The 1,095,252-nt window shown below is 41.0% G+C and overlaps 1 protein-coding gene and 1 long non-coding RNA gene across 3 annotated transcripts; both read right to left on the minus strand.

Annotated features, from left to right (window-relative positions):
- Positions 1-136,569: 136,569 nt before the first annotated feature.
- On the minus strand, positions 136,570-138,916 carry LOC128402888 (uncharacterized). Its single transcript, XR_008327799.1, has 3 exons — positions 138,852-138,916; positions 138,002-138,074; positions 136,570-136,646 (listed from the first exon to the last, which is right to left on the minus strand). It is a non-coding gene; the product is annotated as an uncharacterized LOC128402888 (long non-coding RNA).
- A 305,933-nt stretch (positions 138,917-444,849) lies between these two features.
- DPP10 (dipeptidyl peptidase like 10) lies at positions 444,850-956,979 on the minus strand. 2 transcript variants are annotated; one of them, XM_053405055.1, is made up of 26 exons: positions 956,569-956,979; positions 628,010-628,124; positions 619,047-619,142; positions 570,013-570,107; positions 562,962-563,036; positions 514,253-514,305; positions 514,089-514,170; positions 497,053-497,173; positions 495,612-495,766; positions 493,118-493,215; positions 489,418-489,541; positions 487,163-487,201; positions 486,448-486,555; positions 481,617-481,708; positions 480,093-480,140; positions 479,377-479,498; positions 477,435-477,482; positions 475,018-475,116; positions 474,841-474,910; positions 456,977-457,171; positions 455,813-455,867; positions 449,934-450,033; positions 449,640-449,698; positions 449,468-449,540; positions 447,899-447,972; positions 444,850-446,276 (listed from the first exon to the last, which is right to left on the minus strand). In XM_053405055.1, exons 1-26 carry the CDS (start codon positions 956,626-956,628, stop codon positions 446,139-446,141), a joined length of 2,394 nt encoding a protein of 797 aa, XP_053261030.1. In that variant the 5' UTR covers positions 956,629-956,979; the 3' UTR covers positions 444,850-446,138. The 2 variants fall into 2 exon arrangements, with proteins under 2 accessions (XP_053261030.1, XP_053261041.1); XM_053405066.1 differs by lacking the exon at positions 956,569-956,979 and adding an exon at positions 669,726-670,216.
- Positions 956,980-1,095,252: the final 138,273 nt, after the last annotated feature.

Consider the following 1,095,252-nt stretch of genomic DNA (forward strand, 5'->3'; position numbering starts at 1 on the left):
CGATTTGCATTTGCAACACTCCCCGGCTGTGCCTGTCCCATTGCATCATTTCCTGATTGCCGGTGTTTTTGTTTGAGCAAGCTGGGAGAAGAATGACATGGGAGGCAGCAGCCCTGTTTGCATCCTCCCAGCAATGCGTCTTGGATGGCAGGAATTGCCCTTTCAGTAACTGTATCGTCCTCATGTTACTGCCATATTTGCTTAAATGTTCTGAAGCTCAGAGCAAACAATCAGATCACTGCAGCTAAATTATTCTTCTACTTCTTTTGAGAAATGTCCTGGGGGATAAGAAAAATCTCTAAATTAGCTCTCTGGAAAGCAGAAGATCTGATGCATCTGTTTGTTGCTTTTTGTATGTGTGTACATGTGGGACATCTCTGCAGGCATCTTGGGCTGTGTTGGATGAAGCGTAGTGTGAAAATCCAATAGTAATAAAATTAAGTGCTGAACAGGGAGCATAGGGAAATTTCTAAAGGGAAGATGTAATGGGAATATGAATGGTCATATGTCCTCTAATAACTATCCTGGTGGGGACCTGAGCATACTGACTCGTCTATTAACCAACCAGGTGAGTGCTGGGATGCTTTTATAGCAGGGGTGTCTAACCTGTGGACCTTCAGGTGTTGCTATCATCCCTGGCCATTGGTCATGATGGAAGTTGCAGTTCAGCACCACCTGGAGGTGGACAGCACTCCTGTTCTAGACAGCTGATTTCCTGCAGATTGTAACACTGAGCAGAAAACAGGGGAGGAAAGAATTCAAATAAAATATCTCACTTGTTACAGGGGGTTTAGTGCTACCATCTCTGTTTAGATTAGCAGCTTCTCCACCCACACAGTTCCTGCCCAGCCCATTTAGACTCAGGGCCATCGTGAGGAATGTATGTGCCAGTGGCACAGATTTAGGACGTCTGTCACCCACAAAAGAGCTATTGTTGTATCTCAGAGCAATTCTCTGGAAACAGCCAGAGGAACAATTTCCCTCGACTTCACCATCTGTAAAACTGGCATGAATTTTATTTACTTCAAAAAAAACCCACACGTTTGGACATTTAGAGATGAAAAGCACTAGGTGGCAGTGCGTTTGTTTCTTAGGGTTGATGGAACTCTTAGAAGAATGTCAGAGCCCAGGACTAAGAGACTGGTCAGAATGATTATATTTCACTAGATCTTGAGGATATGTGGTGGTGTCTGAATGCATGAGCCAGAAGCATGATCATTGTCTTTGTCATGTACTGACTGAATGCAGAGGAGTAGTGGAAGAGGTGACAGGGCTTAGTGAGCAGGAAGACACTGGGGCAGAGAGCAGTTCAGAATCAGGGTCAGAAACAGAGGCTGGAGCAGAGGGAGGCCAAGAGGCAGAATTGAGACAGGCTGCTGAAAAAGGGTCTCCCCCTCCTGCTGTGACCAGTTCCCCTCCACTCTGGTCTCCCAGAGCCAGAAGAAATATGAAGAGGGTGGAGCAGAGACAGTTGTATCCCTAGAGTCTCAGGTTTCTCAGGAAGGATCTGGGGGAGGAGGAGGCTTCAACAACTGTGGGTAGGCCTTCAGTCCTCACAACTGCCTCATTGGCTCAAGATCTAAGAGGAAGAGTTGCTGTACTCACTAGGCCTGGCCTCAGTGTGTGGTGTGTGTGTGTGTGTGTGTGTGTGTGTGTGTGTGTGTGGAGTACAATGCCTCCTTCCCCAGCCCCACTCCCAGCTGTATGTTTAATTAGGTTTTTATTTTTGAAAAAGTATCCCAAGTAAACAGAAACCCTGCCTGCACACTACTTCAGAACTGCATCTAGGATGGGGTGAGTGGTTCCCAGGTCAGACCAGGGCTGGTCACCCTGATCCCTAGGTTGAGGCCATGGGGCAGATGGAGGGGGCTGTGCATAGCCCTAATTGCTACATTATCTGCAGTATTGTCATTTCTTTCTTTCTTCCATAAAATTTATATACCACTTGATTGGAAAAACAACAACTACCACTTCAAATGTGCTTCTGGATAGCAGTTTCTGGGGAACATGAGTGAAGAAAGTGCAGCTGCCCATAGGTCCTGCTTGTGAGCTTTCCATAGGCATCTCTTTGGCTACTGAGAGGACAATGCTGGACTAGATGGTCTAATTCGGCAGGTCTCACCTTACATTCTTATAGCAAGCAACAAAGCTAACCTTGCCACATATTTCATTGATCCTTTTGCTGATGGTATTTTCTTGCCATATATTTGGCTGACTTTGCAGATTATGGATTTGTGGTAGTCAGGGGCCAAACCTAGGCAAATGAAAGCCAATGAAGGACACCATCCACACAGCTGGATATTATCTATACATGCACCACAGATAGATGTTGCTGATCTGGAAAGAAAACAGTTAAAAGTGGCTGGGCAAATGGATTCCCAGGTACACAACAACTGACCCTAGCCAGACATAACCAGATTGCTGCTCTGGGCTGAGGGCTGGCATATGGAAATTCTATGCTCTTCCTTTATTTGCCATTATTAGTTTTGTTTTCTTATTCCAAACCTTCTCATTCGAAGGAAAACACTCTCTGGCCTGTTTTGTGTGTGTTTTTGTTTTTGCTAAATCACTGGCATAAATCCCTAATTAAAACATGTGATTTATGATCACAGATGAGTAGTAAATATCAGGAACACAACACCTTGTTTGCTTCTGGCTTCAGATTTGTAATGCAAAAATACCTTGTCAAGTTTTCTTTCCTCTCTCTTGTCAATCAGCTGGATTTAATTCCCTCGGAATGATAATTATACATTTTTTTTAAAAAAAGGATATAGATAGATAGCTTATTGGCAAGCATTCTGTATAAACAGGAAACTTGATTAGTCTGAGGCCTCTTCTGCACTTTCTTTCCTAATAGTACAGTTATGAGGACTTGGCTACATAATTATTTTCTAATCAGAAGGATACCAAGAAGTTCTGGGCCAGAAGTTGCCGCCTTAATAATTTGCAGCACATTGTTCAATAGACACACTGATTGTGCAGCAGATCCTATCTCTGACCTCTGCAATTGAGCAGGTCTTGTGACCAGAACCTCTGCACATGCAAACTGTAATATAGCTGACAACAATGATACATTTGCACAGCTTTTAAGGTCTCTAAACCGTACATACATAAGAGAAAGTTGTGCTGCTGATTACCACTGACATCACAGACACTAACCAATAGGTGCCCATAACATATGTATGGCTACATTTCACAGAATGCAATAGAGCATTCTGGTGATGAGTGGAAAGGGAAATGCTAGCACATTTTCCCAGCAACATAATATTGCATGCCTGGAGTTCTTAGAAAAATGGAATTGTGAGACACAATTGGGGAAAGGCATTTAGAATAACCTCAACAGAAGAAAACTGAAACTATGCAAGTGGGGCAACCCTTTTGATAGATTCAACCACAAGGAAAAGCTTATGTAAAATATTGTGTCTAAACCTCTGTTTGGAGGTCTGGTGTCTTCCTCCTTATGTCACAAGATCCAACCAAATTTGGTAGTGCTAGCAAAATGGTGTGTGTAGATAGATAGATAGATGATAGATAGATGATAGATAGATAGATGATAGATAGATAGATGATAGATAGATAGATAGATAGATAGATAGATAGATAGATAGATAGATGATAGATAGATAGACAGACAGACACACACACAATTCTGGGGGTGCATGGAGAGGTTTAAATCTAACATCCTGATGGGCAGGCACACTACCTCTAGGTGGCCAAATTGTTTTTGACCCCCTCAATATTTTTTGGAAGGGGGCCAGGCCCCCTCAGTGCCTTTTCTCATGGCACAGAGGTAACTGGGCAGAAGATAAAAGGGTTGCTTAGCATTTGCAATGTGAAGGAGGAAGATGCAAGAAGTTACCATGGCAGTGGTCTGTATACAATGGGGGGCGGGGTTTACAGAAAAGGGGAGAAGTAGTCATGATGAATGTAAAAGCAGGTGCAATGTGAGGCTATTGAATGGAAAAGAGAAGTGGCATCAAGAATAGGGTTGGGAAGTTGAAATGAGTGCTTAGTGGTTGTGTCGGGTGGGAAGAGAAAGCTCTAGGAAGTTAATATGAGGGCGTGGTAGGGGGTTGGCGAGTGATGTGAGCAAAGGTGCACCCCCACACATATATCTATCTATATTTATCTTTTTATCTCTCACTGCTGTTTTGGTTGCTGTGATTTGGTGATTGCTTTGGTTTTAGTATGCTGTTATATTATTTAATTGGCTTGTATGTCTGTTGTTTTGCACTTAGACTAATGTGAACCATGCATCATTTTCTCAGAAGTAAGTCCCATTATATCAGTGCAGCCTTCCCCCTAGTAAGTATGTTTAGGACTTAATTTATATTCAGTCTAGATTTCCTAGCAAGCATAGCATTAGCTGAACACAACAGTGCTCACAACAATGGCTCTTTGAAGCTGGAGCAAAACAAGAAAAATGCTTAAGTTAACAGTGATTATATTTCCCAAGCAATTATAAGATACAGAACATTGTGCTCAAGATTTCTTCGAAGCTTCTGCTAACAGACAGGAGAGAGGTTTTAACTGAAAACTAGGATCTTAATTATTAACACACCTATCTAACTTCCACCAGGCAGATATTCAATTAACCTCCCTTTGGGATCTTCCGACACATCAGATCAATGGAAAGACTTCCCCTGACCTTAGCAGGAGAGAGGAGGCTTCTGTTCTTAATTTGAATCAATGGGAACTTTTTTTTTTAAATGAAAGCCTTTACTGTAAATAGGAATCACCAGGAGATTCTCAGTCAGGGACACCTTCCTTATTGTCACTGGTAAGAGCCACTAGGTCTAGTGTGGGAGACCCAGGGCGATCAGCTGCAAAGACAGTCAAGACCAGGCATAGGCAAACTCGGCCCTCCAGATGTTTTGGGACTACAACTCCCATCATCCCTGACCACTGGTCCTGTTAACTAGGGGTGATGGGAGTTGTAGTCCCAAAACATCTGGAGGGCCAGTTTTGCCTATGCCCGGCCAAGACCTTTCAGCTGCAAAGACAGACAACACAGTCCACAGCTGCACAGAAAAGAGAACCCTGCAAGGAGCTGCTTCTACTCTTGCTGAATTTTTATCTTCCGTAGTTTCCCAAGAGAGATAAGGAGCCATGTATGGTTTATCTGGCTGAATAAACATTTTCTGAAGAGTCTTTTAAATGCTCAGTTCCTTAATACAGTAGTATTCTAATGTATTCACTGATGTCATGGGCAGCTGGGCTTGATTGAGTGTTGCTTTGTGCTTGTGCACAATTGGTGTGTGGATTCTGCATAGAGGATCTGCATTGGCTGGTAAGTAGTGAGCCATCCATGTCTCATAAACATGTGAAACAGCAGTGTATTTTCAATTTGCAGAGCATTTTCTTAGATTCACTTCTTTACCCTGCCACTAAATTTGGTCCACAGGAGGTTGGCACTGCATCTTCAAGCTTGGTAGTGATCAGTTAGTGCAAGGACCCAGTTGCGGGAATTTTGGCCCTGTGAAGATTCATAGCCTGGTCTGTCTACCCAGCTGCTCAAAGACCTGATCCACCATGTGAGTTCCCTCCCTCATTGCCTCTTTGCTGAGATGCCAGCTTGCAAACATTTACCCATCCCAGGCTGGGCCAGTGTGTATTGTCCTTAACTGGGAAACCCTGGATGGTGCTGACTTTATTACAGAGTCTCATCACCCTACGAGACTCAAAGTACGTAGCAACACTTGCTTTGAAACACTGGAGAACGAAGCGACTACTGAGACTATTGAATCTGCCCACCCGCTATTTAAGCCATAAAACATCCAAGTAAAATGATTTGGATAGGTAAACTAGAAATGGGCTTAGAAGGATTTAAAAAAAAAATCAGTGCAGTGAGCTGTCTAACTACATGTTATTTCCTTTTAGACATCACCTAGATAGCATTAAGAAGGGAAAAGATGGTTAGTGCTTGCCTAGGTATAGTCAGAGGAACTAAACACAGTGTCCTTCATCATATGACAATTTTGGTAGCGTTCCAAAAGAAAATGTTCTTTAGCAGAGCTCTCAGACACCATGGAGTCAAATGCAACACAATAACATTGATGGCTCAGTTAGCAGATCTTAAACTTAGTGCCATCTGATAAAGTCAATAAAGCGAGGTGATTTGAGTTTAGCTGAAGGAAACTACAGTAAATGACTGTGCTGAAAGGCAAAAAAGCTTTACGGAGGGAAGAAAATGGGACTGTAGATCTGCTTTTGCTGTACAAACAATAACTAAATGCAGTTGCTGGGTGAAGCTATCCATCTATTTAGTTGATTTTTTTTCTACAGCATTCGAAATTACTTACAGATTTTCTGCTGTGGGGAAAGAATAGTAAAGAAACCGTATTCCATACAAAATGGAAGAACGAGAAAAAGCTATTGGGCTTAATTTATCCCTGATTCAATACCTTCCAACCGCTTTTGGAAATCAACCGCAAATGTACTCCGCTGGCACAGCTTCAGTATTTTTCCAAATCAGACCTTCTACCTAAGTAAATTTTGAAGATTACTTTTCTTTAGCATAGTGCTGGTAAGGCCAAGGTCATGGGTTCAGGCCAGCTACATATTCCTGCATTACATGACTAGATGATCCTCAGAGTCCTTTCCAAGTCTACAATTCTATGATTCTATTATTCTTTCTAATCAGTCAATTAGCCAGCTAAGCTGCTGCACCTCTGCAGAACATGCAGCACAGGGCCACCTTGATAAGCTAACTTGATCAGCCTTATGTGACCAAATCACCTGCTGGATTCTGAAGCTAGCAGAGGTTTTGCCACACTGGAATGAGTGGTACCTCGGGTTACAGACGACGCTTCAGGTTACAGACTCTGCTAACCCAGAAACAGTACCTCGGGTTAAGAACTCTACTTCAGGATGAGAACAGAAATCGTGTTCTGGCGGCGCGGTGGCAGTGGGAGGCGCCATTAGCTAAAGTGGTACCTCAGGTTAAGAACAGTTTCAGGTTAAGAATGGGCCTCCAGAACTAATTAAGTTCTTAACCAGCGGTACCACTGTATCTAGGAATGCTGCCTAAGTCAGATAAACACCTGGCTGCTATGATCAACAAATGATGAATATTTCCTTGGCACAAGAAGATTCAGGCACATGAGGACCCTTGATAGCACTGACTCCAGATTTCCATATGTTACATCGCAAGGTCAAAAGGTGGGTAAATGTTGACAATCTCAGATGAATTTTGTGAGCATCCAAAAACTACAAAATACACTGGTGAACATGAACAGCCACCTAAATATAATGGTGTCAGCTCAACATTCATATCTGTATGCCAAAGAGAGAAGGAATGTTTATATTTTTTGGACATACTCCAAAGTTGACATTCACTGTAATATCTAACCATAGATGCACAGAAAAGCGGTACTTGCAACAGAACTAAAAGGTCGAGAACACAGCTTTAATAACAGTTCTATATCGCTTGATGTTTACAGACATAAATAAGTTTACTTACAATAAATTTTTCGTTAGAGCATTTTTTAAAAGGAAAAGAACCTTTTATAATAAAAACCACTTAACAGAGAAGACATATCTTTCCTTTTATAAATGAGACAGCTGTGTGCATGTTTTTATATTTAAAAACTCTTCAAAATGAACTTTTTTTTATTAGCACCAACCCAAAATGTTTCAAAATAGTGTGAAAGCTTTCAAGTTCTCCAGCTTGTGAGCCGTATCATTGCACTTTGGTTGGCCCTAATAAAGGCATTGACTGACTGAGCGTTTCTGAGGCTTTCTCACCTTTATGGACCAACAAGGTTGCCTTTGTTTTTGTTTTATGAATGCCATTCATGTTTTCTAGTGTGTAAGCAAGGGATAGGTACCTCACTGTGAAAACTACGGTATATCAGGCCTTTCCTGAACTAGTGCTTGTGGACCCTGGCATAAAGCTTCCAGTAAACTAATCAATAGTACTCCTGTGAAATTAATTCAGAGTAAATGCCAGGGCTTAGCCTTTAGAAATGTGAAGTGATAAAGAAAGGGGTGCTTCTGAGTTTCTGTATAGTGCTTTTCCTTCACTGTCAAGTAATTCCAGGCAGCCTTTGAACCCTTGGGAATAGGATACATTATTTCCCCATCTGGGGATGACTTTTCTAATTGTAGAAACTAAGAAAATGTAAAACCAGCACGGTTTTGGCTCTCTATTCGTAATCTTGTAACTGTTCATTGTTTTGTTTTGTTTTTAAAAAATGCTATTTTATATTCTTTGAAGAAGAAGCAGAAGCTAAGAAGATCCAGTATCCAGGTTAGCGATCCCTTTTGTTATAGCAAACTGTGCCAGTTAAATATCTAGTGCCAGTTTGATGTATTCCAGGTGAAAGCAGCACACGTAATCTACTGAGCAATACTTTCTCTGGAGATATCCAGTACTGGGAATTTTACAGGTAGGTAGCCATGTTGGCATCTGAAGAAGTGTGCATGCACACGAAAGCTCATACCAATAACAAACTTAGTTGGTCTTTAAGGTGCTACTGGAAGGAATTTCTTTATTTTGTTGGGAATTTTACACTAAGAATGTCTCACTAGGATTTTTGTTTTTTGGCTTCCAAAGGCTGTACTCAGGCAACATAATGGGGTTTCAATTTTGTCTAACTGTCCTTCAGTTTATCATCTTTGAAGTTAATGGCAGAAAATAGCTACAACTCCAGCTGATGTCTCAGTTCCTGCTGAATGAAACCAGCCCTGTCTGTTACTTCCTATACCAGCTCAGGTTATGTGATGGTAGACTTGGTAATGCGGTCACAGCTTGATAAACCACTAATTTGTTTCAGATGAGAGGTAGCAGTAATGCAAAATCAGAATCAATTATCTAGGAAAGGAAAGATTTACATCCCAGAGTTATTTGGATTGGGTGACTCAGGAGATAGATAATATGTTTCAAAATGAGCAATTTTCTACACTGTTGTGCTTGATATAAAGTGCTGGACTGGCACATTTTTGTAGTATCAGTGCTGGCACCCAATAAGCAACTTGAGATTACAATCTTAAATTTGTTTTATCCTCATTAAAGTGTTTGGCACTGGAAAGGATGCATGTTTCGTCTTTTCTGTTCTCATTACCATTTCAAACTTGTCCCTGGCCGTATTACTTTTGTTTCAACTACAATTTCATTCTACTTTTGTTGGAAAAAAAGAAAAGAAGAGAAGAGAGAAAGAGGCTAACATCTGAATCAGACCCTTGTTTTCATTTTTTTTAACAAAACACCTGCCCTCCGCAGAAAATACCACTAAGCATCCATTCATTCTTTCTTGACAATGCTGTTTATCAAAATGATTTCATACAATTTCTCACAATATCTTTGTTGAAATGTTCATTGTGCTAAACATCTTTCTAAACATCGAAGGGGGAAGGGAGCCAATAACTTAGTTCTCCCCTTCACCCCCAGACAAGTCCCTCCATTATTTTATTGTTTGTTGGAAAAATGATCTCCAAATTCCACCTTAAGTTTCATATGCAACAACCCATTTCATTGCCCACAACCCATGTCAATAGGTCACAATGACATCATGGATGCCTTGTCTCACTTCCAGATGGAATGTTTTCGTGACCTGGCATCCGAGGCTGCCCAGCTATCAGATCTCTTCCTGGAAGATCTTTGGGAAACTGGACAACAGAGGGAGTATTACAGGCACTTGCACCCACCACACTGCAGGCCTATACAAGAGCATGGTCATCTTTTGAAAGCTTTAGAGCCACACATTGTTGCTCTCATAGGCACTCCGCTGATGAATCTGATGTTCTAAAATACCTGGTCTTCCTCAAGAGGAAAGCTTGCCCATTAAGACCATGAGCATCCACAGGGCGGCTATCTCCTACTTTAGCAAATACTTTTGGTTGCCAGAACCCTGTAATACTTTCCATGTGAAAAATCTAATTGTGGGATGGCGCCGCCACAGGCACCCAGCAGTGCCAGACACCAGAAAAGCCTATTACTCTCGAAACCCTGTGGCTGATTTGCGACAAGTTGCGCAGTGTATGTTGGTCCTCCTTGGAGGTCAAGTTATTCCGAGCTGCTTATTCAATGGCATTTTTCGGGGCGCTGGGTATCAGTGAGTGCACTGAGGGTGCGGCATCATCACTCCATGCAGGTCTGTGGTTTAAGGATCTAAAGTTCCATGAAGGCCTCTTGGAACTTAGTATATGTTCTTCCAAAACCAATCAATTACTCAGGGGCACTGTCCTGACTCTGGCCCCCTCCCCACACAGTGGCCCTTGCCCCATCCGCGATCTAAAAAAAAGCAATAATTAAGGATTTCTGAAATTCCCACAAGACATGAGAGAAGGACCAACTCCTGGCAGGGGATGTGGGAGGAGTGAGTGTTTCATGGGTCCACTGGAGATATGGGAATATGCAGGGCACAGGACTCCTATAGCTAAATGTTTTCTTTTTATTTTGCAATATTGAGTTGGGTTAGAGACTTGGCAGGGTGCCTCCTGAAATATACTCAGAGTCGCAAAGTGATTTCATGCTCTTTATTCAGCTCATAGTGGTGAGGAGGAATGAATGAATGTCCCCTCAAAGTATCTGCTTTATATACATTATTTACACAATGGGCTGCACATGATTGGCTCATTCTGGAATTCTACTGTAAGCCAATCAGGTTGTGGATTCACTTATATCTGGAACATGATTGGGTGGTTCCTGCCAACCAATCATACTGCTGCATTGTTCTAGGACCAATCAGACTGCTGCATTCTGAATCCTATTGTTCTAGGATCAATCAGACTGCTGCAATTTGGATCCTATTGTTCTAGGACCAATCAGACTGCTGCAGTTTGGATCCTATTCAACTCAGTACATAACACCTCCATAGACAAATTATTGCAGAAAGCATTTCCTGGGAGTAGATTTGAAAAACCACTGATCTAAGGGATCAGTTTGCAATGTATTTGACCCCTCCACTCAATCACAGTGATGTTCAAAGCGAGACTTATCATCTTGGTTGTCTTATTGGAATCCTCTGAGTTTCAAAGGTTTGTGTAGTTTACTTAACTCCTTCAAGCAGAACTCAGATGTGCTTTGGGCTTATATACCTTAAATAGAAATTTCATCCATCACAAGCAAAAAATAAGAAGTGTGATTCTTTCAGAAAGTTTGTAGCTACCAGGTCTCCTGCTGGTTATTGATGCAGAGGGATTACAGGGTATTGGTTTATAGACAGTGGAATCAGTAAATTTAATAAGTCTCTCCTGTAGTTAATCAAAGTAATTAACGCAAGGGTGCAGAGGGGAGCAGGAAGCAGTGCAGTTTGGCTCTAGGAAAGCTGGCTGGAAGAGAACTCATCAGTGCATGATAAACTACTTAATCATTAGCAGAACTTCAAAGCCATAAGTATTTATTTACATTTATTTTCTGGCTGCTTCAAGCTACATCACATAATAAATGTGCTTCCCTAAGGACAGGGATGAGCATGTGTTATCATTTGGGACTGTGGTGGGCTTCTACATGAGAACCTTCTAGCCATTGAAGTGTCTTCTCGCTTGTAAACCTGACAATGAAATGGATTAGTTCAGCTAAATGCAGGCTGAATGGAAAGGGGCTAGCTTTGAGCTCACATACATGGCCTAACTGCCCCGGGTGAAAGTGGTTGTCTGTACCATTCTTTGAAAAGTTAGAAAAATTTCACCATACATACCGTGCTATTTACCAAAGGGAAATCTTGTAAAGAGTATGGCTGGAGAGTTGAAGGAAAGCGTGGTCTAAAAGAAATGACCGCTGTTCAGAATATGTGGAAAAATCTGAAAACACATTTAAGGAAAAGTCTGTAAACCTTAGAGGAATTTATTTGGATTTGGGCTGCCTCTCCTTGAAGACCTCAAGGTGTTTAAGCTCTTAAACATCACAATTCCAGTGAACCTTGGACTTTTGGCCCATCATTTCCCCATTGCTCCAGGGTAGTGATGAAGCTGGAACGAAGCACCATTGCCTAAATATCTCATATATTAAGGGTATGGCCATCAGCAGCGGTAGTTTTGACCTTTTGTATCTTCAGTAGACATGGAAACTACTTAGCTTGTTAAACTGAAAGTAGTCTTTTAAAAAGTGGATATATTCTCAGGTTGGATCCTTCTGTTTGCAGGGGGAATTGAGAACTAATTGAAGCTCCCTGCTGGAGGTAGGTGACGGGACAGCAGTTTTAGTTCATTTCCACTTTTCTCTGCAAATTCCAGGGCTCCCTCTCATACATTTTTGGAGTATCTCCCCGAAGCAAATCCCAGGGTAAAGCAGAAACTGGTGAAAATCACCACCTCACCCATCTGGGTATACCCCTGTATGGTTTTTCTGGAGTTACACAGCACTGGTAGAACATTCTATAAAGTGTGGGTTTTTTTAATATCAGTTCCATATTTTATGTTGATGTTATATTACTTGACATCATTTGATAACTGACATGGTTGTGTATAGTATTAAGTACCTGACAGCATTTGATAGGTGATATGCAGTAGGTTTCACTATTTGACAACTGAAATGATAGCATTTGGTACTAATAGGTGACATGCTGTAGTGTCAGTATCTGGCATCTAATATGTCATTGTGTGGTGTAAAAACGTCTTTTTGTATCCATTTGACATGAAACCCAAATTGAACCATTACATATGGAATGCTGAGATCAAATTTTGATTCTGAGTTCCAAGGCTCCTGATTGAATTCAAAATCCAAATCTTGAGTTATGGTTTTTAATAGTTTTTTTTTAAAAAAACAACAACACACAAAACAACAATAACCAGATGTTCCCATTTTATATACAGTGGTACCTTGGTTCTTAAACTTAATCCATTCTGGGAGTCCGTTTGAATCCCAAAACCGTTCAAAAACCAAGACGCGGCTTCCAATTGGTTACAGGAGCTTCCTGCACTCAAGTGGAAGCTGTGTTTGACGTTTGGCTTCCGAAAAACGTTCGCAAACCAGAACACTTACTTCTGGGTTTGCGCCGTTCAGGAGCCGATTAGTTTGACAACTAAGCCATTTGAGAACCAAGGTACCACTGTATTTTGCTTCATCATTCTAATAATATTATTAGGTATGTTATGCTACTTATACTATAAGTGAATGAAGGCATTATAATTGGGAGGATTATACTTGTCGTATTTCACTTTTAAATCCTTCTAAAATGGGATGGAGAATTTGAGACTTAGCCCACTTAATGAACCCTTGGTTGGGCTTCAGACACTGATCTCCTTTGCTCAAATCCAATACTTCACTACTCAGGTTCTAAAAACAGCACAGTTAAGAAGAGTTCAGTCTGAAGCACTTAGTACATTTGATAGACACTTGTGCTCAGGGCTTGCAAATTTACACACAGGAGCACTCACTTTCACGTACATAACATGTATTTTTTTCTTTCTGCAAAAATCTACGAAAGAGGTGGCACATTTGGCTTTTCTTGGTTTAAAAACTTTCTTTCTAGACAACAATATTCATTATTAAAGTGTATCATCATTTATTGAAGCTAGCAGGGAGACATATTTTGAAGACAAACTATGCAGGTTGAAGTATTATTTACGTAAGATGCAGGGTTGAGATCCACACTGGGAATGAACAACTTCAGAAGCCTTCCAAATGATTGAGCTATATAACAGAATTTCCATCTCTTTGTAACTACTAGAGATATGGCACATCTTCTCAAAAGTAATAAGAACAAAGTTGATAACGGAACATCTTAACTTTGATAAAATGGGTTAGGAAGCCCGGAGTGCTAGCTCTTTAACAGAAGCATGGAACTGAATTTCAGGAGCTTTTCCTCCACTAGAGTTGAGTATGTAGCATTGTAGTGCACTTTTGTGAGAAGAGTTTTCGAACTCAAGGAAACAAGCAAAAGCATATTAGCAGAAACCTTTTTTTGTTAGACTTCTCCACTCGGCCAATCTCCCATTCTTCAAGCAACAAAGGAATAGCTTCTTATTAGAATTTCACAGCACCATTCCACTGGTTATTGGAATAAATCAAACACAGACTTAAAAGAAAGCCTTATAAAATGTGTACCAGGTCTCCTGTATCATAGTCCTAATTGGGATTTGCCAAGCTTTCTGCTGCACCTCCTACAATAAGCTTGATTCTTCAGGAGTGAGAAGGAGAGGAAGGGGAGTTTAGCAGGACTCAATTTTAGTGTCACCCAGAGCTCATGTAATTTAAGAGGCAAGAAAGATGTCTTTATAATGTATTGTTATATTTGAAATAGAAGATCCATGCAAATAGACAGAACATTTATCCTAGGCACTAAAGAAACAGCCAGGGACCAACTGTATCACTTTTTTTTTTTGAAAGGATTTGGCATAATGCATTCCAAAAACAGCAAAGGAAAAAGAGGTATCTTAAGACAAACTATGAAGGTGCTGCTTTGCTGTGTTTGTGTCTTTCTTGTCCACACTCACGAACAAAGAAATGAATTGATAAAGAAATATTGAGAGAGAAACTAAAATGCACTAAATATTTACAGTATTTATCCAGCCCAACGTGTTTCTATCACAATCTGTTTCAACAAAAATAAAACTCTAACGTTACCTGCAGCTCCAGGTAACACTTCATGTATCTGATGAAGTGGACTATAGTTCACTATATTTGCTATAATAAATATGTCAGTCTTTCAGATGCTACAAGAATCTTCACTATAAATCAGTGCAACACAACCTATTCTTTTTAGGGATGTGCATTGACCACAAGATTCAGCTTTTGGGTCCAAAGCCAATTTTGCTTCAGAAAAATAAGGCATTGTGCCTCCTCCATTCACCATTATGCCTATAATTCCTTGTCCCCTTTCACAGAATTGGATGAAATTAGCACTGGCAGCAGCATATGGATGAGTGAAAACAAAGAGCAGCGAGAAGTTGCATGCCGGAATCCAAGGCTGTGGCTATGGAGAAGCAAGACTATCTTGAGGTCTTAATGCTATGAACCCCTCCATCATAGACTGAGACTGTATATATGTATATATCATAAAGACACCACAGTTTCCACACTGTCCGTCATTCCAAAGGAAACACGAACCCTGGATAAGTACCTGGAACCTCTTGAATCCCGTACTGCTCAGAGATTGTGCTGGTACGCAACGATACCTAGGAAAAATATTTGCTTTCTGCTTTGTGTCTACAGCTGGAGCACCATGCCATATACTCAAGGTCTCTCTTTCTCTCTTGCCAATTCACTTCCTGCTTTCAGAATTCTTAAGATAATTCGAATTTTCTAAGGAATAAAAAGTAAAGGATGGACAATGCAGGTCTATAGTCTTGTTCTCATGATTTACCATCCAACTGTAATTGGAGAAGCCTCTTCTCCCCATCCAACCTCATAATTAGGCCTGGTAGTACACTGGAAGCTGTGAATAACTAATTCCCTTTCGTAGCCCACTGAAAAACATACCCCGAGGTAATGCTCTTTACTAATTACATACTGTGCTGACTATGTGAGTTGCTGACTATCCTGTGGCAGAATTGTAGAATTCCTACTGCTTTCCTATTTAATTGGAATGGGAAATGGAGAGGCTTATACCCTTTGTATTGTAGAATCATGAAAAGTTTCCCATAGGCTGTGTAGTAATTCTAGAAAAATGACAGGGCAGTTTAAATTGGTTTGATGGCTTGTTGCTTTGCTTTTGTAAAACAATTTAATGAGTGCCAAGACTGTGTTCTCTGCAAGCTGATGGTGTCAGTGAGCCATATGATCATTTTTATTTTAAAAAAATATTTATTATTTATACAATTCCATCAGTGTGCTTGACGTTTCCCAAGGTCCAAGAGGATAGGTCCCTGCCTCAGAGAGTTACAAACTAAAATTCAATATTGGGTAAACAGCAAAGGGAGGGAAATGAAGGCTCGGGTAACCAGGAAAGCAATATATGTGGTTGTTTCAGTTGAATATGCTTAGGCTTCGTTACAGTCACCCATATTGATCCTTTCATGTGTGACTTTCTGGAAGCAAGATGGGTGGCAATTGTCAGCAAAGGAAAGCTTCGCTGATGAACTGCCATCTTGAATATGCATATAGAAAACAGAATATGAGACACCCTAAGATTGCATACCATGGAAGTTAATTTACTGGATTTCTGTAGAAGTCACATTCATGCAATAAGGAACAAGGAATAAATATTGCATTTCATTCAAGCATATAGATTTGTAATCAGGTTATTTCCCCATGAATATTCCCCTGCAAGCATTTAATCACGGAGGAATATTTGTGTTGAATTAGTTCTCTGTGTTTTGCAGCTCCTCTTACGCATTTCCTTATTTGGCCATGCAAATGCACAGACACCTTACTCATGTGGTCATGACCTACAGATCATCTTGTGTAGGTCTTGTGTAAGCCGCCCAGAGTGGCTGAGGAAACCCAGCCAGATGGCTGGGGTATAAATAATTAATTGTTTTGTTGTTGTTGTTGTTCTTATAGTGTCACATCATCAAGGATCTCTCCTGGTGGACAGATGATGAATGCTGCTGGTGGCTCAGAGTGCGTTGATGTTTCATCTAGCTCAGCATTATCTACACTGACTGACAGCTCCTAGCTCAAAACACAATGACAGCAGCTCTTCCTTGACAGTAGGGAAAAGAACTTTATTCAGGCTAATGAATACAGGCTTCGCAGCAAGCACAGGATCCAAAAGTGCATGAGCAAGGCAAGAGACAGATTCATAGAATCGTGGAATTGTAAGCACCGAGACAGCAAGCCAAGCTGGTTTGCAGGTCACTTGGTTACAGTTTTCCCCACTGTGGTGAGATGCGTTGCACTTTTATTTAAATTATAGTACTTAATTCTAATTTTGAATTATGGTGCTGGAGGAGACTCTTGAGAGTCCCATGGACTGCAAGAAGATCAAACCTATCCATTCTTAAGGAAATCAACCCTGAGTGCTCACTGGAAGGACAGATCCTGAAGCTGAGGCTCCAATACTTTGGCCACCTCATGAGAAGAGAAGACTCCCTGGAAAAGACCCTGATGTTGGGAAAGATGGAGGGCACAAGGAGAAGGGGACGACAGAGGACGAGATGGTTGGACGGTGTTCTCAAAGCTACCAGCATGAGTTTGACCAAACTGCGGGAGGCAGTGGAAGACAGAAGTGCCTGGCGTGCTCTGGTCCATGGGGTCACGAAGAGTCGAACACGACTAAACGACTAAACAACAACAACACTTAATTCTAAATTTGCAAATCTGTGGCCTGTTTTATACTCATTTCCACTTTTTTGGCAATGCACACAGGGACACCCTACCAATCAGATTGTCAGATACTTTCCCAGAGATCGTGCCTGGGACTTTAAAATCTATAAGGCATCAAACTGTAGGCACTACCCTCCAATGCCATGCCTCTACAGAATGAATGGCGAAGTTCCATTTGCTGCAGCCCTGTAGCAAGTAGGGGAGGAAATGTGTGTGATGAGACCAATGGGAAAATGCACTGGGAACTTCAACAATTTCATTATCTCTTGTGACACCAGAGCATTTTCAGGTATAAGTGTCATCTCTCAGTGAGGACCTGGTGGCAACTCTACAGAAATAAATTAACTTATACTGTGTTCATCAGTTACTACAAATCTGTACCAGATGAATTTCATTTCTTATTTTACCTGTATTGGAGTACTTTCTCTCTCCCTCCCCCCCTCTCTCAAAACTGTTTTGTGTTTTTTTTACTATTAAGTATTTCAGGTTTCTGAACAAAAGTGAGCGTTACTCTGTTTATGAGCACAACTAACTATAAAACGAATGACACTTTAAGTGCTGCAATTGTCCCATCACAAAGGAAGAAATTTAGCATTGTTTCACGATTTTTTTCTGTTGTTTTTATTTTTCCCTACTAGCCATTTATTTTCTTTTTTATTATATCTGTTTCTTTTCTTTAAAAAAATGTTATAAAAGGTTTTGATCTACTGAGAAATACATTGGAATATTTGTGATTCTGGTAACAACGGAGTTGGAGATGAACAAATTGTATGCCTTTAGGGGAAACTAGACAATAGAGCCAAGCTTGTATCTGCTCCTTCAATCTTGCAGTTCAGAACTGGAATGGAGCCTTAGGGATAGAGAATGGATCAGAGTAATATAAAATACTTGGAATGCAACAAACGTGAATACTGTGCCCCATGTTTCTCTAACTACTGTTAGCATGTAATTAAGTTTAAATTAAAAAATATGTAAGTGACTCATGTGTCAAACAGTCTTCTGTATGTTACCTTTTGTCTGATTTGTTTTCATCATTATTTCAACAGCAAAACTCTAATTTCTATATCAGGTTTTGAATCCCTAGCCCCTCATCCCTTCCCAAATGTGACATTCTGGCTTCAAGGAATTAGAGCAAGTTCTGTGTGTTTTGGGGGCGATGTGAGGAAAAGGAGTGTGTCTGCTCCTCTCAGAGCTGAGACAGGTAGTAGTCGTGTTTGTCACACAAACCCTGAAACTAACACATGGAAGATTGCATGAAATGGTTGTCACAGATGGAGTTCTCTCTTGGAGAGACCTTTCTTATCAAGTGAGTGAATTACTTGTCAGGATGGCTTATCTGGTGACAAGTTCATAGCTCGGTGGTCAATCACACCCTCAGTCTGTCCTTGTGCTCACAGAATTGCCTTTCCCTTCCCTTCCACTTAAATAATCAAAAACCTTCCTCAGGAGAAATACAACTGACTTTTGTAGGACTCTTTTCCCCCCAGGGCATGTGATTTGGGAATTATAGAATTATAAAGGAATACTTTAGATCTTACTGTTCCTCAGTGGCATCATTATCTATGCACTACGTGCAAATGACTCTTCGTGGTATGCATATTTTAAAAGAAAAGCAGAAAAAGATCAGGTCTTCATAAACTGGAAAGAGATGCAAGTCTGAGCCAAGGTAAACAATCTCCCATCAGCTTTTGATAGTCCACCATTCAGACAAAGAATTATTTGCAGGCTTACAAAAGAAAGGGGGGGGGGGATACAACCATAAAAACCACAGAGCTAAAATCTAAGACACACAGTGGCAAAATACAATAAAATACTGAATCACAACACTGAGCAGCATATGTTGTGAATCTGAAAAATGCTTTAATAATCAGGGGAAGTCTGAGTAAACTAATAAGGTTTGGCACTATAATGAAACCTCATTTCTGTGATATCACAAGATGGCAATCCACTTCCCAGCAGGGCCTCTTCCAATGATCCCAGGGGTCAACTGAGTCTATATAGAGGTCCTATATAGGGGTCCTATACTGGACTATGCTATATAAGTGGTCCAGTAGATAGCCTTGTCCCAAGCTGTTTCAAGCTTTATATGACAATAATATGACCTGGTTGCTTTGAAAGAGAATGCTTTCTAAAGAGAATCTCTCAAGCTAGCTTCTTTTCTCCATTCACAGTAGTCTACAGACTGGCACAGATTAAGGAAGTCAATAATTATATTCCAGTTGTGACAAGTGACTGTGAGGTGAAAAGCCAACCTCCAGGGTGTCAATTGTTAACAGTTGTTTGCTTTACATCATGAATAAATAGCCAAAGACAAAAACAACAACAAGCATCCTTTGGTCAGAAACTGTTCTCAGTTGGGTACCTAGTTTAAACCAGAGAACTGAAAAGAAAACAGAGACCTGTTGGCGTGACTTTTCGCATCCCTCCAACAACAGTAGATTACTCCCTACAGCATCTTAACATTAATTCTTTTGTATTAATATTTATGCTGTAATATCTTTTGCCAGTTTTAAAGTTGTTTGCACAGCAATAAAAGGACCCCAGTAGAAGGCAATTTGCAGTATGAAATAATAATGAAAAACAATTAATTCTGCTGCTTAAAGGTTTTGTTGCAATTTAATGATTGAGTTGAAACCAAAAGTTTAATGATTTGTATTACGGTACGCCAAGAGATTCAATGAGGTTCAAAGTCCCATTAGCTAAGACATGATGTAAGTTCATTGTCCTAGACACTATAGCAACTCATTCTGAAGGTTTTTTTAAAAATTTACACTTGAAATGAATTAAAAAAGGAAGTTTTCTGAAGGTAAGGAGCTTGAGAGTGTTATGATGTGCATGCAGTTATGTGCAATCATGACAAAAGGCTGCATTCCTGCCACACAGAGCACTGGGTGTTTCAAGGTTGCTCCACACAAACTGCTGAAGTGATGCAAGAGCACAACAGAGTTATTAGTAGTTTTGCAACAGTTTTCTTTGCTATTGACATTGCAGTTAAGGTGGTTCACCCTGCTCTTTGCTGTTGCCCCTTTTCAGGTCTGTTTCCAAGGGCTGAACATTTTGTTTCTCCCATTGGATCTTAGCTTTTGTGTATTCTTCCTGATTAGAACTGGCAACAAGAAGCTATTTAAACACAGCTCCATCTGTCAGAGTCAGGTCCTACAAGTATGGTGTCATGTTTGATTTTTACATGGTAATTTGTTAGGTAGTCAGTAAGGGCATTACAGATGATCAGAATTCAGATGGTCCACTTTGCATGAAGCCCTTTGTCAGGACAACTATTTTACCCATTTCCTGTGGGGGGGGGGTCCTAATTCTGCCTTTATGAATGAGGAAACCTCCATGCCCCTTGAAATTAATGCCTGAGATGGTACATTGTATAATGACATCTCTCTCTCTCTCTCTCTCTCTCTCAAGTTTGTTTATTTAAATGTATGCCCTTCCCTTCAGTTAGGGTGGTTTTGCAATAAACCACAATGAAATGAGTAGCATATAAATATAAACTAAAGCCCACAAATGTATTAAAGTAGCATAAAAATAATATACAAGCCAGAATTGTCAGGGCTAGGCTGTGGGTACATTCTGGAGAGAGTCATGAAACAGGATCAAAGGGCAACTGTTGTCCAAGAGAAAGCAAAAGATGGGGTTTGAGAATAAGCCAGAAGGACCAAAGGACAAACCGGAAGTTGTTGTTATTATTTATTAGTTTATTTCTAACCTGTCACTTCTCTAAAGATCACAGTTAGAGCCAGAGAACAAGACCAGAAACACAAGGCATGGTGCTCAAGCAAAGCTGAGCTGCAACGAGAAGACCTCCCTGCCCAGAAAGATCCAGCCTGGGTGGGCAAAGCCAGTTCAGGCCTAGGCCCCATCTGCACTGTACATTTAAAGCACTTATACTGCTTTAAACAGTCATGGATTTTCCCAACTGTTCTAGGGGCGCTGCTGCACGAGATGGCCTTTTTGTGGTGGTTATGAAATGCCCTCCTCTCCAAGGTGAATCTGGCTCCATCATTCTGGCAGCCGAATTAATGACTTCATCTTGTCTGGATTTCATCTTCTGCCCACTACCACCTCAAGGCAATGGTCCAGCTCTTTGGCTGCCTCACCTGATTCCATCTCTTACCCACACTCATGCTAAATTGTGAGAGCTGGTCCTGAAACAGGACCATCCCCTGCAGTTGTAGCATTTGTGAGAATGCTGAAACCATGTAGGTGAAACTGTCCAACCCAATCAGTATGTGCTTAGCTGCTTCTTATTGAAACCAAGAAAACTTAGAAGTGCCTACTTAGAAGTCTATTGGATCATAATTGATTGTTTGACTAACCAACCAACCATTTTAACACCAATGTATTGTCCTAGTTTTGGGATTTCGTCTTCAGTACCTTTAACTTTTATGCAATGAAGTGGTGCAGGTTTTAGGTTCTTCACTGTGTCACCATTTAAAACAAATAAGCGGGAAAGGGTGCTTTCATTCCACAGTGACACACTGAAGAGGTTGAGGTGTGTGAGAGAGGGAAAGATGGGAATGAAGCTGACAGTGTTTCATAAGAACCAGTTAGCAGAAGCCAGTGCACAATGTAATATATAATCTTCCTACCACATATTCATCTTGTCAGAAGCTGACACGAAGCCATCATTCTGAAGCTGCTACTTCTGTCTGCTCATACATTACAGCTGTGTGTTATTAAGCTAGTCTTTTCCTTCGGGAAAAAATTACATCAATTCATTTCTGTCCCATACCTTTCACCTCTAAAATCGTTCAATAGCCAAACTAATAAAAGAACTTTTCTTGGGCAAAATGAGAGACATTACACTTTTTAAAATTGCCTAGAAATTTTTCATTGGCGTGGGGCTATGCCCCCACCTTGTATTAATAGAAAACTGTGGAAAGCTGAGGTGGAATGACTCCCTTCCCTTCCCTTTCCTCTCCTTCCCTCCCCTTCCCTCCCCTCTTCCTTTCCTTTCCTTTCCTTTCCTCTCCCCTCCCCTCCCCTCCCCTCCCCTCCCTTCAGTTTATTTCATTTCTCTCATACCTCTGATAACATAGAAGAGGCAGCTCCTATCCCTTGTATGCATTTGGAATAGAATAGAAACCACTAATAATGAAATTACATTCCCTGTGCAGAACTGCATTGCCCAATCCTGTTACATCAAGGAACACAGTGGCCATTTAATAGGTTTTTAAATGGTCATCAGCTTTGGTATGATATGAGGATTTGGCCAGCCAATCTATGGGGATTTCCTTGTATCATATTGATGTCTCCCTAGAAAAGAGACAGGGTGCTTCCACACTAGGCATACGGTGTGGGATTTCCATGCTTCATTCACCTACTTTTAAAGGGGCATCTACATGATGACCATCCAATCATTGTCCATCTCTATTTCCCTCTGTGCTTCTTCGTTCTTTCTCTGACCACGGTGCTAAAGTCTTTGCAAGTGTAGATCCTTTTAGTGCTACTTTTCTATCTTTTTAAAAAGGGCAGGATTTTGAAATGGAAAGGGGGCACAATGGGAGAATGAGCCTAGCATATCCTCAGCACACATTCATTATAAAATTTCTGACGGGGAATGAAGATGATCTGTAGATCTCCCCTCCACACCCATAGCAGGATCCAGTGCTGCCCTCCCAGACATTTTCATGCCGCTATAAATAGCTGATGTCACCTTAAAGACTTACATTTATTGTTGACCACACTGTCATATGGATAAAGAGTTGCTTTCAGTTGGCAGCTTATATATCCATTGCTACAGATTTTACAGCTTAATCATGCGGAGGGGGGGGGACTACTACTGACTCCACTGATTGGATATCTCTGTATTGACTTGGATGTTTGAAATGGGAACCCTACAGAGAATCATACAATTGTAGAGTTGGCAGGGACCCTGAGGATCATCTAGTCCAACCCCCTACAATACAGGAGTATGCCGCTGTCTCATACAGGGATTGAACTTTCAGCCGTGGCGTTCTCAGCACCATGCTTCAACCAACTGAGCTATCCAGGCTGAAACATGGGAGTAGCTTCTCTATTATAGGCTTCCACATTCCTTGTAATTGCATGGATTCCCACCCAGTGATTGATGCATGCGGGGGGGGGGGTTGTCTGTGAAACTGATGTGTAAATAGCAAGGCCAAAGGACTGTGAAAAGCAGTGTATCTGTACCATTAGTATGAAAAGCAGCAAAGGTAGTTGATCAAAGAATCTTGGATTAGATTTCCACACCCTCTCACTATACACTAGTTTCTCTACACATGCAAAGCAGTTAATCTTCAATAATCTAGTAAATCAGGAATGGGGAATCTCAGGCCTGGGCCAAATGCAACCCTTCAGATCTTTGGATCCAGCTCTTGGAAGTCTCCCCAGGCCACGCCCCCTCTCCCTAGACCACACCCCTCCCTGGGCTTGCTTTGCACCCTGAGTGTTTATGCCTGGCTGGAATATGTCTTTGAACTCTGGCAATCCCTCTTACTTTTCTGCATGGAGGGGGGTTGGCGGGCTATATAAGAGTGTGTGGAAACTAGCCTACCATACATTTACATTTATTGATCCTCCTGCTTTTGCTTCTATCCACCTCTCACTGCACTTCAGGCATGGAAGTTAGTCCAGAAGAGAATGCAGCACCTGGATTGAAAAATGTTCCTCACCCCTGCAGATGGAACCAGTCACGGATCATAAGTCGGTTTGTCAGAAGACTATGGAGTGCTGTTGCATTTGAGAGGGGGGCCTGGTGCCTTTACTAGAAACTGTGGTGACAAGAGGAGGCATAATGGCTATTATCTCAGTATTTGGAGGTGTGCAGCAGTGGGAAGGCAACTGCTGGATGGCAACTCACTAATGCCATGCTCCACACCCATGTACCATGTAGGGCGCTGCTAACTATTCAGCATCCCATTTAGACAATCTTGGGGATTAGCCAAAGGTTTGTTTCCACCATCTGAATGATCATCTATTGGGGGAAAAACAGCCAATTTGTACTGTTTTTGACTACAAAGGTCAAATCAATTTAGCTGTGGAATGTACAAGCACATTTTATTTTAAGAAAAGGATATGTGAAAGCAGCAGTTAGAACAGCCTTTTGCAAGTCTTCCCACAGCCTTGTGACAAATTTCTCAGCAGGAATAATGTGTTCCGAAAGACATTTGAAAACATTTCATGGGCCTAAGGTTGCTTCATTAAAATTCCAGCAGTAAGAGCTACAATTGAGCTAGTGTGTTTGCTTTATGAAATGTAATGTAGCTGGAGTGTTGCAAAATTAGGCACATCTATTTGCTTTCCATGGAGAGATCATGTTCTGAAATAAGGGATAATCCTTAAAATAAAGAGCTGTGTAGTAACCCTTCCAAGGCATCTAACCAAATGATGGCTCTGATATGAAATTGCAGCATAAAATCAGCTATATTTCAAAAGTCAGAATCTATAAACTGCAGTTATGGATGGATGCAATACCATTTTAGACAGTTTCTTAAGGCTGCAATCTTGCATATCCTTACTTGGGAGTAAGTTACATTGAATTCAGCAGGACTTCTTTTTAGGTAGACTTGCATAGGCTTGCACTGCATATGCTGGAAAGAGGGAAATATACAATATACCTGAGTTTTGATGAGGATGAAATTCCTTCATCCTACTTGATAATGCCAGATGGAATGAAAGACATCTATGAAACCGATGATGAAAGCACAAAGAACTTTTCTTTTTAATACAGAAGGAACACATAAAAATCTTCAGTGCGAGATGAAAAAAATCACTTAACAAAATCTTATGTGACTTTCTCTATTCCAGATGGAGACCTAAAGTTCAAAAGTCTGTACCATCTATTGCTGCAATGTGATTTTTGTCAGAAAAAAAATGATTCTGTGCTCCATATCCATTTGATAAATGAGATTTTTCTTTTAATACAGGATAAATCAAGTTAATTCATACCTGCCTAAGAAAGCTATTAAGAAACGTATCGAAATGTAATGACAGGTTTCCCATAAAGCATTTGATTACACCAATTTTAACTAGAACTTTCGAAAATGTTGGAAGGCTTGGCAGTGATTGCTTTCCAGGGGAGTTACTGACTTTTAAAATCAAGAAGCCACAGAGCCCAAGCTGCTGTTCAAAGGCAGACCATCCATGGGACCCATACAGAGCAGCCTGTGCAGCACTGTGGGTCCCAAAAACGTCCCTGACTGCAAAGCTCTAGCATTAATAGACTTCTATTCAATAGCCTAAGGACCACATTCCCTTGTGGCTAACTTTTGGGGGAGGTGATAGGCCAGTGGGCAGAGCAATGAATGTAAATTTTACATTTGCACAGTTAACTAGTTTCTAGAAACACACACACACACTTCTCTCTATCCTCCACCCAGGTGATCAAGAGGAATCATCAGAGTTTAAGGACACTAAACACTTGGTGGTTGGGTGTATGTGTGTGAGGCCTGCCAGGGACTATCACCTGGGGAGCGTCCTGAGGGCTAGACAGAGATGGCTGGAGGACCTCAGCCATCCCTGATGCATGTGAAGCACACATGAATCACAGCTGTAATTTCACTCATTGGCTCATAGCAATGAATGGGGAGAGAGGACTCATTTCTCACTAAGCAAATGGCTCGAATGTTGCCTGCACATTTTGCTTTGTAGCTCTAATTCTTTGCATTGGTATCTTTGTGTTTCTGGGCCCCTAGCTGGTTCTGGGCCTGCTACAGCAGCAACCCTTTTACCTTCCTCTTGGTGGGCCTGGTCAAATGTGCTTCTTGGGGGAGGTTTGGAACCAGCCACAGAAAAGGCTCTGTCCCTGGTGCTGGCTAATCTTACCACTCCTAGTGGGTAAGGAAGCAAGGCTCAGCGCCTCAGGCTTGTGCATGTGTTATGGAGGCAATGTCAGCTTTCTCCAGGTCAGGCCACAAATGGTGCACCAGCTAAAGATGGTAAACAGCACTACTCGGACAATATCCCTACCGGAGAGGAATGGCAAACTAAGCTGTTGGAGTATGCTGAGATGGCAAAACTGTCCGGGAAGCTCCGGAACCAAGAAGACCAGAACTTTAATTAAGAATGGGGAAAATTTATAATTTATCTGGGAGACCACTGTAAGCAGATGAAAACATTAGCAGAACTGAAATAACACTTGTAATGTAGCAAATATTGTGGACAAAATGAAGAGACACAAAATATGGATTACTGAATAGTATGCAGTTGAAAAGGTTGACAATAGGACCCATGGAGGGGAAGGGGGAAAGTCCAGAGACTGAGAGAAATCTTTAAATGTGGATATGTATTTTGTGTTGTTATAATCCTATACTTGTAAAAGCAAATAAAAATTATTTTCAAAAAAGAAAAAGAAAAAAAGAAAAAGCACCACTCAAGCCAATAAACAGAGCTTACACTGGAATACAAAACACACTTCAGGGTTGCTAGTCCAAGGGTAAAAAATCATTCTGGACCATGAATTTGGAAGGAATTCAGAGCCAACAAAACTCACCCAAATTTTATTGTACGCTGCTTAGATATGCCAGTTTAAAGTAGTATATAAGTTAATTAAACCCTAATCATAACTGAATGTTGACTGCAGAGCCTTTAGCAGCCATTTCCCCAAAGATAATATTTAGAAAATAATACATCCATGCCATCTAGGTAAGACTTAGATTTGTGTGTGTGTGTGTGTGTGTGTTTTAAAGCCCTGCTCAGAGTGTCAGCGTTACCATGAAAGTGCTGGTTTTTTTGAGACAGGATGCAACAATTAATGGCACTTGGCAAACTAATTTGGTTTAAACAGGCAACCACCCAAATTTAAAATGAGCTACAAAGCTGGAGGGCAAAACAAAGCCCGGCCACTTTTTATTCTTCCTAATAGTTCCTTCTGGAAGGGTGGGCTCTGGGCTTTGATGTAGTGCTGCACATTTCCACTTCCATCGGATAGAGACATCTTTTCCAATCAAATCCTTCACTTAGCAATTCTTCCTCTCCGGCAGTCTATTTGATTAAAAGGCTGCAAAACTTGGCATACATTGTAAAATATTCAGAAGGCCGAGGGTATCCATAAGCAACCATAAAAGCACAATTAGGTAGATCTAAGGCTAGTACTACACAATATGTTACCCCAGTGTTTGTGGGTGCAAGGCACTGTTGAAAAGTCTGACAACATCCCAATTATAAATTATGTATTCAGGGCAAAATCGAGCCATTTTTAATTCACTGGGAGCTATAGCATGACATCTGAGTTAGTCTAGAATAAATAGATGGCTGAATTCCTTATGCCTCCTGAATTCCTTATACAGCATCAGTCTACAGAAAGAAAGAGTCTGGTAAGACTGCTTATTGAAAGGATAAAAAAATTAAAAGTTTATTACTCATGGAAAACAAGCCAAGGTTTTATATGTGGCCAAGACTAAGCCAAGAAGTTAACACCATTACATGTTAACTCATGCTGATACCAACAGATCTTGGTGCAGAAGTCTGAAATGAAGTGATTTACTGACAGGAGTGAGCCAGCAGTAAATCATACTGAGCAAGTTGGAGTTAACTCTTTATTAGCAAAACCAGGATCTGCACAGGAGTATCAGGCCTAAGGATCGCAGCAACTCATTTGCGTCTTCATACCCAGAGACCTTCCCCCTAAATAAAGGCACTCTTGACTCAAATTTTTGTTTGGTTTTTGGCAGAATGTAGGCCACAACTTTATTGATTACAGAAGGTAAGTGGTTGCATAGGCTCTGGTTCGACTAGCACCCTGCAGCCATGCAGGCAGCGCTGACCCAGGGCACCAGCATAGGTTAACCAAGACTGAACACCTGGGTAGGTGAAAAGCTGGGAACAGACTATGTGCACCACCCAGATACCCCTCTGGACTCAGACACAGGCACAACCCGCTCTCGGGGGTTGACCAAACCAGTTGAGTCCCTGGATTCCTTGAACGGAATACCCTTCACATAGGGATGGCAAGACCATTCTCCCATCCCTATCACCTGAACCAGTGCCTATCCGCCACATGAGCACCCGCGCTCACCACCAACCACTCACACCTATAACCAATCCCTTAACCCCACTGACACTGAGGTCAGCCACAAATCATTCCTGATCACAGAAAGATGAACCCCATCAAGCCTGTAAGCAGGGTAGAAACATACTCCAAATTTGGAAGCTCCTAGGTCTGAAGGTGACCTATTGTGTAGCAGCCTTAGCAGTGAAATTGTTAATTCAAAACTGACGACCCCAATCAGTAACCATGTTCAAGAAATTTGGACTCCTTTTCTGTATAATGATTCACTGATCTAATATGTCTATTGTGTCAGCTGGCTGGACTGAAAGTTGAAAATGAAGCGTGTTATTCCTCTAATTGAACATTACTTCAAGGCCATGATAATAAAGCCTGGACGTAATGCACTTGTACATCCCCATTACGCTCTGTGTTGTTTCTTGTAGTGTGCCATTCAAATGCATTAAAATGTTCATGGGGATCATTCCCAGCAATATTTTTCATACCTTTATCCCTGACCTCCTGGAGTAGATAGATGTTCTTACATCAATATTCCTATCTGAAAGCAACCTGTACGGTGTGTCCAAGGTGGATTTTAAAATAGAATGTGTTATTTTATTAACATCCCAGTACTAAATGCATTCTGCAAAGGAAGCAAATGCATAATATTAAAAAGAATTTGCTTCATATATATCACCAACAGGCACTCAGGTAGGCATAGCTAAGATCTATCAGACATCACTAGGAGACAAAGGGACAGATTCTGGGAAGGTCTAGTGGGCTTTTAATAGTTGAAGAGTGAGGCAATACTTTGGGGTGTCATAGGATGTGAGGAAGTATGGAAGTGAGAGCTGGACCATAAAGAAGTCTGATCGCCGAAGAATTGATGCTTTTGAATTATGGTGCTGGAGGAGACTCTTGAGAGTCCCATGGACTGCAAGAAGATCAAACCTCTCCATTCTGAAGGAAATCACCCCTGAGTATTCACTAGAAGGACAGATCGTGAAGCTGAGGCTCCAATACTTTGGCCACCTCATGAGAAGAGAAGACTCCCTGGAAAAGACCCTGATGTTGGGAAAGATGGAGGGCACAAGGAGAAGGGGATGACAGAGGACGAGATGGTTGGATAGTGTTCTCGAAGCTACCAGCATGAGTTTGACTAAACTGCGGGAGACAGTGGAAGACAGAAGTGCCTGGCGTGCTCTGGTCCATGGGGTCACGAAGAGTCGGACATGACTAAATGACTAAACAACAACAACAACAGGATGTGAGGATAGAAGAAAATAATTTGGTAAGTTCTAATGCAGCATTTGCAGATGTTTGGCACCAGGACCTCTTCTTCCTTTCGTCCCCCGTGTCACTAGCTGTGTGCCACCCAAATCTGACAGGGCAGGAGTTGTGGGACTCTTGAGAGCAGATTTGGGGTGTGAGGGGATGCTAGAGGGGATGAAGGGAAACCTGAGGTCCTATGGCAGATGTACAAGTGAATTTCCATTGCAGAAGCAGGAGCATGTAACCATCAACTCCCTACCTTGCTGCGTCCTTTCTAAATGATGAGCCCTCAGGTGGTAAGAAATAACATTGTATTTTGTCTTTTTAGGTAAAGGTAAAGGGACCCCTGACCATTAGGTCCAGTTGTGACCGACTCTGGGGTTGCGGCACTCATCTTGCTTTATTGGCCGTGGGAGCCTGCGTAGACTTCCGGGTCATGTGGCCAGCATGACTAAGCCACTTCTGGCAAACCAGAGCAGCGTACGGAAACGCCGTTTACCTTCCCGCCAGAGCGGTACCTATTTATCTACTTGTACTTAGACGTGCTTTCGAACTGCTAGGTTGGCAGGATCAGGGACCGAACAACTGGAGCTCACCCCGTCGCGGGGATTCGAACCGCCGACCTTCTGATCGGCAAGTCCTAGGCTCTGTGGCTTAACCCACAGTGCCACTTGGGGGGTACCTTTTGGTTTTGTGAAGCTATACTGAACTAACCGAGCTTGCCTTATAGTTAGCTCCAGCAGAAGGCTTCTTTTCCAAGCCTCATTGTGGTATGAGGAGTGTGTGTGTGTGTGTGTGTGTGTGTGTGTGTGTGTAGAAAAGTTTTCTCTGTGGGGGGTTGTTAATTCTTCCCTGCTGAGTTGCAAGCTCCCTGAAAATGCCCCCTGCGCTGCAAACATGTTTGGGAAAAGTATTCCGACAAAAGACTTTTTCCAAGCCTAATTGTAGCAGGGGAGGGAAGTGATGAGGAGGAGATGCTATGGGTCACATGGGAAGGCCCCAGGGGCCACATCTGGCTCATGGGCTGGTTGTTCCCAACCCCTTCCTTATACAGTCATATTTCATTTTATTCCATTTCTACTGCTCTAGGTTGCAGAATCACCCAAATCAGCTAGCATAGATTCACTATTCTTCTCTGCATTTCTAGCGCTTTGCAACGCTGATGCGATGTTATTCATAAATATTATCAACATGTTTTTATTCTATCCCCAAGGTCATTAATGAAAGTATTGAACAAAATTGGTCTCAAGACTGACTTCTGAGGCCTATTCTCTGCATCTCAAAAGACCCATTGCTTCTTCTCTTTTAATAGTTCCTTGAAGAAAGAAGAAGAAGAAAATCACAATATCACAGACCTGGAGGGCAGAAAGAAGAAAATCTGAAGCTTGTCTTCTAGACCTACAGCTTCTCTCTCTCTCTCTCTCTCTCTCTCTCACACACACACACACACACACACAGAGCTACTTTTTCTGATATGCAGATTTGTCTCTATAATAGAGATTTTTAAAATAAAAATTATGCATATATAAAAGAAGGAGAAAGATGACAGGCAGTGCCTTGCTGTAAGCAGCAAGGTAGACAGATGAGGACTGGCTGGGAGCAGACTGTTGTCGGCAGGTCAGTTCCCCATTGACCCAAATGGACTGCTGCCCACTGCAAGTAAGACATTGCATGTGTGCATGCCTTATATCTGTGCTCAATGGGGTTGTTGTGGGTGATACAAAACCTGAAGTGGTAGAAATCAAATTTTGTGGTCTGGATCTCCTGTAATTCTCTGATGCTATGTTTGAGGTTTCTCCACTGGTGGAGAACAACAGCAGGTGAGATCTGTTGCCTTCATGCCCTGCGAATGGGTAGGTCACTATGGGAAGCAAGATGGATGGACCTTTGGTATGAGCCTCCATTATGTTCTCACAGTTCTTCTAGGAAGTGCAAAATCAGGACATATGTGGAATAGCATTCTTCCCTTGTGACCCCCTGATATTTGGAGACACAGGGCCTCTGATACGGGGGGAGGGGGTCCTAATGATAAAAACATTGGGGATCTCTCACAGCTTTCTGCAGCAAGCACTAATACCTACAGTACTTATGCCACTAGGATATATGTATAGTATTTTTGTTGCTGTTGTTGCCCTCCGTGGTCTCTGGCATTGCAGTTGTCTTGTGGAAAGCTAGAATACATTAGCTCATCTGTTACAGCTGTTTTGGGGGAGGTGTTCTACCTTAGAGATGAAAGTTAACTTTCAACTATTTTCTGGCTCTGCAATGAAACAATTCTACATGTTAAGGAGATGGCACTGTCAGCTTTCATGTCAAACACATTTTCCTAGGAATACATTACTGTTTGACAGGCCAAAAGAATGTCGTTGATTCTGACAGACATTTTTATTTTCAAAAGGGTAGTCTGACATCGACAATGTGTATTTCAGTTAGGCCTAATAGGAGAGTGGTGTGTGATGTGAACATATACTGATTACAAAAAGTTGTGTCGATAAAAACACACAAAATTGCCCAATTTCACCCAATCTTCTCTCCTGTATCTGTAATATGAAGTATCAAAACACAACAGTATCTCTTGGTGGGGAAATTAGATATCATATTTGAAAGCAGGCATAATTCTTTAGCTGCCTTGAGGGTGCAGAGGAAGGGGGAAAGTTTGACATTGGCAAATAGGTGTTTATGCGTTATTGAGCAGACAACATTTTCTCCTGTCATATTGCATGGGAAGATTACAGCCGCATTTTAGTCAGTGGGGCTGGAAGATGAAGAGACATAATGATTCCATTCTTACTGCGAGGATCAAGCTGATAATGTCCAGCCAGAGGAGTATCTTCCATAAATCAGTGCCATTAATTTTTCAGTGCTACAAACCTCAAGCTGATCACTGATAAGGGAATGCTGTGATTTCCACATTGCATATGCTTTCTATCGCCATATGGAAATATTAGGACATAATATAGGTGCCCTGATAGCTCACTAAGGAAACTGCTGTGATTTGACTTCAGAAAATTGTTTCCAAAGTTTTCCAAAGGGGCAGAATGCCCAATAAATGCCAGCTCCCACAATGTCACAATGCTTTGTCCTTTTTAAAATTATGAATGAAATGGAAATGTTCTTGCAGGGGGGGGGGGGCATTCAGAACAGAGTAATAGCAAGAGAAACAATGTGGAACCTTTTCATTGCCTAATTTTTCATTCTTCTTCTGTTCCCCCAACCCAAACTGCTTTTCTTCCCAAATTCTTGTCTGCAAAGTTATGCTTCCAATACCACAGAGGGGGTGGGGAGTAATGGAGGGCTGTTTGAAATATGTGAAGTCTCCCTCCCCACAAAAAATACCATTTGGGCTTGTTGACTTAAATTCAGCTAATTTGAGTTAGGGATTCAAAATGTGCTCAGAGATGCCAGGCTCACCAACCACAAAGCTGATGGGCTGATGGGGAATGATACCACTGCTGGTCCTCCTTGGTGAGCTGTTAAGGTACATGTGCAATGAGAAGAAAAGAACAGCATGAGTGGACAGAGGCTGTGGTGGTACATGGACAAACCTCTAGTTATCCAAGTTGTTTAGAGAAAAGCCCATTCTGTAGTATCCAGCTCAGGAGATTTCAAAGAAGGAATACAGTGGTACCTTGGGTTACAGATGCTTCAGGTTATAGACACTTCCGCTAACCCAGAAATAGTACCTCGGGTTAAGAACTTTGCTTCAGGATGAGAACTGAAATCGCGTGGCGGCGGCAGCGGGAGGTTCCATTAGCTAAAGTGGTACCTCAGGTTAAGAACAGTTTCAGGTTAAGAATGGACCTCCAGAACGAATTAAGTTCTTAATCCGCGGTATCACTGTAATTACTGTGGGAAAATAATGTGGTCATTACAGTTTTCGTTTTGGACTACACTTCTCACCATCCCTGACTATTGGCCATGTTGCCTGGGGGTGACAGGAGATAGAGTCCAACAACATCTGGAGATGCACCAGGTTGGGGAAATCTGCTTTAAAGCAGAGATTTAGAATTGTGCTATCCTTTAAAAAAAAAAAAGCAGAAAAGAAAGCAGAAAAAGTGGGCGTAGTTGGAAAGGGAGTGACTCCAGTTCCTAACAGTCAAGTTGAGAAATCCTATTCTGGCACATCTCACTTCATCTCATTAAAGCTGTGAACCAGAGGTTCTGCAGAAGTTTCTGTTTGCCCATCAGTATTTAAATTTACATAAAAATCTGTTTGAGGTTCTCTTGTTCATTATTTATCTCACAACATAACATTTCCCAGAACTCCCACAAAGCATCAGTTGCCTTGACCTTCATCAGAAATTTCTTCTCTTTAGTCATATCTCACTGGCCTTGTTAAGATTGTGGCTTATGGTTGCTTTTTCATTATTAAATGCATAGCAAAATATGTTAAAAGGCTGGCTTCCTCCACCCACTGTCCCTGCTAAGCAAAATACTGTCTTCTTCTCTTTTTTTTGAGATGCTGTGTGAAGGAATGGAAAAGCTCTTTTACTTCCCTTTCTTTTGCATTTTCATGCACAGTATTTTATCAGTCACTTCACAAGTTTATAAATATAAATTGAACCAAGCAAGGTTAAACCATTTTCTCTGGGTAAGGCCAAGGCTTTCTCAATCAGAGCTGTGCTGAGGTAGATTTCCATCTTGTATGAGTGCCCTTTTGCTGCCGTACATCCCTTATCAAATTTCTGAACCTGACAAAGTCTGAATCTGCTCTTTTATTAGAAAAATACCAGTCGTTTCTGACTGCTAATATGCTGTTGATTTCAAATTATTTGGATGCAGTGCTGGGTTAAAGCTCATTGGATTCTTATATCACCCTAAGTCACAGAAGGGCGTGTTTGTGTGCAGAAACAATTTTTGATGACTCTCTTTCCCCGTTCTGGTGCCCCTCCAGATAGAGATGGGCAAATCTGTCAATTTCAGTTTCTCTGAGTTGCTTGTTTTTTCAGCCTTCCCTGCATTTCCATATCAATTTGTGATTCTTAAAGTATTCATGAAAATTATGCAGCATTTTAGTCTCCTAATATGTTGAACAGGGAGCGAACCAGCAATAAATCACATTGAATAAGTGAAGTTAACTCTTTATTAGGATGAACAGAATCTGCTCAGGAGTGCCAGGCCTAATGAGCACAGCAATTCTTGTTTGGTAAGTCCTGCCCCTATGAGGCAGTTGTGGAGACTAAAGGTCTTCCCCCAGGTACCTAAGTCTCCTCCTCTCCTGGGTTTTCCCCAAGAAATCTGAGATTGCATTGGTGTGCCTGCCTTTGCTCCTCCTGTTTCATACCTCTCTTGGTCCTGGGAGACCAGGAGATGAGGGAAAGTTTGTTGCAGCAGGAGGAGATCCCCATGCTTCTTCACGAGCTTGACTCATCTCCACCTCTTGGCCTCCCTCCTCTCCTGCTTCAGCTTCTGATTCTGGACTTCCCTCTGCCATAAACTCTCCCTGCTCATTAAGTGTTGTTGCCTATTCAGCTTTTGACACCTCCTTCTCCCAGATGTGTGCATGCAACCCCCCCTTTATGCATACTTTTTTCACACTTACATTACCATAGGTGCCAAAGAGGCTTACATGTGCATTATCGTGTGCAGGATTGTCACATATAAAGATCAGTACATCGTAGCCATATACATCTTAACTTTTACTGTACTATAGACAGCATCAAGTTAATTTATAGTATGGCCATATAGCTTTCTCATCCTTAATGAATTAGGGATTTGGTATCATCCTGACATAAGACTGCCATAAATTAGGGGGTTCAGCTGACTATGATGGCTGTTTTTGTGTTCCATTCCTATCAGAAGGCAATTATATTTTGTGCAGACGTTATCTCCCCTGTTTAATGGGGCATGTAAAATATGTCTTGCAGTTTGTCCTTTATTAATACTGTATATAAGAGAGCAGTCTAAGTGGGATGTCTTGCATATTAGTGTGCTGAGGAACAGTATAAACTGAGTTTAACTTTTCTAGGTCAAAGAGCATGAAATAAGTACAGTGTTTATTATTATTATTATTATTATTATTATTATTATTATTATTATTTGCATGTGCATGTGCAGTAACAAATTCTGTTTGTACCATTTCAGGTGATGATTTGGGTGAAGTCATTGGGAAAAACTGGTCAACCCCCCTGGGACAAACCAAGGACCACCCCTTCCACAGATCTGGTACCAAATTAGCCTGGGGTGGGATTAACGGTTTTTTGTTGTTGTTTTTTAAAAAATCAATTAAACATATGGTCAGGAGAGGATGGGTGCCTTCTTCCCCTCCACTCCCTACTGAGAACAGAGGGATCAGTTCTGTGGGGTGCTCTTTTGCAAGTGTTTCCCATGCAGGAAAAGATCGATTCCTTTACTGATGGAGTCATCAATCCTACTTCAGAGATGGACTTCAGGCAGGAAGGAGATTCAGGCAATGAGCGCCTACCTTTTCCTGGGAAGACACAGTTAGCAGTTAGGATAGGCCCCAGCCTTTCTGCAACACCACAGTCTCCTCTGTACCTCATTCTGAGGAACTGGAACCCTGAGTAAGTGCCTGGGATATGGTTACCAGACCTCCCCATTTCCCGGGGACAGTCCCTGGATTTACAAATCTGTCCCTGGACAAAATCCGTCCCTGGAATGTCCCCGGATTTACATTTTAAGTGTTGTAGATTTATTAGTAGGAAATGAATGTTACGTGATTGGTTCAACGGCACAAGACACATCATACGGGGACTTCCGGTGAGGCAAAATGGCAGGCGCCACGGCAGTGAGCAGCTCCTGAAGCCAGCCAGAGCCAACTGCGCTACCAGGCTGGCTCTGGGCTGCTGAGACTGCCACTACCGCTGCCGAGGGGGAACCAGGGACACCCGGCGCGTCGACTTGAGGAATCACTGACCCCCTCCCCCATGACCCAAATCGAGCCAGGAGCAAGAGCACCCGGCCACCCGGCCGACTGCCCAGCGGTGCTCCAGGGCCAGTAAAAACCCTGGAGCTGATGCAGGGAGAAGGAGGAGAGGAGAAGGAGAAGGAAGAGAGAGAAAGAGGAAGGAGAAAAAAGAGGGGAGCCCCAACCTTGCCACTCTGCTGCTGCCACTGCTGCTGAGGAAGAGAGATGGGAGAGCACTGGGAGGGCAAGGACACATGGCTGAGCCCAAGCCCAAGCCGAGCCTACTCTACGGTGGATAGCGCTCCAGGAGATCAGGCCTGGGCCCAGAGGAAGGCCATGTGACAGAGGAGACCACAGAAGAGAAGATATTACTTCTTAATTTTTTTTAAGAATATTTTTTTAAAAATACCGCCCCGTTTTTTGTTTTTTTAAAGTGTCCTTGGATTCTTTGAAAAAAATCTGGTAACCTTAGCCTGGGACCCCTGGAATCTTGCACCGCTCAGAGATTGGGGTGTTGAGAAACAATAGGAAAGTAACATATACCATCAGATTATTAGTTCATTACTACTTCATTAGTGCTACTCAAAGGGTTGGTCCATGAGCTACCAGCTGCCAGTCCACAGAAATTCCACTATAGCCCAAACTGGGTGGGATGCTTCTGGTGCCTGGCACACTGCAAGGACAAAAATGGCTGTTCCACCAGATTAGAAAATTTGAGATGAACTGGTCTATACCTAGGGATTGTATCTGGGAACTTTTGCAGGCAGAACAGATGCCCCACCACTGAGCATGTTGCTTTCTAGACAAATCAACAAGACTTAAAGGAGTCCAACTAACGGAGATTTTTAAAACTTCCTGCTGCTTTGCACTTTTCCCCCTTTGAAAGCTTTTATACAATATAAAGTTTCCAGGACTGATGATTCATTGGAAACCCAATAATTTTTAAAAAGGCACATTTTCTTCCACTGAGAAATCCCTCTTTAGAAATAGTTTTTTCTTCTTTGAGAAAATCATCAAGGGATTGATCCCTCTAAGCACGGCTGCTGTTGGGCCAGTTGAAATGAAGGAAGCATGTGCCTCAGCAGTGCTTGTTGGATGTTGCCATTTTTTGACAAAATTTTAATGGGCTTTGTGATCACTTAGTTTTGGCTCTAGAGGTAACTCTGGGTCTTTCTTTAGATGTCACACATTACAGCTTTTTCACAGGCATTCCCCATGTGCTGCAAACACCACATCCTTGTCATAAGCCGAGCTAGATATTAATTAAATGCCATTCAAATGACAAAGCTTGTCTAGTCAGGAGCCACAAACAGCCTTGTGTTCATTGCCTATGGAGAAAGCAGTAGCGATCAATCATTTTATATGTCACACCGACGGTAATTGTTGAAAGGGGAAAGGTCTGTTTAAAGAACCACTGGAAAAAGAGTTAGCAATAATGTTTTATCCTTTAAGCCTGTGTCCAGAAGGATTTGTAAAACCAAACCAATTCACCTTTAATGATTCCAGTAGAAGGCTTTGTGGTCCAGTGTTGTTTCCTGAACTGTATATTGACCCACAGAACCACTTTCTTCCTCACTTTGAAGGTCACTTCGGTGGGGTGGGGGAAACCACCCTAATCCTGGAGAGAAATATAGCAATGGGAATTCATCCTTCACATCTCTGCTGTCTCAGCAAGTAGGAGAGCAATCCTTAACCCACAATGGGGTTTACTTCTCCTTGACCTCCTTTACTTCTAAGAGGACAGGTATAGGATTCTTCTGGGCAGGGATATGAAGGATAGATCCCCCCGCCCCAGTCACCTGACAATGTTGCTGTGTTGTGAGCAAACTTCAGAACTTGATGGCTCAAAGATGACTCTTAGCAGGATCAGAGCCTACCAATAACAAAAGCTACCAGATATATGAAGGGTTAATGGCAAAGCACAAGTATTTCTCATGACAAGTATGTCTGTGCCACAAATCCTCTGAGGAAGGACCTGGTCACACTGAATAACAAGACAAAAACGAAGTGGTGATGCAGGTTTGAGGAACCTCAAAACCATGTCCCCCCTGCACAGCCTCTTTGTTCTTCCCTTGGAAGTTTCCCCACACCACAGCTTTCACTGGGCCTGCTTCGCACCCTGAGTGCTTTTGCCTGGCTGGAACGTGTTCCTGAACTCTGATAATGTCTCTTAGTAGCCTGGTTGGAAGACAGAGACGGGTGCCTGGATGTGTGTAGAAATGAGTCTACTGTACACAGACAAAACATTCTGCCCACTTTTGGCTCTGGCTTTGCTCACCACTGGAATGTGGCCCCGGAAGGCTGCCTCCATTCTGAAAATGGTTCTCCACCCCTAGCGGTAATCTACTGAAGTTTTCATTTAGTTCCAGACTGCAGAAATTTAAAAAGTTAAAAGATTACCTGAAAGAAATTATTTGGAGACAGGTATATCGGCCTGGAAATTAAGAGTTAAGGCCTACATGAACCAGAGCAAAATAGAATTTTGCCTAGAGTCCCTCTCCAGCCAGAAGAAGCCTTGTCCTCTTAGTCCTTCGTTAAAGCAACAGAATTCAATATAAAGCACCAAGTGTCAGGAGAGATGAAGACAGTGGAAAGAACAAAGGGAGGCCTAATGGGATTGCTCAATGAAAGCGCCCTCCAAACCGAATATCTGACATCTAGAAAAGTTTGTATTTTGGGGGTGTATATACTTGCCACATTAAATGTAATTCATGCCTATAAGCACCTTGTTATCAAAGCTCACAAAATAAGAAACATTTTTAATCCAGATTTAAAAAACAAACCATTCAAACCAATCAAAAGACCAATCAAAAGTTAGGCACAACCTTTGAGGTGAATATTCAGCTGAGCTCTCATTTGAATAGCATTCGCCTTATTATGAGATTGACTTCCTCCTGCCAAAGTTAATGGTATAATTGAGAATTGGGCCAACTTACTTGAGTGGTTGCTTGATGATGTCCATAATGAATGCCATTTTGCATGAATGGATTGCCCCAAAGTAGCTTAGCTACCCATGATAGCACATACAGATCTTTAATCTATTAATTATTTTTAAACCCCTGGTGCATATATTGGCTGCAGTGTCAAGAGTGTATGTTCCAAACCATGAAGACTGCGAGGTAGTTGGTAAAAGAAATTCTGAAAATACCCTCTTTTCCAGTACCAAATATGCTTTGTTGAATTTCCTTTGGTACATCCGGCAGATGCAGTTGAATTCATCAGGGTGTTTTTTGTTTAATATATTCATTTTGACCAATCAAGTGTATACTCTGCCAAAGTGTCAGTGGGTATAATAGACTAATGGGAAATTATGTTCTCTGCATGGCTGCGAGATCATTTTAAAGACAAAACCCCAAAATGTGTAACACCCCTTCTATCCTTGAAACCAGCTAAACACCCTCTGTATGAAGCTCTTTCAGGCTCTTGAAGCTTCTAATCTACAATTGGAACCTCTCCCTTTGTTATTCTTTGTATAGTCTTGGAACACAGGGATGGATTGAATTCACTGAACAAACAATTTAGAGTGCTTAAAAATGGGAATGAACTGCTGGGACAGAATAGCATGCACTTCTCCAAGAAACAATCAGAAATGTGTTTTCTTTTTTACACTGTCAACCATTAAGACAAAAGGAGTGGGATGGGATGTGGAGGGGGAAAGATGGCATACAGCCTTTCAATTACCCAGAGGTTGGCAGAAATTGCTTCCAAATCAATTGCTTAATCCCTTTTAACACAATCATTCTTCCGACTTACCTTCTGCGAGCTCTGACATCTCAAATTTCAAACCCGTGAATAAAAAGGAAGGACCAGAAGGTTAAATAACAATGAACCTGTAGGCTTTACAGTGATTCCAGCTAATTTTCAGCCTGGTGGGATTCTGATGACACTCCACATTCATCCTCCAGCCTAAAAGCAAACTTCTTCAAGTGCATTCCTGATCCTGGGTGACATCTACCAGTATGTGACATCTACAAACTAGTCCGATCAATATGAGGTCATGGTAGTCTTAACCTCTTTTACGGATGGGTGAACCCTGCTCCTTTCCAAGTCAAGGTGGGCCACATCCTTCTGAGATTTCAGAGATCTCCCTGAAAAATCCCAAACTCATGCTTGAAATTGTCGGAATTCAAGCCTATATCATTTGTAACTGGCAACTCTCCAGGCACCCAGCTTGATCTCCTGTTGACCTCCCTGTCTGCATTCCCCAGCAAGATCCAGGGAGGTCGCAATAGGCGATTCTTCTCAGCGTGAGAAGAACACCCCCCCTCTTTCCTGCCCCGCCCCGGCAGGGGAAAGAGATAGATAGAAAACGTATTTACATGCCTTTATTTCTGTCTTTGCAGCATTAGAAAAACATGACTGCTCTCTTCAAGCTCCAGCAGTCGAGTGAACAAACACTTCCTGCACTTCCTGTACAGGAACAAAAGAAAGAGCTCATATTACACTCTGAGCTAATTCCGGTGCTTCGCACTGTGAACTGACTGTCCCTCTGTTTCCCACGGAACAGTCCCAACATTCCATCATGTAATGTTTTCAAGCTACCAGCTCGCAGCTGCATTGCTTCTATATCGTAACAGAAATGTGTGTGTGTGTGTGTGTGTGTGTGTGTTTATATTGAAAATATTGATCTTGTTGTTGTTTTAAAAGAAACCTAAAAAGGTAAAGGTAAAGGACCCCTGACAGTTAAGTCCAGTTGCAGATGACTCTGGGCTTGCAGAGCTCATCTCTCTTTACAGGCCAAAGGAGCCAGCGTTTGTCCACAGACAGTTTTTTCCGAGTCATGTGGCCAGCATGACTAAGCCACTTCTGGTGAAACCAGAGCAGTGCATGGAAACACTGTTTACCTTCCCGCTGGAGTGGTACCTATTTATCTACTTGCACTTTTTGGCGTGCTTTTGAACTGCTAGGTTGGAAGGAAAATAAGCCTAGTCCATTCTTAATGCTTTTTTAATTGGCCCTCTACTGTTTCCACCTTTCCTTGCAACTGTTTTATCTTCCCCACAACTTTCCAAAGGGGGTTGAGGAGGGTCAGTTGGAGGGGCAGGAGAGTGAGAACTTCTGGGGTTGCTGACAGCAGAAATACCGTCATCCATGGGGCAGCTGCGGGGCAGAAGAGAGACAAACACACAGAGGCACCCATCTGCTCATCATATGATCCCATCTTGGGGTGGGGGTGAGTGTGTGCATGGGGAGAAGGGGTCTCATTCCCAGAAGTAACTGCTTTGGTACTAAACATGCTGCATTCTACTGGTGCAGTGCTGGCACTCGCCCTCCCTCTGGTAGACTGGCGGCTGGGGGGGGGGGACCGAAAATGGAGCGTCAATGAGGGTCAGTTGGAGGGAAGTAAGAACTTGGGAGGGGGGCCAGAAACACAGACGCCAAAGGGGCTGCATACCCTCCAATGTTCCTCAGATGAAAATGCCCCTATATTCATCTGAGGAACGTTTGAGGGTATACCATTGCAAAGCTTGGTTCTCATAAGATGTCTTGTATCCTCAAGGTGTCAAGCCCCTTCATATTTACCACAATTACCATGGCAACTCTACCCACCTACCTTTCTTCTAAACAACTTGCTTGGCGCAAATGCTAAAGAACGGAATACTTGGAGTCACGCAAACGTAGGCATTGACTGTCGGAACAAAGGGGAGCTGTTAAATGTTTGCCTCATGTGACTTCTTCTGGGATAATTGCTATTTGTTTATCACTGAAAGCAAGAAATCAATAATGGTTGAGGTTTTGTTTTGTTTTGTTGCTGTTGTTGTTTTGGCTTGGGCCAAGAGGAATGGTGGATTGCCAGGAAAGCAAATTACCTTTCCCCTAGTTTTTCCTCTCTTTATTCAAGCCTGCATTTGTCCTGGATTCTCTTTCCTTTCACAGCCACAATTATTCCCCTATCTCCTCATCGTCCCATTCTGTGGTCTTCCAAATATTTGGAACAGATAAAATAACTGTTTCTCGTTTATCTCTGTAGTGTTTAAATGACATACCATTTCCCAATCTGTTTCTCCTTTTGTAATGATCTGACAGTTTGACGCAGGAAGGCTTTCCACTTTCTGTTGTCTTGGGCTGCTTGATTCTCTGCATGCAAATATTATTTGTAAGCCATCCCCTGCTCCTCTCCTCCCCAAAGATGTGATGGGCTTCTATCTCAGTGATAAGGCATCAGAATGATGAAGGGCCTTCGACTAAAGACAGACTGCTGAAATTTAGTACTGAAGTGGTTTAAGACATCCAGATCACTCAGAATGCCTGGAAATGGAATGTGTAGATTCTTCCCCCCTTCCAAAACCAGGAAAATGTCCTAGCGTTGGCCAGCATAGTCCAGCACAGGCCAAGTCAAGGCACAGATGGGGCAGAATACTGGGCTCTACGAATTCCAAATCGGAATAGCAGGAAGGGGATTTGTGGGCAACCAAGAATGCAGACATGGGAGGTGAGCCACACTTGTGTGTCCTGTCCCATTTAACATACTTGCATCCTTCGAGAAGGAAAGGGGAGGTTTCCAGCAGTAGCTAAGGGAACAATTTCTCTCTCTCGGATGCAGGATTCCTTTACAGTTACTAACATAACAGCATAAATAACATAACAGTGTTATTTATTTATATATTAGAAGTGGGACATGCAATAAAATGTGGCCGTATATCTTCAGAATTTTGAAGAAAATGGCTGCCAGCCAACTGCACATTACCTCCTCTGGCATATTATGAAGTGTTATTAGTGCTAGTAAGCCAACACTGCTGCCACTGGTTCCTTATTTTTTTCTTTCTCCAACTGGCACTCAATATTTTGTGGCTTCTGGTGACCAATAAACATGCACAATTGTCATGCTGTTTGTGGACGAGTTCCCTGCTTTAACAACAACAACAACAACAACAACAACAACAACAACAACAACAACAATTTATTACTTATACCCCACCCATCTGGCCGGGCCTCCTCAGCCACTCTGGGCGGCTCCCAACAGAATATTAAAAACACGATAAAACATCAAACATTAAAAACTTCCCTCTACAGGGCTGCCTTCATATGTTTTCTAGAAGTCAGATAGTTGTTTATTTCCTTGACATCTGACGGAAGGGCGTTCCCATAGTTCTTCTGCCAATGTTGGGGTTCTTCTGAGCATGCTGATATCTCTCTTGTGAGTATCATTTTAGGCTCCATATCTGTCGGCACAGAGTCCCTCAGTTCATTGTTAGAGGGGTTCATGTACCACAAAAAGGTACAATATATTAGGAATATGGGGGAGATGGTTATAGCAGACTCTTATGGACTCTGGTAGCTAGCTGATGACATGTTTCAGTCCCTATCCCTCAGTTGTAAATGGATCCTAGAGCTAGCAGATGCTAACCTATGGAAGCAGGTCTTGATAATGTACATTTACCAATATCCAGGCTACATAGTTCACTTGTGTGTGGCTAAGAAGCCTAGCTCTGCCTATTACAACTTTTGAAGTTAACCTGCCAAGAAAGCTGGAAGGTTATAGGTAAAGGGACCCCTGACCATTAGGTCCAGTCGTGGCCGACTCTGGGGTTGTGGCACTCATCTCGCTTTATTGGCTGGGGGAGCCGGCATACAGCTTCTGGGTCATGTGGCCAGCATGACTAAGCCGCTTCTGGCAAACCAAAGCAGCGCACGGAAAAGCCGTTTACCTTCCCGCCAGAGCAGTACCTATTTATCTTGCACTTTGACATGCTTTCGAACTGCTAGGTTGGCAGGAGCAGGGACCGAGCAATGGGAGCTCACCCCGTCACAGGGATTAGAACCGCTGACCTTCTGTTTGGCAAGTCCTAGGCTCTATTGTTTAACCCACAGCTCCACCCGTGTCCCCTGGAAGGTTATAGCCCAGCACAAATAAAGGAAAAGCTACTGGTCAGATTTCTCTGCCCACCATTTATTTCCAGTTATCTCTGTAGCTTAGTTTATCAGATGGGATAGTGATAACCATTCAAAAAGAGAGGCAAGTGGCGGGGGGGGGGACGACCCTTTTGGTGCAATGATTGCAGTTCTGGATACCACATTGCCAGGGAAGAGCCAGAAAGCACAGTTTCGACAGTAACAGGGGAGGGTTCTGAGCAGGAACTGGCAGAAGAGGAAGACAGGGAACTGACGCACGAAGCAGAGCAGGGGCCAGGGCGTAGTCAGGAGGAGCAGGGCATCAGGGATGGTGAAGAGCCCTACAACCCACCAGAGCCAGTAGGAGGAAGTTCAGACTCAGAAAGGGGGGGGGACTTTCACACCAGCACAGGGAAGGAGGGAAATGAAATGTAAAGAGCAAAGACGTATCGCGAGGTTTCCACGTCTACTTTGTTGGCGCCAAAATCGAAGGAAGCCACTCCCTGACTCTGACTCAACAGGTTCGGATGCGTGATTTTGAATTGCAGCTGTTCTTTGTATATATGTAATAAAGACTGTAAATATCACGCTGCATGTGCTGGAGTTTTACTGTGAAGAGGGAACACCACCTTTACACACATGGACTTGAAAACATTGTCTCCACTTTGACTGGGAAAGGTAATACTTAGTGATTCAGATCCTCCCACTGTTTCTGCTTAGATACCAGTAGGTAATGGGAATCTGAGGAGTAACAACAATATTAAATCCTCTACCAAAGCAAAGAATAAAACTGTAAGAATATACTGTAAGTGTTTGTTTCATTTTATCCTTATATTCTTACAGCTTGATTCTTTGCTTTGGTAGAGGATGTAATATTGTTGTTAATCCTCAGATATATGCTCTGCTACATATTTTAATTCTTGTATATACTTTGATAGTTTTGTTACAACTTATGTTTATGAAAAACAAATTACATATGAAATAAGTGGCTATTCTGAGCCACAGAAATATCCCTTTCAAGAGATGGGAATGTGGAATATCACATATAGTGCTTTGAACAACAAAACCAGCCGTTATCATATGTGCCAGTGATTAAAAAGAACAACAACAACAAGCAGGTAAACTTCAGATTTACAATATGGGGCGATTATTTTGCCATGGGTACTGTACAGTGAAACACAAGTTGTGGAAAACACTATATCAGAAAACATCTTTTCTGTCACGATGCTTACTTTTATTCTCAACTGGGTCCTTTTAGATTGCATTTTACAGCTTGTGCCAAAGAGCAATATTGGTCAAGACTTATTGCACACAGGTGAACTATGAACAGAGTGCTGGAAGGGGGCACTTGAAGCTACTGTAAAAATATGTCACATTCTGTTCTATTAAAATACCCATAGCCTATGAGTTTATTGGTCTTCACTTTCATTACACTACCTTCTGTTCTGCTTTCAGGCAGAACTGTTTCAGTCAGTGCTTTGGCACTTCGGGGTTACACCAAAAAGCAGGTGTGTCATTAATATACCTGGGCCTGTTTTCCACATACCTCCAAACAGATTGAAATGGAAGTGCCTGAATATCTAAGGTTATTGTCACCATCACCAAGCTGGTTCCAAATTGGGGGTGGGGAAGAACACCATTTTGTGATGCTTAGACTCAGCAAACCCCCACCCCCACCAGTGATGAAAACGGATTTGTTGGATGTCAGCGTTATTTGGCAGGGTAAAAAAAGGATGGAGTAATTTAAGCCATCTAGGGGAGCCCAACAGTGGCACGTGATTGTGTGAAAACAGACTACACAATCTATGTGTAGTTTATTAGTTTATCTTTGGGTAGCAATAGATTGCACTATGTGAAAGTCTTTTCCTGGGACGCTGTGTTCAATCATGTTTCAAAAGGCAGGGGAAAGTATTAAGGGTAAGGTTACTTCTCCTAGCAGGGAAGCAGTTCTATTCATGTGTTTTGCCTGTCCATATATAGTTCCCAAAATTGATTATAATCAGTTGCCTCATACTGAAAAACACATATAACCTTATTATTCCGAACTCTTGACTGTTCATATATATTGTGAGGAATTCAGACTGTAAAGAATACCAGTATGGCTATCTCACAATTTTTCAAAGTTTTAGTATGTTCTCTGAATCGAAACAGAATGTTACAGCCTCCCAATTATCACCATTAGTTTGTGCGTGTTGCATTATAGCATTCTACCATAATGTTAGCTAAGAATGTTACTTCATGGATTCACAGCTTATTAATGTGTGCTGGAAAGATTGCAGATCTGGCACTCTGTGAACATATTCAAACCAACCTGAGTGCCTAAGAATTGATTTTTCACATTGGTATGACAGACTCTCCAAGTGTCCCAATTTTCCAAGGACGTCCCTGATTTAGAGAAGCTGTCCTGGTTTCTGATTTGATCTAGGAATGTCCCACTTTTCCTTAGGATGTCCCTATTTTCATTGGAGAAATATTGGAGGGAATGAAGTTATCCAACCCTCGAGCCATCTGAAGGCAATACTATATAGGGAAGGATTTTTTAAAAATGTGTAATGTTTTATTATGTTTTTAAAATGTTGGAAGCTGCCCAGAGTGGCTGGGGCAACCTAGTAAGATGTATGGGGTACAAATAGTAAAATTATCATTCTGGAATGGGACGTCCCTATTTTCACCAGAGAAATGTTGGAGGTTATGGTATGACCTTGCCTTTGTTTGTTGTGCAAATGGCTACTTCTCCTCTCTGCCTCACCATTGCTGAATGCTGTTATGTTGATGTGATTCAAAGAAACCATCTTGGCTTTTTTACTTGGTTGAATTTTTCTTTTCATTGGTGGCATTTGTCTCTTCTGACACTATTCCCAGAAATTCCCCATGTATCTCCACTAAGTACATCAACCCCATACATCACCTCAGCTTGAAGCGAGTATTTCCTTTCTTCAGGTATTGAATGGCAAGGCCATGTTATCTGATTGCATACGGAAGAGTCATGTCAGAATAGAAAGCAATGGCTGTAAAATACCAAAGTCTTATATCAATTTTCTTACCCTGCACTTGTTTACGGACTTGCCACCCTTTCTTTTTAATACAGCATTTCAGGTTACTCTCTGCAGACAGTAATGGAAGCAGCATTTTTAATATATTTCAAAGAACATCATCAATATTTACATTCTGGGTGAATCTGTGTCCGAGACATTAGTATTCACAGGAGCATTATGTTAATAGAGAATGGGCCTTTTAAATTAAATATCCACCGCAATCTCATTTGCTGTTTGAAATGTTTGAAGAAATAAACAATTGCCTAAAACATCTTCCTGTTTTTCCTCCACAATTCCACCACCAAATATTAGCAGGGCTTATCCCCGATTCAAACTTCTGAAGAGACTCACCCCTACCCCAAAGCAAGTTCTTATGGAAGGGAAATCATGTAACTATGTAAGCTGACTAGGTGAACAGATACCCAAGTGTACAAGCAGCCCATTTTCTTCCCAACAAGCCTTCCAATGTCAACCATTCCAACTACAATAGTTTGATCCAATATAAAAAGCTGGCTGTTCTTTATCTCCATAGCAGTTTGCTGCATATTCTGTGGTTTAAAATCTCTGCTGGGGTTCTCTCACCAAAAACGACTTGCTCTAAACCTGGAATCTTGGCATCCAGGAATTCATTTATACCTATTTGTCCTTTAACCAAAACCCGAAAAGCCAACAGCTTCCACAATCCAATTCTCGGTCACGCTGTCAGGGGTTGGTGGCAGGTGGGCTCTGCTACCACTGGGAGGACTGTAGGTTCATCATCCCTGCTTCAGCTTTTTGGTTTTGGGGAGTTGCAGTGATTGCAGCTCCTTGATCTTGATGGGATTTAGGGTACAGAGTCTGTGGCTACTTAAAATAGCTGCGCATGTTGACTGATTTCCTATAGACAACTATCCATGTATAGCAACCATGAATGTTATTAAGGTTTGGTTTGTTTGTTTTTTACATAAAATCTTTATTTGTGTCAGCCACAAACCATAGCAAAAGAATAAAATACAATCAAATACAGATATAGCTAGATGGTTGGCTATACAAAATGCGTTTTGAAAGTTTACAACTATACAAATAAAAGAATTAAAAACTGACCTTGACCACAAGTAAAACATATGAACGAGTGGGCTTTCTTTACTAGGCATTAAATGGGTTAGTCAGATGGTAGATCTAATTCTAATTGCTGCAGTTAAAAATTCTGCCCTGTTTGCTGTCACCTGGTAATCTTGGCCTGCAAGAAGGAAGGACACTGTGGCAGTGGATGAACGACCTGGTATGGATGATAGAAGAGGGGTAATAACCTTGTTACACAGATCTTTATAAAGAGAGCAGGCTAGGAGTATATGCACTGCAGGTTCGATACTGGACATAATTGTTTTTCAAGTGGAATTTGACGGAAGCGACCCACCGACGGCAGTACGTTCAATCTTGCATAGGCGAAGGCACATCTGTACTTTAAAACTGTTAAGTTTTGCAGATAGGATGTGGATGTGTGGAGGAAACTAGGCAGAAAAAATCGTACCAAGGACCAAATTTTCTTACGGTGGCTAAATTATTCTGTTGCTCAATGTCATATAGGCCCTGCCTAATTAAATTCTTTGCATTATCAAAACCCAATGTTAATAACTGTTGAGGTGATAAACCAGAGGAACAGAGCTTTTGAGTAACAGTTTTGGTCCAAGCACTCTTGGGACAGTCTTGCAATATTAAGGGAAATAGACCGGTGGGGGTGAAATTTCGATGAAACCAATAAATGTCCTGTACCAAATTTGTAATTCAACTGAGGGAAGGTTGGCCTCCAGGCGCAGTGAAACATTTGGAACACAAGATGGCACAAGATGGAAAATTTGCCTTAAGAACTTGAACTGAACAGTTTTTATTGTCAAGGTGTGCCCCAAATCTGTGCCCTGTATAGTAGCTGAGCCAGGGGTTTAGCTTTGAACACTCCTAGTGCTGAGGGTATGCAGCTACCACCTTTTGTGGGGGGATAAACACAACAAAATTTTGACACTTTGAGATGCTCTTTCCTTTGCATAATTCAGATGTACTAGCCAGGACCCTGTTGACTGAAAGACAAGCCCAAGATATTTAATGACTTTGACTTGTTCAGTCTTCTAATTATCCATTTACCATCTATAGGCCCTATGGTTTCTTGAGAAACCTATAACTTTGGTTATGCAGCTGCTGGGTGACCTTGGGCTAGTCACACTTCTCTGAAGTCTCTCAGCCTCACTCACCTCACAGGGTGTTTGTTGTGAGGGAGGAAGGGAAAGGAGAATGTTAGCCGCTTTGAGACTCCTTGGGGGTAGTGATAAAGTGGGATATCAAATCCAAACTCTTCTTCTTCTTTATTGTAATTCACAGCCCATTGTTCTTTTGGGCAGTATCCTGTGAATGCCCTCATCAATCTTTTCAGGCCCACTTTTGTTTGGGATAGGAGTACCGTGTCATCTGCATATAGCAAGGCTAAGATGGCCTTTGTGGAATGTTATTAAGGTTTTTGCATGAAATTACCTTAAATGCAGTGACACATAATATCTTTATCCTAGTCAAAACAGGAGGGAGCTGATACACCTAGCACTTTCAAATAAACACCACCAGCCTACTGGGTCAAGTGACGTGGCCTTCATATAAGAGATATGATGCTAAATGGGATAAATAGTGGGCTATGCCACAGATGGGGACACGGGTGGCACTGTGGTCTAAACCACTGAGCCTCTCAGGCTTGCTGTTCAGGTGACCGGCGGTTCAAATCCCTGCGACAGCGTGAGCTTCCATTGCTTGGTCCCATCTCCTGCCAACCTAACAGTTCAAAAGCACCCCAGAAAGTGCAAATAGATAAATAGGTACCGCTCCGGCGAGAAGGTAAACGGTGTTTCCATGCGCTGCTCTGGTTTCGGTGTTCTGTTGCGCCAGAAGTGGCTTAGTCATGCTGGCCACATGACCCGGAAAAACTGTCTGTGGAGCGGACAAATGCCGGCTCCCTCAGCCTGTAAAGTGAGATGAGTGCCACAACCCCAGAGTCTGGACTTAACTGTCAGGTGTCCTTTCCCTTTACCTTTATGCCACAGAGGATACAATATTAATGTTGATCAATATTGTTTATTTTCTGATTATTAACTTTCAGCCCTCTTTTAATAGATGGGATTCTTAAGAGAAGTCAATGAAATGTATACCTGGCTGGTGAACATAATGTGTGTAGTAGCTAAAAGCTATTTAGGTTGTTCTTTTAAAATATGTATTGATGGCGCGTGTGCCAGAGCTGGTGGTGCATGTAGGATTAAGTGGCAGAAGGAGAGGAGATCAGAGATTTCTGAAGATGGAATCCTGACATATCCAGTAGAGACAAAACAGAAGGAGAAAGTGGCATTTCTGCTGATATTGCCAGTTGCAGATGGCTGTGAGTCACTGACGGCGATTATGGTAGCAAATGACTGGTTTATCTAGATGATATGATAGAGGATGCAGAATTTCTGGGTAATTAGGACTGCTGTGACTGTGAGAAGAACACAGATTGAGACAGGAGATGGGTCCTGCATTTCAATAGGATGTGAGCAGACAGCCTGGAAGTTAAAAGCGAACATATAAAATGTTTTGTTTTGTTCTAAATCTCTGGTAAATTATAGGAAGCTTTTAGCTGGTAGGTAGATGGCATCTGCAGTTTTTGAAGAATGCGTAATAGAAAGTTTGGAAGCGAGGAAAATCACGTTGTGATTGGATTTTCTCTTCTAATCCATCACTAACACCTAATCCTTTGCAGTTCTTGCACAGGTAAATTTCCAATGGAAAGCAACACTTTGCTCAAATGATATGAGGATTCAACAGAAGCTATTTCACCACCACCCCAGTATAAAATATGCCAAGTTGAGATGGAAGTGAAAATTGCAGACTGCTATGAGTAAAGATGGCACCTGGACTGATTTAAATCTATGCATATCCTATGTAGCTGATTTAGTTATGAATAACACATTCCCTACTTTTCTTTAAAATCATTCACCCACATGGGGGGGGGGGAGTTTGGAGGAAAAAAATGCATTTTATAAAAGACATTGGGAAATGCACTAAAGCCTAGGATTGCAAATATTTTCCAGAATAAAACTTTTGTTATGGCGGGCAACCAACACTTGCTCTGGGAAAGCCAGTTTCTAGGTGCCATCCCTAAGTCACCAGATGTTGCCAGTTCTCACCAATTACTTGCCAGATAAAATTCTAGCTGTGTCCTGATTTGCCACAGCCTCCACTTTTGACCACCAAACTCTACCATGCTCTACATATATCATTCTATTCTCTACTTAATGTGCTTCCTTTTCTCCGTAAGGGAATGCAAGGTGGTGCTTGTAGGTTTCCCAGGGGAGTTTGTATCCATGTGCTGATCAGACCTAGACCTGTTTAGCTTTGGAAAGGTTTTGCAAGATGCACATTTAGGGTGGAGTTCAATGTAACGTAATTATGAACATTCATCAACACATTTCTACTTGCCCAACAGAACAATCTCTCTCCCCCCCCCACCCTCCCGTGCTCTGTTCTGGGAGTTCTATAGACCCTCCCAAGCAGATTTTTATTTGTTGGGGTAGGGGCATGGCGACAGGAGGCGGGCAAGTTAGTGTGACTCATTGTATTGGTTTCCACTAGTATAATAGCTTAGTGGAATCTGGCCCTTAGTGGAATCTAGGGATAAACACCTGTTCTCTTTTTCAGCTGGCCCTGTGGCTCCAGTACACCCTGTTTATCACATAACAATGATCTGGTTCTCATGACACAGTAAGCCAAATAGTGGGAAACTGGTGAAAAAAGGGAAATGCTAAGTAATACACGTCAGTCCTGTTCTGCTGGTGGGAAATGCCACTGTTTTGTGATACATGGTTTTTGTTGCTATAGATATTTGCAGGGTCAGATCCTTTCACTGAGATACTGTATGCTGCTTTATTATCTCATTCATTTTGACAGCTTCTCCCTGCCCTGATTATATGCTGAACACAGTCCTCCATTCTGCTTGAATGGGTTTTATGGCATTTCTCTGTTTAACCTCTTATTTTCATATTAGACATGTACACAACCGCTTATTTGGGATGACACCAATCAGTTCTTTTCCCTTTCAGGAACTTCAGTGTTGTTGTTTTATGCTTTGTGTCGCTCCTGTGCCACCACAACCCATAAAATGTATTCTACCTTTGTAACAGCTCAATTATCTTTTCACTCTACATGGTTCCCTTTTCTAGATCTGTTCTCCATACACATTTACTACTAACCTTTGAAAAAAATGAGTGGTGGCCTGTAGAACAATACACTGTATTGTTGTTGTTTTGTTTCATTATTGCTTGTAATAACCAAAGTGAATAACCCCCGGCATCCCCCAGTCTCCATTTCTTCCCTTTCCTAAGCTTGTCTCTATTTGGTTACATAACAGCATGAGAACAGCCTTCTGGATCAGGCCAATGAACCATCTCATCCAGCATCCCGTTCTCACAGTGACCAACCAGATGTCCATGGGAAGCCCAAAAACAGAATCTGAGCACAGCAGCACCCTCTCTTATCCAGCAGTTTCCAGCAACTAGATCAGAGGGTCAGCAAACTTTCTCAGCAGGGGGCCGCTCCACTGTCCCTCAGACCTTGTGGGGGGGCCGGACTATATTTTGAAGGGAAAAAATGAACAAATTCCTATGCCCCACAAATAACCCAGAGATGCATTTTAAATAAAAGGACACATTCTACTCATGTAAAAACACCAGGCAGGCCCCACAAATAACCCAGAGATGTATTTTAAATAAAAGGACATATTCTACTCACGCTGATTCCTGGAACATCCACGGGCCGGATTTAGAAGGTGATTGGGCCGGATCCGGCCCCCGGGCCTTAGTTTGCCTACCCATGAACTAGATGCATCACTGCCGCCGACTGTGGAGTTGCAACCTACCTATCATGGTTAGTAGCCATCAATAGTATCCTCCATGAAGCTGTCTAATCCCCTTTTAAAGCCACCCAAGTTGGACCACTTTTTGTCAGTTTTTATTTTGTCTATTAGGTCTAGAAGTTCACCTCTCACCAACACTATCTGCCTCAGATATCTCCTCTGCTGCAAAAGTTAGTTCAGGCACTGTCATCTGCCCTACACTGCATCTTTCATTGGGAAGGCAGATGCAAAAAAAATTCATCCAGCTTCTCTGAAATCTTCTTCTCCTTTAGCACACCTTTGATTCCTTTGTCATCCAAGGGTCCAGCTGAATTCCCCAGTCTCCTGCTACTAGTGCATTTTAAGAACTTTTTATTGTTGGTTCTTATGTTTTAACAATGTACACCTGAAATTCCTTTTTAGCATACTGTCTAATCGCATTTCTTTTGCCAAAGTTTGTGGTCCTTTTTGTTGCCCTCATTTGGACAAGGCTTGGGATGGGAAGTGAATGATTCTGTATTTGGCTTTTGTGCCTTGCAGCTACTTAAATGTATGAATGAGCACAAACAAGTTCATATAGCTGTTAAAAATGTGGTTCAGACTTTCAGTGGAGTTTGGGCCATTTTTAGTTGTTGCTTATGATTTTTTCTCTGAGTTGGATCTAATGGTTAGGTATTAATATCAAACCCTGCCCTGCTGGGTTGAACTTCACTAAACTCTTCACTGACTTTTCTTTTTCCATCAGAGCTGAAAACACTTGGGAATTGGTATAGAGTACTGTTTCCAATGTCCTCCTCGTGTGTTTTGTATAATGAGTGTCTTTGTTTGACATTGAAAATATTTTATTTTAGCTCTTGATATCTGAGAACTGATATTTTGCAGGATTTGGTAAAAGATAAGCAATGGTATTTAATTAACAGTGTTAATAGATATTTGCTAGGGCTGTACACTGGATTTGACTGAAGCCCGAATCCCAAACTTAATCAGATTGATTCAGGGGAATCTGGAATTGGGATGAATCAGGTGAGACAGCCCCAATCATCCTGATTTAGGCTGCCTGGACTGACTTGGGGGTGAAGCATCAGGCAAGAAGGCTGCAGAGGTCTGCTAAGCTTGTGCATTCCCCACAGGGAACACCCCAGGAAGCAGACTTCAGCTGGATTGAACCTCCACTCACCAGGGTTTGCACACAAAACTCGCTGTAGTAAGCCTGGGATAGACATCATTATCCTAGAGTCTCTATTCAGTTCTGCACAGGCTACTTGACACCATCCTTTTTCACTCAGTATCAAGAGCAGGAAAGCAAATGCCCAGTCATCTTCACAAATTCCCTGTTGAGTTTGAATAACTCAAGGCAACTCCCCTTCTTTAGAAAACTCTCCTTTTTATTTCTAGGTTGCTCCTCCCATTAGGAAACACAACCTTTAAGTGTTCTCTCTGTAGGGAGGGTTCAAGGAGAAAGCAGGTTGCTTGTTTTGGGAACCACACTATGTTGGGCTCAAAGAAATGTAGAAAGGCTTGCCTACATCTGGTTCCCCATAATAGCCAGGTGATTTCATTTTGTCTATCTTCAGCATGAACTGCAATAAAATAAAGCCAATAAATAAAACCAAGGACTCAGCTATACAGCTGCAAATAAAACGTCTTAAGTGTGTTGTAAAGTGCTGTATACAAATGTGACACTAAATGGTGATGGTGAGCTATGGCAAATTCAATATATTTTTCAAAAAGTTTTTTTAAAAAAGAGTTTTCACAGCATTTTTTATATGTGTCTAGATTCCACCCAAGATGAAAATATCAGCACAATGCACCCTAGATGGGACACGGGGGGGGGGGGGCTGCATCCAATCTAGGTCATACTGTTCATATTTATGTATCTATAGCAGTGCACAGTACAGGGTAACAGAAAACATAAACATAAGACCAGATGAATGTTGACTTTCAGATCTTTAGATGAAACCTGGAAAAAATGTACATGCCAGTTAATATAGAAGGCGATGCAACAGTGGAGAATCTGTCTTGCTTGATCTTGGTTTCCTGTGTGAGCTCTTTGTGAGAGAGGAAGAAAAATTCTTCTAGTAATAGACTATTTTTTGAACTTTTGTACTATTTATAAATGGAAAATCACTTCACAGAAAAACCAATTTAAATGATAATCTGGAATAAAATGTGTAATTTCAAGGCTAAGACCACCATATAAACAAGTGGCACTTCTGGTTGAAGACAGACTTTATATAAGCTCAGAGTGGCATGCAGGTGGTATAGAGAGGTATTGCTATCTATGTTATCATTCCCCACCTTGGAGAAAACTGATTTTCAGGCTTTTATAGCACTTACACACACACACACACACACACACACACACAGTGTGTATATGATTGGGAAGATGGGAAGCCACCTCCAGATCTGCTAATATATGTATAGCATTTGTATCTCTGCTTTTGCCAAAAAGGTCAAGGTGACATAATGGTGTACATCAGTGTGGTGTAGTGGTTAAGAGCGGTAGTCTTGTAATCTGGGGAACCGGGTTCGAGTCTCCGCTCCTCCACATGCAGCTGCTGGGTGACCTTGGGCCAGTCACACTTCTGTGAAGTCTCTCAGCCCCACTCACCTCACAGAGTGTTTGTTGTGGGGGAGGAAGGGAAAGGAGAATGTTAGCCGCTTTGAGACTCCTGAAGGGGAGTGAAAGGCGGGATATCAAATCCAAACTCTTCTTCTTCTTCTTCTTCTTCTTCTCGTTTTGCACCCACAGCACCAGCCCTGTAAGTAAGGTTAGGCAGAGAGGTCCATGGCATAGGTCACCTAGGGAGTTACATGGTTGGCTATGGATTTGAATCTGCACCTCCCTAGTGCTAGTCTGATTCCACTACACGTTTCTCTCTCCCTACCCTCACACATCCATTCACAGTGAAACATCCTGGACCACAACATGCTGCTTTTCTCTCACTGTTGTCCTTGCTGGATCGACACATAGCAACATTGCCGTATGAAGGAGGTAGGAAAAGCCCGGCACATCTGAAAGAGCAGATTACCCCATTCTCTACACACACCCTTCCTCTGCTAAGCCTTTAAATCTGAAAGCAGTCTGTGCAACTGTGCGGCAACCCATGTGGTCAAGTCTTTTCTGATTAGACATATCACATAGTTTCTGTAACTAGAAGAGCCTAAGGCTCAGTTCTGTAACTCGGAAGTTCTATCGCTGTTGATAAACTTCATTTGGAAGAAGGCTTTCTTTCTCTCAGCAACACCACTGTTTGCTGATCGTTCTTATTAGGGGAGACCGCAAGACAACCTTAAGGTTCTTCAATATGCTTTTGTGGGTTTCTTCTGAAAATGCTGCCCTCTGTCTTTTCTGAGTTCTCTCTCTCTCTGTCTCTGTATTTAGAGTTCAAAGGCATTGGCGGGGGGGGGGGGAGAGACACCAACTTTTTCTTTCTTTTGGTACTGGTGATTTTTTTTTATTCTTGCTTTGCTGTTTAAATCCCCTGTGGCCCATTACAAGAACAATAGAATTTCTCATCCTATCACTGTCTGCTCCCTGTGAGTAAGTCTTTGAAGTTTCCTTTGAAGCATCCACAAGGAGCTGGCAGGTGGGTGGCTGATTATGAATAACAATCAGCAGAGAAAAGGTTGCGATCCAAAAGACAGTTAAGTCATAACTTCCAGGATGATGTTGATTTGTGGAGCAGACCCATAGGGGTGAATTATTCTAAGTTATTCCAACTGCAACCAGTTAGAAGATTGCTCCTTAACTGTGCTTTTTGCCTGAAGCAGAAATAATCCTCTTCTGTTTGTGCACATGTAACTATGTACACCAATATGAATATTTTCTGCATCTGATGTACCAGCAGGGGAAAGGGGTACTTTTTATAATACCCTAAGTACTACTAAGATCATAGGAATCTGCTGTATACTGACTCTCAGACCCCCTGGTCCATCTAGCTCACTGTTGAAGGGAACGGGTTGGGACAGTGAAGAGGAGATTATCCTTGTGGAGATCAATAAAATATTGCATGCTTTCCATCCTTGAAACTCTTGCTTCATTCAGTTGAGGGCCCTATGCCACATAGATCACAGAAGATGGATATCATTTGTTTCCTTCTTTCAAGTTAGTATTGTGGCTTCCACTGCCCCCCTCCCACCTACAAGTGTCATTTTCAGCAGGTTATTGTGCCCCTAAGCATCAGCTCTCTCATAAGTCAGAAATGAATAACATGACCAAATTTGATGCATTGCTGTAGGCAAGTATGGCTATTTCCTTCATCTTTGTTTTTGATGACTACATAATATTTGACAGACTAGTTAGGAAGTACAAAGAATTCCTCTTGGTTACACATTTAAAATGAGGGAAAGATGCAAGTGCTTCTTTCTACATCCTGGAATGTAGCAATTAATGGGAGATTCTTGAAGGTGATTGCTCTTCCATGTTGGTGTGCTTCCAGCTGGGTGTACCTCGGTTTATTGTTCTTAGTCCCCCATATCTATATGCTGCACCATCAAGATAAGAGACCAGAACTTCATAGGATTGGTCCACTTTGCCCTCCAGCAGAGCAGTAGGAAGCTCATACCCTCTCTTTCTCTTTCATCATGTCTAGCCTGAATTTAAGAGTTTGGTCTCCAGCATAGATCACAAGTCCAGTGCTGACCTATTGATGGACAAATACAATGCTCAGGTTAGCAAATAATGTATGACTTAAAAAAAATATCAAACCAGCTTGCAAACACAATTCTATCTACAGATCCTCTCTCCTCTCTCTCTGTCCCCCCTCCAGTCTATAGATCCATTGCATACTATTTTCTAGATGTCAGTGACCATGGGCTGTTTTAATTTTTCTTTGTACCTATGATGATATTGCCCCAAGAAGCTGTTCTTGAAACATTACAGCAACAATCATTATATCAACAGAAGGCAGGTCGATATGTGACAGGAGATGGAGAAACCATAGGGCATCGACGATCAGCATTAGGCAAGTACAGTGGCAATTTCAGGTGGGGGACAGCTTTTATTTTGTCTTGTCTCAGCAAGGCCCTGCTAATTTTTGCACCAAGCTGTATGAAATATAAATAACATTTTTCTCGTCATTAGAAAGAAACCTTGCTGAGAAGTATTGTATTTCAGCATCATTCTGAGCAAAAAATTGTGAATAATTTAGTTGTTAGACTCCGGGGGTCTCCCTCTCATTCGAACTGGCCTTCTGTCTAGATGTATGCAGCACTGCTCAAAAGTAGCTGAAAATAGCTGGAGAATAGGACTTGCTGCTGCTTATCAGTGATGGACTTCATTAGTTTTTAAGAAGCAACCACGGAAATAAAATTCTTACTCTGTCTCTATAACCTCTGTGCTATGTCCCAACAAAAAAAGCATGACATTGCACTGGAGAAAATTGTTTAGTGAAACGGTAATGGCTGCAATTAAAAACTTATATTATATGGGCTGCAGCAGGCAAACAGATGAGACACAATTCCATAGCTGATATGGAGAAAACCTGTGGGCTGCTTGACTTTGTCCATTTGCCCTGATATACACTGCAGATGCTAGTAAGGGCTCATCCATACTTTTGTTTAATGTGGATACTAAGCTTCCTCTATTTCCATTCATTATCTGTCGTCCATATGACGTTCTCCTCAATGTGGACTTTCTCATACTCTCCTTTTTTGGAGTATCATTGGTAAGAGGAAATCCAGACTGAGGGAGGGGGAAGTGTGGGAAGGCCAAGGATCCTCTTACCAAGGATACTCCAAATGGAGGGGAATGCCATATAGACAACGAAGAATTAATGGAGGTACAGGAAGCTTACTATCCACATTAAATGACAGTATGGATGAGCTCTTAGTCTCTGCAAGCTGGAGCTTTTCTGTTGACTTCCACGTCAGATGATGATCTCACACAGAGCTCCATAGATGCATCAAAACTCAGTTCAGCTCTACATTTGATATGTTATGTGACATTCAGAGCCTTGGGAGTCTGTGGCTTCAGGAAGACGAAGCATATGATTTGCACAAAAGATTAGAGAGAGTGTACTGCACTCTGTTACATTAGCTGCCATGGTAGGGTTTAGCCCCATCAAACCTGGAGAGACAAAAGGGAACTTTCAGTGGCTAGGGGAAGCTAAGGAGGAAGAGGATGGTCTACAGTATGAGATATATACCATATATAGCCCTTTTGTGTGACTACTGCTGTAGAATGAATTTAGGGGACTGCTGTCTTGAAAGTGCACTCAAACCATCTGTATCTCCATGTGTGTGGAAAGGTAATGTCCCATAGAGATGACTAGTCTTTGGGTTGATGTGCAAGTTTCCTATGTGTAGGGAGGATTTGATGAGGAGGAAGTTTGACTGCTTCCCCATATATGTGTTCTGGGATACTAGAGATGCATAAGTAGCCTTTATGCACATTTGAATTACTTCTTAGGCCTTTTGATATTAACTGTATCCACCCCTCAGTTCTATGAGAATAAAACCATCTTTCCCCTTCACAGCCTCTGTGTGCCACATGAGTCATTCGTTATATCTTAACTAGAATACGTAACCTTGACCTGAATTGGAATTTGAACTTTAGAAATTCTACGGCAGTCTAACAAAGAGTGCAATTATCTAAATCGTTGTAGAACTGAATAACACATTATGGTGACCTTACCTGTATGGGCAGATCCAGTGTTGGCAAGGGAAAAAGAAAGCCTGTTCTTATTGTAAAAGTATAAGGAATAATAATAAAAAAATCCCGCAAGAAGCTGCAAAATAGCCTGTGAAGTCTGACACTAAATGGCACTTGCTTCATTTCTACCTACAGCAAAATCTGGGAACTTTATTCTCTCATTTAATCAAAGAAGAAAGAATCAGGAAGTTTTCCCTTGTGCAATCATCACTGAGGACCCAGCAGACTCCAATAGGCCCACTTCTGGTAACTAGGTGCTTCTTTGAATAAGAGTAATGCCTGGGTCTGCAACTTTTGGAAAAAGCAAAAGTTCCCAGAGGTAATCAACAATACACTGTATGCATTACATGGATGACAATACTGTAACTTTTTTTCTTTTTCGAAAACGGTAAGAGCTAAAAGGAATTGACTCACAATTGTAATTCTCTGCAGTTTTTCAAATATATTATGGTTCATGTGGGAGCACCGAAAGTGTGATTTAGGACAGTGCTCAGAACCCACCATTAGGCCCCAGCTTGATAAAGGTGGGCTGCATCAGCAGAACTACCACCATATAAATGTATGCTAAAATAAAATTACAAAATGGGTTCTCAAACACATGTTTGGTTTAAAACTGGGTCTGAAAAAGTTGAAGGCTCCTGATTTAGCCACATACTCAATGCTCCCCTAACATTGTGAATTACAGAGAGAGAGAGAAAAGAAGCCATGAGGGATAAGCTATGTCAGTAAAATGCTAATATGGGTGAGACAAAGCAGTCTCAAATCTAGGAGAACTGCACATTGCTGCAATCAAAACTACATGGTATAACTCAGGGTTGGCCAATGTGGTACCCTGCAGATATATTGGTTTACAAGACCCCCAAATCCTGACCACTTGGCATGTTGGCTGGGGCCAACTGGAGTTGTAGCCCACAACTTCTGGAGGAACTCTGCTGGCTGTTTCAGCAGAAAAACAGGCGTTATCAAAGTTGAAGGACTCATTTTGGTCAGGCCAAACCACACAGGGTGCAGAGCAGGTACAGTGAGGGGTGAACTGTCTTCAGGGGCAGCCCTATGTATAATGCATTGCAGTTGTCTATCCCAACAATGACAGAAGCAAGAGGCATCCTAAGATCCAGGTCAGCAGGGCCACAGGTTGAGGGACAAGTCACAGTGCTGGTAGCAAAACATTATTCCAGCAGCTCTTCCAACCTCATATTGAGGCTTTGAACCCAGAGCTGTCAGAACCTCACCCTGGGTCCAGCTGTATAGAGTGCCCATCTTGAGAAGCTCCTCCACTCCTGAGAAGCCCTTTACTTACAGTCCTCCTGACTGTGACTGTCTTGGCCTGCCTCTTGAGGCACCACTGTGCTCTAGGGTTCTGTCTACTTCAGACACCTAGCTCCATTTCTCTGGAGAGGGATCCCTGCCAGTGTCCACAGAAGTTTCCAGCTCCTCCTTGGCTGTTGTTCTAGGTTGTTCCTGAGTTTCTCAGGACTCCAGATCCTCCTCTGCTGGATATTCCTCAGAAGAGGAGGTATCTCATGTGGGGGGGGGGTATGACACCAGCGCCATTAACAATATCTAGTCAAATGTGAACAGGAGATGTAGGTCAGAAGAGAAAGCAGGTCAATTTGATGACAGCGCCCCTCTGATGTTTGTCTCCAGCACCTGCAAATTACGGAAATGCTGCTCTAGAATTTCTTTGGGGAAAAGAAAGAGGTTTGAAATCTCTGTGGGTGTAGTATTTCCTCTGCTCACCAGCAAAATAAAGGAGGCTGCAAGGAATATTTTCATCCTTGCATTACTGATAGGCAAATTGCTCAGCCCATATTATTTGGTCCATTTACTTTCTCCCCAGGTATAAATTGCTGTTGGACATGGTCACAAAGAGAAAAGAAAGGCATGCCTGGGAAATACAAGCATAAATATATTCCAGAATTGATATATCTTTGCACAATAAGGTAAGGTAATACAGCCATATTCCTGAGGCAAGCTCAAGAAGAGACTCACAAGCACACAAAAAAATTGTGATTTTAGTAAATAAGGATGGTAACCAAGAGTTCTGGGACCCCATTTAGCAGATTTTACTTTACAGTTTAGGAGATCTGAGATGGAAGTAATTTTCCCAGTAATCAAAACCACAACACATTTGTCTCTGCTCCTTTCTTGAGAGGGAGAAACAGGAATCTGTCCATTTGCTGAATCTGGGAGTGGGAGAACACCTCCGACATTCTTTGGATGTTGCTGCTGGTATAGAAAAGCTATCTTGTAGTTTTTAATCCAGCTGGCTTTCACATTCAAACACCTTCAAGGAGGTAGATGTAGGCTTTCACATTTGCTCTGTCTCTGATCATGTTCTATTTTAAAGTGATTTAGAAATGCCATTTGTACAGTCTCTTCTGATTTAGAACTAGCAGAGCCACATACAATGGCTCAAAGAAGCACATTATGAAGAGTTTGGAGGCCACGTTCTGAGCAATGAGCGAGTGCCCTCTTTATTTATTTTAAATTCACTTTACGTCACCAGCAAATGAAAGCTATTCTGGCTTGACAATTAAAGTTGAAGAATTTTTCCTCAGCACAGGAGGCGGAAAAAACTACCTTTTATTTGTTTCGACTCCTTTCCATTGTTCACACCAATCTTTCCTTTTTCTCCCTCCGCCCAGCCAGCAGAGGCAAGTCAATGTAAGCATGGTTGGCAGGCAGAAATGATTGTGGGATAATTTGTGTTTGCCAGACCAAACAAAATCAATCACTATAGTTTAGGGAGCAACAGTATTAAAAGGCGGCAAGATGACATTCCTTGGACTTCTTGCAAAATAGGTTTTTCAGCACAGATGTAGAAGTAGGCCTCGTGATACCCTTAGGTGTAGTTTGCAATTTTCAAATTTACACAGTTACATGGAGAAACTTGTCTTGGGCTGTTTCTGGTGTACAGAATAAAATTGGCATTATCTGCATTAACATGAAATCTTCCCGTTGCTCTGGGCTACACCACAAATCCATATATTATATTGTTCTAAATAGATGGAATAACACTTACTGGACATTTATTTGGGGACAAGTACTATATCCCAATGATAAAACGTGAATAAGAACAAAGCTGATGGAAACAAGTTTTATTTGCTTTCTAAATTCATATTTGCTCCAGAGAAGAGGATTTTAACCAGCCAGGGCTGGTACAGCAGCTATGGCTATGATTGCTCTTGGACAGAGATGGTCTGACCACTGTGATCCATACATTGGTAACCTCAAGACTTGATTATTGCAATATACTCTATTCTTGGGCTCCAGCTGATGCAAAATCCTGCAGCTAGACTGTTGGTGGGGATAGGAACAGAACTCCAGTGCTTCAAAGCTTGCACTGTCTGCCCACATTTTACTGGGTCAAGTTCAAGGTTCTTGTATTAATTTACAAGGTCCCTAACAACTTAGGCCCAGGATGCCTGATAGACCACCCGATTCTTTATATCCCTGCTCAGTTACAGAGGTCTTTGGGGAGTCACTGTCAGTTTAGATGCATGGTTTGTATCATGTGTTCAGCAAGTATGTGGAATTCTTTTCCAGCTGAGATCAGACAGGCTCCCTCCCTGCTAAACTTCCGGAACACACTGAAGCCCTTCTTAAATTAGGGGGCCACTAGGGGGCGCATTGGAAGATGACTGACAATAACATCTCTCCGACCCACACGAGGTAATTTGGAGGCTATGATGGGAGTAATTAGCCTCCCTACCCCCCCCGGATGGGGGGGGCTGCCCTTGTCTGCTGTGCCCTATACCACCCCTGAATTTGTGGGGATGGGGGCACTAGGCACAAAGCCCTCCTGTGGGATTCCGGCGCTCCTGATCCCTGATCCGCGCCACTAGCTGCAAGAACTTCAAAAGAAACAATTTGGATGAAGGAATGCACATGTTTCAAGGAAGGAGGGGGAGTAAAGACTGCTAACAGAAGAGATCTCTGATAAAACAAGACAAGAATAAAACATGAGAAGATACGCAAAGATACGGTATGGCAAATGACTGATGGGGGAGGGGGAAAAACTTTCCTTTCTTTCCTTATGTGATTAAACAAGAATCCCCTCCCCTCACGAGTCAGAAATGTCGTTTTAAGGACTTAAGCTGTGGATTTAAGGCTGTGTGGAGATAAACTTTCGAACTAAAGCATGTTTTAAGAAGAGCGTGGAATGTATAAGAACTTTGGAATGACGCAGTTAAAAATGCCGTCGCCATATTGGGAAGTTCTGTCGGAGGTCTTGAGTCTGGGAGGAGAAAGAGAGAAAAAGAGCTGTTTATCTATTGTGGGTGAAACTCCTCAGAGGGACTTAAGAGCGACAGTTTTGCGAGATTAATGATGGAAAGAGCGATGTTATCTATGAAGGTGATGATATATGGAAACCATCTCGATTTGAGGATTGGAAGAATGGAAAAATTCACACAGGATTATTATTGGTGTTTATCGGCTTAAGGAGACTATCAGAAGAGATCATAAAGAAAAAAGAGAAAATATATGAACAAGATGTGATGTGGAAACAGCAAGACAAGACTGGATAGAATTATGAACTCTGTTTGGACTGATTTGGATTGATTTGGACATTAACGCAGTAGCAAGAAGATGATCAGAATCCCCCTTCGGATCTTGAAATATGGGTCCCCCCAACAAAATTTAAAATTCGGCTTTGTAATTCGGAATTTATGTGATGTGATTTAATTTGATTTGATTGGCCGGTTAATAAAAATTATTTTTTAAAAAAAGAAGCCCTTCTTAAATTATTATTTCAGCAGGAATTTTGAGTGAACTCTGTGTTGAGTTCTGCAGCACACTTAGGTGAGTGTTCTGTCAGGGGCAGCATTTTAGCTTTCCAGGTGGAACAATCCCCCTCTCTTCCTCATATATTATTCCAGGGATTCTCCTGACACCCCGCAGGGGCCACATGGGCATGGCGGGGAAGAAGAGAGAGGCAAGGAGAAGTCATTGATCAGGGCTTCTGCTGATAGGACTCAATAGTCCTCAGTTTTCTAGTTTTAAACTGATTTTTACCTTTACTGTGTTTGTTGACTTCACTGTACACTGCTTAGACACTATTGTAATTAAGCAGTATCTAAATAGTCCAAAAATAAATAAGTTAGCAAGTCCTCTCCCTCCCACCTCATTGAGAAATTCAGGTAGAGAACAAAGTTAACCCTATTCCTATGCCTCCTCCAATTTCCAGTCAAAGGGATCAGGTTTCATATCAAGACCACACCCTGGCGAGCTGCTGTGTCTACTGATCAGAATATATATAAGGGGGCATCGTACATCTGTGTGGCTATGTGTGCATATTTTGGTGCCACAACTAAGGAAAGACACAAGACTACACAACTTGTGGCCTGCAAATGCTGTCCACCAGCCATGCACAATGAGCCACAAGGAACTCATTAAATCACCCAGTTTTGCTGCCTGTGTGGCTCTGCAAAACTTAGAGGGCTGTCAAGCCCCTCACAACAAGGATACATGGCTTGTGGAAAGCCTGTGACTTGGTGGGTCACACAAGTCATGCTGACCTATTCTAATGTCAGAGGGAGGGATGCAAACTACCGTATATTGTTCCTCTCTAAATCAAGCTGTATGGGCAAATGAAACCATTTCCAAATCACTTCACCTGAAATCATGGCAAAGCCATTTCCGACCTGGGAGGAGAGGGGGTTGCGGGCAGAAATCCCTCCCACATCTCGCGCGGGGGCTGGCCCTTGCCCCCACGTGATTAGGGAATCCCCGGGCGTGTCAGCAACCCAGCCCGCCAATCAGCGGGCTGGGGAGGCGTGGTCTAGCCTATTTAAGGCTAGGCACGCCCGGGGACCTCCCTCTTCGCCCCCTCTACAGCTGAGCGATTTTTTAGCGATTTTTCTGTGTTTTCGACGTTCCCGGAGCCGTTTTCCTTTGCTCGCTCAGGCCGGCAGAAGCTTCCTCTGGAAAATTATTAGGCGTTCTTCCTCGCCTTTCCCTGGTTCAGATTTCGAAGATCCGGCTGCTAGGGGCGGAACTAGCCCTTACGATCAGCTGTCGGGCGGCAGCGCTTCGGGGATCCGGCGGTCGGGAACAGGACCAGCTCTTGCGACCAGCTGACGGGCGGCAGGGCAGTTCAGCGGCGGATTTTCTTCATCGCATTTCTAGCGGTTCACGAAGACCAGGTTGTGCGGTTCTTTCTATTTTTTCTCGGGCAGGGGCCGTTTATTTCAGTTTAATTGGCCGTGGGCGGAGTATTGCAGGTTTGCGCGGCGTCTTTTTCAGGGTCAGAGCGCATTGCTGTGGTTAGGCAAAACAGCGGGGCTTTTGTCTTATTAGCGTGGGTGCTGCCCCCGCACTTGGGGGGGGGAGGAGTGTCTCTCTTCTACTCCGTGAGGGTGCCGATCGGCCCCCGCGCTTGGGGGGGGGAAGCGCTATTCCATAGCCGCTTGTACATCAGGGTCCTTCTTTGTTAGACCACGTGTTCTCCCTAACGGCCGCCATCTTCCTAGAGGCAAATACCGTGGGAGACTCCTTGGCGTTACAGCCTCCGACTCCGTGCCGCCTCAGCATTAAGTCCGGCAGAGCGGCCACTATACCGAGCTCGCTCCCATCGCTGCTTGGGGGATTGGGGAACTCGAAAAGTCATCGCGCAGGCGGGTTAACCGCTCGCTCGGACAGTATCCCGGCTAAGAAGCTGGTTTGTTGTTAGGCGACCTTCCTCCCCAGCGCCATTTTGAGTACCACGTGGCTTGCCTAGCGGTCGCCATTTTACCAGAGGTTAACGCTGAGTGACTATTTCCTTTCATTGCTTCCAGTTATCCTGCCTTCTGCCAGCACATTAACGCAGGCAGGGGCCAGAGGGCAGGATTAAATTTTCCCCTTTATTCAACAGTTTTTACCAGGCACCTACAGGGATTTCATTGCTGATTGCTTTTAAACAGGTTTTCATTTCCAGCGGCTCTCTTTTAGAATCTAATCAGTGCTTGCCTGAGGGCAGGTTGTTTAGGGGTTACTTTTGACTGAGAAGCTATCTCTTTACCCTATTCCTTTAAGTAGCATTCTATTTTCCGCGGAGTTGATTTAAGGCTTTCCAAAAGTGATTTCATTTTTTCCTTTAGGTTTCAATTCTTTCTGATTTAATTCACATAAGGCGTGGCTTAGAGCATTGCAAAGACAGTAAATAGTTACAATAATAATAATAACAATAAACATATAGGTTGATAAAGATAATAATAATATTAATAATAACAATAATAATAAAATAATAATAATAATAATATAATAATAATAATAATAGAATAGTAATAATAAATAAATAAATAATTTTAATAAATAAAATAAAATAAAATAAAATACAACAGGCTACACCCAATAGCCCTTCTCTTGGTGCGGTTGACAACCACTGCATCTACTCTTCTGTAGTTGGGCAAACTATTATATAAGTAAAGGCAGAAAATTTAAGAGGAGAACTGCTTCTCAAAATTACTAGCGGGCCTTAACCAGTGTTTACAATACTGAACTAGGCAGATCCCTGTGTCTGCGCATCAATCCGAGGAGGCGTGTTAAGTGGTGTAGACAATTCTGAACTAGTCGAAGCAGCGCGCCAATTTTGGTGTAGGTGCATTTTCGGTGGGGGCGGTTAAGTGTGTTCAGTTGGCCCGGATATAGCTGGCAATGGCATCTGGCGGGGACCAGCAGCCATCCACTTCTGGCAACCAGCAGGCACCATCTGCAGGTGCCAATAGCGCCCAAGTCATGGCCATGCCCTGCGATCCTCAAGCTTTTGCGCAATTTTTTAGAGCGTTTGAAACATTTTACAGACAGTGCAGGCCTGGGGCCACGGCTCTGCCGGCCCCGGAGCCATCCCAGGAGGTAATTCCTGATACCCCCCCTAGCAATCAGGGTCGCCAGGGCACCATGGTGCCAGCAGGAGGTGCCGCACAATTGGAAAACCCAAACACAGGTCGACCCAATACCCGTGCCCAGGCAGCCATGAATAAGAAAGCCAGCCAAAGCGCTGGAAAAGGCAAGGCACCAGTTAAAGGTCAAACCAGGGGGAAGGCTATGGCTAAAGGGACCAGTAGCAATACGGTTTCTCAGGTTGTAGACATTCCTAGTGTTTTCCAGGAGCAACAGCAGCAGCAGAGCTCTACCGATGACAGCGCGGGCTCGGCCTGGGAGGAGGAGCAAGAGCAACCTCAAAAGAGTCGGGCACCCGATAGTGGGAACTCAGCCAACGTCGAGGCCCAAGGAGGGAAAAGAAAGGCCAAGAGAAAGCACACCTCTTCGAAGAAGAAAAGAAGTAAGCGGTCCGAGACTGAGGACGATTCAGGTACGTCATCCTCGGATTCTGATAGCGAGGGCCCCATGGATAACTACTGGGGCCTGGGCGAAGCAAATCACGGGATTCCTCTTTGGGCGCATGAAAGGAGGGCGAATTCCCATCGTAAGACCTTCAATGGGGTGCTGGACTGGAAGGATGGGGCCCTAGTGGAGGATGTAAAAGTCGCCACCAATCAGTCCACCGACTTTATACTGGGGAACCATTTGTCTCAGAAAAAGAGGAATAAAATCCTCAATGGAGACTACGTGGACATATTCACCCTCCTTCCCCCGACTAAGCTAATGGGTAAAGGTGAGAAGAGGCGAACATTCGGTAAGCGGAGGTATAGGACCCCTAGGGCAGAGAGAACCTTTGAGAATTGGCTGGATGGGTTCCAGGTTTTCATGGGAGTCGTTTGCGCGGCTTATCCGCGGCGCTCCATGGATTTGGTTGCCTACCTGGCTCATGTGAGGAGGGCATTTGCGCTGGCCGGGGAAAACGCTGCCTTAACGTATGACGAGAATTTCCGTAGAAATGCATCTCTCCTGCCTTCAACTCGATGGGATCTAACTGATCCTAATTACTGGGGCGAGGACGTCAATCCGTACATTGAAAAGAAAAACCAGGATTCGGCCAAGGCGGGTAAGACGGAGCCAAGACGGCGCCGCCTCTGTTGGGAGTACAACAGGGGTGTTTGCTCACGTCCCACCTGTAAGTACCAGCACGAATGTGAGCGGTGCTGGGGCAACCACCCCGCCTCTGCTTGCTTTAAGAACAAACAGCAGCCCTTTCGGGGGGGCCGGGGGTTCTTCCACAACAATAACAGAGGTGCCCCCGGATCCTCCCATCAAGGGACCGGTGGCCGCCAGTAACTTGCATCTTGGCCTGGCCTTTTCCCCTATCCATCTTCAGCCCCTCAAAACTCTGCTGGATCAGTACCCCGATAGGAAATCCGCCCAGTACCTGTGGGAGGGCTTCTCTACCGGCTTCAGAATCCCCGTGTCTTTTCCACCTAACACCGGGGACCCTCAAAATCAAAAATCAGTTAGAGAAAGGCCAGAGATAGTGAGAAAAAAGATAGAGAAGGAAATCAGTGCAGGTAGGGTAGCAGGTCCCTTTGCTGAGCCGCCTGTAGAAGGACTTCACCTATCCCCATTGGGTATTGTACCTAAAAAGACCCCAGGGGAATTCCGCATGATCCACAACCTCTCTTATCCAAGGGGAGGCTCGGTCAATGACGCGATCCCCCAGGAGTTGTGTACGGTGAAATATGCCTCTTTCGATCAAGCAGTAAAGATGATCCGCAAATTTGGGCGTGGGGCACTCCTCGCCAAGTGTGACATTGAGTCGGCTTTTCGCCTTCTTCCCGTCCATCCAGCGGACTTCCGGTGGCTAGGCTTTAGATTCGAGGGGGCATACTTCATTGACAAAGCAATGCCTATGGGATGCTCTGTGGCTTGCTCAGCTTTTGAGTCCTTTAGTACCTTTCTGGATTGGGCCCTGCGCATCAGGACAGGATCGTCGGGCATGTCACATTACCTCGATGATTTTATTCTGGTGGCAGATAGCAGACAACGTTGCTCCGCCCTTCTCGAGGCTTTCATGGCCCTGGCAGCTGAGCTAGGAGTACCTCTGGCTGCCGAAAAAACAGAGGGGCCAGCTACATCATTGGTCTACCTAGGCATCGAGTTAGACACGGTAGCTCAAACATCCAGACTGCCTCAAGAAAAACTGGTATCCCTTAGGGAATTGATACATCAGCTGCTGCCCCTAAGGAAGGTGACTTTAAGGCAAATTCAATCCCTGCTGGGTCACTTAAACTTCGCTTGTAGGGTGGTGGCACCGGGCCGTCCCTTCTGTGGCCGCCTGGCCAGGCTGTCGGCTGGTCTCCGGGCTCCGCAGCATAGGGTCCGCCTTTCTAGGGAAGTCAAGGCAGATTTGGAAGTCTGGCTACAATTCCTGGAAAAATACAATGGCATATCCCTGTGGCAGGACTCCATGTCACTCAATGCTGACTTTCAAGTTCAGTCAGATGCAGCAGGATCCCTGGGCTTTGGAGTGTATTTTAGGGGGCAGTGGTGTGCGAAAAAGTGGCCGGAAGAGTGGCAGGGTCAGCCCATATCCCGGGATCTTACATTCTTGGAATTTTTCCCTATCTTAGTGGCAGTACATCTCTGGGCGGACAAGTTTCGCGATCACAGGGTCTGTTTCAACACAGATAATCAGGCTGTGGTAGCTGTTCTGTCTAGGCAGTCCGCGCGCACCCCTAGGGTGGGAAACTTGCTGCGGTCTTTCGTCCTCCTGTGTCTGGAGAACAATATATATTTCTCCGCCAAATTCGTACCTGGTATCAATAACGACATTGCGGATGCTCTGTCTCGCTTTCAGATGGAGCGCTTCCGCTCATTAGCCCCGGAGGCGGAACAAGCATCGATGCCTTTCCCGGAGCATCTTTGGAGTCTTGGGAGGAAGAAGTGATGAAGGGAGTATTCGGTGCAGTCGCCCCTTCCACGATGAGATCATACAAAAAAGCATGGGCGGATTTCCTAAAGTTCCGCTATAAATTTCCCAGCGCAAAACAGGAATCTGTTCCCTCAGCGAGGGAGGTCCTACACTATTTAGCTCACCTGAAAGAGTTGGGCAGGGCTCCTAAGACCCTCAATATTCACTCTGCAGGGATCTCATATTTCTGTAAAACCTTTTTCGACATAGACCCGTGCGCAAAATTTATAGTGCGGAAGACCTTGGAAGGGTGGCGCCGGCTCCAGCCCCCCACCCCTGACAGAAGGAGACCCATAACTTTCAATATTTTGTCCCAGATACACGAAAAATTGCGTGAAATATGCTGGTCAAAATACGAAGCTCGCCTATTCTCAGCCGCTTATTCCATAGCCTTCTTTGGGGCCCTTCGCATAGGGGAATTGGTTTGCGAAGGAGGGGCCCCCCGCGCCCAGAGGGGTATTCTCTTAAGTGATTTGACCCTGTCAGCGAACGAGCTTATAGTCCAAGTTCGGAGCTCAAAGACCGATCAGCAGGGCAGGGGGGCCCTCCTACGGTTACCAGCTGCGCAAGGTAGAGGTCCCTGCCCAGTCAGGGATACAAGACGTTTCCTCTACCTAAGACCCAGAAGCCCAGGCCCCCTATTAATTCATGCTAACGGAGCACCGTTGGCAAGGCACCAGTTTACGCGGGTGTTGCGCAGGGCCTTGGCGGCATGTGGGCAGCCCGCGGCCGAATTTGCGGCTCACTCCTTCCGGATCGGGGCTGCAACCACGGCCGTACACCTCGGGCTCTCCACGGAGAGGGTGAAGGACCTGGGTCGGTGGAAATCTAATGCATACAGAGCTTACGTAAGAAAGAACCTTTGACTTCTGGGCGCGTCACTGATCTTTGTTTCCTTGTCTATTTGCTTTTCAGAATTTTGAAAGGTACGCATTTGGTTGGTGGGCCACAGCATTGTGCACTGGGCCAGGAATCGTGCCATTTGCACCGGGCTGGGGCAAAACTTGAACTTACCTGCTGATGTTGAGCTAACGTGGATAGCGCGAAGAGGGATGCGCTGGAACGAGTTTATGCCAACCGTGATGGCGAGAGCCGCTTCAGAGGGCCCTCCGGATGCCTTGCTCATCCAGTTAGGGGAAAATGACTTACCATACCGCAAAGCGATTGATTTGAGATGGAACATCTTTGACGATTTTGATGGCTTGTTGGCGGTTTACCCAAACATTACTATCCTGTGGTCCTCTTTGCTTGAGAGGAGGACATGGAGGGATTGTGTGAGCCCAGTTGGAATCAATAAGGCAAGAAAGGTCTTGCAGCGGGCTGTGGAACGTAGAGTGGCAGCTCTGGGCGGGGGCGTCATCCGCCACCCGAGCATCCAGTACAGCAGTGAGGCCCTCTACAGATGGGATGGCGTGCATCTGTCTGATGAAGGAAACGATATTTGGTTGGGCGACATCATAGCAGGGATTAGGAATTGGTTGCAGGCTTGAAGGTATTGGCGGCGAGCTTTGCTCGAGTGGCGGTTAGGCATTGGCAGGGGTCAATTGTTATGCAAATGACGGGGGGAAGGAAGCGCCATCACCTTCCCCAAAAGGTAAGGGTAGTCCGGTAGAGGACTCCGAGGGGCGTGGCCTTGTCCGAAACCTACGGAGGTAAGGGCCCCCGGCACGCCCCAGAGCGGTGACACCCGTGGGATCCTAGTTGGCGTACTTCAACAGGACTCCCACGGTTTGTGGACAACCCTTCCCGGTTCCCATGCCGGGTAGTTGATAGGAGCCAATGCCTAAGGCCAATACCTTCCAATCCTGTAATCAATAAAGTTGTGGCCTTTTTTATGCCCATTAACCTAAAATTCTGTGTCTGGCGTCTTCATTTCACATGGGGGAGGGTCTTGCCACGCAAAGCCATTTCCGACCTGGGAGGAGAGGGGGTTGCGGGCAGAAATCCCTCCCACATCTCGCGCGGGGGCTGGCCCTTGCCCCCGCGTGATTAGGGAATCCCCGGGCGTGTCAGCAACCCAGCCCGCCAATCAGCGGGCTGGGGAGGCGTGGTCTAGCCTATTTAAGGCTAGGCACGCCCGGGGACCTCCCTCTTCGCCCCCTCTACAGCTGAGCGATTTTTCCCATCCCACCCTCCCTTTAGGTTTAGCTAGCCTTGACCTTGCTATGGACTTCGGTTGGTCGCCGCAAGGGGCCTGGTAGGAATTTTTTCCAATCTGGCTCACTTCAGGCCTGTTGGTTTTTCGCCTACCTCGTAGCAAACGTCACAACTTAATCTGGTATTGGCGGTTAGGCATTGGCAGGGGTCAATTGTTATGCAAATGACGGGGGGAAGGAAGCGCCATCACCTTCCCCAAAAGGTAAGGGTAGTCCGGTAGAGGACTCCGAGGGGCGTGGCCTTGTCCGAAACCTACGGAGGTAAGGGCCCCCGGCACGCCCCAGAGCGGTGACACCCGTGGGATCCTAGTTGGCGTACTTCAACAGGACTCCCACGGTTTGTGGACAACCCTTCCCGGTTCCCATGCCGGGTAGTTGATAGGAGCCAATGCCTAAGGCCAATACCTTCCAATCCTGTAATCAATAAAGTTGTGGCCTTTTTTATGCCCATTAACCTAAAATTCTGTGTCTGGCGTCTTCATTTCACATGGGGGAGGGTCTTGCCACGCAATTGACAGATAGGTGGCCCTGCTCACCTGTCAAAGTAGTCCATGGGGGTTGGATCCAGTTTCCCAACCACGTTCTAGTCTGCACCACAGTGTCTGCACCACAGAGCAACTCATGTTGCTCTAGTCTGCACCACAGTGGAGATGGAGTTATTCACCTGCTCATTGCCATGTGTATGGTGAACACCTACCTGGGCAGATCTCATGGGCTGGTTGTATATCAATGCACAGCTGTGGAAACCAGCTCATGGATGCAGTGTAGAGATGAAAATAGGCTGTAGGTTGGGGAAAACCATTAGCTGCCTTTGTTACTCCTGGAGCAATAACTATGCAAAAGGGGGCAATTCTTTTCTTTTTTAAGAGAAGAACCCAGGCACTTTAGATTGAGCATTAGCAAAGCCACTGTGGCACAGATTAATTAGGCTGTGGAACTGAAAGGAATGTGTAGTGTTAGCCCCTTTCAGCTGCCAAATCACTTAAAGAATTTGAAATATAAATGGAACAAAGCAGAAGAAAATGTGCAGTAGATAATAAATCTTTCATTGACACAGAGAGATAGATTGGCTAGCATCCCCAATCTCTAATTTCAGTGATTCAGTGATGCAGTGATGAGGTGATAATTTTTCTCAGTGTGGGCCCCAGACAACAGTCTGAACAATGAAAAGCCTTTAAAAATTAACCCTGGCACCACTGAGAACTAGCACTCATCCAATAATTGAAATTGGGCTTGAGACAGATTGGTCTGGTAGTGGATATTGAATGAGTTTTGCACAAGGTTTTTTTTTTGCCTATGAATCATTGCACCAACAACAAAATCCATATGCATGGAGCGGAATGCCTACTGCATCAGCACCATGAACTAAACCCAGACATTACATTGCTGGACTAAAGGTTGGCCAGCATTATTGTTTTGGCCACAATCATAACTGCCAATTGCACAATATAGGGATGCCGTATAAAGGTATACACCCACCCACAAACACCCCCTCTCCATTGCAAACCACCCCCAAACTCTGGGCGGTGCAAGGTTTCAGGGGTACCCAAGGTTTGGTTTCCTTGAAATAAGAGACAGTAGAGTCTCTGGTGACTTTATGATGTATGGGTTCTATACATATCTATACAACCTGAGCCTATGATGGAGGGCTCACAGCATTAGCATCCCAAGAAGGTCATGCTTCTCCCATGGCCACAGCCTTGGATCCCAGCAGAAATCAGGCATGGCTCTGGCTCTCAGCTGCCCAGCCTGCATCTAGCTTCTACCTCACGTACCTCACCTCTGGCCATTGTCTAACTACCAGCGAATGGAGGGAGATGCCCCCACCTCCTGCCTGCAGAGCTGTGTTAGTGCTGTGGCTTAATAACTTCGCAACTTGTGGTTTGCTGTTTTCATATCGCACCCTTGATGCAATAATTCAAATGCGAGGTGGATTTCATTTTGTCACAGGAAGAACAACAACACAGGACTGAAATGTCTTTTTGATCCAATTCTGAGGTTAGCAAATGATAAGAATAACAAAAAAATAAAAACACCCTCCAAACTAAGATAGGAATTCCACAGTAACAAACAATGTTGTCATTGTGTTGAAACACATTAAGCAACTAGGCTGCAAGATATGGTTTCTCTCGTAATGATAATGTGCAGGGCAATTGTGTCCCATTTTACATGATAATGTGCCATTATAAACCCTAACAATATTCGGCACTGTATGAAAATGAATGGCAGGAATAATGATGCATTCTGAATTTCTCCTAAACGGGTTTGAAATGTCTCCATTCAAATCCAGCAGAATGGATTCGATTTGCATAGAAATTTCACCTGAGTTTAAATGCAGTTTTCATTATGGAACACAACCACCAGCCACCTTTATCAAACCTAGTTCATTTCCCACAGGGTCATCCCAAAAGCAACCATGATAATATCTATTTCGCAGTGGCATCTGCAGCTGCAGTGGCACCTGCCTCCCTCAGCATGTTTGATTTTTATCCATTCAAGGATATTACCTCAAATAAAAGAATTAGCAGCTCAAGCGTGTATCTCTTATACAGTCATTTATGCGGGGATTGATAACTTTCGAGGATCAAAACTATACAAGTTGCAATTCCATTCCAATTCCATTGGAAGAGATCGAGCTCTGTTTCTCATTTATTTTGTCCCTGATCGAGGCTGTCACAACACAGGATACTGAAAAACAACAATGGTACAGAATGACGCAGCGGGAATATTCCGCTAGAAACTTTTGCTACCAGTGCATAGGACCCAGTAGGCTATATTTCCAGGGTGTTTTTAAGCCATAGGACCTACCCAATTTCCATATGCTAACCTTGGCCTCCAACAAGGTAAATGTAAGCTGGGTGCTCTGCAATCCTTTCAGCCTTCCTTCCCCCTTCTTTTAGTTTTCTCGTGTTTGAGATGTTGCATTGCCAGAACTGGCAGCAAGGCTAGGTTTGCTAAAGCCCTGAGATCCACCATACTGCTTAGCTACATATGGAATAATGGATGAAATGCAGAGATGCTCAAATGTGCCAGTTTTGATCAGTATTTTCCAGGAGAGATTCAAGCACATACCAGAAATTTAGGTTTGTGCAATGAAATCTCAAGCACTCTGTTGCCCTTATCACATCAAATTCACTTAATCCCCTCCCCGCTGACTTTTTACGGCTAGGAAAGTGACCAGGAAATTCATTGAAATATGTTGGATGATTAACCCCGGTGTGCATTCAGATTTGGGGAACATTATGTTAGTCATAGGTGCCAGCTGTACAGTGCTGAGGTGTGTTCAGTGCCCCCCAAGTCTGTTGGGACATGGCTGAGCTCAATCTTGAGAGAGCAGAGGAAGCAGAGCGCAGAGCTCGGAATGCAAGCTGATTCACCAGTAGAATGGGAAAAGGAAACATGAAGGGTACATGTGCTTAATTTTTTAAAAAATAGCTGGAATATATTCAGTTTTGTAACCTGTTGTGTCTAGTCAAGGGGTAACCTGTTGTGTCTAGTCAAGACCATTTAATATTTATGAAAATGTAAAAATGGTGTATAAATGTGCTAAAACACACAATATACCTGTCAGGGAGTCTCCCCCCCCCCCACTCCTGATCAGGATCCTGAATCTTCCTAGAAGCAGTAGGACAGTATAGATTTGGAACAGTGGTTCACAGAGGAGCCTGACAATACCAGATATAACAACATAAAATGCAATATTAGATATCTGCTTCAACCAAACAACAAGAACAACAGTATACATGACTGACAATTATACATGACTCTGGCAAGGCTCATCAGAATTAAATGTCTTCAGTGTGCAATGGAAATTGAACATTGTTGGTGGATGTCTAATATCAGGAGCCTAAAACACTTCTCCTCATATATGTACAAAACCATTTATTTTATACACACTTTCTATAAGCCTTTCTTCACAACAGTTGTAGAGAAAAGAAAGCATTTCCCCCTCAGGCTGGGATATACTTGACATTCCAGGACGTTGTAATGACCCAAGATATAAGATACTGCAGTCATCTGAATTCAAGGGAAACAAAACCACAATACCTACAAATTTGTATTTAGACACCTGAAATTCTGTTTGCATATTCAGCTTAATTTGTCACATAGAGCTTTAGGCACAGTTATCAGTGACTTTCGAGACATCTTCAAATATACTCATTTTCTCTTCAACATTTTGTCTCTTTGCAGTGACAAAAAGATATGATTTCCATATGCCTGGTGCTAGGAGGGCAAACTCTAGATGACAAGTTTTCCTTGTTAATGTAACCTTGAAAATGAAATGGTAACCTTGCTTTATTTTACAGAACATTCCAGTTTTGTGTATAGTATGTGCTCAAGGATTTAGAAAGCTTAAATCTAGCTAGGTTTCTACAAATGAATTACCACCCTGCAAAGATTCCTGGCTGTCTTGGTCATTTTGCTTGTTTGCTAAGCCCCAAAGAAATTATCCCTCCCCTTGCAGCTTCTCTCACATGGTAAGGATAACAAACAAGGGCAGCAACTGGATTACAGGTTCCTTAGCATTTAATGCAGCTGTTTTGTTCCCGGAATAATGTTCTGGGAAGGTCTATAATAGTGTCATGAGTTTACAGGTACCAGACTCCCCTAAATTCCCGCATCTAGTAAGTGCTAGAATCTAATCAAGCCTCCCAAATCCCTGTATCCAGCAAGGGTTAAAAGATAATCCAGGCAACTTTCCTGATGAGGTAATCACCTGGGAGATGAGCCATTAAGAAAAGAAAGGAAGAGTCCCCAGAGGGCTCTTGTCAATTGTCCTCCTGCTAGGGTGTGCACCCCTTGGCAGGTGCCATGCAGACCCTTGATGCTGGACCTGGTCCTGCCATCTGCTTGACACCTTGCCATGGTCTCAGTCTAAGAATTGCCCATACAAAAATGTGTCCAACAAAGCCAAGTACAGCTGGCCAGCCTCGTTTTATGATCTGATGGGGGCTTGGCAAGCCCCACAGGTGCATTTGGGTTGATGGGTCACAAGTTGTGTAGGCCTTGATCAAGGGGAGAAGACAAAACTTGTGCTTCTCTGGGTTATGCCAGAGATTCATGAAAATGTAGTCAGGGCACATCACTTAAAAGTGAAATGGAAGGGTAGGGCATCTAAAATATCACAAGCCTTAAAGGTTCTGGAATGGAACATGTATTAGCTCTGTGCCTTTGAAGTAAGACATTCTAGGATGGAGGAGGGAGAGAGAGGAGGTAAGGTTGAGATCCTTCTGTGGAATTCATTGTGTATGTCTATGTAGTGGGGTACATCTTACCTGTTTTAATTCATCAGTCCCTTAAGTCCGGAGGGACGATAAAAGCCATGCTTCTGAAATTATCATTATTAATATTTCACTCAGATCTAGCACTTTTCAAGAAAATTAATTCCATATGGTTATGCTGATATTTCCTTAATAAATTGGGAAAGAAACCTGTGCACAGCATTAATGAATCACATAAAATCTCTTGTGCAGTGCTACTTCCAGATAATTCTCCCCCTAAAAAGGCATATGAATATAAACATGCCCTTGGTAATGGGTACAGAGATAATTATTCTAACTTTGCCTTGCTTCATAATAAAAGCCTTTAAGGTACGCTAATTGGATGTTAAGTTGGGAATAGTTAAAGTCAGGGATCCCCAGGTATCACACTTGATATAAGCATACATAATAGAATCATTATATTTCTGTTTATACTCAATGATTTTATTTAGAATACAAGACCAGCTTTAACCCCCCTGAAGTCTTGCTGTTGACTCAAGTAGCTTTCATTACAAGCTTATTAAAAGGCAAGTAGTCAATGGGTATTCCACACTCATTTAAACCCATTCAAAACCTATTTAAAGGTCACGACCAGTGGAGAAATGACTGCTGCTCTGTGGAGAGCCAAGGCATCTGCAGCGAAGACATCTCAGCATCCTCACACAGCTCCCGTTCCTAGAGTTCTATGAGGGGAGCCATGACACTTGCATTTGCTTCAACCTAAATCATATTTGAAGTGAAAATACACACTTGGGTATGTGTGGGTCACATAAAAAATTGAAAGGTTTCTATGCTCTCCCCCACCCTCATTAAAAAAAACACAAATCTGCCTGTAACCTGTAATATAGCACTTTAGAGGGTCCATGGCTACTACCATGATGCAGGCATGGATGTCCTACACCCGTCATTTGCTGTCGGGAGAGGGCTGACAGTGCGGCTCCTTCCCACACACCTGTCAGGCGTCAGAGCATCCAACCTCCCAAGGTTGCCAGAAATGGATAAGACAAGGAAAGTTCTTACCAATGCTTTCTATTCAGTAGTCACAGAGAGACTTAGAAATGCAGCCTCTTGGAGTAATGGTGTTGATCTGAGTGAAACCTCACCTCCACCGTCTCTCCCACTTCCTCATGAGTCATTGCTATGGGTGCCGCAAAGTACCTTTTGCCTTTGAGCTCTTTGCTCTCCTACTTTCAAGGAGGGAGGGTCTGGAATGCTTTCTAAAGACACTGAGTCCATCAGCTGCCTCTCCCCTGGTGCTTCTTCTTCCTTCTCCTCCTCTCCCATTATTTCCTAGCTTTCCCCCTCGTCTGCCTCTGAGCTGTAACCTCCCTCAACCCCTGTTGTAATTCTGAACTGTCGCCTTCTTCTCTGGAAAGGTCAGGCTGGGGAGGCGCTCTCCACCACTCTCCCTCTGCCCAGTTCCTGACAACACCCTACTGACAAGATTGGCTGCTAATCAAAATGGGTTTCTTTAGTTCTAACAGTTTCGATACAGTTTCCCCCCATCCAGAAAGGCTCTGCATTATAAAATATTCCCGTCTTTGGTTTCACCTGCTCTCCTGTAGATTTTAGAAAGAAAATGTAGGATAAAGCTGTCAGTGGCTATTAGCCGCTATGGCTACGCACTGCCTCCAATTTGGAAGGTTGTCTGCTTCTGAATATCAATTTTTGACATTCACAGGTGGGGAGAGCAGTCTTGTGCTCAGGAGCTGCCCTCAGATTCCCCACAGACATCTGGTCAGCCCCTGTAAGAACAGGATGCTGGACTAGATGGGCTGATCCAGCAGGGCACTTCTGCTGCTGATAAGACACTTTCTAAATTTGTCTTCTTCATTTTAGGCAAGGAGTTTATTCTTCCCAGAACGATCTTGACAGAGGCGGCCTTTAATATTTCACCACCGCCACCATCAATAACCTTCTGCACAACAAAGTGATTTGCTTGCCAGCGGAAGGCCAATAATTGCTTCAGATGACTGCAAAGTGGTGGTGCCAGAGTTGTGTCCCGCACTAGCTGCCCCCTTCTCGCCAACCCTGCCTCAGGCTCCCCGGGAGAGTAAATTGATGTTTTCTTCTTCGGAGAAACCAGCAGCTTCAGCTAGAACAGAGAGGAGAGGGCAGAGACTGCTCAAGTATGTGGGAGGATGAAAGGCCATTTGAACATATTTCATTTGCTTCACAGAAGGGAGCAGGAAGAGCAGGTGGGCAGCAGAGACAGCCTGTAGCAGCCACTCAGCAAGAACCACGGAAAGGCTGGGAAAACAGAGATGGGGGAGAGAGGGGAGGGCAGGGATGTGACTTAAGACTGAATCTCTTTTTTATATAATTGAAAGGGGCTCGCTTCTTCCCTTTTCCCATCCTTGTGTGTCCTTTGTTTAGAACGCAGTAGCTCAACGCCCTTTGATAGCCCCAAGGAATTCCTATGGTTTGGTTTGTACAGTGCTTGCTTGCCTGTTCTCACAGTGGAACCAGGGAACCTCCTTTGTCTGGGTTTCCTTTTGCTTTGGTATTAAAAGTTGAGCCCCAGAAGCTTGAGGACCCAACAAAGTCTATCCCCATGGGGAGCCCATAGGTGCCCCATAGAGGTGGTTGCCATCCCAGGCTGCTGTTTCCATGACCTGCCCATTCCATGCTCTGAATTCAGAGGGAGCCTTCTACAGTTACTTTCTTTCCCCTCAAAAGGTTGATTTTGACACAACTGTGTTTATTTCAGCAAAAGGGGAACAAAAAGTATCTTACAGATTTAAAAAAAGGAACAAATAACATGATGTTAATTTGGCCTGTTTCTGAGTATTTGAAACTAGCTATAGAAGTCTTCCATCCATTCATTTCTCCCATTGTTTAATCTCTCATTGGCAAATCTAACAGTGATGTAGATTCTTGGGTAGAAATTATACTGCCTTGAGCATGTACTCCAGACAGGTAATTATTAAGAAACTTGACACAAATGATTATGCTTCTTTTCTAAACTAAGGACTATTTATCAGCACCTTCCACTATAGAACATATAGTAGTTTCCTCTAATGGTAGTTTTCTTCTTGTGCAGCCTGTTTTTTTGTTTTCAGCAGGAACTCACCAGAACTCGGTTCCAGCACCTCTCAGGTGGTGGCCATTGGCATTCTATGAGAGTGAGGGAGATGTTCATGGTGAATTCTGGCACCTCTTTTTCTAGAAAAATAGCGTTGGAAATATTATTATTAACATTATCACTTTATTCAGCTAAGCCAGAAAGTCTGGCTCTAATAAAATCTCTTTGCTGTCATTGGTTGATTGATTAGTTAATTTCTATACCACTTATATATTTATTTATTTATTTTTTATAATATTTTTTATTACGTTTCTTTCCAAATTTTATACATTACAAACAAATAAGGAGTTTACAAGAAACCATTTTTTTTTTTTTAACAAAAATCCCAACTTGGACTTCCCCACCCCTTCCGATTCTGCGTTCTTTATATTAACAATGTCAGCAATTTGTTACCTTATGTCATACCTTATTGTAACTTTTACATGTTATGTATCTATATTCAATGTATTATGTCACAATTTTTATACCTTTAAAATAAACGTAACATGTTCAATTTCATATTATCTCCTTTTCTCTTTTATCACTTAGTTTACTATTTACTTAATCATAATTGCTAAAGCGTATCATTTCCAAATCATGCACCGTCTTAAGATTCATACAGTTTGTAATACTTTTGCAAGTAGTCTTTAAACTTTTTCCAGTCCACCTCAATTGTTTCTACATCCAAATCTCGGATTCTGCCGGTCAGTTCAGCTATCTCCATGTAGTCCATCAACTGCATCTGCCATTCCTCCAGCGTGGGTAAATCTTGTGTCTTCCAGTTCTTTGCGATGAGTATTCTTGCTGCTGTACTAGCATACATAAACAAAGTTCTGTCCTTCTTTAACACTTTCTGGTCTACCATGCCCAACAGGAAGGCCTCTGGTTTCTTGGGAAAGGTATACCTAAATACCTTTTTCAACTCATTGTAAATCATTTCCCAGAAAGCCTTAACCTTTGGGCATGTCCACCAGAGGTGAAAGAAAGTCCCCTCTGCTTCCTTACACTTCCAACATTTATTGTCAGACAGGTGATGTATCTTAGCTAACTTGACTGGGGTCATGTACCACCGGTATATCATTTTCATAATGTTTTCCTTCAAGGCCGTACTGGCCGTGAATTTCATTCCGGTGTTCCATAACCTTTCCCAGTCTTCAAACATAATGTTGTGTCCAACATCCTGTGCCCATTTAATCATAGCAGATTTAACTGTCTCATCCTGTAAATTCCACATAAGCAGCAAGTTATACATTCTAGATAACAGCTTTGTCTTTGGTTCTAACAATTCTGTCTCTAGTTTCGACTTTTCCACCTGGAAACCAACTTTTTTGTCCATTTTGAAAACCTCTTGAATTTGAGCATAATGTAGCCAATCTCGCACCTTATTTTTTAGTTTGTCCTGGCTCTGCAACTTCCAATTGTCTCCAATTTTTTCAGTCAATTCCCAATATTTCGGCCAATAGGCCTCCATATTGGGTCTTTTTCGGGCCTTGGCCTCCACTGGTGATAGCCACCTCGGAGTTTTACTCTCTAGTAAGTCTTTATATTTCATCCAGACTGCAAAAATTGCTTTTCTGACAATGTGGCTTTTAAACAATTTATGTGCTTTAACCTTGTCGTACCATAGGTATGCGTGCCATCCAAAAGCATTATTAAAACCTTCCAGATCTAGGACATCGGTGTTTTCCAACAAAAACCAATCTTTCAGCCAGCAGAAGGCTGCAGCTTCATAATACAACCTCAAGTCCGGCAGGGCAAACCCCCCTCTTTCTTTCGAATCTGTTAATATTTTAAACTTTATTCGGGGCTTTTTGCCCTGCCAGATAAATCTAGATATATCCTTCTGCCATTTTCCAAAGCAATCCACTCTGTCCACGATCTGTAAGGTTTGAAACAAAAATAACATTTTCGGCAACACATTCATTTTTATAGCTGCAATTCTTCCCAACAAGGAAAGTTTCAATCTTGACCAAATTTCTAAATCCTTTTTAACTTCCAACCAACATTTCTCATAATTATCCTTAAATAAATTCAAATTCTTGGAGGACAAATAGATCCCAAGGTATTTCACTTTTTTAACCACATTCAGTTCTGTTTCTCTCTGAAACCCCTCTGTTTCTGTAATTGTTAAATTTTTGGTCAGAACCTTAGTTTTTTGTTTATTCAACCTAAATCCCGCCACCCGACCAAATTCAGATATAAGTTCGAGAACTCTTTTTGTACTGGATTCTGGCTCCTGCAGTGTCAAAACTAGGTCATCTGCAAAAGCTTTCAGTTTATATTGTTTCACTCCGACCTCTATCCCTTGTACCAACCGGTCCTCTCTGATCATATTCAATAGCACCTCCAGGACTGAAATAAATAACAGAGGGGATAGAGGGCACCCTTGTCGTGTCCCTTTTTCAATTTTAAATTCCTCCGTCACCACATTGTTCACTATTAATTTAGCTTTTTGTTCTGAATAGATTGCATGTAATCCATTCTCAAACCCCCGTCCCACTCCCATCCCTTCCAAGTTCTTCTTCATAAACATCCAAGATATGTTGTCAAATGCTTTCTCCGCATCAATAAAGATTAACACCGCCCTTGTGTTCCTGTTAGTCTGCAAAAGTTCTAAAATGTCAATGATGTTTCTAGTGTTCTCATATAAATGTCTACCAGGGAGAAAGCCAGCTTGGTCTTTATGAATTACTTCATTTAAGACTTTTTTAAGTCTATTTGCCAAAATGTCTGCAAATATTTTGTAATCCACATTTAGGAGTGAGATGGGACGGTAGTTTTTAAGCTGAGTCTTTTCAGATTCTGACTTAGGTATCAATGTGATGAAGGCTTCTTTCCACGTTTCTGGTGCCCTCTTCCCATCCATAATCTGGTTACATACCTCCAACAAAGGTTGTATCAAATAGTCCTTCAGAACCTTGTAATATTTGGAGGTAAGTCCATCCGGGCCTGGAGATTTGCCTAGTTGCATATTCTGAATGGCACCTTCAATTTCCTGTGAGGTTATTGTAGAGTTCAAGATTGATCTTTTATCTTGAGTTATTTTTGATAGTCCATTTATCTTTAAAAATTGATCTATCTCTGATTCTTTCTGGGGCCCCTGTGCATACAGTTCTTTGAAGTATCTGTGGAAGCACCTCCTAATTTCTTCTGGTTTCTGTACGATCCTTCCATCAATCTCTAGATTTGTTATCGTGTTTAGCTTTTGTCTTTTTTTCAGCTGCCAAGCTAGCAGCTTTCCACATTTATTTGCTGATTCAAAAGATCTTTGCTTCATCTGTTTTATTTTCCATTCAATCTCCTGATTAATCAATTTTGAGTATTCTGCTTGGTGGAATTTAATTTCTCTCAGCACCTCCTTGGACTTTGGTTTGGTTCTCAGTTTTTTTTCTCCTTGGTGTATTTTCTCCAATATTTTGTCCTTCTTTCCGTTCCAGAGTTTTTTCTTGATTGAATTCTGTTGTATCAGAAACCCTCTCATAAGAGCTTTGCTTGCGTCCCAGATCGTTCTTTTTTCAACTGTAGTATTCAGATTTATCTCAAAATAGTCCTTTAATGTTTTTTGGGCCTTTTTCACAATCTCTTGATCTCTTAGTAGTGTGTCATTCATTCTCCATCTGAAGGAACCGGGTTGAGTTAATCTAAGTTCTATTTTCAAGGCGTTGTGGTCGGAGCATGTTTTTGGGCAGATTTCCACCTTTTTAGTCTTGGGTGCCAGCCCCCTGGAGGTCCAGATTTGGTCGATCCTTGACCAAGACAGGTGGGCCTCAGAGAAAAAAGTTCCTTCTTTACCTAGGGGGTTCTTTGTCCTCCATATGTCGATCAAATCCAGATTGTCAGTCAGATCGAAAAAAGTTTTGGGCAGTCTGCCGTCTGATGTTAAGTTTTGGTTGTAAGACTTATCCATATGTGTAGACACCACTCCATTCATATCTCCCATCATTATGATGTTAGCATAATCCAGATAGTCCAGCAACGTCTCATGCAGCTTCTTGAAAAATTCTGATTTCCCGTCATTTGGGGCATAAATTCCTAATATCAATATTTTTTCTCCTTGGGTTTGAATTTCAATTGCCAAAATTCTTCCTTGTTCATCCTTAAATAGAAATTTGGGTATCAGGCTCTCCTTAGCGTAGATCACCACTCCTCTTTTCTTTACTTTGTCAGACGAAATAAATTCTTGGCCTAATCTTTTATTTACCAAAACCTTCCTGTGGAGCCTGGTCACATGGGTTTCTTGTAGGCAAATAATGTCCAATTGTTCTTTCTTCAATATGTGAAATAACCTCCTTCTTTTCTCCGGGGAATTTCCGCCATTTATATTCCAACTGAGTAGCCGCAGAGACATCCTGAACTATTCTGCTACACCTAGAGCGGTGTATCTTCTTTCTCCTCTGGTTCCGAAGGTGCAGGTATTGCTCCACCTGGGCTGGGTATAGGCCAATTAGCTGCTGCTTCTTTTTGGAGGTCTTCTCCGTGATCGTGCTGGAACTTTTGTAAGTCCTCTGGTGATCTTATTTTAACCTTCTTCTGTTTGTAAGTGAATGATAGCCCTTGTGGGAACTCCCACCTGTAAGGAATTGTGTTGAGTCTCAGCAACTTAGCCAAATCTGAGTAGGTGGCTCTCAAGTCCAATAACTGTTTAGGAATATCTCGGTAAATTTCCACCCTTTTCTCTTGTATCACAATTGAGTTTTTGAAGTGTAGGCCTAGTATTTTGTCTCTCTCCTCCCTTGATCTCAAAGCTATTAAGCAGTCTCTGGATCTATCTTTTCTTACTAATCTTCCCAACCGAAAAGCCGATACAATTTTGAAATCAATTTCTTCTTTTAAGTCCCAGAACTTTGTAAACTCTGTTGTCAAAAGTCCTTTCAAATCTTCTTGTTCAATTTCTGGGACTGCCCTTAGTCTGAGGTTGGTCTCGCGATTTTTCAATTCCACCAACGAGAGATAGGTTTGTTGGTCCCCTATCTGTTTATGAAGAGGCTTGACTTCCGCTTTAACTTCCTCGACTTCTTTTTTAGCTGATGTTGCAATTTGAACGGCTTCCCCTGCCAGTTTACGATTCTCTTCTGTTGCTCCTTGCAATTTTTCAATTGCTTGGGTATGTTGGGAAACCTGATCTGTCAATTTCTGGATCGAGGATGTTGCTTGGTCAATTTTTGTTGATTGGTTATCAATTTTTTGATTTATTGCTGACAATTGTTCCAAAACTTGTTTCAGTACTGCCTCAGCTCCTCCTGCTGCCATATCTTCCTCTTCAGATTTTTCAGGCTTTTCGGTTTCTACTTTTTGTGTCGCAAGCACAGCTGGAACTGATAATCTACGTCCCTGAGTTAAAGTTGTTTGCAAAAGCTGTGCTTGCTTTTTTGCTTTCTCTTTCTCCTTAGCTTCCTTAGCTTTGGCTGCTCTTGTCTTTCCTGTGCCACTCATCAGTCAACGTTCAAGGTCAAGTGTTGTAATCCCATGGGAAAGGCAAGTCCAGAATTAAAAACAGTCTATTGAGAGAAGGTAAACAGAGAAACTTTCCCAGGCCTCTATATTCCCAATGTCCTCTAGGGGGAGTGCCACCAAAGTTTTAGTAAGAAGAAGGTAACTTTCCGCAATTAAAGTCTCTTTGTTCCAACTTTAAAAACAATTTTAAAAGCAAATGAGTTCCAGCACGCTAAAAGAAAGGTCCTGCAGAGCCCTTTTAAACATATAACAAAGTTCCAGCAAGGTGCCTGCAATTGTATCCACTTCAGCTAGGTGAGCTCAAAATTACACTATCCAGTTACAAAAGTATCTGGAAGCTTGCAACAGTTCCGCAGTTTAAACAACTTTACCCGGCCACCCGGGAATTTGGGGTTAGAGTCTTCCCTTGCCCTTGGGGTGTCCGCTCCAGGTCAATTTTATGCTGTATTTATTCTTTAAAAGTAAAATTCAAATGTGCACGAAAGTCCCGATTTAAAGCTTCAAAGCTTCCCTGTTCACAGCGCTTTCCGCTCTTTAGACCGTCTGCTTTGATCTTGAAAGCAGTGTCGGAAGACGGACTTCCTCTTTCTCGTCTCCCGTTTTTAGCCAAATTTTCCGATTTGATTTGTAGAATCTTAGGTCCTTACTCACGGGTTTGATGTTTCAGCCCGATGTTTCTTGGAAGAAAGGTCAGCGCTCATCCGTGACAGCCGCGCGGCTTCGCCTCCGCAGAAAGAGCGATGAACCCACAGCACCGCTCCCCCTCCTTCACTCCGGAGCCCCTTACGGGGTTCCTTTTGTGATTTCGGGGTCGCTCCAGGTGCCCGCCGGGTCCCACGGCCACGGGCTCACTCTGCCCGTGGTTTATCTTGATGGGTTGCCGCTGCGCCGTCGCGAGCAACCCTTTTCTGCGGTGCCCCTCTTCAGAGCTCGAAGAGGTCCGCCATCACGGTTTTGCGCCGCCTCCGGAAGTCCACTTATATATTTAAAATATAAGCAGTATACAAAACACTCAAGCAACAACAGACAACTTAAAACAAAATATTAAAAAAATGCAGCATCAATACTAAGTTACTAATATATATAAATCAATATCAATTCACTTTCCTTCTGACACACCCTCCCTCTCAGCCTCACCCAGGGTGCAAACAAACTTTCAACTCACCCACAAAAGTCTCATAACAAGAAGAGTTTGTGGAGAAAGTGGACATCACCCCAGTCTCTCACTCTAGACCTGCTTTTTATGGGCAGGGACAAGGTGGATGGGACTGGGTGGTACTTCCTTAGGTTGCCCACAGCTGTGTTTCCACATCCCAGCTCCAGGTAAAGCAGGTCTGTTAAGTTTCCCAGTGGGCACAAATGATGGGGAAAGGCTCACCTTCCACTCACAGCTCTTTCTTCACCCTCTGTCCTTTCCTCCTCCTCCTCCTCCAGCTGTACACCTTTAAGTTAAAGACTTGGCTTTAATTTGCAAAATTATCTTTTGTTTTCACCAGAGGTTTTAAAAACAGTATAAAGAACTGCAGTGCTTTCCCCCCACCTTGGAATGGTTTAATGATAGATATGTTGATCCAGGAGAGCAAGTGTGTATGCACATTCCTCTATGCACGCATGAGCACTGAGCTAGTGTAGTCAATCCTCTCTCTCTTTCTCTCTTTCTCTTATGTATGTAGGTTTACCTGCATAACTTTGCCAAGTGCATACAAACTGATCCTCCCCCCCACCCCATATTGTGTGATTTGCTTGGTATCATGTCCAATCTTCTTATACGATATTGATGGGGGATGGAAATCTTTGCAATACATTCATGTCACTTTCAGAAAGTAGCAGGCAAAATTGGCAAAGAGATCTTCTGTTCTTGACTGGGCTGTGCCACCTTCACAAAGTGAAGGTTAACATGCATACCCCCTCCCTACCTTTTAGGGAAATGTACCTCCTGGCAAATAGAAGGGGAAGAAATGGAGGCGGTGAGAGATTTTACTTTCTTGGGCTCCATGATCACTGCAGTTGGTGACAGCAGCCACGAAATTAAAAGATGCCTGCTTCTTGGGAGAAAAGCGATGACAAACCTAGACAGCATCTTAAAAAGCAGAGACGTCCCCTTACCAACAAAGGTCCGTATAGTTAAAGCTATGGTTTTCCTAGTAGTGATGTATGGAAGTGAGAGCTGAACCATAAAGAAGGCTGATCGCCGAAGAATTGATGCTTTTGAATTATGGTGCTGGAGGAGACTCTTGAGAGTCCCATGGACTGCAAGAAGATCAAACCTATCCATTCTTAAGGAAATCAGCCCTGAGTGCTCACTGGAAGGACAGATCCTAAGGCTGAGACTCCAATACTTTGGCCACCTCATGAGAAGAGAAGACTCCCTGGAAAAGACCCTGATGTTGGGAAAGATGGAGGGCACAAGGAGAAGGGGACAACAGAGGACGAGATGGTTGGATAATTTTCTTGAAGCTACCAGCATGAGTTTGACCAAACTGCAGGAGGCGGTGGGGGACAGAGGTGCCTGGCGTGACACGACTAAATGACTAAACAACAACAACAACAACTTCAGTACTGGAGAGAGCAAATGCATAGCTTTCAAAATCAAGCGGGAAGTTGGAAAAGGAAGGAAAATAACTATGAAATGGGAGATGTTTGTACTGTTGCATCAAGGACCTCTTCCCACCAACAGACCTGACCAGCCCACAGCAGGTGTGTCCACAGCATGCTAGTCATGGCATAGGTTGGATAAACTTGGCACATGCAACTATTGTGTTCATCCAGTTGTTGCTCCTATCTGCAAATTCTACCCTGTACAATCAATGAGCCACACGGCCCAGTGAAGAGCAACTGGATGAACATAAGGGAGGTGAAGCCCAGAAAGGAGAAGGAATGTTCATCAGCAAATGACAGGAGTCACTTTGCTCAGAGGAAATATATTTATTTGGCTTTTACATACAGCTAAGGGCTCTACTGACAGAGGATCTGCTTTGTGTGTTTTGAGGAGCGGACAATGGCCCCAGCACATATATAAGATAATATGACAAACCTGGCGCTAACATATGCCTTTTCTTCTATGGAGTGAAGGCTCTTCAGACAGATAAGTGCATAGATTGGCCCTCTGTAACAACAGTTAATTATTTGTGCTAGTCTCTACCTCCACACTCACATCCAAATTTTCTGGAAAAGGTTGGGGAAAACTCCATGTGCAAAGTAGAATTAGAAGTATGGACCATTCCTTGAAATTATGGTAGAGCAGCCTCTGCTTGCCTGGGGAAATGGGTATACATTATAGTCTAGCTAGATGGTGGACTAAACGCTTACTAGCCTTAAGAGGCATGACCTGTATCAACATGAGAGCACCAGAGAAAGGAGCCTTCAGAGGGAGGATGAAGGCAAAAGCTCACCTGGAAGAAAAGGCTATACAGTAAGTCAAGGTTCATCTTTTAGGTTGAATACTGAAACGTCAGACACTGAGGCAAACTGCCCTTTTCTGGCAGCCACAGACACCAGGGAGAACTTGAAAAGTTAAGCATTTGAGTTAGCAGGTTCCTAGTGGACTACAGAATCTATTGAGCCTGATGATGAAGGACATTGCGGAGTTATACCTTGAATGTGACTTAAGCGACTGAAATGCTAATAGAGCTATAGTTTTTTATTTGTATTATAATAAACCTATTTTTGATATGGAAATAATGTTAATGTGGAAATGATCTTTGAGTTTGGAATATAATGGAAAAGCTCTTTGACATTGATATCAGGGTCTGCTTAGTAATGCCCATCTGCTTTGTAATTCTGGTTCAGTATTTGGCTTTAAGTCTGAATGTTATTTATGCAGCTTGCTACTCACTTAAAAACAGTAGCATCAACTCAAAGGATAGAAATGATTATTAATGATTTTGGGATTTGGCACATTTATATACATCTAGGATTTGCACAAGGAAAAGAGAGAGGAAAATCAAACATATAATCACCTATTTGTTTAGACAAATAATTCTGTGCATGTTTTGAATTGGAGTCCTAGTGACTTTTCCCCCCTTGGTGAAGGTGATGCATCTGCCAAGAGCAGTGCTACTCACATCTGAAATGCAAAATGTTAGCAGTGTGCTGGGTATTTAATTCATGGTGCATAGTAATGTTTACAAGCCAAGTTCCCTTGGGATGCTTTATAGTGTGGGACAATGCAGGGAAGCATATTGCTTTTTTTTCATTAGCTTCTGTTTCTGTGTATAAATTCTGTGTTCACTACATGCCCACAGGACAACATCTTCATTAAAAATAAAAGTCCTTGATAAACAAGACCTTACCCTGCTATGGTTTGCATTAAAGAACACAACAGAAACACAGAAGAATTCATATCCTGCAGCTGATTAATTTGTGAAATGTACTTAAATTTTCATGCAAATGAGGCCATCAATTTTCGTTGCTTTTATCTCTGGGTCTAGCGAACCAGCTAGGAAAGGTATGCAAACCAGTGTTAGAATCATCACACTGATGCAGGATATACCCCCATGAGCATTCGTGTTGATGCATAAAGGTAAAGGTAAAGGGACCCCTGACCATTAGGTCCAGTCATGACCGACTCTGGGGTTGCAGTGCTGATCTCGCTTTATTGACTGAGGGAGCCGGCATACAACTTCCGGGTCATGTGGCCAGCATGACTAAGCCACTTCTGGCAAACCAGAGCAGCACACGGAAACGCTGTTTACCTTCCCGCCGGAGCGGTACCTATTTATCTACTTGCACTTTGACGTGCTTTCAAACTGCTAGGTTGGCAGGAGCAACGGGAGCTCACCCCATCGCGGGGATTCGAACCGCCGACCTTCTGATCAGCAAGTCCTAGGCTCTGTGGTTTAACCCACAGCGTCACCCGCGTCCCACGTGTTGACGCATATTGAGCAGCAAATGGAGATTGTCATAACAGGGTCACCTGAAGAACTGTCCCATGTTCTACTATAGCCATCAGATACCATCTTCTTTCTCTCCTCCTACCCACACCATTGTTCCAAATGATGCAAACACTACACTCTGTAGACCAGGGGTGTGCAGCCTTTTTCAGACCGAAGGTCACACCTAGTGGTCTTCACCTCTCTGAGGGCCGCATGCTGGCACTCATGCATACACACTTACAAGCTCACTCACAGAACACACATAGCATACACACACTCAGCAAAGGGGGAACATACATCCAGGCAGATAAGCATACATGCAAATCCAGCCGTAACAGGCAGGGGGAATAGGACCAGCAAGACACACACACACACACACACACACACACACACACACACACCTAAAGGCAGCCACCACTGCTGCCATAGGAGCTTTCTTCGCCCTCTCCCTCCATGCAAGGGCTGGGAAGATCTGCTACAATGCTTCCTGTAGCTTCCTGCCAATGCCCACCGAAGAGAGATGTTCTCTAGCCATCATTTTCAAGAGCAGGCAAAGTGCTCGTTCTGCGGCTTTGTGCTTTGACTGCTCTGAATAATTTTTATGTTCACTAGACATTGGTGCAAAGCTACAGGAAGTCCCTGTGCTGAAGGTAAATAACTGGGTGTTGACCTCAGCTAGTGGCTGCTCTATCTCCCAATGACATTGCAATCAGCTGCTATTAGCCCAGCTGGAAACTGCAATGAAAGAGGATCAGGAATCATTCTGGGGTGCACTAACTAGCCCTCATTGACAGTGGACAAAAGTACCTGAGGGCACTTGGGGAAGCCAAATAAAGGTAAGGGAATGCTTAAACTGTAAAATAATAATAATAAATAATAATAAATGAGGGCATCATTTCCCACCTTGTTGCCAATTTACTGCAGATTTTTTTGGATCCTTGTGGACCATCATTACAACTTTGATAAACCATATTTGGCCCATCGGCTTCAAGCTAGCCACCCCTGCCCAAGACCCATTTTGCTTGCTATTCAATGCCCATTTTGGAGTCTGCAGCACTAGATATTTAATTTCCTATCTCAGGAAGAAAGTGCACTTTCTTCCATCATCAAGTTGATCCATGGTTATTTGGTTAGTGATTGGCAAGGATAGTCACTCTCCTGAAGAGCTCTTTGCTTTGAAATGAGTATTGTTACATTTGGGTCTCTTATATCTCTTGGATTTCCATGTTTCCTTGAGTACCCTTATTGACTATTGAATAGTATGTTAGGTGTCCCAGAGGAAAGTCTGGAGTGATACAGAACTTGGTAAGGCTTCTCAGGATAAAGTTATGGCACCTTAATGTGTAATTTATTACCAGGTGAGATCAAGGAAGCCACAACAATGTACTCTTTTAGATATATCCTCAAGACCCTGTAGTTAGCCAGGCTTTTTCTGACTGATATTTTTAATCATTGTCTGCTGATCATCATTTGTTGTTCTACTGTTATTTTATACCTATTTTGGCTTTTTGTACACCACTCTGATATTTTATAATGTGAGTGGTTGATTAAAAAAACAAAAACATTTGAATAAATAAATAAATAAAATTTTGAAGGAAGAAAGGAAATGATCCCGCAGCTCAAAACATTCAGCATGATCTTCAAAAAAGACAATGAAGAAGACGAAGAGTCAGTTGATGCTCAATCAGGGAGGCTGCTGGTTACAGAGATGCGAAGGTATGAGTTGCAGGAGTCAGTGTGGTGCAGGTGTGGTGGCGGAACCCATCGGATTTATTTATTTCATAAAATTTATATACCGCTTTTTTAAAAAACAAAAACCTCAGAGCATTTTAGAAAAAGGATAAAACAATAAAATCATCAGTAAAAACAACTATTTAAAATATTGAGAAAATAATTTCAACCAACAATAAGCTGAAACAGATTAAACCGCAAGCCAACATTCTACATATTTGGATAGGCTTGCCTAAACATAAATATTTATAGTAGGCATGGAAAATAATACAATGAGGATGCTTGCCTGATGTCAACAGGCAGGGAGTTCTAAAGTGTGGGTGCTGACAGAGTGAAAAATCTGTTGTTGTTGTTGCTGCTGCTGCTGCTGCTGTTGTACAAATGCTCCTGCTGCCATGCTGCACCACATTGAACTCCCTATTTTTCCACCCTATCCTCTCCTTGGTAAACGGCAGCAATGCTTGGTGTTGGAAAGTCAGAGGATCAACACTGCCTTCCTCTGCTGCCTCACCAACCACTACAGGCATTACCTTCCCCTTCATTCCCCATTAAGCATCAAAACCAAGGAAGGCCTATGTAAAATCATTGCCTGATTACTAGTACACCTGTTTTTTTTAATATTAAAAAACAGGAATAAGAAATTAAAAACAGTAAGGATCATAAAGGATGGCATCTGAATGCTACTTTAACAAAGTGCTTTTAGTTCAACAAGAGGGCAAGGTTAGGGAGCACTTGAAACCTTACAAATAGAATCTTTCAACAGTTCTTGCTTCTAATGTTTAACTAGAGTCTGCTGAACTCACTTGGAATATCGCTGCATTAATACTAATAGGCTAATATAAATTGTCCTTGCATTCTTTCAAAATTCACAAAAACAAACCTCTCACCATTATCTGCGCACGTTTTAGGCTGCATTTTTGGTGTGTTTGATTATTCAAATAAGTTGTTTGTTTCTTCTCAGAACGTACTTAGCCACAGAATGGGTAGTTTAATTTCATTGTATGGGATGTCATTCTTACATCTCCTTGTTGTTGTTGTTACTGGTAGACAGAACTGTTAAGAATGGATGTTATTTTTATATTTAAGCAAGCAAACACATTGTCATCAAAGAAGAGTACGGCAGCACAGGAATGTTCCTTTGCCTCTGGTTTCTTCAGTAGCATATAAATGAAAACACAGGAAGTGATATTTCTGAGAAAAGAGATGGTGTCTTTCAGTAGCAGTTGGTGGGGTGGGGTGGTGCCACCTAGCAGACCGCTGGTCAGTTGTGTTACTGCTGTTTACCAGGAGGTAGAAGGGGTGTGTCAGGGAACTGCCATCGGAACGAGAGGAGGAGGAGGGGCTCCACGACGATGCTGGAGAGGAGCCAAGTAGGGAGAGAGGCAGGTCTCCTGTTGGGGAAGAAAATCAGCGCGACACCAGGGATGGAGGGGGGGCCAATGGGGGAAGCAGAGAGCAGGCTCAGAGACTCTTCACTGGACACCAGCGGGGAGAGCACAGGTCCTCCGCTACCCACGCCCACCCTGCGCAGAAGGCTTCCGCGCAGGGAGGCTAGGAGGAGACTGGGCGTCAAAGAACTTTTATGTTGGAAAAGGTTGAAGAAACGCCCACTGTCGGATTCTGCCAGCGACTGAACAGCCACGAAGTGAGGGGCTGTCCAGCCAGGAAAGGTTTAACCAGGCCACCTAGCCAGGAGTGGCGGCAACTTACGCACGAGCAACCCCATAACCATTACAGGGTGGACCAAGGCAGCAGTTAGGTCAGCATAGTGCAAATGCACCAGTAGAGCCAGTCATGAGCTCCTCCTGCTGCATTTGCTTCCTGCCAACCTTCTTTTCTTTGGCAATCACACATAGCCGAGTAAGATTGTCTTCCATAAACACGGTTTTAACAATGAGTCCGTAAGTGACTGTTGAGGCCAATTCTGGATCCCCACGTCCTTCCACAGTGGGGATATTGGTTTCCGGGCAGGAGTTGATCACAGTGTGGATTTGCCAAGCGTGCCTTCCTCTTGGCACATTTCTCCCTTGTGTCCTGAGTTCGAGTGTCTTCAAAGCCCACAACACCTTTGGTAAAGGCTGTTCTCCAACTGGAGCACTTGCAGACCAGTGTTTCTCAGTTGTAAGTGTTTATGCTACATTTTTTTAGATTTGCCTTGAGACAGCCTTTAAACCTCTTTTGTTGACCACCAGCATTATGCTTTCCATTTTTAAGTTCAGAATAGAGTAGTTGCTTTGGAAGATGATCATCAGGCATCCTCACAACATGACCAGTCCAACGAAGTTGATGTTGAAGAATCATTGCTTTGACACTGGTGATCTTTGCTTCTTCCAGTACACTGATATTAGTTCACCTGTCTTCCCAAGTGATGTGTAAAATTTTTCGGAGACACCGTTGATGGAATCTTTTGAGGAGTTAGGGATGGCGTTTATAAGTGGTCTATGTTTCACAAGCATATAGTAAGGTTGGTAGAACAATACCTTTGTAAACAAGCATTTTGCTTTCTCTGCAAACGTCCCTGTCCTCAAACACTCTGCACTTCAATCGAGAGAAAGCCGCACTCACAGAGCTCAACCCTGCCAACCTTATCACCACCTTGCCAACCCCTGCCTTGGTAAGTAATAGCAGCATGACTGACTAGAGGTCAGGTGAGTGGCAGCATTCCACCATGTCCTCTGCTGGTGTGTTTCCTCTGGGCTGTGGGACTCTGGCACACTAAATGAGTGCTCCTGAGACCTTATACTCCCTCTGCAAATAAGGAGCATAAGACAAAACTAGTAAATTTCAGTGTTCAGCCTGAACCTGGCTTAAATTTTCTGCCTATCCAAGGTGTCATTATGAGCATCACTCTCTGCCCCCTTTCCCCTTTTGTGAAGTGAATATTTGTCTCTTACACAAGCTTGTTCTAACTATACACAACATGATAGCTGTAGAACTTAGTTTGTTTCACAAGCCCTGTCATCTTTATTATTGGACCTGACGCATGATGAGGGAAGGTGCTTTTATTGCAGGAGGGGGATTTCCCACCATGAAATGCACACTCCCATATTGGCATGGGGACAGGGGCTGTAAAATTGGGTGCAAGTGTTTGCTCATTCAAAACAAGGACAGGAAACGCTGCCTGATTGGTCATGCAGCATTGTTAGGAAGCCTACTCAGATTGCTGGCACGCTTGCTGTCCTCCCCTTGATTTGGCATCACAACAACATAATAATATCTTACACCTGACTCAGTGCCCGATGCAACACTATGATCCCTAAAGAGGAAGTCTCTGTTTTCTGTTTGGTAACTAGGGAAGGAAGCAGCTGAAAATAGGTGGAAAGCACCATTCAGAAAGAGTGTGTGTGTTGTATTGTGAACCTTCTTTTGCTTACCCTTGCACAGGCAAAAACTCAGCACAGCTTAGTTATTACGCTTAATCCAGGCACCCTAATTGCTCATCGTTTTAGGTGCTCATGATATTGATACAGCATTTCCTAAGATATAATTTTAGTGGTGTCTCTCTGTGTCAAATGTGACAAGCTTGATCAACCCCCACCTGCTGAGTTCCTTTCATTCCAAAAGAATAGGCTTCCTATAGTACCTTTTCGCTTCAGCCTTAGTATCTAATGCAGATTGTATTAGTCAGATGAACATGCCTCTTCATCTGAACAGATCAATTTCTTTTCCTTTCACTGTTGACTGAACTTTCATGCATGCAACAGGGAAGCTTTTATGGAATATATCCAGGACTGAAAGGAAAAAAAATTGCCTCTGGCAGTAGGCAGCAGGGCAACATAGGCAGGGCGATGTTGCTCTCCTGGCATCCAAAAACTGAGCACTGCTGCTGGTTACAGACAGGCGGTGCTGCAGGGAGCTCAGTGTGACAAGGGTGCAATAGAGAGCCAATCCAACAGTCCTGTTGCTGCAGCCACACTGCGCTAAACTTCTTGCCCCTTCTCCATCTGGCAGCAGTGGTTGGTACTGGGAAACCAGGTGATCAGTGCCACCCTACCTTGTCTGCCCTGCTGGCCACCGCTGGTTGCCCCCATGCAGACCTCTGTATACACATCAAACCCCATGTGTTCAGGGCAGCCCAAGGCATTTTGATACTTAAGGCAGAACAGGAATGACGCTTCTTCTCCAAATCAAGGTGCATAGTATATTGGCACCTGATGCAGAAAATCCAAGTAAAAAGACAATAATTAAAAATTCTGTTACTAACAATTTGCTGCCCTTTGATAGCATCCAAAACCAGTGCCTGACCTGATTACAACCTTAGGCAACCACTTCAGGTGACCACCATACTCTGACTGATTGCAATTGATCTGACCTGCGAGATTGAAATTATAGTTTTTCTAGGCTGGGTTTCCCCAGCAACTCTGGGTGTCTAGGTTTGTAAGAGCTTGTTTATATTTCTTATGTGTTCATGATTCAAAATTCTAGGCATAGAATAGGTTGTACAGAGATTTATCCACTGGGTATTGCATATGTTCCTTGGGAATAATGCATGAAGCCAACCATTTGTATGATTCACACATGAATCAGCAGGCTGAGAAGGTCAAATTGAAAAAAAAAATCCATTTGCCAAATCAATTCAGGACATCAATAAGTTTAATTACAGAACCAAATCACTGAGGCTTACTGTATGGCGAATATGTTGAAAACCTAAGATAAACATTTTAAAATTAGGTTATTTCATTTTCTTTAAAATATGAAGACTTCATGGATTTTTTGGGGGTGCATGGAGTGGAGAAGATTTCCTTAATAACCAGATGGACAAAATATGATTGTTAAATTATCACTCAGCTGAAGCTTTCCTTGCTACTGTGATAATATTTTCTTCCAGCAATAAAACTTTTGAATGGTGATTAAGGAAAGAGGGTGTGCATGTTTCTGTCAATCATTTTAGTCTCTCTGTCCTGATTTTATTTTCAGAAGCCTCAGGTCTGATTCAGTTCCATTCTGGTGTGCAGTTAAAACAGTGGTAGTTAATGCAGTTCCCTTCCAAGGTTGTTAGACTACAATTCCCATCACCCCTGACCCTTGGCAATGTTGGCCGGGGTTGACTGGAGTTGTCGCTCAATATTATCTGGAAGGCACCATGTGGGATTTGCCTTGTCTTAGAGCTCAACTCAATTCATGTTCACTCAGAAATTCCGTGAGATGTCTTCCCTGGTGTGGACCTGCAGCCTAAGGCTGAAAATAGGGAGCTTACTTCCAAGCAAACATACACAGGATCATTCTGTTAATCCGTAGCCTGAGCGCTACAGAATACACATGATTAATCCAGAGCATGAAGATGTTCTGCAGATAAGGGATATATCTGCTACTGCTGTATCATAGCTGTCAACGTTTCCCTTTTTTTAAGGGAAATTCCCTTATTCTGAATAGGATTCCTCGCAAGAAAAGGGAAAAGTTGACAGCTATGTGCTGTATTACTTTGGTCATTTGAAATATATTTAAAGTGTTTTCGTATTTATTGTGCTATATTTACCAGCTAGATATTTTGTTTAGCAACAAAACCCATCAGCTCTTCAGCATGTCACTAAATCATATATAAGCTGCTTTGGGACTACAGTTCCCATCACCCCAGATCACTGGCCCTACTAGCTAGAGATGATGGGAGTTGTAGCCTAAAAACAACTGGAGACCCAAGTTTGGGAAACACTATACTATAGGATTCTACCTACAAGGTACCATAAGGAGAGATGATCCTACCCTTGGGATGGAGGAGATTCTGGGGTGGAGCAACCATTGCACTCATGACCCTGCTGACTTGCTGCAGTCAGAGCAGGAGGTAGGGGACAGAATTTTGCACTTTCCCTCCCATTCTGCCCACATGTAATTCCTAGCAACTGCTATTCAGAGGCATACCAACTCTGACGTTAAAAGGAAGAAAACAGCCACCATGGGAAGTAGCCATTGACAGCCTTATCCTAAATTAATTTGTCTCTTTTAAAGCCATGCAAATTGGTGGTCATCATGATGTCTTATGGGAGTGAATGTCACAGTTTAACATGTACAAGTGTGAAGAAATATCCCCCTTTGGACAGTCCTGCATCTTTCCACATTCAACTTCATTGGCTATCCCTGAGTTCTATTGTTATGATAGATGGAGAAAAAACTTTTCTCTAACCACTTTCTCCATGCATCATTTATACACATCCCTTGGCCAATAAAGCGAGATGAGCGCCGCAACCCCAGAGTTGGCCACGACTGGACCTAATGGTCAGGGGTCCCTTTACCTTTATCATGTCTCTACTTGATCATGACAGTGGCTGCAATTCTTTCTCCTTTTTTTTGCTAGACTTTTATACAACTTTACAAGTTGTTGTGACAAACCACTGGTGTACGAGATCTCAGAGCTACCCATTTTAATTACAACTACATAGGATGTATATTTCAGATCTCATCTTCATTCATCTTGAAGACATCTTTGCTTTTAATAAACTCAATCAGAAGTGAGTGGGTTTTTTTTAAAAAAAAGAAATCAGTTTGCTTCTGCAGCTACAAGCTGAAGTAATGTAGCATTTCATACATAAATGAAAATCCACTTCATTTGAGAAACTGTTTGATTGATGCTGCTAGCATTAAATGAAATAGGCTGAGTTCCTTAAGATGAAGCTTGACTGATAGAGAGGTGTTATTGGTTATAAGGCATTTCATCATCATCGAGCATCTGAGGGCTGTAAATTGGATATGGAAACAATATTGGCCAAGGATTATTCAAAGTAAGCACTTAATCAGTGGTTGGGAGAAGAGAGGAAAGGTGGTTAATTTCACTAGTGACTAATGCTGTGAGATCTGCTGCATAATAAATTATGGTTTCTGCAGTTTCTCTCTTTATATCTGTAGAGGAAATTCTCTCCTTATATCTATTGAAGGGTGAGGTATACTTCATAAACAATTCAGGTGTGCTAGCCTAACCAGCAAGGACAATTTGAGGACTACAGAAAATAGTGAAGATAAAATAATTTAAAAATGAATGTAAAATCTACCAAGTGATACACCTTGAATTCATAGGATCATTTGCTGATAAGTTGTACCATGATCTGAGCCAGGGATTAGCAAGGTTTAACTCACCTGGGCTGGTTCACTCCAGCGGAGATCACACTGTGGACCAGATCGCACATGCATGTGAACGTGTGCACTTGCGATTTCCAGCATCTGCGCAGATGCGATTTCTGGCGCCACGGAGGTGAGTCCCTGCGCCGCGCTGCACCAGTTTAGAGCAGTGTGCAGGGACTCGCTGAGTGGGTGGCTTCATTCGGGGGTGGCTCGTGGGCCGGATAAACGACTCCCATGGGCCACTTGTGGCCCATGGGCCTTAGGTTGCTGACCCCTGATATGAGCAGTCAGCTTTTAATGTATCATGTCTAAGTGGTTGGGTGTCATGGGAAATATATCACACCCAACAATTCTAGATGTGTCACGAATGTGCAGCAGTGTCCAAGTCTTCCTTATGCCTGGCAGCTCTTTGGGGACAGATGAGACTCTTTCCATTGCCCCTGTTTTTACACAGCAGCTTGAAGCAGGGGATAACAGGACGGGGCACTGGGAGCAGGTAGGTCTGAGTATATCTTGATGAGTAGGCGTCTTTCTAATTGAGAATGAGGTCTCTTTAAAAATGAATTAATTTGAGTACACCAAGCAGACCATCTCTAAATTCACCTGTTTTAAAATTATCCATTCTCAGCTCAAGATTGAGAGGGTGAGGAACCCAGCCACCACTAAGAGTTTATCCACACTTTGTCTTGTTCTGTTGCTTCCCCCCCAGGGACAACCGCTCTCCAACACCCATTTAGAGCAAACAGTAATTTGGGTTTTCCCTTGGAAAGGAGTGAGGCAAGGGGAAAAACCACTCAGATCCATGCCTAGAAAGTGTGGGTCCAGTGGAAAACTGCTCAGAACTGTGCTTTCTAGACACTGGAGAAAAATGGAAGTGGGGACGAGCCCTAATACTGAACTAATTCAACAGTACTATCAAAAAGCAAGGAAACACCATCCATAGCGTTCATATTTTTAGTATATTTGGAATAAGCCTGAAACTCATGCCTAGCCCAGACATTTGATTTAGCTGGACCTTGTAAAATGTCGACACCTATAATTTCATTAGGCGAATGGTATGAAATATGCTGGCTCCAGCTGAAGTCTTGCCAAAGATTTATAATAACAATAATAATAAAGCTAAACTGCGTCATTTGTCTAGAAATGTTTTCAGTAATCATGACACTTATTTTCCCAACCTGCTGAATTAACTTATATTCATATTGAGCAGGAAATCATGTTAACTGAAAGGCAAGACCAATAACTTTAAAATACAATTATTTCAGTGACAAGAGAAGGCCAATTATTTAATAATTGCTTCATATTCAAGGGGCCTGTTGGAGCGGGGAGTTGTTTTGTTAGACCTACTATCTCAGGTTATATGAATTTTTTGGATATAAAAACTTGCCACTAAACAAAATTGAGAAAATATGGTTCATAAATACAGGCAAGGCTGTGGGCACAATTGAGTTGTTCATTCAGTTAAGAATGTGTTTATCTATCCAACTGAAATGAATGAGATTAAAAGTGGCATAGTTGGAACTGTGATGATCTCCCTTTGATTCCCTGCTGCTGCTGCAATATTCACCAGTGGATTTCATTTTGACTAAATTTCCGAGCATTTTCTTTGAACTTTTGCACCTTGAATGCTGCTCTTCCCATAGTTCAGCTCCTGCAGTTTGCTCTACTGCGCCTTGGCTTTTTAAATGAGTTTTATCCAACACTGTGTGAGTGGCATAGTGGTTGTGTGACAAGACTTTTCCTTCCTCTTCTTTCTTTGCATGCTCCTATAATCTATGAACTGCCCTGAGACCTCTGGATATACGGCGGCATATAAATTAAACAAACAAACAAACAGACAGACAGACAGACAGACAGGCAGACAGACAAACAGTCTCTTCAAAATGCAGGTTTTGAAATCCTTAAAGAATCAGAAGACAGAGTGCTTCATCTACCTATAAAATCCATATATATGGCAGTTGGGCTTCATTTGCTTCACTGTATTTCTCTATAGTGGTACCTCGGGTTACATACGCTTCAGGTTACATATGCTTCAGGTTACAGACTCCGCTAACCCAGAAATAGTACCTCGGGTTAAGAACTTTGCTTCAGGATGAGAACAGAAATCACACGGCGGCAGTGGGAGGCCCCATTAGCTAAAGTGGTGCTTCAGGTTAAGAACAGTTTCAGGTTAAGAATGGACCTCCAGAATGAATTAAGTTCTCAACCTGAGGTACCAATGCATTTTGGATACCCTGGTAGTATTGATAGTCCCCATATGTTTGTTGTTTCAGCTTATATTGATGATTAAGAGGATATCTTACCTAACTTATCTCTGCTGCTCTAAAATGTGAAATGCTTATTGTGATTCCTGTATTAGGCTTTCATTTGTCATAGTTTTAAGGTGTTATAAACTTCTTAGACAGTTTCTTTTGAAACAAAACATGGTACATAACATTTTAAAATCCAGATAAATACATTTTAGCTGGCAGATTTTGGAAGTATAAAGCTACTAGATAATACCTCAAAGTTCAAAACCATTTCTAATTTAGGCAATATATTATACAGTTGGCTGCTTTTCAGGTTAAGCTAGCTGCCCCTCCAAAAATTTTACAGTGGAACTTTCAACCCTGGTGTACTCTGAAAAGGATATTCAGGTTAAGGTAGTATAGAAGAGTGAACTGTCACTAGAAAACAATTGCCTGCTCTCTGGGCTCTGTCCAGGGTCCTGAAAGACCTATTTTCAACTGCTATTTTTAATGAAATTTTGATCTGCAACAGAACCCAACACACCTTTCTGTTTGTCTTCTTCCTCTGCCCCAGTCTGCTTGCTGGACCTTCTCAGTTAGCTGAATGGGTTCTTCTCTTCGGAACCAGATATCTACATTATTATTATTCATTTCGTTTTGTTTCATTTCTGTATCTTCATATTTTTAATGGAAAAAAATATGGTTTACAAAAAATATATTAAACATGAAAACATTACTAGAGCAAGTCAAATATAAAGTGCACATTTAAAACAGCATAATTAACAAGATAATAAAATAGCAGCATAAGCATAGAATATATCTGCTGCTGTTGCTGCCAATCCTACCAATGGTGGTTCATGACTGGCAAAGGTGATGGAAGCTTGATGACCTGGGTCTGCACTAAGGGGCAGCCAAGATGATCTCTAGTCATCTCACCTTTTGCAGCTGGAATTGGTCAGGGCCTCACGCTCCCAGACCAGGTGGGAAAAGGCCAGCAAGGCAGGGAGCAGGTCTTCCAGGACTCCCAGCCAAGATGGCCTGCTTCATTAACATTCAAGCCCCAGCTCCACAGTTCCACATCATGGGTTACCAGCTCTCATGCAGCTGTGGCTATGTTTTTCAAGGACACCTAAGTGCTCCATGGAAAAGGTAGAAAATTCAGCACAGGCACGTGTGTAAATTTAGCCACAGAAAATCTTAATTAATTAATCCACAAGAGATTGGTGTGCAGTGCAATACTGCCAGGTGTGAAGCAGTGGATTTTATCAAAGTGTCAACGTTTTACATTGCTTTAAAAAACACACACACATTTTCAGGTGTTTTTTTTATATAGGAATTTGAAAGCCATTAAAGTTTAATAATTAACCTTTAGATACTGATGTTTCATTTTTAATTTATGTGACTAAATGTTTCCCATGGGGCCCAATTAAACCTAGGAGGGCACAATCACCCTTAGATAGCTCCGAAAACAAGTTCCAACAGCAATCAAACATTTAAAAACCCATAATGAATTGTCAATAAGATGCAATTACAAAAAGGTGAAAGGTTTGCTTTGTTTATTCAAATTGCTTTCCTTAAATTTAGGCTCTTCTTTTCATGGTGTAGACCTGTCATTCTTAAGTATTTGTTTGTGGAATTGACTTGAAAATCAAAATAGAGGGGATCAGCTGTTGAGGCTGCATGAATGGCAAGAAAGGTTTATCAGTTCCACTGAGATTTGAATGTACATCTGCACAGAAGTGTTTCGTACTTTACAAATGAGCCAGAAATTTGAACATAAGAATTCTTTCTGGAATCCTATCTACTCCAGTACACTGTCTGCTTGTAACAATGGCTAATCATATGAGTGCTGGAGGAGCACAGAGCTGCAAGTGTGCAGCTATATATTCATCAGAACCATGAACTCATTGGGTAGCCTTGGATGAGTCACTTTCGGTCTCTGTCTCCCATCTGTAATATAGATGAAATGACGAAGGAAGGATAAAAGGCAGTTCCTGCCAGACTCAACAGTGGCCCACTTTTGAGCTGTCTGGATGTAAACAGAGGTGGAATGGAAGTACAGTCATACCTCAGGTTAAATATGCTTCGAGTTGAGCGCGTTCGAGTTGTGCTCCTTGGCAACCCAGAAGTAACGGAGCGCATTACTTCTGGGTTCCACCACTTGCGCATGCGCAGACGCTCAAAAAGACGTCACGCGCATGTGCAGAAGCGGTGAAAAGCGACACGTGCGTGTGTAGACGTGCCGTCACTAGTTACGTTTACCTCTAGATGCGAACGGGGCTCCGGAATGGATCCCATTCGTATCTAGAGGTACCACTATAAAGTACTGTATTGATGGTGAGTTGCATGCCACATTAGAGGGGGCTGCTGCGAACAGAATTGTTTAGAGTGCTACAGGGCAAGGAGGAAGGGGAACCAAACAACCCAGGAAGTGGTAGACAAGCAGAATGAGAAGCTAATGAAGTCACCCCATCCTAAAACCCAAAGAGTACACTAGGTAGAAAGCTTGAGGGAGAAGCAAGACAACACAAGGAAAGTCTGGGCTAAAACCCCAGCAGCAATCATGGGGCCAATACTCCACAAAGACCTTCTAATGAGAAGAGTCCCAAATGCCTAGGAGATATAGGGTCCTACCAAACATACTCTAAGGCAGGCATGGCCAAACTTGGCCCTCCAGATGTTTTGGGACTACAGTTCCCATCATCCCTGACCACTGGTCCTGTTAGCTAGGGATGATGGGTGTTGTAGTCCCAAAACATCTGGAGGCCTGCTCTAAGGTAAGGGGCCATTCTGAAGTTTTGAGGGCTCTCATTTCAAGGCAAAATGGCTTACTGTGGCTGTAGCAAACACTATTGAGACAATACATTCAATACCTTCAATGGACCACCATACACTACTGGTGATCTATGTTCAATGTACTTGGTGACAAGTTTCACAAGTGTACTCATGAGTGATTTCAGCGACTAGATTCTCTAAATGAACACATCTGGTCCTTGGGGAAAAACCCTGTGAATATTATCTTGAAAGGCAATTATCAAAGAAGTACATATGAAAACACTTTGTTGCAAGGTCAGGTCTTTTCTTCTGAGCTTGTGGTCTCTCAGCAGCGGGGCTGTGAATTTATATCACAGAGAAGAGTTTTGAGGGGCAGGTGCATGTATAACAGCTGTGCCTATAATGACAAACCCCGAGCAAATCTCTGAGCTCTTTGTAGAATAGAATTTCAAGGACTGTTTCCTGCGGTAAAACAAAGTTCAGCACATCCTAGCCTCTCTTTTTCATATTTTAAGCCTTCTGCTCTTGTGGCACTATTGATTCCCAAACCTTGCTGCATCACTTGCTTAATGAGAGCTTGTGTACAGCCGTGCTATTGGTATTGTGAACTCCCCCCTGATTCTTCCCAGTCTATTTTTTAAATGCTGACCCACAAACTTTCTGCATAGCCAAGCAACTGTCTTTGTTGAAAGCATAGCATATGGTGTGCTTAAGACAAAGTGCCAAATGCCCTAAGAGTAATTAGATCCATGAAACCAAACAGTCTGTGAGATTGCAAATGAACATGCATACTAGGTAAGCTGCCATGGACAAGAATGGCCAGTTTGAGTGTACATCATGTGGGTACCACAACTTGGATCTGCCACAGAAATTGATGTCTGGGAGGCTGATTTACATGCCATCCTCTAATGAGGGGACTGTATTGGCCACTCCTTCCCTCCAGCTTTCATGGAATTCTGTAGGAGGAAGCAAAGTGCCTTTTACCACCATGCAAGACAGCAAGTGGAGACTTTCCTGGGAGAGTTATGGAGCACAGAGAAACAGAAACCAGCACTAGAGCTTAGTCCTGCAACATAAGAACAGCCCTGCTGGATCAGGCTAAAGGTTCCATCTGATCCAGCATCCTGGACTGGATCAATGTCAGTGACTAGATTCAAAATGAGCACATCTGCTCCTTGATTGCAGAAAAGCTGAATTAATCCTTTGCCTCTATCTTCAAAATGGAAGATGTAGGGCAGATCCCAGTGCCTGGTATAAATCTCACAGGAAGGGAAATATGCTTCAGATCATTTAAATTCCAGTAAAAACCAACAGGCACTAATTTTAAAAATGCAAGCTGAAATCTTTACTCTCCCTTGAATGTTTTTATGGCTTGTAAATAAAGGGGAAGAGGTGGCATATCTGAAAAGGGGTTTCTGACAGTTCCACAGGGAAGAAAATTTTGATTTGATTTGATTTTTCTCAAAAACAATAATTAGGAAAATAGAAAGCTGCCGTATACCAAGTCAGACCATTGGCCAGTCTTGTCTTGCTCAGCCTTGCCTATTCTAAATGGCTGCAGTTCTGTGGGGTTTCAGGCAAGAGCTCTCCCAGCCCTTCCTGGGGATGCTGGGTACCACAGCTGGGACATTCTCTGTGCAAGGCAGATGTTTCCAATGCAACCATCACATTATCCTAGTAACGATATGTGGATTTCAGGTTCTGGAGGCACTGCCACTCTTCCTTACCTCCACTCTAAAAGTGCTCCTGCTCCTGGAGAAAGCAGGCCGGCAAGTAAAGGTCGAGGTAACGTCCTCCTTAAGAATGGAGGGGGAAGCAAGGGGCAGGCGGGGAAACGGGCAGAGCATCTTCCAGGTGTGCACCATGGAGTTGTGATTTTTATCTTTAACAGTGTTCAAATCCAAATCCAAAAACAGCTTTGTATTTGTTTGACTAGAAGATTGCAACCATATTAACAACCCAATCCTGTGGATGCCCTACTATCTTTAATGGGGCTTACTCCCCAGTAAGGGCAAAGGACTCCAGCATCAGTAGGGCATCCTGCAATCAGATATTTCAATGGAACCACCTTTGATTATGGGGAAGACCTTTGAGCTATTTATACACTACAAAGAGATGAACATTATGCACTTTATTTGCTAAAATATGGAAGTCAAGTAAACATGATAAATTAGATGCAGATTGATTTTAGGACATTGGGGAAATTTTCAGTTCAGCAGCTATTGGAGAACCCACATGGTGGGGAGGTGCATGTGGCTGAGGTCTTCAAGGACAACTTGTCTCCCTTTAATGGAGCGGAAAATGCTAGACTAGCCATTGCTCAGTGGTAGAGCATCCAACTTGCAAGGCACCAGAAAACTGGGGGAAATGACATCCTGGAAAGCCCTTTCCAGTTAATGTAGGTCAAGGATAGGCAATGTGGTCCCTTTCAGGTGTCACAGTCTCCAACTTTGTGAGCTCCCCAAGGAGCTGATTCTTCAGTTACACAGTACGGTCCATAAACATCACAAAAATCTGTTCAGGAGTGGGGCTGGGAAATAGGAAGACAGTAAAGAAAAACCAAAATGTCACAATCTGGTAACCATGTTGTCTGAATTCTCTATGAAATGTGTGTGAACCAGTATAGTAGGGTATGGTAGAAGTATCTACACACACACACACACACTTTCAATTGGTGAAGTGAAATGGCAGAATCAAATATGCCTCTTCTCCACTTGAAAACTGCTTTCCACAACAGGCCATGCATTAAGGAAGGTCGTGTAGCCATGGCTGTCAGCTACTGTATTCATTTGCACTGTGATTCATTTGCACTGTGCACTATCATGAAACTTATTTGGAGAGCAATTAGCTCTCCCTATTTCTTTTTATTCATATTTTATTTTTTGAAAAAAATGAAATTGAAAAGAGCTCTGAATTATTATTTTTTAAAATAAGAACAAATGAGATAAGTATTTGGATGGAAATGTTTTCCCACTTGAGGATGATTGATAGAGAATAAAAAGCAGAAATTAACTTCTCTGGCAGCTTAAAACTTCTAGGGAGACCTTTGTACCAGAAAACGATATAAATGCAGCATGCATAAAAATCAATGTCAAATGCTTTTTTCTTTTTTTCGGTAAAAGTTCCAGAATACTTTTCATGTCTAATATGTAATATCCATATCAATACCAGAGAAAACTAAAATTAATAAGAAATATAGCTTCTTTGGAGAACTTAATGGAATCTTTTAAATGTAAAATCTATTTTCATTTATAACTGCTGGTCAGAAAGGGTTGGGCATAGGCGTTTGGATGAGAGTCATATGTTCAGCAGTGAGAGTGAAGGCATAATCTTAGCCATTTCTATGACTGTTTAGGAAATCAGCCAAATCTGCAAAGTGCTGCTTTTTATCATGCCTACAGGATTTCCAGGAAGTCCAAAAGCTGCAGGTTTTAAGAAAGCACAGAATTCACTTTGCAAACTGCTCGTTCCAAATGTACATTGATATTGTAGCATGGTTGGCTTCTGATAGATCCCTCATTGCATTCTCTCATACAGCAAAACTCAATGTGCAGGGAGGGAGGGAGGGAGGTATGAAGAGCCATTTCTCCCCAGAACATTAAATAGATTATAAATATTTTGAGACCAAAAATAAATATTACGAGACCAAATGCTACCTAGCAATCAACATGGATTATATGAACCCATCATAGATATCCTATGAATGCACAAAATCTATAATGAGCTCATATAATCAACATTGTTCTGAAATCACTGGCTAATTTTCAATAAATTGCCAGCATCTCTGGGCCCACACTCAGCTGAGGAATTTGTTTTTCACATCAAAACTGGGCTTGCAGTCCCTCCACACACACACATACTGTGCAAGATTTCTCTATTTCAGAAGCCTACTTTAGAACCACAGCACTTTTTTTTGTTCCTATTATTAGTTATTTGGGAATCAGAAACCCTTGTCTCCCTACTACAAATTATTGAGAGGTTTATTGATAGGTTCTGATCTTGGTTTTGTTTGCAGGAAGGCCACCACAGTGGCTTAGTGGTAGATCACAAGTGGCTTAGTGGTAGATCACATGATTAGCAAGCCAGAGGTCCAAGATTCAAACTGTGGCATCTCCAGGTAGGACTGAGAGAGAACCCATCCGGAATCTTGCCAGTCACTATAGATAATATTGAGCTTGGGAGGTCAATGGTCGAACTCTGTCACCTCGCCACCCAAGTTACCACCCCACCCATATTGAAAAAAATACTTTCTTTTTACAACCACTTAGCTTTAGGGGAAGGGCTGTAGGTGCATGTTAAAGCACTTGCTTTGCATGCAGAAGATGCCAAGTTCATCCCCAGCATCTGCAAACCAGTCTGAGAATGTTCCCTCTCTGAAACCATGGACAGCTGCCACTGATTAATGTGGACAATATTGAGCTCAATGGAACAATGGTTTTACATGCTATTAGACATCTTCCTTTATGCCTAAATCATTCCTGACTTTCTCTCCCTGCTATATCATTTTATCCTAACTCATTTGTCCTGCACCAGACTAATGGTCCTGCATCCAGGACAGCCCTCCTACAAACTGAGCCTGAAGATTTGGACTGATTAGGTGGACATATGTCTCCTTGTTCATTCTTTCAGGAAGAGCTAGCTGCATTTTAAACGTCTGCAGTTCTGCTACCTTTCTATTATGATTTATTGAGTAAGTTTGAAGTCCATACAGCATATTGAGCACAATTCCTTTGCCGCCTACAGACATGTGTAAGCCTCCCCACCCTCCCTGCGGCATGTTCTTGTGCTACCATTTCATGGCATCAGCTTGCAAACCACCATCTGGTCAGATTTTCCTGTATTCTTTCTGGCAGGCTACCTGAGATTAAAATATTGATGAACAGGAAAGAAAACTCAGCTGTGCAGTGCATGTGTGTTTCTGCTGTGTCTTCTAATCAACTTCCCTTTTCAAATTAAGGAAGTCTGCAAACATTCGTTTTTGGACATTATACAACACTACCATACATCTCTCACTGTTCTGAAATAGAGAGTTCTAGACTTTTATATGGACTTTCTTAGGTTGCCGTGCTAAACACCCATCAGGATGTCAAGCATATGAGCACATGGCAGCCTGTCCATACATAAATGTCAAGAAAGAGATACACTAGTGTAGGGCAATAAAAGTGGTGCTCCCCCAGCAATATATGGTGGTCCACAAGTGTTTTTAAAAGCCTCCTGTTTTTGCAGTGTTAGGAAAGAACAAAAACTAACCTATAATGGGCCACCATTAGAGGGATAAATTTGACCAGTGTGCATGTCTGTTTCAAGAGCCAGTGTGGTGCAGTGGTTAAGAGCGGTAGACTTGTAATCTGGTGAACTGGGTTTGCGTCTCTGCTCCTCCACATGCAGCTGCTGGGTGACCTTGGGCTAGTCACACTTCTTTGAAGTCTCTCAGCCCCACTCACCTTACAGGGTGTTCATTGTGGGGGAGGAAGGGAAAGGAGAATGTTAGTCACTTTGAGACTCCTTCGGGTAGTGATAAAGCAGGATATCGAATCCCCCCCCCAAAAAAGTTGTGCAAGCCAATTCTAGCAATTGGTATATCTGTCACTTCTATCTTCTTCTCTTGTGACCTATGGACAGGTCTTTCAGCCCCAGGGGTCATCTAGGGCATATGGATGTCCCCATGGAGCTGATGCATGAATTATTAGGTTGAATGTTACATGAAGATTCCAGAGAGCAGAACTGACTCAAATGTGCTGCTGCTCTGCTTTCTCTGTGATGAACAAATCACCCCTCAAGTTATCTTGACTTCTGGGAGGTTGCTTCCACAAAATAGTTGATAGAAACAGAGATCTATCACTCCTTGTCATTTTTGCCTTATTTTGATCTTCTCAATTTATGCTGCTGATACTCAGCTCTATTTCTTTGTAACTTCTGCATCTGCAGCCACACATTAAGGCATACATTCTCTCTTTTGCATCTGAGCCAGTCATACCTGAGCCATCAGTGAGATGCAGGGAAGATCTTTCTCAGCAGTTCATGCAAGAGAAGGAAGAGGGAGCCATTTAGAGCCCATTCTATTCATGGCTTTAAAGGTAACCAGGAGTTCTGTGTGGGGTGCCTAGAAATGCATGGGAAGCCATTTCAGCTTTTGTAAAACGTATCTGTAACTTAAATATTTCTCGATTAGTCCTTTGATGTTGTTGTTTTAAAACTCAGTTGTCCCAGTAAATGTGCACGCTATGAAACTGTGTGCAAATTTAGCTTGACACAGGTTTGTTTTTTATTATTACTTTAAAAAATTTTTTTAAATTATATTTACAAGATAGTCCACAACATATCATACATACAAACAAACCCACCACCATTGACAATTATCAAAATTAAACTCCTATCTCCTTACACAAAGAAAACATAACATAAAAATAAAAGACTTCCTTTATCCTGCAAATGGCCTCCTTATTTACTTCTTGTGTACTGTTTCTTTTATATGTGATTATTACAGTTTTTCCTAATTATGACTTTAAAAACCACAAAGTCTCCTATAGAAATTAATCGAAACAAGTCCAGGTGTATATTTTAGGGGACTTTTTGTTTTGCTTCTTCCAGAAACTTTGTATGGCAACTGTCAGGGCACTACAGTGTTCAAAGACTTTTGGTTTTATTTGTAAACCTAAAATAATAGGAATGTTGGTGGAATATATACTAGGAGTGCATCTGTGCTTCTTTTTTGCGTGGTTGTACTAAGCTGGTGATGCTGTGTTGAAGGGCAGTGACCATACTGAGCATAATTGGAGAGATAAAATCTTGGAAAGGTGGCTTCAGGGAGATGCCTGCCTGCCCTTGGCCGCTTCATAATAAATGGATTTACTTGGCCTAAGGACTCCCTGCTTCTAATACCTTGATTTCATCTGTCCTACCTTCATTCACTGTGATATCCAAAGTCTCTTTGAAAGCTGCTTCCTTGACCTTGTGGAACTTTACCAAATCATGTGCTGCTTCGTTCCTCTTTGTCTACAGAGATACCTTCTATCAAAAGATCTTCAAGCTCTGTGGCTGCACGGCTTCCTGGATCTATGAACGCTTTGGTTTTGATGTGTCTTTGATATCTACCCTGTGATTTCTGTTGCTTTCATGTCAAAACACGCCTCATAATTATTTGGCTGCTTCATGTTCCCATGAACCTTCTCTGATATGTACTAAGCTCCCTCAACTTGCTAACCTTCCATTATCTTTCTAATCCCTCAGGCTAGTCCTTATTCATCTAGCTTCATACTTCCTTCTTTCTTCCTCGTTCCTTTTGCCATTCTGACATTTATCCGCAGCCTTCTGAGTCTGAACTTGCCGGTCTTTGTAATTTAAAACGTAGCCTCAATATTTCATTAAGGAGCATAGTTGATGCTGAGAACTGCTTTGGTTTAGTAGTTAGGGTGTCGGAGTAGGGCCTTCAAACCCCAATTTAACCATGAAGGTCAGAGGGTTATTTTGGGGCAGTCACTGTCTCTCAACCTAACCTGCCTCACAGATTTGTCATGAGGATAAAACGGAGAGGAGGAAACCACATGACCACCTTAAACTCCTTGGAGGAAAGGTGACACATTGATGTAATAATGAATCAATAAAAAGGAAATGAAATCATACCACAGTTTCCAGGAACACTTTCATCAAAAACATAGTAAGTTTATTACATAGGAAGACAGAGAATGGGAGGTGAAATCAAGCAGAGGCTGGAAATGGTTTTCTTTTTCTTTCATGGGGTCCCTACTTCAAACCAGAAGTATTGCTTGTTTGTAAGATTTTCTCATTAAAAGTTAAAGATTGAAGATCTTTTGTTAAAGCTCCATCTGTTGTACAAGTTGAACCTATGCACTCAGAAGTAAGCATCATTGACTTCAAGAGGGCTTACTCCCAGGTCACTATGCATAGTGTGTGTGTGTGTGTGTGTGTGTGTGTGTGTACACATCAGACTGCATTTTTGGACTCTTCTTGGGAGCATGTAATGATGGACTGCTACACTTCAGAAATATATCACTACAACTGTTTGATCATGTTCTCCTCCTTCTAGAAAGGATACAGAGCAGAAGACTTTCCTGGACAGTTCCCTTGCACCTAGATTCCACACATATAGAAGCTTCTAAGCCTAGCTACCCATCTATTTTAAACACCATTCCCCTATTAACGACAATGAGCCTACATCATTACAGGCAGGCAGCAATTCTGGGTCCAGCCATACAAGACATCAGTCATTATATGATTTATGTATCTTTCAAGAATGCTTCATGTTTTGTACAGTATAGTGTTTTCCATTTGTGGCGCTCAAGGCAATTGTGGAGAGGCAGACTGTAAACAGCAATATTTAATTCCTCTCACACCATTGCATTACGTCCAGTGAATGCAACTGACCACTTTCCTTGATGTAAAATCCTTTTGTAGCTTCCATACAGAAAGCAACTAGATGAACAGGAGATAAGCGGTTGCATCTGCAGAGGGTTTTTCTTTCTTTTCCACCCTTTTTTGTTTAATTTACTGCCTGGCTCTTGGTCTTTTCAACTATTTCAGTCAGCACATTCATAGCTAATAGGAATAGATCTTTTACAGCACTTTAGCAAAATGGAACACTGGTACATTATGAGTGAAAATCTATATTGTCGTTTGTCATTTTTTGTTATTACTATTTCATAATAATTAAGCAATAAATAAAACAAGGCATGCTGACAAGCCAGAGAAAGTGGAATGGAATTGAATGGCACCGGGAAAGTAGTTGACAAGGTGATTTTAAAAACACCAAATACTATACAACAAAGCTTCATGTTGCATTTTTAAAAGGCTGCTATTAACAAGAAATGCTTAGAATTCCTTCACAATGTCTCCTTCTAAATGTGATGATATCCACCCAGGTTTCCTCTGATGTTTCCTAGCTACATTTCATGTATTTAGCTAATCTACCAATCTGTCAGCTAAACAGATCCACTAAATAGATCCGCTAGCGCAAGGACTTTTAGATGAGCAAAATAACTTCCTCACCCTCTTCTCTTCCTCACCCACCTCTTTGTGTGCCCTAAATCTGCTCCAGGCAGTTGGTGGAATCTCCATAATACAGTGGTACCTCAGGTTAAGAACTTAATTCATTCCGGAGGTCTGTTCTTCACCTGAAACTGTTCTTAACCTGAGGTACCACTTTAGCTAATGGGGCCTCCCGCTGCCGCCGCACGATTTCTGTTCTCATCCTGAAGCAAAGTTCTTAACCTGATGTACTATTTCTGGGTTAGCAGAGTCTGTAACCTGAAGCGTCTGTAACCCAAGGGACCACTATAGATTGGGGAACACAAAGAGAAAAGAGAGGGAGATTGTGTTCTGTTACACAGCCAAAAGAAATGGAGCTATTTAGCTGGATACTGCCCATATTCTGTAGGCCACTTGGACAGTTTCCTCCACTGGAAAATTGCATAATTATTATTAGTAGGAGTAGTAGTAGTAGTACATTGATATGTATGTATGTATTTAATATATACCCCCCTTTCTATCTAAAGATCCAGTGAGATCAACAGAGTAGATTAAACCATTAAAATTGAAACAACATTCAATTAAGAGCATTGTTAATTTAACTACACATGAGAACAGTCAGAAACTTCATCCTTGTTCCTCCCCGCCCCCAACATCCCCCTAAACAATGTTTCCTTCACTTACCTTCAAAAGGATAACAAAGAAAAATGGCCGGTGTACTTCCCTGGGAGGAGCCTGGGGTCCACTCTTCCATCAAGACCTTTCTAACATCCAACTATGGAGTGCCCAGAGCAGGCCTCTGTTGACCATCTCAGTACACAGAGAGCTTGGTACAGAAGACGTCTGTTACAGATACTCTGGTTCTGGTCTAAGGATTTGCATGTGTTTAGGTGTTTGTATGCCAATACCAACACTTTGGATAATGCACATTGTGTTCCATGCATATCTAGATTAACAGGCTCAAAGCACTGAACCTTGGTTAACAACTTGTCTGCTGCATTCTGAATCCATTGTAGTTTCACACATTTTTCAAAGACAGCCTCATGTGAAGTGCATTGCAGTAATCTAATTGGGAATTTACTAAAGAGTTAGCATTACAATAAGAGTAGTGACATCTTCTTTGCCTGGGACAGAGCACCGCTGGTGCAGCAATTGAAGCAGATGACAAGTCCCCTGGGCCAGAGACACCACCCAGGAACCTGGTACAGGGTCTGGATCACCCCAAGCTAGAAAGCTGATCTTTTAAAGGGAGTGAAGACCTATCAAAAAATTAGGACAAGCAACTCTTCAAAGTTTAACTGAGGCACCCAACACGAATTCTGGAAGATTGATTCACAGCAGACCTTGATAGCAAGGAAAGGAACTGTCAGGATAGTGATAGATGATGTATAAGTACTGAATTGATTGGGGATGCAAGACCAGTATAGGCATGACCTCCTGGGTACAAGTTCTATCGGGGCTTTTTGTGTGTGTGTCGCCATCATTGAATAAGTTAAAGGAGAGTGCTGCATTTAGCATAATCAAAGGCAAGAATATGATGGATCTTGCTGGCATCAGGGAAATGGAACGGCCTGACGAGGCTTCAACGTCTACTGACAGTTCCTTTGTGAAACTAGGGGTGTGCATCATCTCTGTATGCAACCCAAATAATTGGGGTCATTTGGGGTAGTTTCTCGCATTACTGAGTTTGAACACACTGTTAGCAAGGTGTGTTGAGGAGGATGAGGGAGAGCCCAATCATCCTATTAGCTCTGTTGCCTAAGTTTCCCCCCCATAAAGTTAAATGGAAGGCCTTTAATTCCCCTTCTTTTATTTCTGAGATGCAAAACCAAGCTGACTGGCAAGTGTCCAAGGCTTCAGAGGGGATGGGATATATAGGAGAAGTGAGGGGATGGAGAGGTGAAGGAATCTTTTGTGTTTGTGTTTTGAATCTTATATTTTTATTCAGTCACAGTGAATTATTGTCTCATTGCACTCCAATTACAGTGATTTGGGGGAGGGATATTAAAGTGCACAGTCTTTCCACAGGGCATTAGCAGGCATAAGATGTTAGACTATTGGAGTGGTCAGCCTCTGTCTCAATTGTTATTTTTTTTAACAAGCAATTACAAACAACCTATCTCTTTTCCTGCCTCCCTCCCTCTTCCTCTTTTGCCCCCTTCTCTTTTTTTGAAGCCACTTCCAGGAAGTGTGTGTGTGAGGAAAAAACAGATTTTCCCATTTTTTAAAAAGGGAAGGTTAAATCACAACAGCACAATAACTCCTAGAATTATTTTTCTGTGTCAGGATTCTTCCCGAGCGACATCCTTCTCATGTCCCCAGATTTCACTCCCACCTCAAAAAAACACAAAAACCAGGGGAGAAGATGTTATTCCATCTCCTCAAGAAACAAAGAAAAAGGCCAAGTCTGCTGTTTTGGGATAAAGGCTGCACCTATCTTTCTGAAATTTGGCAGGCTTTATCCTCTCAGAAATGATGACCATGCCTGTGATTTGCATCCAATTCTGGCAAAAAATAAAAAGTTTGAGAAAATTTCTTCAAAGGTTAAGTGTTCCTTGAATGAAAACCTATGGATAGAGCTGCCTGAAATTTGGCATACTTCACCCACTTTAGAATGGTTCCTTTGCCTTCAAATTTCATCCATGTACAGGTAAAGTGGGAAGTTATGGCTATTTTTAGATTCTTCAATGGAAATAAAACAGAGTTTCGGAATGAGCAGATCAGTTTTGAACCTGAATGTTGAATTGAACCTGAAACATATTGAGCTGTTTCCAAACTTTATAAGTAAGTATACAGGACAAATACTGTGGCTGCTGCACAACCTGATGTGGAACTTTTCCCCTGACACACATTCGCGCACCCCCCCCCCCATGTGTTGATGGCTACCAAATGGCTTTTTTAAAAAAACAACCTGGACAAATTAATGGGATGCAAGGCCATCTGTGGTTATTAGTCATAAATGCAGCTTCTAGGATCAGAAACAATATCACTAAGGAGCAACAATGTGAGAGGGCTATTGCCCTCGTATCCTGCTTGCAGGTTTTCCAGAGGCATCTGATTGGCTAGCAAGGAAAACATCATGCTTACTAGATGGGCATTTGATCTGATCCATTGGGACTCTCCTAATGTTCAAAGTTTTACAAGTCCATCTAAAACACATCTACCATGTGTTTTAATTTGAACAACAGTGCCTGATCCAGTTAGGTGCATAAGTGTGTATACCTATACCAGCCCTGGCATCCTCAGGGTGTTTTGGACCACAACTCCCATCAGCCCTATGCTGACTGAGGATGATGGGAATTGTCGTCAAAAAACCCCACCAAGAGGGCATCAGCTTGCTGACCTAAGTAGTTTCAAAGTAGCACACAAATACATGATATGTGTGAGGTTCCTGGCATCCAGTCTGAGAATCTGCCAAAACAGAAAGCAGGAGGGTGTTGTCTGTTACCCATCCCTCCAAACTTGGGAGGCATTGCTGATAATTTGATTGCAGATATACATGCAACAACCCAGGTTTTTGCATGCATTGGCGTTGGGCTTCTGTTCCACAGTCAAATAGATTGAAACTTTGGGCTCTGGGTGAGATTTTCATTATTTTCTTGTCTACATAGATCAGCTCTGATTATTTCATTTTTCAAAAAAAAAGTGCAACATGTATTTTATTGCTGACTTCTTGCCATCACGTTGACTTTCATTGTTGTGTTCTCTTTTAAAACTCATACAAGGCACCTTACAACCTTGCTGCCCTTTTGCCAATAAACTTCTTAGCTATTACAACTGCCTAGGAACTTGTAAGATAGCATGAAGAACCCTGATAAGAAGCAGGGTCAAACAGTTCTGTATTAGTTCTCATGAAAAGAGCCTTGACATTGTTGATCCCTGTGTTTAACTGCAGTTTAAAATGGCATACATACAAACCATGAAATGGCAGTAAAACAGCAGACAGAAACAGCACCAGGTTCTAACAGCAATGCAGCACTGCCAAATGTCTAAAACAATAATTAAAAAAGAGAGATTACAGAGAGATGTTGACCATCTCTTGAAGTGATGTCTACCAAACCTGGGATTTGTCTTCATCATCAAGGAGTAAATCCAAGCAAATGTTGAAGCAAGCAAGGCGGTTGGGACAGCGGTAGTGTGCTGTCAACAAAAAAGGTGGTCAACAAAAGAGGTTCAAAGTGTAGGTGGCAAAGTGTAAGTGGCTAGTGCACCTCTGCAGGTGAAGTCATGCAAGTGAAAGGAGGGCGATGGCTTACCTGGACCAAGACTTACTGGAATAAAGTGCACCACCACCCCTAGTGCAGACCTTTAAATCCCTCTTAAAAATTTACAAGTTTACTCAAGCTTCCCTGGACTCTGAATTGTTGTTGTTGTTGTTAATTTGGTACACTGCTCAATTTTAATTTTGATCTACTGCTGTATTTTGTTTCATTTTAAGAAAATTTTATTGAATGTTGCTGTATTTTTATTGGTGTTTATGTATACCGCTCAGAGACATTGATTGTATTAAACAGTGTAATTTCCCCCCAAATGAACAAATATTAGGCTGATGTCAGGAGTTGCCATAGTTCAGCATCTGTTGAGGTCCCCACCCCCCCACCAGAAAGCCCTCTTCTTGGTCACCCACCATCCAAATTTCTGAGGCTGGTGGAACTACCAAAAGTGTCTCTTCTGGAAAGTAAGTGAGTTACTTTCCCTTGCTGCACTGGTATGTGTTACTTTAACCGTCCTCTGAAACCTTTATTAGATAGCAATCCCCATCAAATAGAGTAGGGCTTTCTTCTGAGTAGACCTATATATGATTGGGAATGATAATCTGAGGTAGCCATGATGATAACAGTGGTGCCTTGGTTTACGAACTTAATCCATTCTGGAAGTCTGTTCTTAAACCAAAGTGTTCTTAAACCAAAGCGTGCTTTCCCATAGCAACGGGGAACTCAATTTACAAATGGAACACACTCAACAGGAAGCAGAACATATTCTGCTTCCAAGGCAAAGTTTGCAAACCAAAACACCTACTTCCGGGTTTGCAGCATTCTTCATCCAAGTTAGCTGTTCTTAAACTAAGGTACCACTGTAATTTATTCAAAACATATCTCTGATTCTCATTGCTGCTGGTATGTGCCCACAGCAGACTGCTGCCAAGAGAATGTGACCCTCAACAGGAAAATGTTGCTGAGCCCTCCTCTAAAGACTCCTGGTTCTACCCTTCAATTGCTTTGCAATCACTGCCTATGTGAAGCTGCAATCTCCAAATATGCAAGCAATGGCAAGACTGAGAAGGCAGCAGCTTTCTTCAGCCTCTGGGTGGTTGTATGGACTTGTCCCAGAGGGAAAGGGAAAACAAAGATGCCTTGGAGACAAAAGAGGGCATCTTACTCAAGTCCCACCCCCCAAAGGCCTGAAAGTGGTGTTGACCCCAATAGACTTGAATAGATAAAAGATGACCCATGGGCCCGACAATAACAAGGTCTGAAGACACATTTGGAAATCTAAGAAACTGACATGAGTATCACAAAATACGCATTTCAAATCAGAAAGTATGGTCTGATGCTCAGACGATGTAACACTTTGGGTGATGCCCAAAGATGTAACACCTACAGCCAGGCCTTGCAGAAGGTGGGAGCAGACAGGTACACTCACCCCAGGCCTCAGAAGACTAAACCAGTGGCGTGCGGTGAGATTTTTCGTAGGGGAAAAGGAAACCAGGCAGGAGCTGAGTGGGGATGCAGCTTTCAGGATGCTTTTCACTGCCCTCCCACCCCCAGCCCTCGTTGCCAACGGCCAGGAGCTGGCTTCCAATCGTGATTCCCGCCTCCAAAAAAAGCTCTGATTAGCATTTTCTCTCCCTGTGCCCCATATTGTACCCAACTAAAGGTGGCAACCCTAGACTGAAGCCCCGTTCACCCCCTGTACCTGGGGAACAGGAAACCACCACAAACATTTTTAAGGGGAACATCTAGGGGACTAGCCTAGTCCCCCAGTCCACTGACCATACACCACTAGGCTAAACCAACTGGGAGATGGGGGTACCAGGGGTCTGCCAGATGTACAAGAACAAGACTCCCACTCCAGGCCTCAGACAAGCTCTTTATGGGCCTAACCCAAAACAAATGCAGGTGACCCCCCCAGGCAATCCCTCCAAAACCTCCCCCCACAAAGTTTAAAATAAAACATTGAAAGAATCAGGGTTCCTTCACAGGCACCAGGAGGCACCATGGTATCCATGGGTGCCATGTTGGGGATACTAGTTGTTGCTTTAGGTCTACTCTTAGGCCTGCATCCCTAATCTATTATATGCAGATGCTGTCCACCAGAGGTAGCCATTGAGGTGCCTCCAGATGCTGTTGGACTACAACTCCTGTCAGCTCTGGTCAATAAGGCCAATGTTCCAGAATGATTGCCCTTCTATAGAGCATCTCCATACATGAGGGTTTAGGAAGGAGAGCTGCTAGATCAAAGATCTAAATTCCAGAGACTTGTACATGGTGAAAGGCCATAACTTAGTGGCCCAACATTTGCTTTGTATGCAGAAGGTCCCAGGCTCTGGCAGCTCCAGGTCAGGGTGGGCATGTCCTCTTTCTGGAACCCTGGAGAGTCACTGCCAGACAATACTGAGCTAGATGGACCTATGGTCTGACTCAGTAGAAAGAAGCTTCCTATGCTCCTTCCTCCATCTCCTTACATATTAAGGACCGAAGAGAAGCATAATTAGGGATGCATAATTTCTTAGAAATGCTCATCCATGTGCACAGCAAATACGTCCAGCGAGAAGTCAGGGATTCAGCTTTACCTTGGGGTAAGCATCCTTTGATCTGGCAAATTAAGGGCAAGCGCTGCTTCAGTGGGGCAACATGAGCAGGGCTTGCAAGGTTATGGTATAATAGAACCACGTTATCATCACGGGCAAATGCTCCAGTGACATTGCTTTAATTGTTTCCATTTTTAAAAAGATGGAACTGGAATACAGGTCACTAAGGCCAAATGGCTTTCTCAGCCCCTAATTATCCTTCATAGCACTTTCAGTTTTCAGAGGAAGCATGAATAATATTTCCAAAAAAGAACTTATTTGGATAAAATACCATGGATTTTGCTGCAACAGACTCACACACCGAGTCTTCAAGAAGATACCTCTGTGGAAGGTGTTGGATCTACATCTTCTCTAGCAGCTCTTTGCTTATGGAAGTTTATGCCACAATAAATGTGCCAAGTGACTCTTCATTCTAGATTGGTGTCTCATTTCACTCTCATACTTTCTAGGGTTCTTTACAGCATCCAGAACCACTTACTTATTGCTTTGCCTTCTTCTTTTTAAGTGTATTCTTAAAACAAGTTCATATATAGTACATGTCTGCCGCTATATAAATTTCTGTTATCAATGCATATGCTTTCTCCTTATTCTGGATGAGTGACACTGTATGACAAATGGATTTGAGAAAGATGAGCATTTAGTTTCCAACCATTTTGGTGACGTCTTATTTAGCTGGCAGTCAAGGGCTGTAACCAACCTTTGGGCTGCTGGATTCCAAAGCATGCATGTACACACACACACACACACACACACACACTCCACCTCACTGTTTCATTATCCAACCAGAGAACCAGACAAGGCTCTCCTTTTCATTTTTTGCCCTTTAGATTCAAGTAGGTAGCTGTGTTGGTCTGACGCAGCCGAAATAAAAAATTAAAAAATAGCCCAGTAGCACCTTAGAGACAACTAATTTAGTTCTGGGTATAAACTTTTGTGTGCATGAACACTTTTTTTTTCTGACTGCGTCAGACCAACACAGCTACCTACCTGAATCTAGAATCAGGTATCTGAAGAAGTGTGCATGCACATGAAAGCTTATACCCAGGACTAACTTAGTTGGTCTTGAAGGCTCTACTGGACTATTTTTTAATTTCCCCCCCCGACTGCCTCAACCCTGTTCTTGATGCATAGTCTTTCTCTCCCCCATCTTCCTCTCTCCCCAGGCTCCCCTGTCCAGATCATCTTCTTTCCCTTCTTTCATGTATGCCCCTTCCTTTCCCCCACTTCCCAGGTCTCTCCATTGTGCACCTTTCTTCCTCCCTCCTGCTTGTGGCGAGGCTTCACACAAGCACAGCACAGCATAAGTTTGCATAGATATATATTCCAAGGAGACATAAGCCTGAAATGGGCTGCATTGGTATTTCATTAATGGTGCAATCCCTGTGCATACATTCAATTGCAATGCACTCAGAAGGACACCCAGTAGGTGGCCCCACTAATTATATATGCAAGCCTGAAAAAAATCCTTTTCCTTTTTGACTCCAGTGTGAATTTTATAACTTGCCTGCTTGATTTTAATATCCCAATACATTGTGTTATGAAGCTTAGAATTGTGTTTTGACAATTCCTAGGTCACCCCCGTGCTGCGCATTTTCTCTTTCACTGGAATAAAATGAATTATAAGCCCCATTTTCTATTCTTCTCCAACTCTTTGTATTTTACCGCACACCTTCTGAGAATCGTTTTTTTTTAAAAAAAGTATTAGGAATGACTATGTTCTTGTTAAGAAAACAAAACCAAATTCTGGGCATGTTTATTCCTAACAATGTGTCCAGTAAACCTTTGAATACAAGGATAATGCAAAAGCTTTCTTTTGGCATGTTTTTTTTCCTCCTTCTGTGTGGTAGGCCATGAATTATGTTTGTGGTGAAATGTTATTTTTTATTACTTTCATGCACCAGCTTTGCTTTAATTCTCTGCTGTCTTTCTGGGTTGTATTGTGCTATTCTGTACCGCCATTGCATTGTTAATAGCGTTAGTAGAAACGTCGCTGCTATCCAGAGCTATGTGAATGCACCACCCACACATATGAAGCAGAATTTTGATGTCAGTTGCTCATAGATGTTTTTTAAAAGAGCTCTTGATCTTGACATAGGGACCCCCTGCATGACTGATGTTGTGGCTATTGTCATGAATGAAATGCAAGATAGGAGAAGAAGGGCACAGAGGCCAAGGCTGCATACACACAATATATTTAAAGCATATCCCCCACTCTCCAATCATTGTATTTTCCTCTCACGGTGCCACCCCTCCCCAGACACCTTTCCCCCAGACAGAGTTTCATGCTCGGCATAACAAATACAGAGCTGGTACTTGGGTTGCTGGTTTGTGGGATGTGTGAGAGAGAGATACTGGGGGCAGAGGTTCTGTGTACAGGGGAGAGGGTTCAGCACCCCACCCTTTTCCCTGTTGCTACTCTGCTAGAAATTGTACCCCCACTTCCCTAATTTGCAAAGGAGAAACAGTAGCCAATACTGAAGAGATAAGGTTAAGACAGATTGTTTTGTGCTTTGCCTGCCAAACCAGCAAAAGTGAAAGAAAGCTAAAGCTCTCAGGCCCGGTTCATTTTCTTTCCCCTTTAATGTCTGAGGAGTGCTGCTGATGTTGAACTCTCTTTAAGAGGTGACTTCATATTCTAAGGCAGTAGTGTAGCATGGGTTGCTAATGTGCAGGGCCACTTAGGGGGAAATGGACAGAGTACACACTGAACTGCCTAACGGCGTCTACATAACCCAATATTGCAGCCATATTGCAGCCATAGAAATAAGAAAAGAAGAGACATTAAGGTGTTGAAATTTTGTGCCCCTAACAATTTTGTGCCCTTGTGGCCCCCTCCGTGTTACACCACTGTTCTAAGGCAGAACCTGTGTTCCTCCAGATATTGATGGACTCCGACTCCAACCAACGCCAATCCGCATGGCCAATATCTCCATCCCTGTCCTAATGTGAACTCTGTGAAACACCCAGATTCTTGCCAATATTACTAAGCAATTTTCCTTGCGCTCATTCACAGGCACTCCATAATTAATCCTAAATGTGCAATGGTGAAGTGCACTGGTGGAGCTTGTTGATACAAATGATAGCAACGTGACTTGAAAAGGAATGGCAGGCAAGGGCACTTCTTGTGAAATATGTTTGTTTTGCTTTCAGGCCTCTCCACATTTTGAAGGACTTGGAAATTCTGTCAGAAACCTGAAAGATTACAAAGTCCAAAACAGGGGGAGTATTTATTTAGACAGGAGCTTTCTCCATTGAGAAGGCAAGACGGCTTTGGAGCTGTGTAATGAACACCAGCACAAAATACCTTCTTTTCCATTTGTCATTTAACACTCCAGTGGGCTCCAGCTTTTGGGATTCAAGTACTGTGCGGTGATATCCAGGTACCGTCATGGCACTTTATTAGTTCTAGTGTAATCTTTTTATGCCATTGGTAGGTTTATCCAGCTGGTAAAATGCTGTGGCTTTGAAGTGAGCTCTGCTGTTTAGCATTTAATATTCCCCTCTTTTGCTCTGCAATTAGCTTCCCTAATGCAATTTAATCTATCTGAAACATTTCTCAAAAATCATGGCGGTAAACACGAACTAAGCTAAATCTCTTGAACTTTTCCTTAATGCTAATTTCAAATGCCAGCAGGGCACCAACTGCTGCAAAAATTAATGAATGAGCAACACCAGACTGTCTTTCATTTTCATTTGAATGATTTTTGCACTCAGAGAGCATTTGCAAGCAACCAAATGATGCTAACGATGCTGAAGCAACAACCGTTTAGCTCCTGGCCAGGCCGTTGTAGGAGGCAGACCTTTCCTTCTTTTCTCTGCATTGGAATGCATTGATCCCTTCAGAAAGACATGTTGTTTTGATTTATTCACAAATACAGCAATACCCAGTACAGCCTATTGCTTGTTGGCCACACCCCATTTTAAATGTGGCAGAGAAGTCCTACAAGAGAGGCAGAAGATATAAGGGTATAGAGCAGCCTTTCTCAATATTGGGTCCCTAGATGTTGTTGGACTACAGCTCCCATCATTCCTGACCATGGTCTTGCTAGCTAGGGTTGATGGGGGTTGTAGTCCAACAACATCTAGGGACCCAAAGTTGAGAAAGGCTGATATAGAGTACCTTTCTGCAGAACCCCTTGAATTTCTTACTCGTCCCAATTCAAGGATGGTAAACCTGGTGCTTTTTTTCTTTAAAAATGTTTAGGGGTACTCTCATTTTCCTACTCATATTGAAATACTGCCCCTCAGTGAGGTCAAACTTAGATTCACAAAATGTTTAGGAGCATGCCTATCCCTACGTCCCCCCAGAAAAAAAGCACTGGGTAAACCTGTGGCCCTCCAGATGTTGTTGGACAGTCAATGGTCAGGAATGATAGGGGTTGTAGTAGAGCAATGTCTGATTTCCTACAGCAGAGATTGGCCCTGGATCATAGATGTCTGAAGCAAAACCCAACCGTGTTTGTGATGATGTGTGGCAAAGAGGCAGGAAGGAAGACCACTGTACTAGCTGCAGAAGAATCTATTATTCCCTGGGAAGAACAAATTGGAGATCCAAGTCCTAGCATTGAGCTAGAACAAGCCAAATGTCTGAAGGAGAGCTCCCACTCTCTCCTAGGCAAATACACATGGGATCAGAACTTGGCTGATGTGGTTTCCAAAGCATTTGTCCTAAGCATAGCTGTCAACTCTCAGATTTGAAAATAAGGGATCAGCAGCCTCAAAAATAAGGGATCAGCAGCCTCACCTGTCCCGGGGACAGTCTACGGGATATCTAACAATCCGGGATAGCAGCGGGAAGCAGCGGGAAACGGCGCTGAAATAAGGGAATTTCCCACAAAAAAAGGGAAGGTTGACAGCTATGGTCCTAAGCCACAACATCTAGCCAAAAGGAAGTAGTTTCCAGTTATGAGGTGTGTCCCCACTACCTTGAGCTTAGCTAGGACAGTGAAAGAAAGAATTCAGGGCCTGGGGTGGGGGCATTAATACACTGGGGCTGTGTCCAGTAAAAGTGCTGTTGTCTGGTCCAGTTAGGGCAGAAAGGGATAATGCTGTTTGTGGACTGTACTAAATAGCTGGTAAAATATATTTCCTCATACAAATTTTAGTGATAAGCCCAACTAAAAACCAAACTTTAAAACAATTGAATCAAAGGGACTCCCCCATCTCACTTGAAGCTGGGAACTTGATGCTGAGGTAATCTTAATTCAGCAAGTGTACTTTTTTGTTCTGCCATTGGGAGTCTCTGATAACAAGCATGTGAGTGTGAGGCAGAAATCAGAGAGTGTGACCATTAAAATAAGTTTCATTTTCAACTAACTGATCAAATCAGCTCTTTTGCTGGGAACTAGCTTAAATAATGGTATGGCTAAATAATAAATAATTCCATCTCCCCCACCCCAGCCTTTTCTTGTATGCGCAGACACATGCACCCCCCCCCCACATTGCAGCAGTTGTCTGGAAAAGAAGAACAAAACAGGAGGAAAAGACTAATTGCATTTCCACTTGGGGAAAATGCCTCTGCAGTGTTTCCTGAAGTCACATACCAAATGGGAACACTGAGTAATGCTAAATGAAAGCAAGCAAGATGAGGCTGGAGCACATTATTGAAATGATGAGGATTTGCACATTTCCCCTCCTGTCTGCACTTAATATCTAATGGACTTAAACAGCAGTGGTAGGTTTGTGATGATGAGATGTGAGCGGCCGATCCCACTTAATGGATATAAATTAACAGAAAGTTCAAGTGCATCTTTAGAAGATGGAACATAAAGCAGCTTGTAAGCTGCCATCATGCGCAAATGACTTGAATGGGCATCACACCATCCCTGTGGTAGAAAAAGGGCAACTATCTCCACTTCCTGCTACATGCTGGGGCTGGGCAGTTAACTTTCACTTTCTCCTCTTCTTTTCACTCTTGGTATTCTCCAAGGGCAGGCAAGGTCCTCAGTTGTGTCATTTTTCATCACTCTCCTAGATAAAGGATGACATCCTTATTCTCTGTTTGCTGTCAGACGCAAAAGCTGTTCGGGTCGGGGGGGACACATAATTTATGAGGATGATTTATACATCTAAACACCTGTCAAGCTAAACTTTAAACAAAATAAAGTTTTCAAGCCTACATTGGGACAAACAGCATATCTAATGGTGCAGTGTCACGCTTCCTTGAAAGACATCGTTTCTGTCGGTTTGTAAGAATCCTTCAAGTAAGAATCACCATGGCCAGCTCTAAGTCACAAGGGCATTTGTTTCCTTCCGGATTTTGTCTCCATCATTCTCTCAGGTGGGTGCCATAGGTGGGTGGGTAGTAATCCACCACCAAGGGTCACTGCTGCACATAGCGTGCACATGAAATGTGCACAATACCAGACAGATAGTTAGCTGGCGCTTTCAGCTTTGATGGAGTCCAAGCATCTTTCCTCATCTGGTGCCTGAACTTTATCAAAGATGAAGGCACCAGCTAACTATCCATCTGGTATTGTGCACATTTCATGCGCATGGTGTGTGCAGCATCCTTGCATGTTAACAAACACAGACACGAGAACACACATCTTATATTCAATTCAATTAGGATGTTAATGGCATAAAGGTATGCCGATGGATAATAGTCTCAACAATGGGAATAAATGCTGCTCATTCATCTCTTATGGAGATGGAAGTTATCACTTTACTGCCCACTGTATTTATTATTATTATTTACTGAAGGTTGGTTCCATCTGCTTCGGCTCACAGTTCTGCAAAATATACAGTTCAGTATTAACCTTAGAATACTGACTACAGAAGAGGAAGGAGCAGGAGCTGATAATCTGAATGTTCAACTTGTGAGCACTGTGTTTACCATCCAGAAAGGGGAGGATAATGCAATAAACATTGGTGGCAATGTTTTTCTTTTGCTTCGACAACACCAGGATAATCAATATTCACATAATAAGATGCATATTTCCTATATAGATATCTATTTATTTATCTAATGGTTTTGTGCATGCACACGCACATGTCCTAAAAACACACACACACACTATGTATAATGTTTTGTCCCCTGGACTGTTGGCTTAGAATTTCCAGAATGATGCCTTTTTCTATATTGCATTACCCACAATTACCAGCCAGAGGCAAATGTTAAGTATCACCTCAGAAAGACATTCTCATCTCATTATTAATACAGAAAGCTTTATTCAACCACGAGATTAAATCCCACCTTTCAGAAAATTGCAAATTGTGAGGAGCAATCTGCATACACTTGAACTTCTGTACTTTGACAGCTGATTCTTTCCCCACTCAAAGCTGTGCTGAAAATTTTTAATAATACAAAAACCTATGCTTAATCTATTCAAACATTATAAAAAAAATTCTCTTGAAATGAAAGCACTGTGGAACATGTTTTGGGATGGGAAAGGTAGATGTTCTTATAGATCCTTTTTTAAAAAAAAATCATGAATATTTTAACTGATCTTTTTGATTAATTTAAAATCATATTTCCTGAGCAGCTGACTCAAAGTCAAGCAAAGATTAAATTTCAATCGGACACTAGTATTTAGATGATAGTCTTTTTCTGTTTGAAATCTATTTCACAATGCACAGAGAAGCGATTAACAAAGGAGTTCTTCCTCTTGGTTAAGGGATGTGAACATTTAAATATGTGGTAGGCAAACAAGACATTTTAATTGGTATTAGCACACAATCATGGTTATGGCTCTGTCAACATTTCCTTTATTAACCTTGATGTCCAAGTGCTTATGACTAGAATGCTGAAATCCATGTCCGGCTGAATCTCGATCTGTTACTTTTGGATTCATCAAACTGTTTCCACTGCAGATGTTTGCTTATTTATTTAAATTCTCCACCCAAAGGTTCAGTGTTGGAGCAGGAATGCATCATGTGGCTCCCCCCACCCGACCCCCGAATAAACACAGCAGTAGAAATGAAGACAGTACCAAAAATAAAATAATTAAAGTTTCTGAATAAAGCTGGCAAGAAATAAAGTTTTCAGCAAAGACAATGAAATCAGAGTCAAATATGCAAAGGCAAATAATGCAAGTTGTGGCCCAATGATAAATAAGGTACTGAAAAGTTCAGTTGATTTTATTTGTTTATCAGTATTTTTTATACCGCCCACCAATCATATTCCGAGGGCAGTATACAAAATGAATAAAACAATTAAAATGCAAACACAATAAAGGATGGTAGCCAACTATACTCATACTCAGAGTAGACCCATAGAAGAGCCCACTGATCCCATTGGGTGTGCGTTGATTATGACTAAGGTAAGCTATATCACCCAAAATGAACTATAATCCACAAAGTTAAATTGTGAATGAGTTAAAAATGTGGATATTTTAGCTGCATTATACTTGTGCAGAGCATTCCAGTGAGGGCAAGGAGGGACAATTTGCCAGTCTCACAATGACTGGGATGAAAGTGAGGGCAGGGACTGTTAAAAATGAAGAAATATTACTTCCCCCTCCCAGAAGGGTGAAGGAGAGGGATCCTCTGATCTGAACTAGGAATGCCAATTAGGACCCCCTCTATCAATGGTAATGAATTTGTTTTATTGAATAAATTATCCACCGGAAGCACACTTGTATTCGTGCACTTGTTATGTAGATATGTTTGTGTATACATTTATGAAATGTCCACCCCATTACCACTGGAACCCAGGACAGCCAATGAAGCAAACAACAGAACTGTTTGTTATTGCATAGTATAACCCTGAGCTGTAAATGTAGCATTTGAAAGAAATAGAGAGATCATGGAGATGATCCTATGTAAAGCTAAGTGCATGGAAATTTATTTTAAATCAAGGTGACCCATGTGCGCATAACATCATGTACAAAATCACCAAAAGACATTATACTGGAAAACACACTTTGGAGGCAAATACCAGTTACTTCTATTTCTTGATTCATTGGGGTGCAATCCTCCTATCACAAGACTCCAATGAATCTCAACAACAACAAAATAAACATATCAATAGATGTTCTGTCTACTTACTTCATCGTATAAATCCATAACACCCAAGCTCAAGGACTGTTGCTGTTTTATCTACAGTGAATAATGCATGAACACCACTGGATATATTCTACACATTAAAGAACCCGGAATCTGTTGTTAGAGTCATCTATATTCACAACAAACGTTACAGTTGCTCTGAATACTGAGTTTCTCAAAGAAACAGCAATCCCAAGGACATTCTCAGGCCCCCAGTGGCAGTGGGACAGCTGCCAGTGTGGTTTGCAGAACAGCACTTCGGGGAGCAAAATAAATTTCCAGTGGAAAACCAATGCAAGGACATGATTCGGGTTGGGCAATGGTTCTTTCCCCAAGATAACAGTAGACAAGTTAAGCGTGCTTCTTCAAACATGTGGCTAACTTCATGTGCAGTTGGGCCTTGAGACACGACATGTTTCAGTCTGTGTGGCTTCCCACTGCTGCCTCCTCTTCTGCAACCCCACACTGTCACCTCTTCCTCCACAGCCTCCTGACTCCTTCGCAGTCTACCCCCATGCTGAAGGCAGCAGAGGAGTAAAAGGAGGCTGCAAAGGAGATCTGCCATTGGAGATGACTACCTCACCTCACCTCACCTCATGGGTAAGGTGACTCTGTTTCCCATCTATGTTGTTGATCCGGCTCTGCTATGCTTAAGTTGCCACTGAATCCTATAAGACCCACGACAACAATCCAGGACTAAAATTAGTTTGACAGCAATGGAGAAGTCCAGCCTTTCTGCTGTCTTTGAGGAAGAGCAAGAAGCTGACTGCCAGTGAGGCTTGGCAATCACTTCACCAGGCCCTCTGCCAAACTTTGGCCATTTGGCCACCAGTGCTGTCCCAGTTATTTGCAGTGCCTGAGAGCAATGCCACCACCATCCCTTGGCTCCCTGTCAACTAATTCCTTCTCTTCCTCTCCCTTCACTTATTTTTGTTGCTGCTGTTCTTAAATTGTCACCTGCAATGGTGGATGGATTTGCTGCAGTGGCTGGAAAGACTTCTAAAGCTCAGAAGGTCCCAGGCAAAGCAGAGAGGTGAAGGCTGCTGTGTATGGAACCTCTCAAGGAAAGCAGTGCCGCCATGCCGCCATCTGGACCTGGCAATGCCAGATTGGGCTACTGAGGGGCCCTTCTGAGTGCCGTTGCCCAACCCGGACAACCAAGGGTGCTTGGCCTGCTTTTAATTATGCTGTTTCATAGTTTCACAGCTAGCCCTGTCACCTATCATAGCAAGCAAGTGGGGATTCTCTTCAGATTCTGCCTCCAGCCACAGAACACTTGGAGTGGCTATTCCTCAACATTAGCATAGCGTAATGTTTCAGTCTCACCATAATCACCTTCCACAATGCTGCTGCATTAGTATTTAATGAGGTCAGAATTAGAGGGAGAGAAAAGGAAATTTCACCTTTCCTGTAAATTGGATTTCTGTTAATTGGATTGCAAGCCAGGTCCCGCTTTGTTCTGTCTTCTATTGTATTCTGGCCCTTTCCGATTGTGCTCTGCTGCTGCCCAGATTTATTTGGATTTCTTGCCTATATGCTGTAGTGTCTAACTATTAGTGACTGCACTGTGACATAGCCACATGATGATGTCAAACAACCAGGCAGCTTACCTACCTGCTAATTTTTTCGAGACCTCAAGTAAGTGATATTATAATTAGAGGGAAAACTCTACCCTGCAAGTGGCAGTAAAAAAATGCCACTTTCTCTGAGCTGGGATTTTTGCTGTCTATCTATCTATCTATCATCTATCTATCTATCATCTATCTATCTATCATCTATCTATCTATCTATATCTATCTATCATCTATCATCTATCTATCTATCTATCTATCTAATCTATCATCTATATCTATCTATCTATATCTATCTATCTATCATCTATCTATCTATCATCTATCTATCTATCTAATCTATCTATCTATCTATCTAATCTATCTTTCTATCGTCATCTATCTATATCTATCTATCTACTATCATCTATCTATCTATCTATCTATCTATCTATCTATCTATCTATCATCTATCTATCTATCATCTATCTATCATCATCTATCCTTCCTCCTCCTCCTCCTCCTCCTCCTCCTCCTCCTCCTCCTCCTTCTATTATTATTTACACCCCACCCTTTTGGCTGGGTTTCTCCAGCCACTCTGGGCGGCTTCCAACAAAAGATTAAAAATACATTAAAACATCAGTCATTAAAATTTACCTAAACAGGGCTGGGAAGTTTTCTTCCTTTTTCTTTCTTCCTTCCTCAACTGAGGGCAGCATTACAACAGAGATGGGGAACCTGCGGCCTTCCAGATATTACTGGACCAATTCCTACAGCCCTGCCCGTTGGGCCATGTTGGCTGGGCTGATAGAAATTATAGTCCAATTATATCTGGAGAGCCGCAGGTTCCCCACACTTTAACTAAAACATTTAAAAGAGTCATCTTAACTAATTATACTAATATGGGCAAATGGGCATTATCATTTCCAACTTATTGCACATTCTGAGGAAGAGGGTGCTGTTGAGCAGGTAGAATCCATGCTTTCAATCACACATTCAGTACCTGACATCTCCACGTATAGCTGTGAAGGACTAAAACCCTGAAGAACACTTTTTCAGTCAGTGTAGACCACACCAACCAGGTGGACTAGTTGGTGTCTCATGTGACAGACTATATTCTTCATACATTCAAGTGTTTTGTTTTTGACATCCATGCCTAAAGGCGCCATGACAGGTTTAGAACCAAGCCAGAAGAAATGTGGGAAGTCAGCGAGGAAGATTTCCCATCATTTTCCCTTTTGCTAATTATAGTACTTGCAGGCTCATGGGGATGCTTTGAAAAGTGGTACTCTGGGAGAGGGTACCATTTCCCTCATCTAAATTGCCCCTCCCCTAAAGTAGTTTATCTTCATTTTAGGATCTTTGTCTGCTGCATTTTCCCAGTGCAGGCGGGGGGAAGGGAAGCTGACAGCTCTAGGCTGACCTTACTCTAAAGGGGAAAGAGTCTCTTGCTCTCTATGGGTGATGCCGTGATGTAATTTAGAGGAAAATCACAGCTGCTTAATGATCCATATTTCTTTGCTCTTTAAAGAATAAGCTCTTTTTCCTTTTGGAATAGGATTGTGGATCATGCTTGTGTCAATATTCTAGCCTAATTTCCCCAGTTCAATTATACCATGTGATGCAAGTATTTCACTATCAAACTTTCTTGTCCAGGAAGACTTTTAAAGTTTGGGATATTCTGTGGGTAACACAGCCTATTACTTTTGAGTGACTGTAACAATTCAAGTAATTTTCAATATGGAGTCATGCAGTGTAACCTAATATACAATTAACATCTGTCGGGTAGTTTAGTCCTTTGGCACACCTCCAACTTCTGCTAAGAATCTTAGCATGAAATAAGCCAAACCAATTTGTCCGGGCTCTTCAATCAGGTGATGGCAGCTTGCAAGGCATTAAAACAATTACATGTATTTATGCAAGAGACATTACCTACAGCCAACAAAATGAGCATTTTATGACATGGCAAAATATTATAATTTACAGAAAATAAATAGATTAGATTCAAAAGCCAATTGTGGGCAACTCTGGATAATGCAGACATTATTTTGAAATGTATAAGGTATTTTCTTTTATGAGTGCTAAAACACACAATGCATTCAATGTCATAAAGAGGATTGATTTGAAAATGACTACCGACTGAATGGTTTTGTGTTACTAAATCCTAGCAAGATTGGATGGTGAGCACCTGAGAAACCAAGCAGGAGAAATCAGGAAAACACTTGGACCCAATTGTGAGTCCTTCAATTCTCCCAGTGTCCAAATTAACCCATTACCAGTACTTTCTTCAGCCACAAGACTTGCAAAACTTACAACTGGTGGTCTAAGGTGTTGAGCAGCCTTGGTCACAGTCTGTTGTAACTGTGGTCTGCCAAGACCCAGTTCTCCTGAGCCAGGTGGAAGAGACCTGTCTGCAGATCTGGAGATTCACACCACTGGTCTCAGGCCAGAACAAGGTGGACTCTGAGGCATAGGGAGCAGTGGGAGGTACCCTCTAGGAGGTTAAGACAGGCCTGCAACACACCCACATACACATAGCTGCTGTTTTGTGCAAATCTGATGGATTGAGAAATTTGTGTGTGTGTGTCGTGTGCTTACATGTAAACAGATACCAGTGTGCATGCCCATAATGACCTCAGCCTGCATCCTGGCCAGGCTTGTGTCCTGGGCATAGGACATTGCAGGGTGCAGGCTTCTGCTGGGCGAGGGGGCAGAACCTCAGATCATTGACTACTTTCAATGATTTTCAATTATATTTGAGGATCCCACTTCCGCCCCTTGGCTACGCCCATGGGCACAGGAGATGAGGAGGAAAGGGGGAGGATATGAAGCAACAGGTAGCCTTTCATATGAACAACTTCAATTCCTTTTTGGAATGAGGCATCATTTATTTTTCATTTTTGGACTGCTATTTTGTATAAGCATGGTAGATCACATAAAGTGCATGTGCACATGTATACAAATACCCATGGATCTCAGGTTTCCTGGCTTGGAGCAAAACACACACACACACACACACACACCTGCTGTTTTGTGCAAATCTGATGGATTGAGAAACTTGCATTTCTTTACAATTAAAAAAAACTAACTAAAGGTGATTGCTAACAGGTAAACAGATACCAGTGTACATGCCAATAATGACCTCAGGCAAGGCAAGCCCACCCCACCCATGTAGTGGCTTGAAGTATCTAGCTCAAGCATCAGAAGCTCCTGAGGCAGCACCCTCACGGGCTCCTCCTGCCACACCCACACCTCTGCCAGAGAAGTGGTGCAAGTATCGGTGCTGATTTCCTGCAAGAGCTTGCGAGATCTCATCAAAGTCTTGCAAGATGTCAAGGAGAGCATAGTATCTCATGAGATTTGGGTGAGATCTTGCAAGCTGTTTCAGGGAATCTCTCAGGCACCAATGCCAGCACTGCAGTGTTGGCACAGCTGGTGCAGTAACGGCAGGTGGCACAGTGGTGGTGAGTGTCCCATGGCTGGTGGTGGTGTGGTGGTTTGGCAGAGCAGGGTGGCACTTCTTGTTTTGCCTCAAGTGGCAAAATGGGACGTACCACCCCTGAGGTCAGGATTCCAGAACTTACAGCTGTCACCTCTGATGGAGGGCAGGCAAGGACCTACAAGGCATTTGGGGCTCGATAGCTTGGCGAGGAGGTGTGTGATTCATCAGCTGGAGTAGGCTCAGGACAGGTGAGGGTCACATGCCTCATCAAGTCCATAAGATATAACAGGAAAGCCGTCCTGGCCAGGCCTGCACACAAAACTATGGCTTCAGGTTTTTTGGGGGGGGATCCAGAATTTTGGGGTCACACGTTAATGAAGTTCCACAACCACATTATTGCTGCCAACACCTTTATTTAAAAAATATTTATAGTGCTTTGAACACTATAAAGTGCTATATGAATGCTAAGCCCTTTTTGTACTCAAACCAGGGTTCAAAACTCCCATTATTTTAGGTATATTTTGTGACTGGGAATTTCCTTAGCCCAAGCAGTTTCTAAGCTCTGAGCACAATACTGTGCCTAATATTTCAGATTAAAACTGTAGAGTGGAAGGAAAGGAGGAGTTTTTTCTATCTCCTCACTTCCAGCTACTCTCTGAAGACTGGGGAAGAGACCCTCTTAAGAATAATAAGGGGGGTGGGCAGGGGAAGGACTAGACCATGTGAAAAATGAACATAATATTTTAGGTGCAGTTCATTCATTTTCAGCTATGTATTCTTGTTATTAAAAAGTGCACCTAGACATTCCATTGTTGCATCTTTAACCTAGGCTTAAGTTGCCATTTAGCTCTTAGCTTTCATATCTCAGTTTTTAATGCTGACTCAAACCTACAGGAAGGCAGTTGTGCTTAAGCCTGAATGGCAGAACTTATGAATAAGGTACAGTAAGTCTGAGGACATAGGAACAACTTTGAGCCAAACTATACATGAAGTTAATGTGCAAAAATCATTAACTATGACTGTTTGTTATGTAAAAAGCAGTCATGGGAAATCCTAAGAAATCTCTGTATAGTCACAGTCCTTACTCAAATCACTCTACAAAGTTGCAGTTTGCATTTAAAGGGAAACCTCTATTGATACCAAGGAGAATGTAAAATGGAGTACAAACAGCAGCTTCATATAAGATTCTGCCTCTCCCATCTGTAGCAGGGAGGGAAAGTATTAAATTTCCCCTCTCCATTGCCTCCCCACCCCCTGCCCAGAGACTGATCAGGTTTTCTCCATCACTACTGTTTACCTAACAAGAGAAGACTAAAAACATGTAAACAGGAACAACTATACTTTATGGTACATGTTATAGTTCTTCCAGTAAGACTGTGTGTGTGCCTTTTGCCTGTACTTGAGTCATTCTCTTTCCATGCAGGCAAAATAATTAGGATAGCAAGATCAACGGTTGTGACATTTTTTTTATTTGCACTACCAACTGTGTGATATCAGAAAGTAATCTCTTATTACAGTTCAGATATTTGAGTGGAAGAAATTATTGATAGCTCTAATGCAGCTTTGCTTTTATTATTCTGTTCATGTTTTGACATGTGGTGAACATATTTTCCTCTCCTTTCATTCTCACCCCCCCCCCACCTGTTTCTCTTTTGTCATTAAGGTGCTAGATTCTCTGTGGGATGCAGGGTGTATAGTCTGACTCGGAAAGCCGATTTCTGGAAGTATGGGCTGAAAACTTTGTTAAGAGTTTCCCAGTGTGAGTTTCCTGTGCTAACCTTTCTGGTGAGAAGAAGTCAAGGTAGCAAAGGGAAATTCCTCTTGGGCTGCAACCAGATCTACAAGGAGTGGATAAAACACTAAAATGTAATATAGTCGTACCTTGGAAGTTGAACGGAATCCGTTTCGGAAGTCTGTTCGACTTCCTAAACGTTCAGAAAACCAAAGCACGGCTTCTGATTGGCTGCAGGAAGGCCCTGCAGCCAATCGGAAGCCGCGGAAGCCCTGTCAGACGTTTGGGGTCCGAAGAAAGTTCACAAACCGGAACACTCACTTTTGGGGTTGTGGCATTCGGGAGTCAAAATGTCCACGTACCAATAATAATAATAATAATAATAATAATAAATTTTATTTATATCCCTCCCTCCCCAGCCGAAGCCGGGCTCAGGGCGGCTAACAACAATAAAACAATACAAAAGTACAACACAAACAACACTCTAAAATCATTCATTATAAAATTAATTAAATTCAAGCCACTGGCCACCATTGGGCCAGAGCTCCGCGAAAATTGCCGAGGGAGGGAGTCAGGCTGTGCCCTGGCCAAAGGCCTGGCGGAACAGCTCTGTCTTGCAGGCCCTGCGGAAAGATGTCAAGTCCCGCAGGGCCCTAGTCTCTTGTGACAGAGCGTTCCACCAGATTGGAGCCGCAGCCGAGAAAGCCCTGGCTCTAGTTGAGGCCAGCCTAACTTCTCTGTGGCCTGGGACCTTCAAGATGTTTTTATTTGAAGACCGTAAGTTTCTCTGTGGGGCATACCAGGAGAGGCGGTCCCGTAGGTACGAGGGTCCTAGGCCGTATAGGGCTTTAAAGGTTAAAACCAGCACCTTAAACCTGATCCTGTACTCCACCGGGAGCCAGTGCAGCTGGTATAGCACCGGGTGAATGTGATCTCGCAGCGAAGACCCCGTAAGGAGTCTCGCTGCAGCAAGGTGTTCAGGATCCAAGGTATGACTGTACTAGAGCTGATATCCACACCAAAATATTTGGGTTGTGTATCCAACAAAGTCACCTTATTCACGCATTGACTTCTGCTTGTGCAGTATTACTTCCTCTCTCTCTCTCTCTCTCTCTCTCTCTCTCTCTCTCTCTCCTCCCTGGGTGCTCTCTGTTTTGTGTTTCCTCCTAGCCTTCTTAAGCAGATTTGAGGGGTTGCACATGGGGAGAGGAGAGGGGATGGAGATTCCTTTGTACAAGCAGAATTAAATACATAATTAAATCTGACTTGGCTTTTCTGAACTTCTGATAACTCCATGTATTTCCATGACTATATTACCTTGGACTTTCTGCATTCAAGAAAAATAAATAAATGAAATGTTGTTCTTATATTTGTATGTATCAGGGAACCAGAGGACTAGAAGAGGAATAGACAGTTGGAGGCCAAGGGAAAAATAAATTCAAAGCTGCAATGTTGACTTACCTATTGGGTGACCTTTCTGAAGCCATCATTGTGGGCACCACCAGCCCTGATATTGAAGCGCAGTTCACATTTTCTATGAGAATAAAAGAGAATGCAAAACAAAAAGGGAAAGTTTGTGTCACATTCAATTTGTTGCTTAGCAATACTGTAAAGTTATGCTATTGTTGAAAGGGGTCAGTACTATTATATGAAAGAGCACAACTGCGAATTTTGCAGAAAGATCCTGTGTTCTCTGTGGGATAGCGCGTACATTAATATGTTTTGTGCATCTCTTGGTATATAGCATTCAGACCAGGTCCCAGTCATGTCTTCCCTTATCCTTTGGATATGGTTAGGTCAGGAATGAGAAACAAACAATCACACCTGGATGAAAAGAATGAACAGTACAGTGATTTCTTCAATGAGAATTGCTCATTAAGCAGTCAATCAGAGGTATGTTGGTAACCAAATTCAGCAATGGCAACAATGGGCACCATGAGCTGGGTTGTTGTGGGGACTTTTTAGCCGACCCTTCAAGCATTTTCCTAATACAAAAGTTCCCAATATGATCCAGCTTGGAATGAAAAGCCAGACAAGCCAATTTCCTGCAACAGATCCCTTTGTGAAGCCTGATTCCTTAAACACTACAGAGAAGTGAATAATATGTTCTGTTGGTACAAGTCAAACATCAGACAACTTTCCCCTTTTCTGAAAAAATGGAATTCCAAAACTGCACAAGTAGTACATGTACTGGGAGCCAGGGGAAACGTCTATGGCCCACTGTGTTTGATTTTCCATGGTGCCATGGCCATGCAAACACAGCATCGGGCTTAGCCTTTGCCTCTTGAGCTAAAATTTTAAAGTGCTTCACCTGGAAATGAGAAAAGAAACCTGGATTCTTATCATTGAGCTGAGGTACATGGTAGGCAATGAAAAGAATGTTGTGATTAAGGAACTGATGCACAAAAGCCTAGAATTTCTTCAGAACTCAGGGCAGGATTCACTTAAAGAGCCACATCAGTGGAAGCCCAGCATAAGGGCTTCCATGTGTGTAATGGGGCTTCCCCCCTCTGCTCCCTCTATGTACACCCTGTACCCTCGAAATTGGTTCAGGAGTGGGAGAATCCCCAGAACAGGAGATGTGCAGGGAGAGGTGAGTGTTGATCATTGCATCTGGCAAGCTGATATGCTAGTGCAGATGGAATGTTGAATTTCATCCTTGGTGTTTTGAATAACAACTAATTCATAACCTATACATTTCCTTGGCTATCATACCAAAATATTATCTGCAAAAACATCAGCCCAGATGTGAACTGCAAGTATTAGTGATTTATTTTTATTTTTTAAAAAATAAGAACATCAAGTTCCTGGTAACTCCATTAGCTTTCCTGGTGTCATACCACTGCTCAGTACATCAGGTACCCTGGAAATAGACACCTGCATCCAGCACCAGCACCAGCATTTGAATGAGTCTGCAGCTCAGCTTCAAGAAAAATAATACTCTCTGCAAAAAGAAAGTGTGATTGCACAAGAATGTAGACAAATAAGATCCCAAGTAAATGGTGTTGGTCGTGCCAAAGAAGCATCCCAACAGTTTTTTTTAAAAAAGAAGAAGCTGTGCCTAGGGCAACAACCTTGCAGGCTAAATTCAAATGAAAAACTAAAACGCACCTTTGTCAATGATATTTTATCCTGTATAGCACATGGTAACCTAATCCTTAAACCAGACAACTTTGAATAAGGCAAACAGTAGTGCTGAACCTGTGATTCTAATTTGACACCCAGGAACTTTAAGACAGAGAAAGGTCCTCAGATTCCCCCCCCCCCCGAGGGGGCAGAGGAAATCCAAACTCCTCTGCCAATTTACCCAGTGGATTCATGAGATCTAAATACTTACCTGACTTCATCTTACCAGCAAAGAGAAAAGTTTCAAATAATGAGTGCCTTCAGAAGAAAAACTGAATACAGTCGTACCTTGGAAGTCGAACAGAATCCATTCCGGAAGTCCATTCGACTTCCAAAACCTTCAGAAACCAAAGTGCAGCTTCTGATTGGCTGCAGGAAGTTCCTGCAGCCAATCAGAAGCTGAGGAAGCCCCGTTGGACGTTCGGCTTCCAAAAATAGTTTGCAAACCGGAACATTCACTTTCAGATTAGAGATGTTTGGGAGCCAAAACGTACGAGAACTAAGCTGTTCAAAAACCAAGGGACGACTGTAGATTGAAATAATCAGGATGAATAGGAAGAAGACATAAAGCATATTTAATGTCACACTTGCCCAGTAGCACATTCTGACCACAGTGAGGCACCATGTGTGCAACCGTTTCAACGGAAGCAAAGGTGACACAGCAGGGTAAGACAAGTGATGAATGAGTTGAAATTTCACAGGAGATGTTTTGGAACAACTCCAAACAGAGATATCTTAAGAAATCCTAAAGAAAGAACAATGAAAGGACCAGCAAACTGATCTTCCCATCTCTCTTGCTGGTTCTGAATGGACAACTTCTTGAATCTTAGACCTCAAATTCCAAGATATTATATGAACCCTGGGCTCTTCATAAGGAATCCAAAAACCCACGAGAAAAGACCTGAACTAAACTGTGTCAGGGGACACAGAAAGGGCTGAACTCCTCAATGCCTTCTTTGCCTCAGTCTTCTCCGATAAAGAAAACAATGCCCGACCTGAAGAATTTGGAGCAAATGATTCAGCAGAGGAAACACAGCCCAGAATAACTAAGGAGATAGTACAAGAATACTTGGCTAGTCTAGATGTATTCAAGTCTCCAGGGCCAGATGAACTGCATCCAAGAGTATTAAAAGAACTGGCAGATGTGATTTCAGAACCACTGGCAGTCATCTTTGAGAATTCCTGGAGAACAGGCGAAGTCCCGGCAGACTGGAGGAGGGCAAATGTTGTCCCTATTTTCAAAAAGGGGAAAAGAGAGGACCCAAATAATTACCGCCCAGTCAGTCTGACATCAATACCAGGGAAGATTCTGGAGCAGATCATTAAGCAAACAGTCTGTGAGCACCTGGAAAGGAATGCTGTGATCACCAATAGTCAGCATGGATTTCTGAAAAATAAGTCATGTCAGACTAACCTGATCTCGTTTTTTGACAGAATTACAAGCCTGGTAGATGAAGGGAACGCAGTGGATGTAGCCTACTTTGATTTCAGCAAGGCATTTGACAAGGTGCCCCATGATATTCTTGTAAAGAAGCTGGTAAAATGCGGTCTTGACTATGCTACCACTCAGTGGATTTGTAACTGGCTGACTGACCGAACCCAAAGGGTGCTCATCAATGGTTCCTCTTCATCCTGGAGAAGAGTGACTAGTGGGGTGCCACAGGGTTCTGTCTTGGGCCCGGTCTTATTCAACATCTTTATCAACGACTTGGATGATGGACTCAAGGGCATCCTGATCAAATTTGCAGATGACACCAAACTGGGAGGGGTGGCTAACACCCCAGAGGACAGGAACACACTTCAAAACGACCTTGACAGATTAGAGAACTGGGCCAAAACAAACAAGATGAATTTTAACAGGGAGAAATGTAAAGTATTGCACTTGGGCAAAAAAAATGAGAGGCACAAATACAAGATGGGTGACACCTGGCTTGAGAGCACTACATGTGAAAAGGATCTAGGAGTCTTGGTTGACCACAAACTTGACATGAGCCAACAGTGTGACGCGGCAGCTAAAAAAGCCAATGCAATTCTGGGCTGCATCAATAGGAGTATAGCATCTAGATCAAGGGAAGTAATAGTGCCACTGTATTCTGCTCTGGTCAGACCTCACCTGGAGTACTGTGTCCAGTTCTGGGCACCACAGTTCAAGAAGGACATTGACAAACTGGAACGTGTCCAGAGGAGGGCAACCAAAATGGTCAAAGGCCTGGAAACGATGCCTTATGAGGAACGGCTAAGGGAGCTGGGCATGTTTAGCCTGGAGAAGAGGAGGTTAAGGGGTGATATGATAGCCATGTTCAAATATATAAAAGGATGTCACATAGAGGAGGGAGAAAGGTTGTTTTCTGCTGCTCCAGAGAAGCGGACACGGAGCAATGGATCCAAACTACAAGAAAGAAGATTCCACCTAAACATTAGGAAGAACTTCCTGACAGTAAGAGCTGTTCGACAGTGGAATTTGCTGCCAAGGAGTGTGGTGGAGTCTCCTTCTTTGGAGGTCTTTAAGCAGAGGCTTGACAACCATATGTCAGGAGTGCTCTGATGGTGTTTCCTGCTTGGCAGGGGGTTGGACTCGATGGCCCTTGTGGTCTCTTCCAACTCTATGATTCTATGATTCTATGAAATAGGTTGTTGCCGCTGTACTGAGTTAGTTTCCCAAGACACAAATAAGCTTATCAACCCTACCTCCTCCTGTGGAATATTCCAGGCCAGGGAAGGGTTCAGGACAGCTCTCCTTCTAAAGTTTTCATTATACCTGAGCCACGTGGAAACTGGGGCCACATCCACACCATATATTTAAAGTAGTACAATGCCGCTTTAAACAGTCGTGACTTCCCCCAAAGAATACTGGGAACTGTAGTTTGTTGAGGGTGCTGGAGCTGTTAGGAGAATCCTCTATTCCCCTCAGAGAGCTATAGTTCCCAAAGTGGATTAACAATCAATTCCTCTTCTCTGAGAATGCTGAAAGTTGTAGTTCTCAGCATTCTTGACAAACCACAGTTCCCAGGATTCTTTGAAGGAAATTATGACTGTTAAAGTATATTATTAATTAAAGTGTATGGTGTGGATGTGTGACCCAGGTATTCAGAATCCCCCAACTCATTGTGAATAATATCTGCTACTTCACCAATGCTGGGTCCCTCTTCAGTTGTAAAATTACATCTGTGTAAATGGTGTAACTGGACAACCATTTACCCCAGTTTCTACTTTCCTGCTTATCTGTTCTTTTTCTTGGGATTCAGCAGAGTGCTTTTCTTTAGACTCAAGCTCAGAAGATAGCAGAGAGAGAAAGATAACTCTATTCCTAGAATATTTTATTTTTAGTTGCTTTGAGCAAGTAATCACGTAAAAGGCCAGTTTCCTCATATGGCTACTCCCCCCTGTCCCATACACAAATGTTATAGACCTGACATGGAGCCTGGCTCCTTGGATTTAAAGGCAAAGAATGATGGCCCCAATAATGAGGGAGACGAACAGGGAATTGGTCTCCCCCTTGACAAACTGTTCACATGGAATATATAGGCCTTTGACATCTACACATTAGTAGCAGAAAGATATTCAAACCTGACTTTATTAGCCATACTTTTGAGTAGGCAAAGTAGATGCCAAAACAAGGAGGGTCATTCTGTGGCCAATTAAATGATGTGTGTAAAACCCTTGTGTGTAACTCTGTGGCAAAATGGTGGCAATATGATACCGGTATATGAACACATGATTGTTCCCAGTTCCTGTGGAGTGCTAGTTCATGTTCCTCTGCCATATGATCACTTCCTTGCCACACAAATTGTTGCCATGTATCAGTCACATGCAGCCTGGAAGCACCTCTATGGAGACCCTCTGTTTGTCTAATGGCATCGCTTTGGGCAGAGAAATGAACACTTGCACATCTAAAATGTAGAGTATGAACAAAACAAAAAAATGCAAAGCATCTGCCATTTAATGCAAGCAATTTTCAAAATAGGTCACCATCAAGGTTCGTTTCTATTCTCGGTCATCAGAAGAGAAAGAAGATGGAGAAATGAAATTTGCAGCGAACGTGTATAATTTAAACTGTCCAGCTGTCTAATTTTCAGCATGTTTGACTAGTTCATTGCTTACACTGCAGCAACACTGTGCATAGAAAAAAGTTATCCAACCATTTATGAACTGTCAGTCAAAAGCTCAAAAAGACTAAGCTTTTGGGGATATGCAGTTCCCAAGCCTTCTGCCTTTTTGCCTCTAACTACAGAGATAGAGGATAGCATCTGGTTGCTCTGATTCCTTTCAAAGTCATACCAAATATGGCTTAGGTAAATTTGATGGGATATTTTGGCCCTTAGGATATAAAATGTGTTCACTGTCTCTTGCGTGGATTTGTATTTAATCCATCTGTTCAAAAATGTCTCATATTTCAGGAGTTTATATGTTGGCACTTGGTCAAAGAAACTCACATGAAAGACACACACACATCCCGGCTGCCCATTCAAAGCCCTCTAAAACATGTAACGTTTTCCCCAAAATGGCAGCCTCAAATATGAGGGATCCATTGCCTATACCTCACAGCGACTTGAGCTGACAGCAGATGAGCAAGATGCTTTGATTTCAGGCAATTATTTTTCCATGTGGTGTGAAGCCAATTTGACTAAATGTATAGAGAAAATGAGTATAATTTGTAAACCGGATCTGAGAATGTACAGTGAATTCTTTGTTTGTAAGTCATAGCCACTATTTATTCCTAGCATCTTCTTCCAGTTCCATGAAGGGAAGGCAGCCCATTGCTGCCACCATCCCATGCTGCATGGCCCCGGTAAAGGAAAAGGTGAATTAACATGTTCATGTTTGCCATCTGCCCAGCAAAGCGAGACAATAAGGAAGTTCAAAATGCCAAGGCAAAGAGGGGAAATGTACTCTATAAATCATGTTATTACCTGACATGATCATGTTGTCTAAAGTGTAGAAACCTAGAATAAAATATTTGTTACATATATCACTTAGGTGATCTCAGTCAGGTCGCTACCTCAAATCCATGATTTTTGTCTTTAAAATAGAAATGCAAGTGATCTGCCCTACTAGGTTTATTGAGAGGAAGGATGAGATAATTATGAGAACTTCTTCAGTATGCTAAAATATCTCATCCTTCTCTACTGTAGAGACTGCCAGCCTGTTGGCCCTCTGGGTGGAAATGCCAAAATCTATCAGTTTTGGGTTACCTTAATTTGTCTCATCTTTTCCAGTTTTAAGTTCAGTTCTCTGCATTTTCACAATTTTTTAAAAAGTCGACATGAGAAATCAAAACATTTTTGTGTGCATTTCACTTAATATACACAATTTAGCTTAGTATACATACATTATGCAATATATGGTATTTCTGTACGTTATTTTCACCAATGCAATTTTTTGTGTGAACAATTTTTTCTAATACTTGCTTTTTAATGCATTTTTGTTGTCAGAGATCTGTATTGCAAAATCTGGAGAAGCGCAATTTCAAAAGATCATGGTCTGTGTATTGTTCCAGGAAGTAGTTAGGTTCACATTAGAATGTGAACCGGATAAATTTCCTCCATTCCTATGTCCAGATATCCAGCATCTGGAGGGCTACATGGTCTCCATCTTTGCTTAGGGTGTCGGTTCCTGACATCAGTGAATGCTGATGCATTCATAGTATTGTTCCAGCAGTGAATTTTCCAGTGTTCCTTGTACTAACTTACATCTGAATAACTCATCAAGTATGGTGAGGAAATCAGTAGGTATACCATGAGGAAGTAGGACATTTGCACATTGAAAATACCCCATGCTTGTTGAACGGAGTGTAGAAGCTGTTTGTTTCCTCTGTTCCAATATAAGAAAGCTAGTGTACTTTTGCAAACTGTTTTGACCTCTGTGACCAGTCCTGTACTAGCTCACCTTCTCAGGCAAACACCACTTCCTACATCACTCCCCTAGGGAGTCAGCAAGCTTTCAAAGACAATTGTGTGATGAACATAATATGAGGTGGGCATAGGGCGAGATGTTTTAAAACAATAAAGAAATGAGCAAATTGTTCACTGCTCTTGTTCATGGCCTAGTTACTGAAATCAATGTGTCTGCAATTGTAACTTGCCTCATAAATCATTAGGTCACAAACCTTAACAATGTCAATGTGCTGTCATTATCCTGTTCAATTACATTACTAACCAAGGTAATATTTAACAGCGCTTTTTTTCTCAGAAGAACGTTTTAATGTATTGATGGGGAAGGCTAATAGATGTGGCAGTCAACTTCGTTAAAGCAGCATGAAAGAGTAGAATAGAGGGGATGCAAGTACAGAGAGAGGAATAAAAGACAAAGGGGTATACAGTCAATTGAAAGCTGTCATACTGACATACTGCAATCTTGTAAGGCGAAGCACATGTAATTATTACAGAGCGAGGATAGGAAGCTGGCCTTTGTTCCAGGTCCTTCAAAGAGAATGGAATTAGTTGACTTGGGCAACTCATTCGTATACCCAGCTCTGCCAGGAAAGCAGCTCCATGTGATGAGCGTGGCCAGTGGGATAATGTCTTATCTTCACCAAGAGCTGTAATTTCATCACAATTGCTTTCTAAAAAGTCCACTTCAAACCACAAAGCAGCAACAATTAAGTCACTAAGTTATGGAAGCAAATAGCTTATACTGACTCGGATCTGGGACACCTGTGAGTGCAACTGCACTTGTGGGGTGTGCCTCCTGGAAGAGGGATGGTGATTTTTCACTGATTCCTCTTATTCTAACTCTGAAAAGCTCATCTGAAGGACTGAGAGACCTTCGCACTAATGCACAAGCAAACCATTTTTTTTAATTTTATTTTTTACAGCTGTGGTGTTGTTAGTGCAGGCAGAGCTTTCGAACGTTTCAACCAAACAGTGTGGGGGGGAGCAGCTTGTTAAATGGAGTGTATGCATACTGCATTCAACAAGTGTCCAGGGGGGGCTGGTCCAAGACATTTTGCTGCCTGAGGCAAACCAGAAAAAGACATCCTTTGGGAATTATAGTTTGTTAAGGGTGTTTAACAACAATCCTGGGAATTGTAGTTTGTTAAGGGTGCTTAAGAGAACAATCACCTCGCTGCCCCATTTTCTTTAGTGAACCTCAAAAAATAATAATAATGGAATGGTGTTAGCTTGAGGCATTGCAATCCAAAAGAAATTGTGCATTAGAATTGCTTTCCCTCCCTTTTTCTTTTCTTTTCTTTTTACTATTCTAGAGATTTATATTTCTATTCTTACGACATATCATCAGTATTATGAATACCTTTATTTTCTGTGTGCTGCTATAAAATTGAATACCACCCTGCCTTTTTTCCAGCACTGAATAGAAAACAGTGTTGTACCCTATTGCTGCCACAGTTGTATTTCATGGTTGTTCAATTGACAGTGCCTTTTTGAGATATGATTGCACGCCTCTCCTTTTTTCTGTTTTCAGTTTTGCCACATGCATTGATTTTCATAGCTATGCCATATTTTCTGCTTCCTAATGGATTCCTGTTCACTCTTCCCATGTCTAAATCAGTGTGTGTGTGTGTGTGTGTGTGTGTGTGTGTGTGTGTGTGTTATGTTGGAGGAATTAATCAGTGGCGATGACTTTAAAACTTCACACCTATGACAGTTTTCGCATTCTCGATCCTGAAAACATTTGGTACATCAATTCCCTTTGGGGTGTACTTTATCTTCTTTTCAGATTGGAAATTATTGGCTCCTTTCACCGCTTATTATGGAACAGACTCACAGACATCAATGATCCTATTTTAACATGATTTTGCCTCAGATACGCTCTAATCTCCATTGTCCCCCACCCCCGGCAAAAATGTAATCCATTTAATGCCAAAAGAAAATCCTTTTTTTTGAAGAAATTTTGATGTTGGCCCCTATCCAGAACCCTGCAGGTCTTCTGTGCACATAGCACTCTGCAAATTGGGGGATGTCCCACTTATGCCATTGTGATTGTACACAAACAGCATTCACACATGACACTGAAAAAACAATGAAGCATGTGTCTGAATAGCAGTCATTTCTACAAAATGTATCTTGACTTTAGATGTGTCTATGTCAAGATTATTTCTCTGATTCTTGCAAAATGTGGCTCTTTACTGTTTTCACAAGTGCAACCATGTACACTCTGTGTTGTTCCATTGCACAGATAGCCTGTGTGTTTCTAGGCCCAGTTACAGGTTTTAATCTGGTTTTAATCTGGAAAACTCTACAAGGCTCAGGACCACTTTTTTGTATATCTGTTCATGTGCCACTTATGACCAGAAAATAAACCCTGCTCTGTGAGATGCATCCTAAAAACTTTACCTGGCAGGGGTAACTCAGTTGAACGTACTGGTTTATGGCCATGCTGTAGTGTAGTGGTTTTGTGACTGTGATAAAAGGTGGCTGGGCTCATTGTCTCGGGGTTTGGGGGGGGGAGAGGTGACAAAACTGATATCCAATAAGTGTCCCCCTTTACTTCTATAACAAGTCCTTGAGTCTGTACTCTGAATAGTGACACCAGAGACCTAGAAGGTGCAGCGCTTGTCAGTCCAACCCCTGCACAGTCTCACCAGGGCTGACAAGAAGGCAATTGGAGCAAGTTGGCCAAATTGGGCCCTGCAAGCCGGTCCTAAGGGGGGGGCCCACACCAGGGCAATCTAGATGGATTTTATTTATATAAACTATATAGACTTTGGCTGTGAACTGGGGCTCTAAAAAAAACAAGCAAGTTGCGCCCCCTGCTTCAATTTGGACCCCACTGGTAAGCCCTGAGTCTCATAGTTGCTGGGCCTGAGTTGCCCTGCCCTTGCATGAAGTCTTGGGTTTGCAATTTTGGGAGAGGGAAGACTGTGGCACTGGGGAGAGGGCAGGTTGGCAATGTCCCCTAGATTTAGAGGCCTGAGTTGCCCTGCCCTTGCATTAAGTCTTGGGTTTGCAATTTTGGGAGAAGGGAAACTGCCTGCTGGGGAGCGGGTGGGCTGGTGAGGCCCCCTAGATTTAGAGGCCCTAGGCTTCAGCCTACTTAGCCTATACATAAATCCAGCACTGAGATCCACCCCACAGTCTCATTCCATGACTTTGTGCTGCAGGGCATGTGAGAACTGTTACCTGGTAGATGACACTGGATTGGTTTTCAGTTTGTTTTCCTTTTCTTAAAAAAAATATGTACAATAATTTCTGGACATATGTATACCTTTGGGAGGTTTTCTTGGCTCAGTAAAAATACTGCCCTGATATGGAGGAAAGTGAATATCCCTCCACACCCCACCAAAGTTCCCTGGACTTACATGTCTGCAATTTGGCAGATTTTATCCACTCAAGAGGGATTCCTGACCAAAAGTGAAAAAGAGTTCTAGGTATATAAAAAAAGAAGTCTCCATAGAACTGAATGGGGAACACAGAGCTTTGTTTTAAACAGAAAATCTTGGAATCTGGATTATACACTGAACTGGAGATGGCACAGGGTAACCCAGAAGAGAAGACTCCCTGGAAAAGACCCTGATGTTGGGAAAGATGGAGGGCACAAGGAGAAGGGGACAACAGAGGACGAGATGGTTGGATAGTGTTCTCGAAGCTACTAGCATGAGTTTGACCAAACTGCAGGAGGCAGTGGAAGACAGGAGTGCCTGGCATGCTCTGGTCCATGGGGTCACGAAGAGTCAGGCACGACTAAACGACTAAACAACAACAATCCAGAAAAAGTTTGCAAACTTCCCCTCAAACTAAAGGCACATTTTTCAAAACATCTGAATCTCCAAATCTCTTTGGAGGTCTCTCCTTCAGGGTGGGGTGCTTTAGAAAAGATCCTGCTTTGTCAAGCCCTGGATGTTTCCACACAGGCTTTCTTCACTTCTTGCTTCAGCATTTGTCCAAATCTTTTGCTCACACGTCTATTATCTAACTCCCAGAAGTTTCACCTGGATAAAACAGGCTTCTACATAACTTGGTAAAGAGCAGCGCTCGACGAATCTTCCATATTGAAGCATAACAGAATGAAAACAAGAGTGTGAACAAATACAGTACATTATGCCAACCTAGGGAACAGACAATAACAGCAGCAAAGCCCAGAAACATAAGCTTTCTTAAGTGAGTTTCAAACACAACTACATCTATTGTATCCTAGAAAACTTTTGACAAAAGAATGTTAAGGTCTGCTTAACTCAGAATTTATGTATATATAATTGTGTCATGACTTCCTTTGAGATTTTCTATGTTTTCTCACACCTGTATATGTACATCAAATAATATATTTTTATTCCATACATTATCACCATCTTAATTCTTGAGTTTCTGTTCAGGGCCCTTTTGCAACCTGTATCATTGTGCGTGTCCTTTGTTAAAGCAACTTTTCAGTGAAGGTGGGGTTGTAAATGGATAGGAATAGGAATTCTTTTGGCCTTCCACAGTTCTTGTCATCTTCAATCAGCATTTTTTTATAGCTTACGTATTACTATTTCACACCTTTGCTTAACAAAGTTGAATGCAACACAGTTGCCTGATTACCCAGGAAAAACTATACAGAGTGGATGAAAGGAACTCACTGGGCATCAGCAAGTTAATATTTTTCTCTCTGTCTTGGTCTTGGGTATCGCTGCATTTACTTATGGATGTGGGAGTTGAAAAAATCAACAAAGGCACTAGCCAGAAAACTCAATGAATCTGAAAATAAATGGTGGTGTAAAATCTTGGCTATTAAATGAAATGGCTTCATATTGATCAAGACTTATATAGAAAAGGATCTTTTCTTTCACCATAATATTTCTTCAGTGCAGTCAGTATATAACTGCTGATTATCTACTCCTAATGCACCAAACAACCTGACCACAAATAACTGACTTAGTATTATTATTTTTTATAAGTTCTTCTTCCATTAACTTTTTTCTTGTCCATACCTTTATAATACCTGTGTTCTGATTTCAGTCCCTGTTGCACACAGCCTTGAAAATGCTTCTAGGATACAATCCTGTACACACAATGGCCACACTTACAAACATGGATTTTATAGTACTTGGAAGTTTAGATACATTACCAATCAAGTTTGGAGACTAAAAATTGATTTTTCTATCCATTTCCAATGAGTCATTGGATCTCCATTTTATTATTGTTGCTATTATTGTTATTAGTTTATTTGACTTTTTGTGTTTGTTTGTCATTCTTTCTCCCATACAACAATTTCCCCTACTTTTTATGATTTTATGTATGGGCTGCTGTTGTTTTAAACTGTTTTTATATATATATTTGTTTTTATATGCAATCCTTTCAACTATTTTTACACATGTAACTGTTTTATATATGCTATTATATTGTAAACCACTTCAATATAAAGAAATTTCTTCCTATCTGCCAATCTTTCCTTCTCCCTTCCCCTTAATATGAGCATTACACAAACACCTAAAGTGACCTGCCGGCTTCTTAAAAAGACAATTCAAAGCAAGTTCATTTGTATAACTTCTTATCACAGATTTCAAAAAACCTAATTCAGAATCAGGGCTGCATCCACTGTAGTCATACTCAGGTTCAAAGATAGGCAGATATGGACTTTGAGCAGATAAATATCCAGGATGGTCAAATAGTATATTGGGCTTTTGTTGTACCCAAACAAATAAGAGATGGGAGGTGAGAACAGATCACCTTACACAGTTATGCTGTCAATGTTCCAGTGTGCTGATTGCATGTTCTTTGGCAGATTTGATTCCCAGAGGGGCAATGAGGGTGGATGCCCATATGGCCTGCCATGGCCTAGTTTGTCCACAGGGACTTGTGTTTATTTCAGAGTTTCAATTACATCTTCACAGAGACACTGATTGCTATATTGGTTTGCAGAGCTCTCAACTCTAATGAAAAGTCCCCTTTATAAAAATGAGTATTTGGAATTTTGTTCATGCAACAGTCACTGAATACATCTTCACAAAATTTCTCATTATCTATTTGTGTGTGTGTGTGTGTGTGTTTTTAATAATAGGAATACAAGCTGTAATTTAGTTTGGCATTGTATTGAATAATTCTAAGGCATGCCAAGCCAGTCACATTTCTGAGATGTAGAACAAAAAACCTTAACATGGAGTCAAGAATTTGGCACCACGTTTTTGTGCAAAATTACTATTTAGAAGATATTGTAAGATGTTGAATCAAGGGCTTAGTCTTTTCTTCTTCTTTTGCATATTGGTAAAGGGAGAGAAATTTGCATGGTATGTTAGAGTACACTTCACTGGTGACTGACATTTTGGGAGTTGTTTGTTTCCTTGGCAGGCTGCTTATATCATTGTGTATATTCCAACCATCCACTGTTCAAATATTTATTTATGAATCTTTCTTGCCTTGCAAATCACCTTGATTTGCATATAACAAAAGTAACCCCAAATGGGAAACAAAACTCAAATGACAATAAAGATTAGAGCACAAGCTTAGTTGACGACGAAATGTGTGCCTGACACTTAAGCACTCCCCTACATGCAGAACTGAATTAAGCAAACTTGAAAGGCCTAAATATTTAATCCAAGGGTACCCAATCTTCTGGTGTAGTTGGCGACAGCACCCATCAGCCTTGTCCATTGACTCTGCTGGCTGCGGTTGATTGGAGTTTTCCAGAGGCCAATATTACATTGGCTACATCTAATGCAATCCATCTGGCCCCTGCATGGGTAGTACGTAGAATATCTATACAGTCATATCTTGGATCACAAACGTCTTGACTCCCGAACGAATCAGCTCCCAGATGATTGAAACCCGGGAGTGAGTGTTCAGGTTTTTGAATGTTCTTTTGGAAGCCGAATGTCCGATGGGGCTTCCGTGGCTTCCGGTTGGCTGCAGGAGCTTCCTACAGCCAATGAGAAGCCGCGCTTTGGTTTCCGAATGTTTTGGAAGTCGAATGGACTTCCGGAATGGATTCCGTTTGACTTCCAAGGTACGACTGTATATGGAAGGAGCTAGATGGAGGGAGAGCCATGTTTTTATCCACTAACCAGGGCATCAGTACAGTATCATATCATCAGCATAGGCTTTGAGCTCAGAGCTTCTTCACACATGAACATATCTCTCTATAGAGGTGTGTGTGTGTATTTGTGTGTGAGAGAGATTTCATTTGTAAAAAGACATGCACCATTATTATAAGTCTAATTTTTAATGTAAAGATTATGTAGATATTTACTATGCATATAAACTGGAAGCCATCGTGCACAACCCTGCTTGTTTTTCTGGTAAGACAGGCAGTCATGCCATTCTTGCACATTAAAGTGCACACAAATTTACATAATCACAAATACTGGTAGCAAATCTACATGGCTGCTAGGACAAACACCAAGAATGCAGGGTCAAAGCATAGCACAAATAATAATTCTCAGGGGCATCCCATCCTGTTTTGCCACCTGAGGCAAAATGGCAAGGGATAGTCCCTCCCCCTACCGAAGCGTCACTTACTAGTGCCATGTGGCTATAGCAGGTTCCAGTGAGATATTGGGGAGTTCTCACGAGATCCCATAAGAATTCTGTGAGATATGACCAGATGCTGCCACTACAGCTGCACCACGCAGCTGGTGGTGGCAGAGATGTGCAGTGCTGCAAACAAGGATTGATAACAACATCAAGATCACAAACTCATGTCAGCTGAGCATAGAGAATCCTGTTATACTTTCACTCCAAATAGGCTGAAGGCATTGTTTCAAAATGAAGAGCAGTAAATGCTCTTCTGTTGTTGTTGTTGTTGTTTAGTCGTTTAGTCGTGTCCGACTCTTCGTGACCCCATGGACCAGAGCACGCCAGGCACCTCTGTCCTCCACTACCTCCCGCAGTTTGGTCAAACTCATGCTGGTAACCTCGAAAACACTATCCAACCATCTCATCCTCTGTCGCCCCCTTCTCCTTGTGCCCTCCATCTTTCCCAGCATCAGTGTCTTCTCCAGGGAGTCTTCTCTTCTCATGAGGTGGCCAAAGTACTGGAGCCTCAGCTTCACGATCTGTCCTTCCAGTGAGCACTCAGGGCTGATTTCATTAAGAATGGATGCGTTTGATCTTCTTGCAATCCATGGGACTCTCAAGAGTCTTCTCCAGCACCATAATTCAAAAGCATCAATTCTTCGGCGATCAGCCTTCTTTATGGTCCAGCTCTCACTTCCATACATCACTACTGGGAAAACCATGGCTTTAACTATACGGACCTTTGTTGGCAAGGTGACGTCTCTACTTCTCAAGATGCTGTCTAGGCCTGTCATTGCCCTTCTCCCAAGAAGCAGGCGTCTTTTAATTTCGTGGCTGCTGTCACCATCTGCAGTGATCATGGAGCCCAAGAAAGTAAAATCTCTCACTGCCTCCATTTCTTCCCCTTCTATTTGCCAGGAGGTGATGGGACCAGTGGCCATGATCTTCGTTTTTTTGATGTTGAGCCTCAGACCATATTTTGCGCTCTCCTCTTTCACCCTCATTAAAAGGTTCTTTAATTCCTCCTCACTTTCTGCCATCAAGGTTGTGTCATCTGCATATCTGAGGTTGTTGATATTTCTTCCGGCAATCTTAATTCCAGCTTGGGATTCATCCAGCCCAGCCTTTCGCATGATGTATTCTGCGTATAAATTAAATAAGCAGGGAGACAAAATACAGCCTTGTCATACGCCTTTCCCAATTTTGAACCAATCAGTTGTTCCATATCCAGTTCTAACTGTAGCTTCTTGTCCCACATAGAGATTTCTCAGGAGACAGATGAGGTGATCAGGCACTCCCATTTCTTTAAGAACTTGCCATAGTTTGCTGTGGTCGACACAGTCAAAGGCTTTTGCATAGTCAATGAAGCAGAAGTAGATGTCTTTCTGGAACTCTCTAGCTTTCTCCATAATCCAGCGCATGTTTGCAATTTGGTCTCTGGTTCCTCTGCCTCTTCTAAATCCAGCTTGCACTTCTGGGAGTTCTCAATCCACATACTGTTTGAGCCTTCCTTGTAGAATTTTAAGCATAACCTTGCTAGCGTGTGAAATGAGTGCAATTGTGCGGTAGTTGGAGCATTCTTTGGCACTGCCCTTCTTTGGGATTGGGATGTAGACTGATCTTCTCCAATCTTCTGGCCACTGCTGAGTTTTCCAAATTTGCTGGCATATTGAGTGTAGCACCTTAACAGCATCATCTTTTAAAATTTTAAATAGTTCAGCTGGAATACCATCACTTCCACTGTCCTTGTTATTTGCAGTGCTTTCTAAGGCCCATTTGACTTCACTTTCCAGGATGTCTGGCTCAAGGTCAGCAACCACACTACCTGGGGTGTACGAGACATCCATATCTTTCTGGTATAATTCCTCTGTGTATTCTTGCCACCTCTTCTTGATGTCTTCTGCTTCTGTTAGGTCCTTACCACTTTTGTCCTTTATTATGGTAATCTTTGTACGAAATGTTCCTTTCATATCTCCAATTTTCTTGAACAGATCTCTGGTTCTTCCCATTCTGTTGTTTTCCTCTATTTGTTTGCATTGCTCGTTTAAGAAGGCCTTCTTGTCTCTCCTTGCTATTCTTTGGAAATCTGCATTCAATTTCCTGTATCTTTCACTATCTCCCTCGCATTTTGCTTGCCTTCTGTCCTCCGCTATTTGTAAGGCCTCGTTGGACAGCCACTTTGCTTTCTTGCATTTCCTTTTCATTGGGATGGTTTTCGTTGCTGCCTCCTGTACAATGTTACGAGCCTCCATCCATAGTTCTTCAGGCACTCTGTCCACCAAATCTAAATCCTTAAACCTGTTCGTCACTTCCACTGTGTATTCATAAGGGATTTGACTTAGATTGTATCTTACCGGCCCAGTGGTTTTTCCTACTTTCTTCAGTTTAAGCTTGAATTTTGCTATAAGAAGCTGATGATCTGAGCCACAGTCAGCTCCAGGTCTTGTTTTTGCTGACTGAATAGAGCTTCTCCATCTTTGGCTGCAGAGAATATAATCAATCTGATTTCGATACTGCCCATTTGGTGATGTCCATGTGTAGAGTCGTCTCTTGTGTTGTTGGAAAAGCGTGTTTGTGATGACCAGCTTGTTCTCTTGACAGAACTCTATTAGCCTTTGCCCTGCTTCGTTTTGATCTCCAAGGCCAAACTTGCCAGTTGTTCCTTTTATCTCTTGATTCCCTACTTTAGCATTCCAATCCCCTATAATGAGAAGAACATCCTTCTTTGGTGTCACTTCTATAAGGTCTTGTAAGTCTTCATAGAATTGGTCTATTTCAGTTTCTTCAGCACCAGTGGTTGGTGCATAAACTTGGATTACTGTAATGTTAAAAGGTCTGCCTTGGATTCGTATCGAGATCATTCTATCATTTTTGAGATTGCATCCCAGTACAGCTTTCGCCACTCTTTTGTTGACTATGAGGGCCACTCCATTTCTTTTACGGGTTTCTTGCCCACAGTAGTAGATGTGATGGTCATCCGAACTGAATTCGCCCATTCCCGTCCATTTTAGTTCACTGATGCCCAGGATGTCAATATTTATTCTTGCCATCTCATTTTTGACCACCTCCAACTTACCTAGGTTCATGGTTCTTACATTCCAGGTTCCTATGCAATATTTTTCTTTACAGCATTGGACTTTCCTTTCACTTCCAGGCATATCCGCAACTGAGCGTCCTTTCGGCTTTGGCCCAGCCGCTTCATCAGCTCTGGATCTACTTGTACTTGCCCTCCGCTCTTCCCCAGTAGCATGTTGGACGCCTTCCGACCTGAGGGGCTCATCTTCCAGCGTCATAACTTTTATATGCCTGTTGTCTTTGCTCTTCTAAGGGTAACATAATTTTACACATTTTCTCCTCATGCATGTGTTCAAGGGTGGAAGAATCAGTCTGCTTCCAGTCCATGCCACATTTGCACGTGCTTATCCAAAATTCAATTCTGCTGTATTTTTCAGCATTAAACTATTTTTAAAAATAAAAAGCTGCACAAAAAATTGCACTGCATTTTAAAATATAGGTTTTAATATGTATTTTCTAAGAAAAGAAAGCAGTTTAAAAAGAAGGAAGGGAGGCCATTTTAATTGTATTTTGATACTCTTTTTGAGTAGAAATGTTTGTGTTATGTATGCAGGCATTGTGGGCTGAAGCCAGGCTGTATGCATGCAATGCAGTCCTAGGCCTTAAGGCCTCCTGGAGCTCAGGAGATTCATCTGCATAACAAAAGGAAGAGGATTATAAAATCCTACAATGACATTGTTAGTAGCTGTCAGGCAGCCAATCCCTGCTGAAATATGGCCAGTGTTGTAATTTGCTAATTGCAGCATTAAGACGACCTATAACAGGCAAGGTATGTGTTTTGCCTGGGCCGGCTTCAGGTATATATACAGTGGTACCTCAGGTTAAGAACTTAATTTGTTCCGGAGGTCCGTTCTTAACCTGAAACTGTTCTTAACGTAAAGCACCACTTTAGCTAATGGGGCCTCCTGCTGCTGCTGCGCCACTGCCACACAATTTCTGTTCTCATCCTGAAGCAAAGTTCTTAACCTGAGGTGCTATTTCTGGGTTAGCGGAGTCTGTAACCTGACGCATATGTAAACTGAAGCGTATGTAACCTGAGGTACCACTGTATACCTTAAGTGACTTTGTTTGTCGGACTTGTTCCTGTTGTTACAATAAATTCTTTTGAGCTGCACTCTGGTCTTGGGCCATGCCTGAACCCACCTACACTTCAGTTTGGAAAACATGAAAGCCAATGGATAACTATGTTCCAGTCTACACACACTGAAGGCCATTGGTTCATGTTGGAATTTCCAAGGCATCCTTATCATCCAATTCCTGCTGTCAAATTCACAAAACATTGACTACCACTAGCACAGGGCCATCAGTCCTCTCAGGAGGAGAGCTTTACCTCAAGACAGTGGGAATGACTAAGGGTCATTCAGCTGAGTCTTGTCAGCAGAAGCCCTGTGCAAAGACTTAGAAACTGGCTCAGGGGAGGGATTGGTAGACTGCCCCCTCCCCAATGGCATGTGGGAAAAGGAGATTGTTCCATCTGGCAAGATGAGATGCTTGCCCTGACAGAACTATCACCATAGTGTTTCTCCACTGTTCCACCACTGAATTCCTCCCTAAAGCCCAATCTGCACCATACAGCGTACCATTTTGAAAGGTTATGGCTTCCCCCTAAGAATTCTGGGAGCTGCAGCTTGTTAAGGGTGCTAAGAGTTTTTAGGAGACCCCTATTCCCTTCAGAGGGCTACAATTCTCTTAACTTCTCATAACTTGTGATTTGGTGAATCACAAGTTGTGATGGACTGGTCTAGGTCATGGCCTCCAGCTATTCTGTATTACTTTGCAGATGATGGCACGTGAAATACAAACAGCACAAAACACGCTTTGTCCATCAATAACATTATGGCTTAATGATTCTTTTCTCTCCCTCTCTCTCGCCATGTCTCTACAAATATATGTACAATTCATTTCCATCTTCATTTCTTTTTCCATCTTTGGCCTGCAATTTCCATCTCAGCATGCACAAAATACTCGAGTTTTGGGGAGTTTTAGATATCATGGAGTGGGGTGTTGGGTTTTTTTTTGTTGGTTTGTAGAACTGAACGAACTATCACCATTGGCACAGGATAAATAATTCATACATGCAAAATTAATGGTTAGCTTGAAAATGGTTATAAAATATTTAATTTGATTGAAATAGCTAGGCTGGTGTGTTATGCATTTCAGATATGAAGGTTTCAATCAAACAATAAGACAGTTCCATTTTTCATGCTGTTCACACACACTGTTCTCGAGTCCTCTTCTTTAATAAACAATTTCAGAACCTAAATTTGATCATTACATGAAGATTGTCATGGCTGATTATATCATTTTGGAAAACTGATTGCAAGACTAGTTGCTTTCTCTCTCTCTCTATTATTCCATATTCAAGGGTTCTTAAAGGAAGACATGTGGCTTTAGAAGCAATATTTAAAACACAATGGCCAATTTACTAATGCAGGAGGCACTTGTGAGCATCCCATCCAAATTCCATTTTTTGAAAATTTGCTAGATATTTCACGTGATGTAAAAAAAAAAAAAAAGAATAGCCCTGATTCAGGGAAGTATGGGGAAACCTGTGGTTTATACTTGAGACAAAGCCTTCTGTTCCCATAATACATCCAGGACTTTGTTGGTCTTTTGTCAGGAAGGAACGTCTGGCTAAATGGCTGAGCAAGTCTAAAACGGCAATTTTAAAAAATGGTGAGCAAAAGCAATAGGAACCAGAGCAGAGCTCCAGACCCTCCAACACACTTACACATCATATACACAAATACATCTTGAGCCAGCGGAGCCATCTTGTCCTCTGGATTGTGGGTGCCTGCCACCATGCCACAGATATAGGATGTCATATGCACATGCTGGCAACTCCTTCCTCCTCCTATACGTAGCCAGCAAGGCACCCTTTTATGTGGGGAGGTGCTTGGAGGCAGAGATGGAAGACATTGGGAGATAGAGACACCATCCTCTTTCTATGCTTCCCCCAATGGAAACATGCAGATGGGGACAGATATACTCCTGCTTTAAGTCGTTTACCTACTGTCTTCCCTTGTACAGTGGTACCTCGGTTTTCGAACATAATCCATTCAGGAAGACCTCTTGACTTCCAAAACATTTGAAAACCAAGACGCAAAGGGTTGTCTGTAAATTCAATAGAGAAAATTGGGGGGGGGGGGACTCAGTGGAAGTCGTTTGACGCGTTCAAAAACAGAAGCATTTACTTCCAGGTTTTCGGCGTTCGAAAACCAAAACGTTTGACTTCTGAGACGTTTGAAAACTGAAGTACCACTGTATATTATTTACTATAAAGCTCAATGACTAAGCTCTTTAGTGACGAAACATCTGATTACCAGAACGACGTCCGCGCACTGAACCACTGGTATATCAGAAGTGAGCTCTTTATTTACTGCATTTGCAATTGCTTAAGATAAAACAAATTTGTGGGGGGAAACTACTTTTGCCATTTTTATGGACGTTTATTGTTTGTTTACAGATAGTTGCCTTGGTGATATTACCTTGTGTCGATCTCAATAGTCATTGCATCACCACCCTGTTCATTGTTTTATTGTTGAACTACAGCTCCTATCATCACTGACCATTGGCCATGCAGGCTGGGGTTCCCCGTCCCTGCTCTACAGAGTATAAGAGGATACATCCCTGCTTTGCAGTGCTCACAGTCTAAAATTCAATATGTTGTTTATTCAGCTGCACATACTTAGGCTTAGTTACAGCTGGGCATGAGAACTAGAAGATGCATTGTACAGAAGAGCGACCATGTTTCCGCTTTACTATATAGTGGTACCTCAGGTTACATACGCTTCAGGTTACAGACTCCGCTAACCCAGAAATAGTATCTCAGGTTAAGAACTTTGCTTCAGGATGAGAACAGAAATCGCACAATGGTGGCGCGGCGGCAGCAGGAGGCCCCATTGGCTAAAGTGCTGCTTCAGGTTAAGAACAGTTTCAGGTTAAGAACAGACCTCCGGAATGAATTAAGTACTTAACTCAAGGTACCACTGTATAGTCAGATCTTCATTCAACCCAAATTTACTTCACTGCTGAGCAGCCCACATTTCTGGCAGTTCTGTGGTAGCATGACAACCCCATGGTTGTTTGGGCACCTGTTATACTTCTGTTCAACCTTTTTTCTCAACCAGTCAACTGGCTGTTGTGAACTGACTCGGTGTTCTGGAGAAATAACAAGTGACTGTGGGAGACCACTAATACATCCAGGCCTGATACTGCAGTATAATTAAACACTATGTTTGACAAGAAGACTGTACAGTCTGACACTTTAAAAAATGGTCTGTGTTAAATGTAAATTTATAGCTCTTTACGCATGCTTATTCTCATCTAGCTGAGTTAATGTATTCCACTTCTCCTGAATTTCTGCCAATTAACAGATAAAAAGGCACTCTTTACAAGCCTCTACTGTTTCATGATTTTGAGGGCACAAAATCAACACAAAAAGAAGTCCTTACTCCGCCATTGCCCAAGGAAGTTTTATCCAAACTCACTTGTTTTTTCCAATTCACTGTGAAGTATGAGAAACAAGTGGGTTAAGATATAACTTCCTTGATTAATAAATTCTTTTGTGCTAATATTTTATTAATTCCATTCTTTTCCCCCTTTAGTTTAATGGAACAGGAGAATAACACTTATATGTTATTTTAAATGCCATACCCACCAGCCATTTTTGGATTTCTTTGGGTGTGGATGCTGTTCTTTCTGATGTTTATCTGCTTACTCTAACTGTTGCCTGCTCCACTTTTCTCACACGAGCTGAACCATCAATTTGTGTCATGTACCCAGTACATGATAGGGAAATTCATTGTGTCAGTCAACAGACAGTCAGAGAAGTTTATCAGTTTCTGAGAAATTGTGGTACGGTTGCCTAGAAATCACAAAATTCGCCCAAAGTAGGTGGATCTTAATTTTTTTGGAGTATCAGCTGAAAATCAATGAAGTCAGATTTGGAGTGCAATTTAAGAGATAGCAAATCTTGTCTTATGACACCCCCCCCATTTCCCCATTATTTGAGACAGCACCTTGAACACCCTCTGTAAAGTGACTATTACATCTTGGAAACACACACACACACACAAAGAGCATAGACACAGAGGGATAAACTATCCATTGAGAGTCACCTGTGGTGGTAGATCTATAAAGAGTGAACCCAATGTGTGAATGCTTAAGAGTTAGCCCATTTCTGGATGGCTCACTTTTGAAGGACTTGCCCTATCAATCTGACTAAGGAGTGTTTTCTTTTTATATCCTATTTCAGCATGGATATCCAACACATCTAATATACGGATATGTGACAGAAAGTTGCAATTTTATATTTATCCTTGACTGATGCATCCTTATACAATAATGACTCTTCAGTCAACTCACAGGCATAAGAGAAATTACCGGCACAGGCATGAATGTCATTGCTCACATTTCTGAAAAGGGTTCTACGTGAACGTATCACAGAAGAGTGGTAATAGCCATAATCACAAAAGCATTCCCCATCTCAACAAGTTTAAATGGACGAAGCACCACGAGCTGAGGATATTAAAGTCATTTGGTTTGTCCTCTACATTCTTTCAAGAATGCAAAGCTGGCTAGAGTGGGGGGAAAGAAGAGCTGACACATGAATCAGCTCACTTGAACACCACAAAAAGAAACAACTTCCCTGCTCTTCCCACCAGATTTATTTTTCCATTAAAGTGTCTACAGATGCTTCCTTCTGAATAGGCAGTGCGTAAACATCTCTCAAATAATGTGCCTGCCCTTGTTCGATTCCTAGAACAGGCAACCCATATATTTGACTAAATTAAAAGTAGTGCTGCTGACACCAGACATTTTCGCAACCAGTATGAGGAATACGTTCCGGGTGAATTTCTAACATTACCTCAACAGCATAGGATCCATAACACCACCAAGGGAATGCGAGGTGCTGTGGACCATTTGGGACAAACTCCTGCCTTCTAATCTTATGCATCAGGGCAGCAGCGGAAGTTGAAGAGCTTGTACTGGGTCAGCTTTGAGACAAATGAAATTGCAAAAGGAATGACAGGAAACTGTGGCCACCAGGTTGGGGAGTACACAGGGCAAAGGTAGAAAACAATAAATGAAATTACTTGATGAATCTATTTTTAGTTTTTTTTGGTTATCTGTTCTGCGCGTACTTCATGAGCTTCTGCTTGTACCAAGTGTGTTGATGTCGCCTAGTGCGGTCACACCATCAAGAGCACCAGATGGGATTTGCTCAACTCTCACCGACCTTACTGCCACCTTGATCCTCCCTGTCTCCCTCTCAAAGAGCAGCAGTGCCACTGTTGCCAGGAAGCTAGTGTTGCAGATCCACCCCACTGAGTGAGCTGTTTCTGCTTTTGTGGCATGCCATGGTCCTCCAAGCTATATTTCTGGTTCTTCTCCCTAGGTTCCAGACATGCCCCTGGGCCCATCCAGGTTCTCTTACACAGAAGTATCTCTGATTTTAAAATGTGAGGTAAAACGAGTTTGGATTAGACTGTAAAGAATGATCTCAAAAGTCACAGATTAGTCTGGATAAGCCTTTTGCTTAGTATCTAACCAGGGACTAATATGGATATCTGAAAATACACAGAGATGAGGAGGAAATAAATATTATCTTCAGATGAAATGAGAGTTGCCCTCTGTGTAAAAGTGCCTTCATTACTATCAGGAATACATTTTCTTGTCTCATTATTTTGCTTCAGTATGGAAAGAAACAGAAAGTGTGTGGCTATTTTAGGGGTTTGATTGCTTCATCAAGATATCTCTCATGAGGGTTGACCTTTGGTATTATTATTTTGTCTGGTGAACGAAACAAGACAGTATCATTATCAGAAAATACTCTTTTTTTCTGGTGAGTAAAAATAGAGCCCATGGAGGGAAGGGAAAGGCACTGTTGAGTCTCACATTATCTGCTATAAAGAAATTGTTGTTTCCAAAGTAGCGCTACATGAATGTTCCAGGCATTCAAAGATTTCTGCTTGTGCAACAGAGCCATTATTCCCTTCTCCTACCCATGCATTCCCTCAATCTGTTGTTGGCATTCTCCCAACCATTTGGAGCAATTGGAGAAGGGGCAAAGGCATACAGGGGGGTGAAAGTTCCACTGTAGCGGTATACTGTAAATCCAGGAGGTTCAGGAAAAAGGGGGAAGTGGATGGGAGGTTCTATTTACATATCACACCTGCTATGCTGTAGTTGAAGCAAATGAAGAGACCGTCTCTGCTCATCCCACAATGATCCCAGTCCCTGGAGGAGGCATGTAGGACATTTCATATGCATAAAAATGGGTATTGATCAGCTTTAATGTATTTTTAATCTTTTGTTGGAAGTTGCCCAGAGTGGTTGGGGAAACCCAACCAGATGGGTGGGGTATAAATAAAAAGTTGTTGTTGTTGTTGTTGTTGTTACTTGAATGATTGCTGCCTTTGTGATAAATGGCTCTTTTGATCTCCTAGTTAAAGGACATATAAAATATGTATTTTATGGGAAAGCACATTGAACAGTATTGAAAAATATGGATTTTTTGAGGGAAAGGCATAGAGCAATGTATACAATCATACATATAATTTCAAAGCAAATGTTTAAGGCATTCTTTTAAAAAATCCACACAAAACAGGAGGCATGGACCTATGACTGAGTGCCAGCAACAATGAAGTTGGGTGGAATTAGGAAGATTTGTCCATCGTTGCAGTGGAATAGGAATCAATAGGAAAAGACTGAGCTTCTCATTGGAAATATATAAATGAGCTCAGCACCACCAATAGAACTTTATGTATCGTCTTTGATCTGCATGAACTTCTGAATAAATGGTGGGTTTCTCCATTCCAGGTCCTTGTTTATACTTTCTGGCAGTTAAATTTGGCATGGATTAAAATTCTATTTCTTTCCCAGGCTGGGTGTACATAATGCTCATGAAACTGAGACGAATTACAGTGGCTCAGCTTAGGTGCTGCTTTGACAGGGACCACATGCCAGTTTAAATCACTTCTGAATTGTGAACACTATTCCAAATGAAGGAGATGGTGCCAATTCTGCTGAACTGTTTAGAGTGTTCAGGGTATTTGGATGATGAAACTAATAAGCCTTCCAGGGTGGTTACTGCCACCAAATGTGAATTCAATAGCTCCATGCATACAGCTCATTATGATGCTGTAAATTAGAATGGATAGAAATGAAACAAAAACTCAGCCCCCAATATTTATCAGCTGAATGTCAGTATCGTCCAGGTGCCTAACTGTCTCCATCAATCTCTTCCATGAGTATCTAAAGTAGAATACACAGAGGTGATCATTTCTTCTGGAGTGACTTCATTTGTTGAACATTTGTTTAGAAATTAAGGTTACAGAGGTTGTATGAAATGGAAGCTTTTATTGCAGCCGACAGACAGCTCCTAAAGGCCAAGTTACCCCTGACATCATTCACACAATTAGTATCTGAGTTACTGTTTCTGCCAGGGGTAGAATCTGAATTGAGATTGTTGTGTGGGTTTAGGAAGCATCTTTTACTCTGACCGTGATCCTGAAAGGCTGCTGTTTGCATCCTGAACAAGCCTGATGGCAATGGGAGTTTTCCTTAGCAGCTGTGGGTGTGCTCAGATGGGATCAGCACCATGGCAGAAGCAATGGTATAAAGGCCTCTACCCATCTAGCTGTAGCTCCATCCACTGGCCAAAGGAACAAGAACCACCAACTGCTATTTAAGGAAGAACCAGCAAGGTAAGATCAGCTTGGCCTCAGCTGGGTATATACAGTCACCTCATTGTTCTGACCATGAAGAACTGGTCTTCTTCATCTGGGTTTCCCACCCGTTTTCCTTTTCTTGTGTGTCTTGTCTTTCTGGCAGCCATCTCTCTCTCTCTCTCTCTCTCTCTCTCTCTCTCTCTCTTCATGTGAGCCACCTTTGGGGTATGGGGTAATTCTCTTCTGAAAAGCAGGATAAAAATACAGTAAATAAAAGCATTTACTCTGGTGTTTAGATCACAACTGGTCAGTTCTTTTGGAAACAGCAGCATGGTAAAAGAGGGGCAATTTAACTAGATTAGCAATTTCTTCATAATATAAGCACAAAAACCTACTCCCATGCCTCACATAGCCAATGAAGTGTATATCTATTTAGGTGCACAATATTCTATTATTATTTCCACTGAAATATTTGGCAAATCTACATCTTGATGTTGATGAAGTTGTCATTAGTATCACTCTAAAGAGCTGTGACAGATGAGATAATATTGTCCAGACCAATTACCGTATTTTTCGCTCGATAACACGCACCTGACCATAACACGCACATAGTTTTTAGAGGAGGAAAACAAGGAAAAAAATTCTGAATGAAGCAGTAGATGTATCATTTTTGTGCTTCATGCTGTGGCCACAGACATGTGATTTGACGGTGAGTTTGGGGTAGCCCAATGCAAAAATCCTGAGAATCCATGTGGATCTGTGCTTTGTAACCACGTTTTTGCACCATTGCAGCCCCAGGCAACAGTGGGTGTGTGATTTTTTTGGTGCAGGCTGTAGCCATGGATATGCTATGTGATCTGATGTTGAATTTGGGGTGACCCTATGCAAAGATCCTGAGGATCCATGTGGATCCATGCTTTGTAACCACGTTTTTGCACCATTGCAGCCCCAGGCAACAGTGGGTGCGTGATTCTTTTGGTGCAGGCTGTAGCCATGGATATGCTATGTGATCTGATGGTGAATTTGGGGTGACCCAATGCAAAGATCCTGAGGATCCATGTGGATCTGTGCTTTGTAACCACGTTTTTGCACCATTGCAGCCCCAGGCAACAGTGGGTGCGTGATTTTTTTGGTGCAGGCTGTAGCCATGGATATGCTATGTGATCTGATGGTGAATTTGGGGTGACCCTATGCAAAGATCCTGAGGATCCATGTGGATCCGTGCTTTGTAACCACGTTTTAAGTGGGGAGGGAAGGAAAAACATAGACTGGACAAGGAGCACCGAGAGGGGTGTGCGGAGAAGCAGCTGGCTAAGAATGCAGGAGAGGGGTTTTACCGGAGGGAGGAAAGGAAGGCAAAAGTTCCCCCACCCACCCACCCACCCAAGCCAGCCAGCCAGCCAGCCAGCTCTCTCTCTCTTTCTCTCCCCCCACCTGCGTGTTGCCTGCGAGTCCCTAGACGCAGCAGCACTGGAGCACGGAGAGGAATTACGGTAGAAGGAAGGACGCGCTGCTTTCCCCTCTGCTTGCCTGGAGGGGAGGGGTTTTCTCTGCTCTTTGTTCCGTTTGAGCAAACATAGTAATGAAACAGAAGCAGGTGGGCAGTAAGACCCTGAGGCAGAATGCAGGAAAGCAACAGCTTTCTCTCTCGGGAGGCTCGAACGCAGAGAATGAAGATAAACTGGTAAAATAAGGGGGCTGGGTTAAAGCTAAAGGGAAAACCTCAAAGATCCCCCAAGAACAAGGCAGGGGTTCAGGGCTCCCAAAGCCGAGCTGCAGCCTTAGAAGGGAAAAATGGGGCTTTTGGAGGTGGTTTTTACTGCCCCGCTGCTTCCAATTTTTTAAAAGGCAAATTGCAGGAGAAGATGCAGCAGTCAGTCACTCTCTCACTCCCTCCAAGCACCCACGCTAGCGAACAAACACACAGGCAACCACACACTCACAAAGCACATACGCTAGCAAACACACAGTCACGCTGCAGAGTGGCCAAACCTCCTAGCAAGCACTTCCCTGGCTTCTGCTGACCGCAATGAAGACGTCCCTCGAAGAAAATGTGTGATGCACTTGGGCCAGTCGGCTCCAGGGACCACACATTCGCTCAATAACACGCATAGACATTTCCCCTTACTTTTTAGGAGAAAAAATCTGCGTGCTATAGAGGGAAAAATACGGTAAATAGAAACTGTAAAGAGGAAACTGGTGTTTGTGGGGAAGACAGTCGTAACATGGGATAATGAGGTTTCCCCGTTCAAGTCTAACCCAGTGGTTCTGACATGAGGGAGCTCTTCCCACCTTCGTTTATTCTGCCTATGCCCCCTTAGAAGTCTGCCACACAGCACCACTGAAACTCAAGTTAATTACAGGACCACTTGTAAGAGACTAAGAAGTATTTAGAGTAGTGCATGGGGCTGCTGCTATGGACCTAAGAAAAAGCACTTTTGAAACTGTCATTTTGACTGCTGAAGGTGGAGGCTTGCCAAGAGCTTCTTGAAATGCTCTTTGTATGTTAGACTTTTGTAACTTGCATTTAATCTTGCACTATGGTTACTCCGCCACCATTCCCTCTGCTGCCTCTTGGTTTACTACCGTTCTTCATGGGCACTGTGAACCTGAATGTGTGTGGGTTTCATGAGGAAATGGTCAGTGGAAAACTGCCTACCAGTAGGGAAGGGAGTGAGCTAAGGATTCTGTGATCAACCGAAGTGTCTCTCAGCCTGGAAAACAATTTTTAACTCTTGATTCAAATGGACCTGCTTAAAAAGTGCTGTTTTGTGGGTTTGTTTTTTTTATAAAAAAAAGAAACTCTGGATAGGAACAATACCTTCTAAAAAAAGGAAAGCAATTTGAGGGCCTTTGGTAGAGGGAGAGGGAAAGAGACGGCTTTAATGACAGAGAAATCACTGTGGAAATTTCATTCATCAGTAGCATCACCACCAGCAGCTTAAATGAAGTAGTTAATAACATCCTCCCCTCTCTCGTTCTGAGTCATCTTTCCTCTTTCACATACAAAAATTGAGTTGTTGACTTCCTCAATCTTTTTCTTCCTGGACAACCCCTGCTTCTCCATCAATACATCATTGAGGCATCTCATTTGTATGATGCATAGCAATAATCCATAACTGAAATGCAATTACTCTGATGATAAACCACAAAGTGATGAGGGCCAGCTGCTGGGGCTGTCTTTTGTGAGTCTTACTAACAGTTACACTATTATTTAAAAGTGATTATTTGTGTGGGGTGCACATGGGGGTTTGTGTGTGTGTGTGTGTGTGTGTGTGTGTGTGTGTGTGTGTGGAAGGGATAACTACTGGCTTGGAAAAGCTTCCGACTAGGAAATGCCTTTCCTCCAACTCAGCCTAGCACATTTATTCTTGGTTCATAAACAGAGCAATTTAACTGAAGCAAGCAATTGCTTCCCTTCCATGCTGAGGGTTAACCGATCTTTATCTTTGTTACAAAGCACTCACAGGATCACATGATGTGCATCATATCAGGTCAGGCAACTTCCCCCTCTATCTCATCTTTGTCTATTCTCATCAGCAGCTTTTTTGCCAGGGTCTAAGGCAGAGGTGGCTGGTGTGGTGGAGCACAGCCCAAATCCCTATTGTTATGGTCAGTGGCCAGCATTAAAGAAGCAAAATAAGGAGCACAAAGAAGACACTATAAAGTAGCATAGAGTTAGTTAGTTAGTTAGTTAGTTAGTTAGTTAGTTAGTTAGTTAGTTAGTTAGTTTTTAAAGCATCAACGTTCTAAAAGTTATGGTTGTGTCCTGAACTCCAAAGAGGAGAATTGCAAAATATCTGGGATCATCTCCTGGTGGGTTTTGCTTGCTGCAGCACAGCAGTTGGCCACATGGGGGGTGATAGATGCATTTTTTTCGGGGGTGGGGAGGGCTGCCCTCCTAATTCTAGTGTCACTACAGTTTACCTGCACTGTAATGGAGTGAGGCAATGTAGCAGGTACACAATTATATGCCCCCCTCTCCTAAACAGGCACAAAAGAGAACTTTGAAAGGCTGCAAACAGTGCCTGGCATACCACTTCTGTAACATAAGTGGCCAAGAAGTCGTTTAAAAAAATAAAATGAACTTCCATACCATGCTTATTTCATCACCCTCTTATAATTGGTTAAAGTGTGGTGCTGAGAACACCAAGGTTGCAGGTTTGATCCCTGCAGATAATATGGTAGCTGCATATTCCTGGATTTTAAGTGGTTAGACTAGGTGATCCTCAGAGTCTATGATAAGAGTAAGAATAGATTCCACCCCTCCTTTAAGCTACCTGGTCTCCCATCTGTTCTCTGTTTTGTTTGTTTTTAAACACCGTAAGCCTTCAGCAGCTTGTGTTGTGCCTAGCTTGTCTGATTTTTGTCAGAGTTGACCCAGAAGTCACCTTGCACATATGCTAAACAAAAGAGAATAAAAGCCACAACTGCATGCATCCCAGACATGGGAGCCCTCTGAATGTTATCTCTCATTTCAGAAGCTTCTTTGGCTTCATCACTTGGAAGCATTTTGCATCCCTGACTGCCTTTGAGGCTCATTTTAAAGTGCTTTTCCTCCCCAAGCTTGTTCTTCATTCCATGCTTACCTGGAGGATGCAAGTTGACTTTGAGAAGCAGACCACCCAGGTGAACTATAATACAGTAGTATCAAAAGAGCAGGTGACTGCAAAATTATAACATAATATAATATATTATAAAATATAATATAATATAGATGTGATTGTTGTTGTTGTTTAGTCATTTAGTCGTGTCCGACTCTTCGTGACCCCATGGACCAGAGCACGCCAGGCACTTCTGTCTTCCACTGCCTCCCGCAGTTTGGTCAGACTCATGCTGGTAGCTTTGAGAACACTATCCAACCATCTCGTCCTCTGTCGTCCCCTTCTCCTTGTGCCCTCCATCTTTCCCAACATCAGGGTCTTTTCCAGGGAGTCTTCTCTTCTCATGAGGTGGCCAAAGTATTGGAGTCTCAGCTTCAGGATCTGTCCTTCCAGTGAGCACTCAAGGCTGATTTCCTTAAGAATGGATAGGTTTGAACTTCTTGCAGTCCATGGAACTCTCAAGAGTCTCCTCCAGCACCATAATTCAAAAGCATCAATTCTTCAGCGATCAGCCTTCTTTATGGTCCAGCTAATGAATTCTGTCTTTAGTTTCCTTATGGAGTTCTAATATTCTGCCCCAATCAAGATGTTATGTTACCGTGAGAAAGCAATAAGTAAGTAAATATGCCCAGAGGTTATTCACTTTTGGCCACAATCCAAGGCAGATTTACTTTCTGGAGCCAATTGAAACCAATGAACTTTGTATACACCCCCTCCCTGCTACATTTCTCCTTGGCTGAATTCTGGACCCAACCCCCTGTTAGTATTGAGACAGCTAAAGAGGGTTAATAGGACTGCCTTGTTGAGCTATGAAATTAATCTGTGGTCATATGCTGATGGTTGCCTGTGGCCAGAATTCATTATAAATATCACCCGAGTTAGGGCTGCCATACATTACCAGGATTTCAAAGGCAGAATTTATGTCCAGGGGAAATTTCTGAAAGGTGGTGCTTTGTCCAGGAGTCAAGTCAATCCAGTCAGGGGAAAATACGGGGTGTCCTGGTTTTTACTACTTGAAATATGGCAACCCTACCTGAGTTGGGTTTTTCTGTGGTTTTTCATACCTGATTTCCTCTTCCGATTTTGATGAGTTATTAGCAGACCTTTATAACAGAACACATTTTATGAATAACAGCCAATTCAGAGTCTATTGTATTTGTAAGGGCATAAACATTAAGGGTAAATGTTTGACTTATTTAATGACTGCCCATAAAGAGTATATAAAACAACACTCGACTTACATTGGGGCGTTCAGCTGTTCCAGATTTCCTATGTTTGAGGGCAGGAAATGGACTGATTGTCATCACTGAAGAATTATGCTGGAATGGAAATTCTCAAGGTTGTTTGCCATCCATCATTTTAATGTTAGTGTTATCATTCCTTCTGGCCTTACTGAATTTGTATTGTAATCTCAAAGAAAGCAATCACATTAAATGAAAGACATTTATGTCTAAATTCCCCAAACAACTTTGGATTATAGTTATTTACTGTACACATGAAATTAGAAACACACTAACAGTGATACAAAATGACAATCAAGGATGTGACACAAAGGTGCATGTCATGGCAGTGATAAAAACAAGTTAATTGCCATTTCTTTTGAACCAGGGGCTGATCATACTCTAATTACTATTATAATAAGAAAACTCCCCCCACTTTGATAAATGCCCTGTCAAATAGCTCTGTCATTAAAAGCTCATATTAAAACCAAGAAGCTAGAATATATGACAGGTTATGAAAAGAAATGCCAGAAGGCCTAAGATCTGAAATCCTTAAGGAAGTTCATATTTTTATTACATTGTGGGTGATTGTTATAATCAGTTCCATACTATTGTCACTCTACGGGGATATGCATCACCTGTTAGTTTAATGGGTCTTGGGTTTGCTCCCAAACAAAAAAGTGCAGGGCTACAGTTTTTGAATGTGTACGAAAGTTCATGTGAATATACATATAAATGAGATACTGTTATCATACACTAAGTAGAAAGTAAAAACAACATTGATTTACGTTCTTTTAAAAAGAGGTGTCCCAAGACTCTAACTTGCCTCAAAGTCTCTTTTCGAGGCTCGTGCCTCTAATCTTAAACTTTAGGAGTGCTGCTTTGGTTTTTGAAAGGGCCTTTCCTGTGGTGGCACCCTGACTTTGCAAAGCCATCCCCAAGGAAGAATGCCTGGCAGTGACATTACAAGCTTTTTTGCATCAGATGAAGACCTTCCCGTTTGTAATTTTAGATTGTGGATGGGTTTTCTATTCTTCCACGTGAGGAGAGCAGATTAAACAGGCAAGATACAAGGCTAGGACCAATTTAGAGCTAGGACCAATTTATTAATTATAATTTGTGATCTGCATAGGGGCAGTGGTAGGCTCTCAAATTTCAGCAGTGCCCTGTGCGGTGCTAAAATTCGACCCCCCTGCCTCTCATGCTCCATTCTACAGCATTGTTTTGGTGCCTCCTGTAGGGTGGCAACCAGTGCAGACACACCCGTCGCAATACCCTAAACTGCCTCCGATAGATGAAACCAATGTGTGGGAAATATTCCAAAATAGTTATGAGGCACCTACCGTAAGTCTGTCAAAATTGGGTGAGCCTATCCTACTGAGAGGAAAAGTGGCTTTAATTTCACCTCTCCTGCTGTCCTACAAGTCTTCAGGTGATGAGGAAGGCCTTCTTGGTGTCACCTTGGTGCCCCAGAACTTTAAATGAGTGACGCACATTATCCAGAAACTCTGTTTGCCTGAAAAGTGCCTCATGGTTCTTGCTATCTGTGCGAACCTGTTTCCTTTCCCACACACAGTTGACCAATTCAATTGACTTATTTGACTTGGCCCTCACCCTGACCTACAGAATGGAATACACATGCAAAGAAAATCCTCTACTGGCTAATCACTGATAAAGATTTCTAAAATTTACAGAAATGAGAGTACACCAACGTTATGCAAATCGGTGTCCTCTTTTTCACTCTCTCTCTCTCTCTGGTGATGTGTAACTGGCCCTCCTGGTGGGGGACCCTTGAAGTTTCTCTTGCCCAGAGCCCCTTAAATTTGCTCTTCTTCCTCGGGGCTCACATTTGCTGTGGAAAAAGCTCAGAAGAAATTCTTCAGTCACTGATGCCCCATCTTACAAAAAGTGGTCCAGTTTGGCATTCCTCTGTGCTGGTTACAGTCATGCTCAAAGTCATTTTCTGTGAGAACTGGCTAGTTAGTCTTTTCTGACACTTCGTCAGCCAGTCGTTCAAGTTGAACAACATGAGGGATTAAGACGGGCATACAAGAATCCAGTGAAGATTCTCTGGAAGACTTTTGCAGTAACGCTAACTTGTGCACAATCATATGGGCAGATAAACATTTCTGTTCACCTCACTTCAAATAGATTATATACCATAAGTCCTAAAACTCCAACATTCCAATCTTTATAGCAATAGTCCATTTTCTCTAAAGTGGCATATGCATCAGAACCTGGTCGAAAATTCGATAGGCCCTTTAGTTACCACTCAGGGACAGTTAAATAACAAATGTAGCAAATAAATTCCCAAAACAAAAATAGGCCTGTCAGTTTCACCTTTCAGAGGTGATAGATTATCTCTCTAACCTATACTTATACCACTTCTGAGTCCTATGTGTTTTCCGGTAAGTTTTGTTTTCATCTAACCACTTCCTTTTAAAATAAAGGTTTGTCATGTTAACTTTTAGGCTAACAGCTGTTCAAATTTAAGGTAAACTTTACAAAATGAAGGACACTTGATGGTGAAGACAGTTCTTAGCTTATCAGTGAGTTAATCAAGACAATCAACATAAGCTTTGTAAGAGACAAACAGCAAACCGGAGCCCCTCACATTAAATATCATAAAAATATTATTTATATGCCACCCATATGACTGGGTTGCTGCAGCCACTCTAGCCGGCTTCCAAGAAAATATTAAAAACACAATTAAAACATGTTACCAAGTTATCAATGAGCTTTGCAAGAGGTTTATTGAAAATAAGCTTTGCTCTGGCTTTGAACTTGCAAAGGTGCTTTGTAGGTAGTACCAGAGAAAAAGAGGTCCATGCGGGCCTCACAAAACCTTGTCATCTATCCATCCATCCATCTATCCATCCATCCATCCCTTTCCATGCCTTCCAAGAAACTTCTATTGCTTTGAGCATGAAAGGGAAAGACTAGATTGAGATATGGAAGGTTCATTAAGACCAGAGCTGGCCCTATCGTTAGGCAGTGTGAGGTAACTGCCTCAGACTACAGAAGCAGCTGTGGGTGGGAAGCAGCTGCAAGATGATGGAGGACGAAGCTGTGTGCATACAGCACAACCTGCCCTGTGCCCCCTGAGCTGCCCTCTGATACAATAGTTCAGTTGACTTCTGAATAGGGAATGAAGGGAGATCTCTATCTTGCCCTTTGCCTCAGGCACCAAAATGTCTTGGGCCAGCCCTGACAAAGATACCCCCATTCCAAATTCCCTCTAACTTTCCATTTTCTCCATGTTTCTCAGTTGCAAGTGGATCATCCCCAATGTTATTCTAAGTGTAACTTTTAAAAAGAGAAAGTTTAAGGAAGAATATCGAATCTGAACACGATCCGCTCCACAGGTACTTCGACACAGAGAATTCACGAGGCAGTGAATGCCTGAGTCACAGGCCAGGTTTTCACCGCCTCTTTTTACAGAGGATTTTTTATATATTCGATTTTGAAATATGTAAGTGTCCTTCTGTCAGTATATCAGGATTGCAAATATATAACCTGGAACCATATAGATCCTTTGAAAAGCCTTGCTACCTCCAGCAGCTTAAAGGCTTCCAAATATCAAAGACCGGGCTTAATCTTTTCTGTAAACCTTTGTGCAGTTGCTTTAAAGTACTCCCTCCCCACTGCCAAAGACCTCAAAGTATAAAAGTGAAGTCACATAAATACATCTTTCAGATGAACTGCAAAGTGATGTATGGGGGGAATAGTGCTGTCAAGAAAAATAAAATAAAAAGGCAAGCCATATGAAGCCTCCAAACTCCAGCAAGCTACATTAAGAGTGTGAATTGAAGTGGACAACCCATTTCCCCCCGAAATACATTTTGCCCATAAGTTTGTGTTGCAGTCTTAAGGCTGAAACAGATATCAAGAAGAAAATTCTTGACTTGATCGTCTCACTTTTAAATGTATACTTTGAAGCAGTGGTGATCCAATTGTGAACAGAGTCATGGCTCCAGAGGTGCATTTTAAAAAACAACAACCCACTGTATTGTTATTCCCAATGTAAATCACCTGCTGTTAGCACCACTATGGAAAAAAGAGGCTTGACTTAGGTGCCTGTGTCCCCCCACCCCCACCCCACAGCAGCTTCAAGTAATAATTGGATTTAGAAAACAGTGTGAATGGAGGTTAAATCCACTGGGGGACATCTGTGGCTCAGAGGCAGAACACTTGCTTTGCATGCAAAATGTCTCAGGGCTGATCCCTGGCATTCCAGTTAGGGCTGCATAAAAACTCCTGTCTGAAACCCTGGAGGCTTGTTGCCAGTAAATCAGTGTAGGCTGGTGTAGTTAACATGGTGCCCTCCAGTCTTTTGCAATTAGTTTATTTTGCACAAGTCTCTATTCCATTTTGTTGTCAGTAGATATAGAAATATATGGAGGTGGTATCCAAATAGCTGGGACATAGGTGGCGCTCTGGTTTAAACCACCGAGCCTAGGGCTTGCCAATCAGAAGGTCAGCGGTTCGAATCCCCGTGACGGGGTGAGCTCCCTTTGCTTGGTCCCTGCTCCTGCCAACCTAGCAGTTCGAAAGCACGTCAAAGTGCAAGTAGATAAATAGGTACCACTCCGACGGGAAGGCAAACAGCATTTCCGTGCACTGCTGTGGTTCGCCACAAGTGGCTTAGTCATGCTGGCCACATGACCCGGAAGCTGTATGCCGGCTCCCTCGGCCAGTAAAGCAAGATGAGCGCCGCAACCCCAGAGTCAGTCATGACTGGACCTAATGGTCAGGGGTCCCTTTACCTTTTTATCCAAATAACTAATTCCATCAGTGCAAGGAGTTACACTTGTATACTGGAGCTTTCCCCACCTCCTACCCCTATGCACCCCATAAATATTTTGTGGGAGTTCTCCCAATCCTCCCGAGTGAATTTAGGGAGGATGCGGACACATGCAGGTATGAGGGGACAGGAAGTTCCATCGCACATGAGACTAAGGAGAGTCCTCCCCTCCCCTTAGTAACTTCACAGCAAGAATTAAAAAGCAGTTCATATTTTATAATCCTTTTTATTCAGTCATCTGGTTGCAAGCAAAAAGCCACATCTCTCCACAAGGAGAGCAGTTGACTACTCTAAATCCTTCCCCTTCCATCCCCAGCAACATCCTGGGTGCCAACAAGAAGTTCCTCATCCTCTCTGCATTCTTTGTTTCTAATATGGATGGACCTCCTAGTTCTTGGGGAAGGAGGGCTTCCCACACTCTCTAATGACATCTCTGCTGGCTGTTCCCTCCTTTCTGTTTCTCTTTCCATTATCTTGTAACTAGGCAACTCCTGTGGAAGCTGCTCAGTGTCTGTCTGTCTCTCTCTCTGCTCCTGAAACCGCTGGAAACAGGAGAGGGTGAATCTTCCCCCTCCTCCTCTTCTTCAGAGAGAAGCTGATCAGCCTGAGAATGCATTCCCCAATCCTCAGATCCAGACCATTCCCTGACAGGTGACAGTCGTGTATAGAAAGAGTCCATGCCTTTATGGAAGTTGAACAGGTTGATGAAAGGCAGTTCCCATCTTCCCTGAATACTAGCTGCATTGATGAGGCTGATGGGATTTGTAGTCCAAAACATCATTCACTTGACGTGTAGTGAATGCTGACCTAGATAGACTAATGGTCTGACTTAGCTTTAAGTAGCTTCCTATGTTCTTTAGATCCAGCCCAATGCTACTGGTCCAATCAAAACCTAGCTTCCAATGGCTTGTGTATCCCGCCCCACCCCCTGTAAAGAAGAATGGATGGTTTCAATGATGAATATCTTTTGTTGCATCTGTTCTGTCCCATAATATTTTGAATGTAACTGCACAATTCTATACATATATAGAAGCAACACCCATTGGTTTTCAATAAGGTTTACTTCCAGAGAACTGTGAACAGGACTGTAGCCTAAATGTAAATCACACATTGAATAACTTTACATACCATTGCATTCTTCGGTCAGATTATACTTTCTGTATTAAATCGCAGAAACATTTAAGAAATCATCGAGAGTCATCTGAAGGCCCCCTCAGCTCTCTTTGGGTAAATCTGGAAAGTGTGACCATGAGACAGGATCAGATATAGATCTTCGGTAAATTCTGGCAATTTCTGGATTTCCTATAAATGTAGGATATTTATCTGGAATCTTACAGTGTGACTGATCAATAATATGCAAGTGCCTCTGCATATAATTAAGTATCACTTTCTTATGCATTATAACATCAAACTAGCTTATCAGCTCATACGGAAAAACAGATGGGTATCATGTAATCAAGAATAATCCAAAGTAAGATAAATAGTGGCATACTTAATCATCTCCAATCAGGATTTCTCAAGAAGAAAAATGCCCTTCTGAGAAAGGATCAGGGTTCCAGAAGGTGAATATTTGCTATTTGGATAAAAGACTATTCATGTATGAAGGCAAGTACTACACCTTGCAATTATCTTTTCATATTTGACTTTGAATAAGAATTTTCAATTCACTATCCAGCTTTTGCCTCCTGCTTAATCCTGAAATTAAACCTCTATTTATGGCATCAGCACCTGTTGCCATGGAAATGAATGTGATGATCCAACATTATGGATTCACCAGAGACGACGGTAGGAGGGTAAGAGGGCTGGGAAAGAGTAAACATTGGTTCATTTGACTTTCTCTCAGGATTAGCAAAGGAGGAAAAAGTAATGGGGACGAGAAACAAAAGAATGGCTTTACCAAATAGCTTACATTATAATTGTGAAATTCGAATGGTGTTTGCTCTTCTTGTATGGAGCAACTTGCATTTAAGATGGGGACAGCAAAGCATAGTGAAGGTCACGGCATCTGCACAGTGTGGTGTGACCACCAGTGAATTTTAGGACCTCTGATTTTTCAGATGAAACAAAGTGTGTAGCCCAGGAAACTTTGTAGAAACTTCCAGGAATCAAACTTTCTAAAATGTAGGTCAGGTATCTGCCTTCCTCTCAACCTCAAGTGATGAGGGTGGAAATTGTTGCTGATCTGATCTCTTTCACATTGCTAACCTTGGCCAATTTTGGTGGTGATCTCTGTTTTTTTTTTTCTTCAAAAAAAGAAAAAGGAGAGAGAAAGCTCTTTTTGCAAAATACAGTGTTGGCTTGATTTAATATTACAGCTTTGCAAAAGCTTTGTCTCAGTACTGTACCATTTTGGCCTTGGGTGGTAATCAACTAAGTTTTACTCAGAATAGACACATTAATGTGACTAAATTAAGCCCATTCATTTTAACTAGTCTACACTGAGTAAAACTTAATTAAAATGTAGGTTGGTATTCTACAGGAGCTTCTTATGAGTAAAATGTTGCTGCTAAATGAGTAAGTGTTTTAAATGGGTTTGGGGCTCACATTTTGATAAAGGATATATTTCAAGAGAAATGTGTGGTTTGACTTTCATGTGCAAGCCAGTAGATAGGGGCTTGATGTTGGTCCATGCTCCTTGGATATCACTATTAGTCTCAGATTTGAGAAGTGCCTGGCCCATTGGGAGGGGCAAGCTGCTCTTCCTTGAAAATTCCCACCCCTTTGCCATGTTTCTTGAGCTGGGAACCTTTTCGCTTCTATTTTCTGGGTGCCCCTACAAAATGAGATCCCTACCAAATGGGAAATACCCCTTCTTGGAGGTGGCGTCCAATCTGTACAATGCTGTCCCTTCGGAGCCACGCTTGGTGCCTATGTTGGTCATTCCTTTGGTTCCCAACCCTTTAAACACTATTATATCTAAGCAAGAGTGCGGCCTCTTCTAAAAACTTTAGTCTGTGTCAACATCTCATTGGGGTGGGGGTGTATATAAACCTCCCCAGTGAATCTTTAAAAAAAAAAGCAAGAAAAAACTTTATTAAACTGAAACTACTGGTGAGTTAAACCCAGAGAGAACAAAACAGCACCAACCATCAGCGGAACTGCTCAACACTGAAGAGACCATACAGGGTACAGATGAGGCATCTAGATGGCTCTAGATGCTGCTGGACTCCAACTCCCATCATCTCTGATTATTGACCATATGGGCTGAGGCTGATGGGACTTAGAGTCCAACAATATCCGGAGAACCTCAGGTTAGCTACCCCGGATAAAGGGCATCTGTGAGGTGCCCCTGCCCCAAGCCCAGCCTTGGTCAACCCTTTAAATACTTACAAGTTCCTAGATGGTGCTGGGTGTTGCGGGTTATTATTTACAAATGAGGGAGAAAGGAGCAGATTAGATGGTTCTACATTTTTAGGGTAGCCATGGCCTAATTTAACCAGGCTTCCTCTAGTATTCCAGACAGCTCAGCTGTAAGTGGGTTCAGGCTGACCCAGGCTACACCTCTCCGACTGAGTTAAGCACTTGAAATTGAGTATTTATTTGTTACCCAACACACTGAATGCTAAACAAGAAGCCTGTTTTTTACAAATAGTTTGTTGTCGCTGTGGAAACTCTGTTTGAATGGTTGCTGACATGCCAGCATCATGGGGGACAATAGTTCAGTTGTGAAGTACATGCTTTGCATGCAGAAAATCCTAGATTTATTACTTCACATTTCCTCTTAAAACAGGTAGCAGGTGGAGTGAAAGCCATTTGCCTGAGAACCTAGAGTACTGCCACTTCTCAGAATTGACAATAAATGCAGTGCTAGATGGAACAATGGACTTGTATCAGTCTAAACTGGGCCATTGTAATATGTTGTACGGGAATGTCTTCTGTGTATGATGAGAGATGCTACACTTCCCTCTTCCTGATTTTGGACAAATGTAGATAGGGGGAAAGCAGCACCGTGTTGCTTGTAGATATATATTGAACCAGGACTCTTGTTTCCTGGGACTTTCTCTGTTTAGTCCCTAAAACCTCCTTGACATATGGAACACCATTGTGAAAAATTCTACTGTCTAACGTTCTCTGGATTGGCTAGGTTTGGTATTTAACAATAGTCATTAGCCTTCTCTGACCTTTCTTTGTTAGCAGAACAGTATTAGGCTTGCACATTTGTTTGGGGACAAATGAAACCATTGAATTGAATGGGGATACTTCTGTTCAATTTTTATATATCTGAAACAAGTGTGGTAACTTACAGGCCTGAATGGGTTGCTTGTTCATTTCTCTTATCCGTACCTATCCAGACTAGGTAGGGTAGAGGTGAAGACTTTACTCCAGCAGAAATGGAGGACTAGTCGGTCAGTGGCTGCCTCATGGTGCCTCCTACCATTTTCTTTCCCCAAAATGCCCTACACATTATATTGTTCTGGAATATTTTGGGGGCAAGGGAGCAGCCAGCTCATACACACATCCTCACCAGAATAGTAGCTGCATGGTAAATATAAAAAAAACTCAGTAGAAGAAAAAGAAATACATGAAAACTGGTGTAAGTAACAGGAGCATATGGAATGAATGTATGCATCATGAAACAAATGTGGTTTTGAGGAATGAATGGGGAAGGGGAAAAGATGTTTAATAACATAATAATAATAATAATAATAGAATTCTGGGTGGGGGAGGAAACCTTATTTCCTACACATCCCAAACTCTGCTTGTTATACATTAGGATCTAATTTCTTGCTCCCCAGTTTGGCGAGTTTTCTCGATTGTCTTCAGTTGCCCTATTCCACATCCAGCAATTTGTTAATAATAATAATAATTTATTATTTATACCCCGCCCATCTGGCTGGGTTTCCCCAGCCACTCTGGGTGGCTTCCAACATAACATTAAAATACAATAATTCATCAGATATTAAAAGCTTCCCTAAACAGGGCTGCCTTCAGATGTCTTCTAAAAGTCAGATAGTTGTTATTTTTTTTGGACATCTGATGGGAGGGTGTTCCACAGGGTGGGTGCCACTACCGAGAAGGCCCTCTGCCTGGTTCCCTGTAACTTTGCTTCTCGTGGTGAGGAAACCACCACTCTGGTGAGACAGTCTGTGGGCAGGTAGCGTTTCAGCCTGGATACCAGGTGGAGCTGGTAGACAGCTGCTCTGGACAAAGCATTGACCTGAGCCTCCATGGAACGCTGTGAGTCCAAAATGACTCCCAGGCTGCACACCTGCTTCTTCAGGGGCACAGTTGCCCCAATCAGGACCAGGGAATCCCCCACACCCACCCACCCCCTGTCCCCCCAAAACAGTACTTCTGTCTTGTCAGGATTCAACCTCAATTCATTAGCCACCATCCATCCTCCATCCATTTACCTCCAGGACCCCTGGTTGCTCAATACACCCCCTCTCAGTTTAGATTTGGTTATGGCTAGCCACAGTCCTAGTGTGGTCCTGACAATATCCTACAATCCCTGGTGCATGCACACATTTCATCAGAGTCCATAACACACTTCAGTGTGAGCACAGAGAGGCACTTGAATGTCATTGAGATCCTGGTCTTAAATCGTTTACATGGTTTTGACTGCCCCCCCCCCCAGCATAGCATACATTCTGCCCCACCCTCTGGTAGATAATCCAAAAGTCATCTATTCTAAGCAACAGGATACAGGTGTCTACTTCCTTTGATACACTGCCTAATCTATTGGGGTTAAATAATAGATCACATATCTGTTCAATTAAAGCACTGCCTGTAGCCTGGTAAGCTGACTGATATCTGTTATATTCTCTCTATTTAAAGCATATGCACACACAAGTCTCATCAAACCCAATGATCTGTCATCTGTCCAGGAGACTTATCAGAGTAAAGAGTCAGTTACCTGAGGTGCAATTAAAACATTAACAATGTTTCAATTGCTTAAGAAAGCAAAGAGAATGACCACCATCTTTCTCTGTCTATAAATTTTAAAAAAGCATCCTATGATATATTACACTGTTAATTTTTGAGGCAACCTTTTGCAGCACTCAGGCAAAAGTGTTCACAGCTGGCATGAACACTGAGACAGAAACATGAGAGGCAGCCCTCTGGGGATATACATGTTTAGGAGACTTTTGCACAGCATTAGACATACAGTCAAGCAAGACATGCAATCAGCAGAATGACATGTTGCCTTTCAGAACAAAGATGTCCAGATATCCTCCATATAACATTTCCCCAGTATATATTGCATTTCCCCGGGAGTTTAAGTCTAAAGGTTTCTCCTATTGTTCATAAGTAGGATTGACTCTGTGCTTAGTAATGAAGATGATGTTTGACAGGTTTCTGACCATTCATATATGGAATTATTCACTGGGGCTATTACATTGTAAACCACCCTGTGGTGTTTGAGTGAAAGGTAGTATATATATATATAATTAATTAATTATAACAATTTTGCATTTGTTCAGTACAGCAAGAACTGCACAATAAATTCTACAGGATTTATGGGTTAGTATTCCCAGTCTTTTACCATGAAGAGTAGATTAACTTCAAAATTAGTGGAGTCACCACAGAATAATCTGTTTTGCCACCACAGTTGGAATGAAGATGGAAACAAAATTTACAGTGTGAATAAAGAACACAGCTGTTTTAACGTGGGTTCTGAGGGGATCTGCAGCAATATCACCTCCCTGTGTTACTGTGGACAGAAGATTAATGAGGAGGTAAAATTGAGATTCCTTCCCTTTCCTCATCTAGAAGACACCACCTTGGCTCAGAATTTAGCACCCATGAATGGCAGATGTGAGTCATTACTTCAGTGGCAGACCTTGGGGTCTCAAATCTCAGTGGTGCCCTGTGTGACACCAAAATTTGACACCCCCACCTTCCATTCTACATCATAGTTGTGGCGCCCCCTGCAGCACCCATGAGGCTTTGCACTTTATCATGAAGGTGAGTTGAAGGGTGAAACCAGTAAGGTCCCCCGCCCCAGTCTTCCTGGAAAGGAATAGGCAAGGTGAAGCCTACAGGGCCTCATGAGCTTTTCACCATTGTCTACCACCACCATCACCCTTGGGTCCAGATGGCAGGGATGGGGAATGGCAGGAACAGGGATCAAATGCAACTCTCCAGGTCCCTCTCTGTCTCTCTCTGGCCCTTGGGCCTCCCTTGGCCAGACCACACCCCTCACCTGCTCCACTTCACACAGTTATTTTGCCTGCATTGAACTCTTGTTTGCCTGGATGGAGAGACCAAAGTGTAGAAACCTCTGGCTTTTGCATAGCTGAACTATACCTACTATGCAAAGGATCCACAGACAAAGCAAGCAGAAAAAGCAGCAGTGATCCAGCCATTTTACAATGCAAACAATCGTACTAATAAAAGCTGCAAAAATCGCAAACACAAAGAGCAAGCAGCATTCACAATGAAGAGATTAAGCAGTAAGGGAATCAACAGTTTATATGCCAAGGTAATCTCAGCTAAAATTCCTACAGGGTCCCAGAAATTTCAGTTTCAACAGCTGTAAGGACCCCTGCCCTCTTTTTCACCTGGCCACCTAATGAAGGAACTTACCTAGCTGCAGATGTCATTACCAAATTGTATCTAGCTATCAATATCATAAAAAAGCAGGTATGACTCCATGTTTAACCTAGAAAGTCTAATGATGGAAGGAGGAGAAAGGGCAGAACCACGGTGATTGCTTCTGAACATTTCCATCTTTGCAATGGCTTAGCAAGCTTATCTTCCACAACCATAGTTAAGTTGCAATTGATTATACATCAGCTGGGGTGACAATAGGAATAATATATATCAATGGGAAAGTCTTCCGATGATATGGAGTGATTGCTGCCTAATGTATGCTGCAATTACTCAAAGGCAGACAGCTTTGAAAAATGATCCCTCAAGCCACATACATGGGAAGGTCACACAGAGCAATTATTTTGCTTTAGCATAACCTTTCACTGGAATGTGATTACCTGCCAGTATAATATATATTGCTGCAAGCAAGTTGGTGCTTATGAATCCTATGGTGGAACCAATGGCAGTATGAAAGCAGAATGTCCAGATATCCAAAAAGAAAAAGAGGGTGTGTGAGTGATGTAGGTGACTCAAACAGAGCTTGCTTTCTTGTAGTTGCATCAGTCTCCTCTCAAGAATTTAGCTCTTGCCCATAGAGGTGTTTGTGACTCTAACAGGTATTGCCTTCCTGTATATGCATGAAAACATATGCGGAGTCCTTCTGAATCAGGCCAAAGGACCATTTAGTCCAGTATCATTTTCTCAAAGTGGCCAACAGATGCCTATGAGATGCCCACATGTAGGACATGAACACAGTATGTTTTTCCTATCATTTCTCAGCTCTTGTTTTAGGTATGTCCATAGTGTGGTTTATTTAGATCTCCGGGTATAGGGTGGTCTATAAATTCAATAATAAATAAATATAAATACATAGCGCCTGTATACAGCCCACAAGGATTTTCAACAAACTTTTGATTAAGATATGCATTTTTGAGAAATCAAGCTTCTCCAAACTAATGCAATTTTTTTGTTTGCTATCTTCAACAAAATATGCAATTTTATTCACACCTTCCCCTAATATAATGCATTTCTGTACACATTGTTGGGTTGGCAAACTTCACTGCAAAATTCACAGAAGTGTGAATTTCAAAGGATAGCTGTTTTTTCAGTTCATGTATGTGGCGATCACACACAGGGCCCCTGGACGTTTGACGGTCTATTGACCCTGTGCCACCACTGCGATTGTTTTTTCCACTGCCACCACCCCATATCTCACAGGGACACACGGAGCCCAGACAGTTGTTAACATTAGCAAATAATCAAGTTTATTTTTAAATGCAGGAACAAGCTTATGGTTTCAGTTAATTTTTCTTGTCAGTTTCTTAGATCTTAGTTCCTAACAACTTCAAATTGATTATTCCCAACTATCTATCTGACTCCACCTGACAATTCCTCTCACTCTCTCACAATACAACTCGACCAACCCACTGCCTATTCCTCCTTCTTCCTTCTTCAACTCCCCAAACCTCAGCTGACTTTCAAAACCTCCCACACTAACTTTTACTCCTCCCTTGCATTCCCACTGGCCAATCACATCACACTCATTTAACCCTTTCCTTATGACCCACCTAGGAGGCAAACGCCACAATGTATTGATTCAAGAAGTATGAATTAGGTAGTTTCTCATTAGAATGAAAACAAAACTGAATTTCTTCCCCATCCGTAGGGCCAGGTAAAGGGGTCCTTACCCTATAGTGCCCCCTGTTCTGGACAGGGCATGGCTCATTTAGGCTAGTTCTCTACACTGTTCATTCCCTGTATGAATGTTTGCTTAAATAAAATGTGGCCCAAGCTCAACCCATTTTACATGCCATTCCTCTTATATTCTTGTTCTGGTCACCAAACTAATTAATAAAATCATGACAGACACACTTTACAAGTGTGATTATCTGAATCTCTCCATACTTTCTTCATCTCCTGGTTAATTTTTCCTATCATTTACTTTGCTTTTTATGCTGAGCACATGCTGAAGCTCTCTTTCTATTTCAGTAATGAAATAATAAAAGGATTGGGATCTATGATTCATGCTTCAAACCTAGTTCTTAGTGTGCAACGGAAAACCAAACCAGGGGATTATTTGGCTCTATTTAATGCATCGTTTTGCTCATCTTGACCTATGAACATCCCTTGAGATTGTAGATTTCTTCATATTACGCTACAGCTTTCTGGAAATTTGTTGCATACTATAGGAATGTATTTCAGGATTTATGCCAGTGGCTTTTGCTCCTTGCAAATTATTTATATTACAAAAGCAACCCACCTCACCTCTTCGCCAGCCACAACTGCAAGTGAGTATGTAACTTACAACTCAGCATATAATAAATCAAAGAAGTGAGACTCAACAGAAACCTGTATTAACAGAACCTAGCACTGCAGGCAACAGATAAATAATACACATTCTTAGGGAATTGGGACTAAAGACTGGGTCCTTCACATTCAGAAATGTAGGACTTTATTGCCTGAGTAAAGAAATGGTAACATATCCACTGCTTGTACCAACTTATCATCTCTATGGACCAACAACTGGAGGGCAACATCACACACTTGTGCACACCACATCAGAACATTAGAATGCACTGCTCTGAGTTGTATTGATCATGCCTTCTGTGCCTAAACGTTTGCACAGCAGTGAAAAATTCCCAAGCCCCGGCTCTCACATGTACTAAGCTTGGAACTTAGATCAAAATTGGGTAGCCATGGCGTAGGTCTCAGTGGATTCCTCAGTCCCTGCACATACACACATTTACTTGTTTCAAAGACACGTAGTAAGGAACCTGCAAGAAATATTCTTAGGATAGTGTTGCTCAGTTTGGAACTCTAATTGGCTGCCTATAGAAAAGAGCCTTTCCCTTGCACTGAGTAAATAAGAGCACTGGGACAAGTCTTGAGAACTGATGGTCATGCAAAAGCATTCAACCCTGTAAGGCTCACATTCACTGTTTGTAGGAGGTCAAGCTTTATCACTAGCTAAAGTGGAGTAGCTGTTGGACAAGACATTGAATATATGCATAGTATGAGTGCGATGCATAGATTTCTATTGTGAATTTAACCATTGGTTATCGTTCATCACTTCATTACATTTCTGGGTATTCTTCTTTGGCGATCACTCGTAACCGAGTAAGATTGTCTTCCATAAACACAGTTTTAACAATGAGTCCATAAGTGACTGTGGAAACCAATTCTGGATCCACGTGTCCTTCCACAGTGGGGACATTGGTTTCTGGGCAGGAGTTGATCACGGTGTGGATTTGCCAAGTGTGCCTTCATCTTAGCATGTTTCTCCCTTGCATCCTGAGTCTGAGTATCTTCAAAGCCCATGACACCTTTGGTAAAGGCTGTTCTCCAACTGGAGCGCTCACAGGCCAGTGTTTCCCATTTGTCAGTGTTTATACTAAAAAAAATTAGATTTGCCTTGAGACAGTCTTTAAACCTCTTTTGTTGACCACCAGCATTATGCTTTCCATTTTTAAGTTCGGAATAGAGTAGTTGCTTTGGAAGATGATCAACAGGCATCCGCACAACATGACCAGTCCAACGAAGTTGGTGTTGAAGAATCATCGCTTCAACACTGGTGATCTTCGCTGCTTCCAGTACACTGATATTAGTTCGCCTGTCTTCCCAAGTAATGTGTAAATTTTTTCGGAGACACTGTTGGTGGAATCTTTTGAGGAGTTGGAGATGGCGTTTATAAGTGGCCCATGTTTCACAAGCATATAGTAATGTTAGTAGTACAATAGCTTTGTAAACAAGCATTTTGGTTTCCCTGTGAATGTCCCGGTCCTCAAACACTCTGCACTTCAATCGGGAGAAAGCCGCACTCGCAGAGCTCAGGTGATGCTGGATTTTGGCATCATTGTTGGCTCTTGTGGAAAGATAACTGCCTAGGTAGGAGAAGTGATTGAGATTTTCCAGCATTACACCATTGAGTTGGATTTGTGGCACTGCAGAGGGGTTATTTTGTACTTGTTGGTGTAGCACTTTGGTTTTTTGGATGTTGAGTGACAGGCCAAGCTTTTCGTAAGCTTCTGCAAAGATATTTAGGATAGTTTGGAGGTCATCCTCTGAGTGTGCACACACTACGTTGTCATCAGCATACTGAAGCTCTATGACGGCAGTTACGGTAACCTTACTCTTTGCTTTCAGCCTGCTCGGATTGAAGAGCTTTCCATCTGTTCAATATATGATTTCTACTCCAGTGGGGAGTTTCCCTTCGACAAAGTGTAGGATCATGGCAATGAAAATAATGAATAGAGTTGGGGCAACAACACAACCCTGCTTAACACCTGATCCCACTGTGAATGGTTCACTTTGAGAGCCATTGTTATCTGTGATTGTTGCTATCATATTATCATGGAGGAGCCAAATGCTGTTTACAAATTTATCTGGGCAGCCAATTTTCAGAAGGACAGTCCACAGAATCAGAATGAATCTGAATCCATGCTCACAATAAAAAGCAAGTTGTAGCCTTGAATAAGATTTATGTATTCACAGTGCTAAAGTTACAAGGCTACATACAAATTATTATGGTGCTTTATGATGAAGCATGGTGCTTTATAGTGTACAAGTGAACTAACTGGTCCCTGCCCCCAAGGACTTTACCATTTAAAGTTTGACACAGGAAACCATGGATGAAGGAAAGAGAAGTGGAGACAATTGCAAGAATGTGTAATTGCTTCAGTAACAGATGCTCAGCTTTATTACAGTCAGTGCTTTTTTTCTGGGGGGAACCAGGGGTACAAATACCCCTAAACATTTTGTGAATCTAACGGGAGAAAAAACTAAAACTACTTTTCTGAGTACCTTTCAGAAAATAAGATTCCATCATCTCTTATCCCTCTTTTAAACACAATCAAGTACATCCCAATTTCAACCAGTGAGTGTGAATATGGCTTCTCTCAGATGAATTTAATACTGACTCTAACAAGAGCTTCATTGCATTTAAACCCTGTAGCCAACTTAATGTTTATGAAATCGGTAGGCCCTCCTTTGTTTAAGCCTTCAGTGTATGTAAATTCATGGTTTTTGAAAGGATGACATCTGGCGACAGACACCAACAGCAAGCAGAGGAATCAGGAAGATGTTAGTGCACAAAACCTCATGCCAATGTGGAAGTTAGTGTGAGCTGTCAGCTGTGTTATATGAGGTAATGCATGTTCTTTGTACTTTTGTCTATTTACTGTATTTATTTTCCCCGATTTGAACTATAAAATGGTGGTTTTCTTGAGTCAAAATGAGAGTACCCCTAAACATATATTTTTTAGAAAAAAAGCACTGATTACAGTCTTAGAAATGGTATGAGTATATTTATTCGCAATGGGCTGAAGCAATCTGTCCATACCTTTTGGCCATTTCAGAGTGTCTGGAGGCTGGGCACAAGTCTGCCCAGTGATGATAGCGCACACACACACACACACACACACACACACACGCCAAAGCCCTGTTGAATAATACTACTTTCTGACAGGCTTCTCATTGCCACTCTGCTCCTGCTGGTTGTAGCTCTACCAGGGCTTGGAGCAGGAAGGAAACTTTTTTGTGTCTAAAAAGAAATAATAGCAATGGAATCCTGTACCACCTTGTATTGTAATGGTGAGCCCCAGATACTGCCCCCAATAAATATGTTAGACTCTCCTATGTGAAAGTGGGCAAAAATCCAGTGGGGCCCTGGCAGGTAGCCCATTGCAGCTATTCATTTAATAACGTTGTGCAAATCTTACATGACTAAATAAATTGGGATTAACACTCAAAGATGCCTGTTTCTTGGAAGAAAAGCAATGACAACCCTAGACAGCATCTTAAAAAGCAGAGACATCACCTTGCCAACAAAGGTCAGTATAGTAAAAGCTATGGTTTTCCCAGTAGTGATGTATGGAAGTGAGAGCTGGACCATAAAGAAGGCTGATCGCCGAAGAATTGATGCTTTTGAATTATGGTGCTGGAGGAGACTCTTGAGAGTCCCATGGACCTCAAGAAGATCAAACCTATCCATTCTGAAGGAAATCAGCCCTGAGTGCTCACTGGAAGGACAGATCCTGAAGCTGAGGCTCCTGAAGCATGAGGCCACCTCATGAGAAGAGAAGACTCCCTGGAAAAGACCCTGATGTTGGGAAAGATGGAGGGCACAAGGAGAAGGGGACGACAGCAGACGAGATGGTTGGACAGTGTTCTCAAAGTTACCAACATGAGTTTGACCAAACTGCGGGAGGCAGTGGAAGACAGAAGTGCCTGGTGTGCTCCGGTCCATGGGGTCACGAAGAGTCGGACACGACTAAACGACTCAACAACAACAACACTCATCAAATCTGTTAGAGGCAGAACATGTTTTCTTATTCTGTCCCACAAGTAAGAAACTATTGAAAAAGTGGGGCGGGGTGGGGGGTGGGAGAGGAGAGAGAGAGACAGAGCGCACTGGCTGGTTGGGAAGGTCATTGAATGTCAGAAGAAAATGACACAAAACTTGTGATTTATTTTTTTTCAGAAGTAGAAAGAATCTCAGGTGGAGTGCCTACATAAAGAGACATTGATTTCTTCTTCTGAGGATAGTCGCATGTGGGTTTTAACAAAGCAATCTCTGAAAAGCAGAGAATGAGCTGATAATATGCAATGCAAACTGGTAATGGAGAAAAAGGAGTAGGAGGGAAATATGCATTGAGTGGGACACACAGAAGCTGACAAATGAAGGTCAGGGTGCAGCCTTAACAACAGGACAAACCCATGAGTGATTAAACAGTCTGCTCAAAAGACATTATGCTTCTATAGGAAACAGATGGAATAAAGTGGGAAAAGAGATAGAGTGGAATGCCTGAATTTTAGGCTTGCTTTTCGTTCTTTAGAGGGAGGAGCTTTCATGTTGAATCCTTTTCTTTTTTAAAAAAAAAAATTTAAATCGACAAAGCAGATGACAATCTTTTATGAGATAAACCACTTCCTTTTATTTTTCTCACCAAACATCTTGTCAGTGTGCAGAGCAGATCTCCACCCTTCAGTGAATCACAGATGTCTAGCACACCAGACACTGGCACTGATTCATTTAGATTAACTTTGCCAAGACATCTGCCAATTTATGCCGCCTATCACAGCAAACCCTATTTGATATATTGTATAACCTCAGTTCCTTATGAAAACCTTGGCTTGATTTATGAGTGATTGGTATCCTGCAGGATAAGGGTTGTGTGACAAGAATTAGAATGGCGCGTGACATTTAAAGAAGATTTCTTGATGAGAGGGCAAGCCGTCTAAACATTTTTTTCCTTTTGGCCCACTGTGAAGCATCTGCTACAACACCATACTAGGATGTTTCAAACAGAATCGTGCCTCTGGGCCATTTGGAAAACAGCAACATTTCAATGAAAGCCATAGGGTTTGTGGGGGCATTGGATATTATTAAAATGTTCAGATAAAAGGGAAACCATTCATATGGGGCAATATGATTCATAGAACCAATAAAATCAAGGTGAACCTGAAGACTATCTTTATTTATTTATGAATAAAAATATTATATCTTATATATATCTTTTATATTATATCACAGTAGTTTACAACAAAGAGAAAAATAAAAAAAATAAAAAAATCATAGAAAGGGAAAAACAAGTGTAAAACAAAAAGAAATTAAAAACAAACATGAATAGAACATTGCATCCACTATTTGCATTGTGGCAAAATTCTCTTATAAGAACTAGGAAGGGGATATTCCCTAAAACCTAAGGCAGTTTAGTGCTGAACTGATTGTGGGAGGGAACACCTCTCTAATACACAGTGACACACGCACGCACGCACACGCACACACACAAACATCATCATCATCATCCTGGGTGCTTCACTGTTCAGTGGGAGGCCTTTTGTTGTTGTTGTTGAATTTCCACAAAGAGGTCAAGAAAATGCAGCTTAGAGGAACATAGTAATGAAAGCTTCTGCATATGCTATGGGTTGCTTTGCTTAGCATTAAGCGAGTGGCACTGTGGTCTAAACCACAGACCCTAGGGCTTACCAGTCAGAAGGTTGGCAGTTCGAATCCCCACGAGGGGGGAAGCTCCCGTTGTTCAGTCCCAGCTCCTGCCAACCTAGCAGTTCGAAAGCACGTCAAAGTGCAAGTAGATAAACAGGTACCGCTCCGGCGAGAAGGTAAACAGTGTTTCCGTGCGCTGCTCTGGTTCACCAGAAGCGGCTTAGTCATGCTGGCCACATGACCTGGAAAAACTGTCTGCGGACAAACGCCGGCTCCCTCGGCCAGTAAAGCGAGATGAATGCCACAACCCCAGAGTCGTCCACAAGTGGACTTAACGGTCAGGGGTCCCTTTACCTTTACGCTTCCTACCCCTTAATCAGGCAAGCGCAGTGTTGCAGAACCTCTTTCTCAATGCATGGGGGACATCACTTGACGTGCCCGTTGATACTTAGAGCTTGAAAAGTCCTCCTTGCTTACTTCTTTTTATGTATAGCCTAACCGACTTCAGTTACAAAGCATTCTCTGAAAACGCATAAACTTTGAAAAACCTTGCGACAATTATTATTATAGCTTATATCAATAAAATTCTCTAAGTGACTTGTAAAATAAAAAAAGTTATGCAGTAATCATGTATTAATTAAAATCAGTAAACAAACAAACAAACAAACAAACCCAACAGCATAAAACTTTCCCAAGTGGATACAGAATACACTTTACAGCATTCTGAGCTGCAGAACAATTTTTGGGGGAGAGAAATAATGGCCAGTTTGAGTTGCATCTGAGCACTGAGAGCCAATAAACTTGTATTCAGTTCAGGTACGATGACTTTCAGCAACATCACTATTCAGCAGACAGTTCTATAATCTCACTTCAGCTGCAGAGAAGGTCCTATCTCAGGTGGTAACCAACCACGCTTCAAGATAGTGGGAACATGGAAAAGAATTTCTAGATATTTTCTAAATATATGGCTCACATGGTTCATATGGGAGGTTCATGCTCATCAAAAGTCAAATAATTCCACACACACCCCACCTCAGTGCTTGACACAATAATTTTGCCTGTTATGGATAAAGTCAGAATGCATAAATACTACTTTGGGGAGAAAAATAAAATTGTTAGGTGATAATATTTTTTTAAATCATATACCAACTATTTGGGGTTTGACAATGGGTCAATGTAAATGGACTCTCTCCTTACTTCTGCCAAGAGATTGATGTTGATTCATTGTATATTTCCATGGCCCACTTTGATAAATGGATAGACATTATGACAACTCTTGCAACATACAAATGGATTGCTTTTAGATGCAGATTTTGTATGGATAAATATAATGATATTTTGAATGTATTTATGAAAATTATAATGACTTGTTAATAATTTTACACTTGTTGGAATAATTGTATTACTTATATATATCATATTGTATTACAATTTCATGTTTTTCTTTCTTTTTCTTTTTTTTATTTTCCTTCACTTCATTTCCTCACTGAAAATTTTCAATAAAATATAAACAGAAAAAAGGGGCACATTGTCTGAAACGTGTTATTCCAGGCCATCTCAAATAGAATCTGTCATTCTGGAAACTGATTTGGTTGTCTCCCATTACTTTCTCTTCGGTAGTATGTTAATTTAGAGTATTATAATATTCAAAACTCTATTAAACCTTTCTGAGACTGATGGAGGATTATTTTTTTCTCCAATCTGTTGCTATACAGATCTTGCCAGCAGCAAAAAGATTAACCACCAAATTGACATCTGTAATTGAATTCTTTAAGTAACCCAAAAGGAAAACGTCTGATGGTAGCAAATATCTTGTCATTTCCCTAGCAAGGTTCCATATTGTACGGAATATTGGACATTTCCAAAATATATGTTTAAAATCTGCTACTGTGTTAATGATAAATCTAGCTCAATCTATGTGGTGGTAGATACTATTGGTACTGGACTTTATTTTTTTTGGTGGGGAGAACACACCTTTCTTTTACATCTTTTTAATACCAAATTTAGAGGTATTTCCATTTCTCCTATATTGTGCGCTCTGCACATCTCTAGCAAAAGCCAGTAAAAGACAGAACTAGTCCCTATCTTGCACATTTGTTATTTGTAATCCCATAGCATCGTTTGTTGATTCTCAATAGGATTATGACGGTGATGGTGATAACATTTGTATATTCACCACCCAGTCAAGTTCTCTGGGTGCTGCGGATTGACAATAAAATACAAAATACAATTCGCAATAAAAGGTAAAGCTAAGAAATCACTTATGCAAAAAAAGCCCAGCGCAAACCAGCAAACACTTAAAATCAGTACAGAACCCAGCAGCTAAAATAAGGTAAACAATTCCAACCCAGCATCAAACCCAGCATGGAAGCAGGGGAACTCGGTGTCAAAAATGGAGCTACCTGCTGTGATTTAAAAAACCTGGGTGCAGAAGTGGATATGGCTGATGGGCTGGATTTAGACATCCCCCAATCCTCAAGAGCCACTTTGACAGGTGGGTGGAACTGTTCACCTTTCAATCTCTCATGAAGGCAGGTGAAGATTCCCCTCCCCCGCCACATGGTTTGTGCTGGCAAATTGTGCCGGCAAAGGAAGCATCTCCCTTTCTACTTCCTTTGCCCATGCCGTCTGAAATCAAAAGGTCCAAGAAAACAGCAATTCTCAATGAGAACTTATAGCAAACTGCACTACAGAGTTTACAGCTGGAAACTAACCTCATTGGGCATGTGGGGTGGAAGATCTTCACTGCTGTGTTAGAACTGTAAATGAAAGACTTCTAGATAGTTGTACCCCACCAATATATTGGAAACATTTGTAAAATGCTATCATTGTGTACTGGTATAGTGGGTTTTGTGCCTTATCAGAAAAAGCTCCTTTGTAGAGAGAGGTTTACAAAGTTTATTTTATCAAATTTATTAATGAAGAATCAATAGTTCCAATGACCCCAGCGAGATATGCCAGTATATGGAATAGACCATAGTTGACCCATGTCAATCCAGTACTCCTGGAATTACCAGCCATTCTCAGCTAACTCTGTGAACAGCAGTAGAATAATTAGAACAAATAGAATGGAGTCCGAATTTGGGGGCATTTTTAATTTTGTTTTGTTTTGTTTTCTTCTTCTTTCTTCCTCTCTTTGTTCTCCTTTGTTTGATTATTCCAGATGCTTTAACGAGATGCAAGCTTTTTTTTTTTTTGCTTTATAAACTCAATAATGATTTCTTGCACAATTTAGTAAACTCAATGGACTCCCAATTCCTTGAAATTCACTCCTGCAACTTATTTACTCTTCCCCACCCTTCTAGAGAAGGATAGATGAGGTAATTTTTCTGAACTCTCAGACTGACTTGGAAAAATGGGCTGCAATATTGCTCCCACCACCACCACCAGAAGAACTTGGTTAATTTCCAAGAGTCTGACGTGCTCCTTGTTACAATTTTAGGCACATGTTTATGCAAAATTTCTGTGTACACACACAGAAAAATGCAATGTGGGAAGAAGCTCTAAGATACCAACAGAACTAATCTGGGTTTAATCCATGTACTTCAGTCTAACCAGGCTGTGGACTGGGCTGAATGTCACTTTGATACCTTTTTTTATGGAACTAAATGTAAGATGGATAGAGCTGACTGCACTTTTAACAGCTTGTGCTTGCAAAGGTTACTCTGAGTCAGCTGGCAGGAATGGATACCAATTAGAAAGTCGGCTCCATGATAGACTATTTGTTTTTAACATCAGCTAGCAAATATGACCATCACTCTTGGGGCACCTGTCATGCCTGTCAGAAGGAAAGATTAACATCTGAATGATTTGAAGTATTGTAAGACTCATGCAGGAATACACCCGCCTATTAAAATATAGAATATACACTAAAAACCAGTTCCAAGAACAAGTTGATTTGTACATATTGCTAAATCTTTTTTTAAAAAATTGAAATACTGTTGCGTGATATTTACTGTTTGGATATTTAATAATCAGGCTCGCCAAGTTATTTGAATTCAAAATTAATTGTAGAAAATATCAATTATGAAACCGATGGACTCAAAATTGAGGTTTTGTTACACGGAGATGGATGTGACTTGGTATATTGTTTGAATTTCATCATAGGTTCATGGTTTCCGTATTTTGTTTTCTTTTAAATGCCTATTGTGAAGTTACTTGTGATCCTTAAAATCTGTGATCAGAATTACATGAGAAAAACCATAGAATTATCCAGTGCTTTTTTTCTGGAGGGATGAAGGGGGACACATACCCCTAAACATTTTGTGAATAATAATAATAATAATAATTTATTATTTATACCCCGCCCATCTGGCTGGGCCTCCCCAGCCACTCTGGGCGGCTTCCATAAAAACCAAAAATACAGCAAAATATCACACGTTAAAAACTTCCCTGAACAGGGCTGCCTTAAGATGTCTTCTGAATGTCAGGTAGTTGTTTATCTCTTTGACATCTGCTGGAAGGGCATTCCACAGGGCGGGCGCCACTACCGAGAAGGCCCTCTGCCTGGTTCCCTGTAGCTTTGCTTCTCGCAATGAGGGAACCGCCAGGAGGCCCTCGGCGCTGGACCTCAGCGTCCGGGCAGAATGATGGGGGTGGAGACGCTCCTTCAGGTATACTGGACCGAGGCCGTTTAGGGCTTTAAAGGTCAGCACCAACACTTTGAATTGTGCTCGGAAACGTACTGGGAGCCAATGTAGGTCTTTCAAGACCAGTGTTATATGGTCTCGGCGGCCGCCCCCAGTCACCAGTCTAGCTGCTGCATTCTGGATTAGTTGTAGTTTCCGAGTCACCTTCAAAGGTAGCCCCACGTAGAGCGCATTGCAGTAATCCAAGCGGGAGATAACCAGAGCATGCACCACTCTGGCGAGACAGTCCGCAGGCAGATAGGGTCTCAGCCTACGTACCAGATGGAGCTGGTAAACAGCTGCCCTGGACACAGATTTGACCTGTGCCTCCATGGACAGCTGTGAGTCCAAAATGACTCCCAGGCTGCGCACCTGGTCCTTCAGGGGCACAGTTACCCCATTCAGGACCAGGGAATCCTCCACACCTGCCCGCCTCCTGTCCCCCAAAAACAGTACTTCTGTCTTGTCAGGATTCAACCTCAATCTGTTAGCCGCCATCCATCCTCCAACCGCCTCCAGACACTCACACAGGACCTTCACCGCCCTCACTGGTTCTGATTTAAAAGAGAGGTAGAGCTGGGTATCATCCGCATACTGATGAACACCCAGCCCAAACCTCCTGATGATCTCTCCCAGCGGCTGCATGTAAATGTTGAAAAGCATGGGGGAGAGGACAGAACCCTGAGGCACCCCACAAGTGAGAGCCCAGGGGTCTGAACACTCATCCCCCACCACCACTTTCTGAACACGGCCCAGGAGGAAGGAGCGGAACCACTGTATGACAGTGCCCCCAGCTCCCAGCCCCTCAAGACGGTCCAGAAGGATGTTATGGTCGATGGTATCAAACGCCGCTGAGAGATCCAGCAGAACTAGGAAACAGCTCTCACCTTTGTCTCTAGCCCGCCGGAGATCATCAACCAGTGCGACCAAGGCAGTTTCAGTCCCATGATGAGGCCTGAATCCCGACTGGAAGGGATCCAAATGGTCCGCTTCTTCCAGGCGTGCCTGGAGTTGTTCGGCAACCGCTCGCTCAATCACCTTGCCCAAGAATGGAAGATTTGAGACTGGGCGATAGTTGGCCATCGTGGCCGCATCTAGAGATGGTTTTTTAAGAAGCGGTTTAATAACCGCCTCTTTCAGCGGGTCTGGGAAGGCTCCCTCACGGAGGGAAGCATTCACCACCCCACGAAGCCCATCGCCCAGTCCTTCCCGGCTAGCTTTTATAAGCCAGGATGGGCAAGGATCCAGGAGACAGGTGGTTGGTTTCACTCGTCCAAGCAGCCTGTCCACATCCTCGGAGGTAACAGATTGGAATTGATCCCACTCAACTTGACTAGACAGAACTCTAGCACTCTCCCGCCCCGGCCCTGCTCCCACGGTGGAGTCTACTTCTTCCCGAATCTGAGCGATTTTATCTGCAAAAAACTTTGCAAAATCATTGCAGGAGAACATGTGGCCCATACTGGGCCCCGATGTTGCAGGTGGTTCCGCTAAATTGTGAACCACCTGAAAAAGTCTCCTGCTGCTGTTTTCTGCAGATGCAATAGAGGCGGTGAAGAAATTCTTCTTCGCCGTCGCTATCGCCACTTGGTAGGCTCGACGTTGAGCTCTAACCTGTGTCCGGTCAGATTCGGAATGAGTTATCCGCCACCGGCGCTCTAGCCGTCTCAACGATTGTTTCATTGCCCTCAGATCCGTAGAAAACCACGGGGCTGTCCGGGCTCCATGCAATCGGAGAGGGCGCTTCGGAGCCAAACAGTCAATAGCCCTGGTTAACTCCGCATTCCAGCGGGCCACCAGGGAATCAGCTGAAAGGCCATCAACATGGGATAAAGCATCCCCTACCACTCTCTGGAAACCATTTGGATCCATTAAGTGGCGGGGGCGGACCATCCGAATTGGTCCCACCTCCCTGCAGAGGGGATGGGTCGCAGACCCATCTAAGTTTGGCCTCCTTGAGGGGCAGTATTTCAATATAAGTAGGAAAATGAGAGTACCCCTAACCTTTTTAAAAAAGAAAAAAAGCACTGAAATTATCTAATCGACTTGCTTTTAATTGGTTTCCAATAATATTAAGTACCTAATAATAATATTCAGCTATTTATTAGCTATTTCCAATGAGCACATGCTCTTCTATCCATATACTAGACCAAAGTTGCATCCCAAAAGGTCCTGTGTCCCAAAGTGGGAGTCCATTTATTCCTTGATAAAATACTGTATACACAAGGTCAACTGGGCATCTGATTCTGGTATCTAATTATTATTTTTTATTAAATTTTTATACTGCCCTATACCTGCAGGTCTCTAGTTAGCATTGATAGTATCTACTTGCATGCAATGTGTTGTGATGCCATATGATTGCAGTTGCTCTTTATACTTCTATCCTGCCTTCCCTCCAGTTTACCTATGATCCCCAGATTGTCTCCCATCCAGACACTGCTCAGGCCGGACCTCCTTGGTTTCAGCAGTAGAACTGATCACATCTCACACCTCTGTTCCTTCTCTTTTTGCTAGGGCAAAAATGGGCACATTCCTTCCTAAACATTTACCTAACGATGCAGCAAGTTCTAAAAAGAAATGGTTAGCCTTCATTATTTTGGAATGAGATACATAATGGATGATTTGCCCAGCATATGTGCTGTACCTTAATGAGAATAGTATCTTAATTTAATCTTCGGACCACATCATCATTATTTTAGTAGAATCCTTCTCTGTTAACTAATTGCTTTCTTTCTTTTTTGTAATGTTGAACAGAGTATTCTACAAGAAGGGGTCAGCAAGATAAAAATGAAAACGAAGCAGCACATGGTATGGTTTGCTCTGAAAGCTGCTCTGAAAGTGCCTCCCTTTGGCACCCCCTACTTGTGTTTCATTTGGTAGTGTCCAGTTGCTTTCAGAATTCTAATCAGGCTGATTAATGTCCTGGCAGCTTTCACAATGCGATAGCTATTTGCATGGTAGAGGCTGGCAAGGAGTGGTCCACCTTTTCGTAATTTAAAAGATAAAGACAAGTTCAGATTATAGCCTGTGCCATCAGTCCCTTTCCCTAAGATTAAAACCGACCAATAATGGAATGCATTTATTTTGTAAACGATCTTCAACCATCCACAGATCTTGTATTCCACTAAAGGCAAGATACATCTAGAAAATGAAGCCTCTCACGGGAATTGTGCCTTATTTGTTTACAATTAGTTTTAAAAGTAAAAGAAAGTGATCCAGCAAGCGGACAAACAAGCAAACACTGGGTTCCATTTATATGTGTATTTTTATTGCATTCTCTTCCTTTTAATTAGAAGAATAACAACTACAACCAAGGGGTGATTTCTGCAATTCAAATGTTAACACTGAGAAAAGATGTGTCTATTTGTGATATGGATTTTTTTTATTTTACCAACAACAGCCTATTTGGTATTAGGTGACAATAATATACCTAAATTCTCTTTTATGAAATATGATTTAAAAATAAATAAGCATTTTAATGATTGTGAGTTGTTGCCCAGAGCAGTCTGAATGAAACTGAGGGACTAACTTTGATGCATTGATTTCAGTGGGTTTACTCTAAGTAGAACTTAGTGGCATCCAGCACTGTAAATTTAAGTGTGAGATTGGATTTACATAAGTGAGTATCAACTATGGTTCCAAAGCTCAGTGGAGTTCAGCTCATTCTGGAAGAAGAAGGTGAGGGAGAAGCATCTCTTTCCTCTATTCAGGTGAATTGGGCTGCCATTCATAAATGAAAGGAGCCCTTCACACAACAGCCAGACTGGATCCAACCCTGTTTAACTTTGTCGTCACTACTATTGGTATTTTTAATTACAGTAACGTGTTCGATAAATATGTCAGTATACTTTAGAATTATTTTTTTTAAAAAAAACCAATAACAACAACCTTGGGATACTAAGCTCTGAGTGGTCAAAATCCACAAGCTGAGATTAATAATGGTATCAGAAAAGGGAAGGAGATCATCATATCATTCCAAAGGAGGAAGGTATTCCCCAACACATTATAAAGGGAAAGAGGACACTGAACACAAGCCACATCCCCACTCCTACTCCCTAGGCAAGTCATGGACTTCCATCTCTTTTTCCTTCTACAAACTGGAACTAAGGGATTCCATTCAAATGACAAGGAAGCTGCCTTTGACACCCACCTATAATCCTTCACTGGGGAAGAGGCAAATTGTTCCTTCTAGGGTCTTTATTAATAAGTGATATTTTATATTAAAATGTTTTTTAAAAACAACAACACTTGGTATAGAAACATCTCATATGCACATTTGTAAGATTAGGTAAAGGTAAGGACCCCTGACAGTTACGTCCAGTAGCAAACGACTCTGGGGTTGTGGCGCTCATCTCGCTTTACTAGCCGAGGGAGCTGACATTTGTCCGCAGACAGTTTTTCCAGGTCATGTGGCCAGTATGACTAAGCCACTTCTAGTGAAACCAGAGCAGTGCACAGAAATGCCGTTTACCTTCCTGCCAGAGTGGTACCTATTTATCTACTTGTACTTTGATGTGCTTTCAAACTGCTAGGTTGGCAGGAGCAGGGACCGAGCAACGGGAGCTCACCCCACCGTGGGGATTCGAACCACCGACCTTCCGATCGGCAAGCCCTAGGTTCAGTGGTTTAGACCACAGCGCCACCCGGATCCCATTTGTAATATTACCATGTTGCAAATGTTTGCAGCACACAGTAGCATCGTGAATTAATTGGACTCTTGTATATGCATACATTAGACACAGCGCTCTTCAGTGGCCGGCCTTCGAGAATCAGAGCCTGAACGTGTGTGATCCCTGCTGAAGAGGGTAACATGGGAGTAGATCTTGCCTTCACTCATCTTGTCACTCGTCAAGGATGCTCACCTGCTCAGGTTTTGTAAGTTAAACAACCTTCGCTGTTTTGTCACTGTGTGCTTTCAAGAGTTACAATAGCACTGCGCATTTAAATGTTAGTACTGTTCAACATGCTGACAGTTCAATTTCTACTTGTCTTCACTCCTCTGTCTCCTTGTCTTTCCTCTGCTCAATATACTAGCTTAACACACTTCCAGGTTGCCGTTTCAGTTATCACATGTAATTATTTTCTTAGTTCTGTTGTATTTAGTTGAAGTCTAAAGTTCATGGAACAGCAGCCAAATATTTAAAGCCTCGGCAGGAGAACCTGAGTTGAAAACAGAACTGGAACTAGCAGTTTCTGTGCCCTGGGCAGACTACAGTTTTAACATCTCAGAGTGGGTTTTTTTAGGATTAGGAAACTGTCTTGATTGACCAATGGTCTGCCTCTGTATAAATCACTTTCCTATATTCCTGCACGGGTCTTAAATGTTCTCAGAAGTTCTCCAATTCCTAACAACCAATAAGCACCTTGAATTCTACTCAGAAATAGAGAGGAACGTCCAGTAGAGCTTTTCAGCAAGTTACCATTTGAAAGCCAAACTGGTGTCTTTCAAACCATCTGAAGTTTGCAGGAGGTCCTCAAGGACAGTCCATGTAGAACACATTGCATGTCAAGCCTGCTACTTCTGACCAACACCAGCCTGAGCTGGCAAAGAGTGCTTTGTGTCCAGAGTAAGGTACTCCAAAACAGCACTCAAAACTGTGAGCCCCATTCTTAAGAAAGTGTGCGATCCCATCCAGATCTTTAAACATCCTACCACCTCAGTCAGATGGACCATTCAGCCAGATACATTTCCAGGCTGTCTGGATTAAGCATCAGTATATGCTTTTGGTACACTGATGATTCTGTTTAGGTTGGATAGTACTGTTTCAGGGGGCATGGGCTAGAGGCTATATGGCAGTAACAGAAGGGGCTGAAGCCAGTTGTGGGTGGGATCAGGGACCAAAATGGGAAGGGCCACTCACCCACCTTCTCTCTCTCTCTCTCTCTCTCTCTCTCTCTCTCTCTCTCTCTCTCTTCCTCCTCCTATCTTTCTAAAAACTGGGGGCCTGCTGCTCTTGGGGGGGGGATTACTATATCAAACTGAAACTACAGTAGTACCTTGATTTTTCAAAGAAACAGCGTTTAATCATAGCTACTTAAAATGATTGAAATTGCACTGAAAATGTGGCAAGAAAAATAAAGAGCATAATTTTGTCAAAAGATGAATCCCACCGAGGCTCTTCATACTCCAAATGGCTTAAGCAGCAAACAGCAGAGCTGTGTTTTCAGTTAATGAAATGGGTAAATCACAGTGGCAAAGGCAAAAAGAAAACCAGGAAGGAATGGTACAATCATTTTCCTGTTAAAAGCAGACCAGAATTGTAGAGTCTTAGAACACTGCAATTACTGCAGTGAGATTTGGTCTGTGTGCATTAGCACTTTTTTAAAAAAAAATTAAAATTGGCCAATATATAAGTGAAAAATGAGGTAGGAAATTATTTTTTTATTTACCTGTTTTCCTGATTTTCACAAAACAAGAATTGGGAAAGATGCAAAACTATATTTGTTTCTGTATTACCCAATCATGGCCCAATTTTGCGAGGTGGAGCATGTTAATTTCATTCATCATTTGTAAACTATAGCAAGAATCTAAGATTTAGGACAGTGGTAGCCTACATGGTGCCCTTAATATTGTTGTTCAACTCCGGCTCCCATCTAAGTCACGGTGGTAGTGTCACTTGCAACCATCAGACGGCAGTTTGAAAATGGATGCACTAAGAAGGAAGAGGGGCTCCTAAATGCTCCTAAATATATTTAGAGTGTCCTCACCAGACTCTGAAAAAGAGACTGTGGAAGCATGACATGCGGAAAGGAAATGTGCAAAGTGTGAAGAGGAAAAGGAGAGAATAGTGTGTACAATAGGGAAATGAAGGAGTAGATGCCAGGGGTGACCTTTAACCATAAGGACTAGAAGCTTAAGAGTAATTGAAAAGTGACAGGGTCCTGGTGCAGAGATGGGAGGAAAGGGGGAAATGGCTTAGCAGCTCAGGAGCATTGAGATGAGTCAACTTGATGCAGTAACAAAATGAAAGCTAATCAAGTAACATCTGGAAGCCACAGGCAGGCATACAAAGTAACGTCTCATAAAAAGCAGAGCGAAAGTCCTCTGATATTCTTGGTATACAATACATGCTGACTTCTGCAAACAGGCTGTCAGAACCAGATGGAGTGGAAGGTCTGTTAATATTATGGAACAGTGATGGATGCCCACAAGGGCCTTTGCTTACAGTATGTTGCATTCAGTACCTGTGGTGCTGATTTTATAATGCATAACAAACTTTCTCAACATATTGTTCATAAGCAGCCCTGTCCGGGTTAAGCTGTAAGCAGCTATCAGGGAAGAGCCAAGCATTGTGTCAGGGGAGTCAGAGCTGGGGAGAGGCTCAAGACCTACAGTAAGTGAAATATACTCAGAGTCGAGAGTGGATTTCATGCTCTTTATTCAGCTCATAGTGGTGAGGAGGAATCGAAGTTCCCCCAGGATGTCTGCTTTATATACATTATTTATACAAAGGGCCCCACGTGATTGGCTAATTCTGGGATTCACCTGTAGGCCAATCAGGTTGCAGATTCACTTCCACCTGGAGCTGGATTGGGTGGCTCCTGTGGAACAATCAGACTGCTGCCTTCTGGATCCTATTGTTCTAGGGCCAGTCAAACTGCTGAATTCTGAATCCTATTGTTCTAGGACCAATCAGACTGCTGCATTTTGGACCCTATTCAACTCAGTACATAACAGTAAGAGTGTTGTGAAACCCTCACCTTTATATAGCTTTGCCCTGTGTGAAATTTTGTTGACATTTTAAAAGACAAATTCTTTAAATGCCAACGGTCCATAGGCAAGGTCTTTCTGTACCCCTCCTAGGAGTATCTAGAAGCTTCTAAATGGGAACCAAAGTTATTCCAGGGAGAAGAGAGAGTGGAGACTGCAAGGAGAGTAGAATGGAAAAAGCCACTGAGTTTTCCTGAAGGAGGCATGGAAGGGCCTAGCTATGTGTGAATGACCTGGTTGTGAAGTTGTATGAGTGCAGGCTCCGTGTTGGCATATAGACTTGAGGCTATTCATGGGAACTGGCAGGCCACAATGGCTTACACTGGAAAGCTCTCCACACAGATTTCCACAGAAGTGGAAGAACTACCTCATGGACATGGGCCCCAATGCAAGTTTTTACCTTTGCTGTTTGGTTTCCAAGACTACTTTGCATACCGTATGTAGTACCTGTAATTTCATTTCGCATTAATGGCAGAGCTGGACCATGCTGCACTTCAGCAAATGTCTGTGTTTGGGCACCTCCAGACAATGACAGATATCCTCCCATCGATCTGCGAGTGAACCTTCCGCTGTGTCACGAGGGCTGCTGTGATGTCATCTCTAATAATAGATCCTATCCAGGAAAACTAAAGAGCAACTTGGCGATTAATGCTCCTGGCACTGTCAAGATTGATCACACTTCAAGAGACGGGTGCTTCTAAGAAAGAAACAGCGGTGACTTTCATGGACAGTCATTGTGGAGTGACAAATTCCTCCTCAAGTTTCTAGAAGTTTGGCGCTGCTCTTAACACTTGGTTCAGCACTTTGAAGCATGCAAATCACGCCCACACACCTGCTTTGTAATATATTTACCCCAAAGCTCTTGGAATCTTTCTCAATAAAGTTTGCAAAAGAAGAAAAAGAAAAATCCTACCAGGCTATCTTTCCTTGCCAGCTTTTCCCCAAGCAACTCAGAAGCGAAGGGAAAATGTGAGAGTGCTAGATGGTGCTAGTTTATGGTCCTGAAGAACACAACTGCCATCTCATTGTATACTCTATTTACTCAGACATACACACAGCACTCAGGTGAACCAACTGTATTTTCCGATTAATATAGCGGTGACAGAGAATGTAATTTCCCCAGCGAAACACTTCTTGGAGTATGTTGGATATGTGAATAGGGGCCACAGCTCATCAGGCACACAGTGCATTATACTTGGACAACGTAATTTAATTCCCAATCTGTTCCTAACAAAGTAAAGAAGCGAGTAGGCAGACATTATAAATTAGAGCTCAAGGCAAACCCAGTGTCATTATTATAGCTATATTACAGAGTCATTTATCAAAATGGATTAAATATTAATGAAGTTTTAATTGCTATTGCAGAGTAACACAGGAGCTGTAGCCAACGCAGGCACAAAAACTGCAGGTTGCTTCTCTGCCAAAATTTGACTGGATTGTTTTGGTTACGTGTGGGCGTTTTAAGCTTCTGTGGTGCATTCCAGAATTAAGAAGAATTCCCTTGAATCCTCTGAAAGTCAAAGCTCTTAGAATACTTTAATATAATATTACACAGTCTTATTACAGATATTCATGCAAATTGATGGTGCATCACTCTTAGAGCTAGTTCATGTGGTCAGTTGTCTCAGGGACTGGGTATGTATTTTTATTTGTTTGACTTCACTGTTGCTCTTATAACAAAAGATTAAGATCAAAAAGTGGAAACCACATCCTTAAATTAACACTCTGAGAAAATTGGCTCCCTGTTGAGTCAGTTTTGTTAGTTCCAAGTATCCGTCCAGCAACATCTGCAATTAGCTCAAGGCAACAACATTAGAGGGAGACTTGGCTTGTTATGAGTGGCAAGAAACACACTTCAAAGTGGGCTGCTTTCTCTCTCATGCTTAGCTGAGCTGTTGATTGAACTTTTACAGCAGCTCTGTCCAGCAGTGATAGCACATAGCCAGCAAATTGTACCCAAACGTTTCCAAAGTTGGGAAGCCTTGAGACTGCCAAACTTTATGAGCATCAGCAAAATTGGTCCCGATATTGGGAAATCAGTGAAGCAAGGGAAAGAAAAGAATAACCATGATGTGACAGATATATCACATTCACACATCTTGCTATAAATATGGTACCCTCCAGATTTTGTTGGACTGAAATGCTTATTGGCCCCAGCCAGCATGGCCAACAGCCAGGGGTGATGGGAATCATAGTCCAAAAGATATGGAGTGCACCACAATGGCTATGCCTCTTATAACAATGTTACATCAAGCTATTCCTCATAGTAAGGATGGTGCAGAATTTACATGAACTCAAGTTCATTATGCCTGCAGAACACCAGCCCATCCAGCAGTTTAGGATTCTGAGAGTAGTTAAAAGGTAAAGGGACCCCTGACCATTAGGTCCAGTCGTGACCGACTCTGGGGTTGTGGTGCTCATCTCGCTTTATTGGCCGAGGGAGCTGGCGTACAGCTTCCGGGTCATGTGGCCAGCATGACTAAGCCGCTTCTGGCAAACCAGAGCAGCACACGGAAGCGCCGTTTACCTTCCTGCCAGAGCGGTTCCTATTTATCTACTTGCACTTTGACATGCTTTCGATCTGCTAGGTTGGCAGGAGCAGGGACTGAGCAATGGGAGCTCACCCCGTCACAGGGATTCGAACAACCGACCTTCTGATCGGCAAGTCCTAGGCTCTGTGGTTTAACCCACAGTGCCACCTGCGCCCCTACTGAGAGTAGTTAGGAGGCCCCTATTCCCCATCCAGACCTCCTGCAGTAGCGCCAATTCTGCTGAATGGAGCTGTTGAGTGGGCACATATGGGGTAAGACGATCTTGTAGGTAAACTGGTCCCACATTGTTAAGGACTTTATATACTAAAAGTAGCACCTCAAACTTTGCCCAGCAGCAAATGAGCAACCACTGCAGATCTTTGAGTGCAGGTGTTATATGCTGACAAGGCCTTTCTCCTGTCAGCAATTGAATTGCAGCATTCTGCACTCATTACAGCTTCCGGATCAAGCTTGAAGGAAGACTCACATAGAGTGTGTTGTGGTAATCCAGTCTTGAAGTAACCAATGCATAAACTACTGCAGCAAGGCTTTCCTGGTCCAGAAATGGCCACAGCTGTCAAAGCAGTTGCAGTTGGTGAAAGGCACTTCTATCCCCTGAGGCTACTTGAGCCTCCAGTGACAGAGCTGGGTCCAGAAGCACCCTCAAGCTTTACCTGCTCCTTCAGAGAGAGTGCAACCCCACCCAGGGTAGGCAGCTGACCAGTTTTATGGACACAAGACCTCCTTACTCACCCACAGTGCCTCCATCTTGCCAGGATTCAAGCTCAACTTGTCATGATACTACTATAAATGTACAGTGCAGATGGGGCCTTAATAAAGATGTCGCTCACATTGCATTTCATTTCATTCTGGTGGTGTGGGGGCAATCATGTGATCTGGACAATTAGCTGGCACTACACTGCTTAAACAATGATTTTGAAGATTGCGGTAATGTTCCCTTTCTAATTTTTTTTTCTTTTGCTCTGGGTTTTCACTCTCTTAACCTATGGCTTCTTTAAATATGTTCTACCATGAAATCACATTACAATATACTTTATAGCTTGTATTTAAATATGAATAGCTTCTTTGTATACCTGGGGTGTGGGTGTGTACCTCACTTATAACTTATCCTCCTTAATTGAGTCTTATCAGTACCACATATGGTGCAATGGGAAAACTACATGGCCATCGAAAATTACCCGCTGCCTCTTCTTTAATCAGCAGGAGGGTTTACAGAAAGGTGATTAAGACCAAGATGCTTTATACTGCCAACCTGCCTAGGTTATATTCTCGATTCTTTATCTCAAATTATCTGAGAGTAAGATAGAGGGAATTTAAAAGTCAAATGGAGAAATAAATGGTAAGAACCAAGAAAAATGATTAAACCTAAGGAGTACATCTTCTACGTTCTGGAATTCATGCAACTATAAAATGATAATTTACAGATTTTTTTTTAAAGGGACTTCAGGACGGGACAGAGATTGTGTTTTATTGCACAAATACTCCTCAGTTCCTGTCTACTTGCTTTAATTGGCAAGACAGGATCCTAAAAGCAGCCACAGACCATAGTTTTTCCAATTAATATTTTCCTCATTCATCTTTTGCCCCCGCTCTTTTGTCACCAAAGCCATCTATCAAATTTCAGTTGACGTCAGCGATGCAAGTCAGTGCCCTTAGTTTCAGCTTTCACTCCTCATTTCTGACCTTTGAACCCCATTGCAGACAATGCTTCTTTATTACTGCCACACGTAGTTTCTGCAGAATGTTTTGGGGAATAAAACTAAGAGAGAGAAACAAACTAAAGATAGCACATTAAAATGAAAATCTATTGACAGTTGTTCCTTCTCTCTTCCTGAACCACTCAGGGTTATGTTCTTCTTTTCCAAAAATGACCCCTCCCCCAGCAAAGACAATAAAAGTTACAAAGCTTGTCATAAGAGTAAAAGGCACACAGGTTGCTGTGCTTGATTTAATAATTGATTTAGCATCTCAAAACTTAGTATTAGACTCTAGAGAGGCAAAGTTGTTTTGTTTCTTAAATTTAAAGTCCAACTCCATTCATTGCCCAAGGCATGTTTCTGTACCTCAGCTTGGTTCGGTTTCTGTATTCAGAAATTCAGTTTAATAATTCACTTAGTTTAACTTGTAAATTCTTTTTTAAAAAGATGACACTAAGGTAAACAGCACAATATGAAAAGTCTCACAATGCTACTCACATAGTATACATATTCTTTTGAAGATTTTGGGCATCATCAAAGTATTCACAAAGTTACTTTTAATAAATTATGCCTTTGAAACATTTTTTAAAAAAATAAAAATAAAAAATCAGTCTTACAATATTTGGCAAACTATGGGTGACATCTATTGGTGGCAGAACACAAATGGAATAGACTTCCACTCGTGCCATAGCACCTACTCTGCTTTTTCTCCCACCTCCAATCCTTCAAATATGGGGGACCCCATGAAGCGGGTTTGAGAGGTATGCAGGGGCTGTGGGGAGAAGTGGAATGGGGAAGCCATGCTGCTCAACTGGAAGTCTGTTGGGAACTGGATTTCACCTTTAAAAAAAAAAGTTCTATCAGTAGATGTACCTAAAGGAAACGCTTGTTAGGCTGGGTTGTTAACTATTGTTCCCTCTTACTGGAGATGTTGTAAAGTGGTGTGGGATTTATAAAGCCTTTCTGCCATTGCTTGTTGGAACATCTGCTTCTCCTGCAAATGGTGAGCAGCTTGTGTGGTTGTTTAATCACATACCTGACTAATTGATCATACTAATCACCAACAGATGGAATTTGTGGAATCACAGAACTGTAGAGTTGGAAGGGACCCCAAGGGTCATCTAGTCCAACCCCTTCCAATGCAGGAATCTCAGCTAAATCATGCATGACAGAAGGCCATCCAAAGAGGGATTTGACATAAACTTTATCAATCCGCTGTTGAAAAAGGGAACAGTGGATCTCTTACACAATGAACCACTGGCACAACAACTATTGAAATCTCCCTGCTGAAGATCTTGTTGTTATTTTCCATATGGACAGACTTCCACTGTTATTGAAGACTGTTCAAAAGTATATTTCAAGAGACTACCTAATAAGGTAACTGGCTGAGCTAGTCAGCTTGGATGAAGAATGACCAGACTGAAGACATTATTTTTCTGGAAACCTAACATTTGGCAAGCTTTCTCCTACCATTTTTTAGTACAGTGGTACCTCAAGTTACAGATGCTTCAGGTTACAGACGCTTCAGGTTACAGACTCTGCTAACCCAGAAATAGTACCTTGGGTTAAGAACTTTGCTTCAGGATGAGAACAGAAATCACATAGCAGCTGCGTGGAGGCAGCGGGAGGCCCCATTAGCTAAAGTGGTACCTCAGGTTAAGAACAGTTTCAGGTTAAGAACAGACCTCCAGAACGAATAAAGTTCTTAACCCGAGGTACCACTGTATGGCGTTTTAAGGTTGTTTGTTTGTTTGTTTGTTTGTTTGTTTGTTTGTTTGTTTTGTACTGCTTCAAAGATTATTTGCTTGGATTCAACTAACCCAGCATGCAGGGCAGACTTTGGTAATCTTTCAAAATATGTTGCCCTGTGTGAAGCCAAAATTTGGTGTCCCCAAATGGATTTTCCCAATTATGGATCTTCTCAATTTCGTGCCCCCTCAGCTTGGTGCCCTGTGCTGGGGAACCACCTGTTCCACCCAAAATCCAGCGCGTCAGTACAGAAGCCAGCTTAAAGACTCCTGCTAGTGCAACAGGACTTCTCTTTTTCTGTGCTCCTGTGCCTCCCCCAAATCCTCTCTGAAGGGTCACAGGAAGAGCACAGAGGGGAAGGAAAAGAAGATCATTCCATCTGGCAAGCAAAAACACTTCCATTGATGAAATGATAATAATAATAATTTTTATTTATACCCCACCCTCCTAGCCAAGGCTGGGCTCAGGGCGGCTAACAACCATTAATAAAAACAAGTTGAATGAATACAACTTAAAAACAAAATTAAAATACAACATTAAAATATTGAAACATTAAAATATTAAAATGTAGCCTCATCGCAGGAGGAGAAAGGAAAAGAAAAAAGAAAGAGGGGGCGGGAATCAAATTGGCTCCAAGCCGAAGGCCAGGTGGAACAACTCTGTCATACAGGCCCTGCAGAAAGAAATCAGATCCTGCAGGGCCCTGGTCTCATGAGGCAGACCGTTCCACCAGGCCGGAGCCAGTGTTGAGAAGGCCCTGGCTCTGTTTGAAGCTAATCTAACTTCCTTAGGGCCCGGGACCACTAGGGTGTTGCAATTTATGGACCTTGAGGCTCTCCGTGGGGCATACCGGGAGAGGTGGTCCAGTAGGTACGAGGGATCAGAAGTGTGTGGTGATGAATTCTTTCTCACAAATGCAGCTCCCACCCATCCAAGACAAGCATGGACCCCATTCATTGACCATCCATTTGTTCTCTCTTCCATTCACTGGCTTGCATTCAACGTAGCACTAAGGTGAATGTTCCATTAGCACAAGGATTTTTCTTTGTGTGATGGAGCATTCTCCCTTCTCTTCCCCACTTTGCATCCCCTTAAACAGCTCCCTTCTCTTTGTCCAGCAGGAGAAGGATTGTGGCAGTGACAGTAAGGGCGCTGGGGACTGTAGATGGAGGCTGAGGGTCTCATGCAGCCCAAAGGCTGTGGCTTGCCCAACTCTGCTAAAGAAGTCTTAGTGGTGGTGGTAATGAACGAGAGAACTGCTGTACATTCATCTGCCATGTTGGATATATATGGGGGCAGGGGCAGGGAAAAGGTATACATTCTCCATCATACACTTTCCTGCTATTTGTTGCTAAGAGTAAACAGCAAGCCTGTCAGTGTAGAAGAGAATCTGTTCAGGAATGACACAATAGATAATTTGGTGCACTTTATAAAGAACTCTGCTATAAAATGGATAGCTATAGGAGGGAAATTTTGATGGCTAATAATGGAAAGGTCAGGGTCGAAACTACCTTCTCTAATGCATAGCTTTAAGTTGTGGTGGAGCAATAGGTTATCATGGACATTTGTAATAGTTTTAGTCTGGAAATTGCTGATAGTTTGGGGGCAGACTATTGCCATTTGGGTCTTTCCATGATCTATTAACTCATCTTTGTAGTGAGACTATAAAAATTATTCTTCCCTAGAAATCATGTAGTCAGGCTATCAGTCTTGTGTTTGTTATTTTCTTTCTATCACAGTTCGTGATTTGTTTGACAATGTTTCTGCGGCCAGCCTTTGGGGAAATTGTTTTAGGTAAACAGATTTGCAAAATCTTTTCTTTTCTGTTCTGTGTCATCCCAATAAATCACACAGAATCTCTGCCCTTCATCAATAAAGTGAGGGAATGTTAATCCCCTTTATGTTCCTGTATACCATATTTTTCGCTCTATAAGACGCACTAGACCACAAGACGCACCTAGTTTTTGGAGGAGGAAAACAAGAAAAAAAATATTCTGAATCTCAGAAGCCAGAACAGCAAGAGGGATCGCTGCGCAGTGAAAGCAGCAATCCTCTTGCTGTTCTGGCTTCTGGGATAGCTGCGCAGCCTGCATTTGCTCCATAAGACGCACACACATTTCCCCTTACTTTTTAGGAGGGAAAAAGTGAGTCTTATAGAGCAAAAAATACGGTACTTTAAAACAACCTACATGGATTATCATGAAATTTTACCACTCATGAGACTCGACTGTACTACAGTGGCATGTTCATAACTGCCTTTAAAACACATGACAATAATGTGATGGTTCACAACCTTGAAGCTTTTATATACACCGATGTCATACATATTGGCATTTTTATTCTATTAAATGTTGCAGCCTTGCCGCCCCATGAAAGTCACTGTGGGGCCTCCTCTTCAGTGGGGCATCCTTTCTTTCTAGAACTATGTGGCACCCATAATCCTTAGCACAAAACAATATTTTGTGGGTCAATTGCTGTTGATGGAAGTCTTCAGCACCTATTACTCCTTCCTTAAGGTGATTTTTTTCCCTTGAGGAAGAGGGGCCAGGAAAGGAGGACACAAAGTGATAGAACTGGGTTACGAGTCCAGTGCAGGTGGTCACCTGTTTGTTTTTGTGGACATGCATGTCTGTCCATCCATTTGTTCTGCCACAATGTACAAAGAACAGTTTTGGCTACCTCCTGAGAAAGGAGCACAATACTGAGACAGCAGAGGGGTGGTGGTCATGGTAGGGTACGTGGATTAGCTGCGAGGCAGGATTATGGTGAAGGAAGACTTACTCAAACTAACCCCTCAGGCAGATCTGGGAAGGCAGCAACCTGAGGCCCTGGTGGCATAACAGACACCAACTGTTCAATGCCATTTATCCTAAATGGGGGCCAGCAAAGATGATCCCACCTTAGAGGCAGGGTGGTATTGTACAAACAGGATTGTCAGCCAGAAACATCCCTCCAAACTTTCCCCTAATGATAGTGACTACACTGAGAGATGGCTAGGGGATGGATGATAACACCCTGTTTCAGATCTAAGTTTGTGGTGCTGATTACAATCTATAACCCTGCTTTTCGTCTTCATTCAAAGTGAAGGAACAATCAATCTTCCTACCCCCAAAACAAGTGATTGGTGCTCTCAAGGCACTGCAGAAAGTACAAACTGGCCTGGAATTGTACACTCAGTTTCAGTGCAGTAAGGTGCATCTTGCAAGCACACCAATCCGGGAACAAGATGCTGCTTTTACTCTACATCCATGAACACATGCAGCAAAGTTACCTGTGCACTATATGCCAGTCTTGGATGGCCATAGTTACAATGCAAATTTGTAGAATCCTATAGCTTATGTTGCACTTGCTTGTTATTAAAGCAGAGGCACTGTATGTGGGTCACATACACAAGAAAAGAGAAATACTGAGGTTGCTAAAGACTTCTTTAGGGAAATCAGCACTGTATACCTATAGTCTTTTTTCTCCTTCCTTTGAACTGAAAAGTACATATGTGCTTTAATCCAATGACCTGATATGCAAATGACTAGATAACTTTAAAGAAATTCCTTAGAGAAATGTTATCTTTGTACCATGTATATATATTTTCCTTTAAAAAAGGAGAAATAATAGTTGCAACATGCCAGACCTTCTGTTCATACTGGAATAAATGTGCTTCAGAAATGCTAAATAATTAAGTGACACTTCATATTGTATTTATCTTTTCAAAATATGTTTCACAGCTCCTTTTAGGGTTAGAATTTTATTTTTAACATTTGAATTGTTTTGATGCAGCTGCAGCATTTTAATAGCTCTTCATGGTATCTCCAGGGTAATTTCAGGTTCTGCACAGACTACTTTTGTTGTTCGAAATGAGGGATGTTTGCACAAGACTTTAAAAAGTTTTAGAGCTTTACCATAGCTGCTTGTGAGAGAATCAAATGTTTACTTTTAAAAACAGATTAAGGGTTTATGATGCTTTTATTTGAAGCATACAATGTCATCTTATTCACTGCTTTCTTGCATTCGACCTAGAATAAGGAGTGCAATTCAGTGTAAAAAAATTGCAACTTACACTGCCCGTTAAAGGATGCAGCCTACAGCCCATTAACTCAATGAGAAATGTTTTGGCATTGCACACTATATCACAATCACAAATGTGGATAAATTCAAAATGTTTCCATTGCAAGCTGTTGCTGAATACATCAGCCATTGTCACTGGATGTATTCTATTAAAGTCCACCACAATGCCCTATTTATGAAATATGATTGCTTGAATAGAATGGCTAGAACCACTCTACAAACTACAAACAGGCTACCACTCTACAAATTGTGTCCTCCCCCTCTCCCGAAGCAGGAGGGTTCAGTTCTGCAGGGTGCCCCTTCGCAAACAGCTTCTCTGCCAGCAAGTGAGCAGATGCAGAGGCAGTAATCCTACAGGGTGTGGTTGTATCACGCAGGAAGCAGAGTCAGGTAGCCTCAGGCTCCGACCTTCTCCTGAGAAATACAGTCGCAGATCACTCTGGACCATCCAACCATCAGCAATCCCTAGCTGTCTCAACCCACCTCAACAAAGGCCAGAAGAAAATAATTTTTCATCTTACAAATTTTCCACAATAAAAGTAACTATACGTTGATCTTTGACTTCCCTTTCCCTCCCCCCTTCCATGGTTTCCTCCAAATATCCATTTTTACTGCATATTCTAGTCAATCCTTAACCTATCTCATTTTTAACAAAACTTATACTGCTGAATTTACTCTAAACCTGCTAACGTTTTAACACATTTACAGCGATTCTTCATATGTTCCACAAACATTTTCCAGTCTCCACTGAATACTCTTTTCTCTTGTTCTTTGATTTTGCTGGTTAGATTTGCTGGTTCTGCAGAACTGGTGTGTATGCAAATTGGCCCAATTTGGCTCAGGCCTTGGCTGAATCCAGGGCACAGCCCTATTAGTATCAGGCTTTAAGTAACTAAGTTGGCCTCTAGGGTGATGCTCATCTTGTAGTGGGGTGGGTAGAACTTGCCCTCATCACTGTGTTATTAGATGGGCCTTTCGGGTATTTTTTATGGTACGCAGTTTTAAATTGTCTGGTTTTTGTTATCGTGTGTTTATATTTTATCCTGTGAAGCTGAGACTTTTTTTAAAACTAAGAAGTGATAACAACAACAACAACGGCTCCCTGGGACTGTAGTTTAACAAGGCTGTTAACAAGGTCTAGCCTAGTAAGAATCAATACATAGACACATGTTGGGCCCAAGTTGTTTAAGGCTTGGTGAACTGACACCAAAAAATCTTGAACCTAGCCCAGTAGCAAATGGGCAACCAGTGCACCTTTCTCAGCAGCAGAGTAACATGTTGCCAGAAGTCTGCTTTTGCTGCATTCTGCACCAATTGAATCTCCCAGGCCAGATACAAGGGCAGAACCTCATAAAGTGTGTTACAGTAATCAAGTCTTGCTGATTCATGGACCAATGTAGCCAGACTATCACAGCCCAAGAACCATCACAGCTGGCCTACCAACTGAAGCTGATTAAAAAACAACAACACCACAGGCCACAGAGGTCACTTGGGAGAGAGATGGCTCAGTTATAGCTTCCATAATTTCAGAGCTTAAACTTCTTATATTGGTTCCCCAAATTAAGTACACAAGGAGGTGTTTCATTTTAATTTATTCAGTCCACTATGGTTTCACAATACTTTGCGGGATGGATTCAGTTAACCCAGTGCACTAGTGGAAGCCAGTGCAAGAGCTCTTGCTCGTGCAAAGGGGCTTTCCCCTCCCCTTCTTGCCCCATTTGGATTGGGGGGGGGGGTCTGGTCAGGAGTATCCCCAGAACAGTGCACAGCAGGAGAGGGGAGAGTGTTCCATCAGACATAGCATTTCTGCTTGCCTGATGGAGCAATCATATTAGCATGATGTTCAGTTCCACCCTTGGTGACCTTTTAATGCAAGATATAATTAAAAACAAACAGCAAAATATGAATTGTTAGATTATTCTTTTTGAGCACCTGGATTACTGTATCTGAACATCAGTTAGAAATTAATGTTATCAGTTCAGCTTTGGCCATTCAGAGGTGTTCAGCAATCCAATAAACAATGGATAAAATTGTAGCACTAAATGAAGTGCTATAGCAAAAGCACCCCATATAAATACACATTAACATAAGAAATAAATGCTAATAATTCTACAAATATATGTTTTTTGAAGGGGAAATGCCCAAAAGGAACATGAATTAATTTCCACAATATAGTTCTTTTGGAAACATCATTTTGCAGCTAGCAAAATAACTTGAGAAGAGCCATTTGCTGTCAAAAAACCAAAACAAAACAGTTAACTTCAAGGATTGCCTAGGGATCCCATACTAGCAAATAAAATTAAAAAATAATGGGAAAGAGTTTCTGTTTTTCTTCTCTGGCTTTATCATTCTGAGCTTTCAGAATTGTGTGTGCTTATTATTTCAGTAAATAGCCAAACACTTCAACACTCACACAGTAGCATCTTGAGGGATTAACACCCCCTTTTTTTGGTTTCCATTTCATGCATCATTTAAGCTCGGAAGATAGACGCATCCTTAACACAAGGTTAAGAAGTTTCCCCAGTGTTAGGCCTGTTTGAAGGTTTTTCCAAGAGAAAGACAGATCTGTGTTGTCATTCCCTCTTTTAAGTCTGTCATTCCTACGGCACTATATGAGAATAAAATAAAAGCAATGCTACAAAACAAGTACAACTTTTAACATCCCGGATCACACTTCTCCTCTTCATGTTATGTGTCTCGGGGAGTTTTGCCTGTCTGTGTGCTTCAGTGCTCTGCTTCAGAAATGTCTGACATTCTAAGAAAGAAAATGCCCGGAGCCAGAACCTTCAGAACCTCCTGAGCATCTCTGTATTGTAAACCATGTACTCACATCCATGTTGTACCAGCCCTGGTTGAAATAGAAAGAGGTTAGGTCCCATACCTGCTGTACTATACAAGGCCACACCTGCTTGTTTGCTTCCTCAATACATTCTCTTCACATTTGTATAGACTGCCACTTATGTGCTAGACTTGGAAGGCACTTCTGTTCACAGGAGGGGACTTGTGCTCTTAGGAGCGGGTCCTTCCATGAGGGGAAGGGACACAGCTCAGTCAAAGAGCATCTGGCTTGTGTGCAGATGGTCCTAGGTTCAATCCCTGACAATCTACTGGTAGGGCTGCATGAGACCCATGACTGAACCCTGCCAATCTGTGCAGACACTGCCGGGCTAGATGGGCCAATGACCTGACAGTAAGGGTCCTCCCATGAGCACAATTCTCTTTCTGTGAATGGCAGGAGTATGGATCCAAAGCTACATCTTGGATTACACAAAAGCATGTGTAATAGAACGCTATCCCATGTCAAACGGAAACCAGAAAGTCACAGGTTAGCATCTTAGCTACATTCCTGACACAGAACAAACCACAAAAACATCCTACCTCAATGAAACAAAGGAGCAAACACTATCTAAATGACCATAAGGTCCAGTGCCAGCTCCAGTTTTTGGGAAGCGCTCAGAGGATGCCCTCAGGTAGTCTTCTCTCCTCCTCCACACAGTCACCCACTTGCTTTCACGGTGACTCTGACCTCAGTCCCCATTACTATCCAAAGTAGGGCTTATGGGTGTGCAGCCAGTGGAAGTTGCTCTTCGTTTTCATCACTTCTACCCCATACTGACACTAGTAGGATAGAGTGGGCAAGCAGGAGACAATGGCAAGAGGAGCAGCAATGAGGCCAATGAGCTCTGCTGGTCTGAATTGGGCTCTGGTGGTCTGAGGAGCCTGGAAGACCTGCTGTGGAATCTCATTTTATTGCTATTTTCATTTCAGTGAAAATTCCAGAACTCATCAGAGATTCACCGATCTGAGCCAATGATCCCAGACAAACAGACAGTGGCCCAGGAGTGGTCTATAGACGAATATCACCACATGCAGCAGTTGGGTTTTCATCATTTGATCAACAAACCACTGAAAAGTCACCTAGCAGCAGTATCATGCTACAGAGCTCAGGAAGAGAAGAGCAACAGGGCTAGTTGCTCATCTTTACCTAGAGATCAGCTGCCCTCAGCCTCCTGCAACTGCAGCAACCATTCCGTTAGAATACCCGAACAGTTTCCAGCTTGTCATTATAAGAACTTTAAGAACTGGAACCCTGGCTTGCTTTCTGCTCTCCTCCCTCCCCATTCCTTTTTCTTTCAGCCAGAGGGAAGGGATTGCCTTTATCACTGATTTTCATGAGCAGCTCTGGGAGCCCTATCAGTTTAAGGGCAGGTTAAAAGGGCTTTAAACAAACAAGCACCTGGACCTTCTACTTCTCAGAATTCCACCTGCATATTATGTTAATGGAACCTTATTATTTTTGAATGCATCGCATTTCCTTTTGTCCAGTTAACCACGTTGCAGATAAGTATTGGATAGCCTTGATGAATATGCAAAACTGTTCAGATAAATCAGGTTTTTCTACATATACTTTAGGAAATTTGGCATATTAAGAAACTAGTGCTTTTCTTAAAAAAAAAATAAAACCCCAAAAAGTAAAAATTATTAAGCTAATAATCTATTCAGCATTTTGACAGGCACATTAATCAGAGTAGTTAGGCAATCCTTTTCCAACCCAAAAAGACATTTTAGGCTGTTATTCTACAGCACAAAATCCTACTGGCTCTTAATTTACTTTTGTCAAGAAGAATGTTTGAATTCTTCTGGTTGCTTGTATTATTTTGATCTCAGGGGCAGGAAACCTGCCGAAACCTAACAAATCTGTGTTAGATTATATAAGTGCTGAAATGTCAAACAGAATGAAATGCATCACCAAAGCAATGCTGTAGTTATGGAGTGACAATCTGGAAAATCAATTATTCATTGAACCACATCCTCACACTTTTTTGTTGGTGCAAGTCCCTCACAAGTGAATACAGCTTACAATTAGCTTTAAGGGCTATGAATTGTATATTTGAGTGTATATTTCTTGCAGCGCCATTGAGCTTTTAACTAATGAATAGTGCAATCTTACTAGCAGTCACGTATGGAGCATGGCCTGGGATTTCTAAGAAGAAAAAGATCAGTGAAGTTTTATCAGGATGAGGAACACCTTACATTGGCCAAACGGTTTGCATGCCAAAAGTGGGTGGAGCCAATCAGGACTGGCCCAGGACATTTTGAGGCAAAACAGAAAATGACAACCTCTGTCACTGCCTCCTCTGCCTCTGCTCCCCCCATCTCTTCTGCCCTCCCCTCTGTTGCTGCTGCCTGAAGGTAGCAGTGGTGGGTGGTGGCTGAGGGGGTGCGCTCTTTGGGGGCCTGGATCTGCCTCTCCTCCCAGCTTAGCACAAACACATAGGGACAGAGAGTGATTGACTTTCACACCCACACTTAACACAAGCACACATATCTACTTTCCCATAGTGACTTTCTATTGGAGCATTTTTAAAGAAGTCTAAATTAGAAACCTAGATGTCAGGACTACCCTGCTGTTCTGATCCCCTGGCCTCCCTGGCAGACAGTGTGCCAAGACAAAGTTCAAAAGCCAATTCGCACGATGAAGTTCCAAGTCCAGGAGCCAATCCACACAAGCCAAGTCCAAAGATCAGGACATGTAGTCCGGGGTCAGTCCAAGTAAGACAAGTTCAGCAGTCAGGATGCAGTCCAGAGTCAATCTCGAAGTAGAAACCCATGAAGGTCCAAAGAGAATCCCAGGCGAGGTCCCCCAACATGGACAGTTGAGCAGATACTGTGTCTGCTGATTGCAGCATCTGGGCTTGATGAGGCATGTGACCCTACCTCTTAGGACCCGCTGTGTTCATGGGGATGGGGGCCTCTCTGGCTCTGGCAAGGGGTCCCGCTGCTCGGCTTCCTGTGCATTAGCCCCTGTCCCCTCATCATCCTCTGTCACCCTGTGAGTATTAAAAATATACTAATACGCCACTTCAAAATAATGTATATATCATACATTACATTTCACAAAATATACAAGTGACTGTAAATTGTATATATATGAGTCAAATGAGGAGTCAAACAAGTCAATGAATAATGAGGAATGCCAAGCCGTCTCTCAAAAGAAGATGGTCTATAAAAGTCTCAAAGGAAGACGTCTCTCAGAAATCTTAAAAGGAAGTCTCAAGAGGACAGTGTACCCAGAATAGTTCACTGTTTCAGAATAAAGTCATAGTATGGAAATTTTTCATACCATCAAAATCTGTGCTATTTTAAGTCTGTCACTTTATGGGTTGCCTTTGCATCGTGATACCATATTGACGTACTGTCCCTTTAAGTTTCTTTACATTGTCTTCAATTTATTGTTATTTGAAACACCTGTGGTCAACTTTATATGTCCTATGCATTTGTGTTGTAAGCATCAGCAGCTACACTATCCAGTGAGCACCGATCCACTAGCAAGATTCCCACTTGTATGAAAATTTCCCATTGATAATTATTCGGTATGTACCTCTTTATAATTTTTGTTTTACTGTATAACATACATGCAGGTTGCTCAGTTTTGTTGTCATCCATTGCTAGCAATGCCTTCTATTTCATTTCCAGCTGATGAATACTTTATTCTGAAACAGTGAACAGTGGCATATTAGTATATTTTGAATGACATTGTAATTAATTATATATCCACTACCAGTTATTAGCCAGCGTTTTGTGTTTGCATTTGTGTTGATTGTTATATTTTGCAAGACAGGGGTTTGTGTTTGTCCACCCTCTGAGTATTGTGTACACCACCCTCCCTTTCCCCATCCCCAGCTTGCTCCTGTGTGACCCACTCCCAGCTGCACCCCATGCCAGGATCCTCTGCCTCCCCTTCCTCCTTCCTGAAGTCCTGCCAGTCCATGACACCTGGTTGTCCAAGCAAGCATAATCCATATTTTATTGATTTGAATGCTCCAGCAAATCATACTTTGCCTCAAAATAGGAAAGGAGGGAAGGGCCATATCTCAGTGGTGAATCTTCTACTTCATGGCAGGTTCAATACCATGTTCAATTCCTGACATCCCAAATTAGGATTGAGAATGTACCCTGTCTAAAATTCTGGAGAGGCACCATAAATCAGCATAGATTATACTGAGCTAGGTGAATGGATGATTTGCCGCAGTGTAAGGGAGCTTCCTATACAGTGGTACCTCGGGTTAAGAACTTAATTCGTTCTGGAGGTCCATTCTTAACCTGAAACTGTTCTTAACCTGAGGTACCACTAGCTAATAGGGCCTCCCACTGCCGCCGCACAATTTCTGTTCTCATCCTGTAGCAAAGTTCTTAACCTGAAGTACTATTTCTGGGTTAGCGGAGTCTGTAACCTGAAGTGTCTGTAACCCAAGGTACCACTGTATTTCTATGTAGGAATCGGTGTATGCAAGGAAAGAGGAAGGAAGGGGAGGGGGAGAAAATAGACACAAGATAACCTCTAAATGTTTTAAGTCATTCCTTATAGAGAAGGTGCTTCATGCCTTTATTCGTTTCTGTTGCCCTTTTCCATAACCAAAATGGAGATAACTTCAGGTTAAGGGGAAAAGATATATGTACCCAGTCACTTATGTCAACGATCTTTTTATTTTACCACAAGTACACAGATGGGTATGTTGACATGTAAGCTTATACCTGTTCTCTCTTGGTTTATCTCACGTTTCCGCAGCTGTTTGTTTGCATCCCCCCAGTTACAATATGAAAGCTGAGCTTTCCGTAGCTATAACAGTTCCTCTTAAAAGTGATTTACAGCATCCAGTCAAAGAGACTTTGGTGCAAGAATATTTCAAAGTAATCAAGCTGGCATATTTTATAGCCAGAGGTCTTGACATTTGCAAACAGCCAAATGTGTCCAGTATATTAATGACCAAATACGTGTAAATTAGCTCTCCAAGTTTTGATGTCCTATGTTTTCCTTATGAATTCAAAATATGATTCAAGATTAAATGTGCAGCAGAAGCAAGTGCACTGCATTATTTTGCCCATATAAAATACTAACAAAACCCTACCAAAGTCTCTAGACCATCTGATGTTTTATGGCTGTATGTGACTCTCACTCAAAAGACACTTATGCTAGATCTTCTGTCCAAAACAATTTGCTCTGTTTGGGTCTTACTCAAATGTGTGCATAGGTATCTTGTGATCCAGCAGGCATCCTTCACCTGTTATCTCACAACCTAGCCCTAAATGCAAGTCACAGAACATTGGTTTGAAATGAATTAATTCCAAATAAAGCGTACAGATTCAGGGAGCAAATGACACATGACTAAATATAATAGTCTCCTTTCCTTCTGTACCCTTGACATCCGTGGAAAATAACTCACTGTTATGCTTTTTTCATGCACATGTTTTGGAATAAATAACATGTATCTTAAAACATGAAATTGGATATAGAAATTCCTGTGTTCATGTTCCTTCATTCCCTTCCTTGCCTGTTTATAAACAGGCATCCCCATCTATTGTAACCAAGTTCTCCTTGGTAATTTAAACAGCTCCAAGCATACTGTCTTATCATTATTATAAGTATCATATTATTGTCAGAACATCATCAGATGATTATAGAGCAGTATGCATTAATAAATAAAAGTGAATACCATACATTTTACATCATAATACATGCTAAGCAACAGACATCACAATGAATTCTGAATAGCCCATATGACATCAAGCTCTTTCCAAAGCTGGAATGCATCAACACACTTGGGGAAAGTGACAAAAGGAAACTGTTTGTATGTCCAATAGATGGGAGTTTCATTTATTGAGATGCCATGATGGTGAATGTCCTGCTGCATTCCATTGTGTACCAGGCAACACCTGTCACTGCTGCACCTACAGGGTCCCCCCAGCTAATCTTAAAGGCTGCAATGGGAGTTACTGGGAAAGGTGATCTATCAAGGGTCTTGCTCCTGACCATTTGGGGCTTTATTCACTACTCCCTTCAATAGAATTTCAAGACATAATAGATTCAATTCTTCCAATACCTGCAATGATGTTTGTCTAGAAATAAATTCCCACCTGACCTGCGCTGTGAGTGCTGAGCTGGTTGAAGGTGCAAAGGCAGCATAACTTCCTATTCTGTCATATTGCCTTTGGGGTATGTCACAGTCTTCCTATGTCACTGAAGGGCTGGCGACTGCTAATAAAGCATTCTCAGAAGAATTACTGCTGAGGACTGGTCTTGTGAAATGTGCTCTTCTTGCCTGCATACAAAATTTAGAACACATTATGATGGTACAGTGTAAAGTGTTTCATTTAGGATCTTGAGTTTGACTGTATATTCTTATTCCCTGCTCTTTCTCTTCCTCAGGTTCTTTTGTTCTTTCCAAGGTTCTTATCTTAATTTCTCACATTGCATGCTTCTTTGAGAAGGGACCTGTTGGTCTTCTCCTTTGTCAAGCACAAAACATGTGTCAGTATGCTGAAGGGATGTAAAAAACAAGTTTCTCAGACTTTAGTGCTTAAGAACTAACTAACTGAAGTCCCGTTTAAACTTTTGGGGCTATATCCCATTGAGCTTGCTTCCAAGCAAACATGGCTTGACTGGAGCTGCATAGCAGTTCAATAGTGACTAGGAAGTTCTTCATGTTGGCAATATTCCTGAAGATTTAGCATCACATGTTACTTATGGACTTAAACAATGTCATGCTTAAAGATCCGTGGGTACCAACTGCATCTCCAGTAGCTAGACAGCAACCTTGCCACTAAGTGACAATGCTATGCATTTCTTTATACTAATGATGGTTGAGCTCACCCCAGTCTATGAGTGATTGGGTTGGATTGCTTTGAAGTGCCCTCCCCAGCAAAACCTGCAAGGGACCCTCTTGCCCAAAGAATGCTCTGTAAATAGAGAGCTATTGCTCCCTGGACCAGTTTTTCTGGGGATAGCCCTTCAAAGCCGCTTTCCAAACAATGCAACAGAGAATTTCACCTTTGCTTTGCCTGGGGCAATGTCTGCAGACATCTGGGGGTGAAGAAAGTGACGTGTAGTTCTTTAGAATTACAAGTAATGCACAGCCCTAAAGCCACTCGTTCCATGTACTGGATTGAATTACATTCAACAGATGATAAATGACCACATAGGCAATGAAAAACCTGAAACAGGATTGGCACATATCAAGAAGTCCAAAGGGGGGGGAAACCAACTCCAAATAAGCTAATGTGTTTGCCTATAGAACACTTACAGAGATGCTGTGGTCTGAAATTGAGGCATCCATAAGGTTCCTCAGGAAAAGTGATATTTTAGACTAAGGATGAGTGATATGAAATGAGGGCTATCCGATAAACAAAATGAAACAAGGACAGAGCAAAAAAACCCCAACATTTTACCTTTTTTCTACTACAGAAAAACAAGCTGAACGGTTTAATCTTCGAAGTATAAAATGATACTCTGTTTCTCACAGAATTGCGGGGGAAATGGAACCATTTGGCACTGTCAGAAAGATTCACATGCATTTGCACTGCTCTCTACTGTGAAAAGAGTCCTGTTTGGCAAGTAACGTGCTGCCTCCCAGGCAAATGCTTTGCAGCTATGCCTAAAGTGACATATGACTCAAAACAGACCTTTAATGGTAGCAGGGAGAAGTTCTTCTTCACTGCAAATGTTCGGACTGACAAACTAAGTCAGGAGTTATTTTATCCTGATTATTCTTACCCCCATTTCTTTAAAGAGAGTGTTCTATAGAAAGTTTCTACTTACAGTGAAGTGCTTATTCTTTCCAATCAGGCCAAGAAAAATGTCAAAGGTTCAGAGGCTCAGGACCAGCTTTTTGTATTCTGGCACTACTTTTTGAATAGAGGAAGGTGCTTCAAACAAAGCTGGCTGAAAAAGAAAAGAGATTAAATAAAAATAGGGGTCAGGTGGAAGCAAACTTACAGCAAAAGAGCAGACCTAGAACTTTTATAAAACATTCCCCGGGCACCTCTATTAGTCTGAATCCCCACTGGTCAGAATCGGATTGCTGAGAATCATAAAATAGAAACAGGAATTCAGGAACTATGCTGCCATACCCAATCATTCAACAATCATACTCCCCTTGCACCCACAACAGCATTCCATCCACTCAACTCTCACTTCAGTAAAACACTCAGGCATTTATCAACCAATAATCATGTGGAGGTAGATGTGTCCACTGAATAAGAACAATCCAACAATAGGCGAAAAGCCAAAAAACCTGACACTCATTTCCACCCCATCTCTCATCTGAAGTGATACAAACAAAGACCCTCTTCACCATCACTCACCTGTAGAGAATTGTCCTTCCCTGCCAACAGACTCTGACTCTGTGGGGGGTTGGATACAGCCACCAGTACAGCTGATGCTTAGTACCTTCCAATCAATCAATCAATCAATCAATTTCCATTGAAGAACAATAACGCCCCAAGAACATCAAAAGTGGACAGCTCCTTGAATCTACACACCATTTGGCTGGGCATCTGGTCATTAAGATGCCAATCACAGCGATAATTTCTTCTGTGCAACTCTTTGTGAGCTTCTGCTGACTTTATGAATATTGCCCTACATGTATTAAGAGGACTTGTGTGAAGAATCCACTATGCAGAAGCTGTTTATGGCTACTTGTATGTCATGGAGGTCTTGTGCTGATTCTCCAAAAAGCTATCAACGTCTGCTAGCTATGATGGCTGAGTACCAATTTCAGCATCTGAGGCAGTATACCTCTGAACACTAGCTGCTGGGAATCACAAGTGGTGAGAGTGGCATTGATTTTGTGTCCTGCATACAGGCGTCTCATGGGCATCTGCCTGGCCAATGTGAGAAGAGGATACTGGACTAGATGGGCCTTTTTTGGGGGGGTGTACACACACCCACACACCCACACACACATTCTTATGCATACATTATGATGCTAGCTAATCTGTAGTAAGATGAAGGGGCTTTTAGTGTAGTGACCAACATTGTCAAGGAAGGAATTCAATGTTGCTCTAAGGCAATTGCTCCATCAGGAAAACCACTTTGTCTTGCCATATGGAGTGATTCCCCACCACCACCTCCCATGTGCTGTTCTAGGACATCTCCTTACCACCCTCCCTAAAAATAATCCGGGGCATAGGGAAGCCCCAGTGCTTCCCCCCCCCCCAGGAGTTACTCAAGGGTACACAGTACCAGCACCTCTTTTTGTTGTTGATGAAAGGTGTGGCACTTACTGTAACAACTTCATGGTGATTACTGGCACCTATTTTTCTAGGGGGGGGGAGCACTGGGAAGCCCCATTACATAAGCAGAAGTCCTTGTTCCGGGCTTCCACCAATGGGACTCATTAGTGGAGTCCCATGCTAGTTGTTACAAGACACACCCCACACATAGCTACAATTCCTAGCACCCTTAACAAACTACAATTCCTAGGATACTCTAGTGGACACCATGACTGTTAAAGCGCTTTAAATGTTTGGTGTGGATTTGACCAAAAAGACTTGGAGGGTGCATGATATTTTCTTTTTTAATCAGGTACCTCAGACACTCAAGCAATGAGGCTACAGTGAAGCCCCAAGGTCAACCTTAAAGTGAGTCATTATTTTATAGGAGCTCTATAATGTCCCACTTACATTTAAGAGTTGATAAAAACTTTTGTGAACCCTTTAACCATTTTGGAAGTATCACTGAGTTTCTTAAGCTCTTCTTGCCAGTTCTGAAACTCACACATTGATTTTCTTAAGATTGTCCTCAAATAAAGCACAGAAAATAGGTCCATGTCTGAAATTCATGTTCCTGCCAGACACAGTTCTTATGATATATTGCAACAATACATCAGAGAAAAGGAGCCCTGTTGATCTATTGCTGCGCTACAGTGCACCCATAGAGAAGAAGGAGCAAGCAGAAGCTCCAGCTTTGAAAAACTGACCCTGCTTTTCAAAAGTTGTCTGCTGCTGGCAAAGGACTTTTACTCGCCCTTCCTTCCAAACTTCTCATTTAAACCATGCCAGACAGCAAAACTGAACATTCCAAAGTACAGCCTTTGCAGGTAATTTTTTTTAACTGCAGGTTTGTTTTTGTTTTCTGCTACTTGGAGAGCATCCAGAAGTTCTTCCTAAGTGCTGTAAAACCAATCCCTTAGTTGCAAAGTGTATGAGGTTGGTATAAATCCATTTAATGGACATGCTCTCAATCTGAAAATAGGACAAATACTTAGAAAATGGTGGAGGGCGAATATAACCGAGAAGAACATGCTACCATAAAAGAGCACGCAGGAGGAGAAAATGGAGCTCTTTGGTTGGATATTTTGCTTGAAATCAGAAAGAACAACCTTTTACGATTTCGTTTCCCTGAAGAATCCTTCCTGTTTCAAACCAGCATCTTAGAGATTAAATTTAATTAACTTTGTTTCAGTTGAAACAAAAGATGACCCAGACTTTGTAATTAGCAGTCCATGTCCCACATTAGTGAACTGCCCAATGGCAAATAATCTATCTCCCCTCCACCCCAGTTTCTTTCTTTCTTTCTTTCTTTCTTTCTTTCTTTCTTCCTTCCTTCCTTCCTTCCTTCCTTCCTTCCTTCCTTCCTTCTTTCTTTCTTTCTTTCTTTCTTTCTTTCTCTATCATCTATCTATCTGGCATTTGCAGTCCAAAGATAACCTGAACTTCAGTTGTGTCACCTATAAATGCAATTGCACCATTGCTTCCTGGGTCATCTTACTTTTCCTTCCTTCTTAACATTTTCTTTGATTTAAGCATGCAGTGAAGATGGCTCATTTAGTACATCTGCCTTGGCTTCCTAGTAAATCCTCCATATGGCCCCTAATTCATATTTTTTGGAATCTTTCGCAGTCCATAAAGCACATGCTCCTTCTTCTTCTCTTTAGCTAGACATAAAAGGGTAAAGAAAGACTGCAATAATTCCTTGAAATATAAAGTTAAACAAATAGATAGCAGCTAGGAATAAATGTCGTGACTTACTTGCAGCGGGTTCTTCTCATTTCTCTTTTGAAGTTCATGCTAGAGCCTCCCTTCCAAGGTCTCCCCTGCTGAGAGTATATGAAATGCCTAACATGGTGATCAGGTTCAGATCAAAAGACAGGGAAAGGGACTCTAACTTTGACTCTCAATTACTTCAGTGTACCAAGTTTCATTTGAGTAAGGGAAAAGATATTTCTACTGAAATAGGGCATCTTTGAAAACTGTTTTTGTTTAAGGAAGCACATTTCCCCCCCTCCCCCAGAAACATAAAGGGGTTTATACCACTTTCTTGTTGCCTTTAAACTCCTTGGGTCCTGAATGTATATAGTACTATACCATGGGCCTTTCAAGATGGGTCCCTATGTTGTTTTTATCTGCCCTCTGCATAAGAGATCATTTGTCCTCACTTGCCTTACCTTGGTTACATTTTACCTGTCTTGACCTAACATTTCATGTTGTGACATGGGCTTTTCCTTCCTTGTCCAGGCTTTGCCTCCTCAATCTGACCTTCCCTACTGTGACTTAAACTGTGTTTACCTTGACCAGATTTTACCTGCCTTGATGTGATTAGACACTACTGATTCTCTTCGAACTAGATAGCTAACAAGTGTAACCATAGCAACAGTGGTGGACCTTGGCATAACAAATTTCAGTGGCACCCTGTGTGACGCTAAAATCCAATGCCCCCTTGCCTCACCTTTCATTGGACATAACAGTAGTGGCATCCACTGTGGTGCCTCAAAAGCTTCATATCCAGTTCAACTGCACCGGTCTCGCTCCCCTAGAGCTGCATCTGATAGCAAATTCACCTTCCTCCTACACCACTGGGAAGACAACTGGTACAACCATAGTGATATATGATAGTGCCTGGAAAATGAGCATATACACACTGTGGGACCCGACGAAGAACATAGGAAAATGTGCATGTAGTGTACCCCCCCTTTCTTCCACCTTATATGACAATGAACACATATTCATTATTGTCACACTGTAAGTTTTTCTCTGAATGTTGACACGGCCTGTCCAAATATGTGACTTCCAGTATTTCAAATGCAAGAATGATTTGAAAAATTAAAGGCAATAACATGGGAGAAGCCAGCTTGTGGTGATGTATATCTACCCATCAGAGTTCAGTGGCTCTCCCCTGAATGGGGCAATTGTGCCCCTGAAGGACCAGGTGCACTGCCTGGAAGTCATTTTGGACTCACAGCTGTCCATGGAGGCACAGGTTAATTCTGTGTCCAGGGCAGTTTCTGATTGGGGGGGCTGGCATGGGTTGTGTTGCAGGGGTCACTGGGTGCATGCATGTTATCTTTTTGCTATTTTTGTATTTTCTGGTTTCTCTCCCCCCCATCCCAGGGTTGAGGACACTTTGAATTTGGTGGCAATTCTGACAGCATAGCAGTGGTGTATTTACTTGAGCTCTTCACAACTAAAGAGACATTTAATTATACCACAAAACCAACAGACTTTAATTTTAACATCTGTTAGCTATGCATCCATGCCAGTAACTATGTTTGGAAGTATTTGCCAAATATTTATTCAACAAGCTGCCTTGTACGACCAAATAATTGATTTGGTAGATGCAAATTGATTTTAAATGTTTCTCAAATCTGGTTACAAAATGAAAGTTAAAGAGGTTGTTATATAGTTAGATCATCCTTCAACATTCACCCTCCATGTCTTGGTTAAGTATAATTTGGAACAAGTGAGATTTGGCCTGTGCTTGCATGTAAATATAAAGGGCATTTCCTGATCTGTCTAGCAGTTCTTGAGAGTCCATATGGGAACTGCCATGAAATTACTGGAGGTTCTACAAAGTATCAAGCCATACTGTTGTTCAATTTGCACTTATCTCAATAGTGCCTCACATGTCTCTTTTGTTTCTTCGATTTGGGTGATGTCCAACCGAGTCATATGCAATAGACTAACTGAAATGAAAGCTGATTAATGTTGGCTATTACCCATAGTCTGTTTACTTGATGTACTTACAGACTAGAAGAGATGAACCTCCAGACCATGGACCTATTTAGATTCAACAAGGATCCCAAACGGTTAGGGAGACCACTTTCTCCACTCCCATGTCCCCTGCACCTGACATCATATGTGATGTCAGCCATGAGTCAGATAAGGACACTGATCCAGAGGAACAACTTGGATCTCAAAGTGAGCTCAATGTTTCTTTGAAAGTGGGGCTCACTGACAGTGCCAGTCAGTGCCATGAAGTTCTAGAGTAAATTGGATTCTACGGTGTTTCGGGGAATGGTTGTTTCAGGCTCTCAATGACAAAATTACTGTAGGGAAGCCTGACCCATGAAATAAAACATTTACTGAGTAAAAAGGAATTCCTGCCCTCAAACCAAGTACCACATTTTAAAGGTGCTTTAAAAGTAAAAGCCATATTCTACGCTTAGGAACAGAAGGAGGCTTTTTAAGCAGACCGACCTATTACCAGTTTTGATGTATGATTCCTGCCACTATAATTTATGTACCAAGTAGGGAAGCCTGGCAATGAGTATTCCTCCTATTGCATTATTTCAGGCCCTTATGAGTTCCTTTGATTAAGCTGGGAACCGTCAGTCAGAAATGGTTATGTGATATGTACATTGTTATTTATTGATTCATATATTGCATTTCTCTAATTCCATACAATAAATCCCACTGGCGTTATTTACTGAATGTTTGCTGAGTCCCATCAGCAAGCTTGATGTACTCCTGTGCAGAAACATGTGTAAAACTTTACATCTCAATTATTCTGTAAATTTACCAAATGCACATTATGTTTCCTTTAAGGGAAGGGGGATACGGAACAGATCTGAAACAAATATTCACTAATAAAAGCATGGGGAACCTGTGGCCCTCAAGACACTGGCAGTCAACACAGCATGGCCTATGGTCAGGGTTGATGAGAGCTGGAGTCTAGCAAAATATGGAGGGCCATAAGTTGCCAATTCTTACACTGATATTTGATATGAATTCTTGGATCCTCCTTTCAAGACATTCTTCTGTTTTCATGGCCCACCATAAGGTATTGTAATGGCTTTAGGGGTTGCTTGTGCGTAAGTTACCGCTGCTCTGGGCTAGCTTGCCTGGTTAAACCGTTTCTGTCTGGACAGCCATCCACTCCGTGGCTGTTCAGTCGCTAGCAGAATCCGTCAGTGGGCGTTTCTTGAACCTCTTCCAGCAAAGAAGTTCTTTGACGCCAAGTCGCTGCCTACTTTCCCTGCGCGGAAGTCTTCTGCGCAGGGTGGGTGTGGGCAGCGGAGGACCTGTGCTCTCCTCGCTGGTCTCCTGCGAAGAGTCCTGGAGCCTTCTCTCTGCTTCCCCCATCGGCCCCCCTCTATCCCTGGTGTTGCGCTGATTTTCTTCCCCAGCCGGAGACCTGCCTCTCTCCCTGCTTGGCCCCTCTCCAGCATCACTGTGGAGCCTCGCCTCCTCCTCTAGTTCCGATGGCAGTTCCCTGACAGGTATTTTATTGTAAATGGGCATTTGGTAAACACATAGCAATATCTAGTATTTGGTTTTGGTATACGCAAATAATAAGGACTTTTTATTGACCAGGGTCTTTTCCATGCTGTTTTATCACATGTTGAAATTTTCATGGGCCTAGTATTAGTTATAAAACCTATTTTAAATTAAAACAACATAATCACTTATTTTGGTTCTCTTTGGTTATTTTTAATTTCCTGTGAGGTATTAGCTACTCTGAGAACCCTTTGGGGTTGAACTATATGTATAAACAAAGTATCTGATACATTCTGAACTATGCTTCATGGATCACAGAAACATCTACATTATTTATCCTTGAACCATCAGCTCATGTTTGATACTCATTGGTAGGGTATTTTTGATCCAGTAGGATAGAAAAGATTATACAGCCCCCAGAATGCTTAAAAAGTATACTCATGCATGCAGGTGCGCATGCAGGTGTGGTATGCACATGCATACATGAGTATACTTTTCAATCATTTTGGGAGTCTGTATAATGTTTCTCTCCTACTGCTGGGTAGGTTGGCGCATGATCTGCTTTAGAATGCTGTAGCCCTGTGTGCATAGACAGGCCACATGAATAAGACCCACCCCACAGTTCTCTCTCATCCAGTTAGCAGTCTACCCAGAGCAAGGATGTCCATTGTAAGACAAATGGACACCTGACCATGTGATTGAATTAATTCCACTGATATGTCTTATAGTGTAGGGTCATACCAAGGGGAAGTGGTTCCCATGCCAATGGACATGTCTGCAAGAGGGGCAGGGAGTCACAGAGATGATAGTTTCACTTCCCTCCATGCAATTGTTCTTGCCTCTAATGTGAACAAAGTCAACCAAAAACAATTTGTGAGCAGAACCAACTGAAGATATTTAGCTGCCTGAAGTGAAAGATTAGATGGTAACCCACACCCCTATTCCATGTGCAGAAACCAACTAGCAGCTGGATCTTACTTTAACACTAGGGAAAGGACATCCTCCTCCACTATACCCAAGGGCACCAAGTTACTTTATGGCAGTGGTAACCAATGTTGTGTCCTCAAGATGTTGCTGGAACTTATCTCCCTATCATGCCCAGGCAGCAAAGCTCAGGGATGATGGGGGTTGGTGGCAGTATGATAGGGGCAATACTGGCTCATATACAGAATGTATGGGCCAAAGATACCATAATCAGCCACTAAGTAAAACCAACCCACCAACCCTGAACTCCCCACTCAAGAGAACATATTGTCACCCCAGACCTATCAGCTGGTAGAAACAAAGAAGATAGAAGAAGAAAGGAAGGGGGGGCAGAAGACAATGTGGATTTCCCAATGCAAGCATCACAGTGGTGCTATCCATCTATCATCTATCTATCTATCACCTCTCTATCTATATCTATCTATCTATCTATCTATCATCTATCTATCATCAGAAATGGCCCTCCCCCCCCAAAAAAAACTCTACAGAGAGAATGGAAGCCATCAGTGTGTTTCATATATCAAAGGGAAAGAAATAATATGCCAAATGGAAAGAATGCATGCTTTCTAAAAACAACATCGCCCACAACTATAGCGAATAGCATTCATCAGATATACTGCAAGCTTCCACAGCACTACTCATAAACAAAGGAAAGATGAAGAATTCTAAAACCTTTTCAACAATCTTTCGGAATTATTCATGAACAAAAGCATTTTCAGGGAGAAAACATTAACAAGCTTTTTAAAGGTAGTTTTATTCAAGTCATCTGCCATGCAGATGTAGCCTACATACACAAGAGAGTTATCAGCAGACCTGGGATGTCTATAGGAGTATAAAAAACCCGGGGGGGGGGAGGGCTAATGAGAGAGGGAATCTCCCTATATAGTCCAGTAAGGACTAATGACCACAGAATGCTGACTGACTGAAAAGAAGAAAACAGACAGGAGGGTGGGGCTCAAAAAGGAAGATGGCAACACATAGAAGAAGAAGAGGAGGAGGAGGAGGAGGAGTTTGGATTTAATATCCTGCTTTATCACTACCCGAAGGGGTCTCAAAGTGGCTAACATTCTCCTTTCCCTTCCTCCCCCACAACAAACACTCTGTGAGGTGAGTGGGGCTGAGAGACTTCAGAGAAGTGTGACTGGCCCAAGGTCACCCAGCAGCTGCATGTGGAGGAGCAGAGACGCGAACCCGGTTCCCCAGATTACAAGTCTACCGCTCTTAACCACTGCACCACACTTGTGGTGTATACATGGGTATAAAAGAGTAGACTGAAAAATCAAGTTGTCCCTGTAGCTTTTCGGTGGGAACCAGGAAACAGCCTATTTTTAAATACCATTCCCAGATAATGGAATTAAAATTTCCCATTAAAACCAGCAGAAAATCAAAGACACTCTACTCCCCCTGCCAAAAAAGGAAGTCCAAAATAGCCATCAAAAGTTGCCAAACGTAGACTGAGCATGCTTCTTGGGCATGGAGCTGATAGGAGCAAGTGGCAGTGAGTTCTGAATATTTTGTATGTACCATTACCAATCTCAGCTCTCTGGGGTGCCAGTTGGTAAAACATCATCACCTACACACTAGATGGAGAAATATCTTCATAGGAAGCACAACTGTAGAAATGGATAATACCTCTATGACCACCATCATCACCACACACAAACACATATACACCACCAATGAAGCAGTTCTCTCCAAAACAGCCCAGTGAGGACTGAACCACCCTGCTTGGTATTTGTGGAGGAAACCCAGTTGGATGGGAAACAGAATGGAGTGTCTGTAACCCTGAATGTCCATACAATTATCTAGAAAGTGACAGACTGAGGCACATAAAAGTTCTTTGGCTATCCTGGCTACCATGCAAATGGTATCTGGCATTTTGTTTAAAAGAAGCAAGATGGATTTCTGAAATCTTTTTATTTTTCCTTGCAATCTTTCAAATAAATACTCAACACATTTTCAATAATCATGTTCTTCATTCTCTGAAGATGGCTGGTAGTTACCTTGTGATCATTAAATTCTTTTCAAATTTTAATCTTTTCTTCACAGCTTCAAGAAACAGTAGATAACTCCTACAGTAGGTTAGTAAATATTTACCATACAAATGAAAGGAAGGTTTTTAAAGATACTATATGCCTTTTTAGTTATTCCATCTGGGTTTGGGGTTTTTGGGGTTGAGGTTTCGTTTTATTTTTGTTTTGTATTCTTACTTACTTTCTATGTTACACAGTTCTTTTTAAGGAATGCAAAAATAACAAGACAGATGAGAAAAACTAGTTGTTAGGAAAAGTAGCATCAGTTAAAAACAGAACAGCAGGGTAGATGCGGAAAGAAAATATTAATACAACTATTTATCATAGACTTTAAGCTTTCAATAGGAAAACTTGCAGCCTGATCCTATTTTACTTAGAAGCAAGACCCAACCAAGTTAAATTTGGCTGACTCTCAAGGGTGTGTGTGTGCCGCTTTGCAAGCAAACCTGGGCTGTTTTATTTCTCCATACAACAGCAGAAAGAGAAGACAACCACAGGATTGATTTGAAGTTCACCCATTTTATCCTCACAACCACCTGTGAGTTAGGCTTGGATAAGGAGTCACCCAGTGAGCAACATGGCTGACAAGGCATTTGAAACCAAGGTGGAATCTACACACATATAAAAAAACACTGTGAAAAATGCCTCTTTTAAAAAACGTTTTGAAAAATACATTGAATTTTGCATAGCTCACTGTCTCCATCTTGTGTCACATGTGTATATTGCACTTTACAAAACATTTAAAACATTTTATTTACAGCTGTGTAGCTGAATCCCGGAAGTATGTGTATAATCCCGGTAGCTATGTGACCTGGAAGTGTCTCTGGACAGCGCTGGCCCCCGGCCTCTTGAGTGAGATGGGCGCACAACCCTAGAGTCTGTCAAGACTGGCCCGTACGGGCAGGGGTACCTTTACCTTTAGCTGAATCCCAAGTCTCTATGGTAGCAGCCTAGCATTCTAATGACCACACCACCTGGCTAATATGTGGAAGTATGTACCTGACTGCTTATGCTTCCTGAAGTTAAATGGCTGTATGGGAGGTGTTTACCTCATGATCTCATTATCCGGGCTTTGATTGAAGCATGAGTATTCAGGAAGGCTGGTAAGTGCAGACCACTGGTGAGATTATTAGTGAAATGAAGAAAGAACATTCACAAACATCCCCTCAAAGTAAGATAAGTGTGGCAATCTAGTCATGAGAATTTCTCCAACATTTCTCTTCCCTTTGATTATTTAACTTTCTTTCCTCATTAACCGATGGGAAATAGGGGGGGGGGCACGGGTTTTTTTTTTTTTAGTATAGCACTAATATCAGCTGGTGGCTGGTCTCTGATGTGGCTGAATTTGGTGCTGACTGGAAGTTTGTGGTCCATTGGGCTGATGGCTGCTACTTGGAGGTTCTGGAAACTGCATGGTCTATAGTTCTTAAGTTCCTCTTGAAAATCGTCTGCTTGTACTTCCATATCCCAGTTCAAATGTCAAGACTCACAGATATTACACCCATGTTTGAGATGACCTGCAGAGCACAGAGAGCACAGGTACCCTGCAGGTCAGTTCTGTAGGGGGTGACAATACAGTCCAAGTATGGCGAAAGTGGTTTCCTGCATTCCCCGGGGGGGGGGGGAGACCTTCCTATGCCTATGATGACATGAAAAACCAAAACAGAGAGAATGAGATCAAAGATCACCATGCAGGTAAATGGTACTGACTTGCATTGCCCTTAGGGTGATCTTAGAGTAAAAGAACACACGTAGGCAGAATGAACTCAGAAAGCTAGAGAGAAAATGGAGCACTGCAGAGGGTCAGAGAACTTTGCTACTTAAAAAAGAAAAGAAAAGAACTACCTCTTTTTTTAAAAAAAAGATTGATCATGGAAGAATATTCTCACTTTCCACCTCAATATTCTATTCACCCCCACCCCAGTGGTTGAAATACTGGCCCAGTACTGGATTAAATACTCTAACGTCAAATCCCTGCTTGTTTTGACTCTTACACTGTGATAACTGAGCACATTTAAGGCTAATTCCTGTTGGAACCAAATTATGTAAAAGTAAAAATTATGTGTGTTATCAGAAAGAGGCCCACAACTGACAGTAAAAAGAAATGGTTAATTATCCCAAGGTACTGTTTAGAGATGGGGGGAAATACGATATCAGTTCTCTACTAGAACATCACACAGTCCTACTACTGGGAAGCAAGATAAGTATGTGATCACTCAAAAAGGTTTAGTAGTGCAATAACCATACATTTGCACTACAGCCCTGGGGATGATATAAAAATTCAAGGAAGAATATTCAGCTTCTTATAGAAATGATGTTAGCATATAAAACCATGCTCGATTTGAATGACTTTTTCTCAGGTACTAAAATAAATTAAAGGAGCTGCCTTGAACCAATGGCTTACGCTTCACACTTTATTGGGTTGGAAACCTACAATTCATTCCTGCAAACATGAATAGCAGATGGCTTATTTGAGCATCATTGCTCCTGTGGTGGTGCACATGGGAAGGAACTGCCAAGCAATCCTTCTTCTTTGACGTACATAGGCTTCCATGCGGCATCTTGCTGGATCAAGACAATGGCCCCTCTAGTCCAGCATCCTGTTCTCACAGTGGCCATCCAGATGCCTGTGGGAGACCCTCAAATAGGACACAGACTACCTTCAAAGGTTGTATCAACCCTTCCTTCAGAACCTTGTAGTATTTGGAAGTCAGTCCATCCGGTCCTGGGGATTTGCCCAACTCCATACCTTGAATGGCATCTTCTATTTCTTGTGCTGATATCTCCTGGTTCAAAATCATCTTACTTTCCTGCGAGACCTTTTTCAGCCCATTTTCCTCGAGGAATTGTTGTATATCCATTTCCTTCTGCGGCCCTTGTGTGTAGAGTTGTCTAAAGTAGTTCTGGAAGCAGTTCCTAATTTCCGCTGGGTTACTTATATTCTTTCCTTCCACTTCTATATTTGTTACCGTGTTGAGTTTTTGTCTCTTCTTTATTTGCCAAGCCAATAACTTACCACATTTGTCAGCGGATTCAAAAGTCTTTTGTCTCATTTGCTTAATTTTCCACTCTAATTCTTGATTCGTCAGTTCCATATATTGTGTTTGATAAAGTTTAATTTCTCTTAAGATCTCTTGTGATTTTGGCTTCAATCTTAGTTTCTTTTCCCCTTCTTTTATCTTTTCCAGAATTTTTTCCTTCCTCTCATTTTGTTTTCTTTTCTTTAATGTATTTTGTTGTATCAGAAACCCTCTCATCACGGCTTTACTTGCGTCCCATACTATTCTTTTTTCTACTTTAGTCCTTAGGTTAATTTCAAAGTAGTCTTTCAAAGTTTTTTGGGCCTTCTTGCAAATCTCCTCATCTCTAAGTAAGATGTCATTCATTCTCCATCTAAAGGAGCCAGTTGTTGTTTGCTTCATCACCATCTTTACTGCATTGTGGTCGGAGAAAGTTTTTGGGCAGATTTCCACTCTCTTTATATTCTGCGCCATACTGCTAGTCACCCAAATTTGGTCAATCCGTGTCCATGTCATTTTGGCCTCAGAAAAGAAGGTTCCCTCTCTTTCTAATGGGTGTTTTGTTCTCCAGATGTCAATCAAGTCCATATTGTCAGTCATTTCAAAAAAAGTCTTTGGTAGTCTTCCATCTTTTGTTACTACCTGTCTTTGTGCTTTATCCATATTTGTTGAAACTACTCCATTCATGTCTCCCATCATGATTAGATTATAGTCCATATAGTCCATCAAAGTCTCATGCAACTTCTTAAAAAATTCAGCTTTCCCTTCATTTGGTGCATAGATTCCCACTATCAAATACTTTTCTCCTTGAAATTGAATTTCAATTGCCAAATATCTTCCTTGGTCGTCTTTAAAAATTTGTTTCGGTTGCAGCTTTTCCTTTGCATAAATCACTACTCCTCTCTTTTTTACTCTGTCTGAAGATATAAATTCTTGGCCCAGTCTTTTATTTATTAATAACTTTCTATGTGCTCTTGTTACATGGGTCTCTTGTAAACAAATCAAGTCCAATTGGTCTTTCTTTAAAGCATGAAATATATTTTTCCTTTTTCTGGGGATGTTCAAACCGTTACAATTCCAAGTTAGAAGTTGCAGAGCCATGATGGGGTTATTTACTCTTTCCTCCTACAGCTCCCAATTTTTGTTCCTCGTTTGTCGGTGGTTCCGTATTCGTGTCTAGTGAAGGATGCCCTTGCCCTGGAAACGTCTCTTTCTGTAGATCTTCTTCGTGTTCTCCTAAGAACTTGTCTTTATCACTCACTGTCTTTATTCTTCTTTTCTTCCCCTTATATTTAAAGGACAAGCCTTGAGGAAACTCCCACCTGAATTGTATGTAGTTCCTTTTCAGCAATATCACCAGGTCCTTGTAGTGTCCTCTTGCGTCCAAAATACTTTTAGGGATGTCCTTAAAAATCTCAATGTTAAAATCTTCAATTCGAAGGGTTGTTTGATAGTGCAGGTTCAATATTTTGTCCCGTTCCTCTTTTGATCTTAGGGTTATTAAACAGTCTCTGGGTCTGTTCTTCCTCTGCCTTGCTCCCAGTCTAAATGCACTTTCTATCTTAAATTCTTCTTTGTCCAGCTCCTGCTTCCAAAAGTCGGAAAATTCTTTTGTCAGATAGTCCACCAGGTTGTCTTCTTCCTTTTCCGGCACAAGTCTGATCCTTAAGTTCCTCTCCTTGCGTTGCATATCCTGCATAGAAAGTGCCAGTTCATATTCATCTAGTTTCTTGAACACTGGTGGAAATTTTCCCTCAGCAGCAGTTGCAATTTCCTTAGCTTCCTCAGCTATCTTTCTTGTTGTAGATGATTCTTCCAATAATTTCCCAATTGCTTCTGCGTTTGAGTTCACTTTGTTCCCAAGGTCAGTTATACTTTTGGTGTTTGAATCAATTTTCCCAGAGATTTCTTCAATTTTCTTATTTGTTTCAGCAACTTGTACTTTAGTTTCTGCACCTTGCTTTTTTAATTCCTCTAAAGAGTCATTTATCTTCTCCAATACCTTAGCAAAGGTTTCTTCTGAAGACATTATTTTCACTTTTGCCTTTGGGACAACTGTAATTCCAGGGGCTCCTGATATAGAAGCCCTTCTTTGCATAGAAGAATCAACTTTGTATTGTCTGCCAGATCTCAAGGTTGTTTCTTGTGATTCCTCTTTCTTATGACTTTTCTCTTTACCATCTGCCATAACAAAGTCTTTTACTCAAGGTCATTCCCACACTCTTGAGCTGTCAGACAGAAATTCTCAAGTTTTAAACTCCACTTGTTGCTGAAACAATTTATAAGTCCTCTAGAGGGCGTAAAGTCAATTCTTTACCTCCAAGTTAATCCCACACTCTCCAAACAATAAACAAAAGTCCTCCTAGTCCTTTTCAATTGTTTTTTTTTCCTCTTTCTAAAAGATCCAAGTCAATAATGTCCTGCAGATAACTTTACTATGCAACAAAGTAAATGTTTCAAGTTGAGAGTAGCCAAAGTCAGTTAGAGATACTTTTTTACCTTCTTGTGACAGCAGTCCTTAGCCGGTTCCTTTTCTCCGGCAGTCCGATCCCCAGGTATGGGAGCAGCGGTAAATAACTCAATTTCTTTTTAAAGTGGCAGGAAAACACTTTAAAATCCTCTTTCCCCCCCCTCCTGCCTTCGGGGAGGGAGTTCTTTGCTTGGTGGTGGATTTATTAGTTCCCAAAACTCTCCTTTCAAACAGTTACAGCTTGAGTGCCTTTCGCTTTGATCTTGCTACAGAACGGAAAGCAGACTTCCTTTTTGGTGCTTGTCCGTTTCGGTGCCCAATTTCTTTAATTTTGGTGTCCAATTGTACTTAAAAGTCAATCCTACTCACGGATAGTTGTTCTTTTTTAGTCCGAATTCACCGGAAGAAATCAGCGCTCTCCGCTAATGGCGACGCGGCTTCGCTTCGCAGGCTGGGTGAAGACGACTCTCAGCACCGCTCCACACACCCTCCGCTGGTCCGCAGCCTTTAAAAAGGCTATTTCACAGCGTCGGGGGGGCGCAAAGGTGCCCGCCGAGTCTCCAGTTCACAGGCTACGCGCCTGTGATTTTTGAGGGTCCCCGCTCCGCCGTAGCTGACAGGACCCGAACCCACGAAGCAGATCTCTCCCGGAGCTCCGGGAGAAATCCGCCATTAAGCGCTGGCGCTAACCGGTCATACTCATGTTGGCTGCTTCGAGAACACTGTCCAACCATCTCATCCTCTGTCATCCCCTTCTCCTTGTGCCCTCCATCTTTCCCAACATCAGGGTCTTTTCCAGGGAGTCTTCTCTTCTCATGAGGTGGTCAAAGTATTGGAGCCTCAGCTTCCTTCCAGTGAGCACTCGGGGCTGCTTTCCTTAAGAATGGATAGGTTTGATCTTCTTGCAGTCCATGGGACTCTCAAGAGTCTCCTCCAGCACCATAACTCAAAAGCATCAATTCTTCAACGATCAGCCTTCTTTATAGTCCAGCTCTCACTTCCATGCATCACCAAACTATACACTTACAGGGAACTATTACAGGGAGGGAACCCAGACTGAAACCAATGGAAGACTTAAGGAGTTGAGTCATGGATTGGATACAATACCACCAGTTACATGAGATGTTTAAGTCAGATTTTAAAATTGGATTTTTGGACCAAAGCTCACAATTTGAAAGAGAATTATTACAGAACAAGGATAAACATTTGTTTAAAATGTATAATTTTCTATTGGAATGTGAAACAAAAGATGAGCTTGTTAAAGCTTCAGTGACACATTGGGCAATAGATGTAGGACATAGTATAGACTTAAACCTTTGGGAGAAACTTTGCAAGTATGATTTGAAATTAACTGCATGTTTTTCACCGAAAGAGAATTATATGGAAATGATTAATCAATGGTATCTAACTCCAAGTAGGTTGGCCAAGATGTATAAATCAGAATTTGATGTGTTGGAAATGTAAAGAAATTGAAGGCATTTTTTTTCATGTGTGGTGGACATGTAAAAAGGTAAAAGAATATTGGGAAATGATTTATAATGAGGTGGGGGGAAAATGTTTAAAATAACTCCCTGTCTCCCCCAAAAAACACAAAGTCCTTTTTGTTCGGAATAATCTGGACAGAAATTCCTAGATGTCAGAAAAAATTATGTATGCTACTATGGCAGCTCAAGTTTTGTTAGCCCCAAACTGGAAAGTGAGATAGGTCCCAGGTAAAGAGGACTAGAAACTTAAAATGTTAGAATATGCGGAACTTGCAGGTTTAATGTCTAGAATAAGAGAGCAAGAAGAACATATATTTAAAGAAGAGTGGAAAACATTTAGTGACTATATGGAAAATAACTGCACACAGCTGAAAACGCTGGCAGCATTAAGATAAAATCAACAGTGTAATTATTGTTTGAGGGATGTAAAAATGGAGAACTGACAAAAATGGTTTTAGTAAAATATGCAGGGAAATAAGATAAATAAAATGAACTGAGGAAGGAGAGGGAAGTCATTGGATATTCAATGGTATGTAAAATGTTTGTTTGGTTTGTATAATTGAAAATTCAATAAAAATTATTATTTAAAAAATAGCTCCATAGTACAGGTTGTTGTGTTGCTCATGCAAAGGCTAGGAAGCCAGGCAACTAGGGAACTCCCTGCTCCCCCCATGTTTAGAAATGGCAAGATAAAAAAGTATTATTATTATTATTATTATTATTATTATTATTATTATTATTTTATTATTTTATACCCTGACCCCTTCACACACAAACATTTTCCTCATAAGGCAAGCTTATAGACAGTTTCAGTAGATTCTTGTCTACAGCATTTTTGTATGTCTAAATCACTGACATGCCAGAAAGTACATCAGGAGTGCCTGGTTCAACTTCTGCAACTCATACAGATCCCATCAAGACACCCTGCCTCAATTTAGAAATTGAGATTTGTCTAAATCCAATGCACCCCAGTAATAATTATGCCCCCAGTGAGGTAGGACATATTGTGCAGCCTTGCAGTCAGATTCTCATTTATACAATCCTTCACACCAAAATGAGTGAATGTATCCAAACTACATAAACCATAAACCTGAGAATGTTCTCGGTGATTGTACCCTTTGCCATAATACCTGGGAAAAAACCCTTGTAGACAAGGAAATGCTTTATATTTCATGAATTGTAAGGGTTGTATATCTCAACAGCATTTATAAAATCAATGCAATGTAATTTCATAAGAGGGAAAGACAAGTGAAAAATACTGCCATATAAATCAAAACTATGAGAAATAAACATGTCACAGACATCCTGGATTGAAGGACAACTAGAATTAAAAACAAAATAGTGGCTGAACACAAACCACAAAGTATTATACTCATGGGGCAACTTAAGTAGGTAGGCATCTGTTAGATGCCAAATGCAGTAGCACAAATTTACAGAGGACAATGTTGTGGTCCAGAAGGCGCTCAAGAAGTCAACCACGCAAAATCTACACCCTATTTGTGGGTGGTGAAATTGAGTGGATGGTAGGGTGGGGAGAGGCATTTTTAGAATATTATTTGGGGGGGCAATTGATTCACGTAATTATATGGAAGCTGAAGTCCAACAATATCTGGAAGACCAGGTTCCTGAGACTCTACCTGTAGTTCCCAAGGGCTTTGAGGTTGAAGGGGGGTCGTAATCACAAATTTTGGATTGAAAAATTACAAGCAGCTCAATTCAATCACACTTCAATTGCTTTCCCAAGCAATTGAATGGTTTCTCCATTAATGGTTTCTCCATCTTCTTTTTGTGGGAATCCCCTGAAGTGTGCCAAACACAGCCTAAACACCTGAACCAGAAACACCGTTTAAAACCCTATAAAATAACCAAATCTACACTCAAGAAATAACACTTTAAAACTTTTGGCTTCTTAAAACTAACTTCTTACCTGGTGTTCAACGTCTTGGAGTTAACGTATAAAGTTTCTTGGCGATCACTCGTAGCCGAGTAAGATTGTCTTCCATAAACACGGTTTTAACAATGAGTCTGTAAGTGACTGTGGAGGCCAATTCTGGATCCACACGTCCTTCCACAGTGGGGACATTGGTTTCCGGGCAGGAGTTGATCACGGTATGGATTTGCCAAGCATGCCTTCCTCTTAGCATGTTTCTTCCTTGTGTCCTGAGTTCGAGTGTCTTCAAAGCCATGACACCTTTGGTAAAGGCTGTTTTCCAGCTGGAGCGCTCGCAAGCCAGTGTTTCCCAGGTGTCAGTGTTTATACTACATTTTTTAAAGATTTGCCTTGAGACAGTCTTTGAACCTCTTTTGTTGACCACCAGCATAGAGTAGTTGCTTTGGAAGACGATCATCAGGCATCCGCATAACATGACCAGTCCAACGAAGTTGATGTTGAAGAATCATTGCTTCAACACTGGTGATCTTTGCTTCTTCCAATACACTGATATTAATTTGCCTGTCTTCCCAAGTGATGTGTAAAATTTTTTGGAGACACCATTGATGGAATCTTTCAAGGAGTTGGAGATGGTATTTATAAGTGGTTCATGTTTCACAAGCATATAATAAGGTTGGTAGTACAATAGCTTTGTAAACAAGCATTTTGGTTTCCCTGCGAACGTCCTGGTCCTCAAACACTCTGCAATTCAATCAGGAGAAAGCCGCACTCGCAGAGCTCAGGCGATGCTGGATTTTGGCATCAATGTTGGCCCTTGTGGAAAGATAACTGCCTAAGTAGGAGAAGTGATCAACATTTTCCAATGTTACACCATTGAGTTGGATTTGTGGCACTGCAGAGGGGTTATTTTGTACGGACTTCTGGAATGGATTAAGTTCGTAAACCAAGGTGCCACTGTATATTGTTGCACACTACCCCAATCTTGGAATGATGCAAGATTCTAGGGATTCCAGGCGCTTACCCAGGGTTTGGTTTCCTCAGAATGAGGGACAGCAGAGACTGGGGTGTCTTTATGATATATGGTTTATTTACACATATATTCAACCTGAACCTATGATTCAGGGGCTCCCAGCATTAATACCTCAAGAAGGTATTGCTACTCCCATGGCCACAGAAGGACAAGGAGGCAGCCAGTCTAGCTTCTCTAGGAAGGGAGTTCCAAAGTCTGGGAGCAGCCACAGAGAAGTGCGTAGTTTTATGAACATTGCATAACTTGAAGGGAGTGCCAGAGAGCCAGATGAAGAGACCAGGTGAAGTAGAGGTTCATCATACCTGCGCAAGGACTACAATACTAAATATATTATTTTGGGAGTGTGTGTGAATGATTTTGGATACTTACCCTTCCCCATGTTTTCCACATGGATTTTTTTCTAATTCCCTTCTTATTCCTTGATCTCACTGGAAAGCAAGTTAATGTTTTTTACTGTTTCTGCAAATAATACAAACAATTTTAGTATATTATATGTATTAATATATATTGTACTATTATAACCATATAGACCTACACACACACACACACACACACAAGCATATATATATTAATACTAATATAGCAGAAAAATAGTACTGGGTAGAATTTGTCTCTCTTATACATTTATTTAAACATTTTAAAAATATATACATAACTAAACTATATGCACATGACATATTTGTTTTGTTAATAATTATTTCCCGTGTGCTTTACCAGTAATTTTATCAGGCACACAGCTTAAAATGCCTTTTAAATTAATTGTTCTATAATTTTTTCTAAATAATAAAACAATTTTACATATGATACATATAATATACATATTTTTTATCAATTTGCATGTAATTAGACAATACACAAGCAACTCAGACCTAAGCGGATGCCTGATACAAGAATTGGTCCAATTTGGCAAATCTTAATCCGAGTCAGAACTGCCAAATTCCATATACTGTATATAAAACCATTTAAAGTGGATTCCTCCTTCATCTCTGTGTGTAATTTCCCCCCCCTCCAAGACCATATCAAATACCCAGAATTATTTCCCCTCCTCCCCCATCACTTTTCAACAATAAAAAGTGGAAGATTCTTTTGATCAGACAGTGCTCCATTTCTCAAATTATTGCAACCTGAAAAGCAGAATCTTCATTTATTATTTTATTATTAATAAAGAGCTCAATGCCTAAGCCCACTTGTCTCTTTTTTAATGTTTCGTTTCAGCCTAGCTACTACTTTTTTTAAAAGATAATACCTTGCATCTTGCATCTACCATTTTGGGATCTGGGATCTTAGAAAAACAGATGAGCCATTGAATGTATCAGACACAAATAAAGGAAGCCAAACTCTGGCAGACATGCCCATATTTACATCAGAATCAATGGGACAGTTGGCTGCATTTAGCGTGGGGCAGTGTTTTACACAGCCAGCATGATGGTATAATTGCTAAAATGTCAAAGTCAAGTATGCAATGGTGACATATCTGATGTTGTACATCTAATGAAGCACACTTTTATAGACAATTCCTTTGTCATCCCACAAAGACACTGATAATTTAAAAAAAACAAAACTTGCTGTACTATTAACGACCTCTTCTATTCCTACTAAAGTCATTGGCAAAATTACCTTTGACAATGACCAGATCTAAGTCTTCTATGAAAAGCACTCCTCCATTCTTTGGGGATTGGTTAGATACATGTGAATTAACTTTCCTTATACTGTTTGAGAAGAAACAGGAAAATGGTGCGACATACGTTTTGTTGTTGTTGTTGTTGTTGTTGTTGTTGTTGTTGTTGTTGTTCCAAGGGTTTGATGTGTTTTCTTTCTGTTATCATTCATTTGAGTTGCAATCCAATTTTTCTCAGGTCTGTTTCTCAGGGGTGGGTTTTTTGTTTTGTTTGTTTTGTTTTGTTTTGTTTTGTTTTGTTTTGCCCTTTAAGGACAAAAAAAGGTGACATACCTTGCAATCTGGCATTGTTGATGATTGCTTTGCCAATTATTATAACCACTAATTGTATTTAGCTTTTTAAAAGGCAACCAGTGCCAAAATGCCCTTGCTGCATATGCATCCTATCACATAATTAGGGTTCTTGTTTGTTCGTTCAAAGATATATACACCACCTTAAAATATAAAGATTTAAATAAAAATACTATTATATCGTGTATACCACCCTTAAATAAGACTATCACACTGTATGCCCTGACCTTAAATATGAACATTATCACGTTGAATATCCTATCTTTAAATATGAATATAGTACAGACTGGTGTGGTTTAGTAACTGGAGGAGTTAATAAGTTCCATGGGTGGACCATGGGTGGACCACTTCCTGGTGATGTTTGGACTGGGGGCAGTATCTTCCTCCTGTAGGAGTGGGGGACCCCTGAAGATGGTCTGACCCCAGAGACCAGTGAAACCAGATGGATTCCTGAATCTTCTGGGGGTGCTTACAATTGACACAGTTGGCACTCCTTGTCTCACTACAGAATGTTGAAACAGAGAGGGTCATCAACATTGTTTTCCCTGTGTGCCCTCTCCAGCATTGTGGATCCTGGAGTGTCCTTAGGTTTATAGAGTGCAAATACTCGTTCTGGATTGGTGGATCTATCTCTGGCATCTCCCTCCACCTTCCAGCAGATGTGGATCAACAGAAATTACTGTTCAAGGATATAGAAAAAGTCAACTAAAGATAGTCCCCCTTGGGACTGTTAGTAAGTGTTCTTTGGCTGACCTCAACATAAACTGAGGAGACATAGTTTGTCAGGCCATCTGAAAATAACCAGGAGCCCAAACTTTATACAGTTTTATAGATTAACTCAATTCCTTGAATTGCGCCAAGATACAATCTCAATAGGCACCAGAGCTGAACAATAAGGGAGAAAAACAACACCCAGCTATAATTATATTATGCCTCTTCAATCTTCCCATTTATAAGGAAAGAAATCCAACCATTTAGTGCTGAAAAGGGAATCGCTTCTTTTAGAATACTTCATAGTCTTCAGACAAGCAAAAGTCTAATTGTTCTGGATTGTCTCCCACAGAGAAGTATACAAACTTTGTCCACCTATTTGCCAATGATGAGCAATTTTCCGCCAAATGATTGAACAAGAAACACTGCTTTGGCAGTCCACACTAGGGTTTGGGGTGAGGGGTTCATTGCGAAGCATGCTAATGATGCAACAGTAATGCATAAGTGGTGAATCATCCAGGTGGAATCCTTGTCAAACAGCTCTTATGGGCAGAAAATTCTTCCTGATGTTTAGTCAGAATCTCCTTTCTTGTAAATTGAATCCATTGATTCAGGTCCTAGCCTCCAGAGCAGACGAAAACAAGCTTTCCTGGTATCAGTGTCAAGCTCACAGTAGGTAGTTACCTCGGTCTTCTTTTGGAAAATGGGGGCCAGGGCTTTTTTTCAGCCAGAACTCACCAGAACTCAGTTCCAGCACCTCTCAGGTGGATGCTGTTGCCATTATAAGAAAGCAAGGGAAGAGTTCCTGATAAGTTCCAGCACCTCTTTTTCTAGAAAACAGCACTGATTGGGACAACAATTGCCCACCTCCAGTCTGCAATGTTGTGTGGTTGGACAACTTTTGAATGCACAAAAAGATGTTGACCATCTGCACTGCACTTACAACAGAAAGTGAGTTTGGATATGCAGCCGTATCCTGTCCTGGCTAGCCAAATAAATTGTGGATACAACTGTATGCGGTATCCACTCTTACTTACTGTGTGAATTAGTATTTTTAAAATGAGGATTCTAAGAAACAAAAATGGCTTAGCAATGAGGACATGTTCCACCCAGCACACTGTAAAAAAGGAGGGGTGAGAAAAATCAGAAATTACATATTGAGAGACAATAATCTTCATCAAAATGTATACCAGCCCAGCTACCCAGTTTCAGCTCAACACTAAATGTGTTTCTTTTTCCTCTTCTGCATTTAAACACAAGAAGCTTTTAAGCCATGTGTTTAAGTATGCCTGCCTACTTCAAAACACTTGCTGAGTGAAGTGAAGTGAAGTGAACTCCCTTTACCTTACAGAACAGATGAACCCACAGCTTTTGAAATGAGACTTACCCTAGGAACCGCGTTGCAAAGAGATAGCACAGAGATTCTTCTGGTGGCGGTGGGTTAATGTACCGTCTACCCACCCATAGAGGCCTGGTCTTAAATGCCAGTTTAGATCACACAAGTGTATTTGATAATGCTACTTGCAATTCACATCTCAAAATGGCCACGAAATTAGACCCAGCGGGGAGTCTTTGTTCCACCGAAGGCCGCGTCAAGGTTTAAGGTACTCTGGAGGAGCTGCCTGGGAGCACACCTGCCTGCCCTGCACTATGCCGCCTCTTCCATTTCAGAAGACCCCCACAGAGAGACATACACTTCAATTGCCACGAATCGCAGGCAGCCATTATGTGAAGAGCTTTGGGAAAGGGTCTCACCGGCGATGCTCAGCGTCTCCAATCTGGCACAATTTTCCAATGAGCTCTTTCCCCCATTGTTTGCAGTGCAAAAGGCACATTTTGCAGGCTGCCCCTGAAGGACAAAGCCATCACTCGGAGTGAACTTGGGAGAAGGGCCAAGGATAGGAGGATAGGAAGGGTACCATTGCAGCCCCTGCTGCTGATGAAGAAGCCTGTTTTTAGGAATGACGAGTCTGTACAAGCAAAGATGGGAGTGCTTAGGATAACTACCGATATATAACATAATTTGTATCTCAGGTTTAAACCTTGCCAGATACAGTACTGATAAGTACTTACAAAAGAAGAGACTATTGCTGTCCTCTTCAATTTTGTAGATTATTTTTTTGTTTATGCACAATATAGAATGTTGCAGGCAAGCAAGCAAGCAAGCAAATAAATTCTTCTGTGTGTCTGTGGCTGGGTGTGCTGTGCTGTAATTTGTACAGGGCTGCCTGCAAGCACTTAATGCAGGCTTCCTCAACCTTGGCCCTCCAGATGTTTTGAGGCAACAATTCCCATCATCCCTAACCACTGTTCCTGCTAGCTAGTGATCATGGGAGTTGTAGGCCAAAAACATCTGGAGGGCCAAGGTTGAGGAAGCCTGACTTAATGGATGTGATCTTGAAGAAGCTTCAGCTCCATATGCACCATACACTTAAAGTGCATGGCTTATCCCAAAGAAGCCTGGGAACTGTAGTTTACCCCCACAGAGCTACAATTCCCAGCACTCTAACCACAGTATGGTGTGCATGCAGTCTTAGACTGCAATCCTAACCTTGTCTGTTCAGAAGCCAGTCCTCTTGAATTCCATGAGGCTTACTCCCACTAAGTGGGGTAAGGATTGCTGCCTTAATGGTGAGTATAAGAAAAAGAGCAGAGAGTTATGTTCATCGTGTCAACATATTGCAACATTTGGCCAGAGAGCCTGAAGCAGCAACGCACTGGAAAGCATCTGTAAACGTCACCAACTTCAACAGCATGAAGCCCACGAGGGCTCAGGAATAGTGAAGGAGCTGGGCAACTGGAGCTTTGGAGATGGTTGGTGGAGCACTCTGCTTCACAGCACATACAGGCACCCACTCTTCCCCACTTCTCTAGGCAGGGAGGGAGGAAGAAGAGCACCGAAAACCAGCGGTGACTAAGGCACATGGAACACCACCCCACCAATCTCAGACTGCCCTTGCCAGACCCCACTGCCTACCTTCCTACTTACAACCAACCCAGGCAGAGGGCCCTGACTGTCAGCTTTCTCCTTCTGTCAGTGATGCCCTTGCAGAATTCAGCAGGGAGGAGAATGGGTGCAAAATTGTAATGACTTGGCTCTATATGTCATTGGCTCTGGTTGCCTCTACTGTTTGGTCTCCTTGCCTTCTACCTTATCAGTCCAATGGGCACCAGTCACCACTGCTGACAACAGCAAGCCAACAAGCACCATGGCAGCAGAGAGGGAGGGCAGTAGTGAGGCCCCCAGGATAGCAAGGGAGCACAGGGAAGCCACATTGCCCAATACCTCCTCAAAAAGACATCTGTTAATCTCCTTTTAAATATCCTGATCCAGCAGAAGATAAGACATGTCTATTCTCATCCTACATATGTGACCCACACACTTACTGTTTGCTGTGTGGTATAGGTTGGAGCCCTGATCAATTACAGCACATCATGGAAGAGGAGATGACAGGTCTGGGTGCTGGGGGAAATGGGCAAGGACTGCCTATGACTGCCTTAACTCCTGTTGCATTGAAAGATTTCAAAGTATCAGTCATCATACCACTACTAGTGGTTAGAGTATATTGTGGAAGAAAGACCAGAGAAAAGTCTGGAGGCAAATGAGACATTCATACTGAGCAGGTCTCGATGTGAAACTGCCTGGAGCCATGTGTAAGAGATAAAGCAATCAAGGGATGGCATTGGCAGAAATCACTCTGCTCAGCATGTGTTCACCAGCCGCCTGCGCCCAGTTAATATATCTATGCATGACATAGATCAGCTTAATACTATCCAGATTCCAATTTCAGAAACACAAAACAAGAGCCCTTTAGAGTGAGCAGAGAGGTGTGTTTCTATGTAAGGTATATAAAGCAGCCATAGCAAGTCCTTTTCAGGTGACATTGTGATTTTGCAATATGCAATTGAGTCTGATGCAGTGTAGGCCTTTGACCCTTGCATTACATTCCACATGCAAAGCCTAGTATAGTAGTCAGTGGGGGATTTGGGGCTCTCAAATTTCAGTGGCACCCTTTGTGGCACTAAAAATTGGCAGCCCTCTGCCTCTCTCACTCCTTTCTATAGCATTTCTATGGTGTCCCCTGCAGTGTGGTGCCCAGTGCAGCCAAACTGGCCTCACCACCCTAAAACTGCCTCTGCAGCAGTGGTCAGTTAGCACTTTGCTTGATGAAACTACTGACGGCCTTGGGGGCCACTAGGGGGCGCATCGGAAGATGGCTGACAATAACATCTCTCCGACCCACACGAGGTAATTTTGAGGCTATGATGGGAGTAATTAGCCTCCCTACCCCCCCCCAGGATGGTGGGGTGGGACTGCCCTTGCCTGCTGTGCCCTATACCACCCCCGAATTTGTGGGGATGGGGGCACTAGGCACAAAGCCCTCCTGCGGGATTCCGGCGCTCCTGGACGCCGTCCCTGATCCGCGCCACTAGCTGCAAGAACTTCAAAAGAAACAATTTGGATGAAGGAATGCACATATTTCAAGGAAGGAGGGGGAGTAAAGACTGCTAACAGAAGAGATCTCTGATAAAACAAGACAAGAATAAAACATGAGAAGATATGCCAAGATACGGTATGGCAAATGACTGATGGGGAGGGGGAAAAACTTTCCTTTCTTTCCTTATGTGATTAAACAAGAATCCCCCTCCCCTCACGAGTCAGAAATGTCGTTTTAAGGACTTAAGCTGTGGATTTAAGGCTGTGTGGAGATAAACTTTCGAACCAAAGCATGTTTTAAGAAGAGCGTGGAATGTATAAGAGCTTTGGAATGACGCACTTAAAAATGCCGTCGCCATATTGGGAAGTTCTGTCGGAGGTCTTGAGTCTGGGAGGAGAAAGAGAGAAATAGAGCTGTTTATATATTGTGGGTGAAACTCCTCAGAGGGACTTAAGAGCGACAGTTTTGCGAGATTAATGATGGAAAGAGCGATGTCATTTATGAAAGTGATGATATATGGAAACCATCTCGATTTGAGGATTGGAAGAACGGGAAAATTCACACAGGATTATTATTGGTGTTTATCGGCTTAAGGAGACTATCAGAAGAGATCATAAAGAAAAAAGAGAAAATATATGAACAAGATGTGATGTGGAAACAGCAAGATAAGACTGGATAGAATTATGAACTCTGTTTGGACTGATTTGGATTGATTTGGACATTAACGCAGTAGCAAGAAGATGATCAGAATCCCCCTTCGGATCTTGAAATATGGGTCCCCCCAACAAAATTTAAAATTCAGCTTTGTAATTCGGAATTTATGTGATGTGATTTAATTTGATTTGATTGGCCGGTTAATATTTTTTTTTTAAAGAAACTACTGACGGCCTTTGTATAGCAATCAAGGGGGAAAGGGAATCCTGTCTATGCCTTAAACCCAGTGAGGTGCTGACAGAAGCAAGCAGAGATGCCACAGCCAGCTCCAGGCAAGGGCACAATTGGTGGCTGAATGGCTGCCCTGATGGCATTAGCAGTCTGTGTCTACATCAGGACAACTGCTCAATAACATACCTTCAGATATGAAGCAGCCCCAAACCAGGACAACATCTTTCAGGGACCCCTCCCTCCCACATGAGTCATGTGACCCATGCGAGATCGCAGCCACCCAAGAAGGGCACAGCATCCAAAACTACATATTTTGGGGTGCTGTGCAAGATCACTGTCTCAGAAAAGCAGTTTTTCAGGGTGGTGATCTTGCATAGTGCACCAAAACACATGTTTTTGGGTGCCTGCTGGAAAAAGTGAGGCCCGTAATCAAACAAGATCACAGTGGTCATTTGGGCTGCTGTCTTCTTGTGAGCAAAAACAGGATGTCCTATTTTTCCAGAGCAGTTGACAGGTATGCAATAAGCGACTGTGCACCTGCATCAATCGCCATCTCTTCCTCCCAGCTGTGCTTAAAGGGTTGGGATGGGATGCCCCTCCTCCTTTGATATAAAGGCAATGGCTGTCAGCAGTTCTGCTCATGAAATCACCTCACCACCTGCTGTTGTCCCACTATAATCTGAAAAAAAAGAACTCCTGAAAACAGCTTCCTCAATATATTGCCTGCATTCCCCATTCACTTAAAAAGGGACTGTTTCTTGTTTTCTTATTAGTTTCTTAAGTTTCAAAAAGCCAACGCAAATAATGGTATCCAGTGACAATGTTTTTATTCTTTATGGCCTGTTTGTGTTATGAGTTGAAGCTGAAATGGGTAGAATTTTTACTTTGATCGCTATTCATGTTGGGGCATTTCGAATCCTGTGATGTGGGAGTTTCAAATTATATCAAAGTCCCCAGCTATCACCTTGATCTGTGGACTGATTTTCCTTTCCCCTAAGGCATCAGTTCCTTCAAGTTCATACATTCTGCCTTTGCATGTCATAAATATTCCCGTGCGTCACATTTCTCATTACCAGAGTTTTGGCTATTGGTGAATAATTTTATTCAGGGATTTTTTTTTAAGGGGAAGGGAGATATATTGTTTTTAGGAAACTTGCTTTTTGTGTTGTGCATAATGGCAAAAAATGGCTATGATGAGTATAATTTTTAGGGGTGTACTCTGAGGACAATATTTGGTTCAGATCCCACTTGAGAAAGTGGGTTGGTTTAGCTCAGATCAATTCAGGGGATGTGGGTCCAAATTAGAATCTCACTTCAGAAAACCTGAAGCTTTATATGTCTCCCCATTGACTTACAAGGGGAAATGGCTGTACTTAGATGAAAGTCGCAGGCATAACAGCTTGTTCTGAATGGTCGAAGACTGGCAGATTTCATGCTAAAGGTGCAGGCAGTTTTATGCAACCAGTCTTTAAATTTTGATATTTTAAAGAAGAGGAATGCCTGTAATGCTACACTTTAAACAACCACCAAATCTCTTGAAAATATCTCACTTCCATTCAGGATTCAGAATTCAGAATTCATCTATACTGAATGCATACCCCTAGCAAAAGTTTTCTACAGAAGAAGAAAACTTGGGAGTTCCTGATACTAATTCAGAGGCCCATTTTTATATTTTCATGTTATATACAACCAGCATACATTTGCTCATTCATTTTTTCCTCTATTCATTTAAACATTTACTTATATATTCCTTGTTAAATATCATACATTATGGGACAGTTTTTTTCTAGATTACATAAGAACCATGTCTGGGATGCAACTGCGGTCCTTGTTCTCCATATGGAACTGACAATATTGAGCTAGATCGGGGTAGTCAACCTTTTAATGCATCTTTCTTGATGGTAAATTTTCCTTACCACCCACCAGTGCTCAATGGAAGGAGGATTCAGCTTGTGCCATAAAACCCCCTACTGCCCATCTAGAATCCTGAACGCCCACCAGTGGGTGGTAGGGACCAGGTTGACAACCCCTGAGCTAGATGAACCAATGGTGTAATTCACAATATGAATTCCCTGATTGGCAGTTGCTATCTAAGGCCTCAGCCATTTCCCTTTAATCTGGGAATCTTTTCAAACTGGAGATACCAGGGATTGACTTTAGGCACAGCGTAAGCACCAACAGATGCGACGTGGGTGGCACTATGGGTTAAACCACAGAGCCTAGGGCTTGCCAATCAGAAGGTCGGCGGTTCGAATCCCCACGATGGGGTGAGCTCCCGTTGCTTGGTCCCTGCTCCTGTCCACCTAGCAGTTCGAAAGTACGTCAAAGTGCAAGTAGATAAATAGGTACCGCTTCGGCGGGAAGGTAAACGGTGTTTCCATGCGCTGGTCTGGTTTGCCAGAAGCGGCTTAGTCATGCTGGCCACATGACCCGGAAACTGTACACCGGCTCCCTCGGCCAGTAAAGCGAGATGAGCGCCGCAACCCCAGAGTCAGTCACGACTGGACCCTAATGGTCAGGGGTCCCTTTACCTTTAAGCACCAACAGACGTCCCCCTCAGGTGATAGTCTCCTCTAAGCCTCCTTCTATTCTCAACTTCCTGAAATATATGAGAGGAAATAACTAGCATTCAAGGAAGCTGTCTTCTACTGAATGAAACCATTGGTTCATTTAGTCCAGTACTGTCAACACTAGCTAGCAGCAGGGTTTTAGGGAGAGTACGTTCTCAAGCCTACCTGGAGATGCCAAGGACTGTACCTTTTGAATCCAGAACAGATGCTCTACCACTGACCTACAGACCTTTCCTGGGCGTGAGCATATAAGTAACAGGGGGAATGCTCCTCTTGATGTCATGTCCTCCCCCTTTTCCAGAATTTGAAATGAGAATGAGGCCAAGTTGTGCCGGAGGAAAAGAAGTCTTCCTTTCCCTTAGCACAGCGCAGTCTGTCACTCCTTTCCAGATTTCCACCTGGGGATACTGGTTGGGAAAGCAGAAGGAGACAGTGATGATGCATAAGGATTGTCACCAGCTCTAACGTTGTCAGTAGTGGGAACCAAGCATCTGGATGTGCATACATTACACACATAAAATTACGCAGATTTATTGCCAGTATGGGAGTGGGTGGATAAGTATTACAGGAAAAGAAATGGGATTTGCATGTGCAAAAGGATCTGGGCTGTATTTTTTTCAAGGACTTACAATTGCCTAAGAAAGTATGAAAATACTAACACAGGGGCATACTTTGCCAAATCAGTGAAAGCTCATTATCTGTACTCTTCCCCCGCCCCCCGTTTGGGTCTTATAAGCCTAGGATTATTATTTTTAAAAATAATATATTGGCAGCTGCCCACATCACATACTTCATATAGCCCCATTACAAATGTTGGGAGGAAACATTAAATCATAGAATCATATTTACCTTTTGGTATGGTCAAATATTGTTATGGCTGCTGACAGACCACCCTTTTAAAAACCTTGCAATAGTAAGATTCCTCCAATGGGAGCTAATTGTGAGGAGAGGCTTCTTTAAATGGATTATTCACCTGCAGAAGTGATATATGTGAATCTGCAGGGTATGTGCATGAGAGAGTGACTGTTTTACAAATTTACAAAAAAATGAGAGAGCTGGGAATTTCTAGCTGAAGTTGGCTGAAAACCAAGAATGTGGCCTGGGGGAATCCCGAGAACTTCAGAGTTTCCCTCTGGTAGTATGATACAGGCTGCTTGTATTAAGAGTATCTGTTTGCATCCCAAAGCACCTTGTAAATAAACCAAATATTGCAAGGACACAATAGATTTCCAGTATTCAGCATCCAAAAGGAAACTAAGACCTAGGATAGACGTCACTCTGCTCTTGGGTGGGCAAGGTGAGGGTAAGAAAAAGAAATAGTAGCCATGGATTGGGACAATGGCACATACAGATGGAGAATCTGATTTTTCCCTCAAGTCCTTTCCCTCCTGAGAATCTCTCCCTGCAAGCTGCCATTTACTCCTGAAATATGCCAGGAAAACAGCATTTGTGGAATGGCTTTTGATAGGAAACAGTATACATGCTTCACCTCACCAAACACCATAATCTTAACAGGAAATGGTTCCTCACAGCTACTATTTGTATTCTTTTTCTTAAAGATAAACCCTGGCTAGGTTGGTGATCACATGACAACTGCACCATCTATGCTGGGTCTAATCCTGAGGACTAACTTCTATAATGTCTCACCACTCAGGAAGATGTAGACTATGTAATCAATCTAGCCAGGGATTAAACCTTAAGGTGTAGAGCTTTATGGAGTTCAGCAATGTGAGTTCAGATCCACAGAGAAATATATTTAAAATAAACACACACACATATGCCCTTGTCTGATTTGTGTTCCCAGGAGAAAATACAGTAATGGAGAACACGGAGCCATTTTCGTTTCTAAGGAATTTTGGCCAGGCAGGGTTTAAAATACATTTGTCCAACACCTATGTAAGAATAAAATAGCCATAACTCCTGCAGTGATTGTCAACAATAGCCATTTCCAGGCTCATAGGAAAACACATGAGTGAGTCTAAGCCTCCTGTTCTGATCCTATATTGTGTGCCACCAGTTTTTCCCCACCATCACCCACACTATCTACATGTGAGCAGAAGGCAACCCGCAAAAAAATAAAAAAATAAATATTCCACCAGTAGGAGCCTCTGTTGGATCTCAGTCCCTTGTGTTCCAAAAGGGGACACACTGGATCCCATCCAGTTTCTTGAAGACTAGTAGGTTCTTAACACAGTTACCTTGCCTTGACAATAGAATCAAATTCTATTCTCTCTCACACACTTTTTATTTTACTATGCCTTTGCCATTCCAGTTATGAATTTATACCTTTATTGCATGATGTAACCGAGGTTTAGCACTTCCAGGTCCCATTGACTTCTGGCAGAGATGAGCATGGGTTTGACTCTCTCTCATGGTGGGGGGGGGGGAGAGAGAAATTAAAACTTCATAAATTTGGCGGCTTGGGTTCCCAGTCCTAAATAAAACATTAAAGATATTTGAGCAAGAAGAAGTCTAAAATATTTAAAATCTTTCTGCTGTCTGATCTTATGTTGTTTTGGTTGACGGTGCTTCTGATATTGCATCTTGTATTTCAAATGTGCAAACTGGGAAATGAGCAGCACTGTTTATTAAACCTATTTGTTTTAGAAGAAGGAGGCTCATGGCTATCCTATGTGACAGACACAAAATTATAAAGTGGATTACTATAATGGTATGGTGCAACAGAGTTCAAGCATAAACACATTAGTTAAAAGCAGAGCCTGTACAATTCAACTTTACTGCAGATGTTTGGCCTGCATTAGACCATCAACATTCAATAACAACTCTAAGTAAAGGTAGACTCCTTGCATCTCCCAGAATTACTGTATTTTTCGCTCTATAAGACGCACCAGACCACAAGATGCACCTAGTTTTTGGAGGAGGAAAACAGAATAGCACAGTGAAAGAAGCAATCCCTATTGCTGTTCTGGCTTCTGCGCAGCCTGCATTCGCTCCATAACACACACACACACACACACACACACATTTCCCCTTACTTTTTAGGAGGAAAAAAGTGAGTCTTATAGAGCAAAAAATACGGTATTTCTCCTCCTTTGTGCATGTTGCTCCTTTAAAGCAAGTTGTTATATTATTGCTGCTTTATAAAATCCATGGGGTTATTTGAATGAATGAAGATTTGAAAGGAATATTCCTTGAAATTTGTAGGAGAGGGGTGGGAGCGACATCATGGCACTGATTTTGAAGCACCTTCTCTTTCCTGTGAACCAGAGAGGTTTTGGAGGAGACTATGACATGGGTTTTATGGCTCTGCACAACTGAAGGTCTTGTGGGAATGCTTGAAAAGCATGTGATCTTCATAGCAAAAGATGCATATACAGAATAGCGTCCCTATATTGCATCTTTCAAAGTGCAAAATATGTGGCTATAGAAACCTATACACAGTATGGCACATGTATTTAAAACTTCATGACTCAAGTCCCTAGATATTATGTATCAAAGCTGAATTGCTAAAATGTTCCAGGGCTTTATTTTTCTTTTAAAGACTGGTGCTTTCAGAATCTTTTAGGAATGTTTAGATCATTTCCCCCACCGAGTTCCACTCCATAAACATGAAGGATAGACAAAACAAAAAAATTTTTTCCTTCCAGTAGCACCTTAAATGAAGGATAGAAGCACCCTGAAATGAAATGAAATGCGTTGCTAAAGGATTCGTGAGTTTAGTAGCAGAGCTTTAAGAAAAGCACCAAGCAACACCCAAGGTTGTCAATGGTAATATGAAGATTATAAGAAATGTCATGGCCAAAAAGAATTCAATCCTTGCATGCCCACACTGGGGGACTCTAGAACTGGAGCTCAGGTCAAGGGACCATGAGGATGACTAGGGGCATCTGGGTCCTTAATGAAACAGGAATCCAAGCAGCTAGCTGCTTCTTAGAAACAGAGGCAGATTCTCTGTCTCTCTGTCGGTGCTGAGGGACTGTGATTCTGGTACAGTCCCTGCTAATTCTCAGCTGCTAGTGTATTATGTTGGAAACTCAGCACAAATCAATAGGTGGCATTTGAACACTAGAAATACTGGGATGGACACCATCAAATTTTACTTGGTTCAGTTTTCAAAGGGTGTGGAATTAATTTGTCATTCTTTGCCAAAATTACAGTCAGTCATGGAATCTGTAGCAGTTTTTTCACAACTATCCTGTATTTGAGACTGCTAGATTGGGGGACAGGAGGTCTAGCATAGGCATGTGACCTCCGATGCAGGTAAACAGGAACCTTAGAATCATAGAATCATAGAGTTGGAAGAGACCACAAGGGCCATCAAGTCCAACCCCCTGCCAAGCAGGAAACACCATCAGAGCACTCCTGACATATGGTTGTCAAGCCTCTGCTTAAAGACCTCCAAAGAAGGAGACTCCACCACACTCCTTGGCAGCAAATTCCACTGTCGAACAGCTCTTACTGTCAGGAAGTTCCATACTTACCATACTGCCTTCCCAGAAACTTCAAAATAAATATGACTACTACCTGCTTGCATCTGAGACTGTGAGATACAGTATATGCTACAGGGATCTAAAACAGATTTTTAGGTGTGCTATTCCCTCTTCCTCCCACCCTCACATCTGGCATTTTCAATTGAAGGCATGGGGTATCATAAAAAAAAAACATTTGCATCAGAGGAGACATTCTGGTGAAGGGAGTAAAACAAAGAAATATAAATGATCACACACAAGTACACTGACTGAATCTAAAAGTGTCAGATATGAGATTAGGGAGATGTATCACAGCTAGGGGGCTGAGGTAGACTTCTCTGCATTTGACAGTCTGAGAAAGCAATCTACCCTTCTGCCTGTATCCACGACTCTCTGGTTCTGGCAGCCCCCAACCCCTGTGCATAGATCTCTGAAAACCTCAGATGAAGGCACACTCGTGGGTTCTGTTCTGTGCTGACACTGGGGCAAGGAAAAAATGGCCACTCCACATTTCTGAGAATATGAAGCCTGACTTGTAATCAGTGATGGAAGAGAAATGCCATTTTGTTTTCATTTTAATGAGAAACAACCTATTTTCCACCTTTTTTTTAACTAATGCAAACCAAAATACAGCTATGCTTCAAAATTCACAGGACTCTGTGAAACACAAAAAAGGAATTAAAGAGCAGAGAGAGCAACTTTTTATTTTTTACACACACAAAAACATATAGGAAATAAAATAATATGCCACTACTGGTTGACTCAATAAAAGCAGTCATTCATACAACCGTTAAAAGATTCCTGTTGTGAAATAATTGAGTCGTATTCTGTGCTGCTCTTTCAAATAGTACATTCAGGTTTTACCAGGGTTACTACAAAACGATGGGTCCACATTTCACTTTGCTGAAGGCTTACTTTAAAAAGAGCACCTATCAAAGAAAGCCCTGGACTGACAGGGAGGGGAAGTTCTCTCAATTTGCACTGTGGTGTTTAAAATGTTTATTTTTCCCATTGTTAAATTATTGACTTTGAAGCCACTTTCTTGCCTGGTAGTGTCATCAGATGTCAGATCCCTCCCCACTGGTGTCCATTGTTCTTGAACTGCAGAGAGGAAATTGCTTTCTCTTAGAGAAGGAGCTTGCTGTCAGGCAGCTGTTAAGTTAAACAATAGCGGTAGGTGAAGCTTTTTGAGCCCCCAATTTATATTCTGACATGGCACCAGGAGTGTTGTCAAGGCTTTGAAAGAGAAAGGGAAATAAGAATAATCACCTTAGATGTGTTCAGTAGAGTTGTAGCGCACTGGGCCAAGAATACAATAGGAAACAGAGAAAGGGAAGGGTGTTTGGGTAATATCCAGAATATTATGTGACCAAAATGACCTACAATGATACAAAGGAAAAGTTAAAGAAAGCACATACTCGAGTTATGTCAAAGGTTAAAGAGAGCACACACTAGTGCTTCAATACATATTAGAGGTGTGCACTAAGCAGAAGATTCAATCTGGACAATGATTCAATGCTTTGGAAAACAATCTCTCTCAGTCTGAAGCTCATGGGAGACTATCAGATTTGGGTCAAGGTATGAGGCCAAGTCTACTTCAGGAGGGGGGAGGAGCACCTCTTTGGGGATGCTATTTCATAGTCAGGGTGTCCCTATTGAAAAGAGCCTCTCCAGACAAGTCCCTCACTTCATTTGGCTGGGCCACTCAGAAGAGGACTTCTGAAGTAGATCTTAAGGATTGGGTAGACACTTACAGGAGAAAGTGACATTTTGCTTTTGCTTATTCATTAAATTTGTATGCCATCCTTCATCCGAAGATCTCAGAGCAGTTCACAGTATAAAAATACAAGATAAAAACACAAAATACATAATGAAAACAAGAAGAACAACAAAACAAACCTGGTAATTTGCTCTTATATCTTTGAGGATAAAAATAGCATGGTACAGTGGTACCTCAGGTTAAGAACTTAATTTGTTCTGGAGATCCATTCTTAACCTGAAACTGTTCTTAACCTGAAGCACCACTTTAGCTAATGGGGCCTCTCGCTGTTGTTGTTGTTTAGTCGTTTAGTCGTGTCCGACTCTTCGTGACCCCATGGACCAGAGCACGCCAGGCACCTCTGTCCTCCACTACCTCCCGCAGTTTGGTCAGACTCATGTTTGTGGCTTCGAGAACACTATCCAACCATCTCATCCTCTGTCGCCCCCTTCTCCTTGTGCCCTCCATCTTTCCCAGCATCAGTGTCTTCTCCAGGGAGTCTTCTCTTCTCATGAGGTGGCCAAAGTACTGGAGCCTCAGCTTCACGATCTGTCCTTCCAGTGAGCACTCAGGGCTGATTTCATTAAGAATGGATGCGTTTGATCTTCTTGCAGTCCATGGGACTCTCAAGAGTCTTCTCCAGCACCATAATTCAAAAGCATCAATTCTTCGGCGATCAGCCTTCTTTATGGTCCAGCTCTCACTTCCATACATCACTACTGGGAAAACCATGGCTTTAACTATACGGACCTTTGTTGGCAAGGTGACGTCTCTACTTTTCAAGATGCTGTCTAGGCCTGTCATTGCCCTTCTCCCAAGAAGCAGGCGTCTTTTAATTTCGTGGCTGCTGTCACCATCTGCAGTGATCATGGAGCCCAAGAAAGTAAAATCTCTCACTGCCTCCATTTCTTCCCCTTCTATTTGCCAGGAGGTGATGGGACCAGTGGCCATGATCTTCGTTTTTTTGATGTTGAGCCTCAGACCATATTTTGCGCTCTCCTCTTTCACCCTCATTAAAAGGTTCTTTAATTCCTCCTCACTTTCTGCCATCAAGGTTGTGTCATCTGCATATCTGAGGTTGTTGATATTTCTTCCGGCAATCTTAATTCCAGTTTGGGATTCATCCAGCCCAGCCTTTCGCATGATGTATTCTGCGTATAAATTAAATAAGCAGGGAGACAAAATACAGCCTTGTCGTACGCCTTTCCCAATTTTGAACCAATCAGTTGTTCCATATCCAGTTCTAACTGTAGCTTCTTGTCCTACATAGAGATTTCTCAGGAGACATATGAGGTGATCAGGCACTCCCATTTCTTTAAGAACTTGTTAACAAGTTCTTAAAGAAATGGGGCCTCTCGCTGCCGCCACACAATTTCTGTTCTCATCCTGAAGCAAAGTTCTTAACCCGAAGCATTATTTCTGGGTTAGTGGAGTCTGTAACCTGAAGCGTCTGTAACCTGAAGCATCTGTAACCCGAGGTACCACTGTATACTGGAACCAGGAGGCACTGTTGTTGATACAGCACAAGTGAAAAATGGCCAAAGCAACCAGCCCCAGTTAATAAGCTTATGGGTCCCATTTTGAACCTACTTCAGTTTCTGAATTTCTTTTAAAGTCAATTCCATTTCTAACACATTAAAGGTAAAGGTACCCCTGCCCGTACGGGCCAGTCTTGACAGACTCTAGGGTTGTGCGCTCATCTCACTCTATAGGCCGGGAGCCAGCGCTGTCCGCAGACACTTCCGGGTCACGTGGCCAGCGTGACAAGCTGCATCTGGCAAGCCAGCACAGCACACGGAACGCCGTTTACCTTCCCGCTGGTAAGCGGTCCCTATTTATCTACTTGCACCCGGGGGTGCTTTCGAACTGCTAGGTTGGCAGGCGCTGGGACCAAACGACGGGAGCGTACCCCACCGCGGGGATTCGAACTGCCGACCATGCGATCGGCAAGTCCTAGGCGCTGAGGTTTTACCCGCAGCGCCACCCGCGTCCCTCTTCTAACACATTGCAGCAGTCTAAATATCAGGGCGCCAATGATGAATCTGATAAAAGGTGCTTCAAACCACAGAGGCTCCTTGAATGTCTGCGACAACGCTGATAAAAAAAAGCACCCAGATTTCAGACCTGATCCTTTCAGACCTGGTCCTGCCACTGTCTCGTCTGGATTGAGTTCCAAGTTTTTCACCCTCGTCCCATCCAAGCACTCATTTCTCAATGTCTATAGCGTCCCACCTGATGAAAAAGAGATAAATCTGGATGTGTTTGCGTTGATGACACCTCAGACCAAATCAGACTGAACTCCTGGTTGTTGTTTAGTCATATCCGACTCTTCGTGACCCCATGGACCAGAGCACGCCAGGCGCTCCTGTCTTCCACTGCCTCCTGCAGTTTGGTCAAACTCATGCTGGTATCCAACCATCTCATCCTCTGTCGTCCCCTTCTCCTTGTGCCCTCCATCTTTCCCAACATCAGGGTCTTTTCCAGGGAGCCTTCTCTTCTCAAGAGGTGGCCAAAGTATTGGTGCCTCAGCTTCAGGATCTGTCCTTCCAGTCACGTAAATGCTGAACAACATGAGTAAAAAATAGAACTGTGTGGAGCCCCATAGCACAGCTGTAGAGGTGTTGAGCAATGGCCTCCTTCAGGAATTGCCCATCCAAGGAGGAGTGGAACCATTGCCAGGCAGTGCCTCCCACACCCAATTTAGACAGCATATCCAGAAAGATGCCATAGCTCATGGTATTGAAAAATGTTGAGAAGTTCAAAAGCAGCTCCAACGCGATGTGTTTTCAGGAAATAAAAATACCGTCCTAGGGGACACTCCTATAGAACAAAGAGGATGCAGTTATGTTAATAAGTTGAGGTGACATCTGCTTATAGAGAAATGCCATGTTTTTAAAACTCCATGTTACTCTGAGATGTCACCTTGGAATAGGCAAGCTTATTAAAAACAGGTGTCAGTCGCCTAGAATGAAACCTATTTCTGAATATCATTATCTCATTCCTATCTGTGAAATTCAATAAGATGGGATTTTATTTGACATACAGTACATGCAGTTTCACAATGCCTTCCCCTGATTGCTGTGCAACACAAGTGAAAGATGGCCTATTGTAATCAAACGGAATGTGACAGAACAATGTTTTTTAATGCTGTTTTCAACTTCAAATGCTTTCTTTTTTATGCATTTATCCTACGGCCAGCTTCTTTACAAGATCATGTTCTATTATTTTATTATTTACATCAAAATAACTTCATTTCAAACTGATCCAAAAGTAATCTCTGTCTCCACTGTAAAATGTGCTTCTAACCACCCATTTTCTGCCAGACCCTTAAAAAAAGAAGCACCGGGTGTGTAAATATATTGATCATGACACTTTTTGAGATTGTTTCCACTCCTTATGAATTGCAACCTGCCCCAGAAGTAGAAGTTATGTAAATCAGAACATTAAAATTTTTATTCTGTACATCTGAAGGCAGCCCTGTTTAGGGAAGCTTTTAATGTTTGACAGACTATTGTATTTTAATATTTTGTTGGAAGCCGCCCAGAGTGGCTGGGGAAACCCAGCCAGATGGGTGGGGCATAATTAATAAATAAATAAATAAATAAATAAATAAATAAATAAATAAATAAGGTAAGAATCCAAGAATCACAATAAGAAACAACCATTTCTCTATTGTCTCTGCCTTTTCTTCTGAAAGTGCATGATTCTTGAAATATGTACTGATGAGTAATGATCTTTGAACACAGTGGAATTTTAATTTATATTTGTTCAGGTTGGTGTGAAATATCGACCTCTGGTCAGTATTCAAAAGCTGGACATATATGACATAACCAGCTGTCATATACTTTGTCAGATCATTGGTCCATCTAGGCCAGTATTGCCTTTGCTGACTGGCAACTGCTCTCCAGGGTTTCAGGCAGGAGCTTGCTTTCTTTTCCCCAATTATTTATACTTTTCAGTTTGCAACAAACACGAAATATACGTTTAAATTTTAAAAAGAGAAAAGCCAAAACTCAGGACGCCAGTCTTACTTGTAGCTAGGAAATCTCATTCAGTCACAGGCCCTCTCTCTCCTAAGCAAAAATAAGGAAAAAACTCAAAAAAGAGTCCAACTAGCTGAGTATTGTCTACTCTGACTACCAGATGGCTCTCCATGGTATCACAAAGGTGTGCATTTATGAAAACTGAGAAGTGGGCTGCACTTTTCAAAAATGCAATGTATACATGAGTTGGCGAGTTTACATATTTCAAATAATTATATCATTCCTTTGGGTTACATTTTTTATACATTGTGTTATAAATTGTTCTTAACATTGCATTTTTTTGTCAGTTGAAGATGCTGACTATTCACCTTGCTATCTGCAAGTGTGGTATCTTGAGACATTAGTTAGCATATTATTTGAAGTCATAGGAACTGAAGACATATGGGTAAAGTACGTTTTTAAAAAATTGCTTTATGGGCATTTAGAGCTCATGTATACAGAACTTCTGTATGAGAACTTGTGCCACTAAGGGTCACTGACCAGGCTGAAATGCATTTGGCATTCAAAGGATTCAGAGAACTTCACTGAAGGACATTAATTATTTTAACAGATCACGCTTAATCTGCCATGTTTTTAATACATGTTGTTTACATATGACTATTATTACTATCTTATAGTTCATGGATTCAACCTTCGGAGGTTTTTGAATTGAACAGGTTCTGTGGAAGGTTGTATTTACTAAGCTTTTATCCTTTTATATCTTTGTTTATAATCTTTGTATATATTGCGTCAAATGCATTCTTATCACATGCTTGTATAAGCATTGGAAATGTCAGTAGGTTGACTTTATTAAGAATTGAAAAATACAATATATTCTTTATTTGCAGCTGTTTTACCTTGACTTTGGGGTTGTTTCTCAGGGATATTTTCTCTCCATTCTGGCTTGATTTCATAGCCGGTTCCTGCAGTACTGGGTTTTCCTCTGCAGGTTTGATTAAAGTTAATACAAGCAGTTCACACACTTCAACCCACCGATATGCCTTTATTTCCAGCCATCACTGCAAACACACAGGTACAGTCAAAAATCACTTTTTTCCAGGTCTAGAATTCTTCTCCTGGTCCTGAACTGCTAAATTTGATATTCTAGAAAGGAAGGCAAAGATTGCAGGAAGCCATGTTGGCCTAATACCTTTATTAGGACCAAGTGAAGCATCACAAAGAGCTGCTTTGTGTTTACCAGAACTCTTATTTAAGCTGAGTGTTAAGCAAAAAGAAGGGGTGGGAGAAAGAATGTTGATGGCCATGATGATGGAAAAGCCAAGTCTGCAACTGTAATAGCCTTAAGATAGAATGAAGGTGTTCTGCAGACTTGAATAGGTTAGACTGTCCCTAGTGTAGAAATTACCTGATTTGTCTTTTATTGACTCTTCTTCTACTGGAACACCTAAAATGAATGTCTATCTCTGCTAATATATAAACAACTACATTTTTCTTTACTGTTGCTGTTTGCTTTAGAAGGGTCATGTGTGTTCAGTTAGCTCTGAATGACTGATGAATGCTACATTTTTAAAGGGACAACCATCATTGCTTCTTCCTGGTGCTAGGCCTTGCTGCAACCTGAGATTTTCTGCTACTAGATATGCTGTCCACCTGCATCATCTCCCACCCTCCCCAATCTCTTTTGGTTGCTGCTGCTTAACATTTTTCCTTTAGCATAATGCTGGGGAACTTGGGATGACACCCGGGGCGGACCGCACCCACCACACACCCCTTCCTCCGCCAGTGGGTCAAAGGCTGCAATAATAATAATAATAATAATAATAATAATAATAATTTATACCCCGCCCATCTGGCTGGGCTTCCCCAGCCACTCTGGGCAGCTTTCAACAAAATATTAAAATACAGTAATGCATCAAACATTAAAAGCTTCCCTAAACAGGGCTGCTTCAGATGTCTTCTAAAGGTCTGGTAGTTGTTGTTCTCTTTGACATCTGGTGGGAGGGTGTTCCACAGGGCAGGTGCCACTACCAAGAAGGCCCTCTGCATGGTTCCCTGTAACTTTGCTTCTCACAGCGAGGGAACCGCCAGAAGGCCCTCAGAGCTGGACCTCAGTGTCTGGGCAGAATGATGGGAGTGGAGACGCTCCTTCAGGTATACTGGACCGAAGCCATTTAGGGCTTTAAAGGTCAGCACCAACACTTTAAATTGTGCTCGGAAACAATTATTATGAGTGCATTTATTCATTCATTTAACAAAATGCATATACTGTACTGCCTTATTGTAACAAAACCTCAAAGTGGTTTACAAGAAATATGTATAAATAGTAGGATGTGGATAACAACCTTCTTCCCCTACCATCTGTGCCTGAAACAGTGTTCGGGGAATTGTTGGATGTGGCACTGGGTGTCTTTTACGGTTAATTTTAATTACTGTGTTTTCTTTAGGGATGGGGAGACATTTGATTCAGCTTGCATTTAAAGTGGAATTTATCAAATTTTGCACTTTCCAAAAGTTTGAGAACTCGAACACAGCCATCCTTCAAAATGCGCACTTATCCAAATATTGCAATGTAGTTCTTGAACCAACATTCATAAAAAACATTATTCATTCATTTATTAATTATTAAGAATATTTATATTCCACCTTTCCAACAGAATACTGCTCAGGATGGCTAAGAGTAAAGGGAAATTGCATCAAACCAGAAACTAAACCGTATTAAAATACACAATGAAACTCACACACTAAAAAAAACAAACAGTACTTAAACACAGAGGAGTGTGAGGCACAGCTACAAGCAGCAGAAAAAAATGTGAAGCCCAACTACATAATAATAATAATAATAATAATAATAATAATAATAATAATAACAGGAAGTGTGCATAAAAATGAATATATTTGTGATGCATTATATTTGAGCAAATTACTTCCGAAAATGTACGTTATTCAAAACAGTATATGAAACTGTGTTTATCAGGAGAAATTTGTACTAAAATGCCAAAGAATTGTCAACGGTCAGACGTTGCAACAGAAATGTGGAAAACTGAATTTAATTTCAGAAAAATATGAGCAACTGGGAGAAGAGAAAGCAACACATTCTTCCACCCCTACCTGCCTTCAACTATTGGATTTTAAAGAATCGGATTGCACGGTATTCAGCTAGGTTTTACTCAGAGTAGAACCACTGAAATGAACGGCACTAACTTAGTCGTGTTTATTAATTTCAGTGAGCATTCAAAATGTAGTTGATTGCCACCCATTGTGAACTGCCTTGTAGACTGATTGTGGCAAAGGGCAGGGTAGATTTTTTAAAAAATAAAGCAATAATCCATAAGATAAAGGTGACTGGCCTTGCTCCTTCACAGCACAGCAGTACAATGGGTATTATGTACTGAAGTTCTCACCCTGGGCCAGCAGGGGGATACTGTAGATAGTTATGCAAATGAAGGATCGAAAGTGACGTTCAGTGATTGGATAGTTTTAGAAAGTTGTTACAGTAACAAGGTACTGGAGCTCTATATAAGCAGGCTAACTGAGCCCTTCAGTTCAGTTCTGTTCCAGCTTACAAATAAAGAGCTGCTATGTCTACCCACAACTTAACAATGGGCTTCAAGGAATCACAAGGAAGGGGCAAGGGCATAGGAAGAAAAGCCTGATGAACTCTGCAGCCTGATCTGGGAGCATGTAACATCTATAGCAGGGGTCAGCAATCTGTGGCCCATGGGCCACAAGCGGCCCACAGGGGTAATTTAAATGGCCCACGAGCCGCCCCCAAACCGAGCCGCCTGCTCGATGAGTCCCTGCACACTGCGCTAAACCGGCACAGCACGGAGCAGGGACTCGCTTCTGCGGCGCTGGAAATTGCATCTGCGCATGCGCAGACACAATCCAGCCCATGGAGTGATCTCTGCAGGAGTGAACTGGCCCAGGCGAGTTAACCTTGCCGACCCCTGATCTATAGAAAAGGAACACAAATGTGCACTTCTGAGGTCAAGATAAATGAGGTTACACTTTGTAGCAACATGGTTGACTTTTCCATTGTTATTTTTCTTTGCAGAGGCGTTTTGGTTTCAGATAAAATACTGGAGGGTGGAGGAATCTCCCTCTCATCCCTTCCCCAAAAGAGATAATAAAAGGAGCATCTCAGTCCTCACTGCAGCATGTTACCAAGATGAATACTTGGTAATAAAACATATAAATCACCAGCATTTTGTATTAACAACTTGACAGGACATTCTGTGCTGCAGACACTTTCAGTAAATGTCATTGCGCGAAACTCGTTTGAACACTCACCTAATTATAGCCATGCATAATACACCAGGCAGAATACTGAGTAGGTACCTCAGATAGCGCTTGAGTCTGCAAAGGCAACTGGGCCCAAATGTAGGGAATTCATGATCTTAGTGCTTCTGCTATGTGAGGGATGGGCATTTTTAAAGCCATTGCTTTTTCAGAATATTAGCAGAGAAGAAGAAAGATCTCTTTTCAAGGTGAGGGTCATCATTACCTCATGAAGTTGGCAACCATTTCAAGGTTAATGATAATGGACTGTAGAAATTCTGGCTTACGGTTTGACCTTGTGTTCAGCGATATAACCATTTGGTGACACATATGCCAGAGTAGGTGTTTACCACTGTCCCCATTTTCTTAGACTGCCCTTGGTAACAAGCACACTATCTCCACTGAGCACAGAAGAATTAATTCCTGCCTGACCATGCATTGGATTGAACTCTTAAGGTTCAGTTTGCTAAATACTCTAGGAATACCTCTAGTTGACTGTGCCCTGCCCACCCACCATTCCACAATGGAATGAACCATTGAAGGAAAAACATGGATGTTAAAATGTGTACAGAATCTGCTCACACAAGTGCCTTCCTCAAGCATGGTAGCTTCTCATTACTCTAATCACACCATACAATTTGAGGTGGGGGAGAAATTCAAGCATCCTAATATACTTTTAGTTAACTCACAAATATGAAACCTTTCGCCTCTATTTGAAACCTACATGCTTTACTATTCTTCATAGACTTATATAGCTAAATGTGATACAGTGGTACCTCAGGTTACAGACACTTCAGGTTACAGACGCTTCAGGTTACAGACTCTGCTAACCTAGAAATAGTACCTCGGGTTAAGAACTTTGCTTCAGGATGAGAACAGAAAATGGGTGGCAGCAGTGTGGCGGCAGCAGGAGGCCCCATAAGCTAAAGTGGTACCTCAGGTTAAGAACAGTTTCAGGTTAAGAACGGACCTCCAGAATGAATTAAGTTCTTAACCTGAGGTACCACTCTATTCCATGAATTTAATTCCCTTGCAGACACTTGGAGCTATGTATGCTGAGAGGACCAGAAGCATGATGGGGACATTACATAAGCGGAATATTCATGTACCTCCAAATGTGTTACCTGCTTAATTTTTTTTTTTAAAGGTAGAATGCAATGCAATGCAGGTAGAAAATCCTGCAGTATCAAAAGCTAGGTAATAGTAGGATGTCATGACCTACTGCAATAAAACACTGAACTCTGTAAGTACTTTCCTACAATGAGATTTGGGATTCTTATTTTTTGGTACGTTGGTTCTCCATTCCCTCCATTTTCCTAAATGCACATTGTGTCTGAATTTTGAAATGCAATGACTATCCCCCTTTGGATATCAAATGGCAATGTCCCTCTGATTTCAGCAAGTTTTGTTGTTCATCTTAGATTCATAGACTCTTTATTGTTGGTAATACAAATTACACCAAAAGAGTATCTTCCCTTTCAAAAGGTTTTGATCACCTCAAACATGACAGGGAAATTTACCTGGATATCGACATTCTCAAAATCTTAGTAATCTTAAAATAGTCTATTATACAGAGCAGCTATAGAGAAGATAGATTACTATTATTACCGTACATTAGATTAAGTGATATTCCAACTATCACATGGGTCTGCCAATGTTACACTAAAGCGTAGGCAACACCTTTATGTACAATTTCCCAACATCTTTCAATATAACTGAAAGATGACAACAATGATGCATAAGAAAAATAGTACCTTTTCTGAACTGGGTTCATATGCAAAGCCAATATGACATGTATTAAAATTTGCACTACTTCACACCAATACCACTTTGTCTTATCTAGTAAGAGATATCCATGATTAGAACTCATATTATCAATAACTAGATTAAGCTAAAGTGGAATGTGATTTGTCATTTCCTATGGGAGATGGCAAACATATTCATTATTCAATTATTTTGTTTTATCCTGGCTCACACTGACTAATATTTTTCCATGTATCTTTCATCCCCTAATTTTGCCTTTTCAATCTCCCCATGCTAAGAGGACTATATTTCGAATCACAGAATTAAGAGTTACGATCTTAGAGATCCTCAAGTTCAATTCCTGTTCAATGAAAAATCTGCAATGCAAAGTGTAACTACAACATCCCTGAAAAACAGCTATTCAGCCGCTTCTTAAACAGCTCCAGCAAAGAAGTGCCTGATACCTCCCAAGGAAATCTGTTCCACTGTTGAACAACTTGCATTACAATGTTTCTCACAATATTTAGACAAAATCTGCTTCCCTTCAGTTTCCATTCATTGGTTTGTTCTGAGGCAGATTTCAGGTTGTCAAAACACCACATATCAATGCATAAATGTGTATCTGGAGAATTTCTCTGACATCCCTACTTGAGACCTCCCTCAGCTTTGACCCAGAGCCATTGATAAGCACTAATTGAGTTGGGTTGCCCAACCAGCTGTGGGATCCATCTGAGGGAAGTATGGTCCAGCCCACATACTACCCTCTTGTAAAAAAGGTGTCATCAAAGTCTTTGTCAAAAGTTTTGCTGAAACAATCCACTAGAAGAGAACAAACCTATTTTTAAAAAGCCTCAAAAAAAGTTGGTCTGGAATGGCTTGTTCTCAATAAAACTATACTAGCATTCACTAATCATTGCATTATTTTCCAGATACATGTATCATTTAATAATATCATTTAATAATATCTTATAGAATTTGGCCTTGTATTGACATCAGGCTGTCTGGAGTGTAGTTCTTTGGATCCAACTTCCCTTCTCCCAAAAATTAGAGTTAGTGACTCTGAAATAATAACTGCAATATACAATGTGGGGCCAGTTCATACATGCAAACCAGCCTCTTACTTTCATATAGTGCAAGAACCAGGAGGAGGCGGCAGTTGTTTTCCAGGGAAGGGAAGTTCCATTATGATTTTCAAGTTTTTGGCTCCCCAGAGAAAGGAAATATGTAACAGCAGTACATAACACCCTGCCTGTGCTAAACCAATATTTTAAATCATACCCTTATATTTGTCAGATTCCCACATCTGGCAGTAGGCATTTTGTAAGCATTTCTCTATGTTTTCAAAACAGCATCCCTCCTGTTTCTCAGAAATGAAATGTCACAACACTTGACAATCACTCTTGCAGCACTATGCGTATAGAAAAGGACAACACACTAAGCTTGAAGTTGAAAAGAAATCTCCTTAGGTAAAATGCAAGTAGAGGAACCAACTTGCCACTTCATAAGAAGTGGGAACCAAGGACACAATATACCACAAAATAGAAAAGAACAAAATGCCCATTCCCCTCTAAAACAGATAAGCAAGAGATTGTTAAATATTATGTATGAATGACAGCAGCATAAGAAATCCTGTGCAAGCGGCCAGTATTTTTACAGTACAAGTGGACAAGGAAAATTATTAAGATCAAATTCATTTGTTTGCCATACAGAAAGATAACAATTGCTCTCATAATGTACCAGTGGTGATCATTTCCCCATTTTAGGACATTTTTTGCAAGAGATTCTTTAATCAATTTTTCTATTTCTGCACCCATGTGATGATGTTCCACGATACCATGCCTGCCATTTTCTTCTCTGCTTCCGCTTCTCTCCAGCAAAATAAAGAAAATGGCAATCAGTGACAGAAATCAGCAACCAATAAGGCATTTCATCTAAAGGAAAATGCATACCCATCAGATTATTTGGATTAAAAATACTTGGCTTGCATTTTGCACACTATATTCATAATTCATACGTACAACTTTACCAACCAACAAACTCCCAAAACAAAAATGCATCAGATACCCATTAGAATGAGCAAACCCAGTGGCAACCGATGAAGCAGGAATCTGATGGTCCATCTAACTGAGCATCATCATCATCATCATCATCATCATCATCATTATTATTTTACACTGACTGGCAGCAGTACTCCAAGGTTTCAGGCAGAACTCTCTTTCAACTCTACTTGAAGATGCTGGGCATTGAATTTGGGATTTTCTGCATGCAGAGCAGATGCTCTGCTACTGAGGCTGAGCTCAGGTTGAGTGTGAAACAGTAGGCTGCCACTGAGATGCAGCTAAGAAGCATGGGAACTGATACCATTACTGGTAGACACCTGTTGGAGGCAACCAAGCCAGTGATAGCTCATAAGAACATAAGGAAAGCTCTGCTGGATCAGATCAAAGGCCCATTTAGACATTCAAGACTGTGCAGTGTATTGTTAGTATACAGTGATTAATCCCATGGTAGTGCTGCTGGCTAGATGCCTGAAGTGAATTGTGTGAGCCATCTCCTGATTTAGCTGCCTCCCACAACAGGCACACAGGGCTTGTAAGGGTTTAGAGCAGGCATAGGCAAACTCGGCCCTCCAGATGTTTAGGGACTACAACTCCCATCATCCCTGACCATCCCTGAGCTAGGGATGATAGGAGTTGTAGTCCCAAAACATCTGGAGGGCCGAGTTTGCCTATGCCTGATTTAGAGCTTCCCCTCTTCTCACTGCCAGTTGCCGTTTGACTTCTCTCACTGTCAACCAATGAGTAAGCCCTATATTACCACAAGTTGTGCTAGACCACCAAGCCTCTGATAGTGATTCTAGTCTTTTAAGAACAGGCATTCCAAGTGGGGCATTGAGTTTTCAATCTTATCAGCAGGGATGAAAACACATGGAAGACATAGGGCTCTAATGCAGAACTCAGACTTGTATGGCAAAATAATAATAATAATAATAATAATAATAATAATTTATTTATACCCCGCCCTCCCCAGCCGAAGCCGGGCTTAGAGCGGCTAACAGTAAAATGATACAAAACTGATCTTGGGCCTTTGTAGATGCTTTATGTGGCTTGATAGCTGAGATTTTTCTTCCCTGCCAAACCAGGGAGTCCTTTAGTGGCACAGCTCTACAAAATACCGTATTTTTCGCTCTATAACACGCACCCGACCATAACACGCACGTAGTTTTTAGAGGAGGAAAATCCGTAGGCATGCCACCCTTAGGCATTCCCTCCATAACACGCACAGACATTTCTCCTTACTTTCTAGGAGGAAAAAAGTGAGTGTTATGGTGCAAAAAATACGGTAAGTATTTCCGCTGGGTCAACACTGGGACTTTGTTGAAACCATGTTCATGAAATCATAGTAATGGAAGTCAAAATTCTAGACAGAATTAAGCCTCTGACTTTTATTTTTGTATCGTTTCCATCATTATTATCTTTACTTACTTATTTTTATTGAATTATTCATTTTCTGAATAATGTTTCATTATTCCGTATTCATAGTCTTAATGTTCACACTCACTTTCTCCCAGCCCTTGCCTTTTTAGCTGCATGCTAAAGGAAATCTGGGATTCTTGACAGCCAACCCAAACCTCTCTTCTTGATTGTTGTAAGTTGATCCACAGCTACTTTCAGGTGCCAAAATGACCTCAAGCTGTTTGGATGTTGCTTTGCTATTTTACAGCATCTGAACACTAACAATGTATTTTTGAAGCATGTAATACGATTTCAAACCTGGCTTTCCTTCTGGGGAAAGATTTGCTGCTGAATAACCTACAAAAAGGCAGCGATATGAAGCAAACGCAAAAGGAAACACATACAACACGACAAGGAATGCATTATGGATGCATCATAATTGCATGCACAGTTCTGTGCATCGCTGCAGCCAAAGTGTGATTGTATTATTTTATAGTAGAGAAGAACTGACTGGCATTTTAGAAAATCCTTGTTTATTCCTCACTTTCACTTATGGCCAGTGTGCATTTTTGCTTCTAGAAGGATGAAATTTGTAGATGTAGGAGGAGACCCCATACTGTTATCATCCAAGTCAGAGTAGTATGATGGCTTTTGCAGGCACAACTATGACAAGGTGAGAGGAAGGAGTAAATAGCAGCAGTCCTAGACAGTTATTTCACAGACACTGAGGTTGCTGTCAGGCTCCAGTAAGAGTATATGGGAGTGAGTTATTGCTCGTTCAGACTTAAACACTAGTGTCCACTATTAAGCCATTGCCTCACATTGTATGATATCAAACTCTGTGTCCATACAATGTGGCCTATTCGTTTTATAACCACATTGAATAAACTTCTTTGAAGCCAAACAAGGCAAGTCAAGAACCGTGCCACTTCATTATCAACTATATCAAAGGCTGTAAAGAGACCACAATGGGATCAATAGGGTTCAATTACCATGATTGATTTTTTTAAAAAAACAAAGATTGTCAGCAATAAGTTCAGACTCAATGAAATATTTGGACAGCAATCCAGTCTGAAAGGGGAGTGTGAAGTTAATAACATCCAGTTGTTAATGAGGTTAAGAACTACCCACTACTCAACCACCCCTCCAAATGGTAAGGCTGGAAAGGGGACAGTAGCTGGCTAGGAAGTCATTATCAAGAGGTTGGCTTCTAAGCACAAGACAGAATGAGCATCAATTGTGGCTGTGTGTATATTCCACATGCCTTTCCAAATGAGAGACTGACCAAGCCAGCTAGAAGAGTATCCAAATTTCATCCAGCCATCCTGGATGAATGTGGGCCCCAGCTGAAACCAGTACAATACCCTTCTGCATCACTTAAAGCTACTGACCAAGACTTATATAGATAAGACCAATCTGCTTACTGCAGTATTCTGATTTGCTATTGTTCCACTTCAGTTGACCACCCCACCACCTATAAAGCTTGCGGTGCAGCTTTCAGAATTTTGGATCAGGTACTACACTCCTTATACCTGGCATGTCCCCATGAACTAAAACTGGGAGATGGCCAGTTCTCCTGGACAGGGACATCCCTTTGCATTAGGGTGTGCCATATAAGAGGCTTGGGGACAGGGGCAGACCTTGGTAATATGATGCCCTGTGTTAGGCCAATTTTTTTTTTTTTTTTGAGAAGCAAAGCAGCTAGTAAGCTTGATCTTTATTGATCTGTTGCAACAGGGTACTCCCCTCACACGCAGGAGAGGAAGAGGACCCCAAAAAATGCTGTGCAAGGGCTTATAAAGACTTTTGAAATTCCCATCCTCTAGATCAAGACCACCCCCAGAAACATTATGCATTCATCACAGAAGGGGTGTAACCTAAGACCACCCCTCAGATAAGGCGGTCTAAAACAGAACATTTGCATGTTGTTTTCTCCGCTTTGTTTATTTCCTGTCTGGCAGGTTACTTGATTGGATTTCTTGGGGAGCCTGGGCAGTCTTTTGTAATGATAAGGCTCACACCCTTATTCAAACACAGATTAAGACAGGATTTGTGAAGGAAGAGACAATGGGGAGGCTTTTCCATTTTGACCATGCAGAGAAACATTTGCTCAGTTTAGGAATCAAAATGGTTCCAGGTTGGCTTTCCTGTGCTGATCTATGTACGTGTGGTTATGAACGTTGCCATATATCTAAGACCATAAAATTCTTATCACATTATCCCCCCTTTGGGGCTAGAATTTTTCTTAAAAAATTTTGCCCCACAAATAATAACATTGTATGTTGTAAATGGATGCCTTTGTATAAATATACCAAAATTTGATGCACACATCCCAGCCCAAAGCTACCTCCCCAAAGCTGGGTAATGGAAGTGCAGGGCTTTGGGAAGGAGGCATGAGGGTCTGGCAGGGTCCTAGAGACCTCCCACCTCCTTCCCAAAGCTGGGCTAACTAGGCTTTGAGAAGAAGGCAGAAGGACTCTAGGATCCTGTCAGAGCCCTCACACCTCCTTCCCAAAGCCCAGCACTTAATAGGCTTGGGGAAGGAGACGAGAAGGCATCCCCTTGGCCCCTGCACCATGTGGGGGGGGACACAAGTAATGCAACCCTAAACCCGCCTCTGTTGTGGACAAGGATGAGGGAGGATAGTCGGAGAGGATAGTGACAGTACTATTGTACAGTGTAGGTCTTATGGCTCTTAAGGTTTTATTCCATGTCCCCAAAGTCAGCAAGAATATGTAGTAAGGGGGCTGGGATGGAAATGAAAATACTTGGGGGGTGTAGTTTTCACTTACCTTTTATTATAGGCTGCAACTGTTTTTACTGCTGACCAAAGCTCTTGCTCGCAATGTGGCAGCTACAGGTGGGAGGATCGGGTCAGGCTAGCCAGCTGTTGCCTAAGATTATTCCCTACACGGTCACATCAATTACATCTTCTTGTATTGTAAATTATGCATGTTGTAGTGGTATAACAGAATTTGTTATCATTCATCTCAATTCTAACTGGCATGTTACCTTTTACTCCATAAATGCCTATTACGAATATGACTCCAGTGAACAGTTATAGAGAAAGAATTTACTACATAGTTAAACTGAAACATATAAAATCTGTTCTCACTTATAGGCGGATTTAAACAGTGGCCGTCTGGTGCTATTTGCATTTTATCTCGCAGGTTTAGCACAGTACACTTTGTAACTTAATACCATACTGAGCTGTGTGCGATTAAAAATGGCATATTTTGACAAAACATGGAAGTCTAAATCATTACAGAAAGGGAGAAAGAGACAAGGATGTGCCGCCTTTACAAAATTCACAGCGGTGAAATTGTAAGGTACTGCTCAGTGCAATGTTTCCCACTGAAGAAGTTGATCCTGTACTCCAGTTCATTTAAAGTGCATTTATCAAAGTCCCCCTTTTACTATAACTGTGAAATTGACTTATTTGGTACAGCCCATAATACCTGATTAACCTTCCTAAAGCCATTGTGAATACATATATTCAACCCTAATCTTCTGCGTGATTTCCCAAGTTGCTCTGCACTTGGCATTCTGCTGTAATGATTTTTGTTCCGCCTGCATTTTAACTAAGATAAGAATGCCACACATAAGTGTGAGGCCTTTCATTCATTTACTTGCTTTGCCTTGAGCAGGTAGCCAGTAGAATCAGACATACTGTAGGAGCCAGCTATCTAAATGGCAACAGGTTTAACCATGTCCTCAGAAACAATAGATGAAGTTGAAATTACGTCCCTCTTCAATGTGCTTGGTGTGTATGTGTCAATAGGACTGAATGGCCCTACAAATCAACCAACAAAATCCTTGCAGCTTGAAAATATCAAGGAGAACATTTTTAGACTAGACTTTTCCTCAGCAAGCTAGATTTCAGTGAAAAGGGAATTTGGAGGGATGGAAAAAGAGAAGTGACCAGAAGGGGCAGTGCCCACAGCACCCATTCCCAAAATCTGAATGTATCCACAGGCCTAAAAAGGTTGGCAACCCCTGCCTAAAAGAAAGGTATCTCACAGAAAGTGTACCTGTATCCTTAACTATGCCTGTGAGTGAGAACATTATATGCAAATGGTGGGATTCAGTTCTCCATTAATTTTCACTCCTCTGTTTTGTGTTCTGATCTCTCACCAATTCTGTCTGTCAAAATGTCATTTATTGATAAAACAAGGATATAATATAGCTCTCTATTAGGAATGATAATATCAACTAGCTGATTTTTGTCTGAGCTTGGAAATGTGAAATCTTGTAAAAGGATTAAAGATTATTAGAGGTAATATAGATGCAAAGAAACAGATTTCGTTGAAAGATGGGTAAATTGCCATTATTCCTTGCAACGCTTTTCTCTTTCTTGTGGTGTCAGTCTAGAAATTTATTTGCAGTCTATTTAGGTACATGAAATAAGAATGATCTCAGTAAGATGGAAAGGGTGTTTGGGGCTTCTGATTAGAGCTGGCCCTACCATTGGGCAGATCAAGGTGACCATCTCAGGTAGCAGGTGCCTGAGGCAGCAAAATACCTTGGGCTGGCTCCGCTTCTGATGGTGCCAGAGGAGGCATCTGTTTGGACAGGGTTGCGCTTGTAATGAAGCAGTGAGATCTACTGGACCCATCACTATATAGAGTTCATTACAGTGATCTACCTGGCACAGCCAGGTTCACCTTCTGCAAGAAAAAATGGGATCCTGAAGAAGTTGGAGCTGGTGATGTTATTCATGCCTTGGTCTGTAAGGCAATCTGTGTGGAGTTGCCCTTGAAGACAATCAGGAATATGGTGCAGAATATAGCACCATACTTTCTTTTTTGGAACTAGCATGATAGATCATACTATGCTGAACTTACAGCTTCTCTGGCTATCAATTTGTTTCCAGGGTGAATTTGAGGTGCTGGCTTTTGAAGCCTTGATCAGTTTAAGGATGGGGTATCTCAGAACTCATGTCCTTCCACACAAACCTGCTAGAAGAACTTTGAGCACTTCTTGCTATCCCAACACTGGCAGGTATTCAGATGGTAGGAACAGGAGTGCTGGCCATTTTTGAATGCAGCACCCAGATTATGGAGTGATCTTCTCAGAAAGATGCATCTAGCTCCCTCATTACCCATGTTTAAAATTAGCTAATAAGGCTGTTTTTGCTGACTTTTTGTTAATTAAGACATTCTAGGGTTATGTTTTAGTGCTTCTATTTGCTCTTACAGTACCATTATCAGCTTTATTTGAATTCTAATTAAACTTTTCATTATTTTTTTTGCTGTTGTATTGCTTTGTCCTGTTTGCTCTAAGCCATCTTGTGCCTCCACTGCAAACACAAAAAGGTGAGATATACAATTTATTTAAAAGTTTTAAAAATATTAAATTGAATTATTTAATTAACTGCACAAGTTTTAGACTGCAGCTTGTATCTGCAAGATTCCTACTCAATTCAGTAGACCGCCACATTGAAAGCAATCTAGGCTTTCAGCTTGTTCTGTTCAGAAACGCTTTCTCACACATTTTAGGACAATCTAAAGTTTCATTCTTCTTCAATGCATTCTCAGTGGATAAAGGCAAGATTAGCTGACGCTCCAAAATCCTTGGGATACTTTCATAGCAGCTTCATTTGTAAATCACTTGATGATTAATCACTTATGCAGTGATTAATATTTGAACTGTAAATGACACACAGAGCTTAATTTTATGCTAGGAAAACTACCTCATGATCCCCAACTGGGAATTAAGCTCTGTGCATAATTTCCATTGCAGCTAAGGAAAGGTGGGGGCTCTCTCCGAGACTTTTCTCCTACTGTAGTACACTACCCCTCCCCAAAGTGAGGCTTTTGTGGGAGGGAGATGGAGAAGTGGGACTGTTAGAGAAGATGAGAGCCATGCCAATATGTTGTGCTTTTTGAGAATCACTACCATAAAGGTGGGGCGCGGGTGGCACTGTGGGTAAAATCTCAGTGCCTAGGGCTTGCCGATCGCATGGTCAGCGGTTCGAATCCCCGCGGCGGGGTGAGCTCCTGTCTTTCGGTCCCAGCTCCTGCCCACCTAGCAGTTCGAAAGCACCCCTAAGTGCAAGTAGATAAATAGGTACTGCTTTATAACGGGAAGGTAAACGGCGTTTCCGTGTGCTGCGCTGGTGCTGGCTCGCCAGAGCAGCTTTGTCACGCTGGCCACGTGACCTGGAAGTGTCTCCGGACAGCGCTGGCCCCCGGCCTCTTAAGTGAGATGGGCGCACAACCCTAGAGTCGGACACAACTGGCCAGTACGGGCAGGGGTACCTTTACCTTTACTTTTTTTACCATAAAGGTAAATGGACCCCTGACCATTAGGTCCAGTTGCGACCGACTCTGGGGTTGTGGCGCTCATCTCGCTTTATTGGCCGAGGGAGCCGGCGTACAGCTTCCGGGTCATGTGGCCAGCATGACTAAACCACTTCCGCCGAACCAGAGCAGCGCACGGAAATGCCGTTACCTTCCTGCTGGAGCGGTACCTATTTATCTACTTGCACTTTGACATGCTTTCGAACTGCTAGGTTGGCAGGAGCTGGGACCGAGCAATGGGAGCTCACCCTGTCGTGGGAATTCGAACCGCCGGCCTTCTGATTGGCAAGTCTTAGGCTCTGTGGTTTAACTCACAGTGCCACGCACGTCCGTAATTACTACCATAGACATACCCAAAAACCTACCTTCACAATTCTTGTGTATACCAGTTGTTGGTCCTCTTTGAGGGCTTCTCATAGGCGTCTTTGTTGGCCACTGTGAGAACAGTTGGACTCGATGGCCTTTGGCCTGAACCAGCAGAGTTATTACTATGTTCTTATACTTGCAAATTCATTCAAAGTTTTTGAGCATTCAGCAGGAACATGTGAAAAGCTCAATTGGCCTTCAGGGCACATTTGAGGGGCCTCTCACATTTCTACTTGTGGAGCTGGCCTTAAAATGTACTTAGAATATATGGGGTCCTTAAAATTTACAAACAAACAAAATCATTATGAACTTGGGAGATGATCGAGTTAATAGTCAATGACCTTCTTCTTGCCATTCATTTAAATACTGTACTCCCTAGTTGTATGTGTGATGTTCTAGCACTGTATTAATCAGGGAAATATTGCAATAAAATTTGTGTATGGGCCAAAGCTGCTTTGTGCACAAAATCTGACTGTCTACATGAAGAGAGAAACACTGGGCTAAGTATTATCCTTGATATACACCAGATTGAGATATATTCCAAAGATTTTAATCAAGTTGGGCTTTCATACTTCCCTGCACCCCAAGTGAATTAAATATGACCTTGTGCTATCACATGCACAGCCACCAGCACTCTCTTTATTTATTTGGTATATTACTTCATTTTTAAGGTCTTCATGAGCTTTTACTCCATTTCATGATATGCCCAGGGTATTTACTGCGAACACAAAAGGGATCCTCAAATAAATTTCTCAGACAGGTAAGTCTGATCTAGAAGAGGAATTTTCTGTCTTCCTTGTGAGGGAGCTATGTATTTGAATTATTTATTATTTTCACAGGGCTTTTGCAAGTCATTGTCCTGTATGGCGACTCACTAAAATAAGACTTTCCACAATTCCAGTGGTCCAACCTATTTGAACTCCTATCCCTCCACCCTTTTGAAGTGTTCCCTATTCAGCTGCTGTTCTTGTCCTTCAGAGATAATTGTCCATCAGGGAACCTGCCATTTCATATTCACCTCACCTTAAACCTCTGAGTAGGTTTCATATTTGAAATCATTTACTTTTTGGATCACTTCTAGAACTTATTTCCTCTATATCAATTCCTAAGTATACATGGCCCTGTTGCTTGCTTATGAAACCAACATTTGTCCAATTGCCCAGGAAACACATGGCTGCATGCAAATTACAACAGATTGCCAGCTTATATCCATTTTATTAGCCACACCTTTAGCAGATGTAAAGAATTATAATGTAAGACCAAATTAAACAATACAATAAATTTGTATTTTGAGTATCTTCACATCTACAAATTTAACAATTTTCCCCAAACAACCTTCCTTTTAAGTTATGGTTTATTAGTATTGAAAATAATCCAATGAAAATGTGGGTAAAAACAAGAGCTGGGGGATGAACTGCTTTGGGGCAAATGAGTTTGGGCCCCTAAACAATGAATTTTGGAGCTGTAGCTGTCAGCTGAACTGTGTTGAATCCTTTCTGGCCAGGAGTTATATTCAACAAGCCACTGCTAGAAGCATCATTTGAGTAATGCACTTTGGTTGAAAATATTGATGGCCGGCAACTTGCCTCCCCAAACAGCTTTCTGTCTTGCAGATAATTTAAAAGTTTGATGAAAGAAAAAGGCTCCCGAAAGAAAAATGTTTGTTGAATTTTGCCAGCAGCCGAAAAAGTTGCCAAAATGGGCACACCCTGATGGGATGGCAAAATGAGAAATGACATTTCATCCTATCCATATGGAAACAGACAATTCCTGCCTCTACAAAAAAGAGAGCATCGTTCTCCTTATTTCTGAATGCCATAAATGTTATCCCAGACTAATGTTCCCTGAAGTTGACAAACCAAGGTGTGATATATGACTCAGTAAACCAAATCTGTTGAGCAATGATTGGTTTGGTTTGGTTTGAGATTAGAAATTTAGGTGCTGTTTCCCCTTACTACTGCTCATAGGTTAACTATAAATATGCCAGATTTCATTTCTATAACTTATTTGGTGAATGGTTAGTGTTGAGGTAATTTATGTAACCTCCTATATAAGTCAACATCAGCAATTATTTGTAATATAATATTGACAGGCACGCTTGAAAAATATATGATATTCTGTTCCACAGAAAGCTGATAGATGAACACAGGAAGCTACCTTATATCAAATCTGACTCTTGGTCCATCTAGCTTAGCATTTCCCACACTGACAGGCAACAGCTCTCCAGAATTTCCCTCAAGAGTCTTTTCCATCTCTATCTGGAGGTGCCAGGAATTGAACTGTATGGAAAGCAGATGTTCTACCATTAAACTATGGCCCTTCACCAAATGCGTATAAGTTGAATGGTTTGGAAATTAGCAAAAGGCAAATGAAACCCATTGAAATAAATGCCTATTGTGTGGATTACACGATTTATCATACCCCCAAATCTATAAGAATTATTTAAGTCTACCCCTTAATTATACATAATGTCACTTTTTCCTAGGAAAGCATTTTTTTTCTTTCACTCTTCCCAAAAAGTCCATGGCTATCATGTTTCCTGATAATTAGTCACTCCTACAACATAACATCTGGTAATCGTTGGATTTTCTGCTGGTTAAATGAGCTGCATCTAATGCTGAGACTAAGAAAAGCACCTCAATAAATAAAGAAGTGCAGCCACCTTGCAGGCGCTATTAACTGCTCAGTGCTGCCGAACTCTCCAGGCGGACTTGGACAGACTGTACGTGGGCACAGCTACTGGGTGCCTGAAGAACAACAGATGCTGTGGAGCATTAGAGACAACAGGGTTAAAGAAAGCCAAGTTGACACTATACATCTCAAGAGGATTCAAGAATGAAGATTTGTTTCTGAACGCACATTGCAAACATCAAGCTGCAGTGGGGAGGGTGCTCGGATCAAAGAAGATGCACATTTTGTGAAAAAGCAGAAACTACAGTCCTTGCACAAAATGCTGATTCGTGACAAAGTCTGCTCTGGGTATGGTGGACTTAAGAAACTCCCTCTGAAGAACCAGGTTCACAATCTGAGGGTGATCCTGACTGCTCAGGCTATGGCTGTGGCTCGAAGGTCTATGTGACCACCATCACCTTGGTTGCAATCTGTTTCAACTACAGTGGATGTTTGGTTTGCGAACGTGATCCATGCGGGAAGCACGTTTGCAACCCACAGTGCGGTGCGGGTTGCAATTCGGCACTTCTGCACATGCGCGACCACCGAAACCTGAAAGCAACCCGTTCCAGTACTTTCGGGTTTCGGCGCATCCGTAACCCGACAAAGCACAACCTAAAGCGTCTGTAACCCAAGGTATGACTGTACAGTGGTACCTCTGTTTGCGAACGAGATCCGTTCCGGAGGCCCGTTTGCAAACTGAAAGGAATGCAACCCGCGTCTGCGCATCTGCGATTCGTCGCTTCTGCGCATGCACGTGATGTCATTTTGTGCATCTGTGCATGCGTGAGCGATGAAAGCCGGAAGTAACCCTTTCTGGTACTTCCAGGTCGCCGCAGGATGCAACCTGAAAACGCTCAACCTGAAGCAAACATAACATGAGGTATGACTGTACTGCAAAGCACTATATGTGGCACTGCCTTTGAAAAGGCTTTAGAAACTGCAGCTGGTGCAAAATGCTGGGGGCAGGCTGATGACAGGGGCCCAGCTATTCAGAGCATGTAACTATATTGTCATTCACTCTGTGTTGACTCCCAGTATGTGTCTGAGCCCAATTCAAAGCCAGTTTTCATCTTTAAAGCCGCACTGAAGTCAGTGTGACTTACTTTTGAGTTGATGTGCATAGGATTGCACTGCTAAAGGATTTCCCACTTCCATATGATTCTACTAACCCACTGATATCTACCACGGGTGGGGTGGGGGGACTTCCTCAGTTTTCTACTATTGTCTAGAATTTGGGCTGGAATGAAATCCCTCAAATGCCACCACCTGCATTTGGAAAACTGGCAGAGAAGGGCTATTTTGGTCACTTTTCAGATTTTGATTCCCACAAGCAGGGGCACTTACTATTCAGTTTAAAAGCTGCTTCTGGCTCTGCTGGCTGATGCCCCTGCTTATACTGCCATGCTTCCTTCCTAGGAGGTGTTTTATTGTACAGTTAGTATTTCACACCTGTGTGCATGAAAGGGTTAACCTGGGCCCTGAGCTCAAGATTCCAGTGGGTGGAGCTTGGCAGGTTCCCAGCAGCCTTTGCTCCCTCCCTTTCTTCTCTGTGCTCTTTACTGGAAGAAGCTGCAACGCAGCTCTCAGGAGCAAGAAAAACCATAGGAATGGAAAACTTCTCAAAAATGAGATTTCTTTCCTAACTCAAAGACTGCATGGTACTTTTGAGAGAAAACAAGGAAGCAAATGCAAGGAAGCCACTGCTACTACCATGGGGCAAAATCCCATCCCAGTTGGGCAAGCTAGCATCCTCAAGGTAATTAGAGCCTTACTCTGTATTATTATTATTATTATTATTATTAATAATAATTATTATTATTATTATTATTATTATTATTATTATCATCATCATCATCATCATCATCATCATCCCACCTTTCATCCAAGGACCTGTTCCTCCCACCATGAAGTTGGGGTGGCTGAGAGATGGTGATTGGTCCAAGGTCACCTGGGGAGGTTTATAGCTCCAAGGTTCCACTCTAACCCCCTTGGTGCTCTCATGGCACTCCCTCCCATCATCCCTGACCATTGGCCATGCTGGCTGGAGCTGATGGGGGCTGTAGTCTGAAACAGGTTGGGGGGTCTGCATTATTTAGACAGGCCTTCAGTTTGGAGTAATCTGCCACTTAACAAGGTAGGAAACTGGCGTGTGTGTGGCTTGTTTTGCTTTGTTGCTGTTTTTTTATTTTTATTATTGTTTTATTGAGTATGGAGGGGGGGGGTTGTGAAATATTTTGCATGCATTGCCACTTGGGGGGCTTTCTGAAAAGCGGCTGTTAAATCAAAGAAAGAAAGAAATGTAGTAGTTTGATGGTAGCCATAAAGTGAAAGATGACAGCTTTGTTTAAGGCTGGGACTCAGACTGTAAAATTTTAAGTGTTGCTTAGTTCACAAACATACATTTTCCAAGAAAGCAATTCTGTGAATTTTAATCTCAACGTGGCTCCCAGGTTCCGTAACAACTTACTTTTGACAATTTCAGATGAACTTGTTCTAAAGAAGGGCCCGTATGTCATCCTAGGGAAGATGGGGAAACAAGCTCTGATTTTGTTTTCTTTAGTTTCACTTTTAATTTGTATAATGCATTTATATACAGCTACACACAAGGTGGTTTACAAGTAATAGAAACAATAAAGACACCCTATAACAATCTGATCCATGGGATGTATTTTCCATGTTACTGCCACAATGTGCAATATGGTGGCTTGCCTTGTGTGTGTTAGGATGCTTAAATCAGGAGTCACCAATATGATGCCCGTGAGTACAAATGTGCCTTACAGAGGCCTTCCCACAGGATCCTGACCTTCGCTGAAATTAGGCTTGAAACGTAAGAAGAGCCTGCTGGATCATGCCAATGGTCCATCTAGTTCAGTATCCAGTTATCACTGTGGCTAACCAGATGCTTGTGGGTTTGAGCACAAGAGCACTTGCCCCTACTGTGGTTTCTAGCATCTGCTATGCAGAAGCATTGCTGCATCTGACTGTGGAGGCAGAACGTAGCCATCATTGCTAGCAGCCATCGGACAGCCCCCTCCTACATGAATTTGTCTAATCCTCTTTTAAAGTCATCTAGTTTGGAGGACATCTCCTGTGTGGGTGAATTCCATAATTAAACTATGCTTCTGTTGTAGCCAACGGCATAGGTTGCAGTGTGCATTTGGTTCTGTGGTGTGTATGGTGTCTGCAGCTGTTTCCCTAGTTGTCAAATGTGCCTCTATGAGCCCCCATGAGCCCTGTCTTAGATGGAGGGCTCCCCCTCACCCTGATTTTTTAAAAAAATCATCTTATTTTGTCGTGTTTGATATTACATTAAAACTGTCCTTGTTGTGTAATAATAATAATAATAATAATAATAATAATTTATTTGTACCCTAGCCACTCTGAGTGGTTTTCAGCGAAGATTAAAAATACATTAAAATGTCACACATTAAAAACTTCCCTGAACAGGGCTGCCTGTACTTCTAAATGTCAGGTTATTGTTTATCTCTTTGACATTTGATGGGAGGGTATTCCACGGGTGCCACTACTGAGAAGGCCCTCTGCTTGGTTCCCTGTAGCTTTGCTTCTCGCAGTGAGGGAACTGCCAGAAGGCTCTCGGCGCTGGACCTCAGCGTCCGGGCAGAACAATGGGGGTGGAGATGCTCCTTCAGGTATACTGGGCCATGGGGCAACATACAAAGCTTGGGGGCCAATTACAGTTCTTATGGTATGTTAACATGGTCACAGTAGCTCATTCATTGGTAACCTTGAGACAGGATTGCTAAAATGTGCTCCATGTGGGGCTGCCCCTGGTCCTGGTCTGGAAGCAAAAGCAGCAGCCAGTCGGTTGATGGGGACAGATGGCCAACAATGATATGACACCACTGTTTGCACATGTGTAGCCAGTGTAGAGGTTTCGTCAGTAGAAGTTCAGTGTTCTTAGGTTGATATATATACAAAGCCCTGAACAACTTAGGTCCAGAGTCCTGACCCAGAGAAACACTGTTAGTCCTACCCCATGTTACAGAGGCCCAACTGGCCTCAACCACAAGTCCAGCATTTAGTGTTGCCGGCTCCATTCTGAGGAAGATTCAGAGATTGGGCAGGCACCCTTGTTAAATTCACTTGAAGACTTCCTTTGTGTCGGCAGGCCTGTGCAATTGCTTGATTTCTTTTCTGAGTAGCCAGTCATTTTAATGATTGTTCTGTACTGATTTTCAAAAAAAAGTTTTTATATTGCTTTACCCCTACCCCTGATATTTTATGAGAGAATGGAATATACTTTTATAAACAAACATGTAAATTGGCTCCCTCACAGTTACCTCCGTCACCCTCCACATACTTTTACAATTCCACAAAACAGGGCTGCTGAGTACCTTTAACTGCTCTGGAGCAGATCTACATTTTCGATGTGAAATGTTCTTAGAGACTGAGTAGTAAGAGACGAAGCCAGCTTGTTACTTTGTATTATGTTGATACTTTTTTAAAAAAAGTTATTTTATTGAGATGTAAAAGAAAACAAGAAGTCACAAAGTCGTAACACTGAGTGGACCATGAAACGAGTCACTAGAAAGGCTGCGTAAAGGAATGAGGTAAGTCAAAAGGCAGAACAGTGTGCCAGGAAGAAGGCCCCAAAATACTGGGCTTCGGGGGGGGATTTTATAAGGAGGGGAAATAGCAATAAGGAATCATACTGTACTGTATTGTGAAATAAAGTACTGGTGTTTGGTTTTCTTTTTTTAAGGATGTGTCTGGCATGGTTTAATGATATTCTGTGATATTATTTGTAAAACCCATTATTTGAACCTATTATTTGAACTTTCTTTGGTGAAATATTAAGATTGTAACTGAACAGTGACATGAGTAAAAAGATGCTACTGTGCACATTCACTTCACTTATATCTTTAATATAATCCAAAAACTCTCCTACAAATCACATGCATTTGTCATTAGCCATGCTCATAAAACCACTATTATTATCAATTAAGTTAAGTGATGGCTTTATTTTCTGGGCAGAAGGATGTTATAAGCAAATTTGCCCCATTATGGTGCCTATTTCCTTATGCAAATGGACTTTAAAATGTGATGATAGCCACCACGTTCCAAAATTGTGCAGTCATGTGGACTGGAACTTATAATGCCACTTTTCAATTAGCACACAGTCCATCAGCATCTAATGCCTTTTTTGAAGTGCTTAATGCTATCTGTTCTATTACTTTTTATTGCTTATCAGTACTGAACAGTTGGGAGAGTGGATTTGATTTTTGTTTAAATGTTATTGTTTAAAGGGCAATTAAGAAAGGCAACAGCAGAAATGTACTAGGGTTGACCTTGTTTACAAAAAAGAAACAAAAAAACCCCCAACCCTTACGATTGATTGTACACATATACCTGTTTATTGATTAACCAAATTGCTCATAAATTAAATGGCTCACAAATATCCCCATCAATTTTGGGTACACTCCTCACTTCACATGGCCCATTAAGCGTTAGCTCCCCGGAGGTTTACTGTTTTAAAGTGTCTATTTTATTGGATGCAATTTCCTCATGAGTGATTGTTATGCTGTAGGAAGCTTCATCTGTATCAACTAGATGTTTATATACTACAAAAAGCCTTGAGCAAGGTAATACCGTTTGCATGATAATTATATATGGAGGAAATAGATTAATTAACATAAGTGTAGCTATTCTCATAGGGCTTACTTCAGTGTATATGATCCGTGACCTCTTCCTGTTATTTGTTAGACAGATCATGATTCGCAGTTCAAGCTCCTTAGCAGACAATGAAGCTAAAGATGTTTTGCTAAAGTGTTTAGGAGAATGTCAAGAGAACTTGTGAGATCTTAAGTGATTGATCTCTAAAGTATTTTGTAAGCATTTTGTTGCTTTATTGTAATAGGGGCATATGTTCGCGGGTCCAAGTATTGAGAGGAAGGGATTACAACTGTATGGATTGATCTCATGCATAATGAGTGCCCATGAATTGACAACACACGGTTTGTAGGGTATAGATGTGATATCACTATAGATCTATTTGCATCATTTGTAGACTGCTTTTCACCACTGTGTAGCCACAAAGCAGTTTAAAATGGTCAATAATACAACACACATTTAAATTTAAATCAATAAAACCCTGTTAAAAACATCGTAGATTCAACTAGGAACATACCAAACGATCCTGAGATCCAGAACAGGCTTAATCAAGCCTGGATGAAGAAATGTGCTTTAAGTTGGTGATGGAAACTCATCAAAGGTGCAGCCATCTGCAGTCCAGGGCAAGGGAGTTCCACAATTGAAGTTTGTCTTAGCCTTTATTCCCCATGCAGTAAGTAGCAGCTGCTTGGTGGAACAATAGGGAGGACCCTCCACCCATCTCAGAGCCTGGGCAGGCTGATATAGGTAGATACTGCATCACATACCTAGGTCCCAGGTATTTCAGGGCTTTGTAGACAGTTAATATCAGCACCTTAAATTGGGCTCAGTAACCCATTAGTCCAAGATCTCATTCTCCTCATAGGATACCTCACCTTCTAGTACCAAGTAATTCAGCGTATGGTGAGGGTGTATCACAGAAGAGCAGCCATTACCCTAGCAAGATCGGCCTCAGCCTACAAAATCCATAGCCAGGTCATGAACAGGTTAATCTCTCACAGCTGGATTTTGGAACGGATTGGTGAGGTGGGGTTCGGCACTTCTGATTAAAGGACCAAAGGAGGAGGCTCTCCCTTAAAAAGGTGAAGCACCTCTCCTTTCTAATTGATCATGTGTAGGTTGTAGCATTGGGTCTCTCCCTCCCTCTTCCACCACTCCCAGTACAAGCTGATTGAACTTCATTTTCTCAGACAGTGCAACGGTTGGATTGATATGTCCATCCATCTACGTGTTGTAGCACCTTCGGGGAATATAGTATGAAAATATAGCCCTCATTTTGTTATTACCTTTCTGAGATTTCAGTGCTCATCTTGATTCCTTCTCAACGTGTTGATGAAAGTAGGCTCTCTCCCCCCCCCCCATCTCCTCTCTCTTGCAAAGGACTCTGTATTGTGGAAATGAGATCCAAAGGACATCATGCAGAAAAATCTACTTTGGAAACTCAATGGGTTGCTATTGATTTTCCTTTTTCAAAACTAGGTTTGCATGCTTTAAATGATTTATGGTTCATTAGTTCAGGTTAGATAAAACTTTTACTTTGTTATTTTGAGCTGGAGAATTCAATAAGAGAAAGGAAAGCTATTGTGCTTGTCACTCAGGTTTGAGGGGGGTTGGGGGTGGGAAAGAGGAGTTCCAGTGTATGGGTTCGGATTGTTAAGAATGAAAGGCACACTTTCAAGTCTGGTTCTTAACCTATTTTGTAAGCACAGACTGCTACAATCTATGTGCTGCATTGCAGACCTATGTAATTAGCACTTCAGCCCCTTTACCTGTGTTTGTTTGCTATGCCATGCCATTGCAATCATATTGTTGTGAGGCAGGCAGGCACAACGTAAGACCCAGGGAATGATTTCAGTAGCTATTTGCAGTCCCTAGGCAGGAGCCAGTGTAGCACCACTGCACCACTCGAGAAATGGCAAGAAAACCTCAGCCATGAAGATGTCCATGCTACTGTACGCTAGGGTTACGCATCAAAAGAATGCTTAGAAGCATGCTTAGGGTCATCCCAGGTGGCATAGGGTTTCTGAGTGACATCTAACTAAGCGCTACACAGTGCAGGCCCATTGAAATTATGGGACCCAAATTAGTTAGGTCTACTAATTTCAATGGGTCTAGTCTTGGTATGGGACGCGGGTGGTTCTGTGATCTAAACCAGAGAGCCTAGGGCTTGCCGATCAGAAGGTTGGTGGTTCAAATCCCCGCGAGGGTGAGCGCCCATTGTTCGGTCCCAGCTCCTGCCCACCTAGCAGTTTGAAAGCACATCAAAGTGCAAGTAGATAAATAGGTACCGCTCCGGCGGGAAGGTAAATGGCGTTTCCGTGTGCTGCTCTGGTTTCACCAGAAGCGGCTTAGTCATGCTGGCCACATGACCTGGAAGCTGTCTGCAGACAAACGCTGGCTCTCTTGGCCTATAGAGCGAGATGAGCGTCACAACCCCAGAGTCTTCCGTGACTGGACTTAACGGTCAGGGGGTACCTTTACCTTTTTTAGTCTTGGTATGGTTAATGTTGGATGCAATCTTCTTGCATTATCTTGGCGGCTTAGGAAGCAGCCACACTGTAGCAGTTCCTACACTGTCAGCATAATGTAAGAAGGCCTGCCAGGCAGATGAAAGGGTAGAATAATACAGTGGTTCCTCAGGTTACATACGCTTCAGGTTACATACGCTTCAGGTTACAGACTCCGCTAACCCAGAAATAGTGCTTCAGGTTAAGAACTTTGCTTCAGGATGAGAACAGAAATCGTGCTCCGGAGGCGCGGCGGCAGCAGGAGACCCCATTAGCTAAAGTGGTGCTTCAGGTTAAGAACAGTTTCAGGTTAAGTACGGACCTCCAGAACGAATTAAGTACTTAACCTGAGGTACCACTGTATTTGCATCACTACATCTAATTCAGCGACGTTACAATAATTTAAAGAAGGTTAGTTCCTGTCCTTGGCAGGAAGAAGGACTCTGCCAATAATTGCCCCAGCCACCATCTTTCCCGCTTACTTATCCTGTCCTAGTATTGGGCCCTAAAGAGATGGCAACACTCCTATGTTTTGATCACATATTTGGAAAGCCCCTTGAGGCTCTTTGAGGGTTTAGCTGAAGTACTAGGAAAGTCTCAACACAGAAGGGGACAGTTGTCAACCCTTACCTGCTTTCCTCCTCCTCTCCATTGTTTCAGGAGCTTGTGATGAAGTTCGCTTCAGGCAGTTCATTCTGTTGCAGTCAGTCATGCCGCACAGCCCTCTGATGTCCTCTTCAATGAGTTTTCACTAGAAAAGGGAAAATATTGTGTGCTGCTGCTGAATTTAAGAAAGAGTGCTGGTGGGGAGAAGCAGGAAAAGAAAGGAGAAAAAAGATAATGCATTGAGATTAACGGGAAAATGAAAGTGGGGGAAGGCAACAAATTTGGAAGATGAGGGCAGGGGACGAAAGAGAGAGAGAACCCAGGATAGACTGGATCTATGTACAGGAATCATTTTAATGTGAAGACTTGTGAAGGTGACAATTGATGTGCATCAGCCCATCTGCCTTTCATTAAATGCCTTAACTGTGCAGCTGTAATAAATGATCTTGAATGCTAATTATTAAGGACAGAAAAAACAACTGTTCTGTCTGAAAAAGGACTGATAACTTAGCACGCAGTTAAGAGTCCCAGTTATGTCAAAAACTGAAGATTTTCAATATAGATCCATTTCTTAATTAATTCAACTATTTAACAAAGACTAGCTCTGAAGACCAAATCTCACCAGATGAAAAGCACTATTATTCTGCAACAGAAGTTGCCAACATTCTTGGACCAGTTGGCATGTTTCAAATTTTGAGAGAGTGCTGGGGCCACCAGTCACAAAAAAGTTGGTAAATGGGGGTGTGGAATAGTGTAAAATGCCTGCCATGGTAAGTATGGCATAATGCAAAATTAAAGAGACTGCCCCCCCCCCTTATGCTTACTATGGGAAGTCAGCTATATCCTGTTGGTCCTGGTTATGGAGATCACACAATATTGAATTTATACACACACATGTACACATCCATGCACGTGTGTGTATACACTTGCACACACTCTCTCTCACACACACACAGAGAGATATTGCTGCTTAATAGCAACAGGGACCATTCCTCAGTGCCAGGAAAAATATACAAGGTGGCCACAGCAATCACTTAGAAGGTATCTGCACATTTTACCTCCTAACCAAGAACATAAGACGAGCCTGTTGGATCAGGCCAATAGCCCATCTAGTCCAGCATCCTGTTCTAACAGTGGACAACCAGATGCCTGTGGGAAACTTGCAAGCAGGACCCAAGCACAAGAGCACTCTCCTCCTGCCCCACATGGTTTGCAGAGCATAGCCATCATGGATAGACTTTGTCTAATCCTTTCTAAAGCCCATCCAAGTTGGTGGTTATCACTGTCTCCTGTGGGAGCGAGCTCTGTAGTTCAACTGTGCTGCATGGACAAGTAGTTTCTGTTATCTCTTTTATCTGCTACAAGAGAGGGAGTAAAACTTTTCTTTATTCATTTTTTTCTATGCCATGCATTATTTTCTAAACTTCTATGATATCACCTCTTAATTGCCTTTTTAAGTTCTAGAAGTCCCCAGTACTGCAAACTTTCCTGATAGGGGACAGGTTCCTCAAAGGGGAGAAGTTTATTTCAGGAGGGCTTGAGACCCTTCCTAATTGAAAGCCTTCATGGGCACTGAGTTGGCACCCCTTGTTCTAAAATAATGTATCCTATTATGTTCAGAATACATCCCTGATGTATTATGCTAACCCATGTGACGTTTAAGTAACACAATTATACTCTGAGAATGATTGAAATGCAGGGGCAATCTTAAACATGCACAGCAATGTTAGTGAACCAGGACCATTATAAGACCAGATACTTATTTCATAGGGATACATGTATTCACCCACAATTTCATAGTAATTTATTTCCTATGAGGCATCTTCTCAAGGCAGTCACACAGCTCATTTTTGAAAGGTTCGGACTGCCATCTTGTTTCAAAATGGCATCCAACTGTATCCAAGCATAGACAAAAACCATTCTTCAAAATTTGCTTTTGATAGTTTAGGAGGTGCCCAAATGCATAATGAAAGAAACCAACTTTCCAACATATATAGCACATTATGCTTTTTAAGCTGCCCCTTACAAAGAGTCTATTGAATCAATAAATTTATTGATTTCTGGGCACTTTCAAGATACTCTTTTCTGTTGCCTTCTGGAGGAGTGAGAGTGGGAATGGTGGTCAACCACAGGCAACACCCTTTATGCTGATAAAATTGCAGTCCTGTGTCTTACCTCTTTCTCCTTGGTGTGGATGCAAATGCTGGAATCTGTAAAAATCCATCATTGCAGAATCACAAAACTCCTGAGGTTCTGATAAACCAGCAATTACATGACGATACCCATTCTTTCATCGCTCTTTCATATATAGTGATAATAAGTGATGGATATCTACAGTGACATTGCTGCTTCTGGAGTTTTGTTCTTCTGGGCAGACGTTTTCCATGCTGTAGATTCTGAAGAGACCACATTAGCTCCAAGTGGCAATGGTAACTCAAGTTATTTGCAAGAGGCCCTGCAGCATGCTGACTTGCCACCCCTCTTGACAAACGGCTAGCACAGTCCATCTTGCATGTTGCCTTGGTGACACTCACTTTGGAGACCGGCAAGGCAGAGCTGTTAAAATGAATGATTGCATAAACCGATTAATGTGCATGGAACACTGAAAATATTAAAATCTTTAGTTAATCATGATGCCGGAGGGACCAAATCAAGACTAATGTTGTGGTTCAAACTGCCTTCCTTGTGTTAAGAGATATAGTCCTATTTACTCTTATTGGGCTCTGAAATTTCATTCAAGCACTGTTCACACTGTTTCCAGCCCCTTAATCAACAAGCACTCATTTCTGAAAATGTTTAATCTTCCAAACTGTAATGTGATACCAAATGACAAAACAAAACAAAGCCACCCCTTTTCAAAACAGGATTTTCTGTTTTGCCACTTCCAAAATCATGGAAATATACTGAAACAAATGCAAGGCAAATGTTTTTTTACAACTTAGTTTGCTATTCTTTACTGTATTCCTGTGCTGAGTGAATCAATAGTACAGATGACTTCCAGCAATCCTTCCAATGTTTGAGTGTGGAAGTCTGCAACTGTAAGTAAATTACACAATTGTTGTTATCCTCAAGCGGAACACTGTCAAGTTTACCAAAGACAAATCTGTGGACAATCTTTATACTGGAAGATACTAACACCAGAATGGTATTTATGACTAAGATACTTCAATGTACAATGAACCATTCAGATATCTGTTTGCTACATAGAGCTGGCACCTACTACAGTTTAAATCTTGGTATATGTAACAGATGGAGATAGAAAAGAAGTGGAAAATTATAGAAAGGGGGGACACATTTATTATTTCCATTTATGAGCCATATAATAAAAACTATTCTCTAGGTGACATACAAAAGGACAAACAAAACTAAAAACACAACAAAGGCAATTCAGCAATAAAACCAAGCCAGGAACAATGCAGCAATAAAATCCAACAAAGCATAAAACAAACACAACTTGTGATCATAAATACTGAGAAAATCTGTAGTCCTTGCACAGGTTACTTGGGAATAGATCCTGTTGAACTCAGTACAATTTACTTCTGAGTGAATGTACATTTTTGGATTTGGCTGATGGGAGTTGGAGTCCAACAACCTCTGAAAAGCGACATGTTCCCTATCCCTTTCCTAGAGCTGAGTTCGTCAGCCTTGGATTCCCAGATATTGTTGCACTACAATGCCAATCATTCCCAATCAGTTTAGCTAGTGGTCAGATGATGAAAACTGTAGTTCAACAGCATCTGGAAACTAAGGTTGAAGAAGACTGACCTAGAAAATCTTCAGGAACCCAAAGAAAAACCAGGAGATCAAGTGCAATCTGCTGTACACCAAAACTTTGCAGAACTGAAACACTTGGTTCCACCCACCCTTACTCATGAGTTTTTGCCTTTGGTAAACGACTTTTGCTAGTTTGGGGAATATTTGCATCATACATTTCATCCTTGGTATGTAGAAGCCCCCCCCCTTCAAGTGAAGAGAAAGTTAGATACTGCACTGTCTCGTCTCCTTCCGTCTACAGAGATTAGTAATTTTTTGATGTAGGCAATTTAACAGAGGGAAAATGGAAATTGATGAGCAAGCTCAGATGAATAAGAATTATGTGCTGCTACCTAAAAAACATTGCTCTTGCAGAATTGCTGGTTTCTCTTCCCAGTTAACACACTGCTGCTAAATGACATGACCAATTGACAAACACAATCACCCAGGACACAGACATGTCTAGTGCATTATTAAATTATCGGCAGATTAAAGTCATTATCATGTCAATCTAAATCAATGTGTTCAAAGGCACGTGTTACCTTAGAGGAATTAGCAAGGCTATTAAAGCTGGCAAGGAGATCCATCAGCAAAACAGGTGCTAATCAGCTCTGAAGAAAGATCATTGCATGAAGAAACAGATGCTGTCATAGCCTAAACTGGGACAGCTTCTGACAGACGGGAAAGTAAAAGCTGGAATCCAACAAATGTAGATTAAAATACTGAAGGGAGAAATTACTATCTAATGAACAACGCAAAGCATTGCCTAGATGAGTTGTGGTTCAGAAAAATGTGCCATTGAGCAATTTATCTTACAAAGGCAGAAAAACTCAGTGCCCAGATTTTTCTTGAGCCAGAAACATGAGAGACTAGAGGAGGTACTTAACTATAGATTCAAATGTTTATCCCAACAAAAGCAAAATATAATCCTGTTGAATTCAAAACAGGAAATGATTGGCCATCTGTCCAAATAATAGTGGAACCATTGGTAGAAAAGCCTGCTAAGATTCAGCCCAAACAATCTGATGTAGGTGAAGAGAAGGCAGCCATATGGTCTAAGAATGATAAAGTAATTTGAACACAGTCTTGGCCCTGAAAAAATGCTTTTGGAATAGGATGCAATGAATGTCTCTTCAAACTTAGAACAGGGATGAGGAACCTATGGCCCAAAATATGTTGTTCAACTGGAAATCCCATCAGCCCCAACAAGCATGGCCAATAGAGAGCCAATGTGGTGTAGTGGTTAAGAGCGGTAGACTCGTAATCTGGTGAACCGGGTTCACTTCCCCGCTCCTCCACATGCAGCTGCTGGGTGACCTTGGGCTAGTCACACTTCTCTGAAGTCTCTCAGCCTCACTCACCTCACAGAGTGTTTGTTGTAGGGAGGAAGGGAAAAAGAGATTGTTAGCCGCTTTGAGACTCCTTAGGGTAGTGATAAAGTGGGATATCAAATCCAAACTCTTCAATGGTCTGGAAATATGGGAATTGTTGTCCAGCCACAACAGGACAACATCCATCCCTCCTTTAATTCATCCCTAATTAATGAAACTACAGTCAGCATCCACTCTCTCTACTGCACTCTTTGTTGTTATAGCCTGCTAACCTGTCATTATGAAAAATTATTGCCACTACACAATTCTCATTTTAGGATGTCTGTTCATTGTTTTTCTTCCCCTATCTTGAAGCCTACATTGTTCCAATTATCTTGAACCTGACGAGTCATTAGCAAAAATCATTGTTGCTGTTTGTTTGTCTTCTTTATTAATGCAGCATCATGTAATGCATTGTGTTTGGACTAGCAAATTAGTAGTGCTATCAGATCACACTTATCCTGTCATTTTAATGATGCATGCAATTTAGGAGTCAGGGAAAGAAAACTTAAGTTCAGTTTGCATTATCCCTTGTATCACCCAGCCTCCTACATCAAAGCCCTTGTTTAAAGAGATGCTCTTGGGTAACCTCCTGATGTCACAATTTTCTGGAGACTTCCAGGTTTTTAACATCAACATCCCAGGATATTGTGTCCTTGGAAAGTTCAAGAAACCCTGCACACAACAGTAATAGAAGAGGCTCACAGAGGTCCTGTTTGTGCCACTTTACCATTGTTTGGATGGCAAGAGCTGCTAGCTAGGAGGGCTGGCATACTTGTCTCTCTCACCCTATGTGGTTTAAGGGACAATGTCCTAAATTTAAACATGGAGTAACTAATAATAATAAAAAGCAGACAGATGCATTCCTCATCCCTCCTGTTTTTTATGCTAGTAAACTCTTTACATTCAACTGATTTCATTTAGAATTATTATAAGCATGGTTTCTGTCATCTGGGCCTCTTCCTCTATCATAACTGTAAGTCATTATTTCATTTGTTTTGACTGCATTATATCCATTCACTCCTGTTCTTCATATGTTTCATTTGATATTTTTTTTCAGAGCAGCATCAGTTTAACTAAAGAATGCTGATCTCATCTCATATATATAGCAAAAGTGCTGTTTGCATTAATGCATCTCATTAATGCTAGTTCCAGGAAGGGTTCTGTCATGTACAAAATAATAATATGAATCATGTGTATAGTATTTACTGCATGTTCAGAGCATACATCACACACACAAACACCATTTCAGAAAACTGTATTACAGTCTTGCAAGGTATGGGTCAGTATTAAAGCTGAACTACAGGCAGTTGCAAGTAGTTTAGGGTCTGGAGTGCAATTTAAAGGGGAACATTGCCCAAGATGATAAGGTTGAGCACCCTTCCCCATGCTCCACTTTCCCAAGATTACAGATGGCTACAACAGCTTTTTTGTTTCGGGGGGAAATAATTGAAAAACGTTGTACATAGGTTTGCATGTGCTTTAGCTCTTTTTATACCCATATTGTGGAAGAAGAAGGGAATTATTATTGAAAGAGAGAGAGCAGTTTTCCTAAGGTCACCTGGTGAATTCATGCCAGAGGAGAGATTTGGCATCCTGGTTCAAGCTCTGTTTCTACACTGGAACATATTTTTTAAATAAATGCCAATTTCATGTGGGTACCTATTTGGACATCTGGAGGGCTTATTTTGACTTGTTTGTTTAATTTCAGAAAGGAATATTCATGGCTATTGTATTCTCAGTGTGAGCTGACACTGTGTGTATAGTTATTGTGTGTGCTTTCTGTAATTTATGTTTTTTAAATCCATTTTTGTCCGTCTACCCTTCTTTGTTAAACTTGACACTTAATAAAATAAAAGCTCAGCTTCTTATCCAGTATGTTTCTCTAGTTTTACAGAACTTTCTAAAAAAGAATTCCCTGGGGGGTGGGAATCCAAGCAAAGCATCTAGGACTAGTACAGGAGAAATCCAGGGGTGCATTTCACACTTCCATTTGCATCATTTTGTAGGCCTGGTCACCATTTATCATAAATCCTGCCCATTATAGATTGAGCTTTCCAATCTGCATTGTTGGTTTTCCTGTTGGTAGGAATACTGAACCAAATTGGGGATGGATCGAGATCACCAAATTGGACCCCAAATCATATGGATAATGCCTTGCACATCACTACTTTTCATCATTATTTTAAAGCAATGATCACTGCATTACAAGCTATCCATCATTTGAGATGCAGTAAAGCAGCAGCTGTTAATGAAAGGTGCAATTACACATATACTGAACTCATATATCACAAGTCCCATGTATTGGTGTTTCACTTGTACTCTGTTTGTAATTATGTAAAAAGATGGAGAAGACACGATGGACAAACAAACTCCATAGAAATTTCAGGTGCTGGCATACTATGGGCTACTGCAATGAGCTATGGATGGCAATGATTTGTTTTCAGTCTCAGAACCAGACTGAACATGAAATTAAATATGTTTTTGCAAAGGTGTGCACAGGCATCCATGGCAAGAATGGTGCTCTCTCTGCTTCAATATGTTTTTCAGATTCTGAGCTGCTCTGTGTAAGACAGAGCTCTGTGTGTCCCCTTTCACAATAATGGGAAATTGGAAAAAGTATAACTCCCTCTGCTCTTGTGGCCAAAGTAGATTAAATTTACAGGCAGAGTGGTGGGTTAAGTCAAACTGCAGACAAATAGGTCCGGGGACGTTTTGTGGGAGAAGTGAAAGGGATTCACTTTCCTCCATAATTCTTTAAGAGAGAGGGGAGCAGGGGGTTGTCTTTTTCTTACCTGAAAATAATTAAGAGGTGGTTGTGTGATGTGTATACAAGTGTGTACTTCAAAAAAAAACATACCTTTGCAGCTTCACACTGGGCTTTCTCCCTGGTGGTTCTTTGTTTCCTCCAACAACCCTTATAAGCTTCTTGATAGGCCTCTGATAGGCTTTACTGTGTGAGAGATTGGGTCCTCCCTTAAAGAAGGCACGTGTTGCAGTGAGACCTGGCAACCAAACCCTGCAGTGTGGGTGGGAATGATTGGATAGCCACAGCACCCAATTGGTAGGTCCCTTGATGCAGGGTTTAATCAGGCCAATGGGACGCAGGCTAAACGGATCAAGGGACCCATATATACCTATGCACGTGACCCAGAGCTTCCTCTTTTGGTGTGTGCATCGGAACACCCGCCCACCTCTCCCTATATTTAGGGATTGTGCGCTTGACTTTGATATGCCGTCGTGTGTAGTCTGTCGTTAGGACATGGGCACAGCAGATTGGCTGATTGGCTGGTGCCATTTGGGTTTCGTCTGCCACGTAGCAAATCGTTACAACTTGTAAGGTTGCGGATAGGCTCTGGTTCTGGTGATAGGGATGGGAGAACACTCTTGCCATCCCTATGTGAAGGGTATTCCATTAAAGGAATCCAGGGACTCGATGGTTTGGTCAACCCCTGTGAGGGGGGCTGCCCGTGCCTGAGTCCAGGGGGACATTTGGGTGGCGGAGATGGCCTGTTCCCAGCTTTCCGCTTATCCAGGTGTTTACCCAAGGCTGACCTATGCTGGTGCCCTGGGTCAGCGCTACCTGCAACGGTGCAGGGAGCTAGTCGAACCAGAGCCTATGCAACCATTCACTTGCTGTAATCAATAAAGATGTGACCTAAATTCTGCCAAAAACCAAACGAAAATTTGAGTCTTGTCTGAATTTATTTAAGGCGTAGGTTTAAAGGTCTAAACACACAAACTTTAGAATGCTAACCATGGGGTTTTGAGGAGCTCAGGGGCTGAGGTTGTTGCTGTTAAAGCAGAATACTGTAGGATTCTTTTTGGAAAAGATTTTAACTTTTTTTAAAGGATCCTCCTTTTCTGTGCTTCAAAAACAACAAAAAGAGGTATTCGGTATTTTGCAGGCAGCATTTTTGATAGCCTCCCTTCTTGCAAAGTGACTTAGAGAAATGAAAATGTAGGGCAGTATACAGCACAGAAGCAGAAGGGCAGAGTGACAGGAGCTTTCATGGGAGCCCTGACCTTACTTGGGCCAGAGGCTACTATTATAATGTTTTGATTTGCGGGAAGATGCCCCAAATTATCTTCGCACAGATCTGATGCACACACACTCCTCCCACCCTGTGTTTGCATTTAATCATAGAATTGTAGAGTTGGAAGGCACCCCGAGGGTCATCTAGTCCAACCCCATGCACTGCAGGAATCTCAACTAAAGCATCCATGACAGGTGGCCATCCACGTTTTAATCTTTTCCTTCCTTTCTGCAGTCCTCATGAAAACTGCACTAATGAGATGACTCCATTGGATACAACCCACTGTGTTTAGTTTACTTTCAACATTATTACTGCTTGAATAAGGAGAATCTATTGCCTGGGTTGTGCTGATACAAGCAGAGGAACAATATCTGCAATATTTGCAGAGCTATTGGGATGGATTTTATATATGTAAATCAGCCTGTAAAAAAGGAATATTGAGAGGGAGACTCCATATTTTGGTTGTATCACACAAACAATGCACTTCTCTCCCCTAACACTTGCATTTGTCTAAACTGAAAAAAATAAGTTATAGCACTATTTTCTGGAGGAGGAAGGGGAAGGAGAAAGAAATTTCCCACTGCAGAATGTATTCTTTAAATCAAAAAACAAAAAAGTATATCACAGAATTTAATCAGAACTTTAGCTCATCCACTATATGGAGACATAAGCTAACGCCCCAAACCTGGAACCAATTTATCGCATGTCTTTGTCAATCTTACCTGTTACAATCCAAAAACCAACATTAATTAACATGAAACCGCAGCTATCTAAGGAAACCCTTTGCTACCGAAGCCACTCTTTCATTACAAAGTTGGTTTGCCTCCCTTATTAATTTCGACATCTTGAAGTGCCATATACTTGAACATGCCGCTGCTACATTTCAGAAAATGCCATTTTTTTTGTAATAGGCTTGCTGATTTAATGCTGTCACTGAAGCACCACTTGATATTTCAGCATCCTGAGAAAAACAGAAGAGTCCACATTGGGATTTTATAAGCATTATAATATTTCTAGCCTAAGCAAGAACTTGTCGGGAATCCAGTCACTGGGAGCAAATCTACACTCATATGGCTACTTGGCAAAATTAAACACCGAAAACCTGCTGATCTTTTTATTTTCTCCAACATAGTGATTAATGCTTAAGAGCAAAAACACCTCAGGACTTCCATTTAATGAGTAATTTACAGGTCAGAACACTTCAAGTGTTACAAAAGCAAGAGGAACAAAGGAGAGGATGTGCATGAAGTGGTGCTTAGCCCTTAAACATAGGGAGCATTTTAAAAATAATCCCAGTTTGTAAAAGAAAATCTGCAGAAGGCAACCCTTCCATAAGTGTCATGGCAATTCTGTTCTTTTAAACTTGATCGTTTTCTTTGGTTTTCATGTTATGATGGTGGAGAATGACTTGCCGGAGTTGCTGCGGCCATTGCCTTTCATTTCCATGTAAACTGTAACATCAGTGTTTCTTGTTCTCTAGTCCCAACCCAGCTGCTCTGAGTTGTCCTCAAAAGAGTGTGGTACAGATCAGGGGTGGAATTCAATGCCATGCTGTTGTGAATGTTCCATCTGAATGTACCATTTCAGCTTCCCAGATTAAAAGACCCCCTCACCCATTTGTTCTCCATGCATGCTGTTCTGGGGGTTCTCCTAATTCTCCAGAACCAATTTTGGTGGGGTGTGCAAGGGGAGGAGAGAGCTCTGTTGTTCAGGCAGAAGTCCTGCAGGGCTTTCATGTCTTCTGATGCTTCCCACCCTACGTGTGTGTGATAACTCCCTTTGATAACAGTTGATTTGGATGTGGCCTGGCTGGCCTTGATTTCTTTCTTGATGTCAAAGCCCTATATGTTCCCTAAGTGGTTATACTTTGGTATTTAGAATCCATTTTATTGGCTTATGACGTTCACCAAGGTTAGGGGCGGGTCAATTTGGGGTTCTCCCTCCCCCCTCTCTTTGTCTCTGGATTGTAAATTCAAATCTCCAAATTGCATCTTTATGGTGGCTCCTGGCTCTCTACTGAGGGATGTGATACATTTTTATCTGACTTTCCATAGTCAAGACTAGCTCCAATTTACACTGACCTACTGTGCATGAGTTTTAGTGCACGAAGTGATATTAGGGTTGCCACAGGTCCGGAATTTCCTGGACATAGCCGGGATTCTACAATTGAAAACAGTGTTCAGGCGGAAATCGCTGAAATGAGGAAGTGTAGATTTTGGTGAATTTCCTTTAAAATAGCTCAACAACCTTTGTGTCCATATTCTTCCTTTTTAAATATGGCAACCCTATGATAGATAATAAGTAGGAAGGTCAGGTTGTATGAAGTCTTGAAACATCCTTAATTGGGTTCCAATGAATTTCTTATTCTGAATCTAATTTGGATATTTGGCCTTCAAATGACTCTTAGAAATATTCTGCTATTTATTCAGTATCACTGAATTCAGTATTCAGTATTTATTCGGTATTATTCAGTATCACACAAGGCATCTTACACCACAACAGATAAACACTTTTAAAAAAACAATAAAATATTGAACCACTCCACCCCCATAAAACCCACAACAATAATAAATACACATTTCAGCCCATATAGGAAACAAAGGGGTTTTTCCCTCCACAAGTCCATAAATCTAAAGGACCATTACAGTAGCATAGAGAATCACTTATGAATAAGCTAGTGAAAATGAGTGGGTCTGTATCGTGGAAGATATGCTATTAACAGCTACTTGCCATGATAACTATGTTCTGCCTCCAGTGTCAGAGGCATCATGTATCTGAATGCCAATTGCTGGCAATCACAGTTGGGCAGTATGCAGTTGCATCCATGTCCAGCTTGCAGGCTTCCCACAGGCATCTGGCTGGTTGCTGTGAAAACAGGATGCTGGACTAGATGGGCCATTGGCCTGTTACAGCTGGCTCTTGCTATGTTCCTCTGACCTTGCCTGTCAGTACTGTCTGTGGCAAGCCATTTATGCTATCATGTGTCAAGCTTGGCCTTGCGGTTGAGGAGCAGGGTGTACTTGCACCTGTCTCATGGTGCTTCTATTTAACAGGGCAAAATGAATTTGATAACTACAACTGTTTCTAAGACCCCACTGACCCACTCCTTTGTTATTAGCCCTTTAATAAAGTCATAGGCAGTTTAAATCCAATTTTGTTGTCAAGGTCTTCCTTCCACCTCTGCTCGCAACCGTAAGGCCTGAGCAGCCCTCATGTGCCTTCTTTCCTGCTCACGTCTCCCTGTCAATAATATACAGTTTTCCTTTTCCTTTGGCCCTGTGATATTTCCCCAGCCTTTTCATCACAGTTTGACTACTTTGAATCTTTCCTGAAGCCCCGGTTGAAAATGGATCTTTAACTTGCCTGGCGTTAAACTAATTTATTGGCCAGCTGGCACTTCAGTAACGAGAAAAGTGTTTCCTTCTTGTAAACTGCAGGAACACAGCACCAGGGATATCTCTGCTATCACCTGTTAGTGATTGGTATTGTTTTCTTGCAAGACTGTAGGGCCCCTGACTAACTTGAAATAAATCCCATCATAATCAGCAAGCAACTCTTTCCCCCAGCCTCCTTTGCACAAAATGCGATTCAGTTTTATGTTCCTTCCTGGGGTATGTAACTGAATAGTAGAAGCAAAATCAGATATGAGCCATGGCACTTCCTGTTCTAATAGCTTTGATTACTAATGAGTCTATTTCCTGATTTTTGTCAGCTGCAGATGAATCCCGAAGAAGTCTCGAGTCATCAGAATTTGCCTTCCAAATAACCCGATAGTGTCCTTTTCATCTAACGTCAATTAGATTAGCAAGCAATATACTCTAATGCACCACAAGAGAATAATATCCTTCAGCACAAATGCTGTCCTTTTAAGACTTCTGATTATTTGTGGTAATGAGCAGTCTATGCTATGGTCTTTTCTAATGTACTTTATCTTCTCAGTTGGTAAAAGAGTTGGTTCAATCTCCTGCAGAGCTATTGGTCAAGTTCAGAAAAATAACAGCTTTACTTGTTTCTTTAGCTGTTGAAGGTTGAACCATTCTAGCATCAAATCTGAGTGGCTTTCTTCACTTGCAAAATAACCAACCCAGATAAATAGTTGTTGTTGTTAATGTCTTTGAAAGCTTTTGCCAGTGTTTGTACTCTGCATCCAAAACTCTTCCCCTCTCATCTGAACTTCAGTAAGCTCAGACATTTCTCTCTCCCTCTCTCTAACTGTGGTGTGGAAATGGTTCAAAAGTGTACTCTGAATTCGTCCAGCACAAAGATATCACCACTTGTTATTAAGGATGTGCAACTTGACAAGAGACAAAACTGCTGTTCTCCCCACTTCACATGGATTTAATTCTCGGGTACCACTTGAGCTCTTGCTGCAGTCTGGAGATGCCGTCAGGAAAAGTGCACTTACTACTCACTGGTTTCTTTTGTGGTGCCTCTCATTTTTCCTTAAGGGTCCTCAAAAGAGTCCAAGCCGTTAGCATAAATCATTCTTCAGGAGATACCTTCTCTCAGAAGCCTAGAGTGGTCTATTTACCTGGTTTAATAGAGGTAGCTGCTCTGCGGCATTTGGCATGACTCCTTGCTGTAGAAGGTAACAGAGCAATTGAATAAAGTACAAGCCATCATTGAGCAGTTATGCCTTCCAAAGTAATCAGTCCTTTCAAGTGGAAGTGGGTTTTTTTACTAAAGAACTAGTGTGTGGTGCCACAAGAATGCCTAATTTCAGCAATGGTGTGAAGATCGTATGTGAGACTGTGTGCACATTCCCTCCTTACTAAAGCTGGTGCAGCTCCTCGAGAATACAGAATTTAAAAAGTTTGCATTTATTGCATTGTGGCCAGAAAATCTAGTGCAGATGTATGATCACTTGCATCACTTCGATGAGCCATGCAGTTGAAAATGCAGGTTTGCTACATTCTTCGTGTCCCTTTTTAAGTCTTCACATACAATATCTTCTTCCAATGTATGAATCAGCTGATCAATAACAAGGCTGTTCACTCTGATAATAAGGATAAGAATTTCAGTTTATAAATAAGTAAATAAAATCACTGCAGATTTCTAAACTTCAGTTCAATTACAGAGAGAGAGAGAGAGAGAGAGAGAGAGAGAGAGAGAGAGAGAGAGAGACTCAGCGCTCACTAGAAGGATCATTAAAGTGGGGTGGGATGGGTTGCGGAAAACTTGCTCCATTAATTCCTATATTTAAAATAAGTAATGAAATCTGACATCTTGAAAGCTAGTTTATATGATTACATCAGTACAGTTTTTCAAGCTGGAGAGTTTGAGCAGTGGAAGTACTTGATTTCTTTTCTGGGCTTACTTCATAATTTTAATTTGTATCTGCATTTTTAAAAGAGATTTCAACAGTCCACTTCCTGTTACCTTTTGAACATATTTGTGACCCCCTTTCTCCTTTCCCATGTATTGTGATGCAGATAGTTCTGTTGCAAATAGTAAGGTCTAGTTGCTTCCTTTGAACTTTTGTGCACTTTTCTCATTTCTGACTTGAAGAATAGAATAGCCCTTTGGGAATCTGAATGTTATATCTTAAAAACTACAAATAGATATGAACAATATTTTTTAAAACATTCTCTCTCTCTCTCTCTCTCTCCACAATATAGATGAAATGGTGCTCCACAGTCTATATAGGCTTAATCTGTTGCCATGCACTCCAGAGTTCTATGGTCCTTCCAAGACCTCACTCTTGGTTATTGCCTTTAGCTGGAAACTCCCTTCTCTACCTACTTTTTCTGCCTCTGCTAATTCCAGTTATAAACCATATTGCTGTCTCGCTGCTTCCTTGACTCAACTTCTCCTAGCACTGTTTGGTACAGTGTTTTATTCCAAATATTCATGGGAGATACCCAGTGTCACTTGTGCGAGAGCGCAGCACCAAAAAATGTGTGTCTTTTGCAAGCTCCAGCTCATCCTACTCCCTGCCAGAGGCAGCAACGCTGGAGGGAGAAAATGGGACATTCCAGGATCCAATGAGAAGCTGGGATGGCATCTGTAATTCCAGAATGTCCCAGGAAAATTGGGACAGTTGAGGCATGTGAAACAGGAGCCAGTCTTCCTGGACTATTAGCCAGCTATCAGCCTAACATAGGAGCCATCAGCCAACAGGATTCACCAAAGAAGAGGGTTACGGAGTTAGCGATTTGTATTGCCTTGAATATTGAATTAACAGGTACTATTATTCTGCTGCCATTCTGTAACCCCTGACAAATCAGAGAGATAAAGCCAGTAAAAGAATATGAGTTTGTATGTACTGGGTGTTTCTAATACAGAACTGGATGGCAGTTTGGATTTTCTGGTATTTGACTTGACATACAAAGCAGACAGACAAGTAGCACATTGATTCTAGGATAGTGTGCAACAGCAGTGCAAGAGGATCAGAAGCCTTGTTTTGGGATTAATTTGAACTCTCCGTACTATGCATTTGTGGTTAAAGTAATCCTACATTTCTCTCTCTTTTGTTCCTCCTTCACTCACTTTGGTGCTTGGCCCAGAAACCTTTGTTTGAGCTTTAGGCCTTTTTATTTTTGCATTGATTTTGTCTGGCTGGGCAAACACTTTTGCTCTGGGAAATCCTTGCTGAGATTCCATGACCTGCAGTTGCCTGGTGATGCAGAGGGCAGAGATCCAAGAAGATGAAACTGTGCTTCAATCAACACCTGGAAAAAGGGGTCTTAACATTTTTGTGCTCAGCAACTATTACTGCTGGAAACCTTCCTTATAAAAAAGGACTGAGCCTAAAGTCATGCAGAGAACTTGGGGAGGGGGGAGTAGACCTAGAATCATGTCCAGATTTGTTCTTGCATTTGAGTTGGAATTTTGATTGATTGATTGGTTGGTTGGTTGGTTGGTTGGTTTTTACAAGTCCTGGGATCTTAGGTATTGCACTTAAACTCATCATTAGGAAGTTGCTGAAGATTTATTTCTTTTTCTCTAGTGGGTAGGATCTTTTATTCCCGGTTGACAGCTACAGTTATTTCTGTGTACAGGACGATCCAGGTCTTTGCTTAAATGTGCACATTTGTCTGTACCTTCCTGCAATCTTTTCCCCACAAAATACATTTGAGATATCAAAGAACAATTGCATCAGATGATACACCAGAGTAACTGAGACTGTTCTTCAGGTTGTACTGCCAATGTCTGTTTATCTGTTGCCTTCCTGGGAGTAATATTATTTTGGCCACTTTCAAATAATCAAGCTGGGTCCTGAAGCAAATATTTTGGGTGGTGAGGGAGTGCCAAGATGAGAAATAATGGCTCAAACCAAGTGTATATTTGGTTCTGCAAACTTATAAAAAGATGCCACAGCAGACTGAACTGTGGAACAAGCACCCTTTGGAATGCTTCCTTAAGGTGGCTAAGGTGGCTGCTAGTTCCTTGCTAGCGTTCCTCAGAACTGCTTGTCTCCACAATCCTATTCACAGAATACTTTTACCCCATTCAGTCATTAGGGCTCCTCTCCATGCATAGGATGAGTGTGCAGGTGGAAGCCCTCCACTCCCTCCCCTACAAACATCAAGACACACTTCTGCAATATGTATTAAAGGCTCATCCAGACTTCTGCTTGCCCTGCCATTTTATTGCAGGGAAACCCTATCTTTACCACTGAATTGGAACAAATGCCAAACAGGTTTTCCGCAGTTTGACATTTTCTCCGATTCATTGCTAAAGAGTGGGTTTTCCCAGTGGGGCTAACAGAAAACTGCTCAGACCAGTGGAGAAGCACTCAGACCCATGCCTTCTAGGCTTGGAAGTGTAGACGAGCCTTAAGAGTGCTCATGTAGGCAAGTTGTCAAGTGAACTATTCTTTTTCGGGTTTCCTGATCACATGGAGCCATGCCACCATGTGTATGAATGTATGCGTGAATGCATTTTGCAGGCCTGCATTTAAATGTGTAGATGGCAGGAGGTGGATTCTTCCGCTGCCTGCCATTTGCATGTTCATTCCGCACCTGGACAGGAGTCTGAAGACATGAAAGTGATTTTTGATTTCTCCTTTCCTTACACTAGCTGTAAAAGAGCAGAAGTGATGCATTTTATTTTGGGGAAGTGGTCAACGGTGCTATGAAAATAAGCAAAGAAGGACACACAGATACAAGGGCGTGCCAACCTAGGTTTGGTTGCTATAAATGATGTCCTGGAGAAGTTGCTTCTGTTACAGTTTTTGGAACAGAAACTGAGTAGAGTAGTTATATTGATTTGTGTTGAGCACAGTGCAAATGAAATTTGTGCAACTCTGTTACAATGTGATTACACAGAGATAAATCCACAGGTTCAGCCTTCAGGAGGGGTTGTAATCTGTGTTCAGCAATACCAGGTTACTTTGACCAATTCTGATAACAGAATTGGAGGGAAATGAACAGAGTCTCATGAAAGACTTACCGGTAAGTGCTTCCTGCAATGTAATGAGGCAAACAATTTGGAAGTCAGTGACAGTAAAGATCCTTATTTAATTATTTGTTTTATTTGATGTTGCCTTTTATTTGTCAACCACCGTGATATTTCTTCTTAAATGAAAGGCGGTATATGCAGTCTATTATTATTATTATTATTATTATTATTATTATTATTATTATTACTATTATTATTATTTCTTCTTCTTCTGATGTGGCAATTCTCTCTGTAGCCCATCTACAATTCCTGCCAGGACCCTTCAACCCATACTTTCTCAGCCTTGGGTCCCAGATGTTGTTGGACTATTATTCCCATCATCCCTAGCTACCAGCACCAGTGGTCAGGGATGATGGGAGTTGTAGTCCAACAACATCTGGGGACTCAAGGTTGAGATGCTGCTTCAACCAAATAGCCAGCCCACTGCACATCACAGAGCTGAGCTCACCAGCTCTCCTAGCTTTCCCCCTATATACATGTCTTCACTACTTATAATGATCACTATTATAACTGAAGTAGCCTATGCTGAAGGCTGGAGCAAGAAGCTGGATATTGTGTGATACCTATGCTGCATGTGAGCCTCTGAGTATCTGAACCTCAACAGTGGTTCTGTTTCATTTGAAGCCTTATGTTTTCAGTGGAAGAGTGGCCAGAAATGGACAGAGAACTGATTGATAGGACTGCTACTGCCATGCATATTCACTAGCCAATCCCCGGGCAAGATTTGAGAAAAGGTGCCATGAGGCTTAATGTATTGCTTAAGGTAGCATGCCTGTAACAGCTACTGTTGCTTGACACTTGTAGCTTAGATTTTATTAGTTGCCTTGGTCCCAGAGGCCATAACCTAGTTATGGGAGAGCATTGGCTTTTTAGCATTGCAGCTCTGTTTGGTGTGCCTGTATTAAATGGAGTTGCAGTTAACTGGGGCTTGCCTCATGTGGGTTCCTTGATTTGCTTTTAACTCACTCAAGTCTTTCAATGATTGCCAGCATGGGCCCAGTGGAATACCTCACTCCAGGAGATAGGAGTATCAGATGCTGATACTGTCTATATGTTAAAAATATAAACTCACATCTAGTTCATTTTCTGTTTGGGCTTAAATTCCTGTTCCGTGCCTACTAGTATGTTTGAAAGTTGGTGTTTAAGGATAAAGAGACTGCCAGAGTATTTTACACACACACACACACACACACACACACACACACACACACTCTTGCTGCCATTATTGCTGTTTGAACTGCTTTTGGTAATGGTGTTTTTGAAAGACCAGCTCTGAAATCCATCTCTTAACATTGTTTGTTTTTCCTTGTAGTTTATGTGCAGGTCTATTCCTTTTTAGCTCTCCTCTCCTGCAGCCACTCATCATGACTGCTGATTCACCGTGTGTTTTTCCGCTCACAGATAAATCTTTTATTTACTAAATTGAGCACTGAAGCATTTGTTTGAGGGAGAATTACGGGGAAGCACAATGTGTAAACTTAGCAGCAAATTGAAGAAGAAAGGGTCAGTGAGATTTCTGTGCTTGCTAAGATGGAAAGGAAGGAGGCACCTAGGAAACCAGGGAGCAATCACATTGCTCCACTGTGCATTTTACAGCCTTGTGGAAGGGTGGAAGGAGAAATTGAAACATATATTAAGAAGGCTGTCCAAGTTGGTCATGAGAGAGGACATTTGGTTAATCAGGGGAAGTATGCCAAAACTACAAACATGAAAACAGCAAGAAGCAACCACTATGAGACCGTGTCCAGAATTCTGTTTTCTAAGGTTGAGAAGAATCTCAAGCTCATAAAAGGACTGAGTATAGAAAACCAAAATGATCAGGGAGATAGAGCAGCTCCCTAAAGCGGGATAGTATTTCAGACATTTTAATCTAGAAACAGGTTATTTATTGTTATTGGCCTTCATTGGCATAAGTTTAAACAATAAAATCATACAAAGTCATCCAAATACATTGATGATCCAAACACATACAATATATAAAAGACTAGATAACCACCACTGAATAAATCAGGCAACTTTAGATTTTCCTTTAAAGATCTCAGCTAAATACCCCAGAACAATCCTGGTAGTTTCAGGAGAATTATCCCTCAACAAATGCTGGATTATAGACTCTTTGTAAAATGGTATTTTAAGCTGTATGGGAGTCACTAGGAGATCTCTGCAAAGGGTGTCAAGAAGAGAGTAATCCAGAATTATGTGATGTATTGTATCTGGTGTTTTCTTATTACCGGAGCAGAATCTGTTCTGGAAGGGGATTAGTTAAGGTTAGTTAAGAGGCGACTTCCTTCTCCCATAATAGAGGCTTCTGTTTTTCTGCCTCATTTGCAGGTTGCATTAGAAATCTTGAAAGGTGCATGGACTGAGCGTACCTCATTGGCCCAGGGTGGATTGTGTTCTCTTTCCATTAAACATTTGTCCAGCGTTCTGCACGTCCTTGTCTGGGAATGCTCCACAAGACAAGTTGCCTCATGATGTCTCCCCCGCTCCAGCAGGAAGCCAGAGACACCAGCTACTAATCACACCTGAGGTTCCTGCACTCACTTATTTTGTTTGTTATAGAAGTCCTTCCTTTTACCTTTTAAAGGCTCTATTTCACCCTGATTTCTTTAAAAGCTCCTGGCTGTTGTTAACAGCTTCTCATGCCCAGCCAAAGATGCCAAAGCACCCAGGAACACTGCAAAATGCAGGCCACAGGTGTGGTGACATGGAGTGCAAGACAGGATACTATAAAAAACAACAACCTGCCATCTTGAAAGCAAGGTAGATGCAATAAAATTTGTATTGCTTTCACCCCATTGCTGAGTAACAAGAGATTCACATAAGAAAATAGAGGAAAGATTCACATGGGGGGGGGGGGAAATAAGATGGGTTTTACTTTTATACTAGGTAAAAACACAATTCTCAGTGTCCCAGCCATGTCCCATCATGGTTGCTGCTTTGATCTAGTAGGTTCCAGTCTGGTCTGAGGCCTACAGGCAGTGAAGTATCAGTACAGTGGTACCTCAGGTTAAGTACTTAATTCGTTCCGGAGGTCCGTTCTTAACCTGAAACTGTTCTTAACCTGAAGCACCACTTTAGCTAATGGGGCCTCCTGCTGCTGCCGCGCTGCTGGAGCCCGATTTCTGTTCTTATCCTGAAGCAAAGTTCTTAACCTGAAGCACTATTTCTGGGTTAGCGGAGTGTGTAACCTGAAGCGTATGTAACCTGAAGCGTATGTAACCCGAGGTACCACTGTATTCAACATTAGTTTGCAAGAAGGCACCCGGATTCAGTGCGAGAAACTTCTTTCCATCAAAACAGCTAAACCTTAAGCAGTATGTTTCCTTTGCAGACTAATAAAACTGAATACAGTATATGTATTCCTTTTCAGTGGTTACCCAGGCTGTGACTGAGGCTCAAACTACACATTTCGCATCACTGCTTTTAACAGTAGTTATTTAAAAAACAAGACATCGTGTTTTATGTTAGTAGAGAAACAACCAGAAATGCTCAGTCCCATTTCATGCCCAAATTACCAATCATCCATTCTCCTCTCCTCAGTGGCTATTCTTTCCCCACTTCTGACCACTCTTTCCCCATTATTTTCACAATTTCACCTTGTCGCATTTCTTGAAGGCCACATTGGCAATGGTGAGAATGGTGATTCTGGTTTCTAACAGTACCTGTGACATACACACACCTCGGCTAGTAGGTAGCTTCTGAAATATTGCTTGAATATCTTGTTATTTCACCCCATCCCCTTATATTTTCTTGTATTTGGCTTCTCCCGCAGAAGATGTTTCACCAGCCTTAGATGTCTCCAGTTTCACCTTGAATGACAGCTCAAGATGTTCTGCAGGCTTCATTAATGTATCAGGAAGCCAATACTCAATAGGACTTGGTTTCATTACGTTCTAGTTTCTGGGGAAGGAGTTCAGTATTTTTGCACCTTTATCACAAAATTCGTTTTCTCTCTCCATTTTCTTTCCATCCCACTTTGTCTTGTATGAAAGTGATTCACATCTCTCCGAACTGAAAGAGATTTATTGGCAAGAAGCAGAGATTCCAGCCTTCTCTTCATTAGCACCTGTGGAAATGAGAGAAATGTCTAGTCACTTTAATGACTGAGGCTTCAACATACCTTTTAGTATGAATACACGGACAACAAACCTTCCCTTTCTCCCCTCCTCCTCCTCCTCCTCCTCTTTCTTAATGTCTATTGCTGCTTTGGACATGGAAATTCTGCATTTATTATCATTTTCACGCCACCAGCCACTGAAAGGATCTCATTACAGTCAGAGTTACACCAAGGAGGGAGAGGAACATTGTCTCTTTGTCATATCCTCATCTGTAAAAAGATTCTGGTGACACGAAAATGATTAAGCGGTGACTTATTTGTCTTTCCCACTTATTTATTCTTCTTCCTATTGAGGAGAGGAAGGAGGGTGTGTGAAACTGTGTTTTTAGAGATGCAGTGGTTCAAAACTCTTAAAGCAAATGCTTTAACTGTTTTTATAAGTGCCATTGTTTTATATGTGTTTTATTGCATTCTGAAATTGCTTTGAGATGCTTCATAGGAAGCCATTCAGGAATGAAATAAATAAGAGTAATAACAATAAATAACCTCCTGCCCTGTCACCTTTAAAGAATTGCAGTGATTTAAAAGCAGACTTGAGATATTCTTGTTAGTAGTGCTCTTCCCACTTAAGTTTCTGCCAGCAATTTATAATTCTTGCATTGAAAATCTCTCTTGTGCAACCCCCTTGTATACCCTCACTGCCCCTTCAGACTTAACCTTGACCTTAACTATATGGTGCTGGAAATCGAAAAGCAAAATAACATTAATTTCTTTAGACTCAGCATTCTGTTGCTGTTGTTGTTTATTTTTTACAGTGGATGACACCCCCATTCCCACTACCCAATACTACAGTTAGTGATACAGGACATATAACATTAGGCCCCCATTTCCCATGGCTCCTCCCAACCACCCCCCAACGCTTCAAGTCACTGGTGTCTGAAGTTCCATAACTTACATACTGTAGAATTGACAGCTGTCATTTTTTACAATCTGGCTATTCATATATATGTGTGTGTGTGTGTGTGTGTGTGTGCGCGAGAGAGAGAGAGAGAGAAAGAGAGAGAGAGAAAGAGAAAGAGAGAGAGAGAGATATTCTTTTAAATAATGTATAGCTTGTTACATATTTTTGTTTTTTATATTGTAAACTGCACCATGACCCTTTGATGAAGGGCAGGATAGTAATTCAACAAATAATAAATAAATAAAATAGAATACCTACAGAATGTATTTTCTCCCCCTGGGATTTGGAAAGCCAGAATAATTCAAAATGATAGCTACAGACAGGGAGAGGTCTTTGATTCAGTTTGCATTTAAAAGTGACTGTAACAAATTTGAAATGCAGTAATCTTTTCCACTTCTCTGATGTGATGCAATTCTCCAACCAACCAATGTTTGCAAAAAAAAAGCTTATTTTAGTGGAAAGTGTGCATAAAAATACATATATTAGTGAAAATAGCCTTTAAAAATGCGGGACATTAGGAAAAATTGCTTGCAAATATCTGTACATTAGTCAGAACTGCATATAAAGCAGTATTGACTGGGAGAAATTTACATTAAAATGCTGATCAACTATCGTGAGGATTTGATTTTAGGAGATTGCTGCAGATATCTGGAGAAGTGAATATTAAGTCTGGAGAACCAAAAGTAGTAGACACCACACCTAGAGACATTGAGCATAGGACCTGAAGACGAATGCCGTTTTTTTAACCCACATGAAATGCTTGGAGTTAGGTCTGAAGCAGAGCCAGCACATGGGAGGGCATTGAAAGTAGAGCTTAGGGAAGGGCCATCGCTCAGTGATGAGAGCATCTCCTTTGCATGCAGAAGGTGCCAGGTTCAATTGTGAGCATCTCCAGATAGGGCCTGGATATCTGCTCTGTCTGAAACATCAATGTAGACATTACTGGGCTAGATGGACCAATGGTCTAATTTGTATAAGACAGTGTGGACTTCAAAATAGGCAAAAATATATCAAGTGAAGCCTTTCCACAGATCCTGATGAAAACGTGTTGCTGCCTGAAGTGAAGAGCAAATTGGGACTCCCGTCCCAATTATGATGCATAGTACCAAAGGCTAGGCAAGTTATTTTGGCTCCTGAGGCAGAAAATCCCCACTTTCCTCTTCCTGACAGTAACATTATAGGAATAATAAATTCAGTAACTAACCATTTGCTGCCTGCACTTTGGTGACATTCAAATTCAGCTGCCTTAGGCAGCTGCCTCATTGCTGAATAGTCAAAATGGGAAGCTGCTTTATACTGATTCAGACTGTTCCATCTACTTCAGTACTGTCCACACTAACTGGAAGAGGCTCTCCAGTGTTTCAGGTGTGTGAGAGGGGGAGTATCTCCAGCCCTACCCAGACATAAACCAGGGATCTTTTACATGCAAAGCAGGTGTAACAATATAAAATTGTTAAGCCATGGGGAGATTTGAAGCAGAGAACTTTGGCTGTGCCTTGATTTTGGGCTGCCAACTGATCATTAAACAGACTAGTTTGGGATATTCCTAGGACTCAAACTACAAGTTGATTTGCAGATAACATTATTATCTGATAATTGCTGGACTTGAAATGGCTGTCAAAGGCGCAACTGCAGAGGCCTTAACAAAAGTTGACAAGTCTACCTGGAACAATGGAATAAGCAGTGGAATTTCTCAAGTTGGCTTTCAAATCACTGCAGTTCTCTTACGTTGTTCAGGCAGGGTCCTTAAGATATTGTGGTCCTGAGCTGTATTCACATCCATTATGGCATTGTGAGGTGGGGGAAGGGGGACGAGTCAAATTGCAGGTGTCTGTTCATAACTCCCTGCATTCTCCAATTCATCTGCTCCTCTCAGTTCATAACTCTTTGCTTTAAAGTGCAAAGGTGGTCCTTCTCCCCACCCCACCCCCTATTTGTCCTCTTCTTATTGTTCTCACAGTGCATTAGTTCACTAGTAGGTTTTATTACATGCAGACAGATATTTGCATTCCCCTCTCCTCCTGATCTCACTCCAGGGGATGTAAAAACAACCACTTTTGGCTTGCTATAACATACTGCACCAAGGTAAGAAAACTGACATCTGCTTAAAAAATATATCCCAATGGAAACCTTCAAGTTTTGTGATTAATAAGGTGCTGTGTGGAAATGTGGTGGCATATTAGTCATTTTGCAAGTCAATCTATTCAAGAGCCACAATCCTAAGCACGCATACTGAATAGCAAGCCCCATTGAACTCAGTGGGATGTCCTTAGGATCATGCAGTAATAATGCAGCAAAATGTAAATTCCATGATTTAAATGGAAGTGCCACATTTCTGACAGTTTCGATTGGTCTTAGCGGTTTTCTTACTCCTCGAGATGGTGTGTACCACCACATTTTTTAGAAATGTGCAATAAGAGCATATGCCAAAAGACACTGTCCCCTGAGGCTTTCATATTATTTTCTTGCATTTTCTTGAAATAAAGTGCATCAATCATGCTCAGGCAATTATTTGACAGTTTCTTTAAACATATTTCTAAGCTTTCTTAAAGAACAACAGTTAACATACCAAAAGCCCATTGGTTTGATTCATAGGCTAGTTTCCGAATGAGGTACAAAATGCACAGAACTGCCCCTTTGTAGTGGCTGAAAAGTGTTCTTTGACCCCTTCCTTGCCTTGCCCTCTTTCACCCTCTGACACTATAGTATCTGCTCTTGCACTGCAAAACTAGGAAGTTACCCTCTGAAATTATTCTCTCTAAAGTTGGCTCCTTTGATTTTCAAGTTCTCTTAATTTCAGTAAAATGCCGAGATGATAAGTCTGTCTTTTACCTTTCTCCACCACTCTGAACCTGCAATTTTACCAGCATGAGCTCTTAATGACTTTCTCCTCCTACCTTTATCTAGGAAACTTTCTTCTGTTCTCTCTCCACTTCCCATCCCTTTTCAAGATGCCACCATGCTTCGTCTTAAGCTGTATGCCTTCAAATAAGATCTGGATAGCAGAATATTAGCATAATAGCTTGTAACAATGGTCAGGCCAAGAGAGTATTTGCATCTGAGGAAGGTCAAAACAGATGCTCCAGGAGGGATGGACTTAAAAGCTTAGAGACACAGAATAGGGAGTGGGATACATGTCCCTTTTTGTGATGTAATAAAGGATAATAAAAAATGCCCCTTTGTTTCTTCTTTCTTGCCCTGAAGGCATTTGTATTTATTTTTTTTCCTAATGGATGTGATTTCTCTGAAATGCTTGTGAACACTTTATCCTTTTCATATTGTATGTGATATTCTCTTTTTCAGCTTTCCCCTTATAAATACATGTCCTTTTTTTGGTTCTCCTACATTTCCCTTGAGTGTAGGATGTAAACCTTTACTATGTTTCAGATATGTGGATTACTCTGCTTAAAAAAGTTTGCTGTCATGGCAGTGTTATATATTGTCAAACATAAAGCTGAAGAGAGGAGGAACTATAGGCCAATTATTCTGCTGTTGGGATGTATATAAGCAGAACTCCATCCGTTTCAGAAGTGGTTACTGGGTTATATTTGCTGACGAGCTAGATATAAAAATATACACAAAACCATATTCAGTGATTGTTGCCAGCACCACTGGAGGGGGGAGGGGAGAGAAGTGAAGTAAAAATTAGCTTGGGGAAACTCTCTCCCATGCAAGTATATGGAACTGAGTAACCACAGACAAATAATATATCCTCAGCTCTAAGGAGAATGATACCATTTTCCATAGAGTTAATATTCTAATTTATTTTAGCCCTTCATTTGTTGCTTTAGCTTATATTTGCTGCCCTTGAATCATACAAAAAATTATGTGTTAGGCTTTTAAAAAAAACCCATGCTGAGAGACCTACTCGCATATATTTATTTATCCATTCATTTTGAATGGAGGCCTCGCACTCATCTGCTTTGCTCTTGTAGCCTTGAATATGAAACACTGCTGAGCTCTTAACTCTGTTTATCTTGAAATGTCCTTGCCTCTTCTGTGGTGTTATGCGTATTTGTGTTTTGAGTAGAAGATAGCTGAACTTTAAACCGCCACCAAACAGATTTATTTTCTCAGTCTTCCTGGAAGGGGGAACATGATCCACTGCAATGTTATGACATCTGCCTGCTTTCCCAGAGCTTTCCTGCCTGCAGTAATTCAGCTCAGTTGAGTAGTTAGGAGGAAAGAAAATGTCCTCGTGGCTGGGTAAACTCTGGTCTGGTTTAGATGTTCATTCGCAGCTTCACAAACTGTGGTTTATGACCTTTGGGATGATCATGGGCTCGAAAAGCTTCTCTCTCCTTTTTCTCCTTGTCACCTCCTGGCTCTGGCATGGAGACACAATGAGTCTAATACAAAACAAACCTGGATTCCTTCTCCAATGTTTGAACATGATGAGAGGAGAGGTGTGGTGTACTAGGGCTTCTGTGTGTATTTGTGGAGGAATGCATGCAGGGCTCTGGGTCAGGAATCATGTGTCTTATTTTTTTCTTGCATTATACATATACATCAATGTTGCATTCATATGCCACAGTCTGTGATGTAATAAGGGATTACAGCATCTGTGGTGGACTTCTTTTTGTTGAACGGTCCCCCACTCCCAATGATGTATGGAAAATGCTGCATACTTGGAGAATGAGTATGTAGCTTTGAGAGTAAAAACAAGACATTGAGCTGTGGCTGGCCAAAATATGCACATAAAAGCAGTAAGATATTATCTTATGGTTACATCTTTTAAACGAAGTGAGCCATTAACAGTAATGAAGGAAATGGAGTGTAGACTGGCTCAATCTCAGATAGGTAGGTGGAATCCATTGTTTGTGCCTGTTAATGCAACTGAAAATGGAAGTCCATCTTTTGCAAACACCTAGTCTTTGAGTATCTTGACACTGGCTCCGGATGTAGGTTGGATGTGGAGAATCGGTTTCTCTGTTACTGCCTAATGAGTCTCCGATGAGCACAAGGTTAAGCTATATAATGAAGAAGTAGAGTCCATGCATAGAATAGTTGACTAGCAAAATAAGGAGGCATCTGGAGTAGACTGTGTAAGCAGAGGAGACTGGGAAGTTGTTTGGAATTCAATAAGTGCTCACATAGATGAAAATATTACCTGGCATATGTTGTGGGAAAGGTCAATTATTTGACACCAGTTCTGAGGAAAGTACCATGAAAAGACTGGGGGGAAAGCTCTGAACTGCTTGTGAGTGAAAATCCTATTTCATGCTGTGACTAGCCTTTCATTTCACCCAAGGGAGAACCCACCAAAGGCCACCATCGAAACTAGCTGTGCAGTACTGTTCATTTTCCATGGTAGAAGAAAATTGCTTAGAAGAAAATTCCTTCACTTACTGAAGATGGTGTTGAACGATGGGGGTAATTCAAAGCTTTGCATGTACAGGGGCCTTTCTTTTGTTTCTGTTTAATAAGGGAATGTTTCATGTGCCTTTAGGAATATCCTGCTCTGCATACACAGAGTTACTGTGCTCAGGGAAGAGGAAGTCTCAATGTGTGCATATTAACTGCTGGATCTCAGCCAATCATTACATAAAGTTATAGTAACTGACAGACATTTTTCATTCATAAATATGAATATTTATAATATTTGGCAGCATTGAAGCATCTCATTTTTGACAGTGTATCCTCAACCAGCTATATATAGAAAACAAGTCATTAAAAAAGTAAAAAAACCATTTGAGAAACTTCATGTTCTATTAGTTAAATGGAAGGTATTTATGCCTCTCTCTTTTAAACTGTTGCAGAAGAAAATTGCATCTTCTTTTGTGATACATCTTCTTTCTATGCAATTTAAACACACCCAGTAGATATTTAAATAGGACACAAATTCTAACAGTCCAAAACTGAGGAATGCATATTCCTTAGGGAACTTCATGGGCAGAATTTGTGCAGTGCATACAGACAAAAATTTATAGCAATTAAAATGAATACAATTTACAATAGAATCACCAAATAAAATCCCCACAAAAAAAACACACAACCAACATCAGAATAGCAAAACAGTGGTACAGAAATTCAGTGCACAGCAATGTAGAAGAAGGGGAGGGATCCCCTCAACCAAAGTGTCTCTTGTCAGTCTGAAAGAACTCTAGGAGCTTAGACTATATGGATTGAATGTGCAGCAGAAAATGAAACCTAGGTGACCAAAGACATTAGCTGCCTTGCCTATTCACTGTGGAACTCATTCCATTAGAAAAGAAAAACTAAAAATAAATATTTACATTATATCCTCTCATTTCTAAATAGCTGAAAATCCTTATTAAGCTGTCCCATTTGCTGCTTACTGAAGATGTTCTCAAATATCCCTAGCCTTGGCTTAGAGAGAAAAATGACTATATGAACCTCACAACTGAATCAATCAATCTTACATCTTGTTAGAGCTACCACCACTATAAATGAAGGATTCTGTCATTCCGCCATCCACCCCAAGCTATGAATGATTTGGTTTCTGTCTGCTTCTATCTTAGTCTATCAGTACATAGGTAGATCTACTGTACAGTAATTAAAATTTTGCAGTAGCCTTTTAAATATGCTGCCAGGTTTTCCTTATGAGTAATGATTTAACTATCAGTTAAATAACTTGTTATTGCTCATTTTCATCTGCAGCATTTTATTATTTGCAGAAAGGTATCAAATTGTGTATGTAAATCATAATGCTCAGGTGGCTGCATTGATTACCTAATGATCAGCATTTTTAAAAGCTTTTCAGAAGAGATTGTGTACATCAAAGCACAAAAAATTTGCCCAAAAGGAAAATTATGAGCAAATAAGTTTTGGGAATATATTTGTAAAATCAATTTATAATGATAGGTTGAAGAATTCTGCTGAAAATTGAAAAGGAAACAGAAATTACGGCAAAAACTGAAATTCAGAAGAATGGGAACATCTCTGATTATGATGAAAACAAGTTGGAAAAAAGTCACTGCCTTCTTACATCTCTGTGCATAATGTACTCATTGTCCACGGTTAATACAGGATTCTCACTACAGATATCTGTACACTATGGTATAAGCAAATTTTGGTATAGCAATGCCTACTGATGCTTCAGTACAGGCCTGGTAGAGGCATGAGGAAAACAGCTACATTTTCCAACAGTACAGTGGTACCTCGGGTTAAGAACTTAATTCGTTCTGGAGGTCTGTTCTTAACCTGAAACTGTTCTTAACCTGAAGCACCACTTTAGCCTCGCCGCCGGAGCATGATTTCTGTTCTCATCCTGAAGCAAAGTTCTTAACCTGAGGTACTATTTCTGGGTTAGCGGAGTCTGTAACCAGAAGCGTCTGTAACCCGAGGTACTACTGTACTGAGATGATTCAGCCTTTGCCTGTGAACTAGTATGAACTTACTGGGAAAGAGTTATGGCTCAGTGGTGGATCATTTGCTTTGCATGCAAGAAGTCCCAGATTCAATCTTGAGGGGGCTGTGGGAATACTCCCTACCTGAAAAAAAAATAGGTTAACCACAATACTCAGCTACTTGGACCAGTGGTAAGGTCGGTATAAGACGACTTTCCTAGCTTTCCTAGCTTTTTGGATTGTAGTATAAGTTGCAAAAATGGTTGTCCTAAGGCATTGGCTGTACAGTGGCAGTAGTTGTGAAGCAACATGTTTTCTTTAAAGTATTTAAAAAGTGCTATTTTACCATCTAGGAATGCAAAGAAGTGACTGTTGAATAATGCTTGACATTAGAGTGATATAGAGGTGGCATTAGATCAGCTTCAGATAACTGTAATGTTTTGTGAGTGGGTGTTTAACGAAGTACACACCATTTGTTCAGATGGCGCTTAGCGGAAATAGTGAACAGCAAGATATATTTAATCTTTATTAGATGAACTAAGATTTGAATATGATCATGAGATGTCTGACACACTAATTAACTTGCCAAGCATATGGATGCCTTTTGTTATCGTGCCACAATATGTTTCTGTCTAAATGAAATAGAGAGAGGGTTTTTTGTTGGGTTTCTTTTATTTAAAGAAAAAGTTAGGTGACAGAAATTTATAGCCTTTTGAGAGAGAAGGCCTTAGGCATCTATGGTTCCTTACATTGCTGCATGGATTGGAGATTTATTTCTGCTCAGTGAAAATTTATTGCATACATAAAAAGTGGCAACACACCAAGATCCAAGGATTTTAAGATGCCATTTCCCACACAATTTGTAGTTTTCTATTAAAGAATATTTATTCAGTATCAAATGCTAGGAGTTAAACATATACTATTTTTGAATAATGTGCACTTTGGGTTGGTTTATTAATATATTTCAAAAGATTTACTATTAGAAAATATAAGATACAAACTCTTGAAAAAGCTGTGTGTATGTGTGTGTGTTAAACTATACTTACTTTTTAAAAGTAGATAGGCCAATAATTAGTTGTCAATTACAGCTTTTGCATAATCCTTCTTGTGTTGACTGCTTCCTACTGGGGTGGGTATTACAGTTCTGTTCTCACGGGCTGGACCATGCTCCAGTTTTTCACATTGTTGGGTGGAATGTGATAGATAGATAGATAGATAGATAGATGATAGATGATAGATAGATAGATAGATGATAGATAGATAGATGATAGATAGATAGATAGATAGATAGATGGATGATAGAGATAGATAGATAGATAGATAGATAGATAGATAGATAGATAGATGATAGATGATAGATAGATAGATAGATAGATAGATAGATAGATAGATAGATGATAGATGATAGATAGATAGATAGATAGATGATAGATAGATAGATAGATAGATAGATAGATAGATAGATAGATGGTAGATTAAAAGCATTGAACAGAACTTCACACACAATCACTCAGGATCTCGCATTAAAATATCTTTACTTATGATACCATCATATAGACCTCTCGTATGCAGAATCAGACCATCAACTAGAGAGATACGAGTGTGGCCAGTAGGTGCATCTGAGCAACTTCAAGATTGCTTTCGGAGCACCGAGTGGTCGCTTTTTGTGGAGAACAATGTGGACACATACGCTTCAACAGTACTGTTCTACGTTAAAAGCTGCATTGATGTTGTCACTACCATCAAACAAATACGGGTGTTCCCTAACAACAAGCCCTGGCTAAACAGGGATGTGTATCTTCTGCTAAAGGCAAGAAATGCTGCTTTTCACTCTGGTGATGTGCAACAGTATAGAGAAGCCAGAGCCAAATTGAAAAAGGGCATTAGGAACGCCAAAGCTATGTACTGCCGGAGGATTGAAAAACATTTTGAAAGCTCCGACCCTCGTCGAGTATGGCAAGGCCTGCGACAAATTACAGGGCAAAATATTAAAAACGAACTGGCCAGTAGCAGTGCGCACCTGGCTGATCAACTGAATCAATTTTTTAGTCGCTTTGAGGTGGGAACTGGAACTACCGTCACTACAGCATTGGCTACCAGCACATCATCAGAAACTACTACTGATAGACAACCATTCTTATTACAGACCTCTGACGTACAACGTGCCTTTCGGAGCATTAACACTAGGAAGGCAGCTGGACCGGATGGAATCACGGGACGGGTTATTAGGGACTGCGCTGCAGAATTAGCTGGGGTATTTACGGACATTTTTAACCTATCCCTGTTGCAGGGTTCTGTCCCTACCTGCCTGAAGACATCGATTATAGTGCCAGTCCCCAAGCAGTCAGTGGTGGTATCTCTCAATGACTATAGACCAATAGCTCTAACATCTGTCGTTATGAAATGTTTTGAGAGATTGGTGCTAGATCATATTAAGGCTGGTCTTCCATCCACTCTAGACCCGTTCCAGTTTGCATACAGAAGAAACAGATCTACTGATGATGCTATTTCCATCGCTGTCCATACTGTACTGAGTCATCTAGAACGACAGGGAACCTACGCAAGGCTGTTGTTTGTGGACTACAGTTCTGCCTTCAATACAATTCTGCCAGACAGGTTATTTCTTAAAATGACCAACTTGGGTATACATCAGAAGATCTGTCTGTGGGTAAGGAATTTCCTGACTGATAGGCCGCAGACAGTGAGAATGGGACCTCACTATTCTTCTACTCTAGTGTTAAGCACAGGAGCCCCTCAGGGATGTGTGCTAAGTCCCTTTCTCTATTCCCTGTACACATTTGATTGCACCCCACTGTATAAGTCCAACACAATCATCAAATTTGCGGATGATACAACGGTGGTGGGGCTCATTAGTGAGAACAATGAGACTGCTTATAGGAAAGAAGTACAGGGGTTAATTCAATGGTGTAAAGAAAACAATCTTATGCTTAACACCAAAAAAACCAAAGAACTCATAATTGACTTTAGGAGAAAGAAAAGTGTATTTTTACCATTGCACATAAATGGCGAGGAGGTGGAGAGGGTTGGTAGTTTTAAATACCTGGGCATTTATATCTCTGAGGACCTCTCATGGACTGCAAATATTAATATGGTTGTGAGGAAGGTGCAGGGGAGGTTGTATTTCCTGAGAATGCTCAGGGGACTGAATCTATCTCAGCACCTACTTCTGTCCTATTATCACAGTACCATTGAGAGTGTCTTAACCTATAGTGTATTATCGTGGTATGGGAGCAGCTCTGAAACGGATAAAAAAGCTTTACAGAGAATAATTAAAATTGCCCAGAATGTTATTGGGCTCCAACTACCAACCCTGGATGAGATCTTCACGTCTCGCACTTTGAAGAAGTCACACAATATCCTGAGAGATCCCACCCATCCTGCTCACAACTTCTTTGAACTGTTGCCTTCGGGCAGAAGATATAGGACAATGAAAACACGAACCACACGCCTTCTGAATAGTTTCTATCCAAGAGCTCTGATTGCACTAAATAATGATCTTAGGGCCAGTTGCAAGAAATAGCAAGCAGGAAGTAGGAAGGAATGAGATAGGTTTTAGGTTATGTTATGCCTTTAAATAGGTTATGTTATATTCTGGATTATGTTATGTTGTATAGATTATGTCTGAATAGGATGAGAATGTTGGAGATACGTGCAAATGTGTATGTGAACCCGGTCTTTGGGTGGGTGTTTGATTTTCGTTGTTGTGTATACTGTGTATATATGGACAATGACAATAAATTTATCTTATCTTAAAATAATCTCTGTGTTCCTCTGATTAATAAAACAAAGCATTTTTTAAATGTTGCAAAATGTTTTGGTTTCTGCCTTCATCAGCTACTCTGATAAAAGGAGAATGATGCAGTTTCCAAGGTGGCAGGTTGAAGACATGCATTGTTAATATGTCCTTAGTCTCAACCTAGAGCAGTGGTTGGCTTCAGTGAATAAAGCCCTTCTGAAAGCATTCCATCCTCAAAGCTTTATCACTGCTACCTTGGAAATGGCATCATTTAATCAGAGCAGCTGATGATGACAGGAGCCCTAACCTTTTTCCACATTAAAAAAAACAAAACCCTTCTGTTTTGTCGATCACAGTAAACACATAAACACACATTCTCATATACATACAGATTTACGGTTTTCAATGTGCAGTTCCGATTGGAGGGTTTGTGGTGCTGCATCACAGTCCCGGACTTGAAAGAAGTCGGGGATGGGGAGGGGAGCAAAAGAGAAGGCAGGTTTTAAAATGGCAGTTTGAAACAACAGAGGGTTGAATAAAGCAGGGCTGGAGGGACACAAATGAACTGTGGAAACATGGTGGGGCTTAAAGGAGCTGGGAAAGGATGGGGTTTTGGAGTGAAATGTAACGGGAGAGGCTTGGAGAAGTTGGCAAGGAGTGGGAGGTAGGCAGCATTGACAGGCAATTGAGCAGGGACAGCAGCTTCTAGTCTCTCTCTCTGTGTGTTGGGGGGGGGGTTGTTCTTTGGCCAGACGCTTATAGTAAGAAGAATAATGATTTATTATTTATCTGCCGCCCATCAGACTGGGTTGCCCCAGCCACTCTGGGAAGCTTTCAACAAATTACAAAACCGCAGTAAAACATCAGATACATTAAAAACTTCCCTATACAGGGCTGCCTTCAGACATCTTCTAGAAATCAGATACAGTCATACCTTGGGTTACAGACGATTTGGGTTGCACACCGCGCTGAACCCGGAAGTACCGGAACAGATTACTTCCAGGTTTCAGGGCTCACGTATGCACAGAAGCGCTGAATCGCAACCCATGCGTGCGCAGACGCGGCACTGTGGGTTGCAAACGCTGTGGGTTGCGAACATGCCTCCCGCACGGATCACGTTCGCAACCCAAGCGTCCACTGTAGTTTCCTTGACATCTGAGGGGAAGTGTTCCACAGGACAGGCACGACTACCAAGAAGGCCCTCTGCTTGGTTCCCAGTAATCTCACTCCTTGCAATGGGGGAAATGGCAGGTTAACGTTTCAAATACAGAGATTCCAGGTGACTAATACTCATGATCTCTCTCTCTCTCTCTCTCTCTCTCTCTATATATATATATATATATATATGCTGGGCCTAACCTGCTATGAATATATTATATTCCCCCCCCCAAAAAAAAGGCTGCTTCAGCATCGTACTGGGCTATATCCTATTCTATGGCAGCCCAACTGAGAATTACCACACTAGAATACTTGAAACAGAGAAAGGAGTGACAGAGAAAGAACATATAAGAAATAGCTGCTTTAGGGACCAAATATGATTGCATGCTTTTGCAGAAATATTTATTTATTTTTAACTCAAGGAATATGCCTTTCTTTTCTTACTATTCCACGTTCTTTCTTTTATAAAAGTTCTTCTTTCTAGTAGTTGGGTATCCTTTCCGTTTTATATTAAAGGATGGTGAGATTTCTCAGGTGTTTAGATGGAATAAAAAGATATTGTGACCATACCTTTTTTTTCTCTTTTTTTTTTTTAGTACTTGGGACAAACTTGGACATAGGTAAGCTTTCTGTACAAAATTACTACTATGCATAAAACGACATATTCACTGTGTAGCAATAAGAACAGATTGCCTTGCTGGTGCTCTCAGAAACTCAGGCTGCTTGAGATATGCAATTTGAGCTCAATGAGAATTCAGAGTTTCCTATGAAATATTGATTGCAAAAGGTTTCTTTGGCAGAACTTTTCTATCAGCTGGTTAAAATGCTGATGAGGGTCCTCAGAGAACACAGCAATATAGCAGTAAGCGCTGTAGCTTTAGTACATGTCGAAAAGCCCTGCAGGCTGCAATCCTACACACACACACCGTACACCTGGGAGTAAAGCAGCTTACTTTTGAACAGACATGTACTGTACAGGATTGCACTGATAGTAGTCTGAAATCCAGTTCTTGAATTAAAGGGTTTGGGGAGCCGAAGAGATTCAACCCCCTTATCCATCCTTGGCTACCTCACAATCGTAAGGTAAACTCAGCCCTGTGCTCTACTAAAATTCTGAAGTATTCTGAAGCAGAAAGCATGCGAGAAATTGGAGGATAGGTTTAATGTTGTCACTGTGTTTCACTGACATTTTGGTATAAAAGAGCCTCACGTTATACTTCAAGCCACCAAGAAAGCCCTATGGATAAATAGATAGGCGTTTTCCCATCACAACGTCACTTCTAGTGGGAGAGTTAAGTATTGTTGCATGCCACCCCAGTCTCTGATCGGTGTGAGATTCCAGGGGTTCCAAACACCCTTGTTCTCAGGCACTCACCACGGTGTCCCATTGCGCCAGAAGTGGTTTGGTCATGCTGCCCATATGTCTAAGAAAGTTGTCTGTGGACAAACGTCGACTCCCTTGGCCTGAAGCGAGATGAGCGCCACACTCCATAGTCCAGTTTGACTGGACTTAACTGTCCAGGGGTCCTTTACCCAGGGTCTATGTTTCCTTTTGGAAAATAAGGCACAGCAGAGACTGTGGTGTCTTTATGATACATGGTTTACTTACACATATATACAACCTGAGCCAGTGATGGAGGACCTCCCATCATTACACTTCAAAAGAGTCTTGCTTCTTCCATAGTTGTAGCCTTGGATCTAAATAGACCCCAGCCATGGCTCCGACTCTGTGTAGCTTGCGGGATTTAACTGAATGCCACTTTTTGTCCATCCTACATCATCCCCAACAGCAATCCTAAATTCTACTCTGTGTCTGCTGATTTAGATCTCAGGGTGCAGCTCCCACCATTTGCCAGCTAGCACACTGTCTTTGCTTATGTCCCACCCCCCTGTCTTTGTTCTCTTTTAATGGCTCAGGCGATCACCTGAACACAGGAAGCTGAGACCAACTATTAAGAGTCTGATTTCCAGTTTAAGTCTCCAGGAATTTAGGGACATCTAGCACCCACAATTTATAACAGTATGTTTCTTAAGTTTCTCCCATTGAAATAAACTTGACCTAAAAGTGGATGAATCAGTTATAATACTGGGATGCCTTTATCTGTTTTTTAGTGTCTGCCTGCCCCTTCCCTCTCTTTCCCTGTTTTAGGTGATAAAATCTTAACAGGATTTTATTGGGCGTTACACAATGACATGGTTGCAAGTGTTCTGAAGGCTGCATAATTAGGGTACTTGTCAAATATGTATTATAGAACCTGACAGTGAACACAGAGAACATCTTAGTTTGTGGCTTTTTAAAGAGCACAGTCTATAGGAATACTTATTTTATACTGCTGCTAGGCTTCTGGCTAAGTCAAGGGTCAGCTTTCAACAGACAACAGAAGATGACCTAGAAACAATGGAGCTGCAGAGAATTATAGAGAACAAGAGACTTTGCTGTGAAATGGCAAGATGCATTTAGATAGAAGATCAGGTCAAGATAACATGTACATATATTAGCTTTGAAGAAAGTGAACTGGGGATTCAGTGGACCTTCAGCTGACATTTAGAAAAGTTCACCTGCTTCAGGAGTGATTCTTGAAAATTGTAAAGCAGAAAATAGATAGCTAGAGTATCCAGCTGGCACGCTTAGATGAAATGAGGATATGGTTCTTACATTTGGAAGCAAGGTTTCTGTGATAAAATAGTGATTCAATTTTGGACCCATTTTTCCCAGACTAGAGGAGAGTGCCTTCATATATGCAATTACAATGGCAGCACCCACACACAAGAGAGAAGTGGGGGGAAACTGGGGAGAACCCCAAGGGTTTCAGAAATACAATGTAATTATGGGTGAAGCCTAGGTTGGGAAGCCCTGCAAACCTGCCCCATAACAATTCAGAATGTTGATTTGAGGAGGGGGCTGACAACACATGGAATGAAGTAGGTGGAAAAGAAGGAAGCAGGAAGAAACGCATAGAGATTAAAACCCCAAATAGCAGCAAAGAGAATCCATGCACTTTCTCACTTCTTATCTAGTGTGAAACGTTTTTTAAAATATTCCATTTGAATGTAAATTCCGAAGCAGATGCAGTGGGTTCTCCACATTGAAGGTTTCAAGCAACTGTGATTTGGAAAGTGTTGGCTTACGACAGCTCAGCTCTGAATACAAGATCAGACCCTGAACAGCTTACAACAACCCTGCAGTGGTATCCGCTGCTTTTATCCCCGTATTGAAAATTGGGTTGAGAGAGCAGATTACAACAAACCTATGGGTGTGGGTCTGTTTGATTTTTCATCCATCACATTCATTCTTAGTACTTACAAACAACCTTTCAGGGCAAAGTACCCTCTGCACCACAAGGCAGCTTATATAAAAAATAATTAGATTCATACAAATACAAGACAAGTTGTCTCCGTAAACATAGCAGTGGCTCTGAGCTACAGAGGCACATTAGAGGGGTGCATGAATGAGCCTTCCTCTCCCTCTTCTGGCCTCAGCAATGGCAGCTGGTAGCTACGTTTGATGGGGCTCTCAGCTGGAAGCTATACAGTGGTACCTCCGGTTGTGAACGGGATCCATTCCAGAGCCCTGTTTGCAACCTGAAAGGAATGCAACCCGCCTCTGCGCAGGTCACGACTCGATGCTTCTGTGAATGCATGTGACATCATTTTGTGTGTCTGCGCATGCGGCGAAACCCGGAAGTAACCCTTTCCAGTACTTCCGGGTCGCCGTGGGACACAAGCTGAAAACACAACCTGAAGCAAATGTAATATGAGGTATGACTGTATCTAGTTCAGTGTTAGAGCCCAGTTGCAGGTTGGAGGGCTGTTCTGGCAACAGATACGTGGCCAAACTTGGCCCTCCAGCTGTTTTGGGACTACAATTCCCACCATCCCTGGCCACTGGTCCTGTTAGCTAGGGTTGATGGGAGTTGTTGTCCAAATACAGCTGGGGGACCAAGTTTGGCCACCACTGGAATAACCTTGCAATGTAGGCTGTTGTTGATATTTTTCAAGCCTTTAAGCCACATGCTAGGGTGGCGCGCACACACTCACACCAAAGATACACTTCCAACAGTGTGCTGTGTGGCACTGGTTGTCACCTGTATTTTACTCTGAAATGATATTCTAGAATTGTGGCAGCTTGTGTTGTTTTTGTTTGAAGTGTAGCTATAGCAAATAGATTGGCAGGGGAAGGTGAGGACAGGATTTTCAACCTGGGCTGCTCTGTAATCTGCCTGACTCAATGAAGCAGGTGACATGAAATCCATATATATATTTCTGGGATCAGTAAGATGGTATGGTGAAGGGTTTTCTTCCTTATTGGCATTTCACCCATATGACAGGAATGTTTGCTTATGAGACCTAGGATTTGATTCACTGTCCACTGATGCCTGTTGCAAAATGCCCCAAACTATGATCCAGTTTTAACAGCGCCAGCAAAATTAATTCTTTCAATGACACGATCAGCAGTTGAACCACAAAGATGCCACTTGACAAACAAAAAATGATTGTATGTGTCTACGTGCACAAAGCTGCGTGCTGCTAGTGGCAATCACACTGCTATAGTAGCAAAGCCTTTCCTAAATAACCCTGGCGGTTCCCTTGTTCTCTTAACTGGCCAATATACAGTTCCACGCATCTGTCTTTGTTACAGAATTAAGTCTCCTGATGAGAGCCATGTCATTTCTCCCCAGTAATCAACAACTTAGTCCCTTTCAGAGAACATCATGTTTTGGGGTGGGATATAAATAATAAATTGTTGTTGTTGTTATTCTGTACCACAGTTTAATTCTATGGCGTTGGGGTGCAGGAATGCAGTGTCAGTCCCCAAACTCATACGCACATACATACATAATTTTATAGGAAATCCACCTTAGCATAGTTAAAACCCTGCTCAAGGCATCTTATGTAATTACAAACAAAAATAGTCATAAAGAATAAATAAAACAGTAAAAGTACACAACAAAATTGAAAAATTTCTACAAATTGTGGAGAAAGGCCTGGAAGGCAGGGAGCAGGTCTTCCAGGATTCACAGCCAAGAGGGCCTCTGGCCTCTTTAGCAGCTGCAGCTGGAGTCAGTCAGGGCCCTGCCCTTCAAGGCCAGGAAGAAAAAGACCTACTTTGACTGCAAGTTGAGGAGCCTGCCTTTTGCACGGTCTGTTTGCATATACAGAGCTAGGGATCTGTTGAACCCACCTCTACACACACATTTGGGGGGGGGATGTGGGGTTAGCAGCCTCATTTAACAAACATGCTTAAATCTAATTAATGCATGAAGGAGTTAATACCATAGAGCAAGCTGTTCAGCTAGGCTTAGCTATGTCACTCCCCTTACCTTAAGAGGAAATGGGTAATCAAGCTTATTGTTGCACTCCTGTCCACCTGAGAAGCTCAGGTGTGTGAGGAGGTTTGAGCTGCTTGCTCCAGCTCAGCTGCATGGCTCTCATCAGCAATTCTTGAGTTGTTATAGCAATAATTTAGGAACTTTCGCCACTTTGTAACTAAGCCAAGTTCTACTGCCTGTGCAACTTTTCTGAAGAACGTGAACCTGACCTTTGAAGCGTTTGTAAGTAAACTATTCTTTTATTTACCAAACACGTGGTCTTTTTCCCATGCTGAGGGAATTGGGAAACTTTGAAGGAAACCTTTTAAGGGGACATTTTTGCAACTCACTTGGAGGGGCACATATTTTAAAGATCTAACAGCCAATATTTCCACACTTTACTTCGCTGCATATTTTGTGACTTTAAATCTATGCTGGGGTTCTATTACCAAAGAATACTTGCCCCAGACTGTGTTCTTGGCATCCAGGAATTCTCCTTTATACATGCACAAACACACACATATAGCATCAACAAAATATGACCATTTTTCTGTTCTGTGTGTGTGAAATTTCTGACAAATTTATAAGTGTGGTGGGGGAGTGGTTGCACTCACCTTAATAATGCTACAATATGACTGTTCCTTCTTACTACATTACTGATAGATTAAGTGCAGAGGCAAGTTTACTGCGGCGATTCTCCTGTACTATATTGGTGAATTTTCCTTCTAAAATCAGTGATGCAACTACAGTCCACTGGGAAATGTCAAAGGAAGCCCTATACAGTGGTACCTCGGGTTACAGACACTAGAGGTTGCAGACTCTGCTAAGCTGGAAGTAGTACTTTGGGTTAAGAACTTTACCTCAAGATGAGAACAGAAATCGCATGCCAGTAGTGCAGCAGCAGTGGGAGGCCCCATTAGCTAAAGTGGTACCTCAGGTTAAGAACAGTTTCATGTTAAGAACGGACCTCTAGAATGAATTAAGTTCTTAACCTGAGGTACCACTGTATATGTAAGGTTTAAATTGGGGGCAGTTTGAAGTGAATATTGATGGCCCAAATTATACTTCTTTTTATCACGGCACACACTGCAAGAATAATCTTATACCTGCTGCAACAAACACCAAAGGGGATTCTAGAGATTACGCCTGGTCAGGGCTTCAATTTATATCTTATTCAAAAGGTAGCATCTGCTAAAAGTGGTGTGCAAGGGAATTACCACAGAACTGACACAGATGGCAGAGCCTTTCAGCAGCAACTATTCCCTGCAGTGCACAAGGTTACCTTATGAGGCCTCCTACTCAAACTATAGCTAGCTAAAGAATGTGTGGTTTCTGTTAAGATCACAACCTGAGGTGTTACAATTTCAGAATCTTCCTGGTTTTGAAGATACTTGTAAATGATTCACTTCTTATGTTCTGTTCGCAGAGTTTTGATAGCTTTCCTAGCTATCACAAAAATACTCTCTTCTAATATAAAGGTTCTTAAAGTGTGTGAAAGGCGAGCCCTCTCTTTCAGGGGATCACCAGTCTGTCAGTATTTTGGGAGATGGGATTCAGGTGTCTTCCAGAACTTTAGGTTTGCCTATTTAAAAATACGCAAAATAAAAATAAAATAAAATGTTTTGTGGTTTGGAAAGTGATGGGGAAAGGCGTTGAAAAGTATGAGATGCAGGAATGATTGAGAGGAAGGCGAGTAAATACCCCTCAAGCAAATCGGGACGAATGCCAGATGAATGCTCATTGTAATATAACTGCCCGGTAAACAAATCAGAGTGTATGGATATCATCTAATCACTGTGTAAATTTTGTGCAAGCAAAGCAGGATGAATGCTGAATAAGCAGGTCATCCGGAGCAGCCCTCAGTCTCATGTGTGACTAGTTCGAAGTATATTGCATCTACAGCTGTAGATGTCTTCTCTCTCAGTCTAAGGATAACTCAGGCGTGTAAAGGGGAAAGGTGGCGCTGTGGGTTAAACCACAGAGCCTAGGACTTGCCGATCAGAAGGTCAGCAGTTCGAATACCCGCGATGGGGTGAGCTCCTGTTGTTCGGTCCCGGCTCCTGCCAACCTAGCAGTTCGAAAGCACGTCAAAGTGCAAGTAGATAAATAGGTACCGCTCCGGTGGGAAGGTAAACGGCATTTCCGTGCGCTGCTCTGGTTCGCCAGAAGCGGCTTAGTCATGCTGGCTACATGACCCGGAAGCTGTACGCCGGCTCCCTTGGCCAATAAAGTGAGATGAGTGCTGCAACCCCAGAGTCGGCCACGACTGGACCTAATGGTCAGGGGTCCTTTTACCCTTTACCTTTTTATAAAACACCTTAATTGCAGCTATGAGTTGTTTAGCTTGCTGAATGCTGGAGAGCTGTTTGCCCTTTGAGGTATTATTTACATCAGCCATTAGAGGTAAAAATGTGCCAATATCAGATTTTTCTTATATGTGTTTTCTCCAAAACCCTATTATATCAAATGTCTGGCCTATATCTGGAATGAAAGTATTTCTAACAATGTTGACCCATCTGTGAGTGGAACAGGCAGGTGTCATTGTTGCCATTGGTGCTACACAACTGAAAGAAATATATTTCTGCCTTGAGGAGTTGTGTCCCCAATTAGCTGATTTCAAACTTTTATTTCTAATTTAATTACTGATATAAAATGTTGCCAAGGCTTCAGCTTGAAGTGGGGGATTGGAAAATTTTCATTGGATCTTTGGGGTGAGGGTATTGAAGGCCTTCTTATCCCTTTTCCCTTGGGATAGCTCTTCTCACCTAAAATTTACCCCAAGCCAAGAGGTGGAGAGGAAGTGTATAAGGCAGGCATAGGCAAACTCTGCGCTCCAGATGTTTTGGGACTACAACTCCCATCATCCCTAGCTAACAGGACCAGTTGTCAGGGATGATGGGAGTTGTAGTCCCAAAACATCTGGAGGGCTGAGTTTGCCTCTGCCTGGTATAAGCAATAGGGAAAATAAGAAGGGGGTGTGTGCTTTGTTCATGATGTCATTCTAATATCCCATTTACTATTCTACGGTGTGGAGGCAGCTAAGCCCCTGTAACATGGATTTTCTGGAAACAATCCAGCCAGAGTTACAGCGTGAAGTCCAGTGTAGCATAAGCAGGCTACAATGGGGCTTCTCCTTCATCTACTCCACCTGCAGCCCAAATGCAGAAGTGGGTAGACATCACTGGATGTGGCCTGTGCATTTTGCAAAATGCCATAGGTTTCAAAATGGAATTGAGTATGTACCGGAAACCAGAATATTTTCTTTTGTCTGGATGGTCTCCTTTTGTATGTTGGAGAGTAATCTCTATCTTGATTGTATGCAATGTCCACAGTAAACAGATAATGATTTCTTCTTTATCCAGAATTATGCCATAATTAAGAGTTGGTAGCTTATTGACTGTAGCACACAAAACTGTACGGATCAATTTATAGGCAAGAACATAATACTATTTATGTGGCTTTTAGGTAACTAGGTTATGTAAAACACTGATTAATAATGAATCATGCCATTGGATTGGCCCATTCCAGTTCCATAAGCAAGTCAAAACCTTATTATAATGCTTGCCATGTTCCTTAACTAACTCACAATAATTTTTTTTAACGAAAACCAGAGGTACAATAAGGTGCTTGAATTAACATTCACTCCGCAAACTCCATCATGATTCTGCTCACTATAAAGTATTGGATGTGCTGCCTTCTCTTGAATTACTTTATTGCACTTAAATTATCACAGCATTTTCCCTCAGATAATAGCAATTGGAATAACTACCAGGAGTACAATCTGGTAACTATATCCTGCTATTTAAAGTCATTGTCTGTCTCATATGTTTCTTTTAAGTAGGCTGAACTGTATGTGCAATAAAACCAAAATAAATAAAGTAAAACACTCACCTTAAAGAGCAGGTCTGAGAACCGGGGAAATAATTCGGTTTTGCAATCCCACAACCTTCTGAGGCATCCTGTGTGAAAGAATATCCGTTGCATGCTGGGGAGAGAAGAACACAGCTTTAGTCAGATAGGGCTACTTCACACTCTAGTGAGAACAAGTTTTTGGATCCCTCTTGGTTGTTTTCGTATGTCTGCTTAAGCCTAGTTAATCTCTTTATAATCAGACTTCATCCTACTGAGCAGATAGTTAAAGAGAATGGCATATATCACGGTTGGGATTTTCTTCCCCAGAGGCAGATGTTCTGTGTCACAGTTTATGCAACACAAATGAATGTGCACTCAGAGGATGCAGGTGGTGAAGGAGTGGATATAAGTCATTTTGTATGCACTATTTATGCTTTAAAGATCTTCCTTGTCTGACTATCGCAAATCTCTGTATTTATATTGGCTGTCTCAGTTGACTGAACTAATTAAAGAGGGTCTTTATCAAAGCATTCATAGGTATATGTTTGGAGGCAGAGGTAGGGAGGCAGGAGAAATTCATGCAGCTTATATTTTCAAGTGAACTAATATAATTCACAAGTCCTAAAGTATATGTGGATTGGAACACAACTATCAACCTGATTACACACTTCTATGATTTTGTGGTGGATTTTCTGGTGAAAAGATGTGCATAAAACACAGACGTGTATTTTAGGGGGCGTAAATGTATGTTCCATGTGCACAAATGGAGCGATAATTCCTGTGCCTGATGGAATTATCTCCCCTTTCTGATCCCCATGTGCTGTTCTGGAGGTTCTCCTGACACCCTCCTGAGTCAATCTGAGCAGGCATGGGAGTCACACAGTGGGAGGAAATCCTTTCATATTTTTTTCAGGAGCCATTCACAGAAAGCCTGCATGTGTGTGAGAGAAATAATGAAGAAATAACAGAGCTGAGAGGGAAGCGTTAACTGGAACATGCAATCAAATCTGAAAAGCACCCGTGTCAGCTAAATGCCATTAGTGTCCAGAAAACAAGTACAGTAGTACCTCTGGTTATGTACTTAATTCGTTCCAGAGGTCCGTTCTTAACCTGAAGCACCACTTTACCTAATGGGGCCTCCTGCTGCTGCTGCGCCACCACCACGTGATTTCTGTTCTCATCCTGAAGCAAAGTTCTTAACCCGAGGTACTATTTCTGGGTTAGCGGAGTCTGTAACCTGAAGCGTATGTAATCTGAAGCGTATCTAACCCAAGGTACCACTGTAGTGCAAAATGTGGCCACTTGCATGATAGCAATTTCAAACGATTGTTTGGAAAGTACATCAGCAGATACCAAGTCTCAAGGGAAGTCAGCCTATCCTTATGTCATGCTGCACTTACTGAGTATTTATTGAACTTCCTCTAGTATTTATTTATCCTGGAGAAAACCCAACCCTGGAGATGAGAAACTTTATATATCATCATGGCTTACATTTTACTTGGCAGGCCTCTTTAACAGAAAAATGTATGATATGATACATCTTACTGAAACAAAATAAATAGTAACATAAACACAATGCAAATATCAAATAAATTATTGCACTACAACTGCCTGGAAAAACTCACCCAAGGGTTTGCCACAGTGTAGCATTTGTAGCGTGTTTGAGGCAGTTGTTGCAGCCATCCTGGCTTCTCTTGGTACCAGTTTAATACAGGTATATGCACTTGTTTTTCCACAATTATTCTTTACATTTTAGAGGCACACCTAAGTTGTTTTTTTAAATCTACACCTTAAAATGCAATATGAAGAGGTCCTTACACCCCTTTTCTTACTAGCCTCATTAGAATGCAAATCTCATTGGTCTTAATAAACTTACTCCCAAATAGTTGTGCTTGCATGTATAATTACCCAAACAGAAATGGGACTGTGGGTCGGACTGGTGCGGGGGAGGGGGGTTGTCCAAGGGATTGGTGGCTAGGGGGGCTTGGTGAGCAAAGCCAGCAGGGTTGGCAGTCCCTAATAACAAATAGTTGGTGCAAACTGCTTAGAAGGTTTTATTAAACTAAGTGTTGTATAAATCTTCCTAAGGAAATAAAAATAAATTTAGTATTCTGGCCTAGGGGGCTTCAGATAAGCAAGACTGATAAACTGGGAGTTCTTCAAGAGCTGTGGCTGATTGCAGTGTTCTGGATGCCTTCCAAGCCATTCAGATATATGAAGTTGTTCTGAAGTCATTTGCAGTGCTTATCACCACACTTTTGAAGGAACTATGATTAAGAATATAAATATAGTTCATGATAATACTGTTAAGTAATAGAATATTGATTCAATATTTTCATAATTGCTTAGTTCATAGGAAGCGAGTGGTACAAAGGATAGCTGATATTATCCCATTTCTTCTAATAACAACTTGCCCATGGGAGATTCATGTTCAACCTAATGCCCTTAATTTAAAAGTCCACCTTATTAAGACTGCAAGCATTAAGCTATGGCAGCCTGATGTGAACCGTCTCGGGAAACAGATAATGCTAGGACCCAAACTGTGTATTCTTTGCAGCACAGAATGAAAAAGACCAAGTGCACATCCTAAAATCAATAATCACTCTAGAAAGAAATGGAAGATCAAAATCAAATGAGAAAAAACGTTCCCTTACACACTCCTGCTATATGAAGTTATTCTGAGCATGCTTACTGGTCTCGTGATTAAGAATATAAATATGGCTGCTTTGCATAGTTGCTTCTTAAGAGTTTATTGTCTTAGAGCAAGAATGGGGAACATTTGGCCCACCAGGTGTTGCTGAACTGCATATTCTATCAGCCCTAGCAAGCATGGCCAATGACCAGAAAAGATGGGGTTGTAGTTTAGCAACATCTAGAAGGTCACAGTTTCCCCACACCTAACTTCACATAAGTCTAACAGTTTACTTAGCATTGCAGCATAAGGCAGTATGATTCTTACAGCTGTCATTAATGAACCAGCCCAAGCAGTAGCTCTTTCCATGAGAAGGGCTGGCATAAATCAGAAGACTAGACCACAAGGAGAGCATGCTAATCATGTTTGTATTCCACTGTGTATTGCTTTCTCCATCAAACAAGGCCTCTCATCCTTGGTGGTTCCCTACTGCTGTGCAGCTCTCTTGGGTGCCTGCTGAGCAGCAATAAACAGAGTTGGTCAACACCTAGTGTTAACCAGCCTAAAAACCTTTATACCTGTCTGCATCTGTACTGGAACTGATTTTTAACTTAAATGTTTGCATTGCTTTTTATATTTGGAATGGTTTTTCATTGTTTTATCTGCAAACCACCCCACCTCTTAATTTAATCATTAAAGGAGGACAACCTCTTGCCTGCTGTTTCTGTTCCCTGTTTGTTTGGAAATGAAGTCTATTGCTTGAAATTGTCTTAAGTCACAAGATTCAGGCTTACCTGCCCTTAATTTTTGTGACTGGAATTACCATATTTTGGTGTTTATCTCATATACCATCTCCATCCAGAACACAGATTTTGCTTTGTTTTTACTTGAAATGTAGCACTTCATGTTTGGCATGTATCATGTGGGAGGGGTGAATTGGAATATATTTGCTGTTTCCATGGTGGATGTCGCTGCAGGAAGATTTCTTATTCCAAGTGAGAGTGAGCCAGAGTACTTCTGGTGGACAAGGGAGGTCTTGTTTTAACTGACAAGGAGTGATGCCATCTGAGGAAATGCACCCCTTCTTCTTTTTCCTTTTCCTTTTTTGAGAAACCCGCTCACAGCTGTGACATATGCTTACTAAACCCAGTGATATTTCTCCAGTGGAACAGCTATTTTGCTCATGGCAATGCTTATTCCTTCAGCACTGCAAGGCACATCACAGCTGGGTAGTATGCAACAACCATGCTGACATAAACAGATGGGGAAAGACACCAATATTCTTGGAACTGATGGCTAAACACTGTTGATAGACAATGTTGGATAAAACCATCACTTATAGAACATTAGAGAGGCCAAGCCTGACATTTTATTTAGTAATTCAAAATTTCTACTATAAATTCAGTTGCTTGGGTGTAGCTCTATAGAGTGAATTGTATTTTTGAATGGAGAGTAACACCTGACCCATATTTTATCAGTACTGTAAACTATTAAATGGGACACGGGTGGCGCTGTGGGTTAAACCACAGAGCCTAGGACTTGCTGATCAGAAGGTTGGCGGTTCGAATCCCCGCAATGGGATGAGCTCCCGTTGCTGGGTCTCTGCTCCTGCCAACCTAGCAGTTCAAAAGCATGTCAAAGTGCAAGTAGATAAATAGGTACATCTCCGGCGGGAAGGTAAACGGTGTTTCCGTGCGCTGCTCTGGTTCGCCAGAAGCGACTTAGTCATGCTGGCCACATGACCCAGAAGCTGTACGCCAGCTCCCTCGGCCAATAAAGCGAGATGAGTGCCGCAACCCCAGAGTCGGTCACGACTGGACCTAATGGTCAGGGGTCCATTTACCTTTAAACTATTAAATGGCTCTGTTCAAATTGAAAATGGCAATATCTAATGACCTAATAAGGGGACACGGGTGGCGCTGTGGGTAAAACCTCAGTGCCTAGGACTTGCCGATCACATGGTTGGCGGTTCGAATCCCTGCGGCGGGGTGAGCTCCCATCTTTCGGTTCCAGCTCCTGCCCACCCAGCAGTTCGAAAGCACCCTTAAGTGCAAGTAGATAAATAGGTACTGCTTTATAGCAGGAAGGTAAACGATGTTTCCGTGTGCTGCGCTGGTGCTGGCTCACCAGAGCAGCTTCGTCACACTGGCCACGTGACCCGGAAGTGTCTCCGGACAGCGCTGGCCCCCAGCCTCTTAAGTGAGATGGGCGCACAACCCTAGAGTCGGACACGACTGGCCCGTACAGGCAGGGGTACCTTTACCTTTACCTTTAATGACCTAATGCAAAGCAATATATTTTGGACAGAGCTTCCCTGGTGGAAAGGGTATGCTGCTTGATGTTTCACATGAAGCAACATATTATTTTACATATTAACAGAAGCGACATGTTTCCCCCTTGGGAAAAAGGATTGAACTCCTAGGCATTTGTGTTGAAATAAATGGGCTTTAATATACTGGGGAATGAGAGTTGTTGGGTTAAAAAAAAAGAAAGACATTTAAGACCCCCCCCAAAAAAATAGAGTCAAGTTCTGTGCCCACTGCTTAAAAAGAAGTGGTAATGATTAATGAGAAAAGATTTATGAGGGCTAAGTGTTATGAAAGAAAAAAAGGGGCAGCTGACAAAAGCCTGATGCTCTGCAGTCGTGATTTCCAATTATCCACTCACTTTTAATTATTTGTCATCTTTATCTTTTTTTGACTGTTTGTTAAATTCCTCTGTCACTCTGCGCCCTGTACCTTTACACTTTGCCTCTCTTGTTACATAATGCACCACAAAACAGAATATTTGGTAGTTAGCAAGAATAATCATTTATTTTAGTACAGTGTCATGCCAACCTCCATTAGTTAGTAATAATGATTGGCAGTGCAATTTTTCTTGGCAATGAAACCAATTAACATGCACCTCAATGCCTGTAGCTGAAGTATTTCCCTAAAATTCAAACTTGTTCATGCCTGTTTATCGCGAGCCATTAAAAATTTCCATGACCCAGAAACGCAATCCATAACCTGTCCCATTTTAGATGAAAAATAGCAATGAATGGGTGGCAAAATGCATGGTACAAGATCAGCGAAAGCTGCAACTGTATTTGCAATGTTCATATGAGAGGGTTTAGGGGGGTGGGAGACATTTGATAGAAGGAAATAGTTCTGACAACCACCTGGCTGGACATTTAATAGCAGCATAATTGTAGCTTCTTCTTTTTTTTAATCTTCATTTCATTTTTAAAAATTACAGAGAAAGCATGAAAACATTACATCTAAATATTTAAAAATACAACATACAAAAAACTGAAAATATAAAAAGAAAAAGACAAAACTAAAAGGAATAAATAATAAAAAATGAAACAGAATTAGTCAAGTACACAAAATTGTTCAAAGGATACAAACAGTAATTTGAATATTCTATACGCCAGGTTGAGCTTCGAGGCCCCCCAAGCCCACTCCTGAGAAATAAAGACACAAGGACACAGAGATTAAAGTTAATGTTGGTGGGCGAATTTAGGCCACAACTTTATTGATTACAGAATGTGAGCGCTATTGGCTTAGGCACTGGCAAGCAAGACTATATCTGACTCCTGCCTGCTTTGCTGGAAGTCAGGCAAGGGTAAACTCCTGAAGAGGCAGCCCGGCCGCCATGAACCAACTCGAGCACCTCAGGGTTCCCCTGGTCATGGTATGGCCCTAGCCCCTCCGTAGGCTTCGGACAGGACCCAGACCCCTGGATTCCTTTAGCAGCATACCCTAAAGCATGGGAAACTACTTTGAATCCCTGCTTTTTAGTTGACTTCCCTCTATCTCTTTGCAGCTTCAACATTTCACTTAAGTGACAAATATTCTGTATTTCGTTTATTAAAATCAGTTTTTTCCCATTATATCATAATTGTAGCTTCTAATCCAAATACTGCACATCAACAAGAATAGATCTTTTTTATGATTTTTTGAGTACTTTAAGACAGTCAGTCTCTGGATCTGGAGAAAGACAAATCTTACTCATCAAGCCAGCCTTCAAATCATTCAGCGCTAACATAAAGTCTGTGCCATTTACAGTACAGATTCATTTATCTGTACAGTCTATGTGACATCTGAAACGCTCAGATAATCAAAGGATTGGATCAATGGGAATGTTTTCACAGTGTAATACTGACATGGAGCCACACAGGGGACACAATAAAGTCCAAAGGCTTGGAGCTTCAGACACACACAAGAAAAAGATTTCAATAGAAGCTTCACCACTAAGGGATAAATTAAAAAAGGGAAAGGAGTAGAAATGTTTATGACTCATGTGAAAGTAATCACATAGGAACATGGACTTAACTTTGGTGGGGGTTTTTGCACAAATGCTAGACAGGTAGCATGGAATCCCTTTTCTCTAGGCCTGAGACTGTATAATGTTAGGTAGGGAGAAGTGGGCCCATGCCTTCTTCCTTATCCCTTACATTCCCAGAGTTTGCAATTTTGTGTACTTGGAGATTATGTGCTTACATTGCCTGCGTAAGTTCTATGCATACAGAAACAATGGACAAGTGGAGGCTGTGGAAGGGGAGAGTAGATGCAATCCCACTTCCCCTCTGATAGCTTTGTAGCCGAAACAAGTCTATCAATGAACTAGAAAAGGAGGATTCTTTAATTTGGGTGCAACCCCAAGTTATGAAGAAATTGAACACCCAAAAGGGGAGGGCTCTATTTAATATTTGATATCTGTTCAGGCTGTAGTGACTGCTCAGCGGGGTGGATAAAAATCGATGATTTAAAAAAAATAAATCAGATTTTAAAAATTTAAATCAGATTTTTTTTATTTAAATTGGTTTTTTAATTTAAATTGGATTTTTAAAATAAAATGCCTTTGGAGGAAAAAAATCTTTCTAAAGATAGTTTTCTACTTAAGTTACCGTATTTTTTGCTCTATAAGACTCACTTTTTCCGTCCTAAAAAGTAAGAGGAAATGTGTGTGCGTCTTATGGAGCGAATGCAGGCTGCGCAGCTATCCCAGAAGCCAGAACAGCAAGAGGGATTGCTGCTTTCACTGCGCAGTGATCCCTCTTGCTGTTCTGGCTTCTGAGAATTTTTTTTCCTTATTTTCCTCCTCAAAAACTAGGTGCGTCTTGTGGTCTGGTGCGTCTTATAGAGCGAAAAATACGGTACATTATAGTCCAAAGGCTATTAGGAAATAAGGATTTGTTTTAAGTTTTTCATGTGTGCTGAAACTCAGACTAAGGGTTTGTTTTTTTAAAATGTTTAACCATATCAGTTAACAAACATGGATACATATGCTATAATATTATTGTTTTAGTTAAATAAATTGTTTAAATTGTTATTGAGGAAATGATTATTTTTCTCTTTCCAATGAAGTACAGCAAAAAAAGTTGTCCAAATATAAACAGTTAACTTATTAAACCTCACAATAATTTCATAATTATCTGTCTATCAGTAATCTTTGATATAACTGTAAAAACTACTCTGAAAATTTATTATTCCAAAAATGAAACCTTCATCTGGTTGAAAATATTAAGATTATACCAGCAGGAATGCCTTTCTGTTTAAAAAAAGAGAGATTTAAATCAAGTCTTACTGACTAGTGATTTAAATCAATTTGATTTGATTTTGATTTAAATCATATCCACACTGCTGCTCAGCTCCCCTGACCATCAGAATTCTGGCCTCGTGCATGGAAGAATGTAACAAGTGAAGAGAAATGAAGAGCCCATGAGATGGTGAGAGGCAAAGTTCAAGAGGGAGAGGAAGCAGAGAAGTTAACAATTGGGGAGGGAGAGGAAGAACCACCAGCAGAAAAGAGACATGTTGTGAAGGGGCCCGCAGAACTCCTGAACAAAATTATCTTATAAGGATTTTAAAAATGCATTAAGCCTGGGAATGTCAGGCAACTTTTCTTTTTCTTTTTGGAGATTCTAACAACAACAGCAGCTCACTAGCTGTCATAGCCATAATAGTTAAGTCACATTTTGGGAAAACTGAGCAAGCTGCCCTATCCCATACAGCTTAGAGAAGTACTGAGGACGTTTGAGCTTCTGTATTATGTAGATTTCATCGAAGCTATTAAATGCAGCAATCATGAATGCATTACAGTGTTTACTTTCACAACTTAATCATATAGCACAAATTCGATGTTGTGGATGGTCAACCAGTAGCCTTTAATACCGTTTCTTCTACCTGAATAAATGATTATTCATTAAAGGGACAATGAATAAATAAAGAGCACCAAAGCAAATGAGTCGCTAAAGGGAATGATTTCCTGTGCAATTGTGGAATTTGTACTTTGTTCCCAGAACAATTTTGAACACAAAAAGATCTAGTCATGTGAATAAATGAAAAGGAATGAACAAGGTCCAGATAATCAGCTGTTTGAAATTGAAGCAACTATTCATAAATATTATTTGGTACAGTGGTACCTCGGGTTACATACACTTCAGGTTACAGACTCTGCAGGCTTAAACAACATGCTCAGAGGGCTCATGACATATTGTGATACCAACTCCCTCAAAATCAATTTCGCCAAAACCAAAATTCTTACTTTTGGCACGAAAACTCGGAAGCCATTCTGGAATTTTGAGGGCCACTCTATTGAATATTGTTCAGCATTCAAGTATTTGGGCATCACTTTTCAGCATGGGCTTAGTTGGTCAGCTCACCTAAATATGACCATCCTGGCTGCCCGTAGAACCATCAAAGCCTTGGAGAAATTCTTCTATGCAAAAGGCGGCCAGTTGGTTCCACCAATCAGAAAAGCATTTATCAGCAAAGTCCTCCCGATGTTACTGTATGGGGTTGAAATCTGGGGGTGGAATTTAAAAACACTACAACGGTTCGAGATTCTACAAAACTCTTTTGCACGAAAGTTACTGGGCCTCCCCAAGGGCTCGGTTGCTGCACAGTTAAGAACAGAACTGGGCCTCCCCTCTATTGTTGCGAGAGCCCACATTAGAATTATTAGTTTTTATTGTAAATTAATCAAAGCCCCAGGCTCCCTACTAGCCAGGCAAGCCTTTTTAACTTGTGCTCATAACAACAAATGGTCCAAGGCCATGGAGATTATCACGGCACACTACTCCCTCCCAGATCTTGACACGCTGTCATCTTGGGACCATCATAATATCCGGGCCTGGATTCTTACAAGAGACGAGGCCATGGACCGGGCACAGTCCATCACAGCTCGCCTCTCCAAGTGGCTCCCTAAAGTGAAAGTGGTAAGATCACTTGCCAACTACTTGATAGACCTGACGGAGCCCAATTTGAGAAGAGCGTTTACCATGGCCCGTTTCCATTCTATACCCACGGCCTTCTTGCAGGGGATTTACTTTAAGACCCCTATTACTCAGCGTCTATGTCCATGCACAATGAATGAAGTAGAGGACTTCATACACTTCTTTTTCTACTGCCCTATTTATGAGCTAATAAGAACTAAGCTCCTCCTCTTGATCCCGCCCACCATCACATCTAAGGAAGAGTGTTTGAAATCGCTTCTTGTGGACGCAAATCCCCAAATTTCACGTGGGGTGGCAATCTTTATAGTGCAGGCTTTGAAACTCAGGGCTACACTGACTGGGTAGTGTGTCCCAGACCTGGACCTGTTTTAATTCTTTGTATTACCTTTTTAACCTAATGTGCCGAGCCTATTTTGGGGCCATTATATGTTTTATATACATCTGCATTTTAGATTCCCGGCACTGGCAACTAAATTTTTACATTATTGTTTTAGGGTAATTTAAATGTCACAATGCCAGTAATATCGTTTTGAATTTTGTTAGGTTGCTTCTCTCTAGCATTTTTGTCTTATCCTGCTATGGCTGTATGCTACTGCAATAAAGGTTTGATGACTCTGCTAACCCAGAAATAGTACCTCGGGTTAAGAACTTTGCTTCAGGATAGAATAGAAATTGTGCTCCGGCGGTGCGGCAGCAGCAGGAGGCCCCATTAGCTAAAGTGGTGCTTCAGGTTAAGAACAGTTTCAGGTTAAGAACGGACCTCCGGAACGAATTAAGTACTTAACCCGAGGTACCACTGTATAGTAGAGCTGCTGTCCAAATATATTTGCTACAGTATTTTTGCTACAGTATTGTGTCCTGGGCTCTGTACACACCATGCACTTAAAGCAAATTGCTTTCATCAATGAATCCTGGAAATTGTAGTTTACCCTTTCAGAGCTACAATTCACAGCATCCTTAAACTATAGTTCCCGGGATCATTTGGGAGCTCTCAAGTGCTTGGAACATGCTTTAAGTGCCTGGTTTGTGTGCAGCCTTGTTTCTGCCGCATGCCACTCCATTCCCCATCAATTCCCTGGTTCAGCTGAAGTGACTGTTAGTGCTGCCTCTGAATATGAGCTCTTCTATCAAGCTGTCTGAGCAAGTCTGCTTTCGGAACAAAATGATACTTTTCTGCCAAAAGGCTGGTGCAGCTTAGATGGCATAGGGCTCTGTTTGATTTGTTACCATTTGGTATGGAAGGACCATGGGGAATATCTTCATTTGCCATGGATTGTAGGCCCAGCAAACTAAAACCAGCTTGGGTGGAGCAGAATGGAGCTGATCCATTGAGATAAGTAATGAGGGCCAAGAAGCTTGTAGTGTATTCCTGGAGAGCAGAAGTGCTTACATGCTATGGATCTGGTGCAGTGAATGTGCTACCACAGCTGCACTGTTCCATTCGCTTATTATGAAATAGTACCGCACAATGCAAGGGGCCTGTGAAGGAAACTACAAGTCACAAGCAGACACTTCTTGTTAAGTTGTGGGCGAACATATCAGATGACACAGCGATTCTTCAAACAGCTCTTGTTTATTCAAAGGCCAGAACAGAACTGAAGAGCTCAGTCAGCCTGCTTATATAGAGCTCCAAAACAACGTAACTGTAGCAACTTTCTAAAACTATTCAATCACTGAACGTCACTTTCGATCCTTCATTTGCACAACTATCTACAGTATCCCCCTGCTGGCCCGGGGTGAGAACTTCAGTGCATAACACTTCTAATACATTTTTTTAATTCTAAAGAATTCATGAAGTTTTGTAAGTATTATTATTATTATTAGTAGTATTATTACAATTAATGACCCACTCTTCAACCTAAGGTTCCGGGGTCGGTTACAACAATTAAAACATAATAACAAAAAACAGTTTAAAGCAAATTACCTAAATAAGGTGGGTCCTAAAAAATGTACATCTAAGTGTCAAAAGCCAGGATAAGGAGGAGCATCTTAAGCATTTGCCAGAAGCTGCATAATGAGGGACGCTCACAATTCAGGGGCTGCCACAGAGAATGCCCTCTCCTGAGCCACTACCCTCTGAGATTCCGAGGGTGGTGGCACCTGAGAGGGTTTGTGGGGAAGGAGGCAGTCTTTGAGGTATTTGGGGCCTGAGTCATTTCAAGTTTTGAGCACCTGGACCTGGACCCAGAAACCAGTGCATCTGTTTTAAAACGGGGGTTATATGAGATCTGAAGGGAACTCCAGGCAGTAATCTGGCTGCTGCATTTAGGACTAATTGAGGTTTCTGAGTCATCTTCATGTGTGTTGGTAGCATTTGACTTATAGACACTAAGCCCAGACAACCTTATAGAAACTTTGCAGAAAGAAAATTGGAAAACATGAAAGTCTCATCCCAGCTAGCATGTGTGTAAGTTTGTGTGTGTGTGTGTGTGAGAGAGAGAGAGAGAGACAGAGAGAGAGAGAGAGAGAGAGAGAGAGAGAGTGTTTTGGGTTTTTTTTGTTTTTGCTAATGGGAGTTTTATCTGTCTCTTTGAGGTCTCTTGTTTCCAGAATGCCACATATTTGAGAGTTAAAAGCTTAGACCATGGGTAGGCAAACTAAGGCCCGGAGGCCAGATCCAGCCCAATTGCCTTCTAAATCTGGCCCGCGGATGGAATCAGCGTGTTTTTACATTAATAGAATGCGTCCTTTTATTTTAAATGCATCTCTGGGTTATTTGTGGGGCCTGCCTGGTGTTATTACATGAGTAGAATGTGTGCTTTTATTTAAAATGCATCTCTGAGTTATTTGTGGGGCCTAGGAATTTCGTTCATCCCCCCCAAAAAATATAGTCCGGCCCCCCACAAGGTCTGATGGACAGTGGACCGGCTCCCTGCTGAAAAAGTGTGCTGACCCCTGGCTTAGACATTATAACTTGATGCATGAAAGCACGACTGCAGCCATTGATTTTTCGGCCTTTTCTATCCTGTCCGCACAATGCGCTGAACAGAATACGCTTCTCACGCAATGCAACATGCTTCCCTTGCATACACATTTTACTACAAACAAATTGTTAAGTAGAGCTCTGTTGGGGAAATTTTTGCCCTTGGGCACTGCAACAAGTAGACGATAGAGAGGTGGCAGAGAATACCTAATTAATGGGATGGGGTGGGTGAACCTTGCTTTGCTTGACGAGGCAAGGATTTGGTTTCCTGCATGGCATAGGCAGGCAAGCTTCAGTAATTTCAGTGATTCTTAAGAGCAGTTGTGCTGACAGTGCAGAATCTGACAGTTTATCAGAGCCTTCTGACAACTGACAGTCTAAAATCCTTTATTCGCTATAAGCAGGATGGATGGTTGCTATTTGCTTTGTGTTCTTCTGCACACCATATGTGATCTTTGTAGCTTGAGATATCTAGCCTGGCTATGTAAGAACAGAGAGATGAGGCTGGCTCCAGGGTTTTACTGCCTGAGGCAACCTGTAAATACCTGGAATGTCTCTAGCCACTTTTCACACTATACAGTAAGATATTCTGCTACCCTCCGCGAATACCTCTTCTTCCCTGTGGGTGTTGCTGATGGCTCCAATACTGAAGATTCATATCGCCACAGAAAACACGCAACATCTTGACTGGATGATTGGGGGGGGGGGAGAGAATCACTTTGAAGCTATGTTATCTCTTACCATAGTCTCTAAATAAATCACCATGCTCTGGAATAAAGGAAATAAAAAAAAAAAAGCTGCAGGATTCCCGATTAAAAGGAATATTCTTTGGCTTCATCTGACACCCAGCACAGATGAAGACTTAAGATGTCTCATTATTTCTAATGCAACAATAGAGCGGAAAACTCAGAAGGGGAGCAACGGCCACTCTGTTTTCTGTAAATCCTCTAAAGCATGGCGGTGATACATATGCAAATCATTGTCCTAGTTCATCCTCTTTATTGGCAATGTGCAGTTGGGCAAGAGTGCCACAGTTAGGGTGCTGCCACTGAGAAGACCCTCTTACACATGCCCAACTCCTTCCAGTTCAGCAATTGCCACCAAGTTGGCTGCTAAAAAATCCTGCAGTGCAGAATATTAGCCAAATGAACCCCATCAACAGATACATAGGAATTGTCTGTTTGGAATGTCAGGTTGCCATAAAGTCTCCCATTGTTTGACCGATCACATTTATATACTGCCTTTTTGCCAAAGAGGTTTGCAGTTGTAAAGTACTAAAACAAATGATAAAAACGTAAAATTGGCCGAGGGGGGAGCAGTCCAGTTGGAGCAGGTTCTCTTACTGACTTTGCCTGTCTACCTTGCTCAACTGAAATATTAAGACAAACCAAAGCATTTTATCATGGACCATTTTGTATATTTTTCACTGCAACATTTCTAATGGGAATTGTATGCCCTCAGTTGAAATATCATGCTCACTGGATGTGCTGCCAGCGGGGTGTCCATGTGAATATCACTGTATTTCAAGCTCTGTATCAAAATCTAGCTGAAATTGTTCCAGGGGAGGAAATGTTATTATTAGAACCTTAAAACAACTAATAACCAAATGCTTTAAAAAATGGGTTTATTTTCTACACTGATGCTCTCCGGCCCTGTAGTCAGATCCCTGATATCACCAGTTCTTGGAAGATATGACAGCTCTATCTTCTTGCTGAATAGTGCAATGCCTAATGGTTCCTTTTAATACATGAAATATAACATCCTATGTTAAGTGTGTGTCTGTGTGTGTGTGTGTGTGTGTGTGTGTGTGTGTGTGTAAGGGGTTGGTGCTGCCAAAGCTAGCATAGATAAAACTCCAGGCTCGCAGCAAGTTTCTGTCTTTAAAATTTATTTACAAAGTTCAAATGGTTCCAAGAGCTTCAAAGGCATGTCCGTGCCTGTCTCCCTCAGATGCCTCGAATGGCTTTTTCTTACTCCTCCTCCCCCAGCAGGCCAATCGTCGAAAGACCCGCCTCTTACTTCCTCTGTTCAGTGAATAGCTAGTTCCGGGCTCGGAATCCCCCCTCCCTGTCTCTTCTTCCGAATCAGATGAGAAACTGCTAATAAGCTTTTTCGGCTCTCTATAAGTGCTAGTCTCCCCCCTCGGCTCTCTAGCCGTTTGCACTTCCCTGACAGTGTGTGTGTGTGTGTGTGTGTGTGTGTGTGTTTACTCAACCATCAGCAATAATACATTATTGCTCAATACTGCTGAAAGTACCATGTATGAGTTGTATGTTAACAGGAGGAGTTTTTAATAATAATAATAAATATTAGAGATCATTTGAAAAGGGGAAGGGAAACAACCTGTTAATAACAGAAAGTAATGGAACATATAGTCAAACCAACACTATGGCTTGTCAGAATCAGTGCTCATGGCAAGGCCGATTTTGTCAATCATTCATTTTATTGAATGTTAAATATTCAGATGGTGTAACATATGATGGTTCTTCATTATCTAAATAGGAAAATAGGTCAACAATATTTTAATAGAAATCAATATCATATGTCCTTGAAAATCCCCAAACACTGAATGGGAATTACAAGACAGCTAAAAAGCACAGAGTAGAAATGTGTAAACATATTAATTTAATTTGCCTCTTGTGCATGTCATTTAGGATAATATTCATAAATTTGTAATAATTTTGATGTCTGTTTCAGCTGGAGTTTCTACAAAATTCAGCTGAGATATACACATTTCCCAAGGGCTGTTGGGGATTGTGTATCTTGACTGGTAAATGTGCACAATTCCCTCTTCATGGAATGCTTATTTGCACATTCTTTGTGATGCCTGGTGAATGTGCACAATGATCAGTAATTATACCCGTTATCCTCTCAATTTTCATCTTGTTTAACAGATATACAGAAACAAAATAGCTCATAACGGTTTATTCAGGATTCACTGTAGGGGGTGCAAAATCCCAGGGTAGTTCAGATGCTGCTATTGCATTCAATAAGAATATAGGGGTTCATCACAGGGATCACGAGGATCTGGAACAGAAAGTGGGCGCTAAAAATCCTTGATCCATATATGACACACTACTCATGTCTCTTTCATTCTCAGTCCACGGCTCTATATACCCATGGCTACACAAAATTAGGTTCTAAAATCCATTAGAGTTCAATACTAATTTTGCAGCTTATAACACTAATAAGGACAACTCAACATGGTTGTATTTAAATTATGCTTCCTTATATTTTTTAAAAATATACGGGACATAAAAACAAGATTTTCCTGGTCATTTAAATCCATATGTCATAAGAATGAAAAGAATGAAAGCATATCTTCAATCAGTAGAAGAATCAAGTTTCTAAACAGGCTGTAGAAGCAAGGCAGCCATTCCAGACTTTGCAGTTAACTCCAGTTATATTTTATAGGAAATTGTATGCAATTGTATGCAATTTCTTGGGCAATGAAAGCTAAGCAGAAGTCATTTGTCTGAACACCCTGTGGTTGCATAAACCAGTAAGGACTCCTGCCAATGACTAGCAGCAAGCATCAACACACAAGCAGAAATCGAGTTGATACTTTCTTCTCCCCACCCAAAATAGAATGCCAAAGGGCACATCTTGTAGACTGCAAGACAACAGAGAGGAAAACAGATGGCAAAATCATTTGCAGCCTGAACAGAAGCAGATAAAACGATAAACTGAGGCCAATGGACTTTTCTCCAAACCATCATGCGCTAATCCATCCAAGTTATTAAATAGCTAATTAATTGATCTCGGGCCCATTCTCCTTCTGCAATTGTATAATCAGTGCTTCCTGGCTTACCTTAAAAAGCACCCATTTTGTACTTAGGTGAGTAGAGCTCTTCATTTCTTCTTCCAGACCCTGTGTAGTGGAGCTGAGGACAATCAACTGCTTCGTTAAGTAGTCCCTATTTCACTCACTCTGTTTCTAGGCAGCTCCTATAAAGGCTTCCTCATAGATATTTATTTTCCTAAACAAATATTTACTTTTTGAGAATTCAGGAAACACATTCCGAATGCAACTCTTCCATGGCTTTTGTGGTCTGTGCCAATGTGTCATCGCATCTGACAGGCTGTCAGTTGTGTTAGTCTTACCACTGTCTCTGGAAGCATTCTTTGCCACGAGCTGTTTGGGGTGGCAAGATATGAAGTCTGTACAATGGTTTTTCAAGGCCCTTTCTCTGAGTTAGACTTAACAACACAAGGTAGGTTCAGTTGGGCACATTCAATATGCTACTTGATTTCCTCAGCACTAGACTGGCAGCTGAATGTGAGAGCTGGTGCTGTTAAAAGCACTGGGGTATGAGGTGAAGGAATACAAGCACTTTCTCTGTGGTGTTTCATCTGGGATGGCTCATTCAGGCACACAAGCCACTGGATATCAAACAGACATGTAAACCAGTACCCCAAACATCTAGAGAACCACAGATTTGCCACCCTTAACTTGCAAAATAACATTTCTTAAAGAAGTCAAACAAGAAAAACAAGTCAGAAAAATAATAAATTAAGAAGATTATATAATGGCTAGGGTCAATGGTCAGGGGGCAATTAGATTCCCCATGGTTTGGTGGGGGAAGCTGGTGAGCTCTGAGCTACTTTATCTGAGTGTTCTGTTTTCCGAGGGTGCTTATCATAGCAGCAATGACTTCCCCTCCTTCCTTCCTTATACATTTTAAAAGCTACCACCTGTGAAAGTTGAGGAGGTGGCACCTGAATTTAAAACTAAAGCTGTGGAGCTTGAAGCAAGAATTATGGCAACCTTTCTACCCACAGAATGTGATTCCAGGGCAGAAAAAAGGAAAAGGAGGAAGTAATTCAATCCACCACCTGTCACTGTAACATCACCAAAACTGGGTGAACTATGAAACCTCAGTTCATTTTGGCAGGGGAATCACTCTTCTGGCAAAAAGCAACCACTGAGTAACCATCATTAACAGTAGACTCATCCATGTAGTGTGCTAAAATAATAATGCACCTGGAAAAAATCACGGCAATTTGGTTATTTAAATATTTCCTAATAAAGCATACTGCTTTGTGTTCTCAAGAGAACAAATGCTTCTTGGGCATTATGTATGAACAACATCCCCCCTCCCCCACCAAAGAAACCCACAACAAATCATGATCTAAAACTGAAAGAACCATAATATTTTACTGTAGTTATTGTTTAAATGACCTCTTATAGAGAAATTCAAGGGTCATTTTGACGGAAACTTTCAGAGAAAACTGATGTCACCAGAAATCATTTTAATGGAGCCTCATCTTCACATCCTATTGATTTATCTGTGGAGTATGAAGGAAAATCAATATGCAGAATAATCTTCAGTCTTTTAAACATTTATGCAAGCCAAGAAAATATTGTCAAGTGTAGGCAGGAGTCTTTGGCAGGAAAATAATAATAATTGTAATTAGTAGGTTTTAAATCACTTTGTTTTGTTGTGTATCAGTCTCCTAATTCTTATATGCTGTCCATAATTTGTATTTTTAAATGTAACTAATAAGCAGAGAGAAGTGGAAGAAGTGTGACTGATTTTTGCTGATTTTTCTAATTTAATTCAGGTGTTGCTATTATAATTGCAATTAATTAATTAATATACCACTTAATGCCCAACAATTCCACAAAATGCTTAAAACACAGACTCATTAAAAACAGTCCATAATTAAAATACACAATCCTATTGAAATATGAACAACCATTATTAAAATGTATAATAATATTGTTTTATTAAAGCAAAACGGGAGGCTTGGGTTAAGATATCACAGGCATGCATGTGTAAGCAGCTTCAAAAGTCAGCAGAATACCAGTACAGATGGGGCCTCCCATATTTCATTAGGGAATACATTCCACAACACCAGTGGCACCAGAGAACAAGCCTGCCTCTCCTTGTCATCATCAGGCTGTGATGAACTAACTGGGTTCTATTTGTTGAGCTTAATGCCCCTACTGAACAACTGAGGGAAAGTATGTCTTTCTTATAACCTGGTCCACCAGTGTTAAAAATATGGCTTGTAGAGCTCTCCTACTGGGAGAAATGATAGTTTCAGGTGGTGCTGGTGGGAGTTATGAGTATGGGATGATGGAGGGCAGCATAGAAGACGCAGATAGCCTCAAGCATTGGAGTGGGGAGAGGCATATCATCTCCTACATCTTCTTGTGCCAGCACCGAGGGATGGTAAATACAGTACCATTTACTCAAGTAAATATGGTAAACCATCACAAGGATTAAGCCAAATGACGAAAATGTCCAACAAGAAAGAAGTTGCTTGATTGGTGGACTGGTCATGTAATTCACAATCGTCAATGAGTTTCATCAAGAATTAGCTGTTGATTAAATAACTTCTGCCCATGATGCACCAACAGTGCAATTGGCTTTATATAGGTAGTTTCAAAGCAAATACACATTTCATCATGATTCAGGGGTTAGCATTAAATAGAGATCTGTATAGAGATCAAACCAATTTTAATATTACATCACTATACAGTGTAGCAAATATAAATTTCTCTGGAAGCATTTTCGAAAAGCTAAGATGATATTATTTCACTTCAAGGACTGAGGTTCACATATTCCTCTCTGCTAGTTATCCTACGTAACCTTAGATATGTCCTCAGGTTGCTCATGTTATTCCACAGGAAGTAGGTGGCCTGCCACATTTTCCCACTCCAGCCTTTCCTCATGGTCAGAACTTGTTCTGAAGGCAGATGGAAAGGAAAATATTGAAGGAAATACATTTTACACATACATATATGGAATAGTGTTAACTTTTGGTGCCTCTGATCTTCAAGGTAATAAAATGGGTGACGTGGGAAACAAATGGCAGGTTTTTCTCTGTTCTCCATGTCTAGTGCGCCAAAGTTCAATTACTCTCATCTGGCAGATGAAACAGCTTGCTAATTTCAAATTAGAATTTCAACATGAAGGACAGAGATTCCTCGAGGCTTCCCAAACTATATTGCTATTAAATTCCAATCTCCCTGCAGCTTCTAATCTTTGAAAATCTAATCATGCTTTCTGCTGGTATTATATTGTCACATCAAAGAAATCATTGCTGCTACCACCATTTCAGGTGTGCAGTCTTAAACACTGGAAACTTAAGTTTAGGATTCTTTCAGTGGGCAATCTGATTTCTACATTCAAGCAAATGCTCTTCCTGTGGCCGCATCTTTCCCATCATATGAACCAAAGAAAAACCATGGGGATGAGGTTCCCCCTCACATCCAGAAAATTGTATTAACTGATCATAGAAGCCTGCCTTGTAGCACCAGGGGTAGACTCTTCCTGTGGGTGGAAACTCTGGACTTTCAGGAGAACATCGTTCCATCCAAGAACATTGTTTCACCCAAGGATAACGTTGACAGCAGAGGGCAGGACTTGCTAGGGACTTCATAGGAAGGTATGTAGGCATGGCAGGGAGTGATTGTTAATCATATGTAGTGAATGCTTGACAAGGATTATAGCCATTGTACCACAGCAAGGAAGACTAGTAGTCTATCCTCATGCTCTGACATCAGAGGGGTGAGTCTTGAGGAATGTCCTGCTCTACCTGAAAGCTCATCTGTCAGGAAGACGCCTGTTCCTCTGGGAAAGCATGGGTTGATCCATGTTTCCTTCAGCTTGCCATCAGTCAAAGTGAATGTGCTGATAGTTTAGCTGTGGCTGCAAAGCTGAAAGTAAGCCTACATTGAATTCACTGAGAGCTGCACTCCTTTTGTTGGATTTAAGATATAGACAATCATCATTCATTTTCAAGCCTTTTTCTTACTTCAAAACAGAGCAATCATACCTCCCTGCTTCTGTTTTAAAGGCAGACATATTCAAAGGATCCTTAGGCAAAGACTGGAGAGGGAATTCAAATGACGTGTCAAGTTGCAATTGATAGTATTTGATGATAAATTACCATATAATCTTAAATGATAGTGATAAATTGGATTTAACAACATAAAATTATAGTCAAATTCTTTTTTGCAGATAATTCACATGACAAAGGATAATAACTAGAAGAGACCTTTTATAGCAAGCTGCCACATCCATCACTTTGACCATTATTCTTGGCAAGGGAAGCACAGAACATTTTTGCTTCGAAATACTATTGAAACACTGGACATCTTTCTTGAGTTGGATAGGATACTGATTTTCATATATAATTTTGAAGTGGAATGAGCTCGGCTTCCTTTGCCCATTTGCATCAATGTAGTTATCTCCGAACTACAATCTCAGAGATAGGGAACCTGTGCCCCTCCAGATGTTGTTAGACTTCAGCTCCCATAATCTCTGGCCATTGGCCATGCTGGCTAGAAATGATGGGAGTTGGAGTCTAATAGTATTTGGAGGTCCACAGGTATGCCACAGCTGCTCTAGCTGGTTTACAGTGTCTAATTCAGGCATGGCCAAACTTGGCCCTCCAGCTGTTTTGGGACTACAACTCCCATCATCCCTAGCTGACAGGAACAGTGGTCAAGGATGATGGGAATTGTATGCCTGGTCTAATTGAACCATTAGCACCCCATATGTATTGGGCGTGTTCAGTTCTCCTGAAACACACCTCTCTACTTGAGAGGCTGGCAGAGTTGAAGAAGGTATCATAGAATCATAGAGTTGGAAGAGACCACAAGGGCCATCAAGTTCAACCCCCTGCCAAGCAGGAAACACCATCAGAGCACTCCTGACATATGGTTGTCAAGCCTCTGCTTAAAGACCTCCAAAGAAGGAGACTCCACCACACTCCTTGGCAGCAAATTCCACTGTCGAACAGCTCTTACTGTCAGGAAGTTCTTCCTAATGTTTAGGTGGAATCTTCTTTCCTGCAGTTTGGATCCATTGCTCCGTGTCCGCTTCTCTGGAGCAGCAGAAAACAACCTTTCTCCCTCCTCTATGTGACATCCTTTTATATATTTGAACATGACTATCATATCACCCCTTAACCTCCTCTTCTCCAGGCTAAACATGCCCAGCTCCCTTAGCCGTTCCTCATAAGGCATCGTTTCCAGGCCTTTGACCATTTTGGTTGCCCTCCTCTGGAGACGTTCCAGTTTGTCAGTGTCCTTCTTGAACTGTGGTGCCCAGAACTGGTACTCCCACAAGAAAGCATCACATGAAGAAAGAAAAGAGAGGTTATGGAGAGGAGGGTGAATTTCCCTTTCCTTTTCAATTTGCAAGAATGTTACAGTAGAGAGAGACAACCCTTGTATTTTAGGAAGGATACAAATATTGTGAATGAATTAATTGGTATTGTGTTACCATTAGCAGCCCACCAAACATTTAGCAGGCGTGTAAGATATCGGATGTTTCAAAGAGCCGTTGTGATGTGATACACTGACTAGAATGTGTGGCTTTGACTGAGGGGATCAGCGTTTAAAGCCACAAACTTACCCAGATAGCCAGTCTTGCTAAACTAATTTATGCACCTGTTACACAGGGTTGTCGTGGAAGTAAAGTGGATGAAGCACATATGCCCAATCTCTTTGGAAGCAGTATAAATGTGACTATAGCATAATTAGTTTCAACAGCATCATGCTGTTAAGTTTCCTGGGAGGGGGCATTGATCATGAAATATACTCAGAGTCGCAAAGTGATTTCATGCTCTTTATTCAGCTCATAGTGGTGAGGAGGAATGAATGAAAGTCCCCTCAAAGTATCTGCTTTATATACATTCTTTACACAATGGGCTGCACATGATTGGCTAATTCCGGAATTCTACTGTAAGTCAATCAGGTTGTGGATTCACTTCTATCTGGAGCATGATTGGGTGGTTCCTGCCAACCAATCATACTGCTGTATTGTTCTAGGACCAAACAGACTGCTGCATTCTGAATCCTATTCAACTCAGTACATAACACCGATCATGAAACCACTCTGTGAGTCTCCTAACAACTCTCAGCACCCTTAACAAAGTACACTTCTTTGGGGTGTACAGAGTTTCTTGGGGGAAGACATAACTGTGTAAAGTGGTATGATACTGCTTTAAACGTATAGTGCAGATGCGGCCTGAATAAAGCTCACGGACCCACCATACCAAAAATCCACCTCTGGTTGTAGTGTCACACTGTGAAGTCTTTTGTTATCACAAGGAGTTAGAAATGATGTCGGCAATTGCCTCTTTCTAATGTTCCTGTATGAAGTCTAACAAGCCTGGATTTAGCATTGCTTATGTTGTGTTAGTCTTTAAAGAGTTCTAAGACTCCTTGTTCTTTTGCAACAGACCAACACAGCTACCCCTCTGGAAGAATAAAAGGCACGTGATTAATCAAGAAGATAGCATAAATAAATAAATAAGACAAAAGCATATTGTATGAAAATATCAACAGAGCGGTAATGAAGGCAAAGTGCTCAGTCTCAGGAGAATGAGTTACACAGATATTGCCAGAGGCTCTGATCATTAATGGATACTAATGAATTTATATAGCTTGTAGTTAATGGCAAATTTAATCACAACTGCAACTACAAAATGGTCTGAATCTGCTACTGTCAGCCCTAAGACAGACATTCCACAAATTATCACTTCAAATATACGATGCTACTATAGGCCAACAAAACTTCTTCCACTGCCAATGAACAGCAAGGCTTTAATTTTATTTTAATTTTAAAAAATATATAGTGACACCCAAGTGGATCCCTACTTTTAGCAGGGATTGGCTGCACTCGGGGACTCCTGATGGGAAACTCAGGAGTGCAGCCAATCCCAGCTGTGTTTGCTGTCATCTCCAGTTGAATTATTGCAACCCCCCACTTTTGACAGGGAATGGTTGGGGTTTATGGGGTGTGCTGTGGGTTAAACCACAGAGCCTAGGACTTGCCGATCAGAAGGTCAGCGATTCGAATCCCTGTGACGGGGTGAGCTCCCGTTGCTCGGTCCCTGCTCCTACTAACCTAGCACTTTGAAAGCACATCAAAATGCAAGTAGATAAATAGGAACTGCTCCGGCGGGAAGGTAAACAGTGTTTCCGTGCGCTGCTCTGGTTCACCAGAAGCGGCTTAGTCATGCTGGCCACATGACCCGGAAGCTGTACACCGGCTCCCTCGGCCAATAAAGCGAAATGAGCTCCACAACCCCAGAGTCAGCCACGACTGGACCTAATGGTCAGGGGTCCCTTTACCTTTACCTCTGAGGGGGCACTTCATGCTCCTTCTCGGGTAGTTTGTCCACCTTTGGTCCCCACCCTGCACTCAGTTCTCACCCGTGGCTCTTAGAAGCTGTCAGCATGCAACAGCGGCCACACCCCAGGTTGGCTAAACTAGTTGAGGGTAGATGATGAGTCTTAAACTTTCAGTAAGCTAGGGACTTTCCCTGCATGTGAAGAGCAGATGAGACCAATAGTGGGTCCAAGGGTCAAGAAGGTGGTTTCTGTTTCTTCTATAGGTGGAAGTGAGGAACAGATGGGGCTCGTCAACCTGGGAAATGTAGCTCATCTAGGAGAAGGAAAACTCTCATCCTAAACCTCAGTTGCCTTTTGGGAAAAGAAAAGGCTAAGGAGTTAACCCTACACAAATCCAGAGTGGGGTCCCTAAGATGGTTGGATGATGTGTACCTTCTTCTAGCAACTTCTGCAACCAAGTTGGTGCCAAATGTATTGCTCTGCTTTCCTTTGGGCCACATCAGTGATGCCCAGGCTTGTGCCCTGGGGAGGTCACTTTGGTGCTGCTAACGCAATGGTTTGACTTCACTCCCAGACTTCAGCCCTCAGGAGCTCCCAAGTGGAAGCAGTCTCAGTGGGGCTTTTATTTGCTACCAGATTCAAGCCCCACTTTCCAAGGGACAATCTAGACCACACTTAAAGGCTCCCATTTGTTCACTTTCCTCACACCTGACATTGACTGGGCACAGTTTGGGGAAAATGGCACCATGAGCCTAATTTGTCTGACAGGCTTGAGGCTTCCCACTGCTGCTTTAAGTAATACATTCTGCGGGATCACATAGAGCATTGGTAGAATAGCAGGTGATGATGGAGTGCGATGTAAATCGGGGTCTTGAATCAAAGTATCTAGAAGTATATTCCCAACCCACTCACATTCTGTAAGCAATATTTTCGTTCTTTCATGTTGCAAGTTTCCCACAGGGAATGATTCAAGGCCCAGCTTCATTTGACAAATACCACCCAGCAAGAAGCACCAACTTCCGAAGGCAGTAAAGGTGACATAAATCCATGCTACTGCTGTGCCATCTTCACTGTGGCATCATGACGAATTGGATGCACCCATTATGCTGCTGGAGATGAACATGAATATGCAGTTGGCATTACTATTTCCTTTCAATGCTCTGCTCAAGCTCAGCCCAGCAGGACGTATTGAAGACGAAGCATGCTGCATTAAGGATAGATTTTCAGCATTATATCCCCATTGATTTCCCTTTTCTTTTGCAAGCTTAAATTGGATCTTTTAATGCCGCCTTAAATATGCTTTTTTCTGACTTAATTATACTAGTAGTGAAAGTCAGATTACATACCCCCTCTTTCCGTCGCTTAGATTGTGGAGGAAAAAGTACTACTACTAAACAAGTGAAAGTGCATCTGTTGAGAATAAAGGAATAAAAGTGATGATCAAGCGGGGTGAAAATAACCGTCCCCTGCCAGACTGAACCAAAGTTTGCTAGATTCATTAGATTAGCTTTAGATCACAGGGAGTCATTTTATTTCCCTATGGCAACTCAAGGAAAATTGTATGTTTTAAAGATCCTGGTACTTTGGTTTTCAAACAGGACAAGGAGAAAAAGCATGCAGCAGCAATGTTTACAAATAACCCCAAGAGTTAATGTCATTACTTTGTTTTGTCTCGGAAATTCCCACAAGAGTGTCTGGCTGCAGCATAATGCACAGATTCTGCCAAACAGGCTATTGGGCTGGATCATTTTTGGTGGGGGGGAGAGATGCACAGGTGTACTACAATCTGTGTTTTTATATTAGCATCCCTCTCTAGCACCCAAGTGAATCAAATACTAATATTTAAGTCTTTCCCCTCCCTACTCACTTGTTTGATTGCTGCTATTGTCTGGCACAATGCGGAGTGGATGGCACAGTGGGTTAGTGCATGCTAGGTGAAGTAAAAAGATAAAGGACCCTGGAATGGTTAAGTCCAGTGAAAGGTGACTATGGGGTGTGGCGCTCATCTCGCTTCAGGCCAAGGGAGCCAGCATTTGTCCACAGACAGCTTTCCAGGTCATGTGGCCAGCATGACTATAATAATAATAATTTATTATTTATACCCCGCCCATCTGGCTGGGTTTCCCCAGCCACTCTGGCGGCTTCCAAAAGAATATTAAAATACTGTGATACATCAAACATTAAAAGCTTCCCTAAACAGGGCTGCCTTCAGATGTCTTCTAAAAGTCTGGTAGTTGTTGTTCTCTTTGACATCTGGTGGGAGGGCGTTCCACAGGGAGGGCGCCACTACCGAGAAGGCCCTCTGCCTGGTTCCCTGTAACTTGGCTTCTCGCAGTGAGGGAACCACCAGAAGGCCCTCGGTGCTGGACCTCAGTGTCCGGGTAGAACGATGGGGGTGGAGACGCTCCTTCAGGTATACTGGACCGAGACTAAACTGCTTCTGGTGCATGGAGAACCGCGACAAATGCCAGAGTGCATGGAAACATTGTTTCCCTTTTCACTGCAGCAGGACCTTGTTATCTACTTGCACTAGTGTGCTTTCTAACTGCTCGGTTGACAGAAGCTGGGACAGAGCAACAGGAGCTCACGCTGTCATGCGGATTCAAACTGCTGACCTTCTGATCAGCAAGCCCAAGAGGCTCAGTGGTTTAGATCACAGCACCACCTTACCTGCATGCTATCGGCCTCCCAACAGCAGTGCTTACCTGGATGAGGTGGGAGCATGGCAACAGCAAGGTCGGGGCTGCATGGGTGCACTAGCAGAGCCAATCTGGTGTTGACTCAGGGCTGCTTGCACAACCCTGACCACGTGGTTGTCCGTCTTCATTGCAGTAGTGACACAGCTACCTGGGTTGCAGCACCACAGCACCATCCCGTCATGCTGGCCATTCCTGGTACTACTGAACCTTAATGCAGCACACGTGGCTAATTCTGCAGGCAAAGTGAGTCTTCATTCACTCTTCACCACTGATTTCTAATTCTATACTATTGCATAATGTGGCTGCTTAGTCCCATTATAAGTGTGCATTGTCTTTATCATTTGCTGTGCTTTGAAAATGCCTTCAATGTAATGCATTTGTCTTAACATCTTGCTACAAGGGTGCCAGCTCCTGGGGGCAGGGGCACTGGGGGCCCCCAATCTTTCTTTTGAAGGGGCCCGGGCCCCTCGATGTTCAGAGGGGTGGCATCAGGATGTCAGGTGGTGTTACGCGTGGGGCCCCTCAATCCTCCGGTGAAGGTCCTGCCTCTGTCTATAATCTTGGTGGCTTATAGTTATGGAAGAGTAACACCAACAATGTACGTAGTATATGCAATCTTCTGGGGTTGCCATAAGTCCGGAATTTCCTGGACATACCTGGAATACTGTAGTTGGAACCAGTGTCTGGACGGAAATTGGCATAAATGTCTGGGGAAATGTCTGTACGTATGGCGAGCCATGTTGGCAGTGTTGTTTTTGCCAAATTTTCTTAAAAACGGCTCAACAACTTTGGTTGAAAAAGAAGAAAGCTCAACAGCTCTGCGCCCCACCCCAAAAAATAAGCTCAACAACATTTTTGTCTGGTTTTCACTTTTTGAAACATGGCAACCCTACATTCTTCTGCTCCTGTCAGATACGCAGTTTAAGCACAATTGTATAAAAACCTTCTAAAATGCTGGTGATAACTTTGCTTGTGATACCCATGGATGGGTGCTACTGTACAGCAGAGCTGCTGGAACATTGCTTGGAAAGGATCATAGCCTGGAAAGTCCATTTACTCCCACAGAGGAGGAGACTATCCTTCTAACTTTTCAGCAAAATCTTTTCATCTTTTCACTTTGAGGCACTAGTTCTCCAAAACTTAAGACTCTCGTAGTATGCTAAGCACATCATACACATCTGAAGCTTTTGCAGTTCTTTGCCATTATTTCACAGTTCATTCGGCATTATTTAGATCAGCTTTATATCTACTAACCGCAAAAGGAAAATAAAAGTTCACAAACGTGGCCACTAAAATTGTGGAATGACAATAATACAACACCGTAGTGCACAGAAAATAAAATGTTATGGTTGCTTTCTAGCACTGTGTTTCGTATTAGACATTCATGGAAAATTGGCAAGCTATATATAGTATACAGCAGGGTCTGATACCTCTAGTTGTGTTTTTCTCTCTGCAGATACAGCAACACTGGCTGTTTTGCCCTGCCTCAGTTGACTGATTCAGTTTTTCATTTGTTTCCTATGTATGTGTTGATTTGTTAAATCTTGAAGGCTGTTTTTACAAGATAAAAGGGTAAAAGCCTCAGCGCCTAGGACTTGCCAATCGAAAGGTCGGCGGTTCGAATCCCCGCAGCGGGGTGCGCTCCCGTCGCTCGGTCCCAGCGCCTGCCAACCTAGCAGTTCGAAAGCACCCCCGGGTGCAAGTAGATAAATAGGGACCGCTTACCAGTGGGAAGGTAAACGGCGTTCCGTGTGCTGCGCTGGCTCGCCAGATGCAGCTTGTCACACTGGCCACGTGACCTGGAAGTGTCTACGGACAGCGCTGGCTCCCGGCCTCTAGAGTGAGATGAGCGCACAACCCTAGAGTCTGTCAAGACTGGCCCGTACGGGCAGGGGTACCTTTACCTTTACCTATGCTTCTATTTTTTTTTTAAATAGATGTTTATTAGGGTTTTACAAATCAAAAAATTCATCATTTCAGATAGATCATTACAATAAATAAAGCTCACATAAAAAACAGAAAAAAACAGAGCTATATAACAAAAGAAAAAACAGAAAAAGAGAAAAAAGAAAAATCCACTTTTTAAAATTTACAAAATTCCATACCCCTCTGTCTTGACCTCCTCACATCTCCCTTTTTGTGTTCCTCTTTATTCCAATCAAGTTCAGCAAATTCAAACCCTTATTTAAGCCATGCTTAAATTATATTCTTCTAATTATTATGTCCCAATTTTTCATTATTTTAGCCCATTCCTCATCTTATATACTATGACATAATATTATTCTTGTTCATAACCCCTTCTACTTTTTAACATTCTTCTTTTCATTCACATTTAACCAGATCCCACAAACCCTGTTACCTTCACTTCCCACATCATATTAACACTCAAACATTTTGCAATGTTTTTGTAAATAGTCCTTAAACTTTTTCCAATCCTGTTCCATCAGTTCTTCTCCCTGGTCACGGATTCTGCCAGTCATTTCAGCCATCTCCATGTAGTCAATCACTTGCATCTGCCATTCCTCCACGGTGGGTAGATCTTGTGTCTTCCAATACTTGGCAAGAAGTATTCTTGCTGCTGTTGTTGCATACATAAAAAATGTTCTATCTTTCTTTGGCACCCGTTGGCCAACTATGCCCAAAAGGAAGGCCTCTGGTTTCTTAGGAAAGATAAATTTAAATACCTTCTTCAGTTCATTATATATCGTTTCCCAGTAAGCCTTAACCCTTGGGCACGTCCACCAAAGGTGAAAGAATGTTCCCTCAGCTTCTTTACATTTCCAACACTTGTTGTCAGGCAGGTGATAAATTTTTGCAAGCTTGACTGGGGTCATGTACCACCTGTAAATCATTTTCATAATATTCTCCTTTAAGGCAATACATGCCGTAAACTTCATACCGGTGGTCCACAACTGCTCCCAGTCAGCAAACATAATGTTATAACCTATGTCCTGCGCCCATTTAATCATCGCTGATTTGACCGTTTCATCCTGTGTATTCCATTTTAACAGCAAGTTATACATCTTTGACAAAATCTTACCTATGCTTCTAAACATGACTAAGTCACGAAGAGATTGCCATAGGTTAGTTGTATAACAATTTAATTTGCGTTATCATCATCATCATCATCATGAATGTTTTAGTAGCAAATGTGCTGAAATGGATTGAAACTTAGAAAGCATGAGACATAGCCTAGTCTCACACCAAGCCTGATGGAGCTGCTCTTTCAGTCTTACAGGACAGCCCTATTTTTCTTCATTACTTGACAAACAGCCAGTGGAGTCAGAGGTGCTATTCATGAAATAAGCACAAGTGAGGGGGCAGGGGCAGTGTCTGAGTGATAATTAGGTTACGACACTCTGGCCTCAAAAGGATTCAGCTGTGTCAAAAAATATCAAGTACACAATGCTTGATTGGGTTCTAAATTCTGCTTGTCCACCCTCTTACTCCTCAGCCAAGCCAATTTTACTGCATCCCTTTGTGAGACATTGCACCAAATGTCAGAGCTTAAATTGAGTAGAAAAAGTAATTGCGGAGCTGTCTCCGTGACTGAGAGCATTGCAGATATGTAAATTCTATAAAGCAATATTTCTTCTTTTTGGGATTCTTCTAGAAGGCAAAAGCTAATAACAATTTTTATACTGCTGCATCTTCCTTTGTTATCTTGTCACGTCTTGCTGGATAAAGTTAATATCTTAAGCACACAAAAGTGTGTGTGTGTGTGTGTGCGCGCGCGCACGCAAGAGAGAGAGAGAGAGAGAGAGAGAGAGAAACACCAGCATTGTAGCTTCAAAAGAGCAAATGGCCTAAGGAAAAGAATAACAAAGCTCTTGTGGCACCTTAAAGACTAACAAATTAAATTTGTTATGAACAAGCCAAGATTCAGCAAAATATTGTGAGTCAACCCTACCCATAGATTTTCAAGTTATTCAGATTTGATATTATTTTACTGTGGGCAGCTTAGGGTAACAAAAGGAAGAAGACTAGTCTATAAATAGGTTGTTGAGGATTTGCATCAATCCCAGTTTGTTGTAACTCTTTTTGGGCACCCACCAGGTATGTGTTTAATCATATTAGTATCTTCAACTGTAAGCCTCTCTGAAGGCGCTGATGGCTCCTTAAACTACTGGACCCAGGGTCACATAAGGGTTCCTTTCCCCCACATGGACCTTCATGGTTATTCAGAAGCTAGATCTCAATAGTCCAATACTCTATTCATTACTTCACATTGACTTTCCCACACAAGTCAAATGGCATCAGAATGACAGATTTCTCTCGCTAGCAAGAGCACCTATGTCTCAGACTGCTTGTTATCTAGGAACATAGTTTTGTTCTATAAGTTCTTACATTACAATCTAGTAGTCTATAGACGCTTGGTGGGGAGACTTCAGGCTTGTGAGATCTACTTTGCTTTTTTACTTAGAACCCCAAGGTCTACCAACTGAAATTGTGCAAAATTGTGGCTCAGGCAGCTGAACAGATGCTACGGAATAAGGAATAAGATACATCTGAGTATACACTCAGCCTAGAAATTGGCAATCAGTACCAGAATTAGGGACGTCAGAGACTTCCGATGAAAATGGGAGCAGAAATTGGTGGTGTTACTTATTCACACCATGTCTGGAATAGAAATCAGTCTATCAAATACTATCTGTATTAACTGTTGTTACTTTCAGTCTGCAAATGATACATAACAGATTTTGCTCTCCCACCCCTGCATTTTCAATGTATTATCTTTGCACTGAAATGAGTGGAGTGAAATAACATAACATAATGACAACATAATATATGTAACTTGCATAAATGATAACAAAAAATATGCAGTTTCTCCATACTGGAAAGTGAGATGAATAACATAGCTTTTGGTGGAGGATGAACTGCAACTGAACGGAAACGATTGCAGATCTTCTCTCATCAATCTACCTGTAGATCCCAATCTACCTTCTGCTCACACGCCCTTGGTCCAGACTCTATACTTCAGTCTTTCACAGATAATCTTTGCTCAAGTCCATGTGCTCTACACATGTAAAGTATATTTGCGCATTTAGCTCAGATGGCTATACATCCAGCTAACAAGTGTAATCTGGAAAGGGCGGAGAAATCCCATTAACCCAAGAGCCAAGTATTAGACCCTTACAAGACTCAGAATGAATCTTGCATAAATAATGTATGAAATAATCACACTCTGAAATGTAGAAAGTGCAGAATAGTGTGTGCTTCATAAGCTTGCTTCTGCAGTTAGGGAGACAACACAGCTATGAAGCTATTAATCACTTAAGTGTAAAATTTGGAGTTTTCAATATATCTTGCAGGACAGATCCACAGCACAGCCCGTTGCACAGTATGGAAGACATACTGTTACACATTTGCAAACATCTTCCTCTACAAATGTTTTGTCGCTGATAATTTACTACTTATAACCTCAGCTAGATTTGTTAGCAACTGGAGATGTGATGTAGTGCCTAATACTGTGTGAGCTATGACCTGGGAAGTCCATTAGTTTCTATACCACGTCCAATACAGGAAGAAGTTGTTGCCATTGTACATCATTTGGCTCACTCTGCTCTTCCTGACTCAAAGAGTCAGGTCACAAAATTGTGCCATGAGCTTGTGGTGGGTGGGGCTCCATTTCCTGCATCTCTTTCTTTCTCTCTGGAGTTTTGGCTCCATTTTGATCTATCTTGTGCATGTGGGCAAGGCTCTAATAACAAAAATTAAAAGTCACCTCCTGCCATAGAAGGTTTTTGATCCAGTGGACCAATCCCATTGATGGAAGTGAGAGAGTCCCTTTCCATTCACAGAAGGCAAGGTCTGGATCAAATCCCTCTATCTCACAGTAGTTAAGATTATACCGGTTAGCATCCCACCCCTTATTCCCTCCCTTTCAGGTCAGTCTTGTTACACTGTCACAGCACTGTACATTAGCTTGTACTGCCAGCACACTATCAATAGTTGAAGTCTGTCCCAAATATTTGTTTGACAGCCTTAGAGTTCATAGGATTGCCCCCAAAGTCCTCAACTTTATTTTATATGCTTAAATGTTCACTTTCAACAGTAGCATGATAGTAGTATGATACCTTGTAAATTTTGGTTGCTAAAATGAATAAGTATTAAATTCACAGCACTGAATATCTGTAGTTCTATGAATCCAGAAATTTTCTATATATGAAACAAATGGATTTGATTGTTTTCTCCATTATCCTTTACACTCAAATGAACATTATGTTCCTGAATGGGCATTACTTAAGGCAAGTGATTCTTCTTGGATGTTGGACAGAGTTTTTTAAAGACACATATATCAAAATGAAATGTGCATTTCCACTGATGTTGCATTGAATGATCCTTCAGTAAAAGGTACAGTGAAACAATCCATTTCCCCCAACTTTCAGTGTTCATTTTCAAAACAGCCCTCCTGGCACCCTTACAAAACACCTTCATCAACTATGTGTATTTGCAAAAAGAATAATCCGAGTCTGTCTTTAATGAGCATATGGATGTCTGCAAGTGTATAACTTATGGGCATGTCTTATTAAAGGGGTTCAGCTTACACCTGCAGAATCTTGTCTTCTATTATTTATGCCTCAGCCTCAAGTCCAGCCAGCAGCCAGTCTATCAATCTATCAACATTTATGTAGAACATTCCCCATTTTTTGTGTGAACACATTCACGCCCAGAACACCCTTCTACAAATATGCGGGATGCATGCAGGGCTTGCTGAATTTGCACATGCCCTTTTTGTTACCACCTTCAAGATGCTGATGTGGTGATACTGTGCATGTATTTTGCATCTCATTGCACAGGGGATTGGTTAAAACAGTAGTAAAAAGAGGGATCCACAGATGTACAGCAATTAGAACTGGTTAACTAGGTCTACGTGGTTCTCTTTCCCAACAGGAACTTAATGCATGAAGGTATGTTACATATTGAGGAGGAGGGAGAAAGAAGTAACATGACAATTTGTAACTGAGCCAAGTGAGCACTGCTTGAACAACAATGCCATAATGTTTGCACCAACAACATATTAGTAGGTAAAAAAGAGGCAAGATACAAGTATGAAGGGTTGAATTGAGGCCATGTTTTATTCAATCCAGATCTCCGCAGAGGGTACAACAGTAGTGCAGGAGCAACCATCACTAAACCAAACTTAGGTAGCCCCATTTGCTCAGGGCCAGGGCATGACTTGCTCATAACCCCTTAACTTGAGCTTCTCTGTTAAGGTGACTAGGAAGTCTTCCTGACTCCAGGCCAGGGCCACACAACTCTGGGTAGGTGGCACTGGGTAGCCCCAAAAGTATTCTGTATCTAGCTCCACAGGTTGCACAAGCCAGAGGGGCTAGCCTAAGAGTGCCAAAAGAGTGTTAACCCTCTCATCTTACAACCCTTCCTTCCCACATACCTACCTGCCAAAATAAAACCAAATCAACCTATTTACACCAACCATCTGCACCCTTTCCTCACCACACTGCCCCACAGTGCAGTAAAGAGTAAATAAGAGGGGAAAACCTGCCCGCCAAAGCCAGTTCACAGAAAAGGGGAAAAAATTGTAACTCAGTCCTGCAGCAATTGGCAACCAGACCTGCTTTAAAATATTTAAAAAGCACAGCACATTTTGTGGTTATTAAAAATGGAAACCAAATTTCTGGGACGGCAAATGCCAGTGGGAAGGGGCTTCAGGAAAAGTAAAAAAAATTGCCACCCCCTGCCACATAATATAGAGACTTTACTTTAAGAGATGAGCATTCAGCCATGTTTAAAAAAGGAAAACACTGTCAAATAGTCTGGCAGGCAGAGAAATAAGGGAAGATACAAGCCAGGAAAAGCTGCTATGACAGAAATTATTTTATGGAAGGACATTTAGCACCTCTCCTAGGAACTAGCTTGTTGGAACTGATAGCTTTAGATAGATTTTTTTTTTAATTGCATTTTTTAAAATTAAATTTTAAAGATTAAATTTATCCAGGAAATTTAAAGATTAAATTTATCCAGCAGTTTCTCTGAGGTGGGGCTGACCCTTACAAATGGCAGAAGCACAGCTTCTTTCTCCTTCTGCCATTCCGCCCTCCCCTCCCCGCGCTTCTGCAGAAGATAGCAATAACAACTTTTGAATCCATTTTGCAACCTCCACAAAGCACCATTCTGGGCATTGTGTGCCATTGAAGGGAAATTTCTACAAAGTAGTTTTCTTTTATAGGGGGTGAAGAAAGGGAAAACCTGCACGTGGTATCTAGTGTGCCTGTTTTGCTAAAACAAGGGACGTACACTGTGGTTGTATGTTGTGATCCGCCCTGAGATCTGTGGGTATAGGGCAGTATACAAATTTAATAAATAATACTAATACACTGGTGGAACAGAACCTTTCTCTCTTCATACCTGCAGCCCCCTATTCAGTCTGAAGATCAACTCTGGAGCATCAACTCTTTCCTCCAGAGAAGATTTGGGGTAGGGCACAGTGGGAGGAAAGAAAATAGAAATATCACTGTGACAGCAGAACTCTGCTGGTGCTACTTTGGATACAACCCTCAGAAATTACCTCAGAAAAATGTCTTCTGAGGAATTTTGACTCAGCTCTAGCAATTACAGACATAGAAATGTTGCAGTGCCATGAACCCTCTTTGTGGTGAGCATTGATCAACTAAGACAGACATTATACACATCTGTGGGTTCCTTTCTCATAAATGCAACGGTCCTCCCACAGGACTCCCTCCTACTAACTCTAAAGAAAAATAAAATGTTCTTTACAATGTATTTTAAAACATAGTAACAAATGATCAGATAACACACACACAAAGACAAACAATTTAGAATATCGCAATAAACAGCAAACGGCATCTTCTTAAACATCAGAATAAAACACTGAATGTGAAAATCAGCTACAAAACATACCAATCACAACTCCACAATTTAGAACAACATAATTACCGGCTTTCTTTGCAACTAGACAAAAGAAAATAATTACAACAATTAGCACAACTGAAACACACCCTTCCATAATCAACGCACGTAAACACTATATGGCAATATACTCTTCCAGCACACTCTCCAATCCCATTATCAACACTCCACACACACACACACACACACACACACACCCTTTAAGTCAATCTCACATCCCTAACCAACAATCCACTCATTATGTCTGCACCATATGACCCTGAAGAACCTTGACAAATATTGCCAAACAAAGAAAACAACAATACAGAAATACCGTCAGTAGAAAACATTCATACCAAGCTCTCTCTCCTCTCACTTGTGAGGAAGGAACCTGGAATCTCTCCATAAAAGCAAGCAGGCGGCAAAATAGGATATGATCAAGTTTTTGGTGATCCACATTTTGATGGCTACAAGAGCGCAAAGCCAATACAACACAGTACACCACCTCAACTGATTGTGGTCATTGCCTGCTCCTCCTCCATTCCCCCCACCTTTTACCTCCCCTCTCTCTCCACTGCCTTTTCCTTCATCATCTTCTTCCTCCTCCCCCTCCTCTTCCTTCCTGCTGTTGTTTCCTGGCTGCCCTGGCTCTTTGAGCCTTCCTTTACTTCTGCTTGTAAGTTCATACCTGTTTTTAGCCATCACATGCTGGTACAGTGGTACCTCTGGTTACATACTTAATTCGTTCCGGAGGTCTGTTCTTAACCTGAAACTGTTCTTAACCTGAAGCACCACTTTAGCTAATGGGGCCTCCTGCTGCCGCCACGCCGCCACAGCACGATTTCTGTTCTCATCCTGAAGCAAAGTTCTTAACCCGAGGTACTATTTCTGGGTTAGCGGAGTCTGTAACCTGAAGCGTATGTAACCCAAGGTACCACTATAGTGTCATGATTCCATGTCCCCATAATCTTGAAAACCTTTGATTAGTCAGGAAATTGTGTGTAATCCATGTACGTGTATGAATACGCACATACTATTTTAGTCCTACTACGAGTGGCAAAGACAACTGACACGGGAAAATGTGCAAACCGAGGACAGTACTGGAAGAGATGAAGTGCTCTGTGAGTTGTATAGTCCGTTTCCCTTCCTTTGGGATCCCTGTACCATTTGTTCAAAGAAAAGCAAGTGTCAGCAGGGTTGAGGACAGCTCCTTCTGGGGACACCCAATGCCAGTAGCTGGCATTTGTCTTACCTGACAAATCTAGCCATCAGCTAGATGCTTTGGAGCATCACTTTGGGGTCTTTAGCAGCTAGAAAAGAAGCGCCTGCCCCTAACAACAAAAAGTGTAATACTGGAAGCAATTCTCTGTGCATCCATTGCCAGATTTATTTAAAGAATAAAATAGTAGGATACTCAGCTTTAGCATCATTAAGAATGTTCCTGCTGCCCTAAATGGTGCCAGAGGAGCAATGCATTCTCCAATTGTGCTGAGGAGGTGAAAAAGCGATGTCTAATCTCATCCTAATGAGACTTCCTGTTTGAGTTTACAGAACCAGAGGAGTTTATGATTCAGTGTGCAGAGTTTCCTTTAAAAACAGACTTCGGGGGCCTTGGATTTTAAAGCTCAAGTTTCATATTTCTGCCCTCCACATAGAACAAGACACTTTCATAGCAGATGCCTGTGGTGACAACATACATTTAAAACACTCTTATACCACTTTAAACAGTTTGGCTTCTCCCAAAGAATCCTGGGAACTGTAGTTAGTTAAGGGTGCTAAGAGTTGTTAGGAAACTCCCTATTCTCTTCACAGACCTACAGTTCTCAGAGTGATTTAACAATCACTCTGTGCATTGTAGCTCTGTGAGGGACTCTGTTTAAATAGGCATGTCACTGCTTTATATGTATAGTGCAAATCGGGTCTCTGTTATAAGTAAGAGTGTATACAAATTTAGAAAAAACTCATTCTAAAGCAAAGTGCATGTCTTTTATCCCTGGATAGGGGTAGCTTAGCCACTGTGATTTTAACACTGGTAACCACCTGATTGGATTACTGTAGTGCCCTTTATTAAGACTGGCCTGGAAGATGCCGCTGGTGAAGAATTCAACAGCCAGCACCTTGGTTGGAGGCAAGCATTATGCCTGTGTTGAAAGAACTGTACTGGCTGCGTATTAGCTACTGAGCCATCTTCAAGGTCTTGCTATTAACCTATAAAGCCATGAGCAACTCAGGGCCAGTTTACTTAATGCACTGTCTTCCCAGTAGATCATTAAGATTGTCAGAGGAAGCTTACAGATAGTGCTGTGACTCGTTGAGTGTCATCTGCTGGCAGTAAAGAAAGGGAGGCCTTTTCTGTGCTTGCACCAATACTCTAGGATGCCCTTCCCTGTTATTCAGGAGGCACAGATTGTTAGGTGCTTTCATCATTTTATAAAAACCCTGTTTGCTCAGACTTTCCTTGTCCAGCGACACTGTACCCTTCTGCACGATTATCTGTTGTGTGATTCCTGTGCTTTAACTTGTTTCAATATTTGTTTTTACTTTGGTAAACTGCTTGTGAGATTTCTTTTAATATAAGCAGTACAGAAATATTATATCTTAAAAAAACACACATGGGAGTTCTCCCCCAGCCTCCAAACCTGAAACCTTGCGGCTGATGTTTATAAGAAAGCATTTTTTAACTTCTGGCATTATATAACACACAAGACCTTTTCTTTGCCACAGAATGTGACCTTTCCCCCTGCAATGGGGACACTGAAGTTTTAAAATTCAACACCAGGCAGACAATAAACAAACAGTCATGTGGCATTGCATGCAGCCAACATCTCATTTCAACTTGCTCCTGGGCAATTACATGTGGTGGTGGCCATGCTTTAGGTTGCTAACACTTCATGCTGGTTTCAACAATGTGCTAGCCATGTGCAATGCCACATAGGTGATTTCTCTTTCATTAACTGGGGCCACAGTTAAATGAGGCCTAAGGATGATCTTCTTCTTCTTCTTTGGCAATCACTTGTGGCCGAGTAAGATTGTCTTCCATAAACACGGTTTTAACAATGAGTCCGTAAGTGACTGTGGAGGCCAATTCTGGATCCACATGTCCTTCCGGGCAGGAATTGATCATGGTGTGGATTTGCCTTCCTCCTAGCATGTTTCTCCCTTGCGACCTGAGTTCGAGTGTCTTCAAAGCCCATGACACCTTTGGTAAAGGCTGTTCTCCAACTGGAGCACTCGCAGGCCAGTGTTTCCCAGTTGTCAGTGTTTATGCTACATTTTTTTTAGATTTGCCTTGAGACAGTCTTTAAATCTCTTTTGTTGACCACCAGCATTACGCTTTCCATTTTTAAGTTCGGAATAGAGTAGTTGCTTTGGAAGACAATCATCAGGCATCCACACAACATGACCAGTCCAACGAAGTTGATGTTGAAGAATCATTGCTTCAACACTGGTGATCTTTGCTTCTTCCAGTACACTGATATTAGTTCACCTGTCTTCCCAAGTGATGTGTAAAAATTTTTCGGAGACACCATTGGTGGAATCTTTCAAGGAGTTGGAGATGGTGTTTATAAGTGGTCCATAGCATATTGTAAGGTTGGTAGTACAATAGCTTTGTAAACAAGCATTTTGGTTTCCCTGCAAATGTCCCAGTCCTCAAACTTCAATCGGAAGAAAGCCGCACCTGCAGAGCTCAGGCGATGCTGGATTTCGGCATCAATATTGGTCCTTGTGGAAAGATAACTGCCTAGGTAGGAGAAGTGATCGACATTTTCCAACGTTACACCATTGAGTTGGATGTGTGGTGCTGCAAAGGGATTATTTTGTACTTGTTGGTGCAGCACTTTGGTTTTTTGGATGCTGAGTGATAGGCCAAGCTTTTCGTAAGCTTCTGCAAAGATATTTAGGATGGTTTGGAGGTCATCCTCTGAGTGTACACACACTACATTGTCATCAGCATACTGAAGCTCTATGATGGAAGTTACTGTAACCTAAAGATGACATTCCCTGCATATCTCAAGTGACCTGGAGGTCAATTCAGTGGGTGCAACTGACCAGCATGAATTTCAAAACACAGAAGCAAGCAAAAAAGTTGGAACAAGGGAGTCATCAGTTTTCAATAAGAGAGACATAAGCAATTAGTCAGTGAAGCCAAAATGGAGTCCATAAAAGTAAATCACTATGAAATGAGTACAAACAACTTGATAAGGTCGGGATAATGCACAAGCCCACTTATCATTAAGTGCAATAGTTGCTGCAGTGATGATAAATAGCATTGTAAATGCCCAAATTAATTTACCATGAAATATTCTGACTTTCTCTCCAAACACAGTCGTTTATTCAAGAGACACCCGCAAATCTCTCTGAATAGCATTTGTTGTACAATTAATTAGCTGTAAATACCATGAAATCTTGATTTTAGCTTCTAGGAGAGCTGCCAGCATTCCATTGTTCCTCTTAAGAGCTAATTACCAAAATGTTATCTTTCAGATCTTCTTCCACAGGGGTTCTTGTATTGCTTCCACCATGTAATGTTCTCTCTCATTGAATTTTTGGACATTGTATACATCAATATTCAACGTAGACATGCAAAGATAACCATCAAGAGACACAATAGCAACTAAGACAGTTTGGTGCGTATTTTAATCCAGACATAGTGTCAGATAATACTGCTCCGTTATCAAAACCCATTAAAAACACAATATTTGTATTTACTGGTACTTAGATGTCAGACAAGTAAATTTGTTTAGTTAATAGTCAAAAGGCACACATCAATATTCAAGCAATTGCTGCCACCCCTGGAGAGCCAGAAGGAAGTAGATTTCATTACCAGCTGTATGACAACTAAATCATCACATTCTTCTCAAATTCCAGAGACAACTATTTTGCTTGTGCATCCAAATGGCTTTCTGAATAGTGGGTGAACAGATTGGCTGGTGTTTTCTTTTTCTTCTGAGGATGAATGTTCTTGTATGGATGGATTTTGTATTTCTAACAGCAATCCACAGTGGGATTCCAACTGGGAGAAAAACAACAATGCTGTGAAATGCGGCACAACAACACAAGAACCTCTGTGTGTCTAATTTCCATAACATATCTTGGGCAACAATCCTCACAATGTCAGGTCGATCAACAGAAGGCCTCAGAGCAGGAATTGGGGAAACAATTTAAGAACTTCAAATTTTGAATGCATAATATACCATCACCAACTTCATATGACAGTGGCAGATGGAAGGGGTTTTCCCATGTATCTGGAAAGATTTTCCTGTTCTTCCACTAACACTCTTTCAATGCCTCCATCCCCAGTAAGTGCACTCCAGGCAGTATTTAGCAATTCAGTTATCTTCATTCACATTAACCTTGAAGCCAATTGCAAATACACAATATGGCTGGATCAACTTTAAAAAAAATAGAAAGGGACAAACTTTCTTCAGAATCTAATGAGTAAACTTTAGCAATGGGATGGATGCTTCATGATACATCCAATATTTATTGGCACTCTTGGCAAGAATTTGTTGAATCTTTTTACAACCCTGATCAATTTTATATGTTTGAATTGCAGGTACTGCATTTCAAGTAAGACCTTGCAGTGTTCTTGGCAAAGGGAAAGCTGGGGCTGCCAGATTTCTATCCATATATATTATTTAGCATTTTTCATGCTCCTGATTGTTAGGCAGTTTTCATGCCCGGTGTACCCATCTCATCTTCACTGGCAAGTGACCTGAAGCTACCATTTTCCTAACCTAATAGGGGAAAGTCATTGCTCAGGGTGGCCATATTATGCATACAAACATGAAGCCCGCCATGGCCATCTTCAGAGGATGAGGTGGAGGTGGGATGTTGCTCTTTCATCAGAACCATAGCCTCCCCAGTCCCAGCTTTCATTTTAAAATGTGCAAGAAGTTTCTAACATTTGTAGAACCTGAGATATGAGAGAAAATGTACAGACATTCTTTTCAATTTTTTTGTGAGAGAAATTAATGGTTTAATTTGCCCTACCTGTATAAATTCTGCTACCACCCCAGAAAAATTACTGTGGGTGCGCATGAATCCCACATAATGAAATCTAAAGCAACTCTTCTAACACATGGCCAATTGTCGAAAGAACTCACATTGCAGCATATTTTCACCTTTAAAAGGTTATTGTCGAGTTGGAAACGGTTCAGAAAAAGGCAACCAAGATTATGGCTATGATAGAGTGAGTCCCCTATGAAGAACTTTAAATTTTAGAGAAAAGGTAAGAGGTGACATGATGGAAATTTATGAAATTATGCATTGCATAATTTCTCACTGTCTCATAACACTAGAACTTGTGGACACCCAATGAAACTAAATATTCGAAGGTTTGTGAGAGACAAAATAAAGTGCCATATTTTTCGCTCTATAAGACGCACCAGACCATATGACGCACCTAGTTTTTGGAGGAGGAAAACAAGAAAAAAAATATTCTGAATCTCAGAAGCCAGAACAACAAGAGGGATTGCTGCTCAGTGAAGGCAACGATCCCTCTTGCTGTTCTGGCTTCTGGGATAGCTGCGCAGCCTGCATTCGCTCCATAAGACACACACACATTTCCCCTTACATTTTAGGAGGGGAAAAGTGAGTCTTACAGAGCAAAAAATACGGTATTCCTTACCCAGCACATAGTTAAACAATAGAACTTGTTCCCCCAGGAGGTAGCGATGGCCACCAAAATAAATGGCTTTAAAAGAGGATTGAACAAATTTTTGAAAGGGGAGGGCTATTGATAGCTACCAGCCATGATGGGTTTGCTGTGCCTCTGCTGTTGAAGGCAGCGTTGCCTCCAACTGCTAGTTGCCGGAAACCAAAGGAGGGAAGAGTGCTCTTGTACTGGAATCCTGCTTGCTGGTTTCCCACGGGCATCTGGTTGGTCACTGTGAGAACTTGAAGCTGGACTGGCTGGGTCATTGGCCTGATCCAGCAGGCTCTTCTTATGTTCTTATGTGTACTTGCATGACATCTGCCAGCAATGCTGAGCGAACTCCATTCTGCAGTGTTCCTGGTGTCTTGTTCCCACACATAATAGCATGCTTTGAAGTCAAGGAGAATCCAGAAGGTCACACTCCATCAGGCTGACTGAAGTTATTTCTGTGCCCTCAGCAAATAATCCATTTAATCTACAAGAGCTTGGAGTTAGCTAGCCACCACCCTCTCAAGTGTTGTTGTCTAGGAAGGGGGTATTTGTAACGGGATAGTAATTGTTGCGATCATCTGGATCCAGAGAGGCGCTCTAAAGGAGCAGTTGCTCCAGCACTTCCTTCAAGGCACCTGGAACTGCCCCCTCTCTCTTGAAGCGGGGATTGCCTCCTGGACCCACATAATTGTTAGAAATCCTGCTCCATGATTGCAGTCATGGGATTTTTGTCTTTCACATGACGGTATATGTTTTGACTCCACAGAGTGGGAAGTGATGGTTACAGGATGTTTGTGTTCCTGTGTCCTACTGGGTCCTACTCGAGTGTAGGCTGAACTCCTAACAATAATCAGTACCTTTTTGCTAGGTTTATATAGCAAATGGGAGATGAACTGAACCCCTCCATTGACCTGGTCTGCATCCTTAGGCCATAACAACTACTATAACTGTTGACTTCACAAATCCAAAAGGATTTGTTAAATAAAATATACAACGTACAATGGAGAGTACCCTTCCATTAAAATGAGCTTCTTGCTATCTTGTCACTTTTCTTCATATATCTCTCCCATGGTGTTTTCATTGCTAAGGTAATGCAGCCATTCAATATTTCATGACTTAACTGTTTTTAAATTAGTTGTAAAAAGAAATACGGACAAAGCATGGGAAATTTATAATCAGTGCCACCCACTCTGGCCTCAGTGACAAAATAATGTGAAATAGATTTTGTTACTGAAAGTAATCTATGATAGGGTTGCCATACGTCTGGAATTTCCCAGACATTGCTGGGATTTGGCCATCAACAACTTTGCCAAAAAATGCTCAACAACTTTTGTGTTCAAATTTTCACTTTTTGAAATATGGCAACCCTAATATCTGTATTCTTTCATTATAATTTATTTTAAAGTGTTGGATTTGAATTCAATCACTGAGTATAACATTTCATTTTTATTTGTATGTATTTTAGCTTTACGGCTTTCCGTTTGTCTGAAAGCCACTAGGAATCCTCTTAATTGGAAAGCTGGTTAGAAATGTTAAGGAATAGCTAATTACAAAGAGCTAATACTTTAGGCTGCAACCCTGGACATAAGGAGTGAATGTGGATACAAGCAGATACATTGGAACTTACTTCTGAATAAGCATGCATATGATTGGAATATGACTGAGATTCTGGAAATAGGCCATGTCTTCAACTCAGAGCAGACCCATTAAAATGAATAGGCAGGGCATATTGATGTCAATTTCAATGGCTCTACTCTGTGTAGGACCCATTGGGTGGTACTTCAACTCAGAGTAGACCTATTGAAAATGGTTCTTAGTTATGCTAGCTCTTTTACTAATCTGGGTCTGTCTGTTTCGGAAAAAGCCAAGGTATTGATTCACCCAACACCAATTTTTTTCTTTTTGTAAAAGCAGGTGAACTTTGCAAATCTTTCTGCTCCTTGTACCTGTGCCTTGTGCTCTTCTTTGTTTCATGTGTGCTGCTTATCTCCTTGGTGTGTGCTTTTCACAGAGTATTTTAATCTGTTTTAGTTTCCAGTTTGGTACATTTTCCTTTAATTCTTTAGGCACCTTAAGCAACACTCTGTGGGAAAGGTGTGATATAGATATTATTATAATTAATAAAAATAAATAATGTGTTTATTAATTTTAGCAGCTATGGGTAAAATGTTGTTAAATACCACCCATTTATTTTAATGGTCCTTACTAGTTTCCACCATGTTTGCTTCCAGTAAATAAAGCCTATAAAATATAGGTTGCAGTTCTGTATGCAACTACCTGTCAATAAGTCCCACTGAAATCAATGGCAGTTGATTAGGCATGCATAGGATTGCACTGTTGGATACTTAAACATTACATAAATGACTGAAAGTCCAATCCATTGAAATTATTAGGAGAGACATATTGCAGCATTGCCAAACTTGATTAATAACAGAACATTTGTCGTGGGAGGATTTCACAGGACTTGGCATCTGAAAGGATAATAACCTTTTAGGTGTGTAAAAAAAATAGCACTCCCTTTTGCAATGAATGTGCAATAGAAAAAGCCACCAGGGTATATTTGATCATTCCAGCCTGTTCAAGTGTCTTAAGTTCTGAAGGAATGTGTGCCTTTCAATATGAACTGTGAGCTAATAGCAAAGTTGAAGAGATGAATAGCCTGTTCCTGAATCTTGTGAATTCCAAAATGGAGTATGTTGTGCTGCTTCTCCTCACCATTTTCTGTATATGAAGGCTGGAGTAATTACATTACACATTAGTGGGAAGCATAGGTGTGGGATGGGGAGGGGGGCTGGGTGCCCCAGCCCCCACAACATTCTCTATGAAGGGGTGGGGCACTCACAATTTTTTGCTCCGGGGCCTGTGGGCCTGACGTCAGCATGCCCGCTGACATGCATGTGAGATGTCAGAAAGGGCCTGGTGAGAAGACAGAGATAAAAGTATTGGACTTATCGGATAAGCCACAGTGAACCGTAGGCTTTCATGCTCCCCCCTCCTTACCCTATCTCCAGGATGACTGTGAAGAGAAGGCACTTGAAAGCTTTCATTTCTGGTTTAGATCAACTGTACCTTCTTGTGTTATGCAAACCCTACAAACTGTGGTTAATATTAACTATGGTTTGAACAAGTTGGCTTGTATTAATAAACCATAGTTGGCATTAGTCATGGTTTAAAATGTGGATAAACAGTGGTTCATTGAAACTGAAAAAGAAAGCTTCTGAATTGCTTCCTGTGACCACTCCAGAGGAGGAGAGGTGGGGAGTCCGTGCACAAACTGAAAGCTCAATGTGGCTCATTGTCATCATACTAAACTATGGTTTAGTGCAGCAGTGGGAAACCTCCAGCCTATGGTGCTAATTAGACCTGGGTAGAGGTCCAAATTTTGCCTGTGAGGTTGTTTTCCTCAGAAACACGCCAACCTACTCCACATCTGATGTCATTTTTATGTCCTCAGATGTGGGTGGGTAAAGATGCGGATGTAAAGGAACAACTGGGAGCTTACCATGTGCTCCCAATTGTTCTACAAAGCTCCCTCTCAGCAGGGACTATGCCCTGTGCAAGACCAAAATTTGATGCCCCCCCTCCTGCTCTTGCACCACCTTCCCAAAGTTGTATAAGTTAGGTGCTGTGCTTTGGGAAGAAGGCACGAGTACTAGATCCCTCCTGCCGCCATCCCATAGCTGGGCATGCGCTAACTAAGCTTTGGGAAGGGGGCAGGAGGACTCTGGGACCCTATCAGAGCACACACACCTCTTTCCCCAAAGCCCAGCACTTATAAGGGAACTGGTTGTGGTGCCCTTAATTTACCTCTGCTGTCAGTACTGATCAGTCAATGCAGATGTTTTGGATGGCAACTTCCATTACTCAGGCATTGGCCAAGCTGGCTGAGGCTGATGGGAGTTGTAGTTTAAAATCCAGAGGCCAGCACAAGTGGTGGACCTTGGGGCCTAAAATTCCAGCAGCATCCTCTGTGGTGTCCCCCAGCCCTGGCACTCCTGAGGCTATGTGCCTGGTGTGACCGAACCAGTTACGCTTCTCTCAATCTGCTCCTGCCATCCCATTAGCTATCCCTGCTGTAGATTCGTAATATGGCTCAGGATCACAATACCAATCCCAACAAGAAAATAACTGGATCTTACAGGCACCACCAGAGTCTCTTCTGTGTGTGTACCTTCCAAGAGAGGCTCAGAGGGTGGCAACATTGGACAGAGTCTTGCCATTTTTAAACACACACCCCTTGTAGTGCTAGCAATGAAATCCTTTCTTTGCCATGTTTAGACTTTACAGACATTCACTTAGGGACTGCTCTGTGTTAGTCACCTAACAGTCAACAACATAAGTAGCCTCACAAATAACTCTGTGATATAGATTAGACTGAGTCTTGCCCTGAGTCACTGAGGAAACTTCAGAGCTGACAGGAGAACTTAAGGTGCCTTCCATGTCCAAGGCTATAGTCACTGAGTTGCACTGATTCAAGTTGCCAGTCTGCTAATTTTTGAACGTTGCATCGATTTTTAACCTAAACAAAATGGAAAGCTGCCTCAGAATACTTTTCAGATATCTTTGGGTGCTAATGCCATGACATTTCCTTATCAAAAAAAAGAAGAAAGAAATTATAGGAGTTTTAATTTGTTAGAGATAAAAAAACAAAACTTCACTGTTAGGAAGAAAATAATCAACCATCTCGGTCAAAGAAAACATTGACCTCATGCTTATCTTCTTTCAGAGATTTGAAAGGTGATATTAGCAGCATTTCCTTCAAAGACTAATCTTTTCAGAATTAGTGTACGTATTCAGCTTTCAATTTTTCTCTTCTGATAATGGGCCACCTAGTTAGTTACCTTTAGTGCTTATCTTTCTGCCCTCCCAGGATCTTCAAGCTGCGTGGATGAAGTCAGAGAATATGCAAAACTTTCTCTGACAGTTGAGTTCATGGATTTACTGTTTAATGAGCAGGAGGCTGGGGTCAACCCATTTCCTTTCAAAAATATATTTCCATCTGTTCACATTAGGCTGTAAAATGACAAAATATATTTATAGGCTGCCAGAACTTTTGGGAAAATTATTGCAAGTTGTCAGCAAACCCTATACTGGGAGCCAAAAAGAACTTTTCAACATTAGACTGTTGGGGGCATCTTGTCCTTTGATAACCCAAAAGTGTAATGTTGTCAGGACTTTTGGCTTTATTATTTCATCAGTGGAAAGTATGCCTTTATCTTTTTATATATATAAAGAATTATCATTCATTTTCCAATAAAAATCTTCCAATTATTAACAAATCAAATCAAGTCATATCAGATTATATACATCATCGCCAATTATATATTCCAAATTCAATTCAATTTAATTGATTTCCAGGGACTCCCCACGTTCTGGTTTCTAGAGGTAATGTCTTTTATTTATGTTCTGCTTTCTTGTTTATTGGTTCCAATTTCAAAATTCTAATTGTCCATCTTCATCTTATCAATCTGTCAGTCTCTGGTATGTGACTCAAAATCTTGTTTTAACAGGTCCTTATATCTAATTAGCATGCCTTTGTCAACATTATATCTTAAAGTGTGAGTCTTAAAAACAAAAACAACTGAGGTCCTTTTCAGCTTTCTTAAATGATAATTAAAAATGTTATCTTCACTTACATTACATTATATTTAAATTTAAATATTAACCCTGGAGTTCCATAGCCACCTTCATGAATATAGCGACATAATGATTATTTGCATCATTTAAGATATTTTGCCCATTCTATGTAGTGGAGGAGTAAAAAAAAATGTTAAGTGTATAAAAAATAGTGTGTGGAGACCAGTATTAATTTCCAGATGGGTAGCTAAATTAATCTCTGTTCCAGTACAACCAGTTTAAGGCCAGTTATACAGTGTCCTGGGAGGCTGAAATGCCACTCCCCTGCTTTACTATATTGCCGTTTCTGGTGGCAGATACATGCCCATTTATTCTTTTGCATAGAGACTGACCAATTATTCCTGTGCTGAAGAGTATTGTTGGCAGATAATGGCACTGTGGCCATTGGAAGGTTGAGCAAGTGAATGAACTCCTCGTGTTGTTGTGCATGACATTGTTTTGTGCTGTTGCAAAAGTAGATATGGGGACTGAGTTGGTATCTGTGTCTGCCATAGGGAGTGCAAACATCAGAGTGGGGAGAGGGTGGAGGGAGTGTTTCTTTGTGACTGGCAGCTCAAAGTTGCAATCAGAGGCCTCACTATTCTCCACATTGTATTAATGGTGCAGTTACACTAGACCTAAAATGGTGGTCTGCATAGCTCACCAAGGCCTGTCTGCATATTGCCACAGGTATGAGCACCAGCTGTGACTGCAGTTCTTTTTGTTGCCTCTCTGAACTGCTGATACTGTTTCTCCTTGCCACACAGTCATGCAAACATTTTTTCCTTCTATTACAAGTGTTCCTTTCAGTTAGTAGACACTTCTGTGATCGTCACAGCTATCACTCTCTGCCGTTCACCATTGTGGATTGTTCTTCTTAGCAGCTTTTATTTTCTCCCTTCACTTCCCCACCCCAATTCTTCCCCACCCCAATTCTTCAGCCTTCTTATGATCAGTACAGTATTTAAGGATATGCCTCTTGGAAGCACTTCAGTTTTTATCTTGATGGCCCAACACTCTGGGTGGATCAGATTTGTTTTCTCCTATTCTGGAGGCTAGAACCTGAATCAATGGATTCAGGTCACAAAAAAGGAGATTCTGACTAAACCTCAGAAAGAGCTTTCTGACAGTAAGAGCTGTTCAACAGTGGAACAGAGTCCCACGAGAGATGGTGGACTCTCCTTCCTTGGAGGTTTTTAAGCAGAGGTTGGCTGGCCATCTACCATGTATGATTTAGTTGAGATGCCTGCATTGCAGGGGGTTGAACTAGATGACCCTCATGGTCCTCTACAACTCCATGATTCTGTGACAGAAAAGAAGAAGCCAAGAGAAAAAGAATAAGTTGAGTGTGTTGCTGTCAATTCTACAGTTTAAAATTATCCTTGGGTTGGAAGGAATGTGCACTTTTACATGCCCAAAGATATAAGATGCAGCTCAAGAATTGCTGCCCAGAAAGAATTTGTCCCAAAGCCTGTCTCAGCCTATAAGAAATTCATTTACAGGAATGGGCCTGGCTAAAACCCAACAACAACTGAAACTGCAGCCATCTTATAACCTTAATTTGTCCAAATCAGATGTTTCCAGCTGAGCACAGGCTCAAAGAAAAAATTATACTATATACTCATTAAGACAAAGGTCACCTGTAATGCTCATTTGCCTGCATCCGTAGAGAGAAATCTGATTTTGTTAAAGAGACTTTTTTTGTTTCACCTGCAATACAAAGGTCACATTTCACATTAGGGATTCTACCCCCCCCCCTTCACCAGCATATGCAACCCAATAATAAATGAGTGCAGCTGAATTTCAGTTTAATCTCCCCAGGAACACAGAAATTAACTGCACGCCATTCACTCAGTGAATGATGTGTTACCATCAATTTGTATTAAATGTTTTAGGATAATGATAATAATAATGTTTGTGTGAAGTTACTTTTCATCTGAGGGCTTCAAAGTCCTTTACAAACATAAATAATAGGGCTTCTGGCAGTAATTGAGCCTCACAACAGTCCTGTGAAACAGGTATAAAGCAGATGGGAGAAAATGAACCATGGAAATGCTGAGAGACTGTCTCAAGGTCACCCTGTAAGTCTGAGACTCAGTGGCAGTAGTACATGAAGCCATTGGATTATATCCATCATTTACATTTAGAGCAACAAAGCCCTAGTGATAAAGCTTCTTTATTCATGGGCGGGACCACTCCTTTTTACAAGGGCATGCTAATATAAAAATATTAGTAGCTTAGAAACTTAAAAGGCTCATGTATGCAGATCACACAATTTTATTTCACAGTATATCACAGCAATGTTAAGACAAACAAAATATGATTAATTAAGGCCCAGAATAGGTTTAAAAAAACCAGTTGTGGTGTACAACTTACCTTTTAACATTTGTCAAGGCAGAGAGGATTTTCAAATACTACTAGTTAATCACACAAACTTTTTTTTTTTTGGCCAAGTTATTAGAGTTTATTTTTTCAAGATTGCAGACCAGAAAACACACAGAGTGTGTGCCTTGTCCTTCTATTTCTTTTAAATATATATAGAAGCATCAAAATGGAAGCCAAGAAAAGGAATAACAATCAGTTTTGTCCTTGATTTATAATTATGGGGGGAAACAAGAATTGTTTTAGGCAACAGCTGTCAAACTGTCATAAATGTTACTCTCAGGGGAATGGTTTTTGCTTACCCTAAAAGCTAGAAACTGAAATATAACGTTAAAGGGAGAGCAGAGGGAAGTTGTGTTTTTTAAAGAGGAATTAATTACTTAAGTGGAAGAGAATCATGTTCTTCCTTGTCACAAAGGAAAGGTAATAGGAGTGGGTGGTGAGTCAATAATCCCTCTTCTGGAACTGTTGCTAACTAGAATGAAGGAAAGAGAAGCATTTTCTGCCACCATATTTAAAGTGTGGGGGGCTGGGGATGAGCTGAACAGCACACTTCTTCATTATTTCCCAGTTCCTTTGGGAAGTTTTTAGACATCTCTTTGTGTAGTAAAAAGGTAAAGGTAAAGGGACCCCTGAGCATTAGGTCCAGTCGTGGAGCCGTCATACAGCTTCCGGGTCATGTAGCCAGCATGACTAAGCCGCTTCTGGCAAACCAGAGCAGAGCACGGAAACACCGTTTACCTTCCTGCTTATCTACTTGCACTTTGACGTGCTTTTGAACTGCTAGGTTGGCAGGAACAGGGACCGAGCAACGGGAGCTCACCCTGTCGCGGGGATTCGAACCGCCGACCTTCTGATCGGCAAGTCCTAGGCTCTGTGGTTTAACCCACAGCACCACCCGCGTCCTTCTTTGTGTAGTAGTTGGACTTAAACTAAGGAGATCAGATCACTGACACAGCAAGCACACTGGTTGACCCTATGTCAGCCTCTGTTTTAGCCTCACATACTTCGCAGGGTTGTTCTGGAACTAGGAGACCAGGGACTTACACTGCCCTGAGCTCCTTAGAGGAAGGGTAGGAGAATCATCATCATCAACAACAACAACAACATCTAAGCTGGAGGAGGAGGGCTCTCAAGTGAGAGAAGCTGGGTGTACTAACACCAGATTCGTTATCTGCTCAAAAGCACATGCTACAGAGTTCAGTGGGATTTATTCCCAGGTAAGTGGGTAAAGGATTGCAGCCTCAATTTTGTAAAAGCTTCAAACTTTCATAACAATAATTTTTAAAAAATCAGAGTGTACACAACCATCCAGGAGAGCAAAATAATTACTATTCTTTCTATGATTTATTAAAGAGTAAGTTTTTAAAAATGTTTTTTTATTGCTCTTTCTCCTTTCTTTCAAAAGGAAGCACACCCATAGCAATTCCCAGTATTCATCCTTGAATGTGTGTAATATTTGGGATTGTAATTGTTTTGACAACAATGTGAAATGGTGAAAAGATTTTATATGCATGATGTTTTGTCCTTGCCATAGCAAAACATTTGCACCTGGATCAATATTGGCTTTTATTCTTGTGGTTTCTCATTACCAACTCAATGAATCATTGGATGGTTGGGAATCTAAAGCCCTTGACATTAGGATATGTGATCTGAGAAACCATACCTTCTGCAGCATGGATTTTCTGTTGTGTAATAACACTGGGAGTTATGAAGTATATCAAGACAGATTCATACAGTTACTCCATTATGATGATGATGATGATGATGATGATGATGATTCTAGAGCGCCATCTATGCACATGGAGCTTCAGAAAGAACAGGTTTGACAGATTGCTACTACAGTGGTACCTCAGTTTTTGGACATCTCCATTGCTGATTGTTTTGGTTTTTGAACGCCGAAAATCTGGAAGTGAATGCTTCCGTTTTTGAACGGGCCTTAGAAGTCAAACGACTTCCGCTTTGTGTATCTGTTGTTTTTCACAGTTTTCTCTATTGAATTGGCAGACCACCCTTTGTGCCTCAGATTTCGAACGTTTCAGAAGTCAAACGATTTTCCTGAATGGATTACATTTGAAAACTGAGGCACCACTGTATAAGGGGCTCATCATCTAAAGTGGACATAAGTAAGCTAACAGAAAAACTGAAAGAAAATAGGGAGGAGTAGGGCATACTCAGCCTTCACCATGAGTCCCTGCATCCAACCCAAAACACTTGACTGCAAAATATAGAAAACTAGAGATATTCAGGCAAAAACTGGCTTGTTACCGCTAATGTGTATGATTCTGCCCCCCCCATCATGTCCTCTCTTGGGTTTCCCTACAACCCAGTTTCCCTGCTGTCCAAACAACCTTGTGTTTCTACTCAGTTCCTTTCAAGAAAACATGGGTCTTCTTCTGTCTTAAACCTATATACAGCATTCCACAAGAGGGAGTTCCACAGTGACACTTTCTTTCCTCTGCTTTTGACTCCTCCACACTTTATATTCCCTCAGGTTCTATTCAGGTCCCTACTACTTTGCACTTCACTCCCCTCCTTTTGATGCCTTGCCTCCTCCTTGCTGTGTCCCTCGCATGGGAGGACATGATAGAGGCAGGGATGGTTCTGTTCTCTCAGTTTCTCATTTTTCCAGTCTTGAATTCAGTTCTCTACATTTCTGTAATGCAATTTGCACTGAAGGAAATTCTCATGGAAATTCTCCAGTACAGTAGTTTAGTGTGAGTTTCTTCTAATAAACACATTTCCGTGTGCAGTTATTACACGCCCATCTAAAATCAGTGCCTCTAGCTTCTCATACCTCCTAAACTTTATTGCTGGTTACTGCCATTCATACCCTGGGGTTCTGTCTTTTCCCCCAACAGACCTCCCTCTTACGCAAGCCAAACTGTCTGTTAGCATTCTAATACAGTGGTACGTCGGGTTACAGACGTTTCAGGTTACAGACTCTGCTAACCCAGAAATAGTACCTCAGACTTCCGGGGTGGCGCCACCGGCAATGGCGGACTCCCTCTGAACTGGAGGGAATAGCTCCGCGGGAAACGGGTCTTCTCCGCTACGGCGAAGCGGGGACCCTTTCAAAAATCACAGGCGGATGAAGCCTGTGACCATGGGACTCAGCGGGCACCTTTAGCGCCCCCCCAACTCGCTAAGGAACCCACTAACGGGCTCCGAAGTGAAGAGGGGGAAGTGGCGAGGTGCTGAGAGTCAACAGCTATTTCCGTGGAGCGAAGCCGCATAGCCGTTGCCGGAGAGCGCTGCCTTTTTCCTGGGACAATTTGGACTTTAAAATAAGCACCCGTGAGTACTTAGATTTTGAACAATTGGACATCAAATAAGGACTAGCGAGCAGAAAAGAATTGGACGTTAAATACCTATTTTAATTTGGTACGGAACGGGAAGGTGTAAACAGGAAGTCAGCCTTCCGTTCTTTTGTAAACAGAATAAAGCAAAGACAACGTAAGCTAGAGCTAAGAAAATCGGCTTTAAAGGACTGGATTTCATCATTTATAATTGTGGAACCCCCCTTTGACAGCAGGAGAAGGGGGAGGATTATTTTTAGACTGTTTAAAGTGAGTTTAAACTGAAGTAACTTTCCTCCGTCCTGATACTGGAGCGGGGGTGTCAGGACTGACGTTTGAAGTTCATTGACCAGAAATAAGTGTTTTTGACAGATAGCTAAAAGAAGAGAAACATAGTGATTCCATTGTTCCTTTTCGCATTTGAAAGGAATAAATATTGACAAAGTATCTCAAAAAGGGAAACTCTGCTGCAAGAACAAATAGAAGTTTTCCCCCTAGAGGGAGACTGTGAAACTGTAACCAACTCCAGGGAGCCGGCAGCTGTTACAGATTACAACCGTGGGAATAGGCACCTGACCTTGCAGGACAATGTATTCAGAAGCCTTGTTGTGTGCTTTTTATAAAACAAATGCCCTGCTGGAACAATTACATGAAAAGGTGAACTGGATGGCGACTTCGACTAGAAATTTGGAACAGGCAGTGGGAAACTTTGAACAGGCAGTGGGAAAATATGTGGAGCCCACTCAGGAATTAAATCAGGAGTGTGTCTTGACAGAACAGGCCCAACAGGAATATGAGTTTTGGGATTTGACAGATGAACTTGGAAAAAGCCAGATTTGGAAAGAAAAAGTTTGGTTTGGTTTGGAAATGGGGGGCTGGATTGACCCCCCTATGCTGAGATGTTTGGACTTTTCAAATATGGCAATGGGCCGGGAGATGGTTGGGATTGTGGGGGCTCTTAATCTTGGAGGATTTTTGAAACATGCTTTCAAATACCATATGGAACTTAGTGTTGAATATGGAAAAGGGGCTGATTTGTCGAGAAGGGCTAAAAATATTGCCAAGCTGGAGCTATCACGAGCAGGAGACAAGGGAAAATACAGTTACAAATATGAAGAAGAGCTGCGGAAGGGACATGGAAGAGACTTGAGGGCCTCGGATATAAGGTTGCCAGGTTAATGGGCTAGATCGACGTGATAATAAGGACTGACAAAACCCGGAACCAGGAGGAAGGGACGTTGGATGAAGATTGGATTTGTTTGTATCTCTTTTCTCTACCATTAGAATTGCTTTATAAAATTGATGAACGTTAGAAAAATGTTGGAATGAAATTACTTGGCTTTAGCAAAAATGTTTAAAGAATTATGAAAGAATGTTATGGTTATGAGAAGCTGGTAAGGACAAGATTTAAGTTTTAAGCTTTAAGATTTATCTTATTATAGAAAGATAAGACTAAAACAGTTTAGGGTAATGTAATGACAGAATATTATGAAATATGGAAAGGATTTGCTGGGATAATTAATAACTAGGATACAAAGAAAGGGAGGAGGAGGAGGTCTAAGAAAGAAGGTAATGACAGGAGGATTTGGAAATAATGAATTTGTTTTTAAATGTTTTTAATTGTTTGTGATGTATTTTTGTATTTTCTTTTCTTTTTTGTTTGAATCTGTATTTATATGGTGGGAGGGGTTTGTCTTTTTTCCTTTTTACTTTGTTAATTATTTTTATTTTGTATTTTTCTTTGCCTCTATTTTATTCTGTAACACTTTGAAAATTCCAATAAATATCATTAAAAAAAAACAAACAGAAATAGTACCTCAGGATAATAACTTTGCTTCAGGATGAGAGCAGAAATTGCGCCGCGGCTGCGCAGCAGCAGTGGGAGGCCCCATTAGCTAAAGTGGTACCTCAGGTTAAGAACAGTTTCAGGTTAAGAACGGACCTCCAGAACGAATTAAGTTCTTAACCCGAGGTACCACCGTACAGCACTTTACCACACTGTCATAACTGCAGTTCGGCCAATGGCTAATAGGAATTGCGGACAAAGAAAAGGCAACAGTGAATCAAACAGCAGGAAGGTTTTAACACATCCAAAGGCCAAACTATCCTGTAGCTGACATTTGGCTTGCTTTGATCACTCACTACCACAACTCATGTTCTTGCATTGCACTGCTGACTGATTTCTGCTGATTAAATCAGACGGATACCTGACAGCAGTCACCACCCACACCAGTTTCGGAAAGGCTGCTCAAGGCCTGATATTAAGTGACCCATAGTAAGGTTAATTATGTGCTTCCCTTTGTGTGGAAATATAATTTAGAAGCGATAAGAGGACCGCTTACTGTATATAGTTGTCTGATTAAATCTTTGTCTTCAAACAAAACAAGAACAAAGATAATTAAGGAAAATTGTGTTATTTTGTAGTTTTCAGTGAAACAGTGATGACATCCTACAGATAAATCAAAGGGATTTATTTAGATTGACACCAGATTGAGTTTATCTTTGGAGAACTAAATTAAATACAAGGAGTGGAAAACATACCTGACAAAAAGACACTGACAATTTAGTTCTTCTCTTTTAAAAGAATAGCAATCAGTACAGTGATCGGTAATCTAATGACAGGTATTACAAAATGATCAGAGTAAGCTATTGAGCATGTGTGGTTAACATATTGAACAGATTTCCGTGACATCAAACAAATAATCGAAACCAGTGCCAAGCCAAGGCAATGATTGTCATGTTGTAACCCTCAATGTCATGTGTTGCATTGTGATCTAGTGACTTCATGTTCTGAGTGCTACATTTTTAAGTTATTTTTTCATCCCAAGAGGCAGAAAAGTTGGTTGCAAGTAGTGAGAACTTGCAGGTTAGACTAGATGAACCTTGGGTCCCTTCCGACTCTCAGATTCTATGAGGAGTTCCAGCATTCATACAGGGCAACTTCCTCTTAATTATTCATCATCATTATTACTACTCGTATGTAGTAGGCATAGTATGTCACATAACTTTTGGGTTATTGTCATGGGCCCAGGGACAGAGCCCATTATATATAAAACCTACCATTCAAAAAAACTCCAGTCAAGTGATCACAAATGGCAAGAAGATTGTCATGCATGCTGCATGAGTGGCTCTGGCTGGATTAACAATTTATGAAAGCCTCATATACTATGACCATCAGTCCAGCTAGTTTAGCGCCTATTCAGGTTCTTTCCCAGGCCTTCTACCTGTGATCATATTTTAACTATTTTAACTATAGACATACCAGGGATTTAGCCTGGGACATGCACTCAGCTATGGAGCAATGCACAGTCAGCAATGGATAACTTGATAACTGTTTGGAAACCAGGAATTTGGTAACAACTAGTAGTTCTGGGACGTGGGTGGTGCTGTGGGTTAAACCACAGAGCCTAGGACTTGCCAATCAGAAGGTTGGTGGTTCGAATCCCCGCGATGGGGTGAGCTCCCATTGCTTGGTCCCTACTCGTGCCAACCTAGCAGTTCGAAAGCACGTCGAAGTGCAAGTAGATAAATAGGTACCGCTCCGTTTCCGTGCGCTGCTCTGGTTCACCAGAAGCAGCTTAGTCATGCTGGCCACATGACCCGGAAGCTGTACGCCAGCTCTCTTGGGCAATAAAGTGAGATGAGCGCCGCAACCCCAGAGTCGGTCATGACTGGACCTAATGGTCAGGGGTCCCTTTACCTTTACCTTTAGTAGTTCTGGACTAGAGGCACAATTGCATAGTCACAGAGGAAAGTCTTAATCTTCTCTGTGTATCTAGAGTCTGAGTCTAACTCAAGAAGCCAACCATATCCCAAAAGGGCTGCATCATTAGAAAGTCATGGCAAATGACCTGGGACTTGAAAATAGCACCACATCAGAAAGCATGTGTATATAAATATTGGACTGCAGTGGTTTTAAAAAGAAGGGTAGATGGTGAGGTGGCGGGGAATCTTATTTACTGCTTAAAATGTTTCCTTCACATACTTCAGGAACCCAGAGGTCATTTATTGTAGTTGTAACTAACACATTCATTTCCACTGAGGATAATAAACATTGCAAATTAAGTTGAATAATGACTGCACTATCTGTTTCATTTCCACAGGAGAGATGCACTTGGGACCAAATGTAAGACAGTATTTATAATGCAATATATAAGTTTCAGTCAAAGATGGAATTGCAAGAAATGTGACAAACATTTATTTATTGTTACTGCCTTAGGAAAAAGAAAAACTTGTACGTGCCACCGAGGACAGAAGTAAAAAATGAACAATTTTCCTAGCAATTTATAACTTTATTTGAAGAAGAGGGTATAGAGCAACTTCAGGAAATCAAAAGTGAGAAAGAAATGAGTTACAGGCAGCCAGTTCACAAGGTTTTAACTTGGCTAGGAATGAACTGCTTATTTTTGCATACCTCTTTTAAATATTTCTATCAAAAATAATGGTAGAGTTGAAAACAAAATCACGTCTAGCCTTGGCAGAAAAGAATAAATGGGAAAATAGTATGTCGCTGCCATAAATAAGCATCTGCAGAGCCAATTCTCCAGTGTGTTCTAGGTTGCTGACATGCAACACGAAGTTCCCACCTCAGTTTTCATGATTTGTTCTGACATAAATGGAGTGTGCAAATGCTACAGACCCACCATTCAAAGTAGTTAGATATGTTAAGTAGGTTAATGATGGATGGCTTCCCTCTTGTGTGGGGGGGGGAGGCTACAGAAACTGGGAAAGGAAATATGACTGGGAGACCCAGATGAACTGCTGAATGAAGTTGGAAGGGGATAAATGCTTGAAGAAAGAAAGATGGCAGTCCAGTAGAATAATTTATTCGAAGCCCATTGGTCAACCTGCATGGAAAGTGTACTTTGGACAAGTATTAGTTAATACTGCTCTAATGCATATTTGAGTAGTTTTACCTCTAATCTACTGAGCCTGGAAGCACAACAGCATGGAACTGTGTATTGTTTCAATCCCAGGCAAAGACTCCCTTCCCACCCAGGATTTGAACACCACCAATGATTGGGAATTATTTTACTCTGACTGTACTTTTAATAAGTTTATGTATCTTTATTATTTCTTTTATTCTTGTTGGAAATCAGGACTTTTTGCTGAAGGAAGTGATAAATTCAGTATATGTAAACCTAATACGAATAAACACCAAAGGTTAAAACTCTTCCCATCTTTCATCCTGTGGTTTATCTTCTACTCCCCTTGTGTGGTATCTCATAATGACCTTGATACAGAGGAAGTGTAATAGCTTAAGCATGAATGTGTTGGGGTGTATGCAGGAACATGGTATGTGTTTGTATATTTTTGTCTGTTTTAAAGATGACTACAGAAGTCAGACAATTAAGAGTTTCCTTAAATCCATTATTTGGAGCTGGTATGGTTGAAGAGAGCAGGGCTTGTTGACATCTTGTGCTTTATCTGCCATAAGCGTGTGTAGTTCATATTTTTAGAAACCAGGGACTAAGACTGAATAAAATTTGACAACTGAGAGGTACAAATACATTCTTTGAATCTGGAAACCCAAATTGCAGCCTGCCATTTTAAAATGGAGGTCAATCCAGTTGGCTGAATTTGAGCGGCATACTTTGAAGTTAACCCTTTAGGATACAATAATGGTTTTCAGTGAAAACTCCCCCCCCCCCCAAGGATGCCAGCTCACCAACTAAAATGACAGGCCATGTATCAGTTGATGATTGTCATGGGGGCATAGCCATTTTCCAAAGGTGATGGATCTCACTGTTCAGCAGGGAACATCTGAGTGCGGAAAGAACCTTGATTGCAGTATGTAAATTGCAGCTCTTTCATTTGCAAGGAGACCTGCTGCATGAAGATCAATGCAGAGAGGGAACTGTGTCAGCAGAGGCAGACTTCTGTTCCTGGAAAAATCTGCAAATAGTGTCCATGCAGTTAACAATGGCATACATGCAATTTTGAGGGTGCAGCTGGATTTTGAAGTTTGAGCTTCGAATAGCTTTAAGGCAGGGCTTTCAGTTCAGTTGTGTATTTATTGATCTTATTTGCATTTTTCTGATGAATTCCCTTTTCCTGAAAAATATTTCCCTCGCTTGTCCTAGAGTAAACAATGGCATTCAAGCATGATATTATTATGAATGCAAGCTACATTCTTGGATTGTATGGCTGGATAGAATGTACTTGTAGTTACCTCTTGTGCAATGTAACCTGTTAAAGATGATAGCAATGCTCATAATCCGTATTTCACAGTGATAAAAATATATTTGCCGCAGCAAGCACCTTGAAGCAAAAGACCAAAGAGGATTTTTTAAAAATGAAGTTCCTCAACAGTAACTGTCCCTCGCCAGGAAACCAAAGCCAGCTATCCATTTTAAGAAGATTAAGAAAATATGCCAGCTGGTCATAGAATAAAGTATAATTGTTACAATGGGGACTCGTTCCAGGTTTCATAGGAAGCTTCCATTTCTGGCAACATGTCCCAGCAACTTTTCATTGCTGTGAACAGCAATTGCATTTAAAAGACACTGGCCCTTGGAGACCTGCTCTATAGAGAATAAAGATGCCCTTTTATCACAGACGATGTTAATGAATCACAATGCTGACATGGTGTAAAGAGCAAACACAGTGGAGCATATTAAGAAAGATTTGGGAAGATTCATCCTTTATGCGCTAAGAATAGTGTTGGACATGAATTCTGAATGTCATTTCTCAAACAATAATTAGCTACTTGGGTGCACGCACATAGGTGGTGCTTTCTAGAGGTTTGCAGCAGGCCCAAAATCTGCCTTGTACGTATATTCTAAACACACTCTGGGACAGTGCACTAAACAGGAAGGTCCTCAGTGTCCGGGCTGAACGATGGGGGTGGAGATGCTCCTTCGGGTATACTGGGCCGAGGCCATTTAGGGCTTTAAAGGTCAGCACCAACACTTTGAATTATGCTCGTAAACATACTGGGAGCCAATGTAGGTCTTTCAAGACCAGTGTTATGTGGCCATGCCCAGTCACCAGCCTGGCTGCTAAATTTCAAGATTCATTTTGATGGCTCTAGACATTGCACATTTTCTCTAGAAGTTGAAAAGGTGTGCCCCTTTGCCACTGCTCTTTGCCCCACTTCAGTTTGCTGATCTACATCGCCTGCCATCAAAGATGAAAAATGGGATCTAAGTAGGGTTCCTCCACATGCCAACCACTGCTGTCACCTTCTGGTCATACTACAGACAGGCAGTAAAAAGTAGGAAATGGGTGTCATCAAAATTTCTCTAGAAAAAAAAGCTTCTTCAACAGAGGGGAAGGTTTCAGAGCATCCCTGATCCCACTCATAAACATTCATTTTCACAATGAGCAGGAAAACACTGGAAGGAACGGAAGGCTGTTATATGTCATTGACCTTCAGTACTAGTGTATTCCCTTCTCCCTAGTGCAATGCTGATGCTGAGCCACTGCCTTTTATTAGGCAACCAGGGATTAACTTGGCAGCTCTCATAGTTCACAGGACTATTCTGCCCTCCCTTTCTCCACACACATAACCCTAAAATGTCAAAAGCGGCCACATGCACAGGTTGATAAATATGATCCAAATGCCATTGGTGTGTATTTTCAGGACCTCATTTTGCTATCATTTTAGGAAGCACAGTAAAGAGACAGTGACATTTTGTTGGGAATTACACTCAGGCTCCTGTGTGTGCTATATGGATTTTCTTTTGGGACACAAATGGCAGAGATAATATTGCATGGATCTCCACCTAAAATGAGAAATAAAGGCCCAGACCAAGGCATTTTGCTGCCTGAGTTGTCGCGGGAAATGTGTTTTTAAAAAAAAAACAACAACAACCCACCACCACACACAAGTTAAGTTGTGCTGTATCCAAAGCATGCCAAATTATTTCGGCACTTGATGCAGAAAATCCCACAAGGGACTGGCTTGTAAAAAGAGAATAATAAATTTAAAAACAGTTTGCTGTCCTTTCATGACACCTAAAATAAACTTCCTGATGTAGCCTTCTACCTCTTCCTAACAGTAGGACTGGTCTTGTGGATTACTGAGAAAACATATGTGAATTCTCTGAACACTTGTTATAACACTGGACCAAAGAAATGTGCATTAGCATTGCCAACATAAGAGATTTGTGGCAAAACCAAACTGTTTGGGGGTACGCTGAATGTTGAGATTTGTCTTTTCATAATTTCGGCATTTTGGGAATTAATTAGCGATATTTCCCTTTTCATGCATGACTAACTAATAAAGAAAGCAGCAATTTCTAAGAAAGCTGTGAAACATCATCACTTCATCATTTTCCAGTGCAAAAGAGCATCCAGCTTTTCTTTAACAAGTATACTCCATAGCTAATTAGCTGAGATAAACACATAGTACATCTGTCATCAGAGTTAATCTTCATTTCCAATAAGGTTTTTAGAGATGTAGGCCTTGCCTCAAGACAGATGAGGGGATGAAAAAACAGCTCTATATGGAACAAAATATCTTGTTTGTTGCCCAAATAAATTTGTTTACGTTCCAAAGAGTTATGTAGTTGACTATTCTCTTAGCATGTGCATATGTCTGCCTCATAATAAATAAACAGAGATGTAATCCCACACCACCCTGTGATTGGACTGATAACCACATTCACGAGCAATCATGCTGCATGTATGTGGCCGTTTTGAAGATGAAAGAGAGTGAGACAAATTCAGTGGCTATTGATAGCTGCTACCCAGGATGGTTGTGCTCTGCATTCACATTTGGGAGGGTAGCGTTTCTGAATACCCGTTACTGGAAACTGCAGAAAGATAGAGTGCTCTTGTGCTTGGGTCCTGCTTGTGGATTTCCACAAGCATCTGGGTGGCCACTGTGCAGAATTGAGTATTGGACTAGTTGGGCCATTGGCCTGTTCCTGAAGGCTCCTCTTATGTTCTTACATTAAGTTCTTAATGTAGTTGCCATGCGGATCTAGACATCATTTTGCAATTTCATCTACAGTTAATTAAGTGCATCTCCAGTTATCTTGCCCCACACATCCCAATATGAAGGCTTCGTTGTTTAGTTGTTTAGCCGTGTCCAACTCTTCGTGACCCCATGGACCAGAGCATGGCAGGCACTCCTGTCTTCCACTGCCTCCCACAGCTTGGTCAAACTCATGTTCATAGCTTCCAGAGCACTGTCCAACCATCTCGTCCTCTGTCGTCCCCTTCTCCTTGTGCCCTCCATCTTTCCCAACATCAGGGTCTTTTCCAGGGAGTCTTCTCTTCTCATGAGGTGGCCAAAGTATTGGAGCCTCAGCTTCAGGATCCATCCTTCCAGTGAGCACTCAGGGCTGATTTCCTTCAGAATGGATAGGTTTGAAGAAAACTCCATGGACAAAGACAACAGGCATATAAAAGTTATGACACTGGAAGATGAGCCCCTCAGGTTGGAAGGCGTCCAACATGCTACTGAGGAAGAGCGGAGGACAAGTACAAGTAGATTCAGAGCTGAAAGGTCGCTCAGTTGCGGATATGCCTGGAAGCGAAAGGAAAGTCCAATGCTGTTAAGAAAAATATTGCATAGGAACCGGGAATGTAAGTATGAAGACACATAACAGTAAATACAGTGGTACCTCTAGTTACAAACTTAATTCATTCCGGAGGTCCATTCTTAACCTGAAACTGTTCTTAACTAGAGGCGTGCTTTCGCTAATGGGGCCTCTTGCTTCTACTGCGCCACCGGCACACGATTTCCGTTCTCATCCTTGGGCAAAGTTCTCAACTCAAGGTAACTCTTCCAGGTTAGCGGAGTTTGTAACCTGAAGCGTTCGTAACCTGAGGCGTTCGTAACTCAAGGTATCACTGTAGATTGAAAGATGAGCCATGACTTTATTAATTCAGACATATAATCAGCCAATATCCTAATTTGTTAAATGTAGAGAGTGGGCACCTGCCATCTCATAGGGATGTGGGAGGCTTCTAAATTTCAGAAGCCGAGGACTGTTTCTTGTCTGTCTCATAATAATAAATTCAGAGATGTAGTTCCACAATGCCATATGTTGCTAAACCTCAATTAACATCATATTTTTACCAGTCTTGGAAATATTCCCCCCCCCCCATTTGCTGATCTTTCTGTTTCATTCCCCTCCCCCTTGGTAATGGTGTAAACAGCAGTGACACAGAAATTTGCATAATTAACTGTTCTTCGGTTTTAGTTTAACAAATGATACTTGTTGAATGGGTGATGTTAACTTGTACAACAGGAAGAAAGACTAAGTGCACAATTTTAACACATGATTAATGAAAGACATCACAGGACTCATCCAAGCATTTACAAAGGGCTGGGACATTTCTGCCATTATTTTGGAATGTGTTCCAGCACTTCATTAGCCACTATTAGCTCCTGAATATTTCAGAGGGTTTATAACAGATTTTGATTCCAAAAGATGACACCCATTGGGAAAAAGAGAGCATGTTCTGAAATAGCTAATTCATAAGGAGGTTGTATGAAATCCTAGTTTTTATTTACACGGAGAATGACAAAGCTTCATTAATTGTGGTCTACATTTCTTCCCATGAGACGCAACTGTGTAATAAGATGATTATGGATTTCTAATGCATTACAAGATAGTTGGGAATTCATTTGGTATTTTGAGTCCATAAAGAATTTGCATATGTTTTAAGTATCCATTTTCTTTTGGTCTAGAAACAAAGAGATCTCTGGAGGCACAAATCTCACAGATGTTTAATGAATATGCGAAGGGTCAGTATGCATACCAATACAGTCTTATCACAGCCTGTCATGGGGAAAGACAATAGTTTAAGCTAACCCAATTTGGGCTCTGTGTTAAACAATGTGGGAGGGGGAAGTTTTCATTTTCAAAGAACTATGAAAGGATAGCTAGCAAGCTTTGTATTTTCTAAATTACTTAACTTATGCTAATTAAACAAAAGGCAGTATGGTTCTGAATACTGTCGCAAATAATACTGTCGCTCTGTGCTCATTCAAGTTCAAGGCCAGCCCAGGACATTTTGCTCTCTGAGATGGAAGAGCAGATTGGACATGTCCTCCTCCCAAAATTCCCTGTACCTCATGCACCGTTCCCAAGGTCAGCCAAATTATTTCAGAACCTGAGGCAGAGAATCCAGCAAGATGCCTCACCAGGACAACAATTTGTAAATCTAGGTCAGCATGATCTACTTGGACAGGCGGCAGATCTTTAGTCTTAGAGAGATGTCAATTAACAGCTAGTTGCCTGAATCTTTCCCACCTGATAAGCACTTGGCAAGGATTACAGATTTTCTGGGGAAGGCCCAGGTGACTGGCCCCTTCATCCACTCACTGTCTCCAATGGAATCACATATTGGAAGAAGCCACCTGTGTCACTGAGGCAGGCCAAGAAGGTGCTGAATTTTCTCTGTGCTGCCACTGTAGAACTAGGACTTTCTTCACAGGAGACATGCCAAGCCATTACTTCAGAATTTTATGTACAAAATGAAACCCTTTTGAGTCCAGTAGGCTGGTATTGACAGTAATTTATGTTCTGCTTCCTGTTTTGTGTTGTGTTTTGAACCCAATCCTACGCAAGTTTAGTCAGAAGTAACTCCTGTTATGTTCAGGGCTCTTAAAGAGCAATTCTAACCATAGAAAGTCTGTGCCAGCAAAATTTGCACAGGCATAAATTACCCTCGTGCCAAGCTTAATTCAGGAGGAATTTGACTTAACCACCTTTATTTGCCAGCTAAGTTCTGCTGAGTTGCTAGGTCATGTGACCCAACAGAAAAGGGTTTGAAATAGGTGTAAGTCTCTCCTTGCCCTGTCCCATCCCTGCCACACACTCAGAATGCCCCTTTTGGGAACTTAGGTTGGTATAAGTTCTGCTGGCTGAACCCCACTTAATGCTGATGCATTTCCAGCTGAATCCAGCTCAGCCTGGAAAGCCCCAAATCTGCTACATTAAACTCCCTCATCCCAGTAGATCTTGGGGGTGCATTACACTGTTATTGTATTTCTCTGTGTGTGTTGAGCTTGGATTCCACAGGTCTGGGCCCCAGTATAAAATAATTCCCCTTTAACACCACTTAGAGGTTTTATTTACAACTAAGTGGTATACCATTTTGTTCTTAATTAAGAAGTGCAAAGCTGCTGCTCTTCTTTATGCAATAATTCTTCCTGATCATGTGCATATACATACGCCACATTTGCAAACAGAGCTGATCTCATCCAATTCTTCAGCAAGGCTCTCTCATCTCCTCTTAGCTGTGATTCAGAAATGGCAAGAATGATTCTCTGGCTGCATTTTTATTTGTCACCAATGTCTATAAGAGAAATGCAGGAAAAGCCCTTTTTTTCTGTGGCTGGCTAGAAAGGTCCATAAAAATGTGCCCACATGAAGCTAATGTTGATATAAAAGGCTCACAGAGTTTGCACATCTCGCTTCAATTTTCTAAATGGGCAGGCTGGCATGTCTTAGGAAGTACCAGCTGTGAAAGTGTTATGGGAAATTGAGATGGAGCTGAGTGGATGCCCACCCAGGGAGGCTACATATGCCTTATAAAATAGACATTTAGTTATTTTAATACTGAAGTTTCTGAATTCATTCCAGAAGCTTAAGACTTCTGGAAGGGTGATTTGGGGTGTGTGTGTTACTTTCCTCTCCAACCCCGCCCCAGTCTCTGCAATTAGAGTGCACCGTCAGTTTCCCCGGATTATTTAGAAGCAGAACATTTTATGCTTCCCTTTTCTCCTGTGTTCATTGCTCAGACCTTGTGCAGTGTACCTAGTCGAGTTATTGGCAATGAGAGGTGCCAAAGTGAATGCCATACAAAAGGAGGATTGTCATATTGTAATCATGAAAGAGACAGACTTCACATTTTAGGCACCAGCCAGAATAGTAATTTAAAAAGAAAAAAAGAAAAACAAAAACACACACACACCACAACTTCATGTTTACGTAGCACTTTTGAGTATACTTCAGATACATTATCTTGAGTAGTCTGCACAACAGGCTTGTAAGTAGGTCACCACATTTGTCCATGTTTTGCAGATGGGAGGCTGCAGTTGAGCTTCCCTTAGGGTCTACTGAGTCATAGGCTCAGTGGTGAAGGGGTGTAGCTCAGTGGCAGAGCTGCTGCTTTACGTGCAGAAGGCCCCAGGTTTGATCCCCAGCATCTCCAGAGAGGACTGGGGATGACCCTCCTATCTGAAACCCTAGAGAGCTACTGCCAGTAGACAATACTGATCAAGATCGGCCAGTGGTCTGAACCAGTAGAAAGCAGCTACTTGCTTTTTTCCTAAGAGTTCGAAACAAGAAGGAAGATTTGAACCAGAGATTTTTCTGGCTCAGTTTCTTAATCATTTCATTACAGTAGCTTTGAGATGGCAATGCATTTTTCAGTCCCAATTAAAAATAGGGATACACATATAAAAGATCATATTCACCACCTTGTACTTGTCTACTCATAAGAAAGTCCCATTGACTTCAATGGGATTGACTTCTGGGTAAGTGCAGCCAAACAAGGGAGTCCTGTGTATGTTTACTTGGAAGCAAGTCCCACTGTGCTCAGTGGAATTTACCTTCATGTAAGTTTGTTGGTGTTTGCAGCCTAGGGTTATAATCCTGTACATCGGTGATGGAGAACCTGTAGTCCTCTGGATATTGATAGGCCACAGCTCCCATCACTCTTGGCCATTAGCCATGCAAGTTGGAGCTAATGGGAGGGTCACTGATTCCTGCTGCTATAATGGAACTGACGTATCAGCAAATGTCTAGGTGATTGGGTGGTATGAACCCAGCTGACCGCCACCAGGACCTGTTTCAGTTATTCAGTTTGTGGAGAAATGAGTCTTGAAAGGATCCTCACCAGAAGCACACACTGCTTCCAATCTGTGCTTAGCTTGAAATTCTCAGGTGGCAATTTTCACCTCGTACCCCACAAGCACACTAACCCAGTTTCTGGCAGACTAAAAGGCCTGTGTGAGTTGTTCCTTAGTATCCTCAGTATATGCAAACTTTGCTATGGATTGGAGGTCTGAAGTAGCCTAAGCACAAGGGACATAAGAGGACGGGAATAAAGATGCTACTTAGCAATGGTAGCAGCTGCTGCAAAACTCTCAGAGGTCAAAAGCAAAAGGCACTCTCCTTCAGGAGTACTGTACCTGGATGTTCAGATTCTGAGAGATTAGATCTTAATCCTTGTGCCTGTGCTTACCCTTATGCACTGTGAATGGACTTGGTGAAAATCAATGGATCTTCTTCGACCATGTTAAGCATGCAAAGATGCCTGTAAAATGAGGAGCTATTCAAAAGCACCACTGTAATTCCAGCATCTCTCTTTTCCTTTACACCACAAGAATAAGATTTAGAATAAAGAGGCATTTCCAAATGCACACCACTGGCACAGTATGAAACAAAAAATTATAGATACTGAAGAGAAGGCAAGGAACTGGGGGAAGGACTAAAGCTCAGAGTTACTGATAGAGCAAATGGGGTGTACTCAGAGTAGACCCACTGGAGTTAATGACATGACTAGGTTAGGCCCTGTAATTTCAGTGGTTTTACTTTGAGTACAAAGTTGAATGCCACAAATTACTTGCATGCAAAAGTTCCCAGCACCTCTAAGTAATTCAGAGAAAGACCCCTATCCCAAATTCTGGAGAGCTGTTACTGGCATTGAGCTGGATGGACCAGTGATTGACTTGGTATAAAGCAGATTCATATATTTTTATGAGGTCAGTAGGAAGCTGCCTTAAACCAAATCAGACCATTAAACTGCCTAGTTCGGTTATCATGGAAGGGTGATAGCTCAGAGACTGAGCATCTGCTTTGCATGCAGACAATCCCTATCGCCAAGTAGGGCTATGAGTGTCCCCTGTCTGAAATTCTGCAGAGCCACTGCTGGTCAATATAGACAATACTGAGCTAGATTGCCCAGTCGTCTGCCTCAATATAAGGCCATTTTCTCTGTCACTGTGTTCCTGCTGTCTACATTGACTAGCAGGGACTTTCCAGGAGTTTCAGACAGGAGCAATTGCCAACATTGCACGGAGAGTATGAACCTGATACACCTTGCATACAAAACATGCAACACTACACATGAACTATGGACCTCTTTTCCTCTAGCTTGCCTACATATTGAACCCAAAATGAGAATCAAGTAACACTGAGAAAATTCTCAGATAACATCTCAGTGCAGAGATGTTTGCATAGGAACCTTCCACACCTGAGCAGCTTTCCTTGTGCAGAATTCTGTGCCAATGCACAGACCCCACCTGAAGAAGCATGTAGATTCTACACATGAAGAATACCTGAAAAAAAAGCTATACAGTGGTACCTCGGTTTAAGAACAGTCCTGTTTACGAACGATTTGGTTTATGAACTCCACAAAACCGGAAGTAGTGTCCTGGTTTATGAACTTTACCTCGGTCTACAAATGGAAACCGAACGGTGGAAGGGCACCAGCTGTGGGAGGCCTCATTAGGGAAAGCGCGCCTCAGTTTAAGAACAGATTTGGTTTAAGAACGGACTTCCAGAACAGATTAAGTTCATAAATCGAGGTACCACTGTAGTGTGAAAGACGTCTGTTCACTTTCTACTTGGAAAAAAACAGATAAAGAGAACCATAATATTGATATGAGGTAGTGGTAAAACCCTGTGTTCTACATAAACAAGTAGTTACTTATTGTCGAGAACTTGTGGGAAATGTGTACAGTTTCACTCTAGAAATAAGTAGTCTTTAGGGATGGGTTGAAAGGATTCCAGGGAGTTTATTAGAGTGTTCTAAGCTTAGTACAAAAATATTAATTTTTGACTGCTAGCTGCACATTGCAGGTGCATGGAAGTTTGCCACCCACGTTGAAAGCTCAGTTTCATTCAGCCCAGATTGTGCAAGTAAAACTCACTGAGGGAAGTGAAACAACATAGGAGTAAATTTGCACAGTAGCATCAAACTTTGGTTATTCATGTATTTCCATGCACATGAAAGCCTGCTGCAAAGGTGATGCAGTTAATGTGAAAAGAATGTGGTGGCCTTATTTTCACAGGTATTATGGGCCTCCCCTTCAAATGTTAGCACACCCTCCCAGTGAGCATTAGCTTTGTGAAGATCCAGGATAAGTGTGAGAAGCTGTTCTCGCATACTGGTTCTGTTTTCCCATCCTAATAAGATTGCTGGAGTGCTAAATCTCAAAATGAAAGAGAAGTACACTATGTGAGTTGGTGAAGAAGCATATTGAATAGGTTTGAGCATCATCTAAAAAAAGGTACTTCTTTCATCTTTCCTGAACCTGCCTGCTCATCCCCTGATGACACATTGGCTAGGTATGTTTTTGTTGTTGCTTTAGTTTGCATTGAAAATAGGTGTAGGTGTATACCGTTCTTCATTCAAAGTGGAGGTCAGCTAGCTATTTTATATCTGCTCTGCTTGTCATTTTGTATGTTTCAAAGTAAAGACTGGCTTGCTGCCAGATACCTTGTGAATATATAAGACACCTGGACCACATGTGACAAGAAATGTTCAGACTATTTTCTAGATGCATCCTTTCTTGTGTTGGGCTGAAGTATTTGGTGGAGGTATTTTCAGTGATATTGGGATCAAAGTGGGCTGAATACTGGCGCTATTTTCAGGGGGTAAATAGTATGCATGGAGGGGCTGGAGACCTTTGCACATAGCTGTCAACTTTTCCCTTTTCTTGCCAGGAATCCTATTCGGAATAAGGGAATTTCCCTTAAAAAAAGGGGGAAAACGTTGACAGCTATGGCCTTTGCATGACTATATAAGGCTGTAAATTCTCCAACTTTTCCCTTCTTTACACATAAAAAGGCTAGGTGGGGCAGCACCCCCCCCCCAAAACATCAAGGCTCAAGGCGGATTACAACATGGGGGGAAATTATATGGTTCCATTGGGCAAGCTGAAACATTTGCACTGATGGAACTATTGGAAAAGCACAATGTGGAATTCCTCCCTTCAGAATTAAAATTTCCCTGTGCACCTGGTAAAACCTGACTACAGTGGTACCTCGGGTTACATACGCTTCAGGTTACAGACGCTTCAAGTTACAGACTCTGCTAACCCAGAAATAGTGCTTTAGGTTAATAACTTTGCTTCAGGATGAGAATGGAAATTGTGCTCCAGTGGCGTGGCAGCAGCGGGAGGCCCCATTAGCTAAAGTGGTGCTTCAGGTTAAGAACAGTTTCAGGTTAAGAACGGACCTCCAGAACGAATTAAGTTCTTAACCCGAGGTACAACTGTATCACCAAAAATCTCTAAAAACCAAATTTAGCTAACAGGCTCTCCATTATCTGACTCAAATCATGTAGATAATTGGTAGGAGGAAACAAGAAAACACCCCAAAAAGTGTCAGTTTAAACCAATTAAAAGCCTATCGCAGTGGCAAAAAAGGAACGGTGTATTAATCTCTCAAACTTCACCACCACCGATTGTTCCCTTAAGATGCACCAAATGGAGTGGTGCCTTCTGGGGACTTGCAGCGGCAAGAGCAGCCGCTATACTGTAGTTGAAGGCAGACAGGGCCTTGCCCTCCCAGACCAGAGGGAAATGACAAATGAGCCAGAGAGAGAAGGTCTTGTCGCAGAAATCACAGCGAGATGGTCTCTGAGCACCTTCATGCTTGGCCTGCTGACCATTTTGATTTATATCACTGCAACCTTTTGCAAGGAGTCCTCACATAACTGGAAGCTTAAAAAGGGCCAGCTTGAAAGAATGTTGTCAAGGTTGCCAGGCTAGAAGCTTGCCTAATTTAATTACATATAAATATACAGTGGCAGCTTTGACTCGTATTTATAGCCAGGTCACTTGAATATGGTAGGACTCGACTGGCATGGACATAAATAAAGTTACGGTGATAGATATATACATACACTAGAAGGGTTTATCTCCCTGCATGTGAGGCTAGTGAAACCTCATAGATTATGGCCAGAGTCCAAAGGGCTTTGCCCTAAGCAGAGGAGAACCCTCTTTCCTCCTAAAAGCAAGTTCCTGTGCTGACTGAAAAACTGCCCACAAATTTTGGAAAATTCTCCTGTGCAAGAGGAGCTGCTGTTTAGAGAGCAGAAAAGTTAAGATAAATTCATATATGCAAAGGGACTCTGTAGATCTCATATTTTGTTACTGCATTGCATTCTAGTAGAGAAGAATTCCTCACAAAAGTGAAGTATCTTGTTCCACACCACCAATTGGTTTGAGATGTGCGCCACAGATTCCAACCCCCCAAAAGCATACTTTGAGAGTGTCCCCAAATATTTTGTAATTGATTTAATGCATTTAATGCAAGGGACACCTCACAAAGTGACACACAAATGCCTCATCAAACTGCCCCCCCCCCAAAATGCAAAACACCATTTTAATTTTTTTAGCAGTATCCTAATAATGGTGGATTGAGCAGCCTGCTTCTGCCCCATTTCTATTTCACTGGCAGTCAGTCACAGTCAGGTGGCACAATGGGTCAGTACATCTGGCTGTTAATCAGAAGTTAGGTGGTTCAAGCCCATCATGGGTGGGATTCCTGCACTGCAGTGGTTTGGACTAAATGACCCTCTGTGTCCCTTCCAACTCTATGATTCTATGACTTCCAAGTCCACCTTGTCTCACTTTGTGTAGATTTTTTTTTTTTAAGAACACAGGAGTGGTCCACATTTAAATTGTATTCCCTTTGTATATACTTATTGCATTAAAAACACATTCCCAATGCATTTTCTTGTAAATTACGCAATCAGCACACATTTCTAGTATAATATACTGTATTTTTCTGTGTATAAGACTATATTTTTTCCCAATTTTTTAAAGTTTAAAATTGGGGGTCATCTTATACACAGAATGTTGCAATTAATTCTTTCTTAATTTTGGGCTCAAAAAATCGGGGTCGTCTTATACATGGGGGTGTCTTATACACGGAAAAATACAGTACATATTTTGTGCACCAAAACACCAGAGTAGCATAAATCTGACTGAAGGTTACATTCTGATCTGCAAGCAAGATTGGTCGCATTGAATGGGGTCAGTCCATTGCAAAAAGTGGACTCAATGACTTCTTCCTTCACTCATACTTTTAATAATCTTGAAAATAGCTAGCATACAGACAGTCATTAGTTTAGCATTCTACTGGGCACACCATAGGCAAAATGAAAATAGGAACGCCATTGTTCTGTTGCTCTGCTAAAGTCAAACCACAAAAGCAATGGAGAAAAGAGAGGTTTTCAAAGCCTGTTTAAAATTTTACACTGATAGGGCTTGCCTGATCTCACGTGGAATTGATATACAATGGATACATAATACATGGGCAACTCCAGGGCCAGGCATTAATGGGCAAATTCCTCTTGGCTAGATTTGGAATTGGCTCAATATCTACAAGCTTCCTTTAGCTAGTATTCAGAAAAAAGCTTGACAGCTTCCAAGAGTTCTGAAAAGACTCTATTGATGGCGCATATGTGCTGACTATGCTCCATCCATGATCATTTTTGTACTCCTCTCTGCCATGAGAGAAAGGCATCTGGAAATTCACCCTCTTTTCTGAAAAGCACACTTGTGGAACAGGTGGGGAAGTTAAATCAAGGGTAACGAAGGTGGTGCTGGCCAGGTGTTGTTGGTTTCATCAGCCTCGGCCAGCATGGTCAGTGGTTAGGAATGATGAAAGCTGTAGTGCAACAACATCAGAAAGGAACCATATTGACTACCTCTCTTTTCATATCGAAGAGATACAACAGCAAAATGAAAATATTTTCAAGGGAGAAAAAATCAAGACAACTGAATGACGGAAACAGAAAATGAGGCTGCTTAGACAGGTGGTTTGATCATGGATCATTTATTCCTCTGCAAGAGAGGCTTCCATTTTGCTTTTTTATATATAATTTTGGTGGGTGCAGGTTTATGAGCTTAGGCAATTGTTGTGAGGTTGCCAAGGATGGTGCATGTGTTTTTCTTTGCTGTAAACTCTTCTCCAGCACTCTGCAGCCTCCCCAGCTGTGCATATCTGTGTAAAGCCCCATGGAATAATTTATGTCACAATGTGTTGCCCTGGGCTTTGATTGACGTGCAGGTATGCGGTAAGGTGGCAGAGTGGACCATTGATGAGATAATTTTCAGCATGAAAGAAATGACATCACAAACAACCCTTGGTTGCCTCAAAAGTATGGTAAGCACAACAAAAACTCTGCATCGTTTTCCCACCCATGAGGTTTTCACCAAAATTTTCTCTTCCCTTTCAACGTTATTTCAAGCAATTTCTTTTTCTCATGAATTTATGGAGATGGCTGGCTGGCAGGGAGAATTGACCAGCACAAGTACTAAGTGCAGCAGAAGAGGTAACAATATTTCAATGGTTGTGTTCTCTGCCTTCTTGTGGGTCTTCCAATTTTGTCAAAATTTGAACAGTTCTGTAGCTGTACAGAGGCCTGCGGCACCGTGATGAAAATGTTGAAAAGATCCATGTTTTGTGATGCTGCACTAGTATACTTGTTCACAAACCTCTTGTTCTGGCTCAGCAAGCCTTCAATATGGCTGTTTGTGAGGTTTCTGGAGTTTGTGATTTACTACGTGTCACAAAGTGGGCCAAATCTTTACTTTCAGAGTCACTGTTCTGGCTAGGTTTTGTTTTGTTCTGTTCCATATGCATGAACTGTGAACATTACTATGCTCATTCAGGACCCCTTTTCAATGTTGAAATCATAACATTTCTCCCTTCTTTATTTGACAGCATAGATTCCCCCTTTTAAGAAATCACTGTAGTTACCAAGCCCCTCCTGCCCCACATCCCTAAACTCCAGAAGACCATCATTATAATGCAGTACATCATCTGCTAAGCCTGTAATTGAAAGAGCTTCTGGTGCATGGAAAATGAGATTCAGGTGTATGAAGAAATCTGATGGGACATCACAGCACAGTCCCTTTAAAATGTCAACGGTCCCCTCTGTCTTCTGCCTGCTCTGTGTGACATTGCTGCTGAAAGAGTATAGATTGAGGGCAAGCTCATCGTAAATGAGTCCAATAATGGTGATTGATTTAGATGACAGTGTACTCAAAGGACCAGGTCCTAAGTGGGTAGAACTTGGCATAACACCATTAAATTCTGCATCTCATATTGGAGTTATAAATATCAAGAGCCAACGTCACACCTAGAGCAAGTAGGTCAGATTTCAGCGACTAGACTGGTATCCATTAAGGTTAAAAGTTATAGTGCATTAATTGTTCCTATAGCTCTTGTAATGGTTTTAGGGGTTGCTCGTGCATAAGTTACCACCACTCTAGGCTAGGTTGCCTGGTTAAACCTTTTCTGTCTGGACAGCCATTCACTTCGTGGCTGTTCAGTCGCTAGCAGAATCCGTCAGTGGGCGTTTCTTGAACTTCTTCCAGCAAAGAAGTTCTTTGACGCCAAGTCTACGCCTACTTTCCCTGTGCGGAAGTCTTCTGCGCAGGGTGGGTGTGGGTAGCGGAGGACCCGTGCTCTCCCCGCTGGTCTCCGGCGAGGAGTCCTGGAGCCCCCTCGCCGATTCCCCCATCTGCCCCCCTTTATCCCTGGTGTTACATTGATTTCCTTCCCCAGCCGATGAGTTGCCTCTCTCCCTGCTGGGCCCTTCTCCAGCATCGCTTGGGAGCCTTGCCTCCGCCTCTCGCTCCGATGTCAGTTCCCTGACATCCCTGAAAGCAAACGGCAATGTAAACAAAAGAAAGATTAATTGCAAACTTTTCATTTCTGAAGTTATCTTAATGCATAAACAGGGTTTGGGTTTTTTAGACAGAACTCAACCCCCAAACCTATTTCAATGACTACACTCAGCATCATTCAGATGTGCTAATATTTTGAGGATATCTCCCAGTCCTTCCAAGCACTTTCCCTGGATATTGCCATTTCTGTTATGTAGTGAAAAAGGCTGTTCTGTGAATTTGCAAAATTGTTAGTGCAGAGAGTGCCGTAAAGCATTTGCAAAGAACCTTTTCACATTGGTAGCTACAGGCTGATACCATGAAAATGGAATGAGATAAATTGAATTATTTATTTTGGTCTAAACTAGTTTAAGAATCAGTTATTAATTTATGACCTACAATTCTCAGATAACCCTGGAAAATGTAGTTCTGCAAGCACTGCTGGTGGTTAGGAATCTCTGAGAATTGTCTGCACCTTACTACTATTTCAATGATTCTTTGAGGGAAGCCAGAAAAGTTGAAGTGGTATAAAATATATGTTAGTCAGAGGCTCCATTTTGTTTTTCATTCAGGACTAAGGATATGTGTACATTTCTTCAGTGGCCAGAACATAGATTATTATTTACATGTTGGCATTTATAATATTTGTACATTACTCTATTGAGTTGTGTGTCTTTTTAGTAGAATGAAAGCAGGTTTATACAAAAATATGATGGACGTGTGGGTGGACTACTCTGCATTGCAGTACATGGGAAATTAAGGCAATAGCTGTTTGCCATTTTGTCTGCTTAATACATTATAAATGCCAGTTGTTGCAATTCTGTGGTCTCAAGGCACATTTGTAAATCTCACTACTGTTGTTGGAAATAAATATTACTTTGATAAGGCATGCCAGGCTTTGAGAATGGGCCATAGCTCAGTGGTAGAGCACAGAAGGTCTAAGTTTTGAGTAAGAGCCATAGACCATGTGCCACTACTTCAGAAAATAGCTAAAGGACCACATCACTGAATTGTTTCCCTACCCACATAGAACTCTTCCAAATAATTGGTATATAAAGGGAAAGCTGTACTCAGGACAATGTACATGATGTGCTATCATAGAATTGTAGATTTGGAAGGTACCCTGAGAATCATCTAGTCCAACAATGTATATTCCTGCAATGCAATGCAGGAATATACAGCTGTCCCGTATGGGGATCAAACCTGCAACCTTGGCATTATGTTTATATGGACTGTTCTGCACATATTGTATACATGGACATTATTCAGTTATGAAAACTCATCTGTGTCTTCTGTAGAAGTACAATCTCAGAAAACCTATACCCAGTGGTTTTGGTGTGTGGTGGTGTTCGCCAGTATGGAGTACTGTCACCTCTTTTTTGCTGTCCTGGGCAGCCTCCCCCCCCCCCAGCACCCATGGCATTTTTATGAAGATATGTACCAGCACCTCACTTTTTACCAGAAAAGGAAAACACTGCCTGTGCCAGGTTTTGTTTCTTCACTTGTAGATCACCCATAAATAAATCCCATTGAACCCAAGTTTGCTGATTCACTAGTTGCAATGCTTAAGAGAAGGTTCCTTCATTACTATGATGTAGCGAAACAAGCCTCCAGGCACACATCTGCAATATATTGGTGCTTTGCGTTAATCAGTTCCCAAGATCCCATAGCTATATTAGGAATGGCATTCGCGACCACAGTAGGGCAATGAACGAAATCAGTAGCCTCTTTTAATTTGCAGTAATCGGACTATCCCAGTTTAACTATTCACATATTATGGCATTCCATGATGGACTCAAGCAGCAGCACTAATTAAAGCACAATGTACAATCAAGTTTTAAATAACATTGAAATAAACTGTTTATATAGCACTTTATGTAACGCACCATGAATACACTAGGATCATGCTCTTAGTTAATTTGATACGGTGAATGTTACATTGCATAAAGCTGGAAAGTGCTCATAAAGATCGGGCATTTTTCAGTTGCTATTGTACAACATGGGATCTTCATTTATCCTTTTTATCCATTTACTTTACTTCTTATATCTGCTAGCCACTATATTGCTAAGTTCTCCCCTATAGACTTAGTGAAGCCTGAAATGTCATTAATGAAACACGACTTATAATAATAATAATAAAAATCCCAAGAGGGTAAGATCAAAATTGCAAATAGAAACAGTCAAACGCTACTTTGGGGCATTGCATTATTTCAGTTGCTCTTGCTTTTCATAAAATGTGAATAAATATAAATTTTATTAGTTTTTCATTCATGATTTCCCTAATGGGTACAGATTGTAGTATAAATACTTTGTTACAATATTTGTTACTTGGAAGGACGGTTACATTTGAATTAGCTCCAGTTTAATCAATGAAATTAATCAAAAGTTGCTTCTGAATGAGTTTCAAACTCTAGGGATAAAAAAGAAAGTTGCCGTAATCCAAAAACCCATGCTCACACAATTAGTGGCAGGGAGTGGGTATCAAGGGATGTGTTGTTTTCCCATTCATTTCTATGGAAGCAGAAGCTCCATTCATGCCTTTCTCTGCAATCTAATAGCCCCTTCATCCATCAACATGAATGAGGTTGCCCTTGTGGTCAGGAGAGGGTGCTGCACCTATGGGAGCCAAATCCAGAGATCACTGGATCAACCTGTTTACTAAATCAAATATAGTGTTTTCTTATGCTATACAGATAAAGACCGTTGGCATTCTCTTTGCTGCTGCAGTAAAACAATAGCATTCCAGACCTAGGGTCTAATTACTTTACCATGCTATTGGGACAATCAACCTGCCCTCTTTCCCGCTTTTCAAAAATCATGTGCAGTTTGCTTCTTTCGGGAGGTTGCTACCAGTGACATGCCTTGGAGGCAGCAGCATAATGCTTTGCAGGCACAAATGTGAGAGGTACATCAGTAAACTAATTTTGGCATCAGAAGGAACACTCAGTCAGCCTGTTGCCTTATCAGAATGCTTGCAGATATGCCATCTCCAGAGATCTTAATATGTATATTTATATCATCTCCTCCCTCTGTTCTCAGAGTTTGCCAGTTATGTGCCCAACTAATCATCCTCAGCATCGGCAAGAATCATCCTGCCCTCTGCAAAACACCACAGGGCAATTTGAGATCTTAGTACATCACAAAACAAAAATTCCTGTTTTCAAAACAGATGCCTGCCTTAACTAATAAAAATTGAGATGTCGGACATACGCATCCATTGCCTCCCAACCCATCTCAAGTGCAGCTCAATCATGACTCTGTCTTCTGCTTAGTCTCTTCGGCGCACTTTGCATCCCACTAGATGTGCCTTGTTTTGCACGAGGTATTTCCCTGGAGCAAGAGGCTGTGAGATGCCATCGAGCTGATTAAAAGTGACTTGCTGCTTGACAATTTAGCCTGGCTGTTTCCAGGGGGCATGTGCGTGTCTATTAAAATCACACACACACGCAAAAGTTAATATGCAATCCAGATATAGCTGTTAAATCATTCATTTGGAAGCAAGCCTCTGGTCTTTCAGGCTGTGTGCGTAAACAAGCCCTTTTCTGATGCCTCATTCTGCCCATCCTACCTCAAAAAACCCCACTCATCCAGGTGGCATTAAAAACATTGCATTGCAGTAGCAGTGAAAGAAGGAGCAGTCTTCCCATAGATGGACAGCCCTCCTGCTTTCTCTCTCTCTCTTTAAACAAAGTGGGAGAGGACCAATTCTCCCGTTGGCCTCATGCCAAGAGATGGGACAGGGCTGGCTGTTAGGCCATATGGTGTCATGGTAGAAGCTTTGTTGAGTGAGCTATTTATGGCCAGGCTCCACCTCCTCTAGACATAGTCAATCAGTCCAGCACTTGTCATTCCACCCTTGGTACAACGTGAGAGGTTTCCACTTGCCAAGTATTTTTTTTTTTGCCACATAAGAATATATATATATTTTCCTTTTAAAGCTACATGTTGGTCCTGAGACTGAACTGGTGAGCACCTTGAGGAGAAGGACAGAGGCACTGGGAGACTCACTCACCAAGGCTGTGGGGCTTGGGGACGTGGACAGGAATAGGGCTGGACAGACCCATAAAATCTGTCCTTTTCTTGGAAATATGGTGGCCATGCCAGCTCTCGAACTGGGGTTGAGACCACAAATACAACAGCCTGATACCCCTGACAGGAAGCAGAGTGCCCATCCCCCCCGTAGACACAGACCAAAGCCTCCCCTGATTCCAATAGAAGTTGTGACAAATTATATCTTCATTAGTTCCTAACTGCAGTATTGCTACTAGGAAAGCAAAACCTCCACAACTCCAAGTCTCCGTTGTACATATGAGTAAAATTCCTGCTCAGCCTTGTCAATCAGTGCTTAACTTCTGTTCATAGCAATAACAAACAGCTCTTCTACAGAAGCTGGGCCAGGAAGTTTGTAATGGCCATGCTGAAGCCAAAACCTTGGCTCTCCGCTTGTGACCAAGGAGCAGAATTACTCTTGCACACACAGAAAGGGAGAGGTTGGTGCTGCTGGTGCTGTTCATTACCTTTGAGGAGCAAGGCCTGCCCAGCCTGCATGTATTTGGTCATGGTATAAGGGATTCTGCCTGCTTCTATGCAGACAAGGACCCATGCTGCATCCTGTATAATGGAAAACATAGGTTAACAGCATGAATCCTTGGGGCAAGATGTGTAGGTTCCTTATAGCAATTGGAAATTTATTGCACAGTAACATGATAATCTAGAGAGACTTTAATACTTCAGATCAAAGCAGATTTAAGCTGAACTTCTCAGTAGTAAATGATTTACAATTGGCAGTAGTTGAAGCTCAAAGCCAGAACAGTGTGTTGAGCAGGGATTACACTGTGATCCCAAAGAATACAAGGTCAAACAAATAAATTCTTCATTCAAACACAATCAGGAAATTGACTTTGATGAGTAAGCACAAAGAGCACGGAAGAAAGCATGTGCTGTCAGAGTCTGAACGCCAACCAGTCTAAAATCAGGATCAGGAAAGCGCTGGACGGCTTCAGTGAAGTTGCAAATATACCTCCAAGATTTGCCTTCCCTGCCTTTGAAGATGTTATTTAAAAGTCTGATGTGTCTTCACTACAAAAGCAGAGGTTTGCCATTATGCTCACTTCTCTCACCCTTAAGATAACAAGGTTGCCTGTAGGTACAACTGTTCAATTCATTAATGATTTCCTTTCATCTACCACAAAGCAAAGGAACCAGAACGGTTAGTTGCTGTATACCCTTGTCTGCTCAGATCAGTATTTACAGAATCCCATATTTAAAGTTGGAACCCTACATACCACTTTCTGGCACTCTGAGTTTGTACCAGCTCTTCTGCTCAGACTTCACTAAGGCAAAGTGCCATAGGTCATCCTTGGTTACACATTGCTCCCAGGAAACAAATACTCCTCGTGCCTCTCATATCCATGCAGATTTTCATTTTTCATTAGCACATCAGTAGTTCATGCCATCTCTTTCAGCAACAGAATCAATCATTTGCATTCAGAAACCGGAGTGAGGTATACCCCTCCCACCTGCGAGCATCTTCTCAACCCACAGGGGATGGGCTATGAGCATATAAGAAGTGCTGAGAGCAATAATTTAAAATTATCTTGGCGAATCAGTCTACTCTTTTAATGAACATTGTTTTCTGTTCCATTGGGAGGACACCAGCAAGGGAGGAAGATAACAGGGCATCTTACATTTTATGTCAATGAGCTCTCCTACTGTAACCGTGAAGTAAATGAGGTGTGAAAAAGCAATGTTTTTGTTTCTATCTTTTCCCTTTATCTGATTGAATTACAGCAGGAAAGGTGTCTTGGGACAATCCAGATAGGGAAGTTTCAGGTTTTATAGTTCCAGTCCGTCATAGACTATTACACCGGTTCTCTAAGTAATGCAACTAAACTGCAATAGCTGCAATGGGGTCACTGTGTTTAAAATAGGGCTGAGAAAGGGGGGGGGACACAACTATTTCCCAACCCGTTTTTTCTTGTGTTGGAAAGTGTCTGCTGAACTTAAAAAGCGATAACTGCTTTAATTCCATTCTATGAGTTGCTATTTCCAGTCTTCCTCTTCTTTGCAATCAGCTGGTAGGACACAAGACTCTTCTTCTTGGGATCATGGGTTCAAGCTCCATACTGGGCAAAAGATTCCTGCATTGTAGGGGGTTGGACTAGATGACCCTTGTGGTCCTTCCAACTCTACAATTCTATCATTCTATCACTGTTTTCATTTGCCCTCCATTTGCCTTCATGGACATTTAATTTGATGATGTTGCACTGAGCACATAGCCGACAATTGAATGAAAATGTGTTGGCACAGGAGAAGGAAGGCAAGTCCAGAAGATCAATATCTGCCAGATTGGGGAAGGGGGACATTAGGACTTGGGAGGAAGGAAAGACACTTAATAGCTATGGATAGGCTGTTCCAAATTACCGTATTTTTCGCACCATAGGGCGCACCGGACCATAGGGCGCACCCAGTTTTTTGGGGGGGAAATAAAGGGGGGAAAATTATTTTCCCCCCAGGCGCGGGGCTGGGGCGGGGGAAGCTGGAGCTTCCCCCGACCCCAGCCCCCAAACAGGCAGCTCTCTGCAAGCCGTGGGAGCGCTCCCACTGCTTGCTGAGAGGTCCGCGAGGCCTGGGCGCGCTGATCTCAGTGCGCGCAGGCTTCGGCATGCTGGCAACTCTCCGCAAGCAGCGGGAGCGGTCCCGCTGCTTGCGGAGAGGTCCGCGAAGCCTGGGCGCGCTGATCTCAGCGCGCGCAGGCTTCGGCATGCTGGCAACTCTCCGCAAGCAGCGGGAGCGGTCCCGCTGCTTGCGGAGAGGTCCGCGAAGCCTGGGCGCGCTGATCTCAGCGCGCGCAGGCTTCGGCATGCTGGCAACTCTCCGCAAGCAGCGGGAGCGGTCCCGCTGCTTGTGGAGAGGTCCGCGAAGCCTGGGCGCGCTGATCTCAGCGCGCGCAGGCTTCGGCATGCTGGCAACTCTCCGCAAGCAGCGGGAGCGGTCCCGCTGCTTGCGGAGAGGTCCGCGAAGCCTGGACGCGCTGAGCTCAGCGCGCGCAGGCTTCAGCATGCTGGCAACTCTCCGCAAGCAGCGGGACCGCTCCCGCTGCTTGCGGAGAGGTCCGCGAAGCCTGGGCGCGCTGAGCTCAGCGCGCGCAGGCTTCGGCATGCAGGCAACTCTCCGCAAGCAGCAGGAGCGCTCCCGCTGCTTGCGGAGAGGTCCGCGAAGCCTGGACGCGCTGAGCTCAGCGCGCGCAGGCCTGAGCATGCAGGCAAGTCTCCGCAAGCAGCGGGAGCCCAGCGCTGGGCTCCCGCTGCTTGCAGAGAGGTGTGCGAAGCCTCGAGAGTGTGAGGGGTCGGTGCGCACCGACCCCTCTCACTCTCCAGGCTTCAGCGAAAGCCTGCATTCGCACCATAGGACGCACACACATTTCCCCTTCATTTTTGGAGGGGGAAAAGTGCGTCCTATGGTGCGAAAAATACGGTAACTGCACCAGGTGATTAGCAGAACTTGTTAATTACTTTGAAGGTGGCCAATGTAAGTTGCGAAAAATTCCAATAAAATACAAATTCTCTCAGTCATCAAGATTTAATCTTGAATGAAGGATTGGACCTGAGACATAGAGATCTACTGTGACAAACCCACCCCACATATTTTTATGCAGAACAACAGTACCATCTGCAGCATCTTGGATCTGGCACTCATCCTGAATAAGCAGTACCCTGGGTTTTTTTACCTCCAGTGCATATTCTGAGTTTAATCAATTCCCACCCCTCACAATAACGCAACTGGTCTGAAAGTGAAAGTTCTTCTGTAATGAAAGTTAAAGACTAAGTACATTTCTGGTTGACTATCAATACCCTTTACATCAGATATGAATATTTTCTCCCCGTTGGACCAAATTACAATTCATCTCCAGTCAGAGACTGGCTTTTATTGGTCTTGGATTCCCATGACTCTGTAAGGCATCATCCCAGCACTTTGAACCACCCAAATCAGGAATCCAAAGATGCTCTGTAAGGATACCTTTCACAACCTCTTTCCTAAAAGCAGGTCTGCATATGCCCTGAAATCCAATGTTCTACTCAAAAAGTTCTTGCATAACTGGCTATGTCAGATTGTTTTTATTGATGTTTATTTGCAAATTTATGTGTGTCCATAGCCTTCATCCCCACCCCTATCCCCACCGTCGTACACAAATTGCCCTTTGACATGTGTATTCATTGGCTTAAAAAAAAGTAGAAGCTTCTCTCTGAAATTTCTCACTGAAATCTTCCCATGATTGCACAGCTGTTAAGGTATTGTGCACTGGATTGTATAAGATCTCTCATCCTCTGGGATTTAGAAAAGTAAACTTAAAATTACTTTATTTTTACATTTTTCAAGAGCTGGGCTAAAGAAGGACCCTTGTCTGAAAGGCTTAGAAAGAAACACAAACAGCTTTCATTATCTCAGTCTAATGACAGCCTAATCTATCTATCATCTGTCTATCTATCTGTCTATCATCTATCTATCTATCTATCTATCTATCTATCTATCTATCTATATCTATCTATCATCTATCTATCTATCTATCTATCTATATTGGGGGCGGGGCTATACCAAAAACCCCTTGGACTGAACTTGGTGAGGCAGTGCCCCATGTGTCCTCCACTGGTATAGCTATGGGAGGGAAGGTTTTCTGTATTTTCAGAAATTGTTTCTGTCCCCAGCTATCCTATCATCACACCAAGTGCAAAATATAGATTCCTGGTGTTAGGCAGTAGCACTTCCAGGATTATTAAGATTGTGGCTTTAAAATGTTTGATCAATTTTATATGTTTAAATACATTGTGAGTCACATTGGAAGGGGGAGGGCTAATCCCATAGAAAGTGACCTGCATATACTGATATAATTAAATATTTAAAAGGATCCTCCCTACCTACCCCCAAGGGCTTCAATTACCTGTTTTAATGGAAGTGTCTGCTTTTCATGATGCTTCTTCCTGTTGTTTTATCCGACCGGTTGTTTCAAATCTTATTACTTCGCTTATTATTTATTTTTTAATGTCTACAGAGGCCTTTTTTCAGCTGGCAAGTAGGGTATAAATTAATTAACTAATAATAGTTAAATCAATCACTTATTGTCCTTTTGGCTAAGATCAACTAATAATGGTTAAATCCATCTTGTTTTGCAGGTTGTGTGATGACACCACCTCTGACATGTTATTTAAAGAAAATCCAGGTCTGTCGCCACAGTCAAATTTTGGGTACAGCAAAATCCAGATTAGCTAGCAACATAGCTTAGCGAAGCCGCTGACAGTGGAAGCAAAGAAGGGAAATGGTGCCAGGAAGAATCAAGCAACCGTCAGAAGAACAAAAAGGCGCCAGGCAGCACTGAAAGAATGTCAGCCTTTCAGTAAGTCATGTTGAATGTGCTACTTTTGAAGCAAATATCAAAACTAGAGCATTTTGTGCAGCTTTCATTTTCAGCCTCAGGGCTCCATTCCCTACTGGGCAATATGCCATGTGGAAGTGGTGGATGGAGCCAAAAGTGGATGGGGCAGGGAATATAAGATTTTAATCTTGTACAGGAGACTAGTGCCTGCACACACATATCCCTCTCTAATCTCCAGCCTGGCAAAAGTCATCATCAGCGTTCAAGGACACATTCCAGCTAAGCCAAAACATGTACGGCCAGTGTGAAGCAAGGTCCCAGTGAGGGATGTGCCCAAGGGTTGGACAGAGAGATCTGGAGGGCCACGTTTGGTCCCTGGTCGTGAATATTATTATTATTATTATTATTATTATTATTATTATTATTATTATTATTATTTATACCCCCCCCATCTGGCTGAGTTTCCCCAGCCACTCTGGGCGGCTTCCAATCAAGTGTTAAAAACGATACAGTGTTAAAAACGATTCCCTAAACAGGGCTGCCTTCACATGTCTTTTAAAGAGAAGGTAGCTGCTTATTTCCTTCCCATCTGAAGGGAGGGTGTTCCACAGGGCGGGCACCACTGCCGAGAAGGCCCTCTGTCTGGTTCCCTGTAACCTCACTTCTTGCAATGAGGGAACCGCCAGAAGGCCCTCAGTGCTGGACCTCAGTGTCCAGGCTGAACGATGGGGGTGGAGACACTCCTTCAGGTATACAGGACTGAGGCCATTTAGGCCTCACCCCATCATTTCCATATTTTGCATTGTTTGTGTTATGATAATATCTGTGTTATGGGAGGTACATTTTAAATGCAGGGTCTGCTAGGTTCAGGTGCTATTTTCTTCAACGGCAAAGAAAGTTTTACATTTCATTTTGAAAACCGAGTAGGAAATTCTATTAAAGTGCAAAAGGAATCCAGCCATTGCTAATGAACATTTTCGCAAAACAAAAGATAAACTTTTTCCACATCTCATTTGATTTGTACTATTGCCTTTGCACTCTTGAGTGCACAAAGACAGCAGCTTTTACCTGCCAACCAAATAATTTAAATGGCATAAACGTTAATCATCAAAACAAACACACACTATTAACTGCTTGAGGGAGTATCTTAAATGAGCGAGATGGTGAAGAAAACAACAGCATTTGCTGCTACTGAACTTGCAAATCCTCTGGGGTTTCATCAGAAGCCTGTATGCATGTTTCTGACTGCAGTATCTGACGTATTACATGCAGGCAGAGGGCTGGAAGAAAAAGGGGAAACACCCTATTTTGTTCTCTGTTCTTCATTCCCCTTTAATTCTCAGTGGAATATTCATGGCTTATAATTCCTAACTCAGTTATAACATGCACATATGGATGATTAGTAGGAATCAGTGACACTGTAACGCTAGTATTTAATTAAACTTCCAATGTAGCAGCTCCTGGGAAGACTATAATGAAGGGCCATATCTCACAGATAGAGCCTATGTATGGCAGGCAGAAGGTCCCAGGTTCCATACATGATATCTCCAGCCCCCAAAAATTAGGAAAATAAAATTAAAAGGGGTAATGTGTCAGGTGATGATAAAGACCTGTGCTGGGAAGCTCTGCCAATCATAAGAATATAATATAAGAAGATCTTGCTGGATCAGGCCAATGGTCCAACTAGTCCAGCATCCTATCCTCACTTTGGTCAACAAGATGTCTGTGCAAAACAGGACCAGAACACAAAGCATTCACCCATTCACTGTAGCTTCCAGCAACTGCTATCAAGAAGGGTTACTGCCTTCAACCATAGTCATCATGGCTAATAGGCAATATCAACTTTCCAGATAACAAGATACTTATATGCCATAGGAAACACTGAGGAAATATACAGACACAAACCAGGATCGTTAACCAAGTCAATACAGCTTCACATTTCATGTTCAGGTGGATGAAGGTGTTCTCCCTGAAATCAAAACCACTTTGTTGTATATCTGTAGCTACAGCTGTTCCTTCATGCATGTTTATCTGACCCAGGATGTCTTTTTCAATTTCAACCTGTTATTCTAGCCCTGAAGTCAGTGTTGATGCTGGTTTTTACTTCCAAATAAACCACCAAATCAAAGAAGCTTACTAATGGGTAGTTTGTGATCATTGATTAATTTCAGTCAACAAACCTGCCGTCAAAACACAATAAAGTTGAGTTAGTGGTCACTTCAGCTATTTTTAGAAGAAGGGTTGGGCCAATAAAATAGGGGTGAAGGTCAATAATTACATAGGGAGTGCACCAAAAGCGATAACCGGCAATATTTTCACATGGGAAAGATGAAGGGAAACTGTTGATTCATCTGCAGTGCTGCCTCTAGAAAGGATATTGATTCACCTGCCAGCTGAATGCCTTTGATATAAGGTGAATGCTTGGCTTTTGCATCTGTAGCCCTAAGCACTTTGATGAGTATGATTCAGTGTTATGGCTTCGGAGGCATCACAGCTAGGTTTGGTTCTACTGTTTTCATTCTCTCCCAGTGAAAGCAGGGGCACGGCCATGACCGAGGGACAGAAGCAGTCTGGGGAGCAGTTTTCCAACAATCTGACACATTTAAGGACCATTCCAATGCTACTTTTTGTGGCTTGGGAACTCTACAACTTGGCTTCTGCCTCTTGTAGGAACTGAATAGGAGTGGAAATCCACGGTCACACACTGAGGAATCGTGCTATAGCTTCTTCCTCTGCCAACATGGGAATTACCCTAAATGTCACCTTGAAAAATGCATGCAGAAACAAAAGCCAGTTGAAAAACAGGTTTGGGGATGACACTATAAATGGCGCCCCTTTGTAATGTCGGGAAGAAATCACTATGCAATCAAATGCCATCACATTTTGAGTTTCCTTCAAAGGGGTGGAGAAACTCACAGTATAGTGATGGTATCACATCACACAGCTAAATTAGCAGGTGTTGCAAGTAAAGGGGGAGAACAAATCACAGAACAGGTATTTTCAATAGCAGCATCTTGCCTGTTAGAACATTGCAGGCTCACCCTCCAATTAAACAGACTGCAATCCCCCTTCGTCTCCAACACCTTACCATGGCCCTCTTGCCAAAATAGGACATTCACACCTCTAATTTAAAATATTTATCCCATACATTTGCCACATTCATTGTGGCTGATTATTTTTAAACTGTTTTTTGACCCAGACAAACAAGTCAATGCAAAATAAGAGAACTATCCAGAGCGGATGCCATTTCCCCAATTATTATTCCAAGGGGCTTCTTCTCATCTGACACCAGAAACGGACATATACAATTAAATGTGCTGAAAATCAGGGTGATAATCTTGCATAATACCCAATTTGTTGTTGCTTAGGTCTAGGGTAGAAGGATTAGTAATATGAGTCACATTTCACTGTTTTGAACCACAGGCTTCTGCTTGACAAAGGTGCTTTCCTCCTGCTACATATCACACCAGAACACATTTGCGCTGCTCTGTAATGTGTTGAAAACATCAACATTTTTGCTCCGATAATGTAGTAACATACCGGTAGCAGCATGATGGAAGACCCACTTTGTCACATGCTTCAGTATCCTTGTGCCCTATTTTTTATAGAATGAGAAACATTTCCAATTATTTAATGTTATATTAACTTCCCGTTTGCCTCATCCGGCTTTGATTTATTGTACAGCTTCTTGCCAGAACTGCTGATTCCCTATAAATCACTGCATGCAAATCAATAAAATGAAATCAAACAAATCAAGGGACCAAACAATATTTCATTACCTCCATTTTTACTGTTTCATATAAACTTAATTAAAGTTTCAGATTAATTAAATTTAGTTGTCATCAGCACTGCTGCATATAAACGACTTAGCTTCTATTTCTTCTGCGGCACTCTGGGGTGGGGGGAATAGCAAAGCAGCACTGGCAATTCTGCAAAAGAATGCTTAGCAATTTCTCTTCTGCTTTGGCCTCTTGAAGATAATTGACAGCAAGCTTAGAGCTCGACATCTCCACAGCGCCACAGCACAAGTTCTGCTACTGGCTACTTATGTACATATCGTATATCTCACCTGTGCATTTTCTCTGGTCTAAAAAAAAGGTAAATTTTGTGTGGGCATATGAATGGCAGATTAAACAACATGTTATATGCACGAATGTCCGAGGTTTGTTGGCATGCTCTTCATACTCTATTCTGCATACCTAGGTTTGTAAGTTCTGGCCTGTTTTATTGGTCATAGGGAAGGAAGATTCCCTACATATGATTTGTAGCAATCATTGCTTTGTTATGTCAAGGACAGCTGCCACTGAATACAAGATACTAGAATTTCAGTGCTGAACATGTGGTGTATCTCTCACCATCTGAGTGATTGCCATCTCTTGGAGAAAGGAACATTTCTGCAGATCCATTTGACTCTTGCCTGGAATATATTTTTATTTCTAATGTTCCTTATGCAAGATGAGGCTTGAATGCTGGCTTGGCTTGCTGCCATTTTGCTGCTTTCTTGTTTCTCTAGAAGTGTGTAGAGGTTGGTGGTTCGATGGACCCACCTTCTTCTGGGCTCCTCGAACTCTGTAAGATGCAAAGACTTGCAACACTTGGAGGGGAATTCAGAAAAAAACCAGATGGAATCCAGCAGATCCACCAAGGAAGGATTGAATACACCCCCAACTGACTCTTTGGAGCAAATTTATTTTGACAAATCAGGAAGAAGAAAAGTTGATCTCTTCCACCACCCCATTGCATTTGTTGTTATTACATATCTTTCAACGTGTAGGTACCTTGCAACTATCACTTAATCATCCTCACACTGAAGGATGAAAACATAGAGCAAAAAATACGGTAATCATAAGACTCACTTTTTCCCTCCTAAAAAGTAAGGGCAAATGTGTGTGCGTCTTATGGAGCGAATGCAGGCTGTGCAGCTATCCCAGAAGCCAGAACAGCAAGAGGGATTGCTGCTTTCACTGCACAGAGATCCCTCTTGCTGTTCTGGCTTCTGAGATTCAGAATATTTTTTTTCTTGTTTTCCTCCTCCAAAAACTAGTGTGGTCTGGTGCGTCTTATAGAGCGAAAAATACGGTATTTCCGTTTTACAGAAGGCTGGAAATATTGCTTTTGCTGAGTGGTCTGGTTGACACCTAATGCTACAACCCAATACACTGTTACTTGGAAGTAAATCTCATTGAACTCAATAGGACTTACAGCTAGTGCATTTTTACAGGGGGTACACAAGGGTACGCAGTACCAGCGCCTTATTTTTTTGGTTGGTGTTAAAATGTGTGACACTTACTGTAACAACTTCACGGTGAGTACCGGCACCTATTTTTCTAGAAACAAAGCACTGCTTACACTCGAATAGCAAGGCATAGGATTGTGCAGTATATTAGCTGAAGAAGCAACTTCATGGCTACCAACTAGGGCTGGTATGTGGATGGCTTTGCCCTTCTTCTACTGTTGAAGCCAGTATGCCTTAATACCAGGTGTGGTTACACTCAGATCCTGGCTTGCAGGTTTCCCATACACAATTGGATGCCCATTGTGAGAAAAGGATGCTGGACTAGAAGGGTCTCTGGCCTCATCCACATCGGGGCTCTTAGGTTCTTGATGCAATTGCTACCACTCTCAGCACCACCTGTGTTTCACCCCACATTATTCAGAAGGGTCCCATGACCTCCTGGAGAAGCTTCTTGGTAGTGCAGGTATCTGCTGTGGGGAGAAGGGGACAGCAAACTTTCCTTCCATGGTCTTCCTTAAGTTAATCCCTATCCTAAAAATACAATCCTATACACACTTACCTGGGACTAAGTCCCATTGAACTCAACAGGGCTTTCTGTAGAGTAGATTCATATAGGATTTCATTTTTAGTATCCAAATCAAAGCCATTTTGATGGCCGTTTACAAAAGCTTATTGAAACGTTTTGCACACAACTTCTTAAACTAACTGATTTTGCGCTGGTTTGTCGTTTGAGGTTGAGCTGCGCGCCTGTTCGCAGTTAAAACACTTAACTCCAGCTGACTGCTATCCATCTTCTCAATTGGATTCTTACAACTTAAAACACTTGCTATTGTGAGGCAAGAGGGGGAATGGCCGGATACATTGGAAGCCATAATGGAAAAGATAAGTGAACTCAAGCATCCACATATTTGGATAGGAGAGGCTAAGGCGAGAGAAAGCCTTAGTATACAATTTCTTTACAAAGAAAAAACCCCAGTCCTTTCAACATTATGTGGTTAAGCTTTCTGGGGAGTTCTATAAAAATAAAATGATGCAATTTGAAAGCAGGCAAATATTCTCAACTTCCCCAGGAACAGTACATTTGCTATGCTTAGCTATTTTAGTCGATCTAATTTGGTTCTGTAAATGCAAGGAAGCTGTTCAAATACTACCACCATTTGCCTACAATTCTCCGCATTTAGTGCTATTTGTTTTATCCTGAAATTCTTCTAGCTTTGAAGTTGCCCTATATGTGCATGCAAATGTACACTTCAGGAAGCAAACACGGTAGCTGTCTATCAATGTGAATCTGAAAACGAGGGTCTTGAAGAGTGGAATTCTCCCCCTCATTTGAGTTCAATGCACACTTACCGTACATTATTTTTAAAAATGTTGACATTCCGATTGACATTACTTTCATCATTTCCTGCCCCCAATACATCCTTGCTTACAATTAAAAAGTACAAGTTTATAATGATAAATAATTTATTCCCTCATCTCTCCATCCTTCTCTCTCTCGGCTTTATCCTTTACTTCCCATCTTGCCAATAAAGAAGAAAATGTTGCATTAATGCCCACTCTACCTCTGTGCTCTTGTTTGCTACTGCTTTGGGGCACCATCTTCCCTTTCCTTTTTCTGCTGCCACCTCTTTCCATACCAAACACATTTAATATCTCTCCTTGATGCATTAGGAAATTCATTACGGCCACACAGGCCTGCCAAGATGCATCTTTTAATGCAGGTAAATACGTGCAACCCCCCCCCCCCCAGGTTAGTACTGATTGCATGTTATCTAGCTGTGCACAACTACAACTGGATTGGAGTAATGAAATACAGCGGTGGTGTAATTGTTGCTGGGCTGATATATCACCAAACCCCCCCCCCCAAAAAAAAGAAAAAGCGTGAGATGGTAGTGGGTTGTGTGGTGTAAAATGTTCCTCCACACTCATTGTACTTGTTTTCCATTTCTTTTGGAGTCTTGATGATCCACCTCTCTGCTACACAAGTTTGCCTCAACATGAGGCTTGCTAGTTTCCAGCCAGGCCCTAGGGCTGCAGATTGCCCATGCGATACAGGGCCATCACACTAGACTCTGGACTCAGCACGGGGAAAGGAGAACATGTCCTAGGCAACACCTTTCCTTCCTCCTGCTCTGTGCCATAGGCAAACTTTGCCTAGTTGCCATAGACAAACTTCTCTACTGCATCCCACCTGCCAATTGCAGCTTGGTCAACAAGGGGGACTCGGGTGGCGCCGTGGGTTAAACCACAGAGCCTAGGACTTGCCGATCAGAAGGTCAGCGATTCAAATCCCCGCAACGGGATGAGCTCCCATTGCTCGGTCCCTGCTCCTGCTCCAACCTAGCAGTTCAAAAGCACATCAAAGTGCAAGTAGATAAATAGGTACCGCTCCGGCGGGAAGGTAAACGGCGTTTCCGTGCACTGCTCTGGCTCACCAGAAGCGGCTTAGTCATGCTGGCCACATGACCCGGAAGCTGTACGCCGGCTCCCTCGGCCAATAAAGCGAGATGAGCGCCGCAACCCCAGTCGGTCACAACTGGACCTAATGGTCAGGGGTCCCTTTACCTTTTACAATAAGAGTTTCAGTGGCCATCTATTTTAGAAGGCCGGATTAAGGCTTCAGCCCCCTAATCAAAATACACACTAGATATATAAAATTGCTTCATTGGCATTGATCCAACAAACATCTTTTCCGTTATTTGTAAAGTCTCCCCCTCCAAAAATGCCCCACTTTCAGCTAAGTCATACTGGTATAGCACATGGAAGTAGAGGAGGAAACCTGTGTCTCTGTCTGTCATTGATACCTGAACAAGAGAGATAGTTTAAGCCCTGCTGATGTTAATGGGTGGATTCAGTATATGCTCTCAAAAGGTTGATACTTCTGTTACATCTACTTATCTGTTGACTTTATTGGTATTTTTTTAAATGAATGTTTTATATTTTATGTATAAACCACTTAGAGGTTGATTTAAATTATTAAGTGGAATATAAATTTTGTTAAAAGAAATAAGTTTCCCACTAAATGAGAGAGACTTGAAACTGCTCACCTTTGACTAGGGCATGCCCACAGGTTTTTATTTTTTTTAGAAGCTGGGGCGGAAAAATACAGCCTTGAAATATTGCAGAGGTTGTATAATATTTTGTGTTCGAGACAGGGGGAAACAGCTGTCAGTGGAAAAAGACATCAGCAGGAGATGTTTACCAAAGAGATAATGGAGCTGAAACTGACAGAAGCTTAAGGATGAGCAGCGTCTTTTAAAAGTCTACCTGTTTCATCTTCCCCTGATCCCTCTGTGTGAAAGAAAGTCCTTCAAAGGCATACTAATCCCTTAAGTAAGTGAGCTTTTGCACTTAAAAAAATGGGGAGAAGCAAGCAAGTATGGTACAAGGGAATGATGCTTTGACGGGCATTGGTGGAAAGTGACATAGTCCTACAATTCCTCATGCAAAGTGGTCTCACTGAAGCCACTGAGAGTAGATTTACTGGGATTTCGGGTCATGCATTCATTTTCTCAGTCAAGTAGGTTAAGTTTCAGCAACAGCTAAATGAACTGGGGGAGGATGGAAGGAGAGAGCTGATTTCGTGAGTTACTTGTTTGATTAAGTAATGATATTCAATCCAGTTGTTAAAAGCCTGTGTGGTGTATGAAAGCAGATGTTTGCCAGAGCTCTTGCAAATGGATTAGGTAGTCAAATAGGATGTGTGGCAGGGTGTGGGTGTGTGCACGCATGCACACACACTCCTATGTGGTGGACTTAACCATCTTCTTATGCATGGTTATCTTTTTTAAAAAAAAAACCCTTCCCCATTGGTTCCAGTGGGGGGTAAGGTTAGAAATATATAAACATGGGGTTGGGGGGGAACTCCCCTAAACCCTAGAAATTGATAAATGGTAGGATTTTGGTTGTTTGGGAGATGAAGGGGGAAATACCAGCTGCAGAGGAATTCCTGAGCTAGCCTATGCAAAACCAACCTGGCCAAGCTAGGGCTATTAAGAAACAATACAAGGCCATTAGGGCTATTTGGCAGTGCAAGAGAACTGTGCTCTCCCCCCCCCCCCCCGCCCGCCCTGAGGTGTGAAGAGAGACTGAGGGGTTGGAAGGTTGCCAGAATAACTGGGTGTGATGTCACTGGAAGAAGTTGGGACCTTTGACGCAAGGCTTGGAATATGAGAAAAAAGACAGAGATCCATCTTGGGCAGGCTGGCTGAAGGCAGACTGGGAGAGATACTTTGGACTCCAGTTCTGCACTGCTGGGGGCAACAATCCTCTCTTGAGATAACCATGCTGTAAGATCTGAACTCCCTTCATCTAAACTTAGGTGTAAATATGTGAATAAATCACATTTATTAAAACTATGACAGCCTCTGCGTGGCTTGGCAGGGATTTGGATGGTCAGCAACAATAGGAAGCTGCCTTGTCCCAAGTCAGACAATTGGTCCTTCACAGTGTCAGACAAGAGCCTTTCCCAGAGGCACCGTGATGGAACTTGGGACCTTTTACATGTGCTCTGCCACTGAAGTATGGCCCTTCCTCATATGCCTTCAGGTTGTCATGAGGTGTATATGGTCCTTTTGTCTCGTAGATCCAAAGCTGCCCCATTGTGTGTTTTCCACCACTACCCTGGGGGTAGTTATTTATTTATTAATACTACTATATGTGACTTGATGTACATGATACCCAAGTAGTTTACAAAATATAAATATTTACCACCAAAATAAAACAGTTAACACACAACATCAATTTTTTTAAAAAAACATCTTAGGAGGTCTTCATTATAAAGGGTGAATTTCCAAGGCACATTTAAAAGTAGCATTTTAAAATGCTCTCCGATGAATCCTGGGAGTGTGTGTCAAGCACCACAATATCCTTCTGAGATGGGTTGACCAGAACACTAGGTGGTATTCCAAAGAATTATGATACTGGTTTTCTTGTTTTCAATCTCTAGCATGCAATTTATCTTTTCCATTGCCACCACACACTGAGTTAATGCTTTTCACTTACCTGTATCCATCACAACCCTATGATTTCTTTCTTGGTTGCTGACTGCATGTTCAGATCCCGTCTGTTTATGTGTGAATTTAGGATTTATTTATTTATTTTGCACCACTGTGAATCATGTTTCAGTACTTCTACCCTGAACTACTTTTACAAGTGATGATTTTACACTTTCACACTGAACCTCATTTGTCATTTTGTTGCCTATTGCTCCGTTTTAAGAAATGCTTTTGGGGCCCTTCGGTGTCCAATACCAGACAATGTATTAATAAGTTTAGCAGCATTCGCCTCAGTACTCAGAAGTAGTTTAAACTGCACGTTACACCTGATAATACATGGTAGTTACGATTCCCAGCACCCTTAAGAAAATACAGTTCCCAGGATTCAGTGGAGGAACGTGTGTGCTTTAAATGCACTTCAAGTGTATGTTGTGGATGCGAGCCTTGTCAGCTAGGGTTCCTGTCCCCATGGAAAGAGTGTGTGTGTGTGTATACATGTGCTGCACATATTTTGAGAACACGAGGCTTCAACACACAATGAAGCAGTCATGTGAGATCATGACCACGCGTGTGTTTGGCATGCGTTTTTACTACATGGAGTGGTATAAGGGATGAAATTTCACTTAGTCTGAAGACAGACAGATATCAGGATCACAACACACAGGGATGGAGATTTATTCCTTTCCAGCCATGACTCCCACCAGCCACACAGATTAATAAAAAAAAGTTCCCATCGGCACTTAAATCCCATCAATTCAAGAAAAACAAGAGGCATTGCCACATCATCTGCATTAACCTTGATGAGTTACCCACTAGAAGGCTTCATTTATATTGTCCAACAGCAGAGAGGAGTTAGAATAACCATCCTTCACAGTTTCTAAATGGGTAACAACTGTTTAAACTGTACACAGGCTCTAAGGCTAAAAACAGCTGGATGTTCAAGGCCCATTTCCCTGACTATACAATTTTGAGATTAAGAAGAAACTTCTCGAAATTATTTATCCACCACTCAATTGCAAGGAAACATCTCAGCAGTTTATAAAGCTATAGAATCAAACTTTAAAATTCTTGATAATTTCACCAGTTTAAAACAGGTGTCCCTATAGAAAGCATAGTATCATATACGGTCACCGTTGTGTAAAAGCCATTGTGACAATACCTTGACACAGCATTGATAGTGCCCAGAAATGAGAGAAGTGAAAAAAGCACCTGGTGAGCTTGGACTGGCATGAGAAATGTCAAACACGCGCACTGAAGGATTTGACATCTTTGTCAGGAATATTAATGGCTTCTAAGAGAGGGGAAAGCACTTTAGCCAAAAAGAGCCCGAGTCACTCTAAGGTGAAAAGCAAAGTCATAACCTTCAATCGCAGCTGATTCTTTTGTCTATTCAAAGATAGATAGTGCCTGAGTTTTCCTGTGCAGCTCACCAGGTCCAGACTCTGTTATTTTAATCTCAATTCATTTTATCTCTATCATGTATTATCAGGTGCTATTTAAAAAGCAGGTGTGGGTGTGTGGACTTTGTTGATATCCGTCAAACCATACCAATACACACTTAATAAGAAAACCTTTTGCGGCAAAAAAATGTGGTGGCAGAGGGAGATCTCAGGGTCTGGAATTTGTTTTCTGATTTACAAAGCTGTGGTGGTCAATAGTCTAGTGAACTGTGCCAAGCAGTTAACAGCTTTGGTATGATGCTACCATTTCAAAGACAACAGGAACCTGAAGCCTCAATTACATTAGCCCTACCATAAGTCGAATGTTGTGTTTTGTTTTTTGCCAGAGGCATTTCAATTCACCCACAGCTTTTCTTGATGGGATTTTAATAATAATAACAACAATATTGAAAGCAGAATGCAGCAAGTGTTATTCCAGACTCACCTAGCCTTAGCTATATTTAGGAATGGTGCACGCAGAGATAATAACAAGGAAGGAGCAGGATTTGTTGACCTGTGACAATAGACACTATTTTGTCAGCCCCCACCCTACTGATGGCATATATTGTGTGCAAACAAATATAAAGTCCATGCTGGAGTGATCTTTTCAGTGTGGATTAGTGGCAGCTGGTGGTAACTAGACCTGGTGCGGAACCTGGACAGAGCCTAGGTCATTTAGGTGGAGCCTAGGAAGTGACTGTTTGTGAGGTCCTCATCCTCTTCACTTGTAGGAAAACAGTAGACACTTACGCAGTACAGTCACCCAAATGCTCAGCATATAAGTGTCTGTCTTTGGTTCAGAAAGGGTCTCCTCTATCTTGCCTGCTTCTTGGAAATCACATTTCTAGACACCAAGTTAGAGGGAAAGTGTTTGAGATAATTGAATCACTACCCAGTGGCATGTGGTCAGTAGACTAGGGGTTGACTAGGCTAGTTCCCTAAATGTTCCCAGTAAATTAGAGTATTAAAGTTTGGCCCCTCCTTCCCAAAGCCCGGGAAGCATCTGCGCATGCACGTAATGTTGACCTCCACCATCGCCCTCCCAATCTGGCGCCTCTGGCCCTGTTTCCCCACAAAAATATTCACCACCCACCAATATCACCACCTCTCCTTGGTTTCCCCTTGAAAGTCAAGTCCACAACTTCACCACTGTAGGTTAGAGACGGCAGATTCTGCCAGGTGCCCAGTTCCAGCCTCAAATCTTACATCTTATGCCACTTTGCAAGAGAATCTTGCTGTAGAGTCTAAGGAGTGTGGGTGTGCATGCACACATTCTACTTTCAGTGCCTAGCAATGGCCGTGGCTATGCATGAAGCAGTTAGTATTCCAAGAAGCACATTTTAGACCAAATGTTTAAGTAAGGCACCTGCTGGAGCTAGCTGTACATTAGCACTCTCACCACTATTCTAGTAACTAACCAGGGGTGGTGGTGAGGAAAAACCACCAGCCGACATGTAGAATCATCGTGGCACTGCGTAGCTGGGATGCAGCTCAACCATCTCATTATTAGGTATGTCAGTCCCAATAGGTAAGAATTCCCAGTCAACAAAGATGTTATTTGCAATTCAACACACTTCAAGCTGTGTGTGCCATCATTGTATGCAGCCTTTAACCTAAGAACATTGATGGCTCTGTAGCTAAATTAAGCCAAAATTTGGTGGTTTTAAATGAGTGTGAGGGTAGCAATCTGACCCCAATACACACAGTTCCCTTTCCTTAAATGTGGCTCCAGGTTATTCTTCTGCAAAAGGGAATGTATTCAGTTATCAGACAACAAATATGGGTTTACTGAAAAATAAAATGAAACACAAAAAAGAGTATTCCAGTTGTATAAAACAATAAAAGAAAACTGGAACCCACAAATCAAAGAATGCATAGATTTGATTTGTATAGAATAATTTGGCAAGAAATCACGTTGCACACATTTAATTGTGCATATGGTTTAAAGTCTTTTGTTGTGAAAGTCAGATATGTGGCATTCAATAATAAAAAGAATTCATTGCATGTAATGGTGTTACAGCACAATCCAAATCATGTCTCTTTAGAAGTATTGAATTCAATATGACTCACAACTCTTGGGAAGTTAGGACTGAATTTAGCCTGCAGGCCTATCCCCACTTACCTGGGAGACATCCCTTCCCCACTGAATTCAATAGAATTCACCTGTGAATAGGCTTATGTTGTTAGTCAAAAGCACTTCTCCCACTTGTAACCTCTTTTAAAGATCTGCAGCTGTGTTAACTAGCTAGCTAATGCAGCTAGTTGGATTAGGAAAGGTGGATGAGGAAAGCAAGCTGAGCTTGAATCCTGGCAAGATGGAGGCACTGTGGGTGAGTGATTCCCATGTCTGAGAAATTGATCCTGGTTGCCCTTCCCCACTAAAAGAGTAGGTTGGGGGTCTGCGGGTGCTTCTAGATCCAGCTTTGTCACTGGGAGCTAGATGTGCTTTTGACCAGCTTTGGCTGGTATGACAGCTATTACTAGTCATGGACTGGGAAAGCTTGGCCACAGCAGGCCATGCATTGGATGAGTGCAATATGGGACACCACTCACACTTGATCCGGAAGCTGTAGCTACTACAGAATGCTGCAGTATGGTTGCCGGCAGGAGTGGGACCCAGGGGAGGCCCTGCTGTTGGGGCTGCCACTTGGGGTTGCCCAGGTGGTGGTGATGTGTGCCAGGGTCTTCTCAGTGGTGGTTCTTTGTTTCTTGAATGCCCTCCCTAGTGAAGTGTGTGTCTCTCCCTCATTATTAACTTTTATGAGAAATTGAAAACGCATTCCTGCTTTGGATAGCTGAAAGTCCTATCCCTGGCAACTCTGAATTTCTTAGTCTGAGAGCAGGTGATTGCCTTTATGTGTGTGTTTTTGTTGCTGCTTGTGGAAGTTGGTTTTTTAGAAGATATAGTGGTACCTCGGGTTACAGACACTTCAGGTTACAGACTCCGCTAACCCAGAAATAGTACCTTGGGTTAAGAACTTTGCTTCAGGATGAGAACAGAAATCGCGCAGCAGCAGGAGGCCCCATTAGCTAAAGTGGTACCTCAGATTAAGAACAGTTTCAGGTTAAGAACAGACCTCCAGACTGAATTAAGTTCTTAACCCAAGGTACCACTGTATAATTATATTCTCTTAGTATTGACATATTTGCCACCCTGGGCTTCTTTGAAGGAAGGATGGGATATAAATTAAGCAAGTAGCAGTTAGCTGCGAGACGCACAGATCTGTGCTTTACAAACACGTGGTCCTTATAGGCAGGTGGGATAAACCGCTCCTGTTCTGTGAGATGAGACAGCATTGCAGAAACAAGCAAACCTATGAGGAAGCCAAACTGAATCTACTATGTAAGAAATGAAAATAAAAAATGAGGCAGGAAAGGTTTTCAGCCATATGGATTTGAATACAAAAGACCCAGATAGAAAGTAGATGAGGTGGAGAAAGTCACGAGCATTTTTCTAAAACAATCACCATTAGAACGGGAACCATTCCTGGCGGGTTTGGCATAGAACCCTTTGCCATACGCTATTAACCTCACCTTCATAAATGTTTATTTTATGGTCTCTATGAACATTAGAAGGGCATTATTTTCAGTAAGCAGCAGCAAGGCAACAGAAGCTAAGTGAATGCAGTGATATATGTCTAGTTGTAAAACTGAACAGCTAAGGCTTTTCTGAGCATATTTTTCCCTGTAAGGGTAAGAATGTCATTGTGTGTCCCTCCTCTCTTCCTTTGGGACCGTTTCCCTTCTGTGGGTGCTAACATGATGTAGAGGGATTTTTGAAATAATTGACACATTGCATTCACATCTTTAATCAGTGTTGCTCTTGTATTCTACTGGGACAGATTAGATAAAAAATTGTTCTCAATTTCTAGTGAGGATTACTCGCTAATATTCAGAGATGAGCTAATTGCTTTTCACACTGTGTGGGGAACTTTTTTTAGACTGTGGAAAGAAAGGTACTGTATTTGATCAAGAAAATATATTTCTCATTGCCATTTATATTCCGGATGGAGAAAACAAAAGTTAAAGCTTATGTATTAGCAAGGAAAAATGAAGGAAATAACTTCATATGAAAGTCTTCATAAGAGTGCACCAACAGGAACCAAATAAATAATTTTTTTTAAAAAAATTAGTTTGGTTCTAGAGTATGAATTTATCAAACATACAAAACCCAGAAGAAGAAAGTGTGGGATAACCGACCTCATATAATTCATGAAGGTGTTAATACATAGAATAAGATGTCCTGCCAGGATTAGCTATGTCCATCTCATCTTGGGCGGAACTAGGTACCGTATTTTTCGCTCTATAACACACACCCGACCATAACACGCACGTAGTTTTTAGAGGAGGAAAATCCGTAGGCATGCCACCCGTAGGCATTCCCTCCATAACACGCACAGACATTTCCCCTTACTTTCTAGGAGGAAAAAAGTGAGTGTTATGGTGCAAAAAATACGGTAATTAAACCTCCCTCAGTCTACCTGAGAACCTCAGCATGTGAAAAGGTTTGAGGTGATTGCTCCAGCTCAGCTTTCATCAATCATTATTGAGTTCTTATATTAATAATTTAGGAACTTTAACCACTTTGTAAGTAAGAAAAGTTTTACTGCTTGTGTATTTCCCCCCGAATGCTGTATGGAAAAACAAACAAATCTGACCTTTAAAGAGTTTGTAAGTAAATTACCAAATGTTTGGTCTTTTTCTATGCTAGGGAGCAGAGAAACTTTGGAAGGAACTTGAAATGACCCATATTGCTATGCTTTATTTTGCTGGCTATTTTGTGATTTTAAACTCTTCCGGGGTTCTTTCACCAAGGAGTACTTGCACCAAACCTGGGTCTTTGCATCCAGCAATCCGTGTGTGTGTGTGTGTGTGTGTGTGTGTGTGTGTGTAACCAACAGAAAGAAGTAGCTGTGAATAGTTTTCTGAACAGAAATTCCTCTCTAGGGCCAAAACACCTCACCTTTCTTGGTACAGGTTCTTTCGATAACAATTACAGCCAAGCTAAGCGACTTGTTCTAACCCTCTGATTCAATCTCTCCTGCACTATTTGACATACGGTTTTTCTGCTGTTATTTTATAGTCACTATACTTAATTCTGTTACCGAAGTTTTCATTACTTACAGACTCCTGCAGTTCTTTGTAATTTCATGGTGTAAGCATTTTAAAATGATTTTCTATTGCAAATGTCGTTTCATTCACGTAAATGCACCAAGAAAATTAGCTGGTATAACCCCTGTCCTTAAACACAATGTAGATGACATTTTAGCCATCAAGTAAATTAGTTGTCTCTTGCTATAACTTCCAATAATAATAATAATAATAATTAATAAATAATTTTGGAAGCCATTAGAAACCAACCATAATGCACAAACAGATGCCCCGATAACTATTTTTGCGGTTAAGTTAAATGTATGTGGCTCTCCTTTCCAACAGAAAAGAAGCAATCCAACTGAACAGAGAAATCCTAAGTGAGCAGATATGTCTGACAGGTGGGGAAGAGATAAATTAAGCTCATTCATAACTGCTTCTGGCCAGCATTAAGTCTGTGTGTGAGGGCAGTGCAAATGTTTGCTTTCTCTGCTTCCATTGATTCCTATGAGGTGAATTACACCTGCATTTTGGGTGGTGTAAGTTCCACCTAGTTCTACATGCAGTATCAAAAGAAGGAGGGGGTTAGAATGAAGCATAATTCTGTTCATCCCTCGCTGTATTCTTTGCCCTTGGCATCTTTACAAAGGCTTTATGTCAGCAAGGTTAAGGTTATTTGTTCCAGGGTGCTTTACAAATTACTGCAATTTTGACTCATCTTAGAATCATCTATCTCTGGGGTTGGGAACCAGTGGCCCTCCAGATGTTCTTGGGACCCCAGCTCCCTCCATTTCCAGTCAGCAGGGCCAATGGCTAGGAATGAGATGTGGACTCACAATACCTGGAGGGCTACAGGTTGCCTACCCTTGATCTAATCTGTTTCTCATTTTTTTCAGAAGAAATTGGGTGATTTCCAAATCTCTCTTCTTTCCATTGGTCGGTTTGCTAGCTGCCAGAGCACCACATCCACTGCTAGGTACAGCCCTGCTGGATGTTTAAAGGCATGGCCCGCAAGTTTGCTAACGATAGTGCTTCCCGTGAACACATTTTGTAGACAAAGCTGCCTGTCTATGAGCATCTTTCTTAAAGGATAAGCTGAGCACAGTAGTGGGCAGCAGGGGTGTTGCAATGCTTGGCCTCAGATCAGTGGAGTTGCTCTTGCTTATTGAAAGGTACAAGGGGCAAGGTGGTTGGCATTGGACTAATGGGCCAGTGGTAGCAGCAAATGGGCTCTTCTCCTGTGTCTGCACTGTGTAGCGCAGGCATAGGCAAACTCAGCCCTCCAGATGCGTTGAGACTACAATTCCCATCACCCCTGACCACTGGTCCTGTTAGCTAGGGATGATGGGAGTTGTAGTCCCAAAACATCTGGAGGACCGAGTTTGGGTATGCCTGGTATAGTGGAACTACACTACTGCTGCTAGTCATAAAACTTTGAAAAGTTCACACATACAAACTGAGGTTTCTGGGCAGGGTAGGTTTCTCACAAGTGGTGTGCCTTTGCATTATATATATATGTGACATGTATATGTGGCAAACCTACATGAGTTTCCCCACTATCTTCAAACAGCAATATGAAATAACTAGATAAAGTGTTTTTTAGACACAACTGCTTAGAAAGGGCATGGAAAATGAACCATCAATCCAGTCAGACATCCATTGGAAACCATATTGGAAACCTTTGCTTCCATGTTGAATGGAATGTAGTCTTTCACATATCAGATGGAAGACTCGTAATTGCCCAAGGCACTTTGTTAGGATATTTTTCAAGCTTAATTGCCCTGTCATTTACAATTAGGGATGTTAATGCGACTGTTAAATGTCACAAATAGCTTGCAGCTTTTACTCCCCACTTGGCAAATGGGAATGTCCGGCTGCATATTTTATTTGAAAACATTTTGATGCATTTTAAAACTATGTTCAATGACAAGTTAATCAATTTAATGCTACAATAAAGAGAGCATTGCCTAATTTTTTTCTGCTGAACTATTTCAGCTGCAGCTACATTGGGTGGTCATGCATGATAATGTGCAAACAAACTTCATTTTGTTAAGGTGGCCGGTTAATTGGGACAAGGATGGAGCAGGAGCAGCATTCTAAGTGCATCGCACAAAGCTGATATATGACTGCTAGATGCTTCTTCAGTTTCCGAGCTGTGTGCTCATCTGCCAATTTCTGCAGTCATCTACTGCAGGAAAAAATCCATTAGGATTTTTATTTATTATATTGATGGACAGCTGCAATTTTGTTCCAACAGAATAACTTGTTTTGCAACCACACAAGAAAATAAAGAGGCAAGACAGAAAGATTAGGTGCACAGGGTCACATTTATTTATTTAACCTCAAATAGATCTGTATAGGGGAACAAAGGTCTATGGTGCATGAGCCAGCTCTGCCAACAGTGAAGGGCAGCTTTTCTTCTAGCCTACCTTACAGCTAGGGATTCCATCCTGCTACACCCACTCCTGGGGCGCCACAATGCCAGGCAGGTGTTACAGGTTGGCACCAAAAGCGCTTCCTAGCCATGCCAGCCCTGAAGGCAAGCCTCTGAACTTCACCTTTAATGATGTCCATGGGTGTTCAGCTAAATCAGCTCTCCTCCCTTAGTATTGGAGCTGTGTGTATCTGCATGCTGAAGCTACTTGCCAGGCCCCTTAATTCCCTAAGTAGCTGCAAAAGCTTTGGGCACAAGAGGGCCATGAGATTATTCTACCCAAGGACAATTAAGTTTTCAATGTCTGTAAACTGCATATTTTATATGAACTCAGGATTCAGAACCAAGAGATACCTATAATGCTCACAATTCTGAATTTCAAATGTGACACGGGATCTAAGGCATGCATTAACAAAAAAAATTCAGCACAATTTTGATTAGACAAACTGGGTGCCATCATCCTCAAATGATACATTCATAATGGAACAGAGCAGGGTTCCTCTGCTATGGCTCCAGTTCTGTTGAGTGTCCTGCCTGAATTCTTGCTAAGGCACAACCTTGCCCATGTTGATGGTGAAAAGAGTAAAACCCTGGGAGGAATTTAGTGTCATGCTTTCCTGGCCATTCCATTAAAAAGGTAAAGGTAAATGACCCCTGACAGTTAAGTCCAGTTGCAGACGACTCTGGGGTTGCGGCACTCATCTCGCTTTACTGGCCGAGGGCACCGGCGTTTGTCTGCAGACAGTTTTTCTGGGTCATGTGGCCAGCATGACTAAGCTGCTTCTGGCGAAACCAGAGCAGCGCACAGAAATGCCGTTTACCTTCCCGCCGGAGTGCTACCTATTTATCTACTTGCACTTTGACGTGCTTTCAAACTGATAGGTTGGCAGGAGCAGGGACCAAGCAACGGGAGCTCACCCTGTTGTGGGGATTCAAACCACCGACCTTCTGATCTGCAAGTCCTAGGCTGAGTGGCTTGTCAGATGCAATGATTCCGCCCTCTCCTCCTCCCAGGCAGAATTCCTGGGCTTCTTCTGATCTCCCCAGAGCCAATTTCATGGGGCATGGGGGGAAAGAGGGGAGAAGCCTGTTGTGCAAGTAGAAGTCCTTTCATGGGACTTACACTCATTAGTCAAATCCCACCTATTTAAATTTAACTCTTTCTAACACACCACATTTTAGGTATATCCCTGAATAGTTTGAGTTTACACAGGCTACAATGTATTAGTATACATAAGTTACATATATTTATCAAAATATATGTAAATTCACACACCCATGTACCCATGTGTCATTTTATCACTTAGTGACTCATCTAAACTTGGAAAATGCTTCTCTTGAAATGATAGTGGTTGTAGTCCCTTACTCATTACTGAGAGTACACTTAATGAGCCCAATTTAGTCATGTTAATTAATTTCAATGGCACTGCTCTGAGTAAAAGTTGTGTTTAAGGTGGCATAGAAGCTGTGATGAAATCATGATTTGGAGTGTAGTGTAGATGATTTGGAGTGTAGATTTGGAGCTGCAGTGATTGCAGCAATGAATGTTAATTTGTGAATTGTACCTTAATTGCCAGTATGGCAAGATTTAGGACTGGACAAGTCAGCATTTGGTTTTGGAATTGTAGTCTTTGAAAAGACCCTTCATATTGTGTATAGACTAGCCAATACAAGGAGTCAGAAATAGCAGTATTTACAATATTGCATTACTTGCGGTGGTTTAAAGATAGTGGCTAAACTCCAAAATAGTTAAAGCACAATCAAATTTAGGCATTATCTTCAAAAACTAAATTTATATGCAGGAGGAGAAGGATCTATCAAAGTTGTAATTATTGTAGAGAGGTTGTGCTAAAATAAGTTTGTGATCTATACACTTTCCGCTCCTTGGCCAGTTGCTCTCGATTTCACAAACATCACAATGGCTTGAAACGATACGAAAAGCTAAGGTTACTTTTTATGGGCAGAAGCTCAGTTTCAGGGGATGTGCTTGGCATACAGAAGCCCCAAGGTTCAATCCCTAGCAATTATAGGTAAGACTGAGAAAGAACTTGGTCCGAGGTACTAAAGAGCTGCTTTCAGCCAGTATAAACTAGGGCTATGCCCTGGATTCAGCTCAGGCCCAAGCCAAATCAAGGACCTTTTGAGGGAGTCAGGTGCAGGACAAGTCAGGTACAGGCAGCCATGGCTCGCTACAAGTCGGGCTGGATGGCTGGCCCAGAATGATCCACGGCTGTCAATGACTGGGGCATCAGGCAGGAAGGAAAGACAGGCACTGGGTGAGGGGGAAAAAAACCTCTGAAAATACCCTGATCACCAAGAAAAAGTAGGAGCCCACCACTTGACTTTCTTTCCCAGCATGGTGCAGAGTGCTCCATTACAAATGGCTTCCCTGAAGAGAAATTGCTTGCAAAGGAGCAAAATGTGCCAAGCAGAATTGAGGTGTCTGGTGAGCAGCTCTTCTGCAGAGGCACCGATCCTGCTAGGGAAGCCACCTGCAAAGGAGGACCCACAGAATTTACCCCACTGCTCTCAGTTGGGAAAGGGGAAAATTAAGAGCAACATTTCCTTCCTCCTCCTCCTCCCTTCCTTTTCACCCTCCCAGCTGTATTTATTTAGACCCTAAATAGACTTTGGGACTGGATCCGTAACAGGACTCGTGGTCTACAGGTTAGCCCAGGGCTGGTTTTGGGGTGCATTGCGGCCCTGGTACGGAGCTATACACAGCCCTAGGGTGCACAGTGCTTAGCCACACTGGCCAATATTTTTACTTTGTATAAGGCAGCTTCCTACAATTGGAGCAGCCCAGATGAAAAAAGAAGAAATTGGATATAGCTTCATCCCCCTTTGCAGAATGATTAATATATTGTTTTAATTTATGCAAATATATCCAGATGTTACAGTGGTGTGCAGATAAATTATTGTATAAATAAGCAAATATGTCAACAGTAGGGATAATTAGCTCACTAAGAGAACATGCTTCATGATAAGACAGGTTCACCACCACTGGTAGCCTCAGTGACAAGATTGATAACATGCCTTTGCAAATATTATAGCCTAACCTTTTGCATTCTGAATTGAATTCATCAGTGGTTTGCACTAGGCTCTGGATCAATAGGAAAAGCCTAATGGTGTTATAGATACATGGTGGCAGTGCTTACTTGATAGTATCTATATTGTTTGCACCTTCAAATTATGCTCGAGGTCCAGATGAATGTGTATGTAATTATCTTGTGCTTCCTGCTTTTTTTCCCTTTTCATCTTAGCGGCTGCCTCTGGCTCCGATATCAAACTCTCAAACCTAAAGCTATTTGTGTAACAAACTATTTGGAAGGCATCAATGGCTGTTCCTATTGAGTGGTGCCCTAGCAAAAAACCATATACAAGAGAGAAAACCCAATGTAGCTCTCCAGCCATCTATAGTGATCTGCCAGGTACTTGATAAGGACTGTTCCCCCCCCTTTTTTTTGGAGGCAGTAAAAACTAGAATCACCCTCCCAATAGGCTGCTCCACATAGCTGGCATGGTGCACTCAGCTTAGCATGTTAAACGTTCTTCAGGCCTGTTTAGTTTTGAGCAATGGAACTAGGATGCCAGTACAAACCAGCAATTGTTTTTTGTTGTAACACCTTTTCAAAAACCATCTTCCATCCTGTATTTTTCCCCACTTCTATTTTGTTGTTGCCTATTCTTCCTAAGGCATTAATGGAGTATTTGCTCCATTGCTAGTAAAACTCATGATTTGAGGGCATGGAGCTACAATGAAACCTCCCAGATCTAAGCTGTAAATGAGTTAGGGAGCATCCTGGGAAAATTATCGCACTCTTGTACATCATATGAGCCTAGAAACCAAACTCATATGGCATCCCAGGCAAGAAGCAAAGATACAAATATTATCAAGGTACTAACCTATGGCTAGCAGGCCATATTTGATTTGGTAGTTCAAAAGTTGCACAGGACTAAGGTACAAAAAATGTTTGCTAAGGCACACACTTCAAAACTAATGTGAATGCTGCAAGGTACTCAAAACAGGAGACAATACTAATGAAGAAAGCCTGATTTGCAAACTATCCCTTATCTAGTAATTGTAGCTATTTAAAATATTGTGTCTATAGATCAGATTTCTAAAATATGACCCATTATGTCAGGTAGTAAAATGTTTTGACACAAATAAAATTTTAAAGTGGGATATTTTCAAGTAAGTATTTCCCCACATAAAGTGGATTACTAGGCACACTTAAGGAATTGAATCTGAGTGCTGCTCTTTGTGCTTTTTCTGCTGTTTTTGGTTTGATAATGTGTATTTTAATCATCAGGATTATTGCTATTTGTTAGCTGCCTTGAGCAGCTCCTTTTCTAAGAAGGAAAGTAGGATATATATATTTTTTAAAGGAAACAAAATGCACAACATTGTGGTAAAAGCTATCAAGGCCATTCAGTTAATGCATTTAAGTGCAGTCTTGTAAATGTATTGTGTGAACAAAAAAAGGAGATAAATTTGTGTTTGCTCATCATCCCAGTGAATTAAAGGATAGGGCTATAGGACTAGTTTCCATGTATTCATCTACCACATTTCTCTTGTCGTTGGTTGAATGTTCTTGCCATTCTTTGATGCTATGAACAGCAGAATATGGACCTGAAGAGACAGCTCTGTGACCAGCTTGAAGAGCACATTAGAGTAATATACCACAAGAAGTTGTAACTTCTAACACTTTGAGGGTTTCATATGCAGGGTGTTAGGTACAACAATATTGCATGTCAAAGAGATGCTCATCTAATAAAGATGAGCCAGGCTGGCCCATTTTTACCACCTTATTGGGAGTGGAGAAATGGATACCACATTGGCCATTTTTGCCCTAGGAGGAGAAAGCGCTACAAATTATTTCAGGCAACTCTGCTGTCTCAAGAAACTCTACAATTTTGTTTCTTTACAACTTAAAAGGTGGGCTTTCTTTTGATGCACAGCAAGATATATCTGAAGTATCTGAAGAAGTGTGCATGCACACGAAAGCTCATACCAAGAACTAACTTAGTTGGTCTTTAAGGTGCTACTGGAAGGAAAAAAATTTTTTTGTTTTGACTATGGCAGACCAACACGGCTACCTATCTGTAGCAAGATATAGATAGAGCATCCTGAGTGTTGAAACAATGCTATAGTGCTTCCACAACGAACACAGCCCCCAATGCATAGTGCTTTTAAAAACAAAAGTGAAATACTCAGGATCAAAACTCCTAGGGACAACAAAAAATTATTTGGGTTGGACCCAACCAACTTGCCTCGTTAGCACAAGTTGCCTCTGCCTGCACAATGGAACTTTCCCTCCCTCTCCCTCGCCATATGTCCCTCAGTCTCTGCTGGGTTTTCCTTGCCAACTTTTCAGTGTTCACATGAGGGGCAGATGAGAGTTTAGCTGTGCAAGCAAAAGTCCTTGTGCAAATTGGCAAATTTCTTTGGATGAAACAGCGTCTTAGAATGTATATCTAAAATTAAGAGAATACAGAACTTCAACCGTAGAAGTTAATATTCTGATGGCCAAAGTTGAGTGGGTTGTTTATTTCATAGTGTGATTTGTAGGGCTGTAATTCACCTTGACAATACATTTGATGCATTTCAGGGACTTCACCTGAATAAAATAAAAATTTAAAAAATCATTCATCAGAAGGCTCCTTTAGAAATAAAACAAATCATTTCCCAGGCTGAATTTAAATCTTCATGTAACAGCCTAGGCAGCTGTGACACACCAAATAAAAACTGACAGACTGTTCTGTGATGCGCTACCACAAGTTGGCGTTGAAGTTCAGAATCTCAGCCCATCTGCAAGAACCAGCTTCACAAATGATTCATCAAAGTAGTACTCAAATGGCTTACATTGTTAATAAAATCTCTTTATCTGAAACTATAATTTAATATTCATGTATCTAATTTACATGTGACAAAGTAGCATATTCTAAAATTAGAGTGTAACCAGCAAACTATTGACTACTGTAAACAATACGAAAAAACACAACCCAAATATTTCTTAGTAAATGAAAAGATACAACTTTTAACCAGGGAAACTATTTTAGTTGTTGATACTGGTTTAAACATAGCTGTAATCATGGCTTGAAAAAATTGTTCAAGCACACAGACATTTTCTGTGGAAGGAGTTTTGTGTATATACATAAAGTCCAAGCGTATACTACCAAATTTCTGCTTATTGAATTATAGTTGGTACAGTAAAATAGTGAATGCTTGAAAAACTTTTACAGGGAAGGGAAACAAACTAATATGTGTATTTATCGGACTTAATCTGATATTGTTTCCCAATGTAAATTGAAACAAAATGATCTTTTCTCAATATTTTGAAGCTTGACAGTGAAGAAATTGCACTAATTGAAAAGTTGCAATAGTTGGTTAGGCTGCAGCTCTCCTGTGCAAATATCAATATTTATGTCAGGTGTGCATTATGCTGAAATTGAGAAATCATGTGCATTTTAAATAAAAACAGAGCAACTACGTACAGAACAAACAGTGAATCTTAACAGAATCAACATGCACTAACCCTACTCTTATGCAAAATTAATTTCTTCCAGGAAACTGCATCTGACCATTGGCCTTCCACAAAGGTATACGTTTTGTCCCTTGGTAATACATTTGGACTTTTGTATTCAAATCCCAGTTTGTTAGCTCATTGTCACCAAATGTGCTGCTCCACTGGTATATCCTTTAGCTGCCCTTGGGCTTCTGTAGAATCTGTTCTCTCACAGTCACTTTTATTTATGGTTTCAGTGAGCCTCACTGAAAATCTCCTCAGTTCTGTACAAATAGCTTCCTTATTCATCTTCCTCTGGTTCCTGTGATAAAATTGGCGCTTCCTCCTTTAAACAAGCACTAAAGAAGCTGAGAATTGTGCTATAAAGGTGATATTTACTCTTCTCTGCTGTGATGTAATGACCTTCATCTGGGTAGATCTGGGTGAGGAAATGTAAAAATAAATAGGCTTTAAAAACCAAATGATAGGGGTCTCTGATTTGTTTTAAATGCATTTGCATCAACACAGAATTAGGCATTAGGCAATGTTATGGCGTCATTGAAAGCTCATAAAATTCAAACTAAAATTCATTTTCCTGATATTTTAAATCAGCATTTCATCACCTACACTGAAAGCTTTAGCAATAAAAGTATTTACATATATTTATTTAAAATGGCATTTCTGATTTGGATTTTCAAAATGGTTTAGGGGAAATAGATATTTAATTTCTATAAATTATTGTATCAGCCTGATATACAACCTGGTAAAAATGTGGATCTAGTATGGCTTCAAAACTAATCCAAAGGTTTATTGTACAGTGGTACCTCGGGTTACAAACGCTTCAGGTTACAGACTCCACTAACCCAGAAATGTTACCTTGGGTTAAGAACTTTGCTTCAGGATGAGAACAGAAATTGTGCAGCAGCGGGAGGCCCCATTAGCTAAAGTGGTGCTTCAGGTTAAGAACAGACCTCCGGAACGAATTAAGTTCTTAACCCGAGGTACCACTGTACCTTGTTTTGAGTCCAGGATCCATTCCGGAGCCCCGGATGCTCAATGAAAGGGACTCTCGACAAAGTTCTGCTTTGTGTAAGCACGTGAACAGTTTTGCACTTCTGCGCACGAGCGATTTAGCGCTTCTGCACGTGTGTGAGCGGCAAACCTGGAAGTAACCCAGAAGTAACTTCTGGGTTTGCTGCAGAAATTCCATGAAATGGACGCTAAATGGGGCGGACTCACAACAAGGTACTACTGTACTAGCAATATTAATGACATGGAGCCCAGATAGTGGGTGGGATTGTATATTGCTGCTACTGGTAATATTTGGACATAAACGTGGGTATTGATAATGATACTGGACTAACCTTTGCGGTTTTACTTAACTGACAGCTGATAGGAAATGAAAACTACTATTATTGTATGGTTGCCAAACCTAATTTCAAAATTAAAAGGTTTAACAAACATATTTTACTTAAACAATCAGTCACACATGTTAACTGGTGTCTCCAAATATATTGTTCCAAAATATTTCTGTTCTCTATCTCCTACAGATAGTCTACATTACAGTAGTGTTTCACAACCTTAAAAAAAAATGGCTTGGCTATTTCCGAGCATTTCATCCTTTCTAACCAGCAAAAGCAGAGTTTTAATTTCCAAGTTAACCTTATAACAGATAGGAATAATGCATTTATGAACAGCACATAGAAGTATGATTAAGTCATTAGCTTTGATCAATAAGAGGTCAGAGCTTATCTTTCAATGTCACTATAAAAATAATATTGTGCTTCTAAATACTTAAAAGAGCATCAAAGAGGCCAAGATGCTCAAGCTCTGATACCACTAAAGCCATCTTCCTGCAGTGCAGAGTATCAGTCTGGATCCAACTCTCTATTTTTAATTTTATTTTTGCATAGATTCATTTTTTGAAGTTATTCGACAAACATGATGCTATTTTCTTATATACTATGTACTTGCAAGGAAAATAAAAATAAAAATTATAAGACTGGTTATAATTAAAACATATTGAAGGATGCACTATTGAGATATCTGACCATTACATACCTGCATAGTATAATTCACTCCAGCTTTTATTAGATGTTTAATTAATTCTGCTGAATGCTGGAAATGAACTTTAGCTGTGGGACAATAACATGTGTTAGCAAAAAAGCATTATTAATGTCAATCAGATCTTACAGATTAGCTGCCATCCTGTTCAGGCTTCAATCTAATATGCTCATACAAAGGACCTTATTATATTTCTGCACTTAACATGTGAAGGTCAGGGACACTGTAATGACAGGGATCTATCAGTGAGGCCACAAGTGCATCTTCTCTGTTGCTGTTGTGTGTGAGTGCCCTACACACAAATAAAGTGGGTAATTCTGCTGAATATTCTTTCCTAGCACTTCCAGAGATAACTTCTTTCTTCATAACAGGACAGCCATAGCATAGTAGCTAGGGACAGAATTCTCTGAAACATCTCAATGCCAGGCTTGATTTTTCCTATTTCAATCCTTGATCTAAAAAGTGAGTATTTTTTTTACTGGTTTGTCTAATTTTTCATACTATATGTACAATATTATATACACAATATTGTATTGCATTTAAGTATTTTTATTCAGTTGTATTTATTCTGTATACAAATACTTATAAAATATGCTGCAGAAGTATAGTATTGCATGGGCCTTGACTCCTTTATATGTATTATATATAGGGTATACATATTAATATGTTTGGGTAATATATGCATTTTTAGACATATTGACTGGTGAACTGCATCACAAAATTTACAGTAGTATGGATATTTAAGGATAGTTTGTTTTTATTTGTGTATTGGTTTAAGAAGGGCAAATTAGATTCTGATTCACCATTCCTAAGTGAAACTGAACCTCTTAGAATTAGCTGGTTTTTCCAGGAAAATATATTTCATCCTGCTTCCACTCAATTTTAGTTTTGCCTTCACAATGCAGGTAGTGGTTCTGGGTCTTCAGCTGGACTGGTTGAATGATTAGCCTTTTTAGCTGTCCAATGAGGTAGAATGGTTGTACCCATCCATTGAGCTGGGACAAGGTGTTCCGACATTATGAAACAGTGTTGGAAAACCCACTCCTCTGGAAATATTATTCCCATACTAGTTAAGCTGTGTTTGAACATATAAATATAAGAAATCATGCATTGCTTAGCAGTGAAGAGCAGTACACTGTAAATGCACTATAGAAATTAATCCACTACAATCTATTGTACGCCACAAGTCCCCCCACCCCCGCAACATGTATATTTTGCCAATGGTGGAATCAATAATAATTTGAAAGCTGATTAAATATTGATGCTGTCATTTATTAATATATGTTGCCATCTACCAATGACATGGGTGTTTTATATGATTTAAACAAATTGGTACCTACAGCTGCTAAGAGTTACAAATATTCAGTTACAAGAAATGTCATCTGTTCAGATGTAAAACCGTCAATTGACTCTGACAACAGGCTCTCTGGGGGCAGACAAAGCTCAGTATTATCAAAAGAACACACACACACACACACACACACACACACACACGCCTCTCTTTCACTTAACTTAGCTGCGCCACTAGCTGCAACTGTAAATGGAACTATTTGTGTGTCTACTTACTATCAGCTGTCCCGTGGACAATTAACAACTTTTCTTCTTTAAAGCCGTGAATATTGTGTAGCACGCTGGATGCCTTTAGGAAAGAAACACACACACTTGTACACCTCTACGAGTGATTTGCATTTCAAGTGCCCCTGCAACACCATAAATATCTAAAGTACAACTTGCTTACCTGATAAGCATTTTCTTCTTTAGATGGAAGGCCAAGGTATCTTTCTGAAAAAGCTGATGCTGCAGGGGAAACAGGATTCCTTTTTATTTGTTTCTGTTAAATTGTTTCCAGATTAAATGAGTTAACATTTAGGGACCTAATCACACGTAACTAAACCCAAGGCGTCATGGGTGCAGAATGGGTACAGTCCCTTCCTGTGTAAAAGATTTGCCACGTCTGTTATTTTTTAATCCGTCAGAGGGGGGAAATTGGGTACCTGCCTAGTAGATAAACTGAATAATACAAAATACTCACCATACAATCTCATGTCTGTAATTGGTGCAATCACTGCTCCACACTTGAAAAGCCTTTCATTGGACTTGAGAATCATTGATGCAATGTATCCTCCATAGCCCTACAAAACAACCTAATGTGAGTTAAAATGTGCCCATTATTGCCTTAATGAAACTGGCTTTTTTGTTATGCAGTACCGTAGCATTTACATCTATTTCTATGGCCTTCTGATCTTCTGTGAATTATAAATTGACAATTAAAGAGAGAATCAAACCTGTTTTAAGCCATTTTTTGTCTTAAAAAGGTGTTTTGAGCCAATATTCACTACAACAGAGTGCCCTGAAATTATTTAAAGTTTATATGTAGTGGTAAAAATGGCATTTTAGCTTCCTACTTCTCAGTAGTATGGTGGCTTGGGAAGCATAGGAAGATGCCTTATACAACCAGTATTGTTGACTGTGACTGGCAGGGAATAAGCCCTATTATTCAAAGGTTAAGTCATGTTTTACTTATGAATAAATATTTGGAGTCCAGAATCAAATGTTACAGGAGATGTGTGATGTACTTAAATATTTGATGTATTTATTCATTGGTGGAAATGGTGTGGGGTGGATGTTAATGATGGGACACAGCACTTGTCCCAGCTTTCCTTGGCATTTCATGGGCTGGGCAGGGTCAAAATACACTCTAAATATTTATGAGATATTTACAAGGGATTTCTAAGACTTCTCTACAGGCACGGGGGTTATGAGGTAGCTGAACCTTGTTGTTGTTTTCTTCTGCAGATCAGAGCCACCTCACCCTCTGCAAACGCCTTATGGAATGAGGCTATATCATGATGGGCATTCAAGCAATAGTAGAAGAGAAAAATCAGTCACCCCAGATTAAGGTAAGAATTAAGAAAAGGGTATGTCATGTGAAAGTTCTTAGAGCCCCACTCCCCTGCGAAAGGTAAGCAAATATAACCCCCTCCCCACATTTTTTCAGGGGAATGGGCCTTCCAAAGTGGTGATGGGGAACTATTTGGTGTGTGTGTGTAGAAATTCTTTGGCTTTTGGCTACACACTGAATGTGGCTATGGCAATCCATATAACACCTTAGGTTGATTCTCAGACTATGCCATCTTAATACGCAGGAAGTTCATGTTTAAATGTTTATCTGATTTATTTGTTTTTTTAGGAGGGAGGAGTGTATCTAGAAAAATAGCATATAAGGAGAAATATCTCTCTCCAGCACATGCTTTTGTGCAAGGGGTTTGTGATGCAAGAGGGAATCAACAATTTATCAAAACTCAGGCAGTTGCAGGAATGCTGTAGCAAATGATATTTTTGAACATACAATAAGGCTCTAAAAAGTAAGCACTGGTTTGCTATTCATAAATTATCTCTAGTGTCAGATGTGCACCACAATGAACATTATGCCCACATGGCCAACACCTGCCTCACTCAAAATTTATAAATTGTTCTTTGTTGGATGAAGATGAACTGTGTTGAAATAGCTGTTTGTTTGTTTGTTTTAAAAAAAAAGCCTGTTTGTTTTGTTTCCATATAAAATGCTTGCCAATTGATTCCACACTTCAAAGAGATAGAGTTCAAGGTCTAGCAATCCTAATTTAAGACTTATATAACCAACAGCAGATTTCTCCAAAAAACCTGTATCATTCCCTACTCTGTGGGAAGAAATCCATCCCTTTTAAACCCAGATAATAATTTATTAATCATTATTATGTGCAGAGGATCTTTTGAGTCCTTGACAACATGGACTTTCGTTGTGCTCTGTGTATGTCTACTTCAGAATAACATTATTTATTTAAAAAAGAAATTCCTGAAAACTACAATAAAATCTTATATAACCCAAGATAAACAAAGTTTATGCAAAGCACACAGTTCAAGATTTGTAAAATAAATTACTTATAACTATAAAATACAAATAAAAAGATTGGGGGAAAATTCCTTCATTCCATTACTTCATTGATCTGATCTGCCACTCAGACGAACGTGGAAATCAGAACATAATTATCTTTTGGATTTTGCACTTTTCTGAATTTTGTGATATAGCTGTTGACATTAAATACATTAATAATGCATTTTAATGAATAAAATACTCTTAGGAATTTAAATATTTATTTTATCTCAATGTACACATACCCAGGTCTTTTTTTCCAGCCAGAACAGCATTCCAACACCTCTCACCCCGGCCCTGGGAGAGACCTGACCAGTGTCAGCAAAACCCCACTGCACCTCTGGCTCATGAGGAAACCCGGAGCCCAAATGGGATATCCTCTATGGGCTCTGGAGAGGCAGAGGCACAGTGGGGCTTTGCTGAGGCTCTTCAGCCTCCCAGCTGATGTGTGGGGAAGCCCTGCTCCAGCTCACATGAGCCAGAGACGCGTGGGGGAACCTCATTAAGCTCCTCAGTTAAGCAACCTCAGCAATAGGCCTGGACGATGTATTGATACAACACCCAGGACTGGTATGAGGGCCAGAGCGTGATGGTGGCTTCACACAGCAGTGTATCACGAGTGAAACTGCTGCTGCTCCTAAGCCCCTCTGCCACCAGGGCGCCGGGGGACTCAGGAGTGGCAGCGTTTTCACCAGTGATGTACTGGCTGGGTGAAGCAGCCATCACACTCTGGCCCTCATACCGCAAATGGACTGTGTGGGCAGGCAGCTTCTTTAAACTGCTCCACTCAAGGGCGTGCGGCTGGTTGCATCTCAGCGGAGCAGTTCAACAAATTCCGTATTGTGCTTCTGGCTCACATGTACCAGAGGCGGGGGGGGGGGGGGAGAGCTTTGGCAAACCGTTCTGTTGAGGCATGGGCAGCCTGACAGAAGCTGCCTCTGGTTCACGAGGAGATCCCCAGCCCAAATATATCCTCCTTGGGCTCTGGGTGGGTCTTCTGAGGAAGGTGTGTTCTGGCACCTTTTACTCTAGAAAAAAAGCACTGCTTGTCTCGGAACTTGGCTGAGTGCTGCATACCAATGAAAGTGCCATGGGCTTATAAAATAGCCCAACCAGAGATGGTAAAAGCGGGGGGCTATTTCTGTTATACAAGGGGGGGAAGCATCAATTGAAGTGGTAGAGCAAGAACCTTGCTTTTGGACATGAAGGTTGTGTGTTAATAGCCACATAATTAAAGATATATCTAAAATGTCAGCAATAAAGGGGAAGATATATAACTTGGACTGCTAAAGTAATGACAGATATTTTATTTGATACTGATGGATACTTTATTTGATGCTGAATGTGTGCAGTCTGTAGTACACTGTATGTGTGTATGCGGTCACAAATTGTTACAGCATTCACAATGAGATTTACAACTAGGAAGGGCACAAAGAATAGATGTCTTAAAAGAGTTGCTTCATCTCTTGCATCCAAAAGAAGCAAACATTGATATCTGAAAACTACAACTCTTTTTGTGGTTAAGTTCTAAACACGGTTTGAGACAGAGCAAGAGAGATGGTTGAGAATCTATTTAACTTTTTGCTAAAGGTGAAAGTATTTGTCTGGCTCTTCTATTTAACGCCAGAGGCAATAGCATCCAACAGCTGACAGACTAACAAAGGATATCTTGAACAGATGGCACAAAAAAGGATGTTACTCATAGCACAATAGGCTGTGAATGGGTTTGCATGTAAAATATGTATTAAAAAGGGAATGATGAAAGTAATAGCAAGCCACATTTGCATTTTTGGAAGGAAGATTTTTTTAAAAAGATGTATATTAAATGCAGGATAACTTCAAATGCAGGATTCTAGATTCAGGTAGGTAGCCATGTTGGTCTGATGCAATCGAAATAAATAAAAAAAATTAAAATTGTGCAGTACCACCTTAGAGACCAACTAAGTTTGTTCTGGGTATAAGCTTCTGTGTGCATGCACACTTCTTCAGATACACTGAAACAGAAGTCACCAGATCCTTATATATATAGTGGGAGGGTGGGGTGGGGTTTTTCTCAGAAGGGAAGTAGGAGATGGGTATTTGACTCAATGGGTATGGTAAACCTGTTGATGACTGTTAACGACTGCAAATGCAGGAAGTTAGTCTTTACTTCTACCATGACTTCTGTAACCAAGCACCTCCAGAAAACATAAATATAAAAATGAAACTGCTTGATTCAAAAATATTGGAAAATGTTATCTATTAAAGGCACAATGAAGTCAAACTTCATACTTTCAAGTCTCATTGATTTCGATAGGCAGATTGACCATGTATTTAACCTAAGTGGACTTTAAAGTGATTAACTTTGGCTATATTGAGTTCTCAACATTTGTTTTTTTCCTTTTCAGATGACGTTAGCACTCAAGGGTGCATTCCTAGCTTCACCTAAAATTGGCATTAGACTTGTGCAGTAATCCAATTTATTGTCTGAAATAGTATGGTGTTCACATTGCAATACCGGCTCAAGTTGCCTGAGCAGGTCAGCTGTGTCTTTCCTCTTCGGGTGGTCAGTTGCTCCATGAGGAAAGATGCAGCCCACCAGCTGGGGTAAAAACAGGCAGGCACCTTTGAGGGAGCCCTGGTGTCTCTCGCAGCTCCCTTACTGTTGCACAGCTGGGCAATGTATCTCGGCTGCTTCTTCCTCCCATAAGGTCGGGAGGAAGAAACAGCCGAAATACATTCCAGACATTGTGATATATCAGCATGTAGAATGATGTTAAAAACCAGATTATTGTCCAGCCCTAATTGGCATATTTTATTTTTAAAATGTCCACTCTATATAGCACTCAGAATGTCACAATGAAAACAGTAACAAGTCAAATAAAAAGGTACCCGTATTAAAGAAATCCTAAGAAGCCCTGTCCCAGTCACTACCTATCTGACATGATGGTGGGGCCATTTGGAGTAGGGCTGCTGGTGCTGACGTCTGAACATGGACTGGCAGATGTACATTCCTTCAGTTACACTGATCTCAAAGTATGCAGGACTTTAAAACAAGAATGGGTAACCTGGGCCTCTCCAAATGTTGTTGGACTCCAATTCCCATGAGCCTGAGTCAGCATGGCTAATGGGAGTGGTTGTCCAGCAGCCTATGTAGGGCAACAGGTTACCCATTCCAAAGTTAAGCACCAGCAATTTGACGTGTGCTCACAAACATTTGTAATTAATGCAGAAGTTTAAGAATCCTTCTGATATGGTTCAACCTATTGGTCAAAAGCTTTGCAGCTGTATTTTGAACTTGCTGAATTTTCCAAATCATCCTCAAAAGTAGCCCCATGGAAGCAGCCTTACCTGGAGGTTTCACAGCATGGGTAACTGTAGTTATCACTATCCAGGCACACCCTGCCTGAGACAATGCCCTTGCATCTCCCAACATCAGCAGGACTGAGTTTCAGTTTACTGGCCCTTATCCACTCCATTATGAACTATAGGCACTGGTCTAAGACTTCTAGTGCTTCAGCTGACATGGATGTGAAAAATAAATACCCTTGGGTTTAATAACCATACTGATACTGCCTCCACAGCTGCTTCATATAGATGCCAAAAGGAGTGGGAGAAATAATGGAACCCTGCAGGGCCCCTAATATTAAAGCCAAGCAAAAGCTTCACTACATCACCTCTTGGAAATGCCCCTACTCCAAGACCCACCAGTCCCAACTGCAGAGTGTCTATGGAGAAGGTTACCCAAGTCCTCCCCCTACATACCACTCCTGGCATAGGTTTTTCATCAGGGTTATCAAAGCAGTGTCTGTGAGAGTTCCAGGCCTGAAACCAAAGTTAATTTAATCTAGATAATAAGATATAAATAATCAAAGAATACCTGGAGTTGTATTACCACCACTCCTAGAGGGGGATATTAGTAATTGTAATAAAAACAAAATTAAAACATAAAAGAATCAGAAACCAACGAAATGCTATTAGGAGCAAGTTGCTACATCATATTCATTCCAGAATGTTACCTTTCCAAATATGCTCAGTCTCTTGGAGTCAACGAATGGTTGTTTTATCAAGTATCTGTAACAGGAAGTTTATATCGTATTACAAAAAAGTTGTTTTTCATTAAAGTTATTTCCTGAAGAAGAATGTTCATATTTATGACTACTGTGCTGCAGATAATTCAAAAGAGGATATTAAATAAATTACGCTTTGTTTTGTTTAAGTCTTCCACATTTTTTCTTGATCCCATTAATAATACATACTGCGGTTGTAACACTCTTCAACATAAAAATAAAAGCTGCAATGTTCACAGCAGGATAAAATATTAAAGACATTTTGTGAGCTTAGGCCACCATTCTTCTTGTCCCTAAATGTGGGATCCCAGGAAAGAAGAAAAGCATTCAAGCAACCAAAACTTCCATACTCCTGGCATTATATATGGTGTCAGGCCCTAGGAAGGCAGGTGTGGCTTATCCAAAATGGCATGATATGACAGCCTCTAAGACTTGGTGGGCCTTCAAAAGAATACTGTTGTAGTACAATTTGATGCATTTTTAGCTATTATTAGTAAATAACAAAACACAATTTTTCCATTTATTCAGATTTTTGTATATCTTAAGCAGCATTATTAATTAAGCTATTACACTGATTAGGGATGTATACATTTTAAGATAAGTTAAGAGTACAATCCTGTGCATGTCTACTCAAAATTAAGTTCATTTTGTTCAATGTGACTTGCTTCCAGGAAAATGTGTATAGTATTACAGCCTAAACAGCTTTGTCAAATGAGTGTGGGATCTGATAAATCAATTTGATTTATTATGCTGAAACAGGATCCTTAGCCCAGAAGTGGGATAAGCAGAATTGTACTCTTCATAACTGGGATACATTGCAATTGTCTGATACATTTTAACCTTTTATGCATAACATATGGACCCCTTCTCCATTATGTGATGTTTAATTAGTCAATTAAAAAGCCCAGTTAGACTAGACCTTGAAGTTTCCTTTATCAGGAAATCCCAAAACAATGGTTCAGTGAATTTTATTTAATTTTCTTGCTGTCAAACATTAAATATTTTTATATTGATCCATTACAGCAATTATACATTTCCAAAATAAACACTGGATCAACCCAATTAGGATAGAATAGAATATAGGAAATAGAATAATATTTTGCACATACGTACTCTACAGCTGCTATCTGGTCCTTCACTTCCACTGATCCTAAGGAACGGTGGACTTCTTGCAGAATCTTTAGACCTTGAAATCCACTCCCTCTTCCATCAAACTGAGCTACGATGACATTATCAGAGTTGACAAGCACAGAATCCCAGTCAATGTGAAACTTATCTGTAACCAACTGGCTGCCTGGAGCTTCATCGCTGTAAATACCAACATACCAGACAGAAACGAAGGCTATTGACAATGTGATGCACTTTGCAGTTCTTCAATATTTTATTTAACCTGGATGGCAGAGTTCACTAGGAGTTACGCAACCCAGTTGAATTATTGTCAGTTTAATCTATAACAGCACATTAACCACTGCTGTTATCACTTATGGGGAACAGTAAACACAAATAACTTCTTGAACTGTACAGAAATAAGCTGTTAAGATTAACACGTTGTTTACTCGTCTCATAGCTAGGAAGGAAGGAACACACGAAGATGCTTTGTACCATATCAGACTACTTGTCCATTTTGAAAACATCTCCAAGGTTTCATGAGAGATATTTAACCTGACACTTTTAAACGAAGAGACTGAATGCAGAATATGATGGGGTAGGAGGGTAACAGCGGCAAGGAAAAAGGCATGAATTAATCTTAACCTGGACAAAACCACCTGGACAAAAACATTTTAGATACAATTAGAGCCCAACTGTTTTATTTGCTGCAGTGTTTTCAGGGAAGGGGAAGGCAGCCTACCTGCATTTTAGCCAGTTCTATTTTCATTTTCCAATCAACACTACTTTTGCAGGTGGCTGGTGGTGCAGGAGGAAAAGTACATTTGGTGACATCTAACAATCAACTTAAACTTGCACAACCAGCCACCTGTGAACCATCTTTCTTTTTTTAGGGGGGGGGGGGAATAACCATCCTATTTCCAGTTGCATATTTTCAGATTTGCTGTGCATGTGAAATAAAATCAGCAAAATATTATGTGTGAATAATAGATGTGCCTTCCTCCCTTGTTCACTTGCGCACTCGCAATTCGTGTGCATCTTACCCAGGATAGTTAATATGTGATTCCCCCATAAAAGATGTACAGGTTTTAGCACAGGAAACCGATAAGCAAAGAAAGATGATGTGTGAGTAACTCATAGCACTTGCTTCTGTCCACTTATATAATCTCCTATAGTTTTGATGAGTTTACTGGGCATAAGTGCAACAGCTATTTGGAGGATTCATAACCACACAGGTCTGAAACTGATGGAAAGGCCAAATTCCTGCACCATAATTTATTTTTCTTTATTAAATTTATAGTCTTCCCCAGACAGGCAAATGCCCAATTGGATTTTATAATAACCTCTAGGAGATTTAGGAAATGCTATTGAGAAAAACTCTTTTCTCCTTCCAAGTTAGTAAGATACAGAAACGACTGTAACTTATTTTGTGACTGGAAATACAAATATTCTAGGATGGGGTGAAACACTTCTACTGGCTATTTTCATTCAACACTGCTGCTATTCATATTTTTTTTCAATGACAATGAAATGTCAGTTTTGAGAAAGGTTTGTTATTTTTCCTCAGCCACACATGTCATAAAACCAAGCAATCTATCAAGAAGTGGTATATCTCAGTGAAAACTATATATGCCAGCAGAATTAAAATAAATGTATATTTGCTTGTACCTTGTGTGGAAATTAGATTGGACAGTATCTATGAGCTCACTGTTCAGGGTTCTTGAAGAGTGGAGTAAAAATAATCACTGTGGGAGTCTAAGAGACATAGAGGAACATACTAAAAATTACTATTCCCTTCAATCACTGTTCTTTCTGGGAACATGGAGGACATCATCTGACAGTGTTGCTTTGCCAATTTACAGCAAGACAAGCATATTGCATTCCATGATGTCATGGTCATGACAGTAAGTCCTGCTAGGTCATAATCTTTTAAACTACTTCCAAAGAATAAAGAAGTTTCCATTTATGAACATCGCAACTGTTCACAAAACTGTCGTTTATGTGAATTACAGGAGCTTTATCTCTCACCCATTACATAACATCTTGGGTTGTTATTACCTCTTTGTTTAATTTTTTAGGGTTCTTTGCATCTAAAGATGTGACACTTCGCTTTTTTTGAGGAAGATTTAACATGCCTTCACAGGACTAAAAGAGATATAAATACTGAACACTATATCTATCTATTAGAATTGATACCCCACTGTTTAGCGGAAAAGGCTATCATAGACGCTTCCTGGCCTCACAATCTTAGGAAAACAAACAAACAGCCCATTGCCTCCAATGAGGTTATGATTAAAGATACTACAGGCATTTGCTTTCCAAACCTTGCAAATTTTTGATCCATGGCCTGTGCATATTCATCAATCAATGATTTCAGCATTTAAAAACCCAGACAGAACTTATATTATCACCTGTTATATCAAATGCTACATTTTTTCCCATGGAGGCTGCTCACATATTTCACAGCCATTCATCAAGCGCTGAGTAATAAAGGAATAAGAAGTGAAATACACACATGCAGAAACCAGATCTTATCTGAATCCCCACAAAAAGAAAAGTGCATTCTGTTCTAGTAAATTAAATAGCAGCAAAAAATAGCTCCCACTCAACTGATAATGCAGATTTCTACAGATTTCACAGTTCAACCACAGAAGGGAAATTTGCAGAAGATACCCTTGCTTCCAATTTTTTATTGGCCACTTCTACCCAAGCAGTACTACATTGATTTTAGGCAGGGACTAATTTTCCTCTTGTCCCTAATCCTTATGAAGTCCATGTTTTTATTTCTGCATTAGCAGTATCCTCCAACAGTGCAGTCCTATAACTCTTCATTGGTCTACAAAGTTGACACCCACCAAGTCTGTGCTTGCAGATACTAATGATATATATCTTATGAACTTGCAGTGTTAGCAGGATGTATTATGATTCAGAACATCTGCCAAAGCTGATGTGCCTTTTAAATATACAGGAGATACCAATTACACAGCAAAATGATGGACCTCAGCAGGTAATTTGCAGGCTTCCAGCAGTGCAGTCCCTCACACAATAGATATTCAAGGGGGGAAATGGCAGCCCATCACTTGGCATTTGAAATCTGAAGACTAAACCATAATTTCTGCTTGGAGCTCTGAGGGAAATATGAACTCCATTACTACAATTAGTATCAGATCTGACAGCTCTGGACTCTGCATCTTCACCTTTGTACCAATCAAGAATGCAATGAAGATTCTCAGCCTCTTTTGTCTATTCAACACTGTATCACTATATACAAAAGGCTACTTAATTTCAATGAATGAAGCAACAAAACAAAATAAGGCAGCCCTGTTCAGGGAAGCTTTTAACATTTAACGCTGTATTGTTTTTAATACTTGATTGGGAGCCACCCAGAGTGGCTGGGGACAGTCAACCAGATGGGCGGGGTATAAATAATAAATTATTATTATTATTATTATTATTATTATTATTATTATTATTATCAAAACACAATCTTCTAAGACTTGCAATTTCAATTCAATTTCTCTTCCTTTCTCTTAATAAACTCTCTTATGCAAATGAACCTGAAACAGCTATGCAAAAGAGACTGACAATAAAATGTGTAGCTACTATCTACTATGTCACTATTTAAAAATTCAAGGATTGTTTAATTTATTCATATAAGAATTTTAACCTGGCCTTCTAACACAAATGCATCTGTCAAGGCAGCTTAAAACATTTAAAAATCTTAGTTTAACAATAAAGCAGTTGTATTTTTTAAAAAAATCAATTGAGGGAGGCAGAACAGAGATAACTGAAAACCTTTGCTTAAAGCATTACCGTATTTGCCTGACAGCTGTCAAGGGAGTAAACCCTTGAAATTTCATGAAGCAAGGTGCTCCAGAGTTTGGGTGTAGCCCCTCTCTTGTCACAACCTGCCATGCTTCTGTCATAGGTAGGACTGAGGTTCACCAAACTCCACCTGCCTAATTCCCAGAACAAATAATCTACCAAGAGAACCAAAGCTGCCTGAAACCCCAAACCTAGGCCTGAAGGCAGATTGTCTAGCCCCATTTAAATCTGTTTCATCCAATCAGCCTTGGATCTGAGATGCCACCTAGGATCTGAGATGCTAGGTTTGGGGTTTCAAGCACCTTTCCCAAGAAGAGTAGAGCAGAGGCTGGCTGGAAACTTATCCAACCCACCCAGAGAGAGATTTTCCTATAAAAGTTTCATGACAGCCACCTTAAGGCTAAATAGACAAATAGACAGTCCCTACTCTCTGTGCCCACTCAACCAGACTTAGCTTCCTTAATGTGCCAGGAAGGGCAGGGATCACTTAATCTTGCCCATCTCCTCAAACTGTACAAATGAAATGAATCAAGTACGACAAGACATGCAGGAGTCAGAGATACATAATTAGGATCTGGTACAAACATGGCATATAAGTCACAGTAGATGTGAGCAACTTTATCTGCAAAATGTCTAGCAATACTGTCAAAATGGGAAATCACATCCTTTTCCTCAATTCTTGATGCAACAGACTCTTTAAAACTCATAGTTCAGCTAGGTGCCTCTCGGTAGAGGCAAAGTGTGGGGTTTTTTTCATCACCACAGCAGAGGACTCAACATGGGCTCTAGTCCATGTCCAGTCATGTTGTCTTGAGTTTTCCTCCCACTGTTGCTCAAATAATTGTCTCTGCCACATTATCACCCTGAGTTCCCAAAAAAACAAAGGAGGCAGCTGGCTCCATTATCAGCTGCCTGAACCCATCAGTTTGGGTGAAATTCTGTCAACCACCTAGGTCATTTTCCTACCCCAGAGACAGGCCGAGACTTTGACAGAATCACTGGTTGATATAGCAGAAAACTCACTCAGAGCAGTTAGGAAATGATTTAGATCCATCTTTGGACCTTTATAATGGGTCATGTACCACTCTGAGCTTAGGAGCTTATTTAAGCCTAAACCCCACAAGGTAGGAATCTATACATGACAATAAATCTATGACCCTAAATCCAAGTCCATACCTAGCTCACCAACCACCCCATACAGAACCAAAAAGTCTACTGAAAGGTTCGCATCAACATGGGCATTGAGTCATTCAACCACTAATCAGAGAGACTACTGTGCTCAATACTACTCTAGCTAGCTCAGGCAAGGAGACTGTTGGGCAGCAGGGAGACCTGAACCCAGGGGCAGCGCATCCTGTTTTGCCACTTGAGGCAAAACAGGAAGTGCTGCTTTCCCCTGCCCTGCTACTCCTGTTGCGACTGGCATACTTGTTGCCACTGGCATACTTATTGCCACTGGTACCAATTCTCTACCTGCCTGCTATTTCCACAATTTCGGGCAAGAGCTCACATGATTTCGGCTGATACTGGCAGCATTTCTGCACTGGTGGGACAGGGGCGGCACCTGCAGGGCATCCAACTTGGGGGCTTCTGCTGCCTTAGTCTGCCTCATGGCACAGCCAGCTCTGCCAATATCCCAGCAGAATTCCCTATCCTCAAGTATAAACAGGAAGATGGTTTAATTGGAATCCTGGTTATGCTGATGGAACTTCAACACCGCAGCAGCTCTGCTTCCCTACCCACCTCCCTAGCACTTGGATGGGTGCTATAGAGAGAATCCTGGAGGAGAGATCTGAGACAAATTCACCCTGCCCACTTCATCTAGCCTTATCTGTGTAATGCATAGCAAGTCAGCTCCCTCGCCCAGGATCAAGTCCTAGATGGCCATGCCCTTCCTATTTATGGAACTACCTTCTAAGATAACCATCTTCAGACTAAGAGAGATGCCACCACAGCCCCAAGGAATGTTTGACCAAATGAGCTGGAAGAGAAGGAAAATACTACCTAGTCACCCCTGCTTTTCCTGTAATGATTAGTCTACCATTCCTCCCATTGCATGCAGCCCTTATGACCATATGTGGCTCCTAAGGATATCTCCAATACTGGACATTAATATAAATCTTGACACATGCCTGTAAACCCATTCCAAGCAACATTTACAAATGCAGTAAGTTACATCATTATGGTTGTCCGGCTTGTTTTAAATATACATCCCCAGAAGTTTTTCTTCTTACCTTTTAATCAAGTACATAGTTATAGCTCTGCCTTAAAAAAAAATAGCATGACATTATAAAATGTAAATCTGCATGTATTAAAATAAGTTATGAAAATGGATGATTCTCCTATCCTGCCATGTTGTTAATCCAAAACGTAATAATTCCTTCACTCTGTTCCTAGAGAAAACCTCCAAGGACAACACTAACTGTACACAGTGGGTTCTCTTTTATGCACCTATATTTCTAGATTGCAGACTATACAGTTTTGTGCAATAGAAAATACCACATGTATTGTAACTTTATACTGAGCCGTGTGTTCTTCCATTATCATATGCATCACATATTGATCAAAGCTAAGAATATCCTTGCAGCAAACAGACCAGAGGAAATCAATAAGTATAAGAGTGCTATATTTAAAGTAAAATTGCAGCTGGATAGTTCTGCTTTCCTATGAACTTTCTGCTGTTCATATTTAATATAGCATAGTCTGCGTTATTCTATCCTGCTGTTCTATGCAGCTAAAATTCACTTTATCATGTTTTAAAATTCCAATATGATAATGAGTAATCTTTTATAGGAAGCTTGGTACCCAATGACTGAAATTATGCCAGATCTGAATTATTTTCCATTTGCATAAAGCAGGGATGGAGAACCCGTGACCCTCCAGATTTTGGGGTACAGGTTTGGGGTACATAATTATAAAATTAACAATATATTGCCTTTTGGGGCATAGGCTACCCAAAGCAGTTCAAAATTTCAAAACCCACAGTGAATATGACATTCTAAAATAATCTCTGATCACTGGCCATGCTGGCTGGAGTTGATAGGAATAGGAATTCAACAATACCTAGAAGGCCACTGGTTCCCCAACCCTGGCATAAGGGAGGCGGAAAAGAGTGCAATCCAGTGGGTGCCCTTGTACTCAGGGAAGGGAGCTGGAAAGGGGGGGGGGATAAATAATTTACATTACCTACTCCACCCCTTCACCTCCACCCCCCAGCTTAAACTCATATCCAGAAAGTTGGAGGACTTTTTAGATCATTGGCTGCAGAGGGAAAGTGGGCTTGGCAAATACTGCCCCCTTCTCTTCCGTAAGTGGATGCCTCCACTGTGAATGAGACGGGCACCAATTGGATTCTACCTACAGCAGAGAAACAGTAGCTTATCCTGATGATTTAATTGTTAAGATTACTGGAGACATGTGCTGATTCACTTCTACTATACCCAAATTTTCAAACAGTATTACACAATGGATGCTACCATTTAAGATGCATTATCTACACATTTCAAGGAAAGAGGTTAATTGTGTCAGAGAGAGAAAAGAATGATGATCACCTCTCACTTTTATTATACAGATTAAATGCTGCTGCCTTCACTCTACTTAATTATTTCCTATGCAGCCAGGGAGTGTATCTTCCAAATCTCTAAATGAATAAGGTGGACATTAATGAGGAAAATCAAAGATCTGAGAGTTAAACTTTGATCCTAATTATATAGAAGAGAGATAATAATCAGTCTTTCAGGCAATTATGGTACATCTCTCTAATCTATAGAGTACAGTATATATAATGTAGTTAAAGGAAGTTGAACATGAAGCATATTGGAATGGGAGGACCAAACTGAAGAATTAGAATTTACAATCTACGTAGCAATTTTAGTGTATGCATCAAAATGAGAGGGGGGGTAAGTACAGACAATTGTAACATGTGTAAATGTAGAGGCTAACACTTCTGCTATAGTGGAAATACAATATATACACATTTTACAACTTTCCTTGAAATATCCAAACCATTTATGTTGAAATAGTCCACAGAATCAGTGTACTGAGAGTAGACTAAATTATACTTTGAAAAGGAGGAATGGCTCAAGGTGGGGGTTGGGTCTTTACTGAATATACACATCTGATGCTACACCCTTTAAAAGGGGCCCAAGGGAGTTATTGGACCAACGCAAATGGAAACTGCATCCTTCAAAGCAACCGCATCAAACAGCTGCAACAAAAAGAAAGGCTTTAGTAGCTGAGGGAGTCAGCCAAGACATATCTGAACTTTGCTTGACAAAAAAAACCTAAAGCCTTTCTGGGAAAGTCAGTTGTTGTAAAGGACAAGACTTCACAACATTAATATTAATAATATATGGATCATTTCTCCTTTATTTATTCATTGTTCCTAAACCACCTCTCATGCAAATGAATCTCTGGGTAGTTTACAAACAACAACAACTGCAGATAAAAGTATAAACTATAAATTAAGGGAAAAAGGACAAAAGGTAGCATAAAGTAGTAGATTAAAAAAAGTGCAAAAGGCAGAATAGTGCTCAAATCATGAAACCTTGGAGATACTAATCAGTACCACTGAAAGTGGGACGTGGGTGGCACTGTGGTCTAAACTACAGAGCCTAGGGCTTGCTGATCAGAAGGTTGGCGGTTCGAATCCCCGCAACGGGGTGAGCTCCCAGTGCTCGGTCCCAGCTCCTGCCCACCTAGCAGTTCGAAAGCACGTCAAAAGTGCAAGTAGATAAATAGGTACCGCTCCAGTGGGAAGGTAAACGGCGTTTCCGTGCGCTGCTCTGGTTCGCCAGAAGCAGCTTAGTCATGCTGGCCACATGACCCCGAAGCTGTCTGTGGACAAACGCCGGCTCCCTCGGCCTATAGAGCCAGATGAGCGTGCAACCCCAGAATCATCCGTGACTGGACCTAACGGTCAGGGGAACCTTTACCTTTACCTTTTACCAGTGAAAGCCTGCTTGCAAACATATAGTAGCAGTACCAGTAATAATAGTAGTAGTAGTAGTAAAGGTAAAGGTAAAGGTACCCCTGCCCGTACGGGCCAGTCTTGCCAGACTCTAGGGTTGTGCGCCCATCTCACTCTATAGGCCGGGGGGCCAGCGCTGTCCGCAGACACTTCCGGGTCACGTGGCCAGCGTGACAAGCTGCATCTGGCAAGCCAGCGCAGCACATGGAACGCCGTTTACCTTCCCGCTAGTAAGCGGTCCCTATTTATCTACTTGCACCCGGGGGTGCTTTCGAACTGCTAGGTTGGCAGGCGCTGGGACCGAGCAACGGGAGCGCACCCCGCCGCGGGGATTCGAACCGCCGACCTTTCGATCGGCTAGTCCTAGGCGCTGAGGCTTTAACCCACAGCGCCACCCGCATCCCTTGTGTAGTAGTAGTAGTAGTTGTTGTTGTTGTTATTATTATTATTATTATTATTATTATTATTATTATTCTGGATGGCTTACAACATAATATAAAATTATAAATATAAAAACACAATATTTTGACTTGGTTCTGGAAGCCTATTGATGTAGACTAACATACCCCTCTCCTTCATGGATCACTGCCTTGCCGTGGCGAAGGGGCCTGAATAACTCAGAGAAGCTATGAGCTATGCCGTGCAGGGCCACCCAAGATGGACAGGTCATAGTGGAAAGTTTTGACCAAATGTGATCCACTTGGAGCAGGAACCGGCAAGCCACTCTAGTATCCCTGCCAAGAAAACTCCATGAACAAAGACAACAGGCATATAGAGTGCCTGGCGTGCTCTGGTCCATGGGGTCATGAAGAATCGGACACGACTAAACAACTAAACAACAACAACAAACATACCCCTAAAGGTAGGGGGTCAGATTCAAGTATCCCACTACACTAGCTGAAGGCAGTGCAAGGACTCCTGCTAACACAACAGGTCTTCCCTCTTCTCCTTCCCCCAAATTTGCTCTGAAGGATTGTGAGAAGCCCCAAACAGCATTTGAGGGAGGGGAGGTAGTTCTGTCTAGCAAGCAGAAATGCTTGCACTGATTGAATTATTTTATTAGTGCAACATGGATTTCCTCCTAGGGAATTCCATAGTCAGGTTGCCACCATAGATAAAGCTCTATGCTGTGTCCCCATACAATGAGCCGTCTCCATCCACAGGACACAAAATGCTGCCTCTGCAGATCTTAGAGCCCAAGTTGACTGGTACAGGAATCCCAACATAGCTCCTTGCTATGAGCTCTCTCACCTGAATCTGTGTTGATTCTATTATTATACTGGCATAAAAGCCTTAAAAGCAGTACATACACATAACATAGTATGATTCTAAATACAACTCAACTATTTGTTTTAGGTTACAAATATATGGGCCTTCCATATATGTCTTCCATGTAAGTAGTTAAGAGCCGTTCACAGGCACCATGCTGATTGTCAGAAACTCATATGGCAATGTCTTTTGGCACTGTAGGCTTGCAATACACAGGCCTCAAGCCAGGCCCTTCCTCACCCTCCTTTCAGAAAGACTTCATGACTTATTTCCAACCAATGAGGCATATTCAAGCAATCCATGTTGTAGCTATTTCTGCCTGAAGAGAAATAGAAGGTGATAATATTGGCTGAACTGATGCTCAGGTATTACTAAGTGTATGGAGGGGGTAGATTCAGCCATGCTCACATAACACTATCTGGCTATCTTCTGTCTTCTCATTCTTATGAGCACTTGGGTACCCCCCCCCAAAAAAAATGCCTTCTTCAATAACTAGTTGCTATAGAAGTGACTTTTCTTTGAGACTGATAAAAGGATAATTGCCAATACTGTGTTCATTCTAAAAGTAGGAAGTCCTCTTCATGCCTTACCCAGGATTACTCAGGTTTCTAAATCACATGGAATGCCTCTGTATGTAGATAAAGCTCCCTGCTGCAGAAGCTATATTCAGTGTAGCTAAATATACAATCAAGATGCTTTCATTATGTCTCTGAATACCAATTGCTTGGGATCACAAGCAGGAGAACGCTTTTGACTTCATATCCTGCTTGTGGGCTTCCCGTAAGCATCCATCTGGCCTCTGTTATAACAGAATGATAGAATAGGCCCCAGCAGGGCTCACCAAATATTTTAATGTTCTTTATATGTGAGTAACACATGAAGAGGGCTACAGATTCTTAATATTGTTCTCTTCTATCTAATGGCCTCAAGCCCTTCATAACATGCCCCATTTGGACGTGGAGCTTTAAATTAATTGAAGCTACAGTAGCTGCGCCACTGTATCAAACTGCAAACAGTGTAGAAAAGGAACATTGGCAGAGTTTCGAAAATTAGGTGTGTTATTGTAAAGGGGGACTGCTGAAAGAAATTAAACCTTCGAAGAGTGATACAACTGTCTGAAGCTTCCAGCCCTTCAATATCCAAGAAGGTGCGAACTACGCTGATTTGTAATCAGGAATAAAGCATCCTGCAACATCATCTGAAAGGAAATTAACTGTTTACCATATGTGCACCATCATATGAAAAGAGATTGCACACAGAGACCTGGTGTGATAGGACCTCATGTTAATTGCAGAACTACCACTTTCACAATGTAGAGCTTTGATAATTGACATCATAAAAGGCATCTATATCACTGCTACTTGAAACTGTGGGAAATTTATGCAGCCAAACATATCTATACATAATTGTTAGTAAGAAAGGGGTTAGGGATCCCAGAGTTCTTAACTGCTAGAAAAGACTCAGGTTGGTCATGACCTCTCTCCTTTGGGCTGGTTCTTCTCTTAGAAGCATGCAATTCACCAGATACATGAAGCTGGAGCTCCCAAGCAATGACTCCATATCCAAATATACTTTTTATATTTTGTAACTTAAGAATACCTTATCCATGCTGTTTCTGCTGGGGCACAGAATTCTCATTACTACAAGTAAAGCATTTAAACTTAAGGTTGTGGTCTATTCACTCCAAGGTGGGAGAGTACAATGGTAAGTGCTTAATACTGGGGCATATAAAGGTTTAACCACACATATTCCCCACACTTTGCAAATGCTGCACTTATTTCTGTTTTAAACTCTGCTGGGAGCTCCGAGAGTGAGTCAGGCCCCCACACTTTTGAATTCAGACAGTCACCCATTTTTCTTCTGCTGTTTCCTACACGAGGGACTTCAGAATTAACTTATATTCCCCTGATAGTTCCCAAAAGAAACAACATGATTCTGTATCTGAAATAGCAGTACAGTGGTACCTCGGGTTACGAACTTAATTCGTTTCGGAGGTCTGTTCTTAACCTGCAACCGTTCTTAACCTGAGTTACCACTTTAGCTAATGGGCCCCCCCACTGCCGCCACACCGCCGGCGTGCGATTTATGTTCTCATTCTGAGGTAAAGTTCTTAACCCAAGGTACTACTTTTAGGTTAGTGGAGTCTGTAACCCGAAGTGTTTGTAACCCGAGGTACCACTGTACAGTGGTACCTCTGGTTGCAGATGGATCCCGAGGTTTTCAAAACCTGAGGACCGCTTCTGCGCATGCACAGACCGTTTACTGCTTCTGCACATGTGCATGTGGTGAAACCCAGTAAAATACTCCCGGGTTTGCCGTGCACGCATCCCGAAGTTTACGTAACCAGAGGTTACGTAACATAACATAAACATAGGATCGACTGTATTTTTTTTTAAGAGCAGGTACTTCTGGTGTTGAGAAGGAGGAAAAGGTCACTGCTTGGACATGAGAGGTTTTTTTTTTGGTGTTTTAAGTGCCAATCTATATTTCCCCCACCCCAAACCAGATCTCTGAAGTCTGCACACAGTTCAATGGACTTAATGCTGTATTCATTCTGGACAGAAGCAACATGTGAACCGCAAAAGTAAGTTCTGTATTCTCAGGTACAATTTGGGCTTATCTTTAATTATAAGAGGATACTAATTTGGCACTTTCAGGGTAGAGGTTCTAGCAAATTGGATTGAGGATTACCACCTCCTGCTCTTCTGAAAGATCCAAGACAAATTAAATCAGCCCCAGAAGGTCTCTCCTGACAGACTTTTAGTATTGACTTTTCATTATATTGTGAAGAGATTTCTAAAAATAACTTCTCAAACACCAGCACTGAAAATGTATAACTGAAAAGGTAAGGGGTTCAGCAGAAAGAAAAGAAAAATGGTTTACTGTTAGAACAACATAGAAAAGTCAATGTGTTCCTTTCCCCCCACTTCTTCTTTCCTTGGCTGTGAGCACAACATAATTGCATTTCAACAGGATAGCCAATATGGTGGCTCCCACAACTTGTTAAACTACAACTCCTAACTGCCCCAGTGAGACTGGCCAGTGGTCAGAGATGTGGAAAGTTGTAGTCCAGCAACATTTCGAGGGTACCATGTAAGCCACCCCCTGCCTCAGAAATATAACTATTTCCATGTTTTACGATTGAGTCAGATGGGTGGACTGTGAAGCTTTCACTCTCAGAATTAACACTTTTTCAGTACCCTTCTGTTAATTCAGTTATCTCAACTATTCTTTTCCCAGATCTCTCTTCTTGCTTCTATGTTCTGATCGTTCTTTAAAATGACAACCTGGTACATCCCCATATACAGTTACACCAGAGTCTGTCACCCCTGCTTGCTCCACTCACCAACCCCTTTGCTAACTCCTCTCCCCCTTGGCTACCCCCTCACAGCTAGCTCAAACCTCTCCTCACCCTATAGCCTCACAACTCATCCTACCCCACCCCTTAGAGTAGCACGAGTTGGGTCTAGTTGTTTAGGCCATTACAAAGAAAGGCCTAGTCTCATTAAAGATTATATGCACAGTGGAAGACGGGATATGTTTGTGTGAAACCAAAGTTCACTCCTATATCCCATTCTACATATCACGGTCACATGTGAACTGACTAACAGAGGTTTTCCGACACTGCTGGAAATCAGTGCATGTCTTAAAATATCATCCTGGATTGAAGAGGTTTCAAACTGTAGCTCTTTGGTTTACAATTGAAGACCCGTAGGTCAAAAGGCAACTAGCAATCCAAGAAATAAATAAAATGAGTAGAACAGAAAATAGTAGCCACTTAGACATCACCAGAAGAAAAAACTAAAGAGAACACCGATTTCTTAAAATGTGCATATTTAGATGCAAATTTAGTAACAATTGCAATACTTTAAATAGAAATATAATACATCTCACCAGCCTTCTGCCCAAGTACTAATTGTTGATGGACAACTTCAATGCCCCAGCCCTCCCTTCTTATTGTTCTTTGTTTTAAAACTATACTTGGACTATACAGTCCTTCAAGTAGAGGACTACCTTCTGTTAAAGTAGGACACATGACAACCCAAATCTAGAGTATTGTTTTGTTGCCTTACTGATCATTATGGATGCTTCATTTTATACAAACAATTTATGTAACCATACATTAACATATACTTTATGACGTAACTTGCTCAACGGTGTTCTAATGTTGCAGACATGTGCAACTGTAGAAACTCTTCAGCTTTTTAAAAGAGTTAATAACTAGCATACTAGCAAATAGTACCCACGTATACTAAGTAGCAACCCAGTTGTACGAGCAATAATTTAAATATTGTAAGAAAAAAGGAAAACTAAATGGACAGCAGAAACAGAATATTGGGAGAAAAGTATATGAGGCAAACTGCCTGAAAGCAGCACAACCCACAAGTGCGACAGCTCTTTTCAGTTTTAGGTGTTCTAAAAGGGTGGGGGGAGAATATGATAAATTCAGTCTTATCAATAATCAAAGGTTAGCAGATGCTGAAGGTTCTTCTGTGCACTTCCCATTCATGCTAATGAGATTCCTTGCTAATTGCTATTTCTTTTCATATTGCTACACTGGGAGGTGGGGGGGGGAATCTGAAAACATTCTGTAACATTCTGTATAGTTTAGATGTGCAACTTCCAGTTTCATTAACTAGAATTTCCTTTGCACTGTGAGAGCTTTATGAGAAAAAGACACGCCGAGGAATCTAGATGATGATGTTCTCAATTTCAAATGTGCTATACTTAGCAATCTGAGCAATGCTAATTTGGCAGGTGGGCTAAAGACTGTATAACTCAGCTCTGTTTGCCATTTCCGAGCACTGGAGCAAGAGGATGACAAGTCATCAGTGAGCAAGGGGGTTATGCAAGGAGGTGTACAGACCAAGATATAACTACATGAGCCATATCTATCTAGTAGGGTAAAAGTAAAATATCATAATAAGACAAGAGCAATAAAAAGATATCGTGTATCGTATAAGTGAAAAGTGGTCCAGTTCAGATATAACATTAAACCATGATTTAACATTGCCAAAAAGGGCCTTCTCTAGCCTTGAAGATCAGAAGCAACCTCATACTGAACCAAACCATTGGTCCACCTAGCTTAATATTGTTGACACTGACTGGCAGTGTTCTTCAAGGTTTCGGGTGGGTGGTATTTCCCAGCCCTTCCTGGAAATGCCAGGAATCGAAGTGCAACCTTCTGCGTGCAAAACCTGTGCTCTACCACTGAGCTACAGCACTTGCCCCTAAATGCTAAATTATGAAACCAGGCCACTATCTAACCAAACAGTAAGTTAGGAATCCTTGATGCAAATACAAATGATTAATTGATGATGGATGCAGTCTGAGAAGCCATTCTAATTCCCCATCTGAACTATGTAGATCTCTTAAGCTTGGAGGCCTTCCATAACACTCCCACTACTTTCTGTAAGATATCAGCCTTCAAATAGCACATCTGTGTTAAAAAGGTAATTGTGTGGTGGGCCCTTGGCTTCACACTGAAGGCCACGTGTGAAAAGCAACTCATACAAATCAGCTGATTTTTAACTACAACAGAACCCTCCCCTTTCCTTTTCCCATTGGTAAGGACTGTGATCCAAGCGAGTCTCCTGCTGGTGGGACAGGTGATAATTGTTGGTCTGCCTCCCTGCCTACAACTCCCAATACCACTTCCAACACGGCTCTGGTTTTCCAGTGCTCCAGAGCAACATTTTGGAGGGAACAAAAGTGGAGGGGGAAAGGGAAATCTGCAAAAAAAAATCTCTTCTCCTTCCTGCTTTCCACCAGCAAGAGCAGAGTTCAAAGGAAATTAGGATTCTATCTATCACAACTGTTCTGTGCTATTCTTTTGATTGATAATGGTGTAATTTTGCCTTGTTTAATTTTTGCATTTTTAAAGAATTGACCACTTTAAGCTTGTGGGGAAATGGTACAATATATTTAGATAAATATATGTAAGCTACCCCAATGAATTCTTTGCACACTTTTGAATCAGACACTTTTATTATGGCCAGTGTAGTTCTGCTGCCATGATCATATATGAATTCTATTAGCACAGTGACCTCCAGGTGCTACTAAACTTGACTCCCAACCACTGACTATGCTGGCTGTGGATGGTGGGAGCTTTAGTGAGAAAGTGAGTGTAACTTTAATCTGCTTTAGTATTTTAACTTCTGTATGTTTTAAAGTAGAGTTGCAATTTTATTCTTGGTTTTAGTCTTTCATCTTTTGTAAACTGCTTGGAGGTTTGTTTGTTTTTTACTATCGAACAATACATAATTTTTTATGAAACAAGGAAATAGTTAAAGAACATCTGGAGGGCACTTGCCACACATGCATCAGATGCTTAAAAAATCAGAAGCAAATTATTGTGGTATGTGCTCACTACAATTTAAATCAAATCTAATATCATTTTTCAGCTATTACATATAATCAAAATCCTTCTATCTTGCAAAGATTCTAGGACAAATTATTTTTAACCTGAAAAGCTTTCCTTCAAGAAATTTCACCCAGGTAAAATACCCAGTTTGGCACACACACACCTGTGCACATTTGCGTGTGCGCACAAACACAGACCAAGCCTCAATGGTGCCTCGAAAACCCAGATAGCCCCCCAGCCCTTGTAGCTACGGCTCTGGCTATTATTATCATGAACAAACAAAAAAACAAAAAACCTGTGCAATCCCTGCAATGGTCAAAGCATACAGGAATGTTTTCCATGCTCAGAAATAGAGAAACTGCTAGTCACCATGGGAAAAGTAGTAGCGACTTGTGTAGATCCCTTTGGTTTTCTCTCAACATTTGAACAGTTTCTGTGAAAAAACTACCATCCACCTCAGGGAAGATATTCTTGGGATAATCAAGTGGTTATTTTGTTTAACATCTGATCCCTTCCGAAGGTGGTGTGCGCATGAGTGCATAATGTGAACCAAGCAGATAGCTCCTCTTATGGACAGCTGTATCTATATCTTTGGGCAGGATTAAACTAATGAATGCTGTCACCAGAAGCCTGCTCAAGGACTTCTGCTTGTACAACAGCTTCTCCTCTCCCTGCACTTCCTTCAAATTTAGCTCTGGGGTGTTGGGAGCATAGCTGTCAACTTACAGATTTGAAAATAAGGGACCAGCAGCCTCGAAAATAAGGGATCAGCAGCCAAAATAAGGGATTTTCAGAGCACAGGTGTGTTCAATTTCTGAGCCCCTCCGAGCCAAAGGCAGAAAGCCCAGCCAGCAGCCAAACGAAGCCTCAAGCAGTGGTTCCCATAGCGCAGCAACCCGGCAAAGGGGATGCAGCAAGGAAAACCACCGTCACCTCTCCGCTGGGAAGCGCTGAGCAAAGGTGAGTCCCCAGGCAACCCGGCCGATTTGATTGGCACAAGGCATGCAAGCTCCACCCCCCAGTCGTTCTTAGACTCCTTATTGGGTGAGCAATGCAGCCAAGCAACGCAGCTGGAGCCTCCCTCCTCCCTGGCTGGCAGGGAGGGAGGGAGAGGAGCTGCTTCCTTTGAAACCCGGGAAATTTAAGGGACATCATCAATAAGGGACAGCAGTGGGACACGGCACTGGGATAAGGGACTTTCCCGCCAAATAAGGGATGGTTGACAGCTATGGTTGGGAGAGTCCCTGAAACAGCACATGGGAAGAGGGGGGATAGTTAAATATTTGCCCTAATAGAACGATGGTCATATCTATTGATATATAAATAATTTACATGATGTTTAGTGAAGCCCTTCATACAATGACAATTTCATGTGACTTAGAATAGCATGCAAACAAACCATTTCATAAATCAATTTAACTAATTTTAATGATTTATACTCACACTATTAAGAGGACAGGATATGCACTCCGTTCTGTGAAATCCTTTGGAAATGACAACTGTAAAGGAAGTTCTTTTAAGAAAAGAGTAAAACATTAAAGGCTGGTAGTTTCAAAGATGAAAAAACATATTAATTGAAAATGTTCTGTTTGGTTCTCAACAGCATTCAGATATATTTACCATAGTCATCAATGTGAAGCATTTTAGTTTCCGTCCTGAATGTTCTTTTCTTTAAGACTGCTTCATTTAATACAGAATTATTTTCTAGTATATAAAATTCTGCAAGAGCAAATGACAAGAAAAAGAATCGCATATGCGTGTATCAATCAGTATAGTATAAAAATAACAATCCATATTTTTAAGGAGGCTAAACCCAAACCAAATGCATGTTCTAAAAACATATTTATATAATGGATACTATGAACACTCTTTAGCTCTATTTGTAACACAGTTGAATTTGATCCATTGTTAAATACTGATGGTTACCTAATTGAGCCTGTTCTTGGGTGGATCAGGAATAATATTATCTATAGAGAGAAGGGATGTTCAGCTGAGTAAGGCCACAAATGACTGCCTTGAGTATTTTCCTATTTCCACCTTTCAATTCTCTGGGGTATGGATGGACAACTAAACTACTGTAGGCCAGACCTGGCTGAGGTGTGTTTGGAACTGCCCTGCAGCCTCCCCACCTCAATCCCAAATTAGGCTAAGGGGGAACAAAGTATCCGTTGAATCCAGGACAGGGCAGGTGATTTTCAGGGGCATAGAGAAGGTCCAGAATTCAATCCATGACATCTCCAGGTAGGGTTGGGAGAGACTCCTGAAATCTTGCAGAACTGCTGTCAGTCAGCATGAGGAAAACTGAGCCAGGTGGACCAATGGTCTGACTTAGCATACAGCAAAGTCCTCTGTTCCTATGGTCCTTAATTAAATGAACCAGTGCAGAAAAAGTTATACATCAGGGAATAGCTTGCCCAGCCTGCCAGTGCTCAATTCAGAATGCCACAGAACCTTAACATTACAACATGGTTTGAATTAATATTTTTTAATCCATCTGTAGCTGGATAAATATTTGATTGGTTTTCTCTCAGCTTCAATCTTCATTTTTCATTTTTTATATCTCTCCTCATTTAGGGCAACAAGGGATAATCTAGCTAGGAAGTAATTTCTGGGCAGTCAACCAAAATATTGTAATCATTGTTTCAGATACAGTAATTGAAGTAAACTTCAATCGTGTATTTTCTGCTTTATTAATAGAAGAGATTATCTAATTTTGCATTCAGGCATTAGATACGTCATTGGTTTTATCGTAAATGGCAAACAATGATCTCTAGACATTATCCAATTTTCTGCTAAAAAATGCTCTGAACAAACGAAATCTTTCCTTTGAACCTTTGCAGATGGAGACTCTAAAAAGGATCAGAGCCAGTCATTGCTTCTTTGTACAAGTATCAAACCATTATGCTGACAACTGCCTAGTCCAGTTAACATAGACAAAAATATTGTACTTTAAAGAGAATATCAAAAAGACTTGAACAAGGGATCATCTGGATCCAAGTCTTCATCAATTAAAGTGCATTAGTTACATTATCCAAATGATGCACAGCTGCATGGAATGGACTGAAACTTTCCAGCCATACATTTGAAATTAAATTATAATTAATGCTAAGAATGTTCAGACTAAATGCCAGCAGTACAGTAGTGCTAAAGTTAATGAAATGTTGATATTTATTTTTGAGATTTCAAATAAAAAGGTAAGGAGAACACTGCAAATCCCCAGCTCTGCTGGCTGAAAGAAGTTAAGGAGGAGAGCAGGTGCCTGTTCACTGACAGAAAAGTGTAGAGCAGAGGTTCCAGTATAGGGTCCCACATCTACACTAGCCTGGCCCCACATTGGAACCAAATGGGATAAAGAAATAAAAAGAAAATCTAGCTGAGGAAGCTTGTCCATACTTCCTGCTTTGGCCAGGATGAGCCAACAGGATTTTGGATGTGGCAGGTAATCTGTCACTTCACACACTCCCAACCCTACTGGGCTTGTATTTTTATATCATCTGTGGAAATGAATTATTAGAGTAGAAAGAATATTGAGGGATTTTTGTGGGTGGGTTTTTTATTGGATATATCTTACAGTTTTGGAGAAACACACTGCACATTTTTAAAGAGTTTTGTAATACTGCAGAAGATTAAGAAAAGCAAAATTTGGTTTATTAAACGTAGGTTGAATTAGACAAGTAGCACTCGTAAAACAGCACCTTAATCCAAACTAATTGGATTACAGCTTTAAAGTATTTCAAAGCATATAACCGAGTCCCTGTAACAGGAACTCAATTTGCATAGTTAGTGAAAGGGATCGTGCCATTGTGCCACCTAATTAACGCAAGCATTAACAGGAGTTAAAAGATATACATCTAGTATAACATCAGTCTGCAAAATCCCTGGTATGTTATAGTCACTTGATTAATTTTCCTCTACTCTTATCACTTACAGGGATGTTTATTGCTAGGCTGTAATTAAGATGGGTTTTCATAAATTAATTCTGCGAAGGTCTAAAAGTAAGAGAGAAAATCCACAATAAACTAGTAGTGTAGACTTACTTTCAGGATTGCTTGTACTATGCACACTGACAACTGGAACACCAGGTCCTATAACATCAGACAACATACACATACAATTATTAAACATAAAATTATAAAATATAGAGGCATCAGCATTTCAGTAGAAAGCAAGCATCTCATGATGCGCTTTAGCTGCTCTGCACTCAGTCCTCCAAACAATTAATGCATGTTCTTCAACACTAAACCCATGAGTAGTCTCGTTAATGCCAGTGCATTACTAGAATAGTCCCATGGCAAATAATACACGTTTGAGGTACTATTATTATTATCATCTTAATTTTACAGTTGAGAAACTGACACATAGAGCGATTAATAGTCTGATTATAAAAAGTATGGAACACCTGCAGCTACTATTAAATTCAAAAGAGAACAGTGAGTATTCAGCACTTTTCAAAGTCATTTGGAGGCTGTTAGAGATTTAGGGAAAGAACTCAAAAGTAATGTGTCCCAGGCTCAGTTCAAGATTCAAGGGCCAGACAACAGTATCACAGTCAAGGACAGCCTGACCTCAATTTATGTTCTTGCTGCTGCGATTTCTACTATCCCACAGTCAAGCTGACTTCTGAATCTGTTTCTTTCCAACTGTGGACTGCTCTTCATCAGCAGCAAGTTCCTATGCACTTTCCTGAGATTCCTGATAATGAAGGCAGTTTGAGGCTATAGGACCAGTTCTCACATAACACTAAGCGAAACCATGGTTTAGTGCAAATGAACAAACATGTAAATGGCAGCAGCAAAGGTTAGACTGCTTTGCTGCTCCCACAGTCCTGCTCCTGCTCTGCTGGGTACATCAGAACCCAGCCTTGCGCTTTTTATCTTCCAGACAAACTATGAGCAGTAAACCAAGAACAAACCTTGATTACACTTTGTGGTTTCCTTGGAGTGACACAAACCATGAGCCTGGGTTCGGACATATCACTAAGCCAAACCGTGGCTTAGGCCTGAGTAGAGCATTAGGACTGAGGGGGCATCAGTCTTGAGAACCTGCACATTTGTAAGTAGGTCATGGTTTGCCTTAGCATTATGTATTAACAGGGCTAAAGAGAGCTTACTACGGTATGTCATTTTAGATCTTTTAGGGACTTAGTGGAGTCTGGTAATAACGGATCCCAATATTTATTTCTATCAAATACAAAATCTGGCATCAGGTTGAGAACTGGGAAATCTATGCTATCAGAAAACAAATGTGGCTCCCTGTAACCATAGCTTAGGCTTTAGTGTCATATACAGACTGTTGTCTTTCCTCTACCAATACATATACATATGCACTTATAGATAATTCTAGACATATTTTCCATCTCCTTGTCATTGAGCTTTAGCAGGGGTGGGGGTGGGATTGGAAATAAAAAATGTTAAAACATCGTGCAAGAAAGCTAGTTACATAAACCGGCTCTGAGCTGAGCCACAAGGAGCTTATCCATCACTATTCTGGATGAGTCTGGAACAGAGCTTGCAGAGTGTCCATGCTCTTTTACAGGAAGGGGAAACCTATGGCCCTCCGGATATTATCATACTCCAATTGCTATTGGTTGTATAATTGCATATGGCTGCAATCCTGGGATAAACTTCCATTGACTATTGTGGGACCCACTTCTGAGAAAAAATGCATACGATTGCTCTGCTGCCTTTTCATAGCTTCTACCTTCCCTCATGTTCTCTTCTCAGTTATGCTCTTAGCCGATGCCACATATTTTTATTTCTTTTCTGCAAGGTCTGAGTTCTTTAAACAAACAGTGTAGTATTGTGCCGTGCAGTTGTGACTACCACATCTGCTGCCAGCTCCTTCCCATCTCTATTCCATAAACTTCCATGGATTGATGGCATGAAGCTTATGGCAAGATGACAAATGGATAATAAAAAGGTGTTGGTGTTTAAAATAAACTGAAATACAACTAACATCAAACTGAGGAGGCTGACTTACCTTTACATTGCAGTATGAAATACTTGATAGTTGGGCTAAACTTTGCATTGAAATACGTGCACTGATCTTTCATGAAGTTGCATGAAAGGCACTGGCGATTCAACAATTCAATCGTTGACACACTGAAATGCAAATATATATGCAGATCTTGACAAAGCACATGTCAACATTTAACAAATACATACAAATATGACATTACGATAGCATGCAACATAAGCATACACTAGATGGTATGCAATGCTGGTGTAATCAGAGTAGACCCATTAAAATTAATGAACCTAAGTTTGTCATGTCTATTAATTTCAATGGGTCTACTCTGATTACACCAGCATTGCATACAGCTGACTATGAGGACCAGTATCACAGGAAACTAGCTTAAAGGGGACAAACTTTTTGTAAATTACTTCATTCCCCCAGTCCCATTTCTATTTTCCTGAAATGTTTCAATGTATACAAAACATTAACTAGACTCGGTATCAGGATCAGAAGAGAGACTGAAAGTGGCACTCGTTTTATCACAACATACATCACATATATAAAATAACATCCTTTGTAAGACCACAGAATCGTATTGTCTGTTTCTCAGGTAACTGATGGCACATGAATAAGAATGCATGGAGCTATTTCTTCAGACATTAAGGATAACAGGTTTTATAAACAAAGAGGCACAGGTCCTGTCAATCAGTTGGAAAATATGCTGTTGTTGTTCTGCTTACCTATGTAGCTGTCTTCCTCTTGGTGAACTCTCAGTACTTAAAAAATAACTGGCAATGAAAGAGAAAATTAAATACCTTCAGCTGAGATAATAGTAATTTGTTGTAAAGATAAACAAAAGGAGTATCATAACTGCAGCAGATATATGCAGTAGAGGATATTTTGTAAATGCATTTTTTTCCTATTTTGACAAACTATCTCAAAATCTATTGGTACAATTAAGAGATAGATTGCAACATTATTGTCAATAGCACTGAACTGCTTTGAATAGAATGTGACCTAGCTTAAAATTGTCTGTCTCTCTCTGTGTGTAGTATAATGTATAAATAATGTGTTCTCTTAACCGGGCAGATTAATTCATTCTCACATCGGGCCATGTTATGATGTGGAAGGGCCATGTTATGATGTGGAAACCTCAGCATAATAAAAATTCTTCGAAAATTAACTGGGGGAATCTCACAAACCTAGGGAGCAGTCCAAACCAAAGATCCACCAGGATGAGTAGAACAGGCATAGGATGCCTGAGCTCAGCCAGGGATGTGCTGGCTAAAGTGCCTCATCCCAGCTCAGCCAAATATATGCCTTTGTAAGAACTAGATCCCGGCTCTGCTGAAGAAAGGGTGTTCTAGTAGCATAGCGGTGGCGAAACAGGGCCACCTCTATTTCGGACTCATTTGACCTACCCACCTGGTGGAAGCTACACTAGCAAAAAAGGGTGGTATAATTCAAACTCCACTTTAAAGGGTTGTTTTCCTTCAGCCAGGCTTGGGCAGGCTCAGCTGGCAGCAGCCCTGCTTCTGAACAGAGTTTGAAATAGGCATGTAAATTATGCTGGCTTCCTACAGTTTGGATTGCTCTGCCTACCGTATAGATGAATTACAATCATAGAAACATTTCTTACTCAACCTTCGAAAATGCTTCTTTCCCTTGATAATATTGCGAGGGTGGCAGACAAGTCCTTTTATAAGCAAAACACCCCCAGCACATTCATCCTTACTGACGATATCCGACATTTATCCCTAAGTATTCTAAGGAACACAATTAATCTGTAGGAGATTTGAGAATGTAATCCAATATATTAGCTTTCCAAGTTGTATTCAAGTTATGCTCCTTATTTATTAGAGCCTAGAAAAACCCATTTTTTATTTTAATTTCTGTTATTTCTGCCAATGTAGTCAGCCAGAAGATGTCACAGTCTATCTCTGCTCTTTATCTGAGAAAGATTCTTCAGTACATTGACAGATGAAATGAATTAGCACTGCAATCCCTGTCTGGGGATTGGCATGGCTTAATGGAGGCTGACAGGGCTGGAAAGAGGGGTCCTTTGCCTAATCCAATATCTCCCCCCCCCAGCCTAGTGTAAAGCAGGGTGGATTGCAATTAAAGTTTCCATTTATATTTAGGGCTATATCTTATGGTAATGCTTGAAAATTAAAGAAATAGTTAATGTGGTTTCCAATAAAACAGATTTTTAGCTTGATAACACATATATTTTACCTGAACAGACAAAGAAAAATAATGCTCACATCTTTTGCGTATATTCGTCATATGCCAAGATTTTGATAACTTCCCAGTTTCCTGATGTCAGATGTCGTATACTAAATTGTTCACTCTTGGTCTGCAAGAAAATAAACAAAAATAATAATAGGTATGTCAATGTCCCCACTCCTCTCCCCCCCTCAAATGATTTTCTGTTGCCTCCTGAATTACCTGTAAATATGATTATAATGGCATTTTCAAATGTACAAATTTAATGTACACAAAATGCACATTAAGAAGACGGTGATCATGATCCTGTGCATGAAAGGCATTGCATTCCAAGCATAAATATCTAGCTTGAGACAGAGATAGATGATCAAAAGTCAGCTTGTGCAATGAGGGCTTTCTTGGCTTGCATGCAAAAATGCTACTCTGGCAGGACCTTTGGGAACAGCATTTGATGGGGTATTGTGGAACTGCTGCAAGATGTGGAAATTGGGGGAGGGCTACTGTAAGCAAGTTTCTGCTCTATCTGCTTCTGAAAAACATCCCTGGATACAAGCCAGGCTGCATTTTTGAAGGCTGCTAATATGAAGTTCAAGTGTGTGTGTGTACATGTGGAGTGCTAATTCATTTCATCAAGGTTTTAATCTACAAAAGTCTGGATATGGTAAATGGCAAGAAAAGAACTGACCAATTTATGGGGGGCTACCTATGATCTGCCAGTAGCTGACATTCTTTCAAAGAATGCTAAACTTGCAGGTCTTACTCTAATGCAGCAAGACATTTCCTATGTGCTTATAGAAAAGTAAAAAGAAAATAAATGCTTGTGGTATCTTAAAGACAATCAGATGTACACAGAGAGACAAAATAAATAAATAGTGAATTAAAATGGCACTCATTGACAATTGATGTACACAAGGAGGGGAAAATCCCTGTCTCCCATGTTCCCCTGGGTGTGAAGGAAAGCCTTCTCTGCCAAAGCAACTATGGAGAATATTAATTGGTTTCAAAATCTGTCCTGTCCTTCCCTTCCCCTTCAAACTAACTGTGGAAGAAAGTGGACTTAGAGCTGGTATATCTTTGGGTCTGTCCCTCTTGACTCTTGAAGAGATTTGGGAAAAAGGTATGTTCAGAGACAATAATGCATTCCATTTGGTCACGTTTGAGAAGTGGGCCAAATGTGTCACTTAAAGGATAAAGGGACACTTAAGCCAACCATGGTCAGAAAACCCAAGCTGAATTTTTTATATATATATATAAATTCAAGGGCATAATCTTGTGTTAATATAATAGCAACTTATTTTTTATGCACAACCATGCATTTACTGGAAACTGCAGAACTGACACATACGCTCAAGCCTTGTCTCTTTCTGAAATTACTCGCTATTAATTTCCTTCAATCCTCAGTGACACTCTGGCTACAAGCCACAATGCTATGCACCCTTAAAATAGCTTATTCCTGTGGGATTCAGTGGAACCAACGTTACACTTTGTCAGTCATTTCTTTTTATTTTTCATGAAAGTGATCTACCTATGCAGAGGAACTATTGCAATCTCCAGCACCAGAGAAGTATACTGTAGTGCTATCCTGATCATGAAAATTAGGCAGCCGCACCATATGAGCTACTTGTTCACACAGCAGGGTGTTCACATTACTCATGTGAGAATACTGCAAGCATGAGAGGACAGCAGTGGAGAAATAGCAGAGAAAATGTGATCTGTAAATTAACCTTAAGTAAGTCTACTCACTTTGTGGTTTGGGAATATGTTTCTTTTTGTACCTAGTTCTATGTGATAAAAGTCTAATGAAAATAGAATTCTATTGTATACAGATATTTTAAATTCCATATACATTTTAATTCCTATGCATCTCAAATAAAATCAATATATGATGCTAATTTTAATCAGGACTACACAAAGCTTCTCTGAGGCCTGGGCCAAAACTTTACTGGTCTCTTCCTATCCAAGATATAAGGCACCTATGTGCATGGAATTCTATCATACAATACTCCTTTTAAGCCCCACGTGGAAGGCATGAGCTAACACTGGTTCCTCGTCCTATTTAAAGCAGCCTTATTTCTTATTGCAGCAACAGTGAATTGGTTAGGGTGGGAAACCACTTGAAAGTGTTGTAGTTACTGAAAGGGAATTATAATTACCTCCTTTGTTAGTGGCTTTTGAAAAGGATCATGTAACCCTAGATGTAATATCAACCCAGGGGAAAAAAGTTTTCTTCTTCCTTAGTGTTTAGTGCAGCAAAGGTAAACAGTGGTCTAAATATGATAGCAATTTGACCCCACCTCTCTCTCTCAGTCCCAGACATAGATGAGTAGTGCAATGTAAAGAGGTTTTCCATCACTACAATCTCCCAGCATCCCTCAAAACTGTTGCTGCTCTTGAAGTTCTTCCTGGAATGTCAAGTGATTGGGCCATGAGAGGCTCACATGGAATGGAGAAACTGTGAGAATTTGGTGGGGCTGCCATAGAATCATGGAATGGGAGAGTTGGAAGGGGCCGCAAAAGTCATCTAGTCCAACCCTCTGCAATGTAGGAATCTTTTGCCTAATGTGGGGCTCAAACCCATGATCCTGAGGCTAAGAAGGAGACTTGGATCCAGAATGTGGCAGCTAGACTGGTGACTGAAAAAGGGCACAGAACTATATAACATCGGGCCTAAAGGATCTTCGTTTGCTCCCAGTATGTTCCCGAGCATGATGCAAAGTGTTGGTGCTTTAAAGCTCTAGATGGCCTCAGCCCTGTATGCCTGAAAGAGCATCTCCACCTGCATTGTTCAGCCTGGACACTGAGATCCAGCTCCAAGGGCCTTCCGGTAGTTCCCTTACTGTGAGAAGTGAAATTACACAGAACCGGGCAGAAGGTCTTACTGGTTGTGGCACCCATCCTGTGGAACGCCCTCTCATCAGATGTCAAGGAATAAACAACCATTTGTCTTTCAGAAGCCAACTGAAGGCAGCCCTGTATAGGGAAGTTTTTAGTGTTTGATGTTTTATTGTTTTTAATATTTTGTTGAGAGCCACCCAGAGTGGCTGGGGCAACTCAAACAGATGGGCATCTTATTCTTATTCCCATGCTCTACCAAATGAGCTATCAGGTGGATTGTGGCAGAACAGAGTCTAAAACAAAGATGTGCGCTCCCAAGACCACATTCCTAGCATGTTCACACTCTTTTTTCAGCAACATCTATGCTGGCTTGGTCATGTCCACAGAATGGAAGATGGCAGGATCCCCAATGAGGTGTTCTATGGGTAGCTGGCTTCAGGCACCAGGCTTGCTGGCCGACCAACTCTGTGTTAAAAAGACATCTCTGGTTCCAAGCATTATACATATACATTTTTATGAGATTCCATTCAGAAGGACTACATTTCAGTAAATGTTAATAGGATCTGAGCAACTGAGATTCACCCTGCCTATGGAAAGAATGCTAGAATATCTCTTAATTACTATTAAAAATGTAATCAACTTAATAAAAAGAAAATAAGGTGTTCCAGCATTATCCAAAGTATAACACACTGCGGAAAGCATTAGAAGCATTCACTGACAGATCACGATAATCACGCAAAGCTTCAGTACTGCCGCTGTGGCTTCCCATGGCTTTTTAAATCCCATGACATTTCACAGAATGTTCCTCTAATTACTACAGAAACATTAAATGAAATGCCACAGACAGTTGTCATATATTTCTGTCAGTACAAATGTATAAAGTACAATAAATGTGCACTTTAAAATCTACAATCTCAAGATCAATAGCATGGTATATAGGAGCAACATATCAGGTGGTGGGGAAACACACTGAAAATACAAATCCAGCACATACATTTCAAAGTCAAGTCAGCACATTCCCCAACAGACCTTGGCTGAGTCTAGACTTGCAGCAGAATGAAGTGGGTTCTTTAAACTACTGGTGGGCAATAGCACTTTTGATAGTGACCTCATACAAAGCAAAAACAAAACAAAACAACCCTCCACATATGGCCCCATGGCCTCCCCTCTCCAAGTCTGCTCTGGAGGGTAGAGTGGACTCCCAGAACAGTGCATGTGTGGAGGACAGGGGAGATTATTTTGGCAAGCAAACAGAAATGCTTGCACTGATCAAACATTCTTCTTAATGTTAGGATGAATGCCTCACAACACTTCTAGCTCAGCTCTCTGCCCTTTTTTGCTGGTTTTCCTATTTGTGCTACATTTTTAATGTAAGGAAGCAATAAAAAAATGTGATCTCCCACTAGTAATATATCATTTCACCATACTACCACACATTGCACCCTACCGTCTCATTCTGCTGAATGTGTAGACCAGGTCTTTGTTTCTTCCAAGTAAGTACAACCAGTGCTTTTTTCTGGGGCTACTCAAGGCTGCACCCTACTACTGCCACCTCCCCCCCCATGTTAAAAGTGTGGCACTTACTGTAACAACTTCATGGAAAGTACCAGCACCTTTTTTTTTCAAACCAAACCAAACCAAAAAAAAGAAAAAGAAAAAGCGCTGAGTACAATGCCCTGAGATACTCAAAATGGTTCCAAATGCTTCATTCACTGGCTTCTTTGCAAGTGCTCTTTCATGAAACAGCAAAGGAATCTTTAGTCATTCACCAACTTTCTTGCCAAATCAAATCACCACATCAACCTGCTGGGAGGATGCTTTTCATCATTTCAGAGGACTGAACTATGCATCATTTGAAGTGTTCTGTGATTACGATTTTTGTTAATACCTACAAATCAGTGACTAAAATCAGAATATATTCGGAGTAGCATGCAACTCAAGGCATCATACGTCGCTTCAGAAGACGTTTAAGCAATGGTATAATTAATTACAGACTTGTGCAATTATGAACTTGAAATTGTGAAATAAACTTACCTGAACATTAAACATGGCAATATGATGGAATTCACCACGACCACCTTGCTTAACAGGAACTGTCATAAAGAATTTATTGCCATCTTTAGAAAAAACTGGCTCCTCATTCTATAAAAATGAAATAGAATCAGAATTCTGAAATTTTCTGTTAAGCACTACGCTTGCCCGAGGGATCATATTACACCAATCCTGTATAGTATTGGTGATAGTATTGGTGATAGTATTGGTGGCTCCCTTTAAAGTCCTAAATGGTTTAAGTCCAAGATAACTTATGGGCCCCCACCTACCATTCATCTTGCTAACTCCCTAAGATGAGAAATAGGGAGGAATACTCCTGTCCAAGGTGGAATCACATTACTATACATGTGAAAAGCCATGTGATTCTTGTCTGGTACATTAAATGTTATTAATTAACATCAGACAGCTGTATACACCTGAAACTGCTCCTATGCACCTGTTCCAGAATATCTGTTTGAAATGCCATCCCAATACCTTTGCGAGTTCAGTGTACTTCCAGAATTGGTAATACTTCTGCAGTTAATCCAATGCTTAAAAACCATTTTGTTTGCTTCTCTTAAATTAACCTTTAATTCTTTTTCAGATTAATGGATCGACATAGTCTAGTTTAAAATGCGGACATTTACCAACATTTTATTAACAGCTAACGTATTAATGATACACATTTTCCATTCAAAGCAATTAATAATGTAAGTACCTGTTTAGAAAGCCACACTTCAGATGTAAACTCATATTTCTAAAAAGAAATATATATAAAGTTATAAAATACATATACAAAATCTTGCTAATTGAAAATCATTGCATTTTGCATTTTCCTCTGTTACCTAGTTAAAATGCCACACAAACAGGAATAGCAGCAGGTTGCACTTTGAACCACATAGTTCCTATCCACAGGCAATTAAGATGGCCTTTTTTAGAGAGCGCAATTTCTTTGTTGAAGCACTGCCTTTTGATTTATTTCCAGGCATCAAAGTGCTGCTGCTGACCTTTGTTTAGGATGTTGAAGAACCACTTTGCCCTGTTGGAGTCTGCTTGCCAATTGGGCTAATCTTTAGAAGCTCTCCTGTGTGTCTCAACATCCCCAGAAATATGCTTATTTGAGACTGAGGGAGGACTCTTTTTGGGGGAGCTGCACCTAGGCTTTCAAACCAGATTCCAAGGGAAACCCATGTTGTCTCCTCAGCAGTGACCTTTCAAAAACATCCCCTTTTTAGAAGGGGTTTTGACTGTAAACTGCTGGAATTCGTATTAACTGTAAATATTTGAATTTTTTAAAATTGATGCATTATGTTATTATATCCTGCTGCTGTTTTAATGTTAGGTTGTAAAGTATAATTAAGAATTTTACATGTTTCTGGCTAATTTATGTTTTTATTTTCTTTTGGAAGGTGCTTTGAGCTCTTCGGAAAATAGACAGGATACAAATATTTTAAAATAAATAAATGAAGTGGTATCCTAAAGAAGATTAAATTAGCTACTGACCCTCTCAGGTGCTAAGACTGGCAGGAGGGCTTTCTTTGTTGTCTCTCTGTCTCTCGTCTCTCTGTCTCTCTCTCTCTCTCTCTCTCTCTCTCTCTCTCTCTCTCTCTCTCACACACACACACACACACACACACACACACACACACCCCTACCCCTGTGTGTAGGGAATAGTGGCCTGGAAGAGGGCTTTCACTGTGGAACCCCCAAATTGCAGAACTCCCTTTTCATAGAGTTGCATCTAGCATCTTCTTTGTATAGCTTTTGCTGTACAATGAAGAAACATCACTTTTTCCTGGCTTTTGACAGTTAAGGGGTTTTGATTTATGGGACCTTCTTTTGCTAATTTTGTACTGTTCTGGCAATAATGGTTTTACTTGCTTTTATAACCATAACTGTTTTATCTGTTCCTCTAATTGCCTGTTATACCTTATAAACAACTGAATAGGTAGATTAAATAGCATGTACTCTGTACTCAGCTCTGATCTAAATCCTGGAAAGCTTTGGATTGGTCACCACTAATTTGAGTAGGAAGGCTTTTAAAAACCTATGTCATTTGTTTGGGAGTGAACGTGTATTTTGATAGCTAGCATTTCAATGTTAGTATATTGGAAGCATACAAGCAAAGAACAATATACCTATATACAGTGTCTTTGTAACATAGCTCTGTCACACAATATCAAATAATGTTTGATTTTATTAATTATTTCAGCCCATCATAACTGAATATTTATTTTATGGTTCTTTTGGTTAACAATTATACATCAAAATGAAATATTTAGATTAGCTAACTGTTCAGTGAAAAAAGTGAGCAAATGCGTGTGCTTGAATAATATTTACAAAAAGTATGTTATTAGGAAACATTTCTAAAATGCATGTAAACAGTAGTAAGGCTGAAGTTCTAAATCTCCTGCTATTTTTTATGATTCTCAGCCTTACTCTGAGAGTTGAACTCAAACATTTTGCTTAGACATAAATCACACTTATGTCAATAACTCTGATAATGAAGAGTACTCTTGTGGTTACTAACACTGCTGGAACACAGATTTATCTTTGGCTAAAGGGCCAATTATTGCTGCTGCTGTTTGCTAAGTGCTTCCAAAGACCCTACTGAGAATCCAAATGTTTCCTCGGTGTATTGAGTTTTGGCAGGTAGAAATCTGTGTGGAACTCATGCTTCCTCTCCACATACCCAGCAGCCCTCCCTACTAGATTATCAGGCCCAACTTTTGGGAGAAAGTAAAAGCATGGCAGCGGAGCAGGTGTTTGTGTGTTTTTCCTTTCAGAACAATGTGTTCCACATTATTTCAACCACAAGGTGAATTCTAACTCACGGAAATAAATTGGCCTCTGGCACTGGCAGGAAAACAAGCAAACAAATTAAAAATAAGGACCAAAAGCATGTGCTCTGCATACAGGGACAATAACTGTAAATCTATTATATGAAAACGATAACAAAAATAAATTGCATACCATGCTACAAGCACCAGTTGTCGTCTCGCACACTGTAAGGATGGACAGGTTCTGAGGTCTGTTTAACCACCGCACGACAGTTTTAGTATTGCTGACCCACTTCACCATCATTATGTAATATTCTCTATGGCAGATACACATTTAAAAATACAGTGGTTATATTGTTCCCACATAAACTGTGAAATTACATCCTGCGCACTGCGATAAAGGACACTGATCCATTGTTCCACGCAGCATTATACTGGTAACAAACCACATTCCAAGACCACATTCAGATTCAACATGCAAAACATACATAGCGAAATTATTGTACAGTGACTGTACACTGGTACCTCTGGTTACGTAGTTAATTCATTCCGGAGGTCCGTTCTTAAACTGAAACTGTTCTTAACCTGAAGCACCACTTTAGCTAATGGGGTCTCCTGCTGCCGCCGCGCCGCCGGAGCACAATTTCTGTTCTCATCCTGAAGCAGAGTTCTTAACCTGAAGCACTATTTCTGGGTTAGCGGAGTCTGTAACCTGAAGCGTATGTAACCTGAAGCATATGCAACCCGAGGTACCACTGTACCACTGTGCTCCGGCAGTGTGGCGGCAGCAGGAGGCCCCATTAGCTAAAGTGGTGCTTCAGGTTAAGAACAGTTTCAGGTTAAGAACGAACCTCCAGAACGAATTAAGTACTTAACCCGAGGTACTGCTGTACTATATTTTACAAAATTGACATAACAATTGGTTTACTGGTTACTGGCTGTCATGTTGCTCTTAACAACTTAGGTTGCCTTATGCTTTACAGTTTTGCTTTAGGTTTTGTAACAAACAATAGTGTTTTCAGTGATATGAAGTAGTCAGAAATAATGTAAAATGCCAAGGACATTCTGCAAACACTCTGTGCAAAAAGGGTAGCCGACAAAGGAGCACAGATACTTGCTTCCATAGAAAAAAAGAAAAGAATAATAATAATCCCCAGCACTGTATTGCCAAATAGATTGCCTGCCTGCAAACATTTGTAGCTAAATCGGTTTTATCAGTGGTACAGAAAAATGCTCTCTCCTTCTAAATCCTTGTTAGATTGCCATGATGAAACTGTTACCAAGACCACCTAGTACAATCTGTCATGTCTAGGCAGTTCAGTACATTATTTGTGGCTACTGACAAACAGCTATCACCTATCATACTCTACGAGCAGACTCCTTACCCACCAGACCTTCTATGAGAAATGTGGGCTGTTGAGGAGGCTGCGACACTCAGTGCTAGTACTGGGGGCGGGGTTAAGGTAAATGAAGGATATGCATCATTGTAACCATATTAAGGTAAGTATCACTCCCAATCCACATACCCCAAAATTTCAGGGAATATCTTCACATTTTCTCTCATTTTTACAGGAAATTCCCAATATTCAGGGGTGATGACTTTTCACTTTCTCTTCCACACAAAAGCCTCAGAATCAGCACACCCCTAATTTAAGCTACTCTAGGAACCTGGGATGCAATTTTCAAGTACTTTACTGAATGAAGCAAAACTCTATTATCTTATACAATGCTACACAAAAGACAATGGCTTCAAGAATGCAACTCTAAGCACATTTTAGATCATAGCATATGGATAACATGACATTAATTTAGATTTGATTAAATATTTGTTATGGTTTTTACTGAAATATATATACCTATATTTCCAAACTATAGGAATGATGACTCACACTGTGTATAGATATAGGTATAAACACACACACACACACACACACACACACGTATTTCTACAGATGTGCATGCAAAGACTGAGAGATACAGTTCAGAACAACATAGTTGAATGAATGAATGAATTCATAGTTGAATATGCCCTGACATCTGTAGCATTTGGGAATGTTTTATTACCCATTCCACCTGATGTTTAGCTCCTATTTGATTAGCAAGGAACTTTAACAAGTCATCTTTCTATGCATCGCATACCATCTCTTTGGGAAAGTATGTTTTAGTGCTTTTTCCCTTAATTTGATGATTCAAATTGTTTGTATTAAAATGCATTCCAATACATTTATTAGAATAAAAAACTGTCAGAATCCAGCCTGGGTCATCCAAACCCCAGCAGCACAGAGCAAGACAAAGAAAGAAATCTTAACATACACAGTCATTAGAGTAAGGACTGTTTTCAATGTATATACAATAACACACAATTTCTGTGGAGTGGGGGAAGAAGAGATGGAAATTGGACAATCTCTCTCTCTCTCTCTCTCTCTCTCTCACACACACACACACACACACACACACTCTCTCTCTCTCTCTCTCTCTCTCTCTCACACACACACACACACACACACACCCCATATATATGAATGGTTTATACTGCTTTAGAGCAGCAATATTCAGTAACCAGAGAAGGATTTCATAGATAAAATGGATTTTCCTAGAAATGTACATGGTCCTCAAGGCTTCTGTAAAGTAACAGCAGAATGGATTTTTAAACAAGCTCCAACTCAAAGAGAATATATCAAATGCATGGAGCTTTTAGTAAGAATGTATGAACCACAGTTTTAAAAACAAGACTGTTGTCACTTTGATCTGCAGCATTCTTGCAATCTTCCAGCTGGTGGGATATTACCTATGTGCCTACACTTGGTTGAAATGATTAGAGAAAGCCATGTTTGATAGTCAGAGCTAGAAGGATGAGTTAGAAGCATTTCCAGTTATGACTGAGCCTTGGTATGGTACAATCAGGTCACATCTACACTATATGTGCACATTTCTACCACTTTCACAGGCTTGGCTTCCCTCAAAGAATCCTGGATGGGCTTTACTAAGGTAATGGCTACAGGTTCTAGCTCTGGGGTTGGTCAGTTTCCATAAAGAACTTTGTGTTTAAAAGAGAAGGGAAGAATCAGTATTCTAGGAATTCTATAAAAACTTTATTGGAATACAAGCCTATGAGTGGGATTACCAGTTTAAAGAGAGTGTAAATTTTGGGCATTAAATATGTGAAGAATTATCTGTGTTTCCAAGTAAGAAAAGAGATGGAACAGAAACTGGCAAGCTGTAACTTAGTGGCTGTAGTCTCCTGATACTGGTTGGCTATGGTGTCAAGAGAACCTGAACAGAGGTGACCATACTCTGTAATGGTCCCTCATGCAAAATCCTCTTTTTTTGAGTTTGATGATATACCTGTATCCAACTACATACCTTCTGATCGGAGGTGAAATATGATTATGAAGAGAAGACGTTTAATTAAATATGATGTCTGTGTCTTCACTATGTACTATGTAGAAATCATAGATCCATATTTATATTTAATATTAACTAACATGACAAAGCTATATTAGAATAATAATCTAATTAACACCAGTAACTTTAAATCCGTTCAGTTCGAAATTTAAGGGTATTTGTGAGCTGGGTGGGCCCCTTAGATCCTATGAGCCCCATGCATCTCACACCCAGTATGCTGTTTATGACAACCACTAAATCTGGACCGAGTTATTATGCAGAAATGATTATACTTCAGTTCCATTGCATTGTAATGCATTGGCCATTACAAGCCTTATAATAAAGATAGTCTATTTAAACCCAAGCTGATAGTCCTGCTGTTTTTTCCAGCTACATGTTACTTCCAGAAAACTGTTGCAGGAATGTTATCTTAAACAGAGATTAACTTCAATTTATTTGTGCATGTAGAGAGTCACAGATAGTTAATTTTCAGATGACATACTGCTTACCTTGATTTAAAGCCATCTGGTGGCATGAGTTCCAATGTATGTGTTGGTCCATACAGATTGACTACGTATAACTTGACTGTTGGATTCATTTCTCCTGCCTTTGAAAAGAATGGATGAATAAGTGTGATAGGTATTTGCAAAGACACAGAGAAGAACCACAGCTGTATGTGAAAATGTTAAAAGATGGATAGCATAGTGTCAGGGAATTGCCATCAGTATTGGAGGGGGAGCGCAAAAGCCAGAGGGATTCCAGAGAGTGTCCAGGGATCGGGAGAAGCAGCCCATCTTCTGGGGAAGAGAATCAGCGTAGCACCAGTGGAGAAGGGGGGCAGGTGGGGGAAGTGGCGAGGCGGTCCCATGACTCCTTGCCGGGGACCAGCGGGGAGAGTAGAGGTCCTCCGTTGCCCACGCCCTCCCTGCGCAGAAGGCTTTCGCGCAGAGAGGGTAGGTGGAGACTAGGCATCAAAGAGCTTCTTTGCTGGAAGAAGTTTAAGAAACGCCCACTCACGGATTCTGCCAGCGACTGAGTCAGCCACGGGTGAGTGGCTGTCTGGACAGAGGAGGTTCACTTTGGCAGCCCAGCCAGGTGTTTGCACCCAGCCAGGGAGATAGGCATCTGCTTACGCATGAGCAACCCCTTAGAACCATTACACATAGCTAACCAATTGTCATCGAATACATACATTAGTTGAATTCATGTGTCTTAACCAATTGTTGAGAATGGCCAACCCTATGCTCCCAGCTATGAGGCCATGAATGACTACATACAAGAAAACATATATTCCTGTAGCCCTGGTGGAATGTATTACATATCCAGAGTAAAATGATTTAAAAACATGGATTTTAATCTAAAATGGGGGGAAAGAACAACTATTATTGAAAACATTTACTTTCTGGATGGACTATTCTGACTCCTGTCTTTGTAGTTTGGGGAAGATGTGTACTGCATACACAAAACATTGTAAAAGTGGAGATCAGGCTTTCAAGTTAAGCTGTGTAAAAAGAAAGAAAAACACCTAACCTTAGTTATCACTTGCTTGCAGCCCAAATATGCTGCTGCCATGGTGTTACTTTGGTGTGTGTTTTTTAATCTTCGTTGCTGACTGATTCTAGCTAATCAGGAATTATATAGTGACTACATTATCAAGGCATCAGAGAGCCAATCAGGACCACTTCACGACACCACTGAGGGCAAATGAATCTCTCAGATTGTCCTTATTCTGATGGGGGATGGATGTGTCATCACTGCTGCAGAAAGCAAGCAGTCTGGCATTCTTTTCTCATTGCATATGTGTTTTCACTGAAATAATGCAAGTCATAGATGGCCAGCTGCATGGCAGAATTTGGACAGAACCTGAATGTGGATGCCATCCATATGCATTTCATTCCTTTCACTGAAATGTCCATTTGAATGTGTAATGCCATCTCAATAATGTTGCACTGAATCAACTACATATATTATGAGATTAGGATGAGGTGATGTTGCCACAAGAGGGATGTGTTCTGTCTTCCCTGACACCCATCACCTTGTAAACACTTTTCACAAGGGGATGTCAAAGTTGAAAGGATTGGTGCTTTTTGTATGGGATGAAAGCATTTGTAAAAAGTGCCAGGGAAACCCTATTTTGGCTCAGCAGCAGTCATAAATATTCCAGTAGTAATGAAGTGGAATACTGTACTGCAATAACAAAGTCCTTTGTCAATATTACCAGATCACTAGCTTCATAATTAATTATGGTGAATTGAAAGCTAACAGAAGTATTAAATAAAGGTAAAGGTTTTATTAACATAATTCTGCATTGCCTGTGATAAATGGAACTAGACTTTCATTTCCTCTTCCCAAAGCTTAATTTTATTGTACAGCTTGTCTTTAATTTTGTTTTCCTTTTGGCAGTATAGAATAAGACATTGCTAAAGAAAACTAACAAAGCGATTCTAGAGATTAATTTTCCTGCTACTGAAAAGAAACAGGATATCAACTGATTTATTAAGTAAAAATAGTGTTGCCATTCAGTTGTAGACACTGTCATATCATTTAACAATTTAATTTAGTTAAATGGAATAATTGTAACTGTCAAACAGATCCTATTACATGATAATATTATTAACTTGTTATGTTTATATTAGTTTTTATTTATGATTTACTAATATTGATAGGTGAATTCATATATTCACAGCAAAAAAATCCTTGAAATCTTGTTGATCCAAATGCTTGTACAAAATACCCAACCCCTCCAGATGTGCATCATATGTAGTTATATTAATATATTAAGTTATGTTGTCCTATACTAAACAAAAGAGCTTTTGTTTCATTCTTTAATCCAGAAAAGAACAAAGCTTTTGTAGCTTTTTGAGAAAACAGTGTATACAGTAATTTCTGCAAAAACCATGACAACAAAAAATGGCTTCCTTTCCTTTTTGAAATAACTGTTTTAGTAACACTGAACACTATACCTTAGGCAAGTAATGAAGACTGTATGTAAAATTTCCTTACCTTTGGATAAGGGTACTGTTTTCCTCTGGGATACAGGAATCCAGTAAACCGGGGAATAACCATGTTTGGTACCAATGAGTCATTTATCATAAGAAATGCCAGCCTCTCTCCATCAGGTGACCACCAGTGAGTTATGTGAGAATGAAGGAGCTCCTCTGGGGGAGGGGAGGGAAAATGTTCTTAAAACCCATGAAATTAACAATTGCCATATATAATTTAGATCCCAATCCACTGGCTGCCCACAACAGCTTTGCCACTTTCTCCACTGTTGTCTAGAGTCTCACTGAAGATTGCTTTATATACACATTTTGCTGCTGTTGGCAAACTTCCTACTGTTAAAAATAAATCAAACAGAGCAAACAGACAATGCTACATTATTTTGTACCAGTTAGGCCATAGCACAGCCAGGAGGCTGTGATTTTCTATATTCAACTAGATTAGTACTGTTTTGAAATCTGTTCAATATCTCAAAAAAAAATTTTTTTTACTGCAAAAAGGCTTTTATTTTCCTTTTTTGTAGATCTCATTCTCAGAATACTTAGAATTTCTGTGATTGTGGGGTTTCAGCTTATTCTTTCGAGCTGACCCAAGGTGGTGTGTCTGTTTCCTCTCCAGTAAACCTTTCTGCAGTCTCCTTAGCTGCTCACACTTCCTGATCTGAAAACACTCAATTGGAGGAGTAACCTCATGATATCTTTACCTAGTCTTCATCTGTGGGAAGCTGGAGAGGCTGCAGAGTGAAGACCACTGGTGGGATGATTTAATGAATGAAAGAAACAGACACCTGAGAATTTCATTGACACTCTCTCTCTCTCTCTCTATATATATATATATAGAAGTGGCTGTATCTCCTTCCATAGTCTTGTGAAAAATATAAATTGAGATGCTGCAGGAAGAAATGTAAAATGCCAACAGCTTTTTAGCTGCCTTGCATGAACCACAATTTCTAATGCTTGTCTTTATAACCACAGATTACTTCCAGGACACTGTTGGGTCCCTTATTATTCTGCATCCCTATATTTATTTGTATCAGAATAGTTATATGCAACCAAAGTATAATATTTGTGATGCAATGCAAAACTAATAGTCATATTTATAAGTTGAGCATAATCATATACAATTTCTGCAAATATGCCAATGAAAAATAGGTGGAGTAATTTTCAGGGCTGTTATGCAAAATAATGTATGTTCTTGTTCTGTTCCCTTCCCCATACAATAGTTTTCTTCTTGAAACAAGAAAATAAGGATTTTGACAATTTAAATGATCACAAACAAAAGCTTATATATAGGCATCCCTTTGTTTTAATGCAGACAATTTTGCAAGAAAACATTAAAAAGAAAAATCAACAGCATTGTCCTATAATGAACAGATTGTTCTCAGAAAAATTGAATGCATTTATGTCCTCTGCATTTCTAATAAAGTTGCATCTGTGCAATTTACCTTCATATAACCAGTCTGCAATTCCATTAAATACAATTCCTTCTTTTCCAGACGATGTTAGTCGCAATGAGCTACTCTTTACATCAGGCTGGTAGTAGATGTTATTTTCAAAAATGTAAATCTAAATTAAGTAAGAGGGGGAAAGGTTTAATGCAGAAGCTAATGAATATTTTCAAGTTCAGTGACAGGGGAAAAAATATGCAGTTTAATAATATTATGTACTGTAAAGGATAACTCTTTCTAGTTTTCCACCAGCCATTTCCTTCCATTTACTGCTTTTTATTGTGATGTAGATTCCAGACATTACCAGAATGTGGAAATGGATAGAAGCTGAATAACGCACATTCACATTCACCCTGTTGAACCTCTCACAACTCCAAAATATTCTCATTCATCTACATAGCAAATGTTGTTTTGCTTCATGCTGTTCCTGAGAGGGACCAAGATAGTAGGCTGTATGCTGAAATAGGACTGAAACTGAAGGACGTAGCTGATATCCACAAGCTAAAGCTTATTTTGCTATTTCATCGTCTCTATATTCTAGTTTTCTGGAAGTCCTACAACCTGTGTTACGGCCACCCAGCTGTGTCAGCTGTCCTGCTGTCATTGTTGGACCATAAATATTCAATCTGTTAGTGGACCTGAGAGTTGTTAGTGCACAGTAGACCTAATGCACTTTACAGTTTAGTTGCTGAATACCCCGCCCCTCTGTGAGCTGGGCCCAGCAAATCCCCTCAGAACCCACCTCACCAGAGCAGCTCCCTCTGCCTCTCCCTCCCTTGCAGCTGGGCCCCAGCTCCAACCACGTCACAGCGGAGTGACCCAGCAGCGAAATGTGTAGCCCCACAAGAAACAGGAAGGGAAGGGAGAATGTGCAGTCATTTCCTAACCTTGCCCCATGATGTGCTCGGCTTTCCCTCTCTGCCCTTGCCACCTAAGATCAGTTCCTCCTCTCCAGATATCTGGTAAACATATCCATTCATAATTATATTTATTAATCTACCTGTGCTTTTTTCTAGAAAAAAAGGTGCCAGTACTGCGTACCAGCACATACCGCCAGAAAAAAGAACTGGTCCCACACAGTGGCGTAGCGTGGGGGGTGCCAGGGGTGCCGGCCGCACCGGGCGCAACATCTGGGGGGGCGCAAGTCCAGAGGGCCCAGCCGCGTCGTGCCCTCGGCCCGCCCCTATTGTCAGAGCGGCCGGCCAGCCTCCGCCTGCTCCTACCTTGCCCACCCGAGGACTGCGGCAGCGCCCGCCCCCGTGGCCACCTACCCTCGTCTCGCCCATTGGCTTGCCTCCCTCGGCCCCGCCTCTCTCCGATGGCCGCGGGGGTGTCCTGCTCGGCGCCAGCGCCTTTTTTCAGGAAGTAGGGAGGCTGGACGGGGAGGTGGGGTCGGAAGCGGGCAGAGAAGGAGGGGAGCTCGTAGCCAAAAGGGCTGCGCCGGCCGGCAAAGGGCCGGGGAAAGTTTGGAGAGGAGAAACGCACCGTCATGATTTCCCGGTGGAAGCGGCAGGATTAGGGATGGCGAAGCGTAATTACGCACGAATTTCGCTGGGTGAGAGCTTCGGGGATCGATCGGCGGAAATGGGAATAAATTGGAATATGAGAAAGAGAGAGAGAGAGGGACCATCATTCATAGGCATAGATTTGTAGGGTTAGGGGGCGCAAATCCACAGGTTAGGGGGCGCAAATTACTTGCCTTGCCCCAGGTGCTGACAACCCACGCTACGCCGCTGGTCCCACATATATGACTTTTTAGTTGCCATTCTAATTCCAGGGTCCACCAGCCACCGTATGCATATAAATTGATTTGATGAATGTGTTCTTGTTGTTTTGCTCTCTGTATACTTTTTAAAAAAGTATTTATGGAAATATTGTAACTGTTTATATGTTTTCATTATATTGTAATTCGCTTTGGGATGCCTCGTGTGAAGAGAATCATAAATGAAATAAGCATATATATCTCCAATATGGATACTAGCACTCCAAACCAGAACTGTGAATTCTCATTTCAGAATAAAAAACTATAGTTCCACACAGGCATTTGACACTGTGTACACAGTATACACAAAGGGTTGTATACTGGATCCCTTATGGACAGGCCATGAAGTGTTACAGCATTAGACCAAAAATGGTGGTCCTCTAATAAGTGGCTATTTTTTCCTAGGTTTTTAAAAACATTTATTCCTTCCCTTATTCATTTATTGTATATACTCGAGTATAAGCCGACTTTTTCAGCACATTTTTAATGCTGAAAAAGCCCCCCCATGGCTTATACTCGAGTGAGGCCAGTGGCAGCGGTGGCGGAGGGACGAGCAGCCCGAAAGGAGCCCTTTCTCACCTCTAGTCCCGCCACCGCCGCCCGCCTCTCGCAAGAGCAGGCACAGGAGCCATGGTTGGGAGAGGTGCTGCGCTGCACTGTGCCTCTCCCAACCGTGGCTCCTATGCCTGCTCTTGCGAGCAGCAGAGGCAGCAGCAGAGGGACGAGCAGCCCGAAAGGAGTCCTTTTGGGCTGCTCCTTCCTCCTCCACCGCCTTTGCTGCCACCACCAGGTTTGTGGTGTGGTGAACCGGCATATACTCGAGTCGGTAAGTTTTCCCAGTTTTTTCTGCTAAAATTAGGTGCCTTAGCTTATATTCGGGTCAGCTTATACTTGATACAGTGGTACCTCGGGTTAAGTACTTAATTCGTTCCAGAGGTCCGTTCTTAACCTGAAACTGTACTTAACCTGAAGCACCACTTTAGCTAATGGGGCCTCCTGCTGCCGCTGCGCCACCAGAGCACGATTTCTGTTCTCATCCTGAAGCAAAGTTCTTAACCTGAAGCACTATTTCTGGGTTAGCGGAGTCTGTAACCTGAAGCGTATGTAATCTGAAGCGTATGTAACCTGAGGTAACACTGCATAAGGTATCTTTTACAATCTCTTACTATTTCACTCTCTTTTGGACTCAAAAGTTACTCATTAAAGTTGTCCTTTCCTATGTGCTTGTAAACAGCAGCCACAAACAGCTGTGTTTTCACAGAACTTAATTACTTTTTATAATGCAATTGCGTAATAGAAAAGAACATACTAGCGATAGTGTAAAAAACAATGCACTTCTGATACTTTAAAAATACACAGGTATCTATCACTATAATAATTTTAGGAGAACACAAAACCTTCTCATCTTTACACATAACAGTATGACCTTTGCTCCTTCAGCTCAAACACTCAGGGCTTCTGGGGCACAGCACTCCCACAGAGAATGTCAAGCAATTTTGTTTTAAAGAAACATGCCCCCTAAAGCTCAAAGCAATACACTCTTTCCTATCTCACACACACATTTTACACTTTTATTTGAACATTTCTATCAATCTATTATTCTCTGGCCAATCAGGTCTATACAGCACTCAGCGTATCCAAATCCCAAAGTACAGAATGACCCAATTTCTAAACAAGAGGAATGTATTTAGAAGGACTTTAAATGATTTCAACTTTTTGAATAAATCCATGAGAGGCACTGTTAAATAAATGAGAGGACTGTTAAATCAGTAGTTCTACAAATATTAAATAAAAGAAGTGACAGCATCCAGTTTTAGGAAAGATGTGAAACTCATGTAATAATAACCTACAGGCATGAAATGGAAGTCTTGCTTGTTTCTCTAGCCTTCTAAAAATATTAGATTGTAGCCCCAAGGTATAAGATTCACAGGTTTAAGACTGAATGTTGTGTAAGGAGACTTCTACCTGTGCCGTGGGACTTCACCTTCCCCTCCTTCCCCACTGTACCCCCAAAATCTGCCTTGGAAGATCTTCCAAAGATGAGAAATCCATTCCACCAATTGTGTCCATTCCACTGGTGGGCACTGTTGAATTGCACCCAAAAGTAGTACTGTATGTTATTTATAGGGCTAATGAAGATAATATTCATTATTTATTTTTAATACTAATCTCAGATACCAATCTACTCAATAAAAGAATTGTTTTCTGTTTCTCCACTCCTGTATCATCTTGGAAAAGATGCAAAGCATTCATAAACTTTCACTTAAAAGTTCTATTAGCTATGCTATGACTTATCAGATCCACATAAACATGCTGTCTACTGGAGAGAATCTTGCACCCACTTTGCTCCTCCATGGTCCTTTTAGCATGGACAGCATGCTGCAACAGCTAAGCCAAAGTCTGACTGAACCCTGGATTGTGGGGTTAAGGTCTCTCTTTCCTACTTCGCTCCTCTTTGAGAGCAGGCTAAGAATGGCTGACTCTTGGACCATGCCAGCTGAATTTGCTCCCTTTTGGCTGCTCATCCATTTATATTAGCTGGCTTGAATTGCACTGCCAACCTGCACAACACAAGGAAAAATATGCTACCTGACCAAGAAACTAAAGCCAAAGACTAAGTAGGATTTTTTTTTTAAGTCGCCCTCTGTTATGGGACTACAATTCCCATCATTCCTGACCACTGGTCTTGCTAGCTAGGAATGATGGAAGTTGTAGTCCAAAAACAGCTGGAGACCCAAGTTGATATTGATATAATTGATATGATATAATTTATGATCATGAGATGGCTACGCAAAAATGTCACTAATAGGTATAGGAAGTTGTATTATTCAGGTAGTGCTCAATCCAATATAAATTTTGTGCATCTTCCAAAGCTTAGATATCTGACTGTCAGCTCACCACTATAGTCGTATATAATATTTAGAAGAATTTCTTGTGTTTTCCTTACCCAAATTAGTCTGAGTGTAATTTGCACTGCCAGCACTTCAGAGTTGTTGTTTGCTATGTTATTAATAAAGCTATGGCCCTTTAACCTCATATGGTTGTCATGTGTGTTCATTCTGGTGTGTGGGTGTGAGAGGGACATCACATCTGTATAGCACTTTCACGGTTTTTAAAGTGTTTCACAAACATTATCAAGTTGTAATTCTTACAATAGCCCTGTAGGGTAAAGCATCAAAACAATGTGAGGTATATATTTCTTTTTCTGTAATTTCTTTCACTGTATCAATACTATATTGCAAGCACTGAATGTTCAGTGCAGTCCTATATATTATGATGATATATAGCATAATTCTGAAACTGCAGTTCTCCTGAAAATAGTTGAAAGAGAAATTGCTTACATGGTATCATATATAGATTCAAGTGTGTTCTCATAAATTTATTGGTGGCTTTGTGCCTAAAAAGCTTTCCCTGATTTTTGGCATGAAGATAAGAAATAAATTGAAAAAGGCAAGAGGTGGAACCAGGCTATATTACCTTGCATGAAAATCCTTCTTTTTTTCTTTCTTTTTTTTTTAAAAGCTTTTCTCCTAACTGTCCCTGTGTGAAGACTAATACCTTTGATTGCAATTTATTTAGTGATTAGTAAATTTGAAATATTTACAAGCTGGGACACAAATACATGCACACACATGCATATTTCCATGTTACATCACAGAGCTCTTATCCTTTGGCAGTCCCATTCATGTACCATTTTGTTATTTAATAAATATATCTTTGGAAATTAGGATTAGAGGGGGCTTAAGAGTTTATCATAATCACATTTTTATGATACTGTGAAGAATTAAGGGCGCAGTCACATTAACATGGTACCTCTGTAAGGAAGCCTCCATGATACTGTATATTTATAGTTTCATAATAAAATGAAACGTTAATCATCCAGCTAAAGTAATTGTCATCTCTATGATGATAAAAACAAAGGTTTCAAGACCCAGTTACTGGTTCACATGCCGTTATCTGAACAGACATTAATGGAATTGCTGATTTCATGGTTTGGCAAGCGCTTCTGATACTTCAAGGCAGTGGTTTTCACCCTTTTTGAGTCCAGGGCTCCCTTGACCAGCTACGTTCTTTCTGTGGCTCCCCTGGGAATCCCCACTTATGCAAGGGTTTCATTCTGGACCACTGTTCACATCGCCAGGATGAGAGTAAGTGGGGATCCTCTCTACTCTGTCCCTGCCCCACCCTTTTCTAGTGCCATTTTCAATGTGTGTGTAAGTGGGAGTGTGCGTGCTGATTGTGCACAAGTGAGGATTCCCCTGTACTAGGTAAAAACTTGTGTTGTTTTGCCATTTAGTGGTTTTGCATATTTTTGTTTTGGGGCAAAGGTGCCCTGCCTGACCTCACCTTTGTGTTTGGTCTGGATCTCCCCCCCCCCCCGCCTTTGATGCAGCGGAGGAGAGCTAGGAGGGGGAATAGAGAGAGAAGCCACTGTTTCTGCAGAGGCATGTACATTTTATCTTTAATGTGGGGTGGCAGGGTTTGTTTTTTAAAGAAGAGGGTGTGAGAGGAAAGGGCACACACATGGAGAGAGAGACGGGGAGGAAAAGGAAGAGGGAGCGATACAGAGAGGAGCTTCTACGTAGCGCACCAGAATTGTACAGGGGGAAGGACTAAGAATCTAGGACATATCTGGGAGAAGGCAGTGTGGATTGGCGAGAGTAGGCAGGAACAAGGAAGGGGAAGGGGAAGGCGGTGGCATGGAGGACGAGGAGGGAAGAAAGGTTGGCTGGGGCGCCCCTGAACATTCTTCAAGTCTCCCCAGTGAGCTGTGGGTCACCAGCTGAAAACGACTGCTTTCAGGAGAAGAATTCTTAGTGCCCACTGCAAACATTAATCAAATGAAGAGAATAGCATCACCATTTCCAAGCATGTGCATGCACACACACTCTCTCTCTCTCCAAAGACAATATAAAAAGGCAAGTTAAAAGACTATATTATTATAAGGCAGTTTGAGCTACAATACCATAGCATAATATCTCTAACCTATTTTGGCTCCATTGTCTTCTTAAACTCAAGCAATCAGTACTCATCCAGGAACAGTAAGCTTATTATTATGCAATCAGGTTACCTCACAAGTTCTTGACAAACACACCCCTTGCAGATACAGGACAAAGGAAATTCTCTGCCACAATGTACTTCAAGTCTTTTCCTCTCTAAAAGTACTGCATAAGCTTTATGCCATGAGGTGAGATCGCTCAGGGATGGTGTTTATGTTAGACACACTCACAAGAATCAACAGGTTGAATGAGCAGGTGCCCTTTTGTAAGCTGAAGGCCTCTTCTGCATGCAAAAGAACTTTTTCTGCCTCTGTTCAAGACCACTGTGTAAGAAGAGAGAAAGACTATTGAAATGTAGAGGTGTACTTACATCTGTGGCAGGCATTGTGCTTTCTTGCACAAGGTCTTTTTAAATTCTCTCAGAATTTTTTATTTATTATTATTATTACTTAGCAGCCCTTTTTGTGGCTTTTTATATGCTTTTAAATATTGCCCAACCCCAGGCTTCTTGAAGTTCATCTTTGCTGTGGCGAATTTTGTATTGTAACTGTGTTTCCATGGTTTTGCATTATATGTTACATTTCATGTTACATTTTTACATGCTCTACCCAGAGCATTTCAGTTATAGGCTGACATAGAAATTAGGACTGTGCACTGGGATCTAGCCGAATCCAAAACTGAGTTGGGCTAATCTGGGTAGATCCCACCTTTGGCCAGCACGGGTTGATAGAGCTCAGGGTCGGCCAACCTGAAGCAATATGGGGTAGTCTAAGGCTGTCATAAGACATCAGGTGGCGGGTGGGGGGGGGGATAAGGAAAGGCAGGCAGCTTCTGCAAAGAGTAGCGCAGAGCCGTTTGCAAAGGGGCTTTCAATCAGTCACACATTGCACTTGGCTTTGTGTGCCTGTTCCCAGTAGGGGAACATCAGTACACAGTCAAACTGAGCAAAACTGAACCCAAAATTAAGCACAAAAATGGCTGAAAGTCATATTCCTTTTCAGGAGGTCAATACAAATGGGTTGTATTTAGGCACTGAAGGCGGCAAAAATGTTGAGCAGAGACAGACTCGCCAAATGTCCCTATTTTCCAGGGATGTCCCTGATTTAGAGAAGCCATCCCGGTTTCTGAATTGATCCCAGAATGTCCCGCTTTTCCTTAGGATACCCCTATTTTCATTGAAGAAATATTGGAGGGTATGGAGGTATCCAACACCTGAGCTGTCTGAAGGAAGCCCTATTCAGTGGTACCTCAGGTTAAGAACTTAATTCGTTCCGGAGGTCTGTTCTTAAACTGAAACTGTTCTTAACCTGAAGCACCACTTTAGCTAATGGGGCCTCCTGCTGCAGCCGTGCCGCCAGAGCACGATTTCTGTTCTCACCCTGAAGCAAAGTTCTTAACCTGAAGCACTATTTCTGGGTTAGCGGAGTCTGTAACCTGAAGCATCTGTAACCTGAAGCGTATGTAACCCGAGGTACCACTGTATAAGGATGTTTTTTATGTTTAATGTTTTATTATGTTTTTAATATAGGAAGCTGCATAGAGTGCAGGGGCAACTCAATAAGATGTGTGGGGTATAAATAGTAAAATTATCATTATGCAATGAGACGTCTCCCTATTTTCATCAGAAAAATGTTGGAGGGTATGCAGAAAGTGAGGGAGGAATAGGCATAGGCTTTTGCACAGCATCAAAAGCACAGAAGAGGCCCTTGGGATTCCCAGGCTGAGTGTAAGTGTGAATTTAGCTAGGTTGATGGCAGAGGAGAAAGATTTTTTATCACACTGTTCCATCCGTTAGATTACTCCCACCAAATGGCTTTCAATACAAAAGTCACAAATGCAGTAAAAACTATTCAGACTCTTGCTGAGGTACTTTGGACCCAAGCCATTTAGGGCTTTAAAGGTCAGTGTCAGCATTTTATCAGCTGATTGATGGGAAAAGAGGATTGCAATTGGATAAGTACAATGCACCATCAAAGATAATGGAATTATTCATTGTACGTTTCAAGGATCAGTAGGTTTTGTGACAATTTACCCTCTGCACACCAGGTTTGATAACCTCCTTAAACTTAATGTTCTAGACTAATAGATAATAACAAATGTCTGATGTCTTGATGTAGTGAGTACACAAGAATTCACACCTCACTGAAACTTTTTTGTGTGATTTGCAATAAACATATGGGAACATTCTAACCATAGTATATTGCTGAGAATATTAATCTTGTATTCTTGTCAGTCCTGCTTGTTTATTTTATTGTCTTATTTCTTATATTTTTTAACTTTTGTGTATTATATAATATTGTAAGACAGGACTAGTACTGGGCCCACAGAAAAATGCAGCAAAGTGCTGAGAAGAAGTTGTGTGTCAAACAGTGGTGAAAAATCAACCCAAAAGATCACTGAAGGGGAGCACATTTCACAGGCAGGTAAAATGTTCACAAAATGGGTATTTATTAAGTCAAAATAAAGCAGCAGAATCTTTGGTTCCATCAGACTAAAATCTAGTTTTATACAGAATGTGGATTGCGCAAAAAATATAAAAGGGTCAGTAAAAATATTGTCACCCCAAGAGTGTAAATACTGAAAGACGTGTTATAAAGGATCTCATTGTTTAGTTTGGACTCTTCCATTTTCCTAAAAATGAAGAACAAATAGGAACATCAAAAGGAAGTGAACTGAACAAGGCCAACGTACCATGGCAAATCTAAATGGTGAAGTCCACTGCAACATGATGAAGATCAGTTTATTATTGAAATTACTGGATGGTTACAAAGTGAAATATACTCCATGTTGATTTCCAGGAATAAATGTTGTCAGGATATCCTGCTTATATTCAGGTAATCAGCTTCTCTATCATCCATGACACGAATAACTAAACATCCAATTCTTCAGCTCCCATTACATTAAAAGTCTAGCCTACATGACATCTCTCCTTGATGTGATATTGCCAGCTAATTAGCTGAATGATTTAAAGCCTTCAAGATGTTTTCCCATATGAGCTAGTTGCATATCCATTTGTTCTTTTTCCTGTTCCTGTGTATATAATCGAGCCAACCTCAAAAAGAGTGGATGAAATTAATCCATCACAAGTAAATGGACAAGAATCATGTTGTCCTGGTCATCAATATGCAATGCTCAACATTGAGATAAAACATGAATTTCTTTGAAGTTTGGAATAATTATTAACATGTTTCTTTACCATGCAAACCTATACACATATACTCAGAAGTATGCTGAAGTCATCTTGAGTTCCATGAAGCTTAATCCAAGGTAAGTGGGTATCAAATTATAAACACAATGTAACAAAATAAGAAGGGACCAAACATTTTTTTACAGGTGGTAACCATTTTAGGCATGTCCAATTGAAGCATGATTGCTTACGTCCAGGTCCTTTTGGACCCAGAAGGGGGCAGGGTGGAGTATAAAGGGGCAGGTCACACTTATGTACACTCCGCTGATGCACACCTGGGTCGGAAACAGAACCCCCACACAAAATGGCCACCACCTGTATTTAATATGTGCAGATAATTCTAGACATGCACTCAGATGCTACTCCCCTGAGTTCAATGAAACAGAGTTCTAATGAAATGTGTATAGAATCACAGCCTAAGCCAGCAATCCAAACCTGCTGATGTGACCACTTAGGCTCTGCTGATCAACCACTGCATCCACAGTCCAGACATTCACTCCTTGCATCACTAATTGAATACATATGCCATGCTAGACAAGGGAGAGTAAAAGATAAAGAGACAAAGGAAGGCTGGCTGTGTAGATCACAACTTTCATTACTAAGCTTTCAGCCATCACTTGACATGCACTTTCAAGCTTTTCTGTTCCAGGCTGGAAACATACATCAATACAATTAAAGCTGAAATTCCAAAGAAGCTATATTCTGAATCTGAATCAGATGAGATTCTGAATCTGGATTTGAATCTGAATGTTTATAATCTGAATCTGGATTTGTTATAACCTATACCCTCAGAATTACAACCTTTATCTTAAGACCGAAGTGAATGCTCGACATTCATCCTTAATATATTTGGGGCAACCCATCATATCCTTATTTATAATCAAAGTATTCCTCATAATAATAAAAAGCACCATAAACAGGAAAAAATGTGATACCTTAATTGTGGAATGCTCTCCCCTTTGAAATTTAGCAAGTATCTACTCTGTTTTCACTCAGATGTACCTTAAAATGTGGCTCTTCAGTCATACCTTTGAAAGTTAATAATGCCCAGCTGGAAAGACACTGTTCTTTTACAGTTTCTGTGATGAATTGTTAGGTGCATTTTATTCTGCTCTTAATTATTAGGGAGTGTACATTTTAAGACCGATATTCTTTTCACCGGTCACAAAATCTCTGGATGTAGGGTGGGGTATAAATGATACAAATAATAATAAAATAAATGAATAAATAAAAATATCCTGAAGGACTTTTTAACTTCTGAAACATGTCATCAAATCCTAGTGATCTAAAAGGTTAACCTTAAAAAGGAGTGTGATCATCAAATCTTCCCCTTGCTTCAGAAATACAGAGAGAGCAGAAAACTTGTCCATGTCTTGTAGGTTTTGTGTTCAAAACCTACATGTAACATTGACAGTGACACAACTATCATAACAATGCACAATCATAATAAATACCAGCAATTATTTCACCCATTCACCAGAGGTACTTCTTCTTCTAAGCAATGTGAATGATACAATTACAGCTTATCACAGTGGGAGTCCTTAATTAAGACAAAAACATAAAATATATGGGAGTGGGAGAGGTGTATTCAGATAGGTTCATTAAAGGTACTTTGTTTCTTTCTCAGAATCTCATTAGTCTATCACAGCTCATTGGGCAAAACCCCTAAATGTGGCTAGGATAAGTGTGGCATATAGAATCTTAAGAAAACGGAAAAGGGCTCTGTATTATCTCTGCTCTGCTTGAGTTGCAGCAATGCCATTATCTATCTGACAGTTGTGCTTTAGCATTATAATTTTTACAACTGCACATTACCTAGAGGACTATTACATCTCAGTTGGTGTTTCATTGGTTACGCATATCCAGGACATGGAATGACACATATTCATCAGAACACAGCTAGAAATGTCTCTCCCCACCCTCAACATACAGACATACTTTTGAATAACCTGAGTTGTGGCAAGAACTAACATAAAGCAAGTCCCAGGTGGTCTCAGAATTGCTTGTGCAAGTAAATATACTCCAAATCTTTGGAATTTGATATGAGACAGGCCACTGTTGTTATAGCCAAAACACAGCCATCATTATAAAGGAGACAATGTATGGCATGCAGTTTGAAGCAAATAAAAATAAAAATACTGTTTATGGGGGGATGCTCTGAGTTAGTCATGCAGATGCAACTTTTTGCATTTAATTGTGGTTTGAACATGCATTTGCTGCTCAGGGAGGAAAACCCACCTAGCTTGGAATTCAGTGACCCACCCTGCCAAATTTAGGAAGTATTTAATGACACAGTTTGAAAGAATTGAGGCAGTGAAGGGGCAAGAATCAATGCAGAAATGAAATCAGGTCTCTAAAGAATGCAACAAAGTCCACGTTCAAAGCTGATTTCCCTCTGCAATGGCAGCTACACAGATTTAGCCTCCCAAAGTAGGAATTGCTGGAATTGCAGAATTTCTGCTGCTACAACATGGTATTGCTCTTTACAGGATCTGCTTGCTTTGTGTTATTTTCTTGTGAAAGTCAATGCTTATATTAAAATGTGAAACTCTGGTAATTAAGTAAGTAAATGATGAATTCACACCAAACTGGCTTTGATGTATCTGAAAGGAACAGTTGCAGACTCCTTAAGGGTTCTTATTAGATGAGCCTTCGTAATGTAACCATGCATTTTTCTCACAAATAATCCCTCAGATGCCACAATAAGTCACATATAAAGACAAGTGCACACAAATGCAATTAGGCAGCATGGCTGGAAACTTTTTACCCACATCCATTAAAAAAAAAATTCCTGGGGTTGATTCCTAATTACAACTCAGTTATCAACACATGGTTTTCATAATATATTCAATAAGCATTTTATCTTTCTGTCAGTGCTATTACTATTTGTCTCATTAGGACAAGAATGAAAAATAAATATTCAGGAAATCTTTTGATAGTTCTATTCATGATTTAATGCTGTTTCATCTAGCAGCTTAGCAAAAGGCTTTGAAAAAAACCTACAAATAAAAATAGCACCTTTAAAATATTTATTTATAAAGAGGCTTCATTATCATTAATTAATTTCCCACTTGGCTCGTGAACTTTGTCATATTTCCCCCTCTTTACATTGCAAATAAATTTTAAAAAATCCCAACAGAGTATGCTAAAAATTCCAAGGGTACTAAATACTAATTATGGTGATATAAACATGTAACTCAGTATCTTCCCAAAAAACACACACCAGATATGTTGAATTGTGTGATAACTATATTTTGAAAGTTGGAATATGTTATATAACTAATAGGAATTAAGCTTCTACAATGAAGTGATTTATCCAGAGTGCTATTCCACCATGATTCCTAAGGATGCAAGCAAATGCAAGAATCAGGGAAGCTAAACCTTTTACACAGGTTAGTTGGAGAATTTCCAAAGATTTAAAAAGTGAACAGAAGTAGACCTGGTTTTCAGCTAACATTAAGCCAAATCATGGCTAAACATAGGGGCATGAGAATGTGGTTACTAACAGGAAAATTCACGGCTGTTTTGCTCCTCCTACTGAACTGCTCCTGTACTACTGGACCTAAGCCATCATTTGGCTTAGCATTACATTAAAACTCAGGCTTGTGGTTTATCTCTCTGAGAGACAAATATTCATATCTGCTTCTGGGTGTTTCTTCTAATCCAATTTTCCAAACTGGAATGGAGCAATTGCATTGGGATTTATTTATTTTTAAAAGTGAACCCTTTCCTCCAGTGTTGTTTTCCCAATTTAAATTACCACCCCTGCCTAAAAAGCTGGTATTTGTATTTATTCATCTATATATGTCTTATATTTATGCTATTCCTTTCTTATTATCCTTTGTTTGACTGTAATATAGCATGTGTTGATCTGATTTCACAAAATCAGAGTTTAGAAAATAAATATGCAACACCAATGAAAAGCCTAAATGTTTGAGAGACCACGAATGCTCTTGGAAGAAGCCAGAACTCGCACCAGAAGAAATATATGCTTTCTTTTTTAGGATAAAGGCAGATTGGAAGGATGGAAAAGATCCCATTCCTGAGACAATATTTGTTGTTTAGTCGTTTAGTCATGACCGACTCTTGGACCCATGGACCAGAGCACGCCAGGCACTTCTGTCTTCCACTGCCTCCCACAGTTTCGTCAAACTCATGCTGGTAGCTTCGAGAACACTGTCCAACCATCTCATCCTCTGTCGTCCCCTTCTCCTTGTGCCCTCCATCTTTCCCAACAGAGACAATATACAGAAGGCAAATAGCATATACCTGTCTTGCTATTGCCTTCCCTGTAACTCAGCAACTGCCTCAGCACAGTGGAGTGAAGATGGGAAGAAGCTAACTGTTTCCTTGAAAACTTGCTTTGGGGACAACTGAGCTATTAGTGTTCCCTAAAAAGTGACAATACTTTCTGCAACACATCTTCTAAGTTGTCCCCACTCCCCTTTGCTATCAAACAAAACCAAAGACCAAAGAGCAGGTAACATGGAGAAACTATAGCTTAATGTGGCATTACCATTTGCCAAGTGGTAACTTACCAACATATACATATAAAAGCTGGTTGTCTGGATTGTAAAACCAGGCGCAGTGAGCCCGGGTTCACCGGGGGCAGGCGGTGTGATAATACCAGTAAAGATAGGAAAAGAGCTTGAGATAAATATAGCCACAACTTTATTGACCACAGGTGTAAGTCCTAGCCCAATTGCTGGTTGATTGCTCCTTTAGGGTTGATTCTGGGTTAAGGGATCCTCCTGTGTTCAGATCAAATGAAGGCAGACCTGCTACACCACCACTTGTGACATTTTAAAGCCTGTTAACCCCTGTCTGGGCCTTTGGACAAATGTTTTTACTTTGACCCCTTTACCAAAGTACCCTTAACATCTGGTTTCAGTTTTGGCTCAGGATTCAGTTACCAGAACTAATTTTGGAGTGCACAGAGGGAGGAGGAAGCTCCGTTGCACAAATGGATATCCTCCTGTGGCACTTCCGCTGATGGGACTTGGTTAGGTGAATCCTGCTTAACTAGTTTAGATACACATTTTGCTAAAGTTTTATATTCACCCAAACAATTTTTAAAATGGGTCATACTGCACTGTTACAGTATCACAATCTGATATTTTACACCAACACAACTGTGCACCTCTTAGACAATTGCATAAGGTTATGATTCCAAGTATACGTTTAGCCAAAATGCATGACATTAGCCTTCTTTTCCCCCAGGAATCTTAATTCCTAGCCATCTTGTTTATCTGTTCAAATATTTCCCTACCCTTCCATACATAACAATTAGACAAAATCATTCTTTGCTTCCAGTGCTTTTACACACACACACACACAGTCTTTTTTCAAATGTTTCAGGGATGTGCAATTTGATGAAGCAACAGTCACAAGGGGTGTTCTTGGTTATGTTCCATTATATTGTTAGCTGCCTGTGTTATATAGCCAAGTGTGAAGAAATAAGCCCAGTCTTCCTGGTAACATCTTGCAGCATATATAGGGAAACCTTTATGTCTTCTGTACTTTTACCTGCCTTTCTGTCAAGAGTGCATGCTTCAGTTAGCTGCTCTCCTCATATTTCCGACATATTTAATTTTGTCGTTATGCTCTGATGTATTGATAAATTAGCATAGTTAATTATTTAAACATTACCAATCATGTTCCAGATGGATGCAATTACTTCTCCCTTCAGCACTGTTTCCTGCCCCTATTTGTTTAATGTGATACATCCTAACCAGAGGCATTTTTCACCATTCATGCAATCTTGATTAACGATACATGAAGCAGTATATCCTTACCAAGTGCTTGACTGTATAGACTATTAGAAAATTTCTGTCTCTTATCAGAAGCTGCATGTGTGTGCCCAGCTCCAAGATCACAACCCAAGGCAACAATAAAACATACTCATTTTTGAATATGTGTGTGTTTTCACCAACTCCTAAGGGCCCAGGTCCCTTCGGCCCACCTCAATAAAATATTTGACCTACCCGCCTCCATTGATGGGCATTCCTTTCTTTTCAACATTTGGACTTAATTTCACAACAAGCCCTACAAAAGAACTTGTAAAAACGTTGGATGGCAAGAAAGCTGGGATTGGGCCAGCTGATGACATGGTTCACCAAATCTCTTTTCTGATGAGAGCAGCTTTTGCATCTCATTTGGAAACCAAGGACCCAGAGTCTGGAGGAAAAATGGGGAGGCACACAATGCCAGGTGCTTGAAGTCCAGTGTGAAGTTTCCACAGTCTGTGTTGATTTGGGAAGCCATGTCATCAGCTGGTGTTGGTCCACTGTTCAGGGTCAACACAGGTCAACACAGCCGTCTACCAGGAGATTTTGGAGCACTTCATGCTTCCTTCCGCAGATGAGCTTTATGGGGTTGCTGACTTCATTTTCCAGCAGGACTTTGGCACCTACCCACACTGCCAAAAGTACCAAAACCTGGTTCAATGCCCATGGGATTACTGTGCTTGATTGGCCAGCAAACTTGCCTGACCTGAACCCCATAGAGAATCTATGGGGCATTAACAAGAGACAGATGAGAGACATGAGACCGAGCAATGCAGAAGAGCTGAAGGCTGCTATTGAAGCACTCAAGAGATGTCACTTAGACAGTAAATGTGGAATCCCTAGACTTGTCTCTCAGAGCTACTGAGCTCAAAATAAGGACAGGGGCTTGTCTACTTCAACAAGAAAAAATAATAATCCCAAAGGGATGGTCACTGGATGTGTGAGGTGTGAAGGATACGTGGCTTGCTGTGTGGGCAGAGGTGCCATTCAGCCAACTACATCACAAGTTCATGGGGATGCTGGTAGATAGGTATATATCACACAACCTATTGCAGGTTAATTAATGAATAAAGTTGTTTATTTAATCTGAAATCTAGTGTTTTGTCTCCTTATTCTCAAATGTTTGTGCAGTAGATCCTTATTTGAAAGGAAACCTCAAGTGGATTAGAACATATAAAAGGACTAAATGCTTAGAAATCCATAATAATAACCATCATTCCTTTATATTTTATCCCCCCCCCACTTAACAGCCCCTTTAAAGCACAACCGCAGGTAAATATGAAAATTATTTGTCTTACCAGTTGCTGGCCTTGTACACCCCATGCTGCATACTGTAAAACTGAATCCTCTACCTCCGGAGGGTTTAACTCCCAAACTTCCCTTGAAAAAAGGTAAACATTTTACTTGAACACATTTGCACCATTACATGACACAGAACAGCATCGATATAACACCATCTTACCTCGTACGTATGTTATATATCACATATGAAGCCGTATACGAGTAATGAAAAACCTGTAAAACAAGGAGGAAAAGTAGACATGAGCACCGTCATGGGATACATTTGGAAAACTTGGGGAGAAAACTTTTATTCATGATGTTAGATATCCCATTGTCTAAATTGACATGGCACGCTTGCATAAGTGGGCTTGGTCTGCGCTAAACTGTGCTATCTTTAGCTGTTAGTACTCTTTGTTCCAGTTCACAAGTACATGTTTATTGTCACTTAATGAGTATAACACCATTCAGTGACATGCATCTTTGAATATGCACCACAAATCAAATACTAAAGATTGAACTTTCAAACATTATCATGAGCACAATACTTCCCAGTGGAATCATACATTCAGCTGTGTGAGTTATGAAGCATTAAATAATCACGGAAAGAGAAGTCAAGAGAGGTACTTGCATGTGTGTGAATACGGTCAGGATAAAGTGTCACTGGAGACCACATGATTTTTGTGCTGAATTATAGCCTAGTTTTTTTTCTTGTTTGTGCAGTTCAAACAAATAAACACAAACACCCATGGGATCCTAACATCCATAATTCTACCTTCTAAAACATTTTTTAGTTCTAAAACCACTATGAATCATGCCTGCAAAACTGCAGTAAAGATAAATAACTGCCCTTGGAAACCTGCTGCTTGTACTTTTGATTCAGAATAATTATTTTATCCAAACATATGTGGCTAGGGGGGAAAACCCATTTGTTACACTGAATACTTACTAATTATTATAAGGTTTTCCATAGCTTAATCTAAATTTCAGCTGAAGCAGGGAACTACAACCACAAATTAATAAGGACAATACTCCATCAAAACTATTTCTGTAGACCAACAAACTAAAAATAATTCCTATATGAGATGTTTTCAAACCTACAGGCACATTATAAATTAAGTACTTCAAATATTTTTCCCCAGAATGTTGATATGTAAGCAGTATTTAATAAAGCACAGAACTGTATTAGCATTCAATTAAAATAGAGGCTGATCTAATATATGCAATACATGGACAGCTCAGAAAAACTACAAAAAAGAAGACACTCAAATTTCTGGAATGAAACTCTAGATACTGTTGTATGACCCAATTTCCCACCTTACCTGGACATCCCCAAATTGCACCCAAACACGGCGAAGGTGGGAAAGACTGCTGTTTGACTTCAAACAAGCATGGCTGCACAGGCACTGCAGCAACGAGAAACAGCTGGGTTGGAATGTGGACAAGCCCAACTTCAGGTGGGTAATTGGCTTCAGCTTGGCTTCCCAGGGGAGGGGAGGCAGGCCTGGGAGTGGATTAGCTTTTCTCTGGTTGGCTCATGGTCTAGTAAAATAGGCCCAGCCCAGTGTGATAAAGACTTCCCCAGTCTCATTCCCTAGTTACAGAGGTTGTGCTTTGTTTTTGTTTATCTGGTTCATTTTGCTGTTTTGTCTGTTCCTCAAGATACACTGTGCTATGGTATTAGTCAGACACTGGTTACTTTTACCTGTGGGCTTTTTGCATTCCTTATAGTAACAGTGCTATATGATATTGATATATATTTTTCTTTCACAATTTCCCTTAGCAGTAGAGGCATTGGCCAAGATCTATTGTTGAGTAAAGCAAGGGATCAGCTCCCCGCTCCCCAGTGGAAGATCTTCTTAAAGGCGGTTTCTCAAACTTGGGTCTCTAGCTGTTTTTGGACTACAGGTCCCATAATCCCTCACCACTGGTCCTGCTAACTAGGGATGGTAGGAGTTGTAGTCCCCAAACATCTGGAGACCCAAGTTTGGGAAACACTGCCTTAAGGGATAGTGGGATGTTGCCTTGTGCTGGGTTGCAGCACTCCCAAGCTGCTTGGGACTAGACTATGCTGATGTGGGCCTATATACTTCAGCCCATCTGCTAGGGGCTGTGGACATTGGACAGCAAGGGGGCTGCACATTGAATAGATCTTGCACTCTGCCATGGTTGTTGTAACCAAAATAAAAGTTGTGGCATTGTTCAACCCATCAAAGCCTCTGTCATTTACTGCTCTGACACCCTGTTCTGGGCACGCAAACATCAACACAGGAGCTCAAGGTGGTGACACACTGACTGGTCCAAGGTCACCCAGTGGGCTTCATGCCTCAGTAGGAATTTGAACCCAGGTCCAACACTCTAACTGGCAGTCCAACAACTAAAGTAAGTAAATTTTTATTTATACCCCGCCCTTCCCAGCCAAGACTGGGCTCAGGGCAGCTAACATCAAATGTCAAATACATTAAAACACAAACAATTGATTAAAATACAGCTTAAAAATTAGAATCAGGATAAAATTAAATGACTGCCCATGAAATTACAACCATAGGGGTTGGAAACCTCAAGTATGCACCAGTGCCAGCTATGCATGTATGCAATTATGCTAATGAACTGGAGTTCCAATGACATTCAGCAGCAGACTTTAAAGTCATCGTCATCTTTAAAGTGGTGTGATACCAACATAAAGCCACTGAAGTTGAAATTAATTAGGAACGTTTGAGTAAATGTTCATTATAAGAACCCCAGTCTGCATGGAAACTGGTTCGTCCCCACATGCTGAGGAGAGCACAGTGTCGAATGAGACAACAGGTTGGTGGGGCAATCATTTGGGTCAATAGAATGCAAAATAGCATTCCCATGGGAGGAAGTTAAAGGTTCGATGACAAAGACCAAGTGTACCCACTTGATCATTCCCACATGGTTGCGGCTTTCAAATGAACTCTCAAGTCATATGGAAAAACGTCATGGAAAAACAACTCCAGCTATCATAGAAAAGCAGCTATACTTGCAAGGATGACTGCAGGTATGATTTAACAGGTAATTAGTACAGTATCATCAGTAATATAAATATTAAAGTCAAAGGAAGATTACATGCATATTTTAATATGGTGATTTTTCTAGGTTTAAATATGGAAATAAGAAACTTACTGTATTTACAATAACATACATTTGCATGTTTATATTTAGTATTTCTAAAAGGCTGCTATTATATTGCCAACAACTTATATTTTAAAAAGTATTAGTTGTCAAATGTGCTTTAGAATAAATTATATTTTATATACATGCAGCAAGGTATTCTATATTCCATTTAATTAATCTGCATTTATGTTTAGTGAAAAATCTTTTAAATATTTATGAGCTTTTGCTGAAAGTACCACTTATAAACTAAAAAAATGCAGATTTTATAGATATCCTAGAATTACACTTCAGCCCTGTGTGAACAGTTGTTTATTTCAAAGCATTACTACAATAGTTAAACAAAGTCTAGGTGCCTCCTTTTCATGATGTCATACTGAATATAGGGTTGCAGTACCCTATGCATTGCAGGGGGTTGGACTAGATGAACATTGGGGTCCCTTCCAGATCTACAATTCTAAGATTCTATGATTCTGTACTTCACTGATACACACAAAGAAGGCATCAAACCTTTCTGTTGTATTTGCAAATAATTTCACTAAATACAAAGAGTGTTTATCTAATTAGAGGTTCAGTAGTAAGTGTAAAATGGACAGACAGATGTGTTATAGAAGTAAGAAGCACTTCAACATTTGCAGTAGACACCCACTCTCGATTTCTCAACCCTTTGATTTCACTCGATTACAAGCACCTTTAATCTTTACCCAGGCAACTCAAGTGCCCTGATCACATCCTCTATATCTGTTCCTTAGCCTCTGATCCAATTTCCCTGTTATTTGATCTCCATTGACTTGTGACATGCAGCTGACGCTTGCTTATTCCATTCCGGTAGCAGACCCATCCGTGTTGTCCAGTCACCCAGCAGTACCAAGGGTGAAGACAACCATAACAGTCTACAGAGACAATCCTGTAAACCCGGGAGTAAATCCCATTGGACACAATGGGGCAAATTACATTTCCCTAATACCATACTAAAAGGAATTAGCAATCCCTCAACAGACAACCTTAGAATAAAAGAATATACAAATTTATTATAGAAAAAGAGAAAGATTGATTGATTGGCAGGCAAGTCCTTAAATAAAAGATTTGCGATTATGCTCAGCAACCCTCAGAATAATTTCAAGGTTCTTGGAGGGAGATAGATATCAGGTGGTGTCTTGTACAGGGGTGTTGGACATATTTCAGCCTGAGGGCAGTATTTCTTTCTGGGCAGCAATCCAGGAACCACATGCCAGTGGCCAGAGGAAAAATGGGTGGAATGATTGATGTAAATGTTATCTTTGTACAGCAAGCTGCTTTCTACACAAGGCCAACATACCCCTCTCTATCCTCTACCCAGGCAAGGAAGGGGCATCATCGGAGTTCGAGGTCACATTGCAGCCAGGCAAAAACACTAAAAGAAGGGAGCAAAGCAGGACCAGTGAGGGGTGTGGCCAGGGACGGGGTGTGGCCTGGGCAGAGTGCTGTGGGCTACAGCTTGGAGGGCTGCATCTGACCTCTGGGTCCGAGGTTCCTCACCCCTGCTGTATGGGAACAAAACAGTGATAATCTACATCTTAGAGAAACACAATCAAGTTTAAATTAACTATAGTTTATATAGTTATGTAAATGCATGGCATTTTTGTTTTTACTATTCTAGGAAGAGGGGGTGGGGGGAATGGAATAATCCAGTACAAAAAGGATGAAGGATAGGGAAGAGGGTTGAGTTAGGTGGGCAGAGCTGAAATTGTAAATTAGCTACAAACTCTTCTGGCGTATCTGAAACAGCTCCCAAACTCAGCAATTTACATTTTCATAAATACCCTGACCCTAGAGGATCCCAAACTAGCACTCCGGTTTTATAAAACTCAGCACAGGTCCAAAACATTCCTGTTTCAGCAAATGTCATTGATGGAGCTGCAGGAGATGCCAAGGTACCAATTAATCCTGACTAGATGGGATTGCAAATTCTGCCTCTGATCTGAAATCATTATACGGAATACAGAATCAAACATAAACACGTGATCACAAAGGAAGCATTATCATCCCCCCATGATTCAAGTTTCCACTATCAATTTTTCCACATAACTGTGATGAAAGAATTGCACCTGAAAATCTACATATATAAGTGCTGATGGGATATGATGCTGTTCCATTTTTATACTGATACAAAGAAGAGTAACTTCTTAATGATATATTAAATGATGTCTGAATGATATATTTTGAGTCTAACATGAAAGAGACAATGAAACCCTTTGGTGTTGGCTTAGAAAACTAAACTCCTACACCAAGGACAAAATACCTACCCACATCTCAAGATTTTATTGGCCCATTCCATTCCTACAACAAAGCAATATTCTATACTTGCTCAGCTTTAACTTATAGATATCTGACACTGCTAAGATTGCAGTATAAAGAAAATAGAATTCGTACTTAATTTGCCCAGAAAATTTTCAAGCAGCAATAAAAATGACTTATTTTTTTACTTGTTCTGTCTAAGGGAGAACTGTAGCTTTCCTGTTACTAAAACATCTGATGCAGTTAATAAATTGAAATTAGTAGCAGCATGTCAGTTGCCTATGGCAATGTAGAATTGATAGATAGTAAGAAGAAAATCTCCACTCCAGTTCACAGTGCATCTACTAAATAAATTAGTAAGACCATCAATAAAGTTTAAATTCATTTTATGTTGAAGCACCATTATCAATATAAGATGCAGTCCTTGGCTTGGTAGACTCATTGGGGCAAATAGTCCCATGAATCTCCAAATGTTGGGTTCTAGAGAGAGAACCATGACACACAAGCACTCCTTTGGTGAACCTGAGAATTCTCATATAGATATTGGTTTCCAATGCCATGACTCTTCAATGCTGAAATCATATTGTACCCTCATCAGCACAGAAATAATGTATGAAGTTCTAAGGCTTAAAATTGATAACCAACAGATTTAATGTCATATACCTTGCCAGAGAGAATGCATGGGTCCTAAACCGAAGTTGGCATTCTTTATTTTGCTGTTTCTAATAATTTACATGTTTCCAATAAATTAGAATTGTAGGCAGTGCTCAATAGGATGCTTGCATTTAAATGTCACTGTAAGCTCTGGTCTGGAAGCTCCTTAGTATTTCCTAATTCCCCATGGAGTACAGTCACAAACCTACTGCTCCATGCATGTCTTGTTAATAGGCTTATTCACCAGTCTTCAAGCTGCTTGTTTCTGTACCAACTGGAAGCTTTCAGAGAACTCAGAGTTTCTTGTATTGGACAATAGACATAAAGCAGCATACAGAAAAGTTCATTGTGTTACATTCACTGAATTGAATTCCACTCAGGATGCTCCCCTTAACAGAAAGAGGGAAGGAAGTTTCACCAATTTCCCCTTTCTCCTGCAGCCTCAGCATCGCACTATTTCAGAAGGATCTTCTGGAGAAGACATTCAATAATATAGGGAGCTACAGGGAAGGCGCTCAACAAAAATAGCCCCACCCTGCTAATAGGGTTTATCAGACAGATCAAAAGCCTTTCATGGATGAAAGCCCTTCCATTTGTGGAGAACAAAGTCTGGATTCAACCCATTGGGCTCAACTGTACTGCAGGTAAGGCCTCATTCATATTTCTATACTGAAAAACATAAAATGTAAGTTATTTTATCTAACTGGGGAGGTGATTAGTTACATTAGCCCGTTACATACTATATTGTCTCAATCCACCTAGAACAGAATGCATGAACTAAAAGAGTTTTGAGGACCTTTTTTCGAATAGAGAGCTACCATGGTGTAGTGGCTAGATCAGAACTTTCCAAACTGTGTGTCACAACACATTAGTGTGTAGGTGTGTTGTGCGAACGCTCCCCATGCTTGTCCCAAGGCTGGAAAAGGATCAATTTATCCTCTGGTTTGCTAGTAAAACTGAATTACTGTGTCACGAAATGATGCATGTCTAAAAAGTGTGTCACCAACATGAAAAGTTTGGAAAACTCTGGAAATTAAGAGAACACTGTAAACAACTAAAAACCTTGGCAGTATTTGAGTAATGCTTATAATGTATGAAAAACCATGAAAAAATGGATTACTATTCTTTTAACAAATTAGAGAAAATATGATAAGCAGTTGGAAAAAAAGATTGATAATGGTAACCATGGAAGGGCAGAGGGAAGTCAAAGGATTCAGGGAATCCTAAATGAAGAGGTGAATGATTTATTTGAATTTGAATTTAAATTTGTTATGTAAAATATATTTTTTAAAAGGGCAAAAGAGAAAAGTTTGGAAAGCTCTGGGCTAGAGCGTTCAACTAAATCCAGGGAAACTGAGCTTCAAATATCACTCAGAACAAATATCACTAAGCTCATGGAGTGATCTTGAGGAAGTCAATGTCTCTCAGTCTGAGCTACCTCACAAGATTGTTGCGATGATCGTGTGTGTCCTTATGACCTCCACACTTACATAGCATATTGGATATAACATTGCTTGCTTTATATTTAATTTCAATTCCTGAATCCAGATAATTGGTCAGCTGCCTGGTTTGGAAGTGGTTGTACTCTCCCTGAAGTATTGTTTGTTATGAGAACTATTTCATTTACTAATAAGCAGCACTCAGAATTGCAATACAAAGATCACACAAATAATCCTCTTAGAAACTGTTTGAAGTTTCAACATGAGAATGGAATTAGAAGATCAAATTATTAAGGGACCAGTTCACTATTAGCCACTAATATATTCATCTCATTGAGTAAAACAAGATGGCATCAGTGCGAATTACCAGCAGATCAGTTGAAGTGTGGCACTTCTGATATTGTTTGCTATTCAAGAATTCCTTCTTATGAATAGCACCCAGCCAATAGTTACCCAGCCTAGCAAAAAGAATCAATATGCTTTGAATTAGAAAATCAGGGATAAGAACATTGAAACAGACAACACCGCAAGAAACAGACTATTTTGCTTTTCTCTGCCATTTTGTCTACTGATTCAATTTGATGGCCTAAAAAGTGCAAACTAGCAGTTTTTTTACCTTCACTTCCAGGAATTTATAAAGTTATGTGGGTTCCTACAGAAGCATTATTGGGTGTCTTAAAGCACAGCACCAGTTCGAAAAGAAAAGAAAAGAAAAGAAATAAGAGAGGTGATTCCAAACAGATACAATGAAGTTAAATGACAAGGTCATAACCTCCTAAAGCATCACATTTATTTTATTCAATCAACATCAATTACTTGTCATGATTGATGGCAACTATTGCATATCATTGGACGGAATTTATGGATAGTATTAACACTTTTGGCTGTGAAATATTGCTACCATAACAACGATATGCTGCCAAGCCAAAATAAATATAAGAGAGGGAGATTTCTAGACATCTAATTCATCTAACAAGAAAAAAGGCTGTCAACCAAGACTAAACAAAAAAAGCACATCTAGAAAATCTGCTTAGGCTTATGCTGCACTACTTATCATTTTTCACTAAGATTAATTATCTCATGAAAAAAGTCATCTTCTTTGGAGTGTTAATTAATTCACAATCAATTAAACTCAATGCAGCTAACCAAAAGTTCAAATGTGATACACACTGCAGATGAATACTATTTTAGAGAAACCCAACTATGCTTGCTACTATTTCTACCAGCATTGAGATCCCTAGTCCTGTATTTGAATGCATATTTCAATCATTTCTCTTTTAATACCTAACCATTTGAGATGAGTGAATTACTCAAAAAATGTTTCCCAATACCACATTTGAAAGCGTCATATATCACTGTCAATGGAAATTCTTTTACTACATTATCTTGTAAAAAAATGCCTCTTTTGGAGTCTCTGCAAGAAAAATAAAACCAAGCCATAAAATATGGAAATAATTTTAATGTCAGGTGATATAAGAAGCACCGCCCATGACAACATTCACAGGTGTTGTTCACAAATTACTTTCTAGCAGAGATGGAGGAGATTTTGTTCAGTCTGCATTTTTCAGTGAAACAACCTGATGATGATGATGATGATAAATATTGAGACCATATTTAAGAAGTTCAACTTTTGTTAATCATTCAGTGTAGCACTAATTAAAGGGATTGTAATGAGAAAAGGTTCTAATTCTAGACCATCACTTCACTTTCCTCCCTACCACAAAATGTGACGGAGTACAAATTGCAGGGAGAGGAAGAAATCCCCATAGAGTGAAAATAAGGAACAAAAGCAGCAGCAAAACAACAAGCATTCCCTTTAGAAATTCAATAGATAAAGAAAACAGAGTTTGCAGCAAGAAAATGAAGATACTGTACAAGTGCAAGTAGTGATCAAGCATGAGGATGCCAGAGTCACATATGCTAGGAAGGGGAAAGTATAGTAGGGAAGGGGGAAAGTCGAGTGACAACATGCATGAGAAGGGGCAGAACTTCAAGGGGATGAGTTACAGGGTAGGAGGCAGCAGAAGGAGCTATGTGGATGTGATAACCGAAGCACACACACCACAGGAAAAAGCTGCAGTATCCCAAGAAAGAAGGCTGCCTGCAGCACATGGAGCATCATCCTGTATCTATAGAGAATAAAGTCAGAAAGCCAGTAGCAGCCAGCCAGTCCATTTGCACCCACCAACCTCCCCATTGCCTCCCTTCCCCTTTCAAGTAAGCTGTAGTGGTAGAATCACCCAGAACCCACTATGCCATCCACCACTGCATGAAGTGGAACCAGAAAAGAACTTGCTCTATTCCTCTTCCTTTGATTGACAGTCTTCAAATATCTTACACCTGGCAATGAAACATAGTACAGATTATGAGCACAATCATTTCCCATTCCCAACAGCGGTGCTCTGTGGAGTGGCAGGACCACATAGAAAGTGGGGTAGCAGGACCATTGGGCTTGATACCGTCACATGACAGCACTGTGACCAGCTCAGGAGCTAATGGATTTCAAATTGGCTCTGCCCATCCCTCTACCAGACTTTTAATTGCCCCACTTCAGGGCTATCTGTTATCACTGGTGGGCATTCTGCCAACAGCACTCCTGTCCACCCACCCATTTGACAGCTGGAAGGGGGAGTGTTGCACCAGCAGCCTGCAGAGGGCCCGCTTAGGTAGGAGAACTGGGCGGAAGGACACTCCACCCCAAGCCTGGTTTAATGAGGAGGAAGGTTGGATTGTTCACTAACAGAGGAGTTTGAATAACAATGGTATTTTGAGAGGAACTCCTCCACACTATTTTACCATACTTTAACAACCCCAATTGCCTAATGTAAGGAAAAGCTGTTTTAATGATTGCCTAACCTGCATTGCATAATGACAAGTATGAAAACGTTGGCATTAAACCATATGGTTGGTTGTAAAATCAGAAGACGGATGTATCATTTATGTTAATCTGAAATAAGTGGGAATATGATTTTGCTAATTACCATCATGCCAGCTCAAAGAAGGATCAACATCAGGCATATTGCTCATATATTTAGAATAAATTGTAATAGTGCTGGTATCATTAACCAGGACTCTGGTTTATCCATTATGAAGATTATTTTCATGACAGTTTACATAATAGCGGAGAGATTAAATTATAAGTTATAAAATATTATTAAGATCATATTTATTGACTAATTCCTGGTAATAAACTCTAAAATGACCCTTCTAGAGATGAACCAGGGATAATTTCCAATATCTTACTCTCTTTGTGGTTCCAGATTAATTTAAATATAATTACTCAAGCTTCTTGGGAAATACTAAGGAGCTTCCAGACCAGAGCTTCCTGTCTCACAACCAATAATATGGATTAGATTAAATGTTTCTATACTAAAATTAAATAATAATATTAAAATGATATGGATTGTTTTAGTTGTTAAAATACATGCCTTCTGAAACTACATCTGGGATACCATGCAGAGTTCTGGTCACCTCACCTGAAAAAAGGATTTTGTGACGTTAGAAAATGTACAGAAAAGGGCAACCAAATTGCTGAAGTGGATGGAGCAACTTCCTTACAATAAAAGGTTCCAGCATTTGAGACTTTTTAGTTTAGAGAAAAGGTGAGTAAGAAGTGACATGATAGAAGTTTAGAAAATTATACATGGTATGAAGAAAGTGGATAGGGAAAAGTTTTGACCCCTCTCCATAACCCTAGAATCCTTTAACATTCAATGAAGCTGAATGCTGGAAAATTCAGGACTGACCAAAAAACAACAACCACAACAACCTCCTTATGCATGGAACTTGCTCCCACAAGAGGCGGTGGTGGCCACCACCTTGGATGGCTTTAAAAGAGGATAAAGTTATCCAAGGCTACACTCTTTCTCCCTGGATGGAGGCAGTATACTTCTGAATACCAGTTGCTGGTAAATGGAGGAGGGGAGGATGCTCTTGTGCTCAGGTCCTGCTTGTATGTTTCACACAAACCTCTGGTTGGCTACTGTAAGAATATGATGCTGCACTAGATGAGCCATTGGCCTAATCCAGCAAGCTCTTCTTACATTTTTAGGTGTTCTTAACATGCATCTGTTAACAGTTCTTGCTGAAACTAAGCACTGAAGTTCAGTGTTCTACTTATTAGCCCTGAAAGCAATTGACCACATAAATGTAGCTGAATAATATATCAACAGTCAAGAATGGCTTACTTGTTGTATTCTGCATTTCATTAGTAAAACAGGAGAAGAAATATGTAGAGAAGATGCTAGGATGGTCTATAAGACGTGTGTATTTTGGTACACCCATGTTTCAAGCCTGAGTCATTTCAATTTAAGACATGATTATTGACCCTTGGGTCATATTATTGCTCTTATTGTTTTGTGTGTCAACATTAGTCACAAAGGCACTGTAGAAAGACGTTATCTTAAATATCCAACTTGGAGAAAGGATATTGAAAAAGAAGTCAGTGCTAAGCTATGACAGATCTTGCTGCCTGGGAGTAAGCTGGTCACTGAGTGAAGAAGACTGAAGCCCCATCCCAGAGAGAGTTTGCCAAGTGGCAGAGGGCTGGTGCTCAGCAGCCATTTCTGATATTTTTGAATCAGAGCTTACCATAATCCAAAGATGTTATTTTAGGCAGCCTTAATTGTTATCTGAGCCAAAAGAACTAAGAACTCTGCATGACCACATAGCCATGCCAAATCTCCCAATAAGCATGCTGGAGTGTAGGGACCCATTTAATGAAAAAGGACTTACTGGAATATAAGCTAGAATGGTATCTAAGGGCAGTCAAAAAGTATTTCATATTCATTTCAGAATGAACAAAGAACTTTACAGGTGATGGGAAGTTTCTCGGTATGAGTCAATTTGAAATAAGGAAATGTGTGTTATAGTTAATGTCTATGTGTAGCTATATCCAGTGAATGAGACACAATGGGGGGTGTCCTACACAAAATAAACATGTTTAAAGGAAGGTATCGGGCTTGGCAGATTTATAACCCCTTTTAACTGAAAGCATATTTTTTAAAGAAAATCAATAGACATTTTAGACTTTTTAGATATAGTACAACTTATAGCCAACAAATCAAACATCCTCCTTTGTCTAATATAGCATATTTTCTCTACCTTTGGTGCATATAGTTTAAAACATTTCTTATACTGGCAGATCTGATTTAAAAGGACTTGGCTCTGCATTGCATTTCAAAGTATTCAGTCCTTTTTCGAAAATCTTCAAAAACATTTTCGGTTTATCTACAGCACAGAAATGGAGCTAACTGTTATTCTCTTGGGATTCCCCTATTCAACAGTTCCTTTTTCAACAGGTCTCTTTTGTACATTCAGGTATGCAGTGTTTAGAAATGCAGAAATAAAAGTGTATAGCAGCTCCCCCTCCACCCCAGGTTTTGGGAATAGTCTTTTATACTAGCAAACAGAATAAAACCAGCCATCATTAAGAGGCAATCATGGCCTTCCTATATCTGAAAGAAAGGGGCTAGCTCACCAGGACAGGATTACTTATTTTTTTACAAAGAAATTGGGAGGAAGGGAGCCACTGAATCACATTCAAATGCCATGCCTGCAGCAACTTTGTTCAGCAGTGTAACCTCTGTTGAAGTCTTTAATTTTGCTTCCTCTTTTTCGTTGTGCAGGACATCCCACAAAAGGGTTCGTGATAATTTGATTCTTTCCCACCCACCCAAGAAGAAATTAGTACATCAGGAAGCTGCCATAGTTCCTGTTAAATAAAGAATTAACTGTATAGATTTCAGTTACCCAATCTGAGGATGTGGACAAGGTTCTGGGAGAGATGCAGCCTGCCACTTGTGAGCTTGACCCTTACCCTTCTTGGTTCATAACACTGAGCACATAACATTCTGAAGGCTGAATGTATCCTGCTGGTGTGCCTGCCTGCTCCTCCCCATTAACATCCCAGTACTCGGCAGTGACTCCACTGCCAGGAGGCTTTGTCCATGGTGTTGCACCTCCCCCAGTGGCTACTCCTGCTGGAATCAGGTGTGTTGAACCAGCCCTGCCAAGCTTAAAGAATCCCAAAGTAGCAATACAGTGGTACCTCGGGTTAAGTACTTAATTCGTTCTGGAGGTCCGTTCTTAACCTGAAACTGTTCTTAACCTGAAGCACAACTTTAGCTAATGGGGCCTCCTGCTGCCACCGCGCCACCGGAGCACGATTACTGTTCTCATCCTGAAGCAAAGTTCTTAACCTGAAGCACTATTTCTGGGTTAGCGGAGTCTGTAACCTGACGCGTATGTAACCTGAGGTACCACTGTAATGAAATAAGATGGGTAACAGTAGTTGAAAAGGTCAGCTCTGTGTAAGCTTTGTGGAGACTTAGAACTTGCAAGGTGGCCTCACAGAGTAGCACCACTTCCAAACAGGAACATGCACAAAGAGGCCAGTTATGCTATTTTGTATATGCCCAAAAAAAAGCATCTTAAAAAGTAGAGACATCACCTTGCCAACAAAGGTCCGTATAGTAAAAGCTATGGTTTTCCCAGTAGTGATGTATGGAAGTGAGAGCTGGACCATAAAGAAGGCTGATCGCCGAAGAATTGATGCTTTTGTATTATGGTGCTGGAGGAGACTCTTGAGAGTCCCATGGACTGCAAGAAGATCAAACCTATCCATTCTTAAGGAAATCAGCCCTGAGTGCTCACTGGAAGGACAGATCATGAAGCTGAGACTCCAATACTTTGGCCACCTCATGGAAAAGACCCTGATGTTGGGAAAGATGGAGGGAACAAGGAGAAGGGGACAACAGAGGACGAGATGGTTAGATAGTGTTCTCGAAGCTACCAGCATGAGTTTGACCAAACTGCAGGAGACAGTGGAAGACAGGAGTGCCTGGCGCGCTCTGGTCCATGGGGTCACGAAGAGTCGGACACGACTAAACGACTAAACAACAACAACAACAACATATGCCCAAAGTGAGCAACATAAGGTATTTCAGATTCTATGTGTTATTCCGGAGTTTTCGTGTGCTAGAATGAATAATTTATACCAGAGGCATAAATATTTATACTAGTGTATGTGGCCCTCCAGATGTTGCTAGCCAATGTTCAAGGATAAACACACATTTAATCCAACAATATGGAGGTGGGGCAGTTTTTCCATATCTGGCGCAAAGACTCTCTATGAAAACTCTGGTGAAATGAAGACACTTGATTTAGCTCAGTTCCGCTCTAGTGCACTAATTCTGCATAGTATGCACTCAAAATGTCAAAACTACTGTATCTCAGAGGCTACTCCAGTCATTTGTCTAGGGACCAAGAGCATCTAACTCCATAATGAAAATGGCACCATCTCACAGCATGGTCTTCATATTTATGGAGCATATACACTCAGTCATAGAATTAGATATCAATATGTATGTTTGCATATTACATACAAAATTCAAGAAAGTAACTGTTACTTTTGAGTGTAACTCTACAATTCTGGTATGGCTATCAGCATCCAGAATAATTTCTTTGGAGTTGCATCTGGTCCATGGACACCAGTTGGCCATTGCTGACCTACACCTTATACAGTTTGTATGATGCAAGATGTTTAGAGACTGTGAACCTCTTATATTTTTTGAAACATCTGTGAAGGCACCAACTCTTTTCATTTCCTTTATTTATTGCCTTGTCAAGCCAGAGACAAAGGTGATTTAAACTCTCAGAGCATGAGTTTCTAGAGAATAGAACAACTGTCTATGTTTTGTTGTGCCTTCATGTTAGCTGGTCCTGAATACATTATATCAAATGTGTAGGTCATAGGTATTTCAGCACAAATTGATAGTGCAGATGGTGCAGCCTATATTAATACGGGGCTCAAGGGAATTAACTTTATTTTGCTCATGTTCCTTTGTCTTTCAACATTTGATAATTTTGTTGATGTATTTATAGAATCTGAATTTCCCATCTGTCAACAGGCTGGTTTCTTGTTTCCATCAAGTGAGATTGGTTCCAAGCACATTATTGTGCTATTTTATGAAGCCGCGTTCCATTGTCACAGGATGTTTATCAATACATACAAAATCCACTGGTGGCCACTTCACTTATCACTTTGCAATGCAGTATCCAGGAATGTTTTAAACTACCTATATTTATTAAATAACCAATAACAATTTCATAATGTTTAATGCCAAGAGGAATTCCAAGGTTACTCTGCCAACCGAGTTGATAAGCACTCAAGGATAAAGCAAATCTATTTCGTTGATTACCCTTGAAAAATAATTTGCAATCATCTATCTGGGGAAAAAATCAGTGTGTGTAAAAACCAGTTTCAACATTATAAGTAGTTCACTAAATTTGTATGGAAAATCCTTAGTAATATTAACTGTAAGTTTTTAATGGATGGGCTGAATAAACTCATTGCTTATAGCTACATAATGAAGTTATTCTGCTGGATGCAGAATATAACTTAAATAGACATTGCTTTGCATTTATTTTTTGTTGATTGACCCACAATCCTTTGCAGGGTGAGACAGTGAGTTTCATTTATATGAAGTTCAGGTAGTAGGGCCTGGTTAATAGAAATAATTTAATTTTGTTTCTCGATTGCTTTGATGAAATAGTATGAGATACATTTATTGAATTTGCTATTAGCAGTTTCAGCCTTCCTAGTAACAGTTCAGTACAATGGCAAACAAAAGTGAGATAACCAATGAAGCTTTGTGTGTGTGCCACATTTTATTCAACCACTTATCAAATGTGTAGGAGAGCTGTCATTAATGTTCTATAGCCAATATTGCACAAGCTCTGAACTCACCAGATCCCATCATCATTCTTGTTAGAATTATCATTAACTATCATTAACTATACTGTATTAACTAAATTATACTAACTTCTTTAGTACTTCCTATGCCAACATGGTAGCAGACTTTCAGCAAACATGGTCATTCAGTGCACTTTTCATTCAATATTTCTGTCTATAAGTACTTTCAACACAACTAATAATATATAATCCATTTAATCCTTGGATTTTGCAATGTTGCCAATAGAATCAGAACCAGAATGAACATCAGGATGATTTTATTGATATTTTCAATATTTATTTCATCTGCCAAAATGTGGGAATGAAACATTCTGGCTCTGTCAGCCTCATTCTGTGCAAACAGGTTTAGCAAGGAAGACTGTAAAACAATGTAATGTTGCTGACAGATTTAGTTTTTAGGAGCAAAGAGTGAGTTCAGCCTAAATCTCAAGTCTAACAAAAACACTAGATAAAGGACCTACAGAGGAAGAACTAGGAGAATATAAACAATCTCATCTAGGATATCAGTGGGCAGTTTACACTGAGAACTAGGTCAAATTAGCTAGATAGGTAGACTTCCCGTAGCATGTTTTCCTCCATGTTGAAAAAGTCTTATAATAATAAATTCAAACTCAATTTAAACATGACAAAGGGTCTGTATGGTGAAGTGAGTTTGAGTTTGTTGACCCTTATTCAGCACAGAAAAAAAGACTTTCTTGTGAAGTGAGTATCTCATAGGAAATAGTCTGAGCCCTTTTCCTCTCATGTATTTTTGCGTGATCAATACCATGATCAAGCAAGGAGTGGATCTGTTCATTTGTGCAATGATATGACAGATGGACCCCAGAAAATGAACCTAAAGGACTGAACTGTACAACTTGTGTGAGAATGCCAGGAGGGTCAGGCTAGAACTGAACATCTTCCATTCTGTATGCAGTTGCCCCGTGCACTGCCATATAAGAACTACACTTTGGAGTAACTTCATGGCAGTGAAGTATTCTCTGACTCTAGGCTAGCCTGACCCACCTAGGCTAGGGAGAAGGGGGCTATAAAAGGTTTCCTGGTAGGGATTTTGTTTGAGAAACAAGATCTTCCTAGCTTTGATGTGCTTCAATTGATTTGGACCTCATAGAATCATAGAATTGCGAGTCATGGGAGTTGGAAGGGACCTCAAGGGTCATCTTGTCCAACCCTCTGCAATGCAGGAATCTCAGCTAAAGCATCCATGACAGATGGCCATCCAGCCTCTGCTTAAAGAATCTGCAATCTATTGAGGGAGTACTGACTTACATCTGACAACTCCTTATAGCTCAACCTTGGGGGCCAGGGCAGAGAGATCTTATACCTTATTTTACATATTGTAAAAAACTGAAAGTATTAGGATTGAGGTGTGTGTTTGCATTATACAGGGATATTTTAAGACAAAGAAAGCACCCCTTTCCCTTTGCAACTCTCCTGAGTATTTCCTTTTCCATCCTGCTATATAGTATACAATGTTGGCAGCCACATCAAATCTGAGCCCTCTATTCCTAAGTAGCTCAATAAGGAAATAACTGGAAATATGTGATTTCCCCATTCCTTTTATGACCCCTCTCTCCAAATAAATAAAGACAGGCTCATGTTACAGGGTATGTAGAGCTCTGAGCAAATGCAGTGCTTTGGGGGATTGGGACACATTACAAAAATTCATGAAGGTTGCACTGATTTGACAGTCAATTCACATCCATTATTTCAATATGAATAATTAAATGATTAAACCAAAGTAATTATATATGTAATGAGGAGATGCATGTTATCAGCCCCTTACAAAATTCAATTTAATTGGTGGGAGTTGTAAAATTGGTAAAGTACTATTACTTTAATTCACAGTTGTTTTCTTGTCCTAGTCTTAATAAAAATAAATTACTCATCAAATCAAATGAAACTTCTCATGCTTTTCAGTAAGTTCAAGCTAATTCATTATACATTATTAAAAACACTATTTGATGGTATCATGTAGAACCATGTGCAATTAAATTTCCTACAAAACTGGTTCACAGTTTATTCTTAAATATGCTGCTGTAAGAATGGGGACATACATTATATAAAATAGATACTTTGAACCTGTAGTTCAGAAATTGCTTCAACTGAATCATAACCAAGCTACAAACCTGCTTCTTCCAGGGAAGTAGAACCTCACCTGTAACCATCTTCTCACCTCCAGGACTCAAGGACTTGGAACATATAACACCACTGTCTTTTTGGGACTGAGCTTCAGTTTTTTGGCTCATATCCAGCCTATCACTACCTCCAAGAACCTATCTAGTACCTCAGCTGCCTCTCCTGATTCAGATGGAATGGACAGATGTCATCCACATATTGGTGTCATCCTGGGTGTCATCCACATATTGGTGATGCTCCAAATTTCCAGTTGCCTACTCCCAGTGGCTTCATGTAGGCGTTAAATAACGTGGGAGACAAAATGGAACCTAGCAGGATGTGACAGGAAAGCTCTCCTGGCAAGCAGTTCCCCCACCTCAGAACTACTTTCTGGAAATTGCCCCGGAGGTAGGAACAGAAGCACTAAGGTAAAGTGACCCCCAACCCCCATATCCCTCAGCTACTCCATAAGAATACTGTGATCAAATGGTATCAACAAAGGAAACATCTTGCAAGTTAGCAAATGTGGGGTTGCAGCTTTATTTGTGACTGTGTTGATTTCAATGGAACTTAGTTTCAGGTGACTTTTGCTAGATTATGCAAAAAATGTTATCAGAATAATGCTATCTCTCTGTCCCCTTTCATTACACAGGGACAGGATAAAGAGGGGATATCACTGTGATTGGGTTAGCATAGGAACAGGGTTAAGGGGAAGGGGAATTCTGTATTTCTAAGTTGCCTGGAACTGCCCTTATGTTTCCACTGATATTTCTCTAAAATAATATGAAAAATATATTACTGCAAGCAGGTGAAATGACAAGATCAGCAGGAAACCTAGATACTAGTAAATCATTTCCTTGCTCCATCAATCTCAGCCACTCTAGGAAGCAGTTTGTGCTTGGAAAAGGCGATCTTGCCGTGGAATCCTATATTATGCCACGTTTCAAACTGCTCAGTTAAATATATCTAATAGGCAGCATATCCTACTGTACCAAAATCTCTGATGACTTTCATTATTCTACGTTGGCTTTTGGCATGGATTAAAATTGTGACAATTGCTTTAAAAATCTATAGTTTGTTACTCAGATGTCTTTCTACTTTCTGTAAATTTAAGATGATTACATATTAATGTTACTGTAGTTTTAATATCCTATGTACACAAAAATGCATTTCTATGAGGTACCATTCTTTTTATGTGCCACTTATTGTGAAAATCACAATACAAATGGATCAGTGAATTTATTTCCATACACTATCCAGAAGGCTGCTCAATATCTTTCCACCTCAGTTAGAAAAATGACTGAAATTATGATCTCAACAATTTAAAATCATTACTTTGCATAGGCAGTAAATACATGGCTGTTAAAGAATAAGTGCTGAAACCCATTTTGGTTATTACACCTGTCAACTAGGCATTTAGTTACCTTTTATTGTTTTCAAAATGCCAGATAATATTGCATCTTTATAACTATGGAAGATAAATAGAATGACTGATTTAGAACTAAGCTTGTTGATACTTCATAAAAAACCACCCAAAATGTAAATTGATAATATGCATGTTAACAATAATCATAAGAGAGTATGGAATGATTAGACAGTTTCCTAAACCTAAGGAACTAGGCTTTATAACGAACTCAGAAGCCAACTCAGGAGCTCTGGATTCTATTATGCCGTGTGAGAACATCGACCACATCCATTTACACATCTTCCAGGGAATAGATATCACCTTCTTTAGAATTTAAGCTGTATTATGCACCCGTGTTTTTAACTGGACAACTGGTGTTTTAACTTCTTGCTTTCACATATGCTTTGTTATTGTTTCTTTTGTAATTAAAAAAAAGAGAGAGTGTTGCTAAAGAAGCAACATGCAAATATGTTTAACATATGATTAGAGAACACATTTGATATTTGAAGATAATAAATGAGCTGAAAACCATGAGATAATGTTTGATAAAAACTGATGGTAGATAACTAATAATTATTCTGCTTGTATTTCTGTATAAGGTTATGGGCACACACAAGTTTTCAAAGAGATTCTTACTTGGAATGATGCAAAATCTCTCATTGAAATCTAAATGTCCCTTAGTTTTCACTTGTCAGCCAAAAACACGTAGCAAAAAAGGCAGCTTCTTCTAACACACATCTCATAAGGGCATGTTATTATATTGTTATCCTCAAGGTGCCTGCAGACTGATTGCTTTATTATCAGCTTCAGTGAAAAATCCCATGGCGAGGTTAAAGTAGGTGATTTGTAATTTTCAGAATCTGTCGGTATTGTCTGAGTGACTCCCTTTGTTTTCTTGCTTTTCTGATATTTATATCCACTTTGTTTCTTTCCTTCCATTTTGTGACTTCTCTGTGGCTGAGTATTTGGCTTCATCTGTTAATTGTAGTTTCATGCCCTTTTTCTACGAATTTGATTTTCTCTAGTTTTATTTCTGGAGGACAAGGGAAAGACATAATTTCATCCTAAAATAAATTATAACACTGTGAAGGAATTTTTGCCTTGGAATCTAAATGCTATAAAAGCAGAAGGCAGCTCTGAGCAGACTTTGCCTTTTCCCCAGCAAATGGAAAAGTCTATTCAGAGAAGAGGTGCCCTATGTGGTGCCCAACGTTGGACAACAACTCCCACTATCCCTGAACACTGACCAGGTTGACTGCAGCTGATGGGAGCTGTATTCCAACAATATCTGGAAGGCACCACACTGGCTATTGCTACCCTAGATGATTTGGAGGACCTGAACATCACAGGATGGGGTATATGTGATCTGGAAACTGATGAGGAGGTGGGAATTTCATAAACAACATTGCAGAGGGAACTGTGGACAAAAAAGCCATCTTCCAGTATCTTCCATCTGCTCATTGTTCTCAGGACCCAAGTCATTGAGATTGTCATAAAAACAAAACAAAACAACATTCCAAATATATGTGCAATTTGATTTTTAAAATTTTCAGGAGTCTGCAGCTGGGCTTACGAAATATATCCCTTCACTTGGTTTGCCTAAGATGTCTTAAAGCACTGGATTCCAATTTGTCTCTGAGCTGAATCCTTGTCACTTCGGCTGAAAAGAAAGGAATCAAATGGTGATGGGGAATTTCTTTTCTCACCACCTCCTTTTATTTACTTGTTAAAGGCACTGGCTCTGCCAGAGGTATGGCAGCACTAGTCACTGCTATCTTCCTTTCCAGAGCCAATATGCAGCCAGCAGGGTCAAAGACTTTAAGTAAAAAAATAACAACTACTAACCTATACTTACACCTGCCACATACCGCCCCCCCCCCAAATTTGGGGATCCTATAGTGTATTAAGAAGCAAGTCAAAGTAATTGAAAAGATCTGACAACCATTTGAAACGGCAATGGTGAGTCTGGAAGCAGATGTTTGTTGCCTTGGCTCTGTAATAGCTTCACAGAACAACCAACCTACACAGACACAGCAAGCCTCTAGCTGACCAGTTCTGGACCAGTGTAGGCCTGTTACCTTGGCTTTGCTAACTTCTACTAACATATTGTCTGGCTTTACAATTGCACTAGGTCCCCTCTCACACTTGAACACACAAACACACACACACACACACTCCAAACTTGAAACTGCTGGGAGCAGTACTTGTCCTTGCATTGTATGACATCATAAACATCAGGAACAAGACCTTCCCACTGGGAAAGATTTCTAGTCCTTGAGATCACAATTTTTTGTCTGGCTGCCAAACTCAGCAAGTATTTGTAGATCTCTGGATATGATTAAGCTAAAAAAGTATGATTATATCAAAGGTAAAGAAAGCTCAATTACATTAATAAAATTGAAAAATGTTTTTGTTTCAGATGTTTCTATTCTGCATTTTGATCAATTTTAAAAGTAAGGATCCTGAGGTGTTTTAACTGGTGGAAGTCACCAGATGAAGCCTATGACACTCATCAATCAATCAATCAATCAATCAACAAGCTAAATCAACTCCACCATTAATCAACAAATAAATGTACAGACTGAAAACAAATAATAATCATCCAGAAAGAACAATATCAATATCAATAACTCGTGCTCCAGGGCTCCCCAGACTGTTGGTGTGGTGTCTGGGTCCACAGATGCAGCTTGGAGGCTGGGACTCACAGCCTTTGTATGAAGCTCAGGGAAGGAAGGAAGCAATTCGAAAAGTTTGCTGCAGCGTCATTTTTGGGAAAACGCTTGGGAATTAGTAGCAGAACCAAAAGATAAGCACTTAAGAGGTAAATCAAATCTTCACAGATGCAGAGATGCTGAGGCAAGATATTTTCACACCTCTACAGTGCCCACAATCTGTTCTGCCAGCAGCAGCTTTCTGAAGCCCAAAGAAGGAAATTAAGCAAATCAAAGCACTATTTGGATAATTTTGTAGCTTAAAAAGTTGGGTGTATGTTTCAACACTGATTAAAGGCTGAGGCTGAATCATCATCAGGTTTCAGGCAACATTAGTTGCAAAAGACATTTCTTAAACACACACACATACACAACAGCAACAAAAGACATGATATAATAATTTGAGTAGAAATACTCAGTGGTGTTGTAGTTAGTACACTTCTTCACTTTGATAACATTTACTGGTACTTCACTTCTAGAAACCTTCACTATTGAGATTAAAGCTGAATACTGAATATGTTCATATTCAATTTCAGCATGATGTAATTTACTAAGTATATGGAATGCTAATTTCCCATGATCTACCAAAATGTACATCTAATTCTCTATTGAAGAGTTAAACACCTCATTTTTCTGCACATTCAGCAAAATTTTTATGCAAAGCATTCTATTCTCTACAAATACAGTCACATACTTTGATTTGTAGCAGAATGATTTTCACTTTTACTGTCATTAAGAACAGCATAGATTTGATGTAATATAGCTATGATTTTTTTAAAAAATATAAATATTATAAGGTTCTGATACACATTGGCAGCATTTAACTAATGAGTCACATTAGCAGAAACTCTACACAAGCACTTTCACTTGTGCAATGGGATTTGACCTTCCTCTCTTCCTGACACACACCCCAAAATTGGCTCTGGGGGGGGGGAGTCTCCAGAATAGTACATGGAGGGGTGAGGAGAGAGGGAATCATTCTTTCTGGGAGCCAAAATGCTTACCCTGAAGGAATGATTGTCTTGGCACAAGTATAGGTACATAAGTATAGGTACATATTGATACAATTTACCTTTACAACAGCCTTTACAACAATGTCAATCTTTATTGCAGATATTAATATTGCTCAGCTTGAAGCAACAGGATTAATAAAAACTGACTCCTCTTAGAATAAAAATTGTCCAGTCCCAAAATAGGGCTTCAAAGCTTTACTAACAGAACTTTCTTCAAAACAGAACATAAAATAATTATGCTATATCCAGATAGTTGCATAAGATCATGTGCTTGTCCAAGTACAGGTTCTTCTTCTTACAAATATGAAATACAGTACTGTTTATAATCTGAGCTGATAGAGCTCTGTCTCTCCCAGAGACTCCATTATCCTGAAGGCTGTTTTCTCTCCACACCTTTGTCTTCACTGGCTTGTGGGAAAAAGGCTCACAGAAAATGGAGATTTGCAACAGACTGACATGTGATCTAAGTTAGACACACGGAGGGCCAGCAGAGATACGTAAAAAGTAAATTATCAACCTGGTGGCATTTAGACAGCTCCTAGTTTAGGTCAATGGAATTTTCCAAACCCTTTTAGCAATACACATACAGAGCTATTTTCCATTTCAACAATTAAACCATCATACTTAACAATCTTTTACTAAACTAAGGGCTGCCCAAGACATCATGGTTTGTAATCTTAACGCTTTGTTATTGTTAACTTTAAAATTTTTAATTCTTCTTTGCTCATGATGGATTCCATAGAGCAAATGCTGATCCCTCTCCTAAACACATTAAACTTCAAATATCACACGCACACACGTCAAAGATTGGTGGGAGGTCAAAAGTTTTTTTCTCCTGGTATCAGCCATACTGCTTACATCAAATTTCAAATGAGTAAATGATATTTTATCTGCTGGTAGATTATTAATCAAACAGAAATATTCAATTGAAGTTTCTCGTTCTAATTAAACTTTCACTTTGCATAATATGGCATTTACTCCATATCTACAGTTGCAATCACTGCTACATAAAAGAAATGTCAACTTCAAAGTAAGTGTTCCTTTCAGATAAGGCATTCTGCCTCTGTGCATTATGTGTAGCTGACTCTCAAAATAATTTAAACTTGGATGAACTACATTTTTCATTGCATCGAACGGACATTATGCTCAAGATGATAACATCAACTAAGGCCGTTAGATTTAAATTAGAAATAACATGCACATCTAGAAAATTATGAAGCATGGCATCTGAAGCTAATGTATAATAAAACTCCAAAACATGTATTGAGTATATGCCATTTTTTCCACAGAGACTTGCACCCATCATGGGTAAAATCCAACTATTCAACCCTACTCCCTTGCCTCAGAAGACATCAATATCTGTAGCAATACAAGTGTACAACATTTATATTTTTCCACAGCCACCACTGCATAATTAATATCATTTGACTCTGGTTGCACAGTCCTAATATTTATTATTCAATCTGAATGACTCCTGAACAGGGTGGCTAAATTTAATTCAGAGTGGAATCATTGAAATTAATGAATGTGATTGACTTTGGTCCAATAATTTCAACTGTTCTAGAGTAAAACTTAGTTGAATATCACCCACAGTCTCCAAAGTGTTGCAATTGTTAATCACAACACCATTTAAGGGGAATGTCAGGGTGGGGAGAGAGGTAGTAGGGGAACTGGACTTCACTCATTGAAAGCTTCCAATCCAGGGGTAGAAGCTCAGTCAACACTTTCCAATCACTGTACTTAGGTGGGAGGGATATAATCTGTGCTATGTTTTCTGTGTGTTAGTAGTCTGTCTTCTGTTTGTGTCAGTAGGCCTTGTAGGGAAAAAGTAGCATATAAAAAACTCTGGCCTGTCACCCAGCCCTGCTACTTCAAGAGAAACCAGTCCCCGGCAGGCAGGCAGGCGGGCAAGCAGGCACTGGCATAGAGAGGCAGGCAGACAAGGGAGAAATACTCTTGCCAGGCTGTCATCCACAGACCCCATACGGCAGTGCTGAAAAAGCAAGGAAAGTTGAGCTACTATACTGGAGCATGAGAATTGGCAGGATTGGAGTACGAGAATTGGCAGCATTGGCCAGTGCAAGTGATTAGGAATACCAAAGATTTGGATTTGTAGAGCAGGACAGAACAATTTTTGTGCTGAGTCAGGGATGGATCTGGATGTATTAATTCAATGCCAAGCAAGATCAAGGAGGCTTGCACAAACAATCCCAATAAAAGGAAAAAAATGCACTTAATACAAATACAAATTTACCACATTTGTATTCCAATGTTTACCAAACACCACTTTCTAGCCACGTTATTTTATGAATTAAAATGAAGTGCCATTATTTGTGTTGATTGGAACTATTCTGGCATATAATGGGAGAAAAATATAACGGCAGAAGCCCTATTTAAGTCAGATACCATAATCATTGCTATGAAAAGAAACAGCTATAAAACAGTATGCCTCCAAGCGAGTGTCCAAGACAACATGTGATCCATTACTCTTTTCAGATATCTCTTCCCTGGATTTTGCATGATACAAGGGGAGTTCAGGCAATTTTTCCATTTCACTTAGATCACCTCAAAAAGACACTCTAATGTGGGCATTTGAAATCCTTAAATAAAATTATATGTTTCCCTGTATTTCTCTCTGGGATAGAAATTCTCACAGCATGCTAGAAGCAAAACCCTCTCATCCTTATTTCACCAGGCAAGCACAAAATCACACTTTATATACAGAGGAAACCATGCACTGGATTCTCTGTTACTTTTATTCACAGCAGCTTGCTTAGATTCTACTACGTACTTCTGCAAAACAACCCAAGGTAATTTTTTATGGTAGCAATAGCATCCCTATCAAACTCTTCCTTTCTTAATATGTTTTCCAGGGTATATCAATAGGAAAGCAGGACTCCAATCAATAAAAATACCTACCACTCATCCTATCTTTTTATCCTGCTGTTATATACTTTTAGAAATATAGTTTCATATTCCATTCCAAGTCCTGTTTTTAGTTTGGGTTCTTTTCAGTCTGCAAATAAACAGTGGGTAGTCGATAGGCCATTATACTACTTGACAAGGCTAATAATGATGATCCAGCTCTCTCTGCTCCCTTCTTATAACTTATTCAGATAGTTTCATTTATTATTTTCCCCATCTTATATGACACACTCAAGAACTGGTTTTGATCCCACTAAAAGGTGAATACAACATATCCCTTTGTAGCTAAATCCTTCTGAATCTGCATTATGTACTCATATCCCAACAACATAAAAGTTTCCTGTTAAAGAATGCTCCTTTTCCCCAATCACAAAGACTTTTTTTATTGTGAACACAGAACAGAAAGAAAAGCATAATATTACCACTTAGAATAGAATAGAATAGAATATCATTTATTACGGCCATAGGCCCATACAGGTAAAAACAACACATAAATAACAGTTTGTGCCGTAAGGAGAAAAAAAAGATCGCTAAAACACCACTATAACAATAAAATACTATAAAATGGAAAGGCATGCTACGCCTTAATTAGCTTGTAGAGCTCCTTGGCGTCGCTTTTGGGAAAGGACAGCAACTAGGAACCTAGCCACCTTCAGGGTTGTGTGGGTATCCTTGTCCTGCAAGATTTGGGCAAGGTGGAATTTTGGTGGGGTACCCTCTAGTTTCTGTATGATTGATCCCAACAAATTTGCCCGTGGCACATTAAACAAGGGGCAAGTGAACATAATGTGCTGGAGCGACTCCGGCGTCACCTTATCACATTCGCACACGGCGGGGGCTTGGCCCTTTGAGAACCTATGTCTCAGGACATTAGAGGGAAAAACGTTAAACCTCGCTTTGGTGAAGGCCAGTCTATGGGCAACAGTCGAAAGGGAGGAGAGGTATGATGGAACGCAGTAAGTTAAAGTGATACCAATGTTCTGGGGCGAACAAACACCTCCCCCCAGCATATAATTTCGCTGTAAATCGATGTCATCCAGTCTTTGGCGGATCAGTCTCTGAGCAGTGATTTGGTCTAGTTTTAGGGAATCTGAGGGAGAGATTCCATAACTCAGGAGTTTGGCATGAATTCTACTAGTCCAAAGGCTAGAGAATTCATCTCGCCATAAGCATTGGGCAAGGTAATGGTTTGGTAATCTATGCCACAATGATAACCAGAAATTGAAGACTTGCTTCCACAGGCAAGTTTCTAAGGATGCGACCTTCAATTCTAGTCGCATGGCTGCGTTGCTTACGCACAGGGGGAGCATTAGGAGCCGACGTAGGAATTGGCTTTGCAGAGTCTCAAGGGGAGCGAGATCTGTCATCACGGCCCAGAGCGGGGCAGCATAAGCAAGCACGGCAACCACTTTTGCCTTGAACACCTTTAGGGCCGAGGGAACATGCAAAGCTCCGTCCGAAAAGAAGAATTGGAGGAGCGCATATGACAAGGTTTTGGCCTTATTAAGTAGGTGTTGAATGTGAGCTTTCCACCCCAAATTGTATTGAAAAATAACACCTAGGTATTGAAATTTTAGGACTTGCTCTATTTTTGCCCCACCAAGCTTCCATTTGTATAATCTCCGGCTTCTGGAGAAGATCAGGATCTTGGACTTGGCATGGTTGATGGTTAATTGATTGAGTTGACAATACGTGGCAAAGATCTTCAGAGCTCTGTTTAGTCCAACACGTGTATAAGATAGAATTACCGCGTCGTCCGCATATAAAAGGAGTGGGCAGCGGTAATCCGCTAGTCTAGGCGCGTGTGTACTTGGAGATGAGTTGACTAGGGGTGCTCGCATGTCGCTGATGAATAGGTTGAATAGGCAGGGAGCCAATATACACCCTTGGCGCACTCCCTTGTTTATTGGTATCGAATTTGTAAGGTCGCCCGCTGGAGTGAATCTCACTCTGGCAAGGGTACCTTCGTGGAGCTGGCTTATGAGCCATAAGAGTCTTCTATCAATGCCCTGTTTCGCAAGTTTCTCCCAAAGAATATTTCTAGGAACGCTGTCAAAGGCTGCCTTTAGATCTAAGAAGGCAGCACAGAGGTAGCCCCGGGGGGGGAGGAGTACTTCCGGGCCAGATGATAAAGAACTATCGCATGATCGGTTGTGGAGCGTTTAGTTCTGAACCCTGCTTGTTCATGGCCAATCTGGTTAGTCTCATCTACCCATCGCAATAATTTAGTCATCAAAAAGCTGGCATAAATTTTCCCTATGATCGAAAGGAGGCTGATGTTACGGTAGTTTTCCGGCTCCGTTGGAGAGCCTTTTTTATGAATTGGTACAATAATGGCCTCCTTCCATGTTTTGGGGATGAGACCGGAAGCGTTGATTGCATCGAAAGTTTTGGCCAAGATGCCGGCCCACCATTGTGGGTGTAGTTTGATGGCTTCAGCAGGGATCAGGTCGGGCCCAGGGGCTTTGCCCGGTTTCAGCTGAGCTATTAACTTGGCTATTTCGTCAGGATCGGTGGGAGGCCAAATAGGTAGGTGGGTAAACAGGTGCATCAGATGGTCGGAGGGAGCATCTGCCTGTGAGAAGCATTTCTTCAGGAACCGTTCCCATGTCGGTGCAGAGATGACTGCCCTTGGGGAATTCCTCCCCCTTCTGTTAATCAAAGACCAGAATTCCCTGGATCTGTGTGGTTTTGAAGCAGTAATCAAAGCCTGCCAACGATTATGTTGCCACTCACGCTTGGCAATTATCTGCGTGCGTTTGTAAACTTGCTTGGCTTGTGCATAGCTAGCTGGCAGGGTAGATGCATCAGAGGTCTTGTATGCATTATATATAGCACGGAGGCGCTGTCTTGCTTGTTTGCACTGGGAATTATACCAGGGAGCACCGTGAGTATACTCGTTTCGATTTAAATTTTTGGGTGGTAACCTGAAGAAGGACGTAAGATCAGTCATATGATGGTAGAAGCGCTTCAATACTATGCTATGCTCGTCTGGGGCAGAGCCTATGTTGGGATAGGGCCCGAGGATTTCTTTTTGAAAGAATTCCAGGTACCTTTGAGCCTGTGTCTCCGACCATTTGATTCCTCTTACTTGGAAAGATTCGTTGGTTACCACCTGAGTCGCATGTCTATGAGCCTCCGGCTGCCAGTTCAGGGAAAGCTTAGCAACAAGGGGAAGGTGATCACTAAATTGTACATTCTCAATCTTAAAAGTGGAAATACACTTAAATAGATCCCTAGAGACCAACAGGTAATCGAGGACGCTGTTTGATTTAACGCTCAGGTGAGTGAAATCCCCTGGAATATCGGGGAGGCATGTGCCATTTAAGGGGACCAAATTCAAACGGATGGCCATTTGATAGAGGAGTACTCCAGCCTCATTTGCTCTGTGGTCCTTAGAAGTTCTCTTCACGATGTGTTCCAGGTCATAATTATCAAGGTTTGGGGTAACCCACCATTTGGCTTTGGTCAACGAGTCCCAATTTGCTGCCGTACGGGCATTAAAATCGCCACCAATTATGGCCGGGGTGTTAGGAAACTTAACATAGCATGAGAGCAAATGCTCTTCTAGCGAGCCCCATTTAGAGCCCAATTCAAGGGAAGAACCCCCGGGTGGCAAGTAAACATTTGTAACTAGGAGCGAGATCTTTTCCCCCGCAATTAGCCCGGTGAGGGCGTAGGGAGGCAAGGCCTGTACTAGAGTAAATTTGGAATGTAGGTTGAGGGAGATGCCTATTATTAGGCCCCCTTTAGGGCGGCCTCCTTTCAGGGAGGGGCAGGCAGGGAGTTCTAGAAGCTCAAAGCCATTTAGAACAATTTTTTCTACTTCCCACGATTCTTGGAACAAGATGATATGAAACCGATTGATATACTCCAAGAATTCTGGCTCATGTTTTTTTCCCCTCCAGCCCGCAATGTTCCAGCTGAGGACTGATAGGGGGGAGTTCCTGTTGTGTTCAATTCGCTGTCATTTCAGGGAGAGAAGTGGGTCCTTTGGAGGCAGGGCAGACCCCACAAAAAAGTCAGTTATTTTACTTTGCATGGCAGGCACCTGCTGGAGGTACCTAATCTTGGAGTTGGTAGTGGGGTGTTCAGACTGGGACAACAGAGCGGGTCTCCCGCTGGCTAACCCAAGGGTGGCCACTTCAGTAGGAGGCTCCGCAGGATTTGCAGAGACTGCCCCACCGCGAGGTCTGAAGGTCGCCAATGAAACCATTTGATTTATATGTCCGGCCGGGTCTTCAGTCAAATCCGGATCATTTTTTGATGTAGGTGGAACGCTCCCCTGACCTGATGCTAGCGAAGGTACTGGGGATGCTCGACGTACAGATACCGTTTGTATGTCGTGTCTGTGCCGCTCAGGAGAATATGAGGACTCCAATTCTGGCATTGATGGATTAGATGGTAAAGAATTGTTTTGGTGGAGGGGACTCTGAGTTACACTCTTCAGCGGGGGACTCTTGGAGGGCGAGTCAAAATTTATCAGGAGTTGAGATGAAAGGCCAACTTGTGAGGCAAAACCTGGGTCTGCCAAGCGTCGATGGGCTTTGCCCACAGGTGAGGGAGGCATGGGTTTAGGAGCTGGACTGAGGTGTGGAAGTCTTCCTGCTTCCTTAGAACACGACTCCGAAAAGCTGGCATGGTTATCCTGAGAAGTGGGCAGGACTTTTCCGTTGTTCTGGACATATATGAGCTGATGATTAAGTACTTCTAATCTATCAATTATTTCTTGTTGTTCCCTCGGTGGAAGGTTGCCAAAGGTGGCTAAGAGCTCTCTTTCCTCCGGCGGGGTCAGAGAATTACATGCGCCAGTGGATTCCTTTAGAGCTCGTGGGGACGTAGGGTAAGTCCAGTTTCGGTACGGATGGGTATCCTCCGGAAGAGGAGGCTCAATATCCCGAGATGCTCCCGACCTCTCCGACAGGGTCCGCTCCGTGCCGTAGTCGGCAAGTAGAAGGGGATGGCTCATGCTATCCATAAAAACTCTTGTTGGGGTGATATCGTACCTAGCCAAGAGTGATTTCTGCCTGATGATAGCTGAAGGGATCCTTGGAGAGTAAAACGCAAGCATCACTCTCTGTTGCCTGAGGTGCTGGTTCAAAGGTAATACTGCAATAAGATCGCATTGTGTGATTTCTATGTTTAGGAGGTTGCTTAGTTGTTTTTTAACCCCTCCCAAGGTGAGCCACCTTGCTGACCCTGCCCCGATATTTAGGCAGATTTTCTTAGGTTGCAGGGACAATGCTTGATGTTTCAGTGCAGTATTTAGTTTATATTTAGGGATCTCACTTCCTTTTTTGGTTGAGTGTAAGGTCCTCTGGCACTTCATTTCCCCCGTATCTACAGTTGGTTTAGACATTGACCCGAGGTTGTCAATTTTCTGTTCAAGGCTAGATAGCTGGGAGGATAGCGCATCAATCTTCTTGAATATGCAATTAAGGGTTCTGACCACAAGATGGAGATGTTCATGTTGTTCTAGTCTAGCGCAGTCCTCGGCTCCGGCGTCCTGCACCACCCCCAGTGGGGGGCTTCCTCTTCCTCCGAGCTTGCCGTCCGCAGTTTTAGTCTGGGGTAAAAATAATTCCTCTGGAGTTGACGTTGTTTCTGGAGATGTTAGAGGGTAGAAACGGTTCTGAGTTTTCACCCTATAGCAGTGATCAGTGGGGATACTCCATTTGCCAGACACGGGGGGGTCGGTTTTTGATTGTTTAGTTCTTGGGGAGGGCGAAACCTCGTCACAATCCCTTCGGCGTTTGCCTTGGCCCATCGTTGTGAGTCTTTTAAAATAGCAGTGCTTAGAAGGTAATAAAAGTGGTAAAAATAGAAATACAGCCGGACGTGGGCCGGCGCAAAGCCAGTGAGACAAAGGTTGCTTCCAAGACTGCCGGAGAACACAGTTATCTGCTCGTTAAAGCTAATTTACGATGCAGGCTTTACAGTTATCAGTTATCAGTAATGTGAGCTCCTGGCATGGGCTCCAACACCCTGGTACAATCTTCAGCAAGAGCTTGAAGGGCTGGGAGCCGCAACACAGAGTTTAGGGCGGATTCGAAATGAACTCCGGCAAATGCGTCTTACCTCGTCGCCTCCTTGCTTCTGCCTCACCACTTTCTTTCAGTCTTGAGTGGTCGTGAGACTGTGGAGAGACCCGGCGGGCAGAGCAGCGTCAAGGTTGCTGCTGCTCTAGGCAAGTAATTAAAACCAATTGCTGAGCTCCTTTGCCGTGGGAGTCACAGGCTTTCAAGATTAATGGAGTCGTCTATTGTTCCTTATCTACAAGGCGCTGACTCATCCGGCACTTTCTCTGTTCACAGCTCTACAATCTTCTGCTCTCAAGCCCCGGCTAAAGGAAACAGTTGTAATTAAGAAAAATAAAAAATAAAATACTGGTCTAAAACGAGTTAAAACGAGATAAAATCAATTAAAACTCAGTTAAAATTTGTGGAGCTCTGGGGCTGACAGCCTAGCCTGCCGCCTGCCGCCATCTTGAAAAAAGGGCACCCTTGAAAAAAGGGCACCCTTACCACTTATATGATCCTGCTGTTCCAGTACCTATCTTTGCCCAATTTTCCTTAATTTTTCATAATAATTATATTAAATATTAAAATAAAGAAAATCCTGTTTTTCAAATAATAATTCAACTGTTGAGGAATTGTTGAGAAGATTCATTTTTGTACTGAAAGGATCCATTTGTACTGATAGCATCAGTCCTTGTGGAACTCATGTTTGTTGGATATGTGTGATATGTAGGTCTGGCCTGATTTTATTAGGGGGAGGGGAACACAATGCTACTTCAGTTTAACATTTTAATACATACTTAGGGTCCCACAAACCCTTCGTTCCATGTTCCTCCTTTCTGCAGCGGTGGCTTCTAGGCAGCATTTAGGCCTTTTGGCTGAACATTCTAAGCTTTACTGAATAAAGGTTTTACAAAGCTGTTACTGGCTGCAGCCTCCTTCTCCTTGGATGAGAAAGAGTAGACCTTGCTCTTAACTACCAGTACTTCCTGGCACCTCCCAGGAATAGTAACCCCCTCAGGCTGTATGTAGTAATTATTTCCTCGTTATAGTGATAGTCCAAACCTCAAGTCACTTGCATTTAAACTTCTGCCTATTGTATCTAGGCATTCAATTTTTCCTGATTACCTAGCACCTTTTTTACTTCATAAAAGGCAATTTTCCCACCTATATCCATCTCTGAAATAATAACTGTCTCAAATTGAAGGGTTATGGCTCTGCTTTGCATGCAGAAGTTCCTAAGTTCAGTCCCCAGCACCTTGAGGTTAAAATTAATGCTCTCTAACAGGAGAAAAACTTGTGTGGATGTGATTATTGTTGTTTGTTATTCAAAAGCATTTAAGACTACCTGAACATTTTCAATGTAATGCTTTCTTTGAGATGGTTATTATATTGTCAATAACTTCCTTTAAACCACCCGGTATGAAGAAGGAAACTTTATTTTTATATCGATCGGTCAGGTATGAATCAATATAGAAATATTTTCCTTTGTGAAACAATAAAACAATTATTGCTCTCTACTGTGTAAACAGGAGAAGGAGAAAGTGAAGGAAGAGACGTTTCATATCCAACTTATTGGAAAACTAGTCTTAATACACATAACAACCATTCAGGTGAAGAAAAGCACACCTGTAACTTAAGAGAAACCACAGAGAAAAGTTGTACAATTCAGCAATTTCACAATACTTTGTTCTAATTGTTATAGGTGCAAAGCGTTCCCTAGGGACAATATAAGAAGAGAACAGATCTTGGTAACCCGCCATTAACTCCTGGGGGAAAGCAGCTTTTTCAGCTCACCTTCAAATCCAACTCAGAAAATAAAAATCTATGTCAGGTGGTGTCCATATATTCCTTTCCATGAGAAGAAAGGCATTTTTTGACAGCCTTGTGTTAAAAACACAGAATTAAATTTAGAGGTATGTTTACATTTGTGCAAAACATTGCTCAATATTTTCTACAGGGTCTCTTGAACAAAGTCCCAAGATGTGTGCTAGCGCAAGTTATTTCACAGCAACACGAAATAGTTTCCAAGGTATTTTCCTACTATGGTACTCAAATCATTTGGCTATGCTAGCAGATATCTAAAAATCCAGAGAGCCACTGCCACTCAGTGTGGGCAACATTCAGCTATATGGACCATTGGCTAGATTCAGTACAAGGCAGCCTTATATGTTTCTATGTTCTAATAGTCTAGGTATTTTAATTCTGGAATTTACTTTAATTCTTAGCTGCAAACTTGGTATACTCCTTTGTAATCCAAGATCAACTTGCAAGCACTCGTGATCTCTGGCTGAAAACATGGCCAGCTTCCTGCCACGCAGGACATTGGACAAAATCTCTAGTGTTGGTTTTTTGGCAGGAAGGGAAGGATCTTGTATCCTTTCCCTATTCATCGTTCCACTTGACTTCATATAGGATACAGAAAGTGGCATTTGTGAACTCCTAGCTCCTCAGAGAACATTGTGTTAGACATACAAATGCTAAGAATAAATAATGAGTAGGAGAACAAAAACAACCTCCATCCTGCTGAGGGCCTCTTACCCATTCTCTCCATATAATAGGCCCTCAGGACCTTTGTTGGCCTGAGGGTATTATTCATTCATGGGCAATTACCTAGACCACATACCAGTTGTGGAAGACCAGAGATAAAATTGGATAAAGCAATGATGTGATTCTTACCTTATATATTAGTTTACATTCTAATCACAAGACAATAGCTAGATCGATAGATAGCCAAGGAGGGTGTAGAGCAGGGCTGCTGAGGGGTGTGGTCCAAAGGCCAGATGGAGAGACCTGGAAGATGTCTTCATCTCCTGGTTCTGAGGTTCTCCATCTCTGCCCTCAGGGGCAGCCCATCCAATTTCATCATCCAAAGAGAAATGGAAATTACTATCTCCTGCCCCACTTGCTGTGCTAAATCCCACCACCAAACCCACCACCACCATACCCTCCTTACGCTGAACTCAGCAGGTGCCAGGGCATTCCTCAAAGTATTGTGTTCCTCAAAGAAATGTCACATGCCAGAATGCCTCCCTTGTGGTGAACAAAGCAGTGAGGTGGATGCCACTTCTTGTACCTCTGCTGCCTGAGTCAGGTGCTTCACACCGCCTCATGAGTGGACCAGCACTGCCTGCCTTACAAGGACACTCCAAAACTGCAGGGAACCATATGCCTTCTGTGGCCATAGATCTGTTAAACAAACTTGCACAGCCAGTAGATAACACATTAGTCTAGGCTTTGACAGTCAAGGATGGAGGCCACAGACACACAGTACTTACTCATGGAAGGTTAGCTTCATGTGACCAGCGGAGCTCACATGAGGTCTCCTCCTGCTTAACATTTAGCAGCCAAGAATTGGAAAGGCTTGTAAATTTGTACAATCTGTGACTGATATATCGAGACGGTCTCCTAATTTAGACTGTCTTGCAAATGTCCTAGAAACTCAAGGAAATGGCTAGGTTTAGTTCCAAGCCAATCTGAGGCATGTCACAGGTCTGTCAGTTATCTTTGAGAAGAATACAATAGAAATCAGATTTTCATTTCATGAAACAAATTCAATAGGCAATCCTGAGCAGTCCATACAATGGTACCTCTGGTTATGAACTTAATACGTTCCGGAGGTCTGTTCTTAACCTGAAACCGCTCTTAACCTAAGGTACCACTTTAGCTAATGGGGGCCTCCTGCTGCCACCGCATCACCGCCACACAATTTCTGTTATCATTCTGAGGTAAAGTTCTTAACCCGAGGTACTACTTCCGGGTTAGTGGAGTCTGTAACCCAAAGTATTTATAACCCGAGGTGTTTGTAACACAAGGTACCACTGTATAATAAAGATAAGAGAAACCTCCTGTACCAAAATAATTTCACAGTGTTTGCTTTACAACACAGAACTCTTAATGTTAGAAAATATGAATAGCCTGAACATTTTAAGGTGTTGAAGCACTTAAGATCTGAACTTTATTGTTGTTTGCATCAAGCTCCATTAACTCCTCTCCATGGGATATCTCAGCATGTTATGCTAGTGATCTGTTACGCAGTGTGTGGTTGAAATAAACAATGAATATAAGTGTGGAAGTGCTCTTGGATGTTTCTTCTTTCAATAAATTGTTTTGGCAGAGTTTGAAAAACTTCAGAACAATCCCTGTTTTTCACAGGACCCAAAACATGGTAAAACTATTATTCTGTTGTCTGTGAAGCAAAAGAGGAGAGGGGAAAAGTGCCAGGATTTAATCACTCTTCTATTTTATGCTACAGTAAAGCTCTGTACTTAAGATACTTCCAAGCTTTTTCTTTGAGGCTGAGGGTATCATTGTGAAAGCCACAATGAATCTTGATTTGTGAAAATGTCGGGGGAAATAACAGACAACCCATGATTTGGCCACCCATATGGGATTCCACAGCCAACTACAGATGAGACAACTATACACATTCAATGGAATGCAATACTGAAACTGCCTCCCTAAAACTTGGTGTGTACATCAGACACAGCATGGGGGAGGTGCACTTTAGGAGCCAACAATCAAATAGGGCCTAGTCCAGGCTACAACCCAACTACTAAAGGAGGTGGGTGGGGTGGGTGTAGGATATTTAATGAAGATTATTTCCCTGAGTCTCAGTTCTTAGAACGAACTAGTTCAGTTAAACATAAACAACAATATCTGAACTACACCCTGACCAACTAAAGATGAATTAGGTTCATTTTGGGAGTAGAGCTTCAAGAATTTCAAGTTTATTTTCACATCTGGCCTGAAGGAAGTTGTAGAAGTGATGGTAGCTCGCTATTGCTCGTTTGCAAAGCACTTTGAAGGTAAAATTGCTTGCATTCACTGGAAGATTGACTCCACTGTTACAGCAGATGATCTCAAGGGTGTCCAGACCACTGTCTAGTGCTGGTGTACTGGATGTGTTTGGGTAAGGGAGGTGATTGATGGCTCCCTGCAAGATAGGGTGGTCGCTGCCTGAAGGAGGCAGTGGTAAGACCACTCCTTAAGAAGTCATTTCTGTTCGTGGGATGCTTTCCCTAGAGAGGTTTGCCTGGTGCCTTCATTACATATATTTAGGTGCCAGACAAACAACATAATGAGGCAGATATATAGGTACTGCTGTTAGTAAGACTGATTAGTCCCTTAATCACTGTTGCTAAGCAATCTGAAGCATTTTGGGTATCTTTCCTGCTGAAGATATTTGCACTCTTCCAACAGGAGCAGATTGCAGTAAGAAGTACAGATAAAGGAACAAAATGAATTATGCCCTGTGTCTAACAGCTGTGTGGCTGGCACATATTAAATTGGGTAAGTTCTTTTCCAGTTCTCTTGGCATTCTTTCTGTCAGAAATTTTATTACTTGTGTGTGGCCCCTAATTTACTTTTGCCCCTACACTTCAGCACAGCAGCTTGTAACATTCTCAATGCTATATTTAATTTTGGTGTGTTTTTTCCCCTTTTCGCTATGGATGATCTTTTTTGTGAACTAAAATGTTCATCTGGATGAACATGTACTGAGCTAGTTTCTTTTAGGGAAACTTGAACTGCAACTAGTTCCTTTGGGAAAATGAATGTTTAATGAATTCCTATTTTAAAAAACCACCTAATTTTCCAAGCATTTTTGTATCTATAGGTCTGTTGTCCAGATCCTATGAGTGAGATTCACCTAATGAACCACAGCAGTAGAAGCCCTTGCCCTTGGGCCTTTCCAATCTTTCTTCCCCACCTTCCAAAATTGGCTCGGGGGGTGTCAGGGAGATGGCTTCAACTAGGAAGCCAATACGCTTGTGCAGATGAAATTGTTGTAATACCACAATGTTGAATTCTACCCTGCAGTCAGCAGTAAGTTGAATACTCTGACATAGCTTAAGCCAGTAGTCGCTGGCACATTGTCTGGCAATCTGCTGAGCATTGCTCATTGCCTTTCTCAGTGTAGCAAGTGTCTTCTCACAGGACACACATTTGTAGTTCGCAGGAGCCTAGCACTATGCAGTGACAACAGGTTCAATGTCTTTAATGCCAGTCAGGGATCTGCTGCTCTCTTTTGCTGAAAAAGGGCATAGCTGTATTATAGGTTGCATTTTTGATCTGCTTTCAGCTGATTTTGACACTGTCTCTAGGGCACTTCATTAGTGCTGTTTTGATGGAATCAGAGGAGCATTCACAAAGTTCAGGTATAACTGCTCTGGAAGTGTTGATTTGAGGCAACACTTTCTGCTTTGTTATGGCCCTTCTTTGGCTGGAGAAGGATCTTGCTCACCACCATGTGATCCATGTCACAATCAGCACTGTGATAGCCTATGTGACATGAACACAGTTCAATGCCAATTGCCTCGTAACAATCAAGTCCAGCTGGTGCCAGTGGCCTAACCTTGGATATCTCCAGGACACTTGCCATTTTGCCTTGGCAGAGAAGAATGTGTTTGTGATGCAAAGGCTGTGAAACGAGCACAACTCAAGCAGACTTTGTCCATTCTCGTTTGTGCTGCCAATACCAAAGTGCCCTGTGCAGTTGTCCCATGTGTGATGATTGTCCCTAACTCTGGCATTGAAATCTCCCATCCAGAATAGGTGTTTGCAGGCCAGAGGTTCATTTCATAAACAATGTGATCTGCACCTGTCCATGAGATGTTGTGGATGTGTATTGAAAGCATATAAGCGACACTTGAAATATAAACGGCACTTGAAATGACTGATCAATCCAATAAAGATCTACTGTGGTTTCTCTGCTACGCTCTGCCCTGTGTAATCCATTATATCATCATTACTGCTTTAAAAGGGCACCTACTTCCTTATAATCTATCATCCCTCAGTGTAGTGTATCAGAGATAGAAAGGAAAGGGCAGGCACAGCCTTGGGAAACAATCATGTTACAATACAATGAGTAGCATCTCTTACGTAACTTGAACAAATAAAGTAACTATTATCCATAAAATTTACTTCTCTGACTTGAATTTTAGCCAGGATATGCACTCTTCCATAGATTTCCAATTTGGGCTTGAAGGGAGCCAATGTACCCTTGCTTGAAAATCATTAGACAATATCCTTCCTTCTATCAGCTTAGGTTAAAGTGTATATCAAATTATACACTTACAAATTAATCCATGTCATATTGATGACAGTGTGCCAGAAGTCGAAAAGAACAGTGTGTCTGTTACAAGAGCTCAGATATGACTGAAAAGTGCAGTCATAGTTAAGGTAAAATGCTTGTTCTTCAGAGATGAAATATCTACTTTAAACCCTCAAAACGTGTTATTATACTTCAGTTAGACACTTACAATAATTAATGTAGCTGGTACCCAGTCTATCTTGCCTGTGAACTTTATTTCTGACCTTTTTTGAGACTTATAATTTCAGTCTACTAACAACTGTTGATGCTGTTGCTGCTCCTGCTGAGTTTACTCATTAAGGAAGAATATTGCCAACAGTTTGTTTGATTGTGTTCACCTTTGATGGTCAGGGGGATTTACTATGACTAAATTATAATGAGCAAATAACACTATTTTCCATCCTTGTATGAGTGCTTATTATGTTTGATGCAAGATATAAAATCTCCACTTATACAAGCCCTGTTAATTTTAATTCTTTTTTCACTTATTTTATTGCTTTATTTAAAAGCATTTATATGCCACTTAATATTTCAAAAATCTCTAAGTAGTTATTATACCCCCAAATCCTGTTGTAAACATGGTCCTTTCTAAGTAATGAGTGGGGTTGTTACACGAAGCCAGTGGAACTTATGTCACAAACAGTTTAGCTGTGGGAATTCCAACAGGAAAAGAAGGGTGTGTACAAAATTTTGCAGCAGGCTTGAGGAACTAATGTTTTAGAATCTAGACGTTGATACATGCTGCCAACCTACACCATCACTGCTCAACCATATTTGTACTTGAAGCAAAATAACCCCTATGGTTAGAGTGTTACATGACTGGGGTGCCATCATGCACATAAAAACCTTTTATTTGGCAGTCATTCAGCTCACCATGGATGACAGTGGTGTCATTAGAAAGCCCTCCAGTGAAGTGGTATGGCTAGGTAAAGATGTAGGCAGGTGGTACTTCAAGTACTCTGGTCATTCACTTAATAGTCCAGAACAGACTGGTAAAGTGCAGCTAGCATAGTATAGGCACTAACTGCTGTTTCTCAACAGTCTTCAAATGTAGTTTCACACATCCCATGGTTGTCTAATCTGGAGACCACTAGAGTATGGATAATTTACAAAATGATATATATTACTATTATCTCTTAATGCAATAAGAACATTAAATAAATACAAAATACAAAAGTTATTTTAGACTGTTGTATCAAATTAAAGAATGCTACTAACCAAAGTACACATAAAAAGGAATGTTAGCAAAGCTATACAGTTGTTTTTCTTCTTTAAATGCAAAAATTATCAAGTTTGTTTAGCAGAGGCGTACGTATGGGTCAGTGAAACCTGTGCACGCCCAGGGTGTGTGTGTGTGCAAAATTCACCTATCAGACTATAGACTACTGAATATACGACATATATGTGAGTGCCGACGCACCACTGCTATTGCCGTGAGATCAAACATGGGAGAGAAGCTTTCTGTCCTTCTTGCACTGTGGCACAAAGGCATGCGGTGGTGGTGGTGGTGGTTGACCTCCTAGCCTCGTCCTCTCTCATCCTTGCCTTGTCCTCACTCCAGATGCTTTGATTACTTGGGTCACATAAAACAGAGTAATTGCTATGGTGGCTATTGTGGAATTGTGATTTTTTTGTGGAGGAGGGGCTCTTTGCTGGGGGTGCCAGGGCCTCTAGGTACACCTCTGCTATTTAGTACCCCATGGTGCTTCTGTATAGGCTGTCAGTAAGATTAAAATTCAGAATATTGTGATTCAATATTTTTTTAAGATTAAGTGCTCACTTGCAGCTAAATTCATCAATACTAATGGCATATTGTTTAAATATTTAATGCACGAGACATAGTACACACCACATTCTCTGCAGCAAGCTACTGCAGATTTTCAACCACAACACAGTATTTATTGACATATTTAATTTAAAAATGCATTTTCTAAAAAAATTGGATTTGCTAACAATGTTTCGTACATTAAAATGGAAAGGTATGCTGTTGTTAGTGAGGGCAATTTTCCAGGATTGCCTGGCTTTTTGCCTGTAGATAAAGGGAAAGAGTTTGTGGGGGTCGTTAAAATGAGCGCTGATGAAAAGGATTTTGTAGAACACTTTAGCACGCACAGTGGTGTCACTGAGTCCTACCAAAAGCAGCTCCCCTGACTCTCAACATGGTGCTCTTGAAAATCAAGAGGATTAAGGAGTGACTTCAGATTCCCAATGGATGTACAGTTCTAATTATATAATGTAATGGCTTTCAAACACACTGTGTAAAATCATTTTTCAGAGTCCTATATGACAATGTAGATATCCTGTGTAAATTACTGATTTATTCATCAGCAGACTTTGTTCATCTGACCTCCCAGAGTGTGGTATGTATGCATGAGCCAAGCTCACCAAACTTAACTCAGTATGATCCATCAGTAAAAGACTACTAAAAACCCTATAGAACAGCTATAGAAGCCAACTCCACTGTATCCAAAACATCGAGAAAGTATACAAATGCAAAACAGAGCATGGCTAAAAGGTAATTCCCACAGAAAATACTAATATATTTTCTGAGTGTTAAGAAATACCATTTAGTTTGTACAGTATTTGAAATACATTTCAATACCCAAATTTTCAGTACTACCCACCTATGAAACACAACAAAAGTGTTTATCCAGTAGAATTATTAGTACAATTTTGACACTGAATGTGTTATTTGAATATCAGGCCTAACATACACCGTTTTGTTATTTTTTTGCTTAGTTAGCCAAACAGCAAGAGGTTCTATTGCATTCTATATGCACTATAGCAGGGGTTCGAATTTTGATTCTCAAGTGTTACTATTCTCTTGTGCTAATATAATAGCAAATTTGAAACATTCAAGATGGACTTAGTTCTAGCAATAACTTGCAGCTTTACTCTGCATCTTACAGCCACTTACCCGGAAGTAAATGTCACTGAACTTAATGGGACTTAATTCTTGTAGACATTTATAGGATGGCATTCCATCAGCATTTCAAAAAAGGCACTTATCATAAAGTTTTGGTAGTATACATATTTATTGAACTGGCTAGTGGCTGATAAATTATTATTTAATTGATTTACAGTACTGATTACACTAATAATGTCATTCTTCCCTGAATTATTCTGTCATCCCGGAAACCTGTTATTGTCAAAACTGTCTGCACAACTGAAAGGAACAGGTCATGTCAAAGGACATGGGCTTCAAAACAAGGACAGAGCTTCAGATAATCTCTGTGGTATCCATGGAGATGGAATGTCCAATATCGAAATCATTGTTCAACTTATTGTTTCCCCAGGGGAGAGACATACAGGATCTGTAAGCATTTGTGCTTTAGCTTACAGAACCAAGAGGAAAACAACACTGGAGAAACCATGAATCAATTAGTAGTTTTAGGAAGTCAGCCATTGTAATTGCGTACTTCACATTTCTGTTTCTTGGTAAGTGTGGCCACTATATAACTAATTGGTACTTCAAAAAATATGACACCAGTCTCCACTTCTCCTTCATTGGAAAGTCAAGCAAGAAATAGCTCACTTATGCTAATATGGATAGTTTGACTAAATAGTAACAACTAGGCCACATGTTGAATATGGCAAAGGAACAGGAAACAATTGTCCCTCTAATGGCCGACCCAGTTGGTTGGTTGGTTGGTTGGTTCTAAGTATTTATAAATCACTTTCTGGTATACAGCCTCCCCAAGCAGTTTACAAAATGTCATGGTACCATAGCAAATAAGGCAATCCCATCTCCCCAGTTAACTGATCTCAGCCTAGGCCATTTACCGTGATGTGCAAATAGTGTACTTATCTTCGGCAATTGTTTCAGAGTCTTAGCAAGAATACTTATAGGCAATGCCTCTTTTTCTAGAAAAAGAGGTGCCAGAACTCAATATGAACGTCTCCCTTGTTCTCTTATTTTGTTCATTTTTTCTTGCTGTTAAAAAATTGGGATTCAGAAACCCTTGCTGAACTATTGTCAATAGCCAGCAGATCTGCCATTAGATGCTGATCTACCTTCTGTCAACCTCTGGTGTAGGAAAATACAGAAGGATCTCAGTTGAGAATCTTAATACCAGACAAGTTTTAGGGCTCTGAGGTTGGCCTCTTCTGGCATACCTAGTCTTAAGACAGACAGTGTATGGATAGCTTTTTGAAACTTGCCTTTTGTGATAAAGGAGTGACTCAGATTTCTGCCTGCTTGCCATTGTTATGGCCAGTTAATAACAGCAAGGAGCTGGCCACTTCTTAGAGATAGCAGTAGATGTGTATCAAGAAACAAACAAGGCCAGTCTAACTAATTTATCTGGCCATTTGCAATATTGCTGCTGGCTTTAGTCACACTGTTGCTGTGCAAAACATTTCTTGATAAATGTTTTGCTGCTGGAATGTCTTCAGAGGATAGGCCCAGCCCTACCCCCTCAACTACACAATAGAATCCAGTTCTGCTAGAATAGGGTAAGAAAATACTCTCCCATTCCTTCCCCACTCCCACTGTAAAGTCTGAAAATTGTTAGATATTTTGAACTGTAGATTGGCCACCGTGTACCTAAGCACCTTACATTTTATACCAGCATAGCAGCTTATCCGAAGAGAGAGCTGCTGGCTTGCTATCCATTGCACTTGGATGCCTCCCATAAATAAGTGTTCACCTGTCTCTGCAAAGCCTTAGTATGTATCCCTGGCCCTCCAAGAAACTTTCTTTTCTTTTTTAGTGAAGACTAAGCAAGTGCCATACTTCATAGTGTCTACACTATCTATCTATCTTGTCTGCACAGGACTTGGACTAATTTGGATTTCAGGCTAGCTACTCAAAGTCTGACAGTCCTCCACTGAAACCACAGTGTTACCAATATTGAAGCAAAGTTAGGCCTTAGGTCTAGCATTGCCACTTGCTCACATACCAACTATAGTGGGTGAGGTGAAGTGGAAGGAATAAAAAGACTCAGAAGTCTTCTAATGGTCTCGTGATGCTCACCTGGCCTTCCAATCATCACCGCCATCACCACCTGCCAAAACTGATGAGCCCACTACAGTACAGAATTATGTGGATGGAAAAATCAGCATGCTATAAATAGTTTCTATAAACAAATTATTCTACTATTTAAGTAAGTTCAACCAAAATTGTTGAACTTGAGCAATGTAATTGGAAATTTATTACTGGGTTTTGGTATTTTTCTCAAAGATTCTTCAGAGAGCATTCTGCAGTTTAGTAAGCCTGTCAATATGATTGAAAGCAAATGCTTGTACTGTGAATAGATGTATTTTGTAAAAAATTATCTTTGACAAATGACGAGTAGCTATCGGGGGGGGGGCGGTTTGGGAAAAGAAGCTAAAACCAAGTTACAGCCTGAAAACTGTTTTCTCAAATTGTAATTATAAGAACCTGAGCAATTAAAACAGAAATTACTGAGGTGTGTATGAAAGGAAGGCTAGCAGCCATATTAAAGTAGAAAACTGTATAGAACATCTCCTGAGGAGGTAGCTTCCTCGCTATTGAACTCCACTTCTCCTGCCTATTCCTTCTTTAATCCATGAACAACCACAAAAGTATCATGCCGCAATTCCCAAGTTGACAGACATTGAAAATTGTAGTGAAGTATTAGCTGGTATTTTATCATCATTTTATTTCATTCTGCAGTTGTGGAAGAGACCATGAACATTAACCAAAGTCTGTTCTAAACGTGCACCAGCATGCTAGCTTGCTAACTGTAAGCCAAAGTTTGGCTTAGCTTTATATGTGAAATGAGTCACTAAAAAAATTATTTCATGGTTTGACAGTGGGAAGAGAGAAAGTGAACAAAGGATTAATAACCAAAGATCTACCATTTCCAACTTGCTTCAGAGGCCTCATTTGCCAATCCGTGTACAGACCACATGATAAAAACTCCTGAAATCTTATCACACTTAATCTGAAGAATGGAAACACAATAATATATCTGCCCTACCTAATTGGAGATATTTCCTAGATACCTGAATATTTCATATCAAATCCTTGAAAAGGAAAGGACTGTGGGATGATGTCTGTCGTGCTCAAAGTCACTTGAACAGTTTAATTCATCAGTAGCTCATGTGTGAAAACTTTTATAACCAGAATCAAAGTCTTCCATGACTAGTAAAGCAGAATGTCATAAACACATATGAGGGATGATTTTTAAAGAATCCATAAACTGGGCTCCAGTAATCTGAATCCTTTATCTCACCTTTTCACTGCCGATCTTACTTATAATACCAATCAGGGTGACTGTGTCTACATTTAGGCTTTATTAGGCTTGTTCAGGGCCATAGAGCTTCCAGCAGCAGCCTCAGAGGGCTACCTAGGTAAACCCTTGCCTTGAGATGGTCCTTCCATTCCAAGTTTGACTCTGCTCAAGTGTCAGACCCCCGCCAACAGCGGGCTGAGAACAGATATACACCTGATGTCTGAGCCAAAGCCTACCTACATCTAGAATCAATAAAGTTGCAGCCAATTTTAAAATCCCAGAACATTGTCCTGTGCAGTTTTTTATATCCATCTTAGACTAGGTCTTTGTTCCCTGGGGGCAGCAGGAGTTGTGTCACTGTGATTGGATCTGCAATTATGGCTTTCTTTTCTTAGAAGGAAGAACACTGTTTTGTACATGCGTGAAAATGGCATTGGGCAGGATCAACATAATAAAGGAGGGAGGGTAGCTATAGTACACCCAAGCTCAGGGTGAGGTCTCTGCCTGACCGGAATGCTCACCCTGGTCACCCAGCGAGACCTTGCCAGCTTGACTTGCACCATAACAAGGTTCAACACTGGCCAACTCCCAAGGAACAAGTCTAGTATGGTTCAATCCCAGCTGATTCTATGCCATAAGCATTGGGTGGATGGAATGAAGAACTGATCCTGACCCTACTGCCATGCTAGTCCTTACCCTGCCTGCTCCAGTCAATACAAGATTTGGTCAGTTTTTTCATAGCAACACCTAGCGTCCTGTTCGCTTATCTGCTGCTTTTCTGGGTCACATAATGCTCCTAAAAATGCAAAATGTAGCTAAACATCTGTATTGGGGGGCGGGGGAATGACTTCAGTTCTGAATACAAAAGCTGAAGTGAACTTTTCCCACTAAGAATTAACATACACTTATTTTAATAGCCCAAGTTTATAGAGCAACATCACAACAACTGCAAAAGCATGCATCTAACAACTTTCCTTATTCTATCGTATACAGCATGATTTAAATGATTCATTCAATTATTACTTTTGTATTCAAAGAAAGCTTATTTTCATGCAAATTTACATCCCGTTATGAATAAAGGATATTCTTAATTGTGCTGAAACAACTTCAAATTTAATTAAAGTTTGACTTTCCAAGCAGAAAATAGATTAAAGAAAATGCTGACAACATAAAAAATAAATATCCAACTATTTAATTTAACTCTGCATTTATTTTTAATCCAAACATCAAAATAGCTATGGCTCTAATTACAATTTCAGGGCAAATGTTGGGTGGAACGTGTGTCCTCATTTCTTTATTCAATTTGTTTAAACTTTTCAGTTGTCTTTATGCAATAGTTTTGATGTAAAAATTGTCCACTCTTTTATGTAATGTGTATTACCCAAGGAACTATAAGATTTTATTTAGAAATCTCTATTTCTAAACTGTCACTAGGAGGAAATAAGAAGGGAAGGTGGAATATTATTTTCTAACAAGTCCACCTTTTCTAAAGATTCTTCATATTCAAATGACATCTCTTGCCCTTTGAAGACTAGTGTGACTTTGAAGACAATTACCTAACTTAATGACAATTATGGACAGGAAACTAACTCTGTGATTTATAACTCACTCTGATGTTCTTAGAAAAAAGGTACAACAGAACATGATAAGGGAAATTTGACCTGCTTGCAGCAATGGTGATGCTGCTGACACAATTTGTTAACATGCAATCCACTGTAACCATGTAAATGGATAAATAAGCAAAACTGGGAATGAAATGGCAACAACCATTTCATTCATGTCACTCTAGGAAATTTGTTTGGCCAATATGAGCTATATACACTTGGAAGCCGCCCAGAGTGGCTGGGGAGGCCCAGCCAAATGGACGGGGTATAAATAATAAATTTATTATTATGCTGTATATGTTCTAAGTTCCATCCTATTTTTCAAAGAACAGACATATACATGCTAAAACCTGACAAAGAATTTGGTAGCAAGTTGTTTTTGGTTTTTTGTTTTGTTTTTTTAAACCTGACAGCGTATTCAAACATGCAATCTCTTGTAGCATTCCGAAGTGGCCAAAAGAATTGCAATTAGTCTAAGCAAGTTGAAATATCTTCAATAGAGTGGCCATTATCCAAGGGTCTGCTACCTATATTGCATGTATAAGAATAAAAGCTCAGCTCACAGACCTGTAACTTAATGACACTTTAATTCCACCTTAGCAAACTCATAATTTTCATATTTTAATTCTTTTCTTTCTTTGTCACTTCAGCCTCAGCCTAAGACCAGAGAGATGTCAGGTAAGCAGCACAGTTCTGCCATGCCATTTCCTAATGTTTCTATGCATTTTTCAAGGTTCATATTAATTATTTTACCTAGCTAATGATGGTGATATTTATTTATTTATTTATTTATTTATTTATTTATTTATTTATTTATTTATTTGATTTATTATCCTCCCATAACCATAAGGCCACAAGGGTGGGGGGCACATCAATTTAAAAACACAATATTAAAACCAATTTCCAACAATTTTCAGTAGGATGAATCCTAAAAATATATAACTCAGTTGTCAAAGGGCACCTGGATAATGAAGGTGCCAGATGTACCTCTGTGGAGAGGACCCCTTCTGTTGATCTTAAAAACCTGACCATGTCTATAAGCGATTTGGTGCCAAGTTGTTTAGATCCCTTGGAAAAGTCAATCTTGCATATGCACACATTCTTGCCCTCCCTAGAGTTTTCATCCTGATCCAATTCCCCCCATCCCCCCATCCCAGACATTGCCCCCATTGCCCTTAATTTTTAAAAAGCATTAGATCTTGATTATGGATCTTTGGAATGGCATATGGTTTAACCCACAGAATTACACTACTGTAAAAAAAAAAAAGTTATCCAAATGTAATAAAGACTTGTCAATCCATCAAGACAATCTTACAGAAATGTCAGTAGTAAGAAATTCTAACCAAAACAAGCTTAATCCAAAAAGCAAATGGGACCAACACTTTGAATCCATCCTATTAACACAGGATGTCATCAGTATTAAAAGAGTTAAATATGTATTGTTTCATAAATGAGGATGTTTTAAGTATAATTTTCTGCATATTACTATGCTCAGACTTCTAACCAGCATGTATTCTGATTTTATTTTTGGCCAACTGCTAGCTTACCTGTTTGATGTCATATGCAAGGAGAACATATTTTAAATCTGGGGAGACTGAATATCTTGATGCTTTGAAAGTTACCTAAGAAAAGAACACAGTGTTGGTAAGTTTGTTACATGAAGAACACTTTGTCTTAGACATTTCAATTACATTGTATATATATATTACATTTTTAAAGACCCCAGAGAAAGGGATAAAACAAGTATTAAAAAAAAAGTATTAAAGTACATTAAAGTACAGTATTAAAAACACCAAGAGAGTTTAAAAGCAATTGATGCAAGAAGCAACAAGGCAGCATGATTTCTTGATAAAAATGCAGATACATATATCATGCAGTGAGATTCCCCCCCCCCCGTCCAAACATTTTACACAACACCTACTTTTTATTAAGAAAATGCTTTACAGAAGATTTAAAATCCTCAGTGGTGTGGCAAAAATGGAAAAGGAGAAGGGAACATTATCAAACTAATAACACTTTATGTCTAGATAAGAATACATGACACCCAATTGAATTCAAGGCTATAATTTAATCAAGAGGTAATGGTGGTGTCAGAAAGAATTTAATGGAGCTGATGTAGAGGAAGGACCAGAGCATACTTGAAGCAGTGGAACCATTGAAGGGATTTCTTTTTACGTGGATATGAAGATACTTCCCATCTGAAGAACAAATAGGTCAAGTACAAGGCACATCAATAGTGCAGGGAAGATGGAAAGAGTATTTATCTGTAGCTGAATTATATATTACAACTAAAATGGAAAGTATAGTGGGGAAATGTCTTGCACATGAGCTTATGCCCCTCTTTGTCTCATAGGTAAAGGTAAAGGGACCCCTGACCGTTAAGTCCAGTCATGGACAACTCTGGGGTTGCGGCACTCATCTTGCTTTATTGGCCGAGGGAGCCGGCGTACAGCTTCCAGGTCATGTGGCCAGCATGACTAAGCCCCTTCTGGCAAACCAGAGCAACGCACAGAAAAGCCGTTTACCTTCCCACCGGAGTGGTACCTATTTATCTACTTGCACTTTGATGTGCTTTCGAACTGCTAGGTTGACAGGAACTTTGTCCCATAGGAATGGGCAATTTGGAATACACAGCAGTGAGTTAATCAGCACAAAATAGAGCATTTGTTGGCATTACCAATGAATTACTAATGTATTTAAACAGCATTTTGTGAACTGCTGCAAGTAAACTGTCAAAAATCATAATGCTAAGTTAAACAAGCAAATATATTCAGGTAGGTAGCCGTGTTGGTCTGACGCAGTCAAAATTAAAAATTGTCCAGTAGCACCTTAGAGACCAACTAAGTTTGTTATGGGCATAAGCTTCTGTGTGCATGCACACGTCTTCAGATACACTGAAACAGAAGTCACCAGACCCTTATATATATAGTGGGAAGGTGGGGTGGGGTTTTTCTCAGAAAGGAAGTAGGAGATGGATGATTGACTCAATGGGTTTGGTAAACCTGTTGACGACTGTTAACGAGTGCAATTAATCTTACAGGAAAAAACAAGGGATAGTATGCAGATGACCAAAAATAGCATGAGCATAGGTAATGAGACAAGAATCCAATATCTCTATTCAGACCAGGTCTCTCCATAGTTTTCAGTTTAGTAATAAATTGTAATTCAGCAACTTCTCTTTCAAGTCTATTTAAGCAAATATATGTTGTTCCTAACAAAAAAACCAAACCATTATTAATTCTTACAAATCATTGTTCCTGCCCTGAAAACTGTCCCATAGATTTGTTAGTTCCAAAGAAGCCTCAAGATAACATTAAAATACATTATCATATTTGACAAAAAAAATCACAAATTAAGACAATGAATTCAAATAAAACAAAGTTAATAAAATCATAGGAATGGAAGACTAAGTTCTAGACAAAGTCATTCATACTTGAGTGACTTCTAGATAGTCTATTAATTGTCAAGAAACTTCAGCTTGGGCAGAATGTTGCAACCTGGCTGTTGTCCTGGAGTTGGCATTCTCATATTACACCCCCCCCCAAATAAATTCTGTCAACATCTTTAGTACCATTGTGTTTCTAGTGTAGCTGTTTCCAGAGCTAGTTCAAGATGCTGGACTTGACATATAAGGAAATAAAAGAATACTTGTTAGTAAGCTACTCCTCGTGAGCAAAGCAAATCTGTAAGCAATGTGCAGCTGTGTTCTGAGTGGGGCTCTGAAAACTCAGGTTTAAAAGTCTCCTTTTCCAAGCACAGAGGACTAGTACAACATCCTTGAACTAGCTCCCTCACTTGTCTTTGCCTGCCACCTAGCTGCTTGCTGCACAAGGGGGAAAACTGCTACCCTAATACAGTTTCTATCTTTCGTCCTGTGTTGCCACTGTGTTTAGACTTTGGACTGCTTTTTGGCCTGACTTCTTGGGGGGTTTTTTTGCTCTGTTTGGACTTTAGACTGCTGTAAAACTGTGATCTCTGACTCATAGCTGCTCTACCTGGGCATCACTTGGAGCAGGAGAACCGTCCCTAATGAAAACTTTACATATAGACCCCCATGCACACCTTAGTGAAGTTACTACTCTACTGCTCTGTGGGACTACCCACAGCTCATTTCTGAGACTTGGAAAAGACAAGTATTCAAATTGAATGCTGTATCAACACCAGCTTAAACCAAAGATCTCCCAAATACTTAAATTCAGGCTGGAGGCAATCTCGAAGAAAACAGAAGCAAAGAGCAGTTCTGGGATTTATATGATTTGATAGAACTCCTTCATGGATTAAAAGCATTTCATGTTCGTCAGAGCGCATATTGGAGAGAGGTCTGGGGCAGGAGGCCCTAGGAGCCTCATGAGATCTACCAGCTTTTCATACTAAGCCTGGACCACATGGTCACTTGAAAGTAAGCACTTTTCTAGTTTTTGGATCATTTTGTGCATATATTTATAGTTCAAGTGTCAAGCAGCTGGATTTTCCTGATATAACAGTACATTTTACTGTTATATAATATATAGTAAATAGATAAAGCCACCCCACATATAAAAATATTTGCCCGAAGTCATCTCAGCAAATAAATATTTGGAATATTTTCAAAATTCACAAGGTGAACAATTTATAGAACCCTGAAAGGAGCGCTCCATGCCTAATTCAGTTTTAGGCTCTCTTTCAAATCCCTGATTAAATAATTTGGCAACTGAAACATATAGTGGATTGGAAGCAAATTCAAGAACAAGGTCCAGAAGTAGTTTTAAGGATATTAACTATAGAGCAGTTTAAATAACAAAACAAATAAAAACAACAACAAAATGCTTCATTTCTTACAGTACAAACACAGGTCTTTCTATCTAAAAAATATATCTAACACCCCCCCAAAAAAAAAATATATGCTAGCAGGTCAAATAAAAACAAAGGAAATCATCTATTACAACTGATTCTGCTTTCTGTGGTGCATGATTGTCTGCATCAACCGACTTTAAAGTTACGTAATTCCATCACGTATATCTGGGATTATTTTGGAGATTATCAAACAGAGAGTTGTTGGCAACAACATGTAAAGACAACAACATGTGATTACCCCCTTAACTAATGTATATATTCTGTCGTTTTGTTAACACAACTCTTTCCCAACTTATCTGAAGTATCCCCCAAATTTTATTTACATTAAAAAATATGAAAAGGGAATCATAGATTTAATTAGTTGTCATTTAAAAAAGGTAAAAGTTTGTTCTTTTCAGATAAAAGGATTCTCATTCTACTGACAGCAGGATTGGGCAAAACTGTGTAAAACGAGTTGCAGATTGAATTTCTTGCCTTTTCTCGAAAAAGTGCCTTTCGTGACCTGAGTTTTAATTCTCTACTTGACAGTGATACATGAGGGTGCGATGCTCCTTGGACAAGCAGCCCAAGCCTCTTCTCTGCGCCCAAGAATGCACTTGACAACCGTGACCACAAGTATTGCCAGTACCACAGATGACAGGGGTGATAGTCAAATGGAGACAGAAAGATAAAACACTACAAAGAAGGACTCCCACCCCTCCATTCTCAACCTTTATTGTTTCACGTATTCTAGGAATACAAACATTAGTTTTTGCTGAAAGTAAAAGTAGTTCTGTACTCTGAAATGATCTATCAGTCCACTGTGGCCCTGAGACTAGAGGACCATGCAATGAAATGAGGGGAACAGAAAGAATGTAACTTCCATGCCCCGCTTCAGTAAACAACTTTAACATGTCTCTTGACATTTGTGTTTGCCCAAAGTATCCGTTCTTTTCCAAGCAAATAAAGCACACACTCATGTACCAAAAAACAGTATAATTAAGGACACATTGTTTTAATTTTCCCACAAGTTAAGTGGTATATTTCTACAATATCTGAGATACTGAATTAGTTTTCAAATCAGCCTGCAAGAACAACTTAGCTCCAGCCTTTCTTGTTTACCGGTAATTGTGCTTCCTGACTAAATACATACCCTGTGTTGCTGTTGTTGTGTGGCTGGTCCTTTAATCTTTGCTCAACAGTCTCATTTGCTATGCACTACTACTGCATCAATTTTAATTGCTTTTAAAGTACAGTTAGTGTCCCCCCCCCCTTTCAACTGAACATAAGAAATGGGGGGGGGGGGAGAAACTGCACCACATCTACTGTTTAAGAAACAAAGGCTCACTTCTAAAATACATTCATTTGTGTAGTAGCCTTCAACCAAGACCTACCTTTAACCTCAATCTACAACACTGGATTATTGTCATGGATATTACAGAAATTTCACTTTTGCTCCTCATACTATATTCATTTTAGTCCCAGCAGCCAGCCTCTACATCTTTGCTCAGGGCTATACATCTAGGAGAAGGAATTTGTTACAATGATGAAGAAAACTAAATTTATAGTGGGGGGGGGAGGCATCTTCCTGAACTTAGTAATATTTCTGCTGTCTAAACAGCCTCTTGATCTTTTAAACAGGGAAAATGATAAAGCTATGATAAAATTATGATATGATAAAGAAGTAAGATTTCTAGATAAAGAAGTAAAATTTCTAGTTATGATAAAGAAGCAAGATTTCTAGATACTCTAAATGACTGTTTCCCAGAATAGCTGGCTATGGAACTGACAAAGGGAGGAGACACTGAACTTAATCTTATGTGGTGCCCAGAACCTGGTGTGAGATACAAGTGTTGTTGAACTGACTAGGAAAAGTGACCACAGTGCTATCAAATTCAACTTACACGTAAGGAAGTCCAACCATTACATTTTACTTTAAATGTCCCCAAAAATGAGGGGACTGGTAAAAAGGAAGATGAAAGTCAAAATGAGGAAAGTCAAATATCTCCGGAATATTTGGCATTATTCAAAAGCACATTAACACCAGCTCAGCTAGAATGTATAATGCAAATCAGGAAATACATCAATGAGAGTGTCTGTATAGTTAATAATCACAATCAAGGAAGCTATTACAGGCAAGAAGGCTTCCTTCAGAAAATGGAAATCTTGTCAAATGAGGAGAACAAATAGGAACACAAACTGGGAAATGGGACACTGTTTTTTTATATTGTGGGAAATCTATTGTGATATCTTTTTTCTTTAGTATTTATAGGGCACAACTGGAAATGGTTTTCTGGGGTTTTCGAATGGCTTGTCATCACCATCCAAATAGTGGAAGGAGATTTACCTGGGACATAAAAATGCACATGTGTGCATTAGGGAAAGCTGCATATAAACATAGGTATATTAGGATAAATTCACACTAAGAGCTGGTGAATTTTCTTGAGAACTAAAAATAATAATCACAAACTGATGTGGCAATGTGGAGACCTGTACTTAAGACAGGAAAAATTAGAAGAGAGAAACCCAAAGTGACAGATTCCACCCACCCCTGTTGGGTGCATGTCCTGAACTACTGTAAATATGTTTTATATGACAATGCAAAGGGTTGGACTAAATGATCCTTGTGGTCCCTTCCAACTCCACAATTCTATGATGCTAAGACTTTGTTGTATCCACTAATAACCTACTTGAAAACAAAATTATTTATTTAAAATATTTGTATTGCACCACTTAATCACAAGGATTCTTTAGACATTATAAATATATGTTTTAATATCCTAAACGTTGTTTTAAAAATTAGGAATAAAAATCCATAACAAAACTGAACAGATAACACAACCAGCACATTCATTTTATCAGCAGCACCAATCAAATTCATTAAAAGTTAAGAGAAAGATAATCATTTTCAGTTGTCTTCTAAAATTCATCAAAGCCTGAATGACACGGTCAATGGAGAGAGTTTCAGAAGCAACAAGAACTAGAAGGCCCTGTGTTGTATTATCACCAACCTAACTACAGAGTGATGACTTCTGCTTAGGACTACCAAAGGCCAGGCTTCTGTGGGAGCAGGTGGTCCTTCAGGTAGCCACAACCCAAATCCAGCACTTTGAATTATCTGAGGAAACTAACTGGTAGTCAGCATAGTTCTCTACAGGTGGCATGTGTTCCACACTAAAAGAAGAGCTAGCATCCTTGGTAATAACATTTTTCACATCTTGTTTACAGACAAATGGAAGACAGATCCAAGTAAGGAAGACCCACATTAAGCAGACTGCAATAATATAACCAGTTATCAGGTCATGTTTGATAGTGGCTAGGCCATTCCATCTCCCCCACTACCCTCGGAATAGCATAGCTTATAAAGCAGCCAAAGCTTATAAAAATCACATCACTGTCTTCAAGTGGAGTATAAGCAGAAAACCTAGCAGTTTTATTCAGAGAAAGGACAGAAATAATCAATTAATGCTATAATCATGGAAAACCAGTGTCTACATGTCCATAATCTGCTCTGCTCTACATATCTAGAATTGCCTGGAAAGAAGGTGAAGATGTTCCACAAGTATGGTGAGCAGTTCCGCCATGTCACATTGCTAACCATCTGTACAATTAAGCTTCAGGAGTTTGAAATGAAGGCGGAGAGGGGGAGAAAAAAAGAAGCTGTATTGGTATGCATTTAAGATATGTGGTTCTTTGCCAAACATAGTATAGTAATTTTACTAGGTCTGTGACTGTATAATAGAACTTGTTGTTGCCATAGTAATCGTAAAAAGAGTTAATACTTACAAAAGTTGCATTTTCCAGCAATAACGTACTTGTATTTGTTTCTACATTCAGTTTAACAACATGCCCATGTCTGCTTTTATACACCACTTCTGTATCTGTTAATAGAAAAACACATTAAGGATCAGCAAAGGCAAAACATTTCACGCAATAGCTTCTTAGTTAATGGACCTATTCAATGAAGAAAAGACATCACTGACCATCCAATACATTAAAATGTGCTTAGGTTGAAGTAATGAATTCATTAGTAGCATCTAATTTTGTTGATTTGTCCAGAGATAATTGGAATGCTCAGTGCTTCTAGTCTTTCTGACCTTGCTAATGGAGGTGGTTTCATCAAATCAGTATAGCCACATCCTACTCCTTTGTGTAAAACAAGTTCAATTGTACTGTGTAAAAAAAGCAGCAACATTGGCCATATGGTCTTAACCCTTGAACCTTTATTTGGTTAAATGGCTGTTAATCAAGAATGAATTCCGATTGCACTTGCATGAGAAAATGGTTACGTAACCAAAATATTTACAAGAACATCCAACAATTTCATTGCTATGATTTGTTTGTTTGTTTGACTGTATTTATAACCCACCTTTTTCTCCCAGTGGTGCAGCAATAAAACTGCTAGTACATTTACAAAGCAGGGTTCAGTATGGTTTCAAATTAGATGGGGGCCGTAGATTCCTGCATTTCAAGGTATGGGACTAGATGACCCTTGAGTTCCCTTCCAGCTCTACAATTCTATGATTCTCCAAGGAGTTCAAGGTGGCATACATGGTTCCCATCCTCCTCATTTAATACCTATAACAACCTTGAGAAGTAGGTTAGGCTGGGAGGCAGAAACTAGTCCAAGGCCAGTCAGTGAGCTTCATGGCCAAGTGGGATTTTGAAACCTGGCCTCCCAGGTCCTAGCCCAACACTTTAACCATTATACCACACTGATTTTCAATCCATCTTTCTATCCATCTTTTTTTTAAAATAAAAATAAAAACACTGAAGTATGAGAAAACTTTTACTGTGGTTTTATCATTCAATCTCAACAAAGCCACCTTAGCATATTTCATAAATAGTGGTTTAGTGCTTTTTAAAATCCTTGCGCTGTGGGTAAAACCTCAGTGCCTACGGCTTGCCGATCGCATGGTCAGCGGTTCGAATCCCCGCGGCGGGGTGAGCTCCCGTCCTTCGGTTCCAGCTCCTGCCCACCCAGCAGTTCGAAAGCATTCTTAAGTGCAAGTAGATAAATAGGTACCGCTTTATAAAAAGGTAAAGGTACCCCTGCCCATATGGGCCAGTCTTGACAGACTCTGGGGTTGTGCGCCCATCTCACTCAAGAGGCCGGGGGCCAGCGCTGTCCGGAGACACTTCCGGGTCACGTGGCCAGCGTGACAAGCTGCATCTGGCGAGCCAGCGCAGCACACGGAACGCCGTTTACCTTCCCGCTGGTAAGCGGTCCCTATTTATCTACTTGCACCCGGGGGTGCTTTCGATCTGCTAGGTTGGCAGGTGCTGGGACGGAGCAGTATAGCGGGAAGGTAAACGGCGTTTCCGTGTGCTGCGCTGGTGCTGGCTCGCCAGAGCAGCTTCGTCACGCTGGCCACGTGACCCGGAAGTGTCTCCGGACAGCGCTGGCCCCTGGCCTCTTAAGTGAGATGGGCGCACATCCCTAGAGTCGGACACGACTGGCCCGTACAGGCAGGGGTACCTTTACCTTTACCTTTTTTACATACCATGGAAATGAAACAGTGCAGAAGGAAGAAATTTACAGAAAAAGTACAATGATGTAACATTTTCTTGAGTAGAAACATAATACGCAAAACCTCTGTTAATGTATATTAATTGTTGCCACATATTCTGGCCACATGCTGTGTATTTTTCTGTCTCTCTTCATTCGAAACCCATGTATTCTATGAAGTCTAGTTGTTCTGGTCCTTGTACCTGATGGCCTGCAACCAAGCCTAAGCAATTGCAACTGGAACATTTGCTAATTGCTTCCCTGTTCAATTCAGCCTCCACCTGCCTTCCTACGTTACTTTCTCTCTGTCAAATTATAGATCGTAAGCTCCTTGGTGTGGTGACCTGCCATTTTGTACTCTGAAAAGATATGCAGCTGATATGTTTGCACATTAGAATCAGATGAATAGGAAAGGGTAGATCCATTGCTTATTTCAAGAAACTTTTATAGTATTTCAAGAAACTACTTTGTAGTTGTCATTTCCCCTTATGTTTGAATAGAAAGTTTTAGAGGAGAAAAATGGAATGACACAAAAAGTCAATTCTTTTTCATTGTCGAAAGTATGATGTTTGCAAACAATGAAGATGTCTGCTGAAGAGTCATACAGAGACCCTGGTGTCACAGTCACCTCGGTATAAAGCAGAAAACCTCATTGCAGTGAGTGTGAACAGATAAAAATCCTTGAAGTGTTGGAGATACTAAAATAAAGCTGTGCATATACATAAGTACTAAGCAAGTGCTGAGAGTAAGTATAGTAATCATGAACAATCACTATTAATGTCTATTAAAGTGTCAATCCAATGAATGACATTTTGTGTGATAAAGAACACTTCCTAGACAGAATAATGGAAGCATTTTATGGCCACTTGACAAAATGATGGATTAAAAAAAAATTAAAAATCTACAGAGCAACTATGGGCATTTTTTCTTCAATAAGAGGGGGACGTAAGGGAAGTGGGCAAGGGTAGCCAGAAATGATACTTGGCAAGTATTTAAATACTTATGGATACTTTCCTTTCCTTTTTGTTTCAAAGAGGCTGTCTCCTTTTTCATAGGCATAATACTTGTAATACTTGTACTGTACAGCCTTCTGCCTCTGCTGCTGCAACCCAGTGATGATTTCTGGCAATGGGATAAACACCCTTGGTGGCAACTCATTTGCATCAAGTAGCTAGCTCTCTCCGAGCCCCATCCAAGCATGCTTTAAGCCAAAACACAGGAAACATGTGGACATCTAAGTAACATTGGCTCCGAGGCTGGAAATCCAGCTATCCTTCAGATGCCAGCCTCTTCCTCTGTTCCTGGTTTCCAAGAGGCTTCCCTGATCCTCTCCTTAGCCTATTCCTAAGTCTCTTGCCATTCCACTCTAACTGTGGAGCTCCAACAGGTACTTTCCCTAACCAGTATTTACACCAGCCAAGCTTTTACACCCAAACGTAACACTTGGATGAAATTACATCCTCTTATTGGTCTATAATTATGAGCCAATAAGAAGAGGATTTCAGCATTGCATTCTTCTGATCTTTCCCTCTGACTCTCCAGAGCAGATTTCAGAGCAGTGCACGGAAAGGGGGAGAGCCCTGTTGCACTAGCGAAAACCCTTGCACTGGCTTCTGCTAGTGCAATGGGTTACTTAGTTGAATCTGCGTTATGATGTCCACTAACTGGCCAGCTAAAGCTGACCACCCCTTTGATTCCAAACATAAAGTCAGAGATCTTCCCATTTGTTGAATTATAGATAAATTATGATGAGGAACAGTGCAACTGAAACAATAAACATGAAGGGTGACTAATATTGGGCTTAGGCCCTACAAATATTTGGATTCTTTCTGATTCAAATGCAAACCTATTTTGAAATAACATTTAAAAATAAATAGCCCTTTAGTTAGCTGGGAAAAGAGACCTGTCTAACAGTGAGCAGCATAGTGTGACTAGCAAGAATCGTGTTTAAAAGCATGGGCATTCTATGCCCATGCACTGACTTGAAAAGCTTACGTGAGAAGTTTCATCTAAATATGAGCTGATTTGTGATGGTTTTACAGAGTATGAATCATAATGCAAAGCATTATAGACAGCTGTGGGGAAAATGAAAAGCTGACCTTATAAATATAAACCAGATGTAATTTAAAAAGACAGTACAGCATAATAAAGATTTTAACAACATGCACCAATCTTCAATGTAATGCATATGTATATATAGTGTAACATTGCATCATAGCACACAGTGTGTTTGCATGTGTGCAAGCATTGATTAAATTGATAGGAGGTTAGTTGAAGCTCAGTTAGCACAGTGCAATGATTGCTGAAGCCTGACTTAGCCCCACATCTCCACAGGTTGCATGGTTGCCGAAGCCCCACACCAAAGAATATGCCACAGTTTCCCTGCCACTCAGCTTCATTGGCTTATATGATGTGGATAAACCTTTAGCATCACAGTTTTGAGACTAGGTTTTACCATAAGAACATAAGGAAGAGATGTGACATGCCAAGAAAATGTACAGCCTTCAGATAGACAAAATGAAACATTTGTTTACTGGACTGCATATAAATTAATTTAAGGAATCCACTGTCTGTAAGACGTAGTAATGGTCACTACCCAAGACTGATTTTAAAATGATTTGATTGATTAATGTTACCAACGATAACGTTCAGATACAGTAGTAACAGAACCTGATTTTGGGCTCCTCAACACAAACTAGGGGCAGGGGTAGCCAATATTGTACCCTTCAGATGTCGCTGGATTACAATGTTAGGATTGCTTTATAATGAAAAGAGGATAACAAATTTAATAAATGAAGAAAATGCAACCCCCATTATTCCTTCCTATAGGTCATATTGGCTGGTGCTGATGGGAATTGTAGTTCAACAACTTCTGATGGACATTGTGTTGGCTACCCATGCTAAGAAGATCATTATCATCAGGCCCTTCCTGTGAATTTCAAAGAGGCAATTGCCTGGCTGCTGCTAACAACAGAATACTGGACTGCATCAGGCCGCTTGGCCTGATTCAAAAAGACAGTTCTCAGAAAATCAGCAATGATTTGTTTTCTCAACTAGAAAATTGAGGGTTTCTTTATGGATGCTGTGCTTTTCTACCTGAGGTCCTGCTCATTTTGCGCAGCTGAGGCTTATAGGGGAGCTTGTGAAGAAATGACAGTTTGGTGACAGTATGACAAATGAGGGTCACCACCTCTAAAATTGTGTTCACTGTTAACGATAAACATCAGGAGGCACAGGGCTACTGTATGTCTAGCCTCATAGGTACCCCTGCTCAGAAGGCTTCTATCCAAAATCAAAAACAATATGCAACAAAATGAAAAGGAATCAATCTTTCCAATTTTTTTGTTCTCTCAGGTATAGAAGTCCATAATATACAAAACAAAAACAATACATTTTCAGTAGGGAATATTGTGGGCTAGCTTATCTCCTGAGTTACATCTGTATGGCTGAAGAGAATAGGACTGCACTGGAAAAGACAGTTATACAAACATATAACTATGACAGTTTGTTGTAAAATTATCTAAAAGCACTACAAAAGTACCCATCCTAGGTCACAGCCCACCTTGCTATAAATAGCTCAAAGTATTGAAAAATGCCTCAAAGATCTTAATACCTGGGCAGGTTTGTGCAGAAAGAGATAATCCTTGAGGTACTTTTAGTCCTAAATTCTGAAAGCTAAAACCAACACTTTAAACTGAGCCCATAAATTGACTGGGAGCCAATGAAGCTGTTTCAAGACTTGGAAATGTTTTCCATATGCCCAGTCCTAGTTAGTAACCCTATCTGTCACGTTTTGTATTAACTATAGTTTCTAATTTTATACAATTCTTCAAGGGCACCCCTATGGAAAGCACTTTGCAGTAGTCCTGAAGGGATGTTACCAGAGTGAGAATCACTGTGGCTAGACCATCTCTATATTAAGCTGGTGAAAGGTGGTCTGTGTCACCAAACCACTAGTTACGGTCAGGTCTAAAACCACCCCCAACCTATGAACCTGGTCCTTAAGGGGCAATACAACCCCATGCAGAACAGGCTACACAGCATCTCCCAAAACATACAAACCACCTACCAATAGCATCTCCGTCTTATCGAGATTGAGCTTCAGCTTACTGGCCCTCATCCAATCCATTACTGATCTCAGACATCGGTTCAGCACTTCGACAGCATCACCTGAATTTGATGAAAAGGAGAAATAGAGTTGAGTGTCATCAGCAAACTGATGACACCACACCCCAAATCCCCAGATGACCCCATTCAGCAGTGGCAAGTAGAAGGTGAACAGCATGGGAGACAGAATATAGCTCTGAAGAAGCCCATAGCATAGCTGTCTTGGGACAGAGCAGTAGTCCCCCAGCATTGCTTCTGGAACCGACTATCCGGGAATGAACGGAACCAAAGGAACCTATGAAGCACAGTGCCCCCAGTTCCAACCTCAGGTAACAAGTCCATAAGGATACAATGACTAAAGGTATGTATCAAAAGCATCCAAGAAAACTAAGAGAATTAAAAGAAGCACATTTGCCTTGCCTTTCTCCCAACAGATGTCATCCATCAGTGTGACTAATGCTATTTCAGGTCCAAAACTGAGCTGGACACTTGGCTGAAATGGATCTAGATCATCCATGTCATCCAAAAGTGTTTTTAGCAACCATTCACTCAGACAACTTGCCCCCAAAGAGTATCTTTGCAATTGGCGCATAGTTGGAATAATTTTCATGGTCAAAAGATGCTTTCATAAGGAGTGGCCTTATGACTGTCTCTTTGAAAGTGGCCGGAGCCATTTTGATAAAAAAGACTCAGAAATAAACTGAATTTAGCATTATTATTTATATAATTTGTGTGGGGGAAAATAAAGTTTTAATAACTTTGAGGAATTTGTTCAAAAAAGCTTTTAACTCTGTTATTTGCCTATTATATAAGCAGATGTAAAAATATCCCCGGAAAATAGCTAATACTTATATCTTTTTAAACCCACTACTTTTAGGGTTCCTGTGCAGACTGCAACAACCAACAAACATCAGCTTGAAGGCTCAACACTCCTTTCTTTCTGAAACATACCAAAAAAACCACCAAATCTTTTAAAAGGCAAGGTTTTAAATTTCATTACTGAAGTCAGCAAAACAGAGATACCCAAAAGTAGACTTCTGGAATCTGAAGTTTCCAATTTATGTTTTAGTGCCTTCTTAGAAAACACTATGCTTGCTCATTCACACTTCATGCACATTTGGTCTTGTCAAATGGTACACGCATAATCTATCCCGAAAACTAAATAGGTGAGAATGTAGCTTAAGTGATGTGCTCCGCCATTCACAAAAAAATGATCATGACTTGTGATTTTTATGCCTTATTTGACACCCTCTTTCTTTTTTCTAAAGACTGAAAAGGTTGTTTCACAGCATGGGAAAATGTGTAGTGATGTGACACGAATTGTTTTGCCAAGAATAATCATGTATTCTGGACAGGGGGGAAAAAGACTCACAGTAGCATTATGTGAACCTGTCATATGAGTGTGGCTGCATTTGTTAGTGAATGCATCAGTAAGCAGTGCCAACCAGGATCACAACAGCATTACTTTTCCCAAGTTCAGATGTTATCTGGAGAGCATCTTAGAAATCAGTAGAAATTCCAACACTGGCTTATCTGTGATCATGAAGTGCCTTAGTATCCCTATTTTTTTCTAACTATAGCCTGCTGTACAATGAGCTATTCTAATGCTATGTTGCCATCTAGGATGCCACAGGAAATAATATTTGGAATTAGGTTTATTGTATGGATTGCCCAAAGCACAAGGATAATCTCCATGCCACACATTTCTGGTCACTGCTATCTCTAATATAGCAACAGTCCATCTGCTCAGGTAATTCAGATTGTATGCAACACTTATACATTATGGACACTGCTTGGCACATCCATAAGTCTTTCTTAAAACATCCTATGTGACAGCCACAATATCTTTGTTGTATTTGATAATAAAGTTATCAATGGTATGTGGTGTGTAGATGTTTAAAAGGAGATTGGCTATAACGATCACCCCTCCTATGACTCACTGAATGGGATTTGTGTTTGTGCTTTTATTTCACCAGCTGAGTTTTGCAGGGGTGGGAGGGACAATGCTCAGATCCATTCCTGTTTATTAACTGTCTAATAAAGCAACTGTTCAACAGTTCTGCAGAAGTCTGCTGGGGTGCATGGTTAACAGGGAGGTGTGAAATCATTTGAGTAGATGCACAAAGCACCCATGTAAGACTACCACATGGTGTCAAGAGTTGAGCCTATTCCACACTGGTATCTGAGCAGTGTGGTTATGGCAGAAAGAGTGCCTTTAGGAAAGTTGCTGCTTCCAGGCAGCACGGCCAGCAAGAGGAGGAAGCAGAAGCAAGGCATTGGCGTTTATAGCATTGCTTGTGGTGTAGATGCAAAAGATGAAAGATTCCATACTGTTTCTGTTTCTGCATGTGGTTGGAGAAAAAGCCGGGGAGGTTTTCAAGAGTTCCCAACCTTTTACTGAGAGGCTGACTAGCAGAATATCACAATTGTTACTGTGCTCCAAAAAAGAACGTGACAAGTACTTAACCAGAGCTGGAACAGAAGAGGAAAATAATTGATCCCCATGTTACATAATTAAAGCTGCTTTACAAACTTGTGATTTGGAGGCATGGGTGACTCACTCATTAGATATTGTATTATTTATGGTATTAGATCAGACCAGATGAGGGCTGGCAGGCTGACAGGCTGTTGTCATTTATGGAGCTGAAGAAGAAGAGGCATAGCAGTTGCAAGCTCTTGGAGATATAGAGAGGAAAACACATGCAGTGCTCAAGAGAAAAAGAAAGTAATAGGAATACAAAAAGTAAGGAAGTTTCCTGCAAACTCCAGCACAAACGGAAAGAGCAGACCCAGGAATTGCCAGGCGCATGGAGCTGTTTGTTTTTATTGCTGAGGAAAACATCACTTTGCAAGACCGTGCAGGGCTAAGCAAACAACTGAGCTTCAGGATATGGACCTGAATGCTCTGTTTGTAGATATTGTATTTGCAAGCCAGAGAGCGGAGCAGAAGGCATCTACTGACTCCTGGCATGCTAAGGTTACTGTTCTGGAAAGCCCAGTTCTTTCAAGCTTGGCACTGGCGCAAAAGCTAACACTCTTCCAGAGGACACAGATTAATTATTGCAAATAAAGGTGCAAAACAAAACAAAAAAACCCCTCCCAAAAGTTGTCACTTTGATTTTGTTTAGGGGTGCCAATAATCATATCCAGAGGTGTGTTTACAGCCCTATGCGAGAAAGGTGCACTTGAGGAAGATACTACATTCTTGATCACTGCTAAAGGAGATCCATCACTCCAGGGTTATGCTGAATGTGTGATGCGACTTGGCCAGGCATGTGAATAAAATCTCATGTCAGCGACCCACAATTAAAGATGATTTCTTTACTGCATATTTTGATGTATTTGCAGGGCTGGAATGCTTTCAGTAAAAAAACAACAACAGTCTGCCTCCAGAACATTCATAGAAAAATGTGAATACTGCAAAGACTTCTGTTACTCAGAGACCAATGGAAATATTCACTTTGATGCTCCTATTTAGATACTAATTACCTCCAGGAAATGTTACTATGAGCATCATCCAGCACACACCTTCCCCAGGTGGTTAGATTTACATTGCTTGGCAAACAATTCCACCTTTATTCTTTCAGAGCACTTTAGAAAGTTGACTGCTCTCTAGTGGAAAAATTATATCTGATGACAGCTTATTACCTGTATTCGTTGTCATTTAATGTCCCTTCTATCTAGGCCTGTCCTTAACAAGACTGCCTTTTGTGTAAGAATGAATGCCTGACAGGAAGTTTCTTTCATATAACTTTCAGTCCCCACTTTGTGCAGCCAGGAAGCTATTCTGCACTATTCTTTTCCAAGATGCTCCAATCAAGGGGTCGCTGTGAGAGTCAGACTTGTTTAGTTTCTGCGATACACCCCCCCCCACCCTATTACCTTGCCTTTACACTGTGTTTGTTATTTTCTTTGGGACTAGTCAGGAAGCAAAAAGCCAGTGTCGTCTGAGGATAAAACTTTCTGGACAGGATTCAACTAATGAGTTCTATCAAAAGAAGCCGCAAAGAAGGACTTAACCTTTGTAAGGGGATTTTCCCCTCTTCCTCTCATGCATCATACTGCTCAAAAACATGTCCTCCCCAACAATGGAGAGCAGCATCTCCCACACAGGGGAAGTACTGTATCCTTATGCAGTTAGTTCTTGGCTGGCAATGGCTCTCCCCCACCCACACTCCAACAATTACCACTGCTGCCCAAACATATATGAGCACTTTTGCCTTTCAGAATCACAACCTAGACACATTTTCAGGATGGATATAATATATCCATAAACTGTTTTACTTGAATGATAAGACATTCCTCTCCTCCTGTTCCCATTCTTGTTCCCATCTCTAGCTCTCTACTGAACTACCTTATTTACTGAACTTATTTAAGTAGAGTTGATTCCTATAATTCTGAACATCACCCCCTGCACACACACATAGCTCCCTTAGAAACCAATACATATTTTGACTAGCAGCAGCAGGAAGTTGGCCATCATCACTCAGGGGGAGCAATAAAAGGCAAGAATTGGACTTGCCTTTCATCATGAAAGATCTTTCATCATGAAAGATCTCCACAACTGAACTATGCCATTAAATCATCAGGAGGATATTAAGGTCTGTCAAGAGCTATTTTGAGTAGCACTGTATAGCTTCCATTCCTGATATACTATACAGCTTTCCCAGTTGCAAGAGGAATTCTGAATTCCTTTATCATCTGATGGCAAGAAGTGCCTTAGGACAATTATTTTTTTAATGACGCATTGTGCAATAATATTTCCTGCTAGTTCCCTAACACATGGCAGTAGAGTCAGAAGAATAAAAGGAAATCAAATTGCTCATACATTTCTTTTTCTTATTCTTTTCTAAACTTCTTTACTAAATATCATAAAAATTGATTTTCACTGTTGCTCTGAAGTTGATGGACCACAATGGAATAAGTAACTCTACAATTTCCCTCTTCAAGAGGGAGAAGCTGGAATCATACGTTCTAGAGCTGTGGATCAGATTCATCTGAATACCAAGCTGGACTGTATCAATTAAACAAGATTCAGGATCTCTCTAAAGAAGCTTATAGCAAAACAGGAGCCTGATGAGGATGGGGAGGGAGAGCTCTTTTATGACTGACAAGTCTAGCTTCTAATCAGAAGGCCTGATTTAAGAAGGCTCTCCAATTACCGGTACATTGCCTTGATGGAGGGATGCTGTGGTAATGTACTGTGCTCTTTGTATCTCTGCTAGTGCTGCTTGCTTGAAAAGTGCTTGACCTTCATGTCATGCTGCTTCTGGAGTTGTTTCCTCCTGCCCCATTTATCATAAGTCCCTACCCTATGGACCCATCCTTCTTAACTCTCCTAGAAGGACTTCTACGATACATAATATTTTCATAGTGAAATACCCTAATTGCCTGCAAAACTACAGTGAGGGAAGTTAATCCCTGTTAAAAGAAATGTAAACACAAGAGTATGTTAAAATGTCACTGGTGAAAACAAAAGTAAGCAATTTGTTCTATACTTATAAAACCATACCACATTTTATTAACATCCTTTTATTAATCAACATATGAAAACTAAAGATTTTTTCCCCACATGGAATACTGTACACCACCTGTTTTAACTTTATATTTCGCTCTTCTTCTTCTTCGTCTTCTATCTTGAGTGCCTAATAAAGGGCTTTGTTTTAATTGTGTCCTTTCCACAGAAGGCAATGGATGCTGAAGATGATTTGTATTTTTGAAAAATCTGCCACTTAGTATTCCCAAATCCAACTACAAATGGCAAGCCCAGACATAATAGACATGTTTTAGCAATGCTAATGTTATTGATATTATAATGTTTCATTGTGTACCCTCAGGCCTTGGGATTGGACAACTATAAATCTAAATATTTATATTTTTATATAAAAGTAAACAAATCCATCTTCAAGATGCACCTTTCCAACTTATTCCCCATATGCATTAATGTTAAAATATTAAGACATCATGAATCTGTGTTTTTCTGGAGATTAACACACCTCATTTTACCTTAAATTCCTAGGACTTTGAATATGTTTTTAAAACAATGTGGTGTCCTACATAACGAATGAAGTCACATTGATTTCAGTGGGGTATAATGAAGCATTCAAATTGTACTGGATTGTAATATAGTTTGATTATAATAAATCTTGAGGTACTGAGGAAATTTTAAGAAGCAAAATTAATACAGCTGCCTGTTTTAAACTCCAGTCAAACCTGATACAGAGTACCAGGTGTAGCACAGTTTCAGCACACAACCTTTGAAGAGACCAATTAACTTACAATATTCTGTAACACACTGTAATTTGCTTGTAAACCAGAGCTGAATGCAGATAGTACAACTGTCTTGGGAACAGGATAAAGAGCCCCCTGTTAGTTTGACCCAATTAAATCAAATGTTTGCACTCTGTGATATCTCCAATTATAATGTATTTTCACACTATCTCCATTAATACATCATGAATTCTTGTAACTACTATACTAGTAGCAATAATTGCCAGTGCTAAAGATTTACTATGCTATAGATCCCAATCTTTATGGATTTATATTGATCACAAAATGTATGGTGACGTTCCACGATAAACATACCATTGTGGGTAAAATATTTTGTTAATCTTTAGTTGAAATACTCACAAAGTAAACTAGTGTTTTAATGGTGTGTCCCACTCCAGACCTATGAAACCTGAATGTTCTTCTGTTATTCAGCTGATATGATGCTATCTACACACTATTTATTCAGTAAGTTGCACAAACATTGATCATGTCATGCTACTCTAAACAGATACAACATATTATTGAAATAACACAGCAGACAGAAAATTTCAAATAGAAATTTGCTGTGGGTTTTTTAAAATCCCCAATCCAATGCATAGTTGTAGAATTGTATTACTGAGGTCTTACAAAACAAACAGTACTGCTTAAAAAATTAAAACTTAAGCATTCCTCTGTTTTAAATTTTCTGTGTTGTGTGGAATTATATGAATCGTGTCCTTAAGGGCAATAGGGCAGAAAAGAATAAGTACTACTAAGAGTTTACCCCAGACACACCTTTGAATTTACCCCACAAATGACAATCTGCTGACATTGTCAACCTCCAAATAAATGGACTTCCTTCCTTGGAAGTCAGCTATAGTTAAGGCAATGTTTTTGCTCTTCATGGGTGGATCTAGCTGATCAAACAGTCTGGCTCCTCCAATAAGCTGCTGTTCCCTAACTTCAAAAGAACAGTGATGGTACTGTGTGCCTGCATGCACCTTATTGTATTGCCTACTGCAAAGTTTTCATTCATAGCATTTGCCATAGTGATGAACTATATGGAAATCAAACCATTCAATGCACAAAATCAACACACCAAGAAACAAGAGAAGCTCTTAGATCCTGGAGTGATGGGACTACATAAAACACTTGCAAGCAACAGTAAAGAGAATTGAGTGTAATAGAAAATATACGCCACAAACAAAAGGATGATTGGTCTAGTAGCCAGCTCCCATAGTTCACATAAGTTGAGTATGCCGTTAACAGAAGCCTTATTCAGGCATGTACCCTTTTCAAGTGGGGACTGCCAAATGCATAAACTAGCCAGTGGGAACATATGACACTAGCTTTGCTCCTTTGATAATATTGTGCTCCACAGCAGTACTCTCAAGCCAACACTTCATGCCACATATGAATGATTAATAATGACCTCTGCATCAGTATTTAGTAGGATTCCCAGTACAACCAGCATTTACTCATGCACAACTAATTACTGAATTTGTATACAAGAACAAGATCTAGAGTACATAAAAAGTTTCTCCCAAACTTCTTATAGTTTTTTTTTTGGGGGGGGGAGCTAATAAATGATTGAAAATAGAGTTTTGACTGTAGCCTCACAGAAACTATGGAGTTACAACATGAAACTAATGCTGAAGGGATTTCCATATCAAATCTGAAGTGTTTCAACATGGCCTTTTCTAGCCTTGCACTGAATTTAACTCTGTTAGTTTCAATATGCATAATTTTTGAACTGTACCATATAACATGCCCTTGACAAGGTTTGTCTTTAAAGACTCTATTCCAGTCTTCTTAATATGCCATGAATGACATGGCTGGTGAGTCTCCTCATTACACAAGGCCATCTGAACAAAGTTAATACACTTGTCTCATTCTAAACTGCTCAGTAAATTTCTTAAACACAATGGGTGGAATCCAACTGAGCTCGCTCTACTTACAAAAAGCACCCAAAAGCAAAACAGGGAGAGAAGATTTTTGTTGAAAATCCATCGTCTTCCCTGCAGCTCCCCAATTTGCCTCAAAACATATTCTGGAGGATTGCAGGAACCTCCAGGGCAAATTGTATATGGGCAGCTGCAGGGGTTGAGTGGGGAGAGAAACTGGCAAAAAATGTTTCCATTCCCACTGGTGGAATCTATTAATTACTGCATTACAGCTATAATGTAGTTGTATAGGATACAACAGCTTACCAAAAGAAGAAAAACAGATGGCTTGGAAATTAAACATGTCTCAACCCCCCTAAGCATACTCAGTAGTTACCACAGACAACAATACAAAATACAGACAAAATTACAATGTCTAGCTGATCTCTGGTATTTTGGGGGTATATAATCTGGAACCTTATAACAAACTACAGTGTTTAGTCAAGCTAGTTTAGTGCCTGGTTTATAGAGAGAGGTATTTGCATAATGTTGTTCATTATATATAGCACAGTAATTTTTCTCAGAAGGGACTGGAATGGATTCTCTTTTTTCATGACACACATAGTAGATATATAGATAGAACTTTATCCACGGGTACAAGAAAAACGAGCATAGCTGTGAGAATAAGAGCAATGCTGCCTCTGTAATGTACCAATTTGATTCCTGTCTTCATTTCTATAAAGCAAAAAGATAAAAGGAATGAATGTACATTAAATTCTAGAAAGTGATATCTACCTTCTTTCATGATGCAGGGCTATAATCAAGTGATTATAGTTGCCATTAAGCAGAATAGTCAAAAGAGTACAAATGGCAAAATTGTGTTTGAGCACATAAAGTGTGGGTATGAACCCTTCTAGGAACAGTTTCTTGACACATCTTTAGAACATATATAGCATACATTCTCAGTTTTGTAGTACACTGTATAGTTAAGTGTTCCAATTTCCAAATGTATAAATAATAGTATGACACAGTGATCCTATTTTTTGCGCTTGGCAAAAATCATTCTGACTACATTGAAGAAAACACCTAAATGGATAAAAAGTTGTACAAACCCTTATGTTTGCAAAGCCCAGGTCATTTTCAAGGTGTGGCTTCTGTATACAAGAGCCTTCAAGATTTGCAATGGTCTACTGGTGAGCCATAGTCCACCTTGCAGATAAGCTGTTTTAATAACATCAGGTTCATATTTACCCTACATTGACTCATGTCTTGATATTGGTGTTGGAGCAAATGTCATTTCTTTTCCTTGCAGTTCAAAAGCTTTAGTTAGTAGACATATTTGTACAGTGGTACCTCGGGTTACAGATGCTTCAGGTTACAGACTCCGCTAACCCAGAAACAGTACCTCAGGTTAAGAACTTTGCTTCAGGATGAGAACAGAAATCACGCAGCAGCGGCACAGCGGCAGCTGGTGGCCCCATTAGCTAAAGTGTTACCTCAGGTTAAGAACAGTTTCAGGTTAAGAGCAGACCTCCAGAACGAATTAAGTTCTTAACCCAAGGTACCACTGTATTGCCTTGCTGTAAATGAGTGATTATCTCCAGTGCTTTTTTCTAGAAAAACAGGTGCTGGTACTCACCATGTTGTTACAGTAAGTGCCACATTTTATCAACAACAAAAAAGAGGGCAGTACTGCGTGCCCTTGAGTACCCCCTGGAAAAAAAGCAGGCGTAGTGCTAGTCAAAAAGGTGCTATCCAGATGTTGTAGACTACAGCTTCAACCAGTCCTAACCAGCATGGCCAGTGGTCAGGGATTATAATAAACTCGAAGATTAAATTGTCAAATTGTTTTGTGACTCTGAAAAAAATGCTTGAAATAGCAATCTTCCAATTTGTGCGTCTATATGCTAGCTGTTTCTCACAAGGCTTGAAATCAAATATATATTGTCTTGTAGTTTAAACTAAACAGTGCCATTTCTAGCAAATGAATAAAAGAGAAAGGTGGTAGTGGCAAGAGGAGTAAAATAAAAACTAAACATACAACCCAGTGAATTGGAAGTGAGGAGTGACATTTGAAAGGTGTGAGCCGCTAGGAGAGGAAGAGAAACAATTAAACTTTCCCTTTCCCCAAATGCCAAACATTCACTTTCAGCAGGAGTTTGTGACTTTCTGTCACACTCGATTTTCCATTCTTGGTTAAAGCAAGATCTAGAGAAGTAAGAACAAATAAGAAAAACAAAATAAACCCCAAGAGCAGAGATGTTAGAAAAGATGAATTCTTATCAGTAAGTAGGATAATGCATTAGAGACAGGGATACATTTGTTTTATTTTGTAAGAAAATTTCTTTATCACTTTATAATCAAAGGAATCTCAAAGCAATGTACAGAAACAGAAATCAAATCCAACAGAAAAGAATTTCAAAACAAAGTAGAGGTCCAGCTCCATACAAAATTTTATCAAAACCATGTACAACTTAAGAGATACAAAAAAAAAGCCAAAAGTGAATGTTTAATTGAGTATCATTGAATATTTACTACTGAAAGAATAGGAAATTCTCAGCTCTACTTCAGAGGGGGTTTTTTTTTAAAAAAAAATCTTTTTTAATACACTAATTTGGAATACGGGGAACAGCCATCTATTTTCCATACCCATGATCGCTTGAAGGATGGCATGTCATCATATACCATCCTTCCCAGAGATACCTGCTGTCACTTTTTGAACAAGGGCACGCCAGTTTCTAACATGCTTGCAGTAGCAGCTACCCGCATAGAAAATATTTTCAAAGATTTCTAAAGGCAGTCCTGCTTTCAGACTACTATGCAGAACTATGATTGTTTCTGTCATCCCAATTTTGCTGAAGTTAAAAACAAAACAAAAACATCACAGGGAAAAAGGGCATAACAGACCAAGAAAAGATCAATGTTTAAAGTGATACTGACTAGAACTGATCCATTCATCCCTAGATTTAATATGGCATTAGTTTATGTAATAAAGTTCATCATAACCATAAATTTCAATGAGTCTACTCTGAATAAAAAATAGTTCAAAACAATCATTGTTTCTAAATGTTTTTAGATGTTTTAATTTTTAAATATTTTAAATATGCTTTTGTTTTTATGTTATTTGTATTTACTGATTTGTTGTTGGCTGCCCTAGGTTCCTTTGGAAGGAAGGAAGGGCAAAATAGAAATTATGGGTGGATTTCAATGTAGCACTAAGGAGATTGTTCCATCAGCACAAACAAGTTTCGGAGGTCTAAACTTCCTAAACTCATATGTGGTCAGTATGGCTTGCATAGAAAAACAGTTCATTATTTTTTCACATTTTCAGTGAGCGAACTCTGCCAGTGGAATATGATTTAGAATTCTGCATGTAACCCAAAGGCAATTTTCATTGGTAGGGAAGCACATCTAATAATAAAAAAGAACAAGAGCACAATTCCAGAGAGAAAATTATGATAAACTTCACAGAATCTTCATAGAGGAATATATTTTTTATGAATCGAACCCCAAAGTTCCAAAATTCCAGTTACTACAATCATCTTTAAATCAGATTTACTTGTACTTGCAATTTCTGTTTCCCCCCTTTTTTTCCTTTCCGGAAAGTAGCAGAGGCCACCATAGCTTTTACAATATGAATTACAACACAGATTATGAGCTAGTGAAATGTGGATTACTGCAGCTGAGGATCTAATCAAGACAATCATTTAGAAGAATCTAATAACCTAATAATTAGACTCCACAGTGTTCAGACCTTGCCAGAACATAGGATGCATGGAAGGTCACAGATTTTGGCTGAGATTTCGGTGCTGCCAATTCAAAAAAAAAGAAAAAGGGAAAAAAGAGTGCTTTTAAGTATCTGGCCTCCTGCCCTCATGAATCTTCATTCGTCAAATTATTGGCAGCATTCCCTGACTTATTCAGTTTCTTTTTTTTACCGGCTCTCAGTTTTCATTGCTTCCCACTTCACAGTTTGCTATAATTATTGCACTGAGACCATCAATAATTTCAATAAAATTTTTCCTCCATTACTTTACTTTTAGTTACAGAAGGTACAAACCTCAGCCAAGGAGGTCCACTTAAAATGTCCATACATAATGTGTACAGCTGCCTTTTAGCATCCACATTTTTAGAAACATTTAAAACCTGCAAGCTACTGCTGCCACAGTCCTCTTTAATTTACAGGATGGCTGGCTCCATGTTAGCTAGGATGAGTTTGTGGGAATGCTGAAGAGGAGGAGGAGGAGGAGTTAAGTAGCTGCTAGGAAAGCATCCAAATATGCCTTATCATTTCCTGATCAAATTGAAATTGACAGAGAATACTTGGCTAGCTGCCTAGTAGCTTCCCTGTGATGGTCTCCACTTCCTCACTCTCTTCCTAGAATGCAGTGCTTTAGAGCATGGAGCCAGCTGCCTACTACGATGCAACAGCTATAGCTGAGGGGATGTTAACCAGTAATTTACATAAGTAGCTGCTCTGTGCAGCCAAATCTAGTAGGCAAGGAGCTCTTGTACAGTTGCAAGCACTGAACAAGTGATGCAATTTACTCCAATGAAGACATAAGAAATGAATGCTGCATCTAACCAATAACTATATTTCTTTTAGCAATTTTATTGCCTCATCTTAAAACTCTGCTTTCAGTAAACCATTCTTCTTAAGGGTGACTCAGCATTGGTTTTTAAAATTAAGATTCCTTCACCTTTTATGTATATAAGATCTCTATATTTCATCATTTATATTGCACAGCTCCATTTTTTTAAAAAGCATAAAGCAATATGCATTCTTATCTTAGGTATGGGAGATGAGTCTCTGGCCTGTGGGATGGAAGAAATCTTCAGGGCCTCCTAATATAGCATGTATTCATTTTTTCTTGGCCATATTAAATGGCAGTTAGGCTTTATAATAAAACTTCTAGCATAATTCCAAGTGTTATTTTTTCAACTTAAAAAATAAAATAAAATCATGATTAATCTTTCTCTTTTGCAAATAAGAAACTCCTAATTTCCTTCACTTTATAAAGAGCATTTGTATTTTGGTGATCTAGTCATTGAGATCTTGTACATTTTATGCCTTTGCATAAAGATAATTGTTCCTCTGTATTTGCTTCTAGCAAGTCCAATGATGTCTCAATACTACTCTTTCATTTCATTACACAGAAGTTGTTATCTTCTGGGGAAGGGCCCAAAGCTTGAAAAATCCTGCTTTTAAAAGTTGCCATTCTAGCTTCACCTTCATCTGAGTTTTTTGCAGTCTCCTTGTAATGATGAGACATAGCCTTGTTTGAGAAATGATGATGGAAGGAAAATGATTCAGCTGTAACCTCTGTGGGTGAATGATCTCAACAGCCAGTGCTAATAACCCTAGATATTGAAGTATTTTATTGCTTTTAAGTTCGGCATAAATTACAAAATAGTATACAAGTTAATAAAGAAACACGATTACCACTTTATTTATGCTTCACTTCTTATTTTCAATGATTCTATGCTAAATTCTATGCTAAATGCAATCTCGTAAACAGTAAAGTAATATCCAGCAAGACTTGGATGCAGCATTTTCCCATTTGAAGTGTGCAAAACAAATGCCTTTTAAAAGGTATGACATTTTGATAATGTGCAAGTGCCATTTAAAGCAACATCTAGATTTCCCCTTTTCTAAATAAGCTACAAGTTTTATACTTATAGGAAGAGGAATATAACACAGGCATCAAAATGTGGGCAACCTGCATGTACCGTAGTTGTTATTGTCAGAATCACTGCAACATTTGTATTTTCTCCAGTGCTTTTGGGGGGGTGGGGGGTACGCAGGGGCACACATACCTCTAAAGTACAATTTGTTAATCTAAGTTTGGCCTCATTGAGGGGCAGTATTTCAGTATAAGTAGGAAAATGAGAGTACAGTGGTACCTCGGGTTAATAACTTAATTCGTTCTGGAAGTCTGTTCTTAACCTGAAACTGTTCTTAACTTGAGGTACCACTTTAGCTAATGGGGCCTCCCGCTGCTGCCGCACCGCCGGAGCACAATTTCTGTTCTCATCCTGAAGTAAAGTTCTTAACCTGAGGTACTATTTCTGGGTTAGTGGAGTCCGTAACCTGAAGCGTATGTAACCCGAGGTACCACTGTACCTCTAAACATTTTTTTAAAGGAAAAAAAGCACTAATTTCCTCCTTCCTCCAAAGATGCATGGGGTTTAGATGCTTATATGTTCAAAACAACCCTGTGAGGGGGATTCGGCTTAGAAACAGCTACTCAGAAGAATTCATATATAGCTTTGAGGAAGGATTTGGATCAAAGTCTCTTCAGGCCAAGGCCAAGATTCCAACTAAACTCCAGTGCTTGAGACATAACAGTTGGAATTACAGTAGTACCTCTGGTTACAAACTTAATTCATTCCTGAGGTCCGTTCTTAACCTGAGGTACCACTTTAGCTAATGGGGCCTCCTGCGGCTGCTGTGCTGCCGCCGCGAGAATTCTGTTCTCATCTTGAGGTAAAATTCCAGGTTAGCGGAGTCTGTAACCCGAGGTAGTGTGGAAGAAATCTGCATAAACTCTTGGGCCATCCTTCTTGTCTCTTTTCTGGAAGGAACAACCCATGTGGTTCCTGAATGCAAAATAAATCATTGCACATAAGTGTCGTTTCTGCTGGCTTGTGTAAAAGGAGCCAACAGGGACAAGTTAGCAGGAAAACTAGGGATTAATCTGAGTGATCTAAAAGGAACAGGAATTAAGAGGAACTAACTAAAAGGAACTAAAAGGAACAGAAAATTCAGTGCCTAGCTATGTTGGTAGTATGTACGGTACTTTACTTTCCTACTAGGACAGAGATCACTTCTAAAATTACAAAGCACCTCCCCTTTAGAAAATTTCTTCCTCCATGGTGCCCTCTCACAGCCAGAATGTCAGCAGCATACTATTAGGGAAAAGCAGAACACAATCTTTTTCACTTCAAAATATTCTTTTCAGTAGAGCTGTTGGGCTGATTTTAAAGGGTGAATGCTTTTCAATGTATAGAAATTTACCAGCTGATATAATAAAACCATGCACTCACCTTTTAGCACTGTGCAGATATTGTATTAATTTATGGGAGGGGAACAGGATTGACCTCATTACAAAAGTAAAGTGGCAGCACTCGCCCTTTGGAACTCCTGCCCATCAAATATCGGATAGTCTTTTGGGTACCTATTAAATACCTTTCTATTCCAACAAACCCTTTAAAACAGAGATTTTCCTTCTTGGCTTAAATATTGTATTTGCACATATTTTTATTGTAGAAATAACTTGCATTGTCAAGTTTTCAAACAAGTCTCAAAGAACCTTCACACATACACCTGCATGGACAACCTTTTCCACACATTCAGGAATCCTGAAAAACCAGGATTCCTCATCACATGCAAAGAACCGGTGACATGTGCAGCTGTCCACAAGAGGCTCTTCCAGGCCTTATAAATAATAGGTAGAGGCTGTGCATATGTGATCCTACTCTCCCTCTCCATATATTCATATAATTGTCTGAAAAGAGATCTTGCTGAACAGTGATATTTATTTTTCCTCCGTTACAGCAAAGTGCACCTCACCTCTTTTAAAAGCTTTTTTTTTTTTTTTGTAATTGGCACATAGTTTCACCAAAGCCCCGTTGTTTTTAATGGAGCTTGTTTCCAAGTAGTTGTTTTTTTACATCTATGAGATTTAAAACCTAATACTGTGCTCTATAAAATTGGCAAGGCAAGGTGAAATTCAGTGCACACACTGTCAAATGCCATTTACGGCTTTGCATGGTGTTTCCACACTGTCTCTTTAAGGCTTGTTGAATATACCGTATGTTGTTGATGTTAAGGAGACTGATTGAGACTGGTTATGGCAGAGCAACTAATTTTTAGAGGAGAAACCAGGTAAAAGCTACCATGCTGCAGAAAGATGAAAATTCCAGCATGGAATGGATTATAGGAAGTTTGCCAATATGAATGTATGTATGTATGTCAGATAGAAATAGGAGCAGAAATTGTTGATGTGCACTTATTCATCCCATGTCTGGTACAGGAATCAATCTAGCAAATATTATTGGTATTCACTGTTGTTTTTAGTCCACAAATGATATGTGATTGATGATGTTCTTATCTCCCCACCCACATTTGCACTGTACTTCCTCTGCATTGAAATGAATGGTGTGGAATCACACAAACATAATATTGTTAATTATGTAAAATTTCACCACAGCATACTAACTTAGTTTTTGTCAGAAGCCAAGCTGAAGTGGAAGAGAAACTGTGCTGCATGTGATGAGCATAGGTTGGAATGGAAATCAGTGCCTTTTTACACTGTTAACAAAACAAAAGTTTTACTGCTTTCCTTGTGTTAATTCTTATCTGATTGGGAGAGATTTTCTGGATTTCAGAAGGCTTTTAACCAGGTTGAGGAGCGGTTGTTTTTCCTTTTACTTCTTTAGGAATATTTATTGTGCACATTATGCTTGCCTTTGTAATGTCTTTGTTGTTGTAGCTACTTTGTTTGGACAACAAAGAGAATCATTTTTATCACCTATTCTTAACTGTTCCTCAAGCCAATCCTCTCAGGAAGTGATGGCCAAACTCTTAGCTGATAAAGATCCACAAACTACATACCTGATAACGAAATCTGTTCTTGCAGAAGCTCCGTTCTGGATATGTTAATACTATAATTTTAAAACTATATGCTGTACTTTTGTTATGCTGTAATTTTTTTATAGGTTATGTTGTGTGATTTCAGAGGGAAACTTTGCTCTTGCCCCCTGTTGTACATTGTAAAGGCCTTTGGCTATACACAATAAATTAATTGATTGATTGATTGATTGATTACAGTATATCTGCTTTGCATGCAGGTCCCAGATTTAATCCACAGTACCTTGAGGTAGGACTAGGAATGCTTGTTTGGACCAAGGGTCTGAGTTAGTTTAAGACATCTTCCTGTGTTTTCAATTATTGTTAGTTGCCTTGTGTAATATGTATGTATTAGAAGGATGGGGTACTTTAGATAAATCCACTAAATTTATATTGATTTCTCTCCTTAGTATTTTATATAATTTCAAATTTTAATGTTATTCCATATTTATGGAATTCTATTTTTTTTACTGCAGCCATTATTTGTATAAAAATACATTATAAGATAATTGATATTTTCTAGGAAAATGAAGTACCACAGCACTAGACATGGGGCACTTATAATATATCAATATAAAAGTATATTTTGCAGTAATGTTGGCTCATGAATCACAGCACTGCCCTAAATGATGTGAAGCTTACAAGAATTCGCTGAAGTGCTTTAGTATTATAGTTGCATGCCTCCTCCTTCCTCTGTTCCACGTGATATCATTTATATTTCACTAAGAAATGGATAAAAGTTCCAAAATGATCGGCTAACGATCTTTTCCTCCTCACAGGATAATGTCTCTTTTCATGTTTCATTTTATTTTATTAATCTAGAGTTTTCCTTCTATTCAGACCCAAAAGAGAGAATAAGACAAAGAGAGAGCAATCCATCATACCACATTTTTCAGACCACATGTGATCACTCCACACGAGAAGCTATATATCTGGTTATTTTGAGCAATTGCAGGAGGGGAAAATAATACTGCAGAGCCTCTTAAAATACACTACTTTAAAAAAAGAATTTTTTATGTTTGTTTAAACGGCATTTATCAAAAAATATTTTCAATTTTAATAGGAAAGAAAAATTAACATACAAAAAAAATTAACAAATGAAAACATGGTAGCAAAGTTAACCACACTCTTAAAAAAAAGGAGGTAAGATACAACGCAGAATGAATGGGCCACATTTATTTATTTTAACACTACGAACCGGCAGTGGGCAAACATTACGTGGAATACAGACAGCTCATAATCAACTGTGGGCCTGCCAACCCTGCCAAGGGTGAGGAGGAGTGTTTCATCTACCTGTTACCTGCCAGAACAGAATGCTGGACTAAAGGGGCCTAAGTCCTATGTAATTTAATGGGACAGACCTCCAATAAGGTGCGCATAGGATTGCACTGTGATGTATGGGGGGTGGGAGTGTATCAAGTGTGCAATATGTGCATAATATATGTGCAATAATATATGTGCATACTGCCTTGGGGCACATTAAAGTCCAGCTCTTGACAATCCTAGCTGTAAGTGAAATAAGCTTGCTATGCATTAAAGGCCTATTCACTCCCCCCACCCCTTCTACAAAAAGAGCTGTGTGCAATAAAGAGAACATAGCAAAACACTGTGGGAAGGGGGGGAGTCTTTGCTGTGACTCTTGGAAGCCCTGCTCCATGCCTTGCAGGCCTTTCTCCACCTTGTCTGGGAGGGCAGGGTTCTGATTCCAGCTACAGAAGCCAGGCTGTTGAACAGACTCTTGGGTTGGAGTGTTGTTTTGTGGGAGGGGCTGTTGCTGTTTTTGATACTTTTATACACAGTGCTTAGTAACAAAAGCTTATAATATAGAAGGCTTTAAATCAATAAAGAAGTTATAGCTGGTGAAATGTGTGTCCTGTAATGAGTGGTGTCAGGTTACCTGAGGAAATTACTTCCACTACACTGAGTCTTCAGAAGAGACCAAGGTCCAAATTTCCTGAGATCTAACTAGCAGGGTTAAGGAATCGAGCTTTCTCAGGGATTGTGTTCTGTCAAGGGTTTGTTCCTTAGGGAAGCTTGTATGGACACATGTTGCAAAAACTGGTGAAATCCATAAAAAAAGCATTCCTTCAAGCACCTAGAGGGCTGCTGTTTCTGATACAGTACTTATTTTATTCAGCCGTGTTACTGTTTGTAGTTTTAAGTGGATTTTAATTATTGATGTAATTGTGGAGTTATTTTACTGTAAATGTTACTGTTTTTAATTGCTTTTGTTACGGATTATGATTTTGTAATCCGCCCTGAGGGCTCATTGGGCCATGTGGTAAGATGTAAAATATTATAGCCACTTTCCACTAGGTGCACAATACGATCTTAAAGAACTGTTTTTAAAGAGTCATTTTCATAATATTGAACAGTACTCTAGGAACATGTATACCATTCAACAAAATATGGTAGCAACCTGTACTGAACATTTCCTGAAAGCTGCTACATTCATTTGCCTAAACGAGACGGTATAATGAGCAAATAAAACTACTATTTGGAGGGTTTTTATACAACTGAGGTTTGTCCAGGTTTCTAATGGCAGGCAATGTTTGAAAATATTTCACTGAAATATTAATTGCATAGCTAAACTGGACAAATTGACAGGCTTGATACATGTAGGGTGGAAGAATTAACACTGAGGTTAATAAAAAAACATTTTGTCCATTACTGAAACTGCTACTGCAAACGTTTTCTCTTAGGAATATTTACTCTAGTAATTTCAGTTAGTGGTTATGTAAGTTTTTACTACAATATTTGTATCATATTTCTACTTTTCCTTCCCATAATATTTTTTAATAAGAGCATATTGTGTACAGGAACTCCAAGTTTCTCACCCAAACAAAAAATTGAAAACATATTACCATGCCCAGAATCAGGGACTGACATGGCCTCAAATGGGCCTACCACCTAACCGGCTGCCAACTCAAAATGGACAAACCTTCCTTCCTTCGCCTAACCTTTATAAGGCATTACAAATATAGGCCACCATAAAACATCCATATATAAAATTTTAAAATATACACAATAACAGCCATGTAAAATATGCAATAACGAGGATTTTCATTGGAGTTTCTTCCTACTAAATAGTGCAATTCACCACTCTAAGAGATACTACTAACAAAAACTCAGCCACCCTTGCAGTTACTTCCAGGTTAATGTTAGACACACAGAATCTGATATTGTCATTGTGCTGTGATGTTAGATTACCCAGAAAAGGAGATAGCATGTGTTTGCATAGCTGGTTGTACAATGGACAGTAGGAAAGAATATGTTCTACAGTGTCGGGCATATTCAAAGAACATCCACAATGTCTATTGTTTCTGCGGATGTTTAAATATCTGCCCTTGACAAAAGCTGAGGGGACAACTTTCAGTCAGACTAACATAAAGGCCCTGCATTGGACTGGAATTATTAATTCTGAAATATAAGTTACCCTGTTATCTGTTGTATTTAAACCATAGAACTTAGGGACACAAATTTTGTTTACAGCTGACTTGATGTTTTGTTTTTCAATGTCCCTTAATCTAGTTTGAATATTGTGATAAATATATTGCCGACTTGAATTACACAAAAATTCCAAGTCAATACCAATAGATCAAATTTTGCTATGTAAGAGTTGGAACCATCTGGATTTATAAGAGTCCTTAAGTCAGAAAGCAGACAAGAACAAAAATGGCAATGCAACCAGGATTTTATAGAGCTAGTCCACACCCAATATTCCACCATGTGTATACCTAGTTCTGCACGCATCGTCTCATACTTGATTGAACTTGGGAGCCACAGGATATGTCTCAAGAAACTAGAGTGTATCTTATCTAAATCACTATTATATGCTTGTATCCAAAAATCTGAATAGCAGCTGGTATAAATTGGTTACCTTTCTGAAAATAAAATGAGCTACTGCTGAGGAGGTTCACTTAGCCCTTTTTATAGCACTTGTGTGGTGGTTTGACCAACATGAATTGCTCTGGAATGAAATTCCGAGATATCTGTGCATCTTTACTTGCTGGATTTCTTGTCCTCTTATTTTCCATTTCTCTAATTTCTGAGAATTGGAGAAGAGCAGAATCTTCTCATAATTTATTGAAAGTTTATTGGTTTCACAATAGAAAACCAGGGAGAGTAAAAGACATTTCAGACCTACCCACATCAGTGATAATAAGGCTGCATCATCCACATACATTAAAATTGGGACCGGGTTTTGATTGATTTTTGGGGTATGTGATTCTATTGTTTGAACATGTGCTGGAAGATCTGATAAAAATATATTGAAAAGGGGCAAGAATACACCCTTGTTTTACACCTTTCGTATTAGGGATGTCGGAAGAGAGGTGACCTTTGGCATTGAGTTTGATTTCACAGATGTTAAAGGAATATATAAATTATGTATTAAGATCACCAAGCATTGATCGATTCATAACTCTACAAGCTTCTTCCACAATATCACATGATCGACCAAAGGTGCCACAAAAATCTATGAAAGCTGCATAAATCTTGGATTGGTTTTGAAGTCTATATTTTTCAACAATGGTCTAAGATACAGCAGCCTTTGTTCTTTCCCTGGTCAGTTTAGATTTTTCCTCCAGGTAAGTAATTTAAGTAAAAGGTGCTTAGAGTAGATTTTCCCTATCACAATGTACAGGTCCAGTACTCAGCCTGGGTGGCCATAGATGGTGTCCACTATTTTAGTTCCTCTAAAATGCATCTGTGACCCCAACATATTAAAATGGTGGGCCAAATAAAACTGGCAGAGCTTGCACCTGCACAAGATTTATTTGCTACTCACCTGCTGCTACCAAGCTGATGGGAGGGCCCAACCACAAGGATGACAAAAGCAAACATTATGTCAGGCCTGCATAAGCCACTCAGTGTGTGTTTACAGAATAACTCCCCAAATTTTACAGCAACTTGAATTATTCTATGAGTGTTTCAGATAGACAGAAAGCCTTCAGTTTGATTAAATCCTCATAACATTTCACACCTTGCTTCTCCCTGGCCAGAAAATTAAGTAGGCAGTGAGAGAAATATCAAAAGACTACACTAGATCCACAAAGGATAGGAGAAAAGTGGAATCAGATCAGACAAGTGCATGCTAATTTACATTTGGCACAACCTTTTAAATTTATTGTGCACATCATTTACTGTGCTTCTCAGGTGGGTGGGGTAAACAGGACAGGCTATAGAAAACCCAATAAAAGACATGTGAAAGTAGCTTTCAGAAAATGTATCTAAATTTCATATTAACTGAAGACTAATATAGTTCAATTAATAATAATATCGCTCTTGCTGGTCAGAACCTTTTGGGAAATGTTGCAAATGATATACACTAAAATTGGAAGCAATAATAATAATACTAATATTTATACCCCACCCATCTGGCTGGGTTTCCCCAGCTACTCTGGGAGGCTTCCAGTACATAAAAAAACATAATAAAACTGAAATGTTGACACCTTGGAGTGCTGACTATCAAAGATTACATGTATAAGTTTATATGGAACCTTCCTCTCTTGGGTACTGTTTGCAACCTGAGTTCATTTGGATACTTCACTGTGCATAAATGGTTTTCAACAGCTTAGAAAGTTTGTTCAAACAACTTTGAAGAACATGTTAGGATTTCAAACTCCTGTAGCTCCTATTGATTTTCTTTAGCTTTGGCACATTTCTTGTTTATTTTTGATTTAAACTCCATCACTACCCCAACAGATAAAACAGTACCTTGGGGAAAAGAATAGAAAAAAGCCTCAGATGTACAGTTGAGCCAATAAAATTAATCTATTAAGGCAGCACTCTTCAAGCTGCTCTAGATAAGAATAAAAAAGCCACAAGAAGCTTAACTATGGCCTTGTGGCATTAGATCATGTCTGTACAAATACAGTATGATCTGAAATACAAGCCATCAAGACTGTAAAAATGTTGTTTTGTAACTACAAATGCAAGAGACACAATTTACACAACATTTTTAATACAACAATCTGCAGTACAAAATGGCTCACAATGTTTGTTTTGTGAGCAATTGAAAATAAAGCTATCAAGAAAGATACAGAAATTAAAAGTCAAAATCCTGTCACTATTGGCTTTAGGGATCTTCTGTCACAAACTGCACTGGAGTGTGCCAAAAAAACTTCTAGTTAAACTTACTGCTGCACAACAGGACTATGCACCCAACAACCCATATCCCCAACCACCAAGTTACTAAAACAAACCATATTTATGGAGCAAATAGCTTGAGGTCGTGATGATCAGCAAAGAGGGTGGCCTGCACCTGCCCTCTTAAATACACCAGGGCAGGCAGGGGGAAGCCCCCATGTCCCTGTCCCAGTTGGCCTTGTGGGCAAGGCCTGCCCCCCAAATGAAGAGGAACATGGCTGAGGTGGGTGGCACCAGGTGACCATTACATCTCCTGGCTATGCAGGCCTCCCAGAACCAGCTGCAGATGCTCCATATGTGGCAAATTTTGTTTAGAAACTGATGAATTAATCCAGTTTGTGCCATAAAATTTACAAATAAATTCTTAAGATTTCTGATAGGAAAAGTTTATGAAACAAGTAGGAACCCAATGTAGGAAAGTATTTATCCATCATTGGAAATATAATAAAAATTGTGCCCAGGTATTCTATGAAAGTATCTAGAACAACAACTGTGAATGGAAATCCAAAAATATGGGGTCAAAAATTATAAAATGCTATTTTTTTCTTCCACAGCTCTTCCCAAAATAAGAATATTGGAGAAAAAGATTGTGCAAATTATGCTCTGTATACAAGCATATCTATTCTGCATAATTTATTCCAAGCCTAGCATTTTTATTGCCTTTACACAGAATATTGGTGGCAAAAATAGAGAACTTATGTCAACCTGGGCATTACCAATGATTTTTGAATATTCTGCAGGGGGGAGGGGATTTCACCTGCTTGCCATGTCTTATCTTTCATATATATATATATATATATATATATATATATATATATATATATATAAAAATAATGTTGCTATGACTACCTTTTTATGTAGAAGACTTTAATGCTGGTGAACGAATAGGATTTGACTATTTTTTTTGAATAGCAGTGTTTGGTTGGAGATATTGTGTTTGAGATATCTGTTGTATTGTGAGGGGATAAAAATTGCATACAAGAGGAAGGATGTTTTCCTCACATTTTAAAAAACCTGTGTGTGCGTTTGTGCCAATGAATGTGTTGCTGTAAGAAATGATGAATTCAAAAACTTATTTCATGTCATATGGCTTAATTCTAAATAAGAGGCATGGATGTATAGAGTCAATCATGTTTGAAAATCATACTGGGGCCCTCTTACATAGAAGCATGTGCAGAAAATAATTGAAATTTTTGGAGAGAGGAGAATGTCACAGTTTCCTACTTAAGGACTTTACAAATCTTAATGCAATGAAAACAGCAAGTCTGAAAACTGCAGCCCTACCAAGTCAACATGTTACCAGCTGCCACTTCCTGCAAGAACACACCTTAACAACCTGGTAATTAAAAGTAGTGTGTCTGTGCACATGCATGAACACACAGCGACTTGTCTTTGATATTGTTAAACATAACAAGATCTACTATAATGCATGCCTACTGGACTGAATAAACATAGACACTACATGAGGAAAATTTTCTGTATGGTTGACTATTGCAGCTACCCCTGTGGAAATTGACCACAAATACTATTTTATTGTTCTTGTTCCCTATCCACACCAAGCCCTTCCTTCTTTCTTTCATCCATGTAGTTTTCGATAATCACGTAGAACAAAAATGGAAGAGTCTGGGCAGTAAGCATAAACTATTCCTACCCCCACCCACCTAGGTATGGTATCATCTGAAAAAATAACAAGGAACAGCAGTGGGGGTGTAACTTGTCAATATACTTTAAGAAAAAAAATCTTAGTTGCTGTCAAGAAAAGCCTGATCTCAAGTTAGCCATGAAATGGATAAGTTTAATGGAACAGCTATTTACCTGTCAGCCAAAGGAAAATAGAATAAAGACAAGAATGCAGTGGCGTAGATAATCCCTGAAAATTTGAGCTGGAAGAAACCTAATTTAAACACTGTGATTCCGTGTTTTAAACTACACGCTATATGAGTATCCGAAGTACAAGTAAGTCTAACTGAGTTTAGTGGACTTATTCCCAGGGAAGATTTATAAATGATAAAGAGGAGGGAGGAAAAAACAAGCACACTTGTAATGCCAGCCTGTATTGTTCTATACGTATACACATATAGAAAAAGCCCAAGCCTACAATGGATGGGCTCGCAGCAGCACTAACATCCCAGAAAATCTTGCTTCTCCCATAGTCACAGCTTTGGATTCAAGCAGAAATCAAGCGTGGCTCTCACTATCTGGCCTCTGCCTGCTTCTAGCCAGCTCCCTCACACAATTTACGCTTTGGTTTTATCACTACATAGCCAGGTGAGAAAGGGGCCAACCCATTTGTTTCCTTTGTTATACTAAGGACTATGCCTAGGCCCATTAATTCCAAAGCCTCACAACATTATTATAAATGGGAACCAGGTAATGGCAGCAGAATTTTTTTTTAAAAAAAACATCACTTACTCACCATTCTCTTTAAAAAACAAAGCAAGAATATAACCCCAATAAGTGCTTTGGGGTGGGTACTCAAAGGTACACAGTATTGGCACTCCCCCCTCAAATGTCCCATGCAGTTCAATGGAGCTTACTCCCAGGCAAGGGAGTGTGATGCTGTAGAATCAGATATATTTTGCTTCTGCTACCTGCCTAAATTTCACATAGCCTTTACTGCATCCAAATCTCTTTACAACAGCCAGATCTCTTAAGGAAAATACATGTATATTTCTTTAAAATAAAGCTTTAAAAATATAAATGGGCATTATTTGTTTCTTCAAAGTCCCATGCTAGTGCCAAAAAAGAAGAGAAAGAAAATATAAGAGGCTGAATCAAGCCATAGTGTTTGATACTGTACTTGTAGTTAAATTTCCAATGACATTCTAATCTGGCAATGGCCATTTAAATGACTGGGGTTTGTGGTGGCAGAGAGACTGAATTGGTAGGGAAACCAAAGTCATCAAACTTGGGGTGGACATGTGTTCTGTTTTACAGACGTCAGTCCTCTGTTTGAAAGGCTGTCAGAGAACAGCCTTCTATTTGAAGAGCTGTCTCGTCCAAGGCTGGTTTAAAGATAAATAACTCTAAGGGAGAGCAGGGGGTGATGGTGGTATAAGTAGTGTATCAACAGTTAACACCTGGACAGCAAACTGAGCAGATACATAGGTCACCCATAAAATTGTATTCTACAATTATTTCTAAATATCCAAATATACATATAAATCAATGTGTACAAATTTTATGCAACTCTGGGTCATCCTATGTTCTCTATTTTGGATGCATTTCCTCTGTATTTTGTTTGTTTCTTTCTAAACAAAATGGACCTAAAGTCACTACTGATTTAATTTAAACTGTTAACCTGGAAACTTGGGCTCATACTCGACCAACATCATGCAAAATTGTGCAAATCAAATGTAAGCATTTAATCATCAAATAAAACTCCTATAATTAATTAACTGCAGTTTTAATTAGTCTAAATACAATAGGGTGGTGTCTGCAATGGTACCAGGACATTTTACCTTTATGTATCACTCACTCAATTTAGGACCAGTTTTTGTCTTCATTTATATTATTCTTCTCAAAGCATCACATTTCCCATTCGTGTGCACTGAATTTCATCTCAAATCTTATTGCCAGAGTCACATAGTTCTTAACCCACAGTATTTTATTGCGTTTCTGACTAAAGTGTGCTGTTACTCTTGTCTCTGAACTCTGCCAAAATGCTTCCGTGGAGCTTCAATTATCTTGTATGTTGCCCAAAATTGGAGGGGGGGGGAGGGAGAGGGAGAGAGAGAGAGAGAGGGAGAGAGAGAGAGATAGAGAGCACGACTGGGCATTAAATCTGTTGAACAGCCAAGAGCAGCCAGAATTACTTGGAAGTAAGGTTTTCTGTCATTCCTTATGTTAAAGTGCCCCATATTTCTAAGATGCAAGTACAACACACAAAACCCAACTCTAATACTTTTTATGTTTAACTTTTTTGACCTTGAAACTCTAACAGAAATCCCGACAAAGTGTTTTATTTAAAATGCTTGAGGGTCAGGCATCCCAAGGATGTTTACTTTGAAGTAAATGCCATCTAAATCAATGCTACTTATTTCTAAGTAAATTAAGTTAGGATTAGGGTGTTAATTTAAGAAAATGTTGGGGAAAGTCTGGCCATAATACAGCATTTTAAATCCTATTGATTACAGTCCTTTTAATGAACAGGACTTTTTAAGTCCTTAATTTAGGTTGAGTCACGCTCATTTATTCCTAGTTGACTCTCTCCCACACACTTTTTAATACACAGATAATTCCTAATTCTAAAATCAAGGGTTAATTTACCACAGAAGAACCAGAACACAAGGCTCTAATCTGTGGGAGAGGAGCTGTACTCAGAACTTCTTGCTACAACTCATAAAAAATAATTCTGATGCAATAGTAGTGAGGGCCATTTCACACCCACCTACACCCACACCAGAGTGTGGAAACCGTTTCAGTGAAATATTATATACTGTGGGGATACACATGTGAATAACACAGTCACCTGAACAGGGATTTAAGGGGTATTTTTCATATAGTCACCACCCTTTCCCCCAAGTTAGGGAATGCCCCATTGAAAATATATGAAAGTACACCACTCAGAATAGACTCCCATGCTGAGTGGGGTGTGTGTGTATAGGGGAGCAGATTTATAGAAAATGTGTATTTCATCCTTCCACAGTAACTTGGCCTCCTATGCATCACCAAAAATATATATTTGTTATAACAAGTTTTCCCAGGTGGATGAATAGATTTCTGCCATAGGTGCCCATTTTGTATTTTTTGAAACTTCACATATGCTAATTTTCATTTATCTATTCATAAAATGTATTTCCATACCACCCTTTCATGGTGGTACACAGAATTGCTGGTACATAGCAATATATATATATATAAAATAAACTATTAAAAGCAGTACCAAACTATCAGTGAAATGGCAGGCTGCTCAATAAAACTTTTAACAACTACATAGGCCTACTGGCATATGTATAGATGCAAATTTAGACATAAATGGCATAAATACAAATACACAATACATCAGGTGACCTGTGTGCCTTGCTCAATTTGCTTCTGAGGTGCTAATTACTGATGTGCAACTTCAGCTCTCCTGCTCTTCTTTCTGGATTTTTTTATCATGAAACTAGACCTGGACAGACCAGCTCCTCAAATAGAGGACACTTGTCCTTTTCCTACCCAAGAACAATAACAAGTGTACTTTCTTTTACATAAAGAAACAAAGTTCTATTCCATTGGACAGATGGTGCAAACTCAACAAGGTAGGAGCAGGAATAAGTCCAGACACACTTAGGCACCAGAAACGTGCCAAGGGTTAAAACAACTTTGATTAGAAGAGCTTCAAGGTGCCTCTAAGCACAGTTCAGGGATAAGCTCCTGGGCTGAGGATTCCAGGATCAGCAGCTGCAAGGTGACACTGCACAGCAGCATGAAGTTTTTCTTACGTTAAGCCACACCTACACAGTGCACTTTTAAAAGCGGACTGGGAAAATCCAGCTACTCACACACACATGCCTGCCTCACCAAGGATTCCTGGGATGAAGCCAAGTGCTACTTCTTGCGGGATTGGTCTGCTCCTGCCGTTTGATGCACGGCCATTGCCTCTGAGGCAAGGCATGGCTTTCCCCTCCCTGCCCCAACATCAATCCCCCCACTTCATTGCCCAGGGTGAGACAGGTGCAACTGAGGAGCTTGGCTCTGAGTCAAGGGCTTGAGCAGGAAGGCCTGTCCTCATCACAGTGATCTGAGAGGCTTATGATAAAATATTCAGCTAGATGAATGACAGTTGTGTGTGAAGACCCCCAAAACCACCCCCAAAATAAATGCACAACAGACATAGAATTTTAGTTTAAGGTTTTTGGCAATAATTTGGCCACAACTTTATTGAATTATAGCATGTGAGTGGTTGCCTAGGCAATGGTTCCCAACTACCTGACCCTGCACAGTGGCAGGGCAGGACTGACAACTGGACTCCACTAGAGGTCAGTAAAACATACAGGCTCCAGTTCACCCCATAAGTTCCCATGGACTCTGGTGTGGCCCTAACCCCTGAAAGCGGATCAGACAAAAGCAAGGCGAGCCCCTGGGTTCCTTTAACGGAATTCCCTAGCAGCAGCAATGGAGGGGCAGGCACAGCCAACCACTTCCCCTCCGCTAAACATTGAACCAATGCCTAACCGCCAACCTTACAAAGTTGTAGGCAAAAACCAAATGGTGACCGCCAATCAGCCAAATGGCAAAATTTCTACTGGGCCCCTGCTCCAAAACAGACGACCTCCTAGACAGGCATAGCAAGGCCAAAGAACAGCCCTAAATATAGGGTGGGAGGGCAGGTGATGCACGTTGCAAGAAAGAGAAAACTCCCAGCGACGGGAAGCTTAAATCGCCCTAGCGATTTACAACCCAACAGGCCAAATTTCTGCCCCAGCAACCGAGGGGCGACCAATGGGGTATTGTGGCTACCCAAACGGTCCTGCCCCACAACAGGGAGGCAGTTTAGGTGATCTCACCGCAACACGTGCTCTCCATGAGGGAGGACACGATCTCTAGAAATAAGAAAAGATTCCTCTGTAAGGTAGGAAACAAGCCCACCCTATTGCACTGGTAAAAAAAAATTCCTGTGGGGAGAATTTTTAAAATATTTAAACTTTTATATAATTTAAAGTATAATTTTCAGTTGTGCGCCCCCCCCCCCCCGCAATTGTATTATGCTGTTCCATCACTGCTAGTTCTTAGGTGGCAGGCTAAGACAGTTATGTCTACTCAGGTCATTGATGGTTAGGTTAGCTTCTACTGTGGTAGTTATTTCATTGGGGTGAGGTAGAACTTGTCCTTTTTATTGTGTTGTTGGATTAGTATTTTAGATATTTTGTATTGTACAGTTTTCTGATTTTTAATTGGTTTTATCCATTTGGATTTTATATTGTTAAGTCAGTTTGAGACTTTTTATATCAAATAGTATTGTGGGGGGAATTAATGGAGAGCAAACCAAGGAAAGATGAGACTGCCGGGGGCCCACTAGGGGGCGCATAGGAAGATGGCCGACAATAACATCTCTCCGACCCACAGGAGGTAATTTGGAGGCTATGTTGGGAGTAATTAGCCTCCCTACCCACTCAAGACAGTGAGTGGGGCCGTTTGCCTGCTGTGCCCGATACCACCCCCGAATTTGTGAGGGGGATGGGGGCACTAGGCACAAAAACCCTCCCGTGGGTTCTCGGCACTCCTTGACGCTATCTCTGATCTGCGCCACTAGCTGCAAGAACTTCAAAAGAATTAAATTGGCACGAAGGAAATGCACATACTTCAGGAAATGAGGAGGAGTGAAGGCTGCAACAGAAGAGGTCTCTGGAAAAACAACATTTAATTTATGAGAAGATACGTCAAGATACGGTACGGCAAATGACCGATGGGGGAGGGGGGAAAATGTTTTATTTTTTTTACTTATGTGATTAAACCCAAGAATCCCCTCCCTTCAAGAGTCAAAAGCCAGAAATGAGTAAGGACTTAAGCTGTGAATTTAAGGCTGTGTGGAGATAAACTTTCGAACCAAAGCATGTTTATAGAAGACTGTGGAATGTATAAGAGCTTTGTTATGACGCAGTCAAAAATTCCGACGCCATTTTGGGAAGCTCTGTCGGAGGACTAAGACCGGGGGGAGAAAGAGTGAAAGAGAGCCTTTTTAAACTCCTCAAAGAGGTCTTAAGATCGACAGAGCTATAAATCTACGATGGAAAAAGTGATCTTATCTCCGAAGGTGACGATTTATGGGAACTATCTGGACTTGAGGAATGACGACGGGAAATTCACACAGGAGTATTATTGGTGTTTATCAGCTTAAGGAGACCATCAGAAGAGACCATAAAGGATTATAAAGGACAAAGAGAAAATATAAGAATAAGAAGTGATGTGGAAACAGCAAGAGAAGATTGGAAAGAACTATGAACATGTGTTTGGACTGTTGGAACATCTATTTGGACTTATTTGGACTGATTTGGACATTAATGCAGAAGTAAGGATTTAGATCAGAATCCTTCCTCGGATCTGGAAGTATGGGACCCCCAACAAAATTTAAAAATTCGGCTCTGTAATTTGGAATTTATGTGGTTTGATTTGATGTGATTGGCCGGTTAATAAAATTTATTTAAAAAAAAAAAAAGGAAAGATGAGACTGCCAAGTCTTCCATTTTGTAAATGTGATTTTTGTAAATGGATTCTGTATTTTTCTGAGCACTCAGTTCTACATTGGTTTAAAGGGTGATGCCCATAAGGATCAGACAACAATAACTAAAATTTTGGGAATCACTCTTCGTTTTATAGAATTTATGAACTCCTTTAATTAAATATCCCCAAATGGTATACTTTAATAATAAAATAATACAATATTTAGTCCATAGACAATTGAAATTCCGTACATTACAGTATACATTAGCATTATGCAACTGCAAGAGAGAGTTCTGAGGTTGGGAGAGCAGCCCAGTTTTAAAACTGAAAAACGTTAGAAATTGAAAGTTTTCTCATAATAGGCCATCAAGAACAAAACACTGAGACCAAACAATTTGGATAGAAATAAAGGCCCAATCAGTGTGGAACACCAATACTCCAACTCAGTCCAAAACCTGATTTTTTTTCTTGATTTCAATGTTTAGCACTTTTATTTTAGCAAAGTTCCCATAATTTAATTATCCCACTTGAGAGAATATGAGTTTGTGTAGCCCCATTAATGGATGTAAATCAATCTACATTTACTTATTTGGCAAAGAGAGACATGGCTGCTATAGTCATTACTAGTTGGCAAATATATCCCACAAATTGCCTGGAAACTTTGTCAGACTGGGATAAACAAAAACATACCAGTTGCCAGTGGTTCAATTTAATGTTACTCGGTATGTGCACCACGTCCAACTTTTGCAGCAGTAAATTAAAAATGTAATTAAGTCAGACCATTAAAAATATAATCAACCAAATCTCATAGTACTTATTTTGTTCTTGTAGCACATATTCCTAACCAAGGGTTAAATTGCATCTGTGTACCCAAGACCCAAGTGTGGGGTGTAATGCCTAAGTAGCATTTCCTGCAGGCAATTTGTCTAAGCAGAGTGTCCAGGAAAAAATTATTGCAAGGCAGTGATAGAAGCTCTCTATCAAATATCAGGCAGAAATGGCTATGAGACAAGTACACTTGTAATTTGCAGAAATATATCCTCAAACTCTAGGGATTCCTCCAGACATATGCTTTTAATGTCCACAATTCTCCCGCTTCCTGCCCCCTAAGATTGTGATAGCAGCTTCTGAACTATAGCGTAAGTACCATTATGAGGGTAAAGGTAAAGGTAAAGGACCCCTGGATGGCTGAGTCCAGTAGGACTTGACTATGGGGCGCGGCAGTCATCTCACGTCAGGCCGAGGGAGCCAGTGTTTGTCTGCTGAGAACTTTCCAGGTCATGTGGCTAGCATGACTAAACCGCTTCTGGCACAATGGGACACTGTGACAAGTACCAGAGTGCATGGAAATGCTGTTTACCTTCCTGCTGCAGCAGTACCTATTTATCTACTTGTGCTGTTATGCTTTTGAAATGCTAGGTTGGCAGCAGCTGGGACAAAGCAACAGGAGCTCACCCCATCACATGGACTCGAACTGCCAGCCTTCCAACTGGCAAGCCCAAGAGGCTCAGCAGTTTAGACCACAGTGCCATCCACTCCCTTCTGTTATGTATCAGCAATGGTAAGAGAATGGTGCAGTAAGGACTGAAGTGGTCACCACACAACTATAAAAACTTCCCCAACCAATTCAGTGATTTCCCCATCTTTTCCATATATGTCTATAGCTGAAGATGTTTTTAAACAGAAATTTATGACGTAATATGGTGGTTATTCAAAATTACATTAACAGAGGATCAAAGCCTGTGGCCTTGTGAAAGACATCAAGGACATTTGTTGCAAAAATCAGGACTGGCAATACAAACTAGAGTCTGTGTCAGCCAACTACTCTCTGAATCCATTTCAGATGGAATAATACCACCCTCCTCATTTGAAAAAGTGAACATTATTTAATCTAGAAGATTGCCACTCACCTGAAAAGAATAATGTTGTTGCCAGTTGGACAGACAAGCAGCAAACTATGCTTGTTATGCCCTCATTCTGAACATCTGCTATTTCCTCATACTGGTACAATGATTGGCCAGATTTGTGAATGGAAGAGTGCAGCTGTTATAATAGGATACGGTTTCCCCATGTCAGATGGAGATCAAAGGAATGCTAAAGCAACCATGCACACATTTGCATGGAAGCATTGTCATTCACCCTAACCAATCCCAGAAGAGTTCCACCAGCAGTCCATCTACATTCCATACTTGGATTATCTTATTACCACACAAGGACTCATTTCAGTAATGAAAACCAGCCTGTGGAGTTTGCTGAAACTACATACATCTCAGATACACTGCACTGAAGAAAATGACTTTTGAGCCAATGCCAATTCCACTCAGGAACCTTATAAATTTGAAAACTTTGGGGATCAATCCCTTACTATGTAAGAGTTGTGGGTAAAAAGACATACCAAAGAAATTCACCCGTAATAATCTGGCATATCCAGCATGGGTCTTACTGAACTCTTGGACTACACCAAAAGCTGCTAATAAAATGTCCTCACAGCTCATTCCCTCCCAGTTACAATATACACAACTGAATGATTTTAGCACTTTGGACAGGGTGATGATGAGTGAAGATCGATTATTATTTTTCATTTCATTTCTATACCGCCTTATATTTTAAAGAAAAAATCTCAAAGTGGTTTACAACACATTAAAATATTGAATAAAATAATCTCGAATAAAATAAAATAAATTCAAGCTTCAAGGAAAATATTTCAGATCCTTCTCTAAGTAAACTGTCGCTTTCCCCATATTTATTTACCTACTTAATTTAATTGCTTGGCTTGTATTGTTGCGTGTCCATAAAGAAAAGTTTAACACCTATCCCAATGAGAAATTTATAGAAGAAATTATTGACTATTTTGTTTAAGACCCTCAGAGACTCAAGTTTTTGTTTAAAGAGTGTTTGACTTTGTATTATATTTTCCTTTATGGATAGACAAGCGTTAACAAAAGAAATTCTGTCTGGTTTCAGAACTTATGTCTGACATTCACCACAACCAAGGCAAATTCTAGGTAGTGAAATTCAGCCTTAGGGTTTTAAAATTTGGTTTGGAGTAGTATAGTTCAATGGGCAAACTAAAGCTGAGTTTTTCTAGTGCCTGTTATTGTTAAACAGACAAATGAAGCAATTTGTTACAAGTTAGTTCTGAAATATATAATCTCTAACTCTAATTGGATGCTTTTGCCACAGTGCTTGTCAAGTTTGATCTTCTGCTGTACCAGTATCATTGTCAGTGTCCCATACTGCTTTCAAACTCATATTAGAACCCATAACACATGTTAGGAGGTCCCTGTAAATGATAGAAACAGAACCTTCTAGAGTACCTACAGAGGCTTACAGAAACTGTAATTAAAAGTTAAGGATCTCAACTGGCTGTTAAGTCCTGAGGAGAAGTTTAGTGAAAGTTTTTATTTGTAAACAGTTTTTCTCTCCACCAATTGAACTCTATTCAAAGATATTATTATTAAACAAATTATGTAACCTATATAGGCCTTTGGATTTTTTCCATTGTTCATATTGAGCGTATTTGATAGGGTATTGGGGTGGAATTCAGTATTGAGTTCCTACACTCATTCCGTCTCTGCAAGCATTGCAGCTTACCAACTGAAATAATCCCCTTCTCTGGCTCTTGTGTACTGTTTTACGGTTCTCCCCAAAAGGACAGAGTCCTGTCCTCTGCCTGCACCTCAAAGCAGAGCTGGTACATCACATGAGGCTGGGCACCATTGGCAGTAGCCTCCAGCAGCTGCCCAAGGAAGGAGACCGACAGCAGCTGTAGTAGGTTGGATATACCTAATTTACCTTCACTATGATGTGTGTGCATTGTTCTTCCCATTAGTACTGTGACTATTGTTTTTACCATTGACTTTATTCCTTTAGTAGTTCAATAAAAAAATTAAGGTTCTGGAACAGGTATAGAAATTTAGGCACAACGTTCACTTTTACTGCTCATATCTGCTCAAACCAAGTCCATTTGCACGCTTTGCATCTTTTAAATTGAATCAAATCTTTGGGGAGAAGAATACCAAGGTATTTAATGCAGCTATCAACATTCCTTTAATCAAACAATTATCATGGAAGTTGACATGCAGCTGGTTCCTGGAACATTTTTTTCAAAGCTTTGTCAGACAGTGCAGTGCAGGTGCCATGCTCTGAAGGTGTTCCTAGTAGCTTTACACTGATAAATAAGGAGACAAGCAAGCAACCTTCAGACAACCTCATAAGTAGGATCTATAATATGTTTCTTAAAAATTTCTGTGTGATTTGTTTAGCTTTTTCGCTTTAAAAATTCACACAGAACCAGGATAAGATGAGAGAGGTCAGTTTTTTGGCATATTCAGAAACAAGATATAAAAGATTTGGACCTGGTTGTTAATCGCTAAACAGAGGATCATGGTTTTGCTTTGTTGCAAGGGCTCATGGAAACTTTCCAGGATTAGACGTATGTATTCTTCAATTTTCACAACCAATGTCTATGTTTTCCTTCATGCCACAGCAATTGGCAGGTTATGGTGCTTATTTATGAATGCTCTGGCTGCTTGGCTGACTAGATAAATGTACTCTGCCTACTAGATCCGTGTGTTTTCATCTCTTATCCCTGGGCTTTGTCTTCTATGCATCCTGTTATCCTTCCTCATTCCCATTGTAAAGTGAACACTCAAGCTCTCCATCCATCTTGGCCTGAAGCTTGTGCACCTGGCCCTGTGGCTCCCTGCCCTACATTTCTATCTGCAGTCCAACTTTTTGGTTTCCCATCCTGAGGTCCGCCTGCAGTCTGCTTACTGACTACACCACAGCCAAAATCATTTCTCACAGATCTGCTGCATCCTCTAAAAGCTCTCTTTCGCTTTCTTTGCCTGCCAATATATCATCCTTCCTGTTGCTTTTCTCATCCTCTACATACTGTCACAAAGTGCTCTACAGGATCAGCCTTCTGATGCCACATTAATCATTTTTAGCTCCATGACTTCTTCCATGCTTCTCACTGTGCTTTCAACAATTGCGTCCTTAATGTTTATCAGAAAACATTTTACTTTTCCTGTAAACCTTCCACCCTGTATGCTGGGACTCTTAGAAATATGCACCTGTATTCAGACTATACTTAGTTTATTTTAGAGCTGCTTGCTCGTAACTAGCCAAATGCAGATTAGCACGCTTCTTTGTGAATCCTCCTTACTCCTGTCTGTTTTCTAGGCTACTCGGCTAATTTTGAATTTTGAGAGAATGGTGTGGGCACCAGTCACAAAATGGTTGCCATGGGTGTGTGGCACAACACAAAATTAGAGACAGTACAGTCATAGTGAAGCTTTTTCCAGAATTGTATTTCTGCACTGGAAAAGCTTTGATTTGTTGAACTTTTGCCTGCCATACAGCTGTTAAAGGGACAATAAATTACAATGTTAACCCTAAATCAAAGCCCATTTGCCTGGATGCAAGCTCCATTAAACACAGTAAGACTTACATCTGAGCAAGTGATAGTGATTATGATTCTTTTTCTGGCCCTGACTTTCTTGTCGCTGCCTTACCTGCTGGTTCTGGACTTTTTAATTCTGAAAGAGATCTGGCTTTAATTCTGAATATATATAGCCATAGCCATGAGGAATAAGACAAAGTATCTGGAAATTCCGGGAGTGGGGTGGAGCCATTCTTCTCATACATTCTAGTGCTGGCATGGCCAAACTTGGCCCTCCAGATGTTTCGGGACTACAGTTCCCATCATCCCTGACCACTGGTCCTGTTAGCTAGGGATGATGGGAGTTGTAGTCCCAAAACATCTGGCGGGCCGAGTTTGGCCATGCCTGCTCTAGTGGGACTAAATTCATTTCCGCAGAGCAGACTTTGGTAAATAAAATTTTGAATACTTGCTGTGCAGCAAGATGCACCCATGGGCTAAAGATATTTATAACAAGCAAAAGTTATAATGATGGGAAATAGTGAGTAGAATGTGACAAGAAGGGGAAAACAACATATTTCTTTTCCTTTTCCTCTCTTCCTATACATCCCAAGGACATTCCAATGCAGTTGTTTGCACGCAAGACAATTCTGTTAATAGTCAAGTAGGGATGGGAAAGCATCTCCCCATTGCCTCCAAATCATTAATATTTTGCAAGCATTCCCTTCAAATATGCACAGAACCTCAAGGGCTTTGCAAGCACTTAAAATAAATGCTTGCAAAAAACCAACAACACACCAGTGGCTCTCTTCATTTTGCAAGTCGAGGGAAACCATGGGAATAATACAACTTTACCTTTGTTAGAAAGGTGGGAGAAAACCACTGGCAGAGGAAACACACCTTACTGGCTGCACTTGGTGAAATTGTTGCCAGGGGTGGTATGCCCACCCACTGAAGAGTACCCTTGGAGCACGACAACCTCCTTTGCAAAGTAGTTTTTTGCCCATAGCAGAAAATTATCACAGTTTAGCCCTTCAATGCATTTCTCTGTGTACATGTTGCTTAGAAGTGTTGCACCTGAGAAAAATGCTACTGCATGTGTGTGGCAGAGAGATCATCCTGAAAAAAGACTCAGGGTTGTCGGTGGGTGGGTGCCTCCCAGCAAGTTTCGCATCATAAAATCATCTGGGACAAGTCAGACCTTTACAGGCTGATACCCTGTTCCCCCTTCATGATTATTATTGTTATTAATCTTTCTTTCTTTCTCTTATTACTTGCAGACATCTGAGTAGAACTGAGGAAGGGAGATCTGTCTGAGGTGGGCTGTGTTAAACTGAATTCTGCTTACAACACTTGAGCATTTTCTCTTCAGATTGCAGCCCCATCCCTGCAAAGTAGGCAATAGTATATGCTGTTAGAAGAAATAATTATGATAATTATGATATTAAATTAGAAACAGGAAACTGGGTAGCTGCTATAATTGAATTCAGGCCCCCCTCTTTTTTTTTTAGTTTCCCATTCTGCAAAAATATCAACATAGCAGTGTAAGTCCACAAAAGTGTCCCTTTAATTAATAAAAAAATAAAACTTGCTTACACTAAGTATTAAGTATCACACATTTAAAAGATGCCGGTGCCTTCACTTTAGTCTTTTCAGTTTCTGCTTAAAACATTGAGAGGTTTAAACAAATCTAGTGCTTGTTTACTCAGAAGTGTGCATAATGGGATTTGCTTTCTAGTATGTGTTTGGTATAGCAGTTGCCAGCATAGTTCTGCATGTTTACTCAGACTTAATTCCTATAGCAGAGCTTTCCAAAAGTGTGTGTGTCGTGCCACGTTAGTGTGTCAGCTGCAGTGAGTAGGTGTGTTACACGAAAGCTCCTTGCGCTCCTCTTGGGGCTAGAAAGGGGTTAGTTTAACCTCCGGTTTGCTAGTAAAACTGTTATGAAATTATGCATGTCTAAAACGTGTTTGGAAAGTTCTGTCCTATAGTATTCATTGGTGGTGTTTAACTTGTGGTGGTGATTCACCTATCCAGCTCCGTCAGCAAATCTGCAATTGCACAACATGGCTGTCCCCACTCTCATCCCCCTGTGCAACCCCCTGAAATTTGGTTTATGGTGGTGGGGGATCAGGAGGGAACCCCTGAACAAAGTATGAAGGGAGAAGGTGGATCATTCCATGTGAAAAGCTGCAGTGCTTACACAGAACAACTGGAAGAGTATGGCACTGATTTCCAGTGTATTTAGAACTACAGCAAAGCACTCTGTTGTGTTCTCAGATGAGAATCAAGCTGCATTTACCCCATAATTGCAATATATGAGGTCCATTTCTTGTTATGCCTCTTGTCCTCTGCTTCCCTGCCCAATCAGCTTTGTTGTGCATAGGGAACTTCCTGGTGACTTGTTCACTGAGCCTTCATCCTGGTTTGTTTACAGGGAGATTAGTCAGTATTGGAATGAATGCTGATTAAATAGCCAATTTGTTTGCCTGTGGCCTTATCTGATCAATTAACTCTCTTATGAAAACCTTCACATACATATTCCTGGCCAAAAGAACAGCTTCTGAGTACAAGAAGCATTCAGGCCACAATCCTAACTCAATTTACTTGAGAGAAAGCCCAATTTAATTAAGTTGGGCTTACTTTTGAGTAGACATGGTTAGGCTAGTACTGTGGGTGGCTAAAGATACTATAATAATAGAACTTGAAGTTTGGCCAGTTTCCTTTGTAGGCAGACTAATGTGTATAGAGATTACTAGTTAAAATGACTTTCAAATAGTGCAGCATTTGTGTATGTTTTCAGGGAGGAAACCTTACCAAAAATATGCCTGTAGAAAATAAATATGACAGTGTTTCAACAAGTATAGCCAATGATGAATTTCCATGGCTTAAACAATTATTAAAGTAAAAATTTATATTAAGAAGTTAGAGTCACTATTCTTGTAATATAGTGATTTCCAAAGATCTGATACTTTCAAATTAATTAGAGGAGCCCTAAGATGGATCATGCACTGAACCAACACTTGAATGAATTATGGGGTCCCAAGATCCAGCACACATCACTTTTCCCAAGAATATTACCCCATGTCCATGCCAATTTAACTGTACTTTACTAAGATTTTTGCAACTGAATTCTCATGCATTCCTTTAATAGCCTTGCCTTTTTGTAATTCCAAACCATCTGATAACCATTTTAATACCTCATAATTCAATGCAGCAGTGTAGTTTAAGCAAATTAAGGCCATTTCCTCCCATTTCTACTTCTGTGGCATAGCCTATACTTCTCTTTCAATGTGCCCTTAATCTTAACACATTTTGTATCACTCACTGGCAGCGTTTTAAATTTTCACTTTTTCAAAATTAAATGTTAAAAATCAATACTACTAAAAGTAGATGCACTCTCATTTAACATCTTCAAAAGGCTGACAGACATCTAGACCTCTTTTCAGAATCATATTAGAGAACAGTGGCTGATCTGATAGAATTTAATTATAGCATAAAAGACATAGGCCACAATCCAGAGAGCCCATTCACATGCTCTCAAGGGATTGTTCATGCAGAGCCAGGCTTTCTATAGCTCTCTTTTGGTGCATTAGGCATCAGCACCTGTAACCAACTTGTGGGGGGTGGGAAAGGGAAGCTCTTTCAAAAATCTGCTATAAAATTTGCGTAGAAATTAAGAACATACCATTTTGTGTAAGAGGTTCTAGCGTGCCAAGATAATTGTGACTGAGATACAGTGAAAATACCAGTGTTACAAACTCAGTGAAATGATATTGCAAATAATGAATGCTGCTGCTGTCTTAAATATAGAATTGTGAAATATAATGCACTCATTAGTATATGAGACTCTCACCGAGAAACACTTTGCTGAATTTATCGGTATGAGAACTTATTTCATGTCAGTGTCATGATCACTTGATGATATGCCACAAGGTAGTGACTGAATTGATATTATACTTTATTTTTGAATAATAATTAAGTGTTATTGCCATAACTATTTGAATGCACAGAAAAAAAGTATGAACATCAAAATCTGAATTTATAAAATATTATCTCAGTCATGTACCAATTATTGCACTTTTCTTGTCAACCCTTCATCCAGTTCTCATAAAGAAGTGTCGTAAGACGATTCCCAACATGCCTGACTAAATCAGGGTTTATTCCAGCATATGGTGTTTATAGCCTAGAAAGAACTGTTTACGAAACAAGGCTCACATTATTATTTAATCTTACTAACCAGAATAATATCCAAAAGACAAATACAAGGCCCACATACTAGTATGTTAGATTTCTGTTCTAATATCTAATAGATACAATATCATCGCACACAGACAACCCTTCTCATCCCTACAGCACTGATGCAGAGAAACTGATATCCATATACAATTCTCCAAAGCACTTGCATCTACTGACTACAATGTGTGAATTATAGCATGTATGAGTTTGGTTTAGGAGAAATGCTCAAAGGTGTGTGTGTGTGTGTGTGGTGCATCTGAGTTCTTTACTTTAGAACTGAAGCTCAGATTATTCATATTTAAGCCAGTGCACTTAGACCAGTTTTACTTAGTTTAATACTAATGTTTGCTGTCTCCAAAGGGACTTTCATCCTTATAACAATATTAATTTAAGCCTTATAGTTCTGCTGTGCACACATAAAACAACTTTACAACATTATTGAAATCCTGACGTGTCAATGAATTACAACATACATTGGTGTTTCAGAATGGCTTCTTTATCATACCTTTCTTTTTCTGCCTGAAGAATGTTAGCTTGCATAAGTAATTCTGAACACATGTACCTCAGACTACAGCTTTGGCAATATATTGGCCCTAACTTTAACCCATGCTCCCATTCCCTGTTGAAAACCATTCTCAGTTCCTGCTTCATTTGAATATTTCCCAAGGAGCTGCAGCTCCTATCTTTCAGTTGTGCAACTATTGGGTACAACCCAAGTTCATTTACAGAAATCAATAGTATTAGAAAAACAGGTTTCCAATATTTTGCATAAATCTCAGCCATTGTTATGGATACAACATGTGCAAAATCTGCACATCAATCTACAAAACACGTAGTTCTAGTTTTTATTGCTAACATAAAAGCAAAGGCCATTCTGTATCTATTGGTGGAGCGAGCATAGGCATAGTGTTGATACATAATCTAGTATTAGTTCCCAACCCTAATATGTCATAAAGATAAATTCTGAAAATATATTTTTTCAGGGGGAGCATTAACAAACAACAAGAAAACAACTACAAAATCAATTACAAAAATCCTCGAAGTTTAACTACTCGAATCTGTCTACTCCATATTTCAAGGTCTCTGTTGTATTAACAGCATTCCCTGTCATCTAAACACTGTTGCTGTTTTTTTAAACTATCAACAAAAAATACTGCCTACAAACTTAATGAGCACTACAGGCAGTTATTCATAAGATCCTAAGAAAGACAACATAGTAAAAGTGCCAACCTTTTTGTCTATCAAATGAGAAACAGCCTCGGTAGCTGGCCCTGGAGAACAATTTAAGCAGCAACACCTGGAACCACTCAATACTACATCTCCCACAGAATTTGTCAGTTCACCACTGAATCAAAATAGATGCAGTAAAAAGATGAGAGGAGGAAAGAAAGGAGGAAGGTGAGAAACCAGGAAAATATAATAGTGGTCTAGGGATAGAAGAAGCAAGTGGGTAAGACAGGAGGAAGCAATAGTATATACAGTGGCTGGGAAAACCCAGCTAGATGGGTGGGATATAAATAAATTATTATTAGTAGAAATAGTTGTATATACAGCCTAGTGCATAAATATTGTGATATAAGGGCTATATAATGATAACAGTGACCTCATTTGACAAATCTCAAGTCTTTTGGCATCATTAGGACATCTGGGTAGAATCTACACACATAAAAAATGCTGTGAAAATGTGTGTATTTTTTTAAAAAAAAGTTTTGGGGGAAAAAATTAATTGAATTTGCCATAGCTCGCTGTCGCCATCTAGTGTCACATTTGTATATTGCACTTTACAACACACTGGCTATCAAAGTTTACCCACCAGATCCAGTTATCAATCACTGCTGTAGGTTGTAATGGATGGATTCAGAGAAGAAAGCAGTGGCATAGGTTAAAGTTATGTGATTTTACAGTTTTTGTTTTGTTGTACTGATTTTTAACATTATTTCAATACCCAGAGACAAAAGAAGACACCTTTAAGAAAGGTGTTAAGAAAAGGCAACTTCAACAGATACAGTTATCATGCAAGCATATCAGTTTGTGAGAATTTTTTATTAGTCAATTATATGTTTCTTTCAGCATCCTCTTCTCTGCACTACCTGTGCCTAATCTTCCTTATACATCAGGACCTTTTCCCAGTTCCAAACTTGTTCCAGGAGATTTATTCATAGCCAAACTTGCAGCTTTTCCCCATCTCACATAAGATGGTCTGCAAGCTGTTTAGTTTCTTGAGCCATACATCAGCTTATTGACAACAATCACTACCAAAATGCAATAAGTTTTTTCATAATTCTTGTATAGATGCAGTTATGGTGGAACTATTTGGACACTTGGGCACCTGAAGTTTCACAACATGATAAATCATAGGTTGTCCAGATCTTAAGACCAATCCTCAATAGGAAGAAAATTCTCACATGTAGACCTCATCATCAAATTAAGAGTTGGGTTGGTACAGCGACTGATTTCCCCTCTAATATCCCCATTCCCAGATCTTTCTATATATTACTAAAAAGAGTATGTGCAACATACCATTGATCCATTTGGCTTCTGGATTGTGAACTATAAATTCTTTTCTGAAGAGGTCTTCTAAAGACAATCTGCTTTCTGATGAATTTGACAGTTCATCTAAAGAAAAAGTAAAAAGAAAATTGAAACAGCAAATCACACTTTTTAATATAGAAAACCCTGATTATATTACCAAATGCTTCACACAACACCAGACCATATTGAAAGCTGAATCCTTCCCATTCATGAAAAATACAGATTTTTATTTCAGCAACAGTAAGGTAAAGGTAAAGGGACCCCTGACCATTAGGTCCAATCGTGGCTGACTCTGGGGTTGCGGCGCTCATCTCACTTTATTGGCCGAGGGAGCCGGCGTACAGCTTCCGGGTCATGTGGCCAGCATGACTAAGCCGAACCAGAGCAGCACACGGAAACGCCGTTTACCTTCCTTCCGGAGCGGTTTCTATTTATCTACTTGCACTTTGACGTGCTTTCGAACTGCTAGGTTGGCAGGAGCAGGGACCGGGTAATGGGAGCTCACCCTGTCGCGGGGATTCGAACCGCCAACCTTCTGATCGGCAAGTCCTAGGCTCTGTGGTTTAACCCACAGCACCAGATAAAATATTATTGGGGGCGGGGGAATCACTCACAATTTTGGCTGGCTGTAATCTCACACATATACATATGTGAGTTCTGTGGAATTCCAGGAAACCACAGCTTCCTACAAGATTTACATTTACAGGTATGTGGGAAAGCCCTCTGGTTGCTGGATGCAGCCAACTACAGGGTCAAAGCCTGCAGGAAACTAGTGACAGTGTTCCCTCTTCCAGTTCTGCAACCATATCACCTGCTGCAGGTGATGCCATGGTCCTGGGGATATTATTGCTTGCTTGAGCATCTTTCCTGACATTTTAAAGCCATAGACTACTAGGTAACTTTATAATCTGAGCACATTTTCCCCCACCTGGAATTTGTTCAGGGTTCTTGTTCTCTCCCCCCCCCCCATTTTGGCAAGACTAAGGCTGGATCTAGACCCGTCAAAGCAGCAATTCAATTAAACACATTGTAAACCATACAGGGTAATCCAGTAGGGAAAGATGGGACTCCACAGCACCATCTAGTGTCATAGTGTTATATTGCATATACAACACATATAAAATGCTTTTTCTTTACCAATCTAGCTGAGTCCTAGGTAATCTGCACCTTTAAATACTTGCTGTGCAGATCTCTCTTCTCAGCTTTCCTTTATGAAATGGCTATTTTTATTTTTATTTTATTCCTTGAAGCTATTTTTTCTCTCCATAAAGGCAGAATATATAGAGATATATGGTATTCAAAACACAGATCACAGCATTTCACTGTAAGAGCTTAAGACAGACAAGTACACCTTTTCTACAAGCTCATGCTTGTCTTTCCTGGCACCCACAGGGTGCCCTCCCCTAAATTAGGCCTGAAAGAAACAGTCTAGTGTGGTTCCTCTGGTTTGCAAATCGGCCCACAAGCCCTAAAAGGTTGGTGCCCAATGGAGTAAAAGAACGATTAGAAAGTTTGCTAAGTTTCTCTGTGAATTTACAGAGGGGATAAAAACAGCTGAAACTGGCAAGTCCCAATTGAGATGATATACCATTTACTTTTACCATTATATTTGGACTTTTAGATGACAAGTTTACAAAGAAAGAATATATTGTTGTTGTTTAGTCGTTTAGTCGTGTACGACTCTTCGTGACCCAATGGACCAGAGCACGCCAGGCACTTCTGTCCTCCACTGCCTCCCACAGTTTGATCAAACTCATGCTGGTAGCTTCAAGAACACCATCCAGCCATCTCATCCTCTGTCGTCCCCTTCTCCTCGTGCCCTCCATCTTTCCCAACATCAGGGTCTTTTCCAGGAAGTCTTCTCTTCTCATGAGGTGGCCAAAGTATTGGAGCCTCAGCTTCACGATTTGTCCTTCCAGTGAGCACTCAGGGCTGATTTCCTTAAGAATGGATATGTTTGATCTTCTTGCAGTCCATGGGACTCTCAAGAGTCTCCTCCAGCACCATAATTCAAAAGCATCAATTCTTCGGTGATCAGCCTTCTTTATGGTCCAGCTCTCACTTCCATACATCACTACTGGGAAAACCATAGCTTTTACTATACGGACCTTTGTTGGCAAGGTGATGTCTCTACTTTTTAAGATGCTGTCTAGGTTTGTCATTGCTTTTCTCCCAAGAAGCAGGCGTCTTTTAATTTCGTGACTGCTGTCACCATCTGCAGTGATCATGGAGCCCAAGAAAGTAAAATCTCTTACTGCCTCCATTTCTTCCCCTTCTATTTGCCAGGAGGTGATGGGACCAGTGGCCATGATCTTCGTTTTTTTGATGTTGAGCTTCAGACCATATTTTGCGCTCTCCTCTTTCACCCTCAATAAAAGGTTCTTTAATTCCTCCTCACTTTCTGCCATCAAGGTTGTGTCATCTGCATATCTGAGGTTGTTGATATTTCTTCCGGCAATCTTAATTCTGGTTTGGGATTCATCCAGCCCAGCCTTTCGCATGATGAATTCTGCATATAAGTTAAATAAGCAGGGAGACAATATACAGCCTTGTCGTACTCCTTTCCCAATTTTGAACCAATCAGTTGTTCCATATCCAGTTCTAACTGTAGCTTCTTGTCCCACATAGAGATTTCTCAGGAGACAGATGAGGTGATCAGGCACTCCCATTTCTTTAAGAACTTGCCATAGTTTGCTGTGGTCGACACAGTCAAAGGCTTTTGCATAGTCAATGAAGCAGAAGTAGATGTCTTTCTGGAACTCTCTAGCTTTCTCCATAATCCAGCGCATGTTTGCAATTTGGTCTCTGGTTCCTCTGCCTCTTCTAAATCCAGCTTGCACTTCTGGGAGTTCTCGGTCCACATACTGCTTGAGCCTTCCTTGTAGAATTTCAGCATAACCTTGCTAGCGTGTGAAATGAGTGCAATTGTGCGGTAGTTGGAGCATTCTTTGGCACTGCCTTTCTTTGGGATTGGGATGTAGACTGATCTTCTCCAATCCTCTGGCCACTGCTGAGTTTTCCAAACTTGCTGGCATATTGAGTGTAGCACCTTAACAGCATCATCCTTTACAATTTTAAATAGTTCAGCTGGAATACCATCACTTCCACTGGCCTTGTTATTTGCAGTGCTTTCTAAGGCCCATTTGACTTCACTCTCCAGGATGTCTGGCTCAAGGTCAGCAACCACACTACCTGGGGTGTACGAGACATCCATATCTTTCTGGTATAATTCCTCTGTGTATTCTTGCAACCTCTTCTTGATGTCTTCTGCTTCTGTTAGGTCCTTACCATTTTTGTCCTTTATTATGGCAATCTTTGTACGAAATGTTCCTTTCATATTTCCGATTTTCTTGAACAGATCTCTGGTTCTTCCCATTCTGTTGTTTTCCTCTATTTCTTTGCATTGCTCGTTTAAGAAGGCCTTCTTGTCTCTCCTTGCTATTCTTTGGAAATCTGCATTCAATTTTCTGTATCTTTCACTATCTCCCTCGCATTTTGCTTGCCTTCTCTCCCCCGCTATTTGTAAGGCCTCATTGGACAGCCACTTTGCTTTCTTGCATTTCTTTTTCATTGGGATGGTTTTAGTTGCTGCCTCCTGTATAATGTTGTGACCCTCCACCCATAGTTCTTCAGGCACTCTGTCCACCAAATCTAAATCCTTAAACCTGTTCCTCACTTCCACTGTGTATTCATAAGGGATTTGGTTTAGATTGTATCTTACCGGCCCAGAGGTTTTTCCTACTTTCTTCAGTTTAAGCTTGAATTTTGCTATAAGAAGCTGGTGATCTGAGCCACAGTCAGCTCCAGGTCTTGTTTTTGCTGACTGTATAGAGCTTCTCCATCTTTGGCTGCAGAGAATATAATCAATCTGATTTCGATGTTGCCCATCTGGTGATGTCCATGTGTAGAGTCGTCTCTTGTGTTGTTGGAAAAGCGTGTTTGTGATGACCAGCTTGTTCTCTTGACAGAACTCTCTTAGCCTTTGCCCTGCTTCGTTTTGATATCCAAGGCCAAACTTGCCAGTTGTTCCTTTTATCTCTTGATTCCCTACTTTAGCATTCCAATCCCCTATAATGAGAAGAACATCCTTCTTTGGTGTCACTTCTATAAGGTCTTGTAAGTCTTCATAGAACTGGTCAATTTCAGTTTCTTCAGCACCAGTAGTTGGTGCATAAACTTGGATTACTGTGATGTTAAAAGGTCTGCCTTGGATTCGTATCGAGATCATTCTATCATTTTTGAGATTGCATCCCAGTACAGCTTTCGCCACTCTTTTGTTGACTTCGCCACTCTTTTGTTGACTAGTTGTCTTTGTCCATGAGTTTTCTTGGCAGGGATACTGGAGTGGCTTGCCGGTTCCTCCTCCAGGTGGATCATGTTTGGTCAAAACTCTCCACTATGACCTTTTAGATGACAAGTTTACAAAGAAAGAATATATAGAGATATACAACCAAATTGAAATACAGTATATAAAAAATGTTGAACTCCTCACTGCATCCGCATTTACACTAATCCTACTTCCCTTGAAGCATGCAACTCTTCATTTGAAAGCCTTAATTCCAGTCCAAATATAGCTTATGAATCCCCCAATAAACATGCAGTTTTGCCCCTTACATCCCATCTTCAACAGTATTAATACGCCTTCCACCATGCACTAGCAATCCAATACTGAATGCTGCTGGAAAAGGTTGTTGTTGTTTAGTCGTTTAGTCATGTCCGACTCTTCATGACCCCATGGACCAGAGCACGCCAGGCACTCCTGTCTTCCACTGCCTCCCGTAGTTTGGTCAGAGCTGGAAAAGGTAGGAGGCCCCAATTCCCAAAGGATGTCATGAGGCAGTGGCCATGCTGATACCATGCACTATTACTGACTCAGCAGCCATTTGCCACCACACTGCTCATGTGCCTCCACTGCCTCTTCATTGATGCCCTCCAGCAAGGCTACTGGGTTCCCTCCTTCATTTAGCAGTGGTCAACAGCAGAAGCTAGTAGTCTACTGGGATTTCATAGAATCATAGAACCTTAAGAGTTGTAAGGGAGCCAAGAGTCATCTAGTTCAATCCCCTGCAATGCAGGAATCTCAGCTAAAGCATCCATGGCAGATAGCCATCCGATCTCTGCTTAAAAACCTCCAAGGAAGGAGAGTTCACCACCTCTCATGGGAATCTGTTCACCTGCCAAACAGCTCTTACTGGCCACCTGATCGTTTTAGTCCCTAGGAAGCATTAATATTCACAATACATGTAATTAATTAGGTGTCCCCCCCCTACGGCAACATTTTCTGAGCCCCCTGTTTCTTTGCTATAATCATCTTCAAATCAGAATTCTGTAAATTTATTTGAAAATCACTAAATGTTAAATAAAACTGGCACTTTTTTAAAAACCCTAAAAGAATCTCATGAAACCACTGAGAGTGGGGGAGAACCCTTTAAACCATTAGACAGATAGTAGCAGCTTTGTTGAAGATTCTGAAAAGCTGGCTTTGTTGCATGTTTTTGAAAATATACTTTACCATATAACATTACTGAAGATGGTATTGAGAGCCACCCATTCTCTTGAAAAATAATGTATCTTTTTGTATGTAAGCTGGAAAATTCACATCACATCACTGTCCAACCTTTTATTTTTTTGTACTAAATCTATGTTGCTACCTTTGTCTAACGTTTCAATAAATGTTGTTCTGGCTTCAGAAATCTCACAAATTCACAATGCGCAGTTTATACAATGCAGTAAAAGTATTTCCCCTTCACACTGCAAAAACTTTCTGAATCCTGTAACCAGGGGAACTTTTCTTTTGATACCTTTGTGAATTCATATGCATACTTTATATTTCTTGCCTCTTACTGGAGCATATTCCTTTCTCCTTAATGTTTATTCTCACATTTCACAATAGGCTATGCATTTTCCATCTCCATTCAAGATTATATTGAATTATTCATTGACAGTATGACATTTCCCAATTCCTTAACTGGCTGATAGATTTTTAAATTTGAAGATATAGATACTGAGTATAGATTGCAAGCCAGAATAGAATTCTGAGCTGTTTAAAAGCTCCACCAGAATCCAAAATCATGATTGCAGAAAATTAAGCAGGAGATCTAGCTAATGTTGCCCAACAGGAAAGTGTTCGTGTACTTCTCTATGACTATGATCCAGTTCTTCTTGGAAAGAGTTTATACCCGTCCTCCACAGTTGTCACAGCCCATGAAACAATGGGCCCACATGGACTGTGTGTGCACTACAGTTATCCCTAATTTGCTAGACATTATTTCAGGGGCTGGAATGTGGTCATGTAATCTGACATAAGCAATCATGAAGACTGTGCATCAAACATACAACTAGAGTACTTGGAGTGTCCTCCTGCAATCTGTTTTATTATTCCTTCTTGCCAACTCACTTAGCAGGCCTCGTGAACTACTTATATCCAGTAAATGCTGTATTGAGGCCCTCAAACTGGTGCTCCTCAGGATTTGATAAGACACAAGCTCTGATACTTATAGTTTTGATAATGATAATTATTTTGCTTTATGCCTAACAGTGCAATTGTTCTGCTGCTGTTTCTTCCATTCTTCATCCCATCACCGAAATTCTTTCAAATCTGTAAATCAGGGTTTGGGCTGTAAAGATGCCATTGATAAAGGTGTCCTCTGTCAACAACACATCATAAGAAGTTGTGCTGCCTCTGCCTAGCAGGTATTCAAGCTCAGTTTAATTTCCCTCATCTATCCCACCATTGTGTCTGGGCATTAGTCCAGGTCCTGCACAACCTCTCCTGATTCAGATGTTATGGAGAAATAGAGCTGGATGTCATCACTGTACTGATGGCACCTTGTCCCCAAACTCTTATTGCTATCTCCAGCAGCTTCATGTAAATATTAAATAACATTAAAATAGTGCCCTGCAGCACCCCAGGCTGTGAAAAAGCACTCTCCCAATGCTAATCTCTGGACTTTGTTCCATAGGTAGGACTAGAACCACTATAACTGAGATATTCATAAAGAGATTTGGTTGTCCTCTATCAATCAAACAAGTTTCTGACCACACAACCCAAAGCCCATAGTTACTTGGCCAAACCAGACCAATTATCTGCATACCTCAGATGCAGATTCTTGTTTATAACTGGCCCAGTTGTATGTGTTCTGTGTACTGCTGCAAAATAACCTATTTTGATTGGTTGGGTCCCGAAAGTTGAGTATGCTTCTTTGCATGAGGGATTGGTGCCTGTCCCCTTAAAGGAGGTAGTGGCACAACAACAACTGAAAAAGCCAGTCCTGGATCCAATTCATTGTAACAACTATCATTCAGTCACAAATACTTTCTTTCTAGGGAAGTGATTGACAAGGCCGAGGTGGAACAAATGCAGACATTTCTGTAGACTGATTATTTGGGTGCCAGTCTAGTTTCAGTTTGGTTTGGGACCAAATCAGCCTTATAGTGAGACTGGCAGGCAGAGTAGAACCCTGCTCCTTCTGCTCTTCTAAAATTTTGTTCAAAAACAAGCTCCCGTAACTTTTGCTTGGATATCAGAACTCTAGCTGCTCATTGCTACATAACTATATCTGAAGAGTGGGTGTGTGAGCTGGGGAGACAGCTTCAGAATATTCTCCTTGACTTTACAATAATACTAACGCCAACACTTAGGTTAAGATGAAGTGTGCTTTATATGTTTGTTGGTCACCAGATTCCAGGAAGCAATGTAGAAACAATCAACCTTCACCTGCCAAACACGTCACCACCAAAATCATACTGTGAGGTTGCATTGATTTTCTCCTCATTTTTAAAGAGATGCTTGTATCCAGGATGCAACAGGACTAAGTGTAGCCAAACAAGTAATTTACCATTGTTTGGTCTCTTAGTTGCAGTCATAAAGCTTCACACTGTTGTTGTTGTTGCAGCATTGTGACAAATGAAAAGATCATTATCCTATGTGCATACCTTCTTTCACCAAGCTTCTTTTGTGAATATTATGCATAGGCTTGAATGTAAAGAAGTCAGTGTTTAAAATATACAAAAAGAAAAAATCACGTAAAGGGACAGAAAATGCCAGATTATCTTCCCTGGAGCAGAGGTCGCAGTCTGGCATGGCCATGGCAGGCCACAGCAGTAGGGAGGGGGCACCCTCTGTCCATGTGGCCAATGCACAACAGCCATGGGGACAGTCCACCAAATTTTCCAATTTAAATTGCCCAATCATGGGCTGTCCCAGGGTAGGGTTTGGGGTGGCACACCTCACTGGAGACCACCTCTGGGTGTCTCCAGTCAGGTGTGCTGCTCAAGCACAAAGATTGGCTGCTCCTGCTCTATGCAGTGCAGCTGGCTTTTGAACTCCTGTCCTCCCATCCCTTTATTCCATGGTTGCCCTGGTCAGGACATTCCAAGGACCTTGCTATTCAGGGCCAGTGAGGAATTTGCCTGCAGATAAACTGGGCCTGTCTGGGGTTTTGTCTGCTTCATAGCAACTACCAAAACTTTCTGGCAGAGAAGACATTGGAATTGGATCCCTGGACTAGCTGGAAGGGACAGGCATGACTCTACCTCCCCTACACAACCCATGTTTTGGGGTACACCCAGCAAAGGGGTGCTCTGTCCAGACCACCAGATGGAGGTGGACAGGCTGCAGACTCCCACACACAGAGACCTAATGGCTTCTCATAGCACTGTCTTGATTTGATGTGCATCATAGGGTGGTCCATAATATAAGATCGATCCTAGCATAACTACCAACCAGTGGACCAGGTTGACTGATTTGGGATGCAAGCCCAATGCCTAGAGACAAGACCTTCTGACATCTGTAATAAATAAAGTTGATTTCAACTCAAGTGGTTTGTCCTGTCTATTACTAATTATATCAACAGCCTTGACTCCTGCAAGCTCAATGTTCTTGGGCCCACAAAACAAATACAATACATCTGGTTCAATAATAGGGTAAGTACATGATAAATAAATCCTACCTGGTGTTAAAAGAATTACAGACATTGTGATGAGTGAACATACGACTAGGATCACCAGCAGTGCAATTGCTATTCCCTTCCAGTTCCTCTGTGGTGGGCTGTTGCTTCCAAGTTCCTGGAGGGAGGGAGAAAAACAGTATTTCATAATTCACACCAAACAGTATGAGCTTCAGTTATCAGAGCTCCTTTCTCATGAGTTCATTTAATTATTTATAGATGTGTAATTCATTCTAAATAACAAATAAATCTCACCTACCCACCAAGCCCAGACATGCACACCAAAACAATAATCAAATTGAGGGTATAAGAGTGCTGTCAAAATGTGAATAGATATCTAATGTACTGAAGATAAACTTCAGGACAACATGAACTAGCATTTCACCAAATAATTAGGGAAATGAAATACAGCAATTTACTATAATTCCACCTGAAGTTGTGCAGGCCATAATGGTTTAAATACACATGGTTTTTAATGTGCAGTGCTAAATGTCCTATTCAGAACCAAATAAACATTTGTTGCCTGAGGATCTGGTCATTCCATTTTAAATTGAACATCATTTATTTATATCATGATGTGTTTTATATGCTGCTCTTGTATTATTCATAAAAATCAACATTATTATGTAGTAGCAATGAAGAAATTCTAGAACTCCAAGAATATAGCTTCCTCTAGGATTTGTGTGTGCCCCAATTCCTACACACATTGGCAATAGAGACCTAAATAAAATCCTGCAATAAAATAAATTCTCTCTGCCTATCTTAAAAAGACAGCAAGAGAATAAGAAAGTCTGTGCTAGATTTTATATTGTTATATCACTTTAACATGCTATGAAAACAAAGAGCTAACACAAATTTTGTTACATTCTTATAGACCAAACAACCAATTAACCAATTAAAATTATCATCTGTGCTATGATACAGGGCTAGCATTATCAGGAGGCAGACTTGCTAAGGACGGGGGAAAGTTGCAAATTCTGTTGGAGCCCTAAAAGTTTGATATGGAGCTTGCAAGTGGTTTTCAGACTCATAGGGGCTACAGGGACTGCTTGGTTGAAAGTAGCATGCAAAAGTTTAAAGATCTTCATACTTCAGGGAAGAGGCATAGCTAGGTGATCTTGGCAGAACGGTCCAGATTGCACCCCCTAGCCATGGACAAATTAGCTTTTCTTTCCACCTCTCCCCCAACCTCCATCCATTCAATTCACCCTCTATTTAAAACCTTTTCTCATGAGGCAATAATATTTTTATAGACATATTTATGGACATATTTTTAGCTGATTTTGCCCCCCCCCCCGCCTGTCCCCCTGGGGGAGGTCCACCTCACCACCCCCTAGCTACGGCCCTGCTTCAGGGGTCCTTGCACAATGACGGAGTCTCCTGGGGTATACTGCACCACTTCTAACCCTACAAAATAGTAGATAAACTACTGACTAAATGTGGAGATCCAAATTTTGTTATTGGGCCCAAGTGTGTGTGCATGCGTGTGTGCATGCACACACACACACACACACACACGATAAAACAACATCAGTGTAACTAAATGCCACTGGTGCCAACATCAGTGTAACTAAATGCCACTGTGGAGACATTCAAATAATGTTAGATATTCTAGCATGTCACACTAAATTTCACTCACACTAGTGGGCAGGATGTGAAACAAAAAAGAATACCATTGGACGTTGCTACTCCCCCACCCATTCTGCACATGCATGCTTCATTTCCACTGTAATTCATGCATGAAAATGGCAAGAGAAAACAGTATGCTAGTATAATAATCCAAGATTTCATCACTTTACTCCTGTGATTTTCTAGGTTAATGTAGTTGAAAGCAGTTTTTTTCTGCAAGCAATTAATTATATTGATGATGATGATGATGATGATGATGATGATGATGATGATTTATTATACCAGCTTTCATCCGAAGATCACAGGGTGGTTTATAACATAAAAGCACAAAATACCACCTGCTGCCTGCCAACATGTTTAAAAGGCCATAAATTGTTTAATCAGCCAAAGGTCTGATTGAAGTGGAAAGTTTTTACCTGGTGCCTAAATATATGTAACAAAGGTGCCAGGAGAGTCTCCCTGTGGAGAGCATTCCACAAATGGGGAGCCACCACAGAAAAGACCAATTTTCATGTTGCCACTCTCTAGACATCTCACGGAGAAGGCACACAAAGAAAGACCTCATGATGATTGCAGGGTTCATAGAAGGAGAGGCAGTCCTTGAGTATTACAATCCTGAGTCATTTAAGGCTTTATAGGTCAAAACCAGCACTTTGAATTGGGCTCAGCAACTAATTGGCACCCTACTACAGTTAGACCAGGATTGGTGTTAAACGCTCAATTCATCTTGCCCCAATAAGCAACTTAGCTGCTGAATTCTGCCAGCTTGAAAATTAATATACTGCATATTCCAACACTATACAATACTTTCTCTTATATGTCATTAACAAACCATGGCTATAGAAAATATGTAAATTTATGTTTAAACTAGTTATTGGTCATGATTACAAGCAATATATTAAATGCACCAAAACTGCAATTCTGAACATGTTTATGTATATCCAATTCCTTTATAGAATTTACACAGCATAATAATGCATCATTCATATCATTACAAACTATATACTGAAAAATCTGATCACACAATTCACCCATTATGGAAAGTATGGCCATTATTGTCTTTGCTAATTAAGTCCCAATCCTAAAAATGTGGTACCCCACTGCTTTTATTCAGGTTCAACATTAATTAATAATGTAGTAGGACTAATGCTTTTAAAAATATTTATGCTACAATTCTGAATCACCAGAATCAGAAAACAGATACAGAGTTACCACTAATGCTAACATTTCAGTATACCTGACTGTTGTGCTATCACCATTCCCACATACTGGCCATTACTCAACCCTTTTAATCATGCTTAAAGGAGAAGAGCACCTATCTAAAAGCTGGTACTGATTTGTAGATCTTGCATTGATATAGAGCTGCCTTACAGCTATGGCCTTGCAGATTCCCAGACCTATAAATACCACCTTAAAACCTCCCTTGGAGTTCTCTATTCAGTATTGACAAATGCAGACATAAACAGGTGATGAAAAAGATAATTGTAAAGACATCACTGGGAAGGATTTAAAGTTTGATTTGGTGTACGGAATTTAGAGAGGTGGTGAAGAGGGAGCTTGCCTGTTCTACAAAGAAGTGTATGAAAGTTACCAAGCCAGAGAAGTAATGAAAGACACTGAGATTGACAGATCTTGTTGCATGTGTTTAAAAACGCAAAGACACTGCCTTTCACTTTGTAAAATTGAGGCCATTACTGTGAAACTGTAGGGTGTTCAGATGACACCCCCGCAACACATCAAAGCAGTGGCTGAAGAATGGGGTTGCATAGGCTAACCTTCCCCACACTGCCAATGTGACCTGGGACTAGATTGGTAAAGAAAAAGTGTTTTGTAAGTGTTGTATATGTGATATAACACTGACACCAGGTGGCACTTTCCCTACCAGATTTCCCTGTATGAGTTTACAACATGTTTAACTGAATCGCTTCTTTGATGTGTCTACATCCAGCCCTGCAGTCATGTCCTCTATCAATAGTGAGAAGCGTCAATCTCAAGTGTGGGTGGACAGAAGATCATGCTATTCAACACAAATATCTTTCAATCAGGCCCATTTTATTTCGGTAAATTATATACTATTTGTAACCAATATAGAAGAAAAGAAAAATCTGAAACAAAATAATTTTCCCAACTTTGCAAAGGACTAATTGAAATTCATGTGTGTTTACATCTGCAACTCAGTCAATCTCTTCACTGCTGCAAATTTTGAAGTTCATTAAATGTATTTGTTTTTCTTGTGTGTGTATTCTACTGTTAGTTGTTCAGTTTGGAACTATGAATTCTCTTAATATTGCTTGTTGCTGCATTACTCTCCCAACTGTTAGGGCAAGGAGAACAAATTTTTAAGTACGATTTCATAAAGAAGAGTTTTCAACTACTCATTTTTAATGTCTCTGACTATTTTATTTGCTACGGAGATGCTTAAATAACCATATTTTGATGCGATTTTTAAAGAATATATATATAAACTGTCTTCTTGTTCTTTTGATTCTTGGCCTAATTTACTTTTATTTATTAAATGTTTTCTGTATTGTTTTGTGTATGTATGCATTGTGCATAGAATGCATACCAATAAACCCATGGAATCTTATTTTCTTTGTACACACAAAACTTAAAGCTGGAGACAAGCATAGAAAGATGGGCTGTCCTTGCTCTGGCAGCTACTTGCCGATGCAGCGGCTGCTAGCACAGTATCAAAACCTATTCTCTGGTTTCTCAAAAAATATGTTGCACAACACAAAATGAACTTTAGTCATGACCATGGATACGCTGAGCATGACTTTGCTGGATACAACCCGGTATCTCTCCCAAGAAGCATGCCACTAACAGAAACCAATAAGGTTATTTTTTACCTTCCATTAATCTGAACGGTAAAACACATTAAATAATCTGCATAGTAAACTATTGAACTTGAGGTATCCTAAAATTGTTGTAATTGTATAACTCAATGTCAATATAGATGTCAAATGCTTTTAGATGAAAGTATCACTCCAAAGTGGTTCCTCCCTCCTTTAGCCTATTCTCATATGTCAAACAAGCTCTCACATTTTAAAAATCACACATAAGGAGTTTTCTCAAGACCATTTTACTGTATCAGTGTTACACTCAAAATTATTGTGTTATTTTGCTGGGTTTTAAAAAATTATCATATTTCTAATAAAAATGTTTCTTTGCGCATGCCTTCCTTTCTGTAATGTTTACTCCAGGAATAGTAATGTCCAGTCACCAGAAGCTGACTATTAAGACTCAAGAAGGCTGGATTCCACTGAGCAAACTTGAAGAAAAAGTGTCTTTTGTCCATTAGAAGAATATGCTTCTCGGGGCAGATTGGCAGTGAAGCTATCTGCTGGCAAGAAAACTTCCATAGTAGTAAAGTACAAGTGCATTTAAAGGTTAAACACATTGACCCAAAGGAAGAGAATATTTCTTTCCTTTTCTCCTGAGTCCATGATGAAGGAAAACATCTTGTAAAATTGACTTTTTGGAAGAAACTTTTTCAATCAAGGTGGCTGACCTTTTGTGGTCTAAGGGCTACATTCACCCTTAGACAACCTTCTGTAGGCCACATGGCAGAGAAGGATGTGACCACCCCACACTCTTACATGTACCAGATGTGCACACAACATATATTTGGGAGGAAGTTTTCTTGCCAAACCATTAAAAATATCTCACTGATCTGCAGAAACAACTATTGCTTACACTTGGTAACACAATAATATATGAGGTAATTTTAGACACAAGCTTTCTAAAATAACAATAAGTAAATTGATAATTAAATCACTTCTCACAAACTAGCAAACCACAGTGACAGACATATTTTATTAATTTCCTTCATTTTTAAGTCATGACCAATTGTACGATAATAATTTACTACAAACAAAAAAGTGATTATTGTTGTCCAGAAATAGGTTTATCATATGCAAGTCAGAATACTTAATGTCAGAATATTTCACTGAACAAAGATCTTATGCCAAAATCCTCAAACCTAGTGGGTTGCCTCAGAGCAAAAAGCAAATGTCCTCAATTCATTTCAAAATCATGCTTTTGTATTAGGCCAGGGGCACCAGCTAGCAGGGGCTGAAGGACCTTGCTCCCTCAAAATTTTCAAGGAGGAGGATAGGTTCCTTCAATATCCCATGGCAATGTGCACACACTTTGCATTTATGCCACACAACATGCTCACGTCACTTGCACACACCACGTGACATGCCCGTGTCATGCACGCAAGCTGCAAGGCATGTATGCAACACACGTGTGCGCGTGTGATGTGAGCATGTTATGTGGTGCCAGCCCCCTCAAACACAGGGAGCAAGCGGCTGGGCCGGTATTAGGCAATGTAGCAGTTTTCATGAAAAATAAGAAAGAGGTGTTTGCTACTTCTTATCTCTTTTGTATCAAAATTAATGTACATATTTTAATCTCCTTCCAGTTCTGAAATGGAAGCACTTAGTCAAGCTGTACAGTTTGGGGAGGGTGAATAATGGTAACCTAATTCAATTAAGAGCATATTTCAGGTTGTATGTCTGTAGAAAGGTTTTATCCTTTTATTTTATTGTATTGAATGTGCTTTTTGCTCAGGATTGCAGCCTTAGAAAGCTAATAATATGCATCTTCCTGGCATTACCATAAGTTATTATTATTCTTTATATATGCCACATTTATATATGATGGCCAATGTATAACCACATGAGAAGCAGATTAAGGGCCCCCTCAATTTTCTGTTAGAGCAGAGGGATGCATTTCCAGCATAAGAAACCTATTTGAGTAGATATACTTCACACCCCACACAATTGCTAGACTAACAATGTGAAGTAAGTTGAAATTTTCACACAACTATGTGTGCTTAATGGTTAGTGACTGAGTGGATCGTCCCCTGTGTGTGGTTTTGCAAGTGCTTCTGACATGGTCTAGTATAGGTAAATTGGAATAAATCTGAATTGATTTTGTATCAAGTAATGTATTGTATGTCTGAATGATGGTTAAAAATACATTTAGTGAATATATGGGATAATGATTGTTTACTCAATGACTGAAGACAAAGACCATAGCTGAGTGCCAAACTGGTGGAGAGAACCACAAAGAATTTGGAAACATCTGCTGTAGGACAGAAAGCCAAAAATCCTGACAATGGTCAGATTAAAAACAGAGTATTTATTTAAAGGTAGATTTGGGTGATTTGGGAAACATTCTCATATTTCTTGTTTGGATCAAACCATTAACAAGGTATTTCAGGTTAGTTCAGGGACTCACAAAGCTTCTAAGACAATCAGTGGTCTCAGCTGACTGAAAAATGTACAACAGTTTTGTTTATTTTTGGGAGTAATGAAACCAAGCTGATTTAGGAAATACCCAGAGCTCAATAAACAAATTGGGGGGGGGGAGTGAAGGAATCTTTCATTTTGATTAATTGATCTAGTTTTCAATCTTTGTGAATTATTTTCCTAGGGCAGTCCAATCCCAATCAGTTGTGGGAGGAATTAAAAAAATTAAACTGTACAAGGGGAAGGGCATAGGATAGGTTCACCACCACCAGTAATGCTTGGAGTAACAAGGTCTTGTAGTTACAGATAGGTAGCCGTGTTGGTCTGCCATAGTCAAAACAAAAAAAAAAATTCCTTCCAGTAGCACCTTAAATACCAACTAAGTTAGTTCTTGGTATGAGCTTTCGTGTGCATGCACACTTCTTCAGATACACCATGTATCTGAAGAAGTGTGCATGCACACGAAAGCTCATACCAAGAACTAACTTAGTTGGTTTTTAAGGTGCTACTGGAAGGAAAAAAATTTTTTGTTTTGAAGGTCTTGTAGGAAACTGACATTTTCCCCACCACAGTATTTCCTGCAGATCCTAGGTCTTCTCCACTCTGGACTACCAGCCTTCCTCTTTGCAAGCCAACTGAGAGATGTCTCTCGCTTAGGAAAAAGCTGTATCCCCATAGGTGGCAGACATCCGGCCCCACCAATAACCTGGGACATAGTCTCCTTACATTTCTGCCATCACAAACTTTCTTGGGAAGTTTCCTGTCTCCCCCCAGAACCACCATTGCCCTCTCTGATTGTATCCACGCAATTTGGCAGGCTTCCTTCCAGCAGAAGGGGTAGCTATGCTTGTAAATTTTCTGTCAATTCTAGCTGAAAATGCGAACGTTATAGACTATAAATTCAAATTACAATTTATATGCATTTAAAAGTGCTCTACATTAGCATACCTGGTTGTATTTATTTATATTTAGGACTCTACAGGGGCTGTCCTGGCTGTAAATTTCATCCACTTCTATGAAAAGGAACGTTAAAGCCCTTCTAAAGGGCGTGAAAAAGATTTTGGGGGCAAACTTCAGATCTAGAAAGGTGTGGCTTTCTGATAGGTGAGTTTTTTGGTTAATTGCTGGATCTAAAGTTTCCCTCTTTAGTCTACAACTTAAAGGAAGAATAAATTGCACCGGTGCACACCCACTCCCAATTACACAACAAGTGGTCACCCAAAATTACTCTCTTTTTAAAAGGATAACACAGAAGTACTTTTTAGGTAGTCTTGAACTGTATGCAAAGTAGACCCATTGAAATTGATGGGCTAAACTATTTTAAGTCCATTGATTTAAATGAGTCTACTCTCCGAGTATTACTAATGTTGAACCCATTAGTCTTGCTATTTAAAACAACTCTTTTGTAAATTTACACAAAAATTAACTACAGTACTTCCAAAAAGGTAAAATGCTGTGGTTTCAATTCTAGCTGTTTTATTTATCATAGTTCCATACCGTATTTCATAACAGATAGTCTGAAAGTACTTACAGATACAATATGTAACTTACTGGGGAAGGTGGAAGAAGCCAAGACATTAAACCAAGCAGTTTTAGCTACATCTGTTGTATAATTATTTTTCATATATAAATATCCTTTGTAATAAATTAACCTTCTATGAAATCAAGGGAATTACACCAATATAAAATGTTTTTAATGTACTTCATTGTTCTAAATATATTAGTAACAGCCAAGAATGCTGAATGACTCAGCTAATATTTGTATGAACTCCTGACCTTCATCTTTTTAATTAATCATCTGCTCCCTAAAGCTATTTGCAGGTTACCTAGATTCATGCCAAAGACCATCTCTCTTCATCTGCAGTTCCCATTTCTATTAATACTGCATATGCTTAACATAGCAAGTCTTTCTGAAATTCCTAAAAATAATGAATAGTAAGCCATTTTCACACCAAAATGGTAATTAGTCACAAACTGGCAGTGAATGCATTTAGACTATTTCACAGTCTCTCGCCTCTCTAGGTGCCAGGAAGAATATAATATTGTGTCCAAATACCACATCTATCACATTTCTTTTTACTTTTATCCCTATATTATTTTCTTTTTGGAGCAATTCATACTACCATAAGCTACCAATTCCCTATTGAATAATTTCTCTGAATAATGCAATAAGCAAGAACTTCAGCGTGTAAACATTTTATCAGCCTTTTTTGGACAACAAGTCTACTCTGCAAATCACCAGACTAGACAGTTATAAAATCACCTGCTGGGGCAAGAGTTTGGACAGAACATTCAAACTACCAGATACATAAAAACTCAAAAAGTATCTGCACTTGCTGATCACAATAATAAAAGGGAGGAATTGTGCATCTGATATTGCAATAATTTGCTTGCTAATTTTGCTGTCAATCCAGGCCCCCATTCCAGCACACCATGTGTGGGGATGGAGGAGTTGGATGAGGCAGAGGTCTGAGTGAAAAAAATCTTCACCAGCCTCTGCCCATGGAGCTTCCTATTATACACATTCTCTCCATCTCCATTGTGCCCATAAGTAATGAATGCCGAGCAGTAAAAAGAACCCCAGCCACCATCAATAAATCAGTCCCTGTAGATAAACTTGCCCCCCCCAAAAAATCATAGGACAAAGTGCTTTGTTCCATCAATTTTCAGGCCATTCTTTATACCAATCAATAAATGTGTTTATTTGAACCCTTAATATTTCATATTCCAATACAGACTATAAAAAGGGAAATTCTATAATAAAAGTAATATAATAAAATATTGCCATCATGTGTTATGCCCAGACGCAGGAGTGTAGTGTGGACGGGAAATATGAGACTGCACACAATATTTGTCAGACCACTAAAGGTAAAGGGTAAAGGGACCCCTGACCATTAGGTCCAGTTGTGACCGACTCTGGGGTTGCAGCGCTCATCTCGCTTTATTGGCCGAGGGAGCCGGCATATAGCTTCCGGGTCATGTGGCCAGCATGACTAAGCTGCTTCTGGCGAACCAGAGCAGCGCACAGAAACGCCTTTACCTTCCTGCCAGAGCGGTACCTATTTATCTACTTGCACTCTGACGTGCTTTCAAACTGCTACTTTTTATTAAATTGTGGTTCTTACCCATATTTTACATACCAAGAAAAGGGATCCAATAACTTTGGAAGATGTCCTGATGCCAATAATACATCCCAACCTGACCACTGAACAAATGAACAGGGAACAAGGCCAGCACAGAGAAGGAAATAGCTTTTTCCAGCCACCATGACCAACCCAATCCCCCTAATGGACCCGAAGTGAACCACTGTTCTCAAGACATTTTAAGGATGCTCCAAGGCAAGGGCGTGCTAAGTGCCCATTCTTTTTCAGCCCAGGTTGCAGCCCCTGTTTGATGCCCAGAGGCAGTCCAGAACTAGTTTTCTGAGCATGATAAAATTAATGTTTCCTATAAGGAAGGCAAAAACTCTGGAACTGACTAGCTAGGCAGGAACACAGATACAAATCCATTTCAACTAGCAATGAACAACCATCCTATAGCAAAGTAAGCAACCTGTAAAGAAGGTGACAGCTTGAACACTAAAGGAGTGAAGACAATTGGGCAAGAACGCACTAGCCTGAGTGAACCAGAAGTTTCAGTTTGTGGAGTACAAGGAGGGCATGGTCCTTCCAGTTTACACCAAGTCTCATCAAATGGCCTGGGAAAATGGGAAGATGCAGCCCAGATGACCACACTGAGCCAGCTCAACCCGTGTTCCTGGTCATCACCCTGTAGCACTGGACAAAATTGTGGTGCAAAGGGTGAAGTAGGAAACACAATACCCTTTCCCCCATAATAAATACTGCTAGTTTTATTTGAACAACTTTCATTCCATTGTCTTGTCTTTAGATGTCTCTAAATTATCTCTGAAATTTCATTTTTGACAAAATTTTGCAACAACACTCTGCCACCAGAATTAACTATATTAAAAGGCCTTGTAGAAATTTTTTAAGTCTCTCCTGATGCAAAAAATGACATTTATGTGGTTCACAATTATATCTAAATGGTAGTTTCATACACAAGGTAAGAGTGAGATTCTCAGTGACAATTTGTTACACTGAACTTGAGGTTGTTGTTTTTTTTATTGTTCCATTAGGGGAGAAGGATGCTTCCACTCACTCAGAGTTGCTTATATAAAATACTAAATTACACAGCACTGCTAAGTACACTATGTACGTGCAATTTTGCATCACAATTTAGTTAGGAAGTTTTTGGCACACTAAAACTGAATGCAGTATTTCTCCTAGTTACATAAGTGCACTGATGTCACTTGGACTTATTTATGCATAACTGGATACTGGATTGCAGCAGATACTACACATTAAAGGGCTTTTTTTTGCCAATGACTTTGAATTTTGTTCTATTTGATATTTTGCACCAGTGCCCAATATATAGCAAAACAAAGCCACTGGTTCTACGTACAAAATATTAGACTGGATTCTCTTTCTTCATTGAAATGCATCAAATATTTAGTTGTAAGAACTTGTTGTAAACAAGTTCCCAGACTGTATAGTAAGATGCATCTTTTCACCCCTACTAGCAATCTCTGCAACATTCAGTGTTATGGGGTGTTAGAGGAGCAGTAGTACCTCTGGTAGGTTGCCTTAAAAAAAATTAAGATTATTAAAATTTAAACTTTGTATTTGCATGTTGTCCTCTTAGTCACCTTATGGACCTATCTTATTTTTGCCAAAAAGCAGCACAGAAATAAACTCTAGCCAAAGCATAAATCAATAGGTAATATATAAAATATGAATATTTATCAGTATTAAAAGGATAGTATGTTTGCTCAAGACTTGAATGGTGAACCAGTAACACCAGGATTGTGTTATGTTACACTAAGGTTCCATTGAAATCAGTGGAATTTAATTAGTCATGATTAACTGTCTGCATGTATTTCAATAAGACTTAAATGCAAGACTTAAGCCTAATATGTTTAGGAAATCTGTGCATTAGTTATGTTGGTCAGGGACTACCTGGGAAGAGGCTGTCTTTAAAGTTCAAAGGGCTGACCTATTGCTGTTTACAGATATCTTTAGGAAGGCCCATTTTTTATTACTTGTGAAAGTGAACAGAACCATTTACCGTAGGTACTATATCCCTTGTACAAATGGGACAACTTCATTAGATACAACCCTCTACTTTTAGTAAATTAGAATTGCACCAAGTTGTAGTATACAGATATTTTATTATGTTTAGCTTTCAACTCCAGGTAATTGCTAACTTTTTTTGCATTTGAACAGCTCCAGAAAAGTCAAAAAAATGACACACACATTGGATGACAAGACCTCTGGGAATAGGTGCATTTGTCACATGAACGTTATCCCACTTTGCCTGCCCAATGAAAGTCATGATTTTTGCCATACTGTTTTAGAGTAGTACCTACGGTGTAGTACTAGATACATCAAGTTAAGCCTTTTAAAATATCAGGAGCTAATGGAATGATTTCCTTCTTTCTTTCAACCTCAGCTCCTGAAATAATCCTAGTAAAATACTGTCTTAGGAAACATGGCAGAAGCCATATGTCAAGGACCGGCTAGATGATGAGGAGTGGTGAGAGGTACCAGCACAATGGGTAACATCCACTGTCACAAGAATAGACTTCCACTCAGTAGACTTTCCTCTCCTCCCTTCCAAACTCCCACATCACCTTAGATCTGCTCTTAGGTGCCCTCCAAATTTTGGGGATCTACAGGGAACTGCAAGGGGACAAGAATCAGTTTCACCAATGCTATCTATTATTTTGGGAAACAGATTTTTTTGGTACATTTTACACACTATGTCATTAACTGCAATATTGCAATATACAATATGTTGGGAATAGTTTGAACATAGTGGTTTGGATTTCTAAGCTTTCACTTCATGTCTAGAATGAGTTTATATTCAGGAAAGGCATTTCACATACAGAAGGGGTCCTTCTCTGAACTGAAGCTCCTTCATGACTGGAGCAAAACCTCTGGATCAATTCCAAACTAGTGTTGGGAATTTTAAACTAAGTTTCTCGTCTCTCAATAAAGAACACTCAAAAAGGCCATTTCAAGGGCATATTCTAATTATAATTTTGACATAGTTTTTTTTCCTTTTGAACTAAACATGAATTTAAAGTATACATGCTTCACTTGTCTTGTCTACTTCCTGTTTTAATATTCAAATTTTAATGGATTAAAGCAGTCAAGGATAAGATCTTTAAACGTAACATTTTAATAAAACATTGCAGACTTGTATAATTAAAGGAAGTTCTATAAATAACTCAGTTCTTTTTAAAGCTTGCAAGAAGATATAATAATAATAATAATAATAATAATAATAATAATAATAATAATTTATTTATACCCCGTCTATCTGGCTGGGTTTCCCCAGCCACTCTGGGCGGTTCCCAACCAAATATTAAAAACACAATACAGCATTAAACATTAAAAACTTCCCTAAACAGGGCTGCCTTCAGATGTCTTCTAAGAGGAAAAGTAAAATGACTACACCAATCATTTACACAACACTTTTAATTTGTAAAGCAATTTGCCATCTCAGAGTGGCTTCTAAAAGAGCTACTATGAAACAGACATTTTGTGGAAAGCAAAATGAGTTTTCATTACACTGGGACAATTATAACGGTGACATCTACATATCCCTCGTGCTGAATAATCCGAAACAAATGAGTATTTTAAAAAATGCCCTCCTCCTCCCTCATTTTGAACAATCCCAGGAGGGAAAACTTGCAGAAAAGAAGCATAAAAACTTCCAGTGAAAATACAGGAACCAAATGTGCACATGGGCATTTCCCTCCATATAAGGAAGAGAAGGCTTTTATGCATCTGAACATGAAATTATTGACACGGGTGGCACTGTGGGTTAAACCACAGAGCCTAGGACTTGCCGATCAGCTAGATCCTGGCCCCATATTCTGTTTCTGAAAGCAACATTAGCTATCTTTTTTTAAGAAGGCTATGTAGTCTTATCAATAAAAAATTCGGTGTGGCGCAAGCAAATTTGATTCTAAAAGTGTGTCCCAGAGAAAAAAAGATTGAGATAACAACAACACTGGATTCAACCATTCATGCTAAGTCCTAACACTAAAAATACTAGAGTATAATCCAAATAACTACAAAAGCGGGGAACTCACATCTTAACTAAAACCATATTACCCTAAAACAACAATCCCTAAATCAGTCAGAGTCCCTTGCCTCCCAGCTAGGTGAAATTGAATAATCCAGAAAAAAAGGAAGGGACTACATCTTGCAGGACTCACAGTCAGATATTCAGTGAATGATGAGAACATTTTCTCATTTTTGGAAGCTATGTTATCAAGTGAGAGATGAAGCAGACTGTGCAGTTGAGAAATATTATTTCATAAAAGAAAATCTTTCATGAGTGGTAGCTACTTGATATGCACTGGAAATTATTATACATCTATTCAAAATCTCTGCTTCTCCTTTTTCACATCAAATTCTGATTTTTAGTTAGTTCAAGGTCTATTTCTTTTGTGAAGGCCTCAAAGCATCTCTTCGCATTCTAGCATTGATTTCAGCATTGATCTCCATAGCCTTCTTTATTTAAATATTCACTAAGAATTTGTATGATATTTAGCTTCCTCTACATATATTGTAGCTTAATTCAGGCAAAAAGCAGTTTCCATAAAACCGCACTAGTGTCCGAAGCTACTGCAATAACCTTCGCAGTTTATTGACTACCAGAAATTATGGAACACAAAAAGATAAAAATGCTCTGTTGAAGTTGTGGCAGACATAATATCAATGATGCACTGAAACAGCTTTCAGACCAGAGTTATTTTCACATGATGGACTGATGATGAAAACAGATTTTTATACTAAAACTGATTTGAGGATTTAATGCAACTTCTGAAGGTTAGGCAAGATGAGGTCAAACAATAATTTGGCTATAACAAAGAATTATAAGGTAAACATCAAGATAAATGTGACCCAGTACCTGAATTTTTATTTTTTATTTTTTTTGCCAACTGCTTACATGTCTACTCAGAAGTAAGTCCCACTGAGTACAATGGGACTTATGTCCAGGAAAGTATGCATAGCAGCCTTTCCCAACCTGGTGCTATCCTGATGTTTTGTACGACAATTGACATCAGCTCCACCCAGAGGCAACAGGTTGGCAAATGATGACATTGTGAAACATCTCAGGACAGGCTCAAATAGCAACATGGGTTAGAAGTTATTGTAAACCAGAGTTTGGGCGAGGACTTCATGATGCATTTCTGTTACAATATGTTTATAGCATGATGCATCTGGACTCAATAATAGGAAAGCAATTGGCATGGAGGGTCTGCTCCAGGTTTGAGGGGACCCTAGGTATCTTCTAGTTATCCCCTCCTTTGTCAGTGGACTGTGGTGGCAGCGCTCCAAACATTGTTTGGTGGCTGCATCTAACCACTTTCTTAATTTCCAATAATATCGCAGAAGAAAGCTTGGTTACAGGCATTGTGGTAAGTTTGGGGCCCCAAAGGCAGTAAGGCACTGACAAACACCTGATCCAAGCCAAACTGCTTCAGAAAATCACCAGGTACTGAAGTGATGTGAGAAGTGGCTTATAAATTTTGGCAAAAGGCAAATTAGTAAGGGAGGTGGAAGAAAGCATTTACTTTATCATCAGTAACTAGGATGGCACTTATCTAGATAATAGTAGAACCAGTTAATAAGATAATAAATCAGTTCATTGAAGTCCATTATTAGAAACTGAACACAAAGTACATTCTTTCATGGGCATTATGCCCCACGTATACTTATCACAATATTGTTTTTCTTTCTTTAGCTGGACTACGCTTTATTCCTGTATGTGTGAGAGACTGGCCATATCTGGTGTCCACTGAGTGACTGGTAAGATTAGAAGGTAATGGTGGACTTTCGTCACTGGGAGCCAGCTGAAAATATGATTCTTGAGAAAATGTACCAAGTAGCTAGTTTCTGAGATAGTGACCAAAAATAATCAAAATGACCTCTATCTTAGCAGAGCAGAGTTCAATTTTCAAAAGGTTCAGTACAGTAGTGCAATGACTTTATACCAGCCTAATATGATCAAAGCATGGGAAAATGCATCCAACACACATCTGCCTCTAGAAGCAAACAATAAGAACAGTGACTGTTTTATTAAGGATGGCATTTGCAATAATGAAAAAGTGCAGCACAGTGCAACACATGTGAACTTACAATAAATTATTATTTCATATTTAGGGGAGAAAGATAACAGTGTATTTCCCTTGAGGCATTTAGTTCAGACTTCTAATGATTTGAAAATAAGATATATATCAGTTACAGCTCTTGTGAATTCAGCGACACATTCCCTATTTGTTTTAACAAGATCAAGATCTCACACTGATATGGCAAGGGTTGTTTTTTAAATGTGTTGCCTTTCATCTGTTTTCCAGAAGCATGGAAGGCTAAGACCCTCCATAATCTTTTCACAAAACAATGTGTTCAGAACATGTAAATCAATTTCCTCTAATCATTTATTTTCTACCTAACTACATATGAAGCAACAGAAAAACATGTTCAAAAACCCTTATTCTTTCAGATGCATATCTGAAATGACCCATCCATAACTTAGCCATCTATTTAATGTCATTGTATGTGACTATGATTTTTTAAGGAAACTAGAAACTATGCAGTTATTGGTATAAAATCTGTTTGTTTCACCATTGCAAAGAGTGAAAGGATATTATGGCTAAATGTCTTGTTTTTTGGCAGGATGATCCTGCTTTTGGAGTGTTCTCCTCCTTACCACCTGCCTTACTATGTCAGAAAAAAAAAATCTAGGAAAAGTCTAACCAGATGTTGTAACACCCCACCAGCTGACTCAGTAATGTTTTGTATCTCTCATATCACAGGGTTACAAAGCCTTCCATTTAAGAGAAGAGTCCTTACACATTCATTAATGTTTCCAAGGCATGAAAATTGCATGAAAGAGGTGCAGTCCCATATCTACCTTAGTCCCGTTAAAGTAGACATGTTTAGGGCTGTGCTGTAAAGCACAGGACAACTACTTGTGAGTAAACATATGACTGGGGTTCATTACCTACCCACACTAAAAAAAAAATGTTTGTAGCTCACAAAAAAAGGAAAAAAATATTGTATGTCAATATATATCTGGGTGTCACTGGGTGATTTGAACAATTTATTCACCCTGAGGAAACTGCTATCTACACCAAGTGGCTTGCCAAAGCAAAATTATGTCTAATACATAGAAATTGCATTAAAAAAAAAGAAAAAAACCCACTGTTCTGGTTGATAGGAATTGGGTGGTTTGAAGACCTGTAACATGTGGTGAATATTGTTAGACACCACCCCCAATTCCAAGGAGTTCCAGGTGCAGTTACTCAGGGTTCATGTTTCCTTTTGGAAATGAGGCACAGCAGAGACTGTGGTGTCTTTATGATATATGGTTATTTCCATATATATAGAACCTGAGGCTACGATAGAGGGGCTCCCTGCATTATGCTCCAGTGAGGTCTTGCTTCCTCCATAGGGACAGCCCTGGATTCAAATGGACATCAGCCATGGCTCTGTCTTTTCTGCTTCTCCATCACATAACTCCTAATCCTAACTCACTAAACTCTGTGCCTTGATCTGTTGAGGGAGGGATGAGACCCATTCTTTGGCCATCTCAGACAGAGTCCCTTGATCCTTTGTTCTTCTACATGGCCCACCCAAAGGCTGGCATCTCAGTAGGGTTAGCCTTGCTCTATTAGCTTTCAACACATGCTGACTCCAGGAGATTAGACAGCTTAATACACATGATCTTGCTATCACCTCACACAGGAGACTAGCCTAGCTTATAATTTAATTAAGGCTTGGTGTGTCAAAAGGGAACACCTACTGGACCCATGATATTATGGTGTCTAGCACCCAAAAACTCATTATAGGACTACTTATAAAAATCTGTTCATTCTAATTCTTCCAAATTATTTGGAGAATTTTGGACACAGACACACTTTAAAGGCCAGCAAAGTACACCTGCATGCATATGCATAGGTCAAATGATAAGAGCAAAAGGAAATTCTCGTGTCCTTGTGCAAGCATATGTAGATTCCCTTTCATGTGGTGATTTGATCAACACATATGAAGACAGAAAAAGTGTTGAAGATATGCAAGATGCAAAATCAACTTTAGAAATTCTCAGGCTGAAGACAGAGATGAATGACATGGAATGAGAGTGTCTGAGAGGTTGACTTCTCCCATATTCATATCTCCATTTTTTTCTGGTGATCATCTGGCACCTGCTCTGTACCCCCCTACCTTCAGAGGGTCGGTGGGTGGCTAATATATATAAGGACTCTTATGTGGTGGTACCACTGTTATTTATTTATTATTACCACTCATTCAACATAACTACCAAAAGTATCCCTTCCACTGATCTTAAAACCCAAGAGCATTTGTGGGGAAGGAGGCAATCTTTCAGATATTTGGGCCTAAGCTGATTATGGGTATATTTCCAAGACATTCATTAAATATCCAACCAAATGGGGGGAAAGCTATTATCAGATTCTATGATAAATTAAAAATATTTTTAAACCTAAAAATACTAGATCTGTGAAACTTATCATGGTACTGGTATTCTTTCTATTCTGATTAAGCCAACATTAGTTTTCCAGCAATAACAACTGGAGTAGGTTCAAAACCAGCCCATCCAAATATGAAATTAGTGCAGAATGAAATGAAATGACATGATGGCTGGTGCCAATATCTCACTGTTCGTTGCTCTGGAAACACAAAAGGGTTGTGGTGAACTCTTTGAAGGTACAATATTTATGCCATGCTCTTTATTCATATGCAGCACTTTCAACCGTGTTAATCAGTCTCAACAAATAGTTCTATCAGAAAGCTCTGGGCAATCCTTTGATGCACAATCTGGTTTTGTGAAGGAAGTGCCATGGGGACTGAATTTAAGATTTTTAAAATAGAATCCACACAGAGAAGGCAGCTGCGCTCAAGGGCTTAGCAACAATGCTTATGGAAAAGTTATGTTCCAGACCATGATTTTTTCTCAGGCCCCTGAGACAGGTAGATACTGACATCAAAGAAACTTTGGAACTTGTTGCCTGATTTCTAGCATGCTGCTGAGAAATAAGCAGGTCTGTGCCAGGATATCTGACAGAGTTCAACATGCTCTTGCTTCATCCATTTTAATTAAGCTTTATCACAGAAGCAACTCTTACCGAGCATTTCAGATTCCCAGCACTGTCATGCACTAACTTAGTCCCATTTCCCCCATCATATCCTGATTCAGTGTTTGGGGGGGGGGAAGGCTCAACAAAAGTACAAGGACAGGAATATCTATAAATATAAGGTTGTTTAAAAAAATAAATTATAGCAGCACAACAATGTAGTGATAAAGAAAAAATATCTAAGATGTATTAAGTAGTTCACATGCTTGGCTACAATCCTAAACCCAGTTTCCTGCGAATAAGCACCACTCAACTCAGTGAGTTTCACCTCTGTAGAGACATGTATACTGCTAACGGAACTCAATGACATTGTAAGACGAACTATTGAAAATATCAATCTATCTCCTCAGTAAATATGTGGTGTAGCTAGGAATTTGGCTATAGCTTGCATTTAGCAAGCAGGGAGATTAACTATGTACCTGGATTCAGACAATTTGCTAAGCCAAACCAGTGCAGTGTGGGAATAAAAATACCAGGAGAAGCAAACAAAGAACTCCCCTCCAGGGCTCACACATTCAGACAGTCCCAGTAAGCCATAGTTTGGTTTGCCATGCCATGCCATGTGAACCAGGCCACTATGTAAGATTATAGTACTGTACTAAAATGTATTTTGCCACTTAATTAGTTCCACATTTTAAATGAGATTCAACCAGAAGCTAGGAGGGTTATGTTTTTAATACACAAAGGGAATCAAATGGGATTTCAGGACATTGAAGTTGCCTTTAATGGCTCGATCTGGCTCAGGGATGTGAGAATATTACCCAAATCAGCCCTGTTCTCCTTCTAATTCAGGTGGTAGTAAATGTTTCATGTAACAGAACGTGTAAGGTTTTCGGCAAGAGTTGAGACTGTAGGAATAACTTGTTAGAAATAGGGTTCCTTCTGGGTGCAGTATGACATGGAGAATGATGTTATAATATGTGTTAGGTTGGGCCATCAAATAGTTAAACATTTATGCATTATTTTCAATCATAGTAGATGTTAAAACTGCAGTGGTTTGAATTCCCCAGATTTGTTATATGAAATTGGCCACATTATACCTGGACAACTGTACCTCCCTACAACTATCTCCATGCAAAACTCTTGCTAATCAGATGCTCACAAAGGATATGTGAAATTGAATATGGGTGCATCTTCACTCTCTCCCAACAGTCTATTAAAAGTATCACCAGCCTTCCTCAACCTGGTGCCTTCAAGATGTATTAGACTGCAATTCTCATCAACAACAGCTGACAAGCTGAGGCTGATGGGTGTTGTAGTCCAAAACATCTGGCAGCACCAGGTTGGGTTAAGACTATACTACATATACATCACAGAAAATTGGAGGACATTGTACCAGGTTATTATTGCCTTCCTTCCTTCCCTACTTAAAACTTTGTAGGCTGGATCCAGAGAACAGGGTTGACAAAACAATTGACTTCCACAGCCCTCCTGAACACGCTGAATGGGGTGCTATACATCATCTTCATGCTTCCTAATAATAAACTTATTGTGAGCCAAATCAATCACTGTTGTTTGAACCTTGGGTGGGTGGGGGGACAGTACTGTACCACATCTGAAAATAATGTGTTCAGTCGGCATACAGCAAAGAGATTGCACATCATTGTTTTCTGAAACTAAAGCAATAAATAGCACAAATACAGACAAAAGCCTGACAGATGCAGCTTCTTGATTTTGCAGCTTTCTTTTCATTCCTCCCTCATTTATTCTCGGGGGAGACTGGGGGCAGAGAAGAAAAAGCAGCTGTGCTCCAAGTCTTCAAGTTGATGCTCTGGCAGGTAGTACAGGCTGAATCAGTACAAATTCTCCTTTGAGTGTATCCAGTGTTTGAAGGAGAAATGTACTCATAACAACTTCATCTTAACAGATATACAGATTCTGACTGGATGTCAGAACCCAAGCTTAAACAATTTGCAAGTTAAATTTTAGAACAATGTTTCATTTCTAAAGTTTGTGAACAAATGCAATTGCTCACTGTCAACTACACTATTATACTTCTCTGATGCATTTCATCACATCTGCAAAGATACCGTACATAAAAAGTCCCAGGTGGAGCTTACGCTTTGTGTCTCTAGAGGTCTGTTGCTGTGGAACAATCCACAAATCTGGGTGGTCTTGTCACTTAAGAGCTGGTGATTTGATATCATCAGCCAAACAAATATTCACAGCCTCCTAGATGCCAGGTTTTCCAATTGTATTGAGAATAAGCACCAGTTTGCTCATGAATCTATTTGCCATAGGTAGCAAAAGTAGCCCCACCTGCATCAAGCCCCCTTATGGCTGCAATTGATTAACAAAAAGAATTCCTGTCACAAGACCAATCTTAGTATGCAGAGAAGTGTCAAAGACATGCAGTGTTAAGAACAGCCTAGAGAGATCAAATAAATGTTTCCTAAACAGAAAGACATTTTCTGTACATTGTTAAGGTGTACACTTAAAAAAAATAAGCACAGTTTCTTCAGAATTTGATTGTTGTCTTGCCAAGGAGCAAGCAATGCTTCTTGGATTTAGGTAGGTGATGAAGGGAGCACCAAGCTGGTTACTTTAACAGATTTATTTGCAGGTAAGGCAAATAACAGGTAAGGAAACAAAGCTCAGTTAACTGGCTTGGTGTTCCCTTTATTGCTTACCTGAATCCAAAAAGAACCCTGTGGCAAGACGATAAGCATTGTGGACAGGATCTGAAACTATACAGGGACACTACTGGAGTTTATATACTATTTTCAACATCTTGTAATGACATCACTAGAGTTTTCTACTCTCCTAGCTATTGACTGCAAAACCAACATGGGACTTCAAAGAACTGCCAAGGGAGATAGCTCACTTTATCTTGATGGCCTATAAGGGGATCCCACCACCCTAATTACTGTACTTTCTCACACCCTGAGTCTTACCAGAAGCTCACAGCTCCTCCTGATGACATAACACATTCCTAAACAAAATCAACTCCTTAAATACGGATTATTAATTTAACAGGTTCAGGATTATATATAGCCCCTGAATAAAGCATCAAAGAGGTAATCTGTTGAATGCCACTTTCTCCCCATAACACAATTTCCTACATATATTACATAACACATATTTTCTGTTTTTATCCAACAGCTTGTAAGCCAAAGGAGGAGCTCCAAGGAATATCTTAACACGTTAATGTGGAAAAGGAAATCCATATAGTATCCTGAGCTCAAACTGTTTAAGGATTTATACATTAAAACCAGCATTCTTGATTCTGCTCTAAAGGAGCTACTGCAAGCTTCCTCAGTCAACCCTCAGAGGGAAAATATCCTGAAAGTTTCACAGAAGGCTGAATGAGTTTCTGAATACCACTACCTTGCTATTTCAATTTGATTAAATCAGTAAGAAAAAGGTGTCAACCCTGCAGCTCATGTTTCAAGGAGAATTGCAATTTATCTCTCTCTTCATTTCTTCCCCAAAGCCTCAAAATTACTATAGCTGTGAGCTCAACTATACTATACCATAACAGCTAAAATACAGCATAACAGAGGTATGGGTGATGTGTTCAGCAATACTGTATAAGCTGTTGGAAAGGAACAGAAAGCAGTTCTGTGGGGAAATAATAAAATTATACACAAAGCCCTGAGAGGGTGGAGATCGGGAATTCTAAGAAACATTGCTAGGTATATACATAACAATTTGATTTGAACGTTTTAATCAGTAATTAAAACAGCTTCAGAAAGAGTGCCAATTGGGATAAAAGCTAGTGTTGTACAGAGTTTTCAGCCACCATCAGATTTAAGGCTCTCGGAAGGGTTTATCCCCTCCTTTGATTCATTTAGTGACAATTCCCTGCTATCATATCCTGAAAAATATTAGATTGATTTCTTGGGTAATGCCTGAAGGCATTGCTTTCCAGATGTAATCTTGTCCGGTGTCAGTAAAGTTTCAAATGTAAGATTTTGCAGAAAAGTATCACATAGGCTTCAGTATATATTTAAATATTCACTGCCATTTATTCATATTTGAATGGATAGTAAAATGATAGTTAGCTGACCATGTATCCTACTCTCCAGAGGATAATCCTTTCTTACGATTTAGACAATCCTACTGTCAGAGAACAGTACTCTGCTTGAAGGTATCCTCTCTTTGAAGACTGCTATCCAAGTCCAGCTTAAAGATGAAGAGCCACAAGCAGAGAGAAGAGAAGCCTTAATGTTGGTCATTGTCATGAACCCCTGGCCTACCTGACAGGAAGTCAATATGCCAAGCCCAGGGACATGCCACATGCCCAAAGTCCAAACTTTATGCACAGTCTCACAGAGCATCCAAGCTGAGGTCCTTCAACACAGGCAGTTGAGCAGACACAACACCTCACCTCTGCTGCCCTTTTATACTATGCCTGCTGATTGCAGCATCTGGACTTGATGAGACACCTGGTCCAAGCCTACTCAAGCAAAGGAATCAAACAAGTCCTCCCAGAGCTAGCGAGCCCCACCTGGCCAGCTAGGGAGCTGAGCTGTGGGCAAATTAGCAGATGATGCACACACATGTGCCACTATATTAGGATATAAATTTTACTGGAAGCAAATACTGAGACACAGAGAGTAGAGATCTAGAGCTATGATCAGACACCACATAGTTACATATGAACAAAACTATATCAGAACATGACACCACCAACTTCAAAACTGTTAAGGATATATCACGAGTTCAGCTACTGAAGGCTGTAACTTAAAAACAAGCATGGATTTACTTCCTGGGATTATGAATGATATCAAAGTGGATAAAATCTTGATATTCTGTGAGATGGGTGTTAAAATTTTCAGTTGCCAAACTGTGTTATTTATGATGCATTATTCCCCTTAACATAGAACTCTTCTGTTTTGAACAGCTTCTTTGCCATGGAGAACATAATGAGTTCTGTAATATTAATTCATTAATGACAAAGCTAAATATCTTTAACACACATTTCAAATGATCTATTTAACAGAAGGAGAAATGTTCAGCAGTAAGTAAGTACACACTGAAGGCTTTTCTATGTGGTATTTCCATTTTCCTACTGTCTACAGGCTTACAGCCATTATGGAAAACTGTTAGAATATAAACATCCAAAGTTCTATACGACAAGCAATTCTCAAAGATGTTTCATCAATCATTAACAGGATAATATTGTCAGCTGTTTCTGAATGAATTTTCCTTCACCACAGTTTAATCAACTTCCATTCTAATAAGCATTCATAAAAGACTGGAACATCCAAAGTTATAATTAGTTTTTTAAACGTTTTTTAAAAACCCACTTGCTGAATAATTCATATCAAAAAGTTCAGCAAAACTTATAGGCAACATCTTTTTAGATTAGATCTGTGGGCCAAATCCAAAATCTTAACAATAAATATTATTTTAATACAGCTTCAGTTAAAAATATTTTATTCAAAAGAATCTTCTGTGCACATCATTCCGTCTGACAGCACATTGTGAGATTACCTTAAAAAATGGATTAAAAAACCAAACCAAAATTTTTATTCCTAATGTACTCACAGTTCTAAATCATTGCCTTTTGGGAGCTCAGGGTATATTAAAACTACCAACATTGAGATTAAAATCTTGCCCCCTCCATGGGGGGATAGTATGAAACATTCCAATTTAAACAATGAAGAGTCTTTTGGCACATTAAAGGCTAACAAAATTATTTTAGTGTAAGTATCTTTGGACAAAACAGAAAACTATGTTTAATTAAATCCTTCCTGGTTTAACCACAGTGTGTAGTGAAGGGAGGAGCAAAGGAGTTCAGTGTGGCAACTTGATGTGTGAAGAAAAGGCATGCACAGGGAAAAAGCTTGTTCACAGCTCCATTTAATAAAATGAGATACAGGAACATGGGAAGCGAACATATACAGATGGTTGGTCCAGCTTACTTTCCAGCATTTCAGGTAGCTATTCTTTGCCAGCACTACCTGGAAATTCTAGGAAATGAATTTTGGACCTTCTGTATAGAAATAATTTGATCCAGTGCTCCCAAACCTTCCAAGCATTGCTATATTTTCTGTGCAAATGAGAAAACGGAAAAGAATGGAGGGATTTTATTATATTTTCCACACTAAGGTAGTTTGACAACTACCTTATGTCACAACAAAGGCTAGATTATCTGATTAGAGAGTTATGCAGCCATCAAGAGATGATTGCAGCAGGTACATTAAGGAACAATTATCCAAGGAACTTGACCAGAAAGGGAGGCTGTGTTTCTGGATAAGGATTAGCAGGACTTGATCTGGGTGTTGTTGTTGTTTTGCAGCTTTGGGGTAATTTGGCTTGGGCTGCCTCCTGAATTGTTTTGTGGGAAAAAGCCAATGAAGGGCAGAATGGAGTGACACATGTGCAAAGTGGAATTGCTTCAGAACCACTATGTGTGGAAGATCTAGACCAGACATAGGCAAACTCGGCCCTCCAGATGTTTTGGGACTACATCATCCCTAGCTAACAGGACCAGTGGTCCCAAAACATCTGGAGGGCCAAGTTTGCCTATGCCTGATCTAGACAAGCCAAAGAAATAATGCATGAAGCTTCTAACTTGGATGGACCCAGAGAAAGCCTCTGTAGCGAATGGATAGAGTCCAGGGCTGTCTTAAGCATATCCGACGCCATGGTGCAAAGATCCCTCCAGTGCCGCACCCCCCGTTTCCCAGAGTTGTTGACCTTTTCCCAAGCCTCTGCGGTGATCGCTTGGGAAGGAAGCTGCACGCAGGCCAGCCATATAGTTGGTGAGGCGCAGCTTCTATCCTAAGCCTCTGCAGGGATCACTCTCCTCCCACGGAGGCTTGGGAGGAAAGCTGCACGCCCGCCAGCCATATGGTTGATGGGGTGCAGCTGGCGGGCGTGAAGGAGGAAAAGGGGAGGCCGCCAGCAAAGCTGTGCAGCTCCCCTACTCGCTGGGGTGCCCCTGAGAGGTCGGTGCCCTGGCGCAATGCGACAGTAAACCCAATGGGAAAGACGGCTCAGAGTGTTAAACTAATTGTACTGTACCTTGGATGTAAATGCTCCACTACATTTAATATGAAACAGCTTTTCCTTCCTACTCGGCCACTCCCGTAAATAATTGTTGAAGAAGATTTGGGTAAGGACAGAACAAACAGTCAAAATGCGAACCTTTATAGTGAACCTATAGCTACTTTTCAATTACTATGGAAGTAGTGAGAGAACAATTAAGATATTCCCCAAATTATTGACAATTTTAGTACTTGGGTTTGAAATGTTGCACTGTAAATCTGAGAGAAAGTGTGATTTTATATGCATCCACAAAATGTGAAAGTGTAACAGAAACCTCTGGGAGAATAACACTCTGAAGGGAAGGATATTTTTTTTCTTTAACATGCTGAAAAATGTTCCCATGTTGACATGATATATTGCTTTCCATGTGTTTTTTTCACAAGGTGTTTGTTATCTTGGCACATGTGCTGTTAAGATACTAGGTTACCATGGCAAGCACACATTTTTTATTGAACTTGGGGGTAAATAAAATAAAAAGATGTGCCATGTGTTGGCAACTCAAGTCAGCAATGCTTAAAAGCTGCAGTAAATTACACACTTAAAACTGGTTCAACTTTCACTTTTCCTAAATAAGAAACTTGACATGTTATATGGGAGGTGAGAAACATCCCTGCCAAGTGCTTGTGGCGATTGCTGTTGTTGTTGTTTAGTCGTTTAGTCGTGTCCGACTCTTCGTGACCCCATGGACCAGAGCACGCCAGGCACCTCTGTCTTTCACTGCCTCCCGTAGTTTGGACAGACTCATGTTTGTAGCTTCGAGAACACTGTCCAACCATCTCATCCTCTGTCGCCCCCTTCTCCTTGTGCCCTCCATCTTTCCCAGCATCAGTGTCTTCTCCAGGGAGTCTTCTCTTCTCATGAGGTGGCCAAAGTACTGGAGCCTCAGCTTCACGATCTGTCCTTCCAGCGAGCACTCAGGGCTGATTTCCTTAAGAATGGATGCGTTTGATCTTCTTGCAGTCCATGGGACTCTCAAGAGTCTTCTCCAGCACCATAATTCAAAAGCATCAATTCTTCGGCGATCAGCCTTCTTTATGGTCCAGCTCTCACTTCCATACATCACTACTGGGAAAACCATGGCTTTAACTATACGGACCTTTGTTGGCAAGGTGACGTCTCTACTTCTCAAGATGCTGTCTAGGCCTGTCATTGCCCTTCTTATAACCTGCCCTTCTGGCTGGGTTTCCCAAGCCACTCTAGGTGGCTCCTGACAGAAGAAGAACGGGGCGCCACCAGGGGGCGCATTGGAAGATGGCCGACAATAACATCTCTCCGACCCACACAAGGTAATTAAGAGGCTGCTATGGGAGTATGTAGCCTCCCTTGCCCCCCCAAGGGGATGGGGGGACTGCCTTGCCAGCTGTGCCCATAATTCACCCCCGGCTTCGAAAGAAGGGGTGACTGGTCACTTGGCACACAGCCCTCGTGTGAGGCCGCTCTCCCGGACACTATCTCTGATTGCACACTGGTTTGCATTACTTCAAAATATATAATTGGATAAAGAAGCAATTGCACATACTTCAAGCGAAGATCAGGTGTAAAGACTGCTGATTAATGGGACCTCTGTGTGCGGAGCAACGGGCTGGATAATAAATCAAGTGAAGACTCATCATTAAGAGACTGGTGTGTCAGACTGAAATGGAAAGGGGGGAGAGAAAAAACTTTTCTTTTTTTGTCTTATGTGAGTACCCAATAATCCTCCCTCCCAGAGAGAAAAAAAATCATTGCAATTTAATAATCACAAGTTGTAGATTAAAAGCTGTGTGGAAATAAATTATTGAACAAAGAACAAAGAAAGGCTGGTGGAAAGATCGGGAACGGAAGGAAAGCTTTGTGACGCAGTTTCAAATAGACTCGTCAAGACGGCCTGCCTACAGGAGGACAGGGGGAGGAGGACCGTGGTCATCGGAATGTGAATGTATGGAATGTATGGAATGTGAATTTGACCCGGCAGGGCCCCCCTGAGATACAGTTTCGCAGGCCATTGGAAATCACGAGCAGACTGTAAGAATGTTGTTTACGGAGGTGTGGAAATGGCGGCTGTCCTTTACGTGATATGGCTCTTGGAGAGTGTGAAATCCACACAGGACATGTTTGTTTTCAACCCTTGTGAAGATTATCAGAGATCTCAAAGAAAGGAATATATGATTACAACAAGAAGATGAGGAAAATAATAAGGAGACTATCTGGACAGAACTGGATAGAACTGTGAAATTAAAGCAGCAGCAAGAGCGATGTTTGGTTCCCTTTCGGAGCGCGAAGTATGGGTACCCCCAATAAAATTTTAAAAATTTGGCTGTATAATTTGGAACTAATGTGATTTGGAATTAATGTGATTTGATTGGCCTGTTAATAAAAAAAATATTTATAAAAAAAAGACAGAAGAAGAACAACAACAAGAAGAAGAAGAACAAGAAGCAGAAGCAATAAAACATCAAACATTAACAACTTCCCTAAACAGAGCTGCCTACAGATGTCTTCTAAAAGTCAGAGAGTTGTTCATTTCCTTGACATCTGATGGGAGGGCATTCCACGGGGTGGGCGCCACTACCAAGAAGGCCCTCTGCCCCTTGCTTCTCACAATGAAGGAACCACCAGAAGGCCTTTGGAGCTGGACCTCAGTGTCCGGGCTGAACGATGGGGGTGGAGACACTCCCTGTTATGTAAGAAATGCCCAGTGTTCTACGTATGTAGACATTGGAAAGTGTGTCTCACAATCTGATAGCGGAGGGCAGGAAGGCAGCTCCACTGAGGCCCATGCTTATCCTTCCTGCAAAGCAACAGTATCCACATTGAAGTGGATTGTAGCCTAATAATTTGGAAAACAGAATACAGTTTACAGTGAATAATTGAGTGGCTACAGGGTTCTGACTGTAGTTTCAATCCAATCATGGTCTCATAGGGCAGCTTCTTCCAGTACATTTTCTGCTTAGTACAGATATATAAACTGAGTGAAAATACAGTGGTACCTTGGGTTACATATGCTTCAGGTTACATATGCTTGAGGTTACAGACTCCGCTAACCCAGAAATAGTACCTCAGGTTAAGAACTTTGCTTCAGGATGAGAACAGAAATCGTGCTCCGGTGGCGCGGCAGCAGCGGGGGGCCCCATTAGCTAAAGTGATGCTTCAGGTTAAGAATAGTTTCAGGTTAAGAACAGACCTCCGGAACAAATTAAGTACTTAACCCGAGTTACCACTGTAGTGTTAATATTAATAAGCATGATAACTTAGTATTCAAGTGTATGTTGCATCTTTTCTAGGCTCATTAAAATAGCTGTTATTTAAACATGAAATATAGAATTGTAACTAATTTCATTCAAGCGCTGGTTAGCATGAGCTTCAATTGGGCTCTCTTTCTGCCCTTCCTCAAACTAGCTTTCCATTGGCTACATGGATACCACATTGGCCATATCTTACAAAGTCTGCCTTCCATGTATTCATCCCACTGTTCCCATCCCCCAGACTAAGTCCCTGCTCACAATGTATCAGTCCTTAAGGATAGCAAGTATTGTCAAGTATTTTGAATTTTCTTCCCCACTTTAAAAATGTATGTGGTCACCAACAGTGCTATTTTTCTAGAAAAGGAAAAGCTGGAACTCACCATGAATGCCTCCCTTGTTCTCTTATAATGGCAATGGAGCCCATCTGAGAGGTGCCAGAACTGTGTTCCCATTGAAAAAAAGTCCTGGTCACCAATATGGTATTCAAAATTTAAATGTTGAATTCTATCCTGAACATGAATACCAAATTTTCATTTTGAACAGTCAAACAATGTCTATCAAGTTAGTATGTAAAACTTACTCAGCCAATTTCCTAATGAGAGAATGCTTGGCCATTTATTATGAAATGATGCGTCAATGTATTCCTAAAATATGTTCCAAATTCTAGAATATATTCTAATATTTAATGTTCATAATAGTGATGTTGATAGCTATTGAATTAAGGTATGAATAGCATACCGTTTCCTTTTCTATTTTTCTTGTAAGAGTTGGTTAGAACTGGAATACTCTTGTTTAGTAAATTAAATATCAGATAAAGTAGATGGCAAGCAGAACTAATTTAACTTTAGTTAAATATTTTATCACGGGAACTGAGAGAAATAGTGAATGAGAATGCGGTGGGAAGCAAAGAAGGAAGCACAATGGAATCAAAATATATTGACATTGCATTCATTTTCAGAATCATCCCTAGCTCAATGTGAAGGATTATCATTATTTAAAGAGCAAACTAGCATTTTAGATTAACTCGTTTTAATGTGGAAATTATGAAGAAAATGCATTATGTTAACCACATGCTCATTGTTAATTGGTATTGTTTATATTTAACCTGAAGAAAGAGATGCAGTGCCCCTTTTATGATTCCCCTCCATCACAGTCTGTCTGTCTGTCTGTCTGTTTCTCTCTCTCTCTCTCTCTCTCTCTCTCTCTCTCTCTCACACACACACACACACACACACAAACACACACACACACACACACAGATTCTTTCATTCTGCAGAGTCTTTCTGCATAGCATTGTCAGAGGAACAGAAACCAATTTGCTGGAAGCAAAAGAATGAGATTATTTCCTTTGCATTTTGACTAGGCAAGTTGGGTTGAAATTTTCTTTTGGGAGAAAGAAGGCAATTGTAGGTAAATGAAGGGTCAAACAGTCGTGGTCAAGGACCAAAGCCCAAAAAGGCACCGCAAACCAACCAAGTATCAAAAGCACAAAAATTAATAAATTCATCCTGAATATCGTAGCTTTAATAAAAACTAGGTTTGCCACTGCAAAAATATTATTTGCACATTTTGTGAAAGTTTCTACCTATGTTGCATAAATCTGGAACAAGGACAACATGGTACCATAAATGCTTTACCAGGCACAAATACTAACTGGTAAGCTATCCACCCGCTTCTCTGCTAACTTATCAGCATATCCTCTTCTGTTAGTCATTATTGAGATATTCACCACTACCACCTTTAGCTTGAAGGTGTGAAGAATCATCGCCTACTACACAGTAGTAATTTTTCATAATACCCAGCATATATTATGATACTGTACATGGTTTTGTCTGAGATCTGAGTTATACAAAATCAGGCAAGGGGTGATTTTTGTGAATGGAGAATAAGAAGAATTAGGACTTTCAATACACTTGTTTGTCAACAACAATATACACAAGCAAGCTGTACATAGCTTTGAGATACTACTTCAATTCTCCATATCACTATTTGGGGAGTGATAGCCAGTGGTGTGTGTTCCACTAATGGAATGAATCTGTCAGTGGAATTAGAGAGGGAGAGAATTTTCAGTGATTCCTTCTTACCCTCAAATTAGGGAGGCAAATTAGGGGGAATACAAGGGAAATGCATGGGGATAATCAGTAAAAATTGTCTCGCTCCCCCATTCCTATGACAGATGCTTTCTGTCAGCAGATATTCGTTGGATGCCATCCTTTATCAGTATAAAATATTTTCACCTTGTACATCAGCAACGTCTGCCACACATCCTTAGACACGTTGCACCGAATCATCAAGCACACATAAAGTTAGACAAAAATCTCTGAACCACCCACAGGCATCCAGATATAAGCTCTAAAGTATATAAGGAAATATATTTTTTTTGCCTCGTTTGTTTTATAGAAATTAGTGGGGTGTATCTTTTGCCAGAAAAGGGCTGTGATGAGAAGCCAAACCAATAGTTAGTAGCCATATTGCAGAGGGAAAAGGTAGAATATTTATGCAACATCCATGATGAATCCTACCGATATAGGTAAAAGGTAAAGGTAAAGGACTGCTGGACAGTTAAGTCCAGTCAAAGGCAACTATGGGGTTGCAGGCTCATCTCACTTTCAGGCCAAGGGAGCCGGCATTTGTCCACAGTTTTCCGGGTCATGTGGCCAGCATGACTAAACCGCTACTGGAGCACGCAGGACCATGACGAGTGCCAGAGTGCACAGAAACACCATTTACATTCCTGCCACAACGGTAGCTATTTATCTACTTGCACTGATGTGCTTTCGAACTGCTAGGTTGGCAGGAGCTGGGACAGAGCAACGGGAGCTCACCCCGTTGCGGGGATTCGGACCGCCGACTTTCCAATCAGCAAGCCCAAGAGGCTCAGTGGTTTAGACCACAGCACCACCCGCGTCCCTCATACCCATATACGAAGTTAGACCATAGGTCCATCTAGCTCAGCTTAGTACTGACTAATGTGACCAGAAGCAGTTCTCCCAAAATTTCAGAAATGAGCTTCTCCCTGCCCTACCTGGAGATGCTGCAGGTGGAATCTTGGATCTCCTGCATTCCAAGCCGATGCTCTACCACTGAACTCTGGAGATATTAAACTAGATGACCCAGGTGACCTTTGAATCCTCATTGCTTTTTGACAACCTATGCTTTTTTATGCTGTTACCCATTAACTTTTAAACTTTTAAGACTCTAAAATGTGTCTGAAAGTATACAGTCATTTGTCAAGAAATACATGATTTATGGCAGAAGGAGCTATTAAAACATTCATTTGATCTATGAATGTTTTTAATATTTCATTCCAGTTCTTTAAAGCTGCTGGATCTACTTCTATTCTTGTAGTAACACGATTAATGGAAGAACTTGCTCACATATTTAAAAGTCCTAGTAAGCTGTAATTCATAGACTTGAATTAAGAAATACAAAGTTTTAACATTTAGGTTTCTAGAACAGAAATTCACCTTTGGTAGGCAATGTAACCACAATATCAGGATTTGTCCTAAATAAAAATGTTTTGTCTACTATTATTTATTTTCACAACCTATGACTATACAGTGGTACCTCGGCTTAAATACTTAATTCGTTCCGGAGGTCTGATCTTAACCTGAAACTGTTCTAAACCTGCTGCCGCCAAGCCGCCGGAGCACGATTTCTGTTCTCATCCTGAAACAAAGTTCTTAACCCGGGGTAATATTTCTGGGTTAGCGGTGTCTGTAACCTGAAGCGTATGTAACCCTAAGCGTATGTAACCCGAGGTACCACTGTATCACAAATTACTATCTATTTTTTTAAAAAACCAATATTTTATATAAAGCTGAGTAATATTACTAGTGAAATATCCAGTAAGATAGAAAATACAGCGGGTGGGAAGGAGGAATGCAAATACAGTTTTGCTTATGTACTGGAATATTGCTTCTTGTTTCAAGCATATGCAAATATAAAATAGAATCAAGCCAACCACATAGAAACAGTTCCTAAGGCAATTGTTAACCAAGCTGAATTGTTACACACAGTAGCGAAGGTATTGAATCAGGCAAAGTGGTACATGCAGTATTCAGTCATGCAGGCTTGCTAAGAAGCAAACAGCAGCAGCAGCAGCAACAACAACCCTCAACATCAAGTACATATTATAAAATGTCAAGTTTCTGTGTTACCAAGCAGCTCAAGATTAATTGCTAGTGAATAATACAAAAAAAGTTATTAGATACAATCTTATTAAATAAGATTAATATTTTTCTGATTTTTGTGTGCATGTTTGCAGGGAGCATTTAATAGATTATTTGTATTATATAAATAGGCCTCTGGTTGAATCTACCAGAGCTCTTTTTCTTTTTGAAAAACTTTTTATTGAGTTTTATAAATGAGGATCATTGGGGTAGGTAAGGGATATTAAACGGTAGAAAAAATAGAAAAAGTTTTCACATGTCATTTGTATATCACAAAAATAGCACAATAATTTTGCAGCAATGTCTATGACACATGGTTCATTATTAGTAGTCAATGGTCTTGGTTTGTGAATTGGTTTAAACTAAAACAATAACAAAGGGGAAACAAGATAGAACAGAGTTAACATAACAATCAACACACATAGCCAAACACCTAATCAGGAGCCCTTGTGGTTGTGCTTAGATTAAGTAATAGTTATTTTTCCTCTTAGGTTACTAATGAAACAATATAAAGTGTTGGTATATTGATGAACATGGGGGGGGTTCAAAGCGAAGATCATAATTAAGGTTAAGATTCAAATTTAGATCTAGCAGAGCTCTTTTTATGTTTGTATTTATTTAAGGGGGAAAGGGATTTTTTGCCCCCCAAAAAGCCCACATACCCACCTGAAAATGTGTTCTAAAGGATTGGAAGCTCCTCCAGAACAGTGCAAGAGTCTGTAGGGGAGGGGGAGATTGACAGAAATTGCATGCCCTTCTGCTTCAATGTGCAGGAGTGTTTGCTGGTTCATATCCCCTTCCATTTGTAGAAGTGTTACTCTGGATTTAAACCAGTGTAACTTGTTGTGAATGTATTTTGAAATGCCCTTGGATTGTGACTGAGAAATGGTTTATGAATGGATTTAAATCTTTGTCACGCAAACCTATCCAACCACAACTCAATGCACAGCTGTAAAAACACAGCATTAAGGTTAATGGGAAATAAAGCTCCGGCTTCCAGCTGCCTGGAGAATGGGCACCAGTGGGATGACTGCTACTGCTATGAAATTTGTGGCAGAAAAGAGAAGTCAACAAGGGTGCCACCACAACCAGAAACCTTAGAGCCAACCAGAAACCTTTCAACTTAGTTATAACTGTGACAGCAGAGAGTGAGAGGAATTATTTGCCCTCTCCTCCCTCCCATTATTCTATATGATATAGAATATAGTAACACATTCTAGATCTGCCCCTATGATATCCTCACCTAGTTCTCTACTTATTTATGCATATTCTGTGTTGAATAGTTTTGCTTAATACCAGTTGATATCATCCCACAATGGTAGCTGTTGGTGAGAAGTCTTAGTTTAGTTGTACTAATCCAAACAGTCTTGGTAGGTTGTCACAGGTTGTGAAGTTGTACTGGTGTCAAACTGAATACTTATCTGAACACTGGAATTCTTCATCCCATAAGTCCCATAGAAATGGGGTTCTTACGTAATTTATTTTGATTCAGTTGTGAAAGAATTCTTGAACAAAGTAGAAAAGGTTATCTAAAGTTCTGAACACTGTCAAAAGATTTTTGGTTCATTGCATGCAATTATTTTGTAGGAGTAAGTTCTCTGACATGAGGTTTTTGTTCATGTGGTTTATCCTACCTGCCCCTTTGGGCCTGCGTGCAAGAGCAATTATTATGAGTGTCATGGGATGGCATTATGCCTCTGGAACCATGGAAGTTGCAGACTTGATGAAGCCTGATGACATATTCAGGCTATCCAGTGCATTTAAACCTAGTAAATTATTCACTTGAATAGCAAGCACATCGGCAGTGGGACTGATTATGAGGCTCTTGACTATGAGTGCATGAAGGTAATAACAAGCTGGGTATCATTTTAGTGTGAAACTACCACAAAGTATTGGGGCATAGGAGAGAACCCTCATCCAGTAGGCAGGATTCAACTAACAAGCCTTCTCAGAGGAAGCCCATGCAAAGACTTCTGCTAGTATAAGCACGGTGGAGAGTTTGGGAGAATCCCTAAAACAGCATATGGGAGGGAGGAGAGGGCAAATAATTCCATCAGGCAAGCAGAAATGTGCTGATAGAGCTATGTGCTTAGCACTACACTGAATTCCTCCTATAGAAAGACAGACAGAAATTTGTTGTTTGCACATGCCTCTATTGGTTCCATGAAGAAAGAAAGACAGGATAGAATTGTAAAACAGAAATCAAAAATTATGATATTTGTAAACAACAAATTACTGTGTGTGTGTGGAGGGAGGGAGATAGAGAGAGAGAGAGAAAGAGAAAGGGAGAAAGAGAATGAAAGCCTTGAGTTATGAATGAATCCTGTGCCCGAAGAACATACAAGGTATATTTCACATGCTATGCAAATCTGCCTAAAATATGTATTAAATGTATGCAAATTTGATATTATAGTTAGGATCCATTAGAATAGATTACTCGTATCAATGAACTGAATGCTTGTTTATTTTCAATCTTCAGATAGTTTGCATAAACAGCAATAACCTCTACAAGATGGTACCGCTTAACTGCTTTTTTGTAAACAAACTAGTCTCTCACTGTGTTCATACCTGTAGGGATTATGTGAGTATTCTCATCTGTGGCAAAATAGAAGCATTCATCAACTAGCACCCCACATGGGTACATTATGTTGAATGGCTGTGGTTTCTCTTATGCTCATTAGGGGCTATTGTTTGATATATTGTGGAAAGTTGCTACAAGTGAGAGGCGAATAAATGCCATTTGATGAATTCTTCAAGCAGATTCAAGGAAGGTTAATTTAGGTTCAGAAAGAAGCATTTAGGTATTTTATAGTTTTTTTAAAAGAATTCAGCTAAAGTCGGAGATGTAAAACAGGATGAGCTGACTTTTTGTGTATGTGAAATATTATTGTGACATCTGGGATGTATTGCCAAAGTGTAGGTGTATTGGGGGGACAGAAAACTGGCGTTTTCTTCAATTTTCAGCATTTCTGTCTTACACACACACCTCTACATGCATTCTCTGTATCTTTTTAGTCTTAAATCTGGCATGGAATGTGGTATCCTAGGAACCTCAGCTTTCATTTGAGGGTGGGGGAGAAGAGAGGACAATAGCCATGCTTTCCTGCTCTTATGGTTTTTCAGAAAATCTTGCATTCGTTTGAGCCACATCTGCAGATGGCTAAAAACAAACAGCTGAGTTTGACAGTGACCTGCAAGTATATTTCAGGAGCCTCAACAGTTTGTGATTTTTTGCCTATGATTTTTTTTTCATTTTCTTATATTCTTAACAGATGAAAGGATAAATCCCTGCTGGGATTCTATAGTTTTGCCTCTCTGTTCTTCGTGGTCATAGCAAACTTGGATTTTGAAGAAAATATATGTGAGTAGTTATTCCACACATGCTTATAGCATTGACATGTGAAGGGATATTTAGAGAACAAAACAGATGCCAGTTTTGCCAACTACCCTGCCTGCGAGCACATCTGTCTGTGCCATTTCAGGAAAAGGGGGCATGAGTGTGCACATCCTTCTTCTTCACCAACTCCACTTATCCCACTATCACTCTGAGCAGAAGGAGTTTACTAGATAGGAAGTGTGCACATACCTCATCTTCTGTAATGGCCTGGCGTGGTATGAGAGAGGAGAGTCATTTTGTGAACCCCAAATATATGGAAACTGGAACTACCTGGGGAAGGATTGTGTCACATGTCTAAATAAAACCAAGAAATTTTCTTGAGCCCTGGGGTGAAATTCAAATGCAAAAGGGAGAACCTAAAATCTAACTTGGTGGATCAAGCTGCAAGGGGAAACAAGTAGTATTTGGGATTGAACCAAGAAAATGGTGTATAGGAAGATTAAACCAATCCCAGTGCCATTGCCCTGATCCAAACTGCCCACTCCACTGATACAATCAATAATATTGCCTGTATTTTTCTTTTCAGGAGACGTAATCACATAACTCCTTCTGTCACATCCAATAATTTCTGTGACATCTAATCATTTGTACCTAAGTGATTCCATGTTCTCATGCTCCAGTGAGAGCAAGAAAGTTTCTCTCTACCATTGATAATCATATGAATCACTACAAGTTTCTAACTAAACCCTAGTCATCTTCCCTGCTCCCAAGTAAAATCTCAAATCACTTTACACTTGGGTGTTTGAGTCATTTAATCGTTTTAGTTGTTCTTGTCTATACTTTCCATGAGATGTGTAAACTATTGTTTTCCAAATATGTCAAGAGCAAGAAGTTCTATTTGGATACTTTGGAGAGCAATGGGGAATGGGTGTTTAAACCTCTCTTGCCTAACCATTTTCCTAGTCTAAAGTGTGCTGCCATTACTTTCACAGGGGGAAACATACCTTATGTTTTTCCCTGCATAGTTAATGGTAGCTTCAACAGCTTTGGTGAGTGAGAAAGCACAATTTAAATGATGGAAATGGTGTTGGAAAAGCACCTGCTTTCACAGCATAATTTTCTGCTCTTTAAAGTAGCAGTGAAGATCCTCATCACGGATCTCTGGCTGCTGGAAAAGTTCAGTTGGTAGAGCATGAGACTCTTGATCACAGGGTTATGGGTTTGAATCCCACCTTGGGCAAAAGATTCCAGCATTGCAGGGGTTTGGACTAGATGAAAATCATGGTCCTTTCCAACTCTACAATTCTAAGATTCTATGTCTAGCTTGGCCCTAAATAAGCTTTTTGTTAATGAAACAACATACTGACTTTATATGTTCAGTTAGTTATCTAGCACAGGTCTAACATCTGACTTCCATCAGCATATATATTTTATGGGAATAAAAAGTGATGGACTTTACATTTTGCATTTATTTACTTTAAATCACAGCTGATATTTAACCCAGCCCTGCAGGGGTACCAACTTGAATAAAATATTGGGGGAGCTGGTGAACCCCACTCTGCATAATCAGTCACATGACATGGCGTGCACACAGTATTTTAATGACAATGCCCATCTACTGGGGTGGCAGCTCCCTCAAATATTTTATTGGAAGAGCAAAGGGAGTTGGCTCCTACAAAGCCCTGGGAGATACTCCTTTGAGGAACTCAACTGTTCTGCTTGCGATTTCACCTTTCTGAATAATATCACCAACTAGGCAGGTTATTTCAGTGTGAATACTGTTTTTCCTCCCTATTTCTATCTAATACAGAAGAAAGCAATAGCAGTAATGCTGTTTTTATGTTTATACAGTGGTACCTCGGGTTAAGAACTTAATTCGTTCCGGAGATCCGTTCTTAACCTGAAACTGTTCTTAACATGAGGTACTACTTTAGCTAATGGGGCCTCCCACTGCCACCGCTGCCATGCGATTTCTGTTCTCATCCTGAAGCAAAGTTCTTAACCCGAGGTACTATTTCTTGGTTAGCGGAGTCTGTAACCTGAAGCGTCTGTAACCTGAGGTACCATTGTATATGGATTTACCAGCAAAATAGTAACTGGAATCAAGTTGTGAGTGTTTACTGATCTGCAGAAGCTGAAAGTTATATGCATGTTATACATAGGAAGCTGCCTTATACCAAGTCAGACAATTGTTCTATCTTATCTGACACTCACCAGCAGTGGTTCTCCAGGGATTCAAGCAGGAGTCCCTCCTCCAGCCCAACCAGAGATTGAAGCTTGGACCTTTTGCAAATGCTGTACTATGAACTACAGCCCTTCACATTGCATTGAGACACCTGTGTCCGAATGCTGCCACAGCTAGGCATTAGTCACTGCATGGCCTAGGCAAAAGCGACAGCTGCTTAGCTTGAAAAATGGAAGTGTGACCAACATAGCAATGCAAGGACAGTAGTGAGTAAGATGAGATTTTAGCAGGACAGGCTGCAAACCCAATTAAATTAATTACAAGGAACAAAAGTAGTAATATTTTATTCAATACAGAACTCTGTAAAATTTCAAAAAGCCACATGAATCTGTCCTCCACATAAGCATTAAGTACTGACTGAAATAACCCAATCACCCTCTCCCAAACAAGTTTAATTAATGAATTGATTTTACTCAGAACATTAAAAGACTTCTCACAACAAAGCTGCAACTTACTAATTAAGTTTAGTGTTTCAGAAAACAATGCCATGTAATTTGAGATGGAGGGCCACACTTAAAAATCTAACTTGGGCATTACCTTTTTGTGAATAATTCAGAAAAGAAACGAAATAGGTAGTCAGTGCAAGATCTTCTACTGAGAAAATTGACATCATACAGCATACTGAATATGTAATAAATGTTATAGAGAGAGACAGAGAGATATAAATCTTGTCCAATAATTTTCACAAAGGCAATGGGGGAAAATCTTATTGCAAGTTGTAATATGTTTTGTGAAAAACATTCATTGTGCTTGTCATTATTAGCCATACATGGCTTAGAGCAGATGTGCCTATGTCAATCTCCAATATGTTCTGCTTAGCTCCCCTCTTCCTCCCGCTTTCTCAAACTCTGCAATGCCTTTCAAGGTAGTGTCACGGGTTAATGAAAAGAAGTGGGGGGTGCATGGAGAACTCGCAGGAAAATTGACAGCTAATGAAACAGTTTCTGTGATTCGTGAGCTACTGTAAGATACAGCTGCTTACTGTAATGAAACCTAAGATATGTGAATACTGAAAGGATATATCTGTAAACAGACATTCCCATCTTGACCACACTTTACAGTTCAGAAGCAAATTGCTCCAAATTGCTCCTTTCCACCTTAAAAATGGTAGAGATATCTTAGTGCTCCAGGCAGTAAGATTTACTAATATAAACATGAAGCGTCCCAGAAAAAAGGGGGGGAGAGATAAATATGTATAAGTTAGAAGTCATGATATGAAGTACAGTTTTGACAACTGAATACTTTGTAATTGCTTTGTTTAGTAAAAAAAATAATAAAAATACCACTACAGTATCTCTGTAGCATGGCAGTGAATACTTTTGCAAGTGTTAACCGGGAGCAAAGGACAAGCAGCAATGATGAAAACTCCAAACGGAGCTCTAGAGAATCAATAACATTTTCCTTCTGTTTCTTGTTGCGGGTTTTGGGCTGGCACAAGTTTCTGCATCTCACTCCCAGATCTCTCTCTACACACACCAGTTTATTTCACTCCTTTCATCCCTGCTTCTGGCAACAGAGTAACTGACAAGCAGGGAGAATTTCACAGATTCCTTGTGTCTATACTGAGCGCACAGCACCATCTCTGGTAACACCAGCCAGCCTTTTCTCCTCTCTAGAATGCCACTATTAACCAGTGACCTGATAGCTGGCAGCCTCTTCTGAGGGCCATTAATTGATGTAAACACAACGCATCTATAAAAAGCCTGCACATTTTCTATTTGCTGTCTTTGTTTAGTGCAACTTGCAGAGAAAAAGAAGCCCACAACCAAAGACAGAAAACCAAGGGAGAACAGCAAACATTCCTTAGGATGACAACAGAAGGCTCTGAATATGATGGTCTGCATTCTTCCTCATCTCCCTGAATTTCCTAGTGCTGTGCCTTCTCCTCCCCTCTGCACCTGTACAGCCATATCATCTCTCTCTTGCACACACCTATTACTTCATCCGATAGTCTTTTCCAAAGAGGAGCACAACACTGGACGCTTGTGTTCAGACCTCTGCATCTTTTCCCTTCTCGCCATAGAAGCCAAAAGCCTTCTGTTTCCCTTTGACTGCCCCCTCCCCTCCCCCACCAAATCTTCTCTGCCCCATAAAGGTCAGTGGGTTGTACTGTTATTAGATGCATCTAAAAGCAGGGCTCCCTTTAGTACTTTGCCTGCCAAAGAGGGAGATGCACGCAGGTTCCCTTCCTCCCCTCTCAGGCCATGGCTCCCTTTCCCACCCCACCCACCTCACCTCCTTCCCCCAGCCATTGCCCGCCAATCCCCCACCCCCCACACACATCACTTGCAGCCTGGCTGAAAGGATCCTTTCCGCACGCATAAGCAACAGTCTCCGCCAAGTGGGAAAGTCTTCTTTTCCAGGGAAAGAGGCGGCAGCAGAAGCAACAGCACCTGGCCCCATATTGTGCCTTCCTGGATGCTGATGCTCGCGCGCCAAAGCAGACTCTCATTTCTGTTTCTTCTTCCTCCCCCCAATTATTTGCCACAACTTGGGCTGCCATGCTAGTCCTCAATGGGCAGGAAATGGTGGACGAAAGCCCCCTCCCCGGAAAGCACACACACACACACACCCCCACACACACACCCGCCCGGGCTGAGGCGGCGGAGTTGCTGCCAAGTCCTACCTGGTCTTGCTGGGCAGCCTGGCTCCCCCGGCTGCCCGGGTTCGGCGGCGCCTGCTGCTGCTCCTTCATGGCTGTCATGGTCGGGGAGGAGTGGGGGGGGGGAGACACACGCGGGCACTTCCTCTCACTGGTCCTGCAGTCCGAGAGCCGCTTCCCTCGGCCCCGCTGGCATGACAAAAGCTGCCCGCTCTCTTCCCGCGGCCCGAGCGAAGCAGCAGATGACGCGGAAGATGAAGGAGAAGAAGAAGAAGAAGAAGAAAGAAAGAAAGCCGGCGGAGGGACGCGGCGGAGAAACCCCCACCGGGCAGCGCGGGAAGCAGCCGCCTGCCTCGTCAATTCCAACCCCCTCAAGCCCAAGCCGAACTGAGGGAACCGAGAGAGAAAAAGCGCGCCCCCAAAAAGAGGACCGGAGCGGCCAGCTCCAAACCCAGGGCGCGGGGGGGGCGCGGCTAATGAGCGCGCGGCAGCCCCAAAGCGGCAGCCACCTGGGACGCGGGTTGGCTCCCCTCACCGGCACTGTCGGGCATTCCTACAGTGTGCCCCCCCCCAAAAGCAGCAGCAGGAGGAGGTCCAGTGGCAGCGGCGAGTGGCTGTGGCACCGGTGGTCCCAGAGTCCGAAGTGCTTCCCTAAGGGCAGGTGGAAGAAGGGAGGAGAACGGCAGCCCAGGGCGCGCGCGCGCTCGCCTTCTCCCCCGCTCGCCCTCTCTTTCCCTCGCAGCAGCAGCAGCTGGATCCCGCAGCCCGGCGCCACAGCGAGAACGCAGGGGGGAAAGGAGCACAGCGCGGCTCCCTCAGACGGCACATTCGCTTTCCCTCCTCAGCTGGAGCGGACCATTCGGAATCCCGGGCATAGGGGACGCTGCTGCTGCTGCTGCTGCCTACCTACCTGGCTGCTGTACAGCGCGCCTCTTTCCCCTACCCCTCCGCCTTTCTCACTTCCCGGTTTTTGCACGACTTCTGAAGAAGAATGCCGCCTCCAATCGCGCGGCTCAATCCGTCACCTTGGGGTAGCAGGCAGGGCAGGGCAGGGCGTTCGCTCCGAGGGTGGATCGAGCTCTTTGATGGGGAACGAAAGGAAAAGGTGGGGAAGAGGAGCGGGCGGGAGAGGAGAGAGGGGAGATTTGCCTTGAGCATCAACTGTTAAGTTATTATGCTTCGGCGTGTGACTTCTGCGGACACGCACAAACGCACGCGCTCGTGCAAACTGGCTAAGTTACAAATCAGCCCCTTGATCTCCTCTCTGAAATGTAATATTCCAAGCAGGGGGACTCATCGGCAATCCAGTAGCCTTTCTGAGAAAGGGAAAGGTTTTGTTTCCGACTGCCATCCATTTATACAGAATTGCACAGTGCCAACGGCATTGCTGGCTCTTTATGCTTTTTCTCATCTGATGTCGATAGAAATATTGTTTTGCAAGGTGGAATAGTTTTTGCACAGAGAAAGAGGGGTGGTGGGGTCCAACGTTTACAATACAAGTAGAAAACAGGGTGGTAGCCAACTAAGCTTTACTCAGAGTAGACCCATTAAAATGAATGACCATGACTAAGTGAGATCCATTAATATCAACACCTGACTTTCTCTGAGTCCAGAGTTTCTTTCAAATAAATAGACTATGATTCTGTGTCCAGGTATGTCTCCACTTTGGTGGTGGGGGGGGGAGCAACAGAGACTCTGCTGATGTGCATGAGTTAATTTAATTTGAAATGTGCACTATAGGGCTCACTGAAAGCAAAATCTATTTTGAGAATAAAAGTCCTATATGTTTTCTAAAGGTCATATTCATGCCTTAGAATCTAAGGTGGCCCCCAGATGTTGATGAGTTCCAACTCCCATCGGGCCCAAAAAGCACAGCCAAAGGCTGCGATGTTGGGTGTTGTAGTCCAACAGCATCTGAAGAGCCTACGAAAGTGAAGCAGGTCTGGTCTGGTCAGATGTTTTCAAACTTGCTGAATACTCAGTGCCTATTGAACCAATGATATCTGTGTAATCATTATTTAGCACTTGAATACTGAGCAGTTAGGCATAATCTAATCCACAGATATCCTTGCAATAATCAGGAATTTAGTCAAGCCCCAAGCCAGTATCCCAAGACCCAAGCATATCTATGGAAAAAGTTGAGCTCAGTTTCCTAAACCCTTGTCTGACACCATCCACCTAAATGTATCTTGGAAACAAAAGTTACTGAAACAATTTGTTGTTCCATACCTATATATCTCAATGAAAGAACATGTTTATTAAAAGCTGATTACTTGTTTTCCGTTTCTATTTCTTATTTTTTGCCTCCCCGACTTAGAAAGATTGTCCAGCTGGGAAAATCAACATCACTTAACTTTCCATTTTCCTGATTCTAAAATTGGATTTTTTTATTATTATTTTTTGTTTAGTGAATCCATAGCACTAATTTTCAAGATTAATGAAACACACAGCCAAGGACTGTGTGTGCTAAATTTGCTACATATACAGTAAATGAATAATAAACAGCTAGCAGGAAGTTTGCAGAATTTGTAGCTAAGGTGGTCAAGTACAGTACCACTGTACAGTGGTACCTCAGGTTAAGAACTTAATTCATTCTGGAGGTCCGTTCTTAACCTGAAACTGTTCTTAACCTGAAGTACCACTTTAGCTAATGGAGCCTACCACTGCTGCTGCGCTGCCATCGCGTGATTTGTGTTCTCATCCTGAAGCAAAGTTCTTAACTCAAAGTACTATTTCTGGGTTAGTGGAGTCTGTAACCTGAAGCGTTTGTAACCCGAGGTACCACTGTATATGCATCTGGGAGGGCCCCTAAATTCCTCACTGACTGACACTTCAGTGATTTACAATAATTGCATACTTTAGTAGTACAGTGTTACCTTGGGTTACAAACACCTCGGGTTACAAACTCCGCTGAGGGGCAGGTGGCAGGCAGACTGTTTGGGCCAGCGTGGAACCTGCGGGTGCCCAAGGCATCACTCCCAGGAGAGATGCATGACTGGGGTGCGCTGCAGGCCCCACGGTAAGTGCCACCCGGCATTTTGTCACCCCCTTCAGTGGTGACACCCAGGGTGCACCACCCCCACCGCACCCCCTTTCCTCCGCCCCTGTTTAGGATATTGTGGGATTGTATTTTTGTCTGTTATTATCCACAAAATAATCCCTGTCAAAATGATACAAACACCTACTTGGTCATTTTATTCTGGCTTGTTAGAGCAACATCTCCATTTTATGAAGTATATTGTTGCCTGAAAAAAATTGCATGCCATATTAAGGTAGTTACAGTCTTCTCTCCAGCAATTTCTCATAACCTCAACAGCCTCTCTAATGTGCGCACACACAAAGGCGCTCCAACCACAAACAAGTCTATAGTCACCTTTATAAACAGCCAAATTTTGCCCGCACAAGGAAATCCTTTAACTACTACATGTTAGACATTTTGCAATGCATCTGTCTGAAATGTGGCTGTCTATCATCTCCAACATGTAGATAATTCATGCAGCTTTCAGAAAGTTTGGACAGACTGTTCCCATTTTATTAACTTTTAAGACTTCAAACTTTGGAACGGTGGGATGTAGTTGGACCTGTTTAGGTTAAGTACACAGAATCAAAATAGTGTTTCAGATTATGTAAACAGACACTTGTACAAACTGGGACAACTTTAGGCTCTAAGATGCCCTCTTGGCAAAAAGAACAGCTTTGAAACAGAATCCATTTCATATATATATAAGTTGGTTTTGACTTTCTTCTAGCTTTCAAGAATATAAATGATTGATTTAAATGCTTAGTTACAGCAAAGTTATGGAATACTCCTTAGAATTTGAGTCAGATTTAATAACTAGCTAAAGGAATGAATGACACATATATATATATTTGCAATGTTGAAATGTTTTATCCTCCCACCAAAAATCCATTTGTGTCAGCATGGAAAACATATTTTATATAATGCACCTTTTTAGGATCTGAGCTAACTGACAGCTGTGGGGTGAACCAGCTTAGGGTCTTACTAGGACAAACAGCTAAACTAGTTCACCTATGGTGTATTTATGGAATGCATGTTGTCTCTCTAGCAGACTCCAACCAGCAGTCAAGATTGCTGCAACCATTCGTGTGCTCTTAATAAGGATATAATATAGATGGGCGGTTGATTTTATCCAACTGACAATAATTTAATTCACAATTGACTCAATTATTTCATAAATGGTTTCGAATATAATATCATTTTAATAGTTCTTCTGTTATCCAAAAATTATACTCTGTGGGGTGCTATAACTAAGCATGTCAGTGATGGAGAAGAAAGCAAAGGAAATTTAGCAGATCATTCATCTAAATTGATTTGTGAGTAGGCACCTGGATACTACAGATAAGCATGGTTGCGCTGTAGGCATGTGGAGTGGGAAATGGGCAAGTCTGTCTTGCTCTTGGTGACTGATATTTGGAATGCTTCCACTTACAAAGGTTTGTACCTGACATTAGGAGCAAACACAGGTGCCTTGCCTTTAGGATGCCCTGGAGAAGGTCTTAATTCCTTTCCACCTACATCAGACTAATGCACCAGAGCTCCACTGAAGTGATGCGCTCAGCTCAGCCACCTAACAAATCCACAAGGTTCAATATTGCCGTCATTATGCTACATGCTAAGCAATTATTCATTAGTGCAGTGTCTGATGAGTCGGTTATTGTCTGAATTTATTTCATACCTCTTAGAATGTCTACTTATATGCCGATATCCTATACAGATATTTCTTCCTTTTACTGCTCAAGCACCATCAGACATACATTTTGGACAAGATGCCAGAATTAACTTGCTTCTGGTCAGCGAGTGCCAACATTTATCTTAGTTATCACTAGATGTAATAAGTGGCAGGGTGACACATATCATAGCATGTATGCGGTACTGGCTAATAAGAGCAATATTCTGGGTGACTGGCCATTCTTTTTTTTCTGTGATGTATTAAAATGCATGCAATACTCAGAAACAAAGAGTTAGTTCCTACAAGGGAAGAGACCCAGGGCTGTAATTTAAAAGCTCTGAAGTAGGAATGGCTGAGCTTTGGCCCTCCAAATGTTATTGAACTCCCCAGCCAGCATGTACAATGAGGAATGATGGGAATTGTGGTACAACAAATCTGGAGGGCCAAACATTCTCCATCCCTTCTGTAAAGAACCTAGTCATGCAAGTCCTGCTTTAGAACTCTGAGAGATGGGTGGAAGAGACTCTAGACGTCAAGATTAAAGAGATGCTTAGCACTGGAGATGGAGGGATCTGTCCGTTTTGGTTAATTCAGTTTCTCATTTTTCTGATCTTTAATTCAATTCTCCACATTACTGCAGCAATTTGTGTGTGTGTTTTAAATATTCATCATGAAAATTCATCAGCATCTTAGTGTGTTTTTTCCTAATAATCACATTTTTGTATGCAGTCTTGATTATCTGAAGGAGCGTCTCCACCCCCATCATTCAGCCTGGATACTGAGATCCAGTGCTGAGGGCCTTCTGGCGCTTCCCTCATTGTGAGAAGTGAAGTTACAGGGAACCAGACAGAGGGCCTTCTCAGTGGTGGCTCCCGCGCTGTGGAACAACCTCCCATAAGATGTCAAGGAAATAAGCAGCTATCCTATTTTTAAAAGACATCTGAAGGCAGCCCTGTTTAGGGAAGTTTTTAATATTTAATGCTGTATTGTTTTTAACACTCAATTGGGAGCCACCCAGAGTGGCTGGGGAAACTCAGCCAGATGGGTGGGGTATAAATTATTATTATTATTATTATTATTATTATTATTATTATTATTACATACACACTTTTGAAGCAATTTCCCTAATGCATTTGTGTATGTTACTTTCACTAATATGTTCATATTTATGTACACTTCCCCCTAAAGTAGGCATTTTGTAAACATTGGTTGGTTGGACAACTGCATCACAAAATTCAGATCAGTGTTAATTTTGAAGGATAGCTGTTTTGGTCTGCATATTGTTTCAGGAAGTGTGGCTTTGAGAGATTCACCTATAAATGAGCGCTAAATAGCCCCCACTCCTGCATCCCTATCATAAGCCAGTGGCTTCTTTTCTCAAATGTCCATCATTCTGCCAGCTTGTTTTTGCTCTAACTTGTGATTGTTTCCCCACTTTTACCTGCTTAACACAACTCAGTAATGGAAATGCTGAAGGGGAGAGCAGAGTACACTCTGCTCAATAACAATCTTCATGGGCACAGCAATTGTAATGGGCTGGAGGGGGGAGAGAGGGCCGAATGGGACCTAGAGGTTATCCGACATATCAGAAGGCATTTACCTTGCGTTTAGATGATAGCTTTTTAAACCATAGAGATCAATTTGCTACTAACATGTGAATGTGGCAGATTGTATGTAGCAGGCCTGCTGAAGTGCTCTTCTGTTCAATTCAAATCCTCATATCTAACGATGTGTTTACACTACAGCACTAAACAGGTAGCCAAACTGTACGCAAATATTTTAATCTGTCGGTGGCAAAGCTTGCAAAATTATAGCATTCGAACTGTAAAAACTATGTTGGCGTCTGTTATTAAAGCTGTTTGCCAGAGCAAAAATAATGATTTTTAAATGTTTCAGTAGGAGTTGTTAAAAAGCTAGACGTATTTTCTACAAATAACTCCTTCTGAGCATATGTGCTGTTAAATGGCATTGTCTCGTTTTTCATAATAATCCAAGAGAGCATATAAATGAGCTTCAAAATAAGAAAACTCTGAAGGATATTTGAGAGACACCACACACAGCAAATTTCCAATACAATACAAATGAAGTTTATTCCGTGTAGGAATTTGCATGAATGTACAATTATCATGCATCATAGGAACCAACTCCTAGGGGCCGAGGTCCCTTCGGGCCCCACAATAAAATATTTGAGGGAGCCAGTCGTCCGTCTGTCCCCCGAGTTGATGGGCAATGCCATTCAAATGGTGTGCATGTGTTGTGTCTTGTGATAAATTATGTGGGGCGGGGCTTACCTGCCCCCTCCAAAATATTTTATTCAAGTTGGCACCCCTGTCATGCATCTGTTTTGCTGCAGCCCAAAGGAAACCACAGCAGGCACTGACCCAGTGAGGTTATGTAGATTAAAATAACTGTGTTTATTTTTCAGGGTTTTTATGCTCTGAATACATAACCCAATGACTATGGAGAACATCATAGCAAGAGGGGTGATAGTGTCCAAGTGTTGGGACAGTATATACCGCTTATGACCTGGTGAGTGCATGATCTAGAAGTTCTGTCGAATCCTCTAGATATGGATTTAGAGCCTAATCCTGGGCTACGCTGCATTAACTGACTCAGTCCAGGAACAGACTTTGGTAATCTTTGGTAATATGGCACCCTGAGCAAGGCCAAAAATTGGTGCCCAAAATGGATCTTCTCATAGCTTGGTGCCCTATGCAGGGGAACTGCCTGCACCACCCTAAATCCAAGGTAGCTCAGTTCTAAATAAGCATGCACAGAAGTGAAGAATTAGACTGGCTCCCCCACAAGATTTAAGTAAGTCTCATGTATTAACATTATATATATTAATTTAATAATGGTCAAACATAGATTCAATATATGGTGGGAGAGGGCTGATTTTATAGAAGAGTCCTGACATATCAGTCTAAAAGTCTATTTGTTATATCAACCTGTTCTCAGTAGTGGCTAATGGAAGCTCTTAGGAAGCTCTCAAGAAGGGACTGAAGAGCATGGTGTTCCCAGGTTGCCTGTGTACTCACATCCGGTATTCAGACTTATATTTCTTTTCAGTGTGGAGCTTCTATATAGCTTTTGTTGTTAATCACTCTTAATAAATGCATTAGCCATGAATTTCTTTAATATCTATGAGGAGATTGGGATCTGATTAATAAAACCTATTCCTGCGTCACATCCTTATGAAATACTATGGGTTGGAGCCTGACCACCTCTGTAGATGGAAAGGCTCCTTCCATTAATGGAAGGTTCTTGATTTAGCAAAGGAGTTCTGCAGGCAGGTGAGGAGTGACTTTTACTGTATCTCCACTTGCCAATTCACTGTAGGGTTAAGGAACCCTTCACAAAAGTGTGGGAGGTGGGGCAGAAGGCCACACTGGGAGGGGAAGTAACCAAATCCTACTTCCTCCTTTTACCATCCCATGAGTGAAATTCTGTTCAAGAGATGCTCCCACTGGCCTGTGTGAACTTTGTGTCCAACCTATGATCATTTGATATAAAAGAACTGTGTTTTATAACAACAATTTATAAAAATTAATTGAGCTCACTGCTTCAGGTCAAATGTACATATTTCCGTCCATGTATGACATATTGCCCTTTTAAAGATACAGTGGTACCTCAGGTTAAGAACTTAATTCGTTCCGGAGGTCCATTCTTAACCTGAAACTGTTCTTCACCTGAAGCACCACTTTAGCTAATGGGGCCTCCTGCTGCTGCCACGCCACCGGAGCACAATTTCTGTTCTCATCCTGAAGCAAAGTTCTTAGCCCGAGGTACTATTTCTGGGTTAGCATAGTCTGTAACCTGAAGCACATGTAACCTGAAGCGTATGTAACCCGAGGTAGCACTGTATATACATTTATCCTAACCCCTGGAAGGGCATCAGGCTTTGCTATCATCATAGCAAACAAACATTCAAACAAGAAAGACAGACTTCCAAGCTAGTGAAGGCAATGTCATGAAGGTGCATCATTGGCCCAGAACTTGAGCTTATCTACATAATTGAAATTTGTGTCAACTAGTTTCAGTGGAACAGTTTCCTACTCCTAGAGTAGAAGGAGGGAAAGGGTTCATTTACAGAGTTGAAAGACCTTATGGGGTGGGGAACCATTTCCCTGTAGTCAAGAACATATTTCATTCAAGCTTATGCCACATTTTGTTCAAGCTTTGTTCCAGCTTCATTTGTGGGCTAATTTATATTTTTTATCTCCTTGCCTATTTTGTGTGGGGGTTTTTAAGCGCAGACATTATGCACAAGAGGCTCCCAGCCTGGAAAATCACGAAACTTATTAAATACTTTGACAAACATTCCAGCATGAATGCAAACATCTAAGATAGAGTTCGGAAATAGCTGTCCTTACCCTAAATGCATAATCAGCACACATGACTGTGTGTCTTTGGGAAAGCGCTGGAAGGAATAATTTATTACTGGAGGATTCGGAAGTCACAGCTTCATTAACATGACATTTGCCTCTCATTAAAATAAATAATTTATACTTTCAGAAGCAATACTATATCATCTTTTGACAAGAAAAAGTGATACAAAGCCAGACAGCAGCCAGATGAGCCAAGTATCGGGTGATCATTATTTGATTCAGTCATGTACCGCGTTCACACAAAAGTCACAGACAATTGCAATGTATATCATTACTTGGAAAAAGAATTTCATTATAGCATAGCCTGCATCATCTTAGGTCACTAGGCAAGATTCTTGGTGCAACAAATGAATGTCTGTTTCCAACAGTGGCAGTTGTTCAATATAAGAGTTCAATATATCTTCAAAAGTTCAGAAATGAAAAGAACAGAAGACAAAAATGTATGTATTATTTTATGTAATTTCCCAAGTGTTTATATTTCCCCACCCAAGACATTGTCCACTTTGCAATCCAGAAGCTCCCCATCAGTCACAGAACTGAACTTTCTGATTTGGACATTGTAAAGATATGCAAGGAAAAGGGAGACTCTTAACTGCCCTGCATTTTTGCAATTAGCATATGCTCAAACCTGTTGATGATGAAAGTGTCGTATTTGTGTTCTAACAAAATGAACACATTAAAAATCCATGACCAATAGTTGACTGGTCAATTGACCAGATCTTTTCTGTCTGGTCAAATGCCCAAAATGAGGCAGGTTACTTATATGTGGTAACTCAAGGTCAGACTACATAAATCACACCTTTTTTAAAAAAATCTGCTTAAACTGACCACTTTTATTTTGACTTTTTTTTTCCTCCTTCAGGATCAACTGGTTGGGGAGGAAGAAATATTTGGCAGAAAATTAACACAGATCCCAATCCGGGTTGGTGGCTTTTTCTTCAAAAGAAAAGTGTCCGCTTCAAGCACATTTAAAAGAAGAAGTATGAGCAATGCAGCATGTATACTGGATTATATGACCTATTGGTCTGATTCAACAGGTTCTCTTAGTAACTATATCAGGATAATTACCTAATATATAGTATTTTCTGGGGGAAGCTATTATTTCTGTCTCATAGCTGATAATCAGGTCCATTTCAAACTGATATTTTAAAAAATGCTTAGCTGCTTTGGTGTTTCTGCTGGTTGGATGGGTACTTGCCCATACGCAGGAAATGCTTTTATACATGACATTTAGATTACTTCCAAAACTCATTCAACTGCATTGTTTATGCAGCTGTGCTCCTACAAGAAAAGTGAACTAAACATATTGCATATTTACAGAAGAGAGAAATTAATTTGGAAAGAAGGAGGAGGATGATTAGAAAGTCCAGAACAAGACTTCCTAGGACACAGGGTGGATGGGCTGAACATAAGACCAGTCAATTTTTTTTCTTTGACTGCATATTCATCTAAAGGGAATTTAAAATAACATCATGCATTATTACCATTTTAACAGAAATTCTCTTTTAACATGACTTCACTTTGTATATGAGGTATATCTTACAAGGGAGAGCAATTACAGACATGCTCTCTGAAGTGGTACTGGCCTTTGCCGGCACACCTCAGAATAGAGACTCAGCAAAAGAATTGGTCACAGTTTTATTAATAGTACAGAAGGATCTGCAACAATGATCTAAACACCTGAGGGCTGAATTTTCTATAGTGCCTTGAGGGCTGAATCAAGAGAACAAGGAAATGCCAAAAGCCTTGCTCTCCGTGTCTGGGCAGCAACACCCTGGCTCAAACCCAGACTTGCCCTTTAGAACAGGGAGAAGTTCCCATTGCCACCCACCAAAAAGATGAGCTGAGAGGGAGACTGTTTCCCCACCATCTCTCCACTGTACAGTGTGAAGCAGGGCAGGAAACCAGGGCCCAAGACCATCAGGGCAAGCAAACCATGAGCTGGCTAGCAATGAGAGGCACCTGGTCAAAGAGTCTTCTCAAATTGACATTCCTGAGTTAGATAGACTAATGAGATAACTTGTTACAAGGCAACTTCCTATGCTCAGTGTCTAAATGTATGATAGTATTATATATATATATCAATAATACAGTAAGGTAAGTCATTAACAATTTTGTCCATTTAAATCACATAGGTTAACCTCTAAAACATACGGAAACAAAAACCTTCAGAGTTGCCTTATTAGGCTAATATAATCCACGCACATTTTATTAATATTTTGTATGATATTGGACATTGTCTTGGATCCTAAAACCATGAACATTGTAAAAAGTCTGCTAGTGAGAACTGTTCCTGGTCCTTAGTATACAAATAATTTATATTTAAAATGAAACACCAGTAGTTGGCTGTAATAGGCCATTATGCTAAATTAGCTTCATCTGCATCATATCAGGAAACTAATCTATAGTAAAGTGGATAGAGTGTTGGACTTTGACCACAAAGACTTTCAGTTCAAATCTCCACTCAGCTATGAAGTTCAGAGGGTGATCTCTGGCCATTCATTATTTTTCAGTCTAACCTATTTTACTGGGTTATTGTAAGAGAGTGGAGAGTTATGTATTCTGCCCTGGGATCCTTTGAGAAAATGCAGGATAAATGAAGGATGGATGAATGAAAGATTAAGCACATTTGGAGAGAAATAAATATGATAACAAACATGATAGAAGCCGTTTGGTTGTATCCAGCTAAATCGTACTCAGAATGGACATGGTTAAAATAAACACATTGATTTTAATAGGTGTACTTTGAGTATGCCTTAGCTGGAAACTGATAATCTAGAAATGGTTATTTTGAGTGAATCATGGTAAATAACCTAAGGCACTATAGACAATTCAAGACATATAATTTGATCTCTTAAGTACCACCTTCTAGAAAAAGCAAGCAGAAAATTTATTAAACACAAGCAGGGGGTATTATTCATTTAACCCTCTAGAAACACCAACCACAAGTTGAAAGTTAAGCATTCTTAGATGAAGTGCAGAACCAATGAACTGTGATGAAATTTTATGGGTTGGCATCTTCAGCTCATTCAGCTTCTAACTTCATTGTTTGCATTATCTTTCTGTCCCTACCCCTCAATGAAATAATGTGGGGCTGTGTCATTAACTACCCCACACATAACAATATATCCATAGTTTTATTGTTGTTGTTTAAAAAAATGTAAGCTACTTTGGGAGCCAGTATTAGATGGAAAGTAGTGTATGAACAGAATATAACAGGATACAGTATATCATTTCTGATGCATAATAGAAAGGCAATGCAGCAAGCACAATAAGGCAGATATTGCCACTGTAACCTTTAGATAATTCCAGTAGGTACATTTCTGAAGGAAGCTTTAAAATAACTAAATAACACACACGTAAAAATTCAACCCCACCCTTATTATGGCAAGATGCAGAATTATTTTCTGCTTTCCTAATGTTAGTGCACAGTTCTCTCCCTGGGCAAATGCCCTTGTATTTAACACAAAAGGACCATTTTCAAGGAAATCATACACTAGGGAACTTGTACAAAGGTAAAAAGAACCACACACTCTCCTTCCTCCTTTATCTAAAGGACAGTGCCTTGTGAAATTATCAGAAATTCTAAGCATTTGCAGCATCACTGCTAAAAGTGACATTATCAGTGACATGCAATTGACAAGAAGAATGGTGAAGCTGCAAGAAAGACAAAGTAATTTGCAAAAGTACAGTAGGCCATCACAATGATGCCAAAATAGCTTTAGGTGATGGAAATTATATGTATGTTCATGTATTAAACACTTTGCAGTGGCATCTCCCAGAAGATGTCTTTCTTTAGGCTGGTCCAGGTTTTCAAATACATATGTGGCATTAAACATCAGAATAAAATGCCACACATTAAATCTAAATACAATTTGCTTTAGGTATATTTGTTCTTTTTTACTCAGTACTGTGTTCAAGCCACCCACCCATCCTCATCTAATTAGCAGATTCAATCAATTAAAGGGTTCTACTTAAAACAATAGCTAAATGGATAAATGGATAAATGGAAGGCCTCCATTTTTTGCACTAGAACTTCATTTCAGAGCAATCCCATAGACATATGGAACATTTCCCCCCACTGATGATCCTTTGGACTGTTGGGATTTCATTCCCTCCCACTGCTGATGTGTGACTGTTTTCATCACATGTCTGACATTCCACACTGCTGGAGTCACGAGAACGAAATTTCAGTTACACTGTTCCGTTATGTTATGCTTTTGCATTTTCCGTTCTCTCTCAGACAAGAAGGAGAGAGGAGCCATGATTTCTTTGTTCTGTAACACTTGATCTTGTACATAATAAATTAGCTTAGTATTCTACACCTGAAGTCCAGCTTCTCCTTTGAACTCGGCTATGTTTGTGTGTGCAAATATCTTTGGATATATGTCTCAGTAGCGACTTGGGACAGAAGAGTGATGAATCATCCTGAGGGGCACTTCGGAGGGAAAGACGCAGTTCCCTGGCATTTTCCTAACATGTAGTTTCAGGCCTGGTTCCAAGTGGGTGAAAGAAACTGTCTATCAATACCATCCCATCACCTTCCAAGTGGTATCTTTCTTGCCCTTCTGCACAGGGGAAGGGAAGAGGCAGAGGAAGCAGCAAGTGCCCTAGTAGATTCATCTTCACTAAGCTGTTAAGCTCCAGATATCCTGGACTATAAGTATCATGACCCGTGGCCAGCACATGATTTGTAGCCCAGAACATCTTAAGGACACCAGGTTGGTGAAGGTTTTTTGTAAGCGAGCACTCAAAAAACATTTGGGCAGGTTTAACACAAACAAGAAGATGACCAACCATTCGCTTTAGAAGAATAAGTGCTTCTATCTGCCTACTTAAAATGTTCTTACTATAAAAGCTCCTATACAAGCATGGAAATCACTTGCCAGAAGGATGAACACTGACCCTTTTGCACAGAATGAATTTAGCATATGGGGTAATCTTCACATTACCATAGTCCATGAACCAACGAGGTGGAAGCTCTCAACCACTCAGCAAATATCCTCATTGACCCAGCTTATGACTGTAGACCAATCCATCAATTCATTTCTGGACCCCTAAGGAGAATTTAATTTTTCACCTTTGGCAGCCTGGCAGTGCCTGAAACGTAAGTAGCTACATTTGGCCTAGATGCAATTTATGCAGCAGAACCTCCAGATGCACAGCACCTGTTCATCTCAGCTGCAAAAGGAACTCAAGTACATATACACATGTTATGTTTTGTATCCATAAGGACTTCCACAGTTAGATAGGTATTCACTCAAAACAATGAAAATATCATATTTATTGTAGTGTAAGCTTTTGTGGACTAGACTTCACTTTAACAGATGCAAGAAGTGTTATTCTTGGATGGAACATATCTCTGTACAAACATGCACACACACACCACAAACACAGGTGAAGAAAAAATGGTAAACAGTGTGATCAAATGGCAATGAACTTTTAAAAGTACAGTATGTAACAATTCAATTAAAGTTTCGATTCATGCAAAATTAACACACTGACCATTCAGATGCTCTGGGGAATGCTCTTTACCCAGGCCTTCAGCCATTAAATAATATTTGACCTGTTAAATGTGTGACAGGGGATGTTTTAATGATTATTTTATTATTATGCTGTCTATTATTATGTTTTGTATTATGTTTTATTATTATGCTCTGTAAAATATGTTTATTAATGTTGTACACCACCCTGGGATCTTTTGATAAAGGGAAGTATATAAATAAAATAAATACAGAAATAAATAAGCACCCTATATTTTCTGGATTGGTTAACACTTGCAGTGGAACATGAAACATTTGGGTGGTATTCAGGCATGAGCGGAATAACTTCCACTTGCACAGTGGAACTTTCTCTCTTCTACCGCTCCCACCACAAACCTATTCCAGAAGGTTGGGGAAGACTTCAGAACATATTTAGAAGATGCACCGGTGAAGAGGAAGGGGGAAGCACCCCACTGCACAAGCAGAAGTCCTCCCCCTCTCAGAAAACCTCGAATTTTTCTCCCCCCCCTCCCCCCCATTGCTCCTTTCAACCCCTGTAGCCAGACTCCAGACCTTTGAAAGCACATAGTATTGTCTCAGTTTTATAGGTCAAGGTTTCACTATTGCCTTTCTTGTCTGGAGTTTCAGGGTGTCAATACTTCTCTTGCATGCAAGTTTGTTTGTAGGGTCCACATTACATTGTTGTCCTCAAAATGTCACTTTGTATTTTGTCCCTACTTAATCCAGATTTCCCCTTTTTTGCAAGTGGGGGTGGAGCCGATAAGAAAAATACTGTTGTCAAAGACCCATTTGCAGTCTCTCAATGACCAATTTACAATATTAAACCCCTGGTGTTTTTTTAGCAGTCTTGGTTAATGTAGCTAATAGATGAACTTGCAGGACAGTTACTCTCCTTGTTGGTGGTATGGGAACCTTTGACAGGGTAACGATCGACCTAGTGGCTCTGCTAAAATCAACAGCAACAAACAGTAGCTAGGCATATGCATATCCTGTGTTGACTGACTACACAACTAACATTCCTGAAGCAGTGGCAGTGCACGGGTTGAACACCAATAATGTGACGAGTGATCCTACAAATGTTTTTATTTTGGGGTAGTGCAAATGATGTAAAGTGTATTATTTATCTATATGCATATAATTTAAATTGTACAAGCACGTGGCATTTCATTTAAACCCTTTTAATTAAAAGGTAAGTCATGGAGGAGATTTTGCTTTGCACATAGCTTGAGTAAGGCTACTGAGATTATAGAGAATATGGAGCTGCTATTCTTGCTTTACAAAAAGAAAAAAAGAAGTGTCAAGTACTCCACCGCTGCCAGCTCTGTCAATGGCATAAGCCTACTTAAATAAGAAGTGTCTGAGTTAAATGTTGTGCATCTGTGTGTATAGCACACATTAGTGACTACTGAGTGAGTACACAGTATATTCGCAGACTCTTTACTTTGAAGAAAGTGTTTTCATTTCAGATCATCCACAGAGGTTGCTTCTTTGATTGCCAGTTAAACAGGAAAGAACAATTCATTTGAACTGATTTGTATTCTAATGCTATTCTTTGTTTACAACACCTAGTAGGGCTGTGCATAGGAGCTGCATTTGGATTCATAGCATTATAATTTACTTACTGCTCAGATTTAAAAACATTTCTAAAGGATCTGCTCAAACAAGGCATCAATGACTGCTAAAAGTGTTTCATTATTCCAGTTTAATATACAGTACTTCCTTAAAACAACAAGAACATAGGATTTGATCCTGCTCTGATGTGAGTGAATCACTTTCACACAGAGGATTTTCATAGATACGTGTTTCAACTGTATTCTCCTCACCAATGCCAAGGCAGCGCAAGAGGCTGGGCCATTTTAAAGGGGAATTAGATTAAATTAATTAGGCTATCAGTGGTTACAGGTCATGATGACTACTACGGGTGGAATTTTCTATGCATCTTCATGTTGTACTTATCCACATGGATTCTCTCCCCCTCCTTAATTCCCAACTGATTCCTGGACCTTATTGAGAAGGGAGTTATTATTCTTACTGGTTCAATTAAAATACGAGCAATTATTACATATTACATGCATTATCATATCCATAATATTATATGCATATACACTTTCTTTCTTAAGTTTTCTTTCTTAAGTGTGCTTTCTTAAGTTACCAACACATAAACAGGTGGAGGAGAAGAGAGGGAGCTGCCCTTTTTATCCTCCTCCCCATCTCCTCTCAAGCACTGGCAAATGCCTGCACTCAGCAACAGGAAGTGACTTCATGACCCACTTCCGCTTTGTCTGCACATGTGTTCCCATCTAGACTGCTTTCCAGGGGCACCATCTCGCCCTCAGGATTGTGGGTGCCCGCCACCATAACACAGATAAGCTCCCCCCTCAAAAAAGAGTGACTTGCTGGCTGGCTGTGGAGGGCGAGGTTGTGTGGCTGCCTCTCTCTGGCTTTGCTCATTGACTTTGCGTGTGCCCGGTCTCCACAATTATGTTTTTGTGGGTGCCGAAGCACCCAGGGCCCCCTGGAGTTGGCTCCTATGCTGCTTTCAGTGGTGGATGGTAAGGAGCAATATAATGCAATATAATGCATATAACCATGTAACCGTGTAAGGAGCAATATAATGCATATAACCATGTAAAAATACTCATACGAAAACACTTATAAAATTATGTTGCATAAATACATTATCACATGGAGCTTGACTCTTTTACATATTTTTTTTGATTAGCCTGCATATAATACAGTATTGCCTATAATCAGGCTTTATTATTATTATTATTATTATTATTATTATTATTATTATTATTATTATTAAAAGGGTTAACACAGGAATGGTTTGAATGTAAGTCCAATGTGGGGAAAGTTCAGTTGTGTCCAAACTACCAAATTCCATGTCGAGATCCATTTAAAGTGGATTTCTTCTCTGTCACTAATGACTGTAGAGTGCCACCGCCATTGGAGGCAGTAGATCTCTGAATATTTGCTGCTGGGGAAGATGACCAGGAAGTGCTGTTGAGCTTCTATGTTCTGCTGGTGGGTTTGCCATAAGCACCTGGCTGGCCACTGTGGGAAAAGAATCTGAACCAAATGGAACAGAAATCTGTTTCAGTAAGGCTCTTCTTATGTTTAAGGAAGGAGGGGTCTATGTGTACCTCCCATTTCCCCAATTTCCCCATCTGACTCTTCATCTTTGTATAATGACAATTAATTTCACTTCAGAGCACATTTCATTTGCATAGAGCACAAATGGAGGCTGTTTCAGGATAGATGTTTTGGCCATGCATTGATTTAAGATGCAACAATTCTAATTCTCTCTCACACACTCTCTCTTTAAAAAAGGTAAAGGTAAAGGACCCCTGGCAGTTAAGTCCAGTCGCGAATGACTCTGGGGTTGCAGTGCTCATCTCGCTTTATTGGCCAAGGGAGCCGGCGTACACCTTCCAGGTCATGTGGCCAGTATGACTAAGCCGCTTCTGGTGAACCAGAGCAGCGCACAGAAATGCCGTTTACCTTCCCGCCAGAGCGGCACCTATTTATCTACTTGCACTTTGATGTGCTTTCACACTGCTAGGTAAGCAGGAGCTAGGACCGAGCAACAGGAGCTCACCCCGTTGCGGGGATTTGAACTGCCAACCTTCTGATCAGCAAGCCCTAGGCTCAGTGGTTTAGGCCACAGCGCCACCTGCACACACTCTCTCACACACAAACACAAGCACCAAACCCAGCTGTTGCTGCTACTTCTGCACTATTAGGCTATTAATAATAGAGACATTGTTCTATTAATAGAGAGGTACAGACACACATGTCCTAATGTTCATAATATCAAGAGTTAATGATTAAATGAGTTACTTGCAGCACTCCCAATTAACATTATTCATTACTGCAATGGAACTTTTTAAAATAGCTTGAAAGTCTTGCACATTTTGTGCTTATGATCTTTTTTGCACCTTAATTTAAAACTGGAGGCTTAAAAAGTGCATGCAAGTGTGAATGCACCCGAAATTAAGACAACAGTTCCTTTTGCGTTCCTATTAACTATTATTCAACTAGAACAGAATGCATGCGAAAATAAATGTGACATTTACACAAACAGAAAACTCTGTGAGAAAAGATAAATCTTTATTCCTCTCTTAAGATTCACTTTCTAAAATAAATTGTTGCTCCATAAATTAAAGGATTTTGCCTAGAGTCCAAATTAGCGATAGATGTATATGTGTAATTGGAACTTTTTATTCCAGAGGAGTGTTTTGAAAGTGGAATTCTGCAGCTAAACAATAAACAAAGCTCCATCTGTCCTTATTGGTTTTCCCCACCCCTGTTGCTCACATATTACAAAGACATGGTTGTTGTGTTGAAAATATTTATGTAGTAGGGGGGATGACACTTGGCCATTCCCCCCTTCTGAATAAGATACCAAGTGGATTGGGTAAACACCCAAACCTTGAGAGGTAAACAATGGAGAGATCGGGGATCTTTCTGATTTAACTTACTAGGCTAGATTTATATCACAGTTTCTTATTTTCCAAGAGCACTTACTTCAACCACACATTTTTAAAGGGTAGGGATAGAAGAGGAATCCACAGAACTCCCAAAGCAGAGTCACATGTAGGGATAGAAGGATCTGTCAATTTTTATCCTCTCAATTTGTTGTTTTTCTAATCTTAAATTCAGTTCTCCACGTTTTCCAGCAAGTTGTGATTTTTAAAAAGTATCCTCTTGACAATTTATTAGTATGTTAGCATGAATACTTCCCAATAAAAAATATTTTAATGTGCAACTTTAGGCTGGTTTAGAATGTGAAGTCCCAATATGAAGAGATCCAATTGCTCCAGTGTTGTCTCCGTCTGTTTTATTTGTTCCCCTTAAAAACCTTTGGAGATCATCTAACTGCTCACAAACTGGAGTAGCTAGTGTGTAGGTCTTCTTCCTGCACTTTGAATAGAACAGAAAAGTCACTCTGGGGGCAATGGGACTAGATGATATCCCTTTGTTCTCAGAGGGATTTGTATTAAAGAAAAAAAGGGCTGTGCCCAATGCTGGTCATTGGAGAGTTGTATCCATTGTATCTCCAAAACTCCAAGTAGGGGCAGAAGCCATATGGAAAAGAAGTCAAGAAAACGGAAGCTAATAAACAGTATCTATTAGGATTTTGGAGCTTCTTCATGTTTGGGATAGGCAAGCTCAGGACGGCATAGATTTATCCTTCTTAAAGCTTGGAAGCTTCTCTGGAAAATCCTAGGCTTTTCTAGGCAACATACTTTTGTGCATGCACTTGAGAGGTAAATTGAATGCTAGTTTGTAGGCACATATCCAGAGTCTCATCGTACTTTCTGAGTCAATGAAGAAGCCACTTGCTTCCGAATACATCTGAACACTATAAGCTGTTCATATTCATGTTCATGTTCTCAACAAACTCTTGTGATATCACTATTCTTGACACATGTAGATGTCAGTGGAGCCATCAAGTTTCCATTTGAAATAGAGACAGAATATATCTGCTGAAATTAAATAAGCATGGATGTAGAAATATTTCTCTCCACCCAAGTTATCCAATTGTCCTAAGGAACCCACAGTGCCACTTCCCCTCACGAAGAATCAACATTGTCCCAAAGTTATCTACAGAGTATGAGAAGTTAACTTCATAAAGATACAAAGGTGGTTGAGGGAGACATAAATAAGTAAGAACTAAGGTGAATGGCAAAGCTCAGTGATGGCACATCTGCTTGGTATGCAGAAGATCCCAGGTTCAATCCTCCCTATCTCCAGGTAGGACTTGGATTGTCCCCTATCCAAAATCCCCAAGAGCCACTGTCAGTCAGTGGAGATTATACGAAACAATACTGGGTCAATTATCTGACTGTGCAGAGTGGACCCTCTGGATACGAATTAAATTTGTTCTGGGGATCTGTACTTAACCTGAAAAGTTTGTAACTCAAAGCGCTGCTTCTGCGCATGCATGCAGCGCAATAGAGCGCTTCTGCACATGTGTGCGGAGCGCAGAGCACTTCTGCACATGTGTGTGCGGCAAAACCCGGAAGTACACACTTCCAGGTTTGCCGCGTTCACAACCCGAAAGTTACGGTACATATGCAGAGCGGTATATAACTTGAGGGTCCACTGTATCAGGTTTCTGTGCTGACAAGAAAAGAAGCAAGCAATTGCTTAGTTTGTAGCCTCTTGCTATCTAACGTAAGCATCCTTCCTCCTTCTTACAAGCCGTTTCCAATGAGCACAGTTTTATACTGGCATGCATTTCACTGGTTTCCCCAAGGAAGGCCTCGGCTCATAGGCTTAGATAATTAGGCAAGTGGTAACCTAAACAAATATTCTAATTCCACTCCTGTATATTTTAGGCTAATTGTTTTACACCTCAAAGGCAAACATGTATTTAAATTTAAAATTAACACAGTGATATGTTTTAAGATACTCTTTGGATTATGCTTATTATTTAAATTATAAACGATGTGAAAATAACAAGTGATCTAGTAACTCTTGCCATCTAATCATTCTGCTGTGTGGTCTGTTGGCTAGGTTTGAGATATACAGTGAGCTAAAAGAGCACAGAAAAAGGTTTAATGGTTCTGGATTAATCAAACTCATCAAATCAGTTACAATAAATCCAAACTCCTCTTTCTGCATATTAGATGTAGAAAGAGTCAGGCAACAGCGAAAGACAGATGGCAATAGCAATAAGACAGATGAATTGATTTATGATTCTGTTTCATGCCACCCACACTCCTAACACTCCATTTGTCTGCAACATTCATTTAAGACAATTCTTTTGATACATATTATGACATCTGAGCTAATAAACTTTAATCATCTTTCAGATGGTAAGAATGATTAGAGAATGAAGAAATGGGAGGGAGGGGGAGAGGAGGAGTATGGGGAAGTCTAAAGCCTATGAAGAAATTGACAATTTCTTATGTGAGCTGTCAGACAGAAATATACCATTTTTCATCCTTACTGATTGCCTGGTATGTATAATCTCAGTCCTATGGAGTTTTCATGTTCCTCTTTCCATGAGTGAGGGTGAACACTGGATATCTACACCTGATAGTTTATTTTGCATGCAAATTTTGTTCAGCACCATTAACTGGATTAACTGTTTCCACAATAAATATTGATTAAATTGGGTGGAGTGGGGGTGAATATAGGATGGCATTTTGTTGACGATGACATCATGTGGATGCTGTGAAAACCTTGCATGAATGATCAGCACAGAGTCCTCAATAACCTGCTGTGCGGAAGTGACCTTTATTATAGAGAAATTAAGGTCAAGAAATTAAAAACATCATTAGTCTTTCCATAACTCTGTTTCAGTGCATGGAAAGGATATGTACTGGTGAAGATGAAACCAGCATTCTTAATTGAGCCAGGAAACAAAGTGAGAGACAATGGTGGTGTTCATGATTAGTTTTTGTGAGATAGAGAAAAAGCAATCCTGACTGAATTAAAAAGTTGCCTCTTCTGTTCCTCTCATTCAAAAGCTGTAAACACATAGATTTGGAACATCTAGCTAAAAAGCACAAACCTATCCAGGTTGGCTCAGAAGCAAGCCCTGCAGAATTCAATGGAAATGACTCCCAGCTATGTGGGTTTAGGATTCCTTAATTGCTCAAGCTCTTTCTTAAGGCCAAGGGTCTCCTTTCACCTTTAAGTACATTTATCGTCTGAGGCACAGAGCTACTAGTTGGTATAGTTTTAGCTGAGAAGTCATGTTTCTTATCTACATTTCTGATTTTAAACTGAGCTCCAGGCGACAATGTACCTTCAAGCTATTATTAAAAATAAAGTTCTTCTGTTAACTGGGCCAATTTTCTAAATGTACCAATGGAGTTGGCTTTCTTTTCCCTGTACAATTTTCCAGAGAGGGACAGGACAGCAAGACGTCCCATCCCTCCAATACTTGTCACCCCATTTTCAACATGCACAACAGCAGCCATTTTCCGACCACTCCAAGCAGTTTTTAACCTGTATGAAAAGGAAAAAATGTTTTTAAATGCATTATTTGACTACCTTGCAGAATTTGGAAGAGTGCAGTTTCCACTCTTCTCCACATCTGATCCACATCTCGGTTTGGTAGCCATAGATCAGGTGAGTTCACTGTAGCGTGTGTTTTTTCCTCATTGTTTTTTAACAGGTAATAAATCTATTACCAATTTCCCCACATTATTCTCATGCTATAATACCATAACGGAGGGGGCGCAGCAGGCAATGATTCCAAATCTGATAGCTTATGTTTCTGAACCAACCATAGCAAACTGAACATTATATATGGGTGAATATCATGTGAGAGTATTACAAACGCATCATCCCCCTACCAGTAGAATCAGTTCAGTACAAGTGCCCCCTTGACTTAACTATAGACTATCAAGTGATAAAACTGTTTGCTATGATTCCCAAAATTAGATACATTTCTGAATTACACCTAATTCACTTTGGTGCCCTTTGTTTAACAAGGAGCACCTATATTCACACATTCTCATCTTCATGTTGTTAGCAATGTAACTGATAAATGGAAAACTGGTGAATAGAAGCCAAATCTTAAACTGAAATGTACAGTGTTCACAACAAATGCTCTCATAGAAATTCAAATGCCGTGCACAAGAAAATCACAACGTGTATGATAAACAGGAAGCATAGGCCTTGCACTTCCTTAAAAAGGTAAAGGGAACCCTGACCGTTAGGTCCAGTCACGGACAACTCTGGGGTTGCGGAGCTCATCTTACTTTACTGGCCGAGGAAGCCGGCATTTGTCCGCAGACAGCTTCCAGGTCATGTGGTCAGCATGACTAAGCTGCTTCTGGAAAACCAGAGCAGCGCACGGAAACGCCGTTTACCTTCCCGCCGGAGTGGTACCTATTTATCTACTTGCACTTTGATGTGCTTTCAAACTGCTAGGTTGGCAGGAGCTGGGACCGAGCAACGGGAGCTCATCCTGTTGCGGGGATTCGAACTACTGACCTTCTGATTGGCAAGCCCTAGACTCTGTGGTTTAGACCATAGCGCCACCTGCGTCCCTCCTGCACTTCCTTAGTATCACCCAAAATAAAAGCTCATCTACCTCCTTCTGTATGGAAAAGGGCCATAGCTCAATAGTACAGGATCTGTCCAGGATCAATTCCCAGCATCTTCATATAGGGCTGAGAGGGACCCCTGTCTGAAACCTTGGAGAACCACACAGCCTGTTATATGGCCCAAGGGTCTGTCTCAGTAGAGAGGCCAGCTTCCTATTTCCCTCTCTCTGCATGGGAAAAGGGGGAAGTTTAGGGCATTTTGCTTCCTGTTTACAACAAAAGCCGTCATATCTCAAGCTTGCCATAATCTTGCCATTTCAACTACAATTAAGACATTGAGAATGGTGTCTGACACCTGCTGCACACCAAATATTTGAGATGGCAGCATTTTCTTACAGCAGTTCTGTTGCTCTGCTCTAAAGCAAGGTGCTAATTTAGCACTTCAGATTCAGAGGGTCGGCCCACTAAACACTGGGAAAATAATAGCCACCATAACATGGTTAAGTGTACTGCAGACTGCTGATTCAAGAACGTATGGCAGGAGTCAGGTGGATGCAAAGCCCTTGCATTCATATCTGCACACAGCAGGAACCATGCAAGGCAATATGGTAAGGATGTCTCTATGAATAAAATATAAACCAAGGTTGTTCCCTTAAAGAAAGTGAATCTATCCTGAATCTTAAAAGCCGGCTTCTACATACAATCTTAGATTCCATTTCAGGTTAGCACTTCTGTTTATTGACGAGGTTTTTAATCCTACCTAGTGCACTTCCTGCTCAGTGCAGCTGCTATGTGGATTAGAGCATGTCATGTTAAAACTGTGTAAAGGAAGCGAAGATGATCACCATGGCTATAAATCTATTATACCACTTGCAGAGGACTTCTTTGAGTGGCAGGGCAGAATTCTGCTTTCCTACTTTGAAGTAGCTGAAGTGTTTCAACATTATTCATGAGATGTGATTACCCATTGAAAATTTAGGGCCACTTCACACAATATCCTTTCATGGGCACACATTGTAGGTTTGGAGCAGGAATTCCCTGAAATTCCCTGTCAATCAATCAGTTCTTCTCATATATTCACTGTAGGAAGCTGAAAATGACTGAGGCTTCCTGCTGCATGACTGAGGCTTCCTGCAGCAGACCTAGAATCTTGGACTTTTGTCCAGACACAAGCACATAGCTGTTGCTTTCGGTATACCCAAGCCATCAAATAGAAGTTCTTGAAGAAGATTTTTGCTTCAGGATGAGAACAGAAATCGTGCTCCGGCGGCGCAACAGCAGCAGGAGGCCCCATTAGCTAAAGTGGTGCTTCAGGTTAAGAACAGTTTCAGGTTAAGAATGGACCCCAACTGAGCAACTTGGCCACTGAATTCTGTACCAGCTGAAGTTTTCAAACCAACTTCAGAAGCAGACCCACATATAATGCACTGCAGTAATCTAATCTAGAGGTTACCAGAGAATAGACAATAGAAGTTAGGTTATCCCTGTCCAGATAAGGGCACAGTTATAAGTATTGGGATTATAAGTATCGATCAGTTATAAGTATTGGGGTTATCAATATTAATAAATGAGGATTGTGCACCTTGTATAATTAGTTTTGAATTCAAAGCATGAATTGTAATGTGTCTTTGTGTGAACATTCCTGGTGTATTCTGAATGTATTAATAATGTTCCTCTTTTGAAGCACCTGAATTTTGTTTAAAAAATCATTCTAACGCGGGAATACTCGATTAAGGCGTAACCATGTTTTATCTATAATATTTGAAGGAAATAACCAAACACTATCATGTACTGTACAGCAATTTATCGCATCTGAATTACTTAACATGGTTAAAATGGAATAAATAATCTGTTGGCCTTTCCAAGGATTGTGCTGGAGTTCACTATGCACTAAACACTGATGAAAGGTCAGATGGTGGTCTACGTTTAGTTAGCTCCAGTTGAATATAAGATGTATTACAGTACAACCAAAATTAAATGCAAATAATATCAATATTTTAATATTTTTGTCTACTGTCCCAAGAGCATTAAAGATGAGTGAATTATATTTGCATAGCCAATGAACATATAGTAGTAGTAAGAAAGAGCAGAAGGATAATGTCACATTTACATAAGATAATATCTGGTATAAATAGCTAACATCTTTCTCATTATCCACTTCCATGAGCCTCCGTTGCTGTCTTTTTAAAAGAGTCTCATGGTTTTCACAATAGGTTATAAAAATAAAAGCCGCATGTAGGTATTAAGCACAAATGTTAATTGCATGTACAAGAGCAGAGTGGTAAAGGATGACAATTACAATGCAAGGAGAAGATATTTCACCCCCACCCTGTGAAACCTCAGAAGATAGTGAGTTTGTTTAATAAGGAAAAGAAGCCAATGCCAAACATTGGGACCAAGATATTCCTTACAGCCAGTAGAAACCATATCATGGAATCCAAATATTATCAAAAGAATTTGGACCTTTCTTTACTGGACATGACTGTAGTTAGAAGAAAAATAAATGCTGGAAGAGTGGGAAAGTGACACATCCACCAGCACAAGGGTCTGGTGCATAGTGATCTTTATTAGATTGGATTCCCACTGCCCTCTTCTAACACAGGTATGGGGAAACTTTTTGTGTGTGCCAGAGGGTCATGTTCCTTTCTTGGCAACCTTCTGAGTGGCAGATGGGGCCAGAGGCAAAATTGGCTGAGCAATGGATATACCTTTCTTATAGTAGGCTATTTACTATATACACTCACAAATTCCTTTCTATCCTTCATCCAGAAAAATACACGTTATTGAAGACACATTCCACCCATCTAAAAACACTTGGGGTGCAAAGCAGCATTTGTGAGGGGTGTGTCCTGGGGTGAGCTCTGAGGGCCAAATGAAGAGGTATGGAGGGCTGTATTCACCCACTCCTGCAGCCCTAAAGGATAGTCACTATGATCAGCTTTTACAATGTCAATAATTTCCTGGGATATGTAAGGAACTGAAAGCAGACTGTGTATGTGAAAAGGGCTGCCAAAAGCTGACCTTGCAGGCTGAAAGAACACAAAAACTTGCATGTATCAATATGTGCATAGTCAACCAAATGACAGTATATAAGCATATAAAAGAATCTGAGTGCTTCTCCCTTCATGCTCTGGTTGTCAGCTTTTCAAAGGCACCTGCATTACTACTATTTGAAACACTAGAACAGGAATGGGGAAACTGTCACCCTCCAAATGTTGGTGGACTTCAATTCCTATCAATCGCAGACAGCATGGCCAGGGATGATGTAAGTTGCAGTCCAACAACATCTGGAAGACCACAGGTTTCCCACCCGTGGAGGAAAGAATCTGATCCACCATGGCTCTTTTGTAAAAGCTTTTGAGTGATTAATAGCAGTAACATAAATATAAACACAAATTTATATGCATAGGACGTCGTCCTAAACTAGGAACATGTTTTAAATTCCTTGTATGCCATGAGTGAAAAAATGACTTAAATTCTTGACGTACCTAAATATGAAGCAGCTTGAATGTGAGGGACTGAGACAAATTTAATGAGCACATGTTGATGCTTCTAGTCCTACAGGCCAGATGGCCTTATTTCTACAAAGCTCAAAGATGGTGGGAAAAGAAAATGCCTCCAGGTGTCTACTGTACATTTCAGTCTGTGATAATAGCCATAAAATGGTGTTTGATACACTGAAATCCTAGGAAGCCAAGGCAAAAGCAAAGGCAATACAAACAGTGATGTAATTTATACAAAGAACCAAGGATGCAAACTAGCAATTAAAGCTATCATCTGGAGTGGAGGAGCTGAAGCAAGGAAAGGAATTGTGGGTAATTTGTTGATTTAATTTTTCATTTCATTGCTAATCAGGAGAAAAATGCCATTTGTTCTACAATGCTGCCTGATTTTTATATTCCATCATTTAAAATTTCTATTAACTAACATGCAAGATTCAAACATTTGTATTTTGAATATAATCTCTTGGTAAATTCACTTGCACAAATGACAATGAATTTAAAATGTACAGATGTAATGTAATAGGCATATAGTAAGACTTTCCTTCTTTCTTTCTTTCTTTCTTTCTTTCTTTCTTTCTTTTTCTTTCTTTCTTTCAAATTTACCTTAACGTAGCCCAGAGGCTATAGGACAGTTTACAATGCTTTTAAACTTATATTATTTTCAGAGCCCCATGCTACCTGAACACTCCTATTTCATTCAGGATTAGCAATATATTTTAATTGGATTTTATGCAGATTTTATGCTGGAGGGGAATCAAATGTACTGTACTAGCCTTCAAGTTATTAATCTTTTTTTTTTAACAGATACTCGCAGCCTATATACAATTTTATTTTATAAAGAACATCTGTTGAACTAAACACAGCTAGAAAGAGCTAACAGACACACTATATTTGAGAGAAGGCCGCTCCACTTCTGGGTGGGGTGGTATTGCAAGACGGCCACATGGTCTCACAAAGGGAGCTGGATCAGGCCCCCTCGTCATTGGGAGGGCCCTGGCCGTGTCACAGACCCTGGCTGACCAATCCAGTCGGCTGGATTTAAACTGCAGTGCAGCGAGGGAACGTCCTTTCTGGCTCACTTTCATGGATCTCCCGCCCTCCCCGGCCTCTTTTTAGGTCTTCGACTTTGGCCTTGCTATGGACCTCGGTTGGTCGCTGTTGAAAGGCCTGGTAGGAATTTTTCCACTTGGCAAATTGGCACTGGCCATTTGGCTTTCACCTACCTCATAGCAATCATCACAACTTTTGTAAGGTTTGGCGGTTAGGCTCTGGTATAACTTGGTTTGGGGGAGGGGAAGTGTGGCCATCACCTGCCCCTCCATTTTTAAGGGTATTCCGTTAAAGGGATCTGGGGGTGTGGAGCTTGTCCAAAGCCCGGGTAGGGGCTAGGGCCATGCCACGACCCCATCGGGTACCCTGGGGGAGCTCGAGTCAATGTGCATCGACAGGGTTCCCACTATTGGTGGTCGACCCTTTCCAGACTCCCTGCATGGCGGGCAGGAGTCAGATATAGTCAGTTCAATTCCAATGCCTAAGCCAATACCGCTCACATTCTGTAACCAATAAAGTTGTGGCCTAAAGTTTGCCCATTAATCATTAACCTAATATACTGTGTCCAAGTGTCTTTATTCATCAAAGGGGAGGCCTCGGGGACTTGACGCACTAGTGTCCTTTAACTCCTGTACTACCTTTTGGGGTTGGGTAGAGGTTGAAATAAACTACATTTAAGCTTCTTGTGATGAGAGCCACCTAAACAAATTTGGTTTGAAATGTGGTTGTTCTTACATTTCAAAGCTGTGTATTTAATATTAGAGAGCAACACATCTCAGTGAGTAAATATTTGACATTCCTGAAATGTCCTACATTTTGTTGTTACTGAATTTTGTTACATATTCAGGTTATTACATGATATACAATCCTTTCCATCCTGACAGTGGTTGTATTGAAACAGGATAGGGATCTTTTAATTTCCTACCCCTGTCTGTTATTCTTAAGTGATATTCAGCTAAGTCATACTCAAAGACCCACTGAAATTAGTAGACATGAATTATTTAAAGACCACCATTTCTAGTGGGTTTACTTCAAATAAGAATAATACATGGTACCTCCCATATACAAGTTGAATGCCAGAATCTGGGACATGATGTCAACAGATGAGATCATTGGACATGCCCAATGCCTTTTCTTCTGGAGATTACCTTCACCATTAGTTCTCTTTCCTTTCATTATGATAACCAGATACTGACTCTCCTAAGTGGTCTGTGTGTACTGTATTCATTAGAGTTGAAGAGAATCTAAATCTAGAGACTTGATTAATGAGCTTTGCTGGGGGGAGGGGAGAACCCATTTTCTTTTCCATCTCTGTGATTATACTCATCTTATTCACCTTCCATACAACTTAAAACCTTGACTCAACCTTTCTCTTTCCTTTTGCCTTTCGTTTTTTCATCTTTGCTTTCCTTTTTATTTTGAATATTGAAATATACTCAGAGTCGCGAAGTGATTTCATGCTCTTTATTCAGCTCATAGTGGTGAGGAGGAATGAATGAAAGTCCCCTCAAAGTATCTGCTTTATATACATTATTTACACAATGGGCTGCACATGATTGGCTAATTCCGGAATTCTACTGTAAGCCAATCAGGTTGTGGATTCACTTCTATCTGGAGCATGATTGGGTAGTTCCTGCCAACCAATCATACTGCTGCATTGTACTAGGACCACTCAGACTGCTGCATTCTGAATCCTATTGTTCTAGGACCAATCAGACTGCTGCCTTTTGGATCCTATTGTTCTAGGACCAATCAGACTGCTGCAGTTTGGATCCTATTCAACTCAGTACATAACACCACCTCCCCTCTAAGTTCCAGTCCTGCCCGGGAGGTCGCATTCATAGTCCTCGAGGTACGCTGGCGGCCTACGTGTGCGTTGCGGCCTGGGGTGTTCCCTGGTCCGGGGTTCAGGTTCTGGCTCGTGTTCCAAGGATGCTGGCTGTGATGGGGCTATTTGGTCTGGCGCAACCGGCTCGCTCAGTCGTGGTTCTGGTTCCAGTGTCCTTTCGGCCTCGCAGGTCCTCTCTGTATTTACTGATTCTGCCTCTCCTGCTGGCCCCTCGTGCTCTATGGGCCTCACTGCCCCTCTGTTCCCTTGGGACTCCTCTGACCTTTCCTCCTCCTGGTTTTCTCCCGGGAATCGTCGCCGTATCTGGTCGCAGTGGCGGCGCCAGCATTGCCCCCCATCTGTTAGCACCTCGTACGACACGGGGCCAGTGACCCTGGTGACTGTGGCGGGTACCCATGCTGGGCCTGCCCCAAAATTCTTTGCGTACACTGGGTCCTGGGCCTCGAAGGTCCGGGGGTTCCTGCCTTCCCCCACCACTACCTCATCCTGAGCTCTATCGGGGTGAATGCGGTCCAATCTGATTACAAGGCGCCGACCCATTAGTAGTTCAGCGGGGCTCCGGCCAGTCGTTGAGCTGGGGGTGCTGTGCTGTGCTAGAAGGAATGTGGCAAGGCGGTACTCCCAATCCCCTTGCGTCATGCGGCGAAGGGTGTCCTTGGTGGTCCGCACCATGCGTTCTGCTTGGCCATTGGTGGCAGGATGGAATGGCGCCGAACGGATGTGGCGGATGGCGTTCTGCGCTGTGAAGGTTTGGAATTCTCCTGACGTAAATGCAGTCCCGTTGTCTGAGACGAGAGTGTCAGGGAGCCCGTGGGTTGCAAACAGCCTGCGTAGTACCCGGATGGCTGCGGACGTAGAAGTGGACGGTACCAGTGCGATTTCCAGCCATTTGGTGTAGGAGTCCACCACTATGAAGAATGTTTTCCCCTGAAAGGGGCCAGCGAAGTCCACATGCAGGCGTGACCATGGTGCTCGGGCAGACTCCCAGGACTGGACTGGGGCCCTTGGGGGATTTGGGCGGGATTCTTGGCAGGCCTGGCAGTGTTTGACCCAGGCCTCTATCTCTCCGTCGATCCCCGGCCACCACACATAACTCCTGGCAAGGGCCTTCATTCTTACTACCCCTGGGTGTGTCTCGTGTAGGGCTGTGACGACCCTTTTGCGGAGGGGCTGGGGAACAACGACCCTGCTTCCCCATAACAGGCACCCCTTGTGGGCCGACAGTTCATGTTTGCGGGTTGTGTAGCCGGCGAATTCTGGCCCGGGGCTGCTGCTGGGCCATCCCCTCCACACCCAGTCCAGGACCCGGGAGATGACCCTATCTTTCTTGGAATGGTGTGCAACTTCTTGTGCCTGAATGGGGCGGTCGGGAAGCAGCTCCAGGCTCATAACCACTTGTGCAGGTGCTGGGTCGGGGCCTGTTTCCGGTAGTGGTAGCCTGCTGAGGGCATCCGCATGGCCCATCGCCTTCCCCGGACGGTGAATCAGTGCATACTGGTAGCTGGCAAGGAAAATTGACCACCTGAGGACGCGAGGAGACAGCACTTGGGGGGTCTGCTTTTCAGGGGCAAATAAGCCAAGCAACGGCTTGTGGTCAGTCACCACGGTGAAGGGCCGCCCGTACAAGAAATCATGGAATTTTTTTACTCCCTTCACGATTGCCAGACCCTCCTTGTCGATTTGCGAGTAGTTCCGCTCGGTTGCGTTGAGTGTCTGGGAAAAGTATGCCACCGGTACCTCTCTTCCATCCGGGAGTTGGTGTCCCAGGACAGCGCCAATTCCATAGGGCGAGGCATCGCATGCTAGCACCACCGGCAGCCTCTCGTCGAAGTGTGCCAAGACCGAGTTTGAGACAAGCAAGTCCTTGACTGCCTGGAATGCGGCCTCCTGGCGCTGGCCCCACACCCAAGGGGCCCGCTTGTCCAGGAGTCTGTGTAGGGGCTCTGCTACCGCCGCCTTGTGGGGAAGGAAGGAATGGTAAAAGTTCAATAGTCCCAAGAAGGCCTGAAGTTCCGTCTTGTTCTTGGGCGCTGTACCTTGTCCCCAGTCGGGTGGACCCCTTCTGCGTCCACCATAAATCCCAGAAAGTCCACCTGAGGCACTCCTAGTAGACATTTTTCCCGCTTCACCTTGAGACCCGCCGTCTGGAAACGGTGCAGAACGGTGCGGAGGCGGTCCTCAAACTCCTCTGGTGTGGGCCCGGCAATCAACACATCATCGAAGAAGGGGGTGACGCCAGGAATCCCTTTAAGTAGAGAGTCCATTAGATTCTGGAATATGCCTGGTGCCACGCTGACACCGAATTGCAGCCGCTTTACCCTGAATGCTCCTCTGTGCGTCACAATCGTCTGTGCCTCTGCTGTGGCCTCATCTACTGGCAGCTGTTGATATGCTTGGGCCAAGTCCAGCTTGCCAAAAATTTTCGACCCAGCCAGGGTGGCAAGAACATGGCTGACCACTGGCACTGGGTATGCATGGGCCGTGAGGGCCTTGTTTGTGGTACATTTGTAGTCTGCGCAGATGCGGACTGAACCATTAGGCTTGACGGGCGTGACGATTGGGGTTTCCCAGGGGGCATTAGGCACCGGCTCCAGCACTCCTTGCTCCATGAGCCGGTCCAATTCCTCGTCTATACGGGGTTTCAGGGCGAACGGGACCCGGCGGGCCTTGAGCCTGACCGGTCGTACTGCGGGGTCAAGCTGTAGAGCAATGGGGGGGCCCGTATACTGTCCCAATTTCCCATCGAAAACCCCCGGAAATTCCTTGCATATGGCGTCCACGTCCACTTGTAAGCTAGTGTGGTTCACCCCGGTGACGGCTAGCCCCAGTGGTCCAAACCATGCCAATCCCAGTAAGCTAATGTAGGGGCCCTTGACCACGAGCAAGTCCAGTTGCCGCGTCCGCCCTCAGTATTGCACCCTGAAGGTCCCCACCCCCATTGTGGGGACCTTACGTTTTTGGAAGTCCCGGAGGGTGAATGGGGCCGGCCTGAGTTTGGGACCCCCAGTAGGACACAGTTTCCTTAAGGTCCTTGCCGAGATTATGGATAGAGTTGAACCCGTGTCAAGCTCCATGCGGCATGGGGCCCCCTCTATCTGTACCTCTACATAAATTTTCTCTACGTTGGGGTGGGGCAACTGGTATACCTGGAAGTCTGTGAGCTCTGTCGAGTTGCCTTGGTGCGTTGGGCCCTGGGACCTGGGGCTCTTGGATTGGTCATCTGATGCCTGGCGTCGGGTGGGCCGAGCCCGACACACCCGGGCGATGTGTCCCAATTTTCTGCACTGCCTGCACTCTGCGTTGCGGAAACGGCAGGTCCTCCTCTCGTGACTTTCTCCACAGCTTGCGCAGTTCCCTCCTTCTCGTCGAGGCAGCTGTGGTATGTGGGCTGCTTGAGTGCGCTGCTGTACTCGGTGCACCTCCTCCCTGTCGGATCCTGAGTCGTCGGTGAGGTCTTCGTGGTGGACCCTCGGTTGGGACAGCTGGCTCGGCCGTGCCTCTTGCGTCGACCTCTCGGCAGCTTCCGTTGCCAGGGCCTCCTCCAGAGCGACCTGGAACGTTAGGTCCTTCTTAGCGTAGAGGCGTCGTTGCAGCTTCTCATCCTTCAGGCCACCGACGAGGCGGTCACGAAGCATGTTCTCCAGCTCTGAGAAGTTGCAGAACCGGGCGGCTTGGCGGAGAGAGGTCACAAACCCAGTTATGGTTTCCCCAGGGGCTTGCCGCTTTGCGTAGAAGGCATTTCGACGAGCCACCACTGAGGGCTGCGGCGAAAAGTGCCCCTTCAGCTGTTCCATTATTGTTTTGTATGGAACAGTAGCGACGTCTTCAGGCGCAAGGAGAGCCCGGGCGATTTCAAACGTCTCCTCTCCGCAGACGCTGAAGAATATCGCCCTCTTCTTGGCGTCTTCTTCGTCGGTGACCCCTTTGGCTTCTAGGAGGAAGGTGAAACGGAAGGCGTACGCTTCCCAGTCTCCAGATGCTGGGTTGAATGGCGAGAAGCTGTTGTCGGTTGCCATTCTGAGTTCCTTGTGTCCCGGAGCTGAAGCCTGGAACACGGTGCGAGGCAGCGGTGTGGCAGGTGGCGGTGCTGCGGCGCTGTGTGTGGCAGTCAGCTCAGCGGGATCCCACCTTCGTCGCCAGTGAAATATACTCAGAGTCGCGAAGTGATTTCATGCTCTTTATTCAGCTCATAGTGGTGAGGAGGAATGAATGAAAGTCCCCTCAAAGTATCTGCTTTATATACATTATTTACACAATGGGCTGCACATGATTGGCTAATTCCGGAATTCTACTGTAAGCCAATCAGGTTGTGGATTCACTTCTATCTGGAGCATGATTGGGTAGTTCCTGCCAACCAATCATACTGCTGCATTGTACTAGGACCACTCAGACTGCTGCATTCTGAATCCTATTGTTCTAGGACCAATCAGACTGCTGCCTTTTGGATCCTATTGTTCTAGGACCAATCAGACTGCTGCAGTTTGGATCCTATTCAACTCAGTACATAACAAATATATTGTCATGCCATTTTCATTTCATGGAAACTCCAGGACATTTTGCATTTGCACAAGAGGGTTGGGGAAAAGAATTAGAGGTGCAGGAGGAGGGGGAAAGAGAGGGGACGTTCCAATGTGCAAACACAAGTCCTTGCACAAATGGCTTGACATTGTTGGCTACAATCCAAAGCTTTTATAATTAGGACTGTAAAGCAGGGGACGGGGGAAAATTTCTGTCCCACACACTTGGCCCCAGGATCTACAGCTTGTCCCATTACTTCAACCTTACGTCTACTACAACTTTCAAAGGTAGTGGTAGTTCTTACCTATGTAATTCAGTTTGTATAGTTACACACTTCATGCTCTGGCAGAAGCAACAAGAAAAACCACTGAGCAATTGAAATGTGGCATGATGCAGCAGGCAAAAGAAGAATCTCATCCAAATCCCCAAATATGTATCCAGATTGTCCACTCCAGAGTTTTCCTGAACCGATATTCACAGGTCCATTGGTGGCTGTGGCTAGGAATGGACAAATCTGACAATTTAATTTCTCCTCAATATCTCCTTTCCCCAGTCTTCATTTCCATACATTTCCATAATACTTTGTAAAAAAATTTTTTTAAAAAAAATCCTCATGGAAATGCATTAACTGTTGTTTGGGTTTAATTATTTACTTGTGTTTTATCTTGTATTTTATTCTTTGAACCACCTTGGGATCTCTTGAAGAAGGGCAGTATATAAATTTTAATAATAACAATAATATACATTTTAATGAGAATTTATCCTAATAAGCACATTTTTAATGCAATTTTATACACATTTTTAAAAAGCAACCTCCCCTAGTATAATATGTTTTTGTATGTTAGTTGCACCAGTAGACACATTTTTATACACACTTTTGTATACATTATTTGGCTGGAGAACTGCATCACAAAATTCAGAAAAGTGCTAATTTTGAAGGATTGATGAGTTTGGGTTCAAATATTATTTTGAAAAGTTCAAATTAGGTAGGTTTATCTTAAAATGCAAACTGAATAAAATTTCTTCCCCATCCCTAGTTGTGTGAAACATTAATATATTATTCTCTTGAAAGAGGAAGGCAATATGAAAGGAAGGTGATATGAAAAGTGAAAGCATGTTTACATTCTCTGTAAGCAGCATGCTATAGACAATCATTTGCCTAATTCCCCCCAACCTCCAAATAGTCAAAGGTTTTCTTGCTCATACTGGTGGCCAAGGAAAATATGCATTGGTTCGAAATACCGAACTACAGCAAGGAAAAGATCAAAGTCAACCTCAAATAAGAAAGAGAATTGAGAACTTGCCTCTGTATTTTCAGCAAGCTTCTAGAAATGGAAAAGTTAATTCAGGCAGTGGTCATGAAAATCTACTTCTCACACAGGCAATAATTATCATTTCTCAAGTGGATTGTGTAGAGACACTAAGGTGATAGTTGGATATGTGGCTGGGAACAGAATATCATTCCTAAACCATTGGTTGTATATATTCTTCAGTACACATACAGTGCAGACTTCCACATCCACTTAAAAGCAAGAGATGTTTCCATACATACAAGTATATAAACATGTGCCATTCAACTGAATGGGGAACTCCTCATAGACATATACCTTAAAAATACAAATATTTTCAAGTACATACAAGCTCAGTCAAGTGCACAGGCTTCCATCAGAAAATGTTTTCACTTTGTATCTTTGGAATTTAAAAGGGGTGGAGTAGGAAAGAGTGGCTATTGATTCGCTGATTTAAGGCAAAGCTGTCTGAGTTGTGACATGCTTAATTGAGAGTAGTATAAATAAGGTGTCCAGAGAGCAAGATATTTATTTTATGTCCTCAAGCAGGCAGGAAAACACACTCTCAAGCTTATTGAAAAGACCCATGTGAGCAATCTTATTCCAATCTTCATGCTTTCAAGTTTCTATAGTGAAGTTTTACAGTGTTTCATCTGTGTAGTGTATTTATGCTTTAGTCAAAAAAGCAATGCAATCCATATTAATTACAAAGAACCATCCAGTACAAAGATATTACTCTTATCCACCCTCTTTATACTGAATTGACAATAAATATTTGCAGGAAATATTACAGTGTTTTCTAGGATGTCTTCTCAAATCACAACAGGGATATTATAAGTCACTATAGGCCAGACAAGTACTCTGTATGAGATGAGACTGTGCTAAAGATGGGGTGAGGGGATGTTGAAGCATGATAGTTAGAATCTTAAGAGTAACTGCCCTGGTAGGTGCATTTCATAACCCTGGAGAGCAGCAAATGGTGAGACAGGACACCAGATGTTGGAATTAAATCAGGCATAGGCTTTATTGACTACAGAGGGGAGGGTTAGCATGGCAGTAGGGCTGGGATCAGTTCATCAGTCCACCCGCCCCTTGCTGGGAATGGGATCTTCTGGGATTGGACCATGCCAAACCCATACAATGGGGAATTGGCCAGTGCTGAAACATGTTGTAGTGAAAGCCCAGCTTCCAGGGTCTCACTGGGAAACCAGGGTGAGGATTCCAACCAGGAACCTGAGCTTGGGAGGTTCTATGGCTAATCTTCCCCTCAGGCCCCTTCATAGGGGGCTCCTTTGACTATGTTGATCCTGCCTTGTGCCTATACACCCTATACACATTCAATGCTATTCAACCTAAAAAAGGAATGTACCTCATACGTTTCACTGAGGGAACCCCCATGGGATCTAATACATGGGTAAAATTCCACCCACTCCCTTTCCAGCTCATCCACCCCCATTTCCAGCTTCATCAGGCCACTCACCATGAGGAAAGCAGTTCCACACAGATTGGGCCTGAAACTGTTATAATTATTGCCATCACACTCTTGAAGAAGAGTTGTTATATAACAAATTAGAGAAATATAACAAATTAGAAATATAACAAACTTGAAATATAGCAAATTAGAAAACCCTGCACAAACAAATCAACCAGATTAGCCAAATCAAATTTGTCCAGGCAGAAGAGTTATCCATTAAGGAGGGGTTTGATCCCTGTCATCTCTTGGGCATGTTTATGGCTGCAATATGTGGCCACACAGGAGAGGATTGGAAAAAGATTATCCCTCCTTGGTATGTAAACCTGACTCCACTCCCCAGCATTCACCTTGGTGTACATGCCAAGCCTAAATGGTACTCCAAGGACTCCCCAAGCCAAAGGCACTGGAAGGTGACTGGACAGGCACCTGAGGCATTACTCGGTTAAGGGTTCTTAAATTCTCTTTCCTGTCTGGACTTAATGCAAATTAAATGGGGGGGGGGAGCCACTCCAGATCACCTGACAGTGTGAAGCAAGCATAAAAGTGGAACCCTAAAGGCCAGTCAGGGGTTGCCCATTAAATTCCTACTCAGACTTCCCAAATGGGTGACCTAGCCCACACCTTCCTAATTGGGCTAAGGAGCCCTCATGCCTAACCCTATTCTTCCCCTGGGACAAACTGCTCAGGGGAGGAGAAACGTTGCAGATTTGCTGCAAAGTGGTAAGGGGAGATACTTAATCCTTTCCCCAACAAGACAATCAAAACAACCCTTTCCAAGCTCCTCTTTCTCATGCAGGTGAAATGATCTGGAGCCTATATATTGTCCCTAATGGGCGGGACGACAATTTTAATTGTGGGAATGTGGGGACAGGTGACACGATTAAGGATCGAGCACTCTCACCCTGCTGTTGCAGCTACAATCACATCTGAAAAATTCCTGCAGCTTCATTTCACTGGGAAAAAAATAATAACAATAAAGGAGACGTGCACATGGATATATCTCACATGCATCTACCATGACTCTTTATTAAAAATCTTTCTTCTCTTATGCAGTAGTTAAAAGGGGGCTCTGTACATTAGATTATTATAGCTATTCCAATATTGTTTAATATACGTCTTTTAAAGAGCTATCAAGCTGGTCAGGCCAAAGGCCAAACCATGCAGACTCAAAACGCAGAATTTCACACAGCAAAACATGTGAGCCTGTGGTGGTGAGACAGGGGAAGGCAGTAACTATCAAGGAGGAATGTGACTGGAAACCCAACACACAGAAGCAAAACATAGCCTCCAAGGAAGAGCAGTGACAAAACACTGAGCAGAACCAAGCTAGTGAAAAAGAGAGCTCGTGTCACTTTGAGAAGCTCCACGGAGGGAACATGAGTAATCAAAGGAATGAAACAGCAGCACTTCTCGTGGTTATAAACTCTGGGAGAGGGATATCTTCTTTCTTTGTGCCCTTAATCAATGACTTGAAAACTCCAGAGGGAAAGTAAGTGAGATGGATCACAGTCGCAAACACACCTTGAGTGGAATGTGGAACTAATTGGTAAGGGTAACGCGTGTATTGCAGACAGCAATGAGGAAGCAACCCCAAGAGCTGCCTTTGGGAGAGTGTCTGTGCAATGCACCTGTCAGCTAAAGGGAAATGATATAGAGCTTCTTTCCTCTGTGGTTCTCAATTTACCCAGCTCCTTTTGATATAAGGCCTCTCTGCAGTGACAGCCAGCTTCGCCAACTTCATTATTCAGTAAATAGATGCTACTTTTATAACTCTGCTCTTGATAGAATATGCAAATCTCATAATTCTCAGGAACACGATGCGAGAATGTGCCAGAATGTTGCTTAGATATTTATACATACATATACAGTCTACCTTTGAGACCGAAGATGCTCTTTTTTCTGAAACTTAAGCTGCATAAAAATACCATTTTGAAAAATTTGTTTATAAATGTTCACCTTGGTCTTTCTCTAAACTTTTTTTTGTCATTTCTCTGTGTAGATTGCAATGGAGACATTGCTTATTTCACGGGCTGTTGGGTGATACAAAGGTGGTACAAAGGACAAAGACAGACGATAGCAACATGAAACACAGGTTGGAGAAGCCCTGAGTTGTTATTTGAGTATTGTATTATAGCTTTGTATTAAAGCAATGACAAACCTAGACACCATCCTAAAAAGCAGAGACATCACCTTGCCAACAAAGGTCCGTAACTCCGTATAGTTAAAGCTATGGTTTTCCCAGTAGTGATGCATGGAAGTGAGAGCTGGACCATAAAGAAGGCTGATCGCCGAAGAATTGATGCTTTTGAATTATGGTGCTGGAGGAGACTCTTGAGAGTCCCATGGACTGCAAGAAGATCAAACCTATCCATTCTTAAGGAAATCAGCCCTGAGTACTCACTAGAAGGACAGATCGTGAAGCTGAGGCTCCAATACTTTGGCCACCTCATGAGAAGAGAAGACTCCCTGGAGAAGACACTGATGCTGGGAAAGATGGAGGGCACAAGGAGAAGGGGACGACAGAGGACGAGATGGTTGGATAGTATTCTCGAAGCTACCAACATGCCTGGCGTGCTCTGGTCCATGGGGTCACGAAGAGTTGGACACGATAAACGACTAAACAACAACAATTATAGCTTAGGCCTCTAGTGGTGGTGTGTAGCAAGAAACATGCAAAAATGATCACATGTTTCATTCTCATGCTGACTTAGTTCTTTTAGCATTAAAGAAACAGCGGCCAATTTTTAGCCGTGACAAAGTGAGCACATGTAGGTTACTGAGAGGAGCAAAGCACCTGGTCTAACCCGCAGACTACTCCCAGGAAACCAAGCATTCGAAAAGCAGTGAGGTTTCCATGCTTCATAAGCAAAGTACATGCTTACTTCAGGTGTGACACAAAAGAAAAATATTAATTTTTCACTTTTTGTATGTTGATCAATTAACCTGAAGGGTTTCGGGGGGCGGCGTTGGGGAGGGGACCAGCATTATTATTTTACATTGTTCATCAATAAATTCTTTGTTTACCAGCTGAGCCATTCTGAAGTGATTCAAGAAGTATAGCTATGGCTGCCCTTAAAGCTAGAGTTTCATCTTAAATCAACTTTTCTGACAGATAAACTGGTTATTCAAAATCCTGTCATTTCTAACAATAATAGTCTTAAAAGTTAATAAGAGACATCCTTAAGCTCCAGTTACTGCCCTCGGGCAATTTATCATACCTACGGCACTCTATATGGAATGTTACTGTCATCTTTCATACTCTACAAATGAATGAATGATCATATTATCAACTATGGCAGCATTCTGAAAGTTTTTTTGCTGACAGAACGTCTAGTGAAGGCAATAGGAAATGAAATAGGATTTGTGTCTTGGTGGGCATATTTACTGTTTGCCCAAAATTGTTCAAGTATCCAGAAGGACCTAGAATTCACTTCAGTTGAACATGTCAAGAATGGAAATAGAGATCATTATAAACACCCATGCCCAGGGTTTTCTTTTTTTCTTCAAAACAGTTGCCATTTAAAATGAAATTGAGGGAACGACATAGGTGCTACTTTTGACATTTCTTCCCAAAACAGTAGCCCCTGTCTGAGTGGAAAGCTGTGACTGGAATGAAGGTGAAATATGAATAGCTTCTCTTCATATAGCAATACTAGTAATATTTATTTTTAAAGCAGTAAATACTCAGAAGTCCATAAGCATTTTGGAGCACCTACAAGTGCTTTCCGAGGGTGCCCTATGAAGTTTACATGCAAGAGGACGAGTTTATCCAAGCCATCTAGGCTACTTCTATCGCACTGTGGTGTGTGCATGCTTGTGGGGAGTGATTTTTAATTGCCATATATATAGCTGAATCAGAGAAAGGGGAAAGGTTAAGAAATGTAAGATTCTTGAAATATTTGTTTTTCATCTTGTGTGAGAACACAAATATGGAGTTTAAGAACTACAATTACATGATAATTTGATTGCAAAAGCTGACACGTTCTGCACTTTTCTAACACCTTGTTTAATAGATCATCCCTGTGATTAGACAAGTGGCACACTAAATGACTCATTAAGTATTAATGTCAGCAGAAACACGTTAAGATTTAATTCCATTTTCTTGATATGCATTGACTAGTCATCATGGCTTTCTTCCCCAGCCTTCCACCAACCACAGTTAGCACCAGTAACTGTAATTCTGCAATATCCAGAATATTTCTGGAACATAACACTGTTATATTCTATCTTCTGCAGCTGTTTTTCTGGTCATATCTAGTTGAGAGTAATTAGCACTCTACAACCTCCTGGATTGCAAATGGTGCATCATTTATATGAGAGAAGAACTGAAGAACTGAAGAAATGTCCACAGAAAAGCATTTTTTCTTGTGGGAGATTCTGAAATTTGGTATGGCATGTTTACCTCAGCCAAGGCCTGTTCAGCTAAGCCGTACCCAGTGTTTTACTACTGAAATCAATTAAATGAAATTATTTCAGTGGGTCTGCTGTATGACTAATATCGGATTATTTCTTCCCTCAAAAACAGCCTTTAATTCAGTGTTCGATAGTCATCATTATTCAGTTTCATTTTAACTGTAGATGCTAAAAAAAAAGGGTATTAAATTCAGATTTCCATTTAAAAAGTGTGTTTGTAAAAACAAAACATAAAAACCTATATTTGAAATTTTACAGTTTTTTTGTAAACAAAAACCATTTTAAATGTTTGAAATCTAATTTTTATATAAAGAAACATCAAATTGATCTGTCCCCAAACCTAAAATGGGGTTTGGGATGCAGACAGATCATTAAAATTCTTTCAAGAAATTAGATTCAATTAAAAGAAAGTACTCTAGATGCAAAGTTCAGTAAATTTCTACCCTTGTCTTGCCATCTACCAATGGAACAAATTTCTTAATACACCATATCTTGCTTATTTAAAGCAGACATGGTGAATGCTGTGGAACAATGGAATCAGATACTAATTTATTCCTGTTAGTGCATAATAATGAAAAGTCAGCGAGATTAATGTGCTGTTACTGTTTATTCAGTGCCACATTGCTCGTGACTAAGTACAATGGATGGGACCTTCTTTCTGCCTCATTAAATAAGTTAATCATGTAAATCAGGAGAAAAAACATTTTGGATAGTAGGAGAGTTGGATGAATATTAGAAATGCATTTTTCACAAGACAGTGTGAAAGCAAACCTGACAAATACAGGAATCCCCATTTCCAAACTGTTTTATCAAAACCTAAACAAAAAAATCAGCTTCAAAAGGTTGAACTTGAATGATTACTGACTGAAATGTAGAAGGGTTTTTGTTTCGTTTCAGGACAATAATTATCAAAGCCGTAATGGCCAATCAAGTTATCAGGAAGAGAGCATTTTAAAACTGTTTGAAAATGCCTTTTCCTGTTGCTTACAAAATGTAAATGAAACGTACCAATTAATTTGTCTTTCTAGACACAGTGATAAAATGTTCACAGTTTGTCCTTCCAAGCAGAGTTAATATGAAAAATTCAAGAACAATTTCATTTTGGTGCTTGCCTTGGCTGCTTATTACAATGTTGTCAATACTTAATTCTACTCGTATTGTTTTATTTGAGTTAAAAGAAACAATATAAGTATAACAGAATATTGGCAAAAATTTAATGAACAGCCAAGTTAAGCACCAAAATGGATCCCTGTAATGCAATATTAGTAAATGTGAGCCTAAGTCACATATTCACAAGATTAAATGTCAGAGTTGTTAGCATGAGGCAATCAACGTGCAATCAATACAAACCTTAGGTTACAGCCAAGAGAATAAATGTATGGTTGTGCTTCCATTCAATAATGTTTGGAATGGAGTAGCAATTTTATTTTTTTTACCCAGACAATAATGAAACCAACCACAAACCACCCAGAATAAATATGGAAACACTTTTTCTTTTTTCAAAAGAAGAAGTATGTTATGCAAATAAAGATAAGCCCGTGGGACCTGTAGCAAGTGGGACCTCTTTAAGGACAGTGGCGACCACATCCCCTTTCAAGGGGACTACCTCCAAAATCCAACTCTTCAGATCCAATCTAGCCATTATTATTACCCAGGATGGTCATAGATTTAGTTGACAAGTAGTGGGTCTCAGACCTCCAGGCAGGATGTCTACATCCTCAAGCTATAGGAGCTGAATACTATCCATAGCAACATGGCAAATTCTTAACAGACATAGCCAGTAGCATACAAACTGAACAAACTGAATTCATTAATATTATATGTAATGAAAAATGAAGCTACATTTGTCAATAATCTGTAAAATCTAATAAATGGAAAGGGTTTTTTTAAAAAAATGCATAAATTATATACACTAGGTAAGTGCTTTGACTGCAGATGGTGACAGCAGTCACGAAATTAAAAGGCGCCTGCTTCTTGGGAGAAAAGCAATGACAAACCTAGACAGCATCTTAAAAAGCAGAGACATCACCTTGCCAACAAAGGTCCGTATAGTTAAAGCTATGGTTTTCCCAGTAGTGATGTATGGAAGTGAGAGCTGGACCATAAAGAAGGCTGATCGCTGAAGAATTGGTGCTTTTGAATTATGGTGCTGGAGGAGACTCTTGAGAGTCCCATGGACTGCAAGAAGATCAAACCTATCCATTCTTAAGGAAATCAGCCCTGAGTACTCACTAGAAGGACAGCTCCTGAAGCTGAGGCTCCAACTCATGAGAAGAGAAGACTCCCTGGAAAAGACCCTGAAGTTGGGAAAGATGGAGGGCACAAGGAGAAGGGGATGACAGAGGACGAGATGGTTGGACAGTGATCTCGAAGCTACCAGCATGAGTTTGACCAAACTGCGGGAGGCAGTGGAAGACAGGAGTGTCTGGCGTGCTCTGGTCCAGGGGGTCACGAAGAGTCGGACACAACTAAACGACTAAACAACAAGTGTTTTGATAATCTTCAATTTGTGCTGGGGGTTTTGGAGAGTGAAGAGCACTTGTGCCCATGTATGGTGGAATGGCAACCAAGATGATGGTAGGATGAGGATGACTGAAATAATTTATGAATAATTTGATGATGATGCTTATTATTAATGTATTGATAGAACTGTTTTTAACTTTTAACTTTTGCATGGTGTGTATATTATGTATGTTGTTTATTAAGCTGTATGGCACAGTCTTGCATTTGGAGAAGGGTATAATATACTCATTTCTTGAAAAATAAATAAAAGAAACCAATTTCTGGAAGCCATGATAATATAGTATCCTAATCTTATCCATCCCCAACTTTGTTAAAACCATGGCATCCAATTAGATTAAATGCAAATGATTTTAGATTAAATGCAAATGATTTTAGATGCAAAAGTTAAAGCAGATTTGTTTATCTGTACATGTCTACCACCTGTCATACTTACCTCTCTCCCTTTTCTTAGTCTGTCCTCTCCCTCCCTCTATTGCTGAGTTCCCTGCTAGTGTAATGTTTGCAGAAATAATAATAATGGCATAATGAAGTTGTGTCTACTAACAGTGACATTTTCATTACTTTGGAAGTAATGGACTTCCAACTTTCATTACTTTGGAGTAAGCCTACATGCACCCATAATACACACCAACAGCACTTGAGCAAATCCCCATTCGAATAGCATAATTGTATAAGAATGGGTGAAATCACTGAGGAGGTAATTTGGAGCTTACCTGTAAAATCTGCTCTCAATTACTCCTATATTACTTTGATTGTGAACAGGGAAGGCACCACCGTTTTGGTGCAGAAATATCCTCAGAACAATTTTACACTTAGAACTGTAGTCTGCTCATATTCTCCACTGCAAACCCAAAATATCTTAAAGCTGAACAAAAATATTTTTAGGTTTGACCTGCCTGACTTTGCTTTGCTCATGCTGCTAGATATGTGGTGTAGAATATAGAAAAGCTATCTAGTCTTCTGGTACAATGAATAATCCAAGTCCTTCTTCCACTGAGAAATATATGACACTAACACGAAGGTTAGAAGGCGCAAGAAAGGGGTTAGAAGAAGCTTCTCCCACCCCTTTTAATGCCATGCTCCATAGTTCATCTTTTGGGGGGAAAGGATGTTTTGGTTATTGTATTCCAAGTTTCCCTAGTGCCCTTTTTATGGTCAGATATCTTCCCTCCTGCCAACCTAGCAGTTGTGATTTGAGGACCCGATCCCCGCTTGGGGAATAAAGACACGTGGACACAGAATGTAAGGTTAATGGGTAAGGTAAAGGCCACAACTTTATTGATTACAGCATGTGAGAAGGTATTGGCTTAGGCATTGGACCACGGAACATTAGACTCCACCCACTCGTAGAGGGGTGAGTCTGAGGAGGGGTTAACCACCAGTAGGGGAAGCCTGTTGATGCTAATCCAACTATAGGCTCTCTTCCTGATGTCACCGAGGGTCGTGCCATGGTCCCCCGCCACATGGGCATCGGACAGGATCCACGACCGCCGGATTCCTTTAGCAGAATACCCAAAATTGCCGGGGAAGGTGATGGCCACACCTTGCCCCCCAAAACACCAACAACACATTCCAATGCCTAACCGCCAAATACCACGAAAGTTGTGACGGTTGCTACGAGGTAGGCGAAAAAAACCAAGAGGCCGGGCCAATTTAGCCAATTGGAAAAATCTCCTACCAGGCCCCCTGGTTAAACAGGGCGACCAACCAGAGGTCCATAGCAAAGTCTCAGGAACAGCTAATCTAAAGGGAGTGGAGGGTGGGTGACTCGAAGAACATGTGTGTGCAATGGTGGGGATGGCTGGCGCGGCTGCGTTTGAGCAGCAAGCCACGCCCCCACCGAGCTTCCCTATTGGGTGCCTAACCGCGGAGGGGCGTGGCACGCCCCCACCGAGCTTCCCTATTGGGTGCCTAACCGCGGAGGGGCGTGGGTGCCTAACCGCGGAGGGGCGTGGAGTTGAAGCAGGGGGAGGAGCGCCCCCTGCATGACGCAGGAATCGTCTCCCGATCACAACCCTTTCCCTTCCTGGGAGGAGGAAAGGCTTTCGAAAACACGTCAAAGTGCAAGTAGATAAATAGGTACCGCTCCAGTGGGAAGGTAAACAGTGTTTCCGTGCACTGCTCTGGTTCGCCAGAAGTGGCTTAGTCATGCTGGCCACATGACCCGGAAGCTGTACGCCGGCTCCCTCGGCCAATAAAGCAAGATGAGCGCCGCAACCCCAGAGTCGGTCACGACTGGACCTAATGGTCAGGGGTCCCTTTACCTTTTTATCTTCCCTCAAATACTGTCCTTCCACATGCATTGCCACCAAGATATTTGTGAAGCTATGGAAGAAGAAAAGCAGAGAAATGTGTGGGGAAGGGAAAGCAATTACAACAGAGGTTCGGCTGCAATTGGAGCACTAAGGGAATTATGTTTTGCAGAGGGAGAGGATAGGAACTGGGAAGTAGTTTTGAAAAAGAATAGAAACAAGGGAAATTTAACAGGACTTGGAAAGGTGAGAAGCAAGAATCAACCGCATCATTACTGAGAGCTAATTCATATTCTTCTAGCAAGACAAGGGTTGCATGAAAATGAGCATTTATTGGCAGATCAGTACAAAAGATAAGCTGCGCTGGATCAGGCCAAAGGCCCATGTAATCCAGCATTCTGTTCTCACAGTGGCGAAGCAGACGCTCATGGAAAGTGTATAATGGCTATACTCTGCCTCCGCGGTTGGAGATAGCAATGCTTTTGAAAACTGGTTGATGGAAACTACAGAAAGGAACAGGGCTCTTGTGCTCAGGTGCAGTGTGAGGGTTTCCCATGGGCATTTGGATGTCCACCGTGAGAACAGGATGCTGGATGAGATGGCCCATTAGCTTGATCCAGCAGGTCCTTTTCTGCTTAATCCACAAGCAAGGCGTGAGTGCAACAGCTCCAAAATGCATAGGAAACACTGGAGTGTACTGGGGTAGCAGTGCCTAATGCAATAACCATGTACATTGTACAGCCGCTCTGAGTTGAGTAATTTCAAAAAATTTGGTTGACTATAGATCTCGGGAAAAATCTCTGTGATTATTAAGCACTACGGAACGAGTCATGTATGAACAACCAAATCAGTAGCAAAACACTGCAACCTAGTCCTAGGTTGTGGATCTTTTTTGAAGGGAGAGGATGTCTAAAAACATCTGAAGTAGGTAGCATTCTTCTGTTTCTAAAACATAACAGAATGCTCTCCTTCTCAGAAATCTGTGACTCAGTTTCACAGAACCAGTGAAAACCAAATACATCAACTTTACAACAATATTTCTTTGCCAATTAAGGAAAAATATCACACTAAACATCCCAGGAGTCCTTGCCTTTCTTTAACATCTTATTTATTCTGTATGTATTCATGGGAACTGACAAAATATGGAATGCCACAGGCTGTAACAAGGCATAGGCACAGAGTTTGATGAATATGTACAATCTTCTAAGAATTTTTTTTAAAAAATAATAATAACAAGTACATTCTATCCACTAGATCTTTGTGCTGATCTTTAATATCACCACCATATTCATAAAATATATATCCTGCAAAAAACCAAGTACACTATGATTTACTGCTTAAGAGATCAATAAATATTTTAGTAGTAAACGAATGTGATTTCACCAAAGAATGAATGGTGATTGCAGCTTGCCTCCAGTCATCAGTGATATATTCAAAATAAATTAAATCCCTCTGAAAATATACAAACCCAGTGCAGCCTACATTCTAGGCCAGACATCTATGACTTTCTTAGCACAATCTAACACCTGCGTACTCAGAAGTAAATCCTACAGAGTTTATGATGGCTAGTTTGTTATAGCGGAACATGCTTAGTAACTGGGAGCACAAACATGTTTACTCTAAAATAGGTCCACTGGAGTTTACTCCCAAGGAACGCATCAGACTGCAATCCCAGGCACATTCAGCTATGAGTGAGCCCTGTTGAACATAGTGACACTTTTTTTCTGTGGAAATGTGTCTAGAATGGCACTGCATATAACATAGGAAGCTATATGACACCAGATCAGGCTATTTGCTACCTTGCCCAGTATTGTCCACTGTGACTTTCCAAGATACAGCCCTTTCCAAGTGCCTGTTACCCGATTTGTGTGTTTTTAAATGTATAGCCCAGGGACTGAACCTGGAACTTCTGCCAACAAATCATGTGCTCAACCACTGAGTTATATTTCCTCTTCAAGGCCCACTGAGTTCCATGAGATGTATTTCTAAATAAATATGTATAGAGTCCAGAGGTGAAATGACATGTGAGTTTTGGTTCTCTCTGTTTTTCAAATTTCTGGACATAAATTCAATTTTGTACATTTCTGCAGTTGTTGTTCTTTTTTTAAAAAAAATTCTCATGAAAAAAATCCAGCTTTTTCTTCCAAATTTCTCCTAATACATACATTGTTATGTGCAGTTTTGACTAATGTATACATTTTTTGCAAGTATTTTATCCTAGTATAATGCGTTTTTGCATGTCATTTTTATTAATATATTCATTCCATGCACACTCCCCCCCCCCATGCCTGCATTTTGTAAACACTGTTTGGTCGGAGAGCTGCATCACAAAATCCAGGAAAGTGTAAATGGACGGCTGTGCTTCAGTCCTCATATTGATTCAGAAAGTGCAAGTCTGATAGAATCAGTTTTACATGCAAACTGAATCAAATTTCTTGCCCATGCCTAAGATATTCAGAGCACTAGGTTGCAGAAGGATGCTCATGGCAGCTTTGCACATGACCTTACCATGCCAAACGTTTGTACTTCTTTTGAAAACACAATGTTCTCCGCTATGAATACACATATATTTGCAAACCACAGTTTCCAGGATGAAGTGTGTAGTGGTGTGATAGTGCTTTAAATAAATGTAAAATGCAACTAGGGCCTTATTTGTGACTTTGAACTGTAGCCCTTCCAGAACCTTCAAGGCAGGATAGGCTTTATATATTAACAAAATAATGTTGATACATCTACCTGATATTCTAGGGGCTGATGACCCTCTCTGCAATGCTGAAAGAATTTAGGAAATTGCTTGTTTCCTTTTGCACCTGCAAAACTACCATTGCTCTAATCAAAACAGTTGGGCTGCTATGATTGTACAGCTGGTGGAAATGTTCCCCACAGAGTGCAAGGTTATACAGTGCAGACCACAGTTTTATTCTTAGCTAGGAAACACTGGCATCTGTGTGGCAACTTAAAATATATAGGCCAAATTCCACCGCAAGCCTTGTTTTATATGCAAGGGATAAGACTGCCTATGACCCAAGACTCTGAAGTGACTATTCTGTTTTGGAAGTGTGAGGATTTATATGATAATTCCAGGAAAAGAGAGCATATTTTATGAATTGACTTTTCTTTTTTGAGAGAAACTCTGAATCTGATAAATAAATGGTTTGTCCCAGTTTCTGAATTATTTAGGTTTGTCCCAGTTTCTGGATGACACCCATTTCCATCAGACATAAGTGAGTTTGTGGGTGGACTGGATGAAAGTGAACAATCTGATACTCATTCCAGGCAAGTTAGAGATACTGCTGGTGAGTAGATTACCCATTCAGGTAAATTGTACCCAACCTGTTCTCTAAGGGGTTGCATTTCCCCTGAAGGGTCCAGTTCACAATTTGATGGTGCTTCTGGATCCACCATTGTCATTGTCAAGTAGTTTCTGTGGCTTTATCAGCCAGCTGATATGGTAAAGGTTAGGTAAACCGTTAGGTCCAGTCGCGGATGACTCTGGGGAGCTGCAGCCATATCTGGATGAAGATAATTTACAGAATTATATGGTCTGGAAACTGGAAACAGTACAAAATAGGGCTGCAAGACTGTTAACCCGGAGGTTAAATTCTGATTATATTGCATCATTGCTTTACAGCTGTGCTGGCTTCTTTGGTCCAATTTAAAGTTTTAACCTATAAATATTACTTCCCACATATGCCTACCTTAAGACCCTACCATAAAATTCTATTTTGCATCTCTGCTCTGGGTGCCACTGTCAAGTGAATTGTGAGTGGTGGCTACCAAAGAAAGGGCCTTTTTGGTAGTGGCACTCCAGCTCTGTGATAGCCTTTCCCAGGGAGACTTCCATGGCACTTTACTTATAGTCTACACTGGCTGGCATGGCTCTCAAGGGGTTCAGCCAGGAACCTTTCCCAGCCCTTCTCAGAGATGCACAAGACTGAAACAAAGGTAATTTGCATTCAGAGCATGTGCCCTACCACAGAACTATACAGAACTAATTTTAAAATAATTCCATCATCCAACCAGAAACAGGAAACCATTTTTTTAACTGGCAAAATAATCAGAATCTTGAAGACATGATGCTGCAAACATTTTACTTCCAAAGACATCTGAACCATATTATGACAGCCATCTTGTTTGTTAGAGTGTACATTTTAACTGATTCAACAAAAAACTGTGAAGGCTAGCATATACAGTTGCAGACTGCTGAAATTTGCAAAATAAGTATGTGCTCCTTATTTCAGCATCATGTGCTCCTTATTTCTGCATCATGTTTGATGAACAGATTTGATATGTAAAACATTGAAATGAAATAAATTGCACAGTGTGAGTATACCACATGGTGTAATCAGTGAAATACTTTCCTAATCCAAGGGTTTTTTTTATTATTCCTGGTCACAAATCCAAAGTTATATTAGTACAGACACTATTCATGAGGAGGGATTCAAAGATTAATTAGCTTCTAAGATAATATTAAATACAATGAAATTTGGAAATCAATAAATGCACATGCCAGCTAAGCTTTTACGATATGACATCTAAATATAATGGAGCCTTAAATACCAAGAATTATGTCAGGATTTCAATAAATGCACCCTAATTAAAATGACTTTAATGGAAAAATGGAATCAATCAGTAAATTTGATTTAATATTATTAAAAGTTCATTTTTTCACATTTCCCCCCAAAGGCATTTCCCCATATATCTATTTCAGCCTGTCTGAGATATGGGAGGTCTGATACCATAGCAGTGAAAATTAAAAATGGTTAAAACTGTCACCTCTGCCAATCAAGTTCCAATACTGTGTACAGTGGGAAGCACAATATTGGTGTCAGTGTAACATTGTTGGTGGTGAAGCATGCATGTGTGTGTCTCTGCTCCCTGTCCAAAGTTTCAGCTTTGCATATTCAGGCAAATATCTTCCTGTCACTCAGACTAGCAATCAGAGTGTGGAAGGTGGGTGCTCCCGAGTTTATCAACCCCGCACTCACAATGCATCCGAAGACTGGCCCACATAGCTAAGTACCATCTACACTGCCTAGCAGTAGCACCCCATAATTCAGACAGAAATCCTGTCTGGAGATACTAGGGATTGAACCTGGGACCTTTGCATGCTCAACCACTGGCATCAACATATCCCATCAACATTCTGTTTTGCTGTACAGTGGTACCTCGGCTTACATACACTTCAGGTTACAGACGCTTTGGGTTACAGACTCCGCTAACCCAGAAATAGTACCTCGGGCTAAGAACTTTGCTTCAGGATGAGAACAGAAATTGTGCAGCGGTGGCGCGGCAGCAGCTATTAGCTAAAGTGGTGCTTCAGGTTAAGAATGGACCTCCGGAATGAATTAAGTACTTAACCCGAGGTACCACTGTATTTTCAAAACATATGGGGAATGTAGACATGTACCTGGTTCTCTTTAGTTTACATGCATGCACATATTTTCCCTACTTGGAAGTTGCAAGCAGCTCCCCTGCAAGTATCTTCCCACACTGCAAATCACTTTTTAAACTCCCATATCTGGCAAATAGCTCTAAGATTAAATTGGTTATGTAGCAGTGGCTTTGCCACTTATAAAAAAAGAAAATACATGCACACACTTTGTATTTGCTCAAGGGTTTTGTTTGTTTGTTGCCTTGTTTAGTCACTGTCATTGAACATGGCACTTTGCAGAGAAACATAAAAAGATAAGATCTCTGCTTCAAGGCACTTACAATCTAAATTTAAATAGAGAATGGAAGGTAGACAAAATGGAAGGGTGGAAAGAAAAGCAAGAGATGAGAGATTCAAGTGCAAAACGGGAAACCTTTGTTTGCACAATTAAACCGCATTGTCTCCCTAGCACAGCAAATCTACTTTAAAAAAAGAAACTGTCCTTTTGCCATTAGAGAAGTGATGGGGAAATGCATTGACAAGTGTGGAATGGACAACTGATTAATAGGAAGTTGTATAAACACCCTGCAAGCAAATAAAAATGAGCACAAGATGAATGCTAATTGTTGTATAACCTCCCCACAAACAGATCGGAACAAATGCTCAGTGAAGACTAAATACAATCTGACATCCACATAAGCAAATCAGGACAAAGCTCAATAAATAGGCCATCTGGAGGAACTGTATGTGGAAAAAATATATTTTAGGAACCTATGGAGTCTGTAATACCATGGGCACAGATGCATTCTCTACAGTTGCCTGTGGAGAAGAGGAGGGGTGCATGCATGCACACACACAAACACCTTAGAATGCTTGTGCCAATATTGAATGCTACTTGCCCACAGTCACTGGTGTGCATTTTAATTCCTTGTGGAAAACCGTGTTCCAAATCTAATTTCATATTTAGTGCAGTGTTAAGTGTTAAAAATTCACACTATTTCTTTCCACATTCCTTATCTTAAAGCCAGCATCCAGGCCACTGGTTGCTCTTGTTGCCATGGTGAATGTATACTAAGTGAATAATACAGTAAATTGTCACTTGAAATCCCCGATACAATAAACTGATAGTTGAAATTAACTGACCCCAGCCATCCTTATCATATACGGTGACCTTCGAGAAGCAGAGGAGTTCCTCCCTTCATTCTAGCTTTAATGTTGTTGGCCACAAACACCATTAGGCATTTAATGGGCCTTGTTTAGTGTGGCAGGGAATTGGGGAGTGGTTTAATGAATCTCAGTGCTGCATAATTTACCTAGAAATAGCCACTTCTATACACTTGAGCATAAGTGTGTAAAATTCATGAGTACATAAAAGTTATGCACCAAATGGAAAAGCTATCTTTTCCTTCTTTTCTAAATCAATCTCGTGGCATCCATTCTGCAAGTAAAGCTCAGAGCTTGTAATGGGTGTTGCATGAGAAGACTACAGGATGCTGCTATCAGACGACCAAAAGGTCCACTCTTGGAAATGTCAGAAGCCTTCCTTGTTGTGTCCGGTTAAATAAAGTTCACAGCGACTGCATGAGAAGACGTCACAATGGGTGAATGTATTCACACAGACTGTAAAATAGCCAGATGTGGACAAGACAAATGCAACTCAGTGGCTATCTTTGCCCCAGTCACTCTCACTTGGAGGTGGGCATAACCCCACCTCCCATATGATCTCATGAATGATGGGATTCAAATGTGGCACACAGAAAAAGAAAGGGGAGAAAGTCTAATACTTGCTTTAAGGGTGTGGCATTGTCAGGCCTCTTGCTCTGGGCATTGTGGCTCACCCAAAACAGTTCAGTGATAGTAAACAATAAATGTGACCTAACTTTATTACAAGTTGGGGGGGAATGGGGAAATGGGTTGGGATTTGTTAGGCAAGGGGGAACATTTGCATCAAGCCTGATTTGCACAAAAGGCTCAACTTGAACTGAAACTGGTGCTCACTTAAACAAAACAAAAAAAGGTTGTGGAGCAGCTTTAAACTGCCCCTGCCCCCAGGGAAAAGCTGATAGGAGCTGGGGAACATCTAGTTCAGGATGAGGGTGAAACTGTTTCTGTTTGTCTAATTGAGGGTGGAGTAAAACTAAGCAATGAGTGAACAGTATGACATTGATAGCCAGTCAAATAGGTCTAAGGACCTGAGCAGAAAATGCACACAACAGAGACATTTGAGGAGGGATGCTTCAGTGCTAGAAGCTAAACATGACAAAGTGGTAATTCCTTCAGATGCACAGTATGAAGGATGTCTGAGAATTCCAATGAAACAGGAGCAGAAATTTCCAGTGTTTGCTTATTCATCCCATGTCTGGAACGCAAATCAATCCAACAAATACAATTGGTATTTGCTGTTGTTACTGCTTTCAGTCTGCAAAGTATTACATCCCCTCTAGTTGTTTTGTGTTTCCTTCGCTGCATTATTATTAAATTTCTATACTGCCCTTCAACCAGGGATCACAGGGCAGTTTAGAATATAAAACCACAAGAATGCACAGCATAGCAACAAACAAAAACAATGCCTCCCACCCCAAAATTTTAAAAAACATAGATTATTCAGTAACTAAAGGTCGGGAAGAAGAGGAATGTTTTTGCCTGGCATCTAAAGATATGTAACAAAGGTACCAAGCAAGCCTCCCCGAGGAGAGCATTCCAAAAGTGGGGAGCCACTGCAGAAAAGGCCCTTTGTCGTGTTTCTGCCCTACCCACCTTACATGGAGGAAACACACAAAGAAGAGCTTCAGACGATGATTGCAGGGTCCGAGTCGGTGCATTGAAATGAATGTGGTGGAGTAACCTAATGACAGCACAATACATAACAAATTAGTTATGCCACATAATTTTGCCAAAATGATCATTTAGACTTATGGAGTAGTTTTTGGTGGAAGGTGAACTGCAATAGTGCAGAAAAAAGTATTGCACACAATGAATACAGGACACAGCAGAAAACAATGCAGGAAACTACTTCAAACTTCCAATTTTTCTCTCATGTCTATCAGAGGCTAAAATTGTGCTGCCTATAAAACTGCACACGTTTTTCATATAATTGATTCCAAATTATAATTATAGGCCTACTTTCAAGGATTGTTCTCAATCAATCACTGTTTCCCTTTCAGAGTCCACAGGTTAAGTGGCACAAACATAATGAACAATTGTTTATAAATTTCAGTTTTACCTGCTTTGCTTGTTAAAATATAGCAGTATTATAAAGTGTTTTACTTGCCTGCTTTGTGTAGCAATATTCAAGGATATAAGTGGCATGAAGTATATACCACAAGCATGATACCAACACAAGCCAGAATTTAAAAATGAAAACTTGAGCCCAGTAATAAAAAATTTTAAGCCTATGTGCCCATCCTATGGATCAGCTTAAGCCTCAGCAGAGTGACTTGGTTGCCTTGAACAGTGACTCTGAGATTGAGAACAGCCAATTTAAGGCAGTAGGCATACATACTGCATTCTTTCCATGAATGTAGCTTACGCTTAATCTCTTGATTTATGACATCTGAAGTCACTTTTTTTTTTATTAAACTCATGCCGCACATCTGAAATACTCAATGTAGAAGATTCCCTTAGGAACAGGAAAATTTAATAATATTATGAATTCCAGCCTATGGACTGAATGAAAGTCCATTCATTGGCATTCTTGTACACTTCCTGAAAACAATTAAGGCTTTTTCTCCCCATTCCTATCGTATCCAGCTGCTATTATAATTCCAACAACAGATGCTTTTCTTATAAACCACTGAATTTGTGCAAAATCTAAATGTCAGGCAGACTAAGCAAGTGCACAATCCATGAACCTGCTTTGGGAGGAAAAGAGCGCACATCTGTCTTCCTGTAATCTATTAGAGTCCTATTTAATTTACTTTTGCTCTTCAGTGTAATCACAAGCCATTTACCACCACCCCTCCCATGTTAAAGTGACTAGCATCATTCTGGTGGCTTCATTTTCTCACTCAAGGTGAATAATATGTAACTGTTGCATGCTATATTCTAGTTATACTTTGTTCTTATGAATGCATTGTTTAATCAGTAAGCAATGCAACATAACGGCAGAAACGGGGGAGGGGCAGGCGGTAGCACTGATGAAAAAAAACATTGTCACCTGCAACAAACGCACATGCAAATACATATGGGATGCTATTAACAGATTATAATTTTTTACAGATATGGATAATGCTGCGGGTTACCTAAGTTGGTAGAACATAAGATTCTTAATTTCTGGGTTGTGGGTTCGACCCCCACATTGTGCAAAAATTTCCTGTACCATAACCATGGACACAGCACAGCTATACTACTGGCTGCAAGAGAATGCTTGTTTGACGCTTACTTTCAGTTTGGTGGGAAAGCCGATGGGTACCAGGGAAAGCCTCTGTGGGCTCCACTGGTACCATGCTGACAATCCTTGCTGTAAAGGTATGCTGGTATGTCAGGCATGGCCCTAAACATGTTCCTTGGCTATGGTTCCCATCATCCCTGATCTTTGTCCATGCTGCATGTGGCTGATTGGAGTCCACCAGATCTGGGGAGGGGGCAGGTTTCCCACTCCTGGGGTATGTAATAGCTTGTAGCCTAATTTTACCTGTCTGTCTCTTTTTGTTGGGGGCCTTTGAGCCAGTGTTCTGTTGTTTTGATATGAATTCATTCATTTGTTGTTTGCCAATTCAATTTGTTGTTTGTCTTTAATCTGGGTCACACACAAACATGTCTGGGAAAAACACAGAGACCTTGTCACCTTGGCTGTCGTCACTGCTTTTCTTGCTTGCTTACCAAAACAAAAAAATTCCCTGAAATCATTTTACTATTTTGCTTAGTTTTCTTCGGTAATTAAACATGTGAATAAATTAAAGCTAACTGAATAAAATTAATCAGATTAAGTATAGCTTCATTAAACAAATTGAGTATGGACATTACATGAATCTGAATATTATGTAAACAATTACAGCACAGCAAATTTAAAATAGGAAAGACTGTGATAAGAGACTTATTTTGGTCTGGAAAAAATCAAATAGTTAGGATAGCAAAAATGGTTCCTGTGACCATGTTGGAAAACTGGAAGGTAAGTAACAGAAAGCACAATACTCTGTTGCACCTGAGATATATTGATGATAAAATTGTCCAGATGATAAATTCTGACTCATTCTAAATTCCATCACAAATATCCTGCAGCCATCTAACTTGCTTTGAAAAAAATCCTGAATCTTCTTCAACTTCCATAATGCCAAATGGTACACAATCACTTCTTTCAGACTGCTAAACATATCCCTTGAGATCCAACATGAACCCAAATACATCAACACCACAGGATCCTTTCTTTCAAAAATTATTGTGATATATAGCCATGTGAGAATGAGATTCCAGAGAGTGAGCAAATGAATGAATAAATTCCATCTGAGATGATACTGCCTTCTTGCTTGCCTCAGCAAATTTGTGAAGTCTTAAAGTGCCATGAACTCTTTTAGACAAAGTAGGGTTGAATTCCATGTAGGAGTAGTTAGGTTGTGCCATTGCACAAGAATAAATCCTCCCCAAAGCATATTTAGGGACTGCATGGGGAGAAGAGAAGCCAATCATGGTGCTAGAGCGACTGTTTGGTTTAATACTGCACTAACTTCCATTAAGTTCAACAGACCTCACTTCCCAGTCCACGGGTACAGGAAACACAGCCTTACAGTACAATCCTATGCATCTCTACTGAAAGTAAGTTTCACAAACTTCACTGAGTATTGCAGCCTCAATCTGTTGTGTTCTGTCAGAGAAGTGTACTGCATCATGCATAAACCTGTTAGCACAATAATATGATCCTCTTCTTCAGTCTTTTCCCCAGCTTTCCACTCCCAGTACTGTGTGTGTGTGTGTGCATGTGGAAGTGAGTGAATGACCAGGCATTAGTAGAAAATAACAAAAAAAGAATAAACATCACCTTAGTGGAACTGAATCTCTCAGGGTGTGGGTGTGGGTGATATGCTTCAAAGCTCCTACTTTAGGGTCCCCTACCATTTGAACCAAGTTGGTGGTCCCTTTAGCAAGCCTTTCAAACTCCTAGCTGGAGAATTGCAAACTACTACCTTCTGGTTAAGACAATTTTATTTTTGGGGGTATATGGGACCATTTGTGACACTGTATTGGAGATCATGTGCTTCTGCTGCTGGCTTGTATTTGTTATTCATTGCTTCTGTCTTGTTCCTTTGCTATTCTATGCTTCAGTGATTGTTTTTGTTTCCATTTTAAGCCGCCTTGAGTTTCTTTAGCATGAGTTGGAAGGTTTAAATAATTTTAATAATTCCATTAATATAGGATCCATGTGTGCTTGGCAGTGGAAGTTGCTGTTATAAAAAACCATGAATCCAATAGCTAATTGTGATTGTGGATCTTGCCCTTCAAAATCAGTGGATATTGCTTAAATTTTTAAAAGTCTCTGTTTAATATGCATTAATATTTAAAATCTCCAAGCATTGTCCTTGGGAATAAAATATACCTTGGGGAATGTGCCATAAGTTTTACTCTTAGGAAAGAACTACAGTTATAAAGTTTTGAACAGTGTGGTAAAAACTTTGCAAAGGGAAATAAATCTGCACAGTTAAAAGTGTCTAGCACGTTAACGTAAAATTTAATATTTATCATATTGGATTAATCACCATTTCATTTCAGTTCATTGTTTAATGATGAATGATGAAGTCTTTGACTTTTTCTTTCTAACCAATATTCCCCAAATACTACAGAAATCTGCCTAGATTTACAGCGACATTGGTCTCCTGAGTAAGTCCAAATGCTGAAGCTTATTTGAAATCGAAAAACTGCAACAACCGTGGGGATCTTCGTGTGACTGCCACAAAAGCCGACAGCCTTGTTTTGTACAATTCCATTTCATTCTATCCTTTTTCTTTTAAGTAGTTCAGGGCTGTCAAGTTGCTCTCTTTTTCTCTGAACTCTTGAGCAGAATTACTGCTTGTTTTTGTAATAAAATATGTGCCTGTCCTTTAGCTGATTACAGTATCAGTGAAAACATTACAAGATAATTCTATGTTTCCAAAGGTTTTCACATCAAGCACAATGTAACCTGTTTGTAAAATGGTCTTGCCTTGTTAGAACTTCAGACGTGTAACAGAGACAAAGAGGGACTGTTTCAGTCTTGAATTTTATATGTTGAATCATGTACCATGACAAATGTCACCTATATATGTCAAATAGTCACATGCAGCAGGGCAGAATTAAAATGTGGACCACCATTTCTGCGAGGAAAAGCTTTAAGTGACTCCCCACTACAGGAACAACCTTGTTGGTTTGGGGGAGAAAGGGTCACTGTTTTATAGAATGGAGTTGAAATTTCTCTTAAGACATGTTTCTTTTTAAAATAAAAAATAAAAATCTCCCATTCCAGGGGGTGGGGGTAGGAAATTCACTTGTTGTCTGGATATTCTCTTCTATTTTTTCCTGGTGGCTACCACTCAACAGCACTGCCATGCCACAGTAAAACTCAGTGTTAGACCTGGCAGCTGACAAAAAAAAAAACTGACAAAAAAAGGCGTGTTAACAAAACTTCTAATGATGATACCCATTCCAGAGAAAGAGAATTTTATTTCCTCCAGGATAGAATTCTCTACTCAGAATAAGGGTGGACAATATTGAGGGCCATTTGAGCAGAGCTCTGTTATAAAGTGTGTGTAGAGGTGAGTTTGGTAAGTACTCTCAACATTCTACTAGGCTTGAAAATTATATTTATCCGTTCTAGAGCCGGAGAGGTGGAATATTACCTAAAGAGATTTTGCCCTTAAGAGGTTCTGCCATTCTATCACAATCCAAATTCATGACCTAGGACAAGTTATGTAGTCCCCCTCACAAATTTTTAATGTTCTCTTTCCATTTGTATTTTAATGTGCTTGGCTTGGATCCAAAGAACCATGAGCTGAAAGAGAAAATACATTAGTGTGGTTCTGTGAACTCTTGGGTAAGCGGTAGCTAGAAAATTATTGCACTGCAGCATCACAAAACATCAGGGGCTCTGTTACAGTAAGGAAGATACAGGCTGGAGCTATATAAAGTGATCCAAAACAAAAATCAAGAAAGAGTTTCAACAATTTGTGCAATTTGCATGAACAGAGGGAAAGGGTTCTTAACCATAACCTGATAGGTTTCAAGGGGTATGCGAACTTGATGCTCTTTTTCTGCAAAGAGTGTCAACAGCTTTCAATAGATTTGTGACCCACAAAACATTAAGAACCACTGGTTTACAGTCACTTTTTACAGTCACTGGTTTACAGTCACTTTTTTGATGCCTTAGTCTTTTCCTAGTTCCACAACAGCCATTTGATAACCAGAAGAGTCTTTCTGCTAATAGAAGAAAACCATTGGAACCAAGTCTTCATGTTTAATTACATTTGTAAGCCAGAATGGCCATTTTGGGAAGGTAGGGTATAAATATTTAAAATTAATAAACGAGCAAGCAAGCAATCATCTAACTATGAACTCTCCTGCCTTCTTTATGGGATACGGGGGCAGGATAGAGTTGCAAAGGTCTCTGGTTGCAAAAGCCAATGGCCAGGCCAGAAAATGTCTCCACACTGCACACTGAATAGCCAAGAGCTAAATCTGTGTTGGAGTATCTAAAGGAGATTATTTAAATACCTTGATTTTGATTAATACAAGTGAAATACTTCATTCTACCTTTACATATGCTACAAAGAATAAGGAATAATTCCACTCCTAAAACCACACATCTGCTGCTAGTCAAAAGATCAGGAGTAAAACAATTAAAACCCAGTGGCTTTAACAGCTACGAAACAGAAATTTCCTACTTATAAGTATATATATTCCCATCTTAAAAAAGAAAGAGCATTTTGGGCACAATCTGGCCAACTGTAACCACTTCTATATTCCATTAGATTCAATGGGAGAGGTTTAAGTGTGTGCTTAACTTTCCTTAATATTGGTTTAAAAGTGTTTAATTTTAGCTGGATTGTGGCCTTGGTAGGTTAGAAGAACATGGAACAGCCAAGTGAATCTTCCACAATCCTTCTCATTGCTTTTTCAACAGGGGTGGACCCAGCTTTCTTTGACTTCCATTCCAGGGGTAAAAGGATATGAAAACCTAGTAAACCTAGTAAATTCAGTGGAACCTATTTCCAGATAACAGTCTACAGGAGTGCAGCCTAAATTACATCTCTAGATTGTTGTTGTTGTTGTTATGTACCATTAAATGTTTGCACATTTGCAACGGTTAAAATTTGCAACTTTTACAGCCACAAGAGCATGACAATTTTATTCTATAACAATGAATTTCTCCTGTCATCAAACTCCTTTCACAGCATAGCCAAAACTGCTACCTTCAGAATATCTCATGTTTTAGATGACCTTTAAGCACAAAACAAGTGTTTGCTCTGTATTTCTGTACTCTCTTACAGTCAAGGCTAGTGCAAAACATTGTTCTGCCTGAGACGATGTAGACCAGCCTTGTCCTCTTCCTGCACTGACCTCAGCAGCCTCCTTCTGCTTTAGTTTAGTTTTGGGGGGTTTGCCACTAGCAGTGACAGTGCAGGCTAGAGAAGACTCCTTGGGTCGTCTATGGAACAATACATTGTGAGCAGGGTGGCCGTGGAAACACTCTGCAGCAGCAAATGCTATTTAAGGTTTCACAGTAGTTAACTGTGACTTCAGATCAGTGAAGAGCTTCCTCAGATAAAGGCATAGCCAACCCAGACAGGCATTTAGGCATGTCACTGCCACTTTGCTGCAACGGAAATGTGGAAGTGGTAATCCTAGCATTTTAGGCAGTGGCTGTTGGGCTGGGGTTGCAGCTGCTCAGTTGGTGGTAGCAGTGGCAGATGCAGTAGCCACCACAGTAGCAGGCAGTCCACAAGATGGTGGTGGGCAGCTCTGCAGATGGGCAAAGACAGCAACAGAGAGGCTGGGGGGGGGCACTGATTTGCCACCACTCCTGATCTGTTTAACAAACTGAAGGACATCATCCTCTTTCTATGCTCATCCCAATGGAAACATGCAGATGGGGACAGATATGCCCCTGCTTGAAGTCATTTACATACTTTATTCTCTTGTATATTAGTTACTACAAAGCTTGATGACTAAGCTCTTAAGTGAGGAAACATCTGATTACCATACCGACGTCTGGTATACCACAAGTGGACTCTTTATTACTGTGTTTGCAATTGTTTAAGATAAAACCTATTTTAAAACTTCCGGGTTAGCGCCAGCGCTTAATGGCGGATTTCTCCCGGAGCTCCGGGAGAGATCTGCTTCGTGGGTTCGGGTCCTGTCAGCTACGGCGGAGCGGGGACCCTAAAAAATCACAGGCACATAGCCTGTGAACTGGAGACTCGGCGGGCACCTTTGCGCCCCCCCCGACGCTGTGAAATAGCCTTTTTAAAGGCTGCGGATCAGCGGAGGGAGTGTTGGAGCGGTGCTGAGAGTCGTCTTCACCCAGCCTGCGAAGCGAAGCCGCGTCGCCATTAGCGGAGAGCGCTGACTTCTTCCAGTGAATTTGGATTAAAAGGAACGTCTATCCGTGAGTAGGATTGACCGTTAAAATATAATTTGACACTAAAATTGAAGAAATTGGATACCGAGACGGACAAGCACCAAAAAGGAAGTCTGCTTTCCGTCCTGCAGAAAGATCAAAGCGAAAGACATTTCAGCCGTAACCGATTGAAAGGGGAGCTGCGAGAGCTAATAAATCCACCACCAAGTAAAGAACTCCCTCCCCGAAGGCAGGAGGGGGAGGGAAGAAGATTTTAAAGTGCTTTCCTGCCTTTTTAAAAGAATTCGAGTTATTTACCGCTGCTCCTGTACCTGGGATCGGACTGCCGGAGAAAAGGAACCGGCTTAGGACTGTTGATACAAGAAGGTAAAAAAAGTATCTTTAACTAACTGACTTTGGTTACTCTCAACTTGAAACATTTACTTTGTTGCATAGTAAAGCTATTCTGCAGGATTTTACTGACTTGGATTTTTCAGAAAGAGAAAGAACAATTGGAAAGAACTAGTAGGACTTTTGCTTGACTTATGGAGAGTGGGAGACTAATTTGAAAGTAAGGATTTGACTGTACGCCCTCTAGAGGACTTATAAATTGTTTCAGCAACAAGTGGAATTTTAAATCTGAGAACTTTTTGTCTGACAGCTCTAGAGTGTGGGAATGACCTTGAGTAAAAGACTTTGTTATGGCAGATGGTAAAGAGAAACTTCACAAGAAAGAGGATTTACAAGAAACAACCTTGAGATCTGGCAGACAATACAAAGTTGACTCTTCCATGCAAAGAAGGGCTTCTGTATCAGGAGCCTCGGGAATTACAGCTATACCAAAGGCAAAAGTGAAAATAATGTCTTCAGAAGAATCCTTTGCTAAGGTACTGGAGAAGATAAGTGACTCTTTAGAGGAATTAAAAAAGCAAGGTGCAGAAACTAAAGTACAAGTTGCTGAAACAAATAAAAAAATTGAAGAAATCTCTGGGAAAATTGATTCAAATACAAAAAGTATAACTGACCTTGGGAACAAAGTGAATTCAAACGCAGAAGCAATTGGGAAATTATTGGAAGAATCATCTACAACAAGAAAGATAGCTGAGGAAGCTAAAGAAATTGCGACTGCTGCGGAGGGAAAATTTCCACCAGTGTTTAAGAAACTCAATGAATATGAACTGGCACTCTCAATGCAAGATATGCAACGCAAGGAGAGGAACCTAAGGATCAGGCTTGTGCCGGAAAAGGAAGAAGACAACCTGGTGGACTATTTGACAAAAGAATTTTCTGACTTTTGGAAGCAGGAGCTGGATAAAGAACAATTTAAAATAGAAAGTGCATTCAGATTGGGAGCAAGGCAGAAGAAGAACAGACCCAGAGACTGTTTAATAACTCTGAGATCAAAGGAGGAACGGGACAAGATATTGAACCTGCATTACCAAACAACCCTTCGAATTGAAGATTCTCACATTGAGATTTTTAAGGATATCCCGAAAAATATTTTGGACGCAAGAGGACACTACAAGGACCTGGTGATTTTGCTGAGAAGGAACTACATACCATTCAGGTGGGAGTTCCCCCAAGGCTTGTCTTTTAAATATAAGGGGAAGAAAAGAAGAATAAAGACAGTGAGTGATAAAGACAAGTTCTTGGAAGAACACGAAGAAGACCTACAGAAAGAGACGCATCCAGGGCAAGGGTATCCTTCATTAGACACGGACACGGAACTACCGACGAACGAGGAACAAAAATTGGGAGCTGTAGGAGGAAAGAGTAAATAACCTCATCATGGCTCTGCAACTTCTAACCTGGAACTGTAATGGTCTAAACAACCCCCGAAAAAGGAAAAATATATTTCATGCTTTAAAGAAAGACCAATTGGACTTGATTTGTCTACAAGAGACTCATGTGACAAGAACACACAGAAAATTATTAATAAATAAGAGATTGGGACAAGAATTTATATCTTCAGACAGAGTAAAAAAAAGAGGAGTGGTGATCTATGTAAAGGAAAATCTGCAACCGAAACAAATCTTTAAGGATGACCAAGGAAGATATTTGGCAATTGAAATTCAATTCCAAGGAGAAAAATTTTTGATAGTGGGAATATATGCACCAAATGAAGGGAAAGCAGAATTTTTTAAGAAGCTGCATGAGACTTTAATGGACTATATGGATTATAAACTAATCATGATGGGAGATATGAATGGAGTAGTTTCAACAAATATGGATAAAGCACAAAGACAGGTAGTTACAAAAGATGGAAGACTACCAAAAACTTTCTTTGAAATGACTGACAATATGGACTTGATTGACATTTGGAGAACAAAACACCCATTAGAGAGAGAGGGAACCTTCTTTTCTGAAGCCAAAATGACATGGACTCGGATCGACCAAATCTGGGTGACTAGCAGTATGGCGTCAATTATAAAAAAAGTGGAAATCTGCCCAAAAACTCTCTCCGACCATAATGCAGTAAAGATGGTGATGAAGCAAACGACAACTGGCTCTTTCAGATGGAGAATGAATGACACTTTATTTAGAGACGAGGAGATCTGTAAAAAGGCCCAAAAAACCCTGAAAGATTACTTTGAAATTAATCTAAGGACTAAAGTAGAAAAAAGAATAGTATGGGACGCAAGCAAAGCCGTGATGAGAGGGTTTTTGATACAACAAAATACATTAAAGAGAAGAAAGCAAAATGAGAGGAAGGAGAAAATTCTGGATAAGATAAAAGAAGGGGAAAGGAAATTAAGATTGAAGCCAAAATCGCAAGAGATTCTAAGAGAAATTAAATTGTACCAAACACAATATATGGAACTGATGAATCAAGAAATAGAATGGAAAATTAAACAAATGAGACAGAAGTCTTTTGAATCTGCAGATAAATGTGGTAAGTTATTGGCTTGGCAAATAAAGAAGAGACAAAAACTCAACACGGTAACAAACTTAGAAGTGGAAGGAAAGAACATATGCAACCCAGCAGAAATTAGAAATTGCTTTCAGAACTACTTTAGACAATTGTATACACAAGGGCCGCAGAATGAAACAGATATACAACAATTCCTCGAGAAAAATGGGTTGAAAAAGATTTCGCAGGAAAGTAAGACAATTTTGAATCAGGAGATATCAATACAGGAAATAGAAGATGCCATCCAAAACATGACGTTGGGCAAATCACCTGGACCAGATGGACTGACTTCCAAATATTACAAAGTTTTGAAGGAAGGACTTACACAACCTTTGAAGGAAGTCTGTAATGAGATCATGAAGGGGAAAAGGGCACCTGATACGTGGAGAGAGGCCTATATTACACTTATACCAAAGACAGAGACTGAAAAGACCCAACTTAAGAACTACCGACCCATCTCCTTACTAAATGTGGATTACAAAATCTTTGCTGATGTTTTAGCAAAGAGACTGAAAAGAGTTTTGATGGAGGAGATTCATGGGGACCAGGCGGGCTTTCTCCCGAAAAGGCATTTGTCGGACAATGTAAGGAATATAATTGACATTTTGGAGAAGTTGGAAGTGAATATAAACACTAAGGCCGTTTTGATATTTGTGGATGCCGAGAAAGCCTTTGACAACATTTCTTGGAGTTTTATGCTGAAGAACCTCCGGGGGATGGGGGTAGGCCAAGGGTTTGAAAATGGTATAGGTGCAATATATTCTGAACAGAAAGCAAAATTAATTGTAAATAATGTTGTAACAGAAGAGTTTAAGATTGAAAAAGGGACACGACAGGGGTGCCCTATCTCCCCCTTACTTTTTATATTGGTCCTGGAGGTTTTGCTTAATATGATCAGGAGGGACCAGTTGGTTAAAGGGATTCAGGTCGGAGTTAAACAATACAAATTGAGAGCATTTGCAGATGACCTAGTACTTACACTGCAAGACCCAGAAGCTAGCACGAAAAGAGTTTTGGAAATAATTCAAGAGTTTGGTCAACTGGCAGGATTTAAATTGAATAAGTTAAAGACTAAGGTATTGGAGAAAAATTTAACACAGTTTGAAAAAGAAAGGTTTCAGAATGAGACGGGGCTGGCTGTGGTTAAAAAAGTGAAATATCTGGGTGTGAACATGACAGCTAAGAATGTGAACTTATTTAAAGACAATTATGAAAAAACGTGGACAGAAGTGAAAAAAGATTTAGAGATTTGGTCAAACTTGAAGCTTTCCTTGTTAGGTCGAATTGCAGTGATAAAAATGAATGTATTGCCAAGAATGTTATTTTTGTTTCAAGCATTACAAATAATGGATAAAATGGACTGTTTCAAGAAGTGGCAGAAAGATATATCTAAATTTGTCTGGCAGGGCAAGAAGCCCAGAATAAAATTTAAGATATTAACGGACTCAAAGGAAAGAGGGGGGTTTGCCCTGCCAGACTTTAAATTGTACTATGAAGCGGCAGCTTTCTGCTGGCTAAAAGAATGGCTGCTTCTTGAAAACACAGACATTTTGGATCTGGAAGGATTTAACAATATTTTTGGGTGGCATGCATATTTGTGGTATGACAAGGTTAAAGCGCATAAAAGTTTTAAAAATCATATTGTCAGAAAAGCACTATTGAATGTCTGGGTTAGATACAAGGACTTGCTGGAAAATAAGACTCCAAGATGGTTATCACCAATGGAAGCTAAGGCAGTTAAAAAGCTAAATATGGAGTCGAAATGGCTAAGATATTGGGAAATCTTGGAAAAGGAAGGGGACAAACTGAGATTGCAGAGTTTCGAAAAATTAAAAGGGAAGGTGAGAGATTGGTTACATTATCACCAAATAAATGAAATGTTTAAACTAGACAGAAAAACAGGCTTCCAGGTGGAAAAATCAAAATTAGAGACTGAACTGTTAGAATCCAGTACTAAGAATTTGTCAAAAATGTATAATCTGCTGCTGAAATGGAACACACAAGATGAAATGGTTAAATCAACTATGATTAAATGGGCTCAGGACATTGGTCATAACATTATGTTTGCTGACTGGGAAAAGTTGTGGACCACCGGGCTGAAGTTTACGGCGTGTAACGCCTTAAGGGAAAATATAATGAAAATGATTTATAGGTGGTACATAACCCCAGTCAAGCTTGCAAAAATTTACCATTTGCCTGATAATAAATGTTGGAAATGTAAAGAAAAGGAAGGTACTTTTTTTCACCTCTGGTGGACGTGCCCGAAGATTAAGGCATTCTGGGAAATGATTTACAATGAACTGAAAAAGGTATTTAAATATACTTTCACCAAGAAACCAGAGGCCTTTCTCTTGGGTATTGTCGGCCAGGGGGTGTTAAAGACAGATACAACCTTTTTTATGTATGCTACAACAGCAGCTAGAATACTCATTGCAAAGTACTGGAAGACACAGGATCTACCCACACTGGAAGAATGGCAGATGAAGGTGATGGACTATATGAATTTGGCGGAGATGACGAGCAGAATCCGAGACCAGGGAAGAGAAGCGGCGGAAGAAGAATGGAAAAAGTTTAAGGAGTATTTAAAGAAACATTATAAAATTGGTGACAGTTAGAATGATGTTGGATTAAAATAAATGGTTACTATCAGTAAGGGTTATGATAAAGAGAATAAGGGTGAATATTATAAATTTATAATAAAATAAGGCAAGATTTCGCTGAATAACTGTAAGAATTTGGAATACAGAAACGGGAAGTAAGGGGAGGTCGAGGAAGTAAGGTTTACAAATTGGGTTATGAAATGGTACTTGTTTTTATGTTTTATTATTGTCTGATGTTTGTTTATGTATGTTTTGTTTTTGTTATATTAAAAATTGTTCAATAAAAATATTATTAAAAAAAAAATAAGATAAAACCTATTTGAGAAAGAAACTACTTTTATTGTTTGTTTACAGATAGCTGCCTTGTTGATATTATCTTGTGTCAATTGCCAGCTGACACAAGGGGCTCACCCTGGCTCATGCATGGGCTGGTCCTGTCTATGTTTTTCATATAAAAAAGACATGTGTTGATGAAGGGACACTGCTTTCACTGCTGAGTGAAACATTTTGGGTTTATAAGTAGGCCAAGTATGCATCTGGAAACAACTGTATACATCTTCACAGGTGTGGCAAACCAAGACGGATGGAGGGTTATTGTTGTTGTTTTTTAAAAAAAGGTCTGTTCTAATTTACATCTCAATTAGTGTTAATGATAACGAATTCTATCTTGCCTGTTAGAAAGAATCAGATTACTTAAAACTGCTACATTCTAAAATGTGCTCCACTGATTATACATATGGTTAGAACCAGGCAGAAGCTATGAATGGTGGTCTCTGAATCTAAGATGCATATGCTATTCCTGAAGCCTGTTGCTAGATATAGAGGCTGGAAAAGCTGGCGTATGGTAGTTAGACGGAAACTACTTCTTACCCAAGCTCTATGTATTTATTTACATACAGAGGTATCACGCTATCAGCTTCCAACACAGACCACCACTGAAGCGTGGAAGGATGCAGCACCTCTACCAGTGGACATCAGTAGGAGACAGCCAGCACAGTAACAAGGCCATGTCAGCTCCATGCAGACCCCCTGAATGCCCTGAAATGATGCTACATTATCACAAAAGAGTTCTGCTCTCGACTGCAAAAAAGACCTTTCTCCCCACAACATCATCTGCTATGGCAAGACACATACAAATAATAAAAAAAGGGGGGGGGAATACCTGCCACTATAAATGGCGATGCCAAAATGTTCCCATCACCCAATTTACCTTCTGCAGATGGGGCAATAAATTCAGGACAGGGTTTTACAAAACGCTGACTAATGTATCTAGTTGCTTCCCTCGCAACTTTCAGTACATTTATAACAAATATCAACGGAGGAAGAAAGAGCTATCTGGATTTCCCTTTGATGCAACACTTTTATTTCACCTAACTAGTTTTGCTGGTAGAAGCCTCTGCAAGGATTTCTGCTAGCACAATGGGGCTTCCCCCTTGCTGCCCTGTCACTCTGCTGCTCTGTCCTTGAAATGAGCTCTCAGGGGTGGGGTGTCAGGAGAACCCCTAGAGCAGCAGGCAGGGGTAGGAGAGGAGGGATCATTCCACCTGGAAAGCTGGAAAGCTTGTGCTGATGGAATGATTGCCATAGCGCTATCTTGAATTCTTCCCTTAGTATATTCAGTCCTTTCTAGCCTTTAAAACACACACCCATCCTTTGAGACAAAACCGCAACATCATGTTATTTATAGCCAGAGTAGTTTGCAGGACTGCCAAAAATATTAAGATAATATTTAGACTTTTAATGGAAATAGTGCTTACATGAAATTCACATGAAATTGGGTAATGGTGTGGAACTGCACTGAGAGAAGTCAATTTACCTTTGGATGCCAAGTTTCAGATAAAGGGGATTTTATTTTGCCTGGGGTGGTAGCTTCTTTTGTGCATAAGAGCCTCAACCTAGTAAAAATGCACATGAAATTAATATGGTTTGTATTGTACCAGCTGCACACTGTGCTCTGAACAGCATGCTATAAACTAACTACTTACATGCAATAATACCTGAAGGATAACAAAGGTTGCCATCCTCAGAAGGGTTCGTAAGACCCATTTAACATCTTCTCACAACTTTATGAGATTCCATTGCTTGCAGGTGAAATAATCTGAGGTTTACATGGTTTGACAGCATACCTTTCAGCTACCTCTGTCTGCCCTGTTTTCTCTCCAGTGTAAGGCACCACTTGCTTCCATGCATTTAAAGATTAATTCCCAGCTCAATCCTATTCATGAGTACTTGGAAGTCATTGTGGCTTTTGGTGAAATAAGCATGTGTAGGGAAGGCTGTAGTTGGATAGCCCAATTCTATGCATGTTTACTCAAAAGGAAGTCCAACTGCATTCCAGGAGGATGGCAGCCTTGGGACTCAACACTGAATTAAATGCACCAGAGTGCACAAGTTCTCTGTACTATGCATTCTTCTAACTATTTGGGGATGAGAATTCAATCCCACAAATATCCCGTCTGCAATAGGCATGAGCTGCTGCATATCCTTACTTTTCCTTGTAGCTTAGCATGCCTGATTCAGCCCAGAAAAGCACAACAGATGTTTTGATCCCACCAGATTCATCACTAGGAAGCTAAAAGATTTGGGGCAAAGGTCTGTGGCACATATTTGCATATCATGATTTATATTTATAGAAACTGATGTAAGTCTGAGAGCATGGTAAAATACTAAGCGGGGTCTCACCAGAACTGCATTTTGCAGCAAACCCAACCCAACTCTGTAAGTTATGAATGGGGAACCTGGGTTCTCCAATACCCATCAGCCCAAGCCATCATGGTCAATGGGCAGAAATAATTGAAGCTGAAATCTAGCAACATCTGCAGGGCCACAGATTATGAATCCCTGCTGTCACCCAAGATTTAAATAAAGTTTTTTAGAAGGAGGTAAAGGATATCTGGGACCCAGTACCAGAGACCTGGGTCTCAGGCCATTCCCTAACAATATCCCTGGACCCCACATAGTCAACTGAATTCATGTATAAATTCTCAAAAATACATGAGCCACCAGAATATGCTTCTATTAATAATAATAATAATAATTTTATTTATATGCTGCCTATCTGACTGGGTTGCCCTGGTCACTTTGGGCTGCTCCCAGCAAAATATTAAAACCACAGTAAAGCATAAACTATTAAAAACTTCCCTAACAGGGCTGCCTTCAGATGCCTTCTAAAAGTCCAATAGTTGTTTATTTGATTGGAGGGCATTCCACAGGGCAGACGCCACTACTGAGAAGGCCCTCTACCTGGTTCCCTGTAGTTTCAATTCTCACAGCGATTTAACTGCCAGAAGGCCCTCAGAGCTGGTCCTCAGTGTGCACACTAGATGATGGAGGTGGAGACGCTCTTTTAGGTACATAGGGACGAGGCCATTTAGATTACATATATCATTTAATCTAGTTTTTAATTATGAACACTTGGATTCCTCCCCCCCTCATATTTTCCTAAATATGAAAGGTACCCATTATTTCTTTCTTTTCAATATACCATGCCAGACTGCATTGGTAACTTTCTTCACCTCACAAAGGCTTTACTAAGGGAAACATGTGGAAATGCAGGTTGATAAAAAGGGCTGACAAGGAATAATGGGTTTGATTTACTGAACATACAGCAAGACGCATTTGTTTTGGTATAGGAATCTCATAAAAATTATTAGCTGTGTAAGGCAAAAATAAGCCAATTTAAATACCACAGATGCCAAAATCAGTCATGTAGCACATTTTTTCCTGCAGTACATTAGAAGAGATTCACAGGGAACTAACAAAATAGTATTAGTATTCTTCAACACACAAAAGGCTGGTTTAGGGAAGACTTGAAGAATTAATGACCAGATATGGTGATGCATATTAACTGCTCAAGAAGCCCTAATATGTTATATTAGAAACAGAAATAGAACAAACCACTTTGAGTATAAAATATGAACTGACCCTAACAGTGCTATTATTTCAAGGGAGGAAAAATGAATTCTAGTTAAAATAGGCTTACAAAATTCTATTTGGGCAGCCACTCATGAAATACCATTTTTAGTTATTTTATCCACCGAATATAATGTTTGTTTCCCCCCCTCTTGGTGGCAAAGGTGCTGAATATATTTTGTGCTTGGGCTGGTCTTTTAAAAGATGAATTCACAAACTTGCATGCTGGTAGAGTGCACACATCACGCACAATATGGGAAAGTAAATTATCATTCTGTGCTGAAATTTATGTCGAGCTGGCAAGTAAAAGAAACATTATTGTGCCATTTTCTCTAGTCACAGAATTTTGAAAGTGCTAGCTTTGAATGGGATAAAAAATGGGATAAAGTGATTGCAACACTCTGATGGAGTGATAGATGTGGATGGGTTAATCTGTCAATTTCAGTTTCTCTCACTTTTCTTTTTTCCCAATGTTAAGTACATTTCCACATCAGTTTGCATTTTTTTTAAATAAAAAAGGTCCTCATGAAAATTCATCAGCATTTTCACGCAAATTTTGCCCAATATATACATTGTTCCTAGCAGTTCCCTGCAGTATATCACATTTTTCTTGCAATATATTTTTCTATCTTATTTTTGACAGTATATATTTATATGCACACATTCCCTTAATACATGCATTTTGTACACATTTTGTTGGCCAGAGAACTGAATTGCAAAGTTCGGAGAAGTGAGAATTCCGAAGGAGAGCTGCGTTTTGGTCCGTGTATTGTTTCAGGACATTTGAATTAGGAAAGTTTGCACTAAAATGTGAGCAAAACTGACTTTCTTTCCCTTACGTAATGACAGATAACACATCATCTCTCTTTGCATCGTGGGGGCGGAGAATCATCTCAGTGGTGGTGCCTCAAGGAGGAATGAGAGACCCACCATTGCTCTACTAGAGCTCTATCTATGGGCAGCTGACCACTAACGCTCCCAAAATGAAAAGGCAAGCATGCATGTTGTCAGAGGCAGAAGTCACCTATGTTTCCAGCTGCTCACTACTTACTTCTGGAATGCTCTACCTGCTCACTCACCCTCTCTCTCTTTGGGCAGTGAGCTGGGGAGGACTGGGCAAGGAAATACCACTTGCAGTAAGAGAAGAGAAGCTGCAGTGTGGCTTGCGGGGAGACACAGGGGCAGTTTCTCTGGGTGGAAATTGTTAGGGGCACAAAATTGCACCGCTTGGTTATTTTCTGAATGTTGAGCTGTTTCTAAATTTGTTCATAAATAAATAAGAAAAACACAGCCCTCTCTTCATGGTGTCCAAAGCCACTTTCAGATAAATTGTAAAGCTTAGCTCTATTATGGAAGACCAACGGGTGAACTTTTGTAATTTGAGTATGGCAAGAGAAGCAGTAACTCTGTGGTCTAAATTCTGTGCTTTAGGAAGGCATGAGTGGTCCTGTGTGACAGTATCTATAAAATATCTGAAACTCTGCCATAAGCAAACAATCTTGGGGTTTTCAATCAGACCTGACAAAGATACAAGCCTTTTCAATTCTTTTTTAAGCCAGCATCTACTAAGGTGCCAAGAAGATGGCTAATGGTAAATGTTTGATAGCAGCATTAGCTAGGATGGAATCACCAGATACAATCAAAAGGACACACTATTTAATCTGCAGTGCAGGGAATCTCCTTGCTACCAAGGCTAAGGAATTCTAAGAACTGGATCTTATATTCTAGTTACCTTAACTAGAAAATGTCACATCATTTGCAAATATGATAAGCAAGAATACATTCAGAAAGGACAAAAGCAACACAGATGGTATGCCTTTCATCACGTTCCTGGAAAGACTTGCACCAATACTGCAAAGGGATCAGCAGTAGTTTGTTCTATTTTCTTGGAAACAAGATGGTCTGCGGGTGATAAGTGCAAAAGCAGGTTGATATGAGCAGCAGCTTAGTCCTGAACGCTAAAATCTCTATAAAAGTGAAAGCTGGTCTACAGAGATAGCAGCCAAAATGTCATGTTTCAGCAAATGGCATTCTGGGAGGGTGGTAAAGGGGGTTAACTAGAGGTTCCTGGAAATGTTATTACCACAGAGAAGGCCTACTATTAAGAGGGAGCTAACTCAGTGATGATATCCTTTTTTCATGCTGTACAAGCTACAGGAGCACTAGTTAGAAGTCATTTCTGTTTATCACTATGATATTTATAAGGTGCAGTAATCATGACATTTCAAACATTTGCCCTACATGTTTCCTTATTCTTGTAGTGAACCACTTCTACATGGCAAAATTTCCCTAATATCTCTTGCCATGTGGATTACCTATAGAAATTATCTTCCACTGGTTCTAAATGTTGCTGTAATCAGTGGCATGAAAGTCTCTTTGTAATCAGAGAAAATTGTAGGCAGGGCCAATAATAGGGAAATGACTTCTCATGATTAAAGGTAACATGTAGACCAACGCTCAGCTATCACTTACTATAGGAAGGTTCTGTATCGTCCCAAAACAACATCGCTGCATAGCAACTGGAGCAGACCAATATGGTTCAGGCTGAATCATTTCAGTTCAAAACCAGTTCATTTCTGGCAACCTGGGCTGGCCTGTCCATGAGACATACTGAGGCAGCTGCCTGAAGAGGCAGAATCCAAGGGGTGCTTCTATGGGTGCCACCACACCCAAGTTTCACCACCACAGGAGGAGAAACTTCGGTGCCTTCGGGGTTCTGGCAAGATTTCTAATTAGGAAATTTCTCTGAATGTGTACCTGAAATCTTATTGCATGTCATTTTCACCTATCAGTTCTGACCCTGTCTTTTTTGGGGGGGGGGGTAATGTGCTTCAGCTTTTCTGTAACAGTGTTTCCATTATAGTTAGCCTTCTTTCCCAGGTTCAACACACTTCTTTCAGCTGTTGCTCATTATACTTGGTTTCCAGACCCTTCAGCATCCTGGTCTGTACATACTCTAATTAGTCAGTGTCCTTCTTAAAACATGGCACTCAGAACTGGCAACTCCAAGCATGCCTGGCTGAATGCTTGTGAGAAATATCTGAGTGAAAGCAACCATGCTTGCAGCTTACCATGAGCAGAGTGTGCAGAACTATGTTTATCCTGATCCTGCAAATTGCTAGTGCTACCACATCTCATTTCTCTACCTAAAGGTTGAAAAAAACCCACCTTAATTGCAGTCAGGTGAAGGGAAAGACAGAAATAGTGGCAACTGCAGGCACTCTGCATCCCAGTGGAATGTTGTTGTTTTTCCTGCCTACAACTCCCAATAAATCCAGTGGGAAAGTGTGTCAAGTGGGGCACACAGTAGCAGTTTCCAGCCAATGATATCAAGAGCTGTAGTGGGAAAAGACAACTAGGAGGGGGGCACTTGCCACAGGTACCCCCTCTGCCTTTCACTTTCATCTGCCCCAAAGTAAGTTTCTTTACCTGCAGGCAGGGAAAGAAGGAGGTGGCTGAGGCACCTTTAGATGCTTCTCAACCACCTTCCAGGGGTTCTTGCATGCATTCACTTGCAGCATGCACAAAGCCCCGACCCCTTTCTGGTTAAACAAAGGAGTGTTAGTGAATTTCTTCCTATTTACATCATCCCCACCAGCACCACCACTCCATTTGCAAAGATGAAGGATGCTCCCAGGTGACCCTTTGTTTCAGCAATCATCCTGATTTGTTTGCAGGGAGACTAGATGATGCTGTGTCAAAGCAAGTGGTGGCCCACACTTTCCACTTCATTTTCCTTATTGCAAATTGCCCAGTTTTGGGGGGAAGTGGGTTTATTGTGCAATATCTTCCAATCAACTATAATTGCACAACCTGAATTTGCCAGTGTGTGACTGAATCCGACCTGAAAATAGCACCAACCTGGAAGCACCCTGAATCTTCCCCTCCCAAACTATGCTCTTGTGTGTGCAATATCACTCTGGACTGGACTCCTTTAAGCTTAACATTAAAAGGTTCTGTATTCAAAGAGGTAATCACATTTGTGCCTATGAGCCGCCTTGGACATCGTCCCAAAACTTGTGCACCCTGCAACATTTTCCAAAACACTTAGAAGCCCTTTGATGAGAAGGCAACAACTGTTTCCTACCATCCCATGTATTGGGAGGTTGTACAATCTTGCAGGGGCAGCTTTGAGGTGAGTGGAGTAGGAGACTTCTGAAGTATCTGAAAGCAGTAAGACCAGCCAGCAGCTTACAGAGTGACAATAGCTTGCAATCTTTCTTTAAAAAAAATAATGCATAAGATACTGCATAGGAGTGAAGTGGAATCTTTTCCCTTTAAAAGGTCAACTTCAAAACAAAAGGTGCTGGAAGATGTGGAGAGAAGATGCCACGTATGGAGTACAGACTCCCAGAGAACTGAAGAACAATGGGCTATATATAGAAGAGTCTGCCAGTCTAGATATAACTTGCACTCTCATGAACCCTGGAATACTAAGACACTAGAAAAGGAAATGAAATAAAGACTAGCTATCGGTATAGAATCTTAGGAAACGGCAGGCCATAATGCACAGAGAACACTCTGCAAGGTCTGTTTTAGCATTTCTTAAAGGGGACGCTTGGAGGAATTGTCCTCCCAGCTCTTAAGCCATTCAAGTGCAGCTGTCTCAGTGCAAACTATTTGTGGAACACTAACTTCGTGCTATCTTTTATATGTGACAGATTGTAATTATGCTAATGATATGCTTGCAGCGTATGGACCTAAAGGGGGGGAAATGACAAGATCTGTATTTTAACATCACAATAGATTCAAAAGTGTGTCAAAATCTTTGGGGTTGTGTGTGCTGCATATTAATCACCTCATAAATTTATTCAGCATCCAACAATAGCCACTGACTGAGACCATCTCCTGGTTAATTAACTAACATGGAAGCTGTCTGAGGAAGCAAATGTCTGTCTCTTATCCATCATTCTTTTATAAATTTTTATCAGGACACGGTTCAACTCTTTGAGAACCAAAGGCATGTAATTTAATTCTAAAATTTAAAATGTGTAAACTGCTGCAATTACACACACACACATTAAAAAAACATTTTTCCAGAGTGCATCAGCCAAGAGTGCATTGTAGCAGAGGTGAGAAGCCTCAGGTCTCGGGGCCAAATAAGTCCCTTCTGGTCTCTCTGTCTGCCCCTTGGAATTCTCCACAGGCCACGCCCCTCACTGGTCCTGCTTTTCAACCTCCTTGTGTGTTTTTGCCTGGCTGGCATGTGTTCTTCAATTCTCATAAAGCCTCATGCTTTTTTGGATGGAGGAGAGAGAGGGGTGTGGTGTATGAGTGTGTGCAGAAAGCAGCATGCTGTACAATCTCTGAATGCAGTTTCTCTTCGCGTTAATGGATAGGAAATGGTTTTAAAAAGGCATATATTGTTGGCATAGCAGTAGCTATACTGATAATTTTCCAGAATAAAGGGGGGGAGAGAAACCCTTTCCAATCATTGCCATCTTAGCAAAGTGGGGTTCTCCTCTCTGATGAAACACTTTCTGTCTACACTTCTAGCCTAAAGGAAATGCTAAACACTTCATTATTTGCAATTTTGTGGGTGATAATGGGCAAACACTTTTTTTTAGTTTTTAGCATTAAATAAATAATTCTTTTTAAAAAATGCTCAGAATTGTTCTTCTCAAATGGCTGCTCATGTGGACCTCTTCATTCCCCACACATAGCACCTATGTAATGCCCACCGGTTTGGACAGAACATATATAAGGATGAACATACATAAGTAGTACAATATCCCCAATAGGTGCAAAAAAACCACAATTGCAATTCTGCTTGCAGCTTGTAGCAGAGGAGCAATGATTTATTAGCACTAGGAGCCGCCCATTGGGAAACAGCCTAGGAGAGACAATGAGCGGGGGGGGGGGGGAGGGGAGAGCATCTGGGCAGGAGCTCCATCACTGAGGAAGGATGGAGGACATTTGAAATAGGCAGCCACACCTTTGGTTATTGTCCTGTAGCAGGACAAAGCAGAGAACACTTATTTTCATGTCCTATCTGTAGGGAAGGCTTAACTTGTAAATTAGCCTCAAATGATTGGCCTTCAGATGGTATACTGATCTTGCTGCTTTCACAGTATGGGCAGCTAATTAGGAGAGCAATACCTATAACTCTCCAAAATGGGTCTAAAAATCTCCCACAGTGTATTTTCAAATATGGATTTTATTTTAATGTACACTAAATAACAGCAATAGAAACACAAGTATACATACACATATTGAATGTGTGCAACACAATGGCATGGGTGCAATCATGCCACATGTTGGCAATGGGTCTCACATGTAAGGCAGATAGGTGGTGCATGGGCAAGCGAAAGAAGGGCAAGTGGAGAGAGAAAGACAGGTAGCCTTGATTGAGAATAGGCCTCAAAGACTGGGTGATAGAGAAACAGAAGGGAGAGTAGATGGGTGGGGGTTCACAAAATGAACTGATTTAAATGTTTGATTTGGGGAAGTGGGGGAGAAGTGTATGAGCATTGGAATGTACCATCCAAAACATCAGCTGCAGACCTTAGAGTCCAAGGGCACAGAAAATGGGAATAAAATTAAATTTAGAAAACCCAAATAAGAACACCATGAAGGAACAGAGTCCCAAAGGAGAAATGCCAGATAAATGGGATGTCTAAACTAATTTGTGCAAATTTGGATTAAGACTAGCATGCCGTCAACTCAGAAGATGAGTTGTATTGACATAACATTACGTGATTGTGCTGACAATGCTAAACCAAAAAACCATCAAACTGTAATTGTATATTTTTTTTGCCAGACAGGATTAAGATTCTGTGTCACAAACTTGCATCTTAAAAAAGCAGATTTGAAAAGTGACTTGGGATTTACATAAAAGTCATTCAAATTCAATACTTTTAAGTTTTATCTTGCTTAGCTGACTTTCAGACATTAGTACAGCAACATGAATTAAGCTGATCTTTGACAGGAGCAAATACGATATCGCTCTCGCTGTTTACATTTGACTGTTATCTACTTGCATTACAGCTGTTGATTAAGGTAGTTGTGCAACCATCATCTGGAATAATATTTGGAAAATGACACTTTGGGAATAAATTTAATTTGTAAAGCATCCTAAAAGTGTTATGACGTTGTTTGGAAATTGATTTTCAGCAGGGTGCGTTTAGTAAAGGGATTTTGCCCTAATGGAGACTGTCTCCTAATGGAGACAGAAAAAGAAAATATATCTTCCTTTGTTTCCAAAGGTATAGAATGCTCAGGGATCATGTATTCAAAGCAGAGGACTCAACAATCTTTTCAGTCATTCTTATTTAACAGCCGGGATGGCATCAGGAGTCAGCATCACCAAGCACCAGCTGAAGCAGGGGGACGACTGCTGACCATTAGAGACCCCTGGCCCTGTTTCTGCTCCTCCTGTCAATTACCCCCTGCTCTTTTATCCTTTTCCTCTGGTCCAGAGATGTAAAGTTCCAGCAAGCAATAACAATAAGCAGAAGAAACAGCAGCCTGCTCAGTTGCCTGTCCATTCTGAGCAAGGGTGAAGACTGGGATTAGAAGCAGAAGGGCAAGTGGACGGTTGCAGCAAGAAGAGGGGCTTGCTGAAGCCATATTGCCTCAGCCTCCTCCCAAACCTGGGCATCTTCTGTAAGCGCCTCTTTTCCCTGCAGTTACCCAACTTGCCACTGTTTAGTAGGTCTTTTACTAATGTAACATATTTTGGCTCTATTTTGTCTTTTGAAGAGAGATTGAGGATGTCTGTATAAATATGGCCCTAGAACTGTTTTCAGTTTATGAATTTAAAACCCTTCTCCTCTTTGGTGGTACAGTGAGACACTCATTGCAAAAGCAAATTGAGATTTGTTTGTCTTTTTCCTGACAGCAGCTTCTTGCATTGCACCAGAATCCACCGTGGAAGAAGCTAGCTGGGTGTACTTGGAAAGACCTAACCTGGAAGCCACGCAGAAGTCACAGTTCTCATTCTGGAACACAGTTGCTCCAAGGACTAAATAGTAAAGACCAATTACCAAGAAAGGAACATGTGCAGCTCAGTGGTAGAGAACATGCTTTGCAAGCAGAAGGTCTCAGGTTCAATCTCTGCTGTTTCCTGGTAGGGATGGTAAATGCCCCCGCCTGAAACCCTGGAGTCATTACCAGTCAGTGTTGGCAATATTTTGCCAGATGGGTAAATAGCCTGGCAGCTCCCTATGTTTCTGCTTGAAATGGCACCTGCGAAAGCAAGGCAGCAATGGCAGAGTGCAGGAAGGGCCTGGGTAGACTGACAAGAGTCTTCCAAGCATGCTTAATGTATAGTTGGACTCAGAACAAGGCTCAAGATTCACAGCAAACCTAGCTAAACAATGGTGGTGTTTTGTGCGAGTTAAACCTTCCAAGTGGCTCAAGAACTCATATTATCCCTAAGTGTTTTGCTGGAGAGCGAGGAACAAAAGGCGGGTAGGGGGGGATCTTTTGCCTTGAGAAAATTATATGTAACATCAATAATGAACAACAGCAGCATTTATTGCTTTGCTAATAGGCTACTATGGGACATTTTATTCCACTTCTTTGTTTCGACAAGCTCATTTTCTTTTAAGGGGACATTTACATTAATCTTCCCTGGTGTTCTATTCTTTTTATCTATAGTTAATACTAAACTTCCTTGTGCTAAACAGTGTTACTGAAATTATATGATGGTACTGATACAGCTATTCACATACATTTTAAAGCCAACATCATTAGCTCTCCTGCTGCCTAGAAACCCAGGTTACCAAAGAGACTCTGAATGTGATTGCTGTCCCTATAATACTGCCAGATTTGTTAATGAGATGATAATCTCTCTCTCTCTCTTGTCTTAGACCAATTTTTGTCATTGTCTTTCAAACAGTACATTGGAATGATTAACATTTAAATAAGCTCCAGTATACTGCACTGTGAATCAGGTTTATGAAAATATACCTAGCATCCTGATCTAGAGGCTAAGCCACATCCCCAATGACGTGGTGCCATTTCCTCTGGTTTATATCTGGAAGCAATGGTATCTTTTTAGTCATATGTAGAGAGAAAGCAAAAAGAAATAACATAACCAACATAAAATATAGTGCATTAGCCTAGTTTCTGGAAGTGATGGCAACAGTGTTGAGTTGTGTAGAAGTTTCAGGACATGGCCCACCAACAATTAGTAGGATCTGTTATTGAAAACAATGGAATGCCTGAAATCTTAGAGAAGTGGGCACCACTAAACACAGTGTGGCTTACTTCCAACTAAATATGCTCAAGACTGTGCATATTTCTCTCCCATGCAGAGTGACCAAGGCAGTTTCTGTACCAAAAGGAGGCCTGAAACCTGATTGAAATGGCTCTAGAAAATCTGTGTCCTCAAGAGTACCTGGATCTGATTGGCAATGATCCTCTCTATGACCATGCCCAGAAAGGGGACATTTGCTACAGATCTGAAGTTATTAAGATCTCCTGGGTCTAGGGAAGGCTTCATGAGCCAGTGTGGTGTAGTAGTTGAGAGCGGTAGACTCGTAATCTGGGGAACCGGGTTCGCGTCTCTGCTCCTCCACATGCAGCTGCTGGGTGACCTTGGGCTAGTCACACTTCTCTGAAGTCTCTCAGCCCCACTCACCTCACAGAGTGTTTGTTGTGGGGAAGGAAGGCAAAGGAGAATGTTAGCCGCTTTAAGACTCCTTTGGGTAGTGATAAAGTGGGATATCAAATCCAAACTCTTCTTCTTCATCATCAGAAATGGTCTTACTATCATCTCCCATGTATTCCCATGTGCAGAATATATAAATGGAAGCCGCCACCACTATCACAAGCATAAGCATGTTCATCATCAAAATTATCCAAACCTCACTTAATAATGCCAACAGAATATCTTGGTATGACTTACACCTATCTGGTAGGTAGAGTAATTGTATTTTAGAAGAAGTGACCAGCAGGAGGATCTTGGGAAACCCTAAGGCATGGTTCCAAGTGTCCTTAAAAGGCCCCTGCTTATTATTTTACTTAGCAGCAGTTTCTCCATGCACCTCAACCTGATTTCTTGAATGAGTTGAATGTTTTATGTTTACTGTAGCTAACATCCAAACTAAATATTGCTTGTTTATTATTTGACATTGGGTTGGATCCAGAGTGTTATTTCCATTAATGGAAGGACTTCAACCCTTTGTGCTTAACTCTACTTTTCTTATCATTAGAAGAACATGGAGGAACAAGTCAGCTTCAGTATATTTTCCTGTCCCAAATGGCACTACCCACTTGACATTAAAAAGTTTTGCTGTACAACAGACATCAGCATCTGCCTTCATCCAGCTCACTAAATTATGTTGCTTGGAGCAGCTTGCTCTGCCTTGTTGCATGGAACAGTCAGCAGCTGTCCAAGGAATCTATAGTGCACTTACCAACAGAAGCTGAGTTACAGATAATACAAAATTACTCTTTTCATTCTCTCATAAGATACATAGTAGCAACACTTTCAACTCTCAGAGGTGAAAATTTGAAAGCTTTAATGAAAAGGACAGAGGGATTGAATGCAATTGGTATGGTGACGCAACAGTCACCAAGTTGCAGGCAGCAATCAAGAGAGTTGAGAACAAATTACTCTAAATGTACCACAAAACTTAATAGAACAGCTGCCCAAGGAAGCATCATTTTGAATTTAATTTTATCTTTGCAATCCCCAAACCATTTTTAAGGCATTAGCTTGCAAGTATACCAGAGTAAAAGTGACAGACAGCACCACTCTGCTGACCACTACAAGGTTTTCTGAAAAACAAAGAAAATGACATTTGAACCAAACATCCATTTATAAGAAAAAATAAAGGGATAACTATAGGAGCTTTTTAGTTAAATACTTTCCATAAAGCTGATCCACTGCAAAGAAAATTTCACACTAGTATATGTCTATTAATTCCCTGTTGTTCCATGCAAGCACTTAAAATATATACTTAGCAAAACAGGTGGCATATAAGCTCCTTGGTGTCATCCTTAGATTCTCCCTCCCCCTTCATTCACATTCTGTTAATCTGGTTTAACAAGTATTCGAGTGGGTCAGCTCTTTACTCAGCAATGATGCCTTTTTAAAAGTTCTGCAGCCTCAAAGTTCCCACCCTGTGGCTTTGTGAGTGTTTTCAGTTAACTTCTCTTCTGCCATCTGCTGCAGGCAGCAGGACTTTAGTTCTGCCCCACAGCAGGCAAGAGAAATGGGTAGTTTCTTCCAAGCTGGTTCTGTGTGCAATGTCTTATTCCAAGGTATCACTTGGCACCACCTTCACCAGAAGTCACTCTTTATAGCATCCCGGTGTGGCTGCTTCTTCTTCTACCTCTGACCACTCATCACCGTCCCATCACCAATCCCCTGGGCTCTGAGCCTTCTTCCCCTTGGGGGTCCTAGCTGGTGGCTCCCACCATTCCTCTTAATCCAGCCGGTCCATGACACATATTGAGACAGCGTATTTAAGAACTTGAACTGAAAAAAGCTAACAAAGAAAATCATGACAGCAATGCATCTCTTGAATCTTTAAAGAATGTGTAGCAGTAGCAGAATATTGGATCCCTTCAACCAAGTAATAGATTAAACCCTATAATCCAAACACAAATAAACAAAGCTATTTGTCAGCTGGCCCCCTTGGATGTTGTTAACAGGCAACCAGCATGCTAGTAGCCTACAGCAAGCTACAGGCCCTGTGGAATCCTGACAGCTAACAGATGAATTCCTTTGGAATTCTATTAAATAAATTAATAATCTGAGCAACATCATTAGAACAGGAAATCTATCTTCTACAACAGCTGTTGTTGATCAACTGATTTTTCTTTCCTATCCATTGTAAGGCAATGCAAGTGTGCCTAGGTGTACAGGGAAGGCAGGCAGGCAAAGGAGACACCCTACACATCATTACAATAATGACACCACCATCTTTTCCCACCAAGTTAGGTTCATATCGCAAGAGAAAATGAACAGAAAAGATTTCTATGGATGGGGAGCAAGTTTCTGTTCTGTCTACACAGCCCATTGCTGGTCAAATGTAGCCTTCAGCTGCATATGAACGTGAATATGATTTGGCACCTAGAATCCTCTGTACACAACCCTATGCATATTACTCAGAAATAAGTGTTGCTTGTGTAAAATGGCTCTTCCCCATTAACTGACATTGAAAGGGCTGCAAGCTGGTCAAACTTCACTCTTGTAATTACTCCGTTAACACCAGAAACCACTTACCACAGTTTGCTGTGTGCAAATGCCTGTAACTTCACAAAGCTCTCTGTTGTTCACTTCTTCGTAATCATAATGTGTTTAAATTCCATTCCCATCCCCTTTTCAACTTATCTATTGTTAATGAAACAATGTTTCTGTGTTGGTTGTCTGCATACCTTAAGTAAAATTACAGTTTGTGAAACAAGTACAGAATGCATTCTTTTCTTCTTTCTAACTTTGGATGTTGTGTTGTTTACAACAAATCTGGCTGAGAAATGCCTTCTACCAGGTTTGGCTGGCTCTCCAGCTATGGTTGTCCTCTGTCTGGAATCTTGGATAGCTGCTGCCGCTCAGTGTAGACAATACCGAGGAAGATGGACTAATGGTCTGATTCAGTGGAACAAAGCTCCCTATGTTCCTACGATCACTCTTGATTACTCTATGTCTAACTGCTGCCAATCCTCATGAGAGCCAAGTGGTACACAGTAACTGCCTTTGGTTTCCTCCTGTGTGTGGTTCTTCTATTCTTTCTACTTAGCGTTCAAAGCTATCAAAACAGTATGTGATGCTCACATATCAGCATGTCGTAGGAAACCTTATTATGAGCCTCCCAGTTGTTGTCTGTGGCCTGTTATGCATTAGCTTTCAGCAACATGACACATCTATTTTTAAAAAAATTGTTTGGAACAGAGGTCCACAAACAAATGTTCAAATGGTTCACATAACAAGAGAACAGTTTCATCATGTCAACTGTCTTCTCTCACTTAAAGACATTCTGTGCAACACGTGGGCTGGGTTTATTTATTCCTTGTTATTTTTTTAAAAGCCCCCATTGTTAATACTTTCTCAAACTAACTACATTTCACATTTAACTGTGGTAGGACAGAGCGATGCCTGTAGTGCTGTGCTAAGTCGGGCAATGTGTTTGCAACCAAAGCTCCCCCCCACCCCGAAAGTATGGAATGAGACAAATAACAGCTTATGACACAAATATTTAATTTTGTGGAACTTTAGACTGAGCTGCATGGCAAACCAACCACAGGAATGCTGCCAGGAATGGCATCCCCATGGAGAGCTTTCCCCTTTCCTGCCATAATGTCTAAGAGTGCTTACTAAATGATTCAGCTTCATCACACTGTAACTTTTGGGGAGATGCTGCTGGCATCACTGCTAGCGTTACTCACATGTAGCCAACAGCCAGAAGGGAAAGGGGATCCATTTAAGCCTATGAAGATTCCCTTCTGTGTGTGAAGGTCTGAAATTCAACATGCCCCTCTCCTATAGTATGGGTGTGTGCATCCTCTTCATGCTGCATCTCTTCGTAGAAACAACTTATCTCAAATTCTGGAAAATATAGCCATAACATAGGCTCAGGGTAGGGATCTTTGGTGGTAACTTTACTTGGGGTGGATATATTTTCAATTTTGTGCTTGATAATGCAATATATGTTGGGCGGATACTCTTGATGGCACCCATCCTGATCTTATGAAATCTGATCATCAGGAATGGATGCTAAGTGTCCTGCTGACTGCTAAATGTCTAGTCTTAAGACACTGGAGGGGGTTTAACTCATCCCAACAGACAGCCGATTTTGCTGTATGTTTATGAACTCTCAGCTTGCTGTAGGCATCACTGAATGTTGATCAGGCTATTTGGATTACTCATAGAAAGACATATGCTTGATGTGCTGGGCAACTTGCAGATGAGTGACATTTCTCATCCACAGAATATGTAGTCAGTTTGATCCTTCCCTCTCTACCCATAGGGCTCTTCCTCCCTCATGTATCCACTTTATGTTTCATGTAAGTTATAAGGAGAGTAAAAAATAAACAACCAATAAATTACAGTTAATATAGAAAATACAAATGAGACTTGTATCCGGTCAATGCATCTGCATCTGTGCTAGATGAAAATGGATGACTGAGTTGCCACTGAACCCAAAGAAAACTTCTTGGTTCAAATATTATGTTGAAGAACAGTGAGAGAGAATGCCAAAATCTCCTTTGCAAATTTCTGGGGATGCTTGAATTATTCACATGTTTCAAGATCAGAATTCACTAGAAACTGGTAGGACTTATTAATTTATTTACTATTTTTATTTTATTGTAAAACAAACCTATTTTGTGGCCGCTACAAGCAACAAACATGGTGCTCTCTTCAGCAGCCCCCCCCCCCGATAGCCATGTCCTCCCATAATACTCCACTTGGAACAATGCTACCTTGTGGCATGGATCATCCCATGAGCATTGTGGGAAGAATGGCAGCTACCAGCAGAACAGGTGAATAGGAAATACAGTGGTACCTCAGGTTAAGTACTTCGTTCCGGAGGTCCGTACTTAACCTGAAACTGTTCTTAACCTGAAACACCACTTTAGTTAATAGGGCCTCCTGCTGCCGCTGCGCCGCCGGAGCACAATTTCTGTTCTCATCCTGAAGCAAAGTTCTTAACCTGAAGCACTATTTCTAGGTTAGCGAAGTCTGTAACCTGAAGCGTATGTAACCTGAAGCGTAATAACCTGAGGTACCACTGTGCCAAGATAAACACAAAGTGTGAGCATTTCTGTAGGACGGAAGGCACATGCAAACTAACACCTATTGGAGCCTAAGACATTACCTTATGGACAGTATTGTAAATCATACAAATGGTGCAGCCAATCAGAAGCTTAGAGCTGCAACCATTGCACGTGCAGAATTACTTCTGCTAGTACAATGGGACTTCCCTCCCCTCTCCTACTCCCTAGGGCCTGGAATCTGTTCTGGGAGTTACTCAAACCCTCTGTAGCACATTTGGTGGCAGTGCAGGGTGAGGAGAGCTCTGTTGTGCTTGCTGAAGTCATTCTGCATGTACAATGATTTAGCTGGATTCAACCTATATTAAGCTACTTTATACTGAGTCAGACCAATGGCCCATCTGGCCCAGTATTGTCTACCGTGACTGGCAGTGGCTCTCCAGGGTTTCAGAAACCAATCACTTCCCCCTTGCTGGATTTACGATGCTTTGTGTTGGTTTCCATCGCACATTGATATTGTTTTAAGGTTTTTATTACATTTGCATGTTTTGTAATAAACTGCTGAGAGCATTTGGCTGGTGGGGCAGTATGGAAATATCACTGATGAATACATTAAATTATACAAGTAAAATTCTATCAGTGTTTAAAGTGATTCTTTGTGTAGTTAAACAGCATAGGTGATAAACAAGAAAGGGTATTTATAAAATGTTCTTTCCATGTTTTATTAGATATTTTAATGGAAGCCATTATTATTATATTTTCTGAAACTTGTTATATCTAAAGTATCTGAATTTTTTTTTAAAAAAATCACCATTTGTATTTTGCAAGCATGTTTCATATGCAGTAATTTTTAAAAAGCTGAAACCACACTCTGTAAAACTTCTCAGTAAATAAATGTCATGCAGTTTTGCAAATTTATTCTGACTCATTTTCCTTTAAGAAGGCTACAAATATGCAGAAAATGGCAGTCTGAAATATGCTGTGCCTTATTACTTTATTAACTTGCATCATTTTTTAAAAAACACAACACATTGATCTTACTGTAATTAAATTTAACTATTTAGATTACAAGCAACTTCCTTCCTCTGCCAGTAATAAAGCCGATCACTGTACAGAACTTTACTCTGCCAAAACATTAGTAACTCATTACTGAATATTTCATTATTTAGCAGAGCAATGTTCAAATATAAGGCTCTTGTTCTTTCGGCATAAGCAAATGGCATATATTCTGCATGGTGCTGTGGTTAGACTGAACAGACTGAAGTTCAAATCTATCCTTAACGCCCAAAAACTTACTAGGTAACATGGAACCATTCACTACCTCTCAAACTAGACATGGGCTCATTGTGCAGATAGAAATGGAAAGAATCTTATATACTGCCATGAACAACTTGGAGGGAGGGCAGGATGCAAAACAGTAACATAAAGAATGCTCATTCATAGATTATTGTGTTTTTATAAGGAAACACCACCTATCAAATCCTGATCAAAAACTGGATCTTACACAATCAATGGTGAGCTACTTCAGCATTGCTAATGAGAGGGATGGAGAACTTGAGGCTCTTCTGTTGTTGTTGAAGTATAACTCCCATCATCCTTAACCATTGGCTGAGGGCAGCTCAACAGCATCAGAAGGACCACAGGTTTCCCACCCCTGGTTTCCAGAAATACATTAGCTCTACCTGTGCATTCTGCACACCTGTATTGAATAAGCAGTACTTATCTTCCAAAGTCTGCATATACAGTGTGTATGTCTATAGGGAGGAAGCCTTTGTGCATATAGTTGTACATGCTAAGAATTCCCCATAGCATGGAACCATGAATGATCTGCATTCTGGAGAAGGCATCAAGCATAAAGACTGGAGCATATACCTGAATGGGGATTAAGACAACCAGCAGAAGAATATCAAGGGAAGCAACAACAACAAAAAGAGGAGGGCACCTATGCCCAGTGCTCAAAATGACAAATTATCACAACCTATTATGTGTCCAAAGTGTTGTAAAAATAGTCTTCAGAGGCAAAACCGTATTGATTTATTTTAATTGTTAAAGCAAAAAGCTAAATTGGCTTTAGACTACAACCCATATAATATTATACATATGGACTGTTTCAGTTGATGGTATAAGAAAAAGAGATTGCTGCAGAAGAAGTCCATAATAATGAATGTCTATCTTCGTTGTGGAACCTACAAGTTGATTGTGCTCCCAACATCTGGTGCAGGGCTACTAGTGTTTTCCTTTTTAATTTCTCATTTTAAGAGGAGTTTTTTCCAGGGACACGTCAAACTGAAAGAGCAGAAAGAAAAGGAAAGAAGTAAAAACAAAGAGAGACATATACTTTACAGAGAATAGAACAGGCAGGGACATATTAGGTTGGAGGGAGAATTTAAAATGGTTCCCACACTACAGGTTGAGGTTGAAGGTGGGTCAGAAAAGATTGAAGCCTAGATTGAAGGGTTAGAAAACATGTTCAGTAAATCTAATCTAAGTGGAACAAAGCCTTTGTTTCATTATTTGCCTTAAAGCTATGGCTTTTAAATGGAATCATTTGAAGAAGGAGAAAAAGCTTGAAAAATGCTAATTATATCAGGCCCTAAATGTGGTCCTTTGGAACTTTCCAACAAAAGGAAAAAGTAGCTAAGCGCTTTAGTTCACATCAGGCATCTGTTCACTCAAATTAAGACAATCATGCAATGGAGAACACATCGATGTTCCCTTCTTTGTAGCCCTCCTTAGGCTTGTTCACACATTAGTCTGAACTAATGTATAAGCTGTCTCTACATATGTGGACAAGGGACGTGGGTGGTGCTGTGGGTTAAACCACAGAGCCTAGGACTTGCCGATCAGAAGGTCGGCAGTTCGAATCCCTGCAACGGGGTGAGCTCCTGTTGCTCGGTCCCTGCTCCTGCCAACCTAGCAGTTTGAAAGCACATCAAAGTGCAAGTAGATAAATAGGTATCGCTCCGGCGGAAAGGTAAATGGCGTTTCCGTGCGCTGCTCTGGTTCGCCAGAAGTGGCTTAGTCATGCTGCCACATGACCTGGAAGCTGTACACTGGCTCCCTCGGCCAATAAAGCGAGATGAGCGCGGCAACCCCAGAGCCGGCCACAACTGGACCTAATGGTCAGGGGTCCCTTTACCTTTACCGTTTACGTATGTGGACAAGTGTACACATGTTGATTTGTGCAACTCAGCTATAGTGTGCATAGGTACACAGCCTGTAAACTGACTGGATATTACATGTGAATAACTGTATGAGTCACCAACTCAACTATTTGTGTACACAGGGAGACAAGATTGTACACTCATTGAATGTAATGTGTGAATGCCCCTTGTTTGCTGGAGGATAAAGTGCTAAAACAAAGAGACTCAAGAAGCCCCCCTGCATATGTTTAAAACTCTGGAAGTTCAGAGTTCTGAAACATGTTGAGTGCATCCATCAGTACAGAGTACTCTCTTTAAAGTTAGGAAATAAAGCTATCAAAATGCAAGGTAAGGCAAAACCTGAGGAACTGAAGAGTAACGCAGAACGAACAACAACGATCTAAAATGCTGAAATGCCTGGTCAAAGCACTGAGAAGCCAGGCATGTCTTGGGGACAGAATTCCAAGGTTGGGGCACCACAGCAGCCATCTCCCTTGTGCATGAGAGACTACTTGGAGCTGACCCTCTGCAGAAGATCTTAAGACACAGGAAGGCAGAAGGGAAGACAGGGAAAAGAGACTCCTCCAGGTATTTGGTACCTGCAGCATTTTAAAGGATAAACGCTGACTTATGTTTGGCTGAGAAGCAGATAGGCAGACATTTCAAAAAAAAGTAGGATACAGCATGGTCTGGCTATACCTGTCAAAATTCTAGAAGCTGAGTTCAGTACAATTAAAGCTTCCAGATTGCCTTTAAGGGTGGCCCGACATGTAATCCAATTCAGCAATCCAATCCAGACTCAGCTCTAAGCATCCCACCTCCCCACAATTATCATTTTTTTTATATACAATCACCATCCATTTCTCTCACATTCTAAATGCTGACAATATAAACCATTATGAAGTATGTGTGATTAATGACATTCAGCAGCACTGGCCTATTTATTGTGTAATAGAATATTTGTCCTCAGTGCTGGCCTTGACAGAGACACCCTGCAGCTGACTGATGAGCCCAGTAGCATCACTCATTATTGGAACATGCTCACATAAAGTGATTATGCAATTTTCACAATGCTGCTCTGAATCAATAGCTCACATTGCAAGAATTTTGTGATCTGCACGTTGTTGAATTGTACATTGTGATCCCCGCTCAAAAGCACAGACCTCTCTCTAATAAGTGCAGTGCACAGCTGAATCACAACAGCACTTCATATCTATCTTATTGAGCATATTGGCAGACAGATTGCTGGTTAATAGCAAGGGATGGTTGATTGATGCTTCTCTAATCAGAGTGAATATTAGCAGACAGTTCAGGGGTGGAACTCTAACAAAAGAAGAAGATGAGTCTCCACTGATGTTGTGAGTCACTCAGTATATTATATCAAATTGCAGATCCTTGTGGGATCCTCATTCAGAGTGAAGCATCCAGGGCAAAAGGCAAACCTAACAAATTTGAGAGGGAAAATGTGAACCTTTCCAGAGCTTGCTACAGTAATGATATGCGTTTGTAAAAAGGTTTCGATGAAACGTTTTTTTTAAGTTTGCTTTCAAAAGTTTCACTTTCACACACATGCAGGGCCACTGCTTTAGGTTACTAACCTAGATCTCCCCTGACCTCACTGCGAAGTCTGAACGTTTCTAATAGCATAATGTTGAATTGTACCTTATATATTTTCAAGTAACTATTGCAAAAACACCATAAGCCTCCAGTGCTCTCCCTTCAAATGGAATCCAATCCTGGTATCTCTTCTTTCCACTCAGGAAAGTGGGGAGTGTGCCATCTTAAAGTTGGAGTAGACAGCTGGTCTGTCTAACCATTTAGGGTTGGTTTTAACCCCAGTGATTAAAGGCTACCAGATCAGAAAGGAAAAGATCCAGAATAGCTTTTTGGTAGAAATTAAGCATTGTTTGGGGCATGCACATCTAAAAATTGTCTTATTTATATGGCTAAGTCCTTCGAGCACTGTCAGCTGGTCCATTTAGCTCAGTATTCTCTACAATGACTGGATGCAACTCTCCAGGGTTTCGGGCATCCCTACCTGAAGATGCTGGGAATTGAACCTGGGACCTTTTGCATGCATAGCAGATGCTCTTATCACTAGGCTATGGTCCTTCCCTTGTGCAATAGTTAGAATGCTGGAAAGCCAAGAGTCCTGGGCTTAAAATCCCATTAAGCAATCAAACTCAGTAGTGGACTTGTTGGCAAGTCTCTGTCTTTTAGCGTAACCCACTTCACAAACATAAGACCACAAGAAAATAATGCTAGATCAGGCCAGTGGTACATCTAGTCTAGCATCCTATTCTCACAGTAGCTAACCAGATGCCCATGCTGTTGTTTGGAGGGCGTGGAGAGTAAAACCTCAAATATGCAGCACAAAGTTGAAAGGGTGTGGTGCAAATGCAATAAAGACATTCACCACAGTGCTTATTTTCAAGTCTCCAAAAGAAAAAGAAAATAAGAGAGAAATTATGGAAAGCCAACTTATCTGTGCTCCAGATCGAGAAAATATGATTGTTAAAAGACTGATAAAAAAAGACTACCCTCATCTAAAAAGTGGTTATAGGAACAAATTATCCCAGGTTACTCCCCAAAGTCCTATTCATTAAAAAAAAAAGAATTTCTTGACAATCCAACCTATAAAATGGTACTCTGTTCCTTTTGCCTTACTGCAAGATGACCACCACACCCACAACTTCAATGCCAAAAGATTTCTCCCACCAGGAAAGCAGTGGCAAATGTTTAACCCCTCTGGGGGCACTATGCAAGGAGACAGAGGCTGCAACTTTTCCAGGCTATGCTGAAAGAAAGAAAAAGCTTTGAAGCTCCTCTGCAGCTTGTCATGCTCCATTCTTTCTCTTATTGGTTCATGTTGTGCAATTCCTAGGATCAGCTTTCTGATCACATGTCAGCATCCACTGCTACCTTGCAGCTTTGCCTCTATTGCATACTAGCAAATCTCTACCAGCTGCACAGGAACCACATTTTTTAAATGACAGCCAAACAGGCAGGTGGGGGGGGACTTTTGGCCATATGAGAGGTGAGTTGGTCCCAGCAAGCCCTATCTTGGCTACAAGCCTGATTCTCGCAGCTCTTCGTTGGGGTAAACAGAATGACAATAATATAGTCTTCTACGTCAGAAGTCTGTGTGCTTATGACAGGCAATTGTTTAATACTGGTCACAAAATGGGGAGCCATTGCCAGAAATGACAAGGGCACCGACCACAGCTTCTACTTTCCTGCAGCGACAAACAGCAAAGCTGAATAGAGCAACACTGCTTGAAGTTTAGAGCAATGCTGCTTGAGTCCTTACAATGTCTCAGTTTTAATGATTTGTGAAGCAGAAATGAATGGTGGCTGGATGATAGTGATGCATTCATGCTGAAAGCCACATATGAACTTCATGCTGAAAATATTTCTTGTATCTCTGAATGTGCCAAATTTCAACTTTTTAATTGGCAACAAGGAACAAAACACAAACAAAAGAACCTCACCAAAAGCTGGGTGATCTCTTCCTCTCAGTTTATAACATTCACTCTCTTTAGTAAGTTAACAGTAAGTTAACAGTATAAAACTATTTCTGTCCATATTTTTGGACCCCCTGATGGCAGCCATTAACTGTAACATTTCTTAACAAAACTTTCTATTCACTGGTGCTATAGATGCTATTTCCATCTCTTAAAGTGATGTACCACAATAAACCCTTTATCGGGGAAGGGGGGATGCCATAAAAACAATACTGCAATAAATGATTAAAACTAAGTTCATTTAATCCACTTTAAAATTTTCTTCTGATTCATTCATCCTGAAGATCAAAGTTGGATGGGGGGGGCAGCGGGGGGGGATAGGGCAAATGACAATTATGTGTCTTCCACCTTTCTTTTACATTTCTGAATGAGTCACACCAGCTGAAGGCAGGTTTTAGAAATAGTTTTGTAAAAAGGATGCTAAATCTTTTTTCAGTGCTGTGCAGATACTAAGAGAATACAGGACCATAGAATTAAAATGAAAAGCTCTGTGAGAGGTATGGGGGGGAACAGGAAAGTAGATTTCAAAAATCAGAAAACAAATACTACCAGCTGCCAACTCTTAGACATTCTAGCTACCTAAGTCCATTGTTGCACACCAGGCATAGGGGTTATGTGTGCATTGGTTTAAGTATTAATAGAATCAAAGTTCCATGTTATTTACTCCCAGGGAAAAAAAACCTGTTTGCAAAAAGTGTGGTCTTGAATGCTAAATGTGATCCATATTCCACTTTTGTACCTGAAGCTCCAGTATTATTAACAGTTAAGGGAACACATATTTAGAGAATAAACTGCCATGTGAATGCAGCCTTTGAGTTTTTGCAGACACTGGCAGTGTCTCCAGAATGACAACTGCTTATATTAACCCAGACACAGACAGAGAGACAGAGAGAAAATATTAAGGGATGATTTGAGATAATTTTAATTTATAGTACTGAAGATTTAGATTCCACCAGGGACAAGTTTCCTTGGTGTTAGAATGCTTTTGAGATGAATTCATGTGGAAAGCTGGTCACTTGGACAAGAATCAAGAGGACAATGCATCTGTGAAGCAGCCAAACAGTGCAGAAAGAAGCTTCAAATCATCCATTGCCTCAACTACAACAATTTTCAGTTAAAACTGCAACCCTCACATTTAGCTTAGGTCACTGAGTGCTGACTCATTGACTCATGTACACGCATGGATGAATCTGCCTTAGGAGGATGTCAAGAACACTTTCTCAATTATTAATCCAATGCTTGTCAAATGAACCAGATATGTCGGCAGGTGTATTGACTTTTCTTATAGTTGTGGTGAAGATCACATGGTTTACTTATACCTGACTTAAGGAACCTTAGCTTGAGCACAGTGTGGCAATGTCTTCATGCTCACACTTTTCAAGTCTGAAGAACGGTCATTTGCCCATGGTGAAATTTCACAACCTATAATTAGTTTGAAACACTAGTGTTTCACATGGTAATAGGTTCTTAAGTATATGACATTTTAATATATAAACTGAACAGCCATTAGTAGGTAACAACTGCTCTAGTTGTGCATTAAAGAAAGGAAGCAGATAGCATATCTTAACGTTCTGTCATTTACATCAGATTCTGAATGCACAGGAGTGGGGGCACATGTGTATCATTGCGCTGAGCTCCAAATGCCCTTGGGGAACAGTGATCCCATTATTTATTCCTAGCATAATACAACACGTGTGCTAGAGAGATTAACCAGAATTATATAGATAGAATTAGCCAATGCGTACAAATAAACATTTGCATGTTCAAATATAAATATATTTGGGCTATGGTTTCTTAAATTTCTAAAGACTAACTAAAAATACCCACAATTAATACTTTTTTGCTGAATTATACTGAGGAGAGTTCGTCTAACATTCTTTCAAGTTCTGATATGCCCCCTATTGACGAGGGTGGCTTGCTGAAATGCTAAAGCAAAGTCCACCTCAAAAAATATAAAACAGTAGAGGCAATTTATTGATATCAGCCAAGGAACTAACCCAGTAGTATAATAAGCCTCAATTTAATTTCCAAATGCCAGTATATATGTGTGAGTGTTAAAAAAAGAAAATACATCTTTTTCTTTCCTTTTTAAAATGAATATTTAGCTGTCTTGAACAGCAACAAAGAGTAAAACAGTACCTAAGTGGATCTTGGATTTTCTGCAGTAAAGGAAAATATGTGAAGATTCAGACTGAATGGTCTTCAGATAAGCAGGACACTTTGAGTAAGTCAGTCCCTGAGTGAACTTCAACACCCTTTGTGAAAATGAAGTCCTTGTGATGTTACTATAGCTCCTTAAGGAGCAGCATCCAGAATCTTTGCCATCTACTGAAAGTCTAAATCCTTCCCTTATGTACCTTTGGGGGAAGGCACTTATTTCTGCTCTAGTTACTGAAGATAATAATGCTCAACCAGCTTTACAGAAAAGTTGCAAACCTGAAGCACAAGATTATTCTGTATTGTTATTCATAGAATTTATAGCCACCAGGCACCATTGTGATCATTGAGTCTGACCTCTTGAGTAATGTAGACCATAAAATGTCCCCTAAAATTCCTGTATCAGCCCTATGAAATGGAGCAGCTCTTTAATAAAAGTCACCAGATCTTGATAAAAAGACTTCCAACTGACAGAGAATCTATCATTCCCATTAGGTTCTAGCAGTTAGCTATTGCCACTATTAAAAGTGTGCATGATATATACTCTTCGACTAGGTCCAGTTATCTGTTGGACTCTGTTGTTTTACGACTTCTGAAGTATCAGATGGGCTTTAAAATTTAGAAAAGAATATCAACATTTCAGGGATCTGAAAGATGGCAGGTGAGAGCGTTACCAGAGATATGCACATGCTGGTATTAAAGAAACTTAATGCAAAACCGCTTATACAGAATATAACACACACAAAGGTAATGTCTTTTTTAAAATAAAAAAACACACACCACCTTTTCTAGTTATGAATCTACCTACCCACTTCATGGCAGAAAGACACTTGGAAATGCAACAGCAGTCTTCAAAGTCACCCAACACATTGTTATGTACAGCACTGTAGTCTTACATATTTCTTGCTGTGCATGTTATCCATAATCAAACAACGGCAACATTAATTATTAGGTCTGGCTTACTGTGTAGTCATAGACTACTATGACTGGATCCCATGAGATTAAAGACATCACAGAAGGTGTTCTAAAGTGACAACCAGGGCAGACGTGACTTTCTGAGGGTCAAACTGCACATTATAAACAAGTTTTTAAATGCATTTTTCTTATACAAAAGTAAACACGGAGGGTGGGTAATCTGGACTGAAACTTCAGTACATGGGGGGGGGTTAATTCTTCCCTACCCAGTCATTATCTACACACACACACACACACACACACACACACACACCACAACACTTAAAAGGTAAAGGTAAAGGGACTCCTGACCATTAGGTCCAGTCGTGACCGACTCTGGGGTTGCAGCGTTCATCTTGCTTTATTGGCTGAGGGAGCCGGCGTACAGCTTCCGGGTCATGTGGCCAGCATGACTAAGCCGCTTCTGGCAAACCAGAGCAGCGCACAGAAACGCCATTTACCTTCCTGCTGGAGCGGTACCTATTTATCTACTTGCACTTTGACGTGCTTTCGAACTGCTATGTTGGTAGGAGCAGGGACCGAGCAACGGGCGCTCACCCTGTCGCGGGGATTCGAACAGCCAACCTTCTGATTGGCAAGTCCTAGGCTCTGTGGTTTAACCACAGCACCACCCGCATCCCTAACACTTACCTACTGATAATAAAAATAAAATTAAAAATAATAAAAAGCTATTGGGAACTTTTCATTATTGCTAACAGCTGCACAAAGTGGGAGCTTTAGAAGGATCAGGCCCCTTCTCCAAACATATTGCACTCTCAGTCCAGATGGGGTGTGCACATTCATTTTGAATAAGGAAAAGCACCTATGTAGGCTCAGACTATGTGTTATATAATGTGAAGTTTGATTCTGTCCTATATCATGATGCCCTCAGAGATTACTGGCAGTTTCCAGTCTGCAGCTCCTTGCTCAGATTAATTTATACTAATGTTCCTGGTCACTTTCAATGGCTTAATCAGGCAAAATTCAAAACATTGACCCTAAATGTTCTGTCAGATATACTTCAAAAGCTGTCTTACTCCCTACCTCTTATCTTGATATACACTGACAGAGAATAAAGATGTGTTGAGCATGTCATAAGGTGAATAAACTGCATATTATTCCAATTCATCATGTCTATGGCATTTTTAGTATGTTTGCTGAGAACAAGCCTGTGAGGTAGGACATTAATATTCCTATTTTATAAATCGGGAATCAAAGCCCAGGGATTACTTTGCCAAAGCTATCCATCAAACTCATATGAGATCAGACAGCAATCCACTCTTCCTAACCTCGAGACCACAATCACTCGCCATAAAGCCTCTACAATTGTTGAGCTGATGTTCATGTCTCAGAACCTCTTAAACCAATGTACAGGTTTGTTTTGAACTTGAACGGAGTTGGTTTTTATTAAAGGTATAAAACTGACTTATTTGATGAAAGTTAGAGAGTTAGCAAGTTAGAGAAGAAAGAAAAAAAGGTGTGATTTTTTTCAATTATTGCAGTGGAAACGCTAAACTCACTGGTATGAATTGGATGAAACTATTAATTAACCCTAAAGATAGTTCATGGGCTGACTTATGTGTGTGTGTGTGTGTGTGTATTTACATACAGAGAGAGAGAGAGAGACAGAGTACAGCGACATTTTGTGCAGGGGTCTATGTTCTGGTGTGTGTATGCAAAAACACATATATCTGAACTGCCCCTGTTTTAATCACCCCAGTGTGAGCATTCTTACCTTCCAAGGAAGGCAGTGCACCTTTAACTCTCCACTTTGCTTACTGAGCTCTGGGATGTTCATGTGAGATGTTGTGGGGCCGTCCGAGGTCCTGTAAGATCTCACCAGAGCATCCCAGACCCCATGTGAGAGAATCCCAGAGCTCGGTAAGCAAGTCTGAGGGAATAAAAGCTCTTTCTGCACTGGGAAAACCCACTACAAAGAGCTTTTAACCCTCTGACTTGCATGCAATTAACTTGCATGATTTCAATCAGCCGGCTTTCAACTGTGCAAGGTTGAAATTGTGTAAGTTAATCATACCACAAGAACCTAATTTATACCAAGTCCAACCATAGTCCTAAGCTGTGGTCCTTGAATAGGAAACTGGAAATCCCATATAGTAGTGAGATATTAAAATAATATTTTTTAAAAAATAAGAATAAAATAGGATTGCTTGAATATTTGTAACACTTGCCTTATCCACCCTCCTTTCCCTACATATTGCTGGTCTGTTCTCTGCCTGCTGTGAAATGTATCGATCTATTACACAGCACCCTGTCCTGCCTGGGTTCTGTAGCAAAGCTTTGTTACAAAAATGGCCATCCCAATTTCTTTATTTTTATATTATTATTAATTTTTAAAGGAAAGGGAGAGGAGAATATTTATTAGAATGTTTATTCTCACAGCAGACCTTATGTATTATAGAATCATCACAGAAATATTTACTATTTGGATAGACAGTTATGGGAAGTAGGTTGAGATGAAAGTGCTGCACTGGCATTTTGTGTCCATGTTTATGCATCTATATCTATATATAGATATATGTACAGCAGAGTCAAGATGCATCTGCCCTTCACCAAACGAGCTGGGGAGACACCTACAAGCTTCAAAGGTTCAACACATTAAAAAGGCCCCCCTTAAATCCTTAGCAAAGGCAAAACAAAGATAGTTATCTAATAAAATATACATATCTAAAATATAGATAATAACATAAAATAAATAAAATAAATTCTTGCTGCAGACCACAGCCTGCTTTTTGGGGAGTAAGCTCCACTGAACACAATGGGACTTAATTCTGAGTATGTATGTGTAGGTTTTCACTATCTGAAATCTACTTTCAGCATCTGTAATTAATTCCTCTTACAATTTATGTTTGGGTGGGGGATCATGTTCTTTATTGGATCCGGCTTGAAAATCGGACTCAATAAATAGTGTGAAATGCCATCCAATTTTCAATCAAGTTTTGCATTTGGCTTATGAATGTAGCTCTCCATCTTTGCAAGCTACCCAAGCAGTAAACATCCATTTTTCTCATTCTCTTTTATTCATGGCAAACTGGTTCGCTAGTAAATAATGAAAATCTAAGAGCCCATTTTTAATATGGCTGTCATTCATTCATTTCCGATTCTGCCTCGAACCAATTAGTATGCAGAAGTAAGTGAATTTAAGCCTTAGTGCCACATATATTCTCCATAGTTCCATGCATGCTATAATGAAATCATATGCCTCATAGGGAGCATTATAACTTCAGTGCCACTAATGCTGACAGTGTCATTTATAATAAACCTACAACTTAAAATAGATGCAATGTAAGGTGTCCAGGTATCTTAAAGAACAGCAGCTCCTTGCATTGTAAATGCAAATCAGTGAGGAAATGAATGTGCTTAGAAAAAGAAGGCCCATGACACACCTTAAAAAGTCAATTTTAACCCACTCTGCTACAAATGGTATATGACAGAGGAGGCGGCATATATCAAATCAATTTGGAGCTTAGTAGGTAGAAATGCCATTATGGGATAATATCTCATTAAGTTATTTGCAGGAGTAATGGTCTGGCAGAAAGAATCAACCCTCTAAGATCATGCCAAAGCTATAGAAAACAGCAATGCAACTCAGTGCGGGAAGTCTGATCAAATGCGGGGGAAGCACTTCCAGAACAGGTTCAAAGATTGGTATGGGACAGAAAGTTCTTATTCTCAGCCTGTATTGAAAAGGTTTGTAGTGAAAGGTAAAAATTACAGTTTCTGTCTCTGGTGAACAGCTTCAATCACCCAGATCCAGTGGGCCAAACTTCAACAATAATGTCATTTTATAAGCTCATCAGGGTCACCTTCAGTCCTAGTCAATTCCTGGGTATCTGTCCAACAAATAACCAATTATAATTTGAAATATAGAGGTTTTTGTGGCTCATACAAATCAGAAATGATGCTCAAATATCATTTTCCCATATATGATCCAAGGATTTCCCATTTACCTCCTCACTAAGCCACACACAGTGCAATCCTATACATATCTGCTCAGAAGTAAGTTCCACTGAGCTCAACATCGCTTATTATCATGTTAGCATCTATAGAATTACAGTCTTAGGCACCATATGTCTAAATATTGATTTTTTTTTAGTATACAGTAATCATAAAGGTCTTACACATGAAGAATAAGCAAAAATGGGCCACTCAATTGTGGGAGTGGGACAGTTTCAGGGCCTGTGGCTAGCTAGCTTCTTTGCTAAAATCAGGTTTTGTTGAATAGGCCAAGAAACACTTCACTGCAGTTTGCAGGAAGGACAATTAAATGCTGCAATTTAAGTGGGGATTGGGGATAAATCTGATTTGCATTTAAAGTCACACCTGGGGTGAGGCAGTGAACCCAGAATGATGCAGGGTGGGTCAACCTCATACCCCAAAATCAGAGTCATGGGGTAGATGGGAGGTTCCCTTGGTAGAGTCCCGTATAAAGCATTGGCACACATCCAAAAGACATGTGCATGCTATAAGGCATATCAGCAGTCAATGAAAGCAGAATTGTGTAGGAATTATGGAATCAAGTATTTTATTATTTACAGCAAAAGAAACAAAAGAAACATGGCATTCTGTGTGAGCTCCTTCCCACACATCTTCTCTAGCTTTCTAGCTGGACAGACAACAAAGAGCGGATGTTTGTCAGCTTGACTTCCGCTTACACACACAGTGATAAGAAATGAAATTATCCGATCATGTGGCCCTCTGCAATAGTGGCAATGGAAATACTGACAGGGAGTAGGGGTTGTACACAGCCCAACCTTTAAGTCCCCTTGATGGGGAAAAGGAAGACTGTTTAAAGCAGAAAGGGAAGAAGCTGTCCAGGGCATCTCCTGGGTCTCTGGCCACCATATTGAGGAGGAGATGCTTAGGAACAGATTTTCTTATCCATCCAATTTCTCCATGACCAATGGGAAATTGATGCAGTATTTCCTATCAGGAACACGCCATTAGGCAGAACGTGAGGCAGCCAGCCAAAAGCATATATTTATTTATTTTATTGGGGGGGATACCCAAAACAAGTCATTTTATACAGAACACCAATAAGAGTTCCAGTAGGTCCACCCAACATTCCATCACACTCTTCTGCTGGCCAACATTCTTCTACTCACTCTTCCACTGCACATGTGATGATCCTTGTGCCTCCATAGCTATGCTATTGCCTTCAGCCGTGATGGTGGATGCTGTCCAATCTCCAGTGCTGAAGTCACATTCAGCAGCTTCTGTACTTTTCTAGCATTTGCTATCACAGAGCAATCTCACTGCTCATGCAGTCAAGGGCCCAATTTCACAGGTGTTTACAAGGGTACTCCACCGTTCTTCATTTAAAGCACAAGCAAAAAAAGGTGGCAATTAAGTGATAAATGAGAAGGACCCAAGACCTGAGACACTTTCTTGCAGGGGAAAGAAAAAAGCTGTTAGGCGCCCATTCTTCTAAACATTTTAACTCTTCAGAAAATTAAAAGCATTCCTATGTATATTCCATTGTCCCTTGTATTTTTAGTGGCACTGCCAGCAATGACAAGTAGGACTGGAGGGATGCTTTACTCTGAAACACTTCACAGCATTGCAATCAGTTGAATTTAAACAGTGAAACTCCATACCTTTGCAATGATGAGTTTTAACATTATTCAGAGAAGCTGGGAATCAGAAATCTCTTGTGCACTTCAGGTTTGTGCTGGCTGCTAACTCATTGCTGTTGACAAATAATAGAGTTTTTGTGCCTATTTAATACAGAGAAGAAATGGAATGGAAAAGTAATAAATGCCATGAATGTGATATATAGCTTACCCTTTAGGCAATTCCCGTAGTTCTGCTAGGTAATTACACAATGCAACTCAGATCTTTTCAGCTAGAGTCAATAAAAATCTGTGAAGTAAAATTCTAGAAGAAAACAGCAGAAAACTATCATCACGGGGCTCAGTATTATTGACCCTGCTGTGATATGGCTTATAGACAGCTGTGCAGGGTGCAGGAGTGTATGCCTGCAATGAGATTATATTATGCCTTATATATACATACCCAATATAATTTGGGTCATCACCTTTTCTGGTCTGGCCCCCTTCCTATGTCTTTAACGGAAGCTCAATACAAAGATACCTAGCAGGTAAAGCTACATTTTTCCATGATGGGGAAAAAACTCAATTTTCTCAAGTATCTAGTATGTCTGACTGCTGCTTGTCATTCAGGTCATTTTGAGGCGGAACCTGGGTACATGCTGAGGATGATAGGCCAGAGAGCTATGAAGCGGAATAGAAGCAAACTTTGGTCAAGAAACTCAAGAGGCACTCAATGTCTTTCTTGAGGACAGAAATATCTTTGCCTGATCTCTGGAATGAGGAGACAGAAATGCTGACTAAGCCTTAGCCAAGCTAAGACAATACACCATTGTGAAGAAGATACAAGATTTATTACTCCTTACAGCTAGCAGCTTTGAGTGACCTTCATGGGCCTTGCATATACCCCAGAACACATAAGTATTCCTAAGTTTTATAAAACAATAGAAAATATTAAAAGCCTGCTCCTTAGCAACTCAGAGCAAAGCTTTCAGCTACATTATGTGAAACAGGATCTCTGCTGAGGTATGACAAGTGTCCACTATTTTTGTTTTAGTTTTGACGAGCTTTTGCATCCAGATGAGAGTGGAGAGCATAATTATTTTTAGGTCTCTGTCTTGGATGTTTATTTGCATTGCTTGAAAACCAATTTATGTTGCTTTTGTTGTGTGATTGCAAATCCCTCTGAAACTTATGTGAAAGGTAATTCATAAATCACTAAAATATTGTTATTATTAAGTAATTGTTATGGTATCCTGCTCTTCCTTCCAAAGGAGTCCAGGGCAGCTGACAATAGCCATAAAAAGTTTTTAAAAACAGTTTTAGGAACAAGGGAGAGATTCTCCTGCAAAAGGCAGTGACCCAATGGGTATTGTAAAGGATTAGGCAGTCTCTTAAGTATCCTGGTTCCAAGCTATATAAGGGTCATATACATTAGTACCCAAACCTTGAACTTTGCCCTGTAACTGATTGGAGCCAGTGCAAATCCTGCAGATAAAGTGTTTTATGTTGACTGTAGTTTGCCCCCACCCACAAGCAGCCTAGAACACCACATTCTGCAGTAGCTGCAGCCTCTGAAGTGTAGCCCCACATACAACACACTGTATTAATCCAACATTCAAATTACCAATGCATGGGCAAAGGATGGCTGTGACATTACATAAAATGGAGATTGTTCAAACAGTGGGTCAGGTGCAAAGTTACGTGAATTGAAGGCAATTTGTGCAATAGTTCTTTTATGTTTTCGTTATACTCCTGTGGTTCCTGAAAGTTCCCACTGGAAGGATAGATACCTGTCCTGAACAAAGGGGGCTATTATACCACAGTTTGAAAGAAGAGGATGCAATGACCCAAATTTGTATGGAGGCAGCTAGCTTTGAGTGTTACAGAAGAGGTGCAATACAGTGGTACCTCAGGTTAAGTACTTAATTCGTTCCGGAGGTCCGTACTTAACCTGAAACTGTTCTTAACCTGAAGACCACTTTAGCTAATGGGGCCTCCTGCTGCCGCTGCGCTGCTGCTGCACGATTTCTGTTCTCATCCTGAAGCAAAGTTCTTAACCTGAGGTACTATTTCTGGGTTAGCAGAGTATGTAACCTGAAGTGTATGTAACCTGAAGCGTATGTAACCTGAGGTACCACTGTACCAGGAACCGAAACTCACTCCTACTTCTTTGAATGTGCAAACATACAGTGCCTTAAGAAGTTTCATTCATTTAAAATAATTCTGCTATATATTTCCCTTAATAAAAAGTATTGAATGCAGCTATCAATTGAAAGCAGTAAAAAAGCAAAAAAACCACTAACACCCAACAGTAACACGCAGCTGTAGCATATTGTACTGTGGCATCAGAAAGGGAAAGATGAACAGGCTTCAGGAGTCTAATGGCCTACAGCTGAGGCACCAGATCAAATATTCCAAAACCTCTTTCAAAAGCATATACAGCTCTGTTTGGCTGTTTACTTCAGATCAAAGTAAGCTATGTATGAAACAATGCATTGAGAGACTTATTTGCAGAATAATGAGACGGCTTTGCTTCTAAAAAAGAATTAAACACACACATACATTAACAGTTCTGGCAGCTTCTCAGATCCAATAATAAATGATCTGAGACACAGTACTGTTAGCTTGCTGACGCGAACTACCTGTGGCTCTAGTGTGCCATAGATGGCCCAGTAGAAAATGAACGCCATCAGCTGGAATTCTAATCGGACAAATGTGGCATGGACAGAATTATGGGCATATGCATGTACGCACCTGTTTGGCAGATTTCTTGGGTGTATATCTATCTCATGGGTCATGCAAAGATGGAGGGGGCAGAAGCTCAGGTGTCTACAAGCAATTAGCTTTTAAAGAGCAAGAAGGCTCTTGCTGTGATGGATGCCAACAAGCTTCATTACAGGTGTCAGCTGCAGAGTCTTTGGCTCCTTGAAGCAAAGCTCTATCCCCCTAGGTTGCTAATACAGTAGCTAGTATATTTATCCCAACTCACATGATAAACAGTATCTTTTTAAGCTGGGGAAAGGGGGTATTTGTACTATAGTGTGCTTAAGAGTGTCCTAGGCACTTCTAGAAGGACAAACAGCAGTGCCAAGCTTTTAGCCCAAGAGAATCAGACTAACTGGGTTTCTCCTGGTCAGTTCAATACTTAGGGTTGCTGACTATTTTAGCAGATAAAAGTCTCCCAGACGTATGAATAAAGTGATGGAAAATGCAATTATGACCTCCAATATTGATTATACTAGTCTTCCTTTCCTTTTCTCATGGGATTTGTCTTGCAGCCTGGCTACCACCCTTACACCTTTAAAACTCTGGTGGCAATGGGAGGCAAAACAGTCCCTGTTCCTCCCAATAGTTCCTTTCCTGATTCTGGTTCACTTCCCTCCATCTCTTGTGTGGCTCATCTAGAGCTCTGCTTCACACAACAGACAAGGGATGTGGGGTACCTGTAGAATCAGGGAGGAAACAGACTGAAGACACTCTTGGTGCCTCTTCTCATACTCTAAGAGGAGATATAAAAGTCTGGGTCAAGGCTGAGAGACAGCAATTCTCCCAAACACAGACATTTAACAAGTCTGGCATTTTCCTGGTATGGTTGGTGCTGGGCAGCTATGAAAAGCGTCTATATCAGGGTCAGTAAAAGAAGAAGAAGAACATAACATGTCAACCCTCCTGATATATGCTTACATGGTAAAAGAAAGCACAACTTTCCAGTTCCAATATGCTATCCACTACCTTTAAGAACAGCAGGAGATACCTATCTACTGTCCCACTGCAAAGTAAATTACATGTTGTATTGGCACAGAAAAGGGCCTTTTCTAGGTGGCACCACACTTGCTCAATGTCCTACCTTCTGAGATGTGCCTGGTGCCACTACTGTTTGCCTTTCAGTGCCAGTTAAAGATGCAGCTCTTTGCCCAGGCTTCTGGAGGAGGTTGAAATAATGTGGTCAGTTGCTAACTGTGCTCGCAGTCTCCTGTATTATTTTGAATAGTTTCACTCATTTTCATTTCATCACCATCATTTTTAATTTGTATACTGTCCTTCTATCTTACAATACTCAAGGCGGTTTACAAGCTGAAGAAACAAAAAATGTACATCTTATAACAATCTAATGCAATATAAAAATGTGATAATAAAACATAACTTTAAAATAAGCAACCTCCATCTAAAAGTAACATTCAACTATCATTAGAATAGTATTAAATAATACCAACATATAAAAGTTAAACAGAAATTCACTCAATAGTTACAATAAATAATTTCTAAACTATAATCAATAAAACAACAGCAAGCCATAGTACATAAAATAATACAATACAAACTGAGAAGCAGAGACTAGAGGGTGGGGCAAGGCAGGTGGAAAGAGGCCTTGCCTGATGAAGTCTCTCCCCTCACAGTTCTTCCTCCAGACCAGCTCCCTTATGAGGACTCCTAGGGTTGGAGGGTGGGGCAAAGCAGGTGGAAGGAGGCCTTGCCTGATGGAGTCTCTTCCCTCATTTTTCATTTTAAAAATATTTTTATGGAAATGATTAACACTATTGACATGATCCTGATTTGTTTTATGTAGGTTTTATGTTGCAACCATCCCTGAAATCATTACAATGAAGGGTTGGTTTATAAACACAAAGAAATCAATTGAAGGAAGGAAATATCATAAAACGTTGCTTTTGTCATCCTGACTGACATTGCGTCATGGACTAAACTAGTGCAACATATTGTTGTTGAATTTGTTATTTTTCCATGGCTGAATTCGCTCCAAAGCAATGTACTATAACTAACAATAAGTAAATTAAACTCCTTGCTTTATCTGTTATTGCACCTAAATGTCTTCCATTGTGGAATGGAATTTTGTTCTGACACACAATAACTGCTGTCACAACACACACAATAATAATGTGCTATCCCGTCATTAGCAATTTTGCACAGTTAGGGTAATTAGATTTCCCACCTGCTCAATACTGAGGATCCAAAGAAAATAATAAAAGTAGTATTATTCAGAACCCACAACAGCCACAAATAATATAGTTCAGCACTGCAAGTTAAAATAAGTGTACAAAGTATCTAAATAATCAGAAATACTATACACCATGCAATACAATGAAATTCAATTTGTCATAAATTTTAATTTATTTTGATGACACTGAGACTCTAAAGGAATGATACAAGCATTGCAAGGCATAGATTTTAATTATTTTCAAAACAAGACTTATAAGGATAAATAGACAAATATATTTGAAAGAATAATCCAGTGTGGTCTCTGAGTAACTTTAGAAGTCATACATTAATGCAATAGGACCATCACAGTTGCATGTCCATAAGCCAAGCCTCAGTGATGCTGAAGAAATGACAGTCCAATTACAGTCTATTCACTATGGTTACGGGATATTGGTGTAAGTTACTGACAGCAGTCCATTTTATCTGAATGTCTGGTTATTTAAATAGTTTGGATATTCCACAATCCATTTAGATACATAAAACTGTAATCACATTATAAAGTCTTGATTATCTATAGCCTCTTGTAATTGTATTGCCATAATTACATTGCTGTAAAAAGACTTAATTGCCTACAATAATATTTTAAAAGGTTAAAAAAGTGTAGATTTCACTTAGCTGCAATATTCTAAGAGTTTTAGGCATGCTTCTATAATGTTCAGTTATAATGTTTATGACAACTTCCTCTGCCTAGAGATAATCTAATCATATACAGTACATGCAAACTTCTGAGCTGCAGTTTATAAGAAACACAGTCCACATACAGCAGCTGTTGATCATAACAACTGCTACAAGCACCTATGGTTGGAGATCTTCTTCTAAAATTGTTATTATCTTGTAACAAGGCAGCCCATGATAGCCTATTATTTGGTTCATATACTGGACAGAGATCTTCCATACACATATCTGAGATCCAAAATCTTAGAAAAAAATGAAGGTTTTGGTCCTTTCATCAGTCTTTTTTCTTTTTCTCCACCACCATCATCATCACTGATACATGCAAGTGCAATGCACCAGGCTGAGAAGTCTTGAAGTGAGAGATCCTATTACTAAGCTTTTTCTTTTGTTGTGATCTTAACTCACAGGGGATGCAGGGCAGAACAGACATCTTAGGAATGGAGTTCCTAGCCTAAGCTTCTGGTTCTGAATTTCTGCATGTCCATGCACATACTCACACACATTCATCATCATCATCATCACTTAGCAGCTGAAGATGTTCCTCAGAGTACTACATAGGCAGTTTTGAACTCTGTTCTGTTTTCTGGAGTTTTCGTGCCAAACAGACATGCTCCAGGTCTTCTTCTTTTTCAATTTCTTTCATATAAACATTCTTATTCTCTATTTTCAAGGCATTCATACTCATGGATTAATACCCGTGCTTAGTTGTGATTCGAGGACCCGATCCCCGCTTGGGGAATAAAGACACGTGGACACAGAATGTAAGGTTAATGGGTAAGGTAAAGGCCACAACTTTACTGATTACAATGTGTGTGCAATGGTGGGGATGGCTGGCGCGGCTGCGTTTGACCAGCAAGCCACGCCCCCACCGAGCTTCCCTATTGGGTGCCCAACCGGGGAGGGGCATGGCACGCCAGCCCTGGAGTTGAAGCAGGGGGCGGAGCGCCCCCTGCATGACGCAGGAATCGTCTCCCGATCACAACCCCTTCCCTTCCTGGGAGGAGGAAAGGCTTTACTGCATCAGTTGCTTACTGAATTGCCACCAAGTTGTTTGAAGTATAACTGAATGTTCACACACACCCCCAGTAATAAATTGATGATTTGGGTTTGACTTCAATTTTTTGTGTGGGTGTAAATTATTGGATTCAATACACCTTTCTGGATGCATTTTCAGGGCACCACATGGCTGACCAATGTAAAAGAACCTACTGACATTCTTAGAGACAGGTAACAACTACACACCCAGAAGATCTCTGCTTGTTCACTCAGAAAAGGAGGAAGTTGTTCCAAGTTGTTTCCCTTCCTTGTGCTCTACTACTATTCTCTACATTTCCCAATGGTAGGCAAGCCTGGTCTGGGGTATTTGGCTTTGTGAATCACAAATTATTCAGGTCTTTGACATCCTCTGTACACTAGCAGAGATCAGTATATGGATCAGCACAATCTCTGTTTCAATAAGGGCATCGGATAAGCTGATTTCACACATTATTCAGAGAACCATTACAGATCATCAATGGACATGCAATACCACATACATTCTATGGTAGAACAGGTATGCCAAGGAAGTCTGACAGGATGCACCAGCCAAAAAGTCAGATACGAATCCTATTGTCTCTCTTAAGCAATAGCAGAACAGATCCGGGGAATGCCTGACATCATCCAGATACAATTCTGTCCGGTGTCACTTAGTGACTAAACTATATAAAGGCACTATTCACATAGGGGATATTCAATTCATCAGGATGTTTAATCCAAGATGTTTGCCCTTCTTTTGTTTTGTTGGCAATGAATACTGAAGTTTCAACAAAGAAATATTCATTGAAGGAGCAATTTTGCAATCATTCATATTTCTTTGCCTGCAGAGTTAAATTAAAGATCTAAAGCTGCAGTGCTGATGTTAATGTGTAGGCTAATTGAAGGTCTAATATGAATCCATATACTCTATTGCAAAATTGATAAAAGCTGCCATATTAAAAAGGTACACTTAGCCAATATATTTGTTCCTTCTTGATAGGTTTCTTGCTGAGATTCAGCAAAGAAAAGGAACAAATTAACTACCAGGGCTAAAGGGTCACATAAAAAGGACAAACATTCTTTAACTAAACCATACTCTAAAACATACAAAAGTTAAAATACTAAAACAGATTAAAATTATCTCAACTTCCTAAGCATTACATCCATTTTCTAAGCATCTGGGTAAGCTTGTCTAAGCAAGAATGTTTTTAGCAGACACCGAAAGGCGTACAGTCAAGGTGCCTGCTTGATCTCATTAGACAGGGAGTTCCAAAGTGCAGATGCTGCCACACTAAACGTGGAATAGGTATTACGTGGCACCTGTAGTGTTGTGAGTTCCACTGACTGAAGCAGTCAAGTGGGCACATGGGATAAGGTGATCTCATAGGTAAACTGGTCCCAAGTTGTTAAGGGCTACATGTTGTAAACTACATCAGCTTTTATATCACTGGATGCTGACAGTCTGGAAAATTTGCTTACTAATGCAGCCCTGCATGTTTTGTGACTCTTGAGTGGAATACATCCCACTGATTGTAGATTGCGGCCAGTCATGTGCTTGAACAACTCCAGTCCAAACAAGCTAGCAGAAGAAGAAGAAGAAGAAGAAGAGTTTGGATTTGATATCCCCCTTTATCACTACCCGAAGGAGTCTCAAAGCGGCTAACATTCTCCTTTCCCTTCCTCCCCCACAACAAACACTCTGTGAGGTGAGTGGGGCTGAGAGACTTCCGACAAGTGTGACTGGCCCAAGGTCACCCAGCAGCTACATGTGGAGGAGCGGAGACGCGAACCCGGTTCCCCAGATTATGAGACTACCACTCTTAGCCACTACACCACACTGGCAGAATTAGGAGGCTTATTCAATCACCATGTATGGCTGATAGATCTTATTCAGCCTAGTGGGTGGCGAGTTTTGCCAACAAGTAATGACATACCGTATCACAAAATGTGCAAGTATTCCTAGCACTTTGTGCTCTATTTTAGAAAAGATCCTTTAAATTGGAAGCCTTTCCTTTTTTCCTTCCTACCTATTTGGTCAAGTTGACTCAGTTAAGCGACAAGTCCAGCTCTTGTCCATGACCAGCCATCTATCACCCCTCTATTCCTGTACTGAGAATTCTTTAAAGCAACATTATCTATGAATCCGAAAAAGCGCATAAGCATGCATTGTTGAGCTTAATGCCACAAACTCACAAAGCATGGCCGAGAAGAAGATTGCTATTGTGATGTCACACCCATGATATATTATATTGTGGTGGCAACAAATGGTTCAAGGTAATGAAGCATCGTTTTAATACATCACCAGCCAAATGCAGAATAATGATGTAGCTCATTGATAGCCCATCAGATCATCATCATTCAGGAGATGTATCATAGTTAATACATTATGATAATGATCTGCCCTAATGAAGCCCTGTATTTTTTTAATGCCAGCAGGAAGTAATCTATTCAACCAGTGTAATAAGTGTGTACTTATGCTGCTATTATACATAGCACATAAAGAAAAGGAAACTGAATATGTTAAAGACATGCCCCAGGGGCTTCCGTTATATCAATTCATTGGGATTCCATAAGGTGTGTAAGTGTCTTAAATGAATTCAGTTTTGCAGCTTTAATGTGCATTTTTCAAAAGGAAATGTACCAAAATATGTAGCTTTGATTCCCATTCACAGAGGTTTACATTACGATAAATGTAGCATACATGCATTCAAACACTCACAAGCCTTCCTTCTCAGCATGGTGTAACTATAAAAGCAAACCTTTTTTTAAAAAAATACACATTTTAAAAATGATTGATAATATAGCACTTACTATGCTATCACACCTCTCAGTATCTAAGAGCATCTCTTCACACATGCCTGGGTTGTCAATCTGCAAAACTCTTCACCTTCATTTTCCACTTCTCACTCCATAAGAATGTGCAAGGCAGATGTACTGCATAGACACAAGATGCAGAAGGCAGCTACTTGGGCATAGGGTTGAAATTTTCTTTAGAACTGTTGAGCCATTTCCCCTCTCTCCATTTGCCTGTATATTAGTTTCCCAGAGGAAAGCTGTGGCTTTGTGATTCAATGGCACAAAGTAATGATTCTTCTGTAGAGGACAATCAAAATCTATCTAGTTTTGGGGCATCCGCCTTGATTGCCATCAAAAGGGAATAAGGTGCTCACACTGATGGACTTTTGCTCTACTACTTAGAAGTTTAACAAGGCCTAACATGCAGCTCTCTTAAATGGAATGGGAAAAGAAATAGAAAAAGATCAGAGAGTCTACTTCTAAAATAACAATGGAATAACTATATTTTATGTTCAGATCTTAAAATCCACCAGCAGAATAGATTGAAAGCTATATTCTATTTCCAGTTTTATGTCCAAAATACATTTAATTCCATACATTTTTTCAAATTGCTTCTATGTTTACCTGTGATTCAGTTTCCATAATAAATAAATCCACTCATAATAATTCATAAGCATAAAATCTGGTTTGAATCCTCCCACAGTTGTTGAGTGATATGGTGACTAGTCTGAAAGACGCTAGGGGAAACAGAAGCAATCAAGATGCTCAGCTGTTAAATTAGCCTCTCAGACCCCACTCTTTCTTTGCTACTTCTTTCACAACTGCCCAGTAAGCCAATGGTCATCATGGCGCCAAGCGATCAAGAAGGGCTTGGTTCCTTTTAGAGGAGCAAGAAGAATTTGACTTAAAGACTAGCTCTTAATGCATTATTCCAAAAAGGGTACCAAAGGTAAAGAGAAGATGGTTCAAGAACAAGATAGGAGGGACACATTAGGTAGCAGAGCTCTCTAAAACCCTTCAGATTTCTCCTATCTGTGAAAAGAAATGCAGATGAACAACTCAGAATGCCAAAGGTCAACATAAAAAGTCAGTTTAAATTCTGATGAATTCCAGAAGGAAAGACATTCCAAGGTAACCAAATGAGGAGACATAGGGAAGAAAGGGGCATGACACTTTACTCCATATATGACCTTGCAAAGAAGTACAAGAGCTTTCCATTGATATGATTGACAGCCATCCATAATTACGATTCTTCTTTTGTGATGGTGGGGAGACTCATGCATCCACAAAAGTTGGGAATGTTTCACGGGTTGACTTTTTTTCCCCCTTTGGGAACTAAAATTTTTTGTAGCATTAATAATCAACAGTATCATATAGCACCATTCATTTTATATATCTGCATTCATAGTTAGGCCTTTAAAGGAGGATAGGGTGAAAGATGGTGACTTCTCCAAGGCAACCCATTATGATTTATGACTGTGAAAATATTTGAATCTGAATTTATACCAAAACCCTACCCATCGCTGTCTTCTCTCCCCATGACACCCAGACACATATCACCCAGACACATATATGTCCTAAATAAAGCAACTATTGATGATTTGTGAATTCTTAATAGATATGTCACAATCAAGCCAAAGTTAAATACTTTTAAATCCCATTGATTTAAATTACAGAGTTAACCATGTGCTTACATGTCTCCATTGTAAAGATGCAACAAAAAATAAATATGCATAATTTTGCTTACTGTGTATTTCTAAAACAAATTAAAAGAATGCCTATTCATTTAAAATCCTAGGTTACTGGAGAGCAAACACTGTATTTAACATCCTGATCCATTAAAATGTCTACCAAAGCCTCTTCGCTGAGGATTTGCTAAGGCTTTGAGAGAATGGTCAATCATTGTTCTGATATAATTGTGTCCTGTTTTTCTCACTCTAAGCAAAAAGACTGTTATTCCAAATCTCAGTGATTTTATCTCACTTATTCTCCAAGGAGCTCTAGGTGGTATACATGGTTCTCCCCCTTTGCATTTAATCCCCACAACAACCCTGTGTTGTAGCTTAGGTTGAGAGGCAGTGGCTGGCCCAGGGTCACCCAGTGAGCTTCATGGTCAAGTGGGAATGTGAATCCTGGTCTTCCAGGTCTTAGTCTGACAATCTAACCACTACACAACACTGGCTCTCCAGTTTCCCACGGATTACCTGCATTTCTTCTTTGATCCTCAGAAATGCAGCATTTGACCTTAGCAATCCTATGGGAACCTGTTTGCTTTGCCCCCTGAAAGATTTGGCACACCGCATTGGAGGAAAAGGTTGTAATTATTAAATATAACAGAACAATAGGATCTGCAACTTCAACCAAAGAATTAAGTATAGGCATGCAGACTCTATCACATTGTTGACTCCTTAGCCAAGGAGTAGGAGAAGATTCTACCTCCTTGCTAAGTGAGCCTTGGGTAAGTGAAGTCCAACCTGCGCACCACTAAGATGTTTGAGCCAGATCCTAAGTGTACCCCAAAGTACTCCTGAAGCCTCACACTATGGGTGGAAACCCCAAGGTGCCCCTTAACCCAATAATGCTTCAGAGTGGCAGTGCCATAAGATTTTGCCTTCTTTTACTTGCCCACACTGAATTTCAGATAGCCAGTTGACCCAAAAGAGCACAGGTGTGCCCTACAGTATAAAGTAGATGAAAATGCAGTCCCAACCAGGGACTCCCCCAAGCTTCCTTCTCAGTCCATAAAAGGTGACTAGTCAAAACCCACACTGGAAAGTTGAGGAGGGAGGGCATTGCTGCTGCAATAGGAGAGAGAAGAGGGGGTGGTGCAGCCCTAAATGCAGATCTGAATTACACACTCTTTTGGGGTTCTAATTCTCCCTCAGAGATCAAGTCTCTTTCAAGGAAAGAGGGGGTGGGACAACAATGTCTTAACATGATCTGTCTAGACCAGTTATAAACTATTACCTGAAGTCTCTCTCCTTTTCCCCTCCTCCTCCTCCTCCTCCTCCTTTCCTCTTTGGTTCCCCTTTCTCCTTACCTCACTCCACCTCCTCCATTTCTTTCTCTCCTTACCTAGAACCAAAATCTGTGGGTATACTTCTAGAAAAGATACAAAGAACCAGAATGCTATTTAAACATATTAAGATGCAAACATAATTGCACATCTCTTTATACTCCACTATTTCTTAGTGTTTGGTCAAATGTTTCCGATGTACTTACTCAGCATTACACTTATCTATAGCCATGAACACCAGCGATTTAATGGATGTTACACCATGTACTCCTGGAATTTCACAGTGATTGAACTCATACATTCCTGTGCTTAAAAAGCATCATCCGTTAGCTTTGTGAGTCATAAGAAGCCCTACTCACAAATTTCATCCACTGACTAATAGTGTGCAGATATATCCTTTGAAGTAGAAGATATGAAAGGTTCAAACTTACTTTACTATTATTAACAGGTTTGCTAATTTATCCAAGAATAGTACAGAAATTAAGCTTTGAAAAGCTGGGAATAATTTTGAGATGATTAACCATTATATCCATACATAGCCATAAAAATAATGTATGCTGATGGATTATGTTAATGGCTTGCATTTTTGTTTAACTCTTCTTGGCAGAAGTGGAGTAACATATTTTAGCTATGTCCAGTTGGTTTACTCTGTAATCAACTGGTTTCAATCACAAAACCCTGGTAACATTTCAACTAGTTGCAATATATCTGGGAGGTGGGAGTGGGACATGCCGTGAAGGTGCTAATTCTCTTTCCGTTGCCAAATGGTTTCCCCTAGGTATCACATAGGGACGCGGGTGGCGCTGTGGGTAAAAGCCTCAGCGCCTAGGGCTTGCCGATCGAAAGGTCGGCGGTTTGAATCCCCGTGGCGGGGTGCGCTCCTGTTGCTCGGTCCCAGCGCCTGCCAACCTAGCAGTTTGAAAGCACCCCCAGGTGCAAGTAGATAAATAGGGACCGCTTACTGGCGGGAAGGTAAATGGTGTTTCCGTGTGCTGCGCTGGCTCGCCAGATGCAGCTTTGTCACGCTGGCCACGTGACCCGGAAGTGTCTTCGGACAGCGCTGGCCCCCGGCCTCTTAAGTGAGATGGGCGCACAACCCTAGAGTCTGTCAAGACTGGCCCGTACGGGCAGGGGTACCTTTACCTTTACCTTTAGGTATCACATGATTGATTAAATAAACTGTACCCAAGCACATATATGTTCTTCCAGACTCTACTGGGGTTGTGAGCAACAGGAACACATCATGTCCCACTACTTGCACATACAATGCCTGTTTGCATGAATTAGGGTTGTAGCATCCTGAAACTCTCCCAGTGTTTCCTTATCATGCTATTTAACCAAGTCTTGCCTCTAGCTCCCATGTGCACTGACCAAGACACTGATTGTGCATCTTCCACTGCCTATTGTATACTCTAGAACAGGGTTAGCTGACCTGGTACTCCCCAAACACTGTTGAACTATAATGTACATTAGTCTCATGCCTCACCACTATGGCCAACAGTCAGGTATGATGGGACTTGTAGTCCTGCAACATCTGGAGGGCACCATGTTGCCTACCCTGCTTCAGCTGAGTTAAAAAGGATGGAAATTGCAGCGATGGAGGGAACAGCTAGTGTGCTCATTCGGACTGTACTCTCCTGTGTGTATTAACACATTAAAGTAATGCCCGAAGAGGGCCATAGAATACCAGCATAATAAAGTGATTCCACATTACCAGTATATTTATCTAGACACAGCAGTTTAAGAGATGCATAAAATAAATATTTTTTGCTGAACAGAGGTAGCCTGCACAGTAAGGAAAAGAACTGTAGTGATGCATCTTTCCACTAGAGATGCTGTGATATATTTAGTATAACAAAACAATGACTTAAAAAATGTCATGGATGCTCTAGCTTGGAATTCCTACACTAAGCAGGTGTTGGATTAGTAGATAGCCCATAGCCCCCTCCAGTTCTGTGGTTTTATGTCCCTTATTTGACCAGAAATAATTGGGGGTTGGAGGAGAGGAAATACTCTCTTCATGTCTTGGCAGAAAAGGAAGATGGTACAATGGTGACTTCCTGGGGAGGCAGGAAGATTTCTGCAGCTCCTAGCTCCTTTCATTGTGTCCTGATGTTAGGGAATTATTTTCAGTGGGCCAAATACTAACGAACTGAAGAAACAGTGGCAATATTTATATCTGACAATGGAAGAGAGAGAGAGAGAGAGAGAGAGAGAGAGAGAGAGAGAGAGGGCAGCAAGTAGATTAAAAATATGCTATTCACTAAACAAAACATGAGGGAAATTGCTGTAAAAACTGCCACTGACAGAAATAGAAGCGTATTTCCATAGTCCAGGATCCTACCTTTAAGTAGTTTCAAGGCTGACTACTGAGCTGCACAAATTAGAACTGCAAGATCTCCAACACTGAAGGTCAAGTTTGCTTCTATTATTTCTAAGGGACCTGCTCTTGATGAGACATGCAGTGCCATCTAATTGCAAGTTGTCAACAAGATAGCAGTGTACCACAAGTTTATCAAACACAGCAAGCTACCATACTTGCATCTGATGAATGCTATGCTGAAAAGTGGAATATATTTCTGAAAAATCTATTGAGATTTATGGCCTCTGTAATACATAGGGCAGATTGTAATTGCTGAATTTCATAAATATATATTCAGTATATAAAGAATGGGTTTTGATGCATTTTGGACATGTACATAATCATTGTGATTATGCCTTTCATGGTAGCCATATTGATACAAATTCCACCTGGTTGTAGCAGAGGGAGAGATGGGAAAGATTCTCCTCCCTGGAAGAGAGGGGAGTGGCTGTGGGCGGGAGCCCGAGCTCCGCCCCTGGCCGGGGGCCTTAGCCCCCGCCCCTCCTCACCTGGCTGGCGCCCACGCCCACCGGAGGCAGCCAACCAGGTGTCTCCGGGGGGCGTGTTTAGCAGCTTAATGCTGCAGCTCCAGCTCCGCCTCCTCCTCAGTCGTCGTCATCCCGCAGCGAGTCACCCACCCTCCACTCCCATTTAGCTCAGGGTCTAGGTTTTTTGGCCTTGCTATGGACCTTAGGTTGGTCGCCCCGGTTGTCTGGGGGGCCTGGTAGGAATTTTTCCATTTGGCATTAGGCTTTTTGGTTTTTTCGCCTACCTCGTAGCAATCGTCACAACTTTTGTGGTATTGGTGGGTAGGTTAGGCATTGGATTCATGTGTGTCAAGGGCTAGGTGTGGCCATCGCCTATGCTATCTACCGTGGGTTATTCCGTTAAAGGAATCTGGCGGTCGTGTATTCCGTCCGATGCCTGCTTGGCGGGAGGCCATGGCACGACCCTCGGTGACATCAGGGGTGAGCCTATAGTTGGATTAGCATCAACAGGCTCCACCTACTGTTGAATAAACCCACCTCCTATAGTCATCCAATACCTAAGCCAATACCTTTTCACTGCTGTAATCAATAAAGTTGTGGCCTTTTCTTGCCCATTAACCTTATATCACGTGTCCTTGTGTGTTTATTTCACATAGCGGGGGTCGGGCCCTCGATCCACAAATGAGTCCCACTCAATTAGCTCTCCTGAGAGTGTGGCTCCAACCAGGTGCTTCCCTCCATCAACTGTTATCTGGTAGCAGCCCTCTGGCTTGGCTGCAGCTGAGAGAGAAATGGGGTGGCAAACTACTCCTTTAGATGTGATGAGAGAATACGTCCATTTGGTTCCTCTTCTCCATGTTTTGATTCAAGCTGGTCATTATAAGAACTTCATAACATTAAGAAGTATCATCTGCACCTGCCTATTTTCCTCCACTGTTCCTATCCTTTTTATATTGTGTCTTTTACATTACAGGCCTCCTGACAGGGGTTGACTTATTCATCACTGCTCTCAGTTGTTCTGGGCTCTTTTTAAGCTGAAGAGAAGTGTAAAATGCTGTATATACGTAAGACATTATTGGTACCTACCCTTGAATGTGTTCTGCCTGTAAGTGGAACAATGGTCCCCTACACTCTCAGAGGGGATGATTAGGGACTGCCAGACATAAATGATCCATATACAACTGTTCTGATTTGAGATTCAAACCTTCAATAGCATTATATCACATTCTACTCACATCCCTTAATATCAGGAGCCATCATGGCATTCTGTGATCTCTTCGTCCCATTTTAACATTTATACTGGCTAGGAAAGCTTTAGGCTGTCATGAATTGAATGTTGCCTATAACAGGCTCTTTAACATTCCTGAACAGTAGCAGGGTTTCTGTATGTAATTTATTTTGATAATTTTATCCTATATCCCTTTTCAGCAAGTGTCCATATCACATGGTGAATGTTTCTTATTTCTCAGCAATACAGATATATAGAGCAGATACCGAAGCTTCAGAGATACATTTATTTTTGAACAGTTGATCTGGGAATAGTGTCATTGAGCCAGAGCAAGTGCCAGTTAATCTGGGGTCTCAGAAAGGTTCTCCTCTATTGACACAACAGTGTGAGCAGAGCAAGCATGTCAAAATATGTGACCAGTGTAGCAGAAAAGTCATCATGAAACAGTAGCCTTATTTAGCACGTCTCTATTCTGCTATACTATATGAGGGAGGAAATCCTTGTCATTTTGAATGATAGTTTTGAAAACACCCATCTGTTTTAATTGACAGTGGAGCCAAACAAGGACAATGTCAACATCTAGTTGAAATTACTAACTTTACATGTTGCCTAGTACTTATGCCTTATGTCAAGTGAGACACTGGTCCATCTAACTCAGTATGGTCCACATGGACCAGCAACAGCACTTTGGGGTTTTAGACACAGCCCTTTCTCAGTACTTCTGGAGATGTCAGAGACTGAAACTGGGAGTTTTTGCATGCACATCATATGATCTGTCAGTGAGCTATATTGCTTCTTCAATTAAGACTGAATGTTAAATTAAATTAAAAGCAAAATAGCAGAGAAACTCTGAAGTGCTGTTGCCAGTCAACATGGACAATACTGAGGTAGAGAGAAGAGTGGTTTCACTAGGCATAAGGCAGCTTCCTATCTTCATGGTTCAGAACACAAATGGGAACAACCAGCTATCTGACAAGATCTACATGATCTGGATTTGATTGTAGCGAAAGTGCCTTCGACTAAGTCAACCTGTTGGTCCTCCTAGCTCCTACACTGGTAACATTTTTAGGGTTTAAGGTGGATTTTCTAGGGTCCCCCTCCCCATGTAGGCTAAGGATTGAACCAGAAAAACATATGCCACTGCTTATGTATGTGAATATTCAGATCTTTAGCTATTTCATAATCTTCTAAGCCTTAATTTCATCTGCCATTAAATAGCAGTTTGATTTTGTCTTCTGATGAGTTCTTATATTCTTGAATCCATGGAACAAGCTTTTGTGCAGAATACCTAATTTTCTTTCTATTTCCAATTTAGGGCTTTAGGGCTTCTCTTCCTCTGACTTTCATAATGATAACAGACACAGAAATAACAAGTTGTTCTATTTTCCTAGGAACATAGAGCCTACAATTAAAGCCGATAGTCTGCAAAGAATTCTTAGATGTTGTGCCATGCTAAATAGGATTGAAAATAAAATGTGGCATTTCTGTGTCATTTAGGAGTTGATTAAAGAAGTCGGAGCTATGTCTACAGTTGGGAAATCTGAAGGGCAAATTTCAAAACCATCATCAGGAGGATAAACTAGACCTGCATAATTTAATACATGGCAGAACCTTCACTCTTGCCCAGCTCAGCTGTGAGAATGCACATCATTTTGGGTGAAATATTTGACATAAAAATGACCCAAGATAATAATAAAACAAGGCCTTCTGTAGATACAGTATAATGACATCCTTGACCCATACCATAATATGCACCCAGAGCACTTCCATTCCAGCTGTAACTTCTCCTGGCACATTGAATACAGCTAAGAGAGTCCCCCAAGGTTTCAGGGACGGTTTTGGGATGTTCAGACACATACAGTATTAAAAGGTGACATTGGTGCATCACTTTAGATGTCATCCTATTGGGTTACAAAGCAACATGGAGAAAAAAATGATAAGCAGGTGGTGGAAAGTCAGTGGCCAGCACTGCATTCATTTATGTATAATAAATTTAAGTCAACTTGTTTATATACTGCATTTCCTCCAAATAAACTATGTGTTCAAAGCAGTTCACAAAAATAAGCAGTCTGCTGTACAGTACATGCCAATGTGCCTACATGTTCCAGGGTGGGATAAAAGATAACAAAGCAAAGGATATAAACACCTGGCCTTTCCAGCAAACTACCTAATACTTACCAAGGGTATGCAAAAAGTGTATGTGTGGCATTACATCTTTCATTTTTGTTGTTGAAAAACATAATTCTTACCTTTAAAAAAAACCATTTGTGTCAAATTTTATTTAGATAGTATTTGTTAGGTTAACCATATTTGTTTTTTCCACTTTCAATTCCTTCTTTAACACCCCCCCCATCACCTACCAAACTGCTATCTTGCCAGTATTAACCAAATTCATATAGAGACCTCCATGTTGGCCAAATTTGTATTCTGATAATATAATCATATTTACCCAATGCTGCTAGAGCAGTGGTGGTGAACCTTGGCACTCCAGATGTTTTGGAACTACAACTCCCATCATCCCTAGCTAACAAGACTAGTGGTCAGAGATGATGGTTTTGTAGTTCCAAAACATCTGGAGTGCCAAGGTTCGCCACTACTGTGCTAGAGGGATGGTAGCTGGAGTGTGTGCACTGTTGCATTGACAATGATGTACGTACTCTTCATCTTCCATAGCTGCACTTTTATAGCCATTTGATTGCAGCCACTGTTTTCCAAATATTTGGTGGTGCTTAAATAATTTCAAAGCGACCTGGAATATCACTTGTACTCCATCCATTTCACCTGTAGTCATCTGACACAGATCTATTTTAATATATGTCAAAACTGATTAAATCAATTCAGCAAGTTGATTTAGTTAGCAGAACAATACTGCTTAGAGAATCTATTATCTACCGAAGATGGCAATATGTTTTCTGGATATTAAAGCCCAATAATGTTAAAGCTTCACTAAACATAGACTTACCAAATATATGTAATTATTGTAAAGACAGAATGTTAATTAAAAGCCTCTCTGGTCTGCTCTGAAGACCAAATGTGAAATAGATAATTAAAGCATGCAATGATGAGAATAAATGTAGATTTTATTTCAGTGGAGCCTTCAAGCTACTTAAGACATCTGGAACAATTTTCATAAGTCTTTTGCATTTGTCAAGGAACTGTGTGAGGAATTTTCAGAAACATTACAGAGATCTATAGCACATACTGTAGGGAATGTTTTTACATTAAATGAATGCATTTAAAAATTCTAGCAGTCATTAAAATAAGTATCCTTCCTTTTTCATATTTCTATGCTCAGTGTAATGACATGTACATTTAATGATACCAGCTTCGCAAAAGATCTGTTGATGGGATAGGTACTCATATTTTGCAGAAAAGATCTGCTGCATTTAAAGCCTTTCATTTTCATATTAACATTGATGAAAAGCACAATTAAATAAAAATATATTATACATGACAGATTTCCTGTGAATTTCTAATCCTAACTGATGGCAATGTTTTTATACAACTCCAAGGTATCATATTGGTTGGTAGTGGGGAGTGCAAATTGCATGAATCTTTTGCAATGAGAAGTATATGAGCAGCATAGATGAAGAAGCCAGAATTATTTGAATAGTAGTGTCCTAATAACTCCCAGCACCCTTGATAAACTACAGCTCCCAGGATTCTTTGAGAGAAGGCATAACTGATTAAGAAGACATGGCTCTTTAAAACAGTGTAATGCTGCTTTAAATGTAAAGTGCAGTTGGGGCTTCAGAGGGAAGGAGGATAAGGTAAAACCAGAATTAGTTGACTCTAACTGTCATGAGTTTGACCAAACTGCAGGAGGCAGTGGAAGACCGGAGTGCCTGGCGTGCTCTGGTCCATGGGGTCACGAAGAGTCGGACACGACTAAACAACAACAACTGTCATTGGCTCTGGCACTACAATTGGTCTCTCTCTGTCACCCGCTCTGCCAGTCCCAATGGGCTGCAGCCAGCACTCTTCTGAAGAGGTTTCAAGCTGAAACAGTCTGTTTTACCCCTCCTACCTTCCCCAACTATACCAAGCAAAAAAACCCCCAACCATTCATTATTATTCTCACATTTCTTAAATGCAGAAACTCTATATTGTAGATGAGATATCCATGATATCACACCAGACTTTTATACCTTTCAGAAATGTAATACCTAATATCTCTCCTTCATCAGGCATGCTCTCATTATAAAGGGCGAAGGAGCAGCACTACAAGATGGCTTATCTCCAGGCCAAAATGGAGAATGATTGAAATTTTATTTCATTTCCCACTTTGTTATCTTTGTCATATGCAAATGAATTCTGTGTCACATGGGAACCCTGTAACCATGGCACTTTAGGACATATCAGATGAGGATATATATCATATGACAATGACAAATTTCTACATACCGTACTTTGTTCCTTCTTTTATAACTTAGCTCCTACTAAAAGCCTTCCACTTTTAGATATCAATTAACAGATGTGAAACTCAGACAAAAATGTTGTGTAAAATAAAAAAGGCTGCCAACTAATGCTGAAATGAGGGTGACTTTTTTTTTAATGCTTGTCTTTTAGACTACCTGTTCCCAGGAGGATAATAAAGCAGTTAAAAGCCAGCACAGTGGAATGGCTACTCACATTAAACTATGTAGAAAAGGTCAAAGCAATACAGCACATCAATATAATTCACAGTTCATTCATGACATAAAAATCCAAATACCCCATTCTTTAGGAAAAGAGTATAAAATGAAGACAAGGTTGCAGAACATTAGTTCTGCCATGTTAATATTTGTGCAGAAAAAAACTTCAACATATAACAAAAGCTATGCATTCTAACACTTGCCAGATGGTGTGGTTACATATCTAGATTTTGGTTTTTCAATGCTAAAGTGATGCCAAAAGACAATGGATAAGTTTTCAGATTGATGACAATGATATTTCAATATGTAAAGCAAAACTGGAGAACCTTTTGCAGCCTGAAGGACACATTTCCTCATGGGTAAATCTTGTTGGCTGCATGGCAGTGGTGAGTGGTACTAGAGACAAAAGTGGGCAGGGATATGGGTGTGACTTTTACCTTTGTACTGTGGGCTACATTCTGGCCATGCAAAACTGGATATTCCCTCGCTCCCTCCCATCAATGAAGCATTCCAACAGCACAAAAGGACTTGAAGGGGTTGCAAAGTTTGGGGCATGGCCTAGAGAGCGGGTGTGGCCTTCAGAAGGTCTTGACCAGATAGAGAGGATTTGTCTGCTAGATCAAAACTCTTCTGTGGCTGGAGCAGTCGTTCCTTCCATGGAAGGCAAAGTCCTAGCCCAACCTACCAAATGTCCAATTTAAACAAAAATGTAAACAAAAATGGAACATATTTCTAAGCTGTTACATTATTTGTTTTTAAATTATAATACAGCTGCAACTAGTCAAGGGCATGAATAATACTTTCTTACAAGGCATGGTATATTCTACGCTGCTACCAACAACTGCATAGTTCACATATAGAATATTACACTATGCATGTGACAAATAGATTATTTCAAGCTGTGTGTTCATTTTGGGAAGTCCAACTGTAATATTTACAGTTTACGATAGCCATTATTCCTGAAGTGATAAGTTACCATGAAAGAGATAATAACTGCCATATAATTGTCTTCTGGGCACTTAGGACAATAATATTGGTGCCATAATGACTGGTTGTGCTATGTATATAACGGACTTTATGGGAATTACAGATATAGAGAACGGCATGCAATTATTAAGTTAATAACGTAAAATCTGTGGCCACTTAACATTATATGTAGATCTCATTGGGCTTAATAACTGAGAAGGTGGGAGAGTCTGGTACCTAGAAGAGCAAATGCATTTCTTGTTCTTTTTACTCTGCAGAAAAAAGACCCTGTATTAAAGTTTATCCCTATGTTTCTAAATCCACCTGTTTGTTGATAAATTGCTAAGGTTTCCCAGAAAACAATTGTGTTGGGAAGGCGAAGTCAGACACAGCATAGATGAGTGTTCCTTTCCCCCCACAATTCAAAGCTAAACTAGATGGTACAATAGCTATGTACCTATGTCCTTATACGCAGGATTTGGTTTTTTGCTTTACAAAAAGTGCCAGTGCAGTGACACCAATCCAGATCAGGGCCCTGACCTAGGGAATATGGGGCTTTAATGCTTTGCTTCATCCCACCCATGGTCTCAGTCTTGATCACCTGCCCCTGCTCAGCACAACACATTTCAAAAGGAGGTTTCATTCAAATACACATTTCAACGCATAATGGGGCAATCTGGATGGAGACTGCAAAGGGTGAGAATACCTTAAACTGCATGCTAAGGTCCCATTCTGGGCCAGGGGCCCTGTATTGGCAATTTGTGTAAAAAAAAGAACCATGAATTTAAGAGCATAGATACCCAGTTAATATTTCATCTAGTTTGGTTCTACAAAAGCGACAGATAGTGGAATAACTTCCAGGTTGCTGCGAATTCAAGTAACTGTTCTTTATCACCATCAAATCCTTGCTTGCCTTGCAAGATGGCTGGAGGCTATCAGAGCCCACACAAGTGATAAAATCAAAACAAGCTTTTGTTGTGCAAATTCTGCAACTGTTATTTGATTGTACTGATTCTTGCACTTACAGTACAGAGCTGAAACAAATCAGAGATCCATGATGAATCATTGGGTGGGGGAAGAGGAAGAAAATGGGTAACATCCCTCTCCAATAGTGAATGGCTTTCTGCTCATCAGTGCCTGTACTTCAGCAGTTTAGCACCATGGCTGATATATTTTGCATGTGCTGTTATATGCACAGCTCCTTGGAGGAGGCTGCAATACACACCTGCGCACAAACAAATCTCAGGGTCCAGTAATAAAGAAATCCAGTCTCCAACTGACCACCCCTGGCCTCAGACAAGGGCAGGAAAGAGCCACCTCTTTCCAGTTCACCCCTTGTCCTCCAGCACTTGGTGTGAAGTCATTTGGACATTGACTCCCCCCCCCCCACATTGACACAAGTGCAATGGTACTCCCAGGCACCCCACAAAGCACCCCTGGTTTCAGTCTGGACCAGCAACTGCTGAGTGGCACAATTCATTTCAATAGGAGCTTTCAGTGAAATAGAAGTTGCAAGTATCACCTGAGCAATGGAGCTGTGGCTGGCTAATGCAATTTTTGTGCTGTGATTGGCCAATGCAAGTTCCACTGCTAGCTGCCTTTGCTGCCCACTTCCATTTTGGATGGCTTGTTACGTCCACCAACCTCCCTCGTGTGGTCTAGCCTTCTACGGTGCCACAGGTAGGCTTACTGTCATACAGGGTCTCAAGCCTATATACTCCTCATAGCTTAAATCATCCTTGGAGGAGTGATTGATTAGAATTCAAGAAGGCAGCTTTCCTCCTGTCCTTTTAATCATTCTCCCCAGACATTTCAAGTGATCAGAATCCTTAAAATCCATCTGTGCAGGCTGGGTAGGTGGGAAAAAATATTTTGGAAATGTGCACCTCACCGAGCCCTCGGGGACTTCAGTAACTGTGGCAATCCCTCAGCCTTTTTTTTTTTAAAGGTCTGCATACCAGAGATCAAAGTGTATTCTTGAAGTTCACCATTACAGAATAGAATAGAATATCATTTATTACGGCCATAGGCCCATACAGGTAAAAACAACACATAAATAACAGCTTGTGCCGTAAGGAGGGAAAAAAAACAATCGCTAAAAGAGGGAGCCCCCCACTGGGGGTGGTGCAGGACGCCGGAGCCGAGGACTGTGCTAGACTAGAACAACATGAACATCTCCATCTTGTGGTCAGAACCCTTAATTGCATATTCAAGAAGATTGATGTGCTATCCTCCCAGCTATCTAGCCTTGAACAGAAAATTGACAACCTCGGGTCAATGTCTAAACCAACTGTAGATACGGGGGAAATGAAGTGCCAGAGGACCTTACACTCAACCAAAAAAGGAAGTGAGATCCCTAAATATAAACTAAATACTGCACTGAAACATCAAGCATTGTCCCTGCAACCTAAGAAAATCTGCCTAAATATCGGGGTAGGGTCAGCAATTTTTTTAATGCATGGTCTCCCCAGCAAGCTCTCTGCGCTACTAAACTGCAAATAGCCAACAGGCTCACCTTGGGAGGGGTTAAAAAGCAACTAAGCAACCTCCTAAACATAGAAATCACACAATGCGATCTTATTGCAGTATTACCTTTGAACCAGCACCTCAGGCAACAGAGAGTGATGCTTGCGTTTTACTCTCCAAGGATCCCTTCAGCTATCATCAGGCAGAAATCACTCTTGGCTAGGTACGATATCACCCCAACAAGAGTTTTTATGGATAGCATGAGCCATCCCCTTCTACTTGCCGACTACGGCACGGAGCGGACCCTGTCGGAGAGGTCGGGAGCATCTCGGGATATTGAGCCTCCTCTTCCGGAGGATACCCATCCGTACCGAAACTGGACTTACCCTACGTCCCCACGAGCTCTAAAGGAATCCACTGGCGCATGCAATTCTCTGACCCCGCCGGAGGAAAGAGAGCTTTTAGCCACCTTTGGCAACCTTCCACCGAGGGAACAACAAGAAATAATCGATAGATTAGAAGTACTTAATCATCAGCTCATATATGTCCAGAAGAACGGAAAAGTCCTGCCCACTTCTCAGGTTAACCATGCCAGCTTTTCGGAGTCGTGTTCTAAGGAAGCAGGAAGACTTCCACACCTCAATCCAGCTCCTAAACCCATGCCTCCCTCACCTGTGGGCAAAGCCCATCGACGCTTGGCAGACCCAGGTTTTGCCTCACAAGTTAGCCCTTCATCTCAACTCCTGATAAATTTTGACTCGCCCTCCAAGAGTCCCCCGCTGAAGAGTGTAATTCAGAGTCCCCTCCACCAAAACAATTCTTTACCATCTAATCCATCAATGCCGGAATTGGAGTCCTCATATTCTCCTGAGCGGCACAGACACGACATACAAACGGTATCTGTACGTCGAGCATCCCCAGTACCTTCGCTAGCATCAGGTCAGGGGAGCGTTCCACCTACATCAAAAAATGATCCGGATTTGACTGAAGACCCGGCCGGACATATAAATCAAATGGTTTCATTGGCGACCTTCAGACCTCGCGGTGGGGCAGTCTCTGCAAATCCTGTGGAGCCTCCTACTGAAGTGGCCACCCTTGGGTTAGCCAGCGGGAGACCCACTCTGTTGTCCCAGTCTGAACACCCCACTACCAACTCCAAGATTAGGTACCTCCAGCAGGTGCCTGCCATGCAAAGTAAAATAACTGACTTTTTTGTGGGGTCTGCCCTGCCTCCAAAGGACCCACTTCTCTCCCTGAAATGACAGCGAATTGAACACAACAGGAACTCCCCCCTATCAGTCCTCAGCTGGAACATTGCGGGCTGGAGGGGAAAAAAACATGAGCCAGAATTCTTGGAGTATATCAATCGGTTTCATATCATCTTGTTCCAAGAATCGTGGGAAGTAGAAAAAATCGTTCTAAATGGCTTTGAGCTTCTAGAACTCCCTGCCTGCCCCTCCCTGAAAGGAGGCCGCCCTAAAGGGGGCCTAATAATAGGCATCTCCCTCAACCTACATTCCAAATTTACTCTAGTACAGGCCTTGCCTCCCTACGCCCTCACCGGGCTGATTGCGGGGGAAAAGATCTCGCTCCTAGTTACAAATGTTTACTTGCCACCCGGGGGTTCTTCCCTTGAATTGGGCTCTAAATGGGGCTCGCTAGAAGAGCATTTGCTCTCATGCTATGTTAAGTTTCCTAACACCCCGGCCATAATTGGTGGTGATTTTAATGCCCGTACGGCAGCAAATTGGGACTCGTTGACCAAAGCCAAATGGTGGGTTACCCCAAACCTTGATAATTATGACCTGGAACACATCGTGAAGAGAACTTCTAAGGACCACAGAGCAAATGAGGCTGGAGTACTCCTCTATCAAATGGCCATCCGTTTGAATTTGGTCCCCTTAAATGGCACATGCCTCCCCGATATTCCAGGGGATTTCACTCACCTGAGCGTTAAATCAAACAGCGTCCTCGATTACCTGTTGGTCTCTAGGGATCTATTTAAGTGTATTTCCACTTTTAAGATTGAGAATGTACAATTTAGTGATCACCTTCCCCTTGTTGCTAAGCTTTCCCTGAACTGGCAGCCGGAGGCTCATAGACATGCGACTCAGGTGGTAACCAACGAATCTTTCCAAGTAAGAGGAATCAAATGGTCGGAGACACAGGCTCAAAGATACCTGGAATTCTTTCAAAAAGAAATCCTCGGGCCCTATCCCAACATAGGCTCTGCCTCAGACGAGCATAGCATAGTATTGAAGCGCTTCTACCATCATATGACTGATCTTACGTCCTTCTTCAGGTTACCACCCAAAAATTTAAATCGAAACGAGTATACTCACGGTGCTCCCTGGTATAATTCCCAGTGCAAACAAGCAAGACAGCGCCTCCGTGCTATATATAATGCATACAAGACCTCTGATGCATCTACCCTGCCAGCTAGCTATGCACAAGCCAAGCAAGTTTACAAACGCACGCAGATAATTGCCAAGCGTGAGTGGCAACATAATCGTTGGCAGGCTTTGATTACTGCTTCAAAACCACACAGATCCAGGGAATTCTGGTCCTTGATTAACAGAAGGGGGAGGAATTCCCCAAGGGCAGTCATCTCTGCACCGACATGGGAACGGTTCCTGAAGAAATGCTTCTCACAGGCAGATGCTCCCTCCGACCATCTGATGCACCTGTTTACCCACCTACCTATTTGGCCTCCCACCGATCCTGACGAAATAGCCAAGTTAATAGCTCAGCTGAAACCGGGCAAAGCCCCTGGGCCCGACCTGATCCCTGCTGAAGCCATCAAACTACACCCACAATGGTGGGCCGGCATCTTGGCCAAAACCTTCGATGCAATCAACGCTTCCGGTCTCATCCCCAAAACATGGAAGGAGGCCATTATTGTACCAATTCATAAAAAAGGTTCTCCAACGGAGCCGGAAAACTACCGTAACATCAGCCTCCTTTCGATCATAGGGAAAATTTATGCCAGCTTTTTGATGACTAAATTATTGCGATGGGTAGATGAGACTAACCAGATTGGCCATGAACAAGCAGGGTTCAGAACTAAACGCTCTACAACCGATCATGCGATAGTTCTTTATCATCTGGCTCGGAAGTACTCCTCCCCCCCCCCCCCGGGGCTACCTCTGTGCTGCCTTCTTAGATCTAAAGGCAGCCTTTGACAGCGTTCCTAGAAATATTCTTTGGGAGAAACTTGCGAAACAGGGCATTGATAGAAGACGCTTATGGCTCATAAGCCAGCTCCACGAAGGTACCCTTGCCAGAGTGAGATTCACTCCAGCGGGCGACCTTACAAATTCGATACCAATAAACAAGGGAGTGCGCCAAGGATGTATATTGGCTCCCTGCCTATTCAACCTATTCATCAGTGACATGCGAGCACCCCTAGTCAACTCATCTCCAAGTACACACGCGCCTAGACTAGCGGATTACCGCTGCCCACTCCTTTTATATGCGGACGACGCGGTAATTCTATCTTATACACGTGTTGGACTAAACAGAGCTCTGAAGATCTTTGCCACGTATTGTCAACTCAATCAATTAACCATCAACCATGCCAAGTCCAAGATCCTGATCTTCTCCAGAAGCCGGAGATTATACAAATGGAAGCTTGGTGGGGCAAAAATAGAGCAAGTCCTAAAATTTCAATACCTAGGAGTTATTTTTCAATACAATTTGGGGTGGAAAGCTCACATTCAACACCTACTTAATAAGGCCAAAACCTTGTCATATGCGCTCCTCCGATTCTTCTTTTCGGACGGAGCTTTGCATGTTCCCTCGGCCCTAAAGGTGTTCAAGGCAAAAGTGGTTGCCGTGGTTGCTTATGCTGCCCCGCTCTGGGCCGTGATGACAGATCTTGCTCCCCTTGAGACTCTGCAAAGCCAATTCCTACGTCGGCTCCTAATGCTCCCCCTGTGCGTAAGCAACGCAGCCATGCGACTAGAATTGAAGGTCGCATCCTTAGAAACTTGCCTGTGGAAGCAAGTCTTCACCATTACAACAATACAGGAGAAACCTGGAGTTACTTACAGGACTGGTAATGAAAAAGAAAGCACCAACCATTTAATCTAAGTATATGCTGTATTGCCTATAAGTAAGGCCCTACAGGACATGATGAACATCTGTGAATGGTTCAGATTGCAGGCAGCAGGGCTAGCACTACCATGAGCCTTGCTGAGGCAGCTTCCTCAAGCCACAGATTGCTGGGAGGTGCTTCATTTCAGCCAATATTTATTATGACTGCACCCTAAAAGCCATTTTGCAGCATCAGGCTTCAGCTACAAAATAATAAGAGAAACTACCTAGGAAACTGTGTCTTTTCCTATTATTATTATTATTATTATTATTATTATTATTATTATTATTATTATTTTATTAATTACCTTCTAAACCACTGTCTCAAGACAATCTGCATATTAGATAAAGACAGTTAAAAGAAGACAAACACAATTCACTCAAGGTAAAATCCCATTTATCTAGCTGGGAATGCCTCTTGGCTTTCCTTGCTGCGGAATAGCCACAACCAACCACAGAAAACACTATGACCACTTGAAATAAGTAGGGATTGTCTCCAGCTTAAAGATATGTTGCAGCCAACTTAATCATCCTCAAGAGTAGACCCATTGAAATAATGTTACTGATTTCATTTTACCAGTAGCAATTCACTGGGGGGGGAGTGGCTTGACTGCTGTAGGATATAGGAATAGGATACATTGTACATTCATATTGCTTGGTTGCAGAAAAGAGTGGCATATAATGTAAACTCAGTTAAATCAGTGCAGATAAGTCAATAATCAAGAGTTCAACCATCACTACTGAGCACCACCATGCTAAAACTGTTATGTGCAAGGAAATCAAGAATCAATGTTGCCCGTAGCCACAATTCTGAACCTCTATGCATATTGCTTGCAATATAATTTCAGTAGTTTATACCAGCAAAGTTTTTGGAAAAACTGCTAGCGCACAATGAGGAATTGATTTTGACACCTAGTTCAAATGTTTATCAGTTCTCCAAGTTCTAATACATACTTTGAAAAAGACAGCTGACAAGTTGACTATGGGCCAGTTCAATGCTCAGTCCGCTTGTTGTAAATTCTGCCACCACCCCTAGAATGGTGTGAATATCTTTTTCCATGGAGAGAAAATGAGTTTAAGTGGTGGTAGTTTTGAGATGAAAAGTATCAGAGGAGAATGGTATGTTGCCCTCCATTTCTCTGCTCAAATCCACTGCTTTTGGTTAAACAAAACCAGGGATAAGATTTACAGTATGTGACTATGTGTCAGGATTAGTTTAGGACTCAATTGCACCGAAGCACCGGTTTAGAAAGAAAAGGAATGAAGGCACCAGCTTGGAACTGTTAAAGTCACCTTCTTCAACTAATCCAATGCATGTTCCTTGAGAGTTGTTCATCCAAGACATATAATGACACTGCATTTTCTTCGACAGGAAAGGAATGGCAGCACAAGGTGACAGAAATATGACGGGAAGTCACACTGACCCTCTTTGTGGCAAGCAAAAACTAATTAGCTGATACTCACAGAATGTGGGGAGAAATTGGCCACGCTGACTGAGGCTGATGGGAGTTGGAGTCTAACCACATCTGCAGGCCCACATGTAATAATGTTACATGTATAGAATAAATCTTCTTCTCTGTCTGCTTAGGCCTTCATAAAGGGAAGATCTCTTTCACACAGGACAGGACATTTTCATCTGAAAGCACTTTTAGCACTCTTTCTTCCTTGGGGGGGTCAGTGCACTGCTGCCACCTTGACCACATGTGGTTCTTTTCTTTTCTGTCAACAATACCTTGGTATATTTTTAACAGATTTTATATATGTATATAGTTCTAATTCTATCAATGTTTAGTTATATTTTATTGATTGTCCCCCACTCCAGGCTTTCAGCAGTTCTTATTTTTACCTGTAAGTTGCTTTGAGTCCCTATCAGGGAAAAGGTGGGGTATGTATGTATTTATGTACATACGTACGTATGTATGTATGCATAAATCAATCCAATCCTTGCTCATTCTGATGGTGTCGGCTCTCAGGGGAGAAACAGATGGTGCCAGAGCAAATGAAATGTTAAAGAAAAAGATTGCAGATGCAGGTACACTGTGCAATGGCAGCAGAAGATCCACAAATGCTTTCTGGAAATATTCTCATCTTCTCTATGCTAAATTACAGAATTTAGCAAAGGCAACATAAGAATTGTATCTTAGTCTCTACTCATCTTAAGACTACATAAATGTTCTTCTCTCTACTATTTATTCTCCCTCTCAGTTTGCAAATGCAGAGCAATTTAGAGATTGGCTTTGCATCAGCTGTAACAGTGCACATCTCCAGTAACGAAACGCTGACATTGCTTTGATACCCATTTGAAAAGCATTGCCTTCCTCATTTTTGAAACACTAAGTAATTAATATATAGCACTTGCACAATTTCACCAAGTCATTTCACTCAGCAGTGCTCTTTCAAATATTTAAAACTCTCTTGATGAAATATATCAACGATCTAAGATAAAAAATAAAGGAAAGAACCTCATACTATTCCATATCTCAAATTTTAAAATGAAATAGGGGTGGGGAGAGAACAGTTACAGCACAAGTCCTTAGAGAGATATCTCAGTGAGCTGTCTTTTTTCTTTTCTTTTTCCCCCAGAGGAGAATTTTTAAACTTAAAAGAAGTGGCCTCTCATACATTTCCCTGGGTGATGACCTTTTGTCTTAAGCTGCTAAATCCCAGGGTGCTGTTGGTCAAATAATGGCAACAGAACTATCTCAACACTGATAGATCCTTTGCAGTAATTTAAGGTCCATCTGAAATCAAAGGAATTCTCTCTCTCTCTCGCACAAAAATGATTTTACTGTGCTGATGCTGCTGTGACAATCTGGGTTATTTGAAGAGGCCATTTTCCAGTTATTGTATTGGAAGTCAGTAATTACTTTTTCAATAAAGCAACTATAAACTGTTAAGAAAAAAGTGGGAAAGCAAAATAAATTAGCATAATGGCCTATCCTCAATTAAACTAACATAGTAAGAAAATAATGATTTAAGGTAATTTAAGGAATGAGATTCTACAAAGGGTGTCCTTTAAGCTACCCTAAAATCTATTTTTTAAAAAAGAAGCTTTAGATGCATGTATGCAGCACTGGTGAAACAGACAGGCATATTTTTGTTGTCATATTTTGGAAAATATTATTCTTCATTACTCTTCCCTCCCCAGCCTACTTCTTTCTTTTTTCGAACAAATTTCACAGCAAGAATTGTGCAACTCTGCTTGTTCTGTCACTTCTGAGCCAAGTCACAAGGAATGGGAATGAACAACAGGAAAAACCCAGAATTATAACATCCATAATATATTATTTGCTCTTAGGGGAAACAAGCTAATATCACATCCCTTCATATTAGCATTTAATTGTCACTAATGTATTATGAATTGTTGAAATCCTTCTGCTATACTGCATTAGGGTAAATGAAAGAGAAAATGATGCAACTGCAGATTCTTAATGTCACGTAACATAGGTGTTATAACACAATTCAGTGGGAGGAGCTTCCCTTACAACATTAATTAAAAGTATGACACACACACCTGTGCTGTATGCTTTTCACTGTATGCATCGTGGAACAAAATTGCTTGCATATTATGACTAAAACATGCCTGATTTAATAATGCTAAATTCAACACAGGATAGAAAGGCTTATATTATCCAATAATTCTAGCTTCAAGGAGTGTGTGAAACTGGGTGGCTGCACCAGCAGAATTATTTGAGGCAACAAAGCCATGTTCCATGTTTAATCAAAAGCCACACTGTCTGGGATTCCTCCAGACATAAAATGAGGCATGTTCGGCTGCTACTCTGCTCCTTGAAAAGCTTTTGAACACACTCATTTCTTCCATCAGAATATTGCACAGTGAATTGTCACGCAGGTCCAGTCATGCCAATGGAGTTGTGGTAACAGCATTAGAGGTGAACATAAGTCTGAGTTACATCAGACCACCACCTGTCCCCAGGAGCAGATAGCTGTTAGTGCTCTAAACAGATCAGATCAAAGAAATCTGCACTGATGAACATGTGGCAGGGCAGGACATGACATGTAGGTTTAGGTAAGCTCTGACAAGGATTTTTCTTTGATTCAAATCTTTCAACCTATTTATAAACAGGTACCGATGCAGGAAGAGCCTGAAATTAGTGTCTATTGCATAGAGCAAAAGGAAGCACCAGGAGCCGGAAGGGAAGAATGTGCCATCTTCTCAAATCCCCATTCAATAGCTCTGGCATGCACTTGGCACAGACTCTCTCTCTCTCTCTCTGTGTGTGTGTGTGTGTGTGTGTGTGTGTGTGTGTGTGTGTATTTATAAAAATACAAAATACAGAACTGAATAAAAGAAAAAAGTGAAAGAAATAGAAGAAATAGAAAAAAGAAAAATAGATACATTACATCAATCCATAATACTACATCGACTTCCCATACACCCTTCCATGGCTCCTCAAAGTTTCCTGCTGCATATTCTATTTTTTTCTAACTATTCAAACATTCAAATTCTACTTATAAACAGTAACTGCTGAGTTTACTCCAAACTGACTAGAGTTCTAACATTTTTACAATGGTTTTTTAGGTAGTCAACAAATGGCTTCCATTCATCTTTAAAACTTTTCTCTTCTTGCCCTCTAATTTTGCTGGTTAAGCTTGCTAATTCTGCGTATTCCATTAATTTCATCTGCCACTCTTCCTTTGTGGGTACTATCTCCTCTCTCCATCTTTGTGCATATAGATTGTAAATTCTGCTGCTCTTTACATTGTCCTATCCTATTTTATATGCAAACAGTGAACTTACTCTTCTTATGTAGAAAAAGTGGGACCATTCATACACAAGAGTGACCAAATAAATCACAATAGGATAGCAAAATATTCAGGGGAAAACTTAGGAGCAGGGAAAGACCTCAAAAACAGCCCAGTGAGGAATGAGGATGTTCAGTGAGCATGGAATCCTGAGTTCCTATTACAGAGCAGGTGTGTGAAAAAATAGGAGCAGAAAGGGATGAAAAATCCTGGAGGAGGGCATCCACGGGCTGCATGTCCAATGCAACATTTGGTGGCAGGTACCACCTGTTCCGTTCTATTAATTTTATATTGTTAAACAACAGTGGCAGCTTTAGCAACATTTGGTCATAGTCTTGAAAAAACTGTTGTGGCTTAAGGCAAATTGTGTGTCTCATTCAGATCAACTTTTTTGACATGTGCAATATGGGTGGACGTATTATTTTTTCCCTCCATGTAGCTACTCTTTCAATCACTAGATCTCCTCCCCCACCCCAGAATAGCTTCTTCAGTCAATGGAATATGACAGTGAAATAAATGCGTTAATGATTCCTGATGGCATTACCTTCTTGTATGTGTTGTGTAGTTGAATATTTAATACACTGGCATACTAAGAATAGCGTGACATTTTATGATAATCATTTTGCTGAAATGTTGCTCAATATTTAAATACCGTTTCTTGAAGTGAGACTGGCAAATAAGTGTGTTGCCAGTTCCCAAGGGAATGTGAGACAAATTGATTCTGACTTTAGGGGGAAGATTTGAGCTGAGCACAATTTGCGTAATTAAACCGACCTTCTAGTTTCTCACTGGAGAAACTCAGCAAAGTCTGGAACAACTCTGCAGACCAAACTTTGTAATTCATCAAATTGTGCCTGCTTTGAAATATGCACTGTTAGTTGAAATTTCACTGATTTGTTGTTTTACAATACGAAATATAATGGAGTTTCTTTCTCCTCCTTTTTTGGAGTTTCTTTCTTCTCCTTGCATCTTAATAATGAAAGAATGTGCATATCCCTAATAATGCTGTTGTAGTCCAATTCCCATCAGCCACAACCAGCACAGCCAACGGTCAGGAATGATGAATGCTGTAGCCCAACAACAACTGGAGAGCACTATGTTGGCTACCCATGATTTGGGGCAATGGTGCTATTGTTGTTGCTGTTTTGCAGGTTATTAGTTAGAGCAGCATTCCCTAATCCTGCAGACGGATTGACTACAACGCCCATCATCACTGATCATTGCCTATGCTGGCTGGTGCTAAAGAGGGTGGAAATTGGTTGGGAAGGCTGATTTAAACTTTTAACCTGCAGATATCAACAACAGATTTAAAACTATTTTTTTGTACATTAGGGCTGACATACATTATAAATAATCAGTATGACTATTATTGTACTTTTATATATATATATTAAAGCAACTGAAGTGACTGTCCGCTCATCTGTTGTAGTTCTGAAAGCTCTGCTGAAACTGTTGACCCCAAAGCAAGGCGTGTGAGCCTCTATGCCTCTCTTTCCACATCAGACACCACAGGACTGGCAAACAATATATAACAATATGTCACAGCAAGATATAACATTGTTTTCTATGTGTCATAATGACAAGAGCAAATTCACATTTTCATGCCTTTGGAAATGGGCACATGACAACCTTGCTATAGTTTTTATTTCTCAAAGCATTTCAGTGGATCATATTGCAAGATAATCTGGTTGGTGCCAAGGAAGGGTTTTGACATGCATATGGCAGCCAAGACCCTGCTATCATTATGTACAGCTGAAGGCAATTTCCACACAGAACACTGTTGTTACCCAAAGGTCTCCAAGCATCATAACACATTAAAAATGTAAATACGTACTGGGAATCCAGAGAGGCATATTACTCTAACTTATGTGCTAATCCTATGGATCAGCATTAGATGCTATGGGGCAACCAGTAGTTCATGACACAGTAGCTGAAGTGGCATCTTGTAACTGGAAGGTTACCCACTTTTCATAGCCTCCTATGTTAAAGAAAAGAGTGGTGCTCATTTCTTCCGGTATTCCTTGCTCTGGGGGAATATTGATAATTTATTAATGGCCAATATGGAAGGGTGTGTGGGCCCATCAACCTCTCCCTCTCACTTACATACTTTTCTCCTTGGTATGGTTCTGTCACACTAGGCAAGGGGAATGCAAAATTCCTTCAAATTTGCAGAATTGGAAGACACCGAAGTGAGGCCTTCTGTTAGCGGCAAGCCTCTATTCTTAATGTCCCAACACTTTAATAAGCTTTGAATCAGACTTGAAAGAGTAGGAGTACTATGTAATTATTATTACTGAAAATATCCCATACAATCCTAATGATCAGGCCTGGCTTGAGTTATCTTCTACCAACTGGAACAAATTAGTTTGATTTACTGTATGCTCTACCGAAAAGGGACGGTTTGAACACTTAAACTGTTCTGGTTGGAAGATGATATACATTTCTTAAGTGAAACATTGCAGGAACACACATTAAGGACTTAGCCAAATCCATTTTTCCCTAGATGATAGCATACTATATAGCTAGTGTTCCATACTACATTTTATAAATGGTAGAAAAGTCAATTAAATATTTATGGCTTCTTGGTTCACATTTATTGCTTATTACCAAATTCTAATATGAAGAATCCCAAATTTAAAAGCTGAATTCCATCCATGTGTAGTGCTTATACAAATCTTTATTCATTTCATTGTAGAACCATTTCTTATAGAAATAATCAAGTACATATAAAAATCATAGGCCTCTGTCTTCACTCCAATTCTTTTCTTTTTTTTACTGCTGCTACTAAACATTGGTTTTGTGCCAACAGCATGCTAGGTAATGTAATTACTAGTTAGAGATTTTGGGGATTGCCCATTTTGAATATGTTCAACACTACAGGTTTAAGAACATATGTGATATAGCTAATTGATGCAATTGCTTGATGTGTGCAGATGAGCTTTCGTGTCTTGGATGATGAAGGAAAGTAAAACAAAACTCAGCTGGGATAGTCTGGGCAACCTTTGGGTTGTAGCCAATTAAGTAATTCTGCTGCTCCATATAACTACCCCCTCCTCCTCCACTTACACATATGCTTTGGTGATTCCCCAACATGTTTAAACTCTTTAAAGCAGTTTCAGGATTTTGATACATTGGACTAAACCTCTCAGGATGAACTACAGAACATCATGGCTGATATGGAGAAATGGGAGGTGCTGCTCAATCCTGTGCAAACTTTTTGGAACCACATCCCATAGATCTCACTGTGTTCAGAAACAGTGAATTTGCTCCATTGCCACTTGTACCCGAAGGAGACTCTGAAAGAAATTTCTCAAGGGGAGTGGGTGAAGAGGTCACCGGTGGTGCAGTCACTAGCCACATGAGAGTGGGCTGGGCTAGTTTAGGGCTGCTCCAACCCTTCACTGTTCCCTTTCTGTTCAGTGGTACTCTCCCTGTACAGTGTGGTCTGCGGCTAGCTGGGGCCACATGGAAATTGTTTGGGGAGAATTCTCCCTCTCCCTTTTTTTCACCTACTTCACATTGCAGGGTATTTGTTAGCTCATTTCATCAGTGAATCTCATCTGATTGGCAATATTTCCATTGCTCAATTTGGTTTATCTGGTCTAATTGGCAATTGCTCACAGAACTGAGGAAAAATATATATGATTGGCATAAGTTCTCATACCTTGATTTGGTTAACCTGGTTTGATTGGCATTGGCGTGCTTAATTAAATCACTCAATGTGGTCTCACTGGAATTAGTTGAATTTGATCAATTTCTTCTCATTGACATTTAGTGCGAGCAGATGAGCAAATTAAGATGTAATCCTATGCCCTCCGAGTCAATGAGGAATATTGGGTTTTGGGCAGTCAGCATTTATACTCGAAGGTTGGGGAGGGGGTTCTCCAGAGTGTTCCCAGGGATGGACAGGTACACATGGGTGAACACCTGGCTGCAGATTCATGGTGTACATGCTTAGCCCTCACACCCCAAGGTTCATCTAGCAAGAAGGGAGAAGTTCATTCAATCAAATGAGTACAACAGCTGACATGCCCAGGGCATTATAAGAGGGGTGCTCCCCTTAATATGATTAATAGACAAACCTTCTCTCCCTTATTAACTGGCTTTCAATAAACATAACCACTGTGCCAATATGCTGGTTTTTTAGTCTTCTTTGGCAGTGAGAGTGCAACAGACACAAGGATTATAAAACCCATTTTGTGCAGGACTGCTAGTCTTTTACACATTTACCAAAAGCATAAACAGTTACATGCATTCTGAGAAATGAATATCAATTCACTGGGGCGGAGGGAGGAAGCTAGGTAAATTCTGCGTTGAGATATTGGCATTCTGTATAACAATGGAAGGGGGTCGTCACAAGCATTTCTAAAGTACTGTTCGGAAACAAAAGGTCAATGTTAGCATATTGATGCTGGAAAGTCAAAGACGAGCTGTCTGTCAGTTTTCAAAGATCAAGCTGATATGATCTAAGGATTCCCCCTCCCCCTTACTCTTTCAAATACATGGAAGCTATGATCCTAAGCATACATTATTTGGGACTTATTTATTCACTGGGAATTATCTGTATGCCAGACCCAATTCAAACATCCCTGGTGTGGTGTGTGCTGCCACCAGAAATGAAAGCTGTGATAAAATAGACTCCTAAAAGGTGCAGAACTGGCACGGGTACTTCACACATGATTCAGTGGACCAACCTAGAAGGGAAAATTATTTGAATAGTTTCACAATAGTGGCTGATTTTAGTGGACAGCAACAGTACAAAAAAACATTGCAATTAGTTACTTGAAGCACTCTGTAACACTTTGAAGAGAAGCGAAGAAATATGAATGTGTCTCCACAGTTGCTCTTCACCTACTGTATAGTAATAATGTTCACGACTGGCAGCCAGCCTTATTTTTGAGCCCTCTAATGCACAGTTCAGGAACACCTTGGGGATGGGAAAGAAAAAGGTTGTCATTTCCACCCTTCCTTCCTCTTAATCCTTTTCTATATCACATATGGTGTTTGCCATCTTTGCACCATCTGAAGCAGCCAGTTCCTTCCTATAAAGGCACTGTGGAGTCTTTGATATCCTGAAGCATTGATATCTGCTGGACCATTCTCAATTTTAAATCTAAAGAAACATAACATAAAGAAGCAAATGCAATTTTCCATTTAGCTGAATAGAACACTCTCCCTTTTCCATTTGTCTCTGAGATCCTAAACATCCAATTTACAAAATACCAATCAACATTTATAAGCAAATATTATGAGTTTGGCTTTCCACAAAGCTCCAGATATTTCCTCTAACAATATAAGAAATGCCAAAGAACTCAAAGATGACAGTTCATAAATAGACACCATGAGGAAGGGACCTTGTAGAATCAAACAACAGGTGTTTGGGGTTTGATTCCACAGATCATAAAAATAAGTAATGAGTCACAAAGCCTTTTCCGTGAGAAAAAGTAGTAGTAGACAAGATGTAGTGAGGTGCTTATAGTTTCTCTGACCACTTTGTGCCTACTATGTCTCACAGTCCTGAAAACCGCTGCTGGGCAGAGTGTTCTGCTAAAACATGGATGGCTAATCTATGACCATCCTATATTGTTGAATTTCAACACAATGCCAATAAGTCAGGGATGTCCAGCAACATCTGGAGGGTTTATAATTTATTTGGCAGAGTGGTTATTATCTAAATCCTCATTGCTTTCTGCCATCTTCATCCCAATGCTAGACTTATTATTTATGAAATCTATATACCTTCCTTCATCAAGAGACTACGGGGGCGGGGGTTGCAACACAGAACAAACAACAACAACACACACACACCTCATTTTAAAAGGCCATGGATTAACAGCCAAATGGAGTAATGTTCCCATCATATTCAGCAACTAAAATCCAATTCCAACAGAACAACCCCAGCCTTTGGGGTTATGGGCAAGAAGAAAGCCCATTAACACTGGGAGAGGCTTTGAGAGTTGGCTTTGTGACAAGCAAACATGCTGTGGCCAAATCTGAAACCCGCAAATACATAATATATGCAAAGTAGTTCAATAGTATAATATGCAAACATCATTTGCTCCAATGTATTCATTCAGCGTTTTAATTTAAATCCACTCCTTGTGGCTATGGTCCGGTATGAATAGCTCAGCTGCCTTTGCGTTTCAAATCAAGTCATTTGTTATTATGATGATGGACTGTCCTATGAGGCTTTTTGCCAGAAAATTGAGAGCAGCAACAGAGAAGCTAATGAGTAAAGCAATAAGGTACAGTTGGATCCCCTTCACTGCCATGTATCTCTCAGGAGGGAGCATCTTCTTGCTGAAAGTGACTGATGCCCACATTGGAATACAGCATATATCAAGCTGCTATCATTTCACAAGTGTTCATATTTATTTCAGATGTTATTATCATCTTATCTGACAAAACAATCTTTCTAAGGTATTCAGAATTGCCAGCCTTCACTCAGTTAACATAAATTTCATATGAAGCTAAAACTGTTTATGAAAGTTCAGTAGTTCAATATTCCACTGTTATTGCTTTTCCTTCAAAATATTCTAAATGAATTAGCTCTGGAAAATGGGATTGACTGGCCATAATCACAGTGCATTTTTGTAAGCAAAAGTGCACATTTTTACCTAGCTCTCACATTTGGGTAATTTACTATATTTGAATTGGTATAATAACTTTCCCCTGCAATCATATATTTTCATTTTATTTTGTAACCATTGAAGTAGCGCTAAATGCAATTATAATAGAGGGCTGAGGAACAACAAAGTTTCTCCATTTCCTAATGCAGAAGAGTGGAATGAAAATCCTGCCTGACAATTTGAAGGCAGACCCTTCTTACCAGAAAAGGCAATAATCCTGGACAAACCATTCCATTAGGCTTTGTCCCTTAGGGCTGCTTAACTCATTACATTAGATGTGAGAAAAGTAGTCTGCACTGGCTTGTACCCAGTAAATTTACTACTGCTATTTGCATTTATATCTCACCTCTTTTTTCCAAGGATTTTGCAACTACCCTGTGAGGTAGGTTTGAGGGAGAGGCTCTGACTGACTCAAGGTGACCCAGTGAGCTTCATGGCCAAGTGGGGGATCTGAACCCTGGTCTCCCAGGTCCTAGTCTGGGGTTCTAGCCACCACACCACGCTGGCTACAATGTGTGAGGTGGCTGTATGAAGTTTCCATTGCATGTACATAATGGAAATACAGTACAAAAGGGGGGGAAAGTTCAGTGTAGAGCACATCATCATTATTTGCTGTATCCATGCTTTGTGATGTGTAATGATCACATTGTGGTCCCAGGTTCATCATACCAGTTGCAGATCTGAGGGGAAATTGGCCAGCAAAATTTTAAATAAATCAGGCAGTGGGATAAGAGGCACTTCAAGACTTGTAATACCTGACAAACGTTTGAGTTTGTGGGATTTTATGAATGGGCACATTTCTTTGTTTAAACACACACACACAATATATATTCACCAAACCCCCACACAAACACAATCGCACTGTCCCACTGTTGTTTCTCAGCAACTGGTATTCTATGCCTTTGAACAAGTAGATTCAATTCGGCCATCAAGGCTATCACGGGCTGCTATTTCCATTGTTGGAAGCAGCAAGCTTCTGAATACAAGTTGCTGAGCCATGCAAGTGGGGAGAGTTGCTGCTGCACTTACGGGCTTCCGATGGGCATGTGGTTGAGCACTGTGAGAACAAAATGCTGGACTAGATGCCTCTTTGGTCTGATCCAGCAGAACCCTTATTACGTTTTGATGTAAATTGTCAGTGATATGCCCAGCATCTATGAATTCCCCTTCGAAGCAATCTAAGCTAATAGTCTTCATCAGTTTGTATGGAATAGAACTCCATAGATTAATTACCCATTGTGCAAAGAAGTACTTTATTCTGCCCCATGAACCCCAAAGAAGGCTTGGATGATAGGAATGTCTGTTATATTTTAAACTTAATTGTGGGCTGTTCTTTCTAATGTAATGTACAGAGAGATGTGTCTACCATTCCACTGAATCGCCTTCATCCCTCTATAAATATTCACCTAACATTACTGCTCTCCACTATGTAACCAATTCATAATTGAATAAACTCTGCTCTAAAATGTGATTAAATGTTACTTATAAGAATCTGTCCCTTCCTGATGTATCGTATTGGTTTATTACTTACATACCCGCAGGCGAGCCTGCTGAAAACTAATACATAAATTCCATCTTGATTCATATTGCATGATGTGGCTAAGAAATACAGTCCCAAATAATAAGAAAAGCATGGGTAGGTGACAGTGTACGACACTGTCAATATTTTAACTGTATCTCCAAAATGTACATGAATAGGTGAACGAAAAGTTTACATCCTTACATTTATTGTTACATAACTAAACACACAGTACCTGTCAGTAATAAAAAGCACCAAATTTATCAGGGGCATTAAGACACAACTTTAAATCAACACATCTTCATAAAGCTTCTACAGCAAACTTTAAAAGGAAAAATTATGTACATGCCTTTTAGGAAGGTACCGTATATTACTGTGTCATTCAGGTGCTACGTGGAGGGTTAATGTGGCGTTCTGACTTCTTATGGTTTCGCAACTTGGGCTCAGTCTGGAAACCATCTCCTAGCAGAAAACAATGCACCATTCTATCAGAATTAGTGTTGCCAGCATTTGATGAAAGGCAAACTTTTGGAATCTGGGTGCAGCCTAAGTGAAGGGCCTGTGATTTAAGAATGGGTGAAAGGGCCAGGGCCAGTGATAAATGGATGGACTGTTGTTGTTTTTAAAAAAACAGCAACATAGAAAAGCAACTTGGGGCTGGGTGATGAATGTTGATTGGATACGAGTGGGTACATAGGATGGGTTTCCAGAAGCTGCGGAGTGAGGGATGGAATGCAGAAGAACTAGAGGCTGGGGAAGCAGTAAGTATTGAACATCCAGACACTAAAAATTATGTATTGGTAAAATTGACAGGAACTGGAAAATATATTCTTTACCTCTGTGTCGATCGCCTCCCCTCCACTTGTCAGACTACCTGCCTATCTCTCCTCCCCCTCTTTAACTGCCATAAACCACCACCTGATTTGCCAGTTCAGCTCTGAATTCACTGGAGGAACCATGGACCAGTTACTTACAATCCCTCTATCTCAGTACAGTGGAACCTCAGTTTTTGAACGTAATCCATTCCGGAAGACCGTTCGAGTTCCAAAATGTTTGAAAACTCAATATGGAGCCTCAAAACGAAAAAATTAATATGAAAAACTAAATACGGAAGCTGCCTTGGAAGATTGACTTCCAAGGCGCGTTTGAAAATGGAAGCATTTACTTCCGGGTTTACGATGTACGAGTTCCAAATCATTCATCAACGGAAGCATCTGAAAACCTAGGTTCCACTGTATCTTTTTGGACTAAAAAAATGACCTATTTCATATTTGGATAAGAACAGATTTCAAATCGTGCTAGCTTGCTATGTTAATTAGGAATAGGAGCAGCATCCCGCAGCTCCCACAAATTTAGTGGCTCTACATCTATGGCTGAAATTTGTCTTATTTGGAATCTAGGCAGAATACATTTTCTTTGGTTATGTTGCTCATTTGCTACAATTAGGTTTAATGGAAGCTTTGCCGCACTCCCAGGACTGAAGACACAAAACAATAAAAGGGGGTTAAAAGGTCATGGCTTTTTTTAACGTATAAGGATGTACAAAAAGTAGCAGCTAGACATAACTTTTCCACCCATGTGGGCATCCTGCAGACTTACAGAGAGAGCTGAAATAACCTCCTACTCTCTTCCTTAGCCAAGTGAGTCCACATGCTGAATCAGTCATTTAATGGATCTGCGAACAGTGTTTCAGTGGCTCACCTTACAGGTGAATGAAAGAGGCAACTGACTGCTACATCCCATCCTACCTGGACAGCTTTAGAAAAACTCCCTTCTCAAAGTGGGATGGCAATGAGAGATAGCTTGGGTAAGCAACCCTTCACTGTCAATATGCCTCAGAGTACTCACTACTGTAGCCTGTCTTAACATCCAAGCCGGCCCACACAAAGCTGTCAGTTCTGATCAGCAGTAAATTGATACATCCACTTAGAGTGAGACCAAAGTGCAAAACCATATTGCTGCACACTTTTGCAGTGTGGAGTAGTAAACACACACAAACAAAATTGGTGAGAATCACCCCACCCCACCCCAAAAAACCCTACTCAACTGGCAAATGGACAACTCGTTAATCCACACTGCTGTATATTGGGGTTGCAGGGCCCATAGAACCCAATAACTAGTTCAACTTGCCCAATGGAAATGTGTACTTAATGTCTGTTTCTCAAAGTGAAGAGATTTTCAAATCCAATTTGAGATATGACATAACTGGCGTGAAGAGTTGGAAGCTTCGGAAAATATCAAATGTGAGGCTTATCCACATGATTTTTCCCCCAATTCCCTTGATCTTGATAAAAAGTGAGTTTAGAAAACCCAGTTCTGCTAAAAATAGAAACAATTCTCATGTGTTATAAGCATTATTATATGTATTATGGTACATGTATGCATCAGGTTTCCTAAAGTAATCCGATAAATACAACAGTACATATAACTCTGTAAGAACACACAGAGAATTATGCTGCAGAAATACAGTTACACATGAAGCTTGACCCTTTTCTGCATGTTACTTGTATAACACACATTTCAATTGCATATAAGTAGGTTTTAAAAAAGCAATTACCAAGTGTCTCAAACAATGCACAAATGATAAGTGGGTACTTGACGCAATAGTTGGTCTGAAGCAGGCAAAGATCACTCTGCTTGCATCTGCCAAAGTTTGTGTATAAACTTTGGGGTGCCTTACAGGAAGTGATTCATAAATGAAATAAAAAAACAATTCTCTTTAAAACAGATTCCTTTTCCATCCCTAGTGGAGTGGAGGAACAAATTTCTTCAAAGAAACAAAAATCAAATTTAGGATGTCCTTTGCTAGCCAAAGAAGCTGTTTGGATGTTTTATCTTCTTCTGCCTACCCCACCCAACTATACTGCTACAGCTATATTTTGAAACCCTACTGAGTTTCACATGTGGCTCTTAATGCAGAGGGCAAAGGTTGCTATTAGGCAAATGAAGATAAGATCTGCTGAAGACAGATCCAATTGCGTGCCTAACTGCATTGCAGCTCAGGTCTCCATCATCTTATCACCTGCTCCAGCATAGGTGCGCTTGCTCTTAACGTTTCCAAACTACTTTCTCTCTTATCCTATGTTGTGGAAGTAATATGGACAAATTGGTTGAAAGCCTTCTCAAACTGATGGATTTTTGATCAGCTCAGCAGGCCATGGTATTTGCAGAAAGGTCAGTTTGCTGCAGCCATCAAGCCCACACATTGAATGCAAAAATCCAAGGCAGAGTGCAGCCTTAGACATTAAGCAAAATATGGATTTTCTCAGGACTCCCAATTCCACACAAAACACTAATGACACACCTACGTGAAATTAAAATGCAAGGGGGAAACCCTGTAACTACCTGTGGCCAATAATTGTAACCACATTCCCTATACTAGCAACCAAAAATAGCTAATAACCCAAGTCACAATCTTTTGGCTATCACCCTCCACCAAAAGCTGGAAAATGTGGGAGCCAACTGAGCAGGCGGCATCAGGAACTACGTTCATCTGCAACTAGGTATCAAAACGTAAGGGAAGTTGTCAGAATTATGTGGAATAGACAAATGCTTCACCCTACTGCAGCAAGGGCCTGCTGTTCTTTGCCTGTGGCTAAAGAGGAGCCTTAGTTTAGAGAGCCTCAGGGAAACTTAGGAACAATTCACCCAGCCAGTTCACAGAGCCCCTCCATTTTCAGCTGATAAAACAGTCTTAAGAAAAGAGTCCCAAGTGGCACTAAAACAGTGGTTTTATAATTATTTCAGCTTCAAGAATGGTTCTGTGAACTGACAGTCAGTTAAGCATGTATTATTAGATTTCTTACCCACGCTTCACCACAAGGTCCCAGAGTGGGCTACAACAAAATATGCAATTATAAAACAACTAAACCAGTTGCAACCAAAAAACAAGGGTAAAAACCATTCAAAACAGTTCCACACATTAAAAGAGTTAAAAATAGCTCCAATAAAGATGCAGCCTGGAATAAGAAATTAACTATCTTAAAAACAAACACTAGGAACAAGAACTGGCTACTATACCAACTAAACCCTGGTTAGTTCTTGGTTACAGCTAATGGTCAGTGAGAAGATAACTTTACCACAAACCCTGGTTTGCATGACATGGTAAGTGAAATCTTGGTTTTGCACAACATGGTGCAACAAATAAAAGGACAGGGGAAGAGTGAAGTGGCTGGGAACCCCTATCTAGCACCCGGCACATCTGTGCAGTCTTGCTAAGCAAATGCAAACCAGGCCATTGTTTCATTTAGAAATAAGGTAACGTGCACATCTGGCAATCTCTTCTGTCTCTGAAATATTGGGCATGTTTTTATGCTTAACAGAAATCCGGACAAATACTTTGCACTTTCTTCCCGGCTTCCACACTATGACTGTCACCCCATTATAAAGCCAAAGTGCTTTTGATTCGTTTTTATTCAATGTTGTTGTTTAGTCATTTAGTCGTGTCTGACTCTTCGTGACCCCATGGACCAGAGCACGCCAGGCACTCCTGTCTTCCACTGCCTCCCGCAGTTTGGTCAAACTCATGTTCGTAGTTTCGAGAACACTGTCCAACCATCTCGTCCTCTGTCGTCCCCTTCTCCTTGTGCCCTCCATCTTTCCCAACATCAGGGTCTTTTCCAGGGAGTCTTCTCTTCTCATGAGGTGGCCAAAGTACTGGAGCCTTAGCTTTAGGATCTGTCCTTCCAGTGAGCACTCAGGGCTGATTTCCTTAAGAATGGATAGAATTGATTCAAAAGTCCCCCTCCCCTGTTTTCAGTGAACACATTGAGAGGGATACAGAACTGCACCCTCTGGCCCCACCCTCAGCAGGTATGGCTCTGCCAGGTGTGATACACATTTTCTTTCTAAAAGAGGACCTTACTTACATGGAATTTTATGAACGTAGGATCCTCCAGAATATTGGTGTGTGTGTCCAGTTGGGATTGCCTATCACATGGGCAGCTGTACATGAAGGCAACTACATACATGTTGGCTCCCCCTTCATATATTCCATTGAATGTATGGTGGTAAGTGAAGACATAGCTGGCAAAGACATGCATGTTAGTATTTGAGCCAGGGGGCCATAGACCTCCTTTTATTTCCACACATTCAGTAAAGTGAGCTTCGCTGCCTAAAACTAAGGTTAAGCCTACTAAATAGACTTAGAAGAAAGACTGTACCCTTTATATTCTTAAACAGAAATATTATGTATTCAGTGTCTGCATTTTGCTCCATTTTGATACCAGATTGGTTTCCTACATTATGAAACTTTCAGGAATAATGAATTAGTAATCCGTGAGACTTCTAAATATTATAATTTGGGGGGGGTGTGATATATATTTCATTTTCTTTAGCTTTCTTGTCTGAGAGTTTAAGGTTAATTGGGGTCATGTTTTCATGTTTCCCCACAGCCAGGAGGCTAGAAACCTATCTTTTAAATTAAATTGAGGACTTTTTTACATTCATATCATTTCAGGAGCTAGAGATGGGGTGGGGAAGAAAGAGACTATTCCTTATTGTGGGCCTGTTGATAAAATCATTGGTAAATTGTCTCATTTTGGACAGATATACGCCTCATTTTTATCAGTTTCTTCCTGATACAATGCATGTTTACTTACTATATCTAAATCAAAATGCACAAGTTACATTTCAGTTAAATTCACTAATTGCAAATGAAATAAATGGCTAAACAGAGTGCAAAGTTCCTTTTAAAAATATGCCATTTTAACACTCAGTTTTTGTGCACTGGCTAGTTAGGAAGAATAAAGCCTGGTTTCCCCACCCCCGACAATGACCCAAACTGACACAAACATAATTGTACTCAAGCTATGGAGATTCTCAAAAAATTAACCTGTGTTCTCAAATATAACTGCTTTCTGGAGAGGATAATTGCAATAGATGGGGACGTTTCTATTTTAAAGTGTTCTTTTACCACTATTATTGGAAAGGCCACTGGAAAATTGGATACCATTCAAATAACACTGCGGAACAGTGATGAACAAACTCTGCTACCACTTTTGCTGATGCACTGCAGAGAGCTGTATTCCTGAAGCGCTGTCCTACTCTCCTTCTAAAACCATTTGCTCTGGGGGCACCATTACGACAGTGCTAAAGACATGTGCTTTACAATATGATGCAGAGTATTGCGTCCTTACATTTATATCCATAACGTAATCCAATATAGCATACATGTGGTTCTAAGGTGGCCACCCATCCAGGAACTCATCAGATCCAGAGCTGCTCAGTCTCAAGAAGGTGGGGACCTCATGTGCCTGCAGGCCATATCCTGGTTGCATCATACACCTTCCTTTCTTATTCCCCTTCTATGCCCTCTTCTCAAAAGCATTCCACAGCTGAAGTGCATTGCATCAAATGTTCAAAAACAGAACACCTTTCCTCCAAGTATTAGTCTTATAATGCCAATGGGTGCTGCTGTTGTGATGAACTCAGGTTGCAGCAGGAGATTTGTGGTGGGCACTCTGCAGAGCTACATGTGAAGAATGCTGTGTATGTGCAGAGCAGTCTGCGCAACTCCCATTCAATGAAGCTGTTGTCTGTGCATTCACAATGCAGGACTGAAATGTCACCTCAGCTTATCTGAGACTTATGTTTTCAAATCAGAAGTTGGCTTGAGGAAAAACACATCAAAGAGCAGTATTTCGCATGAAAATACAGGATACCCATGGATTGTAGCTAACGTCGTGCATATGCAGCTTCATACACCAGCAGTGGGATCGCACTGGACCCAGAGTAAATGGTAATGTGCACATAGCCTCAGTCTCTAACACAGGCTGTTTCTGTCTGCCAAAAACACACTTCAAGATGAGCAAGCCAAAGGGCTATTTACATGCAGCTGAATGTTTGGCAAATAGTTATTCAAGAGCAGTGACCACTCACAAGGAAATGAAAATGACAGGGAAATGCTTCAAGCGCCCTGCTACAGCATGGTAAAACACAGATCATTTTAAAGTGCAGTGAACAATCACTTGTGCTGGATAGTGCTCACAGCATATGCACACACCCTACTTGCACATAAGTACACATTTAATGAGGTGGTTTAGGTGGAACTGCAGCCTTTTTAATATATCTTCTCAAGCTGCTTGTACAAATAGAAAGACTTGTTGTTATAAAGGATTGAGGCTGCATCAAAATGCCCTTATTTGCAGGCCTCTCTTGAGATATATGGTGGGATGGCAAACTGGGGGTGGGTATCATCCCTCTTTTAACCAGCAAGAAACCATAGTAGGTACAGAACACTCCAGTTAGTCTTCATATCTCAGGAAAAGCCAAATCCTAGTGAGGGCAGGAAACATGCTGCTTTTTGTAAAATAGCAGCAGCAACAATAAAATCAATATTTTTTGTCCAGCAGAGAATGCAACCACTGCTTCTGCCAGGACTATATGCAAGTAGTGAAAATGGTTAACAAGGGTGGCAATTGTATGAAATCTTTCACACATGAAAATCTCTCTCTTCCAAACCAAAAGGAAAAAGAAGAAAAAGAAAAAGCTTGCTAGCAAGCTTCTGTCTCAGCCCTTCAAAGAATTCTATAGTTCAAAACTGGTAAAATGTTCTGTTACCTTCCTTTCTCCTAGTACTTACATATTTTACACTGAAAACCTTTTGAAATAATGGTGAAAGTAACTAGGGCATTGAAAAGAAAGGAGCATCCAGACCACGTTCATAAATTACTATTTTCCATGTTCTCCCCCAGAAACATTGAAGATTTGTTAAGTAGGGCACCTTAAGTGGGCACCATCTTCTTTATTCTCCCAAGGGTTGAGAAAATGTTCTGTATCTGTTTGCTCCATGACACTAAAGGGATTTCGCGAGTTCCTACTTTTATTTTAATAAGCAAATCTTATGAGTAGAAATCTTATGAAGACAAAACTATCAAGTACTGGCTGGTTTTAATGTGGCTATTTCTGTAAAAAATGGACTCATTGCAATATGCTCTCAAAATTTGATACAGGAATTTGTGGCCATAAGATTGCTACACTCACTCCATGCTGGGGCTAGGCAATTTTAGCCTCTGAACCTGATGGTCTTAGTTGGAACACTCACCTCAGTGCTAAGTATTCACAAGATCTCTGCTGGGATAAATTCATCCAACCCTGGTCAGCTTGGCCCCTTCCCCTTCTACTTCCTTCCACCAGGGGATGCATTCCAAAATCCTTGGATGCATTGCAAAACAGAAATGTCACAGAGCACTGACAGCATCAGCCCCTGATAAAACTCTCACCTAGGTAAGAAGATACAATGGTAGTTTCATGAATCATAACCTCCTCACGGTCTCTCAATGGCAAAACACCTCCATGGTTAATCTTCGTTATCAATTGCTTCTAAATTTAACCATGGGTAGGATTCAACTGAGGGCCATCAGTAAAAGCCCTGCACAATCACTTACATAGCAAAGACAGAAATTGTCCTTCCAAGATGGCAAGATAATACAAATGAGCAATGTAGTTTGGTTGTTTGTATAGTCTCAACATTATCTGGTACAATCTGTCTTCAAACATTCTTCTGTATTAATGAGTTTCTGTGGATTAAGAAGCTCACATCTGTATACAGTTTGGAGCTGTTACGTTACCTTTGTTCAAAAGTTAAATGTTTTAATGAGCTGAAAGTGACTACTTAAAAAAAACTGGAGTGAAAAAAGGTCAGGTAGCAACTACTAGCTCTGTAACTAGCAAAAGAAGTTCAAGTACATATTTGGCATTTTAGAGAACCTTCAGGCTTAGTTTGATGAGTTATTAAAATTATGGTTGGCCTATGGGGAGAATCACGATAATTGGTAGAGGTCATAGATAATCAAAAGTGTCTCTCCCAGTGGGATGAAACCTATTAAAATCAGATATTTAAATCTCTATACACTTAAGTATTCCAGTCATGTGCAAAATGACTTGTCCCAAATCTTAGTCTCCAAGGAAGAATGCAGACATTTTCCATTGTTCTTTATTTGGTGCTAATTAACATTTTTAAGAGGTTTAGAGATGGAATGTGCTTACTATACCCCAAAGAAATAATTCTTTATAGCTGCCAGATCCCTGCATTATCTTGTTAGAAGAATTCACTTTCAATATTCTGAATGTTTAGATTACTTTAAATGACATCTTGAAAGCTAATAGCACACACACACAAAAGAATACAAAATACAGCCTATTATTACTATTGTGAGAGGCTGATTTTGAGAATCATGTTAATCAAATCAGGTTTTGTCAGTGTCTCAGAAAGCCCACTTTGAAACCAGAATGACAAAGATTATGATTGCTGTTTTGTTACTAATATGAGTGTCATTTTTCCCCAATGTACTAGCCATGTAAAAACAGACTAAATTAAAATACTAAACCTTTCAACTCTGATTTATTTATTCATCATTTTCATACTTAGATTCCTATCTCACTCCTTTTATTCTGAGGCCTGCATAAAATTGTAAGTTACATTTTTAAAATCAGACTAATATAGAACATACTTAAAAACTTTGTATGCAATCAACGTATGATATCTTATGTCTTGGCTATAACAAAAGCCACAAGGAACAGAACAATCTTGGAATACTTTGGGAAATGGTTCACACTTGGTGAGTTTTTATTTTATTTTTTTAAATGATATTTATTCAAAATTTCATCAATACATAAACAAAGACCAAAAAAAAACCAAAAAGAAAAATGCAGCAAAAAGTAAAACAAAAAGAAAAACCAAAAAGGAAAAAGGAAAAATACAGAACCCAAATTACAACTTTTCATTTGCTTATTTCTTGAACTTCCTCACACCTCCCTTTTTGTATTCTAGTTTAATTCATTATTCCAGCAAATTCTTTCCCTGTTTCTCAATTTTAATTTAAATAATTGATCTTCACAATCTATCTTATTTATTAATTCAACATAATCTTTCCCTCTTTTAATTTAATCTGTTATTCAATTTACCTTAATCTCTTTAACCTTATCTTATCTTAAAAATCTTAAAATTTCCAAGTTTACGTCATATTCATTCATATCTCCTTAAATCATTTCTACTAAAGCCAATTTAGTTCCTTTCCAGCATATTCCCTGGTGTTTCATTAATGTTACACTGATTCCAAAATTAACAAAAGAATTTCCCTTGATATCTCTAATTATTATCTAATTATTATTCTTCCTGGTTTCGGGTCATGTCAGTCCTCTCAGTCCATTACATCCAGTCCATCAATCTGGTGTTCTTATATCCGAGGCCCTTAAGTCTCTTTTAGGCCCATTCTGCACAATTTCTTGTCCTTGTTTGTGGTTACACACTTCTTTGTCTGTTGTTAATTCCTTGGGGAGTGGGTCTCCGGAGGTTTCCATCCAGTAATAGTTTCCATTTTCCTTTGTCAGACTGGCCCCTTCCCCCCAGTCCCAGTCCCTGTCATCTTTGTAGTCCAAAAAGTATTTATCCAGAAGATAGTTTTTCACCTGTTTCATAGTCCCACACTTGGTGAGTTTTTAAAGAACTGGATTCCATAATTATAATGCTACATGCCTAATGTGGCAGTTCTTAAGTTCCTATGGGGTGCGGCGCTCATCTCGCTTCGGGCCGAGGGAGCCAGTGTTTGTCCACAGACAGCTTTCCAGGTCATGTGGCCAGCATGACTAAACCGCTTCTGGCCCAACGGGACACCGTGACAAGTGCCAGAGTGCACGGAAACACCGTTTACCTTCCCACTGCAGTGGTACCTATTTATCTACTTGCACTGGTATGCTTTTGAACTGCTAGGTTGGCAGAAGCTGGGACAGAGCAACAGGAGCTCACCCCATTGCATGAATTTGAACCAACTGGCAAGCCCAAGAGGCTCAGTGGTTTGGACCACAGTGCCAACAGTTTTAATGTAACAATGCATAATGCAGGCTGGCATTTACAGCACGGATGAAGAAGGAACTCTTATAATATCTGACAGATTTATGAGACATCCACTCTGAAAAACTAGTCTCTAACACTTCACATTTGGCATTCCAATTGTTGCTGGACAGCAACTCCCATCATCATTGACCAGTGGCCATTCTAGCTGGGGCTGATGGGAGTTGTAATCCAACAAAAACTGGAGGTCACAGGTTCTTCATTCATAATGAAGTCACAGACAAAACAGCTCTGAAATATACTCGGAGTCGAGAGTGGATTTCATGCTCTTTATTTATTCAGCTCATAGTGGTGAGGAGGAATGGAAGTTCCCCCAGAATGTCTGCTTTATATACATTATTTACACAATGGGCCCCACGTGATTGGCTAATTCCAGGATTCTCCTGCAGGCCAATCAGGTTGCAGATTCACTTCCACCTGGAGCTGGATTGTGTGGCTCCTGTGGACCAATCAGACTGCTGCATTCTGAATCCTATTGTTCTAGGACCAATCAGACTGCTGCATTTTGGATCCTAATCAACTCAGTACATAACAAGCTCATTTCCATTTAACTAAAAGCTGCACAACAGAAGCCAGTTAAAGCAATGCAAAACAGAACTAACAGTCCTGAAAGACACTAATCCTTGCTGTAGGTCAGTTGTGGTTCCTTCCTTGAGCACTTTCTATAACGCTTTTCACTTTAAAGATCACTCTTCAATACCAGCTTTCAGAGTGCAGTTAAGTGATGCTATTTAGGCTTCATAATGTCATTCTAAACTTAGATGTGATTAGAATTGCTAGGTCAATTATACAGTATTGTTTGTTGCTCATTCTTTATTCATTCATGTAGCCATTCAATCATTGGAAGCACTGTGCTATGTACCTCTCCTCTTGAGGTGTAAAAATAATTTATCTCCTGAAGTTCAGAGTGTTTATCCACCAAAATGAGGGAGAGAGAAAAGGCATGGTTGGTTGCCAATCAAGTCAGAATGGGAAAACAGGCCCTACACAACTTGACTAAGTTCCAACACTAATATTGCAGTCAAACCATGCCCATTTGCAATTATTCCTCTTTTCATCATTGGCATGAAAAAATGTCATGAAACAGTGTTAGATCCTTGCAGTTTGAAATAAAGCAAGCCTGGATGTGCATTCCATATGTGCCATAATAAAATGCAAATAAGGACTAGGGAAAATTTTATGAGCGGTAATTTGTGGCATAGTTTTCAAATCTACCTGGAGTGAAATGTTCTGCTGTCAAAGCCTAATTTAACATTTTAGTTGTTGCCCTGGGAATGCCTTTTATATGGCTTTATAAGCTCCTTTTAAAAACTGTGCATTGCATGGGATTCATCTTCACCAGCAAAGGAGAAAGCTCGCTAATGAGGTTAGGTCAACAGACTGACTGATCTGAAGGCACCTGGAACAAAAACGGAATGAGCCAGGCTTGGTGTGGCTTTCACTAATACATGGCCTGTGCTCTTCTAACCACAGTGACTCCTATTAGGAAATATATTTCTATGGCTCTCTGTGTGGGCTCTAGGAAGAAATTGATGCTGAACCAGCATGGTCCTCTGCCCTGAAGCTCATCTCTAGCCAGGTTGAAAGAAAAGGGCAGCCAACAGTACGGCGGCCATTGTCCCTTCTCCCAGGGACGGGATATTGTGCAATTGTCATGAGGAAAAGATTTGCCAAGTACGCTGCAAAAACTAAAATGGTTTTATTTCACTAAAGCACAAAAAGCTGTGGCAATACAAACAATGTATCAGGTCCATGCCCTAGAAACAATATTTTAGGGCTCTAAAAGGCCTTTGGATAATATGTGGAAGTTAAAGACATGGATGGAGAAGATAAAGGAACAACAAGAGAAGCAGAAGTGCAAATATCAAAATATGCGTCTGCAAGTACAGTGCAAGTTTCCAGCAGAGGAATTGGGGCTGCATTCTGATGTGCAGTTTATTGCATTAGTTGCACTAGTTATAATGCTAGCATCTGTCCCATTTCTAACATTCCTTGTAAATAATAATAATAATAATAATAATAATAATAATAATAATAATAATAATAATATATTTATACCCCACCCATCTGACTGGGTTTCCCCAGCCACTCTAGGTGGCTTCCAACCGAATAGTAAAAACAATACAGCATCAAACATGAAAAACTTCTCTAAACATGGCCACCTTCAGTTGGCTTTTAAAAGTAAAATAGTTGCTTATTGCCTTGACAGTACCTGTTGTGTTACAAAACTGTGGCTTTTTTATCAAAATACCTCCATGTCATGCTAGATTTTAAATGCCAACGAAGAAATGTATGCCAGGATACCGCCTTCATTTTCAACACATGAGTGGTGATGGTGTTAAGATGAAAACTGCAGGGAAATTACAATGCAAAAATCTCACAATTTCCTGAGCAAATTGATTTTTATCTGGAAACAATTAACATGGTAATGAGCACTAAACTTCTGTTAGATTCCACTAGATTTCCAGAAGTGCCTTTTCTGTCATGTGAAAGGAGGGCCCTTGATGTTGCCAGCAACAGTGAGTATATGGACAGCATATACACAAGTCACTTGATCAGAGTCTCCCCCACTATGGCAAGATTTATTGTATTTCTGCTTCAAATTACAGTAAATATTCCTAAATTTGCATCTATATATACACAATTGAATAATATATAAACTTGCATCTTCTTTTGTCCCTTTTTTGATGACACATTTCCTCATTTTTTCATGGTGTATAAGTGTCCACCCTAGTTCTGGGAGACAGTTCCAGGAGCCAAAAAGCAGTCTTATTCATGTCAAAAGTTCTAAGGTGCATGGGCAGGGTCCTTGCAACTCATCTGAATGCTTGTTACTGTGAGGGGAGACACTTGCAAGAGAGGAATGTCAAAATAGGTTCACTCACAAGGCTCTGTACATGAGTCATGAGAAGAAACTATGCTGCAGTGGCCTTAATTAGTGCCCAGACTCTAAAATAGTAACACCTTCAATAAGGAAGGACATGACATCTCATCTATGCTCTCCTTTTGCTCTCTTTCCATTTTTTATTAATTTTTGACATTTATATGCTATGCTTCGATGTCCAATTGATTGGATTGGAATCATTGAGACACCATGCCTCCAGTTTCCAACTCAGGCAGCCTATCCAAAGGGATATCCTGGGTGATGGGACTGTTAATACCACTGAACCATCTGTCAGAATCAATACAGTCACACTCCCCTTGTTCCTTTCCCAGTATGAGTCACCAAGGCATCAGTTATTCTAGAGTCCCACCTGCCATGTAGAAGATCCTTGAATAAGCTGATGGCTTCTCTTCTGTATCAGTCAACTATCTGAACAAGCCTCTCCTTTTCCTCTCTCTTTTTTGCTATCACTTATTCTGGGGTACCATCTACCACATCAATGACGCGGCATGAAAGAATACAAAATGAAGGATGTTGTCCACTTTTATACAGTATGTGTCCAGTGTGTATTGTAGAAGTTAGCAGAATCCTTGCATTATGTTTGAGATAAGCAGTGTGTTGTGCTGCTCTATTAGCTACAAGTTTGTGTTTTATAAGGTGCGCCCCAAACCAGATCCAGAAGATGAGGGGGAAGACAGGAGAAGCAGAGCAAAATAGGCAGAAAGAAATAGGCTGAACATGTGACTGGATGTGATGAATAAAGATGTCCTGAAGAATCACTAAAATCTATTTTTCATTGCTAAAGGGGTAGATACAAAACAGTAGGCACGTTTCTTCCCAAATGAAAACAGATGCTCATTTGGGATATGTTAAATTTATCAAGACTGAGCAGCTGCTTTGTAAAATTTAGGCTACCAAGTTTTGAGACTAGAAACGGCATACTATCGGAAGCTACAGTTCTCAGCACTACACACTAAACTACTGTTTTGATCTGGTTTAACTAAAAATGTATGTTTGCCTTATAACTTTTGATCTGTTGATTAAAATATATATATAACTTGGACGATTTCCAAAATGAGGTTTAGCCACACCATTGCCCTCTTCAGCCATTCAGAAATAATGCAAGAGGCTTAAACTGGGGAGGGGAGAATGTGCCAAACGCACCTTGTTCAGTCTCAGCAGGAACTATCCTGCACTGATGCAGGAAGGTGCTTAGAAGCCTGTGACTGAGAGCCCTTTCAGACTTTCCTGCTCTAATCAACAAGGTTGTATGTGGTGTGTGTGTGTGTGTGTGTGTGTGTGTGTGTGTACAGAAGAAGAAGAAGAAGAGTTTGGATTTGATATCCCGCCTTTCACTCCCCTTCAGGAGTCTCAAAGCGGCTAACAATCTCCTTTCCCTTCCTCCCCCACAACAAACACTCTGTGAGGTGAGTGGGGCTGAGAGACTTCAAAGAAGTGTGACTGGCCCAAGGTCACCCAGCAGCTGCATGTGGAGGAGCGGAGACGCGAACCCGGTTACCCAGATTACGTGACTACCGCTCTTAACCACTACACCACACTGGTAGTGTGACTTGTTGAATTGGGGACAGGGGAAATAATTCAGTGGCCTCTTTTAACCCAAGGCTTTCTGGCCAGGTTTCTGACAGGTGATCTCTTCTGCATCCCTCTCAAGCATTTGCACATCTTTCCGTTCACTGACACTGATGGTTGGGATGGCAGGGAACAGTCACAGTTATACAAGGCAGCTCCCAGCTTTTGTCTTCTTAGCAAGTATATTCACACTGAGTTTGTGGAGGCGGACTTTCACTAGTTAAGAAGGACGTAGATCATGAAGGAGGAAATGGCACATGCTGGAACCCATTCAGTGTCTGGCACTGCCTTCATTCCAGGGCTGTGGGGACAAACTACAATATCCTCTGTTGCTTGCAAAGAAAACAACCTCCCATGTTTTAAATGTAGTCCCTTCCCAAGCTGGACAAACTTTGATTCTTCTACATGTGGAGTTCAAAGGAGCCATTTTGAACCATATTTCTGCCTATGTGAGAAAAACGAAACACAGTTGAGGGAAATCGCTTGCATGCAGGGGATGTTGGCGAAGCTGTTGTGTCCATCCAGCTGTTACTTCACTGTAGATGCTCCCCTGAACAGATTGAAAATGAAAGTTGCCTTAATTATACTGGAAGGCAGCGTTGCAAATTGAATTGGAAGTTGAAAAACAAAAGTTGTGTGCAGTTCATTCTATTAGTGGTAAAGAAAATCTTTTCTGATTTAGAATTATCTAAAAGGGAATATGTATTTTAAGCGACTATGTGACAGTTTGAGAGAGGGAGTGATACTGCTGCAGCAGGCTTCTCTCCTGACCTGTGCACAACAACTGCACATTTATTATAACATCTGTAAAGAAGTGCCAATTTCACAGTGAGAGAGCCCTCAGCACAGAACTGTAAATCCAAGGGTTCTCCATATATTCTAATGAACCCATGTAGGGTGGGGAACAGTGTAAAACACTGCTTCTTTTTTCACACATACTCATTTAGGTCTAGATTAAAGTCTCAAAATGGCTTTTCATTTCATACCTTTCATTTATTACAAGGTATGCGAAATCACAGTATTCCAACCTCTTCACTTATTCATTAACTTCAGATTATATGTAATAGTGTGGGGTTCTATTGTGCTGTTTCACAGATCATTAATAAATCATATCTGAACTTCCATGCTTGGTTGTGATTTCCTTAAACTTCATGGGGGGTGGGGAAGCTTTCAGCTGAAAGCAGCTGTAGCAGAGTCGGTGCCAAGCCTCCAAATAACTATAAGAACATAAAGAAGAGCTTCTTCTGGATCAGGCCAATGGCCCATCTAGTCCAGCATCCTGTTCTCACAGTGGCCAACCAGATGCCCGTGAGTAACCTGAAACCAGGACCCAAGCACAGGAACCCTCTCCCGTACTGTGACTTCCAGCAACTGGTTTTTGAGGAACATTACTGCCTCCAAATGTGGAGGCAGAGAATAACTATCATGGCTAGCGGTCATGTATAGCCTTTACCCTTCATGAATTTGTCTGGTCCAGATTACTTATGTTGTAAATGTAAAAATCAGTCTTCAGTAAGGTTGAAATAGGGATCACATTTGGATTCTTCTCCCCCTTTAAACTGAGTTTCCCTTTTCATGTAATGGATATACTTAAATACATAGCTGTGTCCAGCACCTCAAAATAAATTCACATCAGTTTTCTCTAATATTATTATGACACCATTTCAAAATCACCCACATTGTCTGGGTTTATATATAAGAAAGACGCACGTTCATTTAGGTGGCATCTTTGCAAAGCAGGAGGCCTGAGAGGGACTTCAGCTTGAGCCTTTGAAGACCCACGGATGAGAAATGTAGTCAAAGATAAAATTAGTCAGTTGTCCTATAAAATCTTTCAGGACCTTGATGCTTAATACATTTTCAACAAATGTATGCAGTGTTTTCTAATACTCCTGAATTAAAATGATAAATTATTTACCAAGCTTACCAACTAGTCAATAAAAGATGCAATTAAAGTGCAGAGTCTTTATAATTCAGACTACTGTTATCTGCTTTGGGAAACTTGAAAACACTAGCCTATGTGAATTCATGCAGAGCTTTTCCACTTCCAGTTTCTGTCAAACTCTTTCAGCAAACACTACTGCCACCTCCTGATGATCTGCTGTATATATGTGTGTGTATGTGTGTGGGAGAGAGATACCGTATATAATATTGGAAAGAATCTGAATTTTAAAGAATAAGGTAATCTGATCCTACATTTGACCTCTGAAAGGGTTGAGTTCAGTGAGACTTAGGCTGTGTACACGCTTGTGTTTACTCTCCATCCAATGTGCTCCCACTGCTGGTTTGTGAAGTAGTGTACACACAATGTTAGCCACAATCTATATCTGTCCTTTATCTGTCCTATTGTTTCTTATGAAATGCTGCATTTTCATGCATTTCCCCCCAAACCAGCTTTGATCCAAACTGAGGAAAAGAACAACCTAATTGCATTTTAAGCTGCTTAATGTGTGCACAGTCTTACTTGCTTAGTTTGTTTAGGATTGGAGCCTAAACCTACACACTACTGTTTACTATCATATACATTTTGTTTAGCCAACAGAGTTTAGAATACCAGTTTTTAGCATGGACCTTTCCCTTAATGGCTGCTCCAAGCATCCTCTACCATTAATGCTTAAAATTATCTGCAATGTTGTATCCAGACCCTGCGCTTGTCATCTGAGGCCCTTCTCTATGTCCCCTATGCCAGAGAGGTTCGGAGGGTGGCAACAAGAGAAGGGCCTTTTCCATGGTGGCTTCCCAATTGTGGCACCATCACAGCAGGCATAAACATTCCCTTCTACCCAGGCCTATGGCTATTAAACAATCTATGGCCTGTGAAAGTGTGGGGAAGTGAACTGTTATTATAATGATTATTTTTAGTATTAGGCTCTCTGTCATTATGTTTTTATTATGTTTTTATCACTGGTGTTCTGTAATGTGTTCTTAATGTTGTACACCTCCCTGGGATCTTCTGATAGAAGGGTGATAATGATAATAATAATACTCAATCGACAGCATCATCTGATATATTTGGGAAACTACATCTTTAAAGCTTTTGCTATTGCATCTTGCATTACATCAATAAATCTTATGACTCCAGATTAACCATAACTGGGTTGTAAGAAGGCATTATGTGCACCTTTTAATGTTCACCTTAGTATTTACCAAAGTAAATAAGAGAATCACTAAGTAAAGATGGACAGATCAGTCTATTTCTAGTCTGTTCTCCCTGTGTTCATTCAGAAGTCCATTACATCCCATTTCTGAACCACTTTTTTTTTTTAAAGCAGCACAAAATTCAGCACTTTTTAATATGTACCTATGTCAAAAACACATACTTTTATGCATTTTTTTACAAGATGCATTTGTATACACATTTGAACCTAAAATACAGGGTATGCATTATATATACATTTGGTATGGTTTTTAGAACCAAAAACTGTACTGTAGAATTTGGAGAAACGTGGAAGCTAAAGAATAGCTCCATTCTGATCCCTCTGTTAGTCCCAAAAGTACGTATCAAGGCAGTTAACTTAAACTGAATGTAATCCTCAGACATCCCTAGCAGTAACCCCCTTTCGTAATTATTAAGAAGGCTGCAATCCAATATACACTTCCCTGGGAGTAAGTCCAATCAAAAAACTGGTCTCCTAAAAGAGCAAGGAATGAATTAGACTTCTTGTTTCACAACCCCCACCAAATCTATGCTTCTCTAAAAAGCAATTTCCCAAGAAGTAGCAGCATTAGCAGATTTGAAAGAATATGCATCTTTAAGTGGAAACCAGGAAAGGTTGCTATATGAAGCACTCACCATATTTTACAGCTTCTTTTGCTGCAAAACACCTTTTAATTACTACAGAAGATTTTGGCATAGATAGCTATTTCAGTGGTGGCTGATATATCTACTAAATGGCATTTTTCTATTAATGCAGTTGTAGTTGCTATATTAGTAGCAGAGCTTTCACCTTCCTACAGGAAGAGGAACTGTGATCTCATTCAGGGGTAACATGAGGAGGAGATATGGAAAGTCAGTATATAATTTATTAAATTTATACACCTTCATCAAAAGATCGCAGGGCAATTCCACAGAATACAATAAAAAGTGATAATGATGAAGTTGATGTTGTATATGTGAATGAATTGTGTAGGCTTTATTTCAACCTTGGAGATATTTAACCAATACAGATAAGGGTGCCATCTTGGCCTCAGGATTGTGGGTGCCCATGTCACATGCACACGTCTGAGTGTTATGTCGCATGTATGCATTGCAGGGGCCAGCAGCAACAACTCCTCTTCCTCCTCCTCTCCACAGCCAGTGAGGCTCCCTTTTCCGCAGAGAGGGAATCGAACTCTGCCTCCACGTCTGAGCCTCACCCCTAGAATAGCCTTGCTGGCTAGCTGCAGAGGGCAGATCTGAACCACCTCTCTCTTGAAGGCAGCGCTGCTGCCACCTGCCAGCTTTTTTCATTTAAAGTACTTTGTGGGTGCCCAAGCACATACAGCCCCCTGGAGTTTGCTCCTATGGATACAGATGTAAAGAAAATATTCTGGAAGATACAGAGGGAGAGAGATAGAAAAAACCTCAATGCTATACAACTCTAGTAATTAAAAGTTTGTTCTGTTTTCAGTAAAAAAATAATAATTTTTAATGCCTTTCCAAATGGGCGATTTTTAAGTATTCCCTCATGGTATATCAGTTTGCTGCTGCCACAGATAATGCATATTGACTTAAGAGAGAGGATGCTCTACATTTTTATGAGGCTTCAGCTCCCCAGTGCAATTATGGACCTTGAAGCAAATTCTCTTTGGAATTAGAGCAGAGACACCCTGTTAGGAACAGAGCAGGATAAAAGAAGCAGGTTCAAAGACCCCTTTCATACTGCCATTGCCTGGTGTCATGTTATATTCCAGCAATGGCTGTGTTACAGTATGTGAAAGGACAATGAGAATGTGGGACAGAGAGAGACCTCTCTCTCTCTCTCTCTCTCTCTCTCTCTCTCTCTCTCTCTCTCTCTCTCTTAGCTTTTCAAATATTCTGATCCACAGAGAACCTTTAGTTGTTCTCCTTATAACTTAATTAGAATTCTGTGCAGTGATGACTTTGAAATGGAATGTTTACCCTCCCAAGATGTTGACAGGATAATCTCTCTTGAGGCAGGAGTAATTATTTCACTAAGAGCCCACAGAAGTGTGAGGTTCAAAAATATGATATGGTATGGGTAAAAATAATAATAATGGGTTTGCACTGTCTGATGAGTCCATACATGGCTCAATTATCCATCAGTCCATCCTGCCAACTACATATGGTGGAGATGTTTTTCTTTAACACAAAAATGTTCAATGAATGTAATGAAGAAGCTAAGAGGTTTCAACAACATCTTCTGGTTCTTCGGCAGATTGTTAGCGTTAGATTTCATATTGAAATAAGGGCTGTAAAACATCCCAAGAACTAGTACAGCACAGCCCAAGCATTCAAGATTTCCTGAACAGTAGGTGTGGCACTCCGTATTCTGTATTTGTATTGAAGCCCCACCCCTTGCAAAGCAACCAGGGTCATGGGGTACAGACTATTTGGACCCCACTTGAGTGATTTCTTTTATTGTAATTTTTTTTAGAGCTGTTCACACTATGTAAGGCTCCCCATGCACTAAGAGTGGCATATGAGGCCTTTCTTCGAGTTCCTTTATTATCTGGTGGTTGGGATAAGGTACATGGCCTTCTCGATGGGGGCAGCACCCATCACTGTGAAACTCCCTCTGAAGATATGTCCATGAGGGTAGCCCTTTCCCTCCTACATGTTATAACTTTTAAACACTCCAGTAGTAATCATCATAATAATAATTTTATTATTTGTATGTCACCCATAGGCGGCTCCCAACAGAATATTTAAAACATGATAAAACATCAAACAATAAAAACTTCCCTAAACAGGGCTGCCTCCAGATGTCTTCTAAAAGTCAGATAGTTGTTTATAAAAGTCAGTTAGTTTATTTCCTTGACATCTGATGGGAGGGTGTTACACAGGGCGGGTGCAACTACCGAGTAGGCATTGAGAGCAGGCCTGGCATCAACATCTGGGATCCTAGGAAGCTGCCAAGATCTCAGCATCATAGCAGCATGCAAGTTTGACTCCTACCCTGCCTCTCCCAAAAAAGGAAACTGGTTCTGAGAGCTGCCATTTTAATTTTCCACCATGCCTCTCTCAATCACTTTGAGCATTGTGGAATATCAAAATTACCACTTTAGACGCCCAGGCCCCCCTGAAGCTGGTAGCCAGCTCTGTTGAGGAGCATGACCTGGTATATCTTAATATGCCAGTTACAGAATATTTGGAAACAGAGGTCATTTTATTGCTGCTTTTATATACTGCATACACACCATAAAATTAAAGCACATTTAAAGCAAACCCACCCAAGAATCTTGGGAGCTGCAGCTTGTTATAGGTGCTGCAAACTATAGAACCAGGAGGAGTAAACTATACTTCCCAAGGTTTTTTTGAGGGGGTGTGCTATAAAATGTGCTTTGAGTGAATGGTATGTATGTAGTCTTACGTTGGTGGTAGTTTTGATGACTTTACTTTTTATATTGTGATGTATTCTGCTCCTGTCACTTTATGTGTGATATGGCCATTTGTGGTGGATGCTTTAGATTAGTTTCCTGCAATGCAAGGGGTTGGACTAGATGACCCTTGGGAGTACCAACTCTACAATTCTATGATTCTATGGTGCAAGAAGCTTCCCAGAGGGTGCTGTGCAGCCAAATGGAAAGATATGAATTGCAAAGCAGAATAAAAGCAGGCTTGTATCTGACTGATTAACACTTGGAGGAGACCCAGGCTGGATCTAGACACATCAAAAAAGCATTTCAGGAAAACGTGTTGAAAACTTTATTATGAGAATCATGTTGGTGAAAGACAGGACTCCACAGCCACCATCTGGAGTCACAGTGTTATAAAGCATATAAAACACTTGTACCTTGTCAGTGTAGCTGAGTTCCCACTGGAAAGTTAGTCAAATTAACTTAGTTGGTTAATTTAATCAGATTAGAAAGAGACATTATTGAGGATCCTTTGTTTTTGGCATTGCCTGCAGACGGTGAAAACTGTCCTTAGTTTTGAAAGCAGGTCAAAAGGGAGCTCACCTACTCCTACTTTGAATCAAAATAATAATAAAAAAAATCCTTCCAGTAGCACCTTAGAGACCAACTAAGTTAGTTATTGGTATGAGCTTTCGCGTGCATGCACACTTCTTCAGATACACTGAAACAGAAGTCACCAGACCCTTATATATAGTGAGAGGGTGGGGAGGGGTATTACTCAGAAGGGTGGTGGGAATGGGTGATTGGCTGATAGGTGTGGTAAACCTGTTGATGACTGTTAACGACTGCAATTGGTCTTACAGGAAACAGCAAGGGGTGAGATGGCTAAAAATAGCTTTATCATGTATAATGAGATAAGAATCCAATGTCTCTATTCAGACCAGGTTTCTCCATGGTTTTAAGTTTGGTAATAAGTTGCAATTCAGCAACTTCTCTTTCCAGTCTATTTCTGAAATTCTTTTGTAATAAGACAGCTACTTTGAAATCTTGTATAGAATGTCCTGGGAGATTGAAGTGTTCTCCTACTGGTTCCTCTGCCTTGTGATTCCTGATATCAGATTTATGTCCATTTACCCTCTGGCATAGGGTTTGGCCTGTTTGTCCAATATAGAGAGCTGAAGGGCACTGTTGGCATACTTTGTTGCTGAAGGACCCACAATAACTTGGAACCCATTCTGACAGCGACTTTAAAGCCTTGGCTTCATTACCAACCTCTGGCAGAAAAAGTAACTAGCTAAGAAAGAAAGAACACATTCTGCATGTTTATTTTTGTGCTAGGGCTCTAATGCTCCTCTCTCTTAAAATAGATCTGTTTAATCAAAAGAGTGGCATATGCTGGCCCTTGGGTATTTGGAGATTGCTTTCTTGCTTGGTTCATGTTTATCAAAGGAGCTGCAGGCTCAGTTATTTTAGCTAGGATTTAAAATATTGCAGGGCAAGGGCAGGACGTCACTGGGCTTGAGAGAAGTTCCAGCCACAGTTTGTTCTCCAAAGTCCAGAATAGCCTGAGTAAAATTCATGGTCGTGGCCATGAATATCCCAGTCACATCAACAAAGTGCTGGTTTAGATGGCCGAAGAGTAGCTTGTGTGCTTTAACAGGCATATGTGTGTGAGCTCATAGTTGACACAGCAAATAAGTAAATAAATCTTATCCTTAAGATCATGTAATCAGATAATGTAATATTTTGTTTTCAGGGCTTAGAAATTGACAGGCCTTAGCAACAGCCTCACTCTTTGTGCACAGTGTGATACTGGGGAACCATGGAAAATTATGTGTTAAATCATGCGTGTGAAGGTGTGAACAGAGGCAACATGTCTATCATTTAAATGTGCAGAAGCTTTCCCCATGTAATCTCATACCATGCAAAAAGCTAGCTAACATTTCCTGCATGCAGAGCCTGAATGTGCAAAGTATGTACACTGAACGTGCAAAGTATGTGCATTGGTAAACTAATGGAGATTGGAAGCGAGGGCTGCACAATAACATTCCCATCTCCACACATTACGGTAATTATCCATGATATTTCTAACATCTAAATTGCACTGCTGATCAAAATAAAATAAGGCTTTCCATTTAACCTATAAAACATAGTTAAAAGAAAAAGAATCAGAAAAAGAGCAATCCAAGTAAAGTTTAGTAATAGTATGTCCTATTCAATTCAAAATGACAAAGTATGTGGCTAGTCCCACTGCATTCAATGGGGCTTAAACCCAGGACTGCAAACCAAAGTATGTAATTTTGCGTGTATATTTTCCGGTGTTCATATCAGACTGTGATTTTCCAATTACAGTGGTACCTTGGGTTAAGAACTTAATTCGTTCTGGAGGTCCGTTGTTAACCTGAAGCTGTTCTTAACCTGAAGCACCACTTTAGCTAATGGGTCCTCCCGCTGCTGCCGCGCCACCGGAGCACGATTTCTGTTCTCATCCTGAAGCAAAGTTCTTAACCCAAGGTAATACTTCTGGGTTAGCAGAGTCTGTAACCTGAAGCGTATGTAACCCGAGGTACCACTGTATAGTGACTGTTAATTGCATGAAACTCTGTTTGATTCTTATGTAAGGAAACCCTATAGCTTCCAGAAGTTGATGTGGACAGACATACTAAAAACTGCCGTTCCCCAACCTACAGATGTTTTGTACTACAGCTTCCATGATCTCCCATCACCATGACTGTGCTGGCTGGCACTGATGAGAGCTGGAGTCCAAACATCTGGAAGGCACTAGCTTGGGGAAGCCTACTGTAGACATTTCAATATTTGCCTTGCCTATTATTTTTCAGATAAATAGGTATTTATTTCCCATTTTAAAACTACTGGGTTTTTAAGTACTTGATCTTGTGGAGTTTCATTCCTTAAAGTTAGTCAGTATGATTTTCTCATTCTCATCTTTGTAGAATACAAAATTCTACAAAGACACATTCAATGTGTCCAATTGCAATTATAAATAGCCTACATGCCCAGATGCAGCCTTTGATGCAACCCTTACCTTTTATAAGAGCTGACCCAATTCGATTGGTTGCAAAATAAAAGAAAAAGCTGCAATATCTGGGTGGAAAATTATATTTATCTTTATGCCAAAGGAAAAAAAACCCAGCATTTCATATGTCTTATCACACTCTGCCCCTTTAGTCAAATAGAGGCAAAACCTGGAAATGATATCAGGTTGCTAATATACAATGCCATGAGAAATGTTATCTTTTCCTATGTTATAGCTGTCAGGCAGCTCAGTTTAAATTCTGAATAGCGACTTTTCTTCCATTTTCAAGCTTTAGCCACTCAGTTTCATTTTATGTATTGGAAAATCATCAGAATTTAGAACAACCATTATGTTGCTGTTGTTGTTCCTGCTGCTGCTGCTGCTGCTGTTACTACTATTAACTTTTCTTTCATGATTTTGGTGCAAATCACCCTATGATGTTTTTTGCTGAAAGGTGGAATGGAAATCTGTCAATAAATAAATACATTAATTAATTAATAATGCAAAAATTACAGGCTGGCCAAAACAAATGGCAAGCAAAGTTGAATCATTCGTATAAGCATTTTATCAATTTGTTTGTTTGAACCCACGATGCCTAGCTAGTGAGAGTAGCTCTCTTTGTTGATTACCATACACAGAACAGCCAATGCCAGCTATAATTTTTTCACCCTCTGTGCCTGAGCTTTTGCTTTTGCTTGAAACAGCAGCAAGATGGAGCTCATTGGCAACAGCAGTTTCATACAGTTGTCAATGCACATGGGAAAACAGGATAGAACCACCCTATAGCACCCTATAACCTAAAGGCCAACAGGGCCAAACAGCATTCCTTTAGCACCACCTTCTGGGACCACTACCCGGCCTGCCCTACAAAAGCACCAGGGCCACAGCAAACCAGGACTCCCAGTTTTTTATTTACTGCCCTTCCTCTGTAAGGAGCCCAAGTTCCCACCTAGTGAGCCATGACAGAAAGATATCATGACTGAAAGTAATGAATCCTGCAGATAAATCCAAGAGAATCTACTATGTCACACTCCCCATTTCTGTCCTCCAACAAAGGACATGCACCAGGGCAGCCAAGACAGTTCCCATTCAAAAATCAGGGCACAAAACATACTGGAATAGATCTAACAATATCAGATTGTTGGGATTCTGATATTTTTGCCTTGTTAACATCTCACTTTAAATTAAACTATGCTTGGAAGTGAATGTGCAGGATTCTGCTGCATACTGCACAAAAATCCCCACAGTCCTCCTCCCTTGTTCCTTCCTTCAGCGCACCGGGGAGAAAACAGGTCAGAGACTGGATTGTTCTCATACGTGAACCAGCAATGCCTGTTTGTTTCTCTGCTGAGAAACCACAGTGACAAACCATTGTTCTTAGCTTACCGTTGTAGTTTGTAAGGAGAGAAACAAACCACGAGTACTGGTTTGAATATAACAATCCACTTGTTTGTTTGTTTTCTCCACGTGGAAATGGAAGGAGCAGGTTTGAAGTAATTCATTTCTTTTGAGTAGTGTACACCCGGATGCTACACGTTCTTGCAAAAACAATAGTTAATTTTTAACAATGGTTTAGCGTCATGTGTGGACTGAGGCTTTAAGTTGAATACCAATGCATAATATGTGCACTTCTCCCTTTTTACTTTTTTTTTAATGTACCTCCTGGCACCAGTTATATTTAGCTATCTGCAATTTTGCTTGAGGGATTGAGCCCTCACAAAAATCTCAGATGATGCAAAGGGAAACCTGTTCCCAGTCTCTAAACTGTTGAAGTCTTGTCATTTTGGTAGAGCTGAAGATGAAACACAACTCCATGAAGTTCTGTACAAGCCTCTCCCATGCTGTGTTAGTTATTTTTGTTAGTCAAGCAGTATAGTTTGACTTTCCCACTTTAATTTCCTATCTCTCTTTCAAGCTAGAGTGAGATTACAGACTAAAACAACTGAAATTAATGGATTTAATGGGTCCACTCTGAGTATGATTTACTTGGTTATTATCACCCATTGAGCTATTCTTTTAAATAATATCCTTGCTTGGATTTGCTCCATTAGCGCTAAAGCTGGCTTCTCATGACTGCTTTCTATCCAGTTTTATAAACACAATTCCTTGAAGTATTTGTGGTAATTAACTTTAACCTGAATGCAGCTGTGCAGGCTCTGAAATATCTCTACCTTGGGATAATCATGACACTGTTTTTAAATAGATGTGATAGCTTTTTAATACCTGGATCTCTTCTCTTAATTAGGCTCAAAAGCCACTTATAGCTTCTGTTTGATAAATTAAGACTTCAGAATTAATAATTAAAATATAGGTTCTAAGTACTGGCTGATTTTTTAATAAAGGTAAGCATTTTAATGGAGACTGTGTCATGGAACAGATTGCAGGGCATCTAAAAAGTGATCGTACAGGAAATGATTGATAAACCAAACACTGGAATGAGATGGGCTAGTACTATCAAAAGTTTCCATTGAAATGCAAATTATGCTGCTGATGTCACTGGGAAGAACCCATTACATGCCAGCTAGATCTATGACAGACTTACCAGCTCTATTGATTTTGATTGGAAACAGTTAACTAAGGCATGTTTCCCTCCTGATAAAAGTAAGCATACCTCATTTTATTACACTTCACTTTCTTGCATTTGTAGATATTGCTCCTTATGAGGACGTGGGTGTAGCTGCAGGAGCCTAGCCACTTCCAGGGGAAGGTAGCCCCCTGCCACTACCACCCCTCTTCTGGCCATGGGAGTAGAGCTGGCTAGGGCTGGAGCTGGGTTTTTCCCATCTTGCCTCTGCAGCTGGATGGACTGGCTTAATAGACTACAGTTTAGTGTAAACATAACTTTTATATGCATTGGGAAATAAAAACAAAAAAGTGTGGCTTGCTTTATTGTGGTATTCACTTTATTGTGGTGGCCTGGAACTGAGGTGGTCTCCGAGGTATGCCTGCGCTGAATTTGTGCTGCTATAAGCCAATATTCATGCAACTTACAAAAATGTTGTAAATATTAGTAATAGGATATTGTATGAGAAACGCTTTGGACACTCTGATATATGCCAAGTATAACTGTAATTAAATACAATACAAAACACAATGGCAGTTAATGGACTATAGCTTGTGAGTCAAAGGTCCTCCACAGATAGATCAGTTTAATTGTCCTAGTACAGTTAGTCCTATATCTACAAGACAGGTAAGGAAGGTCCATAAAACTAGATCAGCACAATACAAGAGAGACAGTAATGTATTGACTTCAGTACAGGCTTACAGAGTTCCTGGCTTATAGAAGACATATTGACAATGTTTAAGGGGAAAAAATCAAAGAAAGCGAAAAGGTGCTTGTGCATTTGTTGCTCCACTGGGAGATATTGAACCTTCTTTTCAATATTACTTAAAGCACCTGAGTGTTAAATAAGCTCATTGACACATGGTACTTTTAATAGAACCGGCCCTTTGCGCTAAGGCACAGCGAAATTCAACACACACTGTATCATCAGCTACCCCTTAAGCATAATATTTTATGCTTTACTGCGACTGTCAGGGAACTGTCATCAGCTCAGAGGCGAGAAGTGGAAGGGCAGCTGGGTTACAGGGAGCCTCCAAAGATCGTGAGAAGCAGCACTTCCTCCATGGAGGGGGGAAGCCCCGCCTCTAGCGGGGAAGGGATGCAGGGCTTGGAGGATGCAAGAGAGAGCCAGACATCGTGCATGAGCAAAGTGGGGGGGGAGGCAGGTCCCCCTTTAGCCATGCCCTCTCTGCGCAGTAGGTTTACACGCAGAGAGGGGAGGCGTCGGATAGGGGTCAAGAAACTACTCTGCTGGGGAAAGTTTAAGGACCGCCCACTCTCAGATTCTGCTAGTGACTGAGCAAGACATGGAATTGAGACGTTCTGCACTGTAAATGTTTTTGCACCAATAATAAAGCCTTTGAAAAGACCAGTGGGGATCTTGCCTGTTCGCTCTTGAGCAACATTGCTAGGAGCTGGGATACAGGGAACATCATTATGAGGCTATAACTCACCTTAAACAGCCTTTCACAACCTGGTGCCCTCCAAATCATTTGTGCTACAATTCCCAATAGCCGTAATTAGCACAGCTGATGGGAGTTTTCATCCAAGACTGTCAATATTTTGTGAGAGGGATTCAAGTATATACTACAACTTAGGCTGGAATTGAAGTGCTATTTTGCCCCAGAATACTTCCACTCTAGGAAAGAAAGAAAAAACCCTCAGTCATTTTGCAGATTGGAAAGTAATGGAGAAATTCATTGAAAAAGTGCCGGGTGGATGATTAAGAGGAAAAGATGTAAACACCCTGAAAGGACATAAAGATGAATGCAGGATGAATGCTCACTGTCATATAAGCACCCCATAAACAAATCAAACGTATGGTCAAGACAGACCTGGCATAATGTAACCACTTTTTAAGCTTTGTGCAAGCAAATCAGGATGAATCCTGAATAGATAGGTCATCTGAAGGATCCCCTAGAGAGCAAAAGACTGAGGAAGGCTCCCTTAAAATTCATGTCATGTTACAATATGCTTTGTTAGGACTGTGCCAGAGGAATATAACTAATATAGCTGAAGTCTGCATTTGCACAAAACAATTGTCACATTGTTATCCTGTGAATGATTCTGATAGTGCCAGAAACTAGGGCCTGTATCTAACGCTCCCATTTCGCTTATGCAAGAAATTTGTGACAGTTCCCTGCAGCCTCCACCACCGTGCACCCTCAAAATCATCTCCAGGGCGCATTGAGGGACCCTCTAGCGAAGATTTTTTGACTCTGCTGGTGCTGCTTTCTGTACAACTCTTGGGTATGTATAGTTTCTGGTTAAGGTAAAGGTACCCCTGCCCGTACGGGCCAGTCGTGTCCGACTCTAGGGTTGTGTGCCCATCTCACTTAAGAGGCCGGGGGCCAGCGCTGTCCGGAGACACTTCCGGGTCACGTGGCCAGCGTGACAAAGCTGCATCTGGCGAGCCAGCGCAGCACACGGAAACGCTGTTTACCTTCCCGCTATAAAGCGGTACCTATTTATCTACTTGCACTTAGGGGTGCTTTCGAACTGCTAGGTGGGCAGGAGCTGGGACCGAAAGATGGGAGCTCACCCCGCCGCGGGGATTCGAACCACCGACCATACGATCAGCAAGTCCTAGGCACTGAGGTTTTACCCTTTATTTCCTGCCACTTAGGAAAACACCTGCCTTTTACAGCAGTTAAAACAAAAACAAAAAATCTCAACTATGATCCTAACAATGGTCTTTCTCCAACCCCCTGTAGCTTCACAGCCCCCACTGCAGCAGTACACTACAAGAGAAGATATCCATAAATCAGTCAGAGTTCTGGAACTAGAGCCATGCTCATTGTCTGCCAGTAGAGAAACATGACTATTATGGCCAGAATCACTTTGTAGCAATTAGAACCTTCCTCTCCAAGGCCTACTTGACTTGATAAATGGTTTCTTTTGCAATACTAGATTGTGAAAGTTATCTTAGAAAAAGCCAAAATGAAGTAACGGCGGCGGCAGGTGGGGTGAGGGATTCCTAGGCACAAAGCTCTCAGCAGCAGAAGCCTTGTCAGCATTTCAGCTACTCACTTTAACAAGGATTTCCATTTTATCTCATCTGTTTTCCTTCACCTCAGTCTCCTTTGCAACTTCCTTTGCGCTTGCTTACCCTTTTTTAACTTTACAAAAATACTACTAAAATGGAAGCAATAAGATTTATAACTTCTCAGAAAATGTTTTTTTTCACATCAACCATCTGCATATGCAATAATTGGAGAAGTGAGCTGGTGGTATGGCAGAAGCTTGGCCTTTTAGGAAGATGTTTGACCTGTTTTGAATCCAGCGCAAATACAAGCAAACATACCACATTTTTCTCAAACCAACCTCATTCAGTTGCAATTGCTGAAGTACACTATTTAAGTTGCCATCAGTATTAACACCCCAACTAAACGTTGATATTTTGATCTCATGGCTTTTTTTACAACATATCAGAATTATAATTAGGGGTTCCATAATATTGCACTGAAATAATTGACTATCAAAACTTGAATGCTTGAGAACTGAATATCAAAACTGCTCTGCCCCATCTTTCCTCAAAATGACAGCCGCAATCATTAGTGCTAGTGCCCTTGCACTGTAGCGGTTTTACATACTAGATGTTTTATTTGCTCTGTAATATATATAATGAGCATTTCATTTGGATTATAAAAAAAAAAAAGACAAAAGAATAACGGCTTATCGATTAGGCCTCCACAGCAGAAGTCTGTAATCATTCTGCTTTCCAAGCTTTCAGGCCTACAGAACAGGAGGTTAAAAATGGTTTAATTAGAATGTGGGAAAGTATCCCCTTCAATCAGCATCTGGTAGCAATGAAGATAAAGGGTCTAGAGCAGAAATGTCTAATGGCTTGCTGTTGGAAATGTTAAGTGATGAATGATTCTAGCAGTTGTTTCTCAATCACTCCCTCAAGGTTAATATTAAGCAGTTTTGTTTGGTTTCAAACCCTTCCCCCCGCAAATTAAAGTGACCATTATTGAAACCATCTACAAGGCAATGACTTTAAAAACAACAGCAGCATTTCATTTGAAAGGGAATAAGGGAAAACATTTATCAATGGCTCTTTTTGAACATAACATTAAATCAAGTTTAGCTTTCTATTTAGAACCTACACTGGCCCCAGGTTCACATGCTGCCCCTACCCACTTTTAAGGCTGCAATACTATGGCCCCTGGGAGTTGGAAGGGACCCTGGGGAACATCTAGTTCAACCCCATGCACTGCAGGAATAATATGCAGCTGTCCCATATGGGGATTGAATCTGTACCCTTGACGTTATCGGCACCACACTCTAACCAACTAAGTTAGCATAGATTGGATCTCCCTCTCCAGCATCTGAAGAGATCAGATTTCAGATCCACTCCCTGCCATTGCAAAGCATTCCAATGCTTTGTATCAACGAAAGTTGGAGCTCCAATGGCAGTAGGGCCAAAAGAGTATAATATCAAGTGTGTGCCAGGAAGGGACCATAAGCAGTTGGGACTGAAAGAACTAAAAGCCATCCTGATTGGCAGTCCTGCCTTCAAAGCAGGAAATAATTTAGAAACACTCAGAAGCATGTTCACTTTCCCTACCATAGTTTTCAAGAGGAAGAATATATGCACAGAAATGGATGGCAAAGATTTTCTGACCTCATTTCTCCCCAGTTGGCTCAAGCCTGGCAGGGCGTAGAATAAGGCAGTTGAAGCACCTTCAGATCTCCCTATCCTTGGGTGCTTTAGGACTGCTGCCCAAATGAATCAGATTTCCCCATTATTTCCAAACACAAGAAACTCTAGCTAGTTTGAACTAGGATCAAATCATAGATCATGATCCTGGCTTGTTTCATTGATCAGTGTCCTGATTTTGGATGTAGCGGGTAACTGGTCAATTATCTCTTCATCACAATCATGCCAGAGGAGAGGGAAGGGCGAGCACGCAAGCCCAACACCTGTACATGTAATGTTAAAATACAATTCTCATTATGGATGAACTGAAGCAGTGGCTAACAATATTTGTGTAAAATTTTTTTTAATGAAAATGGTTTTGTCATACAAGTATCCCAGTATGGGATATCTATCCACTATTTGGGACCAAAAGGACATTCAGGTTAAAATCACCTCACATTTTCAGACTCTCCTAATCAAGTCGCTCCAGTGTCTTAAAAAGGCTAGATGTATTGGACTGTCCCCAGAAAGAAGTGCAGGAATTGCAGGGAGCAGTAAAGAGTTGTGTGAAAAAGAGACCATTTCCAAGAGCCCCTCTATAGCCCCGCTTCCCCAATCTCTATATTTATTTATAAGCTTCTATTTCACATGTATCCATCTTTCTATCTCTTCCTTCTTTCCTAGTGTAACAAACAGAGGGAATGAAAAGTGGGTAGACATATCAGCGAGCCAGTTCGTGAGGAGGGACTTCCTTTTCCCAACTAAAGTGGCTGGCTGATAAAACTAGATTAGTTGCCAACCAAGGCCTTGTACTAAAGTTTCAATATTTCCCACCACCACTGCTGTTCTGTTGTGAATATAAACACACAGGAAACCTTAAAATCAAGTCAGGTTTTAGTATTATCCCATCCAAACTCATACTGGGGAAGTTCATTACAGCCCTGAATCAGTTTGGTGGTTTCATTTTACTTTACTACAAAGAGCCATTTTTCATTATTCCATCTTTCCAGAAATGACCTCAGCTATATGGTAATAGATTGCATGACTTGTAAAACATGAATTCACATTGTACATGATTATATTTCTCTTGTGACCATGTTCTAGTCTAATTCAGGACTATTACAAGATGTTTGGCTGCAGAAGTGCAGCATGTTGTACAAATGTGTTAAAACTAGAGATCAATTGAACAAAAGTAACAGGCGCCCTCGAATCAAGAGCACAATGCTTTATATGGGAAGTCGATGATCTGAACCTTCAGTCCCTCATGTATTCCTACAAGATATTGAAAAGCACCGTTCAGCAGGAAAGTGTCAGAGATTAGAGCTTTCAATAGTCATTGCATGACTGCACTTTTCATGACGAGGAACAGACAAGAACAAGTAGCACAATTTCAGGCTCTCTGATAGGGTAGGGAATGGAGGCAGGATTCTTGTTATACTTCTGCAGCCTGATATCTCAGTCTAAGCGACACCTTGTACCCATCCTTCACCCTGCAGACTCCTTGTCAGGTTTTAAAGCAGAGGAAAGCAAGGGGATAATGTCGGGAACCTTTGCCGACTCAGCTAGTGCGAGAAAATTCATCTCAGCTTAAGTTGAGTCAATAACCCTACTAAACAGAGGCCAACATCATATATGGGATCAACACATGAACAGCTGAGTAGCCAATATTGAGGATTACCTTCTCCAAATCTTTCCAAATCAGCATGCCATATTTTCATTTCTCCCCCCCCCCCAGATATTATAAAATAGAATGTTATCAAATCAAATATTGCAATTATGTATACCAAATTCACTACATTTGTATAAATAATGTTTCTTAATGTCCAGCAATTGCTTGATATATTTGCCTATCAACTTAGTATTGTGGAGGAATGTGGGGGAATTCTGCTCAATGACCTGAACAATTAGGGAAAAGAAATTCCAGATTTTCCTAATCACCAAAGGCCTAGGAAAATTGAGCATCCCATAACTTCATTTTATCAATTATCCGTTATTCCTGCCTTGGATGGAGGGAAGCATAGAAGCAGGCTGTCTTTTCTTTCTTTGTAGCTACATTATAGCCTAGTACGCAGGCTAAAACCCTACCTGCCTGCGGAATGTCTCGCCAGAGTGGTGCATGCTCTAGTTATCTCCCGCTTGGACTATTGCAACATGCTCTACGTGGGGCTACCTTTGAAGGTGACTCGGAAACTGCAATTAATCCAGAATGTGGCAGCTAGACTGGTGACTGGGAGTGGCCGCCGGGACCATATAACACCAGTTCTGAGAGATCTGCATTGGCTCCCAGTACGTTTCCGAGCACAATTCAAAGTGTTGGTGCTGACCTTTAAAGCCCTAAACGGCCTCAGTCCTGTATACCTGAAGGAGCGTCTCCGCCCCCATCGTTCAGCCTGGACACTGAGATCCAGTGCCGAGGGCCTTCTGGCAGTTCCCTCATTGCGAGAAGTGAGGTTACAGGGAACCAGACAGAGGGCCTTTTCGGTAGTGGCGCCCACCCTGTGGAACACACTCCCTTCAGATGTGAAGGAAATAAGCAGCTATCCTATCTTTAAAAGACATCTGAAGGCAGCCCTGTTCAGGGAAGTTTTTAATATTTAACACTGTGCTGTTTTTAACACTTGATTGGGAGCCGCCCAGAGTGGCTGGGGAAACTCCAGATGGGCGGGGTATAAATAATAAATTATTATTATTGTTATAGTTTGTCAAAATGAAATTGACTTCCTCCCACATCATGTGCAAGCTGCAATTCACAAGTACTTCTAATAGGAGTATATCTGTACAAGGTTTTCAAAGCAACATTTGTTTAGCCTTCTAGCTTTGTGAATGAACTCTCACAAGCCAAAGTTGCTGTCATACATGTCTTGTAATAATTATGTGATCCTGTAAATATTATGTTCAATTATGTGGTCAATATATGTGGTCCAATATGTGCCTCATGCTAAATGGGATATGTCTATAAGATACAGGACAGGATTTACCTAACAAGTCCCAACAGTGGAAGTCTTGCACAAGGGCTTTCACTTGTGCAAATGAGTTTTTTGCCTCCATCCTCTGTGGTGCTCCCCTGTGATGCCCCCCCCAATGGCTCTGAGGTGTATTGGGAGAACCCCAGTGTACAGGCAGTGGAGAATGGGGAATAATTTTGTCTGGCAAGCTGCAATGCTTACATTGATGAGACATATACCATAGTATGGTGTTGAACAGCACCCAAAGTCATCATCATTGCACTGAATTACATTGACGTTTCAGGCAATGTACCTGCTTTAGAGAGCAATACTACAGAGAGAAGATTCCAGGCCTGCATCCCTCACACCTAACCCTGTATTTGCTTATTCCATAGAAGCATATATATTTCTAGGATACTCACGGCTTTACACAATAACTGATTATTATTAGAAACATTTAAATGAGCCCATGTAGGTATACACTCCAAAATAAATGACTTAAAATTGCTAAGGGTTTCTTCTCCATTGGACTTGGATAGTGGTCCTCTGCTTTTTTCTTTTTTTACAAGTTTATATTGAATTAATTTTAAATTGTTCTTCAAGCATTTATGGGAATTGTGCCCCAGCTACACCACTGAATTCCAAAGGGGATATCTGCCTTAACTCAAACACACACAGACTTTGACCTGAATGCTACAGTTCTTACTTCCATGGTTTTTGAGTTATTTTGTAAGAGATAGCACAATAAAGCTTCTATTCACTTTGCTCTGGAGGCAAAGTAAATGATTCCCTGACCTTTTATTAAGGAAAGGACCACATTCTACTGCAACTGAGCTGCAGAAGAACTTACTTGTTTACCCCATTGGCAAACCCATTACAGTAAACCATGGAGCTTTAAGTCTACATAGATACTATAGGGCAGGACACACAACAAAATAGAAGGCAGGAGCATTAATGTTGATATGTATATATACATAACATGGCTGATTGTTAGTTGTCAAAAAAGGGCTGGGTTCTGGAGCTATGTTTGAAGAAATGAAAACAAAAATGTGGATAGGATTTTAAAGTACTCAACTTTTCAATATTTAGCCGGTCGGTTTATTCAAAGAATGCATTTTCATTTTAGAAAAGGAAGCAGTTGGAATAAGCAAATGCCATGGCCCAGATGATCTCTAGACAGAAAGCAAATGTCTTGTTTTCCAACCCTAGAAAACAAGTCAGACGCAACACTAGTACAGTCTCTGCTTACTCAAAAGTTTGAATTATATTTGGTGGTGGTTGTAAATCTATGCCTGCTTACTCAGATGTTAATGGTACATACAGGGCTTACTCTCAGTTAAGTGTACATAAGATTGCAGGCTGTATTAAACTTTAAAGAGACCTAACAAGATGTATGTCTTGCTAGTATTTTAAACTGAAATAAAGACGAGTTGACCTTTTATCACTGCTATGCAGTCTTTTGTTACTTTGTCTTCTGGGAGATCAATATATTTGTCAGGATGTTTGTGAATGTGAGATAATTTTTCAGGTGTTCAAAAGACAGCTGAGTCTGTTGACCTTTTCATCAGGTAAGTAGACATCGCCTCCACCACCACTACCAAAGATAATTCTACATTTCCTTTACCTCTCTTTCTGATTAGGAGGTCTTTCAGTAAATAGATTCTACTTTCCTTTCTTTTAACAGACAGCTGATGTTTTGAACATGGGTGAATATTTTTATTTCCATTACTAGATTCCTAAAACTGTTCTAGGTCATTATAATTTATGAAAGACAAACCCAGTTATCACTGGCCCTTTGAGAATTTAATCCAAGGGTTTAATGTGTCAATGTGACAAATATTTGTTGGACTACAGCTGTCATTAACCCTAGACAGCATAGTCAATGGTCAATGGCCAGGGGTTATGGGAGTATAGCAACATGTGGAGAGCAACAATTTTCCCACTCCCTGTATAACCTGCACTGAAGGTAATGGATTGACTCCTAAAATGCTGTGAAAAGAGGTTTGCTTACAGAATGGACACTCTCAGAACCTGCTAAGTGAAGGGGGAGGAGTGATTGTCACTTGATTAGTATTGTGCAAGTGACAATTGCCTACAATGTCTAGGCAACGGGTCTGTGATTGTTCAAATTCTTCAGTGAAAAGTGCACCCTGGGTAGGATTTTGTTCCACCATAGTTTAAAACTGTCCATGCAATCAGTATCTGCTTGGTATCATTTCTGTGGCTGCAATCCTATGTACACTTCATTGGAACTAAGCATCATTAAACTCTGTGGTGTTTGCTTGTGTCAATAGGCAAATTCAAGATTGGACTGTATACCATCAATTTCTTCTCCAGCTGCATATTCATTTCATTTCTCACCCAAATCTATATTACTGCAAGAAAGTCAGTCACTGCTTGTATCACTGGGGTAATTAATGTACTCGTTTAAATTTACATTCTTGTTCTTATCTATTAGCTGCTCTTCCAGTACAGTGTTTAAATAAAGATGCTACTGCCAAGAATAATAAATAATTAAGAATTTCTTTGAGCACCTCACAAGGTATAAGTAATTGCTCTTTACAACAGATAAGCCTACTAGTGGGAGACAGGGAAATAATAAATTTTAAGGTGCATTGCTGGAAGTAGGTGCTGATCCTGATGCAGTTACTGGTGATGGAAGTATTACTCCGCTGCTGCTGCTGCTGCTTTTTCTAAGAAAGCATGTCCCTTAGCAAAATTAAACAAAACACGTTTATTCTAATAAAAGGAATCTAGCCCCTTACTGTACAAAATATTCCTGAGATCCATGCTTCATATTATCTGTGGTTATACATCTGGAATGTATAATTTCCTAAGCAGAAATGACATAATAGTGATAAATGATAAGATAACAACACAAAGCAAGTATGTAGCCAACAGAAATATGCCCGAGATGTTTTCTCCTTTGTTCTTTACACTGAAGAAAGAACACTAAACACTAGGGAAAAAAGTAAAAAATATAGCAAACATTCGGTAGTTATACATGACATTCATGCCTCCATTGTTACCAGTACTGAAACAAGCTCTTTCTAAGTGGGGAAATGCACATCATTGTTTGCCCATTTCTAGTTTGAGGCTTATCACTTTAGAATAACAGAAACCAAACTGGGATTTACTGAGCATGCATGAATATTCAATAAAGGACTTGAGGATTCTGTAGCTTTCTGATTTCATTATCATTAGAAGTATTCTATTCTATTAATTCGTCTCTCCCTCTCTCTCTTTCTCTTACACACACACACACACACACACACACACACATTTTAATATTTCAAGTAAGATATCATCTCCATTATGTTTCAAGAAAAATGGATATCTATAGGGAATTGGAAAATAGGATGAAAAGCAGAATAATGAATGATTAGACTTGAATCAGTGACTGTGGAATGCACAGGGCTTTCAGTGCTGCAAACATGAAAAAAATCACTACTATTGGAGAGAATGGCAGCAGCTCATACAATCACAATGCATTTTAACATAAACTAGCAAAACACCGATCATTTATGGTCAGGACAGAGAGAGGCCTATATGGCACAGAGATGAAGGTTGCACACAGAGACATGGAATCAGGGCTGGTCACTGAACCAAGTTAAGTGAATGCGTCAGCCAGCAGTTTTGGGTGTCATGAAAGGGCAGCAAACGATTGCCTTTTGATTTGTTTTTAATGCACTATTACTCCCTGGTAGTACTTGTGGAATTTTCTGGTTCAGGTGCCAAAATAACTTGGCGAGTCTTCTGTGCTATGCATCTTAATTGTGTTCCACCTTGTTCCACCTTGTTGTTCCACCTTGGACAGCCAAAGTCTTATACCAGCACTTCACAGAACACACATTCCTTCAGGGTCTCTGTGGATTGAGTTACCAGAGGTCGAGGTCATGCCCTAGACCCTGGGGTTATCCTGCAACCTGCTATTCACTCCAATGGTAAAAACAAATGAAACAAAATAACTGAAAACACTGCTGTGGAGAGGGTGTGGGGCAGGTTTTGCAACTGTGTCTCAGACTGTAGTTTACGTACTATAGAACTGGATTGGAACTGCTGAGAATTGAGTCAAATCACATCCAGATAACCAAATATCGAAAATGTCATATTATTGCTCTTCTTACCCTTTGTTGTTTTCTATTCTCAGCTGCTACGGATAGGCATTTGTCCAGCAAATTATCCTAATTTTTGAAAATATGTAAGTAAAATATCATGGCCAATGGAATATCTGGAAAATAGGCATGCCTACCTGTCTGCTACCTTGAACAGGAGCATTCCACAGTCCAACACATCATTGCAAGCAGCCTCCAACTTTCCCATCCCCATTCCTTCTAATATCCCTTATATTCCTTCCAGCATTCCTACCCTCCATTCCAACTCTCCATCCATCTCCATCTCTATATATGCCCATTTCAATCACCAGCACAGCTTTGTCATACCCACTGATAGCTTGCTGTTGTTACTGTGGATAATGAACAGCTGGGTGTTTTGGAAATATATATGTTCTTAAGTAAAATTATTTTATGGTTTACATTAGAATCAGTGCACATTGCTGTTGTGGCACATGCACTGCAAGGCATTTTGTATTGCTGATAATGTAAGGTCCGCTCAGCTGTTTAGTGGCCTTCTCCTCTTCAAGCCCCAGCAGGCATGGTCTTCCCATAATAAGTATGAGTATGTGAGACACTTAAGGTCCTGGAGAAGCAAATGATGTGAGGTACAACTGTTCTTAGATTAGTAACAATGCTCAAACATTTTTTTTTCCAGTTATGGCGCATCAACATATCTGTTGTGGAGTCATCATGGAGTGACTGGAGAGCAATCTTTAGCTAATTTGCTATTGAGAGCCCATCTACAAATGCAGAGCATGGTATGGAGCTTGAATAAAAAAAATCCATTACAAGGAGGTCAACAAGAAAACCACCCCAACCACTTTTTGATCCTCTATTCCCATACCTTGCTCTGCATTTATAGATGGGGTCTTAAAAACAAATCAGGTAAACTTTAACCCAGTGGATGAAGACACACGATAGGGCTTTCCCTTTTGCGGCTCTCCTGGCAGTGCAGATGGCAGAGACCTTAATGGGCTTCCACCACCAGGGCCACCATTCTCGTTGATCTCTGGACTGCTGCAGTAATTTTTTGAGTTTTATTTGTCATTTTATTAAAATGGGCTTTTCACTTAGTTATTTTATGTTTTGGTAATTGCCTTGGGATTATTAACTGATGAAAAAATAAGCCTTTGTGCTCAGTCTCCGCAATACAAATTAATATACAGTGGTACCTCGGGTTAAGTACTTAATTCGTTCTGGAGGGCCGTTCTTAACTTGAAACTGTTCTTAACCTGAAGCACCACTTTAGCTAATGGCACCTCCTGCTGCCGCTGCGCCACTGGAGCCCGATTTCTGTTCTCATCCTGAAGCAAAGTTCTTAACCCGAGGTACTATTTCTGGGTTAGCGGAGTCTGTAACCTGAAGCATATTTAACCCGAGATACTACTGTAGTGGCATCCTAGTTTGGTAATGTGCTGTCACTCTGGTGGTCACTTGTCTAAAACAAGAGCAATGTGTTTTTATTTACAATCATTCATAAACTAATGTACAACCTTGAACATTTTCCATACTTCCCAGAATGCTTTGGTAAGTTACATTCCTTTGAATGTAACTGTGCTCAAAAATAATTCTGTTCATTTCATTTTAAAGGTCAGGGCTGTATAATTCTGAAGGGGTTTTTTGTGTGTGTGTGTGTTTGCAAATAGGAATATTTTCAAAAGATCATGTCTAATTCCAATTGGCATACTTAAATATTCATAACTCTATCTGATGTTCAGATATTTGTAATTCAAATCATAAAAAAATCTTTTTTTCTTTACAAGCAAGGCCATGCTCAAAAGTGTCATAGTTCATCTGCAACAAATTAAAAATTTAACAACTTGCAACCTCCTTGACTAAACAGAGCAAACTCCTCAGTGACACACATAATTCAGATGACCCAGCTAAGCAGATCTTACTTTATTTCATAAGGTTTAATGCAGATAAGTGTTATGCAAGCTGTAAATGCAATATTGGTATTATAGTTCACAGTAATATGATAATTAAACAGTATTTACCCTTTTAAAATATGGTCTCCTGATGGTTTTGCCCCAGCCATTTTTAATCCTTCATAGTTTGCACTTGTATGATTAATATTAAATAAATGCCTCTCTTCATGTGCACAGAAGTAACCAAAGTAGATGGTTTTTAAATGGAATTTGGAACTCATCCTCTCCCACAAACAAAATGAATTAACTTGCTAAAAACTTAAGGATGAAGACAAGGTTATAGTGGGAAATTGATATTGATTTTGACTAATACTCTTGCCAGCACATACACATATAGAAGTTGTGCTTTCTATTGTCCCTAACCATTGGTCATTTTTGCTACAGCTGATGGGAGCTGTAGTTCAGCAACATTTGGCAGTACATGCTTTCTATGTGCTTCTTTTCACTTTTTATGATGTGCTGAAAAAATAAGGTAATAGGTAAAGGACCCCTGGACAGTTAAGGCGACTATGGGGTGCAGTGCTTATCTCGTTGCAGGCCGAGGGAGCTGACATTTGTCCACAGCTTTCCGGGTCCTGTGGCCAGCATGACTAAACTGCTTCTGGAGCGCACAGAAACACCGTTTACCTTATATATCAAGAAATGACTGCCTGGCAAGGCAAAAAAATATGCCTACCTATCAATCTTCAAGAGTTTGAAGCTAGAATGTCTTCTATTTGTGAATATTATTGCTTATTCTGTCAACATGAGAGATGAATGAAAGTCTAGTTGTACCAAGTTCAGAAAGAGTGAGAAACTGAAGGTCAATGTAATGACATAATTCTGCCACATGAATAACTCTGCTGAAGATACCTATGGAATTTCTGAACTAATTTTATTTAAAAAGCCTGGAAATCAGTCAATAAACAAGGGGACAAAGATCAGCAGAAAATAACACTTGCCAGCTAGATGGCTGGGAAGGAAATATGGGGGACTGAGGCATATGCAGTGAATAGTTAGGTGAACTTAAATCAATGTGTTGGATTGTAGCTAAGGAGTCTCACAGCCCGACACTTAAAAAGAAATGGTGGGCAACCCTCTCCAAAGCAATTAAATAATGAAATTCTATTTTTAGGATTTCCAGAACAGCAGAGCACATTTAAGCCTTCATCACAAGACAGTTATCAAATGTCATTTAATACTGAGTTGCAAGGGAAACTTGGCATTCTGCTGTCTGAATGACTGTAAACATTAAGTAATGCTACAAAAAACTGGGAATCCAAAGTTTTTGGACTTTGTGAACATCAGAAGAAGGAAAACAGAAATGTTTCCTTATGAGGGAGGAGCTTTTACCCACACTCCAGTGTTACTGTCGCTTTTGTATAGCTAACACCAACCATATTCACAGTAGAACTATTAGTTCCTTATAATACTTTAGCCTAATAGCTGTTACATATAACTGCATGAAGTCACTGCAACACTAAGTTGAAGACATGCAGCCTAGCCCTACTGTATTTATTCAGAAAGTTTCAGTGGGACTTATTGTCAAGTATGTGCATAAGGGAAATGGTATGATAAGCCTAAGAGGAAAAACCTCCCCCTCTGCACACACACTCAAGGGTTACATGAGACCAGAATGTTAGAATGCCTCATAAAACAACCATTTAGTTGGCCTTGACTAATAAACCACCCTATGTCAAAGGATTAGGGCAGATATTATGACAATGATACTGGTTGCGTACAGTAAAAGCATGAAATGAACATGGATTTGAACTCAAAGCCCAAATACAGCCTTTTTCTACTATAAAGAGAGCACAACAAAGTCAATAAGTTTACTGAAAGATCATAAAAGCATGTGTTCATATGAATCCCAAGTGCTATGCCATTCAGTGACCCTTCACTGCTTAGGAAGCATACATACAGTACTTGTTTTCTTGAAATACAGAACTGGTTAGATGAGCAATAGGATATACTAAAATTCTTAATCATAAACTGCTACAGGGGAAGTAAAAAGAACATTTAATGCAATGGCTACAATTCATCACCAGCACAGTAATATGTTTACTTAATGCATCTGTTTCTAGTAGATTGGATTTATCTATCATTTGCCACAGCTTTAGGCCACAGAAACAAAAACACATATCCAACAAACATATCCAACATATCCATCAAAATATATGACTTCTGTTTAAAAATACTGTAGAACAAAACAATAAACATACCATATACAGATAGCAGAATATTAAAATATAATCAAATCCCCCAACTCAAAACACAAGATACAGGAATATATATCTACACAGTGTAATGTTACTATTACAGAAATCAGGATGAGCTAAAATGACAAACATGTTGATGTTACTATTTTTCCCAGATATTAATATTACTAAGCTGTATCCTCAGTTTTGTTTGGCGAAATGCAAAAGCTGCCCTTGCATCAGTAATTTATGTGATATTGATCACCCTAAATTTTTTAAAGGAATTTGGCAAAAGAAAACTCTTTCTAGAAATGGCCACATGTACTTTCCCCACAATAACAATATCAATAACTATTATTATAGTTATTATTTTGTTTATATCCTACGCATCTGGCTGTGTTTCCCCAGCCACTCTGGGCAGCTTCCGGCAAAATATTTAAAAATATAAAATGTCAGACATTAAAAACTTCCCTGCTTTCAGATGTTTCCTAAAAGTTATGTAATTCTCTATATCTCAAACATCTGATGGGAGGGCATTCCACAGGGAGGGTGCCACTGCTGAGAAGGCCCTCTGTCTAGTTCCCTGTAACTTTACTTCTCACAGTGAGGGAACTGCCAGAAAACCCTCTGAAGTGGACCTTAGTGTCCAGGCTGAATGATGGAGGTTGAGACGCTCCTTCAGGTATATTGGGCCAAGGTCAGTACCAACACTTTGGACTGTGCTCAGAAACATACTGGGAGCCAATGAAGGTCCTTTAGGACCGGTGTTATATGGTCTTGGCAGCCACTCCCAGTCACCAGTCTAGCTGCCGCATTCTGGATTAGTTGTAGTTTCTGAGTCACCTTCAAAGGTAGCCCCATGTAGAGCGCATTGCAGTAATCCAACTGAGAGATAACCAGAGCCTCTACCACTCTGGCAAGACTGTCTGCGGGCAGGTAGGATCTCTGCCTGCATACCAAATTTAACAAATATACACTTAAATTAGCAATAAGTTCCAACCTATTATTAATTAAATACCTATTGATTCCAATGAAGGAAAATCACTCTTTATAGCATAATTATACAAATGGAATATGTAACTTAAAGCCAGACTAAATAATAGCTTCCATGATGCAACCAGGCATTTAAATGTTCTATAATGTAAACATTGTGGACGCTAGTTTGTTTCCAGTATTAGTGGGAACAGATAGATTTGCAGATTTAAAGTTGTTGGAAAGTTGAATGTATTGTGTGAAAGATCGACTGTGAAAAATAACAACAGAACTATGTAATTTGATTTATATGTCTGGTTAACCATCTGCAACTTGATGAAATCCTATAGACGCAGCATTTTGATTTATCAGAATCTTATTACCAAGCGCCTTTTGTTCCTGGTAGGTGCCTCAATAAATAATGGTGCATTCCCTTCTCACCCCCCGCCAAAAGATACATGACTCCTGTGGACAGTTAGCAGACTCCTTGTTTATCAGGAGAGACCAGGGACTAGTACAGCATCCTGTTTCCAACAGTGCCCATCAGGGATGAGCGAGAAGTTTGATTCCATATGCATTTTAAATGATTTTGCACTTTCTGAAACAATATATGAACTGAAACACATTTATCCTTCAAAATTTGCAAGGCAATGTTTACAAAAATGGATATATTAGGGTAAAGTGTGCATAGAAAAGAAGATATTCATGATGATAACACACAAAAAATGCATGGTGTTGTGGGGAATGGCTTGCAAATGGAAACTAGTCAAAACTGTGTTTTAAGGAGAAATTTGCACTTAAATTCTGATGAATTTTCATGAGAATTACTCATTTAAAAAATCTCAAATTGAAGAACTGAATTTAAGATGGGAAAAATGAGAGAACCAGAATGCTATACTGCAATTGTTGATGTACTTAAACTCACACAAGTGCCTTCTATTATTACAAGTCTAGGAACAAGCCTTTATCACTTCCCATAAATATTGCACAAGGATCATTTCTCTGAACCACTAAAGCAAATGGGTTCGACAATATGTGGGTTTTTCATTGCATATACCCACTGCCAAGAGTGGAGAAGGGGAAGGGGATACATGACATTCTTCATTTATAGAAGACGTTGTCTAAACCAGATTATAAGTAGAATGTTAATTGCTGTTAGAGTTAAATATGCCATTTAATTTATCCAAATGCCACTAACAAGGCAAATAAAAATAATGAGCACAGCCATGAAAAGAAAACAGATAATAGCCACGGTGCATATTACTTACAAATCCTATAGACAAGAAACATGACATTTCCATTTACCATGAGTAATCCATTTATCACGAGTAATGCATAAGGTTTTAGGGCAGAAGTATTGATAATTAGGAATACATATTCTAATGTGATTTGTTCACTTCTAAGGAATGGCTGTTCATTAAATGTAAAACAGGAATACAGAAGCTGGAATCAAATGCGCATCTAAAGTACTGAAACAAGTCCACAAACTTCATTGACTCCATTTTCTTTCCGAGCAGCAAAGAAATAAAGAACAAGCTGGTGGCTTTATACATTTAAGCAAATAAATGTACATAGTGGACTTCTCAAAAGTGGATTTTCTTCAAGCAACAAATGCACACAACCCCTATTGAGAGCAAGAGTTCCCCCACCAAAATGTCTCTCACTTAATAGCCTATTATTCCCACATAAAATAATATTATTGAATCTTCACCATGCGATATGGAAATGAATTAGTAATACAGCGGCATCTATGTATAAAATGAGAGAGAAGACCCCCTGGAAAAGACTCTGATGTTGGGAAAGATTGAGGGCACAAGGAGAAGGGGACGACAGAGGACGAGATGGTTGGACAGTGTTCCCGAAGCTACCAGCATGAGTTTGACCAAACTGCGGGAGGCAGTAGAAGACAGGAGTGCCTGGCGTGCTCTGGTCCATGGGGTCACGAAGAGTCGGACACGACTAAGCGACTAAACAACAACAGTATGGCAGCCTTTCACAAATTGCTGCTCTCCAGACATTTTCAGACTGAATCTCCCATTAACTCTAACCAGGACAGTGATGCTAGTCTGGGCTGATGAGAGTTACAGTAGCAGCCAGCATGGCAGATTGCTGCTGCTCACCTGGTTTCCTAATGCAGATGTCGCAAATGGCAGCTGAGAGGGAGTAGTGGTAAGGAAGTTGGTGCAGTGAGGGTGCTTCAGGGGAACCAATCTGACCCTGCTGCTGCTGCACCTGCACTTTACCATCCCAACCACTGCCTTATGTCTCCCCCCTTAGTCACTAGCAGTGACCTCCACACTGGGAAGGCAGGTAGCAACATCCCCCTCCCCATCTACTGACCACGACTGGGAAACTGTAGTCCAAAATATCTGGAGGACACCAGGTTGGGGGAAACTGCAGCATGCTATTGGGATGAGGGAGCTGTGTCAAAGGCTTCACAGATTACGGTAACTGAAAATTTATGGAGGATTTGAAGATAGTATTAATTTTATAATGAATGATTTTAGAGTGTTGTTTGTGTTGTACTTTTGTATTGTTTTATTGTTGTTAGCCGCCCTGAGCCCAGCTTCGGCTGGGGAGGGCGGGATATAAATAAAATTTATTATTATTATTATGCAAAAATGTTTGTGCTCATCTTGCCTCTTCTTCTGTTTCCCCCCAGAGCTCAGTCTCCAATCTTGTTCCCCTCCTTCAGGCATTTCACTCTTGCCACAAACAAAAGAAAAAAAGACATAACCTTTGCACAAGTTAGAGAGGGAGGAGCAGTTTTTGCCGCCTTGGCATTATTTTTTAGCATTGTGCCATTTATTTTGAGGCACAGGGTATGTACTTCCCCAATCACTGTTTAGAGTCTGAATTCTGACCACTCATTTATGAGTGGACCATTCAGGGACTGGAGAATCTGTGGTCCTTCCATATATTGTTTTATGGAAGTGGGAATATGGAGAAGGAATGTAACACAAGAAATACCTTTACTTCCATTTGCACAATGGAAACTGGTCCACTGGGGGAAATGGGGACCTGCCCCACCAAGCTTAGTTTGCCCTCATCCAGACCCTGTTTAGCTATCTCCTTACATATACTGTTTCAGCAACCTATATATTCAGATTTGAATAATGCTCAGTTTCCCCCACTATGCATCTCATAAACCCTTCATGGATCAGGGCTGGTTCTTAAATTAATGATAAACCTAACTTGGAAAAACTGAGCTTTGCATACTCCCCAGAGTGCAATCTAGCTACATGTGATTTTATATGTCTGTGAGCTACTCCAGAAATCCAAGAACAAAATTCAGCACTGGGGAACATTCTGCAGATTTGCAAGTCTCCCAGGGATCAGTGCCTTTGCAGAACAAAATAATAGTAATAATAATAATGCTATTTTTCATACGAATCTCTTTGATGTAAAGCTTTTCTGCTTTTATGGTTTACTTGCACAAAATTTCTAGGCAATTTGATTTCCAGCAATCATTGGGTTGTGTATTTTGGTTTCAAGAAGTGCACTGGAGCAAACAGTGTATTGTAGGATCTGACAGGTACAGCCAGTACCTGTTCATATTACACCTATTTTGAAAGATCTGCACTGGATGCCTATTCACTTCTGAGCCCAATTTAAGGGCTGGCACTCACCTTTAAAGCTGATGCTTACCTTTAAAGCCCTAAACACATTGCAACCAAAACACCTGAAGAAATGCCTCTTCCCATGCCTGCAAGCCTGTGTTTTTAAATCTCTTGGAGAACTCCTGTTCCAAGTACCTTCTTACGTAGAGGTACACCAAGCTTCCAAAAAGAGGGAACCCTTTGGTGATGGTTTCTCAACTTTGGAATTGAGTGCCAGCAATGCAAGGCTCTCCCTGTGATTTATAACCACCCTGGATGGAGTGGGTTGGAGTGGAGCCAACAGGGTTGAACTGAATAGGGTGAACAGATTATGACCAATTCACAGAATGAAGATGACCCAAGTGACAGTGTCTGTTATCATTCCTCAAGCTTTGAATTACCAACCTGCATAGATGTTTTCTAGAGAGTCCTTCCCATGGTTAACTCCTTATTGATATAATATATTATCAAAGGTGATGTGACCTGTAGCCTGTGGTTTTGGACTGATTACTTTCTTGAGGAATCTACTTTACACGCAAGTTAGTTCCTGGTGTTTTTTGTTTTGTTTCGGTGGCTTGCTTTTGTAACTCAGTTGTAATCTGAACTATATTGGTCTGCAATGGCCTAATATTGCATGAGGATGGTATCACTCAATAGTATGGAAACTGGTAAGGTCTTTGACCCAGCAGTTTCCACCTGTAGACTAAACAGGCTAAACTAGACTACACTTCCTGATCTAGACCCACTCTGGTGGAAATGCCTTAGCAGACTAGATGAACTTGTAGCAACCACCAGAGGTTACAGGCATGTAGAGGTTAAGTTTAAGAAGAAGACCAGGATAAACTGAAGCAAAGTAGCTGCAAGTAGTTCTTGCCACAACTATTAGAAATATCACTGTTCAATGAGCAATGGGGAAGTGTGCATTTGAATCCATAAAGATAAATTGCCCGAAAGAAAGATTTTTTCCTCCCCATTATCTATAATCTAGAAAAATACCCTACAATCCTACAAGGTAATTTCTTTGACCCTAATCATCAGTGTTGCCAAATTCTGGCTGCTAGTCATGTCTGGCCACTGAAATTTAACAAGCTTTCCTGCATCGACAAAATTATGTCTTGTTCTCCCCAGAATCAAATATAACGAAGTTGCTCATTAAAAATAATGAGCTGCCTTAATAATGAGCCCTGATCTACAACATCTATCTGCAAAATATCTCCTTTTCAATTGAAAAATAATTAGATTCAATCAGGGTCCTCAAGCTGGGATATAAAAGGTAACCAGAAAAATCATACTTAATTATAATAACTGGATACTTTGAACTTCTGAAGGTGCATGGAAGATAAGTTACGAATCAGCATTTATATCATGGATACAGCATGCTGTATTTTAACTGTGAGCTTTAGACCAAATGCCTGCACCAATATTGCATAATATATCAAGTTCAGCTATTTTGAAAGTAGTGTTCTAAAATATACTGAATGCTTGGACCTTCAGTCTGCCACAATTCACACTTCTTGAGCCAATATAATTCATATTTCTGAGAGCCCGAAAGCTTTGAAAATGCCATAACTTATGCAATAATGGGTGTATGCAGCATCCCAGTTACTACCTGACCCTGGATCAAAGCAAAACTACCAAATAAAAAGCACATTCTAATATATGCTGAAAATAGTAGTAGTAGTAGTAGTAGTAGTAGTTGTAGTAGTAGTAGTAGTAATATATTCCACAGTTGGAGACTTTTGTGTTCAGGGTTTTGAGACTCTTGGAAATAAGAAATTTGGGTGCCAGAATTCTGGCTATTATACTTCGATGGAGCCATATTCCATCATTTCTAAAGGAACTACATTGGCTCCGTATTCACTATCTAGTCTAAATCAAAGCGCTGGTGCTTATTTTTAAAGCTTGACTCCAAATAATTGAAGGAGTGCTTACTTCCATACTAACCTGCCTGTGATAATCAGAAGAGGCCTTCTTCCATGTTCTGTTTGTAGCATTTCTGTACAAAAAAGAGGGCCTTCTCTGTGCTGACAACCTAACTGTGAATCACCCTTATGGTATTTATAGCTGGTTGAGCAGTTTTTATTCATCTTAATTGTACAGCATGGTTGTAATGTTTGTTTTACATTGTATTTGGATTTTAAAATTTATTTGTATACCACCATGAAATAAACAAAGAAGCAGCATGATAAATCCAAACAGAATATGGATCAGTCATTACGGAGCTCTGTAATATTTAGGTTCGGTTATTATGCAGCTTGTAATGCTAGTATGAGACAGCAGATGGCAGCATTTCAAAAGCTCCTGCATCAATCTGAGCACATACACAAAAAGAGTGAGCTTTATGAACTGCTGAGGTTGCTTCACATATTTTGAAATGCTTTTGCTTTCACATATATGCTGTCTAAGGTGCCGAACTAGACGGGCTGGAATCTGTGTGTGAGCTGAATTTATTTATGAAGCTGTCCCATTCACATCTAAAATGAGGGATGAGTGGGGGGGCTTCTACTTTTTGCGCCAGTTCAGTTGCGCCAGTTCTATCAGTGTGCATGGCACTTTATCATACAAGAGGATAGGTCTTTGCTTCCAAAGAGTTGAAAATTTATAATTCTCAACGTAAAAGAGTCTACAGATACTCAGGTTATAAGAGTGAAGGTGTGATAAGGCCACAGAGAGCTGAGTTTTGTTCCTAACAGTGTTACTTCCAGCAAGTTATGTGCAAACCAGAATGCCAGGGGGAAGGCCAAATGTCACCTGTCCCTATGTCTGCCTAAATCTGCCCCCTGTCTATCTAAATAAGGTGTGTGTGTGTCATTGAACTTATGCTTGGTATGCATCACTCATTGCCACTTCGAATATCTTTCATATTACAGCCAAGTGTTGCCCTGTTTAAGTGCTTCATCTGAAATGCTCCTAGGCATCAAAAGCTCACACACCCTTTGTGTTTTCTGAAGAGCTGCTGTATCTGCATCGGACTCCTCACACATACCACACAAAAGCATACATGCTAGAATTTACCAGTAACTTTATCTTTTCATTTGTCCCAGCAGCTACCTTCAGGCTAATCTAAAGATAGGGAGAGCATGCTGGCCACAATGGCCACGCACCCACGTGGGACCCTTACCCAGCAGCACTGTTACAGAGCCAATCTCCATTTCTGCTAGGTATACTAAATCTAGGGTCTGTATCTGTACTACAAATCTAATGGGGGAGAAGAGTATGGGGGAGAAAGTGGATCTGTGCCTGATACTTCAGTACTACTAAAAATATCTGCTAACCACCAAATGATCTTAAGAGGACTAACTACAATGGACTCTCAAGCACATTAAGGACAGATTTCCCCCTTCAAGTATCTGCACGCCAAAGAAATTGATGAGGGTGTTTGGTGACCTCTTCTGTGCCATAATTCTGTTGTTCAGCAGTCACTCTGTTTTGTTTGCAGGGATATTAGACAACATTGGCTATTTAATGAGCATCCATACTGGTTTCGTTGCAGAGAGGTTAGATGGCAATGCATCAAAGTGAGTGTTTCGCTCACACTTCCAGTGTATTTTCACAAAAAGTCTGATCTTTGGGGGGAAGGTGGATTTGTTCCACAAGACTTCCCAATCCACTTTAATTTCACAACCTGAATTTGATGGTTAGTGATTGAATCTCACCCCAAAATAGTAACAGTCTAGAAGCATTTATTACTGAGCAGAAGGAATTTTTTAGAAAAAGTTTCAGAAACTCAGGATTGGAGGCCTCTTGTCTTCATTATTTGTAGCAATATTTCTTATATGTACTGTGAATTCCTGATACTTAATACACTTGGTTTTAGTGATAGGGAAAAGCACCAAGAGATAGCCTTGTTATTAGCAGGAAAGCCTCTACTGAAGAATGAATAAATCAGAATTGACCAGGAGATTAAACTTCCAGGAGGTAAATCCTTAGCCAAAGCAGTCAACAAAGCTCTTTAAAAGTGGTAGCTGTCAATCTATTTGTGTGGCGTAGGAACCTATATAATGGAATAAGAATGAACATTTTTTCCTACTCCTAAATTTCCAAGACTCTATCTATAAAAGAAAATGTTATTCACAGAATGCTTGTTGTTGCCCAAATTTAAATCACAGTTATGTCTCAGAATTTTCATAGCTCAAGCTTCTAACATATGGTTCCTTAAAAATCAGAATCTAAACACTGGGAAAGCACAGAATTCAACTTCAACCCTGACTGACCAATGAACTGGTTATGTATACACCTAAGTTATATTGCTTTCTCTGGATAATCTTATGAGTTAGTGGAAATTATGAGCTGGCACTCCAAAATTATTAATTTGATACTTAAATTGTCCTGACAGGTGTCTGAAGAGAAAAAGAAACCCTAAAGCACAAGAAAGAGAAGTATGAATGTCAGGGACAGGAATTTATAGCTGAACATAGGCTGAAGCTGCAAAATTCAGTTTTTCCCTCACGTAAAAATGATTTTCACAAGCACTTGACACAGAAGGTATTTTCTCAAACACCTCACATATGGAAACATTCATAAGAAGCATCCAGCTCAAGTTTATTGGAACATTTCAAAAGGCCCAATGGATCTCCACTAGCTTTACAGGATACCTTTTTAGAGCAGTACAATTGTTTCTGTGATCCAGGTCTGCCATACTAAGAGAGGATGATCAGTGGAGCAGTCACCCAGATGATTCCAATCTAGTGGTATGAATGATGCCCAAATATATTTAAATCAAATTCTTCATACCTTACAGCATGTGCACATTGACATTATTACCACATTAGGTAATATCATATTAGGGTTGTTCAGCACAGCTCAATCCTTGTTCTTCCACGATTATTTGGACTTGGAATTAAAATGACAATTCTATTCAACCCTGCAAAATAGCACTATTCCCCACAACAACCCCATAGCGCCAGCCCTGCTGCATAGCATCCTCTTTACTTAGAAGCTATTCCCATTGCATCTTAGAAAGTATGCTTAGGAACGCAGCATTTAGCCAGCCCAGATGTGGTTTCAATGAATTCCTGTTTCTCCCAGTCATTGGCATTCCTGAAATCAACTTAGCTGGTTCCAGGAACAGTTTCCTCCTGGCCCTTGGCTTATTAAAATAAGCCATATTCTACACTCACTTACCTAGAAGTAAGCCCATTGAATTCAATGGGACCAACTTTCAGGTAGATATGCATAGGGTTGCACGATTACCTATCTGCTCATTGCAGGCATGGCAATCTCACCATGTGCTCATTCATTTGTTTTATTTATTATTGGGGGGGATTAAGGGAGAGTTCATTTTGTACAAGAACAGAATCCAGAATTATTTCACAATCATCAGCTGTGATATCTTATTTCCCATGATCCATGGTGGGATATATAGCAAGAGGCTTAAAGAATCTGGTAGACCATTACAAGCCCCTCCTATGCATTTTCAAAAGGTCATTTTTAATGTTTTTGTCCAGCAGATGGTAATTATGAATTCCAAAGCCACAGTTGTAGAAAATACAATTTTACCTGTTTTAATATTCATTTTTCATTCCTCTTTTTAATCATTTGCTTCATTGACCACTTACTTGCTTAATTTCATTGAATTATTATGCTGCATCAAAGAATATTGTACTTTTCTTGGTGTGCTTGGAAAGGTGCCTCATTAGAAGATTTTAATAACTTTAAAATAGACTTTGGCCGCGGTCAAGAAAGCCTATAAAAATGTTCAACAGCATTTACTGTGGACTGAAAAGTGAACCTCTGCTTATTTAACTAATTGAAATGCTAGAATAAGTGAACGAAGAAACATTTCCTCTCTCTCATGAACACACATTTATAAGAGCAGGAGAGAAACATTACAATTATGGTCAACCCCCTCCCAACTGAAACTTTTCAGTTCCAGATGGTCTTGTGGAACATAACAGCACATTGTTCTGGTGCTGGTTATGTCGATCCTAAGAAAAAATACCTGCATCTGCTTAGCGCACAGAAGGGCCCAGGTTCACTCTCCAGCCTCTCCAGATAGGACAGGCAGAATTCTTTGTCTGAAACTCTGGAGAGCTGCTGCCAGTCAGTGTAGACAATACTGAGCTAGATGGACCAATAATCCGACTCAGCCTATGAATTATAACGCACATGCCAGCCCAAGCAGATGTAGGGAAAGCACAGAAGAGATGAATAGGAAAGATCACATCATAAAAGGCAGGATGGGCAGAGATATATTTACACACATATTAAGGGCAACATTAAAAAAGTAACCTAGTATGAAATGAAATATGATTTTCATATGAACATGCTAAAGTCACATTGGAAATACACGGAAACTAGTTCTGTGTGTGTCTCAGATTGTATGTAAACAGCCAATTAGACATGAATTCACGTCACATTTGCTCCCATCTCTGTACGTTTACTAAAGTGTCCTCAATGACAAGTTCAGTAAGGCAAGACAAGTTTGCTTGAAATATACCTTTCCATCACCCCCCGGTAGTGAACAGCCAGGGGATTTATTCTAGCCCTAGGTGGAATCTACACAGATTCCACCTAGGGCTAAGCCTTAGAGTTGCAGCCTTAGGAGTTAAACTATACAGGTAGCAAACCATTGAATTTCCCCACTTTTAGAAATGTTCTACAAAAAAAAAGAGGAAAATAAACTTCACTGGTAATGAAGTTTGTATGGACAAAGGACAGGGATGGAGAAGTCCAAATAGGCAGAGAGTTTCCAGGTCCAACTATGAGTACAAACTTGTGCAAAGGGAAACACTTTGCTAAGGGGAAACCACCAATAGATACATTTTTAAATAAAATATCTGCTTGGACAACATTTTATGGTCCTGATCTACAGATCCCTATGTACGACAGATGACTCACACTGTCAGCCTTGCCACTGCTGGTTACCTGTTGATGCAGAAAGAGGGAAATAATGCCCAGATTTCATCCTTACTCCCAAACATCAAGAGCAGCATGGATCAGTGGTTTTGGACCTCAGGCCTGGGGGCCAAGCATGCCCCTCCAGGCCCCTCTATCTAGCTTGCATAACTTTTCCCAGGCCACACACCCTACTAACGCTGCAGGGATAAGGTACTTAAGCCCCAGGGGCAAGGTTGCCATATTTTGAAGAGGGAAAAAAGAGGACACATTTGCCAACTTCTACTTTTAACTATGGATCACTATGAGGACTCTACCCATGAAAAAGAGGACGTGTGATGGAAAAAGAGGACATATGGCAATCCTATAGTCAGGGGCCAAATGCAGCCCTCCAGACCTCTTTGTTTGACCCTTAGAACTTACCCCAAGCCATATCTCCTCTTCAGTCACATTCCTTCTCCTTAGGTCACACCCCTTACCAGTCCTACTTTGCACCCTCTTGGAATGTTTTTGCCTGGCTGAAATGTGCCCTTGAACTCTGATCATGCTTCTTGCTTGGCAGGATGGAGGACAGAGAGGAATGTGTGGGTACATAGAGACTAGACTACTGCACAAAGGCAAAATCTATTGCTCCACCTACTTTTGCCTCTGGTCCTACCCATCCCTGGAAGGATGCCCAGAAGGGGATGTGGTGCTTGGGTTGAAAGCCTTGCCCTCCCTCTGCTATGATTGTGGCTTCAAATACTGGGCGTAGTTTTCCTCCAGTACAGCACCCTTTTGTTTGTGCAGATATCCTGTTCACTAGGTGGTCAATCTGCACAAACCTGCTTTCATGTGCAGAACTGGGCCAGAATGCTCGTTTTCAAACACATTAGGCATAACAAAATATGCTTCGTCCTTGTTATTCTTTGTGTTTTAGTGAAGTTCTTTAGAAGCTTATACTCTGTGCAGATGATTCAAATGCAAATATTACTAGCAAAACTATAAAAAAAATCCAAGGGGTATCATCAATGGACTGCCTAGATAATATATTCTGCCACTAAATATGAAGCACATTTCACTCAACATGACTCTAATTTGCTAACCACATCAAGAAATCAAATGTAATTTTCATTATATATCTCACAACAATATCTAATTAGTGCATTCATGTTATGATCAGTGTTAATTTTGCAGGGAGGTGAGAAGGAGAAGGAAGCCTATAGTCTACTATCTGAATTCACCACAACCCCCGTAAAATTAGCAATACAATAATATAATGGTTACCAATTAGTCAAAGTTATTTAGAGCATTTTAAGCAAATGAAAATCAAAGCTGGAAAATTTCCCATTAACAGAGAAAGTAATCAAGTGGGGGAGGGGAAACTATTCCAGGGGAAAAACATTGCTTGCTTAAAAAAGAAAAGGTGGGGAATTGTTCTGTGAATATAAATAATATTAACTAATTTTATATTGGAATATAACTATGTTAGAACAAATTTTGTTTAAAAAATTGCCCTGCACATTTTCACCAACGTAAATTTTATTGGAATTTTCTGCAAAGTACAGAGAGAAGATACTAATAGAAATTATTTTAGCTGCCAGCAATTTCTGCCTATTGACTTCTACCCTCCTTTTGCCACAGGGTCATATATCCTTGTGTGACTCTTTTAGTATGGCTAATACGTGTAATTTAGCTTTATCTCACTCTCTTGTTTTGTGTAACAGTGGTAACTAAAGTGTTCTTTGAGGTCTAATTTACAATCGCTAATGAAAGCGTAATTTTCCTATGCTATATTTAATACAATCCTTTCTTTTTTTCATCACATCCACCGCATTTTTTTCTAATTGACCAAATTCAATTAGATTTCAATCATTGCCAGTTTATTAAGCCATTTCACTGTTAAATTAAAGAACATATTCCTCTGAGATACCAATGTGCAAGTAGGCTTCCACTTCAACAGCTGTGCTTTCAAGTAAGACCAACAGCTCATCAGATCCGGAAAAAGTGCTTGCCTTAGCTCATTCATAATGTGTAAATAAACTCACAGTGCCATCCGGATGGCATTAAAAGTGATAATAGAGCTTAGCTGAAAGTTTTATCAGTAAATTCCACTGCAACTGGAGCATAGCAGGAAACTGTCTCGGTTGTCACAAGAGCAACCTAAATTGTTTAACTTAACAGTAGCTATAATCTCTTTGGTAACAGCCAACGCTATAAAGCATCGCTGGCAATGCCTGGACACCTCTATGGGAGAGCAGCTGAGGAGCAAAGAAGGCAGAGGAAGGGTATGCATTGCCCAGTTTCGTCTGGATGGTGGTGGCACATCATCAGTTGTTACTGGTGCATGCATTTATATGATTCTGCATGGCTGCAGGGGGCTCCACAAGTATGCTATATGAGGTTCCACACATGTAAAGCTAAAGATATGCTTATAGTGCTACCAGGAGGACTTCTGAATGTGATTACCCTGGAAGCTCAGTTGCCTGTTTATGAACATCAGAAGCCGCCATGTACCAAATCAGAACACTGGTCCATTTGGCTCAGTAGTGTCTACACAGACTGGCAGCAGTTCTTCAAGTTTTCAAACAGGAACTTTTATACCTACAGTAAAAAATGATTTAGATGGTTGTTGCCTGGTGCCTATCTTCTCCAGCATAAGGCTATAGAGAGACCACATCAGAAATAACCCATTTTCCACCATTCAACTAGCATAGGACAGGTGGTGAACCTTCAAAAGGGCGTCATATTTTTGAGGATGACAAACTAAGGCAGTTAGCTCATGTGGGTATGCATTCACTTTTGAGTTCCGCCTTCCCAAATTAGGTTGGCATAACAGGATTCTAAATAAACTTCACTATCCAATAGGTATCAGGTTGTAATCTGCTGCCAGCAACTACCCAGTTATTGACTGTCGTGACAGGAAAGACTCCACCTGTTTCTGGATCCTCTCTTTGGGATTTTGTGCACACAAACCTCATCCATTTGTGCCCTCAACCAAGAGTTGTACCTCACCATTTGATGGCCAAGGAGAGAAAAATAAGATTATGCTTTTAACAGTATTCACAGTACTATAGTCTTGTTACTTACATCTGAACAGCCTCTGTCCTTAAACAGTCTTGGGTTTCCACTGGTGACAACAAATATATCCAGGGTATAATGTGAAGTCCAAAAAGACCTGTAGCAAGACTGCTGTTGCTGCAGCTGATTTGAATGGCTATTAGATCACCCTCAGAGGATAAGTGAACTGAATAAATGTTGTCTACTGTGGAAGCTGTAAAAATTCCACAAATCTGCATTCATGAGATCAGTCCTTTCATATTGAAGAATTTACACCACTGGTATTTATTTCTTCCCATAAAGTGGGTCTTTATTGTCCTAATACTCTGTAGTTTTATGTGTCATGAATAATAAATAATCAACATCTCTTTCTCGAGAGGCGGCTTGTTTGCAGTCCTGTATTTCAAATGCTTTAGGTGGCGCACACAAATTATCACAATTGTCTTATAGCTTTGTGATAAATAAAACAACTAATAAACAAGAAGCTCAACTGCAGCAGCAAGGCTTACCAGAAGCTGATGGTGACACAGTCCTGAAGTTCTGCTTTATAAATTTGTGATATAATAGCAAGCTATCCTCACTAAGGAAGCCCGCTGCATTAAACATCAGGAGTCAAGAGACAAGAAACTATGTTCACGGAGAACAAATTATGCCATTCCACATCCCTTATTATAATTCAACGTCTACCACAGATGCTCAATCAAGTAAGGGTACTGCAAGCATTGCACATACCGTACAGCCAAGAGCTGCAGAGGTGCAATGTTGGACTCTGTTGGTCACACTGAGAGCTAGTGCTGTGTGGCGGATAGAAGGCTTGACTAGGACAGGAAAACACAGGTTCAAGTCTACACTTAGCCATGAAGTTCAAGTAGGGCAACCTTGGGCCAGTAACTGTCTCTTGGATTGACCCACCTCACAGGGTCATTATGAGGATAGAATAGGGAGGAACAACAGACCCCTTGGAAGAAAGGTGGGATATAAATGCCAGGAAGGAAAGAGTAAGATTATATTTATTTGGAAATGTATAATATGCTTTTCTTTATCAATATAAAATCAAACTGTCTTACAAGAATTAAAAATTTAAAACTACAGTACTGAAACAGTTAAAACAGATTACAATGAAGAGAATAGGGTAGGTCCTAAAAACTTTGTCTCAGGTGTCAAAGGCCAGAGCAAAAAAGATCTCTCTAAAGCTTGTACACAAAGAGTGGCTGAGCCATGGCCAGCAGTTTTATGCGTTCTTCCAAGCCCTCCCCAAATTTGTAAGTTTTTTTATTTATAAAAAATAAAATTTGACTCTCCTCTGGGGTTGCCCCCCAAATTGTCCCCCATATGCACCCAGATTTGTCCATTTTTAAAAAATTAAATAATGACTGTCCTCATGGGTATGTCACTATGATGCCCAATGTTTTCTGTGGCTCTATATCTATCTGTCTGTCTGTCTATATCTATCTATCTTTCATCTATCTATCTATCTAAACACTTATTAAAAACTTTTTACTTACGACTCTAATGCGTCTCCTGATTCTGTGTGACAGCAAAAGGTTTTTCTGACCCCAACCCCCAAAACGTGTTGTTGTTGTTGTTGTTGTTGTTGTTGTTGTTAAATGTACCACCCATTTTATGCTTTAGCCTCAGCCACTTTTACTGCCTAGAGGGCTGCACATGGGTCATTGCAGTCCTTGTACCAAATGAAAGGTTAGCCAAACCTGCTGCACACGGTAAGTGCTTGCCCTCTTCCCTTCCCTTCCCCAAACATAAGCAGCTGTAGGGATGGCCTTGCACAGAAGCTTCCACCAGAGGTCCTGAGAACTAGAAACACTGGGAAGCACTGGTAATGTAATATAAGGCAATGCCAGTGTCCCTAGAAGAAATGGTACACAAATCCAAAGCAGCATTATTTGTGCTCACAGCATTGCTCCTTGCAGGAAAGCAAGATGTGGGCTGGGCTTAAGATTGTACCCACAGCTCCATGAGGATGGCTATATTGCATGTTTATAGACGGGATTCTCCAGCCACTGCACACAATGAGAGATACTCACTTTTTGCAAGAAGGAACATGGTTGGCTCTGTTTTGCTAATATGTATTTGTGAATACAGTTAGTTAATTATGCACATCGTTCTACTAAAGCCTGCACGTTTATTCATTTTGATCAGGAGGCAAGCTCATCTACCCACAAATGTACTAAGATCTTGACAAGTCTGTATTCTAAATTCTAACCTTGTCTCTAACCTTGCTATAAAATCTATTTTTAAAAGTATACGGTTCTCATTTTCCTTTGATATCGGCATTTCATTGCATTCCTACTTATTGCTGCCTCTTCTTTTTCTTCTTTTGCCAAATAAGGATTCAGTCTGCTTTTATCTAAATTAGGTTTTAGAGCAAAGCATTATATGGAAATATCAGAGCCTTTGGTCTTTTTACAAATCTAGTTAGGATTCTCTTGCTACAGTTTTATTTCTCATAATAAACTCTGAAACTAAATCACCACCTGAAATAATAACAAGCAGCTTTAAAAGGAGGATTAAGCAACCACCCTGGCATCTAAGGGTATGTATTTTTCAGTTTTGTTCTAATGAAGTCCCGCACATAGTTTATGCCTTCTTTGTCTGTTTCACAAGCTTATAAAGCTGAAATAATAGTTAATATGAGGAACAAGTCTGAAATTTTCTATTAAAATCCTGTGTAAGGCTTCCTTTAGATTGTTTAAATTAGCATAAAGCAGACACCAAATAGAGAGGAGAGGAATATGTAAGGATGGTTTTTATTGGACAGAACTTTCACATTTACCTTCAACTCATTTAGCTTCAAATGTTTTAATGAATGGAAGTAAGATTATACCACCATACCAATGGCTTTACCACAACTGAGCAATGCTTAGCGTGTTTTTTACAAGTTTGGCTGGCAACAAAATGTTGCATCATGGAGGACTCCTGTCCACTGCTCAAGCCAGACAGCCATGGGGACCTCCTGCATCAAAGTCCATTCCGTTCCTCATTTTCCGTTTCCTCTCCAATAATTACTGAGCATCCTCTGTCCACTGAACAGACTGAGGCCACGTTCACACCATACATTTAAAGTACTTATCACACCCCTTTATTCAGCCATGCCTTCCTCTCAAGATTATAGGAGCTGTAGTTAAGGGAACTGAGCATTGTTCGGAGACCCTCTAGTCCCCTCTCAAAGTTACAATTCCCAGAGTGGTTTAACAATCAAGGATTTGTAGAATGGAAGAAAGGACACTCACAAACACTTCACAGCCAACTCTAAAATAAAGTAAATGCATAAAAAGAAAGTCTGCACCCACCCATGATAATTTCTTTCCCTTCTGTTGTTTTACTCCTGGTCACTCTTTGGCTATCGAAGTCTCATGGCGAGGGGGTTTTGGTGCACTCTTCACCAAGAAGCAAGACATTGAAATGTGTGAGGGACCAGTTCTATTTCTGAAGCATGACAAAACTTTCCAGAACAGTGGGCAATATTTGAGGGGAGAAATTAACCTACAGCACTAAAGCCTGTATGCTTACTACAAGAAAGTCCCACATTTCTTCCAGAAAAGAAAATGAGAAGAGTCAAAACAGAAGCTGCCAAAACATGGAGGGGTTGTTTTTCTTTTTATGCAACTAATTGGAAAAGCAACCTATGTTTTGAAGATAAGCAGATCCGTGGGTTACCTAAAATATTAAAATGTCTAGGCTGGACACATTAGTGCAATGCTTTTGAGAATATATGGCAACTGCTGACTGTAAGAAATACCTAAGTCACTTTTAGCTGATGTGAATATCTTCCTTTGATCATATTGATGTCAGAATATGAGCAGGCTTTTGGTACTATGAATATTATTATCTCTCCAGTAAGAAATACAGTATTACCAGTGACAGCATCATGTCTGATGAGCTAGCTGTGTAGACATTAAAAGTGCAACATAAGCCACCACCATCCACCATGATTGGCAGGCAGTATGAAGCCTCTGAAAAGGCCTGAAAGTTATCAGAAACCCACTATCTGCCTACTGCACTTCAGATGCCAGCTCAAATCTTCACACTGCTTGCAGCTCCCGCAATTTTCCTGAAGAGCCATGAACCAGGTCTGGATATGAATAGAGTCACTCATGATCCTAACCAGGTTCCAGTGAACACTCTTTGAAGGGCATAGTAGCTCCATGCTACTAGATGGTAACAAAAGCTTGTTACAGAACTCAATGGCATTAACATGAAATAAAGGGATCAGGTATAAACCCTTACTGGACTTATTTTCAAAAGGTCTGAAGAACCACTCATTTAAAAATTAGATCCTCAAATTGGTCACTTTCAAAAACCACTACGCTTGCAATTCCCAACCTTGCCTTCCCATTAGTCTCCCACCCCCTTTGGGGGGCCATAATGTAGAAAACTGGAGTAGGCGTTATATCCTCAATTATTTCATTATGTGATTAAGGCTGAAATCATACGAACATTTACCTGGGAGTAAGCCCCACCTAAATGAATGGACTTTACTCAGTGGGGTAGCAATACACTATTGGACTTCAGAGTTGCCTGCCTTATAATACTATTCTAATAGAAATTCAGCTTCATTTCAGAGGACTTGGAAATTCAAGGCGATATTTACATGGTGCATACTATCAGATATATATGCTTTAAAAAGGTAAAGGTAAAGGGACTCCTGACAGTTAAGTCCAGTCACGAACGACTCTGGGGTTGCAGCGCTCATTTCGCTTTACCACACCCCAAAGGCCTAATGTGAAGATTTCTAAAGTTTGTTTAAGCATTTCCTGTGCCAGATACTCAGCACTCTCTCCATCTGTTTGCTTCCTTTATAGAATAATGATTAATTCAGCATAGCATAGTGCACTGTAATGTATGCGGAAAGCATATAAAGCTAACATTACTACTTGCAAATTTCATAGACTGTTTGTACAACCTAGTGGGGAAAGCTGGCCAGTGCACCTTTTTACTTACATGTTCAGTGCATGCAGTTTACTCATTAGCATTCAAAAGTAGACTTCTGCAGACACCATATGGGAGCTACGTTTTTCATTATAGTAAATAATGAATTCATTTGAAGAATATTTCTGTACACAATTGCACAGATTAGAACTTCTCATATCCAAAGACCAATACGGGTTTTAATATAAACAAACCCTTACACACCATAGATTTAAAGCAAAGTATTACCAAAAGACACAAGCTACTTGCTGTTAAAAGAGAAGCAATAGTGGAGTGAGTTTAACTCCTATTTCTCCTGGAATTGGGGAATCTGTTCTTGGTGATTCTGGTCTGGGAAGTGACCATATTCACCCTCTTAATCTGCTTCCTTCAGACGTTACCAGACCAGTGTAAGAACAGCTATGTCGGGACTTGCATTCCTTGATGTGACTTGCTTTGTTGGGAATAGGATCAACTTTATCCTAAATTTAATAATTACCAGAGGTGGAAAGACCACTGCTATTGAGGGTCCCAGAAACCACAGGCATGCTGCAACCAGAAGCACTTTTGCAAGTCATTTCCTCAAATATAATGCATTTTTATGTGCATTCTCCTTAAAATAAGGCACTTTCATAGACATTATTTGGTTGAAGACCTGCACTGCAAAATTCAGAGAAGTGAAATTTCAAAAGCTAATCGTGATTCAGTTCAAATATTGGTTATATAAGTGTGAATTAGGCAGCTTCTTATTAAAATGCAAACGGAATTGAAATTCTTCCCCCTCCTCACAGACATGATCACCTAAATAACTAATTGGTACTGTCAAAGGTGGCAGTGCTAACCAGTTGAAAATCCATTACTGAATCCCCGTTGCTGCACACAATGATCCCCAGGAACTATGCATGCACTGCCATTTTTGTACACAGGTCCACATCTACCAGGGAATGACTTTGCAGATGACTGTTTCCACATTCACATCATTCTTCCCTAGCTCAAGGTCAGCTATTTTTATTTTCATAGTAAATCAATAAAAATATTAACTCATCAGGTGTGGGGCATCTTCTAATCATAAATTCAGAAGCAGCTCACCAGGTGGGGCAGAGCCACTACAGTAACTTGATGGCAGATAGGTCATTGTTACTTACTGGGAGGGAGGTTGAGGTGGTGCAAACACAGCAGCAGGAGCACCAGATTGGCTCTGACACAGTGTTTGCACCATGCTGACCTCACTGCTGCCTCTCCCTCCATGTAATCAACAGAGACCCACCTACCAGGAAGCTAGCATAGCAGCTCTGCTGTAGCTGACAAGCCACTTCAGCATGTACCGGTAAATATGTATGCTAATTAATCTATTCTTGCAGTTCACAAGCAATGCATGGCAAAAAGGACTTTAATATAAATGCTTTGATAGTATTTCTCCCCGTTTCTCTTTTTCCAACATCTGGTGGTAGACATATTTCTAAATGCTCTCAACAGTGATAAATCTGCATCATATATGTCTCATAAGGTAATGGTCTAAATATTTTTTCTTTTCTTTAACAAGACAGCCTCTTAGGTTCTGTGCTTCTAGTTACTGAAATTTTACACTATAAAATAATGGTGCCATTTGTTTACATTAGAATCAAGGTTCCATTTTGAAACTTAATACTGTCATCAATTCTCAAAATAAAAGTATGCCAACAGTGTGGAACAAGGCAAATTAGAACTATATTTTACTGATGTATGGTGTCTTGAAGTTTTGACAGCAGCTTCACAGAATTTACAAAGCAGAAAATAAGAATGTGACATTTAAGACTTGAATAAGTTCTATTTTAAAAAACATAGAGACTGTTATTAAGTTTCATGCAGACTAATTCTATGCATGTTTACTCAGACGTAAGGCCTACTATGCTCTGTGGACTTAACTGTTCAAAGAATTGCAGCCGTAGAAAAATACACATACAGGGACAGTCACTCAATTAGAAGTACAGAGCTGGAGAAGGTCTTGCAGACTATCTAGCTCAGCCTCTGCTCAGTGCAGGAAATCCAGAGCTAAAACATCTTCAACAGAGGGCTATTCTCCATCTTTTCCCTAAAGACTTGGTTTTGTGCAAGACTCAGTTGGATTTAACGTATTCCATCACTTGGAACTCTGTTTCAGTATTTTAATCCCTGAAATTAACGTGGAAATCAGAACTTAGATATCCACTAGATTTTTGCATGTATTCAAATGTTGCAATAAATTTTGTCAAAATATGGAGAAAATATATTTGTTTAAATATGTATTAACTTATGAACTAAAATATGATTTTGGAGAGGGCATGGACATCAATAGGCAACTTCCTTAGAGACCCCTTAAAACCTCTGGAATCCTTAAGTCTCATAGATATGATCATCTTAGTTGCTCTGTCACCTTTAAGTACCTGACCAACTCAGCTAGAAACATAGAATATATTATGATAAAATATGAGCATTAACAGCTTATCAGGTGGGATAGACCATTACAATAGCTTCCCAGCAGATGGGTCACTATTGTTTATCAGGAGGAAGAAGGGACAGAAGTGGGGAGGTCAGCACTGTGCAAATGCAACAAGGAGCAACAGGAAGCAATAGTATCCCTCCTGCTAGGAAGCATGCATTGTGTCTCCACTCCACCTGGTGATATGCTTCCGTATATGAGTACTGATAGTTAGCTTTTACAAGGGTTTTTGTTTGTTTATTTTTTAGAGGGTGGGACCAAAGAATGAACTAGTAAGGCAAGAATACAAACACACACACACAAAGAAGATGATCTAAAAATTTGGGTTGGAACATATTACAAGTGATGATGGTGGTGATGATTTTGCTAGTCTAGATTTTAATTAAATTTTTGTTAATATTTTATCAAAAAAAGTTGTAAGGCAATAAACTGAAATGACCAAAAAAGCACAACATTTTAAAACTCCAGAAGAAGTTTGAAATGGAGAATTATGCAGTAATGGTACAATTAATAATACAGAAGAAATCTTTGGAATAGAATACCCATTACTGATAACTCGAGAGCTAGGGCAGAGTACAAAACTTTTATCTTGGTTTTCATGAATATGATATGCGGATACATTTTGTTAAAGTGATTTTGATTTTACTGAATGCAGCTATGTCTTAAAGCAATTGAAGATATCATTTTAAAAGATTACTATTTAAAAAAAATTGAACATGCTATCCTTAAAAAAATACATAAAAGAGATGACTACTACATATTACAATCTTTGATAATGACAAAGAAAATGAAAATGTAGAAAATTGTGCTTTAAATCTTAAAAAGGACAATTTTTTTGGTGCAGCAATGTGATGAGAAATGAAGAGAGGACTATTTACATAGCAGATGTCTGTAAAAATTGTCTTGATATTTTAGATATGTGGTGTTCATCAGGAGACAAAAGTTATCATGTAAGGTGTCTGCTTTGTCATCTAATTCTTCAGCAAAATTAAATCATTTCAATTTTAGCAAGTCCCAATCATTAGTATCCTCTGGCAAAGAGATATACTAAGACTTTATGACTCCAGACCCAGAGCTCTAAGCACTATTTAGCCTTCCCCAGCCCAGTGGCCTCCAGGTGTGTTGAACTACAACTACCACCATCCCTGACCACTCTGCCTGGGGCTGAAGGGAGCTGCACTCCCAAATATCAGGAATGCTGCTCTAGTTTCTTATTTTCTTTTACCTCAGGGTGGACTTCTTTGCTCAACCCAACCTGATATCCCCTCTCCCACAGGCCAGGACCACCTGTAGGGCAGGTGGCTATGGCATAGCCAAAATGGCACAGTCCTACTAGTTGCTCCTGCATATTCATGCAGAATTTTCAGGACCCTTTAAACACCACATAGTTTCAGTTGTGATAGATGCCCATTTGAAATGGCTGGATGGTTTTCAAAATAAACTTGTTAGTTTCCTGTGAATTTGCTTTTAAAGCCAGATGCAGAACAGTAAGTAATGTTATATAAGCAGAAACAGAAATAACTCCTTTATCTGGTTGGAAAAGACACTTAGGAACCAACCCTAACTTAACTTTGACAAACCTTTCCCACAGTGCATTTAAGGGTCATCAGACATGTAAATTTGCCAGTAAATTTATACTGTACTGAACTGGCAGGGAGTGAGATTACAATAATCTCTGATAATGACAGAAGATAGTGTAACAATTTAGGGTCTCAATAATTCCGCCATAAGAGCATCACACATTTAGACATTTAATTCAGGGGCAAAAACATGTCATGATGAAGTTCAGTTTGACTGATTAATTTTAACTGTGCAGTTCTTCACTTGGGAAAGAAGAAGGATGACTATGATAAATTGTTATATTACCTTTTTGATTAATGGTTACTTTCCATTTCATATAATTATCAAGTGATAGTTTCAATGGAAGATGCTGGGAAATGAAACTTCACTCTAGATAACAATATCCCTGTCTGGCAAGAAAAATGGGTCTCCATTTTCTACACATTGCTGTGCAGCAAGACCAACAGAGAGAAAACCTACGGTTTGTGAATTTTGAAAGATAAGATGGATTTGCGAAAGCACCTGTCTAAATGAAGTTGCAAGTAGGGTGGGCCAACATGGATTCCATGGCCACTATAGAAATAAAGTAGAAGTAGAAGCCCAACATTTCTGAGATAAAGATTCAGAGAATACTATAGATACTGTGGTGCATATCTCCAGCCATACAACAACTACTATATAAGGCAAGTGTGAAAGAGCTCTCTACCTGCCAATACCCTCTGGCTGTGACATTAGGATTAGATCAGCTCTAAACAGTAGCTTGACCTGCAGAAACCAGCAGTGAAAATTTTCACACCCTAGAGATAAGCATTCATTAGGGATGGGCAAATCAGCCTGTTTCCATTCCATGTCGGTTCTGCAAGCATTCAGTTCACACAAGGACCTGCGCTTGCAGAATAGAACTTCCCCTTCTTTTCCTCCCTCTGCATGTCCCCTAGCAAAATATCTGCTCTAGGGGTTCCTCAACTTGAAAGAACAGAGGGGGGTTTTTTGGGGGGGGGGTCAGGGACAGGAGATAGAGGGGAAGTTCCATTGTACAAATGGGACTTCTTTGGATACAACACATGTTATATGTTATTCCTTTTTTAAAAATTCCATACTGACATGATGATTTTTACATGTATGGATAATGAGCTGTATATGTACTTTGGTTTCCTCCCCCTCCCCCTCAAATTACTGGTATTGGGTTTATTGCATGTTTATATACCTGGATTCTTTCTTTTTTTTAATATAAGGCGCTTTGAGACATATTGATAGTTAAGTGGTCTATAGTTAAGTGACTTTTATGCTTGTTTTTGCAGATTAAAACCAAGCATAAATTGCAATTTAAGTGCATATATCTTGTATGCATATTGAACTTATTATTCCCCTAAAATATGTATTTTTTTCATTTTTGCAACTTTTTGTATTAACTATTTTTACCAAAACTGCATTACAAAACTTGAAGTATGTAATCCAACTAGTTCTGATTCGAGGACCCGATCCCCGCTTGGGGAATAAAGACATGTGGACACAGAATGTAAGGTTAATGGGTAAGGTAAAGGCCACAACTTTATTGATTACAGCATGTGAGAAGGTATTGGCTTAGGCATTGGACCACAGAACATTAGACTCCACCCACTCATAGAGGGGTGAGTCTGAGGAGGGATTAACCACCAGTAGGGGAAGCCTGCTGATGCTAATCCAACTATAGGCTCTCTTTCTGATGTCACCGAGGGTCGTGCCATGGCCCCCCGCCACATGGGCATCGGACAGGATCCACGGCCGCCGGATTCCTTTAGCGGAATACCCAAGATTGCCGGGGTAGGTGATGGCCACACCTTGCCCCCCGAAACAAGCGATCAGAGTGGCCAAACCTCATGGCAAGTACTTCCCAGGCTTCTGCTGACCGCAACGAAGACGACCCTGTTGACTCAGAGAAAATGTGTGTGCAATGGTGGGGATGGCTGGCGGGGCTGCGTTTGAGCAGCAAGCCACGCCCCCGCCGAGCTTCCCTATTGGGTGCCCAACTGGGGAGGGGCGTGGCACGCCAGCCCTGGAGTTGAAGCAGGGGGTGGAGCGCCCCCTGCATGACGCAGGAATCGTCTCCCAATCACAACCCCTTCCCTTCCTGAGAGGAGGAAAGGCTTTGCTGCATTATAATCTGTTTGTGACTGCAACCAATTAACTCAGTTCACTTTGAAATGCAGACCAATGGTTTTCTTCTTCTAACATCTGCAAATCAAACTGCTCTTAAAGGCATAGGAGGAAAGCTACTGAACATATCAGAACACCCTACTTTGCACAGATGTAGGGAGTTATGACTATGGACTTTATAAATCAGTGATAGACATCTATCCTCCTTCCAGATTGTTCCTGCTCCCCCAAAAAGAAAATATAGAATTTTTGTTTTTTATAATGCACTGGAACTGTAATAAAGATAATTGCTGTTACTGCTGCCCAGAGCTAAATCCCATGCTTGCTAGTGGATTTTCAACACTTTAATTATTTTCATGAGCTATTAAAAAATCTCAGTCCAACTCTCTCTCAATTCACTGTGCAAACATCCTGTGAGAAAGTTGCCTCCACTCTCAGTTTTAGTTTTGCTGAGTTAATTGGCAGCCTATTGATTGGTATACAAATATTATAGCCTCAATTAATTACATCTGATACTATATTCATAATGCACTTTGATCATGTATTTCTCCTTTATTTTCAATTAGTCTTGCCATACGTCAGGAAAATTCCCGACATGTCCTAGTTTTCAGGTGTAAAAATGGTGTTAGGAGGGATTTTTGCCATGGAAAACCCAGATGTATGGCAACATGATGGGAAAAGCAGTGAAAACAGCTCTAAAAGCTTAAAACCACTATTTCTGATGGAGGCTTCCCCCCCCCCAAAAAAAAGTTGAATAATTTTGGTGGTTTCCTTTAAAAAGCTCAACAATTGTGCCAGTGTATATTTTACTTTCTGAAATATGGCAACCCTATTTCAATGACCTCCCTCCCCCAAAGCATGATCATCATTTTACATTCTATCTCTGAATTTCAAGAGAGGGTGCCCACCATTATGCAAACAAAGTGGCACTACACACACACACACACACACACACACACACACACACACAACTGATTTGGGTGAACCCCTGAGGTTTGCAGGAGTTTAGAGGGGAAATTCTAAAAGGGAAACCTCAAAAACAACCCTCTAAGTGTTCAGTGGCACAGAATGCTGAGAAACTGTGAAGAGGGGAAATAGCCAAAGGGAGAGGGGAAGATGTTGAAAAGGCTGCAAAGGGGTCACATTGATATAAGAAAAGTGCCCACATATTGTATGGGCAGGCCATTTCCTGTTCTACACTAAAGAAGTATTTTTAAATGTTCCCAGGGATAGAAGGGAAAGCTGCCTTTAGAAATCAATGAAGAAACCTGAGATTTGTATGTAACTGAAACTGAGCTCCAGTTTGGACATCCCACCCGCTTGGCTCCAATCCCATAAAGCATTTGTTGATTCATTTAATTAATTTATTTCATAAAATGTATATACCATTTGCTTGCAAAGAAACTCAAAGTGGTTTACGAAGTATATGTGGTTAACATGTGCTCACATTTATTATTTGTTGCTGGCCTTCCCACTGTCATTTTTGTCCACTGTTGTGATTACATTAATAAACCAGCAGTGGAAGTGTCTGTTTATATTTTGGGCTGTCTTCAATGCAGCACTAAATTAAAGTCATTTAGTGGTACATACTGTATATGTATTGGTTGGCAAACTGTTTTGTGCAACACTGTTGTGCAAGGGAATAAGCAAGCAGGTTGCTTGCAACTTTGTTGCAATCTGTTGCACAATTACAGTACCTTTGCTAAGGCAACTGTTGCTTTGGATTCTAATGTGCAACATTAAAACTCATCTAGCACAGGCCAACCTAACTTTCGTTTAGTGCAGCACAGAAGTTTTTTTAAAAAAAGTCCAAGGGTGAGCAAAGTAGTTCCAAGTCCTTCCCTTGAAACTTTTGCATGGTTCCTGCAAGCGATAGTTTGGGTTACTGTGGCATGCGGACAAGGGCATTGGGATAATTTTTATTAGTGAACATGATACAAGATTTGAAATTTAGCAAAGCCCTGTCCCATGAATGTGGATGTTGAAAAGGTGTCACTGGGCCTATTTTACTATGTCTAATCTCATGTAAGCGTTTATGTATCCAGCCAATTTCTAATGTATTTAATTTCATAACAATTACCTGACTGAATGACTTTAGTCAATGGATTTTTAAACAATTAAAAACCCAAGCAAGCATATTTTTGGCACAAATTCAAATGGTTGAACACTACAAAACCATTCTAGGCTAGACGAGGTACTTTAGCTTCCCCTGAGATAATGATTTTTGTATATAAATATTCATGCTGAACAGGAAATAATTAGTTTTTGGTGCATGTCCTTAGTCTAATTTGTGGATAAAAGCACATTTTTTCCAAGAAAGGAAGGCAGAGGAAAGGATGTGAGATTTGTGGATTTAAAATATTTTGGATATGATAGAAGGCTGCTAATAATATAATTTCTTTTGTTACAAATCAAAGGAAACTTCAGGAAGACTAAATAGTGTTTAAAATTATACATGAAGAATTACTAGTAATGTATGGCTCCATCCAGCTAGGGCTCTCCCATGAAGATATACTTGGTGACTGAAACCCCCAGAAGGTTACTGATCAATCCAGCAGCCTGGGTGTTTTATATGTAAAATAAGCTGCAACCACACTGATCAGAAATTCAGAGGGTAAGTGACAGACTAGATTTAGTTCCTCCTACGTACCCTGTCCCCAAAAGTGACTGGTGTAACTGAACGTCATTCTGCAGACATCAACATGTGCAGGTCCAACATGCTGTTGGATCAGGGCTGTTGATGTGCATCAAAATATACACATCATTTGGAAGAAGAAACATATGGGTTTCATCCACTTCACTTTGAAGCACCTGAACGCAGAGGTATGTTCACCGGGCATAACAAAACACTTGATGCACAGGTTGTTTATGGGGAATTGGGGGCGTCTGTGTCCCTCCCCTATCCATGTTCAGCTCTCTCCTTTCTCCACAACAATTGTGGCCTTGATCAAATGGACAGAGTAGCATATGGGACAAACAAATGGCCTCAAGTGATGCTTATGCATGTACTACAGGGGAGTGGGGGGACTTTCTGATGCCTGTAAAGATGCTTCTGCTCTTGATGAACTGGAGTGTGTCTCATATGTTTGATTACTAGCTCACTGTGCCACACCACTGGTGATATAACAAACATTAGTAATGTCTGAGAAGAAGATTATTTTCTGTATGAGGAAACTGTGGTTTAATTCTCCATTCATTCTGCCAGAGTAAAGAATTTCCATCTATACCCATATGCCAAGTTGCGATGCATAAACTATAGCTATTTATTACAGCACTGTGTCATTTGTCACTTTTATAGAATTCACCATATTTTCCAGGCTATAAAATGAAATAAAATTATGCAGCAATGATGTATGCCATCATTACTTCTCATTTCCAGTGTTTGGATTATATTCAGCTTCACAAAACAAGCTTGATTTATAAAGTGAATAAATAACAATAGCCCTCAACTCTATATATCTACTGAGGCTTCATTAGTGGCCATAAGATTCTGCAACATTATTCAAAGAACACTCTTGGATCAAATTAAATCCAGCCTCCTACAAGTAAGAAATTTAAATGAAAGGGCAGTATCAAATGTAGTCTGATAGACTAATGGCTAATCTGCTTCTCTGCATGTTTGCATTTGCTTTTTGTTTTGTTGGCAGTGGGGGGGTGGAAGGCGCTTAAAAAAACTATACAAAGAAAATACTGCAAACAAAGTGCCTTAGGATGAAATGCAACTCACCAGGCGAAGTACAATGCACTAAAGCATGAATGGAAATGAAAGTAGCAGCTAACAAGATTAGAATGAGATAGAAAATGGGGAAGGAAATAAGGTAAGACAGAATTAGATTAGATTTTTGGTAATATTTCCCAGCAAAGGTATATTATCTTAAAGGTTTCAGTACAGCTTATATCATGGTGTACCAGGAAGCAAAGGGAGGAAAGGATTTCATGTTTCACTCAAAAACAATTTTGAGCATTACTAATGATTTTTTTTTTTAATGGCAAAATGCTCAAGACACTTTTCTGCATTATATTACTGCTGAATAATTTCTAGCAAATAACCTCTCTGTAAGCATTTTGAGCCATCATATGTCCTAATTTGTAAGGATTCTCAGAGTAGCAGATTGGCTCTTTCTAAGTTGCATGGGCTGGCTTGTTTTTACTCCCCAGTCACCTCTGGATAGCAGCCAAAGCTTTATTTTTGCCTCTGTGGGTTCATGTTTACACACAGCTTTTTGGGAAAGATTATTACGATGTTTGATTTAGGTTTTCAATCTACCACCTGCTTCTCCCTGATAGGTCTAAAGGGGAGTAGCAAGGGAGGATGAAAAAGTAGGAGACCATCTGGAAACTGTCAAAGAAGCAAAGATATCACAGCCTCAGGAAGGTCGCCTTTACAATGCTTTATTTGTCAACTTTGTCAGGAATATTCCCCAACCAACTCACTGGAACTTCTTTAGCATAGTGCTAAGCACTTCGTCCTTCACAGTGAGCCTTGAACATTATCAGTCAGGCACAGCATCTGAAGAAAACTATTCAATATCCCTAAGAAAATAATCTATCTTTGTGGTCCGTTCCATGGGATAATTTCTCATGGGATAAAATAATTATAATTCTTTGCACTGGTATTCTGATTATTGATGCTGTTATTCATTAGACTTGCTAGCAGCTTGTTACTCAAAAGCATCCAAGCGATTTACAACACATTTCAAAACCCTAAACACAAATCCATTAAAGAAGAAATGCATACCCAAAGGCAAAGGCCTGGCCAGGGCGGTTGTCCTCTTATATACCTGCTGGGATTGACAAGGCATCTGACCCTCACCTGAATCTCATAACTCTCCTGACAGGTGATCTGGTCTGCAGCCACAGTTTGGAAATAAAGGATGAGATTGCCCACTGGATATCACTCTACTATTCAAATTAGCCCCCAGTGTTTTTGTTACAATCCCCTCCTCAATTAAGTAATCAATTTTAATCTAGAATTTAAATTCTCAAAACTTTCTTATTTGTTAATTCGAGCAAGTACGCTACTGCTCTCACTTCATTACAAGCAGTATTTATACCTGCAACACACTTGAGCAAACCTGTTCCTTTTCCTTTCACATTTTTTTGCCATTTTGTATATTTTGTTGCCATTTGCAACTGTAGCTGTCTCTGATTAGTTATCATTTAACTCTTTGGGAAAATAATTAGCATCACACATCATGTGCATGGAAGTTGCCGAACCAATTAACCAACTAGAAGGATTACTGTTAATAGCACCAGTTTTCCTATACAGTGGTACATTGGGTTAAGTACTTAATTCGTTCTGGAGGTCCTTACTTAACCTGAAGCACCACTTTAGCTAATGGGGCCTCCTGCTGCCGGAGCACAATTTCTGTTCTCATCCTGAAGCAAAGTTCTTAACCTGAAGCACTATTTTTAGGTTAGCGGAGTCTGTAACCTGAAGTGTATGTAACCCGAGGTACCACTCTAACTTGATATTGCTGGATAATAATAATAATAATAATAATAATAATAATAATAATAATAATAATTTATTTATACCCCGCCCATCTGGCTGGGCCTCCCCAGCCACTCTGGGCGGCTTCCATAGAAACCAGAAATACAGTAAAATATCACACGTTAAAAACTTCCCTGAACAGGGCTGCCTTAAGATGTCTTCTGAATGTCAGGTAGTTGTTTATCGCTTTGACATCTGCTGGGAGGGCGTTCCACAGGGCGGGCGCCACTACCGAGAAGGCCCTCTGCCTGGTTCCCTGTAGCTTTGCTTCTCGCAATGAGGGAACCGCCAGAAGGCCCTCGGCGCTGGACCTCAGCGTCCGGGCAGAATGATGGGGGTGGAGATGCTCCTTCAGGTATACTGGACCGAGGCTGTTTAGGGCTTTAAAGGTCAGCACCAACACTTTGAATTGCCCTCGGAAACGTACTGGGAGCCAATGTAGATCTTTCAAGACCGGTGTTATATGGTCTCGGCGGCCGCCCCCAGTCACCAGTCTAGCTGCTGCATTCTGGATTAGTTGTAGTTTCTGCGTCACCTTCAAAGGTAGCCCCACGTAGAGTGCATTGCAGTAGTCCAAGCGGGAGATAACCAGAGCATGCACCACTCTGGCGAGACAGTCCGCAGGCAGACAGGGTCTCAGCCTACGTACCAGATGGAGCTGGTAAACAGCTGCCCTGGACACAGATTTGACCTGTGCCTCCATGGACAGCTGTGAGTTCAAAATGACTCCCAGGCTGCACACCTGGTCCTTCAGGGGCACAGTTACCCCATTCAGGACCAGGGAATCCTCCACACCTGCCCGCCTCCTGTCCCCCAAAAACAGTACTTCTGTCTTGTCAGGATTCAACCTCAAACTGTTAGCCGCCATCCATTCTCCAGCCGCCTCCAGACACTCACACAGGACCTTCACCGCCCTCACTGGTTCTGATTTAAAAGAGAGGTAGAGCTGGGTATCATCCGCATACTGATGAACACCCAGCCCAAACCTCCTGATGATCTCTCCCAGCGGCTGCATGTAAATGTTGAAAAGCATGGGGGAGAGGACAGAACCCTGAGGCACCCCACAAGTGAGAGCCCAGGGGTCTGAACACTCATCCCCCACCACCACTTTCTGAACACGGCCCAGGAGGAAGGAGCGGAACCACTGTATGACAGTGCCCCCAGCTCCCAGCCCCTCAAGACGGTCCAGAAGGATGTTATGGTCGATGGTATCAAACGCCGCTGAGAGATCCAGCAGAACTAGGAAACAGCTCTCACCTTTGTCCCTAGCCCGCCGGAGATCATCAACCAGTGCAACCAAGGCAGTTTCAGTCTCATGATGAGGCCTGAATCCCGACTGGAAGGGATCCAAATGGTCCGCTTCTTCCAGGCGTGCCTGGAGTTGTTCGGCAACCGCTCGCTCAATCACCTTGCCCAAGAATGGAAGATTTGAGACTGGGCGATAGTTGGCCATCGTGGCCGCATCTAAAGATGGTTTTTTAAGAAGCGGTTTAATAGTTTTGATGAACTGCAAAAGCATTTTTATTTTGCTTTTTGTTGCCACCCTGGAACTTGTCTTTATTAGTGCCACTTTGTTTTGTACGATTCCTTGCAAATGAAGGAAAACAACTTTTCTGCTTGTATATGTTGAGAATATAGTATTGGTTACTGAGAATGAACAAGATTGTACAAAAACAAGACTGGGCATAGGCCTGGCCAGGACATAGGCGTCCTGACTGTGACAAAGGTGACCTGTGTGCTTGCTTGCTTGCTTGCTTGAGTAACAGCTGTTGGGAACTTCAAGGTACCTGCTCTCCCTTCTTATGGTCTTTGTACTGGACCTGGAGATTCCAATAGAGAGCATTCCATGTCAAGAAGGAGGGCAAGTGGGCACCCTATCAAATGACAGCGCAGGAGCTACCTTTTCACTGGTGGTGCCCATTGTATGCCTCGTTATTCCCAGACCTGTTCTCTTTTGGGCTGTATTTTAGAGCTTTATAATTTAGGAAGGCTTTGGAAGAACTGGTTGACAAGTCTTATCAGTCACTGACGTATGAATGGATTTTCTTTGCTGCTATTCTGGGCTTCTGGTGCACCAGGGTTTACACCAGTGTAATAGAGTTAGCCAGGATGCCAGAAGGGATACAATTTGCGAGCTTTCTCCATTATCTGCACAGCAGGGGGTGTTCAGTCAACAGTTCAAAGGCAGAACTGAAGGGTTCCCTGCTGGTTACCTGCTTTCAGCAATAGGGGTCGCTGTTTGGTAGTACCCAATTGGTTAGCTGTCAGATTCCAGAGCTCCCTATTGGTGGCTCTTAGGTAATTCACAAAATACAGACTCCATTCATAAAACACAGTGTTCGTTCATAAAGCAGTAACATAAATCTCCATTGCTACATATTGGGTGTATATTTCAGCAGTTGAACGTACAGGTTTATGGCCATGCTGTAGTGTAGTGCTTATGCGACTGTGAATAAAAGGTGGCTGGGTTCATTGTCTCAGGGGGTTTTTTTGGGGGGGGAGGTGACAAAACTGATTTCCTTTATTTCCATAACAAGTCCTTGAGTCTGTACTCTAAATAGTGACACCAGGGACCTAGAAGGTGCAGGGCTTGTCAGTCCAACCCCTGCACAGTCTCATCAGGACTGACCTTAAGACAATTGGAGCAATTTGGCCAAATTGGGCCCCGCATGTTGCTCCTAAGTGAGCCCCCGCACCAGGGCAATCTAGATGGAGTCTCATAGTTGTTGGGCCTGAGTAGCCCTACCCTTGCATGAAGTCTTGGGTTTGCAATTTTGGGAGAGGGGAGGTTGCCTGCTGGGGAGCAGGTAGACTGGCAAGGCCCCCTAGATTTAGAGGCCCGAGTTGCCCTGCCCTCGCATGAAGTCTTGGGTTTCTAGTTTTGGAAGAGGGGAGACTGCCTGCTGGGGAGCAGGTGGGCTGGTGAGGCCCCCTAGATTTAGAGGCCCTAGACTTCAGCCTACTTAGCCTATACATAAATCTGGCACTGATGATGGCTGCCAATTTATGTGGCTTCAAAAGAGTATTGGATTGATTAATGTAGCATAAGATTATCAATGGGTACCAATCATAATCAAGTGATATGCTCTCTCCAGGCTCAGAGCAAGGCATGTACCTCTGGATTGCAGTTACTGGGAAACAACCCAGGGAAAGAGTTATATTGCCCTTGTATTCTGTTTGTGACATCTGGTTGGACACTATTAAAAGCAGAATGCTGGACTACAGCTGGACCCTTTTTAATCTCATTATGCTGCAGGAGTTAATGAGAAAACCCTCAAAGTTGCATGAACAGCTATAAAGAATTCTCTTTTAGACACCCAGCTTTTAGTGACAACAATGGCAGCTTGCTTCCTCAGCCCAATCTTAAATTTAAGGAATTGTTATATTATTATAACAATTGTTATATTATTATATTGTTAAAGTGGAAAACTTGTTAATGAATATTAGATTTCATTTTTCTTATTGTTGCTGGTAACCCTGTGATCATTGGATGGAAGCATGTTTTTAACAGTAATTGCTTTGAAAATGTTTTGAACTGAAACTGCTTTTAGATACTTTTAATTCTAATTGTTTTCAAAATGTTTCAACTGTTTTAGAGTGTACTTGTTTTAAGTTGTTTATCTGTTTGCTGCCCTAGGCTCCTTGGGGAGGAAGGATGGGGTATAAATTCAATAAATTGAAAGAGAGGAGGCAGTTGGCTTTTTCCAGCACTGTCCCCACATAACTAGCTTCGCTTACATGTTTGGCATTCCTATTTTGCCCCCTAGACCTGCCTCTTACAAACATACCAACACCTATTTCCAAAAGAGATGGGGAAATGGGGAGGGGAATAATGAGATATGTGCCTTGTAAACTGCCTGAATGAAAACCAACAGAAAAGAAACAAGAAAAACTATGAAAAGGTGTGTCAGCAGGGGTGCTCTTTTGGTGTTGCAGTGATGACTTTTTCTGTATTTCATATTATATTAGTACTTGTTTCAGCATGTCTAATGTGGTGGTAGTGTCCACATTATTGTTTAGGATAAGGCTGTGTGCCTCTGAATATCACTTGCTGGGAACTGCAGGTGCTGAGAGTGCTGCTGCCCTCAGGTTGTGGGCTTCCATTTGGGGCACCTGGATGGCCACAGTGAGAGAAGGCTGCTGGACTAGATGAGTGTTTGACTTGATCCAGTGGGACACTTCTTATGCTCTTATTAAACCCCATTTAAACAGAGAGAGTACTTTTTAAGGTGGTAGCCCAGAAAGTAAGAATGACACAGAGCAGATGATATATACCAATTCCTTCAGACCATTTTTCCTGTAGTCTAGAACATAGGGGCAGCAGGGCATTCTGCCACTCTACAAGTGTACGGTATGAAGTGGTTTTATCGTAACGATCAGTATTTTATTCACTTTCAGAAATGACAGGGAGTTCCCAACAGAGCACGGTTCAGTTCTTTTCTTCTTGAGAGGTTTGTTTTCTTGTGTGATCTGACAAGAAGCAGTCAAGAGAAGCCAAGAAATCCTCTTCAAAGCCTTATTTTCTGTATGTAATGCTTGAAATAAATACAGTAATTGATTTGCTCAGCCTCAGATCACAGAACTGGAAGAATTTTTAAAAGTTATTTTAAAAAGAAAGAAGAAATCACCTGGATATGTATTTAGAATTAAAGAATGTGTGTTCTCACAATGGTAGAATGGGAAAATACAACACACTGTCTAGCCACTAGGACTGGGCATCATTTACTGAGCACCAAAGTCGCAAACCCCAAGGCCCTCTCAAACACTCCACACACAGATATCATGAACAAACAAACAAAGCAATCAATCAAACAAACAAACAAACAAACACTCAGCAACTTTTCTCCTGGCCTTTTCCTTCCTCAATTGAGGGCTTTGGTGCCATCCTGCCCAAGTGCAGGGCAGGGTTCTTGCTTATCTATGATAAGATCCAACTAAGTACCCCACCCAATCAACCTCCTCATGCTACAATGTACGTCCTTGGAGAGTACCTTGCTTTTCAAACTTGAAAAACCAAGAGCAATTGACTGTTCAGAACTGTAACTTGTTCTGTTATTTGCATTCCCATTTTCAAAAATTCTAGCACAAAACTCAACCACAGTTTCACTGAGATTAAAGGGTATCATCAACATTACATGGAAAATGCTTCAGGAATAGCTGGAGCTTTTAGTGCTTAGTATGATAAATACAGCTCATGAAGGCACACCATTCACACATAAAACCCACAACAGTCTCAGTTTAAATTGTGAGCAGAGGAAGAATTTAGGGAAATGGAGCTCTCCATGAAATACACCCATGCCTTATGAACAGGATGGAAAAAAAACTCAAACAGTTATTTTAGAACCTCAGTGGCATCACTGCAATCTTAGCGACTGCTCTTCAGCTCAGAAAAGCTTTGCTATTTTTTCAATATGATTCAGTAAATCCTAAGGGAGGAATTCAATGCTGCATTAAATTAAAGTCCTTTACACTTCCGGGGGCGGCGCGAACGGCAATGGCGGTCCCCTTTCACTTGTGAAGGGGAAGCTCCGCAGAAACGGGTCGTCCGCTACGGCGAAGCGGAGACCCTCGTCGGTAATCCACAGGCAGTGATAGCCTGTAACCGTGGGACTCGGCGGGCACCATTAGCGCCCCCCGAAAACGCAAAGGGACCCTGCAAGGGGCTCCGGAGCGTGACGGGGCTGGTGCGGTGCTGTGAGTCGATTGCTCTTTCTGTGGGGTGAAGCCGCAAAGCTGCTGTCGGTGAGCGCTGACCCTTTTCCTGGGACTATTCGGCTTAAAAGAAAACAACTACCCGTGAGTAGGTGATTGAATCAGGACTAAAAATAACTTAATTTGGTATAGAAGCGGGAGACGCAACCAGGAAGTCCGTCTCTTGGCTTTGTTTAAAGATTAAAGCAACGACGTTTAAACAACCTATGCTTTGGAAATTGGGAGTTTAAAAGAATTAAATCTGTACATCAAGCAGAAGACCCCACCTCAATTTATTTGGGGTGGAGAAAGGGAAAATTGACTCTTTCCTCTTCGTTTTTGGATTTATAAAATAACTGAACTCCCGGTTATCGGGCTGTCAACTTTGGAACTAGAAGCTGTTTGGAACTGCTATATTGTATCTTGCACCTTTCTTTGGAGACATTGTAACTTTTCATGAACAACTTTGCGAAAACTCAAAGGATTTTAAAGGATTCTGAAGGTCCTCTGGTGACTGGCTACTGTTAAACTTTTTGGGGACACTTTGTGACTTTGGGGAAAACTTTACAAACTGCGACATCTTTAAACATAGTGTCCCTCTAGTGGTGCATTGAAGTTTGACAACATACTGGGGGAATTTTCCATCTGTGGACTTGGGGATTTCCATGAGAAAATTTGAAAACTACGGTGGAAAAAAGAGTAATTTGGGACACAAGTAAAGCGGTCATGAGAGGGTTCTTGATTCAACAGAATGCAATAAAAAAGAGATCTCAAAATGAGAAAAAGGGAAAGATTTTGGAGAAAATAAAAGAAGGAGAGAAGTTAAGATCAAAACCAAACTCAAAAGAGATTTTAAGAGAAATTAAATTATATCAGGTACAATATATGAAATTGATTAATCAGGAAGTAGAGTGGAAAATTAAACAAATGAGACAAAAGACTTTTGAGTCTGCTAATAAATGTGGAAAATTATTAGCGTGGCAGTTGAAAAAAAGACAGAAGTTAAATACGATTACAAATCTTGAGATTGAAGGGAAAAATATACAGAACCCGGTGGAGATCAGAAGGTGTTTCCAGAGATATTTTAAACAACTTTACACGCAAGGGCCACAGAAAGAGACTGATATAGATAAATTTTTAAGAACAAATGGATTACAAAAAATATCTCAAGAAAATAAGATAACATTAAACTATAAAATTACAGAACTTGAGATTGAAGGTGCCATTCAGAATATGCAACTGGGCAAGTCTCCAGGGCCAGATGGGCTAACCTCCAAGTATTATAGGACCCTGAAAGACTATTTAATTCAACCATTAAAGGAGGTTTGCAATGAGATTATGGAGGGGAAGAAGGCGTCGGAGTCGTGGAAGGAAGCATACATCACATTGATACCGAAGACAGAATCTGAAAAGACACAACTAAAGAACTACCGTCCCATCTCCCTTTTAAATGTGGATTATAAAATTTTTGCAGATATTTTAGCTAATAGACTTTAAAAAGTGTTAGTTGAAGTAATACATAAGGATCAGGCAGGTTTTCTCCCAGGCAGACATTTATCTGACAATACAAGGAATATAATTGACATTTTGGAGTTGTTGCAAACGAACATTAATACAAAGGCAGCATTAATTTTTATTGATGCGGAGAAGGCCTTTGATAATATTTCTTGGAACTTTATGAAGAAAAATCTTAAAGGGATGGGAATGGGACAGGGGTTCGAAAACGGTATAGAAGCAATTTATTCAGAACAAAAAGCAAAATTAATAGTAAACAATGTGGTGACTGAAGAATTTAAGATAGAAAAAGGAACACGCCAGGGCTGCCCTATCTCTCCACTATTATTTATTTCGGTCCTGGAGGTGCTGTTGAACATGATCAGAAGGGACCGGTCTATTAAAGGAATTCAGGTCGGAGATAAACAATATAAATTGAAAGCTTTTGCAGATGACTTGGTTTTGACAGTACAGGAGCCAGAATCTAGTACGAAAAGAGCTTTGGAACTGATTAAAGAATTTGATCATGTGGCAGGATTTAGATTAAATAAGTTAAAAACTAAAGTATTAGAGAAGAATTTAACACCAGTGGAAAAGGAAAGGTTTCAGAATGAAACAGGTTTAACTGTGGTTAAGAAAGTGAAATACCTAGGGATTAATATGACTGCGAAAAATTTGAATCTATTTAAAGACTATGAGAACTCATAGAACTTCTATGAGAACTATGAGAAATGTTGGTTAGAAGTTAAAAAAGACTTAGAAATCTGGTCTAATTTGAAGCTTTCCTTGTTGGGTCGAATTGCAGCTATAAAGATGAATGTTTTGCCAAAAATGTTATTTTTATTTCAATCATTGCAAATTTTGGACAAAGTGGATTGTTTCAAGAAGTGGCAGAGAGATATTTCTAGATTTGTCTGGCAGGGCAAGAAGCCCAGAATAAAGTTTAAAATACTAACTGATGTAAAGGAAAGAGGTGGATTTGCCCTGCCAGACCTTAAATTGTACTATGAATCAGCAGCTTTTTGCTGGTTGAAAGACTGGCTGCTTCTTGAGAACACAGACATTTTGGATTTAGAAGGTTTTAATAATGTTTTTGGGTGGCATGCATATTTGTGGTACGACAAGGTTAAAGCACATAAAGCATTTAAAAACCATATTGTCAGGAAAGCATTGTTCAATGTCTGGATAAGATATAAAGACTTGCTGGAAAGTAAAACCCCAAGGTGGCTGTCGCCAATGGAAGCTAAGTCTCAGAAAAAGCTCAATATGGAGGCCAAATGGCCAAAATATTGGGAAATTTTGGAGCAAGAAGGTGACAAATTGAAATTGCAGAGTTTTGAGAAATTAAAACATAAAGTGCGAGATTGGCTTCATTATTATCAAATAAGAGAGGCCTATAATTTGGACAAAAAAATTGGCTTCCAGGTGGAGAAATCAAAATTGGAAATAGAATTGTTAGAACCTAAAACCAAGATATTGTCAAGAATGTATAACTTGCTGTTAAAATGGAATACACAGGATGAAACGGTCAAATCAGCTATGATTAGATGGGCGCAGGACATAGGTCATAACATTATGTTTGCTGACTGGGAGCAGTTGTGGACCACCGGTATGAAGTTTACGGCATGTAATGCCTTAAAGGAGAATATTATGAAAATGATTTACAGGTGGTACATGACCCCAGTTAAGCTTGCAAAAATTTATCACCTGCCTGACAACAAGTGTTGGAAATGTAAAGAAGCTGAGGGAACATTCTTTCATCTTTGGTGGACTTGTCCAAGGGTTAAGGCTTACTGGGAAATGATCTATAATGAACTGAAGAAGGTATTTAAATTTACCTTTCCAAAGAAACCAGAGGCCTTCCTTTTGGGCATAGTCGGCCAATTGGTGCCAAAGAAAGACAGAACATTTTTCATGTACGCAACAACAGCAGCAAGAATACTTCTCGCTAAATATTGGAAGACACAAGATTTACCCACCGTGGAAGAGTGGCAGATGCAAGTGATTGAATATATGGAGATGGCAGAAATGACCGGCAGAATCCGTGACCAGGGAGAAGAGTTGATGGAAGAGGATTGGAAAAAGTTCAAGGATTATCTACAGAAATATTGTAAAATGTTTGAATGTTAAAATGATGTGGGATGTGAAGGTAACATGGCATTTGGGATATGGTTTAAAGAGCTATGAAAAAAGAATATTAAAAAAGAGAAGGGGGGTATGACTAGAATAATATTATGTTAAAGTATATAAGGTGGAGTAAAGGACCAAGATAAGGGAAATTAGAGACATAATAAGTGGGAATATATAATTATAAATGAGGTTTGAAAGAGCGTTAAATTTGCTGAACTTGACGGAATAAAGAGGAACACAAAAAAGGGAGATGTGAGCAGGTCAGGAAAGAGGGATATAGAACTTTGAAATTTAAAAGTGGATTCTTTTTCTTTCTTTCTTTTCTTTATTAAGTGTGTATTTTCTGTTTTTTGTTTTGATTTATGTGACTGTTTGATTTTTATGTTCTGTAAAATCCTAATAAACATTTATTTTAAAAAAAAAATTAAAGTCCTTTAGTGCTATACTAGTTGTGCTACAGAATGATTTTCACTAACAAAATTCTCACACTAGTGCCCCAGCCCCAGCACTAACAGTCAGAGAATATTGAATCTGGGCTTAAGTCTCTTTCAATTGTAACAGAAGACCTATCTGTTTAGGATATATTTATGGACCAGTTTTTTGTTGGGAGATATATAATGTATCTTTAAATGTATATTATTTGATTTTCTTATTATGTTTACGTATTTAAATTAAATTTTAGACCATGTTCCCATGAGCCTGTAGCTACTCTCATCCCATGCCTCTTATTCCCAGTTCATGTCAGGGATCAGCCCTAAAATAACCCAGTGAAAGGGTGGCAGGAGTCAACCATACTGAATTTACAAGCTAACCCAGACCCAGTGTTCATCGTCCAAGGTCCTCCTCTGAGGGAGATCCAAAGGGTGTCAACATGAGGACAGGCCTTTTCGATAGTGGCTCCCTACTTATAGAATGCTCCCCCCCTCCCCGGGAGACATGCCAGGAGCTATCACTGGCTACTTTTAGGCACCAGGCAAAAACATTTCCATTCAACTGGGCTTTAGGCCTTTAGAAACCGTGGCCTCTCTTGGTGAGTGGGATTTGTTTTTTTTATGCACTAATATTTTAAGCTTTTATTGTTTTAGATTTATATCAGTTTTAATTTTAGTATTATATTGTAAATTACTTTGAGTTTACATTTCATTCAAAAAGTCCAAATAACAACTACAACTGCAACTACAACTCAATGCATTGTTAACTCTGTTGAAATTCTCATAATTTTTTGGAAGCAGTTTGCAGTGTTGCACTTCAATCTGCTGTTCTGAAATCAAATATAGAATGTGATTAAGCGCCCATTCAATCTCACTCATGGTCACATGAGAACTGCTTCAGAACGTTGCTATTCCACATAGCTGCAGAGCTGTATGACTATTGCAACCACATAGGTGAAGCAAGTTGAGTAGGAAAGACCCACCTGATCGGTTCCAGCCATGAGGCTCGGTATGCACTTAAATACTGCAGCTGCATGATGCAAGAACACTGTGAAGCAGATACCATGCAGCTGGATGAACATGCAGAAAGTCTTAATTTTGCCATCTAGATCAGGGTAGCCATGCAGAAATTGTGTACTACAGCTCCCATCAACCCAGAGCATTGGCTACACAAGCTGTGGCTGATGGGAATTGTAGTCCAAAAAATATGTGTAGTACCTCTATTGCTGATCATGCTTTTACAGCACAATCTTCTCAAAAGTAAGACCCATTGAGTCCAGCAGGTATTACTCCCAGCTAAGTGGGTGTATAATTGCAGCTTTGGCTTTGTTTTATACATTCAAATAAATGGCAAGGGGAGAAGGTTGCTTAACCTGCTTTCCATTTTTCTATAACAAGCTGCGTGCAAGAGCAGCCACTTTTAAATTTCCTCAAGTGAAAACGAAAACAAACTTTCCAGCATGATGGATAGCAGATGACTGAAATCATTCTAGCCTCTCTTAAATGTAGCAATGAGTTTTAAAGCCCTTGGGAACAAACTGAGAAGTATTGTCTTTAGAGGAACAAGATTGCTTCTTCAGAATGAAATGACAAGACAGCAAACACACTTAGAGACCCAAGTAGGAAAGCTAAATTTCAAGTTTGAATTACTTTCTAAAGCAGGACATTATACACAGCTATCAAACAGGGCCCATGGTTTCCATTGTGCTCATAGGCCTTTCACTCTGTAATTATGTTTAAAGTTTCTTCTCTGTAATTATGTTTAAAATTTCACCTCCAAAGAAGTTGCATGGTCGTAAGTAACTACAGCAGATAGGGCAATAAATAAGACCAGTACCTGAGCTTATGGGAATCTTAGATGAAGTCTAGCTCTGTATGGCTACTAGGAAGATGAGGTTATTGATGGCTCTGCCTACATTGCTAAAGGCAGTAATGCTTCTGAATACAGTTGCTGGAAGCCACAGGAGGGGAGAGTGCTCTTGTGCTCAGAACCTGCTTGTGGGCTTTTCCACAGGCATCTGGATGGCCACTGTGAGAACAGGATGCTGACTAGACGGTCCTTTGCTCCAACCCAGCCGGCTCATCTTGTGTTCTAACAATCTGTTGATCCTTAGCTTCATCACTTGCATACTCTGGTGCTCTCTGCTTCCTACCTGCTTGCTGCATTACTCTGACATCTGTATCCCAGATCACTGAGACTGCCACATAATATTCAGGGTTCTTTACAGATATTGCTACCTCCCTCCCCACCACCAATAAAGATTTAATCCTTTCGTTATAAGGATTATAACCTCCTAATCATTTTCTGCTGCAATCCTATACCCATTTACATGGGAACAAACAAATTTCTTTCCAGTAGCACCTTAAAGACCAACTAAGTTAGTTCTTGGTATGAGCTTTCGTGTGCATGCACACTTCTTCAGATACACTGGTATCTGAAGTGTATCTGAAGAAGTGTGCATGCACACGAAAGCTCATACCAAGAACTAACTTAGTTGGTCTTTAAGGTGCTACTGGAAAGAAATTTGTTTGTTTGTTTGTTTTGAGTATGGCAGACCAACACGGCTACCTTTCTGTAACCATTTACATGGGATTAAGTCTGGCTGAAATTAACAGGGCTTACTTCTGTGTAGAGATGCACAGGATTGGACAGTTAGTCTTTCTCTTCTGTGACATCTTGGGATATAGGGAAAGCTCCTCATGCAGACTTTTGGTCCACCAGTATTGTCCAGCTCAATATTGCCTATACTGATTGGCAGGAGTTCTTTTGGACTCCAGACAATAGCTTTACTCAGCCTTACCTTGAGATGTTGGAGATGGAACCTGGGACCTTTTGCATGCAACACAGAAGCTCTACCACTGAGCTTCAGCCCTTCCTCTTTTGCATTTTTCAGGAACTTCAGCGTATATTTACACACACACACACACACACACGAACAACTAGAATTACAATCAATTTTCTTAAATGTAGAGAGAGTAGAGACTTGGGTAATAGCATTTGACATTTTGTTTCTAATTCCTTTTCCTATTCATTCTTAACACTCTGTTTGCTCTGCCGATTGTACCAGATAAAAAAGGTATCTCTTCCTGATCCAGCCCATCCACATGGAACAAAGAGCACCTGCCCTTTGCAGTCACTAATGATTCTTGCACCAGTTCTGACATTGCTAAACATCCATGCAAAGCCATAACTCTTCAATACACACCACACATTGGCCCAGATCATGTGAATGATTTTACATATTCTGTTCAATAGATCAGCTATGCAAAATCAACCTGCACACCTTGGGTTGTGGCCAACTAAATCACTGTGCGTGCAGAATGGCTTCTATGAGTACAGGCGCTTAAAGTGTGAGTTAGCCCCCACTGAATCAATGCACCTGTAGCCATATTCATGTGTTATAAGCCTTACATATTAGCAGAGAACAGGCCCTGCCCTGCACCCAACACCCTAGTGCTAAATAGTGTGCACACATGCACACACAGTGTCCACAGGTACAGTGTGAATGCTTGCATTTTAGTGTATTTTTGGTCTTTGTTGGAAGCCTCCCAGAGTGGCTGGGGAAACCCAGGCATATGGGTGGGTTACAAATCTATTATTATTATTATTATTATTATTATTATTATTATTATTATTATTACTATTATTACTATTATTACTATTATTAATTGCATTGTGAGAACTGCCAGGCATCCAACTGAATAGGACTTCAGAATCAACCAATCAGGCCTATCAAGCAAATATGATGCAATTCTTGTGTTGTTTTTTTTAAAAAAGGAACTACAAAGTTATGGATTTCTAGTCTGGCCCTTAGTAATTTATTATAAGGGAACGAACAGACATTTTTAATTCACTCAGAAACAGTTATTTGGCAGAATGATTTGAAACGTAGCAATTTCTGTTTACAGAAAGACTTCTGTCAAGACTTCTTAATTGAATAAATACATCAACAATGCATTTATACATTCACTTCCCCAGCTGGCATCAGTTTCTAGCTGTCTGGAGTATATTTTCAATCTTTTTTTCTCCCAGGCATGCCTGTGGAACTTAACAAGGTCGACACACATATATTTATTCACTGTGTAGAAAGCGTGAGACTCATTCCGATGACGGGAAATTGTAAGTTTTCTGAGAGAGATGCTATTCAGAAATGATTAATGAATGCATAATACATACATAAAACCTATTATCCTGCAAGGCTTTTAAATCCTGCTTTTAAACTAGTGTATGAAGGGAATGAGTAGTAGGGTATTTTTAGAGGGGTCTTCTCACAGTTCCCATTCCGTTTAAAAGTTTACTAGTTTTATGGAGTGATCTGTGAGCCTTACTCAACATAGACCCACAGAGACCAATGAAGTTAAATTAATCATGACAGACTTTAAATCCATTTACTCCAGTGTGTCTGCTGCTCTGAGTGCCACTTAGATAGATACTATATATGGTCATCACCAAAGAGGTAGTGGCAGAGACAGCAGGGATACTACTGGAATTTTTTCAAAGTTGTGGATCACAAATACATTTGCAAGAAATAAGACTTGCTGTGTAAAATCATACTCCGTGTTCTTGTTTTTCTTCAAAAGTAATTCTCTGGCCCATTGAGAAAGAAAGTTATGAAATATAATGTGCAGCTACCCATCTAATTAATTTCTGTTAAATGATCCAGCCTGACTGCTCCTGACTGACAGTGTATTTATCCAATGAATTAAGCCAGGGCTGTTTTTTTTATATATATATATATATAGATTTTCTTGGTCTACAAAAGTATCTGCACTGTCTCTTTTCTCAGGTTGTAAAGTCTTTTCTATATACCAGTTACAGTACATGTGATGTGAGACATTAGTGTTGTATACAGGATAAGGTTGTGGAAGAGGAAAAGATGGAGGATGGGGGGAGAGCTGTGGTTGATAAGTAAATTGTTTGGACAATAGGCAATAAGAATCCCTGGGATTCTAGCAGAACAGGATTTATAATAGTGCATTGGAGTAAGTGCACCAAGCCCCATGCTAGCAGGGATCTTGGACTCTGAACTTTCATTTAGAAATAAAAATAAAAAACCAAGTCTATAGCTCTTCTAGATGGTAAGTTCTGAAGCCTATAATGTGCAGGCAACCTTCGAAACCAGAAGTTGCCAACTGACGCAAACAGAGAGATGATTATAATGCTTCTTCTGGCTCTGAAGTACAGACCATTGGTTGGGGTGGGGGAATTGCTTAGGGTGAGTTGTTGCTGTTATTGACATTAATTTTTTGTGCCTTTATTTTCAATTCTCTTATGATTTATGTGGGAATTGTTCAATTTGCTTGTGTACTTTTTGATGTTTTTATTGTTTATGACTTTTGTTATGTTTGTAATGATGTAATTTTTATGTGTTGTAAGCCACCTTGAGCATGGTTTTAATTTTGGAAAGGTGGCATTCAAATAAAATGATTGATTGATTGGTGTTGGAAGGGCCCATCCACTTCCAACTGAATTTGGCTATGACTTAAGTCCTCCCCTTCTTTCTGGAAGAAAGTATTTGCCTGGGCTGTTGTTTTTGAGGAGAGAAGGCAAAGGAGCGGAGAGGTAGGAGAGCTGCCACTGCTTTGGGGTTTTGAAGGATGTTGTGGCTGAGGAAGTGCTGAGACTGCTCCATCTCCTCTGCTTTGGCTGACCAAGGACTTTTTGAAAAGGGGGCAGAGCTAAGAAGTGCCTTCCCTTCCACAACTGCCCATGGGAAGCCTTTTGAAAAGTGGGAGAAGAAATTATTTCTTGTCCACAGAGACTTTAAAAGGGGAGGAGAAGCACAAGGGGTTGTTTGCCTCCTCTTTGCTTTGCTGTCTGCTAGACTTGTGGAGCAAGCAGAAGGCAGCTGCTCTGGTAATGGAAGAGTCCTTTGAAAGTATGTGGGTGCACTGGTGGAGGGAGAAGCGTAGGATCCATCCATTTGCTGCTCTATGTCTTTTGTTTTGCAGCCTGCCAGACACATGGGGTAGCAGGCAGGCAGCTACTTTACAAAAAAGAGGGGGGGGATAATAATAGTAATCACACATCAGTCATTTTCTACCAGTCATCCACATGGCTGGCAGCTGCATGAGGGACTTTTTTTTAAATGCAGGGGAGGAGGGCTTGGAGGGAGAAACATGGGACTCATTGCCTTGCTGCTGTGTTTGTTTTGCTGCCTGCTGGCACTTGGAGCAGGCAGCTGGCATGAGAAGGATCTCAGTTGAATTTAAGGGGAGGATATGGCAACTCTTGTTTCTGCTGCATGTCGTACAGCAGAGATTGTTCCAAAGCTGTTTGGGGGGGAGTGCAGTCCAGTGCAGAAGTGGCATCATCGTCGTCGTCATCATCATCATCATCATCATCTCCTCTTTTCTTGTTCCCCAATTGCTTTTGGTGGGGTGAGGGCGCAGTGCTGAGGTGTTACATTATTATTATTGCACCAGGGGCCATAGAGTGGTGTATCATCCTGTTGTTTTTTGCTATTTATCATTTGTTTACAGATCCATCACTTCTCATAGTGGTGCCGGTCATGCTTTTGTCATATTCAGAGTACATGTCCAGACAGATGACAGGATTATCTTGTGCTCCATGTATCCAAAAACAAGAGACCAATATATTCTGCCCAGCAGACAAAGATAACTGACTCTACGTGAGAATGTGAAAAATGTTGCACTGCATAGCACATTTTTCATCCCACCTGCAGACTAATTACAATGAATTTGCCCACTTTTGCTGCTATATTATCTATTCAGTTTATAGTAACTGTGAATACATGGTTTAACCACCAGGGGGCACCATGTGTTTTACAGAATAAATCTACTTGCTTCACTGCTTTGCAATGCTTCCCCAGGTAGTCAGATTTAATAAGAGTGCCATTACAACACACTTTCAATTTTGCTCCATCCAGAGATTGGGGAGGGGGATTAATACACCAAATTGGTTACTAAATTTCTCATTTCTATTAGCACTGAACTATAAACTTAATCTGCCATTCTGCTTAGGCTTCTGGGCAGCTGTGTAGCCCTGAGCTAAGATCTAAGTCCAGTAGGTAAAAGAACAACAACAAAAATATTTCTGCTTTAAGCGCTGGATTAAATGACTCCGAAAAGATGAAGGCTGCTGATCACTTGTGAAAGACTAAAGAAAATTGTCATAAAATTTTGTGCAGATTAATCAAAACGTTGAGGACATTATATGGAAAAGAGAAGGAAAATTATTCAACAGGAAAGAATTGAAAGGTTTATTATTACAGCTATTACTAATAACGATTTTGAACTTTCGATGCTGATTAGGAAGAGCTAAATTGTGTTCGAATCAACCATCCATGTGTCTGTATGATAATGGTTTTCAACCACAATGCAGTTACCCGTAAAAATAAAAAGAGATTTGCCTGCTTTTTATTTCAATTGCCAGTGACAGATGGCAACATTGCAGTTTGGTGCTGGCTTACAGATGTAGCCAAACCACTGGCTAGCTGGTTAAGAAACATTGCTAGATCAAGAACGGCAAGAGACTGAGTTTGTAGAACCCAAACACAGGGCCAAAACGACACGTTGAACTAAATTTTACATTACATTAAACTTTCATTAAAAAAACCAAGAAAATTGGAGTTCCCAATTTTGATCGCAATCATAGCACATGGGCTGCAGATCGGGACAAAAATCCTTCCAATACAGCTAACAGACATAGGAAAAAATGTTTTCACTGATGCCAATGGGAATATTTTTAAGCCTTTTAGCTATGTTGCAGGATAACCTTTGTACAGTTCACATTAATTAATTAATTAAATTTATATTCCATCTTTCCTTCAAAGAGCTCAAGGTGGTGCACATGGTTCTCACTCTTCCCATCTAATTCTCACAACAATTCTAGGACGTAGGTTAGGCTGTAAGATATAATAACTGACCTAATGCCACCCAGTGAGCTTCATGGCCAAGTTGGGATTTGAACTCAGGGCTCCCAGGTCCTAGTTTGACACTCCAACCACTACAGCACATGGGCTCATTGGTTGGGGAGGAAAGGGATACACTTTCCCTTACAAAATACTGTGGTCTAAAAATCAGAATTGGGGATACCACCATGCCTGTAATTTATTAGGAAAATTCTAAATGTAGCTTCATACAATACATTTAGCATATTTTCCATTTAGCCCTAAGGCGAAAGATATGAAACACCACAAGACAGCATGCGTCAAAAACACATTCTAACACACATGTGGGCTTTTTCACCGGTAGCACCTGTGTTGCAGAATGTGCTTCCTGATGGAATATGAGGCCCCATCAGTATTGGCATTCCACTGGATCTTGTATATACATCTGTTTAGACAAGCATTCCCCTGATCTCCTAACCTGAACCTCCTGAACTAGTTGCTTTAATTGCTGTTATGCTGTTTTCATGTGTTTGTTTTATTGTACATTGTAACTACATATTAATTTTTTTGATGAAATCGCTTTACTGAGTATTTTACTTAGGTGTGGATATTTTCCTATGATTGCTTTTACATTTGTGAACTGCTTAGAAGCCATTTCCACAAGCAACCAGTATATGAATAAAACAAAACAGGTCAGCAACAGCAACAATATTGCACACATATTTCTCTCCTCCAACAGAGGGGATTAGCTTGGGAATTTAGAAAGAACAACAAAGCGGGGGCGGCTGCTCCCAGCATTTGCCACTGAGGTGGTTGCCTCACTTTGCCTAATGGTAGAGCCAGCCCCAGTAGTATAGGCTGCAATCCTACACACACTTCCCTAGAGGTAAACTCCACAGTGGAATTTACTTCTGAGTACGCACATATAGAAGTGAACTGAGATCCACGGGGATTAAAAGAAGAAGAAACATATTGCAGAGTAAAGGTGGTTGGTTTTAAAGTTTGAGCAAAGCTGTGGGTATATTTTCAGGGATTTACACACAAAACATGAAGGCTTATAAGCCAGCTTGCTTTAAAAATATGGTGGTTCCTCAGGCTTTTCATGAAGCCACCATATTCGGCTGGAAATATCCTGATTCCATGGTTTGATATCCCTTATTATACTTCAATATGCTTGTGTAGTCAGAGGTGCAGCTGCCCTAAATCCACCACAAATGGATGCAGACTTCATCTACAACATTGTTTCTTTGCAGAGAAAAGCTGGAAATACTGTATAGTGCTGCGACTTAAGGCCTCATTTCTTTTCTTTTCATAACTCCATAAAGTTTGCACAAAGAACAAATTTCCCCTAAGGAGGCAGGTGACGACACAGATGAAATGAGAAGTCACATCACTTGGCAAATTTAAAATTAGACTAGAAAGGCAGTCAAACAATCCTGGCCAGAAAGAGACAGACTAGATGAACTAATTGGTCATTTCCATCCCTCACTCCTCTTCTGCTTGTTATTAATGTGCCCAAAGCCTTAGCTCATCACAATACATCATGGAAAAAATACCTGAGACATCAAGGCAATTTATACACTTAATTGTCCAATATTCTCTTTAATGTAAAATCAATTTTGATCTGCAATTTACAAATGAATTGATTTTTGCATAGCAGACAGTCATTATTTATTAATATCCACCGACCTTGTAGTAGAGTTATAGTAAACAAAGCAATGCTCACACATCACCTAAGATTATTTTTCACATATTTAACCATAATTTTGCAATAGGAACATGGTTTTGTGCAGGGATGCGTACATTTTAAAGCCCACTGATATCAATGTGACTTAGCACTTTAGGGCACTTTCCAAGATGCTATGTGTTCAGTGCACAGGTGAAACCAAAAGCATATATTGTTAACTTCTCACAATTGCAAGTGGGAGGAGAAAAGGATAGAGAACTGGGGCTCTACATGCAATATTTCTCACTTGGTTAGGGCATATGGTGTAGTGTACTACTGTTCCGCTGTCATCCATAAAGATTAGCGATCACACTGGGTGAAGTTGATCGCTGTAAAGCTATTTACCCCAGTAAAATGATATGTACACAGTGCTTTTCAAAATGTATCATTTCTCTCTCCTGTGAATATAAAGATCCTGCTTGGAGAATCGGAATAATTGATCCAAGCATTTCATGGTTTGGTGAGTGTGTTTTTTTACACTTTGAATACAGCATACTCCCTGTAGGTAAATGGGGAAAGGCGCATTCGAAATAAGAACACATACTTATTTCCCTCCAAGTACTTTTTGCTCTACACCCACACACTGCTTCTGGTACATATTTTCTTCCCTGCTCAGCTTCACTGCTAGTACAAACATCTGATTTATCTTTCATATCTCCTTTAACGTTTTTAAATGGGGGGGAAAATCACATTCAGATATAATGACAGCTTTTATGCACACTGGGCACTATGGTCTTGATAGGAGAAAATAATGAATGCAATCACTCTCTTTCCTTCCTCTACTTTTTCTTTTCTTTTCATCTTTAGGAATTACATACATTAGTGTTTTTTCTAATGCATTCTCCATAAACCAAGACTTCTGCTGGGGTAAGCAGATAAGTGCTTGACAATGAGTTCATCATCCCAATTTTTGTTATTTCATATGCCCACTCTTTCACAAAACTGTGCTCGATGTGTCTCACAACATCTCGAATAGCTAACAGCTGAAAATGATTAGAAGCAATTATAAATACTATCAACAAATACCCCCAAAGGCCACCAATATATACAACACAGTGTATATAAAACAATGCAAATAAGCAAACCAAACTTAACAGCTTCAGTTCCATGATAAGCAAGCCTAATGAGTTAATGATATTGCCATGACTTCCTATCGAGGCTTATGGTAGGTGGTTGAGTGCTTACAGGCACCTGCGCACAATCAGCATTTGCGCTCCCACTGATACACATGCCAAAGGGGGGGGGCGGAACGGGTCAGAGGTGGAGTAGAATGGAGGAATCCCCATTTGTGTGTGTCCAACCCAGAACACAAGGATTCCCTTGTACTTTGCTGTGAAACATTCAAATACTTTCCAACCTCCAAACATATGCCCCCATAGGAAGTCATTACACAGTTATTCATATCTAAACATCCCACCCTTAATTAAAAGTCCCAGGGTGGGGGCTTTTGCAACACTAAAACAATCCATAAATGTATGCTTCAAAATGTGCCTCTCAAAACAAATTGCTGGGAATCACAAGTAGGGAGTGTGCAGACACTCTCAAGTCCTGCTTGTGGGCTTTTCACAGCATCCAGCTGGCCACTGTGAGAACAGGTGCCTGGACTAGATAGGCCTTTGGCCTGATTCAACAAGGCTCTTCTTATGTTCTTATATCAATGATGGCAAAACTTGGCCCTCCAGCTGTTTTGGGACTACAATTCCCATCATCCCTGACCACTGGTCCTGTTAGCTAGGGATGATGGGAGTTGTGGTCCCAAATCAGCTGGAGGGCCAATAAAGAATTTTGCCCTCAGTTCCTTCAAGCTATATTTTTAAGAAAACAATTACAGAATATTACAAAATATTTCTGGGTATACTGGATGCCAATTTAAATACTTGCCTTTTTAAGGCAAAAGGTAAAATGACAACATATTTCACCATAAAGAAGTGTGACCGTGCTTATTTACATTGGTGTGCATCCCATGAAGCCCAGAAAACACACCACTGTCACAGGTTACTGAAAACAAAATGCCTGCAGTTTACTGATAGCAAATGGTGTGTATTAGAAAATAAAGTTTCTTTTGATCTGAGTAAAAGAAAATAGCAAATATTTTACTTACTGCCAGGGAAATTCAAATAGTGAGCTACTCTTTTAAAGTAGGCTATTTTTGTGGTACGTGCTTTTATTTTTATGCCCATCAGCAGCAGCTTTGATGTCTGTTCAAAGAGCTAGTGAGCAAGTGATAACATGGTTCTTCCTGCCCACTTCGTATGCTAGAAGAGAGGAGGTATGGAAACAGCCCATGTTGCAAGGTATAGAAAGAAAATCTCTGCTATCAGTGGAATGAGATTATCATATTTTTAAAAATAAAATCTTGTTATAAGGTCTCATCATTGAAACAAACACCAATGTTAATAGCAGATGGTGTGGTGGGACACGGGTGTTTACCTGACCTCCCAGTAGGTTAACTACTGCTGATTACTGGGAAAGAATGGGGCACAGAGGTGTGGGGGTGTGGGTAGCACAGTGTGAAAATAAATCAGAAGAGACAATCCCTGCACCACAGCCCTTCCCTACTTTCTTCTGGTGAACAGCAGTGATTCACAGGCCAGGAAGTCAGGTAAGTTTATCTGCCCCACCATGCTGTCCACTACTGACCTACATGTGAACTAACTGGACAAAATAAAGGATCTCAGCTGTTGTTACTGGTATCGTTAAGATCACCATCTATGAAGTTTTCTAACTTCCATATTGAAGTCCACAATACAACCTGCTGCTCTCACCTTTAAACCCTTACTCGATTCAGAACATAGGATGTTTTTTTGAATCATTTTGGAGAACTTTTGAGATAAAATTTGTAAACCCCACCCTTGGAGAGTTGCTCCACAACCTGATCCCTTTCCTTTCAGTCTCCCTCTTCCTACTTTCCTAAACTTGGCAAGCTGTAAGGAGGTTTGGTGGCACTGTCTTAAACTGTAACTTGAGGGACCCATTGCAAAAAAAAGCTCACTGCTGATAATAAGCATGGTTACATTACACAAACAGGTCATGTGATACATCTAGCCCCCTGAGGAACTGGTTCCTCATAAATTCCTGACAAATTTAGAGAATAGCCATTCCTACCCCTGCCCTCTCCACAACTCACAAACATATGCCCAGTTGCTGAACATTTAATATTTAGCTCACCACTTCACTAGACCAGCCATCAATAAAGTTAGTACAGCGACACAGGCAGTGGTAATGGAGTAAGTGGTCATCTGTTTACACACTCAGATTATATGGAATGAGCCATGAATGCTTAGCAGGTCTTTCTGCAAGCCATTCTCCCTGGATTGTACTATAGCTTGCACCAGCAGTGGTGTCTGGTGCCGATTCAAACTGGTGGGGTGTAAGATAGGAGGCTAGGAGTAGGTTGAGCCAGAGCGAGGTTTTGGCCCATCCTCCTCCCTGCTGAATTCTACAAGGGCAACCCTGAGACTAAGAAGGAGAAAGCTAACTGGCAGTACCTCTCTCTGGCCCAGTTGTAAGAAGGCAGGTAGGTGGGGTTGGCTGAAGGCAGACCGAGGCATAGCTGTCAAGTGTCCCTTATTTGAAGGGACAGTCCCTTATTCCAGCGTCATGTCCCGCTGCTGTCCCTTACTGATGGATGTCCCTTAAATGGCGTCCCTTAAATTTCAAAGGAAGCAGCTCCTCTCCCTCCCTCCCTGCCGGCCAGGGAGGAGGGAGGCTCCAAATGTGTTGCTTGGCTGTGTTGCTCACCCAATAAGAAGTCTAAGAACGACTGGGGGGTGGAGCTTGCATGCCTTGTATGTGGCTAGTTAATGCAAGCTGAGGGGTTTTTTGAATGCTGGACGCCATTTTTTGCACGTGCTGCTGCAAACTTTGCAGTGCAAAGCCAGGCTGGGGAGCCATCTTAAGTTGAGGCTGCATAGGCCTTGTGGTGCATGTGATTCAGGCCCTCTCTCCCAGCTATAAAGGGACTCCTGCTGCAGTGAGGCCTCGGACCATCGGCTGGGTGAGGACTGCAGGGCCTGCTCCATTCCAGGGCCTTTTCCAACTGGCCCAGGGGGCGTGGCCCAGGCCCTCTCTCCCAGCTATAAAGGGACTCCTGCTGCGGGGAAGCCTCGGACCATCGGCTGGGTGAGGACTGCAGGGCCTGCTCCCTTCCAGGGCCTTTTCCAACTGGCCCAGGGGGCGTGGCCCAGGCCCTTTTTGGAACAAACTTTTTGGGAAGGGTGGGAAGTGTTCTGCCATTGCTTCCCTGTTCCAGGTGGTTAATGTGCTTTAAAATGTCCTCAAGCAGTCGGTGGCAATTTAAATTTTTATTTCTTTTTTTTCCTTTTTTCCTTTGTTGGGGGTGGGTGGGATGGATATTTGGTTGGGGATTAATTTTAGTATAATTGTTCTGTTCTTTTTTGTTGTTGTTGTTTTATTGGTTCTGTATAGTTTGCGTTTTGTTTTTAAGGGGCGGGATCAGGGCTGCCTGGGAGTGGGGCCCCAGCCAACACGATGGCTGGGACAAGTTCCATAGGGGGGGAAGCACTGGGACATCCGATCTCGGTGATCATGGGCAGGAGGCGGAGTTACGCTAAGACCAGATCATGTCATTACCGAGGAGGCAGGTTTAGTCGTTGTCTGAAGACTATCCCTGCCTCCGGGTCTGGCCTTGACCGGATGGATACTGGAATCAACAGGGGAAACCTACATGACCTGAAGGTGTTGCTGTGTAATGCCAGGTCAATGATGAATAAAACCACTGCCATCCACGACCTGATTGTGGATGGAGGATTTGACCTGGCATGTGTGACGGAGACCTGGTTGGAGGAAGCAGATGGGCCTGTCCTTGCCGCTGCTTGCCCACCAGGTTTCTCTTACACACAGCAACCCAGGTCATGTGGGCGGGGAGGGGGGGTTGCAGTGATTTTTAGGAAGTCACTAGCTTGCACCAGGCGTCCTACTGGGAAGATCCAGTTTTCTGAGTGCATGTTCTGGAAGTTGGGCAATAGGGGCAGTACAGGATTCCTTTTGGTGTACCGACCTCCCCGCTGCACCAAGGATTCCCTGTCTGAGCTGCTTCAGGTCGTGGCGGATTTTCTCCTGGAGACACCTAGTTTGGTTGTCCTAGGGGATTTTAACATCCATGCCGACACGACCTTACAAGGGGCCGCTCGGGACTTCGTGGAAAGCATGGCCTCCATGGGGCTGTCCCTGAATAAGTTTGGCCCAACTCATAGTCATGGACATGCCTTAGACCTGGTGTTCACCTCTAGTGACGTGGGTGATCTGACACTAAGTAAAAGTGAAACAAAAGAAGTGCCATGGTCAGATCACTTCCTGGTGCAACTGGACTTCTCCGCGACCCTTCCCCTCTGCAGGGAGGTGGGACCAATTCGGATGGTCCGCCCCCGCCACTTAATGGATCCAGATGGTTTCCAGAGAGTGGTAGGGGATGCTTTATCCCATGTTGATGGCCTTTCAGCTGATTCCCTGGTGGCCCGCTGGAATGCGGAGTTAACCAGGGCTATCGACTGTCTGGCTCCGAAGCGCCCTCTCCGATTGCATGGAGCCCGGACAGCCCCGTGGTTTTCTTCGGAGCTGAGGGCGATGAAACAATCGCTGAGACGGCTAGAGCATCGGTGGCAAAAAACTCACTCCGAATCTGACCGGACACAGGTTAGAGCTCAACTTCGAGCCTACCAAGTGGCGATAGCGACGGCGAAGAAGACTTTCTTCACCGCCTCTATTGCATCTGCAGAAAATAGTAGCAGGAGACTCTTTCAGGTGGTTCGCAATTTAACAGAACCACCTTTACCACCGGGGCCTTGTAAAGACCCCAAGATCTCCTGCAACGATTTTGCAAAGTTTTTTGCAGATAAAATCACTCATATTCGGAAGGAGCTAGACACCACCGTGGGAGCAGGGCTGGGGCGGGAGAGTGCTAGAGCTCTGTCTGGTCAAGTTGCATGGAATCAATTTCAATCCGTTACCCCCGAGGATGTGGACAGGCTGCTTGGACGCGTGAAACCAACCACCTGTCTCCTTGATCCTTGCCCATCCTGGCTAATAAAAGCAAGCTGGGAAGGGCTGGGCGATGGGCTCTGCGGGGTGGTGAATGCTTCCCTCTGTGAGGGAACATTCCCAGATCCGCTGAAAGAAGCGGTCATTAAACCGCTTCTTAAAAAACCATCTTTAGACCCGGCCAGTATGGCCAACTATCGCCCAGTCTCAAATCTTCCATTCTTGGGCAAGGTGATTGAGCGCGTGGTTGCTGAACAACTCCAGGCACGCCTGGAGGATGCGGACCATTTGGATCCCTTCCAATCAGGATTCAGGCCTCATCATGGGACTGAAACTGCCTTGGTCGCGCTGGTTGATGATCTCCGGCGAGCTAGGGACAAAGGTGAGAGTTGTTTCCTGGTTCTGCTGGATCTCTCAGCGGCCTTTGATACAATCGACCATAACATCCTTCTGGACCGTCTAGAGGGGCTGGGAGCTGGGGGCACTGTTATGCAGTGGTTTCGCTCCTTCCTCCTGGGCCGTGTTCAGAAAGTGGTGGTGGGGGATGAGTGTTCAGACCCCTGGGCCCTCACTTGCGGGGTGCCTCAGGGTTCCGTCCTCTCCCCCATGCTTTTTAACATCTATATGAAGCCACTGGGAGAGATCATCAGGGGGTTTGGACTGGGTGTCCATCAATATGCAGATGATACCCAGCTCTACCTCTCTTTCAAATCAGAACCAGTGAAGGCGGTGAAGGTCCTGTGTGAGTGCCTGGAGGCAGTTGGAGGATGGATGGCGGCTAATGGATTGAGGTTGAATCCTGACAAGACAGAAGTACTGTTTTTGGGGGACAGGGGGCGGGCTGGTGTGGAGGACTCCCTGGTCCTGAATGGGGTAACTGTGCCCCTGAAGGACCAGGTGCGCAGCCTGGGAGTCATTTTGGACTCACAGCTGTCCATGGAGGCGCAGGTCAATTCTGTGTCCAGGGCAGCTGTCTACCAACTCCACCTGGTACGCAGGCTGAGACCCTACCTGCCCGCGGACTGTCTCGCCAGAGTGGTGCATGCTCTGGTTATCTCCCGCTTGGACTACTGCAATGCGCTCTACGTGGGGCTACCTTTGAAGGTGACTCGGAAACTACAACTAATCCAGAATGCGGCAGCTAGACTGGTGACTGGGGGCGGCCGCCGAGACCATATAACACCGGTCTTGAAAGACCTACATTGGCTCCCAGTACGTTTCCGAGCACAATTCAAAGTGCTGGTGTTGACCTTTAAAGCCCTAAATGGCCTCGGCCCAGTATACCTGAAGGAGCGTCTCCACCCCCATCGTTCTGCCCGGACGCTGAGGTCCAGCGCCGAGGGCCTTCTGGCGGTTCCCTCATTGCGAGAAGCAAAGCTACAGGGAACCAGGCAGAGGGCCTTCTCGGTAGTGGCGCCTGCCCTGTGGAACGCCCTCCCATCAGATGTCAAAGCGATAAATAACTACCTGACATTCAGAAGGCATCTTAAGGCAGCCCTGTTCAGGGAAGTTTTTAATCTGTGATATTTTAGTGTATTTTTGGTTTCTATGGAAGCCGCCCAGAGTGGCTGGGGAAACCCAGCCAGATGGGCGGGGTACAAATAATAAATTATTATTATTATTATTATTCAGTTGAACCTCTGGTTACAAAGCTGGTTGGACAGTGTTCATGAAGCTACCCAGCATGAGTTTGACCAGACTGCAGGAGGACAGGAAGACTGGAGTGCCTGGAACAGGTGAGACTGCAGGCCCCTTATTTTGGCTGCTGGTCCCTTATTTTCAAGGCTGCTGGTTCCTTATTTTCAAATCTGTAAGTTGACAGCTATGGACTGAGGTTGATGGGGCAGTGCCTCATTTGCCACAATGAACCAGCTACCACAGACTCAACAAAGCACATTTTCGCTTCTTGTCTGGAAATGTCAAAAGAGGGAAGTTATCAAGCACCCAATGCGCTTCCTGATTCATTTATTCTTTTGTGAACGAAAAGTGACACATACATTAAAAAAAAAATAATACCCTGGAAAAAGCAGAGACTACAAATTCTACAGAAACCTCAGCTGGATAAAACGTACTGTACTAAATATCTTTAATTTGACTGTATATTTTATACTTGTAAGCAACCTTAAAAAATAATAATTCAAGGACACCACAATTATTTTTCTTCAAACTTGGAAACCAAGAAGTTGTGATACACACAGGTCCATCTTTTGAAATCCACCAATGATCCCGGAGTCCAGACACATTATTTGTGGGCCACACTCCCACTAGTCATTTCATGCTAGAGAACATTTGTACATTATCAACAAACCTCAGCAATTGATAAGCGACTTGCATTAGTGCTCCTGTCCCCACTCAATAGTCACTCAATATTCTATTAAAGCAAACATGTTGCTTTCATCTGTCACACTAATCTCTTCATTATGCTTCTCCTTGGTGGCACATATATTATGTGGTGCAATATAATTTGCCACCATAGGTTATTAAAAACCATTAGCCTGCTTCATTTTTAAATGGCAAGACTATCTGTCTAAATAACAAGCAGTGACAACTCTACAAAAGGGCGGGGAAGATGCGGTACCTGTCATGAATGCAGAAAAATATAATGCTTCATCACTAGCATATTCTTGGAGTCTAGAGTGCTGAAATGGGCTTCTAACAGCAATGAAACCCAATAACTGATAAAGTACCTTATGCCTTCTCATTGTCACCATGACCCTTATTTCTGCCTAGACAACTTATTCAATTATTTGCAGATTTGAGGGCTGTCACCAAAGTCTACTAATACTGAAACTCTGGTCAGAATGTCTATGTGGCCCAAGGCAAATCTCAATTAAAAGCAACAATAACAAGCAAAGACTTAAGGTTCTCATATGGCTGGATCTCTACTTGCACCCTTCCATGAATGGAAGAGCTACTTCTTTTTGCATTGAGACCGAGACCCAGTGGCAACTCCCATTCAAGGACTTGGGAAACCAATTTTTGCCAATTCCCACCTCTTAGGTTGCTCCATCCCCCAGCTCTATAGGGAATACAGGTGACTGCAGGGATATTTTCCTTTTAAAGTGAGAGGTATTTGCAGTGTCAGTGGAAAGAGATGAAGGTTTTTGTTTTTTTAAAAGAAACCAAAATTTAAAACAAAATGATAGTACATAGAATGCTATACAAATGAAACAACAACAAAAACAAAATCCAGTTTAAACTTCACTTGTGGAAAAACATTCTTTAAAAAATAACTCCAAACAAGGAAACCAAACACATGCACTAATAGTGGCAAAAACATTAATGAAGGAAAAGCAAAAAAAAAGGAAAGAAAGGGAAACTAAATTCACAGAATGATGCTATAATTGTATTTATTAAAAAAAAACAAGGAGGCTTTACACATCTTAAAATCACAGCACAGATTCAATCAACAAAGCATCAGTATTAACAATTATTTAAAAGCACAGACCAGTTAAGGGATAAAATGATATAAATCTGAGCAGTAATTTTAAAAACTGTACATTTAAAAAAGTATTTACAGAGCTTTTCAAACAGCAGTCTATTGATGCCCCTTGAAAAACCTCTTTAGTAACTAAGAGAAGTTTCCACTGCAGTTTGTTATACTGGACTGGGCTCCATTGTTCCATTAAATGAAGTCAAAAATTTATTTGGAGAAGCCTAAAGTTCCTGCTTCAAACAAAGCCATTATGTTTGAAGCAGCTGAGCGAAATTAATCTCACTGTTGGAAAAAGTAACCTGTGGAGGAGCCTATAAGTCACACCTTAAAAGATAAAATTTTCTCAGTCCTCTAATTTTAAATCTGCTGAAAGGAAGGTCTGAAGCCATCTAAACATGTATTTCCACATAGTGCATTGCTTGCTGTTGCAGATCTTTCCATTCATATCCTATTGAGAATGATGATCTGCTGACAAAGCTACAGAGCTTGGGGAGTGGTCTTTAAAAGCCTTTAAAATGTAGCACACAGAACTAAATAATTCAACAGTTTCTTGAGTGCTCCTTACAAGGCAACTTATGACTTGATTATTTTCTGGAATGCTCACCTGTACCACAAGCTGAGCTCCTTGCACTGTGCATTCCCTACACACATGCACTTCTCTCCACACCACCACACTATTCCAGAAGTTCCCTCCAGACCAGATTTTTCTAGAGTTACAGGGGGCTGCAGAAGGGAAAAATGGAATTTGTAGAAATTGCCTTCCCACTTTCTTTTCAGTGGGAACATCCAGTACATGGGGTGCCATGTGCAGAAATTTTGGATCCAACAAAACATCAACACTGTAGTGAGGCTTTGACAATCACCTGCTGTGGTTGGCTGCCGCAACAAACTCTAGGTGGGTAGGCAGAGAATTTTCATGCATGAGAAGAACTGTAATGTATATTCCAGGAATTATCTTAATAGACCAGTTTTTCCTCAAGGGGATCAAAGTTGCAAGGTCTTCTGTTTTTCCTTGCCTCTGTGCTGACTCAGGAACACTTGCTGGTTTTTCATTGATATACAAGTCTTATACCAAGTGCTGCCTATTGATAAGAGTCAGCAACAAAAACTATGAAAGAAATCTTGGAGGAACAGAACTCCCCATATTAATTGGTAGTCCTGTTTGTGTTTAAAATTCACACCAAACGTGACAGAAAACAGTGTGCTCTCTCTCTCTCTTCTTTCTCCAGTATAAATTGCTTTCTTAAAAAAGGTCACCATTCTGCTAGTAAAGGCGTGATCCACTTTGACCTCAGTTTTACAGTGTCCTCCCAGTTTATAAGACAGAACATAAACCCATGTGTGTAGAAAGCACCAGTGGAGTGACTAGATTTTTGTATGAAGAACAGTATACAGGTTGAAGTTGAACTGCTAACTTTTATTACTGGTCCCTCATAAATACCAAGAGATATTAGATGTCAGTATATTGACAACACCAAACTGCAATTAGGGATAGGTGAATCTGTCGAATTTGGTTTCTCACGTTTTCATTTTCTTTTCCCCAGTCTTAAGTTCATTTCTCCACATTTCCACTATATTAATTTTTAAAAGTCATCATCAATAAAATGCATAAACTGAGATTAACCTGGCTGCAACCTTGCTTTGAACAGAGCTTGAGTACCCAGCACTAAAAAAAATATTTTTGTGCAATCTTCTAAGATCTATACATCAAGGTAGAATGATGGTTGGCCACTGAGAGGACAGGATGCTGGACTAGATGGGCCATTGACCTGATCCAGCAGGCTCTTCTTAAACTTCATAATCCAAAGGCTATTCCCTTTCATCTATAAAGTCACTGAACAAAGTATTATTTGAAAGTTCATTTGCATCTGAGGTGTGTGTGACTTTCAAGCTTTCCCCACAGCAACATGGATGTAATTAGATTTAAAAATGAATTCAGTAGTTTCTTAATTAGCCAAACGATGGAGCATTCTAATTGTTTGTGCATGTAGGCACTGGGATGAAAAGAAATTGCTTTTTCATAAGAACTGAGTAAAGATATGGCTCTGTGGGGAACACATCATTCAACATTGGGAGGGGGGAACACAGAGAATCTGTAAAGAACAAATGCAATGCCTGTGTTTCAACAATGTACAAGCTTAACAAAAAGATAAAAGGACCCAATCCAGAGAAGCAGTAGAAAGTGGTCTACACAAGTAGAATCTGGGAACATAGGGAGTGAGAGGAGGACACTGACAAGATAAATAGCCATTCACATCTGATCCCAGCATTGAATTGAAAGCTATAGTGCACTCAGTTTAAATCTAATAACCTACACAAGTACTGTTCCTTCTGCTTGCACAACACCTTGTGATTTACATGTAGAACATTAGATGGGATCTATCCTATATGTCCTGCTTTCCAACCGCCTGCTACCCTTCCCTACATGACCAAGTTCCTTTCTTTTTTGAAAATGCATATTAGGTAGAGAAGGACAGCTCCAGGGTAGGCACCACTGATGGGATCCCCACCGACCTGGCACTGGTCTGCCAATATCAGGTGTTTGCATCAGCACTAATGTACAGTACAAAACTGCAATTTCAGCCAAAAGTTAGACCAGGTCCAAGAAAGAACTAAGGTATCTGGTTTAGACAGCTAGTAGGATTGCCTTGGCGAGCCTTCACTTTGGCTCACAACTGTGTTGGCATGACCAAAGTTGCATTAGGGGTACCTACCTCTCAATTATCTTCTTTTCTGAACTTTTACATTACCTGTTGGACAGACCTGGGAAAACTGGGTTGTAACAATGAGAATAATGTGACTATTTGAGTGTCAAAAGAATGTTAAATGCACACACTATATGTAACTGATCTACAGGCGTGGGGTTCACTTTAGACAGGAATCTCACCTAGGTGTAAATTGAAAGGATGAGCAAAACAACAGGTGTTCATTTCAGGTATCCTGTTAGACCAGGAAACTATATGCTGAACCTTCGTTTACAAGTAGATGATGTATTCAAGGGGCTATTTCAGAAATAAAATCCTCTCAACGTACATACCGTCATGACCTTTCAGATATAAACTAGATTTTCCCACCTAAAAACTACATTTTTCCACTTGGTTCTGTCTTCTTTTTTGAGCCCATCCACTTATGCATCACCAAACCCTTCATTTGACATCTTTAGACTCCTTCTTAGTTCCTACACATCTGCAAAATTTTAAGATCAGTTTTTTGCAATGTTTAGCTAGCTCCAGTCATTTCCTGCTCCTGTTACACTGCTCTCAAGAACCAGTCCTATCATCTTCCATTGTGCTAGGATTGCTCTATTGAGAGCCAGCATAAGTAAAACTTTGCTCCTATCACTATACTCTTGGGTTTCCATGATGAAGGGTTATTCTCAAACCGCTTTGTTTCCTTTTGTTGATTAGGGCTCTAATTCATTTAGATTTAGGTGTATATGAATGTATTAGTTATAAGTGCTGCCTGCATATCTCCATAAGGTCAATTCACATTAGTTAATCCAGTGGTTAGTTCTGTTATTCTTTTCTTCTAACAAACCTATCTGTGTGATGCTGTGTTTGTTGAATATATAAGGATTTGATCAGGGACACATTTGGAAGAGTGCAAGGTTTGACTCCACACACAAGATGTTGTTGCTCCCAAAAAATTGTGCATTAGGTATTGTAGGGGAGGGGGTGGACACACAGAGGGGTTTCCCATGTACATGTGCAACAACTTGTATATAGCACAGCAATGTTGTAGGTTCAAGGGTCAGGGGGATGCAATGCGGGGGGGGGAGCTTAGCATGCTCCTCCCCACTCTTCCTTCTCATGTGTAGCTTTTACATGCAAGCAGGACACCCATTATCAGAGACTGGTTTGGTGACCTGATTTCTATTCTCACCAAGAGAATTTTCCCAGAACATTAATGCATCCTTACAACTATTCTCATGCTTTAGCGAACTTGTGCTTGCAAAGTTTATGACTGCCTCAGGCTTACATTATGTGTGTATATACACACATACATAAATGCAATGCATAAATGCTTTTCTTCAGAAGCTATTCAGTTCAGCTTCTTCTGCAAAATTAGATAGGGCCAAATGCATTTCCAAGAGCACTGCTTCTTGAGATTCGTCCACATTTGTATTTATTTTAAACATTCTTCATGAGGCAATATTCTATACACACACCAAGAAATGCTATGTGTATTTGTTCTGGTTTTTACTTTTGCTTAGCCGTTGTGTATTTTCATTTACAGGCTAAAGAACTTTTGGTCCATTTCTGTCTCAGTGTTGTGGACATTTGTATTCCAAAGAGCTAATTACAGAGGTGACCTGAGGCTCTTGAAATGCATTATTAATGCATTTTCTTAGTGATGGAGAAACACTAATGTGAACCACTTCTTAGATGTTTGTTTGCCATGCTTCCTAGAGTGAATTAATTTGAGGGGAAAAGGGGGGGGGAGAGGGAGAGTCAAAGAACCATCTTCTACCATCACTCTATAGTACATGCAGCATCCAAGCAGCAATTCAGGGTCCTTATAGACCAACATCAGTCTCATCTATAGAAGCAGCTTGCAGAAGTTGTTGCAGTTGTTACCAGAGAAGAAGGGCAAGGTTTAGAGTAGATCAGCGCAGTGTAAATATGTTGGCAGGAGCACCAAATTGGCTCCACTGGTGCCTTTGCATCATACCAACCTCACCAGTGCCTCATCTCTCCCCTTCTTCATTCTGGTAGCTGCCATGAATAAGTCAGAGGGAGGTAAGGTTAGCAGGGTAGCCCCACCAAACAAGTACTGTTTGAATTGCAAAAAACAAAATAACAAAAAAGCTTTGGCGAGGATGATTTTTTTTAAAAAAAAATCATGACTGTCGTAGGGAAAGGAAGATTGCAACTCCACAACCCTACCACCATACTGCCAAGACTGTCCGATGGTTACTATTTACATAACAACAACAAAAATGTGCACACTAATTGCATTCATGGAATTACCATCAAATCTAGTTTGGACCTGTGATAATACTGATGCCAGTTCGTACAACATTTCCAAGTGTTCACCACTGGATGATTGCAGCAGCAAGTGATGCTTTTAGTGTTCGAGTGACCCATCACAGCTAGAAATCCAAGCGGAGTTGATACATCATTGAAATGCAAAGGCTTTCTAATGGTGCTCATTTACAGATTCAATTGATAGGACATACATATTCATCAAATGCTGTACATATGTGTGAAGTGTAGCACAGTCAGAGAAGCCTGATACAGAAGTGTGCGTGACTCTTCAAAGATAGCCACTAAATGACAAGTCCTCTAAAAATCTACAAAACTTTGTGTGCCCTATCTTTCTGGATTGTGACCCTGCAGGAAAAGATCATCTTAGTGCTGGCTTTTGTAAGCCACTCTGAGAGCCTTTCTGGCAGAAAGGGAAGTGTATAAATGCCTAAAATAATTAAATATATAAATAACACTCTGGTTAATGCTTACATATGCCCTTCTTGTTTACTTATTTAAAATTTTTATATGCTGCCATTTGTCAGAAAGGCCACAGGGTGTTTTACAACACAGTTTCATAATAACATAATATATGCACATAACATAAGATTCATAAAATAAAAAAAATATTAGACCATAAGCAATACATTATACATAACAGACAGCACTGCCAAATCATTCACAGTGTCAACTCAGCAATAAACTGCACTTTAAATTGTACATAGCCTTCTCATGATTGCATAGAATAGCCTGCTAGAAAATAAGTCCCCAAATACTCAACTAGAATATGTTGCTGTATCAGAATATCATCATTCTGACTCACAGGTGCTGAAAATGGTCACTGAGTTGGTAATTCACCTTGATTCTATTTGACTTTCAGTCCTCATGTACCTAAATTCTAGGCTCTTATTCTTCTCATGTATTCCCTTGTAATTCTTACTAACCTCCTGTCATTGTAGCTAAACGTATGTGCGCCTCTGAAGTGGTTATACAAGGTTTGAAATTTCAAAACCTTATATTTGGGGCATCCAAAACCTGCGGCAAACACTTGACCTTTGACCTGAAAGTCAAATATATGCAGTAAGCTATTGTACAGGTTTTAGTTCCTGCAGAAAATAAGTAGAGATTATGCAGAGAAATAGATAACCAGCCTGCGGGAAAATTCCCATTGAGTCAGGCTTGGAACCTAGCTGAAAGATCCAAAGCATTTTCATTAGAACTCGGAGAATAGCTTTTACTTATTTCAAGTCCAGTTCTGAAACAAATCAAACTCTGTTCCACCCTCAATGATATCACTGTGAGTGCATCAGAGTCTGATCCCTTTGCCAATTCCCGGCCCTCAAACCCTCTCCCACTCATTCACTTACATAGCTAGCAGTGCAATGGAGTAAATATGGAGTCATTCTCCCCCCCAACACCCACTGATGCCTGACATGCTGTTCCAGAGCCAGCTCATCACAGACTCCATTTTGCAGAGCTCCCTTCCTCCCCTCCATTGCCAGGGCTGCAAGGGAGGTAAGTGGGTGTGTGGACTCATGGATAGAACAAAAGGAGGAGGGCAGATGAAATGGAGGAAGGAAGGTGGGAGGAAAGAAGGAATATTTACATAGTTTATGTGGATGAGATTTTATTCTAAACTTGAGAAGAACTCAGCTGCTCATGTTGTATTTGAGGCGAGCATTATGAGCCAGTAAACATGAAAAATTCTATAGATTAAAAGAAATACTAACGGTATTCAGTGCCCTCCTCAGTAATGTTCTGCTATACAATCCAGGAAGAATTACTGAAAGATAGGAAGAGAAAGAGAAGCTGCTGTGTCCTTTTGCTCTGTTCAACTGATGTCTTGTACTTGGAGGTGATGCTGGATTGGGGTTGGGCCAAGAAGCTGGATTCTCAATAGACAGATGTGTTGTGTATCCCAAGTTCTCATGTCTGGGAGGTGAGGACTGCTCTCCCCTGGAAGAAACAGTCCCATACTTTGAGGGTGCTCCTGGATTCAACACTGTCATGCCTCCAGCTGGTTTGCCATCTCTGTTGGACAGAGTTCATAGGGCATTCTCTGTGGTAGCCTCTAAGTTGTACCACTCCATCCCACGCAGTTGTATACCTAGTGCCTTCATTATACAGCTTTTGGCAAATGCTGAAAACAACCTGTTCACCTTGGCTTTTGACACTGAGATGCATATTTTTAGGACTTCCCTGAATTTTGAAATTTTAAATTGCTTTAAACTGTTTTGAAACTATTTTAAATATTGTGTGATCTTGTGCTTTATTAATAATATTGAGTTAGGGTGAAGGGTGAGTGATAAATTGCAATCATAAAAGGGTGGTGGCACTGACTGAAAAGTGACAATAAATGTGGCAGCCTTCTTCTGTGCGAGCAGTCCCTCCTTTCAGCAAAAGCACACTATCCAAAAGAAGAATGCAATAAAATGAACTCCTTCCATTTCTGGTGCTTACTAGCAAGGGCTCACTGCAAGAGAAGTTTCATCTATCGATTAAAAAGTACAATGGAATCTTCAAATACTGTGTGAACTAGTGCAGAACAAATAGTAGAACCATAGTGTCATTGTACAGTATAGCCAGCCAATTTATTTGTTTCATGTCCTAAATGCAAAACAAAGTCTACATTCACATAGCTATTATCCGTTATTTATTAATTATGCATCACACCTTCAATACATTTCAACAATTACTCCAGCTTTAAAAGATGATGCTATCTATATTTGATAAGAGTGGGACCAAAGCTTACATTAATCGTATTTGTATCATTCTTCTAATTCCTTCAACGTTAAAAAAAAACCGCAGTCAACCATGCTGGCATCACCCTCAAGGATGTTATTAGTCAAATCTATTATTGTCAAATCTAAGAACACAAAGATCTGACAGAGTTATTGTTTCACTAGCTTGCCTTTGATACCATCTACCCCCCTGAAGAAATGAATTTAAAACAAAGGATTTATAATTTAGCAGTATTCATAACTTCAAAAGAGTTCTTTTTTAATGACACTCTAAGAACTGCATGGGCCAAGGTGACTGATAATCCATGCAGTCAACAGGGACCTGATATTTAGTGGAGTGGAGAAAAATTCACTTTTGGGGTGGGGTGGGGACTTCATTGCCCAGGTTCCAGTCTGTTGGAGAAACAACGCATTTACCAGCTTCCCTCAAGACCACGTCTGTTACATGTCATGAACAGTTTGTTTGTGGTTTAATTGTCTATTGCCTTGAACAGTTTGTTGCAAAGGGGACACAGAAGCTTTATGAACAAACAGATTATCATATTTATACCAACCTAAAACCATGCAGTTTCAAAAGAAACACAGCGCCAAGTGCATCAGCACAACAGCCCACATCGGAACTGGGTAAATAGGTTTTGTCCAGCTTTGGATGGTGCACTAGTTGTGCCTATTTCAGGTACAACTGGGCTTGGCTAAGTTGCATCTTTGACTACTGGGGCACCATTTATGTGGGCTGCCATTGAAAACCACTCATAAACTTCAGTTGGTGTTAATGCCACTACTAAAATCATGAGTAGGGCATATAAAATAATTCCATTAGATGCCTTATTTTTCTCTTTACTCCTTCTTATTTTTTTCACTCAAGACCAAAGAGTACTGCAAATAATCCAGATCATTTGCACATATTTTTGCACCAGTTGTATTTTTACACATAAGAACTAACTCTTGCCCTCAAAACTGATAATGATAAGCTAACATTTTAGACATGTGAAAAAAGCTTTGGTGATAAATATTGCCACTGTCATTTTTCTTTGGCAATGCAAAATGTCAGTATCAGATTAAAAAATATTGTGGCAGGGGAGGGGGGAGTGTGAGTCATACAGGGAAGTATAATGTGAAACAATTTGTTTGCTACGCAACATGCCATTACTGATCTGCAACATTTTGCCTTGGCTCAGATTTGGAATAAGGCATGATGTGACCTGAGTTATGAAGGCACTTCCAATTTCTGTCACACCATGGCTTAAATTAGGGTATCTGCAAAAATGTCCCACATGGCTCAAAGTGTACTATAATAAAGACTTTTAACCCTAAAGTGCTATCCCCATCACCCCATGGCTATTTTCATTCACAGAATCACCTGCTGGTGGAATTTGCTTAGTGGCTCAGTGCTCTCTGTGTTATCATTCTCTGACAAACCCACAAGAAAACCCTCATGGGAAATTAAAGCTAACCGCAGCTCATGCGTTTCCATTCCACTCTGCCAAATGACCTCCACTGTGAAGGGAGTAGGCAGCACGCACGAGTGGGAAAGATATTGACAGACAGGGCTACACAAGGAACACATGGGCCTAGGGGTCACTTGCATGGTGCCACAGCACCAGAAGAATGTGTGGACTATAAGCCTCTAGAGAGGGAAGCTCTAGAGTTCCTCCACAGAGAGCTGACCACAAGTTTGGCAATATTATTTTTACTGGAGGGAAACTTTCAGTTTTGAAAGCACTTGCCTTTCACAAAGAAACAGAGGCCAATGCATTCAACCCCAACTGAACAAAGGGTGCATTAAACAATCAAGCATTTCTGAACCTCTCCTGTTTCCATGCACATATAAAATCATATGCCTCACTAAAAGGTGTGTTATTCATTCACCCTGGAGGAGTTTCCAGCTCTATGGGAAATGCATCTTTCCCACTCTCCGGCTTCATGTTGTAGATGAGGTGCTGCTACCTCCCTGAATGAATGAATGAATGAATGTACAATGGGAACTAGCACAAAGCTGCTCCTGAGAAAATCAGAGAAATGAGTCAAGCTAAGCTTATCCATCACTAAGTATTGGGGTTTAAAAGTTTCGTAGGAGTTATAAATGTTAGCATATTACTACTAGGTAAATGTCAGACACTAATCCAGCAGCTGCAGAAATTTAAAAGAAGGAAAATGGGATGAGCACTGAAAGGAGGCATGGTTCTCTAGTAAATCAGGAATGGCTCACCAGATGCTGTAGTTAAAACTCCTATCAGCCTCAGCCAGCACAACCAATGATCAGGAATGATAGGAAGTGGAGTCCAACAATTTCTACAGGGCTGCAGGTTTCCCCACCCCTGTAATAAATTAATCAGGAGCAACAAGAAGTACCAGGAGTAGCCAGCATGCTTGGATGGTCCCATGCAGCGACCCTTCCAACAGTGGTCTCATTGCCACTTACTTGGGAGGTGTGGAGAGTAGGGTGTGGTTGGAGGTGTGTGGGCACAGTGTTGGGAAATTGGCTTCACCAGTGTGGCCATGTAGCCCTGACCTCACTGCTACCTTCCCCTGATAAGTGGCAGTGACACTACTATTGGAATGGTGGATCTGCCGCACTGCTCTGCTACCCCAGGTTCTATTGAAACTACACTTCCCCAAGAAGCCAATGAAGGCTCCAACGATGCTCAGAAATCTCAGAGTGAGGAACAGTTTAGAGCAGGATTTTTTTCTGTCACAGTATTCACCGGCGCAAACTACCAGCACCTCCCCGCCCCCTCGCCCCCAGCAACTATTTGCACTGATACCCACAGCACTTCTATCAATCTGTGAGTGTCAGCACATCTTTCTTTTTTACATAGAAAAAACCCCACCCTCACTGGTTTAAAGACTAAAACTGTAGTGTTATTTTTAAAAATACATTACTCCTTCTTGTGAACAATGAATCAGATTTTACTTTGTCAATGTCTAAATGACTTTAAAGTAGCCCTCCATTTTAAGCTTGGCTGAAATTTTTCCACCTCTGCCCTCACTTCCCCTCCCCAGAAAAGCTGGTAAATTTGGGAAATGTAAGGGGAGAGAACTTGGCAGATGGGTGGGCTTGCTCTGAACCTTTTGCAAGCCAAGGAGAGAATTAATTTAGAAGAGGGTTGGGTCAGCTCATAATTGCTCTGGGATTTCTCAACTGTGATAATTCATCTGCAGCCCCACTTTCCTGCAAGTCTTGTCCATCTCAATGAAGCTAAAGCGAATATTCCAGTTGTGACTTTCTCCTTTGTCTCTGTCTGTCTGTCTGTCTGTCTATCTATCTATCTATCTATCTATCTATCTATCTATCTATCTATCTAAATCTCCCATGCAGAAATGGTGCAGTTATTGTGCTGTGGCCCTTAGTCACACAGCAAAATGTCCCAGATGAACAAGTGCCAAGTGTACAAACCTATTTTTTCCTTTGATTCAAAACTGAACAAGAATTAACAGTCCAAAGTACGTGCAGAGGTAGTACACAAGTACCTTTCCTTACTGATGCAATTTCCTTCCTCTCTTTTACTTTGTGAAAGGCACTATTCTGTGGAGACCTTGGAGACAGCACCCTGCTAGAACTAATGAACAAATTCATGGAATGCAGACGTCTATTTCAGCAAGCCACTGAAGTGGAGAACAGTAATGATCAAGTTTGAATCCTGCTTATAACACATCCTTTGAAATTTACAATAGACCGGATGGCTGATTTTGGCTTAGCTTTACATGATTTGAAAAAGGGGATAAAGGTATATAATTGCTTGCCTGTCCACCTGCTACGTACTCCTGATGCATGCTGTGAGGGTTCAATCAATTTGTTAATGTTTATAACGTCCTCTAAAAATTATGCTGCAAACTGTGCAGCCAAATCTACTGTGCAGCCCTATTTCAATGGCTCTGTTTAAGTCTCAAGACCTCCACAGTGTGGCCCACTGAGTTGAGTACAGCCCACCAACCACAGGTAGTGGTGTGCTGGTGCTTCCGATTGCCCCCATTTTGGCAGTTTCACAAAGGCATCATCATCATCAACAACAACAACAACAGAATAGGCACCTGGTAGCCCCAATTATGTGGTTGGAAGTCTATGCTTGGTTTGTTCAATCATATGTGGTGCAAGCTATCTCAATAAGAGACAGTGTGGTGTAGTTTTAAGACCATGAAGACCTAGATTCAAATCCCCACTCAGCTATGATGAAACTCACTGGATGACCGTGGGCACATCTCTGAATGTCAGCCTTGCCTACCTCACAGGGCTGTTGTGAGGATAAAATGAGGAGAGAGAGAGAGAGAGAAAGCGAGAGAGAGAGAGAGAGAGAGAGAGAGAGAGAGAGAGAGAGAATCATATGTGCTGCCTTGAGGTCCTTGGAGAAACGATGGGATATGAATGTAGTATCATAAACAAAATTGCTATTAAATTAAATGTTAATTATCTTGATTTAAAAGCATGCAAATGTTATGCAAAGAGCTTATGTTTTGTAATTTACAAAATAATAAGATTGGGTTCATATGTCACTTGGCTTGTTTAACGCTCCTTACTGTATTCTAAATTGAGCACACTTGTAGGATACACAGTGCTGGATTCTGATGAACATCTATGGAGAGAGTGATCAATAGTTTTAGCTAAAATCTTTATTTGTGTCAGTCACAAGCCATAGCAGAGGACTCAAATACAATAAAATACAGATGTAGCTAGATGGTTGCTACTCAAAATGGGTTCTGAAAGTTTACAACTATAAAAATCAAAGAGCTAATATACAAATTAAAAAACTAATACAAATAAATATATAAATAAAAGAGTCAACTCTAATAAAGGCCTCTTATGATAAGGACACTTGCTTTTTCTGGCGCACAATATCAGGTTTTCTAGAGAGTGCATATAATGCCCCCCACCCCACCCCGTGCACTATCGGACCCAAGGAATGGATGCAATATTACTACTCACTTTACTTTGTTCACGATGATGAGGCCAATAAAATAACAGAATATTTACCACACTGACCTCTTGTTTCCATAACCCAAGCCAAGAACCTCATCTCACAGTTAAAAAGTAATAAAAAGTAATAAAGCACCAGGCAGAGACTACCTGCTCCCAGACCTACTAAAATCTCACACCAACTGGTGGGCTGCCCTGTTGGCAGTTATTTTCATTAACTGACTAGTCGGGAATAATGCCTGATGTCTAGGTCACAGCTATAATTATCCCTATATTTAAAAGGGGTTCAACATCTGACCCAGCTAACTATCATCGAATCAGTCTGCTATCTACAATTAGCGAATTATATGCAAAACAGCTCCATAATAGGTTGGTGGGCTGGTTAACTGATGAAGCTATCCGTGCCGACAAGCAGCCAGAATTTAGACAAGGTAGATCCACCATAGACCACTGTTTTGTACTAGCCCATCTAATATGCTAAGAAACCTGGTGGTTAATTTGTTGTGGAGCTCTGTTCTTAACCTGAGGTACCACTTTAGCTAATGGGGCCTTCCGCTGCCGCTGCGCGATTTCTGTTATCATCCTGAAGCAAAGTTCTTAACCCGAGGTACTATTTCTGGGTTAGCGGAGTCTGTAACCTGAAGCGTCTGTAACCTGAAGTGTCTGTAACCCGAGGTACCACTGCATGCATGTTGCATTGATGTGAAAGCTGCATTCAATTCAATTTCTCAAGGAAGACTGTGGGACAAATTGAATTCTTCAGCTGACAATGACTTGTGCCAGCCCTCTCAAATGCCACTTTTCCTTCTTTGCCAAGCTCCATAGGCTTGCAAAAGGTTGCTTTTCACATGCATGTTCAGTATTTTGCTGTTTTGAGAGAATTCAGATTAACCATTATATGACTTAATCAGCCAAATTTCTGAGGATGGATGTTCACTCTATTAGGCATAAAGCCATTTGGGTCTTCTCCAAAGTTGCCATTTAAGGAAAAGTCCAACATACATTATCTAATATCTAATGGTGACACTGGGAAATGCAAAGGCAGTTAGGCATCCCAGCTAAAAAAATTTTTTTAGTTGCAGTATTTGTAAAAGTGTCATGTATAGATTTTAGATATATTATCAGAACTACATAAATAATTGGATGGATGCTACTTATAACCAAGCATACTCTTATATAAGCATATACACACTTAAACATGAAATGATGTGCATATATGCTAACGTTTTCCCCCTTACAGAGTTAAAATAAGCTGGGAAAGTGTTTTATTTTTAATAAATGACATGCAATATCTTTCCTCGTAATACAAGCATCTCCCTGCCGTGCTCATTTCAAAAAACCTTCTACTTTTTGCCTGCAGCCATCAATCAGCTTGTTCACTGGTTTTAAAGTTTTTGACATGCTTCAGTCTGGATTTGGTCTTTAGTTCAGTTTATCACTGTCCCTAGATCTGCACGGTTTTGTTTATTTGATGTGTCTCTTAAGTACTAATGTTACTGGGATCATTTCCCCTTTGGCAAGTAGTCACACACTTTGGCACACTCTGACCAGGCCCATGCAGTGGGGGTGGGCAGCCAGATGCACTTGCCCTGGGCCTTGGAGGGCTAAGTTGCTTAGGGCCCCCCGCCAGCACTTATGCTGTCATGCTAAGAACAAGACTCCCACCCGGGGCCTCAGACAAGTACTACACAGGCCTGAATCTGACCAAAGTGAGTTGAATGGCAGAGTTAATGCACAAGTGTAAATTCGTCCCACTGATGTCAGTGGGACTTAACTTTGCCTGAACTTTGCCCATTATGGTTCCACAATTTCAGATTCACCTTGTTGAGCAAAACATATGAAGCATAGCTAGTATCTCCTCACCTGGTATGGATTTGAAAGCTGAAAAGTACTATCCGTTAATTTCTCCCAGTTAAATGGTATTGCTCTTTGGTTTCATAAATCTAGGCTAGTAAAAGACAACAGACCAATTTCCATCATGATTGCTTTTTTAATGTAAGAAGCTTCCATAAATGTGGCAATGACAAAGGTCTCTGCACTGTACCTATGAGATCTAAACATTGGGTATGGGGATTCCAGTAAACCTCCAGAAGCTATGCCAAATATGGATATCTGAGATTTACTAGTCACATCCTTGAAATGAAACCTGCTTCAATTTTTAACAGCAGCAGAATAAAAGAAAAGAGTAGATAATAATGGAGGTGCAGTACTATTTTCTAGAGCAGTTAAGCTTTCTAGATGGGCTGTTTGAAAAATGTGTTTTTAAGCAACAAAACCACCAACTGCACCATTTTAAAAAGTCCAAAAATACTGCAGTGTTTGCAGGAACATTTCCAATATCTTGTGAGACAGGTTTTCTGCAGTGAGTGAAACATTCATCAAATGAGAGCATAAAGTGCTTCCTGGGTCTCACGGTTTAACAGTGAAACATGAACTTCTAGACTCTCAAATGTGCCTTTTGTTTTCTCAATTAAGCATCCCTTTCTGTTCATTTTGCATATCATCCACAGGGTTTGGGAACCACTGCTCTAGAATATCAAGTGTGGGTCAAATAAAGAGCACTAAGGAAAAAAAGAAGGAACACTTGGGTCTAAGAGTAAGAAAAGGACAGTTTTCCAATTTTCTACAGTTAAACCTCTAACTTTCCAACTTTTCATGGCAATCCTATTGTTTCTCTTTCTGAATAAATATCCCACCCATGTACTCTGCCCCTTCTGTGCCCCCTCCCAATAATTTTCAAGGTGTGCTGCTACCTTCTGTGTACAAAGGAAAAATGAATCTCATTTCCATGGCAAGCACATTCCCTTGTACTATTTCAGCCTCTTATGTTTATCTTCTCCTTCATTTCACCCTCACCCACCCTCCGCCAAGGAGTGCTACTATATTTTGCCCCCAGCCTTGAGCTCCAAGTATTCTCCTCACAACTTACACTGTGCACTTTAGAGAGAGAGAGAGAGATTACTGCACAGCATCAGGTCCTAAATTAAACTGCCTGCTGAATCAGGTGTAAGAGTCAGTCTAGAGGAGGCCAGCTAATTGCGGGAGCTCTATTCTGGCTGTTGTGATCAATACTACCAGGACCTGAGTGCATTAGAAATAGATAGTGTGCTCTAGACAGCCCCACCTCACTGTCAAATAGGTCAGGCTCCTAGACAGCTAAAAGTTCTTGAGCCTCTTGGCAGAGACTTAATGTTCAAAGATATAAATGGGCTAAGTCTTAAATGACCATGACAAATGCCACCTACCTTTGCAGTAGATGGTTTAAGTTGACTCATAAATAGTTTCTAAGACTGGCTATGTACTTCCCAAAGCAACAGCAATAGCAGCACCCCTGCACACATTTTGATGGGAGTTTTGTGGCAATCATAAAATGTAGAACCATTACCAAGGTTTTCCAAGGAAAGTTTGGCTCTTATAAAAAAAAAAGGTTGAATTTGTTGTTGTTGTTTGTTTAACTGCCCTACACAACTGAAGGCATGAAACAAGAAAGCAAATAAAAACTAGCCTCCTGGTGTAATTATTTGTAAAAAAAATACTAAGAAAACTGAAGCAAACATCCATAACCAATTCCATACATAGAATTCATATGAACTGCAGATTGGCACTGTGCAAACTGTATTATGAGAAATGGCAATTCCTTTTAATAAAGGAATAATTTTTTATCATGCATAAGTCGGGGGGGGGTTGCATCGTGGAGCCATTTCCTCTCATGGGAGAAAAAGACTATAACAGCTTGTGGCCTGCACTCTCGCTATGCCACCCATCTGTGGTTCAATAAAATTTTGGCCTGTTATTTTAAACTAGTGCATGCCTGATCTCAGTGATGGTCCAAAATGCTGGGACCTGAAGCAGAAGTCCAAGTACACCCACATAAGCGTGACAAAAGTATTTATTTTTTAAATAATTTCTGTACTGCTTCATACGGTAGTTTATAAACAGGTTACAGCCTAAATAAACATTGGTTAAAAGTAACCATAAGATCAGAAAAACTTACTTAAAACGGCTGCTAAAATAAAATAAAAAGTTTTCACCAAGTGGCAGAAATTCGTTAAGAGAGGGCACTGGCAGAGGAAGGGCTGTGTGGTCCACCCTGGGTGTCATCCCTGGGGGGGGGTGACATTGCCACGGGCAGCGCCCTCCTGGGACGCTCACTGCTTGCCATGGCACCCCCCTGGGACGCTCACCACAGGCAGCGCTGCCCCCATGTACAGCTCGCCCTGCCCCCAGGTGCACAACCAGTTCAGATGAAATGGATCGGCATGTCAAGACAATAATGGCGGAACTGCAGCAGCCCGGGCCACTTAGCCAATGTGCTTGCCCCACCACCAAGATAGATGCTCATCTCTTTGGACATTACTCAGACAGGGCCTTCACAAATATTATTCATCATTCACAGGCCTGGATTAAACAGTTAGTTCGTATATATCATATGCTCCAACATTTCTCTGATGAAAATAGGAACAACCCATTCCATAATGATCATTTTACTATTTATACCCCACACATCTTACTGGGTTGCCCCAGCCACTCTGGGCAGCTTTCAATATATATATAAACATAATAAACCGTTAAACATTAACAAAAACTTCCCTATACAGGATTGCCTTCAAACAGCTTGGGCGTCATATAACTCCATACCCTCCAACATTTCTCCAATGAAAATAGGGACATCCTAAGGAAAAGTGGGACAACCCAGGATCAAATCAGAAACCATGACAGCTTCTCTAAATGAGGGATGTCCCTGGAAAATAGGGACACTTGGAGGATCTGATATCTTATGAGTATAAGAACCACGTAGCTCAAACAAGGCATGTAGGCCTTGTCCAAACATTATATCAGATGCATAATGATGCTGCACACAGGCTGCATTGCTTTTAGAATTTGTCCAAACCAACCTGCATTTCTGCTCATGTCAGATGTTTGGGTTAACCACAGTAGGCAGTTTTTCACATACTAGAATTCTAAGTAGGTTGATCGGTGGCATGAAAAATTATGATCCATGCCTATAATTAACTGTTGACGTCTGGTTGAAGCAAAAGCATTTTTTTAAACGCTCAGGTGGAAACGAAGCTATTTCCAAGCAGGTTTACCATTCCTGCAGTTTGTAAATGTGATTCTCGAAAGACTTACAGCTACAGTATAAAGAAGGGATGGGGAACCCTTTTCAGCCCAAATGCTGTATACCAAGGGGCTCTCGGATGTCTGTGGTGGGTGGGAACTTAAACAAAGACAGGCAGAACCAAAGTGGGCAGCAATGGATGATATTCTTACCTGTGTTGAATTATTTCCTCTGTAAAGTAGGCTACATCCCAGTCACACCAAGGTAAGAGGTTTCCAGGCATACTCATACCCACACATCTTTCTCTCCACACTCAGGCAAGCAAGAGGCACTGTCATATTCCAGACAGGGAAAAGCACCTGAGGAGGGTCTGTGAGGTGTGTAACCTGAGCAAAAGGGGAGCAGCTAAGAGAGAGTCCCAAAGGTCTGAGAGAAACGCATGGAGGGCCCCATCCAATCCAAGGCCTGAGGTTCTCAACCTGTATGAAACAGAAAGTCCCCATAAATTTAATTACGATTACACAAGAACATGCAGACTGATGCTGGAAGGTAGGCACAGTGAGTTAGCCAAATGATTCGACCCTAATTTCAGTGTTCCAAACAATTTATCCCCTTGCCCTCTTTATTCAAAGGGCAACATGCGTAATTATTGATATTTGAATAAAGTAAGTAAGCAAAGCCATTAGTCTGTCATTTCCGAGCTTCTAAAATGCTTTAATGATTTTAGATGAAAATGGTGGAGGGGTAGGAGACTTTTACAGGGAACATAAAGTAATGCATCTCAGAAGGGAGAAATTCAAAGGCTTTATAATTTCCTTTTGACCTCCCTGATGAACAAGGTTAAGATACAGCTTTGATCTGGAATCTCTGTGTGTGATCACATCCAAGATTTTGCTATAAAAGAAACTATACTTTGTCCTGGAAACAGAGTTTCAAATTACATAAATGCATAGACCTTGGAACCACCCACCCCAGTGCCTCTGTCTTATCAGTATTCAGTTTCAGTTTCCTGGCCCTTATCCAGTCCACCACTGCATCCAGGCATCAGTCTAGGTTGTAACTGCCAGGGGTCTGAGGCACAATTACCCAATATTACTCTCTGGAACTGGCCCAGGAACCAATGCAGGAGGACACCATGGACAATGGTGTCAAAAGTCACTGAGAAATCAAGCAAGAGTAACTTGGTGGCAGCCTTGCTGTCCCTTTCCCAATAAGCATAATCTGCCAAGTGATCAAGGTGAATTCCAACCTAAACCTGGGCCTGAGCCCAGACTGGAATGGGTCCAGAAAACTAGTATCTTCCTAAAACATCTTGCCCAAAGAAGGGGAATTTTTTGCAGGTGGTAGTTATTGTAAACGTCTGGGTTCAATGAGGTCTTCTTTAGGAGTGGTCGCATAATTGCTTCTCTTCTCATAATTTAAGGAGCAACCAAAATACTGTAGTAATGCAGGCATAACACTGCAAGAAAGGACGACCTTTACAGAGCTGTGCTGTTCAACACATTGAGAATACAGGGGTGGGGGGCGGTCTGTAAGGCTGTGACTAAATGCAAGGATATTCAAGCCTCAAAACTTTGGCAGTCTCAATCAGAAATTGAGCTGGCAGCCGCAACCTTCTTACCTGCATACATCTTCATTGTGTGGGTTTCCTGGAAAACACATTACTCATGTATATCGAGTCAGAGCATCCTAAAATAATTGGATCATTTTCAATGTAAAGTAAACCCAGACTTCAATAATGTTGGTCGGTAACCTTGCCACACTCTTGCTGCAAGGTTGTTTTTCTGCATGGCATTTACTGGATGTGCATAGGATTGAAGCAAGACTCCTATTTTCCACATGAAGCAGGATTATCAGTGATTGGTAAGTAGGGTATTTGTTTCATTTTTATCTTCTCCTTTCTCCAGGCTGCTCAAGGAAGCATCTCTTGCTCCAGTTTTCCCTTACAACATCCCTGTGAGGTGGGTGAGGCTGAGAGATAGTACACAGCCTAAAGTCATCCAGTAAATTCCATAGCTAAGTGGGCATTCCCCAGTTGTAGTCCAACTGGCATCACAATATCGCTGGCAGCTTTTCTTTCCAGAGTCAGTGTGATGTAATGGCTAGAGTGTTGGACTAGGACCTAGGAGACCAGGGTTTGAATCCCCACTCATCCATGAAGCCCACTGGGTGACCTTGGGCCAGTCAACATCTCTTAGCCTAAACTACCTCACAGAATTGTTGTGAGGATGAATTGGGAGAGAGGGGAACCATGTACACCACCTTGAGATCCTTGGAAGAAAAATGTGGTATATAAATGAAATAAATAAATATTTTGGAAGCCACCCAGAGTGGCTGGGGCAACCTAGTCAGATGGGTGGGGTACAAATAATAAAATTAATTATTTTTTATTATTCACCAGCTGGGACTGAAATGCTTCTATTATCTGCCAGAAGTAAACAGTGAGTTAACTGGGATTGTCCAGGGGTTGGGTTTGACCTTTGAGCTGTTGCCATATACTGTTGCAATAAACCATTTTCAGTACTTCTGCTCTGTCACAAGCTCCTCCGCCCACCCTGTATGTTGGATACATTATTTAGGAAAGCAATTCAGAATTACTCTACGGCAAACAAACTGCTAAATAACCCACTGACAGTCTAAATGTTGTAAGCCATTTAGTAAGGTGCATATCACTTGCTATCATTTTCATGTCCAGGAAATAAACTGTTACTGCAGTGCTGTGTTACAATTCACTCACAGGAACAGTCATTAAGTGTGCGTGTGTTTTTTTAAAAAAGAAAATCTAAGAAGCTTTTGGCTATTTACTCATCTTGGGATTTCTTGTTGGGTGGTTTGCTTTCTATTTTATCACGTGTAATATAACACATAAGTGATTGCGATGAATTTGTAGTGCTAATCTTACAAGAGTTAACTTTAGTGCAATACAAAAAGGTGGTCTGGATTGAAAACAGTTGTGGTCGATGTAAGGATCAGTTTTACCAGGTACTCAAAATGGAGTGTGGTGGTGAGAATGCCCATCGCCAGAAACTGATGCTAATCTTTGGGAATTCGTTGAGGGCATAATCTCAGCACACCCAAAAACACCACCCAAATTTGATGCTGTGACTGTGGTCGTATGGATCCGCAGGCAGCCACAATAGGAATCCAAGGTAGCACTAGAAGCACTTAACTCAGAAGTGTCCCCTCTCTTCCCTTCCCTAGCAGATGACTGAATCTAGATACTTCAAGTCGGGACACTCCTCTGCCCTAGGACCAGCCCAGCTAGACAAGAAACCATAGGGCATCACCATGAGGGTGGGACAGGTGAAGGCAAGACTTCTTATAATGTTTGCCCTAGCACGGCCGTGGGGGTGACACTGGCCTCTTCTTCTTCAGGCAGCCAGATATCTTGGGCCGGCACCAACTTCCTCTCAACTCCAATTTCCATCCCACTTAACAACAGACTGACTGGCACAGTGACAGTTTTTCTGCAAACCAGCCCTCTACTGGCTCCGCGATGAGACTGTGAGAGCAGCAACAGGCACGGAGCCTTTTATAGTTCTTTGAATTCCAGCCAATGTCTGAAATCATCTTTAATGAAAAAAATAAACCACTTAAGCCCGTTTGTTTAGAGTAGACACCATATATGCACACAAACACATTACAAGCTGTATAGGCATGCCGGGAGTGGAGGGAATGTGCTCCCCTAAGACTCTCTCATAAAATAATTCAGTTTTGATCTAGAAACTGCCAACCCTGTAATAATGTGGCATGGCACTGAAGCATCCTTATTAAATTACTCTTATGTTGTGGCTGGGTTTCTTGGCGCTTTTTTATGGGGAAAACACAAAATATAGATCAAAGCAGTGCTCGCTATTATAGACTTTGTGATTTTATTTTTCAGGTTGCCACTGTTACTGCTTAGATTGCTAGGTGATCGGAAATTAATCTGGCACTTTTAGCAAACACGAGCTCAGATCTCTTGAGGCGTCCGAGGATGCAGGTTAAGCATTGTGAATACTTAACAGTGATTTTAAAATTCATTTTAGGTACTGGACCTTCAGGACCATTTATCAACATAAACTGAGAAAACTTTAAAAGCAACAGACTTAAGACTCTCTCGTGCAGTCAAGTTCCCATCAATCACTTCAGCATAGCACAGATGACAATGTCTTACGAGGATAATTTCACATGCTTCATTCTACTTTACAGAGAAATACAGCTACACAAGGAGCAGTGTATTTCTTCAAAATAGTGATGTAAACTAAATCCCCAAAATATCTACTGGCTGTTCAAGAGGGATTTTAGCATTGCTTGATACACATTTCTATTTAGTATTTCATTGTGGATAGAAAATATAACAAATATAACATATTTGATCACTCATGTGATTTCATCTACCCCAATAAAAAATCAATAGATCCATCTTTTAAAAAAATATTTAAATTGGATAATGATTGCACTTATTAACTTTTAATTAAATTTATGGTCTTTCCAGACAATCTGTAGCATAACAAAAGTACAGTTATTATTGATTTATTGCTCAGTATCAACATCAAATCCCTCAAATGGTTCTTTCTGACTCTGATTATTTTACTGTTTCAGCCATACCTCTTGCTTGTTGACAAGTTTATTTGCCTAACTGACATCTAGCAAAGTTCAACAAGCTTCTGGGAAGATCAGGCAGGTTTTGTGTAAGGTGCTTCCAGAATCCCCCATGCCCAATGACATTCTGCTAGCCTTCTCTATGATAGAAACCTGATTATGAAATGCACTTCCACTGGAAGCGCAACTGGGACGGAATATAAGCCATACATTCATTTTCTCAAAAAATCCTGGGAATAGTTTGTTAAGGTAATTGTGGTTCTGTGGGCAGAAACTGTAATTCCCATAAAACTTTTGGGGAAGTGGTGTGTTTTGAATGTATGATGTGTACACACCCTGGGGGCCAAAGATGTTTTTGTTTCAGCTCTAGGGTAATGACTCACATTTTCTGGGCTTTTGTATCTTAGTTAGGAGCAGTGAACCCTTGGCCCACCAGATGTTGCTGAACAACAATCTGCATTAGCCCTATGGCCTAGAACCCCTGGAATCTCACACCACTCAGAGTTGGGTGGGGTGCAACAATATCATGGCTGTAAATTGTAGCCAAGAAGTACCCAACAGGATGCCTTGTAGTTGTTGTTGGACTCTCACCACCCCTCACCCTTGGACATGCTGATGAGAGTTGCTGCCAAACACATCTGGAGGGCACCACATTGGCTAGTCTTGATGTATATAGCCTAAGGCAGAGCTAATGTCTCACAAATCAGCAGAACAGAAGAATCCAGTATTCCTTCTGAGACTTAGCCATCCAGAGAAGTCTCAAGCACCTTAAAAACACACTGAGGTTTTGCAAGTGTCCTTCAGTTCAAAATACAAAAGGAAACAGTGTGGAAACTGCTACCACATATCATAGCAAAAGTAATTATTCAAAGGTCATTTTTTATCTTTACAAAATGATTTTTTATGTTTGAAGGCCATCACTGCAGCAACATGAAATGAGTTTTTGGGAGTTACTATACTAGCCAATACCAGGTTTTTGTTTTGTTTTGTTTCTCACAGCTGAACAATCTTTTATGCTTTCCCACAAAAGCTGTTGTGCAGAGGAGACATGATACAAATGGTTTAATCAGGAAGACAGGCTTCCTCCCACCTCGGCAATTGATTATATTAAAGAGCTGTACAAAAATAGAGTTGGGGACAGGGCCAAATCTCCCTCTCTTGTTCCCCAGTAGGAATCTACTCTTCATTTGTAGCCAAAGAGTTCGCCAAAATAATATAACTTTGTCCCTGTGCAGTACTATGCAGCACAAGCGACTTAAATAGACAATAGGTATACTCAACAATGGCAGGCATCTCGTGGGGGGGGGGACCCTCATATATTAGCTATAAAACAGATACTTAATCAACATTGATGGCTGGGATTTAGAACTTGGAAAATGGAGTCCCCTTCATGTGTGCATCACAATAAAGGGACTCATGCATGGAATAGAATTGCAGGGGTATATCGCTGCACCTCCTGTCCACACACCTGGAAAGCAAAGTTTATGTGGGGAGGCATAGCTTAGTGGCTGAGCACTTGTGGTGTCTACAACAATGTCCCAGACGGAATGCCCAATATCCCCTTGTACAGCAGGAAATCCTGGTAAATCCCCGGAGAGCCTCTGCTAGGCAGTTGAGAAAATACTGAATTATGGTAGATGGCATAAGGTAGCATCCTAATGTCTATGCATATAGGTTTTCTCTACGTGCTGGAAAACTGCACAATTGGTGTTCCAGGGCACGGAGACAGCTTCACGTGTGGATAGCTGGTCCTTCTTCCATAGTATCCTTGCTCAAGTGTCAGGAAGAACATCTTAGTGTCCCTAAGCATTACAGCATCATTGAGTGCCACAAGCCAGAACAACTACATCCTTCCAAAAGTATTGGTCACAACCTGCAGATCACCTAAAGGTAGGGTACATAAGATTTTTGGCAGTAACCAAGAGAACTGTGCAAACAACAACAAACAAATTGAACTCAAAGTCATGGATTCTGACTGTGTGCTTTGGAGAAGAGCATTATTGGAATAGCTCCCATCCAATGAAGTAATCATATTTTCAAAATGTATTTTGTTATGTTTGAACAAATGCAATTTGTTTTGTTACAGCAGGTGCATATGAGTGCAGAAGCATTTGCCCAGACATACATTTGATCATAAGCTGTCCAAAATGACATAAAAAATAGCAGCTTAGTAAGGCAGATGATGACCTATTTACATCTAATATATAAATAATTCAACTGTCATAAGTCTAAAAAAAAAATATAATTTTGCATTCTAGGAACAAATCTGTCTATTTTCAGAGTGTGCCACTTTTGTACATTTTTACCCACAATCCATCCCTTACCCACATTCATCTGCATTTAAAAAACACACCTCTAAGTACCTATGTAAATAAGTATTTTAACATATCTATGACTACTAGTACCAGCTACCTTATAGCAGTAGTTATATGGGTTAATCTATGCAGAGCTAAAGTGTATAGCTTCCTCTACTGGAATCAAGTGTTTGGAAGAATGTTTTCTCCATCCCTTTCACAAATTCACTGTTTGTGAAATATCTCTGTATCCTGTGACAGTTTTGCATTTATCTGACAGATCAAAGCCACATTTTTAATTGCTACTGAAGTGATCTCTTTAAGAGTTAGGAAATAACAAAAAACCCACTAAGAAGGTCCATAGCACTTAGAGGTGTAAACAGTCAGATACAAAGGCAATGCAAACGGACAGATTTGATACTTGAGCAGCAGTATAGAAAAGTTCACAGTCAAGGCAGATTATATTGCTTTGAAGAAGAAAATTGCAATCAAAAAGAATCCAGATCAATAAACCAGTCTCCACACACTATTAATTACTGTTGATATTACTGTCCGCAAAAGCACAATACTTGGGGGAGGGGGGGGTTTCACTGCAGTGTTGCTTTACTATATTTGCAAAGAAAATATTTCATTGCCTTAACATCAGTTCTAAGCATCTTGCAAAGAAATGCAGTAAACTGAAATTCTCAAAATTCAATTTGTGCCCTCTTAGCAAACTACCTACAGACTCAAAATATCTTAGTTTCTTGCTGCGAAAGTAAACGCTCCAACTGTTTAAGGACTCAGCTACGTTAGTCAAAATACACCGCTATAAATGCATTATAACACTGTGACACCCAATGGTGCTGTAGAGCTGAAATAGCAACTCAGTGATATTTTCCATTGCAAGCTTTACAGCGGTTTTTTCCAGAGCATTTTTTATAACTGTGTAGATCTAGTGTAAGACTACCTGTCCTTGAGCATCAAACTCCAGCATGAATACACAAGACAACCTGCCATTTTAAAGCCATTTAATTAGTTCATTTAAGTCAGAAGTAGTGAAGCTTTTTCAACCCAAGAGCTAAATTCCCTCATGGGAAAACTTCTAAGGGTTGCATGACTGTGGTGGGTGGACCCATAGGGAAATGTACATAGGTAGAGCCAAGTATGCTACTCTTGCCTCTACTTGTCTTCAGCAGACCAGTCATGCACAAGTCAAGAGATGCCCACATAGGTCTTTCCATTCTACATCAATGCAATCAGCAAGCACATTATCACAGCTCAAGGCTAAGCAATAGCTCTTGAAGAACAATGCCAGTGAGAAAAATGCCTAAATAGGCACATTCAGCCCCTAGAGGTGGTTTCCCACCCCTGGCTTAAATGCAGCTGCTGTCCACTGACAAAGAGAACTGAAACCCCATATTCACTATACATTTAAAGCAGCAACATTCCACTTTATGGCTTTACCCCAAAAGATGGTGGGAACTGTAGCTTGTTGAGGGTGCTGCGAATTGTTAGGAGTCCTCTATTCCCCTCAGGAAGCTACAATTCCCAGAGTTAAGAATTGTAGCTCCAAGAAGAGAATAAAGGTAAAGGGACCCCTGACCATTAGGTCCAGTCACGGACGACTCTAGGGTTGTGGCGCTCATCTTGCTTTACTGGCTGAGGTCATGTGGCCAGCATGACTAAGCCGCTTCTGGCAAACCAGAGCACCACACAGAAACACCATTTACCTTCCTGCCAAAGCGGTACCTATTTATCTACTTGCACTTCATGATTTCGAACTGCTAGGTTGGCAGGAGCAGGGACTGAGCAACAGGAGCTCACCCCATCATGGGGATTCGAACTGCTGACCTTCTGATCGGCAAGCCCTAGGCTCTGTGGTTTAACCCACAGTGCCACCTGCGTCCCTTCATGAAGAGAATAGAGATATCCTAATGACTTTCAGCACCTTTAACAAACTATACTTCCCAGCATTTTTTTTTATTCCCTCTGGATTTTTTTGATTTTTTTTTCAGGGGGGGAAGCATGAGGGGGGAACCATGATACTACTTTAAATGTACAGTACAGGTGGTGGGTTCTTAACAGCTGAAGAGTAAAGATGACAAATAAAACACCATTCCTCTCTCATATGGAATAGAACTTTGTTTTATGGCTCCTTTATATTCCCCATCATTCCCTGTGGGAAAGAACTGGCACATTTCCATGCTCTACTAAATTAGGAGTTTCTTCTTCCCCTGCTTCTGACTCCCAGTTTCTTACAAACTTGTACATACCGCTTGTTTAATTCAACATGCAGTGTGCGAAAGGAGAATCTAGATCAGTGCCTAAAAGAGCTGCCGTAAGTATATTTTACTTGGAAACAAGCACTGACTCCTGCAGGCAGGGGTCTTTCCAAGAAACACAGGAGGCTGCATTATACTCAGTCAGACCACTGATCCAACTAGAACTGACCGGCAGTAGTTCTCCATGAAGTCTTTCCCAGCCCTACCTTGTACTGCCATGGATTGAAATTGGGACATTTTGCATGCAAAACGCATGCTTTCCCACTGAGCTATGGCCTTCCCTCTGTAAATAAGCATGTTTAGGATTGCAGCATAAATCTGACTCTCAGGATGCTTTAGTGACAATAATGGGAGGAAAGCGGAGGTACAATTACAATCTACATTCCTCGCAGGACAGGAATGGCATCTGGACCTGTAACCTGTCTCCATTATTAGCCTGCACTAAATTGCTAAGAGAGTTGAACTGATGGGAAGAGATAAACAACAGTGGTTGCAGAATTTTCCTGCAGAATTTCTGGCAGGTGTTTGATCCATCTCATAGTTTTATGAGACAGGAAAGCAAGGAACCCTATAGCCCGCTTGTCTGTGACCCAGCCATGTGCCCATTTTCATCCTTGGAAACTAATACCATCTGCACTTCATTTTCAGGCAGAAGGCAGGTACAAAATAAAAGCTGGTAGACATGTTGAAATTCATTGTGTTTTGCATCTTTTGTTGCCCATATGTGAGGCACGTACCTACGTCAGCAGTTCAAAAACTGATTGATAAGTGGATGTGGAAATATTGAGAACTGAAAACAAGTTTTAGCCTTTGCAAGGTATATTACTGTTAGCCCCATAGTTATTTTGAATCCTCTGAATTCTAAGAGTACCTGCAACCATGAAAAAAAGAGTCTGTATTAATCCAGTCTAAAGTCAATTACACCGAGTTCCAAGCATCTGTGTGGGATGTAATAGTAGACCTTTCCTTTTAAAATCCCCTTGCAGTTTCTGGACAAGAAACCAGAAGTGAAATGAAGCACATCTTTTACTGCTCCCCCCCCAACTGCCAATGTAGAAATCCCCTAGAGAAGCAGGCATGATGTAGTGCAAGAAAGCCCAGCAGCAATATCGCACATTGATTTGCACAGTTTGCATTGTCCCAGCTATGAACCATTTCTGATCATAGCTGCATTTCTGATCATCTGCAGATGGCAGGGGGCTGGTCTGGGCTCCACTCAGAAGGGTGGTATACTGCAGAGAAGCAAAATCCACCAATCTCATCTCTATCCCCCCTAAAAATGGGCTTATCAGCATCTATTCATTTATTGCTATTGTTACTATTATTAGTACTATTGCTACTATTACTATTATTCATTAAATTTCTATACAGCCCCTCATCTGAGGCTTACAGGACAGTTTATAATACAAAAGCACAAAAATGCATAACATAGGAACAAACAAAAACAATACCCACACACACAGTTTAAAAGGCCATAGTTTGTTTAATATTTTGACCCTTTTTTCTTTTCATCACACTGCAGTTCATTTCTGCAGCACAGATTGTATGGACTAAGAACCAAACTAAACACAATGTTCATTGTATGAATACAAGTAATATACATATGTTTAATATATTTTTAAAACTCCCTTTGGTGGGAGGGTGGCTTGAGTAGGACTGGGACCATAAGGAGTAGAGATGAGAGTTAACCCTTCCTTACCCATGCTGTAGACTGCCTTGCCCCAAAGCTCTGAAGTACTGTGAGGGAGCTTCCATTAGAACCAATAGGAATTCCCACCCCCACAGGGCTAATACCAGCTTTGAAGGCACAGGACGTGTGGGCTGTTGTAGCCATGGCAGGGCACAAAGGTTTGAACTCTCTTCCCCAATCCACCATGATCTTGACCCTACTCTGTCTCCAACACAGCAGCTATTGCATTTTTTAAGTGCAGGTTATTTGCTTTCATACACTCCATGTCACACCTGGCTTGGCACTTAACTCAGAATGGAGGTCTGTGGCAACTGCGAATCAAAACAATGGAGATGTATCTAAATCCACACACATATGTATAACAATAGCTGCAAATGCTGACTCCATGCAAAAGAGCATGCACTGGCTCTATACACATGGTAGACACATGTTCAAGCATATACCTCACAACCTATACACCTTTCAAAACCAGGACTCGTTCCAGCAAAGGCATTTTTGCTCCACATAAGAATTCCTATAGAGCAGTGATGTTGATGCCACACCCTAGACCCAGCCTACCAACCCATTTTTAATGGCTTGCCAGTCCCCCTGACAAACATTTACTGCTTTTACCAGTTTCCATCCATTTTACTGATTCCAACTGTAGCTCTGGGCAAACTACTACCATTGTGAGTGTTGGTTGGGGTACTCTAACCTACGCTAGTGTTTCACAACTGCTGGATGCCCCCCCCCCACTGGCTCTCTCCAGAGTGCTTTAACCAGCTGTCAACCACCAAAGTCACCAAAATGCCCAAGCACTGAGGAGCAAGGTTGATGAGAATGGGTTGGTGCACTGTATGTGTAGAAAGGGGTGGCTGTATGTAGGGCATGGCAGTGAACGTGCATTATCTTTGTGGGATGTATACATGTGGTGAGTGCACTGTGTGTCTAGCATGTGTGTGGATGTGCATGGTTATGGGTGTGCTGTCTGCACCCACTTGGCCCTTCCCATCACTGACTTGCAGCCTTCAGAGTTAGCCAGCTCTCGATGCAGCTCTGGGAGTAAAAAAGAAAAAAAGGTTAGGGGCCCTCTTTGCTATAGGGAAATGAACATAAACCATTGTTGCCGTGCGCTATCTATGTGGAGCTTACACTGTGACATATGTTTTCATACATGTTTTCTCAAATGATATTTCTCTACAGAGGAAAAAAATGTAAGATTAGAATTAGCCTACAGAAGAAAGCAAATAATAATAATATTTTAATGTAATAGCTGTTGTTCCTTCCTTCAGAGGAACTATAACAAGAATATTAAATCTTTTTCATAACTCTTTTGTACAGCTGGCAACTGCTCTGCATCCTTGGCAGAACAGAACCCTGCAAGGGGTACTTAACATATTATAATTTTAAATCGAAGCATGCTCAAACTGCTCTGTTTTCTGCAAACATTTAAAACAGCGCTGAAAAACTCCTGACTCTTCTGAATAGTGGGAAATAGTACTCCTGGTGGTACCATTGGATTATTTATTCATGTTGCCATCACTATCCCATAGTGAAGTTATCCTATAGCCAAACCTGACTGGCTTTGGGGTGTTTTTAACATTATCCCATTCATTAGCCCTAGTCAGGGGTTCAAAAGACTACATGAGGGCTCAGACTATATAGCAAGCCTGACAATCGGTTGTGGTGCATGTGATGGCCCTAACCTAACTCTCCACATCCCTTGGCATGCTGGCTCCACCTCTCCTCTCCCAACATGTGCAATGAACAGATCTTGCACGCAGAGTGGAAACTTCTGCAGAGCCTAAGCATGTTTGAATCTTCCTTCAGATCTTCACTCAAAGGCTGGAGGAGCAATAGGGATTGGGGGTGCCTAAGGATACTGGGGGCACGGCCAGTGAATACACTCCTGCCCCCCTCCCTATGCATGCCTAAATAGAGGTACTGTATGCTCCCTAACAAAGCGGGATCACACATTTGACTAATCCAGAAAGGGAACAAAAGCAAGTGGGTTTGAGGTAGAAATTCTACCATGCCAAAAATCCTATTTTCTGTCTAAAAATTGAAATTGGAGTGTATTGAGTACAGCATAAACTTTATATGAGCAGATGTTGCAGACCTGCATAATGCATGCTAAACCTCTTGTGTTTAAGGCATTGTGCTCATCTTTCACCTTTGTAGACCACAGGCACCAAGTAGACATGGGTGGCATCAGCTCCTTAGCCCGTGGGTATGCAATGTACTCATACATTTAAAATGTAGGCACATATAAGCAACACTGTTCAGTAATTTGTGCTCACTAAAGGCATTATGTGCGGAACAGCTTTGTGGGGTCGGGAGGAACCAAACCCATGACGACTGAAATAGAAGAACGGCTGGTGTTTGGAGAGTCATTTCATAAGTTCCATTAGAAAAGGCAATTATATATAGTCTCATACATTAGGCTTCTACAAATCACCCAGGAACATAGTATCAATTTTTCTCAGTGGTAACAAGGATTTGTGAAAAGCAAATTTAGCTATGATTACATCCCAAGAAACTACTGACCTTGCTTTAAATAAGGTTTGTTACACCTTTCGTAAACATTTGGTGCCTACCTGCCTTAAAATAGCCTTTTTTCAACCATGCCATTAATCTAAAAGCTATTAATGACCAGGGCAATGCTCACAGTGCATGTAGTTCATGCCTAGGACAAGTAATTGCATACGGCCAGAGTAAAGATCCTTAAGTGCGCAAAAATCTCCAGTTATTTGGCAGGGGTGAGGGGGGCTCACAATGCTTTATTCATTTTAAAAAAAAAAAAAATTGGAAATATGTTTGCAAAAATAGCTAGGAAAATTTAAAATACTCAAGCTTTACATTGACAAATGACATGGTAGCAACTGGAAGATTAAAACAAAACAAAAAAATGCCTTGTCAAAGTCCAACTAGTGTTGATCTATAAGGATTTGAACCTATATCAGGTTGGATCCACTTAAGCGCATTACACTGCCAGTGGGACCATTTACATGCTCTTAAAATGCTAAATAGATTACAGTGTATTCATAGGATGAGGGTAGGGAGTTCAATATATTGCAGTATTGATCTCTAATAGATTAGGTATAGCATAGCACAGGAAAGAGAGGCGATGGGAGTGAGCCAAGCTTTCAAGTTATTTACAGGCCATCTTTCCCTTCTCTAGGTGTCCTGTCTCATCTACTTTTACATACCATTTCTATTTTTGCGTTCCCAGTAATGTTTCTCTGCCATCTGAATGCAGTCAAGGACTACAGCACTCAAAATAATCTCTATTTATTTATATCGAGTCCAACTCTAAAATACAAGAGATACTTGTATCATTTTGAGGATAGAAGGATTTCATGCATGGATGTGTCTGCATAGATAACGGTTTTACCATTTTCTCTTTTGAATTTTTTTAATGATGTCAAATTCAGACATGGACAACAATGTAAATACACCCCAGAATCTAATCACAACCTTCTTTTCCAAACTCTTTTTTTGAGTGCATTTAATTTTTAGATTGCAAGCCTTCGGGGAAAGCCTAGTGCCATAAAATTACTTTTCTATGGCACTTTGTAACCTGCAGTGCTCTCTAGAGCAAAAAAACAAAATTAAGATGGTGCCCCACATGCCTAGTATTCTGCCTCCTTTATCCTGAATCACCTTGTCCATGTGGGAAAAGCAGGTGCTGTGGGGAAAATGGAAGACCAAAGGGTAGTGAAAGCCTTGATATAAAGATGCAGCTAGCAGTGTGTGTGGTGGAGCAGAGACACTGGGCCTCCCAACCCCCACCACCCACCATGGCCACTGCTGCTGCTTACTTGAATGGGGCTGGGCTGGGTCAGGGTTGAAGGTTGGAATCACATGGTTACACAGATGGGAGTTGCCATGACCAATCTGGCACTCCTGTAGCTACAACAGCCTTCTCCACCCTCATGCTGCTAGATGAAGCTGCAGACAGGCAAGAGAGCCAAGGGATAAAGAGAAGGGCAAAGGAAAGGTGAAGGAAAAGAAAGGTGAAAGGAGTGACATTCACTCATTTCCTCAACTCTAGCTCAGTTTTGTGGCCACATTTTTCATACACGCACCCCCACATTTGTTGTCCTCCTCATGGATGATTTTTAGACATCAGCTTAAAACACAGTCATAGAATCATAGAATAGTAGAGTTGGAAGGGACCACAAGGGCCATCCAGTCCAACCCTGCAATGTAGCAACCTTTTTGCCCAATGTGGAGCTCAAGAGATAAAGATTCTCATGCAGGGATGGGGAAGTTTTCTCAACCTAAGGGCCACACTCCTTTCTGGGCAGCCACATGCCAATGGTGAATGGAGCTGGAGGCAAATGTGGATAGAACTTCTACCTTTGTGTCCTAGGCTAGTTTTTCAACACCTTCTCATACCCCTCTCTGTTCTCTATGCAAGCAAGCAAGGGGTGCTATCAAAGACACATTCCAGCCAGACAAAAACACTTAAGGGGAGTGCAAAGCAGGGATGGCGAAGGCTATGGCTTGGAAACAGGTCTAGAGTGTGATAGAGAGGCCAGAGAGCCACATCCCCCCCCCCCGGTCAGAGGTTCTCTGCCTCTAGTTTAATATGCATATTAACAGACATCTTAATTTTATTGTTATGCTGTTTTTGGTTGTTTTGTTCAGTGCCCTATGATTGTATGGGATGAAGGGCAGCAACAAAATAAAAATAATAATAAAATGCCACTGGCTGATAGCAATAAATGGGCATGTTTTGACCAGACCTGGTTAATGCCAACAAGAGATAAGCAAGACCAAATGACAGAGCAAGTGGGGGAAATGGAAGAACCACAGGTGATTGTCACAGTCAGCCGTTTTAGTTAGAGAATGGCAGGCTGCCGATACTGAATGCTCAAGTCAATCCAATAATGTATGTGTTTATATGCTTGTTTCTTCTGACTGTGTAGCCTGATCCTAGGTGCATTTACTCTGATGCAAGTTGCACTGTGTTCAGTGGTGCTCATCCCTTAGAAAGTGCACCTAGGATAGCAGCCTTAAATTCCGTGTTCCCAAGCGTGTAGGCACATTGCGACACGTCTCTCACAATATTGTCTCACCTCTCAGAAAATTCTGCCTGACAAATGACATTACAGTGTGCAAGAGTCAGGTTTATGGATAGCATCACTGAGCAGAAGAAAAGTCTAATTATCCAATGCTGAAAATGCCGACAGGGAATTGCATCGCTGCTGGGACAAAATAGAGCGGTAAAGCCTATACAAGGCCATTAGAGTGCTAAGCGCTCAGACAGTCTTCCCATTTGATGTCATTAGCTCATATTAGTGATGTGTGACATTTGTTACACACTGTATAGAATAATTCTTAATGGACCAAGCAATCAGGCTATTTCTCAGATATTGACTTACATTATAGCACGGTACATTTTGGCAATGGTCTGCTCCAGTTTATTAAACAGCTGGAGTGGGGGGAAATGGTCATGTATTTCCAAAATGCTGTATACATTTAACTGATTTGCTCGTGCAAATCTTTGCATATAAAATAGAATTGTGGAGCTGAGAGGGAGAGGGAGAGGGAGAGGGAGAGGGACTGCATCCACTTCAGATATGCATATATACACTAGGGATGGGTAAATCTGTCAGTTTTTGTTTCTCTTTTTTCCAGTCTTGGGCTTCACATTTCCACATTGGTCTGAATGATGCAATAATATCCACATCTGAATGCACCCTAAGAAAGCTGCAGTATTGCATGGGCAGTTCGGCAGTTCCACCCCACCAAATGGGCCACTACCGTAAGAGTCTGACTTATTTGGTGTAGGAGTGGATTTATTGCACAAGAGTAATATTTAGCATTTGCTATTAATCACAATGTACCCACTTTCTTTGTGGTGTGTTCTCGAAGCTACCAACATGAGTTTGACCAAACTGTGGGAGGCAGTGGAAGATAGGAGTGCCTGACGTGCTCTGGTCCATGGGGTCACAAAGAGTCGGACACAACTAAACGACTAAACAACAACAATAAAGGTGCAAGATCTGTGCAGAAGTGCTGCAGTCTGACACAAAGACAGAGACCAGATCTAAAGTGCTTCCTATCATAACATCTGCTGAGCTGTGTTGGAATGAGAAGAAGCTTCCAAATTGCTGTCCTACCAGAACTTCAGACTCCAGTTCTGCTTAAAAATAAAACTGGTCTACAATCCAATCAGTTGCTTGCTTTCTTACTATCAGAAATATGCTAATAACTTTGGTACAGATTTTCTGAACTTGTACGAACTTGTAAACTTGTGGCATATATTGGGGGGGGGGGGAAGAGTAATCTTTATAATGCTCCTCCAGACAGAAGATTCTGCATTACCGGCTTTTTGCAGCTGCAGGTGAGTATTTCAAAGTAATTCATGTGCCTTTCCCAATGGATATTTTCTGATGTGCTGCTACAGTTCCATGCCATGCCCCTGTAGTCTAGCATTATTCCAGCTTGATTAGTGTTCCTCATATGCCTGGACTTATTTGAAGCACTAATCACACATCCAGTTCCTGAAAGAAGGAACATTTTGGGGTGAGCTCAAGAGCTACCCAACCAAAGAGGAAACGACAATGCATGGTCTTCAATAACAACAGGAAAGTCTCCCAGTGCTGCAAATTTAAAGATTCCAACACCAAAACAAGAAAAGTAGCTTAGTAAATTGCTCTAAGCACTCCCTATTCCAGGCTACCCCTTGATCACTTTCCTGCATGTAACACCAAGTCATATCCATTCACCAAGGGGTGTAAGGCAGAAAGCACCACCAGGAAAATGTCAAAAGTATGAAATGCACAAATCTTCATTGTGGTTTTTTTCCCAGGTAAATTTAACAGCTTGCTGCACAAACAAGGTGGAAAATATTTCTACTATGCAGTGTTCACACTTTGTAAGATGTTATATATTCACACTTATGTTATCAAGAGATTCAAAGTTGTTGAATTTATCAAGCCCAAGCTATTGAATTTTTTTTAACAAGATGAGCAAAGCTTTAGCAGTTCTCTCCCTCTGTGACACAATCTTTCCATTTTGCCATTAGTAAAGCATAACGGTACACCCAACAGTGGTGAAATTCCGCGACAGGATCTAATTTACTTTCAGTGTTACAAGATGAGCCAACAGTGTAAAGAATAAAAACAAGTCATTTGCCCAAGGGGTGGCTTCTGAAGTCAAGGTTGTAATGAAAGAGAAATAAGGTGGGTATTTAGCATTCCCAGCTAGACCCTAAAAAGTTTTCTGTATTACAGATCTAAGTGAAAAATCATTAATTCAGAGAGCTGCTTAGCTCTCTAAGATTTGAAAGTGTTTCAGAAAATGCAGTAAAATGAATCTCAGTTAAGAGAGGGTTTCATTAGGAGGCTGGGAACTTTATCTAAAGTCAGCTGAAATGCTTTTGCACCCTCTCTCCTGTTTTCCTTGGAAGGAGACTTCACTGACAGAGTAGAGAATCCGAATGTTTTGGACTACAATTTCTATCACCCGTGACTATTGGAAATGCTGGCTGAGGTTATAATCCAAAACATCTGTAGGGCACCAGGCAAGAGAATGCTACCATAAAATGACTGTTTAAAAAAGAAATAAAGAAACCCAGAGCCACACATTATTCTTCATGTAAATAAAATGAATTTTATTTATTGATGTTTAGAAAAAGTAAAAAAATGCCCATAGTTATGCCTTGTAGTGAGCCAGACAAATGGTTCTAGCTGGTTCACCATGGCTTACCCTGTCTAGCAAAGGCACTGAGGCAAACCATTTTTCTTGGAATCATCTTCTAAGTTTAAGCTTCAAAAATGTTATATATAAAGTGCTGAGTTGACTCATGGGCCCTTTGCAAGACAGGTTCCCAACAAGTGTACTTTAGTTTGAAAAAGAGCTATGGGTCAGTTTCTTCAAAGCAGCAGTCACCACCATGGCAGATTATAAATACAACTGGGAAATGTCAAATTAAGCGAGAGATGCAAACAAAATAACCCCAAATTACATTCAAAATGTCTTGCGATATTTGATCAAGGTTGCATATATTTCCTTTCGTCCAGTAACCACTCAGCCCTTGTAGTGTTCAATTACAGCTCAAACCACTCTCAGATCAGCTGCACCCAGCACCATTTTTTTAAGGGCTTATATTCAGACTAACAGCAATCATATATTACAAAGCTGTTGAATAGCATAAAGTGGAGGTTTTTAATTTCAAAATATGGACCAAAATCTAGCCCTACCATTTGAGAACTGATCACAGTTTCATATTTCATATTTTTCATATTTATATTTCATATAGGCATGAAAATTGGCAAATCAATCCCCTGCCAGTATGATACAGGGTCTGTTTTGTCTGCACAAAAATATAGTTAATATAATAATCCGGTCTCAAGGTGCTTCCCAAAAAAATGTATCCATAGTTTTATTAGGTGTCATGTTGCACTTTCAAACAATATATGCAACTGCCTGCCAGCCTTGCCACTGCGTAAGTAAAAGCAAAACTTCACCTTGTTCTAGTACTTGCTTTATAGTGCTACACAGGGAAAAAAGAATATTCTTAGAAAACATGGATCAAACTGGAAATTTCACTTGCAGTTCAAAGATTCTAATAATGACCTTTTTTGTGGGAGGAGGATTGCTTTTGCTTTTCTTATTTCCATGAAATGGAAGATGCTATACAGTTGACTGAAGCTAATGAACATGCAAACATTTCCAAGACCACTATGTTTTAGAAACATTGACTATGGTTTGTCTGTGGAAAGTGTGGCAACTTAAGATTTGAATTCATGCCGTCCTCCTAAGTAGATTTCCTTTTGATCAGCCTTTGCTCATGCACTGTTTGCCAGAAGCCCCCAACCAGATTTTGCACTGAATGGTCTGTTTCCATGTTTTCTACCACTTTTTGCCCCCTTTATCCTCCCCATCTGTATTGGATGGAATGTGTGGAATGGAGGCTGCACCTGGGAGCTTGAAAAAGGTGAGAACACAGGGCACCGTGCACAGAATTGTGATGATGACAGTCTCAAGATCACAATGGCACAGGACATCCATCTCACATGACTGCAGACTATCATGATACACAAGGAATAATGATCATACATGTTTAGTACAGCTTTTCCAGAAACACTAGGTGGTGGAGCCGGGGCAGAATCACTGCAGGCAGAACCCTGACAGGAAAAGGAAGAAGGCACCATGCATCTTCTAACTCTCAGCTCCAATGCTGATGTAGATCCAGTTGTTCCATCAGCAATTCAGGCCCCGACAGATAGCAAACTACCCAGAATTCATGTTCATCATGGCCAATGCCTATCTTCTCTCCATTTCATTTTGGATACAATCCTAATTCCCACTGCACCCCAGTCTGATTCCACTAAAGGGTACTACAACAAAACCTTTTCACAGAGCCCAGTAGCATGCCAGACACCCCAGCTTGTAGATTGTACACCTACAAAGGCTGCATTCCTAACCCTGCTTGCCTGGGAGTAAGCCCCCTTGAATTCAATAGGTTTATTTCCAAACAGACGTGCTTAGGATTGCAGCCTAGACTATTAAGCTACTCCATGTACAATTTTAATGTTTTTGTCACTGTCTCGCAGTACATTCCAGCTGATTGCTGAAAAAAGGGATTAGCACTTCCTCCCTACCCCCAATTTCTATTAGAAACACTACGTCTAAGAAAACATGCTAAAGAGCTGGTGTTTTTTCAACTACTGAAGCATATTGTATCCCAACTTCATATTTATGTCAGCTTCTGCTACCATTTCCTTAGCACTGCAGTATCTTGAAATGTTTTCAAAGCACATTATACACCTGACATCATAAAGAGAGTGCAAAATATCAAAAGGTTTATCTTGGGAATTGTTATTCTTATGACAGCTGTAGCACAAAGGGTCCATGGCTAAACACAATTCGCTGGTGTTATTTCTTCTCTCCCCCCCCCTCGCTCGTTTGCGCACGCACGCTCGCACACACGCGCGCACACACACACACACACACACACACACATATTGACCAATCTGGGTTTTTAATGTGACACTAACATTTTTGTGCTTTCTTCCTGGCATGTGGTCAAGTGCATTTAATAAGTGCTGCCAACAGTGAAAAAAATAGTTTCAGCTGTAGCAGATATGATACAGGTCCCATACTGCATTGCACAGCCTTCGTTTAGTACTCACAGGGTTAGGACTGCAGATCCTTAAGAGGAGTGGAAGGTGATTTTATCTTAACTGCAGTATGATCGGTTTAAATGCAATTCATAGGATTTTGCTTACCTTCATATGCAAACATGAAACAAGTGGTCATTTAGTTTCTATAGATACCATTACAACTTGTGTGGCTAATAATTACAATCTTGTGAGAAATACATACCTTACGAATTACTCTTCGGAAATATAGCCCATTTACACACACAAGAAGATTAAAGCTGAAATCCTATGCACACTTACCTAGGAGTGAGCCCCAGTGAACTCACCTGGGATTTGTACTGTATAGGATTTTACTATAAGTCATGTATCCTATATTGTGTCCAAAACAACTAACAAAGCTAAATTTGTTTTAGAAACTAGTTTCGTTGTAACCGTACTTTACATCATTCATTTCTTTAAAAAGCCTAGATCCTCACTGTTCATAAGAATGCAGGAAGCCACTGGATTTTGCCATATCACAGGGTGCCCAGCTGTGTGCACACTTAATTGCAAGTACGGCTACAGTCCTTCAGATACTTATTTGGGAGTAAGTATCACTGAATGCAAATTGCATAGGGTTACGCTCCATGTCCCACTGCATTCAGTGGAATGTAGTTCCAAGTAAGACTGAGCCTGATTACAGCTATAGCATTTTTATGCCCCTTCTGGCAGAATTTCAAACTTGGCATTCCGTGTTGTGCTCTATATGGTTTTTCTTATATATTGCTAAATCTATAAAATACCTGCTTGTCGTAGAATGACTCCATAATACAGCCCAGAAAATAGCATTATACAAATACACACATGTAATTGTAATGTAAAGGAAATAGATTAAGAAATCCTTACACCACCAAACAAAAGTCTGTGTCTTGCCTGAAAAGTTATTTTCACTGCTATACATTTACCTTACTGTAAAGGGTATATAAGTTTATACAGAAACCACTGCAGTCCTTCTGTCGGCCCTTTTCACTGTAATATTAGCAGTGTCTATCATTTGCCACACATCGAATATGTATGCATGTGGCTCAAATGCAGAGTAAGGAGAACACAAAATGATGAGAGAGCTTATTTCATGTTGTTATTAGATCAATCCACGTCAGTCAAGACCGTTCACAGAATGACAGGGCCATCAATAAAAGTTCAGCTTTCCACAATATCTCTAGGCTATCCCAGCCACCAAAAACATTTTCAATTAACAAGCCAAGAGCAAGCCAACTATACTCTATTTCATTTCAACTTGGCACACATATCTATTCATACAACTGATCGGACCTTACCATTAAAATGATTGACAAGAATTCAAAATCCCAGTGCCTGGAGCATTCCATACAGTACTCAGAGAACACAAGAAACTAATGGAAAAAAATCAAACAGGTTGCTAACTGTGTGTGTGGTGTTTTCCTTGGCTGTTTTGCCCCTCATTGTAGAAAGTACTGCCAAGCCTACCAAACTTGCTAATCATTATAACCCATTGCTAATATTTAAACTTAGAAAGCTCACCAACTTAGAAATCCTAAGTGAAAACTAGAAATAACAATGCAAGCATTATTCAAAAAATTCAGAATCAAAAGATTCAGTACTCTTCTTATAATCCACAAGCAATCAAAATTAGTCAAGCAAATATGTCAGAGTTTCTTAAATATGCAAAATAATGAACACCACATATTCCTATATATATGCACAAAGAGAGAGATGCACACACAATCTGCAACAATAATGAATTGTCCATACCTTGATCGTCTTGGATGACTGGCATTTGACGTGATGGGACACTGTGGCAGTTTGGTTCATGTTTCAGCACCCAGGATAGCGCACAATTCCACAATGAGTTATGGAGCAAATGGCTAGAAATCCGTCCTTCTTGCTCAGACTTCTGCTGTTGCTCTCTCTCTCTCTCTTTCTTTCTCTCTTTCTCCCCTCCTACGAGTGCTTATGGCTCTAGAGGCTGGGATGCTGTCAGATTTGTACAAGTCTGAATCTCAGCCTTAAACTCGAGTATTCATTTGATTCATCGTTCTTCAGGTTTCTGAAGCCTCTGCACACAGAGAGCTCAAATGCTGCTTCCATTCACTTGCACTGCACCTCTCCAGCACTGAGAATGTGACAGCTCCTCAGCGCAGCCAATGATCTCGACTCACCAACCCTTTGAAAAGAACAGAATACCAGCAAACTGCATCAGTATTTACTGCAGCCCAGCACACTCTCTCCTTCCTTGAAATTAATCTAACTCAGGGGGTAATTACAGATTAGCCTTCAAATCCTAACTGCACAAACACAACGCACCACAGACACATACATACACACAATTTCAGTGTTATCAATTAATTTCAGTTTCCTGAGGTGGTGCTTGGAAAAGTAGCTGAAATATATGCAGACAATGAGACATCCCATCCAGATGCTTGCATCAAAACTCCCTCCTAATTTCTCTTTTGGAAAATCTGAAGGGAACCACCTGTTCTTTAGTCACACCATACACATTCCTGTGTTGAAATGGCCCCATCCCTTGGCATTAGGTTAGTACCTGGACTGTATTTTACTACAGAGTTCTCATGTTAAAACGGGATGCTGATATTATACCTTTGATCATTTTCAAGTAGGTACAAGGGTTACACTATGCAGAATCAGATCAAATCCCTGCAGTAGTTCCCCACTTCTCCATTTCTCTTACAAGGGCTACAACAACTTGACTGACTTTCTTGTGGTCATTTTCTACAGTTCCTATGGTGCACAGAAATGCACCAAAAATTAGGCAGCTGTATTTGTAGACATGACAATCAATGCCACATATGCTGAGGTGTAAGTGTGAACATGACAAACAGAGACAAAGGGAGAGGGACAGTATAGTTTATTGTTGACATTGTTTCTCTTGTAATGCTCTTCACTGAGCTAAATCAAGTCAAATATCTTGATTTGCAACTTCATGGAAATCAGGTAAACCAGCTCATTCCTGCTTTATACACTGAGGTTGCTTTCATTTGATGCATTTATTTTCTTGATATCACATGCTTAGCTCATCACAATGGGTGATATGAAATATGAGTCATATTCAGAGCAGACTCTGCTTTGAATATGACTTAGTCAGATTATCACCCAACATCTATAAGGATGATCTTGAATATTAATGTTTTCTATTATGCATACAGTCATCCAAATCTATACATGAGACATTCAGTGAATGGGAATGTTGATGTAAATAGTTAATCCACGCTAATCATCAGGTGAAGATGTAGGAATAAATAAGAAATTCTGTTGCCCATTTAGTAAAATTGAATGTTATTACCCTTTTATGTCATGAGCAAAAGAAATGTGGCAGAACAGCCTCAGCTTCATTTATAAACAGGGTGGCTGTGCTTTTAAAGCCCAGAGGTCTCCCGTGCCTTGGAGGTTGATGATGTCACTGCATGCCACGCTAATAGCTCTAAGTGACAAGACCTATCATAGCCTCACAACTTAACAGAAATCAGCTTTTTGTAAACTGCTTTGAGGCTTTGTTGCACTCAAGTGGTACAGAAACCTCATGAAATTTAAAAAAGAAAAAAGAAATTTAAAGAAATCAATGACCTGTTAATGGATTCTGATATGTCCTGGTCATGATTCAATTCCACCTATAACATGAACTGTATATTTTGGAGCAGATTCCATTTGTACATAATTTGGCTGCATTTCTTCCTGGCAAAGTGACGCAATTCACTTGGGTAACACGTCACTCACTGCTGCCACTTGTAATACCAGCACTAAACATGACAGATATGTCAAAGCAGAATGGACCATTGTGTGTGTAAATGTGTGTGCTTGTATGTGCAGCTAACATTTCCTCTGTGGTAGCCTATACAAAACAGACAACCTGAGAAACAAAGCCTACATTTTCCATATCACTTCTTTGAGAAATTACATGTCACATCCTATGAGGCAGTGCCTATGCTGGAACCTTAACTAGTACAGGCTAATAATACTATATAGTGTTTGTTTGTTATTATGGTATGTATTTTTTGTGTTTTTGTATTGTAAGCCACCCTGCGATCTTCGGGTAAAGGGCAGTATAGAAGAAGAAGAAGAAGAAGAAAGAAGAAGAAGAAGAAGAAGAAGAAGAAGAAGAAGAAGAAGAAGAAGAAGAATACAAGCATGCTGATTTCCTGAAAACATGAGTCCAAACAGGGCTGTGTCTGGATTCAAGAGGAATTGATGAAAGAGTTCCCACAGGAAAACCTAGGTCTAGAATAAAGATCTGCCTAAAGGCACTTTCACGTGTACTAACAGGAAGAGCAGTCTAGAGCAAAAGTCTGCCCAGTTCCAATGAGTCCATTTGGAAGAGGTTTGACCAGTCGTGAGGATCAATGAGGAAAATTCCAGGAGGGTGGATGAGCAAACAGAGAGATCCAAGGGTGGGCAGACATGGCTAGAGTAAACTGCAGGAAGTTACTCATACGTGTCCTTGCCTTTGCCCCCAAGAAGAGATAATGGCTAAATGCTTTCCCCCTGAACTAGAAAAAACATCATTTCATATTTAACAAACTGTGGCACACAGTATTTGAAGCTAATGAAATTCATTGCTAAGAGTTTGAGGAGGACTAAATATGCACTGAATTTTATGAGACCCAATAAGAACTTTATTGGAGTCTTTATGTCTTGTTTCATGCTTTGGCAAAAACCAATTTTCTGTGCAAATTTCCCCAAAAAGGCACATAAATTAGACACCTTGAAGCTGTCAAATAAAATCCTTCTTTAGACAACAAGAGATGAGTGGGAGGGGGAGCAGACAAAGACATACAGCGTGATCAATAACTTGCTGGCGTTGTGTTTGGATGGACTTCTACAAAATGTTAATTTATCTGTCCCTAGGAGGCATAAATTTCACTGATTAACCTCTCAGTCTTATTTTATCTGACCTAATTATAATATAAGCCTAACAAGGGGTCTCAAGAATGATAATGACTCTTTAAGTGGATCATTTATCAAGATAAAACATCATAGGGACAACTCCAATCAATAGGATGGGATTCCATAAAACGCTGCCTAAAATTCTCTGCAGGGCTGTTGTGGCGCTTACTCTTTGGATAAATGCCATCCACTTCTAGTCCTTTCTTTCTTTAATGCAACTTTTAATCCTTCATAGTGCTTGTAATCCTCTTTGGTAACTGGCTGCTTAACTAAATTCAGTTCTTCTTAGCATTGCACCTCGCTTGCTGCCTGCTAATGTGCATATTTGCCGTTGGCTTGTTCCAGGAGGAGGAAGACGACAGATTTTTAAAAAAAGTATCATAGCCTTCAGGGTGCAACTAAATAACAAAGTGGATTCCAAAAATGTACTGGAGAGCATACAAAAGCCATGGACAGCTGCCTAGATTTCACATTACAGTACAGAGGAGGAAATCATAATGATGACTCTCCTCCTCCCAACAGCCCTAACAGGAACATAGGAAGCTGCATATCCTCAGACCATTGGGTCCATTTAGCAGTGGCTCTGCAGGCAGGGTTCTCTCCCAGCCCTACCTGGAGATGCAAGGTAGGTACTCCACCACTGGGTTCCTTCTGCATGCAAGGCAGCTGCTCCACCACTGAGCTATGGCCCCTCTGAAACAGAAGCTCGATCATCCTGGAAGAAGGGCAGAATTGAAATACAATTAATTAATTAATCAATCAATCAATAAATCATCAAACAAGCTGCTTCCTTTGAAGACAGAAAAATCTTTAAAGAACTCCCATAAGTCCAGAGGACAGCATCACCAAAATTTACGTTGTTCAAAGCCCTGCAGTTAAAACACATCAACAGCAACTGCAGGACACTAATACCATCATTGCAGCCATCTAATTAGAGAGACTATTCCCTGCAGCACTTGATCGTTATTCAGATCTCTCAGTACCCTGCTGTTAATACTCTAATTCCCAGTATTGTTCCCTTGCCACACATATTTGCCTCAGCCTTACTTCCAAAGCCTTATGTTCTTCCTTACCAGCGCTGCCAAAGTCAAATTTTTCAAATTATGATGCATCTAATGGATGTGATAGCAAAAGAGATGAGCAAACCAATATACTAAAGTTTTGATAGGCAAGGAGCACTCAAGGGACGATCCCAATTGCTATTTTGCTTTCCTTCGACAAAATGCTCTCAGGCAGTATTTTTTCCTTTTATTGCTTCTTATACGCTCTGTGAGCTGGACCATGGTCTTACTAAACACTAGCAACTACTGATATCAACTGAGCATATTCTAATTAGAAGGGGTAGCAATAAGCTTTTATGAACAAGTGCAAGGCAGATTTCTGAGTGATTGGTAACTCCATCCAATGGCAAAGAGCAAAACCTCAGAATCTTGATTAGTGTTAGAAATGGGGGGGGGGAGTGGCCAAGTTTTGATCCTACATGGGGGGGGCAAAAGAAAATGGCATTTTTTCCACTTTACATTCCTTCAGATCTAGACTCACAGTTCTATTCATGTGAGGGTAAAGTAGGAAATAGGAAGGCCAAATTATCATTTTTTAGAAAAAGTTGAAGTGTGTTAATTAAGAAAAAATTAAAACACTCACAAAGTTCTTAAGGTTGGTTCTGCTCATATCACATCATGGAGTACCTCACAAGAAGTGGCAATGGAAGTGACCATCATCTAGCCTACGCTATTACCAGTGGGGCAGTATACTCCATAACCAAAATACACTGACATGCAAAAAACAGAAGACCATAGTATACAAGTACTAAGATGACAGCATGCCACAAGAGAAGAGCAAAAGGAATGAAGTTTTACATGCCATGGATATATGTAAGACAACAAATAAGATTATTCCCAATGGATATGTTGAAGACAGGCTACCACACATACACACACGCTTGGCAGATCACCAGCCAATGTTATACAGAAGGCAGGATAGAAATTGAATAAATAAATTAAAATATATTTTATATGTTATTTTGTAAACTGCTTGGCGAATGTCTCAGTGGTAAGTGGTGTGAGTGGGTGTAAGAGAGATTTATAAAAATGACACTTATCCGAGCTCTCCATAACACAACAAAGAGCATGCAGAGACCATTTATTTTGTCTGTCTGTTAAGTTATCCTGCCTTTTATCTATCAAACAAATGACCTTGTGATTTGATGGACTGCTTGTACATGTGACTACAGGGAAACACAGTACTTTTTAAAAGTGTCAGCTCAGTAAAATTTCTTAATTTGTCTTTTCCTTGTGGCTCCCAAATAGTTGACTACTATTTTTTTAAAAAAACAAACACATAGATAAATGTGATCATACACTAGATTATGTTTGCAAGAAAAGCAAAATAAATTTGAGCCAGTTGCTTAGAATTGGCTTCATGATGTTTAACTTCAACCAATACTGAGCGGAGGGAAATAATGTAGCACTCTGACCCACTAGAAGAATTAAGTGGGGTGGGGGAGAAATAGAAATGGTTTAGATCCTTCCTCCCTAAAAGATATACTGTCATCCACACATCTCACTAAGTGTTTGATACTTTGATCAGAAAATATTCATGGCACTCAGTACAATTCTAAGGTTTTCTCACATTATGCATTTCCACATTAAGCTTTTTAGTAATTGTGTTTCATAAACACTAGGGCATCATGAAGCTATGCCATTATCTAAAATAACTTGAGGTTATTTTAATTTCAGCAAACCCTTATTTACACCAATCACCTATAGTTAGATTCTTCTTTATAGCTCTATTCAGGTGTTATAATTCCCCAGGTGAGTAGCATTGAGGGGGGAGAGCAGGGGTGAATGCCTGAAACTTCACCCTGGTCCCCATTGTCCTCCACAAGTTGATTGTCTGAAGTGGGAGGAGCCGCTGGTATTTATGGAGATTATCAGCATGGTTCTGAATGCCCTTCTGACAGCACAGGAGACACTCTGCTTTAGAGGTTCATTCTCCAACTCATAGAGGGGGATGGAGATGGGATACAGCTTAGCACACACATCTGTGCTCCTACTCATATGGTGGTACTCATGTGGGGGATTGCAGCACCTGAACAAATTTAACTTCTGCATGTTTTGTGTCATACAGCACATTGCTGGCCTCTTCAACCCATTGCAACAGAACATTCATAGTAGAAAAGAATCCAAAACAATCAACCAAATTTCATGTAAGAGATGAGCTGTTACCAATATTTAAGGCACTCCTACATTTCCAGGCTATCGCGAATGGCCAAAATATAAAAATGACAAAAGAGGTCATTCTGTTTATAGCTTTCTATACTTCTTCCAACAGCTAAATTTAACTAATATGGGTGACAATGGGACCAACACATTATTAAGTAGCATGGCAGCATTCCTTATCCACCATAAAATGAATGGAAAAAACAGGTGGGGCAGAAAGAGAGAAATAATGTGTAGAAATTTGTGGTCATTTCTCCTCTCCTCCTTCTGGATTTCCAAGTGTTCCTTACATGGTAAGTGGGGGGATGCTGAGCAAAACAATGCAACTTTCCAAAAGTTCTCAAGGTGTGATGCTGGCCTTTTCCATAACCCTTTCCTTGGGCCTCAGGTTGTTCGCTCCCCTTCCCCTTCAGCCCTGAGAGAACTGCACAAGCTTGTCTTGGAGATGATCATAGAATGTCACATCCATTCCCTACACATAAGGGACCCTGGCGATAGATTCAAGGCAGGTCACTTGCTCCCATTTGCCAACCTCAGCTGCGAGTGTTTGCTGACCGAGGACTACAGCCCTGTGTGCATTGTTCTATATGGCAGAGATTTTCTCTGGCAGTGTGTTTATATAACCCTCAGCCCATGACAGTTTCAAGTGTCTACTGAGGCAGCAGAGGAACTTTGATGAACTACAAAATTATAAGCTGAAGTTTGCCTTTTTGACAGAAACATTGGGCCCTTGAGAAAGGCGATACCTCTGGACCTTTAAGATATGCACCATTCCACTGCCAGTTAGAGAAGGGCTCAACTAACACAGAAGACATCTCTCCAACCTTTCTGAACAAAATTGCTCAAGACAGCATTAAGGACTGTTACGAGAGCAACAGGACCCAAAAAAGGAAGATTTTGTATAAAGAGTGGGGTAGATAATTGGGGGGGGAGTGATCAGGCATGGAGAACTTGTGGTGCTCTAGCTGTAGATAGACTCCAGTTTCCATCAGCCCCATCAACGTGGACAGTGCTCAGGAATGATAGAAGTTGTCATTGAGCAACATCTGGAGGACCACAGGTCTCCCATCCCTCCTTTAAACATTATCAGCAACCACAATGGCAGAGGGTGCAGCACAACAGACCTCCTATATCCAAGTTCATATGAACATACAAATGCGGCCTACCGGTAATTAAAAAGAAACACTGGGTTATGTCCAGAGAAGCTCCAGGGGAGTTAGCCTTACGCAAGGGTACTTTCCCATTGCCACCTTCACGCTTCAGCCCCCATCACCCTCAAAGCCTGAATAAAACTAACTCTTGAAGGTGCTCTCCAGAATGTCATGGAATGGGACACGGGAGGCTGCAACAGGACAAAAGAATCAACAGAAGTGGGAAGTGTGTTAGATAACTTGGGATCAAACATATTAACTAAAACTAGGGTTAATTTATTTTAGATCTTTCGTTGAGGGCTACATGTAGAGGCCCATCATAGTACCAACCCAACTCATTATGCTGCCCCAATTTTCCAGTAACTATTCCAGCAAATGGTTTTAAATTTGGAAAGGCAGCATACAAATAACATGACTGACTGATTGATGGGATTTCCAGCAGCTAGAAATCCCAAATGTGAAAAGTGCTATTGCGTTCAGGTCCTGCTTGTGGATTTCCTAAAGGCACCTGGCTGGTCACTGTGTGAACAGAATGTCAAGCCAGATGGGCCTATGCATGGCCTAATGCAACAGACTTCTTCTTATGTTGTTATGTGACACAGTCACATCCAGGATACGCTACAATGTTTTGTTAAGGGAGTATAACTTGTTAGTTGAATTATCCAATTTAACTAATGGAGGGGGGAATCCCCTTTTCTTCCTAAGAAACGCATACAAACAAAATCCAGAAAACCTTTTGAAGAGCTGCAGAGCTATTAGGAAGCCCACAAGCTAGATGGAACAGGAGTAAATGTCCTGAAGCTGGAAATATTGCTCAACTCTAGCTAATTCTAATTCAAATAGTCTTCACCAGTGGTCCTAAAAATAAAAACAAATGTGAAACCTGCTAATGGATGCTGGTCATACAACCAGGTTTCTTTCTTTCTCTTCTGCTTTTAGTGAAACAGATATTTACAGTCATTTCTGGAGAAATGTTCCCTTGGTCTGCCAATGTAATAAAACTGTTTATCTGGGAGTTTTCCACAACCACTTTGACTTTACAATACAATTTTTTCAATATTTGCTGGTGGGTTGTATTTCTTATTTCAGGTCAACACCTTCTGATATATGTTCGGTGTTGTACAAACAGGGAGGGGGGAAATGACAGATATTTATAGTTAGCATGGGAAGAGGGTATTCCCTTGCAATATATATAGAAAACATAAGCGGTATATTTGGGATCCAGACACAAACACACCACCTCAGCCTTATATTCCAAATTTACCGTTTATGTTGCTGGGAAATGAAAGTCAATCTGATGGGAAAAGCCTGGGTGGCAGGTGGGGGAAGGATTATAAAATCTCACTACTTGACAAGTAAATATAATTGTTTGTCCTTCCACAGGCCTGTTTTCTTCACTGGTTTTCAATTGGTGGATTGGGGACTCATAAATAGGCAGTGTCCCATAATTAGGTAAGTCAAAGCAGTAGATTCAATGGCATTTTCATTTCTTTCGATTTTGTTTGAAGGAGTGGGGTAGGCACACAGACCCAAAACAACGGAAGACAGAACTAGTTTACTTTTCATACTTGTATAGAAAGGGGAATTTTGCCTGGTCCATCTTGTCATGTAGGATTGGAAAGATGCAGCCTTCTACACAAATGCATCTACAGAGAAAAACAGAAAGATGACCATATGGCAAAACATTACAAACATGCCCTTGGATTGCTGTTGATGTCATCAATCAATAAACAACTGATTTGGGAGTGAGTTCCAGTTAAGGATGGGGCAGAAATTTGATTTTGTTTGCATTTTAATGGAAATTTACCTAATTCACACTTTCCACACCAATACACAAACCAAAACATAGCTATCCTTTGAAATTCACACATCTTCACACTTTGTGCTACAGCCAAAGCGTGCAAAAATTCACATGTTAGGGGGAAATATGTATTAAAACGAATATATTCATGTGGGAGGGGAATACAAAAGTGCAAAATATTAGGGGAAAGCTGCAAAAATGCTTATATTAGTTAAAACTGCATTAAAAATTGTGTTTACTGGGAGAAATTTGCACTAAGATGCTAATGAATTTTCATGAGGAGCTTTAAAAAAAATGCTGAGGAAATATAGAGATCTGAATTTAAGATTGGAAAATAGGGAAAGCCAAATCTACAGTCCCAGAAAACTCAGTGTCACTAACTTCTGAATGCAATATACATTGTACTGGACGTGTATCTCGGTGACTCCAGAAAAAAAGACTGCAGCTTGTTGACAGACAAAACAGTAGACAGAATGTGAAAAAGAAACCTGCAGGATTTGTCACCTGCAGCAACCCTCAGTTCTAACTGAAGTTTTCTTTTGGCAGAAATATAATTTTAATTGGATTAGACATTATAGGCATATATAACAAGGCAAGCTGAAGAGCACTGAGACACAACAGAAAGGTACAATTCAGGAAGTGGCTTGTAATTCCCTTGGGTCTGTTGGAAGAACGTGGATTTACATTTCAGGACATTCAAGTTAAGGTGCTATGAATTGGCAGCCAGAGACTGTAGACAATCAACTGAGCTCATTGTCAGTTCAGTAGGAAAGAGATGAATGAGAAGATATGAAAAAGAGAAATGTGCTTGGAAAACTAGCAAAAAAAAAAAGGTAGTAATAATGGTCAACAGGGTCTAAAATGTTGCAAAAATAGAAAGCTGAACTGCACCACACTGGAGTATGAGAATATTAATATTTCCTCTTTAACTTGGACTGCCAAAAGCATTGCAATGGAATTGGATATCAGTTTTAAAAGATCTATGTAGGAACTAAGAGGAACCTCACACGACACAGGACATAACACTGACATAATTAACTCTTCATCTGTAAAATGGATGAAATATGGAATTACTACCTTGCAAGTCAATAAGGTTTATCACACCAATGTATGAATTAGAAGAGCCCTCCTGGATCCAGTACAGTGGTACCTCGAGTTAAGTACTTAATTCGTTCCGGAGGTCCATTCTTAACCTGAAACTGTTCTTAACCTGAAGCACCACTTTAGCTAAAGGGGCCTCCTGCTGCCGCCGCACCGCCAGGGCACGATTTCTGTTCTCATCCTGAAGCAAATTTCTTAACCCAAGGTACTATTTCTGGGTTAGCGGAGTCTGTAACCTGAAGCGTCTGTAACCTGAAGCGTATGTAACCCGAGGTACCACTGTACCATGTTTCCTACAGTGATCAACCAGATGCCTTCAGGTGCTCCACAAGAAAAGGAAGAGTGAAATCAGTTTTTCCTGTTTCCTGCCCCCCCCGCCCCTCCTCCCTACAAAATGCTGTCTCTGAGTCTGGATGGAACTTATTGTAATCATAATTCATTGCCACTGGTGGTCTTATCCTCCATGAATTTGTGCAAGCCTAACCATACATCCTATTGAATTCAATGGGGCTTGCTCCCAGGTAAATTGAGTTAGGAATGCAGCCTAATAGTGGCATCACCAGGAATAGACAATGTAGTGGAACAGTGACACACACCAAGGATGTCATAACAGCAGTGCCATCACTGCTTATCGTGATGGTGCAGAATAAGGGCTATGTGATGCTGAGGTTGTGGTAGTAATGTGGACACACAGGCAAGAGCACTGGATTGCCTCTACCAGTGTCCCCCATCCATTCCTGACCACACCACCATTCTTCCCTGTCCCTGCACAGTGTTGATAAGTGGCGCAATGCCGCTGCTGGGAAGGTGGTGCCATGGTACTGCCCTACCATATTGGCTGCTCCTGGGCATTATCTCTGTGGAAAAGTACTTCCTTTCTTCTGTTCTGAATCTTTACATAATTCATATTTAATAGATTATACCAAGTTCCCAGCATGCATAAATTTATGCACATCTACCACCACCACCCCACTATGCAGCTTTTTCTAAACTAAAAGTCCTCCAAGGACATATTTTTTCCCAGTTACTCCCTGTATAAGTGCAAAGAACACTACAAAAGCACCACACAAATGTAAGCATTACTGTATTGCTATTTTATTTGCTAACATGGGTGGATTTGTAAACATGTGCCTCCTGCAAGCATCTCATCTTGCTAGTACTCTAGCAATATAAACCTATGCAAACACTTGACACCCAAGGAAAGTGTGATTCAACCAAACTTGTGGGTTTATTTACCCCAATGGCTGCAGAGTTTTCACTTACATTAACACTGGCTGTTGCTTCAGATTTGTAGGTTTTGCCAGCCACACACAAATGTACACCAGCCCCCTTAACATATTGGTGTTTGATGGTGCAAAGCTGTCAGTCAACATCAAGGCTGGCTTACCAGTGCCATATTGTTATAGCTCTTCTGCATCCTGGCTACAAACCAGACTTACTAACGTGTGCATTTCAACAAACATGATTCAGCAAACTAGGTGGCTAAAATACCACTCAAAACAACTGAAGACTGCTTAGGTAGGTTTGCAAAAGCTCTCTGTTTCAGTGACCAAGATAAATTACACCACAGAAGCTCATTTTCTAAGTGTTCAAGCTGTCTTCCTTGCCCTCCTACTAGTATTCAAAAAGCAGAATGAAAAGCCTTAACTCAAAGCCACAGCAAACACTTCCCCACCCCAAATTGAAACCATCTCTAGCTTTAAAACCCAAATGCCCAATTAAATGCAAGTGGAATGTAATTATTAGCATTCCTAAAGCAAAAAAAAACCAAAAAAACAAGAATATGTTAATTCAGCAACCTTAACGAAGAATCTCTATGGAAGTTCGTGGGAAGAAAAAATCCATTGTCTGTCAAAATATGGTTATTCACTGAAACAATAAATGTCAGCTAAACCACAATTCTTGTGAATAGCAATTTCCAACACAGTTCTTTGGCATTTTAACACAAGATAGTTGGGGCTGTTTAACTGTTCAGATAGCCATACGAGTGTTGTCAACTTAACTTTCAATGAAAAACAAAGTTTCATTTCATACAGTCAAGCTGGTCATCCTAACCTGGCTGTAATGAGACATTACGGAATTCAACAGACTTTTTTTTTACTCCTAGCATATCTTGGTTCCATAGTGAACCTGAAAAGCACCTGCAGTTTGTGCCACTTCAAAATCAAAAAGCAAATTGATCAAGTATTACTTTTAATTCAGAGCATTCTGCTGGCTACGTAAAGAATGATAACCAATTGTGTATAAAGGACTTCCATGAGCAGAACATGACTCCCCCTTTCTCTCCTGACCCTGGAACAGCAAACAGGTACAATACCATGGTAAAGTTCTCAGTAAAGTTCTGGCCATTTTCAACCAGTATTTGGACTCCTCAGCAGCATCCTCCCACTATCAGTAACAGCTTCCAGAACTACATATATGTGTGCAATTTGAGACTTTTGCAGAACTATATACCCAGTTTGCAGAATCAGCTGAAGAGCGGCTAACGTCTATAAAAAAGTACTTAACCACAGAAGAAAAATCCAGAATGACATGCTTTCACCACCAGCAGTCAATTTATGCTCTGAGCCTAAAAGCGCCAAGCTGAAAGAGGCATGAAATCTACTTTGCATGTATTTCCTTTGAACATTATTAACGCTGAATATATGTGTCTTCCAAATCCATATCCTGTGGACTTCATCCCTACCTAACCCCACCTTGGCCCAACGTCATTTTTCCAAATTAGAGTTGAAATGCATACAAGTTTGCCTTGAGGTTGTGAATACTACTTTGACAGTGTGCTTACATGCGAGTCCTTTTGAGTTAAATTAGGCTTACCCACAGAAAAAAATAATGCATAGGAAATGTCTAACTAAAACTGAAAAATGCATTCAGTTCATTTGGCAACTTCCTTTTTATTTTATTGAATAGTGTGATAATGATCAGGTGGCACACCGGGTTGGTTCACAGGTGCATGTTCTATTGCTTGATGGCTTCATCATCAAATAGAGCCATCGCACATCAAACAGTGTCCCCCATCATATATTTGAGCAGCTAAGTGTAGAACCTTACATTTGTCCCTGCTGAAATTCATTTTGTTCTGGCCCAGTTCTCCAATCTGTTAAGGCCATCTTGAATTCCGGTTCTGCAATAGCTACTCTTTCCAGTTTAGTGTCATCTGCAATTTTTATGAACATCCCCTCAATTCCTTCATCCACATCATTTATAAAGTCGTTGAACAACAATGGGTCCTGGACAGAACCCAGCAGCACCTCATTTGTCGCTTTTTCCAGTTACTGCTGGGAATATTCCCTGCCTGAAACTGGGGAAAGCCACTGCCAGTTGATATAGACAATATTGAACTTGGTGGACCAATGATCTGACTTGATACAAGACCACTTCTTCTGCTCCTAAAAGTAGCATTTAAAAAAAAATGTTAATAATTTTCTGTTTCCCAAAAATTCATCAAAATTGGTCAAAATAAGTGGATGTCAAGCCCAGCCTTCTTGGCTCCTACCCTTCTATTAAGTACAGAAAGGAAATGCACATTAAAGAAAATACCTAAATCAAACAAATTCCCCTCAAACAACCTTAGAAGTTGAGAAATCTCCCTGACTAGACTGTAGCTGTGTCTGGGAGCTTTTTAACTCAAAAGCAAGCTAAATGTTTTTCACATTAATCAATCAATTATAAAATGGCTATTTCTCATGCCAATATTGGCATATAGTCTGTGTCTTGGAGGTCAGAGTTTTTACAGACGTGTCTATATGCTGGCGGTACCATTCAGAGCAAGCTGGCTCATTTCTAGCCATGTGCTCAGCAGATGGGCTGCACTTTGCTAAGCGTATTTGACACACAGCATTACAGAACTTGCTGCATGAGGAAAAACTATCTGCAGTGCCCAGAGGAGAGAGCCCAGCTTCTATAAACAGTGACCATCCTGCATTTTCATAGGATGGCAAATTTTAGATACCGTACATTACTCTGTAAGTATAATGACTTTAGAGAAAATCCTTCCATCCAAGCTGTGTTCCTGTCACACTTCAATCGTGCTGCTCCCTATCAGTTACAGTATACATATCTTTCAAGGCCCCTGTTATTTATGGAAGTGTCAACAGAAAAGTGTGGGGATAGGGCTTTATATATGTAATTTCCCCGTTGGTGGAGGGTGATGGTGGTGGCCCAGAACAGTGCTCTGGCTGCTGCTGAATAATTCTGAATTGTTACATTGCAATGCTGTAAGTTCTGTAACTCAGACATAAGGTCCACTGAGTTCAATAAGACTTTGCTTCAGAGCTATGGCTGCAATGTGTATAGCAGAGCTTTCCAAACTTTTCAAGTTTTTGGACAAGCATCATTTTGCAACACAGTAATTCAGTTTTGCATAATTTTGTGACACAGTAATTCAGTTTTACTAGAAAACCAGAGGTTAAACTAACCCTTTCCAACCCCACTGCAGCCAACACACCAACGTGTCATGACACACAGTTTGGAAAGCTCTGGTGTATAGGATTGTAGCCTCCAGGGTGCTTTTTTCTTTCTCTCAATGCCATGAATTGTTTTTTTCCTTAATGCCTTCACCCACCATAGCTGTCAACGTTTCCCTTTTTTTAAGGGGAAATTCCCTTATTCCGAATAGGATTCCTCGCAAGAAAAGGGAAAAGTTGACAGCTATGTCACCCACCCCAACAATATACAATATTAAATTTATGTATCTACTACAGATTTTCCTTAATTTCCCCCAAGTTTAGGGGGACAATCAGTCAAGTGTAGGAAATTTTACAAATGATTTTTATTTTTTGTAAGCACACATTTCATGTATTGCTCCATTATTGTGTGGATGTGAACCCTGATGGTTTTCCCATACTGTGAAATCAGTCATTAAGTCCAAACTGGAGGCTGGGCGGTGTTATACCACTGCAAAATTCCTGAGTTAAAACCATGAGGTGAAGACTGAGTGCAGAAGAAATTGCAACATTTTATATTATTATATTATTATATTATGTTATGTTATATAATTATATTTTCTTTTATATATATTTATAATTATTATATTAATTAAATATAATAGATATTTAACCCCATCTTCAGTTGCCTAAGCCAATCCTACAACAGATACTTTATTTAAAGTTCCCTTACGATATTGCTTCCAAAAATGAGCTAACCAAAATGGCCACATCCAAAGTTTAGGCTTTGTTTGCTTTTTTAAGGGGCAGGGGGGACCTAGAATACTTTTTCCACCTCTGGGGCTTTCTTTTAATGGTCTTTGCAGAATAGGAAAAATATTTCCGCTTCTGCGGTCCTCAGTAAATAGTTTTCCAGTTAATTGTAGAATGTTTCCAAATAATACTGTTTTGCTCCCTGTTAACTTGGTTTCCAGCTTTACACAATTAATTATGGAAGCATTCAGAGGCCTCCATTTTAGACCACTTAGTTAATAAGGAATGAATGTTTAATGGGTGCTCCTTTCAGACTATTTAATTTAACGAGAGATTTGCAAGAAAAGGAAGTAAGGAGGATCAATTTAGCATGTAGCTACCTGCAACAGAAAAAAAGCAAGACAAGAATGTCAAGGGAAATAGCATATGCATTCATTTATTATTCAAATGCACCACAAGTCCCATATTGAGAGCTTGGGGTGTTGTATAATCACAAGACGTACAATTTATTAGGCCAAACAGGTTTTCCATCTATCAAAAACAGAAGGGAAAACAACTTTAATTTTAATACATTCCATCAGTTAAAACTTGTAAACACTGTGTGTTCTGCAGGGGAATAAATATAGACTATAGTAGGCCCTGGCTGAGTAAAGCAGAAGCCAAATTAGCTTTCTCTGGGGGTGATATGGGCAATGTAAGCCACATGTGGCACCATTCATCTCAAGGATGCAACCACATAGAGAAAAGAGAATCATACTACAAATCTGCACCCAATCAGAGAAATAGGATAGTGGTACAATTCTCTTCACAATGTGGGTGAATGCTTGAGCCAGATGGCCTGGTATGTCATAGTACTGTAAGTCCAGTACAGAAAGTTATCACTTAACTTCAAAGTTAAGTCATACGTATTCAACCTCTGAGATGTTGCTTTCTACCAGATTAAAAGCCACACGTCTTAAAACTTCTGTTCATGATCCAGAGAAAGGCACAGCACACCCTCCTTCAGAATCACATGGCAGGCTACTTTTCAAAATAATAGTCAGAAGTAGGCTTTGGTGCAGAGTTGTGGTTGTTGTTTTGTTTTTAAAAGCCATAATTTCTGCTAGGTACACATACTGCCTTGATACTGATGTTGGCCCCCGCCTTAAGGCCAATACACACATTACTTTTTAATACCAGTTTTGCATACTACAAATCCATTATGAAGATCAGAAACTGTAATTTTAACTTAATGGTATGTATTTGATCACCTTGTTTCCAGGGCAAAGTTAAACCAAACATTTCTCAACTTACAAAATACATGTACCCCATGTATTTCTGAACATGCACTTGGAAAACTAGCACAAGAAGTAGCTTATATATCTGGGTAGCCAACTTACATTTTTTTTTTGTCGATTTTGTCCATCAAACAAGGAAATCCCTGTTTAAGGAAGCTTTTAATGTTTGATGCATTACGTTATTTTAATATTTTGTTGGAAGCCACCCGGAGTGGCTGGGGAAGCCCAGAAGAAGAAGAGTTTGGATTTGATATCCCGCTTTATCACTACCCGAAGGAGTCTCAAAGCGGCTAACATTCTCCTTTCCCTTCCTCCCCCACAACAAACACTGTGAGGTGAGTGGGGCTGAGAGACTTCAAAGAAGTGTGACTAGCACAAGGTCACCCAGCAGCTGCATGTGGAGGAGCAGGGACGCGAACCCGGTTCACCAGATTATGAGTCTATCGCTCTTAACCACTACACCACACTGGCTGGGGTATAAATAATTTATTATTATTATTATTATTATTATTATTATTATTATTATTATTATTAAAAATTTGCCACCTAACCACTTGAAAAGTGGCGCTGAAGGATTGTAAGACACGGGTCTTAAGAGCTCTCTTGATCTAAAGTATGCATGAACCTGCATCCTATTGAGCCCTTCATAATTTACCCTTCCAACTCCCCATTCAATACTTTCTACAATCATTATCCATGTGTACTCTCTCTTCTTACAATTACTGGGCAGTTTGGGGATTGTTGAAGTCATGCATTTCATTAAACCAGTAGCGCCAAAGTTGTGCACAAACACCTATAGATATTGCTGACATATTTTGTTAAGGGGCAAGAAAGGACCAAGGAAACATCTTTGTACCATTGCAAAACAGCTAGGAAGATTGCCTCTTCACCATAAAGTGGGTGAATTAGTAAGAACAAGATGTCTGAGAGAGATGGATATATAGACTGTCCACTGAAAGCAAGGGTAGGAAACCTCTAACTTGGGACCTGAATGTCTGGTGGAATGCAGAGAACAAGTGGGAAACAGCTAGGTATCTCTGTATATTCACTGTAGGGAAGCTGTACTGTAGGTGGTGTCACTCTGTACATCAAAGAGGGCATTGGGCAGTCAACTAGAAATCCCCAAGGGGTAGACATGTTGTGGGTGGTGATACCGGGCTCCAGTAATAGTTTAGTTCTGGGGATGTGTTCTCATCCCTTTGATCAAAATGCTCAGGGAGATCTTGAGCTGAGGAATGAAATCAAGATAGCATCCAAAAGAAGAAATGTTGTAGTCAGTGCTTTTTTTCTGGGGGGACTCAGGGGTATGCATACCCCTAAACATTTTGTGAATCTAAGTTTGGCCTCATTGAGGGGCAGTATTTCAATATGAGCAGGAAAATAAGAGTGCCCCTAAACATTTTTTTAAGAAAAAAAAGCACTGGTTGTAGTCATGGGTCACTTCAACTATCCTCACATAGATTGGCTACATATGTGTTCCAGTCATGACAAAGATGTAAAATTTCTAGATACTCTAAATGGCTGCACCTTGGAACAGTTGATCATAGGACGAAGCAGAGGGGAAGCGACCCTGAATCAAGCACCTACTGTGAAATATAAGTGTTGTTGAGCCAACTGGGAGCAGTGACCATAGCACTATTGAACTAAACATACATGTAAACAGCCAATAGCCAAGAAAATCCAGCATGGATCACATTTGACTTTAAAATTACAGGAATGGCAAAAAGGAAGTTGAAAGGCAAAGTCAAAACTGCCAGGGAGTTGTTTAAAATCACAATATTAGAAGTTCAGTTGGAGTGTATAGCACAGATCAGGAAAGGTACCACAAGAGTTGAAAGGATGCTGATGTTCTTAACAAGCAGCATAAAACATGGTATTAGAGGCAAGAATGCTTCCTTCATGCAAATGGAGAGAACACACAAAAGTGCAAGCAGACAGTAAGCAATGCTAAAAATATTAAGACCAACAACCAGTGCTGCTTTTTCAGCTGGAACTCGGTGGAACTCAGTTCCGGCACCTCTCAGGTGGATACCAATGCCATTATAACAGAACAAGGGAGACGTTCATGGTGAGTTCCAGCACCTCTTTTTCTAGAAAAACAGCACTGCCAGCACAACAGAAAGTTATTTAAATACATTTGCAGCAGAACACATTCTAGGGAGGGTGTATGACCCTTGGATGACAAAGGAGTAAAAAGTGTGCTAATTAGGGACAAGGAGATTGCCGAGAAACTGAATGAATTATTTGCATCTGTCTTCACAGTGGAAGGTATAGAGCAGATCCCAGTGCCTGTACTAACTTTTGCAGGAAAAGAGTTTGAGGAATGGAGGCAGATAATGGGCTTTTTTTATTTCAAAAAAATGAAAAATCTTTCTGACAGTTGAGGTGGGAAAAGGGTTATGAAATATATGCCTGGATTGTGAAGAAAGCGGATCATAATTACAGTGCAAAAATAATCTACAGTGAAGTTCTAAATGGGAGACTGCCACAAGATTTTGTGTCAATTGCATAAGCTCTGTCTGGTGTATATTTATTGAAAGAGATCATGCACAACATGTCAGAAGCAAACCCAGACTGCTCTACAGTACAAGATCCTGCCAATTAATATTTGGAAGCTGTTTTCTTGAGAATAAATCTAGCACAAGTAGAAACAGTGCCTGCAACGTGGCCAGTATCCAAACTAAAGGAGGAAAGATTCTGTCCAGTAAATATTAGTGCTTTTCCATGTCAGAGAAACAAAATGTACGCAAGTGCTGCACTCCATAGCTTACCCTGTGAGGAGAAGAATGAAAGAGAGAGAAGCAGCTTTTCCTTCATCCTTTGGATAGAGGCTAGGGTATCTACTGGAGGAATCTGCCCCCCGCCAATGGGATGCTGGTGTGGGCGCTATTTTAAAGAGCTACTCTTCTTCCAGGGCTTCTGCTTTGGTGCCATGACATCTGGCCTTCTGATAGGGTTGAATGAGGCAGCTGACACACGTAGGCCAATTTTAAAAAAAAGGTTTTGCTATGCTCCCCAATTGGTTGAAAAGGTGGGAAGGTCTTTTTTTTCTTTTCTTTTTTTGGCCTAACCTGCACTGACAGATGGTTGAAGTGGCACTGTATCCTAAGCACGAATAACTGGAGTTTCTGTGCAGGATGAATGGGAGGGAAAAGGCATGAAAGAACAATGAAGGGTATCCTAATGTATTGGAGGGCTAAAGGGAGGCTTACCTAAAGAAGGGCTCTCTCTTTTTGTAAACCACATTGAGGGTTTATTACAACCACGTGCTCTATAAATATCGTGAAAGAAATAATGAGAAGGGCACAACTCTTTTGTGCTCTTCTTGAGAGCAGCATGGAAATGAATGAACTTTAGCACTTTGATGTCCTCATTGGCCCCAATGCTCTGGACCAGTGGCTGCAATAGGTGGTGCCCTCCAGATGTTTTTAGATGTGATTTCCATCAGCCCCAGTCAGCATGGTCAATAGTCAGGGTCAGGGGAGTTGTAGTCAAACATCTGGAGAGCATCACATTGGCTACCTCTGCTCTGGACTGTCCCAGTGGCTTTTTTCTCGTACAATTAAGTGGGGGGGGGGGCAAAGACTACTGACTAGTGTGATCCTTGGAACCAGAGTAGAGTCACCCATCCAAGGTGATTGAGGCAAGTGGTGGGTTTTCTGTATGCTGGTGGCTCCTAGCCCTGCAAAACAAGTCACCCAGTCAGTACCAGGGCTTGTGACTCTGAATTTATTTAAGGTCAGGTATATCTTGCCTACCCACTCTGCTTTGGTGAAGACACCTAGAGCAGCAGGATTCAGTTTGATTTTCTTTCCACATGCATATTGCTATTGTTTACTTGTGCCAGGTATAAGTAACCTTGTTTTATGTGCTTGTTACTTTCTGTCACAATGAAAGCAGAGGAGCCTCCCTGACCCCATCTGGCTGTCTCAGGGTGGGATTAACTCTTAAGTCAAGTTTGGGGTCAACTGCAAAAATAAAATTAAAAAACAGAGGAGTACTGAACACCTCATGAACACAGAAAAATGACCCAGGATTTAGGAAATGACCGTGCTGAGTTTATTAGTAACAAATATTCTAAGACATTGGCAACAGCAAAGCTCTTATCCATTGCTATTAATCACTTTGTTAATGCTAAGAAATCCAACATTATCGATTGTTGGAATTCATCATGATAAGTACGTGGTTATGTACATGTTTTTTCCTGCTTACTTTGCCCAACACATCCTGTGCATGTCACATTGAGTTGTGTCAATAGTATAGCAAAATGAATGGTTTGGCTAGGCTTAGGCAATACATCTGCCAACTTCTTGCAAGAAGAGATTGGCTGCATTGCAAGAACTAGCTGCAAATACACCAACTCTTAGGGCGCAAGTCACCTAACAACCTGTACCTAACAACCTGTGCAATGATTTGAAAAATGGAGCTTTCTTCTCCTCTCCTCTCCTCTCCCTGCACCCCATGAAATTGGCTCAGGGAGGTTCGGGAACCCCCCATAACAGCACATGTGGAGAGGAGAAGGGGGGTTGTTCCAACTGTCAAGCTGAAATGCACAATTCATAGCACAATGTTGAATTCCACCCTTAAAAGTTTTATTTGCTGACTATAACTTACGTTTTATTATGATTTTCTTTAATGTTACCCCATCCTGGGATTATTTTTAATGAAGACCAGGTTAAAAAGCTTCTAAATAAGCAAACCACCTAGAATAGCTATAATGAGACCCAGCCAATGATAGCTAAATATCTGTAAACTGTGCATTAGGAAAAACCAGTGAGCTGGATGAACTTTAAAGTTTTTTTAAAGCTTTAGTCAGCACATAAAACGTACTGGACATGCTTTCATCTGTATTTGCATTGGAATTATATGGATAGATGTCTCCACAAGGGATCAAGAGCAATGAGCAGGGTCTTTATGACTGCATGAGTGATGCCAGTGAGGGATTCCCCTGGTGCCTCTTTAAATAGAATGGTCTCTATCCCTTCAACTGCAGCTTTATTATTTACAGTGTGAGCACAGGAAACAGAGAATTGGCAGGAAGCAGAAAAGCCCAAAGAGCACTTTGTAAAACCTGAAGATCACTTTCAGGAAACGCATGCTTTCATACCACTATGCTTTGCTGACTGTATTCAGTCCTAGAGGAATGGGTTTGTTGTCTTGTAAGCTCAATGAACTTACAATTACACACAATATTATTAGTTTAACTGATTGTGGCTCTGCTGCTCTGAATTAGTAGAATAATTTGCTTCTTTTTACTATTCTTAATTGTCTCAACTGTAAGGAGTGGCTAGCTGGGCAGTCCTAAGCAATTTTCTTCTGATGTAGTTCTGATGTGAATTTCTTCTCATGCACCTGAAATTTACACCACTTCAAAAACATTTTGCCATCGAAAAATAATCTGGGATGTTATTTGGCTCAGCATTTACTGTGAGCCCAGGAGGACTTCTGAATTTACCTGTGTATTATTTTTAAGTTATATATGGGATAATTGAAGAAAGTCATTTAGAGAACTGCATTTCTGTACAAGTAAAATCCCAGATGATATTTTGAACTACTGATTCAATAGATATGGTCCCCAGAGGGCTAGGAAATACCTGGCTTCCTTATTAAGTAGTGAGAGAAATGCACTGTGCATACATTAATGCACTTCCCTGCCTGAAAAGTCCAAAACAATGCTAACGCAGCTATTTTATTTTATTAGTAATTTATAGTCTGCCTGTCGGTCAAAAAGATTCTTAAAGTAGAGCATAGTTACAAAATTAATGCTATAATTAAAATCAAATTACATGGTCACACTTAAAAGAAGGAAGGATGGAAGGAAATTTTTGAACTAAGAAGTTTATTAATTCCAGTTTCACCTTACAAAGAACATTTATTTTTATTTTTTGTAAAAGCTAGTAATTTTGGTAGTGATGATCCCTGAAGGTGGTACAGGATTTTATTTTATTTATTCTTAAAATTTCTAACTGACCTTTCATCATAAAAAAAATCTCAGTATGGGTACCAGCAATTTAAAACCCAATAAGACAAGACAAACACAATCAACAGCTAAAGCTGCCAATGCAGCTCATATATGGGATGGCCCTACAATGTCAAATGTCTGGCAGAAAAGGTAGATCTTCAGCTGGTGGCAACTGATGGATAATATATGGGCCAGTCTAACCTGGAGGGCTGTTCCAAAGCCACTATGACACGGTTAAGAAGGCACTCTGGTGGGTCACAGCCCCTCTGGCCTCAAAGATGGCACTACCCCTCTGACATTCCAAGATTGTATTGCCAGAAGGCTCTCACAAACTGGCTGTGGGGAAGAACAATGTGTCCAAAAGTATGTACAGGTACAAAGAAAATACACAGGTGTGCTAAAGCTGTGCTTGCTTGATACATAAATAATACAGAAAACACAAATGCTATTTCTACAGTGCTGCCACTCCCAAAACTCCAAAATTTGCTAGCCATCACTCCAGTTTCACTGAACTTCAGAGTCAAGAGAGAAGCAGGCAGAAAGGCAGAATCAATCAACTCTGATTGGGTGAAATACACAAGGCTTCTCTTCCTTTTCAGAGCAGGAAGTTGTCATCCATGAAATTGACAAGGCTTTCCCCTTGACCTTGTCAGAACTTTTGCCAAAGGCCAGAAAGATGAGAGGAATAATGATGAAATGTGTTGGCAAGTAACGCAGGAAGGCTGTCATGAATCACACTGTGATGGATTGCATCAAATCACAAGGAAATATGGCCCAAAATGTCAGGGTAGGTGTGGGCAGTGTCTTCTTCTGCATTACTTGCTGTGGCGATTGATGCTGTGGCAATTAAAGGAGGAACAACGTAACTTCCAAATGGCAGAATGTATGCATTAACTGGAGTAGGGGAAAGCTTCCCAAGCAATCATGAAAGCATTTGGATATATGTATGTGATTTTGGCTTACATGTTTAATAAGCGAGCTGTTAATAATTGGCTTTCTACCAATTTAGAAAGTAAAACTTCTGGGACAGAAGTTAGGCTGATAAATTGTAGGCAAAGAAGTCACTAATTTCCTGGATCCCCTCTGGATCCCTGTTTTAAAAATTGATGTTAGATTGGTTGTTCCCTGTTCCTCTGTTAAGGATGCTGGTTTTTAATGCCAAATTTCATATATTTGTTAAAAGATCAGCAATTTCACATCTGAGTTCTTTAGGAACTCTCAAGTGAATGCTATCCAACCTGAATTATTTGCTAATTTGTATTTTGCCAATTAGTTCTAAAACATCAGTATTCCTCTCCACTTGACATAGCTGCTCAAGTGCTTTCATGTAAAACTATTGCTCATATGTGGTTATTGCTTCAGCATCTTCCACAGTGAAAACTGATACAAAGAATTTAGCCGCTTTGCAATCTATACTCCCCTCGGCACTCTTTCCACACTTCTCTTGTCTGAACAAGGCAAGCCAATGCAAAATTTAGACTGTTCTGTTTTCTAAAGACATTCAAACTTTGTTACATCTATAATTACCTATGAGTAATTACTTGTAATTGCAGAATGTTATCATTCATGCAATTACCACTTTCGCCTGGGTTTTAAATTGATATGAGTCATACATCTCCCATTTGGAATTTAATTTTCCATGTGCATAGTACTTGCCAAGTAGACTTCAGTCCCAAACAGAGATACATGGGGGTCTAATTTATCTTTAGAGTGACTCCATTAAGTCAATTGCATTTCCTCTCCATATAAATAGAGGTCACTGAATGAAGGCTTCCACAAAAATGTGCAGAAAAGAATAAATGGCCACATATAATCACAGGTATATAAATTGCCATTGGTTCTACAGTGCAAATAAAAGTTGAGAAGAAACCACTGGCCTCTCATCTTTTTTCCATTTGGAAAAGGTTCTCTTCTAACCTCTGGCTAACTGGACACATGGCTAGGATCCAGACTTTGCCTCCCATGAAGCAAAGGAGTCATTCTGTCTACAGCAGGCTTTTTGGTCCAGGGAAGAAATCTGGCTGGAGGAACAAGGAGGGTGTGTTTTTGTAATTATATCCTCTTCCTGTACCCCATTTTGTAGTCCCCTAAAATAACTGCTTTGGAGTAAGGATGGGTCACTCTGTCAGTTTCATTTCTTTCAGTTAGATTTTCCTGCTTTCCCCCCCACTCCCTGTTTTCTGTAATATCTTGGCTGATGAAGAGTTCTGGAGAACTCAAAAGGTTACCATGATTTTGTGACTTTTTGGTGGTCTTAATCAGGAATAGATGAATTTCAGCTTTTCATTTTTCCAATTGTAGTTAATTTCCACATCAGTTCGCATTCATACATGTTTCTGCAAAGCAATTTTCCCTAATAGAATGCATTTTTGTATGTTTTCCCCAAAATATGCATCTGTATACACATTTTACCTTAATATAAACATTGTGTAGACAATGCTTAGCTGAAGAACTACAATTTAAAGAAATGTGAATTTCAAAAGGTGGCTATGTTTCGGTTTGTGTATTGTTGCAGAAAGTGTGAATCAAGTTGATTTACTTTTAAATGTGAACTGAAATTTCTTTCTCATCCCTGGTCTGGAGAGTTGTGGTGATGGGGCTATATGAGGAAAGAGAAGTGGCAAAAATCACATTCTGTTTTGTGCCATTCACTCACATGAATGTGTTCTGTTGGCATTGGGTAATGGTTAAATGCCTCTGTCGTATGTCTTGGTCTAAACATGTGGTGTGTTTTCATGCTGTTATCATAGCTGCCCCCAAGTATTTTGATCTCCTCTCACAAGAAGAATACAAAATAACTTCTTAGCATTAAACTGCAACCACTGGTAAATTGTGGGAGTTGCTTTGTAAGTTCCAGTACTGTACCTCAAGAGTGTGTGTCTATTTTTGTGAACATCCCCCAATGGAAAATAAAGAGCTTTACTCATCCACCAGGGGACCAGCAACCCAGCAGAGGAATAGAGGCAATTCAGCTGCTTTTGGCAGAATACAGTTTGTTGTCACTGTGCCAATGATATTCTCTGCTTGAAAGGAAATAGCAGAGCTACAGTTCTCCAGTTCCATGGGAGACATGTGCCATGCCGTGGGAAACACTAAAAGTCCCTTTCCTCCAAAAGAAGTCAGAAGGCTGAAGTTCGGAACAAAGCCATCAGCTGTAATTGGCACAGAGATCATGGAAATCCAGTCATGCTCAGCCTGATTGCTAACTTAGTCTGAATCCAAAGCAATGTGTAAACCAGACCTTATTTAAACATTAAGTCTCTTTTCTGACTACCTTGGCAGGGAGTCTCTCTTCCCATGTCTTAGCTTACTCAAGTTATATATTTTTGACTCCCTGCTTGTGGGAGCAAGAGTGAAATCTGAAAGGAAAAAACATTGTCACTTTCTCTCCAATATGACTCCAGGCATGTACAGATTTTCTGTCTATTATTATTTGAGAGAGTCCTCCTAAACTTTTGAATGTGGATTATGCAGGTGGATGTGTATATGTCGTAAGTATGAAACAGCTTTTGGAAATAATGCTTTCTCTATCAGGAATGCATTTAGTCATAAGTATAGTGCAATGCATAAGCCATGTTTAGACATTTGAGTGTACAGGCTGCAGGTCAGACCTTTGCATATTTATTGCAAAGGTCTACAGGATTTTTCTAAGGCCAAACATACCTAGGTTCCCTTGCTCCCTTGGCAAGGAGAGGTATTGGCACCTCCAAAGCAGGAGAAACCATGGACCAGAAAGTTTGCTTTTCATCACCTTTCACGCTCCACCAGTGACTTCCTAGACAACAGCCACCAGCGTAGGGTCAGGTCAGGTCTGCTCTGCTCCTTCCCCTCTTCCTCTGTCAGTCTATCTGCCTGCCTCCCTCCACCATTCTGTCTCCTTACTCCCTTCCTTCCTTTTCCCACCTCCTGCAACTCTCACCCACTCTATCTTCTTCCCTTCGAGCCCTACTGAGCACTCTGCTCACACTTCTCATAGCACTGGGGACAGCCCCTGCAGGGCTGCTAGGACAGCCCATGACAGCAACTGGATTTCTCAACTGAGCAACGAAGAAGCGGCCCAGGGAATGGATAGACTGGTTCCTAGCCACTCTGAGTCAGTTTTGTGCCCCCTGTGCCTGCACCCTTGGCAGGGTCCAACCTGCATTCACACCATACATTTAAGGCACTATTATACCACTTTAAGCAGCCATGGTTTCCCCCAAAGAATCTTGGGATCTGTAGCTTGCTAAAGAGAGTTGTTAGGAGACCCCTTATGCCCCACAGAGAGGTGCAATTTACATATTTTCCTGTGAAGAGGGACTGATGGTTGAACCACTGTGGAAACTGTAGCTCTCTACGGGGAGTAGAGCTTCTTAAATCCTAGCAGCCAAAGAAAGAACACTTAGTTTTCTCAAAAAGTTTCATGTGCACAAATCATAAAATGTGCAAATATTAATTGAAAAATAGTATTTTTCAATGTCAGTTTTGATTTGTATATCATTTTTTCAAAGAAGCAAAATCCAAGGAGGGAAATTGCTTAATTCTGACACCAGGTGTTTCAGTGGTAGTATGGCAATTTTGAATGGAAATTGGAATTGTTTGGTGCTTGATGTAAGGTCAAGAATCTCCATGCTGTAATACAGTTGCATGGGAATAAATGGGTTTTTATTGATTTTTTTCCCAGGTTATGCAGGATCACTCTGTGTATCCTATTATAGCCACCCATCCCAAGGAAACAGTGGGATATATGTAAGTTGTAACTACCTTGCCCTGTTGAGTTCAATGAGACTTACAATGTAGTCTAATGCATTCTCAGTCAGTATGTCCATGAGTTACTTCCAGGTAAGTATAAGCCTGCTACCTTAGCATAACTAACATTCTCTGAATTACCAAATATTATTTGATAATGACTACAGAGTAAAAAGAACGCAGAGTTTGAAGCTACTCTCAATTATTCAAAGCAGGACATCAATGAGCAGGCCATGAGGAGAATTAAGTGCTCTGGTGCCTTAGTTTCACTCTCAGATGTGTTTTAAAACTTTCTTCTCCCACAGTCCAGAACCTTTATATATCAGCTGAGGGCTCCTAAGTATAATAAAATCCAGTCAAATCAGAAAAAGCACCCATTCACTCCCGCATACACAATTGTTTCCTGGCTTTTAACTCAAATCTCCACAATGAATGCACAGCCTCTAATTTATTTGATGCATTCGTATTGACTATGTAAATTCTCTTATCATTAGCTCATGCCTCAATTGTCAGATAGCACGTATTGAAATAAATAGTCAGACAGTAGATAGTAGCTATTATGTACAGTAACTAAAGGCTGTAGACATAAAATTAAAATACTTATCTCAGGGTCAAGTGCTCTACTTGTACCAAGCATTTGACCTCTAGAGCTAAGGTTCAAATTTTAATCATAGTATCCAAACTTCAGTATTTCATGCTAAGGAGGCTGCATGTCTACTTACATCATGGTCCAGGAATTTCAAGTACAATTGGTACTATCCATCACACACAGCTTTGTTTCAGCAACATGCTTCCTAAACAAAATAGGTACTTCATATAGTTCAAACTTTTTGGACGAGTGGGCACATTTGGAATTTTGGGGGGTGCTGTGGGCTCCAGTCATAAAATAGCTGCCATTTGCCATTGGGGCATAGCATATCACAAAATGGCTACCATGGAGCCATGGTAAATACTGTAGGAAATGGCTGCCATGGGATATGGCATAACCCAAAATCGCTACTGTTGGGATAGTGTCTTCAAGGTCGGAGAGGCTGAACCCATGTAAACAGCAACTGACTCTGAACACGAATTTTTGAGGAATAGTTACTTTTGTGGGTGCCATAGGAAGTACTGGTGGGGACACTGTTATCTGCAGGCACCACACTGATTACTCTGATTATAGTTGTTTTTATGCATGACGAGAAACATCACACACCCCTACCTAAACCTATAGACTTCTGGCATGCTAAGTAGAAATGTGAGGTAGTCCAATATTCATCCTTAGGATTATAATCAATCAGTAGCTGTAGCAATGAATAGGCCAGTAATATTATTCTACCAAAATAAGTTATTATGATTGTAGCAGATTACTGACTAGGGAGGATAGGTTGAGGCTGAGTTGTTCTGCAAGATTTGAACCAGGGACTTCTCTCACTATACCAGCTAAATGAGCAACTTTTACATATTAAATGTATTTCTGTTCTAAAGAGGAATTAAATGTAAACACTTGTTAAGTAGCCTTCTCTGAGTGACAAATGAGAAGAGACTGGCAAACAAACCAGATATCGGATTCCAATGTGTGGTGGCCCAGAGAATATTGATTGACTCTCTCATAGATCAAACTTGCCAATGGTTATTGGGTTAGAGTCACTAGAGATTCTGCCAGCATATCTGACCTCTAATTAAAGAATGAGCTGGTAATAGTGACACTCCATCACAAATATGCCACACTCTGGATGACATCTCAGGTTTGAAGTACAGTACCAAGGGAAGAAAAAGGGAAACAGACACAGATTCTCAAAGGCTGATATAGATGTAGTTTTGTGATATCAGTAGTCAGTACTGTTTTTCTTAAAAAAATGTTTTGGGGTACTCTCATTTTCCTACTCATATTGAAATACTGCCCCTCAATGAGGCAAAACTTAGATTCACAAAATGTTTAGGGGTATGCGCCCCCTGCACACACACCCCAGGAAAAAAGCACTATCAGTAGTGAAACATCTGGTAAACTGCTGTTCACTGCATTGCAGTGCTTAACAAAAAGAGACTTTTATCCTAGGTTGTGTGCCTCTTTCTTATCCTAATACTTATTCTCTGTTAAATAGCACCAGAAACAAAGTACAAAGATTCCTAGATACGCACAAATGTAATCCATTGTTACATATTCAGTATATAATTCAGAGGGAAGACATTGATATACCTTTCCTAAGATGAGGTAATGGGACAATGTCTGCCTAAGATTGGTGCCTAACCCACACACCTTTAAATAGTTGTGTTATTACTCTCTACATTCAGATTTCACATTTCTAATCCTCAAAACCATGATGTGAAGGATCAAGAAGCCCTGTGCTCACAAGTTCCCTCCTCTTCTCTCTTCTGCACTTCTCCCTGCATGTGTGCAATTTAACGTATCACTTACTGGTTTGATCAAACCATAGTTTACTGTTGTGTGTTTATTATGATTTGAGCAAGCCCTCCAAACCAAGATTGCAAACCACAGTTTGATCCTGGTCTGCCATCCCTTGTTGAGGGCTCACTCAAATAATTGTTTTACAGTTCAAACATAACTTCAAGCACATTGAATGACCATGCCAGGAAGTATGAAGGAAGGAGGCATGGAGAATTAAAAACATGATGTTGGAATGCAGCCACTTGGTGGCATTATTTATTGGTAGTACTGGAGCAAGCACCAAAGAAGCATCATGTTTAAAGCACACTCTTCAGCCTCAATAAAAATCAAACCCATATTTATAATCGACAGGTTTACAAAAATGAGCAAGTGAGATGCAAAGGAGGAAAACTATCCTTTGAATGCAAGGATTCTGTTTTGAACTTTTTCAAGAACCTCATGTGGACAGTATGTATCTAAATACATTTAATCAGCTTTAGAACTTGAAACTTAAACACATCAACCTCATAGCTTTGGGATTGCTTAGGTTTAAATGAGAGTGGGATATTGGCAAGAACTGTGAAACTGTTCACTAGATCTTGTTTCCACCCTAAAAGGGGGGGGAGGCCTCCATGCCTTCCAGGAGATAAGTTCTGCTGAAAAAAGTTGTTTTCTAGTCATTTATAATGTATAGTTTATAGGGAGGGAAACTGGTTTGCAAAATTTATGACCATGGGGGCAAGGGGTGTTTTTCTGTTTAATGGATATGTTGTGATCTATAATGTGTCCTACACCTCAGATTTTGCCTTCTGCTGCATGCAGCAATATTCATCCCAAAGATACTCAGAATGCTATTAAAGAAAGACAAGAAATCCAGGAGGGAGTCGAGTTAAAACTGCCCCAGCTGTAATTACAGATTGGAAATATCCTAAATCCCTGCTTTGCATAATAGTGCTGGCCATTTCTAGACTGTAGAAGTGCCTGTGAATTTTGATGCAAATAAAGCATTTATGTACACTGAGGCAGAGGTTCTTGTGAAGCAGCCTGCTAGGTACATTTGGGCAATATTATAATGACTGCATAGAATAGAATCTTGATACCTGTGTTGTGTTTGCGTATATGAGCAGGATGATTTAGGGCACCAGCAACCTGTACTTGCCTCATTGCATATATATGAGCTTTGGCTTATGCAGACTAAAAATAATCACCTGCCTTGTACATCTTTGAATAAATCATTCAACCAGAACTACTATTAATGTTACATTTACTTTTGGTTGTTTTGAATGTCAAAGTGAATTTAGGCTACATACAATTTTTATTCAACTGCTTCTACTTAGCTCGATTCATTATCATGAGAGACTTCTGAAAGGATCTCTTCCAGCTTCAGTGGGATAGTGGCAACCACTTTCAATTGAAAAGCAATTCCTATAAAGTACTAGTCATCATTTTTCCCTCTTGATCATTTGTAGCGGCTATCCACAGAGCAGAATTTAATGAATCAGGTCACCACTTCTGGATGTTTCTAGATCTGATCAACATGGTTCAACTCCACTGAGTCCTAAGGAGGCACTCTGTGGTCCAGTTTAGCCATAATAGGTAGACATATTTCCCTGCTATAGAGACAAGCCTCTACTGAAAGAGATCAGTAGCTTCCACTTTATATAATCATAGAATTGTAGTTAGAAGGGACCCTGGTCCAATCCCCTACAATGCAGGAATCTTGCCCACAGCCATCTCTGGGTGGGCTTAAACCATCAACCTTCTGGTTAACAGCCAGAAGCACTGACCCGTTGCAACAACTTTTAAACAAATCATTGTTCTCCTATTAACTACAGTTTGTTTAAAACTATCATTAGATTCAACCCAGGATCAAATCGTTATTTCAGATTCTGACTTGTTCTCAAACCATAGCTTAAATAAATAACTGTAGGGAACTGTGGTTGTTAAAACTGAAATGGAAGTTTTCATCAGTCTCATCTGGAAGTAGAAGAGGGAGGGTGGGGAAAGGAGTGTGCAAGCTCAAAGATTGAACATTTTATTTATTTATTGGAAATTACTATTCATGTTGTGGGAAACCATGGATGCCAGCTATGTCTGAACTGGACCTATCAGTTGGTTTATTAATTACCTTTCATTCCTATAAATTATTATGAATAGGTATGAATTAGTCTATGTCTAAACCAAGCCTATGAGTTAGTTGTCTCATCACTCCACATTTTATGAAAGTTGAATGTGTGAATGAAACAACATTACACTCTACTTGTGGTCTGTAATTTGTGGTGGTACATTCACACATCCATGTAAGTCACAACTTGCTTTTATTTGTACATGATTAACTTGCATGCATGAACTGTCCCTTCCTCAGTTCACCCTACTTAATCCAATTACTAAAACAAAACAATCTGCAAGTTAAGGGGTGGGTGGGGAATCCAGTGTTAAAGTTAGACTTGTATCCTGTAGCAGAATGTTGCCATCGTAAAAATGTAGTCTTTTCTGTTCCTAGGAACAAGGTGAACTAAGTATAGAAATAAAACCTTACATTTCATGCAGTTCACAAAAGCTGTATTTCCCTCCCACAAAACAAAGGAAGCAAAATATTCACAGCCCACTGTTCTCCTTAGATATATACTTCAGTTACAAAGCAAATCACCTGGATTCTGGGGATTGTCCGGTGATCACAAAATAACATTAAGACACATGCTAGATTCCTCCCTGCCACAGTCATGTATGTTATAAACCTCACTTGAGATCAACATTTTTTTATGTGTACAACCCAGTAATTCTCAAAGTATTTTCTGTAAAAAAAATAAAAAATGTTTTGCTAGTATCCTAATTATACTGGCTGCCGAGTGAGGCTATAAATGCAGTATTTAACATTGCAGACATGCCGGCTGAACATCCCCTGCATGTTCATCTCAACTAGATCATCTCTTGGGCGACTCACTGAGACTATGCAGGGAAACTGAGAGGCAAGGTAAAGAGGATGGGTGAACTAGGTCACATTTACTAATATAGCACAACAAATCTGCAGCCGGAACCATGGTGCAAGAGACAAACAGCTCATAACAAACTGTAGGTGAGAAATCCATTCCTGTTAGCTCTGCTGCTAAGTCTGCTACCAATTTAAAGCACAAGGGCATGGGAGCTATTGGTTGTCGACATAACTCAGTATTCTCTACAATGACAGACAGTGGATCTCCATTTAGGAGACATTCTCAGCCCTATTCAGATGTACTGGGAATTGAAACAGGTATCTTCTGCATGTAAAGGATGTACTTTCCCACCAACCTAAGGTGATTCATTGTTATCAGACAAGAATGTGCTATTAATTAAGACTGTCACCAAGCAAATTTGCATGTTTACAAGACAGCAGGAAGAACAAGTAGGTAAGTCATTCATCCATTCACATTTTTTGCTTACCTTACAGGATTGTTCATAAATGAAACGTAAAAGAATTGGTGTGTTTTAATAATAATAACTTAATTTATATGCGACTTTCAGCTATTGGACCCTAAGTAGCTTCCAGAATATGGATAAAAACAGTACAGTATAATCCTAAATGTACAAATGACATTGACTGATTGATTGATTGATTGATTGATTGATTGATTGATTTACTGAATAACCAATATGAAGAAAATCAATAGTAGAGAGGCTAAAATGATGTTCTACTCTTAAAGGGGGGGGCAGCAGCAACTAAATGATATTATACGCTAAAAGCCAATTCAAACAAAAGTATCTTCAATTTCTGATGGAAATGATGTACAGAAGGATGGATTTAGATGAGGAAAGCACTTAAAACTCTAAAAGCACTACATAAATGCTAGGTAGCATTTATTTCTCCACTGCTTGAAACATAGAAGAACCTCTTAGGTACCTGCATTATGACCCTTCTATCTAATCACAAATTTGGTGTATGCCAGCTCCACCTTTTTGTAATCCCATGCTGTGCCCAGCAAGGAAATTCCCTTAAGTGTCATAGCAGGAGTGTGGGAATCTGCAGCCCTCCAGATGTTTGGGGGCTTCAGCTCACATCAGTCCCAGCCAGCATTGCTGATGGTCATTGATGAGGGGAGCTTTGTTGCCCAACATATGGAAGGCCACATGTTCCCCATCCTTGGTCCTGAGGGATGAGGCCAATGAGACGCAGGAAATTCTGGCGTGTGCTGTGGCTTCACATGATTAATGATTACCTGCATTGTGATCAAATATGGACTAGAGGTGCAACCCAACAAGCTTGAAAATCTAAACCAAGAAGGTACTTTCAACAGTGCTTTTAAGAAATGTTTACATTCAATCTGTACTCTTTTAAGGCAGTTTCACCGCAGCTCCCAAGCTAGAGTTCCCTTGCATAGCAACTTATCTTTAGCATTGACTGGACTGACCTAGACTTCCAGCCCCTAGTAAAATAAGCTTCCAGTAAGATGTCTATATAATCAAAGCTTGACTAACTTGAAGCTCTTCACCTGCTTTATTGATCAAAAGGAGTTTCATTTAATACTGTCTGAAATATAATCAAATTCAGCCGGCAATATACCAAGATGGCACTTGCTGACCATTAGACAAATTAAACTGCAATGGCTGATCATTGATCAATACTGAACTTCTTGTTATGGGCTGGTAATCCAAATAATGCAAAGAATTAAAATGCAGTGTTGGCCTGGAAGGTGGTGTGATGGATAAGAAGGGCCAGGAAGAGGCCACCAATGCTAAATGGAGACTGAAGAGGAGGAGACCCCCAATACTTTATTAGTTGAGATTATATGCCAGCACAGTCAGAGGATCGCCAGAGCTGGCATCATTTGAGTGTGCAGCTGCTGACTCACTATGAGTCCCCAGTGTGACATTAGTAGCATGAATGTGTAAAATGCTCACAACATGCAGGCTGTCTGTTGATTGGCTAGGAGTTCCCACTGCTGACATTAGCAACCTGCACTGGTGGTAACTCTTAAAAATGATACAGGCAGCCACATGCCTACAAGGTTGTGAGCATTTCCCATATTAACTGCACGGTGTGCATATGCAACCAAAATGAATAAACATGCACGCAAAGTCCACAATACTGTTTGAAAGCTAGGAATATTTATGTAAAACCATACTTCCCTGCTTATGCTGTACATTTGTGTGCACGACATGGTGTTTTATGCACATTTTCTATTCAGCCCATTTTAACTACAACAGATACTAGATCAGATTCAGGCCTTCCTCTGTCCACAGGAGTCTTTTGATCCAGTGGCAAAATCCCACTAGTAGGAAGGAGCAACTCGTGCTGATTTCTCCCTCCCTCTGCAGCTGACACCTCCACATCCCACACTGGGAATATGAAGGGTCTTCCATTCATCCAGGACACTGTGTGAGAGGTAGGGACTGAGAAGAAATTAAATTCAGTTCACAGTTAAAGCCATATTAGCACATTGTTCAAAATTCCCACATGGCTGAATTTTACGATGCAGTTCTCCAAAGGAAGAATATATACAAAAATGCATATACAGTGGTACCTCCAGTTGTAGACGGGATCCATTCTGGAGCGCCAGTCAGATCCCAAGGTTTGCGCAACCAGAGGGACCGCTTCTGCGCATGCATGCACGGCAAAACCCAGAAAAATACTTCTGGGTTTGCCGCGTTCACATCCTGAAGGATACGCAACCGGGGGGGGGGGACCACTGTATTGGAGAAACTGCATATCAATATGTTAGTGAAGATAGCATACAAAAATGCATTATATTATGAGGAATTGCTTGCAAATAATTGTACATTAGTCAAAGCTGTATGCGTAAATGTGTTTAGCAGGAGAAATTCACACTAAAATGCTGCAGAATTTTCATGAGTATCACAAATTGCTGGTGAAATGTGGAGAACTGAATTTAAGTTTAGAAAAATGAGAGACTGAAATTGACAGATTATTTCATCCCTAGAAAGAGGTGACAAGGGGATCTGAAGAGGGGGAGAATCAGAATGAAGTCTGGATCCAGCACATATTATATCTGTTGTACTGTCTTGAACATGATTTTCAGGAATAGTTTTCACATGAGAGTCCTGTCAGAAAATTATTCTGCATGGCAAAGACTCTGGACATGAGTTTTAACCTTTGAAAGCTGCTCAGCAAGTAGATTTTCCTCATCACATGTGAGTATTTATGCCACCAACAATGACCACACAATAACTAAAAAGGAAAAGCTCACATATCTATTTCTATTGCATATACAGTGGTACCTCTGGTTAAGAACTTAATTCATTCTGGAGGTCCGTTCTTAACCTGAAACTGTTCTTAACCTGAAGCACCACTTTAGCTAATGGAGCCTCCTGCTGCTGCCGTGCCGCCGCAGCGCGATTTCTGTTCTCATCCTGAAGTAAAGTTCTTAGCCCAAGGTACTACTTCCGGGTTAGCGGAGTCTGTAACCTGAAGCATTTATAACCCAAAGTGTTTGTAACCCTCAGGTACCACTGTAACAGGAAGTAAAGTGATGGGTGTATGTTGACAAATCCACAAGTGACATTGGGGAGCAGGGAGCTATCAACATCCCACTGGAGCTTGAAGAGAATATTTTTAATATGATAAGGAATTAAGGTAAATGGTAATGGGTGGAATAAAAATTGTTTTCATACTAACTTCACTTTGACATTCAAAACAACCGCAAGACAATGTAACATCAATAGCAGTTCTGGTTGGATGATTTATTCAAGGTGTACAAGACAGGTGATTATTTTTCATCTGCATAAAAAGCCAAAGCTCATATTCACACACATAATAAGACAAATACAGGATGTTGGTGCTCTAAATCATCATGCTCATATACATAAACACAATGCAAGCACTAAAATTCAATTCTGTGCAGTCATTATAACCCAGCCCAAATGTACCTGTCAGGCTCTTTTGCAGCATGAGCCTCTGCCTTGGTGTAAACTAATGCTCTGTTTGCATCAAAACTCAAATGCCCAGAGATGGTTTGAACTATTATGCAAAGCAGGCTTGAGAATATTTCCAATCTGCAATTACAGCCAGGGCACTTTTAGCTCAACTCCCTACTGGGATTCTTGCATATCTTTAATGGCATTCTGAGTATCTTTGGGATGAATATTGCAGAATGCAACAGAAGGCAAAACCTGAGGTGTAAGGCACAATATATATCACATCATATCCGTTAAATAGCAGGGTGGGGAAACTAGTCCAGGAAGACATAAATTTTGCAAGCTGAATTTCCCACCCTGTAATTTGGCGTTCTGTAGTATAGTTGATCAATGATCTCTGCTGAACTGATCAGTCCAACGGAAGAGTGCAGGGACAAAACAACTCCTGAGTGTTTGGTACACCATTTCTAGATGCTTTCTTGTGTCAGCATAGCGTTGCCCTGTACAACATATGGCCTACAAAATGCAACATGTGGTCCATCTATGGCTTGCAGTGCATTCCCAGCATGTTTACTTAGAAGTATCTCTCACTGTTCAATGGTGCTTACTACCAGCTAACTATGCATAGGGATTACAAGCTTTATAATTGTTTTTGTTTGTTTGCCCTGCAAACCCAGGGGGAGGCAGTGTTGGCTCCATACAATATATGTGGCTGGTATGCTATGGTTGGCTTGGTGGTGCAGGTCTGCTGTTTGTGCAGATGCTCACTCTTATCTCTAGGCACAGGGTCCACAGTTTTGAAATCCAGTTTCAGATGTTACACACAATAGCAAGAGACCCCTTCCATGTCAACTTTTCACACTTTATGCGTAACATGCAAAGTGAAAGTTTGCTGAGCTTCCACATGCATCACAAAAGAGTTGCATGGGTTTCCCTTTTGAGGTGCACACTGAGGAAGGAGGTGTGATGGGGTTCTTCTGTTGCCACGGATAACATCAAAACATCTATCCCAAGGCAGGTGTCACTAACATGGTGGCTGTGAGTGTAATGTCACCCTCAGTGTCTTTCCCTGTCACCCAGAAAGACTCTGAGCCCTCCCACTCACTGGCCCCTTTGTCATGAGATGGTGAGGGTGGTTACCCTATTCACCCTGGGAAAAACGTAGAGCTAGAAGAGGAAGTTGTAAGAATGGTGCTCATTTCCACCTTTTTTCACCTCTGTGTTTTCCAAGGCACAGGTTTGTTTTGCTGGATCTGACTTCTACCCAGATTCCTTGGATCAAGGGGCTTGATCCAGGGAAGGAGGGAGAAAGTGACCAGCGAGGCTGATGGTCACTAAAAAATCTAAGTGTGTCCCTGGGCCTAAAGAAGGTTGGTGCCCTCCCCCAAGGCTGAAGATGCCCCCCAAAGACTTAACACTCTCATCATCTCAGATGGTAGCCTGGCCAATACAGGTCACAAATCTGACATAATAGATTGCTTCAGAACCTGTTATAATGACCACCAAACATTACTCTGTCCTCCTGCATCAGTTATTTCCTTCTGTTTAAACTGCCTGGTGTCTAGTTCTGTATTTAGCAGCCAAAAGGTCCATCACACATCACCTTCTTATTTAAAAGTCATCTAAAATCTGCTCATGTCCCCATGTTAATTTTTGACAAGGTTGTTCAGCTATATGCAGCTTCCCCATTTTATTTAGACATCCAGCAATGACAGATGCAGAACTAAATGTCTGTGTTCAGGGTTATATCTGCCTCTTTCCAGATGGACTGTTTTCTGAGGTTTTTATATGGATTGGAATTTGGAGATATGGAGAGGGAGAGAAGCATCTCTTACAGTCCCATCATAACACTTCAAAGAAAGAGAATTTAAATCAGGCTTTTACTACATTCAGCCTGCACTAAATCTGTCTAGGGCTAAAATATTAAAATGAAGGTAAAATTAATTATTGATCTGCATTCTTTATTCACTGACACTTTTTGTCAATTAAATCAGGCTGCATTTTGCTAGGTACCCTATATTATATCCCGTAATAGCCACTAATAATTTTTCTACACTTTTCTTTGTTGCTGCTGTGGATTTAGCAAATTCCCTTAACTCTTGGCTGACCAAGTTAAAGTGCCTTGAGACCATTAAGAACAACACAGTGTTATAGGGATGGTGTGAAAAGATAAATAAATGTAACAAGTCACTTCATTAAATACCTTCCACTTCTAAGGTGTGACTTATTCCCTAGTTGTAATTCACCTTATGTGGTCTAGCACAAGGATTACCATTCATACGTGTCTGAGAGCATGAGAGAGATAGAGATTCATACACACCCCACATAGTTAATCAATAATTTTGACACCACACATTTGCCATCCTCATGTACTTCTCACCTCACAACTTTTCAGCAGTCTCAATACATCAAGAGCAGCTTCTCAACACAACTTTCCCCCCACCAGTAAGTTCTACAAACAGACATTTAAACCAAAGTCATCCTGTTGTTGCCTGACAGCTATTGTTACAAAAACAAGCTCTCAAAGTAGCACCTAATGAGGTAGGGAACAAGTGTAAATGGGGTTGACTCTCCTTTTACTGGATAGCTCATTTATAACCACTCCACTACCTCAGGAGAGATGACACAGTTATGAGGCATCCTTCACTTTGTCCTGACAAACCAGAGAAGCTTGTGCTCATTCATTCAGCAGATGGGCAGCAGTGCTGAGAAAAATGGTGGGCTTCCTGAACAAATGTAGTATAACGGCAAGACAACAATACAATAGGAAGTTGGAGGGAAGCAGAGCCGGCAAGTCCTGGGGGATGGGGGTTAATGATGAGAATTAGCAATGGTTGGCAAATCAGGCTGGACCACAGGAGTATATTTTAGCACACCAGCACATACCTCGCAACAGTCCAGCTGTCAGGGCAGGCCTTTGACTGCATTCACCTAAAGCAGAACTGGCTTACCACATTTTGAATGAAATGAAATGATATACATAGCTATCTCAAGAGGGGGTGGTCCAGACTCTAAAACTGCCCGTCTTTGCTTCCCATGGCATTTGGAAAGTGCATTCATGCTTACTTGCAGAGGCAGGTAGTGTGGTTGGAGAGAGCTGCAGACCCCAGCATCTCTGCAGCTTACCTGGGTGCAGGCTTGTGCAGAGCTTGAATGAGGTCCAGGGCAGGAGTCCTGTTGGAATAAAGTTATAAATTCAAACAAAAATGCAGCCAGCCCCTGGCAGGGCTCCCCGTCCAGCTTTGCCCTCCAAGACCCAGGGCAAGTTTACCTGGCTGCCCCACCCTGTGCACGGGCCTGCCTGGATGGGGCAGGGCAACTAGAAGTAGTTCAAGTGCATTTCTGCTAGTGCATCCACACAGCTATGACCCCATTGCCACTCTGGATTACTCCAAACAAGTCTGAAGTGCAAGGTCAAATTCATTTGAATGTTTCCATAGTCTATCTAGGAGAGTGATTCTCACTACATTCCCCACAGTCTGCACACTGTCTTGATGTGTCTTCTGACTTTTTGTTCTGTTTCAGCCAGACATCTCTGCATCCAGCACTTGTGATTTATTCCACTGATGTCTTATAAACCAGACTGTGAAAATTATACTATGTTTGATGCACCAGACTATCCAGAACTGCAAAATCTCAAGGTAGTTTGGAAACTATAGAGACCCAAGGAGCACTAAATCTTACCACAGAAATAAAGAAGCTTCATTGCATTACTGTAAGCTCCAAATGATTAAGAACTGCAATTTGCTTTTAAATACTCATGCACTTGCACAAGTTAATCTGTTAGCAGTATGATTCCAAAGCCTCTGTAAAATAGATTGGCTAAACTCTTGCCCACATGCACAATTCTGTACAAGATGTAGAGCAAAAGCATATTTCCTCTCTTTCCAATCAAGCCTGCCTCATCTCCAGTTCAACTGGCCATCTATCTACACTTTGAACATAATTTTAATAAGGCATATATGCATAAAAGCAGACACACATAGGGTGCAATATGAAGGGTGAAATCTAGGGCTGTGTATTTTGGATTCTGCATTTAAGAATACTGCATACGTGTGTGTGTGCGCGCGCGTGCACATGCGTGCGTGTGCCTATTTTTATGATTATTTCAATTTGTAACTGTTAGTGAAGCCTACAAACTTTCTGGTGTTGTGAACCACCCTGAGCATAGTTCACTGTGGAAAGGCAGCATACAAATAAGTACAATACACCCAGTGTGTTGCAATGAAGGGCAGATGTCCTAGCTGGCTGGGCAGAAAGCACATTTTCACTCCCAAGCATGTGTAGGATTCCACATTGTCCCATATGTCTCTCTGTGATAGCTATCTTATGAACACTTTCAGATACTCAAGGGGAACTGGGCTATTAAACAGGAAAGAGTGAGGAAACTGCTTATCTAGGATATGTGTGGAAGTGGCAACTTGCTGCATCAGAATCAGTCAGAGCCAAGACTGTGTATAGCTAGCCAAGGCCATAGCAGGTAATGTGTCCCAAGAGCCATTGGAATAGGGTGGACAAGTAGGTTGAGTCAGAGCCAAGACCAGTTGGCCCTAGCATAAGACTAGTGAGTAGAAGATAGAATGCCAACATAAAGACAAGAACCACATTTGTAGGACTGTCCTCAGTACTGAAATGCTTGAGCATTATCTAAACAAGGAATTAAACATAAACTTAAAAGCCAGGCTCAAGGAACTTCGTGTGTATCAGCCCTAACTGAAAATATATATAATTTAGCATGAGAGTTATTTAAAGGAAAAAATTGTGTCAGTTCATGCATGCCAATTAGCCCCTAATTTTCCTCTTGAAATGGCTCAAGCATCGAATTGCTACACTTATTTGGCAATCCAAGGAAGTTTAAAGAGCAAATTAATGATCACTGCAAGGAAGAAGTCTTGAAAACATAGTAAACAAATAATAATAATAAGACATGCACAAATGGTGGGGGGGTGTCCTGTGGATCACAGATGGAAGTGCCAGTGAGGAGGGGAGACACTAGATAACTCAGCACAAGGCAATTATTTTATTAGGCAGATGTCCAAAGAAAAAATGTTGAGTCTCAAGGGTTGATGCTATTTTACCAGGGCTCTAGCCAGTGATACACTATCCCATCTAGAGTACTGATTTATTTATTTTAAAGAAAGCTAACTTTTAAAAAATCCTTTTTAATTTATGGCATGACCATTTCCATTTGATGAATGGCAGCTTTATTTTTGTTGTTTTAAAAAGTCAGTTTTTCACTAGCAGTTGATGCTCTTCTCCCTCAAAATGGTTATGCTCACTACTCCATGAAACCTGATCAATGCAGTTCTGCACACACAAGATTCCCCTTGTTCAGCATGGATCTTTCATGTCTAAATGATGTTGTGGCAAAATCCCCCCCACCTTAGATATTATGGTTGTCTGAAAGGATGCTTAAAGGGCTAAATTGTGTATTTTAAAGAAGATGATCACTACAAACAGACAAAAGCTTTTACTGTATGTTTCTTAAATAAAAAGAAAATTAACAGAAATATGTAGCTTAGTTGCAAAGCATCTGATTTGTATGCAGAAGGTCCCAGGTTCAATGGCTGGCATCTTCAGGTAGGGCTGGAAATGACTCCCTGCCTGAAACCTTGGAAAGCCACTGCAAGTCAGTGTAGACAATACTGAATGAGATGGACCAGCAGTCTTATTCCATATAAAACAGCTTCCTATGCATGTTTCTGTGCACAAGATTCTTGCCTACTTTTCAGTTGCCTGAAGTGAGAAGCCTAGGAGAAGTGTGGGACACCGTCATTGCTCCATGCCATACTGCAGCTGCAGTCAGAAGCTAAATGGGAAAGTACTGTCTATGCCCAACTGATTTAGCTCTAGAGCTAAATGTTGCTTTCCCCCAGCACAAAACCCATATGCAGGACTGCATGGAGACTATGAAGAAGAATTGGTATATAACTCCATCATTGCTCTTTCCCATATTTACCAGGACATTAAAGTGGCAGTCCCTAAATGTGATAATGCATTTGCAATTAGAGTGTATTAAAGTGCCTTCTTGCCCTACTGCACAAATCCACACCCACCCATACAAAACCAGACCTTTTTTTCATTTAGGAAAATGGGAAGAAAGTGCACTGAACAATTTTTCAATGCTAATTCTACTCAGAGCAGAGCCACTGAAGTCAGTGGACATGACTAAGGTTTCTTAATTTCAATGGGTCAACTCTAAGTAGAACTTAGCTGAATGTGCTCAATAAAAAAAGAACACAATCTAAGCAGCCTGTAAGATTTCTGTAAGCCTGTAAGCAAATAAGGATAAATGCTGAATAAACAAGTAATCTAGAGGAATTCTATAAAATGAGTGGGGACAATAACTTGTGATGTCTTTTCTACTTCTACAATCATTAGATAATTCCTTTTGACCTCCCCCTTGTGCCAAAAACAGGCATAAAGAATAAAAAATTTGAAAATGCCAGAAATTATTTTTGCATGCTGTAAATTGTCCTCTCAGCTTTATGGGAGAATGAGTTTACATCTACACTCTCAGAGGCTGTGCTTTCATGTTGTGTTTGTTAACAGGAAATTCAATAAGGAATAGCCAGTTATGAGCCAAGCCACTCAATAAAGCCGGAATTGCCACTTAGCTGCCAACTGCTTTCTATCTCACAAACGGTTGTTCAAATCTAGAGAAAAAAGTTCAGGGCCATTCATACTTCAACTCTGACAAATAGGACAAGGAAATTCCAAGGTACTAAATAGCTCCAACTGCAAACTAAAGTAAAATAAAAAAAAATGAATCTTATATTAAGAGATATGGAAGTTTTATTCTGCTTCCTGCTCATTTCTCTCCTTGCTCTCAGTTGATGAGAGCTGTTTTCTATGTTGCTGCTTCTGCCAGCAAAGATAATATGCTTGTCAGATTACCTGTGCCTTTGGTAGAAACACAGTTTGATTAAAAGAGGCTTATAACGTATTACCTTCAGCAAACACTTGTCTCTCCATACACACCACACTCATGGTGGATGTGATTTGTTATAAAATCATCAACTCCTTCCTGTAACCTGGAATTTTCAAGATGTACAACTGTCTGAGAGTTCTGGCACATAAGAATGATTCAATGGCTCAGGGTATACATAACTCTTTAATGCTGTGCCATGTGCCTTCTCCTCAACAATAACAGTAACAACCTTCCCCCTCTTCCTCAAAAAACTATGGGGCAAATGTGTACACACACACACACCAGTCAAGCTTGCATTATAGCACCATGCTCATGCCTCTATGTCTTGTTTGTTCTTCTGCAAGTCTGCAACCTAGGGAACATAGTTTAGTGTGTTTTTTACCATTAAATGATCTGGAACACTGGGCTAAGGGAAGCTGCTTTATACCACTGGTCCCACTAGTCCATCATTGTCCTTTTACTGGTTACACCCAGGATTAGCCACACCTGAATTCAACCCTGGAGTGTGTTTTCTTCAGCCCAACATCCCTGAGATCCGTTGTTGGCCCAGGCTCTGAAAAGCAGCTTACTGCTAGGAGGATCTGCTTTATTGAGATGGATACTAATACTATCAAGGAGTCCAGCCACAAGAGACTCACAATGCCTGCCAGTTACAGGTCAATGCTGCACTCTTCTCCTTTCCATATCTGAGGTGGGATGCTGCAATCCAATGGTTGTTCACTAGGCTAATTTCAAGCCTAACGAAGCTCCTGAGGTTCCTAGATCATGGCTCCAAGTCCCTGGCATTGCGAGAGGGTCTTGCTTCCCAAACAGCCACAGCCTTGGAATCCCTCAGAAATCAGGTATATAGCTTTGTCTACCAGCTGCCCAGCCTGCAGCCTTGCTTCTACCTTCAAGCTCACATAACTCAAACTCTCAACTCTAGCCTTTGTCTTTCTAACAACCAGCGAGTTGAGGAAGGGTGACCCACCCATTTGTCACCCTGCACAGAGCCGCTTCCTTTGTTACCTTACTGGCCTCTACTCAGCTTCCTCACCAGGAAGCTAGCATGGCTATTCCAGGAATTGAATCTGTGCTGGATCTGGTCTACCAAGTTTGTAATCAAAACCCCAAGTTTGTAATCAACTCCCAGCATGAAAGCTGCCCATAGCTGCAAATGGTGGTGGTCTTTTCCTAGAAAAAAGGTGCCAGTACTCTATCACGAGCACCGACAGCGAGGCAACCAGGGTGCACACGGCCAGCAGCAGGGAGCAGAGCCTGATAGGGAAGCACATCAGATGCTGTGCTGCCCACTCTTGCACTCCTCAGGGAGTGGCACTCGTACATTCCACCAGCCCTGGGAGGTGGCAGCAGTGGTTAGGCCTGAGGAGGGCTTTGTTCATGCCATGGCTCCTCATGAGGCTGAGTGTCTCGGGGCGGGGGGGGGGAGTTGTTGGTTCTGCATACCAGTGCATACCACAAGGAAATAAAACACTGGTTGTAAAGCAGTGAGATGAAAGACCAACCTTATCACTTTTCTGGCATGTGCCCACCAAACCAAACAAGACACTGGACCAATCCAGGGTTTTGTTTTCTGGTCTGTTGGCAAGCCCACATAGATAGCATCTCTTCAAAGCTGCTCTTTACTTGGATGATAATTCTGCCTTCTTCAATAGTTCTTTAAAAGCTGTGTTGTGGTATAAAGAAATCTATTAGCATGCGTCCTTTTCCTAACATGATTTTCACTGGGTTGCTGCCTTCATTTAATTTTATCTTTTCTGTTAAAACACTCTTAAGACTGAGATAACAAACATAATTCAGCAATTTGTACTTCAGTTCATTCTGACTGATAATTTTCTAATTAATTCCCTCACTCAAAGGGGAGAAAAAACCTTCGCTGATTTTTATGTTTCAATTTAGCATTCAGTTTAGCGATTAGATTAGTAATAGAGTCCATTTTAAAAGATGATACTCTTCAAGGCGAAGTGGGAATGCCTCCCAAATCACATCTTGGTAGATATCTAGCTTATTATTATCTAGCCTGCACTAATCTTGAGACATTTACAGGATCGCAAGCAGAATAATGTGGGCATAAAGTTACTAGTGGATTAGATGACCCCAGGGGTCCCCTCCAGCTCTGCAATTCTAGCCCTCTGTCCAACAAGGAGATATGCAATTTAATATAAGCGAGACAAGAGACATGCATTTATGTTCAAGTGGCTCAGTGGCAGAACATCTGCCTTGCATGCAGAAGGTCCCAGGTTCAATCCCCAGCATCTTCAAGTAGGACTAGGAAAGTTCTTGCCGGAAACCTTGAAGAGGCACTGCCAGTCAGTGCAGGCAATACTGAGCTAGAATGGTTTGACTCAGTATAAGGCAGCTAAGTGAGATGAACATAAGAAGACTCCTGCTGGATCAGGCCCGTGTCCCATCTAGTCCAATGAGAAGCCTATGGGAAACTCACAAGCAGGATCCGAGCACTTTGCGTGGCAAGTCCCCCTCCCCCCTTGGGAAATAAAGACACAGGACACAGTATTTAAGCTTAACGAGTGGAAAAGGCCACAACTTTATTGACTGCAGGAATTGAGCGGTATTGGCTTAGGTATTGGTCCTAACAACTAACCGGCTTCAGCCCGATTGCATGAAGGCCGGTAAGGGTTAACCACCAGTGGGGGGAGTCCTGCTGATGTACATCAACTAGGAGCTCCCCCGGGGTCACCGCTCGGGGGCATGCCTTAGGCCCACACCTCCATAGGCTTTGGACAGGGCAACGCCCCCCGGAATCCTTTACCGGACTACCGGACTACTTTACCGGGTCAGCTGGAACAGTGAAGAGAGGGCAGTCCTCAGGTGCGCCGGCCATAAATAGCTCAGGCCACGCCTCCCTGGCCAGCCCATTGGCTGGACAGGGCGATGACGCGCCCGAGGACTCCCTCATTCTCGCGGGGGCTGTGAGTCAGCCCCCGCATGCGTGGGGAGGGCGTGGGCCCGCAACCTCACTTCCTCTCCAGCTCGGAAGTGGCTTTCTCCTCCTGTGGTTTTCAACAGCATGACTGCCTCCAGCTGTGGAGGCAGAGCACAGCCATCAGCAGCCTTCTCCATGAATCTGTCTACTCCTCTTTTAAAGCCACCCAAGTTCGTGGCCATCACTGCCTCCCGTGGGACTGAGTTCCATAGTTTAACTATGTGCTGCATTAAGAAATGCTTTATTTTCTCTGTCCTGAATCTTTCAAAATTCAGCTTCATTGCTTTTCTCCATCTCTCACAACACTAGAACTCACGGACATACAAGTTATCACTGTTCACTTAAATCTAAAGCACCAGATGTATTTGTGCATGCAGTTCTACTCTCAGGTGCAATCTCATGAATGTATTTATCACATGCATGCTTATTTTGCTCTATGCTGCACCTAATATTATGGAATCTGGCGAAATTACAGGAGGCAATTTGTAGCAGAGCAGTGAAAACATTGTGAGAAATCAGATTCTGCAAGAATTCTTAATTGTTGTTGATACAAATTTGCCCAAAACAAAGACTTCTTGGTCTTGAGTAAAAATGCACGACATTTATTTAAAGCATGGTGCATATCACTATAGCTGGATGAGAATTCAGATCAGCAATATTTGTTCTGCATTCTAGTTCTTGCTAACTTGGGTGGCACAATTTTATTCTGTGAACTGCCCTAAGACCTCCAGGTATAGGGCGGTATATAAATTCAATTAATTATTATTATTTATTATTATTATTATTATTTAAAACCCAAGTAGAGTCCAACACTTACTATGGATGATAAGACATACTCAGAGTAGACCCACTGAATTTAATGGACTTAAGCAATTTAAAACCTATTGATTTAAATGGGCATGTTCTGAGTATGACCAATACTTGATATCTCCCTCTATTAATAAGTAATTTAGAGGCACTCCCGGTCTGCAATTTTTACATGATGAGCACTCTCATCACAGTTTGCAATTACACATTCACACAAAGATGTTGGAGTAAAAGGACATATCATCACATACAAGCAGCCAAGGTAGCTCCAAAGTTCTTCAAGAAGAAGCAGATCATTAGGCATTTTTTAATACCAGAGCAATTTCCCCACTTACATCACTCCTAGGAGCAACATCTGGAAGCTGCCTTAATCTCAAGAGATGCAGCAAAATGAAAGAAATAGATTAAATATGTTTATGTATATTTAAGGAATAATACCAATGAGCACCAACATACGTCTTTGAGACATTTCCTGACTACAGGGAGAAATAAATTAAACATGCAATAAAAGTTTATTGCTGTTGGGAGATTTCACTTTGGAAAACCTGCTAGGGATAAATTTAATGGCATTGTAAATTTTATTTTGCGAGGAATGATTATTTGGGCCTGTAAGGACTGACAATTCTGTGTAAATCTAATCAGCTAGCTAGCAATTAATAATATTAAACTGCCTCACATCTTTTGCACGCTTGAATGACCCACGATGTGCTGAGGAGTCTACCCCTTAAAAAGCCGATTATTCACAGACCAATTAATGCTTACTTGGCGTGTTCAAAAAGTAAGCATTCCCCACCGCTATTATTATTTTTTTAAAAAAAGGAAAATCATCCCCTCCTGTCATAGCAAGATACTACTTTCCTTTGATGCAGCTGAAAGAGCTCCCAGAACCTTTTCCCAATTCAGCTTTCCCAGATTAATTTCTTACATTTTAGCAAGAGAGAAGAAAATCATTCATTCCTGTGATTTATCCCCTAGTACAGCACTCTCCTAATGTTCCTCCTATTTTGACTTTTAGAGGGGCTTTAGGCTTTAAAAACTGTCAATATGCTCAGTTGGGTACTGGAGTTGCCATGCTTATGGTTTCAGCCACATGAAATCTACAGCCTACTGTGCTGCCCTCCCCCCACCCCAATTTTGGAGCAGGTTTGGGAGGTGCACAGAGGCTGCAGGGAAAAGGGGTAATCTGTTCCATCAACTATGTCTATTTCACTGATGGATAAACACCATTGGATGTCATGCTTTAAAACACACACACACACCATTACTAGAAGACTTCTCCTTGCTCTCAGGATACTATACTTAGCCACCATGAGCCCAGTGCTTATGCATTAAAATTAAGGCACCACACATCATACATAGCCTCACATTTCACATGCTGAATCAATTCAGGCTCATTTTGAATGACTGAGAATGGTGACATATCAAAGGACAAAATGAGCCTTTAACTGTAAGAACAAGCACTGAGGAGAGGTTGTGTGGTGCAGTGGTCAGAGTGCTGGAGTAGGACCTGGGATATCAGAGTCTGAATATACAGTCAGGTTACTAAGTTGAGACCAGTCACCATCTCTCAACCTAGCCAACCTCGTAGAGATACCTATAAATATTTACATTGCAAGTAGAGGACTCACCAGAAAAAAATGAAAGAACTTTTTACCTAAGGTCACTAGGACTGCTTTCTTGACTTTGAATGAATTAATAAATGACTAATCAGTTATGTCAACTAGCCAGTCAGTCAAATTTATTTGTTAGAAACCATTGGTCATCAAAAAAAATTACATGCTACCATTATTCATACCTTAAATGTAAATGCCCACCACTTTCCATACTTAATGTCATATATTTACATATTTAGAAGGACAAATGTAAGCATTAGCCAGTCATCAAAGATATAAAATTAATGAGCTGAACTAGGGCATTAAAAGGAGAATAATAAAATTTGTGCACTCATCACAAATTTTTAAGATGGATTAGTTGTGCAATAGACATGTATGCTGACAGCACAAACTCAGATTCATGCTTGCCACACAATAAGATTTTTTAACAAAAGTACTGTTTAAGTTGTGGTATTTTATTGTACATGTGTTTAACCTGCTTTAAGCTAAAACTGCCAACCCTGCCTCTTTTGTAATTGTTTCTTACAGTTTAATGAAAATATGATTTTATATGCTCGAAGCTGCCCTAAGTGGAAGGGGATCTTGCTCTAATAATAATGTTTAAAAGAAAAAATACACTGTTTATTGTCAACAGAGAAAATCACCTTGACCAATTTACACTTGGGCAATACTTTAATTAGGGTAAACCAAAATGTCACAAAATACAGAGCAAGATTTTATGTTCACCACACCTCTTAATCAGGTTGAACGCTAAGGGTTAGGAGTAAGAGGGTATGGCTGAAGGGGGACGGGATATTAAAAAATCACTTGAGGAGGTAGTCTCAAGACAGAATGAGGAGCAGATTGCACACTTAATTGGATTAGTCTCTGCTGGTTTTAAGCAGGTGTCAGGTTACCCTCTAGAAGTATAGGGAAAAGACACATTGACTGATCTCTACATTTTAAAAATGCAACAGTTACTCAAACTTAGATTTTGGAATTAAGCTGCTTATGTTATTATTTCAAGCTTACTAAATATAAACAATATATAAATAATTGTACACATACATGCATACAAAAGTTTTCTGTTGAAGCATGGAAGACTAAAATCTACTGTTTAAAGTTTGCCTTTGATAACACCTTCCTTTTTTATAACATTTTATTGGTTTGTAATAAAATGATAAAATCTTCTGTTCCTAGGAAAGTTGGCAAGTTATTCTATCCTTAAATGAACACAAAGGGAGAATACATATATGCTTTCCATTTTTAAGACCAACTTGGTTTAGAAAGCCAAGATAACTTGTTGGCATCCTAGCTCCAGGTATGCTTGGAGGAAATTGTGAATCTAAATCTTTTTAAATTTGGATTTCAAATTTGGTTTTGCGTGTATTCCATTATAGTGCAATCTTGTGTATGTATACTCAGAAGTAAGCCCTACTGTGTTCAACAGGACAAATCCCCAGGTATCTGTGTATAGGTTTGACCTTTAGTTTGCCTTGGGCATCATGAAGAACAGTGTACACCGGGATATTGGTAAGGAGGGTAAGAACCCATTGATTCTGGATCCATCAATGGCTTTTTCAGTATGTCAGCTTTCATATCCATCTGACCCACCTAAAAAGGAAGGGCAAGGGCACCATACTTTGGTGGCTCCAATCATTCCTGGAAGGCATATCCCAGGATCTCTTCTCCAGGTACCCAGAGTTTTGGAGGACTTTGTCTAGGATGACATCCAGGGGAAACCTTAGATGATGGCACAGGAGGTTAAAGCTTCAGCCCTTTGGCACTGGTGCCCAAATTTCTAGGCCCTTCTACCCTTATCGGCAGCCTACTGTGCTCACGCCCTGCAGCCCAGATTTATACTTTAAAAAATCATACAGGATTTTGATTTTTTTAAGAGAAATATTGCACATTGCCCAACTTCATACTATGTTAAGTATTAATGTCAAGAAGAAATTAATACAGGAAACATTATACTTTACAGCTGTGCTATTACATTAAATATTATAGTCTCAGCAAAACCAAACATAATATATCAAGTAAGTACCTATGATCATGTGATGAAGGTGTCCTTTTGTTCCACTAGTCAATTAATAAAACTCCAATTCTGTGTAAATCTATTACATTTCTGCTTTCTTTCTTTTACTTTTAAACCTCGTAAGCTGAGCTATTACTGATTATTATTGGCCTTGAATTTTGTTAAGCTGTTCTTATGGCTATATATTTATTCTCATTGCTGTATGTATATATATTTGTCAGTAAAAATAAAGCATGTTCTAAATCTAGTGGTGCTTTTGTTTCTCTCTTATAGTCTCAATCGGAAATCAATACTGTTTTGCCTTGTGCACAACCGCCAGCTATTGAAGTTGCTTCCAAGACTTGGCTCACATTTCCAGCATTTATAATTTCTGCTTATCTGATGTAGTCTTTCTGGAATCATGTACCAGCTGGATGTAACCTTATGACAACTTTCACATACATTTCCGTAGAATGAAAAAGTTATGCACACTTTCCCATATATACTTCCTATATCATGACCCTACTGTAACATACTCATTCTTCTTCACAAAATAGGGAGAATTAAACTTTAATTTTAGGCATCAAATGCTTTCCATCTGCCACAATATATACTTATATTGTCAGAGTTTGTAAAGAGTGAATGGAATTCAACTAAGTTTTACTCAGAGTAAACCCACTGAAATTAATTAACATGAATACGTTAGGTCCATTGATTTCAATGGATCTCCTCTGAGTAAACATTAGTTAAATGCCACCCAGTATACTTTTGGCCTTATCTTAAATGAAGGCTGCACAATTTGTAGCCCACCAAACTGAACTAAGCCATACTTTGGCACCTGCAAATAATTTGATTGCATCCCCTATAGTTGCAGGTACAGGGAGACAGGAGGAACAGGATGTTTGTTAGGCAAATTTATCACCAATGATCAAACTTTGATTGACTTTTGAAGTTGCCATACTTTAGAGGGATTCTGAGTGTGCTCCCAACAAGGAATGCAAACTTTAAAAAAAAAATTAAAAAATTGGATTGAGGACTTTCTACGAGTGTGTGTGTAGAAAGTAGCCCACGGTGCAAAAATTGAATTCATTGCTCCACCCACTTTTTCCTCTGGCTCTGTCCATCAATTGCATGTGAGTCTTTGAAGGCTGCCCAGGAGGGAATGTGATCCACAGGCAGGAAAAGTTTTCTCACCCGTTTTAAGCCCTCATTGCTACATATCCCAAAACTTTCAACAGACCATCTACCAATCCTTGCCTGTGCCTTTTATCATTCTGTGTTCAGCTCTCTTTAGAATAGTATACAACATATACAGTTTTTAGTTTGCCTTGCAGAGTGCTTGATATAGCTACTGCATCTAATTCCTTTGCTTTCACTTGAAAGTAAGTTTCAATTTACCCATCCTTTTGAGGCATACTGGAGCAGAGGTGTGAGGAGCAATCTCTGTTTCCAGAGCTAATCATCAGAGAGAGGTGGTAGGTTGCGCAACAGGAGAATTTCTTAGGTTGAGATCTTATGGACTGACAAGTTTCTGAATTGGTATCTCATGAATATCTTTTAGCCTAGTATTTGTTGGGGGTATTTGTAAAACTGCAAGGAACTCTGTAGTGATGTTGTTCAACTTTCTTCCAATGAATCCAGCTGAGTAACATATACCACCTCCAACAATTTCAGCTGCCAGGTTTTAGATCTTACAGAACCAATAGTGCTCTTTCACCAAAGTCATTCTCTGCTCCAATTAGATTACAGTCTTACTCCATTATCAATCACAAGCCAAGAAAGCTATGTTCATTTCAGACACAGCTGCATATGGTATGCCATCTCTCTATCTCCCGCTCTGCAAATCAGTACTTCATGAAGAAAAATGAATGTATGTGTCTTCTTTCTACATAAGAATCCCTCAGAGAATTGGTTCTGTCCCTTTGGAAATGCAATGACACTGCAGAAAACAAAGCCGTTCTGCTGATGTTAGAAGCACAAAAACCAATGTCATAAATGAAATTGGAATGGAGATTGATGCACAAAACCCCTAATGACATCTGGTCTTGAAAGAGCCAAATATGTAAATTTTTCATGAGAACAGGCACGGCACCATCCAGTACAATGGTTCATCCTCAGACATCTTCCCTATAAACAGCAGTGTGAAGCAGGGCCGCATTCTTGCAGCAACTCTCTTGCAGCATATTCTTCTCTCTGTTGCTCTCCTATGCTTTCAGTTTGACCGAAGATGGAATGTACCTCCATTCAAGGAGAAACGGGGGTCTGATCAACCTGGCACATCTCCATACCAAGAACAAAGTGCAATGGGTTCTTATCCAAGAGATGTTATTTGAAAATGATGCTGCCCTGACAGTGCATTCCAAGGAAGCTCTACACAGACTCATCAACCATTTTGCCCAAACCTGCAGGGAGTTTGGCCTTACCACCATCCTGATGAAGATCAACATCCTGAGTCAGGATGTTGCCAGCACCCCACGCATCAGCATTGAGGAGGTAAATGATGCTGTCTACCTGGACTCCACAATAACCAGCAATCTCTCCATCGACACTGAGCTTCACATGCGTATTGGCAAGGCAGCTATGGCAATGGCTTGCCTCTCCAAAATGCTATGGGAGAAATGTGATGCTAGTGACCAATACCAAGATGAAGGTCTGCCAGGCTTGCGTGTTGAGCACATTGCTTTATGGAAGTGACTTGTGGGCAATTTACACCCACCAGCAGAGACACCTCAATACCTTCCATATGCACTATATCAGGGAGATTTTGGGAATGGCAGGACAGAGTCTCAAACAAAGATGTGCTCTCCCAAGCCCCCATTCCCAGCATATTTGCATGTCTGTCTCAGTGATGTCTACACAGGCTTGGTCAGATCTGGCCCAGTGAGCCAAAAATTGTTCCCCACAGCAGATGTACAATAAATAGTATACAATTACAGCATAAGGTGGTAAGTCTGTTAGAAGTTCTCTGCAGCCATCTTGAAAGTCACCTAGCTTGTATCCAATGGTTATGCAAGTGGAAAACAACTCAGGCAACCCATCCTGCCCTGCAGCCCCTCTATCCTCCAAAAAGTCTCTCCCGAGGGTAACATGGGAATCTACCGAACAATGTAAACTGTATCATATAAGCCTACAGCGGGAGGGAATTGGTCAATATTAGGTGCAGGAAGGAACACTGGGCAAATGGAATGGACAGGTCCATCGGTCCTACTATTCTGGGCATCTTTTCAACAAGATGGAGGGTGATAATGCTTTAATTAAATAAATAGTACATTTTTTGTTTCTATCTGTATAGTGAATGAAGAGGCCCAAACAGAATTGTGGATCTCTTACTTTAGGACTGATCCTGTTTAACATATTTCTATAGTAAATTATTCTATTCGGAAACAGTTCTGGACCTGCTCAATTCATGCTACTTCATGTGAGAGATTGCAACATTTTCCAAAGAATATTCATTACATTTTGTGTTTGCTTTGTTTTCAGAAAGGTCATCAATCTCTGTTAACTCCTGTTTTGCTGCTGTTTAATAAAAGTCCTGCAGCTGCAATTCTTTGTGATGTGTGTTTGTATATGTATGAATAAAATATGTTATATAAATATCGCCAGCAGGACAAACTCAACCTTTATAGCACCTCAGCTTTGGAATGTGCTATTCTAATCTTATTTATTTTTATTTACAAGATTTCTCACCCACCCTTCACTGAAACAATCCAGGGTGGTTTACAACACTATAATATGGAATCTTTTTTAAAAAAACAAGCAAGATAAAACTATTACAATTATGAAACAAGTAAAACCATTCCAGATGGAACAGAACAGTCCAAGTTCAATAAAAGAGATGGGCCCCATAAAACAAACTACCTCAGCTGACAAAGGACAAGATAAAAAGGTGTGTCTTCAGCATATGGCAAAAGCTGAGGAATGATTATGCTAGGATTTAGGATGAGTAGTGAGGGAGCCAAGTTTGCTGATGACACCAAGTTGTTCAGGGTGACAAAAACTAAAAGGAATTATGAAGAGCTCCAAAATAATTTACTATATTAGATATAATAATAGAGAAAACAGTGAAAAGAAATGTGATGGGGGTTTTTATATTAGCAAAGCTACGTGTCAATTTAAATGGTGTACTATGGAAAAAGTCAATAGAAGCTGAATTAGGTAGCCTTACCTGGAAGGAAGGTTCCTCTCCTTTACTGCACTGGAAGTTCTGAATACATTTGCAAATGGACAAAAGGATGATTGCCAGAGGTGGAGAATGGTCAGCAAGTTTGTTGTTGTTTAGTCATTTAGTCGTGTCCGACTCTTCGTGACCCCATGAACCAGGCACTCCTGTCTTCCACTGCCTTCCGCAGTTTGGTCAGACTCATGTTTGTAGCTTTGAGAACACCGTCCAACCAATGGTCACCAAAGAGCTTTGTAAAGAAACAATTTGTGGACCCTTGATCAGAATATGTGTTCCCCTTGCTATCTTCCCTTTTCTTGTGTGTCTTTTTTCAGTATCAAGCCTCATGACAGGGCCTGTCTCATTTCCTTTTCTTGGCATGATCTGCTTTGCGAGATGATGATGATCATAGTCTGAAAAGTGGAGTAAAAATATCATGCATAAACAAACAAACAAGAACAATCTATTTCTATATTTAATCATTTATTCTAGTTTTTCAGATGGTCCTTTCCTTGCTTTAAGCCCTGTTTCATGCTCACAGAAATAAGAATTAAAAGCAATAAAACGTTCTTTTAAAGCTCTTTATTTGAACCTGACTAGAATAGGTAATTGTGCTCCTTCCCATGGTACCTTGCTCCACCATAAGGAAGGTCACGTCCTCTCTAAAAATCAGGACAGATAACTCTTGAATGGCCTCACGGGCAGTTTAATGAAGGGGACAGGTAATTATATAAAAGCCTCCCAAAAGAGAAGCAAAATATATTTTGACCTTTACATTGCCACACACTGCATTTTCTGGAAACAATGTCCTTACTTCTTAATTTAGAATTGAAAAAGATTTGCCAGGTCTGAACTAGTTATATTTCTTAACCATTCACCACTGCCAACTGCCTATAGATTTCCTATAAGTAAGACTCATTCATTGTGCAAATTAGATCAATCTCTTTGCTCCAAGGTTGTAATCTCAGCAGTGATACCTGCCTGTTGCCATGACAAGTAATTTTCCAAGTTAGGGGCTAGCTTCCAGAGAATTCTGTTACTCATTCGATTTATCAGCTCATCAGAATACTTTATTGGTTCACAGAGATTCGTTAACCTTCCGCCACTTGTTATTCTGCCCATATGACTATTACCACTACTGCTATCTCAGAAATGATGTTTTTTAAAAGGTATGAGAATAGACTGCAGTCCTGTCAAATGCAGCAAAACCAAATCACTGTCATCACTCCTATTTTCAGACCACTAGGTATTGATTACATTGCAGGTATTCCAGAATAATTACTTCTGAACAAGTCGGAAATCCATAACAAGCACCATCAAGCAAATTTACATTTTAATGCTACAAATATTTCCCATTGCATTGACATATCGGTGCAAGGGGTTAAAATAAACTGCTTTTACCTTTCCCATTAAAACTCTTGAAATAAGATATTAGACGCCGGATACATCTCAACATATGCTTTCTGGGAGTGAGGATAAAATAACATTTATACCCCTGCTGACCTTTCTATAAATATTTTTAAGTAGTTCTGTTTAAAGAAAGGTGCAGTAGTGGTCTGGGTGACAGAGCAAATGCTAAAGCTCTATAAATTAGGAATGTGCAAAAGATTTGGATGAATCCCAAATCAAGTACCAAAACAGGGCCGTTCTGAAAAGTTTGGGCTTCTTCAAGCCAAAGTGGAATTTCTTCAAAGCACCGCTAAGTGAGGCAGGAAAGTCCAAAGAAATTACGTACAATGCTTTTTTTCCCAGTGAATGAGTCTAACAGATTCAGCACATTCATTTCCCTTCCACATGCTGACAAGAAAAGGTAGAAAAAAAGCACTGGTAACAGGTCATTTATGTGTAGGCCAATTAGCTTGCCTAGAACAAAGAAATAATTTTGGGATGGGAAGAATGAAGCTATAATTTTAAGGTTTTCTGTGTTTTGTCTTTCTCCAGTCTTAAATTTGGCTTGCCACTGAAGAAACCAGAGGCCTTTCTCTTGGGCATAGTCGGCCAATTGGTGCCAAAGAAGGACAGAACTTTCTTTATGTACGCAACAACAGCAGCAAGAATACTTATCGCAAAGTATTGGAAGACACAAGATTTACCCACCCTGGAAGAGTGGCAGATGAAGGTGATGGACTATATGGAATTGACGGAAATGACTGGCAGAATCTGAGACCTGGGAGAAGAGTTGGTGGAGGAAGATTGGAAGAAATTTAAAGATTATCTGCAGAAACATTGTAAAATTAATGAATGTTAAAATGATGTTGGATTGAAAATAAGTGGTATTAACAACAAAATTAATAGGAATATGTAAAAATGAATAGATATTGGATGAAATTATAGAGCTATAAAATGTTAAGATAAAGAGTGAAGGTAAAGGAAAGAGGGTAAGGATTTGCTGACTTGATTATGTAAATGGGAATACAAAAAGAGGAGGTGTGAGGAGGTCAAAGAAACAAGTTAAGGAGTTTAAAGTTATGAAAAATGGTTTTGTTTTTAATTTTTTCTTATTTTTTTCTTTGTTTTTTGTATGTAGTATTTTTTATTATTATTTTTGTATGTTGTATTTCTCTATATATTTCTACCTTTTCTTTTTTGATGTATTTTTTTCTTACTTTTCTCATGTGTTTTGTATTTATGTTCTTGTGAAATTTAATAAATATTTTTAAAAAAAATTAAATTTGGCTTGCCACATGTCAACATACATTTGCTTTATTTTATTTTTAAAAAAATGAAAGTCTGCGTGAAAATTGATACATGTTTTCCTGGGCATTTCTCCTCAAGCCTGGATTACTGCAAATGCACTCTATGCTGGGGCTAATAAAGTGCATTTTTGTACATTACTTTCATGAATATACACATCTTCTAGAGCACATTTCACATAAGTACGCATTTCTATAGGAATTCTTTGGACAGAGAACTACTTTGCAAAATTTAGAGAAGAGCTGTGTTTCAGTTCCTATACAGTGGTACCTCAGGTTAAGTACTTAATTTGTTCCGGAGGTCCGTTCTCAACCTGAAACTGTTCTTAACCTGAAGCACCACTTTAGCTAATGGGGCCTCCCGCTGCTGCCGCGCCGCTGGAGCCCGATTTCTGTTCTTATCCTGAAGCAAAGTTCTTAACCTGAAGCACTATTTCTGGGTTAGCGGAGTGTGTAAGCTGTGAGGAAGCGAGGAAGCAAGAAGCCTGGCACAGGGCAGGTGTAGCAGCAGAGCAATCCAATGCTGCACCCAAGCTCCCCGCTGCCTTGTCCTTCCCACTTGGTAACCTGCCAATGAGGCATGGCTTTGCGAAGCCTGATGAACACCACCACCCCACAAGCCACTACTGACCATCCTTGGCTTCCTCATTTGTCAAGAGACATAAAACAGAAATACAATCTGTACAGATTTTAAGAATGATGTACAGTGGTACCTCGGGTTACATACGCTTCAGGTTACATACGCTTCAGGTTACACACTCCACTAATCCAGAAATAGTGCTTCAGGTTAAGAACAGAAATCGGGCTCCGGCAGCGCGGCGGCAGCAGGGGACCCCATTAGCTAAAGTGGTGATTCAGGTTAAGAACAGTTTCAGGTTAAGAACGGACCTCCAGAACGAATTAAGTACTTAACCCGAGTTACCACTGTAAATGCAAAACACTTCCATCAGAGAAGCCACTGACCTGCACATACTGATGTGGTTCAGGTTGGCCAGAGCAATGAATCTGACACCACAGATGCCTTGAAGGAGTTGTCAATGCTTCTTAAAAAGCAGCTAATTACAAGCTGTGACTCTGTCATCCCAGTATTTTTCTTTACAAATTTGGAACAGTGAGGTGAGGCAACAAGGAGGAGGTGGGGATCAAAGAATGCAAGAAGCCACCTCAGTAATTATACTGATTTGTGGGGTATTATATTTTTGCTTAAGCCATTGCTTCAAAACAATCACAGTCTTAGGCAAGAATGGATGGACATGTCAGAAGAAACAATAAAAACCAGAATGGGAAATCAAGTAGATATGGGGAGGGTGGCGAGAGAAAGATACATGGCACCCATTTTGAGCACTTGAAAAATAAAAATAAAATTGATGCTCTTTATAATATTAAACAACTCCAAAGCAAAGAGGTAATGCAAAACTGTATTTTTCTAGATTAGTAAATATTTTTTAAATATTTTCAAATAAATAAATACACACACACACACACACACACACATGCATAACATTTTTTATTTTTTAAAAAAATATGTAACAGAATAAATTTGTGATAATCTATTTTAAAAGCAGGACATAATTCCAGGTCAGAGATTTATTTCATCCTCCAAGCTAGTTGCCAAATAAGGTGCTAAAAAGTAAAATATTTATTCAATTAGTTTTAGCTAATTGAAATGCAAACACGGTACACACTTAATCTATGCAGGCAGGAAAGGCAGCCTACTGTCAGATTTTATTAAGTCTTTTTGCTGTTCTGTGAATAGTCAATAACAAGTGTCTAAACCCAAGAAATGATGTAAAGGTAATGTTCAATGGCAAGGATATGATAAGGTAGTGTTTGCATTCAGGATAATATGAAAGGGTCCAACACATTCCCTGGAAGATTTCTCTCCATGTCAACTAATTAGCATGTTTATTGGGAACATTAATTACTGTGACAGCCTCAGCAATTTTAAGCACTTTAACTCTTTAAGCACTATCTACTATCACTATCTACTATCTTTTTCACCAAACATTGCCAAACTCACTTTTTATTACATTAAATATACAACTTCAACATCTCAGCCATCTCTTAACCGAGCTATTAAGAAACTTCAGGCGATGCTTTTTCTCAGCTCCCCTACACAGCATGTGTTGGTATGGTTCACTTACAAGAGTCACTCATCCAAAGCCAAAGGTGCTACCAATGCCTGCGGAGCCTCTCTGCTCCCTGCTTGTGGCCCTAAACACTGTGGTCTGAACTGCGTAGCCAATTGGCAGACGTTTCAAAGGAAGGGTTTGTATTGAATGACTTCCAACTCTATAGTTATTTGGACAAACAGTTATTTGGAAATCACTCTGAAGCTTTCCATGTTAAGTGCCCAGATAATCCTATCTTTGAGAGGTAAACCTTCTATAGATCCTCTTCTTGTTGTTGTTTAGTCATTTAGTTGTGTCCGACTTCGTGACCCCATGGACCAGAGCACGCCAGGCACTCCTGTCTTCCACGGCCTTCCACAGTTTGGTCAAACTCATGTTGGTAACTTCGAGAACACTGTCCAACCATCTTGTCCTCTGTCATCCCCTTCTCCTTGTGCCCTCAATCTTTCCCTACATCAGGATCTTTTCCAGAGAGTCTTCTCTTCTCAAGAGGTGGCCAAAGCTTTAGAGCCTCAGCTTCAGGATCTGTCCTTCCAGTGAGTACTCAGGGCTGATTTCCTTAAGAATGGATACGTTTGATCTTCTTGCAGTCTATGGGACTCTCAAGAGTCTCCTCCAGACCATAATTCAAAAGCATCAATTCTTCGGTGATCAGCCTTCTTTATGGTCCAGCTCTCACTTCCATAGATCACTACTGGGAAAACCATAGCTTTAACTATACGAATCCTCTTCTTCGTCAAGCTTTTTTGGACTCACACCCAGTCTTGCAAAAGGAATCATCCCAGGAGCAATTGCAATTGCATCTTTTAGAGGCTGGCTGTGCAGAGTACCAAAAAAAAATTTTTTTTAACTGGACAAAGATGATGACTTGAGAAACGCCCAAAAGCTGTCTTTTGGGGCAAGGGGAAAAGGACATGTCATCATCAGAACCAGGTACTCAAGAGTTCAGCCCATGGCAGGGGAAAACCCCCCCCCCCCCATCTAAAGGGAGATCTTCTCAACTCATTGTATTCCATGAAATATGTCACTATGTCCTAGAAGCAACAGAGGCCATCACCATGTTAGCAGAGCTAAAATTAAAAGGAAGAAACAGAACATTCTGAGAATCACGGCAGTCGTGTCCATTTCTATGACACAGGCTAATGTGGCCGCTGCAGCAATAAAAGTCACAACTTGTGCTTCAGTGACTGAAAAATGCCTACTGAATCATCTAGCTGCCCATTGGGTCAGGGGGTATGCTGTGAGAGCTGGGTGTTCAGAAAATGAGAAAATATCAGCTTTGAAAAGTGGCAAAGGCAAGAGGGGATAGCAAGAGCAAAGGCTTTGATGGAAGCAGTCCCAAACTGAGAAAGGAGTGAAGTCCATAACAGGGCAAGATCCCATTAGTAATAAAGTCCAGGGGCACGTGTTAGCTGAAAGAGATGGAACACTTTAAAAATTACGTAGGAATCAATGAGTTGGGGTGTCATTAATAATACTGTGCATAGGACACTCAGAGGTTGCACTGCAACCCTAATGCCAATTGTACAGATTTCCAAAATCCATGGATTGCAATGTATTTATGTCAAGTATTATTATTTCAAGGCAAACAGTTGAAGGTCAGCCCTGCAGTTCAATATTTCCTATCACATTTGTAACCTCAGAGTTGGCTAATGAACAAGCACAAGGGCCTGGTTATGAATCTCTGTGATTCATTACTGCGGGGAAGAGAAAGATGAACTGGGTGATCCTTGGGAGGCACATAATGGCAAACGACAGAACGTTTCCAATGTGAACATGCTGAGTATTTAAAAGCTACCACCACACGATTAGCAATTTAATTAATCTTGTTACACCAGACTTATTTTAATGTCTAAAGAGACTTGCAGCGGCACTTGCATTCTGCTGGTCTTGGAACTAGCATTATCCTTACAATCCAAACACATACAAGTAACTTAACTTCATATGAATACAACCTTTGGATTATATTATAGAAAATCATCTCTTTTAGCAATTCTGTAGAACTACAGGTTGGCTTACTAGCTTGAGCTACCTATCTGCATGTTATTATTGTATTCTTCTCACTTTTCAGGGATAGGGAGTATGTGCCACTTCAGAAGTTGTAGTTCTACAACTCCCATAGTTCCTGCTTATTTGCCATTCTGGTTGGGCTGATTGGAGTTGGAGTACGACAACATCTGGAAAGCCTGTGCTATTTTTTCTAGAAAAAGAGGTGCTGGAACTCACCATGAATGCCTCCCTTGTTCTCTTATGATGGCAATGGCGCCCACCTGAAAGATGCTGGAACTGAGTTTTGGTGAATTCTGGCTGGAAAAAACCCCTGTGGAGAGCAGTGGTTTCTTCATTCCTAACACTGGTACTTATCAAATATAGAACCATTTCTCAGTTTGTCACATACTATAATCTCAAGTAAACAAATTAATCTATGAGAGATTAATATTGTTGGATTAGTGTATGCCAAGTCCTTTTCTGATGTGCGGTCTAAAATATTTAAAATTAAGATAACCCCAGCATGTGATCCGAAGACCTATGACAAAGCAACTAATAAATCTGAACAACAAGTGCTCAGATTGGGAATTTGCATTTGATCATACAAGCAAATGACCTTTATATGATCACACCTGACCTCCACAAGGACAGACAGTGTGTGAGGAAAGGTATATATTAAATAACATTGTGTTCCTCAGATTCAATCCCAATGCAATTTCCATGATTGGAGCACCTCCAAAATAAATAAATAATAGGTGGAACTTGCCTAGGGAAGATCTGAATCTTGCAGGATGGTTTGGACAGGAAACAGTGTCGACTCGGTAGCTTGGGCACTGCTTCTCACACTGTGTGGACACTGCAGGTAAGGGATCCACGTATGCTTTGAACTGTGTTTGTATGGTTTGCAAATTTCATACAGAAAATTACTTCCTCATATACACACACACATATCCCATCATGTTGCACCCCACCTACTGGGGCTTGGTGTTGTCAGATGCAGGGGTGAAATGATACACAGACCACATGCACAACATGAAATATACAAGTCAGTTGATGCTCAAAGACCAGCTCTAATATTGTTAAATGATTACAGTAGTGCAAGACTGGAGACTCCCAGCACGTTATTGCCTTATGTATTACCACTTCTCTATTTACTCCCATGGTTATGATGGTTCGAATTTTTTATATATATATTGCTGTGCAGGGCACTCAGAAGAGCCATTCTGAGGAATGCTGCCCATTAAACTTTTCTCCCAGCAAAGGCAAAGGAGATTTGTTTTCTTCTTTTACGTTTATGTCATACATTTCAGCCTCCTTTGGCAGAGCAATAATAAATTATGAGGTTTTATACACTCCTTTATTTGCTTTCTCTTATTCACTTCCACTCTCTTCTTTTATCATCATTTTTCCCCTGCCAGCCTTTCTTTCCTCCTCTCATATTTTTCCAATTCTGCAAACCAATTTCCACCTGGGATTGGGTCCCCATTGCAGCTTTGGTTCTGACACTACATTTATCAATTTTCTTTTTATATATAATATAAAAAAACTTCAAAAAAACACCCAGTTCAAATCTTGGCACAGCCACAGCAAAAACTTCCAAGGAGCTTTTTAAGAAAGTATGGCGTCTTTCAGCAGAGCATTATTTTATGCACTTTTTTACTTTTATAATGTTTATGCAGAAAAGCAACAAGAAACCTATTGTGTGTGTTTATATTTCTTTTACCTTTGCTGGCTTTAAAAATGTTATCCCACTTTTACAGTTCTTATAATGGAACTTCTCCAGTTGGCTTACAAAATATAAGAACATTAGAAGAGCCCTGCTGCAATAGGCCAAAGGCTCATGTAGTCCAGAATCCTGTTCTCACAGTGGCCAACCAGATGTCCATGGGACATGGACATGTCATATCCTCCAACATGTTGAATCCCCAAACCAGGAGGTGCATCTTCCTGGCCATGCTCCCTCGCAAGTCACGTGACCTGCATGTAATCATAGTGCCCAAAATGGCTGCCATGCTCTTGTGGGAAAAACTGGGATGTCCCAGTTTTGCATAAGCAGGATCTGAGTACAACAGCACTCTCCCAACTTACAATTCCCAGCAGTAGTTAAATGGAAGCACGCTGCCTCCTACAGCAGAGGAATAACACAGACATATCCTCGATGAAGTCTTTAAAAAAAGACCAACCAATTTTTTTTCTTCACATTTTAAAAAGCTGCTGGTCTAGCATATACATCTAATTATAGAAAATATGGGTGCTTGAGCCTTCTGTCGCACAGAGTGCAATTCAACAGAGATGCATGCAATATCAAAACCTCAATAACTAAAAATTACTGTATGTTGAATCTTATGGTGGGCTCAAAGTCAGGTTTACTATCAAGGAAAGTTATTTAAAACAACCCTGTAGAAATGCAGATGGCCGGGGGTAACTGGAAAGATGTTAACAAATAACAGTGTTTCTTTTGAAAATGCCAGAAGCCCATCTGGGGCAACTACACTAAATGGCATTTCGATGGCTCTTTTCCACAAAGAGCAAACTTTGGGTATGGCTTAATGCAATTTCTAGTTAATAATTTAGAGACATTGCTTTGAAAGCCCTGGGCTCTTTTTCTGCAGCTGAGACACTCCAAGGATCAGACAAAAACTACAGCAGTTCTCTTAGCCTTTAACCTGTGATTATCTGTTTAGCCTACCCTTCCTGGAAAATGAATGTAAATGGCAACACAAATAAATGGCTAGCCAGCTGTGGTCCTTGGCACAATCTCCAGGGCACAGATTATGCTGTCCCTACTAGAGAGCTTACAGTCTACATTATTGCTATCAATATTTGTAATGGCATGTCCATATTCAGTCATTCCAAGGGTCTAAACTGGGATAGAGGGGTGGGTAGGGATGGATGGGGATTGACTGATTGATTGATTCATTGATGGTTGTATTCAAGGTAGCACTAAAGAGCTCTGTGCACAAGTGGATTTCCACATGTGCAATGAGACTTTCCTCCTGCTCACCCGCTAAATATCTTCTAGGGATGCCCGCAAACTTTCAGAGCAGATTTCGGGATGGTACAAGAGGTATACGTGGAATGAGGGACAAGGAAGGAAAGTCCCATTACACAAGCCAAAGTTGCTTTGCTCATATAATTATTAGCTGAATTATTAGTTGACTAGCCAATATTGCTACTATATAGGCTGTCTTCTAAAAACAGTTCTCAATGTTGTTTTCAGAATATAACCCACTGAGTTAGAAACAAAAGCAATTAAAAGAGAAATGCAATAAGCCTGCAATTGCAAGCACATGTACTGGGAAGGAAGATCCACTAAGTTCAATGGGACTTCCTTCTGAGTAAACAGGATTACACTGTAAAATTCAATGCTGATTGAAAGGCTACATCAAGATTTAAGTTCTGTGGAAATAAAAAGACATTTGCTTGATACCAAAAGGACATTAAAGTAAGCACCAGGCAGGACTCTCCCAAACTGAAGTGTTGGAAATTCGAAGGGACTGATGTGGGAGATTGGCAGAATAGGATCTTTGCTGCTCTACCATTGCGAGAAACCTCATTTTTTCCATCAGGAAAAGGTGGAGTCTGATTGACACCTGCCTATCTCCAAACCACTTCCATATGCAGGTTGCATATACTGCCTTCCTTCATGCCTCTAGGAACTTTCTTAGCATTCTAGAATCATTTTCATCCTGAAAATCATCTAGTTCAGCCTTTCCCAGCCTGAGTCCCTTAAGATATCATGTGCTACAGCTTCCATCATCCCTGAACATTGGCTATGCTGGCTAGGGCTGATGGGAATTGTAGTCCAAAGCAACTGGAAGGTGCCAGGTTGGGGAAGGCTGATCTAAGAAATGCACTCCTACACCATCCTTAATAAGTCTCTTTCCTATCAGAACACATTGCAGAAGCTCCAGTCCTGACTCAAGCCTTCAAAGTGTTTTTGCTGGGGTTTAGAAACAGCCCTTTGATGGGTTGTCTATTCCCAACGGTTGCTTTAAACTTGAAGCAATTGCAGGGAGAGAAAACAACTGAGTTCCAAGACCACACATGCCCCCTTTGGCCCCATGCTTCTGAGTCCATTTCTCTGTCTTCAAAAGGAACCACTCTGGGGAAGCTTTCTTGAAGCCTACAGCTCCATTTTGATTCATTGCCATGGGAATGGCAATATGTCCCATGACTGACTTGGGATTCCTGCTTGGCCCCAGGGAATGCATATGGCATAATGTTGTAACAAGTACATGTTGATTTGTTTGGAAGCCATTAACCATAGTTCCCAGTTTGCACATAGCAGGAAGGGACAACTAATAAGACTTCCTGATTTGTATCTCTGCTTGCACAAAGGGTGGCGCAATGGCGCTGTGTGCAACTTCACATATCTTCATTTATTAAGTGAGGATTTGTCCTGACTAATACTTAAAAGAGGCTTATAATGATATGTACTAGGCAGAGAAAGGGTGGCGTGGGGTTGAGAAACAAAGAGAAAGGAAAATGGAAATCAGTGGTTTACAATGACTAGTGAAGACTCAAGTGGCATCGAAGATACTCCATCAGAGACCTCAGTGGTGCTGCAATAGTCTCCCTTAATGCTGCACTGATTGTTAAATTATTAATTTATTCTTTGTCTTTGAAATACTCTGTGGACATAAGCCCATAAAGATTGAAACAATCTTCTTCCCAGGCAGTGAGAGATACACCTCTGGGGATGCACAGAATTATCTTTCAATGACTAATTCACACATAAGCATGAACTCAAAGGGGACTTGTGTGAAAACAAGTCCTCTTTGATTATGAGAGTGAATATGGATTCCCCCCTGTGCAGCACATTGAAAAGCTCTAAGGCAAGGATAAAACAATATTTATAAGCAAAAATGTTCACACTTTTGAAGCAAGCCATTTACTTATTTCACATCTGCCCTATACATTTAAAGCAGTACCACACTGCTTTAAATAGCCGTAACTTTCCCCTCCTCTCACACAAACAATCTGGGAACTGCATGTTTCAATACAAAACCATGTGCAAGGAGATCTGGAGTTTAGGACAACTTCTGCGTGCCTGTCCATTACATCATGATGGACTGGACTGGACTGGACTGGGTGGTGTAGTCACATTCTGGATGTCCTAGCTACACACTGAGTGTTCTTGTTCGGGTGACGACATTGGGCTTTAATCGGTACCTTCTTTGTGGCCAAATGCAGAGGCTGATGATGAATGGTGGCAGCAGAATGGCCTGGAATGCTATAAGGTACAGTGGTACCTCGCAAGACGAATGCCTCGCAAGACGGAAAACTCGCAAGAAGAAAGAGTTTTCCGTTTTTCGAGGTGCTTCGCCAGACGAATTTCCCTATGGGCTTCCTTCGCAAGACGAAAGCCCATAGGGAAATCTCCGGGGACAGCGGGGAAGCGCAGCGCGTCTTCCCCACTGTCCTCGGACCTCCTCCGAAGGCTGGCGGTGGGGCGGAGACACCTTCTCCCCCCCGCCAGCCTTCGGAAGGCTGCTCCGAAGGCTGGCGGTGGGGCGGAGAGACCTCCTCCCCCCGCCAGGCTTCGGAAGGCTGCTCCGAAGGCTGGCGGTGGGGCGGAGAGACCTCCTCCCGCCGCCAGGCTTCGGAAGGCTGCTCCGAAGGCTGGCGGTGGGGCGGAGAGACCTCCTCCCGCCGCCAGGCTTCGGAAGGCTCCTCCGAAGGCTGGCGGTGGGGCGGAGAGACCTCCTCCCCCCGCCAGGCTTCGGAAGGCTCCTCCGAAGGCTGGCGGTGGGGCGGAGAGACCTCCTCCCCGCGCCAGCCTTCGGAACAGGTCCGGGGACAGAGGAGAAGCGCAACGCGCCTTCCCCTCTGTTCCCGGACCTGTCCTGAAGACTTGCGGTGGGAGGAGGGTTTTCCTTCCCACCGCCAACATTCAGAATGCTGTTCTTAATGTTGGCGGTGGGGAGGAAAAACCCTCCTCCCACTGCAAGCCCTGGGAGCAGAGGAGAAGCGCTGCACGCCTTCCCCTCTGTTCCCGGACCTGTCCTGAAGACTTGCGGTGGGAGGAGGGTTTTCCTTCCCACCGCCAACATTCAGAATGCTGTTCTGAATGTTCGCAGTGGGGAGGAAAGCCCTTCTCCTCACCGCAAGCTCCGGGAACAGAGGAGAAGCGCAGCGCACCTTCCCCTCTGTTCCCGGACCTGTCCTGAAGGCTTGCGGTGGGGAGAAAAGCCCTTCTCCGCACCGCCAGCCCGGCAAGCGGTTTCCATAGGAACGCATTAATTGATTTTCAATGCATTCCTATGGGAAACCGTGCTTCGCAAGACAAAAAACTCACAAGAAGAAAAAACTCGCGGAACGAATTAATTTCGTCTTGCGAGGTACCACTGTATGTCCATTTCATTGCTGTACAAGAAATTATGGTCACCTCTGCTTGAGATTAGGATTATTGACTACATTTGTGCTAGCATTAGCCTTGCCAGAAGAGCTGCCCAGCATAGCAGAACTATAGGACTTCCATATTTAGAGTGTGATACTGGCAAACTGAACTCATTAAAGGTTTTGCAAGTGTAAGACCTTTCATACACTTATATGTGGTTCCAGAATTTGCATGTACTGATTTTAAACAGCAGCAGCAGAGCCATTACTAATCACCTGAGGCTGGCCTTGTGTGCCACTGCATTAAATAATGTAGCATTGTGCTGAGGCAAGCAGGCCTGGTGAAAGATTCCCATCTCATTTTTTGTTCCACTGCAAGACTCTCTTTTCTGCTCTCGCATCACAAAATGGACACAATTCTATTAACCTAAGGCTGTATACAGATTATTATGTCGGTAGAGCAACAAGAGCACTGCTGCACTAGCTCAGCTCCACCATTGGTAGCTTGATAACTGCACAAATGTAATGGCATGGGGAAACCTTGCTGCACTGCAGAGGAATGGCCAGTTCAGTCTGTTTTCCTCATTATAGCTACTTCCTCTTATCCCACACAAACTAATAGAGTGGTAAAATTGAATAGACTGGGTTGTAAACAGCTTTTTTTGTCCAATCAATTTCACTCCAAAGGGAATCTTCTAAAAGAGGGAGAGGGGGAGGGGAGGGAGGGGGAGGGGGAGAGGGAGAGGGAGAGGGAGAGGGAGAGGGAGAGGAAGAAAGAAAGAAAGAAAGAAAGAAAGAAAGAAAGAAAGAAAGAAAGAAGGAAGGAAGGAAGGAAGGAAGGAAGAGTTTGGATTTGATATCCCACTTTATCACTACCCGAAGGAGTCTCAAAGCGGCTAACATTCTCCTTTCCCTTCCTCCCCCACAACAAACACTCTGTGAGGTGAGTGGGGCTGAGAGACTTCAGAGAAGTGTGACTGGCCCAAGGTCACCCAGCAGCTGCATGTGGAGGAGCGGAGACGTGAACCCGGTTCCCCAGATTGCAAGACTACTGCTCTTAACCACTACACCACACTGGCTCTCCACACTGGAAGGAAGGAAGGAAGGAAGGAAGGAAGGAAGGAAGGAAGGAAGGAAGGAAGGAAGATCTTGAGTCTTCTTCAGATGCGCTCTAAGCCTTTCTGCACAAGTGACCTGTCAGACCAACATATCAAAAACTGGTTCAAATCAACCAGTTGTGACCCTCCTGGTATCTTGCTCCTACTGCTTTCCACTGGGTGGGAAAAGTTAACATAAAATTCTGCAACTGGTCTGATAACCCTGTTTGAAGGCAGCATCACAGCTTGACTGAAGAACACGCTGGGCGTCTTCTTTTTTATATTATATTTGCATTCTCATTAAGAACAACTCTGAGCGGAGAATTCTAAGACAGGGATGGGGAACCTGTGGCCCTCTAGATGTTGTTGACTCTCACTCTGCCCAGGAAGGCTGTTGTGATTTGTGAGAGATGATTCAGCGTGGCTCAGCGATCTCCATCTCAGTGGAAGAGCTGCCCTTAAGGGGCATTTCCAATTCAAATGACGCCCTTCCTGGGCACCCTCTTCTTCTTCTTCCTCTTCCATGAGCACTCTTTTTTTTTCTGATACCTTCCTAAGACTGCAAAGCCTAGGAAGACCTTTAGGTTGTGCATTGAAGGGACGCTGCACATTTGGCTTCCATTTCCCTCTCCCTTCTCCTGGCAGCTGTCTCTCTCCTTTCCCCCTTTTCTATTGTTGGTGCGGACGCACATTAGGTGTTGGAAGTAGGAAGGAAGATGAGGGCTTGCCTTCCCTCCATTGACACAAGTAAATGAAGAGGTGTGTGAAATAGGGGGATGGCGGAGGACCTACAGATTCTCTTATTTTCCTTCTCAGAGCAAAAGATGGACAACTTTGCAAGAGGTGCAGCAACAACAGCAGCATTGTGACTAACCTCAGTCAGTTTCTATGACCTGAGTAATTGCCATAAATGTGGCAAGTTATTTTCCAGTTTTAAGAGCCTGGCAAGAGATTTCCCATCAGGGATCCTGCAGGCATCTTTGAACTAGTTGAGAATTTGTTGGCACCTATTGACACATTATGAGGAACACGGGTGGCGCTGTGGGTTAAACCACAGAGCCTAGGGCTTGCCGATCAGAAGGTTGGTGGTTCGAATTCCCGCGACAGGGTGAGCTCCCGTTGCTCGGTCCCTGCTCCTGCCAACCTAGCAGTTCAAAAGCACCTGAAAGTGCAAGTAGATAAATAGGTACCGCTCCGGCAAGAAGGTAAACGGCGTTTCCATCTGCTGCTCTGGTTCGCCAGAAGCAGGTTAGTCATGCTGGCCACATGACCCGGAAGCTGTACGCCGGCTCCCTCAGCCAATAAAGCGAGATGAGCGCCGCAACCCCAGAGTCGGCCACGACTGGACCTTTACCTTTACTGACATGTTATAAGTAGCTATGGGTGGTGCACAGACTGTCTGTGGGAATCATAAGTAGGGCAGGAGCTGCCCTGTCATCTTGGCCTGGACACTGTCACCTGCTTTGATCCTGGATCTGAGTGGGAAAGCAATAGTGCTTCTGGTAAGGGCAAGAACACCATTGACACTGGTGTTCTTGCCCTTGTGAACACAGCCAGACCACCACTGACACTAGTGAGAACTTGCTGTACAGGCAGAATTATATAGGTCTGTTTTCCCAACAGTTCCTGACCTGATAATTTTGACATTTTATGTGTTCTTTCATGAGATGTAAAAGCTACTTCTATGTATCTAGTGGAAATTTGACACTCATTTATGTGTATATTCCGTGGTGCGGTGGGGATTCATTTGCAACCCATGAACTTGGAAAATCACTGGAATTTCACATTGTAATTTCACATTATAATTTCCCTGTTTAGAGAAGTTTTCAATGTTTGATGTATTATCATGTTCTTAATATTCTATTGTGAGCCACCCAGAATGGCTGGAGAAACCCAGCCAAATGGGCGGGGTACAAATAACAAATTTATTATTAGTAGTAGTAGTAGTATTAGTGTTATTATTATTATTATTACTGTCCTGCCACTGAAAATGTAGCATAACATGGCGATACAGCGATAGAAAAGCCAGTTCCATAATACAGCAGGTATTGCAATGTAAAAGGTGCATTAGAAATCAGGACATCTATAAGTGCTAGAATTATAACCAGGGAAACTAATGCAAGAAACCCCACATCTGACTATTGTCTATAAGAACTTGTGCTTGAGCTTACTTTTCCCTCTTTCCTCCCATTTCTTTTTCCTTGTGTGCCGCCTTTTCAGATTATGAGCTGAAAACTGGAACCACCTTAGTACTGAGTTTTGTAAGCTGCTCTAAAAGGCTTTTTGGCTAAAAGGCAGAGTATAAATGTCTGAAATAAATAAATAGAGTTAAATAAACAAAGTTTTATCAGGCCCAGTCACCATGGCTAATGTTTAGGGATGATGGGACCTGTTAGTAACATTTGGAGAGCCAGCTTTTCCATCTTTGTTCTAAGATACACCAATCAGAGTAATCAAACAGAGGGAATTGTCCCATGTACCCTCAAGTTACATTTGAGCCTTGATTATATACACTGCCCTGAGAATTTCTCTTGAAGGGTGGCATAGAAATGTCTATAATAATAAATGGCAATGGCTGTAAAAATGTGTTATCAGTTTCTTGAGTTAAGACTCCTTCTCATTTGACATTTTTTTACCTGAGCATACACATACGCATCCCAAAAATATTTCTCACTAGCCATATGTTCATGGCAGCCATTTTGTGGAACTGTCTATAAAACTATTTTTCAAGACGTGCCAGTCAGCCAAAATAAGGCTCTACTGATTAACTGTAAATTTAATTATTGGACCCCACTTATTGATACCCAGTTCCAAATTACTTACAGCTGAACTACATCTCCCATCAACCCCTGCAAGCATGGCCAATGGCTGGGGATGATGGGTGTTGCAGTTTAGCAACATGTGGCAGACCAAAGGTTCTCCATACCTGACTTACTGGCACTGCTTAAAATTACTTCAGCATATTCATAAGTAATCTTTCCTTCTCACCGTTAACTTTTTCCTGGATTGCTTTGGAGGGGTGTGTGTCTGTAAAGTGTGTTCTGTATAATGCATTAGGTAAAATGTCAAATGAAAAGACATCATTGCTACTATTAACATTCTGGAACAACAGGGAAGACAATTTCTTGCCTGATGAGCGAAAAGGTCATTTCATATTAATCATGTATTAAGTATAAAACAAAAGCTCATTTGTCAAGACGTTACAAGGTAATGGTCACAGAAAAAGCCTCTTTTGCAGAAGTGCCTTTTAAAAGAATTACTTTAATATCTCCATGAAGATAATGATTTAAACTGAGACAAAGAGAGAAAGCTCTTGCGTGCCTTTTTTCTTTTTTTAATGGCTTTACTTAAATAACTGCAGATCTTTTTGAACAGATTCATAGCTATGCAAAGACAGATTTGATTTTTCTTAAAGGAAGTGTGTGTTAATTATATGGCATTTCATTCAGGTGCCTCTTCTAAAAAAATTAGCACAAACCCTTTACTTCTCTTTTCTCTAAAATACCTCAAGGTTGCTTTAGAAAACCCTTAAGTACCAAGGAACTAATTCTAATTATTTGTCAACTGGTTTGCTACAGTAGATGCATCCTGAGGTGGTGCTGGTTAGCTGATCAGGTCAAGTCTCTGAGGATCTGCTACTGTAAACTTCAAGACCTGATGCTAATGCTGATGTTTGTATTAAACAAAACAGGAAAAGTTAAAGTAAGGGCATTCCCCACCCCCACCCCACCTGCCATAAACAAAACAAATATGTCAACTATTCATGTATAATATGCATGTTGTCATCAGCACCTTAATGTTTGTCCATTTCCCGCATAATGCCCCCTCCCCCGATTAATTTTGGCCTTTCAGTGCACGGGGAGGGGGGGCTCTTGAAATGGTTCCTGATTGATTAGTGGAAGTATGTTTCTTTTGAAAAGCTAAGCATTTCCTAGTGCCTTTGATGTCCTCAGGCTAGCAACAACAACAAAAATGGAGAAAGGGGATGGCAGGCTTCCATTAGAAAGCAGAGTGCTCATTTTTAAGGATGAAAGGAGACAGATGACTCTCTTGTGTACTGAGTCATATATAGCACAGGCAGAGATGAAACAGCTGAGAGAAAATAACAGGAAGAGGAAGAAAAACAACAGTTGGGGACCCAGATATGGAGTTTAGAGTGAGTAAAAGGCTTAGTCTGAAGTAGTATGAGGAGACAAGAGTTATTACTATTACTATTACTACTACTACTATTAATTACCCACCCTTCACTCTAAGGTCCCACGGTAGGTTACAACAATTAAAGCATTATTTAAAACACTATAAAACTTACAATCACAGAAATAAGATGGGTAGTAAAAAAAGGCACCTCAGGTGTCAAAAGCCAGGGTAAAGAGGTGCATTAGTAGCATTCACCAGAAGCTGCAATGAAGGTGACGGACACATGTCTGTGAGGGAAGAATTCCACAACTGCCACAGAGACTGCTTTTTCCCGTACGGCACAAGGTTACGGAATATTTATTTATTTATGCATGGGAGGAAACAAAACTGAGGGGAAATTGTTGCCAAGGCCTCGGAGCAGCTTTACCACAAGTACACATGAGCCGTCTTGAGGGGTTCAGCCTGGCACTCAAAGTCAAATGTTTGTGGAGGAACTGGCCATGCCTATAAGATCTGTGGTTTGCTCCGCCGCAGCTGCCACCCTCTAATATGAAGAGATGCCAAGCCATATAAGTGCTGGCAAAACCACTTAAATAGCAGAAAAAGGAATTTTTCTGTGGATACTGAACAAAAGCAGGGTACAATATGAAGAAAAATAAACAAGAGGAGTTTTGTCTTCCTTACCTCAGGCCTTTTACACAGCAGGGGGACATTCAACCAAGCATGCAGAGGAGGGTGGCAGGTGGGCGTGAAGGAGGCCAGCTCTGCGGCCTGAGCTGACTGTCTCACCTCGCCTCACAGGTGGGCTGACCCTGAGTGCAAATTCTGACCCTTCAAAATTCAGTGAATCAGCTTGAACTGAAAGGGGTCTCGCAAGGGATTTTAATTGGCTAAGGATGCACATGGCACTCTCCCTGGGAAACCTGGCAACACACAAGGCCTCTTTCCACACCCTTCATAAACAGAATAATAACTCCTGGCAGTTAGGTAGCCCAATTCAAGTTTGACATGCTACACCAGGAGAGCACTGTATGGTAGATCAGGGACATGCCTTTTATGTATGCAGGCATTGTAGACCGAAGCCAGGCTGTATGCATGCTATTGCAAGCCTAGGCCTTAAGGCCTCCTGGAGCTCAGGGGTTTCACCTGCATAACAAAGGGCAGAGGGAATTCTAAAACCCTCCAATGATATTTGCTGGTAGCTGGCAGGCAGGCAGGCAATCCCTGCTGCCAAAGAGCGAGTGTTCTGATTCGCTAGTCGCAGCATGAGGCGATCTATCACAGGTAGGGAGGTGTTACTGTATTTTTCTGATGATCCCTATTTTTTTAACCCCAAATTAATAAATCAATTATTTATTGAGTTGTCAAGCTTTTTTGCAGAGGAGCTGAGCTTTTTAGTTGTTTAGCTTTGTGCTGCCACCAATTGCTCACCCGCCTGCCTGCCTGCCTGCTCGCTGCCGAATTGCAGCTTTGTCCACTGGGCTACATCTTTATTTTTGATTTGCATACATTCTTCCATCTAAGCTACGCATTTTTGTTGCATTTTTACATCTGTTTAAGCATAAACTATATACTTTTAATCAAAAATGTGTATTAAAATAATTACCTTTTTTATTACGCTCAAAACCAGCATGAAAACCATTAGATCCAAAAAGTTGAATGACTATAATGGGTTTAATAGAGCGGTGCTATTTTCCATAATGCCCTGCTAAGTCTTCAGATTTTCTATTATGATGGCGACATCATCATGAACTACATTTTCACTGCTTTGTCCTACTATGTTTGAGCTTCAAATAACTTCAGGCTTTTATTAACTCCGCTCATGAGTCCTATTCATCAGTTGGGCAGCTGTATTGCCTGATAGTGCAATAATCTCTCTCAGATGTATGAGTTGTTTTATTCCTTTTTATTCAAGTAATCAGTTCTGGGAGCATAATAAAACAAAGGTTTATTTCTTCTTTTCCTAGTACTGCAGTTGTAAATTATCATCCATCAGCAATAAATGTGGCTATTTAATAAATAAAAAGTCCCTCTTGACTCTCATAAGGGACATAAGAGATAAAAATAAACACAATATTTATTAAAGCTAATGACAAAATGAGGGATTAACAGAAGGCAGAGTGAGCAGGGAAGTTATTTGTATAGGTGAAAATGGGATAGCATTTTTTATTTTAAAAAATCTTACTTAGATGTTGCAAAATGGATATTCTATAAGCAATTTCTATGAAAAATCACACCATTTCAATAATCTTATCATTCCCTTTTATTCATCTTTCAAATGCGACAAAGTTTTTTTTTGGGGGGGGGGAATTGAAATAAAAATGGAAAATCTCCCTGTAATCCTTTAGTGGCGTAACGTAATGGTTAAGGGTATTAACTGGATGCCGCTGATTATTGGCTCACCAACTAACTTACTGAAGGGCCTTAGTAAAATATATCCTACCTTTCAGAATAAAAATTACCTCAAAGCAGTGAAGTACAGAACAGAAAACCTCAATAAATTTCACATTAAAACTGTACACCACAGAATACTCTTCCTTCCTGGGAAGAACAAGGGATCTCAGTGTTTTCTGAAGAATGTTGCAGTTGTGTTCAATATTAAATATCTAAAAGGCATAGCTATGCAATTTTCATTCAGGTTTCACTAATAAAAGAGTTTTGTTTTAGCTTCAGTGCTGTTCCTGTTTTAAAAAAATCATGAGCAGCGCCTGACAACAACTTCAATAATAAAACATTCTGACCTTAATAACTGTGAAGCAGATACTTAGTGAGACTCAACCCTATTCCCAAGTGTAGTGACTACTTCAAAGAAAAATAGAGTAAACAATATCAATTGATATCAAAAACATATCAATATGACCAGAGACTGTATATGGGTCATTTCACACAATGGCCTGACTTTGGGAAGTACTTACTCAACAGGTTCTTTGTATCTCACAAGAGCAGATGGTTAAATTAACAATACCAGGATATTTATCAACACTTCTTTGTGAATGGTCGCTGTAATTATTTTATACACATTTAACACAGTGATCAATGTCTGCTGTTCTTGCATTTTGTTTCTCTCTGGCCTCACTGCTCTCCCCCCACACACACACACACATTCTTCCTATATATTTGTACATACCAGCCAGTTCAGAATGACATTTCATGCTTCTGGTGAAGTGAATTTGAGTCTACACAAGCTTGTTCTGTATGAAATACAGAAATCTGTTTTTAGGATGCTACAAGACTCCTTGTTATATTTATGCCACTGTTTCAATTAAAGGTATCCTCTACTCCCTGTCTGGTTTCAGTAATGTACAATATGATATACAGTACCTGTGATATTAGAGGGATATATACAATAGCAGGTGTGACTAACTTACCCCACCCCCAGATATTGTTGGACCACAAACCCCATCATCCCTGACCATTGGCCATACTTTCTGGAGCTCATGGGAGTTGGAGCCATAAAACTTAAGGCCAAAACAGTAAAATTAGATTTTAATAATTTATTAAATCTTGATAACAACTGAGTGGAAGATTAATAGCCAAAGTGGCACTGCCAGCAAACATTCTGATGACCTGTGTCTTTGACTTAAGAAGGATGGTTGTCTTCATAAAGCAAAGTAGGGAAGCATAGGTGAGGACTCAAGAAGTGGAGCAGAAGATCCCTGTTAGCAGTTTGGAAGCAAAGGTAGCCCTGGGATCATTCCTATACCAGGGCCGGCGCAACCATTAAGTGTTGTGAGGTTGCCATCTCAGCCGGTGGACGCTCCCAAGCTCATGCCATAAGTGCTGATTTCAGGCAAGAATTTGCTGATTTCCAGTAAGATATTGCCCAAATCATGTGAGAACTTGTGGAGCATGTGAGATCTGGAAACTAAGCCTTATGAGGAGAGCTTGAAGGAGCTGGGTATGTATATTTAGCCTGGAAAAGAGGAGACTAAGAGGACATATGATAGCCATTTTCAAATATCTTGAGGGCTGTCACATGGAAGAAGGAGCATGCTTATTTTCTCCTGCTCCGGAGGGTAGGACTCAAACCCATGGCTTCAAGTTACAAGAAAGGAGATTCTGACTAAACATTTGGAAAAACTTTCTGACAGTAAGAGCTGTTCGACAGTGGAACAGGCTCCCATGAGAGATGATGGAATCTCCTTCCTTGGAGGTTTTTAAACAGAGGTTGGATGGCCTTCTGTCATGGATGCTTTAGCTGAGATTCCTGCATTGCAGGGGGTTGGACTAGATGACCCTTGGGTCCCTTCCAACTCTAAGGTTCTGGTGCAACGATGGCACCACTTCTTCAGAGGTGGCAGAGCAGGACAGCACTTCTTGTTTCACCTCAGGCAGCGAAATGGGTTGCACCGTCCCTGTGCTATACATACTGAATCTTGGGGAAAAGCCCTGGAAATTAAGACCTCACAGATTGCTTAAGGTCTATAGGCCTATTGTTGAACTGGCAAGAGGAAGAAGGGAAAGACGCTGGCAGAAAAGGGGAAGAAAGGGATGGCCTACCCACAGCTGGCTGTTGCTGGCTCTGGCCTCAATTACCCACAACAGATTATGCCAAGGGAAATGTGGCCTCAGGTTAAAAAACAAAACAAAACCTCATCCCTGCTCTAGGGAATCCACAACAAGAAATATTAATCCTCCGCATCTGTTGCTGGTATTATTTGCATAGCATAAACACAGAACACATCATAACAACACAACAGATCAGACTCCATCCACTCTATACATTTTAAAAAGTATCATAACAATTTAAACATTTATAACAACTCCAAAAGGATTGTGGGGGCTGTAGTTTGTAAAGAGTGCTGATTTTAGAACTACAATGTTCAGAATGGATTAACATTCAATACCAAGAAATTTTAGGAACTGCAGCGAATTCTCACAAATGCCCCAGAATGCACCTGGATTGAACCCAGACTACAGAACTGACCACCTCTGCTCATCAGCTGAAGCAGTTTGTCATTCGCATGAGGGTAGGGGCCCATGCAAAGTAACAGGTAAAGGACCCCTGGACGGTTAAGTCCAGTCAAAGGTGACTCTGGGGTTGCGGCGCTCATCTCACTTTCAGGCCGAGGGAGCCGGCATTTGTCCACAGACAGCTTTCTGTGTCATGTGGCCAGCATGACTAAACCGCTTCTGGTGCAACGGAACACTGTGACAGAAACCAGAGTGTACGGAAATGCCGTTTACCTTCCCACCGCAGCAGTACCTATTTATCTACTTGCACGGGCATGCTTTCAAACTGCTAGGTTGGCAGGAGCTGGGACAGAGCAACGGGAGCTCACCCCATCGCGGGGATTCGAACCACTGATCTTCTGATCGGCAAGCCCAAGAGGCTCAGTGGTTTACACCACAGCGCCACCCACATCCCTAGGGGCCCATGCATCTCTAATACACTGAGGTCAGAAGAATAGATTACAGTGGTACCTCGGGTTACATACGCTTCAGGTAACATACGCTTCAGGTTACAGACTCCGCTAAGCCAGAAATAATGCTTCAGGTTAAGAACTTTGCTTCAGGATGAGAACAGAAATCGTGCTTCGGCAGCAGAAGGCCCCATTAGCTAAAGTGGTGCTTCAGGTTAAGAACAGTTTCAGGTTAAGAACGGGCCTCCGGAACGAATTAAGTACTTAACCTGAGGGACCACTGTATTAGATGAAGGAAATTTTGCGAACGGTGGCAATCTACTCAGAACACGTGATTGAGCATAAAGAGTACAGAGACTCATTAACATCATTAGTTTTAGCAGAAGATGATTCTGGTAAAGGATTTTACACTCTGAGGTACAAATCTCAGTGTTTATATTATATAACATTACAGTAAAATGGCTTCCTATAGATGGGCCACAGTGAATTCATTTAGCAGTTTCTAAAATACTATTGCATGCTTCAAAGATTAACAACATATTATGATTTTGGGGGGGGAAACACTCTTTCATATTAGCTGCAGCAATTCTCCTGTGTTATAAGAGACTTAATAAAAAAATACTCTGGATTTTTTTGCCTTGTAAAATGAAAGAGTATAAGGCAATTAGCTGCTATCTGTGGAAGGCTTTGAAATCATTTGCTCGACATACCATTCAAGTTACAATTTAGATTAGCAGGTTGTAAGTGATCATCTTATCCTGAAACATCTAGCGAAGAATGCACACTTTAATGGCTAAGACTGAGGAATAAAAATACAGCTATCAAAGCAGCTTCTCCCCACCCACCCTGCCCCACCCCCGAGCGCTGAAACTTTTTTTACTTACCACTGATGTGCCAATTGTTTTATGCTCAAGGAAACAAGCAATGGCGAAATGAAAGAATTATCTGCCTGCCTTGTGCATTGCAGCTGCCTTGGAAGCCAGAGGGCAAAGGCGTTTATATATGAGATAAGCTCATTCAGTAGAACAAATTAATGCTGGATTGTGAATTAAATGGCATGTCTTCGGACAGCTAATTAGCTTTGTGCTGCTCAATTAAGCTTTGAAAGGACATGTTGTGTTTCTTGATGGAAAGGGAAACATTTCAAGGCTGTTTCAAAATCTCAGTGTTTTTCCTCTTTGGAAATAGCAGGAGGGGAATAGACCTAGAAACATCTTACAGAAAAACAGATCTTGCAGCATTAGCTCCCGTTTGCTATAATCTAAACTACAAAGGTTCTGTAAGCCAGAAAGCAAAAAAGGGAAAGTCTACTTAGTCACAAATACTTCTATAAAACTTTGATCTTGGGCCAAAGCATTTAAGACATGGAAAGCGGAGAAGCAGGAGTCCTAATTTCATAACATTTGTGACATTATATTCTCATCATAGAAATAGCAGGCCTGATCCTACAAACCTACAGCAATCTCAGGGCACACAAGCCGGTTATAGGATGAAGATTTTCTCTCTAGCTTTTGATGTGCCGCTCTAACTGGATGGAGTTACTTATCATGCTTCCCAGCGCAGCTCAAGGGCACCACACGAAAGGTAGAAATATTTCCACATTTGGTTTTCTTGAGCAAGATTGCAAAGGGCAAGATTGAGACTTGATAACTAAATGCTGTCAACAAACTCAATCCATCAAGAAACTCCAGAGGAACACAAAGTGATAGACAAGGGGTGGGAGGGACTTATTCACACAATGGCTCACCGAAAGCCAATGGAAGTGATTGTCCTTTTTGCTGATTCATTTACCACAAGCTGCTGTTTTGCACCCCCACCAAACACGCTCCTCAGAACAGGCTGAATGGTGTGCACAGCCGCTCATAACAAATTCGTCAGATGATCTCTTGGCTGTAACCACTGGAAGAAGATCTAAGCAGCTGACATGAGACTCATAGTCATGCATCCCCACAATCTCGACTAAACTTTGTTCAAAATATGTTACAATCTGCATTTACTAGAAGGAACAGGAGATGAGTAGCATACGCAGATCCATAACTATACAGCAGGGCTTTTTTCAGGGGGAATTCACCGGAACTCAGTTCTGGCACCTCTCAGGTGAGTTCCAGCATCTTTCAGGGTGGTGTCATTGCCATTCTAAGAGAAAGAGGAGGCATTCATGGTGAGTTCCTGCACCTATTTTTCTAGAAAAACAGCACTGCTATGCAGGTATATAGGTGTATATATTCTATGTATTTTAATAATTTAATGCATCAGCTATAGAAGTCTGATTACAGAATGATGGAAACCTGGTATTTATCTACTTTTTCAGAAATACCCTCCCCCTACACACACACACAACTTTCATCACATGGTGTGATCCATGGAAATCATGGGGAAATTACAATGCAAAATTACCACCATTTTCTAGCAGGGTTGCAAATGTAGCTTTAATGAAAGCAATTAACACAGAAATGGACACTAAATTTCTGTTAGAATCCACTAGATTTCCAGAAGTGGCTTTTATATTGTGTGAAAGGTCACAAAAAGCACATAATTTATCAGGTAAGCAAATATGGGGGAAATGGTATAAAGTGCTGTCTCAATGCAGCCAAAGACATTTAATCTACATTCTCTATGTCTTTGGCTGGATTAGACTCTCTTTCCACGGAGGTTTGTAAGCAAAAGTTGGATGGCCATCTGTCGTGGATGCTTTTGCTAATGCACTGTACTGGGTTGGAGTACAAGACTCTTGGGGTCTCTTCCAGCTCTACAATTCTATCATTCTATGATTGATTTAAAGTATTTCTTAACTGCCGGTTAACAAAAGATGCCAGGGAGGTGTCCAAAAGTGTGAATAAACAGTAATTCATGCCCAACATGGAAATGCAATTTGAAAACCAACAAAGAAATGTAATAAAATACAATAACAGGCAAGCAAATAAAAGCCCTGAAAAACAAAAGCAAACAAAAAAAGCTGAAAATAAAAAATAATTGAATATCTAAAATACCTATATCTAAAATCCTTAAATGCCTTTTCAAATTGAGAAGTCTTCATCTGGTGTGGCAAAGCTTGTAATGTTGGAGCCAAGCATGTCTCCTTAGGGATTTGTAAACTGTCCCTGCTGCACCAGTATTCATGGGTATCAGCTCTAGCTGGACTATATTGGTTCCACTAATTTCTTAGTTCAGTTTTATTGCTGAGTAATTTGCTGCAGCTCAAGGTGGTGGGGGACCATGAACAAAAGAGCTTAATGCCTTCAAATGAAATCAAGATAGCCATACTGAGAATATAAACAACCACTTAATCTAGGAATTCAGCAAGCGGGCAGCCTTACACTAAAGCACCATGGTAATGATGATTCAATTCTTTTGACTGCTGTTGCAAAAATGGCCACAGCCGCAAGAGGGAGGTATGAGCAAACTAGAAGGTTTGAAGACAATACAAAAAGTCTTCAGGGGCAGAGAAAAACCCTGGGGGTGAAACCCTCCAAAACAGCCAAATGGGGACAGTACATGCCCAGTGTCAACAGACCCCAGCCTACCCTGGCATTAAGAACTCCTGGAGAGTCCCTGCTCCAAGTACTGCTTTAGTAAAGATACACAAGGAGAGGATGTTTCCCCTCCTTCAGCACTGACATTACAAGCTTCTTGGCACCTGCAAAGTCCCTCCTATTCGCATTTGGATTGTAAATACATTTCTTAAACGGTGTTTCATTCTGTTTCTATCTGTTTTGCCTTCTTGTATTTTGCTATGTTTACTTGCTAGTTTTAAACAGTAGCTTTAGGTTGTGCGTATTTTATTCACATTTTTGTACACCATCCTAGCATCTTTGATGGAGGGTGGTAAATAAATGTTTAAATAAATGCTAACTTGACTATTGGGGCCTGAAAGCTAGCTGGAGGGGGAATGGAATGGGTGGGAGAGGAGGAAAAGAGCCATAGACATATATAAAAAGCTCTGAGATAACCACCTTGTTGTATGAATAGTTCATGACTCTGTTCATTTTATTTATATTTATCCAGGGATAGAAGTGAGAGCTGCCCATAGAAATTAGCTGGAATCTGGCACCCAATTTCCCAAAATTCTCCAGAAATTTGAGGGAGGGAGAACAAAACAAAACAGTGGGCTGGGGACCACCAGTGGGCCTCAGTGCACTTTCAAGTGGGCCTCAGTGCCAAAACCTGCCCAGTACCCACTCACTTACCAATGCCTACTCCTGGCCATGCTATAGCCTTTCAGCTGGACTGATGCCAGCACCAGAATCTGCCCTCATGCTGAGTAAGGGACACTGAGAGGAAAACAGTTGGGTGGAGGAAGGGAGGTCTTCCTTCTCTGAGGTAAAAGAGCCATGGGACCTATTAAGATTAATGGACCTGACTGACTTACTTAAGGGACATGGGTGGCACTGTGGGTTAAACCACAGAACCTAGGACTTGCCGATCAGAAGGTCGGCGGTTCGAATCCCCGTGACGGGGTGAGCCCCCGTTGTTCGGTCCCAGATCCTGCCAACCTAGCAGTTTGAAAGCACATCAAAGTGCAAGTAGATAAATAGGTACCACTCCAGCAGGAAGGTAAACGGCGTTTCTGTGTGCTGCTCTGGTTCGCCAGAAGCGGCTTAGTCATGCTGGTCACATGACCCAGAAGCTGTCTGAGGACAAACGCCGGCTTCCTCGGCCTATAAAGCGAGATGAACGCACAACCCCAGGGTCGGTCACGAGTGGACCTAATGGTCAGGGGTCCCTTTACCTTTAACTTACTTAAATGCATTAATTTTAATTGGTTTGCCCTAAGTAGGGCTAGGACTGGATAAATCCCATGGGAAGGGATTTGGGTCCTAGAGGCTTTAGATTACTGAATACTGTCCAACAGTGGTGGGATGGAGCAGAAAGGCTTCTCTTGGCTCTTCTTTCAAGGTGATCAATCTATTAAAGTCACTCACCAAGATGTTTCTTGTTTGAATCTTGCATACAGGGTGAATCAAAGCTACCATCTTTGCCTTGGAGATGTTCCTGCATTGTGAAGGAAATATGTGCTTGCATTATTCTGAGGCTGCAGGGGAAGGAATCTCCCAAATATGCCGTGTTTTGAATGTTACTTCGCTTTATTCAGTGGCTTTAATAAAAAAGGGTCTCAAGCTTCAGAAAATAAAGGTCTCATATCACTACTGCATTACAGCTTCCTAACATATGGCTATGATAAGCCATCAAGCTACACAGGGACAAAAAAGAGAGAGACTTGAATTTGTAAATGAATAAAGAGCTGAGGAGAATAATATAGACTTCAATCTCCATTTGTAACAATACCGTTGAATTTTTAAAATTATGAGCAGATGATTCATAATACCATGCAAGCTTAACCATTTTCAGAAGACATGGTCAGTTTATACAAAAGAATTGGTTTTACCTAATGGTAATTTCCAAGGATAAATGCCTACCAGGGAAACAACGGATGACATATTAATTATTGCCCACATACATCAAATACCTAATGTGCCATTCTCTAAACTCTTTTGTCTATATGGCCATCCAGAAAACTTGCAACTCACTTGTCAGCAGCAAAATTCATCCCTGCAGAAAGCTGGGGAGCAAGTTCAGTTTAGGAGACACAGAAAATAAATCCAGCCACCAGATAAGGCAATTTGGGAGAAGAAAACAATTGAGGCATTGTCTCCAAGGAAGTTTCCTAGCTGCAAAGAGCCACTGATTTTGCTAGGGAGCATAAATATACAGAAGCAGTTTTTCACATTTAGGGCTTCTCCACATCTGAGCATAAATAAATTCAGAAGAACCTACTCCCATCTAAGCATATGGATGGTTGCAGTCTAATTATTTAAAAAGGCACGAAGACTTGCAAATGTCGCTCAGCAGTGTTCCCTGCCGATATTCATGGCTTAAATCAGGTGTGATGAACCTTTTGACCTCCAGGTATTGCTGAACTCCCACTCTCACCATCCCTGGCCATTGGCCACGCTTGCTGTGGTTGATGATGGTTGTAGTTCAACAACAACTGGAAAGCCAAAAGTTCCCCATCCCTGGCTTAAGTGAAAACAGCATCTGCTTTACTCACAGAAACATAGCACGCTCTATACAGAATAAAAAACATCACCATACAGAAATAAATCAGAAACATCAATTACTTTGCAGAAGCTGCTATAAGTTATCACCCATAAATAGACAAGAGCGAAGCCAGCTATAAGTGTCCACGGATCTTTTCTCAGTCAAGGTTTGTTTCAATGGCTGTTGTTGTTTAGTTGTGTCCGACTCTTCGTGACCCCATGGACCAGAGCACACCAGGCACTCCTGTCTTCCACTGCCTCCCGCAGTTTGGTCAAACTCATGCTGGTAGCTTCGAGAACACTGTCCAACCATCTCATCCTCTGTTGTCCCCTTCTCCTTGTGCCCTCCATCTTTCCCAACATCAGGGTCTTTTCCAGGGAGTCCTTTCTTCTCATGAGGTGGCCCAAGTATTGGAGCCTCAGCTTCACGATCTGTCCTTCCAGTGAGCACTCAGGGCTGATTTCCTTCAGAATGGATAGGTTTGATCTTGCAGTCCATGGGACTCTCAAGAGTCTCCTCCAGCACCATAATTCAAATGTTTCAATGGTAGCTAGTCCCAAAATCTTTGGTAGGATTTCGGTTCCAAATGCTCACATCCACCATTATCAAGATGGCACCACCACTTAACTTCATGGGCCAAATCTGGTTAGTTCTTCCCAGGTGCTAATAAAACAAAATCATGTGTCATCCTTCCTCAGGCGTTCCAGGGTTAGTCTTGTGTTTGTTAACAGGCTTTTCAGGAAATCAGCACCAAGATAGCTCCACTTTCTGTTTCCTGAGTGAGCAGCCTTGGCTGCAGCAGCCATGCACATATCTTCCTATGCTTTTGCAAGATGTTAGAAAGTAAGGAAGAGGCAGTAATGTATGATCTGCTGAAATCTGCAAACAAACTGTGGTTGCTTTCTTTTTTCTTTTAGTGGGTTTGGAGGCAGCATGTTGCTGGAAATTACAAGTGGGAAGAGCATCATTGTACTCAGGTCCTGTTGTGGGCTTCCCATAGGCATCTTGTTGGCCACTGTGAGAACAGGATGCCTGGACTAGATGGGCTTTTATGATCCAGCAGGGGTTTTCTTCTGTTCTTACAAGCTAATTTTCACTAATTATCATTTCAAAATAATGTTTTAATGTTGTTTAATGTTGTTTTTCATTTCCATCCACCACAGGATATTTATGACTACTGTCTGCTTTGGGCTGGAGTTGAATTGCAGCTATTTCTTATTTTGTGGGTTCCACAATAATTTTACTGTAAACCTTTCCAAAGTGAGTTTGTCGTGGTGAGCCTTCTTACAATCTTTTCCTGCAATGGAACCCTGCCTGCCATGAAAATGCAGCAATCCAGGGGCAGGGAAACCGACCCAGACACCAATTTGTCTTTTGCACGAATTGGCCCCATAAGATTAAAGAGGGCAAGGAAAGACACAAAACATCCTTGATTTCATCATCTCATCCAAAGCCATTGCTTCGTCATTAAGAGTAATGATACTTTCACATCCTTGAAGCGGGCTTTATAGAGCTGATATAATAAATTAGCTGCTTCGTACAGCACTCTCTCGAATGACTTGACCTAATTTAATGGCCTTTTAAACTAATCACCCAGAAGGATTATACTAGAAACACGTGTAGATAGATCTATGCAAAATGTGGACAAAAAGTGTAGACCTGTCAAGGGAGGGGGAAATCTGTTTATGTATTATACTCCTGCGTGTCCCTCCACTCCTTTATATCCCATCCCCTTCTGTTACTGTAAAGCTGGATTTTCAGATTCATATACATGCTTTATCTACAATTTATTTACTATGAGTGTTTTTTTGTGTTGTGTTCACATACCCTCCAACATTTATCTGATGAAAATAGGGACCTAAGGAAAAGCGAGACATTCCAGGATCAAATCAGAAACCGGGAGGGCTTCTGTAAATTTAAGACTGTCCCTGGAAAATAGTGACACTTGGAGGGACTGTGTTCAGAGCCAGCCCTACCATTAGACAGTGTGAAACAGTAGGTGCTGTGGGTCAGCAGCAGCAGCCTCCAGCTGTTCCTCCATTCCCTTCTGTTGCTGACATATGACCTAATCTGGCCTGTTGCCTCAGGTGTGGTAGAGGATGTTATGCCATCACCAGTGTTGATATAACATTCAACTGCCAAGCCACTCTTCATCTTTATGTGATGAAGGGAGGACACACCATCTCGTCCTTCACTTCAGGTGGCAAAATGTATTGGGCCAGCCTTGGCTGCATTATTAGGGATTTCACACTTGAGTGTTCAGTTCAAATAAAAAAATGTCACCTTTACCGTATCACAGATAGATACAGATCACACCTAAGATGTACCGATAATAAGCAAAAGCGATTGATGTCCTGCAAGCCACACTAGGCCTCACCACACATGATCTGGGAATTCTGGAGTATCACAGGGTCAATGACATCATTGGTACATTAGTTTCTTGGGTGCTTGAAAGTACTTATGGGAAAACTCTACATGTTCTCTTCATAACCATTGAGAAAGCACTTTATCTTGTTCCATTCATTTGAATGAAGCATCACACTTTGATGCCTTTGAACAGTTATAATTTTCCAGAGGCTGCAGTAGCTGCTTAAGCATTAACAGCAAGGCGCCATCAGGTAGTAAAATCAGAACATTAGATTTTAATTGGGTGAAGTCATTTACACAGTAATAACAAGAATCAAGGCAGAGATGGCAACAACACATTTTCATAAACATTTAAACAGCTGGTGACACAACAGGAGTGATGGACACACAGCTTTCTCAATGCTTATAGTTTTCAGAGATTTCTATTGTATTTTAACTAAACAGAGCTACTACTATATTTTTTTCTTATTTTCTGTTGTTTCAAACCTTGCCTTGTTTATTTATTAGATTAATTTATATTTTTCCTTTTCTCTAAGGAATTCCAGGAGGTCTTTGTGAGGATTATTCAACTTAAATCGCACAACAGCTTGTGAGGTAGGTTAGGCCCAAGCTCTTAGTGCCCATTAGGTGAGTTCCACGGCTAAATAGTTCATGTCTCTCCAGTTCAGGTGCAATACTTAATCCAGTATGGCACACTCAAATGGGTGAGAGACAATCTTAGACTCTTAAGTCAGTGCCAGATAGCAAACCTGTTGTAATGTGAAACTCAGCCTATAATGGTTTTGCACCTCTTCTTTTGACAGCTGTCTAGAGAGTCACTGTCAATCTGTGTAGTAGACCATTCTGAGACAGGTGGGCCAATGGTCTGTCTGTTTTCAACCTTGGGTCACAAGATGTTGTTGGACTGCAACTGCTATCATTCCTAGCCAGCCTGGCCAGTGGTCAGGGATGATAGGAGATGAAGTTCAAGAACATCTAGGGATCCAAGGTTGAGAAAGTCTGGTCTAAAGGATAAAACAGGTTCTTCCTTCCAGCCACTGTGAATTGAACAGAGGTCCTTAGTCTTTAAACCTTTGGTCTGCATTGGGGACTTTTCCTAAGACAATTTGGAGTGAGATGGTGGACTTAATGGGAAGTCTTATCTCCCACATTTGTGCAAGAAATCAATCTCTGTAGAATTATGGATGCAGAAAGAACCCAAAATATTCATTTGTCATATCTGCACATACTCTTATACAGGGCAGATTTTCTTCAAATGTAAGGGAGTTGTTCTGTTTCTGGTCTGCCAACAATAGCTAAACAACAACAGCATACAACTAGCTTTGATACAAACAACTCTCTTTGTCTCTTATCATCTGTTCTGATCGCAAAGAACTCAGCTTGTGTAATATACACCAGCAACAGAAACTGTTGTGTGCACATGTGCCAATCAAACATGGATTTGTGTCAGGCTTGTGCCATTTCAAGATGGCACTGCATGTGGAAGCTGGGTCCGTGTCACACAGGAAGACTTAAGGCACTTGCACACCTCACATTCTAGGTGTTAGCACCATTATTTCATTGTACATCAAGCATCAAAGGAGGGAAGATGCATTAGCAGATGTGTTTGACAGCCCCATCATTGCAGGCACATCTTTAGGACATACAAATAAGACAACAACCTGTCTGGGCACCCTAAAGTGTCACCTGCTCTTTATGCTGCCTCTCTTCATGCTTTCCTGACATTTCTGTATTACCAAGTGAGTAATGTGATGTCACATCAGATAAAGGATGTTACTAATGTATATAATGACTGAGAAAGGTGACAGTTAAGCACAGTTTGGAGCCAGCCTTCTTCACCCATGTATGAAAGTGGTCAGCAAATGTAAAGCACATAATTCATAGGAATACCTTCTAATTTCCCAGCAGGCAAGTCAGAAAGAAAATGGTACTATTTAGTTGTTACTATTACAAAATAGGGGGACCCTATCATGATTTGAATGATTTATTTTGTCTATGTTGTTGTTGTTGTTTAGTCATTTAGTCGTGTCCGACTCTTCATGACCCTATGGACCAAAGCACGCCAGGCACTCCTGTCTACCACTGCCTTTCGCAGCTTGGTCAAACTCATGTTAGTAGCTTCAAGAACACTGTAGTATATTGTAGTATATTGTCTATACTACAATGCAAAAGGAGTTATTCAGTACCACCCTTGAACAATGGCAAGGAAAAAATCATGTGTCTTTGGGAACATGAATCAAATGTATTATATGTTCTCCCTCCCATTTTATTCTGCAAAGTGGGTTGGCCTAGGCACCCAAGTTCAGCTTCCTGGCCAAGTGATGATTATGAACCTGAGTTTGCATCTAGTTGAACCCTCTAACTACTACACTTGCTAAAACTGGGCCCTCCGGATGTTACTGAACTTTAACTCCCATCATTCTCCATTCCCCTCATAGAGGTACAATTTGCAGAGCACCAGAGAGAGAGAGAGAGAGAGAGAGAGAGAGAGAGAGAGAGAATCAGAAGGGAGGCAGGAAATCTGTCTCAGAATAAATCCCCTCAGAAACATAACATGCCACAGAGTTTTTACATCAGGGAATAAAATAAAATGTTCTGTGGTGGGGAAACACCCACAACAATCTGACAGAAATCAGATTGATTTCTGAGTAAGGTGTTGCTATAATATTTCAAATGCAATTTGTATCAAGCAACACCCACTTAGTGTAGCATAAAAATACTCCAAATGCACTCGCAAGCTAGAAATAATCAATCTTCTTCACAACTGTTAATGGTTCAACAAACCCAAAAGAAAATGTTGGCACTATCTCCTATTTGCCAACAACCAGTTTTCCTGTTTTATAGAAAACAGGTTTTATAGGAAACCAACTACTGATAGCAAGCCTGCTGTCCAATGTGCCCTTCATCAGCATGGGTTACATATGGATTTGACAACTCCATAATAAGAGAAAAGCCCATATTACAAATAGAAATTGTCTCCCAACTTTATTCATGTGTTTAAAAAATGCTGCAGCATGGGGAAATGCAAGATTTCCAGGAATTCCCAAGCTATCTTCAGGTGTTCATGTTAAGTAAACATGTGAGGACAGCAGCTGGGTGGCCATGCAAGTTTAGACCTCCATTTCTGATTCAGATGTCCTCCAAAAATTGGAAGGCAAACTTCTGAAGATGAGAGCCTCTAATACTCATGGAGGCTCCCAGCACATTTTAGAAAACCTAGGAGACTTCCTGCTTCAGAAGTTCACCCTCCAACTCAGAGAAGGGGATACAAATAATGATGGAAAGGAGCCAGTGTTCTCATCCCCAATGGTCCCCACTTCACATGTTTACATAAGATGTCTGCCCTCCAACTCTGAGAGGGTGACTGGAGATGAGCTAGTGGTAAGGGAAGGAACACATTTGCCCCCTAAAAAATATAATACCTGAAGAAAGTTTCTCATAACACAATTTCAACATCACCTGTTTTTGAAAGGAAGGCACTGTATAAACAGGGTTTCAGAAGGACAAAACAATAACCCTTCACAATCCCTTTTAAATGAATGAACGCCAAAGGGTCAATGGTACCTAACTGGCAAGAGAAGCCAGCACCATACCCAGAGAACAACACTTTCAGACCCACCCACCCCACCCCCGCTAGGTCCCCACAAAGGATGTGATAACATTGCACCCTCTCCTTTTCAATTCTGAGACCATTGCAGAAACTTGCCTTGGGCTCAAGGGGAGAACGTAGCATGCCAAATCCAAAGAGCTCTGCCTCTCACAATTAGTTTGGTGTGTGAGAGAAAGCTAACTTCGCCCTGCCCACAAAAAAAGAGATCCAAAATCCATACCGTTAGGGCTTTTACCAGGTTGCTTCTTGCTTACCTTGATCTAGCAAACTTCAAGCCCTGATCAGTGTCAGAGCACCTGTGTGCACTGTTTTCTGCTGTCATTGTGTCCCCCCCCCCTTTTAGTGAGTGGGCATTACGTAGTTGTTGGTTAATGAGAGTTTAGTGTCCCTTGCTGTTTGGAGGAAAAAGTAGAGAGAGACTGTACTGCGGATGAAGGCCCTCTCCTCCACCACCACCTCTACCACATTTTCCACCTGTGTATGCTGTGTGGAGGGGGAATTGGAAGTCTTTTGGAAATGCAGGACACTGTGCCTTGGAAACATGGAGTATATATTTCACAAAAAGCACATGCTCATTTAACCAGACAGGGTGCTTGGTATTAGCACTGCTCCCTGCTTCAGAAGCTAAGATTGCACCCATGAATGTAATCCATCCCATTTGCTAACTTCTATGAGATTCCTCTGTTCCTCTTCATGAGATGAATATGTAGCCCACTTGCTCATTTTGAGGACAATCTATTGTTTCTGCAATTGGCAGTGACATTAATCCTGAAAAAGGTACTACCTTGAGTAAATAATGATCAAATGATAGACTAGGAAACTGTTTGCTGTGCTCAGCATTTCCGTAAAATAATGAAAATTGCTCAGCTAAACCATACAGCTATTAAAACAAATTCGCAGTTGAATATGGTCAAGAAGAATATACTTTGCAAAGCCTGAGTGCTGCAGCTTTGACAAATGTATAATACTTTGGAAGTTCAGAGTGTTGCTGCCATATTGATCCCAAAGGAGCTAATACACATAACTAGAACTGCTGATGTATTTCACTGGACGTATCTATGAATGTAGGGAGAAAATAATACATTTTCGTAGAACTCAGACATCAAGCTGATGATGAAGCTGAACAGCAAATTGATGTCTTGCTTTAGGAGTAGCCATTGTGGGGCTTTAAAGATGTTGCTGAACTACACCTCCCATCGATCCCAGCCAGCATAGTCAGCCGTGATGGGAGTTGCAGTCCAAACATATCTAGAGTTCCATAGGTTCCTCACTCTTGAATTAGACGGATGTGATTGACCTGAGGTCTATCAAAACCTGAAGTGTCCCCCCCCCCCGAAGGTTTCACAGGACAAAAAACAGTGGTGTTCCAAATTTATTCACATTATTATTATTATTATTAATAATAATAATAATAATCCCCAAACCTGCCAGATTTCATTGTTTGAATTACAGCTGGATATTAGGCATCTGATATATTCTTTTGTGGGCTTTGTTTTATTCCCCCCACCCCTTTTATTACTTAATGTAGATGAGCGGCATTCAAGCCAAATTCTTTCTTCCTTTGTGGGAAAATGTTAATGGGAATATGTCCCTTGAATAAAATTCTAGTGATGCCCCCACACCATGTTTTACTTGCAAGCTGCAAGGAATGGATAGATTGAATTTTCCATGATGTAGAACTGGTTTCGAATATTGAATTAACCATGCTGCAAATGTTGCCCCAGGCCGTGAAGCATCTCCTCGTGATTTATGGAATTGTTCAAAGGGCCTGCAAGCGCTGGGCAAGCCTCCAGTTTTCAAACAGGAGGGAATAAGAGAAAAGGGGAAAGGGGGGAGAAGGAAAGAGGAGTTGAGCCAATAAGTTTCAGCAACATTTACAAAATGAGACACGGGTGATTGGACTACCACAAAGTGATCCCTCCCCCAGTGTGCTGTGAAGCAATGGCAGAACCAAGATGGATAGGGGCCCTGCTCATTCCTAATAGCTGGAGTCAATCAACCATCAAAGCATCTTTTGGCTGAAATTTGAAATACTTTTATTAGGGAGTAAGTCCTATTGAAAATAGTATGGCACACTCCTGAATAGGATTGTACTGCATATTCTTTAGATATTCTGGATCTCTTTCTGAGGCTGCATTCAGACAAAGGGGGGTGTTATTGCATTAGTTATAAATGTTAGTGCTTCTGTCCTGATGGAACTATGGCATTTTGATTGCTATAACCACTATGCCGTACTAAATTTTAAACAGTGGACAAAAACTATATGCTAGGATACCACCCCAAATTTCATCATGTTTGTGGTGGCATGATCACGAAAATTGTGGAGAAATTGCAACCCAGAACTTCCATGATTTCCACAGTTAACGCAAATGGATTCTTTTCTGCAAAAACATGAGCACTAAACTTCTGCTGGATTCCATTAGATTTCCAGAATGGCTTTCATGTCATGTGAAAAGTCATATAAAATGCAAAAATTGACAGGTAAGGAAACATTGAGAAGATGGGGGGAAGGGTAATCTGAACGCAGCCTAAGTATGGAAATGTCTTATACAGTGGTACCTCAGGTTAAGTACTTAATTCGTTCTGGAGGTCCGTTCTTAACCTGAAACTGTTCTTAACCTGAAGCACCACTTTAGCTAATGGAGCCTCCTGCTGCTGCCGTGCCGCTGCAGCACGATTTCTGTTCTCATCCTGAAGCAAAGTTCTTAACCCAGAAATTAAGAACAGTTTCAGGTTAAGAACAGACCTCCGGAACAAATTAAGTACTTAACCTGAGGTACCACTGTATTATGATGGTTCTATATTATTTTATTTTAAATATCTAGAAGCTCTGCCCCAACCTCAGGAAATTTTTCAAAGCTGTCCCCTCTGAATAGTAATAAGAATAACAGGGCAGGTGGCTCTAGTTCCCTGTCTCTCTCCAGCTGGCACACAAAAAAAACTGCTTCCAACAATAGTAAGACATCAGGCTCTCAGTCTGGAGTTGGCATTGCAAGTAGGAAGATCTGTCTGCTTGGCAAATATATTTTAAGATTAAATCTTTATATTTTTATTATTTCCCCAAGCTTTCAGCAGCACAGAAATGTTATAGCTCATATCTTTTAAGAGCTGACATGTTGCAAAGCATTTATGGCTGCCTTTCTTTCTGTGACATGCCATGCAACTGACCCCAGAGCTGACAAGCTGCAGGGAATTTGAACTTTGCAGATTTACTGTCTGAAGTTGCCTGATCCACACTTCTCAAATAGGGATGGACGGACCTGTTGAAATCTGGTCCATCTCAGTTCTAGACAGGGATGGGACTAAGTCTGTACCAGACTGTTCCTGTGCAGATGTTAAAAGGGAAATCCTTAACAATCCACACAGAAACGTGGCACTGTGTGGCATTGTAGTTTTTTAAAAAATAAACTACCATATTTTTCACCCTATAGGACGCACTTTTCCCCCTCCAAAAATGAAGGGGAAATGTGTGTGCGTCCTATGGGGCAAATGCAGGCTCCTTGGCTTCAGCAATAGCAATGCGAAGCCTAGGAAGCCTGCGCTCCGGAGGCTTCGCGTTGCTTTTGCTGAAGCCAGAAGAGTCTGCGCTTTGAGGCTGGCGGTGGGGGAAACCAGCGCTTCCCCCCATCGCCAGCCCCAGAGGATCGGGGGGGGGTCAGCGGGAAGGCGCACGACGCCTTCCCGCTACTCTCCAACCCAGCTTTGAGGCTGGTGGTGGGGGAAAGCAGCGCTTCCCCCCATTGCCAGCCCCACAAGCTGGGTCGAAAAGCCCGCAGGAGCCGCACGCTCTTTAAAGGGTGCACGGCTTCTGCGGGCTTTTCTATGAGGTATTTATACGGTATATAAATAAAAGTTGTGATATTAGAAAGGCAATCCAATAAAATGTGTGTGAAACCATTTCGGGAAAGGATTAATTCAAGAGCAAGGTTGGTGGTGCACCTTGCCACTGATGTGAGGACAAGCATTGCAGCTCCCACCATCCCTGACTATTGGTTCTGGTGGCTGCGACCGTTGGAAAGTGGCCCATCAACATTTGGAAGACACCACCTTGGCCACTCTTGCATAATGCAATTAAAATGGGTATATACTAAATGTTGTATGGAGCCAGAGTTAAATCCTGTGTGGAACCGCAGCTCATTTGTCATAGCCACGCCTCAGCAACACAAAATGGCTTTAGTGTGGAAAGAGTTTGTGTAATCTGTTATTCTGTTGCAGACCATTTAAGTATTTGCTTCAAGGTCTATTCTGATGCTTCTCTAGAACATCAAGGCAGGGGCATAGGGAAGGGCAAATCAATCAATTTCTGCTTCTCCTTTTCCCAATCTTATATTCAACACAATCTTTTGTTGATCTGATTGACGTCTTATAACCTTTAAAAATGTGGTTCTTTTTTGGGGGGGGTGTTATTGGGTGGTTGCCTTTATTTTGATTATATATATTGTGGTTTTTTATGTTGATCTTTTTTGTGAACCGCCCTGAGACCTCCGGGTATAGGGCAGTATATAAATTCAATAAATAATAGTAATAATAGTAATAAATATTCAGTTTTCCACATTTCTATATCAGTTTGCATTTTTTAAAAAGTCCTCATGAAAATTCAGCTATATATTAGTGTGAATTTCTTCCAGCATACATATTTTTGTATGCAGTTTTTCCTACTAAAGATATTTTTTGCAAAACAATTTCCCCTAATAGCCTTTACTTATGTATTCAAATATTTATAAACTACACTTTCACATAAAATATAACTAGATGATATACAGATATAATATGATACATTGTGCATTACTGTATGCGCTATTTTCACTGATATACACACTGATAGTTACAGGTAGGTAGCTGTGTTGGTCTGCCGTAGTCGAAACAAAATAAAAAAATTCCTTCCAGTAGCACCTTAGAGACAACTTAGTTGGTCTCTAAGGAGCTACTGGAAGGAATTTTTTTATTTAGTTTCATACACAGTGATATACACACATGCATTTCTGTACATGTTACTTGGCTGGAGAAATGCATTGCAAAATTCAGGAAACTGTACATTTCAAAGAATGGCTGGGTTTCAGTTTGCTTACTGATTCAAAAAGTACAAATTCAGTAAGGTCGTTTCTAAATGAGAACTGACTCAAATTTCTCCCCTATCCATCGTTGGGCCAGGTAGTGTCACAATCTAGGAATAATCAGGTCACAGTTAAGTGTTCTTGGATCTCCCTGGTTGCAAAGGAAAAGTAAGGTGCATGCTTAGATTTCTCTCACTGAAGTACTTAACCTTGGCTGAATTGTATCCCTTATTACTAAAATGAAGAGAGTTAAGCAGTAAGAAGCAACACAGTAAAATATCACAGCAGCAATAAACCACAACAAGCAACATATTTCTTGCCGCCAATTAAAGCAAAAGGAATGAGACACAGTGGATTATGTGTACTAAATATTTATTGCAGGGCCTTGTGAAATTGGAGCTCTTCTTTACACAAGGTGAGTGTTTTCTTCCCAAGTCTTCTTGCCAAATTAATTCACACAGCAAAGAACTAACAGAATTACATCCCCATTAATGCCTGTTGCAGCACTCGGTAGGCCTGCTTCTCCCATGCAAGAAATTATCCTTGCCCGTGGATAATTCCATATCCACAGTGATTACTTACTTATTTTAATCGCAAATGTGCATACGCTATATAAAGTTCAGTGACCTGACATTACTGGAGTCATCTATCATATAACAGAAGATTACTAAAGTGTATGTGCCAAGCGTTGCATGGTTTCACTTAAATGCTTAATGTCCTTGAAGAGAATCTGTAACTCCTGTGGAAAGGAGATTATACAGGCATTTTTACACATAGCAGTTCAATCCCCTGGGTCTTCTGTGGCCACAGCACCGACTTAGTTAAAAGTGACACTTACATACTCAATAAACTTTCTGCATGAATACCTAGTGGCAAGAGAAAATGAAAGCTTGATGGTGAAACCGCAGCAGGAAAAGAAGCAAAAGATCCCATGGATGTGTACCAATTGTGAGAAGCAAAAGAGCACTATGGGTTAGAACCAGACTTTGCCTTCTGTGCATAGGTGGGCTACTTCCATCTACAGAAGGTTCCTGACTGAGTAGAAGGTTCCACTAGGAGAAGCAGGGAGGACTGAGGCAGTATAAGGCAGCTCCTGCTGTTCAGGAGGAGCCCCGAAATATCTTTATTCTTGATGCAAACTCAGAAGATTTGTATCCCGACTCATTTGTGTAAAGGCAGGTATTTGTATCAATATTGGTGTCTAGGTTTTCACCACTTCAACTTCTATATTCTATGTATTAACACTACATACAAACAGAATGCCATAGAATGACAGAAATCAGATGAACTGAGAGAACAGCAAGGAAAGGTGTGTTGCTGCCGCCGTGAATGATGAGCCCTGCCCATCAAGGAAATCTTCGAGAATTCTTCTTCCTCCTGGAGAATATTCAGTGAAATGGTCCCACCCAACCATTTTGACATCCGCTAAAAGGGTGGAGGATTTTGGGAGGCTATTTCCAATTAACATGAAACTGCATCAAAGGTGCCGTGCATGCCCTACAGAGATTTTAAATGTTTTACGTTGCATTGCATTTCTTTTATTTTTGTAAAGGGCTTTCTAGAATATTTCTTCTGTAATAATGTAAACGGTGTTATTTCCAAGTCAAAGCAATCTCTCTCTAGATGATTTCACACAGCTGTTGCTTGAAAATAAAATTTGTATAATTGAAGCAGTAAAAGCGTCCCCTGTTCCCTAATTCAGGCAAGAAGGAATAGGTTCAAAGCTATGACAGAAGATGAATTTCAGAAGGGAAGAAGGGGGATTTTTTAAAAAGTGCTAATGTTTCATAGTTAAAATATTATGACTGAACTTTTCTCACTGTTTTAACGACACATTAAATAATCACACCAAACCATAGTTTAAAACAACCTAGGCAGAGTGCTAGCAGGAAGGGGACGGTGGGGTGGTCAGCCAAGGGAGTTACCACTGAGGGAGGTGACAAAATGCTGGGCGGCAGCCACCATAGATCCTGCAGCGTGGCTGAGCCACACATCTTTCCTGGGAGTGATACGCTGGCTTGAGTGCCCGCAGGCTCCATGCTACCCCAAACGGTCTGCCTTCTGCCTCCCCCTCAGCTGTAGGGCGGCTGAGTGGGAGGAGGTAGGCAGACTCTGGAGGCCCAGCAGAGCGTCCTGGCCCTGCCCCCGCGGGTGGCTGGTCCCGCCCCCATGGGCAGGCAGCTGGCCCCAGGTGCCCAATCGGCTTGCTCTGCTGCTGAGTGCTAGTTCATGTTTGCACATCCCTTCTCCTGCACTCCTGCTGCCACACCACATTCAAAGCAAGCCAGAATTTGGTTTCTTGAATAATTTGAACCCAGGCTTTTTGTTTGCTTCCCCCAAACAAATCCTGAGCAGTAGTAACCAAGATTTGTTCTTGGCTCACCGCCCATAGTTTGTATTAGGTAAACATACCACTAGCCTAAATTCAGATGACATGATTCTGGCTAGTTTTGTCTGGAGTGCAGCAAGAGTCAGGAAGGGGTGTCCATGTTTTGTTTCAAACTATGGTTTACTATGATGGGCAAAGTGAGCCTTAGGCACCTATGACACCTGCCTACAAGGAATAAATACTACTGTCAGGCAGAACTTACAGATGGCTTTCTATAAAAATTACTACCTGGAAACCTAACTGGGAATTAGATGGCAAAAGTGGGGCGAAGGATGACTGTCCCCATAAATACTCCCTCTCCACCTTTGGTTTCTGAGCCTTAATCAAGCATATCCACATCATGATCTATTCTCTTAGGGGGAGAACTAATTCTTGGTGTTTGCAGGTGAAGAGTAATTTGAAGATTGGCAAGTCCTTGTGAAATCATGAAGCAACTTCTCCATAATGTTTTAAAAGCAGTTTTTCAGGTTACCTTAAAAAATGGCTTGGGTTCTTTCTTTGTCTTTCTTTTCTTAAGCCCAACAAAACAGCCAAGGTTCTTGAATGTATGTGTTTAAGGGGCAGCAAACTTCCTTAAAGCATGGGTTAGAAAGTAAGAAAAAGAGTAAATCAGAACTGAAAACCTGCAATTATTACCTAAGATGCTTCTTCATGTGCCTCCTTCACAAGAATTCAGGAGGGTGGCAACCCAAGAAAGAGCCTTTTTTGTGGTGGCTCCCTGTTTGTGGAAAGCTTGCCAGGTTCCTTCATTACATATCTTTAGGCACCAGGTGAAAACGTTTGTCTTTTACCAGGCCTTTGGCTTGGGGTGATTAACATTCATGTCATTTTAAATGTGTTTTGGGGGGAGGGTTATTGGTTTGTTTTCGTTCTTGCTTTCATTATGTATGCTCTCATTCTGTATTTCAGGTTGTGAATCGCCTTTGGATGGACTTGCCATATTTCAAAAAGTAAAAACCAGGACACCCCAAAAGTTGTTGATTGATGTATGGCAGCCCTATCTTCGGAGGAAGGGTTATATACAAATTTAATAAATAAATATACTACAAGTGTAAGTGAAAAGGAAAAGTGGCAGCAAGTCATTTTAATGACAAATAGCTTTTTGCAAAAACTGTAAAAGTCATGCCACCAATTGCATTGACTTCCCTCTGGCAAAGGATATAACTGGCATTCCAGATTTTGCACAAGAAAAAAACCCCAGCATTTTAAAAATATACAAGGATGTCATTCTCCAATCCTCTGTAATTTTTTTATTAGCCTTGAGTATCTTTGTAGTGACATCTAAATCAATTTGCATCCATTAGAATTTGAAATTCATCTGTTCTCTAGGCTCTTAGCCTTTTCTTGCAGGGATGTAGCATTGTACCTTGCATTTCAATAGATGAATGCATATCGGATACAATTAAACATAATGGGGTCTGAAGATATCATGTATTTGAGTTAATCTGGATAGCTGTACAGTAAAAGGCTATTAGAGAATTAGAGAGGATGGACATGTTCAGAAGCTAAGATGGATTTTGTTTGAAAAAGACACCCATATATTAAGCCTATGGCATTGGTTAACAGCATGTCTGAAGGCAGAATTCTATCACTAAGTACCATGGGTAATAAAATAGATTTGAAAATAAGATCTTTATAATGCAAGAAAGTCTTGAATTTCATACACTTCTGATTTACAGCACTTTATTCCTTGGCTCTAATACTAGAAATAATCCTCACTGCCACAACTGCTGGTGCTCCGTTCTTTGGAAAAGACACTCAGGTCCTGCTTTCAAGCTTGGCCATTATGGTAACAGGAAGTTGGCCTTTGGCCTGATCCAGTTTGACTTTTGTCTTATTATAAAAATAATAATTCCTGAACAATAAATGTATCACTATTGTGCAGGAGCTTTCACAAAGCATAAAGAATACAGAAAAGTAGATGGTACAGAACCATAAACATAATGGTTGCGTTCGGAGTTTCATAGAATAATAATATCAGAGAGTTGGAAGGGAGTTCCCAAAATGCAGGAATATGCTATTATCCCATATGGGGATTAGAACCTGCAACCTTGGCATTATCAGCACCATACACTAACCAGCTGAGCTATCAAATCTGATCCCCTTCCAGAGATAGAAAGCCCTGCTTCCATTCTCAGAAGAGATGGGAAGACATCTAGACATCCCACTGGAGGAAAGGGGGAGGTAATATTTCCTCTGCAGCTTCCCCACGCCAACACCCAAACTGTTCCAGAGCAGCTTTTTTAGGGGCTGAATGGGGGGTGGAAAGCAACGGGAGGAAAAGATTGCCTTTTTTCCTTTCTTCCAATGGGAGAGTCCCAGGGGCACTGTTTCCGCAAGCTTGTCTGGATCCAAGGCAATAACCGGGCATGTCTACCATTATAAAAGCCCCACTGGAAATGGAATACTGCCTCATGCATACAAGTTTTCACATAAAACTTTGGTCATTTGAACGTTTCTAAGCAAAACAATGAAGCTACTGCCATACATGCATTGCATTAGAATCAAAGTCAAGCCTTCATGGACTGGAAACAGCCTCTGTTCCCAAATTCCATCAAGTGCATAATTCAATCATTTAATTTCTCATTTTGTAATCAGTGTTTGGGAGCTTTATGTAGGTTGTTAAAATTGATGTTATTAGATTACTGTATTCTGTTCCTCACCTGTGGTGTTTTGGTTTTTAAACCCTCCTGCGTAAAACATTTACCTAAACTTTCTAAAAACACGTCTCTTAAAATAAAAAATGGCAACTTCACCGCAAAATGCTATTGATTGATGGCAAATACCACCTCATCTTCTCATGCTATGAGAAACATCCCAACTAATCCCTTTCAGAAGAATAATATATAGCAAAACGTGTAGAAGGGATTATCCTCTGGTCAGTCAGACTGTTCTAAACTGAATTCAATGCGTATTTTTAGTTTCATTGAGCTGAGCTGAAATAAACTGGAACAGAAAGTCCTAGCGTCATAAAACACATTGCAAACAGTGTGTTTCGGGGACTTTTCACAGTTTGGAAGGGAGGGGAGCTATCTAAAGCAGTGGTTCCCAATTACCTAAGTACTGAGGACCCCCTGTTTTTTCAAAGGCCAGACCATGGGCCCCCTACTTTTGAGAGGCTATAGCAGGGGTCAGCAAACTTTTTCAGCAGGGGGCCGGTCCACTGTCCCTCAAACCTTGTGGGGGGCAGACTATATATTGGGGGGGTGAACAAATTCCTATGCCCCACAAATAACCCAGAGATGCATTTTAAATAAAAGGACACATTCTATTCATGTAAAAACACGCTGACTCCTGGACCGTCCGCAAGCCAGATTTCACAGAATCACAGAATCATAGAGTTGGAAGAGACCACAAGGGCCATCGAGTCCAACCCCCTGCCAAGCAGGAAACACCATCAGAGCACTCCTGACATATGGTTGTCAAGCCTCTGCTTAAAGACCTCCAAAGAAGGAGACTCCACCACACTCCTTGGCAGCAAATTCCACTGTCGAACAGCTCTTACTGTCAGGAAGTTCTTCCTAATGTTTAGGTGGAATCTTCTTTCTTGTAGTTTGTATCCATTGCTCCGTGTCCGCTTCTCTGGAGTTTGATCCATCTTTTAGATTTAGGGGAGCTAGCCTCAAACGTTTGTTGGGGGAGACCTAGGTTTTTTTGGGGGGATTTATTTGTCCTGTCTTCATGCTTTTTATGATGGAGGACTGCTGTAGACACCCCCAACGACACGTTCTCAAGATGGAGGGTGAGGGAACAGCTGCAGTCGCCTGCGGTTCCTGCGCAATGTTTGCCATCTTGCCAAAAGTTGCAGGCAGCTTTACCTGCAGCAATTGCATGTTGATTGCCCTCTTAAAAGACAAAGTCCAGCAACTGGAGGAACGTGTAGCTACGCTCCAAAGAATTAGAGAGCTGGAGCTCTTCTTGGAAGCAACAGAGCACACCGTCTCCACCAAGGAGGAGACAGGGGACTCCCCTGAGAAGGAGGCTAGTTCACCAACACAGGAGCCAGATATATGGAGAAACGTGACTCAAAGAAGAAGGAGGCCCAGGGTTCGCTCTGATTGTTTAGAAATACGCAATCGCTTTGAGGTCCTTTCCCCTAGCATGGAAGACGAAGAGCAGACTCCATTTGAGGATCTCTCCCTCATTACAGTCGATCAGGTATATGAAGACGAGCAGCAAAGGCAGTCCTCAGGGAATGTGCAGGCGACCTTGGAACGGACAGCTCACGGAAGAACCCCGACCAGACCTAAGAGGAGGCGTGTAGTGGTGATAGGGGATTCCCTACTGAGGGGAACAGAAGCAGTGATCTGTGGGCCTGACAAGATGTCTCGGGAAGTGTGCTGTCTCCCCGGGGCTAAGATCCAAGATGTAACTGAACGACTGCAAGGAATCATAAAACCCACTGACAAATACCCCTTCCTCTTGGTTCATGTGGGAACCAATGACACTGCAAGCAATAGCCTCCAGAAGATCAAAAGAGATTACGAGGCTCTGGGCAGGAAATTGAAGCAATTAAATGCACAAATTGTCATCTCATCTGTCCTCCCAGTTGAACGACGTGGCCCAGGGAGAGAGGGAAAAATAGTGGAAGTGAACAACTGGCTTCGCAAATGGTGTAAACAGGAACGGTTTGGATTCTTAGATCACGGAATGCAGTTTCTTGAAGATGGACTTCTGGCAAGCGATGGGCTGCACCTCACAACGGTTGGTAGGAATGTTTTTGCAAAAAATCTCAGAAACCTCATCAGGAGGGCTTTAAACTGACTAATGTGGGGGAGGGAGACAGTGCTCCTGAAGGTAGGAGTCTATCAATTGATGAAGATGATCATCCAAATGTCATAGACCGAATGGAGCAAACAGCACGCAGACCCAGTGGTGGGAGGAAAAAATCCTTAAATAAGAGACACGGGGGAATGATTAATGGACTTCAATGTCTGTACACTAATGCGCAAAGTATGGGAAATAAACAAGATGAGCTTGAGCTCTTGGTACAGCAAACTAAATATGACATAATAGGCATCACTGAAACCTGGTGGGATAAGTCCCACGATTGGAATGTAATAATGGAGGGATACAATCTATTTCAGAGAAACAGACCAGACAAGAAAGGAGGAGGAGTGGCGTTATATGTCAGGGATGTGTATACCTGTGAAGAGATCCAAGATTTAGAACCTCAAAGCCAAAGTGAGAGCATTTGGGTCAAAATTAAGGGAGAGAAGAATAACAGTGACCTCATTGTGGGAGTTTACTATAGATCCCCAAGCCAAACGGAGGACATAGATGATGCCTTCCTGGAACAGATGGCCAAGCATGCAAAAGGAAGGGAGATAGTAGTAATGGGGGACTTCAATTACCCGGATATTTGTTGGATGTCAAACTCAGCCAAGAGCATAAGGTCAAACAGATTCCTCACTGGCCTTGCAGACAACTTCATTGTCCAGAAAGTGGGAGAAGCTACAAGAGGAACAGCCATTTTAGATCTGGTCCTAACCAATGTTGATGACCTGGTTAGTGGGGTAGAAGTGGAAGGATCATTAGGCGCGAGTGATCATGCTCTTCTGAAGTTTACTATACAGCGGAAAGGAGCAGCCAAGCATACTAGGACTCAATTTCTCGACTTTAAGAAAGCCGACTTCATAAAACTTAGGGAAGTGCTGGGTGAGATCCCATGGACAGTAATACTAAAAGGAAAGGGAGTTCATGATGGCTGGGAGTTTGTTAAGAGGGAGATAGTAAAAGCACAACTTCAGGCAATACCAATGAGACGGAAACATGGAAGGTGCCTAAAGAAGCCAGGGTGGCTATCTAAAGAACTTTTAACTGAGTTAAGATTAAAAAAGGATGTGTACAAAAAATGGAAAAGGGGGGAAACCACCAAAGAGGAATTCAAACAAATAGCCAGCACGTGTAGACACAAAGTCAGAAAAGCTAAAGCACAGAATGAACTCAGGCTTGCTAGAGAGGTTAAAAGCAACAAAAAAGGCTTTTATGGGTATGTTCGTAGCAAAAGGAAGAACAAAGAAACAGTGGGGTCACTCAGAGGAGAAGATGGTGAAATGCAAACAGGGGACACAGAAAGGGCTGAACTCCTCAATGCCTTCTTTGCCTCAGTCTTCTCCGATAAAGAAAACAATGCCCGACCTGAAGAATTTGGAGCAAATGATTCAGCAGAGGAAACACAGCCCAGAATAACTAAGGAGATAGTACAAGAATACTTGGCTAGTCTAGATGTATTCAAGTCTCCAGGGCCAGATGAACTGCATCCAAGAGTATTAAAAGAACTGGCAGATTTAGAAGGCGATTGCGCCAGATCTGGCTATAGTTTGCCTACCCGTGGGCTATAGCATGGCTCCAAGAATGGGATGTCCCAGAGAATTGACAGATATGTGCCATGGACCCCTGGGTGGGTTACACAGACCCCCTAAGGTCCGTGGGTCACCATTCTGTTTACCTGTGAGTTCAGAGGGTGCATATATAGGGGGCTTCTAGACATGCATATTAAGCATTAAATTATAAATGAATTCATAGGGAGAAAAGGCTGGAAAAGAAAACAAGCACAGGTCTCATGGAAACTAATGGAGCTGTTTGGGGTGGTTTGCTATCCAGACACAAACTGATATTCAAGAATTGCTGGCCTTACATTATAATCCCTAGTCTACATCAAAGCATTATTAAAGAGCAGTTAGGGAGAAGGCTCTTCCCCCTTTATCTTCATTAATATACACCTTTTTTTTTTACTACCTCTCTTCATACCAGTACACTGCATTCATCTTAAAAACCCAAATACCATACACCTCTGCATCAGCTACTACCAATATGAATTGATCTAAGTTAAATAACCTAAACTTGGTTCCAAAACTTTATTGCCTGTTGTTTGGTAAGAAGTGGACTATGGATAGCTTACAGAACAGACAGGAATGGAGCTCATATTTTATAAGCCCTTTTATAAGCCATTGGCAGAACTAACATGATAGCCATAGAAGCTTTATGGGTATTTAATGAGCCAATTCACTCAAACTGATGGTCCACTCAAGTCAGCATCATTTTTGCAATGGTGGACAGTTCCCAGCGTCTTAAGAGAAGTGTTTAAGAGCACAGGGCATCAGTGGAACACTCTAGCTCTTATCATCTCCTTCCAGTTTTGATAGGTGAAGTTTTAGGAACATCCTCACTAGATAATGTACACAGACTGCCATAATTAATAGCCGCTTATTTTATCCTGAAATACACTTAGGAAAGCTCCAGTCCATAATCCTAAATCTTTATAGACAATGCACCTCTTTTTACAGCCTGTTAAGTCTTTCGGCTGTGTAATGTGGGCTTTACTACAACTTCAACACTGGATCTGTTAAGATAGCTGACACTGTGCTACCCTCATCTGTAATTGCAATCTTGCCTCTACTAAAAGTGGTTCCATGCAGCCACTTAGGAACAGTATGTTCAAATTGTGGGGGAGGAAAGGAGAAAACCAATAGATTATTCTGTACTCTTTTTTACCAACTGTTGCAAAGCTACATGGTCTTCAAACAAGAAGAGATTGAATTTGTTTTCCTACAGTTCTTATAGCAGCTTTAGAGAACCTGTGGCCCTCAAGATGTTACTGTACCAAAACTCTAATCACCCCTGTCTACTGGCCATGTCAGTTGGGGCTGATGGGATCTGGACTCCAACAAGATCAAGAGAACCACAGATTTCCATACGCTCCAACTGAAGAAAATTGGGACACATGTCTTTCACTGCCACACTCTCATGGGAGTCAGCTGACTCACACGAAAGCATGGTACCACAGCAATCACCAATGCTGGTTGGAAGCTCATCCTTCTCCCCAAGCTTGATGACAGCACTGGAGGTGGAAAATGGGATATTTTGGGATCCAATCAGAAGCTGTAATTCTGGGATGTCTCGGGAAAATCGGGACAGTTGTAGGATATGGATTCCCCACTCCTGCTATAGAACATACTTCAGTGGAACTTATTCTAATACAAATAAGCTGGCAGTGCTGCAACAGCAAGGTCATGACCAGAACTGTTGGGCAAGACCAGATTATGCATAGTAAAGTTGGAATAATGGCACCAGGGCCCATGACTATAAAAGAATACAACCCACTAATTCTCAAGCCCTTCTGGAAGGCAAGTTATGAATCAGAGTGTACAACTGTGAGATTATCCTGATATTGCTACCACTTGCTTTGCAGTTTGAAGGAGAGAACTCTGTGAGGTGATGTGGAAGGGGGTTGCAGGCCATCTGATTTTTGTAGGGGGTTAGAGGGTGTGTAGGGGCAACAGGGGTTATGAAGAGTCGGACACGACTAAACGACTAAACAACAACAGGGGCAACAGATGCCAAGGGAGTGGTATGCGGGTGCATCCAGTCTGTAAATGTGGATGGGATAGTTTCTGATTTGAAGAATTATGCATATAGGATGTCCATTTAAAAAAAAAAAAAATAATAACTGTGTGTGTGTGTGTGTGCGCGCGCGTGTGTATAAAAATTTAAATTTGACTTAACAAAACACCTTAAATTGTGGTCCCATGCCAATGTCTCCTAACATATGCATTCTTCTGTGTAGTTTTGCCTTGTATGCATTTTAAGGCAATTTCCCTCAATATGCAATTTTGTATGTTACTTTTATGAATGCATGCATTTATATGCATACTGGTGTGAGAGTTTTTGTACACATTGCTTGGTCAGAGAATTGCACTGCAAAATTTGAAGAGCAAATTTTGAAACATGTCTTAATTTCAGTTTGTATATTGGTTCAGAAAGTGTGAATTAGATATACTCGCCTTTAAATGAAAACTGAATCTGACCTCACTAGGACTCTGTCCAGCCCTTTCCCTTTATTATATACACATTATGAGTTCTAGGGCTGCTTGTGGCCTGGTAGGATGCCTGCCATATTCTCCACTAAAATTTTAGTCTCCGCTGGGAATTTCCAGGTCTTCTTTATATGCACAGCCACTAGCCGTCCCCTCTAACAGTGTCCAGCCACTTGAGATGCTAGGTGCCTTTTTGTTCTGGTAGAAAGTCTCCCCTGATCCAGTAGCCTAAACAACAAGGCAAATCCTTTTGCATGTAGAAAGGTAGGCAGCAGAAAGGAAACTGCATCATGAACACAGCACATAGCACCAGCCATGCAGCCTGCAGGAACAGATCTCCTCTATCAAACACAGGAAAAGATGGTTGCCATTTAAATAAACCTTCTGATGTTTCAGCTTTATCATTAAAATATTGCTGGCTTTTGAAGATGCACCTGTTTACACAGGCATTCCCTTGATCTCTCAACCCAAATCTCTGACTTTAATTACCGTATTGTTTCAGTGGGATTGTTTCATTGTGTTAATTATTGATGTTTCTATTTAAATACTGGTATAATTGGTTTTCATACTTGCAAGCTGCTTAGAGATGTATTTTGGCACTAAGTGGTATATAAATGAACAAATATTGATAATAACAAACCCAGTAGCTCAGGAAGCTGCTGTCTGGATGGAGCCTAAGTATCTTTTCCAGCCACCCGAACACCTCATGGTTGGCGGCTGGTTTCATGCGTGGCAGCATTTTTCTTTAAAGGGATTGCACCACCAGTGTAAAAAACAATCTCACATTTTTATAAACATACCAGTCAGTGGTGCAGGCTGTCTTTGAATACCAATGTGCAATCATATTGACTCCTTATGAGATTGTGATGAACAAACAATCAGGCTAGAAGCTGAATCCAACCATGCATTGGCAGAATGCCTTAACAGGAGATCAAGTCATGTCTATAAGATGGATATAAATACTGCAGCTCTCCAGAAGAAGCAACTGGTCTCCACTGCAGTGGTGTCATTAATAGAACTTTAATAAATAAATCATATTCATAAGTTTATTATTTATACCCCACCCATCTGGCTGGGTTTCCCCAGCCATTCTGGGTGGCTCCCAACAGAACACTAAAAGCAGAATAAAACTTCAAACATTAAAAACTTCCCTAAACAGGGCTGCCTTCAGATGTCTTCTAAAAGTCAGATAGTTGTTTATTTCCTTGACATCTGATGGGAGGGTGTTCCACAGGGCGGGTGCCACTACCAAGAAGGCCCTCTGCCTGGTTCCCTGTACCCTCACTTCTCGCAGTGAGGGAACCGCCAGAAGGTCCTTGGCGCTGGACATCAGTGTCTGGGCTGAACACTGGGGGTGGAGATGCTCCTTCAGGTATACAGGGCTGAGGCTGTTTAGGGCTTTAAAGGTCAGCACCAACACTTTGAATTGTGTTCGGAAAGTCCATGGCCCAGCTCAACAGAATGAGAAAGACAGCCCCCATGGCTGGCTTATCACATTTTGAAATTACACATTACTCTGTAAAGGGGTGGGAGGGAAATAAGAACATTAAACCTAGAGTCTAAAATCACCTAACTGTACCACTGCTCCATTCCTGCAATGGCTTTTTAATGTTGACATTAAAGGACTGCAATTCAGTGACAAACTGCACCTATTTAGGGTTACAGATTCAATCCCTAACACCATTAGGCAAAAAGGTAGCACGACTGATAAAGATCTCTTCCTGAAACTATGGGTGGGCAACTTCCCTTGCCCTTAAATGTCCACTATAATTTTGAATCTGATCATTGCTCATGTCTACCGCGCTTGAAACTTTAGATCCAATTTCTACATAAGGAGAAGGCCTTTAATTTTCAAACAGTGTTTTGTTGGCACCATGAAGAATCACTTTTTGCATATTTTCTTTGTTATAAATTAGATTGCTTTGAGAGGAGTTAATCTAAAACTGGGGCAACCCCTGCTGTGATTTAATGTTTCAAGACTTTATTTCTTCTATAGTAATGCAAAGACACTTCAGAATTCTGGTGCGAGGAAAGAGGGAAAATGAGATTTTGCCGATTATTGCTTTTAAATTGCACACTAAATTGAAAAAAAATTGCTTTCCAGATGCATTCCTTTTGATCAGAATGGATAATTGTTCTCCATATGGTACAGAAAAAGAAGAAGAGGAGGAGGAGGAAGAAGAAGAAGAAGATTAATATTCATAGAGTTGGATCCAGAAAGCACGTTTGTGAATGGAGGGGTTCCTTTCAGTTACAGAAAGAATGGATATGCAGCAGAGGTTTCCACTTGAGGAAATGGTCACCCAATTCTCTAGAGATGCTTTTCTGGAGACGCAGGTCACCTGCAGGGGGAAGGAGCAATCAGCAAAAAATGCGTCCTCATTTCCACTTGTGTGAGCATCCCATGAGCAGCTCCTCAGTCACTGTTAGACGGGATCTAATCCACAGTGCATTCCTTTTAATAATGTAGAATAAAAATGATATTAGGGAGAAATCTTAAGCTTCCAGGAAATGTGAGCGATGGGCTTTGGATCTGGTGTCTCCTCCTCTCCACCGATTAAAAAGAGAACGAGGTCTGGCATAGAGACACCCTTGTGGCGACAGCAGCAGTTTCACTGCTATTGCTCCACCGCCGCGAGTGCTGACAGCAAGAGGGTATGAAAAAGATGTATTGGTGGGTGAGGCAAGGAAGGCTTTGGGTGTCCAGGTTTTCCTAACTGAACATGACAATGGGGAAAAACTATGCCAGAACCCTCCCATTGAAACCAAAAGAGAAATGAATATAGAAACTTTTTTTAAAAAAAAATAGATAGACAAGTTGGGAGTGGGGAGGAAAAATCCACCCCTACTTGTAGGGGTTGGGAAGGAGAGATTCCTCTGCCTTAGAGGGTCCTTCCCCTTCCTCTCTCCATATTCAGTTAGATTTCAGATCCTCCAACTGCCCCTATTTTCCAGGGATGTCCCGGATTTAGAGAAGCCGTCTGAGTTTCTGATTTGATCCCGGAATGTCCCACTTTTCCTTAGGATGTCCCTGTTTCCATTGGAGAAATGTTGGAGGGTATGGAGTTATCCAACCTACAAGCCATCTGAAGGCAATCTTGTATAGGGAAGGTTTTTTCAGGTTTAATGTTTTATTATGTTTTTATATATGTCGGAAGCTTTACGAGTGGCTGGGGCAATCCAATAAAATGTGTGAGGTATAAATAGTAAAATTATCACTATGGAATTATTTTCATCAGACAAATGCTAGAGGGTATGAGATTTCGCTGACTAACTAGAATTTTCATGTTATAATCAAATGTAATATAATAACATCATATTATTATATTGTTGTTGTTTAGTAGTTTAGTGATGTCCGACTCTTCGTGACCCCATGGACCAGAGCACACCAGGCACTCCTGTCTTCCGCTGCCTCCCACAGTTTGGTCAAACTCATGCTGGTAGCTTTGAGAACACTGTCCAACCATCTCATCCTCTGTTGTCCCCTTCTCCTTGTGCCCTCCCATCTTTCCCAACATCAGGTTCTTTTACAGGGAGTCTTCTCTTTTCATGAGGTGGCCAAAGTATTGGAGCCTCAGCTTCACGATCTGTCCTTCCAGTGAGCACTCAGGGCTGATTTCCTTAAGAATGGATAGGTTTGATCTTCTTGCAGTCCATGGGACTCTCAAGAGTCTCCTCCAGCACCATAATTCAAAAGCATCAATTCCTCGGCGATCAGCCTTCTTTTTTATATACTGTATAATAATAAAAGTTTGCAAAAAGGAAATATCACACGGATGTGGATTGATATTAAGAGGGAAACGATTAAAATGTTAGGTGAACTCATTTTTATTCTGGTAGATTTGTTCTTTCCGTTTTATGCTGTAAACTTATCATTTAGAAACCTTCTGACTTTTTCACCCCTGTCCTCTAAGCTATCTATTTACTTTTTGATTTAGTGTTTTGAAGCCTTAACAAGATTAGAGGTGCCCACTCCAATCTCTATCTTTCTCTCTTGAAAGGATTAATAGAGCAGAACAATAGCTCAGATAAGACTGAAGTTGGCAACGATGCTAGCTAATTAACAAAAACAAGAAAGAATTATTTCTAAAGTTCAAGCAGGTTAGTATTATAACAAGGTAGAGACAGTGAATTTCAAAGCAAGGGAAGTGAAAGGTTATTATTGTGTTATAACCTGAAACTTGAACCATCCATTGCTGCTTTGTTTAAAGTGTTGTCTAGATAAATGCCTAATGTTCTATATTTGATGATAAGAAAACTATATAGAAGTAAGAGAGCTTCCAGATGGGGTCTTAATACTGCAACTGGAACATTATGATATTGCAGACAGGTTTCTAACAGCATGTTTTATTTTGTTTTAAATCATTGGATTTCCCTTAGCAATGGTACATTCAGTTTAAATGGAGGCAGGGCGGAATGGCATTTTTGTGCCACAATGTCATGTGAACACTGGGGATTTGGGGGGGGGATTCACATTTAAAGGTGTGACTACTTAATTGTTTGAAACAATCTGAGAACTATAACACAGCCATCCTTCAAAATTTGCAGCTCTCCAAACTTTGCAGTGCAGATCACCTGGCGAGAAATGTGTGCAAAAATGCATATGCTAGAGTAAAATGTCCATGAATGCATGCATTAGTGAAAATAATGTACAAAAAAGTGTTAGAGGAAACATTTTGAAATCTGAATAATTAATATACACATGCACCTTATACATATCCTTCATATGGTTCATAGCACCAGGAAATGAAGTCTCTCAAACACTCTGATTTGGATAGCAAGTACTGTCTTTTAATTCTTTGTTTCAGTTAAGTGATGATAATTTTCCCTACTTGAGTTAGGGTGAAAGTGTCCCACTGCAATGGCTTTTAGTGCATAGGAAATAGATAAAACGGCTGAGAAAGAGTGCTCCACTTGAGAAATCCTTACTGTAAAATTGCTAAATAACTTTGACAATACAGACTAGTGATATCTGGAGAGACATAGACTGCTACTCTTTTTGCTCACCCCCTTTCATTAAACGACTGGTCATATGTATTCTATGACCACAAAACACATATTTCTGACAGTTTTAAGACTTCTGAAGGCTCTCGCCACCTTTCTCCCCCTTTTAATTTGTTTCCTGGATGAGGACACTATCTTTTTCCATGGCTCTTACTGGAATTGATTTTCAATTCAAATGTCTCCACCTCTGGGTCATCTAGTCAGCTAAAGAGGAAGCATTTCTGCCTTCTCAGTTTTTGAACAACTCCTCCCCAATTGATGTGAATAGAAATTAGCTCCTTATTGCTTCTGCAGGTTGATGAAATTAATAATAATAATAATAATAATAATAAGAAGAAGAAGAAGAAGAAGAATGCATTGTAAACCAAAGCAGGGAGGAACCAAAATTCTGCAGAGATTAACAGGCAGCTGCCAACCTAGCAGTCCGAAAGCACATCAAGTGCAAGTAGATAAATAGGTAATTTATCTTGCACATCAAGTGCAAGTAGATAAATACCTTCCAGCGGGAAGGTAAACAGTGTTTCCGTGCGCAGCTCTGGTTCGCCAGAAGCGGCTTAGTCATGATGGCCACATGACCTGGAAAAACTGTCTGCCGACAAATGTCAGCTCCTTCGGCCAGTAAAGCGAGATGAGCGCCGCAACCCCAGAGTCGTCCGTGACTGGACTTAATGGTCAGAGGTCCCTTTACATTTACCTAACAGCATAGAGGCACAGCAAAACCAGTGTAGAGGTACAGCTCAGGTTTCTGTTAATCAGATTTAAAGATTGTTGTTGGTTGTGCACAGGTTTCATTTCACTCTTAATCCTAGATTATTTGAAAGCCATAAAGACTTTAGCCTAAAGATACTATTTGTCATTTACATTGCCATCTAAAATGAGGGTATCTCCTTTAAGGACCAGTGTCCAAAATTACCCAACTGAACTACTGAGCCTCGGCCTTTCTGTTCATAACCACATACACCTTTGGAAAGATGTGAACCTAGCACAAGAAATCCAAGCTATATCGCACCCTTCCCACATCACTTTACGAGACATTTGATTTGGCTTTGCATGACCTGTGCTAAGCTGGTACAGAAGAGATATGATCCAAAGTGCTTTGAAATTATTGCCCCCCCCCAAAAAAATCTTGGGGTTGGATAAGCAAGGAAATTCAATACAATAAATAAATGTCCTTGCTTCTGAAATTTATGTTCAATATGACATTTTCAGACACAAGCACTGGCCTTTTAACAGGGCCAGTTAAGCTTTAATAGACCTGTCACCGCAGTGGTACCTTGTGATGGAAGATTCCAACAATGGAGTTGCTGTTCTTTAAGGACACAGTTCATAAGGAATGTGTCCAGCTCAATAATTATTGAAAATGGATAGGAGCCACATGAGAGCAGAACTACACACTATTCCACCTGCTGCTTGGATAGGAGATTGTATCTCAGTACTTGGTAACTCAATACTTTACTCCACTATCTGTTGATAAAAACTTCAGTGGAAAAGGTGAATCTGTACAGTATTCAGTATATTTGTGAAATGTTGGCAACACTTGCCTCTTCCAGAGGCTTCCTATGTTCCTTTGACTGGAAGAAGCATGTACATAAAATGCGATTCTTTTTCTTTTTCTACTTTTAATTTATTTTTGAAGACCAGTTCTATTTAACAGGTTTATGCATGTATTTTCCACTTCAAGGTATTTCCATTCAATGTCTTTCATTAAAGAAAAGATGCATCACTGGTGCCACTTTCTGCTTCAGGTACTTACTCTGATCTTCAGATATGCTTTGATGATAGAATGGATCGTCAAACGTCTTGGACATGTTTGGATAAAGTGTAAATGCATTGCTGAACACTTTTCCCTGCAGTCTACTGTGCCTGAAATCAACTTAATTATAAGTGCCAGCATACTTAATGTTTAAATTAAAAGGACACTTGATGGTGAGCCTGATATCAAAGTACTAAAATTGCTTGAATGAATTTAGCTGCAAAAGGTGGCCATTGGGATGTGGAAATGCAGTAATAGCTTATTCAGGTCTGGGAGAATCTTCTTTTCTGGCTGACTTTTTTCTTCCTCTTCTGAAAAGCTCAGATAACAGAAAAAGGGGATTTAATGGTAGGGCACTAATGATATTTTCCATTAAAAAGTCTTGGCAGTTGGGTCTAAATCACTGCCACATTTGTGTAGGAAAAGAATTTTCCTTCCTTGTCAGACTGACCAATTACCCAAAGGGATTTTCATCTCTTTCAGCTTGAGGCATCTGTTTACTCAATTATATTTTCTCTGTGAGGGCCTTTGACACTGTGGACCTTGTTCTCTCTTCTATCTGTTTGTGAGACACATTATCAGCATGATATGGTCTAATCTTTTAAGAAGATTTGATCGTGGAAGATCTTGCCCCAGGCCGACAGGTTAGGCTAGATGATCTAATCAAATATCATCTTTCCGCCCATTGTCAATTTTTTTACTTTGCTTTGGTATTAAAGATACAAGGCAGGCAAGGCAGGCTGTGCCTCTGCATGAACTGGTGCCCAAAAATACACAGTGAGATGAGGCTTTTGGAATCAAACCCTCTGGAATCAGTATGAGAGCGGTCAAAGTAGTTAAAAGTGCTCAGCACAGTGCCAGTAGTACCAGCCTCAAACTATATCCCGCTCACTGTCTAATATCCCATACACCATTCATTTCAAAAAGCCTGAAAGCAACATTCCACTAGGTTAGATGAAATAGAGATAGAAGTGCCATCAGAATATCGAAAATATTTCAACGCCTGCTTATTTATTAACCTTTCCACCCAGGCACCATTGAAATGAACAGATAAGGCAGAATCAAAGATAGCAAAACAATAACTCCTAGCTAATTACTGCATCCCATTCTGTCATTCCCAGGATGCCTTATCAGGCTCCTTACTTTCAAATAAATCACTGCATAGCAGTTGATTATATTTAGAGATGAAGGTGCCACTGCTTACTGAGTTAGCATACCTCTATAAGAACAAAAAACAAAACAAAATGGATCATGCCCTCACTATGAATTATATATTACGTTTGCACCAATACAGCTATTAACTTTCGCCTTCCTCCTAGCTAGCTGTCCCTTCCCTGCTTATTATATCAGCCAAGAGGGGCAAGGGTCCAGAGGGCAAGGGGTTGCCTTGACCGATCCAGACACCTTGTCCTTGTCCTCGAGCCTTACTAACTGAAACTCATCCAACATAGCATGACTAGACAATGCCCTAGACACCTCTCGAGATTCATCTGCTGTATCAGTGGAGTCAAGGTCCCAGCAGATCTAAGCAATTTTATCCTCAAAATGCTTTGCAAAGTCACTGAGAGCTACCGCCAGTTTTTCACCTCCTTTGGGCCAGACTATAAAAGGCCCCACACTTCCCAGAAAGGCTCTTCTGCATAGCACAATGAAGATGCTATGGAGATAGCCAGGGCTTTTGTTCAGCCAGAACTTAATGGAACTCAATTCCAGCACCTCTTAAGTGGTTGCCATTGCCATTATAAGAGAACAAGGGAGGCTTTCATGGTGAGTTAAGGCACCTCTTTCCCCCCCTAGAAAATAGCATTGGAAACATCAAAGTATTCCTTCTATGCTGCCTTCACTGCCACTAGGTAGGTTCAGTGATGAGCCCTCACCAGCATTTTACTGGAGTTTTCCTCAACTCAACGTTCAAGCTGTCTCACATCTTGTTTCCTCCCCCAAGCAGGCTCCACAAAGTAGAGCAACCATGTCAATGACCTGAGCCATTCCAATATTCCAGAGGTCAGCCAGGACTTCAACAGAAGCACCAGTCCTATCAGCAGGAAAATCCTCCAGAGCCATCTGGAAACCAATTGGATCCATCAGCCTCCAAGGACAGACCATCCTAATAGTTCCTAATAGAGGGGGAAAGGTGCTGAAAGCCTAAATCTTAACAGGAACTGATCTGATCATGACAAGGGACTGATGTCAATGCCACCACCACCACCCTACTTTCAGATTACCCTCCTGCTGCCCAGTTGAGAAAACAAGGTCCAGAGTGTGGCTGCCACATGTGTTAGGCCGATGACATGTTGGGAACTGTGCTATTATGCAAATTATGGAACTATGCTATTTAACAAAATGTTACTCTTTTCTCAGATTTGTCATTAAAATAGAAACAATGGATTGTTCTTCATAACACTATCAATTAAAAGTACATCCCAACACTAGTTTTATGGCAACATGAGAGAGTGGAACTTTCACACACAGATATATACGGGGTGGCTTACTTCTTTGGTCCTGAGATGAAAATACAACTAGTTTCCAGCCATGAGTATAACTTTGCATAAATAACTCTCTTTCTGTGTGACTCAGTTGAACTCATACTCAGCATTGAGAAAATGAAATCGTTCCTACCCCATTGGGATGTTGTGAGAAATAATTAACAAGATGTGTGTCACGCTCCCTGTACCTTTCAGATAAAATACCCCCGCGGAGCACCTTATCATTAGAACTGCACTGAGCACCACCTCCAGCCGATGGACCTGTGGTGAGCAACAGCTGGGATATGCAAGCCCCCAAATAAAATTGTTTCACTTAGTAGATCCCTCCTTCTTGTGAGTTATTAATTTTTCCCCGTGCCTTAGGGTACTCACAAAAAAAGGAGTTCTCATCCAATTTGGCAACTGCATGCTGCTGATAAGGGGATTTGCCGATAAAATGCATTATGGGTTGTTTTCTTTTACTCTGTGGTAGCCAGATGACAAGCACCAAGCAGAACGTCTTTCCATTGCCATTTATTTTATTATTCCTTTAATCAAATGGTTGGCGGCTACAAGGAGCCTGATAAATGGAACTGATCAATGTGCTTCCTCCCCACTCCTTCCTTGCTTAACGGACACATTCCTCTCTGCATCGCTCAGCCACGTCACCTGCCCCATTATATTACAGAAACAGAAGGCTATGACATCCTGTCAGATTAGAAGGAGATTTACAATAACATGCATACACTTGAAAATTTACTACTTTACCAGCACGCAGTGGGTCCTACTGGATAAATTTCCTACGGTGGCATTGGTAGTAGTAATGCTTTGTACAATATTAAAATGTAATATGCTAATTTTGTCTGCAGGTATACGTACCTGATTGCAAAATATGTATGTAGCCTGTTAAGAGTGGGAAATGTCAGGACCAATAGAATTGTGCAAATTTCTCTAGAACGCTACTAGTGCATGTCTCTGCGATCTCTTGATGAACAGCAGTATATAAATTTAATAAATAATACACAATAACGATAACAGGGATGGGGAACCTGTGTTCCTCCAGGTGTTGCTAGACTACAACTCCTATCATCCTTGTCCACTGGCCCTGTGGGGTGTTGATGGGAGTTGGAGCCACAGGTTGACAATCCCTGATGTAAATTACTTTAAAAAAGAGAGAGAGCCTTGTCAATAGCACTTTGTGTGATCACGGCAACATTTTAATTAATTTTAATTCATTTAATTTCACCAACTGCGAAATAAAAACCACCAATACTAAGAGTACTAGCCAGAATCCAAAGACTCCATTGTACAAAGAGAAGGCAGCTGCATTCCACCCACCCGCTGAAATTGTGTACCTTTCTGAAAAAGTCGTCCAGCTATCAAAAGCATTTTCCCCATGGAATGTGAAGGCTTTCAATGGAACCCCAGGGTTCATCTGGAATTCAAGTACTTTGAGACCAACCTTTCTACTAGTGAAATACTCACTATCCACCACAATTCAATCCACATAGCCCACAGTTCAATACCTGCTTTAAGAGAGTGGGCAATACAACTTATCTCTCTTTGGTAACTCATTGTCTGGAAGTGACTTAACATGCTGATAGCAGCAGGAATTTTCATTAGGAAAGAGCCTAAAGCAGTATACTCAAAACATGACAATGTACATGAAGAAGATGGGAGAGATGAATGCTTGGCTCAGACCAGAATTCAAAAGGCCATTTTTTCTCTCTCTCTTTGACACATACTTTTGAAAAGCGCCACTATGGCTAAGATAAATGGGACACCAAAGGAAAGTTGGCTTCCAGTGTCTAGCTATTTTTGAGCCCTTCTAATGCTGCCACACTGTTGTAGATCACAGCACAATACTCTTGTTTAGAAATGATCGGGCCCCTTTAGTAAATTTGTCAAGAAGACGTAATCAACGTATCTACAGGTACATGTGGCATCATTTCTGGTCAATGGTAAGGTGCGTAAATAATGTATCTCATGCTTAGATACATACAGAGCTGAGCGCAGCGTGTGTGTTTTTTAAAGTGATTTATTGGATCAAGGGGCGCAACTGGTGGTGCCCTAGAACAGCTGCTGCAAAAGATGTTTTCTTCTTCAATTTCATTTAGCTTGAAGCAAACACAGTTGGATGGCAATGCAAATACTGAAACAACCGTCCTGAGAATACAACTAGAGTAGTAACCAGAAGGTCTTTTAGAAAGTATATTTCTTTTTTAATTCACAAATACAAAAATCATCTAGTGGGGGATTTGCCCCACACACTGGGTTGAATATCAAGGAGGATTTACCATATTCTACATTTCAATCCAATGAGGAGTTTAGCAAGCTTAAGACCATTGGTTTCAATTGGTTTAAATGCCTATCAACTCTGTTGGGCTGCAGCCAAACTATCCTGCATCTTTAATTTCGATCATATTCCTCCAAAGGCTGATCATAGGATTTACTCAATTGGATTGTTTTTAAAATAATAATAATAATAATAATTTATTATTTATACCCCGCCCATCTGGCTGGGCCTCCCCAGCCACTCTGGGCGGCTTCCATAAAAACCAAAAATACAGTAAAATATCACACGTTAAAAACTTCCCTGAACAGGGCTGCCTTAAGATGTCTTCTGAATGTCAGGTAGTTGTTTATCGCTTTGACATCTGCTGGAAGGGCGTTCCACAGGGCGGGCGCCACTACCGAGAAGGCCCTCTGCCTGGTTCCCTGTAGCTTTGCTTCTCGCAATGAGGGAACCGCCAGAAGGCCCTCGGCGCTGGACCTCAGCGTCCAGGCAGAATGATGGGGGTGGAGACGCTCCTTCAGGTATACTGGACCGAGGCCGTTTAGGGCTTTAAAGGTCAGCACCAACACTTTGAATTGTGCTCGGAAACGCACTGGGAGCCAATGTAGATCTTTCAAGACCGGTGTTATATGGTCTCGGCGGCCGCCCCCAGTCACCAGTCTAGCTGCCGCATTCTGGATTAGTTGTAGTTTCCGAGTCACCTTCAAAGGTAGCCCCACATAGAGTGCATTGCAGTAGTCCAAGCGGGAGATAACCCGAGCATGCACCACTCTGGAGAGACAGTCCGCAGGCAGATAGGGTCTCAGCCTACGTACCAGATGGAGCTGGTAAACAGCTGCCCTGGACACAGATTTGACCTTTGCCTCCATGGACAGCTGTGAGTCCAAAATGACTCCCAGGCTGTGCACCTGGTCCTTCAGGGGCACAATTACCCCATTCAGGACCAGGGAATCCTCCACACCTGCCCGCCTCCTGTCCCCCAAAAACAGTACTTCTGTCTTGTCAGGATTCAACCTCAATCTGTTAGCCGCCATCCATCCTCCAACCGCCTCCAGACACTCACACAGGACCTTCACCGCCCTCACTGGTTCTGATTTAAAAGAGAGGTAGAGCTGGGTATGATCCACATACTGATGAACACCCAGCCCAAACTGGGTTTGGCATTAACAAATCAAGTTTAGTATAATTTAATCATGACAGGCCTTTGCATAAAACCCTACCTATAGTAGAGGGGAAGAGGATGTGTTTGGGTTTGTTTGTTTTTTTGGTCTGGACCTAATTTTCAGTTTGCATGTGTCCCTGATGACAATCGGAGTACATCTCTTGCCACCAGTGGAGAATATCTGCAAGACAGGGACAATGGCGAAACAGCACTGTATAATGAGATTAATTATCCAATCATTCAAAAGCATGGTCAACAGGTGAACACTTGACTTTTAATGCTTGCCATAAAATTGCAGTGCTGTAATTTAATAGGAAAGTTAAGTGATTATCAGAATCATTGTAGCCTCTGGCTTGATAATTACACAGACCACAGTGCTTCACAGCCGGTTATCAACAAGGAAGCTTGCCTTTCATTTTGCGTGAATTTTCCTTGCTTACAAGTTCAGAATAATTTAAAGTTTACAGACTTTAAAAGGGCGATTTTATGTGCTTTGTTTAGTTCCAAGCACTGCTTCTCAGGCAATTTTGAGTTTTTATTAAGATAAATAAAATGTCACTATATAAAACTTAATTCAGTTTGTTTTATGTGTTCTATATGCCACTTTGTGGTGCTGCCTCTTTATCCAGAGCCTGACGTATCAAGGACCACTCCACTGATAAAATGTACTGAGGTTTATAATCTTCCTGTAGTTGAAATGACAAGTGATCTACATTGCATGGTACGAAGGACAGCTATTAAGTTCCTATCTTTCAAAGTTGTCAAAGGCCCCCAAATAAAAAAAGAAAGAGATTGAAAACTGATGGCTGCCAAACAACCTTCTGAACAGAAAGTCTATGGCTTTGCAGTTGAAACTGCTGCGTTGATCCACCTGACATTCTAATATGAAAAATGCCAAAAGGGATTAGAAGGAAATACCTCAAGACTTTGATGCTTCGTGCAAAATGCTACCAAGTCCTAGTCCCTGAGGGCCAGTACTATATTGTACACAAAAGGGAACCATTTCATATTACAGTGGTACCTTGGGTTACAAACAGCTCAGGTTACAAATGCTCTGCTAACCCGGAAGTAGTACCTCGGGTTACGAACTTTGCCCTAGGATGAGAACGGAAATCGCGTACCGGCAGTGTGCCAGCAGCAGGAGGCCCCATTAGCAAAAGCACACCTCAGGTTAAGAACGGTTTCGGGTTAAGAATGGACCTCCAGAATGAATTAAGTTTGTAACCCAAGGTACCACTGTAGTCATGTTCTGCCTTTCCATCAGCATCCTTAAGTTAAGGGTTGTCTGGTTATGACCTGGAAATTGCACTAGCCTTTTAATCTATTATGAAAACAAAGCAATTAAATGCTCCTGCCTGTTCTATTCCCAGTTCCTGCACTTGTTTTCCTGTTGCACAGCACACATGCAGCCTTGCACGCTACAAAAGGCAGGAGGGGAAGTACAGGGGAAAGAGCTTTCAATGGTACCGATCCTCAGCTGGGGACCCCTAGCATCAAAGGAACTTGATTTTTAGTTATTCTCTGTGCTGCGATGGGGGAAAGAGTTTCAATTCCACGTACTATCCAACCCAGGAGACAGAAACAGGCGGTTCTAAAGCATGGCACAAACCTCACCAACTGGGGCAGCTGTTGGTACAAGGGGCACATATCCCCAACCTCTGATGTAGTCTCCATTGCCACTGTTGGGCATGCATCCACCTTGTTTCCTACCAAGTATAGAAGAAAGGTGGGAATGGGTCACCCAAGCCAGGAAGCAACCTGGCACTGCTGCCTCCCCTGTTCACATTTAAAGACAAACCAAACTCACCTGCATTTTCTAAAACAACATACATACTGAAACACAGCCATCCTTTGAAATTTGAACTTCTCTGAATTTTGCAATGCAGCTCTCCAGCCAAGTAACGTGTACCAAGAATGAATACACTTTTCGGTAAAATGTGCATAAGAATGCACATATTACTGAAAATAACATACAAAAATTGATTATATTTGCAAAAACGTCCCTTAGGCAGAAATGCATACAAATGTGTAAATTTGGAGAAATTTACACTGAAATGCTGACGAGGGGAAAACTATTGAGTCCCGTCAGCAGAAACTCTGCACAAGGACTTCTGCTTTTTCCTTTTCTCCCACCTGCTTCATACGCAGCCCAATTTGGCTCTGGGGTGGTGGTGCCAGGAGATCCTTCAGAACAGTTGGTGGCCATGCCAACTCCAGTGTGACAACAACCTTAGTATGTCATATACAGGCAATAACTACTTTACGCACGCCCAAGTAACAGTGCACTCATGCATTGCGCTGAACCAGAAGTGACTTTGAAATTGGCAAAAAAAAAAGGCCCTAAAAGAGTGTCTAGCAATCCCACAAGCCTTTGGAAGTGCAATCCCACAAGCCCTTGCACTGAACATTGAGGCCTGTGGGGAGTGGGAGTTTGGAGGGAGCGAGTGTGGTGTTTGCAAGCTTTTCCAATGGTGTTCCCAATATAAGTGATTTCACTTAAACACATGGTGCCTCAGAAAGTAACCCCCACATAAATGGGGAGTTGCCTGTATATGTGTATATATTTATATATATTTATACACACACACACACACACACCCCGATACATACGTGTGTGTGTGTGTGTGTGTGTGTGTGTGTGTATGGGAAGACAATTCTACTATGACTCCTTGAGCTACTGGCATATTGACATATTGTTCTACTTGTTGGTAAATTTGTATATTCAGAAACACCATTCATAGCCCTAACCATGCCAGGTTTTTCACATAATTCCTAGGGCTATTTATAATAAAAATATCAGCAGTATATGAAGCCATGCTATACACAAAATAGTCAGCCTCTGTCCTTTAAATTCCTTTCACATCATCCCTGGCCAAAAAACAGCACATAGGTACCCTTAAGCGTTCTAAAATCAATGAGTTTAAGTGCATAATTCTGTGCTGGACTGGAGATAGCCCATCCAAAGTAGGCATGTGATTTCAGAAGGACTGACCCTTTAGTATAGTAGTATAGTATAGTATAGTATAGTATAGTATAGTATAGTATAGTATAGTATAGTATAGTAGACCCTTAATAAATTGAAAGAATATTTCAATCTTCTTTGCAATTTCTACAATTTTTGGTCACATGGAGATGTTGTCTGTTCCTCTCACGGAAGCGCTTTTGCACAGCTTACATTCTTAAAATTAAATTTCTTGTAAGAAAGTACCATCTAGTGGATATTTTGAAAAGTGCTGGTGTTTCAACTTTAGAAAGACAATTTAATATCCTCTACAGAAACACCTGGTCAGTAAATTTTCCCATTCACATGGAAAATGCCATAAGGATTCCCTTTACACCAGATTCCTAAATCCTTGTTTTTTAAAAAATTATCTTTATTTAATTTTTCAGCAGAAAGGTAACAACACTGGGATAGCTCAGTCAGTACAGATTGAGACTCTAAATCTCAGGTGGTGAATTTGAGTCCCATGTTGGGCAAAAGATTCCTGCATTGCACGTTGTTGGGACTTAATGACCCTTGTGGTCCCTTCCAACTCTCCAATTCTAGGAATCTATGACACAAGAAATGCAAATTGTAATATAACAGCTTGTGAATCAGTCTGCATGGATGGAATCAGAACTCGTTTTTATAGTTCCATTCCTATGCACACTTGCTTAGAAGTTCAATGGGACTTACTCTTAGGTAAGTGTGTTTAGGATTTCAGTCTTAATTGCTTATGCAGCATATACCGTTGCTTGAGAACAAGCAACACTATGCCTCCATTTGGTGCCTCTCCTTGTAAATGCTCTGGCACAAACAGTTCCCTATAGCTTTGAAATAGGTGTGCTGGCAAAGGCATAAGCTGTGTACACATTCCTGTTTACTCTGCATCCAGTGCACACCCACAGCTGGTTTGGGAAGTAGCGTGCGCATGATCTCGGCTGCAAACCATATCTGCCCTGCATCTGCCCTATCATTTCTTATGAAATTCTGTGTTTTGATGCATTTGTCCCGAAACCTGCTTTCATTCCAATTGAGAAGAACGACCTAGCTGCGTTTTATGCCAGTAATATGTACACAGGGAAAACCAAGCTGTGTTGTTCCCATATACCGGTAACTAGCCACCAGCATCCTGATATTTGCGAGGATTCATTCCAAAAAATGCATAATGCCATTCAGAAATATTTAACGCTACATTGCCATTCAAAACAAAGTAAATTAGAAGAGCTGTAGGTATATTCTATACAGATTTTTTTGCCAATATTTTACTCTTGCCCCTCATCACAGGTCAGTTGATCTGTTCTTCAGAAGTTCTCCCCTGAAAGAAGTGCTGCCTTGCATTATAAGGTGTCCTTCCATTTGCAGCAGAAGTTCCCTGAGCTAACCTTTCACATTATTTCAGACGGTTCCCCACTCCTCCAGCGCAGATATTTGTGCGGCACTGGAGCCTCAAGGAGTGAAATCAGAGGAAACTCCCCCAATCCCTTTTCAATGTTTTGTTTTTTCAAATTTGTATTTTATTTTTGCCATGGATAGTGGTTATACATGTATAAGTACTCAGCCGTGGGCAAGTCCACCATCCCTCAGACCATGTGGTGGGCCGGACTATTTTGGGGGGGGTGTGTGTGAACAAATTCCTATGCCCCACAAACAACCCAGAGATGCATTTTAAATAAAAGCACACATTCTACTCATGTAAGAACACCAGGCAGGCCCCACAAATAACCCAGCGATGCATTTTAAATAAAAGGACACATTCTACTCATGTAAAAACATGCTGATTCCCAGACCGTCCACAGGCTGGATTGAGAAGGTGATTGGGCTGCATCCAGCCCACCGGCCTTAGGTTGCCTGCCCCTAGACTAGGACCTGGGACATCCAGGTTCAAATCCCCACTTGGCGTGAAATTTACTGGGTCAGTCACCAGCTCTCAACCTAAGCTACCTCATGGGGTTCTTGTAAGGATTAAATGTGGGTGAGAAGAACAGCCTACACCACCTTGAGCTTCTTGGAGGCAAATAAATGTGCAAAATAAAACAATTATAATTGCACCAACTTTTTGTATCAAAATGGTGAATGATTCAGTTGTCCTCTTCTATAACTTTGTTTTATCAACAAAAACAGGTATGATGTTGGTTTTCCTTTTTTTAACTGGCTGTATTGAAAATGTGCACAAATGTTTTGTAGTATGGTTTTATGCATTTCATATCCATAGTGTCTCTGAGGAAGAATTCCGTTCAAAACACATGTGGCTCAATGAAAATGTACACTCATGTACACTTGAACGTCTTTGGCCTTTCATCCAACTTAGTGGCAAAAAAGCCACAATATAAGCAATATTTTTGAAGTGGACTTCAGATTCAAAACACAGGGAGAGCACGATAAAACAACTGTGCTGTGGGAATCACATGTAAGGGGGCTTAATCCCTTCCGCTTCATTCAAGGGATGAAGCAGTTTATTTGCCAGAAACGACCATTTGTCTAGTGGGTGATATTGAACAAAACATGACTTTTGGGGCCATGTGAAAATATATGGCAGTATTGAACACTGTACCAGCAGAAGACTCCCCCTTCCTCTCCTCACCCCTGCAGCCCTCTATATGCCCCCAATCTTCTCTATAGAGTCCTATAACATTCCAGAGCAAGCAAATTTTCAGGACATGCAGGGGGTACAGGGTGGAAGAGAGGAGAATGGTGTCCTGTTGCACAAACTGAAGCCCATTGCACTTGTGCATTAGCAGCATTAGTTGCCACCCATAACCCTGGTGATAGAGCAGGGAGATACAGAAGCATTCAAAACGAAACACCAAACTGATAGCTGAATTCCCAGCATACTCAAAAGCCGCTCTGAAGCAGTGCCAAACTCTTAACTGTCCTTCAGAACATGAGCTGGCTGAAGGAGGAGGGAGAGCCATCAAAAATTGGTGCATTTAAAAAAGTTTTCTCCTTTGTTTTTCCCTAAGTAACTAAATACAGCAGGCATATTAAAAGGGATAGTCTCAAGATGAAATCTGTCCTCCAACACTGGTGATCCCTTCACAGTGGAAACCATCAAATAATTCCTCTCAAACAACATCACTGCTTTTATTCATAAATAACCAGAAGCAACAAGCACAAAGAATTCTGATACTTCATGGTGTTGGATTGGGCTCCAACCAGCTGCAATTCCAAGTATGTTACAATGCTACAATTAATGATCAAAATGTGTTGATTATTCTGCAGATAGGGGATACCAGAGCACACCAAAGTACGGTGGGGGTGTCATTTTCTTATGTCTATCTTTCTTGAGACAAAGATATAATGCACACTATAATTGACTGTAAATAAAAGTATGGTGTGTTTTTTTTTAACTTCATGGTTTATTTTGTAAAACTCTCTTAGAATGTTCTACACAAATCACTTGGCATATCCTATAATGACTTTCCTTACTCTACCAGATGTGGCTTGAGCTTTAGTTCTTGAATACTGATTACAAGACCAGTGCAGAACAGTTCTTACCGTATTTTTTAAGGATCTCTACACCAGGGATGGCTGACCTGTGACCATCTGTTGTCTTTAGACTCAAATTCCCATCAGGATAATGGGAGTTGTAGTCTGTCATCATCTGGAGAATGACAGGTTAGCCAACCCTACTACAGTGGTACCTCCGGTTGTGGACAGGATCCATTCCGGAGCTCCGGTCAGATCCTGAGGTTTCTGCCTGTTCTGTGCATGTGTGCAGCACAATATAGGGCTTCTGCGCATACGTGAGCGGCAAAACCCGGAAAAATACTTCTGGGTTTGCCGTTTTTGCAACCTGAAGTTTATGTTACCCAAGGGTAACGTAACCCGAGGTTCTACTGTTCTACAGAATTCTTTTTCTCCTTCACTGCAGGAAATTTGATACACTATTAATGTTTGTTTTCAAGATCTTGAGCAAGGATAATACAGAGTACTTGCCTCATAAAAAGTGTTTGCCATCCTCTAAAAGCCTTGTCTGGCACGTAAAATCAGTCATCAGTCTTGGAAACTGATATGACAGTGGTCTTATTATTAATAGGGAAGAGCCTGGCAAGAAAGTATCTATTCGTACATCTACTATTATCAGCGAAGATGACATTTCAAGGGCATAATGTGGTCTTTTGGGCCTGCATCTAATTGGGACACACACACAAAGCTCTGTTTGATCAAGCCATAAAATATGCACTATCTTTCCCGGGCTATATTAATTAGTTTTGGGATGTATTCCAATCAAAGGGTTCAGAATAACTTAAAAACATATATGATCAACCATTTTTTTATGTTAGGCAAACAACTACAATCCAGCTTCTGTGCTCTCAGAATCCACTCTGTTTGGCAGACACTGTCCTGTTTATTTTGCTTCACAGAATGATCACACATAATCAGGTTCTATAATATAGCTGGTGACATCTAGCATTATGGGTTTTACAACTGCAGAGCTCAGAAGGAGCATTGTATACAAATATCTGTTTGGAGCTCCACAAATATTTATTGACTTGACAGCAAATCTTAAGAAAAAGTACCTACATTGTGGGCACAAATATTTTTTAAAAAAAACTATTCCAAGGTACACATAAGATAATAGCAGCAGTAAAACACAACCATAAAAGAAATACATGATAGAGCAGTCTGTTATCCTTTGTGGCAATCTGCAACATAAGCCTTTTTTTATTAAAAATACATTCAGGGAATTTTGTTTCCAAACAAGCAAAATGAAACCACTTTTATGTTATCTTACTGCTGCTGGCAAAGGAAAGCTCAATTTTCTGGCCTATATGTGAACTATATACACTGCATACAAAATCTAGAAGAGTGATTTGAAGTGTAGAATACTGTGCTTTGTCTCTTCAGATCTGGTGACATGCCCCAAACACTACCAGTTAAAACGTTGGTAAAATATTTTTTTGTTCCTTCGCTAAAATTTGGTGCGGTGCAAATTTGCTTCAAGGGCCAAAGCTATCTTTCTTCGAAAGAAAACACAACAATCTAGGCAGTGCTTGATTATAAAGTGTGTGCAAAACCGATTCCTCCTTTGTTAAATGAAAAGGCCATTCAAGCCAAAAGAAACAGAAAAGCAGAGGCTGTTCTAATTCACTGATGCTGACAGGTAGTTTTATCTTGCCACGCAGAACAAATAAGAACAACTTGAATAAGAAGAATAGAGAAATTCCTAAGAAATATCCCAAGACAAACAAAATAAATGCTAGAGCTTTAAACACTTTGGCTTGGATTTTGGGATCAGTTCAAGGAAGGCAAGTTTCCCATCCACTCCTTTCCATTTCTGTCACTTGTGTCCTTCCCACAAGTATCTCTGGAGACCTGGAGGGCATTCCTTAACTATGTGAAATGGGCAGTAGAGGACAGTGCAGATATATATACTTTTAATATATTGGGTCCCTTAATGGAAGACAGGCAGGATATAAATAAATATCAGAACTAAATAGAACTAAACTAGGCCTGAGAATTTGGCCTAAGGCTGCAGCTTCTTGCCTATCTATCTAGGAGTAAGCCCCATTGTACACAGTGGGACTCAGCTCCAAGAGACCGTGTACTCTAAGTGTCTGGTTCCATGGGTTTGTAATATAACCTAGCTATGGATTCCTTGTGGCAAAGTAGCAAAGCATTCTGTTAATATAAATTAGATCTGACAGCTTACTGTGTTATGGTGGATAGGGATAGATAAGCACTTGAAGTAGCAGTGTCTAGTTCCCTCTAGGTCATTTGCAGCTAAGAGAGGAGAGACTCCCAACTCCTGAAGGTGGCAGTGGTGAGACCCCTTCTCACATGGTTGTCCCAGGGCCTTAAGGTACTAGATAACTACTGTCTGGTTGTAAATGTCTCCTTCATGGGGTGAGGTGGGTTGATTGAAGCTGGTGCTGACCAGCCAACTCTAAACACATTGAGTTGAAACTGATTATCTAGACCCGTGGTTCCCAACATGGGGCACACGCCTCATAGGGGAGCAATTTTATTTTTAAGGGGGGCAATTCGAGAATGAGTTATTAACAGTTAATGGCCTTTTAGACTTCCTCCACATGAATGGTTCACTTTTTGAATATTAAAAATTATATGTGGGGGGTGGGATCAGGATTTTAGAGATGCTTAGGTGGGGTATGGCCAAAAAAAGATTGAGAACCACTGATCTAGACCCACTTCAATATGGCTTTGGGTCTGGATTTGGTACTGAAATGGTCTGGGACACCCTGATGGGTGACATTTCTTGGGAGACAGAATGCGACCCTGCTGGTTCTTCATGTTTCTGTGGCCTTCAGTGCCATTGATCATGGTATCAGTTCTGTGAGTTGGGGCTACTGTATTACAATGGTTCTGCCAAAGAGTAGCACTGGGAGGTTTTTGCTCTTTCCTCTGACACTTGTGCTGTGGGGTTCCACAGGGTGCCACTCTGCCCCTGTTACTCTTCAATATATATGTGAAGCCACTGAGAGCTGTCGGTTGGAGATTTGGAACATGTCGTCATCAGGAGTGGCATTGTGGATATTGTGCTAATGCCTGGAGACAGCAGTGCATCAGATAGTGACCAATCAACCAAAGCTGAAAACTGATGCGGCGGAAATGCGGGGTCAGAGTCAACTAACCCAGCATGCTATTGGAATCAAGAACTCCCATTAGCACAATAGGGCTTCACCCCACTCCTCCCCGCATGCACCCTACACACCTCCCTCAAGTCTGCTCTGGGGAATCAGGAGAACAATACATGAGGGAGGAGAAGCAGATCATTCTGTCTGGTAAGTAGAAATGCTTGTGTTGATCGATCAGAACAGTGGAATACTGAATTCCCCCCACTGTTTGCAAGTTGTTCCAAAGCCCAGGAGTGGGGAAGATGTCCTGTTCTGGATGGAGTTGTGTTTCCCCTAAAGGAGTGTGTTTGTAACTTGGGGGTGTCCTTGGAGCCACCACTGTTGCTTAAGCCACAGGTGAGGTGACCTCAGTGGCAACAGACACCTATGCCCAGCTCTGGCTGGTTAGCCAACTAGGGCCCTCTCTGGACCAAGATCGCTTTGCTATGGCGTTACATGTTCTGGTGACCTATTGATTTAACTATTGCCATTGCGCCCTTCAAGATGACCCAGAAGCTGCAGCTGGTGCAAAATGTGGCAGCTAGGTTCCTGACAGGCAGTTTGAAACGGGATCATGCAATATCTATCCCATGTCTTCTTATTTGCTCCCAGGCCCAATTCAAGGTGCTTTGTAGACTTCAGTCTACAAAGTTCAATACAGCTCCACCCGAAGGATCACCTGCCCTGTTACAAGCTCTCCTATGCATTAAATTCCATGGGAAAGTTGTTGTTCCATCAACATCCATAGCGTGTGGTGTGGCAATGCAAAACAAGACCCTCACCATTGTTGTGACTCCCTGGACATAGAACTACCACCCTGTAGAGATCCAGATATGCCTTTTACCATCTATCTGGTTAAGATGGGTTTATTTTCAGCAGTTTATGGATTTGGGTGATGTAAGAGAGAGATGCTGCAGGATTTTTTAATGTGTGTGTTGGAGGGATTTATAGATTTGGTTTATTATTTTGGGGCTTTATGGTGCTTGTACAGCCCTAGGAACCTTTGGGCGGAATACAGGTTTAATAAACAACAGTGCAAGAATAACTATGTCTACTCAGAAGTAAGACCTGTGAATTCTATGGGGCTTGCTGCCAGATTAGGGCAGTTAGGATTGCAGCCTATATAAATAAATGGCTAATAGCACTGGACCTTCCTATGTGCATTAGAAATCCCAGTTTAAATTTCAGTTTAGGCACAGGCTTTATGTAAACCCAATATGCTCTCTCTCAATGTCACCCTTCTCTCTGAAATGTGTGTGTAGCCTTATGTGCAGGGTTATTGTAAAGATTATTGTGCGTTGGCTTCAGCTGATGGGAGCTGTCGTACAACATTTGAAGGGCCTGTGTTTCCCAAGCCTGTCCTGCAGGGTTCTCTCCAAATTTAGAAGGGTGATGAAAACTTTCCAAAGTAGTAATCCTGTGCACATGTACCGGTACTTGTGAACTGTTACTAAATGCAGAAGGCCCCAATTCTGAGTAAGCATGAAGAGCATTTCACTGCTATGCAGGAAGGCATTTTCATATATCACACAATCTTTTTAGTGAAAGAGAGCTAAACCGAGGCTTATTTCCGCCAATATTGAAAGGCAGTTTCTGTGATGTGGTTCCAAGCAAGAAGAGACTAGCCATCAAGTTACAGCACTTACAATGGACAAAGGGAGAGTTTTTAAAGCTTGCCTTTTTGACAACAGATAGAATTTGTTTTGAGCCCCTTGCACTGGTTTTTACTTTGGCTTTATTATGCCCGTTTTATTGTGTTTTAGATTTTGCGTTTTTAAGGTGTTTAAAAATACTTTTTGTTCTTAATTATTTAACTTACAAAATGGGCCAGAGAACTTTTGATATTGGATGATATGTAAATATTATAATTATCAACTTGAACTGATGGATTTATTTCAAATTATGCCATTTTGTCTAACTTAGTTAATTTCCATCCTTAATCATAATTTAATGTGACATCATTCCAGCCACTCTCTCTATTCTGGTGCCTATCTATTCTGGTATATTTTAATTGTGCCATCTATCTTTTTAGCTACTGATTTGGTAAGTGCCTGGAAGAGTGTTTTCACCTTACTATAAATAGGATTGAGACTATTCAAGTATTTCAGAGTATTTCAAGTATTTCAACAGGAACTTGCATTTCATCTACTGAAATTTTGCTCTTTGTAGGAAGGTTTTGCTTCCTGCATAAAATAAATTTAGAACACTCCTTCACTATAGGCTTAATCTGGTTTAACTGGCATTTTCTCTTTTAAGGGAAACCTAAGGACTGTACTTCTGACAGTAGAGCCACTGACCTCTTAGGATTTTCCATGAGTTTTCAGGAGAGGTGAGAATTCAATGGGTAGCAATAACAATGAAGAGTCATGTCATGCCTTAAAGATGTAACAAATTTTATTATGGCATGTTGCTTTTATGAACTAAGAGTCCACTTCATCGGATGCACGGAGGGTCAGACATCACATATATAATTTCCTTCTTGTTCCTTCTCCCCTTTCTTCCCCTCTTGGATATTTGACTTCACTGGTTTTTAAAAGGGTATCTTTTCATTAAAACCTTCCCCACATTGGGCAACCCAAAGGTCAAGGAGAGAGAACAGAAGACCTTCAGAACTACATTCCAGCTCTATCCTTGTAGAATGGACTGTAGCCACCACAGAATCATGTTCCCTCCTAGGTAGACAAGGTACCTTGCTGCTGATATTGCAGCACTGGTCTTGCTGAAATGAAAGCTGAGATGGAGGGAGTCTTTTAACATCTCTGAGTACAATTACTTTGCAAATAGCGTAAGAAAATTAACAGATCTGGACCAGGATACATTTGTATTTCCAGTGATGTAATGAATAGCTGGTGAAACATCATATATATGAAAAATACCAACTTAGAAATCACTCTCCTAAACTGTTGATGGGCATAAATAATAATCTGAACAAGGCAATCATAATTAGGTTAATTTCTGTCCTATAACATAGCTAGGTGTCGTTATCTTAAACTGTGTGTGAAGGAACGCTTATGCCTATATAGTCATAACTCCTTCCTGTGCAGTACTAATTACTATTCCAGGACATGCTTTTGCTATTTTTAAGTGGTTTCTGTTAAAACCTATTTACCATTTCCCTTGACATGATACTGGTGTTTGATTTGAGGTGTTCAATGTTATTCTTAGACTTATGAGAATAAAATTCCTAATTTCTATCTTTAGAAATATTAGCTCTTCTAGACTGACTTTGGGAGGTGGGGGAGACAAGGATATTTCAAGGTTCAGGCAGAAATTCACAGCAACATCCAAAGACTTGCTCAGTAGTAAATTTACAGAACAGAGTGCCTCTCTGCCACTTTCCACAAAAGAGGACCTTAAAACTTCCAAAGCCACAGACTGCTTAATAGCAGATAAAAGGTGGGCATTCTCACAAGACACAAGCCCACTTGGGAATAAGGCCATTGACTAATCTTGATCACCGTGGGTGAATACAACTGACCATCTTATTTAGTGATAATTATGGGGAAGTTCAAGGGATTCAGGTGGCGCTGTGGGTTAAACCACAGAGCCTAGGACTTGCCGATCAGGTGTACGCCGGCTCCCTCGGCCAATAAAGCGAGATGAGCGCCGCAACCCCAGAGTCGGTCACGACTGGACCTAATGGTCAGGGGTCCCTTTACCTTTTACCTTTATGGGGAAGTTCAGCAATGCAAACAATCAAGACGAGCTTTGTGCTAGTTTTTAGTTGCCATTCCTCCTCTCCTAGTTACTGGTGCTGTAGCTATGGTGCGGAGACCTATCCCTCAATTCATACCTATACTGTTTTGTCACTTCTACATGATGGTAGTCCACATAGGGCTATAATGCTTGTAAACCTCTTACACATTTCTTGGCAGGATCTTCAACACTTGTGTGGAGAGGCTTATGTCCATTTCATCTAAGTAAACAAAAGTCTACCTCAGAGGAGGCACCAAGGCAATGTGCAATGAAACATCTTACACAAGACATTAAAGACTTAATAAAATAAAGGCCAAAGGACATTGAAAATGTAAAAGAATAGGTAATGATGTTACCACACACCAAATGTAATCCTGGGCATGTTTGCCCTGGAAGTAACTGTCTTGCCATATTTGGGTAATATGGTACCCAATTGGTTGGAATTACACATAATGACGGCAATGAGGACTGTCTGTCATGAGAAGCCCACTCTGTTCATTTAGGTTCCTCATACAACTTAGAACCCTAAATCATGTGGGGAGCTTACACAAGTAGAAAAGGCTCCCAGTTTCAGAAGTTAACCCTCCAACTTGTGAAGAATGCTGGGACGGAGCTGGCTCATCCCCATTTTCTCACTCAATGCTTGAATAAGGCCTCTGTTGAATAGGGTTTACTCCCAGGTTAAGGGTGTAACTGGAAATAGGATATGAAGAATGAATATTTGGTAGGGTTGGAGTTATGTGCATAACTGAGGACAGATCAAAGCCCTCGCTGTGAAGCATGATAATGTTGAAGTGATTTTGGACGGTTAGCATTTTAACTACATCCAGGAATTTTCAGATTGTAAGTTAATATGATTGCAGAAGCAGAGGCTTAGGAAAACTAATACAAACCTGCACCCAACAGGTTGTCCAAGTGGACAAATCCTCACCCCAGATGTACAGGTTTGAGACAATCCTGGCTGCGAGTCCTGGAAGACCTGCTCCCAGCTTTGCAGGCCTTTTTCCACCTAACTTGGGAGGGCAGTTCCCTGACTGACTCCAGCCATAAAAGCTGAGGCTGCTGAACAGACTCCTGGACTGGGGTATTGTTTAGGGGGGTTTGTTGTGGGGAGGTTTGTTATTTAATTCTTTGTATCTTTATTTCTAGATCCTATTATGGTTCAAAATGCATGTGGAAATTTTTCAATTTTGTTGTGTACTTTCAGATGTGCTTTATTTGTTTGACAACTTTTGTAATTATGTAAATCATTTCATGTTGTAAGCTCCCTTGAGCATGGTTTTAACTATTGGAAAGGTGGCATACAAATACGTAAGATGATGATGAAGATGATGATGAATATTGTACTGTCTATGTTAAACAGTAGTGGAAACATGCAGTCCAGGGACCACTATGTAACCCTTTGAGTGATGCAGGCCCATTCTTGCTCTCCAGACCAGCCCTTTGATAACTGCTACCACTTCTTCATTACATGCCACAGTGTAAGGAGGGGGTAAAGAAAAGAAAATGGGTCTGCTATGTGGTGAGCCCAGGAATGGGGCTGGAAGGAGAGGAGGAGGAGATGTAGTGGTGGAGACCAGAAACGGACAGAGAGTTGGAAGTAGGGAGAGCTGTCTGTAGTGGTCAGTTCCAATTTGTGTCACTGGAAAGGGGGAAATGGAGAGGAGACAAAAATGGATAGAGGGGAGGGGATAATGGATAGAGTAGGGCTTGAGTATGTGCACATGGAGTGCCACGTAATACTGTAGTGATGAAAAATCCACCTAGTTTTGCCTCTGCTTATTGCAAGCATGCAATTCCTGAGAAATGGCCCTCTACAAAAATGTTTTAAACCAGGATAGGAAAGGAGTGCTCTTTTAATGAACAAAGTAATCCACGATAAGCCACTTTACACATCCAAGGGTACGGATAACAAATATTTGAAACCCGTCCTGCAGAAGACGCACCAGTGACATAGCCAGATCATTATTTCCTAAGTATTTTAGCAGACAAAGCAAGGCTACACACAAACCTCAGGTCTTACTGGCTTGTCTTCCCACACCTTACATTGTACTTTTTATAGAGTCATACAGTTAAGGATAGGCTTAGATATTCCTTCCAAAAATTAGACGAGAGCTTTGCACAAGACATTAAACAAGTTAGCTTGATAGCTTTAGAGAAATGCAACTGAAAAAGAGAAAATGGAGTTGAAAGTCAAGAGAGGGTTCTCGCATTGAGCCAGCCTGTAGACCGTACATGCAGTGCAGAGGCAAGTGTTTTAGCATCCTACTCTAACCATGCATTGCAAGGGCAGAGTACCTGTGGGCCTCTAGATGTTCCTGGATGACAACTCCCATCTTCTTTGACCATTGGCCATGATGGCAGCGGCTGATGGGAGTTGGTGTCCAATATCTGGAGATTCCCCACCCCAGATGTACAGAATGAGGTGGGAGACAGGGCATGTACACCTACAACTATGAAATCCATGTTGAGAAAAACCAAACCCTTAAGCTACCACACAGTACACTGTATATACCTCTGGTAGGGGCTACATGATGTATAATAGAATGTGAATGCCAATAGTTTGTAAAATATTTCAGGCTTATTATTGAAGCATCATTTCAGTCTCCTTCTTTGAACGCCAAGCCCTTTTAGACACGGAAGACTTATCAATTTTCTTTTTTTGATACCAGCTAAAATGTCAGCCAAAAGTGGCATCACACAATCAGATGGTCTCACTATTGACATAAGGAGTGGTATTTAATAGATTTGAAGATATGGATGTTCAGGAGAAACATGATGAACCAATCTCGCCTACAAGCACAGACAACTTCACTGAGATTGCCAAGAGTTTTGCATTTACCAGGCCTCAAGCTAGAAGGAGGTTAAAAACTGCAGACAAGATTTTCTAGTTTCAGCTGGGATGTAAAGTCACAGCAGATATTACAAAATACGTACAGATAAGATAGCAGTGTGCAATGTTCTAGTATGAACATAATCTTTTTCTTTATAGACAATGGAAAAGTCAGTATTCCTAAAGTAGAGAGAAGAAAACAGAGATTGTTAAAATACCACTAGGTAATTAAAACTTTCAGCGAAAGCAGTAGGGACTTGAAACAATGTTTTTCTAACACCTGTGATTATCTAGTATCCTTGGAAACACTGACAGTGGCTAAGGACATTCAAAGAAGTCTATTGAGCCACATCAAGTTTCTAATGTACTGTTAATTACTGTATCATAAGTGCTTTTTACAGTGTTAGATTTGGTCACATGTGAGTTTTTGTTCACTGCTCAAACAGCCATTAAATGAACAACAAAAATGAATGTTAAGATTACCTGTAGCAGAGAGCAGCAAGATTTTATTACACAGCAGCATATTTGTACCATTGTGATATGGCAGATCTTTATGCCCACTAATTTAAGTAACAGAGTTAAGGAAACAAAGAATAGTTTTGGATTAGGTATTTTCGGCATAGACTTTGATGTTCTAGCAAACAAACTTGGTTCGGGTGTAATCACTGTTCTTCACAGATCTTACTAATAGGACATGTCAGTATTATAGAAAAACTCTATATAAGCAAAAACCAATGGAATTTTGATTTGCCTCAGGAAACAAAAGCCAATTAATAAAGTATCAGCCACCCTCTGCAACACACAACCAGTTAAGCTTTAAGTGACAGGTTTGGTCAGTAGGACCCAAATCTTGTCTGCATTTATTTGGAATACACAAGTGCAACTAAACAGAGACAGATCTTCATAAGGGTTATTCCTTTCAGCATAATAAAACCCTCTAATAACAATATATACCTTTGTATGGGCAGCCTGTGCTGATCTTATCTGCCGTATTCTATAACACCACCTATTGTCAGCATCATATGATGCCTTATGACAATTGCATGATGTGTTATTCACTTTCTTAAGCAGGGAAGACTGAAGTTTCACTAACAGTTTTGCTGAAGTTGCCACTGACAGCCACACACCGTTAGGACTTGTCCATAAGAATGCAGATATGTCCCAGATAACCACAAGACCTGAATGTTTGAGATTATGTCATATATAAATATTCAGGAAGCATATAGAATGTGCACTTTCTCTCACACACATTTTCAAGCTACTTCTTTGTATCTCAAACTGACAAGTATAAAAGCTTAAGCAATGGTGTGTATACAGAGACAACTCACACAACGCAGCCTAGGGCATTCTCTGTGGTAGCCCCTAAGTCGTGCACCTGTGTTGCATCAAACACCTTCATTATACAGCTTCCAATGAAGATGCATCTCTTCACCCTGACTTTTGACACTTTAGGTGTATATTTTTAGGACCCACTTTATTCTTGTGATTGTAATTTGTTTTTACTATTGTGTTTGAATGTTGTAATCCCTACCCTGGGACCTTAGCATGAAGGGCAGGTAATTAAATAATAATATATTATTTAATAAAAATTAGATGCATTTTTATACTTACACAACAATGTCCTTCGAATCATGTGTAAACCTACATGATTCCTTCCCTTCCTATTATAGGTAAATGACGAGTTTCCCATACAAGGATTTCGTTAAATCACTGTATCACTTAAGCTTGGGGTTCTCTTGCACCACAATAAGCACGCAGACCATCACATTTGTTCTCCTATACCAATTCCTAGCAATTACCTAGCACCTGAAACTCTGCTTCCATATCCACTACAGTTGTGAGATAGTCAGAGCCCAAATGATCAAATGTACTAAAACAATTGAGCTTCATAATTTAGGTACACACATTTTTGATAACTGAATACTGCACAATATTGATATTTGATTAAGGCACTGGGAAATCAGTTTTTTGTTGTTTTTTTCCAATGGAAATATTCAAGCTACCCATGGGCTTCTAAGTAGGCAATATATCCACTGACAGTTTAGCTCCTGGTTAGGAACCTAGTACTCTCAGCCTAATTTAATGCAGTGTTGAGAAAGGGGGTGACTCAGAGCATGAGCAAGAGAAGGGTTGGTACATACACTGAGATGGGGTGGGGCAAAAATAACTACTACAAGGCAACTATGCAATGCTGCAAACTACACATGCTTTTGAATTTGACTTCACCCAGCCAGAGCAGTCCTTGATTGATGTTTTTCTTGTGGGTCAATACCCTTTCATAAAAAAAGTCTGTAGTTAATAATTCCACCTGTTTTAAAAAAAAATTGCAGGATTAACAGAAAACTAGCATAATGTTGGGTGATAGTCAACGTTAGTCATTCACATAGTAACTTAAGCCCACTGACTTCAATGAGTCTGAATATGTCTTAGATATCACCCTTAAGGAACAACTTACTAGCAAAGATTCAGTACAGTACAGCCATGCCATGGCAGAACTTTCCTTTCTAGTTGTACCTTATTAAGTTTTCAGATCATTGCAACAATTTTTTTAAAGTGTTCCTGCCCCAGGGGGCATGCAAATATGACAAATCCACATAAAATGCATTAAGGTTGAGTATTTTTAGACACAAAATGACAGAAGAGATCAAGGTGCTGGTCTACAAGCATGAAGGCCAACGGGTAACTCTTTAGAT

Source organism: Podarcis raffonei, chromosome 1, assembly GCF_027172205.1.
Source record: "Podarcis raffonei isolate rPodRaf1 chromosome 1, rPodRaf1.pri, whole genome shotgun sequence".
Taxonomy (NCBI): Eukaryota; Metazoa; Chordata; class Lepidosauria; order Squamata; family Lacertidae; genus Podarcis; species Podarcis raffonei.

Bases quoted from the DNA above. Each gene is read 5' to 3' on its own strand.
- DPP10 (XM_053405066.1), bottom strand. From the start codon at position 669,803: ATGACAGCCATGAAGGAGCAGCAGCAGGCGCCGCCGAACCCGGGCAGC. The intron at 474,911-475,017 runs GTAAATATATCT...TTTTCTTAAAAG, and splicing joins GCTTCACATTGATGACTATG to AACTTCCTTTACAGTTGTCA. The intron at 447,973-449,467 runs GTAAGTAGACAC...ATTGTCCCACAG, and splicing joins TGTCCACGGGACAGCTGATA to CTAAAGTTCATTTCCAGCAT.